Source organism: Bubalus kerabau, chromosome 13 (genome assembly GCF_029407905.1).
Source record: "Bubalus kerabau isolate K-KA32 ecotype Philippines breed swamp buffalo chromosome 13, PCC_UOA_SB_1v2, whole genome shotgun sequence".
Classification (NCBI taxonomy): Eukaryota; Metazoa; Chordata; class Mammalia; order Artiodactyla; family Bovidae; genus Bubalus; species Bubalus kerabau.
This window is the reverse complement of record NC_073636.1, coordinates 31,126,354-32,279,786: the sequence shown is the minus strand read 5'-3', so window position 1 is coordinate 32,279,786 and position 1,153,433 is coordinate 31,126,354. Positions and strand designations below refer to the sequence as shown.

The 1,153,433-nt window shown below is 40.4% G+C and overlaps 8 protein-coding genes, 6 long non-coding RNA genes and 1 other non-coding gene across 39 annotated transcripts; 11 read left to right on the top strand and 4 right to left on the bottom strand.

The window, feature by feature from the left end:
• Positions 1-18,846: 18,846 nt before the first annotated feature.
• On the top strand, positions 18,847-183,607 carry ST8SIA6 (ST8 alpha-N-acetyl-neuraminide alpha-2,8-sialyltransferase 6). The gene is made up of 8 exons (XM_055543926.1): positions 18,847-19,008; positions 19,472-19,570; positions 116,211-116,300; positions 133,962-134,048; positions 161,482-161,626; positions 176,278-176,390; positions 180,713-180,805; positions 182,737-183,607. The coding sequence occupies exons 1-8, from the start codon at positions 18,908-18,910 to the stop codon at positions 183,203-183,205; spliced, it is 1,197 nt and encodes a 398-aa protein (XP_055399901.1). The 5' UTR covers positions 18,847-18,907; the 3' UTR covers positions 183,206-183,607.
• TRNAF-GAA (transfer RNA phenylalanine (anticodon GAA)) lies at positions 95,244-95,316 on the top strand. Its single transcript has one exon. It is a non-coding gene; the product is annotated as a tRNA-Phe (tRNA).
• On the top strand, positions 155,766-160,758 carry LOC129625491 (uncharacterized). Its single transcript, XR_008701470.1, has 3 exons — positions 155,766-157,063; positions 157,713-157,834; positions 160,566-160,758. It is a non-coding gene; the product is annotated as an uncharacterized LOC129625491 (long non-coding RNA).
• Positions 166,204-166,624, top strand: LOC129625488 (TP53-regulated inhibitor of apoptosis 1-like). The gene has a single exon (XM_055543924.1). The coding sequence runs from the start codon at positions 166,231-166,233 to the stop codon at positions 166,459-166,461; it is 231 nt and encodes a 76-aa protein (XP_055399899.1). The 5' UTR covers positions 166,204-166,230; the 3' UTR covers positions 166,462-166,624.
• Positions 183,608-258,059: 74,452 nt separating the features above from the next.
• Positions 258,060-266,034, bottom strand: VIM (vimentin). Its single transcript, XM_055543914.1, has 9 exons — positions 265,315-266,034; positions 264,625-264,685; positions 261,936-262,031; positions 261,688-261,849; positions 261,067-261,192; positions 260,307-260,527; positions 259,856-259,899; positions 259,243-259,328; positions 258,060-258,422 (listed from the first exon to the last, which is right to left on the bottom strand). The coding sequence occupies exons 1-9, from the start codon at positions 265,875-265,877 to the stop codon at positions 258,381-258,383; spliced, it is 1,401 nt and encodes a 466-aa protein (XP_055399889.1). The 5' UTR covers positions 265,878-266,034; the 3' UTR covers positions 258,060-258,380.
• A 774-nt stretch (positions 266,035-266,808) lies between these two features.
• Positions 266,809-357,548, top strand: TRDMT1 (tRNA aspartic acid methyltransferase 1). 7 transcript variants are annotated; one of them, XM_055543923.1, is made up of 12 exons: positions 305,840-305,935; positions 317,575-317,662; positions 325,542-325,651; positions 341,788-341,864; positions 344,010-344,081; positions 344,703-344,768; positions 345,487-345,556; positions 346,060-346,143; positions 348,013-348,356; positions 350,420-350,477; positions 351,513-351,642; positions 356,298-357,548. In XM_055543923.1, exons 4-12 carry the CDS (start codon positions 341,827-341,829, stop codon positions 356,396-356,398), a joined length of 963 nt encoding a protein of 320 aa, XP_055399898.1. In that variant the 5' UTR covers positions 305,840-305,935; positions 317,575-317,662; positions 325,542-325,651; positions 341,788-341,826; the 3' UTR covers positions 356,399-357,548. The 7 variants fall into 7 exon arrangements, with proteins under 7 accessions (XP_055399894.1, XP_055399891.1, XP_055399897.1 ...); XM_055543919.1 differs by lacking the exons at positions 305,840-305,935; positions 317,575-317,662; positions 341,788-341,864 and adding exons at positions 266,809-267,014; positions 267,153-267,248; XM_055543916.1 differs by lacking the exons at positions 305,840-305,935; positions 317,575-317,662 and adding an exon at positions 305,153-305,291.
• Positions 357,549-382,683: 25,135 nt separating this feature from the next.
• Positions 382,684-642,805, top strand: CUBN (cubilin). The gene is made up of 67 exons (XM_055543913.1): positions 382,684-382,986; positions 383,386-383,515; positions 384,434-384,529; positions 385,075-385,113; positions 388,167-388,268; positions 388,898-389,001; positions 398,422-398,548; positions 399,489-399,651; positions 401,449-401,580; positions 402,439-402,534; positions 404,396-404,514; positions 404,942-405,128; positions 406,740-406,852; positions 411,346-411,580; positions 415,409-415,590; positions 418,299-418,461; positions 419,517-419,704; positions 431,828-431,972; positions 432,193-432,371; positions 435,161-435,326; positions 435,697-435,913; positions 439,720-439,850; positions 452,760-452,952; positions 454,270-454,430; positions 454,861-455,042; positions 455,961-456,117; positions 457,470-457,657; positions 477,072-477,222; positions 501,451-501,632; positions 506,200-506,374; positions 508,037-508,206; positions 525,038-525,197; positions 527,107-527,220; positions 528,927-529,037; positions 530,680-530,808; positions 531,790-531,922; positions 544,333-544,538; positions 545,431-545,615; positions 547,312-547,504; positions 548,601-548,798; positions 554,727-554,873; positions 556,276-556,466; positions 556,619-556,802; positions 558,726-558,900; positions 560,523-560,701; positions 561,848-562,057; positions 562,943-563,083; positions 564,401-564,582; positions 570,866-571,037; positions 572,133-572,339; positions 572,991-573,140; positions 574,224-574,345; positions 574,887-575,112; positions 576,804-576,991; positions 580,364-580,520; positions 582,074-582,223; positions 588,407-588,607; positions 591,136-591,265; positions 595,941-596,158; positions 618,101-618,309; positions 628,343-628,505; positions 628,893-629,098; positions 631,897-632,044; positions 632,951-633,132; positions 636,206-636,371; positions 638,547-638,782; positions 642,303-642,805. The coding sequence occupies exons 1-67, from the start codon at positions 382,874-382,876 to the stop codon at positions 642,408-642,410; spliced, it is 10,863 nt and encodes a 3,620-aa protein (XP_055399888.1). The 5' UTR covers positions 382,684-382,873; the 3' UTR covers positions 642,411-642,805.
• Positions 642,806-644,528: 1,723 nt separating this feature from the next.
• Positions 644,529-647,841, bottom strand: LOC129625481 (uncharacterized). Of its 2 annotated transcripts, none has more exons than XR_008701465.1 (3): positions 647,571-647,841; positions 645,775-645,852; positions 644,529-645,040 (listed from the first exon to the last, which is right to left on the bottom strand). It is a non-coding gene; the product is annotated as an uncharacterized LOC129625481 (long non-coding RNA). The 2 variants fall into 2 exon arrangements; XR_008701466.1 differs by having other exon boundaries at positions 647,628-647,841.
• A 162-nt stretch (positions 647,842-648,003) lies between these two features.
• RSU1 (Ras suppressor protein 1) lies at positions 648,004-853,118 on the top strand. 11 transcript variants are annotated; one of them, XR_008701464.1, is made up of 10 exons: positions 648,004-648,154; positions 648,446-648,557; positions 674,668-674,718; positions 696,750-696,870; positions 704,334-704,452; positions 706,398-706,480; positions 706,757-706,871; positions 754,256-754,388; positions 851,526-852,115; positions 852,282-853,118. XR_008701464.1 is itself a non-coding variant. In XM_055543908.1 (9 exons), coding segments are annotated over exons 1-9 (828 nt in total). In that variant the 5' UTR covers positions 648,004-648,061; the 3' UTR covers positions 851,527-853,118. The 11 variants fall into 11 exon arrangements, 10 of the variants coding, with proteins under 10 accessions (XP_055399883.1, XP_055399885.1, XP_055399886.1 ...); XM_055543908.1 differs by having other exon boundaries at positions 851,526-853,118; XM_055543910.1 differs by lacking the exons at positions 851,526-852,115; positions 852,282-853,118 and adding an exon at positions 786,229-787,241.
• Positions 689,559-691,799, top strand: LOC129625483 (uncharacterized). Its single transcript, XR_008701467.1, has 2 exons — positions 689,559-690,071; positions 691,560-691,799. It is a non-coding gene; the product is annotated as an uncharacterized LOC129625483 (long non-coding RNA).
• On the top strand, positions 737,569-740,395 carry LOC129625484 (uncharacterized). The gene is made up of 2 exons (XR_008701468.1): positions 737,569-737,641; positions 738,685-740,395. It is a non-coding gene; the product is annotated as an uncharacterized LOC129625484 (long non-coding RNA).
• Positions 853,119-911,660: 58,542 nt separating the features above from the next.
• On the top strand, positions 911,661-918,592 carry C1QL3 (complement C1q like 3). Its single transcript, XM_055543901.1, has 2 exons — positions 911,661-912,248; positions 918,040-918,592. The coding sequence occupies exons 1-2, from the start codon at positions 911,661-911,663 to the stop codon at positions 918,217-918,219; spliced, it is 768 nt and encodes a 255-aa protein (XP_055399876.1). The 3' UTR covers positions 918,220-918,592.
• A 1,526-nt stretch (positions 918,593-920,118) lies between these two features.
• PTER (phosphotriesterase related) lies at positions 920,119-994,577 on the bottom strand. Of its 5 annotated transcripts, XM_055543898.1 has the most exons (7): positions 994,465-994,577; positions 987,607-987,833; positions 973,441-973,478; positions 956,179-956,647; positions 953,223-953,488; positions 929,302-929,442; positions 920,119-921,660 (listed from the first exon to the last, which is right to left on the bottom strand). In XM_055543898.1, the coding sequence occupies exons 4-7, from the start codon at positions 956,608-956,610 to the stop codon at positions 921,450-921,452; spliced, it is 1,050 nt and encodes a 349-aa protein (XP_055399873.1). In that variant the 5' UTR covers positions 956,611-956,647; positions 973,441-973,478; positions 987,607-987,833; positions 994,465-994,577; the 3' UTR covers positions 920,119-921,449. The 5 variants fall into 5 exon arrangements, with proteins under 5 accessions (XP_055399873.1, XP_055399871.1, XP_055399872.1 ...); XM_055543896.1 differs by lacking the exon at positions 973,441-973,478; XM_055543897.1 differs by lacking the exon at positions 973,441-973,478 and having other exon boundaries at positions 994,456-994,568.
• Positions 994,578-1,026,400: 31,823 nt separating this feature from the next.
• LOC129625477 (uncharacterized) lies at positions 1,026,401-1,028,766 on the bottom strand. The gene is made up of 3 exons (XR_008701463.1): positions 1,028,461-1,028,766; positions 1,027,730-1,027,895; positions 1,026,401-1,026,620 (listed from the first exon to the last, which is right to left on the bottom strand). It is a non-coding gene; the product is annotated as an uncharacterized LOC129625477 (long non-coding RNA).
• A 1,069-nt stretch (positions 1,028,767-1,029,835) lies between these two features.
• On the top strand, positions 1,029,836-1,135,561 carry LOC129625474 (uncharacterized). 4 transcript variants are annotated; one of them, XR_008701458.1, is made up of 4 exons: positions 1,029,836-1,030,026; positions 1,125,588-1,125,879; positions 1,133,451-1,133,553; positions 1,135,204-1,135,561. It is a non-coding gene; the product is annotated as an uncharacterized LOC129625474 (long non-coding RNA). The 4 variants fall into 4 exon arrangements; XR_008701459.1 differs by having other exon boundaries at positions 1,029,837-1,030,026; positions 1,125,588-1,125,859; XR_008701457.1 differs by lacking the exon at positions 1,133,451-1,133,553 and having other exon boundaries at positions 1,029,841-1,030,026.
• The last annotated feature ends 17,872 nt before the right edge of the window (positions 1,135,562-1,153,433 follow it).

The following is a 1,153,433-nucleotide window of genomic DNA, read 5'->3' as shown; positions in this document are numbered from 1 at the left end:
TTCCTTTGCCAACAAAGGTCTGTTTAGTCAAAGCTATGGCTTTTTCCAGTAGTCATGTGTGGATGTGAGAGTTGGACTATAAAGAAAACTGAGAGCCGAAGAGTTGATGCTTTTGAACTGTGGTGTTGGAGAAGACTCTTGAGAGTCCCTTGGACTGCAAGGAGGTCAAACCATTCAATCTTACAGGAAATCAACCCTGGATGTTGATTGGAAGCACTGATGCTGAAGCTGAAACTCCAATAATTTGGCCACCTGATATGAGGAGCTGACTCATTAGAAAAGACCCTGATGCTAGGAAAAAGTTAATCAGGAGGAGAAGGGGATGACAGAGGATGAGATGGTTGGATGACATCACCAACTTGATGTACATGAGTTTCAGCAATCTATGGGAGTTGGTGCTAGACAGGGAAGCCTGGCGTGCTGCAGTCCATGGGGTTGCAAAGAGTAGGACATGACTGAGTGACTGAACTGAACTGAAGTTCAAATTCATGTTGTTCAAGGTATACTACAAAATAGCTAGATATTGGGCAATGTTTCTGGGAAAAGTATACCACCAGGGGGCAAAAGGAGGACCAAGACCCTGCCCCACCCCCACACCTCCACTTCCAGAGCCACACAGTGTGTGTTGGATCATCAGAGCATCTTATCTGTCTTATGAGAAAGGTGAGCTTATGGCTTAACCTGGGTCCCACCCGAGGATTTCTCCAACTGCAGCTAATGTCAAAAGGGTTCCTTCATGAGCTGTAAAAAGGCAGACAAGAAACCGCCTCTGCGTTCCCTGCTAGTTCAGCCGAGTCCTCTGGCAATAAAAGAGTAGGAAGTTTGTATGCAAATAGGGAGGATTTTAGGCATAGACAATAAAGCATGTCCAGAAACAAGAGAACAGGCTGTGTTAGTCCAACAGCAGGAGGCTAAGTGTGACTGGAGTATACGATGGTAAGAGGAAGCTGGTTTGTTGAGTGAGCTGGATCCCAAAGCAGTGAGGGTGGTTGTTTACAGGAGGCCACCGGAAGTGTGAGGAGGACTTGTAGGAGCTGGAGTGGGTGGGCATTTCATGATGTGCCAGGCAGTGCTCTGGGTTGCCAGAATGAGTAATTGACAGGGCAGGGGTGGAATTGAGTGAAAGGATTTTTATCAGCTAGTTCTGGAAGTATTAGGGCTAGAGAACAGAGTTTGGAAACTGGATGTGAACCAAGGGAGACCAAGCAAATGGGACAGTCTGCCAGGGCTTTGCCATCAACACTGCTCCCCACAGATGCCACTGCCACCATGCTGAGTAATTTCCCAAGCTTCTGGGCAGCTTGGTATGACTTTTTCAATATTCAGACTCCTGGAAGTGAATTGTGATGGGCCAACCCTGAATCACAGGCCCATACAAGGGTCCTATGATAATCTAGTTAAAGAGAGGTGGTGGTGACAGGCTCACGAAGTGGCAGGTGACAGGCTAAATGGAGAGGGAAGAGTAGATTCAAGAGATGTTCATACAGTAGAATTGAATGGTCTACTGATCAGGGAAATGTAAGGTGGAGGTATGGAAGAGAAGTGTGAAGAATACACTTATTTTCTGGCTTGAGCGACTTGCTGACTGATGATCCCCTCTTCCTGGAGAACCTCGGAAGAGGAATAGATTCTATGTTAGCTTCATTTACCATACTTCCAGATGAAGAAAGTCAAAGTGGTTAAGTATTCTGCTGAGAATCATCTCCAGTGAGTGGCAGAACCAGGATACATATCAGATTGTATGAATACAATTTATTTTATTTTTTGAATAAAAGCTTCATGCTCCTATTTACAATAGCCAGCACATGAAAGCAATGTAAATATTGAATGATGGATGAATGGTTAAAGATGTGGTTCATATACACAATGGAATGTTCCTCAGCCATAAAAAAGAAGGAAATAATGCCATTTGCAGCAACATGGATGGACCTAGAGATTGTCATACTGAGTGAAGTAAGTCAGACAGAGAAAGACAAATATGATAGTGCTTATATGTAGAATCTTAAAAAAGGGTACAGATAAACTTATCTACAAAACAGAACTAGTGGTTATGGATATAGAAAATAAACTTATGGTTACCTGGGGAAGAGAAGAGGGGGAGGGATAAATTGGGAGATTGAGACTGACGTATAGATACCACTCTGTATCAACTAAATAACTAAATAGGACCTAGTGTATAGCACAGGGAACTCTACTCAATACTCTGTAATGACCTATATGGGAAAAGAATCTAAAAAAGAGTGGATATATGTATATGTATAACTGATATGGGACTTCCCTGGTAACTCAGATGGTAAAGCATCTGCCTATAATGCAGGAGACCCAGGTTCAGTCCCTGGGTCAGGAAGATCCTCTGGAGAAGGAAACAGCAACCCACTCCAGTACTCTTGCCTGGAAAATCCTGGGGACGGAGGATCGTGGTAGGCTACAGTTCAGTTCAGTTCAGTTGCTCAGTTGTGTCCAACTCTTTGCTACCCCATGAACCGAAGCACGCCAGGCCTCCCTGTCCATCACCAACTCCCAGAGTTTACCCAAACTCATGTCCATTGAGTCAGTGATGCCTCCAATCATCTCATCCTCTGTTGTCCCCTTCTCCTCCTGCCTTCAATCTTTCCCAAGATCAGGGTCTTTTCCAATGAGTCAGCTCTTCACATCAGTTCTCCAAAGTATTGGAGTTGCAGCTTCAACATCAGTCCTTCCAATGAACACCCAGGACTGATCTCCTTTAGGATGGACTGGTTGGATCTCCTTGCAGTCCAAGGGACTCTCAAGAATCTTCTCCAACACCACAGTTCAAAAGCATCAATTCTTCAGCACTCAGCTTTCTTTGTGGTGCAACTCTTACATCCATATGTGACTACTGGAAAAACCATAGCCTTGACTAGATGGACCTTTGTTGGCAAAGTAATGTCTCTGCTTTTCAATATGCTGTCTAGGTTGGTCATAACTTTCCTTCCAAGGAGTAAGCGTCTTTTCATTTCATGGCTGCAGTCACCATCTGCAGTGATTTTGGAGCCCCCCAAAACAAAGTCAGCCTCTGTTTCCACTGTTTCCCCATCTATTTGCCATGAAGTGATGGGACTGGATGCCATGATCTTAGCTTTCTGAATGTTGATCTTTAAGCCAATTTTTTACTCTCCTCTTTCACTTTCATCAAGAGGCTCTTTAGTTTTTCTTCACTTTCTGCCATAAGGGTGGTGTCATCTGTGTATTTGAGGTTATTGATATTTTTCCTGGAATTCTAAATTCCAGCTTGTGCTTCATCCAGCCTGGCATTTCCCATGATGTACTCTTCATAAAGTTAAATAAACAGAGTGACAAAATACAGCCTTGACGTACTCCTTTCCCAATTTGACATACTCTTTTCCCAGTCTGTTGTTCCATGTCTGGTTCTAACTGTTGCTTCTTGACCTGCATACAGATTTCTCAGGAGGCAGGTAAGGTGGTCTGGTATCCCCATCTCTTGAAGAATGTTTCACAGTTTGTTGTGATCTACACAGTCAAAGGCTTTGGCGGTAACTACAGAAAAATGTTTAAATGTTTAAATTCTCTAGAATTACAAGCATTTATTTAACAAATATTTATTTTGTACCTTTTGTGTAGAGGCATACAGACCAGGAATAGGGCAAAATAAGTGACATCTATGCCTTTATGAAGCTTCTCTTATAATCAAAAGAGATTGACAATATACAGATAAGTACATAATGTATTTAATGGTGAGCAATGCTGTGGAAAACAGAAAGCAAACCAAGGAGATAAAAATGTTGATCAACTGGAATACAGGGTTAGTTTTTATTTTATTCAGATAATATTGACCAGGTTAAAGGAAGAGGGATTCTGCCGTGGGCATATTGGAAACAAGAGTTTTTCTGGCAGAGGGAACAGAATTGCCAGTGCAAAGGCACTGTGGCCAAGTTATTTTATCTCATGCTTCACAAAGTCATTGTGAGTACAGACAGTTCCAGACTTATAATGGTTTGTTTAAGATTTTTGACTTTACAATGGTACAAAACCTTTGAATTCTGAATTTTTATTGTTTTTCCTGGGCTAGCCATACATGGTGGATATTCTCTTGTGATGCTGGGCAGTGCTTCTTGTCAGCCACGCCATCACAACAGGAAACAGCTAACACACTGAGAACTACTGGACTCGAACAACCATTTTGTTTTTCACTTTCAGTGTTCACTCAGTTACATGAGATATTCTGTGCTTTATTATAAAACGGGCTTTGAGTTAGATCATGTTGCCCAGCTATAGGCTAATCCAAGTGTTCTGAACATGGGTAAATTAGGTGAGGCTAAGCTATGGTGTTTGATAAGTTAGGGATATCAGGTTTTTCTATTTATTTTTTTGGCTGCACCATGAAGCATGTGGGATCTTAGTTCTCTGACCAGGGATGGAACCTGTTTCCCCTGCAGTGAAAGGATGGAGTCTTAAGCATTGGACCACCAAGGAATTCCCTATCAGATGCAGTCTTGACTTAAGATGTTTTCAATTTACAGTGGGTTTATCCGGGATGTAACAGTGCACGATAAGAGTGCTACAAATGAGTCAGGAAAGAAATTAGTTGAAATTCACACCTGATTCATGCCTAAATACTTAGAAAATACTTCTAAATATTTTCCCTCTATTTTGAATTATAAGATCATGTTCTAGAGACATGTCTGAGAGAAAGATGCCGTTAAAGATTCTAATTTGCCTGTGAAAACAAAAGTTGAATCACTTGTGCCAGAACAGCCAGAAATTTTCTACTAAGTCTAAAATTAAAATCTACTTGAATATAGGTGGGGATCAAATTGATCATGTAAATGAGCAGTGAGGAATAGCATTGTAGTTAATTGTTACTGACTATAAAATCAGACTTACTTTACAAATTTCTCTTCTCTAATTTTAGAGATAGCTGCAAAATCAATCTTAATTTTGAGTGTTAAATATCAAAATAGAACAATTGATAATTTGCATTAGATATGAGTTTTTAAACTATGAATGAAAGTGTTGAGTATTTTTATATGACTCCATTTGGGTTCAAAGTTTTTGTTTTTAATATTTATTTATTTGGCTGTTTCAGGTCTTAGTTTCAGCACATGGGATCTTTGTTGCATCCTTCAGAATCTTTATTTGAGGTGCACGGACTCTTTAGTTGTGGTGCACAGGCTTCAGTAGTTAAGGCATGTGGGATCTTAGTCCAGAGACCAAGGATCAAACCCACATCCCCTGCATTGCAAGGCAGATTCTTAACTGGACCACCAGGCATATCCCAGATTCAATGTTTTTAACCTTTTTTTTTTTTTTTTTTTCACATGTTGAGCAGTCAAGTGGGATGTCAAGAACCTCTACAGGCTCACAAATGCATTTTACTCAACAAATATTTATTGAGACCTTGCCTCATTCCTGATTAGCAAAAACTGTTTTTATTAAGCAATTAATGAAGGATGAGTTTGCCTTTGATTCAAGATTTTTTTTCCTATTGTTTTCTTAAAAGCTGCTGTCAAATCCTGTTTTACTGAGGATTTTTAAAAATCTTGGAAATACTGCTAAATTTTATTAAATGCCTCATTTTCCTTGGCTAAGATGATTGTGGCTTTCCTGCAGCAATCACATAATATGATAAATAAAATTATATTTTTCTCTTGGTGAACCATGTTTCCATCATGAGAATAAATGCTAGTAGTTCTTTTTAAAAAAAAACAAAAAAAAACAACTTCATGTATATATTTATTTTTAAGAGACTTTAAAAAAAAGCTTTTAGGGACTTCCCTGGTGGTCCAGTGGTTAAGACTTTGCCTTCCTGCAGAGGGTGCAGGTTCCATCCCTGGTTTGGGAACTAAGTCCTACATGCCGATTGGGGGTGGGGGGAAGGGTCTTTTAGGTTGAGAGCAAAATTAAGAAGAAGGTATGGAAATTTCCCATATTCCCCCACCTCCACCTCCCTATTGTTAAATCCTGCACCAGGATGGTACATTAGTTACAATCGATGAACCTACACTGACACTGAAACCACTCATAGTCCATAGTTCACATCAGGGTTCACACTTGGTGTTGTACAATCTGTGCATTTGGACAAATGTATAATGACACATATCCATCATTATAGTATCACACAGTATTTTCACTGCCCTAAAAATGCTCTGTGCTCTGCCTGCTCATCCCTCCCTCCTCACTAACTCCTGGCAACCAGTGATCTTTTTAATGTCTTTATAGTTTTGCCTTTTCCAGAATGTCACAGTCTTGGAATCATATAGCGCTAACAGTTCTTTTAAGGTAGTTCTTCAGATTTATGGTATGTTGCCTTGTTCATTCATTTTAATTGCTGAATGAGTAAGTGACAAAATATTTATCATTCTCCTCCTGAAGGGTAATTAGGCAGTTTCTCCATTCTTACTTGATAGAAAATTCTAGGTTGGATATAGTTTTGCCTCAGGATTTTGAAGCTGTTGGTCTGGTTGCCTTCTGGCTTCAATGTCAGCTGTTGAAAATGTAATAAATACTTATATAGTGTTTATGAGGTACCTGGCATTGTCTCTACCTCTTGATATAACATAGTTCATTTAATATTTATAAAAGCATTCTACTTTGTTCTAATTATAGTAGATACTATTAGTTTTAGCCCCATTTTAAATATGGGAGAATTGAGGTACAACAGATCAAGTATCAGGACTTCCCTGGTGGTCCAGTGGTTAAGACTTTGCCTTCCATTGCAGACGGTGCAGGTTCAATCCCTGGTCGAGAAGCTAAGATCCCACATGCCTCACAGCTGAAAAACCAAGACATAAAACAGAAGCAATATTCTAACAAATTCAATAAAGGCTAAGTATCTTGCCCCAAATCCTATAGCAGATGAACAGAAAGGCCCTTGACAGATGGGCACACAAGCTGATGGATAAATGCCTCCCCTGCCTGGCCTTCAGATCGACTATTCTCAGGTGTACCTCAGACGGTTTCTGAGGGGATGCCTGCCAGGATTAAGCTCCCCAGATTCCCATAGAATGGCCTGACCAAATCATGATTTCTCTTTCCACATCCCTTTGTCCTGCTTCTGGGGTCACTTCTTAAATAAACTTCATACTTGGGAGCCTTTGAGTCAGGCTTTCCTTGGGGGTGGGTGAGGTTGAGGGCATGTCAAGAGTTGGTATCAGAAGTGCCCCAAGGAAGTGTGATCCACTTAACAGTCAGACAGTAGCAAGGACCCATTGCTGGTGGTAGGTGGAGTGGAGAGCACCCTTGACATCACAGTTACCCAGATTCTCACTGCTTGGAGCAAAGTGCACTGAAAATGAAGCTTTCACTTAAGAGATGGATAAAGCCTTTGTATAGTATGTGCCGATGGTAATGACATGGATCACAGATTGACTAGTTTGGGTTAATTTAGAAGCTAATTATCAACTCGGTGCAGACTGTGAAAACTAGAAGACCTCCATGGCAGGATTTAAAGAAGGTGTTATGACTTTGGCTCACAAACATTTTGGCCGGTGATTGAATCATAACATGAGCTACAAAGAGGATTAATGTATAGCCTGACAGGCTTCCTGTGCAGATACCACAATCGCAATAGGAAAGGAGTAGGATGTTGACATCTGTCATGGGACATTTGGATGATAAACCTGAGAATCCTTTTTTAAATTATGAATTATTTAGTTCTTTTATATTCATTTTTATTTGACTGTGTCAGGTCTTAGTTGTGGCACATGGGATCTTCATTGCGTCACGTTGGGATCATTCCTTGCGGTGCTCAGTTCAGTTCAGTTGCTCAGTCATGTCCAACTCTTTGTGACCCCATGAACCACAGCACACCAGGCCTCCCTGTCTATCACCAACTCCCGGAGTTTACCCAAACTCATGTGCTTTGAGTCTGTGATACCTTCCAACCATCTCATCCTCTGTTGTCCCCTTCTCCTGCCTTCAATTTTTCCCAACATCAGGGAATTTTCAAATGAGTCAGCTCTTCACATCAGGTGGCCAAAGTATTGGAGTTTCAGCTTCAACATCAGTCCTTTCATTGAACATTCAGGATGGACTGGTTGGATCTCCTTGCAGTCCAAGGGACTCTCAAGAGTCATCTCCAACACCACAGTTCAAAAGCATCAATTCTTCAATGCTCAGCTTTCTTTATAGTCCAACTCTCACATCCATACGTGACTACTGGAAAAACCATAGCCTTGACTAGATGGACATTTGTTGGAAAAGTAATGTCTCTACTTTTTAATATGCTGTCTAGATTGGTCATAGCTTTTCTTCCAAGGAGCAAGCATCTTTTAATTTCATGGCTGCAGTCACCATGTACAGTGATTTTGGAGCCCAAAAAAATAAAGTCCGCCACTGTTTCCCCATCTGTTTCCCATGAAGTGATGGGGCCGGATGCTATGATCTTAGGTTTCTGAATATTGAGCTTTAAGCCAACTTTTTCACTCTCCTCTTTCACTTTCTTCAGGAGGTTCTTTAGTTCTTATTCACTTTCTTCCATAAGAGTGGTGTCATTTGCATACCTGAGGTTATTGATATTTCTCCCAGCAATCTTGATTCCGGCTTGTGCTTCATCCAGCCCAGCATTTCTCATGATGTATTTTGCATATAAGTTAAATAAACAGGGTGACAATATACAGCCTTGACGTACTCCTTTCTTGATTTGGAACCAGTCTGTTGTTCCGTGTCCAGTTCTAACTGTTGCTTCCTGACCTGCATACAGATTTCTCAAAGGCAGGTCAGGTGGTCTGGTATTCGCACATCTTTAAGAATTTCCCACAGTTTATTATGATCCATGCAGTCAAAGGCTTTGGCATAGTCAATAAAGCAGAAAGAGATGCTTTTCTGGAACTCTCTTGCTTTTTCCATGATCCAGTGGATGTTGGCAATTTGATCTCTGGTTCCTCTGCCTTTTCTAAAACCAGCTTGAACATCTGGAAGTTCATGGTTCACATATTGCTGAAGCCTGGCTTGGAGAATTTTGAGCATTACTTTACTAGCATATGAGATGAGAGTAATTGTGTGGTAGTTTGAGCATTCTTTGGCATTGCCTTTCTTTGGGATTGGAATGAAAACTGACCTTTTCCAGTCCTGTGGCCACTGCTGAGTTTTCCAAATTTGCTGGCATATTGAGTGCAGCACTTTTGCAGCGTCATCTTTAAGGATTTGAAATAGCTCAACTGGAATTCCATCACCTCCACTAGCTTTGTTCATAGTGATGCTTCCTAAGGCCCACTTGACTTCACATTCCAGGATGTCTGGCTCTAGGTGAGTGATCACACCATCATGGTTATCTGGGTCATAAAGATTTTTTTTTGTACAGTTCTTCTGTGTATTCTTGCCACCTATTCTTAATATCTTCTGCTTCTGTTATGTCCATACCATTTCTGTCCTTTATTGTACTCATCTTTGGCTGAAATGTTCCCTTGGTATCTCTAATTATCTTGGAGAGATCTCTAGTCTTTCACATTCTATTGTTTTCCTCTCTTTCTTTGCACTGATCACTGAGGAAGGCTTTCTTTTCTCTCCTTGCTATTCTTAGGAACTCTGCATTCAAATGGGTATATCTTTCCTTCTCTCCTTTGCTTTTTGCTTCTCTTCTTTTCACAGCTTTCCTAAGGCCTCCTCAGACAGCCATTTTGCTTTTTTGCATTTCTTTTCCATGGGGATGGTCTTGATCCCTGTCTCCTGTACAATGTCATGAACCTCCATCCATAGTTCATCAGGCACTCTATCTATCAGATCTAGGCCCTTAAATCTATTTCTCACTTCCACTGTATAATCATAAGGGATTTGATGTAGGTCATACCTGAATGGTCTACTGGTTTTCCCTATCTTCTTCAATTCAAGTCTGAATTTTGCAATAAGAGGCTCATGATCTGAGCTACAGTCAGCTCCAGGTCTTGTTTTTGCTGACTATATAGAGCTTCTCCATCTTTGGCTGCAAAGAATATAATCAATCTGATTTTGGTGTTGACCATCTGGTGATGTCCATGTGTAGAGTCATCTCTTGTGTTGTTGGAACATAACATAAAATAAATAGTACATATTTGATGTAACAATATATAAAAGTAATTACTATTTCTACTAATCTTCTGAATAAGACAAGGAGTTGGCATGCTTTAACTCTTATAGCTCCTGTTTTTTTCTTGTTATCACTGTCTGTTACTTTGGTCCAGTCTTGTTTTATTTTGCCCCTTTCAGTTGTATTTTCTGCAGTTGTCATCAGCCTAATCTCTGTGACACTAATTCAGATTTTTGCACCTAAATTCTCTTCCTCAGTCTTCCAAAGGTACTTCTAAGTTCTGCAATGGTTTTTTGGTTTTGTTTTGTTACTGTCATTAGCTTGCTTTTCCTCCTAATCCCTTGCTATCTTGTCTTTCAATTCTTAATTCTTCTTTGGGTCCTTCTTTCATGGTGCTTACATTATATTTCATTTTTCTGGGGAGTACAAAGTGATCCTTGCTTAAATATTCTGCTGTTTTCTATAGTAAGTCTTTCCAATATGTATTCTTCATTTGCTTTTCTATTGGTTACATTGCTTTTCATTCATCATATATTTTGCAGAACTTTTGCATGATTTTTTTTCTGCTTACTCATCTTTGAAATAAATTATGCCTGTTTCTTTCTGCTACTTGCCAGGAATATTGTGAAAATCTTTGGTAGTTCTTCCTTTTTATTTGCCTACTTGTCAAAATTTAGTTTTGCATTAAAGGCTTGCTATGGGATATTTTGGCTGCACTTTGCTGGAGCAGCCATGAAGAGATACCCCACGCCCAAGGTAAGAGAAACCCAAGTAAGATGGTAGGTGTTGCAAGAGGGCATCAGAGGGCAGACACACTGCAACCATACTCACAGAAAACTAGTAAATCTAATCACACTAGGACCACAGCCTTGTCTAACTCAATGAAACTAAGCCATGCCCGTGGGGCAACCCATGATGGGTGGGTCATGGTGGAGAGATCTGACAGAATGTGGTCCACTGGAGAAGGGAATGGCAAACCACTTCAGTATTCTTGCCTTGAGAACCCCATGAACAGTATGAAAAGGCAAAATGATAGGATACTGAAAGAGAAACTCCCCAGGTCAGTAGGTGCCCAATATGCTACTAGAGATCAGTGGAGAAATAACTCCAGAAAGAATGAAGGGATGGAGCCAAAGCAAAAAGAATACCCAGCTGTGGATGTGACTGGTGATAGAAGCAAGGTCTGATGCTGTAAAGAGCAATATTGCATAGGAACCTGGAATGTCAGGTCCATGAATCAAGACAAATTGGAAGTGGTCAAACAAGAGATGGCAAGAGTGAATGTCGACATTTTAGGAATCAGCGAACTCAAATGGACTGGAATGGGTGAATTTAACTCAGATGACCATTATATCTACTACCGTGGGCAGGATTCCCTCAGAAGAAATGGAGTAGCCATCATGGTCAACAAAAGAGTCCGAAATGCAGTACTTGGATGCAATCTCAAAAATGACAGAATGACCTCTGTTCGTCTCCAAGGCAAACCATTCAATATCACAGTAATCCAAGTCTATGCCCCAACCAGTAACGCTGAAGAAGCTGAAGTTGAACAGTTCTATGAAGACCTACAAGAACTTTTAGAACTAACACCCAAAAAAGATGTCCTTTTCATTATAGGGGGTTGGAATGCAAAAGTAGGAAGTCAAGAAACACCTGGAGTAACAGGCAAATTTGGCCTTGGAATATGGAATGAAGCAGGGCAAAGACTAATAGAGTTTTGCCAAGAAAATGCACTGGTCATAACAAACACCCTCTTCCAACAACACAAGAGAAGACTCTACACATGGACATCACCAGATGGTCAACACCAAAATCAAATTGATTATATTCTTTGCAGCCAAAGATGGAGAAGCTCTATACAGTTGGCAAAGACAAGACCGGGAGCTGACTGTGGCTCAGACCGTGAACTCCTTATTGCCAGACTTAAATTGAAGAAAGTAGGGAAAAGCACTAGACCATTCAGGTATGACCTACATCAAATCCCTTATGATTATACAGTGGAAGTGAGAAATAGATTTAAAGGCCTAGATCTGATAGATAGAGTGCCTGATGAACTATGGAATGAGGTTCATGACATTGTACAGGAGACAGGGATCAAGACCATCCCCATGGAAAAGAAATGCAAAAAAGCAAAATGGCTGTCTGGGGAGGCCTTACAAATAGCTGTGAAAAGAAGAGAAACAAAAAGCAAAGGAGAAAAGGAAAGATATAAACATCTGAATGCAGAGTTTCAAAGAATAGCAAGAAGAGATAAGAAAGCCTTCTTCAGTGATCAATGCAAAGAAACAGAGGAAAACAACAGAATGGGAAAGACTAGGGATCTCTTCAAGAAAATCAGAGATACCAAGGGAACATTTCATGCAAAGATGGGCTCGATAAAGGACAGAAATGGTATGGACCTAACAGAAGCAGAAGATATTAAGAAGAGGTGGCAAGAATACACAGAACTGTACAAAAAAGATCTTCACGACCCAGATAATCACGATGGTGTGATCACTGACCTAGAGCCAGACATCCTGGAATGTGAAGTCAAGTGGGCCTTAGAAAGCATCACTATGAACAAAGCTAGTGGAGGTGATGGAATTCCAGTTGAGCTATTCCAAATCCTGAAAGATGATGCTATAAAAGTGCTGCACTCAATATGCCAGCAAATTTGGAAAACTCAGCAGTGGCCACAGGACTGGAAAAGGTCAGTTTTCATTCCAATCCCAAAGAAAGGCAATGCCAAAGAATGCTCAAACGACTGCACAATTGCACTCATCTCACACACTAGTAAAGTAATGCTCAAAATTCTCCAAGCCAGGCTTCAGCAATACATGAACCATGAACTTCCAGATGTTCAAGCTGGTTTTAGAAAAGGCAGAGGAACCAGAGATCAAATTGCCAACATCTGCTGGATCATAGAAAAAGCAAGAGAGTTCCAGAAAATCATCTATTTCTGCTTTATTGACTATGCCAAAGCCTTTGACTGTGTGGATCACAATAAACTGTGGAAAATTCTGAAAGAGATGGGAATACCAGACCACCTGACCTGCCTCTTGAGAAACCTATATGCATGTCAGGAAGCAACAGTTAGAACTGGACATGGAACAACAGACTGGTTCCAAATAGGAAAAGGAGTAAGTCAAGGCTGTATACTGTCACCCTGCTTATTTAACTTCTATGCAGAGTACATCATGAGAAACGCTGGGCTGGAAGAAGCACAAGCTGGAATCAAGATTGCCGGGAGAAAAATCAATAACCTGAGATATGCAGATGACACCACCTTTATGGCAGAACGTGAAGAGGAACTAAAAATCCTCTTGATGAAAGTGAAAGAGGAGAGTGAAAAAGTTGGTTTAAAGCTCAACATTCAGAAAATGAAGATCATGGCATCCGGTCCCATCACTTCATGGCAAATAGATGGGGAAACAATGGAAACAGTGGCTGACTTTATTTTTCTGGGCTCCAAAATCACTGCAGATGGTGACTGCAGCCATGAAATTAAAAGGCGCTTACTCCTTGGAAGGAAAGTTATGACCAACATAGACAGCATATTGAAAAGCAGAGACATTACTTTGCCAACAAAAGTCTGGCTAGTCAAGGCTATGGTTTTTCCTGTGGTCATGTATGGATGTGAGAGTTGGACTGTGAAGAAGGCTGAGCGCCGAAGAACTGATGCTTTTGAACTGTGGTGTTGGAGAAGACTCTTGAGAATCCCTTGGACTGCAAGGAGATCCAACCAGTGCATTCTGAAGGAGATCAGCCCTGGGATTTCTTTGGAAGGAATGATGCTAAAGCTGAAACTCCAGTACTTTGGCTACCTCATGCAAAGAGTTGACTCATTGGAAAAGACTCTGATGCTGGGAGGGATTGGGGGCAAGAGGAGAAGGGGACGACAGAGGATGAGATGGCTCATGGCATCACAGACTCGATGGACGTGAGTCTGAGTGAACTCCAGGAGTTGATGATGGACAGGGAGGCCTGGCGTGCTGTGATTCATGGGGTCGCAAAGAGTCGGACACGACTGAGCGACTGATCTGATCTGATCTGATTGGATATTTTTGTTTCATTATTTATCTGCATGTGGTTTAGATTGTATGGAATGTAGAGGTAGGGAAGAGAAACTGAGGAGAGAAATACGACTGGTTTGGCACATATAACATCCACCCTCCAATTCTGTTGAAACTCCTTGAGTTCTACCCAGCTTACAAACTCTGAAATTAGGCAGGATAATCAGTGTTTCAAGAACCATTTATATATTGAATATTCATTTTTCTTTGGTAAAGTGATTTTAATCATTAGTGAGAAAATTCTTTTTTATCATCTCTTTAAGATTAGCTCTACCTAGGGACTTCCTGGTGGTCCAGTGGTTAAGACTTCACCTTCCAATGCAGGGGGTGTGGGTCTCATACCTGGTTAAGGAGCTAAGATACCACTTGCCTCATGGCCAAAAAGCCATAAACATAGAACAGAAGCAATATTGCAACAAATTCAATAAAGACTTTAAAAAAAGATTATCACTGACTCTAGGTCATCATTCCTAGATGTAATGACTAGAAAGCTGTGTTCAATGAAAGCAGAAATACTGGTCACCATCTCTCTTTTAACTCAGTAGCCCTGGTCAACCCCTCTGTTGGCTGCTTATTTTTGTTGGGTCCTACTCCCAGCCTTTCTTTGTCTAAATTGAGTAGTAGTAGAACCTTCAAAACCTTCTCCATTTCTTTTCTACAAATGTAAGTCATAAATAGGGGAGCTGAGTCTTGAACTTAGTATTCTTATCCAATTAGTTCATCTTTAGCAGGCATTCTTGGGGGCTCATGGAATGGGATTGTGGCCATTTTATAGTTTCAGGGTAAATGCAGAGTTTCATCTCTCTTTTTTTGGTCCTTTATGACCTTTTACTGGAGAAGGGAATGGCAATCCATTTCAGTATTCTTGCTGGAGAATTCCATGGACAGAGGAGCCTGGCCACTTACAGTCCATAGGGTCGCAGAGTCGGACACAACTGAGTGACTAACATGCAGACACACACATGACCTTTTAAGTGGATTTCAGGGAGATAATTTTTAGGAGTTTAGATATTTTTCATATTAAATTCTATTTTTTACTGTGAATAATAACTTTTGGGCAGTAGTTTTAGTTGTACTACAAATTGCTTTTTATATATATATATATATATATATATATATATATATAACCTAAATGTCATTTGTATATCATCCTAAGTATTCTTATCTTTAAAGTTAAAATGACTTTATATATGGAATTGCTTTGATATTTAAAATATTCAATTAGTAATAGGAAAAATCTACAATAAAATATATTTGAAAATATAGCTCCCTTCACAAGGTTGTTGACTTCTTGAAGTTATTTCTACTTTTATTTATATCCTCTGATTTGTCAAAAATATATAGCCTTGCTGTCCTTATGAATTCCCTCCCCCAAGGAGTAGTTTAATATTTATGAATCTGCCATTGTCCTGCAGTCCTCACAAATCTCTAAAATTACTAAAACCAATCAAGCAGCCTGAAGACATCAGAAACCATCTTTTCTAGACAGGGAGATAGAAATGTCACCCAAATGAAGGAAAAATTCTTTGCCACATCAATTTTCCGTGTTTCTCAAGGCACTCTCCTTCCCTTCTGTTGAAAGTTTCCATTTGTGTATTTCAGTAGATGTAATAGACACTTGATAGTTGGGATTTTTCATGAATCCTCAAATCCATGCAGAGAAAAATACTTAAAACCCTACACCCCAAAATGAGAAACAACTTCCAGAAAGATTTTCAATGACTGGGACATTTTTTATAAATCAAAACTCCCCCATCATTTTTATAAGTTATTTGATGAACGTAAAGGCACTTGTAATGATGAATTAAAAAATAACAAAGGCAAAGCTGGGTAAACTGGGAGAGGAAGATAGGTTCATGCACCAGCCTGGGCTTCTGCAACTCACCTTGAGTTTCTAAGGGTTCGGATCTTTGGGGCTGCAGGTCAAACCTGTGACTGTTGTCACCAAATGTACATACTCCCAGTATTGGTTCTGTGGCTGATAATATTTAAGGAATCATGTTTTTGTCAGGTTCTTTGATCTCTCAAGGATAAGCAAGATAATTCATATTTTACCAACCAAAGTCTTCAATTACAAACCTGGTGGTAAAGATCCCTACTGTCAAATTTTAACACTTGGTTCAGAATTCCCATTGCAAATTTACACTTGGTTTTCCAATTAAAATGGGCTTTTGTGAGTCCCCTGCTGATAACCATTGGCTTGATAAAAAGTAACTTCATTTGCAGCAAGGGTGTTTAGGGAGCCCAGTGCAAGGCTGACTCTTCTGCTGTTGCCTTGAGCCCAGCTGTGCTGAAATATTAAACTTTAGTAAATTAGGTGAAATTGCAGCTTCCTGGCTGATACAATAATGCCCTTTACTTTTTTTCTGCAAGCCATCTTCAGTGTGAGCTGTCTGCACAATTCTGCTCTAAGAGAAAGAAAATTCAGACTATCTTCCAAATCCAGACAACTTTTCCATTTTCAAGTTAATTGTGCCCTATTGTACTTATCTAGTAATGCATGAACTTTAAAACACATATAATTGGATTATTATTCTAGCACTATCTGAAGATGGCATTATTTTATTGTATCATCCTCAGATAAGCAGCCAGATCCCTGAAGATCCCTAAGATATCAGTCTTAAGTCACAGTAGCAACTTTTTCTTTATTGATCAAACATATTATAACAGCAATAGCGTTCTATGGAAGGAAATCCTGTTTCTATTAATAGTCACATTCATCTTCTTTAAGAAAAGCATGAATTCTGAGGTGTTTTATATGTTGACCACACATTTATTGATCAACTATTATGTGGAAAGTTCTGGTGTGTTTTCACCCAAGCATTTTTAATTGGAGTAAATGCAGAATTAGTAGAAAGGAAGTAGGCAGCCTTGCATTTCTCTTCTTGATACATGTTGTGATTTCTCCTGTGATGAAATCACTGGCGACAGCTTTATTGAGCTGTCTGAGCTACTGGCTTCTTAGAGGCTCTCACACTGGTTTTTCAGGTTAAGACCTTATGCCTCTAGGAGAGTCCAGTTGAAATATATTTTTGTTTTTGGGGAAAGTTAATGCACTAAAACCTATGAAAGCACCTTTATCAAGGTCTTCACAGGATTGTAGAGGTCAAGAGTTGCTGTTGGGAAAAATCTCAAATATATATAGAAGCAGACTGAATAGTCCATTGAGCCCCTGTATAACCACTACGGGGTTTAGGGTTTATAGATGTTCTTCGAGTTCAAAGTCAGGGCAGCCTGAACAGGAGGGGAGTTTGGAGGAGAACCGGATACATGTATATGTATGGCTGTCCACCTGAAACTATCACAACATTGTTAATTGGCTATACTCCAATACAAAATAAAAAGTTGAAAAAAGAGAGTTCGGCATCAGGAGCAAAACCCAGAGAGGTTGCAAAGTATGGCTTGGGGCCACGTGCAGACAGGATAGTTTAGGGTCTAAAAAGTAATTAATGGTCTACCCTTAATAAATAACCGGGAAACCATACTATCTCACATTGTCAGGAGTTCATTCTTTTCTGCTGCTGCTGCTGCTAAGTCGCTTCAGTCGTGTCCGACTCTGCGCGACTCCATAGAGGGCAGCCCACCAGGCTCGTCTGTCCCTGGGGTTCTCCAGGCAAGAACATTGGAGTGGGTTGCCATTTCCTTCTCCAATGCATGAAAGTGAAAAGTGAAAGTGAAGTCGCTTAGTCGTGCCTGACTCTTAGTGACCCCATGGACTGCAGCCCACCAGGCTCCTCCGTCCATGGGATTTTCCAGGCAAGAGTACTGGAATGGGGTGCCATTGCCTTCTCCATCACTCTTTTCTAGTACACGATATACTAACTAATCAATGACATGCTAACCAGTATGATCCAGCCCAATATTAATTAGAGCGGGAATCTGCCAACTTTTTCTGAAAAAGGCCAGATAGCCAATAGTTTAGGCTCTGTGGGCCGTGTGATCTTTGGGTCCACGACTCAGTTTTGCCTTTGAAGCGCAAAAGCGGTCCTATCCATGCAGTCACACACACATAATACAGAGGAATGGACAGAAAGGTGTTCCAATGAAACTATTCACAAAAACGGGCCGGGGAAGAATTTGGCCTGCGGTCAGTAGTTTGCCGGATCCCTAAAGATTGCCTGGTCCCTAAAGATTGTCTGGTCCCTGGAAATCCATTCGCCGTGCATCTGAATCTGCCTTCAAACACCTGGAGGCTCCTCTCAAGTGCCCAGCAGCCTCTCCGCGTGGGACGATCCCGTAGAGCGACTACAGTTTGCAAAGTTTTTGAAGTGGGCCCTTTCCTGTCTCCTCTTCTGCCTCTCGGAACCGCAGCCCTCCTCCGCAGGGGCGCAGAGCCAAGTGCGGTCAGCCCGAGTGGGCTGCGTGGGCATCGGGGAAGAGCGCACGACCGCTCGGGGGCAGGTGAGGGCGCACAAAAGTTGGAGCCCAATCAGCGAGGCGTCCAGCTCCCGAGCCCCAACCTTCAGGTGACCCCGCGCGGCGGCGGCAGAAGCAGCGGCGGCGGCGGAGGCGACCAGCGCCCGCAGCAGCTCGGAGCGCCTTCGGGAGAAGAGGCGAGCCGAGCGCCGCTTCACCGCCAGCCAAGCGCAGGACGCCGACAGCGATCCGGGCTGGGAGGGAGCCGGAGGCGAGTTGGGACGTGGCTGCCACCTCCGCCCGCAGACGCCGGGCGGGCCGGTGGCGCCTGAGAGTGCGGGCCCGCGGCGCGCGCCCCCGCCTCCCCTCCGCGCCGCCCTGAACGCTGGAGGTGTGCGTGGCTGCGGCGGCAGCGGCTGCGGCGGCAGCAGCGGGAGCCGTGAGTCGGGGCCGCCCGGGCTGTGCTTCGCCGGGGCAGCAGCGGCGGTGGCTGCGACCGCGCCGGTGGTTCAGGATGCGGCCGGGGGGCGCACTGTTCGCCCTGCTCGCCAGCCTGCTGCTGCTGCTGCTGCTTCGCCTGCTCTGGTGCTGGACCGACGCGCCCGCCCGTTCCAGGTACCCACTCGCCCGCCGCGCTCGGGCCGCCCCGCGTGCCGCGCACCTGGGGACCCTAGCCGCTCCGCCGCTCCTCTCGGGTGCGCAGACTGGCAGGCTGCGAGGACTAGTCGACTGGCAGCGGCGGCCTGGGGGTGGGGTTGGACGAGGGAGTCCGGGAGGCAGCGCCGGATGAGTGGGAGGTGTCGCAGGGGCGACCCTAGCACCGACTGGACACCGACTAGGGCGGAGGGGAACCGGCCAGGGTGGCGAGGGAGCTGCGGAGCCGGACTTGCCGTCGGGTCACCCGAGCTCTCCCTTCTTTCTCTTCCTTCCCGCCCTGAGCCGCTTCAAACTCCGGGGTTGGGAAGCTGCGCCGCGCGAGCCAGGGCTCGCTAGGATGCCCTGGCCGCCTGGCTGCGAGCGCGATGCCGAGCCCGGCTGCCAACTGCTCCTCAACTTAGTTTTCTTCACGGTTGTGCAGGTTCTTGGTGGAAGAAAGCAGGGAGGCCACCCACAGCAGCCCCGCTGCTCCGAGGAAGCTCCGGAGCTCGGCGACCCTGCCCCCGCGCACGGGGAACAGGTACCCGCGGCTCGGGGATGGGGCGCGGCTGCACCCGGACTCGCTTGGGAGTTGTCTGCTTGGGACCACACGATTGTGTGGATTTGTGTGTGTGTGTGTGTGTGAGAGAGAGAGAGAGACAGAGGAAGGATGCGTGTGCATACACGCGCGTGTAACTATCACACTCGCTCCACCTCCTCTGTAAAGCCTGTCCCTCCGTGTGGATGTTCATCGAACCAAGGGAGATAGGAAAACAGCTGCACTTTTAAAAATGGGTGCCGAGTTCACCTCGCGATAATGGTGTGTCGAAAACCCGGAGAAGCAGCTCAACCTGTGTGTTGAAGGATTTGGTTGGTTTGCTTTCTCTCTTCCTGCTTTCAAGTGCACGGGTGTGAGATTCACGTTTGGAGCACAAAATTCTGTGCTCAGTGTTGGGAATGTTTTTGTCCTTAGTGAATGGAGACTTTTTTTTTTTTTTAACCCCTTTGCACTCTCAGAAGTATATATCCATGTGCAATGATTATTTGAATTTTATCGTGGTTTTTTTTTTTTTTTTGCCTATTATAAAAGTAATCCATTCTTAGTGCAGATAGTTCGATGATATGAGAAATGTATTTAAATATATTCACTCAGAGTTCCACCATACAGAGATCACATTAAGGTTTTGGTCTATATTCTTCTAGTAGTTTTTCTCATGTACACACGTTTTTGAAATATACTTAAGATTGTATATTGTATTTTGTTCTGCCTTTTTTCCCTAAAAAATCATATACATATGCATGTCATTTATTTTTTTGCAAAGCATTGCTTTTAATTGTTGCATAATTTATCATATGAATGTGCCATAATCTGTTTTTTAGTCATTTAGATTGGTTTCTGTTTTGTTGGCTATTAATAATTCTATGAAGTACATCCCTGTATGTAAATCTATATATTCATTTTCAGTTCTTCAGGATGAACTGATACAAGCTGAATGATTGGGTCATTTAGTATGTGCATTTTAGGTTCTAAATATTAATACATTTGGCCAGTTGCTTCCTGGATGAGTTGAATCAGTTTACATTTTCACCAGCAGACTCCTGCTTTGAGCCTCAGCCTTGCTAGTAATTTGGGGGCAATTTTGTATACTGTCTCTTTTTGTCTGTGTATCTCTTTTGAATGCCTTTTCCTCTATGTATGTTTCTGTATGTCCTTGCCTCCCAGACCATCTTAATCTTCTGATTAGGTGACTTAAGGTTTCCCTGTGGGCTTTGCAGGCAGCGCTAGTGGTAAAGAACCTGCCTGCCAATGCAGGAGACATAAGAGTTGCAGGTTTGGTCCCTGGGTTGGGAAGGTCTCCTGGAGGCAGGCATGGCAACCCACCCCAGTATTCTTGCCTGGAGAATCCCATGGACAGAGGAACCAGAGGGCTACGGTTCATAGGGTTGCAAAGCGTTGGATTCGACCTAAGTGACTTAGCACAGACACCAGCACTTGCAAGGTTCCCATGTAGTTCTGCATGAGCATCAGAAGGGTCTGGGGAGCCAGGAAGAAATCTTTGAATTGCAGAACAGCACTGTTTCCTGCAATCCTCCTATTGGAATTTCACAGCATATCAGAGGCACCAAAAAATCCTGGAGTAACAAAGCTTTAGAGAAAAATATTGGCCTTTAGTTTTATTTGTTGAAGGGTTGCATATTATAGGTAGCAGTTTTCCAGTGAATTGGGGAGCATTTTCCAAGTCCTATTAGAGTTATACATTCTGGCGTTGTCCCTTGAGATAAGTTAGAAAGAATGTACTAATTAAGTCATCTGGTCATAGCCCTTTTTTGAGGTAATTCTTTGATGAATTTTTCAGCTTCTGTTGAAGTACTTCTTTTCTGTCTGGCATACTTCTTGAGCTAATATAGGTAATTCATATTTTTTTCGGAATGTGGTCCATTCTATTAAAATTTTAAAATTGGTACCATTCTGTTGTATTTTTAAAAACCTGTCTTTTGATCTGTTTTATATCATCTTTATCACTTATGATTCATTATTTATGTGGCAGGGATACAAATTTTAATCCATACTACTTGGTTATGTAGAGAAATTGTAATTTCTTGATTTTTTTCTGTAGCTGATCAGATCTTCTCCCATGAACCCCAACTGTAGGTAATATGTATAAGTAATAATATACTACTACTAAAAGCAATCAGGATAGCCAGCACTTATTGAACCCTTATTATAGACACTGATCTAAGTATTGCTTGGCCAATAAATTTGTTTGTGTTGGAAAACATGAACAAACTTTTTGGCCAATCTAGTACTTTATATTTATAGCTCACTTAATCTTTAAAATAATGCTGAGAAAAACTCTTATAATCCCTATTTTATAGATAAGTGCCAACTTAAAAAAATGCACAATGTGAGCGTTGCAACTTAAGCTTTATTTGGGGCAATACGAGGACTGCAGCCCAAGAGACAGCACCTCAGATTGCTCTGAGAAACTGCTTCAAAGAGATGGGGGGCGGGGGAGGACAGTATATATGTGATCTTGGTAAAGGGGGCGTACATGCAATCAAGCACGTTTATTTTTTAGGAAGTTTCTGCTGGTCCCGTGAAGCTTCTGCTGGTCATGAGGAACAGTTGTCACCACCAAGGATTAGTGTTTTTATAGATATGAAAAGCACTCTGTGCCTCCAGGAAACTGGCAGGACAGGTCTTCAAACAGATATTCTCAAGAGCTGATTTTATGAACCCAAGATGTAAGAATTGGGCTCATAAAATCAGCTCTTGAGAATATCTATCTGTTTGAAGACCTGTCCTGCCAGTTTCCTGGAAGCACAGAGTGCCTCATTCCTGCTCTCCATCCTGAACTCCTTCAGGGTGTGTTGGAGGTCACCTGTTCCTGCAGCACATGATTTAATCCTTGTAGAGGTAGGTGGCAAGCACCCATGGCAAATGCCAATTTGTGGTCAACATGAGGAAACTGAGGTGCAGGGAGACAGAATAAACGGCCCACATTCAGAGTTGACAAACTGGACCCAGGAGTCATATCCAGGCCATGTGGATCCAGACCCCTACACTTAATCACCCTGCTGAGTAGTCTTTCACAGGTGTTGGGCAAGATAGAGTGTGTGTGTGTGTGTGTATCTGTGTGTGTGTGTGTGTCCAGGTTAAAGCTTAGTCAGGTGTGCCAACTTAAGCAACTCTTTCTGGTATGATTATTCTCTTTGGGAGCAAACTCAGATTATTTTCACTAACCTTTCTTCTCATTTTAAACTGTTTATTTGATTATTTTCTTTATTTGGCTACACTGGCTCTGATTGCAGAATGTGGGATCTTTAGTTGCAGCATGAGGGATCTAGTTCTGTGACTAGGGATGGAATCCAGGCATGTTGCATTGGAAGCTCGGAGTCTTAGCTACTGGACCACTAGGGAAGTCCATTCACCACCTCTTGTTACTTTAAGATGATACCCTGATCTAAGGGGGAGAGGGCTTCCCTGATAGCTTAGTTGGTAAAGAATCTGCCTGTAATGCAGGAGACCCTGGTTCAATTCCTGGGTCAGGAAGATCCTCTAAAAAAGGGATAGGCTGCCCATTCTAGTGTTCTTGGGCTTCCTTGGTGGCTCAGCTGGTAAAGAATCTACCTGTAATATGGGAGACCTGGGTTTGCTCCCTGGGTTGGGAAGATCCCCTGGAGAAGGAAAAGCTACCCACTCCGGTATTATGGCCTGGAGAATTCCATGGACTGTATAGTGCGTGGGGTCACAAAAAGTCAGACATGACTGAGTGACTTTCAAAAAAGAGTGGGAGGGAGATGGGCTGAGGTGGTGTAGAGGTAGAGTTAAGAGGTGGGTTTCATGATCAGGGTATCCTTTGACTCCTTTGTTCTCCAAGGGGATGTTGTCCATTTCCCATCTGTTGGCTGAGTACTCTGATGATAACCTGTGATGAAAGCTGCAGTTCGTGGCTCATTCTTTTCAGGCATTCCACCTGTTGGTACTCTCCACTGTCTTGGCTTCACCTGAGCTCCTATGAATGCTGCATTTCAGGGATCCAGTGAAGATTCTCTTTTAGTTCCATCCTCAGTTGTACTGTGCAATGTTTGCTATGATGCTGCCTCACCCAGCTCTGGCTGGCTAGCTCCAGCCAGTCTCCCCACTATTTGGGGGCCCATCTGGAGAAGGAAATGGCAACCCACTCCAGTATTCTTGCCTGGAGAATCCCATGGACAGAGGAGCCTGGCAGGCTACAGTCTATGGGGTTGCAAGAGTCGGACACAACTTAGCAACTAAACTTTCACCACCTAAACATACAAGGACCAAAGTTGGCTCAGGAAAAACTAAGTATCAGGATCTACCTCTTCTTGCCCCACAAAGTGGATGTGACCCTATTTTAATTTCAGGATGGAAGAGTGCCAAAGAAGTGATCTATTCTAGAGCCCTAATCAGGGGAGGAGACAAAGCTCTATCTACCCTTCTTGTTACTCTCCCCTTTCTCTCTCCAAGCCAAGCCTCTCTTTTTCCTTTCTTTCTCCTCTTTACATCTTTGCTGTAGGCTGGAAAGTGCTGTCTTCCCCAACATTGTATTGTCTTTCTCTTTTCCTGATACATACCTCCAGGGTCTGTCTCAAACCTAAGCTCAAGGGTGAATTGTGGGGACTGGGAGTAAAAAAAAAAAATTGGGAAAGCTCCAGGAGCTGAGTCTTCCAGGTAAGGTAGTTAATATCTAAAAAGACATAATGGGAGGAATATAGGAAATCTTTTCTTGGGACTATGCTGCTACTGCTAAGTCGCTTCAGTCGTGTCCGACTCTGTGCGACCCCACAGACGGCAGCCCACCAGGCTTTCCCGTCCCTGGGATTCTCCAGGCAAGAACACTGGAGTGGGTTGCCATTTCCTTCTCCAAAGCATGAAAGTGAAAAGTGAAAGTGAAGTTGCTCAGTCGTGTCTGACTCTTCACAACCCCATGGACTGCAGCCTACCAGGCTCCTCTGTCCATGGGATTTTCTAGGCAAAAGTACTGGAGTGGGGTGCCATTGCCTTCCCCGAATATGTGTCTACATACTCCCTATCCATAAATCTAACAACTTGGTGATTGCTTATAATGGACCTCACTTGTGCAGCATTGGATAAACGTAGATCTTTATTTTATGGCATAATTCTCACCAATTCACATGATTTTTTTTCTGAGTTATAATGTCTAGTGATTCATTTATTGATTTCTGTATATAACTAGGGATGAAATACAAATCCTATTTTGTGCAAAGCTGAATATTACCTTATTTGTTCTCTTTTTATCCTTTCAGGAAAAAATCTATATCTCTTTGTAGTCCCCCAAAGAGCGTTTCAAAATAGCTAGGGAAAAGTCATGTCAAAGTCAGAAAGACAAAGGAGAAAAATATACTAATAATTTTCAAAATATGACCCTATCACAATGGATTCTTTCTCTTTCTAATAAACTTTGTCAGTATGTGTCATTGGTTTGTTTGTTTGTTTAGACAACCAGCTCTTGGATTTATTTCTCAATTCTGATCTATTTCCATGTTCTGTTTCCTTTGTGGAGTTTTGTTTTCTTTGTTATTTTTATCTTTTAAAATATCATTCCTCCCCCCCCCCAATTTACTATTTTGAAATGAATGCTTAATTTATAGATCTTTCCTTTTTTCTTTGTAACAAACATATTTGCTACTATGAATTTTCCTTTGAATGCAGCTTTGCATCTGTTCTTTAAGTCTGGATCCTTACTGTTTAGGTTTTTAAAACTATATTCTAAATTGTTTCTAGTTACATTAGAACATTTAAATTTTACCTCCATAGTTATTTAGGATTTAGGAGAGTACTCTCCCCTGCCCCTCCACCCTACCTCACCTCCCAGAGGAGCAATTTTAACTTCCTTCAAGAACTTTTCCTTTGAATTCACAATTTGGCTGTTTGGTGCAAAAACCCTGTTAACCTGTCTTTTGGGAGAGTACTTTTACATTTCCAAGTGATTGGAATTTTTTTCTTAAATATTAATTTAATATGTGTTCTTAAATAATATTAGTTTCATTTTTGATTATGAAAGAAGCCAAATAAAACCCTGCCATATATTATAAGTGAGCTCCCAAATATTCAATCATTAGGAATGAGAGATTGGATTATTGTGACATTGATGACATGGCCAAAACAAGTGTATATAACTGTCTGGCTTGAAATTCCAGGGTTCCTTCATGGGAGCTATCTAGGTCCCAGTTGTGGTTTGGCATCTTTTAGTGGCAGTGTCCATATTTTTGGCTTTAATATCCATGCTGATGATTCAGGATCCTGTGACTGGCTAAGACTTTCTGGATAGAAGCCACTATTACAGGATTAGTCTATGAATCCTCCAGTAATGTGGGGACCCCGCTTCCACTTCTCTACTTTCCTAGAGAGGTTTTTCTTTGTACTCCCTGTGACTCTTTCTCCCTGTAGTAGAACTTGACTTGTCCCTGTTTGAGAACTGGGGTTCAGTAAAAGACAGACATCAAAAACCACTTGTGTTATATCCCAATTCTTATTATTGTAGGAGCATTACTGCAGAGATTATTATTTGGTTGTATGGTTTTAGATATGTACACCAAAAAGGGAAGATTTATTGTATGGTTTTAGATATGTACACCAAAAAGGAAAACTGCTTGTCATTTCAGTGTGATAAAGATGCTAGATTCATATTTTCAATAACTTTGTATGCACATAACTAGTAATTTTGCTCTGCATATTTTGGTATGGGTTAGTAACTTTTTAAACAACATCTGAACTTTTCTTCATGTCATTAGTATTCTTTGGCAATGTAATTTTTAGAGCATGGTATTCGAACATATGCATGTACTGTAGTTTATTTATTCTTCCCTTTTGTATATTTCAGTTGTTTATTATTTTTGATTTTGATGTGTATTTTAATATGAAATTAGAGTACACATCAGTTTATAGCCTCTAAATTTACAGCCTTACATGCTATATTGATTATTGAGATGAATCCCTAAAAGTGAAGTTCAGTTCAGTTCAGTTGCTGAGTCATGTCTGACTCTTTGCGACCCCATGAATTGTAGCACCCAGGCCTCCCTGTCCATCACCAACTCCCAGAGTTTACCCAAACTCATGTCCATCGAGTCGGTGATGCCATCCAGCCATCTCATCCTCTGTCGTCTCCTTCTCCTCCTGCCCCCAGTCCCTCCCAGCATCAGGGTCTTTTCCAGTGAGTCAACTCTTTGCATGAAGTGGCCAAAGTATTGGAGTTTCAGCCTCAGCATCAGTCCTTCCAATGAACACCCAGGACTGGTCTCCTTTAGGATGGACTGGTTGGATCTCCTTGCAGTCCAAGGGGCTCGCAAGAGTCTTCTCCAGCACCACAGCTCAAAAGTGAAGAGACTTGACCAAAGAACATGTGAAAATGTTGTGTTGCTATCTGTCCAATAACAGTAGTTGTTCCAGTTTATTCTCATGTAATCAGTATATGAGAATGAACATTCTCTCAAAATCTTGCCAGTTCTGTATATTAGCATTTCTTTTCACTTTTTCTAATTTCATACTCAAGAGATAGTATTTCACTGATGTCTTAATATATACTTATTTGTTTACCATTATGTTTAATTTTTAAGGTACTTGTTGACCATTTACTTCCTCTTATTTTGTATTATTAAATTTTTTAATTGACGTATAACTGAGTTACAGTGTTGTGCCAATCTCTGCTGTATAGCAAAGTGGCTCAGTTTTACACATATATACTTTCTTTTTAAAATATTCTTTTCCATTATGTTTTATCCCAGAAAACTGGATATAGTTCCCTGTGCTCTACATTAGGACCTTGTTGTTTATCCATTCTAAATGTAGTAGTTTGCATTACCAACCCCAAATTTCCAGTCCATCCTCTCCCTCCTCCCCTCCCACTTGACAGCCACAAATCTGATCTCTAGGTCTGTGAGTCTGTTTCTGTTTATAGATAGATTCATTTGTGGCATATTTTAGATTTCACATATAAGTGATATCATATGGTATTGGTCTTTCTCTTTCTGACTTACTTCACTTAGTATGATAATGTCTAGTTGTATCCATGTTGCTGCAAATGACATTATTTTGTTCTTTTTTATGGCCAAGTAGTATTTCATTGTATATATGTACCACATCTTCTTTATCCATTTATGTGTTGATAAACAATTAGGTTGTTTCCCTGTTTTGGCTTACATAGGGATGCATGTATCTTTTTGATTTAAAGTTTTGTCTGGGTACATGCCCAGGAGTGGGATTGCTGGATCATAAGCTAACTCTGTTTTTAGTTTTATGAAGAATCTTTATACTATTAAATATTTTTCATAGTGGCTGCACCAACTTACATTCCCACCAACAGTGTAGGAGGGTTTTCTTTTCTCCATAACCTCTCCATCTTCCCTTTTTAAATTGGTTTTTTATATATAACCTTGTTTATTTTACTGTCAAGATATTATAGATATTATCAAGTTACTTGCTGATTTACAAGAGGTTTATAAATGTCAAATGTATCAAACTTGCATTTATCATGCATTTAAATTGACTTTATTTCCTTAACATTTAATTATGTCTGTGACTATTTAATCTGTAGAAGTTTTCAACCTTTGTGTAGTCATATCACTTATGTCTACTTTTTATTGTGAATTCTTTCAAATTGATAAATTTATTGATAATTTATTAATATGTTTAGTTACCCTAAGATAAGTAGACATCTCTCATTTTAAAATATTTAAATCTTTTCCTCCTTCTAGAAACTTTTTTTTTGAAAGATCTTTTTCTTTTGTTGTGGGCCATTTTTAAAGTCTTTATTGAATTTATTACTGATTGCTTCTGTTTTATGTTTTGTTTTGTTTTTTTACTATGAGGCATGTGAGATCTTAGCTACCTGACCAGGGATTGGACCTGCACCTTCTGCACTGGAAGGTGAAGTCTTAACCTCTGGACCACCAGGGAAGTCCCTAGAACTTCTTTTAGCATGTGGTAAAGGGGGTGGGCTTTTTAGTAAGTTACTATTATTCTATTATAAACGTTCTCCTTTGAAAATTACTGTTTTTTAAATTTGAATTAAATGACTGCTTACAAATCTAAAAATTCTGTTTAGATTCTTTTTTCAGTGTTTGACATTCGTCACTGTACATGAATCCCTAATCATTTGATTAGTTCTTTGTTTCCTTTCCTTTCTTGCCCAGTTGACATGTCTTTTTTTTTTCTTCTAATGTTTTTAACTTTGGAATGTGGATAATAGTGTTTCTGAAATTTCAGATATTTAAGAATATACCTCTTATTTTTCATCCATGAGTACTAAATTATTGCATCACAACTCCACTTTTTAAAAATTTTCATCTTAAAACTTTTGTAAGATGTTCTTCTATTTTCTGGCTGTTAGGGCTCTGAGAGAGAAAGCAAGGTAATCTTTCTTTTATTTCTTCAAAAGTAACCTGTTTGATTATATGTTTTACTGAATCCTGACAGGATTTTTTTCTCAAACTGAAAAAATTTAAAAATTCACAGTGCTATGCCTCTGCAGTGATCTCTTTTGATTAATTCTGTCTATAATTATTTTTAATTCACTGTCCAAGTTATTTTTAAATTAAAAAGTTTGTATTATATCTTTGATTATTTGATGTGTTCTGCATATTCTGCTTGGGCTTTCCAGGTGTTGCTAGTGGTAAAGAACCCGCCTGCCAGTGCAGGAGACACAAGAGACGTGGGTTCAATCTCTGGGTCAGGAATATCCCATGGAGAGGAAAATGGCAACCCGCTCCAGTATTCTTGCCTGGAAAATTCCATGGGCGGTGGAGCATGGTGGGCTGCAGTCCATGAGGCCGCAAAGAGTCGGACATGACTGAGCAACAGCAACAACAAACGTATTCTGCTTATATTTTGTGAAGAGAGTCTGCACTTTCTGTCTTCCATCACCATACCTCTTACCCACAACCCATGTTCCACGTAAACAACTTCATTTCTCTCTCTGAATTTGCTTTTCTCTTTGTCCTTTCCCTCTGCTCTCTGGGATGGCTTCTCAAATTTGTCCTCTACATTCCTTAATTATTTTTCTCTTCATGTCAGTTCTGTCTTGCTCTTTCTAAAACAGTGTATTGGTTACACTTTTAGTCTTTATAGTTTTTTTTCCTTCTTTAAGCCTGCTCCTTATTACTTCAGTTTATATTTTAGAAAGCATCTACGTCACCTTTTAAACCTCACTTTCCATTTCTTTGTTTTTTTTCTTTTAATTTATCAAGAGCATGGAGCAAATACTTTATAAAGATTTCTTGTGTTTATTATAGTGAATATTTTTCCAAAGTATGATTTTTCTCTCCATCTTAAGAGTAATGTTCTTTGCAGCCCCTGAATTATAACTTGGGAGGCTTTTTTACATGTTAATTTATTTATTGCATGCAGTAGAGCTGATGAGTTAGATATTATCCTAATTCCTATTTTTCTGTTTTTTTTTTTTTTTTAACTGAACTATACTCGATTTATAATATTATGTTAGTTTCAGGTGTATAGCAAGGTGATTCAGAATCTTCAGGTTGTTTTCTAAGTTGTTACAAGATATTGAATATAGTGTACCATGTTATACAGTAAATCCTTGTTGTTTATCTATTTTATATAAAGGATGTGTATCTCTTAATGCTATAGTCCTAGTTTATCCCTTCTGGGGAGCTTGATTTTAATTTCTGTATCTCCAAATGAGGAGTCCTTTCTCTGGCCTTGTGCTCAGCTGAAAGGATTCCTTAGAACTCCTTTTGGGTCCCACCAACGGCTGAAAGATCCTCCTTAGAGCATCCACTAGATGAGCGGCTGAGCCATTTAGCCCTTGAACAAATGTCTGATTTTTTAAAAAAAAAAAAGCTTGAAAAAACAAATCTGGCAAAATACAGGTAACATAAATTTCACTAATTTGGTTTTTTTAAATACTGGACCTTAAAGGCTGTCTCTTGCTCCCCTGTCTTGACCTCAAAACACTGTCAGAAAATGTGTGATTCTAATCAACCTGGACTCGTGTGGTGTGTGGAATGGTGTGTGATGTGTGACATAGGTCCCTTGAAATCCAGAGAAGGCCAGGCTCCTAGGAGTCTCCTCATATCTGAACCCCCCTTTACACGCCAGGGTATGTCAGATGGCTGATTCCTTTTTTATCCCCTTCCATTCCTTCAGTGCTGCTTTATAATGTGATGTGATATGATACGATACAATATGGTATGGAAAGGATATGATATAGTAATGATAAGGTATAGTATGATATGGTATGGTATAGAATGATGTGATAAGTATGATACGTTATGATATAGTAATGAGATGATGTATATGCGTGTGCTCAGTCCCTCAGTCCTGTCTGACTGTTTGTGACCCTTTAGACTATAGCCTTCCAGGCTCCTCTGTCCATAGGATTTCACAGGCAAGAATACTGGAGTGGGTTGCCATTTCCTCCAACAGGGGATCTCGACCCAGAGATTGAACCATGTCTCCTAGGGCTCTTGCATCGGCAGGCAAGTTCTTTACCCCTGAGCTCCCTGGGAAGCCCAGTAATGATATGAAATGTTATGGTAATGATAAGGTATAGCATGATACGGTATGGTATGGAATGGTATGCTATGGTATGGTATGATATAGATAGTATATGATGGCGGCATAATCTCGGAGACTGTAGAAACTGCATTAGCACTGGTACACCAGTATCCAAACCAGCTTCTGCTGCCTCAGGAAGCAGCCTCAGGTGGGTGCTCCTTCCTGTGTGCTGGGGAATTTCTCCCCAGGACTTGGAAGCGACGAACCTGAAAGAATAACACTTGGACAGTCTCTTGCAAGGACTGACAAGTTTATTTCTGCAGTCAAGCCTTTTTATAGAAGCAGGAACAAAGAGCTTAGAGTATACGGCCAGCAGAGCGCATACGGGGTTAACACATAATCAGTAAAAATATTTCAAGGACAGAGTGCTCTAAGTGACCCATGTGCTTATCCCATAACCCGTTTTCTCAAGCAACATCCTTAATATTTATTATTAAATCTTGGTGCCGAGCATAACCAAAGGCAGGAGATGTTTTTGTGCCCGCAGCACACAAAGCCGGGGTACTTCTGGCCCTTTGCCATTTTCCCAAGGACTTCCTCCTATACGGCTATTTTGTACTGCGCTTCCCAACATATCCTCCTTTTGTTTTTAATTTAAGCACGGCAGATGCTAGTTGGACTCCATTGTGGGAGGCATGGAGTCCTGAGTAGAGACATCTGTATCCTATAAGCAATGACAGGAAAAGCAGGGTGATTAATACATATATAAAAATATTGCTTCCTGAAAACCAAGTTCTAGGGTCTAGAGACGATAGGGTTTTGGTTAAAGTATCATAAAATTGAGTTCTGTACAATTCCTTAGGTACCTTAACTTGAAAATTAGCAACTTGTTGTTTCAACAAATTGATGTCTAAACTTGAGTTATCTGTGAGATCCTGCAAATGCTCTTTAACTTTATCCCAAGGATATTCAGTGCTATTATAGGGCATGTTAGTCAGACAAAAAGAAGTAAAATTCCAGTGACAACGTATACGTGTTTGGAAAGTCAGTTGCTGCACTTGATCTCCTAAGTGGATAACCACAGTTTGTAACTCATTAATTCATGTTTGTAATTGCTGATCTATTTGAGCTTGTCGAGTCCAAAGATCATGAGAGTCTTTGTGCCAAGCAGTGATAAAATCATGATTTTGTATAGAATTATGTAAAGCCATATCAGACAAAGTTCCTACAGTCACAGTGGAGATAAGGCTTAAGATGCCTGCAATAAACCACCCAATGATGCGCTTAGATCACCTAAGTCCAGTTTTCAACAATACAGAAAGAAATACAGAATCAGTCCAAGGTTCAGTTAAGTTTACGGGAAGCCATAACTCAGATCTTTGTTTAACTAGCACAATTGTGATATGAAATGGTGTGATTAAGGCAGGTATACAATGCACATGTAGTACAATTGACAATCTTGGCCAATAAGTCAATATCAAAATGCCCTACAATAAACAAGTACAGAAGGTGAACACACGATTGAATATAGCCAGTACTATTGTATAGGAAGGTATAATTAGAAGGACAAAACACACCCACAGTCCCATAACACTAGCGAAGTGCTCTAAGGCTGCTGGAATTTTCCAAATGTGCCATTGCTCTGGCCCCACAATGAGGACGACAATCCTGGGTCATGGGGGTGATAAGCCCCCGTTATACCAATTCAGCAATATGTCCTTATCAGTCCAGAAACTTGTCTTAGATTTATGAAAGCCTCCAATGCTTGATCTATTAAACCAGGAGCAGTTATGATGTTCCTCCTGCTCTTCACAACAGTTTACAAACAACCCATGAGGTCCCCAGTCAACAAATTTAAATGTATGATTAGTATGATTTTGCTGAATTATAGAAACTTTCCCAAATTGGCCTCGACAATCAGACCAATGTAACGGTTGCATCTCCTGTTTTCTTCTCCAAGATACAGTATGACATGAAGGTTCCTCTGGTTGAAAAAGTGAGTTTGAATAGTTGGCTATCTGGCCTGGATAATGTCGCTCGGAGCCATTAAGTAAGAAAGATGCCATAGCAAACATTCCCAGAAGCAAAGCAGTCCCATTGTTGGCAGAGTATGCCCACCACTGTGGGAAAATAGTCATGCAAAGGGGATGAGATCCGAAACAGATAGGCAAGGTTTTGAATCCCATGGAAATGTTGATTGGCTTTCCCTCATCTTCTTCATGAATTGGTCGCTTTATGGACCAGGGACTTGGAAAATGCATGCTATCATTAGTAAAGATCATAGGGGCTTTATCCACCCAATCCACTATGGAGAGAAGTGGTGGGTTGGATATGTATGCCCAATAAACATATTCTGCACCTACCCCAGAGGAACAGGAAAGAATAGCTAACATTGCCAGAAACAGCTTATCTGGAGTCATAGGAGTTCCAGTGCTCTTCAGTGTCTGCTCAGCCTGACGAGTCATGTTTTTCACTTGAGCCCATGTCGGGTAAGGATTCAGACGATGGTGTTTCCTCATTGGCTCCTCCAGGTTCATTGATGAGACCCTTCGCGTCAACTTCGTCACTTTCTGAGGGAGTCTGGTCTTGGGGTCCCTCTCGGTAATGGACATGGCTAAGGGGAACCCAGATTTCCTCTCCATCTGCAATGACAAGACCATAACCCTTGCCTAGGAGTCGTAAGATTCCTGTCAGCCACTGATTAAATTGCTTATACCATATTGGTGTATTGATTTCTAATTTGCTGTTTTTGTCTTCTGCAAAATGTCTATCTGCAGGAGTGTCAGAATTATTTTTTTGTTAAGTTTAAAAAATTTAGGGAATAAAGAGTTAAAGATAATAATAATTGAGGGTTCATAGGATAAGACGTGTATCTCCTCTTCCATATTCCCCCTTTCTGTTTTAATAAATGAGTTTTTAGGGTGCGGTGGGCTCTTTCAATAATGGCTTGACCCTGAGGATTATAGGGTATTCCTGTTATGTATGTTATGTTCTGTTCTGATAAAAATGAACGAAAGGAATGCAAGGTGAATGCAGGTCCATTGTCTGTTTTCAAGACAGAAGGAATCCCCATAACGGGGAAGGTGAGTAAGAGTGCGGAAATGGCGTGTTTGCTGGATTCTAAAGAGACAGGTACTGCCCAGATAAAGCCTGAAAATGTATCAACTGAGACAAAAAGCAAAGAAAACTTTCCTAAGGAGTAGTGAGTGAAATCAGATTGCCAAAGGGAATTAGGCTGTTGCCCCCGGGGATTAACTCCTGAAATCGTAGTTCGTAAGTGCAGAGGGGCGCAGACATCACAGATTTTAATAATACGCCGCACTTTAGTGAGAGGAATATGGTATTTAGAGTGCAATCTGTTAGCATTGGTGTGAAGATTAGCATGTTCGTCACTGGCAGACGTAAAAATGGGAGCTATGAGCCTGTCAACAGCATCATTTCCTGCAACCAGAGGGCCAGGTAAACCTGAATGAGCACGTATATGTGCAATAAAGAAAGGTTCCGTACGTGAGTGAATTAAAGCTTGAGTCTGTGAAAAGAGAGTATATAATTCTTCATCTAGGTTGTATAAAAAGGCGATAACAAAATCAGGAAAAAGGGAAGCAAGGTATTTGGAATCAGTATATACGTTGAAGGATAATGGTTGAAGCGACAAAAGAGCATATAAAGCATACAATTCAACTCTTTGTACTGAAGAATAGGTAATGGGTAATTTCTCTTTGATATCAGGGCCGACAATCCCTGCTATGCCTTTCTTGTTGCCATCCATGAAATAGGTGGGTGCATTGGAAATAGGCTGGGATGCAGTGATATTAGTTACAATAAATTTAGTACATTGTAGAAAGCGCCATAATTTTCCTTTTGGCAAATGAAATGAGATAACATTTTGAAAATCACTTAATGCTATGTGCATGGTCAAGTTATACTGTAAGGCAATTTCCAATTCCTTTTTTGTCAAGGGAACGTGTATTGCATATGGATCAAATTCAGTCAAAGATTTTACACGGCTTCTTCCTGACACAATTAAGTGCCCTATTTTCTCAATATATGATACCATTTTTTTAGACTGTTTAGTGTGTAAATATACCCATTCTATTGGGCTATGCTGAGCTATAATTGCAGTGGGCGAATGTTCAGTGGGGAATATATATAAAGACTGGTTGATCATAATCTAGCCAAGTTGAAAAAGATTGTTGAATGCATTTCTCCACTAAGGCCAGTTCTTCTTTGGCCTCTTTTGTTAGCTGCCTAGGGCTGTTAGGCTCAGGGGATCCCTCTAAAATTTTAAATAGATTTTGTAAGGCATAGGTGGGGATCCTGACAGATGGCTGCAGCCAATTAATATCTCCTAGCAATTTTTGAAAATCATTCACCGTGTGTAGAGACTGCACAGAAATTTGAGTTTTTTGAGGTTTGGTTTTAGATTCTTCCATCAGATCAGATCAGATCAGATCAGTCACTCAGTCGTGTCCGACTCTTTGCGACCCCATGAATCGCAGCATGCCAGGCCTCCCTGTCCATCACCAACTCCCGGAGTTCACTCAGACTCACATCCATCGAGTCAGTGATGCCATCCAGCCATCTCATCCTCTGTCCTCCCCTTCTCCTCTTGCCCCCAATCCCTCCCAACATCAGAGTCTTTTCCAATGAGTCAACTCTTCACATGAGGTGGCCAAAGTACTAGAGTTTCAGCTTTAGCATCATTCCTTCCAAAGAAATCCCAGGGCTGATCTCCTTCAGAATGCACTGGTTGGATCTCCTTGCAGTCCAAGGGACTCTCAAGAGTCTTCTCCAACACCACCGTTCAAAAGCATCAATTCTTCAGCGCTCAGCCTTCTTCACAGTCCAACTCTCACATCCATACATGACCAATGGAAAAACCATAGCCTTGACTAGACAGACCTTTGTTGGCAAAGTAATGTCTCTGTTTTTGAATATGCTATCTAGGTTGGTCATAACTTTCCTTCCAAGGAGTAAGCGTCTTTTAAATTCATGGCTGCAGTCACCATCTGCAGTGATTTTGGAGCCCAAAAAATAAAGTCTGACACTGTTTCCATTGTTTCCCCATCTATTTGCCGTGAAGTAGTGGGACCGGATGCCATGATCTTCGTTTTCTGAATGTTGAGCTTTAAGCCAACTTTTTCACTCTCCACTTTCACTTTCATCAAGAGGCTTTTGAGTTCCTCTTCACTTTCTGCCATAAGGGTGGTGTCATCTGCATATCTGGAGTTACTGATATTTCTCCCGGCAATCTTGATTCCAGCTTGTGTTTCTTCCAGTCCAGCGTTTCTCATGATGTACTCTGCATATAAGTTAAATAAACAGGGTGACAATATACAGCCTTGACGAACTCCTTTTCCTATTTGGAACCAGTCTGTTGTTCCATGTCCAGTTCTAACTGTTGCTTCCTGACCTGCATACAGATTTCTCAAGAGGCAGGTCAGGTGGTCTGGTATTCCCATCTCTTTCAGAAGTTTCCACAGTTTATTGTGATCCACACAGTCAAAGGCTTTGGCATAGTCAATAAAGCAGAAATAGATGTTTTTCTGGAACTCTCTTGCTTTTTCCATGATCCAGCGGATGTTGGCAATTTGATCTCTGGTTCCTCTGCCTTTTCTAAAACCAGCTTGAACATGAGGAAGTTCACGGTTCACATATTGCTGAAGCCTGTATGGAGAATTTTGAGCATTACTTTACTAGCGTGTGAGGTGAGTGAAATTGTGTGGTAGTTTGAGCATTCTTTGGCATTGCCGTTCTTTGGGATTGGAATGAAAACTGACCTTTTCCAGTCCTGTGGCCACTGCTGAGTTTTCCAAATTTGCTGGCATATTGAGTGCAGCACTTTCACAGCATCATCTTTCAGGATTTGGAGTAGCTCAACTGGAATTCCATCACCTCCACTAGCTTTGTTCATAGTGATGCTTTCTAAGGCCCACTTGACTTCACATTCCAGGATGTCTGGCTCTAGGTCAGTGATCACACCATCGTGATTATCTGGGTTGTGAAGATCTTTTTTGTATAGTTCTTCTGTGTATTCTTGCCATCTCTTCTTAATATCTTCTGCTTCTGTTAGGTCCATACCATTTCTGTCCTTTATCGAGCCCATCTTTGCATGAAATGTTCCCTTGGTATCTCTGATTTTCTTGAAGAGATCCCTAGTCTTTCCCATTCTGTTGTTTTCCTCTATTTCTTTGCATTGATCACTGAAGAAGGCTTTCTTATCTCTTCTTGCTATTCTTTGGAACTCTGCATTCAGATGTTCATATCTTTCCTTTTCTCCTTTGCTTTTTGCTTCTCTTCTTTTCACAGCTATTTGTAAGGCCTCCCCAGACAGCCATTTTGCTTTTTTGCATTTCTTTTCTATGGGGATGGTCTTGATCCCTGTCTCCTGTACAATGTCACCAACCTCATTCCATAGTTCATCAGGCACTCTATCTATCAGATCTAGGCCCTTAAATCTATTTCTCACTTCCACTGTATAATCATAAGGGATTTGATGTAGGTCATACCTGAATGGTCTAGTGGTTTTCCCTACTTTCTTCAATTTAAGTCTGAATTTGGCAATAAGGAGTTCAAGGTCTGAGCCACAGTCAGCTCCCGGTCTTGTCTTTGCCGACTGTATAGAGCTTCTCCATCTTTGGCTGCAAAGAATATAATCAATCTGTTTTCGGTGTTGACCATCTGGTGACGTCCATGTATAGCGTCTTCTCTTGTGTTGTTGGAAGAGGGTGTTTGTTATGACCAGTGCATTTTCTTGGCAAAATTCTATCAGTCTTTGCCCTGCTTCATTCCATATTCCAAGGCCAAATTTGCCTGTTACTCCAGATATTTCTTGACTTCCTACTTTTGCATTCCAGTCCCCTATAATGAAAAGGACATCTTTTTTGGGTGTTAGTTCTAAAAGGTCTTGTAGGTCTTCATAGAACCATTCAACTTCAGCTTCTTTAGCGTTACTGGTTGGGGCATAGACTTGGATTACTGTGATATTGAATGATTTGCCTTGGGGACAAACAGAGATCATTCTGTCGCTTTTGAGATTGCATCCAAGTACTGCATTTCGGACTCTATTGTTGACCATGATGGCTACTCCATTTCTTCTGAGGGATTCCTGCCCGCAGTAGTAGACATAATGGTCATCTGAGTTAAATTCACCCATTCCAGTCCATTTCAGTTCACTGATTCCTAGAATGTCGACATTCACTCTTGCCATCTCTTGTTTGACCACTTCCAATTTGTCTTGATTCATGGACCTGACATTCCAGGTTCCTATGCAATATTGCTCTTTACAGCATCAGACCTTGCTTCTATCACCAGTCACATCCACAGCTGGGTATTCTTTTTGCTTTGGCTCCATCCCTTCATTCTTTCTGGAGTTATTTCTCCACTGATCTCCAGTAGCATATTGGGCACCTACTGACCTGGGGAGTTTCTCTTTCAGTATCCTATCATTTTGCCTTTTCATACTGTTCATGGGGTTCTCAAGGCAAGAATACTGAAGTGGTTTGCCATTCCCTTCTCCAGTGGACCACATTCTGTCCGATCTCTCCACCATGACCCGCCCATCATGGGTTGCCCCACGGGCATGGCTTAGTTTCATTGAGTTAGACAAGGCTGTGGTCCTAGTGTGATTAGATTGACTAGTTTTCTGTGAGTATGGTTGCAGTGTGTCTGCCCTCTGATGCCCTCTTGCAACACCTACCATCTTACTTGGGTTTCTCTTATCTTGGGCGTGGGGTATCTCTTCACAGCTGCTCCAGCAAAACGCAGCCAATGCTCCTTACCTTGGTCAAGGGGTATCTCCTCACTACCGCCCTTGCTGACCTTCACCATGGGATAGCTCCTCTAGGCCCTCCTGTGCCCGCACAGCCACGGCGTGGGGTTGGTCCTCCCGGCCACTGCCCCTGGCCTTGGGTGTGGGGGCGTGGGGTACCTCCTCCCACCCACCGCCCCTGGTCTTTGGCTTAGGGGAGTGGGGTAGCTCCTCCCGCTTGCCGCCCCTGGCCTAGGGCTTCAGGGCATGGGGTATCTCCTCCCGGCCGCCGCCCCTGACCTTGGACGCTGGGTATCTCCTCTCGGCCACTCCCCCCCCCCCGACCTCGGATGGGGGGTAGCTCCTCTCTGCCGTTCCTGCGCCGTCGCATTCTGGCACTCTCGGCCACTGTCCCTGACCTCAGACGTGGGGTAACTCCTCTTGGCCGCCGTCCTTTGGGCATGGGGTCCTCCTGGCTTCTGCTCCTGACCTCGGACGTCCTAAATAATTAAAGGGTGCTTTCCACTGGATTTTATCTGGTGCAGCAAGCAGGCTATGATTTTGAAGAGTAGTAGTAACTTCATTAGATCAGATCAGATCAGATCAGTTGCTCAGTCGTGTCCGACTCTTTGCGACCCCATGAACCGCAGCACGCCAGGCCTCCCTGCCCATCACCAACTCCCAGAGTTCACTCAGGCTCATGTCCATCGAGTCAGTGATGCCATCCAGCCATCTCTTCCTCTGTCGTCCCCTTCTCCTCTTGCCCCCAATCCCTCCCAGCATCAGAGTCTTTTCCAATGAGTCAACTCTTCACATGAGGTGGCCAAAGTACTGGAGTTTCAGAGTTCAGATTCCATAGAAAGAAGTATATCATCCATGTAATGAAGTATAAATGCAGTAGGATACTTATATCTAATGGGTTGTAATAAAACAGATATGAGATATTGGCAAACGGTAGGAGAGTTCATCATTCCCTGAGGTAGCACCTTCCATTGAAATCTTTTAACAGGAGCCATGTGATTTATAGAAGGAACTGAAAAGGCAAAACGTTTTCTATCTTTAGGGTGCAGCGGTATAGTAAAAAAGCAGTCTTGTAAGTCAATAATAACTACAGACCATCCTTTTGGTACCACAGAAGGGGAGGGCAATCCGGATTGTAAGGGCCCCATAGGTAACATGGTATTATTAACATTTCTTAAATCTATCAACATTCGCCATTTTCCTGATTTCTTTTTTATTACAAAAACAGGGTAATTCCACGGGGAAAATGAAGGTTCTATATGAGCTTTTTGTAATTGTTCATTTAATAATTGTGTAAGAGCTACCAATTTTTGTTTAGTTAAGGGCCATTGAGGTGTCCATACTAGGGTTTCAGATTCCCAGTCGAGAGGCAGCGGTGTTAACTCAATGGCTCCCATTAAAAAGGTTCATTTAAAGAAATTGTGGCTTTCATTTGTTGAAGAAAATCCCATCCCCATAAATTGATAGGGATATTAGTAATATATGGTTTAAGATAAGCTACAATTTGATCAGGGCCATACACTTGTAAATAGGATGCACTGACAAAAGTTTGTGTGGCATCAGCTTCACCCACTCCTAATAGTCTAGAAGGAGCCACAACCTTACCCCAGTCAAGGGGCCATTCTGCAGCTCTAATGATTGAAATGTCAGCTCCGGTATCTAACATGCCTGTGAAATTTTTTCCCCATATGTGTGAAGTAAGCATGGGTTTCTGATGTTCCTTTAATAAGGTAGATAGTGCAGCAGTAAGGTTGGTACTTCCAAAGCCTCCCTGCCGAACTTTATCAGATGCCTTCATTGGTTTGACATATGGTAAAAGTAATAATTGTGCAAAACGTTTCCCTTTTTGTAAGTATACATTTCCCATTTTCACAACATTTACCATAACATGTGTTTCCTCTTCATAATCTTCGTCCAAAACACCAGTCAATACCACTAAACCTCTCATTGTGCAGCTACTACGTCCCAAAATCAGTCCCACTGTCCCGGGTGGAATCGGGCTGTAATATCCAGTGGGAATTTTGTGGGGGTTGTATAATTCTATTAGTTCCATATCATAAGGACTAGGTATATCAATGCAAGCACTCTTAGATGTAGTTGCTTGTAGCGTCATAACATTAGGTCCTCCTTTTGTAGTGGGGCTAGAGGACGGCCCCTTTATCACTTTCCCTGTTGTTTTTGTTGTGCACCGGGGTTCAAGGTCTTTCCATCCTTATCAAATTTAGAATGACATTCATTCAGCCAATGGAACCCCTTTTTACATCTTGGACATACTCTTGGGGGTCTCTTCTTGTTAGAAGTAGTATTATTTTTTCCAGCCTGTGTTGGTATGCAGCATTGTTTTTTCATATGGCCAGGTTTCCCACAGTTAAAACATTTGGCATTAGCAGCTTTCTGTACATTAAAGGTTTCCAATGCTGCCAATTTTGCTCTATGGGACATAGATCCGATATCCCTACATGCTTTCAAATATTCCATAAGAGAGCCAGTCTCTTGAATTGGTCTGAGCATGGATCGACATTCCTCATTAGCATTTTCAAAAGCAAGTTGTTTTAAAATAATATTTTGTAAAGTTACATCCTTAATAGATTTTTCAACTGCATCCTTTAGTTTTCCTGTAAATTGAGAATACTCTTCCTCATGTCCTTGAATAATCTTAACAAATGAACCATCAGAGTTAGCGCTATCAACCTTTGCCCATGCCCTGCAGGCAGTTTCTTTAATGAAATGCAACATCTCAGGGGTAATATTAGCTAATTGCACCATTACATCGGTCATAGTCCCTGTTCCAGTCAGTATATCATAAGTTAAATTGGCAGGGTTACCACGAGATTGCTGGTCAATCATCAGCTGTCGGGCCTCATCACTAACCCACATTTGTCACTGCAGTAATTGTTGAGGATTTAAAACCATCTTTGCTACTTGAAAAAAATCATATGGCATCCAATGGTCAGCCCATCCTCTGAGAAATTCTGTACAGTAAGGAGAAATAGGTCCATACAGAGTACATGCTTTCTTAAAGTTAGACAACATGTCAAAATCTACACCGGCCCCAGAATTTCGACCCTGGGCGGGTTGATCAAATTGCATTGGGAAAGCGAAAGCACAAGCAGGCATCTCCCGAGGAGGAGTGAAGCGGTTAGTACGAGCAAGGTTAGCAACTGCAGTTACAGATGGAGCAGAAGGAAAAGCCTCAGACTTGGGCTGTCCGCTGAACAAAATGACTTCCGCCTTAAGTGGTTTCGGTTTTGACACATCCTTAATAGATACATCCTCAAGTTGTTTTTCCAGGGTTTGTGTTTGATTGAGCATGACATTCTTGCATTTCAAAGCACCTTGCATGTCTTGTTCATCAAGCTCGTATTCATGCAAAGACCAAACAGTCTCTACCTCCAAATCAACATTATGTCCTTCAATTTGTTCTATGACAGCCCGTATGAGTGACCAGGTAACCCACTATTGAGGAGGAATGCGAACTCCCTGCCAATATGCTCGCAAAACATTATTCTTAACCCTTTTCCATACATCAAGATCAAGCGTCCCCTCCTCCGGGAACCATGGATTATGTTCCAATAGTATATGATAGCAGTCATTCAACTGATCTCTTGAAACATTAACACCGTTTTGTTTCAAAAAATGATGCATTATAGAAATGAAAGGAATTTTACTGCTATGTTGTCCCATCCTGCTTACCTCTTTATGCAGGGGCTCGTCGCTTTGTTCAGCCTTCCCTTCAAGTCCCTGTTCGGGCGCCACCTGCTGGGGATTTTTCTCCCCGGGACTTGGAAGCGATGAATCTGAATGAATGACACTCGGACAGTCTCTTGCAAGGACTGACAAGTTTATTTCTGCAGTCAAGCCTTTTTATAGAAGCAGGAACAAAGAGCTTAGAGTATACGGCCAGCAGAGCGCATACGGGGTTAACACATAATCAGTAAAAATATTTCAAGGACAGCGTGCTCTAAGTGACCCATGTGCTTATCCCATAATCCATTTTCTCAAGCAACATCCTTAATATTTATTATTAAATCTTGGTGCCGAGCATAACCAAAGGCAGGAGATGTTTTTGTGCCCGCAGCACACAAAGCCGGGGTACTTCTGGCCCTTTGCCATTTTCCCAAGGACTTCCTCCTATATGGCTATTTTGTACTGCACTTCCCAACACTGTGTGGGAGCAGCCACCTGACTTTCTGGTTGGGGCAGATTCTCCATGCCACAGGTAAATAAAGAGAGATAGTGGGAGGAAGATCAAAGCCACTTTTTAATTTTTTTTCCCTGGACCTGCTCTGTTTCAGGGTTGAAGATTTACATCAACTGCTGATAATTTCTCTACGTGATGCCATATTGCTAATAACATTTCCTCCCGAAACCTGATACATTTCTGAAGCAGCTATCTGTTGCCATCCAAATGTGTGATTGTCATTGTGTGTAGGCTTGTGTACTTCAACGAGAATGTAAATAGTCTGGAAAAGGGAGAGTTGGGTACTGTTTACTGTCTACTGTCTTACACTGAAAGTTGTAATAATGTTTTATTGAATATTTTTCTGATGTCTGTGTTCACACTGGGATCATAACTGTGAGCTCTGGAGAACTCAAGGTGAGTGTGAATTAGAGCTTTAGCTAAACATGACTGTTTTAGCTAAATATGACTCTGGAACAGCTGATTTTTTACTCTCCTACCCCTTTCCTCTGCACCCCACTCTCCAAGTAAATGAAGGCTATTAAATTTTACTTTCAAAAATAATAGAATTCACTTTGGTTTCTTTCCTTTTATAAGTAGTGATACTCTGTGTCCTGATTTTGAAAATTCAGTATTTTTTTTCTATTTTTTTATTGGAGTATAATTGCTTTGCAATGTTGTGTTTTTGCTGTTTAACAATGTGAATCAGCTATATGTATATATACACACATGGCCTTCCTCTTAAACCTCCCTCCCACTCCTCTAGGTCATCACAGAGGCCTGAGCTAAGCTCCCTGTGCTATATAGCAGGTTCGCGCTAGCTATCTATTTTACACATGGGCTTCCCTGGTGGCTCAGTCAGTAAAGAATCTGCCTGCAATGCAGGAGACCTGGGTTCGATCCCTGGATTGGGAAGATCCCCCTGGAGAAGGAAATGGCAACACACTCCAGTATTCTTTCCTGGGAAATCCCATGGATAGAGAAGCCTGGCGGGCTACAATCCATGGGGTCACAAAGAGTTGGGCCCAACTGAGCGACTAAACCACCACAGCATATATATGTCGGTGTCATTCTCTCAGTTTGTCTCATGCTCTCAGTATGTTTTAAAGTTGCCTTGAGTCTCGTTGCTGGATTCATTTTAAATGAGACTTTAAATCTTGCATTTTACCTCTTTCCCTAGTTCCCGATCCTATGTGCTAATTGCAGCTCTTCTTTTAAAGGTATACAGTGGGTTCTCCTCCATCTCTGCACTTCTGGTGTTCCCTGTTTGAACATGGATTTATGGTGCTTCCCAGATTGACATTTTTTCAGTCCCTTCATTCTCTGGTGCCTCTGTCACATCTTTGGCCTCTCTTGTATGATGTAAGCTGCAGGGCACAGTTGTCTAGGGAAGGTGACCCAGGGCTTCAGAACATGGGCTGTGGACCCTGCCAGGCTCCTGTGGACACATCAACATGTGGACAGCAAAGCCAGGATGAGCCTGCAAGACATGAAGGAATGTTCTGCTCTTTCCTTTGCTTTGGAGGGTATGTGGACAGGGGATCCAGAGTTCAGGAAGAAATGGTGTCTGATTGGCTCAGCTCTCACTTTGGAGGTGGCTGGAGGTGGAATTTAATTTTCTGCTTCCTATCACTCCACTGCCTCCTCGACAGGGCCTCTCTTCACACAGAGCCAGGGTATTTCTTTTTATGACATCAGAAGCGACATGAGACACTTGGCAGACAATACTGTTGGCACCCGTGTGTCAAAGTAGATGCTTCCATTGCAATGTAAATCAAGGTTGCCTTAATGCTGTCTGGCCTTGTATATTAATTCACTGTGCTCTTATTAGACATTTTCCTTGAACCAACAGGCATTAGGATAAAATAACAGAAAAAAAGCCTGAATGTCTGAGGAAGGAATAAAGATTTTTTTCCCAAGGCTTATAGAGAAGCACAAACATTTTGAAAGATTAGTTCCTAACAGAGGAAATATTGAGAGATGAGACTGAGACACAGCAGAAGGGATGTGAAGAGAAGAAAAGAAAATAAAAATAAATCCTCGTCTGCCAGTAGAAGCTTTTTTTTTTAGAGCCACTAGCAGAAGCTGCTCTGTGGTTTCAGGGTGCAAAGGTTCTGAACCTCTCATTTGAGGGCTGAAAAAGAGGCTCTTAAAAGAGCTATTGATGCTTTGAGTAAACTTGAAGGAAGTGTTCTTGTGTCCTGATGTCTTATTTCATGGCTTCTTTTGCTATTAAGAAGATGATTATGGCTTTAGTATATTTATCTGTACTCACTTCAGAAGTTAGCTTATCCAGGGCTGTTAAATCTATCTTATCTATACTTTCAGATTTAAAAACCTTTCTTTTGTTCTACAAAGTACTAAGACTACATGCTGTAAATAATCAGTCAGTAACTTCTTGGGAACAGTCATATCCACAGGCATAATTATTTCTAAGATAATTTTATAGGGGCATAACCTGTGCTTTTGAAATTATTGAAAAATATTTTCCACTGTCTGGTTAGGTATTGTTGCTAGTTATAAAAACACTAGAATTCTCTAACATATAATTTTTAAACTGCAGTATTCCACAGTGGCCACAGGACTGGAAAAGGTCAGTTTTCATTCCGATCCCAAAGAAAGGCAATGCCAAAGAATGCTCAAACTACCGCACAATTGCACTCATTTCACATGCTAGTAAAGTAACGCTTAAAATTCTCCAAGCCAGGCTTCAGCAGTATGTGAACCATGAACTTCTTGATGTTCAAGCTGGTTTTAGAAAAGGCAGAGGAACGAGAGATCAAATTGCCAACATCTGCTGGATCATGGAAAAAGCAAGAGAGTTCCAGAAAAACATCTATTTCTGCTTTATTGACTATGCCAAAGCCTTTGACTGTGTGGATCACAATAAACTGTGGAAAATTCTGAAAGAGATGGGAATACCAGACCACCTGACCTGCCTCTTGAGAAATCTGTATGCAGGTCAGGAAGCAACAGTTAGAACTGGACATGGAACAACAGACTGGTTCCAAATAGGAAAAGGAGTTCGTCAAGGCTGTATATTGTCACCCTGTTTATTTAACTTACATGCAGAGTACATCATGAGAAACGCTGGACTGGAAGAAACACAAGGTGGAATCAAGATTACCGGGAGAAATATCAATAACCTCAGATATGCAGATGACACCACACACCCTTATGGCAGAAAGTGAAGAGGAACTCAAAAGCCTCTTGATGAAAGTGAAAGTGGAGAGTGAAAAAGTTGGCTTAAAGCTCAACATTCAGAAAACGAAGATCATGGCATCCGGTACCATCACTTCGTGGCAAATAGATGGGGAAACAGTGGAAACAGTGGCTGACTTTATTTTTCTGGGCTCCAAAATCACTGCAGATGGTGAGTGCAGCCATGAAATTAAAAGACGTTTACTCCTTGGAAGGAAAGTTATGTCCAACCTAGACAGCATATTAAAAAGCAGAGACATTACTTTGCCAACAAAGGTCTGTCTAGTCAAGGCTATGGTTTTTCCTGTTGTCATGTATGGATGTGAGAGTTGGACTGTGAAGAAAGCTGAGCATCAAAGAATTGATGCTTTTGAACTGTGGTGTTGGAGAAGACTCTTGAGAGTCCCTTGGACTGCAAGGAGATCCAACCAGTCCATTCTGAAGGAGATCAGCCCTGGGATTTCTTTGGAAGGAATGATGCTAAAGCTGAAACTCCAGTACTTTGGCCACCTCATGCGAAGAGTTGACTCATTGGAAAAGACTCTGATGCTGGGAGGGCTTGGGGGCAGGAGGAGAAGGGGACGACAGAGGATGAGATGGCTGGATGGCATCACTGACTCGATGGATGTGAGTCTGAGTGAACTCCGGGAGTTGGTGATGGACAGGGAGGCCTGGCATGCTGCAATTCATGGGGTCGCAAAGAGTTGGACACGACTGATCAACTGAACTGAACTGATTCCAAAAAACTAAAGTTGTAGGTTGTAAAGACCATTAATTTTGAAAATGATTCAAATCTCTCACTGGTTCTGGAATCTTAGTTGGATGCAAGTGGCATCCTTACATGCTGTCTGGAGGATTTATTCAACATTCCATATTTTCTTTTTGAGATTATACCTCATTATTTCTTTACTGTATGGGATATAATATAATGTGTCAATCAGAAACTTTGTATCTATTAATGCCATATGTATGTGTGTGTGTGTGTGTGTGTGTGTGTGTGTGCTTCCCTGGTGACTCAGATGTAAAGAATGTGCGTGTACTGCAGGAGATCTGGATCGATCCCTGGGTTGGGAAGATCCCCTGGAGGAGGACATGGCAACCCAATCCAGTATTCTTGCCTGGAGAATTCCATGGACAGAGGAGCCTGGTGGGCTACCATCTATGGGTTCACAAAGAGTCAGACACAACTGAGTTTTTATGCATATATATATATATATAATTTTTTTTTTTTGGCTGCACCATGTGGCATGAGAGATCTTAGTTACGTGACCAGGGATTGAACCCATGACCCCTGCATTGGAAGTTCAGAGTCTTAACCACTGGACCACCAGGGAAGTACCTATAGTATATATTTTATAACATATTTGCCACTTTGATATTTCAGGAAAACACCTGTATTTTACATGTTTATATTTGTGAATGTAGCTTTACTGTTTGTACATGAAGTTTGTGAGCAAATTTTTGTGGTTTTCATTTGGGGATTTGTCCAACGTTCCCTGTTTATTTTGTAGATACCAAAGTACTCGTGTTTTCCTTGCCTGGGGAATATTATTCAGTAAGGTCTGTGCCTTGTCTGATTCTGTCACTGCAGTTTTCTGGCCCCCAGTGTGTTAGGTTTTGAGTCCTTTTGTCCTGTGTCAATAGTAGTATTAGGTTTTTGAAGGTATACTTCCCCCTGTTGCATTGCAAAAGAGACACATAGGGAGTTTCACATGGTAAAACAGTAATGATAACAAAACCTGATTTGTAACTGTGTGCTTGCGTGTGAGTATATCAAATAAAATCTTGTAATTTGAGGAGGATGGATTAAAACTGGAAGGATGAAAACTCGTATCTGTAATCATTTCTTAAACGGAGAACATACATTAAGAAATAATTTGAATAAGTAGACAGGAAGTCTTATGATATTTGTACTTAGGAGAATCTTTTCTAGTAAAGAATTTAGAGACTAGTGATCATTTATCTCTGTAGTTCATCACAGAACCCCTGCTTCTGTAGGTTCTTTTGAGAACTCTTTGTAAATTTACAGAGCATTGGAAACTTTTTATGGAAATTTAACTTTAGATAAATAATGATTTTAAAAGTATATGGCCAAAGCAAAGATTTAGTGTTACTCATATTTATGGTGGGCTTCTGCTGGAAGATCCTTTTAATCAAGATGCATATTCCAAGCTAAGAGGTCTCCACATAAAAATCAATTATATAGTGTATTAACTACTCATGTATATAAACTGTAGGCTGCTTTCTTAGTAAAAGCTCTAACAATCTGAAAATATATAGATTTTACAAAATTTTGAACAGTATAGGATTTCCTTTATTTTCCTCAAAAGTGAGATAAGACATGTATCATATTTAAAAGATTGTTTTATATCATCTTCACTATAAAACCAGTAAAAATCAGTGCAGGGGTGGTGTTTGGGGATAGTGGGATAGTCAAATGTGGGACTGTTAGTGTTTTTATGAATGTAATTTACAACTATGAATTTTACACAGTGTACCAAATTCTTTAAAATGAAACTTATTTAAATTAATTAACAAGTTTAGAGGCAGGACTTCTAGATGGTAGAGTGAAGATAGTCACTACATGCCATTGGATTTCTATATGCAAAAAAATGAGTTTAGACTCTTATTCACAGCGCAGCATACACACAAAATTAACTCAACATGGATTATAGATGTAAGTGTTAAAACCATAAGGTTTCCAGAAGAAAACACAGAAAATTTTGTGGCCTTGGATCAGATAGAATTCTCAGATACAACATCAGAAGTGTAATCAATAGAGGAAAAAATGGATAAATTATATTCTATCAAAATTAGAAGCTTTGTGCTTCTACTGCTAAGAATATGAAAAAGATAATCCACAGATTGGGAGTAAATATTTATAAATTGTATACCCAATAAGAGATCTGTATGTGGAATATTTCAAGAACTCTTGGGACTTCCTGGGTGGTCCAGTGGTTAAAAAAAACACCTTGCAATGCTGGGGACAAGGGTTCAATTCCTGGTTGGGGAACTAAGATCCCACATGCCTTGGGGCAATGAAGAGCGTGTGCACAACTGCTGCGCCCATGCACTCTGGAGCCCTCGGCACAACTAGGTAGTCCGTGCACCGCAACAAAAGATCCTGCATGCCGCAACCAAGACCCAACACAGCCAAATAAATGAATTTTTTAGAATAAAATAAATGTCTTCTTAAGAAGAGAATTTAAAAATGGACAGAAGATTTGAATAGACATTTCACCAAAGAAGATATACTGATGATATAAATGGCCGATAAAGCATATGAAAAAAAATGTTTAACTTCATTAGTCATTAGGGAAAATCAGATCACAATGTCAATGAGATCAACACTTCACACCTTTTGTGAGGGTTCATCTAGTAATTCCACCATGAGGCAGGGCAGCTCCCTCCTGAAGCTTATGACAGTTGTCCTTAGTGTGATCCAAGAAAGGTTTATTACACAAACTGGGATGTCTTGAGGTTGGGGAAGGGGAGAATGGCTCTCCAGGAAAAGTTCAGGAACAGAGAGAGAGAGAAAGTGAACAATGAGTACATAGGAGTTTTGTAAGCTCCTTATGAGTCCACGGATAACCCTATGGCCTGAGGCAATTTACATTTGAGGGATTATTACAAGAGTGACTAAAAATCAGTATCTTTTGGCTCCAGGAATTGTAATTTTTTTTTCTTATTATGAAAGCCATGAGCTTTGCCATCCTGAGTCCTGTTCAAATTGCCATAGTCAAAATAATGCCATTTGCAACAATATGGATGGACCTAGAGGTTGTCATACTGAGTGAAGTAAGTTAGACACAGAAAGACAATCATCGTACAGTATAACTTATATGTGAATCTAAAAAAGAAAAGAGGGCACAAATAAACCTAGTTACAGAACAGAAGTAGAGTCACAGATGAAGAAAAAATGTTATGATTACCAGGGGATAAAGAGAGAGAAATAAATTGAGAGATTGAGACTGACATATACACACTACTGTATATAAAACAGATAACTACTGTAGAGCACAGGGAACTCTACTCAATACTCTGTAATGACCTATATCGGAAAAGACTCTAAAAAAGTGAGTGGATATGTATATGTATAACTGATTCACTTTGCTGTACACCTGAAACTAACAAAACATTATAAATCAACTCTACTTCAATAAATTAAAAAAAAAATAGCCATAATCTATGAAGCCAAAGCTGACATTCTACTGAAGAATATTGGTGCTGGGAGCTAATTTAAGATCTTCCTTTCCTCCTGGAAAGATGCACACAGTTGTAAAAATGTTGAGTCTGTGTTTTATAATTGAAGATGCCTAACTGTGTGTGTGTTATACCAAAGATTGTGATGAGACCTGCAAAAAGGCAGAAGGACATCTGTTTCCTACAAAGAGAGACCTCTAGATAGCTAGCCTTTACAATGGTCATAATGGGGCAGGGGAGGATAGTAGGCTTTAGCAGACAGCTTTCTTAAGGCATCTAGATTAGCCTATTTTGAGAGGAAGGCCCTCACTTTCAGTAGGTCCCTTTGTTTCATCTGCCTTCATCTCCAGCTGGGCTCCAGCTTTGAGAAGGGATTGCAGATGGGGAGGTGTCACTAAGTGGGAAAGGGAATTCTCTTTGAGTTTAATAGATCTGTAGGTGAGTAGTGTTCCCTTTTTTGGATAGAATGAGAAGAGGGACCCTAGTTATATTTTAGTAGGATGTCTTAAGACCTAAAAGTCAGAAGTTCAGGGTAAATATAGCAGAAGGCAAAAGAGAGATTTATTTGGGAGACCACTATCCATTTTGTAATATCATGAGGGTGTCTTTGGTAGGTCATGATGTCACTTTATTAGAACTTTTTATTAGGACTGCTGCCAGTGAACAATAGGAAGAATGAAATTCCCAATGATGCGTCTTTTAAGACTCATGTCTACACTGGTTGAGTAGTGTGTACCCCAATCAGAGTGGATAATATTTGTGGATCCAAAGGGGATGAACAAAGTTTTGCTGAGACCTACAATAGTGGTTTACCCATTATTCAATATCAATAGATACACCCATTTGAATGCAGAGTTCCAAACAACAGCAAGGAGAGATAAGAAAATCTTCCTTAGTGATCAGTGCAAAGAAATAGAGGAAAACAACAGAATGGGAAAGACTAGAGATCTCTTCAAGAAAATTAGAGATACCAAGGGAATATTTCATGCAAAGATTGGCTCAATAAAGGACAGAAATGGTATGGACCTAACAGAAGCAGAAGATATTAAGAAGAGGTGGCAAGAATACACAAAAGAACTGTACAAAAAAGATCTTCATGACCCAGATAACCACAATGGTGTGATCACACCTAGAGCCAGACATCCTGGAATGTGAAGTCAAGTAGGCCTTAGGAAGCATCACTATGAACAAAGCTAGTAGAGGTAATGGAACTCCAGTTGAACTATTTCAAATCCTAAAAGATGCTGTGAAAGTACTGCACTCAATATGCCAGCAAATTTGGAAAACTCAGCAGTGGCCACAGGACTGGAAAAGGTCCGTTTTCATTCCAATTCCAAAGAAAGGCAATGCCAAAGAATGCTCAAACTACCACACAATTGCACTTATCTCACACGCTAGTAAAGTAATGCTCAAAATTCTCCAAGCCAGGCTTCAGCGATACATGAACTGTGAACTCCCAGATGTTCAAGCTGGTTTTAGAAAAGGCAGAGGAACCAGAGATCAAATTGCCAACATCCTCTGGATCATCAAAAAGGCAAGAGAGTTCCAGAAAAGCGTCTATCTCTGCTTTATTGACTATGCCAAAGCCTTTGACTGTGTGGATCACAATAAGCTGTGGAAAATTCTTAAAGATGTGGGAATACCAGACCACCTGACCTGCCTTTGAGAAATCTGTATGCAGGTCAGGGAGCAACAGTTAGAACTGGACATGAAACAACAGTCTGGTTCCAAATCGGGAAAGGAGTACATCAAGGCTGTATATTGTCACCCTGCTTCTTTAACTTAAATGCAGAGTATATCATGAGAAACATGGGGCTGGATGAAGCACAAGCTGGAATCAAGATTGCTGAGAGAAATATCAATAACCTCAGATATGCAGATGACACCACCCTTATGGCAGAAAGCAAAGAAGAACTAAAGAGCCTCTTGAAGAAAGTGAAAGAGGAGAGTGAAAAAGTTGGCTTAAAGCTCAATATTCAGAAAACCAAGATCATGGCATCCAGTCCCATCACTTCATGGGAAATAGATGGGGAAACAGTGGAAACAGTGGCTGACTTTAATTTTGGGGGCTCCAAAATCACTGCAGATGGTGATTGCAGCCATGAAATTAGAAGACGCTTACTCCTTGGAAGGAAAGTTATGACCAACCTAGACAGCATATTCAAAAGCAGAGACATTACTTTGCCAACAAAGGTCCGTCTAGTCAAGGCTATGGTTTTTCCAGTAGTCATGTATGGATGTGAGACTTGGACCATAAAGAAGGCTGAGCACCAAAAAATTGATGCTTTTGAACTGTGGTGTCAGAGAAGACTCTTGAGAGTCCCTTGGACTGCAAGGAGATCCAACTAGTCCATCCTAAAGGAGATCAGTCCTGAGTGTTCATTGGAAGGACTGAAGTTGAAGCTGAAACTCCAGTACTGTGGCCACCTGATGCAAAGAGCTGACTCATTTGAAAAGACCCCGATGCTGGGAAAGATTGAAGGCAAGAAGACAAGGGGACGACAGAGGATGAGATGGTTGGATGGCATCACTGACTCAATGGACATGAGTTTGAGTAAACTCTGGAAGTTGGTAATGGACAGGGAAGCCTGGCGTGCTGCCGTCCATGGGGTCACAAAGAGTCAGACACAACTGAGCGACTGAACTGAACCGAACTGACAATAGTAGTGTCAGCAGTAGAATACCGGTAAGGGTAAACCCGGAGTAGGCCCCCATAAGTATTCATCGTTGTGCGGCCACAGTGATCTGTGCCTACAAACTGGGGCGACTGCTCAATACAATCAGTTTGCTAATGAGTACAGAGGCCTTTGCTCCTTGGTGTGATCTCCATTGGCCATGGTGCCAGGACAGAAGAGGCACAGAAATCACATTGGGAGGCCAGGGTTTTGGTTACAGCCAGTGGCATTGGGATACCAGGGTGCCTGGCACCGTGTTTAAGAGTCCAAGAACCACAATGACCAGGCCTGTAGAGCCAAAGGAATGGAGATGCTATATGAGTTAATAAATGTAGCAAGTGGGTCAGCTATGGCATTAAAGTGAGCCTCTTCAATGGGACCTTTAGAGTGAGATGTGTCATGGGAGACTAATTATAAAATGTGAGGTCTGAGAAAGAATATATTCCCAATATTGAAGGTCCCATAGGTCACAATCCTGAATATGAATCCATTTTGTACCTACTGATTAGACCAGTGACCCATTAACTGCCACCAAGGAGTCTGTAAAAAATATGGACGATCAACATACATTTGTTGAGGGACTCCTGTCCCCATGTGACTGGACCCTTGTGGTCCATCCTTTATTTACCATATCTTGGCAATGGAATGGAAAGAAGCAACTCTCCAGTGGGTTCCATCATATGGGATGGTGGTGCTATTTTTGTCCATGAAATAAATGGATTCCCTTTCTCCTGGACTCAAGGGGCCTTGTAAATGGCTTACAGGGCCAGGTGAAGGGACATCTTTCTCAGACAAGCGCATTCTACAAAACATGAGAATTAGTGTGTAAGGTTTCCACAGTAAAGAAATCACCAGATGCCGCTGGTGGCATTGTTAGAGGGGTAATTTTTAGAGTAACCTACAAGGGCTACCTGGGATGTTGTTGGGGTGACCTCCATTCAGATTGAGCTGATTTTCTTGTGATTGCCTACATAGATCTTAATGAAATATATAGATGGGATATATGTTGCTTCTAGAAGCCAAATAGGTGAGTAGATTTGGGGCTTGTTTGAGAGGCTGGGTATTAGGGTTATTGAAGTTGGTTTGAAGTAGCCTTCTGGGGACGAAATGATGCCCCCAAATTAAACTGAAGTGGTGTGTGGAGTCTTGAATCTTTTAGGGTGTGGTTAGTCAGAATCTGAACCACTCACATAAATACAATGGAATACTACTCAGTTATTAAAAAAGAATGAAATAATGCCACTTGCAGCAACATGGATGCAAGTAGAGATTATCATACTTAGTGAAGTAAGTCAGAGAGTATTATATCACTCATATGTGAGATCTAAAATACGGCACAAAGAAATCTATCTATGAAACACAAAGAGACTCATAGACTTAGAGAACAGACTTATGATAGCCAAGGGGTGGGAAGAGGGAAAGGGATGGACTGGGAGTTTGGGGTTGGTAGATACAAACTATTACATTTAGGACCTTACATTAAGGTCCTACTGTATAGCATAGGGAACTATATTCAGTATCCTGTTATAAACTGTAATGGAAAAGAATATTTTAAAAAGGAATGTATTTTAAAAAAATAATCTGGACCACAGTGTGAATGTCTTGTGCAATAGCTTCATGAATTTTTGACCTTGGTAGCATATTGTCAGTCTAAAATGGTGGCTGGTGTTTGCTGCTGCTGCTAAGTCACTTCAGTCGTGTCCGACTCTGTGCGACCCCATAGACGGCAGCCCACCAAGCTCCCCCGTCCCTGGGATTCTCCAGGCAAGAACACTGGAGTGGGTTGCCATTTCCTTCTCCAATGCCTGAAAGTGAAAAGTGAAAGTGAAGTCGCTCAGTCGTGTCCAACCCTTAGCGACCCCATGGACTGCAGCCCACCAGGCTCCTCTGTCCATGGGATTTTCTAGGCAAAAGTACTGGAGTGGGGTGGGCTGGTGTTTGAGAACAGAGCAAACCCATAAAGGTCCTGTCTGTGTACATGGTGGGGATATTGATGTAGCCCACAGGTAATTTAGTGTAGCCCACAGGTAATCTCATAGATTGATGAAAATTGTGGCTATGAGGCTGGAGAAGTGGGGATAGAATAAAATATATTAGCAAGATCAGTAACTCCAGGGATCTGCCTCATGGAATGTATTCTCCCCCAACCCCCTCTGCCAATGATATTTATAAGCTTTCTTGTCTAAGGAGTCTTACTCTTAATTGTCAGGATTTGAGTTTTCACCCTTGGGCTTCTCTTTAGTGGTGGAATTAATTTGTGAATTTTCCTTTTTAGAGTTTAATAAGGCTGTGACATGTTGAAATGCTCAGGCATTAAGGAGGATTCATAGTCTCTGTCAATGACCTTTAAGAGTGCATTAGGTTTTTGGCTTTTGTGTTTTTGAATCTTTAGGAGGTGGGAAGATAAAGCCATTTAACATTTGAGTTTTAGCTCCTGGGTGCCAAGGTTGAGCCCCTCTGTGCCCCTGAAGATCAGAATCTTTATGGAAAAATCAAGGGTAGGAACAGCTGCAGATGTGCTTGGTGCTTTAAGTGTTCTAATTAACCATTTTTCTAATTCATCATTTCCCCTGGGGGGATGAGCCTCACCACCCAGTGATAGCTCTGCTTCCCAGCTCACCTGGGGACCCCCGACTGGCTCACTGGGGCTGCAGTGATGGAGCACCATCACAATTGCGCTGGAGGAGACAGACACAAGCTGGAAGTTCGACTTGAGGGCTGCTGGTGAGGAGCCTGGCGGGCTACAGTCTATAGGGTCACAGAGAGTGAGATACGACTAACAAAGACTTAGCATGCATGGCACCAGACCAGTCATCAGTGGAAATCCAAGTGCTATGACTTTGCCAAAGAGCTTGACACTTTCTTAGAAAGTTAAACATAAACTTGTCATAAAACCCAGAAAGTCGACTCCTAGTTATGTATTCAAGATCAGCAAAAACATATGTCCATACAAGTGACTTGGATGTGGATGTTTGTGGCAATGTTTTCCATAATAGCCAAACAATGGAAATAATCCACATGTCCAGCAACGGTGAAAAGATAAAACACAGTGTATCTGTACAGGAAATACCATTTAGCAATAAAAGGGAATGAAATATTAATAAATTACTCCAACACAGATGAACCTCAAGTCATGCTAAGTGGAAGAAGCCAGACACAAAATATCATATGAGACAGAGACACAAGCAGATTAGTGACTGGGATGGGAAGTGGGGTAGAAATTAGGTACAAGGGAGTAATGGAATCATTCTAAAACTGGGTTGTCGTGATGGTTGTGTAAATCTTTAAAGGTACTAAATATCATTAAATTGTGCTCTTAAGCTTTTTGTGTTCAGCAGAACATACATGTTTTCATCCATGGTATTTTGCTCCGTGTGTACGCTTTAATGTAGTGTATGTGCTTACCTGGGTGGAAGGTGGCACATATAAATACTGCTGTGTTGTGAAGTTGACCAAATTTGCAAAGTCTTTTTAGGTCATTTACGTAGTTACCCACAACACCGAGAAATAGATATTCAAAGTTTTCCCTTAGCGGTGAGGGAGTGGGAGGTACAAACTATTGGGTATCGGATAGGCTACAAGGATGTATTATACAACACGGGGAATAAAGCCAGTATTTCGTAATAACTGTAAATGGAGTTTAACCTTTAAAATGGTATAAAAAGTAAAATAAAATTTAAACATTAAAAAAATAAACAAAAGCAAAAACCAGAAAAGCCCCATAATGTTTCTCATTAGCATTCCGATTTCCTAAATTTTCCCTCCTTCCCCTGTTTTCTAAATAGTTTGAGTCAGGTTTGAAATGCCATTTGTTTATTTATTTATTTTTTAGATTTTTTTTTTGATGTAGACTATTTTTAAAGACATTATTAGCTTTGCTACAATATTGTTTGTTTTATGTTTTGTTTTTCTGGCCATGAGGCATGTGGGATGTTAGCTCCCCAACCATGGCCCTAACCCCCTGCATTGAAAGGTGAAGTCTTAACTGCTGAACTGCCAGGGAAGTCCCTAAAATGCTCTTTATTTAAGATAGAGAATAATCACCTGGGTGTGAGTGATCACCTGTGATGCATGGGATGTTATATCAAGCTCCACAAAATCAAGAAGGATTTTTGTTTATTAATATTACAGAACAGCAATTATTGGGCTGCTCCCAGGTACTGGGCTTTGCAGCTTTATCTGTGTGACCTCGTTGAATTCCCACAGGGATGCTCTTCTATAGGACTATTGCTATTCCCCTGGTACAGAAGGAGACACAGATCATTAGTCACTTGTCCCAGGCCACATAGCCAAGAGGGGCAGCTGACGAACTTCAGAGGCTGTGCTCTAGATGGAGAAATAGGGGCAGGTCACACTGTGTCCCATGTTGAATGTAGAGTGATCTTTCCAGACATTTGGGGGACCATGGGAGGAAACAGCAGGGAATGGTCATGAATGACTGAGACCCGTGGGAATGGAGAGCCTTGGTGACATGTGGGGATGAGAGCCTAGGAGGCTGGGGACCAGCCCAGAGGGGACCATTGAATCCTGCCGTTGAATAAAGGAAGAGTAATGAACAAGGATGCAGAACGGACCAAGCTCCTGGCTTCATCAGCTAGCCAGGGGCCGATGTCCCTGCACTCCAGGATGATAATCCAGGGCCCCCAGTCTGGAAAAGAACCCCACCCCTGGGCTTCCTCAGTACAGAGTCTTCACCATTTCTTTGGATGGGAGATTAGAGGCTCCCCAGTCTGTGTGGGTGAGCATAGAGTCTGTGCTGACCTTGGGGGCTGAGGCTGTCTGCTGGTGGCCACCTCCAGAAACTAGCCTTCTCAGCTTACAAGGAAAACCACAAACCAGTCCTGAGAAAGTGCACTGAGAGCCCACGACGTACTTCACCCAAGTTGGAGCTAACCAAAGCAGACAGCTTGCTTCTCCTGAGGTTTATTTAATGTGTATGTGTGTGTGCGTGCACACGCAGTCTTAAGCACAGATTCTCCTTTTATTCCCACCCAGTAGGTCCTGTTGGTGAGATTGCCCTGTACATTGAGGAAGAGCCAGGGAACACACACACACACCACCCTCATCATGAATTTCATTAAGAGCAAGTCTCCTAATGATTCTGTCTCCTGACTCAGTCACAACAAGGGGTGTTTCTTTTGTTTTGAAAATATTCCTCCCAGAAGTACTGCTTCTGGCACCCAGTCAAAGGTTCTTAATGGCTTCCTTCATCCATCCAGCGGATATTCACACTGCAGGAGACTTCTGCTCTTATCACAGAGGTGGATGGATATGCAGGTGGTGTCTAATTTGATTTGGGTGAAAACAGCCTGCTTTCCTTAGGGAGCAGTTGCTAAGTTCAGCTCAGCGTTTGTGGCAAAGCACATCAATTCTCTAATTCTAGACATTTTCCAAGGCTCCACTCTGGTCAGTCAGGGGTCTTGGATCTGTGGCAATCCTGAACAAGCATCAGTCACTGCTCTCAAACCAATTCAGAGGGAGCAGCAGGCACCCGTGATGCCCATCCTGTGGAAGTGCTGTCATGGAAACATGTCCAGGGCAGCCCAGGGGCAGCTGGACAGGTGAGGGTGCCAGCATTGAATCCTGAAGCCTAAACAGATATTCTGCCAGCAAGCAAAAAGGGAAGACATTCATGATATGTGGGAAAGCTCGGGGATATACAAATAAGATGTCTTTGTGAAGCTGAAACTCTTTCAAGGAGGCTGAACCCTGGGGTGTGAGTGGAGAAGTGATAGGCAGATGCTGGGAAAAAGAGGGGTGCTCCTAGCCAAATAATTCAGGGATTATCTCACAAGTCAGGGGAACCCACCAAAGGGTTTTAGGAGGGGTGATGTAATTTGGAGAGCAGACTCTGGGGCTAGTGTCAGGCAGCGTTGAGGCTCAGCCAGGTTGACCACACTAGTTATTCAGCTAGTGGGCGTGAAGCTGAATCTGGCTTCTGTACACTGGTATACTGAATTAAACCTTGGAGTTTGGGGTGAAGTAGAAAAGAATAGCTTTATTGCTTTGTCAAGCAAAGGGGGCCATAGCAGGCTGATGCCCTCAAAACTGTGTGTCCCAACTTGGAGCAGGTAGTGAGGAGTTTTAGAGTAATGGTTCAAAGAGGGTATGATCAGCTTATGGCCATTCTTCTGATTGGTTGGTGGTGAAGTAAGTGGGAGTCTGTGTCATCAACCTTCTGGTTCCAAGCAATCCAGTGTCTGTGTGCTTGTGGGCAGCATACCTTCATTAACTGTTAACTTCTCCCACATGGTTGGGGTTTCAGTATCTGCAAAACAGCTCAAAGATACCTTGTGTGTATCCCTTGAGGGGGAACCAGGACCCTGCCCCAAGGCTGCACTATTGTTTCTTTTGATTGCTCCTCCTTTGTCTCTGCATCCTCTCCCTTCCCTAATTAACAGCTATTTATTTGAACCTGCTCCTTGGAACTCAGGGAAGGTCATGGAGGTTGAACGAAGCCTATTTACTATAATCAAGAAATGGGGACACAGAAAAGGCTTTTGTTCCCAGGAGTCCCACAGGGTTCTGCTCATTATCAAAAGAACAGCAGCGCCAGTCCCTACCCCATCTCTTAGTTTCCCAGGAATACCAGACGGGGCTACTTTGTTGAGTAGATGCCTGCACTTTGGGGACCATGCCTGGCACCAGGGGTCCAGCATCTCTCTGCTTGGGGTCTATTGTGAACATCTCCCCCTGTGTACATGATGGATTGAAAGAGGGAAGGATCTGAGAAACCAGGCAGGAGGCCATTCAGGGTCAGACCTTCACATGGACTTACACACAGACTTACACTCTCATCCCATTAATTTAAGGAGAACCATGAGGGATTTGGATCCTCTCGTCTTGGCGACTGAATAGACTTGGGGTGGGGGACGGTGAAAGGAAACTGGGCAAGGTCACAGGTATGTGCGGTTCGTGCCTCTCAGGGTAGTGGGAGAGTTAAATGAGATAACATGATACACTCGGATAATGTGCTTATTCTACCACATTTTATCAGAGCTCAGCAGAGAGGAATTAATCAATGAATCTCAGTTTGTGTCACAGTAGAACCTCTAGAGCCAATTCTTCCTCATCATGTCTGTCTGTGGTGTTCCAGATTATTAATGTCATGTGCACTAATAAGAATTGAATTTTATATTATAATTAGAAACACCTAACTCCTGTGTGTAATAAATTATATGGTTTGAGAGCCTCCATGGCTTATTTTTATTGTTTTCTAAGTATGTTGTTAAATAGTTAGAAAACCAAGGGGTACTATTAAATAATATTTTCTAGGAAAAGCGTATATGTGGTTTAGACTAGTGTTAGTGCCTGGCGTCTATTAAAGTGCTGTTTATGTAAGTGTCATATGTCAACACTAAAAGACATATGAAAATTAGCAATTCTCTGCCCATTTTCCCCACCACCCCTGCAGCAATAACTTCCAGTCCCAACAGCTATTTGTCTTATATTTACCTGCGTATTTCTGCATAATGTGCTCTGACGTTTGCTTCTTGATTTTAAAATTTAATTAATTTATGAAGTTTATTTAATTTCATTTAATAATTGAATTTTTAATTTTTGATGTCGATTTATGGCAGAAATAGATTTAGTCCTCTTATTCTCCATCTGCCTTACCAAAAGACAGACAGATGGACAGACACACCTCTTCACACCTCATTCCTCCAGCTTCCCTAGTAGAGCTGAATCAGTTTTTAAGTTAATTCTATACTCAGTTTACATTATCATGAGTTTGTAAATATAAAGCTTGGCTGTATGCTGGACTATGATTACATTTCCTTTTTGTATGTTTTAATATTTATTCTTAAAGAGCAATTTTAGATTCACATCAAAATTGAGAAGAAGGTACAGATTTTCCACATACTCCTTACCTGCCCTGTCCCCTCCAACACACACACACAGACACACACACACACACAGCACACGTGGGCACACAAATCCTCCCTCATTGTCAGTGTTCCCCACCAGATAGTACATTTGTTACAACCGATGAACCTACATTGACACATAATTACTCTAAGTCCATAGTTTACGTTAGAGTTCATGCTTGATGATGTACATTCTGTGGGTTTGGTCAAATGTATAATGACATGTATCCATCATTATAGTATCTTACAGAGTATTTTCACTGCCCTAAAAATCCTGCTGCTTGTTCATTCCTTCCTCCCTCCCCCCAATCCCTGGCAACCAATGATCCTTTTACTATCTCATTAGTTTTGCCTTTTCCAGAATGTCATATATTTGGAATCATACAGCATGGAGCCTTTTCACATTGGCTTCTTTTACTTAGCAATATGTATTTAAAATTCCTCTGTGTCTTTTCATGGCTTGGTAGCTCGTTTCTTTTTAGCACTGAATAATATTCCACTGTTGAATGTACCACAGTTTATTAATTCATTCACCTACTGAAAGAGATCTTTGTTGCTTCCAAGTTTCAGCAGTTGTGGAAAAAACCACTTTGAATATCCATGTGTCTTTGTGTGGTCGTCTTGTTTTTTCTTTTTCTGCTTAATTTTTGTTTGCTTAGTTTTGTGAATAGCTTTCATAAATTTTACTCCATAGTCTCCAAAGGATCTATAAAGTCTCACTCAATATACTCAGTATAGTACAACAATCAGATGAACTATCACATTAATTTTTTTTTCCTAGAAAATAACCCTCTTGGAACTGCCTATTGTCCTGATCCAATCAGAACTCATTCCTCTCAGCCTGCTGCCTTGTTGACATATTAGAATTTCATTTCAGGGTCATCTGTGAATTCTTCTAATTTCTCTCTTAAACTGGGGTCCCTATTTCCTGAATCTCAATTTTTTTTTAAGATACACCCTCATTTTGGTAGACACATCCTACAATAGCTTCCCTAGAAAGGGCTCATGAAAGATAAACTCTTTGAGACTTCACAGGTCTGAAAATACTTTGATTCTACCTTCCTAGTACATCATGCGAAATGCTGGACTGGATGAAGCACAAGCTGGAATTAAGATTTCAGGGAGAAATATCAATAACCTCAGACACACAGATGATACCACCCTTATGGCAGAAAGTGAAGAGGAACTGAAGAGCCTCTTGATGAAAGTGAAAGAGAAGTGTGAAAAACCTGGTTTGTTGTTTTGAACTCAACATTAAAAAAATGAAGATCTTAGCATCCTGTCCTGTCACTTTGTGGCAAGTAGATGGGGAAACAATGGAAACAGCGACAGACTTTATTTTCTTGGGCTCCAAAATCACTGCAGGTGGTGACTACAGCCATGAAACTGAAAGACACTTGCTCCTTGGAAGAAAAGCTATGGCAAACTTAGACAACATATTAAAAAGCAGAGGCGTTACTTTGCCAACAAAGGTCCATCTAGTCAAAGCTATGGTTTTTCCAATAGTCATGTATGGATGTGAGAGCTGAACCATAAAGAAAGCTGAGCACCGAAGAATTGATGCTTTTGAATTGTGGTGTTGGAGAAGACTCTTGAGAGTCCCTTGGACAGCAAGGAGATCAAGCCAGTCAATCCTAAAGGAAGTCAGTCCTGAATATTCCTGAAGGAATCCTGAAGGACTGATGCTGAAGCTCCAGTACTTTGGCCACCTGATGTGAAGAACTGACTCCTTAGAAAAGACCCTGATGCTGGGAAAAACTGAAGGCAGGAGGAGAAGGGGACGACAGAGGATGAGATGGGTTGGATGGCATCACTGACTCGATGGACATGAGTTTGATCAAGCACTGGGATGGTGATGGACAGGGAAGCCTGGCATGCTGCAGTCCGTTGTGTCGCAAAGAACTGGACACGACTGAGCAACTGAACAGAACTGAACCTGAGACTAGGCTCTTAGGTGATGTAGTAAAGAATCTGCTTGCCAATGCAGGAGATGTAGGAGGCATGTGTTCGATCCCTGGGTTGGGAAGATCTCCTGGAGGAGGAAATGGCGACCCACCCCAGTGTTCTTGCCTGGAAAACTCCATGGACAGAGGAGCCTGATGGGCTACAGTCCATGGAATCACAAGAGTTGGACATGACTGAGCACACAACCTAGGACTAGAATTCTAGGTTGGAAACCTCTTTCACTCAGACTCTCAAAGGCATTGCTCAATTGTCTTCTAGCTTCCAGTGTTGTCATTGGAAAATCTGGTGTCATTTTGATGTCTGATTCATACATACATTTATTTATGCATTCATTTATTATTTTCCACTCAACAAGTATCTCTGGAACAATTTCTTCACCTCCTATGTGTCAGCCTCTCTTCTAGGTTATGGCCAACCAGAACAAAGCAGATGAAAGTTTCTGACTTTATTTCAGAGCTTACATTCTGATCTTTTATTTTTCTCTCTCTCTCTCTCTCTGTCTCCTGAGGATACTCCAGTCCCTCACTGGGGGATATAAGCTTGGCTGTGATTCTGAGAGTCCAGTAGAAGGAGTGTTTAGGGGTCTCCTGTTTGGTATATATATGTAGTGTGTTGTGCTAACTTGCTTCAGTTGTGTCCAACTCTTTGTGACCCCATGGACTGTAGCCCACCAGGCTTCTCTGTCCATGGGATTCTCCAGGAAAGAATACTGGAGTGGATTGCTATGCCCTCCTCCAGGGGATCTTCCTGACCCAGGGATCAAACCTGCGTCTCTATGTCTCCTGCACTGGGAGGTGGGTTCTTTACCACTAGTGCCACCTGGGAAGCCCAATATATACATGGACCTTCACTTAATCATCCCTGTTTCCACTGTAGTACCTGACCACACTCTCCTGTGTCCTGAAGTCTTCAAGTTCCTCTGGTTTTGTTTCTCCAGAGACTATCAGTTGTGTATCCTGCTGGTGTGCATAAGGGCTGGCTAGAAAGGAGCTAGGGGTCCTCCTGTGTTAACGGACCCTCCAATCTACAGTGCTTCTCTCTGTTTCTGGGGTTCCTCATGCTTATAATTCCTGTACCTCTCTGAGGTTCTGTGGTTCAAACCCACGTGTTTCTTATTGGCATTCCCCTCTGTAGGCATATAGGTTGGAGTTTTCTTTGCTTCATGAAGTCACTTATGTTTTACCCATCAACTTTTAATCTTAGAAAAAATTGTTTAAATCTCTCATTTTCTTTTCTTTTTAATCTCTTTCTTTTATGGCTTTATATCTTTATTCCTTTTCAAAAAATTACTGGGACTTTAGAAGGAAGCAGAGATAAATACATGCATTTATTCCACTATGTTTAATCAGAAATTGTACCATATCTTTCCCAAATTTTAAATGAAATGAATATGTAATTTTTATGTTAATGTATGTATACTGTTTTAATTTCAAAGGGGATTGTTGGGCCATTTCAAGTTTTTAAAAAGTGTAGTATTTCACACATTAAATAGCAAAATTACCTGGTGTGTATATAGTTGAAATGATCTCAAAATAGCAGCCCTCATTTCATTATTATGGCTTTCCTGATGGGGCTAAGGTAAGGTATGTATTTGCAACTTAAGGCTTACTTTACCCACTCTGAAGAGATGGTCCAAAGTACAGAGAAATAGTTTTCTGTTAGAATTTGTACTCAAGGTTGATCTCTTTTCTTTCATTGGAGCTATGTTTTTATATTAATTTTAAAATAGTTGTTATATATTAATTTAACATCTAAGACTAAAATGACTTTTCCACTCTGTTGGTTGGCATTCAATATTAGTCTCTTTTGTTGTCAAAGAAAATGTCAAAAGTAGTACTAGCTGCTCCAGTCAAAATTTTTCTTGTTTTATATGTCATGTCAAAGAAAGGATGGTGCCCACATGGGACAAATAGGGCCTTCATAATTTAAAATAAAACCAAACATAGAAACAGAGCTAACCATTCTCTTGTCCTGGGATTTCCTCCTTGTGACATCAGTTAGGACTTGCCCTGGTATCTGAGTAGGGAGCAGCATCCTTCAAAGTGCTGGAGAATCTTTAGTTAGTTAATTCAGTTGCTCAGATGTATCTGACTCTTTGTGACCCCATGGACTGCAGCATGCCAGGCTTCCCTGTCCATCACCAGTTCCCGGAGCCACTCAAACTCATGTCTGTCATGTCAGTGATGCCATCCAACCATCTCATCCTCTGTCGTCCCCTTCTCCTCCCACCTTCAATCTTTCCCAGCATCAGGATATTTTCCAGATAATCAGTTCTTCACTTCAGGTGGCCAAAGTATTGGAGCTTCAGCATCAGTCCTTCCAGTGAATATTCAGGGCTCATTTCCTTTAGGATTGACTGGCTTGATCTCCTTGCAGTCCAAGGGACTCTCAAGAGTCTTCTCCAACACCACAGTTCAAAAGCATCAATTCTTCGGCGCTCAGCTTTCTTTATAGTCCAACTCTCACATCCATACATACTACTGGAAAAACCATAGCTTTGACTAGATGGACCTTTGTTGGCAAAGGAATGTCTCTGCTTTTTAATATGCTGTCTAGTTTGTTCATAGCTTTTCTTCCAAGGAGCAAGTGTCTTTTAGTTTCATGACTCCAGTCACCATCTGCAGTGATTTTGAGCTCCCCAGAATAAAGTCTGTCACTGTTTCCCCATCTACTTGCCATGAAGTGATGGGACCAGATGCCATGATCTTTGTTTTCTGAATATTGAGTTTTAAGCCAACTTCTTCACTCTCCTCTTTCACTTTCATCAAGAGGCTCTTTAGGTCTTCTTTGCTTTCTGCTATAAGGGTGGTGTCATCTGCGTATCTGAGGTAATTGATATTTCTCCTCGCAGTCTTGATTCCAGCTTGTGCTTCATCCAGCCCGGCATTTTGGATGATGTACTCTGCATATAAGTTAAATAAGCAGAGTCTTGGGGAATCTTGGAGAATCTTGGGGAAGCTAATTAAGCATGCAGATCCCTGGGCCCTGCCCAGAGGCTGGACTTAGGTGGTGCAGTCATCTGCAAGCAGCAAGTATGCTGGATAATTCTGATCAGGTTAATGACCCTTTGAGAATCCCAACTCTGTAGGATCCATGAGGCCTGAAACAGCATGGCTTAAATAATTTTTTTATTTAGTCTTTAGCTTTCATGTGCCCAAATTTGTTCAGCTAAGAGTTTGGGCATCTTAAAGCTATATGATCCACTTAAGCAAAATAGTTTCTTTAGCTGGCATGTTTTCCTCTTCAGTATGCTATTGTAAACCACTTTAAAGCAATATTAAACTTGTATCTTTTTTTTAAAAAAATTGTGTCTTTGGTTTTTATAAATGTATTATAAATTCATTATGAAAAGCTTAGAAAATAATGAAAATTGTAAAAAAGAAGATATCTTCGAGAATGACAACTATCTCACCATTGAAAGTTACTTACTTTTATCATATGGGTGTGTTTTCTTCCAAGAAAAAAATAGCCATTTTGTATCTTTCTTTTTTTTATTTAATGTTACTAGGAGCCTAAAAATTCTTTATAAATAAATATTTTACGTGACTGTTCTTTCCTCGTCTGAGACTGCCATAGTTGAATCATTCACTTCAATTTCTATTTTTACTATCATCCATTTCCATAACACTTATTGACATTGATATGTTATATATTTGATAATTGACTGTTTCACCCTGAAAAATGTAAGCTCACATAGGGCAGAATTCAAAGTTTAATTTCCACCCCAACTGCCCCTGTACTCAGTGCCCAGAACAGTGTCTGGAACATGATAGATACATTCCATAAGTGTTTGCTGAATGAATGCACAGTGGGATGGACATATTTGTGCCCATACTTTTTTTACTTTACAGATTCTTTTCTCTAGAGTTATTAACAATTTTAAAACTTCGATACCTATTGATATTTTATCAGGTCTGAAAGGAATGAGTGATAAGTTGCCTCAGGAGCCTCAATTCCAGCTCTGTGCGACCCCATAGACTGTAGCCCACCAGGCTCCTCTGTCCATGGGATTCTCCAGGCAAAAATACTGGAGTGGGTTGCCATATCCTACTCCAGTGATCTTGCTGATCTAGGGACCAAACCTGCATCTCTTATGTCTCCTGCACTGGCAGGCGAGTTCTTTACCATTAGAGCCACTAAACTTGCCAACTTAGACTCCTGCTTCTATGGGAATTCTCATTGCATCACACCTTTCTTACCCTAAGTATTATTATGTTTTTATTTTTGTTAGTTTGATGGGTGAAAATGGTATCTGTTTAATTTCAGTTTCTTTGATTATTGATAGTTGAATATTAAACTATTAATATATCTTAAAAGTTCAAGGTAACAAACAATTTGATGATGCTTTATGTTTTTATTTTTTGGTTATTGGTGTTCAATAATTATTAAAAGCATGTTTTTCTCTGTATGTCTGTATGTTTAACAAGATGATGTGGAAATGTGGAATTTCTGCACCATAGAGAAAAGGTAGATATTATTATTATTTTTCTAAATGTAGAATGTTCATTAATTTCTTTTCATTAAAAAATTTTTATTAAAGTATAGTTGATATATAATATTGTGTAAGTTACAAGTGTACAATTCACAGTTTTTAAAAGTTATACTCCATTTATAGTTACTATAAAATATTTCTTCTCCTCCCTCTCTTATACAGTGTATCCTTGTTGCTTATTTTATACATAGTACTTTGTACATCTTATTTCCCTGCCTCTGTTTTGCCCCCTCCCTTCCCTCTCCCCACTGGTAACCACTAGTTTGTTCTCTATATTTGTGTTTCTGCTTCTTTTTTTGTATTCACTAGTTTGTTGTATTTTTCAGATTCTGCATGATCATACAGTATTTGTCTTTCTCTGACTGACGATTTCACATAGCATAATGCCCTTCAAGTCCATCTATGTTGCTTCAAATGGCAAAATTTCATTAGTTTCTTGAGTCATATGAAGAAGCCAGAAAAGTTGGGATGTGACCTGTCCATGGTCTCAGATATCTGTTGTCTTGGACCAGTAAGCTGGCTATAAATATGATACCCGTCAGGTGTCTATTCTTTAACCAGCGGAAAAGTACAACTCCATCATTGCTTATGAGCTCATACTGTGAAATTGTATTTCTTGGCTGTATTTTTTCCTGCTAGCATGTTTTTAGCATATTGGTCATAAAGAAACAATAATAATAAGCTGGAACTACATACGGTGTTTTGAAACCAAGACTTTCATTCATTGCATCACAGCGAATTGGTGGGGTGGGAAAGGCCCATATCCACCCACCTGTCTGGATGGTTGTAATGGCCTCTGTGTCACCCAGTGTGTATCTAGAACAGAGTCTCAAAACAATGAGCTGTGAGGGGTCTTTTTCTCTATAAAACCCATTTGGCTACTCTCTTATAGTAACTCCCCATTTCACTCAGAAAAAGAGCCAAAGTCCTCCCAGTGGTTTGAGTCATCATAAAATCCTAGCCCCACTGCCTCCCTGACTGCATCCCTTTCAGTTCTCCTGTCGATTCACTGCTCAGTCACGTGGAACACCAAGCTGTTTCTAGAGCACACTATGCTCTGTTGCCTTCTCCCAGACCGTATCCTCCGGCTGGACCACTGCTTCCTGACCCTCACCCCCAAAGATGCACTCCTCCTGTTCCTTCCACTCATTGAGACCTTCCTCCAGGTTATCAGCTCACTGAGACAGCCCCATCTGGCCTGTCGGCTATGCAGCCCCCACTTCTGGAACCCCTCCTGTTATTCTTTCCCATCTGGGTTGGTCTCTTTGTCACTTTTCACCCAATGGCCTGAGATAAATTTTATTTCAGGTTTTGTCTATCTTCTGTCACTCAGAAGTCAGCTCCCTGTGGCCAGGACTATGTGCCTCTTTCCTTAGCTGGGCCTGGAATAATTCCTGGTAGAAACTGAATCAACGTTCGCCGCATTCATTCCTGTTTTACATGAAGAACACGAGGCCCATGGAAATGACTTTGCCACCATCACATAGGGAGCAGGTTTAAGACTGGAGATCTGAGCTGGAACCCCTGTTTCCAGCTATGTATTTAAGGCAGAAAGGAGCACATCACTGGCTTTCTGAATTACTCCTTTTTTTAAAGTTAAAAATGTGTTTTACTTAGTCTTTATTGGCATATAATTGCTTTACAATGTTATGAGAGCTTCTGCTGTACAACATAATGAATCAGTTATATGTATACATATATCCCCTCCATCGTGCACCTCCCTCCCTGCTCCCCTTCCCACCCCTCTAGGCCATCACAGACTGCTGAGCTGAGCTCCCCATGCTATACCACAGGTTGCCACTAGCTGTCCATTTTACTTGTTGTTTAGTCACTAAGTCGTGTCTGACTGTTTTGTGACCCCATGGACTGTAGCCTTTCAGGCTCCTCTGTCCATGGGATTTCCCAGGCAGGAATATTGGAGTGGGTTACCATTTCCTTCTCCAGGGGATCTTCCTGATCAGGGATCGAACCTGCGTCTTCTACATTAGCAGGCAAGTTCCTTACTGCCAGGCCATCCTCTTCCTTTGTTTTTACAGTGGGCTCTGTTGTTCTTCTAGTTTCTCCTTGCTTCACTGTAGACTGGGTAGCCTCTTCTTGTCAAAAATCCAAACAAATCTCAATTATAAACCCCTGCTCTGTCTTTAAGCTGTGGTTGTTTACTAAGATGACTGCTCTCAAAGCAGTGTATCACTATTCTGATCACACCTTGAAGGAATGTGCTTCAAATACCTTCACAGAAGCACTGGGAAGAAATCCCTTTTATGAAAAAGTTATGGATGTGCTTTTAAATAGATGCCCTAACTTTCTTTTCTTTATCCTCCATCTCAAGATGAAATCTACCTGACCTTCAGAACAAGGAGCACAAAGAGTTCTCCTCATTTACGTGTCCTTTGGTGAAAGTCACATGTCTTCACTGGGGTGCACTCAAGAGGCCACTTGGCCTGTGATGCCAGTACCCTCAGGTGGCCTCAGAGAAAGCTGATAGGGTGAGGGGATCAGGTGGCACCGTGGGTTCCCCACTCTGTTTCAGTCAGAGATGTGGCTCTTTCACCAGTTTGATGTATTAAGCATTTGTATTCAATTTTATTAGTAAAAGAAAGGTTTCATAACAAAAGTTTGAGAGCCAAGTGGTTAGCCATTTCACAGCTGAGGCCCAGAGAGTCTCCATACACACAAGCTTCTTTAGCTCCCAGTCCAGGCTTTTCTCGGAGAAGGCAATGGCACTCCACTCCAGTACTCTTGCCTGGAAAATCCCATGGATGGAGGAGCCTGGTGGGCTGCAGTCCATGGGGTCTCTAATAAGAGTCGGACACGACTGAGCGACTTCACTTTCACTTTTCACTTTCATGCGTTGGAGAGGGAAATGGCAACCCACTCCAGTGTTCTTGCCTGGAGAATCCCAGGGACGGGGGAGCCTGGTGGGCTGCCGTCTATGGGGTCGCGGAGTCGGACACGACTGAAGCCACTTAGCAGCAGCAGCAGCAGCCAGGCTTTTCTTCACCAGCTCCTGGTTTTATGGCCTGTAACAGTTTTAAAACTGAGAACCACATGCATAATTATCACCTGACATGCTCATTGGAAATGAAAAGCCTGGACCCCTACTTCGAGTCTAGGGCATTAGAATCCTGTGTCCCAGGAATATGCGTTTCTAAACAAGCCAGTTGTCCATGTTTGTCCTGGGGCTTTCTCTCAACATTCACCCCCCTCAGCACAACGCCAGGCTGCTTCCTCATTATCCGGCATGGCACCTACTCCACATCGGCCACTGTTAGACCTTCATTTCCCTCCTCCACAACCCTCTCCTTCAGGTATTTCATATTAGTAGGGGAGGGCATGAGCCCACATTTGTAGAGTGACCCATGCAGCTGTACACGGTAAGTCCTCTATGTATGAATGAGTTCCATACTGAGAGCATGTTCGTAAGTCCAGTTTGTTCATTAGTCCGACAAAGTTAACCTCAGTACCCCACTAACACAATTGGCTATCTAGTACTGTATTGTAATAGATTTATAAAACTTTTCATACAAACAATACATAAAAAACAATCACAAAAAATAAAACATTTTTAATCTTATAGTACAGTACCTTGAAAAGTACAGTGGTACAGTATAACAGCTGGCATAAGTGCCTGGCATGGAGTGAACAGACAAGTAGAGTTATCGACTGGTGAAGGGAGAGGAAGTCAGAGATGGTAGAGCTGAAGGATTGTCAGCAAAAGGAGATGGAGGGCAAGCTGCAATTTCATTCATACCCGACACTGATGGAACACACGTTTGCATCTTTAAAAGTTCACACCTTGAAGGCTCACGTGTTGGGGATTTACTGTACTTGCTCACCCAGGCAAGTGTCTGGGTCCTTCTGTGGTCTTTTACCCAGAAGTCAAGAGTATCCAGAACCTGCCCAATTGGACTCCACGGTTGTCTGATAAGAAGGCTTCTCCTAGAAGCTATGGGCGCACTAGAGGCTGCAGGGTAGCAAAGTGCACTTTCATTGCACACCTGGAGCCACCCAGTGATGCTTCATGAGAGAGTGGCTACAGGTCGAGGTCTCTCCAGCCTCAAGGGCCCCACAGAATAATGAGCTCCAACCAAGCGCCATCCTTGGATGCTTCCAGGGGTAACTTGTCTAGAATTGTCTTTAGTAATGAGTAATGCATAGCAACAGGGGTTGGTTTTTGCTCCTCCCTTAACAAGATGTCCTGGAGGAGCAGTCCAGACTGGTGTCACAGCTCCCCATGGTGAAAGAGTCCTAGGATCATTCCTCCTTCCTTTCCACCGTCCTCAGCATGTGGTTCTCATCCTCATGTCTGCAAGTCACGGCTATCCCTGGATGGTCTTCACTGCAGTTGTGATGAAGAGAGAAGGGGTGAGGGAAAAGAAGCCTTTGCTTTCCTAACAAGGCTGTGTCTTTATACTTGGAAACTCCTTGTCTGTAATTGTCACATATTCAGCCTGGCAGCAAGGAATTCTAGAAAGAGAAACATTCTGACTTTCTCACCTGAATACTTTTTTTGTTCAGTCGCTATGTCATGTCCAACTCTCTGTGACTCCATGGACTGCAGCATACTAGGCTTCCCTGTCCACCATCTCCTGGAGCTTGCTCAAACTCATGTCCATAAAATTTGTGATTCCATCCAACCATCTCATCCTCTGTTGTCCACTTCTCCTGCCTTCAATCTTTCCCAGCATCAGGGTCTTTTCCAATGAGTTGGTTCTTTGCATCAAGTGGCCAAAGTATTGGAGCTTCAGCTTCATCATCAGTCCTTCCAATGAATATTCAGGATTGATTTTCTTTAGGATAGACTGGTTTGATCTCCTTGCAGTCCCAGGGACTCTCAAGAATCTTCTCCAACACCACAGTTCTTTCAAGGAGCAAGCGTCTTTTAATTTCATGGTTGCAGTCACCATCTGCAGTGATTTTGGAGCCCCCAAAAATAAAGTCTGTCACTGTTGCCATTGTTTCCCCATCTATTTGCTATGAAGTGATGGGACCAGATGCCATGATCTTTGTTTTTTGAATCTTGATTTTAAGCCAGCTTTTTCACTCTTTTCTTTCACTTTTATCAAAAGGCTCTTTAGTTCCTCTTCACTTTCTGCCATAAGGGTGGTGTCATCTGCATATCTAAGGTTATTGATATTTCTCCTGGCAATCTTGATTCCAGCTTATGCTTATTCCAGCCCAGCATTTTGCATGATGTATTCTGCATAGAAGTCAATTAAGCAGGGTGACAATATACAGTCCTTTCCCAATTTGGAACCAATCCATTGTTCCACAACTGGTTATAACTATTGCTTCTTGACCTGCATATAGGTTTCCTAGGAGGCAGGTAAGGTGGTCTGTTATTCCCATCTCTTTATTTATTTTCCACAGTTTGTTATCATCCATACAGTCAAAGAGTTTGAAGTAGTCAATGAAGCAGAAGTAGATATTTTTCTGGAATTCTCTTGCTTTTTATATGACCCAGTGGATGTTGGCAGTTTGATCTCTGGTTCTTCTGGCTTTTCTAAATCCAGCTTGAACATTTGGAGATTCTCAGTTCATATACTTCTGAAGCCTAGCTTGGAGAATTTTGATGATTACTTTGCTAGCATGTGAAATGAGTGCAATTGTGTGGTAGTTAGAACATTCTTTGGTGGTGTTCTTCTTTGGGATTGGAATGAAAAGTGACCTTTTCCAGTCCTGTGGCCAGTGCTGAGTTTTCCAAATTTGCTGGCATATTGAATGCAGCACTTTAACAGCATTATCTTTTAGGATTTGAAATAGCTCAGCTGGAATTCCTGAATACTAGAGGAAGCAAAGTAGGGACTTTTTGAATGGCTTGGGGGCTGTCAGTCCCCTCCCTGCCACAAGGGCACCCCTTGGTTGTATGGAGCAAGCATTTTGTGTAACGCTATTTATACAAAGTGGGCTTCCCAAGTGGCAAAGTGGTTCAGAACCTGCCTGCCAATGCAGGAGACACAAGAGATGCAGGTTGGATCCCAGGGTTGGGAAGATCCCCTGGAGAAGGAAATAGCTTCCCACACCAGTATTCGTGCCTAAAAAATTCCATGGACAGGGGAGCCTGGCTCGCTACAGTCAGTGAGGTTGCAAAGAGTCAGACATGACTGAGCACATTTAATACAAGGTTATCTATACAAAGAGTCTGGATACTTAGAAGAAGAGGGGACTATAGAAACTTTGCTATAGAGCAAAGGATAAGATGTTAAATGAAGCCTCAATAAGATGTGAGGTCCAGATAAAAGTGGAACAGGTACAGAGGAGAATGTGGAGGTGTGGGTAGTGGAATTAGTGGTGGTGGTATAACTAAAGGAAAAAATTGACTGAATAAACATGTAAAGGAACATAAATTGCGGTGACAGATGTCCTCCAAAATATGTACTATGGATGCCCAGGGACATATCTGCAAATATGAGCTAGAGGTCAGCAGTAGCGCACCTCTGGGCTTATGGTTGGAGATGCTGGTGAAACGACTACTCTCCCCACAGGACACCAGGTGGTGGAGATGGCGGTACATCAGGTAACAGAAGCCACGACGCCTGTTTTTGCCCAGCTTCAGTTTACTTCCAAGTTATCACAGACTGACTTCTGCCCCTGCAGCTCTCTAAGCCAAGATGATCAGCAACCTAGCCAACGAACACTTATCCATTCCTGTCTTACTTGCTCTGTTGGGTGGCCCACTACTTTATTCTTTGGATGGTTTTTGTGTTTGACTGTCATGATGCCAACGTAGTGACTGTCCTGCATCTCTCATTCAATGTTGCCTTCCCAACCCCTTCTCAAGCCTTTGGATGCCTTCAAGCTCTGCCCTCTGTGCCTTGCTCCTGCTCTTCCTTCCGCTCCCTTATCTGCCTGGCTGATTTCTCAGCTTTTCCTGAGAAAAAGGAGGTCTAGCTCAGCTGTCCATTCCCTTGGGTAGCCCTTCTGATTGCATTTCCTCCCTCCATATTGCTTTGGCATAGCTCATTATCACGGGAGACAGTTAGCTCTCTTTGTCCATCTGCTGGGTAGATTAAGAGCTGTGTGAAAGCAGGGGCTGACCGTTGTGTTTGTATCTTGAGCATTTACTTAGTGTCATGTCAGTAAATGTTTGTAGAATGAATGAATGAGAGTATTAGGAAATATAAACCTAGCAAAAACAGTCATCAGGACATCTAATGAGGGAGACAGGGTTTGGCAGGGGAGAGTCAGGAGTGATGGCAGGTCACACTCAGATACAAGGAGACACATCTAGCTATGTACTATTAAATATATTTATAGGTATTGTTACCTTTAGGACTTTCCCAGTGGCTTAGCAATAAAGAACCTGCCTGCAGTGCAGGAGATGCAGGAGAAGATCCCCTGGAGGAGGGCATGGCAATCTACTCCAATATTCTTGCCTGGAGAACCCCATGGACAGAGGAGCCTGGCAGGCTACAGTCCATAGGATTGCAAAGAATAGGACTCAACTGAAGCCACTGAGCTTATGAAATGCATAAACCTATGAAATGCATGTTAGAACATTTGTGTTGTATTATTTAAAGAAATGGATATTGATTCACTCAGCTAGTAAGTGAAGGAAAGCTTGTAGGGAGAATACTAAAAGTTAATAGAGCTTAAAATGAAGTCACAACAATGCCATGGAACATTTTGATGATAAACAGAATGATCTTGCTTCTTTTCTTTGTACATAGAGAAGGGCACAGTGAAAAGATATCCCACTGATTCCATTCCTCATTGGGTCTGCCTTTTGTTTAGACTGACCTCCTGGATGGTGTCTGGCTTTGCCTCCATGTGGGCAGGCAGCAAGAAGATGCACCCTCAATTTAGAAGCAAGATTATGAAATAGATCATTCAGAGACTTCTTCCTCACCACAAGCACCCTGTGCACCATGGGCCACCCACCACCTCTAGGTGTTACTGTTCCCCACTGATTTTTCAGGGTCTACACTGAAATACCTCACCAAATCCTGAATTCTCACTGCTTTACCTTGTATTTTGTGCCCCATGTTCCCCACCATCAAATTTCTTCCTCCATATCATGGTTCTATGTTGAGCCATCCATCATATGGTAAGCAGAATCATATGTTAATTTCCATCAAGATGTCCCTGCAGGATTCTAACTCGGTGCTGGGGTACTTGCAAACTGTAAAACAGTCATCAAGTCTCTTCAAGACCCAGAGTCTCATTGGGAAGGAAAGAATCCAAAATTGTAGAATTTCAAATGAGTTGGCTGGATCTTTTTGGATGCACAGGCCCTTGCAAGAGTCTCTTAAACCTATCAGTGTATTCTGAATACACTCTTGAAGAAGGCACATTGCCTTTCCCACAACAGGCACTTAGTAAACATCTGAAAAATGAAAATTATAGGTATGATCAGACTGGCCCTCATGATCAATGATATTAGAAACTAGAGCTTCTGATGTCAAATTCTTTGAGGGGCTGGATTCTGAGTTTCAGTAGAGATTTTGGGGAAGGAAAGACTTCCTTCTCACATCTCCTGGATATCTTTGTGATGGGTTTTTATCACCTGATAGTAGAGTTTCAGGGTTTTCTTCTTTCTTTCCTAAACAGTAATTGATCTGGGGATAGCTTCTTTGTAAAAATTTTATTGAAGTACAGTTGGTTTACAAAGTTGTTAATTTGTGCTGTACAGCAGTGACTCAATTATACATATATAAATTCTTATTCTTTTCCACTGTGGTCTTATCACAAGATGTTAAATATACTTCCCTGTGCTATTCAGTAAAGAGAAACCCAAGTAAGACCGTAGGTATTGCAAGAGGGCATCAGAGGGCAAACACACTGAAACCATACTCACAGAAAACTAGTCAATTTAATCACACTAGGACCACAGCCTTGTCTAACTCAATGAAACTAAGCCATGCCCATGGGGCAACCCAAGACGGGCGGGTCATGGTGGAGAGATTTGACAGAATGTGGTCCACTGGAGAAGGGAATAGCAAACCACTTCGGTATTCTTGCCTTGAGAACCCGATGAACAGTATGAAAAGGCAAAATGATAGGATACTGAAAGAGAAACTCCCCAGGTCAGTAGGTGCCCAATATGCTACTGGAGATCAGTGGAGAAATAACTCCAGAAAGAATGAAGGGATGGAGCCAAAGCAAAAAGAATACCCAGCTGTGGATGTGACTGGTGATAGAAGCAAGGTCTGATGCTGTAAAGAGCAACATTGCATAGGAACCTGGAATGTCAGGTCCATGAATCAAGGCAAATTGGAAGTGATCAAACAAGAGAGGGCAAGAGTGAATGTCGACATTCTAGGAATCAGCGAACTGAAATGGACTGGAATGGGTGAATTTAACTCAGATGACCATTATATCTACTACTGCGGGCAGGAATCCCTCAGAAGAAATGGAGTGGCCAGCATGGTCAACAAAAGAGTCCGAAATGCAGTACTTGGATGCAATCTCAAAAACGACAGAATGATCTCTGTTCGTTTCCAAGGCAAACCATTCAATATCACAGTAATCCAAGTCTATGCCCCAACCAGTAACGCTGAAGAAGCTGAAGTTGAACAGTTCTATGAAGACCTACAAGACCTTTTAGAACTAACACCCCCAAAAGATGTCCTTTTCATTATAGGGGACTGGAATGCAAAAGTAGGAAGTCAAGAAACACCTGGAGTAACAGGCAAATGTGGCCTTGGAATATGGAATGAAGCAGGGCAAAGACTGATAGAGTTTTGCCAAGAAAATGCACTGGTCATAACAAACACTCTCTTCCAACAACACAAGAGAAGACTCTATACATGGACATCACCAGATGGTCAACACTGAAATCAGATTGATTATATTCTTTGCAGCCAAAGATGGAGAAGCTCTATACAATCGGCAAAGACAAGACCGGGAGCTGACTATGGCTCAGACCGTGAACTCCTTATTGCCAAATTCAGACTTAAATTGAAGAAAGTAGGGAAAAGCACTAGACCATTCAGGTATGACCTACATCAAATCCCTTATGATTATACAGTGGAAGTGAGAAATAGATTTAAGGGCCTAGATCTGATAGATAGAGTGCCTGATGAACTATGGAATGAGGTTCGTGACATTGTACAGGAGACAGGGATCAAGACCATCCCCATGGAAAAGAAATGCAAAAAAGCAAAATGGCTGTCTGGGGAGGCCTTACAAATAGCTGTGAAAAGAAGAGAAGCGAAAGGCAAAGGAGAAAAGGAAAGATATAAACATCTGAATGCAGAATTTCAAAGAATAGCAAGAAGAGATAAGAAAGCCTTCTTCAGCGATCAATGCAAAGAAACAGAGGAAAACAACAGAATGGGAAAGACTAGGGATCTCTTCAAGAAAATCAGAGATACCAAAGGAACATTTCTTGCAAAGATGAGCTTGATAAAGGACAGAAATGGTATGGACCTAACAGAAGCAGAAGATATCAAGAAGAGATGGCAAGAATACACTGAAGAACTGTACAAAAAAGATCTTCACGACCCAGATAATCATGATGGTGTGATCACTGACCTGCCAGACATCCTGAAATGTGAAGTCAAGTGGGCCTTAGAAAGCATCACTACGAACAAAGCTCTATGATCTGCCTCTTGAGAAATTTGTATGCAGGTCAGGAAGCAACAGTTAGAACTGGACATGGAACAACAGACTGGTTCCAAAAAGGAAAAGGAGTTCGTCAAGGCTGTATATTGTCACCCTGTTTATTTAACTTATATGCAGAGTACATCATGAGAAACACTGGACTGGAAGAAACACAAGCTGGAATCAAGATTGCCGGGAGAAATATCAATAACCTCAGATACGCAGATGACACCACCCTTATGGCAGAAAGTGAAGAGGAACTCAAAAGCCTCTTGATGAAAGTGAAAGTGGAGAGTGAAAAAGTTGGCTTAAAACTCAACATTCAGAAAACGAAGATCATGGCATCCGGTCCCACCACTTCATGGGAAATAGATGGGGAAACAGTGGAAACAGTGTCAGACTTTATTTTTCTGGGCTCCAAAATCACTGCAGATGGTGACTGCAGCCATGAAATTAAAAGACGCTTACTCCTTGGAAGGAAAGTTATGACCAACCTAGATAGCATATTCAAAAGCAGAGACATTACTTTGCCACAAAGGTTTGTCTAGTCAAGGCTATGGTTTTTTCTGTGGTCATTTATGGATGTGAGAGTTGGACTGTGAAGAAGGCTGAGCGCTGAAGAATTGATGCTTTTGAACGGTGGTGTTGGAGAAGACTCTTGAGAGTCCCTTGGACTGCAAGGAGATCCAACCAGTCCATTCTGAAGGAGATCAGCCCTGGGATTTCTTTGGAAGGATGATGCTAAAGCTGAAACTGCAGTACTTTGGCCACCTCATGCGAAGAGTTGACTCATTGGAAAAGACTGTGATGCTGGGAGGGATTGGGGGCAGGAGGAGAAGGGGACGACAGAGGATGAGATGGCTGGATGGCCTCACTGACTCGATGGACGTGAGTCTGGGCAAACTCCGGGAGTTGGTGATGGACAGGGAGGCCTGGCGTGCTGCGATTCATGGGGTTGCAAAGAGTCGGACACAACTGAGCGACTCATCTGATCTGATATATAAATAGTTTGCATCTGCTAATCCCAAACTCCCAGTCCATCCCTCCCCAAGTCTATTCTCTGTGTCTGTGAATATGTTTCTGTTTCAAAGATTGATTCATTTGTCTTGTATTTTAGATTCCACATTTGAGTGATATCATATGGTATTTGTCTTTCTCTTTCTCTTTTAGTGTGGTAATCTCTAGTTGCATCCATATTGCTGCAAATAGCATTATTTCATTTTTTATGGCTGAGTAGTATTCCACTGTGTATGTGTACCGCATCTTCCTTATCCGCTCATCTGCTTATGGACATTTAGGTTACTTCCAATAACCTAATAACATATAGGTTATTATAAATAGTGCTGCTATGAACATAGTAGTGCATGTATCTTTCTGAATTAAAGTTTTGTCTGGGTATATGCCCAGGAGTGGGATTGCTGGATCATATGGCAACTCTATTTTTAGTTTTTTGAGGAACCTCCATACCGTTTTCCCTAGTGGCTGTACCAGTTTACATGATTTGGGAATAGCTTCTTGAGCACTTGAATTCAGAGGTAAAAGGATGAAACACTAATCAAGATTGTCCTCTTTCATGAGCAAGTGGGTTTCCATGAGACCAAGACACTAGATGATATCCTTATGTGCTTTTTCTGGACTGTCTCCTTGACCTTGAACAATACAAAGGAAATGTCATCACCTCCTATGATAACAATACAGCTAGGACAAAGCTGCTGATTTTTTTGTATTATTTAATCTCATGCTTTGGTGGCCCACGCCATTTTTGAAGAGATCCACTCTGACATTGGGCTTCCTAGGCAGCACTAGTGGTAAAGAATCTGCCTACCAATGCAGGAGATGGATTCCTGGCTTGGGAAGATCCCCTGGAGGAGGAAATGGAAACCCACTCCAGTATTCTTGTCTGGAGAATCCCATGGACAGAGGAGCCTGGCAACCTATGGGGTCGCAAATAGTCAGACATGACTGAGGCGACTTTGTACACATGCATACATGCTCTGACATTGTTTTGACTGTGTCACATGCTTAACACTCACCACAGGTCTCCATAGCTCCGCACTTGAAAACTTTTGGTGACAGACCCTTGGTGTAGAGCCCAGTGTGGGGAAGCCTGAATAGAACTTTATCTGTACTAAAAGATGGAGTCTTTGTGTTCGAATTTATAAATTTTGTGGGAAAACTCAGGAACTAATAAGATTTTGACATAAAGGACCATCTTCATGCTGGAGCCTGTATCCCCTCAGGCCTTATAGCTCTATTGCCTGAAGGCTACCTTCAACCAGCAGGCCTCTGTCCCTGTGCCTGGGGGGTTGTCTATGGCTGGCTGATCTGCTTTGCCTATTTATAACATGCATAAAGTCTGGGAGAGTGAATGCCCTTGGGGCAGCTCTCAACTGATGACTGACAAGAGTTGTCTTGAAAAAACCCACTTCTTGTACAACATGGGGCGAGTATCTCTGAGGCTGGCTCTACACTGGCTCCTAGAACTCGCCAAGCGTTTTCCCTCCAGTTAGCCAGAGGCACAGTAGTAACTTGCTTGATAATGTACATTTTATTAGGTGTATTTCCTTCCATCTTGGTTTTAATTTTCTGCTATTCACTTGGCTGGTGAGAGAGGGATTCCTGCCCTAGGTTTGTGGAGATGACCAGACACCCGTACCATGTAGATGAGATCACCAGATGAATTAGTCACCTGTACTCCCAGCTGGGGGAGGACACTGCATGCCACACAGAGCGGCACAGAGCCTGCGTTTTGGAACATGGTGACCAAGCAGGGGCTGTGGGAGGCAGGTTCTATAGTATCAAGGGAGCGGGATGCCTGCTGGCTCTCGTGGGAGGATATGATTTGTTTGAATAATTCTGTGGGTTAGCAGTAACCGAAGCCCACTGATAAGGGATAAATGGGAACTGCATCTGATCCTGTGAAGAGGAGAGCTCTTGGTTAAGGGACCTTATCTGTGGCACAGAGTTAGGAGAAGAACCTGTAGTCAGGCCATTCAAGGCCCCTGGTTTTCCCCACATGTCAAGGCACATGTAATATTGTACATGTAACACTGGGCTCAGTTTGGGCTCAGATAAACCACAGTATCTCACTCCCCTCCCATCTTCCCTGGGATCATCTGCCCAACACACTCTCTTACATTTGCATCTTTCTCTCAGGGTCTGCTCCAGGGAGAACTGGAGCTGAGACAACCATGTAGACATCAAGCATGTCCTGCAATTGGAGCCTTTAATACTGACCAGTAATTTTCATAATTTCTACAAGTCATTTTGTTTTAGAAAACATTCCTAGGTTATTGCCCCAGTTTTGAGTCTCAAAGAACTGGTGGCAAGTAAGCTAGTTCTTTAGATCACTTGATGTTTATGGTAACACCATGGATGTTGCAGTTCTTTCTTTCTAAAAGAAAAAGAAAAAATCAGTTTGATAGATGCATGCTGTGGGTAAAAAAGGAAGATATTGAATTAATTATGAATTAATGGAATCAGAGTTACTCTTAATGTTAGACTTGTTGAAATGTTTGTATAATGAAAATCCACTTTCATTTTTAAACTGAAGTATAGTTGATTTATAATGTTGTGTTACATATTGATATATGGCAAAGTGACTCAGTTATAATTATATATGCGTATATATACTTCTTTTCCTATTCTTTACCATTATGGTTTATCATAGGATATTGAATATAGTTCCCTGTGCTATACAGTAGGACCCTGTTGTTTATCCATCTTATATGTAATAGTTTACATCTGCTAACCCCAAACTCCCAATCCTTCCCTCCCCCATCCCCTCCATGTTGGCAACTTCCAGTCTATTCTCTGAGTCCCTGATTCTGTTTCTATTTTATAGATAGGTTCATTGTGTCTTATTTTAGATTCCACATATTAAATAAGTGATGTCATATGGTATTTGTCTTTCTGAGTTACGTCACATAGTATGATCATTTTTTTTTTCCTTTTTCTGTAATTGATAATAAGGGCAAAAATCTTGACACACATATTTCAGGGGTACAGGCAAGGCTGAAATAGAAAGTCTGTTACAATGACAATCAGGAAAAAACAGAACTTGGAAATAATGCTATAAAGGTTGTTAAGGGTGAGATATCAGCATAAAATGTGAGGTGGAGGTGATGAAGGGACTATTGCTTTAATGCAAGGAGTTTGAAGGTAAGAACATGACCATTGTTGGACCAAAGAATCCAATGAAAATTTGTTATATCTCTATTCTTTATTGTGGATAATTTTTAAAAAACTGACACATAATAGGCACTAAGTTAATATCTATGATTTCACTATTACTCAACTATAAAGGCCTAATATTAATAGAATGTAGATGGTGTCACTCTGAAGATAATTTCAGACAAAGACTGAAGACTCCCCTTATGATTATTGCTTATGCATCTTAAGACCCATCGTGGGTGCCTGAATTGCCTTGAATGAGTGGTCTGTTTTTGGTGTACAAAGGGGTGGGGGCAATGGACCTCATTCCTGTTACACGTCACCTTGTTCTCAGGATACTGTCTGCTATTGTATCCTCATCACAGTGGTAGCAGGGATAGTAGTGGTAGTAGTGAGAGCATGCAGAGAACAAAGCAAGCAACCACTGAAAAGAGACAAGAAAATAAATGTCGAGAAGATGATTCAGTCATTTAAAAAATATCTTCGGTGAGATACAAACTACCAGTTATCAAATAAATAAATCACAAAGTTGTATAGCACAGAGAATATAGTTAATATTTTATTTTTTTAGGTTTGATTAATTTATTTTTGGCTGTGCTTGGTCTTTGTTGCTGCACGGGGTTTTCTCTGGTTGCCTCGAGTCAGGACTACTCCCTAGTTTCCGTGCTCGGGCTTCTTGTTGTGGTGGCTTCTCTTGTTGGGAAGCATTGGCTGTAGGCCTTTGGGCTTCAGCAATTGCAGCACATGGGCTCTAGAGCACTGGCTCAATAGTTGTGGCTCATGGGCTTAGTTGCTCTGTGGCATGTGGGATCTTCCTGGACCAGGGATCGAACCTGTGTCTCCTGCATTGACAGGTGGGTTCTCTACCACTGAGTCACTAGGGAAGCCCCAATATTTTATTTAAATGGTCAGCATGTTGTAGCAGAAGTAGAAATATAGTGAGCACAGTGAGCAGAAGTAGAAATACAGTGTTGTACAAGTCAAACATATAATGTTATGAGCCAGTTACCTCAATCATAAAAGAGGAAATTAAAGTAAAATGCAGTCAGATGGGTTGATCCTAAACTAATAAGACCCTTGTGAGAGGAGGGATTAGGACACAGACATGTGGATGCACAGAAAAGGGACATGTGAAGACAGAGAAGATGGCCATGTACAAGCCAAGCCTCAGAATGAAACTAGCACTGTTCTCCTCTTGGTCTTGGACTTCTAGCCTCCACAACTGTGAAGAAATAATTTACGTTAAGCACCCCAAAAGCTTTATTTACAGTATAGTCTATTAGATGTGCAATATCATTGTCTGAAAAAGCCATAGGTACTTCCCCTGGTGGTCCAGTGGTTAAGACTCTTTACTTCCACTGCAGGTGGCACAGGTTTGATCCCTAGTCGAGGAACTAAGATCCTGCATGCTGCATGGCACAGCAAAAAATAATATATATATATATCAGATCAGATCAGATCAGTCGCTCAGTCGTGTCCGACTCTTTGCGACCCCATGAATCACAGCACGCCAGGCCTCCCTGTCCATCACCAACTCCCAGAGTTCACTCAGACTCACGTCCATCGAGTCAGTGATACCATCCAGCCATCTCATCCTCTGTCATCCCATTCTCCTCCTGCCCCCAATCCCTCCCAGCATCAGAGTCTTTTCCAATGAGTCAACTCTTTGCATGAGGTGGCCAAAGTACTGGAGTTTCAGCTTTAGCATCATTCCCTCCAAAGAAATCCCAGGGCTGATCTCCTTCAGAATGGACTGGTTGGATCTCCTTGCAGTCCAAGGGACTCTCAAGGGTCTTTTCCAACACCACCATTCAAAAGCATCAATTCTTCGGTGCTTATGCCTTAATTTAAAAATACTTTATTGGTTAAAAATAAAATGTACCTTTGGGACTTCTCTGGTGGATAGGAATCTGCCTGCCAATACGGAGGACATGAGTTCGATCCCCAGTCCAGGAAGATCCTACATACCACGGAGCAACTAAGCTTGTGTGCCACAATTACTGAGCCTGAGCTCTAGAGCCTGTAAGCCACAACTACTGAAGCCCATGTGCCACAGCTGCTGAAACCCACATGTCTAGAGCCTTTACTACATAACAAGAGAAGCCACTGCAATGAGAAGCCCATACACCGCAACAAAGACTCAGCACAGCCAAATGAATAAATAACCTCCTTTTAAAAAAACAACAAAAAATTACATTTGGAGCACCGGTACTGTATCACACACCCCACTAGGCATGCAGGGAACCAAACAGTCGTGGGGTCTCTGGCCTCATGGAGCTGAAAGTCCGCTTTGGGAGGGAAACATTAATCACAGAACCCCAGCAATATTACCTTACATGAAGGAAAAGAAAACAGGGAGCTATGAAAACATAACAAGGGGACCCACTCCAGAGGATTCCACAAGGTTTCCCTGGGGAGATGATTAGAATTTGGAGAACAGGAAGGAGAAATAAATTTCACAGGCTTCCACTTAGCTGTTTTACATGGTTGGACTCTGTGATAGCTGCTGCTTCCGGTGTGATTTCAATATATCTAATTACCTGCTAATCTGCCTGCATAATACATCAGGCACTTATTTTTTGTTACCATACACTTCTTGAGTGTCTTGTTTTTTGGCTCTGATGCTGCCAAATGAGTGGCAACAATATTCTATTAACAATTGCTCCCATGCGCATTTATTTTCTGTTGTGTTGAAAGAAATTTTCATCACTTTCCATTTGGCTCTATTCAACGTGAAATTACAATTGTCCATCATCCTGTCTGGTCTATATTAAACGATTTCTATATTTTCTTTTATTCCCTTCTCTGTCTCTTAGCATACTTAATCTTGTTCCATATTTGTTTATTTCAGGGGTGGGAGGACTTTTTAGCCACATTTAGTGAGTTTAAGTGTTATTGAATCCCCAAAGCCTAGGCGTTTCTGATCATTTTCAAGTCCCCTTGACTGTAAAGACATAGATACAGCAGGGCCATTAAAGTAATAGAAGATAAATTGTTGTCCCTGAGAGTCAGTAAAATAGTTTTTTTACAGTCCATTTCACTAAGTGTTTAGAATGTGTATTACCTGATTAATCAATGTGTCACAACCTGTAATGATGTCAATGTATTTTCTCTGTTCAGCCCGCGGATGGCGGGCAGGGAGAAGCTGGATTATTTAAGGCTCTCTTTGCCATGGAGGGGTAAGTTATCCTCTGTTAACGATGAGAGTAGCTGTTGGCTACCCTTTGGTAAAGAGACCATCGGTATTGTGGGAAGACAGAAGGCTATGTATACATTTGTCTTTGTGATTCATGGTAATCACCTCTGACTGGCTAAATTCTGTCCCATAAAACAACTCTTAATTACTACTTGTGGGAAGTTGCTTTAGGGAAAATAATAACTCAGCACACACATACCGTATTTTGGAGATTAAAAATGAAATTTCCTAAAAGATGATCCTTTCAAAAATAAGTTTTCTCCCAAAGTTTTTCAATTTATCTAAAACATCAAGTCTTTCCTCTTGTAGCATGATTTGAGGCTGTTTCTGTTGCCTTAAAGACTGTTGTTCTCTTGGTTAATATCATTCTTAGATATTCCTCCTTTCTGTAAATAGAATCAAGATTGAAATTATCGATATGCATGAAATTATAAGTTCTATAATATTAAAATAGTAAAATTTCTAGTATTCTGAAAAGGAATGTATAAAGCAAACATTTTCGGAGTCTTTATATTTCTCTACTTGTTTCCTTTATACTTTAGGGGCTGGATACCATGAAAAATGTCCCCAAAAGGAAATAAAATTCAATTTAAAACTTGTTCTAACTTTGTACACATCCTTTAAATTCTTGGATCTTGCTTATTCAGGTTTAGTTAATTGGGCAGTTTATATACATGATTTTTTTGCATACCAATTAGAAGCACAGATGAAATAAATTACATACTATATAATTTCCTATTAGGGGCCATTGGAAGTTAGGTTCTCTGAGAAATGGACTCTGGGATGGAGCTTTGTGTATGGGAAGTGTATTAGGATGTGCTCCCAGGAACAATGCCAGTGAGCAGGTGAGGCAGGGGGGAGTGGCAGAGTTAGAACTCATCCTTTAATGCTCCTATAATGAAGGTCTTGGCCTCATGGAGCTGGGAAGCTGCAGTGTTTTCTCTAAGCTGGGCTGAATTAAGATCACGGGTCAGGCACTGGTCAGGCATTGGATGCAGCCACCCTCCAGGGCCTGTGACCTTGGAGGTGTCAGGGCCTCCATTCCAGGATGGTTCCTGAGGAAAGACCCATATGGGCATCAGCAGAGTCCCAGCCACCGGAGGGATGCAAGTCCCGGTTCTGAAGGAGAGATGTGGACACCACAGCTCCTCTAGATGTGTGAGAACTGATTTCACAGCACTTGAATATTTAAGCATTTAAATTGACTCTAAGAAGTATTCATCAATATCAGTTCCTGGGGTGACCTTCAACAGAAGGTTTTGGGGGATGGTCACAAGTGATTCCAGTACTCAAATGACTTCATCCAAGTCTTCACAGGCTACCTCTTTTCCAAAGCATTACAGAGTCCTCAGTCTTTGAGATGATAATTCTTAAAGAATTATCTAGCCTTTCTTTGAAGATTTTTTTTTTATGTACAGTATTTTTAAAGTCTTTACTGAATTTGTTACAATATTCCTTCCATTTTATGTTTTGGTTTTTTTGGCCACAAGGCATATGAGATCTTCACTCCCTGATCAGATCAGATCAGTCGCTCAGTCGTGTCCGACTCTTTACGACCCCATGAATCGCAGCACGCCAGGCCTCCCTGTCCATCACCAACTCCCAGAGTTCACTCAGACTCATGTCCATCGAGTCAGTGATGCCATCCAGCCATCTCATCCTCTGTCATCCCCTTCTCCTCCTGCCCCCAATCCCTCCCAGCATCAGAGTCTTTTCCAATGAGTCAACTCTTCGCATGAGGTGGCCAAAGTACTGTAGTTTCAGCTTTAGCATCATTCCTTCCAAAGAAATCCCAGGGCTGATCTCCTTCAGAATGGACTGGTTGGATCTCCTTGCAGTCCAAGGGACTCTCAAGAGTCTTCTCCCTGAACCAGGGATCAAACCCACACCCCTAGCTTTAGAAGGCAAAGCCTCAACCACTGAACCACCAGGGAAGTCCCAAGAATTATCTATCTCATAGTTATCATTTTATAACCTCATTCTTATCTGTTTGAAAAATGTAGGTGTTTGTTTAAGGCTTCCCAGGTGGGAAAACTTTTAAAAAATAAAATGCCAATGATATAGATAAAAATAAGGAAAGTTGAGAAGCATCTTATAAAGTAGTATGACTGCTAATCTCAGGTTCAGAAAAGGTGTGTGGAAAATTAAATTAAAAGTAAAGAGCATGCAAAAGAGTGGCCTGGGGTGTAAGAAGGTTGTGGAAGAGGCCCAAACAAAATGAACATCTGATATTTTTAAGTAGAAAACAAGAAAGGTATATACTTGTTGCTTTGGGGTAGTTTGGATGTTGTTCCTTGAAGTTGGGGAAATCAGAACTCCTCTGTTCCTATTTTGTTTCCGACTTCTCTTTTGAAAACAGTGGTTTCTAAAAAAGAAACATCTGGCACAGTAAAGAGACCTGAAACCCAAGACAGGTGAAGAGTGAGTCCGAGATCACCTTGTCACTTCAAGTAAATTCTGTTGTCCAGATGGAGACAGATTGTCTGCCAGGAGCTAAGTGTTCCTTACCCAAGGAATTGGTTACCCACTGCTGGTCATCTTCAAGGTCTCTCAGAGAAGAGGTGCTAGAAAACTAAAAATGGACCACAGGTTATCTGGATATTTGGAGGAAGGATAAAGATCTATTTTGGAAACTATAAATTGGTGAACTTGACTTACATTGCACAGAGCAACTAGAAGGGAAATGGTAGGGAATTTCCTAGAAGTCCATTGGTTAGGACTTGCACTCTCAGTCTCTAGAGGGTTGGGGAACTGTGTGCATGCTCAGTCATGTGTCTGACTCTTTATGACCCTATGTCATGTAGCCCACCAGACTCCTCTGTCTGTGGAATTTTTCAGGCAAGAATACAGGAGTGGGTTACCATTTCCTCCCTGAGGGGGTCTTTCTGACCCAGGAGTCGAACCCATGTCTCTTGTGTCTCCTGCATTGGTAGGCGGATTTTTTTACCACTGAGCCTTCTGGGAAAGCCCTGGGGAACTAAGTGCCCACAAACCATGCAGTGCACCAAGAAAAAAGAGGTGGAGGGAATGATAACAGAAGCCCCCATTTTTTTTTTCTAAATGAAAAGCAACAGGTCCATTTAACTTCCTTTCTTGTTTTGGATGAAAGCAGTTATGTAGGCATATGTAATCCCAGGTCCTGTAGGCAGATCCTGGTTCTGAATCGTACTTTGTCACTATTAACTGAATGACTGTGGTTATGTCACAGAATCTCTCAGAACCTCAGTTTCTTCATGTGTATATAACTCTTGGAGTCACAGGCTCATAGAGGTCGACCTTAGCCTGGCCTTAAAGGATGCAGAACTCAACATGCAAAAACTAAATAAAAATTATATTCTTATTTTCCTTTCTCTTAGAATATATAAAAGGGATCCAGTTCAGAACCCTCAGCCATGCCTTTATTTTCCATGTATTCTGCTCAGTTTTTTCTCTCCTCCCTGCTCCAGAGATTCAGACTTGACAAATGCCGAGAGAGTTCTGTCACACTTAGACCACATGAGGCTCCCCCCCCAACCCCCGCCTTGCTCCCTCTCCCAATCTACTCACTCAGACCTCTATTCTTTATTATTTCTGGCTGACAACCAGTTTCTCCAAGTCCTTCCCTTGCAAAGCCTTTCAGATCTATCTTCCTCTATTAATTCTCTGTCAGCTCTCTGACTCTGATGTACAAAGAGCCCAGGACCTGTCTGACTGAAATGTCCTCCTTAGGAGATAGATGGGGAGGGGACAATGGAGGATTGGAGAAGGCCACTGGGCTTCTTTTGGCAGCCTAGTGGAGGGAGAGAGTCAGTGATGAATTTCATTTTTTTCCAGTGAATTTTTATTATATGCCAGGCAAGTGCTTCATGCTGGAGATACGGTAGGGAGGTGACAGACCACAGCTCTGCCCTCTAGGGCAGATATGTAGTGATAAATAGTTTGCTAAAACAGAAAATCAATGCTAGAAATGAGAGTAGGAAAAGTCACTCTGAAGGGATGACATTTGAGTCAAGACCTGAAGGACAAGAAGTTCCAGGCAGAGGGGGACAGTGAGTAACCAGACCCTGAGCTTGATGTGTTCAAGAAGCAGAAAGGATGGAGTGTGGGGTTGAGGGGAGAGGTTTATGAGAGAGATCTGGGAAGTCAGATAACATTGTAGGACTCTGGCTTCAATGACAGTTTTGAGTTTTATTCTAATAACAAGTGAAATCACTGAAGGGTTTTGAACAAGGGAATGACAAAATATGATTTACGTCTTTGAACAGTTCCCCTGGCAGCTGCATGGGGTGGATAGCAGTGGGGGTAAGGATGGAGCAGAAGGACCATTCAGGAATCCCTGGCTCCAGTCCAGACAAGAGAAGGTGTGCTTGGCACCTGCGTGATAGGAGTCAAGATAAAGAGAAGTCAATGGATTTGAGGCAGAGCTGCCAAAAGGCTGGATGCAGGAGATAAGCACAGGGGAGAATCAAGGATGATCCATTGGGGACTTGAACAGTTCACTGCTATCCACCAGGATGGAGAAGCCTAGAAGAGAGAAAAAGGAGTCAAAGGTTATGTTTTGGATATGCTGCATTTGACAAGACTGTCAGACGTTCAAAAGGAACTGTCAGCTAGGCATTTAGAGTGTATAAATGAGTCTGGAGCTCAAAGGAAAGGTCAGAGTTGCACATATAAATTTGGGTGTCATCACCAGAGAGACAGGACGCAAAACCAAGAAACAGGATGAGCTCACTTAGCACTGGAAATAGCTGGAGAAGAGAATATGAATTTTCGGGAGCAAGTTCTAGGGCATGTCCATATTTGGAGGTTTAAAAGGGGAGTAGAAGAAGCAAGCAGAAGGAAATCAGGAGGTTGTGATGTCATGGATTCATAAGAGAAGACTTTTCAGGGCAGAGAGTGGTCAGTTGGGTCAGATGTTGCTGAAAAATTGAGTAAGATGAGAGAGACATATCCTTTGAATTTGGGGCATGGAAGATGTTTGAAAGCTTAAGGCAAACAGTTTCAGCCAGATTTGAGTGGCCTGACGAGGGAGTAGATTGTTGAGGAAGAGGAAGCAGTGATGAGAGTTGTTTTAAAGGGAAATAGAAAAATGAGTTAGGGGATAGAGAAGGATTGTGGAGTCAAGGGAGGAGAATGTGTGAATTCTTGGAAGAATGATCCAGAGGAGACTCTGGTTATGCAAAAGAAAGAGATGAGTGGGTCGGTGATTTTCATAAGAAAATGGTAAGGGCTGGGGACCCAGAGTGGGTTGGGGGCTACTGGCTTTTGATGGGACCAGGGACTTTGTTTCTGTTGTGGCGCACGGTAAGATGAAGAAGATGGGCAGCATTAAGGACTAATCTGTGTCTTCACCAAAATGCATATGCTGAAGCCCTTACCTCTCAATTTGACTTTGTTTATAGACATGGTCAGGCCTCCCTGGTAGCTCAGTGGTAAAGAATTCGATGTATTGATTCCTGGGTTGGGAAGATTCCCTTGGAGAAGGAAATAGCAACCCACTCCAGTATTTTGTCTGGGAAATTCCTTGGACAGTGGAGCCTGGTGGGCTACAGTCCATGGGGTCGCAGAAGAGTTGGACACAACTTAGCAATTAAAGAGCAACAATAACAGCAAGAGACAGGGTCTCTAGGTGGATAGTGAAGGTTAAATGAGGTCATAGTGTGGGACCCTCAGCCAATAGGAATGATGCCCTTATAAATAGAGGCAGAGACATAAAGAGCTTTCTCTGAACGTGTACACACAGGCAAAAGGCCACATGAGGACACAGTGAGAAGGTGACCATCTGCAAGCCAGGAAGAGGGATCTTACCAGAACCCAATCCCAGTGGACCTTTGATTTTTACTTTGAGCCTCCAGGACTGTAAGAAAAGAAATGTCTGTTGCTGAAGCCACCCAGCCTGTGGTCTTGTGCTGTGGGCAGCCCATGCAGACGAATGGAAGCCCAGAAGTGAAAGGTTTGAGACAGAGTGAAAGATGTGTGAAGGTGTTGCCTTCTGTGCACTTCTGTCTTCCCAATATGGCCATGAGATGGGAGCTTAAACCTAGGGAGTGTGGGAAGTTGAGACAGGGAGAAGAAATGAAGTAATGATTTTGAGAGAGGAGAGCAAAATTTATTATGGAAACAGTCGGGTTGCCAGGTATCGTTAAATGTTCATTTGAAGTTTGCAGAGCTGCATTTATTTTATTTACATTTTATATTTTTTATTGAAATGAAATTCACATGCCATAAAATAATCACTTAAACCCACTTAAAAATGAGCAGTTGAGGGCCTTTTGTGCATGCATGCTCATTCACTAAGTCATGTCTGACTCTGCGACCACATGGACTATAGCCTGCCAGGCTCCTCCAAAGGAAGTCCAAGGGATTTCCCAGGCAAGAATACTGGAGGGGATTTCCTTCCATTTCCTTCTCCAGGGGATCTTCCTGGCCCAGGGATCGAACCCACGTCTCCTGTGTCTCCTTCATTGAAGGCAGATTCTTTACTGCGGAGCCATTGGTATATTCAAAATGTTGGGCAACCAACATCACTGTATAATTTTAAACATTTCTATTGCCTCAATAGAAAAATCTGTAGCCATTAATCAGTCACTACTTACTGACCAACTGTTCCTCCAGTCCTTGCCAACAACTGATTTGCATTTTGGTTCAATGTATTAGGGTCTTAAAGAGTTGGACAGGACTGAGTGACTTCACTTTCACTTTTCATTAGATTACTCATTCTGGAGATTCCACATCATTGAAATCATACACCATGTAGCCTTTTGTGTCTGTTTTATCTTTTTTAATTTAGCATAGTGTTTTCTTTATTTTAAAAAAAATTTCATTTTATATTGGAGTATAGTCAATTAACAATGTTGTATTAGGTTCAGGTGTATCCATATACAGTTATACATGTAACTATTCTTTTTTTTTTTTTTAATGTTTTGCTTCAGATTTTATTCCTGATTAGTAGCAGACATGTCTCAGAACTGGAGGTATTCTGTTCCAACTTTGGGTCTTGTCCCAGTAACAGCAAGTTCAGATTCTAACAGTTATTTTGAAAGTCGTCCATGTTCCCAACAAAGAACACCGCCCCCCTTTTCACTGCTATTTCAGTTCTTTGAGTTATATCAGAGAGAAAACCTCAAAAGTGCACTTTTTAACATCTGCAGTTTGCCTTTTTATCAAGGAGAGTGCTTTCCAGGATCAATAATCTGCAGACAGCATTAGTAGTAGCAATGCATACCATTATGTGAGCTTTGAATTCAAATCTATGAGTCCAGACACTTTGAATTCACATATGTTTTGTAGAAATTCCTGGATTTCTGGTAGTTTTTATTAAGGAATCTAGATTTTGCAGTTGTAATTCTCCAAAGATAGCTTTTAAGAGGGTTAATATTATATTACATAATAGTGATATTTTTCCCCCTTGCAGTTCCATTCTCTGTGGAGAAAATCTTAGTTTTCTCACATGAAAATTAGAGTTTGGACTAGTTGATTTCCAAAGTGTCTTTCAGCCCTGCAGGGTTGTGCCACAAAGGCAGAATGAAATATATAAAAATAAAAACAATTACCTTAGTAGGCATATAGGTGATTTCTCTTCTTTAAAAGTATATACCTTTATTGCTATGTTTTTATCTAAAAAACATTATTTAGGTTTAATCTTTTAAAGAACAGTTTTTAATTAAAAACATAGCAATAAAGAAAATATTTTAATTATTATTTATTTAATATTTAATTATTATTAATTAAAAAGCAAGTGTTAAAATATCAGCATCATATAAAGTCATCGTTAGCATAAAAATGAAATTTTGTGCCAAGCTACTAGTTTTCAAAGATAGCCAAAGTTGTTATGTTATTTTTACTTTCTCTTGCTAAAAGCATGTAAAATTTAAAAAAGTGAACTTTCTAATGAAGGATTGTCCAAGAAAGAACCAAGTGCTGCTGCTGCTGCTGCTAAGTCGCTTCAGTCGTGTCCGACTCTGTGCGACCCCATAGACGGCAGCCCACCAGGCTCCCCTGTCCCTGGGATTCTCCAGGCAAGAACTATTCTTTTTAAAATTCTTCATTCCATTTCCCCCGGAGGAGGAAATGGCAACCCACTCCAGTACTCTTGCCTGGAAAATCCTATGGACAGAGAAGCCTGGTGCAGGCTACAGTCCATGGATTACAAAGAGTCGGACACGACTGAGTGACTTCACTTCACTTCACTTATCCCATTTAGGTTATTACAGAGTATTGAGCAGAGTTTAAAGTAAAATCATTTCAGCAGAGTTTTATGATTTTTCTCCAGCAATATTTGGCTGGTCCAGGGTTAGCTCAGATGGCGGGCATTGGGCGCATCCAGGACTCCAAATTTTCCAAGCAATGGTGACAGAGAGAGAGACAAGAGAATTAAGAGTGTGTTTGAGGGTGTAAGTTGGGGAAGAAGAGAAATAAAGATAGAAGCTGTGTGTTGGAAGGAGATCTCCATGAGAAGGAAGAGTTTTTGCAGAGAGGATACTAGAGTAAGGGAGGTGGGCAAATAGAATGTATGAAATTAACAGCAATAAATTATATTTATTATGTGAAACTGATGATAAAAATCCTTCACAGCATTGTTCCAAGGATAAAATGCAAATACTTGGTAAACTATAACTTTTCAGACTGATAAAGTAATATAGTAGAAAATATCTTGATTTCCTTAAGGCATTCCACTATAGCTGTCACTCATAAGCTGGATTGATGAATGACTAATTGCATTGTTACAGAGACAGTTTTGACTTTGCTTGGTTTTAGCTCTGGGCCAAATCCCTTGGCAAAGTAATTACTACTTCCATCTCAGTGAACCCTTAAGTAAGAAGTTTCAGCTGGGACACCGGATGATAACTAAGGCTTTTGGTGTTTTCCAAAAGCCAGAAATGACTAGATGAAAAAGATGTCAAAGAACCATAATTTTAATTTCAGGAATCTTAGGCACAAAGCTGCAGCAACTCTGAAGAAATATATGCAGACAGTACTTTTTATATTTAGAATTGCTTAGGCAGAATGAGAATGTGATAAGACTTGTAAATTCCAAATTACATTCAATTGTATGTAATAAAGAGATTTAGGAAGTCGAGAAAATATGTATTATTGCTGGGGAAGAAACAAGAGTTGAGAAAAACTGGTAATAAGTGGTTGAATTATATGGAAGCATTCATTGCCTAAGGAAAAACCCATAGCTATAAGAAGAATAATCATTCTGAATATTATATTTCTTGAATTAACAGATGCATTCAAGTTTTGATAGAATTGAAAAAAGGAAGTTAGATTAACAAAATTCTAGCCTCTGTGTGCATTTATTTCAGCCTTTCCTTGACTATTCTAAAGCCAGACCTCGTTTATTGCACTTCATATATATTGCATTTATTACAAATTGGATGTGGCAGCCTTGCATTGAGCAAATCTGTTGGCACCATTTTTCCAATAACATTTGCTCACTTCATGTCTTCATGTCTCTGTGTCTTATTTTGGTAATTCTTGTAATATTTCAAACTTTTTTCACTCTTATTATATCTGTTATGGGCATGTGTGATCAGTGATCTTTGATATTACCACTGTGATTCACTGAAGGCTCAGGTGATGGTTAGCATTTTTTTCAAGAAAGTATTTTTAAATTAAGGTATACATATTTTTTAGACATAATCTATCGCACACTTAATAGACTACAGTATAGTATCAACATAACTTTTGTATGTTGGGATGCCAGAAAATTTGTGTGATAGCTTTATTGTGATATTCTCTTTATTTGGTCTAAAATCAAACCCACAATATCTCCAGGTGTGCCTGTGATCATACACATTTAACTCCTCTAAAATTCTTATGCATGAAGTTCCCAGAAGGTCTGTATATCAGGAAAATGCAGTTCAGACCAAAGGAAGACAATTCAGTACAACTGTTTTTTGTCATTTTTCTAAAATTAAAAAAAAATTTTTTTTTTTGGCTACACCACACATAATGAAGCAGCTGAAATAGCTAAGTTGGGAGAGTGTTAGAGTGAAGATCTAAAGGTCCCTAGTTCGATCCTGGGTTTTGGCAGTTCAGTTTTGGGGCTTCCATTATGGCTCAGCTGGTAAAGAATCTGCCTGCAATGCAAGAGACCTGGGTTCGATCCCTGGGTTGGGAAGATCCCCTGGAGAAGGGAAAGGCTACCCACTCCAGTATTCTGGCCTGGAGAATTCCATGGACTATATAGTCCATGGGGTCGCAAAGAGTTGGACACAACTGAGCAACTTTCACTTTCATGCAGCATGTAGAATCTTAGTTCCCCCACCAGAGATGGAACCTGTGCCCCTTGCATTGGAAACGCAGTCTCAAACACTGGCCCACCGGGAAAGTTTGATGCAGTTGTTTTGATGTCATAGTGGTTAGATTCCTTAGGCTGAAATTAAGAAGTCACAGCAAATTGGCCTTCCCTCAGGGTCATCCCTGGGCATGGCTTTCTTAGGTCACATCTTAGCCCCCCTTCACCTGAGGCCTGACACTTAAGCAGGAACTGGGCTCACAGAATGTAGCTTGAGGAGCCCATTTCTTTCCAAAACCTGAGGCCTGATTTAGAGGCCTAGTCCCTACTTGAGCACTTCTGCTTGTTACTCATCCCTCTGAGTCCTCGTTTCGATTGCCTGGAGCTGGCTCAGTCCATAGGGTGGGGGTGAGGCTCTCAGTGGCCAGAGATGGGGGCTGGCAGAGGGCAAGTGTTGTCCGGAGTAATAGAAGCCAAATGTTGGTGACTTGGTGGTCACCATGATTTTGAACCACGGTGGTCATGGTGATTTTGAACCATGGTCAAGATGAAAGCCAGGAAAGGCAAATCAATCCAGTGGTATTTGGGCAGGAAGTTGAGAATTGAGTAGCTGTAAGCACCCACTGCTGTGTAAGAGGGGCCAGGGCACCTCCAGAGGCTCAGGGATTCAGTTCTCGGACTAGACCAGAAGGGGGCTGTCTTTGCCAACCGAGTTGGGTGTGAGGACAGAAAAACTTCCTTTAAAACTTTCTTTGTTAATTAGGTCCCATTTGCTTATTTTTGCTTTTATTTCCAATATTCTGGGAGGTGGGTCATAGAGGATCCTGCTGTGATGTATGTCAGAGAGTGTTTTGCCTATGTTCTCCTCTAGGAGTTTTATAGTTTCTGGTCTTATGTTTAGATCTTTAATCCATTTTGAGTTTATTTTTGTGTATGGTGTTAGAAGCTTCTGCACATCAAAGGAAACCATTAGCAAGGTGAAAAGACAGCCTTCAGAATGGGAGAGGATAATAGCAAATGAAGCAACTGACAAACAACTAATCTCGAGAATATACAAGCAACTCCTACAGCTCAACTCCAGAAAAATAAATGACCCAATCAAAAAATGGGCCAAAGAACTAAATAGACATTTCTCCAAAGAAGACATACAGATGGCTAACAAACACATGAAAAGATGCTCAACATCACTCATTATCAGAGAAATGCAAATCAAAACCACTATGAGGTACCATTTCACACCAGTCAGAATGGCTGCAATCCAAAAGTCTACAAGTAATAAATGCTGGAGAGGGTGTGGAGAAAAGGGAACCCTCTTCCACTGTTGGTGGGAATGCAAACTAGTACAGCCACTATGGAGAAGAGTGTGGAGATTCCTTAAAAAACTGGAAATAGAACTGCCTTATGATCCAGCAATCCCACTGCTGGGCATACACACTGAGGAAACCAGAAGGGAAAGAGACATGTGTACCCCAATGTTCATCACAGCACTGTTTATAATAGCCAGGACATGGAAGCAACCTAGATGCCCATCGGCAGATGAATGGATAAGAAAGCTGTGGTACATATACACAATGGAGTATTACTCAGCCATTAAAAAGAATACATTTGAATCAGTTCTAATGAGGTGGATGAAACTGGAGCCTATGATACAGAGTGAAGTAAGCCAGAAAGAAAAACATCAGTACAGTATACTAACGCATATATATGGAATTTAGAAAGATGGTAACAATAACCCTGTGTACGAGACAGCAAAAGAGACACTGATGTATAGAACAGTCTTATGGAGTCTGTGGGAGAGGGAGAGGGTGGGAAGATTTGGGAGAATGGCATTGAAACATGTAAAATATCATGTATGAAACGAGTTGCCAGTCCAGGTTCGATGCACGATACTGGATGCTTGGGGCTGGTGCACTGGGACGACCCAGAGGGATGGAATGGGGAGGGAGGAGGGAGGAGGGTTCAGGATGGGGAACACATGTATACCTGTGGTGGATTCATTTTGATATTTGGCAAAACTAATACAATTATGTAAAGTTTAAAAATTAAAAAAAAAAAAAAAAAAAAGCTTTCTTTGTTAATTGGGCTTCCCAGGTAGTGCTAGTAGTAAAGAACCCACCTTCTAATGCAACATATGTAAAAGACATGCGTTCAGTCCTTGGGTCAGGAAGATCCCACCATGCTTTTGTGCATAGGGTTACAAAAAGTCTGACGTGACAGCATGCACTCACAGTTGATTTACAATGTTGTGTTAATTTCTGCTATACAACAAAGTGATTTAGTTAAATACATATATCCATTCTTTTTCATATTTTTTCCTTTATGGTTTATCACAGGATATTGAATATGATACCCTGTAGACCTTGTTGTTTATCCATTCTATATATACAAGCTTATATCTGCTAAGTCCAACCTCTTACTTCATTCCTCTCCCATTAAAAGCATTTTTTAAAAATCCAAGTGTGTTCATTGTGAAGTATGATCCATCAAAAACTCATTAGAACTTATGGGCATGTATGATCCTGCTCACAAACTCTATAGTTTTCCAAATGAATAGGAAATGGGACTAAGAATCAGCCAAAGAAGGAATATCCTCTAGGGGAAGGTACTGTAAAGAGGAGCCTTAAATGTTGCAGGAAAGAGGTCCTGTCCCAAATGGAGACAGAGCACATGGGCCCTGCCAAAATGCATAACCAGACCCAGTAGCTCTGACTGAACAAGAGTCAGATTATTCTAAATTTCCAGTGAAATAACAGCAGGGCATTTTATCAGCTGGGAAATTGTGAATATTCAGATATTAGATTAATATACTTTAATGTAATCAAATAGTTCAATTTTGTTGAGTAGGTTTATTGCTCCTGAGTTTCGTGAAATGAGACTTGATTGACTGCACTGCTCAGAACCCAGCACCTCATTCGAGTAATTGTATTTCCTCTTTTTAAGAATTATTATGTTGTGCTGTTTCCTTGTTGAATTTCATCTGTAATTATATTGCTCTATTTTGAGATGGATCGGTCTCCTAGGACACTCTTGTAACCTTTCCTAATTATGGTTTACCTGAGCACAGTAAATTTGGTTAGCCAATTCTCTTACACTTTCATTCATTATTAATGAGAGCATTTGGACATCGTTTTAAATGCAGTAAAATCTCAATTAAGTAGAATGAAGAGAGACTGTTCTTCTGGTTAATTAAATCTTATAATTAGCTGGGGTTTAATCAGAAGATCCTTTTGATTCTAATGCTTCCTGTTGACTTTTTTCCCTAGAATTTTATTTTACTTTTCAGTCTGATCAGCTCTGAAATCTCTTTTTTCCATGGATAAGTTATAATCCTGAAGTTCATTGATCATTTATTCATTAATCTATTTGCTCAAATTCATTAGAGGGCCACTAGTAGATGAGGAAGACACAATCGTGTTGGAGACAGACATATAAATGTGTCATAGAGAATCAAGGGATAATTCTGGAAGTTGTTTTTATTATTATTTTTTTTTTGGAAGTTGTTTTTAGAACACACTCTAGTTTATAGTTTGTTTTTTTTTTAAATGAAAACAAAGGGAGCTTTATTGAAGATCAAATAAAAAGTATAAATAGTGAGTCAGACAGCACATGAAGTGAAGATTCCAACATTCCTTTTTTTTTGCTTATGTTGCTTTAAATAGCATTTGAGATTAAAGGCTGAATAGAATTCAACACAGTAACCCTTGTAAGACTTGATATTCTATATTTGAAGAGGCAAACTGTTAATCTCTTCACCCAGAGCTTCACTTCTCAATGAGATGTTGGTCCTCATTGCACATTTCATGTCTGTTTATATCAAATTCTAACCAGAAAAATGGGTACATTTATTTTTAAAATTTTTTAAATTAAATTTTACTGTAGTATAGTTGTTATGTAATGTTGTATTAGTTTCTACAATAGAGCAAAGTGAATCAGCTATATGTATACATATATCCACTCTTTTTTAGATTTCCTTCCCATTTAGGTCACCACTGAGCATTGAATAGAGTCCTTTGTGCTACACAGTAGGTTTTCATTAGTGATCTATTTTATATCTAGTAGTGTGTATATGTATATATATATATACACTATGTATAATCCCAATCTCCCAATTCATCCCACCCTCCCTTGGTTCCCATATGTTTGTTCTATACATCTGTGTCTCTCTTTCTACTTTGCAAGTAAGTTCATCTGTATCATTTTTCTAGATTCCACGTGTAAGCAAGATTATTCAATATTTGTTTTTCTCTTTCTGACCTACTTCACTGTATATGACAGTCTCTGATGCTGCTGCTAAGTTGCTTCAGTCATGTCCAACTCTGTGCGACCCCATAGATGGCAGCCCACCAGGCTCTTCCGTCCATGGGATTTTCCAGGCAAGAGTACTGGAGTGGGGTGTCATTGCCTTCTCCGATGACAGTCTCTAGATCTATCCATATCTCTGCAAATGGCACAGTTTCATTCTTTTTTATGGCGGAGTAGTATTCCACTATATATATGTACTATATCTTCTTTATCCATTCCTCTGTCGATGGACATTTAGGTTGCTTCAAAGTCTTGGGTATTGTAGAAGTGCCGCAGTGAACTTGGGGGTGGGTGCATATTTTGAATTTTCTCTGAATATGTGCCCAGGCTTGGACTTGTTGGATCATATGGTAGTTCTATTTTTAGTTTATTGAGGAACCTCTGTACTGTTCTCCATAGTGGCTATACCAATTTCCCTTCCTCCCACAGTGTAGGAGGGTTCCCTTAGTTTATAGTTTCTTCATCATTGCTTTACACAGCATGGGTCATAGAAAAAATCTTTATTGACAGCAAGATTCTTGTGAGGTTTCTGTTGACTGAATGCGTTTCAGAATTTCAAAAATCATCATTATTCTGTGGTAGGGCCTTCTGCCTCATTTCACATTTACAAAATTGCCACAATGAGATAAGACATTCCACTTGCTATTTTTATTTTATTATGACATATATTCTCATCATTTTATTTCATATTTCAGGTGCCCCAAAATGTTTGGACATGATTTCTGAAAGATTTTTTGCATTGATTTTCATTTTGATGACACTAACCTGAATTCTACAAGTAAACCCAAACAGCCTTTATAAGATCTACCAGTTTTGAATAGATCAGTAAATTAGGATTTTGCTCACTGTTCAGATGTGTTCAGTGACTAGCCTTTCGAGTATTTATGTTTAGATAGCATATAATTCCCTGGAGCCTTCACACTAATTGGGAAGCTTCTCCGTATTGGCACCCAGTCTCGCCATCACTTTTCATTGCTTCAAATTTTGCTTGCTCTGATGATCAGAAACCATTGTACCACTTTATTAAACTTAGTTCATTTTGTTATTTTAAAGAAAATTCCATTACATTATCTACATGAGGTCCCCAGTTTTTGAACTTAATGTTACCAAACTGAACTTGGGTTTGCTCACCTGCCATGCAGCAAAACCCATCTACTGACACCAGATCATCCTGAAGGAACATACAACGTTTATTCCAGGACCAAGTAAGGAATATGGGCAGCTAATGGTCAAAAGACCCAAACTCTCTGATGGCTTTCAGGGAAGGGTTTTTTACAAGGCAATATTTGGGGGGTGGGCTGCAGGATGCATGACTTCTGATTGGTTGATAGTGAAGTAACAGGTGATGTTTCTGGAATCTTAGTCATCAAGTTTCTGGCTCTAGCCAGTCTGGAGTCTACGTGCTTGTGTCAGCACATAGTCAGCATCCTCCACCTGGGTTGGGGAGGGGGTTTGTTTCCTGAAGAACCACACAAAGTTGTGTCAGACTGTTATGCATATCCTTTTGGAGGAATCAGGACTCTGTTTTATCAGTGAACTCATGTCATGACTTTTCTTGTTAAACTGCTTTTCCTTTGTCTCTGTTTTCCTTCACTTCCCTAATTAGTAACTGCTTTAACCTGATCTTTGGAACTCAGGAAGGCTTAGGAGACAAAAGCCTTTTTCTACAAACCAGAAATGGGGAGGTGGGGCAAGGAAGGGCTTTTGTACACAGAAGGGCTCCACAGAATCCTGCTTGGTTTCACTAATGCTTTCCTGAAAATGAGCATGAAATATGAATATCTAAAAATAAACTATAGACTTAAAGGTTATAAGATTTTCGCTCCTTGATGACTAAACTTATTTCATAATGGTGATTATGTTTCTAATATTTCAGAATTTTTAAATTCTCAAGTGCTATCCACTACTATACAGACAGTACCAGAGACTCAATATGGAGTGTGAATGAGTTATTTTCTCAATAAAGGTCTTATCTCAAAACTCACTTCTCCAGCTTTTTTTTGAAGAGATACTTAGTTGACAGAGCAGAAGGTTTAAGAGACAGGGGTTCAATCCCTGGGTTGGGAAGATACCCTGGAGTAGGAAATGGCAACCCACTCCAGTATTCTTGCCCAGAGAATCACATGGACAGAGGAGCCTGGTGGGCTACAGTCCATAGGTCACAAAGAGTCAGACATGACTGAAGTTACTTAGCCTAACATTAGTTGACAAAGGAATATTTTGGGACAGAGAATTTCCTGATTGGGGGTGCATAGCAGATATGGACATTTAAACATTGATTTTAGCAAACATTTTAGAGACATTTTCAACACATGTCTGTTGGCCTTTTTTTAGAAGGGAGTGCATCCTCCAAACATCATCCAATTTTCTTGAATAATGCCCATTGGAGGGCTGTGTCTTATGGGCTGGTTAAGCCTGAGTAGAAGTGTTAGGGATTATTGGAGGCCACCTGTGTGCTGTCTAGCAGGGCTCCCAGGAGGATGAACCCTGGGTCTGTCTCAGGAATGTGATTATGTTAAATGTTCTCAGTATCATACATCTCCTTTTACAGTATTCCCTTGGTCAAGTTCTTCAGATGAAAAAGGAAAAAGAAAAATAAACCTCTTATTTAGAGACACGGTAACCTAGTCATTTTACTCTTGTAGTTTTTCCAGTTGTTTCATTGTTTTTCCCTATTTGTGCTTCTGGCGATAAGTCAGGCCCAACATTTCTTTCTTTTCAAAAATATTTATTTATTATTTTTTAATTTTTGGCTGCACTGGATCTTTGTTGCTGTGCATAGGCTTTCTGTAGTTGCAGAGAATGGGGGCTCCTCTTATTGCAATGTACGAGCACTAGAGCACAGGTTCAGTAATTATGGTGCACAGGCTTAGTTGCCCCATAACATGTGGAACCTTTCTGGACCAGGGATCTATGTCCCCTGCATTGATAAGTGGATTCTTAACCATTGGACCATCAAGGAAGTCCAGGTCCACATTTCTTGTAAGTCTTACTCTAGACTATTATGAAAAAATTATCAGGGCAGATGAACTTGATCCAGGAGGCTTATAAAACTTTGTCACTCAAAGTGTGATCCTCAGTCTAGCAAGTTGGCATCACCTGGGAGCTGGTTAGAACTGCAGACTATTAGGACCCTTTCCAGAACGGCTGAACCAGATTCTGCATTGTAGGAAATTTCCCTGGTGATTCATGGCTATGTTGCAATTTGAGAGGCACTACTTCAGGAGGCATTCATGACCCTGACAGCCACCTAGAGAACTCCTGCCGAGTACTGCCTAAGTGGGTTCTCTGTCCCAGTCACCATGCTGAGCATTTTTATACATTATTATTATAAACTTTGCATCAACTCTATTAAAGAGATAGCATTACCCCCATTTTGCACACAAAGCTGAAAGCACAGAGGGGTTAAATAGTTTCTAAGGAGCTAAGTGTCTACTGTGTAGCAGAGCAGGCATCTGAACTGTGCTGTTTGCCACCAAAGTTTGTCCTCTTTATCAGGGTAATGTTTATTCAGTTTGCAGATGCAGAGTGTTAAAACAGTAAAATCATGTCTTTCATACAGATATGAAAATGAACACTTTTTAAAGATTTTATTTAACTCATCAGTGAGGAAGCTGGTAATGTGTTACAGCCAGTTCAAAGGAGCAGACACGATTATAGATCAGGAATATGGAGATGAACATGCCAAGGGAGGCAAAACAGATTTTCCTACTGTAGGGGAGTGTTGTCTCTCCACTAGACAGAATTCATTTGCATGCCCGTAGACAAGAATTGTTTTATGTTGCTAGCTCTTAACTTCAGTACATAGAATTGCAAAATAACTCTATTAAAGAAAAAATTATTCATGACCCTTGTTAAGATGGTAAGGAAAACGTTTTCCAGTACTACTGCAATGGGTGTAGGGACTCCTGCAATGGAGATTTACCATGGAGGAGAGAGACTGGACTGAACTCTGAATCCAGCAAGGAAGTATGGGGATTTATAGCCTAGGAGCAGGTGGGGATCAGAGGAGGAAGCATCAAGGGTAAGGGATGATTCTTGCCAAACCAGCCTGATAGGAATCTTGCTGGAGGCAGTCCATGGTGATTGAACTGGGAAGTGGTGGAGGATGAGGAATTTGATCAGATATCAAGGGTAATCACACATGGAGGATGGGGGAATTCTGGATAAGCTGAATCAGCAGTGTTCTTATTAAAACTGGTCTCTTAAGGACATGCCCATGAATGGGTCCTAGTTGAAAAGGGGGAGCTTGACTAGAGTTTGGTCAAGGAGAGACTGTTTGTCTGTTCCTGTAGATTCAGAATCCAGTGGCAGGTGCTGTAGACCAGAGGTCCCCAACTTTTTTGGCAGCAGGGACGGGTTTCATGGAAGACAGTTTTTCCATGGACTGAGGGTGGGGAGGGGATGGTCTTCGGATGATTCATTTATTGTGCATTTTGTTTCTATTATTATATCATCTCCAACTCAGATCATGAGGCATTAGATCCCGAAGACCGGGGACTCCTGCTGTAGGCAATGAACAGCTCACCACTGAAAAACGAATCTTTCACTCTAAGCGGAGGTAGAATAGAATAATGGCTAGAAACACAGACATGCACTGTGTGGGTTCAAAACTCTGCTCCAAATCTAACCAACAGAGTAACTTTATGTAGTATGTTCTTTGCTCTTCCAGTGTCTTATATCTCTGTATAAAATGGCACAGTCCTGACCATGTATATTCATTGTGAGGAGTATGTGGTCCCTGTAAGCACGTAGTTTGCAGCAATGCACAGCGCCTCATGACTGGCCAGTGGATGCTGCTGTCATCACATTCATGCTTCACCAGAAAAGCAGATCAGAATTTTTACATCAAGGAATAATGTGGATATTAGTATCAAAAATATAGTCAGTTTTTAAATTATTTCCATTTGCTGAGATCAAGCATTCCACTTTGTTTTCGTTCAGTTGGTAAGTTACGACCTACTCTTTGTGATCCCATGGACTGCAGCACACACTGCAGGCTTCCCTGTCCATCACTATCTCCCAGAGTTTGCTCAAACTCATGTCCATTGAGTTGGTGATGCCATCCAACCATCTCATCCTCTGCCACCCCCTTCTCCTCCGTCCCTCAATCTTTCCCAGCATCAGGGTCTTTTCCAGTGAGTCAGCTCTTCGCATCAGGTGACCAAAATACTGGAGCTTCAGCTTTAGCATCAGTCCTTTCAATGATTATTCAGGGTTGATTCCCTTTAGGATTGACTGGTTTGATGTTGCAGTCCACGGGAGTGGACTCGCAAGAGTCTTCTCCAGCACCACAGTTCAAAAGCATCAATTTTTCAGCACTTAGCCATCTTTATGGTCCAACTTTCATATTCATACACAACTACGGGAAAAACCATAGCTTTGACTATATGGACCTTTGTCGGCAAAATGATGTCTCTGCTTTTTTAATACACTGTCTAGGTTTGTTATAGCTTTTCTTCCAAGGAGCAAATGTCTTTTTGTCTGCCACGATTCTGGAGCCCAAGAAGATAACATTTGTCACTGTTTCCATTTTTTTCCCCATCTATTTGCCGTGAAGTGATGGGACTGGATGCCATGATCTTAGTTTTTTTAATGTTGAGTCTTAAACCAGCTTTTTCACTCTCCTCTTGCACCTTCATCAAAAAGCTCTTTAGTTCCTCTTCACTTTTTGCTATTAGGGTAGTATCATCTGCATATCTGACATTATTGATATTTCTCCCAGGAATCTTGATTCCAGTTTGTGATTCATCCTTCTGGCATTTCACATGATGTACTCTGCATATAAGTTAAATAAACAGGGTGACAATATACTCCTTAATGTACTCCTTTCCCAATTTTGAACTAGTCCATTGTTCCATATCTGGTACTAAGTGTTGCTTCTTGACCCACATACAGGTTCCTCAGGAAGCAGGTAAGGTGGTCGGATATTCCCATCTCTTTAAGAATTTTCCACAGTTTGTTGTGATCCACACAGTTAAAGGCTTTAGTATAGTCAGTGAAGCAAAAGTAGACATTTTTGTGGAATTCCCTTGCTTTTTCTATGATCCAATGGTTGTTGGCAACTTTATCTCTGGTTCATGTGCCTTTTTGAAATCCAGCTTGCACATCTGGAAGTTCTTGGTTCACATACTGTTGAAGCCTAGCTTGAAGGATTTTGAACATGACCCTGCTATCATGTGAAATGAGCGCAGTTGTACAGTCATTTGAACATTCTTTGGCATTGCCCTTCTTTGGGATTGAAATGCGAATTGAACTTTTCCAGTCTTGTGGCCACTTCTGAGTTTTCCATATTTGCTAGCTTATTGAAAGAAGTTATCCACAGATCAGAGATATACATTGGTCTAGAAGATAAAATTTCATATCAGTTATTATAATTAGAGATAAAGCAAGTACCAATCACATAATATTTCAAAGGAAGAGAATTAATGTTAATAAAAAATCCAGTCTTTAATAACAAACAACATAGGACAAGACATTGAAATGCCTTTCATTAAAAATAGTTTATCCAAAGTTTTCAAATCCAAAGCAGATTAAAGAAAGGTCAGAATAATCTTGGTTAGATCAGGTAAGAAAATATTGTCGGAGGTGGGTTTTGGAAGACTTAGAAGAAGCACTTCCCTGAGAGCCTTTCCACCCTGACTCTACATTCTTGAGTTGATTTCAAGCCCCCAAGGATCTCACAATTAGGGACCAGTGGAAGGAGACACGTAATGATCCAGTGGTAGTCATTTTTTTCTTCCATTTATTCCCAATCTACTCCTATTTTATTTCACCTCTACTTTGACCCTCTTCTTACTCATCTAAATTTGAAATTTTAATCAGTCTCCATATCAGATTCGTCCTCTTGGTTACCCTCGCTTCAACCTGCATATAGGTAAGGTGGTGCTCCCTGTGTGTCTTGGAGGACTTAACACCTAAACTGGATCAACCTGTTCCCCTCAGGCAAGCTGTGGAGGGAGTAGGGGGAGATTGCAGTTCAGAAGGAGTGAAAGTCTTCTAGGTTCATTGCTCTCAATCCTCCCTTTAATGTTATCGTGGTGGGCACTGGTGCTGTTAGAGGTTTGGGGACACTGTGTGCTTCAGTGAATATGCTGGTATTGTTCACATCACACATCTCTTGAGTTATCTGATGCTAATCCTCCTGGAAACAGTTTTACAACTCTGTAAGATGCAGTTAATTCAGAGCAACACACAACACAAAAAATTCTTATCTATAAATATGCAAATTGTGCCCAGTCTGGTAGAGGTCCAATGGACTTAACTTTGTTTGCACATTCATTTCAATATTCCTGATCTGTAAGTCTGTCTGTGGCTTCTCCTTTGAACCTGTTCATTCATGAGAAATAAAATAACATCTGTAATGTGTGTTCATTTTATATATGTAGATTTATGATTGTCCATCTCTGAAAACTATCTTTCAACAATGGTGGAGGGCCAGACTACATTAGTGTAACAGATTTAGTAACAGAGCTAATAAATAAATCTTTATCAAAGGTTACCAAAAACAGGTAAAAATTAAGGTGAAAAACCAAGTTAGCAGAGATTATTTGCAGAAATTTCTGCAAGTGAAGGTGGCTGCAGTGTTCCTGTATAAGGGAGTAGTCATTTTTTAAGCAGTTCTTATATTTTGAATTAAATGACGTCCACCAAAATACAGATTCAAGGTTTCTTGAAACTAACATGATGGTGGAAAATAGCCAGCATCCATTCTGAAGACCCAGCATGATAAGCATGTGCTTGCTTATCTGTCTTCATCACCAGACTCTTTGCTCCAGGGAATCAGGCAGATGGTCTTGTCCACTGTCCTTTCTCCTGTAGCCACTGTTCCCTATGGCAGAGACACCGGGTGAGTGAGTGAACAGAGGCTGGCCAGGTACTGCCGCTATTTCTATAGGCACCAAAACTTGATTTTTTCAGTTTTGGGGTTTGATTGCTATTTCAAAGACAGACTTGTGTTCACCAAACTAGTAAGAGGGTGATATATAAACCAGAATATTAATTTGTCAATTAAAGAGAGTAATTAAACTCTCCCATTAGACTGGAATGTTTGCCTTTGTCTCTCAGGGAAATTACATGGCAGGGGTGCACATGATAATCAGGTGTTTGCTTGATGAACTTGAAGTGAGCACAGTTGGCCACTGTCCCCTCTGTCCTAGAGCTGGCAGGCCAGCTGTCACCCCAGTCTACAGAGGGATTTCAGCTGGTGGTCAGGATGCACTCATGGCTCATCAGCTCCTCTTCGTAGGAACAGGGAGAGAGCATGCAAGATCTGTAGGTAGGAGAATTCCTGTCCTTTGGGCTTTCCATTTTAAGGCTATATTTCTAATCTGTTAAGATATTCTTTCTACAGAGAGACTAAAATTGATTTGGTTTTAAGCTTTTCATTAGATTCACAGTTCAGTTTAGCCCCATTTCTGGGCACTGTAAATAGAATTTGGATTCTTTTTTTTTTTCCTTTTAAATATGTATTTATTTGGTTGTGAGAGTCAGACACGACTGAACGACTTCACTTTCACTTTTCACTTTCATGCATTGGAGAAGGAAATGGCAACCCACTCCAGTGTTCTTGCCTGGAGAATCCCAGGGATGGGGGAGCCTGGTGGGCTGCCGTCTATGGGGTCGCACAGAGTCGGACACGACTGAAGCGACTTAGCAGCAGCAGCAGCAGCAGCAGCAGCAGCAGCCAGGTCTTAGTTTCAGCATGAGGGATCTTTTAGTTTCAGCTTGTGAACTCTTGAGTTGGGGCATGTGGGATCTAGTTCCCTGAACAGGGATCAAACTGGGTGCCCCCTGCATTGGAAGTGTAGAGTCTTAACCATGGACCACCAGAGAAGTCCCCAGGATTTGAAGGTTCTTGAAACTCATTAGTGACTTATAAAGAAATCATTCTTTGGGATGTTTCATTTGTCCAGGGGACCGATTGCATATTGCATTAATTAAAAGTCATTAGCTCTGTGTTTTACAGGTCCTTGTAGATACCCACTAAATAATGGTGACATTACTTTATAGTGATTGAATCACTCGTTCAGTTAAGAGATAGTCTTTGCCTTATCAGAGCCTTAATTATTATTCATTTGCAGGAGCCATTGTAGTCTCTAAGCTTCTTGCTGCTGTTTTGTGAAATCTTGCCAGTTGGTTTTCAAGTCTGACTTATGAAGATAGAATTTCTAAAAAGCAGATCAGCCACACCGATAACAATGATAGCAGAAATGCTTATTTTTGTGTATCTCTCCCTCAATCTTATTAAAGATTTTTTTTCTCCATGACATACTGAAATGATGAAAATGTGCCTGAAGGCTAGGTTGCCAGTACCAAACAAATAAATACTCTAATTAAATAATAAAAGCAGTCAGAATCCATAATGTAAGACTTGCAAGGAATGGAGAAAGAGAAATTTGTACCAGTTAATGCTTAGCAAGCTGTCAGGAAGAGATGAGACCGGAATCACAGTCAGGGACCAAGTCCTGGATGGCTCTGTGTGTCCAGCTATGGGGCATGTCCAGAGGCTGATGGGTTCCTGGCAGAGGTTCAGGCAGGGAAATGACATGTTCAGATATGAGTGCGAGACCACTCACCTTGGGGGCCATAAGGACAGAGCAGAAGGGAAAGAGGTTGGTTGAGATATTTGGAGAAAACAGTCAGGCTGAGAAGACAGATCTGGAGAGAGCCCTGGAGGGTTCTGTAACTAGGTGCCAATCAGTTGTTTTAAAATAACAATCAGGAAAGGAAGAACCATGGGAGACACCAACACCTATGGGCGGGTCCAAGAAAGAGCCTGCCAGAGAACCCTGATCAGCAGTCAGAGGTCGAAGAACAAGCAGAAAGGACTGTGATGGGAACCAGGTGCCCAGTGAGTGGTCAGCCATTCAGATGCTACTGGGAGGTTAAGTAAGCGACCTCAGATCTCCCCTGGATTTGGTAATGCTTTCCAAGAATGGTGGAATGGATTTGTAGGAAAAGCAGAGAAACAATCAGTGGGTTGAAATCTGAAGGAGAAGCAAGGCAACAGGTAGAGGAGAAGAGCAGAATGAACTGTTTTGTTTTTGACTTTGAGAAGGGAGAGAATTGAATCTGGGGAGGAGGCGACAGTAGAAGGGAAAGGGCAAAGGTTCAGAAAAGAAGAAAATGAAGGGAGGGGCTTGGATCATTGAGGAGACAGGAAGGGATGGAATAGCAGGCAGATTCTGCTTTTGTAAGAGGCGAGATACTTCTTCCTCTGAGATGGAAAGTAATGTCTTATAGCTAACCATCAAGTCTCACCTGGCAGCATCTTTTTTCCTGAAATAGAAAACATGATTATAGAAGTTAGAAAAGCACAGAATGGTGAAGGTAGCACAACAGTGAATGTGTAGGTTAGCCGTTGAGGGAAATGGGAAGGGAGGTGGCCCTTCGGAATAGAATTGTCAAGGCATCAAAGGCCTAGTGTATTGGACACCATAGATTTATCAGGGCACCAACCCACCTACCCATGGGATTTTGTTCCCAGCAGTCTTAGCTGGGCAGGTATAGGAATGCATTAGGCCAGAGGCTGCATTGCTGCATTATGGCATATTTGCAAGGTGGATGCCACAGAATGTTGAAGGGGCAGGAACTTGGGCATGCTGGCTTGTTGCCAGATGTTACTCATGCTACAAATGAGCGGACAAGCAATCTTGTTTAGTGATGTGCAGGCAGAAATTGTGGTCGTATAATGGGGCATTTGATGAGGCTTTGGCAGGGCAGCTAGAGCCATCTCAGCCCTCTAGTCTGGGAGACTTCAACACTCACTTGGTTCATCAGGTTCTAGCAGATCTCCAGGAGGATGACCACTGTCCCTGGGAGACGTTCTCCACTGTGTATCTGGCAGATTGTATAGAGGCTAATTCTTTTCTCTTTTGTAGAGAACTGATGTGGGGAGAGGGGTAGGGGAAGGGGGAATGGGATGAATTGGGAGACTGGGATTGATGTGTGTGCACTGCCATATGAAAATAGTGGGAAGCTGCTGCACAGCACAGGGAGCTCAGCCATGTGCTCTGTGATGACGTAGATCTATGGAAGTGTGGGGCGACAGAGAGGTGCAAGAGAAGGAGATATATGTATCCATACACAGCTCTATGTACTAACACAACATTGCAAAGCAACTATATGTTAATAAAACATAAAATAACAAATAATAAAAAAGAAGTTCTTAAAAGGAGCTTTCACCAGCAAGTTGAAATTAAAAAAAAAACAAAACTATCAGAGTTGGCAGAAACAAAATTCTTATTTTGAACCCCTAAGAGTCTGGCCCCAGAAGTTTTGGCTCTTACAGTTTATCTAGCGGCCTTGCTGGCCCCTGTGCTTTTTCTTTCCTAGACCCAAATGCTCAGACCATCAATTTGAGTTAGTTTGGGGTCAGGGTCCCTTTCTGGTCATATCTCAGACTTATACCTAACTGTGGGCTCTTCTGGCAGCAGGCTCTGATGTGCTTTCTCTGTTGCTTCCTCTATCATTTCAAGGTCTCCCCGACATTCAGTCCTTTTGGATGGGTCTTTCCAACTTGATCCCCAGTCATCCTTCCTCAGGTTACAAGTCAGCTCACACGTGTCTTGGAGCCATTTCATCTTCTGCCACATTGCTTGTGATCCCAGGTCTTTAATTCCTGCTTTTATCTCGATGAATTTCTCTCTGTCCCCTTTGCCTTGTCTGAGAGATGTCCCCAGATCAGAAGTTAAGGAGGACTTTTTTCTAATAACTTCATCTTGGTGGATGCCAACTTCTCAAATAGGATCTGTCCACGGGTCATGACCTTGCTCAACTCAGACTGGGAAGGTTTCTTCTTTTCCTCTCTCAAGAGCAAGTAAGTCCCTCACAGTTCTTCTCATGGGCTCAGATCCAAGGAACATCTGGTGATAGTTTAGTCACTAAGTCATGTCTGACTCTTTGTAACCCCAAGGACTATAGCCAGCAAGGCACCTCTGCCCATGGGATTCTCCAAGCAAGAATACTGGTGTGGGTTGCCACTTTCTTCTCCAGGCAATCTTCCTGACCCAGGGATTGAACCCAGGTCTCCTGCATTGCAGGCAGTCTCTTTACTGACTGAGCCACCAGGGAACCTTGAACATCTAATTCTCACTTATTCCCACAACAAAGGACTGGTGGTCTAGCCCTCTCTTTGGAAGGTCTATTGCCTTCCACTTCTCTATGGATCCTGGCATCTCTTATGGAGTCAGGTCTTCAAGCATCTTAAAACATGGTGGTTATATTGTTATATTTCTGTCACTATGAATAACAATCATTGTTGAAAACAGCATGAGCTAGGAGTCTTGACTAAGAGGCATTGAAGGGGGTTATATTGATCAGATGCCTAAAGTAGACAAACGTTTGAAATATAAGGGTTCTGCAGATCAGTATTTTAACATATTCCTAGGAAGGTTTTAATGACATTAGATGAAAAGGAAGAAAACTAGGAATGAAAGAAAGAAAAACTAGAAATTCAGAGGAAGAAAACTTTGAATGAAAAGGGGGCAGGACAGAAAGAGAGTGCAGAGAACTCAAGGGGCTTCTTTCTGTTCCTTTGGCTGTGAAGTGACTTCTGTGGGTAGGAGAGGTTACCAACACCTATAGCAACAACAGTTTGAGGAAACAACACAGCAAGGCATTTAGGAGAACAGGAATGCAATATTTATTTAGTAACTTTCATATTTTAGCTGTTTTTAAGCACATCCCATGTAATCCCTTGTCTTGATCCACCTGAATGGACTAGGCAGCTTATAAATACCAGAAATTTATTTTTCATGCTTCTGGAGGCCCAAAATCATAGCACCTGCAGATCTGGTGTCTAGAGAGCCCACTTCCTCATAGACAGCCATCCTCTCACTGTCACCTCACAAGGCAGAAGGGGACCAGGAAGCCCTCTTGGGCCAATTTTATCAGGGCACTAATCCCATTCATGAGGACCCCCATGACCTCATGACCTCCCAAAGCTCCACCTCCTAATGTCATCACCTTGGGGGCTGGGATTTCAACATATGAATTTTTAGGGAGACACAAACATTCAATCTGTAGCATCCCTACAAACTACTGAGTAAAGATTTGAACAAGGAAACTCTTGGATTTCAAAGGCCAAGGTGGAACCCAGATTCAAGGCTGGCCCTGCTGGCTGACACCTAAGGTCCCCCACTCTAACTTTACTCTTGCATCTCCACTTCAACCCAGATACCCTCATTTGCTTTCCATGGGCCTTCTGTGATTTCAATTGGGCAAAGCTGTTTGGATTTTTTATCAACAAAGATACTCACTGATTTAAGGGAAGTTCTATGACACTCAACCGTAATGATGCCTGCTTCTCTGTTTCATGATTCAGTCTTGCAAAGCCATCGTAATTCAAAGCACTGCTGGCTCAGTAATTCACTTCATTAATGGTGCTGCCTGAATGAAATACACAGCAAGTTAGAAATAAACAAATCTTTGGAAAGTATGATAATACATTTAGAAAGTACAGAAGGTGAGGCATGTAGACAGAAAGAGGAAGGAAGTGGGAAGAAAACCTTATCAAGATAAAGAGGAGTTTTGTGAGCCCGTAAGATGCTTGTATACTGTCTTTTTAGACAAAATTTCTGAAGATTAATTATGACTCTCTCTTGTTTATATCTTTAGCTTGATACTGCATACTCCCTCACCTCCCATATCGAATTTATTATGAAGTCCTGTCAGTTTTATGTCCAGAATAGATCTCAAACCTGTCAGCTTCTCTTCTCGCCCATGGATGGTGGCTGTGGGCGTCTGGTCCACTCCTGAACCCTGATGATCTCTTCTTCCAGGCATGGAGGATGGTTGCCCTTTTCTGAAAACTGCTGTTAAATCAGGTCAGGCAGACAGCTAGTTCTGGCCAGGCTGAAGCATTCAGATAAAGAGTAAGACCTTCCAGCACTTTCTCCTTCTGCCACAACAGTTATGGAGGCAGGTTGTTGAAAGTGCCCTGAGAGTGGAGTATGTGGTAGTTCTAGATCACGTGGAGCATTGCTGCCCTAGAAAGCCACCCAGTGTCTAGTGGCCATTTCATGAGCAAGAAACGTCAGCAAGAGAAAAACAAATATCATATATTAATGCATATATATGGAATCTAGAAAAATAGTACTGATGAACCAATTTGCAGGGCAGGAATAGAGATGGAGATGAAGAGAATGGACTTGTGTACATAGCAGGGGAAGGAGAGGGTGGGACAAATTGAGAGAGTGGCATTAACATATATACACTATCACATGTAAAATAGATAGCTAGTGGGAAGCTGCTGTGTAGCACAAGGAGCTCAGCTTGGTGCTCTTTGATGACCTAGAGGGGTGGGATTGGGCCTGTGGGAGGCTCAAGAGGGAGGGGATATATGTATACATAGAGCTGATTCACGTTGTTGTATAGCAGAAACTAAGACAACATCGTAAAGCAATTATCCCCACTTAAAAAAATATATGGTAAAGGTTAAATAAATACTAGTATGTGCAAACAAAGCAAACAAAAGAAAGAAACAGATGTTTGTGATGGAAAGCACCTGCCAGTGGGCAACCTCTGTGGTCACATCATAATCTGTTCCATCCTGTCTAGCAAGGCCAGGGGCTATCATCTCTCTCCTAGAGCCCCACAGAAGCCTCCTCACTTTCATCTTTTCTGTGGTCCTGCCTCCTCTTGTTTCATCTCTAAGTCAACTTCTTAAAACCTCTTGCATGAGGCTACACATATCCATCTTTCCCCTGCCCCCTAACCTTGTCTTGCTGTCCATGTTATTAGGGTTCCTTCTAATCCTAGGGATCACCAGGCCTGTGTGTCATGGGCCCTGATTCCTCTCCAGACACCCTTAAACCTTTCAGTCTTGAGCTTCACTTGCCTCCTTTCAGTTCCTCAAGCATTCTGCAGCCTTTGCACGTGCTTTCCCTTCTATCTGGAATGTTCCCAGCAAAGTAGCACCCTTGGATTACCCTGGGGATCTCCACCCAAATGACACTTTCTCAGAGGCCCCCACACGATGCAGACAGCTCTGGTTACACTTCTCCATGGCATCCACTGCTGTTTTCAAGGTTCTGTCCACAGACCAGAATTTTCTATTCATTCGTGTGGTTTTGTTTGATACACATTGTTCTCCTTAACCAGACAGGAAGCTCTGCTAGGGAAACGGACTGTGTTCTGTGTTTTCCAGCTCCATATCCTAAGCCTCCTGTGGCTGTTTCCTAACTCATTAGATTCTCAGCAAATATCTTCAGGATGATTAAATAGATGCATTAACAAGAAATCAGAGTTGTGCGCATATTTTTGACATATAGGGAGAGTGATGGTTGATATTTTTTGAACTCTTACTATGGTAGGTATAGTAAGAAGTGCTTTTCTTTCCTTTTTAAAAAAAATTATTTATTTATTTGGCTTCACTGGGTCTTATTAATAGGGCTTTTCCGGTGGCTCAGATGGTAAAGAATCTGCCTGCAGTGCAGGAGACCCAGGTTCGATCCCTAGATTTGAGGATCCCCTGGAGAAGGGAATAGCAACCCACTCCAGTATTCTTGCCTGGAGAATCCCATGGACAGAGGACTCTGGTGGGCTACAGTCCATGCAGTTGCAAAGAATGAGATATGACTGAACATCTTATTAAGAGTTGAGACATATGGGATCCAGTTCCTTGACCAGGATTGGAAACCACCCCCCCACCCCGCCCCCCTGCATTGGAAGCCTGCGTCTTAGCCACTGAACCACCAGGGAAGTTCCCCCAGTTGCTTGTCATTGTTTCCTCTATCGTGTATATATCATGACAATAACACTATAAGGTAAGAACTAGAGATTCAGAAACTGAGGCCTAAGTCGGCTAACTAGTAGCACACGTGTGTCTGCAGGGCTTATTAGGCAGCCCGGCTCTATAACCTGTTTCCTTAACTTGCTTTTTTGATTTGGTTTGTCTCCAGCTCCAGTTTTTCCAAGCTCATACAATAATAAAAACAGGCCCTTATATCACAGCTACTGTAATAATTAAAGGCCAGATTTATCTTGCCTTCTTTTGAGAGAGAATTATTGATCTTGTGTCTGCATGCTTCCTACCAGAGACAACATCTTTTTAAAAATAAAGTCTGTTTACACACACAATGATTAAAACTATTCAATAACTTGTTCAGTTATATACTAACCTCAAAATATGAAAACTTGAAAATACAGTCTTCCGTGGAGAGTTCCTATTTGACTTTATCATGTCAGTGTATTAAAAAATTTAGACCCATCGTCAGAAGTGAAAATATCAATTTCCTTTTCCATGGAGAAATCCAATAATGGGATGAAAATTAGACTTCATTTGGGTACACTTTACCAATAAATCTGATTTTTGTTAACTGTATCTCATAAACTCTTCTTTTAAATCAATCTTTTTTTTTTTTTAATCTCTTTCATGAAACAGCACATATCTGAATGAGAAGTCCCTCCACCTGATGGAGCGATGCCAAAATCTGCAAGCGGGCTTGGAGACGTTATCTAACAGAACAGGAAAGTAAGTTCTACCCTTCGCATTTAATTTGATTTTAAAATAAGTGTTTTGTGTAAAAAAACTGTTTCATAGCATCTTTTTAAAAAATTAGCCTCTTGAAAATTTTTTAATTAATTTTTGGCTGTGCTGGGTCTTCGTTGCTGCGAGGGCTTTTCTCTAGTTGTGGTATTCAGGCTTCTCATTGAGGTGGCTTCTCTGATTGTGGAGCACAAGCTTCGGGGCATGTGGGCTTCAGTAGCTGTGGTTCCCAGGCTCTAGAGCACAGGCTCAGTAGTTGTGGCATACGGGCTTGAAGTTGCTCCATTGCATGTGGGATCTTCCTGGATCAGGGATCTAGCCCATGTCTCATGCATTGGTAGGGAGATTCTTAACCACTGAGCCACCAGGGAAGGCCCAAGCTTTTCATAGTCCCCTGATATCATGCTTGAATTTTTCTGCATCCAGCCCAGGCCTTTGGGAAAAGTGCCTTCTTGAAGCTTTTCTCATATGACTCAGTTTGAGCCGGCCACTGTTTTTGCCAGGACCCTTGCTTATGATAGATTGGTCAGAACTAATACTTGTAAATGCTTCTTTTCTTAATTTTTTAATACTTATTTTTATTCATTCATTTATTTATTTGGCTATGCTGGGTGTTAGTTGTGGCATGCAGGATCTAGTTCCCTGACCAGAAATCAAACCCAGGTGTGCCCTGTATTGGAAGCGAGGCTTCCCTGCTAGCCACTGGATCAGCAGGGAAAGTGAAGTTGCTCAGTCGTGTCTGACTCTCTGCGACCTCATGGACTGTAGCCTACCAGGCTCCTCTGTCCATGGGGTTTTCTAGGCAAGAGTTCTGGAGTGGTTTGTCATTTCCTTCTCCAGTGGATCTTCCCATCCCAGGGATCGATCCCAGGTCTCCCGCATTGTAGGCAGATGCTTTACCATCTGAGCCACAAGAGAAGAGCAGGGAAGTCCCATGCAAATGCCTTTTTTCTTGCACAATAAGTACAATGAATTTTGAGGTGGATGTAAAGTAGCTCATGCATTGTAGAAGGTGCCGGACATCCGTTTTGATCACGTTGAAGCCATTGTTTTCCTTGTTTGTCGGGCTCTTCCTCGAACTTTTCTTGAGGGACTCAAATTCCAAACCTCTTGCACCATCCTCCATGCATCAGATCTGTGGCGCCACACCTTATGAATAGTAGAACTTGGAAAACTTGGTCCTTACTCCCCCATTCCCTGTGACAAACTGTCTGTATTCATTGCCTGACGTGGGAATCAGTGTGTAAAAGTTACAATGGACTGTCTATGAACTATTCAATATTTTTGCTCCCCAAAGTGACAAAAGTGCTCAGTGTAACAATGAACCATTGCTGTACTTTGGAGCAAAGCACTTGCGTCAGCATGGCAGAATGTTCTTTAATCACGGAAGGTGATTTGTTTTCAACGCAGAGAATTAAAAAAAAAAAAATTTTGGCCACACCCCACAGCATATGAGACTTTAATTCCCTGACCAGGGCTGGAACCCATGCTTCCTGCATTAGAAGGCAGAGTCTTAAACACTGGACCACCAGGGAAGACCCCACTGCCAAGAATTTTGCAACTCTTTTATGAGTGTCAACAAATATGGTTAACTGCAGTGTGCTGATGAGATTGCCTGGGCATAGTTTGCTCTCTCACTTTTTTCCTATTGTTTTGGATTTGATGTTAAGACTTTTTCTCAGTTGTTGTTTAGGGAGATACCTTTCCATGATCTGCACAATTTTCAGCCAGCTCATATAATTAGCCTGCACTAGCATTCTGTTTGGCCAAAGTCTAGAGAAAGTAGGCAGGACCTGACCATTGTTATGAAAGTGTTATTTTGCTCATAGGAGACTAATTTGTTCAATAGTATTGTCTATTGTCAGGAATTGTGCATTCTGCGGCCAGCGCTGATACAGAGGTACAGGGGACAATTGGGAAAGCTATTCAGTGTGTGGTAATAAAAAGCAATTACATTTTCTTAGAAATAATGATATAGCTCTGTTTTTGTCATGGTCTGTTAAAGACTTAGAATTTCCTCTTTCTTCAGCCAGTTTTCCCCTTTCAGATACTAAAATAGAATTTAGGAAGATGGTGTTGGAGTGGGAGGGAGCAGTGCTCTTTCTCCCACTGGTCTTTTAAAATTAATTAATTAATTTTAATTGGAAGATAATTACTTTACAATATTGTGGTGGTTTTGCCATACATCAACATGAATTGGTTGACTACATTTTTGAGTGAAAGTAAGCTAATGGTTGGCATTGGGAAAACCATCGGGATTCTTTATTTTCTGTGTAAGGCTATGAGCTCCGGGACTGTGAGTTCATGGTTCTGTCTGTGGTGCCTGTCACAGGACTCAGCACATAGTAGTTACTCAGCAAATGTTTGTGGAATTAAATTAATAAATGAATAAATATACTTCTTAGGTCTTCAAAGGATTTTTCTTCACCATCTCTACTCTGTCCATAAACTTCAATTCCTTTTTGAAAACTATTTTTAACTTCTCTGGCTCTTTCTCTTTGAATCTGAAGTTTTCTGTTTTTTCCTGCCGCATCCTTCCTCCTTGAATGTTTCTCTCGGTTTCTCCATCTCAATCCTTTTTACCAGGTGTCTCCTGGATAAAATATTATACCATACTAAAATGCTGCCTAGCCATCTTATCACTGCATCTTATCACTTGCATTTTTCAGTATGGCAAAGATTATTTGTGATCTTTTCTGCTTACTTTTTAAAAAATGATAATTGTGTGGATATTCAAGTTGTCTATCTTAGTCCACATCATTTCAGACCAATGAGCTGATTTTTTAAGAGCAAATACTTCCGAGGGGCTGACCCAGGAAATGATCTCATTCCTCCCCCTGTTGGGTTTTGCTGCCTCTGTCACTGTACCATTTTCTTCCTGTGTTCCTCTTCTATTTTCCCAGATGATCATGGAACCCAAAAAAGGTTACATCTATATTTGTTCAGTTTCTCCCATCTGGTCGGGGTAGATGAACTGCTCTAATAGAATCTACCCAAACAGAGTATCATATCACAATCTTGTGTTCTTGTCTCATACAATGTTCAGTATAGACCTTCTTTCTTGACCGAGGAACTCTTCTCTGACTACTGACTCAGGGATTCTGGATCCTTCCATCCTATGATGCAGACATCTTCAACAGGTGATGTGAGGGTTGCTGCAGAAGCAGAGGGTGCTATAGAGAAGGTACACACAGCTTGGAGGGGACATGCATAACTTCCCATCATATCCCACTGGCTGGAACCAACCTACCTAAATGTTTGGGGTCATGTGGTTGTGATTGGCCAATAGAATGTGAGTGCAGTTGTCTCATGATGGGCATGACGGTTGTAGTGCCCAGCTGGGATGCCGTAAAGCAACAGCTACATGATTTGGAAAGAGAGCACCAGTTAGTGACGTCAACCAGGTATTTCTGCACCATATGCATTAAATATTAAATAGCTCAGCTGTTCTTATTATTGTATTGACAATAGATCCCTCAGGTCTTCCTTAAAGATGAAAGGAAACATTTTGCTTAAACAATATCTTACATCCTCTGAACGCTTGAATAGTGCTCTTGGTGAAAGGAGAGATTTAGAGATCTTCTTACAGAATGTAAGCCACTGCCCTACATCTTCCTGTGCAGTCATGAGGGCATGAAAAAGCCTCTTGCCTTCAAATAGCTTTTCTTGGTAAAATTCAAATTCTCAGAATCAAGGTTGGAACAAAGGCTTGCATCAGCTAGGTGTGGCTTGAACCGTACACTGCTAGCTGAGTGTGTATGTCTGATGAGCTGTTTCATGCTGTACCATTTAAAATTACCCAGAACAGTAGAATTTTCTGAAAGGATCATCTTAATGGGGCATCATAAAGATGTTTGTTCAAAGGCTCTGTTTGCAAGGTGAAAGGCAAAGTGAATTGAAGTCTGGCCCTAAGTGTTCTTCCTGTTTATTATCTTGGGGAGCACAGCATGACCTGAATTGCAGCTTGAAAAGAAGAAGTATAAATTATGGTAGATCAGGCTTCAAAAAACATGACGCTGAACATATCACTTGACAGCCTGCTAACAATGCAAGTATTGATAAGTTTTAAGTTGTCTGTCAGGAAAAATGGTGTGTGGTCATAGACAAGATTTTCTTGGCATGGAGTGATATATGGCTTGTCCACTCAGCTTTAAATCTATGGTGCTTTCATTGCCTCTTCAAGAGATATCTACATTTTTGTGTCTTTTCACCCTTTAATTTGCCTTTTCTGGTCAGTTTTTGAGGGCTCAGGAATCTATCCCTCCTTCCTTTCCTTGTCATAAAGGAGACATTAACACAAAACAGCCATTCATACCAACATGGTGTGTTCTTAATATCATGGGGCATACCTGTTGGTAAACCAAAGCAGTGGCTCTGTTTGCTGATACAAAATTTTAAGTTGAATGGGTGAACTTATAACAAGGCTGTAATAGAAGTCTCTGAAAACTTCTTTTTTGTGTGTGCAAAATCTGTCAAGGTGGTTTAGCCATCATTCTGTACCTCAAAGAGAACATAAGAAATAACCAATCATGCAGTTTAAGAACTTGAGGGAATGAATAGTCTCTTAAATTCTTTTGATCCATATACCTTTTTATATATAACTTTTATTTTTCTAAGCAATCAAATTCCCTCAGTTTAAAGATAAAAATAGGATTATGACTTTCAGAGTCAGGCAATCAGTTAATGGGAAGAAGGAAAATAAAATATTTTGTGTGTGGTTGTTGATGCTGGAAGTTAACCAGCATAATTCTAATCTGAATTCCTTAGTTAATACTTGGCAGGAGTTGCTTAGTATCATTTGTTACCATGCTGATAATTGGAATAGTGTATTAAGTGTTTGTCAGTGGAAATAAAACTGAATTTTCCCTCAGAGAAAAATTGAAACACTGACTTCTGCATTATACTACAATCTTGATTATGTATTCACATCAGAAGGATTCCTAGTACTTGCTCAAATAGCAAGTCATTTGAAGGAAACCTTTAATAGGAAAACAGTGACAATAAAAATAATCACACTTATTTAAGGTCATTAAGAAATAATTGGAAATAATTATTTTCAATTTCAGAAGTAGATGGAGAAAGAAAGCAAATCTATTGCATTTGTTCACCATTTTCAGATAAAACAAGTATTATTAAAGGTATTGTTTATCTACTATTTCTGGTAACCAGACTTCCAAGATGGTGCCCACTAGTCTTTCCTTCCTGGCGTTTACATGTTTTTCCCCTGCCTCACTGAAGGGGACTGCCCTGTGTAACCAATACAATATCACAGGAATAACGAGGTGTGATTTCAAGGTCAGGTCATAGAGTGTTTGATAATTCTGCCTTACCTTCTCTTAGGTTGCTTGCTCTGGGGGAAGCCAGCTACCGTGTCATGGGGACATTGAGAGGTCCACATACCTGAGGTCTTCCGCCAACAGCCAGGACCATTTTGTCAGCCATGTCAATGAGCCTCCCTGGAAGTAGATACTTCAACCTCAACCTACATCTTGACTTTACAGTCTAATGAGCTACTAGCCCAGAATTATCCAACTAAGCTACTCATGAATTCCTGACCTATACAAAAATAGTTTATTGTAAAACTAAGCCACTAAGTTTTGGAGTAATTTATAATATAACCATGGATAACTAACTGGCCACTCAATTCATAATCCATTATGCTATTATATTTTTATCATTATGACAATTTTTATAGTGACATTTGTGTGTGGTTGTTGATGTTGGAAAATAACCAGCATAATTCTAATTGGAATCCCTTAGTTGATACTTGGCAAGAATTGCTTAGTATCATCTGTTACCATACTGAAGACTGAAATAGTGTATTATTTTAAGTGTTTGTCAGTGGAAACAGGGGCTTTCCCCAAGGCTCAGCTGGTAAGACCCCAAATGGCATTGCAGGAGATGCAAGAGACACAGGTTCAATCCCTGGGTCGGGAAGGTCCCCTGGAGTAGGAAATAGCAACCCACTCAGTATCCTTGCCTGGAAAATTCCATGGACAGAGGAGCCTGGCAGACTATAGTCCGTGGGATCACAAAGAGTCAGACACAATTGAGCTACTGAACATGTGTGCAGTGGAAACAAAACTGAATTTTCAGTTGTGGTAATAACAGTGGTAATTTTTGTGGACCTACTGTATGCAAGGAAATGTAAGTATATGTATAGTCTTTGCAGTATTTCTTCAGAGTAAGTTTTGTTATTTTAATTCCACAAGTGTAAGTGATGAACTCAGAGGGTTTTAAAATGGCTTGCAAACATGAGATGGTTAGAAGTGGCAGATCCAGCGCTTGGATAAAATTCTGACTGTTCTGTTCTCGCTACTGTATGGCTCCATTCTAAATGAAAACAGAATTACAAGCCACAAATACACGAAGAGAAAGGCATTTGACTTTATACTGCAAAGCTACTTAAAAGCAATCTTTATCCAAAATACTAAGTATATACTTACTTTGCTCACGTTTTGTTACTTAGTCTACTTAAGCATCTGTAATGTAAATATATGCAGGTAAGGTTTATCTTGCACAATTACCCTAACTGTAACTTGGGGATCAGTGTGACTTCTCTTGGTAAGGTCATGGCAGATGGCTAATTATTGTCATATTTCAAAACTAATATCTGAAACATTTGGGTGTTTTATGTTCTAATTATATATTAAATTTCAGTTTCAGAAACACACAGCAGCTTCTCTGTGCCCAGCACTACAACAGGCACAGAGACAATTGTTCTCAACCTGGAAGGTGTATATCAGACTCCCTGGGAGGTTTTTCAAAATATGCATGGTTGCAAACAGTTTAACTCTTGCCTAAGGGACACAGCGATAAAGAAATTATTTCTGCTCTTTAGCAGCTCACAGTACATTAAGAAAGTCAAGGACTTCCCTGGTGGTCCAGTGGTTAAGACACTATGCTTCCATTGTAGGGGGAGCAGGTTCAATCCCTGGTCAGGGAACTAAGATCCCACATGCTACTCTGTGTGGCAAAAAAAAAATAGAAAACAAAAAACAAAAACACAAGAAACAAAAAAACAAAACAAAAAAAGAAAGTCATATATTTACAATACTTTGTCTTCTCCTTCTCATTCTCTGTAGATTTCTTGTCATTTCCCCTCACTTTTGACCCTGGAGTGTCCCAGAACTCAGTCTTCCAGCCTCATTTATCTTCCTTCTCAGACCTGTAGGACTTCATTTAACCTCATGAATTTTAACTGCCATCTACCTACTGATGACTCCCAAATTTATATTTGGACCTCTTTCCAGATTCATATTACCTCTACCCAGTCAACTCTTCCCTGCGATACTCATAAAGAATCTCAAACCTTTTACATCTCACATGATCTCCTGGATTGCCCCCTGAATTTTATACTTCAACACTGTTCCCCGTTCAGTTAATGGCAAGTCTGTTCTTCCAGTGCTCAGACCTAAATGCTTGGGGTTATTCTTGACTCCTTTATTTTTATCTATCTATCTATCATTAAATCTTACAGGCGACCTTGAAATCATACCCGGAAGTAGATAATTTCTTACTCACTTTATCACTTCCACCCTGGTCCAAGCCATCTTTATTTCAATATTGGCAAACATCTCTAATTCTTCTAGCTTTTATTCCTGCTCTCTTGGAGAATATTCTCAATGAAGTAGACAGTTGGAACCTTTTAAAATGTAAATTAGATCAGGTCTCTTTTCTGTTCTAATGTCTTCCCGTTTCACTCAACATAAAAGACAAAATTCTTACAGCAGCCTGCAAAGTCCTGGGAGCACTTCTCAAATATACATGTAATATATTTGCCAATAAAAAGCACAAAGAGGGTGGTAGAAGCAAAGTTGTATCAGGCTAAGGAAATGACTACAAATGTAAAGTAACAAACATAATAATGTATAGTTGGTTTATAACATTAATAATGTAACATTGTATAACAAAAATTCAACACAAAGAAGAAAAAGGGAAGAGAGCTATGTGAATATTATTTCTATGTATCAGTACAGTTAAACTAGTACAAATTGAAAGCTGATTCTGATAAGGTATATATCGTAACGCCTAGAGCAACCACTAAAAATATAGTTTAAATTATTAAAGATGTCATGCCAATGTATGACAAAAACCACCACAATATTGTAAAGTAATTAGCCTCCAATTAAAATAAATAAATTAATTTAAATTTTAAAAAAATTAAAAAATAAAAGTAAATTGGCAGAGGTAAATCTTACTGTATCAGTAGTAACATTAAATATGACCGGATTAAATCATGTAATCAAAAGGCAGAGATTGTCAGACTGGATTAAAAAGCATGATCAAATTATATGCTACCTATAGAAGACACATTTTGGATTCAAATATACAAATAGATTGAAAGTAAAAAGATAGAGAAATATATCATGTGTGAACAGTAACCACAAGAAAGCGGGAATGAGTCTTCCCTGGAGGTCCAGTAGTTAAGACTTTGCCTTCTAATGCAGGGGATAGAGGTTCAATCCCTTGTTGAGGTGCTAAGATCCCACATGGTTCAGTGCCAAAAAATCAAAACATAAAACAAAAACAATTCAATAAAGACTTTAAAAATGGTTCACATAAAAAAAATTAAAAAAAAATAAAACTGGAGTGGATATATTGATATTAGAAGAAATAAACCTTTAAAACAAAAGGTGTTAGTAGAAATAAAGAAGATTTTATCATCATAAAAGCGTCAATCCAGGAGAAAGTTATAATAATTATAAACACATGCATGTAATAACAGAGCACCAAAGTACACAAAGCAAAAACTGACAAATAAAGGAAGAAATAACAACAATAATTGGAGACCTAAATAATCTGTTTCAGTAGTGGATACAATACCAGACAGAAGGTCAATAAGAAAATGGTAGAACTGCATAGCAGTATAAACCAGCCAGACTTAACAGACATCTATATAGTACCCACCAACAGACTATACATTCTTTTCAAATGCACACAAAACATTGTCCAGGATAAATCATATGCTAGATTATAGAACAAACCTCCATAAATTTAAAGAATAAAAATAATACAATGGCCACATTTTAATGAAATTTTAAATGAATATTTAGGGGGAAAAATTGAGAAACTCACAAATATATAGAAATTAAACAACATATTCCTAACTGCAGTGGGTCCAAGAAGCAATAGAAAGGGAAATTGAAAATAATTAGAGATGAATGAAAATAAACACACAGTATGTCAGAATTTATGGGATGCAGGAGGTAATAGCTGAAGCATATAAGACTTCTTTCTGAGGTGACAAAAATGTTCCAGAATTGACTAGAGTGATGGTTGCACATATCTGTGAATATTCTAAAACCCACTGGCTTCTATGCTTTAAATAGGTGCATTGAATGGTATGTGAATTATACTTCAATGAAGCTGTTAAAAACTTTAACGTGTCTACAAATCATTTGAGGATTTTATTTATTACAGAGTCTGATTCCATAAGTCTGAGGCAGGGCCTGAGATTCTGATTTTCTTACTGTTTTATGCCAGTAGTGCTAGTCTGAGGTCCACGCTTTGAATACCAAATCCTCTACTGTCAGATTTCCTGTGACCTTCCACCTTCATGAGTGGATTCCTGAGTGACTCGTGTGTGATTTCCAGCAAATCTGACCATCTTGATGTTTCTTGAACATACCCTGCCTGCTTCTACCTCTGACTTTTGCATTTGTCCTTCCCTTTGTCTAGAATGTTCTTCCCATTCCCATAGCCCCATATGTGCATTGTTTACTTAATCATCACTCTTTGCCAAATCTCTGTCCAACTCCTATGTCCCAGGGAGGTCTTCCCTGACCACCCCCACTTATATTGCAGTCCTATTTCACATACTTTCTCTCTTTTTCTGTTTTATCTTTCCTCACAGTACTAAGTACATGAGATACTTCAACATGCTATTAATTTATGTATTACTTGATATATAGTTTGGTAAGGCTGCCATAACAAATTACCATGGACTAGATGGCTTAAGGGCTTTCCCTTAACGTGGCACTAGTGGTAAAGAACTTGCCTGCCAATGCAGAAGACGTAAGAGACACAGGTTTGATCCTTGGGTCAGAAAGATCCCCTGGAGGAGACCCACTCCAGTATTCTTGCCTGGAGAACCCCATGGACAGAGGGGCCTGACAGGCTACAGGTCCATAGGGTCACAAAGATTTGGTCATGACTGAAGCAACTTAGCATGTATGCATGCAGATGGCTTAAAGAGCTTCCCTGGTAGTTCAGTGGTAAAGAACCTGCCAGTGCAGGAGACGCAGGTTTGATCCCCAGGTCAGGAAGATCCCCTGGAAAGGGAAATTGCAACCTACCCTGATATTCTTGCCTGGAAAATCCCATGGACAGAGGAGCCTGGTCAGCTACAGTATTAGTAATTAAGCAACAAGAGCAAAATGGCTTAAACAACAGAAATTTATTTTCTCATAATTCTAGAGTCTTAAAGTCCAAGATTGCAGTGTTGGCAGGTTTGGTTTCTCTGAAGTCTCTCTGCTTGCCTTCTTGCTTTATGTATGAAGCACAGATATATGGTCTTTTCTCTTTGGTTGGTCACCAAAGAGAAAAGACGATATGTGTGTGCCACCATCCTGGTATCTCTCTGTATCTACAAATTTCATTTCTTTATAAGAACATAAGCAGATTGGACTAGGGCCACCCTAAGGGCCTCATTTCAATTTAGGGCTTCCCTGATGGTTCAGATGGTAAAGAATCTGCCTGCAAAGAGTCAGACATGACTGAGAGGGACCCAGGGATCTGGGTCTCAGGAGACCAATGGATTGCTAATGATCTCATTTCAATTTAACCCCCTATTTAAAGGCCTTGTCTTCCCTGGTGGCTCAGATGGTAAAGCGTCTGTCTACAATGTGGGAGACCCGGGTTCAATCCCTGGTTTGGGAAGATCGCCTGGAGAAGGAAATGGCAATCCACTCCAGGACTATTGCCTGGAAAATCCCATGGACAGAGGAGCCTGGTAGGCTACAGCCCATGGGGTCGCAAAGAGTCGGACACGACTGAGGGACTTCACTTTCACTTTAAAGGCCTTATTTCCAAATACAGTCATGTTAGGAGGTCCTGGGGGTTAGGGTTTCATCATATGAATTTGGGGAAATACAAGTCAGCCTATACATTAGAGAACGTGGATTTTTTTAAAAAATTCATTTTGCTTACTATTTTAATTATCAGCCTCTAGAACAGTACCTTACACATAAGAGATACTCAGTAAGTATTTATTGAGTAAATACATGAAGACAAAAGGTAAGTGCTGTACAGATATTCAGAGGATTTAGGGTGGTGGAAAGGACACAGGAGGAAGAGATAACTCGGCTTATATGAGTCATAAGAATTTAAAAGGCAAAAGGTTAATAGCCACTCCGGTATGGTTTAAAGATCTTGCCAGGTACACTATCCATGCCAGCTCATTGACTCTTTTCGCTCACTCTGACTAGATGCTCCTTTTCAAGAGATGGAGAAACACTAAATTAATTGATTCTTTCTGATTCCTTGCAATATATAGGATCCTAGTTCTAAACGTTGATAGTATAAGATTACGAAATTATGATTTTCAAACTCTGAGTATCCTCTTATATGTCTGAAAATTTCTTTCTATGAACTTGCAAGGGGGGGGTCATCTTTTTTTCTTCTTCAGAAATCATATAGCAATAGTGCTGTGAGAGAAAATGTGGAAACATTAAATAGCCGCTTCATTATTCATTCATTCATTCTGTCCTGATGATGTATTTGCATGTTGCAGATGTTTGTGAAGAAGATCCTTACAGTTATATTTTTTTGACAGTGAGGTACTTCTTGATTTTGGCATTATAATCAAATCAGTCCAGTGAAGTAAACTGTTGCATGCGTGCGTGTGTGCGAACGTACGTGCTTAGTGACTCAGTCATGTCCGACTCTGTGACCCCGTGAGCTGTAGCTCGCCAGACCCCTCTGTCTGTGAAATTTTCCAGGCAAGAATACTGGAGTGGGTTGCCAGTTCCTACTCCAGGGGATCTTCCAGATCGAGGGATCAAACCCGTGTCTCCTGTGTCTCCTGTATTGGCAGGCAGATTATTTACCACTGCACTACCTGAGAAGCCCAAATTGTTATCCCCAAATAATTCTGATAAATATCACCATGAATAGCTTTCCGTTTGTGCTGTAAATTTCTCTTAACCTTCCAGGTCTACTTTCTGTCTTTTTCATTCTTGCTCTGTGCTTCAGGAGGCTGACTTCCTTGTGGTACCTTAGTTGGATTCTCATAATTTTTAGCTTCTGATTAGGGCCACTTTCTAGAAGTCATTGGTAGGAGAGTGAAAAATGAGGAGAGATAAAGTCAGGGGCATTTATTTCCCAGGATTCCCCTCTATGGCCCTAGTTTAGGTAAGACTTCATTCTTTGCTGAAGGCCATCTCTCCTGTCCTGCGGCCTCTTCTATACCTGTAGTTATAGCTCTTTCCGAGTGGTGTGTGAACGTAGAGCGGTCACAGCTTTCCTCCTCTATCTCTCTTGTCACCTAAGTATGCTTCACCAATCCAAGTAGCCTTTTCTCTACCATGTCCCCTGCCCTTGTAAACAGACACCCCTTTCCCTTTTGGTTGGCTAAAATTAATCACTGCAGTATTTCCTAACATGTGTCTTAAACATGTAATTACTATCAAAACCCCAAAAGTTAATGGTTCGGGACAGAGAAAGTATTCTTTAAAATAAGTTTCTGACTTTTTCAACTGTGGCAATTTGGAGATTTCACTGACGTTGTGAAGAACTTCAGCATCTTCAGGAATTCATTCCTAAAACTGGTTTTCTAAAATTTAACTTGTGTGAGGGACACTAAACAGTATGCAGAGAATAAAGGTTTGAGATCTCTTTCTCCTGTGCCAGTGATAATGACCACAGCATTATACTTAAAAGTTACTATCTTGCTGAGTTAAAAATGATGCAAATTGAATTCTCCCACCTTCAGTGAATGAACGGTTGGTAGGTCAGTACTGTGTATAGCTCAGTTCAGTCTGCTACATGCTTCTCTTTTATTCATCAGCCATTCCTTAAAAAGTATTTCCCTGTGGAAATGATTGACTGTGTTGACTGAAAATCTTATACCACGATATTGACTTGCAGAATTTATTTTTATGTAAGCCTGAGCTCTTCAGGGGTTTTGTGAAACTAACTACAAAAGATGTTTGATCTACATAGAATACCATGTAGAAGCCTACTGACTTAATATTATTGGAGTGTCTTCATCCATTTCAATAGACAGAAAAATTGACTTTCACCATGAAGAGATGTTATTGGAAACTAAAGTGGTATCTCAACTGCTTAAGTAGGATTGATAGATGAATATCCTAAGATAAGGTCTGGGCACCTAATAAGTATCCAATAGATATTTAATGGTTAAGTTAACTAACCACTGTTGTCGTTCAGTTGCCCAGTTGTGTCCAACTCTTTGCGACCTCATGGACTGCAGCATGGCAAGCCTCCCTGTCCCTCAACATCTCCCCAAGTCTGCCCAAGTTCATGTCCATCAGTGATCCCATCCAGCCATCTCATCCTCTGACACCCTCTTCTCCTTCTGCCCTTAATCTTTCCTAGTATCAGGGACTTTTCCAATGAGTCAGCTCTTCACATCAGATGACCAAAATACTAATTAACTAACCAAAATATAATTAACCATAAATTATACCTTTTGAAAAGCTCTATTTATATCTTTTTAAAAAAAGATTCAGTGTATTTATTTGGCTGTGCTGCCCTGGTTGTGGCACACAGAATCTTTGATCTTCATTGCAGCAGTGTGGCAGCGACCCCATGGACTGTTGCCCTCCAGGCTCCTCTATCCAGGGAGTGTTCCAGGCAAGAATACTGGAGTGGGTTGCCATTCCCTTCTCCAGGGCATCTTCCTGACCCAGGGATCAAACCACATCTCCTGCGTTGCAGGTGGATTCTTTACCACTGAGCCACTGGGGAAGCCCATACCCCATTTATAGTTAATATAAAACAGTGGCTTTTCTCCCTGTGCTGTACAACAGATCCTTGTAGCTTATTTATTTTATACACAGTAGTTTGTACCTCTTAATTCCCTACTCCTGTCTTGTCCTTCCCTACTGGTAACCACTAGTTTGTTCTCTGTATCTGTGAATCTGTTTCTTTTTCATTATATTCACTAGTTTTTTTCTTTTTTTCTATTTCACCTGTAAGTATATCATACAATATTTGTCTTAGAAAATATTGAAAAATTTAATATTACATTTACTTAGTATCATTGTGTATGTTATTTATAATCTACATCTCATTTTGAATGTTATTAATAATGACTTAAATAGACGTTATTTATTCTTTTGAAAATAACTTGCTGCATTATTTAGTATGATTTATTGTATGTCTTGGTACCAGAAAATACTTCTGATGGGATTAATTTTCAGTTTCATTATGAAAATAGATGAGATGCAGCATGATATATTAGAAAGAGAGCCAGACTGTGAATCAAAAGATGTGACTCTAATTCTTAGCTCATCTGCTTATAATACAACATTGAGTAAGCTGTTCATCTCAGAACTTTTAGTTTTGTCATCCATAATGGGGGTGACATCATAGGTAGCTGCCTCTCACAGTTGTGGGGTAAAGGCTGTATACCTTGCAACTGAAAACCAACTATAAATGTAAATTTGCAGAAAGTGTGATTTAGAGCTCAACACGAAAGTTTTTTTTTTTTAAGATTTATTTATTTTATTTTTTGACTGTACTGCATCTCTGTTTCTGCATAGACTTTCTCTATTTGCAGTGAGCAGGGGCTACTCTTTGTTGCAGTTCTTCAGCTTCTCATTACAAAGGCCTCTCCTGTTGTGGAGCACGACTCTAGGGTGTGCGGGCTTCAGTAGTTGCAGCTCTCAGCTCTCAGCTCTCAGAAGTTGAGCACAGACTCAAGAGATGCAGTACGAGAGCTCAGTAGTTGCTGTTCCTGGGCTCTAGAGTGCTGGCTCAATAGTTGTAATGCATGGGCTTAATTGCTCTGAGGCATGTGGGATCTTCCTGGACCAGGGATCAAACCAGTGTCCCTTGCACTGTAAGGTGGATTCCTAACCACACTGGACCACCAGGGAAGCCCAACAGAAAACTATTACAGAGGCACATTTATTTCACAAATTAGCCCACACTTGTGACACTTATGTGCTCTTTCCTTCTCTAGCCATGCTCCCTGCTTATGAATCATGATAGTACAGCGGTGATCTTAATTTTCCAAAAAAGCTGATTGGTGATTTATTTTTTTAGTAGAAAAGGGCAAGCACGTAGGGGGGAAACTCCCTTCAACTCCCTTCAATTTCTTATTCTCTGGTCTTCCCCTTTATAATGTCAGAGGATGATGCTTTCTTTCTAGACTGGACATAAAAAGAGATTCTTTGAACATAGCAACCCCAGGTAGCTTGAGTGTTGTCTTCTGATTGTAAAATGGCCAGGAGTATTTCTCCTTTAATAGAAGATAGGTCTGCTGTAATGTATTCAACTTGGTTTTAAATATTAGGGACTATAGAGACTTCCTTAGTGGTTCAGTGGTTAAGACCTCACCTTCCAGTGCAGGGGGTGCCGGTTTGATCTCTGGTTGGGGAGCTAAGAGTCCACATGCCTCTTGGCCAAAAAAAAAAAACAAAAAACAAAAAAAAAACATAAAACAGAAGAAATATTGTAACAAATTCAATAAAGATTTTTTTAAATGGTCCACATCAAAAAAATCTTAAAAATACAAAATAAAATAAAAAAAGAAACAGAAGAAAAAAAAAAAGAAAGAAAAACTCTTAAAAATAAATAAATATCAAGGACTTTAAAGTCAAAAGCCCTTCTAGGCAGCTAACTTACTGGCAAAATTAGATACATTATGATTAACATCTTTCAATATTGAGTTAAAATGGAGCCAGCCACAATTTATTGGAGGGTATATCTAATGAAAACAAAACATTTTAAAGACTATGTATTTTACAGTACACCTTTATTCTGATTGGAAATGAATGAGAATTTTAATGTTCTAGACTAAGCTTAGATGTGAAATTGCCCTGCCCTGGTAGCTCAGTGTCTGCCTGCAATGCAGAGTTGGGTTTGATCCCTGGGTTGGGAAGATACCCTGAAGTAACCCACTCCAGTATTCTTGCCTGGGAAATCCCATTGACAGAGGAGCCTGGAGGGCTATAGCCCATGGGGTTACAAGAGTCAGACGTGACTTAGTGACTAAACAACTACAACTTTTAGATAACTGTCACCATATAGAGGCAGGCTACTCCTCACTCCAGCAGGGACATGCCACATCTACACAAAGCTATGAGGCTAAAGTATAGGTTTTTCAAGTTCCTTGGTGACAAGTCTTGGGGCCCAGGGAGGGTAAGATAAAATGAAGCCTGTATGCAAGTAAAACTTTTTTTAAGAGATTGTTTAAACAATGTGAAGCATTTTTAAAGTGTTTATTGAATTTGGTACACTATTGCTGCTATTTTATATTGTGGTTTTTTTTGACTGCAAGGTATATGGGATCTTAGTTCCCTGACCAGGAATTAAACTCTCATTCCCTGCATTGGAAGGCGAGGTCTTAACTACTGGATCACTGAGGGAGTCCCTAAAACTATTTTTAATCTCTTCTATAGTAGCTCTTTGCTTTGCTTTTCCTTTAGTATTTAGCAAAGTCTTTTAAGATTTTCAACCTTTCTTCAGTGGGAACCAAGAGAAAATATCTTTGATTAATCTTGGTGACAACATGGACAAGAGAAATACCCGAAAGGCAGGTAAATTTCAAGGGCAAAGGAGTTACTTGGTTGACTACCTTCCGACCTCTAATAAATATGCCTTTTAGAGGTAAAGTTTGGAGGGAATGCATTGTACTGTGTGGTGGTGGGGAAGTTTTTTTCCTGACAAGATTCTTTACTGCCTTCCCCACCTACTTACCACATCTACTCCATCTCTTTATTGCAAAACCTTGATCATAGCTGGCAATTAAGGACTGTGATATTAATTGAAAGGAAATTTAAGGGTGTTTTTTTTCACTCAAAAGGATATATGCATTTTAACTGATAACCCTTAAAGACTAGAGGCTATTTTATGATTAAAGGAGTTATTAATTAATGATGAAATTTCAGATGGAGGGAGGTCTACCAGGGACTGGGAACTGGCCATACTGTATAATTGTGCCTGTAGATTTTTTATGCCCAATATACATCTTTTAACCTGTCCTAATCTGTTTTTTAAATGTTCTGTTCAAAATCAAAGGTTAAAATGATTATTTTGGGGAAATGTTTTCCATATATCCCAAGAGAAATCTATCAACTTAGAATCTGAACAAGATGATAAACTTTATATTTATGGTAAATGTCTATGAAAATATATGTATTTGTTAATGAAAAGCTAAGATGAAATAGCCATAAAATATGTATGTGAATTGATGTGTTGTCATGGTTGGTTTGTAATACTAAACTTGACTTATGATGCATGCAAATTACCCATTCCTTGATCAACATAGTAATTATTTGTGAATTGCATGCTCCTAGATGTCTTGACATGAGTATGAGGTTTCTATAGCACCTTATTTAAGAAAAGATTTAGAGGGCTAGAATGAGTAGATTATAAATGTCATTTGATGACTTATATATTCATTTATCAATGTGAGATATTTATTTTGTAATTTCATTGACATTTGACTTTTAGGTATTCAGAGGATGAGTATCTTCAGATTATCACAAATATCCAGAGCTGTCCATGGAAACGACAAGTAGAAGAATATGAGAATTTTAGGTAAAAAGTTTTTCCATAAGTAATATGAATTTAAAAATGTTTTGTACATTTTCTCTGTGGAGAGAATAAGTGATGTGTTGGGGTTTTTTGTTGCTTGTTTTTTAATTTTACTTTTGGCTGTTTTGGGTCTTCATTGCTATGCATGGACTTTGTCTACAGTGAGTGGGAGCTACTCTCTAGTTGTGATGCTTGGGCTTCTCATGGCAGTGGCTTCTCTTTCTGTGGAGCGTGGGCTGTAGAGCATGGGCTCAGTAGCTGTGGCTCCCAGGCTCTAGGGCACAGGCTTAGTAGCTGTGGGGCACAGGCTTATTTGTGCTGCCGCTTGTGGGATCTTCCGGGACCAGCGGTTGAACCTGTGTCCCCTGCTTTGGCAGGTGGATTTCTAACAACTGAACCACCAGGAAAGTCCCATAATGTGTTGTTAAAAAGAAAAGTAGAAGAAGCCAACTGACAATCAGGAACATTTCCTTCTAAGAGTCTCTCATGAGACACAGGCCCTCTAACCCCATCTTATACATAGAAAATTGTATTTGTAATTATGTTGCTGATGTAATTACAAAAATCTCAAGTTCAAAGAGAAAGTTTTTGCTGTACTTTTTATTATTTTAGAGGATTTTGCTGCTTCTTTGTACTGTTTGTATTTGACATTTATTTATTTATCTTGTAAGGAATTTTGGAAAATAGAGAGAAAAATCATCTGTGGTCCCATCACTATAGAACAAAAGCCATGTTCCTTTCGGCATATTCATTTCCAGTTTTTCTCATTAGTTTTTTAATCTCAGCAACATTCAGAAATATGAGATGCTCCAGGTAATAACCAGGGAAGTACTGTCAACCTGACAGGACCAGGCTATCAGTGGGTGATTACAGAGCTGTCTGTGCTGGCATCACTTGAAGCCTACTCAGACAGAATAAATTATATCAGAACAATATCCTATGGTGGGGGTTGCCTGGGTACTTCTCTGGCACCCCTTCCTCCTCTTAAAGCAGCTCATAGGGTGAAGCCAAGCCAGGTATTGCTGTGTCTGCCTGGGCTACATCGCTCTGCTTTTCTTTGCTTTGCATCAGCACAGGTTTTGTCTTGTGCCAAGTTATGACAATTCAGAAATATGTTCTTATCTTTACTAGTTCCTGTTTTATTGGGTTGGCCAAAAATTTCATTTGGGTTTTCCTGTGACATCTTATGGAAAAACCAGAACAAACTTTTTTTTGCCAGCCCAATACTTTAAGTATCAAGCTCTTAATAAAGAGACTTGGTTTCCCCCTGAGATTCTCTAAAAAGTATGTGCTGCTCACTTCTCTTTGGGGTGGGGAGGCAGCTCTCCTGCTTGTAGGGTCCTTCAGTCAGTATATACTGGAGTCACTAGATCAGCTACCTTTGATTCTGGTGCTAATTGAAGATGGCTTGTGGGTAACTCCCATTGGGTGAATGAGAAACTTCTTGATTGACTCAAAGCCAAAAAGGAACATCTTTCTTTCACTGAGTAGACACAGGGTTGTCATAACTTCCTGGAGGATTCCATTGTCTTTCCTAACTAGCATTTCAGAGTGTGGGATTCCTGTTTAACTATTTAATCTCCAGGACATTTGATGCTACATTGTCCACTATAGTCAGAAAGTGCCCCCTCAAAAGTCAAATTGAAAACAGAACATCCAGTGAAATGGTAGAGCTTTTGGAAGGTAGGAGGTGATTGGGTTATGAGGGTGGAGCCCTCATAAATAGGCTTTATGACCTTATAAAAGAGTCCATGAACTGCTGTTTAGTCCTTTCCATCATGTGCAGACACAGCAAGAAGACGGCTGCCTAAGAACCTTGAAGTGGATTCTCACCAGACTCTGAATTGGTCAGCGCCATGATTTTGGACTCCCAACCTCCAGAGCTGTGAGAATAAATTGCTGTTGTTTATAAGCCACCTGGTCTATAGCATTCTGTTATAGCAGCTTAAATGAACTTGGACACAGTCCTACTGAAGTCTAGATTTGAAAGATTCTTGTGGCAGGAAGATCAGATAGAAACTGCACAGGCAATTGTAACCTGGTTGATCAGGGTCAGTGAGTAGCAGAAGAGTCTGGTTTTGAGAGATGTTTCTACAAGTGCAGAGTAGGCAAAAAAAGAGAGAGAGAGATTGAACGATTGAGGATCAATCCCAGATAATTAGCTGGAAGTACTAGATGAGTAGTGGCTTTGACAGTTAATATAGGGGTAAAGGAACTTCCACTTCTGGCTGTAAAGTTGATTTAGAGCAAACCTCCTGAGAATAATACAAGCAAAACAAAGCATACTAAACACCCCACTGAGGCAACGGAGAACTCCCAAGGCAGGGGGAATTTCCAGGACAAAGATCCAGAAGAGAGAAGCTGAAGGAGAAGAGACCTGCCTTTGAAGCTACTTTTTCTCACAAGGAACTTGCTGGTTGCAAAAGCAAAAGTATGGGGGAGAGGCAGAAACATTGAGCAGTGCTTCCAGCAAACCCTAGAGAAGACCAGTTTTCTCCACAACTGAAGCTCGGTTGAAGTTATTTCCATCCTCACTTGGACTTAGATCTGCCATTAGCCTAGATGGATGATAAAAACAAAATAATCCTGGGGCATAATTTAATCCAGTGGTCTTCAACCTTTTTGGCACCAGGGACTGATTTTTGTGGAAGACAATTTTCCACAGACTAGGATGCGGGGCTGGTTTCAGGATGATTCAAGTGCATTGCATTTATTGTGCACTTTATTTCTATTATTATTACATTGTAATATATAATGAAATAACTATACAATTGTCACTTACCACTCACTTATCAGTGAGGTGTTGATGTGAGTCTGCAAGAAGCTGATTTATTATGATCTCTGTGCAAACGTCTCTGCTAATGATAATCTGCATTTGCAGCCGCTCCCCGGCACTAGCATTGAAAGGTTGTTGTTGAATCACGCGAATACACCAGGATTCTTGGCTCCCGGAGGAGAAGAATTCAATCCGGGGCCAGAGACAAGGCTTGATAGCTCAGAGCTTTTGTGTAATAAAGTTTTATTAAAGTATAAAGGAGATAGAGAAAGCTTCTGACATAGGCATCAGAAGGGGGCAGAAAGAGTACCCCCTTGCTAGTCTTCAGCTGGATGTTATATAGTCACTAGCAGTCTGTTAATGAAAGAAAGGAATGTCTTAAAATTTAGAATGGCACCAAATGGTTTATCTTGGGCCATAAAATAATTAACTTGAATCTTAAAGAAGGACAGACCACCATACAAATAGTTTTATTTACATAGATTAGGGGAACAATATCTGAGTATAACATACTGGTTTGTCAAGTAGGTTTTGGGCCAAGAGGCGGACCGACTTGGAGACAGAGTTTGGGGTAAAGGCGTAGTACATTAGCATAGCTTAAGACAAACATTTTCATAAGAAAAAGGCATTGGTTATCTCTAGGCTCAAGAATAGCTAACTTCAGGTGAAACCAGGTGTCATTATGGCAACACAGTATTTTAAGAGAAACCTCTCTTTAAATTTGTATAGAGAAGGAAAAAAATATTGTTAGTTTGTTTCCTCCTGCCGCTTAAGAGAGATAAAAATGTCTGACACTTGCAGGCTATTTCCTCCATTTGGAGACCCCTGGCCTTCCTGCCTGTTACCCTCTCAGCATCACTGAGTCAACTCCACCTCACATCACCAGGCATTAGATTCTAATATGGAGTGGACAACCTAGATCTCTCCCATGGGGAGTTCTTGGTAGGGTTCGTCCCCCTAAGAGAATCTAATGCCACTGCTGATCTGACATGAGGCAGAGCTCAGGCAGTAATGTGAGGGATGGGGAGCATTGTAAATACAGATGAGGCTTCATTCGCTCACCCACTGTTCACCTCCTCCTGTGTGGCCCAGTTCCTAACAGGCCATAGACTAGTCCTTGGGACTCCTGATTTAATTCATTGAGGGCCTCAGTTGGAACAAAATGATTGAGGAAGGACCAGTATGCTCTCTCTTAAGAAGACTCATCTTCTCCTTTGCCATTAGCCTTGAGACTCCTACTGGGACATACACCATTGGCTCCCTCAGTTCCTAGGCTTTGGGTGTGAACTGGAACTACACCACTGGTTTCCTGAACCTCCAGCTTGCAGACAGCCTATCATGGGACTTCTTAGTCTCCATAATCATGCGAGCCAATCCCTCATAATAAACGTTCTTTCTACATATCTGTAGAAGAAAAATAGTCCACCCTGGAAGAAGATAACCTCATTATGAGCCTTCAGTGATCCCTGCCAGTTGTTACTCACAATGTTTAGCTCAATTAAAAAAAGATTTCTTGGGACTGCCTGTTGGTGCAGTGGTTAAGACTCTGCATTTCTATTTCAGGGGGCATAGATTTGATCCCTGGCCAGAGAACTAAGACCCTGAATGCCTCATGGGCCAGCTCAAAAGAAGCTTTCTTTTAATTTAAAAAATAATTATTTTTAAAGGTTTTTCCTTTTTCTGTGTGTGTGTGTGTGTGTGTGCGCGCGCGCGCGTGCACACTAAAAATCAAGAATCTCTTCGAATCCAAAGCTGTATTAAAGAAACTGGTACAAATGATGATGGATAGACACTGTATAGCTGCATAGTATGCAGATAGACCGGCCATTTTCCCCTTAGAACTGTCTCAGTGTAAAAAGTGCATCCATAACCATGATGGTTACCCAGTGGTCTATCTGTCTTTCAGGGCCAATTTAAGTAAACATCTGGGACTATAATACTAACTGTTTGTTGTCACTCAAGAGAACAGTCATGGTGACATTTATTTATTTATTTGAATATTTATTATATCAAAATGTTCTTTTTATGGGCATATTTGTAAACTAAATTACATAAACCCTCAACAGAAATCTGTGCCATTAAATTACAATAAACCATTCATTTTCCTCAGTTTTTACTGATATAGCTTGCCAAATCTGGAGAGTTTCTGGCTTATTTATAAAGCTGGCATTATAGAAATGTCCCCTATTATTATAGTTGTCAAGTGGCTAAATACTTTTCTATTTTATTTATTTATAGCAATTTATACCAAATTGAAGAAAAGTGAAAGGTGGTAATATTCTTTTAGCAGGAATAACAAAAGTTACACTAAATTGTGAAAAATATGAGCAAGTGAATATATTCTAAATCTAGCTGTAGCCTGATTGTTGAAACTCCCAAAAGTTGACACCTAGGAGCTATTGAAGATTATGGGATTTTTGTGGTCACAGGATCTCAAAATCAGAGAGCCTTTATAAGTGTTTCTAAAATGAATGTGCTACTTTGCTACTTGCTAGTAGAGGGCATGTATTTTATTTATCAATAAATATTTGTTTTCGGTTTACTATGTCAAAGAACAGGCTTAAGCCTGATACAGTGTCAGGCACAAAGTAGAACCTTAATAAATGTGTATTAAATAAATGGATGCATGAAAACAAACAAGAAGATATAAGGTTTTCTTACTGACTTCAAGGAAATTGTAAACCATTTGGAGAGACAAGAAATAAAAGTGAATGTGTGTGCTCAGGTGCTCAGCCATCTTTGACTCTTTTTGACCCCATGGGTTATAGCCTATCAGGCTCCCCCTGTCCATGGGATTTCCCAGGCAAGAATACTGGGGTAGATTGCAATTTCCTACTACAGGGAGTCTTCCTGCTCTAGGGATTGAACCCGAGTCTCCTGCATTGCAGGCGGATTCTTTACCAGCGTACCATCTGAGAAACCCCAACAGTGTGACTATTTATGATTTAATGTAAAAATGTGTGGTGTATAGCTAGTGCTAGTGTTAGTCATTCAGTCGTATCTGACTCTTTGTGACCGCATGGACTGTAGCCCATCAGGTTTCTCTGTCTATGGAATTTTCCAGGCAAGAATACTGGAGTTGGTAGGTATTCCCTTCTTCAGGGGTTTTTCCCAACCCAAGAATAGAACCCAGGTCTCTTTCATTGCAGGCAGATTCTTTACCATCTGAGGTACATGGGAAGCCTGAGTGATGTATACAGATACTACAGTAGTAAAGGAAAAAAAAAAAAGAAAATCTCAGCCCCCTTTTTTCTTCCTTGGCATACAATTTCATTTGCAAACTGTACAAAATTAAGAATGTCAAGGTCTTCCCTGGTGGCTCAGATGGTAAAGAGTGTGCCTGCAATGCCGGAGACCTAGGTTCGATCCCTGGGTTGGAAAGATCCCCTGGAGAAGGAAATGGCAACCCACTCCAGTATTCTTGCCTCGAGAATCCCATGGACAGAAGAGCCTGGCGGGTCCATGGGCTCACAAAGAGTCAGACATAACTGAACAATTAACACTTTCACTTTCAAGAATGTCAAGCTGTCTGCCTTCTGCTTTTAAAATTTATTAATTTTCATATTACAATTATTTCCCCCAAGCATAAGTTGGTACACATATGATTTGCATAAAATTTAACCTGGATTTCAGTTTAATAAATTATAGATGGTTTCCAATTTACAATGGTTCAACATAACAATTTTTTGATTTTATGATAGTGCACATTCAATATGCATCCATTAAAGACAACTTCACATTTTGAATTTTGGTCTTTTCCGAGGTGTCTGAGGACAGAGGGAACAAAACCTTCCCACTGCACTGAGAAGGTATCTTGAAATTAAAGATTGAGGCAGGTAGCTCCATATAATCAGTGGATCCATTTATTATGTGGTAACTTACTTACAGAGTAGAATCACGTGGATGGTGACCCAGAGCTGTACTTCACATCTTGAGGTGCCTTTGTGACAATTGTATAGTTAACTTAGAGTATGGGGGAATGCGCTTGCAGGCAGTGGGTGCATTCCTAAGTCAAGATTTATGATGGAGAGCTAGTCTCATGCTGCTGCTAAGTTGCTTCAGTCGTGTCCGACTCTGTGCAACCCCAGAGACGGCAGCCCACCAGGCTCCCCCATCCCTGGGATTCTCCAGGCAAGAACACTGGAGTGGGTTGCCATTTCCTTCTCCAATGCATGAAAGTGAAAAGCGAAGGTGAAGTCGCTTAGTCGTGTCCAACTCTTAGCGACCCCATGGACCACAGCCTACCAGGCTCCTCCGTCCATGGGATTTTCCAGGCAAGAATACTGGGAGCCAGGAATATATCAGCAAAGGTCTTTTTCAAGAGATGCAGATTCGATCGCTGGGTTGGAAGATCACCCAGAGTAGGAAATTGCAATCCATTCTGGTATTCTTCCCTGGTAGCTCAGCTGGTAAATAATCTGCCTGCAATGCAGGAGATCCCAGTTCAATTCCTGGGTCCAGAAGATCTGCTGGAGACCCTAGGGATAGGCTGCCCACTCCAGTATTCTTGGGCTTCCCTGGTGGCTCAGCTGGTACAGAATCCCCCTGAAATGTGGGAGACCTGGGTTTGATCCCTGGGTTGGAAAATCCCTTGGAGAAGGGAATGGCTACCCACTCCAGTATTCTGGCCTGGAAATTCCATGGACTGTATAGTTCATGGGGTTGCAAATAGTCGGACACGACTGAGTGACTTTAACTTTCACTAGTATTCTTGCCTGGAAAATTCCATGGATGGAGGAACCTGGCAGGCAACAATCCATGAGGCCACAAAGGGTTGGACATGACTGAGTGACTGAGCACAGCATCCCTTTAATGATTAACTTGTAGCAAAAGCAATAGAATACAAATATTAAAGTAAAAGAAACAGATCCAGTATGGAGTCAGATGTGTTCCTCCCTATGACAGTAACATTGAAATAGTTACATGTTTTGAAATACTCCCCACTCCTTGTTCTCTACTTCCTCTACTTCACCCCTGAAAACTATTTTGTGAAGCTCTGGGAAGCAGGTTTTATCCTAGCAAAAGATTTTTGAGCTTCAGTAATCAGTCTTAGATTCCCTAGGTAACTTGCATGATAATTACTGCATTAGCTTTCAGGAATCGTTTTCTAACTTAAAAGAACTGTGTTCATTTGTGTAATCAATTACAAAAAGCTAATAGCTACACAAGCAACAGTGCTTAATTTTCATTTTACTTTTGCTCCCCCCCCACCCCGGAAATCATCATATGATTATTTTGGTGTTGGTTTCTTTTGGATCTTCTAATACCATTTAATTTCTTTAGACATTGCTGTTTCATAGACATGAGCTTAAATCCAAAAAATGACTGAATATTATCAATCACATATTTACTGAAAACTTAGTGGCAGAAAATGGTGCTATTAGAAAAATGCATGTGTTTAAGATTCATGCAAATGAGATGCCTTTCAAATTACTTGTAAAACAGGTATTTTGTGCTTGATTACTTTGTTATAGATAACTATTACATGGTAGCAATTTTATTAAATTATCCCCTCAGGTTTGGTTAGATTAAAATTTTGTGAAAATAACTTTGTCTTTCTCTGTGTTGACTATATAAGAAAAGATTTCATTGCTGTCTCAGATTCATTGATATCTCTAAAATAACAGCCAGGGTGTGGCTTTCATTTTTATTTGGACTCCATTGAAAAAGTATAGGGTTAAACCAAAGAAATGTATAAACTACATATCATATATGCTAATTTTTATGTATTTTTGGCCACACTGTGTGGGTTGTGGGATCTTAGTTCCCCAACCAGGAATTAACCCAGGCCAGTGGCAGTGAAAGTGCTGAGTCCCGACCACTAGACCATCGGGGAATCCCTTCATATATGTTAATTTTTTTACTACATGATGCTTACATATTTGAAATGGTGCCATTTCATGATTTATCTCTGTGAAAGGGCATAAATACTGCAAATAAACAGATGGATAAGTTAATATTTTTCAAATCATAAAACTGAGCAACCAAACTTACTTGAGCCAACAAAGTTTTCAACTATTTTCTGAAATATGACTCCAAAAGCAATAATCGTGGTTTGATTTTGGTCAGTATTTGGTGAATTTATGCTTCCCTCCCCTTTCCCCAGTTAACAGTTAACATTATTATGTCCCAGGCATTTTGTTTTGTAGCATTGATAGCTTTGAGAGAAGCAAAAGTCATCTCTATCAGAGGCTTCTTTTGATTATACAAAACCATGTTCACTTTTTCTGAACCTCTGTTCTCTTCCTCCTCATAACCTTTAAATACTTGCTGCTTATGATTCATATAGGGTGACTCTGATGACAACTCAGAGCAATACATATTTTTAAAAAATTTAAGGTGTTTGCACTTTATGATAGATGTTTTGGGTCAGTTGTCAGATTGAAAAAGCTTCTTTCCCTCATTTCCTCTGCCTTGAGACCATTTTTCAGTGTTAATATCCTGTCATATCATTTTCTATTTGTCATGCCATGCAGTCTGCCTGTGCATTTTGGGAAGCAACAAAACCACACCATGTCATTACACCTGCCGTATTTAATAATAGAAACTGGCTCTTGCACATTTAGGGACTAGTTCCTCCCAGTCTTCAGAATATAGACTTTGCCATAGAAATGCATCAAACCACATGGGATTCATTCATCTTCTAGATTTTATTTCAAAAATGTATTTCCCAAGTTGTACTTTGTATTGACCATATTGCTTTATGCTCCTAGATCAGAGAGCAACATGGTCAATACCATATTGCATAAAGCAATATGGTCAATACTGTTGGGCAAGTGTGTAATTTCCTAGGTTCTGTCTCGTCGCAACAAAAATTTGAAGCAATGGACGGACCAGTGTTACAACTCCGCGCAGTTTCCTTGGACAGGCCAGTGTGACAGCTCCGTGTTACATCTCAGTTTTATTTAGGAAGCAAAGAAAAGACATACTTGAGGCATGAGGACGGGCCGACCTGTGCGAAGACGCGAAGAGAAGAGAAGCACCCGGCCCAGTTTTGGCTCTTTTTATATATTTTTTTCCTCCTCACCTGAGCCTGCCCTACGTAAATTGGGCTAGCTAGGAGGGCTGTTTGGTACTCACTCTGTTCTCCGACCTTCCTTTGTTCTATTTTCACAGGCTTTTCCCTTCTTTGTCTTTTAGCCACCACCATTTTGGACTCCTTTTCCCTATTTTAACTACCTAACAATACCAAGTACAACTTGGGAAATACATTTTTGAAATAAAATCTAGAAGATGAATGGATCCCAAATGGTTTGATGCATTTCTGTAGCAAAGTCTATATTCTGAAGACTCTGCTCCTTGGAACATTTCATTGGTACATTACGTACATTGTTTGTTTGACTGCTTTGGGTCTTAGTTGCAGCATGTGGGATCTTTTTGCTGTAGTGAGTAAGCTTCTCTGTAGTTGAGGTGTGCAGACCTAGTTGCCCTGTGGCATGTGGGATTTTAGTTCCTCGACCAGGGATTGAACCTGTGTCCCCTGCACTGGAATGCAGATTCTTAACTACAGACCACCAGGGAAGTCTCCATTACATTGTTTAAACACTGATGCAGTGTCTCTGTATATATGTAGATCTTTCTCCAGTGTTTCAGCATTATCTTCTTCACTTCTGAGTTAACATTTCAATGGAGTTCCTGTCCTGTGCTTTGACAGTCAGTCTTTCACATTTTATTTACCCTGGTTTTCTTATATTCTACTCAAGTAGATGAGCTGGTCTTTCATAAAAGTCAAAATATCAGTGTACACATACAAGGGAAAAAGTCATCTGACATGCAGGCAAAATTCGGTCTTTATTCATTCTCTTCCTCAGCCTGAAACCTGTGTTATTCCCATTGTGAACAGAGAATCACGTACCCTCTTAGGTTTTCCTCTGCCTGCAAGTTATAAAGCAGAACTTTGAGTGGGTTGAGGTAAAGCTAAAATTGTGAAGTATGTAAAACGTTCATTTATTGTATATTTCATATATGTATATTTCCAAATGTATTCAACATCTAAGTCTGGGGCAGGTGCCTGGACTTCTCTCCACCCCACTTTTGGATCTTCTGTAAATTATCCCAGTTCCTTCCTCATTTCTCTCTTGCTTCTGTAACATGGGATGTCAAGTTTCCATGTTCCCAAATGTTTTCTCCCATATTCTTCCTCAAAACTCCACTTTTTCTGTGCTAGATCATCCCCGCTAGGAGATGTACTAATTCATGTTATGATGTGAATGGTGAATGGGGTGGCTTTTCTGAACACCATATACCTCCCATTCTGTATCTAACTGGATTCATTAAGGAGAGTCACCAATATCTGATTTACTAATTCTAAATGTCTAGGCCATTGCACCTTCCTATCAGAAAGAGTCAGAAGTTTGAAGGTAAAACTGAGTGATTAGTATCAAGAATTAACCTGAGTCAGGGATGGCCATCAAATTTCCCATCCTAACTTTCAGTGTGATCCCTACCTGATAATCCCACAAACTAACATCAGATCCCCTCCTAGTTGCTGGAGTTTCTCTCTGTATTCTGGGAGGCTAGTTCAAGTTCACAGGTGGTTCTGTCATAATTTAGAAAGAGGCATATTGCTAAAAAGAGATAGTGTTTTATTTGAAATCCTTAATTCTTCTGATCTCTTGGACTAACATGGAATGTTTTCATGCCTTTTGAAGCCCTGCAAATCACTGGAATTCTTAGATCATTGTATTCTTAATTCCAATCTATTTTTTAAGTGAGAAACATGCATTCATTATGAGCCAGTTGATTCTAAAATCATGGTATTTTGACATGCTATCTTTGTTTTAAAACTTGATTTAATTCATTTGTTTGGCTTCGTTAGGTCTCTGTTGTAGCACATGGAATCTTTGTTGCATAATGTGGGATCTTTCGTTGTGACACATGGGTTCAGTTGCCCCACATGGTGTGGGATCCTCGTTCCCTGACCAGGCATCTAACCTGCTTCCCCTGCTTTGCAAGGCAGATTCTTAACCACTGGACCACCAGGGAAATCTGTGACATGGCATCTTGATTTGAGGGCTTTTTTAAAAATAGTTTTATTTATTTATTTTGGCTGTGCTGAGTCTTCATTGCTGTGTGTGAGCTTTCTCTAGCTGCAGCAAGTGAGGGCTGCTCTCTAGTGTCAGTGCATAGGCTTCTCATTACGGTGGCTTCTCTCGTTGTGGAACACGGGCTCTCTACAGTGCTCGGGCTTCAGATAGTTCACTAGCTCTCCTTTGGATCACTGCAATGACCTTTACTCTGATCATCATTCACCATACTAGTACTCTTCTCATCCATTCTCTGTACAATGCCGGGGTGACTTTTTAAAAAAATTTTTATTAGTGTGGAGTAGATTTACAATGTTGTGTTAGTTTCAGGTGTACAGCAAGGTGATTCAATTATACATGTACATATAATCATTCTTTTTCAGATTCTTTACCTATATAAGTTATTACAGATTATTGAATAGAGTTTCCTCTGCTAGAAGTCCTTATTAGTTATCTATTTTGTAGATAGTAGTGTGTATATGTCAGAGAAGGCAATGGCAACCCACTCCAGTACTCTTGCCTGGGAAACCCCATGGACGGAGGAGCCTGGTAGGCTACAGTCCATGGGGTCTCGAAGAGTTGGACACGACTGAGTGACTTCACTTTCACTTTTCACTTTCATGCATTGGAGAAGGAAATGGCAACCCACTCCAGTGTTCTTGCCTGGAGAATCCCAGGGATGGCAGAGCCTGGTGGGCTGCTGTCTGTGGGGTCACACAGAGTCGGACATGACTGAAGCGACTTAGCAGCAGCAGCAGCAGCAGTGTGTATATGTTAATCCCAAACTCCTAATTTATCCCTCTGCCCCCTACATTTCCCCTTTGGTAACCATAGGTTTGTTTCAAAATCTGTGAGTCTGTTTCTATATCATAAATAGGTTCATTTGTGTCATTTTAAAAAATTAGATTCCACATATAAGTAATATTATATGATATTTGTCTTTGTCTAACTTGACTTCACTTAGTATGGTAATTTCTAGGTCCATCCGTGTTGCTGCAAATGAAACTATTTCATTGTTTTTTTATGGCCAAGTAATATTCCATTGTATACAGGTATGGATATTGGGTGATGATCTGTGGTCACAATTCACTTCCACCACATCTATCCCTGCCCCAACCTGTTTGGAATCCGTTGAGGTTTTTTTTTTTTTCAAATTCAAAGCTGAGACTAAATTCAACCTTAAGGCCCTATGTTGCCTGGCTACTACCTGCTTCTTTGGCCTCACCTCACTCCACGCTCCCCTTGGCTCCTTTTGCTTCATTGTGTTGGTTTTCAGCTTCCTTAAATGTCTGATTCCCGCTTCAGCCACAGCCCCCAAAGCTCTGTCCCTTTGGCCTCCCGCACACCCCTGTTCACATGCAGTAATCTTTCAGATCCCAAATCCGTCATCTCTGCCCAGGAAGGCCTTCCCCACACCCTCACATGGAGTCATTGCTGCTGTTCTGTGACACGATTCTCCTTCAGAATGCTATACAAGTATGGATTTCCATTTTGTGTGTGAAAATGTTTTCAGAAGGACAGTAGTCTTAAAATAAGACAGGATCTTATTTCCCTGTCCAGGGATTGAACCTAGCTGCCAGTCTACCAGGGGCTAGAGACTAGAAGCAAAGTTCCCTGATTCTTACCCCATTTGAAAGCAAAAATGTTTCAAGGAGGCAAAAACTGCAAAACAGTTTATTATTAGAGACACAGCACAACATATGGGAGAACACACAGAGAAACAAGTTTATTTATGTATATCAAAAGCAGGGCAGAAATACATACCTGGAGAGGAGTGCAAAAGTCCTGAATGAGGAGCACAGAAGCTATATAGAAATACACACCCAGAGAGAAAGGGTATGGGTATCCTCCCTAATGAGGAGGAGCACATAAAGAGATAATTTAAATCACTTACATAGGGCAGGCCTTCTGGGTCTTTGTTTACATTTGGCCAATTATCATGTTTTTTTCTTCTGAATTGTCCTCCTTGGACCCTCCCCAACATGCATGTGCATCTTTTTGCTAATATGGATCCCACTAGTATTATTATTATCATTTGTTTAGTATCATTTTCCTAGCTTGCAATTAATATTTTATTGAAAATAATTTATGGCCTTAGCATCTGTGATAAATACAGCAAGCTATGAGTAGCAGCAAAGCTGTTTCAGGTCCAGTCCTCTGCCTGGAGAGATGTGTAAACATTTGGAAGTCCCACTTTTGCTTCTGAGATGCATTTTCTTGGGATTATACCATCCATTTGATAAGAACAAGCACTTTCTATTCTGTGTGTTTTACTATAACTTTCTTTGATCTTTAAATGTTGGGAAATGGATTATAGGGCAGAAAATACTAGGCTTCAGGTTTCTAGGTTGGAATCTTCCTCTGCATTAATTGCAGTAGAAAAGGACTTACCTTTATAGGAACCCTCTCTGGCATGTCCCTCCTTTTCAAGAAGGCTGGTCAAATCATGTTTGTGACACACTCTGAGGTCCAACAAGGAATGACTCTGAGTTACCTAAAATTAACCAGCCTATGGAGGCAGAGCACAGAGTTCTGCATTCCATTCTTTACCCAAATTATTTACAACCCCTCTGCCCACCACCCACCCGTGGGGATGAAATAAAGGGCTGGCAAGTTCAGGGTAGGATGGGATAAGAACCCTTGAGCAAAGCCTGAGGGCAGATAAAAAGTCAGGGTGTGGAGATAACCAGAGGCCAAAAGGCAGTATTTGGGTGCAGTCTCAAAAAAACAGAATGATCTGTGTTTGTTTCCAAGGAAAGCCATTCAATATCACAGTAATCCAAGTCTATGCCACAACCGCTAATGCTGAAGAAGCTGAAGTTGAACGGTTCTGTGAAGACCTACAAGACCTTCTAGTACTAACACCCAAAAAAGATGTCCTTTTCATCATAGGGGACTGGAATGCAAAAGTAGGAAGTCAGAGACACCTGGAGTAACAGGAAAATTTGGCCTTGGAGTACAAAATGAAGCAGGGCAAAGGCTAACAGAGTTTTGCCAAAAGAACGCGCTGGTCATAGCAAACACCCTCGTCCAACAACACAAGAGACAACTCTACACATGGACATCACCAGCTGGTCAATACTGAAATCAGATTGATTATATTCTTTGCAGCCAAAGATGGAAAAGCTCCATACAGTCAGAAAAACAAGACTGGGAGCTGACTGGCTCAGATCAAGAACTCCTTAATGCTAAATTCAGACTTAAATTGAAGAAAGTAGGGAAAACTACTAGACCATCCACATATGACCTAAATCAAATCCCTTATGATTATACACTGGAAGTGACTAGTAGATTCAAGGGATTCGATCTGATACAAAGAGTTCCTGAAGAACTATGGATGGAAGTTTGTGACACTGTACAGGAAAAAGAAATGCAAAAAGGCAAAATGGTTGTCTGAGGAGGCCTTACAAATAGTTAAGAAAAGAAGAGAAGCTAAAGGAAAGGAGAAAAGGAAAGATATATCTATCTGAATACAGAGTTCCAAAGAATACCAAGGAGAGACAAGAAAGCCTTCCTCGGTGATCAATGCAAAGAAATAGAGGAAAACAATAGAATGGGAAAGACTAGAGAGCTCTTCAAGAAAATTAGAGATACCAAGGGAATATTTCATGCAAAGATGGGCACAATAAAGGGCAGAAACGGTATGGACCTAACAGAAACAGAATATATAAAGAAAAGGTGGCAAGAATACACAGAAGAACTATACAAAAAAGATCTTAATGACCCAGATAACTCCAATGGTGTGATCACTCACCTAGAACCAGATATCTTGGAATGCGAAGTCAAGTGGGCCTTAGGAAGCATCACTATGAACAAAGCTAATGGAGGTGATGAAATTCCAGTTGAGCTATTTCAGATCCTAAAAGATGATGCTGTGAAAGTGCTGCACTCAATATGCCAGCAAATTTGGAAAACTCAGCAGTGGCCACAGGACTGGAAAAGGTCAGTTTTCATTCCAATCCCAAAGAAAGGCAATGCCAAAGAATATTCAAACGACTGCACAATTGCACTCATCTCACATGCTAGTAAAGTAATGTTCAGAATTCTCCAAGCAGGGCTTCAACAGTACGTGAACTGAGAACTTCCAGACGTTCAAGCTGTATTTAGAAAAGGCAGAGGAACCAGAGATCAAATTGCCAACATCTGCTGGATCATCAAAAAAGCAAGAGAGTTCCAGAAAAACATCTATTTCTGCTTTATTGACTATGCCAAAGCCTTTGACTGTGTGGATCAAAACAAACTGGAAAATTCTGAAAGAGTTGGGAATACCAGACCACCTGACATGCCTCCTGAGAAATCTGTATGCAGGTCAAGAAGCAACAGTTAGAACTGGACATGGAGTAACAGACTGGTTCCAAATTGGGAAAGGAGTACGTCAAGGCTGTATATTGTCACCCTGCTTATTTAACTTATATGCAGAGTACATCATGAGAAACGCTGGCCTGGAAGAAGCACAAGCTGGAATCAAGATTGCCGGGAGAAATATCAATAACCTCAGATATGCAGATGACACCACCCTTATGGCAGAAAGTGAAGAGGAACTAAAAAGCCTCTTGATGAGAGAGAAAGAGGAGAGTGAAAAAGTTGGCTTAAAGCTCAACATTCAGAAAACGAAGATCATGGCATCCGGTCCCATCACTTCATGGCAAATAGATGGGGAAACAGTGGAAACAGTGTCAGACTTTATTTTTCTGGGCTCCAAAATCACTGCAGATGGTGACTGCAGCCATGAAATTAAAAGACGCTTACTCCTTGGAAGGAAAGTTATGACCAACTTAGATACTGTATTGAAAAGCAGATATTACTTTGCCAACAAAGGTCTGTCTAGTCAAGGCTATGGTTTTTCCAGTGGTCATGTATGGATGTGAGAATTGGACTGTGAAGAAAGCTGAGCACCGAAGAATTGATGTTTTTGAACTGTGGTGTTGGAGAAGATTCTTGAGAGTCCCTTGGATTGCAAGGAGATCCAACCAGTCTATCCTAAAGGAGATCAGTCCTGGGTGTTCATTGGAAGGACTGATGCTGAAGCTGAAACTCTGATACTTTGGCTACCGCATGCGAAGAGTTGACTCATTGGAAAAGACTCTGATGCTGGGAGGGATTGGGGGCAGGAGGAGAAGGGGACGACAGAGGATGAGATGGCTGGATGGCATCACCGACTCAATGGACATGAGTTCGAGTGAACTCTGGGAGTTGGTGATGGACAGGGAGGCCTTGTGTGCTGGAATTCATGGGGTTGCAAAGAGTCAAACACGACTGAGCAACTGAACTAACTGACTGAGTATTGGGTCGAGTTTCCTGTGCCATACCATAGGTCCTAGTCTCTTTTATATTATTAAAAAGCGTATTAAAAAGCAGAGACGTTAAAAAAAAAAAAGAAGCAGAGACGTTACTTTGTGACAAAGGTCTGTCTAGTGAAAACTGTGGTTTTTCCAGCAGTCATGTATGGATGTGAGAATGGACTATTAAGAAAGTTGAGCACCAGAGAATTGATGCTTTTGAACTGTGGTGTTGAAGAAGACTCTTGAGAGTCCCTTGGACTGCAAGGAGATCCAACCAGTCAATCCTAAAGGAAATCAGTCCTGAATATTCATTTAAAGGACTGATGCTGAAACTCCAATATTTTGGCCACCTGATGCAAAGAACTGACTCATTGGAAAAGACCCTGATGCTGGGAAAGATTGAAGGCAGGAGAATAAGGGGATGGGATAGAGGACCAGATGGTTGGATGGCATCACTGACTTGATGGACAAGAATTTAAACAAGCTCCAGGAGTCGGTGATGAACAGGGAAGCAGTTCATCACCAGAAACAGAAGCATCACGTGGTGCAGTCCATGGGGTTGCAAAGAGTTGAATATGACTGGCTGAACTGAACTGAAAGGCAGGAACACAAGTGCCCAGTTCCCAGAGGCCAGACAGAAACAGAAGGTGAGTCTGGGGCTGAAGCCAAAAAAGCAGAAGATGATGAAGTCCTCAGTGAGCTGCTAGGCCTGACCTGGGAGAGTGCCTGAGAGGGCAGCCATAGCAGTGGCTGCTGGGAGCATATGTGGCCTGTTTGTCCACATGAATCAGGTTCATGAAATGAGCATGAGCAGAACTGGCTTCCTACTGTCTCTCCATTTGTGCAGAAGGAGCCTTTTGCTGGACACTTGCAATGCTTATCACTGAAGCACTCAATTAGGACTTGGTTTGGTAAGTTTAAAGACCATGACATAATGAGATCTTTCATAAAAGAAAATGGTGTCAGTGCAAAATATACAGGGACCATTTTCCTGAAGAAATGCTTTACAGAACAGTACCCTGGTACAATTACACGTCAGATTGATCTAGCCTTATAATGATAAAATTCCATCTCCATAGGGTTCAGAGTGTTACTTAAGAATCTTAAATATGCTGTCAGACAGTGTCTGGAAAAGGAAAAAAAATCTTACTCCTTTTTTTTACTTCCTTTCCAAAATATCTAACTAAATAAAAGTAGAAATGAATGGATTTTTCACATTTCCTTCACACATTGAATAATAATGACTGTGACCTGGATTTTTTTTTTTTTTTTGTCTGCAAAGTAAAATATATTCCAAAAATTTAACATTCATCTTTACAGCTGATTCTGTATTTTTAGAACTTGTGTTTTCCACACTTATGTAATTGGCTATTAACTTTAATGGAACAATTTTTAAAAGTCAGGAGCCAGTCCTATGCTGGGGTGCTTGGAGAGATTCGGGAGGTTAGTTTGCTCATTGCTTTGTGCTCATTCAGAACGGCCTCAGGAGCCAGCCAGAAGGTCCAGTCCCTCTCCTGTTTTCAAAGACTTTGCAACCCCACTTTTTCACAATCTGACTTCTCATTCCACTCCTGCCTTGTGACCTCATTTTATCTTTATGAGACTTGGGATGAGTGAAAACAATAACAGGTTACCATTTTATGAGGGCTTCTGGGTAGTGCTAAAGAATCCACCTGCTAATGCAGGAGACATTAGAGACGCACGTTTGATACCTGGGTCGGGAAGATCCCCTGGAAGAGGGCATGGCAAACCACTATAGTATTCTTGCCTTGAGAATCCCATGAATAGAGGAGTTTGGTGGGCTACAGTCCATAAGGTCTCAATGAGTCAGACATGCCTGAAGTGACTTAGCATGCATGCACACATTTTGAAAAGGCAATGCCCCCAACCCTGCTTTGGTTTAAGGGTTCCCTGTGTCGAAGAAGGCACCACCTCCTCCTAGTAACCCTGATCAGAAACCTGTGCCTTACCCTGGACATCTTCCCTTCAGTACCCATTTGCAGTCCATCACCAGACTTTATTTCACCTCCCAACTATGTCTCAAAGCCACTTCCTTCTTTCCACTCCCCACCACTGCTTGGGTCTGGGTTACCGTGATGGTTAATTTTCTTTGTTTCCTTGCTCCTGGGCTCTAGTACCCAGTCAGTATTAATCAAACGTGAATCCAGACATTGCCGTGAGTGTGTATTTTACATCCACCAGCAGTTGACTTGAAGTAAAGAGAATAACCCTTGATAATGTGAGTAGGCCTCCTTCATTCAACTGATTTTCTTAAAAGCAAAAAATGAGGTTTCCCAGAAAAGATGTTCTGTTTCAGGATTGCAGCATCAACTACTGCCAGCCTGCCCTGCAGAGTTTAGACTTGCCAGCCCCCATGACTGCATGGGTCAATTCCCTAAAATAAATCTATATAGATAGATATCAGTGTTAATTGACTCTTATTTCTGCTTCTCTGGAGAGCCCTAACTGATAAGAGCTGCTCAGGATCTCAACTGTTACCCCTACTGCTGCTGCTAAGTCGCTTCAGTTGTGTCTGACTCTGCATGACCCATAGACGGCAGCCCACCAGGCTCCCCTGTCCCTGGGATTCTCCAGGCAAGAACACCGGAGTGGGTTGCCATTTCCTTCTCCAATGCATGAAAGTGAAAAGTGAAAGTGAAGTCACTCAGTCATGTCCAACTCTTAGCGACCCCATGGACTGGAGCCTACCAGGCTCCTCCATGCATGGGATTTTCCAGGCAAGAGTACTGGAGTGGGGTGCCATTGCCTTCTCCAACTGTTACCTCTAGTTATCGCCTAACTGGTGTTCTGGTTGTCTGTTGCTGCATTATAAATTGATGACTTGTGACTTCCTTTGCAGTCCAGTAGTGAAGACTCTGTGCTGCCACTGCAGGGAGCACAGGTTTGATCCCTAGTCAAGGAACTAAGATCCCACATGCTGTGCAGCTTGGCCAAGAAAAAAAACAAAAACGAAAGGCAGTTGACTTAAGGCAATGATTTCATACTCTCTCACAGCTCCATTGGCTGACTGGGCTGAGCTGGGGGACTCTTCATCGAGGGCTGTCATATGTTTTGTAGTTGGTGGTTGGCCTGTGCTGGGCTGGACCCCCACAGTGGCCTGCTCCCACAGCTGGCGGTTGATGTTGACTTTCGTAGGAGCTCAGCGAGGGCTGCCGTTTATAGCGCCTGCAAGAGACACTTTGCTTGTGACCTGTGCTTCTTACAGCTTCCTGTCCAGAGACTGAATGTTCCAGGAGACTCAGGCAGAAGCCCCAAGATTTTTATGACCCAGAACACCACTTATGCTGTGTTCTCTTGGTCACAAGAGTCACAGAGGCCAGCCCAGATTCGAGGTAAGGGCCTTGAGATTTTTATTTCTTAATATGAGGAATACCAAGCATGCATAGGAAGAGAAGGAACTGGTAGTGATCATCTTCAGTACTGGGTCACTGCCATATCCTCCTAACTGACCACACCAGTTTATTCAATCCCCCCTCCCCTGACTTGTCCTCCCCACTAGAGCTAGGGGATTACCCTGGCAGATCTCATTGTGTCCTTGCCATAACTAGACCTTCAATGACTTGTTCTTTCCCATAGAAAGAAGTGGAATTGTTCCCCTTGTCTTACTTCTGAGACTTGTCCTGATGCAGTTCTTCAGGGTTCCCTACCACACATTCTACCTTCCAGTGCCAGCCAGTTTCTTCCAGCAATTTGCATGTTTCATGTTCTTTCTCCTCCCAGCTTCCACATGCCCTGTTTTCTGTTTCTCAGTGTCTTTCTCTGCCTTACTCGTCTCCCTTTATAGTAAGGCCCCTACATACGAATCTTCAAGTTTTAAACTTTCAGAGATACGAACTTGCATTTTCATGTCCAATCGTGTAAGTTAGTTCGCGTGTCAAGCATGCTTTTCAAGATGCTGTACTGTAAGATTTAAAACTTTTTAAAAGTTTTTATTTACTTTTTGTGTTTATTTCTTACATATTATTTGTGTGAAAAGTATTATAAACCTTTGACAGTACAGTAAAATACAGCCAATCATGCTAGTTGGGTACCTAGGCTAACTTTGTTGAACTTATGAACAAATTGGACTTAAAAACGTGCTCTCAGATTGCAATGGTAAATAAGTCCCTTGATTTGTGCAGGTACTTATGTTTTAAAACTCCTTTTCCTAGGACCCTCGTTAGACTCTTAAGGAACGGATCCCAGAAAAAGGCAGCTCTTTAGTCTCTGACTCACCCTGCCTGCAACACATCTCATTAGAGAGTTTCAGAGAGTTTGATAAACAGAAGACAGGCCTGTGAGCCCTGGGCTGGGACACTTGGGTAGTTAGTATTCAGTGTCCTATAGTGTCTTGTACACTGTGAGCCTTAAGCCATCATTAACATTTCATGGAAATCTGGGAAGCATCCCATTTAAAACTAAAGAATTTTGACCAGGGACTCAAAATGAACTGGAAAAAAAAGTAAAGATGAAAACCAAGGAAACACTCAGCACCTATAGTGGTAAAAGAAAAAGGAATTTCTTCAATTTGAACAAAAATCTCTGCCTCCAAAGTATTTCATTAGACCAACTGTGATGCAACTTGTACATCTTCAGATTCCACCTTTATAGGTCAAGGCTAAAAGTATTAAGCCTTGACCAACCTACTTCTTGAGAGTGAACTATGGTGAACTATGTCAGATTTGTTATCTCTGAAGAAGATTTAGCTTCAAGACCAGGGACCAGGCTTGATCACTCAAGAGCTTTTGTATAGCAAAGTTTTATTAAAGTATAAAAAGGGACAGAGAGAGCTTCTGACATAGACATCAGAAGGGGGACAGAGAGTGCCCCCCTTGCTAGTCTTAGCAACGGAGCTATACACTTTTCAATTGGTTATTAACAATAAATCAAAAGAATGTCTTAAGGCTGTAAAGGTCTTAACAGACCCACTCCCACAATAAATATTTGAAGATAACAGGATTAGAACTAATAATAGAAAGATCTTACTAGACCATAATATACATTTTAAGGTGACAGGATTAGTCAGAAGGTTATCAAGAAGGAGAAACATGTCCTCAAGCAGGGTACATTGTCGTTATATAATCATTGGTACAGAGTTTAAAGAAAAGCATATCCTTGAGCAAGATAAGTTGTTTTGTTGTGCAGTCATCAGCTCTGGGCTTAAAGAAAAAAAAAAAATTTTGCCCTTTTCCCTTCCTTGAGAACTCCAGATTCCAATCTCCTCCTCAAGAGCCCGGGACCCCTTTCTTCTCCTCAGGTACCCTGGACTTCTTATCATCTTGCCTAGGAACTGACTCTCTCAAGAGTGAAGCACTCTGAAAGGAAGTAAGCTGTTTCTAGATTTGGAAATCTGTGCAGTATAGAGGGTCTCCAGTCTTTTCCTAACCCACTCCAATGTTCTTGCCTGGAGAATCCCAGGGACGAGGGAGCCTGGTGGGCCGCCGTCTGTGGGGTCGCACAGAGTCAGACACGACTGAAGTGACTTAGCAGCAGCAGTCTTTTCCTGGAGGTGGAAGGGCGTAGATTTCTTTTCGGAACTGGATTGTGTGGATAAAGTTGCTGAAAGCATGACAGAGCAGGATTAGATCATCATCAAGCCAGGGGTTCCCTTTCCATTAAATTCTGGCACACAGTGTCTGGACCACTTGATAACCTTGATTCTGTCCATCGGCGACCATGGACACCCTCTGTGTAAAACAAGAACCTTGAATGTCTGTTATATAGAGTGTTTGAAGCATTCACATGTAAGATTTTGTGCAGCCTTTGAGTTGTGTCTGGATAGGTTGTCAGCGAGGTGCTACCAGCATTATTTTGGGAGCCACTATGTCGTTTGGTGCCATTTTGGAAAGCATCCTAACGGAAAAAGCTCAAAGTCAAGCATTACCCACCCAATGTACTCTAATGTAAATTGCAGAGAAGTGAATGTCAGAAAATGTAAGTTAACTTAAGGTAACAACCTCAGTCCTATCACAGTAAACTCTCAACTCCTGTTTTCTCACCTCTAAAATAGGAATAATTTTATGTTCTACTTCATACTAAACGTGCAATGCTCTGGAAAGTACAGTGCTTTACAGGGATGGGTTTGTGAATGCCGATCTGGCTGAATATTTACTCTGCATTGGAAAGGGTGAGCTTTTTGACTTTGTCTGTGGGTTCAAATGCTAATTCATTCCTGAAACACTCTCACAGACACCCCCCAAAATAGTTTTGCCAGTTCTCTGAGCAACTTGGCTCAGTTAAGTTGACGATGAAATTCACCATCACATCCAGGTAATACCATCAGTGTCCTTTATTTCTTATTTGTCCTGATGCACTCACAATAATGAGCATGGCAGTTTCCCCCTTTATGCATAAAAAGAACAAGCTTGGTGGGCTACAGTCCACAGGTCACAAAGAGTCGGACACGACTGAGCGACTTCACTTTTGTTCTTTTTATGCATAGAGGGGGAAATTGCCACGCTCATTATTGTGAGTGCATCAGGTTGACTTTGGAGTCACCAAGGGTTAGAATTGACTTTGTTTTTAGGAATGATGGAAAATGGAATAACAGAAATAAAGTTTTATTTTGTTTTGTTTGTTTTAGCATCTCAGCTCTATACTAGCACTGGCTGTTACAGGATCTTTACCTTGTAGATGAACTGGGAAATGACAAAGCGTAAATTTATAATTCTGCCACTGACTATAAGGGCTTAAAGTGTCACATTGGTAAGTGACCCAACATAGGCTACAAAAATGATGTTTTGGATAATTATTCTGATGTTTTTCCTGGGAAGTTATTATGAGTGTTTAGGTGTTTAACATTGATTTTCCCCCCTCTTTTTTATTTTTATTTTTTCATTGGCATATAATTGCTTTACAGTGTTGTGTTATTGCACTTTCTGCTACACAACAAAGTTAACATTGATTTTTGATAGTGATTTCTGTAAAAGTGCAAGGAAGGAATGGCTAAATCGATTCTGGTACATTCAGACAATGGAACATGACTCCAGCAATAAAAAGGGACAAGTTACCAACATACACAGCAACATACATGAATGGCAGAAACACTTATACCAAGTGAAAGAAGCTTTACACAAAAGTATATATATGATATGATATTTTAAATTAATTAAATACAAAAAACTTTATTAGAGTACAATTGATTTAAAATATTGTGTTAATATGATTATGCTTATATAAATTCTGGAACAGGCAAAACTAATGTTTGGTAAAAAAAAAAAAAGATCACGAATGGGGTTGCCTTGAGGTGGGGTTGGGCTGGAGGTGGACTAGAAGAGTTTGAGGAATTGTTTGGTAGAGTTGGTAATATTCTATATCTTGATAGAGGATTGGATTACAGGGGTCTCTGTACTTCTCAAAACTCATTGAATACATTTGGGATTTTATTGTATGTAAATTCTACCCCCAAATACATAATAATGTTATACATGCTGAAGTATTTAGGGCTGAAGTCTACTGACACCTTTAATTTACTTTGAATTGTAATATCTGTAACAGCAAAAGCGAATTGATGGGTAAATACATATTAAGGCAAATACAGTAAAAAAAAAAATTACTTGTGGAGTCTATCTGGTCATTATTCAAATGCACATTGTCCAGTTCTTTCAAATTTCCCGTGGATTTGAAAATTTTATAATTGAGAATATAATTTCAGAAAATTAGAAAAAAAAATTTGGCTGCACTGTATGGCTTGTAGTATCTCAGTTCCCTGACCAAGGATTGAATCCAGGCCACAGCATTGAAGGCACTGAATCCTAACCAGTAGCCCACCAGGGAACTCCCAGAAAAAAACTATTTAAAATCCCACAAAGGGTACTCTGCTTAGTGCTTTTGTGTGTGTATGATGCAATATTCTTTCAAGCACCAGATATCCTTAGAGAAATTAAATTACTTGTAGACAGTACTTGAGAATCTATTCTACTGCCTTTCTCAACATGTTTTGTAAGAGATATTTAAAATTATAAATACATAAGGATTTCTGAGTTTGAAGTATGTCACATGAATTGTTATGAAATTAAATTTATCATTAAAAATACTATCATGTTTTTGATGACACATCATTTCATTTTCAATGTTTTCTTTTGTTGTTCTCCGTGATCTCGCTTTTAGAAATGGTAGGTTCTGAAATACAGAGAGGGATACTATTTTAATAAGATAAGCTGACTTATAAGAATTCATTTGAAAATCTTGATTTTTACAGTTCAAATAATATCATAGCACTGACTTTTCATACCCTGAAAATTATTGGAATCCAAGATGACTGGAATGTAATTCAAAATGAACAGGACTTCCCTGGTGGTCCAGTGGTTAAGAATTCACTTTGCAATTCAGAGGACACAGGTTCGATCCCATCCCTGGTCAAGGAACTAAGATCCCAGCCGCCACAACTAAAGATACCATGTGCTGCAACTAAGACCTGACACAGTCAAAAAAATGAATAAATATTTTTTTTAAATGACCATGATAGACCAGAGTGTTGTATTTTTTTCAAAAGAAGCAAGTTCAGTATGAACATATATAAAAGTATACCCTTCAGGACCAAAAACCAATTAAAAAATGTGCAGTGTAGAAGAACCAGTTGGGAATCTAGGGTATCAATATCCACTGAGTATTCACTGTTCCTTGTGCTATGTAGGACCCAACTATAATATATATTTTTAAGTGAACAGAGAAATATGTAAAGGTTTAAAGATGAACAAGATGACTTTAGTGAAAACCGGTCTTAGGAAAAAATCTGAGAGAAGAGGAAATTCTCTAAATGCATCAAGATGGAAAAAGTTCAAGCTTTGCTTGATGATTACCATTTTCATTTACATGAAGTGTTTTTATGGAAAGATTCTGTGAGAAACTAACCAGAGAAGTGGATTTAAGAGAAGAGAGTTCAGTTTTGCAAATGACAGAGTCTCTTGACTTCAAGGTTATGAAATTATGATCAAGAGATTATATGGAATCTACATCTCTGGAGAATTACACTTGCAAAATGTAAATTCTGAGTGGTTCTAGATTCACCTGCCAGAAGTTGGGGGTAAACTCAGATGATCCCTGGAAGGACCTTTCTGGGTCTGCATTCTGGCAGTAAGGTGTCACTCCACTGGAACACTTAACAGACATTGCTTGGCTCTGAATTACTCTAAACTTTCTCTAAAGAATGGCAGCTTTAAATTCGCCTCACGTAAAAATTCACTCTATTAATGTGCATCAGTGCGGTTATGGTTAGCTGTACTGTACTGTATACTTGCAATTTGCTAAGAAGGTAAATCTCAAGTATTCTTACCATAAAAAAAAAGAAAGATAACTATGTGGAGTGATGGAATATGTTGATTAGTTTGATTATGGTAATGACTGTACAATATGTGTGAGTATCAAAACATGAACATAAACAATTTGCATTTGTGAATTTTTTTTTTTTTTTTTGGCCACACTGCATGGCTTACAGGATCTTAGTTCCCTGACCAAGAGATTGAACCCAGGGCCTCTGCCATAATGTCCTAACCACTGGACCACCAGGGAATTCCCTGTATTTGTGAATTATACTTCAATGAAGCTTGAAAAAAATCACTGTTGAATGGTGCTTCTTTTTGTTGAAATTGTCTTGTAATAAATGATTACGTATTGCTTTGGTGATGGTGTGTGATACTGGTCTTAATTTGATTTCTATACTTTTTAATAAAATAATTAGAAAGTATTCTATCATTTTCTTTTTGTGGTTACAACATTATCATGAGAAAGAAGTCTTTATATTTATTTTATATATTTATTTACTTAATTATTTTTGGCAGCACTGGGTCTTTGGTGCTGTGCAAGGACTTTCTCCAGTTGAGGCAAGTGGGAGTCACTCCCTAGTTGCATTGCACAGACTTCTCATTGTGGTGGTTTCTTTTGTTGCAGAGCACGGGGTCTAGGGCACGTGGGCTCAGTAGTTGTGGCTCCCAGATTCCAGAGCACAGCTCAATAGTTGTGGCACACTGACTTAGTTGTTCTACGGCATGTGGGGTCTTCCTGGAGCAGGGCTCGAATCCATGTTCGCTGCATTGGCAGGTGGATTCTTTACCACTGGGCCACCAGAGAAGTCCCAAGTCTTTATATATATACCATTATATACTCAGTATTTCCTATGGGTGACTCAGTCCTTACCTGAGTGTGAGTACATTAGTGGTGTTTGCTATTTTATCCTTGCCCCATCCAGGGCCAGTTAGAATGGAATGGGATAAAGATAAAGATACCTTGTGAATGAGGTATCTTCTCTCTGAAAGTCAATATGGCAAAATTCTCTTCTGCATTTTCCCTCCTCATCTCTATTTCGGATTTCTTAATCTTAATCCTTGACTCATTTGTCTCCTTATCCTTCACAGAGCAAAACTCGCTTCCTGTTGTGATGCTGTTCAAAACTTCATTGTTTCTCAAAACAACACTCCCATTGGGACCAACATGACGTATGAGGTGGAAAGTAAAAGCAAAATCCAAATTAAAGAAAACATTTTTGATATGTTGCCAGTGGTGAGTGAAAATTTCTTGTGGTTTCTTTGTGTCACCATTTAGGGTGAACATTGTCTCAGATGAAGTAATAACATAAAAACGGAGGAGTTGATGCATTAAAATGCCACATTCTGATGTGTAAGATACGTACGGCAGTCCATTTTCAGCAGGCAGTTTTGAATCCTTGTGGCTCTGCAGGGAATGGTATTTGTATCTTAAATAATAAACTCTTCTAGACCTTGAGTCTTCATGACTCATCCTAGTATGAGACGAAGTATTGGGCTTTCTGCATAGTAATTACCAGGACTTGGGGAGATAACCATTTTTTACCTGGTTCTTCCACTTGTCAGTTTTGGTGACTAACTCAATTTTTTCACAGAGAACTGCAGGTTTATGTGACTAATCTTTGGGAAGTAAATACATTAGAATTCCTGGTTAGTAAACATTGCTTCCACTAGACAGGGATTTTTTTTTTTTAATTTTAAAATTTAAGATGAATTTAGTTTGTGGGAAGCAATCTGAGAAAGATTTAAAATATATGTAATTAAGAAACTCAAATTGACAAAGATGGCCATAAAAACAAATGGTGAAAGTGATATACTTAGATATGAAGGAAGGACAGATAAGAATGAAAAATATAACAATGAAATCAATAGTAGAAAAGATAGTTTTTATCCTTTTTTTCTCAGTCAGGGATTTTTAATCTAGTGTGTTCACTGATATATCCCAAGTTCCTAGAACATTTCCCAGTGCATAGATGCATTCATTGTATTTTCATTTATTAAACTAAGTAATGATACATTATCATTACAATATAAATCCAAACTTAGGGGAAATTTTTCTCATGAAGAATATCCCACTGCTAATAAACTGTACTTTCAGACATCTTTTTATGATTTCATGAAAAGCAGTTAGGCCACGTTAGTGGTCAAAATGGGATCACTTTATATATGCAGTTTACCAACTGTAGAATATTCAGTTCTTACAATTAATTCCATTATGTTGGTCATTTGACTTCTTTTGACTGTTTTATTGTTATGTAAGTTGTTCCAGTTTTTTTCAAAAAAGATTACAATTAAAGGGAAGTATAATTTTCTGGGAATGAACAAAATCAATATAAAATGTTAGAGAAAAAATATTGCACATTTTCTGGAAGGGAATGGGGACCAATTCATACAGCATTCTGAAAATCCCCTCATGATTCATTGAAATTACTAATAGCTAAAATGATAGCAACTAAAGATGGCTCAGTGGTCAAGAATCTGTCTGCAGTACAGAAGACCCAGGTTTGATCCCTGGGTCAGGAAGATCCCCTGGAGAAGGGAATGGCAAACCACTCCAGTATTCTTGTCTGGAGAATTCCATGGACAGAGGAGCCTAGAGGGCTACAGTCTTTGGGGTCACAAAGAGTCAGACACGACTGAGTGACTGACACTTTCACTTTCAAAGAATATTTATATCCCTTATCAGAGAAGGCCTTGGGGAGGTCCACAGAGAGCAACTCTTTCACCCATGCCATTTTTTCTAGTGTTTTCCTTGCTTTAGGCTGGCCAGAACAGAGGAACAGCAGGTATTTTTTGCTTCTAATTGGCACCTTGAAAAGAATAATTTAACATTTATAATATAATAATTTAACATAATAATTTAACAGCTTGATAATTCTGGATGAGATTAACAACAGCATCCATTTTCCAAATTGATGCTGACTTTTAAAACTGGGGGGAGGAAATTCTGAAGTTAATACAGTAACAACTGCAAAGTGAACTCACTTTTCTGTGTTTCTTCAACATCCCGTCCATGGACACAGCATCCAAAGTTGCTTCCCGCACTCCCACCCTGCTGTGTTCTGCCAGGCACACAGTGAGCAAATCGCAGCATTAGATGCTTTTGGGGAAATGTTGTAAAGTCACTTTCTCCAAAAACTCTGCCAAGTAACTTGAAAAGAAACAACAAAGTTGGTTTTCTTTCTTTCTTTTTTTTTTTGTTTCTCCATTTCATTTTATTTTACTTACTTTTGGTCACACTGTGAAGTCATGCAGGATCTCAGTTCCCTGACCAGGGATCAAACCCATGCCCCGCTGCAGTGGAAGTAAACACTGGACCACCAGGGAAGTCCCCAAAGTTGGTTGACAATCGGAATGAGCAACAAGCAGACTGTTGAGTTGCCCAAAGTTGCATTTTATTAGGAGGTTTAAAGGACATTGAAATTTTCATTTATTTAATCTCTTACTGAACATGAGATCTCAAAACATATGGGTTTTTTCTTCCTAGTTGACCAAGAAACCAGAGAAAAATATTCATTATATTAAGTGCTTAATTGGAGATAGGTTCCTCTCAGTAATCTCTTCTATTGTACCATAAAGAGCCTATTTACATTCCACCCTATCTGTAAAGTTCAGAATTTACTGTGTATTGTTTAGTAAACACTGTCTGAAAACAGCTGTTAATAGAAGTTCACTGACTTGCAATAATCAGAGGTATATGAGAACCATTCATTAAAGAGCCAGGCATTCTGCTGGGCATCAAAGCCATCAGGGAAATAAGGCACATCATTTAAAAAAAATTTATTTTAATTAATTGTTTGACCATGCCAAGCAGCATGTGGCATCTTAGTTCCCCAACCAGAGACTGAACCCACCCTGCAATGAAAGTGTGGGTTCTTAACCACTGAACCATCAGGGAAGCCCCAAGGCACATGCTTAAGTTAATCTTTATCCCTTGAATGAGAGCATCTGTAAGATGACAGTGGACTATGAAACAGACTGCCTGGGTTTGAATCCCAGCTCTGCTGCTCTCTAGCCATTACTTAAACTCGTGCCTCCATCTTCTTGTCTGTAAAATGCTCACAAGGCTGTTGTATGGATTCTATGTATCAAGTTACAACTCAGAAAAGTGCTTTTCCCATAAGAAGCACCATATGATTTTTCATTTTTAGGGACAATCCAGATGTGCTGAAACATAGTTCTCATCCCTTGTTTGGCATCTCCCAATTCAGCATCAGGAGCACAAGGCAGTCAGGTGACTCAGGGTCTGTAGGGCAGCTCAGAAGCACACTGGTCCTGGGGTGTGCTTGTACACCGGACAGGAGGGTTCCCTGACAGCAGCAGTGTAGATACCCCCACTGTGGTGATTATAATTTACCACTGGCTTAACAACCAGCTGACAAAATTCCTGAGTATTTACCAGTTGGTTCCCATAAGCTGGGACAACTGGGTTCCAACATGACATTGGGGGTTATACCCAGGTGGCCACTGGGCCAGCAGTCATTCATTGAGAAGTGATGTTCTGGGGCGGGGGAGGAGCTAAGATGGCGGAGGAGTAGGACGGGGAGAACACTTTCTCCCCCACAAAATTCATCAAAAGAACGTTTAAACGCCGAGTAAATTCCACAAAACAACTTCTGAATGCCGGCAGAGGACATCAGGCACCCAGAAAAGCAACCCAAATCTTTGAAAGGAGGTAGGAAAAAATATAAAAGACAAAAAAAGAGACAAAAGAGGGAGGGATGGAGTTCCATCCAGGGAAGGGAGTCTTAAAAAGAGAGAAGTTTCCAAATACCAGGAAACCTTTTCACTGCTGAATCTGTGCCAAGCCTTGGAAGCACAGAGGGCAACATAACAGGGAGGAAAAATAAATAAACAATTAAAACCTGCAGACTGCGAGCCCTACGGTAACTCCCCCAGCAGAGAAGCAGCGCAGACGCCTGCACACGCCACTAGCAAGCGGGGGCTGGGCAGGGAGGCACTGGCGCGGGCTGCATCGCTTAGAGTAAGGATCTGGCCTGAATACCCCGAGCGCTATCTGAGCGAAATAATTTGGGCTAGCAAACCAGACTGTGGGATATCTACCACACGAAAAGTCAGCCCTAACCTAAGACACCGCCAGGCCCGTGCATGGAACAAAGGACTGAACAGAGATAGCTGGCTGCAGACCATCCCCCTCCGGTGACAGGCAGCCAGAGCCGGAAGGGGGCAATCGCAGCCCCAGAGAGACATTATCTATAAAACTGTAAGCAGGCTTCTTTGCTAACTAAAACTTCTTGGGGGTCTGGACGATCAACATCTGCCTGAGAAGGTGCGCCAGTTGTACACCTAGATAACTGAGCGGCAGGGAGGCGATAAGTCGCAGCAATCGCTCGCGCCAAACACCTCATCAGCTGAGCTGCTCAGACCTGGGAAGGGCACAAAACACAGGCCCAACCGAGTCTGCGCCTCTGAGGACTACCCGAGTGCCTGAACCTGAGCGGCTTGGACCCGGGAGGTGCAAGCAGCCCAGGGCTGGCCACGGATGGTTCCTGGCAGAGCAACCTAGAGCCTGAGCAGTGTGGTTAGGGAGGCTACACGCCCCGTGAGTGGAGGCAGATCCAGTGTGGCTGAGGCACTGCGAGCACACGCCAGTGTTATTTGTTTGCAGCGTCCTTCCCTCCCCACAGTGCGACTGAACAAGTGAGCCTAAAAAAAAAAAAGTGTCCACCACCCGTCCCCTTTGTGTCAGGGCAGAAACACACACTGAAGAGACCAGCAAACAGAAGAAGCTATAACAGAGGGAACCACCTTGGAAGCTACAGGCAATAGATTAAAACCCTGTGGTTGGAGAGCGCCGCCACCGCCGCGGATGCCGACGCCATGAACAGCATAGGGGAGGCTTGCACCGACATGAAGCGTGAGTACGACCAGTGCTTCAATCGCTGGTTTGCTGAGAAGTTCCTCAAGGGGGACGGCTCCGGGGACCCATGCACCGACCTCTTCAAGCGCTACCAGCAGTGTGTTCAGAAAGCGATAAAGGAGAAGGAGATTCCTATTGAAGGACTGGAGTTCATGGGCCATGGCAAAGAAAAGCCTGAAAGTTCTTCTTGACCTTGACAGTCATCTTGAAAGTGGACTCCTCAAATCGGGAAATTGCGACTCTGGATCGTGTCAATTAAAACTGAAGATAGCATGATTTGATGAATTTAGGAGGGAAGAATTTCCTTTCCTCCTTGATATCTTTCTCTCATTTGTAAAAAATGATGAACCATCACTCTTTGCTTTGAGATTTCTGGCTTTGGCATCACAGCAGGGACTCAGTATTCTTAATAATGGGATTATTTGGGATTATCATTGCAGTACTTGGTCTGGGATCAGTTTTAAATATAACTTGTATAAAAACTCTAGTAAGCTTGTCAGGATAACTAAGGTTGCCTGACCTTGAGCCATTCTTTGAAGGACATTACGTACACTCTCCTGGGGTTATTTGTTCATGGAAGCAACTGGTTAAGATCTCTTCTCTCAGGGAGCTAATCCTCTAGAAAGGGTTCCCAGCACAACAGTTTCAGTCAATGCTTGGAAGCACGGTTTTATTTTCATATAGTAATTTAACTGTTAAAGATTGTTGGTGGACTGGGTTAGCCAAGAGGAAGACCGCTTTCAACAGTTTCCTACCTTAACAAGAGGTGTCAGATTTCATACTAAGATGTGAAAGCTTCATGAATGCTGCAGTGAACACCATTTCAGAGCACTTGGTGTAGTTCAGGAATTAAAATCCTTGGAGTGGCTATGGAGGAAGATCCTAAATTACCAAGATTTGCTGCTGCCAGCTTTCAACTTAAGTCAATGAATTAAGTCAACCTGTATATCATCAAAATGCCAAAATGCTGCTGCATATGATTAAATGGGGGGGGGGGTGCAGGCGGGGTGAAGAGGTCACTTTACTTGCCTTGTTTACTCACCCTGCCCTGTAATGCCTGAAATCATGAAGATGGAATAAATTTGTAACATTTAGTTTATATTCATTATTTGTTCCTGGAACTCAGTGCATTTTATGGAATGACTTCCATCCTATGAGCCCCACACATCTCATGTATACTGGGGGGGGAGGGGTGGGGAGTTTTATATGCTTTATAATTTAAAAATGAAGATTTATCTAAGCTAGGTAGTATGGTATAGCAAATGGAAATCTCACTGATTTCAATGTTTATATAATGGCACCCAACCCAGAAAATTTTTTATGTGCCCACAGAGTATGAAACTTGATTTACAGAAAGCCTAGACTCTATATCTCTTTTCCACTTTACCAATTATTAACTTCATATTTAACGTGACCAGTCCTTAATGCCATTGCAGTACATTCTGCATTTATATTTTGGCAAGCTAAGGTCCATTATACATAAAAGATTTGGAACCCAGCTGAGGGAGGCCAGGCAGCAAACGAGTTAAGTATAACTGCCCTGAAATAAGCCTGGCCGCAAGTCGGTCAAAACCTTGTAGCCTCTTGAATCTTACCACAAAACTGTCTGGATGAGCCTGGTGAATAAAACAAATTTTATTGTAAAAATAAATAAATAAATAAATAAATAAAACCCTGTGGTTAGTACCGACTACATAGGAAGGGGCCTATAGATCTTGAGAAATATAAGTCAGACCAAGGAACTAGCCAAAAATGAACTGACCCCACAATACTCACAGCAAAACCAGAGAAAATCCTAGATATATTTTTACTATGTTTATGATCAGTCTTTCTTTTTTTTTTTAATTAAAAAAAATTTTTAAGTCCTCTATTATTCCTTTAATTTTCACTTTTATAACCTACTACTACTTTAAAAAAAAAAAAGACCCTATTTTTTTTAAAGCAAACTTCATATATATATTTTTTATAATTTTTGTGACCTTGTTTTTTTTTTCTTTTCTTTAACATTGTATTTTTGAAATTCCAATCTCTACTCTAGATTTTTAATTTTAGCTTTTTGGTATTTGTTATCAATTTTGTACCTATATTTTTTTTTATAATTTTTGTGACTTTTTTTTCTCTCTCTTTCTTTCTCTTCTTCTTTTATATAACATTGTATATCTGAAATTCCAAACTCTACTCTAGATTTTTAATTTATGCTTTTTGGTATTTGTTATCAATTTTGTACCTATATTTTCTTTATAATTTTTGTGACTTTGTTTGTTTTTGTTGTTTTTTTTTTTCTCTCTCTTTCTTTTTCTTCTTCTTTTTTTTAACATTATATTTTTGAAATTCCAAACTCTACTCTAGATTTTTAACTTTTGCTTTTTGGTATTTGTTACCAATTTTGTACCTATATTTTCTTTATAATTTTTGCAACTTTGTTTGTTTTTGTTTGTTTGTTTTTTCTCTCTTTCTTTTCCTTCTTCTTCTCTTTAACATCATATTTGTGAAATTCCAAACTCTATTCTAGATTTTTAATTTTTGCTTTTATGTATTTGTTACCAATTTTGTACCTTTAAGAACCCAATCTTCAGTACCCATTTTTCACTAGGGAGCGAGATTACTGGCTTGACTGCTCTCTTTCCCTTTGGACTCTCCTTTTTCTCCACTGGGTCGCCTGTGTCTCCTCCCTAACCCCTCTCTACTGTACCCAACTCTGTGAATTTCTGTGTGTTCCAGATGGTGGAGAACACTTAAGGAACTGATTACTGGCTGGATCTGTCTCCCTCCTTTTCATTTCCCCCTTTTATCCTCCTGGCCACCTCTGTCTCCTTCCTCCTTCTTCTCTTCTCTGTATAACTCCGTGAACATCTCTGAGTGATCCAGTTGTGGAGTGCACATAAGGAAGTGATTACTGGCTAGCCTGCTCTCCCCTCTATTGATTCCACCTCATCTCATTCAGGTCACCTCTAACTCCCTCCTCCCTCTTCTCTTCTCCATGTAACGCTGTGAACCTCTCTGGGTGACCCTCACAGTGGAGAAACTTTTCATCTTTAACGTAGATGTTTTATCAATGGTGCTGTATAGAAGGAGAAGTTTTGAAACTACTGTAATAATAAGACCAATAACTGGAAGCAGGAGGCTTAAGTCCAAACCCTGACTCCAGGGAACTCCTGACTCCAAGGATCATTAATTGACAGGAGCTCATCAAACACCTCCATACCTACACTGAAACCAAGCACCACACAAGAGCCCACAAGTTCCAGGGCAAGACATACCAAGCAAATTCTCCAGCAACACAGGAACACAGCCCTGAGCTCCAAGATACAGTCTGCCCAAAGTCACCCCAAAACCATAGACATCTCATAACTCATTACTGGACACTTCATTGCACTCCAGAGAGAAGAAATCCAGCTCCACCCACCAGAACACCAACACAAGCTTCCCTAACCAAGAAACCTTGACAAACCACCTGTACAAACCCACACACAGCGAGGAAACGCCATAATAAAGAGAACTCCACAAACTGCCAGAATACAGAAAGGACACCCCAAACTCAGCAATTTAAACAAGATGAAGAGACAGAGGAATACCCAGCAGATAAAGGAACAGGATAAATGCCCACCAAACCAAACAAAAGAGGAAGAGATAGGGAATTTACCTGATAAAGAATTCCAAATAATGATAGTGAAATTGATCCAAAATCTTGAAATCAAAATGGAATCACAGATAAATAGCCTGGAAACAAGGATTGAGAAGATGCAAGAAAGGTTTAACAAGGACCTAGAAGAAATAAAAAAGAGTCAATATATAATGAATAATGCAATAAATGAAATCAAAAACACTCTGGAGGCAACAAATAGTAGAATAACAGAGGCAGAAGATAGGATTAGTGAATTAGAAGATAGAATGGTAGATATAAATGAATCAGAGAGGAAAAAAGAAAAACGAATTAAAAGAAATGAGGACAATCTCAGAGACCTCCAGGACAATATTAAATGCTACAACATTTGAATCATAGGGGTCCCAGAAGAAGAAGACAAAAAGAAAGACCATGAGAAAATACTTGAGGAGATAATAGTTGAAAACTTCCCTAAAATGGGGAAGGAAATAATCACTCAAGTCCAAGAAACCCAGAGAGTCCCAAACAGGATAAACCCAAGGCGAAACACCCCAAGACACATATTAATCAAATTAACAAAGATCAAACACAAAGAATAAATATTAAAAGCAACAAGGGAAAAACAACAAATAACACACAAGGGAATTTCCATAAGGATAACAGCTGATCTTTCAATAGAAACTCTTCAAGCCAGGAGGGAATGGCAAGACATACTTAAAGTGATGAAAGAAAATAACCTACAGCCCAGATCATTGTACCCAGCAAGGATCTCATTCAAATATGAAGGAGAAATCAAAAGCTTTACAGACAAGCAAAAGCTGAGAGAATTCAGCACCACCAAACCAGCTCTCCAACAAATACTAAAGGATCTTCTCTAAACAGGAAACACAAAAACGGTGTATAAATTCAAACCCAAAACAATAAAGTAAATGGCAATGGGATCATACTTATCAATAATTACCTTAAACGTAAATGGGTTGAATTCCCCAACCAAAAGACAAAGACTGGCTGAATGGATACTAAAACAAGACCCCTACATATGATGTCTACAAGAGACCCACCTCAAAACAGGGGACACATACAGACTGAAGGTGAAGGGCTGGAAAAAGATTTTCCATGCAAATAGGGACCAAAAAAAAGCAGGAGTAGCAATACTCATATCAGATAAAATAGACTTTAAAACAAAGGCTGTGAAAAGAGACAAAGACAGTCACTACATAATGATCAGAGAATCAATCCAAGAAGAAGATATAACAATTATAAATATATATGCACCCATATATATATGGGAGCACTGCAATATGTAAGACAAATGCTAACAAGTATGAAAGGAGAAATTAACAATAACACAATAATAGTGGGAGACTTTAATACCCCACTCACACCTATGGATAGATCAACTAAACAGAAAATTAACAAGGAAACACAAACTTTAAACGATACAATAGACCAGTTAGACCTAATTGATATCTATAGGACATTTCATCCCAAAACAATGAATTTCACCTTTTTCTCAAGTGCACAGGGAACCTTCTCCAGGATAGATCACATCCTGGGCCATTAATCTAGCCTTGGTAAATTCAGAAAAATAGAAATCATTCCAAGCATCTTTTCTGACCACAATGCAGTAAGATCTCAATTACAGGAGAAAAACTATTAAAAATTCCAACATATGGAGGCTGAACAACACGCTGCTGAATAACCAACAAATCACAGAAGAAATCAAAAAAGAAATCAAAATCTGCATAGAAATGAATGAAAATGAAAACACAACAACCCAAAACCTGTGGGACACTGTAAAAGCAGTCCTAAGGGGAAAGTTCATAGCAATACAGGCATACCTCAAGAAACAAGAAAAAAGTCAAATAAATAACCTAACTCTACACCTAAAGCAACTAGAAAAGGAAGAGATGAATAACCCCAGGGCTAGTAGAAGGAAAGAAATCTTAAAAATTAGGGCAGAAATAAATGCAGAAGAAACAAAAGAGACCATAGCAAAAATCAACAAAACCAAAAGCTGGTTCTTTGAAAGGATAAATAAAATTGACAAACCATTAGCCAGACTCATCAAGAAACAAAGGGAGAAAAATCAAATCAATAAAATTAGAAATGAAAATGGAGAGATCACAACAGACAACACAGAAATACAAAGGATCATAAGAGACTACTATCAACAATGATATGCCAATAAAATGGACAATGTGGAAGAAATGGACAAATTCTTAGAAAAGTACAACTTTCCAAAACTGGACCAGGAAGAAATAGAAAATCTTAACAGACCCATCACAAACACGGAAATTGAAACTGTAATCAAAAATCTTCCAGCAAACAAAAGCCCAGGTCCAGACGGCTTCACAGCTGAATTCTACCAAAAATTTAGAGAAGAGCTAACACCTATCCTACTCAAACTCTTCCAGAAAATTGCAGAGGAAGGTAAACTTCCAAACTCATTCTATGAGGCCACCATCACCCTAATACCAAAACCTGACAAAGATCCCACAAAAAAAGAAAACTACAGGCCAATATCACTGATGAACATAGATGCAAAAATCCTTAACAAAATTTTAGCAATCAGAATCCAACAACACATTAAAAAGATCATACACCATGACCAAGTGGGCTTTATCCCAGGGATGCAAGGATTCTTCAATATCCACAAATCAATCGATGTAATACACCACATTAACAAATTGAAAAATAAAAACCATATGATTATCTCAATAGATGCAGAGAAAGCCTTTGACAAAATTCAACATCCATTTATGATAAAAACTCTCCAGAAAGCAGGAATAGAAGGAACATACCTCAACATAATAAAAGCTATATATGACAAACCCACAGCAAACATTATCCTCAATGGTGAAAAATTGAAAGCATTTCCTCTAAAGTCAGGAACAAGACAAGGGCGCCCACTTTCACCATTACTATTCAACATAGTTTTGGAAGTTTTGGCCACAGCAATCAGAGCAGAAAAAGAAATAAAAGGAATCCAAATTGGAAAAGAAGTAAAACTCTCACTGTTTGCAGATGACATGATCCTCTACATAGAAAACCCTAAAGACTCCACCAGAAAATTACTAGAACTAATCAATGACTATAGTAAAGTTGCAGGACATAAAATCAACACACAGAAATCCCTTGCATTCCTATACACTAATAATGAGAAAACAGAAAGAGAAATTAAGGAAACAATTCCATTCACCATTGCAATGGAAAGAATAAAATACTTAGGAATATATCTACCTAAAGAAACTAAAGACCTATATATAGAAAACTATAAAACACTGGTGAAAGAAATCAAAGAGGACACTAACAGATGGAGAAATATACCATGTTCATGGTTGGAAGAATCAATATAGTGAAAATGAATATACCACCCAAAGCAATTTATAGATTCAATGCAATCCCTATCAAGCTACCAACAGTATTCTTCACAGAGCTAGAACAAATAATTTCACAATTTGTATGGAAATACAAAAAACCTCGAATAGCCAAAGCTATCTTGAGAAAGAAGAATGGAACTGGAGGAATCAACCTACCTGACTTCAGGCTCTACTACAAAGCCACAGTCATCAAGACAGTATGGTACTGGCACAAAGACAGAAATATAGATCAATGGAACAAAATAGAAAGCCCAGAGATAAATGCATGCATGTATGGACACCTTATCTTTGACAAAGGAGGCAAGAATATACAATGGATTAAAGACAATCTCTTTAACAAGTGGTGCTGGGAAATCTGGTCAACCACTTGTAAAAGAATGAAACTAGAGCACTTTCTAACACCATACACAAAAATAAACTCAAAATGGATTAAAGATCTCAACGTAAGGCCAGAAACTATAAAACTCCTAGAGGATAACATAGGCAAAACACTCTCTGACATAGATCATAGCAGGATCCTCTATGACCCACCTCCCAGAATATTGGAAATAAAAGCAAAAATAAACAAATGGGACCTAATTAAACTTAAAAGCTTCTGCACAACAAAGGAAACTATAAGCAAGGTGAAAAGACAGCCTTCAGAATGGGAGAAAATAATAGCAAATGAAGCAACTGACAAACAACTAATCTCAAAAATATACAAGCAACTCCTACAGCTCAACTCCAGAAAAATAAATGACCCAATCAAAAAATGGGCCAAAGAACTAAATAGACATTTCTCCAAAGAAGACATATAGATGGCTAACAAACACATGAAAAGATGCTCAACATCACTCATTATCAGAGAAATGCAAATCAAAACCACTATGAGGTACCATTTCACACCAGTCAGAATGGCTGCGATCCAAAAGTCTACAAGCAATAAGTGCTGGAGAGGGTGTGGAGAAAAGGGAACCCTCTTCCACTGTTGGTGGGGATGCAAACTAGTACAGCCACTCTGGAGAACAGTGTGGAGATTCCTTAAGAAACTGGAAATAGAACTGCCCTATGATCCAGCAATTCCACTGCTGGGCATACACACTGAGGAAACCAGAATTGAAAGAGACACGTGTACCCCAATGTTCATCGCAGCACTGTTTATAATAGCCAGGACATGGAAGCAACCTAGATGTACATCAGCAGATGAAAGGATAAGAAAGCTGTGGTACATATACACAATGGAGTATTACTCAGCCATTAAAAAGAATACATTTGGATCAGTTCTAATGAGGTGGATGAAACTGGAGCCTATGATACAGAGTGAAGTAAGCCATAAAGAAAAACACCAATACAGTATACTAACGCATATATATGGAATTTAGAAAAACGGTAACAATAACCCTGTATACGAGACAGTAAAAGAGACACTGATGTATAGAACAGTCTTTTGGACTCTGTGGGAGAAGGAGAGGGTGGGATGATTTGGGAGAATGGCATTGAAATACGTATAATATCATATATGGAATGAGTTGCCAGTCCAGGTTCGATGCACGATACTGGATGCTTGGGGCTGGTGCACTGGGACGACCCAGAGGGAAGGTATGGGGAGGGAGGAGGGAGGAGGGTTCAGGATGGGGAACACATGTATACCTGTGGCAGATTCATTTCAATATTTGGCAAAACCAATACAATAGTGTAAAGTTTAAAAATAAAATAAAAAGAGAGAATGACACGCACAAAAAAAAAAAAAAAAAGAAGTGAATTTTGAGACAAAAAAAAAAAGAGAAGTGATGTTCCTCTGGGCAAGTGCAGTGAAAGATGAAGGGAGGGGGGATGAAAAGTAATAAACATACTCCCTGCCCCTTAAGTACCTACGTTCACATTCTAGAGACAAAACATGTGAATCGGGACCTTGTATTGTGGAAGTCTGTGCTGACATCCTTGCTTCTGATTAAGGTCACCATGACTTCCAGAAAAATGACCAGCAAAGGCCAACAACACTGTCCAATTGACCAGTTATTTTCAGACTGTGAAGAATTTGGTCATAGTGAAGGGTCTTTGGGGATTGGCTAGTTGGATCCTTGAAGGAAACAAAAATGATTCTGGTCTTGGAAATGAATTGGAAGTAAATCAGCACAGAGTGACTAGGCTTCCTCAAAGCACCGTGGCTGTTCATTTATGGGGACAGCAGGCGTAAATTTCCTGTCATCACTGAGCCTGAAGATCTCACTATTTAAGAAGCACAGCGAACTTATGCTAAATTAACTGTTAATTTTATGGCCAAGAATAGAGAATTTAATGCAACTTTATAATTGCTTTATTTTTGGCTGAAAATGGTCCTGTTTGTCGGAAAGACCCGTGTGAAATTTTGTCATCCTCAATTTATTTACTTAGTTATGGGATGTAAAAAACATTAAAGTACATTTTAAAAGCAAATGTATTATATTTAGTATTTTTACATTAAATTTTATATGATATGCTATGTATTCCTCTCAAGAAAGATGAAACTTAGGTTTACGGGATTTCTTTTTCTTTCTTTTTTTTAAATTTTATTTATTTATTATTTTTGGCTGTGCTGTGTATCTTCATCATTTCACCCTGGCTTTCTCTAGTTACGGCAAGTGGGGGCTACTCTCTAGTTGTGATGCACGGGCTTCCCGTTGTGGGGGCTTGTCTTGTGCAGCACAGGCTCTGGGCACACAGGCTTCAGTAGTTAGAGCTCACAGGCTCCAGAGGGTGCAGGCTTCAGTAGTTGTGGTGCACAGGCTTAGTTGCTCCATGACAAGTGGAATCTTCCCAGATCAGGGATCGAAGCTGTATCCCCTGCATTGGCAGGCAGTTTCTTAACCACTAGACCACCAGGGAAGTCCTACAGGATATCTTATGATTAGTCAGAAGTTGATTAACATGCTAGGGTATTGCTTCTTGTTCTTTTTCTTTCCTTAGTATATGTAAAACCTCAGCTACTTGAATTAAGCTGATGATGTTTATGGTTCTAAAACTAAAGATATTTATGGCAATTTTTCCCTTTCTGTTGATAGTTTCAGCCTTTTGTGGGATATTCTTTTAATCAGTGTGCAGTGGTTGGAAATGGGGGAATTCTAAATCAGTCTCTCTGTGGAGCTGAAATCGATAAAGCTGACTTCGTTTTTAGGTAAGTACTATCAAATTTTTTTTTTTTTAAATCCAAGATCAGTTGAATATTTTAAAGGAATAGTCTAAAGATACTCTGTTTAAATTTTGATCTTTGAAATTTATTGCTTAAGCCTACAGTTTATCTGGTTTGTTTTCTGAAGTGTTAAATGGATCATGAGTTCCTTTGAATGTTGATACCAGAAGGATAAAACTGCTATGCTTACTAAACTTTCCAGAAACCCTGTATGAAATTATGGTGAAAGAGGATCTTCACTGAAGGACTTGTCAGAGACTTCAGAGTATCAAGGATAACTTTTTTTTTCTTAAACAGCATTTCAAGAAAACTTTGTTTTCAGGTAATACTTATGAAAATGCTGGCTTCGATTTTGTATAGCCTAAATAAACATCATTGTTTATTTCGATTTCTAAATAAACATCATTGTTTATTTCTAAATAAACATCTAAATAAACATTGTTTATTTAGATTTCTAAATAAACATCATTGTTTATTTAGATTTCTGGCCTGAAATTTAAGGGGGGAAAATGTGGCTTGTAAAATTCTGATCTTTTAAAATGTTTATATCTCAGTACAAGCTAGCTTGCCAAAAACAGAAGCAAAAGTGGTTTCTATGAGTTTCTGAACTAATAAGACAAACCAGAGAGCATCTCCACTTTCAGAACATGATGGAAAGATGATTCATCCTTGTGAGGATGGATTTCAGTTGAAATGTACCTTTTCATAAAGTTGAAATCTGTTTCTTCCTATTTCATGAGCGCTGATTGCATGCATCTGAGGAAGATCCTTTGATCTTTATTGATTTAATGCTGCCCTTTTTATTAGCACATGAAAAGGAAACACAGTTTTGGATCAGGAGCTCCCCCTCAATTTAATCTCATTTAGAATTTTATGCTGAAAGTAATGACAGAACAACAGACCTGGCAGTCCAACAATTATTGTGTTCCTCATGATGAATGTGGAAATGGTGAATACCTGCATGATTTAGCCATTTTGTTAAAGTACTCAGTATGGAAAAGCCAGGGGGAAAATAAATAATTCTTCTCATAATAGACTTGTTATAGACTGAAAATTCCCAAAACATCTGGGGTGAATATTATGCCTAAATATCCATTTTACTTTATAACACGTATAAGAAATACAAGTTTAGGTTTAACAAGCAGAAAAAACAACAACAACTCAACAGCTACTTAATTTATAACTCTGAAATAAATGTATATATTCTAGATTCTGCATTTGCTGATGCCAGGTATTTTTCTGAATAGAAATACTTTTTTTTTTTTTTTTTTTTTTTTCAGAATATAAATACTAACTTCAATACTTTTGAAGTTAGCCTTCCAAACATAAAGGTCAGATGGGGGCTATACATAGTTGATGTCATTAAAATTTATTTAATGTTTAAGCCTGTATCGATTTTGGCCATACATGTTTTATAGTTTATAAAACCATCTGGAAACTGCTTGTGATTTTTCATTTCAGAAGATTGGGAGCTGTCAATTAAAAGTGTAAGGAACAAGAATAGGTGTAGAGTGGCTTCACTGTACTTTATATATGCAATACACAATATTTCCCCTACGGGTCTCCAGTGATATCATATTGGAAATCATTGTTGAGTCTTCAAAAGGATATGAAGTAGTTATGTTCTGGAAAGTAGATTTGTTACAGGAAGTCCACTAATGAAGATATTTCTGTGGCCTGTTATCTATGATTAATATTTGTTTTTTTCAAAGTGCCATCTTTGTTTTAGGATGTATCTTTTTTATCAGTAAGGGAAGTACATATTTCATTTATTCATATATTTCACAGAGGATGAAATAGATTATTTTAACCTCAGGAGCATTACAGAACACAGTCAAGTTTAAACAGCTTTCCTCAGAGATGCTCCCTTTGTATGTATAGCTTTAAAGAAATGGTCTACTTGAAATTCTGTAAATGATACTTAGGGAGTCGTAACCAACTTTCCCTTTTTTGTGACAAGAATATGCTTACTCAAAATTACAATTCTTAATTTGTTTTCCAATTTAAAAACCAATTAGTACTCAAAAGAGGATGAGAACATCAATATGAAAGCATCATTATAAGAACATTAGAGCTTTATTTATTAACAGCTTAATTTGGTGGAAAAACTATCCATATGGGAATCAGGAAATTTTTAATTTTTTATATACTCTTTGCTTCTGGCAGACATTATAACCATAATGACAATGCCTCAATTTTTAAAAATTTGTAAATTGACAATAATACCTAACAGAAGCCAAATATATTAAGAAAAGGTGGCAAGAATACACAGAAGAACTATACTAAAGAGATCTTAATGATCCAGATAACCCCAATGGTGTGATCACTCACCTAGAACCAGATATCCTGGAGTCCAAAGTCAGGTGGGCCTTAGGAGACACCACTGTGAACAAAGCTAGTGGAGGTGATGGAATTCCTATATCAAATCCTAAAGGATGATGCTGTGAAAGTGCTGTACTCAATGTGGCAGCAAATTTGGAAAACTCAGCAGTGGCCACAGGACTGGGAAAGGTCAGTTTTCATTCCAATCCCAAAGAAAGGCAATGCCGAAGAATATTCAAACAACTGCATAGTTGCACTCATCTCACATGCTAGCAAAGTAATGCTCAAAATTCTCCAAGCAGGGCTTCAACAGTACATGAACTGAGAACTTCCAGATGTTCAAGCTGGGTTTAGAAAAGGCAGAGGAACCAGAGATCAAATTGCCAACCTCCATTGGGTTTTTGAAAAAGCAAGAGAGTTCCACAAAAACATCTACTTATGCTTTATTGACTATGAAAAAGCCTTTAACTGTGTGAATCACAACTGAAAAATTCTTAAAGATATGGGAATACCAGACCACCTTACCTGCCTCCTGAGAAATCTGTATACAGGTCAAGAAGCAACAATTAGACATGGAACAACAAACTGGTTCCAGATTGGGAAAGGAGTACGTAACAGCTGTATATTGTCAACCTGTTTATTACAGAGTACATCGTGCACAATGCCAGGCTGAATGAAGCAAAAGCTGGAATCAAGATTGCAGAGGGAAATGTCAATAACTTCAGATATGCAGATGCCACCACCCTGATGGCAGAAAGTGAAGAGGAATTGAGGAGTCTCTTGATGAAAGTGAAAGAGGAGAGTGAAAAAGCTGGCTTAAAACTCAACATTCAAAAAAACTAAGATCATGGCATCCAGTCCCATCACTTCATGGCAGATAGATGGGTATCAATGGAAACAGTGAGAGATTTTATTTTCTTGGGCTCCAAAATCACTGCAGATGGTGACTGCAGCCAGGAAATTAAAAGATGCTTGCTCCTTGGAAGAAAAGCTATGACCAACCTAGATAGCATATTAAAAAGCAGAGACATTACTTTGCCAACAGAGGTCCATCTAGTCAAAGTTACAGTTTTTCTAGTAGTCATGTATGGATGTGAGATCTGGACCATAAAGAAAGCTGAGTGCCGAAGAATTGATGCTTTTGAACTGTGGTATTGGAGAAGACTTTTGAGAGTCCCTTGGACCGCAAGGAGATCAAACCAGTCAATCCTAAAGGAAATCAGTCCTGAATATTCATTGGAAGGACTGATGCTGAAGCTGAAGCCCCAATACTTTGGCCACCTGATGCGAAGAACTGACTCATTGGAAAAGACTCTGATGCTGGGGAAGATTGAAGGCAGGAGAAGGGGACAGCAGAAGATGAGATGGTTGGATGGCATCACTGACTCGATGGACAAGAGTTTGAGCAAGCTCCAGGAGTTGGTGATGCACAGGGAAGCCTGGCATGCTGTGGTCCATGGGGTCACAGAGTCAGACACGAATGAGTAACTGAACTGAACTGACCATCATAGGAATCTAATTAATATAAATAATTTAAATAAAAGGATTGTGAACTCTTCAAATGCTAGGCAAGGTGTAATTGTCACTTCTAGTTTTGTCACTGAAAGCATTTATCAGATTCTTACGTTTTATCCAATGTTGAAATGCCAACTAAGAGTTTGTTGCTGTTGTTGTCTAGTCGCTAAGTCATGTCTGACTCTTTTGCAACCCCATAGACTATAGCCTGCCAGGCTATAGGATTTTCCAGCAAGAATATTGGAGTAGGTTGCCATTTTCTTCTCCAAGGGGTCTTCCCAACCCAGGAATCGAACCCGTGTCTAAATTCTGTACTTATTAAGTATTTTTGATGGAAATCAGATGAATTCTGAGACTCTATTTACAGCAGTAATTTTTTCCAATAAAATGAGAATGGTCACATGCATATGTGTGGATGTACTTTTTTTTGAAAGTTCTATTTTGAGAATATTTTTTCTTCCAAATTTCAGGTGTAATCTCCCCCCAACCACAGGAAATGTTACCAATGATGTTGGGACTAAAACCAACCTGGTGACTCTAAATCCCAGTATTATAAAGCTAAGGTAAGTCCCTCCAAGTTACATAACTGTTCAAGACCACTTTTTTATTATTAAACCTATTTCTTAGTCTAAGCCCCAATCTTGCTGCTGAGACTGACTGGAATGGCTTTGTAAGGAAAATACATAAGAATATATTAGTCATTTAGGTTGGGCTCATGAGAGGTATGTCCAGTTGTACTTCTAATGTCATAAGTCAAGGGTTGCTAATCAAATTAGAACTTACTTATCTCTTCATGTTTTTCACCAGTACTGAAGTTTTTAAAAAATTATTTCCTTTCAGAATTTTAATGGTACTATTTTGTCTTGATAAAACTTTCTTGAAAAAACTTAGTCTACTTAGAAGCTTCAGAGAGTAAGCCTTAGGAGAACCTGACAAAATTGTCAGGGCACTTTGGGCAGTTTATTACTAAAAAATAATTCCCATGTTTTATTTTCCACAATGTCACTACTATGAAATATTGGCTGTTTAGTAAAAATCCCATTAAAAGTGAAAGTGTTAGTTTCTCAGTCGTGTCTGACTCTTTGCGATGCCATGGACCTCTGTCCATGGGATTCTCCAGGCAAAAATACTGGAGTGGGTAGCCATTCCCTTCTTCAGGGGATGTTTCTGATCCAGGGGTCAAACCCGGGTCTCCTGCATTGCAGGCAGATTCTTTACTGTCTGAGCCACCAGGGAGGCCCCAAAATCCCATACTTAGTTTTATTCAGTTGTTTTCATCCAAAGTGATTAATAATTGTTGTTAGTAGAATATATCCCTCAAATAGTTCTAGTATGACTTAAGAGAATATAACATATTGTACCTGTCTCCCCAGAGTTTATTTTCTGAACACATGCACTTAGGTATACCAGTGTATTTACTGAGGCATTATTTAAATTAAACACATAGAGCTATCACAGTCCACGGAGGAAATTTAAAATGCATATGTGTGTGTGTGTGTGTGTGTGCATATAGATATTTTAAGTTTTCTAAAGCAGAGATCCCCAGCCTCTGGGATCTAATGCCTAATGATCTGAGGTGGAACTGATATAATAATAATAGAAATAAAGTACACAATAAAGATACTGCACTTGAATCATCCCCAAACCACCCCCACCCCCCAGTTCATGGAAAAATTATCTTCTGTGAAACCAGTCCCTGGTGCCAAAAAGGTTGGGGACTGCTGTTTTAAAGGAAATTGTTATTTTATAATAATATGTATACTTGCATATAGCTCAATGAATTTTTTTAAATGTATAGATATTTTAAGAGTGTGCTGTGTTTGAGAAAATGTATCAGTATGATTCATTTGGAAGGTGTTTCAGCATTAAAAAGCAACCTCAGGAAAAAATTACTGAGTTTGAAGATAAAATAATTTTTAAAAATGTATTTCCAGCAAGGATATTGCTCTGTAAGAAGGTAGAAATGAAAGAATAGATGTGCCTATTCTATTGAAAGAGATGAAAGAAAAGAAAGAAATGAAGACCTAACCCTTGATATTTATCATACAAGATGCTTGCTGCTGCTGCTGCTGCTAAGTCGCTTCAGTCATGTCCGACTCTGTGCGACCCCATAGACGGTAGCCTACCAGGCTCCCCTGTCCCTGGGACTCTCCAGGCAAGAACACTGGAGTGGGTTGCCATTTCCTTCTCCAATGCATGAAAGTGAAAAGTGAAGGTGAAGTCGCTCAGTCGTGTCCGACTCTTAGCGACCCCATGGACTGCAGCCCACCAGGCTCCTCTGTCCATGGGATTTTCCAGGCAAGAGTACTGGAGTGGGGTGCCATTGCCTTCTCCAATACAAGATGCTTACTTAACCTGAATTTCTCTGAATCTTCAGTTTGTCTCTTTTATATACAGTGACATAACCGGTTCTGTTTTTTGGTCAGTGGTATGTTACCCAAACTGTTCCTTTGATGATTATTGTTAAAATCACAATGTTTTAAAAATTTGGCAGATATGGGAACTTAAAGGAAAAGAAAGCAATATTTCTGGAGGACGTTGCAGCCTATGGAGATGCTTTCATCCTTCTGCCTGCGTTTTCCTTCAGGGCCAATACCGCGGCCTCTTTTAAAGTGTACTACACACTGAAGGAATCTAAAGCAAGACAAAAGGTTTTATTTTTCCATCCCAAGTACCTGAAAAACCTTGCACTCTTCTGGAGGACTAAAGGTGTGACCGAGTATCGCCTGTCCTCTGGCTTGATGATCACAAGTGTGGCAGTCGAGCTGTGTGAGAACGTGAAGCTGTATGGATTCTGGCCCTTCTCTAGAACTGGAGAGAACATGCCTGTCAGCCATCACTACTACGACAATAAGTTACCTAAACGCGGTTTCCATGAGATGCCCAAAGAGTATAGCCAAATTCTCCAGCTTCATGTGAAAGGCATCCTCAAGTTACAGTTTAGCAAATGTGAAACAGCCTGAACTAAATGCCTTTAAATGGGCATCATGTTCACATAATGCAGTTGGTGAGTAACAATATTCCCAAACGCCGAGAGAGATGGTTGTAGTGTTTCATAGGAAGAGTCCCAAAAGTTGGTTGGCTCCATACTCCACACTATGTGTGCAACCTTAGCAACTCATTTAATTGTTCTAATCATCAGTTTCTCTTCCTGTAAAATGGGCATCATGATATCTAACTCATGTTAGGAAAATGTGATAATCTGTGAAATCTTTTGGCAAGTTATTTGGTGTGAGGTAGGGACTCTAAGAATATTTCTTTGTTGATATTTACCATTTTCACCCTCACCAGACATAATAAAAAGTAGGCTGTCTTGAAGACTCTTTTTGGAGAGAACAGCTGAGTTGCCAAATATCCACTGGAATTCTTTCTCTGGCAGGAACCTCTATTATCCATAAAATCATTCCCGCCTTTCTTCCTAATTTAAAAAGTACATATAAGAAAATTGTTTACTTAAACAAAAAGCCTTTCATTATTCAGGAACGAATGCCTTATGCTTCTAATTACCTTCACTTGTGTCTTGAGCCACACTGATGTAGTGGTTGGATTTAGGCCAATTCTTTTCCTCTTTTACATTTAAAAATCACTCTTTTACATACCTATATTTACTACTTCAAGGGCAGTTACAATTTTTCATACCTGTTGTCTTGTCTGTGGGGAACAGCTGCTTCATGCCGACCTTTTCCCAAGTTTTGTGAGAGAGATATAAAAATGACTTAAGGCCTGCAGGAAGGAAGAGATGTGTGTTTCATAAACACATTGATGTGCATTTTGTAAACACATTGTGCTCAATGTTCACAAAAGCTTTGAGGAGACAGTACTGTGAGGAATGAAACAAGAATGATTCAATCAATTTCAATGAAATCTATTTCAGAGAAGAGGTGGTTTCTGAATTAAACCTAGTAAAGGAGGAAGGCTTCACCAAATGAAGAAGAATCTAGGTAGAGGAAACTTGATAGGAGAGAAAGCAGTCCCCTTGATTCCAGTTGAAGTTATTTGAGGGTAAATCATGGTCTTTGCCCTACAAACTTCCACGTGATGATGGGATATATAGCCCAGGGGGGTGGTGGGTTGGACCTACATCTGTGAAATGGAAATAATACCAAGCTGAATGATTTCATAGGAAAGTCGTAAAAACTAATGCCCAGGGAAACTTAATTCTCAGCAAGGAAAGCTGTACATTTACATGAGAACTAAGACTAATCATTTAAACACCAATATAAAATAAAGCTTAAGGAGACATTGAATACCTTAGGTTATGATGTTATACATGTTGATGTAGTTCATCCCTGCAGCTATTGAATAAGTAAGTTATTTGACTTAAATAAGTAATAATGTGCACACTTTCCTACTCATTTTTGTACCAGTGTGAGAAGAGCAGAAATAGGAGCAGAGCAGAGTGGACAGCGTGACAAATTCATTATGAATATAATTCTGAATTCTTAACTTAGCCAGATTATTGTTTTATTCAACATTCACTTGTAAGAACACTCTGCTGCCAACTGCTTATTTTGCAAAACTAATCTTTAATTTTTGGTTTGATTGTAGTTGACTTTTGTGATACTTTTCTTAATTCACGTTCTCATTTGTTCTTTATAGCAAGTGAAACCTATTACCTCCATAAATTGGTTTAAAAGTTCATATATAAATATTTTCTAAAAGAATCATGCTTTTAGTTGCATAGAGTCTAATTCATGTATCTTTTTGTAGCAATGAATAAATGACTGTTTTCTACTGCCTCTAATGAGTTTAATTAGTTTTTAAAAATCTGCTAGCAGGATTGATAATGTCTCTATCATGTTATTAGCAGTGATTATGAAAAATAGATCAGAACACTCGAGTATTTTATAGTTTAGTAAAATGTTTCCCTCAAAATGTTTTCTGCTGAGTAGAAACTTCAACTTTGCATTTTGATGACACTGAAAATACATGATGAGTAAAAATAATAGAATATACTGAAATAAATCATTAAATATATGACATAGATAATTTGTAAGTTATTTTAATAAAAATCACTTATGATTAGGACATTTAGAGCTTACTTAAGTTTTTCCTATGTAACTTCCTATTTTAACTTTGGATGTTTTGTCTAGAATATCAAAATAGAATTTTCAGTGTCACTGATAAGAATTTTGGAAATACTCAAAATAGTGTGAAAGTAAGGAGCATTGTCCCAAAGATACCCATGTTTGAGTAAAATGTCAGTAGAAAAACTTTTAAGTTGTAGAAGACATGGTATGTCTTTTGCCATGAACACAACCAAAGTTCGTTTCTTGTTTCACATTTGTATTAACGTTTGTGTTGCCAGCCTCAAAGCATGTTGGCGTTTTACAGCTATCCTACCTAGATTTACATTAGCCAAAATTGAGGTCTCAAACAACATGTGTGTTGTTTGTATTGATTCCTGAGTTGGTCTGAGTTGTTGTGAAATCACAAGAGCTTGTAGTTACCTGCCCTTGTCTGAAACTCTCTTTACTTCTCTAGTGTCCTCAGAGCTGTAGAGAAATAAATGGGGTGGGAGGATGGAGTTCACGTGACATTATCAAAATTCATGTTCTGTTATACTTTTGTTGTTATTGTTCAGGCGCTAAGTCGTTTCTGACTATTCTCCTGCATTGGTAGGCAGGTTCTTTACCACTGAGCCACTAGCGAAACCCCTTATTATACTTTAGAAAGTTTAAAAAATCTGTTTCGGAACAGTAGGACGTTACTGGAGCATCACAGTGGAACACATAGGAGATCATCGTCTTCCAGGAAATGTTATCATGTAATCTATCAGCTGTGTGAATTGGAAATCATAAGTAACAATTTTTGTTCTGTAATGGTGAGCTATTGTATGTGTTTCACCAAGATCCAAACTAAAAGAGTACCTCCAAACTCCATTCTGTAGATTTAGTGATTCACCAAGTCTGACGTGACACTCTCAAGAAATCTCTGGATGTAATGAGCACTTGTTAGATGAGTGAGTTTGACCTTCTGCTCTTAAATTTCAGGTACATCCATAGGCATGGAAAACAAAGTCAGTACTGGTGCTAGCCATTACCAAACCTTAGTTAGGACTCCAACTCATAATACTACCTGCTACCAGTTTCTAAGGGAAATACTGGCTTGGTTGATTTCATTTTCTACTTGTTGTTTAGCATCATGTGGCAATGTAAATGAATAATAAGAGCCCAAAATAATTTCTATCAAAATGCAAGGGTAAAGGCAGAAATATTTATTTAAGCATATAGGAATGCTGTATGGTCCCTTGGAAGGATTCCATGAATAACTGCATGGAATAGTAATAGTCCTTGAAGTCTCTGCTGTTTTTTCCTACTAACAAAAGGCAAGATAGATCATGACTTTCATGAAAGAAGATTTCCTTCTGCATATAAATTCCAACCCAGTAAATATGTGGGCACTCAGCCAGGTAATCAGCCAAGGACATTTTCTTTTTTTTTTTTTTTTTGAGGACTTACTATGTGTAGAATACTGGAGTAAGCCATAAATCAAACCTGTTTGGGGCAAGATTTTTCCTTGCTTACAAAAAAATTTACCAGTTAAATACTATATTGTGTCAAGTACCTTAAATCATCCCATACATTTCAGAAAGCTTTGGGAAATTTGGAAAGTTTTGTGTAACAGGTATAAATACCTACTACAAAGGATAATTATAATGCAATGTATAGCACAGTTATGACAGTAAAAACATCACATGCAACACGACATGGAGACGCACTGTTCTGCTATGAAGCCCTGAAGGAATTGCAGGAATTCACAATATCGGAAGCACTGGACTTAATTAGACTATTTCTTTCTTTATTCTTGATTTTTAAAAATCCACTTGGAGCCACTGCATGAGTTCAGGGTTTACTCTCTGCATGTGGCTTCAGAAGGTTGACTCCAGAGTGAGCAGTCACCATTATCCTCCTGAAGATGGATGGCCAGGAATATTTTTCTTGCCCATCTCATCTGGGTCATCACTCTTCCAAGAGCATTCTTCTTTTTATATATATAAAAAAGTGAGTGATATATGATAGAAAAACATCACTTTATATAATGGAGAAAAGATCAACTCTTCAGCCGATGGTATTGGTGATATGGAAAAAAGACAAATTTCTATAATACATTGCACTGTAGAAAAAGCTGGACTTTAGGTAGATTAAAGGGGGTTTAAAGGAAAAATTGCAAAGCTAATAGAGCAAAATGTAGGTAAGGGGCTGTTCTCTTTAAACATAACCCCAAAAGAATTTTTAATTAAGTTAAGAAATGATGACTATGGCTGTGTTAAAATGAAGAATTTCTAGTCAGTGAACAACACCTTAAACAAAGCTAATAGGCAGTGACAGACCAGCATAGCTTTTAGCAATGTGTAAAATTAATGATATTAATATAGAAACATTCTAGGAACTACAAATCAACAAATAAAAGATGAGAAGCTCAATATAAAAATGAATAAAGAATAAGAATGTGCTCTACAAAGAGAAAAGCTGAGCAGCTAATAATGGAAAGTGATGCTCAAACTTACTAATATCTGAGAAATAAAAATAAAAATGAGGTCTACTTATTATATTGCTAAGAATTTGTAAGATCATTAATTCAACCAGTTTGGAAAGCAGTCTCAAAGTACTGATGTAGTAAAATTATTTATTTGTCCTGTGGCCCAGCAGTCCCACCTTTCACATCTGTGACTCAGAGAACTTCCTTTGTAGGTCCACAAGGAGACAAGTGTTAAGGTATTTATTTCAGGCACTTCCCTGGCGATCCAGTGGCTGAGACTCTGCCCTGCCAATGCAGGGGACCTGGGTTCAATCCCTGGTCAGGGAACGAGATCCCATGTGCCACAACTAAGACCCAGTGCAGCCAAATAAATACTTTAAAAAACAGTATCAGAAACATAACAGATATTTTTTTAAAGATACTTATTTCAATATTGTTTGCAGTAGCAGGAAGTTGATCTCCCAGGTATCCTTCTCTAAGGGAGTACATGAGTTAATTTTGATAAATACATAGTATAGAATACAATGCTGTCAATTAAAAGCAACTTACTGATGTGTATAGAACTAGGATAAATCCTTACAATACAGCATAAAGGGGAAAATAAAAGTTATAGCACAATGCCATTAAAATATGTATTAGAGCACATGCACATATATATATTACATATACACATACATATATATGTACATGGAGAAGGCAATGGCACCCCACTCCAGTACTCTTGCCTGGAAAATTCCATGGACGGAGGAGCCTGGTAGGCTGCAGTCCATGGGGTCGCCAAGAGTCGGACACGACTGAGTGACTTCACTTTCACTTTTCGCTTTCATGCATTGGAGAAGGCAATGGCACCCCACTCCAGTACTCTTGCCTGGAAAATTCCATGGACGGAGGAGCCTGGTGGGCTGCCGTGTATGGGGTCACACAGAGTCGGACACGACTAAAGTGACTTAGCAGAAGGAGCATATATGTACATGCATATTCAAAGACATATATTAAATGCTAGAAGAGTGCCTAATTAGGAGGGGGGAAATGGGACTGGATTTAGGGATAAAATGGGAAATAAAGGGATAAAATGAATAAAAAATACAAGGAAAGGACCTTGCAGGGACAGCAGCTACCAAGTAGGCCATAAATGAAGAGCCTGATTAACAGCTCACAATCCAAGGCAAAATTAAAGTAACACAGAATGAATAACATATTAATTTAAAAAGAGTAAAAGTTCTAAAATAGCATATTTTCTCTTTTGTTCCAAGAGGGAGAGGACAGACATCCTGTGGTAGAAAAATAGTAATGCTAAGGAGGTATGTTTTACAGAAGGGGAAAGTGAAAGTGAAAGTGAAAGTTGCTTAGTCCTGTCTGATTTTTTGCAACCCCATGGACTGTAGCCTACCACTAGGCTCCTCTGTCCATGGAATTCTCCACTCAAGAATACTGGAGTGGGTTGCCATTTCTTTCTCCAGGGGTTTTTCCCAACCCAGGGTTTGAACCTGGGTCTCCTGCATTGCAGGCAGATTCTTTACCATCTGAGCCACCACAGAAGGGGAGACATGGTACAGATGAATAGGAAAAAATATATATATATACACATATGGAAGTGAACATTTATATGGTGCCAAGTACTATGCTGCCCAGGTTTGATCCCTGGGTTGGGAAGATCCCCTGGAGAAGGGAATGGCTACCCACTCCAGTATTCCGGCCTGAAGAATTCCATGGACAGTGGAGCCTGGTGGACTACAGCCCAAGGAGTCACAGAGTCGACTAACAAGTACTGTGCTGGTTACTTATATGTGGTATCACATTTAATAAGACAAGCCTTTGATACATATATTCTTATTCTCACATAACATACAAATATAGAAGATGAGACTCAAACAGGTAAGTAGCTTATGTAAGGTTACATTGTAAGAGTAGGGCTAACATTCAAACTTCCATGTTTGACTTTAAAGACATATGTTCATCAGGAAGCCATCTTCATAGTCAAGATATTATACATATCTATTATCCCAAAATGTTTTCTTATGCTTCTTTTACTTAGCATAATAATATTAAGATTCACTCGTGTTGTTTGTGTGTAAATAGTTTATTCCCCTATTTATTGAATAGAAATCTATAATATGGATGTACAACAATTTGTTTATGCATTCACACCCATTGATACATGTTTTAGTTGTCTCCAGTTTTTGGCTGTTACAAATACTGCTTTCCTGGACATTCATGCACAAGTCTTTGTGTGGACACATAGTTTCATTTCTTTGGGCCAGTATCTAGGGTTGGAAGAGCTGAGTCTGTGGTCAGTGCATGTCTAATACTTTTTAAAAATACCAAACTGTCCTCCAAAGTTGTAACATTTCATGTTTCTATCAGCAGTCTATACCAGTTGTGGTTACCTTATATCTTTGATAAAATTGTATATGTTCAGTCTTTAAATTTTAAACATTCTGTTGGGCATATAATTGTTTCTCATTATTTTAATTTGAATTTTCTTTATAATTATCTTTTCAGGTGTTTATTTGCTTTCTATGTATCTTCTTTGGTCAAGTGACTATTCGAATATTTTGACCATTTTTTGATTGAATTGTGTTATTATGAAGTTCTAAGAAAATTCTTGATACAAAGCTTTTGTCAGATATGTTTTGTAACTAGTTTCTTTCAGTTTGTGGTTTACCTTTTCTTAATAGTGCCTTTTAAATAGCAAAAGTTTATAATATCACTAAAGTTTAATTTAGTGATAATTTAATTTTACAGTTTGTGCTTCTTGTTTCAAATTTAAGAGTTCTTTGACAAACCCGTGGTCACTAAGATTTTTTCCTGTTGTCTTCTAGAAGGTTTATACTTTGACCCTTGTATTTAAATCTTGAGTCACTTTGAGTTAATTATTTGTGTTCATAATGTGTAAGGGTCACTGGATTTCAACTATAAAAACTTAATTACCTTAATTTTTATAGTAGCTTAAGGTAATTAATATGAGACCTATTTTTGTTTTTAATGTGGGAGTTCAGTGTTATAGATTTTCCTCCAAAAACTTGAGCTGCTTTCCACAAATTTTGATATGACATGTTTTGTTCTTCATGGAATTCTGAAATAATTTCTGACTGACTTTTCACTTCTTCTTTGTACTGAAGGTTACTTAGAAATATGTTATTCAGTTTCCAATATTTCTGAACTGTTCCAGATATACTACTGTAGATTATTTTAGATTAATTTCAGTATGGTCAATGAATATACATTGTAAATCCATTTAACTTTATTATGACTTTTATGGACCAGAAAATGGTCTTTCTTGGTAACTTTTTCTCTGTGCACTTGAAAAGAATGTATATTGTGATGTTGCTGGGTGGAGTATTTTACTAATGTCAATTAGATCAGCTCAGTTGATATTATTGTTTACATCTTTCATATCTTTCTTTATTTTTTGTGTACTAGTTTTGCCAGTTAGTGAGAGAAGAGTGTTAAATCCTTGACTGTAACTGTGGACTTAACTGTTTCTTCTTGCAGTTTTATCCATTCTTTCTTTGTGTATTTTGTACCTCTATTATAGGTGCTTAAATGTTTAGGGTTGTTATGTTCTCTTGATAAATAACCTTATTATCATTCTTAAATTATCCTCTTTATCCCAAGTAATATTATATTCTCTGAGATCCACTATGATATTATTATAGCCACTCCAGCTATTTTTAGTTATATAATTAGCATATCTCTTAGCATATCATTTTACCTTGAACTTATTTGTTTCTTTATACTTCAAGTTGTTTTCTTATAGACAGCAAATTTTGGTTCTTATGTTTTTTATTTAAACTGAACATCTGCCTTTAATTCATGTGTCTATATCATTTAGATTTAACCTCACACATTTTACTTCTACATATGTTATAAACTGCACTGTGCTATATTGTATTTTTTGTTTGTTTTAAACTGTCAGTTACCTTTAAAAGTTTTTTTAAGAAAATATTTAGTATTTACCCACATACTTATCATTTTCAGTACTCTATATTTTGTGTAAATCTGCATTTTCAATGAATATTATTTCTCTGAAGGATTTCCTTTAATATTTCTTATAGGACTGGACTGCTGGTGATAAATTCCTTCAGTTTTTATACAGTTTTTGAAGACATGTATATTTCCCCATTGTTTAAAATCTTTTTTTTTTTTTAACTGAATTGACAGTATATGTTCTTTTAGTATTTTAAAGATAGTACTCCTCTCCCTTGTGGCTTGCATTGTTCCCAATGAGAAGTTTGTTATCATTCTTACCTTTGTTCCCATGTACATGATGTTTCATTTTTCCATCTGGTTTATTTTAATTTTTTCTTTCTATCACTAGTTTTATGCAGTTTTATTAGTGTGTGATTTGGTATAATTTTCTTTTTTGTCCTTGAGTTTCCTTGAGTATCTTGCATCTGTGGACTTAACAGCTTTCATGAAATTTGGAAAGTTTGGGCAGGTACTCAATTATTTTCGAATATTTTTTGTCTTACCACTTTATTTTTGGGGAGGAGGGTCTGTTTTTCTTTGGATAGTTTCTATTCCATCTTCAAATTCACTCCTTTTATTTTACTGTTTCTAACCTGGTATTAATCTTATTTAGTATATTTTTCATTTTAAACATGAAAATATTTAGTATTTCATGTCATGTCTATATTTAGTGTGCTTGTGTGTTTATTTTTATAACTTCTGAAACATGTGGGATATACTTATAACCCTTTCACTGTCTTTTTCTACTAATCTTTTGTTATTCTTTTTTTTTTTTTACTAATCTTTGTAATTCTTGAATCTGTTTCTACTGAGTTGTATTTTCCTGCTTCTTCAAATATTTGATGTTTTTTATTGAATGCAGGACACTGTATATTTTGCTTTGGTGTGTGTTAAATATTTTGGTATCTTATAATTGTCTTAAGATCTTTTTCTGGGAAGAGATTAAATTACCTATTAAAAGTGTGTTCCTTCTAGAGACTTACTTTTAGTCTTCATTAGTTGGAATCATAGCCACACTTATCATAGACTCTACTCAGCGTCTCATGAATTACAAGATTTTCCTTTCTATTTGGTGGGAATGTGAATTATTTCTGGTCTTTTAAGTTTCAGGACTTTTTCCTTCTCTTTTCTGGGGATTCTCTCCCCAGATTCAGGTAATTTCCTCCCTTAAATGTGCTTGTCACTCCTCAGCTGTAGACCAGAGAACACTGTAGAGATTTCTCTCTGTGAAGCCTTCTCCACTCTGTATCTACCTTGGCATCCCCAGGCCCCTGAAGCTATAACATCTATCTACTCAAGAGAATCCACTGGACTCTGCTTGAGTTTTCCCCTCCCTCTGCTGTGGCCTAGAAAGCATTTGGCAGTAAGTTAGGGGAATTGTAGGACTTGCCTGATTTGCATCCCCTTCTCTCTAGGATCACCATCTGGAGTTGCTTAACGTCCAGTGTCTGAAAACCATTGTTTCATTCATTTTGTCTATATTTTAGTTGTTTCAGACAGGAAGTTAAATCCAGTACCTGTTACTCTGTCTTATCCAGAAGGAGAAATTCCTGTATGATTTTATTTTTACATATAATTGACCAGGGGATTTTTGCAGAAACTAATGCCTTGGACAGTAATTTGTTATATATATACATATATATATGTGTATATATATACATATATATATATGTGTATATATATATATGTGTATATATATATATATGTGTGTGTGTGTGTGTGTGTGTGAATATTGAAACACTCCAGTCAATAATGTTTGGATAACAAAAGACAAATTGATACATAAATATGAATCTGGTCAATAATATGTTTATAGTGTTTGCCACCTGTCCTTTCTTGGAGTTGCTGGGAATATTTTTGAGGCTTTCCCTTTGCCCATCTGAAATTTGAGCCCATTTTTAAATTTTTTTAAACTTTTTATTTTGTATTTGAATATAGCCAATTAACAATGTTGTGATAGTGACATCAAAGGGACTCACCCATACACATATATGTATCCATTCTCCCCCAAACTCCCCTCCCATCCAGGATGCCACATAACACTGAGCAGAGTTCCCTGTGCGATATAGCAGGTCCTTATTGGTTATCCATCTTAAATATAATAATGTGTACATGTCAATCCCAAACTCCCTAACTATCCTTTCCTTTACCCCCATCCTTCCCCCGACACCTATAAGTTCATTCTCTAAGTCTGTGAGTCTGTTGCTGCTGCTGCTGCTAAGTCGCTCAGTCGTGTCCGACTCTGTGCGACCCCATAGACGGCAGCCCACCAGGCTCCGCCCTCCCTGGGATTCTCCAGGCAAGAACACTGGAGTGGGTTGCCATTTCTTTTTCCAATGCAGGAAAGTGAAGAGTGAAAGGGAAGTCGCTCAGTCGAGTCCAACTCTTAGCGACCCCATGGACTGCAGCCCACCTGACTTCTCCATCCATGGGATTCTCCAGGCAAGAGTACTGGAGTGGGGTGCTATTGCCTTCTCCTTTTGCAAATAAGTTCCTTTGTATTTTTAGATTCCACATATAAGGGATGTCATATGGTGTTTCTGCTTCTCTGTCTGACTTACTTCACTCAGAATGACAGTCTCTAGATGCATCCATGTTGCTGCAAAGGCATTACTTCATTCTTTTTGATGCGAGCCTATTCTTTTAAACCCGAGGTTCTATAATAGACTACCAAGCCAATGAGATCCCATGGAACTAATTTTATTATGAGAATATAATTAAAATATTTAATTCAGTGGTTATTACACACTTGGCACCTATATAAGAATTTGGCTTATGTGATCTTATTTAAACCCAATCTGTGAGGTACATTATATTATCTCCACTTTATATATGAGAAAACAGGCTAACAGAGGCTAAGAAACATGCCCAAAGTTACATAGTATATAGATGTCAGAGTCAGTTTTCAAGTTTAGGCTGTATAACCTAAGCTTGTATATTTAATTAATATTTTAATGCTCTCTTTAGTTTATTATGGTTGATATTGTTTTGTTTGGAAAAATGAAAGTATCTAAAATTTTTAAATTTTAGAATTTTACCTTCACTCCTTTGGGTCTTTCTTAATTGTGTTATTCTTCTTGATAAATTCTAAATTTTTACTTTTCTAAATTAAGGAATTATGGCTCAGGCTTACACTGTAAATTTTAACATATTCTACTATATTCATTTTAAAGTTTACTGGGACATATTCAATATATTAAATTCCCCTGAGTTCTTTTTGAAATGAGCATTTAATGTAATAAATTAATTTCTATTATCAGTCTGATTCTATTTTATTTGCTTTGAGGTATGTGTATGTAACTGTGCAGTGAAATCCAATAGTACCAATGCATTATTATTCTATTCCTTGTCTTTTGGGACCTCAAGGAGATTTAGAATTCTTAGCTCAGCTATAAAAATGTGTTCATTGGAGACTAGTATCACCAGTTTTATATGATATGGAAATGCGAGCAATCAGAAATTAAAGCTGTTAAAGATTTGCCAAAGTTAATTATTAGCAAAGTTAACAGCAGGTACTCAGTGTTCCAGGCAAACAGCACCTCAAGCCTGATATTATTTACTGAAAGCTTGTGTTGCATCACACACCATACATAAAACTTGTGTTGAGAATTCTTGCAAGGTTGCAATGGAGCTGTCAGTCTGATTTCCACAGGTTAGAAAATGACTCAGGAAGATCAGAGAGCTTTCAGCTGTAAATATCAAAAACCTCACCGAACTGGCTTAAATTCAGTCAAATTCTTGGCCACAGATATAGAAGTCTAAAGATAGGGCAACCTAAGAACTTTGGTTCTGGCTTCATTTCCCTGAGAGAGCTTTAGTCTAGCTCACTTCTGTGTGTTGACTTCATCTTAAGACTGGCTGTTGAACAAAGCAGCACAGCAGGCTGCATTATATGTGCATCTGTACATCTGTACATACCCAGAGAAGAGGAGTCACTTCTTTTTATTTTATATTGGCATATAGCTGATTAACAATGTTGTAATAGTTTCAGGTGTTGCAGCAAAGGGACTCAGCCATACATATACATGTATCCATTCTCCCCCAAAGTCCCCTCCCATCCAGGCTGCCGCATAACGTAGAGCAGAGTTCCATATACTATACAGTAGGTCTTTATTGGTTATCGATTTTAAATAAAGCAGTGTATACATGTCAATCCCAAACTCTTTAACTATCCCTTCCCCCAACTTTCCCCTTGGTCACCATAAATTCGTTCTCTAAGTCTGTGAGCTTGTTTCTCTTTTGTAAATATGTTCAATTTTTATCATTTCTTTTTAGATTTCTCATATAAGGGATTTCATATGGTATTTGTCCTTCTCTGTTGAGAGTCACTTCTTGACACTGTCCCAAAAGATAGAGGAAGAGCTTTACCCAAAGCCCCAGCAAAACTTTCCTTGTTTCTCATTTGTTCAGATTGGTCGCATGTACATTCCTGAGCCAATCATTGGCAGAGGGAATAAAGGGAATTTGAAGTTAAGCTTTTTAAGAAGTCCTATGCCTGGGAAGCATGGTTTTTAAGGGAGACAGGCGGTGTGTCTGAGAAAATTCAGAGTTTTGTTGGGAAGAAGGAAGAAAAGATTTTGGATGGACATCTAACCATATTTACTGCAAGCAATCTTCCATCTACTAAGTGGCTGAACTAGAGTTCTGGCCCAGATAGTTTGACTCCAAATTTCACATTCTTTCTCTCAAGCTCTGGAGATTTTTAGTATACCATCCTGCTGATCAAAGAGGAAAGAGACTTGTGTGACATTTAAAATTTTTTCATATGATCAGTTATTAGCGATTAGATGCTTTCACTTCAGGAGCAAGTCTTACTTGAATGATGCCTTTTCCATTTTCCTTTTGAACACAGATCCCTCTTCTCTGTTACTGAAAATGTAATATGTAGGCTCCTGTACTCTTTATTTGTTTTACTTGTAAGACAGTGACTTGATTAATTTTCATCCAGTATGTGAAGTGAAATGTTTGCTCATGTGTGTGAAGTCTTATAAATAGCTATTAAGACTTTTTACCTTAGATTTTCTGTGCTTCCTGATTTTGGGGTAATTAGAATGATACTTTAACAACTTTGTCTGAAGAACCTGAACCTGATGGCTCCCCAGAACAATATTTGTCCATTAATTATTTACCCAAGTTGCTCTTCTAAGAATCATGAAATTTCCTATGTATCAGCAGCACCATAGTGGTTCTGGTAATAGAGTCTACTAATAAACATTTCTGAAGAGAAAGCTTCCTTCCACTTGGTACCTAAGGCAATGAACTGAAGCAATAGTTCATTGAACGTTTATTCATTAATAATAATATGTGCTAGTTTACCCAAGTAGTTCTAGTTTATCCCCCTTTATTCTCAGAGATGTCCAGTTTGAATGTAACATAGTACCAAGTTTTTAGAAATTAGAATTTCATAAACAGGATTGGGTGGGGCTGTAAACCATATAACTTAGTCAAAAGTTTAAAGTTCGAGTTTCAAAACTTAGAGATGTAATATTTCCACCTCCCTGGAATATTGTTCCAGTGACAAAAAGGATGCAAATATTCTGGAATAGACATTATAGGGGGTGATGTAATATTATGAATATACTTAGTGCCACTTAAATGTACAGTTGAAAATAATAAATTAAACTTTAAGTGGACATTATATCATGCACAATTTAGTGTATGTAACAAAAAAATACACATTAAAAATGGACTTGGAGGGGAGAAAAGGAAGACTCCAGTGATGCTACTGGAACTGGGTCTGCTTGTCTGGGATTCAAGAGAGCAGTGCTACCTGGTCCCATTGGAGGGTAAAGTTCATGGGAACTTCACATGCTAAAAATTCCACAGTTTCAAGATAAATTTTAATGTCTGACAAATTTCCAATCCATTCAGTCTCATTTAATAAGTATCTTTGGGCATATGTAGTTGTTTTATAATTAAACAGAGCACTTCAATAATAGTCTACTCTATAATGGTTGTAGTTAACAAAAGTTGAATGCCATTAAGCACTTACAATTATTTATTAAGGATAGCATCAGTATATTTTATTATCATAGTGGATGTCATGTAGGTGGGCCCTCAGCTAGTTCTAATTGACCAAACCAAAAATTTGTGATCAAGCATGAGCAGTAAATAACTTTTAAGATTTGTGTCATTACTAACTTTTTTGAGTTATTGTTTATTTCATTGAGTTTTTTGAGGATGTTACCAGCATTATTCTCATTTTACAGATGAGAACATTGAGGTTTCCAAACAGCAAGTAACTTGAACTGGATTATACAGCTGATAAGCAAAAGACAAGAGAAATGACTTTTAAAAAAATTTTTCTTTTGAATTATTTCAGCTTACAGAAAATGAACAGAAATAGTAATCCTTCATGTGCAATCCAACCATTGATTTAAGGGTAAAGTGAAGATCTCATGATCCTTTACTCTAAGGTAGCATGTATTTTATAAAAACAAAAGGATAATTTAATTAGTAATGAACTTCAGGAAACAAATTTCCTTCTTAACCAATATGTTAGATTGTCTCCCCAGTTTATGAAGAACAAGACTATTATTTACATACATAATCATTGAGTCCGTGTGTGGATCTTGATTCTGAGAATAATGTTCTCTAGTTCTTGCTGTCCTTTGGCATATTTATAGTCAAACAGCAAGTGCTATTGTGACTTTTCAGTAAATGCAGTCTAAAGACCATTCTAATAATAAATAATTATTATTATTAGAATTCACTTTGAGTTGGCTTTTTAACAGCTTATATGGCCTCTGGAGAAGAAGGCAATGGCACCCCACTCCAGTACTCTTGCCTGGAAAATCCCATGGACAGAGGAGCCTGGTAGGCTGCAGTCCATGGGGTCGCTAAGAGTCGGACACGACTGAGCGACTTCACTTTCACTTTTCACTTTCATACATTGGAGAAGGAAATGGCAACCCACTCCAGTGTTCTCGCCTGGAGAATCCCAGGGACAGGGAGCCTGGTGGGCTGCCGTCTATGGGGTCACACAGAGTCGGACACGACTGAAGCGACTTAGCAGCAGCATGGCCTCTGGATGCAAATGAGGATAAGAGATGGGAGTCCACAGGTTTCTTCTTCCACAGTTTTATTCAGTAAAGTTACTGCTGTGAATCCAAGCAGAATCCTTGAGTCTTCAAATGTCTCTGACCCCTGTAAGCCTTCAGAAAATGTGAAGGTGGTTCATTTTGTCTCTGGCTTTCTAAGGGTTATGACAAAGACTGGAAGATTTTATGGTTCCCCAATCTTCACTCCCCTTCCAGAATGGTGAGCCCGCTTTAAATATTTCCTTGAGCAGGGAACTCTGAAATCTCCTAAGGCATGTATTCTAGGATGTTTTCCTTCCTCTCTGTAACATATGTCAGAACCAGTGCATTGTGACCTAGATGACTTCATAAAATATCCTGAGTCAAGCCACATGTTTACTACTATTTTGTGATCTCTCAACATTGCCACTATTGCAAGACAAGGCCCCAGAACAATCCAACTCTGCACATAATTCATCATAAGTGACAAATTGAACTTTTAATTCAGGTTCCTCAGTAGATACAGGGTACATGTGTCTGTATGGTATCAAACACTTAGAGGTATGATTTGTCAATCTCTGAGATACACAGAGTTGTAAAGCACTTTTTATTTAATAGTGAGCAGTGTAAACTGGCATTTTTTCTTTAAATATTTTAATAAAGTATAGTTGATTTACAATACTATGTTGATTTCTGCTATACAGAAAAGTGGTTCAATTATACATATCTATACATTCTTTTTTATATTCTTTTCCATTATGGTTTATCACAGGATATTGAATATAGTTCCCTGTGCCATACAGCAGGACCTTGTTGGTTATCCAACCAACAAGGCTCTATATAATAGCCTACATCTGCTAACCCCAGCCTCCCAATCCTTCCTCTGCAACCCCTTCTTGGCAACCACAAGTCTGTTCTCTATGTCTGTGAGTCTGTTTCTGTTTCATAGATAAATTTATTTGTGTCATATTTTAGATTCCACATACAAGAGATATCGTATGGTATTTGTCATTGTCTTTCTGACTTATTTCACTTAGTATGATATCTCTAGGTCTGTCCATGTTGCTGCATCAATGGAATTTCTGATACTAAACATCAGTCTAACCTCAGACACTTCATATAAGGTAGATTCCTGAGAAGAAAGTGATATTTTATTTTTCATATATATAAGATCTCAAAGCTTAAAGCTGTCCTTATCTTTGAGTTTCCAGTGTTTCCATTCCATATCAGACCCACTGAATTTACGAGCATGACTCCATCCCCCTAACTAGCAATTGCCAGGTCTCAGAAAAGATCTCAAGGATGTGTACTTTTAGGGGTTTTCTGCCCTTCCTCTGAAGTTCTTTACTTTATCCCCCCCAAAATCAGCAAATGAGGGAAGAGTATTTTATCCAAGACAAGAATAAACAAACAAACCAAAAAAGGAGATTTTAGAAGCAAGGTAATCTTGAAATGATTTTAGATACAGCTAATTATTAATATTTCCTCAAGATGCCTTAAAAACTCTTGGAAGTAATTGCCTCTAAACTGTAAATAAATATTTTTTCTTCGACATTAAATAATCTAAGAGCTAAAATTGGTCCAAACTCGAGGAAAGAAGACTTCAAACTACAGTAAGAGAACATATTGTTTTTTACTGTTAAATTTGTCTTAGGATGAGGTTTGTGATACTGCTTTTTTTTTTGCCAAGTAACCATACACAGTTCAACTCCTGGGACTTCACGATAAGGACATTCTTTTACAAAGCTGTCTTTGATGGTCAAATACCATTTTCCTCCATTTCCTTTCTGAAATGTATTGAGGTTTTAGTTCTCAAATGTAGTTGCTATAAGAGCTAATTTTTAAATGTAGCATTGTTTTATGTGAGATCTAAGGCCCCTTCATTAATTTGCCAAAAGCTAGTAAAACATCTATCATGGGCTGCTTATAGGGATGCAAATATGGGACAGCTTGTTCTTTAAAAATTTAGATTCTTGGGACTTCCCTGGTGGTCTGGTGGTTAAGATGCTGTGCTTCCACTGCAGAGGGCATGGGTTCTATCTTTGGTGGTGGAACTAAGATCCTCAGAGAACTAAGATCCCCTATGCCACATGACGTGGCCAAAAAATGGAAAAAAATTCAAATTCTAGGAGGAGGACTAACTTGTTAAAGAATTACAGTATAATGCAGTGAAATGCCCAGAGAGCTCTAGAAACACAGAAGAGGCACTCTAACTATGCCTGGCTGCTGATTGGTAGATGAAGGTTTAAAATCCACGTAAAGGCACACGTCCAGGAATAACCAGAGGTTATGGACTCTTGCCAACCTTAAATTTATACTTATATGCTTTAATACTTATTAGTAGCACAAGTGTTCATTCTTTTCAAAATGAATTGATTTTAATCCCACCCGTGAAAGAGAGGCTCTGATATGGGTTTCACTTTCTTAAATTATTTTTTCTCCTCTCCCTTTATGACCCCGGTTTCGTCATCTCTGAATGTGAGAATAATAAATAATCAGGACCACCACACATGGCTTTGGAGGCTGTACATGGCTGCTCCTAGAGACATTCTTTACATGGACCAATTGTGGGTGGCGCCCCCTGGAGTTTCCAGCTGGTATTAATAGTACTACCTACAGGGCCGTGGGGAAGGTTTTTCCTTTTTTAAAATATTGAATTTTAATTGGTTTACAATATTAGTTTCAGGTGTATAGCATAGTGATTCAGTATTTTTACAAATTTTACTCCCAAATTATCATAAGATAGAGGCTATATTTCCCTGTGCTGCAGGATACCTCCTTGTTTCATATCTATTTTATACATAGTAGTTTATATTGCTTAATCTATCTTGCCCATTTCCTCTTCCCTCTCCGCAGTGATAACCACAAGTTTGTTTTCTGTATCTTTGGGTCTGTTTCTGTTTTACTATATACATTCGTTTTATTTTTTAGATTTCACATATAAGTGATACTGTATGAAACTTGTGTTTCTCTGTCTGACTTATTTCACTAGGCATAATATTCTCTAGGTCCATCCATGTTGCTGAAAATGGCAAAATTTCATTCTTTTTTATGGCTGAGTGGTACTCCATTGTATATATAGCACATGTTCCTTAATCATTCATCTACTGATGGACATTTGAGTTGCTTCTGTATCTTGAATATTATAAACAGTGTTGCTGTGAGCATTGAAGGACATGTATCTTTTTGAAGATTAGTGGTTTTATTTTTTCTTGATATCTATCCAAGAGTGGAATTGCTGGATCATATGGTAGTTCTGTTCTCAGGTTTTTTAGGAGCCTTCTCCACACTGCTTTCCATGGTGGCTGCACCAATTCACATTCCCACCGGCAGTGTACCAAGCTTCCCTTTTCTCCATGTCCTTGCCAACATTTGTTATTTGTGGTCTTTTTGATGATAGCCCTTCTGAGAGGTATGAGGTGATATCTCATTGTGGTTTTGATTTGCTTTTCTCTAGCAACATGGAGCATCTTCTTATGCGCCTGTTGACCATCTGTATGGTTTCTTTGGAAAAATATCTGTTCAGGTCTTCTGCTCATTTTTTGTTTGATTTATTTGTTTCTTTTATACTGAGTTGTATGAATTATTTAATATTTTTAATATTGGCACTTTGTCATTTGCAAATATTTTCTCCCATTCCAGAGGTTGTCTTTTTGTTTTGTTGATGGTTTCCTTTGCCATGCAAAAGCTTTTGCATTTAATTAGATCCCATTTGTTTTTTTGCTTCTACTTAATTTGCCTTAGGGGACGGATTAAAAAATATCACTGCAGTTCATGTCAAAGATTAAATGATCTATGTAAAGTGATAAGCACAGTGGTAAGAACATAAGGATTCACTACATGTAGCCATTGCTGCTATTATTTATTATATTATTATTATTTCACATGCATTCTTTTTATATCCTTTAAAAATGTGAAATGGAGATGGGTCAGTGAAGAAATCCAAAAGCTGTTGATCATCAAATATAACTCTAATGAAATAAAGCCAAAAATATGTATTTTAAGAAACAACTCCGCACTTATGTTTCCATCACAGTTGTGACATGATTAACGTGACATTAATCATGACAACATTGTAAACTGTCTTATACTTTATTGTGGTGTATAAATGATTGTCTTATATTTTTTTATTTCCAAGTGGAGAAATTTTAGTAGGTGCCTGGAGCTTCTCCTACATTATTTTTGTTACAGTATAATCTACTCCATAAGTTTTAGAAATCTATACTTGAATTAAGTTATTTTTCAAAATAAATTAATAATAACTAGCTTCAAAGACATATTAGAATGGCTGAGTTTTTTACATATTAATATTTGAAAGAGGCAAAATGCATTGGTGCTGCTTGCTTTTAAAATATAAATCTGATATTGTTAAAATATTTCAGTAATTATGTTTTGTGCTTAAATTCTTGAAGAGCTATGAAAATGCATTTGGTTCATTATTGATCATTTCCTTACAACTCTGTGCCTATTTACTGATATTTTAGTATCTGTGTATAATAATAATAAAGATGTGCTGAACATATTTTTGTGCTTTCATTGATGTCAATTCTAAAACAGAATATTTGTCTAATGAATTCTTCCAGGTATTTAATTTCATGAACTATTGTTAGGCAGAATATATTTACTCTCTTGCCATTTACATTTTAGGAAATTTCTGACATAAAGTACATCCAAGAAAAGCACATAAATACTTTTATCTGAAAATTATAAGAAAAAGTTAAATGAATTGGGAATGTTAGATACTTATTTAGGGTAATGATAGCAAGCATCATAAACAAACCTCAAGATGTGTAACGTTTCAAACAATACTGAAGTTTATTTCTAGTTTTTGTTAAGTCAATAGGAAGTGTTCCTTCCTACACTGCTTATGGAATGTAAATTGGTACAGCCAGTGTGGAATACAGTATGGAAGTTCCTCAAAAAGCTGAAAATAGAGTTGCCATATGATCCTGCAATCCCATTCCTGGGCATATATCTGAAGAAAACTATAATGCAAGAAGACACATGCATCCCAATGTTCATTGCAGCAGTGTTTACAATAGCCAAGACATGGAAGCAGCCTAAATGTCCATTGGCAGATGAATAATAAGAAGATGTGGTACACATATAAAATGGAGTTATTACTCAGCTATTAAAAAAGGATGGAACAATGAATGAGAAGGATGAAACAAAAGAATGAAACAATGCCATTTGCAGCAACATGGATGGACCTGGAGATTATCATTACTATGTGAAGAAGTCAGAAAGAGAAAAACAATTACCGTATGATATCACTCATATGTAGAATCTCAAATATGACACAAAAGAACTTATCTGCAAAACAGAAACAGACTCACAGACATGGAGAACAGACTTGTGTTTGCCAAGGGGGAGGGGTGTGAGAGAGGGATGGACTGTGAGCTTGGGATTAGCAGATGCAAACTATTATATACAGCATGGATAAACAACAAAGTTCTATTGTATAGCACAGGGAACCATATTCAATGTCCTGTGATAAAGCATAATGGAAAAGAAAATGAAAAGGAATGTATATACGTTTATAACCATATCACTATGTTGTACAGTGAGAATTAATACACATTGTAAATCAACTATGCTTTAATAAAATAAATTCTAAAACAAAAAATAATATGTGTTCCTGATTGGTAGGAAACTCACCTCCAAATAGTAATTCTAAGACTCTGACTCACTGCATTTTGCATTCTGCTGTCTTCAAGGCATGTTCTCTAAATTCATCCATCCACATTTATTTAGAGAAAAAGACAAACATAGAGAAGTGCAGATTTGAGTACTTTTTATGGGCCAGATCTAAATATGGTGCCCAGCACTTTTGCTCACATATCATGGGCATAGTTACCTGGCCGTACCTAGGCAGAAGAATAAGAAGTATCATCTTTCTAAGAAGGAAAGAGATTTGGGTGAGCAGCTGAAAGTCCCTACAAATCAGACATCTTTTGGCATACTTTTCCTCCACACAAAGAATACACTGTCTCCTCAAAGAAGCACAACCCAAAATATCATATACACATGATTTATGTAATATATGAAATATATAATATAAATAAAAATTATAATATATATTATATAAATATATTAAATGTAATGGTTTTATACATATAAGTATATATTTATATGTAAATATATATATAGTTCATATTGTGGAATTCCTCTTTGGGGGATATATTGCTTTTGCAGTCTACTTCTTACACATCTAAATTGAGGAGATGAAGGACTATATTAAGGAATAAACAATCAAGGGCATTCTTTTACTCTGGGCTCCTAATAGTTCTTTGGCACTGTGACTCCTTCAAAAACTTAAGAAGCCTCTAATTTTTTTTTCTTTTACTTCCAGTTAGTTATTTGTATTAGGAACCAAACCCAAGTTCTTTCCTGAATGTCATCATCAAGACTAATTTTTCTGCTTCCTCTCTTGCCTCTTTCTCTCAACTTTTTTGGGGTTACCTGGAGGCCACAAGGCACAGATATAGCAGGCTGGAAGGCTGGGAAGAACATCCTATGGAAGAACCCAAACAAACTTCTTGGCCAACCCATTATTTAGTTGTGGTTGAAACTTTTCACGTTCATAAATATAATACTCAGTTTATTTAGTGATTGTATAAATAGCATAAGCATGTGATGAAATCTAATGTAATCTCCATTAGATGATATTTAACTGCCCTTATTATAATAGTAATCTGAATTTGATAGGTGATGAAAATGTATTATCCTCATCTGGGCATACACACACATGATCCCTATGGCCCATTAACAGTGCCACTGAGAAAGAATTTTCTAGATTACTTGGAAAGTGTGTTAGCATAAATTAGAACAATTATGTTTTCTACCAATTTCCTACTATTTGCCTCTATTAACGTACTTTAAAACCTCTCTCTGATATTTGTCTTTATTGCAAGCATATTTCCATTTTACTCATAGGAAAAGTGACATAATAACAATGGATCATTTATTGAATGTAATTGCTCTGGCATTTTACTTAAATCACTTAATGTTCACAATTACCCTCCTATATAGCTACTGTCATGCCCATAGTGGGCATGGTTATTTTGATTTTATTGGCAGGAATTTCACTTTAAATCTAAAAAAAAAAAAAAAAAAAGGAATTGACTGCAATTTATAATCTCACTCAAGAGCAATTTAGACCCATGTGTGAGTTAAACCAAGAAATAGAAAGCCATTGAATGTGGAGACAGCCACTTCTTTTTTAATTTAATTTTTATTTTATTTTATATTGGAGTAGAGTTGATTTAGTCTTATAATTTACAATGTTATATCTAGTTTCAGATGTACAGCAAAGTGATTCAGTTGTACATACATATATCCTTTCTTTTTTCAGATTCTTTTCCCATGTATTAATAGTTAAATACAGAGTATTGAGTCGAGTTTCCTGTGCTGTACCGTAGGTCCTAGTCTCTTTTATATATAGTAGTGTGTATATGTGTATGTCATGTACACACTACTATATATATAGTAATCCCAAACTCTTAATTTATCCCCTCCCAACTTTCCCCTTTGATAAAGAGAGGCTGCTCTTAACCCCTATCCTGAGACAGCCACTTCTTCAGTCTTTGCTCCCTGGTTCTCAATGACATTGACTTTTATTTTTCTAGGGGTCCTGGTTTCCTTTCTCTCTGTTGTCTTTCTCTGCTTCTCCTTGCACGTGCTACCCCTCCCTTCTCTAGTTCCAGCCACAAGCAGAGACTTGTAGACTGCTACTCTATCTGAAGGATAACTTCCAGAGAGGAAATCTGATGGTCCAGGTTTGGTCAAGTGTCCACTCCAGGCATTAGGCCAAAACCTGGCCACTGACGCCCCAGTTCAAGAAGGGGCATGGAAGGGGCTTCTGTGCTCCGGAAGACACAGGCAGATATGCACTACAGCCGCCATTCTAAAAATAAGGAAACTGAGACACCCAGAAGGTAAACAATTTAGCCAAAGTTGCTAACAAGAGGGGAGGCAAGTAGGATTTCAGCTGACCTCCTTGTGAATCAGACACTCATATTGTTACATTTTGCTACTCCGCTTACCCTGCAGAGTATGAATCAGTACTTCCTTGAATCACCATCTTCTACTTTCACTATCTTTATTCAGGTGATAAACCCTTAATGAATAAATAGTCCATTATGGTCATAATAATTATTACTAGAGATCTTAATAATTTTTCAGTGACCTGGTCTTCTCCTTTAGGATTTCTCCGACACAATCACACGCTGAAGATATAAAGTAAAAACTTTAAATTCTTTCTATTACCCTATAACCCCATGAAATTCAGTTTATTTCCCAGAAATTCAGTGCCAAAAAATGTTTAATTCATCAATAGGCAGAAATGTGACACCCTTTGAGTAAATGATATGGTTCCACATGAATCCCATTTATCCAGTGATTGTGTAAATAGCATAAACATGTAATGAAATCTAGAGGCTGGTTGTTGGTTATTGTTGGAACCTTGTAATTCTTATTTATCACCAACATGGAGGAATGCACTTTGAACCATCTGGTTTCCTAGTTAGGACACTTCTGTCCTGCAAGGGAAAATCAAGGTGAACATAGAGGGAAATGTTAACTGTCATCAGGAAACAGAGCTTGTATGATTCTGGGAAAATAAAAGTAAGAAGGGAAAAATCAGGTAAAGGATTGTGTTAAAAATGGTTCCACTTTTAATCGAACAAGGAGAGAAGTGTTCTGTGGTCCTTGAACCTGTCTAAATGGAAACAGGCTGTCCCATAAAATCAGCACAGATTCATATATATGATGGCTTTTTTATATGGATTTACTAGCCTGTAGGGCCCTTTTGGGACCGCACCGCCATCTCCAAAGCTCATTTCAATCAGACCCACGAACGAGAGGTGAAATGATAATGTTTCAGGCCATGCAGGTCTTCAGCTCAATCTTGCCATCAAGAGATTTTCCTCAATATGTTATTTGACTTCATCCACTCAGCACAGAACAAATATTTGAGGGATGAAGGAAGAGAACACAGTCGTATTTTCTTAAGGGTGATTATCTTTTAGCTGAGAATAGCTATCAGGGGACCGATGTTTCATGATCACCACGATCTCCTAATAATTTGCACTGTGGCTAAATCAGATTTGCTCTGAAATGAAGGATTAGCAGAGTTTCAGGTGCTGAGATAGCAATTTGATGTAAGCTGCTATTTTCTGCAGTTTAAAAGAGGTGAGAGTGGCCAGTCGAATGCAGAATGCTGACAGCTGCTTGGAAATGAATCTCTTCTATTGGATGATTCTTTCTTGTATGCAGAATGCTACTCACAAGCTACAGACTCGGAAGGTCTAACGGTTTGCACAGCTCCTTAGATTGCCATATTGGGACTCATGTAGAATTTAAACCACACTCTTCAGATCTTTAACCTGGTGATTTGGGCTAGTAGAAATTTGCAGTTTCTGATTTTCAGAGATTTCCGAAGATGTTTGCGTTTTCTCTGGATGCAGTACTCCTTGGTTCATAGGAAAATTAATTTCTCGCCTATATGAGATGGAGACAATTTTACAGACTCAAATAAACATGCAGTAGAAGAGATTTCTTCCATATACTTGCTTTTGCTTATAGAGCCTCCAGGATTCATAAACCTCAGCTCACTTACTTTTTATTGTAGACAACTAAGAAAATTTTAGCCTCTATCTCTTTAATGAAATGGGTCTTCTGTGTTATAAATGATTTAGTGAGAACTAAAAAATATTTATTGATTCTTGACTTCGTGATGTGATGCAAGTGATGGGGAGAAATGAAAGAATAAATGCTTCTTTTAAAATTAAATAACCCTCAATAAAAAGGGTTTTGAGTTTTCCTTCCCACTTTTCACATGCTAGACATTATAATTTTATGATACTCCTGTCATTCTGAAATATAGTGTTCAAAAGAAATCTTTCTTTCAATCCACAGATGTTATGTTTAAATGTATGTAAACCACCTTTTGTGTTTTTTTTAAAGACTTTTTTTCATGTGGACTATTTTTTAAGACTTTATTGAATTTGTTACGATACTGCTTCTGTTTCATGTCTTGGTTTTTTGGCCCCAAGGTATGTGGATCTTAGCTCCCCCAGGGGAGATCAAGCTTGCAGCCTCAGCATTGGAAGGCAAAGTATCAATCAGTAGACCACCAGGGAAGTCCCTCACCTTCTGTGTTTTTAACTGATTGTGAATGTTACTAGCAAACTGATAGCAGTACATGCTGCAAAGAGTCCTTTGACTGGGATGACTAATACTGACACCAGGTTGTAAAAAACAGTGATCACTTCTTACCCTTTATTTCTTTCTAGGAATCTTTCTGGGTGGTAATTCTTAGTAATTAAAAGAACAACTTTTATATTTTGACTTAAAAGGAAAAACGAACTCTACACCCCAACAATAGGGACCCAATATTTTTTGAAAGGATTGTTGAGAGGGCAGATCATTTGGACTGGCCCAGAGTGTATACCAGTAGTCTCTTCCCACAGACTGTATCACATGCCCACAATGGAACTACAGACTCACCTCATTTAATTGCACTTCATTATGCCTCACAGATTTGCATTTTCTACAAGTTGAAGGTTTGTGACAACCCTGCCTCAAACAAGTCTATCAGTGCCATTTTCCCAACAGCATTTGTTCTCTTTGAGTCTCTGAGTTGTTGTCACAATATTTAAAATTTTTTTTATTATTATTCTATTTGTGATGGTGATCTGTGATCATTGAATTTTGATGTTACTGTTGCAAAAAGATTAAGACTGACTGAAGGTTCAGAGGGTGGTTAGCATTTTTCTTTTTTTTAGCAACATAGTATTTTTAAGTTAGGGCTTCGGGAATAGTGGGCAAAGAATCTGCCTGCAATGCAGGAGACACAGGAGACATGGGTTCTATCCCTGGGTCAGGAAGATACCCTGGAGGGAGGGCATGGCAACTCACTCCAGTATTCTTGTCTGGAGAGTCTCATGGACAGGGGAGCTTGGCAACTACAGTCCATAGGATCACAAAGAGGCAGACACAACTAAGCAACTGAGCACATTTGTTTGTTTTTTTGTTTTAAACTTTTTATTTTATATTGGAGTATAGTTGATTAGCAATGTTGTGCTATATTCGGTTGTACAAATACATGAATATATTCTTTTTCAAATTTCTTTCTCATTTAGGTTGTTACATGATATTGAACAGAGTTCCCTCTGCTATACTGTATGTAGGTCTTTGTTGGTTATCCATTTTAAATATAGCAGTGTGTACATGTCAATCCCATACTCCCTAACTGTCCTTTCCCCACATCCTTCCCACCCAGTAACCATAAGTTCTATGAATGATAACTTAGAAAAAATAGTCTCAGTAGGTATGGAACATGAGCACAAACAATGAGATAGTTTCTTAAACGCAGACTAAAATTTGTATTTCAAAATGAGCATTCTCAAACTTAGTTATATTTAACTTTGATCTTCGTGGAATATTTTTTTATTTTTTTAAATTATTTATTTTAATTGGAGAATAATTACAATATTTTGATGTTTTTTGCCATACATCAACATGATTTGGCCACAGGTATACATGTGTCCCCCCCATCCTAAACCATCCCTCCCCACGCCATCCCTCTGGGTTGTCCCAGAGCACCGGTTTTGGGTGCCCTGCTTCACGCACTGAACTTGCACTAACTGGGCATTTGTTTTACATATGGTAATGTGCGTGTTTCAGTGGTGTGCTCTCAAATTATCCCACCCTTGTCTTCTCCGGGTGAGTCCAAAAGTCTGTTCTTCACATCTGTGTCTCCTTTGCTGCCCTGTATGCAGGATCATTGGTACCGTCTTTCTAAATTATATATATATATATGCTTTAATATACAGTATTTGTCTTTCTCTTTCTGACTTAACTTCACTCAGTATAATAGGCTCCAGGTTCATCCACCTCATTGGAACTGATGCAAATGTGTTCCTTTTTATAGCTGAGTGATATTCCATTGTGTATATCTACCACAACTTCCTTATCCTTTCATCTTCGAATGGACATCTACGTTGCTTCTGTATCCTAGCTATTGTAAATAGTGCTGCAATGAACATTGGGGTACATGTGTCTCTTTCAGTTCTGGTTTCCTCAGGGTGTATGCCCAGCAGTGGGATTGCTGGGTCATATGGCAGTTCTTTTCCCAGTTTCTCCATAGTGGCTACTAGTTTGCATTCCCACCAACAGTGTAAGAGCATTCCCTTTTCTCCACACCCTCTCCAGCATTTATTGTTTGTAGACTTTTTGATGATGGCCATTTTGACCAATGTGAGTTGATACCTCATTGTGGTTTTGATTTGCATTTCTCTAATAATCAGTGAAATTGAGTGTCTTTTCATGTGTTTATTCTTTAGTGAAACATCTGATTAGGTTTTCTGCCCACTTTTTGATTGGGTTGTTCATTTTTCTGGTATTGTGCTGCATGAGCTGCTTGTATATTTTGGAGATTAATTATTTGTCAGTTGTTTCGTTTGCTATTATTTTCTCTCATTCTGAAGGCTGTCTTTTCACCTTGCTACAGTTTCCTTCATTGTGAGCACATTTTTAAATTAAGGTGTGCACCTTGTTTTTTTTTTTTTTTAGGTATAATACTATTGCAAATTTAATAGACTACAGTAGTGTGTGTGTAAACATAACTTTTATATGCTGGGAAACTAAAAAATTCCTGTCACTTACTTTCTTTGTGATATTTGCTTTGTTGAATAGTTTGAAACTGAACCTGCAAAATCTCCTGTAGGAGGAAAGTGAATTTAATTTATTCAAACTAGAAATATTTATCAAGTACTTTCTGTAGTCTGTATCAACTCTACATCTAACTTGAACTCTTAAAAGGTGCATATAAAATGTTGATAGATGTATAAAATTAATGTTTTATGTGTATAGTGTCAGATGGAACACTGGACTGAATGGACTGGGAAACGTGGTAGAAATTAAGTGCACGCTACTATGCTACAGACTGTGGAACTAGCTTAACCTCATACCAATGTCAAAGAAGAGAAAGAATTTAGGAAGCAGGTGAAAACTTCAACTCCCAAGTAAATAGGAGCATGTAGTTGGGTCGGTAAGCTGTGTCCTTAAAAGGCACTAAAGGCAGCCAACTGAGTAACTGCAGTCACTGAGGAAGCCTTGACTTCACACCAGGAGGCATTATGTATCAAAGAAGTGATTATTAGCACAGAAATAAATTACAGTTCATTTTGAGTCATTTTCGAGTTCAATTGGGAGTCTCTAAACACCTGCAAGTATGTCACAGCTTTGTACATTGATGCTATGAAAGTGCTGCACTCAATATGCCCACAATTTGGAAAACTCAGCAGTGGCCACAGGACTGGAAAAGGTCAGTTTTCATTCCAATCCCAAAGAAAGGCAATGCCAAAGAATGCTCAAACTACCGCACAATTGCACTCATCTCACACGCTAGTAAAGTAATGCTCAAAATTCTTCAAGCCAGGCTTCAGCAATATGTGAACCGTGAACTTCCTGATGTTCAAGCTGGTTTTAGAAAAGGAAGAGGGACCAGAGATCAAATTGCCAACATCCGCTGGATCACGGAAAAAGCAAGAGAGTTCCAGAAAAACATCTATTTCTGCTTTATTGACTATGCCAAAGCCTTTGACTGTGTGGATCACAATAAACTGTGGAAAATTCTGAAAGAGATGGGAATACCAGACCACCTGATCTGCCTCTTGAGAAATTTGTATGCAGGTCAGGAAGCAACAGTTAGAACTGGACATGGAACAACAGACTGGTTCCAAATAGGAAAAGGAGTTCGTCAAGGCTGTATATTGTCACCCTGCTTATTTAACTTATATGCAGAGTACATCATGAGAAATGCTGGACTGGAAGAAACACAAGCTGGAATCAAGATTGCCGGGAGAAATATCAATAACCTCAGATATGCAGATGACCACCCTTATGGCAGAAAGTGAAGAGGAACTAAAAAGTCTCTTGATGAAAGTGAAAGTGGAGAGTGAAAAAGTTGGCTTAAAGCTCAACATTCAGAAAATGAAGATCATGGCATCCTGTCCCATCACTTCATGGCAAATAGATGGGGAAACAGTGGAAACAGTGTCAGACTTTATTTTTCTGGGCTCCAAAATCACTGCAGATGGTGACTGCAGCCATGAAAGTAAAAGACGCTTACTCCTTGGAAGGAAAATTATGTCCAACCTAGATAGCATATTCAAAAGCAGAGACATTACTTTGCCAACAAAGATTCGTCTAGTCAAGGCTATGGTTTTTCCTGTGGTCATGTATGGATGTGAGAGTTGGACTGTGAAGAAGGCTGAGCACCAAAGAATTGATGCTTTTGAACTGCAGTGTTGGAGAAGACTCTTGAGAGTCCCTTGGACTGCAAGGAGATCCAACCAGTCCATTCTGAAGGAGATCAGCCCTGGGATTTCTTTGGAAGGAATGATGCTAAAGCTGAAACTCCAGTACTTTGGCCACCTCATGCGAAGAGTTGACTCATTGGCAAAGACTCTGATGCTGGGAGGGTTTGGGGGCAGGAGGAGAAGGGGACGACAGAGGATGAGATGGCTGGATGGCATCACTGACTCGATGGACATGAGTCTGAGTGAACTCCGGGAGTTGGTGATGGACAGGGAGGCCTGGCATGCTGTGATTCATGGGGTCGCAAAGAATTGGACACAACTGAGCGACTGATCTGATCTGATCTGATCTGAAGAATAAATCAGATACAGAGGTTATGCTCAAGTCCCTAACTAGCTAGCTGAGGAAATAAGATACATAATAACTAATTCACATAATGATGGGAAGTGAGATATGGCCTATGAAATATAAAGTGTGACACCCATGGAACGCTGCCCAAGTCTTCCCTCAGACCTTCCTTCTGGAAGTAGTGTGTGCAGAGGACCCACTACTGTTCTTCTATTCAGTCTTCCTTCCACCTTCTTCTCTCCCCTCTCATCACAGGTACCAGACTCAAATCGTGGTCCAAAGTCTGCTGCCTTCTTGTGGCCTCATTTCTTCACCTTTCACAGAGGATTCTCCTAATAAAGTTCTTGCATTTCTAATTCTATCTTTTATTGTGTGTGTGTTGGCTCTTCATTGCTGCATGTGGGCTTTCTTTAGTTGCGGTGAGCAGAGGCGGTGCACAGACTTGTCAACACTGATTATACTGATTATAGCAAGATTCCTCAGTGAGATTCCATGAGTTATCTTTCCCACCAGGATGCTAGCAGACAGTTTACTTCATTTTAGGGAGAATTAACTTCACTTCATGGGAAATAGATGGGGAAACAGTGGAAACAGTGTCAGACTTTATTTTGGGGGGCTCCAAAATCACTGCAGATGGTGACTGCAGCCATGAAATTAAAAGATGCTTACTCCTTGGAAGGAAAGTTATGACCAACCTAGATAGCATATTCAAAAGCAGAGACATTACTTTGCCAACAAAGGTCCATCTAGTCAAGGCTATGGTTTTTCCTGTGGTCATGTATGGATGTGAGAGTTGGACTGTAAAGAAGGCTGAGCACCGAAGAATTGATGCTTTTGAAGTGTGGTGTTGGAGAAGACTCTTGAGAGTCCCTTGGACTGCAAGGAGATCCAACCAGTCCATTCTGAAGGAGATCAGCCCTGGGATTTCTTTGGAGGGAATGATGCTAAAGCTGAAACTCCAGTACTTGGGCCACCTCATGCGAAGAGTTGACTCATTGGAAAAGACACTGATGTTGGGAGGGATTTGGGGCAGGAGGAGAAGGGGACGACAGAAGATGAGATGGCTGGATGGCATCACTGACTCGATGGACGTGAGTCTGAGTGAACTCCGGGAGTTGGTGATGGACAGGGAGGCCTGGTGTGCTGCGATTCATGGGGTTGCAAAGAGTCAGACATGACTGAGTGACTGAACTGAACTGAACTTCATTTCTCCTCTTCCTCCTATTCCAAAGATAAGGAAGCTACAAAGTTTGGAAGTTCCAAAAATTGCTAGGGGCAGCCAAGGGACAAAGTAAAGGGAAAACATTCAACCAATGATCTCAGCCTGTGAAACACACAGGTGTAAGCCTTTGAGAAGGAAAGCATTAGTGGCTGGAACATCACTCTTCACTAATTTTCCTAAAACATTAATCACTTGCACAACAACCTTCAGTGGCTTTCCCTTCCCAAAAGAAGGTCCAGGGAACACTAGAGTTTCAAAGTGCTCCTCACCTCCAAAAAGACATGTGTGGGGAGTTGTATGGTTAAATGAGATCAAGAAACATTTTGTACCACATCCTACTCTAGCTCAGAAAGTTCCAAAATAAAGGAAGTCATTCAGCTTCATTGATTCAAGTGTTTCCTAAACTTACTTGATCACAGAGTACATAATTCAGCTACCTCAAATAAATATTTCATAGAATTCTTCGTTTTTTGAGAAATTTCAGCTTAGAAAAGAAAGCAAAATTTACTGCATGCCCCCAAATGGATAAATAAATAGATATTTTTTGACATTTAATTTTTAACATTTTAAAATATTCTTTTCCATTATAGCTTATCATAAGATATTGAGTATAGTTCCCTGTGCTATACAGTAGGATCTTATTGTTATCCATCCTATATATAAAAGCTTACTGGATAGATAATTTTTATTTCAAAAAAGGTTTCTGTTATTCTACTCATAAATAATATATATTAATTAATGCCCAAAATGGAAGGAAGAGAATTGAAATCTTCTCCTGACATCCCATCAACCTCCACCATTTAATACTGGACACTTTTCTTTCATACAACTCTTTATAAATCCACACATATAGAAAATAATACAGAAATATCATACATACTATTTAATCTTGGACACCCCATCTGTCTCTCTCCCTCCCCTGCATCTCTCTCTGTCTCCCTCCCTGCTTTCCCCATTCCTCCCTCCCTCTGTCTCTCTCCTTTTCTCTCAAATACTGGCATTGCCCCATTTCTCCCCACCACCAGCTGAGTAGTGTTACAGATTTCTGTATAATCTTCTGCACTTTTCTCCATGCTTTTGTATAAACACAGACACAAAGTGGTTGTACAGGGTATGAAAGTATCAACATTTCTTTGACCACTTTGTATTCTTGGCACCCTTGTTGAAGATTCAGATCAGATCAGATCAGATCGGTCGCTCAGTCGTGTCCGACTCTTTGCGACCTCATGAACCGCAGCACACCAGGCCTCCCTTTCCATCACCAACTCCCGGAGTTCACCCAGACTCATGTCCATCGAGTCAGTGATGCCATGCAGCCATCTCATCCTCTGTCGTCCCCTTCTCCTCCTGCCCCCAATCCCTCCCAGCATCAGAGTCTTTTCCCATGAGTCAGCTCTTCGCATGAGGTGGCCAAAGTACTGGAGTTTCAGCTTTAGCATCATTCCCTCCAAAGAAATCCCAGGGCCGATCTCCTTCAGAATGGACTGGTTGGATCTCCTTGCAGTCCAAGGGACTCTCAAGAGTCTTCTCCAACACCACAGTTCAAAGGCATCAATTCTTCAGTGCTCACCCTTCTTCACAGTCCAACTCTCACATCCATACATGACCACAGGAAAAACCATAGCCTTGACTAGACGAATCTTTGTTGGCAAAGTAATGTCTCTGCTTTTGAATATGCTGTCTAGGTTGGACATAACTTTCCCTCCAAGGAGTAAGCGTCTTTTAATTTCATGGCTGCAGTCACCATCTGCAGTGATTTTGGAGCCCAGAAAAATAAAGTCTGACACTGTTTCCACTGTTTCCCCATCTATTTGCCATGAAGTGATGGGACCAGATGCCATGATCTTCGTCTTCTGAATGTTGAGCTTTAAGCCAACATTTTTACTCTCCACTTTCACTTTCATCAAGAGACTTTTTAGTTCCTCTTCACTTTCTGCCATAAGGGTGGTGTCATCTGCATATTTGAGGTTATTGATATTTCTCCCGGCAATCTTGATTCCAGCTTGTGTTTCTTCCAGTCCAGCGTTTCTCATGATGTACTCTGCATATAAGTTAAATAAGCAGGGTGACAATATACAGCCTTGACAAACTCCTTTTCCTATTTGGAACCAGTCTGTTGTTCCATGTCCAGTTCTAACTGTTGCTTCCTGACCTGCATACAGATTTCTCAAGAGGCAGATCAGGTGGTCTGGTATTCCCATCTCTTGAAGAATTTTCCACAGTTTATTGTGATCCACGTAGTCAAAGGCTTTGGCATAGTCAATAAAGCAGAAATAGATGTTTTTCTGGAACTCTCTTGCTTTTTCCATGATTCAGCAGATGTTGGCAATTTGATGTCTGGTTCCTCTGCCTTTTCTAAAACCAGCTTGAACATCTGGAAGTTCACGGTTCACATATTGCTGAAGCCTGGCTTGGAGAATTTTGAGCATTACTTTACTAGCGTGTGAGATGAGTGCAGTTGTGCGGTAGTTTGAGCATTCTTTGGCATTGCCTTTCTTTGGGATTGGAATGAAAACTGACCTTTTCCAGTCCTGTGGCCACTGCTGAGTTTTCCAAATTTGCTGGCATATTGAGTGTAGCACTTTCACAGCATCATCTTTCAAGATTTGGAATAGCTCAACTGGAATTCCATCACCTCCACTAGCTTTGTTCGTAGTGATGCTTTCTAAGGCCCACTTGACTTCACATTCCAGGATGTCTGGCTCCAGGTGAGTGATCACACCTTCATGATTATCTGGGTCATGAAGATCTTTTTTGTACTGTTCTTCTGTGTATTCTTGCCACCTCTTCTTAATATCTTCTGCTTCTGTTAGGTCCATACCATTTCTGTCCTTTATCGAGTTCATCTTTGCATGAAATGTTCCTTTGGTATCTCTGATTTTCTTGAAGAGATCCCTAGTCTTTCCCATTCTGCTGTTTTCCTCTATTTCTTTGCATTGATCGCTGAAGAAGGCTTTCTTATCTCTTCTTGCTATTCTTTGGAACTCTGCATTCAGATGTTTATATCTTTCCTTTTCTCCTTTGCTTTTTGCTTCTCTTCTTTTCACAGCTATTTGTAAGGCCTCCCCAGACAGCCATTTTGCTTTTTTGCATTACTTTTCCATGGGGATGGTCTTGATCCCTGTCTCCTGTACAATGTCACGAACCTCATTCCATAGTTCATCTGGCACTCTATCTATCAGATCTAGGCCCTGATTAGTTGACTGTATATGTGGGGTTTTCCCCCTGGGCTTTATATTCTGTTCCATTGGTCTATATGTCTGTTTTTATGCCAGTGCCATTCTATTTTAATTACTAAAGCTTTGTAATATATTTTGAAATCAAGAACTGTTATGCTTCCAATTTTGTTCTTCTTTCTCAAGATTTAGAGCCTTTTGTGGTTCCATATGAATTTTAGGATTATTTTTTTCTAGGAGAAAAAAGCCCTTGAAATTTTCATAGAGATGGCATTGAATGTGCATTAGCTTTTGTATAGCATAGAACATTTTAACAATATGAAGACTTCCAGTATATGAAGGTAGGATGTCTCTCCATTTATTTCTCTAATTTTTCTCATTGGTGATTCATAGTTTCTAATGTACAAGTCTTTCACCTCCTTGGTTAAATTTATTCTTAAGTATCTTATTCTTTTTTATTGTAAATGGTATTTTTTTGCTGTTTCTTCATGATTCAGCCTTGATAGGTTGTATGTTTCTTGAAATTTATTTCTTCTATGTTATTTTTTTGGCCCTATTTTATTTTTAAAATTAACTCATTTATTATAATTGGAAGCTAATTACTTTACAATATTGTGGTGGTTTCTGCCATACATTGACATGAATCAGCCATGGGTGTACATGTCTCCCCCATCCTGAACCCCCCTCTCACCTCCTTCCCCATCCCATCCCTCTGGGTTGTCCCAGTACACCAGCTTTGAGTGCCCTGTTTCATGCATTGAACTTGGACTGGTCATCTGTTTCACATATAGTAATAAATATGTTTCAATGCTATTCTCTCAAAGATCCCACCCTTGCCTTCTCCCACAGAGTCCAAAAGTCTGTGTCTCTTTTGCTGTCTCTCATATAGGGTCGTTGTCCCCATCTTTCTAAATTTCATGAATATGTGTTAATATACTGTATTGGTGTTTTTCTTTCTGACTTACTTCACTCTGTATAATAAGCTCTAGCTTCATCCACCTCATTAGAGCTGATTCAAATTGTTCTTTTTAATAGCTGAGTAATATTCCATTGTGTATATATACCACAACTTTCTTATCCATTCGTCTGCCGATGGACATCTAGGTTGCTTCCGTGTCATAGCTCTTGTAAACAGTGCTGCGATGAACATTGGGGTACATGTGTCTCTTTCCATTCTGGTTTCCTTGGTGTGTATGCCCAGCAGTGGGATTGCTGGGTTGTATGGCAGTTCTCTTTCCAGTTTTTTAAGGAATCTCCACACTGTTCTCCATAGTAGCTGTACTAGTTTGCATTCCCACCAACAGTGTAAGAGGGTTCCCTTTTCTCCACACCCTCTCCAGCATTTATTGTTTGTAGACTTTTGGATCGCAGCCATTCTGACTGGCATGAGAGGGTATCTCATTGTGGTTTTGGTTTGCATTTCTCTCATAATGAGTGATGCTGAGCATCTTTTCATGTGTCTGTTAGCCATCTGTATGTCTTCTTTGGAGAAATGTCGTCTATATTATTTAATTTGTTGGTGTGTAATTGTTCTCAATAGTCTCTTAGAATCCTTTTTCTTTTTTGTGTGTGGCATCAGTTATAATGTCTGTTCTCTTTCTTTCTTGATTAAGCTCATGAGACTTTTTTATCACTCTCTTGGAAGAACTGTCTCTGAGATACATTTAACTTATTATTATGTATTTTTTTCTATTTCATTTGCCATCTTAATTCCTTTTTACGCTCTTTGTCTTTGATCTATTTCCAATTTCTTAAAACTCATGTTATATTTATTTTATTTTTTAATTGTGGAAGTATATGTGTGGAAAAGTGGTAACTTAGCAGGTCTGGCTGCTCAAGTTGTGTACATTCCCAAGAAAGATTTGTCTTCAGGAATGGCCCTTGGCAAAGATGAACTCTAAACCCTTAGAATATTCTGCCTAATCAGAGTGTTTTTACATGTTCAGGGCCTTGGACCATGGAGTACCAGTTTAACCAGATAGTTTATCCTAACAATGTGATTTTTTTATGAATGCCTATTTTTGCTCTGGGAGGCTGGAGTCTGAGTAGCTGAGGTCAGTCATGCAAGCACTATGTGCTTGTGTTTCTGACTTTCAATAAAACCCTGGACGCCAAAGTTCAAGTGAGTTTTCCCTGGTGGACAGCAGTTTGCACGTGTTGTTACACATTGGTGCTGGGAGATGAAATGCCTGTGTTACACTAAAGGAAGGGGACACATGAAAGTTTGCACTTGGTTTCTCCTGGACATCATCCTGTATGCCTTTTCTCTTTGCTGGTGTTAATCCAAATCTTCTCCCTGCAATACCTGTATGATAGTTTGTCTGAGTTCTGTGAGTCCTTCTAGCGAATCATCCAGCCTGAGAGTGTCCTTGGGGCCCCCCAACACAGCATTCAAGGTTATAATTCCTCTGAATACAGTTTTCACTGTGTTCCAGAGGCTTTAGCATGCAGTGACCATCCTTTCATTGCTTCCTCTATCATTCAGGATTTCATTTTGACTGTTCTCTTCTAGCCAAGATATATTTAGAAGTAAATTTCTTATTTTCTGAGTCATAGGGGCATATTCTAACTTTTTCTCATTTTATTGGATGATTATTAGACAGTGTGTTCTTTAAAATTTCAACATTTGTGAATGTTAAGTTTTTTCCTCTTTGTATGCAGTACATTCATAATCAAACATTATTTCTTTAGTATTATATGAAGATAGGATGGGACTTCCCTGATAGCTCAGTTGGTAAAGAATCTGCAGGAGACCCCAGTTCAATTCCTGGGTCAGGAAGATCCTCTGGAGAAGGAATATGCTACCCACTCCAGTATTCTTGGGCTTCCCTTGTGGCTCAGCTGGTAAAGAATCCACCCACAATGTGGGAGACCCCAGTTTGATTCCTGGGTTGGGAAGATCCTCTGGAGAAGGGCAGTATTCTGCCCTAGAGAATTCCATGGATTGTATAGTCTATAGGGTCACAAGGAGTCAGACATGACTGAATGGCTTTCACATATGAATATAGGATACTATTACTTTGTATTAATATTTTGGACACTCTCTTTTGCCACTGTTTCCCCCCATGTACAAGAAACATGATAAATTTAGAATATATTTTACTTAACTCTCTCCTATTGTCAACTCCCGGGTTTTGCTGAATATGTAGCTTTTTAGTGTAAGACAGTCATTAGCATTTTTGTCCCAGTGTGTGGAAGAAAGAAACTCTGTGCTGAATATGGATCAGATCTACCAGAGGCAGCTTGAATTATTTCTATAGCTGTGGAAAAAAGAACCGGTGAGGGGGTGGGGAAAGCTTTCTGAAAACAGGAGGACATGCAGTGTGGTGGATTCATTATCACAAGGCCAGATAGTTCACATCCTGAGTGGTAGGTTTATTTTTCCCAAGTCTTGATGAGCTAATTTACAGCTGAAGTGAACAAAATCAATTTCCTATAACAATGTTTTCAAGCTTTGTGGTTAAACCATTATATTTACAAACCTACTTGTCAAATACTTATATTTCTCGAGAAGTTTTGTTTTTTCTCTTAATGATCTGTAAATATCAGGACAGCATCTCTTCCAGAGTTAGTTTAATCTCAGAGACCTTGGATCTTTCTAGGTAGTTTCCAGCACTGTTTGTTTAAAGTCTCTTGTAAGTACCAGGATATAAATATTTTTCATCATTCTCCTTATGTTGCTAAGAAAAGCAGTATCAACATAGCCCTTGAAGAGTTACATCATCAAAGACGACTTTCCTCTCAAGGCTTCTTATCAATTAAAAGTATAAATTAGTTTTCTATAATTAAGGTCAGTCAAATGAAGTCTCTAATTTCTAATCTTAATATTTTACCAGTCTTCATTTAGATTTAATGATTTATAAATGTGAAGGTTTTCTACTGATTACTGTTTTCTCTTTTCATCTTTCTGATCTCTATTCTGAATGTTTTATTATTTGAAAGGTTGTTTTTTTTTTCTTGAATATTATCCTTGGATGAGTTTCATGGAATATGTTTTAAGCCTTGAATATTCATAAATATATTTTCCTCTATGGGTGAATGGTATCTTAGTTGGAGGTGTTCCTTGGATTGCAGATGTGTTCTTTTAACCAAAAGTCTACAGCCATCTCCCATGTTCATTCTGCAGATAAACTTTATGCTAGTCTGGTTTGTGTGTGCGTGTGTTTGAGTGTGTGTGTGTGAGAGAGAGAGAAAGAGAGAGAGAGAGAGAGAGAGAATTATGATTTTTCCTGTCTAAAATCTTGTAAAAATTTTAGTTTTAGACTTCAGGAATTTTGACAAGAAATGCAAATAGGGATGTCTCTAGAATTCTTACTTATTGAACTGTAGACTCAGTTAATTGGGTAGGTAAAATAATGGCCTCTGAAAGATGTCTTAATCACCAAAATCTGTGACAGTCTTATCACATCAGAATTAAAGATGTAGGTGGAATTAAGGTTGCTAATCAATTGGCCTTGCAGTGGAGAGATTATTCCGGATTATCTGGGTGGTCCCAATGTGACTACAACAACTCCCCTAAGTGAATGAGGGCAGCAAGAGGGTCAGAGTCAAAGACTGAAAATTTGACTATGCTGCTTTGAAGATGGAGAAAAGGGCCCAGAGCTAAGGAATGTAGGTACCTCTAGATGCTGGAAAAGGCAAGGAAACAGATCCAGCCTCCTTAAGTTTAGCCCAGTGAGCTAAAATTTGATTTCCAGAACCCTAAATAAATAAATAATTATTGCTTTCTACTAAACTTGTGATCATCTGTTTCTGCAACAACAGGAAGTTAATACAGTTGAGCTTGCATCCAGAGGAAAACAATCCTGCCTAAGCTTTTTCCTGTTGTCCTGGTCAGAGGTTTTGTTTCTGTCTTCCAGGTCTGCTTATGGCTGGCAGGTGCCAGACTGTGGAGAAATAGTTGGAAACTATAATTAGGAGGAGGACTTCCCTGATAGCTCAGTTGGTAAAGAATCCTCCTGCAATGCAGGAGACCCCGGTTCAATTCCTGGATTGGGAGATCCCCTGGAGAAGGGAAAGGCTACCCTCTCCAGTATTCTGGCCTGGAAAATTCCATGGATGGAAACAGATGATCACAAGTTTAGTAGAAAGCAATAATAATATATTTGTTTAGGGTTCTGGACTATATAGTCCATAGTCCATGGGGTCGCAAAGAGTCAGACACTACTGAGTGACTTTCATTTTCATTTATAATTAGGAAGGGAGGGCAGCAAGAAATCACTCAAGTGTCACCTTGCTATTCTCATCATTGGAGTTTCCTGGTGGTACAGTGGATAAGAATTCGCCTGCCAGTGGCGGGGACATGGATTCGATACCTAGTCCAGGAAGATCCTACATGCTGCAGAGCAACTAAGCCTGTGTGCCACAACTACTGAGCCATGTGCCTAGAGCCTGTTGTTCCACAAGACAAAAGTCACTGCAGCAAGAAGTCTGCACACTGAAACTAGACAGTAGCCCCCATTTGCTGCAACCAGAGATAAGCTTGAGTGGCAGCCAAGACACAGCACAGTCAAAAAATAAATGAAAAAACAAAGTTAAAAAATTCTCATTATTTACCTTTTCAACCTTGTGTCCTGCCATCTCTAGTGCAATACCTTCACCTTAGGCTTCATTTCTTTAGTCAAGCTAGGCTACTTACTGTTCTTTTGCATCCTTCATTTGAATTTTAATATTATAATAGGTTATAAATGTAGAGGTTGCAGGCAAAAGAGAATGAGAGAGAAAAGAACTAGACCAGAGATACAAACAAAGCCATAGTCAGGTATAGCCGTTGTCATCTGGGAGGTAAAACTAGTACAGTTATGGGTCAGAGTGTTTGACACCCCCAGAACTCTATAGACAAAGAGGTCCTCTACCTGCAGTAAACAAATAAATTAGTGGGAATAATTAACATGACCGATGGTAAAACCAAGATAAGGCTCAAGCAAAGAACTGACTGGATAGGGATAAAGCCAAGCCTGAGACTTCCAGTCAGGAATTAAAAGGCAACAAATCAAATTAAGTAGTCCAGCATACCGTTTAGATTTTGAATTTGCTTGTTAATTAGAAGCCTTGCTCTATTTGGCAGTAATTACCATGGCTGGAAAATTTGCAAGATGCAGTAGCACTCATTTAATGGACGAAATGCACTTCTCTAGCAAAAGTGTGTGTCACCAAGGGCAGAAATATGATAGAAGGCAGAGGAATATGTCCCAGGATGTCAGACTAAAGGAAAACAGCCATTTAAGAAATGCATGTAGGGCTTTCCTGGTAGCTCAGTGGTAAAGAATCTGCCTGACTGTGCAGGAAACACGGATTCAATTCCTGGTCTGGGAGGATCCCACATGCTGTGAAGCCACTGACCCCGTGTGCCACAAATACTAAGCCTGTGCTCTAGAGCCCAGGAGCTGCAACTACTGAAGCCCATGAGTCTAGAGCTTGTGCTCCGCAGAAAGAGAAGCCAGCTCAATGAGAAGCCCATGCACCGCAACTAGAGAGTTGAGTTCAGTCAGTTCAGTTGCTCAGTTGTATCCGACTCTTTGTGACCCCAGGGACTGCAGCACACCAAGCTTCCCTATCCATCACCAACTCCTGGAGCTTACTCAAACTCATGTCCATTGTGTTGGTGTTGCCAATCAACCATCTCATCCTCTGCCATCCCCTTCTCCTCACACCTTCAATCTTTCCCAGCATCAGGGTCTTTTCCCGTGTGTCAGTTCTTCACATCATGTGGTCAAAGTATTGGAGTTTCAGCTTCAGCATCAGTCCTTCCAATGAATATTCAGGATTGATTTCCTTTAGGATTGACTAGTTGGATCTCCTTGCAGTCCAAGGGACTCTCAGGAGTCTTCTCCAACATCACAGTTCAAAAGCATCAATTCTTCTGCTCTCAACTTACTTTATAGTCCAACTCTCACAACCACAAATGAGTACTGGAAGAACCATAGCTTTGACTAGACAGAACTTTGTTGGCAAAGTAATGTCTCTGGTTTTGAATATGCTATCTAGGTTGGTCATAACTTTTCTTCCAAGGAGCAAGCATCTTTTAATTTCATGGCTACAGTCATCATCTGCAGTGATTTTGGAGCCAAAGAAAATAAAGTCTCGCTGTTTCCATTTTTTCCCCATCTATTTGCCTTGAAGTGATGGGACCAGATGCCATGATCTTAGTTTTCTGAATGTTGAGTTTTAAGCCAGCTTTTTCATTCTCCTCTTTGACTTTCATCAAGAGGCTTTTTAGTTCCTCTTCACTTTCTGCCATAAGGGTGGTGTCATCTGCATATCTGAGGTTGTTGATATTTCTCCCAGCAACCTTGATTCCAGCTTGTGCTTCATCCAGCCTGGCATTTGGCATGATGTACTCTGCATATAAGTTAAATAAGCACGGTGACAATATACAGCCTTGACGTACTCCTTTCCCAATTTGGAATCAGTCTGTTGTTTCAAGTCCAGTTCTAACTATTGCTTCTTAACCTGCATACAGATTTCTCAGGAGGTAGGTAAGGTGGTCTGGTATTCCCATCTCTTGAAGAATCCACACAGTCAAAGGCTTTGGCATAGTCAATAAAGCAGAAGTAGATGTTTTTCTGGAACTCTCTTGCTTTTTCTATGATCCAATGGATGTTGGCAATTCGACCCCTGGTTCCTCTGCCTTTTCTAAATCCAGCTTGAACATATGGAAATTCTCAATTCACGTACTGTTGAAGCCTGGCTTGGAAAATTTTGAACATTACTTTGCTAGCGTGTGAAATGAGTACAATTTGAACATTGCACTAGTTTGAATGCAGTAGTTTGAGCATTCTTTGGCATTGCCTTTCTTTGGGACTGGAGTAAAAACTGAGCTTTTCCAGTCCTGTGGCACTGGTGAGTTTTCCAAATTTGCTGTCATATTGAGTGCAGCACTTTCACAGCATCATCTTTCAGGATTTGAAATAGCTCAACTGGAATTCCATCACCTCCACTAGCTTTGTTCATAGTGATGCTTCCTAAGGCCCACTTGACTTCACATTCCAGGATGTCTGGCTCTAGGTGAGTGATCACGCCATCATGATTATCTGGGTCGTGAAGATCTTTTTTGTACAGTTCTTCTGTGTATTCTTGCCACCTCTTCTTAATATCTTCTGCTTCTGTTAGGTCCATACCATTTCTATCCTTTATTGTGCCCAGCTTTGGATAAAACTTTCCCTTGGTATCTCTAATTTTCTTGAAGAGATCTCTAGTCTACCCCTTTCTATTGTTTTCCTCTATTTGTTTGCACTGATCACTGAGGAAGGCTTTCTTATCTCTCCTTGCTATTCTTTGGAACTCTGCATTCAAATGGGTATATCTTTCCTTTTGTCCTTTGCCTCCATCCATAGTTCTTCAGTCACTCTATCTATCAGACCGAATCCCTTGAATCTTATTTGTCATTTCCACTGTATAACTGTAAGGGATTTGATTTAGGTCATACATGAATGGTCTAGTGGTTTTCCCTACTTTCTTCAATTCAAGTCTGAATTTAGCAATTAGGAGTTCATGATCTGGGCCACAGTCATCTCCCACTCTTGCTTTTGCTGACTGTATAGAGCTTTTCCATCTTTGGCTGCAAAGAATATAATCAATCTGATTTCGGTGTTGGCCATCTGGTGATATCCATGTGTGGAGTCTTCTCTTGTGTTATTGGAAGAGGGTGTTTGCTATGACCAGTGCATTCTCTTGGCAAAACCCTGTTAGCTTTTGATCTGCTTCGTTTTGTACTCCAAGGCCAAATTTTCCTGTTATTCCAGGTATCTCTTGACTTCCTACTTTTGCATTCCAGTCCCCTATGATGAAAAGGACATCTTTTTTGGGTGTTAGTTCTAAAAGGTCTTGTAGGTCTTCACAGAACTGTTCAACTTCAGCTTCTTCAGCATTAGTGGTTGTGGGATAGACTTGGATTACCGTGGTATTGAATGGTTTGCCTTGGAAACGAACAGAGATCATTCTATTGTTTTTGAGAGTTCATCCAAGTACTGCATTTCAGACTCTTTTGTTGACTATTATGGCTACTCCGTTTCTTCTAAGGGATTCTTGCCTGCAGTAGTAGATATAATGGTCATCTGAGTGAAATGCACCTATTCCAGTCCTATTTTAGTTTAGAACCTATTTTAGTTCACTGATTCCTAGAATGTTGACGTTCACTCTTGCCATCTCCTGTTTGACCACTTTCAATTTGCCTTGATTTATGGACCTAACATTCCAGGTTCTTATGCAATATTGCTCTTCACAGCATTGGACTTTACTTCCATCACCAGTCATATCCACAAATGGGTGTTGTTTTTCTTTGGCTCTGTCTCTTTGTTCTTTCTGGAGTTGTTTCTCCACTGATCTCCAGTAGCATATTGGGCACCTACCAACCTGAGGAGTTCATCTTTCAGTGTCTTATCTTTTTGCCTTTTCATACTGTTCATGGTGTTCTCAAGGTAAGAATACTGAAGTGGTTTGCCATTGCCTTCTCCAGTGGACCACGTTTTGTCATAACTCTCCACCATGACCCATCCATCTTGGGTGGTCCTACATGGCATGGCTCATAGTTTCACTGAGTTAGATAAGGGTGTGGTCCATGTGATCAGATTGGTTAGTTTTCTATGATTGTGGTTCTCATTCTGTCTGCCCTCTGATGTATAAGGATAAGAGGCTTATGGAAGTTCCCTGATGGTGAGAGAGTCAGTTCCTATGTAGGTTGATAAGAAGTCTGCGGGTCCTCAAGGAGAGAGGGGTCTGGAATTCTCAAGGAGGAGGAAAGGACAAACTTTTTTTCCCTCTACATTCCTTAGGATTATATAACAATAATGTATCCTGCTTGAAGACAGTCTCTGGAAAAAAAACCTTCTGGTAATCCTGCTATCTTAAAATGTAAATTATGGGAGTGGGTCTAGTAAGGTCTTTGCATCCTCCAGACATTCTTTTGATTCATTGTAATAACTAATTAAAAGGTATATAACTCCATTGCTAACACTAGTGAGGGGGTACTCTTTCTGCCCCCTTCTGATGTCTATGTCAGAAGCTTTCTCTTGCCCTTTTATACTTAAATAAAACTTTATTACACAAAACCTCTGAGCGATCAAGCCTCATCTCTGGCCCCGGATTGAATTCTTCTCCTCTGGAGGCCAAGAATACCGGGTCTTTCGTGGTTGAGCAGCAACCTTTCAATGGGAGAGACTGACTGAGGGGGAAACTGGGTCTTGTTCTGATGGGTGGGGCCATGCTCAGTAAATCTTAAATCCAGTTTTCTGCTGATGGGCGGGGCTGTATTCCCTCCCTATTGTTTGACCTGAGGCCAAACTATGGTGGAGGTAATGAAGATGATGGTGACCTCCTTCAAAAGGTACCATGCAGGTACTGCTGCACTCAGTGCCCCCAACCCTGCAGCAGGCCACTGCCGACCCACACCTCTGCCGGAGACTCCTGGACACTCACAGGCAACTGTGGGTCAGTCTCTTGTGGGGTCACTGCTCCTTTCTCCTGGTTCCTGATACACACAAGGTTTCGTTTGTGCCCTCCAAGAGTCTGTTTCCTCAGTCTTGTTTAAGTTCTGGCAGCTCTATGGTGGGGTTAATGGTGACCCCTCCAAGAAGGCTTATGCCATACCCAGGTCTACTGCATGCAGAGCCCCTGCCCCTGCAGCAGTCCACTGCTGACCCATACCTCTGCAGGAGACACTCAAACCCAGTTCTGGCTCAGTCTCTGTGGGGTCTCTGGGTCCTGGTGCACACAAGGTTTGTTTGAGTCCTCTAAGAGTCTCTGGCGGGTATGGGGTTTGATTATAAATGCTATTTTTCCCCTCCTACCATCTTGCTGGGGCTTCTCTTTTGCCCTTGGACATGGGGCATCTTTTTTTGATGGAATCCAACATTCTCCTGTTGATAGTTGTTCAGCAGTGAGTTGTAATTTTGGAGTTCTCACAGGAGAAGATGAGCACACATCCTTCTACTCTGCCATGTCTCTAGAGAGTAGCTCACTGCAACTAGAGAAGGCCTGCATGCAGCAATGAACACCCAGCACAGCTAAGCTGTCTTCCTACAGCTTTAAGTCTTTGAGTCAAATATTTTTATTTTTGAGCATCTTTCTACAGTCACAGAGAACTGTTTACTGGATATTAATGTGCATATCAAATTTCAGATGCTAATAAAACAAGATTGGAATAGACTGTATATGTGATATCTCAATGAAGCTTTCATTTGCTTGCTTTATGTTTCATCTCATTTTTATTCATTTTTCTTTATCAATTCAAATACATTTTATATTGTCTTTATTTTCATAGGAGAGCCCATGAGGTTTGGGTAATTATTCTTCTTTAGGGAAAAGCAAACAATAACTACAACATATTCCTTAATTTACCCAAAAATCTGGTGTAAAGAGAAAGTAAGTAACATGTCTGAGGGCATTAATATAACTCTTGAAGATAAAAGTCCTGAAAAATAATTTTCACAAACTTCCAAGTAACCATCACTATGCTTCATTTTTCTCTTTTCACAAACTTCCAAGTAACCATCACTATGCTTCATTTTTCTCTCTTTAACAGGAAACAAATATATAAAAATGGAATCTATCATAAGGTTAGTGTTTTAGGAGTATTGTGATCCTGTCTGTTTTATAAGACAGAAATAGGACAACCTTTCACATTTTTAAAGTTCTTTTGAGAGGATTTGAAATAAAGTACAAGAATGTTAATGGACTGTATAACTTTGACATGCTGAAAGTAATAGACATTCTGGGGTTCTGTGAGAGGAATGGTGTGTTCCAGGGCCAAGTGTGTGGAAGTGAAAAAATTATTTCACAGCCATATCTAGTGTTAGTTTACCTCCAAATTTGAGATACCCATCATCCTGAGACTTTCATATCTACAGCTCCAGACAGCTGTAAGGAGCAAGAATCAACAAAAAGACAGAGATAAATATAGAATGATTGTCTTATGTTTAGACCAATCATTGGGTAAGACCTCAGATTTGAAAGTAAAAAATCTAAGACTAATAGGATTTATTTTTTTAAATTTTCCATCATGTTTTATTATAGAATATTGAATATAGTTCCCTGTGCTATACAATAGGACCTTGTTGTTTATCCATCCTGTATATAATAGTTTGCTTCTGCTAAAACTAATAGGATTTAAATGTTAAGTTGGAGAACTCAGGATGAATTTTAAAGAACAAAATTAAAATTCTCATTTCTTATGATAAGGTATAAAATGCTTATGAGTGAAGTGTTAGTCTCTCAGTTGTGTCCAACTCTTTGTGACCCCATGGACTGTAGCCTACCAGGCTCCTCTGTCCACTGGATTCTCCAGGCCAGAATACTGGAGTGGGGAGCCATTCCCTTCTCCAGGGGATCTTCCCAACCCAGAGATTGAACCGGGGTCTCCTGCACTTCTTTACCTTCTGAGCTACCAGGGAAGAGCCAAATGCTTATATGTCTAAATAAAAGAAGATTACATTGTTATTTTACTTAGAGTTTTTCTGATTCAGCTTCTTTGGGGATCATCAAAATAAAGTAGGGATTTGAGTCCTGTCAAGAAACTGGACTTCCTCCATTTGCAAAATAAAGAGTCCAAAAAGCTGTGAAGATCGTCTCTTCCAAACTTAGAAATTCATTTCACTTGTAAATCAAATGGCCCTCAAGTTTGAGGGAGCAATTAGAGGGTTTGGAGGCAGGAAATAGTGTTTTGACTGAGCCAGTTTTCCTCCTTATAATGCTATCATTTGGATTTAATCTTCTGGCAGTGTGGTTTATTATGCAGTAGACTTTAAGATGTTCTCAAAATATTGAATATTTTTATGGAGTTCTTGATATGCTAACTGCAGGTTGTATCATGGTAAAATGGTTTTTATTTCTTAGGTTAAAATGGAGCTCTTCTTGAAGAAAGAAAAACTCAGCCCATTGATTCTTTTTCACTCATACCTTAAGTCCTGCACCATCATAGTAAAACATGCCTGCTTCTTTTTTTTTTTTTTTTTTTTTGTATCAGGAGTGTTTTGCTATAAAATACCTTTAATTATCCAGATAATAGAGCAGCATGGGATCTGCTTGGAAATGAGGCTGTCCAGCTTTCTCATGTGCATTTGACAGGAAAGAACTGCCGACCCTAGCCATCACCTCAGCTAAATGGATTTTATCTCATTTCTGGGATGTTTTATGTACCACAATCACATGGAACTTGAAAGGGACAGAAAAGTTTGCTTGCGCTGGCAAATCTCTCTGTCCAGGATTATTTAAATCCCTCTTCCTCAGTCATTTCCTTCTGTGAGTTTTCACTCTTCAGGGGGTCATAAATCAGTCTTTTCTTTCTGATTTACTGATCATCAATAATAAGACATTAATGGGGTGTGGAATGTTGTTCTTTTGGTAATTTTATGTATTAATATATATCACCTCCAGAATTCCCTGTAGTCAGTGGTTGAGAATCCACCTGCCAATGCAGCGAACATGGGTTTGATCCCTGGTCTGGGAAGATTTCACACGCCTTGGGGCAACTAAGCCCACGCACCACTACCGAGCTGCCACCACCACTGGCAACTACTGAGTCCATGGGCCTAGAGCCTGTGCTCCACGAGAGAAGCCACCGCAATCAGAAGCCCATGCACCACAATGAAGAGGAGGCCTGCTTGCCACAACTGGAGAAAGCCCGTGCACAGCAATGAAGACCCAGCACAGCCAGAAATTAATTAATTGGTTAATTTGAAATTAAAGCTATTTATGTCAATGTACGGCAAAAAATCACTACAATACTATAAAGTAATTAGCCTCCAATTAAAATAAATTAATAAAAAAAAAAGAAAAGTAAAGCTATAAAAATACATTATAACCTTAGTCAGCCCACTGGGGTGCTTTTTCCTATCTTGCAGAAGGGAAAACTGCCCTTGGTGAGGTTCAGTGTCCTCCACAACAACCCCACAAATGATGGATGGCGGAACCAGGACCAGTGTTGAGTGTTTACAATGTCTACTAGAAATTGCCTGCAACATCATTGGTGTTAATCACTGTTGACTTGGGTCTAAAGCTTTAGCTTTCTAGTAGCCTTTTCTCCAAAGGAGCACTGCTATCTCATACAAGAGGGTTCTGTTTCATCTCTCCTCATAATCCAACAACCAGAAGTCTTCATCCTAGAGGTCCTCCAAAAGATCCTAAATTCTTTAAACCACAGAAAAGCTGTCCGGAGGAGAGCCAACAAGCCACCTGAGAGATGAGTTTGATGTAGAAGTATAGGACATGATTTGCTTTATGAAACGACCACATTAGCAAACCAGGCACAAAGCCAATGTTGTGGTCTGTGCACGGGTTGGAAAAGAATTTCCAGGCATGAGGCAGAATGAGAGGAGAACAGAGTTTATTAGAGCTGGAGACATTGTTAGAACAGCAGACCAACCTGGGGGAGAGCTGACCCTTTCGTGGGTTAGTAGCCAATTTTTATAGCCTCAAGACAAAGAAAATTCCTGCTGGAAGGGTGGCATTAGGTGATTGGTTAGGGTGCTGTAGGGTAATAGGGTGGGTATTTTTACCTAATATGGGGTCAGGGAGCTGGCCAGTATAGATCAGAGGGCTCATGGCAGTGGTTGCTCTGGGACTCAGTTCCAGAGATGACCTTGGTGCGGGACTCCACATCTGTGGCCTTGGTACAAGCTCTTGTACCTGTGACCTTTGTATAGGATTCCATAGCTAATGAAGCCATTAGAACCTGGTTTACCACTGGAGACTGAGGCTCTTCACAAGTTGTCTGATTTCCATTCTCCTGCTTTAAGAATCTGCATTTCTCCTGGTGGAATAGTGAACCATTTCCTCTTTAGGAAGGCAGCCTGCTTGTATCATCATGCCATGCCCTTTTGTGCTAGATGGTCCCATTAAAGGGACTCTCTGTCTCCTGCCACTAGATTGTCTCTTGTCTTAAGAGGTATCACCTTAATTGTTGTGATACATGCACACTTTGTCAGTAATGGTGAACTGTACAGTTTTCAAAAAGATGTATCACCATTGTAAATTTCCTGCCCTACTCTGCTGTTCCTCACATATAGCTGTGTAATAATTGTTGACTGATTGGTGATTCATCTAAGATTCTCCAGCTCCTAGTGGCAGGCACAGACATAGGAAAAGTTTTAAAGATTGAGAGAGAGGTAATTGTTCTGAAATCAACTCTGCAGTCTACAAAAGTGAGGTCAAGGGAAGCCAGTTCAAACAGCTTTATTTTTCTACAAGGATTGTTTACTTACCTAGAAGTGTCCTTATAACAAAGAATCTATCCATGGGAAATGATTCTCCTTGATATTTTTAACTTGTGAAAGCTTATCTCAGAGTTAATATCTTGACATCAATTTCTAGGAAACAGCAGCTCTGAACCTGGCTATGCTTCAGACTTTGCAGAACATAAGTAAAAATGAAAGAACCATTCAAGGAAAGGGTTCCTTGAATAGTTCGTGTCATAAACCATCCTGTGAGACACAAACTGAACTTCTCTGAGGCCTGAAAGCTCTAAAGCTGACCCCTAGGCAGTTAGATATTTATACCCACTAGAGTCCTCTATTAAGGCAGAAAGAATGGAAAAGAAATCAGATGAAGAAGAAAATCTGGCTAGTTTGCTAGAGATAGAAAACTAACCTTTTTTTTTTTAAATCTTATTATCCATTTTGAAAACCTTGAGCAGAATTTCTTTTCAAAATGATCATTCCTTCTGATAAATTCCATTTCTAGGAACCACAGTATATGATATACCAAATTCATGAAATTCAGAGTCCATGAAATTTAGAGATGAACTTTAACTCTCAGATTACAGTCATAGCATTGCCGTTCCTTGTTAAGGAAAAGAGGAGCAGTAAGGAAACCGTATCTATTAAGATCTCACTGGGGAAAAAAAAGACCTTACTGAGACTGGCTGTGTGCTAAATATTTTCATACGCCTTTGTCTTCAAAGTGAAGAACAAGGCTTGAAGGGAGAGAACAAGCGGGTGCGGGGAAAACAGCACAGCATGCCTGCTTGAGTTTACAGCTTTATTGCAAGGTACAGGGTATAATCTTAAACCATAGAACAATCTTTCATAGTCTTCCCTTCTCTAAAATACAATTTCTATTTAGACAACCAATGGTCCTTAAAATGTCTCATCAAGGAAACTGCAAAACATGTTTCAAATGTAGAGTTGTTTTCCCTTTCTTTTTTCCAGGTAATAAACACTTGACATTTAGGGAATGCAGTTCTAAATTTACAAAGCACATAGCCCTCTTCAGCTATGCTCACTATCTTGTAAGGTGCCAGTCAAGTCCATCGATTTATCTTATCAAACAGATTTTTGTTTATTAGTGCGGCAGTATATTTTTAGAAGGATGTGAATGCTTGATTCACAGAAGGTGAAGTGGCATTCAAACTAAAATTTTTAAAGAAAAGATAACTACTTTTTAATTCTTTAGCATTTTCTGCATAGTTCCTCTTGTATATTGCACAATTAGGAACGTTGGTGTGAATTGTGTTTGCTCAGCTCATCACAAGAGTTTTGGCAGTGGCTTTAGCAAAGAAAAAAAATGTAAAAAGGATATTAATTTCTCCTGCAGTTAGTGGTAAGCAGCAGAATTTAAGTCTGGTTGTCTTCAACCTGAAGGGAACTTACTGGGATGAGAGCAGAGCTGGAGGACCAAGCTTGGAAAACAGCCAAGAAGCACAGAAGTGTGAGAAAGCTAGGCAGTAGGAACCACACAACAGGTCACAATGGGGTCTTGGACATGACTGAGCAACTGAACTGAACTGACTGATCGGTGATGAGGCCATGGCTATGAACTCTGGCCATCTCTCTGTTTTCCTAATCATCACTGAGATCCTGACAGTCAAGGAAAGTCTTGGTTCCCTGACTGCTTTGCTATAGAAAGAGGAAAGGCCTGGTCATGTAGGCTTCAGGAGAAAGATTTCCATACTATGGGAGATTTCCTAAAAGGGAGGATAGGAACTTACTTGGTGGTCCAGTGGTTAAGACTGCATCCTTTCACTGCAGCATGTCTATCCTTGATCAGGGAACTAAGATCCCACATGCCACATGGCACAGCCAAAAAATAAAAATAAAATTTAAGAAAAAGTATGCTAGTAGAAGGGTAATGTGGCTGTTGGACGACCCTTTGGATGGCATGTGTCCCCAGAATTTAAGGACAAGCTGATCTACAATGGCGACTATAATATGTGCTCACATTTCATCTTATCTTCATTCCTCTGGCAGTGGCTGCCGCCCTATGACCAATTAGAAATAAAAGAAAAGCATAGATATTATCCAGTTCAGAGTCTTCCTTTTACAGTTCAAGTGAAGTTCTGACAGAGGGTGACTTGTCCACCATCACTTTCCAGGAAGTAGCAGTGCCAGGAGTTGAACCCATGTCATTCAAGGCCACCAACAATGCCTTTATCAATTGGTCATGGTGACCAAGCCACAACCATCCAATGTTAGGTTGCTATATTAGTGGTGAAAACATGAAACCTTTTCATGAGCTCACTTAAATAGTACCTTTTGCCTCACAAATCTCTATTATTAATAGAATTTCAGAGTCAGGACACCTGAGTTTATTTATTTTGCCAACTCCACGGTCTTAAACAAGTTACTTAATCTTTCTGACCCTCTGTTCCTCTGTCCATGAAAAGTGCAAATATAGCCATCCTTATGACATTTCTGTACAAAATAATTGTGATAATACGTAGGAAAACTTGCTGTATGCTTTTAAAAATGGCATGTGACTAAAATGCAGTTTAATTGGTTAGGTTAATTAACTGGTTATAATAATAATTTTTGAAAGCCTGGCTCACACAGTTACCCTGTGACCAACAGATAGGGCCACAATTCCGTCTCCATTTATAATTTACTAGCCCAAGGATATCATTTGATTTGCCTAAAATGCTGTGTATGGAGGTAGAGAAGTCAGAAAAATGAGTTCTAAAACCCAAGTCTTCTGATTCAGAATACAGTGTTTTTACCATTGACAGTAGCAACGAATAATTTTAAGGGCTTTTTGTGTCAGCTCTACTAACATCTCTAATCCTCAGACCACCCAAGTAAGCTGTAATTTCCTTGTTGTTCAGTTGGACCCTGATACCCAGGGATGTTATATAATGGTGCTGGAAGTTATCCCAGCTGGAGGTAGAACCGAGATTTTAAACCGAAATCTTGCTTTCTCCAAAACCTCATTCTGTGATACCCCATTGCCTGTTCCTTCTCCAAAGTGGCAGCACTGTAATTATAAAACAAAGAGAAATGACGGCTGTGCTATTTTGTCATTAAAACAATAATAACATATCATTTTTCAAGCAGCATATACGCTAAGGCTTTATCTGTATTACAACATTTAACTTTTGTAGTATACTCTGAGAAAACTAGGGCTTAGACAGGTTTAGGAACTTCATCAAGACCTTGCAGATGGTGAAGTCAGGTGAACTCCCCTGTGACTCCAAGGCCCATGATCTGAATCACTCACTGTGGCCAGGTTCTGCAGAAACCCAGAATTACAACAGAAAAATTAACTGCTGGGCTTTAATTTGTCACACCTCTCTTATGGGGGTAATTTGATCAGAATCAAATGCCTCGTCTCTCTTATGAGAAGTGAAATCCATAAACTAGAAAGGCGTGAGAATGAAGGTTTCAGTTTTTCTACATCAGCCGAATTCATCTTCATTCAGAACATTTTTGTGCACTCTTCGTCCACGTATTGGAAAGAATGAAATTTTCAGAGATATTTACCCTTATCTAAAAATTTTCTCACACCCTAAAGGAAGATAAACTCAAAATAGTTTCAAGGTCTAAATGTAAGACCTAAAACAATAAAACTCCTCAAAGAGAACATAGGCAGGACAGTCTTTGACATAAATTGTAGCAATATTTTCTTGGACTGGTCTCCTAAGGCAAAAGAAAAAAAAAAGCGAAAATAAACACATTGGACTCAATTAAACTAAAGAGATTTGGCACGGCAAAGGAAACCATCAACAAAACAAAAGGACAACCTACATAATGGGAGAAAATATTTGTAAATGATGCAACTGACCGGGGTTAACATCCAAAATATATAAACAGCTCGTACAACTCAATAAAAAAAACAACCCAATCAAAAAATGGGCAGAAGACTTGAATAGACATTTTTCTGAAGGAGACATACAGATGGGAAACAGGCCCATGAAAAGATGCTCACCATCGCTAATGACTAGAGAAATGCAGATCAAAACAGCAGTGGGCCAGCACTCACACTGGTCAGAACAGCTGTCATCAAGAAGAACACAAATCAATACTGGAGAGGATATGGAGAAGGGACCCTCATACACTGTGGGCGGGAATGTAAACTGGTGCAGTCCCTATGGAAAGTAGTATGAAGGTTGCTCGAAAACCTGAAAACAGAGCTACCATAAGATCCAGCCAGTCCACTCCTGAGTATATATCCAGAAAAAAATGAAAACATTAATTTAAAGAGATACATGCACCCCAGTGTTCACAGCAGCATTATTTACAATATCCAAGACACAGAAACAACCCAAGTTCCCATCAACAGATGATTAGATTAAGAAGATGTGATGTATTTATGCAATGGACTATTACTCTGCCATAAAAAAGAGTGCAGTGCAGATGAACTTAGAGAATACTATACATAGTGCAATGTCAGAGAAAGACAATTATCCATCATGTGATGTCACTTATATGTGGAACCTAAAAAACAATACAACTGAATGTATGCTTAAAACAAATAGACCCACAGACATAGAAAACAAACTTATGATTACCAAAGAAAAGAGGAAGAGGGGAGGGACAAATCAAGGATATGGGATTAATGGATACAAATTACTGTATATGAAATAGATAAGCAATAAGGATATACTGTATAGCACAGGGAATTATACCCATTATCTTGTAATAGCCTGTAATGGAATATAATCTGCAGAAATACTGAATCACTTTGCTGTATACCTGAAATTATTATAAATCAACTATACTTCAATTTTTCTCTTAGTTGTTTTTTTTTTTTTTTTTTTGATGTGGACCATTTTTAAAGTCTTTATTGAATTTGTTACAATATCATTTCTGAGGTTTTTTATGTTTTTGTTTTTTGACGGCAAGGCATGTGGGATCCTAGCTTCCTGAGGAGAGATAGAACTCTCACCCCCTGCACTGGAAGGTGATGTCTCAACCACTGGACAGCTAAGGAAGTCCCTATACTTCAATTAAAAAAAAGAGATTGCTTGGAGAGGAAGGCAATCAATAGAGGCCATCTCAAAACTCCTGACCATCAGAGGGCGGTAGACCCCACAGATCCTCGCTACTCTATAGCGCTGGACCAGCAGCAGCATCACCTGGGAGCTGGCTAGAAATTCAGTATCCCAGGCCGCGTTTCTAATCGATCGAATCAGAAGCTTCATTTCAACAAGATTTCCTGATAACTTGTATGCCAGTTAAAGTTTGAGAAGCACTCTCCCAAATTGTAGCTTGGTCAATCAAGAACCAAATAGCCCTAGAAAGTTTCCTGTTCTTAACATATGATAGCAAGTCCATTATTGAGTATTTACTGTGAGCAAGGCATTTTGTGTCCACTGCCTCTCATTGTCATCCCAGGCAGGTGTTCTTAATCCTCTTTTTATCTGGGAAGATTGAGATTCAGAGAGATTAAGTAACTTCATAGAAACTACAAAGCCAAATAGAGGTACCTTGGATTTGAACACAGGTATATCTTCTGGCTGAGCAATATTATTTTCCATTGTTCTTGCTACTTTTTGAAGTACTGTTTGAAAAGGCATGTTTTCGGGTCATAAAAAGATAGAAAGGAATTCGGTTGATTTTACACTTGCCTTGACTCTGCTGTTCTCTTCCTTAATGTTTCAAGTATAAGGGTTCTATCTATCTGGTAGATAAGAGGACTATAAGAAATAATAGGAAAATTCAGAAATGTTTTTAATGGTCATAATAAATTCATCTTTTACTTAAATAGTTCTGTGTCTAGTGGATATGTATCCATCTCTCCATTTCCATATAGCTCAATGTGGCCCTTGGACAAGCCCTATGATTTCTAGACCTACCAGTAGATGTCAGTATTTCTTTGGACACCACAATGGCCATTTGGGTTTTTGCCTTACCACTCTGTCATCAATGAATGAGTTTTGTTATTGTTGTTTGTTTGCTTGTTTTTACATTTTCACTCACAGCAGTCTTCTTAGCCTGATATCTTCAAAGGTGTTAATGACCCAGAAGCAGTTTTCTCTGTCTCTGTCTCTCTGTCTCTTTCTTTTACACACACACATGTCTTTTTATGGAAAAAATTCAAAAAAAGGATTTTATCCCAAGGAGCTCTTCCTGTGCCAAGGTTGGGAAAAAACATTTGAGGATACTAAAGCCAGATTTAATCGAGCTTCTGGCTTGTCAATCAAACCTACCCCACTCTCCAAGAATTAATCAGCTACTGTCATGTTCAATGCCAAGCCAAAAAGAACTGCCCCTTGAAAAAAGTGACTCAGAAATCAGCAGGACAGACAGCTCACTCTAAGTACTTTCATCAGAGTTGCCTCGGGTAAGAACGTTGCTTCCTACCAAGGTTTTATTTATTTCTCAAATTGTATTTTATATGCAGATGTTTTCTGGGACCTGTTTCAGAACTTTATTAAATGTGTAAGAAGGCTGAATAATTTATCAGGTGAACAGAAGGCTGGAATTTAAGTAGATGTGCATTTGATTTTAGACGCTGGTGTTTGCGTTGTGTGGCTTCTCCTTCTCCTGCCAGCAGCAGGTGTGCTACTAACAATTGAACACTTCCCAGCTGAGGGCTTTTTCGTGTCTGCTTTCCAAAATGATTCGGCTCCTTTTTTTACTTTTGCTTTAGATTAGCCACAGAAAATCATTTGACAGGTATCTGAAGAGACTAACTTCGCTAACAAGGGAGGTTATTAGTAGCTTCTTGGTAAGAAAAAAAAGAAATCCTGAGAGGGATTAAATAAGAGTAACACTTTCTGAGTCATTAGGTGCTAGACAGGTTAAAATACCAGGAAAATACACTATAGCATTCCATTTGGCACCAGGTAAGGACTTAATGGTTCTCTGGATTTCCCATATTCTGTGTGGAACATTTAAGCCCTTCAGAAGCCTAATTAGCAAGCATTTTAGTTCACATTGCAAAAGAGGACATGATCAGCTGTTAGCTGGCAAATTTTGAAGCGCTTTAGGGTTACTTCATGATGTCTGATCTATATAGCAATTATATAGATGGATGGTGAAAGTTACTCTCTTCAAGAAGTTTGGAAATGGAGCTAGTTTAGTATTTTTCAGAACTCATGTATTTATAAGCTAAGTTTTGGGGTTTTGTTGTTGTTCTTAGTATTCAATAGTGGTTGAGAGCACACACTTTGTTTTTTGTTGTTTTAGCATTTTATTTTTTATTGGAATATAGTCAATTAACAATGTTGTGATAATTTCAGGTGGCAGCAAGGGGACTCAGCCATAGATACACATGTATCCATTCTCCCCCAAAATCCCCTCCCATCCAGGCTGCCATCTGAGAGCATAAGCTTTGGATATGGATTAAAGTCCCAGCTTTATAACTTACTGGCTGGATGGCTTTGTATTACTTAACTTTTCTATAAACCTCAGTTTACTCATCTGCAAAATGGGGATGATACGCCTAGTTAATAGGGTTATTGTGAGATCTCCAAAATCCAACTAGAAAAACATCTTTGCTCTAACTTCACCCCCTACCCTAGGGATTAGTTTTAGAGATTTCTGGGATAGTTGACCTGCCTAAGATTTGATATACTCATTTAATCATCATATATTAAACATATACTGTGGGTCAGGCAAGTGTGTGCTGGGTATTAAACATATGGTAGTGAACAAGGAAAAGGGGATCCCGTCTGCCATGGAATTTACATTCAAATAGGGGATGGAGAAAACAGATCAACAAGCACACAAATATATGATAACATTATTCCCTGGTGGCTCAGATGGTAAAGAATCTGCCTGCAATGCAAGGGACCTGGGCTCAATCCCTGGGTGGGGAAGAGCCCCTGGAGGAGGGCATGACAACCCACTCCAGTAGTCTTGCCTGGAGAATCCCCATGAACTGAGGAGCCTGGTGGGCTATGGTCCATAGGGTCACAAAGAGTTGGACATGACTGAGTGACTAACCACAGCACAGGGGACACAGAAAATGGATCAACAAATGCACAAATATATAATAACATTATAGACAGTAAAAAGTGTAGTGGAGAAAATAAGGAAAAGGAACAGAAAGTGAAGAAGAAAGTCTATTCAAGGAAGTGATCTTAAAGGAAAATGATCATTTAAAAACTTTAGCAGGGCCTTCATGAAGCTAAAGAGAGGCCATTAAAGTTTTTAATGGCCTTAAGAACCCTAGAGAAAGATGCTTCGGCAGTAATTCCTGTGGCCTTCCCTGACGGTCTAGTGGTTAGGACTCAGTGCTTCTACTGCCAAGGGCTTGAGTTTGATCCCTGGTCAGGGAACTTAAGATCCCACAGGCCATGCAAGGTGGCTCCCCTCCACCTCCCCAAAACAACAACAACAAAAAGGTTGATAAGTAAGTAATGGATTTCTTTACTCACAGTCTGAAAAAGAAGAGAATGAAAGAGGGGCAGACACTGCTCTGTCTAATAATGGGATAGTTTCTTCTCTTTGGAGAGTTAGAGCATCTTTGCAGGTTAGGTTGCATCCAAGGAAATATTCTTTAACAAGAATTATTGTGTGGTCCTAGGTGAGGTGACCATGATGGTTCAAAACTCCCTTCAAGAAAACCTACTGTGGAACATAGTTGATTGTCTCCATCTGTCACTTTTTGAGGTCTACTTTGGAGTCTCCATTCATTTTCAGTCAGTGCTACCTTTAGGCCATCCCCAGACAATGACTGAGCATAACATGTGTGCTAGAATAGGACCATTTGTTGGATGCAATATTTCTCTAAAAGATAACTTTTGCTCAAGACTCCTCATTGGTCTGGCCAAAACTTTTCTTAGAGCAGCACTGTAATCAAAGGCTCTTCTTAGTCAATTCTTCCTTCCCTTTCTCCTTTCACAGATGTCAGACCTGCTTTGTAGTTTGAAGGTTCTCCCACCCTACTTCTCTAGCTCCCTGTGTCCTTCATAGGTATTTCATCCAATAAATCTTTTGCATATCCATTCCTTTTTTGCCTTCTACTCCTTGGAAGACCTGAACAAAGTTGGGACCAGGAGTGGCCAGAGAAAACAGGTGGTAAGATGAAATTTGCAGGCCAGGGCTCCATGAGGCAGACACAAGAGCTAGGTTTGTTAACAGACCTAAGGACGTGGACATGAAGGGTCCTGTAACCATTAGTAGCTATGAAGCCACAGTTACCATCATGGCTGGCAAGGTTGGAAGGGAAACTAAAGAGATTTGACTCACAGGAAATGGTGGAGATGGTTAATAGACCCTGGCTTCCTTATGGGCAAAACAGACAGTTACCCAACAAAGATGCTTCTTAATTTCTCCAACTCAAAGAAGGCAACAATGGAGGAAGAAAAGGCAGGTGGTGATCACCCATTAAAATGTCTTTAAGGTTTTTTTTGATGTGGACAGTTTTTAAAGTCTTTATTGAATTTGTTGCAATATTGCTTCTGTTTCATATTTTGGTTTTTTGGCCTCAAAGCATGTGGGAACTTAGTTCCCTGACCAGGGATCAAGCCCACACCCCTGCATTGGAAGACAAGGTCTTAACCCTGAACCATCAGAGAAATCCCCCATTAAAATGTTTTGATATCTTGCTCAATTCTGATTTGAGCCAGTGTTCAGATCTAGAACACATTGACTCTAAAGGTGGCTGGGGCCCTAGAGAAAGAACCCTGAGATGCTTCAGCAATAATTCCTGAAATTATCCCCAAGTCTTTCCTCTAAAAGGACCTCTAGTCATTTACTTAAGTGACTATACTCTGATAAAGAGGAATAACCTGATTTTTTGAGGGCTTTTGGACACAGGGCGTGAATTGACAATTGTACCAAGGTCTGAAGCAGTTTCATGGCCTCCTTGCTGGAATGAAGGATTATGGGGTCCAGGAGACAAATAGAGTCCTGGATAAAGTCCAGCTCACAGTGGGCCCACTAGGTCTACAGACTCACCCGCTGGTCATTTTCCTGGCCCCTGAGTATGTCATCAAAATGGACATCCATGGCAGTTGAACTGTGGCCTGAGAAGTGACAGCTATCATGGTTAGGAAAGGCCAAGTGAAAATAACCTCCTTTCCATTTTCCCAGCCAAGATTTTTTTTTTTTTTTTACGTGAATACTCATACCAGCTTTATTTTTAATAGTAATTGGAAACAACTTAAATGTCCATCTGCAGATGAATGATTAACAGTGGTTAACTCTGGTATATTCATACAATGGAATATTATTCAGTAATAAAAAGAAATGAACTTTTGATATATGCAACGACATGGATTAATCTCAAAATAATTATGCATGGTGAAAGAAGCTGAACAGTAGAGTACATACTTGTATGATTCCTTTCATAGAAAACGTAAACTAATCTACAAGTGACAGAAAGCATTATCTGCCTAGGAATGGAGGTGGGAACAGCTGAAAGAAAAGGGAGGTTAAGGGGATCTGAGATACTTTTGGGTGTAAGTATATATTCAGTTTTTTTCTTTCTTTTTTTTTTGGCTGCACTGTGTGGCTTTGGGATCTCAGTTTCCTAACCAGTGATTGAACACAGGCCACGACAGTGTAAGTGCTGAGTTCTAACCACTGGACCACCAGGGAATCCCTATATATTTATATCTTGATTGTCCAGCCAAGATATTAAGTCACAAACAATTTCATATCTCAGAGGGATGGCAAAGATTCATGCCACCACTTGAAACCAAAAGAATGCTAGGGTGGTGGTGTCTATCACGTCCCAATTTAATTCTCCAGTATGAGCCTTGCAGAAACTCACAGGATCCAGGAAAATGACTGAAGACTATAGCGTGCTCAGCCAAGTAGCAGCCCCAGTTTCATGTATTGTGCTGGATAAAGCACTTTAGGATTGACTATTTTGATCTCACAAACTAGTGTGAGATCAAACTAGTGTGTGTTTGCAGTCACACAACATTGTAAATCAACCGTACTTCAATTTAAGAAGTTGTTTATTTTGAAAAATGCATATTTCTCTCTCCTCCGGGCAGCTGGTTGGATGCTATACTTTATCTTCTTAAGCTTTGGCCTGAAGACAATAGTCCATCCTTGGCAGGAACGTACTTATAACATTTTTTAGAACTTACACACACACACACACACACACACACACACGCAGTATTTGAAATTCAACTTCGTGTCATTTTGGTGGGCTCCAATTTTATGAACTCAAAATTTACTTACAGAGGTTATTTAAAAGAAAGTCCATTCACCAAATAATGTTAACACAGAGTTGTTTTGGAATAGATCACCTCAGATTTTTTTCTGATCAACCATTTTAGACGGTTGTTCCCACTGCAAAATCTTACTTGTTGCTGATTTTATCGGATACCATAAAATCTCATCAACACGGTACTGTCAAGAGGACTTCATGGTCAGCCAAGATATGTACTGAAAGCCAGGCATAGGTCTGAGTACATCAAATTGTTGACCAGAACAAACTGGCACTGCTTGGATAACATTCTGCTTCAGCTATGCTCTGTCAGTTTGAAGCAAAAGAACTCAGTCACTTGTGGGCTTGAAAGGGCTTGAAAGGTGACTGCTCAGAACAGCAGGAGGGATTTGCTGAAGGACATGGCAGTTGGAACAAAAAATTGCCTGTTTTTGCCAAACCCCAGAGGGAGAAACATTTTGAAATATATTCTGCCTGGAGCTGATTGCATAGTTTCATAGACAGTTCACCCAATCTACCACCTGGGGGCAATCAACCTCTCTCTCCATATTTCAGTTCAGTTCAGTTCAGTCGCTCATTCGTGTCCACTCTTTGCGACCCCATGAATCGCAGCACACCAGGCCTCCCTGTCCATCACCAACTCCCGGAGTTCACTCAGACTCACGTCCATCGAGTCAGTGATGCCATCCAGCCATCACATCCTCTGTCGTCCCCTTCTCCTCCTGCCCCCAATCCCTCCCAGCATCAGAGTCTTTGCCAATGAGTCAACTCTTCGCATGAGGTGGCCAAAGTACTGGAGTTTCAGCTTTAGCATCATTCCTTCCAAAGAAATTCCAGGGCTGATCTCCTTCAGAATGGACTGGTTGGATCTCCTTGCAGTCCAATTGCTCTCCATATTTAGTTCTCCCATAAACCACTTTATGACCAAAGAACCACAGAGGGAAAGGGTGATTGTCTGGAGATGGTGAGGAGAACATTCAATGATCTTACTCTACCCATAACCCTAAACTGTGTAGATGTGCTAAAATGTGTGTCCTTAGTTGCTCAGATGTGTCTGACTCTTTATGACTTCATGGACCGTAGGCTGCCAGGCACCTCTGTTCGTGGAATTTCTCAGGCAATAACAGTGGAGCACGTTGCCATTTCCTACTCCAGGGGATCTTCTCAACCCAGGAATTGAAGCCGCGTCCTCTGTGTCTCCTGCACTGACAGGTGGGTTCTTTACCACTGTGCCCTGGGAAGCCTGTGGTCCATATTATCCATCAGTCAATTCAGTCACTCAGTTGTGTCCGACTCTTTGCAATCCCATGGACTGCAGCACGCCAGGCTTCCCTGTTCATCACCAACTCCCAGAACTTGCTCAAACTCATGTCCATCTCATCCTCTGTTGTCCCATTCTCCTCCTGCCTTCAATCGTTCCCAGCATCAGGGTCTTTTCCAGTGAGTCAGTTCTTCGCATCAGGTGACCCAAAGTATTGGAGTTTCAGCTCCAACATCAGTCCTTCCAATGAATATTCAGGACTGATTTCCTTTAAGATCTACTGGTTGTATCTCCTTGCAGTCCAAGGGACTCTCAAGAGTCTTCTCCAACACCACAGTTCAAAACTATCAGTTCTTCGGCACTCAGCTTACTTTATAGTTCAACTCTAACATCCATACTTGACTACTGGAAAAACTATAGCCTTGACTAGACAGACCTGTGTTGGCAAAGTAATGTCCCTGCTTTTTAATATGCTATCTAGGTTGGTCATAGCTTTTCTTCCAAGGAGCGGACGTCTTTTAATTTCATGGCTGCAATCACCATCTGCAGTGATTTTGGAGCCCCCAAAAATAAAGTCTTTCACTGCTTCCATTGTTTCCCCATTTATTTGCCATGAAGTGATGGGACCAGATGCCATAATCTTAGTTTTCTGGATGTTGAGGTTTAAGCCAACTTTTTCACTCTCCTCTTTCACTTTCATCAAGAGGCTCTTTAGTTTTTCTTCACTTTCTGCCATAAGGGTAGTGTCATTTGCATATCTGAGGTTGTTGATATTTCTCCTGGCAATCTTGATTCCAGCTTGTGCTTCATCCAGCCTGGCATTTGGCATGATGCTGTCTGGGGAGGCCTTACAAATAGCTGTGAAAAGAAGAGAAGCGAAAAGCAAAGGAGCAAAGGAAAGACATAAGCATCTGAATGCAGAGTTCCAAAGAATAGCAAGAAGAGATAAGAAAGCCTTCTTCAGCGATCAATGCAAAGAAATAGAGGAAAGCAACAGAATGGGAAAGACTAGAGATCTCTTCAGAAAATTAAAGATACCAAGGGAACATTTCATGCAAAGATGGGCACAATAAAGGACAGAAATGGTATGGACCTAAAAAAAGCAGACGATATTAAGAAGAGATGGCAAGAATACACAGAAGAACTGTACAAAAAAGATCTTCACGACCCAGATAATCACGATGGTGTGATCACTGACCTAGAGCCAGACATCCTGGAATGTGAAGTCAAGTGGGCCTTAGAAAGCATCACTATGAACAAAGCTAGTGGAGGTGATGGAATTCCAGTTGAGCTCTTTCAAATCCTGAAAGATGATGCTGTGAAAGTGTTGCACTCAATATGCCAGCAAATTTGGAAAACTCAGCAGTGGCCACAGGACTGGAAGAGGTCAGTTTTCATTCCAATCCCAAAGAAAGGCAATGCCAAAGAATGCTCAAGCTACTGCACAATTGCACTCATCTCACACGCTAGTAAAGTAATGCTCAAAATTCTCCAAGCCAGGCTTCAGCAATATGTGAACTGTGAACTTCCTGATGTTCAAGCTGGTTTTAGAAAAGGAAGAGGAACCAGAGATCAAATTGCCAATATCCACTGGATCATGGAAAAAGCAAAGAGTTCCAGAAAAACATCAATTTCTGTTTCATTGACTATGCCAAAGCCTTTGACTGTGTGGATCACAATAAACTGTGGAAAATTCTTCAAGAGATGGGAATACCAGACCACCTGATCTGCCTCTTGAGAAATCTGTATGCAGGTCAGGAAGCAACAGTTAGAACTGGACATGGAACAACAGACTGGTTCCAAATAGGAAAAGGAGTTCGTCAAGGCTGTATATTGTCACCCTGCTTATTTAACTTCTATGAGAAGTTAACTTCTATGAGAAGTACATCATGAGAAACGCTGGACTGGAAGAAACACAAGCTGGAATCAAGATTGCCGGGAGAAATATCAATAACCTCAAATATGCAGATGACACCACCCTTATGGCAGAAAGTGAAGAGGAACTCAAAATCCTCTTGATGAAAGTGAAAGTGGAGAGTGAAAAAGTTGGCTTAAAGCTCAACATTCAGAAAACGAAGATCATGGCATCCAGTCCCATCACTTCATGGGAAATAGATGGGGAAACAGTGGAAACAGTGTCAGACTTTATTTTTTGGGGCTCCAAAATCACTGCATATGGTGACTGCAGCCATGAAATTAAAAGACGCTTACTCTTTGGAAGGAAAGTTATGACCAACCTAGATAGCATATTCAAAAGCAGAGACATTACTTTGCCAACAAAGGTTCGTCTAGTCAAGGCTATGGTTTTTCCTGTGGTCATGTACGGATGTGAGAGTTGGACTGTGAAGAAGGGTGAGCACCGAAGAACTGATGCCTTTGAACTGTGGTGTTGGAGAAGACTCTTGAGAGTCCCTTGGACTGCAAGGAGACCCAACTAGTCCATTCTGAAGGAGATCAGCCCTGGGATTTCTTTGGAAGGAATGATGCTAAAGCTGAAACTCCAGTACTTTGGCCACCTCATGCGAAGAGTTGACTCATTGGGAAAGACTCTGATGCTGGGAGGGATTGGGGGCAGGAGGAGAAGGGGACGACAGAGGATGTGATGGCTGGATGGCATCACTGACTCGATGGACGTGAGTCTGAGTGAACTCCAGGAGTTGGTGATGGACAGGGAGGCCTGGCGTGCTGTGATTCATGCGGTTGCAAAGAGTCGGACACGACTGAGCGACTGAACTGAACTGAACTGAACTCTGCATATACGTTAAATAAGCAGGGTGACAACATATAGCCTTGACGTACTCCTTTCCTGATTTGGAACCAGTCTGTTTTTCCATGTCTGGTTCTAACTGTTGCTTCTTACCTGCATACTGATTTCTCAGGAGGCAGGTAAGGTGGTCTGGTATTCCCATCTCTTGAAGAATTTTCCACAGTTTATTGTGATCCACACAGTCAAAGTCGTATCTGATTCTTTGTGACCCCATGGACTGTGAAACAATAATTTAAAATTATCCATATTTAATTGGAATATGGATAATTAAATATTATCAGGATATTTAATATTGTCCATATATAATGCAGGATAATTAAATATTATCCATATTTAATTGGAGTTGAAAGATGGAATTTGTTGTGCTGGAGAAAAACAGGCAATAAATGGGAAGAGAAAGCCTTTGAGATTCTCAAGCATAGTACAGGCTTTCTAGAGTTTACTTTAGACTATATAATATAAAATTCATTTCATTCAAAAGATGCATGCACCCCAGTGTTCACAGCAGCACTATTTACAATAGCCATGTCATAGAAGCAACCTAAATGTCCATTGACAGAGGAATGAATAAAATAGATGCCATACATATACAAAGTGGAATATTACTCAGCCATAAAAAGAATGAAGCAATGCCATTTGCAGCCAACATGGATGGACCTAGAGATTATCATACTAAGTGAAGTATGTCAGACAGAGAAAGATATCATATGGTTTCACATGTATGTCGAATCTAAAAAAAATAATACAAATGAACTTGCTTACAAAACAGACTCACAGATTTCAAAAGCAAGCTTATCGTTATGAAAGGGTGGATAAATAAGGAGATTGGGAGTAATATATACACATTACTATATATAACATAAATAATCGACAGGGACCTACTTCAGGGAACTCTACTCTATACTCTGTAATAACCTAAATGGGAAAAGAATCTGGAAAAGAATGGATACATGTATATGTATAACAGGCTTCCCTGGTGGCTCAGCTGGTAAAGAATCTGCCTGCAATGTGGGAGACCTGGGTTCAACCACTGGGTTATATGTATAACTGAATCACTTTCCTGTATACCTGAAATACACAGCATTGTAAATCAAGTGTATCCCAATGTAAAAATTAAATTAAAAAAATTTTGTTTATAGATAGTGAACTATTAGGTATGGAATTTGTGAAGTGTCAAATCTTTGATAAATCGTAAAAGGACATTAAAACCATCCAGTTATCCTCTCTTTTCCTCAAGTAAGTATACATTGCTTCAAGTTCAAGAAGACAGTGACTGAAAGACAAGATTGGGTCTCATTACAGAAAGGCTTGGGGAAAAGCTTTGTATATACAATGGTGCATCTCCCCTTTAAGGGTCCTTTTCAAGATGATTTTCCAACTAATGTATGTTAGAACAATGCTCACTCTGTCATAAAGCAAATTTCCATGCACTTGTTATGAACTGAATGTTTATGTCTCCTCAAAATCTGAAACCCCTAAACCCCAGTGTGAAGTATTTGGAGGGGCCTTTGGAATTAATTAGGGTTAGATGAGGTCATAAGAATGGAATCCTAACAATGGGACTAGTGCCCTTGTATGAAGAGAACAGAGAAATAGCTCCCAATTTCCTTCTCTCCTCCCTTCCTCCCTCCCTCCCTTCCTCTCTTTCCCTCTCTCTGTGCCATATGAGGATTCAGGAAGAAGATGGTCATCTGCAAACCAGGAATTGTGCTCTCACCAGAACCAATTCTTGATCTTGAACTTCTCAGCCTCCAAAACTGTGACATAAATGTTTGTTAAGACCCTCAGTTTATGATATTTTGTTATAGCAGCCCAAACTAAGATCCATGTTTTTTTTTAATTGGCGTCTAATTACTTTACAATATTACATTGGTTTCTGCTGTCCAACAATGTGAATCAGCGGATGGTGCTAGTGGTAAAGAACTGCCTGCCAATGCAGGAGGCATAAGAGACATGGGTTCAATCCCTGAGTCAGGAAGATCTCCTGGAGAAGAGCAGGGCGACCCGTTTCAGTATTATTGTCTGGAGAATCCCATGGACAGAGGAGCCTGGTGGGCTACAGTCCATAGGATTGCAAAGAATCGGACATGACTGAGCATGCGCACGCACACACACAGTGTACATATGTCAATCCTAGTAGAGACAGACATCAAGAGAATATAATAGAGCATCCCAAATAAACCCATGGATCTCATGGAGGGAAGGAGAGGATGAGATCCATGGGTTTATCTGGGATACTCCATTATAGCCTCTTGATGTCCGTCTTCACACCGGTACTACACCATTATATTTTACTATACTCCATCTGGTAAGACATATCTTTCTAATGCAGTATTTATCTTATCTCAGAGAGAATCTTATTTCTTCTCAGCCCATTGCTTTTCTTTGCACATAATTTGTCTGTAAATAGTTTGGAGTTTTCTAAATAAGCAATAATATTGTTTGCAATTAATGACAGTTTCATCTCTTTTTCTATTACTATGTCTCTCTTTTTTCCCTATAGTACAGTATTGGATAGAAGCAGGGATAGAGGTATCTCTGTTTTTCTTGATCTTAAAAAGAAGAATAATTATATTATTTCACCATCATTTTTTATGCTTACTCTTGGTTTCTAATAGCTATCTCATATTGAGATAAGAAACAGCCTGTACAATCTTATTTTTGTAAAAGTTTTTATAATAATTAGAGGTTGACCTTTATGGATTTTTTTTAGTCTATTAAGTGGATCTTATGATTTACTCCTTTAATATGTTAAAATGTTAAATTCTGTTAATCAATTTTTAATATTAAAATAATCTCTGAGCTGTAGTCAACATTTATTATTTTTATAGATTTAGAATACATAAATATGTTTTTAGAATATATTGCCCGATTTGTATAAAATAGCATCACTGACTCAATGGAGAATAATTTGAGCAAACTTCAGGAGACAGTGGAGGACAGAGGAGCCTCGTGTGCTGCAGTCCCATGGGGTGGCAAAGATCAGACAGGACTTAGCGACTGAATAACAACAAGAAAAACACATCACTTCCATTTCCTGGTTCAAGGAACATAATTGACTGATAGCCCCACTATCATCCTTCTGGATTCACCACCACATTTGAGTCAAGGACACACTTCCCCTGGGCTGCTCCCAAACCGATGACTGAACATGATAAAGATCCTAGCACTGATCCATTCTTGTGAGACAGGGACTCCTCTAAGCAGTCCCGACTGACTTGTGGACCTTCCCTAGGCTCTCCTAAAACTTTCTTAAATCTGCACTGCATCCGAGACTGCTCCTACTATTCCATCCTTCTCTTTCCTTTCACTATTGTCATGCCTATATTGCAACCTAAAAGCTCACATATCTCTTCCTATGTCTTCCTATTTATCCATCAGAATAAAGCTCTTGTACACCTAATTCCATCTTTGGCTGTTCAGAGAACGTCAGCCAACACAAATTGGGTTTGCTGATGTTTTGTGAGGATATTTACATCTCTATCCATGAATAATGTTGACCAGTAGTCTCTACTGGGTCTTTGTCTAGTTTGGGGATTAAGACTGTGCTGTATTCATATAAATAGTTAGAAAAGTTTCTCTTATTTTTATGATTTGAAAGTGTTTGTGATGATTTGGAATGTATCCGTTACACGTTTGGTGGGATTCAACTGCTGGGAATCTGTTCTTAATGTTTTCTTTTAAGAAAGATTATTCAGATTTTCTTTATCATCTTAAGTCAGTTTTGATTGGGACTTTTGATTTCAAACTCTATGGCAATCTGTATTTTCCAAAGATGGCTACAACATTCTCTCATTCCACATGCTGTTCTCTAATATGACCTTGCCAGTCCCACCTTGAGAGGAGGAGTCTATTTTTCCACCCTTGAATTTGGGTGGTCTCTGTGACTGATTTGACTGATGGAGTGCAGTGGAAATTATGCTGTGTTATTTACAGACGTATTTCTTATCAAACCTGGACATTTGTGCGTCCTGGCTCTTAGCAGTGAGTCACGCGGTAAAAAGTATTTCTATCCTCAGACCATGCTGTTAGAAGCCTAAACCATGGATTATGAGACAATATATGGAAAATGAAAGAGGCCATGGAACACTGAAGGAAGAGACTTAAGAATGAAGAAGTCATATTCTATGTCAAGTCCAATTAGGGCTTCAGATGACCCCAGCCTTCGATACCACCTGGCAGTAGTTGCAGGCTCCCCAGCTGAGCCTGGTCAACCCACAGCAAAATGAATTATTGTTCTGAGCTGCTGAGTTTTATAATTGTATCATTCATAGTGGCAACTGATAGCTGAGTACCCATCTTCTCCATGAAAATGACTGTAATAGCTGGAGTAAACATATACACACACTCATCCATGCAAGCAACTGTGTAAATGTTTTGAGGTCAACCAATACAGTCAAGAATGGAGTTTAATGGCTATATCCCTTGGGAGAAACAAAGATTCCAAGGTGAAACCCACATTCACTTGGTTTTTCCCATGAAGGCAATGTCAAAATGAGGGAGATACTGCAAACATAAAATGGTATTCTTTCTGGGCTAAGTTGACAGAGAAACATTCAAATTGTTAGCCACCTCCAAAGCTGTATATGTTCAGGGTGAGATTTCAAGAAACCCAGCAGAAAATAGCAGCAGGGAAACTAAAAGCTGGGCAGAAATTTCAACACCTGCATAGTTCTGGAGAAACGGAGGCCAGAGTTTCTGCCAAAGTGGAAGGGCTTTGGGAAACACATGCAGGCTGTAGCTGAGATCCAGAAATGCCCCAACCTGAGGCTAAGGATCACACCTGAGAGATGAGGACCAGCACTAAGATGATGGGGTTAAAATAGTCGAGGACTAACAAAAGTTAAAACCAGGTCTTACCAGGATCAAAATGACACGCAAGTACTCTATTTGCCTATGAAAAGAAGACTTCTCTTCATTTTTAGAGAAGGAAAATATTGTCCAGAACCTAAACAAACATCATTTAAAATCTTCAGTATCCAGTAAAAAATAATGGGGCATGTTAAAATAATCAAAAACCCAAAGAGAAAACAGACCCTATAAACAAAATAATATGTGATTCACATATTGACATTAGCAGACAAAGACCTTTAAACCAACATTACGAAATAGTGTAATTACAATTAGGGCTTCCCTGGTGGTCCAGTTGTCAAGAATCTGCTTTGCAGCATAGGGAATGCATGTTTGATGCCTGCCTGGGTGACTAATATCCCACATGCTGCAGAGCAACTACTGAGCTCACCTGCCATAACTAGAGAGTCCGTGTGCTGCAATGGAAGATCCCACATGATGCAGTGAAGCTCTTGCATGCCACAGCTAAGATCTGATACAGCCAAATAAATAATATAATTTGCAATTAATGCGATAAAGGAAAATAGAGGGAAGTTTCATATTCTGGAGAGACAGGGGCCCATGTCAAGTTAAGATCAACATAAAAGACTAGAAGCCACAGTCTGAATGCCAAGGACAGAACAAGACCCTTCTGGTTAGGTCAGCCTAAGGAGAGCTGAATGGATGTTAAGTGACCTGTGTAGCCGCTTTACAACATCTGTGAAGGAAAATGCATCCAACACCTCATAACAACATCCCCTGTTTGCTTTAGTCAGTTCAGACTGCTATAACATAATACCATGGACTGGGGACTTAAACAACAGAAATTTACTTCTTACAGTTCTGAAGGCTGGAAGTCCAAGCTCAAGGCACCGGCAGATCTAGTGTCTGATGAGAACCTGCTTTCTCTAGATCCACAGTCCTCAACTTTTTGGCACCAGGGACCAGTTTCAAGGAAGACAATTTTTTCATGGATCTGGGGCCGAGGGGAGGGGCAGGGATGGTTTTGGGATGATACTCATAATAAGGAGCATGCAACCTAGATCCCTCTTATGAGAATCTAATGCCACCACTGGTCTGAGAGGAGGCCGTAATGGGGAGTGACTGTAAACACAGGTGAAGCTTTGCTTGCTCACTTGTTGCTCACTTCCTGCCATACAGCCTGGTTCCTAACAGGCCTGGCACTTGTCCACAGACCAGAGCTTGGGGACCCCTGCTCTATAGGGCTTCTTTTTGTATCCTCACAGGGTGGAACACAGAATAAAGGGAAAGCAAGCTCTCTGTGTCTTTTTATAAGGGTACTAATCCAATTCAAGAGGTACTAAACCAATCCAATCCATCTCATGAATTACTTCCCACAATTAATTAATCACCTTCCAAAGGCCCCACCTCCTAAAGCCATCACGCTGGGGGTTAGGATTTCGGCATATGAATTTGAGGAAGGGACATGACCATTCAGTACATGGCTCTGTTCTTCTCCAGTTAATGGGTAGACTATGAACTCAATAAAGGAGCTGACTTTGTGATTGTCCAGCCAACACCCAGTGAGCGCCTGACACATACAGGGAACTTGAACTTCCTATGAGTCTGTAGCTTTAGACTAGTCTTCTTGGACTGAAGAGAATCTTCATCTGAGAGCAGCCTATTAGATTCTGTTGACTCCCCCAGAGCCTTCCATGGTTGTCTGCTCACCTTCTACTGTGCCCTAAAAGAAATACTCGCCTTATAGGATAACTGTGTGGAGCAAGTCTCCAGAGCATTTATCTCGAATTGTTCTCTACCATTAGAGGGTGTTTAAAAAAAAAAACAGAGACATTGACCAGTCACATGTGGCCACAAATCTTTAAGCAGTATATTCACCATCAGTGACTTTGCAAACTTAGGGCCTTTTGCAGACCTCTATCACAGACCTATTTCAAATACAGTCAAGGAGAATGGTCTCCCAGTGTTTAACAGTGACCCTGTTAAGGGCTGAATTTGTGTCCTTTGTCCCCAGGTACCCCGCCCCCCAACCCCTTCTGCTATTCTTAGGTTGGTGTCTTAATCCCCCATTAACTCAGAATGTGCCTGTATTTGGAAATAGTGTCTTTAAAGAGGTGATTCAGATAAAATGAGGTCCTACAGGTGGTTCCTAATCCATTATGATTGGTTTCCTTATAAGAAGAGATAATCTAAGGGGAGAGTTCTCAGAAGAAACCAACACTGCTGGTAGCTTGACTTTGGATGTCCAGCCTGCAGAACTGTGTGAAAATTCATTTCTGTAGTTGAAGCCGCCCGTTCTGTGGTACTTTGTTATGCCCCGCCCCAGTGGACATATGGAGACCCTTTTTTCAGCTGAAGCCTGGCAGGTTGGAGTGAGAGCCTTCTTTGGGGCAAAGTGTCTGCTTCAACCTTGTTTTCTTCAGAAAGAAACCAGGGGAAGCTACTGTCCCCCTGCCTCTCCCCCTCACCTCACACCCACTTCCCCCCTCAGTCCCACAGCCTTTGGAATGAGATTGTCTCCTAGCTCCTTTGTCAGAGGCCGGTCATGGGGAGGTGGGGCTCACATCAGACTTGCTGTAACTGAGTCAGACCATTTGTCTCAGTCACCAGCCACCTCTTTTATCTGTCATGATGGTGAGAAACCTCAGAAAGACTTAATTTTCACATTATTTCCACAGACTGCACCATCCCCTTGGTCAGTTTCTCGAGACTTCACACTTTATGCATCATTCTCTTCTCCCTATCCCCTACTATTTTTTTTTTAACCTCCTTTAATCTAATGTTGTGCATTAAAGAACCAAGCATTCATCTTTGTTTCATTGTACGTGGTGAGAACATCCTTTCTATTAGTTTTTCAAAGTGGAAGGTAAGGACAACGCTAACAGTAGGACTAATGATAAAAATTAAAAAGACTTACATAGATTTGAATTCCTATAAGGTGGGCCCTGGGGTTTTTTGGTTTTTCTTTTCTACGAAAGGCTGGTTTCTGACAGTTGGAGATAAGGGAGATGAGCTCATCTTTTTCGTTTCAGGGAGGTGATTTTTAGAAAGAGCTGTACGGGAATTTTGAGGATGGAGAGCCCACTAGTCTCAAGATACTTGGCAGAACTTGTCATCTTGGTTCCTTTTCCCCAGGGGTGGGGGGGGGGCCGGGACACAAGGGAAACTAAGCTTTATTTATTTATTAATATGAAAGTTATATGCTTGAAGGAAACTAGTGTGGGCCTGGTGTCTTCCCTGCATGATCCTCATAAGCCAAAGGTAGGGTACAAATGATGAGACAGGAAAAATATGGCTAGGAGGCTGAGAGGGATGTGATAAAAATAGCTAAAGAACAACAGCAACAAAAAATCAAATAAAGTTTCTTCAGGGTCCAAGCACCTGGATATTTCCTCTGGTGATACACTCATCAGTTGTTCAAATATGGGGGTGGGGTGAGAGGTATGGGGTGCAGGACCACTTCAGGAATCACAGCAGTAATACCTTTTCCTGTGATATTATGCTAAGGGTAGGATGACCAATAGGTGGAATCTGTTGTTCAAATTAGTACACTTGTGAGCCTGAAAAGGGGGCATTATTAATCAGTAAGCATAAACCAAGACCATCCCACGCAGACCAGGATGTAAAGCAACTTGACTAGGGGTCACTTCCCAGGCCAATTCTTTGTTTACTCACTCAGTACCCACCATAAAAAATGATGAAAATCACAGCTAATGTTACTTAGCACAGGGCCTGGCATTTGAGTAAACAAAGTGTAAACCGTCTTACTTTCTCCTCCATCAACTCTATAGAGAGATAGATGTAAGCACTTAAAAATTACAAGGAGGTACTTCCCTGATAGACCAGTAGTTAGGACTCTGCACTTCTCCTGCAGGGGGCGTGAGTTCCATTCCTGGTTGAGGAATTAAGATCCCTCATGCTGAGTGGCCAAAAATAAATAAATAATTATAAGGAATGCTTATCACAGCATTCCTGGAGAAGAGGTAATCACAGTAATACAGGAAATTGGGACTTAAAAAAGTCTAGGAACTTCTTATTGAGAGGAAATTTTCCTCCAGAACACACAATGGGCCATTAGAACTCATATTGCCTCCAGGCCAAACCCTCCCTCTTTTATTTATCTAAACTTTATCCCTCTTCCTAAACTCTGCTCACATTGTGTGACCTATAGGAAGCTTTTCACGACCATAGCACTTCATGCTCATTGTCCCAGATTTTGAAAGCTGATTAGAGATTAGCATCATTCTACCACTTGTTAATTTTATCACCCAAGGAACAGGTAAGAATTTTCCTTTATTGTGTGTCTAACATCAGTTCCTCAAGCACAAGTCTTTAAACCTATCTGTAAGTAGATATATGTTATATTAATACATTTGGGCTTCCCAGGTAACTCAGTGGGAAAGAATCTTCTAGCCAATGCAAGGAGACATAGTTCCATCCCTGGGTCAGGAAGATCCTCTGGAGTAGGAAATGGCCATCCACTCCAGTATTCTTCCCTGGGAAATCCCATGGACAAAGGAGCCTGGAGGGCTATAGCCCATGGGGGTCACAAAGAGTCGGACATGACTGAGCTCACGCATGCATGCAGATATATACATTTAGGCATCACATATAGATATACACACAGAAAACCTGGGTAGTTTCTGGTGTTGAAACTAAATGAATTTGTTCCATTTCTATGTTGCTAATGGAAGATGCAGCCTTCACATCCTGGCTGTTGTCTACACTTTAACCCCCATAGTAGTTTGTGCCACTCATGCTGCACATACTAGAACGCAGTTTTCATTTTAGTCAGATTTTCGTTTTAGGATGTCTGTTTGTTAGAACTGGACTCACACATGGATATGGACCTGGCTGAACTCATTTTATGAAAAGACCTAGTGTCATTGCGAGTTATTTTATAACATCTATTTGTAAGTTTAAAAAGCAACTGAATTGAAAAGAAGCAAGGTCTACCCAAAATGACCAAATTTAAAACTCAGTTTCAAGAATAAAGTTGAATTTTTCAAGTTAACCTAACCTTGATTTTGTGGCAGTTTGACCAATAAATACTTGGTCCAATACTTGATCAAAAAATACTTAACCAAAACATAAATATTCTCATGACATTTAGTGAATTATTTAGATATTTCAAATAAGTAAGACACCACCAGAGTTTTCCAAAGATTTATTGAAGCAGAAACAAGTTGGTCAGATACTTGATGGAAAAAAGCAGTTTTAATGGTATTCAAAAATACTTTTTAAAAAGTATTCTAGCACAAGGCGTCTTCGGTAAACTAGATTATGTTGTAAACTTTTTTCTAAATCTTTTACGGGTGTTGGTTCAAGAACTAGGGCTTATTCCTATTCCAAATCTATCTTGCGCTCCTGAAAAAACTGCAGAAAGGCACTTGAAAGCTGTTTCTTTAAGATATGGATTTTTTTTTTCCTTCTTGCTGGTAGTATTTTGCTGCACGAAGTATGTGCAGTTTTTATTCCAGATCATCGTGATGCTGGGAAGTTTCGTTGATAACCTGTTAAGAAAAGTAGAACTCAAATCAAATACAATACTACATACTAATGAAGAAATGATCCCATTAAGCCTGTCAAAGAAAAATCTTAGGATATGGATATCATTTATTGTGAAAATTGGAAGATTACATTGGTTCTGTATGAAAAGGCTCACAGAGTGGGGAGAGAGACATATGTAAGATGCTCTTCACCTATAGGCAAAATATGTATCCAATAGGATGCTATACCTTAAAAATACTGTGTGTGTGAAGAATGCCGTAATAATTGTCAGTGGCAAAACTTACAATTAAAGAATACTAAACTGTATAATAAGTACATTTGATGTTCAAGGGAAGATTACTTGAAGATTACAATACATTTGACCTTGTCTTTCCTGGCACAGAGAGGTAATGAGAAACTACTTAGCCATACGCCATGCCTTTGTATCACACCGTGACAGGGCCTAGGAGTGTCCAGGGAAGGCCCTATGTGCAGGATCAAAACATTCCTAATACTGACATAGTCTATATGAATTCATGACATAGTCTCATGAATCTAGTTTAGGAAGTAACGTAAGGAAACAGTACTCCTGTTTCAAATTAAGCACCAAAGTAAATCACTAATTTTGGACAAAGGCAGACTATTATCTCACCTTCACAGCTAGGAGCCAAATAATTAGTTGGATGTGGGTACTGGCTGGAAGAAGTACTATTCTCCTTTTAGGAGACATGATTGAAACTGAAACCTCCCAAATTAGCTAGCTGTATCTGACACAGATTTATGGATTTAAAGACTTATCAATGCTGGCCTAAGATTATTTCTTTTTGATTTAAAGATACCAACCTGTCCATCTCTGGTTTCCACCGTCTTAATCAGAAGTGTCCTTTTTGAGTGAGTGTCAACCAGAGGGAGTGAATCCAGATTGGTTTCTGAATAAAGAAAATAGGTCCAAAATGAGTAAAAATAAAATTTTTAAAAAGAAACAATTTTGTCCAAAAATTATGTTTTTTGTTCATGATTGTTTAAGGCACTATTCCCAAAATAATTCTAAAAGATTATCACCTGTTTTCAAGCCCAGGGGCTAATGTTACTGAGATATCAGGATGGGATGGACTGTTTTAGCATTTACTCTATCAGGAGGAAGAAAAATGGAGTTTCAATTTAACTGGAAGTACAGAATATAAAACAGTATTTGTTTGAAAATTATGGCTCTCCTAGAGAATTTTCTCTTTATGGTATTTTTCAATTTTAAAAATGAGTGTTTTATAAGCAGAATGGCTACAAGCTGCTAAAATGTTTCATAGGGAATTCCCAATGGTTAGGACTCCATGCTTCCACTGCAGGAGGCCCAAGTTCAATCCCTGGTCGGGGAACTAAGATCCTACATTCCACAGAGATCAGTTAACTAAATAAATAAATGAATAAAAATTTTCATAATGGATAATCAAATGCTTACCTCTCAGGTTCAGGGAAGAAAAGTTTGGAAGAGGCAGAGAAATCCTATAAAAAGAAAAACAGTCACATTTTTCATAAACAATGAGAAACAAATTTATACAGTTATTTTCATCAATTAAGAAAATTTATGCTTATAATTCATTGGTGACGGATTTGCTTTAGAATTAACCCATGATTGGTCCCATTAGTACATTTAAATATTTTACTCCAAGCGTTTCCTACAAGGGACTGGAAGTACTATAGCATGACTACTGGTTTTCATAGAATCAACTGCAGGTTCAGACCCCAGTTCGGGTGATTAACTAGAACAAGGAACTCAGTCTCTCTGAACTGAAGATTTCTCATCTGTAAAAAGTGGTCAGGAGCTACCCTGAAGTTCTGAAAATGAAATGAATGGTGCGTGTACCAGCCCAGGGCAGCTGGAATTCACTCCCAGGAGCCCTGTTCCCTACCTGCTCTCCTCTCCTTCCAGCAGCTTCCTGTAGGTGGCGATCTCGATGTCGAGCGCCATCTTGACATTCAGCAGGTCTTGGTATTCGCGCAGGTGACGAGCCATCTCTTCCTTCATGTTCTGAATCTCATCCTGCAGGCGGCCAATAGTGTCTTGGTAGTTAGCAGCTTCCACAGAGAAGTTCTCTTCCATTTCACGCATCTGGCGTTCCAGAGACTCGTTCTTCAGGAAAGATGAGAAAGGTGGCTGGTGTTATTTCCCAGAAACAAACAAAAACAGCTATTCCCCCAACCTCAGCGGTAAAGAATCCGCTTGCCAATGCAGGAGACTCAGGTTCGATCCCTGGGTTGGGAAGATCCTTTGGCAAAGGAAATGGCAACCCAATCCAGTGTTCTTGCTTGGGAAAGGCCAAACGGAGTCACCAAGACTTGAAAACAACTGAGTGACTAAACAACAACAACCCCAACCATTTCCAAACTATCTGCAATCATTTCCCCTCGTAGCAAATGGGAAAAACTCCAACTTTTGGTGGAAAATAATGTACCAGGTTCCTTCCTAGTGGAAACAATAATATAGGTAAATTAAAACCTTGGGATCTCCAAGTTCTTTTTGAATGAATCTAAACTAATTATTTTCTTGGGATTAAAATGCCAATTTTTCTCCCTTTGAACAAAGTTTTCTTCCAAGAGCACCCTCAGATTGGCCACCTGAATGGCTACAAGCTGGTGATCTGGCTTCTGTTCAGGAAGCACGATACTCACAGTCCCTTTGAGCGCATCCACCTCGCAGGTGAGAGTCTGCACCTGCCGGCGGTACTCGTTCGACTCCTGCTTGGCCTGGCGTAGGGCGTCATTGTTGCGGTTAGCAGCTTCAGAGAGGTCAGCAAACTGTCAGGGAGGAAGCAGAAACCCGGGTCAGCCACGGGCCTCATCCACAAATCCTCCAAGATTCTACATGGCCTGGATAAATGAGAAAGCTTAAAGATGGTGAACAAACAAATAAGTAAATAAGGTATGATGCCAATCAAATTTTACACTCAAAGTTCCAAACTCAACATCTTCCAGGATATGTTTAAATTTGTTTTGATAACCAGAGAAAATGAAGTGGAAGGCGGATGTTGAGATTTTCAAACAGAAATTCACTCTGCTGCCCTCATTTGCAGAGGGTGGAGGTCAAGAGCATGGTTTGGGGGTTACCTGGAAGTAGGGTGACAGATGGCAGTGGGAAACGATGGGGGAAGGTGGGAAGTACAGCAAGATATAAAACTTGAACAAGAAGAAAAGCCAGCTAAACTAGGGAGCTAAAAGGTACTTAGGAACCACAGACAGGTACAGCAAACAGAATGGTTTCCATTTGTTCTGGCCACACTATCTTGTTTGTACCTTGGACTTGTACCATTCCTCAGCCTCCTGAAGGTTCTTGGCAGCCACGCTCTCATACTGCTGACGGACATCACGCAGGGCAGCCGTGAGGTCAGGCTTGGAAACATCCATATCGATTTGGACATGCTGTTCTTGAATCTGGGCCTGAAGCTCCTGGATTTCCTGAGGAAAGAAAGACAGAAGGTCAGCAGTGCCAAGTATGGGAGCAGCTTCACCCACAATTGTTCACAGACAGTGACTCTTCTTACCTCATCATGCAGTTTCTTCAAAAAGGCAATCTCTTCTTGCAAGGATTCCACTTTACGCTCCAGGTCAAGACGTGCCAAAGAGGCATTGTCAACATCCTGTTTTGAAAAGAAAAAAAAAAAAAAAAAAAGGACATGAAGGAAGATGCTATGAAGTCTGTGGCTTATCCTATTTATTCATTTTAAATGAACCAGACAAACTTAGCCTCTTTACTATGAGAAGGGCATTGACAAATTTTATAACCTTTAAATAAGTTTGTAAATCACCCAGGGCTCCAATATACTGTTTTCTTCTCTTCATTAACCAACTTGAATTGTGATCCATTGAGTTGTACTCAAGGTGACCAATAAATATTTAAAAATAAATAACTGTATGCCAGCATGGCAGGCTGCAATCAATCATTATTGAGTTCATAGTTATCAGTGACGTTTTCATTACTTTTTTAAATCTAGAAAATCAGTGTCACAGGATTTTAAAATTTTTTGAGGCAGGGGTAACATGGAATATTGATAGAATAACAGGAGCTGATCAGATTTCACACCTCCATGTGTACATGAGAACACAGAACAGAAATTTGTGCTCCTGAAGTTTCAGCACATAATACCTAAGCTCTCTTTTTGTCTCCTCAAATATTCTGAAATTTTTTCTCAGGATCCCGAGCAAGTCACCTGACATTCAAGTTACAAGCCTAGATCTTTACTACAATTCAAGATGTACACTGGCAAATATGTAGTTCAGCCAAATAAAGAAAAAGAAGTGTAACCCTGAACTGTATTTGCTTTGCTTTCTCTGGTAGATTTTTCTCCTGAAAGTCACCTATCTCATCCCACAAGGGTGTGCCACATCTTTTTCGCTTAGTACTATGTCAATTCAGTTCTTTAGCCTGTTTCAGAATGACTAATCAACTTGCACATATTATATGTAAAATTTTTATTGCTCTGGTCTCCTCCTATGTTTTCACCATGTGTAAACTGGTGGAAAGATTTTATTTCCCCTCAGGGAATGTCTTGAGGATTTTTATACCTCTTATCTTGTAAGCCAGCTTCCCTAGTGTCTCAGCTGGTAAAGAGTCTGCCTGCAATGCGGGAGACCTGAGTTCGAGCCCTGGGTTGGGAAGATCCCCTGGAGATGGGAAAGCTACCCACTCCAATATTCTGGCCTGGAGAATTCCATGGACTGTATAATCCATGGGGTCACAAAGAGTCAGACACGACTGAGCGATTTTCACTTCACATATCTTGTAAGCAGTTATATTTGGAGTTCAGGTTAGTCTTAAAATGTAGACCTGTTTCTATCACCTTCATGGAAAAGTAAATGAGAAAGGGGTGATAATAAAATGATCAGTCTTGGGAAAAAAATCATTTTTGCTTGTTGTTGATCACTGCAAAAGATAATTTACTATTCTCAATTTTCAAAAGTTCTATGTGTTATTATACTTCTTTGAAGAGAATATGAGTGGTTTTATCTAATCCCTAAATAGGAGGAACAATTTATACTAATATTTTATATGAAGCTACTACCGGGGAAGAAACCATTACAGACATGATGATCAGAAACGCTCAATGCCTGAAATAAACCACACATTTCTGTGTTTAACTTGATAAATGCATTTCTGCTTCAAAATGTATTCTAGACTATTTGCCTGAGGGAGCTTTTAGAGCCAGTCCCAGTGAGTGTTCAGGAGAAAAAAACTGCTGGTAACTAGTCTTCTAAAGTTGGGATCCAACTTTAAGTTAAAAATCCTTAAAGGCCATCTATCTTTGGAGCAAGAAAACCATTTTTCTTAAAATCCTATCCTTCATTTTTAGGTTTATTCTTTATGGAGAAAATGCTAAAGAATACAAGGATTCAAAAAAGGAAGGCCTTTCCAAATGTGAGGTAGGACTGCAGCTTTAAGAACTTTTCACATCACATACTTTGAGTCTGGGCCAGATATTAGATAACGGGATGTTAGCAAATACTTGTGTCCAATTAGAACAGTGCTTGCATCATTACATATTCAATAAGAATGTAGCCTGTTGCAAAGCGTCTCCAGGAACACAAAGACTCCTATTCTTTCTGACCAGAGGCACCACACTTGCCAGGATGTCTGTATCTACATTCCATAGTGAAGCCCATAGAAACCATTAATACCTTTCAGCCAAGGGGACAGATGGCTCCTTCTCATCCTTATTAGATCACAAATTAGTTGTGCATAGCGATACTTCTGTCTAACCTTGGGGCCACAATAGAACTTGCCGGCAAGAAAAGAAAATTTCTGGCTGAAGTTCAGTTACACTAAGTTTCCGATCCTCCCATCCATTTCACATATACAACTACAGGGCAGAATTGTGCTTTTTGTGGCCTTGTAAAAGGTAGTCAACTTTGGCAAAACCGCAACCTAAATCAAACTGTAACGCTTCAAAATCAAAATATCAACGTGTTGCAAACACGAAACGGGAAAAAAAATCATTTCTTGGGAAAAGAATCTTGAAACAAATTTTAAAATGTTAAAGACTGTGTCCTACGGAACGGTTTAATCATTCAAGGGCTTTTATCCAGAACTGCGGTCTCTCTGCCACTAGGGGGCTTGGCGCGCGGACGTGAAGTTTTGTATGATTCAGACTTGGGTTAAGGAACTTTCAGAATTGCCCGTGGGTTGGCTGGGCGGGTGGCGTCCGGTGGCTTCGAGTAGGAACAGAATCTACCAACCTGTCTGAAAGACTGCAGAGTGCTCTCGGCTTCCTCTCTCTGAAGCATCTCCTCCTGCAACCTGAAACAGTTTCAGATTAACCACAGGGGAACCGGGAAACCGCCAGGGGCGGGGCGACCACACCCAAACACCCAGTCGTAGCGCAGAAACCCAAGAGTTGCTGCGCCACCTCCGCGCTCAACCAGCGACCGCGGCTTAGATCTGGTGTCCTAGGCAAGTTTTAGCGGGACCTTGGCCTCTGCGTGGAAAAGTAATCACTGCCGTCACCCCGACCTGCGAGACGCCCGCCACCACCCCACCGCGGAGGAGACTCTACAATCCCTTTGTCTCGCTCCCTCCGCGGCCCGTTGGCTGGCAGCCCGCCAGAGGGGCCCAGGAAACTTTTCTCAAAGTTTGGGGAAATCGCGTTCATCCTTTTCTAGGGCCGTAGCAGCAGCAGCAGCAGAGTACACAGTGGTAGTTTTAAAAAGTCTGCAACTTGAAACGTGCGTTCTTGGGCAATAAGTGGGGGTAGAGGGAAAATGCTAACTTGAAAGATCCTGGTTCAGGGCGGGGCCCGTACCGCTTAAGCCACAACCCTGCTCCCTCGCTGTCACCCCGGCAGCCGCCGCCCGGGCCACATCCCCAAGGGCGTGGCAGCTCCGTATCCACTTCATCCCTCCCTCAGCCCCTCGTGGGCGCCTCCTTACTTCTCCCGGAGCCTCATGATGTCTTCGGCCAGGTTGTCGCGCTCCACCTCGACGCGGGCTTTGTCGTTGGTGAGCTGGTCCACCTGCCGGCGCAGCTCTCGCATCTCCTCCTCGTAGAGGTCCCCCAGGCGCGACTTGCCCTGGCCCTTGAGCTGCTCGAGTTCAGCCAGCAGGATCTTGTTCTGCTGCTCCAGGAAGCGCACCTTGTCGATGTAGTTGGCGAAGCGGTCATTGAGCTCCTGCAGCTCCACCTTCTCGTTGGTGCGGGTGTTCTTGAACTCGGTGTTGATGGCGTCGGCCAACGAGAAGTCCACCGAGTCCTGCAGCAGCCGCACGCCGGGCACGCCGCTCCGCAGGCGCACGGCCGAGGAGCGCGTGGCATACACGCCACCCGGGGACGAGGTGTAAAGGGTGCGGCTGGTGGTGGGGCGCAGCGCGCTGCCCAGGCTGTAGGTGCGGGTGGACGTGGTCACGTAGCTCCGGGTGGAGCTCGGCCGGCTCGCGGTGCCAGGGCCGCCGAACATCCTGCGGTAGGAGGACGAGGACACGGACCTGGTGGACATGGCTGCAGAGGGTGGCGGTGGACTGGGCGACTGCGGTAGCACGGACTGGCTCCGGGAGGAGAGGCGAGCGCGAGGGCGCGGTGGGTGTGGGCAGAGGGAGCGCTGCTGCGTCTCTGGCGCGGGGACACCGGAGCGAGAGTGGCAGAGGACCGGACCCCGCGCGGGGCGCAGTTTTTATAACCGCGTTAGGTAAGAGGGTTCCCTCCCACTGCCATCCCGGCGACGGAGTGCGCCAGCCAATGGGGAAGGCTAGGCGGGGGGTTGGGGCGGCGGCGCCCCGGAGCCGTCCTCCTCCCCCATCTTCCCCAACGGGGACTGAGCACAGTCCCGTTACTTCTTAGCTGGGCTGGGACTTTCAGGGGCTTTCTGATGGTGGCCCGAGCTCTGCTCGCCTCTGGGTGCTGATAAAGGAGGGGTCGCGCAGTGGTGGAGGGGGAACCCGCCAGGACTGGACCAGAGGGGTCCCGGGCTCCGTGCCAAAGAGATGTAGGAGGAGGCGCGCGTGTGGGAGGGGCGCGCCGCAACTGGGTTGCGCTTTACTGGGAGAGAGAGAGTGCCGAGCCCCGCGGGCCAAAGAGCAGGAGGAGGGGGAGTGCAGGATCCCGCAGAACTGGAGGCGTGGAGAAAGAAACAAAGAGGGCCTGAGATTGGAGCGCGAGGTGGGGGCGCGCACAGCTCTGGACGCAGGGCTCGGGCCCCGCGCAGGAGTGTGTGCACAGCCTGCTTCGAAAGGGGATCCGATGAGGACCCCGTCTCTCTTAGTCCTCTTGTCTTGGGAATTACTGTTCAGGGACCTAACGGGCTGGGTCCCCTTTGGACGGTGCGCGCTTCGAGGCGGCGGCTGAGGAAAGCCCGGGGGAGAAGGGTGGGGTCGCTGAGTCACTGCACCCGGCTGTCCCGCCGAGGGCTCGTAGCGGTACAGGGAAACCGTTAGACAAGATTGACTCCAGCCTCCCTGGGCCCGCGCGCACTGTTTGTTCGAAGTTTTACACAACTTCGAGCTGGGCCTCAGCTTTCTCGTGAGCAGTTCGCCTGCGTGAAGACTAGCGCGCCCCTGAGCTCTTAAGAACTCGCCAAAGCCAGATTTTGCTCCGATGTGCAGGCGTCTCTGTAGTAAGAAACTTCTGCACACATTCTGTAAGCGCCGAACGCGGGTCTTGGGCATCACAAACGCACTCCGGGGAAGTTCTTCTTGCCAAGTTCCCCCTCACTCTTCTCTGTGGTCTCCTCTCGGCTCTCCCCTCCCCCCATAAAACCACACCCGGCTTTTAACAGGATCTGCAAGTTTGGGGTGAAGGAGGAAGCTCTGCGTCCGCAGCTGCACAATCAAATTGATCTCTGGTTTTTCTGCTGTTGCGGAAGTCATTCAAGGTATAAACATGCATTAATTATAAGAATGAATTAGGTGATACTTTAAATGTTTAATTTGATGAATGAAAGGCAGTTAGTTGATTAGATGATTCGTTAGAAAGGCAATTAGTTAGCCTCAGATGATAGAATGTTTGCAGGAACTGGATTTATGTGTTCAATTTTTGTTTAGTGATGATGCACCCTGCAGGATTCTGGTGTCTTGTCAGGGAAAAGTCACTGGTCCGTTGGTCGATTTTCCAGAATTCCTGCAGTTGGACTTAAAGTGAGAGAAACAAAATTGAGTACGGGTCAAAATGATTTGGTGTAGGGTGCCAAGGGAGTGTTCAGACTCCTAACACCAAAACCTTTCTAGATAAATCCCTCAACTAGGTTTTTGTTGCAATGTTCGTAGCACGACAGCTAGGTTTTTGTTGCAATGTTCGTAGCACGAAGAACAGAATGGTTATCCCCAAAGAGAGACAAAGAAAATCCAAGACAGTCTTTTAGTGATACCTACAGCAATTTAAAATTCAAAGGTTTTTTGTTTGTTTATATTTACAAGACTGAAGGAGTATTGAAAGGATTAACCCCCAAACCACTGTTAAAATAAAAGCATCTTGATTCTGTAGTGAAAGGGGGGGGAGGGGGAGGGTAGGAAGAGGTAAATCCTTTTCTCTGATTTTTGTTTGTTTGTTTTGAAAGGGGAGTACTGAAGGTTACCTGGCATTTAAGAAAAATAGTTTAGAACCAAATGAAGGGTTTATTTTTGTACAAGCCTCTTTTAGGCAATATTTTGTTTACCACATTTCAGTTCTGGCAAATCGAGCTGACAAGGTTGAGCAGCAGAAGCCCTGGTGGTACCGCTTCCCTGTTGAGGACATCCTTAACTCTCTCCTTCTCTGGAAGGCTGCGGGTCCCTCCTGAGCATTCCTGGGGCATGGCGCCCTGGCAGACCCGCTCAGGCTCTGTGTTACCCTCTTGCTCTCTGAGAGCCCTTTATTCAAGCCACTGCTCAACAAATGTCGCCATTGTGAGTTTGCATGGAACCTTAGGATGAGAAAAAAGCCATCTCCCTCTGGGGGAAGGGAGGGTGAATCTTACTCCCTCCTAAAATGCTGATCCCAGGGCAATGCGCTGGTGCTGTCAGAGGACGCTTGCTGTCTGACTCACTACGGAAAATGAGAGCAAGGCCCTGGTGCGGTGTGGCAGGGTGCCCTGTTGGTGACCACAGCAAATTCCTCAGGCCTATGGTGGCTTCCTCTGGGGTGGCTGCGGGCCCTCCTCATCATCTCAGGGGCATCCCTTCTCCTTTCTAACCTGTCCCCTATCTGTATTCTCAGGATTGTGGTATGTTCACTTGCTGTCTTGAGCAACAAACATTTATTGCTTCCAGCTCTGGAAGCAGAAAGTCCAAGATCAAGGTGCCAGCCAATTTGGTGTGTGATGAGAGTCTGCTTGCTGGTTTGCAGATGACCTCCTTGTTTTGTCCTCCCTTGGCAGAAAGAGTGCAGGTTGTGGTCTCTTCCTTTCTTATAAAGGTCTCTTCCTTTCTTATAAAGGACACTAATCCCACCTTAGGGGCCCCACCCTTGTGACCTCATCTAAACCTAATTACCTTCCTAAGGCCCCACCTCCAAATATCCACACACTGGAGATTAGGACTACAATATATAAATTGTAGGGGCCACAAACACTCGATCCATAGTACTTGCCATACAGCACGTGTACACACACACACACACACATATATACAGGATCCAATATGTCCTTCTCATTAGAAATTGCTATAGCTTGGGATGGATTGTAGAGTGTAGAAAAGTGAAGGTTACTGAAATGCTTCTACTCAATTCATACAGAATGCATGAGACTTTGGAAATATTTTATTTCATTCTGAGGTAAATTATATACCACCCAGGATATATAGGGAGGATGGTCATCCATGAACGCAATCTGTCTTTCTGAACTAATATCCTTGAACATGGTAACTAATCCTGCTCTATCTGCACCCCTGTGTTCTTAGTACCTTTTGGAAGTAAACAGTGCACAGACATCACTTTCTTAGTTTTCATATTTATTTTTTGATTGCTGTGAAAATCTATCTCCAGAGTATTTTTGAATGCTGGACTCTGAAGCATCTTCAAACACTGCATGCTGCAAGTTGTCTATAAATAAGGACACAGTGGACTAGTTTGTAGGCCAGGCATAAACATGACCAAATCTAAAGTACTCAACAGTGATTTTGGAATTTGCAAGCTGTGGTGATGTCAGTTGAATTGGGCAATTTGAACTGACAGACCAGCCAGCCATGTGGAGAGGAGCTTAGTGGCCTGTGGAGGCTTTAGGAGAGCTGGGTGGCAGGAGGTCGTGCCAAAAGAGACCAGCTTCTAGCTGGATCGCCTGGACGGAATGTCAGCAATGAGAAGATGTCTAATGTGACAGGGTGAAACCACGGCAAAATCTAAAGGGTGTGGTATTAAAGATAATAATAATACTCAATAATGTTAGTACTTTAGTTTTTGTGTCTGTGGGATGACAGGAAACTTGTATTCGTTTAATTTAACTGAATGCTCTTCTAGCATACTGCAGGATATAGTAGATGGTCCATTTTAAAGACTAGGCAACTAAGAAGCAAGCCAAAAATCTGTCCATGGTGATATAACTAGCAGTGGAGACAGGAAAGGGGCAAGCATTTTCTTTTAATTTTTATTGGAGTATAGTCACTTTAAATGTTGTGATAGTTTCTACTGTACAGCAAAGTGAATCAGCTATTGTTGTTGTTCAGTCACTAAGTTGTGTCTGAATCTTTGCCACTCCATGGACTGTAGCACACCCAGGCTCCTCTGTCCTCCACTATCTCCTGGAGTTTGCTCAAATTCATGTCCATTGAGTCAGCGATGCTATCTAACCATCTCATGCTCTGGCGACCCCTTCTCCTTTTGCCTCCAATCTCTCTAAACATCAGGGTCTTTTCCAATGAGTCAGCTCCTTGCATCAGGTGACCAAAGTACTGGAGCTTCACCTTCAGCAACAGTCCATCCAATGAATATTCAGGGTTGATTTCCTTTAGGATTGACTGGTTTTATCTCCTTGCCATCCAAGGTACCTTCAAAAGTTTTCTCCAGCACCACACTTCTAAAGCATCAATTCTTTGGTGCTCAGGCTTCTTTTATGGTCCAACTCTCACATCTGTACATGACTACTGGAAAAACCGTAGCTTTGATCATATGAACTTTGTATCAACTATACATATACATATACCCCCTCTTTTTTGGAATTCCTTCCCATTTAGGTCATCACCAAATACTGAATAGAGTTCCTGTGCTATACAGTAGGTTCCCATTAGTTATCTGTTTTATGTATAGGGTTGATAGTATATATGTGTCATTCCCAATTACCCTTTCTTCCCACCTTCTTTACCCCCTTGGTAGCCATACATTTGTTCTCTACATCTGTGTGTCTATTTCTGCTTTGTAAATAAGATTGCCTGTACCAGAGAAGGCAATGGCACCCTACTCCAGTACTCTTGCCTGGAAAATCCCATGGACTGAGGAGCCTGGTGGACTGCAGTCCATGGGGTTGCTAAGAGTTGGACAGGACTGAGCAACTTCCCTTTCACTTTTCACTTTCATGCATTGGAGAAGGAAATGGCAACCCACTCCAGTGTTCTTGCCTGGGAAATCCCAGGGACAGGGGAGCCTGGTGGGCTGCCGTCTATGGGGTCGCACAGAGTCAGACGTGACTTAGCAGCAGCAGCATACTCATTTTAGGGGGCAAGCATTTGAACTGAGCTCTTTCTGACTCCAAGTGCACTTTTCTCATTGGCTTGATGACATTTTGCTTGCTATTAACTAATTTAATTCACAAACATTATTTAGGGGTGCACTTTTCTCATTGGCTTGATGACATTTTGCTTGCTATTAACTAATTTAATTCACAAACATTATTTAGGGGCGTACTGTGTTTCAGGAGCTGTAGGTATAGGATAACTACCTGGTTATGTTGTGAAGGAGCAGCTTCCTAAAGGAATTTGACAGATCCTTAGAATATCATGTTTTACATTATTCAAATGATGAAACAGTGATTCATAATACATAAGAAGGGAGTTTGGTTTTCACTTGGCTCTAAATCTTTACTTTGAGAGTGAAATATTTTCACCTAGATTTCTTTCTGTCTCTTCAAAGACATCATTTTCAAAGTTAGACTTAACTCATCCCACAGTCTAAACCCCGTGAACCACTACAGCTTCCCCTTCGAACTTCCCTCTCTATTTAAGGCAACACAGCGAGCTAACAAGACTGGAAACTTTCATCCATCGCACTTCCTTACCCTTGGATGGCTCAGATCCCATGGGTGTCCTGTCCACTGCTTTCTGCACCCTCTCCTCTCTTACATTGCTGTGACTCATGTCTAAGCCATCATATATCTCATCCCTGCAATACGGCAATTGGCTTCCCTTCTTCCAGGCTCTGCTTAATCCCACCAATGTGTCTGACTTTGAACCAAAACCTCTTTTTTTTAATAACTGCATGCTTAAGACTCCCTAAAGCTGCAAAGTGAATGATTCATTCCCTGTTAGAAGATAAAGTCCATGACAGTAGAGACTTTTCTCTCTTTTGTTCACTATCTTATCTCCAGTGCCTACAGAGAAGCCTGGCACATTTATTGAATGTATGAATTAATGCATGAGTAGTTCATAGAGGAAAGGAGGAAGCGGGAGAGAAGAGGAAGGAAGAAAGGGTGGGAGGGAGGGAGAAAGAAAAGAGGGAAACAGAAGGCTAATACTAGTGCTGGTCTTTTTACACATGACCTCCTCTCATCTTTCCAGGGTATTATGATCCACAGCTTTCATTAACACACTCAGAACACATGTGTTGAATGTTTACCATGTTCCAGGCATCCTACTAGACAGTGGAGAATGTGGACAAGGCGGGTATAATCCATGTGCTCTTGGACGTAGAGCTGGATCCATGTGTGCATGTGTGTCATAGAGAGAGACAATACTTAAGGAACAAATCAAACAATTACAGTTTGTAATAAATATAATGAAAGCAACATTTTTTTTTTCTTCAGAGGAGGTTGAGGCTCATCGTTTGACAGTGGCCTTTGAAAGCCAGGCTAAGTATGCCCATTCATCCTTACCTGCCACTGCTCCCCACCAGACAGTAATTTCAATGAGACCCTAAGCTCCTCTCTGTTCCATGAATACAGCTCATTTCCCCCTACCCTCACATCTTTCCTTATATTCCATTCATCAGACACAGGTGCTTGTTTTTTGCACTGCCTGCGGTGTTTCTTAATATATTCAGTAAGTTAAGGAACTTTTCATGCCTCTGGGGAGCTCATAGCCTTGAGAAAAAGTCAGGAACCACATGAAAGAGCTATATTATTAATACATAGCAGAGTGTGGTCAGTGAGTGCTCTGATGGAGGTATGACTAAAATGCTGAAGGGCTTATATGGAGACATGGTCACATCTATTTGGGTAAGATCAGAAACTGTATTCAGAAAAAGTGACATTTGAGGAGTGAGTGTGATTTCTACAGCTTATCACAGACAGAGGATGCACTGCTGATGAAAACTCATAAGCAAAAACTGTACAAGTGGCCAGGTTCTGGGGACATGCAGGTAATAGTAAGAATCCCTCTGTGGCTGATTATGGAGCAGTTGTAAGGGAGAAAGGGAATGGAAAGCTGATATGGAACCATGCATTGGAGGACTAAATACCAAGGAAAGGAGTTTACAATTAATGTGGTGGGTAGTGGGATTTCACTGCAACTTTTGATGAGGAGAAAGACATGCTTGTGGCTGTGTTTTAATAGGATTGTTCTGGCTTATTGTGGAAGATGAAATGGGAAGAGCAGTCTGAAAGCTGTTTGCAGTAGATTGTGTGAATGGTAAAAGCCTGATCTTGGGGGGGTACAGTAATGAAGAAGGAGGGTGACTGTTAGACACTGAAGTTAGGAAGAGGGCAAGCAAGTCGAGGGCTCTGAGCTTTCTGGACTGATTAACTAAGAGCTGCTGCTGCTGCTGCTAAGTCGCTTCAGTCGTTTCTGACTCTGTGTGACCGCATAGATGTCAGCCAACCAGGCTCCCCTGTCCCTGGGATTCTCCAGGCAAGAACACCGGAGTGGGTTGCCATTTCCTTCTCCAATGCATGAAAGTGAAAAGTGAAAGTGAAGTTGCTCAGTCATGTCCGACTCTTTGCGACCCCATGGACTGCAGCCTACCAGGCTCCTCTGTCCATGGGATTTTCTAGGCAAGAGTACTGGAGTGGGGTGCCATTGCCTTCTCTGATTAACTAAGAGAATAGATGCTTTATAGATGGAAGATATTTTAGGTGGAAAATTACTCCGAGATAAACGATAATTCACTCAGATCCATTTACCTGGAAGTACTTCCTTTCTGTAGTCTACATAGAGCAAAACCTCATGAAAAAAGTAGGGTATGGGGACTTTCCTGGTGCCCCAGTGATTAAGACTCCACCTTCTAATGTAGTGAGTGTGGATTCGATCCCTGGTTGGGGAAACAGATCCCATGTGCTGCAGGATGTGGCCAAAATTTTTTTTGAAGTTCCAAAAAAAAAAAAAAGAAAAAAGGTGGGGTATGAATTGGGTCATGCAGTTTACTCCTTACAATAGTTCTAGTCTGTTCACATAAATCAGTACTGATTCCCTTAGATTGTTCATTATATAATTTGAGTGTGTTGGTTTGCTTTCCACCCGTTGATACAAAATTGGGAACTTCTTCAGTTTCCTCTAACATAGTTTTGAAAAGTTCAAAGACTTGGAATGCCTTCCTGTCCATCACTTTTATGCCTCCAAAAAAGTTCCACAGAAAAAGAAGCTAGAAGACAAACTTCTAGAATTTTCTTTGAAGCTTTTTTTGGGGGGAGGCAGATGATCATTTCCCTTAAAACTATATAACTACAAAAATATTATGGAATTTGAGCTTCGTACAGATTAAACATGCTTTTCTCATATCACAAATGATGAAAAATTGTTCTGAAACAGTATTGTAATGTATTCATCTGTTATCTCTAGACCTTTAAGAGATTATACATATTTGTGTTTACATATACTTTGTACATATATATGTAATTTTGATTTTCTCAAAGTCTAGGGCACCATCGCTAACTAAAGAAAGAGAAGGTGGTGAGGATGTGGGAGGGACAGAGGGTGTTGACTGCCGTGTAGAGGAAAACACCTAGTGCAGAGAAATCATTCAAATCCATGTTGGACAAAGACATGAAGCTAGGCTGTCGGTATTGGTTCATGTGGTCCAAAAAGCAAGACAAAACAGCCCACGTATAAAAACCCAGACCTTATTGGAAAGAGAGCTAAATGATAGCATCAGAGTTTAGTTATGGGCTGAGTGAGACCTTAAGAGAACAAGCAGATTCTGCCCTGTGTCCTATGATGTTGCCCGTTTTCATCAGAGAGAAGGAAGTCCTGCCAGTGTTAGAAAATCAGCCAAGTCGCTTTGGCATCATGGGAATTCACTCAGCTTATTTGGCGGAGGTCATCAAGTTCCCAAGGGATAGACTTTTTTCAGAAGATATTTTGGTAATGGGTCTAATTAAACTTTGTTTAATACCATACTTTTCTTTGAAAGAATTGAAGAATTAAAATAATTTTGAGTTCACCTTTATGATAACCTATGAAGTTGGGAAAGAGATCCTGACTATCTTATAGCCATAGACTCTTTGCGTATTTGGGAAGGATTAAAGAACCCCTTCCCACCTATCTCAAAACTAATGAATTGACTAATCTTTCCAAAAATCTGGAGAAGCTTTAGCACTTCCATGTCACATTCATTTAGCCAGCAAAGTGATTTTTTTCAGAATCTTGAATATTTAACTTTGACTATATTTGACAAACTCAGAGTTTAAAATATACCCCATCAAACTTTGGTCTGTGTGTGTGTTGAAAAAGATCAGTATGATTTGTCAGAGTTAGATATGAAAATCAGGGGGCTTCCCTGGTGGCTCAGTAGTAAAGAACCTGCTTTCCAATGCAGGAAACACAGGTTTGATCCCTGTTCTGGGAGGATCCCATATGCCATGGAGCAACTGAACCTGTATACTGCAACTACTGAGCCTATGCTCTAGAGCCTTGTTCCCTAACTACTGAGCCCACAGGCCTCAACTACTAAAGCCCACACATCCTAGAGCCCATGCTACAAAACAAGAGAAGCCACTGCAACGAAATGCTCATGCACCTTGACAAAGAGCAGCCCCTGCTCATCATAGCTGGAGAAAGCCTGCCACAGCAACAAAGACCCAACATAGCCAAAAATAAATGAATAAATAAATATTAAAAATTTGCTGCATGTCTCAAGAAACTCAAACAGGGACTCTGTATCACCCTAGAGGGGTGGAATGGGGAGGGAGATGGGAGGGAGGTTCAAAAGGGAGGGGTTATATGTATCAGATCAGTCGCTCAGTCATGTCCGACTCTTTGCGACCCCATGAATCGCAGCACGCCAGGCCTCCCTGTCCATCACCGACTCCCGGAGTTCACTCAGACTCACGTCCATTGAGTCAGTGATGCCATCCAACCATCTCATCCTCTGTTGTCCCCTTCTCCTCCTGCCCCCAATCCCTCCCAGCATCAGAGTCTTTCCCAATGAGTCAACTCTTCGCATGAGGTGGCCAAAGTACTGGAGTTTCAGCTTTAGCATCATTCCTTCCAAAAAAATCCCAGGGCTGATCTCCTTCGGAATGGACTGGTTGGATCTCCTTGCAGTCCAAGGGACTCTCAAGAGTCTTCTCCAACACCACAGTTCAAAAGCATCAATTCTTTGGCACTCAGACTTCTTCACAGTCCAACTCTCACATCCATACATGACCACAGGAAAAACCATAGCCTTGACTAGACGAACCTTTGTTGGCAAAGTAATGTCTCTGCTTTTGAATATGCTATCTAGGTTGGTCATAACTTTCCTTCCAAAGAGTAAGCGTCTTTTAATTTCATGGCTGCAGTCACCATCTGTAGTGATTTTGGAGCCCAGAAAAATAAAGTCTGACACTGTTTCCCCATCTATTTCCCATGAAGTGATGGGACCGGATGCCATGATCTTCATTTTCTGAATGTTGAGCTTTAAGCCAACTTTTTCACTCTCCTCTTTCACTTTCATCAAGAGGCTTTTGAGTTCCTCTTCACTTTCTGCCATAAGGGTGGTGTCATCTGCATATCTGAGGTTATTGAGATTTCTCCCGGCAATCTTGATTCCAGCTTGTGCTTCTTCCAGTCCAGCGTTTCTCATGATGTACTCTGCATATAAGTTAAATAAGCAGGGTGACAATATACAGCCTTGACAAACTCCTTTTCCTATCTGGAACCAGTCTGTTGTTCCATGTCCAGTTCTAACTGTTGCTTCCTGACCTGCATACAAATTTCTCAAGAGGCAGATCAGGTGGTCTGGTATTCCCATCTCTTGAAGAATTTTCCACAGTTTATTGTGATCCACACAGTCAAAGGCTTTGGCATAGTCAATGAAGCAGAAATTGATGTTTTTCTGGAACTCTCTTGCTTTTTCTGTGATCCAGCGGATGTTGGCAATTTGATCTCTGGTTCCTCTGCCTTTTCTAAAACCAGCTTGAACATCAGGAAGTTCACGGTTCACATATTGCTGAAGCCTGGCTTGGAGAATTTTGAGCATTACTTTACTAGCATGTGAGATGAGTGCAATTGTGCAGTAGTTTGAGCATTCTTTGGCATTGCCTTTCTTTGGGATTGGAATGAAAACTGACCTTTTCCAGTCCTGTGGCCACTGCTGAGTTTTCCAAATTTGCTGGCATATTGAGTGTAGCACTTTCACAGCATCGTCTTTCAGGATTTGAAATAGCTCAACTGGAATTCCATCACCTCCACTAGCTTTGTTTGTAGTGATGCTTTCTAAGGCCCACTTGACTTCACATTCCAGGATGTCTGGCTCTAGGTGAGTGATCACACCATCGTGATTATCTGGGTCGTGAAGATCTTTTTTGTACAGTTCTTCTGTGTATTCTTGCCATCTCTTCTTAATATCTTCTGCTTCTGTTCCATACCATTTCTGTCCTTTATTGTGCCCATCTTTGCATGAAATGTTCCCTTGGTATCTCTGATTTTCTTGAAGAGATCCCTAGTCTTTCCCATTCTGTTGTTTTCCTCTGTTTCTTTGCATTGATCACTGAAGAAGGCTTTCTTATCTCTTCTTGCTATTCTTTGGAACTCTGCATTCAGATGTTTATATCTTTCCTTTTCTCCTTTGCTTTTTGCTTCTCTTCTTTTCACAGCTATTTGTAAGGCCTCCCCAGACAGCCATTTTGCTTTTTTGCATTTCTTTTCTATGGGGATGGTCTTGATCCCTGTCTCCTGTACAATGTCACGAACCTCATTCCATAGTTCATCAGGCACTCTATCCATCAGATCTAGGCCCTTAAATCTATTTCTCACTTCCACTGTATAATCATAAGGGATTTGATTTAGGTCATACCTGAATGGTCTAGTGGTTTTCCCTACTTTCTTCAATTTAAGTCTGAATTTGGCAATAAGGTTATATGTATACCTATGGCTAATTCATGTTGAGGTTTGACAGAAAACAAAATTCTGTAAAGCAATTATCCTTCAAATAAAAAATAAATGAAAATCAAAAACATGATGCTGAGGGGGAAAAAACTCAATATAAAAGAATCATATTTATATTCTCCTAATTACAAAAAAAGACAAAATATTAGAAAAAAAAATAAACAAATCAGAGTAACCCTAAATGGAGCCATGTGACAAATGAAAGGACATATAAGATGGCATAATGATAAAACTAAGCAGGGCAAAAGGATTAAGAAAATTCATTAGAATGATATAAAATAAGTAAAGAAAAAACATTCTGAGTTAACTGTAGCAGAATAAAGGGATTGGCAGCCCTCTCTGTAATTCTGCTGCAATGGTTTCCAAAAGATTGAGTAAGACTTTGTATCTCTAATTGGCCAAGTACTAGAAATATACTCTCTAATGGGACCCATATGGCTGTGTGGAGTAACTACAAAAATATGATGAGATTTGAGCTTAATGTAGATGAAATATACCTTTTGGATCATAAATCATGAAAAACTTCTGGGACAATATTGTAATTTATTCATCTGTCATCTCTAGAACTTTAGGAGGTTAAAAACGTGCACACAGAATACAATGCAGTCATATTTGCATGTTTAATCAGGATTTTTCTTTTGCTGACTTTGGGTTGGTTTTCACAGTCCTTGATTAGTGAACTCCAAACAATGTTAATGATAACCAGGCATGATTTTGATGTTGTTCCTAGAATCAGAGTTGGGCCCAGATGGGAACGCTAGTGGTATTCATAATGATAGCTTACGTATATTGAGTGCTTACTATTTGCCATGTGTTAACTTTTTTAATCCTCACAACAACCCTGTTAGATGTATGAAGAACCCGAGGCAAAGAACAACTTGAGTGACTTGCTCAAGCTCACACAGCCAGGAAGTGGCAGACTTGGGATTTGAACTTAGGACTTCTGGCTACAGCGCCCCCTCCGTCCTTCACTGTACTGCAGTACTTTACAAGCCATGGTGCTTTTTGTGCCGGTGACATCGCCACGTCTCTGGAATTCTTGTCATGGTGTCTCATCTATCTCTATGGATTTCCCCTCACCCCCTTCCCATGCAGCCACAAGACCCCTTCTGATTCAGAGAATAGGGTGCCCTTAATGAATCATCAGGACATCGATGGCCATTTTCGGGGTTTTCTGTGGAGATCTCATTTCTTAATTCTGACTCAGTTCACCAGAATGAAGCAATGATTATGACATATCATCCCCACATGCAGTGAGATGAATGAAAATCTTTACCCACATTTGCTAGTGGAAAAGAGAGATGCTGACCACATTTTTGGAACACATTACCTCTATAAGTAAAAACAGCTTTTCCCCATACTTACTCTATTAGTTTACATTTTAGGGAGATTTATTAATGTTTGGAATATTGTATAGTCCAAGAATAATGAGAGATGTGTGAAATGAGAGATTTAGTGAACTACCCAATGACCAAAATTATTTTTTTTAACAATTTTTTGGAGTGTAATTGCTTGACAACATTGTGTAAAGTTTCTGCTATACAACAAAATGGATCAGCTATATGTATACATATATCCCCTCCCTCTTGAGCCTCCCCACACCTTCTCTGTCCCCTCCAGATCATCACAGAGCGCTGAACTGAGCCCCCTGTCTTATGCAGCAGCTCCCCATTAGTGCATATATGTCCGTGCCACTTCCTCCATTCATCCCACCCTCTCCTTCCCCGGTATGTCCACAAGCCCATTCTCTGTGTCTGCCTGTGACCAAGATTCTTAAGGCCAAATTCAGGCTATGTTACTGATAACACATAGGACCTTACCACCCAGTTTTTAACATTTCTTGCACAATATTAATCTCACTGCTATTGCAGCTCAGATTTTTCCAAGAAATGCACACTTGCACCACTCTCTGTTAAAACAGCATCGTTAAAGTGTTTGCTGTGGGGACAAGGGTGAGAACCACAAGCATCACAGCCCCATTGTAGATAGAAGGGGAAAGGATGTGTGAAAACATACGAGCCTGATGAGCTCTTAACTCAGCAGTGGCACCATTACCTAATAGATTGAAATATTCCGAACAGAACCAGTGACCCCATTCAGTCAGTGTATTTAGGGTCCTCCTGGGGGTCAGGCTCTCTTCTGGGCTCTAAGGACTCAGAAATGAATAAAGCATCTTCCTTGTATTCAGAGGGCATCTAATTCACTCTTCTATTCTCTGTTAAATCCTTCTGTCTAAGTCTTGAATAATCGTTCTGTCACTTTGAGGTCTAGCTCAGTAGTTTCAGTAGTTCAGTTGATGTCCCCCTCAAGTCAGAAGGAAATAACAGCCACTTTTTCTGTGAAATCCATGGAAATGTCGAGTTTGCTGTTTTGTTCTCCCTGATAAAATAGAGCATAATGACTAGTTGCTGGGTTGCTACAGAAAACACAGGCCCCAAATGGCAACCGGGAAGAAAGAGTACTTAGCAATTAAGAAAAGGAAATGACTAGTGGGTTCGAAACCCAACCCATTGCCCATGTATTTCTTAGCAGTCAGGCATCTGAGTTACTTAGGCAACTGTTATCACTAAGGAAGTAGTTTTGGTGACTCATGCTCATACAGAATAACTTCTTTGCAAGTCTGTGTATTCAGTGACCTTAACATTATCCTCATGTTTTCCCTTCTCTTAGCACTGGGACATAAAAACCACATTTGGATGACTTTGGTTTATCACTTAGAAGTTTTATCCTTCATTGGCTGGCTCATATTTTGAAATGTGATGGACACGAAGTGATTTGCAGGCAATAGTTCCTGCAGTATGTTCCTATATTAAAGGTAGAACTAACAGCTTTTCTAAGCAGAAATATTATATCTTGTTGTTTTTTACTGAAGTATAGTTGATTTACAATATTGTGCCAGTCTCTGCTGTATAGCAAAGTGACTCAGTTATACACATATATACATTTTTTATATTCTTTTCTATTATGGTTTATGACAGAATATTGAAAATACTCCCTGTGCTATACAGTAGGACCTTGTTGTTTATCCATCTTGTATATACTAGTTTGCATCTACTAATCCCAAACTCCCACTCCATCCCTTTCCTTCCTCTCTCCCCCTTGGCAACCATAAGTCTGTTCTCTATGTCATGAGTCCGTTTCTGTTTTGTAGACAGGTTCACTTGTGCCATATTTTAGATTCCATATATAAGTGACATCACATGTGTTTCTCTTTCTGACTGCCTCACTTAGCATGAGAATCTCTAGTTGGATCCATGTTGCTGCAGATGATCTTATTTCATTCTTTTTATGACTGAGTAGTATTTCATTGCTTATAAGTACCACATCTTTATCCCTTCATCTGTCACTGGATGTATAGATTGTTCTCATATCTTGGCTATTGTGAATAATGCTGCTGTGAACATAGGGGTACATGTATCTTTTTGAATTATAGTTTCATCTGGGTATATGCCCAGCAGTGGGATTGCTGGATGATATGGTAACTGGTTTTCTAAGGACTCTCCATACTGTTTTCCATAGTGCCTGCACCAACTTACATTCTCACCAGGAGTGTAGGAGGGTTCCCTTTTTCCACACCTTCTCCAGCGTTTGTTATTTGTAGATTTATAAGGAACTAAAAGGCCTCTTGATGAAAGTGAAAGTGGAGAGTGAAAAAGTTGGCTTAAAGCTCAACATTCAGAAAACGAAGATCATGGCATTCGGTCCCATCACTTCATGGGAAATAGATGGGGAAACAGTGGAAACAGTGGCAGACTTTATTTTGGGGGGCTCCAAAATCACTGCAGATGGTGATTGCAGCCATGAAATTAAAAGACACTTACTCCTTGGGAGGAAATTTATGACCAACCTAGATAGCATATTCAAAAGCAGAGACATTACTCTGCCAACAAAGGTCCGTCTAGTCAAGGCTATGGTTTTACCAGTGGTCATGTACGGATGTGAGAGTTGGACTGTGAAGAAGGCTGAGCACCAAAGAATTGATGCTTTTGAACTGTGGTGTTGGAGAAGACTCTTGAGAGTCCCTTGGACTGCAAGGAGATCCAACCAGTCCATTCTGAAGGAGATCAGCCCTGGGATTTCTTTGGAGGGAATGATGCTAAAGCTGAAACTCCAGTACTTTGGCCACCTCATGCGAAGAGTTGACTCATTGGGAAAGACTCTGATGCTGGGAGGGATTGGGGGCAGGAGGAGAAGGGGACAACAGAGGATGAGATGGCTGGATGGCATCACCGACTCAATGGACATGAGTTTAAGTGAACTCCAGGAGTTGGTGATGGACAGGGAGGCCTGGCGTGCTGTGATTCATGGGGTCGCAAGGGGTTGGACACGACTGAGCGACTGAACTGAATAACATTTCTTGTCAGTTATTTTTTATTTATAAGAAGGTACTATTTAAAATACTAGTCACACTTTTGATAAATAACCTAGAATACCAAAGTATTTTATACCATAACACAAAATGCCTTTGTCTTTCCCAAGAGAGATACAAAATGGAATTCCAGTTTACACTGAAAGCTTTCTAGAGATGATAATCACAAAAATAAAGGACCCCTAAGAAAACTCCTTTTGCCAGCTTCTCTCTTCAGATTTTTGATCTATCTGTTTGATGTTCCAACCATATTTGTTTATGGACAATTGATATTTTTTCTGTTAAAAGTAGTAGAGATGGTGTAGGGAAAAAAATGAGTTAATGAAAAGAGTTATGGATTGATGTGTTTGGAGAATTGTGTGGAAGAACTTACCATTGACAGAGAAAAACAAAACAGAACTGGGAGCCAGGTGTCTGCGGTGATTTTGGGTCAGGGCATGACAGCCTGGCTGGGTCTCCAGGTTTTTCTGGTAGCCTCAGTAGTGCCAGCTTTCAGTGTGGTCAGCCTCAGGCTCACCTGGGTTGTTATTATGTCTTTTTTCCTAACTCCAGAAACCATGCCATAAGTTCAAATTTAGACAGGATAACATTAGCTGTTTTCATTTTGCTTTCAATCTAGTCGTTTTCTGTTTTTAATTTTGTGGCTGGAAAAGCTTGAAAAAGGCTATGAGTCATGACAAATGTTTCTTTTTCCTCCAGATAGAAGCCTTAGCAGCTGAGTGCTTTTCTTTGGGAACCCTTTAAGGGACTATTTGGGAGAAATACTTGTCCGGTGGTTCTCTTAAAGTGTGGTACCCAGACCAGCAGCAGCATCACCTGGAAATCTATTAGAAATGCCACCTGTCAGTCCCCACTCCAGATCTGACTAAATCAGAAACCGCGGTGGGTGTGCCCAGCAATCTTTGTTTTAACAGGACTTCTAGGTGTTTCTGAGGAATGCTGAAGCCTGAGAAGCTCTGTGCTAGTGAATTGTTAGTATTTGGGGCCATAGAGAGAGTGAAAAATATAGTGGTTGGAAGGTGGGAATATTTATGAGTCTTTGCTTATGAGGAGATGAAGAATAGATAGGAAAGAATGCTTTAACTTTTGGAATTAAAGAGGCCTGGAACTTAATTAGCTGGATTAATTGCTTGCATGAACCTTTGCCTTCTCAGAGAATAGAGATCCTGATGACTTGGTTACTGGGAAATATATCGGCATGGTTCTAAAGTTCTAGAATAATCTCTCTAGTGAGAAAAGGCATGCCTTCCCATTTTAGGACATAAATTCAACTCAGTTTTGTAAAACCCTATAAGATTCTTGTATTCCATTGACTTGGCCAGCTCAGTTACTACTTGAGGCCCTAGTTTCTACATCTGAAAACTATATGCGTTGTTACTTGCCATGAATTATCTCATTGAAATGAAGTGAGGGATTCAGTATCTGAAAGAGGATTTTGTAAGGCATTTTGGTGATGGAAAAATGCAAAGCCTAAAGATTAAGAGTGATTAATATGGATATTGATGCAAATATGGGTTGATATATCAACTACCCTTTGATATGTGCTCCCTTTAGTCTTGACTCTCATGTATTCATTTTTGGTGTTAAATAAATCAGTTTTTGTTTTTATTTTTTAAAATATTTATTGATTTGTATTTATTTATGTGGCTGTGCTGGGTTTTAGTTGTGATACGTGGGGGTCTTTGATCTTCATTGCAACATGTGAAATCTTTTTAGTTACATCATGCAGGGTCTTAGTTCCCTGACCTGGGATAGAACCTGGGCCCCCTGCATTGGGAATGTGGAGTCTTAGCCACTGCACCACTAGAGAGGTCCCTAAATCATAGTTTTTAAAAGCTTTAATCTTCATTTCCTCATCGAAAACATAGTATTCATGATACATACTCATAGGATTGTTGTGAGAAGAAAATCAGATGAAAATATGAAAAGGCAGCTTTTAAAGCTCAAACATTACAAATTTCTATGTTGTTGTTTTCATTGTTGTTATTTCATGTCCGGATTGAGAAAGCTTCGTGACTGTTGACAGAATGATATCATCCAGGAGTTTGCAGTAAGTGTGTACATCAGCAGATTTTATGGTTACAAACAATAGCTATGTTTACTTTTCTACTCATTCTCCTTCAGTGGAATGTTTCCATTTTCTCATGCTGTGGGGGAGATCCGCATATGTTTTATTAAAGAAAGCAAGCCTGGTGTGTTTTATCCTTTGAACTGACAAGCCACATATCATTCATTCTTTTCAGGTCAAGCCATCTGGGTGAATTGCCAGTCCTTTACTTATTCGCAACAATGGATAAACCTCAGTTTCCTCATACGTAAAATGGGATGCCAATAGTAGAGATTTCTGTGACGCTGAAATGAGAAATGTATTTATAAAACACATTGCAGAGTGCCTGGCACAGAATAAACACTCAATAATGTGAGCTGTTGTTATGACTGTCATGATTAAACAGTAACATGAAGAAGAGGAAGAAAGGTCGTGTCTGAAAGTCAAGGGCAGGAGAGGATAAAAAGACAAGGGAGGAAGCTTTAAAAATGGTCTGAGCATTTTGCAAATGACAAGTCAAGCAATTGCCATGATTTTCCTGGTCACTTTGATGAAAATCAAACACTTCCTTGGTTGTTTCAAATGAGAAAATTAACCATAGTTGTTTATAATGTCCATGTTCATGTAACAATCAAAATCACAGCCTTACTTGAAAGTTACGTGTCTTCCCGGCAAGGAGCTGTAGGAAATGGGAGTCCTGGTTTCTCTCTGTGTGTGACGTGCTATCACTCTTTCCTCAGCTTGGTAAATAGAGAAGTAAAGTTTGGGGGAGAAAAGAAAGTTCTTACTTGACAAGGACTATTGATAAGCCAGTGCTTACACCTCTCCATTTGGCATGTGTTAATTTTTTAAATTATTACTATTTTTTGATGTGGACCATTTTTAAAGTTTTTATTGAATTTGTTGCAGTATTGCTTATGTTTTGGGGTTTTTTGGCCTTGAGGCATGTAGTATCTTAGTTCCTTGACCAGGGATTGAAACTGCACCGGCTGCATTGGAAGGAGAACTTCTAACCACTGAAGTGGTTGGCATGTGTTTAAAAGTTCCTGGCATGTGCTTAAAACTGGCCTTTTTTCTAGTGGGTGCTTCTTTGTCTTCCAAAGTAATGTTGACCTGAAGAAGTGAATTTGTATTTGGTCATCTGCAGCCTCTAGGAGTTGTTTTTTGTTTTTTAAACTTTTTATTTTGTATTGGAGTATAGCAGATCAAGACCATCCCCATGGAAAAGAAATGCAAAAAGCAAAATGGCTGTCTGGGGAGGCCTTACAAATAGCTGTGAAAAGAAGAGAAGCGCAAAGCAAAGGAGAAAAGGAAAGATATAAGCATCCGAATGCAGAGTTCCAAAGAATAGCAAGAAGAGATAAGAAAGCCTTCCTCAGCGATCAATGCAAAGAAATAGAGGAAAACAACAGAATGGGAAAGACTAGAGATATCTTCAAGAAAATTAGAGATACCAACATTTCATGCAAATATGGGCTCGATAAAGGACAGAAATGCTATGGACCTAACAGAAGCAGAAGATATTAAGAAGAGATGGCAAGAATACACAGAAGAACTGTACAAAAAAGATCTTCACGACCCAGATAATCACGATGGTGTGATCACTCACCTAGAGCCAGACATCCTGGAATGTGAAGTCAAGTGGGCCTTAGAAAGCATCACTACAAACAAAGCTAGTGGAGGTGATGGAATTCCAGTTGAACTATTTCAAATCCTGGTAGATGATGCTGTGAAAGTGCTACACTCAATATGCCAGCAAATTTGGAAAACTCAGCAGTGGCCACAGGACTGGAAAAGGTCAGTTTTCATTCCAATCCCAAAGAAAGGCAATGCCAAAGAATGCTCAAACTACCGCACAACTGTACTCATCTCACATGCTAGTAAAGTAATGCTCAAAATTCTCCAAGCCAGGCTTCAGCAATATGTGAACCGTGAACTTCCAGATGTTCAAGCTGGTTTTAGAAAAGGCAGAGGAACCAGAGATCAAATGGCCAACATCTGTTGGATTATCTAAAAAGCAAGAGAGTTCCAGAAAAACATCTACTTCTGCTTTTTTGACTATGCCAAAGCCTTTGACTGTGTGGATCACAATAAACTGTGGAAAATTCTTCAAGAGATGGGCATACCAGACCACCTGACCTGCCTCTTGAGAAACCTATATGCAGGTCAGGAAGCAACAGTTAGAACTGCACATGGAACAACAGACTGGTTCCAAATAGGAAAAGGAGTACGTCAAGGCTGTATATTGTCACCCTGCTTATTTAACTTATATGCAGAGTACATCATGAGAAACGCTGGACTGGAAGAAGCACAAGCTGGAATTAAGATTGCCAGGAGAAATCTCAATAACCTCAGATATGCTGATGACACCACCCTTATGGCAGAAAGTGAAGAGGAACTCAAAAGCCTCTTGATGAAAGTGAAAGAGGAGAGTGAAAAAGTTGGCTTAAAGCTCAACATTCAGAAAATGAAGATCATGGCATCCGGTCCCATCACTTCATGGGAAATAGATGGGGAAACAGTGGAAACAGTGTCAGACGTTATTTTTTGGGGCTCTAGAATCACTACAGATGGTGATTGCAGCCATGAAATTAAAAGACGCTTACTCCTTGGAAGGAAAGTTATGACCAACCTAGATAGCATATTCAAAAGCAGAGACATTACTTTGCCAACAAAGATTCATCTAGTCAAGGCTATGGTTTTTCCAGTAGTCATGTATGGATGTGAGAGTTGGATTGTGAAGAAAGCTGAGCGCTGAAGAATTGATGCTTTTGAAGTGTTGGAGAAGACTCTTGAGAGTCCCTTGGACTGCAAGGAGATCCAACCAGTCCATTCTAAAGGAGATCAGTCCTGGATGTTCTTTGGAAGGAATGATGCTAAAGCTGAAACTCCAGTACTTTGGCCACCTCATGCGAAGAGTTGACTCATTGGAAAAGACTCTGATGCTGGGAGGGATTGGGGGCAGGAGGAGAAGGGGACGACAGAGGACGAGATGGCTGGATGGCATCACTGACTCGATGGACGTGAGTCTGAGTGAACTCCGGGAGTTGGTGATGGACAGGGAGGCCTGGTGTACTGCAATTCATGGGGTCTCAAAGAGTCAGACACGACTGAGCAACTGAACTGAACTGATAGCAGATTAACAGTGTCGCGACAGTTTCAGGTGGACAGCAAAGGGACTCAGCCATACTTATACATATATCCATTTTCTCCCAAACTCCCCTCCCATCCAGGCTGCCACATAATACCGAGCAGAGTTCCTTGACCTATACAGTAGATCCTTGTTAGTTATCCATTTTTAAATACAGCAGTGTGTACACACTGATCCCATAACTCCCTACCTATCCCTTCCCTCTTCCTTCCCCCGCTGACAACCACAAGTTCTTTCTCTAAGTCTGTGAGTCTGCTTTCTCTAGGAAGTACACCCCTTGCTGCTCTTTGCTCTGGTACCTTCTTTCCAGCGAATCGTCCTTGAACAGAATCTAAGACAGCTAGCTCTATGTTGCATCAAATCTAGTCCAAGGGAAATACTTTACCTTCAAAAACTCAAAGAGGGTTTGAACTTTTGCAATCCCTGGGTGGCCCTTTGAAGCTCTTTGCCTTATGCTTGCAAGTAAGCAAACAGCCCTGTAGACCTTCTGGTCAGATCCATGCAGCATGCTGGCTTTCTCCAAAAACCTTCATCTTCAAAAATCTCCTTGTACACTTCCATGTGTAAAATCGATAGCCAATGGAAATTTGCTGTATGACTCAGGGAAATCAAACTCGGGCTCTGTAACAACTCAGAGGGGTGGCAAACAGTGGGAGGTGGGAGGGAGGTGCAAGAGGGAGGGGCCATATGTACATCTATGGCTAATTCATGTTGATGTATGGCAGAAATGAAACCAGTATTGTAAAGCAATTATCCTTCAGTTAAAAAAAGTAACTTGAACTCTTTTTGCCTTTGACATGGGTACATGGTTTTAAGAGTTACATAACCTTCCTGGCATGCTTCCTTTGATAATGTTGCTTTGTATCGTGTTTCACTTTGGAATGTGGTGTCTAGTTTTTGGTATTTTAGTCAAAACTTGGCGCTTTAACTCCTGTTCAAGGTAAAAGGGAATAGGATTGCTTAGGGAATGCTTTGACATTACAGACCGTCACCCCCAAGTTGCTGGGCCTGCAGAGGAGAAGGTGGGTTATAGATGTGAGTGTTGTACTTGGGAGCTTCATGAATACCCACCCTAGTCACAAAATAAAGCTGTAAATGTGCCTCAGTGGTTTTCCTCATAGAGAGTTGTTTGTTTTTTTTCTTTTCTTTAAATAGCTGGCATGTCACTCAGGACTGATATATGTTATTGCTTTGGAAGATAAGCATTTATCTAAAATGTGTTTAAAAAAAAATAGTGTTTCCAAGGAATTCCCTGGTGGCACAATGGATAAGAATCTGCCTGCCAATGCAGGGAACATAGGTTTAACCCCAGGTAGTCCAGAAAGATTCTACATGCTGCAGAGCAGGTAAGCGTATGCACTACAACTACCAAGCCTGCACTCTAGAGCCCACGAGCTGCGACAGCTGAAGCCCCACAGCTAGAGCCTGTGCACCACAACAGAGAGCAGCCCCCAGCTTGCCACGACTAGAGAAGGCCCTCACACAGCAACAGATTCAGTGCAACCAAAAATAAATTAATTAAAAATATAGTGTTCCCATGAAATTAAAAAATGATTAACTTTTATCAATTGGAGGATGATCCTAGACTCCCATGTGTACTTAAATAAACTTGTCTCAAAACAAATTGTTATTGTTGTTCAGTCGCTAAGTCATGTATAACTCTAACTCTTTGCGACCCCATGGGCTGCAGCATGCCAGGCCTCCCTGTCCTTCACCATCTACTGGAGCTTGCTCAAATTCAAGTCCACTGAGTTGGTGATGCCATTCAACCATCTCATCCTCTGTCCCCTCCTTTTCTCCGTTTCCTCAATCTTTCTCAGCATCAGGGTCTTTTCCAGTGAGTCAGTTCTTTGCATCAGGTGGCCAAAGTTTTGGAGTTTCAGCTTCAGCACCAGTCCTTCCAATGTATATTCAGGATTGATTTCTTTTAGGATTGATTGGTTTGATCTCCTTGCAGTCCAAGGGACTCTAGAGTCTTCTCCAACACCACAGTTCAAAAGCATCAATTCTTTGGCACTCAGTCTTCTTTATGGTCCAACTCTCACATCCATACATGACTACTGGAAAAACCATAGGTCTGACTGTACAGACCTTTGTTGGCAAATTAAACAAAATATATTCTGTATGGTGTTTAAATTGTTTTTTTTTTTTCCCTTAGCATTTCAGGCATAACTTTTTAAAATGTGAAAATGCGCATAAACATATGTGTACAGGTATGTGCAGCTCTGAGATCATGCCACAAATGCCCGTGACTGCCTCGTGGTAGTTTTGGAGATGGGTATCTAAGTAGAATATGAATATGGACTTGTCATTGGAATGTCATGGAAGCCTCCTGAGTTTGTTTGTATAGATCCTAGATAATTGTTGTGAAAGTTTTACAGTCCTATTAAGACTTGCTGAGAATTTGAACACTTGATATATTGGGTACTTTTCTCTAATAATTCCTGACTCCAATTTGGTTATTTTTTAAAATATGCCTGATTGGCAGGACAGATTCAAGGTAATCAAATCCTGAGATAATGAAATACCTATCTAGGCATCCATCCATCCAAGGGAACTCCTGAAATATTAGAATTTAGTACAAAGTTTCCCTTCATTAAAAATAAATAACAATAATAAAAACCTTGGTATTAATTTGAGTTGAAAAATAAAGCCGAGTCTGTATTTTGATTTCTAATTAGGAAAAATAAGTGGAAGATTTTGTCTTGAAATACTTTCTATTTTTTACTCTTTATTTAGTCATTGAAGTATAATTGCACTACAATGTTGTGTTAGTTTCAGCTGTACAATGAAGTGAATCAGCTGGATGTATACATATATCCCCTCCCTCTTGAGCCTCCCTCCCTGCAACATCCCGCCCCTCTAGGTCATCACAGAGCAATGAGCTGAGCTCGCTGTGCAGCACAGCAGCTTCCCACCAGCTAGCTACTTTACATATGGTAAGCATATACACATCACTCCCAATTACATCTTTATTATAAGTATATGGGGACAATATTAGTGAGGTCAGAGCCTTACACTTTAGTGATGTTTTCTTTCCTCTCCTTTCATTTTGTCTTTCCTCCCCTCCAAGGTCCTCCTTTCTTTATTTTCTGGTAGTGGGTGATGTGCTCAAAAAGAGATGAAAGTACCTGGAAAGAGTCTCTGGACCGTGAACTCTGAGCCAACTTGAGGATGTGGGGAAAGAACCAAAAAGGAAAAAAAGAGAAAGAGAGATGGATTCTTCTCAATTTTGTGCAATGCTGTCATTTAAACAGAATTTAGGATTTAAACACAGCATGTGCATCAAGGTTGGTGAGAAGATGGTGTACCAGTAGGCTTGAAAAGGGAAATACATAATAAGTGTTACATTAGATAAAGCAAGGTTTAAACAGGTTTTATTAAATTGGAAGCATCAAAATGGATTTATGACTTTAAAAAGCCCCCCCTCCAAAAGCTGAAAGAGTGGAAAGGGCCCCTGGTATCAACACTGACTAAAGCTAGAAGGGATATGGGAAAATCACAAACTTCCTGTGGCCTGGATTTCCATCTCTTCTGCTCTTCTTATGGAAAGGATCTCAGAATAACTGGTACCAGATGTTGGGAAAATATTGAAAGGAGCTTAGAATGGGAAGGCATGGCTAAGAAATGTTTGCAAAAGAAGAGGAATTGTGAAGCTTTCTATCAGATGTGAGAATGTATTATAAAGCTTGAGTAGTTCAAGTGTGGTTCGCCTGCTGACTTTTCCAAGAAGGAATGCCCTGTCCTCCCTCATGCCCATTCTTCCCCCTCCCTCTCCTCCTCCTTTCCTAGCCACGCCTCCCATCACAGTAAATTAGAATATGGTATGTAGAACCGGAAGTCTTACAAACCAATGTGAAAGGGGCAACTAGGTTTTTAGATGAAAGTTAGGTTTAAAAATCTCACTTTACATACTGTATCAAAATAAATTTAAAAACTGAAACATAAGGAACAGAAGAACATGAAGGTGAATTTAGCTTATTTTTTCTAAGTAAAGGACTCTGGCGTGCTGCAATTCATGGGATCTCAAAGAGTCTGACACGACTGAGCGACTGGACTGAAATGAACTGAACTGAACTGAACTGAAGCCTAAAAAGACATAGATAGGGTAAGTCACAAAGGAAAAATATGTGTATTAGGCTATAGAAGATTAAGTACTTTTGTTTCATATAATATTATAAACCATATTTAATGGAAAAAGTGGAACTGGAAAGTGTTTTTATGATACATGTGGTTGATCGTTTTAAAATTAACAACAAAAATAACATTGTGATAATTCAGTAAGAAATGCCTATTAACCCAGTAGAGAAAGGACAAATATCACAAATCATTGACAAAAGAAAAAATTACAGATGACAAAGAAACATATAATTAATCCTAAACATATAAAAATTCAGGTTTTTGTGTCAATCGCAAAAAGGGGAAATAAAAATGATATAGTCATTTTTGACGTAAAAGAATGACAAAGGTTACAACTAGCAACACTTCATAAGGATATAGCAGGGGACTATTCCAGCCATGGCTGATGGGAATTTGGGCTCTGCAGTCTTTCTGGAGATGACTTTTAATCAGCTGCCTCAAAGACTTAGGTCATAAGCTTTTATGACCCAGATAACCACGATGGTGTGATCACTCACCTAGAGCCAGACATCCTGGAATGCAAAGTCAAGTGGGTCTTAGGAAGCATCACTACGAACAAAGCTAGTGGAGGTGATGGAATTCCAGCTGAGCTATTTCGAATCCTAAAAGATGATGCTGTTAAAGTGTTGCACTCGATATGCCAGCAAATTTGGAAAACTCAGCAGTGGCCGCAGGACTGGAAAAGGTCAGTTTTCATCCCAAACCCAAAGAAAGGCAATGCCAAAGAATGCTCAAACTGCTGCACAATTGCACTCATCTCACATGCTAGCAAAGTAATGCTCAAAATTCTCCAAGCCAGGCTTCAACAGTAGGTGAACCAAGAACTTTCAGATGTTCAAGCTGGATTTAGAAAAGGCAGAGGAACCAGAGATCAAATGGCCAACATCTGTTGGATTATCTAAAAAGCAAGAGAGTTCCAGAAAAACATCTACTTCTGCTTTTTTGACTATGCCAAAGCCTTTGACTGTGTGGATCACAACAAAATGTGGAAAATTCTTCAAGAGATAGGAATCCCAGATCACCATACCTGCCTCATTTGTATGCAGGTCAAGAAGCAACATTTCAAATCAGACATGGAACAACGGACTAGTTCCAAATGCTTATTTAGCTTATATGCAGAGTACATCATGTGAAATGCCTGGCTGGATGAAGCACAAGCTGGAATCAAGATTGCTGGGAGAAATATCACTAACCTCAGGTATGCAGATGACACCACCCTTAAGGAAGAAAGTGAAGAGGAACTAAAGAGCTTCTTGATGAAAGTGAGAGTGAAAAAGCTGGCTTAAAACTCAGCATTCAAAAAACTAAGATCATGGCATCTGGTCCCATCACTTCATGGCAAATAGATGGGGAAACGATGGAAACAGTGACAAATTTTTTTTCTTGGACTCCAAAATCACTGAAGATGGTGACTGCAGCCATGAAATTAAAAGATGCTTGCTCCTTGGAAGAAAGCTATGATCAACCTGGAAAGCATATTAAAAAGCAGAGACATCACTTTGCCAACAAAGTTCTGTCTAGTCAAAGCTATGGTTTTTCAAGTAGTTATGTATGGGTGTGAGAATTGGACCATAAAGAAGACTGAGCACCGAAAAATGGATGCTTTTGAACTGTGGTGCTGGAAAAGACTCTTGAAAGTCCCTTGGACTGCAAGGAGATCAAACTAAAGGAAATCAGTTTGAATATTCATTGGAAGGATTGATGCTGAAACTGAAACTCCAATACTTTGGCCACCTAATGCCAAGAACTGACTCACTGGAAAAGACCCTGATGCTGGGAAAGATTGAAGGCAGGAGGAGAAGGGGGCGACAGAGGATGAGATGGTTGGATGGCATCACTGACTCAATGGACATAAGTTTAAGCAAGCTCCTAGTGTTGGTGAGGGACAGGGAAGCCTGGTGTCCATGGAGTTGCAAAGAGTCATACACAACTGAGTGAACTGAACTGAACTGATCCCACTTTTGGATTTGATCTGGTAAACATATAAGAATGTGTGAATATTAATATGTAAGAATTGGCATTTTAATATTCAGATATTACACTCACTCTTGATGTAGAAAACTAAAACCTCTTAAATGTTCAATACTGGAGAATAGAAAAAGTGATTGTTTATGTACTACAGAAATAAGGCAGGATAGATAAGAAATAAGGCACAAAAGTAAAGTGTTAAAAGTGGTTGTGTTTTAGGTATAAGGATAGAATCAAGATTTTGTAGAAGGGTATATATCTTTTTCCTTTTTTTCCTTTTGTAATTTGTTTTACTCCTCCAAAGTAGCATGTATTATTTCTAAAATTCAGAAAAAATAAAGATCACACTTAAATATACATACCTCTTTGATATATGCATAATGAAGTACAGAAATGGTAATGGTAAAATGTTAGGTGAAAAAAATTAGGGTATAAAGTATGTATACAATAAGTTTATGATTTTATAAAATATAATTAGTACAAAGACTAGCAGAAGAAACATCAAAATATTAGCCATAGTTCTCATCTGTGGGTTTCAAATTTTCTTTTTTTATATATGTCCTGATTTTCCCAATTGTGGGTAATGGGTATAAATATTTTATCCCTAGTAGAAAAGAGAAAGAATGATCAGAAGAGAGATTCTTGTAGTTGGCTTGGGCTTTCCTTACTCTGGGTATTTTTAATATATGTTTACCAGGTCTCTTTCACTTTTAAAAAATATTTATTTGGCTCTGCCAAGTCTTAGTTGTGGCATGTGGGATCTTTAGTTGCAGCATATGGGATCTAGTTCCCTGACCGGGGATCAAACCCAGGCCCCCTGCATTGGGAGAGCAGAGTCAGCCACTGGACCACCAGGAAGGTCCCAGGTCTCTTTCACTTTTGGTGATAATCAAAATTTGTTTTCCAAATAGTGATGTCTTATGTCTACAGGGAACAAAAAATGTGATGAAACTGCAATCTGAACCTTTTGGAATTTAAAACTATAAATTCGGTGAGGATATATATAGAGTGCTCTTTGTTGCATTCTTTTCCAATCCTGTACTGGGATTTAGACCTAAAATGAAAGAAGTGAAAAAAGATATGACATGCAGATTCCAGACATTCCTTCCTAACCAGAAAGATTTTTAACTGCTTATGAGAATTTTTTCCTCAAATATGCCAACTCTTTTATTTCATGTATTATTTGATGCCTTCCAGACTTTTTGTTGTTGTTGTTAAATACTGATACAATCTTCTAAATTCTCTTCCTTTAAAAATGTGCTTCTGTGATTTGCAAATAAATCTGTTAACTTGGAGAATATTGGTTTATGTGTCACTGAGCAAATCATGTGATGTTTTCTCTTTATTAATCTTTGTAATAAACCAGATTATTGAAAAGATAATCTGATAGGTCTAAAATAGATTAATAAGCATTTTAAACATTCATAAAGTTCTTTGAAACCTATAGGCCTATATTATCATATATAATTGATGTTATTCTATTTTTAAAACTTACTTTCACCATCTACTGGAATATAGTCTATTTTAGTTATTCCTCATCTCTGAGTGACTAAACATAGAACAAATACTTTTAGGACTCGTACTGTATTTTAACTTAGCAGTAATTACCTTAGATGGAAATGAAACACTAATAGCCTTGATCTGCAGGACTCAGTTCAAGTCTAGAATATAAAGGTTAATGGCCTCTGGTGCATTCCAAGGGTGAACAGAAAGTTTGGAGGATAAGTTGGACTCGTATAATGTTTACAGTAGTGACTTTGAAAGCTTAGAAGGTCAATTTTAACAATTTTAAATAAATATGAAGTTATTTTTCTTATATAGTGAATAAATATAGTAAGTGCAGTCTCATGAGGCTGTTATTATATTTCATTTGTTTTTATCAATATTGGATCATCTGAGAACTATTCTAAGTTTCTGTTATGTATCTAAACCACTACCTAACTAACAAGGGTAAAATGAAAAATCCTTGTGTATGAGTTTTTCTCTGTCTTCAGTCCTAGTAACAGTAGCAATTTTTAAAAAAGACTATGAAGAAGAATAAAGGCTTATGCAGTGTATATGTGTGTGTGTGTTTTCCCTTTTCTTCTTCCTGATGCTTCTGGTTTGTGTGACTTGGTTACCTGAAATAGTCTGAGTATTTAGATACAGTACTAGAGAAGAGAAGCACAGTAATAACAGCTCTGAAAGGCATTACATTTGAAAGATATGTATGTAGGTATTTATTTATTTGCCTGAGCCAGATCTTAGTTATAACACGAAGGATCTTCCATCTTCAGGATCTTTAGTTATAGCATCTGGGATCTTTTTTTTTTTCTTTTCTCCTTTTTCTTTAGTTGCAGCGTGTGGGATCTAGTGCCCTGACCAGGGATGGAATCTGGGCCCCCTGCATTGGGAGCGCAGAGTCATAGAAACTGGACCACCAGGGAAGTCCGTGAAGGCATTACATTTTTATTTTTTTTTATTCCCAACATGAGTCTTATTTTCCCACCTGATAAGAATGCTATAATAGAAAACAGTAAAGAAAGACATCTTGTTAGATAATATGCAAATTAGTCTCCTGGTAATATATATAAATATATATATAAAACTTTCTTGAAAACTAAGAAAATAATTATATGTAATTGTTAGAATTACATACAGTGGGTTATATCTTCCATTATGATATAATTTGTTATTCAGCTGTTAACAAGTTTCAAACTGAACAAAGTGCCAGGCAGATTCTTTACCCCGGAGCCACTAGGGAAGCCCTATGGTTTCTATGCTTCTCAGCAAAAAATCTATTATGAAATTTCCTTTTGATTCCAATTAAAAAAAGAAAAACCACACACACTTGTTTTTTTTCTTTTCTTTCTTCTCAGGTAAGTGTAAGACAGTATTCACAATCCAACGTCAGTAGACTATTCTTCACAGCAGAAAAGTACTGTTCCTTCCAGACACCAGGAAGTTCGTATTTTTTCCATCTGTACTTTTTCTCTTAGAAATTTATCGTGTCATTGATAGAACACATCTGCTGTTTCCTGTTTTGTTTTGTTTTTCCGCTGTGACAGGCTATGAATAAGGTGTCTGGACCCCAGAGAAAGAAGATGAAGGTTTGGCCACAAGGTTTGCTTTTCTTTGTGTTTCTTTTACTCCATATTTCAGGGGAACTTATTTTAAATCAGTGTTCAGCATGCAATAATTAAGCAATTGCTGCATGCTTCTTCAACACTGTCCAGTTATTGATGGTCTGCCCCTGAAAGTCATAGCTTCAAGAGACTGTCACTCTTGAGAAATTCTGATCAATAGAACTTTCTGTGATGAAGGAAATGGTCTCTTTTTTTGTTTGTTTGTTTTTTGCTGTGTTACTTGTAATTTGCCTTGGGTGACTGATGAACTAAATATTTAATGTTTAATTAAGTTAATATAAACACAAGTCACCAGATGTGGGTAGAGGCTGCCCTACTGGCCAGTGTAACTCTAAAGAAACAATGAAATTGTATAAAATAGTCCTATGCTTAGAGAGAAGAAGATGTTAAATTGTTTTTTATTGTTGGCATTTTTTATGGTCAGAAATAGCAGATTTTAAATTTGTTTAATGAAAAATTCTTCAGTGCCTGGCACAAAGAAGAGTCAGTAAATGAGTGGATAGTATTAAGTTTCACCTCATCTCCATCCCAGGTTTTACCTGCTCTTGCATCCTGGGTGAGGTCATGTTAATATTTTTTTCCCCTAAATCTGCCAGCTCTGTAGACACACCTTCACAGCTGCCGTGATCTTTCTGGGAGTTAAGAGGTAAGAGCAGGGCTTCTCTTAGTACATGTGCTGCTGGCTGTCTTCTGACTACCCGTGATGAGACTGTGCTCAGCACCTCCTCAGTCATGCTTATGGCTTCCTGAATCTAGCTTTATCTCATGCTGCTCCAAGCCCTGGCAACCCCAGGACGCCTCTCACCTGTCCCACCGGAGCCCTTAGATACATCTGAGTCCGTCTGGACCGCTTTATATGATGATCTGACTTTGTCTGGGCCCCATGCTCAGTTATGTCTCCTAAATCAGGCATCGCCACACTGGAGTGTGATTGACTCCAGGGGTCAGAGTCATGCCACAGGATCCACGTAAAGAATGTCATTATAGAGACACTGTTCATCACACATACATCTATGCACTGGGCAGTGGGGCTTCCCTGGTGGCTCAGTTGGTAAAGAATCTGCCTGCAATGCAGGAGATCTGGGTGATCCCTGGATCGGGAAGGTCCCCTGGAGAAGGAAATGGCAACCCACGCCAGTATTCTTGCCTGGGAAATCCCATGGACAGAGCAGTCTGCAGGGCTACAGTCCATGGGGTCACAAGAATCTGACATTACTTAGTGACTAAACCACCACCAGGCACTGGGCGAAGCACTTTTAATTCTTGTAGAATCTCCACAGCAATTGCATGTTCTATTTTCACACATCTTAGATGCACTGTGGCTCAGAGAGGTTAAGAGACTTAGAGGCAGAGCTATGATTTCTTTTTTAAAAAATTCTTTTATTTATTATTATTTTGGTTGTGCCATGTAGGATCTTAGTTCCCTGACCAGGGATGGAACCCACACCCCCACACTGGGAGCTCAGAATCTTCACCACTGGACAGCCAGGGAAATCCAGAGCATTTCTTTTCTGCACTCTTTGGCTTCCAAGTCTGTATTCTTAACCACAATGCAGTTCATTGCAAAAGAGGGAGAGTTCTTCAAAATCAGTGCAGAGGGCCAATCGAAAAGAAGCTAGATTTTGGATGACTATAAAGAAGGCTTTTCTAATAATTCAAGCGCTTCACCGCCAAACACCTTACTCTGTGAAGTGCCCTGCACGCCTCGTTAGCAGCTCACAAGCTTCTTGCTGGCAGATCAAGGACTGGTAAAAGGCATTCTGAAATGAGTGTCTGGAATAACCACTTGCGGTGGATAAATTCTCTGGGTCTTTTCATTTCAAATTTCTTCTAAATATGGTCTCCTCTCTTGAGGGCATTTATTGGCAATTTATTCCGATGACTATTTTTAAAATTTTCCGTGCAGTTCATAAAGACCATTCTTTTTCTGTGTAAAACCAGAATGTAACTTATTCGTCACTCAAAAGTGGCATAAGCAGGCTTTTCTCTCCCTGTAGGCAATCCAATATAGAAACCCAGATCACATTTCACTGAGGAATAAAGAATGGCCTGGATTGTGGAAACTCAAGGATGGTTGCAGAAAACATTTCAAGCATTTGTCAGGCTTTATTTAATTTTGTTAGAAATTAATGATCGGTGACAGGTAGGAGATGAAGAATAAAATGTCATTAGATTTCAACTTATACAACAAGCCTTTAAATAATTGAGAGTATGCCATTATTATTTTACTTTACCCCATGGCAATCCACTCTAGTACTCTTGCCTTGAGAATCCCACGGGCAGAGGAGCCTGGCAGGCTGCAGTCCTTAGGGTCGAACTGAGTTGGATATGACTAAAGCGACTAAGCAGCATACCCCTTGATATTCTATTCTGCCCCGTAATTATCTTTGATATACTTCGTATGTGCAAGATGTTAACCATAATTTCAGTTTTTAAAATTTTTTTTAATTTTTAATTGGAGTATAATCGCTTCACAATGTTGTTAGTTTCTGCTGTACAACAATGGGAATCAGCTGTCTGTATACACGTATCCCTTCCCTCTTGAGTCTCCCTCCCACCCCACCATCCCACCCACCTAGGTTGTCACAGAGGACCAAGCTGATAAAGAAGGATAAAGCAGCTTCTCAGTAGATATCTATTTTTAAGTATTTTGGTTTCTTAACAAAGTGTATTTTCTGTTTTGAAGGAAAATGCACTGACTATCCTAAAAGTTCAACTTTTGATGTTTATTTGTATTTTCAAACAGTGTGTTGAGCTTCTCTGATTAAAACATCAGCTCCATTGGACACATCACTGAGGATAACTTTATCGGCAACTATAAGGTTACATAGCCAATCTTCTCCTCTAAGAACAGTTGAGAAAGAGTAGTCAATATACATTTTTTTGCTTTTGCCACACTGCACAGCATGTGGGATCTTAGTTCCTAGCCAGGGACTGAACCTGTTCACCCTGCATTGGAAGGTGGAGTCTTAACCACTGGACCATTGGGGAAGTCCCAATATACATCTTCTTTTTTCTTCTTTATCTGTCCATCCCACAATCCTCATCAGCTACTCTGGATTGTGGCACCCCCAGCTCATGCAGCTTGTGCCAGGGTTTGGAAGACAACACATACATAATTCAATCCGAGGGGGTAACATCTTACAGGTGCTTCCATGGAAACAGTTGTAAATTGTGACTGTGGAAGAAGTTTCTGTTCTTGAAATGATTGTCACTGTGATAAGTTTTAGAGAGGAAGTATCAAGTAAAGAAAAGATGTGGCAGATAGGAGCTAGATGTGGCAAACTGGGCTAGAGTGAACTGAATGGGTTGATAGGAACAGGTAGGATTTGTATTGCAGAAGACTGGGAGGCAGGTGGATTGCAGAATTGAAGCAAGTTGGGGGTTTCCAGCCTGGGAGTCTAGAAGGAAGTGTCTGCTTTAAGTGTGGGTCTTGGAGAAGGCTAGGATTTCTAGGCAGGGTGAAGAACAGAAGCAGGAAAGCTCAGAAATGAAGCATGTTTGGGCGATTCTGAGTACTCTAGGTTGTAGTGACAGCAAAGAACGGGAGAAAGAAAACTTAGGAAAGAAAAGTGAGTCTGGAATTACATGGTGAACACCCTGAAGGATCAGAGTGAACATTTTGTAATCAGGCTGCGTGGGGATGGGGTTCTACCATCTTTTCTCTCACAGAGTTGGTATTTTTCATGAACTCTTCCCTGTACTTGTTCTTCCTTCTTACAATGTAACATCCTTGGTCATATTTATTTTGATTTATAGCACTAATGCTTAACAGGTTCTAGATTTCATATATTAATTGTTAACTATATATAAATCACTGTAACTGCATAGCTCTATTTATATAGAAAGATACAAATATATACATAATATATATATTTATGGCACTGTATTATGTAATAAATATTAGAAAAGTTTGTTTCATGCATTATGAATGTTAGCATGTATAACATCACATGATGTTAGCATGTATATGATTTCTATAGGCTTAGTTGGTTTAAAGGTATATTTGCTTATAGCAGATTTTTAAAATGTCTTCTTTCAAGATCATTTCAGTTTGAGCAGATAATTAACAAGTGGCCCAATCAGGACTCACTGCTTCAAATACTAATTCAGCTACAGCATTTTAGAACTAGAGGGCCCTCAACAATCATTTCCTCTTCTTTCTTCTGTTTTATTTTACAGATAAGGAAACTGGGCTCAAAGCCAAGGCACACAACCAATTATTGGCAATGCCAGGGCTAAGACTGTGTTCTCTGATATCTTTCTACCACACTACCCCTATCAGTGGCAAATAAGAAAACACTCAAAGGCCAATACACATGTACAGTTAAAATATTTCATAGGACACATCAAAATGGATGTCAGGCATATAACTGAGACACAGTAGCCATAGTTTGTTAATAGTATTGCATTAGTACATGTAAAAGTTTCTATCCAATCAGTTATTATTACAAGTTCTTGTGGTGGTTCAGTCATGAGTCGTGTCCGACCCTTTGTGACCCCATGGACCCTCCAGGCTCCTCTGTCCATGAGGTTCTCCAAGCAAGAATACTGGAGTGGGTTGCCATTTCCTTCTCCAGGGATCTTCCCAGATCAGCGATCTAGCCTGTGTCTCCTGCATTGGCAGGCAGATTCTCTACCACTGAGCCACCAGTTTTTATTTCTGTGTTTGAGTTATTAAGTCATGTCCGACTCTTTGCAACCCCATGGACTGCAGCACGCCAGGCTCTTCTGTCCTCCACTATCTCTCTGAGTTTGCTCAAACTCATGTCCATTGAGTCAGTGATGCTATCTAACCATCTCATTCTCTGCCGCCCCCTTCTTCTTTTGCCTTCAATCTTTCCCAACATCAAGGTCTTTTCCAATGAGTTGGCTCTTCGCATCACGTGGCCAAAGTATTGGAGCTTCAGCTTCAGCATCAGCCCTGCCAATGAATATTCAGGGTTGATTTCCTTTAGGACTGACTTGTTTGATATCCTTGCAGTCCAAGGGATTCTCAAGAGTCTTCTCCAGCACCACAATTCAAAAGCATCAATTCTTTGGCGTTCAGCCTTCTTTATGGTCCAACTCTCACATCCATACATGACTACTGGAAAAACCATAGCTTTGACCAGACGGACCTTTGTTGGCAAAGTGATGTCTCTGCTTTTTAATATTCTGTCTAGGTTTGTCATAGCTTTCCTTCCAAGGAGCAAGCGTCTTTTAATTTCATGGCTGCAATCACCATCTGCAGTGATTTTGGAGCCCAAGAAAATAAAATCAGTCACTGCTTCTACTTTTTCTCCTTTTATTTTCCATGAAGTGATGGGACCAGATGCCATGATCTTAGTTTTTTTAATGTTGAGTTTCAAGCCAGCTTTTTCACTCTCCTCTTTCACCCTCATCAAGAGGCTCTTTAGTTCCTCTTCACTTTCGGCCATTAGGATGGTGTCATCTGCATATCTGAGGTTGTTGATATTTCTCCCAGCAATCTTGATTCCAGCTTGTGATTCATCCAGCCCAGCATTTCGCATGATGTACTCTGCATATAAGTTAAATAAGTAGGGTGACAATATACAGCCTTGTCGTACTCCTTTCCCAATTTGGAACCAGTCTGTTGTTCCATGTCTGGTTCTAACTGTTGCTTCTTGACCTGCATACAGGTTTCTCAGGAGACAGGTAAGGTGATCTGGTATGCCCATCTCTTGAAGAATTTTCCACAGTTTGTTGTGATCCACAGAGTCAAAGGTTTTAGCATAGTCAATGAAGCAAAAGTAGATGTTTTTCTGGAACTCCCTTGCTTTCTCCATGATCCAACGAATGTTGGCAATTTGATCTCTGGTTCCTCTGCCTTTTCTAAACCCAGCTTGTACATCTGGAAGTTCTCGATTCATGTACTGTTGAAGCCTAGCTTGAAGGATTTTGAGCATAACCTTGCTAGCATGTGAAATGAGCGCAACAGTACGGTAGTTTGAGCACTCTTTGGCATTGCCCTTCTTTGGGATTGGAATGAAAACTGACCTTTTCCAGTCCTGTGGCCACTGCTGAGTTTTCCAAATTTGCTGACATATTGCATGCAGCACTTTCACAGCATCGTCTTTAAGGATTTGAAATAGTTCAACTGGAATTCCATCATCTCCACTAGCTTTGTTTGTAGTAATGTTTCCTAGGGCCCACTTGACTTCACAGTCCAGAATGTCAGGTTCTAGGTGAGTGACCACACCATCTTGGTTATCTGGATCATTAAGACCTTTTTTGTATAGTTCTTCAGTGTATTCTTGCCACCTCTTCTTAATCTGTTCTGCTTCTCTTAAGTCCTTACCGTTTCTGTCATTTATTGTGTCCATCCTTGCATGAAATGCTTCCTTGATAGCTCCAATTTTCTTGAAAAGATCTCTAGTCTTTCCCTTTCTATTGTTTTCCTCTATTTCTTTGCACTGTTCATTTAAGTAGGCCTTCTTATCTCTCCTCGCTATTCTCTGGAACTCTGCATTCAGTTGTTTATAGCTTCTTTCTTCTCCTTTGCCCTTAGCTTCTCTTCTTTTCTCAGCTATTTGTAAGGCCTCGTTAGACAACCACTTTGCCTTCTTGCATTTCTTTTCCTTTGGGATGTTTTTTGTCACTGCCTCCTGTACAATCTTACGAACCTCTGTCCACAGTTCTTCAGGCACTCTGTCTATCAGATCTAATCCCTTGAAACTTTTAGTCACCTCCACTGTATAATCATAAGGGATTTGATTTAGGTCATACCTGGATGGTCTAGTGGTTTTCCCTACTTTCTTCAATTTAAGCCTGAATTTGGCAATAAGGAGCTGATGATCTGAGCCACAGTCAGCTCCCGGTCTTGTTTTTGCTGACTGTATAGAGCTTCTCCATCTTTGGCTGCAAAGAATATAATCAATCTGATTTCGGTGTTGGCCACCTGGTGATGTCCATGTGTAGAGTCTTCTCTTGTGTTGTTGGAAGAGGGTGTTTGCTATGACCAGTGCGTTCTCTTGGCAAAACTCTATTAGCCTTTGCCCTGCTTCATTCCGTATTCCAAGGCCAAATTTGCCTGTTACTCCAGGTGTTTCTTGACTTCCTACTTTTGCATTCCAGTCCCCTATAATGAAAAGGATATCTTTTTTGGGTGTTAGTTTTAGAAGGTCTTGTAGGTCTTCATAGAACCGTTCAACTTCAACTTCTTGAGTGTTACTGGTCGGGGCATAGACTTGGATTACTGTGATATTGAATGGTTTGCCTTGGAAACGAACAGAGATCATTCTATCGTTTTTGAGATTGCACCCAAGTACTGCATTTCGGACTCTTTTGTTGACTATGATGGCTACTCCATTTCTTCTAAGGGTTTCCTGCCCACAGTAGTAGATATAATGGTCACGTGAGTCAAATTCATCCTTTCCAGTCCATCTTAGTTCGCTGATTCCTAGAATGTCGACGTTCACTCTTGCCATCTCCTGTTTGACCACTTCCAATTTGTCTTCCATGGACCTAACATTCCAGGTTCCTATGCAATACTGTTCTTTGCAGCATTGGACTTTACTTTCAGCACCAGACATATCCATAACTGAGTGTTGTTCCCACTTTGGTCTAGCAGCTTCATTCTTTCTTGACCTGTTCATAATCGTCCTCACTCTTGCCCAGTAGCATATTGAACACCTTCAGACCTGGGGGAAGACACAAGGGAAGCCATTAGTACAACTCAATTTCTCCCAACAATAGTGAACGTGTGTGGGACTTCTCTGGCAGTCCAGTGGTTAAGAATCTGAGTTTCTAATGCAGGGGGCACAGGTCTGATCCCTGGTTCAGGAACTAAGATCCCACATGCCTTATGGCATGGCCAAAAATAAATAAATAAATAAATAAATAACATTCGGTGGTAATGGGAACAATAGAAAAACACTTCACAATGAGACCATTTCTGCTCCTCCCAATATCTGTGTTTTCTTAGTTTGTAATTGAGCTTCTAACAATTTGGTGATTAAATCATCTTGGAGAAGGAAGGCCACAGCACTTGAAGGGCCATAATTGTAAGGGAAGAGGACCCTATAAGGCCTTCCTGGATTAGACCTCTTCCCCCATAGCCTCTGCTTTAGCTCCTCTCTGAAGAACCCAGATAATTAGTATCTGGTGTATATTGTCTGAATTTTTCAGATCCTGAAACTACCACAAAGTGGAAGAAAGTAACTACTTGATGATGATGAGCACTAGCTCCAGACCTTCTAGCACCTAAAGACTGACCACCATCAAACAATCTGAAAATGGTGCCCGGCCCTTACCTTGCCTTTAAAACTGCTTCGCTGAAACCCTTAGGAGAGTTCTGGGTTTTTGAGCATGTGCCAGCTGTTTGCTTTGCTTCACCCTGCAATAACCCTTTTCCGCTCCAAACTCTGACACTGTGCATCAGGCATGTGAAATTGCATTCAATGATTTAAAAATAGTTCTAAGTTACATTAACAGCAGTTCCTATCTTGGGGGTATTTTCCAAGTTAAAATAGCTTGCCCCAGAGCTCCCCTGTATTAGCTCACAGGGGACCTCCGGGGCACCTGTGCTGGTTTCTGCCCCTGTAACTCTTGGATCTTCTCTGGGTATGAGGCTGATTTAGTTCCATCACTCAAGCTAAGGCCCAACACCAGGCATGAGGTACTTGTTCAAGCCTAATGGAAGAAAGGTTTGGACGCTTCTGGCTTTCAAAGAGGGAAAAGCAGCAAGCCTGAAAAGTGAGTGTTTGTGGATTCTAACCTCTGTTAATTGACTTTGAGGCACAGGCCCTCTAGTGTACCCAGGATTTTCTTTTTTCCTCTCAAGGTACTTTAGAAGGAGGATGGAGAGTAAATCAAGCCATGGAGTGGCTTTCATTCTCTTGGGATGCCTTGGTGCTTTCTGTCCCTTGTCCACCTGCCTACCCTTGCCAGTCCCTGAGCCCCAAGGCTGCCCTGTGAAGGCCTGAGCCAGAGCCTAGGAAGTGAAGTGAAGTGAAGTCGCTCAGTAGTGTCCGACTCTTTGCAACCCCATGGGCTGTAGCCTACCACGCTCCTCTGTCCATGGGATTTTCCAGGCAAGATTACTGGAGTGGGTTGCCATTTCCTTCTCCAGAGGATCTTCCCAACCCAGGGATTGAACCTGGATCTCCCGCATTGTAGGCAGACGCTTTACCATCTGAGCCACCAGGGAAGTCCTAGGAGGAGGGAACTGAAAAGCCGCGGAACTAGAGATGAGGGAGCGGCGGGGCCGGGGGGGAAGGAGGAGTCACGGGACCGGCAGGCCTAGCTCCAAGGAGGAGGCGGTGGCGGCGCGGGAATGGAGCCCTTGCGGGCCCTGGAGCTCTACAGCGGAATTGGGGGCATGCACCAGGCTCTCAGAGGTGAGAGGGTACAGGGCGCCACTTCATCTGCGAGCCGGAGCTGGTCAGAGTTCGGGCTCCAGGGAGGGGCGGAGCGGCGAGGCACTAAGGGCGGAGACTGGAGGGGAAACGGTCTGTGGGGGAGGGGCGGGAGAGTTGCTCGGTTGTCTTGGAAACCGCCCGCGCGGCGCCCCAGCTGTCCCTTGGGGAGGAGACTCCCTTCCTCCGCCCGGTCCGAAGGGCGGGAGGGGTACCTGCTGGGAGTCGTGATCCGCATGGCTTGGCTGTAAAGTCGAACCAAAATGGTGCCTACGGAGCGGGAGGGGCGAACCCCCTGCCCTCTGCCAAACCCCAATTCTGAGTGAGGCTGTCCCCCAGAGGCCTGGAAACTCGGTCCTTTACCCTCGAGGAGCTCACACCGTGGGAGGGGAGGACGCTGGGCAGGGTCCTCGTGGTGAGGGCTTGGATCATCCAAGTGATAACTACAACGCGAGGTAGAAGTTAGTGAACACTAAGTAGAACCGCGGGGGAAGTCTGGAGAAAACAATCCTAGTCAGTTCTGATGGTTGAAAAGAAACATTTTGTTACTTCTGGTCTAGATACATTTAGGCGCCAGAAGAGCTGAGTTCAAACTTCGTTGAAATGTGACCTTAACATTTTTGAACCTGTGTCTTGGTTTTACAATGTGACAAGTATTTCTTTCAGAGATGAAACGTTATGAACCTTAAAGAAAAATTGTTTAAAATGGTTAATAATGCCTGGTACATTGTAACCATTCAAAATATTATAAATACTGTCCTCATGTACCTCTTGCATTTTGAGGTTTTAGATTTGTTTGGTGCTAAGTTGGAACTGCAAGGTTCATGTCCGCAGTTTGCACTCAGAAATGTTTATTGAGCGAGCCCCTCTTCAGTTCCGGGTTCTATGCTAGGCACTGGAGTTGTAGAGTGACAAATAGACATGGAACGTGTATGTTTATTCTTAAATTACTATGACAACCACAAAACTGAAACCTCCCTGCTTCCCTTTTTTAGTACCAAGGGTAACACGAGACTAATACTGTAAGATACGGACAGTACGTCTTAAGTTGAGCACGTAAATTTTCTAAGCATATATATTGAGTTTGAATCTAGAAGAGATTAGTGATTATTAAATTTTTATTACAAATTATTTGATGGCTCTCTGTGTTCAGTTCTCTATGTAAAGTAACAAAATTTACCAGCGGGAAAACAAAACTAGCGTTACTTGTGCTCTTAGTTAATTTTCTAAGATTGTCAGCATTTTAACCCCCTATCTTAAAGCCCCTTAAAGGTTACTTAGTGCTGTAATTCAGCCACTCCTTAAATGTTGGATGTTAATCCACCCCCCGCCCCCATTTTTTGCAAGTTTAAATGTGCTGCAATTAATTATTGAGCATTAATCTTGGTTTTCTCTTTAGCATGTTTTCTAGAAGTCAAATTAATTAATGAAAGACTATGTGCTAGTTACTAAGTCAAAAATACTGAGAATTTTTGGACTTTTGGTGATATAGCAGGTTGCTTTTCAGAGGATTTGAGTGCCTCCTTCAACTACATTTTCCTCAGAATTTGTATTCTCCGTTTTTAACCTTTGTGAATTTGTTAGGGGAAGTTGTGTAATTTTAGTTTGCGTTTTTTGGGGGTTAATAAATGATTAGATATTTTCCCCCCTACTAGCCATTGCAACCTGAATTTGTCTATACATATTTCTATTACTACTGCTACCATCCCAAATCTAAGTTATGTCATCTCTCACTTAAAATATTAAAATAGTTTCCCAACTGCTCCCCTGCTTTCTTCCACTCTGCTTCCCTGCGCCATCCTTTCTCCATTTAGCAACAAAGTGATCTCTTACCTGGTAAGCTGGATCGTGTTACTCCCTGGGGTCAGTGGTCTCCCTCTGAGGTTAGAATCACAGTCCCCTCTTCGTAGAAGGCCTGTGAGATCTAGCCTCCGTCCACCTCTTCAGCCTTATCTGCCAGTCTCGCCTGCTTCTCTTTTCCAGGCTTCCAGTTCTTCTTTCTCTTTGTTCCTCAGACCTTCAGAATTCCCCTTATGCTCTGGCCTTAGCTTTTGCAGTCATCTCCACCCAAGTGCCCTAACCTCAGGCTTTCATGCTGCAGCTGCATTTTGTCTTCCACAGCTGAGTAACATGTGGCTGCTTCAGAACAGCCTTCCTCTGCTGACCCTGTGATCCACAGTACCCCTCCTGTGGCCTCTCTACTTGGACTCTCTATCATCTTTTGACCTGAGGTTGGCATATTAGGGATATTGCTTCTTGTCTTTCAACATTCATTTATTTGATGTACTAAAGTTAAAATTTTTTTTGTAATAAAATGTTGCTGTTTTCCATGGGGTTTTTATTAATATATAATAATGCAAACTAGTAACAATGGTGGTTAACTGCAACAATTACTAAGGAGTTTTTATATGTCATTCCCTTCTCCAGTGGACCATATTCTGTCAGACCTCTCCACCATGATCCGCCTGTCTTGGGTGGCCCCACACGGCATGGCTTAGTTTCATTGAGACAAGGCTGTGGTCCGTGTGATTAGATTCACTAGATTGACTACTTCAGTATTCTTGCCTTGAGAACCCCATGAACAGTATGAAAAGGCAAAATGGTAGGATACTGAAAGAGGAACTCCCCAGGTCGGTAGGTGCCCAATACGCTACTGGAGATCAGTGGAGAAATAACTCCAGAAAGAATGAAGGGATGGAGCCAAAGCAAAAACAATACCCAGTTGTGGATGTGACTGGTGACTGAAGCAAGGTCCAATGCTGTCAAGAGCAATATTGCGTTGGAACCTGGAATGTTAGGTCCATGATTCAAGGCAAATAGGAAATGGTCAAACAGGAGATGGCAAGAGTAAACGTTGACATTCTAGGAATCAGTGAATGAAAATGCACTGGAATGGGTGAATTTAACTTAGATGACCATTATATCTACTACTGTGGGCAGGAATCCCTTAGAAGAAATGGAGTAGCCATCATGGTCAACAAAAGAGTCTGAAATGCAGTACTTGGGTGCAATCTCAAAAATGACAGAATGATCTCTGTTCGTTTCCAAGGCAAACCATTCAATATCACAGTAATCCAAGTCTATGCCTCAACCAGTAACGCTGAAGAAGCTGAAGTTGAACAGTTCTATGAAGACCTACAAGACCTTTTAGAACTGACACCCAAAAAAGATGTCCTTTTCATTATAGGGGACTAGAATGCAAAAATAGGAAGTCAAGAAACACCTGGAGTAACAGGCAAATTTGGCCTTGGAATACGGAATGAAGCAGGGCAAAGGCTAATAGAGTTTTGCCAAGAGAACGCACTGGTCATAGCAAACACCCTCTTCCAACAACACAAGAGAAGACTCTACACATGGACATCACCAGGTGGCCAACACCGAAATCAGATTGATTATATTCTTTGCAGCCAAAGATGGAGAAGCTCTATACAGTCAGCAAAAACAAGACCGGGAGCTGACTGTGGCTCAGATCATCAGCTCCTTATTGCCAAATTCAGGCTTAAATTGAAGAAAGTAGGGAAAACCACTAGACCATCCAGGTATGACCTAAATCAAATCCCTTATGATTATACAGTGGAGGTAACTAAAAGTTTCAAGGGATTAGATCTGATAGAGTGCCTGAAGAACTGTGGACAGAGGTTCGTGACATTGTACAGGAGACAGGGATCAAGACCATCCCCATGGAAAAGTACTGCAAAAAAGCAAAATGGCTGTCTGGGGAGGCCTTACAAATAGCTGTGAAAAGAAGAGAAACGAAATGCAAAGGAGATAAGGAAAGATACAAGTATCTGAATGCAGAGTTCCAAAGAATATTAAGGAGAGATAAGAAAGCCTTCCTCAGTGGTCAATGCAAAGAAATAGAGGAAAACAACAGAATGGGAAAGACTAGAGATCACTTCAAGAAAATTAGAGATACCAAGGGAACATTTCATGCAAAGATGGGCTCGATAAAGGACAGAAATGGTATGGACTTAACAGAAGCAGAAGATATTAAGAAGAGATGGCAAAAATACACAGAAGAACTGTACAAAAAAGATCTTCACGACCCAGATAATCACGATGGTGTGATCACTGACCTAGAGCCAGACATCCTGGAATGTGAAGTCAAGTGGGCCTTATGAAGCATCACTATGAACAAAGCTAGTGGAGGTGATGGAATTCCAGTTGAGCTATTTCAAATCCTGAAAGATGATGCTGTGAAAATGCTACACGCAATATGCCAGCAAATTTGGAAAACTCAGCAGTGGCCACAGGACTGGAAAAGGTCAGTTTTCATTCCAATCCCAAAGAAAGGCAATGCCAAAGACTGCACTCAGGCACAATGCACCGCATAATTGCACTCATCTCACATGCTAGTAAAGCAATGCTCAAAATTCTCCAAGCCAGGCTTTAGTAATACGTGAACCATGAACTTCCAGATGTTCAAGCTGGTTTTAGAAAAGGCAAAGGAACCAGAGATCAAATTGCCAACATCTGCTGGATCATGGAAAAAGCAAGGGAGTTCCAGAAAAACATCTATTTCTGCTTTATTGACTATGCCAAAGCCTTTGACTGTGTGGATCACAATAAACTGTGGAAAATTCTTCAAGAGATGGGCATACCAGACCACCTGACCTGCCTCTTGAGAAACCTATATGCAGGTCAGGAAGCAACAGTTAGAACTGGACATGAAACAACAGACTGGTTCCAGATAGGAAAAGGAGTACATCAAGGCTGTATATTGTCACCCTGCTTATTTAACTTATATGCAGAGTACATCATGAGAAACGCTGGACTGGAAGAAGCACAAGCTGGAATCACGATTGCCGGGAGAAATATCAATAACCTCAGATATGCAGATGACACCACCCTTATGGCAAAAAGTGAAGAGGAACTCAAAAGCCTCTTGATGAAAGTGAAAGAGGAGAGTGAAAAAGTTGGCTTAAAGCTCCACATTCAGAACACGAAGATCATGGCATCTGGTCCCATCACTTCATGGGAAATAGATGGGGAAACAGTGGAAACAGTGTCAGACTTTATTTTGGGGGGCTCCAAAATCACTGCAGATGGTGATTGCAGCCATGAAATTAAAAGATGCTTACTCCTTGGAAGGAAAGTTATGACCAACCTAGATAGCATATTCAAAAGCAGAGACATTACTTTGCCAACAAAGGTCCATCTAGTCAAGGCTATGGTTTTTCCAGTAGTCATGTATGGATGTGAGAGTTGGACTGTGAAGAAAGCTGAGTGCCGAAGAATTGATGCTTTTGAACTGTGGTGTTGGAGAAGACTCCTGAGAGTCCCTTGGACTGCAAGGATATCCAACCAGTCCATTCTGAAGGAAATCAGTTTGAATATTCATTGGAAGGACTGATGCTGAAGCTGAAACTCCAACACTTTGGCCACGTAATGGGAAAAGCTGACTCATTGTCAAAGACCCTGATGCTGGGAAAGATCGAGGGCAGGAGGAGAAGGGGACGACAGAGGATGAGATGGTTGCGTGGCGTCACCGATTCGATGGACATGAGTGAGCGCGCTCCGGGAGATGGTGGAGGACAGGGAGGCCTGGCGTGCTGCAGCCCATGGCGTTGCAGAGTTTCAGACACGACTGAGTGACTCAACTACAGCAGCAAGAGTACCAGAGACTCATAAGCAATAGAAATTAATCTCTCACAGTTCTGAAGGCTGGAATTTCAAATCCTCGTGGTAGCATGGTTAAATTCTGGTGAGGGCCGTCTTCCAGGTTGCCTGCTCATCATGTCGTCACTTGGTAGAAGAGAGGGGAAGCAAGCTATCTCCTTACTTTCAGGGCATTATCCTACTCATGAGAGCTCTACCCTCATTCACCTACTTCTCATTCTAATGACCTCCCCAAAGCCCCACCTCCTAGCACCATCACACTGGGAGGTAAAGTTTCAACATATGGATTTGGGGGGGAACATTAACATTCAGTCCATAACACCAGTTTCCTGTCTGTTTCTCTGACAAACAAGCATGTTCCCATCTTTGGACCTTTGCATTGTCTCTCTTTTCTGGTCTAGAAGTATCTTTTCTCAGATATGTCCCAGACCTGCTTCTTCATTTTCTTCAGGTTGCTGCTACTGAGACGTCCTCTAACCAACCTACATACAAATATAACCAGATTCTTCTTCCACACTGTCTGGCTTACTCTCCTTTATTTTTACCATAGTACTTTTCATGATTAGGCATAGTATATACTTATATACTTAATTATTTGTTGGTTGGCCCCCCCACAACTAGAATATAATTCCATAATAGGATAGATTTTGTCTAGAACATCACTTACACATATTTGTGGAATGAATAGGTGAACAAGGTCACGTTTGCCATGAACTATGTAGCTTAAAGTAGATATCATTATACTGTGACAAATTTAAGCTTAGATATTAAGTCTGAATCATGAAGGTCTCTCTCTCTCTTTTGTTTTTTTGGATGAGCTAAATCGGCACTTCCCAAAGTTGATCCATGGATAACGTTTTAAAGGATGTGAAAAGGTGTTATGCAGGGTATAGAACAAATGTGTGTGTGTGTGTGTGTGTGTGTGTGTGTGTGTGTATGTGTATGTGCTGGAGAGTGACCAATTGAATAGAAGCATAAAAAGTTTTTATGTGTGTGATTATATGTGAAATTTTAATAGATAATAGAGTTTTTTTTTTCTGTATCACATGAGAAGACATTTGAACTTTTCTCAGAATAATCACACCTATTGAGAATAAGTTGGTTTTAACTCAGTGTAGAATTTTAATCATATGTTGTTATAATAATGAGATATGGTAAAATTAATTGGAAGTTTAACTTTATTCCTGTCAAGAAATGTTATTTCTTTGTATGGAAAGTTGAAAAGAAGAGGTTGATATATGAGAGTATATCTGTGAGTGACTCCAGAATGATTATTATCATAAAGGTGTATGAAATTAATATTACATGTAGAATTTAGTATTTGTTGGTGTCTGGAGCCTTCTTAGGATTTCTTTTGGCTTTTTGATTTGCCATTGGGAAATTACTAGGAGTATTTCTGAAGTGTGATCTTCAGAAATAGTGCCAAACTGCTCTCATCCTATATATATAGATAGATATATATATCTATCTTCCTAGATGGCAGGAGATGCAGGTTTGATCCCTGAGTCAGAGAGATCCTTCTTGGAGGAGGAAATGGCAACCCAGTCTAGTATTCTTACCTGGGAAATCCCATGGACAAAGGAGCCTGGAGGGCTATAGTCCATAGGGTTGCAAAGAGTTGGACATGACCCAGTGACTGAGCATGCATGCACATCTTTGGAAAATAAGTAGATTGTATGTTGAGATTTTAAAAATACTATAAATACCATTAGTTTACTTGGATCAATAGTTGCTCTTACTTTTCACTAGTTCTTTTCATTCTGGGACTTTTAATTACCACAAGCCTAGCATAACTCTTGGACTAAAGTAAAACCACTCCATTAAAGAGTTAATTATAATAGTTTTTCAGCATCTATTAGTGACTTTTGTTCAAACTCAATAGTGAATTTAATAATCCCTTTGTTCTCAGTGAATGAGACTTCATTTAAGCAACAAACATCATAGCCTTTTAGCGCATGCATGACCCTCATAGACTATGGCATGTTCCTTAATTATAGGTCAATATCAGTCCACAAAGAACCCATAATTCAAAGGATTTATACACAGTTCTAGTAGGAGCACTTGAACTTTAATATTAATAGATCAAATAAGAGATACTAAATAAGTAATTTTGCCTTATTTACATTTTGTCCTAAAATCCCTGAAATTTAGATGATAATAAGGTTCCACAGTACTTTTAATTTCTCTGCTTCTTTAGAAGACATTTTGTTTTTGTGGCCTCATTTTATTTTTGTTATTATTTTCTGAGTTGTTTTAAAAAAAATTGTTGATTTTGCCTTAATGCTGATCATTTATCTCTACTTGACTCTCCATCCAATGAGATTTCCTTAAGTTAATTTTGATTTGTCAGAATATCAGTGACCAGGCTTGAAGAAAAAATATGTGAATCTATAATGTTACAGTTTTTTGTGTGTGTGTGTGGGTTGGCATTTCAGTATTTGGCTAGGGAGGCATGCTTGAAATCCAGAGATCTGTTTCTCATAAAAGGTTGTCTTTTGCATTTCTCCCATGATTGTATCATCAAAGGGCTTGTGATTTCATCAAAACCAAAACCCAAACATATATACGTATGCCCTTAAACACATATTTGTCATAAATCTTCAATGTAATATATTCATTTTCCCTCCAAAAACTATACTTTGGAAAGAGGATATGGCCTTGTATTATAGTTCTCATGAAGAATGTTGATATTCTTCAACTACCTTATTTTAGTTTGAACAACAAAGTAATAAAACACTGCTTGGAAAAGTTACATTAGCTTGAAAAAACTTAATACCCATTTAGGAAGCTTGTTGGGGTCACTTGAAATTGATGAAAAATGTTACAGCCGAATTTAAAGGTTTAGAGATAATTTTTGGGAAGATGACCTTACAATTATAAGTATTAGATATCATTGTAAACAAACCTTCTAGAAATTGCATTACAAAGCAATACACTATGGGGTTATTTTGTGGAGATCACAAATAGCTAATGGGTAGTTGTGGTTGGCATAATATTTCCAGTGACATCATTGTGCATGGACTCAAAAAAAGTACTAGATCTTAAGTAACTTTGAAATTGATGTGCTGCTGAAAATTGTTAGATAACTTAAAAAGTGGCTCCATGGATGGTAAAGACCGTGATTTCAAGATGCATATAGAATAATCTTGTTTCATGAAATTTGAGTGGACAAAGCAATGTTTCTAAATGAACATAATAAGAAAGTGTTATTTAAAATGTTTATGTAACTAAATTAATAAATTATATAACATGAAGTCATTTCCTTTCATCCTCTGTATTATGGAAATGGCTTTACCTCTCATTTTGGCTAGTCTTATGTGGAAAATGGGCAACTGGCTTTTATGCTAGTTGTCATATTTGGGCACATATGTACAATATTGCATGTGTGTGTAATGTAGATGAGTGTGGACATAGAAAAAAGTCAGGAAGCATGCACATTGTCTCGCTTTCAGTGTTAGCTTCTGGGGTGGAGTGGGGCTGAGGGTCTTGCTCTCCAGCACACATCAAGCGCATCGCCACTTCAGTGCTGTTGAACTTGCTATTCCCTCTGCCTGGCACCCTGCTCCCCACATAGACACGTGCTTAGTCCCTGTGTTTACTCTAGTGTCATCTTCTCGTTCTTCCCTGGTCAGTATCAAAAACTGCACCTTCTGCTCTGCCTCCCTGTCCCCCTTTCTGTTTGATTTTTACCCTGCTGCTGCTGCTGCTGCTAAGTCGCGTCAGTCATGTCCGACTCTGTGCGACCCCATAGACGGCAGCCCACCAGGCTCCCCTGTCCCTGGGATTCTCCAGGCAAGAACACTGGAGTGGGTTGCCATTTCCTTCTCCAATGCATGAAAGTGAAAAGTGAAAGTGAAGTTGCTCAGTCGTGTCTGACTCTTAGCGACCCCATGGACTGCAGCCTACCAGGCTCCTCCGTTCATGGGATTTTCCAGGCAAGAGTACTAGAGTGGGGTGCCATTGACTTCTCTGGATTTTTACTATAAGCATTTACTATTCCTATCATACTGTTTTTCTTGGTTATGTTTCTAATTGCCTCTCCTAAAATGGAATCTCCATCAGGTGGGGATGTTTCTGTGTCAGAATCTTGTTTGTTTTGTGTGTGTAGAGATTTAGCTTGTTGACTGTTGTATCGTTGGCATCAAGATTAGTGCTTGCACAAAGCAGATACTCAACATATATTTGAATGAGTAAGTTATAGAGCATGAGCATTTTACTGACTGTTGATATCGTCAGGTTCGTTTTTAAAGGACATATCAGCTTAAATTTCATAGTGTTTGTGTGACTATAGATATACCAATATAATACCTAAGACTATATAATTTACTAGGTGAGATTATTTTAATTTTTTGATAACAAATGAAGTTGGATATTTTAAAAATATTTTTACATTTAGTGCTCTTTTTATTTTTAACTGTGTAATACATTTGTTGAAAGTAGGGAAATACTGAAACCATGCTTATTATTCATTCAGGACATAATTGCTGACTGATTTCTATGTAATGGGTCTATCAGTTCAGTCACTCAGTCATGCCCGACTCTTTGCGACCCCATGAACTGCAGCACGCCAGGCCTCCCTGTCCATCACCAACTGCCGGAGTCCACCCAAACCCATGTCCATTGAGTCGGTGATGCCATCCAACCATCTCATCCTCTGTCGTCCCCTTCTCCTCCTGCGCCCAATCTTTCCCAGCATCAGGGTCTTTTCAAATGAGTCAGCTCTTCACATCAGGTGGCTAAAATATTGGAGTTTCAGCTTCAACATCAGTTCTTCCAGTGAACACCCAGGACTGATCTGCTTTAGGATGGACTGGTTGGATCTCCTTGCAGTCCAAGGGACTCTATAGACATGCTCTGTTCTCTCCTCCAGAGATTATAGTCTGCTAAGGAAATACCCATGCTGGACAAATGCAGAAGAAAATTTAAAAATTATATATTATGCTCATGTAGGGCTAATCCTTGTTGAGGATTTAGATTTTATCTTTTCAATCTGTGTCCTACATGGGTCCATGAACACTAAAATAAATTATAGCTTTTTTCACATGGAATATCTTGAATTTTTCTTTGCCGTTAAATGTCTTTGTTAACTTTTGATATTTAATGGTTGTGTGACATTCCATTTTATGGAATGTCCATTCCATTCCACAATTAGGTTGCTTGTAATTTTCACTGTTATAAATAACATGCCATTGATACATCATATGCGTCTTTTCTCTACATCTCTGTTATTGCCTTATGTACTAGTTTCCTGTTGCTGCTGTAACAGTTGACCATAAACTTAATGGCTTAAAGCAACACAGATATATTCTCTTACAGCTCTGGAGGTCAGATGTCTTAACATCAAGGTGTTGCCAGGGCTGGTTCCTTCTGGAGGCCCTAGGAGAGAATCTCCTTCCTGGCCTTTTCCAGTGTTTGTAGGTCACCTGCATTTGGCTCGTGACCCCTTCCTCCATCTTCAGGGCCAGAAGTGTAGCATCTTCACATCCTTCTCCCTGACCTCTGCTTCCCTCATCACATCTTCTTCTCTGACTCTAACCGTCTTTCATCCTTCTTGTGATTATACTGGGTCTATCATTATAACCCAGGATAATTTCCTCTTGATCCTTAGTCATATCTGCAAAGTCCCCATTGCTATGTAAGGTAACATTTCACAAGCTTCAGAGATTAGGATGTAGACATCTTTGAGGAGTCTTTATTCTATCTGCCATACCTTAGGGTATGTGCCCAAGTATAAAATTGGTAAGTTCAAAGCAGTTTTTAGACTTTAGATACATACAGCCAAACTCCTAAAACATTGAATCCTCAATTGATGTTCACATCTGCAGTGAGAATTCCTATTTGATATTCTTATTTTTAAAAGTCTTTGTACTTTTGATAATAATAGCAAACATTTATTGAGTGACCACTGTATGGTGAGCACAAATGTAAGGATCTTATAGGTATTAAGTAATTTAATCCTCAGGCAACTGTGATGTAGGTACCTTATTATCTCTGTTTTATAGGTGAAGACACTGAGGTCAAGAATTTGTTTAAGTCACACAGTTGGAAAGAGTGAAGCTAAAATTCAAACACAGGCAACGAGCTAACTAGGTATCATATTCTAAATCTTTTCTTGGACTATGTGAACAGATGCACACACATGTATGCACATACACACATTTTGAATAAAAGATCTCTTAGGGTGTGCCTGTGACAGCCTTGATTATAAAAAATAATGATAGCTAGTATTTATTGAGTACTATGTGGCGTAGTGAAAAAGGTTTGCATACAGTCAGGAGGAGTATGGAGGAGGAAAATGAGCAATGAAGTTAATTGAATGCCTTTTCCTCTGAGGTCTTAGGACTAGCCTGTGCTTTCTGGTCTAGTGCAGAGTTATAAAACTTCAGTTCAGTTCAGTTGCTCAGTCGTGTCTGACTCTTTGCAACTCCATGAACTGCAGCACGCCAGGCTTCCCTGTCCATTACCAACTCCCACAGCCTACTCAAACTCATGTCCATCGTGTCAGTGATGTCATCCAGCCAGCTCATCCTCTGTCGTCCCCTTCTCCTCCCTCCTTCAGTCTTTCCCAGCATCAGGGTCTTTTCCAGTGAGTCTGTTCTTTGCATCAGGTGGCCAAAATATTGAAGCTTCAGCCTCAGCATCAGTCCTTCCAGTGAATATTCAGGACTGATTTCCCCCAAGATTGACTGGATGGATCTTCTTGCAGTCCAAGGAAATATCAAGAGTCTTCTCCAACACCACAATTCAAAAGCATCAATTCTTTGGCGCTCAGCTTTCTTGAGAGTCCAACTCTCAGGTCCATACTGGATGTTTATCCTACTGGAAAAACCATAACTTGGATTAGATGGATATGTGTTGGCAAAGTAATGTCTCTGCTTTTTAATATGCTGTCTAGGCTGGTCATAGGTTTTCTTCCAAGGAGCAAGCGTCTTAATTTCACGGCTGCAGTCACCATCCACAGTGATTTTGGAGCCCCAAAGAATAAAGTCTATTACTGTTTCCATTGTTTCCCATCAATTTGCCATGAACTGATGGGACCAGATGCCATGATCTTAGTTTTCTGAATGTTGAATTTTAAGTCAAATTTTTCACTCTCCTCCTTCACTTTCATTAAGAGGCTCTTTAGTTCTTCTTCGCTTTCTGCCATAAAGCAAAGAAGGACTCAGACTGGCAGGAGAGGAGTTTTAATCTTGGGGATCTTTATGATTGATAACATAATTACACTTTTACAACAAGCCTTTGTTTTTTCACTCACAACTAACTAGATACAGAGTACTGATGCTTATGTCATCTGTAAGTTCTTCATTAACTTGGTCAGAATGAATATGTCAGAAATTGTCATCTTTAAATTATGAGAAAGCATCACCAAAAACATGAACAATTCATAGATGTTAATTCACTCACAGCAAATTTATGTAAAATAGTCTTTGTTGTTTAAATCTGTAATAGGCTGCATTACATGTGTTTATTTAAATAAAATGTGTTTTTAAACATGGTTTGCCTTTAAAGAGTTTAAGGTGAAGGTCTTAGATGTCATGGTGAAAGTGGAGAAGACAGATTTCTATCCCTTGAATTCTGTTAAGTATTTAAATAGGTGGGCTTCCCAGGTGGCTCAGTGGTAAAGAATCTGCTTGCCAATGCAGGAGACTCAGGTTCCATCTCTGGGTCAGGAAGATTCCCTGGAAAAGAGAATGGCAACCCATTGTAGTATTCTTTCCTGGGAAATCTCTTGGACCAAGGAGCCTGGCGTGCTACAGTCCATGGGCTCACAAAGAGGCAGACACAACTTAGCAACTAAACAACAACAACAATATTTAAATAGTTAGCTTTCAACTCATTATATTGGGTGCCATATGTTGATCTTTTAAAAACTATCTCAGTCACTTTAATTCGTGTTGTATTCTTTTGACTATTGTGTTGGTGGGATAAAATGATGCACTGAGTTACAACTGTTTGCTGGTGTGTGTGTGTGGGAGGGCCTCTGTGTGTTTTGAGAATGTAGCTAGTGTATAAGAATATATTCTTGTCTGTTCTTGAAATTTACTTTTCTTTTGATTTTTCAGGGTTATAACCAAGAGAAGTATTGAATTCTTTTTTTCAAGACAAAAAATTTTTGTTTGCTTTTTACTGGTGATAAGTAAGTAAGTGTTAGTCACTCAGTCGTGCCTGAGTCTTTGTGACCCCATGGACTGCAGCCCACCAGGCTCCTCTGTCCATGAGGTTTTCCAGGCAAGGATACTGGAATGGGTTGCCATTTCCTTCTCCAGAGGATCTTCCCAACCCAGGGATTGAACCTGGGTCTCCTGTACTGCAGGCAGATTTTTTACTGACTGAGCTACAAGGGAAGCCCATTATAAAATATAAAATATTTTACTGATTATAAAATACATTACTATTGTAAAAAAAAAAAATCCCACAAATAATCCAAGACAGTTTAAAGAAAGAGGTAAGAATCACCCCAGAATTACACATCTGCCATCAAGATATAGCCCCATTGACAGCTGGCTTTTTTTTTTTTTTTCCTTAATGTATACACATACACTTTATATTTACCTCAGTGTGATGATCTCTATGCCATATATGTTGTTGGCCATGACATTGTTTCATTCCTCTTTATGGCTAAGTAATATTCCATTGTATGTATGTGCCTCATTTTCATCCATTCACCTGCCAGTGGCCTTTAGATTGTTTCCTTGTCTTGGCTGTTGTGCGTAGTGCTGCTGTGAACATAGGGGTGCATGTATCTTTTTAAATTATAGTTTTGTGTGGATATATGCCCAGGAGTGGGATTGCTGTATCTTACGGTAACTCTTATTTTTAGCTTTGAGGAACCTCCGTACTGTCTTTCAATAGTTAAGGTACCAGCTTACATTCCCACCAACAGTGTAGGATGGTTCCTTTTTCACTACACCTTCTCCAGCATTTGTTATTTGTAGACCTCTTCATGATGGCCATTCTGACCAGTGTGAGGTTTGTACCTCCTTATAGTTTTGATTTGCATTTCTCTAATAATTAGTGGCGTTGAGCATCTTTTCATGTGCTTGTTGAACGTCTTTATGTCTTCTTCATGGCAAATAGATGGGGGAGGAGTGGAAACAGTGGCAGATTTTATTTTCTTGGGCTCCAAAATCACTGTGGATGGTGACTGCATCCGTGAAATTAAAAGGGGCTTGCTCCTTAGAAGAAAAGCTATGAAAACCTAGACAGCATATTAAAAAACAGACCATCTTACAGACAAAGGTCAGTATAGTCAATGGTTTTTTCAGTAGTTATGTATGGTTGTGAGAGTTGGACCATAAAGAAGGCTGAGCACCAAAAAATTGATGCTTTCAAATTGTGGTGCTGGAGAGGACTCTTGCAAGTCCCTTGGACAGCAAGGAGATCAAACCAGTCAATCCTAAAGGAAATCAACCCTGAATATTCATTGGAAGGACTGATCCTGAAACTGCAGCTCCAGTACTTTGGCCACCTGATTAGAAGTGACTCATTGGAAAAGACCCTGATGCTGGGAAAGATTGAGGGCAGGACGAAAAGGGAGTGACAGAGGATGAGATGGTTGGATGGCATCTCTGACTCAATGGACATGAGTTTGAGAAAACTCCAGGAGATAATGAAGGACAGGGAAGTCTGGTGTGCTGCAGTCCATGGGGTTTCAAAGAGTCGGACGTGATTTAGTGACTGAACAACATCAACAGTGTTTTCTTTGGAGAAATGTCTATTTAGTTCTGCCCATTTTTTAGTTGGGTTTTTTGATTTTTGTTGTTGTTGAGTTGTATGGGCTGATTGTATATTTTGGAAATTAAGCCCTTGTTGCTTGCAGATATTTTCTCCCACTCCATAGGTTGTCTTAGATTCATTTTGCTTATGGTTTTGTTTGCTGTGCAAAAGCTTGTAAGTTTGATTAGGTCCCATTTATTTATTTATGCTTTTATTTCTGTTGCCTTGGGAGACTGACCTAAAAAAAAATTGGTATGATTTATGTCAGATAATGTTTTGCCTATGTTTTCTTTTAGGAGTTTTATAGTGTCATGCTTTATGTTTAAGTCTTTAAGCCATTTTGGATTTATTTTTGTGTATGGTGTGAGGATGTTCTAACTTTATTGATTTACATGTGGCCATCAAACTTTTCCCAGCACCATTTGCTGACTTTTCCCTGTTCTATATTCTATATTGTATATTCTTGACTCCTTTGTCAAAGGTTAATTGACATAGGTGTGTGGGTTTATCTGGGCTTTTACTCTTGTTCCATTATCCATGTATCTGTTTTTATGCCAGTAGCATTTTGATTACTGTAGCTTTGTAGTATCATCCAAAGTCTAGGAGAGTTTTGCCACCTGCCTTGTTCTTTTTCCTCAGGATTGCTTTGGCAGTTCTGGGTCTTCTATGGTTCCATATACATTTTAGGATTATTTGTTCTAGTTATGTGAAAAATGTCATGAGTAATAGATTGCTTTGGACAGGATAGCTGTTTTCACGATGCTAATTCTTCCAATCTAAGAGCATGGATTATCTTTCCATTTCTTTGAATCCTGTTCTTTTTTGTTCATTATAGTTTTCAGCATATAAGTTTTTGATCAGGCTTATTCCTAAGTTTATTTAATTTTTTGGTATGATTTTTAAAGGATTTTTTTTGCATTCCTTTTTTGATATTTCATTGTTAGTGTAAAGAAATGCACTTATTGTCATATTTGAAGTGCAAGAATCTTTAAAAAGAAGTAGGAAATATACTTTGGCGATCATTTTAAATTCACAATCCTTGCATGTCTGTTTTTGCTAAATACTTTTTAGTTTCAATTAAGCTTGACTTTGAATGAAAAGAAATAGACATTTGATGTATTCAATTGATCTTCTATTTCACAACTAGATGTCAGTGTTAGCGTACCTGATTACATGTTTCAGGTTGATTATAATGAGGTAATTCAAGAATTACTCACCTATATGAGAAACAGTTCAGAAAAAAGTGATAAGGAAAAGAAGAAAAAAAGCAACTTTCCTTATTTCAAAGGAGGCCAGTTAATTTTATATTTACATTCTAAAATGTTTTTTCCCCACATTAGCTATGTATGAACAATTTAAACTTTTTGATTTATTTGGGTAGGAAAGGCAGGTAGAGTGTGTGCTTATACCTTTTACTCCCAACAACCAGAGGTTCTTCCTTGCAGCTTTTCCAGAAAGTGTGATCAGAAAAAGGAGGAAAATAATCACTATTCAAACATGGTGTGTATGTGTGTTTTTTGCCCACTTATTAAGAAACATATTTAAGAGCAGGAATTATGCATGTAATTCCAGTGACATTTCTAACATTTCACTTCAAAGTCTCTCTTGATATAACTAAATCTGCCTTTTTTTTACTTTAAGACTCATGTAAATGGGAATATGATACCCTTTATCCTTTCCTTGTAGATCTGATCTGACAATTTTTAAAAATAATTTATGCTATGTTCATCTAATTATACAGTATCTCACCTTTTTTAAAATCTATGATTCCTGTTAATATTAACAAATATGCAATCCATAATAAACCAGAAATATCATGAATAAAATCCAGGTAAAGCAATAGATCAAAATACTGAAAATACGTCCTTCCCTTCTACTTTCCCAACAGATCCTGTGTATCTCTTTTTCCCCAACCCTCTCCCCTCTGAGAATGACTACTCTTGGACCACTTAAAGTGATAGGGCTCCCTTGGGCAAAATCTACTGAATTATATTTGTTTGAATTTTTAAAACACTTTCAAAATCTGTGTTTGTAGCTTAACAAAAATTTTTGGAGGCTATAGATTTAAAGTATACGGTAAGAAATATCAAGACAACTTGTCTTTGGAGCTCAGTTTAAGGTTTTGGTAGAATTGAAAGGCATGGTTTTTAAGAGTATTATTTAAGTAGTTTAACTTTTTCCTTAACACACTCATACCTCAAAACAATTCTGTTTTGAAAAGGCAGGGTGAATTAGTGTCAGGAAGATCTTAGTATGTTTATTTTTCATCATGGAAATAACTTTCTAGGTCATGTGGTAGATCGTAATTTTATTACAGTATAAAATATGTGCACACAGTGCATTTGTTTATTGACTTTAAAAATCTATTGTTTTCTGAGAAAGAATTTTTGGTTCATCAGTTTTTGTATCACCACATAAAACACGCCTTGGGCAGTTTTTTTTTTTTTTTTTTTGTCAGTTTTTATGTCTTCTGGGCACATAATACAAGAACATAAAATTAATTATTGATTGTGGTACAGATTTGGCACATCACTGTGGGTTTTCAATCAGCCTGTAAAAAGAGAAAAATCATATCAACTAACTCCAGGCATTCCCAGCTTGCTGTATATATAATAGCAATGCAAGCAGGCGGCATCATGCTGATTACAACACTTCCTATTTAGCAACACAGTGGAATAGTTCAGTGAAATTTACTTAATTCCCAGCTCTCTTACAATGATTAGTAGTTGCTTAGTTCTTAACCTTGATTATAAGGTTTGTGATTTTGCAAATTGATTCTTACATACTAATTTTTGTTATTTGTTTAAAAGCCTTCTTCATTTATGTTTCAAGATCTCTCTGATACTTTTGACAAAGATATAATTTAGAACTTAAATTTATTTTATACGAAGGCAGATTAATTATTGGATTTAAACTCAATCAGAGGCAGCTGCCTATGATATTACTAACTGGACCGTGAAGCTTCCAGTGACCTATATACAAGGCAGCAGGGTACCTAGAGAGAGTTGGTCCTAGCCCAGGTTCTTGAGCCTGGTAGTAGACGTGTAGTAAATATTTACTTGGATGCATTTATCCCCTTGTTTCTCTCTGGCATCATCTTTCCTAGGCCTCAGTGTAGTGTTGTGATTGTTTCTGAGTGTGTGTTTGCTTCCTCTTTGCCCTATCTTCTGTGATCTGGTTTTTATTTCCAGGTCCTTGTTACATGCGGCCTAGTTCCTCCCATCCTAATGTTTTTCTCTTTAATTTTTTGATATTTGGGCTGCCAAATTTAACTATTAAAAGAAATGGTTATTAAAGAAATAGCTATTTGGAGCTACTATTTAACTTTGTAATACTTTCTCTGATGATTTTCCTAAGACCTCTCCAATACTTTTATTTCAAGAACTCTTCACATTTTCTACTGATTTGGGACAGGGTTTACACATAATTGGGTTTGTATGTGTTTTGAGAAAGAAGTGCAAAGAGGGTGGTAATTGCAAAATACAACAGCAGTTACAAATTTTGACTGCTATTTTAAGACTATACCAAAATTCTCTGAATTTAAAAGCATTATGAAAAACGCCTTTCTTCAGCTGCAAGACAGAGCAATTTCTCTTGCTCTTCTTATGTTCTCTCCTGATCTGTCAAAATTTTTAAATTTTGGTCTGTGAAATTTTTATATGTGGACACAAATTAATTTTTCATTCCATTTAAAAACTTAACCTAAGCATTCAAGGAGTGAATTCTGTGATATGTGAGTTACATGTTAATAAAGCTATTAAAAAAAAATTTACCTGAAACTTACCAAAACTTACCTAAAAGTATTTCCAGTGGTAGTGGGAAGCAGAACTGTATTAATGTTAGACGATGAGGAACAAATTGTAGTTAATTTCTAAATTTCCAAGCCATTCGGCTTTTAAGAATATCTTTCACTTTTGTGTTTTTGGTTTAATTTAGGAAAACTTTCCATTTGACTCATAAATGTATACCTTAATGGAGGAAGGAAAGCAAACATGAGAGATAATGACTGAAACATTTGTCTTAATTTTGACACCAGAATATTGTTGAGAGAGATGAATGAGAGGTACATAAATATTCCACTTCCTACCTGGTTCTTCCTGGCTTTGTTGTCGACTGACAACCTGAGATCTGACTAGATAATTGAGGAAGTGAGGAAATGTACTACAAAATTCTGTTATTTTAGCCCTTTTCTATCATGAACAAATGGATCTTCAGGACTTGACATTCTAAGGTATTCCGTTTATCATTGCAGAAAGCTGTATACCTGCACAAGTGGTGGCTGCTGTTGAGGTCAACACCGTTGCTAATGAAGTGTACAAGTACAATTTTCCTCACACACAGCTCCTGGCCAAGACGATTGAAGTGAGTAACACTTATTGCTCTTCTAATAAGTATATAGCACGTAAAAATGTGACTGAGGAATACTGCAAGATACGGACTTTTGGTGTCTTCATTTGAAGATAAGTCATATATAAATGAAAAGGTTTAGGAGAAGGGAATTAAATTTATATTTTTTAATTCTGTCAGAAGGTAGTATGTTATTTTTTTTCTTTTTTCCTTTTTAAAAATTTCTAGCTTTAGAGAGATACGATCAGTAATTTGGTCTTGAAAGAATTGAAAAGTAAGCATATACTCTACTTCTAAATGTTTAGTTTTATAATGATATTAAACTTGGCTTAATTCTTAATTTTTAACCAGTACTCAGGTACAGTACGGAGAAGGCAATGGCACCCCACTCCAGTACCCTTGCCTGGAAAATCCATGGACGGAGGGTCTTGGTAGGCTGCCGTCCATGGGGTCGCTAAGAGTCAGACACGACTGAGCGACTTCACTTTCACTTTTTACTTTCATGCATTGGAGAAGGAAATGTCAACCCACTCCAGTGTTCTTGCCTGGAGAATCCCAGGGACGGGGGAGCCTGGTGGGCTGCCGTCTCTGGGGTCGCACAGAGTTGGACACAACTGAAGCGACTTAGCAGCAGCAGCAGGTACAATATATACATAGCAGGAGGGGAAAAAGAGAAAATGAAAAAAAATCATTGGTTATATATTGGGTTGGCCAAAAAAGTTCATTCAGGTTTTTCTGTAAAGGTGTAGGCAAAAACTGGGGTGAATTTTTTGGCCAACCCAATACTTACTGAATGCTACTTTAAAAAAAAATTTTTTTTATTTTTATTTTTAATTGAAGAATAATCACTTTACAATATTGTGTTGGTTTCTGCAATACATCAACATAAATCAGCCATAAGTATACATATGTCCCCTCCCTCTTAAATCTCCCTTCCACCTCTCACTCCATCCCACTCCTCTAGGTTGTCACAGAGCCCCAGTTTGAGTTTGAGTCATACTGTAATTCCACTGGCTATCTATTTGACATATGGCAGTGTATATGTTTCCATGATACTCTCTTCTTGTTGACGCCTGTCAAAGTTAAAGATAGTTTTTTGCTTGTGATGAACTCAGCAGAAGTATTTAATGCATTATTACTTTCAAAATACAGTGTAATACGAAATTGTGTTTTTTTTCCCAGTCTTATGTTGTGCAAAATTTTACACATATTTCTCATGAAACTGTAATTTATATGCAAGAAACTGTACTCTTTGTGTATAGTTTGAGTTTTGACCAATGTCCATGGGGTTGCAAGACTTGGACAAGACAGTACACACACACTCATACAACATCCACTACCCTAAAATGTTCCTAAGTGTCAGTCTCTTACCCAGCCCTAGCAACCACTGATCTGCTTTCAGTCATTACAAATTAAATATTCTATTTCTAGTATACCATAAATAAAATCATGAGTGTAATTTTTTTGAGTGTGACTTCTTTTGTTTAGGGTAATGTTTTTTGTGTTGTATCAATCAGTAGTTGCCTCTTAATTACTATTTTGTGATATTCTGTATGTACAGGTATTTGTGGAAATTTCATATTGCAAAATGTATATCCGTTCACATGTTTGACATTTAGATTGTTTCTAGTTTTTGACTATTATAAAAAGGTTGCTATGAAGATCCATGTATAAGTTTTTGTGTGGACTTTTTTTTTTCTTGTGGGTAAATACCAAGGAGTAGAATTGCTCGAGTGTATGATAGACTTCTTTAATTTTATGAGAAAATGCCAACTGTTTTACATAGTGTTCATACCATTTTATAGTCACACAGTCAGTGTTTAAGTGTTTCAGTTATTTTACATCTTTACCAAAAGTTGCTATTGTCAATCTTTTAAATTTTAGCCTCTCTTGTGAGCATACAGTGATATTGTGATTTTAATTTGCATTTCCCTGGTGACTAATAATGTTGAGTACTTTTTTTATTGGCCATTTCTATGTCTTCTTTGATGAAATTTCTTTTTTACTTTTTTTTTTTTTATTGTTTGGTATGTTTGTGCTTTTTCATACTGTTCATGGGGTTCTCAAGGCAAGAATACTGAAGTGGTTTGCCATTCCCTTCTCCAGTAGAACTAAACTGTGGAAAATTCTTCAAGAGATGGGAATACCAGACCACCTGACCTGCCTCTTGAGAAATCTGTATGCAGGTCAGGAAGTAACAGTTAGAAGTGGACATGGAACAACAGACTGGTTCAAATAAAAAAAGGAGTTCGTCAAGGCTGTATATTGTCATCCTGCTTATTTAACTTATATGCAGAGTACATCTTGAGAAACGCTGGGCTGGAAGAAGCACAAGCTGGAATCAAGATTGCCGGGAGAAATATCAATAACCTCAGATACGCAGATGACGCAACCCTTATGGCAGAAAGCGAAGAAGAACTAAAGAGCCTCTTGATGAAAGTGAAAGAGGAGAGTGAAAAAGTTGGCTTAAAGCTCAACATTCAGAAAACGAAGATCATGGCATCCAGTCCCATCACTTCATGGGAAATAGATGGGGAAACAGTGGAAACAGTGTCAGACTTTATTTTTCTGGGCTCCAAAATCACTGCATATGGTGACTGCAGCCATGAAATTAAAAGACGCTTGCTCTTTGGAAGAAAAGCTATGACCAACCTAAACAGCATATTCAAAAGCAGAGACATTACTTTGCCAACAAAGGTCCTTCTAGTCAAGGCTATGGTTTTTCCAGTAGTCATGTATGGATGTGAGAGTTGGACTATAAAGAAAGCTGAGTGCCAAAGAATTGACGCTTTTGAGTTGTGGTGTTGGAGAAGACTCTTGAGAGTTTCTTGGACTCCAAGGAGATCCAACCAGTCCATCCTAAAGGAGATCAGCCCTGAGTGTTCATTGGAAGGTCTGATGGTTAAAGCTGAAACTCCAATACTTTGGCCACCTGATGCAAAGAACTGACTCATTAGGAAAGACCCTGATGCTGGGAAAGATTGAAGGCGAGAGGAGAAGGGGATGACAAAGGATGAGATGGTTGGATGGCATCACCGGCTCGATGGACATGAGTTTGGATAAACTCCGGGAGTTGGTGAAGGACAGGGAGGCCTGACGCGCTACAGTCCATGGGGTTGCAAAGGGTTGGACACGACTGAGCAACTGAACTGAACTGATGTTTGTGCTATTATCATTTAGTTTTAAAAAATGTTGACATTTTCTGGTTTCACATTGTTTGTCAGAAATATTTTCTTTAATTCTGTAATTTGTCTTTCCTTAACTGTGTTCACAAAGTGCAGGAGTTACTTATCTTTTTTTTCTCTTTTATGGGACACTTTTTCTGTCTTGCAAAGTCTTTGTTTACTCCATTTTTTCCTGTTAGTTTTATAGCTTTGGCTTTTACATTTAGGTTTATGACCCATTTAAATGGTTACGTTTTGTGTGTGGTCTCAGGTAGGAGTAAATTTTTTTTTTAAGTGCATATAAAATTATCCTAACACCGTTTTCTGAAAAGACTATCCTTTCCACGAATTCTTTGACATCTTTGTTAAAAAATAGATCATATGTGTGTGAGTAAATTTCTGAATTCTCTCTTCAGTAGTATCTATGTTTTTATCCTTATATCAATAACACACTATTGTTTATTGTAGCTTTATAATATATATTAAATTCAGGCAGTGTAAGTTCTCAAAATTCTGAATTTATTTTTTAAGATTATTTTGGCTACTCTCTAATTTACATTTCTGTATAAATTTCAGAATCAGCTTGCCAATTTCTACCTAAAAAAGGTATTTTGATTGAAATTTCAGTGATTGGTTTTGGAAGAACTGATCTCTTCATAAAATAATCTTCCAGTTTATGAATATGGTATCTCTCTTCACTTATTTAGGTCTTTATTAATTTGTATCAGCTATATTTTGTAGTATTTAGTTACTATTTTGTAATATTTATTTATTAACCTGGTATCCTATAACTTTGCTATATTGACTTATTGGTGCTGATAACCTTAATATTGATTTTTTAGGATTTTTAGCATATACAGTTATATTGTCTGAGGAAAAAAAGTTATACTTTTCCCTTCCAACCAGTATGACTTTTTCCTTGTCTTATTGCATTGTCTAGGACCTTCTTTACAATGTTGAATAAAAAGTGTGACATTGGACATCCCTGCCTTCTGCCAGATATTAGGGGAGAATTATTTAGTCATTTATCATTTAACATCTTAGATGTTAGTTGTATATTTTTCATGTATTACATGTTTAGAGGAACATGGATATTTAGAAGCAGGTGAAGAAAGGAGAAGAAGACTGGCAAAGAGGTTGGAGGAGAAATAGGTCTTGGAGTGTTAAGAGTCAAGGTAGGAGAGAATTTCAAAAACAAGAGAAGAATTGGTCAGAGGGATGGCAGTAGCTTTAGAAACTGGATTTTTAAAAAAAAAAATATTTAAATGCTTCTATGAGAGGAACCGGGAAATAGATGGGGAAACAGTGGAAACAGTGTCAGACTTTATTTTTCTGGGCTCCAAAATCACTGCAGATGGTGACTGCAGCCATGAAATTAAAAGACGCTTACTTCTTGGAAGAAAAGTTATGACCAACCTAGATAGCATATTCAAAAGCAGAGACATTACTTTGCCAACAAAGGTTCGTTTAGTCAAGGCTATGGTTTTTCCTGTGGTCATGTATGGATGTGAGAGTTGGACTGTGAAGAAGGCTGAGCACCGAAGAATTGATGCTTTTGAACTGTGGTGTTGGAGAAGACTTGAGAGTCCCTTGGACTGCAAGGAGATCCAACCAGTCCATTCTGAAGGAGATCAGCCCTAGGATTTCTTTGGAATGAATGATGCTAAAGCTGAAACTCCAGTACTTTGGCCACCTCTTGCGAAGAGTTGACTCATTGGAAAAGACTCTGATGCTGGGAGGGGTTGGGAGCAAGAGGAGAAGGGGACGACAGAGGATGAGATGGCTGGATGGCATCACTGACTCGATGGACGTGAGTCAGAGTGAACTCCGGGAGTCGGTGATGGACAGGGAGGCCTGGCGTGCTGCGATTCATGGGGTCGCAAAGAGTCGGACACGACTGAGCGACTGATCTGATCTGATCTGATGAGAGGAACCGGGAGACACAGGTTTGATCTCTGAGTCAGGAACATCCCCTGGAGGAGGAAATGGCAACCCACTCCAGTATTCTTGCCTGGGAAATCCCATGGACAGAGGAGCCTAGCGGGCTACAGCCCATGGGGTCGCAGAGTCGGATATGACTGAAGTGACTGAGTATGAGCATGCCTTTTATTAAGTTGAGGAAATTTCCTTTTATTTCATTTTCTAAGAATTTGTATTATGAATGAATAGGTTTTGAATTTTGTCAAAAACTTTTTTTTCATCATTTAACACGATTATATAATTTGCCCTTTTATTCTGTTAATATGGCGATCATATCAACTCCTTTTTTGAATGTTAAGTCAATATTACATTCCTAGGGTAAGTCTGACTTTTTTATGATATAGAATCAGTTTTATGTTAAGCTGCATCCTAGTTGCTAATATTTTATTAAGTATTTTTACATTTATCTTTGTAGGTGACTTTTTTACTTTCCTCATAAAATATTTGTGTGGTTTTGATATTAGGGCAATATCAATACTAGCTTTATATTGGGCTGAAAGTTTGTTTGGGTTTTCTGTAAGATGGTATGGAAAAACTGAAATGAACTTTTTGGCCAACCCAGTTGGCTTCACAGACTCATTTTCTCTAAGAGTCTGTGAAGAACAAGTATTAGATCTTCTATAAGTAATAGCATTTCATCAGTGGAGCCATCTGGACCTGTAGTTTTCTTTGTGGGAAGGTTTTTAATTATGAGTAAAGTGTCTGCCTACAATGTGGGAGACCTGGGTTTGATCCCTGGGTCAGGAAGATCCTCTAGAGAAGGAAATGGCAACCCACTCCAGTACTCTTGCCATTTAAATTATGAGTTTATTTATCTGTTATAAGACTATTGAGGCTTTCTATTTATTTTTCATTCCGTTTTGGAAATTTGTGTCTTTGGAGAAATTTATCTTTTACTCTAATTTGTCAAGCATATTGGCATAACGTTGTTCGTATTTCCTTATATCCATTGTTTATCATTCCTAATGTTAGTAATTTTTATCTTTTCTGTTTTTTCCTCTACTACTAAAGCTAGAGCCTTACCAAATTTATTGCTTTTTTCAAGTAAACAGGTTTAGATGGAATTGATTTTATCTATTATTCATTTGTACTATTTCACTAATTTCTACTCATCTTTATTGTTCTTTTCTACTTTGTGTTTAATTTACTCTCTGTTACACTGCTTGCATTGGGACTTTAGATGATTGACTTGAGTTTGTGTTTCTTTTTTAATGCAAACATAGAATGTCATACATTTTCTTAAATTTCAGCTACAAATCACAAATTTTCATATGTCTTATGTTCATTTTCATTCAGCTCAAAGTATTTTCTAATTTCCCCTCTGATTTTGTCTTTGGCTTATGTGTTAATTTGTAAGAATGGTTCTAAAATTTCCAAATATTTAGGAATTTTTCTGTTACTGATTTCTCATTTCTGTTTTATTGATGTCATACTGTGTATGATTTTAGTTATTTTAAATTGGTTGAGACTTGTGTTATGGCCCAGAATTCACTCTGTCTAGTGAATGCTTTGTGTCCTGTTGGAAAGAATGTGTATTCTGTTTTTGTTGAGTGGACATTTATAAATGTCATTTGGGTCAAGTTAGTTGATAGTATTGTCAATTTTTCTGTATTCTTCCTGACTTTTTCCTATCAATTGCTGAGAGAATGTTATAATATCCAAGCACAACTGTGAATGTCTATTAACTCCTTTTAGTTTTTGCTTCATTTTATCCAGAGCTCTTTTATTAAGTGTATATGCTTTATGATTGTTTTCTTGATTAATTGACCTGTTTATCATTATGAAATATTCCTCTTTATCCCTCAGAATTATTTCTTGTTCTGAAGTCTACTTTCTTGATATTAATATAGCTTCTTAAATTAATATAACTTCTGCTTTCTTATGGTTAGTGTTTGTATGCATATATTTTATCCATCCTTTTAATTTTGCCTCTTTTTTTGGCTGTGCCATGTGGCTTGCTAGATCTTAGTTTCTAGACCAGGAATTGAATCTGTGCCCTTGACAGTGAAAGCGCAGAGTCGTAACCACTGGACCACCAGAGAATTCCCTGTCCTTGCATTTCAATTAGATTTATTATAAGATCCCTTCATATTCACTGAGACTGTTCATTTTTAGTCTATTCTACTCTGTTTGCTTTGTTTTAGAAGCACACTATATTGCTGTATCTTTAAGAGGTTTTTTTTTGATATGTAACTGTTCATTTTAGATATTTTTCATTTCTAGAAGTTTCAATTAATTCTTTTTTATGTTCTTGTCTCCTTATAATACTTTCATTTTCTTTTAAGTATTTGAACAAATTAATGATATGTATAATGACTGTTTTAAAAACTTTGTTAATTCTAGCATGTCATTGTTGGGTTTGTTTCTATTGATGGATTCTTCGTCCATTCACCCCCATTTGTTATGGGTCACATTATCTTGTTTAATTAGCATTGTAGTAATTTTTTATTGGTAGCCTAACATTGTACATTTTACATTTTTGAGTGCTGGAGTTTACTGTAATCTTTTAAAGACTGTTGAATTTTGTTCTCAGAAGAAGTTAATTTCAGATCATCTTGATTCTTTTTGAGGCTTATTTTAAGCATTTCAGAGTGTATGTGGAGTAGCCTTTACTATAAGGGTAGTCTAATCTTTGGAGAAGGCAATGCCACCCCACTCCAGTACTTTTGCCTGGAAAATCCCATTGATGGAGGAGCCTGGAAGGCTGCAGTCCATGGGGTCGCTGAGGGTCGGACATGACTGAGCGACTCACTTTCATGCATTGGAGAAGGAAATGGCAACCCACTCCAGTGTTCTTGCCTGGAGAATCCCAGGGTTGGGGGAGCCTGGTGGGCTGCCGTCTATGGGGTCGCACAGAGTCGGACACGACTGAAGGGACTTAGCAGCAGCAGCAGTCTAATCTTACTATTAATATGCGACCTTTCTTTGATTGCTAGCTATTGAGTGTCCAATGTTCTCAACTAGGTTGTGGTGGTAACTCAAATGATCTCTTGCCCTGAGATCTGGGAACTTTTTTGGCTTACAGCTTCCCAATAATGGTTCTTTTCCTGGCAGTTGGTCTATCAAGCATTTTGCCTGATAGATGCACAGGTATGCTCAGCAGGACACTCAAAGGGAATGTTATGCAGATTTCTGTATTTCATTACTTATGCAGCTTCTTTTAGTGTGGTAGTCTTGCTCTGCAAATTCTAGTCACCTTGACCTTGAATGCCAGTGTCTCTCTTCAGCTCATCTTCTTTCCCAGGTACAGTGTGAGTGTCTTTTCCCTTCACTGCTATGTGGAAATTATCTCCAGGTAGAAAGTCTAATTATCTTCAACTTTTTTTTTTTTGTCTTTTTCCAAGGAATGGTAGTCCTATCTGCCTGTGGTCCAATATCTGAAAATAGTTATTACATTTCTCCCAGTTTTCTAGTTTATTTACAGAAGGAAAGTAAGTCTCTTAGAATTTACTCCCTCCAGGCAGAAGGAAAAGTCTCACAAATTTTAATTAAGATACAATTCATTATACCATGAAGTCCACCACTTTAAAGTGTATATTTTTAGCATTTTTCTTTTTTCATTTACTGACAAAGTTGTGTAAAGATTGCCACTTTCTAATTCTAGTCCATTCTCATCCCCGTAAAAAGTAATCTGGTGCCCATTAGCAGTGACTCCCATCTCTCCCTCCCTCCAGGCCCTGGAAGCCACCAATCTACTTTCTGCCTCTATGGATTTGACTTTTCTAGGCATTTCATGTAAATGGGATCATATAATATGTGGCCCTTTTTTGTCTGGGTTCTTGCGCTTAGCGTGTTGCCATACAGAAGTGTGGTAGCACGTGTCAGTGCTTCATTTCTCTTAATGGCTGAATAATATTCCATTATATGGATGTACCACATTTTGTGTATCCAACAGGTTTGTCTTAAGCTTTCTTTTAGCTGGATATGAAATAGGGCCATTTCCTGGCTCTGTGATTGGGTATTTACAAGGTAAAAGTCATCTAATTATGTGTTGAAGAACATCTGTCACTGATACTGAGAACAGAATATTTTTCTGCACGGGCCTCATCGAGAGAAGTACTAGGGGTATAATATCATCTTTCCAGTAACTGGTAGAGTTCACTTCATGAACATCATGGCAAACTGCACTAAGTCTGCCAGTCTCATCATGGACGTAGGGCAGAAGTTAATACAGGGTCAGGAGAAACATAGCTGCTGAAAAGTAATTGGATTGACTCATATGTAGGCAATCTGCATTTAGGTTCCAAAATTTCTGTGACATAGATTATGATAGCAAAATTTATTTTATTTAAAAAATTGCATCTAAGTTTAAATTTAATGTAAATGTTTAAAAGTTGATGCGGCCAAATGTCCAATTCAGCAAGGGTTTTCTCCCACTGAACAAAATATGAAACAACAACACAATCTCAGTAAAGCACCCATTACGTTTGATGACTTAACCTTTTTTCTTTTTTACCTTCTAAGGGAAACTGTGAGACACTTTACATATTTGGGGTTCCCAACTACATACCAGAAGAAATTTGGGGGCATTTAGAATAATATATACGTAACCATTTTTCTAGCGATAGCTCTATTTCAATACTAGTTTTAATAGATGATAATAAGTCATATTATCTGCATATGAAATAAGAATACTAGGGAGAGGAAAGAATGGAGATAGGTACCTCCCACTCATTTGAGAAGAGAGAATCAGTTCATTAAAACCATGTCTATGAGAAAAAAGTCGATGTGCCTTCCTACAGCTGTTAGTCTCTTCTTGGATGTTCTCTTCAGCCCTGTTCTGTAATGGAAAGTGTGTGTCATGTCTAGATCACATGTATCAGAAGTACATTGAGGGTCATGCTTAAAAAGTAGTTGGAAGTTTAATGGAGAACTTAGGAGTAATGACAGACTTAAGAGATTTTAAGTTTCATAAGCGGGAGGAGAAGGGGACGACAGAGGATGACATGGCTGGTTGGCATCACTGACTCAATGGACATGAGTTTGAGTGAACTTCAGGAGTTGGTGATGGACAGGGAGGCCTGGTGGGCTGCAGTCCATGGGGTCACAAAGAGTCAGCCATGACTGAGTGACTGAACTGAACTGAACTGAAAACAACATATTCTGATCAACTGAAATTTGAGAACATTGACTTCATGCAAGTTATTGAGCCCTTAGAGGAACACAGATATGCCTGAGAACTAGTCTTTACCTGCAGAAACTTACTGCTTAGTGCAGAAGTTGGACTTGTGAACAGTTTTCTTCGGGACTTCTGATTGAATGTGACAAAGACAAGATATTTCTATTCTAAAATTATATTTCTTTTCCTAATAGAAATAAGAGAAAAGAGGGGATGGGAAACCATTATGAATGAAAATAGGATTTAAACAGAAACCAAAACAAAAAAGAAAACTGAGAAAAATAATGTCAGATGTAGTGGCACTAAGATACAGTGAATGAAGATGGCAAAGTTACATTCAATTTAGATCTCTCTGTGCATCATGCAGCTTTGAGAAGGACAAGGGAGGAGACAAAGCAGACCTAGCAATTGTTTGTTCAAAGTGAAGAGAAGAGACATTAAAACATTCTGAATCACTGGGCTGAAAACATTACTGCAAGCTCTGCAGACTTCTTGCTCATTCTAAATGTGAGAACATGGGTTAAGGACAGAGGCATGGTCTTAAGTTAGAGAGCTTTGTGGGGTCTTCCCAGAAACTGCAGTGACAAAGTACCTACTCTTTCTTTCATCTTTTTAGCAAATTTCTAGATTCAAGTGATCTCCATTAAAAAAATACATATCAAATCAGATCAGATCAGTCGCTCAGTCGTGTCTGACTCTTTGCGACCCCATGAATCGCAGCACGCCAGGCCTCCATGTCCATCACCAACTCCTGGAGTTCACTGAGACTCACGTCCATCGAGTATTACTAATTAGAAAGGAGCCTTTGAGGCTATGCTGATAGAGTACTTTTTGAAGGAAGGAAGTAACATAAACAAGCAGAATATTTACAGAAAAATTGTATGAAGAAGCAGAAGAAAATTACAAACACACATCTCCATTAGTTTGAAACCTTAAATAAAACTTGATATCTTCAGGAACTCAAATAAATGTATTGTTGTTCAGTCACAGTCATGCCCGATTCTTTGCAACCCCATGGACTGTAGTGTGCCAGGCTTCCCTGTCCTTCACCATCTCCTAGAGTTTGCTCAAACTCTTGTCCATTGAATGGGTGGTGCCATTCAATCACTTCTTCCTCTGTTGTCCCCTTCTCCTCCTGCCTTCAATCTTTCCCAGCATAAGGGTCTTTTCTAATGAGTCGGCTCTGTGCATCAGGTGGCCAAAGTATTGGAGCTTCATTCAAAAGCAATAATAAGACAATAGACTTGAAAACTGTCAGTGGTCTGGGAAGAATAAAAAAAGATGAGAAAAATAAAACCATTATAGAAATAAAAGCTATGTCGGAGTGGCAAATGAAAGACAGCAAAACAAACGGGGCAAAAACATTGACAGAAGTAAATGAAAAACATTCCTGAAATAAAACCTCCAACAATTCATGAACTGTATTACCCGTGAACCCTTACTGAAAAAAATGATTCAGTCACTTAATCTAACTAAGAAAGAGATGAATCAGAGTGGAAAACCCAGAAATAAAGCTGCCATGTTAGGAAAGAAATTATGGTCAGGAAGCAAGGTGAGAGTGTCATAAATCTTTGCAGTGTAAAAATACTATAATTGGAGTAGGAAGGGAAAGTGAGACTCAAAAAATATGTCTGTTCTTTGAAAGATAAATGAAGCTGTAGGTTTTTAGGACATTATTTCATATTGTTGTCAGGAGCTCAGCTGAGCTGTCAGGGATCGGAGTAGCTGATTAAAGCAACAAGGCAAAAGTGAAAGAGTGAAGCCTTAATTACTTGCTGTAGAGAAAATGTCTATGCCCTGCCCTCTGTTGTGTTTCCCTAGGGTACAGCACCCTGCTGGGAAGTTGAGTGGATCAGCAGACATGGGAGTCAGCTAACAGTTGAGGGAGCCCCTGGTATTGGAGGAGAGAGTGAGATTTGCTGGGTATTCATAGCAAGAGAAGTATCTTCAAGGGCTCCTCCTCCTCCCAGAAGGAGGCCTTGGCAGAAATAGATGGTGGCTGAAGAGGACTCTGTGCCCACAGATAGCGAGACCTTGGAATGCAAATAAGTGAAGAGCATGACCTTCCAGGGGGCCGGAGACCTTGCACTTGCTCTCAGAGACTGCCAGGCACTGGCCTTGCACAAAGTCTGGAGTGGGGAGGATGACTTTGCCCAGCACCTGCTGGGTGAAGCCTTTGTCATGGTGGTGTGGTCAGGCCTGAAAAGTGCATGTATGTTTTTAACCAAGAACAGGACAGTTACAAAGATAATTGGTAATAAAACTAAAATCTGGTATTTATCTAGATAAGATCAGATCAGTCGCTCAGTTGTGTCCGACTCTTTGTGACCCCATGAATCGCAGTATGCCAGACCTCCCTGTCCATCACCAACTCCCGGAGTTCACCCAGACTCACGTCCATTGAGTAGTGATGCCATCCAGCCATCTCATCCTCTGTCGTCCCCTTCTCCTCCTGCCCCCAATCCCTCCCAGCATCAGAGTCTTTGCCAATGAGTCAACTCTTTGCATGAGGTGGCCAAAGTACTGGAGTTTCAGCTTTAGCATCATTCCTTCCAAAGAAATCCCAGGGCTGATCTCCTTCAGAATGGACTGGTTGGATCTCCTTGCAGTCCAAGGGACTCTCAAGAGTCTTCTCCAACACCACAGTTCAAAAGCATCAATTCTCTGGCGCTCAGCCTTCTTCACAGTCCAACTTTCACATCCATACATGACCACAGGAAAAACCATAGCCTTGACTAGACGAACCTTTGTTGGCAAAGTAATGTCTCTGCTTTTGAATATGCTATCTAGGTTGGTCATAACTTTCCTTCCAAGGAGTAAGCGTCTTTTAATTTCATGGCTGCAGTCACCATATGCAGTGATTTTGGAGCCCAGAAAAATAAAGTCTGACACTGTTTCCACTGTTTCCCCGTCTGTTTCCCATGAAGTGGTGGGACCTGATGCCATGATCTTCGTTTTCTGAATGTTGAGCTTTAAGCCAACTTTTTCACTCTCCACTTTCACTTTCATCAAGAGGCTTTTGAGTTCTTCTTCACTTTCTGCCATAAGGGAGGTGTCATCTGCATATCTGAGGTTATTGATATTTCTCCAGCTAATCTTGATTCCAGCTTGTGTTTCTTCCAGTCCAGCATTTCTCATGATGTACTCTGCATATAAGTTAAATAAGCAGGGAGACAATATACAGCCTTGACGTACTCCTTTTCCTATTTGGAACCAGTCTGTTGTTCCATGTCCAGTTCTAACTGTTGCTTCCTGACCTGCATACAAATTTCTCAAGAGGCAGATCAAGTGGTCTGGTAGTCCCATCTCTTTCACAATTTTCCACAGTTTATTGTGATCCACACAGTCAAAGGCTTTAGCATAGTCAATAAAGCAGAAACAGATGCTTTTCTGGAACTCTCTTGCTTTTTCTATGATCCAGCGGATGTTGGCAATTTGATCTCTGGTTCCTCTGCCTTTTCTAAAACCAGCTTGAACATCAGGAAGTTCACGGTTCCCATATTGCCGAAGCCTGGCTTGGAGAATTTTGAGCATTACTTTACTAGCGTGTGAGATGAGTACAATTGTGCGGTAGTTTGAGCATTCTTTGGCATTGCCTTTCTTTGGGATTGGAATGAAAACTGACCTTTTCCAGTCCTGTGGCCACTGCTGAGTTTTCCAAATTTGCTAGATAGGAGATGGAAAATTACTAGTTACTGCAATATAAGTATGTGAGCTGAAAACTTGCTGGGTTTGTGCATCATTGTATTCCCAGACCTATCACAGTGCTTAGCATATTATAGATACTCTGAAATATTGGTGAGTTAGATTATGAACATCATCTAATGAACTACATATTGTGCCTAGAAAATGGAAAAATGCCAGGCATAACAGGTATTTCAGAACTGATATTAGGTAAGATCTATCTAAAGGCAAAATGTATTTATGAGTCATAGAAAATTGCTTTATAATGGGGATTAATACAATGAGCAAGAAAGTTCTGTTCTTGAATAAAACATGTAATTTTGAACAAATTATTCATGAACAAAACATCAGAGTTCATAGGGCAGAAAAGAGCATGAAATATCCACTCAGTAAGTTTTTATTGAAGATTTACCATGTGCCACAATATTTTAGTCTCTTTAGATTAACAATAAATTCACTAAAACAGTCAAAAGTTGTTGTTTACTAATCTACCGATTTCTTCCTAAAGTTTAAATGAAAATTAAGTGTAAGAATGACCAGGAAGCTTTTTGAGAAGAGAAGTAATAACACAAGTAGTGTGACAAAGTTGCTCATCAACACTCGATAAATGAAGTTACTGCATGAAGTTGATCTAATGTTTTCTGAAAGCAAAGATTTTTTTTTTAACTTGAATGCTCTGGTTATGAAAAAAGAATATATTTCCATTAGTGTTATTATAAAATATCAAATTATTAGAGTTAATCCATGCATCTCTGTAACTATTTTCTTGAATCCTGTCACATACACTGACCTAGATTGCTAAATTAAAGATAGTTGTGAATGGTTTATTGAGTGATTATGTTTTGCATAACTTCTCTGTCATTTGGGTTGTGCTATTAAAAAAAATCACCCTTTCCAAAAATCCTTTAAAATTGTAATTTTATATGTCTAATTGCAGGTATTGAGGTATTAACTGTTTACTTCTTTTAGATTCTAGACTTAGGATGCTCCTAATGTTAAAAGTTGTTGTTTGTTTTTTATTTTAATTTTAGGAATTTAGCTTTAATCAGTCTACAATCAGTTGTGAAGTCAATAAGTTGCTTTTATTAACAGCCCTGTGCTAACTAGCTATGAAACTTAAGTACCTGTGATAATGGTACTGCTCTGCCCCAGGTTTTGTGACACAGTTTGAGTGTATGATTTTCAGATTGTTTTCTTTAGAACTCTGGGTTCTAGAGTTGCTTTGGGAACTTTTCAATATTTAATTTTCATTTCATTTTACATATACATCTTAAACTACTTTTAAAAGCCTGTGATTTAAAAACAATAGACATGTACATTCAAACTTGAATACAATAGAGACAACTGATGTGTTCAACAAGTTAACTCTTTTCTGAACTCAGAATAAAGCTTTCCCTGCTTTTTTCATGAACTGGAACTTCTTAGAAATGTAACTAGGAATGTTGGGATTCTGGGCTTGTTGCTTTAAATTTCTGGCTAACAGTATATGCTAACAGAGCCTAATGAGAATTGGCCAAACCCATGATTTGTATTTCTCTGTATTTGTCTTCTGATACTGTATATAAAGGAGCAAAACAGTACATCTTAAAACTACTTAGCCCAGTAGGCATTGTTTGGTTCATCTTGTTTATAATCTTTTGAGGCTCTTTGACTACACACGACTGTAAAACAGTATGCAGACATTGGAAAGTGGGGCCCTTGTCTGTCTGGTGATTACTGACAGAGACAGACAGGAGAGAAGTGGTGACTGGTCAGTACATCGCCTTTTCTAAATAAATAATATTAATAGAAAGGTGTTAATAATTCTCTAGATCTTCTGCTGAAATTCATTATGAAATAAAGTTCTCCATGTTTGATTCCTGAAATCACAGCAGTCTTAATTAGACTTGAGGTATCATAGAGGCATGAAATGCTTAGGATCTAACTTTCCAGCTCTGCTTGGGCTGGTCCTGGGGTTTGGGGGAAGTCACTTAATCTTTTATAGCTTCAGCTTATTGCTCCACTTCCTTCACAAAATCACTTTGGAAAGTTAGTTTAACTGAAGTTTATTTTAAAAGTATTAAATGGTTTATAAACTTTTAAGTGTTATAAATATGCAGTCACAATTTCTGATATATTTAGTTGTAGTTAGCATGTTTCCTTTTTCCCCCTTCTACGCATGTTTTTATATTCTTTCCCCCCCACCCCAAATATTCATTCCTTAGGGCATTACACTAGAAGAGTTTGACAGATTATCTTTCAATATGATTTTAATGAGCCCACCCTGTCAGCCCTTCACAAGGTATGTATAATACATATTTCTCTGTTACGAAGAATACTTTTGAAAGATTCATTAAATCAAATATACTGTAATTTCAGGCACGGACACTATTAAGTCCATTCGCTGCATTTCCCTAGTCTTGAAATCTTTCATGCATAATTCTCTTTCTCTATGCACATTTATAAGTCAGCATTAATGATGAGGAAAAGAGCAGATAACTGCCGGATGAGCACAGTGATTTGGTCATAGTCATTGTAGGTATGGCGAGACTATGAGGTACCTCTTTAATACCTACTGAAGATAAAATATTTCTTTCTGACCCAAATTACTCCGAATTACTTAAATTAATCGGCATTCAGGAATATCTTCCTAACACTGATTAATCAAAGTCAATTTTCATAATAAATATTCAAGTCCTAAATTACTTAATTGTAAAATTTTAAAGCTAGTCAAGAATGCATCTGTGAATTTTGCATTTCTCAAAATTGATACGTACATTTAATAATACATACAATTAATGAAATAGCTTTTTTAAAGCTATGTTCCAGTTCAGTTTCTTCTTATAAGGTATTTATTTGACTATATTTCAGGGAATTATATTTTAGATAAAATCTTGATTAATCTATCTTCATTTAGATATTTTTAACAATAGTATTTTTAATTAAGTAATAATGATAATGACAACCAACCAAATGTCTTACTAGATTTTGCCATTTAATTCAACAAGCTTATGGGATGTGCATTAGTATACTGTCTTTTTACAGGTGAACAGCTGAATTGTATTGCCTCTGCTCACAGGATTAGTGAGATGATGCTAATATTAGTGAATGCTGTTGCCCATGGCCTGGAAAATCTCAGTGCTAACCCTAGAAGCTGTATTCCATGTAAACATCAGCCCTTTGGACTGCTATTCTGTGCAGTTCAAAGCTCTGTGCAGTCCTGTGTTTTCACTTAAAGTTCAGTGGAAATTAATATTTCAAATGTTAGCCTTATCAAGTGTGCCATGTTTATGGGGGAAAGGGTTATAATATGTCATCTCCATCCTGAGCTAGGATGAGATGCGTAGCTCCATCTGAGCTATGCATTAGTGTGGCCATTTTGACTGCCATGAGTGGGAGGCTCAGAGCAGAGTGCAGCCCCAGCACTGTGATGCCTCAGATGTCCCTGCAATGGGACATCTTCCCTATGATACCATTCTCGCTCTATATCAGCCCAGATCCAGCTGCTAATGGCCGCAGAGTCTGATTCTGCAACACAATCATCATTTGGAACTCGGAGGGGAAAGGGGCTCAATGAGAAGAAATCAGGGTTTCTGAGGAGTCTGTTCAAGTCCACTCTTCTCTCCCATTTGAGCCTCAGATCCACTGATGATTTTGGTCCTGCTGTCAGGCATGAGGAGCTGATAAGTAATTTAAGACTTTGAAGCTAATATATGACAAGGTCTTAAATCCTAATCCCCTGTTATTATAATTCATGCCCAATCTAGTCTTCCTTTCTGCTTGGTTCTTGATCATATTGAATGTTACTTACAAGATCTAATTTATTAAAAAAAAAAAAAAAAAAGATCTAATTGCTGATCCAAATACCACCTTTTCACATGACCTGTTTTGACCTAATTAGTCTAACCAAGTTGCAACACCTTTGTGTAGAATCAAGCCTTCACCTTTATTGTCTCCCGAGTACATTGAACAAGACTGTCCTGATCTTACCTACTATCTTGGTCTACTTGGATGTGATTAGTTATCAGTGCCATCAACTGTTATGTTGCCACCCTGCCCAACCAGCTCATCCCTCTGAACTTCTTTTGTCCCCCTTGGGGCAGAGCGAAAGGTGTCACCAGCCAATTGTGTGTGTGTGTGTGTGTGTTTCCTAAACAAGTTGATTTTAAGAGGATAATTGTTTTTAATTCTTCATTAACTTCTTATTCTTCTTTGCCTCATGTAAGTCATTTGGGCATATTATTTTTTTATAAGTACTACATTTACTAGACAGACAAAGCTTTTTTTGTTTTAATTAAATGAATAAATATGTTTTGTTCTTTATAGCAACAGAGATGATCATATTTTTTGTGAGGACCAACTAATTGTAGTTCTCTGTTTTGCCTTTTTAAAAGTGACTTGATATCTTTATGTACGATTCTTGAACTTATTTTCTTATCCCTTTCAGAATTGGCCTGCAAGGTGATGTGACTGATCCAAGGACAAATAGCTTCTTATATATTCTAGACATTCTCCCAAGGTAAAAACTTAGAATACTGTACAAGCTTAATAGGTGTAAAACTTTGCATCTGGAAGAATGTGATGTTTATCATTTTATAGAGACGAGCAGCTTCTACAGATACTATACATGCCATTTATTTTCTGCCATGACTTATAGAGCGACTGCTAATGTTTGTTGATTCTACAGTGCTGCTTAAGTGAGTGCCAGGGTGTTACAGCCTAATAGCTGAATTGTATTGCCTCTGCTCACAGGATTAGTGCAGATGATGCTAATGTTAGTGAATGCTGTTGCCCATGGCCTGGAAAATCGCACTGCTAACCCTAGAAGCTGTATTCCATGTAAACGTCAGCCCTTTGAACTGCCATTCTGTGCAGTTCAAAGCTCTGTGCAGTCCTGTGTTTTCACTTAAAGTTCAGTGCAAATTAATATTTCAAATGTTAACCTTATCAAGTGTGCCATGTTTATGGAGGAAAGGGTTAAAATATGTCACCTCCATCCTTTGTAAAATTCTTTTCTAAAATCGGTTTGAACAGTTACCTCCTATTTCTCACAAGTAAGGATTTTCTTTGCTTCTTACTTCTTAGTATTGAGATGTTTGGAATTCTATTTGATTTTTTTGTTTGTTTGTTTTTGTTTTAGATTACAAAAATTACCGAAGTATATTCTTTTAGAAAACGTTAAAGGTTTTGAAATATCTTCTACAAGGTAAGAAATGTATTTCTCTTATGTTCATCTTAGAGTAGGTATATTATATAATAAGAGCTGTTGTGAAATAAAGATCTGAAAAATAAAGGTGTACATTCTGACATTTAAGGTATGTTATGTAGTTTATCATTAATGTAGTTTTCAAATAGTAATGTGAAGTATCTCAAGGTTAGGGTCTGCTGATTCTCTCGCATTTTGATATGTTTGAATTTTTCCAGAATGAGTAATGCGAATTGTATTTCTCAATTTTAGCTGCTTAAGTGGTGTCCATTTCATTAGAATTAGAAATGTTTTCAGTAAGAATTGGTCCTCTCATAGGCATTTTCTGTCCTGTTGGATTGAAGAAGCAAGCCCTGTGTCAGGGCCCTTTCAGGTGGCTGCCCCACGGGAGAAAATGCAGCCGACTGAGTCCTCGATTCACCTGCTGTCTGTGACAGTGTTGCCCTGTCTGATGGGTGACAGACAAAGCTCCATTCCAATAACGAATTTACCATCAGTGGATTAGCAATTTTTTATTTATAATACAGATTATCTCTTTTTTTGAGAAATGTAATTTCTCAAATATTAGACTTAAGACCCAGGATTTTTCTCTTTCTAAAAAAGTTGAATGGAGGTATAGTTTTCACATAAAATGAAGTTTTATGTGTAATATTTTATATAAGAACTGCATTTTGAACTATAGAGTGAAAGCCTTTTTTCTTACCCTTTGTCTTTTCAGAGATCTGTTAATACAAACAATAGAAAATTGTGGTTTTCAGTACCAAGAATTTCTACTGTCTCCAACCTCTGTAAGTACCACAGTTATAAACTTAAATAAATTTTCCCAAAGGGAACTTGATTCAATAAAAAAAATGGATCCATTTTGAATAATATTATAGGCAAATCTTAAAATTAGTTCAGACTTGGTTCCTTCTATATCTGAATTTTATAGCTATATGTGAATTTTATTTTTTTATGATTACTGTACTATCAATAATGAATGTAAGAAAATCTACGTATCTTCTTACCTGGGAAATATAAAGTGAAAGTGACTCGTAGACATATGATTCATCTGATTCCATCTTTATTTCGTTCAAATAAAGGTACAAAGTGACAGTTTAAAAGGTTCAAGAATTTGCTGCAGGGAAGTCTTCCACAAATTCATAATGGAATTTTGTCTGGCAGAAACTAATGTAGACCTGATGTAAACTAATGTACAGTGTATGAGGGTTTTTTTTTCCACTAGATGCTAACAGTTAGTATAGATCACTTTAATTTCCCATAGCAACTACCTGTTCTGCTTCACTTTCAGCTTGGCATTCCAAATTCAAGATTACGGTACTTCCTTATTGCAAAGCTTCAGCCAGAGCCATTCCCTTTTCAGGCCCCTGGTCAGGTATTATTATTATTGTTGTTCTCATCATCATCATTCATCTGTTGTAAGTAGGTCTCAGGCTGCTTGTTTATTTTCCGGCAGTACCAGTGGGGGTTCGTGTGTCCTCTCACACCTGTAGTAAAGAGCATGCGTTCAGTCTCTCTTCTAAGCCTTTTGCCCCTCTTTATGTTGTTTAGTTGCTAAGTCATATCTGACTCTTTGCAACTCCATGGACTGTGTAGCCTGCCAGAATCCTCTGTCTGTGGGATTTCTCGGGCAGGAACACTGGAGCGGGTTGCCATTTCCTTTTTCAAGGGATTTTCCCAACCCAGGAATTGAACCTGCGTCTCTTGTGTCTCCTGCATTTGCAGGTGGATTCTTTATCACAGAGCCACCAGGGAAGCCCTCCCATTCCTAATATGACCACTTTAATTGCTTGAAACAAAACCAGAAGCATTTCTTTCATCATTACAAAAAATAAGTTGAAAGTAAAAAATTACCATTACTGCTGTTATCAATGGTCAGAAGAGAAATTATTGGGGGGTTCATTTCCCCCCCAATAATTTCTCTTCTGACCACTGATTCTTTTGCATCCATTTTTTTTCTCCCTCAGTAGAAGCCATTGACCACTTTTGATAAAAATGCACATGTCAGTTGCATTTTCTTTGTAATCTATGTTGTTTAGCTTTAACTGATTAAAATATGGTAATGATTAGTACAAGCTAGGATGAAATGCACGATTGCTATTGGATAGACTCTCTCATTATGCTAGCAATTTTGTATGCTTCTGCTGAAAATTGATGTGGATAACAGAGTTTCAGTGGTTCAGTGAAGCTCTCTGTAATCATCACAGGTAAGAACTTAAAAGTCATGTCCTACTAACAGGGGTTCAGTAGTATCATTTGAATCCCCCTGTAACACAATACCAGTTTTATGCTTCCCTGATGGCTCAGTGGGTAAAGAATCTGTCTGCAATGCAGGAGACACAGAAGACATGGGTTTGATCCCTGGGTCAGGAAAATCCCCTGGAATAGGAAATGGCAACCCACTTTAGTATTCTTGCCTGAAAAATTCCATGGACAGAGAAGCCCAGTGGACTACAGTCCAAAGGGTCACAAAGAGTTGGACAGTACTGAGTGACTACACACATGGGTATTGTATTATGGGGCTTCCCAGGTGGCACTAGTGATAAAGAACCCGCCTGCCAATGCAGGTGATGGAAGACACGCCTGTATTATATTATACAATTGCAATGTGTCTCCCTTTCAATGTGGATAATTCCAAAAACAATGTATAAAGTATATTAACCAAGATTTCATCATTAAAAATTCCTGAAACTATTTTATCCTTCTCAAAATAGGACTTTATACAAGGTTACCTGTTTTGTAGGAACAAGTTTTTCCTATGGGGCTCAGGAATAGAAATAACCTTTCAGGGCAAAGACTGCTTATCATTTTTAATAACTAATTTTCCTTTAGATCATGTGTATGTTTTCGTGTTTTGTTTTGTTTTTTAACGAAGGCGAATGGTAAGCTTTGATTCAAAACACATTTCTGGAAATGTTCCTGTTGCTTTCTCAACTTCTTTTCCAAATATGATATTGTCTGTATATTCAGCCTACTTCCTATTATTTTGTTGAATGGTCTTATTACTAGAGAAAGCAGTAATTTCATGAAATAAATTATCTACAGACTGATGGCCTATCATTATATGATGAAAAACTTGTAGTAGCTTATATAAATTACTAGTAAACCTCAATGTCTATCTTTTTAATGACAGCTCAGTAAAAGCCAAAGAATTTTTTTTGCATAATGTTGACTGGATATTATTAACTCATTTTTTATTTTTAAGAAAGCTTTTGACAATTTATATATTTTTATTTAATGCCAGGTACTGATGGAGTTCCCCAAAACTGAATCTGAACATCCCCCTAAATATGCAATAAATGCAGAAAAGAAAACTGAAGAAAAGAAAACTGAACCAAATATTTGCTTTGATAGCAGCACACAATGTTCTGGAAAAGACACCATTCTTTTTAAGCTTGAAACTGCAGGAGAAATTGCCAGGAAACATCAACAGGACAGCGATCTCTCTGTGCGAATGCTAAAAGATTTTCTTGAAGATGACATTGACAAGCATTCATTCTTTTTACCACCAAAGTCATTACTGCGATATGCTCTTTTGTTAGACATTGTTAAACCCACTTCCAGAAGATCCATGTGCTTTACAAAAGGGTAAGTTTTAGAGTCTCTACTCAAGACATACCCAAAGTAACCAAGTTTTCATAGCTATTGTCTCTTTTATTTCTTCTGGAAACAAGGAGCATTTTATAGAATGTTTCTACTAGAATGTGTTTGTTTGTTTGTTTTTCTCCCTTAATTGCCTGCCTTCCTGTTCCAATAGAATGCACAAGTAAAAATTGCTTCTGGCAGAACATCATGTGCACAGCCCACGAAAGTGCTCATGAAAGGCCAGGCCATTGTTTGGCGACCTTCGAAGGAGCTTAATTACCCACGGTGGAAACATACCCATGGTGAAAACATGGTCTCTGTAGATGGCAAATCGCAAATTTTTTACCACCTTTCTTTTTGTGGTACCTCAAAAATTTCTGTCCACTTTCATAATCAGTGTACAAGAAGAAATTAAATTTTAATATCAAGAAATAAGATTGAATAATCTGGAGCACATTAGAGCACTTTAAATTTTCTTTAGTTTTTGGGTAAGTAGTTATGTTCTCATGGTTCAAATTTCAAAAGGAACTGAGATTGTAAGACTCCTTTCCTCTCTGCCTCTTGTTCATCCAGTTTCCATCCCTACATGCAACCGATGATTTCAGTTTACTGTCTGATCTTCCAGAGGTGTTGTGTACAGGGTATCTAAATATACATGTATATTTTTACCCCCTTCTTTAAGTAAATTGTAGCATATTATAATCATTATTATGCACCCATTTTTTTGACCATACAATGTAATTTGGGTATTATTGCCTAAGAATTTTGCTATACTCATGGTATAGGTATATCATAATTTATTTTACTGGACATTTAGGGGATATAGCCTTTGGCTTATTTCCCAAGTGTTAATAAATGTGTTTTTCAAGTTTCTTTTTAAACCTAGAAAGAAGGGTTTCCCCTTCTTTCTTGGAGAAGAATTTATAAAAGATCCCTGCCTCTTCTTTGTTAATACCACTCAAACTCATTTGATAGGTAGTTTTATGATTTAAACATTAAAACCTTCTCTCTTTACTTGCTAGCTAGTTGTCTTGACACTCTGCCCCTGAGATAATCATATGAGGCTTATCCTGATTTTCTCATACTCTGCCCTTGTACTTCTAGGGGAATAGGTTTATTGCTTTTTCCATCACCTTAAAAGACTTCAGTCAGCTGTTGTTTGTTTCCAAGTCTGATAGATTCTCTTTGGGACTCTCATAAAACAGGACTTATCACTTTTGTAATTAAAAAAAAAAAAACCTTGAAATTCTTTTATAATTATAAAAATGGTATAAAAGAGGCTTTAATGTGAAAGTCTATTTTAGTGTAGATAATATAAGCAGACACACACATGATATATAAGGAAACAGCTTTTCTCTGATGTGACTTTCTTTAATTTATATTTTAAATTCATCTATTAGGAAAAAATGATAAAATATCATGCAGCCAGTTTGGCAGTGATTGTACTATAAGAAATACTACTAATATCTTATATTTCTGTAGTGTTTTGTATTTTTAATATAGTTTTTTAAAACAGTAGTCTGACTGTTGCAGGATAAATAGTTAAAACATACGGTGTTACAGTAGGAGGTAGATACATGTTTGATGAGCCTGAGTCTGTCCTGGGCTGGAGAGAATAGGGTTTTGGGTTCATGAGAAGAAATGATGCTTCAGGCATCTGAAGAAAAATAGCTGCTATTCATTTTCACCTTCATAACATTTGGTCTAATGTGTCAGGGATGCTAGTACTGAATAGTATTTGGATATAAAAGTTGTAACTAATGCATACTTCCTGTGCATTTAAATGTGATGAACATTTAAAAACTGACATTTTATAAAAATGACAATAATGCATAATGCAAATATTATTTACACAACAAAAAACTTTGTCAAGTTTAGTGTCTGAGAAGTTTAAATATGATCTTAAGTCTTTCACCTAATTTTTTTAATTATAAAGCATATTTATGTGATATTATTCAGAATATTTCAGAAAGATGTAGCTATGTAAAATTGATTCATTCAAGAAATATTTAAGAAATCTATCATTAACAAGCAGATGTTACAAAATATTTGTGTTAATTCTTCAGTTATGGACGCTACATAGAAGGGACAGGATCTGTGTTACAGACGACAGAGGATGTGCAGGTACTGTGCGTGGTTTCAGTACTTAAATATTTTGAAAATATTTTAAAATAAAATTTTATTTACTACTTAAAATTTGAGAATGTTAAAAGAATTTTACATATTCAATTGGAATGAATATGTGTATAATAATTATTTACTATAGAATAAGTCTTTTTCTTGTTGCTAGGTATGGGTATATGTACAAGAAGTGTTTTATATTTTTACTTTTTTTCCTTACCTTTTGCCCCTCTTTTTATATTCCATAGAGGGTAATTTGAAATGCAGAGTACAGTACTTAATGTTCTCTAAGATTACACACAAATATTAAAGCCTTCTTTTGGAGCACATATTATAAAAATGCCTTTTAGGGAAAAATAAATCTATTTTAGCAAGGCTGTTTATTAATACTTCAATTGCAAATTCTTTGAGGTGTTATGGTTGAATACAAGCTTGATGTATTGTAAGTTTTATATACATCTGAATAGTTCTGCAGTGAAATCACATTTTATTTTATGCTGATTTAAACTCTTTAACTGTTAATAAAATTTACCCATGGTAAAAACCGTATCAGAGGCAAACAAATGTCAGAATTTGAGAAATCATATTTATTAAATATATTTTATCACTTTAAGAAAATGTCTTAATTTGATAAAATTAGTCATAAACCATAAACATTCAAACGACTGCATTGTAAAACTGACTTACTGGTTGACCAAGTTCCTTTCACTATTTTTCTCTTATATTATATTGTTATTTATTTATTATTTATATTCTTATGAGTGAATTTTTGAAAGACCAAAAATGACAGACACACTGAAAGTATCCTGATCTGTTCAACATCAAGCTTTTGTTTGTTTTCAGAGTTTATCTTACCCTTGAAGAGCCAATTATACAGTTCATTGCACAGACTTCTTACCCTGGGCTTCTGTGTGTTATGGTGGACTGTATGTTCATCATTTTTAAACTGCCTCACAGCAGATGATATTATCTTAACAAATTAATTGCATTCTATTAATTATTTATTACTTATTCGTTATCATGGATGTTTTCCTACAGATTGAGAATATCTACAAATCCCTTACCAGTTTGTCACAAGAAGAAAAGATAATGAGATTGTCAATGCTTCAACTTCGATTTTTCACTCCTAAAGAAATAGCAAATCTCCTTGGATTTCCTCCAGAGTTTGGTATGTGGGATACACGCGGACCCCAGCTTTCATTTATTAATGGTCTCCGAACTTGTTAGGGACTCCTGTGTGAGTTATGAATAAACCCTTGCCCAGACAGAGGTGGAGAACACTTCCTTTCCTGTTTGTGCCATTTTGACATCTTCTGCTTTTGTTCACAACCTACCATTCCCTTCAGACTCAATTCTCCTCTTTTTACTCCAGTAATGTTTCCAGGTGCTTTGCAGGAACAGAAAGGCCAAATCAGCAATTCCTCAACTTTCCCCACAGATGGTTGTTAATAGCATCTTTCTCAAATTTATTTTTTGCTTCTAGGAGTCCTGTTCATATAACCCGACACTAACTATTGTGAAAGAATGCCTAGAATTGTCTTTTAAAAAGAAAAAAAAATTAAAAGACAATTAAGGAATTTATTTTTGCGTGTGTGCAGTGGGAGGTATATTATTTGTATTTTTCTCCTAGGAGGTACGTTCTTATCAATTAGACACCTTTTTCCTTCCCTACAAGGTTTAAGTGGAAAAAAGAGAAAATGGAGAGGTGCTCTAGGAAGGAGCTTTCCTAATGGAAATTAAGGGTGACTTGAGAGCACAAATCCCATAATTGACACCAAATTAGAGAATCTGAAGATGGAATCTCAAGAACAAAAATGAACATAGGGTTCCAGAGTGAGAAAGATGAAGCCCTGATGCCTTTTGTCATTGAGGAAGGCCAGGGATTGTTGTATTAGGAGACTGGATGCAGTGCCTTTGCCTCTTAGAGCAACTGCCTCTCCCTGACCCTGCTTCCTTGGCACAGGGGCTCTCACTCTGTGGATGCCATTGGTTTCCTAGGCAGAGGGAGGTGAGGGGTGTCCCTCACACCTAGCTCATGGGAAGGGAGAGACAAATCTCCCTCACATGTCCTCCTTGTGAGGAAATGTGTTTTTGATAACTTACTGGGAGCTTGACTACAGAAAAGCCAAACTTTGCTAAATCTAATCTTGTTGTAATATTATTACAGTACTATTCTTAAAGAACATCATGGGTTAAATAGATCATGTTTTAAAATCTAAATAATGGATTTACACTTGAGGTTTGGAATGCATCTTTTTTTGCATTGAGAACAAACTCCAATAGAATTTGACTACCCTCTTGGTAATTGATTCCCCAAGCAGAGTCACAGCAGCTGGGTTTATTTTGTCCTCTCTGCCTTTTTCTTGGTGATCTCATTCAGTTTGAACTATCCCAGGGAATGTTACTTAAGAAAACATAGACTTCCCTTGTCTTAGTTTATGTCACAAAGTGAATGAGAACATCATCAAACAAAGAAATGAGAATTGCACTCAGAAATTTATTTCCCAGTCTACTGGCCTGGTTACTTTTTTATCTTTCATTTTTAGGATGAGTCATCAAAGGTACTTTCCATAGTACTATAGAGAGAAAAGAGATTTACTGTCTAATAGCAACTAAGTTCTAAGTTTTAGTTCAGTGTTTATTTTTTCAAGTAGTAGTAGTCACTTTGGTAATAATGAAATTTAGCACAGACCCCAGAGTCAGACAGACCATGAATTTTAGCTCTACCTAAGTCACTTTCTGCCTTAGTTTATGTGTCTGTAAAATGGGGGTGATTGCAGTACCGACTTCATAGGGTTGTTGTAACAGGTAAGTGAATTAACATATGTAACATGTTTGCGAACTATCTGATACCTAATCCAAAATTTGTGCTTTTATATTTTAAATGATAGATGTTATAGCCTTTATTTCAGAAACACTTTTTCTCAGTATTTAAAGATATAAATAGGGTAAAATAGGATTTTTCAAAGTTCTCTGAAAATATATAATATGTGAGAGAAAACCTTATTTGTTTATGGCTGCCCTGGGTCTTCGGTGCTACACAGACTTTCTTTAGTTGTAGTGAGCAGGGGCTATGCTCTAGTTGCGGTGTTGCAGTGGGCAGGCTTCTCATTGTGGTGACTTCTTCTCTTGTTGGGAGCTTGGGCTCTAGGATGCTCAGGCTTCAGTAGTTGCGGCACATGTGCTCAGTTGCATGTGGAATCTTCCCAGACCAGGAGCCGAACCCATGTCCCCTGCATTGGCAAATCACTTAACCTTCTTTTAAAATGTGTGATAGATGTGTGCAGTCAGTCAAGCCCCTATAGTCACCACCGAGCAGGCCTGTCCTTCACATGGGCCTCTGACATCATTAATCCTGGGTCCAGAATGGGCATTCTTGGAGCTGCTTGTCCACGGTAGTGATGGCTTTGCGTTGATCCTCCTGCACGTGTTGTCCTATTTCTCTTTGTGGCCAGTGGCCTGCATTTATGAGATAGCAGGCTTTGGAGGAGACAGACACTAACCTTCACTTACTGAATAATTGCTGCTATCTTGACCTTCTTAATTCTAGGTTTCTTTGTTTTGGAGAGGATTATTATTTTTAATGTACCTAAGTTTTTTAAAAGTCACCTTTTAACTTTAAAAAATTATGTAATTTTTTTTCCATAAACAAATGTAGATTTTAGTTCCTATAAAATACATACATGTATATTGCATGTGTATATATGTATGTATTATATATATAGGATTTTTTAAAATATTTATTTATTTTAATTGGAGGATAATTCCTTTACAATACTGTGATGGCTTTTGCCATACATCAGTATGAATCAGCCATAGATATACATGTTTTCCCTCCGTTTACAAATCTTGCTTGTTTTCAGATGTGTTTTCCCCATTGATACAATCTTGATATCACAAAGGACCCTCCCTGGGATAGTCTTAAAGTTTGTTTGTAGGTATATTTCTACCTCTGGCAACTTTGAAGTAAATAACTTCTGAGATGACTAATGTTCTTGACTGAGACATTATCTTTATGATAGAAATTATATGACTGGGCACCATTGCAACTATAGTTTTATTATGGTAATCACTCTTACTTTATTGCAGGTAATGTAATGTCTAGTGTTCATGAAGCAACTTTATCAAGTTTTGAAATTTTTAAAAAATAAATGTATTTATTTTTGGCTGAGCTGGGTCTTTGTTGCTGTACTGGCTTGTCTTTAGTTGCGACAAGCAGGGGCTACTCTAGTTGCAGCGTGCAGGCTTCTCATCGCGGTGGCTTCTCTTGTTGGGGAGCACCAGCTCTAGGGTGTGAGGGCTTCAGTAGCTGCAGCTCCTGGGCTCTAGAGCACAGGCTCAATAGTTGCGCACACAGCATGTGGAATCTTCCCGGATCAGGGGTTAAACGCTTGTCTCCTGCATTGGCAGGTGGATTCTTTACCACTGAGCCACCGGGAAAGCCCAGTTTTTGCTTTTGTAATGCTCTTTAATTACTTCCTTTATTAACTGATTGCTTTTTTAAATTGCTATGTCAAAGGGTTCTGAATGTGAAGTTCTGGGATTGTAACTAAGATTCTAGTGTCCACTCTCATGCTTGGACAGTCTCTGATGGTGGTATGTGCAAGGTTTTGTTCCAGCAAATGTAGTATCTGCAGAAGATTTCACTTTGAAAAAGAATGTAACAAAAAGAACTTCAGTATGAGAATTTCAGTTTGTAGAAGCAGAATATAAAGGACTTGTATCCAGAATATATTGCTAGAAAGAGGTCTCATGACTCAACAATAAAAAGAAAAATAATCCAGTTTAAAAATGGGCAAAAGATTTCAATAGACAGTTCTCCAACGAAAATAGATACATGGTCAATAAGCCCATGAAAAGATGTTCAACATCATTAGATACTAGGGAAAGGTAAATCAAAACCACAGTATGATACCACTTCACAAAAAGACAAATAGTAACAGTGTTGACAAGTTGTGGAGAAATCAGATCCCTGTACAGTGCTGGTGGGAATATAAAGTGGTACAACTGCCTTAGAAAGCATTCTGGCAGTTTCTTGGATGTTAGACATAGAGTTACAGTTTGACCCTGCAGTTTCCCTTGTGGCTTAGCTGGTAAAGAATCCGCCTGCAATGCGGGAGACCTGGGTTAGGAAGATCCCCTGGAGAAGGGAAGGGCTACCCACTCCAGTATTCTGGCCTGCAGAATTCCATGGACTGTATAATCCATGGGGTCACAAAGAGTCGGTCAGACACGACTGAGCGACTTTCACTTTCACTTTGCCGCAGTCTCACCCCTAGGTATATATCTAAGAAAATTGAAAAAAAACTTACACGTGCATACATATGTCCATGTCCATAACAGCAATGTTTATAATAATAAAAAAGTAGGGAAAAACCCAAATACCTGTCAATGATGGATGGATAAAATAAATATGGTATATCCATATGATAGAATATTATTCAGACATGGAGAGGAATGAACTGTTGGTACATGTTATAACATGAATAAACCTTGGATCAGCTGATTTTTACTGATAATGCTTGAAGTTTGAGTTGCACTATATTTTATAGTTGTATACAATACACATAATAGTGTTAATACATAATGTTGTTAATAAGTACTAAGAAATATTAAACATAGAATACTTTGCTTTTTTTTTACTTTATATTTTTTTTACCACACCAGATGGCATGCTGGATCTTATTAATAGTTTCCCCAACCAGGGACCACTATGCCTTTGGTTCCTATAGTTTGATATATCCACTAAAGAATATATCCTTTTATCTCTGAAAGTTAATATTTCAAATGATTGTATTGTAAATCATTATCTCTCTTTTCTAGGATTTCCTGAGATGACAACTGTCAAACAGCGTTATCGTCTACTTGGAAATAGTCTCAACGTGCATGTTGTAGCTAAACTAATCAAAATCCTATGTGACTAATTTTTTAAATAACTCTGAAAGAGGGTCACAGTTTTCTGTCATATCCATATAATAACTTTGAAATTCTTTTTTGAATTAATTTTGACAAAATTTGACTAAATTATCTTTCTCTTTAATAAGAAGTTTGGGTTGGTCAGGAAATGCCATTTTGTTTCCTTAAATTTATATTACTGTGTTTTGTAAGGTGAAACTTTATGCTTCAGGAGAGTATATTTTCATATGAAAGTAGTAAATATATATGTTAAATATTCCTTTTATAACATTATGGTATAGACAAGTTTAGAAACATTAGAATTTTAATGTCTACATGAATATTTTATAAAGTATTATAAAATAGTATATAAACTTGAGATACTATACATTTGTGTATGTTAATTAAAGGTGCTTTCAGTTCAGTCACTCAGTCATGTCTGACTCTTTGCAACCCCAGGGACTGCAGTACTCCAGGCTTCCCTGTCCATCACCAACTCCTGAAGCTTTCTCAGACTCATGTCCATTGAGTTGGTGATGCCACCCAATCATCTCATCCTTTGTCGTCTCCTTCTCCTCCCACCTTCAATCTTTTCCAGCATCAGGGTCTTTTCTAGTGAGTTCTTTACATCAGGTGGCCAAAGTATTGGAGTTTCAGTTTCAGCATCAGTCCTTCCAATGCATATTTAGGACTGATTTCCTTCAGGATTGACTGGTTGGATCTCCTTGCAGTCCAAGGGACTCTCAAGAGTCTTCTCCAACACCACAGTTCAAAAGCATCAATTCTTCGGCGCTCAGCTTTACTTTCTCTTTTCACTTTCATGCATTGGAGAAGGAAATGGCAACCCACTCCAGTGTTCTTGCCTGGAGAATCCCAGGGACAGGGAAGCCTGGTGGGCTGCCGTCTAGGGGTCACACAGAGTCGGACATGACTGAAGTGACTTAGCATAGCATAGCAGCTTTCTTCACGGTCCAACTCTCACATCCATATGTGACTACTGGAAAAACCATAGCTTTGACTAGACGGACCTTTGTTGGCAAAGTAATATCTCTGTGTTTTAATATGCTGTCTAGGTTGATCATAGCTTTTCTCCCAAGGAGCAAGTGTCTTTTAATTCCCTGGCTGCAGTCACCATCTGCAGTGATTTTGGAACCCAAGATAATAAAGTTTGTCACTGTTTCCTTTGTTTCCCTATCAATTTGCCATGAAGTAATGAGACCGGATGCCATGATCTTAGTTTTCTGAATGTTGAGTTTTAAGCCAAATTTTTCACTCTCCTCTTTCACTTTCATCAAGAGGCTGTTTAATTCTTCTTTGCTTGTTTTAAGAATCTATCATTTTACTTTAAGATGATTCATCCTATTTCTAAAATGATGATTCTAGCCTGTTTAAAATATTGAATAATTTTACTTAATTTCAGTTTTTTAAACATTATTTTATATAAACAAATGTGTACAATATTTTAGAATAAATTATCATCACTCACCTTTTGTAACAGTCTGAAGAAAGTGTCAGAAATAATAATCCTAGATTATTGATTACCTTTCCATCAGTATGCCATACTGATGAAAAATTTAGGTACACATTATCTAATTATCTTTAATTCTGCTTCCTTCTGAAAGACAAAATCCACCGTCCCTTCTTCATTTGTACATACTTACCTTTAGTTTGCTATTTTCAGAGCTTGCTTTTGCCTTTTATGTACATTTTACCACAATTAAAAAAGGCATAACTTTTAACTTTCTCTGTCTTTCCCTTTCCATTCTTGGATTTAGGGCTCTAATCTGACTAAATCTTGCATCATAAATTCTGTGATTTTGATTTTAGTAATAAAAGCAAGTGACAGGTAGAAGAGAAATGAAAAGAAATAAGACGAGATATTTATTCTCAAAAAACAATCATCCGGATGTGGAAAAATTGAAACCCTCTCTATTACTGATGGGAATGTAAGGTAGTGCAGCCTCTATAGAGGGTGACAATTCCTTTAAAAAATTAAACATAAAATTACCCATATAATAAAGCTATTCCACTTCTACGTATATACCCAAAAGAATTGAAAGCTGGCACTCAAATATTTGTATGCCAGTGTTCATTGCGGCCTTATTCATGATATTCAGCTATAAACAGGAAGGAAATTCCGATACATTACATCATGGATGAACCTTGAAGACATTTTATTCAGTGAAATAAACCAGACACAAAAGGACAAAGTCTGTATAATTTCACTTGTATGAGGTATGTACAAGAATCAAGTTCACAAAAAAAAAAAAAAAAAATCAAGTTCACAGAGATGTCGTTATCAGGGCTCAGGGGACCAGAGGAATGGGCGTTAGTGTTTAATGGATGTGGAGGCTCTGGGGAGGGGAGATGGAGAATGGCACAACAGTATGAGTGAACAACAGTATGAACATACTTAATGCCACTGACTTGAATACTTGAGAATTGTTTAATGGCAAATTTTATGTGCGTTTTCCCAGTCCAGTGTTCTAGCCTGGAGAATTCCACGCACTGTATAGTCCACGGGGTTGCAAAGAGCCAGACACGACTGAGCGACTTTCATGTGCATTTTACCACAGTTAAAAACCATAACCATTTTTCCAGAGGAACTCATAGATAAGTATGGGTCTAAGGAAACTGTAGGCCAGTGCATGTTTATGTCAGCTGTCACTGTCTGCATTTTGTGTATGTGTTTAAAGATAAAGCTCAGTACAGGTCTCATAAACAACAGTATGCATATCTGAAACCACTTTGGCACACTTTCACTAGGCTTTGCTCACTGATACAAAGATCCTTACTGATAAGAAGGTTCAGAGTTTTACTGTGATTATGCTGTAATTATAGTGTCCTTTGCCCCATTGTGCAATGGTGCACAATCTGTGTTAAGTTACAGTGTACCAGGTATAAACACATAAAGGCTCTGTGCAGACTTGTGCTTACAAACTAGGAGATAAAACATAGCTTTGTGAAAAAATCTTGGCATACATCCATGGGCAGATGATGATTTTTGCCTTTAAGTTAGAACTGAAAGTACAGTTCAGTTCAGTTCAGTCGCTCAGTCGTGTCCGACTCTTTGTGACCCCATGAATCGCAACACACCAGGCCTCCCTGTCCATCACCGACTCCTGGAGTTCACTCAAACTCATGTCCATCGAGTCGGTGATGCCATCCAGCCATCTCATCCTCTGTCGTCCCCTTCTCCTCCTGCCCCTAATCCCTCCCAGCATCAGAGTCTTTGCCAATGAGTCAACTCTTTGCATGAGGTGGCCAAACTACTGGAGTTTCAGCTTTAGCATCATTCCTTCCAAAGAACACCCAGGACTGATATCCTTTAGAATGGACTGGTTGGATCTCCTTGCAGTCCAAGGGACTCTCAAGAGTCTTCTCCAACACCACAGTTCAAAAGCATCAATTCTTCACTGCTCAGCCTTCTTTATGGTTCAACTCACATCATACATGACTACTGGAAAAACCATAGCCTTGACTAGACGGACCTTTGTTGGCAAAGTAATGTCTCTGCTTTTGAATATGCTATCTAGGTTGGTCATAACTTTCCTTCCAAGGAGTAAGCGTCTTTTAATCTCATGGCTGCAGTCACCATCTGCAGTGATTTGGGAGCCCCAAAAAATAAAGTCTGACACTGTTTCCACTGTTTCCCCATCTATTTCCCATGAAGTGACGGGACTGGATTCCATGATCTTTGTTTTCTGAATGTTGAGCTTTAAGCCAACTTTTTCACTCTCTTTCACTTTCATCAAGAGGCTTTTTAAGTCCTCTTCACTTTCTGCCATAAGGGTGGTGTCATCTGCATATCTGAGGTTATTGATATTTCTCCCGTTAATCTTGATTCCAGCTTGTGCTTCTTCCAGCCCAGCGTTTCTCATGATGTACTCTGCATAGAAGTTAAATAAGTAGGGTGACTATACAGCCTTGACATACTCCTTTTCCTATTTGGAACCAGTCTGTTGTTCCATGTCCAGTTCTAACTGTTGCTTGCTGACCTGCATATAGGTTTCTCAAGAGGCTAGTCAGGTGGTCTGGTATTCCCATCTCTTTCAGAATTTTTCCACAGTTGATTGTGATCCACACAGTCAAAGGCTTTGGCATAGTCAATAAAGCACAAATAGATGTTTTTCTGGAACTCTCTTGCTTTTTCCATGATCCAGCGGATGTTAGCATGCACAAAACTCATAAAAATTGAAAGTGCTACTCTCTCAGTCAAGTTCAACTCTTTACAATCCCGTAGCCTCTGTCCATGGAATTTTGCAGTCAAGAATACTGGAGTGGATAGCCATTCCCTTCTCCAGGGATATTCCCAATCCCAGGGATCAAACCCGGGTCTTCTGCATTGCAGAAAGATTCTTTACAGTCTGAGCCACTGGTGAGTATCATTATTTACTAGTATCTATTTACTAGACTATCATTTAGTTAGCATATACACACATGCATAATTCAGAATTTGTCATTTTATTGAATGCCCACTATATGTTATTGATAATAAATATGCATAAAATCTGCCTTGGAAATTCTGATATTCAGACTTACTGTAAACTTATTCAATATTTTGGAAAATATAGGCTCTCCTTTTAAAAAGAACTGGATGTAATTAAATCTCTGCCATTTCTAACAGGAAATGGATTTTTTGTTTTCCCTTTTACATCATGCATGCTCTTTTAAATGACTATTTATTACCTGCCTCAAATTTTTAGTAAGTTCTCCACACTCAAATATAATGCATGGGATAAATAAATCAATATAAACAGAATGAATCATATTGGAAAGTGACTTTGAAGAGGAGTTAGGTAGTCATAGGAGAAAGAGCTTGAGAATCCTTACTGGCAGATAGTAGAGCCAGATGATGGCTGGTACTGAGGGATCAGCTGCCTCTCTTCAGGTTCAGAAGCCCCTGGACGTTGTGCTCTGGCTATTAAATCAGACCTGCACAGTAGACACTGCCTTGTGCCTTGAAAGTGAGCGGATACCTCTGACTACCAGCCGGTTTACTTTCCCCTCACAAGACAGAACCTTTTAAAGAGACAAAACCAGTAGTTGAAATTGTGAAAGTTGAGAGACTACTTCTCACTTCTTTTTTTTTTTTTTTTTTTTTTGATATACTGGGTAGGATTCCTTACCCTAAAATCACAGTCTGTCTTTTGTTCCAACCTCAAACTAGTTGGGGTCAGCAGTTATTAAACTGGAGGTTTGAGGGTAGAGGAATGACGCTAAAGACAAATGAAACTGGTTTGATTCTAGCTCTAACAATCCAGAATAAAGTAGCAGCTGCCATTTGAGCCAGCCTCAACCATGTCCTGAAGGATGCCTTCTGCAGGCCAGCTACCTCATCTGCCTACAAACTAAAGTGGGTCTTGTTGCTTTTTTGTTTGTTTGTTTTGATAACTTTATCATTTAAAATCAAAAGTTAGAATTAACAGCTTCCCAGATAAGCCAGTATAACACAATAAGAATCTATCTTTAAGCTCATATTGACAGCAAAAGAATATTTTCCTGAGTTATATTATTGAAAAGAAGGGTAACTTTTCATAGTTTTGTTTTCAGCTTAAATCTATGATTATCTGAGGCCACCAATTGCAAACTATCTTACTAATAGCTTTGACCCTTCAGCTTTCAACAGTTAGTTCTCTTACAGCCTGTGATCAAACTAGTTTATCAAGACAGCCTTTGAACCTCCTTGTACTGGAGTCTCTGCTCAGCTTCTGATGTCAAAATGTGCTGCATACACCTGTCAGTCACCTTCTTAGCATGCATCTTTTTGACCCACCTCTATTCTGACTGTCTCTCCTTTCATTATACTCACCAGGATGCCTACTTACGCCTATAATGTTTCACTTGGCAAAGTTTCTTTGCCTGTTTTATTAAAGAACAGTAAGAAACCTACCTTCTTCAACTTTAAATTATACTGGTCACTCTTTCTGCACCATTTTTCCTCCTGTTATTATTTCACCTTGCTACTAAAAGTTTAAACTTCTTGCTTGTTTTTTTTTAATCCATTTTTCTAACCTACCTCCTTGACTTCTAAGGATATTTTACACTAAGATACTCATATTCTTCAAAATCTTAAACAGCTTTGATTCAAACTATTTTTTCCTGATTTTTGAGTTTATTCCTTTTTAAATATACTTGTTCAATAAATATGAACACATGCAAAGAACTTTTTTGGCTTATTTCTCATGTTCTCAAATTTGTTACATATTTACTGTAGGTTCTGAGTCTTACTTTCAGTTATATCCAACACTTACAACTCTCCCTCAGCTATACTGTATTTGATTCTGATTGCTTCCAAAATCTTATTTTTTACAAATCTGAATTTAGATAGAAATGTTGACACCCAAAGAAAGATAGGAAGTTACTTTTCTCATAGAATTCTTCTTTGTAGCCCTAGAATGTTCTCATTTATTTGCTTGTACATACTATGGTTTCATTGTTTACTTCAATTATTTGCTCTATATTTTATTTTGTTTGTATATTTGTTCATATCAGGGCAGACTTAAATTGTAACAGTCTAAATATGGAGCATGTTTATTTAGCCCAGTTGGCTCTATAATCGGATGAGATCACCTGAAGAGTCTAAAGAGAGGAGAGAGGTTTGGAGCTGAACTCGTATCTGTTTCCAAAGATACAGTCTTCAGATCTCTCTACCCAGCACTGTCCAAGTCATTTGTCGCAAGAGATCTCACCCTTTCACCTTTTTGTCCATAACACCCAGAAAATATAATTTTTACTGAAATAATTGCTATTTTATTTACTTAGTTAGGAAATGAACACAAGTACAGTTAAATTTTACACACGTGAAAGAATTGAAAATACCTAATGGAAAGTGATACTTCTTGTGAAACAGATGTAAGGTGAGTTTGCTGCTTAGGAGGTCATCCTATGGATGAATAGACAATAAGCTGGATAGTTGCTATGATTTGAATTGGTTCAAAATGAAAAAATATTCCATGATTTAGAGAATGTAAGCTTCCAGGAGGATGAGGATTTAATTTTCCCTTACTGCTACCTTCCCAGTGACTGTGACAGTACCTGGCACAACTCAATAAATTTGTAAGTGAGTGAATATAGTCATCATACTGGGTTGATATAGAAAATGCCTAAGGCTATCATACTGTGGAATTTAAAGTGTCTTTAGGCAATGGCACCCCACTCCAGTACTCTTGCCTGGAAAATCCCATGGACGGAGGAGCCTGGTGAGCTACAGTCCATGGGTCGCTAAGAGTCGGACACAACTGAGCGACTTCACTTTCACTTTTCACTTTCCTGCATTGGAGAAGGAAATGGCAACCCACTCCAGTGTTCTTGCCTGGAGAATCCCAGGGATGGTGGAGCCTGATGGGCTGCCATCTATGGGGTCGCACAGAGTCAGACACGACTGAAGCAACTTAGCAGCAGCAGCAGCAGCAAAAAGGCAATAGCACCCCACTCCAGTACTCTTGCCTGGAAAATCCCATGGGCAGAGGAGCCTGGTAGGCTGCGGTCCATGAGGCTTCTAAGAGTCGGACACGACTGAGCGACTTCACTTTCACTTTAAGTCACTTTAATTTGTGTTACTGCTACTTCCTCTATTAACAGAGGAATAGCCGAGAAAGGAATACTCCTTTGGAATACATGATTTAAAAAATAATTCTAGGATAGAACTTGTGCTTTTGGCTTTTGGGAAGTTATGCAGATATAAATTTAAAAAAATATTGTATTCTGAGTTGTCTGGAAAGAAGGGAGACTCATCCCTGCTTGCTCCTCCATGCTAAGTACAATGATCAATTCTCTATTTATATGATTATGAAATAATGCAAGAGCTATCAGAAAGAAAACTCTGAAAGGTATAACGAAGAAAATAAACCAGCTAAGTACTCTCCAAACTGGAGGGGGAACATAGCTACAGGATGTCTTACCACCTCCCAACAGAAGAAGGTAACCCAGTCTTGGTGTTTCCTGACCAACAAGCTAGCAGCATACAGAAGCCCAGGATGGAACAGGAGTCCTGCCAACACCACCAGGTGAGTCTGATAGAAACCTCAAGGGCAGTGTATAGGGATCCCACTGGCAAGTGTCCAAGGGAAGCACTATTTTCCTGCCAGGCCTGAGATTCCTTTCACTTGCTGAGAGAAGTGGGAAGCCAGAGGGCACTGGCAAGGGGCCTCCAACCATAGAAATGTCTAACCCTGAAGTTTTCATCACCATGGGCAGGAGACTCTCCCCGCCTAACCTAGACGTACCAGGTGACTCATCTTGGGGAAAAACTCTTCCCCCTAAAGTAGCACCATCCAAAAGCCACTGTGAGCACCAGATAAATAAACACTGCAAAGCCTCTGAAACTTAAAGTGCCACTGGAAGCATAGACCAAAAGGTAGGCCAGGACCTGTATGCTAAACATACTGACTGTCTGCTAAAATAAAAAGATTAAAATAGGACCCATAGTCTTCTAACAGATGAAACACTCAGGATACAATCTAAAATCCCCTCTCATACCAAGAACCAAGGAAATCACAAGTAAGACAACTGATGACACCTTCAAAATGATTCAGATGTTGGAATTAGCTGACAAAAGTTTTAAAATAACCATTTAAAAATGCCTTAACAAGTAATTACAAATTCTTTTGAAACAAAAAATTGGCTCAGCAAGGAAATAGCAAAAAGTTTTTTTAAGTTAGCAAAAGAACCAGTAAGGTATGTGCATTGTCTCAATTAAAAAAAAAAATAAAGGCAATTATATAACTGAAAAATACAATAAGCAAGCTCATTGGATCAGTTCAATAATAGGGTAGAAATGACATGATAGAATCAGTGAACTTGAAAATAGATCAATAGAATTACTAAATCTGAAGAACAAAGAGAAGAAAGATGAGGGGGGTGGGGCAGTGGGGGAGCGGAATGAGACTCAGTGGCCTGTGGAATAGTAATAGACAACATTCATATATTTAGAGTACAAGAAGTAGAAGAGAAAAAAAAGAATGAGCTGAATGAATATGATAAGAAATAGTGGATGAAAACATCTCAAGTTTAGCAAAAGATAAGTATGTGGGTTCAAGAAGCTGCTGCTGCTACTGCTAAGTTGCTTCAGTCGTGTCTGACTCTGTGCGACCCCATGAGTGGACTCCAAATAGGATAGGCTGAAAGAAATCCATGCAAATACAGTTTATAATTGAACATGTAAAAACTAAAAGAAAAAGCAGAAAGGGCACATTACTATAACAGAACACAATATGAATGACAGCAGATTTCTCTTCTGAAACTATGGGGGCTAGCAGGAGGTGGCATAACATTTTTCAAGTGCTGAAAGAAAAAACTTAATTGAAAGTTTTGGTGTTCAGACTATCCTGCAGGAATAAGGGGAAACAGTGATATTCTCAAATGAAGCAGAACTAAAAATGTTTATTGCTAGAAAACCTACTCATTAAGAATAGCTATTGGATGTTCTTCAAACAAATGAAATTATAAAAGACATTTTGGAGCATCAGGGAGGAACAAAGAATAATGGAAAAAGCAGAAATATGAATACTTACAGTAAACTATGTTTATCCACATTAGTTTTATAAATCACATTTGATGATTGAAACAAAAATTATAATACTATCTAATGCTCAACAATGATTTTTAAAAGTGGAGAAAGTCAAGAAGTGAGATTTCATTTCACTTAAAGTGGTTAAGTTCTGACACCAATGGACTGTGGTAAGTCATGTATGTATATTATTATACCCAGAGCAACCACTGCAAAAACTTTGCAAAGAAATGCACACAAATAAATTAAGATGGAATCCTAAGAAATCCACAGGAAGTCAAGAAAAGAGAAATGAGAAGTGGAGGAAACAAATAGAAAACAAGTGATTAAATGGCACACAAGCTCTATCAGATCAATAAGTGCCTTAAATATAGTTGGTCAAAATATAGTAATTAAATTTCAGATATTGATAGAGTGGATTAAAAAGCATCATTTAATTATATACATTGATAAGAAACCCACTGCAAATTAAACAATTTAAGTAGGTTGAAGTAAAAGGGTGGTGAAAACAGGACCCACAATAAGAATGTGCCTTAATAATACAATTCAAAAGAACAGCAGGTAATAGGAATGAAAATATTAAACAGTAAAACTGTAAGCATATTAAATGTGCTGCAGTAGACAATGCTGAAATATATGATTGTGAAACCAATTATGCAATGAGTAGCCCCTTTGTCAAAGTTTGCCTATTCCTCAAAATGTTGTTTAATCCTATGACCCAAGTGTGCTCCAAGGCATATTCCAAAGAGAATTGAAAACATATCTACACACAAACTTTTACAAGAATATCCATAGCAATATAATTCATGATAACCAAAAAGTGGAAACAGCAATTGTATTCAATTGATGGATGAATTTTTTAAATGTATCTATCCATACAGTAGATTCAGCCATAAAAAAGGATCAAGCACTGATACATGCTACAACATAAATGAATCTTGAAAATATTATGCTAAGTGAAAGAAGCCAGACTTTGTATATTGTATTCAATGTAGTATAATTATATTACTTTTAAAATTAAAAATATTCTATGAACAAAACTAATGGAGGTTATGGAATTCCAGTTGAGCTATTTCAAATCCTAAAAGATAATGCTGTTAAAGTGCTGTACTCGATATGCCAGCAAATTTGGAAAACTCAGCAGTGGCCACAGGACTGGAAAAGGTCAGTTTTCATTCCAATCCCAAAGAAAGGCAATGCCAAAGAATGCTCAAACTACCGCACAATTGCACTCATCTCACACGCTAGCAAAGTAATGCTCAAAATTCTCCAAGCCAGGCTTCAACAGCACATGAACCATGAACTTTCAGATGTTCAAGCTGGATTTAGAAAAGGCAGAGGAACCAGAGATCAAATTGCCAACATCCATTGGATCATAGAAAAAGCAAGAGAGTTCCAGAAGAACATCTGCTGTATTGACTACACCAAAGCCTTTGAGTGGATCACAACAAACTGTGGAAAGTTCTTAAAAGAGATCGGAATACCAGACCACCTGACCTGCCTCCTGAGAAATCTGTATGCAGGTCAAGAGGCAACAGAACCGGACATGGAACAAAAAACTGGTTCCAGATTAGGAAAGGAGTATGTCAAGACTGTATATTGTCACCCTGCTTATTAACTTCTATGCAGAGTACATCATGTGAATTGCCAAGCTGGATGAAGTACAAGCTGGAATGAAGATAGCTCGGAGAAATATCAATAACCTCAGATATGCAGATGACACCACCCTTATGGCAGAAAGCAAAGAAGAACTAAAGAGCCTCTTGATAAAAGTGAAAGAAGAGAGTGAAAAAGTTGGCTTAAAACTCAGCATTCAGAAAACCAAGATCATGGCATCTGGTTCCATCACTTCATGGCAAATAGATGAGGAAACAATGGAAACAGTGAGAGACTTTATTTTGGGGGGCTCCAAAATCACTGTGAATGGTGACTGCAGCCATGAAATTAAAAGTTGCTTGCTCCTTGGAAGAAAAGCTAGATCAACCTAGACAGCATATTAAAATGCAGAGACATTACTTTGCCAAAAAAAAGTCCATCTAGTCAAAGCTATAGTTTTTTCAGTAGTCATGCATGCATGTGAGAGTTGAACCATAAAGAAGGCTGAGCGATGAAGAATTGATGCTTTTGAATTTTGGTGTTAGAGAAGACTCTTGAGAGTCCCTTGGACTGCGAGGAGATCCAACCAGTCCATCCTAAAGGAAATCAACCCTGAATATTCATTGGAAGGACTGATGCTGAAGCTGAAACTCCAATACTTTGGCTACCTGGTGTGAAGAACTGACTCATTGGAAAAGACCCTGATGCTGGGAAAGATTGAAGGCAGGAGGAGAAGTGGATGACAGAGGATCAGATGGTTGGATAGCATCACCAACTTAATGGACATGAGTTTGAGCAAGCTCTGGGAGTTGGTGATGGACAGGGAAGCCTGGTGTGCCGCAGTCCATGGGGATGCAAAGAATCGGACATGACTGAGTGACTGAACTGAAACTGAACTGATCCTTACAAAACCAATTCTCTGCCCCCCATCTCTACCATAGGTAATCGAGCTTTAAAGTCACTAAAGTCACTATTTCATTTTTATCCTGATGGCAGACAATACCATCACCTCCCCAGACTTTTTTCCTCCAGGGCAAAGCTGTATCTTCCCCAGTTCTGCCTCTTCAGCTCCTCAGTTGCTGACAAATAATTGGTACTTAATAAATAATTGTCCAATTAATCTGACTTATATATGAATATCGGAGAAGGCAATGGCACCCCACTCCAGTACTCTTGCCTGGAAAATCCCATGGACGGAGGAGCCTGGAAGGCTACAGTCCATGGGGTCGCTGAGGGTCGGACACGACTGAGCGACTTCACTTTCACTTTTCACTTTCATGCATTGGAGAAGGAAATGGCAACCCACTCCAGTGTTCTTGCCTGGAGAATCCCAGGGACGGGGGAGCCTGGTGGGCTGCCATCTATGGGGTCGCACAGAGTCGGACACGACTGAAGTGACTTAGCAGCATATATGAATATACTGAGTATTATAGAAAAATCATATCTTTCATGATGAGGAATTGCTGGAATAATTATGTCAACCTAAATAAGAATAGCACATTAGATATCATAAGAAATGTATTTAATACCCAAATTGTGTATAACTCTAGCCAATTGTTTTATTATTATTATTGTTATTTAATTTTTGATTATACCAACAGGCATGTGGGGTCTTAGGTCCCTGACCAGGGATCAAACCTGTGCCCCCTGCATCTTAACCACTGGACCACCAGTGAAGTCCTTTAATTTTATTTTTATAAGTGAATGTTTATGCCACCTCTGAAAACAGTCTAGGAATTGTTCAAAAACCTGATTTAGCAGTATTTCTGTATAAATATAGCCCCAAATACTGTTTTAAAAAAAGAAAATACAAAGGGACAAAGGCTTTGGTGTTTATAGATCTTAGAATAAAGACACTGAGTGAGATGTGAGGCCATCTCATCCTTCTTCCTGCCCTTGATGACAACATCCTATATCTTCCCACAGATCTGCATGGCACTTCAATTAACACACCCCCTGGGAATGATGGCCCTTTGTAAGGCATCAGCCTTGTTAAAACACTCCTCCCTTCATCAATCACATCCGTGAAGCAAAGCCTCCCCTCACCAGATAAAGATGCCTGTGTGCACTGCTTGTTTGTATCTCTCCAATTAAAAGTACAAGAGGCAGAATTCTGTAGCTGCCAAGTATCCTTAAATTCTTCTTCCTACCCTCTTCCCCACAGTGGCAATGTGCTCTGTTGCTCTCCCCCTCTCATCAAACACAAAATACTGTTATAAAAGTGCATGCATGCTAAGTCGCTTCAGTCGTGTCCGACTCTTTTTGAGGCTATGGGCTGTAGCCCACCAGGCTCCTCTGTACATGGCATTTTCCAGGCAAGAATACTGGAGTGGGTTGCTGTGCCCTCCTCCAGGGGATCTTCTCAGTCCTGGGACTGAATCCAGATCTCTTGTTTATACCTGCATTGGCAGGCGGGTTCTTTACAACTAGCGCTACGTGGGAAGGCCCTATAAAAATACACTCCCCCCTTTTCAAAAGATTAGAGTAGCAACTACTTACTACCTATATTACTACAGTCACTCACATGACGTGTTAATACAATCTGGTATTTTCTTTGATTACAGTATGAAAGGTGTCTAAATCTTTCACTTCAGTGGCTTTTTCAGAGAGTTTTGGGAGTCACCATGTAGAAAACTTATTTTGTTCTTTATAGGTTTTCTTGGAAGGGGATGTCAGGAAGGTTTCCCCATGGTCCTCATCAAAGATAATCTCCACTGCACAACTTGACACCTTCACAGAATCAAGCTCAGATGAATCCAGCAAAAGTGCTGAAGTCCTGTGTCCAGAGCAGTGGGAGGTAGAGACAACTGTGTTTTGTTTCCCCACTGGCTTTTGGAGCCATTAATTCCAGCACTGTATGTTTTCTCTGCTGTGTGTCCTATCCTTAACAGTCCATGTCTCACAATGGCACAAGACTCCCCAGGACATATTTTATGTTTTCAGAACATGTGACATTAGTTTATGTTAATATACAGCCCTATGTGTATGTGTCTGTATATGTGCATTAGCACCCTCTGTTCCTTATGTGAAGCTCTATTATAGGTCTCCCTCTGGATACAAATTTCCTGGTTACATCTTCTCTTTATATTTAAGGATGATTGTAGTTACAAAAAGTATAAAACAAAAAAAGCAAAAGGTTCCTCCAAATTCTCAATAATCAGTAATAAAATGTACCTCTTCAGGAAAATCTCTGCCAAACCTGAATTATTCAAATGGTAATGATTAAGTCATCATTCTTTTAAAAAAAAATTTTTTTTTTTTTCATTCTACTCAAGGATAATTGCAATCATTGTAGTAATGAGCCTGGAGAACAAATGTCTGGGTTGTGTTCCCTAAGACCACATGGCATTCAGAAAGGTCAGCTCATTGTAGCAGTGAATTTGGTAATTTCCTGGGAGGTAATGCATTTTGCATGAAATGAGCAAATGAATAGTTTTAAACTTTCATCAATTTCCATAATTATTTTATGTAATCTTTAATGGAAAATTAATAGACAATTGGAACAATAGTAAATTGTTCAGATCGTTTGCAGAATATCACAAAAACGGGCCTATGTAAATGTACCTTTCAAGCAATGTGAGTTCCCTGAAAAAGAGTGAATTAAGTGTCATTAAGTTTGAAGCAGATCATTATATTCACAAATGTTTCCATTAATGACTGAAAACAGATTAATTCTGTTTTAAACTGATATTAAAATGGAAAGGAACCAAAGAAAAGCACCAAAGCCAGGTTGAAGCTATGAAATGCGATGGGCGCTGGAGTACAGGGTGTGAGACTCTTGCCTGTCTTCCTCCCAAGCACCTTTTTCTTTTAATTTCTCTCTATTCTTGTGACTCCTACATTCATCCAGGCCTCCAGGTAAGTTTAGCTGGCCTGCCAGAAATATCACGTAAGGATTGTTTCACTCAAGATACAAGAGCAGCTCCCTATTAAATAAAAAAGATTAAATCACAATTCTTCAAACTGCCACTTAAGGCCCTTAATCAATGCCCCCACATTTACCCAACCACGTGTCAACCTACATGACCCTCCTTGGTTTATAGAACCACTGTATCTACAGTCTGCCCAGACTGGGTTTAGGACCTCTTTTTCAGTTTGGTTCATGCTGTTTTCCCAAAAGCATACTAGTATGTTGTTCCATGTTGTCTCGCCCTTCTTTATAACACTGCTTTATTACAGTGGTCTCTTTATAACATATGTCTTTATTGCAAGCCAGAGAAAGTCGTGACTTCTGCTTTGAATTTCCCTCATTATTGAGGCTGTCATGTTTGCAATAAATGCTTATTAAAACTATAAAACAATGAAATTTAGATGAAACTAATAGGAATGAAAAATAAATCTTGATATATAAAATAACTTACAAGAATTACATTAATATAGAATTGAGCTGCTTTTCAAGCATTTAGAAAAAAAAGATGGAAAACAAGGGACTAAATAAAATCTGCACACTAAGCAGTAAAATTTCCAGCGAACTTTCCTTACCCAGGTAGAAAACTGGAGCATTTTTTTTTTTATGAAAGAATTATATGTCCCCAGGGAAAAAATATCTTCAAAAATTGACATTTGATATTCCACAATGATATTATCAGTTTGCCATTCAACCACCCCATGATAAAAAGTCTACTAGTTATGAACACTGACCATTACACAAAGCTTATCATCCACTCTTTAATGTCCTATTTTTAAATTTAAATGAGTGCAAAAAATCAATAAGTATTTGAGGAAAGCCTCTGAGATGAAATAGATCTAAACAAGCAAACAGAAAAAGAACTTGGAGAAATCAAGACTATGCAGTAAGCAGAATAAAACTTCAAATAGCAGCTGTTTTTAGAGTAACAGGAGATGTTACAACACAAAAGAATAAGAAAGTTTTTGAAATTAAAAATATAATGCCAAAAAAATTTTAAAACTCAATATGCATTTTAAAAGATAAATAGCAAAGAATTTCTCAGAAATTAGAACAAAAGAAGATAAAGAAACAGAAAACAGAAAAGGAAGTTATGGAAAGTTAGAAGATCAATCTAAGAAAAAGATAGAGAGGCACCTGTGGAGACCATGTGCCTCTCTTCTATTAAGGTGCCTTCACTCCCTGGGTCAGAAAGGGAGGGTGTTTGTAAAATGCAGATTTAGATTCAGTACATCTGAGGAACTGGAGATTTTTGCATTTCTGACACGCTCCTGAATTTGGCAATAAGGCGTTCATGATCTGAGCCACAGTCAGCTCCTGGTCTTATTTTTGCTGACTGTATAGAGCTTCTCCATCTTTGGCTGCAAAGAATAGAATCAATCTGATTTTCGTATTGACCATCTGGTGATGTCCATGTGTATAGTCTTCTCTTGTGTTTTTGGAAGAGGGTGTTTATTATGACCACTGCATTCTCTTGGCAAAACTCTGTTAGCTTTTGCCCTGCTTCATTTTGTACTCCCAAAGGCCAAATTCTCCTGTTATCAGGTATCTCTTGACTACCTACTTTTGCATTCCATATGATGAAAAGGACATCTTTTGGGGGTTTTAGTTCTAGAAGGTCTTGTAGGTCTTCATAGAACCATTTAATTTCAGCTTCTTCAGCATTAGTGGTTGGGGCATAGACTTGAATTACTGTGATATTGAATCGTTTGCCTTGCAAATGAACAGAGATCATTCTGTCATTTTTGAGATTTCATCCAAGTCCTGCATTTCAGACTCTTTCATTGACTATGAGGACTACTCCATTTTTTCTAAGGGATTCTTGCCCACAGTAGTAGATATAATGGTCATCTGAGTTAAATTCACCCATTCCAATCCATTTTAGTTCACTGATTCCTAAAATGTTGATGTTCACTCTTGCCATCTCCTGTTTGACCACTTCCAATTTACCTTGATTCACAGACCTAACATTCCAGGTTCCTATGCAATATTGCTCTTTACAGCATTGGACTTTACTTCCATCACCAGTCACATCCACAACTGGGTGTTGTTTTTGCTTTGGCTCTGTCTCATTCTTTCTGGAGTTATTTCTCCACTGTTCTCCAGTAGCATATTGGGGACCTACCAACCTGGGGAGTTCATCTTTCAGTTTCCTATCTTTTTGCCTTTCCATACTGTTCTCAAGGCAAGAATACTGAAGTGGTTTGCCATTGGCTTCTCCAGTGGACCACATTTTGTCATAACTCTCCACCATGACCCATCTGTCTTGGGTGGCCCCACACGGCATGGCTTATAGTTTCATTGAGGTAGACAAGACTGTGGTCCATGTGATCAGCTTGATTAGTTTTCTGTGATTGTGGTTTTCATTCTGTCTGCCCTCTGATGTATAAGGATAGGAGATTTATGGAAGCTTCCTGATAGGAAAGACTGACTGAGGGGAAACTGGGTCTTGCTCTGGTGAGCAAGGCCATGCTCAGTAAATCTTTAATCCAATTTTCTGTTGATGGGCTGGGCTGTGTTCCCTCCCTGATGTTTGACCTGAGGTCAAACTATGGTGGAGGTAAGGATGATAATGGTGACCTCCTTCAAAAAGTCCCATGCATGCACTGCTGCACACGCTCAGTGCCCCTGACTCTGAAGAAGGCCACCACCAACCCATGCCTCTGTTGGAGACTCCTGGACAGTCATGGGCAAGTCTGGGTCAGTCTCTTTTGGGGTCATTGCGCCTTTCTCCTGAGTCTTGGTACACATAAGGTTTTGTTTATGCTCTCTTAAGAGTCTGTTTCCCCAGTCCTGTGTAAGTTCTGGCAGCCCTATGGTGGGGTTAATGGCAACCTCCTCCAAGAGGGCTTATGTTATACCCAGGTCTGCTGCTCCCAGAGCCCCTGGCCCTGTGGCAGGCCACTGCTGACCCGTACCTCTGCAAGAGACACTCAAACACTCAAAAGCAGGTCTGACTTAGTCTCTGTGGGGTCTCCTGGTGCACACAAGGTTTTCTTTAAGCCCTCCAAGCATCTCTAGCAGGTATGGGTTTGATTCTAAACATGATTCTGCCCTGGCTACCATCTTGTTGGGACTTAGCCTTTGCCCTTGGACATGGGGCATCTGTTTTTGTTGGAATCCAACATTTTCCTGCCGACAGTTGTTCAGCAGTGAATTGTAATTTTGGAGTACTCACAGGAGAAGAAGAGCACATGTCCTTCTACTCCACTATCTTGTTTAGGGGAGTTCAGTTCAGTTGCTCAGTCATGTCTGACTCTTTGTGACCCCATGAATCGCAGCACGCCAGGCCTCCCTGTCCACCACCAACTCCTGGAGTTCACTCAGACTCATGTCCATCGAGTCAGTGATGCCATCCAGCCATCTCTTCCTCTGTCATCCTCTTCTCCTGCCCCCAATCCCTCCCAGCATCAGAGTCTTTTCCAATGAGTCAACTCTTTGCATGAGGTGGCCAAAGTACTGGAGTTTCAGCTTCAGCATCAATCCTTCCAAAGAACACCCAGGGCTGATCTCCTTTAGAATGGACTGGTTGGATCTCCTTGCAGTGCAAGGGACTCTCAAGAGTCTTCTCCAGCACCACAGTTCAAAAGTATCAATTCTTTGGCGCTCAGCTTTCTTCACAGTCCAACTCTCACATCCATACATGACCACAGGAAAAACTATAGCCTTGACTAGACGGACCTTTGTTGGCAAAGTAATGTCTCAAGGTGGTCTTAAATTGAAGAAAGTAGGGAAAATCACTAGGCCATTCAGGTATGACCTAAATCAAATCCCTTATTCCACTTATACGGTGGAAGTGACAAACAGATTCAAGGGATTAGATCTGGTACACACAGTGCCTGAAGAACTATGGATGGAGGTTTGTGACATTGTACAGGAAACAGGGATCAAGACCATACCCAAGAAAAATAAATGCAAAAACCTTGTCTGAGAGGCGTTACAAATAGCTGAGAAAAGAGAAGCAAAAGGCAAAGGAGAAAAGGAAATATATATCCATTTGAATGCAGACTTCCAAAGAATAGCAAGGGGAGGTAAGAAAGCCTTCCTCAGTGATCAATGCAAAAAAATAGAGGAAAACAATAGAATCAGAAAGGCAAGAGATCTCTTCAAGAAAATTAGAGACACCAAGGGAACATTTCATGCAAAGATGGGCACAATAAAGACAGAAATGATATGGGCCTAACAGAAGCAGAAGATATTAAGCTGCTGCTGCTGCTAAGTCACTTCAGTCATGTCCGACTCTGTGCGACCCCATAGACGGCAGCCCACCAGGCTCCCCCATCCCTGGGATTCTCCAGGCAAGAACACTGGAGTGGGTTGCCATTTCCTTCTCCAATGCATGAAAGTGAAAAGTGAAAGTGAAGTCACTCAGTCATGTCTGACTCGTAGCCACTGCATGTACTGCAGCCCACCAGGCTTCTCCATCCATGGGATTTTCCAGGCAGGAGTACTGGAGTGAGGTGCCATTGCCTTCTCTGGAAGATATTAAGAAGAGGCGGCAAAAATTCACAGAACAACTATATTAAAAAGATCTTCACGACCCAGATAACCACAATGGGGTCATAACTCACCTAGAGCCAGACATCCTGGAATGCGAAGTCAAGTGGGCCTTAGGAAGCATCACTACAAACAAAGGTAGCAGAGGAATTCCAGTTGAGTATTTCAGTTCCTAAAAGGTGATGCTGTAAAAGTGCTGCACTCAATATGCCAGCAAATTTGGAAAAGTCAGCAGTGGCCACAGGACTGGAAAAGGTCAGTTTTCATTCCAATCCCCAAAAAAGGCAATGCCAAAGAAAGCTCAAACTACTGCACAATTGCACTCATCTCACACGCTAGTAAAGTAATGCTCAAAATTCTCCAAGCCAGGCTTCAACAGACGTGCACTGTGAACTTCCAGATGTTCAAGCTGGTTTTAGAAAAGGCAGAGGAACCAGAGATGAAATTGCCAACGTCCATTGGATCATTGAAAAAGCAAGAAAGTTCCAGAAAAACATCTAGTTCTGCTTTATAGACTATGCCAAAGCCTTTGACTGTGTGGTTCACAACAAACTGTTGAAAATTCTTCAAGAGATGGAAATACCAGACCACCTGAGCCGCCTCTTGAGAAATCTGTATCCAGGTCAAGAAGCAATAGTTAGAACCAGACATTGAACAACAGACTGGTTCCAAATCTGGAAAGGAATATGTCAAGGCTGTATATTGTCACCCTGGTTATTTAACTTTATATGCAGAGTACATCATGTGACATGCTGGGCTGGCTGAAGCATAAGTTGGAATCAAGTTTGCCGGAAGAAATATCAATAAGCTCAGATATGCAGATGACACTGCCCTTATGGCAGAAAGTGAAGAAGAACTAAAGAGCCTGTTGATGAAAGTGAAAGAGGAGAGTGAAAAAGTTGGCTTAAAACTCAACATTCAGAAAACCAAAATCATGGCCTCGTTTCCCATCACTTCATGGCATATAGAGGGGGAAACAATGGAAACAGTGAGAGACTTTAATTTTTTGGGCTCCAAAATCACTGTAGATGGTGACTGCAGCCATGAAATTAAAAGACACTTGCTCCTTGGAAGAAAAGCTATGACCAAATTAGACAGCATATTAAAAAACAGACATTATTTTTCCAACAAAGGTTCATCTAGTCAAAGCTCTGGTTTTTCCAGGAGTTATTTGTGGATGTGAGAGTTGAACTCTAAAGTAAACTGAGCACTGAAGAATTGATGCTTTGAACTGTGGTGTTGGAGAAGACTCTTGCGAGTCCCTTGGACTGCAAGGAGATCCAACCAGTCAATCCTAAAGGCAATCAGTCCTGAATATGCATTGGAAGAACTGATGCTGAAGCTGAAACTTTGGCCACCTGATGCAAAGAACTGACTCACTAGAAAAAACCCTGATGCTGGAAAAGATTGAAGGTGGGAGGTGAAGGGGATGACAGAGGATGAGATGGTTGGATGGCATCACCAACTCAATGGACATGAGTTTCAGGAAGCTCTGGGAGTTGGTGATGGACAGGGAAGCCTGGTGTGCTGTAGTCATGGGGTCGCAAAAAGTCGGACATGACTGAGTGACTGAACTGACAAGCTCGTGGATAAAGTCTTGCTGGGTCCATTGACCACACTTTTGAGTAGCAAGATTGTAGTCTCAGCCATCTCTGAATCTTCCCTACAGCCACCACTGATGACTAAACCATTTGTAGAGTATGGCCATCTGACAGCAGGGCAGGGCAAGGGGAAGGGGTCATCTGTTCCTCAGGTATCTGTGCATCTAAATCTGAACTCTTATCTTTTCTCCAAAACCTCCTTCCCCTGATTATTATTAATCCATTCATGACACCTCTGTCCTGCCAATTTCTCAAGTAAGAAACCTGAGCATCACTTTCCTTTTCTTGCTTAACTGCCCCAATATGTATTTTTTTGTAGATCCTGTTTCCTAAATACCTCTCTCACTGTCTCCTGCTCTCTCTGCCAGTACTTCCACCAAGGCCTCCCCAGGTCACACCTTAGTTGTACCACAACTTCCTCAATGAGTCTGGGAATTAGACTTGGCTCTGCAGGGCTGTTTATAAAATGCAAACATGACCCCCTATCTAAAATGCCCTCATAATTCTCCATTATTAAGGAATAAAGTAGAATCTAAACTCATTAAAATGACATTTCATGATCCTTCTTGATCTGACTTCCTTTCCGTTTAAAAATGCATTTGTGTTGTAACCATACTTAGCTGTTTTGTAACTGGAAAACTTTAGATGTGCCCCCTTTTCTGTGTAAAACTCCCAGTCCCACTGCTTTGCCTGGAAAACTCATATATATTCTGTAAGATTCAACTGGCTGTTGGGAAGCCTGCATTGCCCTTCCCTGGCAGAGTTAATTTGGTTAATTCTGTTCTGTGTTGTTTTTGTTGTTATGTTTTTGTTTTGATCCTTATCAGCTTTGGGCTTCCCTGGTGGCTCAGGTGGTAAAGAAGCCGTCTGCAATGCGAGAGACCTGGGTTCGATCCCTGGGTTGGAAAGATCCCCTTGGGAAGGGAATAACTACCCACTCCAGTATTCTGGCCTGGAGAATTCCATGGACTGTGTAGTCCATAGGGTCCCAAAGAGTCAGACACTATTGAATGACTTTCACTTTTACTTATCAGCTTTATGATTACAGTGATGCCTCTCAGCCAGCACTTACCCTCGAGTGAAATTCAAGTATCCTGGGATTTACTTTCATGTACAGTTTTGATGACTATAGAATTTTCCTCTGTGAATGGAGTCATTCATGAATTTCATTAGTGTGTTGTGTTGGGGATTACTAAAAACGTTGGGGACTTGGGTATTCAGATAGAAAAAGGAAGTGAAGTGGATGGTGCACAAGAAGCAAAGGTTGTACTAAGATGTTTTGGAAAGGGTAAAGGAAGAAAGAAGAAGATAATTCTGGTTCTTTTTTGTAAGGAGGGAAAGAGAGGAAGAGAAGGAGCTGAAAATTCTGTGAGAATTGCTGAGGAGCTGGGAGGAGAGAGAGGTTGGAAGGTGACATCCTGGGACAGGATTGGGAGCACAAATCAGCAGGTCACGAATCATTGATTAGTAACACTGCACTTGGAGGTGGAGGAATGGGAACAACCCTAAGTCCATGTACCACGTGTGACGTCTGCAACTAAGCAAAACACATTGACATTCACCTTGCCGTAGATGCCAAAGGCTGGAAACCAAGAACGCAACAGACCTCGTGACAAACTTAAGATGTGTAAAAGTCATGGATATTATTAGTGTCCTGAATTAATACTTTTATTTTAATGAATGCAATAAAGTGTCTTATGGCTTTCTTAGGTGTCCTCTCACACTCTCCTCCCCGGCATAGAACAGCTCCCAGAGCAAACCCTCTCCTTTCTCTGTTTTCTCAGCTCCGGCTCAGGGAAGAGTTTATTCCCTTTGGATTGCCTGCTCTTGGAGACTCTTGGCTTTAAGTCTAATGTTGCCTCCGCTCGCCCATGTGGAGTGCTTCCTTGCTTCCTGGCACCACTTCGCCTGGTTCTCAGACATCAGTTTACTTTGGCCTCGGATCCCCAGCTGCAGTTTAGCTATCCCCCTCTTCACTCAAAGACCTCAATGCATGTCCCTGTTCTGAAATCCTCTTCTGTAAAAGGGAGATAAGGCACCCCTGATTTTCCTTGTGCAAAATCTTTTTAAGTTGCTTGTGGATTCTTGCATCATTTCCTGCTTTGAGAAACCCAAGTTCAAGTGGTGGAAGAGGAAGGAGAATTGTTATATTTATCTACATGATAATCACAGTTTGTAGTTAGTGGACATTTATATGCCAGAGACCAGGTATGCTAAATATTTTGTACACTTTCAGTGCTGTTATTATTATCTTTTTGCTGATGAAGAAACAGTGTCATATGGTCAGACAGTGATGGAGCTGCGTTTAAACCCAGATGAATGAATTTCCAAGCCGACGTTCTTACCCTGAACCCAGTGAGCTTCCCTAGAGCTGACTTTGGAGAGAAAAATCTGCAACATATCCCATCTTGCATTCCTGTCATTTCATAGACTGGCTAATACAAAAAGGGCATGTGAAGGATCTTTGTGGAATGAATTCTGATTTAGGGAGGAAATGGGAGCTTTGCCAGTCATGAAAGACAGGATTTCAGGTTTATACAGCATTTACTCTGGGAAAGGGAGACAGGAGATTATTCACCTTCTAAGTCTAAAGGTCATGGATTCTACAGCTATTTTATTTTTATTGAAGAAATTCCAAATAAGGCCAAAAGAATGAATGATAATGCTGTGGAAACAGCGATTGATTTTTATATTGTTTCCACTGAGTCATCATGTGCAGACCGTCTGACTTATCTATTGATCTCAGCTAGAGTTGAGCAGGTGAACCGGATATAAAATTCCCTAACACATCATCCAAAGTCAGTCAGACCTTGAAAGAATATTTCTTTTCTTTCTAGCATGAGAGACAATTAAGAATTGGGTGACTAGACTCAGAGTAGAGAAATTATCTTGACTTTGTTTTAGTATGCACATTAGTAAAACAGGAAAATCCTGTTTAAAAAAATGAAGTTCTTTTTGAAATATGCTGGAGACATCTTTTATTGCTCTAAGAGATAGGCTGAATGCAGTGACCGTTAAGAAAATAGAATCATGAAAATAGTTACATTATGTTCAAAGTTCAGAGTTAGAATGGTCCTTTATGTTGAAATATTCTAACACATCCTATTTTATCCTGTTATTAAAGTTGACAACTATTTCATAGTCAAGATTTCCCCCCACCCCTACACCAAATTGTTAAGCTTTTAAGCAAACTTCGAACTAATTTAACTTAAAAAAAAATGTATCCAACTTGCAATACCATTGTTGTATGACACCCATTTCTTAAATAACAAAAGAACAAAGAACTAACTCATCATTTGACCTCCAGTATCACCTAAAGAAAGTAGCAACTTGCAGCTATTTTTGCTTTTTTTGTTCTTTTGATTGAATAGAACAGGTATAAGACATGTTTCATCTCTCCATAATATCAAGCTGCAGAGCTTATTTAAAGGAGTAATTTTTAAGCTCAGTGGCATTCCATACATTCCATACATTCACACTGTTGTGCAACCATCACCACTATCTGTCTCCAGAACTTTTTTTCATCTTTCCAAAGTGAAACTCTGTATCTGTTAAACAATATCTCACCATTCTCCCTACCCTCAGCCCTAGAAACCACCACTCTACTTTCTGTTTCTATGAATCTTACCACTTTCGGTTCTTCATATGAGTGGAATACTTTGGCTACCTCATGCGAAGAGTTGACTCATTGGAAAAGACCCTGATGCTGGGAGGGATTGGGGGCAGGAGGAGAAGGGGACGACAGAGGATGAGATGGCTGGATGGCATCACCGACTCGATGGACGTGAGTTTGGGTGAATTCCGGGAGTTGGTGATAGATAGGGAGGCCTGGTGTGCTGCCCTTCATGGGGTTGCAAAGAGTCAGACATGACTGAGCGACTGAACTGAACTGAACTGGCTTATTTCACTTAGCATAATGTCTTCAAGATTCATCCACATTGTAGCATGTCAGAGTTTCCTTCCTTTTAAGGACGAATAATATTCCATTATATATATGTAACACATTCTGTTTTCCATTCAGATCTGTCAGTGAACATTTGGATGGACATTTGGCTTGCTTCCATGTTTTGGCTGTTGTAAATAATGAGCTATTAACACAGTTGTACCAATACCTCTTTGAGTCCCTGTTTTCAATTATTATAGCCAGAAGTAGAATTGCTAGATCATCATTCTAGGGCTTCCCAGGTGGTGTTAGTGATAAACCTGCCTACCAATGTTGAGACTCAGGTTCAATCCCTGGGTTGGGAAGATCCCTTGGAGGAGGGCATGGCAACCCACTCCAGTATTCTTGCCTGGAGAGGAGCCTGGCAGGCTACAGTTCATAGTGTTGTGAAGAAGTGACTTAGTACACATGCATGGTCATTCTATGTTTAATTTTTTGAGGAACTGTCATAGTGTTTTATAGTGACTATATCATTTTACATTCTCACCAGCAGTATACCAGGGTCCTAATTTTTTCACATTCTTGCCCAATATTTGTTATTTTTTGCTTTTGTGTGACAGTAGCCATCCTGTGAGTGTGAAATGTTATCTCACTATGGTTTTGATTTGTATTCCCCTAGTGATAAATGACACTGAGCCATCTTTTCATGTGCTGTCTGGCCATTTGTGTATCTTTTCAGAAGCAATGTTGATCTTCTTTGCCCACTGTTTAATAGGGTTACTTACTTTGTGCTGTTAAGTTGTGGGATTCTCTGTATTCTGCATATTAACCTCTTAATCGTATATATGATTTGCAAAGTTTTCACATTTTTAAGTTGCCTTTTCATGATCGATAGTGTCTTTTAATATATAAAAGTTTTTCACTTTGAAATAGTCCCACATACCAATTTTTTTTCTCTTTTGTTGTTTCTACTTTTGGTGTCATATCCAAGAAATCATTGTGGAATCCAAAATCATGAAGATTTTCCCCTATGTTTTTTCCTAAGAATGTCATGGTTTTAGCTCTTATATTTAGGTAGGTATTTGATTCATTTTGTATTATTTTTTTCTATATAATGTCAAGTCTGGGTCCAACTTCATTCTTTTACATGTGGATATCCAATAGTTCCCAAAAGCATTTGTTGAAAGCCAGTCACTTCTTAAGCAAGGAGAGTTTTAGTGGATGTTTCCAAAGCCATTTGCTACTGTTTCAAAGGTCAGATAGGTAATGATTAAGTTGTGCATCACTTAGAGGTAGATTTTGACCTCTCACAAGTTGAAGAGTATTGAAGATCTAAGATCATTTACATCCCTCAGGAAGAAAAAAATAACGTAGGCTTCCAGGGCAAAGAAGAAAGGACTAGAAAGTGTGGGACAATCCACAGGTCAGAGTACAGTTCTCCGGACTCCCACGCTTGGCTGGGAGAGCAGCCTCCCTGCTTCCTGACAACCCAGGAGGCTGGTGAGGAACATGTCCTCACTTTTTCTTGGGAGTTTGGTTATTTTATTGACGTTTGCTGCATCATACAGTGAAGATGGAGGACTTGCGCTGCAGAGACAAAAAAGAAATATTGACCTCCAACAGTAAGTACACACGTGGATCATTTCTGCTGATGGACTTGGGTGGTTCCTCATCAGTTTTCACAAATAACCAGATAAGCAAAGGTATAATTTTTCTAAAGAAAAAAGATGATTTTAAAAACAAATCAGGAAAAACAGATGAGTTGATGTATGGAAGTACCTTTTTATACACAAACTCTTCATTTATCCCTTGGCAAATTAGGCAAGGATGCAGTTACTAGGAGGCATATCCAGGAAATTTGCCAAGAAAGAAATGACAAGTGAGCAGGGAGAATTCAGCTGAGATGACCACAAAGCAAAAGTATATGCAGTCCATAGCTACTGAGTGAGAAACTTTGTTCTCTAGACTTAAAAAACTGCATGTGATAATTACTGATGCATTCTCTGGCTTGGATTATGTAGGCCTCGAATGACAGCAGAGAGGGGAAACTTGGTGTTTCTTACTGGATCAGCTCAAAACATTGAATTTAGAACTGGATCCCTGGGGAGAATTAAATTAAATGATGAGGATGTCGGCGAGTGTTTCCATCAGGTAATACACTGGAAACATACTGAAGTAGTTTTGTTTATTCATACTGAAAAGGCCTATGTTGATCTGCACTTTCTTGAGCACAGGGAACATGATTGAGGTGAAACAATTCCATGTAGGAAACAGTGCCCTGGGGTTAATGATGGGTACGGGACATAGCGCTAGCAGGAGGTGGCTCACTGTGTGGACTTATGTACTCCAGCCCAGAGAAGGTGCAGAGGGTGATACTGGGGCTGCTTCACAAGGGGACCAAGGATGGAGGGCGACCACAGAAAGATGTAGATGCGATCAGTTTATATTTGCCACGGAACAGAATTGGCCAGTTATCCTCTCCTGCTTACTGACTGTTTTCAGTGCTCATTGTTTGTTACGTCATACAGGTCTATCAGTCATCACGTTAGGAGCTAGCATTTAGAGCTCATTATGAACTCTGCGCTGTGCTCAGCACTTTATGTGTATTATCTCATCTAACCCTCATGGCTGCCTATGAGGTGGGCTTTATCGCTACCCCATCTGTAAGGGAGATAGAGGAACCGTCCCTACAGCACCTCAGCAATGTATCCAAGGACATACATTAAATGGCTGAGCCAAGATTTAAAACCCAAACAGTCTCCTTCTAAGTCAGGCCTCTAAACTGTTTTTATGGGGAAAAAAATGCAAACAGAAAATTCCTTGATACCTTATTACTGAAAGGGTAAATGGAATTATGCCATGGCTATTTTAGTCTGATGTTTATTATAAATGGTATTGTTCTGTTTTTGTTTTTGTTTTTTTTAATAATAATGGCAAGGTCTTAGGGCTTGAAATAGAATACTACCCAAATTTCAACATTTTATTCTTATATACGTAATTTTTTCACTAGCATTCTCTTCCTCCTTCTCTTCTCCCTTCGTTTTCTTCTCCTTTTTTAAAAAAAATCAGATCCAGAAAAACAAAGATGATATTACAAACTTAAAAAGAAGTACAGTCGGTCTGCCTCAAAATATTTCTAATCAAATCCATCAGCTTGATTCCAAGGTAAGTCTGACATCCACATCCTTGGGACAAATGGGTTCTCCTTAATTCAACTTTGTAAGTAATCATTTTGCAGAAGATATACCAATTTTGTATCCTCCTTAAAAATGTAGTGTTTTAATTATGGACTTTTTGGTTAAATGACACAGCCCTAATGGAGAAGGTAGAGGTGTGATGGGCAGAGGTTGGAAATCCTGTGACAAGAGCTTGCAGCATAAGTTGGCTCTGCTCACGTTCTGAAAGCCACCTCCTTATTGATGAGGTGGATGGGTCACCATCGCTCAGGAAAATTCCCAGGGTCACCATGCACAGACAGTCAATGAATCAACTTATCATTGTGTTGTACTTCTGTTTTAAAAATATCCATGCAATGGAAGAGAGAAGGAAGGAAGGGAAGCCTGGAGGGGAGAGAAAAGAGGAGGGGAAAGGCAATTAGACAAGGAGCAAACAGATGAAGTGAAGGCACTAGGGAAACAGGTAACAGAGTAACATGGCACACAACGTGCCTTTGCAGCGGCTAATGGATGTTTTCTCTTCCCAACTGCTAGATTGCGGATCTTGAGAGAAAACTCCAAAGCTTACAGCAGGTGAGTCCTACAACTACTAGACAGCCAGCGTCTTTCACTGAAAATACACTAGAATCACTGATGGAGCTGGTATTCTTTTTTTTTTTTTTTTTAATTTAATTTATTTATTTTGGCTGTGCTGGGTCTTTGTTGCTGCATGGGCTTTTCTCTAGTTGCGGGGAGCTGGAGGCTACTCTCTAGTTGTGGTGTGCAGACTTCTCGCTTTGATGGCTTCTCTTGTTGCAGAGCTAGGGCTCTAGGGTGTGAGGGCTTCAGAAGTCATGGCACATGGGCTTAGCTGCATGTGCCATGGCATGTGGCATGTGGGAATCTTCCTAGACCAGGGATCGAATCTGTGTGTCCTGCATTGGCGGGCAGATCCTTTACCACTGAGCCACCAGGGAAGTCCAAATAGAGCTGGTATCCTTAAGGTGAATGGATGATCAATATCAAGGGCTTTGCTCTTCACATAATTTAATTCTTATCACAATCAAAAACAGTTTTTTATGGGCATGTAGTCCATGGAGTCACTAAGAGTTGGACACAACTGAGCGACTTCACTTTAACTTTTCACTTTCATGCAATGGAGAGGGAAATGGCAACCCAGTCCGGTGTTCTTGCCTTGAGAATCCCAGGGAGGGGGGAGCCTGGTGGGTTACCGTCTATGGGGTCGCACAGAGTCGGACACGGCTGAACTGACTTAGCAGCAGCAGCAGCAGTTGATTTGCAATGTTATGTTAGTTTCTGCCATACAGCAAAGTGAATCAGTTGTATATGTGTATATATACTCTTTTTTAGATTCTTTTCCCATTTAGGCCATTACAGAGTATTGAGTAGAATTCTCTGTGCTATATAGTAGGTCTTTATTAGCTATCTATTTTATATATATTAATAACAGTGTGTATATGTCAATCCCAATACCCATCTTTCCCTCCTGGTAACCATAAGATTGTTTTCTTCATCTGTGAGTCTATTTCTGATTTGTAAGTAAGGTCATTTAATTCTCATCACACATCATGCTTCCCAGGACACATGAGGAAAGTGAGTCTCAGAGAGATGAAGCTCACTGAGCACGTGAAGTCCTCTGACTCTCAGTTCGGCTGTCCATGTGCTCTTCCTCTTTGCTATCACTTTTTTAACCATGTAATGTCAGGCTTAAGTGTGCTGGAGCTGGTCAGCTAGTGACCACCCAACTTGCTTATTCTGGTATCCAGGACTCAGTTTTCAAAGGGCTCACGTTTTCTCTAACATTGAACTTAGAGTCTAGGCTGTATCTCAGAATATTCCAGATCTTCTTAAAAGTATATCTGCTGGTGATTAAATTTGAACAATTTCTTAGAATAAACCATCCATAACTTTGCTGCATGCTTGTAATTTTAGACTTCTCATCCCTTTTGTAGGGAGCTGATATTTTTAAGACTTTCAAGGGAGCCATAACCTTCCACACAGAGAAATGCATAGAAAGTCCCCATGTTTTAAATTTTGAATAAAAGTAAGAGGATTCCAGGTTCAGAGTCCCTGCTCTCATATTCTTGGTCTGTTCTTGATTATTCTTCAAATGTCCTCTACTCTGTTGTTTTAATTTTGGTGGACAAGTTTGCACATTCCTTTTCCTGGCTTTGATAAGAAATTGCCCTTTCTGCCTTTATCTTCTTAGAGAGTAGTTGAATAAATGAAAATGAGCAAGACAAACAGTAGTTCTCAGTCTCCTAGAGTGTTTTTTTATTCCTGCCAAAGGTCAAGAACTGGAGGCCATAGTCCAGTTAGCTGGGACTGGCCTCCCTCTGCCCATCCCCCCAGGAAGAGTGTTCAGTGACTCTGGAGTAGAAACGCCTCCATGCCTTTGGATGCCTAAAGTCCCATAGTTTCTACTGTCTTTCTACTGACTGCTCGCTGACTATTTACTGCTGGGTCCCCATGGGCTTCTGAGCTTTTAATCCCCAGCCAATGTTGTCTTACATGCCAGAAAAACCTCCAGTGAGTTTGTGGTTAATTTTCTTAACAGTGTCCTATGATGAACAGGACTAATTGTGGTACTGGCACAGAGAGAGACAGAAAAATGGAAGAAAACAGAGTCCAGAAGGAGACCCCCAAATGTATGGGCACCTGACTTATCACAAAGGTGGAGAGAGAATGGGCTTTGCTCCACATGGTGCTGAGTCAGCTTGCCATTCTTTGCTCTGTTTCATCTGCAAACAGAGGGAACAGACTTGATTCTCTCTCCAAGAAAATCAAATACTTCACCAAATATTTTTCAAAAATGTAAAGAATAATTTGCTCCATTTTAATTTTTAAAACCGAGAATTAGACTAACATTAGGTGAAATTAATGGGATAGCTGTCCTTGCATAATCACTTGTCCTCTCTAAAGATGTTTTCTCTGCCCCAAAGGCATTTCAAAGCTTACAAGGTGGGAACTAGTAGCTAACCCAGGGTAGGATTCCCCAGGTTCCATAGACAAAGGCAGGTCTCTGTGTATGACTCTGGTCTGAAAGCAGTCATGTGAGCATGAGGCTGGAGGGTGTATTTAAGCCTCAGGCCACATTTCCTACAAAGGGTCTTGGAGTGAAAAGAGTTCAGTTATCTTAACCCAGGGGAGAAGTGTGGGGGCAGCAAAGATGATCATATTTCAAATGCTTATCTGGAGGTATCAAAGAGAAGAACAACAGCAAAGGAACCGGAATTTCCGTTTTATTTTCTTAGTACAATAGGAATTTCCGTGTGGCTCCCACACCCACATCTTGACTCTTGCCACCATCATACGTTTGTCAGGTGAACAGTGTTTTTTCAGAGAGCAGAGTGAGAACTCTTGCCCCTCACTTTTGCCTCACCCATCCGTGGTTAAATGCATGTTAGTAGTGAAGGAATATGGATAGGGCTTGATAATAGTCAACACTTTTTGGTTTCTCAGAAGAGAGTTGACAGGAAGAAGCATTTACATAATGGATTTAAAGTCTGGAGGAAGACCCCTCCCTCCCCCCCACCGGCCAGGAGTAAAATGTGGTTTGGTGTACACACCTGCTCTAAAACATGGAAAGTATGACTGTCTCGCTGACCATCCTGTCTTTGTTTCAGACACTGGACAGGAAAGTTTGCAGCAGCAATCCCTGCCAGCATGGCGGAACCTGCCTCAACCTCCCCGATTCCTTTTTTTGTATGTGTCCATCACAGTGGAAGGTGAGTCACCTAGTCCTTGGTTAAAAATAATGATGAGTCAGCATCAGTGGTTTGCTTGGAATCCTCCAGACCTATTTAATTCTCCATCCAAAGTTTCTAGGATTCTGTGGTCTCCTGAGTCAGAATGAATGACACCAGGTATGCCAAGATGCGAATAGCGGCCAGCATGATTCTGTCACCATTGAATCCTGAGCTATCTTAAGTGGGGATTTGCTGGACTAGATGCTACATGCTGTTCTGGCCAGCATGAATTGAAATTGCTCAGCATAACTAAATGAATCTTAATGTAGCCTGTGCATTTTCCTGCCTTTTTCTATTAATAATGAAAACATTCCTGACATGCGCATCCAGAAGAAATTGAGTGACTATTTCTAGGCAGAGCTCCACAGTAAGATGAAGAGTAGTCCACATAAGGATTCTTCTCCTGTGACTGGTATGATCTATGAAGAGCTCTTTGGCTCTGTTAGGCCACACCTGAGTTGTAGAGGAAGGGTGGCTGGAGATGAGTTTTAATTTTATCATATTTAGCCTTACTGTCTGTTTGTAAATCCTTGAACATGCTGTGTGACTGTTGGCCCAGATGCCTTTGCAACCTGTGGCACCTGACTTCGTGCTTTATCTAAACGCAGGGTCCTCTGTGCTCTGTTGATGTTAATGAATGTGAGATTTACTCAGGGACACCCCTGGGCTGCCAGAATGGAGCCACATGTATAAACACAGCAGGGAGTTACAGGTAACTTTTTTCTTTCCTTTCCTTTTTTTTTTTTAACCAATAAACATTTATTTTTCATACTCACAGGTCTGCATATCAGCTATGGGGGCTCCACCTCAGTTTGGTTTGGCCTGTGGGTCTCTTTCTTACACCAGGGCTAGAGGTACCCCAGGCTGCTGGAGGAATGTCCTTCTTAAGTCCAAGGTCAAAAGCCCCCAGAGAGTTGAACAGAAATGTGTAAAATCTCCTAGAGCTATGCCTCCAAACTCGATGTCCCTTTTGCCTGCTTGTTGTTGTTTAAATTAGGGTGTGTTTTTGAAGGACTAAGACACCCCCTGGTTAAGAGTATCCAAGGTTAAGTGCCTGTATTACCAGCAAAACTAGCTGTTTTCTAGGGAAGTCACACGGTATTTATCTAACATACACAGAGCTGTTTCCTTAGGTGGAGAAAACCTCGTGTGACCTCAACTCTCACCCCATGAAGAAACCTGTTCTCTGAGGATCAGGAAGGAGGCCCCCATGGCTAGTGTAGAGTGAGGATGGCCCGGGGCAAGATAAGGCAGAGGGGTTAGTAGGAGTCAAAGCTTCGAAGGGATGGCCATGGGCGAGCCTCATGTAGAAGAGGGACAGCCTGCCCCCTCTCCCCTCCCCCACCACCCCCACATTCAGTAGCTGAGAGAGCTGATAGATACAGTCAGGACTTCTCCATTCAAGTACTGTGCACAATGTCCACCATAACCAGAGCGGGGTGAACCGAGGTTTTCTTCACGTGGATAATCCTCATTGTCTTTGTTCAATTAGTCATCAGGCCCCTCACCACAATCTCCCTGCTCCCATCCGCCATCTTTTCTTCTGATTGACCGTCACAGGGCTCATCCGCCGCATTCTCCTGCTCAAATCACGCATCGCCCTCCGCAGGAAAACTGCCCTTCTCTTACAAAGCTGACCTGGGCATCACAGTGCCTCCATGTTCCCATCAAACTCTAGGAATATTGGTCTGTAAAGTGACACTGACTGATGTATTGTCTTGTTAAGCAATCAAGTCCAAAACCGTATGGCAGATCAATAACAAACTTCAGTTTCTGTAGTTCCTTAAAATCACTTAAAAAAAAAAACTCTAGACATTGTCTTTCCGCATATTTTGGTGGGTCTCCTATATTCTGTGATTATTAAGAGATAAAGAAATGGGTTCTGTTGTGACAGAATCTCTGTGTTTTCTCTCACTGGAATCAAGAGCAGCTATTCACTCTCTTCCAGTATCCTTGCTGTCCTATTCTTCAGTTCCCTTGTAACAACCCATTCTGTCCTTCCCAGCAAAAAAGAGTGCAGGAATTTTGTTTTTGACCTTGTCATTTATTAGCACACTACATTCTTAAAAAGCAACCACAATCTTTCTCTTTTATTGTTGTTCCTTTAATTCTTTTACTATGATCTTAAAAGTTTTTCCTCATTGCAAGTTACAAATTTAACTTATCCCGGCTTTTGGTGGATACGTCTTTCAGTTTCAATATCCTGCACATTGTACATCTCTGATGTCAATGAAGTATTACGTTATTAAAGAGCTTTTTGCTCTCCAAATTGTATTTCTCCTTTAAAAGAATCCCCTGATCCCTGTTTTGATAAATACTCAAGCTTGGATCCAGAATGCAAGTCTAATCTTTCAGTACCTGATTTCTATTTATGAGCATTTATTAATGAAAAGTGCTGCTTGGAGATAACACTGGCAAATGATTCCTAGCATGGATCGTTCCCACGTTCCTGACATCAAGGAATGTCCTGGAGATTAGTTCTCACTCTCTCTCCCTTTATCATCCCTGTCTTCTGGAGTCTTGCAAGCTAGCAAAATAACAAACGTGCATCAGGGAGGAAAGATCCATAGATCAAGACAAAATTGTTTTTCCTTCCAGGACAAATTTGCCTTTTTACCACTGAAAAATGGCAATGAAAAGAAAGGTTAAAATTTTTGTTGTTGTTTTTTGTTTTCTTGACATGGTATGTGGCATCTTAGTACCCCAACCAGGGATCAAACCCATCCTCCCTGCAGTGGAAGCTTGGAGTTTTAACTGCTGGACTGCCAGGGAAGTCATGAAAAGAAAATTTTTAACACAATTATTTCCTGCATGTCAGAGGTTAATTTTTCCAGATAGAAATGAGAAGGAAGGAGGGAGGAAGGGAGGGAGAGAGAGAGAGAAGTGCACATGAGCAAGCGAGTGAGCAAGAGAGAAAGAACAATTTTACTTGTTGAGAGTTGCCTAAATGGCAGATTAAACTTGGTAGAGGAGTACTGAATTATTCTCTCTTGCACCATCCTATCAGAGAAAACCAAGGACTGATTGTGCTGACTATGGAAATGATTTGGGTTTCTAGTTTCTGCCCGCCACAGGTTCCCTGGAGGGCATTAGGGAGCACAGTGTTTAATCTGGTTTCTTCTTGCGGTGGGGATAGTGTGTGAAGCCTCAAGAATTCCAGCTGATTATCTCTGACCTGAATACTCTCATTCAGGCATATGGTGAAGACTTTTTGAAGGAATAAAAGAAAATAGAAATGTATATATAAGCGTGAGACTGAAAGGTTGTTTTGTGGAATCTATGTGGAATGAAACAGAGCCCTTTGATACTTTCTCGAGTTCTGTTCATTATGGGAGGTTAAGTCTTTGTTAATCAGTAGCTTCCTTGAGATTAGAAACTCCTTCAGGAAACTTCTGGGAACAGTTGCTGAAGACAGACTTGAGCCCTTGTTGAATAATCTGCAGTGGGCAGTTTGCTCTGGATTTTGCAGCCTCCTTCAGTCCCTAACTCTTGGAATCCATTACTTGTGGGAGACAAAGGAATCTTTATTTAAAGGGATTAGTAACTTTTTTTGGTAAAGACCTTCAAAAGATAGTGAAGTGAAGTGAAATCACTCAGTCATGTCCGACTCTTTGCGACCCCATGGACTGTAGCCCACCAGGCTCCTCCGTCCATGGGATTCTCCAGAAAAGAATACTGGAGTGGGTTGCCATTTCCTTCTCCAGGGGATCTTCCCAACCCAGGGATCGAACCCAGGTCTCCTGCATTGCAGGCAGACACTTTAACCTCTGAGCCACCAGGGAAGTTCGAAAGATAAAGCACTATGCAAATACTAGTTCACTGAAAGCCATTCCACAGAAAAATTTCTGATAAAAATTCTCTTATTTTTTTAAACTTTTGATTTTATTTTGGAGTATAGCTAATTAACAATGTTGTGATAGTTTCAGGTGGACAGCAAAGGGACTCAGACATTTACATGTACTCAGCCATGTACATGTATCCATTCTCCCCCTAAACTAAAAATTGATTTTTGGAATCATGAGAATACAGCAAGGACAACCACTGTCTGTTTCCTCCAATTCCTGGGGCTCCCAATCTTTTTCCAAGTGCTCAGGCAGCTAACCAATAATATTTTGCCACTGCTCAATATGTTTTTAACCTCTTTATTCTGAAGAATTGATTCTTACTGTTTCCTGCTGACTGTGGGTTTAAAACAGCCCATGGGATCCACATTTGCCTGCATGGATGGTGCATGTTATATACTTCCAGCTCAGATCTAGAAGGCTTTATAGAAAAAAAGAAGTTAAATTTGTTGTTTGTTTTTTCTCCAGGAACACAATGGTGATTATCATATTTTATTTTACTTATTTTCATTTTTATCACTAGTGGGTTTTAAAATAGACAGAGCTTAAACGATGAGAATCATCTGATTTTAGCTCAGATGGGATGGAGTTAGATATTAAGCATATGACCTCTTTTAGTTAGTCAGTTATATTAATATTGAACCATGGACTGTAACACAAGTTAAACTATGACCATGCAAGTATGTGTGACCTCGTCTCAATGGCCAAATGTACTTGCAGTGTTTTTCAAGACAGAACCACCCCCCCCACCTTTTTTTCTACTGGAACCAAATCAGCAATAGAAAGTCATTACAAAAGTTACTTCTTCTGTTCAGTTCAGTTCAGTCGCTCAGTCGTGTCCGACTCTTTGTGACCCCATGAATCGCAGCACTCCAGGCCTCCCTGTCCATCACCAACTCCCAGAGTTCACTCAAACTCACATCCATCGAGTCGGTGATGCCATCCAGCCATCTCATCCTCTGTCGTCCCCTTCTCCTCCTGCCCCCAATCCCTCCCAGCATCAGAGTCTTTTCCAATGAGTCAACTCTTTGCATGAGGTGGCCAAAGTATTGGAGTTTCAGCTTTAGCATCATTCCTTCCAAAGAAAACCCAGGGCTGATCTCCTTCAGAATGGACTGGTTGGATCTCCTTGCAGTCCAAGGGACTCTCAAGAGTCTTCTCCAACACCACAGTTCAAAAGCATCAATTCTTCGGCGCTCAGCCTTCTTCACAGTCCAACTCCCACATCCATACATGACCACAGGAAAAACCATAGCCTTGACTAGATGAACCTTTGTTGGCAAAGTAGTGTCTCTGCTTTTGAATATGCTATCTAGGTTGGTCATAACTTTCCTTCCAAGGAATAAGCATCTTTTAATTTCATGGCTGTAGTCACCACATGCAGTGATTTTGGAGCCCAAAAAAATAAAGTCTAACACTGCTTCCACTGTTTCCCCATCTATTTCCCATGAAGTGATGGGACTGGATGCCATGATCTTCGTTTTCTGAATGTTGAGCTTTAAGCCAACTTTTTCACTCTCCACTTTCACTTTCATCAAGAGACTTTTGAGTTCCTCTTCACTTTCTGCCATAAGGGTGGTGTCATCTGCATATCTGAGGTTATTGATATTTCTCCCGCTAATCTTGATTCCAGCTTGTGTTTCTTCCAGTCCAGAGTTTCTCATGATGTACTCTGCATATAAGTTAAATAAGCAGGGTGACAATATACTGCCTTGACGTACTCCTTTTCCTATTTGGAACCAGTCTGTTGTTCCATGTCCAGTTCTAACTGTTGCTTCCTGACCTGCATACAAATTTCTCAAGAAGCAGATCAGGTGGTCTGGTATTCCCATCTCTTGAAGAATTTTCCACAGTTTATTGTGATCCACACAGTCAAAGGCTTTGGCATAGTCAATAAAGCAGAAATAGGTGTTTTTCTGGAACTCTCTTGCTTTTTCTGTGATCCAGCGGATGTTGGCAATTTGATCTCTGGTTCCTCTGCCTTTTCTAAAACCAGCTTGAACATCAGGGAGTTCATGGTTCACATATTGCTGAAGCCTGGCTTGGAGAATTTTGAGCATTACTTTACTAGCATGTGAGATGAGTGCAATTGTGCGGTAGTTTCAGCATTCTTTGGCATTGCCTTTCTTTGGGATTGGAATGAAAACTGACCTTTTCCAGTCCTGTGGCCACTGCTGAGTTTTCCAAATTTGCTGGCATATTGAGTGTAGCACTTTCATAGCATCATCTTTCAGGATTTGAAATAGCTCAACTGGAATTCCATCACCTCCACTAGCTTTGTTCATAGCGATGCTTTCTAAGACCCACTTGACTTCACAAGAGGACATAAAATTCACTACTCTGTTTCTTTAAGGGCGTATCTAGACACCTTGAGAATTTATTAATACATTTTGCATGTGAACACTGTTGTGTTAAAGGATATATAAAAAGGGAAAGTATTCAACTAACTCTCCCTTTCAGAAGGTGGGAATGTGATGTGGAAAAACAGTAGTACAGAAGTAACACTGTCTTAGGTGTAAATTTATCTTCTGCCAATTGCTAATCCCGTGCCTTGGGCAATTTGAACCATGCCAATAAAATGGGATTAAAAATGCTTGTCTTTAAGTATCATAGTGAGGAAATTGCTAGTGTACCTGGCTTTCTTCTTCCTTTCAGCTTTCCACTTCTCACCTTGCTGTTGTTGAGTCACTAAATTGTGTCCGACTCAATAAGTTGTGTCTGACTCTTTGCAACCCCATGGACTACAGCACACCAGGCTTTCCTGTCCTTAACTGTCTCCTGAAGTTCGCTCAGATTCATGTCCATTGAGTCGGGGATGCTATCTAACCATCTCATCGTCTGTTACTTCATCACCCTTTCTCCTCTTGCCTCAATCTTTCCCAGCATCAGGGTCTTTTCCAATGAGTTGGCTCTTCACCAAAGTATTGGAGCGTCTCACCTTATCTAAACTTAAATGAGAGAAGTATACTTGTAGCTGTTTAGGGAAACCTGTAGGATTGAAATTTACTCCTCTCCGAATGACAATAGCAAGGGAGAAGGAAAAGAGAGATAAAGAGGGAGGATTTAACTGCAGGTCCTTGAACCCAAATCTCTGCTCAAATCTCTAGTCCTTTTCCAATAATAAAGCATTTAGTGATAAGATAAACACAATTTCCTAAGCACTTCCTGCAGGAAAATGCCTTTAGACCCCAAGGTGAAAATAGAGCTCATAGCTTGACACTATTAATTTACAAGAAATGGAGACAGAGGGAGTTATTATTACATTGTCTCAGGTGAAGAGTTAACAAGTAGCATCAAGATTTAAACCAAGGCTATCCTGTCCTGTGGGGTCTTGAATACTCAGACTTCTCATGCATCAGAGACTCAGAAAGCTAGCAGGAGTTGGTTTAAAGATTAAAAAAAATTATTTTTGGTGAGTGCAGATGCTGGTAAAATAAACTTTTAGCAAGGAAGCCACCAGGATCAAATCCTCACATATGGGAAGAAATGGTCTAAGTCCTATCACCTCCAAGAGTCTAATTAAATTCTCAGAATGTTCTGCATAAGGATGGGAGAGTGAATGAGAAAAGGGAAGAGAATATGAGAGGGGAAGTATGGAAAATGAGAAGAAGATAAATAGCTATGGGTAAGGAATGAGTAATTGAATTCCTTTTTAAGTTTAATCATGTATTGCTATTAATCTCTGACCTTGTCTTAATGAGAAAGGCAACCTTGGAATGTTCAGAAATGTAATTTATTAATGGAACAGCTTTTACTCAATTATGTATTGATGTTGTGAGTTGCAGGGCTTCCCAGGTGGTGCTAATGATAAAGAACCTGCCTGCCAATGCAGGAGACATAAGAGACACGGGCTTGATCCCTGGGTTGGGAAGATCTTCTGGAGAAGAGCATGGCAACTCACTCCAGTACTTTTGCCTCAAGAATCCCATGCACAGAGGAGCCTTGGCAGGCTACAGTCCATAGGGTCACAAAGAGTGGGACATAGCTGAAGCAACTTAGCATGCACACATGTTGTGAATTGCATGGGATATACTTAGGACAAAAAAGTATTTATCTGAAATCCAAATTTTAAGCTAGGCATCCTATATCTTTATTTGCTGGGTCTGGCAACCCTACTTGGTTAGCCTGAATGGTATTCACCACACTCTTAACTCTCCATTTCCAGCCACATTCACTGATCTCTTTTTTCCTTAAAACCTACTCAAAGATGCCACCCAACAGTTGTTTGTGGGGCCTCCATGGCTACACCAAGTTCTGTGCCCAGAGTGAGGCCCCTGGTGCTTCTCCAATAGCCAAACTCTCCTTTCCCTTGCTGCTAGTCACATGTTTGTTTTTACCCATGGATATCAGCTGAGCTTTTTGTGCCTCAACGTGTATTTTTTAAAAAATAATTAATTAATGGCTGTGCTGGGCCTTCCTTGCTGTGCTTTCTCTAGTTGCACCGAATGGGGACTACTCTGTAGCTGCAGTGCGAGGTCTTCTCATTACGGTGGCTTCTCTTGTTGCAGAGCACAGTCTCTAGGCACTCGGGCTTCAGTAGTTGTGGTGCACAGGCTTAGTTGCTCCGAGGCATGTGGGGTCTTCCCAGACCATGGATCCAACCCCGTGTCCCCTGCATTGGCAGGCAGATTCTTAACAGCTGGGGAGAAATCCTCAACACATATCACTAAAAGAGGTTCTTTACCTGGTAGAGTGACCCCTTTTCCAGAACACTCAGAAACTAGTTCACAGTCCATAGCCACACAGGTCCTCGTTCCTTGACTCTGACCCTTGGCCCCAGTGGCTAACGCAGTTCAAGTTAGGCAAACGGTGCCAACCAGACCTGACTCTCACCCCATCAGCTGTGCTCAGATGTGTAAATGAGCTCTGTGACTTCTCTGCCTCTTCCCTTTTCCCCAGCTGCTGTCTCACACCATCCATATTCCTTCTGAAACTGCAGGGTAGATATAAAACTAACTTAGCAACTTTAAGATTGCAATGGTTTAAAACAACTTTTGTTCAGTCACTAAGTCATGTATGACTCTTTGTGACGCCATGAACTGCAACATGCCAGGGTTCCCTGTCTTTCACTATCTCTTGGAGTTTGCTCAAACTCATGTCCATTGAGTCAGTGACGCCATCCAACCATCTCATTCTCTGTCACCCCTCTTCTCCTCCTGCTGTCAATCTTTCCTAGCATCAAGGTCTTTTCCAAAAGAGTCAGCTCTTTGCATCAGGTGGTCAAAGTAGTGGAGCTTCATCTTCAGCATCAGTCCTTCCAGTGGATATTCAGGGTTGATCTCCTTTAGGATTGACTGTCCCTTACTGTCCAAGGGACTCATGAGAGTCTTCTCCAGCACCACAGTTCAAAAGCATCAATTCTTCAGTGCTCAGCTTTCTTTTTGGTCCAACTCTTACATCTGTACATGATTACTGAAAAAACCATAGCTTTGATTATATGGACATTTGTTGGCAAAGTGATATCTCTGCTTTTTAACATACTGTCTAGATTTGTCATAGCTTTTCCTCCAAGGAGCAAGCCTTGCTTGTTTGATTATTACTGAATTGAAATCTTAGGACAAAACAGCTAGGCTAGCTTGAAAGTGAAAGTGAAGTCACTCAGTCGTGTCAGACTCTTTGCAACCCCATGGACAGTAACCTACCAGGCTCCGCAGTCCATGGGATTTTCGAGGCAAGAATACTGGAGTGGGCTGCCATTTCCTTCTCCAGGGGATCTATCTTAGGTGTTATGTAATAAATACATCTTGTGAGTGGCTATGTAAGAACTGTTACTATGTTAACTTATCTCTTATGGAGAGAAGAAATGTGGCCTTTGCAATATGATTATCATCATCAAAGAGTCTGAGATGTGGATATACCACTGCACATGGGGTTATACAAATCTAGAGGATATTCGAGAATTTACCCATTTGGTCAAGGCCACCTGTGCTCACTGGAGGAGCCAGCTGGGTGGCCGATGAATGGACACGATGATCCCTACCATCCTGAATGAACTCTATCCCCCTTAGTTCATAGCTGTCTGACCTTTGATAGTGCTGTTTGACCTGATAGCAAAAGAATTTATAGAGGTAGTTGTGCCCTCTCATCTCGTATCTGAGATGACAGCACATTTACTCAATCTGCCACTTCAAGAGGAGCAGAGTGACTTTCTTCTAAGACTCCAGCCAGTAAATCTGGTTTTCTGGTTTATGATTCTACGTGCATATCACTGACCTGCAATCAGAATTATTGTTAATGTTTTAACTGATGCTAAGAAACAGGTCCTGAGTTGTGCTTTGTGTGACCAACAGTTGTCTCTGCTCACCTGAGACCCACGGCCCCCAGTGTGCATCCAAATATGATGACTGTGCGGGGGGTTCCAAGGCGCGCTGCGTGCACGGCATCTGCGAGGATCTGGTCCGAGTGAAGGCTGGAGAGGTGGGTCCCTTGCAGAGCGGGCCCCCTCAGGGATGGCGGGGGAGGCTGTATTAGTTCCTCATTCTCTGTAGCTGTGTGTGTACACACAGGACCCTGTGGGGCTGCAGAGGGGAGTCACGTCCTGCCCTTCAGCTGGGCTCAGATGAGGAAGGTGATGAGGGTTGTCCATAAGAAAGCAGAAAATGGATCCAGAGGCTGATTTCATTAAATTACTCATGTTTTTATTATTTGCCCATGACTCTCGCTGTGAGACATGATCTTCTCTTGGCCTTGTGAGTTTTAACAATGACTAGATGTGGAAACACAAAAGTCCTGCCCTTGTTTGTGACATTCAGTTTTAAGGAGCCTGCATTTGTCCTGGCCCCAGAGCCCCTTTGAGTCCACTTCTCTAAGTATCCCTTGTGCTGACCTTAATTCCTGGCCTAGAGGTCATCCAGCCCTGGCCCAGTTGGCCCTCCTTGAGACCTTCAGGTATTTATTTTTACTTGTGGTTGTTGTTGTTGTTTTTTCCCTGCCTATGTAATGGAAAATGGTTCCCTTCCAGCCACAGTGGAAGGGTAGCGTGTGTGACCTTCAAAAAGGAAAAAACAGAATTGATTTTCCAAGGTCTGTGACTACATGGATGTTTTTCCCTCTAAAAGCAGCTGAGCTGATTGACTTTAATTATATTGACTTACAGCTCTTGATTGTTGTTGCTTTTTTCCAGGCATCTTTGGGGGCAAATTATAGGTTTCCCTAACTCTGAAATAAAGCCATTTCTCTTTTTGCATGGTCTGGTCTAAATGCTTAATCATGTGGGAAGAAAAGAGAAGCCACTCGGTTGGTCTCATGGAAATGCACATTAGAAGAGGAATCAGTTGCAGGCTCAGTGAGATTTTTCAAAGGCTTTTCTTGCTCATCCTCCTGACTGCCTGCTTTCACACCTTTGTCGCTCCTCCAGCCCGAGTACAGCTGCATCTGTGATGCTGGGTGGAAGGCCCCGTCGAACAGCACGGCCTGTACGCTGGATGTAGATGAGTGCAACCTCTGGCCTGCACCTTGCTCAGAACTTGTGCGGTGTTTCAACACCCCAGGATCCTTCTATTGTGGGGCCTGCCCCACAGGTATGTGGGTGTGTCCCCTCCTGGGCTCAGGTGCCAGGCTCCCCATGCCAGTCAAGCAAGATGGCAGGACCAATTTCCTTTCACTGCCGAGGAATAAGAAAGCTGTTTTCAGGATGCCTTCCAATCCAGTTTCATGTCCCATTTCACTAGATCCCACTTCAGACCATCTAACTACTGTAGCAGTTTAATGAAAGAAATGGGTGGTTTGTCCCAAAGAGTGGTAAAGTTAAATGGCACAGCCAGGATTAGCTGTAGAGTTTGGGAGGTCAGTCATTTTATTGCTGTGGTCATGATCTTGATTAAATTTGAGATCAAAAGACACGTGCTCTGGTCCCACCTTTCATACAAGCCAGCTGTTTGTAAACTTGGGCAAATTGTTTGATCTCTGAGTGTGTTCACTAGTGAGGGTAAGGGAGCTGGAGAAGGCGAGGTTCGGAAAAAGAATGAGACTGGCACTTTACAGGAACAGATCACCTTTAATGAGGCGAGAAGGGGCAGCAGTCAGATTAGTGAGCTGCTGCACTAACCCAAGAAAACAGTAAGTATATATAGGCATATATGTGGAAATCTACTGTCTTAAGGGGGCCTATTCTTCTCCAAGGTTGTTCAGAGTATTTCTCTTAAATGGCTGGGGCAAGGAATTCTGGAGATTGGCCAGAGGTTGGGAGCTGGGTGTAATCAACCTTAATGTCCATTTTTTTTTCTTTGGGTGAGAGAGTTCTTTGTTTTGCATAGAATGGTGGGGAGGACCCAGAGGGGAGTTTTAACTCCAGGCTATTTTGAGCCCAGTAACTTTCCTTCAACTAGAGTCTAGTCAGAGAAGGCAATCGCACCCCACTCCAGTACTCTTGCCTGGAAAATCCCATGGACAGAGGACCCTGGTAGGCTGCAGTCCATGAGGTCGCTAAGAGTCAGACACGACTGAGCGACTTCACTTTCACTTTTCACTTTCATGCATTGGAGAAGGAAATGGCAACCCACTCCAGTATTCTTGCCTGGAGAATCCCAGGGACAGGGGAGCCTGGTGGGCTGCCGTCTATGGGGTCACATAGAGTCGGACACGACTGAAGCGACTTAGCAGCAGCAGCAGCAGAGTCTAGTAGTCCTCACCTGGGTGTGTCATCGGAAAACCCTGTGTCTCTCTCCTCTTCTACCTTTTCCTTCATTTATACAGACACACAGACCAATACGCAGGTTTTAAGAAAAATTGTTTCCCCAAACTGTGATCATAGTTCTGCATACATTTCTAAAATTCGATATTTCCATTAAAATATATATGGGAAAATCCTTCAGTGTGTGCACATATTACTAAAAATAGCTTTTAGCATCCATTGGTATAGATGAGTCATAGTATATTCAGTATATGTCACTGTGGACCATTAAGAGGTTTTTTTTTTCCCCATTAAACAATGCTGTGGTAGACTTACCTGCATCTTTATAAATGATAAACTGACAGTTTATCTGCTGTCAGATAAAACCTGATGATAATTTTATCATTGTAGAATGAGTTTTCAGAAGTGGAATTGTTAGTCAAAAGTTATGTATTTTAAAATCTTTAATGAACACGGCTAGATCTGTTTCCAAATTAGGTTTAATTAATCTAACTTCTGACTCTTAATAGCATATAAGACTACCCGATGTGCCCAACTCTTTGCCAGAATTTGATTATAAGTATTTAAATCAGCTTTTGCCAGTCTGAAAGGTAGAACATATACCATTTTAACCTATGTTTCTTTACATAGTTAAGCAGGTTTTTACGTGTTTTTAACTAACTTTTCAAACCTTCTGTTTTTCTAGGCTGGCAAGGAAATGGATACATTTGCGAAGATATCAATGAATGCGAGATAAACAATGGCGGCTGTTCTGTGGCTCCTCTTGTGGAGTGTATAAATACACGTGGATCTTACTACTGTCATTCATGTCCACCAGGTGCTACACCAAATTTCCTGATACCGTTACACATACAACGTGCATTTAAAACAGGATCTTGTGTTCCATTGTAAATATGACTTATATCTAAGGAAGCAAGCTGAATAGTGCAAAAAGTTTGACTTCTGGATCCAGGATACATTAGTATGTGTTATAAAAAAGAAAGAAAAGTTACTTTGTATATCAATGGAAAACAATAAGCCTTTACCAACTGTGGGATGGCCTCTTGAAATAATGAAGAACTTGACAGGTTTTGTCTGTGGATCACAGATGTATTGTTCCCACAGTTTATTAATATAATGGATTCATGAGATGTTTTCCATATAAAGTTTACTAAATACCAGACCTAATGAAAGGCATATCATACACATGCATTTCCTTTCTCTTCCAGAAAGAAGTCATGACTCCTATTTTCTAATCTAAATTGAGTTACTATCTAAGAAGTTCAGGGAGTTCTAAGGGGCAAACTGAAACCCTGTATATTTTATTAACATGAAACAGCAGTACTTTGGACTTTTAGAATAATTCAGCTCAAAGCTTTGAAGTCACTGTGGTTGAAAAATGTCACTTCCTTAGAGTCAGCACTTTCTAAGTCTCTCCATTGTTTTCATATCTTTTAATTTTTATTTTTGTCATTAGAAATAACCCTGAACATTGTTTCCAAAATTAAGTGCCTAATTCTTGTCCATTTTCTTAACTGTGTAATTTTATTTATGACATATTTTATTTACATTTTCTATTTTGATTATGGAAGATCTCTGGTTGGTCTGGGTCTTGATATTTGATTCTCAGATCAGGATTCTTCTTCTTGCATGTTGCTGACATTGTTTTTCACTTGCCTGCTCTTGCTGTGCTCAGGGTATCTGGGCGATGGGAGAGTCTGCACGCTCATAGACCGCTGCTCGGTCAATAACGGAGGCTGCCACCCACAGGCGTCATGCTCCTCGGCTCTAGGTAATGACTCATCTCTCCCTCTGGTTTGGGGTATTTTAGGATGACCTTCTAAAGCAAATCAACCTTTTAAAATCAAACTCCTCCATTTCCAAAATTCTTACTTTGGTCTTCAAACCAAATATCAATCCATGTTATAAAACTATACAATTGGATTTTTTATGATCTGCTCTAGTTTTTGCAAGTTTTTCCCAAGATAATTAAGCCAGCAGATAGATGCATGACTGTATTCCAGCAGCAAGGTGAAGAGGATAAAGGAAGAACATGTCAGTTGTCTCTAAGGACTACCCTTTCTGGGCCTTTGGCCTGACTGAGTGAGGTGGCTAAGTGTGGCTGCAAGGAAGGTTGGGAAATATAGTCTTTATTCCAGGTGCCCACACCCTCAGTTAAAATAGAGTTCCTAAAAAGTAAATAAATTAATAAAGAGTTCCCTACTAAGAAAGGAAAAAAATGGATCCAGGGCAAAAACCTTCAGGGTCTGCAGTGTTGCATAAAAGCTTCACCTACTAAAACTTTAAAAATACATGCATATTACTAAACATTTTTTTCAAGAATAAATAATTTATTTGCTTATCAATGGTCTGTACAAATATACATTTACCCCACCCTTGACAATAATAGGTACTACAGTGAGTTTTCATTTTCATCAATTTTATAGGCAAAAATTGCCTTCTCATTATTTTAATTTTGACTAAGTCAAAAAACTTTGATTAGTACTAATTAAATAATGAAAAATTTCATATATTTCCTAGCCATTTAATTTTATTAAGGTCCTTTGTTCATCTGCTATCTTACTGATCTGTGAAATTTCCTTTTGTACTATGAGGATATTATTTCATTATTTTATATTTTATATATATTTTTCTTGGCATGCGGTTTTTATTTTAATTTTATGATAGTGTTTTCTATTTAGAAGTCTAAAATTTTTAGGTGGTCAAAAAGGTAAATCTTTTATTTTAGCATTTCTCCTCTTAGAATTTGGCCTTCCCTACCAAAGTCTTTGAAAGTCAAGTATTGACACATGGTCCTTCTTACTTTCATTTATTTTTAATATTAAAATATTTGATCTTTTCAGGATTTATTTTTATCTATAGCATCAAATAAAAATCTAGTTTGATGTTTTTGTCCAAATAGGTGTCTCCAACTCCATTTATTGAATTATATATCATATCTCATGCTATTTCAAAATACTGCCTTTATTTTACTAACTTGTCATATATATGCACATGTCACATATATCTCACATATATATGAGAGAATATGAATGCGTATGTATGCACATATTAAATATATATGTATGACTATTTAAGTGTTTGTTAAATGATTAACAGCCTACTGAAGTGGTTAGGAGTTGAATTCTAGAAGATTGCACTTTATTTTTCCCTTGGCTCTACCATGTTCTAGCTATGGGTCTGTGATCAAGGCACTTAATCTCTCTGTGCTTTGTCTTCATCCATAAACGGAGGTTTTATAATAGTATGTATTTCTAGGGCTCAGTATGTGTACAGATACCATCATTGCAGGAATGCTCTTTCCTGCTGCCAACCCCTCCCTGATAGGAAACTCCCTTTCCCCTTGCTGGGCCTCACATTTTTTTTTTACAACTCAGAACTATGACATATGGACTGACAGCACCAGTGTCAATCTGTAAATGAAGTATTGATAATGTGTGCTGTCTTTCTTAGTCTTAAGATTAAAAACTAGGGGAAAAAAAGATTCTAAATCTTTTCATCTCACACTTTGTCTGCCCCAGGGTATGCGCAGACGTTGAGGATTCCTTATCTAGACCACAGAGCCTGAGTTTCGTTCCCGGGCCTGAGTGAAGGAGACCTGCACTTACATTTCCATTTCTATTTCCAAACAGGTTCCTTACCTCTTTGCACTTGTCTTCCGGGATATACTGGAAATGGTTATGGGCCAAATGGATGTGTGCAACTCAATAATATTTGCCTGAGTCAGCCCTGTGTAAATGGACAATGCATTGTGAGTCCTTTGTTCTTCCTAAGGGAACTGAGTGCTGGAGAATAAATTTAGTTCCCTTCTGTGCAATATGTTTTCTATGATTTATGAGTTTTAAGGTAATGATTCAAGCTTAAGATAAAGAGTTGTCAATAGCTTTCAGATAAAAGGTAGGTAATGACTTAAGTTCCCAGGAAAAACCAATGAGTTCATTTTTTTCTCTCAGTGATTTACAAAGCAGTAAAACAAAAACTACAATTTGACCCAAATACATCTAATTTCTTATTCTTTGGAATTAATATTTAAATGAATTAGTAGTTAGGCTCCTGGAAGATGCTTGTGGTTCAAAACCTTCTTGAAATACATAGCATGCTGTTCTTTATTACTTAGGTTGGGTCATGATTACTGTCTGTCTCTCCATTCTGTGACATGGTGTTTCTTTTTTCCTTAGGAAACAGTCTCTGGTTATGTTTGTAAGTGTGAATCGGGCTGGACTGGTGTCAACTGCACAGAAAACATCAATGAGTGTCTGAGCAACCCCTGTCTGAATGGGGGAACGTGTGTGGACGGCGTTAATGCTTTCAGTTGTGAATGCACACATTTCTGGACTGGATTTCTCTGTCACATTCCCCAGGAAGGTACACTCAGCATCTCTTATGCCACAGATGCTCACAGTTTAGCAGTGTCATCCTTGAGTGAGCCCTGCTGTAGCTTTTCCGCTGAACAACCTGCTTTCATGTTCTGCTGCTCAAAGGCTTAGAACTAAGTCTTCCCTTGCAGAAATGGTTTGAAATTCACAAGGTAAGATAAGGTAAATTCAACTTAAGCCATACAAATCTTTTCATAAAAGAAAACATTAATATTTTCCATTTTCATAATGTCCCTTTTGAAAGCAAAATATACTAAGTTATTATAGTTTTCTAAAGGAGAGTCTCTATAGCAGCCATTTCATTTCCCTGGAATATTACAGATACTCATGTCACTCTCCTGTTCTAGAGTATACAGTGTCTCCCTTTTGCCTGTTAAATAAAGATCAGGACTAGGTTTTTTTGTTGTTTTTTGTTTGTTTTGTTTGCTTTTCAAATTTAAAATAAAAAAATGTCTTTAGCATACTGAGGAATACAAAAGGAGTATATGTGAAAAATATGTATGTATATATTCTTATAAATATATAAAAGAGCTTTTGCCCTCAAGGAGTTTAGTTGTGGAATAAAGACATTTAAAATTAAAATGACATAAAAGAGTAAATTATAGCACAAAGAAGACAACCTTTGGATTCTGCATTTCTGAGTTTTTCAGATTCTCCATTTAGTAGCCACAGTCTCAAGGGAGTAGCTTAATTTCCGAACTTCAGTTTTCTTATTTATAAAATGGAGAAAACCATGTATATCTCCAAATACCAAATGAAGGTACTGAAGGTTACTAGATAACATGCAAATCATCTAGTGAAATGAGAGTTAATATTACACTGTGAATGAACCTGGAAGACTTTTTCAGTCATCCTCCACAATCAAGCCTCACCCTAACCATCTAACCTTTTCTTCACTAGTTCCCTAAAAATATGCCCTTTCAAGCCAGATAGCTTTCCTTATCTCCTGATGCCATGTGCCACCACATTTCTGCTGTGTTCCTTTATTTGGAAAATTTCTCTTCCCAAACCTCTCCAAAATCCTGCATTGCTTCCGATTAGAATGTATCTGTCCCCAAGGAAGGCTTTGTATTCAGCCTTCTCCATAAAACTCTTCTGACCGCTCCGCCTGTCCCTCATTCCTCCTAATTTTGAAAGCCTCAGCACATCTACTGAGGCTTTATTGTGTGTTTAGGACTCTAGTAGACCCTGTGGAAAAATAAGGAAACAGACAATAAAATAATCTCCACCTACTTTCAGCTTTTCTTCCAGTTGAGGAGACAAGGTTGATATGGCAGAGGGGAGACAGGAATTAAAGATACGAATTAAATTGTGTGCGGTCAGGTGTCACAGACACAGAGGGAATGAGGGCCAGAGGAAACACTGAGAGGCAGGGAAACTCAGGTGGAGATGAGGACACGTAAGCTGGACTCTGAGCACAAGGTGGGACTTGAGTAGATGCTGAAGGAAGAAGGAGACTAATGAGAAGAAAGAATGGCAGGTTTTGTTTCAACATGAATTACTCAGACTCTCTAAAGGCTTCAGAGGCAGAGTGGGAGTTGCTTGGCCTCTTCCTTCCCAGAGTCTGTGTAAAGCACAGTTAACTTCTTTTCCTCTGCAGTGTGTGGAGAGTCCCTCTCGGGGATGAATGGAAGCTTCAGCTTCGTGAGCCCTGATGTTGCTTATGCTCATGACATTAACTGCTTCTGGGTTATCCACACTGAAGAGGGAAAGGTAAATACAGCGTCTCCCAGCCACACTGTGTTTCATTTATATGTATGCATATGTACTACATGTATATATTACATTATTTTACATATAATGATAATTCAACCATCACATATTGAGGACCTTGGGCAAGCTCTGGGAGATGGTGAGGGACAGGGAAGCCTGGCATGCTTCAGTCCTTGGGGTCACAAAGAGTTGGACACGACTTGGCAATTGAACAACAACAAAATGTTGAGGACTTTCTAAGTATCAGGCTTTGGGCTAAGTATTTTGTATACCTTTCTCAAAAACTTACACTAACTTTTTTAATTGAAGTATTGGTATCCTCATTTGTGTAGATGAAATAATGGAAACTATGAGAAGCTAAGTAATTGGGAAAGCTTCCATTCATCCCCGAGAGGGACTCTCCACACACTGCAGAGGAAACAAAGTTGAACTGTGCACTTTGCAGTGTTTTTAAAAACACTCTTTATCTGGTAATTGGACTAGTTGGATTTTAAAGCCAAGTTTGTCTTTCAAAGCCTGTGCTTTGTCCAGTACAGACATGTCTTTACGTGGGTTGGCTGACGGCAAGTCAGCCATTTGTAAAGTCATATTGTTACCAAACTGGTAGTGATCATTCAATGTTAGGTTGATCATTATGCCAAAATGGGGACTGCTGTTAAGAAGGTTTCCTTATCCAAGTCTTCTCTGACAGCACACTCTCCAAGTGTGCTATGTTCATTGCTTTACATATGTTTAATTATTGCGTTTTAACTCCCATCACCTCATTTACCCTTGAGCAGCTGAGACATCTGTCCAGGGGTGTGAGGTCTTTAAGTGGCCTGGGACCTGAACCCAGGCCGTTTGACTCCAGTGACTGGACTGCTGTGCAAATGGTCTTCAGATTAAGATCCTAGCCCAAGGTTTTTAGTGCTTTTATCTCCAGCATTACTCAGACTTTTCCAAATATTTATTTCTCAACCAACTCATGGACTCATTAAATTAAAGTTGCATATCTGACTAGCTAAGGCTTTCCCTTGAAATACTATTAACTTTTCCCAGCAAACTAATGTTGCAGAGGTCATTGTCAAGGTTAGAAATATTTTTTCCCTTGAGCAAGGATTCTTTGGGGTCTGGTGATCCCACAATAGAGTAAACTCCAAAGTTGGTCTCCCATTGGGTATGTTATGTGAATTTCCTTCCTTCTATTTAGTTTTCATGAATTCTGTTTCCTGACATTGAAAACATGTTTCTTTCAAGAAAAAAATCATTTTGTGAAAAACTTTTAATGCTTTTCTTGTGAGCTTGTAAAAAAATTTTATGCTGTTTTTCTTGAGTATTGTGAACTTTCTTATCCCCATCACAGTTTACATAATACAGTTTATATAATATTGAAATAAGGATACTTCAATTTATAAACGTTTATTTGATTTTCATTGAAATTGCTTCAAGGACAAAAATGATGTAATGTTGGGTAAGAGATGTTAAAAGTACCCTAGCATAGCATTTCAAAAACATCCTGATTCCCTTTTTCACAAGCTGAATGCTGTGGTGGTTTTAGATCATAAATTAGATTCTTTCAACAACCACCTTCTGATAGTTTGGCTGTTTCAGATGAGGTTGTTGGCACAAAATCTTTTATGTTTCTTTAGTCATATTACTGTATTCAAGTCTGTGCAGTCTAACATTTTAACTTGGAGACATATTTATATGTTTATTCTCACCTGCTTGCATACTCAGAACTCTTCATAGTACCTTTCCCTGATGTCTGCTCTTGGTATTTCTCATCCCTTAATGACATCCAAACACCAAAAATGAATACCCATTATACAGGCCTACACCCTAAGCCATCCATCCAGGCTGGGTATCAGTTGAGAGGTTCAGAGACCCCTAATAGCTGAGAAAATAAGAGAAGCAAAAGGCAAAGGAGAAAAGGAAAGATATACCCATCTGAATGCAGAGTTCCAAAGAATAGCAAGAAGGGATAAGAAAGCCTTCCTAAGTGCTCAATGCAAAGAAATAGAGGAAAACAATAGAATGGGAAAGACTAGAGGTCTCTTCAAGAAAATTAGAGATACCAAGGGAACATTTCATGCAAAGATGGGAACAATAAAGGACAGAAGAAGGATGGACCTAACAGAAGCAGAAGATATTAAGAAGAGGTGGCAAGAATACACAGAAGAACTATACAAAAGTGATATTAATGATGCAGATAAACACAATGGTTATCACAATGGTAAACCACAATGGTGTGATTGCTCATCTAGAGCTAGACATCTTAGAGTGTGAAGTCAAATAGGCCTTAGGAAGCATCACTATGAGCAAAGCTAGTGGAGGTGATGGAATTCCAGTGAGCTATTTCAAACCCTAAAATGATGCTGTTAAAATGCTGCACTCAATATGCCAGCAAATTTGGAAAACTCAGTAGTGGCCACAGGACAGGAAAAGGTCCATTTTCATTCCAATCCCAAAGAAAGGCAATGCCAAAGAATGTTCAAACTACCACACAATTGCACTCATTTCACATGCTAGCATAGTAATGCTCAAAATTCTCCAAGCTAAACTTCAATAGTACGTGAACTGTGAACTTCCAGATGTTCAAGCTGGATTTAGAAAAGGTAGAGGAACCAGCGATCAAATTGCCAATGTCCAATTATAGAAAAAAAACAAGAGAATTCCAGAAAATCATCTATTGCTTCTCTGACACACTAAAGCCTTTGATTCACAATAAACTGATATGAGACCACCTTATCTGCCTCCTGAGAGGTCTGTGTGCAGGTCAAGAAGCAACAGTTAGAACCACACATGGAACAATGAACTGCTTCCAGATTGGGAAAGAAGTATGTCACTGTATATTGTCACCCTGCTTATTTAACTTATATGCAGAGTACATCATGTGAAATGCCAGGCTGGATGAAGCACAAACTGGAATTAAGATTGCGAGGAGAAATATCAATAACCTCAGATATGCAGGTGACACCACCCTTATGGCAGAAAGCGAAGAAGAACTAAAGAGCCTCTTGATGAAAGTGAAAGAGGAGAGTGAAAAAGCTGGTTTAAAAGGCAACATTCCAAAAACTAAGATCATGGCATCCAGTCCCATTATTTCATGGCAAATAGATGGGGAAACAATGGAAACAGTGACAGACTTTCTTTTCTTGGGCTCTAAAATCACTGCAGATGGTGACCGCAGCCATGAAATTAAAAGACGCTTGCTCCTTGGGAGAAAAGCTATGACCAACCTAGACAGCATATTAAAAAGCAGAGATGTTACTTTGCCAACAAATATCCATCTAGTCAAAGCTATGGTTTTTCCAGTAGTCATGTATGGATGTGAGAGTTGGACCATAAAGAAGGCTGACTGCCAGAGAATTGATGCTTTCAAACTGTGATGTTGGAAAAGACTTTTGAAAGTTCCTTGGACTGCGTGTAGATCAAACCAGTCAACCCTGAAGGAAATCAACCCTGAATATTTACTGGAAGGACTGATGCTGAAGCTGAAACTCTAATACTTTGGCCACCTGATGCAAAGAGCTGACTCATTAGAAAAGACCCTGATGCTGGGAAAGATTGAAGGCAGGAGGAGAAGGGGACGACAGGATGAGATGGTTGGATGGCATCACTGACTGAATGCACATGAGTTTGCGCTAACTCTGGGAGTTGGTGATGGACAGGGAAGCCTGGTGTGCTGCAGTCCGTGGGGTCTCAAAGAGTCGGACATGACTGAGCAACTGAGCAACAACAAAGGAATCAGCATCCCTGGGGGTCACTGATGAATTATGAGTAGGCTTCAGGCTATTTATTCATCAGTTAAATTTAATTCAAGGTAGATATTCATATTATATATGTTACTGATTTGGAAGCACTGTTAGCTATACATTTGGAGTGACTTTGTTTAATGAACTTTATGATTGATGAAATCTAGGTAAATCTGTTTCATTAACCCATTGAACAATAACTTAGTGGGTATAACGTTTCATTTACACAAGGTGAATAAGTTCTAGAGATCTGCCATACAACATTGTTCCTATAGGTACCAATACAGCATTGTACTCATATGTAAGAAGGTAGATCACATGCTGTGTTCTTACAAGGAAGAGAGAGAGAGAAAAAATGAGAGAGAGAGAGAGAGAGAAGGAAATTGGAAGCTGTTGCTTATGTCTATTATATTGACTCCATTGATGATGTCACAGGTGTTTACATATTTGCAAACTTCTCAAACTGTACACATTAAATATGTACAGTTCTTTGTACCTCAGTAAAGTCATTACAAATCTATCTTGTTAATATTGAGATTTTTGATATTAGCTGAAGTTAAGGTCTAAGCAATTTTTAACACAAGTTTCACTTAATATATAGAATTGTCATATATATTTGTGGATAATTAAGTAATAGGAAATTATAGATCTGTCTCTTGAAAGGGACTCAATAAAAATGCTTCCAATTAGTAGGAGAAATTCTTTAGAATTAACATAGAAGTGGAAAATAATCTCTTATGACCTTTTTTCTTTTTTCAGATATTGCGGATCACTTTCACTTTTTTTCAATTAGAACCCACAAACAACTGTCCACACGAGTTTCTTCAGATTCACGATGGAGATTCCTCTGCAGCACATCAGCTCGGAAGATTCTGTGGCTCCAACCCCCCTCACGAGCTCCTCAGTAGTGACAACGCCCTCTATTTTCATCTCTATTCTGAACATTTAAGAAGTGAAAGAGGCTTTACAATAAGATGGGAAACACAGCTACCAGGTAAGTGAAAACATGGAGAGAAATAAAGCAAGCTCTTGAGGCTACATCAATTGTTGATCAATATTAGACTTTTGGATACGTTAGCTGTTTTGAGATCTCAGTTCTATAATTATTTTAAAATAAAAAAAAAAAACCTAAAATGCAGTGGCCTTCCATTTTGTGTTCAGAAATAATAAAATATAGATGAACTGAAAGAGTTTAAACAGCATGAGTCTTAAAGGGTCCCTTATGAAATTACTAAACAGCATTTTTATAATCCCTACTAGTAAATACTGCAGGGGTGTTACTGAGGACTCTGCCTCTTCCTTCACTTAGTACTTTTCTTTTTTTTAATCTTCATGTCGTATGATGATTTGTTCCTTTATGGTTAGCTTGTTTTTGGTGCTCTATTTTTTAAACTTTTTTTACTATGAATTTTTTTTAACATATAAAAAAGTAAGAACAGCACACTGAACCTCCAGTTCATTTATCAATAAATTTGTGAATCTATTTCTGAAATTTCTCATCTTTTCTATTGGTTTATTTATCCTTGTGCCCCATTGGCTTAGTAGTGAAGCTTGAAATCTGGTTGTGTAAAACCTCTAATCTTGTTCTTCAAAATATGCTAGATCCTTACACATGCAGCTTGTTAACTTCCCTCAACAATCTGCTGCTTCAGTTCAAGTCTTGCTGAATCTATGATGAATTTGGGAAGAAATGACTTCTTGAAAATATTGACCCTGACAATCCATGAACATGGACTATTTCTTTATTTACTTAGTTCTCTTCTAATTTAGCAATGGTTAGTAGATTCCCATGCTTAAGTATGCCACAGCTTTTATTAATTTTTTCCCCTAGCTATTTAACATTTGTTAAATGATACTGTTTTTCTAAAATTTTTTTTCATTTGTTGTTAATATATAGAGGTATCCTGTGCATACTTATTTTAAAAATTTGGTTTTGAACCCAGCTGTATTGCTAATTCACTCATCAGTTCTAACCATTTTTCAGGAGAGTCTTTTGGATTTCTATACATACACAGTGATATTATCTGTGAATTTGTTATGCAACCTGTTTTTCTAATTTCTTGCCAATCTTTGTAACCATTATTTCTCTTCCTTGACTTATTTCTTTGCTTGGCCAGAATTTCTAATATAACACTGAATGAAAGTGATGGAGTGAGTATCATTGTCTTGTTCCCAGCCTCATGGGGAAATGTTCAATATTCTGCCTTTAAATGTCGTGTTTTAGCTGTTAAGTTTTTGTAAAAAACTTTTATCGCATTAAGGAAGTTCACTCTGAATTATTACGGCTGGATAACATATGACACACAAATTTAGCATTGTGGAGCATTAATCATCTTATTATATTTCTGACTTTGTGGACCAGGAATTTGGAAAGGGCTCAGCATGGCAATAATCACTTGACCTCTTAAGCAGTTACAATCAGATATTGGCTGGGACTGTAGTCATCTAAAGGCTCAATGAGGCTGGAAATCCGATATGACTCAGTCATTTGGCTAACAATTGGTGCTGGCCTCTGGATGAGAATTCAACCAGGCTGTTGACTTGAATGCCTACCTGCAGCCCCTCTCCTGTGGTGGTCTTAGTAGTGGAAGCCCCTGTAGTGGAACTTCTTTCCAGCATTGGCTTCTCTCAGAATATGCATTGCAACAGGACCAGGCAGGTATCACATAACTGTTATTGACCTTTCCTTAGAGGTCATATTGTGTTATTTCTGCTATATTTTTAACTGGCTGAAGCAGTCACAGGAATACCCTGGAGGTCCTGTGGCTAAGAAAGACTGCGCTTTCACTGCTGAGGTTGTGGGTTCAGTCCTTAGTCAGGGAACTAAGATCTCACAAGCTGTGTGGTGTGGCCAAAAAATAAAAAAGAAAAGAAAAAAAAATTATTTGAAGCAGTCATAAACCCACCCATATTCAAGAGGAAGAGCCACAGACCCTACTTCTCCATGGGAGAAGTGCCAAAGAATTTATGAACATTTTCAACTATCACCTTTTATTTCTAGCTTATTATGAATGGATGCTAAAACATTAAATACTTTTTCTAAATCTTTTGAGATATGATTTTCTCCTCTGCTTCTGTAATTTTTCCACTCCCTTCTCTCCTTCTGGGTTTCAAATTACACACAGAGGTTTGGGCTTTGTCTCCTATTTCCTGTTGGTCTGCAGTCTTCCCCTTTGTGTTTACAGCTTAGGCTTTGGCTAAGGACCCAAGGACACATTTTTTTGGATGCTATTTTCATGCAGCTGCCTTTTCTGTAATACTCTGTTCGCAAGTCCCAGCCCAACAATCTGAGTTTCTTGGCCCAACAATCTGAGTTTCATTTCTTTCACCAGCAAGAATATTGCTGTTGCTGCTGTTTGGGCCCCACTGCCCTGCACTGCAGGTTGAGAAACGCACACAGGGAGTGTTTGATCAAATTCAGTTTTGTTTTTGCAAAAGTAATTATGTCAGGAGGTACTTTTCACTTTTCAATGAACTCTTTGTTTATATCTCTATTCTTTTGAGAAGCTCTTCACATTTTAGGGATATTAACTCATTGTATTATATACTATGTTTTCCCTAGCTTTCTATTAATATTTTGCTTTGCTTATGGCACTTTATTTTTTTTACTTATATGATAATTTTTTAAATACTAAAAAAGCTTTTAAAAAAGCTTTTCTTCCTCTGAGCAACTGAGATGTTTTCTCATTAGAAACAGTGAGAATCATGTAACTAAATTTGTTTCACTTTTGGCCTTGGTAGCAAAATTTTTTTTAATAACCTGCATAGTTACATGAATTCCACAACTTGTATATGTGAAATGTCACTTTATTTTACTTTTTTTTAAATTTATAGTTACTCTAGTCTAGACTTATATCTAGATTTCTGTGTTTGTTTTTTTTTTCTATTTTTATAGTAACATGCAATAGCAACCACAGATGATATGCAATTTTAGGGGGTTAGTGGGATGTAGTGGAGGTGAGATGGTGGAGTGAGTGTCAGAAAGCTGGATGCCATTCTTCCCCAACTCCATTCCTGGGAGGGTGGTTCAACCACCCATAGATATGTGAATTTCTTCATTTATAAAATGAATGGTCTGTATCTTGGGGTTAAGACTGCTAATCTTCTCAAATGAAAATTATGTAGCGCTGAACTTTTCTAATGTATAAAATGACCTAGTTTGTTGAAAGATTTAGGGGCTGACAGAAGTTCCAGAAATTTTTAAGAGTTAATGCACAAAAGGGAAGGGTAGGGATAAATTAGGAGATTGGGATTAACAGATATATCCTACTATATATAAAATAGATAAACAATAAGGACCTACTGTTAAAGCCAGGGAACTATATTCAATATCTTGTAACAACTTATAATGGAAAAAAAATCTGAAAAAGAGTGTGTGTATATATATATATATATATATATATTTTTTTTTTTTTTTCTGAATCACTTTGCTGTATACCTGAAATTAACATTGTAAATCAACTGTACTTTAATAGAGTTAAGATACAGGAATTATTCTCTTTCAAAGTGAAAAAATAAATCTGTCATCTCATTATTCATCACTCAGACAGTTCAGCACTGCATTTTAAATCATATCACCACGAGATGGCTAATAAGCATGGAGCTTGATACACGGGTGATTCATTTATTTATCTATCGGTACTCCTGGTTTTATAACTTTGTAAAACTGGAAAACAGAAAGTCATGCTTAATTTATGAGGGTGTCCAAAACTGCACCTAGTTATTTATACAAAGCCTTTCTTCTTGCAGTAAAGGCTATGATAATTCTACATGAATTATAAGTTGCGTACAAATGTAAAGTTATTTTTTCCTCTTATTTCAGAGTGCGGAGGTATGCTGACTGGAACTTATGGTTCTATTAAGTCTCCGGGGTATCCTGGAAAGTATCCTCCAGGAAGAGATTGTGTCTGGAGGGTGATAACTAGTCCTGACCTCCTGATCACATTTACTTTTGGGACCTTGAGCCTGGAGCACCATGATGACTGTAGCAAAGATTATCTTGAGGTAGACCATTGTGTTTATTTATTTATATAAAAAATACTTTTATTTATTTATTATTTTTGCTGCGCTGGGTCTTCATTATCGTGTGCGGGCTTTCTCTAGTTGCGGAGAGCTGGGGCTACTCCTCGTTGTGGTGCATGGGCTCCTCATTGCGGTGGCTTCTCTTGTTGTGAAGCAGGGGCTCTAGAGCATGGACTCAGTAGTTGTGGCACAGAGGCTTGTGGCACAGTTGCTCCCTGGCATGTGGGGTCTTCCTGGACCAGGGATTGAACCTGTTCCCCACGTTGGAAAGCAGATTCTTATCCACTGCACCACCAGAGAAGTCCAACAATTGGATTTAGATAGAATTTATCATAATATGATTAGAACTCAGGGAACTATTATTAGCAATGCCCTTGGATGACCAAAGTTTGTTAGCAATAGTTAGGTGTATTTATTCTTCAATAGGTAGCTGATGGACATCTAGATCTTGCTACCTCCCTGTTTTGTCAGCAGTGAAAGAGTGGAGTCCTAACCACTGGACCGCCAGGGAATTCTCAGTAACTCTCCATCTTAGCTGTGCCACCTTGTTGTTGCCTATGGGTTCCATTTAAATATGGGAAACAGACTGCCCTGCCTTCCCCTGTCATTTCCCAGAAGCCCAGTTTCTTCCCATGGGAATAGCAGATTTTATGAAATCAACACCCAGGAATGGCTGTCTTCTCCATAGCAGATTCAAATCTTCAGTTGTCTGCTATAAACTGCCAAGGTGTTTCACAAGTTGACTCTAGGCTTCCATGAAGAAAAGTAACCTAATAGCAATTGTGTTTGGATTGCTGAAGGGTGTGCCTCACTGGCTATGTTGATATTGTCACTGGGAAGAAAGAAGTCACCCTCTGTCCCTCCAGTTTATCATTAGTAAAAGATTAAAATATGAAAGAGGAAACATGTGGCATTTGTTATATTCAAATGCTATAAGCATGTAGGTCTATCAAAAACATGGCTGTCCATTTGTAAACTGAAAAGATCATTGAGAAGATTGAATTCATATGTTGTTCCCATCTTGTTTACCACCATAAGTCTCTGAGTCCCTTGCAGCAGTGACAAAAGATAGTATGGTTTCCCAAGTCCATTAGAGAAGAATGGAGCATAATGGAATTGCTGATAAAAATGGAAGTGTATGGCTGTCAGACAGGAATCTCCATGAGCTGAAGTCATTAGTAATTTAGCACCTGTAATGGATTTGAAACCTTTGGGAATGACTGGAAAATCTCGGCAAGATAATCCTGTAGATGTTGACATTAAAGTAAAAATTTTTGAAGTTAATTTCAATATATTCTATTAATATCAAATTAGAGACAGTTTTTTCATTCCTACATGTTAATTCCTGGATATGCATGTAATGGAAAAGACCAATCATTCCAATAATATTGAAATGACTCTCATTTCTCAAGAATATTTCAAGGAGCTAGTTAAATGCTGCCCTATAACTTTGCTACCAGTAGAACAAATAATTTGAGTGGACAAAATTGGTCATATTAAAATATGATTTGGTTCATTGGTGCCCTGGTGTTCTATGCAGTACAGAATTTGCAATTACAGCAGGATCATAGGATGGCTGCCATGATTATTTAAGAGATTAAAACCCAGCCAGTAAAAAGATTTGCTAAGGTCAGTCATCATTAGTGCAGTACTTAATTACTATTAAAAGTTTCACTTTTTAAATTCACAAAACTGTTTTTATGTTGCATCTAAGAAGAATTGATGCTTTTGAACTGTGGTGTTGGAGAAGACTCTTGAGAGTCCCTTGGACTGCAAGGAGATCCAACCAGTCCATTCTGAAGGAGATCAGCCCTGGGATTTCTTTGGAAGGAATAATGCTAAAGCTGAAACTCCAGTACTTTGGCCACCTCATGCAAAGAGTTGACTCATTGGAAAAGACTCTGATGCTGGGAGGGATTGGGGGCAGGAGGAGAAGGGGACGACAGAGGGTGAGATGGCTGGATGGCATCACTGAGTCGATGGATGTGAGTCTGAGTGAACTCCGGGAGTTGGTGATGGACAGGGAGGCCTGGCGTGCTGCGATTCATGGGGTCGCAAATAGTCAGACACGACTGAGTGACTAAACTGAACTGAACTGAATCTCACATTACTTCCTTTCCCATCTCTGATCCTCCTGAGTATTTAGACCAAGCTGTGCGTCAGTGGATATTGCTGGCATTCCTTCCTCTTCTGTTTTCTTTGCCTATATTCATTTCTTCTTCTCAATCATTAGGAATTTATCATTTCAAAATGAACATCTGGAGAGTTCCCTGGCATCTCAGTGGTTAGGACCTGGTGCTTTTGTTGCAGAGGGTTCATCCCTGGTCTAGGAACTAAGATCCCACAAGCTGCATGGCATAACCATAAATGAATGAATGAACAATTAAAAGAAACCAAACACCTGGGGTTGGGGGAAACCTAGGAAAGAAAATATTGAAAATTTTTCATGAAACAAATTCAGAATATACATTTAGCCTCAGAGTTAAAATTCACAGTGAATGTAAGGCATCTGAATGATGGGAGGAGATTACCCTTCCCTGAATCTCAACTGTGTGCTGGATTCACAGGTGATAGGAGAACCTCCCAGAGCCATCACTTAAAAGACAAGTTTTCTAAAGTTAATGTACAAAATGGCTAGGCTTGTTAAAATCTGACCACATTGAACGTAATGACTCCTCGTCTTCTTTTAGATTCGAGATGGTCCTTTGCATCAGGACCCTGTTCTTGGGAAATTCTGCACCACTCTCTCTGCACCCCCACTCCAGACTACTGGTCCCTTTGCCAGGATTCATTTCCATTCCGACAACCAGATTAATGACCAAGGGTTTCTTATCACCTACTTAACATCACCTTGTAAGTACCTTGATGACTGGGAGCTTAATATCAACTTGAAGGACAGTGCTCTGCTCATAGCTGTTCTGTATTTTACTGTGAGGCTGAGGATGACTTACTCATACTGATTATGTGTATTTATAAATATTTCTCTCATTGCTACAAATTTCTTTGTGTTTCCAGTGTTCTATTATTAATGCTATAATACTCCTTAGCCCCTAAATTCTGGGATCCACATTATGGTAAATATGTGTGAGACCCCTAAAATTAAATAATTCATACATTAGTTCCTTAGCTGTTATTGGGTGTGTTGTTGGGAGAAACAAAAGGGAAATGCAGTCTCTCTTGAGATATGTCAGATTTATAGCTATTTTATCTTTAACTTGCATTGATACCTTAAAGCAAACCAACAACAAAAAAAAACGGTGAAATGCTCCATGATTTTATTTTTTATTTTAGGTCTGTAGAGGATTTTGTTCTTCACATACATCATTGTGCCCTGATGAGAATTCACAAGAGAAACACCTTTTAAGTCTCAATATCAGGAAAAATAACAAGAAACATCTTTTCACTAGTCTTCTTTCCTCATTTATTTTGGCTTCAGGCTGAATCTGCTGCTGACTTTCTGTAATTTCTGTAGCCCATACCTGTTTTCTGTGCATACCAACTTCCCCCCCACCCCCGACCATATCTTGCTATTCTGTATTCATTATTCCTTTAATCTCTTTCATTTTTCTAGTTATATATTTTATTTTGTTACATGTGTTTTATAAACTGCCTCAAATCTCTTTGGCATGCAGGAAAGCATAAATGCATTTGAAAAGCAATTTATCTAAGAGGATGTCAGATTGAAAGTTAGATCACACATTTCTATAGCCATTTCTTTAGGCTGTCCCACAAATACATGTCAAGCTGAAAAATCTTGTAATGAAAAGTGTAAGTCTGTTCAGGGTGAATAGAGTGGGTGTATGATGGTATGTATGTGTGTATAATTTTAAAAAATTGTGTCTTGTGCCTGGGAGCTGGAGGAATGTCTGTCTGCGTGACCTTTCCCTTCTCTTCTGTGCTGTCTTTAGCGGACCTACAATGTGGAGGGAACTACACAGACCCAGAGGGTCTTCTCTTTGCTGACTTGTCTGGACCTTTCATGCACGACAGACAATGCATCTACACCATAAAGCAGCCCCCGGGAGAGCAAATACAGGTCAACTTCACCGTCGTGGAGCTGGAAGGCCAAAGTGGCTGTTCTCATAGTTACATTGAGGTAAGCTTTGCTACTGAGTGACCCTTAGATAATGTTTGTCAACATTTTTTTATATTCTGTAGAGCCGAGGTCTTCAAATGGTTGTTGGGTCTACAGCGCCCAGATCACCTGGATGATCTGGATGTTAGGTAGTATAAACCTGTGTCCTGTCCCAGACTTCCTGAATCAGAACCTCTAGGGAATCAGCTCAGCAATCTGTGCTTTAACAGATTCCCCTGCCCCCCAACCCAGCCAGCTGATTTTGTTGCAGGCTAAGGTCTAACAACACCTGTTCTAGAGAATATGAAAGCATTTTGCCAAAAATAGATCTACAGATGGTGAAACAGGAGATGGGTAATAGAATAGCAAAGGAAAAAAATGAAAACTGAGACTAGAAATTCATAATAGTGCTAAATTACAAGCTAATAAGTGTTAGTCACTCAGTCATGTCTGACACTTCGTGACCCCATGGACTGTAGCCCAGCAGGCTCCTCTGTCCATGGAATTCTCCAGATAAGAATACTGGAGTGGATAGCCATTCCCTTCTCTAAGGGATTTTCCTGACCCAGGGATCAAACCTGGGTTTCCTGCATTGCAGGCAGATTCTTTACTGTCTGAGCCACCAGGGAAGCCCACAAGCTTCTAAACTGAGCCCTAATAACCAGGGTGAATGAAAATGAGTAAAACTAATAGCATTTACTAATAGGATACAGAATTCAGAGATTGTACAGGACAGTTTTACATGGGAGGGAACTCACCCCAGAACAGTAAAAGGATTTGCCTGGGTGAGCTAGATAGTCAGTGGCAGAGAGTTAACTTAAAGCATTGAATAATCTTTGTTTTAGAGATTTTTTTTTCTTCATCAGTTCTGCTTGCCCTCCTACTGAAAATTTTAACTCTGATTTAAATGTGTGTAATGGATGTAATAAGAAGACTATCTGAGACAAAAAGGCAGCTTTTGTTTGCCTCATCTGGTATTTCGCTTGCTTAACTACTGGTCAAGCCACAAATTAAAGTGTTGAGTAAGAGAAACAAAATACTTTTTGTTGGGTACAATCATTTTCAATAAACTTAGGGAGGCACTGACAATTATGTTTGCCCATGTAAGTTAGACCAATTCATTTTTCCAGGAAAAACCCAAGTAACCTCTTACCTTCTTCCCTCCTCCACATGTAGAGAGAGGAAGCAGAGAATTCTAGCATAAGATCTGGACTTAACTCAATAATGAACAAGTACATTGACAATGAAACCACAGTAATATATTTTAAATCTAGAAGTTTTAAACTCAGATGGTAAATGTGTATATTCATTCAGTTTATGTTTTCTAAAGTCCCTCATAAAGTACATCAGAGTTTTTCATTATGAAGCAATTTTAGGCATTGTTATCTAAATAAAAACTAAATTTCCAACATCTTTTTTTTTTTAATTGAAGAATAGTAAAAATAGTTCACACTTAGAGAGTACTTATTGTGCTAGATGCCCTTACTCCCTGGAGGAAACTTTCTGCAACTGTGATTATCTTCCCATTTGTGGACCACCTACCTGGGTCTTGACTATATTGCATCTCTGCCATTCCTGCCTGTCTCATTATGGTTCCTTATTTACATATTTAGTTGGGAATCTCTTCTGCTAGTCTTCAGGTTGTTCTCATTGATAGCTGCTCTGTAAACAGTTGTAAATTTGGTGTCCCCATCAGAGGAACTGAGCTCTGGGTCTTTCTATTCCGCCATCTCCACCCAACACTCTAAGTTCTTATTTTCGTTCAGTCCTGTGATGACTGTATACTGAAACTGGTAGTTGCTCAGTTGTGTCCAACTCTGCAACCCCATGGATTATAGCATGCCAATCTCCTGTATCCATGGAATTCAAGAATACTGGAGTGGGTAGCCATTCCCTTTTCCAGGTGGACTGAATCCAAGTCTCCTGCATTGCAGGCAGATTCTTTACCATCTGAGCCACTAGTGAAGCCTTGGACAATTCTTTACCTACATACTTGAGTTCCTACTTCTGTAAGATGCCCTACCTTTCCTCCTACACTTTATAAGGATAAATCAAGGAAATAAAAAAAGAAGCTTGAAGAATTAAAAACATTACAAATGCAAGTCTTTCTCAGGTCAAATTTCTGACTCCTGCCTTGAACGCATTAGTTCAGAGACATCGGATGAGAACCTTTCATAGTTGGCCACTGAAGTATCAACATTCTAATGTGCACTAATAACCACAGAGTCTTGATCAAATGTCCCTCAAGGGTTATTGATGGAAAAAATAAAAGAACTTTGTTATCAGGACAGGTCATATACAGTGATTTGAATAATTGAATAGACTTTTCTATATAACCTTGACTGTCCTACAGAAATACAGCCAATTGATTTATAGAAATTTAGCACCAGCAGGGTCTCAGAAGTCATTTAATAAAAATCCTTAATTTTATAAATGAGAAAATTGAGATCACAAAGGTCAAATTCTGGTTATTGTTGGAACAGGATTTAGCTGTACCTACATGTAGTAGTCTAGATAGATGTATACTGACTTAGATCAAAGTTCTGACCTTTAATCATATCTACCTACTGGGAAAATTTGTGAACTAAGCCCTTTTAGGAAAAGTATATCCAACACTTTTCATATGCTTTAGACAGTGGGTAAAGTGATACTGGAACCAAATTCAAATGACATTATTATGACTCAATATATCATTCTCCTAAATGTTGGTTTTAGTTTTAAAAAGTGTTTAAAATGACATGTTTAATCAAAGGAATAAACAAAAAAGTGTAGTATTTAAGATACATTGCTGGTTTGGAAGAAGGATGATTTTGCCATTTATTAACTCTATTTGTGTGAGAGAGAAGGCCCCCCCCCCCAACATTTTAGAAAGGATGAAGAACAGAAAGGTAATTCTAGATAGGTGTGGGAGAATGATTATAGGAACTCTTCTTTTGAGTGGGAATAGATGCTGGGAAAGATTGAAGGCAGGAGAAGAAGGGGACAACAGAGGATGAGATGGTTGGATGGCATCACCGACTCAATGGACATAAGTTTGAGTAAACTCTGGGAGCTGGTGATGGACAGAGAGGCCTGGCGGGCTGCAGTTCATGGGATCGCAAAGAGTCAGACACGACTGAGTGAACTAAACTAAATTGAGATGTATTTCTAAGAATCCCAAATCTTCTCATTTATAACTCCAGATGTCTTGTTGCCATGTGAATATGTCCTTTAAATGTAGATTAAAATGTCAATCTCTAGTATGTCTCTTTCACATGTAGTGTGGTTTGGAAAGACTTTGTGTTCAGTAAGAAAGCTCCATAAACATTTATTTGAGAATAAAATTTAACTGCAAAGGATCATAAATGTGGTACTGCCACCTTCAGTGTAGCATATCTTTCTTCTTTTTTAAACAAGAAACGCACATTTATATTTTAATTCTTGGACTTATATCACTTCTCAGCTAAAGTTTCCACTTCTAAAAATGTATATTGCCCACGGGTGATATGGCTTGTAACAAAAGAATAAGTACAGCAAGAATAGATCAACTGTTAGTCTGCCTGTTTTGTTAAGAGAGCTTTTAAATTGTAGAGACTAGTTCAACAAACGTGACAGAACTATCTTTCCAGAATAAAAAGCAGCACCTAATTAATATTCCATAAGTGATGTAAGTCATCAGAACTCTGAGTGAAGGACACATAAGGTAGTAATGAAAGTTTAATTTTAATCCCAGAGAATCAAGTACGAGGCTGAATAATAATCTCAGAAGCTTGTGTGATGCTGCCAGCAGGGCTTGAAATGGGGCATGGAAGGAAATGAATACAGCTGCTCCCCTCACTAGATTTCCTTGACCCATCCCACATCGTCTGTTCCCTCCCCACCAAGACAGGACAGGGAGCAGGAGAAGAGGGGCCTTCTGGGGAAACAGGAGGCTTCTGGGGAAGTTGTTCCTTCTTAGAAGAAGAAAGAAAAACAAAAACAAACTATGATTAATAAGACAGGGAGAAGTAAGTAACACTAAATGTGGCTTCTGAAATCTAAGGCATGTGTACCCATTCTACAAGTATCACTAATTGACAGATTAATCATATTTTAGACCTCTTGCCGATCCCAGAAAATTCACAATGCAGAAATTGTACATCTCTTTATAATGAGATGCAAGTAGAAATAACTGTTAAAAAATTTAAATGTCTGACTTCTTGAAAACCTATAAACACTCTCCTGAGTAATTACTGGGTTAAGGAAGGAAATCGAAAGTGAAATGAAAGACAACGTAGAAAGTAAAAAGAAAGTGCTACAAATCAAAACCAGATAAAATCTCTAAGATTTTAAAGAAAGAATAAAATTAATGGGGAAAGGGGAAGCACAGTCAGCTGGAACACTGAAGACCGGTCTTCCCTCTGAACCTCTCATCACCTCCTACCTCCCTCCTTCCTCTCCCCTACTCCCACTGCTTCTGGCTGGGCCCTGCACAGATCTCCCCACTCCCCACAGGTCTTGGGATGACTTCAGATTCACAAAGGACCTCTTTTTACTCTTTGTCAGGCAGCAGAGCTGTTCAGCTCCAGCCTCAGAATTGGGTGAGGGAGGTCCGTGACTTCCTGTCTGCCTCAGTTCACTGGACACCCTCAAGGGGATGTGTTGGTCAGAGCCTCATGACTGTGATGATTCACAGAAAAGTCCTTAAGGACATAAACCCAAATGACAGAGAAAGAGTAAGACTTCTGACAAATGAAGCTGGAATGCGGCTGCAGCAAGCAGATACACCAGAGTAGCATGTTTTCTAGTGAAGCACAGGTTGAAATCAATTTTAGTTCAAAGAAGTGTCTTTCCAGAGATGGCAGAAAGAAAGAGGACATCGGGCAATGTCCAATAACTTGCATTCTTATCATATTGGATTTGGAGTTTTGGCAGAGACTAGAAACATTTGGCTAGTTTCTTAGCACTTTTGTTGTCAGCACAGTTTTTCCAAAATTGCTTTGTCATCCTGATGCTTTTTAATGAAGTGATAAAATATGTTATTGTTCAGGTGAAAACAGTTCTATCCATTGGCACGGTGGGAGCCAGGGAATAGACTGAGATGGTAGAACCACCTAGGTTTGGAGTTTCAAGGGATTGTATGGCATAAATCCTTCCTGTGTGTAGAGGAGTTGTGTGCTCATGTGGAGATCACAAACCCCATGGAACTAGTGAGATGGAGAGCAGTGAGTGAGAAGAGGAGCTATGGAAATCAAGATCATCAGGAAAACTCCAGGGACTTTCCTGGTGACTCAGTGGTAAAGAATTCTCCTGCCAATGAAGGAGATGTGGGTTAGATCCCTGATTCAGAAATATCCCACATGCCACAGAGCAATAAGCCAATGAGCCACAACTATTGAGCCTGTGCTCTAGAGCCTGGGAACCGCAACTAGTGAGCCCACATGTCCTAGAGCCTGTGCGCCACAACAAGAAAAGCCACTTCCATGAGATGCCTGTCCACTGCAACTAGAGAGTAGCCCCTGCTGGCAACAACTAGAGAAAGCCCAGATGCATCAACAAAGGCCCAGCACACTCACTAATAAGAAAGGAAGGAAGAGAAAGAAAAAGAAAGAAAGCTCCAAACTATTGGAGCTCATCAAGAGGATGGCCAACGCTCTCTGATATAAATGGAACAATATTGCATGGAAACATGAGAAAGGACTTTGACTCTCTGTTTCACTAAAGGCAAGATATTTAACATCAGTTAAACTCAGCTTCTTCATCCATAATAGGAACAGTAAGACTACTCTTTATAGAATAATTAGAAGAGGTCATTCACCCACTTATCTATTCATTCTCTGCATGGTTAATCAAACAAAGTTCATGCCAGGTTCTGTGTTGGGGATGGGTGTATAAAGCACAGAGATATTAAACATGCAAGCATACAATTACATACTTTCAAGGTGGGAAAAGTATCATGAAGGAAAGAAATATATGAGTGAAAATAACAGGACTGATGCCTTTAGTTGAACGTTAGAGGTAGCTTCCCTAAGGATGTCACATTTTGAGTCTCAAGATGAGAAGGGATTAGAAATGCAAAGATCCAGGAGAAGGAGGAATTGAGAAAAAAAAATTTGACAAATATGAACAACTGAAAATAGACTCTGTGGCTAGAATCAACAGAGGCGATGTAGAGAGAAACAGGAGTTACACAGGAACTAAATCTTGTAGGGCTTTGTACGTGGGTGTAAATGTACTGAGCTTTGCTCAGTGAAAAGGGAAACTCTTCGAATGTTCTTAGCCTGACTGAGCGACTTCACTTTCACTTTTCACTTTCACACATTGGAGAAGGAAATGGCAACCCACTCCGGTGTTCTTGCCTGGAGAATCCCAGGGACGGCGGAGCCTGGTGGGCTGCCATCTATGGGGTCGCACAGAGTCGGACATGACTGATGCGACTTAGCAGCAGCAGCAGCAGCACAGTGTCTGGCACACCAGGAAATGAAAGTTTACATGACGGTGATTCCAATGATGACAATGGGAGGAGGAGAGAGGGTGGCAGCAGCTGACATACTGGAGTTTGCAATCATGTAGGTCCGTCTAGTCAAGGCTATGGTTTTTCCAGTGGTCATGTATGGATGTGAGAGTTGGACTGTGAAGAAAGCTGAGCACCAAAGAATTGATGCTTTTGAACTGTGGTGTTGGAGAAGACTCTTGAGAGTCCCTTGGACTGCAAGGAGATCCAACCAGTCCATCCTAAAGGAGATCAGCCCTGGGTGTTCTTTGGAAGGAATGATGCTAAAGCTGAAACTCCAGTACTTTGGCCACCTCATGTGAAGAGTTGACTCATTGGAAAAGACTCTGATGCTGGGAGGGATTCGGGGCAGGAGGAAAAGGGGACAACAGAGGATGAGATGGCTGGATGGCATCACCGACTTGATGGACGTGAGTTTGAGTGAACTCCAGGAGTTGGTGATGGACAGGGAGGCCTGGCGTGCTGTGATTCATGGGGTCACAAAGAGTCAGACATGACTGAGTGACTGAACTGAACTGAACTGAACTGAGGAACACACTTCTAGGTAAAACTGGACATGTATTCCATGTTTTAGAAAAGCAGATTAAAGAAACAAAGGACAAATTTACTTTATTGGTAGAGATATTAAAAGCAATACTATTTCAAGAGGCATAAAAAGCTTTAAAAATTTAACTATGAAATCACAAAACATAATAATTGTGAAAGATAATAACCTAAGAAAATTATTTTTAGTCCTTGTGGCTTCTGTCATCTCTTACTCCTCACCCTTTAATCTATCATTTGGAAGGGGGTCCCGTTCCCCTCCAGATGAACGAAGGCTGGTCTCCAGGATCAAGTTTTTACTTAGCTAAGGGGCATTTCAGCTTGAGGCTCACATCACTAGAAGCCACATGTTAAATGCTACTGTATAGTAAGGTTAGTAAGGCTCTGATTTTAGCTGTCTCAGTTGGACCAAGCCTAAGTGCCAGCATATTTGGTTTGCTTTGAATTAGGATGTGATACTTAACCATATTTTAAAAATCATTTTATCTGGACACATAGCAGATACAAACAAATGAACACATATATTAAGACCTTGCACTGGGACCTGATCCATTATAGATGTTAAAGCTTACTTGTCACTGGGCTCCAGACACACCCACAGTTTCATATAAACTGTATTTTTAAGCCTAATTAGTTTTAGCTCTTTCTACAGGACATGGTTCTTTTTTTTTTTTTAATTGACTTTTATTGGAGTATGGTTGCTTTACCATGTTGTTTTAGTTTCTGCTGTACAGCAAAGCAAATCAGCTCTCTATATACATGCATCCCCTTGTTTTTGGATTTCCTTCCTATTTAGATCACCAAGACACAGTTTCTTTTTAAGAACTAATTTTTTAAATTAAAAAACACACTTTTGTATGAGTAGTTTGTCATCAGGAACTAGATCCATCTGCTGAAGGTAAAAATCAGAAGCCATTTGGGCTGTCCTGTAGGGTTAAATCATAGGTCACAGGTTATAAATTCGATCTCTGAGCCTGAAAAAATCAGTGTTTGCTGAATAAATAGCACAATCAATGAAAAATCTGGGCCTCATCCACAGAACGGTAAAATTTGAAATGGTCCTTGTCATTTCTTTGCAAATGTGACCTACAGTAGAGAATGGATTTGGTGTGGTGATGCCTCTGCAAGTGACCATGGCATGACTTCAGCTGACTTTTATTTTTGGAGGATAATTGCTTTACAATGTTGTGGTGGTCTCTGCTATACACCAACGTGAGTCAGTCATAATTATGTGTATATATATATATATATATTCCTTCTCTCTTGAGTCTCCCTCCTATGCCCCATTCCACCCAGCCGACTTCTTAAAAAAAAACAACAACTATATTTTTGGTTCAAACCAGGCTCAAATATGAGTCATCTTTCTCTAGTTTAGATTTCAATAATGAAAAGTCAACAACAATAAAATCAGAAACAATAACGGAAAATTTCTGTGGCTTACAATGACTTATGCTTATTCTCCACACATGTTAACATGTCAGTGTGGGGTCAGGGGCATCTCTGCTGGTCTGGTCCCCTGTTCCATCTGTCCCTGGGACCCCAGCTCTTAGTCTTGTAAGAGCAGAAAAGAAAAGGTGGTTGAATCACGTAGTGACTCCCAAAGCTTGTTCTTGGAAACAGGCACATCACTTCTGCTCACGTTCATTTGGGCAAAGCAAGCCCTGTGGCCAAGCCCAGAGTCAAGGACAAGGACAAGTCAAGGCCGTTTAATAATGGCCATAGGGAAGCAGCACAAGTCAAAAGGCAATGAGCTTGTGAGATATTCTGTCTCTTTCTGGAGGGATGTGAGTAATTAGAAAAATAACACATTCTGTCCCCTTGTACAAGCACAAAAGAAAGAGGTTTTTGTGATGTGCAAATTCACAAGTCCTCTGATATTGAATGCAGGATGTGCATTTAGTATCACTCTAGAACATTCAGGGGCTGTGGTTATAGTATCGCCATGCCTAGGATCCAGGGAGAATACAGACTTTCAGAATTAATAAGGCTTCATTTCCACAGAGAGTGAGAGAAACATAGCCAAAATCAATTGTACCTTCTAGGTTTAAAGCCCTTGAGCCCTATAAGTTCCTCTTAAAACATTTGGGCTGCAACTGCCTTTCTCCTTGCTGAAGTCCTTGAATTTCATTAGTGAGGCCCAGGGGAATGGCCCACTTTAGCCAGCTCTGCTGCTATTTGGCTGTTTTTCTTCCGCCTTGTCATCTTCTAATGGGCAAAAGAGAAGAGAGAGACATTCGCTGCAGTCTTAGCAGAAGTGAATGGCACCCTGGAGGATTCCAGAACAGGAAGATCTCTTACTCTGTGTTTCATGCTTTCTGGTTTCTAAGCACGGTAGTATGTCTCTAACAAAAATTGAACCATCATACCACGCCTTAAAATTAATGAATCAGCAAGCATCCATCAGAGTTATTAGCAGTTTCGTGTTAGAAGACAAAGGTGATACAGAAATTTTCTCTTCCCCAAGAGATCTGCTGTTTGGTTGGAGACCTATGTAACATAAATTAATGGCAGTATGTGAAATTTAACATTACAGCTCACAGAAAGGAACTGGTTTGGGATGAGTCAGTGGAAAGGCATGCGTTTTCCAACATCTGTGTAAGACTTTATCATATGGCTGTACCATGATTTATTTAATCACCCTCCTATTATTAGACATTTGGAATATTTTCGATTCTTATGTTTATAGAGCATATTGATGTGGAACCTCGTGTGTCTTTGAATCTTGAATGATTTCCTTATGACAGAGTGTTAGAAGTGAAGTTACCAGGTCCAAGACTATGAACATTTCCAAGACTCTTGATACATTTGTCTAGTTACTTTCCAGAAATTTATACTCCCACCAGCTAAGGATGGGAGTAACATGTTACCATATCTCCACCAGCTTTGGCTATCGTACTTGTAAGCTGTTCCCTTTACTGTCCATTCCCCTTAACTTGGATGTTCTTTCAATTTTCAGTTTAAAAGTTATTTCTGCTGAGAAATATTCCCTAATTTTCTGTGGGAGTTCGGAGTATTTGGTTAAGTCAGTGGTTCTCTACACTTCAAGACCTTTCAGTGTGACTGTTATACTATTCTGAAATCAAATTCATAGATGAGATCAGTTCACATTGTATTCATGTATTGTATGTATGTATTCACATACATATACATTATGTAAATAAATCTGCAAGTGTAAGATTTAGGAGAACTAAAGCAAAGTAAAAGAAATTATGTCAGTGTTTTAAAAGCCTGGGCAAGCTGCACTTGAAGACAGAATGAAGTCATAAATTGTTTGCTCCCTGAACCATATGAATGCTACACTGAAAATGCAAGCTGACATGGCCATGTGGGTTGGAGATGAATTTTCTGAAATGGTGACCAATTCTTGACAGATTTCCAGGAATAAAAAATAACTTCTTTTGATTTACACTCTACTTGTAATCCTGGAAAATCTGGTACATATTAGAACTGAGCAGAAGTATTTTGCATCTGGTATATAAAATCGAGGTAGATTTTACATTTATAACTGTCCCTGCAATGAAGGACACACAGGACACAGGAGAACCCTTGTTGTGTGTGAGTGTCTCTCACATTTCAGGGTGTTTCATATCTCCAGTCCCCAGCCACTAAATGTCAATAGCACCCCAACCACCTTCATGCTAGTAATTAAAACAAAGCCAAAAATTGCCTTCACAGATTTCCAGAATGTTCAGTTGAGGTACCTATGGAGAACCATTGGGTTAAGCAATATCAGCACGCTCTACATTCTCAAACATGACAGTCATGCGTTTGGGGGGAAAAATGCACTTGCTTGTTGTGCGCTTCTGTGAGTGGCGGCTCTTTCACAGTGACGTCACAGGCACAGGTGCTGGTGTTTGTTGATACCTTGATAATGTTAGCTGTGTGGGTGGAGCTATGTTTGGACAGGTAGCTCTCCCAAAAGAACTCTGTAGAACAAAAGTAGTTATGTGTATTCATAGAAAAATTCCCGATTTGAGTGAGAAACTTCTGAAAGGTCAAGAATAGCAACAGTTACTCTTTAGTCCACTTTTTCTAGTACTAGGCATTTTGCTAAGGAAATCACGTGTTGGTTTCATCTATTTGATCCAGCTCCTTGAGTTTGGCTTAGATTTAGTAGCTTGTTCGAAGTTATTAAGTGTGGAGGTTTGCCAGCGACAGAGGTGGGAATTGAATACAGTTTAGGACTCCACAGACCAGATTCATGGCCACCACACTATAAGATACTGACTGTTGATTTAAAATAGGTGGTCTTTATTATATGAAGGACACTTCTTTTTGCTCCTGACTTTCTAAGAGTTTTGCTTCTAATAAATAGAAATGCTGACACTTTTTGCCATCTATAGAGATAAAATAATTTAGCTTATTGGATCTATTGGCAAGTTTAATTTATAATTTCTAATAGTCCTTGCATCACCCTTATCCTCATGTTTGTTTTGATACATAAGACTACAAAGAAAGTGAATTCACTTTTCTTTTCTTTTTTTTTTTTAAATTTTATTTTATTTTTAAACTTTACATAATTGTATTAGTTTTGCCAAATATCAAAATGAATCTGCCACAGGTATACATGTGTGCCCCACCCTGAACCCTCCTCCCTTCTCCCTCCCCATTTTTGTATCTATATTAATAGATGAGATCTACTCGTAGTTTTCCTTTGTATTATCTGTGTTGGGCTTTGGTGAGATGATTCTGAGAATAATTATTTGGGAATTGTTCCATGTTTGAGGGTTCTTTAGAACAAACTATGTATAGGAATTGTCTTTTCCTTTAAAGTCTAATTTAATTTACCAGGTAGAACATTTTCTAGAAGGTTTTATTGGGGGAAACTAATTATTTGTAATATTTTCAGTTTTATCCATGACTTATTATCTACTCAGATTTTGTTTTTCTCCTTCTTGAGAAAATTTAGTAATCTAGATTTTTTGGGGGGATAAACATTTCAAACATTCAACTATATTAACATAGTGTTGTACCTAAAATTATTATACAAGTTTTTCAGAATCTGTGTATTTTTATCACCTTTGTCATTTTAAATTTTTTGTATTTGTACTCATTTTCTTTTTTATTCTTTTTCTTTGTTGATTAGTTTCTTGATTAGGATTACAGATCAATTTTATTTTTCTCTTTAGGTTCGAGATGATCAAACCTTACTTGGAAAAGTCTGTGGCAATGAAACCCTCTCTCACATTAAATCCATTACTAACAGTATCTGGATCAGGCTTAAAATGGATGCTTCTGTTGTCAGAGCTAGTTTCAGTGCTGTTTATCAAGTGGGTAAGAAAATTTAATTTTTAAATGTCTCATTTGCATGATTGTAACATTTTCATTTCTTGAAATATTTTAGTCATTCTGTGTCCTCGAATGGTAAGGGGAAAATTCTAATAGTAAGGTCACATTGCATTATATCTTTATGCAGGGTGAAACTCTGCAATAAAATTGAGGGCAACAGTCATTTATCTCTGGACAAATTCTACTGTTGTTTTCATACTCACAGCTTGTGGAGGAGAATTGACTGGAGAAGGGATCATTCGCTCGCCCTTTTACCCTAATGTGTATCCAGGAGAAAGGGTCTGCGTGTGGACCATCCGCCAACCCCAAAGTCAAGTGGTTCTTCTCAACTTCACTGCCTTTGACATGGGAGGTTCTGCCCACTGTGATACAGATTATATCGAGGTGAGAGTAAAACACTTGAATATTTGCATTCGATTAGATGTTATTAAAAATATTATGTCATGTTATTCTCACTCAGTTACATGAAACAAAACTAGTTTATAGATGCAAAATCCTCAACAAAATTCTAGCTAACTGGATCCAGCAGCATATAAAGAGGATTATATAGCCCAGAAATGCAAGGCTGCTATACATCCAAAAATAGTCAGTATAAAATAAAGGGGGAAAATAACCACATAATTACCTCAATAGATGCAAATAAAAAGCATTTGACAAAGTTCAGTATCTATTCATGAAACAACACTCAACAAACCAAGAACAGAACGTAACTTCCTTAATCTGATAAAGGGCATCTATAAAAAATATATAGATGCAAAATTCTTTTTTTTTAATTAATTTATTATTATTATTATTTTACTTTGCAATATTGTATTGGTTTTGCCATACATCAACATGCATCCGCCACGGGTGTACACGTGTTCCCCATCCTGAACCCCTCTCCCACCTCCCTCCCCATACCATCCCTCTGGGTAATCCCAGTGCACCAGCTCCAAGCTTCCTGTATCCTGCATCGAACCTAAACTGGCGATTCGTTTCTTATATGATATTATACATGTTTTAATGCCATTCTCCCAAATCATCCCCCCACCAAAGAGTCCAAAAGACTGTTCTATACATCTGTGTCTCTTTTGCTGTCTCGCATACAGGGTTGTCATTACCATTTTTCTAAATTCCATATATATGCGTTAGTATACTGTATTGGTGTTTTTCTCTCTGGCTTACTTCACTCTGTATAAATGATGCAAAATCCTTAACAAAATTCTAGCTAAATGAATCCAGCAGTGTATAAACCTAACATCATTTTTAATAATAAACATTAAATACTTTGCCTCTGTGTCATCAGTAAAAAGGCAAAGATGTTTGTTCTTACCATGTGTTTTCAACATTATACGGGAAATTCTAGTTAGGACAATAAGCAAGGAAAGGAGATAAAATGCATCTAGAATGGAAAGGAAGAAACATGATTATTTCAATTCACAGATAGTGTTGTCTATAGAAAATCTTAAGGAATGCACACACATACACATAAAATATCAAAACTAATAAATTCAGCAGGTTGTGGGATACAAGATCAAAATATGATAGTCATATCTTTTTTATACACTAGCAATGAACAATTTGAAAATTAAATCAAGGAAACAATTTCATTTCCAATAGCATAAAAAAGAATAAACATTGAGGAATATAGCTTTAAAGAGACATCTAAAATCTATACTCTTGAAAACTACAAAGGAAGGAAATGAAAGACCTCAATAAATAGAAATACATCTCAAATTAATGGATTACAAGAACTAATGTTGTTAAAATGACAATACTACTTAAATTTATCTAAAGATTCAATTCAATCTCTACTGAAGTCCCAGTGGGAATTTTCACAGAAACTCATAAGTTGATAGTAAAATTCTTATGGAAATGCAAGGGAACCAGAATAGCCAGAAACATTCTTGAAAAAGAGCAACATTGGAGGAGTCATAATTATGACTTTAAAACTTAGAACAGAGCTATAATAATCAAGTAAGGATATTACATGTATTCTTCAAGTAAGAATAAAAATATGGAGCAATGGAACAGAACAGAAAATCCAGAAATAAATTGCTATATCTTTATGATCAATTGATTTTTGAAAAGAGCGCCAAGACTTTCAATGGGAAGAAATGGTTTTTTCGAGTAGTGTTGAATATGCACAAATGAAATTAGGAAACTGGAGCCTTTCCTTATACCATACAAAAAAATTAACTCAAAATGGATCACCGACCTAAATTTGGGAGCTAAAATCATGAAACTCTTGAAGAAAACAAGGAGTCAGTGTTTATGATTTGGGGTTAGGCAAAGCCTTCTTAGATCTGACACAAAAAATACAACAAAAGAAAAACTGAAAAATTTGAACTTCATTGAAATTAAAAATAAATAGTTTTTAAATGGGCAAAGAATATGAATTTATATATTTATTGAAAGAAGATATACAAAAGATACTCAACATCACTAATCATCAGGGAAATGCAAATCTAACCACAATGAGGTGCTGCTTCACAACTACTAGGATGACTATCATCAAGAAGTCAGATAATAACAAGTGTTGAAACTGGAACCCTTTTACACTTTCCCACCACTGGTGGACGTTTAAATGGTACGGCTGTCGTGGAAAACAATTGACAGTTCCTCAAAAAGTTAGACATAGAGTTATCATTTGATCCAGCAATTCCACTTCTAGGTATACATTGAAGGAAAATGAAATATACATTCACACAAAAGTTGTACCTAAATGACTACAGTCATTATTCATCATAGCCAGAAAGTAGAAACAACCTAAAGGTCCATCAATTGATATGTGGATTAATAAAATGTGATATATCCATGCAATGGAATATTATATGGTATTAAAAAGAAATGCAGTAATGATACACACTACAACATGGATGAACTTTGAAAACACTATGCGAAGTGAAAGGGGCTAGTTACGAAAGACTGCATATTGTATGATTCCATTTATTTGCAATGTCCAGAAGAGGGAATCTATAGAAATAGAAAACAGAATAATGGCTTTGTGGGGCTGGGGCTTGAGGGCGATGGGGAGTGGATGCTGATGGGGATGGAGTTTCTTTTAGGGCAACTAAAATATTCTCAAATTGATTTTTACTATATTAATAGATTTTATTAAAAAATTATTCTTGAAGAAGTTTTTCAAAATAAATATCTAGGAGAATAAATTTGAACATATCTTTTTTACTTAGATTGGTAGCAGTTCCATTTTGGGTTCTCTTAAAAATGAAAAGCATTGTGGCACAGACATCCCTTCGTTTATAACATCCGTGTACAATTCTCTTCATGTCATATTTGTGAAAAGTTCTTCTACTGAAAACCATGGTTTTGTGGCTGAATTTAGCAGTGCAGCTTTGGGTAAGTGATTCTTCTACTTTGCCTTTAGGGCTTGTATGAGAATAAGTGAACAATAGAAATATATTATTATAGAAAATTAATCTATACTGTAGGCGTGTAGTCACCTATGCTGTAAAAATTTTAAAGTACACTTAAAGGCAAAGGAAATATATATTTCCTAATCAGCACATCTCAGTGGTTTATTGATACCTATTAATAAGAGAAAAATTTAAGTTATCCTAGGTGGCACAAAAGGAAACTTTTCCTTTTTGACCTTTTAAGAGGTTATGATCAGATTATTTTTATTTGGAATTCCAGGTAGCTTGTTGGTTCTAATTTTAATCAGAATTAAAAATAACTTGGATAATTATTATTATTTTTATTTCAACAGCATGTGGAAAAGTTCTTACAGAGTCAACCGGAAGCATTCAAAGTCCTGGCCATCCAAATATCTACCCCCATGGAATCAGTTGTACCTGGCATATCATAGTCCAACCTGGTCACCTGATTCATCTGAGATTCAGAGAATTTCATCTGGAGTTTCATTACAATTGCACAAAGGACTATCTAGAAGTTTATGACACTGGTTCTCAGACATCTCTTGGGAGGTGAGAATATTTTATTTTTTGCTTTTTAACGTGAAAGTTTCCTGCTTTCTTGTGTTCCTGTTTCTGTAAAAGATGTTAAAATCCACCATGTTGTGTTATAAAAAATAAGTGAGATCAACACACTTCTCAGTGACCTTTTCTATATCATTATTCACTACTGTGTAGCCTTCAGTTCAGTTCAGTTCACTTGTTCAGTTGTGTCCGACTCTTTGCGACCCCATGAATCCCAGCATGCCAGGCCTCCCTGTCCGTCACCAACTCCCGGAGTTCACCCAAACTCACGTCCATCGAGTCAGTGATGCCATCCAGCCATCTCATCCTCTGTCGTCCCCTTCTCCTCCTGCCCCCAATCCCTCCCAGCATCAGACTCTTGTCCAGTGAGTCAACTCTTCGCATGAGGTGGCCAAAGTACTGGAGTTTCAGCTTTAGCATCAGTCCTTCCAAAGAAATCCCAGGGCTGATCTCCTTCAGAATGGACTGGTTGGATCTCCTTGCAGTCCAAGGGACTCTCAAGAGTCTTCTCCAACACCACAGTTCAAAAGCATCAATTCTTTGGCACTCAGCCTTCTTCACAGTCCAACTCTCACATCCATACATGACCACTGGAAAAACCATAGCCTTGACTAGATGGACCTTTGTTGGCAAAGTAATGTCTCTGCTTTTGAATATGCTATCTAGGTTGGTCATAACTTTCCTTCCAAGCAGTAAGCGTCTTTTAATTTCATGGCTGCAGTCAACATCTGCAGTGATTTTGGAGCCCAAAAAAACAAAGTCTGACACTGTTTCCACTGTTTCTCCATCTATTTCCCATAAAGTGATGGGACCGGATGCCATGATCTTCGTTTTCTGAATGTTGAGCTTTAAGCCAACTTTTTCACTCTCCACTTTCACTTTCATCAAGAGGCCTTTTAGTTCCTCTTCACTTTCTGCCATAAGAGTGGTGTCATCTGCATATCTGAGGTTATTGATATTTCCTCCGGCAATCTTGATTCCAGCTTGTGCTTCTTCCAGTCCAGCATTTCTCATGATGTACTCTGCATATAAGTTAAATAAGCAAGATGACAATATACAGCCTTGATGTACTCCTTTTCCTATTTGGAACCACTCTGTTGTGCCATGTCCAGTTCTAAATGTTGCTTCCTGACCTGCATACAGATTTCTCAAGAGGCAAGTCAGGTGATCTGGTATTCCCATCTCTTTCAGAATTTTCCACAGTTTATTGTGATCCACACAGTCAAAGACTTTGGCATAGTCAAGAAAGTAGAAATAGATGTTTTTCTGGAACTCTCTTTCTTTTTCCATGTAGCCTTGGGCATTAGTAATTACCTTTTGACATGAGGATATACCCATGAAGGCATCACCAAAATCAAAACAGTGCTCATATCCATCACCCTCACACCTTCTTCCTGCCTTCAAACCTTCTATAAGTCTTCATTTCTGCCCCTCTTCCCCAACCCCAGGAAATCATTGCAATTCTATCACTGTAAGTTAGTTTGTGTATCTGAAATTGTATAAAAGCAGAATCATTCTGTATGTACTTGTTTTTCATCTGACTTTTCTCAGTCAGCATATTTTGTTGAGTTCCTTTAGTCTGAGGATTAATAGTTTAATGAAATCTGAAAATTTTGGGGCTGTTAGTTCTTGAAATGCTTTTTTAGTCTCTTTTGCCCTTGGAACTCTAATTGCACCTAGCTTAGGCCATTTGATATTGTCCCACAACTCACTGATACTCTGTTTATTTGAGTTTGTCTTTGTGCATTTCATTTTGGAAAGTATCGCTCTCTATTCAAGTGCACCAATCTTTTCTTCTATAGTGTCTATTCTGCTATCAATCCTACCAAGTACATTTTTCCATCACAGACATTGTAATTTTCACTTCTGGAAATTCATGTGAGGCCATCTTTTATTCCACATCCCTACTTTGCATATTAATTTTTTCCTTCTAGCATCTTAAATTGGTGGGATACAGTTATAAATATTTTGATGTCTTTGCTGATCCAGTCCTTCTTGCTTTATTATGATTGATGAAGTTTTCTTCTCATTATGGGTTATACTTTCCTCCTTCTTTTCATAGTTGGTAATACTTGATATTACCAATTCTTTGGAAAGGATTTTGATGCTGGGAAAGATTGAGGGCAGGAGAAGGGGGCAACAGCAGATGAGATGGTTGAATGGCATCACTGATTCAATGAACATGACTATGAGCAGCCTGGTGTGCTGCAGTCCATGGGGTCACAGTCAGAAACGACTTAGCGACTGAACAACAATATTTGATAGGATGACAGGCATTTTCAGTTTTGTGTTTGTGTACCAGACACTATTGTATTACTCTAAGTATTCTTGGGTTTTGTTTTTGGATGCAGTTAAGTTACTCGGAAACAGTTTAACCATTGTTATTCACTTGTCTCCTGTCTCTGAAGAGTTATTGTCTTTCACTGCTTGATATCTAGTGTCTGGAGAACCACTGTTTTTATCTATTTTGTCCAGGTTTTCACTTGTTTCAGAAAAAAGATTATGTAAATCTAGCCCCTGTTATTACATCTTTGTTGGACATAGATATCTCTTGATTCCCTTTCCCCTCTTTTTTTGTATTTCATTTTCTTTTTCCTCATCCATTTTTTAAACATTTAAACATTTTTTTCCTTATCCATTGTTTCCTTAAACTTATTTTTGCCCCTAACTTTGTTCTCCCTCTTCATTTTTTTGCTCTTCCTTGTCTTAATCTTTAAACTTTTAAAATTCCTTCTTTTTTATGGTTGGTACTTGACTCCTAATCATTGAAAATTACCTATTTTTTGCTGAATGATATAAACTATTATTGTTGTTGTTCAAAAGAGAGACATATAGAATATTAATTCATCTACCTTTGCTTTGGTTAAGATATTAAATCATTTTTACACTGAAATGGTATTATACACCATTTTTTCCCCTTTTTCTGTCTCAGAAATTAACTCATCCATTTCCCATGTTTAATACTTTGTCTTATTTTGGTTTCTATTTTTTCCTCCTGTCATTCCTTTGCTTTTACGAAGTGTTCTTTGAATTGAGATTTTGATTTTCTAGTCATTTCTCTCACAAGTGTTTCTAGATAAGAGCTCACAACATGATGTCTTATAGAATAGGTTTCCTGAGTAAAAATTGCTTTCTTCAGCAAAAATTTGCTATGGATTAGCAATCAAACTCTCACCTCTGCATGGACCAGTGTTGTAAAGATAGTAGAGTTCACCTGTATAAAGCTAACTATTCTAGACACTGTTCTAAGTTCTTTATATACAGTGTATTAACTCATACAATTCTCAGGACAACTCTTTGAAGTAGGTCATATCACCATCCCCATTTTATAGATGGGAAAACTGAGACATCTGTCCGAAATCATAAAGCCTCTAAGGGATAGAGCTGACTCTAGAGTCTGTGCTATGAGTTTACAATGCATGATTTTCTTTTGTTGTATAATTATGTTTATTATATTTTTATTAATAAGTTCATTAATATGCTATATGGTGACCTACTGTAGCTCAGAATTTCTAATTTCATTAAAATTATGTTATATGACATGTCACACACTTAGGCACATACATAAAACCATCTAAAGGAAGTAACTGTGAGTTTGGATGATCTTTAGCAACTTTGTATATGCTTTGTGCTTGAAATAAATTTGTTTTTTAAGGTTAATATGGGATATTATTATTGTGTTTTTTTAACATGTCCTAGTTGGACACGACTGAGCGACTAAACTGAATTTGGGGTATGTCATTTTGAGCATCCTGAAAGTTTTTAAATCTGTGTTCTTTCTTGGTTCCAAATAGATATTGTGGAAAATCTATTCCGCCCTCTCTTACCAGTAATGACAACTCATTAAGGCTTACATTTGTGGCTGACTCTGACCTTGCTTATGAAGGCTTTCTAATAAACTATGAAGCAACTGATGCATCAGCAGGTGAGAAAATAGCATTGTATGCTTGGTTTCACTTACTTTCTTACTAAATAGTACCATGAGAATAGTTTATGCCAAAATTTGTGCTATATAAAGAAAGATGCTTTTATAATAAAATGTAGTGACTTAAGTGCCTTTCGTGTTAAATATAGAGTAATGATAAGAGTATTTTATCAATGTTAAATCTTCTAATTTTGGTAATTGTACTCTGGTTGTGTAAGAAAATGTTTATGTTTTTAGGAATAAAGAAGCAATGGGAGCAAAATATACCTATGTAGTAAATCTAAATGAAAGGAATTTGAGAACTATTCCTAACAACTTTCTGTTGAATTTCAATTTCTATCAAAATTAAATGTTACCAAAGAGACTGAAAATTTAAGAAATTAGAAAAAAGACAAAAACAGAGTAAGAAACCACTACACTACATGGAATTCTATGGCAGAAAATGAAAGTTTTCTTTTTAGAATATACATTTCTAAATTTGACCTAATGAAATCGAAACTTTTCAGCATTTATTCCTTTTATTATATTTTTCTATTACTTAATTCTCATCATTACTTTGCTCTTTGTCAATGCAATGTAGGAAACAAGCACCATTTGCCAGCAGGGTCTTTGAGGTCATAGGTAAACCAGAGATGTTCCTAGCTGGCCCCAGAAACTATGGGTTTTAGGGCTTCCCTGGTGGCTCAGGAGTAAAGAATCTGCCTGCCAATGCAGGAGATGTGGGTTCGATCCCTGGGTCAGGAAGATCCCCTGGAGGAGCAAATGGCAGCCCACTTGTGTGCTTGCCTCGATAATCCCATGGACGGAGGAGCCTGGCAGGCTATAGTCCATGGTATCATAAAGAGTTGGACAAGCCTTAGCGACCAAACAGCAGCAATAAACGTGTTTTCTTAGGTTCATGTTGCCACTGGGATATATACATTTTTAGGGAGTCTGGGTTTTCCTTTTGCATAGTATTTAGAAAGATAGCTCATGGAACAAAATACTGTGCAGTTATGACACATGGGGGTATGTGACTAAGTTTCCCAAGCATTTCACACCTTTGAATTGTCCCAGAAGCATATAATTCTTTGTTGCCTAAGAAAGTTCTGAGAGCGTTTCATTGTGCCATATGTGCTCCCGCTGACACTCCTGCATCCAGAAACCCCAGGCTCTCATATTTTAAAGCCCCCACTCCCTTTAATAAAAAAAAGGTAAATTAATCTCCTTGGAGTCCCTCTCAATTTCTCACTTGTTTCTTCTCAGAGCATCTGACCATGATTCTTTGTTTCAGGCTGCCTTCTAGTAGTTCAAGTTCTGTTTTAGAAGCGTGGCTTTAGATTTCTCCAGGATCCCAACTGTGAGAAAGCTATACACCTCTCTCTCCTGTGGGTCCCACTCTCAAGGCAGTTTGTTATTTAGCTCCAGCACCCGAGAAATTGAATCCCTGGCAATTCCAGTAGGTTACATTATATGATTGACATATTTACTGGACTTCGTTCAGATTTTTAACATCCACTGACCAAAACTGGCTTTTCAAGAAATCCTAGTATGCACACAATTTTCCATACTCCTGTGGTTTTATCTGCCTCATATATTTGGCCCAAACCACAGCTGAATATTAGATTCAGATTTGGAGCAAGTCACTTGAACTCTCTGGGCCATAGTCTTCTCATCTGTAAAATTAAGGGATTGGATTTGATGATCTTTGGGATGTCTTCTGCCTTTAATCAACTGTGAACACAAGTTTAATTTGCTGCATGAATAAACTAGCTGTAACTTAGATAACAAACGATGCAGGTGGGCCCTCCTAAAATTTTATGGAAATCTTTGTAACAGCTCGCAGTGTCGCTACAGTGACTAACACAGCTCTGCTAAAAATCACACTGATTTGTAAAGCAGTATCTAGTGCAATGGGGGTAATCTGGCATGGAGGATGATACATTTTAATTGAGAAAGATAAGAGACAGATAAAATAAGAAGGTTGTGAAAAAGGAAAGAAGCCTGCTGGACAGAACAGGAAACTGATAAACAAAGGGAAACACAGGTGAGGAAAGAGAAGGGTTTTCTGGGGCCGATAACTCTGCAGACTCTGGTCGGCCTCCCTGTGGGGTAATCACTACCTTGGCTGTTGCATCCAGACAGGGCTGAAATCACAGACAAGGAAGTGCTGGCTTTCTGTTCCTTGGCTGAGCCTGACTGAGCCTGGCTGGTCGCTGTGTGCCTGCCTTTTGCTGGATGATTTCATCAGTCTGACTCCCACAGGCAAATATTCTAAAGATCAACCTGATGATTGTATCCAGGAAGCCATATGGCCCCTCATCTTACCATTTGGAGCCCATCTCAGTTTCCCATAGACGAGGGTGTGTGTGGCTGGCCCTCATGAATTGTTGAGGGGCCCCCACAGGACTGCTCAGGGAAGGGCTGGACTCAGGAGACTGACCTGGGGGTCCAGGCAGCTGGAGTCTGAGTGAGCCGCCCACCTGGAAATAGCAAGGTGGGGGGCTGCTTTCTTTTCAGCTATCATATTATTTTTGATGTTGTCTGCAGGGTGCAACAGTACCAGGGAGAAGTGTCAATGGAAGCTCAGTTGGTGGTCTTCATCTTATTTATTGCTTTAGCAAAAGTTATTTTTAGAGCAATCACAATCTTGATGGTGTTGCATTGTTGGTTTTTAGTCCCTCGGCTCTACAGGTATGAGTTTCTCTGTTCAAGCCTTTGCTGTCTTCATCTGATAAAAGTTAAATTTCCTGACTTGAATCCAGTTACTTTCCCATCTGTAGTTTGTACCATGGGGCTATGATGTCAGCCCCTAAGTATGTGTTTGGGCGGAAAGAGATTGACTTCTGGTCATTACTTTGACTCCTCTCATCACTGTTTCTGCCTCCATCCAGATGTGCCTGGGGTAAGAGAGACAAAGAACTAACAAGAAAATTTTTGCAGATAGAAACCCTTAAGGATATCTTAGCAACTGATTTATGAAACTGGATTTTAAATATTTGCTAATTTAAAGTACAAAATATTTTAATTCTGAGAGAATATAATTGATTAGTTAGCTTTAGTTTTTTAACTGTAATTTTATTTTCTGTTAACATCTACTGCATATACATTACTATGATCCTACCGAGAGGACTTTAAGAGGATTTAAGAAAGAAGAGAGAAATGTACCTGACACACTTTCCACTTTAACATTAGATGAAAGCTGTATAATGTCCAGTCTAGTGTTTTTCAGACATTGAAACAGTCATGATTCCTTAGTGGATCATGATATTATCTTATTAGATTGCTACCTACATTTGTTAAAAGTGTGGAATAAATGGGAGATTGAGATTGACATATATACATACTATATATAAAATAGACAATAGCACAGGGAATTCTACTCAATACTCTGTAATGATCCATATGGGAAAAGAATCTAAGAAAAGGTAGATATTTGTATATGCACAGTTGATTCACTTTGTGGGCAGGTGTTTAGTGCTGTTTTTCATCCATCACCCTGGAATTGAGCACAGAAGAGACATCTAAGAGTGAGAAGTCAAGAAATGATTAACAGAAGGGCAAACAAGGGTTTCTTTAGAAGACATGAATAGAGAGTGTTCTGTTTCTGTTTTAAAACTTCAGTCCAGTAGAGCAGTGTTCTCAAACTTGAGCATTCATTGGAAACTTGAGGTAGGGTTTTCTTATTAAAAGTTCAGGTACCAGAGTGTGTGTTAGTTGCTCAGTCATGTATGACTCTTTGCAATCCCATGGACTGTAGACCACCAGGCTCCTCTGTCCATGGAATTCTCCTGGAAGGATTGCTGGAGTGGGTAGCCATGCCCTTCTCCAGGGAATCTTCGCAACCCAAGGATCGAACCCAGGTCTCCTGCATTGCAGGCGGATTCTTTACTCTCTGAGCCACCAGGGAATCTGAGTCACATAGGTCTAGGGTAGGTTTTTAGCAATCTATTCAGATGGTTCTAATGAAACATGGCAGTTCATCAGAGATTCTGAAAGTCATGTCTTAGGACATAAATTACTAGAGTTACAACTGAGATCTCATAGTGGATTGGGCTGTAACTCCTCATGATGGAAAGTATTTTCTATGGTTTGGTGAAAGGACAGCTGAAGGTATAGTCAGAGCCTTGGTTCTGGTCCCAACCTTGCTGCTAACTTGGAAAGCTTTGGGCAAGTCACAAGCCTCTCTGATTCTTTCTGTTTTCTGCTTTGAGATATTCAGATATTTTCCCTCTGTAAAAGGTTTTTAGTAAGTTTATTGATCTTTTAAAGATTTACTTTCTCATTGGTCAGTATTTTCTAATATTTTTTGCTGTATGTATGGGTTTCCTACCACTCCCCAGCTCAGTAGATTTATCTTTTTTTTTTTTTTTGAGATTTATTTTATTTTTTGGCTGTGATGGGTCTTTGTTGCTGCATGTGGGCTTTCTTTAGTTGCAGTGAGCAGGGACTACTCTTTGTTGAGGTGTGTGGGCTTCTCACTGCAGTGGCTTCTCATGTTGCAGAGCATGGGCTCCAGGTGCACAGGCTTCAGGAGTTGTGGCACGGGGGCTCAGTACTTGCAACTCTCAGGCTCTGGAGCCAGGCTCTGTAGGTATGGTACTCAGGCTTAGTTGCCCCATGCATGTGGGATCTTCCTGGACCAGGTATAGAACCTGTGTCCCTTGCATTTCAAGGTGGATTCTTAACCACTGGACCAGCAGGGAAGCCTGATTTATCTTATTTATTATATTTCTTAGTTCTTAGAATGAACATGCTAAATAAGACATATAACTGTGATATTCTTAGTTTCCTACTCACCTTCATTTCTATTATTTTTATAAGTCTTTATTGAATTTGTTACAGTACTGCTTCTGTTTTCTTATGTTTTGGGTTTTTGGCCTTCAAGCATGTGGTGTCTTAGCTTCCAACCCAGGAATAGAACCCCCACCTTCTGCTTTGGAAGGTGAAGGCCTAACCACTGGACCACCAAGGAAGTCCTCTCTTCATTTCTAAATTGACATTCCATGCTTAAAGAACCCAGGGATTTTAAAGAACACAGGATTTGGAAAGGAAGGACTTGGATGTGAATTTTATCTTTGCTTTGTCTGAACTAAGTGATTTTCAGAGCTTAACCTCCCAGAGCCTCAGCTCCTTTATCTGTATCTTCATCTCTAAGAAGTGAAGGTTAGAATGTCTGGCTGTTTTATATAGTTGGGAAAGATAAAATGAGACATATTCTGTGAAAAGTTCATAATTTCTCTAAAGGGCCATGACTGTGCCAGATTTAAAATAGAATTACTGATATTCAAATACAAGTTTACAATAGCGGCTTTAGTGATTCAGCTTGTATCCATATTCATTAGAATTGGTCATCGACATGGGGAAAAAAGTCATTACTGTGACCACCTAGCAGAAAATTGTAGGTGAATGTTAGATTTGGGTTAGGGAGAATTTTTCTTTCCTAGTGGAGAAATGGAACCTGTAATTTTCTCTTCTCTCAGGTCTTCATTTTGAGGATTGTTAAACCAAATATGCCAGTAGAAGCAGATGACAGTCCCAGGGTTAATTAGAAAATCTGAGATCATAGGGATTCATGCAGACCCAGAAGTTTTGTAAATGATTTCAGAAAGCTCTTCCTATAAGGTTGCTCATGAATGTGACTGGCTAATCACATAAGTTTGATCTATGGTTCTGGAGAATACTCTTGGGAGTCTCTTGGACTGCAAGGAGATCCAAGCAGTCAATCCTAAAGGAAATCAATCCTGAATATTCATTAGAAGAACTGATGCTGAAGCTGAAGCTCCAATTATTTGACCATCTGTTGCAAAGGGCTCACTCATTAGAAAAAGACCCTGATGCTGGGAAAGATTGAAGGCAGGAGGAGAAGGGGATGGCAGAGTATGAGATGACTGAATGGCATCACTGACTCTACTCAGTGGACATGAGTTTGAGCAAACTCCAGGAGATGGTGAAGGACAGGGAAGCCTGGTGTGCTACAGTCCATGGGGTTGCAAAGAGTCAGACACAACTGAGCAACTAAACAACAAAATCCCATTAGTTATCTCACAAGACAAAGCAGGGAGGTGGTAGAACAGCTACTCATAATCTAGAGTCTCCCTAGGAGAGACACTTTTCTAGCCACAGGATCAGTTTATCCTTGTCCTGTCACCCAAATCATATGTGATGATAGCATCATTGCTTTTGGAGTTGGAGGATTATCCATGTTTTTGAATTTCCCCTTTGATAATGAACTGAATGCTATGTTACTAAAACTTATTTAAAAGTGCTTAGTAGAGGCAGACCTACATTGTCATTTTTAGAAAAATATGACTTTGTGATTTTATGGTTGTCCATGGAAGACATTTATATACTTTCTCTTTTCTTCCTTTACTTTTTTTTTTGAAGTTGATCAGAAAGAAAGCTGTGAGAGGCCTACTAATAGCTATCTTTGATCTTCAGAGATGTGCTTTTCACTGCTACTTCAGTTGAATATATTAGATGGAAGAAATTTACTTTTCTTCTTCATCAGTTTGTCAGTATTGTTAGACCATAATAAAAGGCAAACTGCCATTGGGCATAAGTTTCCCTTTGGGTACATGAGAAATAAATAAAAGGCATTTTTCATATTTGGATCTTGTGTTGATGTAAGAAGCATCATGGCAATACGTGAATATCCTTTTATGGGAATATATTTAACTTTAATTATTTGTGCTTTATTGCAAAGCATAGTAGGAAGCCAAAGCCTAGCATATTCTCATTACACTGCCTATAAACATAAGCCTACTCATACGTCTCAATATCAATATTATTTTACAAAGAGCAGTTTACACTGTCATATGAACATTGTACATGTTTCGGTGTTAGGTAAAAGCCCTTAGTAACCTTTTAAGAAACAAATAAATTTAGAGAACCACTGTTTTTCTCTCTGTTAAATTACAGATATGAATCTCATAAAGACTAAAAATGTTAACATTAAATATTATATCATTTAATATTTATAAAATGTGTACCTTCAAAATATTTTTGTTTCTCTGTTTTAACTTTGTTTATTAAATGTTAGATATCCAAATTATTTATTGGATATCCTTCAGAGAGCTCAACTTGTCTTTTAACAGAACTTTCACCCTTTTAATAACCCATAGACTTTTATTTTGTAATTCCATGTAGTAAAATTCATTCATAGTTTTAGCAAATGTGTATACCCATGTCATCACCACTCCATGCAAAATATAGAACACTTTTATCATCTCAGAAGGTGTCCCAGTGTCCTTTTATAGGGGCTTCCCCACCCTCCATCTCGACAACTGCAGACCTTGTGCTTATCACTGTGTATTCATTTTGCCTATTCAAAAGGCAAATATGAATGGGAACACACAGAGCATTCTTTTATGTCTGGCTTCTTACATAAAAGACATAATGCTTCTCAAGCTTGTTCATATCACCCTGTTTATAAGTAGTTCTTTTCATTGCTGAATAGTCTTCTATTGTAAGGGATGTATCATAATTTGATATCCATTCACTTGTTTTTGGATAGTTGGATTGTTAACGGTTTTTAGCTATTATGAAAAAAGCTGCTGTGAAATTGATGTATAAGTTTTTTGTGGACTTAGATTATCAGTTCTCTTGAGTAAATTCTAAGGGTAGAATTTCTAGGTCTTCTAGTAATGCTGTGTTTAATTTCACGAGAAATTGCCAGCTATTTTTCCAAAGTGATTATATCATTTTATGTTCCCATCTGCAATGAAAGAGAATTCTACTTTCTCCACATTTTTGTCAATCCTTAGTATCGTCAATCTTTTCATTTTAGCCACCAATGGTTGTGCCCCATTATTGTTTTAATTTACATGTCCCTGATGACTAGTACGACTGAGTACTTTTTTACATGCTTATTGGCAATTCATATATTTCTTTTGTGAAGTGTCCACTGAAATCATCTTGTTCATTTCTGTTTATTATTGTCATATGTTATATACTCTACACACAATTATGTCTTTGTTCAGATAAATGTATGGCACATATTGTCTCCCACTGTGTGCAGCTGGCCCTTTCTTTTTCTTAATGGTATTGTTTGAAGAGCAATAATATGTCCTTTTTTCCCCTTCATGGCTAGTGTTTCTTTTTTTTTTTTTTTATGTTGCTTAAGAAATCTATGTCTGCTAAAGTTGTGAGGATTTTCTGTGCATTCTTCTGCAAGTTTTTTGGTGGGAGGCTTTTACATTTATGTTTATGATCCATTTTGAGTTAATTTTCCTATGTAATGTGAGTTATGTATTCAAGGTTGTTTGTTTGCTTAGCAAATGATATTTAATCATTCAAGCACTATTTGTTGAAAAGATTGTCCTTTTTGCACTGAATTGCCTTTGCATTGTTGTTGAAAACTAATTGTCCTTGTATCTTTGGGTCAGTTTCTGAAATGGCTGTTCTATTCCATTGATCTATGTATCTTTCTCTTGTGACAATAGACTCTATTACTTCATATTATGTAATTTTATAGTTTATCTTAAGATCGGGAAGTATAAATCATCCAGATTTTTCAAAATTGTTTTGATTATCCTAGGCTTTTAATACTTCCATATACAATTTTAGAATCATCTTTTCAATTTGAATTCAAGCAAAAAAACAAGCAAACAAAAAATACAAACTTGTTGGGAATTTGATTAAGATTGGATTGAATATATAGATGAATCTTAGGACAAAGGGCGTCTTAAAATGAGTCTTCCAATCCATTATCATATTTACTTCTCTATTTATTCAAATCTTTTGAAATATCTTTCAGCTATGTTTTAAAGTTTTCACTGTAGAATTTTTGTTTCTTCCCATTAAATTTTCTGTCAAGTGCTTTATGCTTTATATACAGTTGTAAATGGTATTTAAAATTTTATTTTCCAGTTATTTGAAAATTAAATTGATTTTTGAATAATTATCTTGTATCCTATAACCTTACTAAACTCAGTTATTAGTTCCAGTATCTTTTAGTAGATTTCTTAGTGTATTTTACATAGGCAATTGATCATATCTGTAAGGACAGTTTTATTTTTTCCTTTTCATTATCTGTTTGTCTGACTCTCTCTATTTGCCTTTTGCCATAACTGGGACCATCTATAACATTGAATAGAAGGAGTGAGATTGGACATACTGGCCTTGCTGTTTATCTTGACAGGAAAGCACTTAGTCCTTTACTACCCAAGTATGATGTTAAGTTTGGGTTTTTCATAGATGCCCTTCTTCTGTTGCTACTTTCCTGTCTTCTCTTTGGTTTACAGAATATTTTTAGTATTCTATTTTATGTACTTATTTGGCTTTTTAATGATATCTCTTTTTGTGTTTTGTCAAGGCCTAGCAATATGCATTCTGAATTAAATTCTTAAAGCTATCTGAATGTGGTGTGGTCAGTGAGTCTGTGGTCAGTCTATAAGTTCATCAGCTCAAGGAGACTGTTTCACAGCCTTTATTTAATGTTCATTTGATCCATGAATTTTTATCTTGTAATACTCCTTACTGGATCTGAAGTACTTAATATACCACCTCTTCAGACACAGCCCTGCTCCTGCTTTCCCCTGCTTTATCTCTGCCTTTTCCCTCCTCCTTCCCTTCTTCCTTCCTCCTTCCCTTCTTCCCTCCCTCCCTTTCTTCTGACCTTCCTTCCTTTTCTTCCTTCCATTATTCTTTGGCGCATGAAGAAACATCTTGGCAGACTATAGAAAAGTATACAACATTCATCCCTGGAGTTAAATATCACTGTCAACTCCTTCAGTAAGTTAGGTCTTGATTACTTGCTGTTTAAAATCAAATAACCAACTATGTGGTAAATGCTTGTTATTCTGAGGGCTGTACATGATAGGAGAACCCATAATGTCTTCTGTGCATCTCTGTGCCAATGGTTCCTTTTTTCTTTTCTGAGTATGGTTATACAGCAGCAACTTGGGAAAATAGCACACCTAACTTCTATGCAGAGAACATCCTGAGAAACGCTGGGCTGGAAGAAACATAAGCTGGAATCAAGATTGCCGGGAGAAATATCAATAACCTCAGATGACACCACCCTTATGGCAGAAAGTGAAGAGGAACTAAAAAGCCTCTTGATGAAAGTGAAAGAGGGGAGTGAAAAAGTTGGCTTAAAGCTCAACATTCAGAAAACGAAGATCATGGCATCCGGTCCTATCACTTCATGGGAAATAGATGGGGAAACAGTGGAAACAGTGTCAGACTTTATTTTTTTGGGCTCCAAAATCACTGCAGATGGTGATTGCAGCCATGAAATTAAAAGACGTTTACTCCTTGGAAGAAAAGTTATGACCAACCTAGACAGCATATTAAAAAGCAGAGACATTACATTGCCTACAAAGGTCCATCTAGTCAAGGCTATGGTTTTTCCAGTGGTCATGTATGGATGTGAGAGTTGGACTGTGAAGAAAGCTGCGCGCCGAAGAATTGATGCTTTTGAACTGTGGTGTTGGAGAAGACTCCTGAGAGTCCCTTGGACTGCAGGGAGATCCAACCAGTCCATTCTAAAGGATATCAGCCCTGGGATTTCTTTGGAAGGACTGATGCTAAAGCTGAAACTCCAGTACTTTGGCCACCTCATGTGAAGCATTGACTCATTGGAAAAGACTCTGATGCTGGGAGGGATTGGGGGCAGGAGGAAAAGGGGACGACAGAGGATGAGATGGCTGGATGGCATCACTGACTCGATGGATGTGAGTTTGAGTGAGCTCTGAGAGATGGTGATGGACAGGGAGGACTGGCGTGCCGCAATTCATGGGTTCACAAAGAGTCGGACACACCTGAGCTACTGAACTGAACTGAACTATCCTCATTTTCTTTTTTTATTTATCATAAAATGTAATAGTTTATTATTCTCCAAAACCTGACCATCAGGGACTTGAGTCTACAATGGGATCCTAGATTTATGTTATTACCAGATACAGTTGAAGATACACTGAAACCAGATTTTCTTTCAGAAATACCTCAGACTTGGAGTGCATAGGAGATTAAGTGGGTTGATCCATGACTAGAGAGCATGAAGAGATGAATAGATCAAATTGAAACTGGTAAAGTAGAAAAGTTAGTAGTTATTTAGGAAATAAAATTATCTTATCTAAAAGGTTTATATGAATGATCTCATTTATTCCTCATATTTATGCTCTGCCTTTCTTACCCTTCTCTATTCCATTTTAGAGTGTAGTGATGATCTCTATCATTTACTGAGCACATACTATGTTCAGTTCAGTTCAGTTCAGTCACTCAGTCATGTCTGACTCTTTGCAACCCCATGGACCGCAGCATGCCAGGCCTCCCTGTCCATCCCAACTCCCAGAGTCCACCCAAACCCAAGTCCATTGAATCGGTGATGCCATCCAACCATCTCATCCTCTGTCGTCCCCTTCTCCGCCCACCTTCAATCTTTCCCAGCATCAGGGTCTTTTCAAATGAGCCAGTTCTTTGCATCAGGTGGCCAAAGTATTGGAGGTTCAGCTTCAACATCAGTACTTCCAATGAATATTCAGAACTGATTTACTTTAGGATGGACTGGTTGGATCTCCTTGCAGTCCAAGGGACTCTCAAGAGTCTTCTCCAACACCACAGTTGAAGAGCATCAATTCTTCAGTGCTCAGCTTTCTTTAGAGTCCAACTCTCACATCCATAGATGACTACTGGAAAAACCATAGCTTTGACTAGATGGACCTTTGTTGGCAAAGTAATGTCTCTGCTTTTTAATATGCTGTCTAGATTGGTCATAACTTTTCTTCCAAGGAGCAAGCATCTTTTAATTTCATGGCTGCAATCAGCATCTGCAATGATTTTGGAGCCCCCCAAAAATAAAGTCTGCCACTGTTTCCACTGTTTCTCCATCTATTTGCCATGAAGTGATGGGGCCAGATGCCATGATCTTCGTTTTCTGAATGTTGAGCTTTAAGCCAACTTTTTCACTCTCCTCTTTCACTTTCATCAAGAGGCTCTTTAGTTCTTCTTCACTTTCTGCTATAAGTGTGGTGTCATCTGCATATCTGAGGTTATTGATATTTCTCCTGGAAATCTTGATTCAAGCTGTGCTTCATCCAGTCCAGCATTTCTCATGATATACTCTGCATATAAGTTAAATAAGCAGGGTGACAATATACAGCCTTGACATACTCCTTTTCCTATTTGGAACCAGTCTGTTGTTCCTTGTCCAGTTCTAGCTGTTGCTTCTTGACCTGCATACAGATTTCTGAGTAGGCAGGTCAGGTGGTCTGGTATTCCTATCTCTTTAAGAATTTTCCACAGTTTGTTGTGATCCACACAGTCAAAAGCTTTGCCATAGTCAATAAAGCCTGAACAATGCCATGTTTAAGTCCTTTAATTGTATAATCTCTGACCCTTGGGTGTATACTCAAAAATAGTTACATCTGCATTTTCGAGATGAGGCTCAGGACAGTGAAGCAACTTGCCTAAGGTTGTACAGCTTGCTGGTATCTGAACTGGGCATTGATTCAAGGTCATTCCCATCCCCGGGTCTCATCTCCTATTCATCCCCATGTGGCTGAGTACTGGTTTTGTCATTTCTCATAAATGCATGCTTTGACAAAAACCATTTTGAAAGAAAGTTTGAAAGAACTGAATTATCACTAAGCCTTCCCCTGTGATTTCTGTAGGTAAGCCTAGTTTTTAATGTTTATGATAATTTGCATGGATTAGAAAAAAGTAAAGTACTTCCAGGAACCAAAAAGTTGTGATTACATGTAACTACTTCCACCATATAGCTTAGGTTTACTATTAGTAATTGTTTTTGCCTTTGAGATTTCAAAAACTTTGTTTTGAAAGGAAGACATTCTTTGAACATCCCAGAATGGCATATTGAAAATCAAATATATTAGCATAAATTAATGACATGTATATAACTAAATGTCTTATAAATGTATTGTCTTGTAAATTACTTTTCCTCTTGGGATCTGTTTCTTTTTACAGCATGCTTTAATGACTATACAGAAGAATCTGGGACTTTCACTTCTCCAAACTTCCCCCGTTTTTACCCCAACAACTTGGAATGCATTTATAGGATCACAGTGGAAAGCAGCCAACAGATTGCATTACACTTCACAAACTTCTCCTTGGAGGATGCCATTGGTAGTACATGTGTAGCAGATTATGTGGAAATCAGGTAAGCACCTTTATTTCATCATAATCTTTTTTTTTTTCTTATTTATTTTCACTTTTAATTTTTCTTGGAAAGGATAAGAAAAAAATATAGAAAATTTTCTGTGAAGCTCCTTTTTGTGCTCTTTCTTACAAGATATAAAGTTTGTCATTTGGAACCTGACTTAGCAGTAGGAAAACAGAAAGGCTTGTGAATTTCAGTGCAAGGCTTTTTCGTTAATTCTTCATTGCTTTGAAAGGATGGGTTTTTTAAAGTTATATTTGCAGTAAAGGTGAGTTAAGGTATATATTAATATCTCCCCAGATTGTTATTGTTGTTTTAGTTGCTATGTCATGTTTGACTCTTTTGCGACTCCATGGACTATAGCCCACCAGGCTTCTGTGTCCATGGGATTTCCAGATCGTTGCAGTGAGTTAAATTAGACTAATAATTTGTTGCCCTTCTGTGTTAAAGTTTTTATTTGGCATTTCAAAAGGCTAGAATCTTACACTATTTTATAATAAATTTAGTTCTCTGATGTAAAGTAAGCTACTTAAACAATAAATCACAATTCCCTGATGCTGGGAAAGATTGATGGCAGGAGGAAAAGGGGGTGACAGAGGATGAGATGGTTGAATGGCATCCCCAACTCGATGCACATGAGTTTGAGCAGACATAGTGAAGGACGGGGAAGCCCGGCATGCTGCAGTTCATGGGGCTGCCAAGAGTCGAACATGACTTAACAATTGAGCACCACCGCCATATAATGCTAAAATAAGTTGATTTTCTTAATTATCAGCAGTCATTGGTTGAATGAATTTTTTTTTAGGCTTGGAAAATACAGATTATAAACTATAGATAGTAAACTAGATTTAAGACCCCAAAAGTTCTTAGGGAAGGAAGTATTTTTAAAACTATGCATAACTATGTCAAATATATTACATTTTGAAAACTTTCAAATTAGAAAAACATTCAAGTTTCTCTGTAAAATTAAGCCACATTTGTTTATATTGTTAATAATTTTTATTTCTTTATCTTTTGTTCTGTGACACATTTGGCAGATGCTTTATTTGAAAGAGAGAAGATTAAGTACTTTTTATCTATTTGTAATTGGGTGTATAAAATGTCAGGTCAACAATAAATGGTGGTGATTTTATTCATTGTTATTCACATGCTATTTAATAAAGTGAAAAACTGAAAGCTTTCAATTGTTTTTAGAATATTTTTGAGAGAGGTTGACTGACAAATGGATCTGTTTTTGATCTCAAAGTTAATTAATGTTAAATGTTTATATTATAACCTAATAACCTAATAAATGATCACACCTATATTTTGTCACAGGAATGGAGGCTATGAAAATTCACCACTCCTGGGGCAATACTGTGGTTCAAATTTACCTCCAAGAATCATCTCCCACAGTAACAAGTTATGGTTAAAATTTAAGAGTGACTTCTTCGGCTCTGGGCCTGGATTCTCAGCTTACTGGGATGGGTCCTTAACAGGTAAATGGCCAAGATTTGCCCTTTGTTGGAGAATCCAATCTGATTGGATTTTTCATTCTTGGATTGCTGTGCTCTTACCTGTTTTTGTTTCTAGCTGTATTTTGTCAGTACTATTTGTAATAAACTTCAACATTGTGAATATTTCTGAATTAACTCTAGCTGTTTTGTTTTTGTTTTTATTTTTGAAGGACATAGTAAGGGAAAATGTCATATTCCTTGGTATAGTTCATCAAGCTGGTCATCTTGGTTGGGAAAAGGAAAGTACACTGATGTGTATTGAGATTTTAGGCCAACTAGTCTTTGGTGGTGCAGGGTTGTTTTGCAACTTGGTTTTTAAGGGGAGCGACAGTAGCACAGTTTGAAATAGACAAGAGAATTCCGTTTTACAGAAAGAAAAGACTGTGTGTTATCCCCAGTCTTTCTCCCGCAGGTTGTGGGGGCAATCTCACCACGTCCACTGGCACATTCACGTCCCCCAACTACCCAATGCCCTACTATCACAGCTCTGAGTGCTCCTGGTGGCTGAAGGCCAGCCATGGCAGTCCGTTCCTGCTGGAGTTTGAAGACTTCCATTTGGAGTATCATCCAAATTGTAGTCAAGACTATCTGGCTGTATGTATGAAGTTTCACTTGTAGCTTTCACTGCTTCCATCTTGCCCAGTGCACGTTGATGCCTCATTTTTTATTTCTGAGATTCAGGAAAAGGGATCATTTAAACAATATCCACATTAAAAATTTAAACAAAATGAAAAATTAAAAGAAACTTTGATGAAAATACCTTTCTAAGTACAGGATATATTAATGAATGGCTTGGTACACTAAGTCTTTAACATATATTGAATATAGACTGTTAAGATATGGTTAAAAATCTCCTGAAAGGGGTTATGAGATTTATCATAGTTATTATCTACATGATTTCTATATATGTATTGAAAACTAACAATCTAGAGGACTGTGTCAGAGGTTGAATTAAAGATAACTGAAGTCAATAAAACAGAGCTTTTTACAGTACCAGTAAGTCACCATCTCCATTAAATAACTATCTAAATAAAAAATGGGTTAAAGTGTCATAAATGATAAACTATGAAATAAAAAAGCAAGGAAGACTACTGATAATAGCTATGGTCTCAAAAACATGTAACAATCCTTTATTTTCAATCTTTACATTTCAGGCTAGGTTCTTTCCCTTACTCTTATATACAGCCACAGCTTGAGTACATAGCTCAGGTTTATAGACATTTAAATACAATTTTATAAGATATTTGATTCAGGGCTCTTCTATTGTTATATCATTTTGTATTTCTTCCCCACTTATCAAGAATTGCAGAGTCATTTAGATAATGTTTACAGCCATAATCATCTGACATTTACAATATTTTCTTGGAACTTCCTTGGTGGTCTAGTGATTAAGACTCTGCATGTCCATTGCAGGGGGCACAAGTTTGATCCCTGGTCAGGGAACTAAGATCTTGCATGCCTTGTGGCATGACAAACAAACAAACAAACAAACAATAAAACGTTTTCTTAAAGGTCTATGATGGGTCAAGTACCAGCTCTCATCTGTTAACTCGGCTTTGTGGGAATGAGAAACCATCTGTCATCCGTTCCAGTGGAGACAGCATGTCTTTAAAACTGAGGACAGATGAAGGCCAGCAAGGAGGCGGCTTCCTGGTTAAATACCAGCAGAGTAAGTGTGTGTACTGGTTGCTCAGTGACTGCAGTGGGTATTCAGTCTCTTGAATGAAACAAATTGAAAGAAGTGTAACCCATTAGTTTGAGCAACTGAAATAAATCTTAGCTCCTTATGAAAAAGTTTAACTCTGTTTGATGGAGAAATGCTTACACATTGAGTATAATGTCATGTAACTAACACATGTGGTAAGCTCAGAAACCTGGAAAACGAATTTGCTTAGATAGTCACAATTTAAAGATTGGTGTAACTGGTTAGCAGCTAATGGGTTTTCATTTGAATTAAACATGACAGTCTTCTAATTGGGACTGTCAATAATGGGACACTATTCTATTATACAAAGTTATCCAACACTATTGCTTTTGTCTTCTATCTCAAAAGGTAGTTAAATTTTTTTAAGGGAAACTGTAGACCTCAATGACTTACAAATGGTGTCCCAGTCACCTGTCAAGAAGCAATGTAGGAGAAATGCAACTACAAACCACATTTTTCAGTGAAAATTTTTCAATATATTTATTTTCCCATTCTCTTTTATTACACATCATACAATATGCAAAAGACTGGAGAAAAGGCATGCCTAGGCCTCATTCAAGTCATTAAGTTTGGTGGAATTTGGCAGTGGCTCCCAAGACTAGCCATACGTAGAAGTGCCTAGTACGGTCGTGTTGAAAACTCAGCTAAAGAAAACGCCACCATCAGATTGAAGACTTTTTTCTCAAAATTTAATGTTTTCATTTCTTCTTCAAATCTTTTACATTGCTTCTATTCAATTGAATCTTCCTGATGACTAACTAGAGGAATAACAGAGTCTTTATTATGAATTTCATGCTGACTTTTGAATGTTGAACAAAGCCATGTTGTTAATCATTTTTAGCACTCACATAGGACTTTGTGTTTCTAAACTGTTGAATTTAAAGGTCAAGATTTCTGTCTCTTCCAAATGCTAAAGTTAGAAAAACAGAAGCATAGAATGTTTAATACACTTTTCTAAACAAACAAATTAGACTGATGTGTGAGTCAGGCTACACTATTCTGCTCTGCACCAATTCACAGCAACATGATGCCAGTTTTAACACAGGCAATTTTCATGACACTTTAAAGTTTATGAATTCATTTAAATATTATTTCACATTTGTTCTAAATGGAGACCATTTCCATATAAAAATGCTGCACCAACTACCTGTGTATGTATGCATCTATTTATGTGTACGCGTGTGTGTGTGTTTGTGTATACACACATACATATGTTTCTTTTTAACATACATGTTTTCTTATAGAAAAATCATACACATCTTGGGGCAATTATGATACGTATGATAGTGGTTAACAGTCATTGTTATTTTTCCCAGCATGTGATAACGTGGTGATTGTGAATCAAACCTATGGCATCTTAGAGAGTATACATTATCCAAATCCCTATTCGGTCAACCAGCGTTGCAACTGGACCATCCAAGCAACAACTGGAAACACTGTGAATTATACATTTTTAGCATTTGAATTGGAATATTACACAAACTGCTCCACTGACTATTTAGAGGTACGTATTTTGAAGCTAAATAATCACTGCATTTTCTGTTCAAGTTAGCAAGCCAAGGTAACTTATCATGCTTTGCAGAACCAAACCATTCACCCTGTCCTATATGTCTATAATACACTGACTATACATGGTATTTGGACAGATGTGTTTCAAGTCTCTTTCATTGCATCATCTCAATAATAAGGGTATTTAATCCATTAAATTATATGCACAAATAACTACCTGTGTTTTAAGGTTTCAATGTAACTTCTGGACTGAGTAACCTCATCTTACCTAAAACATGCAGAAGCGGAAGAAAAACTTCTGGTTTTTGTTGGTTATTTTTTGTTTGTTCTTATTTATAAAGAGAGATCAGAAAGTATTTAAATATCATGACTTTAATACCTAATTAAGCTGATACAGGGAATCATGATTTTGATTCTCATGTTTTATTTTTACACCTGAGTTCATTTCAATTAATTTTTCTGTTTGTAAATTGGAAGTTTCTATTTGTTATAATAATGACCACAAGTAGCATTTATTGAACTTTCTGTATACAATGCTATGCAATGAAAGTTGCTGGAAAATTAGGTACCTCCAAATAGAAGGTAATATGCTACTTTTATGATAAGATATTTTATTTACCAAAGCTTTTTTGTTGATTTGAATATGCAACTTTGTGGAGGTATAGATTGAAAAGTTAGGTGGTTACTTATCTTTCTTTATTAATGTAATTATATAATCATATATAAAATTATATATTTTATAAGCCATTGTATTAATTTAGAATGTTAGTTTCCACTTTCATAAAACGATTTTACTCAGACTGTTTACATATATTTTGACATCTAGTTCTCATCATTAATAAAATCACTTTTGAGTCACTTAACACATCTTTATCTCCATCTCCATGCTAGCATATAATACTTCTAATCCACATATAATGTTTTCACTAAAGATCTTTTCTAAGAGGCCAGTCCCCACTCTGATAACATTAGGACATTTCCTGTATCCCTTCTATCCACCACTTAATAATTGAGTATAGTTCTCTTTAAGATGGACAGTGATTTTTGGAAGTCTTGCTTGCAAAGACTTTCACCATCCAGTGTGTGTAACTTTCAGGACATAGTCCCGGGCTTGGGGGGCGGTGGTGGTGGGAATCACAGAAAAAGCCTTTATCTTTGTAAAAGTGTTTTAACCCTCTTTTAAAGCAATTCTTAAAAAAAAAAAAAGCTAGCATTGATGGAGGTCATTTGAGATTATCATATCTTTTCCAAATAGCACTTTTGTTTTTCAAAGCAAAGAAGAGAAAGCTTTGAGAGACTTAGTGAGGTGCTGAATATTAATATATGGATTCCTTGCCTTTGAAGGATATTTTGGGGGGTTAAAAAAATCTTGCTTTATATTTAGAAAAACTCAGTATTAGAGAAATAGTAACCATAGTGTTTACCCACCAGAAAGTTATATTTACTAGTAGTCAAAGAAAACATGAGACAATATGAAACAAACATTAAAAAAGCACAAACTTGACAGAGATTTTAAAAATCCCCTTTCCTTAATCTGTGGGCTTCCCTGGTAGCTCAGCTGGTAAAGAATCTACCTGCAATGCAGGAGACCCTAGTTTGATTCCTGGGTCAGCAAGATTTGCTGGAGGAGGGATAGGCTATCCACTCCAGTATTCTTAGGCTTCCCTGGTGGCTCAGATGGTAAAGAATCCACCTGCAATATGGGAGACCTGGGTTCAATCCCTGGTTGGGAAGAACTTCTGGAGAAGGGAACAGCTACACTCTCCAGTATTCTTGCTTAGAGAATTCCATGGACAGAGGAGCCTGTCAGGCTACAGTCCATTGGGTTGCAAAGAGTCAGACATGACTAAGTGACTTTCACTTCACTTTACTTTCTTGATCTAGTGCTTAGGTGGTCTTCACAAGCTTGACAATGGCATATTTGTCTCATTCCATTTACCTGGAGTGATCATCTTCTTTTCTTCACATGATGAGATTTTGTTCATTCTTTAGGAAAAAATACAAAGGTTTCTTTCAAAGCCACTTGTTCATACCACAGACATAAGCAGTTTGTCATATCATATTTTTACCGTGTGTGATTGTGCCCACATGCCCTACTGGACTGTAAGCTTTATGAAGGTGAGAACTGTCTCCGGCTAACTTTGTAACCCAGGCCCTGATTATTAGAATTGAGGTCTTATGGGAGTTCAGTAAGTTCAGGTTAAATTGAACGTCACAGCCATATTTTAGCATCAGCTGAAAGATAAGCTATAAGAAAGAACTGAATTCCAAACTGGCATTTTTGTGTAATCTCTACACATTCACTACAATTCTACCACTTTGAGCACATACCAAAATAGAATTCATGGGTGTGCAGAGTACTGCATGTTTACCAATCTGCTGGGCGCCTTATTTGATAAAAAGCACAATGCAGAGAGCGGGGCCAACAGGAAGCTTTTGAACTGGGTTTTAAGGACGGCTTTGGCAGAAAGAGTGGGAGCAAATGAGGTGAAACCTTTCCAGGGACCAGACTCCACCTCTTTGGACTTACTTGAGGGTGAAATGGTAACAAAAAGGCCCATCGGATAATTTTTGGAGGTGTTAGAAAACTTGTTCCAACAACAGCAGAGCTGCTCCACAGATGATGTTACAGACGGGCCATGTATCTTGTGCAACATTGATGGTGAAAGCCACAAAAATACAGAATGAGAACCAGAAGTTCAGCTAAGCCTTCCAAAGAATGACACTGTTGCCAGAGGGAGGAGATGTTTTCCATTTCTGTAAGCCAAGGGGCAAGACCAAAGCAATCGCTACAATGGCTGGTTTTTGATGGAAATTCTAAAAGCACAAATGACCATTAATGGAGAGAATAGCCACAAACACGAAACCTAGCTTCCATTATTTTATAACTTCTAGTTCAAGGGTTTTTTTCAAGTGATTTAGTCAAGTTCAAAGTGAGTAGCTGTGACTGCAGCCAGAATTGAGTTATTTTCAATTAACAGAACTGAAACTATGCAAGGACTTGATTAGGTGCTGGTGGGACACTGTGCCCAGCCTTGCTGAGACGTGTGGGTTGGTAAAGATCCCCCTGGGAAACGAATCCATCCTCTATTCCTTTGTCCTCTGGGTGAAATGAAAGGATTCAGATTTGGAAATAAAATACTTAGTGGGAGGAAGGGTCATTTGCTTAAATGAGTAAGGCTGTGTTGCCCCTGCAGTTTTAGGAAGTCAACCTTAGGATTCTTTTTGTATTTTATTACTTGATTTCACTTTTCCATTTTTATTTTGAGACTGGGGCTGTATCTGGAAGAAGAAGTTTTTAAATCAGTATTGAAAATACAAACAAAAGTAATGGATTTGGGAAAAATCAGCACAGAAATGTACAGGAAATCCAGAGCCTGTGTTGGTTCTGGGAGCCTGTGGGTGGGGAGCCAAGGATGGAGGAAAACCAAGAGGTTTTTGTGTCATAGAAGCTGAAGGAAGAGACTAGGACAGAAGGTGACAGTCATAAGCAAGGAGGGATGCTCCCAAGGGTCCAGAAAGGTCAGCTCCCATGGGATCCCCTCTGCTTCATGCTTGCTGGTATGTCAGTGTCTCTTCAAATGTGGTCCAGGATTGGATTCAGTTCTACTAACTTGGCGTTGGACCATATTATCTGGTTTGTGTGTTCTAATAGGTTTGTTGTTAGCCACGTCATGGTGTTAGATGATATTAAACACTTGTGGTCTCCAGGTCATTTTTATATGAAAGGCAGTGACTTCATAGCTAAACATAGGATATTATTTCTAGTAAGTTATACTGGACTATTTTGCCTCAATTCCATCTCATGATGATTCCTCTAAATCCTCTGGTCTTTAGAGTATTATTTATTTGCATGTAGACTCATTAGCCTATGACTTCTTAAAAAATAAATATCAGAAAATATAAATATCAGATAAATATCAGATAAATATAAACATTTGGTAAATATCAGAAAGATGCTACCTGTTTCAAGTATTCTAAAATGATAGGTTTCTTGGGTTAAAATGTTTCTGTTATTGAACACTTTTGGGAAAGCACCATTCAAACAAAGTTGGTAATAATAATAGCTTGTATTTGTCAAATGCATTACCTATTAGATAATTCTTGAAGCAACTGTGTAATGTAGGAAATATCATTATCTCATTTGACAGGTGAGGAAACTGAGACAAAGGCAGGTTGTCCACAGTCACACAGATTATATTACCAGAGCCAGGCTTTCCACCAGGCACTGTGGCCTCATGCCAATGCCCCAAGCCATGACACCACACACACTCCGTGTGTGTTCTCTTTCAGAATTATCACTCTCAGAGGTGACACGAGGGAGTTTCCATGGAACTCCCAAGTTGAGCACTTCAGTGACCCTGTCACCAAGAGAAATGTAAGCTATTTAGCATGACCTTTGCATAGGGAAACAGTGATCATTTATTATATCTTTGCTTCATACTGACAACTTATGTTCAGGGTCCAATGTAGAATTTTTCCCCAAAATTACCATCCATCTTACTCATCTGTGAGATTCCAGAATAAATCTTTCCCACATTTTGGAAGTTAAGACATTTCCCCTTCAGACCTCTGGCATCCTCCTATGTTCCCTCTTCTGCCTTATACTCTTGGTTGTAGATACACACTCAAACTGACCCATGGGGGAAAGACTAGTGTTTGTGCAATGGCTGTTTCCTAGGAAAGTTTAAAAAGCTGCCTCATGACACACGGGACCAACTGAAAAGCTGGGAGAGGGCAGGGACTAAGAAGGCTCAGGAGTGACTCCCTTCTTCTTCGTTCTTCTGACTTTCTTGTTTCTTGCTGTGAACATAGACTCTGGCCTCATTTTTCATCTCAAAAGCTTCCTCTAAGTTTCTGCAATTTCACAGATTTAACTTAAATAAGGGCACCCCAGCCACAACACTGCAAGACCGTGGTCCTCAGGTGCTTACAAACAACTAGACTTTCCCTTGGTGACAGGTTACATCTGTCACCAGGTGCTCATCTCTCTGAGTCAGACAACAAGGCAAGGATCTAGCTGTCGATGGATAAGTGCCCCTCTGTTCAGTATGACCAGCTCTGACCAGGGGCAGCAAGGTCTAGCCCTCTGGCCCGAGTTGCTCATAGTTCACATTTGTGGAAAGAGACAAAACCTTTCAGCAGGGACATACATGGATTCTGCCGGTGTGCTAAAGCCTTTTGTTCTCTTTTTTGGCTATGACCTGCAGCTTGTGTGATCTTAGTTCCTCAACTAGGTGTTGAACCTAGGCTGTCAAGAGTGAAAGTGTGGAGTCCTAGCCACTGGACCACCAGGGAGTTCCCCTGAAGTGTGGTTTGAATTGCCTATGAAGTGAGCAAGATTACACAATTTGTTCTGTAGTGACCATACGTCTCAGGACTGTGCGGTGTAATGCACTTAAGCATGGGAAAATTCTTTTAAAGACACTGACAGACTTATCCTCTAAATTGGATTTCCTGTTTCTTCTCCCAGTTTCAAAATCATGAGGTGTCTTTCTACTTCACCTTCATCATGTTACACTGTCTTCTCGAAGCATTGGTCCAACTCACATTTTCATCTTTCTTTTGCCCCAATCATAGCTTAAAAAAATAGACATTTCTTTCTAACTGCGCCATATCCCAAAGTTAAGCTAATTTGTTTGTGTGCTTATGGGATGGTCAAAAAGCTACCATGTACATCCATGGGTTTTTTTTCTTAGACTGAGTTCTTCAGAGGGTTTCCCTTTTCTTACCTACCCCAGCCCCCAAATTATTCCTGACTTTGTGGACAGGGTTTAATTTTTTTTTTTTTTTAGAGTATGTCTTTTTTCTTGAATTTCCTTTTCTTTTTCTATTGAATTTCTTTGTTCTTTCATTAATTTTTTAATTAAAAAAATTTTTTTGGTCCATGTGCTCATATCTCCTTTCAGAATCTCTCTCCCTAAAGCCTCATGCCCATGACTGACATGTCATCACAGATTCGGAGGAAATGGATCACTCTCTCATAATGGCTTGTTCATTTCTGCAGTCACAACCACGTCTCTGCTGGTCAGGATTAGTTCAGGAGAGCACATCTCTTCACTCAGCACTCTCTGGCAGAGTACAGAATATAAAGAATTCAGCAAACAGCATGCTTTTTTTAAGAACAAGACACCTGAGAGATGTCCACAAAGACATCTGACCTCTGCCATCCCTGGTTTCTTTTTGCTCCACTGGTGTTGATATCTTTCCTTTAAAAAAAAAAAAAAAAAAAAAACAAAAAACTTCTGCTGAGGAAGAATGTGATGTGGAGGATAAAGCCCCCATAACTGGCTACTAAATCTGGCTTCATTCCAGAATCATTTAGGTAACTTGTTTAAAAATATATTCATAGACCCTAGACCCCACCCCAGCTCCATTCAGTCAAAATCCCCAGGGATCCCAATAGAGCAAACCCTGCATTAGCCTCAGTTTAGCAGCTGGGGCCACTGTCTGCAGCCCACTTCCATCACGACAGCACGTTTCATCCTCACTTCCAAACTCTCTCCTGGGAAGTCGTAAGGATTATAATAGGGGTCTTCTTAGCATATACCTTCAAGGGCTTTTCCATGTTTCTTTTTCAATAGGGCTTACTTTTCCATTGCTACAGCCAAAGCTGTACAAAATCAAGCATACATTGTATGCTTTGATTCACTAAGGCTCACTGATACTGTTATATTTATCTCAGTACAGTAACATGTCAGATTCACTTTGCAGTGTGTGAATTCTGATTCTAAACTTCCCTACCTTCTTTATTGGACACCTTTGCCACTATCATCTTCCATTATTTCAACATTCTTTCTAATGCCTTCCCTTTCCACTTATGTCCATTTCAAGTCCTCTCAATTATGTCAGTGACTTCTGTCAAATGTATTTCGCTGTAGCCTTTGTAAGATTCACTTCATCCCTTGCCAAATCCTCTTTCTGATGTCATCTTCCCCAGATATTTATATCATTGCTTTTTGCACTTCCATGTCCTCCTTTCAGTGACAGAACAGTGCGCTGCTAATGAAAAGCATCCTTGAGAACGACACTGATGTCCGTCAGTCTTCCAGTCTTACACGCATGTTGTCCAAGTTGGCAGCCTGAGCAGTATTTTCCGTAACTACAACTCTGCAGCATCAGGCCCACAGGCCTGATTAAGGAATACTGTGGGCTTTCCAGGTGGCTCAGAGGTAAAGAATCTGCCTGTCAATGCAGGAGACACAGGAGACATGGGTTCAATCCCTGGTCAGAAAGATCCTCTGGAAATGGCCATTTGCTCCAGTATTGTTGCCTGGGAAATTCCATGAACAGAGGAGCCTGGTGGGCTATAGTCCATGGGGTCACAAAAAGTTGGAGATGACTGAGCAACTGAGCACAGGAAAGAATACTAGCTGTTTTATGGAGAACTCAGAAATGCTCAGATGCTTAGTACAATACAAGTTTACTTCTCAGTCATGTTGGAGACCAATTCAGGTGTTCCTCCGCCTTCCGTATAGTGGTTCAGGAATGCAGACAAAGGGGAACTGCATTTGGGGAAATCACTTAGCTCTCTCTGCCACACACGTTGACAGATGTCTTACAAATAGAGACCAGTGTTCTCATAAATTTGAGAAATGCTGAATCAAACACAATGCAACAGGATCTGTTTTGTTCTGTTTTTGCTGTAGTACTTCCTCAGGTTTTTACCGTCCTAAATAGGCATTGCTCATTTATTTATCCTCTCATTCAGTCACTCAAATATATTTTAGACACATAGGCTGTGGAAATACAACTGTTTTAGCATCAGTTTTCCTTGTTTTCATGGAGGAGACAGATGTTAATCAATTTATTATTGTTACTGTTGCTGTTTAGCTGCTAAGTCGTGTCCACCTCTTTGAGACCCCATGGATTATTGCCCGCCTTTCTGTCATGGGATTCTCCAGGCAAAATATACTGAAGTGGGTTGCCCTGTTCTCCTTCAGAGGATCTTCCCAATCCAGGGATTGAACTCATGTCCCTTGCATTGGCAGGCAGATTCTTTACTGCTAAACCATCAGGGAAGCCCTTAGTCAGTTTGCAACAGTATACCAATTTAGTCACAAGTTGCATTAAATGCTATCAGGAATATTATCCAGGGTTCCTGAGGAAGAGTAACTGAACAAGATGTTGCAGAGCTGGAGGCTTCAGTAAAGGAAGTTGTGGTTGAGGAACTGTCAAAGGCAAACGGGACTTCCCTGGTGGCTCAGATGGTAAGTGTCTATTTCGCTTCAGTTGTGTCCAACTCTTTGTGACCCCATGGCCTGTAGCCTGCCAGACTCCTCTGTCCATGGGATTTCCCAGGCAAGAATGCCGGACTGGGTTGTCATTTCCATCTGCAAGGGATTTTCCTGACTTAAGGATCAAATGCACGTCTCTTGTATCTCCTGCATTGACAGGTGGGTTCTTTACCGCTAGCACCACCTAGGAAGTCCAGTTAGGTATAAAGAAATTCCTAAATAGAGAGCATTTAATTCTTTAGGGGCTGAAATATAATTAATGGTTCATCTCTCAAGACATTTAATTTTCTTCTTGTTTTCTGTCTATAGCCTGCTTCCATAATGCATTTTTACAATTCTCACAAAGGATAAATGGGAAAGCCAACATTTTGGTCCACTTATTTCACTCCAAGCTCTATTAAGAAATATAATAAAGAAATGTCAATTCCATTGACTAACAGGAGTTTTGGGTGTTAGCACTGTAACTTAAAAAATTATTTTTGTTAGTCTCTGTTATCACAGAGAATAAGGACTTTGCTGTTTTTTTGTTTTTGTTTTTTTTTTAATTTAACAATTCTTATTTTTAAAACTAATTGCCAGTGAAGTAAACAAGAGCAATTCTTGAGTTGTTGATGCCTTTCAAAATGTTGAATTACTTCTCTATGCCTCAGTTTCCAGAGCTCTAAAATGGAGATAACAATACTATCTGCATAATAGGGCTTCTGGAATTTTAAAGTAGGTAATACATGGGGCTTCCCTGGTGGTCCAGTGGATGAGAATCTGCCTGCTGATGCAGGGGACACAGGTTCGATCCCTTGTCCTGGAAAATCCTACATGCCTCAGAGCAACTAAAGCCAATCTGCCACCACTACTGAGCATGTGTACCTACAACCCATGCTGCACAACAAGAGCCAACACAATGAGACCCCTGAGCACATAACTGGAGAGCAGCCCCTCCTACCACAACTAGGGAAGCCTGCGGGCAGCAACAAAGATCTAGCACAGAATGAATAAAATTTAAAAATCATATGGCCTTAGACAATGATCACTTCTCAATTCTCTCATTTAATAAGCTTAGAAACTTAACTAGAAGAGTTAAAAAATTTTTTTTTAAATGAAGTTTGGCTCAGTGGTAAAGAAGCTGCCTGCAATGCAGGCTCAGTGTAAAGAAGCTGGTAAAGAAGCTGCCTGCAATGCAGGAGATATCAGAGATATGGGTTTGATTCCTGGTTTGGGAAGATTCCCTGGAGGAGGGCATGGTAACCCACTCCAGTATTCTTGTCTGGAGAATCCCATGGACAAGAGGAGTCTGAAGGGCTACAGTCCATAGTTGCAAAGAGTCAGACATGACTGAAGTGACTGAGCACAAAAAAAATTACATAATACATGGAAAGGGCTTAGAATGATACTCAGCACAGAGTAAGTGCTAATAAATATTATTTATTATTTTTTAACATAAACACAATTTTATGATAATTTGTTGTTCTAAAACATTTTGCAGTAAATGAAAAGCTACAGTTTCCAAAACAGCCTTCCCAATGTGACTAGCTTAGATTGGCCCTGTGTTGAAAGCAGGGCTTCCCTTCTCTGGCCTCTCAGATTTCCTCCCAAAGCCACAGGGATTGGGTGTTATCTGAATCTAAGAGTGAAGTAGTTAAAATCCCCTTTGCTGGCCAAAGAAAAGCAGAGAAGTGGAGGAGATAGGACGTGGTAGCAGCAGTGGGTCTGCACTGACTCTATTATCGTGGCACCTCCTTAAACACTTCCTGGACAGATGAGTCATGCTTCCTGGAACTGTCTGTTAGAGGAAGTCTGCTTCTAGGATGGCTGGCATGTTGCTTAGAATTCAGAGATAAGCTATTTCAATTCTAAGGGCAACCGCTATTCAAAACCACACATAAAAAGTGAAAACAGTGTGCCAAATGATTCGGTTGAGGCCTCTCTACCGGATATGAATCTAGTATTGGACAGAGCAGGATCTGGACTCAAAGGAGTTTAGAATGAAGCGTATCCATTGGTTAATTAAGCCAAATACTTTGTAGTGTCATTAATTATAATAAGAAGCATTTTAGAAGACTTTGAAGACTCCACAGTTGCCCAAGTAAAATGTGATTTTTTAAATTACAAAATTTAAAAGGAGAGATGTTTATCTCAGTATGACCAAAATCCCTTTCCTTAAAAAATGCTGATCATTTCTCACCATCCCTAACAAGGAAGAGTTTTCATGTAATTGCATTAATTTGCTGCTGTTAATGAGGCAAACACACTAGACTTCAAAAGAGAGCCTTTGCTCTCAGATTCAAAAGAAATTGTGTTTTCCCTCTCAATATCCTCTCAAACACGAAGGACAGGATCAGGATAAATAATAATCAGCCTTACCAATAATTTCCACACTACCTGGAAGCCAGTGAAAATGCCATTAGATGCTCAGAACTTGAAAGTGCTCTTTGCACACTTCCTTTCCGGGTGGTCCTCAGCTTACTTTGCTCCTCAGACCACAGGCATCAAGTGCATGCATGTAAGGCCCCGTCTACCATCCAACAGGCACATGGCACGAAGGCGAAGGTGTCGATCAGAAGGCTGAATCCAAAAGTTAGGAGCTGCTGTGAATTTTGATTAATTACACTGATCAACTACTTTTTACAATGGGAACAATTTCCACCTGCAACATTTCAGAATTTTGTCAAAAATGACATATTTTTAAAAAATTATTTATTTATGGCTGTGCTGGGTCTCTGTTGCTGAAAGCAGGCTCTCTATTTGTGGCCAGCAGGAGCTGCTTGCCATTGTAGCCCGTGGGCTTCGCACTGCGGTGGCTTCAGCTGCAGAGCACCAGCTCTAGGTGCACAGGCTCGGTAGTTGCAGCGTATGGGCTTCGTTGCTCCAGTGCCTGTGGGATCGTCCCAGGCCAGGGATCAAGTGTCCCCTGCATTGGCAGGCGGATTCTTAACTACTGTGCTGCTGTGCGGTGCTTAGTTGCTCAGTCGTGTCTGACTCTTTGTGACCCCATGGACTGTAGCCCACCAGGCTCCTCTGTCCATGGGATTCTCCAGGCCAGAAACTGGAATGGGTTGCCTTTCCCTTCTCCAGGGCATCTTCCCAACTCAGGGATCAAACCCAGTTCTCCCGCATTGCAGGTGAATTCTTTGCCATCTGAGTCACCAGGGAAACCCAAGAAGACTGGAGTGGGTAATTTATCCCCTCTCCAGGGGATCTTCTCGACCCAGGAATAGAACCGGAGTCTCCTGCATTACAGGCAGATTCTTTACCAGCTAAGCTACCTGGGAAGCCCCTTAACTATTGTACCACCAAGCAAGTCCAAAAGTGACATCTTTACCCTTCAGTTCTTACATGGACTTATTTATTGAACAAGGTTTCTTACTTATTGAACAAGCTTTCTTTTCTTGCCCTCCCTCAATTGGAAAAGAGTGTGTGGCTGTGCTCTGGGTCCTTCCAGCTCCAGCTTCTATGGTTTCATGTTGCGTTATGGTTATCTCCCTGTTTCTGAGTCCATCTGTAGCAGATGGTGAGGCTCGTAGGAGGCAGAATAATTTTTTTAAATGCTGAATGCTTCACAATAGTATAGTTGGCAGAGGAAAGGCTGTGGTTCATAGAACTAAATGTTCATTGTACACACTAGGGAGAACATGCTTGACTTTCAAAGCATTTCACTTCCCACTATGGAGGGAATTAGGTGCTTATTGGTCCATCAGTGACTATCAAAATTTATGTTCGTAAGAGCTCTTTAGTCCCTGGACAACTGAAAGGATGCTTTTTTTAAATACAGAATTAGTCTAATTAATAATAAAAGCCTAGTTATGATTTTAAAAAGGAAGCATTAGGGACAAAATATGGTTTTAAATTAATGCTGATTACCTTATATAATAGCATTTTAATGGGCTAATTTTCAGGGATAATCTTGAAATACATGAAAAAGATTATGGAGACAGACAGTGCAATATTTTTAGTAGACCAGCTGGGTATCTGAGAACCTAAAAGGGTATGAAATTCTGAGCCTGGAAAAATATTACCAATACATATCTACCTTGCCATGTCAATAGGGTCCCAGAGATAATACTTTAAAAAATAAACTTCTCTGATCACATAGGAATACAGTCATTGCAGACAATATGGAAAATATAGAAAAACCTAGATAAAATAAAAATAACACAAATTATATCACTACTGATAATATTTGGTGACATTTACTTACTAAAGTCCCTCCCTATTTTATTTTAATATTCAAGGAGGATCATTTTGTATGTACTATTCTCTTTTTTTGCATTTTTTAAACTTTTTATTTTCTATTGGAATCCAGCTGATTAAAAACATTGTGATAGTTTCAGGTGGACAGCAAAGGGACTAGAGTGCCCTGTGCAATGCAGTAGGTTATCCATTTTAAATACAGCAGTGTGTACATGTTGATCCCAAACTCCTTAATTATCCCTTCCCCCATTCTTCCCCCCTCCATCATAAGTTCTGTAGTATTATTCTTTAATGACTTTTTAAACATGTAACAGTAGCTTACATGTTACATGTAACACACCACATCACACTTATTACACCACATCATTTGCAACATCAAATGTTTCATCATCATAATTCAACAACCCATTCTCCTTGAGAAACACTTAGAATCTTTGCAAATGTCCACTATTATAAACAGTGCTGAGGTAAAATGTCTTTGTAGTTAAACTTTTGCATACTCCATGATTAGACAATGATTAAAAAAACAAGCAAATAAACCAACCCAAATCAGCCTTGGTGGCGTCTAAAATAAGTAATATGTAGCAAGCAGAAATAAATATCCATGCACTATTAAGAGAGGACAGCAACTAGCCACCACATGGAACGTGACTGTATGGTCTGTATTGGAGTCCAACATTTAATTCAGAGCTACACAAAATAATTCCAAATGTGGGCTTTCAATGGATTTCTTGGTCTCATGCAAAGCTCAGGGTTGTGAGTCATTGTTTAATTTTAGACGGGTACCTCATGCTTCCTGCTCCACCCTGCAGCACATGGCAATGGCTTTTCCTGCGCCTGGTGGGAAGGGGGGAGTAGGGGGTGGGCAAGATGTGCCTCTGTACCTACTGCACTGTGCCCACCCTTGTGTCCCATGCTGGAACCTTCACGCCCTCATCCCCCCACCCCCTGGGGTGTCACAGAGCCAGCGGTGCTCTGCTTATGCATGTTTATTTAAACATTTGTCTAATTTATCTTCCACAATCGGGTTGCATTTTTACCACACCTCCCCACTGCAGTCCCTCCCTGCCCAGGCTCTTGTCATCCACACTGGGGGCCTTTTACCCTTCTAGATGAATCTTGCTCGGCAGTTTCTTCTGTTCTTACAAGAACATCTCAAAGCCTTTCAGATTTAAAGTAAACTCTGAAAGTTCCAAGCCAGGAGATTTGCGTGTAAACTTGGGCAACAGTGTTCTCAGTAACTGTTCTAACAAAGCAGCTCCCATAGTTCCTGGTACAATTGATGTTGGGGTGGGGAAAATCTGAAGAGGTGCTCCAAGAATTCGGCAGTTCCTGGTCCTCTCAGGAGCTCCAGTGGCCAAGCAGCCGGAGCTGCAGGCTGGCCAGGCGGAAAGTGGGGTGGAGGCTGCAACAGGAAAAAACACATGTATTTTGCTATCCAGTGGTTGTTCCCTGATCTGTCACCAGGGCAGCCTTGACAGATTGCCCAATGTCCTCTTCACCACCAGACCTGTGATGATCCACCACCTTCCTCCACCCACATACTCCACGCTTTCAGACTCCCCCACTGTATGATCTGTGCTGAGCTCTGCACCCCACATGACAGGGATGGCCTCAGTCTCCACACAAAACCAGGTTGTCATAGCAACACCCTGCCGGCCATGGGCCTGCATCTCCTCCCAAGTGATTCATTGATTTCTTGCTTCCCTATCTGGTCTGCCAGGGATGATTTCTGAGAAATATTTTACATGAGTCAGTTCAAGTTCTTTTTACCCATCATATTATTTTCTGTCAAAGTTACTTCCAGTAGAGTTTCTTTAGAAGCAATGTTGGTTCCCTTTGCCACTGACCAAGAATTAGAATAACATTTGAGTGCATATGCCAGGACTCACACCCAACCTATTATATGTTTTTTTTGGTATGCTAACCACAACAGCCCTATGAGACAAGTACCATTAAGAGGCCAAGTTTGCAAAGAACTCTTAGCTTATGGAGGTTAAGTAATTTCCACAAGTTTATGTTCTAAGTGAATTTTAAGAGCTAGACTGGATTTTGAATCTAGAGGCCAACACTGGCCATATTCAGTTCAGTCTCTCAGTCATGTCCGACTTTGCAACTGTATGGACTGCAACCCGCCAGGCTTCCCTGTGTATCCTGACCGCCTCTTCTTAATACCTTCTGCTTCCGCTGGGTCCATACCATTCTGTCCTTTGCTGTGCACGCTAATGTGTTCCTACAGTCAGTCACTGTCCTGCTCTCAGCTGAAACATAATCTTCTCCTAGTGACCTTGACTCTCAAAAGCCACGCTATGGACTCATTGAGTGTAATTCTCAGAAATGTAACTATCTTCTTTACATTGACCAGAAGTTTTCTTCTCTAAAAATATTAGGAACTCTCAACTATACCTAGAATTCTCCCTCACAGCAGATAAATTATTTTACCTACATGCTAAACTCTAAAGGATAAAGTTCTTTTGGAGTTTTTAAAGATTTGTAATAGGAAATGGACCAAATTTTTTTTTTCCAGAAATGTTTGCATATTTTAATGATATCTTCCCCAAAAAGCTCTTGATTTGATTTCTTTGTATGAGTTATATTTAATTATTCTTAAAATTAATCCTCCACTATAAACATTATTTTCTTCCAGAAAAATTTCAAGTAAATAAGAAAAACAGTACTTAGAAAAGTATGAACTAGCTGCCAGTCTATAATAGAGAGGGCTTCCTTGGTGGCTCAGCCGTAAAGAATCTGCCTGCAATGCAGGAGACCTGAGTTTGATCCCTGGGTTGGAAAGATCCCCTGAACCAGGGAATGGCTACCCACTCCAGTATTCTTGCCTGGAGAATCCCATGGACAGAGGAGCCTGACAGGCTACCGTCCATGGGGTCATAAAGAGTCGAACATGACTGAGAAACTAACACTTCACTTCACTTCTATGATAGAAAGGGTTGAGTTTTAGATGTAATTCACTGTCATTCTAAAATGAGTTTAGAATAGAAGTCTGTCTGTACATCCCAAGCTGAGATAGGAGTTAGTTATAATTTCATTCATTAGGATCACAAATTTTCAAAATCATCAAAGAATTTAGCAACCAAGCAGTGCTTGAAAACTACATTTCTGTCCTGAGCATCTTGCAGTTCATAAGGTTGATTCACACCGAGGGAGCAGTGATTCCTCCAGACTTGAGTTCCAGTGATTCATAAAGTACCTACAGAAACCTTAATCTTACAAATCTCACTCTGTCAGTGGTGAGTCTTTGGTTTTCTGTCTTCCATTTGTATGCATGGGTCCATACTATTTTGGAGTCCACAGATCATTTTATGTTGCAATCATAGTCTGAAATCTCTAATGGTCTCCTCAGCCATGCAAGCACCAAATTATCAAACCCACGCAAAGGAAGTAGATAGAAATTGGTAAATGTGGCTTAGGCAAGAGATTTCCTTCCTCTTTGAGTGTCTTAAGAGTGGTTGAGATATTTCAGGGTGGTGTGGAGGGTGGAAGATCTAAAACACAAAAATCCTAAATGAATCTTCTCCTTAAGAGAACAGCTGATAAGATTCTACACAAGAGGTTTTGTACATACAGTGATCCACATATGAAGATACATTAAATGGCAACTTGAAAACATGAGCAGCATTTTAAGTATTTAAAAAAAAACCCAAAGCTTTAAACAGTAGTACAAATTTGATCTTCATATTCAAAGTAAGAATGTCAATCTTTCACTTCTTAATTTCTACGATTTTTCTTTCTGTGGACTCAAGTCCAACCTCAAATGCTGTTCAGAAGGAGTAAATCTTGAAGCTTTCTAAAAGCAGGGGATCTGGTGCCCTTCTCGGGACCAAGCCGCGTGCTGGCCAATAGTCCCAATGAGTCACAGCTGGAATGTCCTGTGGTTAAGATTCTGCTCTGAAAACAAAATCAGGAGCAGCAGGCACCAACTGGTTTCCATGGTAACCGGTATTTGTGTACTTTGAGAAATGACTGTTCCTTTTTGTGTGGTAAATATACGCGGGAATGAATTGTTGAGATGACGTTAGCCATCTGTGTGAGGGTAAATAAAAAGTCCCTGATTTAATTAAGTGTAAACCTTAGAAGGACGTAAAATTAGGGGTATGGGATTTTTTTTTTCTAGAGAGATTTTGTTCTACACTAATTAATTTATTTGACATTATATTTAAGCATTTCCATCAATGTCTATTTGATGCTTATTTTGATGTATCAGTCTCTCCCCTCCAAAGGCAAAAAGAAACTAATTGTTATTCATCACTGCTCCTCTCAAACCCCCTCCCTTTGCCCCCACCCCCCATTCCATTCACAATGTGTTATTTAAGAACCACTGGGATTCAGGGGCTCTCCTTCCATGGAGTAATCCCATCCGGAAGGAAGAAAAAAAAATCCCCTTCAAGTCATGTGAAAATGTCACGTTTCTTAACCTTGCCGAGCTGGGAGGCAAAAACTCTACACTGATTCTGACCTTGAAGAATCTCAAATACGGTTCCTAACAATGTCACTACCTAGTGTTTCAGAAGATCCATGAAGTTCAGGGCGACTGTGGTCCTAGAGAAATCTTACCTCGTTTTGTTGGATAAAGATGAAGTAATTAAAGTTTTGGTCAATGCACTAAACCCCAAAGTTCAAAATGAGCCTTTTGGAGTGGAGAACAGTGGAGTGTTTTCTGGCTTATTATGCCTCGGCTTGGAAACAGTATGTTTATTTTTGTATTAATTAGTTTTGAATTGGAATTCGTACACTAGGTTTAATAAAAGAACTCTGTGGCTGAAATAAGCATCCTACGGTGAAGCAGTAGTTTAGGAGTAAACAGATTGCAACCCAGACGCCTCCCCTGCCTCCACCTCCTGCAGTGGATGGTAGGGTCCAGATGGGAGGTGAAGGGCTGTTTTTGTTTTCTCTTCCTTTTATTCCTTCTCTCACTTCTACCCCCTTTTTGTGACTTCTGTCAATCATCTACAACCTTAGAAGCTTGATCATAAATACACATATTCAAAGCAGCAGTATTTAAAAAATTAAAAGGAAGATGAAGGGATAAGACTGTAAAATAAACACCATCTTTATCGTTTGTATAAAATGCTTAGGTTTAGTACCTGAGGGTGAGTGAATGAGTGTGTGCAGTTGTGGGGGAAGTGGTTGCAGTTCTTCACTGAAGCTATATCGGGAATCTACCCTGGACAAAGCCCTATGATGGGCTTTGAGGGGATTTGAAAGGTGGTCTGGGATCTGAGGAAACTTGAATTCAGTGGGGGAGAAAGGCACACATCTCTGTCACCAGAATGTGACCATTTCCACAAAGAAGCACAGATGAAAAACTTAGGGATTTCAAAGGAAAGCTCATTTATGACTGTCTACAGGGATTAGGGAAGGCTCCATGGAGGGGATTTGTAGAATTTGATTATGAAGTTTTCTACGCTTGAGTCAGTATGTTTCAAATGGTATTTTCTATGATAACATTTCAGCTAATAAAAATAATTTTGTCAGTTTGGAATTTGTTGAATCCAGATGATACATTTACATACAAATACATACATATACACTCACATATACATGCACATGTGTGTACTCTCCAAGGGAAGAATAAAGGAAGCCTGTGATCAGACATTTTCCATTTTATTATAACAGGCAGCACATCCCAAGGGTAAGTGGAACAAAGTGTTTAATGTGGGCACTAGGGAATGAAAAGGAAATACAGTGTTCTGAGTCCTAAGGAAGCAAATCTTCCTGGATTATCATTATTTTTTCTGATTGAAGAAAGAGAGATGGCAGAAAGTTGTTTTTTGTTTTTTTTTTTTTAGTTTGGAGATGTATCCAATGAAATTAAGCAGATAAAGTGTACACAACAGGGTACATAAATATCTCAGTGGGAAAATGGGCAAAGACCTCAGCAGAAAAGTTCCAAAAGAAGAAAAAGAAAGGCACAAGAATCATGAAAAAAGTTCCAATCCCAAAGTAACAAATTCAGACGACTACAAACAGAAAACAAATTTACACCATTAGCCCCAGTTTTAATAATAATTTTAGTCAAAATTGCCAAAGTTGCATTGCAAGAAATATTTCCATAAACTTCTGGTGGGGGAATAAATTTGTGTAAAATTTCTGGTAAGAAATTTAATAATACATATCTAGAGCCATGGAAGATTCTATTCTTTTGATTCACTCCCTTTAGAGGAATGTTTCCTAAAAGACACTTAAACTATCAAACAAAGATTTATATTTATTTGCCCTCAAATTGGAAATATCTTAAGTGAACAGTTGGAGAAGAAAATGGCAACCCACTCCAGTATCCTTCCTGGGGAAATCCCATGGGCAGAGGAGCCTGGTAGGATGAAGTCCATGGGGTTGCAAAGAGTTGGACATGACTGAGCAAGTAGCACTAACTAACTAAGTGAACATAGCAGAATTGTAAATACAGCATATTAGCAGTATGTTATGCCACTCTTAAAAATGCTTACATAGCCTACTTAGTGACAACCTTAGTGAAAAACGGGCAACACAAATGTGTAGCCCAAATTGCTACACACATATTCACACATTTCCTTGCACATAGATGTACATGTGTATATACAAACAAATGAAAAAAATGTTGGTAAGAGAAGCTTCTGGTATTAACAAAATATTAACAATGGTTCGCTTTCAGTGGCATTAATTTTTGTATTTTCCTTTCAGAGCTTTCTAAACTGCCTGATTGTTTATAGTTAGTATTTATTTTTAAAAGTTACAGTTGTAATACTGTTATTCATCTAGCATCTCTTACATGTGATTCATATGTGAACGCATCTCATCCAGGCCAGCATTTCCGTCTTCTGTGCCTGGATTATACCTTGGAGGGAACTCTCTCTGTATATAATTATCTATTTTTAATTCCTGGACTCAGCCCCCCTCAGTAGATTTACCCTTAACTTTTGAACCAAGAAACAGCTTTAGCTGCATGTGTGGACCTTGCTCTTCATGCTGGTGTTTTCTCTCTGATTTCAGCTCTATGATGGCCCACAGCGGATGGGGCGCTTCTGTGGAACAGACATTCCACCTTCGGGGAGCACCACAGGCTCCAAGTTTCATGTGCTGTTTTATACGGATGGAATCAGTCACCATGAGAAAGGATTTCAGATGCAGTGGTTCATCCAAGGTAAGCTCCCCCCGACCCCCTGCTGATCTCAGTCTTATTTTTGGTAGTTGCTCTTTGACCAAGAATCATTCCCTTTTCAATTCCACGTTTGAAAACAATTCCATCCACCGAAAGAGGAACACTAATGGTGCCAGGCTTTAGAAAGTTTACTCAGACATTGATGGCTCTCAGAGAATGGAATCCTCTTGCAGTTAAGACAGGAAGTGAAGTCCAAGTGGACAGGATTTGGGTATCTGCTTTAGGAGGTGCAGCAGTAAGTCACTTACGAGAAGGAAGGAGCATCAGGAAGTTCCAAGGGCTGAAGACTTGAAGCTGGTTGTGGCAAGCAGACCACAAGGTGCGATGGAGTCTCTCAGGAGAGTGCAACAGAATGAGATTTAAGACTCACCTTGACATTGATCAGAGAAGGAATGACAGGGAAAGAAAGGAAGGAGTGAGTCAGAGAGAGTAGGCGGGTGAGGGGGAGGATTGGGCTGTGAGGGGACCAAGCAGAAAGCCTGAGCCACTGATGCACTAAGCCAAGGGCAGGCCATGCACTCAAGGGGGGCACCTGAGAGCCTCCTGCAAACTGGCGGCTCTGCAAGCTGGCAGCTCTGCAAGCTGGCAGGCATCATCACTCCTGTGAAGAAGCAAATTTGTTTGAGACACAAGTTCTGAAACTCGTAGACTAACCTCATGTGACCCAGTGAAAAGGGAGAGGGCCCCAGGGCAGTGCTTCTCAGAATGTGGTCCCTCAAGGCAGTGTCTTGTAAAATCTGTGAGAAATGCAGACTCTTGGGCCCCATCCCGGAGATGCCAAATAACAGACTATGAGGGAAACCCAATAGTCTGTGTCTTAACTAGTGTCCCTGGTGAGTACATTGGAGAATCTCTGTCCTAGAGAGACCCAGACCTGAAAATGTAGTCCTTGTGAATATTTCATGAGCAGTTCTCAGCCAAGGGCATAGGGCTTCCTTGTATGATTCAATCAATCTGAGAGAGAAGTGGAGTGGCCGGGTTACACCGGGGATCACACACAGACATCCTAAGCTGTGGTCCCACTATCATAAACAGGGCGAGCCCAGAGTGAGAGCACCCAGAGGTGTATTGAGGGTTTTTAACATCATGGAGCATTAATTACGTGCTCCACAACACTCAGTTCAGTTCAGTTCAGTCGCTCATTCATGTCTGACTCTGCAACCCCGTGGACTGCAGCATGCCAAGCTTCTCTGTCCATCACCAACTCCCAGAGCTTGCTCAAACTCATGTCCATTAAGTCGGTGATACCACCCAACCATCTCATCCTCTGTCATCCCCTTCTCCTTCTGCCTTCAATCTTTCCAAGCAGCAGGGTCTTTTATAGTGTGTCGGTTCTTAGTATCATGTGGTCAAAGTATTGGAGTTTAAGTTTCAGCATCAGTCCTTCCAATGAATATTCAGGACTGATTTCCTTTAGGATTGACTGGTTGGATCTCCTTGCAGTCCAAGGGACTCTCGAGTCTTCTCCAAAACCACAGTTCAAAAGCATCAATTCTTCGGCGCTCAGCTTTCTTTAGAGTGCAACTCTCACATCCATACATGACTACTGCAAAAACCAGAGCTTTGACTAGATGAACCTTTGTTGGCAAAGTAATGTCTCTGCTTTTTAATATGATGTCTAGGTTGGTCATAGCTTTTCTTCCAAGGAGCAAGCATCATTTAATTTCATGGCTGCAGTCACCATCTACAGTGATTTTGGAGCCTAAGAAAGTCTGTCACTGTTTCCATTGTTCCCCCATCTATTTGCCATGAGGTGATGGGACCGGATGCCATGATCTTAGCTTTTTGAATGTTGAGTTTTAAGCCAATATTTTCACTCTCCTCTTCATTTTCATCAAGAGGCTCTTTAGTTCTTCGCCTTCTGCCATAAGGATGGTGTCATCTATGTATTTGAGGTTACTGATATTTCTCCTGGCTATCCTGATTCCAGCTCGTGCTTTATCCAGCCCAGCATTTTGCATGATGTACTCTGAATATAAGTTCAAGAAAGAAAGAAAGAAACTGAAGTCACTCAGTCATGTCCAACCCTTTGGGACCCCATGGACTGTCGCCTACCAGGTTCCTCTGTCCATGGGATTTTCCAGGCAAGAGTACTGGAGTGGGTTGCCATTTCCTTCTCCAGGGGATCTTCCTGACCCAGGGATTGAACCTAGGTCTCCTGCATTGCAGGCAGATGCTTTATAGTCTGAGCCACCAGTAGGGAGTAAGTTAAATAAGCAAGGTGACAATATAAGCTTTGACATACTCCTTTCCCAATTTGGAACCAGTCTGTTCTTCCACGTCTGGTTCTAACTGTTGCTTCTTGACCGGCGTACAGATTTCTCAGGAGGCAGTTAAGGTGGTCTGGTATCCCATCTCTTTAAGAATTTTCCACAGTTTGTTGTGATCCACACAGGCAAAGGCTTTGGCATAGTCCATAAAGCAAAAGTAAATGTTTTTCTGGAACTCTCTTGCTTTTTCGATCACCCAACAGATGTTGGCAATTTGATCTGTGGTTCCTATGCCTTTTCTAAATCCAACTTGAGCATCTGGAAGTTCATAGTTCACATACTGTTGAAGCCTTGCTTGGAGAATTTTGAGTATTACTTTGCTAGTGTGTGAGATGAGTGCAATTGTGTGGTAGTTTGAGCATTCTTTGACATTGCCTTTCTTTGGGATTGGAATGAAAACTGACCTTTTCCTGTCCTGTGGCCACTGCTGAGTTTTCCAAATTTGCTGGCATATCAAGTGCAGCACTTTAATGGCATCATCTTTTAGGATTTGAAATAGATCAACTGGAATTCCATCACCTCCACTAGCTTTGTTTGTAGTGGTGCTTTGGAAGGCCCACTTGACTTTGCATTCCAGGATGTCCGGTTCTAGGTGAGTGGTCACACCATTGTGGTTATCTGGGTCATGAAGATCTTTTTTATATAGTTTTTATAGTTCTTCTATGTATTCTTGCCACCTCTTCTTAATATCTACTGCTTCTATTAGGTCCAAACCATTTCACACACAACTGAAGATCCCTATTAAATACTCAAGAGTGTAAGGTATTCTGTTATTGTGAACTGGAGATTGAGACAAATATGGGAGTTTTGGGGCTCCCTAGTGGCTCAGGTGATAAAGAATCTGCCTGCAATGCAGGAGTCCCAGGTTTGACCCCTGGGTCAGGAAGATGCCCTGCAGAAGGGAATGCCAACGCACTCCACTATTCTTGCCTGGAGAATTCCATAGAGAGAGGAGCCTGGTGGGTTACAGTCCATGGGATTGCAAAGAGTCAGACATGACTGAGTAACTAAAACACAAATACACATGGGTCAGTATTTAAACATATCTGATGGTAAGCCACAGTATAATTGAAATATAGATTATGAATTCCCAAGCACATGAACTGTGATAATTAAGCTCGTGAAAGTTCTGCATTGTCCTCTTCATCAAGATTTAACTTTGGAATGTCAATTTTTTTGATCTATTAAATGAAGGGCCTGAATTGATTCATCTTTGTAATACAGCCCATCTTTAGTATTCTGTGATTCAGAAATAGAGTGACTCAAATGCCTTACTCAAAGGGAGCTAGAGACAGTATGGAAAGACCCAGAAGAAATAGGAAAATCTTGGAACATGACCCAGATTTTCAAGGGCAAGGGGCATTTTCCAGAACAGTGTTTCTCAAACTTCCTTGTGGATATGCATCATTGGAGATCTTGCTAAGAAGCAGATTCTGATGCATGCATTGAGGTAAGGCCCATGAATCTGCAGTTCTGAGAAGTTCCTAGGTGATGCTGATGGGATATCTCTGTAGACCACACTTGGACAGTTTTCTCTTCTTTAATCTCTGAAGCAGTCTCTGAGGCAATGAGGTTCTTCCTCACTGGGGCCCCAACTCTTATCCTTCCAACACTGAGACAGAAAGTGGAAAGTAAGAAATGCCAATCACAAGGCTTAGGGACTAGGGACATGGTCCTCAGCCTGAGATACACGGCATTGGAATTACCTGGAAGTTTTCCTGAGTACCAGTGCATGGGTTCCAACATGCAGAGATGGGATTCCATTGATCTGCAGTGGGACCTTGACTATCCTTAATTATAAAAAGCTCCCTAAGGAATTCTGCCATGCAGCTAGGATGGACAATTTTAGGTGCAATAATTTATTTTGCTGGCAGTATCCTTCTCTTCAGTAAACTGATTCCTCTTCCCTCCTGGCTGTTATAGCCATACCAGCCCAGGGCCACACTGAGTGTGACTTCATGGTCATTATTGGCTACACTGCATAACTACATCACTAAGACCACACCAAGGAAGATGATTTAATGGATAACTTTGGGTACACTGGATGACTGTGTCATGGGTTCCTCCAGTCAACATACTAGGCGTGGCTGAATCCTCTCCTGAAAGCTTTGGGTTTTGGTTGGGAAAAGCTTTTTCTTCCAGGTCCATTTGGAACCTGTCTTCATTTGGGAGAGTCAAAGACACCCTCTGTCTGTTCTCTTTTCCTGTTTATTATTTCAAAACTTACTCCCAATGGCTGAAAACTTGCTAGGCTTGGAACCAGAGTTCAGCAATATTTCGTAAAGCAATATTTTGCCAGATGGGGCCAGAACTGAACAATTTTTTTTTTTTTTAACTCTGTGTTGCCCACTAGATATAAATTATGCTTGGGAAGAACTTTCTAGAAGGGGAACTATTAGTGATCTAGATCTGTGCAAAATTAACTGTTGTATTCAGTAGCTATGCAGCCCTGAGTTTATACTCTGCATCTGAACTAGGTCCTTAATTCAAGACAGCCCAAGAAGAGGGGACAACAGGAACCGCAAGGGTCAGGAAGCAGGTCTCTGATGGAGGAGGTTCCCTCACTTCTCACCCACTGTTGGTAAATTGAAGACATAGGTCTGATTTTTAGTCATCCGTGTGTTCCTTCCACAGATATTAAGGAGCTGTTTGGAGCCAGGTGCTGTGCTAGGGCTGGGGACCCTGATTGACTCCTGCCCACAGGCCTGGGTCCTGCTCTCAGAAGTAGCCATCTAGCAAATAAACACACAAATCTATATAACATCAGCTGTGTGATGATGCCCTGGGAGCACACAAAAGGGGATTTGACGTGCACAGGAGGCTAGTGTATGAGGGCGGGAAGTTTGAACTGAAACCTAAGACTAAGCAGGAGTTAAGCAGGCAAAGAGGAGAAGGGGAAGGGTTCCTAGTAGAGGAAGCACCCTGAGGTGGGAGGGAGCAGGGTGAGGGTGAGGGGCCCACAGGCCAGGGCAGCTGCAGTCCAGTTTCACAGAGAACTGTGCTGGGGGAGCTGGAGAGTGAAGCAGTTGCTTTGGGTCCCCCACTGATAGGGGCTTGGGCCAGATAGGGGTCATACCCTCTTTTTCCTGCAAACCCTTTTGATGTCAGATAAATTTCTTTGCATGCATCTTTTTGGGGGAGATTATCTGGACATTGAAGCATTTATGACCTTGAAGTATCACATGTACATACAAAGAAGAAAAATGAGTCACATCTAACCATGTTCACTTGAAATAATATGTTAGTTTTCAGTTGTTTTTCTTGTAACTTAAAAAAATTTATACAGTTTTTGAAGGTTACTTTCCATTTACAGTTATTATAAGATATTGGCTATATTTCCCATGTTGTAGAATATATCTTTGAGTCCATCTTATACCCAGTAGTTTGGTACCTTCCCCTCCCCTACCCCATATTGCCCTATTCCTTCCCTCCCTCCCCACCAGTAACCACTAGAGTTTGGTTCTAGTTCTAGCAACACTAGATAGAGTTTGGTTCCTCTAACTGTGAGTCTGCTTCTCTTTTGTTGTTGTTATATTCACTAGTGTGTTGTATTTTTTTATATTCCGCATGTAAGCAATATCACACAGTATTTGTCTTTGACTTCAAAGAGATGAGTTTTGAGTAGGATCTGGAAGCACTGAAACAACGCGGCATGTTGTGGGATTTTAATACAAAGTAAAATGCAGAATAGAGAAAGAAATATAAAACAAGTACAAGAGCCAAACAATACAATTAAAAGTGAGTCTCAATTTTTTAAAGTACAGTAGAAATATTCTTGAATGTGTATGTGTATGCATGCATGTGTGTCCACGTGTGTCATTGTCTGAGCACAGCCCCCTCGAATCTCCATCTCAGAATCAGGATGCAGTGGCCAGAGCCCAGGACACCCAGGCTGACGCTGGCTGGGAAGCTGTTCTTGCTCACCTGATCAAAGCAACTGCCTCTTCCCACTAGAATCAAATCTCCTTTCAGGCCTCTCTCCCCTCCCACTCTCTCCTAAATGATGCAGTGAGAACTCCAAAACCCTCTTCATCACGATTTCAGAATCGACAGTGGCATCATTTCCTGACCATGGCTGCTGGAGGAGAACCCCATGCACGTCATTCATGTGGCCCACTAATCCATAAACCCACTCTCAAAATGTGCCTCTCTGTGGCCCACACAAATCTTCTGTTTGCTCTGAGAAAATGGGCCCACAATCTGGGCTTTCTTTGTGGGCGCATCTTTAAAGCTGCACTGTAGATGTGAGCCTTGCCTTTCTGCAAACCGTCAAAGAGAATCCCACTCTGCAAAGAAAGAAATGGCCACAGTTGCCTGGCTAAACGGTCCACAGTATTCAGCACTGACAGCATTGTCTGGGGGCTGCATTCGGCCCAGAGGCCTGCGTCTGGGTTGCTGAAGGAAATATAGAACTTTCTGAGTGCTGTGTGAATAGGGCCCCCCAGGCCAGCTGCGCACACCCCCTCACCCACTCTGGTCACCCCTCCCAGGGGCCCTCTTTCACTTGGCAATGGAATCCGGCAAACAAACAAGGTCAAGGAGCTTTGTGAGTGAAAGAGTGACATTTGCCAAGGGAGAATCGCCCCACCCCCCCCAACTGGGAGCAGCAGAGGAAGGGAGAAGGGCACGGATGGGAGGTGATGTCACCCTGGGCTCTCACAAAGGAGAGCCTGGCCTTTTCTTTGCAGAGACGGATGACATCAGCCTCTTGAATGGGGGCTGTTTCCATTTTATCATCTTTTTAGCTAGTAACGAGATTTCTCGAGCCTTGAGGGTTTTTCAGAAATTGGCTGAGGGTTTATGAAAGCCGTATCCTGATCCTGCAAGACTGGCTTTATTTGAACGTGAGCCAGCGCCTTCTTGACCACCTGTGGACATGCAGAACTGTGTCAAAGTGCTTCTAAAAAAATGCATTTTGAGAGTCCTGGCCAAGAACCTCCATGAGGTCAGCCATGTTTCTTGTAAACCTTCCCTCTGTTCTTTCCCTCAGGAGGTCATTTCAATAGTCTTTGTTATTGTTGGTCTTTCAGGGGAATTCTTTTAAAAAGTCGTTTTTATTCCTTTTGTGACTTAGACTTTGTGGGCTGGAGTTTCTAAGAGGCTCACCTTTTGAAGACAAAGGTTTTATCTTTTGTAATTCTGTTAGCCATTGGCCTTACAGGCGATTGCCGGCAATTGGCCTGAGAGTGTGGGACCCAATAAACTGGGCTCTGTGAGCAGATCTGTGGGTTTCCCTCCGAAGACTAGGCAGTTTGTGGTTTTACATCATGTGGTAGTGATTACTCTGGGCCTCTGAACATGACATGTTTCATTCAGTCATTCATTCAGTCAACCAACCGGCGTATATTTATTCATGACCAGGATCTGGGCTTGGTGTTTGTAGAATGTACAGAGTACATTTGTTTGCTCAGGCCGCCATAATAGAATACCACACTTCAGGTGGCTTAAACAACAGAAATGTGTTGCTCACGGTTCTGGAGGCTGAAGTCCACGATCCAGGTGCTGGCAGGTTTGGTTTCTCCTGAGGCTTCAATGTTTGGACTTGCAGATGACAGCCTTCAGAGTGATTGGCCAGAGACAGCCTGGAAACTAACCCATTGCCATAAAACCCAAGACTAAGCCACACAGCAGAGCAGTTCTCTGAGGTTCCCTTACCCTCCTTCTTTCTGCCCGGGCACCCCATCAATAAAGTCTCCTGCTTCATCAGCACATGTGTCTCTTTGGACACTTCATTTCCAGGTGTTAGACAAGAGCTCACTGTAAAGTCCTGGAAGGGGTCCTCCTTCCTGCTACATGTCCTTGCATGGCCTTGTCTACATGAACCTAGTGATGTCTCTGTGTGTCCGAGTTTTCTATTTGTGTAAGGAGGCCAGTCAGGTTGGATTAGGGCCCCCTCTGGGAGCCTTGCTCTGCCTTTATCACCTCTTTAGTAGCCCTGTGTCCAAATGCAGTCACATTCTGAGGTGCTGCGGAATAGTGCTTCAGCGTGTTGATTCTGGGAGGGGCAGTGGGAGAGACACAGTTCAGCCCATAACAGAGAAGAAGGAGACAGCAGCCTTGACCTCAGGGAGGTAGTCATGTGGTAGGGGAGACAGACAGACACATGAGTGCAGAATCCATGACTGTGATGCCCTGAGGGCTGGGAGGAGACCTAGGCCGGTTCCAGGTCTCCTTTGAGAGGCCCTCCAGGCTGCTTTGATATGTGCGCTGAGTTTTAAAGAGGAAACAAGAATCAGTCAAATATCTGGGAGAGAAAGACATTTCTAAGCAAAAGCAGGGAGTCTTGAGTTGATGGTGCCAAAGGTTTTCAACAGGCAAATATTTCATGTAGAGCAGGAGTCCCCAACCTCTGGGATCCAATGCCTGATGATCAGAGGTGGAGCTAATGTAATAATAATAGAAATAAAGTGTACAATAAATATAATGCACTTGAATCATGCCATGACCATCCTCTTCACCCTGGTCCGTGGAAAATTTGTCTTCCATAAAACTAGTCCCTGGTGCCAAAAAGGTTGGGGACTGTGGATCTAAAGCACAGGTTCAAAACACCAACCCCAAATAGCTTATTGGGATTCAAAATTGCTTCTTGAAAATATCTTATGGTTTACGTATAAAGCACAGATACACAGAGCACAGAGCAGAAATATAGTATATCTGTGATATTAAATTTTTTGAGCAGTTGGGCAAAAAATATCCAACAGCCTCCTTAGAAGGGCAATAATGAACAAATGATTGAGAAAATCCTGAGCTGAAGGGAGGGCAGAAGCCGAGGCAGAGCGGGTTGTCAGAGCCTAGTGGATAAGGGCCATCGCAAGAGCTTAGGTTTTATTTCATGTGGTCTGTCCTGACTCTTGCTTCTGTGAAATGCAGACATCCACAGCAATCTGGAGCTGCAGTGCTCACAGGGAAAGTGCTTTTTAAACTGTGGTCAGCAGAGATTCCTGGGCAGGCTTGTAAGGCTGGGCTGTGAATCATACTGTCTGGTCCTCATCTCAGGCCGAGACCTTTCTCTCTGCTGCTGATGAATTGCTCTCCCGTGTCATTTCCTGCTGGGTTGTAATAGAATGTCCCAGAGAAAAGCGGTAAAACACTTCTCCCACTCTGCCTCGAAAGTAACTTGATCTGCGCTCAAGAATGTATCCTTTGTTCAGTAAATCTGTAAGCAAGCTCTTGATAAAGACAGATGGATAAAAGCATAGACTCCCGCGATTATGTAGTGTGATGAAGAAATCTTGTTCAGTTTGGGTCAAAATTTAAGTAAAAGAGAAACCTTTTAAAAACGTTAGTTCTGTTTAATTTAAAAGTTATTTCCCCAACTGTTAACTAGGCTTTCTTCTTAGCATTAACATTTACACATGCTATATCCTGCTGTACTTATTCTGGCCACTTCAGCATATTTGATATTTTGGATTTTTGTCTTTGTTACTCTTGGAAAACGTTTAAGCCAGGAGACTGAAAGCTGTGTGCAGTCTTAGTGGAGAACCAAAGCACAGATTGTTGTATTATGATACTGTGTCTGATTTTTATTTAGGGCAGATTCTCACTGAACATCTTTTTTGGAAAGAGGTTCTTAATGGATAATTGTCATGTAAAAAGGAATCTGTTTGGAAGTTTGTAAAGTTGGGATGATAACATATGAAGAAAATCACCCAACTCTTCTTGCCTTGGTTTCTCAATTTTTCCAGCAAGGTCCTAGTGATCAGAGGCTACACTGAACCTATGTAGACATTTCACTATGAGTGGAAAAGTTAAACCCTGACATTATTTGCTTCCCTGACGACAACAGAAAATACACATACACATAGTTGACCTTCATGCCATGTTGGCTCTGTGTCTCGTAACCAGTGGCGACCTTGTAGAAATCTGGCATCCCAGTTCCCACGTCGCTACTGTGTGAAAGGCTGAGCTCTATTTCCATCGCTCTTTTCCAAACAGTTAAAAAAAAAAAGTAAAAGTAACCCTCAAACAACCATGACCTTCCCAAATCATACATTGCACAACTTGTAATAGTCCTTGAGATTTGGGCCAAAAAGCAGGGCTTTCTCAAATCTTCTTGTTTGTGTTCTGGTTCCTTGGCAACAACACCCCTGATGGACACGGCACACACTTTCCAGGGGATTCCACACTTTTCTGTACAATATGAAAAAAGAAACCACACATTTTTTTTTTATAGTTTCGAGTTTTGTAGCAGCCCCAAATGACTAAGTCAACACAAAATGAACATGATGTTCTGTATAGAACATACTTTTTGTCCCCAGAGATTTCTCTTTTTGAGCATTTACTTAAATATTGCCATAATTAGCTCTGACCTTGGGTGTCCAAGGGCTTGTATTTTTGTATATGCCCCTGAACATTCAGAGAAACTAAAGCCAGCCTTCAGTGGACTTGACTCACAAAATCAAGAATGAATCTCCAGTGTGAGATAGTAACTACATTCTAGAAGGTTTAATCTAATTCTGAATTCTCTGTTTAAGTAATGAAATTGACATACCTTGTCTCTGACTTCTGTCTCCTTCCTGTTATACTTACATACTACTCACAGGCCAAATAATATAGATTTTACTGTCTACATGTAATTAAAAAAATTTTTTTACATGTTTTTCTTTCTTTGGCCTTGCTGTGAGGTATATGGAATCTTAGTTACCTGACCAGGGATTGAACCTGAACCCCCTGCATTTGAAACACAGTCTTAACCACTGGACCACCAGGGAAGTCCCCCTAAACGTAATTTTAAATTTATTTTAAGACATTAATGATGATAAAAATAAAACCATGTTGCCTTATTAACAGCAAACGAAAATATGCTTTACATGATTGATGCACTGATTTAATTGATACCTCATTTATTATTACTAGACCAAGTAATTATCTAAAATTTTGATACTATAATTTTTGAAAAGTTGGTGCTATCATTTTACCATGTGCTGGATCTTTTGGCTAACACTTTAAAAATACAATCTCTTTTCTTCTCTTACTAATTCTCTGAAATCAGCATCTCATCCCCATATTATAGATAAGAAAATTGAGAAAGGAGTCTTAGAAAAGTTAAGTAACTTCCCCAAGCTCACAGTGATGGCATGAGGACACAACTAAGTGTGTGGTGTTGCACACCCAAGCCTGTGTTTTAAACAGCTGCACTCTGCCTACAAGCAAATAGTTTTCCCCCAGTTTTTCATTGCAAAAAAGATGGAGTAATATTGCAATGCAGAGAAGGTCAGAGCTTATAGTAGGTAATTTCGCAGCTAAGTTCCCACTGAGGATAATGGGTGTTTTCAAATGAATGTCTGCCATCTTTCCCAAGTAAATAATGTTCCAGTTCCAAGGTCTCCCCTCTAAATTGCACAGTTTCTTCTTTCTTCAAGGTCTCCATAGCAATGATGGGGTGAAGCTCATTACTTAGTGAACAACTAGTTCAAAATAGCTGAGACTGCTTGTCTGTCCTTCAACACAGTATCCACTTCTTCATAAAGTTTCTTCCTCTGGAGTGGCTGCATATGGTTGCAGTAATCATACAGTTTGAGCTGGGGTAGACCACAGAGATCATCTAATCTGTTACCATGGTTTAGTTATGCAAACTAATTTACAAGAGAAGTGATACAACGTGACAGTAGCTACCCCATAAGAGATTAGTTGGATGAAGTGAATGATGGGAATGGACTGGAGCTGATCTTCAATCATTTAAAAATGTCTAAGAGAGAATGATTGATTTCTTCTGAATTGTAAGAAGAGAATGTCTACTGGGAACCATTTTTTATCTTGGTTGGAATGAGTACATGAGATGAAAGACGATGTAGTTGAAAAGATGACAAGATCAACTATACTTCTCTGGGTCAAAAAGATTTTTATCCTTTCATATAAAGGAAATTAAAATTCATATTATGTGTTGTTGTTCAGTCTCTCAGTTGTATCCAACTCTTTGCAACCCCACAGACTGCAGCATGCCAGGCTTCCCTGTCCTTCAATATCTCCTGGAGTTTGCTCAAACTCGTATGTCCATTGAGTTGATGATACCATCCAACTGTCTCATCCTTTGTCATCCCCTTCTCCTCCTGCTCTCAATCTTTTCCAGCATTTGGTGTCTTTTCCAGAGTCAGCTCTTCACATCAGGTAGCCAAAGTATTGGAGCTTCAGCATCAGTCCTTCCAGTGAATATTCAGGGTTGATTTCCTTTAGGATTGACTGGTTTGATCTTCTTGATGTCCAAGGGACTCTCAAGAGTCTTCTCCAGCACCACAGTTTAAAGGCATCAATTATGTGAAAAGTCCTAAAATATGGGTACATTGAGTTCATGTTTCTCTACGGTATAGTAAGCTGAAACACTTCAGATTCAGGACATCTCAGAGAGTCCAATGGCTATGATGATTTTAATTTTGAATATTAATATGACATGTGGGAATTTAAAAGTCATTTAAAAACTATGGACAGAATTGATTTTTGAGCTTCTTATATAATCCTTGTATCTATTTTCCAGGTCATTAACTTCATGTTATGATCATATTCTTTCATTCTTTTTTTTTTTTTTTTCCTGTCCCTACCATTGAAAACTGATTACTTCACATCCATTGCTGTATGGAACACATTTAGACAAAATGATTATCACAAAGTCTGGGGCAGTGATGAAATCACTGTGGAAGATGAAACTCTAAACAGTTACCCTAAAATCTAGAGTTGGAGTCTCCTAATGTGATACCTAGCCTAAGTTTGTCTCTAGTTTTCTCAACTTTGTGCTGAGTCTGAATGTTTCTGTCCCCTCAAAATTCACATGTTGAAACCTAACTCTTACGGTGTTAGTATTAGGAGTGGGGCATTTGGGAGGTGATTAGGTCATGAACATAAAGCCCTCATAGCTGGGATTAGTGAATTTATGAGACGCCCCAGAGAGGCCTCACCCCATCTACCATGTTATGTGTACACCCAGAAGAAGGCCCTCAGCTCACTTCCTAGGGCGACTGTAACAAAATACCACAACTGGGTAGCTTAAAACAACAGAAATGTATTCTTTCACAGTTCTGGAGTCTTGAAGTCTAAAATCAAGGTCAGCCTGGCCATCCCTCTGAAGGCTCTAGAGAAGAAGCCTTCCTTGCCGCTTCAAGCTTCTGTTCATTGCTGGGAACCCTTGGCTTTCATTGGCTTGATGACATGTAACTTGAGTCTCTGTTTCCATCTTCCCATGGCCCTCCTCCTCTATGTCTCTGTGTCCAAATCTCTCACCTCTTAGAAGGGCACCAATTATACTGAATTTTAGCCCCCGTCTAATCCAGCATGACCTCATCTTAACTTTATAACATCTGCAAAGACCTTTTTCCCAAAGAAGGTCAGATTCACAGGTCCCTGGGGAACAACACCATTCAACCCAACACGGGAGCTTCTGCATCTTGGACAACTCTCCCCTCTCTTGGAGTCTCTGGCTTTTGTCTTCCTTCTAATTTCTTTTTCCTCTGGAGAATTTTCCATTCCTTGGTCTTTGCATTACCTGGTTTCCTTCTCTGATTTCATATCATGATTGCTCCTCTCTGTCGTCATAGAATCAGTGCTAACCCACAAAATCCTCCCCCGCCCCCCGCAAATTGTACTAACAAGTGAGTCAGATGCATTTGGGGGCCCCACTCATGGCTTTGTCTTCAAAGAGGGCTGTTGACTGGATTTTAGTCTTCTCTTTTAGGATGAACACCTATCATTTGCCTTTGTCCTACATCCCAGGACTGTGGCATATACTTTTACACTACTGAGGGATTAACTGATAAAACCAGTCACCTCTCAAGGTTTGCAGCAGAGAAAGTTTTTATTTTTAAATTATAGAAGAACTATTAAAATAGAAATCATTCATTTTAATGAAGTATATGAACATCACCGTTTGTTTAAAATTGATTTTTACTGTACTCTGGCTTTTCAGCTTCTTTTTAACACTGATCACTGATTTCTCAGACATTTCCCTCCAAGGTTAGAGGGTGAGGATGTGAAGATGTCCCATTTGGGTCCATTCTCTGTTGCTTTTCATCCAACATCAGGGAGCTTGGGCCATGCCACACCCAAGCTGGCAGGTCTCCTGGTGCTCTTGGTTTATGGAACATAGTTTCAGGAAAATGCCAAGTTTAAAGAGGTTTGAGCAATTGTAATTGCAGGAAACACAGAATATGCTTTTAAAACTTTGTGCCTCTAATTCCATGTAACCCTTTCTTTGCTGATTTGCTTTTATTAAAACTCTTGTGTTAAAAGCAAAAAATAAAAAAACAACCAAACCACCCCAAACCTTGAGGGTGGAACATATATAGACTATGCTTCTCATTGCCGTTGTTCTGGAATTTTATAACTCATTGCTTATTTTAGATCAAACTTACAAACAAACAAACCCCAAAACAGTGTTAGCAAAGTTCGTCTATGGAAAAGATTTAAGTTATCTTCACAAGTGAGCAAATTTAACAACAACTTTTAACTCTTTCTTGTTATGAGTTCCGTAGATCAGCATGCTTCCTGCTGATAAGGTAAGCGCTTCCTTTCAGCTGATGACTGGGAGTTTGGAGGAAAACAGAATCAAACAGATGATCAGTCACCAGAACTAAAAGCTTTTAAAGATTAATTATAACTGAAAAACATATGATTCTCTTCAGGGTGTTATCTTATTTAACTTCAGCTGATATCTATTGATATTAGTATATTAGGTTTGTTAGATTGGCCTCAAATTAAATGAAAAAGATTCTTACTTTATTATTTTTTTTCTGGTTGCTATGATGATATTTTGCCTTAGTAATGAGGGTGGTGTTGAACACTGTCAATCCAGGGCCTTAGGGATGAAACGCCCAACTAGTCATAGTGGAGAGAAGGCAGAACCTGGGAGTAGGGGGTGGGGGACAGGTTGGGGGTGGCTGGGGAAGGTTGGCCCCAAAGCTGCCATTACTGTGTGAGTTACATGTTCATCAGCCTTCTTGAGCCTCACTTGGGCGATATGATCATTCTTGCTGACCTCGTAGAGTTGTTATGAATCTCAAATAAGATGATGTGCTCGTGAGAAGCACACAGAGAAACTGTTCACTACCATACAGATGTGAACTATCTTTATTGTAGCTTCATGAATAATTGGTTTCTTATATCTTATTGGGTATTCACGATGACTCTAGCTGGTATGGTAGTTCCTCTTCAACTCTAAGTCTTTCTCTAGTCTTATCCCATGTCTGGCTAAACACTGGTTCAGTTGTAATACACAGTATATGTGGAGTGATTATCATATGCAAGACACTTAGCTAAAAACCATACTTTGGTTTTTTCATTAAATCTGTCACAGCCCTGTGAGGTTAAATACTAACACTGTTACACATGAAAACACCGAGGGCTAGAAAGGTTAAATTAGTCATCCGAAGAGTAGCACAGTCAAAGCTGGAAGCTCTTTTGTCTTATGCCACAGCCTGTGCTTTACTTGGTATGCTCTTATATTTCCAAAAGTTTTGCAAATTGGTGTGCAAATTATGCAGCTATGAAATCATGTCATCTCCTCCATGAAAATTTTCTCTTACCAGTCGGGTACAAAGAGCCACCATCTCTCTCTTTCTTCTGAATATGTATCCTTCAAATCTCTTGATTCAGCGTTCCATTGTCTACTCCTTGGTTTGTATTTTCATCATTTAATTATTTTCTTTATATAGACCCCTGAAATGCTTTCTGAAATCACTGTCTTCTGTTTTAGAGGCCTGAAGCCCACTTATAGCAAACTTCATTATTTCCCTACATTTTATTATTCATCCAATGGGACAGACATGACAATGAGGAGGCTCTTAGAGTCTAAACATCACCTCCTATGCTATTTCCTGATAGTTGTTGGCTGATACAGCTTCTTTCATCCCCAGCCTTGTCTATCCTCCATCCCTGCTTTCTACGCTTCCTGTGACCCCCTGGTCACTGACCCACCGTCACAGACATGACTGACAAAGACATGATTGTTTAAAATTACTGCATCGCTTGCTGAACTGTATTTTTTTCCAGCACTTTCATTTGTTTTAGCGTTTGCAGGTGTGTCTATCCCACTATTTCCACTCTAACTGAAATGTAAACACCTGAGATTTTTCCAGAAGCCGTGTCGTTTCCATCTCAAAAGGAGGTGATTGGATTTAGAAATACGCTTTCTTCTGTGACTCATTCAAGAGAAACTGTATTTTCACAAGAGATTATTAAGTCTAGAATCTCACACCAAGAGAGTACAGTGAACAAAACAATGTTTCTTCTTCCTGGGCCAAATAAATTTAACAGGAAAGTAAAATTAGGATACTCATTTTGTGGCAAGATTTTAATATTAGACATCAGCAACCCTGAAAATAACTCCATAGGAAAAGCAAATAAGTAGATTTTTGAATTCCACTTTATTAAAAATAAAAATAAAACTTGTCTCTACCACACAAAGTGAAGAAATAGTAAATGAGATAAACAGCTTTGCTATTCAGTATAAATAAGATGAGGCAGAAGTAAATCATTTTGCTTTTGATTCATTTCAGCATTTGGAGCATGTTCTCTCTCCTTTAGAATTACACACAATAGGAGTTTTTGGATTGTCTTGCTATTTCCTTTTATTGGTAATGGGACTGTATGTGTTGATATAGGTTCCAAATTACAGTTCCTGTCTGTCCCTTTTTCACAGTTAATTAAATTAAATGGAAATTGATGTATCAATACAGTTCAAAAGACTCACATTATATATTCTTAAAAAAAACTCTACTATTTACTGTGAATTATAGTTGTTGTTTGTTTTCATTTACAATTTTAAAAGCTCAACTGTTGGTGTGAATTTATTATTTTTCACTTTTTAACCTATAATTATCCAATTCAAAATTCATGTTCTAATGTTTCACTGTGAGCTTAAAGGTAGCTTTAATTTATGAAGCAAATCATCAAATAAATTCATTACATGTTTAATTTGGGGGTTAACAGACATTTTCTTAATTTTGTCATGAATTTGTTTTTCCTTGTCACTTAAAGAGCACATAGAAAAAATAGACATTACTCATTTTTTCAGATTTTTAAAAGATATATTTTGACATAATATTTTTTTGCCTGACACCAAGTACAGATTTATTAAAAAATCCCCAAATGTAGGAAAAAGATGTGATACCCAAGAGAGTGAGGCATAACTGGCTAAATGCTGATAAAAGTCTCTCATTTGTGGATTGAAATATCAAAAGGGAGTTATGCCAACATTGTACTGCTGAAACCAGCAAATTCTAAGATATCTTTTGGCAACTCAACATGATGATTTATTTATTCTTATTTATAATGTACCATCAATTAGCTTGTGAAAGATAAAATATAATTCACTTTTTTTTCAAATCAAGACCTACTGAAATTATGCTTTGCAAACTGGAGGAAAAGCAAAAAGAACTTAATGATTTGCAGGAGGACTCCAGAAAGAATGAAGGGATGGAGCCAAAGCAAAAAGAATACCCAGCTGTGGATGTGACTGGTGATAGAAGCAAGGTCCGATGCTGTAAAGAGCAATATTGCATAGGAACCTGGAATGTCAGGTCCATGAATCAAGGCAAATTGGAAGTGGTCAAACAGGAGATGGCAAGAGTGAATGTCGACATTCTAGGAATCAGCGAACTGAAATGGACTGGAATGGGTGAATTTAACTCAGATGACCATTATATCTACTACTGCGGGCAGGAATCCCTCAGAAGAAATGGAGTAGCCATCATGGTCAACAAAAGAGTCCGAAATGCAGTACTTGGATGCAATCTCAAAAATGACAGAATGATCTCTGTTTGTTTCCAAGGCAAACCATTCAATATCACAATAATCCAAGTCTATGCCCCAACCAGTAATGCTGAAGAAGCTGAAGTTGAACTTTTCTATGAAGACCTACAAGACCTTTTAGAACTAACACCCAAAAAAGATGTCCTTTTCATTATAGGGGACTGGAATGCAAAAGTAGGAAGTCAAGAAACACCTGGAATAACAGGCAAATTTGGCCTTGGAATACGGAATGAAGCAGGGCAAAGACTAATAGAGTTTTGCCAAGAAAATGCACTGGTCATAACAAACACCCTCTTCCAACAACACAAGAGAAGACTCTACACATGGACATCACCAGATGGTCAACACCGAAATCAGATTGATTATATTCTTTGCAGCCAAAGATGGAGAAGCTCTATACAGTCAGCAAAAACAAGACCAGGAGCTGACTGTGGCTCAGACCATGAACTCCTTATTGCCAAATTCAGACTTAAATAGAAGAAAGTAGGGAAAACCACTAGACCATTCAGGTATGACCTACATCAAATCCCTTATGATTATACAGTGGAAGTGAGAAATAGATTTAAGGGCCTAGATCTGATAGATAGAGTGCCTGATGAACTATGGAATGAGGTTCGTGACATTGTACAGGAGACAGAGATCAAGACCATCCCCATGGAAAAGAAATGCAAAAAAGCAGGATGGCTGTCTGGGGAAGCCTTACAAATAGCTGTGAAAAGAAGAGAAGCGAAAAGCAAAGGAGAAAAGGAAAGATATAAACATCTGAATGCAGAGTTCCAAAGAATAGCAAGAAGAGATAAGAAAGCCTTCTTCAGCGATCAATGCAAAGAAATAGAGGAAAACAACAGAATGGGAAAGACTAGAGATCTCTTCAAGAAAATCAGAGATACCAAAGGAACATTTCATGCAAAGATGGGCTGGATAAAGGACAGAAATGGTATGGACCTAACAGAAGCAGAAGATATTAAGAAGAGATGGCAAGAATACACAGAAGAACTGTACAAAAAAGATCTTCATGACCCAGATAATCACGATGGTGTGATCACTCACCTAGAGCCAGACATCCTGGAATGTGAAGTCAAGTGGGCCTTAGAAAGCATCACTACGAACAAAGCTAGTGGAGGTGATAGAATTCCAGTTGAGCTATTCCAAATCCTGAAAGATGATGCTGTGAAAGTGCTGCACTCAATATGCCAGCAAATTTGGAAAACTCAGCAGTGGCCACAGAACTGGAAAAGGTCAGTTTTCATTCCAATCCCAAAGAAAGGCAATGCCAAAGAATGCTCAAACTACCGCACAACTGCACTCATCTCACACGCTAGTAAAGTAATGCTCAAAATTCTCCAAGCCAGGCTTCAGCAATATGTGAACCGTGAACTTCCTGATGTTCAAGCTGGTTTTAGAAAAGGCAGAGGAACCAGAGATCAAATTGCCAACATCCACTGGATCATGGAAAAAGCAAGAGAGTTCCAGAAAAACATCTTTTTCTACTTTCTTGACTATGCCAAAGCCTTTGACTGTGTGGATCACAACAAACTGTGGAAAATTCTGAAAGAGATGGGAATACCAGACCACCTGACCTGCCTCTTGAGAAATTTGTATGCAGGTCAGGAAGCAACAGTTAGAACTGGACATGGAACAACAGACTGGTTCCGAATAGGAAAAGGAGTACATCAAGGCAGTATATTGTCACCCTGCTTATTTAACTTATATGCAGAGTACATCATGAGAAACGCTGGACTGGAAGAGACACAAGCTGGAATCAAGATTGCTGGGAGAAATATCAATAACCTCAGATATGCAGATGACACCATCCTTATGGCAGAAAGTGAAGAGGAACTCAAAAGCCTCTTGATGAAAGTGAAAGTGGAGAGTGAAAAAGTTGGCTTAAAGCTCAACATTCAGAAAGCGAAGATCATGGCATCCAGTCCCATCACTTCATGGGAAATAGATGGGGAAACAGTGGAAACAGTGTCAGACTTTATTTTTCTGGGCTCCAAAATCACTGCAGATGGTGACTGCAGCCATGAAATTAAAAGACGCTTACTCCTTGGAAGGAAAGTTATGACCAACCTAGATAGCATATTCAAAAGCAGAGACATTACTTTGCCAACAAAGGTCCGTCTAGTCAAGGCTAATGGTTTTTCCGGTGGTCATGTATGGATGTGAGAGTTGGACTGTGAAGAAGGCTGAGCGCCGAAGAATTGATGCTTTTGAACTGTGGTATTGGAGAAGACTCTTGAGAGTCCCTTGGACTGCAAGGAGATCCAACCAGTCCATTCTGAAGGAGATCAGCCCTGGGATTTCTTTGGAAGGAATGATGCTAAAGCTGAAACTCCAGTACTTTGGCCACCTCATGAGAAGAGTTGACTCATTGGAAAAGACTCTGATGCCGGGAGGGATTGTGGGCAAGAGGAGAAGGGGACGACAGAGGATGAGATGGCTGGATGGCATCACTGACTCGATGGACTTGAGTCTGAGTGAACTCCAGGAGTTGGTGATGGACAGGGAGGCCTGGCGTGCTGCGATTCATGGGGTCGCAAAGAGTTGGACATGACTGAGTGACTGATCTGATCTGATCTGATGTGGTAATGACACTTTTTTAATGTCTACAGATGGATTTTTTTTTTTGAGAGGCATTAAATACACCTGACTTCTTTAACACTTATACTATCGCATATACTCAACAAATACTGATTGAATGAAGGGATAAATGAAGGAGAATTGGAAAGTTGTTTGTCTCTTTCAAAATTTAGAACTAGAAAGAGGGAGTAAATTTCTACCATACTTATCAGAATTAGCTTTTTATTTCAATACTTTATAGTTTTTACCGTAAAATACCACTGAATTAATTTGCCCTACTTTGCGTTTGGTATGAACTTTTAAATCAAAGTTGTTACTTTTTGACAGATTAAACTTCAGAGGTAGTGAGATTATGTAGGAGAAAAAGAAAGCTGCAAAGAGTTTTCAAGCTCCAACAGTTTCCTTTTCTTCTCCTTACAACCACACAGTATTTTTCCCCAGTATGGTATCATTTTGAATAATATTGGAATGTCTCTTTAGGAGACACACACATAAGTGCTATTCATGAGAAAAGAGCATGGCATACCTAAAAATAAAGCCGTGCTTTGTTTTTTGTAAACCTTGTTTATGTTTATTTTAAATCTTAGGGAAAAGTACACTGTGGGTCTCCAGAGCTGTAAGTGGGTAAATAAAGCAAGTACTGTAATTTTTCAAAGCATTGCTGACTGCCAAGACTCTGATATTATCATTCCAGCTTACAGCAACTCATTTAAGAGTATTAATATCCTGTTATTTGCAAAGGAATTCACAAGGAAACCTAAAACAATTGGAAAGACAATGGAAAATTATTATATAGACTTTTAGATGAATCAATGATGATTATACAGACTTATAGATGAAAAATAATGAATTAGGTTTCTGATAAACTGAATTAAATAAAAATGCAGATGAGGTAGTCAGGCTTCTATTTTCTTGTTCTTTTTTATGTTTTGTGACCACAAAGTTATTTTCCTCTGAAGATTTTTTTTCATTGGATTACTTGTTTGGCACAACTGATACCAAGAACCATAGAAGCTGAAAATGGGGTGACAGCCTGGCCTTGCTTACCTATATTGTATTTTAGTAAGAGATGATTTCTATGGGCCTCTGTGTTGCTCACCTCCAGGGAGCATCATTGGATGGAATGCTCCAAGACTGCTGCCCCCTGGGGTTGTGCAGTGGTGCTGAGCACAAGTACAATCTGTGCTGATTTTGGCTTCAGGAATATTTTCCATGGATGGTTGTAGTAGGAAAAACATTTTCTGATCTTCATGGCATTTATGTTTTTTTAACATTCACCACAGCCTACAAACAATGTCAGCCCACCTAATTTTAAATATTTTTTCTGCAGAACTTGAACCAGAAATAAAAGTAGAAACTTGATAGGATAGATACCATCCTGTGCAACAAATTTAAAATCTGAAAGCACAGAGGTTTTTTAAATGGTAGCAGGAAACTGGCCATTCAAGAAGATGGTAGCATGTTGAGCTGGAATCTAATTTCTTTACACAATTAGGATTCTTCTTCGAATTCTCAGCTCTTCTCAGTTAAGTGGAGATTCAGTATGGAGACTATTTCTTTTGAACTTTCAAAATACTTTTTTCCAACTCCCAGTACAGACAAATTTGCATAAGATGGGTAGTAGACAAGCCCTCAGGTTTAGTGCCTTATATTTTAAGCCAATTAAAGTGAAAAATGCACATGCATTCACAATGGACTGAGGAGTCATTGTCATTTTTAAACATGAAAAGCCTGAATTTCAGAAAGGGAAGGTGCTGGGAAGAATTTGCCAGCTGATTAATATTAAAAATAGAAAACAAAGGTATGTTAATAGAGCAAATAATGTTTTTTTAATCACCAAAAATTACTACTGGGAAACAAGACAATTTATTTTTTTTCTAATTTTATCTTTATTTTGTTCTAATTTTGTCTTTAAAATTTGAGTCTTCCTTAAGTTTTACTTCTGTGATTTTTCCTCTCCCTGTCCATTCTGAAATCTGAATTCTTACCAATGATGTCAGTCTGTAGAGTGTAGTATTATAATTAAGTACACTGGCATTGTGAATTGTGTGGATTGGTTGATAATGGGAGATTCTGTACATGGGTGACTCCCTCTCTCACAACCAGGGTTCCTTGGACAAACCACTTGACTTGAGCTTGTACTGATTTGAACATTTGAGAAATGAAGATAATCATAATATTTGCTTCGTGTGGTTCTTATGAGCATTAAAATAGGAAATATCTGTAAAGTGCATAAACACTCATAAGCAGTGGCAGCATTTATTGTGTACCACATGTTGTAGCATTTTGATTTTCTGTTGTAATGATTCCTGTTGATTACTCTCTAAGGCATGATATATAAGCATTCATAAAACATATGCTAGCATCTTTCTCCATACTTGAGTTTTATATATCAGGTTTTTGTTTTTCTGGTTAGTTTTTGACTATACATTTCCCAGGGTCAAGACCTATATCATTTTTGGCATTGTTTTTAGTAGACTATTTTTTAGAACAGTTTTAGGTTCATAGCCAAACTGAATGGGAGGTAGAGTTCCCGTGTACCCCTGCCTCTACCCATGAGCAGAATCTCCAGTTAACATTCCCCACTAGAATGGGACATTTGTTATTACTTATAAACCTTTATCGACAAAGTCCATAGTTTACAATAGGTTCACTCCTGCTGTTGTACATTCTATGGGTTTGACAAGTTTCTGACATTTGTCCACCATTCTGGTATCATGCAGAGGAGTGTCACCTCCCCAAAACTCTTCTGCACGCTATCTCTCTCTCCTTCCCCTCTAGTCCCTGCAAACCACGTCATTTATTGTCTCCATAGTTTTGCCTTTTCCAGAACGCCATCATACCATCAAAATGATGCAGTACATAGCTTTTCCAGTCTGGCTTCTTTCACTTCTTAATACACATAGACATTTTCCCCATGCTTTGTGATGGCTTGATAGTCCATTTGTGGTTAGTGTTGCAAAATACCCCGTGTCCAGGAGGACTACAGGTTATTTACCTAATGCAGCTGCTGAAGGACACCTTGACTGCTTCCAAGTTATAGCAATTAAGAATAAGGATGCTATGAACATCTATGTGAAGGCTTTTTGTAGACTTATATATATATGTATTTTATTTACGAGAGTCTCTCATACAAAGGTAAGGATTTTTAACACAGCATTCCACATCTTAGGTCTGAAAGAACTTAGACATAATGTGTTAGATACAAGCCAACTGAAGACCAAGTGACCTAGTATTGACTGTTTACACAGTCCATTGTACCTCCTACTGGGAGGATTTTTTCTCTTACTGGGAAATTGTCACCTAAATATAATGAAGAAAATCTATTAGAATGACATTTTGAAAATATTACCAAAGATTTGACATGGTGAGCATAAGGACTGAGAATTATTGCACCAAGTGATATAATCAATTTTTTAAAATTAATAATAATAAAAAATAGAAGCTGTAGCCATGATATTTTTCTCATTGTTTTATAACTGCTCATTATAATTTTATTATGACTTTTTTCCCCATAAATTAGGCATTGTGCATTTTCAGTTATGTTTTATATAGTTGGATTTTTGAATTTTTTCCAGTGGCTGATGCCCTCTGAACTGACTGAGTCTTGTGGTTTTCACAGGTTGTGGTGGAGAGCTGTCTGGGGACACGGGCTCCTTCAGTAGCCCTGGGTACCCTAACAGGTACCCCGCCAACAAGGAGTGTATCTGGTACATTCATACAGCCCCTGGGAGTAGCATTCAGCTCACCATCCACGACTTTGATGTGGAGTATCATGCAAGATGCAACTTCGATGTTCTGGAGGTAGGAATTCAGATTGTTTTTTAGCACATTACAGGATTTGGGGTAGAACCAGAATCACTCTGCAAAAATCCCCAAATGCTTTCCAGTGGCCAACAGTGTTCTCTTCTGGATGTTGGGGGGCAGGTAATGTTACTGGGAGGTGGTGCCAGGAAGCGGAATGGAGGGAACCAGGGAACCGGGTGAGGGGGACTGAGAAGGGTGAGCCAAGGGAAGGGAGCTGCTCTTGTTGGCAACGTGGGCTTAATCCTGCTATGACCTTCCGAGGTCCCATGAGGTCTGTTCCTCAGAATCACCCTTTTCAGGACACAGGCTGAAGCATTGGTCCCCCAGCTCCCATTTGCACTGATGGAGGGTGGCACTTGGGATTGTCAGCACCGCATACTTCCAGTATGTGGCAGAGCGTGGAGAAGAGGCGAGTGCTTGGTGGGTGGAGGGAAGCAGGACAGTGAGCCGAGGAAGTGCCTGCAACTGCTCCAACGCTGCTACCAACACTGTATCGCAGATAATGAAGATGGCCTTTGAGGATCAGTCATAACCAGCTGTTCACTGCAGGAATCTAGTTGTCAGATAATGTCCAAGTACACAGGAAATTCCTGTCACCTCAACCGTAGGGACTGCATCACGACAAGGTTTAGTATCTGGTAGAACTCAAAACTCCATGAAGGCTGTGTGTCTGTTTTTGTTTTGTTTCTCTGCTATACCCTGGGGCCATAGAGCACTTGGCAGATAGTAAACACCTGATGTCTATTTGTGGGATAAGTGAAAATCTCCAAGCTTCTGACTGCCATGCAGTGATAATGTACATTTATTGTGATTGCAAACAGAATCCAACCTCCATTTTCCCACTTGAATGTTAACTAATCCTGGGAGGTAAGAGGGGAATTCTGTCCCCCTTTTACTGCTGTCAAAACAGAGGGTCAAAAAGGTTGAAGGATTTTTCCACAACCTTAAGGACAGTGAGTGGAAGAGCTAAGAACTGAACCTACCCACCACTGCACGGTCCGCATCAGCCAGTGTCAAAAGACAGAGGTGGGCAAGATACTGAAATGAGTGTGTGTTTATAGGACTTCACAGGAAACTTTAACACTTGAAAACCTTAATTACAAACCGAGTTCTCTCCTTGAAAAGGCACGGGGTTCTCAAATCATGCCTTCCCTGGGTGGGCTCAGAGTCAGCAGGAATGGCACTTAGCAGCTCAAATCTGTGCAAAGGAGGCCGATGCTGCAGAAAGTGACAGAACAAGGGCATCCTTGGGTTCAGCCCAGACCCTCGTCTTCAAGTAAGTCCTGCTGCTCAGTCACAACTCTATCTCAGAAGAGGACCGGGTTGTGTGGCGGAGAGAGCAAGGTGGCTCCCGAAATTGATGAAACTCAGCACTCAGAGTGTGAAGTAGAAATAAGGCTCCATGTGGAAGGTTGAGATGCTCCCTCCCGCTGACAAGAATCCACAGTTGCAGGAACCCCCTTAACTGATACAAAGGGCTGGCTGCTGGGTTTTCCGCAGTAATGTGAAATGTTCCTCGCCCTTCATTTTCATATTCCAAACCCGTGTGATTGCTGCCCACTTGGCAGAAAGTAAATGGGTTCATTGTGCTTTGGTTTTGTCATACCCAGTACATGAGAAGGCAAAGGGCAGGCCTGATCCCTGCGAGCAGCCTCAGGGGACAGAGGGACAAACAAGGCCCCTGGGCAGCAGTGTTCAAGCAAGATCCCCACGGAAAACTGGAAGAAGAGGCTGCAGTTTGTTGGGGACTTAGTTTTATCCGGACAAGGTGGTTTCACATGTTCCATCAAACCAGGATTTGAGGATATACTTTGAAGCCCTTAAATATTTGGGAAAATTTTTTTAAGACTAAAGTGAGTAACTCTTGCTGTAACACTAAAGTGAGTAACCGACTTGCTCTCCTAAACCTTGTTTGACATCTCTGCAGATGCTCAAGAAAGTGCTGTCATCAATCTGGGTTAATTTCTGGGGAAAAAAAAAAGAATTTTTTCCATCCCTCAGCACATGGATGCTGATAACATGTTAGCAACAGGTTTCATTTTACCCTTGGCGGGTGTGTGGCATGAAAACACCGCCGGCTTTCTCCACCCATCTGCCCTCCCTCACATCCTCCTCTTTTGTTCTGAGCATAGCCCAGCGGGTCTTGCTGTCACCAGGTATGGGCTTACTTGGGTTTCCCCTGATTTAACCAAGAGCCGATGGATTTTTCTCTCAAAAACCAGTGTCCAAAGAGCGGCCGGTTGCATTAAGCAGCAGCCCTTTGGTTACTCATAACTCTGGAATGCTGACTTGATTGTAACAATAAATGGAGCTAACAGAGCAGAAAGAAATGTTCAAAACAGATTAAAACCGTAGGCTTTGAATTGCTCTCTATCCTGAGCATTGGCTAAAAACACATGTTTTAATCTCTGATCATCAGGCCAATTCTTTTCCCCACAACGTTGAGTCACACGCTGCAATCCAGCGGACCACACCCTGACATTCTTTCCATCTTTTTCCTCTTTTGAAGAGTCATGTGCTAACCATTGGTTTTATTCATGGAAGTGAAAAGTACCGTTCTTTTGTTTCGGTTAGAGAAACACTGGCCAATTCCACTTCAGTCTCTGAGAAATGAGCCTAAAGGGGCACAGTGCAGAAAAAGAAAGCCACCCCTCAGTGCAAAAAAAAAAAAAAACCCAGATAATCGCTGGTTTTTCCTCCACTGTCTTTGTGAGCCTGACCCAGTAAGAGGGGAAGCACAGAACGTCAGAGCGGCAGTGCTCACCCTTCTGGAGGCTTCTAGGTCCAGCCGACTCATTCCTGTTATGTTTGTGATCTCAAGGGGACCCTGAGCAGGGAAAGCAGAATATTTTGCTGACGTGCAAGTTTTCTTTGTTAGAACTAAACCCTTACACTCAGTGTGCTGTCCAAATATGTGCTGCTTGTGGGGCCAACAACTGGAAGCTCAGGCTGTGGGTTTCAGGCTCTGAGCTCTGCGCCCTGGGCCAGGGAGCAGGGGACTCTCAAGTATGCTAAACCAGCAACAGTGTGGTTTCTGCCCTTTGCTTGTGTGTACGTGTAAAGGGCTACACAGGCCTCTTCCTCCAGACCCCCTCCGATGGGACTGAGGGGGCCGGGCAAACAGCGCTCCTCCAGAGGAAAACCAGCACCAAGCAGCCTGCTCGCTTCATTCCTCTGCAATTACAGCCCTTGTGCGCGGCCCTCCTGGAACAGCGGCCTCATTCATTTTGGCCTTTCCCGCATGGCTGGGGGAAATTAATCAGACAAAGAAATCATTATGGATTCAAATCACATGCTCCTTACCGAAAGTAGGCTGCTTGTTCTCTCCTTCTCCGGAGAGCACTCGAGTGATGCCCGCGTCAGTCAGCAGCCGCCCTGGGGTGGGCAGGGGCATGGGCCTGAGGATGGGGAGAAACTCAGGGTGGGAGAGCCACGCAGATGCAGGGAGCGAGGGGGCGGGGAGGGCATGGAGCCACGCTTTTCCAATTCTAACCTGAGTCTAGATTTAAATGGATGTTTTCGTGAAGGAGAGGGAAGGGCCCAGATACCAGCATGCCTGAAAACTGTCAGCAAAAAATTGGTCATTCTTCTACACATTCAAGTTTGGCAAGACTGAAAGTAGGGTCTCTGCATCTTTGTGTGATTCTTGTCTTCTTCATCTGCATACCCCAGCCCCCCACACACTGGTTATCCAAGGGGCCCTTGAGAAGCCTGTGTGAGAGGCAGCCTGGGCCCTCCTCTCCCCCTCTACTGGGCGGGGCTACACGTCCTGCAAGATACTGGACATGCAGCCCAGAGGACACATCGGGGGAGAAATGTGTCACTGGGGTATCGGGTCCAGTGAGACAAATAGTTGCAAGTTGGAGGAGCTGAGGAGGTCTGAGGACAAGTGAGAATGACATAGTGGGGCAAAGACCTGGTGACTGCTGAGCAGAAAGTGAATACTCTTCATTTTGCTCCTGGGAGTGCCCAGGCTCTGGGAGGAAATACAGAGAGGTCTGTAGGACTCCCTCCTGAAGACACCACAGAACACCCTGATAGAGGTTACATTTTCAGTCTCTCTGAAGGAGCAAAAGTTTCATATTAAATCCTAATCTGAAATATTCAGATTGCAAATAAAAAATCCTAAAAATGTAGCAGGGTGATCAATAGTCTTCAATGAACAAACAAAATGGCTTTGTGCTCAGACTATTCCCATGTGCCCAGAAGAATTAGCAAATCAGACGTGATGCTGGACTATCTGCAGTGCCTCTGCCAAAGAAAGCAGGAAATCCTATGCAGACTGGAAAAAAGGAAGAGGCGCGATAAGCAGGTTCTGGAGTTATCTCCTCAGTTCAGCTCTACAGTTCTGTCTGATGGAACAAGCCAGCATTTTGTGGGTGGTTGAACCTGGGTGTTCCAAGGGCAGAAGGAATGCCTTTGAAAATCTAACTTAAGTTTATAGCTCCCGCCCACCCAGGGTGGCTGAGATTTCACTCTCTACTAATATTATAGAATCCAAAGGCTAGTGGTTATAATTGCTTACATATCTCTCTCAAGTTCTTTCTTCTCCATCCCATCATAGATCTATGGAGGTCCTGATTTCCACTCACCCAGGATAGCCCAGCTGTGTGTGCAAAGATCATCTGAGAATCCCATGCAGGTCTCCAGCACTGGAAATGAGCTGGCCATCCGGTTTAAGACTGACAGTTCCATAAATGGGAGAGGCTTTAATGTCTCATGGAGAGCAGTCCCTGGAGGTGGGTGAACCAAGGAGGTATCACTAAATTCTTCAGTTGAACCTTTATTTAAAATTTCATGACATATTTAGAGAGTGCTATGAAGGCTACAGCCTCTATTACTACTCTGACTTCCCTAATAGGGAGCATTGCTTTGGAATATACACTTCCCTAAAAAACACGATGGAGTTTAACTTTCAAAGAGTCACCTCGTGTGTGAAAACCAGCCAATGCAAGTATGCACATCCATGGTAAAAGCAGAAGCAGGATGGTTGGTTAGACTCACTTGATCCCCGTGGGATTTCTGCTTGTTTACCAGCCACAATTTGGGCATTAGTAAAGTGGTAAATTACTTTATGCCATGTGTGTGGATGCTTGTTAAATACCCAAACTATAAATGTGAAATTTGGCAATTCCTAGGAATTATTACCTTTTGTTATATAGTGACTTTCTGCCCAAGATCTTAGGCTGTCTAAATAAATTGTTGCAGATTTTTAAAGATAAAGTATTAATGCACAACTCTGAGCAGATGTTAATTGGTACAACTACTAATTAAAGCAATGTTTACTGAACGCTTGCTCTGTGTCAGGCACTTTTCTAACTATTCCACAAAGACTGTCTTGTTTAATCTTCACAACCACCCACTAAAGGAAGTTCATTTCTTATCCTTATCTTACTAATGAGGAAATTGAAGCTTAGAGAAGTTAGTGGCCTGTCCAAAATCACACAGCTAAAAAATGTAAAAGCAGAGATATGACTCCAGGCTGCCTTATGGTCCCGCTTCTGCAGGTCAAAGGTAATACAGTAAGTTTATTAGGTCTTTCCTAAAGTTAATGATTCATGAATTTAATAAAAAATTATATTTACATAGTGTTTAGATTACCCCAAAATGATTCTCAGTTATCAGAAAACAGCACTGAATTTTCCCTTTCTAGTTTATATTGTCATAAATCTGAGAAATGGTGGGTCACAGAGTTAGACATTGATAGGTATATGATTACATCATAGGAATTAAAAAAGTTAATGGCTGTGCAAAGTCCAGAATATCAAATTTTTAAAATTAGATGTTAAATTATTTGTAAAATTGTATACTGTTGAATTGGGCTTACCTGGTAGCTCAGATGGTAAAGAATCTGCCTGCAATGCAGGAGACCCAGTTCAATCTCTGGGTCAGGGAGATACCCTGAGAAGAGAATGGCTACCCACTCTAGTGTTCTTGTCTGGAGAATTCCATGGACAGAGGAGCCTCGAGGGCTACAGTTCATGGGGTTGCAAAGAGTCGGACGTGACTGAACGACTAACACTCATACTTCACACTACTGAATTATCAAAATTCTTAGAACCAGATGTGTTATTCTTAAAGTATGTTATACTTTCAGAAAATAATGAAGGGGCATTTCATGGCTTTATGAAGACTTGATTTTATTTGCATTATTTTTCAATATTTTGAAAATAATGTGTGGCATCAGTATTTAAAGTATTTGAAGTCTTAGGCATCCTTCTTTGTTTTGTTGGAATGCATAAATTAATAGTGAGTATTTAGCTCTTCAGAATGTTTACCAAAGACCACATTAAAATGGTGGTCAAACAAAGTAGCATGTTCTTCTCTGCTCCCAGATAATGGTAAAAAGTTTTGTGCATCAGAGATTCCTCTTATTATTACATTGGGTCTTTCATCCATAGGTTGTGGTGGCATTTTCCAGGCTCCCAGTGGAGAGATCCATTCTCCAAATTACCCCAGTCCTTATAGGAGCAACACTGAATGTACTTGGGTCATTCAAGTGGAAAAACATCACCGTGTTCTCTTGAACTTCACTGACTTTGACCTTGAACCTCAGGACTCTTGTGTTTTGGTAAGTGACACAAATCTCAAGCATTGTCTCTGGTCAAACCTCTGTCAAAACATTGCCATGTCAAAACAGAGCACGTTTAGTGGATGTGTTGGCTATGGATGTTTTCAATGTCAAATCATAGGAAACTCAACTATTAGCAACTTAAAATACAAGCACATTTATTTCTTACCTAAACACAAACTGCAAAGAGTCAGACATGACTGAGCGACTGAACTGAATTGAACTGAAACACAAACCAGGAGGTTTGTTTAACAACCCAGTCTCTGCTCTACCATTCTTAGTGAACTGACTTTTCATTTTGTGTTTGTTACCTCTTGGTCCAAAAATGGCTGCAGCAATTCCAAATACCCTAAGTTCAAATCTGAAGAAGAGGAGAAGGAATAGTGTTAGTTGTTTCCATCTTGTATTTTTTTTTTTTTTCAATCAAGCAAGCAAAATTTTTACAGAAGCCCCCTTACAGATAATTGGCCAGAATTGGCTGCAAGAAAGATTAGGAAAGTGTAGTGGATTATCATAGTGAATTTATCAGAGCCACTTTCAGTCAATTGTTATTAACTCTCTGAGGGTTCTCTCAAGGTTTCACTTTTCTTGAGCTCAGGATATCTTGATCTGCTGCTTGAACAAATCAGTTCAGGAACAGACTAGATGGTGAGATAGAGCAGAGGAGAAGAGCTATGGCTGTTAGTTGGTTCAAAAACTTTCCATCACTGTCAACAACTTTAATACATTTTCACCTGAAACTAACTCCTAATGTGAGAGGGAATTAGGTTATATTTTGAAACTTTATTTTCTTTACAAAAGATTTTCCATCTTTTATTTGTATTTAGAAAAATCTCATTCAAATATAAACCAGATCCTCCTGGCTAATGGATCTTTCTGTTTTAGTTTCCTGGCAGTTTCTTATACAAATTCCAACTTGCTAGCTTTCAAATTTAACTCAGGAAAATTCAAAAGTTGTTTCATAACTTTCAAAGTAGTCCAGTCTAATGGAATGGTTTCGAGAATTATTTTACAAGATTAAATCATTAATCTACTTCAAAGTTCAGTTGATTTATGGCTATGTATTAACCTTTTAACATGCGTCTTCAGAGTCTAAATTGGCAAAGCCTTATACGAACTTAAGGTGTAGGGCATCCACTTTCCATAATGGTAACTCTCCTGAAAAGGACAATTTAAAAAATTTGAATGCTGTTTTACAGTGTTTTCCTAATGCAACAAGGAACTCACAAGGTAGTGTGAAGTTTCTGAGTTAGTATCTGATAGAGATATGAGCCTGGTATTTGAGACTGCTTTTGCCTTTGGGCACTTGCCGATCCAGAAGGAGTTAGCAGCATTTCTGAGAAATTTTCAGGGCAAAGGGGAACAAGACTTGTGTCCAGGATCTGAATGGGGTAAGAGTACTGATAAAACATCCTGAATCGTAGGTAGAATGGAAGTAAAACAGCCTTCACAAAGACCACATCCCAGCTTCCAGTCACCTGAGTGGCCCTCAAATCTGAAGCCATAGAATGGGAGCAACCTTGCATCACTAATGCATCCAGGCCTTGGACATCTGACCAAAGCATTTTAAACTCTGCTTCAAAGGGAGATAAAAATCATTCCAGACTTCATTTCTACCAATAATTTTCATATGCAACAGCAAGCAAATTATCAAAGATATTCATATACGTGAGGGATGATGTACCATAAATGAGATACAACATGAATAACAGACAATGGAAATAAACACACTGATATGCCAGGTGCTAAAATTATCAGGCACACAGCTTACTAAGCAACTATGCTTACTAAGATTATGGAGATAAAAGTCAAACTTAAACCTTCTGACAAAGACTGCAAATCGTAAACAGTAACATTGCAAATTGAAAAATACTGAAAATTTTAAAAGTGGATAAATGCAAAAGCTGAAATTAAGATCTCAGTGGAAGGATTTGGGGTTTTTTTTTGTTTGTTTGTTTGTTTTATGTTAGACAAATTAGAGATGAAGAGAGAACAAGTGATAGCAGAAGAATCTACCCAGAAAAAATATATATATAAGCAAAGGATGAAAAATACAGAACAGAGGTTAAGATATATATAGGATACATATAAAAGATGTAACATACATTGATAAATGGAGTAGTAGCAATATTTGAAGAACTAATGACTAAGGCTTTTCTAAAACTAATGAAAGACATCCGTTTATAAAACCAAGAATGCCAAGGAACCCAAACAGCCAAGGAAGATAAATAGAAAGACATACTTATCTAAAAAAACTTAAAGATTTTAATCTAAAAGATCAAGAAAAAAAGGTTACAATCAGCCAGGGGAATTGGTGAGTGGGGGAACAAAGTATCTTTTAGGAAGTGGCAGACTGAATGCTGACTTTTCAGCAGTGATGATTGAAAGGGAAAAGAGGTGGTATTTTAAATTTGGAGCAATAAAATAACTACCAACCAGGAACTCTGTACTCTCTTAAAATAACCATTAAATATGAAGGTGGTGAAACAATGCGTTGAAACAGTAGAGGTGCCTTCAAGAGAAGTTTGAATGGACCAAAGACATCTTGTCTACCTTACAGTTGTACCTCTGGTGGGTACTTCTCCATCTCTTTCTCCCTCTCGCAGTCTATATGGTTCTAGGTACGGTTTCTTCTCTCTGGTAAAGTCCATAATACATACAATTCAATAAACAAATGTATGTGAAGAAAATAAAGCGTAGGTCAAAGGCACACCCAGCATGGCGGCACCATTTCCCCTCCCGTGGCCGTGAGTAGGATTTTCCACCTATTTATTACATAATATATAAATACACAGACTGGGTTTTCTAGTAACTGTGGCTGTATCTCAGCATGCAGCTGGGCTTGACTTCATAAACTGTAGTGAGAGGAAACAGAAATGAGGATGTAAAACCTCAAATATGATCTGGTCTTTAGGCATGCAGATAAGAAAATGAATCCTCATACTGGTCCTAGGAGGAGTCCAGTCTGGCAGATATGCTAAAATAGAAAATGTAATAGTCCACACAGGTTGTCAGGATCAGGGCATTCTGTGTGAAGTAGTTGGGGTCTTCCAGCCAGTAGGGGGATGGAGTATCAGAAGCAGATGCTGATAAGCCCTTGAGCCATACTTGGATGTAAAAAGTGAACTGCACCGGCAGTGTGGGGCACCATAGTGCCATAGTTAAGAACTTAGCTCTCCCTGGTGCTGAGCCTGGATTTTGCCACTTTTAGCTGTGACGTCCAGGAGAAAGCTAGTCTTTCAGCTTCAATTTCCTTAACTCGACAATGGGGGCAGTGTGAGTAACCATGTCAGATTTGTTGTTGGGATATTTAAGATCATATAGGTGATCTGCTTGTCACACAGCAAGCCCTCCCCCCAGGGCTTCCCTGGTGGCTCATTGGTGAAGAATCCACCTGCCAATGCAAGAGACATGGGTTTGATCCCTGGTCTGGGAAGATCCTGCATACCGCAGAGCAGTTAAGCCTGTGCATAACAACTATTGAGCCTGTGCTCTAGAGCCCAGGAGCTGGCACTAACACAGAAGTAGATGGAATCCTATAGAGGAGTATTTTGTAAAGAAAAGGGATCAAGTAAACCCTTGGCCCTAAACTACCATTTAGGAGGAAGATGGGCTTCCCTGTGGCTCAGAGGTAAAGAACCTGCCTGCAATGCAGGAGACACAGGAGACATGAGTTTGATCCCTGGGTTGAGATGATCCCCTGGAGAAGGAAATGGCAACCCACTTCAGTATTTCTTGCCTGGAAAATTCATGGACAGAGGAGCCTGAAGGGCTACAGTCCATAGTGTCACAAAAGTGTCAGACATGACTTAGCAAATAAACGACAACAGGGAGAAACAGAAGACAAGGACACTGAGCATTACCCAAAAAGACGGGAGGAGAAGCAGAAGAGTGGTAGCGTAGGAACCAAAAGTGAAGTCAGTTTTCAAGAGTGGGTGGGCAAAGGGACCAAGTCCAGCAGAGATCAAGCAGGCTGAAAGGAAGCCCCTGGATTCAGTCTTTGATGACCTTGTAAGGAGCAGGACTGGTGTAGGTGGTGTTGGAAAACTCCAGATTACAGTGGGTTTAGAGATACAGGAGCTTCTTAGCTTTTTCTCAGAACAGTGGACATGAATGGTAGAGAAGGATAAAGGGTAACAGCCTATGGGAGGCAGGACCCATGGAAAGTTGTTATTATTATTTTTAGTTGTGAAGGAGCTTAAGCATACCTGGACTGCAGGGTGCTGGTCACAAAAGACAAGCTGAGTATAAGAAGTAAATGGAGGAATTGATGAAGTCAGTTACCAGGGCAGAGACCTTAGGAAGGACCTGACTGGTTCCGTAAATTTCATATTTTCAGAATGAGAAATTTGAACCCGTGGCCAACTGTAAGATTTCTTTTCAGATTGGCAAATTTATTTATATTTAAAATTGTATAAATCATACACAAGCTAAGTCATTTTTGTTTGTACAATTTGTAATTCACTTCCACAAAAAGAGGGCTTCCCTGGTGGCTCATATGGTAAAGAATCTGCCTTCAATGCAGGAGACCGGGGTTCGATCGCTGGGTTGAAAAGATTCTCTGGAGAAGGGCATGGCAACCCACCCTAGTATTCTTGCCTGGAAAATTCCATGGACAGAGGAGCCTGGCTGGCTAGTTCATGGAGTCACAAAGAGTTGGACACGACTGAGTGACTAACACTTTACCAAAAGATAAAGAAATGTGAAAAAGGACTATTCAGATAAGTTGGGGTAGAGCTCTGCTGTGTAGAGTTGTCAAGTGGACCCAATTATGGGAGTAAGAGGTTTGGAACCAGGCAGGCAATGTACTGGAAAGGCTGGGAGCTTGGCTTCAAGTATTACTGAGCTGTCCAGGGGTTCATGAAGGCAGGCATTGAGGCACCAGCCATTGCTCTTTATAGCTAGATGGACACTGGATGTGAAATGTCCCTAAAAGTCCAGTATCTTACATAATATCTCTGTAGTCTAAGTTCATACAAAGCTAGTCATTCATTGTGGATACAGTCAAGTTAATATCTTAGTTCTGCTACTTAGAGTCATTAGCAAAGAGAAAAATATTCAACTGCCAATGATGTTGCCAGATAATGTTTGTGTTCATGGATTTTTAATAGAGCTCAAGTGTATTATTCAATACCAAAGTAAATTATGCTTGAATGGGGCCAGCCACCAGGCTTTTAAACCTCCTTTAACAATTTGGATTGTCAGAAGTGGAAATATCCTTTTTAACAGTCTTTATTGTGTTTATTGAATACATAGAATGTTAAGATTAAAAGAGTAGAGGTTAGAGATAATTTACTGTCATCTGCTTATTTGAAAAATAAGAAAATTTTGGTGCAAACAGGTCAGGATTAAGACCAGGTAGAAATTAATATCCGGAGAAGGCAATGGCATCCCACTCCAGTACTCTTGCCTGGAAAATCCCATGGACGGAGGAGACTGGTGGGCTGCAGTCCATGGGGTTGCTAAGAGTTGGACATGACTGAGCGACTTCACTTTGACTTTTCACTTTCATGCATTGGAGAAGGAAATGGCAACCCATTCCAGCGTTCTTGCCTGGAGAATCCCAGGGATGGGGGAGCCTGGTGGGCTGCCATCTATTGGGTCGCACAGAGTCGGACACGACTGAAGCGACTTAGTAGCAGCAGCAGCAGCAGAAATTAATATCAGAACCAACACTACAATGCAAGAAACCTAAGTAAGTATTTTGGTAAAATATAACAATTGCAGTCTATCTGCAGAAGACTGAGTCACAGGATAAAGCACAACTGAAAAAATAGGAGGAGATAAAACAAGGGTTACTTTGGAACCATTCAGAACTTTTTCAGATGAACCCATACTTCATTTATTAATTTTGGGAAAAATGTTAGGATCTCAAACATGAATTCCAAAGTGGGTTTCCTTTGAAGTCAGGTGGTCTGCATTCCATCCATCCATTTGGTCTTTGGTGTCCACTGTATATGAGGCACTACCAGAAAGTCATGTCCAGGTTCAGCACCAGCACTAACTCTCCATGGGCTGGGGATGCTAGTTTGCTCATTTATAAAATCAACTGCCTGGGGAACCAGCAGAAAGAGGAGACCTTGGGGAGAGGATCCAGTTCTGAGTTGTGTTTGAAGAGGAGAATAAGGGAGGAGTTGGAGAAACAGGCTCGAAGGGGCAGGTGATGTCAGTAGTGGATCCATCCGGAAGTCACAGTCTGACTCCACAGCACTGGGCTTCCGTTCATCCTCTGGGGCACAAGACCATCGGCAGTGGTGGAGGGTCCTCTCCACACTTGTTCAGAAGAGAGCTCTTCTTGAGGGAGGTCTCGTCTCCCGAGGTCCCCAGTGGACACAGTGTAAACCCAAAGCCCTCACTCTGGCTGCAGGGAACTAGAGGCACAATTTTCAGCACATAGAAGAAAGTGATGAAATGGAACAACAGAACAGCAATACACAGCCTCCATCCCATTTCACGGAACCCGCAGCGGCAGTCTTTGCCAGAGGATGGATCTGTGTGATGCATGAATGACTACCAGATGCATGGCTGAACACAGGAATACGGAACAGTTGTCATCTCTGCTCTTACAACGATCAGTGCCTCAATGGAAAATTGAAGACGGCACATTTGGGAGCGTGTTGAGTGCAATTCACCTCCTGGCACAGTTATTGATATTCGGTTTCAATCTTTTGAGCCACATGAGAAGAACTTAGATAGCATTGCAGAAGCATGTCTTCTAGAATTTCATGCTGCTCTAATGAAAACAAGAGAGAAACTGGTTTTTTTGACTGCTATTGAAATGGTGATGGCGTCGTGGGGAAACTCATCTGAAAGCTCAGTTTACATTCAGGTTTCAGCTAATTTGGTGATACGAGTACACTTTGAGTGCCCGGCGTCGTTAACCTCCGGCTTCCCTCGATGACACACTGTGAGCCTTTCTTGCTCAGGCGACAGCAGGACCCACCAGCTGAGCAGAACTCTGTACGGTCAGCATGAACACGGCCCCATTAGGTTTTCTTTCACGAAGGCCGAGGATTAAAGTGACCTCCGACCAACAGCTTAATTGCTTAATTAGAGGCTCTCTCCGGAGCCTTAAACTCACGTAGCTCTGAGAGCTCTTATTGATCTCGGAGAAATGCAGCAGTAGCGCGGCGTGAGATGAGAGGAGAAGGAGGGCAGCTGGAGCAGCAGGACGACTGGCCCCAGAGACTCTGGCCTCTGATTCCAGCATCCTCTTTGCTCAGCACAATGGAATGTCCGCCTTGTGAGAACCAGTGGGGAGCAGACGAAAGCCTTGTGAGAACCAGTGGGGAGCAGACGAAAGCGAGCAGCCCACAGCCCTGATCCGGCCTCTCATCTGGAGAAAATATCCGCTAGGGATACAGGACCTAGGACCAAAAAAAATGCAGCACATGTTGAGTCACGGTTTGCTTTCTGAAGCTTCTCTAGGAGAAAGAAAGCAAAATGTTGGATTTGAACTAGAGAATACCAGAGCGCCCCAACCCCCAACCCCACCCTAAAACCACAGTGTTCTGTTTTTGTTCACATTACTTAACATTGAGGCTCAGGGCAGGCGAATGTGAAACACAGTATCTTTGTTTTTATTTTTTAAGACCCTACCTATAATGTGTTTCCTTTGAAAACATTTATTGTTTCTAAAACTGAGCAAAAAGACACAGGGATAAGAGAAGTCAGTGCTTCAAAGAAGCAATTCTTAAACAGTCCTTCTTTAAACATTTATTTTAAAAAGAAATCCAGGACAGAAATCAATCTCTTTCCTGTCCTCTCCCTTTTGTATTTTCCCTTTCTCCTTCACTTCTCACCATAGAAAGCTGACTTTCCATTTGAGGATGATTTCTGATAATCTCTGTTCAACATTTTATTTTATAGTTTGCTTTTGGTAACCCATTTAGCCATCTTGCCTCCCGGCGCCAAATGAGTTACCAAAACTGTGCCGGCACTTTACATCCCCAAAGGGAAAAAAATCAATAATAACTGAATTGGAGCCAGTGTCCTTGGGTCTGTGGACCCAAGCTTTGTTTTGAGCTTTGTTTTGTTTGCATTTTCGCTCAGAATCTGTTTAAATTCTTGTTTATTTGTAAGAATAAAATGAGCTTATTGGGTTTCTTTTCCTACCAACATTTCCAGTCATCTCTGAGTCCCTGCTTGCGACAACTGCAAATTAGCAGAGTTTATTGTCTCCTGTAAACTGTGAAGCTGGAGTGCCAGCATGTAGAACAAAGACTCAGGAATGAGAGAGACCTGACACCAGATGTGCGCTGTGCATTTGCGATTTCATTTCAGAGGAGCATAGCTGGAAAATATCACTGACAGAGGAAACGGATGCTTCCTCCCCGTCCCCACCCACGAGAAAAGCTGCTATAATGAGTAATATTTCTATTTCCTTCCTTACCTACATTTATGGCTTTAACAGCTTGGATAATTTCCTGGCAGATTCCCCTCCCTATCACTTAATATTTCCTCGATCTTGGCACAGTTCCCATTCCCTAATGGGGATTCCATTTGCAGCCATATTAGCTTCTTCTGTATGTATGGCACATGTGGATACATTTCACGGACTCTCATCCTCCACACTGACCTTGCACCCTGACGAGAATGATGTCTTCTGTACCCTTAGATCTTAGCCTCTGCCACACATTTTGACCCCGATAAGCTTCAAAGTAATCCAAGCAGTAGACACATGTTGCGAGAATGAATTAAAGTAAAGGCTAAAGACCAGGTTAAAAGCATGGGCGAAGTGAGGAAAGAAGACTTGCTGGTCCAGGGAGGCTGTGTTATACTAGAAAAAGGGCAGGAGTGGATGGAAATCTGGATCTAAGACTGGAGCCAGGAGTTAGGAATCTGGGATTTTGATGTTAGGTTTAGTGATGAAATCGCATCACGACTCAACAGACATGAATTTGAGCAAACTCCAGGAGATAGTGAAGGACAGAAAAACCTGGTGTGCTGCAGTCTATGGGGTCACCAAGAGTCGGACACACAATTTTGCAACTGAACAGCAACAACCTGGCCCCTGTACCCTTTGTTCCAGCCTGCTCAGATAACCATGCCGGGAATCCCGCGCATGTGCAGTGGGTGGGATGGATGACAGCTGCCAACCACTCCAGAACCTGCCAACCCACCCAGGCCTTGAATGAGACTTTCTGAAATGCCTTGAAGGATGCAAGCTTGTGGGTCCAGAGAAGAGAGACTTGAGTTCAACTCCGTTTCCCAGGATTTTTTTAAGGAGACTGTGGACATGTTACTTTAGCTTCTTAGAATCATGATCTCTCAATATTCTGTTGTCAATGAGTAAAACTTGATTTTTATCTTTTTGGTTGTTTAATGATAGTTGATCAGACGTCAGGCAGAGGGGATTTGTATAGTGGCTCCACACTACCCAGCGTGTGACTGTGAATAAGTTACTTATATCTTCTGAGCCTCAATTCTACCAGCTGCAAATGGAATTGTAAGAAAGAATTTGAAAAAATATACCTAAAGCATTAATCACAGTGTCTGGTACAGATAAGTGTTAGCTATTGCTGCTGATTTTTCTATTACTACTATTTCTAGTTTTGTTACTACTCATGCTATGTTAAAGGTCTTAACTTATCTTTTTTAAAAAACAATATTTATAGATTTCCTGGCTGCGCTGGGTCTTCCTTGCTGCATGCCGGCTTTCCCTAGTTGCAGCACGCGCGGACTCCTCTTTACTGCTGTGTGTGGATTTCTCATTGTGGTGGCTTCTCTTGTTGTGGAGCACAAGCTCTAGGCACGTGTGCTCAGCAGCTGTGGTGCACGGGCTTAGCTGCTCTGCTGTGTGTGGGATCCTCTGAACCATGGATGGATCTAACCTGTGTCCCCTGCATTGGCAGGTGGATTCCCAACCACTGGACCACCAGGAAAGTCCCTTTATCTCACATTTTTGAAAATTATGAACCTTAGATACACAGACCTGGATCCATAATCCCCAGTTCATTGGTAACTATCTTGATTAGTTTATGAGCAGACTCATTTTATCTTAAAGTATTTTTTTAAAAAATCTTAAAATATATATTATAAAATTTTTGCACACTCTTCAGTGTATCATCTCAGTGAATGTTTCATTTCATAAGTGGGTTATTCTCATACCGTCTAAAAGATTCACAAATGAGTTGCAAAGGAGAAAATGGTAGTGCAGTAAATGAAAATAAAAGCATATTCATATACATTCACAATTTGCATGGAAAGCTTAACTCTGAAGTTAAGATGGCATTGGCATACTTTGGGGAATGTAAAACATGCTGTGTGTTTTGCTTTTGAATTAAAATAGTTTCCTCTTGCTCCAGTTTATGCTAATTTTAACCCACATATATAGTGGGCTTATTTTCTCCCTGAGGAAGATGAAACTTAATAAAAGAAGAAGATAGATGCAGTAGAAGTACATTCCCATCTCTACTCACAAACATTCTGAGAGTACTTATTCAAGTTTCTAGAAATGAAAATGCAGACATTTCTGAGGAAGCTAATGTTCATTTTTCCCTTCACCATGTGCGCTCTGTGACGCTATGATCGCTGTGTTTCCGTGAGGACCACAACTCACCCCGTCACCAGGGCTCTGATCCTGGTGGAGCGGGGCTGTGGGCTGCAGTTCTACACGTTGTATTTGAATCAGGCACTCTCCTTGGTTCTCAGTAGGGCAGCACCTGCGATGCTCGTCTTTATTCAGTACACTTTACTTTTTTAAAAAAGATTTTTGATGTGGACCACTTTTAAGGTCTTTTTTGAATTTGTTACAGTATTGCTTCTGTTTTATGTTTTTGATTTCTTGGCCACAAGGCATCTGGGATCTTAGCTCCCTGACGTGGGATCAAACCCACACCCTGTGCATTGGAAGGTGCATTCTTAACCCCAGGATCACCAGAGAAGTCCCTACTCAGTATGATCTTAAAATGGACTGGGATACTCTTCCTTCCTTTTGCATCAGGTGTTACATTTTAGAAAGCACATTGCATGGTGGTGATTGTTTGGAGACCGAATTAAAGGGGGACACAAATTCAGGCAGGGGGAGTTTCAGGCTGCTGTAGTGACCCAGGCAAGAGGGGATGAAGTCCCACAACAAGACACTTGGTGGGGGGCAGGGGAAGGGGTCCAGGAGACACAGCAGAGGGAGAGCTAACAGAACATAAGGCTCCGTTCCGTGGAGGGGATAAGGCAGGAAGTGAAAGAGGCAGGAGGACTTAGGGGGCGGGGCAAGGACTTCAGTTTGAGACAGAGATTTCCATGGTTGATGGGACATACCAGCCGTGTTGTCTGGAATGTAGTCGGATATCTGAGCCTAGAGCTTGGATTGAGGTCTGGGCTATAGTTGCAGATACTGGCCAGCTAACAGATGTCTTGGAGATCTTAAAACAAAAACTGTATCCTGGATAGAGTCCTGTCAGGCAGCAAAAGGCTAGATTAAATGGCATTAATGTCCATCTGGCTTTGATATTGCAGCTCAGTTATATGAAGAGCATATTTTCATGTCTCTGTGTGGGATCACTTATATGTCTGCCTGGCTAAACACATAAACATTTTAAATATATGCATTATTTAAAATTTTACATGTTCCTCATATCAAATTTCTAAAATACAAAAAAGAAAAAATAAGAAATGGACACCATCTATAATACTGCAAAGCAGAGACAATTAACATTTTGGCTCATTTCCTACAGAAACACATACATGCAAACACGCGCACCCTTATACCCACATACACAAAGGGAGTTAAGAGAATACTGCATATCGTTTTGTATCCTGTCTTTTTCACTTAGTTTATTTAATACATTTCTTCTTAAAAACAGTTTCTTTGGCCCTTTAGTCAGTTACATGAACACCCTAGAATTGAGTTAACCACTAGCTTATTACTGACCACTTGCTGCTGCTGCTAAGTTGCTTCAGTCATGTCTGACTCTGTGAGACCCCATAGATGGCAGCCCACCAGGCTCCCCCGTCCCTGGGATTCTCCAGGCAAGAACACTGGAGTGGGTTGCCATTTCCTTCTCCAATGCATGAAAGTGAAAAGTGAAAGTGAAATCGCTCAGTCGTGTCCAACTCCTAGCGACCCCATGGACTGCAGCCCACCAGGCCCCTCCGTCCATGGGATTTTCCAGGCAAGAGTACTGGAGTGGGTTGCCATTACCTTCTCCAACTGACCACTTAGACAACTTCTATTTTTTGCCTATTATAATAATACTTGGAAGAGCATCTTTGTAAGTATATCTTAGTCTACATTTCCTGTAATTTCCTTTATATAGATTCTCTCTTCCTTCATGAAAACTCTATTACAAAATATGTTGAGTATACAGAGAAGACTACACAATGCACATAAAGTACAGCATGAACAAAAACATTCTCCTTGCTAAATCTCAGTATTTTACCGTGCTTGCCTCAAGTTCTTTCTTTTCTTCCCCAAAAGAAATGAATTGCTGAGGACACAGTGAGGCCCCATGGGCAAACCACACTGATTCCAGTCCCTGCCCCTGGCCCAGAGGAAACCATTTATGAGAAATTGGTTTATGATTCCCATGGCTGTTTTGGTACTTTTTCATGGTATGTGGTTTCCACATACAGTATGTAGTATTGATCTGCATGTTTTAAAACTTGATGTAAATAATACAACATGACACCTATTCTTCCATTCACTCCTTTCATTTAACGACCTGGTTTGACCATTTTTCTACACTGTGCTGTATTCAGATCTAGCTCATTGTGTTTGCCACTATACAAGATTCTCCTCTATACCATGAGTCATGAACCCATTCTACTGTTAATGCACTTCTAAGTCTTCTAATATTGTGCTGGGGCAACCCTTATAGCAGGGAACATTATTGTCCATATTTTTTAATCCAGTCATACAAGAGTTTACCTCAGGTAGCTATCTGGAAGTGAAAGAGTTGGTTTTTACATTTCCTCTGTTGCCAAATTCCACTAAAAAATGTATACATGAGAATTTATGTCTTTTAAATCACTTAATTCTGGTGAACAATATGTACTACAATTTTATGTCAGTCCCATTGTACAGATTAGGTGGCTGAAGGATAAAGATTTGTCCACAGTAACATCACGTGGCATCTCTCCCATGGCAATCATTCTCTGAGCACCTGCCAGGGTGTTTTGCTAAATAAACTTACCTTCTGTTTTTTTCTCTTTAAAAGGGATTCTGCCACCTGCTTTTAAATAATGCATACTCTTAAATAATATATATTTCCATCATCAGTAAGTACATGGAAAGGTGAAAGTTTCCCTTTGCTTGGCTCCTTTATTTTCTCAAATTGTCTCTGTTCTCTGACCTTTGGCATCCATACATATCATCAGAAAGGAGTGCTAATCTCTAAGCTGAAGGTTTTCCTTCCCATCACTTTGTGCTGGAGTTGACACTTTGAACTTTGAAAGGGGGTTGATATTTATTCAAATCTCCTTAATATTTAAAACATCCAGTATTGAAGTTCATAAAAGTTTGACTCAGTTCTGACTTCTGGCCACAGCTCAGGGTACTGATACTGGATACTCTGGGACCTGGGGGTGGGTCCAGTGTCCTTTGCCCACCTTCTGCCTTCCTACTTCTCTCGCAGTGCTGGTGAAGGGCTGGCACAGCTGGCAAGAGGGCACCTGGGCAGGTGTGTGTGGCTTGGTCCCTGCCTGACTGGAACCTCCTCCACTGCCCACAGGGCCCAGAAAGCAGTTCCTCTTGTCCTCTTTCCCCCTGTGACTGGCCTCTTCCCTGCCATCATGCCTGCTGTGCATTTATACAGCCCAGTCCACAAGAGAGGAGCAACTTGTTTTCTTAACTCTGGGTTTTCCACACCCTCAGTCCTGTACTCTTACATATATATTCACTTACTCATTTGTTCATCAGGCGTTTGCTGTTTGTTATTTGCCTGGTTCTGTTCTTAAAAAAAAAAAAAAAATCTCTTATTTTTGTATGGTAATGGTGAGCTCAGGTATTCTGAATGTGTTTGCTGGTATCTGGAAATTTGACAAACTCTGGATACTTTGTCAAGATACTGATTAACTTTCAAAAGAACTTAGCTTACTACTTAACCAGGTCTGCCTCTGTTTTTAGAGCTCCTGTAGTTGGAACTCAAGGGATGGTGGCTACTTTTTCTTTTGTGGATTCATAATTTTATTCAAAATTTTATTTTACTAGAGTTACCTAGAAATGAGTTGGTTATACTGTATAGTTTTTTGTTTGTTTTGTTTTGTGTATTTCTCTGACTTTTTCCACCTAAGCGACAGGTCAGAAAATTAATTCCCAGGCCTAGGAAACCCTTGGCAATAGACTTAAATAAGACTATAATAAGACTTAAATAAGTTATACGAATATGTTATACATGTAGCCAATAACATAATTTGCTAACTTTGTTTTGGAAACTAAATGGAAGTAAAGGAAATGTATATTGATAATTTTTATGACTTCAGACTTTTTAAAAATAGCAACAAGTTTTCTCATATTTTCTTCCCTCCAGTTTCTTTCTTATAATTTTATAAATTAAAACTTGATTTGATATTACAAGTGTTAAGAATTACTGTTAAATAAAAGAATTGCTATTCCAAACTTAAAGAAAAAGACTCATCTCTCTCCTTAATAACCTGAGGTCATATACTTTCATAAAATGGTAATTAGGAACTTATAACTTAATAACTATTACACACCATTTAAAGAGAAGTAACATGAAATGATATAGCATTTGGAGAGGGAAGAATTAAGTTTTGGGCTCTGCTACTCACTAGCTCTTTGATCTTGGGTTACTAGCTTCCATTGTCACTATTGCCCATTGGATGAGACAGTAGTTTATTAGCTAGCACACTTTGAAGTCTCACTTTCATTACTAAAAAAAAAAATCACATAGTGTTTAAGACTAGTTTAGAGGTATTGCAATGGTGCTTGTAAAATTATAGCATGCTAATCAAATGTAGGGTGTCACTGGTATATAATTTTGATGTAGGGACATTTGGAAACACTCTATCTTGATCCATTCCTTGTGAAGCAATGCCCCAGCCATGTGAATTTCAGCCCAAATCCTGTGATTTCTGAATCTCTGGGTAGGAAGGTTGGAAACATGGAGACCTCCTAGAAAATGTGCTCTTTCAAAGAATCCCCAGGGAAATGGCTCATTCATGTGATTTTCTGAATTTTCTAATTCTATTTTTTTAATTTTTTTTAATAAAAAAAATTTTTTTTTTGCCACATATCAACATGAATCTGCCACAGGTATACACGTGTGAATTTTCTAATTCTATTCTTCATTTTCTACTGTCCTTATTTTGTCTTAAGAGGATTGCAATCAAAAAGACAGCTTAGAAAGGGATGGAACAGTATCTGCTACTCACCAGGTCTCTGAATTTGGAGAGAAATAGAGGAAACTAGAAGAGTCTTGCCTTTGTGAGTTCATGGACTTGTAGAAATCCTCTAAAAGTGTGTGTACTGTTGATGATGGTATTTGTTCTTCTTAGGAACTGTGTGATTTGTGACATTAGTGAGGTCTCTGTGCAATGTGATCTTCTTGAAAATGGAGAGTTTTGGGAGGAGAAATGTGATAGTATATGTGAAAGGCTGTGTCCAGTTCCTGGCACATAGTAAACATTTAATGAATGGTTGCTGTTATTAATATTATTGTCCCCCCCCCCCCCAAAAAAAAAGAAACTTATTTCCCCTGGCTTAAAGATTCATGGGCTTCTCTGGTGGTTCAGTCGGTAAAGAATCTGCCTGCAGTGCAGGAGACCTGGGTCTGATTCCTGGGTTGGAAAGATCCCCTGGAGAAGGGAACAGCTACCCACTTCAGTATTCTGGCCTGGAGAATTCCATGGACAGAGGAGCCTGGTAAGCTATAGTCCATGACACACAGAGTGCCAAGGCAATGAAAAAATTCAGTTTCACATACCGATTCAGCAATCTGGAGCAGGGGTAGCGGGTTGGGGTGGGGAGTCTGCAATGTAAACTCCATTGCACGGGCTCATATGGAAGGTCAGCCAAGTCCCAGCACAGAACTGAACAGACACAGAACCCTATATATTTTAAAATAATAAGGTAATTTTCTATTAATAAGTCAGGCTCATAGAATTCTACCATTTCTCTTCTTGACCATAACCCTATGATGAGCAAAAAGTTCCAGCAAATGCTGAGTTTCTGAAAATAAGTGATTCCTCATCATTATTTCTCATGTATTTGCTCCAGTATTCATTCTTGCATTAGCACATGTTGTGAGAATGGTACATGATGTGACTGTCCTGGAGTCACAAGAGGATGAGAGCCGGGAAAGGCATGGCATTTATAGACATCCAGGGATCTCATGGTGAGTTTCGCTGACATGAAAACTCCCATTGAAATCTTGGAAGAGTTCCTAGAAACGACCAAAGACTCAGACATTCTGATGGACCCGAGTGGACATAGAATAAAGCACTGGGTTCTAGCAAATGTGTTTTCCTTCTTTTTAAGAAAAAGCAATTATTATTATTTGGCTGTGCTGGATCTTCATTGTCGCGCATGGGCTTTCTCTAGTTGCTGCAAACAGAGGCTCTTCCTTGCAGTGTGATGGATTCTCATTGTGGTGGCTTCTCTTGTTGCAGAGCACTGGCTCTAGGGCAAATGGGCTCAGGAGTTGTAGCACTTGGGCTTAGTTACTCTGTGGAGTGTAGAATCTTCCTGAACAGTGATCGAACCCATGTTACCTGCGTTGGCAGGCAGATTCCTAACCAGGACCACCAGAGAAATCCAAATGTGCTTTCCACTAGGTCGCTGATGCTCAGATAGATACTCCACAGAACAGGGCCTTGTAGATGCCAATCTGAAGTCCTGAGCCACCATGTACCCAGTTGCCTTTCTTTGTAGGCATTTGACGGTGTAAGCTCTGCAACCGCCCGCCTTGCCGGTGTGTGTGGAAGACAGCAACTGAGGAACCCCATCATATCTTCCGGAAACAGCCTCTTCTTGCGATTTCAGTCTGGCCCTTCCAGACAGAGCCGGGGGTTTCGTGCTTACTTCAGACAAGGCAAGTTCCGTGTGGTCTCCCCAAGGCACAGACCATCTGTCCTTACCTCTCCCTCTTGGTGCTGCAATAAAATGAGACTAGTCCTTGGAAATTGTTCCCAGCTTTCTATTTAATGTGCGACACTTTAAGAAGAACAAAGGAATCATGGTTTGCAATGATTCTGTCGGGACTTTTAACTCTGTCTTAGTCCTCCGGATCTCTGTATTCCTCAAACAGGTTGTCAGAATCATACTGAAAAGTGTCTTTAATATTAGAGACACTTGTAAAGAAGTGTTTATCTGAATTTATTCATTCATAGATAAATGACCTAGCATTTATCTAAGATTTTATGCTAAGAGATACACTGCTATAAATTGCAAAACTTGTAACACAGAGTCAGATTCTAAGCCTTGAGATAGTGGTAGCCCTTCACCCGAAGAATCAATGTTGTTTTCTGTTGCCTTTTTCTTTTCTTTCTTTTTAGATTTTATGTGGACCTTTAAAAAAAAATCTTTTGAATTTGTTATACTATTGTTTCTGTTTTTATTTATTTATTATTTATTTTTGGCTAAGAGGCATGTGGGATCTTAGCTCTCCAACCAGGGGTCAAACCCACACCCACTGCCTTGGAAGGCAAACTCTTAACCGCTGTCTCACCCGGAAGTGTGTTCACCCCCCCATACCCCACTACATTGTCTTTTTCTTAAATCACCACTTTCTACTAGAGACCTTTCCATCCATTGCCTTTTGTTTGGTATTTTTAGAGGTTAACCCTTCACCCACCATCAGAGATGGAACCTAGAGCTGGAAGGGCTCTTGTCTGCTGAATATGCCTGTGATTTTTTTTTTTTTTTTTTCCAGAGGATTCCTGTCCTTTCAAATAAGTGTGGTCTCTTTAGTCATTTCATCTGTTTCAGTGGACTCGCTTGCTCATTTTCTGTAGTAAAGAGCCCTGGCCAGTAACAGTTTTTGGATGGCGGTCCCCTGAGGTTGCAATGTAGACAGTGGAGCAAGACTGATCACAGAATTATTTCAAAGAACAGTTTCTTAACACTTTTTCTTCTAACTGATCACTTATATTTCACTTCAGAGCAAAAAAAGTCCCCAGCAGGTCTTCTCTGGGCTAGTACAGCAGCCTCCTTGGTCTCATGTGTTCCTCCAAAGTCAGTGTGCAGTAGCGAGTTCTGACCCTGACCTCCAGTGTACCATCGTCTGTCCTGGCTCTGCACTAAACAGGGAGTGGAGCCCCAGCTTCTCTGGATGTTCCCCATGGGGATGGAACCTGCCTGTCTTTTCTCAGCATTGCCCTGACTCTCCTCACGTGCCCCACACTTCAACCAAGTCTGTGTGGTATCCCCCATACCCTCCTCTCTATCTTGTTCAGACTGCCCTTTCCCCAGACCACTCTTCCTCACCCCGACTCCTCCTTCCGCACCATCCCCTTTGTGAAACACCTTGTACACTCCCCAGCTCTCAGCAGGCACCCCCCCACCCCCATCTTCTGTTCCCACAGGGATCTGCACATCCCTGATAACACACAACTGCTTATATGAAGTCTCCATCAATTGAGTATTTACGTTCCTAAAAATGAAGTCAGTTGTTAAGAGATTATCCCTGTGCCTATAATTTACAAGTGGGTAAAGTAAGTAAATCAATGCCAGAGTTCTATCAAAAGATTCAGGCAACTCATAAGCATTTAATCTGTTCTTTGCCACTCCCCACTTCCTGTAATTGAAGAATACGGTTGTAAATGTAGAGTACATCGCCACTTTCTCATGATTCATTTGCAGCTTTCTTGGCAGAGAATTTCCTTGACAAGTCCTTTAGAAATAAGGAAACATCATTTATGTTTTCATTCTTCAAATAATTGTTCTGGAGAATCAGTAGAAATCAAAAGTGTGTGACAAAAGTGTGTGTCTGTGTCCCTCAGCCTGTGGCAGCCACACCCTCACTGACTCCATTGACACTATATCCTCTCCACTGTTCCCGAACAACTATCCAAGCAATCAGAACTGCAGCTGGATAATTCAAGCTCAACCTCCCTGTAAGTAACAAAAATAAAAAAGAATCCAGGATGCATGTGTCTGTGGGAAAGTCCAGCAATGACTCATGTTCTTATCTCTTCGCTGGTAACAATTGATGGCCTTCCTCTCCTCCTTTTGGAAGCCCTAATTCCTCATGTGCGGGAGAACAAGGGTTTCCTAATCTGGTAGGAAGTAATTTTTGCTCTTTATTCTTAATTAATTTTCTTTTTATAAGTTTCAAGGCCTAGCAAAGGAAATAACAAAGCGAAAACCTATAACCTAGTAGAAATGACAGGCATTTGAAATTGGGGATTAACAAAAATACTGGATGAATAAATAGTTTTTGACTATTTGTCTTGACTGTGGTAGGTGCTCAAGAAGATGCTAAATGAATAAATGAACAGTAAGAACCATAGCCTAGAAACTTAATAACTTATACTTTGGGCATGCAATGCCATGAGCATATTGGTCTTCAGTTAAGGTGGAAGTTAATGATAAAGCCTGGTCTCTCTTGGTTATAAAATGTATTTTTTAAAAGTCCCAGCATCGACCTTGAAGAAGCATTTAATAAGTACTTACACTGTATTCTTTTTAGAATCCTAGAATCTTTCTGATCTGGTAACAATCTAGTGGTAATGATTACTGTCCACATTTTACAGAGAAAATGAGGAGACCACTAAGAACTCGAGCAAAACGACTGTGAGGAGGGTGGCCCTGGGGCCATTATGAATCTTGTTTCAAAGGAACCCTGCCCTTCTTGAGGTTTTCAGGGGAAATTGATGACTTCAGACATAATGTGGGAAAAGCATTAAGTTCTTGACTCCACTCTCTAATTAATGACCTGTGTGATAATAGGAAAGTCACTTAGGCTCAGAAAGCCCCATTAGCTAATCTAACAAATGAAGGGTTTGGCTTAAATATTCTCTAACATTTTTCCTAGGGATGTTAAACATTAACAAAAGGGTATCTTTATTGCTCTGCATATGATTTGGGGGTCAGTGATGTAACCTTTAGCCAAAGAAAGTAGCCAGCCAGCCAGGAACCAATCCTTGGATAAAGAAGCTCCCGGCCTAGAGTCCTGCAGCCTTGCACCTAAGGATAGTTTCTAAACAGTTGTAAAGCTCTTAGATGAAAGAGCTCACTGGTGTAAAGACAGCAAAAGGAAAAGATCCTATTCTAAAGATTCAAGACCCTGGAAGAAAACAAAAGGAAAATGGACCCAGACTCAGACTATTTTGCAAGTAATTGAAAGCTTTCTTTAAAAATGACTGAACCTCCATGTCCCTGCTTCTGGACTTAAAAGTAACACAGAAAATGCTAGGATATTTGTGCCAGGGAGGAAAATGTGTCTTATTTACAAGCACAGGTAAAGAATCAGAATTTAAGGAAGCTATTAAGAAAAGTACTTCGGAGAGAAACACAGCAACAGCTCATACTTTCTCCATCATCCATGAAGTAAACCCACTCCAGGGTTCTCTTACCAGCACCAGCATTTCAGAGTCTACGGACATTTTTAAAAGCTTTTCAGTTACTCTTCAGACAAAAAACTTTTAGCACAGTGGTGGTTACTTCTCCTCTTTACCCCTGTCGTCTTGTGCACATCTGTCAGATTCATCAATTCTTTGCCAGAGAACCAGCAGGTGAAAGGATCAGGGGTAAAATCTTGTTCCCTGTATGTTTTGGTTGCCAGAACTTTATTAAACAGCCTTCCTTTCTTCCCCTACAGTCAATCATATCACCCTATCCTTCAGCCACTTTGGCCTTGAAAGCAGCACATCATGTACCCGAGATTTTGTAGAGGTGTTGGACGGCAGCCGTGACGACGCACCCCTCCGAGGTATGCCGTGCTTGCTCACTCACTTCCGTGGCCTGGGCTTTTTACAGTTTCTGTGCTTACATGCGTATATGCTGTCATCAGAGGTTAGAATGTTTCCAATAACTGTGAAGACTGTCATAAGCCAAGGAAAGATACCGAGAGGCTGAGGAAGCAGGATTCAACGTAGAGCTTGAGAAGCTCAGCTCATTCATCTTCAAGGACATGAATGGTTTATGTATTTTTTATTAATTGAAAAGTTGCAACTGCTTTAAACAGTAGTAAAATGCAATCCACTCTAACATTAGATAGTATTCTGTGGGAAATTTCTTGTTACTGTTTGACTACAGTTCTCATGTTCAAATTGAGCATGTTTCTTCTGGTTTTGTCCTCAGTGGAAGGAAAGTAATGGATGGATGGATGGATGGATAGATAGCTGTAATGGATAGGTAAATACATACATATATATATATATATATATGTACATTGGATGGATGGATGGATGGTTGGATGAACAGAATAGATAGACAGACAGGCAGGCAGGCAGATATTATGGAGTTCTGTTTGTAAGACATCCCAGTAAAATTAAAGAATGTTGCTTATAATTTCTGTAATGTTCTCAAACAAAATAATCTCAGGTTATTTTGGAAAGATCCCCTGGAGAAGGCAATGGCTACCCACTCTAGTATTCTGGCCTGGAGAATTCCATGGACAAAGGAGCATATATGTATCTACATACATATAATTCCATGGACAGAGAAGCCTGGTGGTCTACAGTCTGTGGGTTCGCAAAGAATCGGACATGACACTCACTCATTTAAGTGTTCTCTATGAGTTACTCCTGTTTGAGCTTTGTCACTCAAGCTCCTTATCCTTCAGTAGAAGACAGGTTCCATCCGAGAAGGGACTTTGTTTTGCTCATGGCTATATTCTCAGTACACAGAACAGTGCCTGAGATGATAGTAGGCAATTGACAAATGCTCTCTGTGGACTTCTGATTGTATTCTTTGTGACTTTTGTCTGTAAGCATTTGACCATTGTCAAGGATATATTATTTAACAGATACTTATATAACCTTGCACTGAGCACTATTCTGAATTTTATAATAGTAAACTTTATAAATAGTACTATTTTTATAAAGTTCTATTTATTAAAAAACTTTAGAACTTTATAAATAGTAACTCAATTCTTATACCCTTATGACACAGAATTTCATTATTATCCATGTACCTGTTTCTCAAGTGGAGAAACTGAGGCACAGAGAGCTTGAGTAACTTGACTCGTGTCACGTAGCTGGTAAGTGGCTGAGCTTGGAGGTGAATGCAGGTGTTCTGGCCCCAACATCCGCAGTTTCTCAGCTATTGTGTGTTGCTGTTAAGTATTAGCCCCCTTCTTTGTGCAGGTGCCTGCTGCCCTGGAGAGTTTAGCATTAGTTACATTTGGAAGTTATCTGTGTTTCTCTTACCTTCCCCTCACAGTCTTTATCATGTTTATAAATGTGTCCACAGTTTATTTTGAATCATCAGGCATCATCCCAAACACTGACCCTGATCTAAATGGTTCTCTAGTAGTGGTTTCTTCTGTTTGCTTTGGTCTCTTGTGATTTTAGTGAATACATGTTGGCATATCATCATTCATTCTCCTTGTCAATGTCATCATTATTTAGGCCGATACTGTGGCTCCTCCTTGCCCCATCCTATCACTTCCTTCAGCAATGCTCTGATGCTGAAGTTCGTCTCGGATTCTACAGTGAATTTTGGTGGTTTCCATGCCACATATGCTGCATCCACGTCAGGTAAGAAATGTTAGCAAGTGGTGCTATTAGGTTAAGAGGAATGTGTAGAAAATCCTTGATTTATTATTTGGGAATCCTTTACATTTTGTGTTCTGAGCTAGTTTCATAGATCACCTCTGTGACTCATTTTACTGTCTTTCAAATTTGGTTAACATGCTTATAAATTCTAACAGCTGTGAACTCTGTGCCACATCTTCCTTATCCATTAACAGACATTTATTCCCATACCTTGACTATTGTGACTAATGCTGCTCATGGTGAGCACTGGAAGTGGGGAGAATTGGTTGGAATGATCTTGGGTGACTTGCTTGTCAGCGTGTCCTTGTTCTCCTTCTTGATACGTTTGTTGAGGGAGCCCCTGATGGACAGTGTCCAGTGGTGTCTCTAACCGGTGGACAGCTGCCGTTCTTCAGTCTCCCTGGCCTGACAGCTGCATTCAGGCAGGGCTGGGTGTCTTCAGGGATGCAGGATGGACCATGGCACATGGGGAGAAGGGGAAAGAGGAGCGCCCAGTAAGAGGCTGTAAGCTAGGATAGTTTTGCTTGTCAGCTTCCTCATTATTAGCTGTTAAAAGCCTTAGAATGCTGGGAGATCTGTGCAAGTTTCAGTGCTCTCCTGAGAAGGAAATGTTGAAATATTGCTTTCTTTTCTAGGCCGGGGGTGAAAATCATCCTGGTCAGAAATACTAAGGATTAAAATGAGTCTTTTATTACATAGAGCTATAGTTCACAGGAAGAAAAGGCTTTTCGAAAAGAAACTACAGGGATTCCTTCTAATCCACCATACCCAGTGGCTTTTAGTTTTCAAGTTACAGAATCTTTTCCTTATTATTATATATGCCGTGGATTTTTTTTTATTATGAAATGAAAATAGTACATCCTTTGATGCTCCTAACAGCTCTTCTAGTGTTCTTTCTATATCTTATGGTGTCTTGTATTTGACATTTACTCTGCCACTCACTTTGTTTCTCTTTTCTTCTAGCTTGTGGTGGAATATTCCACATGGCTGAGGGCATCTTCAACAGCCCTGGCTACCCAGAAGTTTATCCTGCTAATGTGGAATGTGTCTGGAACGTCGTCAGCTCCCCTGGCAACCAGCTCCAGCTGTCTTTTATGTAAATCCTTTTTTTTTTATAGTGTATTGTTTTGGTGAGAATGAATCTGCAGGAAGGAAGCACTGTTACTAATAGGATGGACAACTAATAGCATATGTGTCCAAACAACTGTTAAGAGAATATGGTGGGAACTTCAAGGAAGTCTGTTTGCATATTTCCTCTGTTTTAGTCATAGTTTAGGTTATAAATAGCATTAAACTTCTCTTATGAATGGTTTTAGAATCCTGCCTAACATTACCGAGAGTACATGCCTGAGCTCTTGGCATGTTTTAATTTTTGGAATTCTCATCTTCAGATAACATTAATTTTATCTTTTTTTAAAAAAAAACTTAGAAACGTTTAGACTCTTCCAGAGAATCACTATCATTCTTTCTTCCAGCAGAAATCCCCATCTCAATTAAGCCTTCTTTACTCATACACCTTATCTCCACCCCCAATCCACTTTTTCTTCTTACTCTTAGCAAGAAAAAAGGATTTTGGAAGTATTTGGAACTATTGGCCTGACAAAAATAGGTATTTTTGTCAGACATTTTTTTCCAACAAAGATGGGTTTATTTGCAATCATCAGAGAACTGCAGTTTGAGGCCTGCAACCATAGTGGGCCACATGCAAGTCCCTGTATAGAAAGAGAAGAAGAACACTTCTACAGAGAAGAAAAGGAAGTTGAGAGGGCTATAGTAAACATTCTTCTCATTGGTTGAGCCCTTCAGGAAGAAAGAGAGGTCTTTCTTCTTCCTGCTGGACACTTCTGTTTTTGCAGGGCATGAGACTGCCCCCTTTTGGTATGTGACTCTATTTAATTAAGATTCTATTTATTAACTTTTTACATTTCCCCCTTTTGATCATAATATTTTTCTGAAAGCATTGCTGATCTAGAATCAGGGTTTCTAGTTTCAGCAGTTTTCTGTATGTCCATGTCAAGAAGGACCTTTCCTGGTATAGTATCTCATGTCAGAGGGAAAGCGCACACACTAGAAATCTATCAAGGTCACATTTGTATAACTAGGAGGAGTGGGAGGGAGAATGCTCAGGTACTTTTAATCTGAAGTGCATTTGAGATCAAGATCATAGACACTGGAGATTGTCTGAAGCCATAGGTCATCAGCAGAGGTTTGGCAACAAACGTCTAACAGGCCTAGTCTGGATATCTTGGGAAACTGTCTAATCAGATGTCACCTGCTTCAATTCCAGAACATCTTTGCTTCAGGTCACCAGGTGATATGCAGGTCCAATCAGGGTTCAGTGATTTCTTTAGGTGAACCATACGAATCCAAGAGTCTATTCCTGAGAGCTTGGTTTCACAGGGTTGGTTAGAGGTACCCAATAGGGGCCTTTCCAGTGAGGATGAAGTGAGTTCTTCTGGAGGAGTCTTTTCCAATTGACAGGTTTCAAGATGTAATGCTTAATGTCTTCATTTCTCAAAGGTATACTATGAAAAGATTATGCTATTAAAACATGGTTACTTTTAATACCAGCAAATAATCCCTTGTAGTATTGGAATATCTCACTTTCTATCAGTTGTGGGTCAAAATAAGTGAGAGCCAAGTGCATTGGAAATTCTAGGGCTATCTCAAAAGATAAGAGTATAAGTTTCGAAAGGGGAGGATCCAAGATTTAGAAGGACTGATAGCAATGTTTTTGACCAAGGTGTTTGGAGGGCTTCTATAAATTTGGCCAAGTCTTAATGATGCTGTTGGGTGTTCAATCAAATCAGAGGATTGAAGGTGGTAAGCACAGTGGAAGTGCTGTAAAACTAGTCAAACAGCAGACTTGTCAGAGTACCTGGCCAATAGAATGGACTGCCTCAATCGCTGTGAAGTCTGAACGGAGTTCCCCAGGTAGGGATCCTCTTTTCCAAAAGGACTTTTGCCACAGAAGAGAGAGCAGCCTGTCTGCAAAGGAAGGCCTCAGTCCACTGTGGAAACATATAGACCATGACTAAAACATATTTATATCCATTAGAGGAAGAAATTGTATAAAATCCATTTGCCAGAGCTTGAATGGTCCATTAGGCAATTTAAAATGTCTGGGAGCAGCACAGACAGGCTTCCCTCAGTTCTACTTTGGACACGTGGGACAAGTGAGGTAGGCACTTTTCTCAGCCTTGTTAATGTTTCCTCTCTAATATTGATTCATGAAGGCAATCATCTTGTCAGTAGAACAATGGTTTAATGCATGCACAGTGGTGGGGAGTGGGAGTTTTAGAGTGTCTGGTAGCAATAAGTTCTTATTTGATGTGAACCAGAGCTTTCTCTTTTTATCAAACCAACAATAATTGAATTTCCAATCTTGTTTTCCCTTTTCTGAGAACAATTTCTGGGCTTTTCTAGCCAGTTTTTCTAAATTTCCCTTTGGACCATGACAGAAGTTTGGTTGCTATTGGTTCCTTTAAGGGCAGCATTCCTTATAAAACTATTGTCAAGGTAATTTTCCTTAGCTTACAAAGAGTCAGGTTCACAATGTCCCAGAACCTTAATAATAGCTAAAGTGGCAAGGGAAAGTATCACATCCAGTAATTCCTAAACTTGAGGAGAGGCGTTTAAAACTTTTTTGCCCTTGGAAGTAAGGAGGGCATATTGCTTAGTAAGGAAGACACATTGCTCCCATGGTATTCCAAAATTATTAGCTACTCCAAAAACTACTATCAATATGAGCTACTATCAATATAAATACTAGCAGTTTTATCCTTGGTTAAAGTATAAGCCCATGTTGCTGCTGCTGCTACTGCTAAGTCGCTTCAGTCGTGTCCAACTCTGTGCGATCCCATAGATGGCAGCCCACCAGGCCCCACCATCCCTGGGATTCTCCAGGCAAGAACACTGGAGTGGGTTGCCATTTCCTTCTCCAATGCATGAAAGTGAAAAGTGAAAGTGAAGTCGCTCAGTCGTGTCCGACTCTTCGTGACCCCATGGACTGCAGCCTACCAGGCTCCTCCGTGCATGGGATTTTCCTGTGTGTCAGTGTTCCATTCTCTTGCTTTTCATATAAAAAGGGAAAAGAGAATCCAATTATTGGGATGCCCAAGGACAGGTGAGTTCTTCAAATTGCCTTTAAGGCCTTGAAGGTTATGTTATCTCGTTTCCTCTTAAAATTGGGTTGAGGGTGTTAATGTTGAGTAAAACATACAGAGATTTAGCCATAAGAGAGAAATTTGGAATCTAGTGTCAGCAATAATCAACTAGCTAGAGAAAACTTCATAGTTGTGCTTAGTTTCAGGTTTGGGGAATGTAGGACACCACAAAGTCTGTCTGGACCCAGGTACAGCCCTTGTCCTGATAGCAGATATCCTAAATATCAAAGCTGGATTTGGGCAGACTGCAGTTTTCCTTTGGTGATCTTAGGTCCCTTTAAGGCTGAAAGCTTTAGCAAGTGGATGCAGTTTTCCTGTGAGGCTTGAGATACAGCATGAAGAAGCAAATCATCCACGTGTTGCAGCTAAGTAGTTGAACCTCTAGAGAACTTTGTATGACCCAGACCAGCCTTCACGATTCCCGAGAAACAAGGACACTGAGTAAAACTCTGAGATGTTACTGTCCAGGTGAATTGTTCTTCTTACCAAGTAAAGGCAAAAAGGTATTGACTAGCTTCATTAACCGGAATGCTAGAGAATGCACTGCATGAATCAATTGCAGTAAAGAATTTGCTTCCAGGTGGACTGATGTCAGTATCCTGTGAGAGCTGGGGACCACACAGTGGAAAAGGATAACAGTGTTGGTGATTGTTTGGAGGTCCTAGATAAATCTGACCTTTAGCTTTTGTCACTGGTGAACTGGGAATGCTTCAAAGGATAGTACAAGGGATAATGAGACCTTGAGCTTTGTAGTATCCTAGGAGGGTTTTTGTGTCTTGAAGAATCTTTATATTTAAAGACTTTTTATTAATTCAGGGAAGAGGTTTTGAGGGATCTACTTGAATCTTCATAGGAGGTGTGTTGTGAATTGTGCCAACACCAGTTAGAGATTTTGCCCATAAGGAAGGTGGTAGCTGATTCAATAGAGACAAATAGTAAGTATTTCCAGAATCAGCTCTAGAACCATCAGAGATGGAAGATAGAAGATGTCAAAGGGTCATCTAATTTCCCTTGTTGGTTACTTTGATGACTCCTGTCAGAATCTTGAATGATTTCCCCCTTCTTGGACAAAAATATTCCAGCATGGCACTTCTCTAAGATGTCTTTACCTGACAAATGGGTAGTGCTAGAAGAACTAAGGGAAAAGCACATGTATCTCTCAAAGGACTTAAACAAAAGGGAATTGGTTCAGAGACAGGAACCTCCTGAGACTTGTTAGATCCCCACTAGTGAACTGTTTCTGTTCTCTGAGGCAGGGGCTTTTTTTTTTTAATAGTAATGGAATTGAGCACCGAGAGTGTGGCTCTGGGGTCAGTTAGGATTGGAAGAAATCCATTCCTAAAGAAATGTTTCTCCACACAAGTTAAGAGGGAAGATTAGGAAGAATTCCTGTAGTTCCTCAGAGCCCCATCAGTGAGAACTGGGAGGATGTTGAAAGGCCGGTTAGAAGGCCAGTTAGAAGTGCTTCAGGCTGAAGATGTCTGAAGCACTTAGATTTGGAACAATCTCTTTTCCAGTGTCCTGGCTCTGCAGTAATAGTGGATACTAGTAGGATATGGTTTCACTTAGGAGCCTTCTTTTGCTGGGGTTGAAGATTAAGAATTTTGGCAGTCTTTCTCTGAGGTGACTCATTTGGAGTTGGAGAGAGCTGGTTTGCCACATTAGCTAAATCTGGGATAGACAGTTTCCCATTCCATCCTGATCCTTGTTACTAGAAGGGAAAAGTCCCAGTTCAGCCCATTAATAAACATAGTGTTAAAAGCTACCTGGGTGAAATCAACATCTAAAAGAATATCAGAATTTTCCTTAAAAATGATGTGAAGTTGATTGTAATAATCATGAACAGTTTCATTAGATTTTTGTATGTGAGCCTGAATTTTGTTCCAATCAGCAGGATTTGGAGAAACCCCAGGAACAATGTGATGAAGCCTCCTGGGGATTGCCTGAGCCTGATCATATAATGATAGCAGGCTGGCCTCCCAGCTGTAATTCTAGAAACCTTGCAGGATTTCCCCCAGTTAGTAGTTTTCATCCAATGCTGATCCTAGCCTTCACTGACCAACATAAGAACTAGCTGATGTAAGGTTGATAAGTTTAAATAATTATATTAAAATTTTCCAGCAGTCTGTGAGTATCCTCAGTTACTTTGGGAAAACTTTTGACTATAGCTCTCAATTCAGCTTTGGTTCAGGGAATACAAAAAATAAACAGTTCAGCCTCTGGATTCTTAGAAGGCTTAATTTTAAACAGACATTCCTACACGTTCAGAGGACAAGTGAATGAGAATAGTTTCAACAGGGAAGCTTGGTAAGAGAATTGGTATGAGGGTAATTGGCAGTACAGAGAAGGAGGAGACAGTATAGCTAGGAAGGAGGAAGATGGCCTTGGAGATGGGATCTAACCCATGAAGAGCCAAAAGAGAGAGACCAGATGGTGTTAGGGGCAGAGCCTGAGACAGAGAAGCTGAAGAAGAGGAGCCTGAGGCACTGGGAGCCATTTTATCTCTCATTACTCATGTTTTCCTTAAAATCTTATTTTGTAAAGAAGCCATTCTAGACTCCTGATAATGTTGGGAAGCTTCCAAATACCAATCAAAGTAAGCATTCCACTCATTTCTGGAGATTTTGAGCTATTGTAGTCCTCTTTGTTTCTAAAAAAATTCAACTTTGGGAATTTGAAAAGGTCATCATAATGATCATTGAGATCCTAAATTGTCTTTGGTCAGGTTGGCCCATTTAGTTAGAAATGTGCATAAGGAAAGACTTCAGTTCTTAAACATCAAATTTGCCAGAGTCTCTGTTTGGAAGGTACTCTCACAATTCTTAGTTACCTGGGCTCTGATGTCTCAGAGGTTTTTCTCTAGAGTAAAAGAACAATTTTCAAACATTTTGCAGCATAAGCAGCTCAGTTCAAATAGCTCACAAGCCTAAAATACCAGCCAATTCTAAGGAAATAGCTTGGTCCTAGAGGAGCTTGGCCAAAGGCTTTTTTAGCCACTTTCCAGAGACTAGCCCTTTGCAAAGGAATAGGCTGAAGGCTGGACAAAAATAGGCACAGTTTCAGTGAAACGTCCCCTGCTCCCAAAGGAATGGTTCAAAGGCTAGTCTGTTTCAATTGAAACAGTCTGATCTCAAATCAGACAGAAGTGCCAAGTGAGTACTTGTGTACAGAGCAAAGCATTGACTAGAAAGATGAAGCTTTAAAATAGATTCTGAATAAAACCTAGAGAGCTTCAAATGCAAAGAGAATGTGAGCTCAGATCCAGGAGAAGGATCTTCAGACTCCAGATTTGGTGGGAAAACCAGTGAATGACAATGGGCTGAATTGTGGGTGCCACACCTGTTTGCTTACCAAACCACCAAAATGTGGGTCTGAAATAAACAGAATGCTACATATTCCTCCAGCAAAGACGGGCTTATCCAGGATCAGCAGAGAACTGCAATTCAGGATGCACAACTGTAGTGATCTACTGCAAGTCCCTGCACAGCAGGAGGATGATACTTTTTTTTTAGAGAGAAAAGGAAGCCAGGAGGGCAGTAAACAGAATCCATGGCTTTTATTGGCTGAGTCCATGCTAGGAGAGAGAGGAGTCTTCTTTCTTCTTCCTGTTGGGCTCAGCTACCATCATGGGGTGTGAGAGTTCCTTCTGGTTTCTCCATTCTTTATAATTAAAGTTTCTTTTTATTAATTTTGACAGAAATTAATGAAAAATCACTCATGTTCCTCATTGAACTGTAAGCCCTTTTAAATATGAAGTATGGACGTACAGTCAACAGTAGGATCCTGCCACATTCTGGGCAGTCTTAGGTTAAATTAAATAGCAGTAATGTATTTTCTAGAAGTAGATAGTGCAAAGCACATTGTAAGTGAGATGGGGATTTTTAATCCATCAGTAGAGAAATACTTGTGATGCTGGTAGTGCCAGACTGGTAACGGGTACTTGATAAATATTGGATAATAAGACATTGGTTTTTAAAACTAAAAGGTTTTTGTTTTACTGTATCACAGATTATTGGGCTTTGGTTGATGTTACTAATTCTGTTTTGAAAAGAATATAATACCTGACTTACTGTGGAGAGAAGAGGATGGTTTTGAGGACACTGCTCTGTTTATTCCAAAAACCTTGTTCCTCTTCTAGGCATGCCATTCTGTGCATCAAGAATGGATTTTTTTTTAAATGAAAGATAAGTCCTATTTCTGGACCATGTTCAAATATCTCAAGTTACTTTCTTTTAGCCTACCAGTCAATGCCTCTTTAGGATCCAACTGGCATTGTGTCAAAACAAAGACACCCTCTGAGCACCTGAAAGGCAATGCAAGTTTAAGTTGTCTCATTGGAAAGAGGTTTTGTTTGCTTTTATCTTTACAAAAAGCACAAAGTTTTGTATGGGAAGAAATATAAGTACATATATATATACATATGTATTACACATACAGCCATATATATATACATATGTATTTTTTATTCAACATTTATTAAGCCCCTACTTTATACAGGTAAGCTTTTGTTACACATATGTTAGATGATTCATATATAAAGCACAATTTACTCTCATAATAGATGCTTTATAGCCAATGATGAATAAAATGTGAACATCGTTCTTATGGTAAGTCCAAAGTCCTTCACATAGATTACTAGGCTTCATAATTGCTAAATTAAAGGGCTTTCTTGTTGTTGTTGTTGTTTTCCTCTTTGTCCTTACCACATTCACATTCTTAAACAGTCTGATGTTCAGCAGTTATCAGGTAGTGGGCCAGGTACTGGGAATGTTCAAGACAGACAAGATCCCATTTTTTGTTAAGTTACTAAGAAGTTAATGTCAAGAAGCTATTTGTTTAAAACCTAGAGAGATTCATTTCATCTTTGGGGATAATCTTATCCATATAGGGCCATAGTTATGATTAGATATGTTAAATTTTAAATGTACAGCACAGGGCTGATGCATGCCTGATGTTCAATGAATGTTAATTCTCTCACCCTGCCATTTCTAAAGTCTCTTGTTTGGCAGTGCAAAATTAAAATTAAATGGACAACACTGAGCTCTCCTCCTAGAGGACAGAAGATAAACACAAAAAGCAAGTTTCATCCATTGTATTCTTTAATAGACACTAAATCCTGATTATTGTATAAACAAATCTAATGCTTCATCTTTTTCTCTTCTCATCTATGAGAAGTGAATTTTGATTATTTTGTCTTCCTTGCTTGAGTTTTATTTTTAAAGTATAATTTGTGGAATACAAGATGTTCCTCTTTATGCAGATGATAATGAAAAGGGCTTTATGGCAAGGCCTCCAAGTTATTTCTGCCCTGGTCTAAACTATATCCAGATGGGCACTTGGAGGCATTCCTCTGGGATGGGAGAGAAGCATATGGAATATGTCAAGTTCTAAAACATGGGGTTTGAATTGTGGATACTGTGGTGAAATTGAGTAGGGAAAAGAACTGGAGGAATTATGGCTGAATCTGTAACACAAAAAGAGGGGGAAAAATAAAACCCCCAAAGAATTTCTTTTATAAAACAGATATTTAAAGGAATTAGCATAAAGTGTATTTTATGCTGGCAGAGTCCTTTTACAATGTGATTGATCTTGGTTCAAAAATCGAAATGAGATAATGAGAAACAGAGATCGTACTATTTTTGTTCCACATCATATTTTTACTAGCAGATCTGAGCCAAAGTTTTGGAAAGAAGATAGGTTTGCTTATAAATTGAACTGGCCTAAAACAGAAACTTCCAAGAACAATAAAACATTTTTAAAAGTTAAATTTGATTCTCACAGATATCCTACCATTGTTTCTAATGAAAAGCCTTTTGTGACATTTAGCATTGGATTACACCAGTCTGGTACAAAAACAGAAAAACCGAGCACTTAGTGATCTTCTGGACCCTTGAGTCAAACTTTAATGTGCATGTTGATCATCTGGGATCTTATTAAAATTCATATTCTGATTCAGTTGGTTGGTGGGACCTGATGCTTCATTTCAAACAAGCTCTGAGGTGATGCTAATGCTGCTGGACCACATGCAACATTTTGACTAGAAAAGATTTAGGGGCAATTTTGTGTTAATTGGGTTTCTCTGGTGGCTCAGACCATAAAGAATCTTCCGTCAATGCAGGAGACCCAGGTTCAATCCCTGGGTTGGGAAGATTCTCTTGGAGAAGAGAATGGCTACCCACGCCAGTATTCTTGCCTGGAGAATTACATGAACAGAGGAGCCTAATGGGCTACAGTCCACGAGGTTTTCAAAAGCATAACTGAGTGACTAAACACTTTCTGTTTTTGGTAAATCACCTGTAGATAAAAATAATCACCTTTTGTTTTTTATGAGAATCAGAATGTAATTTTAGCATATTTTACATTGTTGATAATATTATGGGTAATAAAACTGAGCCTGAATTTAAGAGCCAAACTTGACAACCATCCTAAGGATAGATTCAGAACAATTATTTTCCAAAACTGATTGTTCAGTTCAGTTCAGTTCAATCTCTCAGTCGTGTCGGGTTTGACTCTGCGACCCCATGGAGTGCAGCACGCCAGGCTTCCCTGTCCATCACAAACTCTCAGTTGGTGATTGAGATAGATTGTAGATATAAACTGTCTCATGAAGCATTAAACTGTCAAGGAAGACAGTGGAGGTAAGACAAATGTGTGGTTCATTTAGCCTGATGTGGATCTTTCCTCTTTTTTTCTGCTACTCAGTTACGTCACTTGTTTAGTTGCTAAGTTGTGTCCGACTCTTTTGCAACCCCGTGGACTGTAGCCCGCCAGCTTTCTCTGTCCATGGGATCTCCCAAACAAGAATAGTGGAGTAGGTTGCCGTTTCCTTTTCCAGGAGATCCTCCCAACATGAGTCTCCTGCATTGACTGGCAAATTCTTTACCACTGAGCCAGCAGGGAAGTCTGCAAAAACAGCCTGAAATATAGACCCAGGTGATCTACACGGTAATAACCCACCTTGATGGGATTATTGAGAGGTACAGACTCACTGTCCTGCTGGAGACCTACCAATGCTGGTATCTGGCTTGGCAAGCTGTTAGTGGAGCGGAGCTGACCAGTTTGCTCCTGTCCTCTGGTTGACAATGAAGCCTCAGAGGTGTGCCTGATACATCTGATCCCCTAGTGGGGCGTGAGGTCCCAGTAACTCCAGGCCAGTCAGCTGTTCCTGAAGCATCCTAAGCTGTTAGTTGAGAGAGAGCCCCCGAAGGGCACTGGCTTACCAGCGTCATGGGAAATCCTGCTCATGTTGAGCAGTACCTGAAAGATACACAGCAGGGAAGTAAGTTTTCTCTTCTGGAGACCTTTCCCCCCTTCCCAACAGTTTCTTTTCTTTCTTTTTTATTTTTTTTTATTTATTTTCTTTCTTTTTTAAAAAATTAATTTATTTTTATTTGACTGCACTGGGTCTCAGTGTGGCACGCATCTTTTTAGTTTTGGCATGCGAACCCTTAGTTGAGGCCTGTGGGATCTAATTCCCTGACCAGGGGTCAAACCTGAGTCTCCCACATCAGGAGTGCAGAGTCTTAGCCACTGGACCACCAGGGAAGTTCAACAATTTCTTTAATCTTGCTAAGCCATTCTTTCTTCTTCTCTTTATCTTGTCCTTCTCAGCAAAAATTAATTACTTCTGAAAAAAGAAGAGTGTGTGCTCACTTCATTTACTTTTTAAAAAATCGTTAAATTACCTTTTTATTTAAAAAATAATTTTACATGAATAAAATATTACGGGGCAGCAAAAGTTCCCCATCCATATTCCTATACCTTCTCATCACAGAGATAACCGGTGTTTTCAATTTTATGTTTATCACCCCTATGCAAGTTTATATACTGTTATTATATGTATATTTTATGTATATATATCAGTTCAGTTCAGTTCAGTCACTCAGTTGTGTCCAACTCTTTGTGACCCCATGGGCTGAAGCACACCAGGCCTCCCTGTCCATCACCAACTCCCAGAGTTTACTCAAACTCATGTCCATTGAGTCAGTGATGCCATATGCCTGTCTCCATGCACACTACATAATATTGCTTTCTGTTTTAGTCTTTACATAAGTGCAGTAATGCTTACTGATTTTGCTGAAATTGTACTAAATTTATAGATTGATTTTGGAAGAATCTTTATATAGAGACTTTTCATATTAAATTTGGAATATCTCTCCATTTATTCAGTCTCCTTTTAGATCCTTCACTAAAAGTTTATATTTTTTCTATGAGAGTCTTATATTTTGTTACATTTATTCCTAGGCATCTTATTTTTTATTGCTATTAAAAATGGCATCTGTTTAAAAATTATGGATGTACCTGACCACCTTACCTAAAATAACCTTCCTTAATGACTACACTTTTTCCTCGTAGAATTGATTACTGCCTCACCGTATTTCTATTTCTTTGTTTATTATCTACTTCTAGAATATAAGTTTCTCAAAGGAAGGAACATTATTTTCTTCATTATCTTTTCCCAGTGTCCCAATATAAGAGAGACAAGTAATGTTGACTTAGGTACAGTTCCTAAATTTTTGTTTGCTGGTTTAAGGAAACTGTATTAATTTTTGCCTATTATCTTATCCAGCAGCCATTCTATTTTCTAGAATGTCAAAAATTCTGCATCTTGTGTGCTTCTCTATCTTCAGTGCCTAGAAAAGGCACTTGGTGGATATTTATGAATAAGCGAGTGCTCTTAAATATTGATTGGCAGCACTTGCCTTCCAGTTCTTACAGCCATTTTCCCTTTCCCCGACTTACTGCCCTGAAGAACCCTTCAGTATATCATGCAACAAAGTGATGAGAGCAGGCTTTCCTGTGTTATTTCTTATTTAAAAGAAATGTTAAGAAATTTCTACCTCTAAGTATATTTGCTGTAGATATTTGGTGGGTAGCTCTCATCCAGTGAGAAAATTTCCCTCTATTTCTAATTTTCTAGAGTTTTTATGATGAATGGATCTTCGGTTTTATCAAACACTTTTCTGCATTTGTGCAGAAAACATTGATTCTTCCTTTGTGTATTTTTGGATCTAATTTTCTCTTTTAATCTGTGTGTGTGTGTGTATGACAAATTGTTCTAAGATCTTTTCATCTTAAACCATTGTGAGTTTAACCTGATTAAAATATACATATTTTACAGATTGATGGATTCATTTAGCTAATATTCTATGTAAGATTTTTTATCTGCATTGTTAAGTGAGCAAAATAAATATTTTGAGTTAGCTAAAAGACACTTGATTGAAGTTAAAGAAAAAAATTTGACAAGTGAACAGGTCAGCTCAGCAAGTAACTGAGGAGAATCCCCAAATTTAGTTGATCAATTTAACCCCTAATTTTTTTTTTTTTTTTGTCCAATCAGAGCCTTCCAGTTGGAGGAGTCTCAGGACTGCAGCAGAGATTTTGTGGAGGTCCGGGAAGGGAACGCCACTGGGCGCCTGGTGGGACGATACTGTGGAAACGCCCTCCCCCTCAATTATTCATCCGCTGTCGGGCACATCCTGTGGATCAGATTTGTCTCTGACGGCTCGGGCACTGGCATGGGCTTCCAGGCTGCATTTGCCAGCAGTGAGTTGGTTGTTTTAGTGATGGCTTCCAGAAGGTGTCCTACAAACTAGGAAGGATAGCAGTGGTTTCAGTAATGCATTAAGAACAATTTATTTATTGTCTCTGTGGAATTACTTTATAATGTATTAGAAAAACTAAATTATATATGAAAGGCTCATAAAGAGCCAGGGAGAACATTCTCAGTAGCTCTAAGATTCTTTTTAAGCTCTAGTGTCTGCCTAATTTTAAGTTAAACTTTTTTATGAGAGTGTGTTAAAAGAGTTTTTTTTAGTTATATTTTGGTTTCAGTTTGGTATTCTTATGTCAAATGTGTTTCATTTGATGTCATAAACTCTATAGTCTGCTAATTAAAAACATTTAGTATTACTTTAGGATACTCCTAAGTGCTCAGATGTTATAACAACAGGATATTTTTCTAATAAGATAAAGTATGAAATATTTTTATTTTCTAACTCAGCTTTTTCATAATGTGTTATTATGTTATTCTACATGTGATTCAAAATGTCAGTTTCTCTTTTATAATTTTAAAACATATGTTTCATTCTTTTGTAAGACAAAATAAAGTAAACCAAAATTATAGAACAGGGCTGGTAATGCCCCTTCCCTTGTCTCCAGGTCCCCTGGGGTCTGGGAACCCATTTTACATGGGAAGCTATTGCTTGTTTTCACACTGAGGAGCCTTCCAGGGAGATGGAATTCCATTCACAATATCAACTCTTCTCCAAGGAATTAATAGATAGCAGAGAAACCACAAGGGAAGCAGTATTTCTTTCAGTTTTGAGAAAAGAAATTGCAGTCAATTAAAAGTCTATCCTTTTCAACACCCCTTGCCTTTTGTTTCTAAAAAGCTGTTCTACGTAGGTCTGATTTACTACCCTGTTTTCCTTCCTAGTATTTGGCAATGATAACATTGTGGGAACTCATGGGAAAATTGCCTCTCCCTTGTGGCCTGGAAATTACCCCCACAACTCCAATTACCAGTGGATAGTGAATGTGGAAGAATCTCAGGTTATTCATGCCAGAATCTTGGAGATGGACATGGAGGGCACACTTAACTGCTATTATGACAAATTGAAGGTAAGTTTTTAAGAGCAATTGATGTTTATACATTTTGGTGAATTGCTATTGGCAATGATAGATCCAAGTTATTGTCTATTCAAGCATTTGCAAATCATAGCGGATGGTCTACCCTACACCATGAATAACCCCGTTAGGTTACCCAAACAATGGTAATTCTGGTATTATATTTGTTAGTTTAGATTCTGTAGCTAACATTTTTCAGCATTATTGTAATTTTTCTGTTGGGCTTATCTAAGCATGTATATTTATCTTAATTAAGTATTTATCCTATTTTATATCCCATTACCCTGTTCATTCTTATGTTAGAATGCTAAAAATTTGAACAATCATTTAAAAATAAGTATAAGTACTTATATTTAAGTATAAAAGTTGTGGTGATCATTGCCATTCATACATTGGCTACTGTACCAATTCCCGAAGCACTATCAGATTACTTTTCATCCAGCTTTATTGAGATATATTTGACAAATAAATACTGTGTATATTTAAGATGTACAATTGGGTCTTTTCATATATGTACACACTATAAAATAGTAATCACAATCAAGCTAGTTGACCCATACATCACATCAGTTACCATGTTCTTTATTTTTGATGTGATGAGAACACATAAGATCTGCCCTGTTAGCAAATGTAAAGTGTTACAATGAACTGTTATTAGCTATAGTCACATTGCTCTACTTTACATCTTTAGAATTATTAATCTTTTACTACTGAAACTTTGTACCCTTTGACCAGCTCCCTATTTCCCACTCGCCCATCTCCTGGCAACCACACTCTATTTCCTGCTTCTATGGATTTGACTTTTTTACTATCAGATTCTTGAAGGTCAAGATGCCATCTTATTCATTTTAGGTCCACAATGCTTCACATAGGATCCAGTACTTGATAGATGCTCAGTTTGTTGAACAGAATTATCAGATAATTTGAAATTTGAACTTACATAACAGCTTCAATTGAGAAATTTGTAATAACACTTAAAACAAATTTATTCAAATTATTTACAAGATGGAGGGAAGGATGTAAAGTGTAATTGGATAACATCCATTCATGGGTGCAGAAAACTAAACGTGCTCAAGACTATGTATTTGGAAATTGTCACAAAATATCTCTAATTAGGTAATCTAACATTTTGAACCAAATGAAAGAGATTTCTTGAGCTTTGAGTATGCTGAACCCATGCAGGCTATGATTCTTCTGTTGGTGCCAATTCTGCTTCTTTACTTCTTTGGAAAGAAACTCTGTTTCTTTACTTACTTGTGGACAGGTGAGCTCCTTCAGGACACCTGTCCACTTTCTCTCATGAAACTTTTCCTTTTTCTTGTTTCTTTTCCCCTTTCTTCCGAATTCCTCCCTTTGAGGCCCCAAAGCACATTCAGTAAGCACTGTTGAGCAACTATCTTGGTCGCTACTTTTCTACCCACACATTTTACTGTACATCGTATAGTGAGCTTCATCACAGGGAGCATGTTTGTTAATATAATTCTGCAGGAATGAGAAATGATTTTAAAACACATTTAATTGTTTGCAATCATATTTTGTATTTCATTATACTTTCTTTTCTAAACTTATATGTAATGTTTGCTTATTTATGATAAAATTATAATAGGTTATCCTTTTGACTTTCTGTTTATGAAGAAAATGGAGGCGACTCCCTAAGTTCAGTGCTTTGTTCTCTGTCTTTTCCATGCAGATTTACGATGGGGCTGGCATTCACTCCCGCCTGGTTGGAACCTACTGTGGTACCCAAACCGACTCTTTCAGCTCCACTGGAAGTTCTCTGACATTTCAGTTTTCTTCTGATTCTTCGATCTCAGGGAGAGGATTCCTTTTGGAGTGGTTTGCAATGAATGCCTCTGTTGGACCTTTACCTACCATTGCGACAGGTCTGTGTAGTAATAAATGGCATTCGTTATAGGGGCTGATATGTGTAGACTAATATCTCCAAGATTCCTACTAATAAAGGCCAAATACACAAATGAATAAGAATAATAATTGCAGTCCCAAAACCTTCCTCCGTATGTTCAGATGTTCTTTTAATCTCATAAATACATAAAGATTACATGTTTATTCCAAAAAGTGCTGGTTTCCCACTATATTTTCATAATAATTAAGGGCTTAGAAAAACATTTATTTTAATTAATTAATTTATTTGGCTGCCCCAGGTCTTACTTGCAGCACATAGGATTGTCCATCTTTGTTGGTTGTGGCTCGTGGGATCTTTAGTGGTGGCATGTGGGATCTTTTTTTTTTTATTTTAAGTTGGGTATGTGAATCTAGTTCCCTGACCAGGTATTGAACCCAGGTCCCCTGCACTGGTAGTAGAGTCTTAGCTGCTGGACCACCAGGGAAGTCCTGATAATTGAAAGTTCAATATCCATAAGACATTACAGTTACAGTTTCTAGAAACCACTTTAGAGATCTCTGAAAGTTTGGTTTGCAAATACCATGCACACACACACACAACAGATAAAGATCAACTGATAGAAATATTTTCCTCTGTATTAAATATCCTTTATTTTTCCTCTGTTATTATAAGTGTGCCTTCAGAAATGCTTTGCTTGGTACTTAGCAGGTGATAAACTGCCATGTTTCAAGGTAAAGGTGGCCTAAATTGTAAGCTTTTATTTTATTTTCCTACTTTAAAGATATGTTAGATCCCCTCAGTAAGCTGTGTTTTGGGAGACTGTTAAGCAACTGAACAACTACAACAGTATGGGCTTACTTCATGCGTGACAAATGATAGACGCTCGGTAACTGGGTGAAGTGGCAAAATGATGGTGAAAACAGTAGAATACAATGTGTTTTTCTTAAAAAATTATGGAAACACAGCTGTCTGAATTAGTGTAAAAATATTTATAAATTTCTTTGAGAAAATTGTTTGAATTTGGTAGTTTCAGTATAGGATTGTGGTTTTAAAGTTAAAATGCTACCTTCTTTTCTACCAGCGCTGTTTCAGAGCTGTTGCTTTTCATTCTGCAGGTGCTTGTGGTGGGTTCCTGCAGACAGGAGACACTCCGGTCTTCCTCTACTCCCCAGGCTGGCCTGAAAGCTACAGCAATGCCGCCAACTGTATGTGGCTCATCCAGGCTCCAGATTCTACTGTGGAACTCAACATCCTTTCCCTGGACATTGAATCTCATAGCACATGCAGCTATGATAAACTTGTGATAAGAGATGGTGAGAAACATTTAAAAAGCAAAATAAAGCAAAAAACTACCTAGTTTCAACTCTGACACATATTTAGTTACATTCAGTTATAATCATACTTGTTTACTGCCTTCATCCAGTTTGTATGGAATCATGAGATACTAGAATTGGCTACATTTATGCAGAACACAGGCTTCCCTGGTGGCTCAGTGGTAAAGAATCAGCCCGCCAGTGTAGGAGATGCACGTTCGATCTCTGGTCCAGGAAGATGCCCTGGAGAAGTAAGTGGCAACCCACTCCAGTATTCTTGCCTGAAGAATCCCATGGACAGAGGAGCCTGGTGGGCTACAGTCCATAGGGTCGCAAAGAGTCAGGCACAACTTAGCAACTGGACAACAACAATAACAACTGCAGAACGTAAGGAAAATATTAAATTGCCATAGGAAGATAATTCACACACTACACGCTATGTCAGGGAGAGCATTAGGAAACATTATATCTTGTTTAAGAAGGAAATTATAATCTGAGTTTCCAGGTTGTGTGGCTTTCTCATTTAAACGCTATGGAAATCAATCTTGATGTGTTATATCTATGGCTTTAAGATCCAAGTATGAAAAGTACTTATAATTTCAATGTATTCCGTTTTCCATGTCTACTGAATCTCTGGCTAGAATGGGTTGAAAAGTGAAATTCACTCAGTTGTGTCTGACTCTTTGTGACCCCATGGTCCATACAGTCCATGGAATTCTCCAGGACAGGATACTGGAGTGAGTAGCCTTTCCTTTCTAGAGAGGATCTTCCCAACCCAGGGACTGAACCTAGGTTTCCCGCATTGTAGGCAGATTCTTTACCAGCTGAGCTACCAGGGAAGCCCCCAGAATGGGTAGTATTAAGGGCTAATAGTTTTTGTCTTTTCCTTGTAGTAATGCTAGACAGGGAATATGCTAGACAGAGAGGTGTGACTAATGCTTTAGTGAAAGATGTAGAGTTGTAACTTCGCGATCTGCATGGAACAGAGGAGAACAGGGAGGCCGTGTCCTCTTGTCAGTGTTTCTTACTGTTTGGTCCCCAGACCAGCAGCATCAACATCACTTTGGGAACTTGTTAGTGATGCACACTCAGTGCCCCACCCCAGATCAACTAAACTAGAAACTCTCAGATGGGTTCTAAATCTGTCTGCAGTTAAGATCAAGATCAGGGTGAGGAGAGTAAGACAGGATTGGGCAAGTACAGAGTCAGATCCTGTCTTCATTTAAAACTGGAATATTTTATTCACCTTACATTTCATTTCCATTTTTGAAAGATTGCACTAAAATATTTTTATCTTGATTTCTGAGGTCTTTGACGTCTTCTTGAATTTTGCCCCCATTGTATCTACTACTGTGGGCAAGAATCCCTTAGAAGAAATGGAGTAGCCATCATAGTCAACAAAAGAGTGCAAAATGCAGTACTTGAATGCAAGTTCAAAAACGACAGAATGATCTCTGTTCATTTCCAAGGCGAACCATTCCCTATCACAGTAATTCAAGTCTTATGCCCCTACCAGTAACGCTGAAGCTAAAGTTAAGGAGTTCTATGAAGACCTACAAGACCTTTTAGAACTAACACCCAAAAAAGATGTCCTTTTCATGATAGGGGACTGGAATGCAAAAATAGAAAGTCAAGAAACACCTGGAATAATAGGCAAATTTGGCGTTGGAGTACAGAATGAAGCAGGGCAAAGGCTAATAGAGTTCTGCCAAGAGAATGCACTGGTCATAGCAAACACCCTCTTCTAACAACACAACAGAAGACTCTACACATGGACATCACCAGATGGTCAACACTGAAATCAGATTGATTATATTCTTTGCAGCCAAAGATGAAGAAGCTCTATACAGTCAGCAAAAACAAGACCAGGAGCTGACTGTGGCTCAGATCATGAACTCCTTATTGCCAAATTCAGACTGAAATTGAATCAAGTAGGGAAAACCACTAGATCATTCAGGTATGACTTAAATCAAATCCCTTACGATTATACACTGGAAGTGAGAAATAGATTCAAGGGATTAGATCTGATGGACAGAGTACCTGAACAACTATGCATAGAGGTTCATGACATTGTACAGGAGACAGGGATCAAGATCATCCCCAAGAAAAAGAAATGAAAAAAAGCAAAATGGCTGTCTGAGGAGGCCTTACAAATAGCTGTGAAAAGAAGAGAAGTGAAAGGCACAGGAGAAAAAGAAAGGTATACCCATTTGAATGCAGAGTTCCAAAGAATAGCAAGGAGAGATAAGAAAGTCTTCCTCAGTGATCAATGCAAAGAAATAGAGGAAAACAGTAGAATGGGAAAGACTAGAGATCTCTTCAAGAAAATTAGAGATACCAAGGGAATATTTCATGCAAAGATGGGCACAGTAAAGGACAGAAATGGTATGGACCTAACAGGAGCTGAAGATATTAAGAAGAGGTGGCAAGAATACACAGAGGAACTATACAAAAAAGATCTTCATGACCCAGATAATCACAATGTTATGATCACTAACCTAGAGCCAGACATCTTGGAATGCAAAGTCAAGTGGGCCTTAGGAAGCATCACTACAAACAAAGCTAGGGGAGGTGATGGAATTCTAGTTGAGCTATTTCAAATCCTAAAAATTGATGCTATGAAAGTGCTGCACTCAATGTACCAGCAAATTCGGAAAACTCAGCAGTGGCCACAGGATTGGAAAAGATGAGTTTTCATTCCAATCCCAAAGAAAGGCAACGCCAAAGAATGCTCAAACTACCACACAATTGCACTCATCTCACATGCTAATAAAGTCATGCTCAAAATTCTCCAAGCCAGGCTTCAACGGTACGTGAACTGTGAACTTCCAGAAGTTCAAGCTGGATTTAGAAAAGGCAGAGGAACCAGAGATCAAATTGCCAACATCCGTTGGATCATCGAAAAAGCAAGAGAGTTCCAGAAAAACATCTAATTCTGCTTTATTGGCTATGCCAAAGCCTTTGACTGTGTGGATCACAACAAACTGTGGAAAATTCTGAAAGAGATGGGAATACCAGACCACCTGACCTGCTTCCTGAGAAATTTGTATGCAGGTCAGGAAGCAACACTTAGAACTGGACATGGAACAACAGACTGGTTCCAAATCTGGAAAGGAGTAGATCAAGGCTGTAATTGTCACCCTGCTTATTTAACTTCTATGCAGAGTACATCATGAGAAACGCTGGGCTGGAGGAAGCACAAGCTGGAATCAAGATTGCTGGGAGAAATATCAATAACCTCAGATATGCAGATGACACCACCCTTATGGCAGAAAGTGAAGAACTAAAGAGCTTCTTGATGAAAGTGAAAGAGGAGAGTGAAAAAGTTGGCCTAAAACTCAACATTCAGAAAACTAAGATCATGGCGTCTGGTACAATCACTTCATGGGAAATAGATGGGGAAACAGTGGAAACAGTGACAAAGTTTATTTTTTTGTGCTCCAAAATCACTGCAGATGGTGACTGCAGCCATGAAATTAAAAGACTGTTACTCCTTGGAAGGAAAGTTATGACCAACCTAGACAGCATATTAAAAAGCAGAGACGTTACTTTGCTGCCAAATGTCCATCTAGTCAAAGCTATAGTTCTTCCAGTAGTCATGTATGGATGTGAGAGTTGGACTATAAAGAAAGCTGAGTGCCAAAGAATTGACGCTTTTGAATTGTGGTGTTGCATAAGACTCTTGAGAGTCCATTGGACTGCAAGGATATCAAATCAGTCCATCCTAAAGGAAATGAGTCCTGAATATTCATTGGAAGGACTGATGCTGAAGCTGAAACTCCAATACTTTGGCCACCTGATGCAAAGAACTGACTCTTTGAAAAGACCCTGATGCTAGGAAAGATTGAGGGCAGGAAGAGAAGGGGATGACAGAGGATGAGATGGTTGGATGGTGTCACTGACTCAATGGACATGGGTTTGTGTAGACTCTGGCAGTTGGTGATGGATAGGGAGGCCTGGTATGCTGCGGTTCATGGGGTCACAAAGAGTCAGACATGACTGAGTGACTGAATTGAACTGAACTAGGAGTGCAGGCTCAGCATTATGGATTTTATTTCCCAAAAGATGCAAGAAGCATAGAGTTTTCTATGAATTTCCTAGTTATTAAATTTTGGCAATTAATGAAAAATGCTTCATAGCATTTTTTTGGACCAAACAAACATATTTGCTATTGGTCCACAGGTGTCTAATGTGCATTTTTGTGTCTCCTGTATCCACTCAACCACAGACCACCCCCTGCTATTTATAGTGAGGAAAAATCAAATGGCAGAGCATATTTGCTTTCCCGCTGTAGGGCAGGAGGTGAAGACTCAGGTCAATCATATAAACATGTTTAGATGGTAAGCCATAACTTTCTACCTTTTTCCTATCAAAAGTCTCCTCTAAGCACATTGCCCAGAGGAAGTATCATCTTTCCCTCTTTTTTTAAATTCTTTCCTTAGAAAAAAAATGAAAGTCAATAGACCGAACTCAGTCTCACTGAAAGATAAAATATACACTTGTGAAATAAAACTTCAAAATTTTCTGATGCAGATAATTAGAAATTAAGTCAACAGATTTGGACAGAAATATATAGCAAACTAGCATAATGAAGATAAAAATGCAAGAGGAATTACAGATAAACTTCTGAATGATAAAATAATGCATAGTTACCAGAAGTCAGAACTCCTCTAAAGAAGGCCACGTATTTATAGCTGTGCCACTACATTCGGGAACTTGTTTTCTAAACTAGCTAGTAATGTGTGAGTTTTAGGTTGTAGTCAATGTCAAAAAAAGAATCATTTTGCTAGTTGAGTGAAAGCGTCAATTTCCTCATGTCTTACATTCTATTTTTATGTATTTTTTAAGTTTGAAATCATTAATTCTATGCCTTAGGGTAAAAAAGCACTGTATTTTCCCAGTCAAGGCATCCAAGTCTGTTATAATCCCCTTTGCTCCATTCAGGCTGTAACTGAAACAGCTGTTTTGATCAACATTTAAAATTGAGAGAAGCCAAAGGGAAAAGGGCCATGGGGTGACCCAGTCCTCACTGGTGTTTCTGGAGTGCACACTTGCTGACACTAGCTTTTTTTTATCTTCTGCACATGGACAGAAGTGTGTTCTTTTAATGGCAGAACAAACAATGAGCAACCAAGAAATGAAAAGGAAAAAGAAAGACCCTCTGAAGGTGAAGGCACACTTCTGGGCAAATGACCTTATAACACTAGCATTGGACCTGGAGATGAAGAATCAAACGTTTTGTTTTTTGGATACTTGAGCTTCAGCAGTCAGAATTGCTTAGTTTAGTGTCTGATGCACACATCAGCACTGGTCCTCAGTTACTTCCCAAGCCCACATCCTCTTGTTTTGAGTTTTAGTTCCAGGAAGAACTGTCAACCAGTGTTTGGAAAGGCAGTGGAACTGGCAAAGAAGTCATTATAGAAGTGTAAAGAAAAAGGCAGGCAGCCCCACTACAGACCACGATGATGTAACCCCTGGAGTGTACCTGTATCTGATAATCTCGTTGTGTCCTAGGAATGGGGGTGTTTTGAGAATAATGTATGAGGTGCTTCTGCTGCTGGGTTGCACTGTTGGTGGAGCCGATTCTTTAAAAATTTTTTTCATTGGAGTACAGTTGATTTTCAATGTTGTATTAGTTTCAGGTGCACAGTACAGTGAATCAGTTATCCGTATACATATATTCACTCTTTTTAAGATTCTTTCCCCATATAGGTAATTACAGAGTATTGAGTAGAATTCCCTTTACTATGTATTAATAGTAGATGTTTATTGGTTATCTATTTTATATATAGTAGTGTATGTATGTTAATCCCAATCTCCCAATTTATTCCTCTCCACTCCCCTATGGTAACCACAAATTTGTTTTCCACATCTGTTTTTCTCTTTCTGTTTTGTAAATAAGCTGACATTTCCTTTCCTTGGTCATAGGAGACAACAGCATGGCCCAGGAGCTAGCCGTTCTCTGTGGCAGGGAGGTCCCCGGACCCATCCGGTCAACTGGAGAGTACATGGTGATCCACTTCACCTCGGACTTCAGTGTAACTGCGGCAGGCTTTAACGCGTCCTTTCACAAGAGTAATATATTCTCTTAATTTGTTCTAATTCATTTCATCTCACCTCGCCTATCTCTTGCTATCTCTCTAACATAGTCTGCTCGTTTTTCAATGCCAAGACACAGATTGTAAGTCAGAGTGCACAAGTCTCTGCCTAGCCTCTGGGGAGGAGGGGTTATCCTGATGTCACGTACAAGGTCCTGATCAAAAAAACAAACAACAACAAAACAACCAGTCACATTGTACAGAAGGATCCTCCGCCTTCAGTTTTCTGGGTAGGACAACTTCTCTCCATAGTAAGTCTAAGAGGAAGATGTCTCAAGCAATATTTCAGCCCAGGTGATGGCTGGAACCAGAAGACAGTGCATATCCATAACACAGCAGAGGAGCAATAAGTCAGAGTTATCCTCAGGCTAAGAAATAACCAGTCAAAGTAATATAGGAGAAATAGTTGTAAATCCCTTGGTAAAAATGATTCATTTAAAGGTTGGCAGGAAGAGTTTGCTGCTCTTGAAATATGAATTTGGTGAGTCCAAGAAGATGCGCAGGATATGGGAGGCTGTCATGTGGAGTGTGATCAAGAATTTGAACGTTTGACAAAATGTGAAGTCCAACCATCATTTTCAACCCAAACTGGATTAAAGTTAAAGAAGTAGCCTACAGAATGTGCAGGATCTGAAGATCCCCATATTTGTAACTGATAAACATAATTTTAAAGTAGATTATCAATCTAGACATTAAACATGAACATTTCCCCCACTATTATGTATGGTTATTAGAGAGTAGGGAGCAATTGAAAATAAATGATCGCCCTTACAGTCAAGGGGGGCTGGCTGTGGAATGGTTTAAGACAATGGGCTTTGGAATTAGATGGACCTAAGGTAAATTTCCACTGCTGCATTTTAACTAGTGGTGTGAGCCCTCTGCACTCACTCACTGATGCTCCAGTCGGTCCCTGATAGCTGGCAAATGCCTGACTTCACTTAGCATGTTGAGCTCCCATTTCTGTCAGATCTCTGCTCAGATATAACCACAGTTACGTGGCCTTCTCTAACTGCTCCAGACAATACAATTCCATTTTCCCACTCCCAATTCATCTTTGTAAACTTATCACCACCTCACGTATTACATTTGTATTTGCTGTATGTCTGACTTGTCTATAAAGGAGGCTTCATGAAAGTTAAGGGAATTGTCTCTACTGCTGACTTCTACATCCATATCTTACTAACAAAAGCACAGTGAAGACCCAGGAGCATGTGCTCCATCCGTACTTGTACTCATTGTTTCCAGCATTTTGGTCCCAAGTGAGTTTCAAACCACATTTCTATTGCCTACACTTTGAGAATTCTCAAGACAAACAGAAAAAGCATCAAAATCCAGTTGCGAATGTTATCTAAATGCAATTTTTGTTTCTTCTTGGCAAGGTTGTGGTGGATACTTGCATGCAGACCGGGGAATTATCACATCACCCAGGTACCCCGAGACCTACACACCCAATCTCAACTGCTCTTGGCATGTCCAGGTCCAGAGTGGCCTGACCATCGCTGTCCACTTTGAACAGCCCTTCCAGATTCTAAACAGAGACTCCTCTTGCAACCAGGGGGATTACTTGGTGGTAGGTCTTTTTTGCTGCTTTTTCTAATTACTTTTTCTACACACTTCATAACAAAATGATATTTTTCCTTTTGGACTGTAAGTTGATAAAACCTGTATACCTTGTCTTCATCAGTATGAAGGTAATTGTGCAATTTTGCTTTGTCTTTCTAGCTCAAAAATGGACCTGATCTTTCTTCTCCACCCTTGGGTCCCCATGGAGGAAATGGTCGTTTTTGTGGCAGTCACCCTTCATCCACTCTGTTCACTTCAGATAATCAAATGTTTGTTCAATTTATTTCTGATAATAGTAATGAAGGGCAAGGATTTAAGATCACATACGAGGCAAAGAGTTTGGGTAAGTGTTTTCACTGAGAATTTTGTCTGTACTTTTCCTGCAATTGCTTGGTCTTCCTTATTTAGATTTGAGGAAAAAATATTTAGTTTTGTTTTTTTTTTTCCTGAACTAAGAATAATGATGTTATTAAGAATAGCTACCTATTATCAGGCACTTACTTTGTGCTGGATACATTGCTACCTCATCATGACTACATCTTTTCATTGTTCCCATTCTCTAGATAAGTAAGGTGAGGCTTAGATTGTGCAAGAAAATGAATGAACTTTTACATGAGTATAAATTGAGCTGATCTTAGTGATCCCTGAAATTCCCTATACTTTTCCATTATAAAATGTCTAATCATAAGTTATATTTGGTTACAGAAACCTTGTAAGTATGATAATTACATTGTTTTATAATCATTTGTATGCTTCTTTTTAGATGAATGTATAGTCCTTTGATTCTATTATTACCCATCTAATTATATAGTACAGTAATGGTCTGACTTAATTACACTTGATTGTAATTGTATTTAATTCTGCTGTATTTAATGATTTGATTTTTGTGACATTTACTTTAGATAACATTTAATTGAATAAATAAGTAAACAAGCTTCAAAAAAAAGAGGGAGCAGTGTCAGTAGAGAGTGAGTCTTTGGTCCCTTAAAATGAGATAATTCTAATTTCAGTTTAATCCTATGACCTCAGTCTCAGATTCCTGGATATATTTCAAAATATATATTCATCTAAATGAAGCCATATGTTTTATGGCACATTCTTGAAAGTATGAGAATTTAAAACATCAGCATCATTTCCTCCTCTAAGGAAATGGGGAGAGGAGAGGAAATAAATATCCACCAGCTGACATAGAAAATTATCTCATCCCTCCAGCAGGTTCCATGACCACCAGGAACACCCTTTCCTCTCTTCCCAGCACACGTAACTCTGGTGCTTGGGGGGAGCTTTTAACAACACAGCTTCGCGACACCAGCAGCACCGCCTCTAGGCAGGAGTTTCTTGTCCCTCGCTGTCTCCACGCTCAGCCGACCGCTGAGTTATGAATGGTCAGGATTTCACAAGGTCCTGAGACTTTACAGAGTCCTAGTGCCTTGTGTTTAGTAAGTAGACCCAGAACTCTGCTTTTCCATCTTTACCCAGGTAGACTCAGTCTTGAATTATATTTTCAAAGTCAATATTTAGTGGGAATTCATATACACTAAGGGTCTATTTGCAAACACTATAATTCTATCATTGCTTTGTGGGTCCTCTATTCACGAAAGAATGGTTATCACCACTTCCCCATCTTTCTGCCTTAATATTAGACTTAAAAGTCTTTTAAGATTTCAAAACTGGTTGCAGTTTGATCACTCTTGTTGATCTCAACTTTCTGATTCAAGCATCTCCCCCAACTATAGTCAGCTCTACTTCCCTATCTGTCTTTCCACCACACCTACTTCTTTGCCACTCTTGTTTCTCAGCTTTTAACTCATGTTATTCAGTGAACAACTTTTGGCATCAAATTAGCCTCATTCTACACCATCAGCCTCCAAGAACATCCTTCTATATGGTTGATGAGATTTCTGTGTCCCTGTGCTTGATGCTTTCTTTGTCACTAGATTAATTGATATTTTAATTTATTAATTGAACATTTACAAAGGGTTTCACACTGTCCAAACCACCAAACCACTGCATAAATGATTGGCTTTAAGAAGGAGTGAAATTTCTGCTGAGAATATATGGTTTAGCAAATTAAAAAAGAACACACGTGGTAGCTCCCTTCATAGCAAATTCAAAATGTATTTGCTTAAAAAGAAAAGGAGGATGATTTCAGATGAAAGGAAATTGAGATCAGAAATACAGATAGAGACTTCTTTAAATGAAGGTGGCCATTGCCTGCGTCCTCTTTCTCCAGACTGTAGACTGATTTCCCTGTATTTCCTGACAGCCTGTGGGGGCAATATTTACATCCATAATGCTGATTCTACTGGATACGTAACCTCCCCGAACCACCCTGACCATTATCCCCAGCACGCTGACTGCATTTGGCTTATAGCTGCTCCTCCCGGGAAACTCATACGACTGCAGTTTGAAGGCCAGTTCAGTATCGAAGTAACACCCAAGTAGGTCACCTCTGTTTAACTTTCCTGCTATCAGGAGTTGGTATTTATTTTTAGCTGTCACATTTGAGAACAGTTTCCTACTGCTTTTTTGTCTTTTCTAAAAGTTTTTATGGAAATGTAGTTCATTTACACTATTGTGTTAGTTTCAGATGTATAGCAAAGTGATTCAGTTATATATATATATATATATATATATATATATATTTTTTTTTACATTCTCTTTCATGATAGGTTATTACGTGATATTGAAAATAGTTCCCTGTGCTATACAGTAGGTTCTGGTTCATCTGCTTTTCTCAGCAGCATTTACTGCTAAGGAAATCTAGGGGTGGGGAAGGGAAATGTTAACACCTCAAGCTGAAAACCTTGCCTGCCAGTCACCCTCCCATCAGCTGAGCAGATGATGTAAACAGATACCATCCCGCCTGACTCCATGCACATCCTCCATGAGACTCGGAGGATGGCTGTCTGAGATTTATGTCATCTCTTCTTCCTCCCACAGGAAGAATAGAGTGTCTCTGGTAGACAAGTATTTATTTGCCCAGCCTCACACTCGGTGTCATAAATGATAAAATGCCTCTTTAACAAATGGAAATTTGTGACACCAGGGGTCACCAGGGTTACAAACAGGACTGGAAATAAGGACAGTCCAATTTCCCAATCTCTGTTTAATAAGAATCATTAAAGATTACAAACCAAAGAGTTTATGTCTTACTATGTTAAACACAAAGAGATTGAAAAAAGATCTGTATTTTTCTCTTAGTTTAACAAAAGCATGTATACACTTGTATGCATGCGTGTGTGGTGCAAAGCTTAGGTACGAGAGCTTTTGTTTACCAGTTCTGGACTCCTGATATAATGCCACTGTCCCCTCACTGAGCATTAATTGTCTGGTTGACTTTCTCAAGAAAGATTGGTTAAATACCTGTCCTCTTTTATGGACACAGAATTCTGGCTGAGATTCTCCATACGCTCCATTTACAGAGCTGTCAACAGAGTTCATCTTTGTCTCATGAAATGTGTCATAACATCATGTGAAACAAAATACTTGGGTTCTGAAATGCCTCGGGGTTGATTTTGGAGCTTCCCTGCTGGCTCAGTGGTAAAGAATCTGCCTGCCAATGCAAGAGACGCAGGTTCGATCCCTGGGTTGGCAAGATCCCCTGGAGAAGGAAATGGCAACCCACTCTAGTATTTTTGCCTGGGAAACCCTGTGGACAGAGAAGCCTGGCAGGGTACAGTCCATGGAGTCGCAGAGTTGAACATGACTGAGTGACTAAACAAATAAATGTACAACAAGGGGTTGATTTGAGAATGACTTATACATTTCTAAGACTAACAGAAAGTGGAAGGTGAGTAAATATTCTTCAGTGTGGTAAATATAAAACCTGTCTTTTTGAGCTCCAAACTGGAGTGTGTTATGTCTCAGAAAAATATTAGACAGCATTCTGAAGTGACACACCACTTATATAGACTCTGTTGTAGTGTCTATGCTGTGATGTATATCTGGTGCTACAGAAATAATGATCTTATTATGCTCTTGGAGAAAGTGAAGTCTTTATTATCAAAATATGTCAAGCCATTGACTTTACAAATTAAACAGAATCTTCTTTCCGCTTTAGCTGTACGTCCAATTACCTTGAGTTGCGAGATGGAGCTGATTCAAATGCACCGATACTTTCCAAGTTTTGTGGGACATCTCTGCCCATCAGTCAGTTGTCCTCAGGAGAAGTGATGTATTTGAGATTCCGTTCTGACAACAGCCCTACTCACGTGGGATTCAAAGCCAAGTATTCTATAGGTAATGACATTTTTCTATTCAATAAGAAAGTAGTGACAGAATGATTGCATTAAAACTTTTTTTAAAAATCATGCCATTTTTAAAGAAGTCATTCTAATTTTAACAGTTATTTTAATGATATAAGTAAGGAATGTGAATGTTTAAAACCACAAAGTCATTTATTAATTTTAATTTTTACTTTAATTTCCATCTTAAAACACTTTTTTGTATACTTGAATATTTTTATTTTTCTCTTAATTTTTATATATTCAGTTAAATTCTAGTTTCTTCCTCTTGTCATAAAATATGTGTAATGTTACTTTAGGTAGTAAAACTGTTTAGCATTCAGATGGCTAGTTTTTAGAACCATGACTTTGACCTCAACATTAATGGGTAATCCGAGATGTTTTTCCCCTAAATCTCTAGCAGCAAGTCATTCACTCGGTGTTTTGATTTCTTTCCTTTAAAAAATAAATAATAAACATGCATCCTGAAGATTCACTACAAGATGGTCACAGTTACATAGAATTTAGTATCTAAGGGGTCTGAACACAAACCAAACATATTTGATACACTCAAAACTCGAAAAGCCTAGTTGTAACAATATTTAACCTATACCATACGTCTTTTATAGCCTGAGGAAAATTGTATATAATTCAGTCTGTCACATCCAGCTGATAAGAAATAATAGGATAGTCATTTTCAAGGCCCTGAGGTACCCATCACTGCGGTAGCACATTTATCTGATAAACTAGAAATCACAGGCATAACTAATCAACCACAGCATCATTTCTAGTTGAGCTTGAACTCAGTCTACAGAATCACCAACCCAGGCTGCTAGACAGCTCTTATCAATCTATCAGTTAGTTTTGGAAAGAAACCTGCTTGCAGTTAGTAGCTCTTACAGTGTCCTGAGAGAATTCATGAGACATCACAGGATATGCCGTTCAGCAGTCTTTCCATCTTCCCTTTCCCATTATTAGATTGGACTTGTGGTGTCATTTCTCTGTACATCGATAGCAGATTTCGTATAATAAGGGAAGCACAAACTAAACATTTCCACCATTTTTAAAACTTCAGTTTATATTCGCTTGGCACCGAAAAGCTTTTTAATGTGCTGGTTAAATTTCAAAGAAACCGTAAGAGCATATTGCTCTTTTTCTGCAGCCCCGTGTGGGGGAGCAGTGACAGGGCAAAGCGGTGTCATCGAGAGCAACGGATACCCAACACAGCCATACACAGACGACTTATTCTGTGAGTGGCGTCTCCGGGGACCCTTGGGACACTATCTCACCATCCGCTTTGAAGACTTTAACCTTCAGAATTCGTCTGGCTGTGAACGAGACTTTGTGGAAATCTGGGAAAACCATACATCTGGTCAGTGAATATGTCTGCTGTCTTTTGGGAGGTGTCTGTTTTCACCTGTTACTCATTCAGCCTCTGAAATACCCTCATTTCCAAGAAAGGCAAGAGTTCGTTTCTTACGAAGAAGTGCAGATCAGTTACCTGTGGACTGTTGAGCATTTCTCTTCCTTATTTCTTACCCAAGAAACAGTGGTGTCCAAAGCCCAGGGGTCATTGTAGAGCTTATCCTGGGACCACACTAAGAGAGCACTGTGTGGGAAGGCACCCCCTTCCAGGGGACCTTCCAGGGCCACAGCTAGATATTTGAGGGGCATCCTGTAAGGGAAGGAGAGGAAAGGAGAATATACTGGGACTTCCCTGGTGGTCCAGTGTTTAAGAATTTGCCTTGCAATGCAGAGGACATGAGTTTGATCCCTGGTCAGGAATTTAAGATCCCACATGCCACGGAGCAACTAAACCTGTATGGCACAACTACTAAGCCTGCACATTATGGAGTGGAACTAGAGAAGCCTGTGCCATAATGAGGACCCAGCATAGCCAAAACCATTATTTTTTTAATTTTAAAAAAGGGTGATACACTGTGGAAATAATATGAGACAGATGCTTCCCACTCTGTCTCCTTGGACCATTTCACAACCAACTGAGCCAACCTTCCTCATTGTGCTGATGCTCTTGGTTCTACCTGGTTGCTGTTTTTGTCACTCATCTTCATATATTTGAATGTATCAATTTATATTCTTGTTCGACCTTCTTCTCTTGCCAGAGGTCACCATTTTTTCCTGGGCAGAGTCTTATCTATTATTATTTTCTTCGGGAATGCCAAGTATCTCAAGTAGAGGTTAAGTGAAATCAACCCCCTGGACTTATACATGCTTCATACTTATTTCACTCTCACAGGTACCTTATTGGGCAGATACTGTGGAAGCAGCATTCCCAACAGCATAGACACTTCCAGCAATGTTGCTTTGGTCAGGTTTGTCACGGACGGCTCTCTCTCTGCCTCAGGATTCAGACTACGGTTTGATTCCAGCTTGGAATGTAAGTTTGTTGATTCATTAAAAAAATACACACACACACACACACACACATACACATATATATCATGTTGCTGCTGCTGCTGCTAAGTCGCTTCAGTCGTGTCCGACTCTGTGCGACCCCATAGACGGCAGCCCATCAGGCTCCCTCGTCCCTGGGATTCTCCAGGCAAGAACACTGGAGTGGGTTGCCATTTCCTTCTCCTATGCATGAAAGTGAAAAGTGAAAGTGAAATCGTGTCTGACTCTTAGCGACCGCATGGATTGCAGCCCACCAGGCTCCTCCGTCCATGGGATTTTCCAGGCAAGAGTACTGGAGTGGGGTGCCATTGCCTTCTCCATATATGTTACATATATATAAATAATGGGTTGGCCAAAAAGTTCATTTGTGTTTTTCTGTAAGCCATTATGGGAAAAATGAATGAATTTTTTTTTTCCCAATCCAATAATATGTATTACTATAATACATATTAATATGTTTCTGAGCTGCTATACTGAATAAACACTCTACTTAGGCACTGGTGTTAAATAAGCTGGACAAGACACCATGGCCCGTGGCTCCTTGAACTTCAGTAGCCTAGCGGGAGGTAGACAGTAATCAGATAGTCACACCAATAAATGAAAAGTCACAAATGCAATCAGTGCTACAAAGGATCTAATGCTGAGAGGGTGTGAGGAGGCAAGGGCCTTCACCACATCTCATCTTAAGAAGGCAAGTCCTTTATTGCTCCAGTCATTTCAATTTGTGTTCCAAACTCCCCGACAAGCTCAGGTGAAATAAAAACCTTGTCATGAAAAAGATGGATGATCATTTTGCCTTCTGCTTTCAGACTCTGATGGTTACTATGCTTACTGGTCTCTCATAGTTCTTTAGTCGTGATGACAAACGGCTGCCAGTGAACTATCAATATAATCTATGAAAGAAAGTTGAAAGTGTTAGTCGCTCAGTCATGTCCAACTCTCTGTGACCCCATGGACTGTAGCCCACCAGGCTCCTCTGTCCATGGAATTCTCCAGGCAAGAATACTGGAGTAGGTTGCCATTCCCTTCTCCAGGGGATCTTCCCGACCCAGGGATCGAACACAGGTCTCCCACATTGCAGGCGGGTTCTTTACCAGCTGAGCCACCAGGGAAGCCCTATGATCCATGGAAGCAGAGATTAAGTATTAAATATCAGAAACAGCCCTCGCATACTTACAGTAATAAATAAGAGCAATAATTTTGTCCAGTGGGGCAATTTAAAAAAATGCTTTATTTTTGAGAACATTCTTTATGGGATCAGATTGGAAGTTTTCTTGTTTTTGTTTTGTTTTCCCTTCAGCGTGTGGTGGGGATCTCCAGGGCCCCTCTGGAACATTCACTTCTCCCAACTACTGGAGCCCTAACCCTCATGGCTGGATGTGTGAGTGGAGAATCACCGTGCAGGAAGGGAGGAGGGTCACCCTCACCTTTGACAGCCTGAGGCTGGAAGCCCATCCATTGTGCAGCAGTGAGCATGTGACAGTAAGTGTCCCCTGCAGCCAGGGATGTTATAGTCCATTGTTTAAGGAGCTTATTGACCCCGTAAATCACAGTCAGAAAACTAGGTCAGGAATATTCCCCTGCGTGCAACTGTATCTCACACAAATTCTAAGTGTTTTAGATAAAACAAAGTCACAATAAATGTTGGCCAAAATATTTGTAAAAGCTGTTTTAGGAGACAGTTATCTCAGCCTATGTCAGGGTCATGGGCAGGATAAATTTTAAAGCAAATGATCATTACATATGGAAAACCTGCGTAAACAGAAAAGTTAAGCCTTTGGGTAGCAAATAACTAACTGGGACTAGAGTGACAGAACAAGCCACTGCCAAAAGTTTTAAGCAGATGGGTGGTCCTGCCTAATTATTATTTGCTGGCAGATGTCCTGAGGTTGCCAAGCCCAGCTTTGAGATTAAGAAAGCAAATGAAGTCCCTGAGTGTGAACTGTGAAATGACACATATATGTATGTATACTATATTAACTATAGATGAATATTAGTGTATTTCTCCACCCAACTTTCCCTTTCTCCAGTCTTTGTTATCTCACTAAATAACTGTTCCAGACTTGTGGTTGCTCAAGTCCAAAGCCTTGATGTCTATTCTGAAGTCCTTTCTCTCTCACCTTATACTGCATCCATAAGCAAGTCTTGTTCGCTGTATCTTTATAAGAAATCCAGAAACTAACTACTTCTCCTTACATCCACAACCACCACCGTCACTACTCATTCAGATTTATTTCAATAACTTCCACTTGGTCTCTCTACTTTCACCCTTGTCTCTCTGCATCTCAACACAGCAGCCTGTGTGATGAGTTTAAACCTAAATCAGGCCATGTTGCTTTCCTTGAAAATCGTCTAATGACCTTTTATCTCACTTGGAGGGAAATCCATAGTCTTCACAATGGCCCAACTGGCTGTACGTTATCTGCTGCCCCTTCCTTATTTTATCCATGTTCTTATTTCAAATTCCCCTCCTCTCCAGCCACCCTGGCCTCCCTTCTGTTCCTTGATTTGGGCTACCATGTCCGTGTAACCGCTTCCCATGTACTGTTGCCTCTGCCTGGAATGCTCCTTCTCGCTTGTTCACGCCCTTAGTCCATTCAGGGGTCTGCTCAGATGACTAGATCTGAGAAGCCTTCCCTAAGTACCTTCATTAAATAGACCCCACCCCACTCTGGCCTGGCCCTTTTCTTGCATTACTGGTTTCACAGCACTTCACAACAGCTCACAGTCCACGTATTTATTTGTTTGTATATTGTCTGCTGCCCAGACTAGAATGTAAGTGCCGCTCACAGGGACGTGCGCTTAGCTTCGTTCCCTGATGAATCCCCAGTGCCTCACTCATAACAAACACAGCAATTGCTGAATCAATCAATAGTTAAAGGACTGTCACGTTCCTTTTTAAAAATGAGCCACCTTTGTTTTCATTTCATTGTCTCCTGCTGGATAGTATGGAACATCGCTGTATGTTACTCTGTTTGTATCGCCCTAAAATAATCATATTCAAACTTCAGATTTTGCTTCTTAGATCTAATATCTGAAGGACCAAAATGTTGTCTTCTGTCAAATATTGAGAATTATGGAGCCCAGCGTGTTTTCTCTTATTTGAAAGCCAGGAAATTTTGGACCAAGCTTGCTTATTTTTGAAGGAACATTTTTCCTCTTTTTGAAGGAATAATACAGAAACAAGAATGAAGTAGAAAAAAATTTAACCACTCCCACTATACCATATTTTGAAGCATTTTCTTATGTACTTAGGTGACAGAAATTCATTTCTATACTAATTTTCATCAATTTTTTCTCAATATAAATACGATGAATGCTACTGAATCATTTTTGTAGAGCTGAGAAAATAAAAAAGCATAAAAATACTTGGAATCCCACACAACCATTACTAAAATTTTGAGGTTTATTCTAAAAGTCTTTTTTCCTTTGAGATCATATTGAAACATAATCATTAGAAATCTTACCAGCAGAGTATTCACATGCCCTACAGGAAAGATAATAAGAAAAGTCATAGTTTCAAAGCTCAAATAATAAAAGAAAATGTACAGCATCAACCACAAATTCTGAATCATGTCCTGCTTGTCATTTCCCCATCTCTGAATAATAAATGCCAAAGGCACCCTTTTCTACTCTTTCAGCTACATCTTTTGATATTTATGTTATTATTTCAAAATAATATTCCTATGCTGCTGCTACTTCTTTTTTTTTTTTTTTTTTTTTTGTCTTAGACATTATCCACATCCAACTGTGGAAGATGAGGATTTAACTGTCTTCAAAAACCACCCCAGGATCACCACAAATGTACATGGGGGTACTCGCAATTCAGTTACTGCCCCAACTACCTTCCCAAATACTCCTGTCACCGATTTTGTTTAAATTGTTACTCAGGGTTTACATTAATATGACTATGAAAACATCACTCCCACTTAAATGAAGTATTGTGCTTTGGTAGCATTTGCTTTTGATTTTCCAAGTAATAATTGTGTCCTGTTTTACACTTTCATGCTTTTGTGTGTGTGTTGTTTTCTATGTGTGTGTTGTTTTCTATGTTCAGTTCGGTTCAGTTGCTCAGTTGTGTCCGACTCTTTGTGACCCCATGGACTGCAGCACGCCAGGCCTCCCTGTCCATCACCAACTCCCGGAGCCTACTCAAACTCATGTCTATCAAGTCAGTGATGCCATCCAACCACCTCATCCTCTGTCGTCCCCTTCTCCCGCCTTCAATCTTTCCCAGCATTAGGGTTTTTTCCAATGAGTCGGTTCTTCGCATCAAGTGGCCAAAGTATTGGAGTTTCAGCTTCAGCATCAGTCCTTCCAATGAATATTCAGGACTCATTTCCTTTAGGATGGACTGATTTTATATCCTTGCAGTCCAATGGACTCTCAAGAGTCTTCTCCAACACCACAGTTCAAAAATATCAGTTCTTCGGCACTTAGCTTAGTTTATAGTCCAACCCTCACATGCATTCATGACTACTGGAAAAGCCAGAGCTTTGACTAGACAGACCTTTGTTGGCAAAGTAATGTCTCTGCTTTTTAATATGCTGTCTAGGTTGGTCATAGCTTTTCTTACAGGGAGCAAGTGTCTTTTAATTCATGGCTGCAGTCACCATCTGCAGTGATTTTGGAGCCAAAGAAAATAAAGTCTGCCACTGTTTCCACTGTTTCCCCATCTATTTCTCATGAAGTGATGGGACCAGATGCCGTGATCTTCATTTTCTGAATGTTGAGCTTTAAGCCAACTTTTTCACTCTCCTCTTTCACTTTCATCAAGAGGCTCTTTAGTTCTTCTTCACTTTCTGCCATAAGGGTGGTGTCATCTGCATATCTGAGGTTATTGATATTTCTCCTGGCAATCTTGGTTCCAGCTTGTGCTTCATCAGCCCGGCATTTCGCATGATGTACTCTGGATATGTTAAATAAGCAGGGTGGCACTATACAGCCTTGACATACTCCTTTCCAGATTTGGAACCAGTCTGTTGTTCCATGTCTAGTTCTAACTGTTGCTTTTGACCTGCATACAGATTTGTCAGGAGGCAGGTCATGATCTGGTATTCCCATCTCTTTAAGAATTTTCCACAGTTTGTTGTGATCCACAGAGTCAAAGGCTTTTTAGTCACTAATTCTTCCACACGTTCCACACTGCAGGTGTATATCCCCACCTTATATGATAAAACACTTCTATCGGTTCCATTCATTTTCCTTAGAAATATCTTCCTTGAGCCTTTGCCATCAGCTGCAAGTCTGATTCCTACTGCCATGCCCACATTTCCTTTCATCTTCATATTTGCAAGTTTCTTCATCCATCTCCTGGACAAGATACCTGGCTTTATGATAATGAGCATTTCCCGTTCCTGGTTAATGTCCTCTTTGAGGTAAGGCACATGCTCTTGTGGCTGTCTAAGGACATAGGCATGGGTGACAAAGTTTTTGAGTACATGTATATCTGTAATTGTCTTTATTCTGTCCTTGTTCTTTTGACTGTATTATGTATGTCAAATATATTAATCATAATTTTGAACTTTTTATTGCTTTTTTGGGAGTCAGTCTCCTTCAAGTCCCTCTTTCCTATTATATTGGTCTCTGACTTTACATTGGATGTTTGCCTAAATGTCTACTGACCCTTGACTCTTCATTCCTATTTAAGTATTAAGTGCTAAAAGGCAATGGGAAGCTCTCTGTGTGTGATTGGAGCCATCAGCCTCTGGGCTTCGTGGCCGGGGGGTGCGGGGGGGTTCTGGGGGGGTGGGAAGGGGGTGACCAAGGGGGTTTCTGACCGTTAAATCGGGGGAAACCATAAATGTCATATTACAGGTCTTCTCCACCCCCTCACCCCTGAGGTTAAGCATCAAAGAATCACTTTCAGAATAAATTTCTGAATCTTTAATACAATGTCCACATTCCTTTCTTTGAAATACATTTTTTATGAGTTCCATGCTTGTGTTGTTTCCTCTTCATTCTGCTCCAAACAACAGGATGTGGCTTGTCTTCTATTTATCCTTTATTTGCTTGAGAACTTGACTGAAAGAAAGAAAGGAAGCAAGGAAGGAAGGAAGGAAGGAGGTAGGGACTCTTCCTGAGATCTACAGGTTGCTCAAGGGTGGCTTTGAGCAAGCCACTTCCAGACCGATACCTCATGCAGTGACCTAAGCATACCATTCCTCCAGACCAGCTGCGTGTCTCACGCTGTGCCTGGATGGAGAAGTGGGAAAGCCACACCATCCCATTTGCAGAATAATGAGCTGAATACCCCATTGTATTCCTGTTTTTAGCGCATTTTATGTCCTGAATTTCACATACCTACTTCATACCCCACTGTTTTCCAAGAGTTTTAGTTTCTCAGTTCAAAGAGGAGTAGAGGAGGAATGTGGAAACAGCCGTCTTGTTCCTCCTAAAAGCAGGGGTTTGCATGATAAATGATGCCTCACAATTCTTAGTCACTGTGATTTTACACTCAGGGCAGATGCTGGGGAAGAGACAAAGGCCATTAATCATAGTTTTGCACATATTATCCTTGTAGTTGCAAATAATACCTTTTGATTCTGGCAATGTGTTGCCCATTCCTGTTTTTAGAATTATTGAAATACCTCTCTCCTGTTTCCTATGCATTGTTTCGTGGTTCTGAATCAGAGGCATAATTTGAATCCCAGTTTTATTATTACTGGGTCTTTAAACTGCGGCAAGTGGCATTATCTTTCTGAATTCTGGTGTCTTAACCTGGAAAACAGGGGTAATATAGTATGTCCGAGAGGTTAGTTTGCTAATTCGATAAGGCAATCCAAGGGGTTATTAGTAGAGTCTGGCATGTTGTTTGTGCTCAATAAATGATAAGAAATGTTGGGTCCATTCCTACAAGCTGGAAGATACTTTAAACCAGAAGCCCCCAAAGAGCTACATTTGATGATCAATTACAGTAGACAGAAAAGCATACAGCTTTTGTATGGAATACTGTATCCACTTCCATAGCTCTTAATGTCATATTCAGCCTCATTATTCCTAATTATAAGCCACTCCAATCCTTTTTAAAAGCAGAACTGTCACTCACTCTTTCATTTACTGTTTAGTTATTTCTAGATCTTTCTTGAGCTATCCTAGATATCCACTTGGTTTTGGACAGAAGTGGAAGAATATTTTGCCAATTATCATAACCATGTGCATAACTGGAATTGTTTAATATTTTGGAGTCCACAATATTCAAATCCATTTTTAAAAGTTCAAACTTGCAAGAAAGTTGACGCTTTGAATGCATAAGTAATTAGGAAAGAACTATTATATTGAGATTGGCTTTTTAAAATCACTTTTCAAGGCATTTAAAAATATTTGAGTTCTTCTATACTTCAGTTCATCAGAGACTAACCTTTAAACCCTCTTTGCCGATGTCAAAGGTCCTGATGCATTGCTAAGAAAAACTGCTCCCCAGTGAACTCTGTGAACTAAGACGTGAGCATGTTAGCATAGCTGCTTTACATTTTGAGCACAGATTCCAGTTGCAAAGAGCACAGCAGTTTTTTGTTTGTCACTATGCGGCAGGAGGGCATGACTGCAACGCTTCCATTTTTGTGCGATGACCCTGAGGGCACAAAATGCGCTGCGGGTGATGCGGTGGCTTGTGACCCTGGGTCAAGGGCCCATATTGTGAAATAATTCATTTTAGCTCAGAGTTGCCTTAGAAGGAAGCATGTCTAGGCTGGGAACATAAACTCCTAGGAAATACTCAGTAAGATGGGCTATGTCTAAAGGTTAAACTATTTTTTCTCAACAGGTATTTAATGGCATTAGAAGTAACTCACCCCAGCTGGAGAAACTGTGCAGGAACGTGAATGGCAGCAATGAGATCAAATCTTCAGGAAATACAATGAAGGTCGTTTATTTCACGGACGGGTCCAGGCCATACGGCGGCTTCATTGCCTCCTACACGTCCAGTGAAGATGCAGGTAATAGCAGCTGCTACGAATACACCTGTGTTACAGTCTACATGGCAAGTGCCCTGCAGCTGCTGCCAACAGCAGCGGAGTCGTCCGTGTCCCCCTCAGAGATCAGGGTTACACCTAGAATCTTCCATGAAAGACAGACATAACCAGATAGAAAACCCAACCAATAAGCCCAAAAACAAAAGACAAAAGCTTCTCGTTTTGGAAAGAAAACTGCTATTGCGAATTAGAAAAGTTAAAAAAAAAATGCTGCTAGAAGAGCTTCCAGCTGAGTCCCATGCAGCGTCACCATGATAGACGACTGCCAGGCCCACAGCCCTTGTCAGATCTCTGTCCTGGAAAAGGACAGAGATCTCTTGGAAGGTAGCTTACTCCCAGAGGGTAACTAATGCAACTGAAGACAGATTGTATTGCTTCTGAGTCATCCATCTATCCAGATATAGACTTCCAGCGTACATGAATGTGGGGTTCACATATGATACGGGATATTTAAAATTAAGCAAGATAATGCCTTTCTACTGTAAATATCCTCCTGCTTTCTGGATTGGTGTTATTATCTAGGAACTTTAAACTTTAGGAAGACTGGAATTGAATTAAAAAAAAAACAAACCTTTATTTCATTGATACAAAGAATATTCATTCCCTTTTAAAAGGAGCTAATTGATCGCAATGCCAGTGTTAAATACTATCTGTTTTATTCAATTCAACTCTCAGGTCAAGTGGAGGATTCCTAATCAGAAGCCATCAGGGCCACCATTATATTTGGATATTACTTTAGATGAAATATTAGTGAACAGTGGGCTCATATTAGAAGATACTGACTTAGCCAAACCTCACTCACCTAATCTACACCTTCAGGGAAATAAAGGAATTGCTTATTTCTGTGCATCTTTCTTTCTAAACCCACAGAAACAACTTCTGTAGTTGGTGTGATAAGCCAGCCCTTTGCCCACAACCCTGACTTCATCTGGAAAAACAAATCAAAGCAATAAAAAAAAGACTGCTGTGGTTATTATAGTTATTTTTTCCTGTCACATGTGTATCTTCTCCTATGGCATGAGTCTGACGACTAGTCTTTGTTGCCTTCTGTTTCCTCAGTGTGCGGTGGGTCCCTTACAAGCTTCCCTAAAGGAAACTTTACTTCTCCTGGCTATGACGGAGTCAGTAATTATTCAAGAAACCTAAACTGCGAGTGGATGCTCAGCAACCCCAATCAGGGCAACTCCTCCATTTACATTCATTTTGAGGATTTTTATCTAGAAACTCACCAAGACTGTCAATCAGATGTCCTTGAGTTCCGAGTAGGTGAGTCCAATCAAGGAACACATTCTCCCATTCATATCTACAACTTTCTCCTTTTGCCTGAAGTCCAGTGACCTCCCAATGAAGGGAGTCAAAAAGAAAGTTACATAAATGACACTCCGTGCGTTGTTCTGCTCAGGTAATGCTGATGGGCTTCTGATATGGAGACTTTGTGGATCTTCAAAACCTAGAATGCCATTGGTAATGTATGTATGTAAGGTCCAGAAGAACACTGTTCAGACAAAACCATCATTCTGCATGTGTCCAGCTGAGGACAATATTTCCCATAAATGGAATGAGATGGATCAGTGTTGACAGCTAGACCCTAGGTTTTTAAGGTTTTTACCAATTGTGTCTCTGTTTAAATATATGCTAAAAAATAATTATGAAAACATGAATTGGAACAAAATGTTGCCTAGGATAAAGAGGTCCATACTGAAAAAAAGCATTCTTTTTCACCGTGTTTGAGGCACTCTTTCCTTTGTAGTCGAGAAAGAAAGAGGATTTGTGAAATGTCTGCTACTAAACCAGAATTTAAATGTACATCAGTGAATAGCTTGAAATGTTTTATTATTATTATTTATTCTGATTGAATTTGTTGAATATATTTTTCAAAAGTTATATAAATGACACTCGGTGTGTTGTTTTGCTCAGATAATGCCGATGGGCTTCTGATATGGAGACTTTGTGGATCTTCAAAACCTAGAATACCATTGGTTATCCCTTATCCAGAGGTATGGATACACTTTGTCACCAATGAGCGTGTAGAACATGTTGGATTCCATGCACAGTATTCCTTTACAGGTAAGACTGATGATAAGCTCTCCAACTCTAGTGATAAAACAATACATAGATTTTTAAATGATATTTTCCAGAAAGATCTCACATGTATTTTGTTAGATTTATTTCTAGGTTTATTTGTTGGTTTTGTTGGTAATGTCAATCAGACATTTTAATTTATACTTTGTACCCAGTTCTTTTTTTTTTTTTCAGACAACTCAAAATGATATTTTAATTGGTATAACAATTAAACAGAAAACTAGCAAGGGTATATAAAGCCTGAACAACCAACTTAACCTGACATCTACAGAACACTTCCAGCAACAACTGTGGAATACATATTCTTTTCAAGGGCATGTGTAACATTCTCCAGTGCAGACAATATAGCCAGTTCTTATAAGCAAACAGTTGACTGGGGAAAGGAGTGAGATTTCTTATCCATTCAGTCAACCAGGTTGCCAATTGGTTCTTCATCAGATTGAAAGAAAAGTGTCAGACATCTGGAAGCATTATTATTTCTGTGGAACATCATACCATACTATGCTTTCAAAATGTATTTTTGTAAATTAGAAAATTTTTTTCTAATGTTTTCAACTTTCTGTGCTAATGTACACTCTGATAGCTGACTACAGTATGTGTGTTTATTGTCAAATGACAAATTGTTTACTTATGGTACTGGTCATATTCTTCAAGCTTACATGTGTTTTCATGGGCCAAGTGTTTTCGAGAAAGCCAATGTTCTTTACATTGTCCCTAGTGCATTTGTTGTCAGGTACATTTATTGCATTTATTCTATGCTCATCCAAGTTTTTGCCATTTTTGGTTCATACGTCTTCCTTCTCCTTTGTGTCAAACTTGAGCCCACCTTCATTATGTGATTCCATTTAATTAACACTATGTAAGATTCTGTTTGTTTCTAATCTTCCATCTTTTTACTTTTTACTTTCAGTTTTACTTTGCTTTCATCTAATTTCATCTATTTATCCATTTATTTCCCTTTTTTAAAAATCATAAAGTACGATGGCTATAAGTAGTATTTACTTTGGCTTTACAGAATTTTGTGGGTTTTTTCCTATCTTATTGAGAAGTTTACAAATCTAATTTCAGACTGTGGTGGAATACAGATAGGTGACAGTGGAGTGATCTCGAGCCCCAACTATCCAGCTGCGTACGACAGCTTGACCCACTGTTCTTGGCTGTTGGAAGCCCCACAAGGCCACACCATCAATGTGAGTACTGACGAGTGGGTGAAATATCAATACTTCTGAAACTGTACAATGAAAGTACTGTGTCCTGGGTGGAGACAGAGTTTTTTTTTTTTTATGAGCAAGTGATTAGAATAGGCTTTAATCCTGCCATAAAATCATTTTCTCCCTAAAATTCTCTGATTGGAGTACATTCATTGACATCTACACGGTTACAATTAATGAAGGATGAAATATATCCCATTCTTTTTCAAGCACAGGAGAAGCTGTCTGTAGAAGACCATTCTTCATCTGGAATAGAGATGCTTTCATGTTCTTAATATAAGTTGCCATCCCAGCCCAGGGGACTGAATATGATCTGGGAGAAATATTCACTCTTAAAATTTCCAAGAGAAACTTCAATAAGAAAAAGTAGAGAAGGGCAAGGAGAATGAAAGAAGATATGTAAATACAAAATTATATAAATTAAAATGAAAGGATGCAGAAGGACTTCAGTCTAACTCTACATAGACAGGCTCATTTACAACTCAGAGTGTTTTCTCATTTCTTCTCTTTTCTCCTGCAGCTGACATTCAGTGATTTTGACATTGAAGCCCATGAAAACTGTGCCTGGGACTCGGTCACTGTGAGGAACGGTGGTTCTCCTGGATCACCCATCATAGGACACTACTGTGGAATTTTAAATCCAGGGACAATCCAGTCAGGTTCCAACCAGCTGGTGGTGATTTTTAATACAGACCATTCGATACAACATGGTGGATTTTATGCTACATGGAGCTCAGAAACTTTAGGTAAAAGAAATACTGTATGTACTTACTGTCTTTTATTATCAATGTAGTTTTAAAATTTACTAACTAATCCAACAAGTCTATATTTTGTACCTACTCTGTCAGACTCAATTCTAAATTTTTACGCTACACATGTCATCTCATGTAACAACCTTCTAAGGAAGACACTCTATCGATCCACATTTTCTCCACTTGCATGGGTGGAAGCAGGATAAATGGGTTGATAATCTGCCCAAGTTGTATAGCTGATAACCAGAAGACTTGAGATTTGAGTAAAGACAGCAGAGCCCAGAAACTTTGATTTAAATACTTCTACCATGTTGCCTCCACAGGCAAAAGGCCATGGCATAGCTTGGGAATCACAAGTAAGAGAAAATATGTGCTGGAATCACAAGTAGTTTAAAGTATTTTGAGCTTGGAGGCAGGATGCAGAGTGGTGAGTTGAGGGCAGGAAAAGCAGTCATCCACGTCCTAAAGATCTCCTGGAAAAGGAAATGGCAACCCACTCCACTGTTCTTGCTTGGAGAATCCCGTGGACAGAGGAGCCTTGCGGGCTACAGTCTATGGGGTTGCGAGTCGGACGCAACTTAGAGACTAAACCACTACCACCACATCCTGAAGAGCCTTGGCTTCTGAATTACCCCTCAAGCAATGGGGAGCTAGTTGAAGAGTTTTGAGCAGCAAAGTGACAAGATAACATTTGTGATTTAGAATGAATGCTCTGTACAGGGCAAAACATAACAGATCTGATTTCAAAGGATTAATTGTTGTACCTACAAACTATGAACTTCATGGAAATCCCCAGAAAATGTAAGACTTGCATTGGATACTTTTGTTAGGATCCCATCATAGCCTTGCAATATCAAAGAGGACAGTTATTTCTAGAAGAGTCAGGGGGTGATTAGGAAGCTCTTTGTGGAAAAGAGCTGTGATTCAAACTGTCCCTCAGTAACCCACTGGTTGCTGTTGGACTTGGAAGGGTGTTTGAGATGAACCCCTAGTTTCCCAAGGGTTTAAAAGCAAAAGATACAAAGAAAACTCTAACTTCATTTTGTTTTAAGTTCATATATTTTTCTTTTGTTGTCTCTTAAGAACATATTTTAAATATTACAAAATAATTCTAGATTTTTCTTTCTTTTAATCCCTGTAATGTAGTTTTCATCCATTGGCATTTCAGTGTGAATGAACCAGGTTGCTTAATGAAAAGTTTTCCCCTCCTCGAAATCATTTTGTCCAGTTTAAGTTAGATTAAAATTACATGTTATGTATGTACGTTAGAGTAAAATTGCAAATAAGTATAGACTTGTACTCTTATGTGTTTGTGGCAGTAAAAAACAAAGCTTGAGATTGTTGGGCCACAAGTATTAATCCACCAGAGCCTCAAGGGGAGTAAAAATTATTGCTCTTGTTTGATGACAGAGTGGAAGTCTACTCTCTTTTTGGCATGGACTAATGGGATCAGGTGAGTCCAGTACAGGGGTAACCAAACAGTAACAACTGAAGGTTCCGTGACTCCACTGACCTTACATTTGCTGAGAGTCCTTGCTGTGGACCTGCCCCAAGGGTCAGAGACTCATGTAAGGAGAGATGCACTGAAATCTCATTTAGAAATGTGTCTTCTCCAGAAGCCTTGGGTTTACCAAAATTGTTACATTCTTCACAAGGTGATAACTATTTCCATGACAATTTTTCAGGCTGTGGTGGAGTACTTCATTTGAACAATGGTACAATCAGATCCCCTCACTGGCCTCAGAATTTTCCCGAGAACAGCAGATGTTCCTGGACAGTCATTACACACCAAAGTAAACACTTGGAGATCAGCTTTGACAACAACTTCCTCATCCCCAGTGGGGATGGACAGTGTCAGAACAGCTTTGTGAAGGTCAGTGTGCTTGTGTATTTAATTGGAGCCGAGCTGGTTTCAGGAACGTAAACGTTTAGATTAGAAATGACTCATTGCTCTCAGAGTAGGAGAAGGACAATTTCACTGCTTGGATTTCTTGAATGAAAAAGTGAGAAACCTCAACCACTGGGAGTTTAAAAAAATGCTTTTTTGGATCTTATATGTTCTGTCTCTGAGGGCCTGTACACCTTTTAGTGGAAAGAACATTGGCCTGGACTCCACCTCCCTTGCATTTACCGCCTGCATGTTCCTCTCTGAGCCAAGTAAACATCTGGGTTTTAAATCACTCAACTGTAAAATGAAGAGAATAGCTCCTACTTTAGTAGGAATGTTTTTAGCATTAGAGGTGATATGATACAATAACATAAATAGTACTCAATACTTGGAATATAAAAACTACTCAACGAGTAGAAGTAGCAGCTCTGGGGAGCCTTGGAGTTGGAGCTGCTCAGTATCTTGAAGGTGATAGTACAGTAAGTCCCCTATGTATGAATGAGTTCCATCTTAAGAGTGTGTTTAAAAGTCCAGTTTGTTCATTCATTACAGTTCAGTTCAGACACTCAGCCATGTCCGACTTCTCACAGCCCCATGAACTGTAGCACGCCAGGCTTCCCTGTCCATCACCAGCTCCTGGAGCTTACTCAAGCTCATGTCCATCAAGTCGGTGATGCCATCCAGCCATCTCATCCTCTGTTGTCCCTTCTCCTCCTGCCTTCCATCTTTCCCAGCATCAGGGTCTTTTCCAGTGAGTCAGTTCTTCTCACCAGGTGGCCAAAGTATTGGAGCTTCAGCTTCAGCATCAGTCCTTCCAATGAATATTCAAGACTGATTTCTTTTAGGATGGACTGGTTTGATATCCTTGCAGTCCAAGGGACTCTCAAGAGTCTTCTCCAGCACCACTGTTCAAAAGCATCAATTCTTTGATGCTCATTGGACCATAAAGGAAATTGAGCACCGAATAATTTCTTAATTAGTCCAACAGTTAGCCTAGGTACCCAGCTAATACAATCGGCTATATAGTACTGTCATGTATTAGGTTTATAATACTTTTCACACAAATAATACATAAAAAACAAACAAAAAATAAACATCTTTAAAGCAGAGACATTACTTTGCCAACAAAGGTCCATCTAGTCAAGGCTATGGTTTTTCCAGTAGTCATGTATGGATGTGAGAGTTGGACTATAAAGAAAGCTGAGCACTGAAGAACTGATGCTTTTGAACTGTGGTGTTGGAGAAGACTCTTGAGAGTCCCTTGGACTACAAGGAGATCCAAACAGTCCATCCTAAAGGAGATCAGTCCTGAGTGTTCATTGGAAGGATTGATGTTGAAGTGGAAGCTCCAATACTTGGCCACCTGGTACGAAGAGCTGACTCATTTGAAAAGACCCTGATGCTGGGAAAGATTGAAGGTGGGAGGAGAAGGGGACAACAGAGGATGAGATGGTTGGATGGCATCACCGACTCAGTGGGCATGAGTTTGGGTAAACTCCGGGAGCTGGTGATGGACATGGAGGCTTGGTGTGTTGCAGTCCATGGGGTTGCAGAGAGTCGGACATGACTGAGTGACTGAACTGAACTGAATCTTGCAGTACAGTACCTTGAAAAGTACAATAGTCAACTACATCACCACTGCTTTTATGCTTGCTTCTGGACATTCTGGACTTGAAATAAAGATGCTGCGCTGCTGTACTCTGTATGGTACTCTACAGTAAAATACACGGAGGCACAACCGCTTGTAGAGGATACAGGCAAATGACAATGTATGCTGGACATGTGAACTGACCTATGTGATTGGACATGTGAACACACATTCGCTCTTTAAAAGTTCACAACTTGAAGGTTCGTGTGTAGGGGACTTACTCTCTAAACTGGTGTATAACCAAATGTGCACACATACATGTGTGAATACAAGTGACACTGGGAAATTGAGAAAGACAGCTGGACTGTATCAAGTCCACCCCCTGGTTATGATATTAATTATAGTTTTATGAGATGTCAGTATTATAGGAAACTGGGAAATGTGTGCCAGGGATTCCTCTATGTCTTACAACTGCATGTGAATCTGCAGGTCCTCAATAAACATAATTTTTTTTAAAAAATCACTTGAGTGATAAAATATCACATGCAGCCAGGCTGAACCTTAAGAAAAGTCAGAAAATTTTTGCCAGTTTTTTAACATTTTGTAGATCTAATATTTAAGAGTTCTAGGTCATAGAGGCAATGAAATGAGATCTTGACTGACACGGCAGCAATGAATATTTAATAACTCCTTACCATTATTATCATGATAACACTTATGTTCTGGGCCAAAAGGTAGAGATGTCAGATCCATAATTAATGACTTCAGGAAAGCATACACCTTTGAGGATTCTTGAAGTTCCTTATTGAAGAAGTTGAGATGCTTTCATAAAAGTTTTAGCTCTGATCATTTTTCCTTTTCAGTGATGTTTGTAAAAGAGTATATGCATATCTCTCAGTAAATCATGTTTATAATTTCACAGAGTTAAAAATACACACAGTACAGAAGGTGGGTAGAAAACTTCTGTATAGTATTTCCCTGGATAGTTAAGGGCAGGGAGTGGGAGGACATAAAGGGGATGTTAGGAAAAATGTGGGTGTACATTTCTTTCCTAATGCTTATTTTGATCTTAGATATTTGGCAGAATATCCTCACTCTTGTTCTCAGTAGTTCTAGCCCCATGCACCTCCCATATCTCATACATGGCAAATATAATCTGACTTCAGTCAGCTGACTAACAGCAGGATATGCAGTGTTTGAAACCCACTTGAAATGATATGACCTTGAAGAGCTGATAGTAAATCTGTGCTCTGCATTTGGTCTCCCTCACACTTCTTCCTCTGGGCCAATTTGCTAATAGAAATGTCTATAACGACTTGGTGTGTTATGGCTTTGTTCAAGGAACATTCCTGCAAGTGATAAGTTTAGAATGAGTAATTCAATGTGAAGGAAATGTTGAGTAGTCAAGTAAGACCAGTCCAAGCCCAATGCCCTTCTTGCCTTCTTGGGCTAGGTAATCCTTAGTTGGGGGTTGGGCAAGTTCAGCTAAATCAGGTCAACTAGGAGAAGGCAAGAGGAAATGGCCTAGCTACACAAAAATGAGCACAGTCTTCTTGGAAGAGTCAAGAATGGGCTGCTATTAAAAAAAAAAACAAAAAAAAAAACTTTAGTGGTTCACAAAAGAAAATACTGCAGATATGCATTCGTTTTATTTACCATTATGTTGCGGTCTCTATACATCTGAGTGCCTGTCGTGTTCCAGCCTGGGCACATTTAACCATTGACTAGGGAAAGCCTGGGGCATTAAGTTCTGTTTCTGGCTCTGTTAGGTGTGGGGGGACACTCAGGAGTCCAGCCAGACCCTGTTAGCCACGAGCTGTGGGAACGTGGCCCCGAGGCCCATCACCACGCCCAGAAACGTCTTCACCGCCGTGTTCCAGTCTCAGGAGGCCCCGGCTCAGGGCTTCTCTGCTTCCTTCGTGAGCCGTAAGTAGTACAGAACGAGGGGGTCCTTGAAAGGGCGTGGCTGCCATGGGCAGACCTGGGGAGGTGAGGGTCTGCTCCATGGTTGCTTAGGACCCTGGGGAAGGGCTTGAATCAATCACCTGATCCAGAGAGTGCACCCTTCCTTCCAATTCAGTGAGAATGGAACCGAATTCGGCCATAGCTCACTAGAGAAATGATGTAGAAGGCTTGAGTGCCACTCGTGAATGTCCGAAATGAACCCTGAAATCCGCAGTGGGGCAGGAATTGAGCAAAGTCTAGGAGGCCGTCATTAGTAGCCAATCAGCACTCCTGGCTTGCAGCACTTACCTGTCTGCATGGGACTCACCTGGGGCTGTAAAAACATGGGCTTCACCCCAAGTTTGTCTGAATTCATAATTTCCCTGGCCAGGGACTTACGTGTTTTAGTTTCTCACCCAGATGATTCTCATGCTCAGTCAACCTTGACAGTCACCTTCTTAAGGATTTTCTCTTCCTTCTCTGATGGCTACTCCTACCAGGTAGAATAGTGAGGTGTGGAGTTTTCAAGACTGAGACACAGTGGTGCATATGATTATTGACTGAGTTAAATCAGGTAGCCACTATTTACAAACCACTGTTTAGGAAAAAGTTTGATGAAAGGAATTGGAGGAAATAACACAGTGAACAGTGGTTCATTGTATTTGTGTATATGTGTGTGAGTGTGTTACTAACAGCTTAAAAAAATACTGATGTTTTCTATCTATGTTAGATAGGGAGTGTGTGGATTAACTAGTTAGTGGTTATAGAAAAATAAATGTCATTTTATTGGTTAAAAAAAAAGGTAGTTCTCTTTATTTCTAACACCAGAGAATCACGTGAGAAATTGTTAAAGAGATGGGATTAGTAAATTCAACCATTTTATAAAGCAGGTATTATTTTTACAGCCATATTACAATGGTAATGAGAAGAACATGTTTTTCTATAATATAATACTGTACTTAAAAACTTCAGTGTATTTATCAGGCACTGATCACTTCTCATCAGTTTTATTCCTTTAGCTACATGAATCCTCTTCAATCTTTGCTAAGTTATCCTTTACTATCTTAAAATTGAGAGATTTGCAGTGGATATGTGGAAAAAAACTCTACTTAGCCCAAAATTCTGCATCATTTTCTAAAAAATATATTGTTCTAATTTTGCATGCATACTTATTTTTAAATCAGCACTCCATTCTTTTAGTTACCATTGCTTCCATTTGGAGTGTCTCAGAGAATATATCTTTAGAGCAGCAGTCCCCAACTTGTTTGGCATCAGGGACCAGTTTCATGGAAGACAATTTTTCCATGGATTGGCATGGGGGATGGTTTCGGGATGATTAAAGTGCATTAAATTAATTGTGCACTTTATTTCTATTATTATTACATCAGCTCTACCTCAGATCATTAGGCAGTAGATCACAGAGGTTGGGGACCCTGGCTGTAGAGAGCTTAGGAAAGTTGAGGCTTTCCTCACTGATGAAGAGTTACTGTCTGGGAGAACAAATGTTCTGAGAATACCTTTTTCTTCCCATGTAGGATGTGGGAGAAATTTCACTAGCCCTTCAGGTTATATCGTTTCTCCAAACTACCCAAAGCAATATGACAACAACATGAACTGCACCTACATCATAGAGGCCAGTCCCCTGTCCGTGATCCTCTTGACTTTGGTGTCTTTCCATCTGGAAGGTAAGTTTATTTTTATGTAAATTACAGTTGGTTCTAAATAAGTGCACGAGCAATAAGTAGAGGCCAAGATTGTCTAAAGATCACCATTTGAAGAAAACATGAAAAATATGAGAGTGGAGTTGGTGTAAACTTGAATAAAATTCCATCCAGTATTTGAATAACATGCATAGCGTCCTATATATTCCATCCAGAGGTTAAAAAAAAAAAAATGCAAGAGCTTTAAGAACACAAGCATCATCAAGTAAATGGCCTAAAGAAAGTAAGTCTGAAATCTATTACATGTTAATCATGGTTTCTAATTTATTCATTTGCATTTATTCCACACAGGTACATGTACCTACACACAGTCACACACATGTGTGCACACACACGCACACACACACACACAATGAACTAACTAGCAAGAGAAACTTCACCACTGAGTCAAAGTATCAATAGGTACTCCATAAATGTTGAGTGAATGAATTATTGACATTAATAAACATCTGTGATCTAGTTTCATGAAATACAACTGTGAGATACCCTTTCCTCTCCTTTTTATCCTCATCAGTTCCACAGGGATTGGGAAATTGCTAACCATAGCGCCCCTTTGGGCTTACTCCTGACTGTTGGCAAAGGGGCCAATGGAGCTGTGGTTTGAGTTGGGTTCTGACTACATGATACAACTTGATATTTAATTGGGTGGTATCACACCACAGAGAAAAGATGGGCACCTTCAACCACTCAGTCATTTTAATATTTTTTTACAAATTAACTTTTCATTTCTAAATCACAATTAATTTGTACATTTGCCAAGCTTCATCTGTCCAACCAAAATTTACTTCTGTTTGGGTCGGTCTCCCATGGCATGTAAAGTTAAATCTGGCAAAATGTTCTACAATATTCAGCCTCCAGAAAATTTATGTCTCATAAAAATAAAAATGACATGTCAGTACTCATATGTTGATAAATTACACAAAGCCTCTCTCACTGGATCTTTTTTCTATGACCTTGTCTTCCTATATCTCTACATATTGTAGTTTCTGACAAGTGTTTGCTGGAAAATGCCAAGTATGCATTGATGTCTGTCACTGTAAAAATGGACTAAGAAGTAAGATAGAATCTTCCCAGCATTTCCTAGCACAAAATTCCAGTAATATAAAAAGATGTTCATGATTTATAAAGTATTCATATTAGGGGAAGGTAAAGCAGTTTATATAAAAGATCCAATTTTTTAATTTAAAATGAAGTGTAGGAATAAAATCTGTAAGGCTATTAAGCAGTTCTTTAAAAGTTGTTACTATGGTGTCATAGATTGATAGGTGATATTTATTTCCTTCTTTATACCTTTCTGTTTTCTTTTATGAGTTAAAAACTATCAAAAACTTTTTAAAAAATTGAAGTATAACATGTAACATTATATTGGTTTCAGGGGTACAGTGTAATGGTTTAATATTTATATATATTTCAGAATGATCACCATGATCAGTTCAGTTCAGTTCAGTCGCTCAATCGTGTCTGACTGTTTGCGATCCCATGAATCGCAGCACGCCAGGCCTCCCTGTCCATCACCAACTCCCGGAGTTCACTCAGACTCACGTCCATCGAGTCGGTGATGCCAACCAGCCATCTCATCCTCTGTCGTCCCCTTCTCCTCCTGCCTCCAATCCCTACCAGCCTCAGAGTCTTTTCCAATGAGTCAACTCTTCGCATGAGGTGGCCAAAGTACTGGAGTTTCAGCTTTAGCATCATTCCTTCCAAAGAACACCCATGATGAGTCTAATTAAATTCATTACCATACATTATACCTTTTCTATTATTTTTATAATTGAGACAAAGTTATTTTAATAAGATGGGGAGAAACATGTGGCTTGGATTGTGCACCTATATATGCATTTGTTCTCATTAAATTCCATAAACACAAGAATGTCATAGGCGATATAATTTAGACTAAAAAAAGATGATGCTGTCAAATATACTGTATAAAATAGCCACACACAGCACTGCCAAAACCAATGGTATGTGTATGATTAGAAGGCAACCTTTATTTAGGGTGAACAGTAACTCCCTGAGTTTAGTTGACCAGGTAGGGTAAAGGGCTGAGCTTACTGTGGACTACCTGACCTGGGATGGGGGGTATTTTAATATTTTAGGACGGGTTTCAATGCCAGAATGGCCACTTGCTTATGACATGACTTGTACAAACTACTTAATCTTTCTGATAATCACTGTAATTTTTGCAAAAATATAAAATAGTACTTGTGAAAGTCAGATTGTGCCTGTAGAAACATATCTTGTGAATGATAATTCATCAGAGTGGCCATGTAAAAAATATTTATTATTTAAATTTATTTATTTGGCTGCACTGGGTCTTAGCTGCAGCATGCGGAATCTAGTTCCCCAACGAGGGATAGAATCTGAGCCCCCTATGTTAGGAGCTCAGGGTCTTAACCACTGGACCACCAGGGAAGTCCCAGAGTGGCCATTGTTTTGTTCTTTTTGGTGCCACCAGTCAGGATCTCCAGATACACCCTTAATGTGAGTCACCTGCGAACAGATATTTGGTTTTTCCAGATTCAGTGATTTCTTCTTTACTGATGGATTTGTTCAGAATCACCCAGTTGAAAAGATTACTCTTTGTATAAGATCATATCCTTATGATGATGTCTTGTGACATTTCTAGTGTTACATGTACTCAGCATTTCCAAACTGCTTAGTGAGTCATTTTCTGGCTTAGATTAAATGAATCATGATGATTCCCCCAAAGGGCAACATTAATCAGATTTATTTTGTAATTAGATTCTTATCATTAATCATATCCATACCATAGTTCATTGAATACCATCAGCAAGTTAGAGATCCATTAGCTACAGTAAAAATAACCTTCCACCCACTTCTAAATGAGCCTCAAGAATTCATGTGCAGTGTATTGTGGTAAAACGGAGAGAGAATTGCTCTCAAGAAAAATCAGAGCCTGTCTATAGGGGCATCCGTCTTCCTAGCTGCTAGAGGCCATAGAACTGTTTCTGAAAGATTCTGTCCAAAGTATTTCTGAGTCCATGCAGCCAGCAAAGCCTGTGTTGACTGGGTGGAGATGAACATTCTATTTCTGCTTTTTTTTGGTGGTCGATTGACACAAAAGTTGAATTTGTCAAGGAAAAAATGAGCTATTCCAGGCTATGAAATACTACAGGGAAACACCCTTGTCCATACGCTGTCTACTAAACACTGACATCTGGTTAGGAAAGATTTTACCTTTCAGGCTAGTTGAAGGCTTTTTGAAGCTTTTTCTACAGAGAGGTTACAAATGTTCACTGACCTACTTTCTACTAAACTGAGTTGCTCTGAAAGCATGTTATGGTATTTTATGTTGGCCTAGGTTTCTCTTTCTCCTTATTATTACATTTCCAATACTAGTCATTCTATGAACCACATACTTTTCTATACGATCACTACTGAACTATAAAAATTTTAGAAAAGTCAAAAGTCATAGAATAAATTTTTATTTTATTTTATTTTAAAACTTTACATAATTGTATTAGTTTTGCCAAATATCAAAATGAATCCTCCACAGGTATACATGTGTTCCCCATCCTGAGCTCTTACAAGACTTTTAAAGTTACCTCAAGACTAAAATGGGTATTCTTAACAGTGCCTTCCAAAACTGTGAAATAAAAATAGAGATTTGACAAATTCAAAATGTTACTTTGGTCAAAAAGAAAACAGCAAAAACAGACAAAATATGAGAAAGTATGAGAGAGAAACCTCTAATATTTACACTTATTTTGGAATCAGGTGTCATCAAGTACTCATTTTACTTTCCCAAATATTGAACAGTCTAAAAGTATATTTTTCTGTTCTCATTATTCCCATGGCCAAGCAGATGCCTCCAAAGTGCCAGGAGGATTATAGGCCTTTTTTCTTTTTTTAACTTTATAGAAGAAAAAAAAACACTTCACAGATGAGGTAACCTAAGGCAAACCTTTGCCTTCTGTGTCTTGGTTTCTCTATCATTAAAATTACTAGGCAAATTCTAAACTCAGTTTTTCTCAGATCCAGAGTATCTCTTGATAAGAACTGAATACAGAGTAGTCCCTTGACACACAAAATGGGGAGAACAGCGCAAAGGTTTTCTGCTTTGTGTCTTCCAGAGATGGTCTCAAAGGTCCCACAAGTAACAGAGCTAGACTTCCAGAGCAGCCAGTTGGTAAATCCTATGTAATATTTGCCTTAATTTTCCTTCATTAACTTATAAGTTCTGGTTTACAAGCTATGCATAATAGAAAGCCAAAAGGAAAAACAAGAGAAAATTTGGTTTCGGATTGTTTTTTCCTTTTGCCCATTTTTCCTACCAAGAAGCAGGATGATTGACTTTCATTCACCTTAGTTCACATTTCCATTTAAACTAATTTTTTTTAAGTGGCATTATGCAGCTACTTACCACTTCTTTGCTTCCACAATTGTTTCTCAAGAAATCAAAAAGTAGGCCCATTTCACAATTCACTACTTTAGAAAGCATTGAGCAATGGTTCTTCTGAAATGGTTCCTGTTGATGTTTTATGCAAATTGTTCAAGCTCCAGCAGAGACGGTATAGTTGTATGAGGTCCCTTGCTTGCCTGCATGACAAGACCTTGACCTTCACACTCTGCCAAGCTGATCTCTGTACCAGGACCTGCTTCTCCTTCCCAGGGGATCGTCCTCCACTGAGGAGTCCAGCCTGAAGCTACTCAGAGCTGCCCCCAATTCACATCCCTCTCCCGAGAGCCCTCTGCTATTTAACTGGGAAGACTTTAGCATATCTATAATATTATACTATTTCAACAAAAAGGATTTCCCACTATTTCTAGTCCTCTCTTAAATCTCTGCCTCTCCATGACTCTGAAAGAAAATCGAAGTCTGCATCTAAATTCCACAAGTTTCTATTATTTGCTCAATTACTCATCCTTGGCTTACTTTCAATTCTCTCCAAGTTCATGGAATCATGATGAAATCCAGAATTGAACATGGCTCTCTGTAATGAAGCCCAGAATAATGTGATAAAAGTTGTATTTCAAGACATTAGATAGCGCTTTACCCATTTCAAATAATACATGTGCTTTACAGTTTTTCAGGAGGATGGAAAATAGACATAAAAACAAATCATGGAGGATTATTTTATACTTAAAGATTTCAATAGCAAATATTCATCAAATCACAGACTGAAGATCAAATTCAAGTGGCTGTAGTGCCTTGTCCCATGACATGAGCTCTTGTCCATGTAAACAGTGTCATTCCATTTCAGGGAACTACTTTTCCTGACAAGTTTTCACATGTCTGATTGAATGCTACCACCTGGCCATTATCTCAACTTTGAAATACATCTTGCTCCTTGAAGAACTTTGACTAAGTTCTTTTCTCTCCCTAGAAGACAATCATCTAGTTGCATTTAACTATACTCCACTTGAGAATTTTGTGTATATTTTGATTGTATATTCAGTTGGTTCCCCTATGATTATGGAAAAGTGTTTAATATCATTATCTTCTTATGGTTTTGTCACCAAGTGTCTTCCCATTGAAGAATCAGTGATATTTTGATCTCATGCAGTGAGGTGATATGCAGAGCTCTACTGACATAGATTTGTGCCCAGTTACAAGCATTTCTATGCCACTCTTCATGGTGGAAGTCCCTTATCTGTGTATAAACTTCACTGTTACAGCCAAGTTTCTCACTAGCAGCAGTTTAGCATTTGGGGTGGAGTCATTCTTGTGGTGGGAGGGCAGGGGGCCTGGGTGGCTGCCCTGAGCCTTATAGCATATTTAGCAGTATCCATCTACCCCCTCCATGCCAGTGGCACACCCCAACATGACAGCAAAAAAAAAAAATGCCTTCAGATATTGCCAGATGTCAATCAGAAGGCAAAATTGTCTCCTATTTATAATCATGGAATTAAAGGAGTCATTTTATAAGAAAGAAAATTCTGGATTGTTTCAAAATAGGATTTACCTCTTTTGAAGGTCTACCTGTTTCCTCATACCTGTGCTTACTTTGTAACTAGGGTGAAAGTAACCTTCAGGAAACTGAGTTAAATAGTGACTTATCAAAATGACTGTTGATTTTAATTTCTGTGTAAATTGCATGAATCTTCCTCACATTTTTGTGTGATCGTTTACATTGCTTCCGATTATTATTTATGTTGCTTCTGGTTGTTCCCTGCCCTGAACAGCTCACTCCGCAGTAACGGGAAGCTGTGTCAACGACGGCGTGCACATCATCAGGGGTTACAACTTGTCTTCCACGCCTTTAGCGACCCTGTGTGGGGAGGACAGCCTGTCCCCTCTCACCACCTCTGGTCCAGTGCTGCTTAACTTCTACTCAAACGCACACACCACGGACTTGGGATTCAAGTTTTCCTATAGAATAACTTGTGAGTGACTGTAATGATGTAGTTTGGAATTTTCTTTTCTTTCTTGAGCAATTTCCACAGATTTAATTGTGATTCATACATGACCAACTTGAAGATTCAGAGACTTTAAGGGAAAACGTTATTAATTAGATACATGGTCTAAAAATACTTAGGTATTTTCCTTTTTAAAATGGGGAGGCCCTTTTTCATAAACTTTGACAGAACTACTCTTTGAAAACCAAATGGAAGATAGAGATTTAGTTTTGATCATTTTTTTTTAAATGAATAGCCACTTTTAGTTGTTTGTATGTAGCATAAAGTAACTTGTTTGACTTTAACTCTGGTGAAAGGCAATGCTTTATAAATTAAGAAAATATGTAAGGGATGTTTTTATAGTCTCCTGGAAGGAAAGAGTTTTGTTTGTTTGTTTGTTTTTTAGCAATATGTAAAAAGCACAAGTAAACAAAAAGGTTGATGTATTCAACTATGTGATAATTTGCAACTTCTCTATATCAAAGGCAAGATGAGAAGTCATAGATTGGACAAAGATCTTTGTAGCTACCAAGATCTTTTCAGTTTTTGGTAGACAGCTTGATCAATGTTTGTTTGAAAATCATAAGACTCCACTTCCCTGTTTTGAATGGTCTTTTCCTCTCCTGCAGTAAACTTCGTTGGTTTGCTAACAGCAAATTTTTTTCCCCCATGTCATCCCAACTCCAATAATAACATGGGCCAGAAAAAGATCTTGCAGAATGTTTGTTTGATCTTTACTTGACGAAACCCGTTGCTAAAGGTAGAAAGTCAAATCATTTTCTTTTAAAAAAATTATTGTTCCCATCCACAGAGGAGACTGAAAATGTTTATTTACTCATGAAGAAGGCCTTCACAATGTGTCCACATTAGCTGCCACCCAAGTCCTGACTCCATTTGTAATGTATGATTTTGTGTGGCTCTGGGGTTCTGTTGGCACAGAGCCATGAACATTCCTTCCCCCAGCTGTCTGCTGAGTAAGGATAAGGGGTGGTTTGTTTTATTCTTTTGCTTCAGCTAGTGTTATGGAGAGTTTCCTCCCTGCTTTATATTCTTCTAGTCTTCAATCTCTCATTTTCCTAAAACACTGTGTAAAGGGTTCATGTTATCTATTCTGAGAGTCTCCTTTAAAGAGGGTTATTGATATTGAAATTTCAGATCCTGACAATGTACAAATTTAGGAGTTATTTAGGCATAGTTTTCAGAGACCACATAATTGTGTACAAGATTAAATAGAATAATGGCTACACAAATCTAACATTTAACTCACTGCAGATGTACCAGGAAGTCTCAGCACATGAATTCTTTTTTTTTTAATTTTATTTTATTTTTAAACTTTACATAATTGTATTAGTTTTGCCAAATATCAAAATGAATCCGCCACAGGTATACATGTGTTCCCCATCCTGAACCCTCCTCCCTCCTCCCTCCCCATTCCCAGAGGGATGGAATGGGGAGCACATGAATTCTTATGGGCATAGAGGATAGCTTTCTCTGCAAGGTGGACTCAGCTAAGACAAAATAAACAAATAGACAAGTAAATAAATAACCTTTATAACCTTAAATGGGAGCCACTATTTGGTTATCATTTCTAACAGAAGTAAATGGAACACATCTGTTGACAATATATCATCAGAGTATAGTAACCTTACTATAATTTTAGAATCACAATATATAATACATATAAACCTTTCTTGCTGCAGTGAGCATAGGACACTTTCCATCACTGGGTAATACAAGTTCATCCTTCTTACTTACAAGGTCAAACAAATAAAAATTCTATGTTTTTTTACAATGGAATTTCATTCCATTTTTACAGCTTTTATTGCCTAGTAGGAATAACTAAGGGTTGTGGGCTATTAATTGCTGGCCTCAGGGCGAGGGATAGGCCTGGTTTCTTCAGTAAAACTTGTGTGAATATGGTCCTTACCAGTCTCAGGACTAGCTAGAAATACACAGGACCCAAGAGTTATGCATGTGAGCCCAAAAGGGAAACTTAGCTCCATTATTCCAAAAGTGATTTCTGGAACATCACCTTGTAATACTCTATCACAGACATAGGAGACTCCAATCTATATTATTTAAGATGTTGAGATCACAGTCCTTCCTGGGTTCATAAGCCCACGATGCGCCTTGCATTCAGGACACCTTCTCTAAACTTCCAGCCATCACTGTCATCTCTTGGCATCTGTCACTTCAGTGTAAAAGAAGGACGGTTCTATTCCAACACACGGAACATTCTCTCTCATTACCTTCACACTGGCCATTATTTTGGACTCAGGTTTATTCCATTCCAAGAGGCGCCTTGAAACATTCTTCCCTGCTTCTTACTGTTTCTTCCCTCCATGGCAGTGGAAAAGCATGAATTATTTGTAAACCCAATAAAGGGAGGTTTATATTGCTCTAAGACAAATGATTATATTCTCTCTTGGGGGTAACATAGTAAAGAATGTCTGACAATGACTTTCCTCTGCTTCGAGTCATAATCATTCTCTGCATATCCCCCACTTCTATCCCAGCCTGTGGTGGTGTGTTCAATCTCTCCACTGGAGTCATCAGGAGTCCTTTGTATACCTACTCCAACTACCCTGACAACGTGCACTGTCTTTACACCATCACTGTCAGGAGCAACAGAGTCATCCAGCTCAAGTACGTAAGACACATTACTTTCTTGAGAAAACTGTTTCAGCTCTGTTTACAGAGAAGATATTCCTTCAATGATGCAGAGTACTGATGCTCATCAGAGGTACGTATGAGAATCCGGAGGAAGAGAACTCGAATCTGTGGTGTGGTCCTGGTAGCCTAGGACATGGCCTCCCTACCCTCCACACAATCCAGTGGTCATGCAGGGAAAAACAGGCACTCCACCTGCTCAAACAATTGTTGGAGTTTTCCAACAGTTTTAAAGGAGTTTATATAATGGGGTGCAATGTTATAAGCCTATCTCAAAGGGTGTGGGGAGGGCAAGAGAAAGCAATTTTCATTTTGGAGACATATAATACATGAAGAACTTCAATGACCACTTGCACCATTCTCTTATTTAGTTCTTCATACCATCATATGAGATATATATTATTAATCTCACTGTACTGAAGAGAAAACTGAAGCTCAGGAGTATCACATAACTTTTCCAAAGTGATACACTATTAAATGAAAAGTCAAAAAAATCCTTATCAGATTTCCTCCCCAAAACATGTCCTTTATCCTTCCATATGCTCTCTCGAAAGATAAATTTTCTAACTACTTAAGAAATTCATTTTATTCCTGTTTCAGAATATTTCTAAGCTGATGCTCAACAAGGTATCTTATATCATCAGTAAATTCTCCCCTGATCCTGCCTACTTCCAACAAGACTGATTAAAGGAAAGTAACCTGCAGTTCTCCAAGTGATAAAGTTCACAATTATTGTCATCCAAGATAATATATTTCTAACTCCTGTGTTTCAGTGATATATAGCATGTGGTGGAAAACTCTGAAAGTTGCTGTAGTTTATGGCAATATAGAATTTTTTTATAGACACTTAATGGGCTAGGACTCTTCCTACCTCTGTTCCTCCTATATGACTGTGATCACATTCTCTCCCCCAAGTCATAAACTCTCTGCAGTTTACCTCCAGAGACTCACATATCAAATGGGTCCTTGGACTGTAAGACGGGTGTCATCAGGGGAGGGGCTACAGGCCGGATCCTGAAGAACACTGCAGCTCCCACCTGAGACTGTTTAAGGACGCCATGGCCCAAAGCCAAAAACCCTCTAAGTCCTCAGAACAAAAGCATAAACAACAACTGCCAGATGGCCAGGAGCAAGAGGTCTGTGAAGGGATCACCTGCTAAGAATGGAAGCTTAAGGGATAGTTCTTGTCATTTGACATCATTTCCCAATATTTGATTCTCACACGTGTAGGATTATAGCATATGCTATAATATATATATAGGCCCTGGGGCTCACCATAGTCAAAGGTCAGAACAGTATGTCTGGAAAACTATTTATTGTATTCTTTCTAAGAAACTATATTCTATGAAACAGATACTATTTTAGGTACTGCAGAAGTTGTAGACTGCAGTAAAACAAATTTTTCAAGGCTCTCAAAATAGGCCAGCTTCATGAGGTTTTCTGGGTTAACGGATTTTTCCAGATACTTTCTGTGCTGTCATGGGAAAATGATACAAACCCGAAAAAGCTTTGAATCCCTCCTGGAAATTCAGGTTTTTATCTTTCTTCATGGATTCATGTTGTGGAAAATAAATGTATTGTCTATAGAAAGTAAGAATGAAAAAAGTATTTTTGGAAGTTATCTAGTAATTGTTTTACCCTCTTCTATTACAGGAACATTAAATGTTGCACATGGTTAAAGAAAATTAAGAAACTTTTCATCTTGATCTTTATCATCAGTTTGAAAACATTCATCCAACCAAAACATATTGTATCATTTTAACATACTGTATCATTTTTTCTTAATCCTCTCTAATCATGAGATATTTAAACAAGTATTCCATATTATATGCTATTTATTACAGAGGCTTTGCCTACAAAGGTCCGTCTAGTCAAGGCTATAGTTTTTCCTGTAGTCATGTATGGATGTGAGAGTTGGACTATAAAGAAAACTGAATGCTGAAGAATTGATGCTTTTGAGCTTTGGTGTTGGGGAAGACTCTTGACAGTCCCTTGGACTGCAAGGAGATCAAACCAGTCCATCCTAGATGAAGTCAGTCCTGAATATTCATTGGAAGGACTGATGCTGAAGCTGAAACTCCAATACTTTGGCCACCTGTTGCAAAGGACTGACTCCTTTGAAAAGACCCTGATGCTGGGAAAGATTGAAGGCAGGAGGAGAAGGGGATGACAGAGTAGGAGATGGTTGGATGGCATCACCAACTCAATGGACATGAATTTGAGTAAACTCCTGGAGTTGGTGATGGACAGGGAGGCCTGGCGTGCTGCAGTCCATGGAATCGCAAAGAGTTGGACACAACTGAGCAACTGAACTGAACTGAATAGAGGCTAGCAAAAACACACAAAAAAACAAACAACCCACCAGATAACAAAAACACCTGAGACAGAAGAAGAACCTATCAAAATAATGACATGATATCAAATAACTTAAATAGATTTTTTTTAAAAAGCTATAATAAACCCACCATAATTCTGAAGAAAATCTAGGAGAATATATACATAAATAGTTGGTTCACTTTGCTGTACATCAGAAACTAACACAACATTGTAAATCAATGATACTTCAATAAAAAAGAAAAGAAATCCTATGTTAGGCAATAAAAAGAAAAGTCAGGGATGTATCCATCAGGATAGGTTATAAGTGGTAACAAACAACTCCAAAGCACAGTAGCTTAACTCAGCAAGTTTCTCTCTCACTTGTATGAGTGTGTCCAGAGTTGTCTAACAAGGAGTCACCTCCTAACATGGTCATTCAGTCACCCAGGTTGATGGAGACTCATTTTACTTTTGCTTCCATGATCATCACTGCAGTGGAAGGCAGTGTGCAAATTGAGTAGTAGTTCTTAAAACTTCTTCCAAAAGGAATATGCATGACAACTGTTTACATTTCTGGGGCCAAAATATCTCTTAGGGCCATGTCAGACCTCTAGTGTCTGTCACAAAAAGACAATCCTAATAAATGTCAGGAAGGTCCAGAGCTGGGATGAGTGGTAACATGCCCATGATGACTACAGTGATCTGAAATGTGAATTACTGCTTACCTCAGTAAAGTGAGATGCAAGAGAGTTTAATTCATTCTTTTGTACCATTGGTTTCTTATATTTTTTTTTTCTGAGGAATAACTTATTTCATATTCCTGGTTTTCAAAATCACAGAAATAATAATATTTTGTTGGGTCTGTTCTTTTCCTTTTCTTTCTTTTTTTTTTTTTTAGCATCTTCTTTATGCCAGGTCGTCCTGGGTGGCTCAGACGGTAAAGTGTCTGTCTACAATGCGGGAGACTTGGGTTTGATCCCTGGGTCAGGAAGATCCACTGGAGAAGGAAATGGCAATCCACTCCAGTACTATTGCCTGGAAAATCCCATGGACAGAGGGGCCTGGTAGGCTACAGTCCATGGGGTCGCAAAGAGTTGGACATGACTTACTTATCCCAGGTACCCTAGTTTGGTTTTAGTTATATATAGCTTCATTTAACCTTAGAATAAAGTCTGTTTTAAAAGAAACAGAGTGTAAGAATGCAAATGAAGCTCTGCTTCTCAAACCAGCATTTTCCCACTCTGTTATATTAGCATCCTTTTCATAAATAAAGAATAGGATAATAGTACCACTTGATGTCACAAAAGTAACAAGGGAGCAGAATAAATACCGTATTTTTAATGAGACTGGGAAACTAAAGTGTTGCTCAAATGATAAATGAGTATCAGTTCAGCTTGTCAAAGCTTAATGTCAAAGAGACTTACTATGTCCTTGACTATAAAATCCTGGAAATCCAGAGCTGTGTCTTACTCATCTGTATATTCCAAAAGCTTATCATCAGTTCAGTTCAGTCCAGTCACTCAATTGTGTCCAACTCTTTGCAATCCCATGGACTGTAGCATGCCAGGCCTCCCTGTCCATTACCAACTCCAGGAGTTTACTCAGACTCATGTCCACTGAGTCAGTGATACCATACAACCAGCTCATCCTCTGTCGTCCCCTTCTCCTCCCGCCTTCAATCTTTCCCACATCAGGGTCTTTTCAAATGAGTCAGTTCTTTGCATCAGGTGAACAAAATATTGGAGTTTCAGCTTCAGCCTCAGTCCTTTCAATGAATATTCAGGATTGATTTCCTTGAGGATGGACTGGTTGGATTTCCTTGCAGCCCAAGGAACTGTCAAGAGTCTTCTCCAACACCACAGTTCAAAAGCGTCAATTCTTCGGCACTCAACTTTATAGTCCAACTCTCACATCCATACTTGACTACTGGAAAAACCATAGCTTTGACTAGATGGACATTTATTGGCAAAGTAATATCTCTGCTTTTTAATATGCTGTCTAGGTTGGTCATAACTTTACTTCCAAGGAGCAAGAGTCTTTTAATTTCATAGCTGCAGTCACCATCTGCAGTGATTTTGGAGCCCCAAGAGATAAAGTCTTTCACTGTTCCCACTGTTTCTCCATCTATTTGCCATATTCTAGTCTCTCAAAAAATTTCCTCTAAACTTTTGAACTGATCAGTAAAATAGTATATTATTTCTAATGTTTCCTAGTAAATGAATCGTGGATGCTCATTAACCTTTGTCCTATCTTTTTTTAAAAAATAAGAGCTAAAGCTATAATTTAATGGAAGTACAAATGGAGAACATCACTATTAACAAGGTTCATTTCACAGGTTCAATGATTTTGATGTGGTTCCCTCGGCTTCCTGCTCTGAAGACTACTTGGCAGTTTACGACGGTTCTAACATCAGCGATCCCCTTCTCGGCCAATTCTGTGGCTCCAACCTTCCACCAAGTATTAGGAGCAGCAATAATAGTATGTTCCTGGTGTTCAAGACAGATTCAATTCAAACAGCAAGAGGTTGGAGGATAACTTTCCGGCAGACATTGGGTAAGAATTTTGGACCTGTAAATCTGTTTTTTATAACTGTTACTGTTCTGCTTTAATTTTTTTTCACCTGTCTAAAGTTGCTCTTCATTTAAGTTTAGAGGAATATGTCACATAAAATTTTGGTTTTAAAAATTACATATAAGATATCTTGAGTGAAAAAAAATGACTCAACAAATGTGTCTCTCTACTATTTAAAGATGAAGTCTGTTTACAGCACCATCTCAAATGAGACTTGAGTCTCATTATCACCCATGAAAATGGTGGGAGTTGAGCCTGTAGGTAGCAAGGGCCAGATCAAAAAAAAAAAAAAAAAAAAAAGGCCTTGTGGCCTGCGTTGACTTTATCCTTAAAATGGTGAAGAACCTGGGAGAATTTTAAGTAATGCATGTCCAGACTCTGCTTCTAGAAGCATCATAGTGGTAGCAGGGTAGAGAAAGGCTTGGTGCTGTGTGCTTAACCGTTCAGTTGTGTCCAACTCTTTACAGCCCCATGAACTGTAGCCCACAAGGCTTCTCTGTCCATGGGATTCTCCAGGCAAGAATACTGGAGTGGGTAGCCTATCCCTCCTCAGGGGTTCTTCCCAACTCAGGGATTAAACCCAGGTCTCCCATATTGCAGGTGGATTCTTTACCATGTGAGCCACCAGGGAAGCCCAAGAATACTGGAGAGGGTAGCTTATCCCTTCTCTAAGGAAACTTCCTGACCCAGGAATCGAACCAGGGTCTCCTGCATTGCAGGCAGATTCTTTACCAACTGAGCTATCCAGGAAACTGAGAAAGACTCTGAGGACTCATTAACCTGTAAAGGAAGAAGCTCATTACAGAATTTTAGATGAGGAAGGTTGAAAGCTCAAACTAACACAGGGCAAATAGAAACAGAAGGAAAGGTGAAAAATCTCAGAGATACTCAGTAGGTATAATACTCTGGAAGTACAGTGTTGGGAACTTGATGCTTATTCATAAGGACATGAGTTGAGAATGACTTTTTGTGGGTAGCTCGCTGGTTAGTAGGGGCTTCCCTAGTGGCTCAAAGGGCAAAGAATCTGCCTACAATGTCGAAGACCGAGGTTTGATCCCTGGGTTGAGAAGATCCCCTGGAGAAGGGAATGACAATCCACTCCAGTATTGTTGCCTGGAGAATTCCATGGACAGAGGAGCCTGGCAGGCTATAGTCCGTGGGGTTGCAAAGAGTGAGACATGATTAAGTGACGAACACTTTCACTTTCTTTCGCTAGTTAGTGGTGCCTTAGGAGGCTGAGGTTTAGGGAAGAAATATTATATTTGGTTTGGATCATTTTGGGTTGGAAGGCCTATGAGATATCTAAATGGAGAAATACAGGAGGAAATTGAAGCTTGAGAAGCAATTTGGGCACAAGGTAGTAATCAGGGAGCCCTTTAAAGGTAAAAGAGAAATCCAGATGAGAGGCTCAATCAAAAATAGCACCCCTGTAATAGCACTGCTTCTGAGAAATAATTATCTGTAAATATGAGCTTAGAACTTTTTTTAAAAAGCTTTTTATTTTGTATTGAAAAGGTTAGTTGCTCAGTCATATCCAACTCTTTGTGACTCCATTCGTTTCCTCTGTCCATGGGATTTTCCAGGCAAGAATACTGGAGTGGTTTGCCATTCCCTTCTCCAGGGGATCTTCCTTACCCAGGGTTTTAACCAAGGTCTCCTGCATTGCAGGCAGATTCTTTACTATCTGAGCCGCCGGGGAAACCCTATTTTGTACTGGGGCATAGCCAATTAACAATGTGGTGATAATTTCAGGTGAACAGTGAAGGGACTCAGCCATACATATACATGTATCCATTCTCTCCCAAACTTCCCTCCCATCCAGGCTGCCACATAACATTGAGCAGAGTTCCCTGAAATATACAGTAGGTCCTTGTTGGTTATCCATTTTAGCTTAGAACTTTAAGTTCATTAAAATATAAAGTAGCTAACCAGTTCTCTGTTTATCTGTACTTGTAGCATCAGTGGCACAGTCTAAGGTCATTTATATCTGATTCTGGGAAGTGTTCTGATTCTTCACTTTGAATATAGAAGTGATCAATGTTCTAAAAACAAAAAGCTCACAAAACAAATCACTTACTGTGACTACTCAGAGAGACCTGGGGCGTTTTCTATAATAATTCTACCTCAGTGTTCAAACTCTTTCTTTCTGTTTACCCCATGTTGTGCCAAACCTTCTTCATGCCTCTGATAGCAATCGGAGCTTACCTTCACCTTCTTTACATTTGGTATGTGATTTTTGTCATGCATTTCTCGAGGGAAGCAATTAGACATTTGTGTTTTGAAGTCTTCCCAATAAAACGCAGACATTGTGACAAATGGAATCAGAAAATCAGAAACCCTACTTAGCTGTATCAACAATAACTTGAAAGCAAGTCTTATGGGTAGACAGGGAGCATTCATTGCCTTAATAGAATTGCCTAAGTGAAATGGCATACAAAACACGGAAGGCTATTTTGAAAAAAAAAACTTTCCTTTCCTTTGAAGCTTTTTTGCACAAAAGAACTCATCTATCCATGCCTTTAGCACAGACTTTAGAATCAAATGACATGTAATTGCATAGCTCATTCTGCTGCTGCTACTGCTAAGTCGCTTCAGTTGTGTCCGACTCTGTGCGACTCCTTAGACAGCAGCCCACTAGGCTCCTCTGTCCCTGGGGTTCTCCAGGCAAGAATACTGGAGTGGGTTGCCATTTCCTTCTCCAATGCATGAAAGTGAAAAGTGAAAGTGAAGTCTCTCAGTCGTGCCCGACTCTTAGTGACCCCATGGATTGGAGCCTACCAGGCTCCTCTGTCCATGGGATTTTCCAGGCAAGAGTACTGGAGCGGCATGCCATTGCCTTCTCCGTAGCTCATTCTACCCGCTTTCAAATTGTTTTTCTTTTTCCTAATATATTCTCACATGATCATTGAAGTCATCTTAAAGCACTCTATATGGTCGTCATCTGCAAGAAGCTTAGTCAGTGTTCCCTAACCTCATGAATTATGATGTTTTTCTCAGCTACAAAAAGACATTTTGGGACTTTATGTGACTTTACTGAACTGAAGTAGTGCAGAAGGAAAAATCGTGCACTGTCAAAGCCCCTGCTGCTAAGTTGCTTCAGTCGTGTCCAACTCTGTGCGACCCCATAGATGGCAGCCCACCAGGCTTCCCCGTCCCTGGGATTCTCCAGGCAAGAACACTGGAGTGGGTTGCCATTTCCTTCTCCAATGCATGAAAGTGAAAAGTGACAGTGAAGTCGTTCAGTCATGTCTGACCCTCAGCGACCCCATGGACTGCAGCCTTCCAGGCTCCTCCGTCCATGGGATTTTCCAGGCAAGAGTACCGGAGTGGGGTGCCATTGCCTTTTCCGTCAAAGCCCCTGCTTACCTGTAAACATTGGACACTTTCAGTCAATAACTGTTTTCCTCTGGTCACAGAGAGAATGTTTACACGCAGAGAGCAGAAATGTGGTTTCATTCCTTACCAGCCATGTGCTACCTCTGCATGCCCATCACCTCTTCCTTTTTAAAAAATATTTATTTGGCTGCACTGGGGCTTAGTTGTGGCACATGGGATCTTTAGTTGTAGCATGCAGGATCTAGTTCCCTGACCAAGGATCGAACATGCACCCTCTGCATTGGTAGAGCAGAATCTTAGCCACTGGACCACCAGGGAAGTTCCCCTCTCACCTCTTCTTCATGTATAAATGCCATCAGCCACTTGGGAATATTTAAATAATAATTTTAAGTATGTTTAGTGGTTTTTTATTTTTTTACTGAACACCTGAGTATTAAAATTTTGTATTGTTTTGATCTTAAAAACCTTTCAAGACCATACATATAAATTCACTGTTTGCTCTGCATAGCTTTTCAGTTTGATTTGGTTTTTGTTGTTTCTGGTGAGGAAAAGGGAGAGGAACCATTAAGGGTATGATGAATTCTAGGGTTTATAGGATATTTTCACTACAGGTCTAGATAAAAATCTTAAGCTTGGCTAATAAAATGCACTTTTCACCTCAGTGTCATCCATTTCAAACTGCCCTGAGCATTCTGTAAAGAGAGAAAAAAAATGACTTTATGGATGGGACAGCGTATTTTTGTTTCAAAAACTGTTGGTTTAGCCTGGAAAGCAGTGTTTTCCCTGAATAAATAATTGATGTGAAATGGACGCCATTTTAGTCAGCAGCAGCTCACTTTCGTTCATCTTGACCTAAACCCTAGAGATTTAGAAATTTGCTATTTCACTTCCACACTTGACAATCAGTTCAGTTTAGTTCAGTTCAGTCGCTCAGTCATGTCCGACTCTTTGCGACCCCATGAATTGCAGCTCGCCAGGCCTCCCTGTCCATCACCAACTCCCGGAGTTCACTCAGACTCACGTCCATCAAGTCAGTGATGCCATCCAGCCATCTCATCCTCTGTCGTCCCCTTCTCCTCCTGCCCCCAATCCCTCCCAGCATCAGAGTCTTTTCCAATGAGTCAACTCTTCGCATGAGGTGGCCAAAGTAACACTTGACAATACTTTATATAAATCTGCTATAATTTTCCAGAAGTCAGTTAAGTGCCGACTCATACAATTTTGTAATCATTAGGCAACTTCTCCTTGTACATGTGTTATATTTATATTGCTAATAGGTCAGAACAAATTTGAGGGAAATATCCCCCTGGTTTGTTGCTAATGAATTATGTGGTAAAATCGGGTCTCCTTTTTAATGGAGTTCCGCTATGAAGGGCCACTTGCATGGAGTGGAAGGTAAGGAGGAAGCAAAGTCAGCCCTTCCTGGGGGCGGACACCTTCCTGTGAAGGACACCTGCCTTCTCACTTTCCCCATCAGTCCTACTCTACATGAATAAGTGATTCTGGGTAACCGATAACCAGGAACCTAGTCATCCTGAGCTCCTGGGATCTGTGGATATCTGAAATTATCTGCAGATCTGAGCCCTTCTCTGGAAAGAAGACAAATCTTTCATCCAGTTGTCAGGGGTATCTGTAATCCCATGAAGTTTAAACAGGCATCAGTCCTATGGATTGTGCTGAAGTGGGCAAGCCCCACAGGGCACAACTGACACTCGTGAGTATCCATTATTCTGTCCACTTCTGCTTGTTTTGTTCTGCGCCCCCTTCATCGCCAGGTTTGCTTCCACCCTGGCTGTGCTTACCTAAGTCACTCACCCAACATTTCAGATCCGCAGACATGCTTTTAAGTCATCAAAGCCCCCTTTTCTTCTTATTTTACTGATCTCACACCAGAGTACTGTCCAGTCAGTCTGTTTTTGACATGCTCATCACATTAGGCACGAGAATCAGTGATTCAAAGTATGTATACTGACTGTGTTGGACCATAGTCAGTACATGCTAAAGTGCTGCAGAATACATTACTTAAGAAAACAAGTTTAGTGACTATGTTCAGCTTTTATCCACTAAAAAAAGATCAACTTGAATTATTACTATATTCTGTCTTTCAAGAATTTGATGGGGATACAGTAGGTAATTTCTGTAAAGTACCTGAGATGTCAAAGAGGACTGATATATATCAGAAAGTAATATTAAAGTGCTGAATTTATATAAGGTTCTATGACCTACCCCACTCTCTGTCTAAGGCAGAGGAGGGGAGATAGGGTCATTATTATCAACAGCAGCACTCCTGGGTGCAATTATTTCATGTTCTTTTATATTCACCATGTACTTAAATCTAACCAGCAAACCCTAAAGTATGTTTTATAACTTAACGCCAAAATCAGAAGCTAAATTCCAATAAAATTCCAAAGCCTGGCAGACACCTGGGCTTCCTGGGTGGCTAGTGGTAAAGAACCTGCCTGCCAATCTAGGAGAAGAAAGAGACACAGGTTCAATCCCTGGCTTGGGAAGATCCCCTGGAGAAGGGTTTGGCAACCCACTCCAGTATGCTTGCCTGGAGAATTCCATGGACAGAGGAGCCTGGCGGGCTACATACAGTCTGTAGGATAGCAAAGAGTCAGACACAACTGAAGTGACTTAGCACACCCAGCAGACACCTAGCACATAGGTATTACTCCATCAATATTGGCTATATGAATGAATTAAAGAATAGATGGATAAATGTAAAGTTACATTACATTATGTATTCTATGTATGTGTTATACATTATATTATATCTAGATTCATCTCATTCTCAACATGGAGTCGTGGTACAGACAGTTCTGCTATTACTCGGGGTAGTGAACTGGATGACTTTCATCCTTAATTAGGTCAGACTCAGCACTCGGGTCATGTGTGTCTGGTCTCTTGATTTTTACCTGCTGTCTTAATATTTGGAGAAGGAAATGGCAACCCACTCCAGTATGCTTGCCTGGAAAATCCCATGGACAGAGAAGCTTGGTAGACTACAGTCCATGGGATCACAAAGAGTCAGACACGACTGAGCAACTTCACACTCACTCCTTAATATTTGGAAACTGTCTCTCAGATGTGCTGCAAGAAAACAGGTGGCAGTGGTGGGAAGAAGTTGAGGCAGTTGAACAAGAGTAACTTGTAAGAGGACAGGAGAGATGGAAAGGTATACAGAGAAAACTGATGACAGCCTGGGGCCCCAAAGATGGAAAATAAAACTACAACAAATGGAGGCAAATGTAACAACATCTCAAATTCAGATTTTTGCTTCTAGTTATTTGTAAATTTCATAGTTTTGGTGTTAAGTTTGGACTTTGAGAGGCGTTCTAAAGTTCTATGGCTAAACATTAAAAAAAATAATAAATAAAAACATTTAGCAACACTAGCACTGTTTCTGTGTCTCTTTGGTCCTCCCTAGCAGCCTGATGGGAGAAGGCAATGACACCCCACTCCAGTACTGTTGCCTGGAAAATCCCATGGATGGAGGAGCCTGGTAGGCTGCAGTCCATGGGGTCGCTAAGAGTCAGACACGACTGAGTGACTTCACTTTCACTTTCCACTTTCATGCATTGGAGGAGGAAATGGCAACCCACTCCAGTGTTCTTGCCCAGAGAATCCCATGGACCGAGAAGCCTGGTAGGCTGCAGTCCATGGCATCACACAGAGTCGGACACGACTGAAGCGACTTAGCAGCAGCAGCAGCAGCCTGATATTAGCTGCCAGATGACATTACTTTTAAAAGTACAATTACAATAAGGTAGTTGAATTACAAAGTGAATAATTTTGTAAGCCACTACTTAGGTAACCCTCGGTTTAGCAGTAATGGGGATATTACGCGAAAGCAGTGTTGTTTGTCTGTTCTTAAAGTCATTTGCTCCCCCTGATGAAGTCTGACAATGAGATGAGCTGAAACTGTAAACCCATTTGCAGAAAGCTCAACTAAGCTTATTTCTGCTCTTTTTAAGTATTGCAGCTTTCACTGGTGATTAGGTTCCTCTTGGGAGATGATGTCAAAGGCAAGGTTTCTCTTTTGTGGGTTTTATTGACAAGGGTTTTTTGCTGAGTCCTGGATGTGGAAATATGCTAAAGAAACCACCAAATGCTTAGTTCACCAAAACCATACCAAAGCCAGATCATCCAAAAAAAGGGAAAGGTTTTTATTAAAATGTATTCCAGTATCAGTCTGTGTTCTCACTCTCCACCCCCCTCTTGAATGATCATATTGCTGCCCCTTGAAGGATAGGGTTGTCATTGGGAAAATAAAACCAGATGGCATTGTGAAAACCAATCTCAGTGATAAAACTGAGTTAATAGTAAATTATAACACTTTGAAAAGCACTGAAAAAAACAAGAAGCTAGCAAACAGTTATTCTGCATATCCAAAACCACTCCAGCCCTTCTAAAAATGCACACCTCATCAGACAACTGGGTGTTTGGGGTTAAATTATTTATAAGCATAGGTTTCCTGTAATAATCATTATCCTTATTCACTGGTCCTGGCTTTGATATAGTATTTCCAGGAACATACAAGCAGGCTGTCTTGTTTATGCCTGGTCAGCATAAACACTGAAGAAGATTCTTTGGTTGTAAATCAGTTGTTTAGAGATAAAACATTATCAGGGACTATATTCTTCTCTTTGTTCTGTTACCTTTGTGTGGGAGCTTTAATTTCAGCTCACTCCCAGGTGAAGATGTCCTGGTTGTCCACCTGTCACTAAGCTTCTACAAGAGGTGCTTTGCATGGGTTTTCTCATCTGATCCTCACAACCACCCATGAGACAGAATGGATTATCCCATTTTCGAAGGGAGGAAAAGAGAAGTTAGGAGATTAAGTACTTTGCTTGCAGTCAAAGAATTCGTAAGAAGTAAAGCCAACCTTGGAATCAGGTAGGACTGTCTCCTAAATTCATCCTTTTTCTCATCTGCCCACATGGTTTCCACATAGATCAGTAAACATACTCAGGATGACGAGAGATTCTGGGGGTGAGTTTTCTCAAAAGCAAGTCATTTCTTTCCTCACTCTTTGGAGAGATAGAACTATTGATATTTTTCTTCATTCTCATCTTCTCATTTGACTCTGCCTGCTTTCCAATTTGTACTTAGTCCTAAATAGAGCATTTAATTTACTAATGACAGTGTGTTAGTCGCTCAGTTGTGTCTGACTCTTTGCAATTAATTGTCATGGACTGTAGTCCACTAGGCTCCTCTGCCCATGAGATTCTCCGGGCAAGAATATGGAAGAGAGTTGTCATTCCCTTCTCCAGGGGATCTTCCCAACGCAGGGATTGAACCCAGATCTTCCACACTGCAGGCAGATTCTTTACCATCTGAACTGCCAGTTTAATTTACTATTACTATATAAATATTGTAGTAAGAGTCACTGCTTCCTCCTTACCATAAGGAAAGGAAAATATATTTTTTACTAAAATATACTGTTTATAAATAATGTATTATAGCAAAATTTTATATTTATGTGATATATTTATATGAATATATTTTACATCATAAATACATTATACATAATATATATTTGTAGTATTTATATTTTAAGTAATACATATATTTCTATGTCTACATATACACACATACAATAAAAAGCCACTATCTTTCTAATGTTGATAAACATCACATCTATCATATCAGCTTTGCACGGCATAATGGTAAAGAATTAGCACAAGTATGTGGAATATAATTGCATTGGAATATAAGGGTAATAAATTTCTATATAACAAAAATCTCTACCTCCAAATTATAGCCTCCAGTTTAGTAAAAATTTCTCAAAATTTTCATGGCTCATAATTGGTAAAGAATTCACCTGCAATGCAGGAGACCCTGGTTCAATTCCTGGGTTGAAAAGATCCCCTGGAGAAGGGATAGGCTACCCACTCCAGTATTCTTGGGCTTCCCTTGTGGTTCAGATGGTAAAGAATCCGCCTGCAATGTGGGGGACCTGGGTTTTATCCCTGGGCTGGGAAGATCCCCTGGAGAAGGGAAAGGCTACCCAGTCCAGTATTCTGGCCTGGAGAATTCCATGGATTGTATAGACCATGGGATCACCAAGAGCTAGACACAACTGAGCGAATTTCACTTTCACAAAATTCCAGCAAAATTAAGGAATTTGGGCATTTATTTTTATGCTATATCCCCAATTGGCATTCTTACTATATGCTCTAGTTTACCAACTGGGAAACAGAGTCACATAGAAATTGACTTGGCAGGGTCTCTTAGCACATCTTGAGCAGAATTGGGCAAATAATCCCTGTGTCCATTAAATAGCTCTGCCATCAGAGTCATACAATTTAAATATCAATAGTATAATGTGCAATCTAATGTATCATTGAGAACAACAAAACAATTCCATGCCCTTGTTTACATTATTAGACGCTATTGTATATTTGGTCTGGATTGATGAATTTCACATCGTTTCTATTGTAACTTATATTATGACTATTGAATGGCACACTGCTCTTAATCCTGCTCTCTCTAAATAGAACATTTTCTCATTTCTTTCTAGCTTCTGACTTTGTCAATGATGAGAAAAGTCATACTTCTAAGTAGTGTTGCTGCGCGTTAAAGTGTCTGGAGTTTTAAAAATTTTTATGTTTTCTCTGCCTTCTGAAATTCAGCATTAGGAGAATGGATTTTCTTAAGTAACAGACCTAACATCACTTATAACTTCAAGTTTTTAGCTAAACAAGCATTTCCTACAAAAAACTACCCCTTTGGCAGTGTTTCAAATCTTTTGATATTTTTTGATGTTGTTCTGCTAATTGTTTCTTCACAATGAGATATGCCACAAAAGTCAACTAAGTTAGCTTTGAAACAGGCTAATACGTAAAACCAGAAAGTTATGTATAGACATACACACACATGAACACATGAATAATGTGTTTACAACATAGTTACAACTTTATAATTCAAGAAATATATTTAGTCCCAAGATTTCCCCTTATAAACTTAGATTAGACAGCAAAGATCCATCCAGTAAGAACTATCTATATATTTTCTATGCATTCCTTTATTGCTTATTCAATAGCATTCACCATTTACTATGCAGGCAGTGAGCTTTTCTTTGGGGACACAAAGATGAATTCAACAAGGTCCATGTTTTTGAGAATCTTATTCAAGAGTCAGGAAATAATTGTAAATTATGCACGGCAAATGCTTTTGCCAGAAGTATGTGCAGAGGACAGCAGAGGCAGGAAGAAAGGGATCTGAAGTACATTGAGTAAAATTTTTAAAAAACACAGGAAAAAAAGTTCCAGAAAGCACTGCAGAGAATGATGACTCCTGACTTGTAGTTAGTGCTTCATAAACATAGTGCAAGCCCTAGAGCTAGACTTTCTAGGTTCAGACTCAGTCTTTACACGTCCCAGCAAGTTTGACCCTGAACAGTCACTTATCCTCTTGACTTTCTCATCTGTACAGTGGGCCACCAATAGTAACTACCTCATAGAGCTGTGACTCATTTAGAATGGAATAAATTTTAGATACAAATAATAGTAACTCAGAAGACTGAGAAGGCATTTGTTGGGAAAATAGGCATTTTATGGAGAAGAAAAAGCTTGTACAAAGTTGCAGAGGCTTCCCATTTCAGAGGTTGCAGACTGGCCTGCTCGTTGTTAGTAAAGCTTTGGGGTGTCGGGTGGAGGACAGTAGGGGCTGAGACAGGAGAGACAGGCAGGGGTGGACATGCTGGGCTGCATACCACAAGCAAAGAGAACCATCAATTGTCTGGAGGCTGGAGAGTCCTATGATCTAATATGATTTGGGTTAGAAAGCACATTCTAGCACCTGTGAGGAGGATGTTCTGAAGTCAGGTCAGTTCAGTTCAGTCCAGTTCAGTCTCTCAGTTGTGTCCGACTCTTTGTGACCCCATGGACTACAGCATGCCAGGCCTCCCTGTCCATCGCCAACTCCCGGAGTTTACTCAAACTCATGTCCATTGAGTCGGTGATGCCATCCAACCATCTCATCCTCTGTCATCCCTTTCTCCTCCTGCCTTCAATCTTTCCCAGCATCAGTTTTGAAGTAGGAGCAGCATTTTAGGCCGAGAAAATTTGGGAAAGCATTGCAGTCATTTAGGTAGGGGATGATGAGAACAGTGATAATGCAAAAATAAAGACATTGAAAGGAGAAGCATTTAAGATGAAGAATCAAGAGGACGCAGTAGTCTTTGAACACGAATGAGGAAAAAGGAAAGCATGATGCTACTAAGGTTTCTGGGCAATATCTTGTGATACCACTATTCAAATATAAACTTACAGGAGGGGACCAGGTTTCACAGCAGGAAATAAGAACTTTTGGTTTTGGTATGGAGAATTTGGTGACTCTAAGTCATCCAGTGGGTAGGCATATAGGACAATTAGAAGCTCAGAATTTTGGTCTTATTTTCCTTTGAGGCAATGTAATGTGTGGCACATCTACATTTAAAATTATTATGTCTTCCTGGTGAATTGACTCTTGTCATTCTGCAAGGCCCTTTTTTCTTTTTGACCTTAATGTCTACTATTGCTGACTTAGTATGGCTTTCTTTCCCTAGCTTTCTTTCAATTCATGACATATCTTTCAATCTCTCCATTTTGAACATTGCTATACTCCAAAGAATGTATTTGCGTTTTGGTTTCTTTGTCTTTCCGTTGGAGAATGTATCATATTTACATCTGATAAAATTACTAACATTATTGGGTTTAAATAGACCACTGTATTGTTTTCTGTTTGTCCCATATGTTCTCATCTTTCTTTAGCTATCTTTTTTGGCCTTTTCTGAATTAATCAATTATCACTCTCTTTTAAATACTATTACCTATGTATGCAGTTTCTCTTAGTTATTACCTTAGAGATTATAACATTCCCCCTTTACTCATCAGAATCTAGTTTAAAACTAGTCCTTTTACCATGACATGACAAATGCAACATTTTAAATCCATTAACGCGCTTCCTGTCTTCTGTGCTATTAATAGCCATTATTTAATTATTTAAATTCTACATATGTTTTAAGCATATAAAACATTTTTATTGTTTTACATAATTAATATCTACCATTGCTGCTGTTCTTTTCTTCCTGAATTTCTATGCTTCCATCTGGCTTAAATTTATTTCTTTATGAAGAACTCCCTTTAGTGCTTTGCTAAATTTATATCAAATATTCTGATAAAAATGTCTTTTGGCTTTTGTTTTTCTGAAAACAGCTTGATTCTGTCTTAAATTTCGTGGGGTTTTTTTTCTCTGAATATAGAGGTCTAGTTTGCCACCTATTTTCACTCAGCACTTTAAGATGCTATTTCATTGTCATCGGTGTTCTATCATTTTGGTTAGAAAGTCGTCAGAGAACACTTTCTGTGGGCCACACTCTGGTTTCCCTCACTGTGCTCATTGCATCGTGGAGTGTGGTACTCTACAATGAGCTATCGCTGAGCGTGTGTGCATGTAGGTGTGTATTTTAACCATTCTGACAGATGTGCATTAACATCTCATTATGATACTAATTTACATTTCCCTAATGGTGAAGAGTTTTCATGTGCTTTATTTGTCACATGTCTGTCTTCTTTGGTGGAGTATATGTTCATAATTTTTTCCCATTTTCTAACTGGGTTATTTGTTTTTCCACTGTCGGCTTTTGAGACTTCTCCATGTATTCTCAGTAGTTGTCTTTTCCAGGTATGTGATTTGCAAACATTTTCTCCAGTCCATAGATTGCCTTTTTGTCTTCTTAACAGAGCTTTTCTTAGAACAAAAGTTTTTAATTTTGACAAAATCCAGCATATTGGTTTCTCCTTTTAAGTACAGTGTTTTGATAACAAGGCTAAGAACTCTTAACTTATCCTGAGGTCTCAAATATTTTCTACTTTGATTTCCTCTAAAAGTTTTATGGTTTTACATTTTTCACTTATGTTTAGGATCTGTTTTGAACTAATTTTTATTTAAGATCTGAGGTTTAGGTTGGAATTAGTTTTTGCTTCTGAATGTCCAAATTCTCTGTCAGCATTTGTTGATAAGACTGTCTTTCCTCCATTAAATTGCTTTTGCATCTTTGTAAAGAATCACTTGGGCTTCCCAAGTGACTCAGTGGTTAAGAATCCCATCTGTCAAGCAGGTAGGAGACATAGGTTCAATGCCTGGGTCAGGAAGATTCCTAAGAGAAAAATGGCAGCTCACTCCAGTATTTTTGCCTAGGAAGCCCCATGGACAGAGGAGCCTCATGGGCTATAGTCCTTGGGGTTGCAAAAGAGTCGGACACGAATTAGCAACTGAACAACAAAGAATCACTTGGACATATTTGTGTAAACTTATTTCTGGTGTTCTCTTCTTTTCCATTAATCCATTTAACTTTCTGTTAATATCATACTATCTGGATGACTGTAGCTGTATAGTAACAGGTGGATCGATCCTTTCTAATTTATTCTTCTTTGTCAAGATTGTTTTAGCAATTCAAGAGCCTGTGCCTTTCAATGTAAATTTTAAAATAAGTGATCCTTTTACCGTTTTGTCATTAGTTTTGCCTTTTCCAGAATGTCATCCAGATGGAATCATACAGTATATAGCCTTTTCAAATTGGCTTCTTTCACTTACTAACATACATTAAGTTGTATATTACTATGTCTTTTCATGGCTTGATAGTTCATTTTTTAGCCCTGAATAATGTTCTGTTATCTTGGTGTACTACTGTTATACTATTATCTTGATGATAATAATGTTCTATTATCTTGAGCTTTAAAATAAGCTTTCTTAATGTCAACAGAAAAATCTTGCTGGGGTTTGGATAGGAATTACAATCAAAACTATGAATCATTTTGGGGAATAGTTGACCTCTTTGCTAGACTGAGTCTTCCAATCCATAAATACATATGTCCCACCATTTATGTAGATCTTTAATTTTTTTAAACAATTTGTAATTTTCAGCACGTAAATTCTATATATATTTCATCAAGTGTATACCGAAGTATTTTATCTTCTTTAAAACAATTGTGTTTTTAATTTCACTTTCCATATGTTCATTGTTAGTTTATAGAAATGTGATTGACTTTTGTGTATATTGTACTTGTATCATGAATTCTTGCTGAACTCACTTGTTAATTCTAGGAATTTTTATGCAGAGTCCTTGGGATTTTCTGCATTTGCAAATAGGGGCACTTCTATTTCTTCCTCTGCAGTCTGCATTTTTTTTTCTTGTCTATTATGATAGCAAGAGTTTCCAATACTTTGTTGAATATGAGTAGTGAGAAAAAGATGTCCTTGTCTTGTTCCTGATCTTAGGAAGAAAGCATATAGTTTTCACCCTTAAGTACCGTGTTAACTATAGGTTTTTTTGCATTGGATTGGCCAAAAATTTTGCTCGTATTTTTCCGTAATAGCCTATGGAAAAACCCAAATGAATTGTTGGACCAACCCAATAGATGCTCTTTATCAAGTTGAGAAAATTCCTTTCTATTCCTAGTTTTCTGAGTTTATGTCATGATGTATGTTGGATCTTGTCAATCCTCTTCCTGCATCAATTGACATGATTATATCACTATTACTTAATAAGGCATTTTAAAAATTTCAAAGTTGGTGAGACTGATTTTCATGAAGTGCCCTTCATTTTCAGGAAGAGACTATTAATGCATACATAAAGTGTTTTCAGTAATACCAAAATAATGCAAAATAAATTAAAAGTTAATGATATCCTTTTCCTTACCTTAAATTCTCTATGCATTGTATGGCTCTTTTTCTTGTGACTATAGCTCATGATTAACCGCTGAAATTATGTTTCTGTTAGTATTTTGGCTTAATGTGTCCCAAATATGACAGGACTAAGTACACATTCTATGTTAAACTAGACTGAGTCTCAAAATGAGATGTCTAAGGTAAGTCAATCTGAGTGAAATTACTAAAAACAAACAAAAAGCCTAACTCAGGATACAGAAACCATTTAGAATTTAGATTTTTTTTTCCTTGCAAACATAAATACGACACTTAAAAGGTGGTGTCTGTTTAAGGTGGTGGTTGTTCAGTTGCTCGGTCCTGTCTGACCCTTTGTGACCCCCAGACTGCAGCTTCCCTGTCCTTCACTGTCCCCTAGAATTTGCTCAAACTCATGTCCTTGGTCACTCAATATGCCAGCAAACTTGGAAAACTCAGCAGTGGCCACAGGCTGGAAAAGGTCAGTTTTTATTCCAATCCAAAGAAAGGCAATGCCAAAGAAAGCTCAAACTACTACACAATTGCACTCATTTCACAAGCTAGCAAAGTAATGCTCAAAATTCTCCAAGCCAGGCTTCAACAGTATGTGAACCGTGAACTTCCAGATGTTCAAGCTGGATTTAGAAAAGGCAGAAGAACCAGAAATCAAATCGCCAACATCCACTGGATCATCAAAAAAGCAAGAGAGTTCCAGAAAAATATCTACTTCTGCTTTATTGACTATTCCAAAGCCTTTGACTGTGTGGATCACAACAAACTGTGGAAAATTCTTCAAGAGATGGGAATACCAGACCACCTGACCTGCCTCTTGAGAAATCTGTATGCAGGTCAGGAAGCAACAGTTAGAACTGGACATGGAACAACAGACTGGTTCCAAATTGGGAAAGGAGTATGTCAAGGCTGTATACTGCCACCCTGCTTATTTAACTTATATGCAGAGTACATCATGAGAAACCCTGGACTGGAAGAAGCACAAGCTGGAATCAAGATTGCCAGGAGAAATATCAATAACCTCAGATATGCAGATGACACCACCCTTATGGCAGAAAGTGAAGAAGAACTAAAGAGCCTCTTGATGAAAGTGAAAGAGGGGAGTGAAAATGTTGGCTTAAAACTCAACATTCAGAAAACGAAGATCATGGCATCTGGTCCCATTACTTCATGGCAAATAGATGGGGAAACAATGGAAACAGTGAGAGACTTCATTTTTGGGGCTCCAAAATCACTGCAGATGGTGACTGCAGCCATGAAATTAAAAGACGCTTACTCCTTGGAAGGAAAGTTATGACCAATCTAGACAGCATATTCAAAAGCAGAGACATTACTTTGCCAACAAAGTTTCATCTAGTCAAAGCTATGGTTTTTCCAGTACTCATGCATGGATGTGAGAGTTGGACTAAAGAAAGCTGAGCACTGAAGAATTGATGCTTTTGAACTATGGTGTTGGAGAAGACTCTTGAGAGTCCCTTGGACTGCAAGGAGATCAAACCAGTCCATCCTAAAGGAAATGAATCCTGAATATTTATTGGAAGGGCTGATGCTGAAGCTGAAACTCCAGTACTTTGGCCACCTGATGCAAAGAACTGACTCATTTGAAAAGACCTTGATGCTGGGAAAGATCGAAGGTAGGAGGAGAAGGGGACGTCAGAGGATGAGATGGTTGGATAGCATCACCGACTCAATGGACATGAGTTTGAGTAAACTCTGGGAGTTGGTGATGGACAGGGAGGCCTGGTGTGCTGCAGTCCATGGGGTCACAAAGAGCTGGACACCACTAAGTGACTGAATTGTCCTTGTAGTCGGTCATGTTTAGGGTTAGGGAGTAGAATGAAGTGAAGTGAAGTGGTGAAGTGAAATTTGCTCAGTTGTGTCTGACTCTTCGCAACCCCATGGACTATACAGTCCTTGGAATGCACCATACAAGAATACTGGAGTTGGTAACCTTTCCCTTCTCCATGGGATCTTCCTGACCCAGGAATTGAACCCAGGTCTCCTGCATTGCAGACGAATTCTTTACCAACTGAGCTATCAGGGAAGCCAAGGGAGTAGAATAACAACTCCAGTTTACTTTTAGTGAAAAAGGCAAGACATGTTCATCTGAAGCTTAGTTGAACTTTTTAAATGAATTCACTGCTGTAGGGCAGTTATACACTGCAGCTTTGAAAATCATAGTAAGATGTACTCAAAGACAGGATTACGGAACTCCCATTTCCCTAAGGCACCAGCTTTAAATGCGTTTGTGTTCTGTTTCCTGTGCTTATGTTCTGCTCCCTTCAACTACACGCTGGGGAACAGGAAAATGCCTGAAGTCAGGCCGATCCTTATCTGAAAGTCCAGCTGGCCCGTGACTATCTGTCCAAGTAGCGGTTGTCCAGAGATGGATGGAGATCCTATCCAGAAGACCTCTATAAAATGTCAGCCTCCTCCAATGTCAGCTGCAGAAATGTCAGTTCTCAAGATAATTGTTTAGAAATGTATCTGCCTCCACTGAAGCCTTCCAGATGTTTTCTCTTAGATAAGATAGCTATTTCTTATCATCAGATTTATTCTGGCTTGAACTTCACTCTGAAGTTTCATAATTGGAGGGAGACAATTGAGGATTCAGTTACTGATTTTTAATTAAGTAGATCTGGACCCAGATCTCAATGCTTTCTGTGAGTTTGTATTTCCAATATTTCTTTAGCCAAACATTGTGCTTAGTTGTTCAGTCGTGTCCGACTCTTTGCAACCCCATGGACTGTAGCCCACCAGGCTCCTCTGTCCATGTGATTCTCTAGGCAAGAATACTGGAGTGGGTAGCCTATCCCTCCTCCAGGGGATCTTCCCAACCCAGGAATCAAATCAGGGTCTCCTGCATTGCAAGCGGATTCTTTACCAGCTGAGCTACTAGGGAAGCCCAACCAACATTTGCTTTCTCTAAAGACACAGCTCTTTTGTAGGAAGTGTTTCTTCTTTGGTTAGGAGATTAGAATGACATTTGTTCTCTGGCACAGAGTGGGTCTTCCAGAGTGCTTCTGACACAACTTGACTGACTAGGAAGTTGCTGATGGGTGGGAGCTGGCTGGACAGTAGAAACATGAGTAGTGACAAGAAAGATGGTGAGTTTGTGATGCTAAAGAACATGTCAAGGTTAAAGTCATAAACTAGCTCAAAAAAGGAATTCTAAAATACTGATATAGTAAACAAATATATGACACTATTTCATTGTTACAGAATTCTGCCTTTTTCTCCCCCTGTATCCTACTATTGTTGAAATTCAGAAATAGTAACATGGCAGTAGTACTTTTTGGTAAAGAATCCTTCCTTTGATAATATTTGTCTTTATATTTCCTCAAAGACATAGGCTTCCATTTCCATCTTGCCTTAGGAGGGGCAGAAGCACAGAGCAGTTATGCTAGGTTTAAATATCAAAGTGGGGAATCAGAGCAAGCATAACCATTCCATTTCCTATGCCAGAAACACTGAAAGATATTTACTCATATCATATTGTGTTTACGTCAATTATTTGACTATTTATTCATATAATATGTTTACTCATATATAGAATTTGAATTATATAACTCACTCATATAATGTTATATTTACTTCAGTTATTTGACTATTTGGGCCAGGATTATCTGACAATAATTTTAGTTCTCCATTTTCTTTATTCTGTGTGTTCATTTTATGAGTCAATGTACTCTATTATAGTTTGATAACTGGAAAAAGCTATTTTTGTATTGGTCAGTTATTGCCACAATAATGCCGTATAACAGATTATCCAAAATGCAGTGGCTTATACCTGGAATATTCATTTTATTACTCATGGATCATCAGGCTGGTTTGCTTGCATGTTTCAGGAAGCAAGTTGAGCATGTTTGGCTCTATAGTATGGGCTAGGGCTGGGTCTGCTTTCCATGCAAGTCCCCAGGGCATGAGCTCTTGGTGGATCACACAAGCACAAAAGTCCAAGCCAAAGAGCATCAGCACATTTAAATGTGCTCTTCCTATTTCATGGCCGCTAATATTCCATTGTCTCAAGCAAGTCACATAGTCAAATCTAGCATCAAGTGGACAGAAAAATATACTCTGTCCATTCTAGAGCACTGCAGAGAGACAGACTGAAGAGTTAAGCCTGTGCCAGTGCACATCAGTGAGCTGCGGATTCTGCTCTGGGATTCCCTGAAGGCAGGATGTCTCTTTCTTAAGACATTAGTAGCAGTCGTAGCAATAGGAGTAGTCTTGTATCTAATAAGTGTGTATCTTATCTTGTATATATCAGCAATAAGGTATATAATGGCGCTTGCAGTGCTCAGTATAATTGTCATTCTATCCTTATTAACTTAACTAGTAACAATTAATAAGCAAGTGGTGATTAAAACATAGAGCTTAAGTTTTTTTAAAAATAGCATTTAGTTGTTGGAGCTGATGTATTAATAGACTAAAGCCCAGCAGTCCAGTTTGCCTGAGTACAGACCTCCAATTCTCACTTCCCCTACTTCCTCCAGCCCAGACCACAGCCATATGCTCAGGTCTGGTTTCATCTCCTCCAGATGCATTTCTAGATTGGACTTGATGAGAAAGTGCATTCATCCTGACCCTACCACTCCTCTGATCAAAAACCTTTCAAGTGAATCCCTACTAGCTATAGAATAAAGTCTATAGATCAGATTCTATAAATGTAAATCCTTGTCCACTTAACCTTTGGTTACAAACTCTTTCAGCCTGGACTTGCCAATACCAACCTCATTTCTCTATGGTCTTGTCCAGTTTATCCTTTAAGATACAGATCAAATGTCACCTCCTCCTTGAACATTCTAGATCCTCTTGGCCTGAAATAATAGTCTCCCTTTCTTGCAAAATTTACCTCTGCCACTTTTATGGCACCTGTCATTTCTAAATGGTATCATCATTATTGATTTTATGACATCACTGCTATTGGAATACCATTCATCTTTTCCCATCTCAACACTAAATATAAATACAGGTAACTAATAAGAATCTACTGTATAGCACAGGGAACTCTACTCAATACTCTGTAATGGCCTATATGGGAATAGAATCTAAAAAGAGTGGATGTATGTATACGTATGACTGATTCACTTTGCTGTACACCTGAAACTAACACAACATTGTAAACGAACAACACACCAACAAAAATTAAGAAATAATAAATATATTTCCTTGACTAACAAACAAAACGTTATTTAATAGGTAAATGAATTTCTCAATTCATTAATACCCTTAGTAATTGTTCTTCCGTGTCAGGCTTTTCAATAAGCCTAAGTGGTTGCCTTTGTAACAGTCAGTCCACATTGGAGCAAAAACTGTGCAATCTCCATTTCTTTCTTCACTTTGCAGACCTGTTGCCTAGGAATCCATGGTGGCTCAGCTGGTAAAGAATCTGCCTGCAATGTAGGAGACCTGGGTTCAGTCTCTGGGTTGGGAAGATAACATGGAGAAGGGGACGGCTACCCACGCCAGTATTCTGGCCTGGAGAATTCCATGGACTGTATAGTTCATGGGGTCAAAGAGTCGGACACGACTGAGCGACTTTCACTTCACTTTCATAGGAATAGAGTGATTAGCATTGCTTAGGGTTTCAGAATAATTTTGCTCCAGATGCTGCTTATGGATATATCAGGGACTGGACGTTTGGAAGCATTTCAACTCCAGGAAACACCTGACAGTGCAAATAATCTGTAGTTGTACTTCACTTAGAAGCTACGACAGGGTAGCTTGACTTACTAAATAAGGCGCCTATGCTGGAAAACGCTCTGAGCATTTGGTATCTTTTGCATCCCGTGTCGGCAGCCATTGTTTGCCTTGCCTACCAAGAGCCAAGTCCTGAACCGTAGCGCCCCCTAATGTTGAAAGCAACCCTTTCACATTTAACATTAACATTAATATTAGTATTAAATGAAATGAGACAGGTAAATAAATGGAAGACCACTGTCAGTGAATTTAACTATGCAACTTGTAATGCTGAGTATTTGTGTAGATTGCAAGCTTTATGAATACTACTTTGAATGCCTATTTCATCTCCATTCCTCCTAGAGCTGTTTTGACCTTAATTCAGTCTCATGTATTCATTTCAAAATTACCAATAAAGTTTTTCTTCCTTTCCAAAGCATCAACTTAGGCTGTGGAGTGGAAAAAACTAAATCCTGTGCTCTGAGGAGTCTGTGCCATATTTTTTTTGTAACTAAGCAGTGAGAGTATTCTTATCTCTCTTTTGTATTTTTATTCTGAATTTCAGAGTTTTCATTTCAAAGTATATATTTTTCTCAAAGTTCCTCTTCTTCAGCTTTCCCATATTTTTGGAAAAAGAAGGATTCAAATATAGAGTACAGTTTAATATTAAGTGGAATGGAGTGTTAAATGCCTCTCAGCCTCTTCCTACCAGGCTATTTAAATAAAAGATATCTTGAGAGCCAATTTTCTTGGCATGTGGGGGAAATTCTTCTTAAATTCAGTTTTCAATCTGATAGTGTTCATGAAAGCAGAACATAAAGGTAAAATGTGTTCACAGTTTCCATCAGTTTTGTTATGCAAAATACTTTATTTTGTATAAAATTGGATTTTGCAAGGGTAAAAAAAATTCCGGTAAATCATATCAAGCGTTCTAAAAATGCATGTAGGACCATATCTGTTTACCCACTTTTCTAGGCAACTAGATGTGAGTTGGTAGAGGCTGACAGATCAGTGATTGAAGAGGAAATAAATAACAAAGACGCTAAGGCAGGGGGCACCCGCGCTTGCATAAGCTCGATGAAGCCTGCAAACAACCTGATAATGTTCATCAAAGTGTGACAGAAGAAAGAAACTATATGATTTTAAAAATCCTCCACATAAAATTTAAAATTTACTTTCTTTGCTCTGCATATTGATGTGTCTTTTTTTGTTTTAACACAGGGCCTCAGCAAGGATGTGGTGGTTATCTGACAGGTTCAGATCATTCCTTTGCCTCCCCTGATTCTGATTCTAATGGGAGGTATGACAAGAGTTTAAATTGTGTGTGGTTCATCACTGCCCCCGTGAACAAAGTCATCAAACTCACCTTCCATACATTTGCTCTGGAGGCAGCAACTACTTTGCGAAGATGCATTTATGATTATGTCAAGGTAAAGCTATTATGTTCTTTAACAAGAGTCTTCTAATCCAGACTTTTTCATGATGTATTCCAGTTTATACCACACATAAAGTCCTGAAAGTTGTGAGTACTATTAATTGTTTAAATGACCTGTTCTTTGATGATGTAAAGCAGCAGTCTCCAACCTTTTTGGCACAAGGGATGGGTTTCATGGAAGACAGTTTTTCCATGGATGAGGGCAGTGGAAGATGGTTTCAGGATGATTCAAGTGCATTATATTTATTATACTAAAGCGTCTGCCTGCAGTGTGGGAGACCTGGGTTCAATCCCTGGGTTGGAAAGATCCCCTGGAGAAGGAAATGGCAACCCACTCCAGTACTCTTGCCTGGAAAATTCCATGGACAGAGGCGCCTAGTAAGCTACAGTCCATGGGGTCACAAAGAGTTGGACACGACTGAGTGACTTCACTTTCTTTCTTATTTCTGTTTTGTGGCAATCTCAGGATATTCTGCCTTGACTTTTGGGGTTAGGGTTCATGCTCCTATGTGAATCTAATCCTGCAGCCAATCTGATCAGAGGCGGAGCTCAGGTGGTGATGCAAGCCATGGGGAGCAGGTGTAAATAGAGATGAAGCTTCATTCACTTGCTCACTGCTCACCTCCTGCTATGTGGCCTGGTTCCTAACAGGCCATGGACCAGTACTGGTCCATGGCCTAAGGGTTGGAGGTCCTCTGATGTAATGAATGATACTGCAACTGCCCTATCTTCACATCAAAATAATCTCTGACAGGAATGAGTCAAAAATTTTGTGTAGCTTCTAACATTAGCTTTAAGATTCACTGTTCCTCCAAGCCTTGTCAAGAGATAATTTACGGCATGATGGGTCCTCTGGAAAGACATTATCAAAGGACCTTAGGCAAAATCTAAAATAAATGACAGTGTCTATATGCAAATCATCACTCCTTCCTTCATCTATTTTTAAAGTTTGGATATTTACTTATTTAATATATTACTTTTAGATGTGAAAAATATCTTACTTCTGAAGTCCCATTAGAAATAAATCAAGAAACTTTTTAATATTTAAATGACTCTTTAATATTAAATCATTGTATTTATCAGGATATATGCATTTAGATTAAAAGTGCTAAGCAGCATCAATCAATATACTCCACTACACTGTTGGGGGTAAACAACAGGCACTCTTTTTGTTCAGGAGGAGCTTAAAGTTGGTTGCACAGTTAAAGGATAATACATGCGAATCAACACCAGGTAGTTCAGGAGAGTTGATATTCTGTACACTGGGCATAGGCTTGAAGCCATGAGCAAGTTTAAAAGGGAGGATGGTTCATGATGATTTGGTGGGAACAAGAAAGATACATAGAATGAAGAGAACCTTTATTCAAGTTGGGACAGAGGGCATTCTAGGTGAGGCAGAAAAGGCATTGAAGTTGAATGAGTGAAGAGGTTGACTTTATCAGGGCAGATTATTGTTAAAGCACAGCAAAAAATAAGACTGGATAGGTGGAGAAATACCCAGATTATAAAGGATCTAGAACATCAAGCTAGTGCATTTAGATTTTATGTAGTTGGAAATAAGAAGTGATTGCACGTTTTCCAATGAATCATAAGATGAGAACAGTATTTAAGAAAGATGACTCAGCATTCTGAGTGGATGGTCCGGGGAGAGGCTGGAGTTAGGAGCCCAGGAAGAAATTACCTTTAAGTGAGGAGGGTGCAGAGATGGTGCTGATGACAAGCTGGATGTGAGAGAAACTTAAGTTCAAAAATCATCTTAAATTTTGCAGAAATTGGTTTTAAAAGAAAGGGGAGAAAAGTCATAGACAAAATACACATTTGAGCACTTAATTATAAGAAAGAAAGAAAAGTCGCTTAGTCATGTCTGACTCTTGGCAACCCCATGGACTGTAGCCTACCAGGCTCCTCCATCAATGGGATTTTCCAGGCAAGAGTATTGGAGTGGGTTGCCATTTCCTTCTCCAGGGGATCTTCCTGACCCAGGGATCGAACCCTGGTCTCCCACATGGTAGGCAGACGCTTTACTGTCTGAGCTACCAGGGCACTTAATTATAGATGGTCTTATATTTTCACTGTGAAAAGGACCATGCCCAGAAGACCAAAAGAATGTCAGTACTCTTAGGAGGAGGCCGTGGTTTTGCAGGAATAAGTTTAATTTGGATGATGGCAGGGCCAACAAGTGAAATTGACCAGGGGCAGAGAATGCCAGAGCTCCAGCAAGGGGGCAGTGGCATAAATAGAGAGAAGGCAGCAAAGAGAGTTTCTTAAATCAGGAGAGATGCTTCTTTGAGAGAGATAGCATGGCACTGGACAGCCAGGCTCCCGCTCAACTCCAGGAAAGGTCCAGGGTGAGACAGCTGGAAAGGACAGAAGAATCAGGAAGAGAAACAGACAAGTCACAGAAAAATGTACCAACCAGGAATAATGCAGTTATCACTGAAGTCAAGGGAGAAAAGTCTTTTACCAAGGATGGATGGTCAGTACTATTAAATTGTAAATTAGAGGCCAGGAAAGGTTAAGATAAAGAAAAACTCATTAGACTGGATGACAACCATTTAAATAAAGTTTTGGGACAGAAGCCAGATCAGAAGGAATTCATGAAAGACTACAGATAACAAGAAATGTCAGATCAGGGTGAATTCTTCTTGTCTGGAATGAGACCAGAGTGGCCAGAGCAGCAATGAGCTGCTCAAGGCTGTTCAAGGCTGTTTGAGTGCTAATTTTACCAGAGGATAAATACATTTTCAGGGCAGGTAATATGGACTCAAACCCAACTTTGCCACCTGACAAATTTCCTAATGTCCCTGATTCTCATCACTCCATCTATTGAAAAACGAACAAACAAAATCACACAATTGTACCTGTCTTGCAAGACTGTTTTGAGGATAAAGATGAGGTATGTTAGAGTATTTAGCACTGTGCCTGTCATATAATTTGTAAATAAATTTATTTCTTTTTTCCTCATTTTGGGTGACTCTACATGGCCACGAAGTCTGTAGAATCTCCTTTTCTTAAAATATTATGAATAATTGATTTACATATACATTATTATGAATGTAAATACAAGGGGGATGTTTAGAATGTGGTTGTGCCAGGAGGAGGCTGACTGGATTTATTCTCAAGATATGTTTCTATGTGTGATTTGATAATACAATTAAAAGAACTATTGGAAGCTCCCTGACAGTCCAGTGGTTAGGACTCTGCTCTCACTGCTGAGGGCCCAGGTTCAGTCCCTGGTTGGAGAACTAACTAAAATCCCACAGGCTGTATGGGGTGGCAAAAAAATTGTTTTTAAATGAAAAGAACCATTAATTTTATAGATGTTTTCAAGCTATTTAGGACAGACATAACAATATTGAAAACAAGGAGCTATTCTCTGGCTTCAATATAAAATGCCCTTTCTTTTTTAAAAGAAATTCTGTTCAGATCTACTTTTGTTTTTCTTTTTGGGAAAGCAGTTTCCCTCAATTGGCACCATTTCCAGCTTATATGAATCTGGCAGATCACAGGACAGTTCTTGGAATGTGAGGCCTGGAGGTACCTTTATTAAAGAGATTCACTGTGATAAATAGGACACTGGGCTCATTTTAGACTGTTTCTTAGAGATTCTAATCAAATCACTTTTTAGAAAAGTTAATTTAATTCTGTAGGTAGATATTTAAGTGAAAACATGCCACATCCTTTATTCATTTGTAATTATATCATTATTGTTTTGAAAGGGTTGACTTGGAAAGTTATTAACATAACTGCAATAGGGGACTTCCCAGCAGTCCAGTGGTTAGGAATTTGGGCTTTCACCACCGAGGGCCTGGGTCATGGAACTAAGATCTTGCAAGCCACCCAACATGGCTAAGAAAAACAACTACAACAGTAGTAACAACAAAAAGATAACCGCAATAAGTAGAGAATTATGTGTTTCACTGAGTGGTTGCTGTTGAAATTGACATCACATCCATTCCCTGAAGAGTCACATGGCATGATTATGTGTTGGGTGTTGTGCCTGGCACTTGAGGTGTGAGAATCAAAGATAAGCTTCAATCATGGAGCTGTAAGTGGATGAGATGGATAACATGGCAAAGTCAATAAATGCGATAAACACAGAAAAATAGAGCAAAACACCAAAGTATGAGTGCTGTCACTCCAGGGTTCAGAAAGACATTCTAGACGGGATGGCTGAGCTGAATTTCAGAAAAAGAGCACAAAAGCAAGCTTCCAGTGGGTGATTGGTTACCACAGAGAAGTGGGTGAAGAGGGGAAGCAAGCTGCATGGTGTATACCCCGCTTCTGAACACCAGCCTATTCATCAGTTAAGTCATTCCTTTGTGGAGACCAGTGAGTGAAACAGCAAAGAGGACTCAGTTTTGTGACCATAACTGACATTCCTTTGCTAGGAAACATGGAACAGGAAAAGGAGGGCTTCTTTCTAACACTGCCCAGCTTCTTCTCAATGCAGTCAGCGCCCCTTGGAATAACCAGTATCGTCTAATGATCCTTTGACCATCTGAAGTGAAAGCTCATCTGTGCCATAGCCTAGCCACATATATAATTTCAGTTTACAATTATGCTAAAAGCTTCGAAAAGGAGAAATAAAAGGAAAACCCATAAAATAATGTGTATATCAACATGTAAATGCTCTGATGTGACTATGCTAAGTCACTTGATTAAGTACTAAAATCCTTCCTATGTATGGAATCATGACAAATGCATACATAGAAATGTGGACTGGTATGAGTACATAGGCTCTATTTGCAACTTAAAAGATAATGGCAGTACCCATCCACAATATGAATTTCCAAAATTCAAATCAAATAGTTCCAGATAAAACTATAGTCTTCCCTCAACTTATATAATAATTGCCTTCTTGGAAATTTGGTTCTTACTAAAGCAGTGCAAAATATTTTTGTGTTTATGTACAGAATGAGCTTAGGTTCTGGGACCAAATGATTTTAAACAGTTTTCTTACACACGTGTCTGGCAGGACTTTCATAGGTATGTGGGATATATAAATCTTCACACTGCACACCTGTCCTGTGAATTTTGTTGGAATTCTGCAGTGTGGCTTCTGAACACTAAGTGCCAGTTTTAGCCTCAGACTACTATGATGAGCCAAGAACACCCCACTTTTGCAAAACACTTCCTAGATGATACAGTTCTCATGGAAAACCTTTGTCTTAACCCAACCATCAGTCTGTGATCAGCCATGGGAGGAGGGCTGTCCAGTTTTGGGGAGAAGGTCAGTAATTGGGGAGAAGGTCAGTAATTGGGCATCAGGTCTTCATCCTTATAAGATAGCACCTACTATCCATTTATTCATTCAATGAATGTTAATTTGAGTACTTACTATATTCCCAACACCGCCATAAGCACTGGAAAAGAGCCTGAAATTACATAATAATCATATTAATAATATTATTGATTTTATATAATAATACTACTTTTGTTGTTATATTAAAAACTCCTGCATTTAGAGCTGATTCTCTTCATTGCTCCTTTGCAAGCTGTTCTAGAGCTTGGACCAAGCTCTAGAACCAAGGCACACAGCACCAAGCCTGGCACATAGCACCGAGAATAAAAACGCTTGTGGATATGAACATGATTTTATACAGGCAGCGATGGTTATAATAAAAACCTAGAACCACTAGGACCAAGATAACATTTTCCCCAAAAGATTCTATAAAGTATCCAAGTTCAACCCCAAACCTAAAAATTTACTCTACTCTCATTCTCATTCCAAATTATACCCAGGCATGTTGTCCAGCAGACTCTGTCAGACGTTTCAACAGTAAGATCAAAGAATTCATGAAGATACTCTGAGATGCTACATAGTCTTCAAATAAGACTATTAAAATTCTCCTGTTATCACATTCCCAGGAAAATGTTCAAAGATAAAGTCCTAAGGAAACTGATGTCTAAAATTACGAAAGAGAAAATGAAAGTGTTAATTGTTCAGTTGTGTGTCCAACTTTTTGGGACCCCATGGACTGTAGCCCACCAGGCTCCTCTATCCATGGAATTCTCCAGGCAAGAATACCAGAGTGGGTTGCCATTCCCTTCTCCAGGGGATCTTCTTGACCCAAGGATCACCAGGGAAAATTACAGAGTTAAATTTAAAAAGAATTAAAGCCCAATATCAAAACCTCTTGCCCTCATGCATTAAAAATTCATAGAAGTTAAAACCCCCAAATTTCCTTCCCTGCTTTCTTTAGTTGCTCCAATCAGGGAGGATCTGGCAGTAGCTATCATCAGAAGTTATCTTCCACCAGATTATTTCCGCAGTTCCTTCAGGGTCTTAAATAGATTCTAACCTGCACCACTGTTAAAGAGGTTTAAAAGCTGAGAAAACAAATTCCTCTCAGCACTTTTCTCCATCCACAAGACTTAGAACTTAATTCAAGCTCCAGGTCTAGGCGGTTATGGCAGTGACATGTGCTCCCAGAATGCACCACGCAGCTGCTGGTGATGCTGTGGGGCCTCAGGGCAGTCCTCAGGACGCCATTGCTGACCTCGTCCAAGTAAGAGCCCCCGCCTGCAGCGCTCGCTGCACGGTGCACTTCCTGCAAGCCTCTACAGAGCTGCCCTGCCAAGTTAATGGTGGAGACGTGGCGTCGTCAGGGAAAAAACCCTGGCCTGGCCTACACAGGAGTCCAGAGCCTCTATCATCTGTCCTATTTCAGCTCCATTAGGAGAAATCTTACTGTGGCAGTGAGTGAAGTAATGCGAACACCAGCTCGAGGCTGGGCATGGTTATACAGTAAGTCCTCTACATGCTGCTGCCGTTGCTAAGTCACCTCAGTCGTGTCCAACTCTGTGCGACCCCAGAGACGGCAGCCCACAAGGCTCCCTCGTCCCTGGGATCTCCAGGCAAGAACACTGGAGTAGGTTGCCATTTCCTTCTCCAATGCATGAAAGTGAAAAGTGAAAGTGAAGTTGTTCAGTCTTGTCGGACTCTTAGCGACCCCTTGACTGCAGCCCACTGGGCTCCTCCATCCATGGGATTTTCCAGGCAAGAGTACTAGAGTGAGGTGCCATTGCCTTCTCCAAAGTCCTCTACATACGAACCTTCAAATTGTGAGCTTTCAAAGATGAGACTGTGTGTGCCAGCCCCTGTATGCCAGCTGTCATACTATATAAACCTCATACAGTACCAAACTATATAGCTGATTGTGTTAATTGGGTACCTAGGCGAACTTTGTTGGACTTAACGAACAAATTGGACTTAACAGACGCACTCTTGGAATGGAACTTGTTTGTATGTTGGGGACTTACTGTAATTTCTTTCCATCACTTTGCCCACTTATCCATTTAAAACCCAAATCAGATCTTACAACTCCTGTAGGAGATACAAGGCCCTTCGCATGAAGCATATGAAGCATCGGCCTTGTCCCAATGAACTCCCTGGCCCCACACCTGTTCTCTCACCTCAGGCCGGTGGGCCACAGGGCAGGGAGGTGTTGAAACATGTCAGGCCTTCTGTCCTTCTGTGGCCTTCCACACCTGGATGCATCTGCCCGGGGTACCCTTCCTGTTGTCTCGGTCTGGAAGGCCTCTACTCACAATTCAGGCATCTGTGTGGGGTCTGTCCTGACTCAATCATATGAGTTCCCCTCATACACTGAACTCTTCTCCTATAGCACTCTTATTTCTCTATTTTATGTATAATTCACACACACATATATTTAATTTATGAACCTCTTCTCATTAATCTCTGAGTCAAATTAGTGTCTTAAAGGTATGGGAAGTGCTTATGCATCCTTGTATAGACAGGACCTAGCTTGGAGGCCTGACACACAACACCAAGAATAAAAACGCTTGTTGATATGACCATGATTTTATACAGGCAGCGATGGTTATAATAAAAACCTAACTTGTTTACCAGAAAAAGTACACTGCCTAAAACTTGGCAAATCTGCTCTTCTGTAAAATGAGGGGATTAGATAACTCAGCCCCTCAGTCTCTTTTGGCTTTAAAATCTTACTAAAATTTTATTAAAATCATGTTCAAGGAGAGACACAGTGCCATCTAGTGGGAAATTTATTTTTGTGTTTATTTTGACAAGACTGTTTTTAACCATTTCTGTTTGATGTATTCCCAGCATTTTAAAATAATGTCAGGGATCATGGCGATGCTGAGGCTTAATAACACACCATGGTTCTCTTCTCAGTTCCGTGTTTGGATCCACACAGATATTTGTTTTAGCAGTGCAATAGGGATTGCTCAGATGGAGAACACTTTGTCTTCTAGTGACGTGTTTGAGAAAATACAAGCACTCACTATTTCAACATTTGCTGAAGGGCATTTGCTGAAGGCTCCTTTGCCTGGGGGTTGTTCTGGGTGCTGGTGACATACAGGGAATAGTCAGAGGTCCCCTCGCCCACCCACAGGTTTATATGCTTTATGGGGGAGAGACCAGAAGAAGTAAACAAGCAATAAACAAGGTAGGTCTTGGTTATAGTTAGAGAAGAGAACAGGAAACAGGAGGATGCTGGGGGAGTGCCCACTAGGTGGAGTTGGGCTCTGAAGGGGTGGCATCTGAGCGGAGACCCTATGATGAGGAGTGGGCCATCCAAGGGCTGAGGAGAGAGCTCCTGGGAGGAGGAGCAGCTCAGAGAGACTTGCCAGGGGATGGAGGAGTTATAGGGAGACCTGGGTTCGATTCCTGGGTTGGGAAGATCCCTGGAGAAGGGCATGGCAACCCACTCCAATATTCCTGCCTGGAGAATCCCCATGGACAGAGGAGCCTGGGGGGCTACAGTCCCCCATAGGGTCACAAGGAGTCGGACACGACTGAATGACTAAGCACAGCACACCTCAGAGGAGTGGGCAAGTGTGAAGAGCAGCCCAGGCCAGACAAGAGCAGGCTTGCAGACCATGCTAAAGAGGGTGAATTTAACTGAAGATGCAATGAGATCCCCAGCGACATTGTAGGCCAAGCAGGATCTTTGCCTGTTCTAAACTTACAGATGTTCAGGCAGCTTGGGGGAGAATGCTCTGTGGAGTCAGGGCTATGAGAAATGTTACAACAGTATAGGTGAGGGACCACTGTGGGGACACCGGAGATGGAACCCTTGAGACAGAGGATGAAGGTGGAGCAGAATCGATGGCGGTTCAGAAGGAGGCAGGGCAGTCGAGGATGGCTGAGGTGCTAGGCTTGAGCCATTAACTGACGCAAAGATGACTTGGGGGGGCTTCCCTGTGGTCCAGTGGTTAAGACTTCACCCTCCAGTGCAGGCGGTGCAGGTTAGATCCCTGGTGGGGAAACTAAGATCTCACATGGGGAGGGGAGTGGTCAGGGAAGTCTACTGAGTCAGTGATGTTTGAGTCAAGACCTAAAAGAACAGAGGGGAATGAAACCACGTGAATAAACAGGAGAACATTCCAGGCAAAAGAAACAGCAGATACAATAGCGAGGATGCCGGAGCACCTGTTTCACTCCAGGAGCAAAGCAAACAAAGTGGAGGCCATTAAGAGTTCAGCTGGGAAAGTCCAGGAGTAGAAGTAGGAGCAGGTTCTGTCAGGCCTCGGAGGCCTTAGTCACGGCTTTGAGTGGGTGGGGAGAGCTTAGGAGAGTTCTTAGCGGAGCAGCAGCCTGGTCTGACTAACACTTAAACTGTATCCTCTGGCTGGTGTGTTGAAAACGGACTGTAGAGGATCAAGAGTAGGACCGGGGGCATTCATGGGAAGATGCGATGAGAATCAGGCAAGAGGTCACGATGGCTTGGACCTGCGCCGTTAGTGGGGACAGAGGTGAAGGTGGTGATGGGTTTGTGGCTCTAATGACATTATTTTTTAAATCAAATATGACTTTCCCAATGAGAAAAAAATTTTAGGCCATTATACTAGATTTTTACTGAAAATCATCATAGCGTAATTGATTCGATAACAATTCAGTTCCTAAATTAAAACCAGCATTAAGAACATTAGTGTAAGATTCTTAACTATGACCTCTTGTAACTTCATGTGCATTTTAGTGTAAAATATGCAACTTCTTTGTGACTAATGGATAACTAATGAGCTGTTTTTCTTTTCAGTTATATGATGGGGACAGTGAAAATGCCAACTTGGCTGGAACATTCTGTGGTTCCACCGTACCTGCCCCCTTTATCTCTTCTGGAAACTTCCTTACAGTTCAATTTGTCAGTGACTTGAGTTTAGAAAGAGAAGGATTTAATGCTACATATACCATCATGGACAGTGAGTAAACTGAGACATTTTTACATGTTATGAAACACATGTGTATTTATGCACTCAAAATAATGACATGATTATATCTATACTCAATGTTAATTACTAACCTCAATGTTAATTACTAACCTCAATGTTAATTACTAAACGCAATGTTAATTACTATCTAAGCTCAATGTCAGTTACTAAACACCCTATTAATTACTTTGTGTTTAATCCATGGTACAAATTTGGTACAATTCTTAGTCAAGAATGTATAATGTAAATCCTTCCTAGAATGATATAAATACAGCTCCTTTGGGTTGGAAGAACAAGGAAAATAGAATTTTAAATATTATATGTGGGATGAGTTACAAGTAAAATGTCTTCTAAGTTGTTTCTTATTTCCCATCTCAGTGCCTTGTGGTGGAACATTTAATGCAACTCGGACCCCACAAAGTATTTCATCACCCAATTCATCAGACCCAGATGTCCCCCTTGCCACCTGTACTTGGGTCATTGAAGCTCCCCTACATCAGCAGGTCGAGATAACTGTGTGGGCATTTCAGCTGCACTCTCAAGACTGCAACCAGAACTACTTAGAGTTTCAGGACCCACCGGAGGTAACAATTGTATGAATGACAGAAACATCTATAACCTTTTCATCAGAGTTTGCAGAACACTTGAAGTAATGAGGGCATGACTGGATAAGTTCTCAAAGTTACTTCCAGCCTAATGTGCTTTTTAGCCTTTTATGACACCCTCTATTTATAGGCATTAAGAAACCTGCACTTGGTCTGTAGGTCGTGTGCCTATTTAACATCTGGGTGTCTTGGCAAAAGTGCCTGGCCCTGAGAGGGCCATGGAGAGGGAAGGAGAGGGTGGGATGAACTGGGAGGGTGGCACTGGCATATCTACACCACCATGTGTGAAGTAGATGGCCAGTGGGAAGCTGCTGCACAGCACAGGGAGCCCAGCTCCGTGCTCCGTGATGACGTAGAGGGGCGGGATAGGGGAATGGGAGGGAGGCTCAAGAAGGCAGGGAGATATGTATGCTTATGGCTGATTCACATTGTTGACCTGGAGAAGGAAATGGCAACCCACTGCAGTATTCTTGCCTGGAGAATTCCATGGACAGAGGAGCCTGCGGGCTACAGTCCATGGGATCGCAAAGGGTAGGACACGACTGAGCTAGTACCATGCACGCACACATTGTTGTACAGCAGAAACCAACACATCATTGCAAAGCAATTATCGTCCAATTAAAAATAAACTAAAACAAAATAAAACAGAAAAGTGCCTGCTCTTGTGCCCCATCCTCAGAGACGGATTCCCCTATTAACCTGAATTTTTAAAAACTTTTCATTTTGTATTGGAGTATGGCTGATTAACAAGGATGTGATAGTTTCAGGCCATTAACCGGAGTTTTTGATGTGTGTCTCTGGCATTCTGCCTGCAGTGCTCCAGGCAGAAGCCTGTCTGTAGTCAGTGGGATCTGTGTGTAGAACAAATTGGAGGGTTTGGTTAAGAAGCCATTTGGTACCAGTCTAAGGGGACTATATTCATGGTTTAAAAAACAGAGAAAAGTTGTTTTGTTTTTTTAAAAAATGGATCAGTCTGAATTGCTCATGGGGTAAGATGTTGAAGAGATTGTTGACCATAAAACTGTGATGGTCACAGAATACCTGAGGATTTGTGCATCAACATCATGTGATTGACTAGTTGTCTGTGAGTATGGTTTCAGTGTGTCTGCCCTCTGATGCCCTCTTGCAACACCTACCGTCTTACTTGGGTTTCTCTTACCTTGGACAAGGGGTATCTCTTCAGGGCTGCTCCAGCAAAGTGCAGCCACTGCTCCTTACCTTGGACGAGGGGTATCTCCTCACCACCATCCCTTCTGACCTTGAACGTGGAATAGCTCCTCTAGGCCCTCCTGCGCCCGCGCAGCCACCACTCCTTGGAGGTGGGGTTGCTCCTCTCGGCCGCCTCCCCTGGCCTTGGACGTGGGGTAGCTCCTCCCGGCTGCCGCCCCTGATCTTGGACGCGGGGTAGCTCCTTTTGGCCGTTCCTGCGCCATTGCAGCCTGGCACTCTCGGCCGCTGCCCCTGACCTAGTGAAGAGGAACTAAAAAGCCTCTTGATGAAGGTGAAAGAGGAGAGTGAAAAAATTGGCTTAAAACTCAACATTCAGAAAACGAAGATCATGGCATCTGGTCCCATCACTTCATGGCAAACAGATGGGGAAACAGTGGAAACAGTGTCAGACTTTATTTTTGGGGGCTCCAAAATCATTGCAGATGGTGACTGCAGCCATGAAATTAAAAGACACTTACTCCTTGGAAGAAGTGTTATGACCAACCTAGATAGCATATTGAAAATCAGAGACATTACTTTGCCAACAAAGGTCCATCTAGTCAAGGCTATGGTTTTTCCAGTGGTCATGTATGGATGTGAGAGTTGGACTGTGAAGAAAGCTGAGCGCCTAAGAATTGATGCTTTTGAACTGTGGTGTTGGAGGAGACTCTTGAGAGTCCCTTAGACTGCAAGGAGATCCAACCAGTCCATTCTGAAGGAGATCAGCCCTGGGATTTCTTTGGAAGGAATGATGCTAAAGCTGAAACTCCAGTACTTTGGCCACCTCATGCGAAGAGTTGACTCATTGGAAAGACTCTGATGCTGGGAGGGATTGGGGGCAGGAGGAGAAGGGGACAACTGAGGATGAGATGGCTGGATGGCATCACTGACTCGATGGACGTGAGTCTGAGTGAACTCTGGGAGTTGGTGATGGACAGGGAGGCCTGGCGTGCTGCGATTCATGGGGTCACAAAGAGTCAGACACGACTGAGCGACTGAACTGAACTGATCATGTGATTAGGTGGTTAACATAAAAAGAATGATGGGATTAGAGTGTAGGAATCCTGAACTGAGGATGCTGCCTGGTGGAGGCACCTGGGAATACATGGAATGTTTCGCTGCAGTTTGAGGAGCAACTCATACACTGCAAGTTTGCTAAAGGGTGGTGAGAGAGGGCCAGGAACAGTGTTGGTTAGTCGTAGGGGCTTCCGAACAACGGAGATGCCCCAGGTGAACTGTAGTGAGCTCCAGCAGCCTGGCTGAGCTCTGAAAACAGCATAGCCCTTAGAGAGGACTTGGAGTGAGGGGGACGGTCCTGTTTTCAGTAGGCAGTGGGCTGCCCTGTGGTTTCAGCAGAAACCTCTCCACCTCTCACCCAGCCCTCAGATGTGAGACATCTGTCAATTCCATGGCCAAGGTGACATCTTACTGCAGAGTGCTTTAAACTCTATAATTGGTCTCCATGGTTAAATATTTAACTTGTATTTTTATGTGCAGTTTAATTTCTGCTGTGGCCTATTCTCTTTTGAAACTAAACCTACTGACCCTTGGCTTCCATTCCATTTCAGAGTAGTGGAAACCCAGGAATTCGCTTCTGTGGTGGAAATGTGTCAGCTGTGCCCACGTTTTACTCCTCCACGAGCACCGCAGTCATCGTTCTCAAATCCGAAGTTTTCAGTATAAACTCTAGAGTGGGTTTTACCTATCAGATTGCAGGTGAGCTTGGGGATTTAATCTTTTATTCAGAAAAACTGCCATTATTACAATTACTGCTAGAGTTGACTCCTGTGAATAAATTAAGGTTTGTTGACATAAACCATACCCACATGAAGTAAGACTTTACCAGAAGCCTAGCCCCATTTAGTAGATGACTAAAGCTGGCTTCTGAAGAGTTAAAGCAAATGAAATACTAATTAAAATGTTGAGAATGCAGGATATTAAGTTCATATTGTTAATTAAAAATATATACCAGTTACTATGTTAATTATGCTCTTAACCACATAGAGAAATCACTATGTATTAGAAAATTACTTTGGAAAAACCAAGGAGCCTTGAAAGAGTTACTTGTTCACTGTCACCGAGAAATTGATTTCCAGAGAACACTGTATGTAATGTTCGTTTCAAGCTTGATTAAAACCAAAGCTGCCTTTGATTAAAACAAACAAAAACAGTCAGGGTGTTTTTACCAAAAATGGTCAAAAGCTATATCAGTTGTATCAGAATGAACAATTCATCAAAGTATTTGAGGAAACATCCTCAGACAAAACTCTGTCTTGGAGGTAGAGTCTGTATGTCCAGAGTCTAAATGTCAGCCCGCTCCACCTCCGGATCATCAGAAAAGTGCAGAGAGTGCTAGAATGTTCATCTTCACAGGAGAGTCTTCACATTTCACATCTCACACTAGGATGTTTTGGGTTAAGAAACTGCACTGCGTTTGCCTGGCACGCTGTCCACCTCAGGTCTTGGGATCTCAGTCATCTCAGAGGTAAATGGAGGATCTAGATGAGCTTTTTTCTGAAGTTTGCTCCGATTTAATAATCTTCTTGAATTATTCCTGTCAAGTTGAAGGAGCACTAACTATTGGGAGGCATACATTAATTAAGACACTGTCTTTCCTCTAAGATTGCAATCGAGAATATAAGAAGGCATTTGGCAACCTGCGGAGTCCTGGCTGGCCAAGTGACTACGCCATCGACATGGACTGCACAACCGTGCTCAGAGCCCCCGACAACCACACCATCTCCCTCTTTTTTCACTCATTTGGCATCGAGGACTCAAGTGGCTGCACACATGACTTCTTGGAGGTAACGCGCGTCTGAATATCATGTAAATGAACGGTGTAAAAGATGCTGGGTCCTTAAAGATTTGTCACCTTTTCCTCTGCTACTGCTGATCATATTCCTTCCTTATTTCATTAAATTGTTCATCATCCCTTCATCCCCTAAATACCAACCATCTCCAAGACCCAGACACGGGAAATCCAGGAGGGAACAAGACATAGTCAGGGTTCCCCGGGGGCTCACAATCCATGGGCAAGACAAGACAGGAAGTAGTCTGCTCTTGTTGACCAACAGCCAGCAAGGTTAGGGGCGCTTAACCCACCTGGGGACAGAGAAGGCATCTTGAAGGCAATGATATGTGGCTTGAGACTGGAAGGACCAGAGGAAGGTCAAGTGCAAAGTGCTAATTTTGGAGATGAAAGATGTGTCTGACTTTAACAAGAAATGATACTAAATAGTTTACCTGATTTCGCTGAGCCACAGTATGTTCGGGGCATCTTCAGTATTCTCTATGGAGAGTGTCTCCTTGACCACCTGTTTGGCAGACACAAGAGGAGCGCTTTGTTTATTCCTCCTCCTCTGAATCACCTTTGCTCTTTGCCTGTCCTCCCCCACCCACCCTACCCTCCTTCCCCCCAAACACACTGAGAGAGAACCATCCCTTGTCTGGAGCTTAGCACCTATAACTACCGCAGCGTTCTCTCCCGTGTCCTTTGCAGACTCTTTTGGAAATGTATTCATTCTTAGGAAGTAAACTGAGTTGCTGAGTAAGTCTCAGACGTACAAAGATGCTGAATCCCTCTGTGAATTGAATTCATACCCAAATCTTAACCCGAGAGTCCCTAAGTTGGCTATGTTTCATGTACATGCAAATCTCTGGCAAGGTTTCCAAAAAGTTGGTTTGTTCCCCTATACCTGTTATGGAGTTTTATTATCCTGGAAAGCGCACCCCACCATAGAATTCATCTAAGTCCTTGGTTAATGACTATGCTCAACCTAGAGTGTAAAAGTTCTCAGAGGAAGCATATGCCTTTTCATGGGGAACCTTAGCCATGGTAGAAACTGGGAGGACATGGATGTAGCAGGGAGGAGATGAGAGAAGGACAGTCTTGTTGGTATCAATCTGGTTATTAAACTCAGCCCTACACACGTACCCACCATGGAGGCTGAACAGTTCCATGGAGCATAAAGCAGAAGTGAGGGGTGGAGAGAGACACAGAAAAAGGATGAACCATCCAGACAGTTCAGAGTCACAGTGCAGCTACTCCTGGTTCACATCAAACCTGAGTTGCCCATTAGTGACTAGCGTGAACTCTGCTATTTGCCTCTGGATGCTGGGAAGCAAGGGCGACTCTCCAACCGCCGTGCCTTAACCCATAGAAACGGGTCTGAAACTTCCCGTCCAATAAGCAAAGACAGGAAACGGCAGCTCAGGCCTGCAAAGCCCAGCTGTTTCTGGTTTTCAGTGGGAGGATTCTGGCACGGTTTACTGCAGCCTCAGCATTCCATTCATGTTAACGATGATGAGAATGGAAATTTATCAATGAGGATTCTGAATGTATTATACTCCTTGAAGGCCAAGCTCTCGACCCCATTTGAAATCTGCCTTTGCCTTCAGCAACCCTTTCAGGCTCATCTGTACTCCCAGAGATGCTCTCTGCTCTCCTGTCCCATTCCTCCTGTGCAGAGAGAAATGAAAAGGACAGTTCATTGGCATATTCCGTGAGAATGAATATCCCGCTCCTTCTCTTAGAGCATCAGCTTTCTAAAGAGGATCCAGAGGAAAAAGACCCATGTCCAGACTGGAGTAGGGCAGCTGGACTTCTGTCTGCTGACTGTGAACCGGCTGCTCCACCTACAGCAAGGCTACTTTGTATAAACACTTGGCAGAATAATCCAGAAAGGCATCTTTCTCTCCTGCTGGCTACTCTATAGACCTAAAAGGAATCTCTCCAGGGCCTCCTCTCGTGGTCTAGTGGTTAGGACAGTGCTTTCACTGCTGGGGCCCAGGTTCTATCCCTGGTTGGGGAAGTAAGATCCCCCACAAGTCTTGTGGTAAAACAAACAAACAAACAAACAAAAAGCCGGGGTGGGGGATATCTCCTGAGCAACACAACCTGGCCAGACTACCCACCACACCTCTGAAGACATTCTGTGACTTAAGACTACCAACAATTAACCACATGTTAAACTATGGGAATATAAAGGGAACAGAGGCGCTTTCAGGATTTTAAATGCAGGTATCAATTCAATAAAGTCAGCATCCATCCAGGAGGGGCTGGATCCAGCCCAAAGTCCTGGATCACGTGTCTTCATAGCCCTCAAGAGTCCTCCTCCAATTGGGGCTGATTGTGAATGTGTAGCGGGACCCAGGCTGGAGGGCAGAATTTGATTGAATTCGCCGTGTGGTTACCACACTCACATGACAGCTCGTTTCCTGTTTTCACGTGTGTCTACACCATGCAATGATTTTCTTTTTTAGAAATCTATTCAGCTTCACAGTGTATTTTTAAAATATATCTAAACAGTCAGAAATTTTATAGATTGTTTTAATTATCTCCTTTTCCCATATAGAAATTCATTTTGTTTTGACTTTATCACACTTTGTATGTTGTTTTTTCATGGCCCCGTCATAGTCGAGCCATTTTTAAGGAGAGATAAAAGCATAACTGCAGTATGATGAATAGACTACCACAGAGTTAACTGGAAACAATGCAGATATTTTTCTCCCCGCATCTTTTTAAAGTTCACTTTAACTACATTCTTTGAAGCATCTCCCCAAGAACAAAGATATAACTAGTTTGTTATACAGCAATCAACTGGTTGGTTATATCAGCAGAAATATGCCTCCGTGTTTTAACTGCTGGAGATGAATACATATTTCTGAATCCAAGTGTAAATAGTTTTTGATCTACAAATTGCATGTTTCTCTCCTTTGCAAATGAAGGTGCCATCTGAGTGTAAATATATATAAAAAGACAAAGTTTTTCTCAAAAAAGTTATTCAGATAGTCTCATGTCTTAATGTAGAGCAATGATAGATCAGAAAAGAAGGTACTATATATCTAAGTGTCATCATTGATGCTGCATTTTTAAAGGTCAGAAATGGAAGTGAGAGCAGTTCGCCATTACTGGGCACATATTGTGGGACTCTGCTGCCAAATCCCATTTTCTCCCAGAGTCATGAACTATACCTTCGATTTAAGAGTGATGGTGCAACTTCCGGTCGTGGATATGAAATTATCTGGACCTCTTCACCCTCCGGTAAGACACTGGCACTTTGTCAGGGCAAGTGATGCAGCCGAGAAAAACATACAGTGTCTCATAGAAAAGACAGTTAAAGGGACCTCATCTTTCTCCCCAATCTGTGTACTTGATCATTTTCTGTTAAAAATAGAGATTTTTTTAAAATGATGAAATTATAGATTTTAAAAATTCTACTTGTATTTACTATTTCTCTAAAGAATATATATTTACATATGAGGCACAGATAAGGTATAAAGATTTTGTAATTCGTTTATACATTTTGATTTTGTCATATTTAAATTTTTTTTAATGTATTTATGTATTTATTTCATTTATTTTTGACTGTGCTGGGTATTTGTTCCTAAGAGGGCTTTTCTCTAGTTTTGGAGAGCAGAGGCTACTTTTCATTGTGGTTTGTGGGCTTCTCGTTGCGGTGCTTTCTCTTGTTGTGAAGCGTGGGCTCTAGGGAGCAGGCTTTGGTAGTTGGGCTCAGTAGTTGAAGCTCCTGGGCTCTAGAGCACAAGCTCAGTCGTTGTGGTGCATGGGCTTAGTTGCTTCAAGGCATGTGGGATTTCCCAGGCCAGGGAGTGAACCAGTGTCTCCTACACTGGCAGGCAGATTCTTTACCACTGAGGCACCAGGGAAGCCGATTTTGTCATATTTTTAACTTTCAGTTTGATCATCAAGGTGTACTGCTCTGAAAATTAAATAAAAGTTTGCCCAAAAGTTACAAACACATACTTGAGTACATCTAAGCAGCTGTGTTCCTTGGAGGCCCTCTCATTTCTGGACAGTCCTGGAGATTAATGGCTCTTACAGGGCAGTAAGCACCTTCCTGCAGTTTGGGTTGGCTGTTTACTGATGAGTGAAGGAAATTTAAGTCATGTCAATACATTTAACTCAAGAAAGAAGGAATACTTTTGTGAAATGGCCCCGAAAATATCTAAAAACTTTCAAAATAAGAATGTGGAAACAATTCGTTTAAATATCCCGAGTGACTATAAAAAGATTCTATCAAGACAATTGTGGATAATGATTTCTTGGTACCTGCACAAAAGTAAAAGATGATCTCTATGCCCTAATTTTACAGATAAAGAAATAAAACACCCAATTGATGAGTTGCCTTAAATGCACAGCCAGACTGTGGCAGAGGCAGGCCCAAACCCCCACTGGTCAGAAACCCGGCTCTGTGCTCTTTAATTATGTTCTACAGTTTCTTCCTGCGTACAGCGTATCTGGATGCCCATACCATCTGGTTTAAATCATGATAGATTTCCTGTGCAAACTGACAAACCGAAAAAATTAACTCCAATACTTAAAAAGCTTTGCCTTTCTTTTTGGGAGGGATGAGGAACTACCCTGGTGGTCCAGTGGTTAAGACTTTGTGCTTCCACTGCAGGAGGTGTGGGTTCAGTCCCTGGTCAGGGAACTAAGACCCCCACATGCCACACGACTTGGCCAAAAAAGAAAAAAGAAAATAAACTTTGACTTTTTAAGCATATCAGTCTTGGAGCTGTCAGTTCTATGCCTGGTAAAGTCACTTTTTTTTTTTAGTAAAGTAATTACTGCCTCAATGGACATGAGTTTGAGCAAACTCTGGGGGATGGTGAAGGACAGGGAAGCCCGGGGTGTTGCAGTCCATAGGGTCACAGAGAGTCAGACACGACTGAGCTACTGAACAAACAACAAAAACAACAAATTACTGCCAAAATCTAAAATAAAACACCTGTTTCTGTGATCCTGCCCCAGAATTTCCCTTTTAATTTTACTTCACCCACATCATCACCAAGTCACTGCCCTTGAGTCAAAGTACTCAAGATCAATCCAAGTACCTATACCACCAAAGTAGCCAAGATTGACTTCACTCTCTCCTGCAGTTACTTTATCAAGATATTGGTTTTCCTATTGCGTTCTTAACTCACTATTTTCAAAAAACAGACCTGGAGGAAGTCGGTCCTAAGTGGTGAGCTGCAGGGAAAGGAATATATGGTGGAGGTGGGGATGGAGGGGGCAGGTGGTGATGGAGGAGAAGGATGTAGCCCATGAAGGCACAGGAAAAGGGTTTCTGCCTCCACTTTTCCCGCAAGGAGTCTCAGCGCCTTAGGAAAATGTTGCATTGTCTTAAGTGCACTAAAGCACAGTGGGTGGTTTCTGCGTGACTGAATCCAACTCCATGCCACTGTTTCCTGGCAGGCTGTGGTGGGACTCTTTATGGAGACAGCGGCTCGGTCACCAGCCCTGGCTATCCAGGCACTTACCCAAACAATACTCACTGTGAATGGGCCATCCTTGCTCCTGCTGGAAGACCGGTCACCGTCAGCTTTTACTTTATCAGCATCGACGATCCCGGAGAATGTGTCCAAAACTACCTCCTGCTCTATGATGGACCTGATGCTAATTCTCCATCCTCTGGGCCCTATTGTGGCGCAGTGAGTAGAACAAGCTTTTAAAAAATCCAATTATCATTTCAGAATAATTAAAGTAGCTTTAAAGGGCATGTTTAAAGGCAGACATGCAATCACAGAGCACAACATACTTTTATTAATGCAAATTCAGTTTTCTGACTTTCCTGTTTATTTGGGGAGCACGAGTGCCACCTAGTGGACTTTTCATTAAATTAATAATGGTGGTAGTGGTGGTTTAGTCTCTATGTCATGCCCGACTTTAGCCCACCGGGCTCCTCTGTCCATGGGATTTGCCAGGCAAGAATACTGGAATGGGATGCCATTTTCTCCTCTAGGGGATCTTCCCGACCCAGGGATCAAACCCAGGTCTTCTGCATTACAGGCAGATTCTTTACTGACCCAGCCACCGGTATTATTAACCGTTAGAAAACTTCACTGTGCATCAAAATTACGTATGCAGTTATTTAGCATCACAGACTTCCAGTCCCCACTCAGCCCATAGAATCAAAGTTTCTGGGGGAGCACTTGTGGCCTACTGCTTTGTGGAAGTTCCATGTGTGGTTTAAAGGCACTGTCCAGGGTTGCCCATCCATGTTATTTCTGCGTGACTAGAATTACAGTCTTATCTCTGTACCTGCAGGGGATCGGTCCCATGGCCCCCCACGGATACCACATTCTCAGGTGCTCAGATCCCTTATAAAAACCGGCCTAGTGAGTACAGTCCGTCCCCCGTATCTGCGGATTCTGTATCCACAGGTTCTGTATCTGCTGGATTCTGTGGTTGGTTGAATCTGCTATGTGGAACCTATCCTTACAGAGGGCTGACTGTATAGAAATGTTGGATGCCTGGCTCCATTCCATTCACCGCTTGCTGAAAATTGTGGGAACTCTTTGAAGAGATTCACAGGGATATTAACAGTTGTCCTGGGGACTGAGAGTTTGTTTTGGTAAATCTCAGATCTCCCCTGAGCCCTCCAGGAGATTCTGATGTTGACTCAACACTGCTGCATCCCCCCTCGCTGCCTTTTGTTTTATGTCCAAGTGGATGGATGTTTCCAGAGCTTCAATGCGAGGGATGCATGACTACTGATGAGAAGTTAGCTGTTTCTTACTGTTTCGCTCTTTGCTCATTTATGCTTTCTGATCAAACTAACAGAGAATTACCTCTGCTGGAAATCTAGAGTTTTTAGAATATAACTACAGTTTATAAAATTGATTAATAGTATTATCAAAAATATTTTTTAAAAAACCACTTTTCTAAAACACTGAGAATTCTCCCATATATTCTTCTAAACACTTTTGAGGAATATATTTCCATACACATATTTTATCCTGTTTTGTGGTTTGGTTTTTTCCTTCCACTGACTGATACATCATTAACATCTTAACCATATCATTAGGCAAAGTGGTCTATCATATTTAATCACTGGGTGGTTTTCTCTTGCATGGGTACAGCCTAATTTCTGGAACGAGGCTCCTCTGGTTTACAGACAACACATCAATAAACTCTCTGGTAGCTCTGTCCCTCTACACAGAGCTAATTATTGAGGGAGAAATTTGGGTCACCTGACTAGTGGATACTGCCTTGCAGTTATTCACAGGGGCCCACAGAAAAGAGATCCCAGTAAATGAGTCACATGTCAGATTTGGAAGCTAACTGGGCCTTAGACATTTAGTTGAGATTTGTAGGAATTCCCCAGTGGTCTAGTGGTTAGGACTCGGTGCTTTCGGTGCCATGGCCCAGGTTCGGTCCCTGCTGGGAAACTAAGATCCCACAAACTGCACTGTGCAGCCAAAAAAGAAAGAAAGAAAGAAAGAAAGAAATTTGTGAACATTTCAAAAAGAGATTATTTTCAAAATATAATTACTTTATGTCTGTATGACTTTTTTTTTTTTTTTTTTGGTTTTCAGTGACTTTCAAATATACAATCCCATTTGATCCCTGGACTTTGCAGATAAAAGAAAACTGAGGCACTGAGAGAGATTACTGCCATTTAAACCAATGTCACATTAAATTCAAGTCTGTAATTAGTTATATCTCCTTTTCTTAACTATGATGTTTGTAGTATTTTCCCAGTTTTAAATTTTCTTTAGTAAATTTAGACCTAGTTTCCAGAGTAATTGTTTTATTATTTAAAGATACCATTGATTTATTTAGTGTGTGAAGCCCAGCAGGGTCAGTGTATTTACAGAAAAACAGTGGGAGTCCCTCCTTGGATAGCTAATCATACAATCATTGGGAAATGTTTTCTTTTATGATAATGGTCATTGCTCACCGGCATCTGAGTTACAGAATCTGAACATCTAGAAGCATGAAAGAATGACAGGGAAGTAGGGAGGAGTTTACATTTTTTTAAAGAGAAGGAGTTTAAAATTTTTGTAATCTGCTCATACTAGTTTGTCAGCACAGGATAACAAGTAGAAATTTGGGAGCAGGTTGAAATGGAAAGAAAAAGTGTGTGCACACAGCAATTGATCCATATTGTGTATCCCTTGGTATCTCTTTTTAGGAAAAAGAATTCCTGTGCTGTGCTCACCTGAATAATTTCCTGCCTTGGAAATAAGTCTGGCTGTTTTTTGTTTTTGATGACTCTGGGTAGGACTGAGGCAGGGGACCTGAGCAGAACCAGAGGAGCAGGGCCCCAGACTGCAGCCTTGACCCTGTGTGATATGCTTTGCTTCTGTGCCTGTTACTGACTTATTTCCTACCTCACCTCTCCCACTGGGATGTCAGCTTCATGAGAGCAGGGCTTTTTGCATGTTTGGCTCATTTTTTATATCCCTAGTGCTAATAATTGGAGAAGGAAAGAGATCAATCTATCCACTCTTTCCACACACACACACACACACACACACAGGTACACGTACAGAACTGTTCCCCTTTTTGTGTGTTTGGTTCATTTTTTATACCCCTAGTGCTAATAATTGGAGAAGGAAAGAGACCCATCTACCCACTCTTTCTTCTCACACAGATACACACAAACACAACTGTTCCCCACAAAGGATATGAAAATCATCCCCCCAAGGAAAGTACAGGTGTTGGTGAAGGGAGTAATATACTTTATTCAGATGTTCATTTTAGTTGCAGACATAAGTTGTGTTTCCCATCAGAAAAATGAAAATTTCAATAAGAACTTGAATTGGAAATTGAAAGTTTAGCGACAGTTTTATTGAAATGCAATTCACATACCATAGAAATCATCTACTTAAAGGGTAAAATTCAATAACTTTTAGTCAGTTCCCGGATCCAGGAAGCTGTTGTCACTGTGCTTGATTTTAGAACATTCTTGTACTCCAGAAGGAAACCCTGTATCCATTAGCAGTCACTCCCCATTGCTCCTTACCGCCCTCCCCCAGCAATATTCTTGTGTAAAGTCTCTACATTAATACTTAGCAAGATCACTTCTAGACACATATGAAGGTTTACTGAAAATTCTAGAAGGCTTCTTTATGTTGTACTTCTTTACTACATCTGACATTTCTGGGAAAATGTTCAAATTTGTGAAATATATAATTTGTTACTTCTTTTCTTTTTCAATTTTAGGACACTGATATAGCTCCCTTTGTGGCCTCATCACATACTGTCTTCATAAAATTTCATGCGGAGTATGCAGCCCGACCATCAGCGCTCCGGTTAACCTGGGCCAGCTAGCCCAGTGAGGCCGGGTCTGCCCAGCACCTTGGATATTCTGCAGGGTCTGGACCCTCTGGCCTCACGCTGGACAGGATACCTGACCCTCTGCCTGTGCCACTGAGAATAATCTGAACTTTTATGTGTTTCATCAAAGTACACGTGGAATCAACATTTGTACTTCTTTTTTGAATGTAGAACATAGCTTCTTTAATCTAGTATTTTGAGCTGAAAATTTCTAGAATCCCTTAAAGGGTTGGAAATGATTATGGCCTGTGTGCTGTACATTTTCAGAAGTTAATTAAATAGAAGTATGGTTTTTTCTGTGAATGCCAAATTTGGGATGATAAACATTACTGAAATCTCAACAGTAGTGCTGCATGTTCTTTTTAACTCACTGAAATTTGTCTTTCACTGTAGGCCTGTGTAAAACTTCAAGTTGAATAGTTCCATACTGACAAAGTCTATGCCTCATTCAGGATAGGAACTCCAGAGCCCAGTTGCCTGTGTCTGAATTTTAGCCTTTCCAGCCACTTCCTTAACTTTCCGGCCCAGTTTCCCTATGCGCCACTTGTCTATTTGGAGTTTATCTACACGAGATGTGAAGTTATACCTAGTTAGGCATGCTTCGATCGAGTATTCTGCTACTTTAAATCCGGAGACATTAGGTTAAATATACAAAGTTAAGTCTTATGAAGGACAGGAGACCAAAGGAATGAAAGACATTATCAAATGTGTTACTTCATCTTCCTCTACTACTCAGATGCCAGGGGAATGATACCTGCACAGACTACAGAGCCACCTAAATGAGATAGTCTCAGCTTAGCTCTATCATGGTTGGATACATCAACTTTGTGGATGACTCTACTGGAGAGAATGGTGAACATGATGAAGAGACCATCAAACCCAAGTTCTTGACAAAGCTGGAACAATGGACTGAAACTCTCGAGATGAAATTTGATGGGAATAGATACAAGATTTAGCTTTTTTATCTAAAAAAGAATCACAGAGATACAGAATATGGAGAAAGTTGAACAATAACCTATGAAATAGTAGTTTTATCCGAAATCAAGATTAGCATATGCAGCTTTCAAACAGTAAGAGATGATCAGATCTGTGATTGCATCATTAGAGGCACGGCGTCTACAAGTCATTTTTAAAGAGTTATTATTTCTAGGAGGCATGTGAGAATATTCAGAACGTGCATCTATCAAGCAAAGACAGCATAATCAATCTTTGTATGTAATTTTTTAATTAAAAACAGGAAATAAGAATATTTTCTCCCATTCTGTAGGCCACAAATGGAATCTAAAAACAACAACAACAACGACCACATAATGTAAAATGAATGCGCTTGAAGAGTGGATGAGGGGAGTCTTACTTGGAAGTAAACGGAGCTCAGGAGTCAGGGGAGCCAGGCTTCACCTACCATGTGATCTTTTCTCCTCTTCTTGTCTGTCTCCCTAAAGAGCTGGACCTTAGTGAGAAGAACTGAGCATCTGCCTTTTGGTCTTCAAGGTTAAGTTAGCCGTCACTGGACAGTCAACCTCATCTGACCTTCAGGGAACTGCCTGGGATAAGTCATCCAGAGGCCACCACAGGCCAGGGATCTCCTGGCACTTCAAGCACCTGTGAAGAAAAACCCAGGGATGGATGGGCCAATGTTAGTTTGGGGCTGGGTGATGCCTGGGTTACTCCTTCTACTTGTCATCATCTCCTAAATTTCAACTCTATTTTATTAGTCAATGGAATTTGTTAAAAATCCAGCACATGCTCTTCAAGGGAATAGTAACATAATTACTTTTATTAAGAAAAAGGAGAACTCACATCAATAGCATTTGCTTTATGCCAGGCATCCTTCTCTCATCACTCATGGAAATCTAAGAACAATCACCTCCATTTTACAGTTGAGGAAAATGAGGTACGAAAAAGTTTGTAAAATCTCAGTGATGGAATGGTGATTTTAACCTCAGCAACCACCCAAGAAAGTGCCTCCCATCCAGCCAGAAGGATTATACGTGTGAACGTATTAAGTATGAAAACCCGACTATCTTCATAGATCTAGTGACATTATTAAAAAATATGGCCTGAAAATTTTTTGATGCAATTGCTGTTATTTTAGTAAAAATGTAGAGATTATACTGAGTCAAAGATAGTGTTAAAGGAAGAAAATGTTTTGCTTATTGAGACTTCAAATCACTCCATGGCTACAATTTAATGGGAAAGTTATTGGAAGAAACATGGTATGATAATTTTTGGATATTAATGAGAAATTGGCTTTTCAAATTTTAATTTCATACCTTCATATGTTTCTTTGTAAGTTGTTTATTATAAGCACAGTTTAGAGACTACAAAAGGCATTTAAAAAATAATTTTATTTATTTTTGGCTGTTCTGGGTCTTCGTTGCTGTGAGGACTTTTCTCTAATTGAGGTGGGCGGTGGCTACTCTTGAGTTGCACCGTGCGGGCTTCTCATGGTGGTGGCTTCTCGTGTTGCGGAGTGCAGGCTCTGTTACAGCACAGACTCAATAGCTGTGGAGCGTGGCCTTGCTTGCTCTGAGGCATGTATAATCTTCCCAGACCAGGGACTGAACCCGTGAACTCCTTCATTGGCAGGCAGATTCTTTACCACTGAGCCACCAAGGAAGTCCCTACAAAAGGCATTTTCAAAATGAATGATTTATATAATAATTTACTTGAATTTTAACCATTGTTTTGTAGCCTGGGGTGCTGATACCGAGCAGGAACCTATGGGGCTTCTGGGCCTTTCTGTGTGTCGGGTGTTTCTTGATTACAAAAATGGGCTTTAATCAGCCTCCATGACCTTCCTTGTGCTCCAAGGAGCAGGTTCAAATAGTTGCTAATTAGGGAAGAGAGGGTTGTGGAGACTGTCTGTCTGTCAAGAGACAGTCAAGGAACTGTCAAGAAACAATAGTGTAGCCCTGGTCTACCAGGTGGGAGAAATTAGCGGTAAGCTGCCCACAAGCACGTGAACCCCAGACTGCTTGGAACTGGAAGGTTGATGACGCTGACTCCCCTCCACCTCACCACCAGCCAATCAGGAGAATGTCCAGGAGCAGATCACACCCTCTTTGAACCATTCCTATTTCTCACTACACCCTCTAGGTTGGAACAGTTGATTTTTTCTTAATCACTTAATTTATTTGAATTGGAGGATAATTACTTTACAATATTGTGGTGGTTTTTGCCATACGTTGACATGAATCAGCCATGGGTGCACATGTGGGACACAGTTTTGAGGGCATTAGTCTGCTCTTCTCCCTTCTGCCTGGCAAACCAGTAAAGCTTTTCTACTTCACCCAAAACTCTGTCTTTAAGAATTAACTTGGTGTTGGGGTACAGAGGCCAGATTCAGCTTCAGTACCTCGGGGAACCAGGCATCCCCCTTGATTGTCCTTGACTGGCCCACTCCGGGGGCTCACAGGCAGGGGTAGAACATTGCCTGCAAAGGAGAATGAAGCACAGACTTTGCGTAAGTGTGGTGCACTTGACAGTGACCCTGCAGGGGCGGTTTCAGCTCGGATAAATACTTTTCCTTGCAGGAAGAGCTACCTAATTTGCAGGGCCCCTGGTTCAAAAAGTGTTAAACATCTCAAGCCAGTGACATCAGAACAAGAAACTAACTGTGGGGCCTATTTAAGCCCGGAGTTTTCTGACGCTGTGTACAGTTTGTATATCCAGGAAGCCGGTCCTGTTTCCATGTTATAAAAATCTGGAACTTAGGGACACATTTTATTAAGAATTGTACTGGTGAAAAGTGAAAAGAATGGAAGAAGGTTATAAAGGAGTGAAAACGAATTTCTGGAAAATTGGAAGTGAATGCAAACGTGGGGAAGCAGCCTTGTGAGGACCATCTTCTAACTTATGAAGAAATTTAAAATAGCCCAGGAAAATTAATGATGACTTAAGAGGGAAACAAATACACATCAACAATAGAGGAGGAAGTAGAGCACACCAGCTAGCTAGGAAAATCAGCTCAGGTTTCATGCTTCAGTACAAAAGGAAAATCAGGAGTCAGCAGACAGAGGAAAAGTTACAGCAGCCAGAATGGGAATGAACTAGATAAACTAACAAAAAATGGGACATGAGGAAACAATTTAGTAAACAGAAGAAAGGTTTAAAAATTGCTATCCTCAGAGATATTTGAGAAGAGTGTGCATTCATGAAACAAAAGCAGGGCACTATTAAACAAGGAGGGCTTAAGAAGCATATTTCATTAATAGTCAAAACAACTTTAAAAATTTTAATAGCTTAAAAAAATTTAATATCTTTGCAAGATAAAACAGAGAAAAATCTTCCAGAACGTTAAATTAAAAAGTGTGTTGTTGGGGGTGGGGTGGGGGGGGTGAGTGTTAAATATATGAGGGGGGAAAAAAACCCCAGCTACTGAAAAGTGGCCCAGGAAGCTACCATATGAAAAGATTTCCAAGAGTGATAAATCATAGAAAACAGTAGGAAATTTCAAAAGAATTAACTGAAAACAATTTCTAGAGAGGAAGAGAGAAATGACTCATCCTCTGAAAACGACCCAATGAGCACTGAACAGATTAAACCAAAAAAGAGCTTCCATCAGAGAGATTATGGTGATGAATAATAAAAAGATCACAAATGCTTCTCAAGGGAAAAAAATAGTTTCCTGCAAAGATTTAAGGAGACGTTTCTGGGCATTAACATTGCAAGTAGAAGTCACTGGAACTATGCCATTGAGATTTAAGAGAAACTGATTTTGAACCTAGAATTCCATGTGGGGCATGGGCAGAAAAAGGACATTTAAAAACATGCAACTTTGTGCCTCTTATACATCCTTTTAGAGGTTACTTGAGAGTAGTTACTCAGCAAGGTGACTACCAGAAATGTCTGTTTAAACCCAGGAACCAAGTTTTAAAAAGTTACAATCTCTCAGCTGGAAGGACAAAGAATCAATCCACGTTACAGCAGTATATTAGTAGGTTCCTAAAGTCTTCAGGAAGAATCCATTGGATTTCAAACAGTGGAGAGTAATGAAAAGCTTAAGGTTATAAGAAGAAAAAAAAAATAAATTCTAGTTAAAAAAAAAAAAACAACACAAAATTGTTCGAGGAAATCATCATTCAACAGAAAGCAAACTAAGCTATGACACAGCATAAGAACACAGGGGTCACGTATTTATCATATGTCTACCCTGTCCTGTGACTCAAGGCTCCATGATAGGGACCTGGACGCCAGGAACACACAGACCATCAGACAACTCTTGCTTTCTGGAGCTCAAAATGTACCGGGAGGTACAACTGTGGGGAAAGGATTCAGGGTAGCATCTTCCAGTAAGTTAAACAAGTAGCACACTGAGAGAATATTGACTTGTCACTTGTCCCTGACCCAGCCTGAACCCGGGCCCAAACTTCCCTGATTCCGCCCATAGCACTCTGGCTTCCACCTACAAATTGAGCCTGCGCAGGTGGCGGCTTCTTTCCGATCGGAAGCCTAAACTGGGGGGCGGGGCACTAACCACGGGTGGGGCGGAGTCTCCAGGCCTAACAGCATACATGATTGGCTGGCCGCAGGGTACGCATTCTTTTATGGGCGGAGCCTCGCCCTGAGCCACTTCTAGTAAGCAGTTCTCCTAATTAGGGAAGGGCCTGGCGCGGGCGGGGCCTGGAGTTGTTAGCGGTCCGATGTGCGCCTGCGCGGAGTGCCGGGACAGGGCGTGTTCCTCGTCTGGGTGCTCGTTTTGCACCGACCGAGCGCATCTCTCGCAGGCCACCGGAGTGAGCCCTACAGAAGTCTGTAGTTTCTGTCTCTTAAGTGCAGCCCTCCGCAGTGAGTGTGTGTGTGGTTGCAGTTGTGTTTGCTTCTCTCTCCGCGGCGGGAATGGTGCTGGACCCTTCCCACTTCTCTGTCCCTCGCTCCCCACCCCCCATCCTTGTTCCCAGACCCTTCCCGCCGCTGCCCACTTCCCAACACCTGGGGAAAACTGGAGTGTCAGCCGGGGGCTCCCTCATTTCTCTCCCTGCACCCTTCTGGCCGTCGCCCACGTGCTTTGTTGTTGTTTGGTACAGGTCATGTCCAAGTCTCTGAAAAAGTTGGTGGAAGAGAGCCGGGAGAAGAACCAGCCGGAAGTGGACATGAGTGACCGGGGCATCTCTAACATGCTGGATGTCAACGGCCTGTGTAAGTTCTCCGGAGGGCCTTCCTCTCGGAGAGGGTGGGTTTATCAGTTTAACAAGTAACTGCTGGTGGCAGTTTGAGACATTCTGATAGTTTCCACCCCACCTGGTGCTTGTAAAGGGCACTTGTCTAGGGCTTAGCTCAGAAAGCTTGCAATCAGATTTGTTTTCTCAGCTGGAAAACGGGCACGAGAGCCAGGTTAAGAATCACACGGACTTGTAGCTGCTGGATCTCATCATTTGTCCATGCTGATTGATGTTTTTTGGGTGGATTTTCCACAGTTTACTAAATAGCCACTTGGTGTTTTTTTTTTTTTTTTTTAATAATTTTTATTGGCGCATAGCTGATTTATAATGTGCTGGTTTCTGCTGTACAGCAAAGTGATTCAGTTATACAGATACATACATACACCCTTTTTAAGATTCTGTTCCCATATAAGTCATTATAGAGTACTAAATAGAATTCTTTGTGCTATACAGTAGGTCCTTATTAGTTGTCTTATACTTAGTAGTGAGTATATGTCAAACCCAATTTCCCAGTTTTCCTCCTCTTCCCCCTTGGGGAAGTTTTGTACATCTGTGACTCTGTTTTGTAAATAGGTTCATTTGTATCATTTTTTTTTTTTTTTTAGATTCCGCATAAAATTGATATCAGATGATATTTGTCTTTCTCTGTTTGACTTCACTCAGTGTCTATCCATGTCACCACGAATTACATTATTTCATTCTCTTTCATGGCAGAGTAGTATTCCATTGTATATCTGTATCACATCTTTATCCATTCATCTGTCAATGGACATTTAGGTTGCTTCCATGTGCTGGCTATTATACGCAGTGCTGAACATTGTATCCTTTTGAAACATGTTTTTCTCCAGTTAGAAGCCCAGGAGTGGGATTGCTGGATCATATGGTAGCTCAATTTTTAGCTTTTTAAGGACCCTCCATACTGTTCTCTGTAGTGCCTCTGTCAATTTACATTCCCACTAGCCGTGTAGGAGGGTTCCCTTTTCTCTACACCCCTTCCAGCATTTATTGTTTGTTTGTAGACATTTTGATGATGGCCATTCTGATCAGTGTGAGGTGATACCTCATTGTGGTTTTGGTTTGCATTTCTCTAATAATTAGTGATATTGGGCATCTTTTCATGTGTCACTTGGTTTTTTAATGGGAAATTATATCTGAATCATTTTCCATTCTTTTTCCACATGAAAGTTACATGATAAGTAAGTTAAACATTTTTGACTCATTATCTTTTTCCGTTTTTTTTTCCTTCTGACTTAGTTCGGGCTTTTGTTTCTTCTTCCTGCTGTTGTGCTGTCTTCCTAATGCTCCTCTCACCTCCACTTTCACTGCCCTTAAGTTTTTATTTTGTATGGAGCATAGCCGATTAATAATGTTGTGATAGTTTCAGGTGGACAGCAAAGGAACTCAATGATACATTTACATGTACCATTCTCCCCCAGACTCCTCTCCCATCCAGGCTGCCACGTAACATTGAGCAGTTCCCTGTGCTATACAGTAGGTCCTTTGTGGTTACCCATTTTAAATATAGCAGAGTATACAGGCCAATCTCAGGCTCCCCAATTATCTCTTTCCCCATCCTTCCCCCTAACTGCCCCTGTACTTTAAACGCTGTATTGCTTTCAGTGTTCTTTTCCTGTAACAGGCATTTTATTGCACCTCTCTCCTTTAAACCAGGGATTGCAATCTCACATGGCTTCAGGTTTGTGCCTTGGACAGAGATCAGGGTTGGTGTCATTGATATATCTCTACAGAAGACCAGGGAATGGAAAACTGTAGGTGATTGGCATTCGATAGTCCTTCGGAAGATACCTGCCATGAAGGCTAGCATCTCAGCCTCCTGTAATGTGTTGACTTCTCAGTGGTGGTGGCTTCTTGGTGGCAGCAACAGAGCAGGGGTCTCAGGTGCTGAGCTGATGGTTGGGAACATCGATGTTTCCCCTCACTGCCCCTGCCCTGCAGGGTCACAGTGGTCATTGAGCACACGGCTGCGTCAGAAAAAGATGCTGAGGCGCAAGCAGGAGGCCTGGCTCAGCTGTGCCCTTGGCCTCACGGCTCTCTGCTCCTCAGGATGTCTCTCTCATGGGCTTGAAAAAAGGTTGCTCTCACTAGAGGAACTTTGTACTCCTCAGCTTTGAAGAGGGTTCTCTATGTTATATTTGTGAGTCAGGAGAGTGGTGGAGCTATTCCAGTTCAGTTGTTTTATCTCTTTGAAGCCTTGACTTGTACTGAAGAAGAAAAGATAGCCACTTGCTTCCTGAAAAAGCTGCTTCCGGTGTAATATTAAGTGCTGAAAAGCAAGGTCATTGTTAACATTTTCCCGGAGAAGTCACTTCAGGAAGAGCAAGAGTGCTTCTTGGGGAGTTTAGTGGCAGTGAATTTGGACACTTCGCCTTCATCCTCTGGAGTGGGCTAGACCTAAGAAGTGACTGCTTTCTGCAAAAACCTCTCTGACTTCTGGAGTCTGGAGGGTCCCAGGATGCCTTCAGGACCCCACCCTCCACTGGGGCTCAGTGGTCAATAGTGTACAGAATGCTTACTCCATGTACTTTAATGTCTTAGATATTAAAATATTTGGCATGATCACGTTAGCTGTACTATAAGGATTCCCATAGTCTTTTGCTTATAAAATTTTGACTGTAATCATGAGGTTTTACTTATTATTTTTTTAAATTTATTTTGTCTGTTCAGCTTGTGGGATCTTACTTCCCTGACCAGGGATTGAACCCAGGCACAGCTGTGAAAGTGCCAAGTCCTAACCACTGAACTGCCGGGAAGGTCCCCAAGGTTTTATGTGCTAGTATCAAGATTGAACCCAGGGAACAGGTTATTTCCATGGACAGAGAATGGTTATTGTATCTCAAGCTTTCCCTTCATTATCTTTTTTTAGTTATTGTTTTTATTTATTTATTTTTGCCATACTGTGTGGCATACAGGATCTTAGTTTCCTGATGAATCGAATCCATGCCCCCTGCAGTGGAAGTGCAGAGTCTTAGCCACTGGACCACCAGGGAAGTCCCTCTCTTTGTTATCTTTACTTTTAGTTTCTCTAAGGGCAGGAATTAAGCTTTGAATCTAAGAGTGGCTGTTGTGTACTTATTCTAAGCATAGGAAATAGGCTTTGTTTCTGCTTGGAAAGTTGTGTCTTATAAACGCAGCGCTTTCCTTGCTTCAAGGCAGTAAGTTGCCTTTCAAAGATGCAACTTTGGAGTTGAGGTACCAAAAGCTTTCTGATAAGAAAACTTCTTAGGCTGGAGACAGACATCAGCCAGGTTTTAGAGTTTTCTGTCAGTCCAGCCGGGTTCAGGGGATGGTCAGATCTGACCCTGAGAGGCAGACATGGTCCAGTGCTTACAAGTGGGGCCTTGGAGCCAAATAGACTGGGTTCAGATTGTCCGTCTTATTACTGTTAGTTTAGAGAAACGACTTAACCTTTCTGAGCCTCGAGTGCCGCCTCATTAGATGGAAACATAACTACAGGTGGCACTAGTGGTAAAGAACCTGCCTGCCAGAGCAGGGGATGTAAGAGATGAGGGCTCGATCCCTAGGTCAGAAGACCCCCTGGAGGAGGGCATGGCAACCCTCTCCAGTATTCTTGCCTGGGGAATCCCCATGGACAGAGGCGCCTGGGGGGCTACAGTTCATAGGGTCGCAAAGAGTCAGACGCGACGGAAGGGACTTAGCACAGTATAGCACAAGTCCCCACGTGGCACTGGTTTACACCTGAGTGCATGGCTTCATGTCAAGTGCTTAGCACCGAGCCCAGTTCTGAGTACACAGTGGCTGTTAACTGTTCGTACGAATGTCCAGAGAGTGTGTGTAAGCCTCAGATATAACCAGTCCCAGCACAGTCGATGGTCTGAACCAAGAATAGCCGGGTTAGGTAGACAAGGTAAGACATCTGTGTGGGTTATGTCTTGATGTTTTCTGTGCAGCTTAATGGAATCCAGTGTGTTTTAGCCCTTTGGGTGGGATTTTCAGGGATTTGCATATACTGTTTCTCTGAAATGATCCTTCATTTTCTTTTTTTTTTTTTAAACCTTTTATGGCCATACCATGTGGCATGTGGGATCTTAGTTGCCTGACCAGGGATTGAACCTTCAACCCCTGCAGTGGAAGTACAGAGTCTTAACTACCAGGGGAGTCCCTCATTTTATTTCTTTTCCTTTTTTTTTTTCCTACATGGCATGTAATCACACACGTTCTCCTTAAAGCTTCCAGGAGGAATGGTATAATTTTGTACTTTTTATTAAAGAGATTTCATGAGGAAACTCTCTCCCATGCAGCAACTCTTCACCCAGATGATAAAGTTACTCTTGAAGGGCTCTGTAATCAGCTTCCTTCTCAGGAGCCAGACTTTTTCATTTCTTTTAAGACTTTGGAGACTTTTTAATCTATTCACATTTATTGCGCTCTAGGTGTCAAACTTTTATCAGGTTTGTTTCCCCCCCTGCCCCCCCCCACCCCAGCTAGGACTTAAATATCTCTCAGATAAATTTTAAAAGAAAAAATTCAACCGCCTGTGAGGGAATTGTTTTTCTAAAGGAGTCTACAAAAGAATCAACAGATATAATCCTGGCTTGGTTATCTGAAGGAGTTGTTAACCCAGGAATGTGGTGCCTGTTGGGGATTTTCATCATGATAGGACTATTTAAATTTTATTTATTTTTTACTTTTACATTTTGTCTGATACATTGGCATACAGGTCTTAGTTCCCTGACTTGAGATTGAACCTCTGCCCCTGGCTGTGGAAGCACGGAGTCCTAACCACTGCACTACCGGGGAATTCTATTATTAGTATTTGGGGAATTCTATTATTAGTATTTAAAAATGTATTTTATCTATGATGGTGTAAAAACTGCAAAACAATATCTCTTTAGTGTCTGAGATTCTCAGTGGTGGCCTCGCCCAGCTAGTCTCACGGTCACAAATCCTGGGAAAGGCGAGGTAGAGATAACTTGTCGCAGAGCGTGACAAGTCAGCAGCGAAATGAGTGACCACACACGGCAAGTGCAGGGCCACAGGCACTGGAGTCGCCGAGGGGGCAGCAGGGCGTTTCACAGGACTTGGATGTGATGGGCTTGGGTCTGTTGAGCCTAAGAGGTGGATATCAAAACCATTGGCAGTTTTTCAGTTAATAATTAAAATATTATTTGCCATCCAGTATTGAGTGTATTTTCTTTCCATGATGGACACGATGTAAATTGAGTGTCTCTGGGACTTTTCTTCCTTACTGATACTCTCAGTTATCCAGTGATGAATTAATACGTGCTCTTCTAAGAAAACTATAGGCTATTTAATAGATCTGAAGTAGATTGTCACCATAAGAAACCATAACGTCCACTGCTTTGCCTTTCTAGCTAGCTCCTAATTGTGAAAACCAGTGCTAGAATTGATAAGAATAGTACTTGAAAACCAGACCCCGTCGCTCCCTTCCCTAAATGTACACGAGCCTGGTTTAAAGAAAACCTAGTCTAAATATAACAAAATCCACTATCATAGAGCAGAAGCTAGCGATGATATTTTCACATTGGGTAAAGGTTGTTGCTTCTTTGAATAGCAAGTCTGCACAGGTTGGTTTATTTGTTTCGCCGAAGAGCATAAAAATGTTGTAAGAGCAGTCCATGTAGAGCACGTGCCTGGCCAGTAGGGGGCAGTGCCGAGCCTCGGCATTTTGCTCCAGGTCCCTCAGAAGACTAAACACAGCCTCTCCTGCCCCAGTGTCCACTGCCACCTGGGCACTCTCTTCCTCCCTCCTCATCACGTCTCTTTCCTCAGGTCAGGAGATACCTTCGTTTATGTCACTTGATCTGTGAAGCTCACGGTTTGAAAAACCTCCAGTTTGTTATGAACTCTCTGGCCCAGAGCATCGTTGATGCTGGCTTGTGAACTGCCTGTGGACCTGGAGTCTCCTCTGACAGCACAGAGTCTTCTGGACAGAGAGCTGCTGATCAGTCAGCATGTTTCCCAGTGAAAGATGGGGGCGAAATGGAATTTGCCGGGTCCCCTTTGGGCAGATGTCATCGGTGTCTGATGCTAAACAGTGTAGAACAGTGTTTTGGATTTGAGGCATCAATAAAGCCCAAAAGATAAATGATGGCATAACATCGTCTGCCTTATTAGTCTGCTAGGGCTACCATAGGGATACTTTGGCCACCTGATGCGAAGAGCAGGCTCACTGGAAAAGACCCTGATGCTGGGAACGATTGAAGGCAGGAGGAGGAGGGGATGACAGAGGATGAGATGGTTGGATGGCATCACTGAGTCTATGGACATGAGTTTGAGCAAACTCTGGAAACTAGTGAAGGACTTGGAAGCCCGGTGTGCTGTAGTCCATGGGATCACAGAGAGTTGAACACGACTGAACAGCAACAACAGGGCTACCGTATAGCACACCGCAGACCAAGGAGCTTCAGCAACAGACGGTGATTGTTCATAGTTTTGGAGGCCGGAAGTCTCAGATGGTAGTGTCGGCAGGGTCGGTTTCTTCTGAGGCTTTTCTCCTTTGCAGACAGCCACCTTCAGCCTGTGTGTCACGCAGCCTCTGCTGACATGGGTTCCTGGACCTTTCTGTGTCCACTTCCTGTGCCCGAGACAATGCCATTCAACTTGGATCATGGCCTGCCTTAGTGGCTTCATTACTTCATCATGCTTTGAAAGTTCTGACTCCAAATACAGTCTCACTCTGAGATGCCTGGGGTCAGGGCTTCACCAGAAGACTTTGAAGGGCCTCCATCAGCCCATCACGTCTGCATCGGAGGTTCTGAGTGGTGCACACATGAGTGCTTCTTACATCAGCCTCTGGTGCAGATGTAATCGTCAGTGTTTCACATGTGAGCAGACAGAAGGTTGAGAAAATCCCAGCCTCACACGTGTGTCTAACAGCTGTGTTCTCTAATCTTGTGCTGTGTGGCTCAGGCCTTAAGTAATGATGGCTTCCATGGTTAAGCTGGACTGGCGGGGCTCACCTCACGCCAGTCAGTTTCAGAATTTTTTAAAAACACTGTCCTAGGGACCATATTCGAAGGCAATGGCACCCCACTCCAGTACTCTTGCCTGGAAAATCCCATGGATGGAGGAGCCTGGTGGGCTGCAGTCCATGGGGTCGCTAAGAGTCGGACATGACTGAGTGATTTCACTTTCACTTTTCACTTTCATCCGTTGGAGAAGGAAATGGCAACCCACTCCAGTGTTCTTGCCTGGAGAATCCCAGGGACGGGAGAGCCTGGTGGGCTGCCGTCTATGGGGTCGCACAGAGTCAGACACAACTGAAGTGACTTAGCAGCAGCAGCAGCAGGAACCGTATTGGTATAAGAACAGACATGTAGACCAGTGGAATAGAGAGTCCAGAAATAGGTGGCGGCATTAAGAAACAAAAAGCAGCTCTTTGTTCGGGGAACACGCGGAGAGTAGAAATGGTTCTCCGGCGGTTCCCCAGTAGTCTGCTGCGGAACCTTCGCCAAACCAGGGGGAGGCTGCCGCCTGCGCCCTCTTTGCACAGCTACCGCGTGCAGGCTCCTGATTCTCGAAGGAGGGTCCGAGGCACCACGACGGAGTTAAAACGTCCACCGGTGTGTTATTTTTAAAAGAAGGCCTGAGAGCTTTGGAAGCCCAGCCAGGGCAGTACCCCTTCACAGAGATTCCAGGCTAACCTGGTGACTGAAGGCCTAAGGTTTAGAATTCTCTTGGAGAAGCACTTTAGGGGTGGCTGGGATGTCCAGGTGGTGGTTCCTGCCACTTCAGCAACAGGCTGTGACAAGAAGTGGAGAGCAGCATGCCTTCTGCCTGGTACTGTGTTTTAGGATTTTGCTGATGCAGAGGATGTCCTACCTGGTGTTGGTCAGATCCTTGGAACTTCACATGTTTCCTGCATGAACCTGTGTGAGCAGCTGTCAAACTCCGGTGCAGAGGGGATGGGCTGATTAGAAGTTTGGGGACCAAAATCAATTAGGTGATCTTTATTAGAAAGATTGCAATAAAATGTTTTAAAGCAAATAAAAATAGGTGGGTCTGAGTAAAAACAAGAGGGTACAGAAAGGTTTAGGGATGTGAAAGTGAATGAGCATCAGTTGACATCTAGCTGTATGTACCTCTTTCCAGCTACATTACAAAAAACTAAAATTAGGTTTGTCATATATTGACACCAGTGTTGAGGATTTCTAGATGGAGTACCATAATATTTTTAATATTTGAGGTTTTAATTATACTATTAACACAATCATCCAGTTTTCTTTTTGATGAATTGGTGAAAACATAGGTTGTCTGGATATATTCTTAGAAGAAGAATAATCCTGCTGATTGTCAGGAGCTGGGAATGAGGAAGTGAAGAAGTATTTAATGGGCATTGTTTCACTTTTACAAGGTGAAAGAGTTGATGGGGATGGATGGTGGTGATAATTGGTCAATGTTATGAACATAGTTATTACCACTGAACTGTATGCCTAGAAGTGGGAAAGATTTGGGGAGGGATAAATTGGAAGATCGGAATTGATACATACACACCACTAAGTATAAAATAGATAACTAATAAAGACCTGTATAGCACAGGAAATTCAGTGCTCTGTAGTAGTCTATAAGAGAAGAGGATCCCAAAGTGTATGTATAACTGATTCAGTTTACTGTATACTTGAAACTAACACATTGTAAATCAACTATACCCCAATAAAATTGTTTTAATGGTTAAAAAAAAAAAAAAAAAAGCATCAAGAGAGGGGATATATGTGTACTTAGAGCTGATTCACTTTGTTGTATAGTAGAAACACAACACTGTAAGGCAGTTATCCTCCAATTAAAAAAACAAACACTGTGCTAGGCCAAGAAAATGCATCATTCTTGCAACCCTCCAGCTTGGAAACTGAGGTTTATCACATTGCTGCAGGACTTGAACTGTCGAAGAAAACAGTAGAAGCAACCTCATCTCTGTCTGGTCAGGGTTAATTCTGAACCTCCTAGTTTCTTAAGGCTTTTGTGAAAGCTATTATTCTTAATGGGATTTCACAGTCACATATGAGTTGTTTTTTTTTTTTTTACTATGTGCTAATTCATTTTTTCTGTCTTCCTATATCACAGTAGAATAAACCTGAGTTGCATGAAACGGTAACTGTAGTTGCAGTTGACCTGTTATTCATCAAGAGCCTTTTCACTTAATATGTTTCTGTGTGTATGCGTTAATGGTGCCTCCAGACTCAGAACAGTTCTTAAGCGTAAAGTGGGCTAATGAGAGGCACACCTCAGACCAGGTAGTGAACTGGAGGGGGTCTTGGATGCTTGGTTTTTCAGAGCATAGTGCAGAAATAGGCAGAAATTGGTGACACAGTTTGCAACCTCAGTATCTAAATGGTTGTGCAAATGTTTGCATAGACAAGACAGTTGATTTTTTAGAGCTAGGAATGTTTCCATCTTCAGGCTTTGTAAAAGATGTCTATGCAGCCTATTATGTATTCTTCAAGTTGTACATTCTTCACTAGAAGGATGAAAATAATAGGTGACTGAAGCTATATACATGAGTGTATTAATCCATACACGCACACACTGCTTACCACATGCCGGGCATTGTGTGCAGCTCTGCATATAGATTATTTCTTTTTTTTTTTTTAATATTATTTGGCTATGCCGAGTGTTTGTTGGACACACAGGATCTTTGATCTTAGTTGCAGCATGTGGGACCTCATTCCCTGACTGGGATCATACCCAGGCCGCCTGCACTGGGAGAGAAGAGTCTTAGGCACTGGATCACCAGGAAGTCCCTGGATTATTTCTCTTAAACCCCACAGCTCCATTAGGATTGTTGTCATCATCGTCATTGTTCTCACTATCCTGTTTGCAGCTGAGGGCCCAGAGATTTCCAGAGCTTCAGTACACTCATAAGTGTTTAAGCATTAGTACGCTAATGAGTAGTAGACTTGAAGCCAGGCAGTCAGACTTCCGAAGCTGTGCTGTAGCTCATGCTTTCTTGCCTCTCTGAGGTCACTAACATTTTCGAGAGTCAGGTGCACATACAAAGATGAAACCACTAATTCAGCAGGCGTCCACTGAGTGCCTGCTGGCTCCGGAAGCCGCCTCCCCGACCTGTATGGGCTACTGATTCTGTATCCATCGAGGAATGTATTCAGGGATCTGACCTGCCCACGCTCCAGCTGACTGGGCTCAGGAAACAGCAATCTTCTTCTTCCCCAGACACTTACACATTGTTTTTTAAAAAGCTCCATTTTAAAATGCTTTTATCAGAGTGTTCCTGTAGGTAATTGCACACCTGACCGTACATCATGACAGATCTTCAAACCAAGAAACTGAAGGCGATCGGTACCACCTGACTCTTGAGAGTCAACACAGGGTCCTGACTCTTGACAGCGTAGATTTGCTTTGCCAGTTGATAGGCATCATTCAAAGGAAGGAGGGCTTACAGTACGATCTCCACTGTTTGGTTCTCATGCTCGGCATCTTATTCATGAGGTTCATTTGTGTCATGATGCTGGTTAACAGATCCAGGGTGTGACGCCTAAGTTCCCACATCTGTTCTGCTGATGATGGATGTCTGGGTGGCTCCCAGGCTAGGGCTGGCATCAGTGCTGCTGCTGTGGCCACGTCAGCACACATGTTACTTTCTGTTGGTTACAGGTTAGGGGTGGACTTACTGGGTCATGGGGTGTGCCCTTGGACACTCTTTAAAATGTAAGCAAAGTCCCAAATATGGGGGAAATATTTGAAACATAAATGACTGGCAAAGGCTTAATAACATTCCTTTTTTATTGGAGTGTAATTGCTTTATAATGTGTTGGTTTCTTAGAAATGAATCAGCCATATTTGTACATACATACATACATATATATATATATATATATATATATATATATATATATATATGTCCCGTCCTACCCCTCTAGGTTACCCACAGAGCACCAAGCTGAAACCCCTGTGGTGTACAGGAGCTTCCCACCAGCTATCTGTTCTACACATGATAGTGTATTGTATATCAATGCCACTCTCTTAATTCATCCCACCATCTCCTTCCTCGCCCCTGTGTCCGCTATGTAAAAATTAAAATACCTAAAGACTTTACTGGTGGGCCCAATTCAAATACGACACTGCAAGGCTTTTAGTGAACTTCTTCAATGCTGTGTCTCTACTTTTCTTCCACTCGGAGAATCCTGCTTCTCAAGGATGCTAATGATGTTCGACTATCTCACAGTTATGTTTTTGGTACCTTACACACAATTGGTCAATTATACACAATTAACAATGCTGATATTTCCACCAAGATATTGCTGGAAACAGTTGTTTCATGCATGTTCTCTCCCCATTCTCCTCCTTTTTAAAAAAAAAAAAAAAATCATACTTCATTTTTTACAACAGTTTTCCCTGTTGTTAAACCTCCACAGTTTCCCCTGTTGTTAAAATCTGGCATTGGAGTGGTACTTTTGTTACAGTTGATGAAGCAGCATTGATTTATTAACTAAAATTCAGTTTACATTGTTGTCTGCTCTCTGTGTTGTAATACGTGATAGCTTTAAAAAATTTATTAGAGTATAGTTGCTTTACAGTGTGGTGTTTCTGCTGTACAGCAAAGTGAATCATCTCTATGACCCAGCAATGCTATTCCTGGGTATATACCTGGAGAAAACATAATCCAAAAGATACGTGCCCCCAGTGTTCATTGCAGCAGTGCTTACAATACCCGGGACATGGAAGCAACCTAAGTGCCCATCAGCAGAGGCATAGATAAAGAAGATGTGGTACATATATGCAGTGGAATATTATTCAGCCATAAAAAGAATGAAATTGTGCCATTTGTAGAGATGTGGATGGACCTAGAGATGGAGTGAAATAAGCCAGAAAGAAACAAATGTCGTTTATTACTGCATATGTGTGGAATCGAGAAAAATTGAACAAATGAATCTATTTGCAAAGCAGAAACATAGACACTTCGTGGCTTTTAACAGATTCAGTGTCTTAGGGAGTAGTTTCACTGCCCTGCATACCCTTTGTGGTTTCTTTTCCCCCCTCTCTTTCTACTTACCTGACACCGAACCCCAGGCAATCACTGAAATTTTATGTCTCTGTAGTTTTGCATTTTCTAGAATGTGACATAGTTGAAGCCATATAGTATGTAACCTTTAAAGAAAGACTTCTTTGACTTAGTCATATTCGTTTCAGGTTCTTCTGTGTCTTTTCTTGGCTTGCTAGCTTGTATGTTTTTATTGTTGACTAAAATTCCATTGTCTGGATGCACCACGCTTTGTTTATCCTTTCACCTATTGAAGGACATCTTGGTTGCTTTCCAGTTTTGTCTGAGTAAAGCTGCTATAAACATGCATGTGCAGATTTTTGTGTGAACGGGTTCTTTGACTCCTTTGGGTAAATGCGAAGGAGCACAACTGCTGGATTGTATGATAAAAATATGCTTGGTGTCCTAAGAAACCAGCACATGGACTTCCAAGTAGCTGAGCCATTTCATACGTCCCCCAGCCATGAATAAGAGTTCCGGTTGCTCCACATCCTTCTCAATATTTGGTGTTCTCAGTGTTCTTGATTTTGGCCATCCTAATAGACTTGTAGCAGTATCTTGAAAGGTTGCTGCTGAACCATGAAAGATGCCAGGATTCTTGGCCTCTGGAAGAGAAGAATTCAATCCGGGGCCAGAGACAAGGCTTGATCACTCAGAGCTTTTGTGTAATAAAGTTTTATTAAAGTGTAAAAGAGATAGAGAAAATTTCTGACACAGACATCAGAAGGGGGATGGAGAGTGCCCCCCCTCTAGTGTTAGCAAGGGAGTTATATACTTTTTAATTAGTTATTACAATGAATGAAAAGAATGTCTCAAGTTTGTGAAAATTTTACCAGACCCACTCCCACAATTTACATTTTAGGATAACAAGATGAGAATTTAACAATAGAAAGATCCTACCAGACCCACTCCCATAATATACAGTCTAAGATATCAGGATTAGTCAGAAGGTTTTTAGGAAGGAGACACTGTCCTTCAGCAGGATGCATTGTTGTTGTATAATCCCTAGTACAGAGTTTAAACTGAATTGTGTAATTGACTAAGACTAAAAAATGTAGAGGAAAAAAAATTTGTCCTTTTCTCCTTGAGAATTCCAGACCCCTGTCTCCACTTGGAGAGCCCCAAACCCCTTTCTCCTCCTTGGGTACCCTGGACTTCTTATCAATCCCTAGGAATTGACTCTCTGAATCTCATTGTTTTAGTGTGCAGTTCTCTCATGGCAGCTGATGTGGAAAATCTTTTTGTATATTTGTTTGCCATCTGCTTATCTTCTTTGTGGTGTCTATTAAGGTCTTTGGCCTATTTTTTTTTTTTAAGTGAAGTCTATTTTGTGTGGGTTTTCTCTTCTGTTATGCTTTACATTATTATTTTTTATTGAAATGTAGTTGATGTACAGTAGTTGTTTCAGGAGTAGTGCTCCGTGACTTGATACTTGCATATAGTATGAATCGTGGCCCATTTTGTAATTGGGTTGTTTGCTTTCTTATTGTTGCATTTAAAATTTCTTGATGTATTTTACAAAGATGTCCTATATCAGATTCGTGTTTTGCAAAAACTTTTGTCTCAATCTGTGGCTCTCCTTTCCATTTTATTAACATTGTCTTTTACAGAGGAGAAGTGTTTTTAATGAATTCCCAGCCAGTTAACACACCTTTTTTCTTGCCCCCCCCCCCTTTTTTTTTCCTGATAATGCTTTTAGTGTTGTATCTAAGATATCATTACCAGGTCAAGGACTGCCTAGATTTTCCCTCTAGGACTTTATGCTTTTACATTTTACATTTATGAGAGTGAACTACTTTGAGTTAATATTTCTCGAAGTTACAAGTTTTGTGTCTAGGTTCTTTCTTCTTTTTTTCTCCTTTTTTTCTCCAGGTTCCAGAACCATTGGTTGAAAACGTTCTTTTCCCATTGAATTGCCTTTGCTCCCTCAGTTGATTGTATCTGTGTGAGTCTACTTCTTGGTTCTCTAATGTTTCATTGGTTTATGTTTTCTCACCCATTGTTGGCTGTGGCTATATACAGTAAGTTTTGTGTTGGGACGTGACAATTTTCTTTTTCAGTATTTTATTGGCTACTTGGAGCCTTTTGCCTTTCCATATCACTTTTAGGATTAGTTTGCTGGCATTCATAAAATAAATGTGCTGTGATTTTCCTTGGGATTGGTTGCACTGACTCTTTAGATCAAGTTAGAAAGAATTGATTGGCTAGGGTGGTTCCAGTCACAGGTCTGGCTGCCCTGGCTACCAGCCTCCAGAAGTCATCTCATTAACATAACAAAGCTTCCTTGCTCTGTCACTTAGGAAATTCCACAGGCCAAGTACCTGGTACCTGTACTGGTTCATGGCCTGAGGATTGGGGACCCCCGGCTTAAAGAATTTCAAAAGTGTTTTCTCCTTCACAGCACAGCTTAGGATGAGTATGCATTTCTGCTCCTGGTAGCCTTCAAGGATCTCCACTTCGTTCTATTCCTTTCTCCGTGCCACACAGGGCGTTGTCCGCATCTGCTGGCTCAGAGCTGGGCAGCCAGCACTCAGAGGTCCTAGCAAACCCACTGCCCTGAGGGTCTTGGTCCGGAAGGGACATGTGTCCCTTTCACTCAGGCTCCCTTGGTAAGAACCCACCACCCAGGAACTTGTGTCTTTCATGCTCATCTTTCATGCTCATCAGATACAGCCCTCAGGTCAGTATCTCTAATCATTTTGAATGTCTGAAACATGTACTGTGGTAGATTGCTCAGGAGCACTCAAGAGGATAATATCACCAGTGAAAGTGTTAGTAATCCAGTCGTGTCCGACTCTTTGCAATCCCATGGACTGTAGCCCACCGGGTTCTTCTGTCCATGGGATTCTCCAGGCAAGAATACTGGAGTGGGTAGCCGTTTCCTTCTCCAGGGGATCTTCCCAACCCAGGGATTGAACCAGGGTCTTCAGCATTGCAGGCGAGGTCTTTACCATTTGAGCCACCAGGGAAGCCTAATCACCAGAGTTGTGCTTATTGACAGTAAAGTTTGGGCCCTTTTACTTGAAAGTCAGCCTTAACTGAAGACTCATAATTTATTAGTGTGTTATCCTGTTTTTTTGGTGTAAAGCCTCGCTGTCGATAAGTCTGATGATCTGATTTTATTTTCTTATGTCTTTTTTCCCTAGATGCTGGAAAGATTTTTTTTTTTTTTTTTTTACTTCACGTCCAGGTGTTATCTTTTGTACATCTTAAAATGATATACAGTCTTCTGTTTGTGGCTATTTGCTGGATTTGTTTGGCTTGTAGAAAAGTACAGTCAGAATTAATCAGATTCTCGTTTGGAGACAGCTTGTAAGGAGACTATTTCCTAGAGCTGAAACTGTGAGCAGGCTGTCTGACTTCTCTGGATCTCATTTCCGTCACCCAAAAAATTGGGAGGGAGGCAGAGAGTAATAGTGCTATATCTGTTAGGGTTACTGTGAGGAATGAAAAGTGAAAGTGAAGTCAGTTGCGTCTGACTCTTTGTGACCCCATGGACTGCAGCCTACCAGGCTCCTCCGTCCATGGGATTTTCCAGGCAAGAATACTGGAGTGGGTTGCCATTTCCTTCTCCAGGGGATCTTCCCGACACAGGGATCTCCCACATTGCAGACAGACGCTTTACCCTCTAAGCCACCAGGGAAGCCCTATTGCTACTGTGATGAATAAATGAGGTAATAAAATTCTTAAAACCATGGCAGCACATGTTAAGTGTTTGATAAACATTCTTGTCATGACTACTTTATTTTAACATTTTTGATTCTTATAAGTGGTAATTCAGTGCCCAGCATAACATATTGATATAGGACGTATGGTGGCTCAGTCAGAGAAAGGATCTGCTTGTAATGCAGGAGAACCAGATTTGATTCCTGGGTTGGGAAGATCCCCTGGAGAAGGAAATGGCAACCCACTCCAGTATTCTTGCCTGGGAAATCCCATGGACTGAGAAGCTTGAGAAAAACCTTCCAACATTTCCTTTTTAATGGGAGTTTGTAATCAGCTTACCTCCTTAAGGTGCTGCTAATCTGCCTATATCACAGGTTTTTGTTTTTTTTTGAGATGAACAAAGGAAATTTATTTTATTTATTTTTAAAATTTTAAAATATTTGTTGGAGTACAGTTGCTTTACCGTGATGTGTTAGTTTCTGCTGTATAGCAAAGTGAATCAGCTGTGTGTATACATACATCCCCTCCCTTTAGGACTTCCTTCTCATTCCAGTCACCACAGAACACTGAGTAGGGCTCCCTGTGCTACACAGTAGGTTCTCATTAGTTGTCTAGTGTTTACATAGTGTCAGTAGTGTGTATGTGTCGGTCCCACTCTCCCAGTTCCTCCCATCCCGCTTCCCCCTTGCTGTCCATACATTTGTTTTTCTCTTTCTGACTCACTTCACTCTGTATGACAATCTCTAGGTCCATTCACCTCGCTACAGATGAGCCAGTTTCGTTCCTTTCTATGGCTAATACGCCGCGGAACAACCTAAATGTCCATCAGTGGAAGAATGGATAAAGATGTGGCGTGTATATACGGTGTGTCATAGGTTTTTGTTACCTCCCCTTATTATAGACCTCCCTGGTGGCTCAGACGGTGAAGCGTCTGCCTACAATGCAGGAGACCCGCGTTCGATCCCTGGGTCGGGAAGATCCTCTGGAGAAGGAAATGGCAATCCACTCCAGTACTCTTGCCTGGAAAATCCCATGGACGGGGGAGCCTGGTGGGCTACAGTCTATGGGGTTGCAAAGAGTCGGACATGACTGAGCGACTTCACTTTCACTTTTCCTATTATAAACTCCTTGAGGATAGTAACTATGTCTTCACACATTTTTTATCTCTGTCAACACCAACCTAATACAGTGCCTTGCAAACAGTAATTCACAGAGCATTTATTCATATCACCCTACACATCCCCTGAGACCAATAAATATCTGTGTACTTGTATTTTCCTCTTTAATTCTCCTGGGCATTTTTGAATTTAAAGTTGTTCTTTGTTCCTGAAGGAGAGACTGTAAGGTGATGTGTTTGGATGGGAAGGCTGTTGGCTCTGCCTTGTCAGTAACACAGTGCTCTGGGTCCAGCAGCTTTTAACTTAATGTCCCTGTGGACACTGAAGCCTCAGTCAGTGACCATCTTATGGGGATTCTCAGTACATGTGAATTCTCTCCTCTTATTTATGTATGGAATGAGATGTCACTTTTTAAAAACCATGAGATAAATTGCTTTCTGTTGAGTGAAAAAGCAAGTCATTGTGGTTGAGGGACCCTTTATCTGTAAATAGGACTCAGTCATGGAACCAGTTTTGAAAACTTGCTACAAAAACACTTCTACCTCGCCACAGTATTTAGTTGTGAAGTCAAGGAAAGCTTTTATACCATGGATTTTTTTTTTTTTTTTCTGAAGTTTTAAATTATGAACAAAATTCAAAGGAATACTTCTTAGGATTCTGGGTGTGTGGATGAATATGATATTTATACTATATCTTGGTATCAAATATTTTATTGTCTGTCTTCACTTAAATATATCATCAGAAGCTGCATATTTAAGAGGATCTGAATCTGCATCCTTCTGCCAGGGGTGAAATAACATTAGCATGTGACACGGGCAGGCATTTTAATCACACATTGTGGAGACTTGGGACCCAAAGTGGTCAGAACAGCCTTTTGGACCATCCTGTATTTTCAGTTCAAATGAATTCTTCTTTTCCGTCAACCACTTTGGGAGGAATTGAATGAATAGAGCGTCCTGTTTGCAGTGTAATCTACAGAGTTGCACTGAATTTGAAGGGTGTTCCCCTGGAATTGTAAAACAAGTCAAAAGTGACCCTCTCTGAGCATCTCAGGAAGGGTACAGCTGTTCTCCCAATACAGTATTCGATCCCTCAAGAGTCATTGAAAAGGGGTAGACTATTTGTCTTCTGATGGTAGCTGTATTTTTCTGATTGCTCCATGGGGAATGCAGCCGGTGAAATGAGCTGATGGTTACAGTCCAGTTTTTGGTGACCAGTGTTCCAGAATTGTTCATTGGGAACCAGCCAGTGAAAGCCACTCAGTTGTGTCCGACTCTTTGAGACCCCATGAACTATACAGTCCGTGGAATTCTCCAGGCCAGAATACTGGAGTGGGTAGCCGTTCCCCTTCACCAGGGGATCTTCCCAACCCAGGGATTGAACCCAGATCTCCCATGTTGGGGGCGAATTCTTTACCAACTGAGCCACCAGGGAAGCCCTCTAAGAATACTGGAGTGGGTAGCCTATCCCTTCTCTAGTGGATCTTCCCAACCCAGGAATGGAACTGGGGTCTTCTGCACTGCAGGTGGATTCATTACCAGCTCAGCTACCGAGAGGCCCAGTTCTGGCCTTCGACAGGGTGGCAGAAACTTTCAAGTCCCATGTCACTGCGTGCGTTTCCAAGTATCATTCCCGTTAGGCTGTGTTTTTTCCTCTGGATATAAATGTCATTCTGTGAAGCTGGAACTTTTTAAACCTTTCTGAAGTGCCACCAGAGGAATAATTTGCTTCTGATTTGCCAGACTGAAAGCTGGAGAGGCAGTTTCCGGTGTGGCTCATCTCTGTGATTTGTTGGATTGTTTTGAAAGTGGGTCTGCCATGTCGTCATCTGGTGCTGTAGATTTCATCCTGCTTATATTTCTCCTGTGCTGTCTAATGGATGATGAAGGGAAAAAAGCTGAACCTATTTGAAATAATATCTGCTTCCATGCATTATCCAGACATGACGGTTCTTTTTCTAGGAGTGTTGGCTGGTCCTTTGATGGTTCTGAATGTAGTCTATTATAATGCTGGCTGGCCCACCCAGGTCTGGACCTTCCCGGTTTTTCATTTCTGTGTTCAGATAAGGCTAGAACTGCTTCCGTAAGCGCTAACTTCTGTCTGTCTTCCAAGTCCAGTTCTATATTCTCTGTTGCCTAAATTGAGGGACTGTGTGGCTTATCATTCAAACCAGGACAGTTTTGAGAGAGACACTGGGCATAATCCAGGACTGTCCCAATCTAATGAGGATGTATGCTTGACATTGCTGCTGCCTTTTATGTTTTATTTCTTTTGCTTATTTCTTTTTAATTTATTTAAAAAATTTTTTTATTGTGGTATAGTTGCTTTATAGTATTGTATTAGTTTCTACTGTACAGCAAAGTGAATCAGCTATATGTATACATATATCCCCTCTTTTTTTAATTTTCTTTCCATTTAGATCAACACAGAGCACTGAGTACAGTTCCCTGTGCTATATACCATGTATAAAATAGTATACTGTGTATAAAATGGTATACTATGTATAAAATAGTTGTCTGTTTTGTACATAGTAGCGAATGCATGTCAGGCCTAATCTCCCATTCATTCCACCCTGCCTCTCCCCCTTGATGTCCATACGTGCGTTCTCTACATCTGACATTACTTCTCAGAGATCTCCAGGGAAGACCCCATTGCCATGCTGAACGTGCCTGGTAAATGTCCAGTCCGTGAGTGCCTGAATGGGTCTCTGATGGAAGTTACTGAAACAGCCAGTTTTTCTTTAATCATTTAGCACTTTCTGGCTGATTCCATCCTTGGCCGGAGAATAAACCATCATCAGTCGCACACACAGCACCAGCTATCTCACCCTTCTCCACCCCCTTCACCTTCAGACAGCCCTCTACCCACGATTTTCTTCCCCACACGTTCATTTTGGCCTGAGACAGTGTTCACCCACATACCATTTCTTTTTTTGTTTTTTTGTTCTTTTTTTTTTTTTTAATTTGCTCTTGTTTGTTTCTATTTTATATTGGAGTATATTGGAGTTGATTTACAAAGGTGTTAGTTTCAGGTGTACAGCAAAGTGATTCAGTTATACATATATATAGCTCTCCGCTCTTATTTGGATCCTTTTCCCATAGAGGTCATTACAGAGTATTGAATAGAGTTCCCTGTGCTATAGAGTAGATCCTTGTTAGTTGTCATTTTATAGTAGTAGTATGTATATAATCAGTCCCAGTCCCCCAATTTATTCCTTTCCTACCCACATACCATTTCTAAAGGCTAGAGACAGAATGAGAGCCAGGGCACGGCAGCGTTAACTGTATGCCAGCACATTTTCTCAGTTATTTAGTTGACTTTTGGAAGTCTGTTCTACTTTGAAAATGCCTGGGCAAAACAGGGTTCAATATTGCTTTGCTGTGCTATGCTAAGTCACTTCAGTCGTGTCCGACTCTGTGTGACCCCATAGACAGCAGCCTACCAGGCTCCCCTGTCCCTGGGATTCTCCAGGCAAGAACACTGGAGTGGGTTGCCATTTCCTTCTCCAATGCATGAAAGTGAAAAGTGAAAGTGAAGTCACTCAGTTGTGTCCGACTCTTAGCGACCCCATGGACTGCAGCCTACCAGGCTCCTCCGCCCATGGGATTTTCCAGGCAAGAGTACTGGAGTGGGGTGCCATTGCCTTCTCTGCAATATTGCTTTAGGACCTTTAATAACAATTTGTCGTCACTGTTCTGCTGCCACTGCTTCCGGACAGTGTATGGCTAGCAGGGCCCAAAGCTAGGCTATTCCTGCACTGGGAGATTTCCTAGTGTGTGAGTAAGTAGCAGGGCAGGTCAGTGGGGAGACCTGATTCCATTTTACCCACATGATTGACGAGGGTGGCTTTTGTACTTTTAAATAACGCATTCTGTTTTGGTAGACCTTTTCTCCCTTCTTTTTAACCAGTACACTGTCAGTATAAGACCCACAATAGACTCTGCATGGCCAAGTGGAGGGGAGTGGCAGCTGCTTGAATATATGTCTGGCTCTTTGGTCTTTGCCTGTCACAGGCTTTGTGATTGATTCTGAGATTTCAATTCTGTCCAACTTAACTGCCTTCACAGCGGACCCAGCCCAGAGTCTTTTGTTGCCCTAAATATTTCCTCAAAGGTCTTTTATTAACTTTGCCTTTTCTGCTCTTATTTTTCTCCTTCTTATTTAATATGTAGCCCTGTAGCAATAATGAGAAAGAAAAATACATCTATTAATAGTAATGTGATCAGGTGAAACAACACATACATTTCTCTATTAAAAAAAAAAGAACTTTCAAACTTCATTTTCTCTCCTGCTAAATGCTTGTATAATAGAAAAGACAATGAAAGGGTTGAAAAAACCAACTTGCTCTTATTAAATCTTTCATTATGAATGTTAGCTGGGAGAAGAGCAAAGTTTTTTTCTTCTTAATTAAGGTAGTTGTGATATTTTAGGAAAAATTAAGGCAGGATATTGGATTATCAGGGTCTTTTTTTGGTAAGCAGAATTATTTCTGTGACACTCAAATGAAGTATTTGCTTAGTGTGAGTGTCTGCCAGTGTTGGTTTGCACCATCTTTGTTGGTTTTAAAACCCCTAATTTTATCTCACATGTGGTCACTTGTAATCCACCTCTTTTGCATTTAGGCATCACTGTATTATAAGTGGAAGTGGAATTTCTTGGAAGGGTTTTTTTCCCCTTTCCATCTTCCTAAGGGGAATATAGACATGATGGCTAAGCTCAGGCAGCTGCTTTGGACTATGAGGTGGGATTCACGCATTGGGAATGGCTGGGCAGCAAGAAACCAGAAACTCTGTACTACCATGTATAAGTGAGAGAAACTCTTGTGTAACTCTTGTTATTTCCAATTTGTTCTCATATGACTCTGGCTGCTGTCTCAACTTACATATCTTTTAGTCTCTTTCTTCTGGTTTTATGTGAAGGCTGCTCTTGGAGATTTTTTGTTTTCATATCAGACTATATGCCTCAGAGAGAAAGGAATGCTATATCTAGTGGACAGGAACACTCTTAACTCGTATAAATATAGATGTGTGCAAGATGGTATGCAGTGTCTAAAATCTAGCTTCACATGTTAGAAGTGATCATGGTAATGCTTTTAAAATTGTAAAATTGCTCCTTTGCTTTGCCTTTTTCTTCTTCATTCCCTAAAGATTCAATCCTAAAGTCAGTAAGTGCAACAGAAAAAGAGACACATTCAAGCTTTGGGGGTAGGAGGGTGGCGGTGGGCATGGTGGTCCAGAGCCGAGTATGGAACCACGAGTGCGGTGAGGAGAACATCTGTGCAAGGTAGGGAGCCTGGCTTGGGAGGTCTGAGCCCTAGTGGGATCAGGTTGAGGTAGGTAGGCGAGCAGGTGAGGAGGTTGAGTTGGACAGGTGTCCAGCTAGGAAGAAAGGGCATGGGGTGATGGATTACTACATTAATACATAGGTTGCATAGTTGAAAGAACCCAGAAGGTTCCACAGAGCCCACTCACCCAGGGAGTTTATAAAGGCACAGAACATAGCTTAGCAGGGATAAGAAAGCACAGGTGACCATCAGGGGCCCCAGGGGCTTACTGACGCAGTCCACCACCCTTCCCTGCCTCAGGGTCGTTTCTTAGTTGCTTAGGACGTACTTTGTCTCCAGATGTGAACTTTCTAGACATATGTGAGTAGTCTGGGTGTTGAGAATGCTTGGACTGAAATCTCTAGCACGGTCTTTTGTGTGAAACTGGTCAGCCATCTGCAGCCAAGTGTAAGCCAATGACCTGCATATCCCTGGATGCGTGAACAAGCTGGTCCTAGAGCCTCCAAGGTCTCTGCAACTTTGAACAGAACATGACACATCTCGAGCTTGCCTACTCATCTTGACCTTGACTCAGTGTCCCTGCAGGTCAGCATAGAGCTGTTTACACCCAGATGTGAGATAACTGTGCTTTGTGCAGTTACATGTAGGGGTACTGACTGCATACATAAGAAGCTTAAAGATAATGGAAGCCAGAGTTCTTACTGTTAGAGAGGGAACTACAAACAGGAAAGGGAGAACACTAGAATGAACCATGCAGGGTTGTATTGAAATTGATCTATTGGTGTGAACTTGGGATTTTCAATAATATAGTGAAATCTGCACAGATGTGTGTGTATTCTCTAATTCCATCACCTGAGAATACTGAGACCTCAAATAACAATGAGCACATCTAGTGCCCAAATTTTGGCTTCTAAGTACCATTTTCTGCACGCAAAAAAGAAGCAAAGCTCACTGGAGAAATGCTGATGGATTCCAGGCCTGTGGCAGTGAAAGTGCAAGATGAGTTTGACTGTCTTATGCCAAAGAGTAGAAGTACTCAGCAAGTGAGGGGGACATGTCAGAAGGACCAGGCAGCCAGCTTGGAGGGGGGATTTGCACCAGCCACATCAGCGGCCATCATAATCTGAACAAATGATGGTAACCTGTTGACTGAGATAGGAAACCACAAAGCCATACAGATGGAAGTAAAATGAATCCGTGATTTCTCCACAGCAGCCTCATGGATGTTAGACTGGATGATTCTTCCTTGGATGGGCTGCCTGGTGCGTTTGTAGGATGTTGAGCAGCAGCCCTGGGCCCTAGACGCCACTGCTGAGATCAGTGTTCAGCACCAGTGGTACCTCAGATGGTAAAGAATTCGCCTGCAATGCAGGAGACCTGGGTTTGATCCCTGAGTTGGGAAGATTCCCCTGGAGAAGGAAATGACAACCCATTCCAGTATTCTTGCCCAGAGAATTCCATGGACAGAAGAGCCTGGCGGGTGCAGTCCATGGGGTCACCAAGAGCCGGACACAACTGAGCAACTAACCCTAATGCAACAGAAATACAAGGTGAGCCACGTAGGAAGGTTTAGAGTTTCTAGCGGTCATAGTTGGTAGAATCAAAAGAGCCTCCAGACATGGCCTGATGTTCCACGAGGATCAAAATTGCCCCAGTTGGGGACCACGGAGCACATGTGGGACAGGATTGTTATGTAGTTTAGGTATCCTTGCTCCTACTCCCCTTAGAAAATGCTAATTACAAGGGCAAAGGGTAACTTTACAGTGGAGAAGCCTGGCAGACTCAAGTGATCGAGGGAAGGTCACGGTGATGGAACGGATTGAAATCTGTGCCAGCTGATAGGATGCAGTGAGAAGACGACGGCATTTCCCCAGGATTCCTGCTGATGGTACAAACGTGAGCTAATCAGGAATACACAAAGGTCGCGATGCTCTGTGGTGACTCAAATGAAAGTAAATCTGAAGAGAGGAGATACATGTGTATGTACAGCTGATTCACTTTGTTGTACAGCAGAAGCTAACATGACACTGTAAAGCAGCTAGACTCCAATGAAAATTAAAGGACAAAACCACACGCAAGACATAATACAAAATACCTTGGCCTGTGTGCTTCACAATCTCTGTGGTCTTGAAAGTCAAGGAAACCGTGATCCAGACTAAGAGGTGACTTGACGAGGCCTGGCAGCTACATGCATTGTGGATTCTAAACTGGATCCATCTCTGTTAAAGAACTGTTTGGGACATGTGGTGAAACTGGGGTGGCTGAGGGCTGAGGATCAGATGATAATGATGTACTATGCAGGGGAGTGTCTTTGTAGGAATACCCTATATTTTATGGGACATAAAGTTTATGAGTCAGGACAGAGAAATGGGTCTTTGTATTGTAGTTTGAACTTTTCTGTAACTTTGTGATAGTTTGAACAAAAGAAAAACGCTTAAAAGTTGCAGTCGGGGTGATGCATATTTTTTTCAAGGATTGGATCAGATCAGATCAGTCACTCACTCGTGTCCAACTCTTTACGACCCCATGAATCACAGCATGCCAGGCCTCCCTGTCCATCACCAACTCCTGGAGTTCACTGAGACTCATGTCCATCGAGTCAGTGATGCCATCCAGCCATCTCATCCTCTGTCGTCCCCTTCTCCTCCTGCCCCCAATCCCTCCCAGCATCAGAGTCTTTTCCAATGAGTCAACTCTTCGCATGAGGTGGCCAAAGTACTGGAGTTTCAGCTTTAGCATCATTCCTTCCAAAGAAATCCCAGGGCTGATCTCCTTCAGAATGGACTGGTTGGATCTCCTTGCAGTCCAAGGGACTCTCAAGAGTCTTCTCCAACACCACAGTTCAAAGGCATCAATTCTTCGGCGCTCAGCCTTCTTCACAGTCCAACTCTCACATCCATACATGTACTGGGTTCCAATCCTGAGACTCTTCTTGAGAAAAAATACTTGTCTTAGCGTTTCTTGAAGGGAAAAAAACTGTCGCATTAAAATAAGGTTCATATAAAAAGAATATTGGAAAAATTTCTAATATGTTTCTTCACAAATATATATTTCACATTTAAAACTTTAATATAAAGTACACTATAATTAGTATAAATAGTATATAATTTAGATTTATACATATAAATATACAATTTAATATGTATAAATAATAAAAGGTAAATGTATATAATTTATATATAAATGTAAATTTAACAAATAATAAATATATGGGGGTGTATATATTATGTCAGTAAGTATACACACACACACACACACACACACATATATATATATATACACACACAGAGAGAGAGAGCTTGCTGACGACAAAGTGAAGTTTTAGAACCCAAAGTTGAGGTCGCTTTTTAACCCCCACTGGCTTTTTTCTTTTTTTGGTGAATTTGTATACATATTTTCTTTTTTGGTACTTGGAAAACCCTTTTTCTTTTCTTTTTTAAAGGCAAATCTAGTCTTTTTCAGCAGTTTAAGCTTCCGTGATCATATTTGAAACTGGTGAGCCATCTGTTGGTTCTTTGAAATGTCAACCAAACTTGAGAGGAACATGTGGAGGGCTTTTACTCTGGTCATCGAGAGCATGTAGGAACATTTCGGGGTTGACAGTGACTCGGGAAGCAGTGGTCCGTCTGTGTTGATGGGGTGGTTTTCTAAGCATGGGCTGGGGAAGGTTGTTCCTCCCAGATCTCCTGATGGTTCCCTTAGTGAGATGGATTGTTGAGGCTGGACCAGCGCTCCAGGTCACTGAGCAGAGCTCACTGGCCCTTGTCCTGTTTGTTCCTGTGACGTTAATGCCATTAGTGCTAAAATCCCATTAGCGCTAACTCGCTGTTCTAATTGCACCATTTATCGCGTGGCTTTTCCTCATGCGGTTTGACATTGAACAGACAGCCTTCTGTGAATCCCTGCGTCTGTTTTTGTGAGTGGTAACACTCCAACCTGTGAAAAGAACTTAGCAGGTTACCTTGCAGGAGCATGAGTGTAATTTGGGTACATTAACGTGTTTTTTTCTTTTCTTTTCCAGTCACCCTGTCCCACATCACACAGCTGGTCCTCAGCCACAACAAGCTAACAAGTGAGTCAACCATTGCTGTCCTGTGTTTCACAATTTCTGACTTGTAGGTAACGTGGCGGAACTGCTAATTCTTCTGTTTTCCTCGACAGTAATGACAAATGATTCTTTGGGCAAAGCGAAAGTGTACTGAGATGGCACTAAGATATCTGAGCGTACCGTCTTCCTGTATTTTGTAGTTTTCTCTGTTTTGAGGATTTTTTCCTCAATTTTTCATGTATATAAATTGAAGGAAGACAGGACATTGTTCCTCCGATAATGGTCCCCTTTGGGCATGCAAACGGCTGCAGTGACCTGAAATGCTGAGACTTCGGTTATTATTTTATGGGAAAAGAGAAGCTTATCAAAAAACTGTTGGAGGACTTCCTTGGTGGTTCAGTGATTAACACTTTATCTTCCAATGCAGGGGGTGTGGGATCGACCCCTGGTCGGGAGCCGGATCCCACTTGTCTCATGGCCAAAAAACCAAACCATAAAATAAATAATATTGTAAAAAATTCAGTAAAGACTTTTTAAAAAGTGATCCACAACAAAAAGAAAATCTTGTGTTAAAGTTGAATTTTTTCAGACCAAAACATTGTTAGGTTTCATTTCTACTTTCTCCTCAAAAGGGGAAAATGTCATTATTGATAGACTTTCTTTCCCTGCTTGATGGCGGCAGGTGGGGAGCATAAAATTGTAGAAGTGATAGAAATTTACATCTGCGTTTTCAAGTTCTTGAGTCTGATTTCCAGGGAAAATTGTCCCAGGCATTGGGAGTGGTACAGCTAATGTGTAGAAGGTTTCACACCTCTTGGTAAAGCGTAATCTTGTGTGACGAACGTGGGCCGTTTTATTCTTAGAGCTGTAGCTTAAAAGGTGTTAATGACGGGGCCCGCTGTCCTGTCTTGTGTTTAATTGTGCGTCTTTGTGCTGCCGTATTTCCTGCAGACTTGAATGCTTTTCTGATCATGTGGCAAGAATTTGTGCGAGTTCGGCGAAACAGAGCAGAATGTGATGTCGAGGGACTTGTGAATTTATGTGTGTGTTGCATTATATACAGCTTGAAGCAATGTCACAGAGCTGTTGATTATGGAGAATTAAGAGTGGCAGTGAGGGCCCCTCGTGAGCAGGAGACAGGCGGATCAGTTCGTTTTTAGCAAAAAGCGAGGGCAGAGTGGCACCGCCGTCGCGTTTGAGTATTGGGAGCCCCAGCAGCTGACAGTGAGGGTGACAAGTCATGTGTGATCGTTGCTGTAACAAGTAACACGCTGCCACCTTCGTTGTTTTTGTAGCGAATGGTCCTGCTCTCTCTCCGCTGAGACCCTAATCCCAGTTCTGAGGGGATTTGAAGTTTGTTTTGAAGGGTGGACTGCATGATCCCTAAATTCCCCCACATTTGGTGAGCAGAAATTTCTGATGCTCTCTCTGTCATGTAGTTCATGAAAATATTTCCTAATTGCCAAGTTTACCACTGGTGTTCAATCTTGCATCATCATCAGAGGGAAAAACAGTTTCCATTGAAAAAGGAAGCCAAACCTGTTTTGTTCCCATTATACCATTAATTGATTGGTTCCTTAAAAAGTCTTACGGACAGTCATAGTTTTTCTTTTTGTATGTCCATAAAGAAATCTCCAGGATCAGGGTGTTAGTTTCTCTTTCTAGACGTGCAGGATGAGGTTAATTTAGGGAGGCATAAACAGAGTTAAGTTGTGTCTGCTATTAAAGAGGTTTGCTGTGGATCCAAACTTTTTCTCCTCTTTCTCCCCCCCTCCCCCCTTTTCCCCCTTTTTTCCCATTTGAGACACTCTTGACCTAATCCAGTAAGCTCTAATTAATCGTCTTGGTAAATTCTGTTTCAAGCCATTGTGAGTGGTGTCAGTGACGCCCGATCTGTTTCACTAAGGTCAAATTAGCATCTTTTACTATTTTTCTGGCATTTAAATGAATGGCTTCGCTATGGTTTTTCCAGTGTTTATAGTAAATATGTCCATCTGATGGAAAGATAAATATGCATTATGTGGAGGTGGGTGAGTCCGGCCTCTTGTCACTTTTCATTGTAATCAGTGTCTTTCACTTTCCGTGCTTTTTAATGGGGACTAGCTGACAGCACCACATTCAAACTGATGGGACTCAAAAGATAAACCCCTCAGCACTCCTTTTATCTTGCATGCTCGTGTGCCAGTTACACGTCTGATGTGTCCTCTTGTATACCTGGGGGACGAATCACCAGCTTACTCACGCTGGGACTTGGTCTGGGGACAGCTCTCAACTCCGAGCACTGGAGTCAGTATCTTGGAGCTGTTGGAAGAGCGTGGCACTGAGCTGGCCCCCTCTTCCTGCTGGTGGTTTTGACAGATCAGCAGGTCCCCTCAACATAGTACGAGTGAGGCCATGAGAAAGGGGAAAGCAAGCTGATGACCCTCAAATTCCCAAGATTTTGTGAGCAGGAATTCTTAAAGTTTTTGACATGAGAATTTGTCAGGGTCTTTCAAAATTGTCCGTGTAATCACTGTCAGAGATTCCTAGTTGTTACAATGACATGATTGACGTGTAAATCTGGGGGAGTGGGGTGGAGCTGATGGGTTTTGGTGCAGTCACTGGGGGTGACTCTGCCCGTAACAACTCCTTCAATCCATACAATGTCTGCAGTGGATTAAAGGAGGTGGGAGGTGCAGTAGCGAGGGAACATTTTTTTTTTTGCTGTGATTGAACAGGTGACTCTCTGGGCCCCGGATGGAGGTGCTAGCTTGCCCAGGGGGAATGTTTGCAGAGTAAAGATGAGGCTCTGCCGCCAGGCTCTCCTGCTCCTCCCTTCCTCCCCTGCCTGCCCCACCCCCCGCGCATCTTCCTCTTGGCCCCCCTGCAAACTGGAGATATCTCTCCCCCAAATCCTGTTGTTCAGAGACTCTTTTATTTATTTATTTTTTTGATGTGGACCATTTTTAAAAGTCTTTATTGAATTTGTTACAATGTTGCTTGTTTTATGTTTGGTTTTCTGGTCACAAGACATGTGGGATCTTAGTTACCTAACTAGGAATCGAACCTGTACTCCTGCATTGGAAGGTGGAGTCTTAACCACTGGACCGCCAGGGAAGTCTCATATTCAGAGATTCTTGGCACCAGCATGGCTCTTCCTTGTCCTCCTGTCACTTCCTGTTCCGTCCTCTCCAGAGATGTCTTAAGCTTTGTTGAAGGCTGAGACCATCTTGTATTCCTCTTTACTGCCTGTTGCTGAGCTCAGAATGGTTTCCCAGGAAGCCCTTGTGTAAAGGCAGTAATGGCAGGACCAGGGTGGGAAGCAGGGGGTCTGGGTGAAGTGGTCAGTGGAGGAACCTGACAGTTTCTTCAGGATCAGTCAGTGTGCGGGTCTGAGTGAATGTAACCACTGCACACTTCTGTTCCTTAACTGCTTGTAGTTTCCTTTCAAATGTGCTGAGCAGTGAGAAACAGAGCCTTATATCCTAGGAGTTGCCGTCTTTTCCCTTTACGTGGCCCTTTCACAGGGAAGGAATGATGTACTAACATGGTACAGGCAGACCTCACTTTATTGAACTTGGTGGAAATTGAATTGAATTGGCGGAAATTGAAGGTCTGTGGCAATGCTGAGTTGAGCAAAGCTACTGGACCATTTTTTCCAACCACATTTGCTCACCTCATGTTTCTGTGTCACTTTGGTAATTCTCACAATATTTCAAACCCTCCACCAGCAAAAAGGTGACAACTGGTTGAAGGCTCAGATGATGGTTAGCATTTTTTTTTTAAGCTTTGTGCTTTTTAATTAAGATGTGTACATTTTTTGGACATAGTGCTTTGCACACTTAATAGACAGCTGTAGAGCGTAAACACAACTCCTACAGGCATTGAGTAGCCAAAAAGTTTGTGTGACTCCGTTTATTGCAGTAGTTGCTTTGTTGTGGTGGGTGGTCTGAAACCAAACTTGCATTGTCTCTGCGGTGTGTCTGGCTTCTCAGGGACACCCCAGGATGCACAATTGGAAAGCTGGGGTCGTGACCAGCCTTGGGGCAGACCTGGTGGGCTCAGCTGAGTTGGCTTCTCCAAAAGGAAATGAAGACCTTCTACTATTCTAGGTCTCCTGGATTGGCCCTCTTGTTACTCTTTCACTTAGCTTTATGTATGCATGTGTGCGTGCTAAGTCACTTCAGTTGTGTCTACATCTTTGCAACCTTTCAGACTGTAGCCCACCAGGCTCCTCTGTCCATGGGATTCTCCAGGCAAGAATACTGGAGTGGGTTGCCATGCCCTCCTCCAGGGGATCTTCCCAACCCAGGGGTCAAACCCAAGTCTCTTATGTCTCCTGCATTGACAGGTTGGTTCTTTACCACTGGTGGCACCTGGGAAGCTCTGTTTCATGTATTTAAGATCCCAAATGATTTACTAGTATTTTTAAACAGTTAATTGTAGGATATGTTTCTTGAAATTAGGAATGCTGTCGTATGCTTAGGTATTGTACATCAGATCAGATCAGTTGCTCAGTCGTGTCTGACCCTTTGCGACCCCATGAATCGCAGCACGCCAGGCCTCCCTGTCCATCACCAACTCCCGGACTTCACTCAGACTCACGTCCATTGAGTCAGTGATGCCATCCAGCCATCTTACCCTCTGTCGTCCCCTTCTCCTCCTGCCCCCAATCCCTCCCAGCATCAGAGTCTTTTCCAATGAGTCAACTCTTCGCATGAGGTGGCCAAAGTACTGGAGTTTCAGCTTTAGCATCATTCCCTCCAAAGAAATCCCAGGGCTGATCTCCTTTAGAATGGACTGGTTGGATCTCCTTGCAGTCCAAGGGACTCTCAAGAGTCTTCTCCAACACCACAGTTCAAAGGCATCAATTCTTCGGCGCTCAGCCTTCTTCACAGTCCAACTCTCACATCTGTACACAACCACAGGAAAAACCATAGCCTTGACTAGACGAACCTTTGTTGACAAAGAAATGTCTCTGCTTTTGAATATGCTATCTAGGTTTATAACTTTCCTTCCAAGGAGTAAGCGTCTTTTAATTTCATGGCTGCAGTCACCATCTGTAGTGATTTTGGAGCCCAGAAAAATAAAGTCTGACACTGTTTCCGCTGTTTCCCCATCTATTTCCCATGAAGTGGTGGGACTGGATGCCATGATCTTCGTTTTCTGAATGTTGAGCTTTAAGCCAACTTTTTCACTCTCCACTTTCACTTTCATCAAGAGGCTTTTGAGTTCCTCTTCACTTTCTGCCATAAGGGTGGTGTCATCTGCATATCAGCTTATTGATATTTCTCCCGGCAATCTTGATTCCAGCTTGTGCTTCTTCCAGTCCAGGGTTTCTCATGATGTACTCTGCATATAAGTTAAATAAACAGGGTGACAATATACAGCCTTGACGAACTCCTTTTCCTATTTGGAACCAGTCTGTTGTTCCATGTCCCGTTCTAACTGTTGTTTCCTGACCTGCATGCAAATTTCTCAAGAGGCCGATCAGATGGTCTGGTATTCCCATGTACATACCACCCCACAGAAGTGCCAAAAGCAGGCCGAACATAAAGTAGACCCTTAAGTTAATGCCAGTTGATAAATGGGTTGGTAGGTCGTGAGTGGTGGTGAGTCCCAGCTGTCTGCGATGATAGACTCAGCGCTTGCTTGCTGTCAGGGTCTCTAAGAAGGGGATACAACATGTATTTCAAAGATGGTCTTTCTGTGTCTCTGCCTGCCTGCCTTTGTGGTGACCCTCCCTTATAAGCCAGTGTTAGCTGGGTCTTTTGCAGTCTGCATCTTATCTAATCCATGGTTCTTATGGTCTTTTGGAGTATTAGCTTTGTAAATGTTTTTCTACTTTTCAGTCTTAAAGAGGAATTTCTGAGAGAATCGTTTTAAAACGTGTCCACTAGAGGTCACTGTTGGGATACTTTTTTCCCCCTCTCCTCCTCATCTCATGCTAAAAGATTAAAAACCAAATTGGTGTTGTCAGAGGAACGAAATTTTTTTGCAAGCTTCTCTCAGGGTATGTTGTTGCTGCCATTTACATAGGCCAGTTTTGCCACAATTAATGTTGATCCTTCCATAAGGAGGTATGTTATTTTTCTTTTGACTCCCAAACTTAAAGTATGTGTTCAGTTTCACGTGTCATGTTTAGTGTTTATTATGGTTTCTTTCTCATGTTAGAAACTTTCCTTCCAATCTCTTTAAAGTGAGAGAATTCTCTTGCCTTTTATGTATTTTTTTGTATGGAGTATACATAAAATTTTTTTCTCCCTTGGAAGAAAGTTTAAAATATATATGTATGGAACCAGATTTTAATTAAAAAAAAAATGTGTAATAGGAAAATATGCATTTTGTGCCCATTTATATTGGTTCTTTTACTGAATGCCATCATGTAAGGAGGAATACTATGCATTATGAAATGACTCACATTTTGCATAAATGATAAAGCAATCTAAGTATTAATTTTTTTAACATGATGCTTTTCTTAATTTTAAAAAGAAATAGCAAAACCCAGTACTTCAAATATGACTTCAGGTATTTTCCATTTTGTGACCTGTGCGTGATAAGGACTAAAGCCTGATCATTTTCTGCAAGAAATGCAAAGAATGTCTTTTTGCTGTGTGCAAACATTGATCAGCAGGTTCTATATAAACCTTTCATAAGTGTGAGTCTCAGTATGTGATTACTTAGTTTTACACTTGAAACTTGTAACTGTCATGTAAAACGTTTTCTTGAGATATTAGCAGCTTTGCTGGCCGTTTCAAGCCTTAACTGGGACCATTTCTTGTCATCTAATGTGTCAGAAATGGCTAGACAAGCAGTAAACATAAGTGTTATAGCAAAACTTGTTTCTTTTTCTTAACAGACTATTTCTTACTAGTTTTAACTTATATATGAATTCAAAATTATAGTGAACAAGTAAATGCCAGTATATTTTCTTTAGTGATTTCAATAATTTCTTTGGTCAACACATTAAAACGAATGTAATGTTTTAAGATTTTATGTAGATGTATGTATTGATAGGCTCTCTACTGAAAGTGTTATTATAAAGGAATTAAGGAGGATGTTTTGCATGAAAATATTGCAATCTCATAATATGCAGGCCCAATTATAATGAAGAAAATTAAGCAGTTTTTTTAAAAAGCATAATAAATGGAAACCCTTTTCTAGAGACAAAATTGATTGTTGAGATGAATGAGAAAAATTAACTGTCCCAACTTATAAGAATGACCTTCACCAGTCTTCCAACACCTTTCTGTTGCCAAGTCTCTAGTTATTTCCTCTTTCATAGATTACTTGTCATGCCTTATGCAAAAGTTCTAGTGCATGGCTTGTACGAAATTAAACTATGAGGGGAGAATATGCAAAATAAATTGTCTCTGTGTCATGAATTTATCTTGTGACAATATCAAAACAACTTGCTGTTTGCATTTTAACAGAGTATGAATGTATTTGTAAACCAGAGGCTTTGATCAATAGCTTATTTTTCTAATTAGTGCACATTCATCAATTTTGTTCCTGTGCCATTATTTGAAAGATTGGATTTGAAAAAATGTATACATAATAGTGAGTCAGACAGCTATTAATTGAACAGTGTCTTTCCAATGCTACCACTGGTTAGGTACCATTTACAAAATTGCCTATAGTTGGGAGTTTGTTTTTTGGCGGTTTTAATTAAGGAAGCATGTGGGATTGTCGCATGGAAGCATCTGTTGATCTGATAGTCCAGAGCCAGCACATCCCAAGGCCAACGTGTGAAGTTGGAGAAGTGGTTTCGATACACTTGTGTCCTCTGCTCAGACACTTGTCATCCTCGATCCCTTTCACATCAGCCCTTCCATCCTGAATGCACCTACTCTAGAAATCTCTCTTCTTGGAGTCTTGCCCTGTGCCCAGAGGAAGCGAAATAAGGGTAGGTGTTAATTCTTCCACAGTATGTTTTTAAAAGGAGTGACTTCACGTATGGGAATTTCAGAAAGATGGCAGGCTGTGGCGATCCTCATGTGCGGGCAGGTTGAACCTGTCACTTTCCACACCGCCCACTGTGGGGAGTTCATCTTGGATAGGGTTTCTTTAACTGTTTTTTTAAACTTTTATTTTTTTAAATTTTATTGGCATATAGTTGATTAGCGGTGTTCTGTTAGTTTCAGGTGTACAGTGAAGTGAACCGGTTATACATATGTATGTATCCATTCTTTTTCTACAGTCTTTTCCCAGGTACGTCATCACAGAGTATTAAGCAGAGTTCCCTGTGCTGTATAGTAGGTCTTTATTAGTTATCTACTTTATCTGTTTTACATATAGTAGTGTGTATGTGTCAGTTCAAATCTCCCAATTTATCCCCACCCCCATTCTCCCTGGTAACCATAGTTTGTATTCTACATCTGTGACTCTGTTTTTGTTTTGTAAATAATTCATTTATATGATTTTTTTTTTTTTTAGATTCCACATGCAAGTGATATACCTTTGTCCTTCTCTGTCTGACTTACTTCACTAAGTGTGACAGTCTCTAGGTTCATTTGTGCTGTGCTTAATTGCTCAGTTGTATCCGACTCTTTGTAACCCCATGGACGGTAGCCTGCCTGACTCCTCTTTCCATGGGATTCTCCAGAGAAGAATACTGGAGTGGGTTGCCATGCCCTTCTCCAGGGGATCTTCCCAACCCAGTGATTGAACCCAGGCCACCCACATTGCAGGTTAATTCTTTACCGTGTGAGCCACTAGGGAAGCCCAAGAATACTGGAGTGGGTAGCCTATCCCTTCTCCTGGGGATCTTCCCAACCCAGGAATTGAGCAGGGGTTTCCCGCATTGCAGGTAGATTCTTTACCAACTGAGCTAACCAGGAAGCCACTAGGTTCATCTGTGTTGCTGCAGATGGCATTATTTCATTATTTTTTTTAATGGCCTAGTAATGTTGCATTGTATATATGTACCACATCTTCTTTATCCATTTCTCTGCTGATGGATGTTTATGTTGCTTCTATGTCCTGGCTATCACTTACCATTTACAACAGAACCCTCAAATGGAATTGATCTACTAGCAAAAATTTCTATGTAAATCATCTGTTGACTCTCGCATAGATAGTGTGTGTATACATGTGTGTCATGCAGGGGAGGAGGAGAGATTCTAAAAGATGAAATGCTTGGGAACAGACACTCTTTTAGAGCAGTTCTTAACATTTCATAACTCACTGACCTTTTTTAAGAACAGAGTGAAAGCTGTGTCCATGATTCCTAGAAAAATACACATAATCCTTAAAATTTCAACAGGTTTGTAGATCCTGTTAAAACCATTCATAAATTTTTTAGGGGCACATGCAGCTCAGATTTAGAAACCTTGGAGTTGGAGAAAGATAACAGTATATTTGCAGTGTGGATACACTGATGATGTTTCCTGGAAATATGTACAAAACTTTGATAAGGTGTTTTTTTTTTTTTTTTTTTGGTTTAAGTTAGCGTGAAGCTCATTCTTTTTATGATAGCTATTGTTTTTAGATATTTTTTTGGTGTGGACCATTTTTAAAGTCTTTATTGAACTTGTTACAATATTGCTTCTGTTTTATGTTTTGGTTTTTGGCCCCAAGACATGTAGGGTCTTAGCTCCCTGACCAGGGATCGAACCTGTATACCCTGCATTGGAAGGCGAAGTCTTAACCACTGGACCACCAGGAAAGTCCCCATCTTGTCTAACCTCTTGCTGTTCCTTAAGCAGTTTTTTCCTGCCTGTGTAGCGTCTACTCCAGGCACCTGATGCTTAGTGGAAATGCCTGCCCTTCTCTCTCTATCTTGCTCATCCTTCCAAAAGGGGAGATGAATTCTTACCTTTCTCCTCGAAGCCCTCCTTTGCAGCCAACTATGTAGAAAATAAAGGGTGAGGTAATTCACAGCTTTTTAGCTTTGAAGGACCGGACCTCCCAGAAACCATGACCTGAGTGCAAAAGGCAAGGGTGGCTTTGGATACCCTGCTCTGTGTCTGGGGCAAGAAGCAGGCTTCATGTGGCTGAGGACGTGGAGCCGGAGCTGGGGGCTTCGCATGGCTTTGAGCCTGTGTTCCCCTTTCCCCTGCTGCCTCCTCTGTCGATGTCCGTGTACAGGTAACGCCCTGCTCCAGGGAGTCCCGGAGCTCGGTGGACCAGACATTGGCCCTGCATCTTCACTTGCTCAAATGGATGAGCAGGGAGCATCCCTAAGGTTGAAGGCATAGTTGTTATCATTAGAAGAGGAGTTAACAAGGTCCAGGGTGAATTTTTCTAGCACTGGGCATTTTCCTCCACCCTCTTCCCCCTGCTTCATGTACTCCATCATCAGCACCAAGACATGAGATAGGGAAGGAAGAGAAGCAACTTCGCGTGGATGATGTCTTGCTGAAGTCATTCTTTTTCTTTTTAATTGGAGTACGGTTGATTTACAATGTTGTGTTAATTTCTGCTGTATAACAGTTATACATACGTATGTAAAAATCTTTTTCATTTTCTTTTCTTCCCATTATGGTTTATCACAGGATATTAAACAAAGTTCAATATGGGCTATACAGTAGGACCTTGTTGTTTATCCATTTGCTGGAGTAATTCTTTTTTTTCCCAGAAGTACCTTTATTATTTATTTATTTTTTTGGAGGATGGTTGTCTTACGATGTTGTGTTGGTTTCTGCTGGGCAGCAATGAGAATCAGCCTTAATGTATACATATATCCCCTCCTTCTTGGTTGAGCATCCTGCCACCACGCCCCCGCCGCCGGCCTCCCACCCCTTTAAGTCATCACAGAGCACCAGGCTGAGCTCCCTGTGCTTATACAGCAGCTCCCCATTGGCTATCTGTTTTACACATGGTAATGTATATATATCACTATAAAAGAAGACACAAGCTGTCGGCGAAGCGTGATGTGTGTGTGTCTGTGAATTGTATTTGTCCATTGTCTCCCTCTTAATAATCTTGGATTGAGTGTGTGTGTACCCCATTATAATGGTACTTTTTAAAAATTTCAGAGCCTAAAGAGCTCATTTTCACTGAGCTGAGCATGCTTTCTGCGTTGATTGATTGAAATGTATTCAGTGTTCTTTTCTCTCTTGCTCTTTGCCGTGTTTCCAGACTTCTTGAGCATCTTTCCTGGAGGAAGGGCTCCCCATCCTTTTCTTGTCCTTCACTAGGTGTCACTTCCTCCCAGGTGATGGAAGGTCCCTGCCTTTCCCCTTAGTGTCTCTGCTCTGACGCGGCTCTCAAACAAAAGCTGTTTGTGGATGCCCTGCTGGTGGACGCTGTATTCTCTGCTCACTGGAGTGTGATTTCCAGGGTGTGTTACTAAAACAATTCTGGGTCTGGAAGGACTAAGACCACGTGGACCTTGTTTGGTTCCTTCTGGGAAGTTGATTGGAGATTCAGACATAACTAAGTTTGGCGTCCTCAGAGGAGCAGAAATCCATGCTTGTCAGCTTTTTAGAAGATTTGTTTGACTGTGCGTACACACTTTTCGTACCCCAGGGGCAGATATTTTTGCATGTTAGACTTTACACTATAAAAGCTGCCTTACAGCTTGCTTGTAACTTCGCCTAATTTTTGGGTAATTGATTATTTTCATTGTTGCTGAAAGAGTTGAACCATTTTTTTTTTCTTTGCAGTAAATCACGTGAGGAATGTCTTTGGTTAGTAAAACGACTTAAGCTGCAGATTTTTTTAAAAAATTGTTTTCTTGTGATGAGAACTTCTTTTATTGTTTTATGGCTGTGCTGGGTCTTTGTTGCTGCCAGGGTTTTTCTCTAGTTGAAGTGAGGGGGCTGCTCCCTAGTTGTGATGTGTGGGCTCCTCATTGCGGTTGCTTCTCTTGTTGTGGAGCACAGGCCCTAGGCTCTCTGGTTTCAATAGTTGCTGCTTCTGGGCTCAAAAGTTGTAGCGCACGTCTCAGTTGCTCCACGGCACGTGGTATCCTCACGGCCCAGGAATGGAACCCGTGTCTCCTGCATTGGCAGGCAGATTCTTTACCACTGTAAGCTGCAGAATCTTAAGGAAGCCCGCGATAGGATGCACTAAGTCTCTCCTTCTAGGTGTGGGTGGTCAGTGAGTATCGCTGATTAACTGCAGGCAGCGTCGCTCTTGTCACTTACAAGGCTAACGATATTTGGGGGACTTTGGGCTTTGTCATGTGGCTACTTAGCTCTTTTGCTCTTTCATTTTTACCTTGAGGAACTTGTAGATCCTGTTAAATGAGAATTTGCTCTGCTGTTCCATAAACTTTTATGTTTTTAAATAACCTGTAACTACTGTAATTCACTGTTTTAATTGCTGCTTTGGAGGAAATCTCATAAAATCTGGAAAACTGGTTATCATCAGTATACTTTTGAACTTCAAGTTCTTATGCTAGGATAATTAGTTCATTATCCACCTCCTGTTTTTGACCAGAAAACAAAAGTCATTAATCACTATAGGTACAAATGACCTTTTTATTTCCCCCCTCAATATAAAATTCTGAAGAGCATAATTATTTGCCAGAGTGAGGAGATTCTTCTTTACATGTGATCATTAGAATGGCTTTCAGAACAAAGGTTCCTAATTTGCTGATAGAATTGACATCTATATAATTAGTTTAGACATCACCTCTGTGCTATGACTAGACTAATGCCTTCTAGCTATTGTAGCTAAGGATTAAAAGGACTTTCCTTTCACTCTGACCAAGAATGCACTGATTCATATGTCTTCTGTTACTTTGGCATCTTCCCACCAGGATGAAGAGGGATGGTGGTTGTTCAATATTATACTCTTCAAATATTGGGACAAAGCAGTGTTTGCTTTCATGATTTCTTCTCAAATGGTCTTTCTCCCCCCAGTGACTGAATAACAAATAATCTCACACATTTTCATGTATTTGGATATTTTTGGTCATTTTTTCTGATAACTTCATTGCAGGAGTGTAACTTAAGAATCAGCAGAGACCTCCTTGATGGTCCAGTGGTTCAGACTCTGCCTTCCACTGTAGGGTCACAGGTCCAATCCCTGGTCAGGGAACTAAGACCCCACCTGCCAAAAACTTTTTAAACATAAATAAAACTTGTAAAAAATCATATTTAAAAAAAAATCAGCATACCTGGCTTCATTTGAATATCCTCTACCATCCCTTAAGCTTCTCTAGTAAAGAAATTTTATTTATTTTTTAAATATAAATTTATTTATTTTAATTGGAGGTTAATTACTTTACAATATTGTATTGGTTTTGCCATACATCAACATGAATCTGCCACGGGTGTACACATGTTCCCCAACCCGAACCCCCTTCCCTCCTCCCTCTCCGTACCATCCCTCTGGGTCGTCCAGTGCACCATTCCCAAGCATCCTGTATCCTGAATCGAACTTGGACTGGCGATTCGTTTCATATATGATGTTATACATGTTTCAATGCCATTCTCCCAAATCATCCCCCCCACCACAGAGTCCAAAAGACTGTTCTATACAACTCTGTCTTTTTTGCTGTCTCGCATACAGGGTTATCGTTACCATCTTTCTAAATTCCATAGATATGCGTTAGTATACTGTATTGGTGTTTTTCTTTCTGGCTTACTTCACTCTGTATAATAGGCTCCAGTTTCATCCACCTCATTAGAACTGATTCAAATGTATTCTTTTTAATGGCTGAGTAATACTCCGTTGTGTATATGTACCACAGCTTTCTTATCCATTCATCTGCTGATGGACATCTAGGTTGCGTCCATGTCCTGGCTATTATAAACAGTGCAGCGATGAACATTGGGGTACACGTGTCTCTTTCCCTTCTGGTTTCCTCAGTGTGTATGCCCAGCAGTGGGATTGCTGGGTCATAAGGCAGTTGTATTTCCAGTTTTTTAAGGCATCTCCACACGGTTCTCCATAGTGGCTGTACTAGTTTGCATTCCCACCAACAGTGTAAGAGGGTTCCCTTTTCTCCACACCCTCTCCAGCATTTATTACTTGTAGACTTTTGGATTGCAGCCATTCTGACTGGTGTGAAATGGTACCTCATAGTGGTTTTGATTTGCATTTCTCTGATAATGAGTGATGTTGAGCATCTTTTCATGTGTTTGTTAGCCATCTGTATGTCTTCTTTGGAGAAATGTCTATTTAGTTCTTTGGCCCATTTTTTGATTGGGTCGTTTATTTTTCTGGAATTGAGCTGTAGGAGTTGCTTGTATATTTTTGAGATTAGTTGTTTGTCAGTTGCTTCATTTGCTATTATTTTCTCCCATTCTGAAGGCTGTCTTTTCACCTTGCTTATAGTTTCCTTTGATGTGCAGAAGCTTTTAAGTTTAATTAGGTCCCATTTGTTTATTTTTGCTTTTATTTCCAATATTCTGGGAGGTGGGTCATAGAGGATCCTGCTGTGATGTATGTCGGAGAGTGTTTTGCCTATGTTCTCCTCTAGGAGTTTTACAGTTTCTGGTCTTACGTTTAGATCTTCAATCCATTTTGAATTTTATACAACAGCAGAAGTGTCTAAAAAATTACCCCGGGCATTTCTATTTGTTATGACAACAGACACAAATCTCCCATTTTTAGTATAAATGTGTCAGGTTTGGGAAGCAGTGCTGTTTGATTTATTTTGCTTTACCTTATTTCCTGTGGGATCTTTGGGCTTTGTCTGGCCAGGGGTGTCCCTGGAAATGGGCCTAAGACAGTAGTGTTTCACCCTTCGCATCGCAGGGTGTGTGCCCGCCTCTGGGTCGTGTCCTGGTCTCGGCCTCACTGTTGGCTCCCATTGAGTCCTCGCTCTGAGGCTCCCTCTTCTTGCACTTGGGGTAGCCGACAGCCCATCAGTGGTTCCCCATAAAGGTGGCAACGGCTCAGCCCCTAACTTGGGGCTTCAAGGAGGCATGTGGGGCAGGGACCCCTGGTTTTCAAGCCTTGGCCCTTGTGCTTCGCCTTTGCAGGAATCACCAAAGCCGAAAGCAGTATGGATGATGCTGCAGAAAGAGCCAGAAGGGGGAGTTTGGTGGGTAGACTTCCCGCCCATGCTGACAAGAGAAACTCCGTGTGATTCAGCCGTTTCCGGCTCCCGGCGGCCGCTGATGCCTGGTCTCGTCTGCCCCTTTTGTAGCTGAAGGGGACCCTGTTTTCAGCGCCAACCAGATGGTTCTAAAGACCAATGTGTGACCCCACCTCCCCGGCCCTTCCGTGGGCTGTGCACAGGCGAGCGCCCGTCCTTATGTTTTGCGCAGTCCCTGCTGCACCCAGAGCCTGTTGCCCTTCGCAGTTTTGTTTCTTTGCCTCAGGGGCTACAAGATGCTCTTGCTTGAAAACCCCCAGATCAGCTGTGCCCCGGCTGGGCTGCTCTGCCATCGCTGCTGCCTGGTATCCTACAGTGACCCTCAGGCCAGAAGGACAGTGAGTGACACCTCGTCACGTGACCACTCTGAGGGACCATGAAGTTGCTGCCACGTAACAAGGTTCTGTGGACAAGGGGATTTGGTGCTCTTTTCCCCGGTTGTCATCGTCCTCCCCTGTGCTGATTTCCCGGGAGTGATCTAAGTGGGGAAACAGATGCTGATTGGAAACTGATTGCAGCCCCCAGTTTCTGTGCTTTCTCCATCAAAAATGCCTTCGTTTTGTGCTTCCCTGGTGGCTCAGGTGGTAAAGAATTCGCCTGCCCTGCAGGAGACCCAGGTTCTATCCCTGGGTTGGGAAAATCCCCTGGAGAAGGAAGTGGCTACCCACTCCAGTATTCTTGCCTGGTGAATCCCATGGACAGAGGAGCCTGCTGGGCTACAGTTTGTGGGATTGCAAAGAGTCGGACACGACTGAGCAACTAACACTTTCACTTTTCCCATTTCATCTGCCCCCAATGTCAGTAGCCCACTGGGCTGGCAGAGGAGTCCTAATTTGGATCAGATTGATTGTTATGATCTTGTTCTACATGATTGGGTGCAGCCAAGGACATATGTATTGGACTTGTGATTTTCACATCACCACTGACTTAAAAGTTTTCTGGGGGACTTCCCTGGTGGTCCAGTGGTTAAGACTTTACCTTCCAGTGCTGGGTGTGCAGATTCAATCCCTGGTCAGGGAACTAAGATCCCACATGCCTCATGGCCAAAAAAGAAAAAAAGAAGACATAAAACAGAAGCAATGTTGTAACAAATTCAATAAAGACTTTAAAATGGTCCACATTAAGAAAAAAAAACCTTAAAAAAAGAATGTTTTCTGAACCAAAATAGGGGCCCCCAGACCAGCAGCATCACTGACTTTTGGGAACTTGCTGGAAAGGCAGATTCCTGGGCCCCACCCCAAAGTACTGAATCAGAAACTCTAGGGTATGCCCCCAAATCTGTATTTTAACAAGCCCTCCTGGAATTCTGATGTACTTGAGGCTTTGAGGCTCACTGATTTGTTTGTTTGTTTTCAAATTTTTATTGGATTGTAGTTGATTTACAATGTGTTAGTTTCGGGTGTACAGCAAAGTGATTCAGTTACACGTATACATATATGCGTTGTTTCAGATTCCTTTCTCATAGAGGTCATTACTCAAGGTAATCTTGAGTAAGGTTCCCTGTGCTGTACAGTGGGTCCTTGTCGGTTGCCTGTCTTATATGTAGTTGTGTGTATGTGTGTGTTCTCATCCCAAGTTCCTGATTTATCTCCCCTTTCCTCTTTGGTGATCATAAGCTTGTTTTCGATATCTGTGTTTCTGTTTTGTAAATAAATTCATTTCTTTCTTTCTTTTTTAAATTAGGTAGCAGAGGCCAAATGCTTTAGCATAGACCTCGGTGCAGAGAGTGGAATATTCTATATTCTTGCTGTCCAGCATGGCAGCTGCAAGTGACTGTCAAGGTGTCTAAATGTGGCTACTGTGACCAGGGAACTGAATTACTAATTGTATTTCATGTCAGCTAATCGCAACTTAAATTTATTACTTACTATTTTTCTTTCTTTTTTAGTGTGCACGCGTGCTAAGTTGCTTCAGTCTTTCCGACTCTTTGCAGCCCCGTGGACCGTAGCCCACCAGGCTCCTCTGTGATACCCTCATCCCGTTCCCTCACTTCCCACCCCACCACCTCCAGACCTCTGGTGACAACATAGCTGATCTCTTTTTCAATACATTTTTTTGATGTTTTGTTCTGTTTGGGTTTTTTTTTTTTAATATTAATAGATTTCACTATAAATGAGATCATACAGTATTTGTCTCTGTGTGACTTTCTTCACTTAGCATGACTCCCTCGAGGTCCATCTGTGTTGTTGCAAATGACAGGATTTCCTTCTTTTTTTATGGCCAAATTGTATTTGTGTGTGTGTGTGTGTGTGTGTGTGAGAGAGAGAGAGAGAGTGTATGTATCACATTTTCTTTATTCATCTGTCAGCAGACACCTAGGCTGTTTCCATATCTTGGCTGTTGTGAACAATGCTGCTGTGACCTTGAGGGTAATGACTGTGTTTCCTTCAATTAAATGCCTAGAAGTGGAACTGCTGGGTCATACGGTAGTTCTATTTGTAATTTCTTGAGGAACCGCCACACTTTTCCGTAGAGGCTGCACCATCTTACGTTCCCACTCTAGACTTAAGGAGCCACGGGTAGCTAGTGACTGCATGCTCGCCCTCCCAGCCCCACAGCATCTCCTGCCATTTATTATTGTGTGAATAAACTCCTGAAAGCCTTCAAGAAAATAAGTTATTGATTGTGCAATGGTTAATTTTATCCTGGAAGAAAATTGCTCTTCGAGTGAAGCTCCAGTTGCTACAAGAGTAGTTGATTTAGGGTCTGATGTTGGAGAGAGGGCAAGCTGTTGGTGAGTGTAACGCTGGTTTTGTGAACATGTTTCATCATCTGTGCTGGTGGCTATGCCTGTAGTACGTGTAACTTACCTGGACAGATACATGTCCTGTTAGGAGTCAGGCTGTCATTCAGAACTGAAGCTGGCCAGTGGGTTCTTAGAGTTGGAGCTGTCTGTCCAGTGCTTCCTGCCCTAGGGAGCTTTGTAAAGAGATGTTCATGGAAATCAGGCGAGACCCTTTTTGTCTTGCTCCCCTCTTGAGTGTCCCCAGGCACTTTTGGTTTCTAGTCTTAGAACCATCCAGAGGCTGGTGGCTTAAAAACCTCTGGAACAATTTTTAGTTCATTAGATTGAAGAGGATTTGAAGAAGAGGGTCTTCCTGAGCTTCTTAGCTTGAATAATTAGAAATGCCAGAAGATGCTCCGAGATCAGCCTCTGGGCAGAGTTCCTGGGATGACATGACCCCATCTTTGTCTCCTTTTCCAAAACACAGCAGAAGCTCTGGGCCGAGAGTACCCCCAGCATTCTCTGTTCCTGCAACCAGAACTAATCGTGGCATGCAGGAGCCTGGGCACCCCTGTGAGTTTCTCTAGCAACTGAAGCCTCAGAATTGAGGCAGCCAACAATATTAGTTAGACAGCAAACGATACTAAATTCTCTGTCACAGGCAAAGTTCTACATGACTGAGTTTCCTAATTGAGGGCCCCATTTCTTGCATTATTTAAATCCATATCATTGATTTTTGCAATCACCTCTTCTCAGAATCACAGAATACTAAAGCTGGGTGGAAGGGAATGGAAAAATGGTCATAATCCAGCCTTCTTAATTTAAACTGAAGGAAATGGAGGCTCAAGAGATGTTATGAGTTAAGGACACACAGCAAGTTCAGAGCTGGTCAGGAAAGTGCAGAGCTAGCCCAAGACGAGTGAACCAGGCGTCCTGGGTTCTTGCATCACAGCCTCTCAGTTTCTTCTGTGGACTCGGCTCCTTGTCTGCCAACTCGGTGTGTACCACTGGTGGGTGGAGAGGGGTCAGAAACTGGACAGATGGATGAAGAAGGGACATTTCAGATGCATAATAAGAAATGTATTGATGCTCACTGCTTAGTTATATTTTAAAATGCTGCTGCTTGCTGGTGTGTCATGTAGCTGTTTTGAAAATTCCAAAAGAATATTCTGACCTGTGACACGTTGCTCCTCCCTTTTCATAATAGATTTTCGTAAATTGTTCGTGGATCTATGTATATGATTTAGCCACTGCACAACTGTTACTCATGTTGTTAACTGGTTATTAGTTTTTTTTATGGACAGTTTTGTTGGGATAAGTTTGCTTTCCAGCCACCAGACCTGTCTCTGGTGATTGACTCTGATAACCCACCTTTTTGTAACTTTTTAATTTTTTAAATTAAAAAAAATTTTTTCTCTCCCTTTTTCTTAAAGTATTTATTGATCTGCCTAGGATCTTCGTTGCATCATGTGAGATCTTTTTTGGTTGCAGCTCATGGACTCTCTAGTTGCAGCACGTGGATGGCATGTGAGATCTTAGTTCCCTGTCCAGGGATCAAACCTGCATCCCCTGCATTGCAAGGCAGATTCTTAACCATTGGACCACCAGAGAGATCCCGTGACTTACTTTCTTTAAATAGTCTGCCTCTCTTACTTTATCCCAAAAGTATTGAAATGTTCAGTGCTATAAGTTTTTGCTTCTGTGCACAAAATAAGCATTCTCTAAATGCTAGTTGAAAGCATGAACGTCATCCCATCCAGACAGATCTGAAGGTTAATTTCCTTTGCTTTTAACTACGGTGGGGGTGGTGAGGGGGAGGATTCTGTAGTTTAGGAAGAATATTAGCTGTAAATTTTTTTTCCCCCTTCTCGTTTGAATGGAGTCTTTAGTAAACGATTCACATGCGCACCAAAAATCTGGGAGAGGCTGGGTAAATTGAATGTGGGGTTATTGTTTGTGTCCACAGAACAAAGCCTTAAATCACATTTAGCATAACGTGTGGTTTTAAATTGGACTGATTTAGCAAGGAGAGTGAAATAATCTCTCATCCTGTCAAAAAAGGCGATACCTTCAGACTAGCATTTAATTGCATTGGCAAAGTAACTTCGGGAAAGCGGCAGTAATTCTGGCTGCATTATTCTTGGTTTGTGGTTAAATTGAGATCATCATTTTCTCCTGGTTGCCCTAACTTTCTTTATTGCTCTTCAAGCTAATCAGATGAATGTGGGGAGAGAAGCTTAGTGGTAGCTGGAGGGTGAACAGGGAAAGAGTGAGGTCTGAGCAGGGCTGTAGTCCTCTGTCGATTCGCTCTTGACACACTCCAGGGTCCAGGTAGAGAGAACCCATGAACACCTCTAAATCCAGCAGGCACAGTCTGATGAATTTCCTTGTGGTCGTTTATGCAAAGTGAATGCGATCCATTCCTGAAAAACTGTGTTATGGAGGGCACACCTAAACATGTGCTTTTGTAGCCAGATCCTACAGGTAGGGCTTGTCTGCATTCCTCTTGGTACTGGGGAGTGAGGTGCTGGAGGAATTTCTAGTTGCCTCAGTGATCCCATTAAAGCCTACCTTTTTATCTCCATCCCCACAACCAGCCTCTTCAGTCAACTCATCCACGCCTTGCTCATTTTCCATCTGGACCACTACCTCTTCCCAGCTGTCTTTTTTCAGACTAATTCCTCTTCTCCACAATCCTTTCCTCTATCTAGCAAACATGTGTCTCTGAACTTGTACTAAGCCTCTAAAAGTAATCAAGTCATTGATACCTTAGACATTTTATAAAGCTGAAAATGATGACTCAGCTGTAATGAGTGCTGTGCCTGCCACCTTCCTTCTGTTCCCCTGGGAGTTATCCACTGGAGTTCTTGGTATGGCTGTCTTCTTATATATCTCAGGTGTCTGGGGACTTCCCTGGCGGTCTAGTGGCTAAGACTCCACAGTCCCAATGCAGGTTTCCCAGGTTTGATCCCTGGTGGAGGGACTAGATCCCACAAGCTACAACTAAAGATCCTGCATGTTGCAACTAAGACCTAATGCAGACAAATAAATGAGGAAATCAAACAAAAAACCTGAGGTGTCTGTCTGGAATGTTACACACACCTGGGCCTTGGCTTTCAGCAACGTTGTCCCCAGGTTTCTCCAGTTTTCTGGGGCACCCCTGGAGAAGGATGTTGAGATGGGAAGAAAAAGTACTAACGTAAGACCTAACAGTTTCTTCTGTGGTACCCAAGACCCTTGTCCATAGTTTCAGTTACCTGAATATTTTGGTATTAAGAGCTTACATGAACCATGAATGAGCTGGTGGCCAGTAACATGTTTGTGGAGAGACTGAATCAGCAGATGGGATACATGAAGTGCAATATATTGAAGTGAGACTTAGTATTTTCGAGGTAAAGATGCCTTTGGCTTTTAAATTTGTATTTGCAAGTATATACTGTAGGGAAGGGGAATGCTTTCAGCTCCCCAGTCGCTTTCTTTAACCTTTGATATGCACACTCACGTCCCCTTCTTGCTACGGAACTGGTTTTTCATATGCCCGAATAATAACAATGTGGTGATCAGTTGCTAATCTGATACAGGGGGGCGGGCGGGTGTGTGTGTGTGTGGATTGAGATGCAAAGGCAAAAATCAGAAACCTGGTAGGTTGACTGTTTTATCACTTAAGATTGAATTTAAACGTCATCGTGATTTAGTCAAGTGTTAAGAGAACAGCTCTTCAGATAGCAGATTATTTAAACAACTTGATGATACACAACTCGGGAAGGGATTTTGGAGTTTGCTGCCTTTCTTTTGGACATGTGAGGGAAGTAGAAGGAAGAAAACAACTGGACTCAGTAGACGTTACATGATTTTAAAAAATACAATTTTATATCTAGGAGAGTAAATCCTAAGAGTTCTCATCACAAGGAAAAACATTTCTTTTGTATTTTTATGAGATGATAGATGTTCACTAACTTTATTGTGATAATCACTATGTAAGTCAAACACTTAGGGTTTACACCTGAAACTTACATAGAGCTGTATGTTGATTATATCTCAATAAAACTGGTGGGAAAAAATTAAAAAAAAAGAAAGAAGTATAGAACGTTCTGTAATGTTTGCTTAGAGACTGTTCATGGCACAGATTTTCTCTTCTGCCCTTTGAGGAAACATTTCCATGTGAAGCCGGTGGTGAGCTACTACCTAAGAAACTCCCTACAGAAATTACGTAAGAGAGATATATATGTGAATAAGGTGATTGCGCTGGAGTTTCATCTTTCTCTCATTTGAAAGGAAAGCAGAATGTATCGCTGGCATTCGCTGCCAGGGGCGAGGTTCCTGCATTCACACTCAGCGTTTCTGTTTCCACAGCTGTGCCACCAAACATAGCAGAACTGAAGAATCTGGAAGTGCTTAACTTTTTTAATAACCAGATTGAGGAGCTGCCCACGCAGATCAGCAGTCTGCAGAAACTCAAACACCTGAACCTGGGGTGAGTCTCCTGGAGGGAGAGGGGAACAAGAGGAGGAGGAGCTGGAAGCCGGGATGCCGGCGGGAGCAAGGGAGGGGTTTGCCATTTACAGGAGCAGCAGATCTCTAATTTTTTCCCTATGTTTTAGGTTTTTAAAAAAGTTTTATTGTTTTAATACATCCTTTCAATGGCCTACATTAGCGCAGATCTATCTGTGTGCTAATTGAGAAGCTAATTGTTGGTGTAATAAGGGAGTTTATTTTTACTGTATTTTGTTTCCAATAAAATTTTATTTCCGTTATGTTGCCCAAGAAGGAACCTATTTGCATAGCTAGCTTGAACTGTACAGGCCAGTTGTAATATGGTTGATTTTTTTCTCTCCATATTGAGTAGAAATAGTGTCTAAAGCACCTTCCTTCTATGGAGGGAAGGATATGTTTTCTAACACTACTTCATTGATTCTTAATAATTTTTCCTTTTTATATTTGAGAAGTTATCAATCCTGTATCTGTCTTTATACAAAGGTGAAGAGAGGAGTTTTGATTCAGCTGAGGTTACAGAACCAGGTGCAGTGAATTAATAGTAATACCTTGTGTTCTTATGTTGCTTTACAGTTTTCAGAGTCCTCATACCAGTGTTTGACCCTCTTAACAATTGGGACTGGGGAAGGGCAGGCATTACGGATTTCATTGTGTGGAAGGAAGCCAAGCCTTTTTCAAGAGGTTAAGTGGCTTGCTCCTGATTGGTCCTCAGGTTAGTGGCTGACCAGACAGAGAACCCCACTGTCCATCAGACACTATATGCGCCCCCCAAAACTTGGACTTCCGAATTCCAGCTTCATTGTTGAGCTATTAAAGGATACTGCCTGCTCCAAGTCTCATCCTCCATGTAAAGTAATATATCATTAAATTTTAGTCATAAACACGGTGATTGAGTTAGTGATTTACATGGAGTGGCTATAGGAGCTGGCCAGATATTTGTCAATTTACTAGGAAGCCATTGTGAAAAACAAAAATCATTCATGGGTTGATTTTTAGTTCATGTTTTTCCACTGGGAGTCTAGTTAGATGCTCTTTATTTGCTATTCACTCCGGTTGAGAGACAGTCTTTGTAAGAACTGTGAGCATTCTTTTCTCATAATGTATGAGAGGAAGTAGGGTTTAGAAGAGGGGGAAAGTCACCTGATATCAGACAGCTCTGACATATACGGAGACTGTACCCATCTGGCAAACCAGAAAAGAAAGGCTCCTCTGTTTATATCTCTGTTTTGAAAGATTAAGTCCTAATATTTCATTTGCATTTAAGAAGGAAGCTAAAACAAGACATATGTAATGGGTTGGCCCAAATGAACTTTTTCGCCAACCCAATACTAGACATGTATTCTTACTAGTAAATTCTTCATCGTTTACTGAGTGAGTTGATACATATAAGGTACAAGAGAACCACCTAGGTCCGAGACGATGGACAAGTTGACTTTCGTTAGACCTCAAGCCTCAGTAAGCGCTCATTTTAACACATTGTATAAATGACACACCCATAGGTGCCATGGTAGTTCCTAGGTGGACCATAAAAGGTCAAAAAGTGGGTGGGCCCAATTTCTGGAAATCCATGCCCCTTACCCAAAATAGTTGGGATAATCCTCCCATTCATTGGTGTATGAAATTACCCACCCCAATAAAAACTGATAACCCCATACCCTGGTGTCTCTTGACTTCTGAGATGGATGGCCACACTCTTGTCTATGGAGTGTATGTCTGTCTGAATAAACATTCTTTCACCTAAAAAATGGTGCTAGGAATAGTACCTGGCACAGTCATCATTGTCGTTTTATTTATAGATTCATTTATCTTGGGACTATGTAAGTGCCTTTTCTACATGAGAGCCTTGCTCGTTTGAAGATCAGTGATGAATGTCGCAGCCTTAAGGATGGGGGCAGAGCAGCTGTCAGTGGGCAGGGAAATGTGCAGCTGGATTGCTGACCAGTGGGAGGTGGTCAGGTGACAGTGGGGAAAGGGGCCAGGAGCATGTTAGCATATAGGTGAGATTCGTGGAAGGATTCCTACAAGGGGTAGCATTAGAGCTGAGACTCCGATACTGAGAAGACTGACAGGTAGGTGGACGACATCTTTGATTGTGAGAAGGACTTATTTAAAAGCTCAGTATGTACATGCCGTGGAATATTACTCAGCCATAAAAAGGAACAAATGTGAATCAGTTGTGCTGAGGTGGATGAACCTAGAGCCTGTTTGTTATAAGTCAGAAAGAGAAAAATATGTATTAACATATATATGGAATCTAGAAAAATGGTACGGATGAACCTATTTGCAGAGCAAGAATAGAGATACCAACATAGAAAATGGACTTTTGGACCCAACAGGGGAAGGAGAGGGCGGGACGAATCGAGAAAGTACCTTTGACATATAAACACTACCACATGTGAAACAGGTAGCTAGTGGGAAGCTGCTATATAACACAGGGAGCTCAGCCCCATGCCCTGTGATGATCCAGAGGGGTGGAATGGGGCTTGGGGTGGACGGAGGCTCAAGAGGGAGGGGATATGTAAATAGTTATGACTAGTTTGTGTTGATGTATGGCAGAAACCAGCACAACATTGTAAGGCAATTATCCTCCAATTAAAATCAACTGAGAAAAGATAAAAAGCTCAGAGCACCACCTGTTCCAGGCGTTGCAAGTTTCGTGGTGTCCTGAGTGTAAAGTGTAAGGCGGGAGGAGGTGAGGCAGGAGATGAGGCCAGGCAGAGAAGCACGGAGTCTGCTGTGCATTCGATGAGTGTTTCTGGAGCTCTCTGTTCAGGTGCTGGCCGTCCGGCCCTCAGGGAGCCTATATCACAGTTGGGGAAACAGCCTGTAAATAAGTAAATGTCCATTGCGGCAGGGAGTTGAGTGCTAATGGAGGTCCTTGTGTCAGATAAAGGAGCTCTGGTCTTAACCTGCTGACCATTGGGGAGTTGTCACCGGGAAGTGGCGGGTAAGATGATGCTCATATGAAAGATCACATGGAGGAGAAGTTGGATGAAACCCACCAGGTTAGCGTTCCTGGTGAACCAGGGTAGGAACAGTGAAGGTGGGGAGGGATTTTATATGAAAAGCAGATACAAGTGGTAAAATTCATGAGGCGGTACGGATGGGACAGTGGAGCTGAAATAGATGTATAGAGACAGCTTTGGGGAGGAGGGAAGGGGCCTAGGTTTTGTCCGGTTGAGTTCAAGGTGCTTCAGGACAGAGTTGTAAACTTTCCTTTTTAATCGAACACTTTTGAATTGCCTCTTTGTCAACTTTGGAGCTGTTTGCATTTTTGGCTCTTGCTGATTTATTGATTGTATAACACTCTCTGGATTTAATTACCTAGCTGTATGGATGGGGTTGTCAGAGTTTGAACCCAATTCCTAGTTCTCTGGGAGAGGGATTAAGATAGGTTTCTGTAAATGGTACTTTTTTCCTCAAATGGCATGAAGAATTTTATCTGTGCAGCCCTGGTTAAGGCAAGGCATGGAGGAGGACTCAGAATAAACAGACAATTAAAAAAAAAAAAAATACAGCAGAGCAGGTAGGCTACATGTAATCCAAGCTTCATGTTCAGCCGGATGTTGATTTTGAAGTTTTATATCCAATTTTCTATTTATTCTGATGATCCCCAAACCAGAGAGGATTTTAGGCCATCTGAATAAACAGAAGGATGATGCTCTTCATTCTTCCATTGTGTCATTCATTGTGCAGAGTTATTTTTATTTTATTAAAAATGTGTAAAGTCACATAGGTTACAAGGTGGTAATTATTTTGGGTATAACCTCATGGCCAAGAGCATCATGCCGACTATTCTGGGATAACTTGTTTTTTGCTACGTTGCTTGGCATGTGGGATCTTAGTTTCCTGACCAGAAATCGAGCCCCAGCCCCCTTCTTTGGAAGCATGGAGTCTTAACCACTGGACCCCCAGGGAAGTCCCTGGAATAACTTTTGACCTTTTGACCTAGTTAGATGAAGGAGCTTATCTTACGAAGATTTAGAAGTTTTCACTGAGCACAGTGTTGAGTGCTCATGGTTTTGCTATTTGTTTTGTTTTGCTAAGTGTGTGAGCAGTTCACTGTGGAGGTGAGGAAAAAATCTGCCTTTCAGGCAAGAAGGTTTTATTGAATCAGCAATCACCCCAGGAGGACCTCTGGAGATCAGTGTTCCAAAAGAGAAGTGTTCAAATGGGCCTTCCTATAGCTTTTGAAAAGGAAAAAGGGGAAAAGTGCCAGACATCCTTTGACTCGGTTTTATCAAGTTCTCCATCATATGCGGGCATCTTCCCATTTCCATATGCATTTGAAAACATTCACCTGCAAACAGAACTTAAACCATTGGGCATGGTTGAGTCATCAGGAGCTTTATCTTCTAACACCTGAATTGATTGGAGAGTAAGCAGATGGGGAAGCCATCATTGATGGTTCAGACTCCACAACGGTCTCCTTAGGCAAGCTCGTCTCTTTGAGGCTGACTCAGATTCTCTCTCCAGCTTTGTAAAAAGCAGTTGTAGTTACAGCCATCATTTCTTGAGAACCTACCTGGGAGCCCGAAGTTGCTTCAGGGGCTTCCCATGTCTTCTCTCTCCACTTTCTAGTGGTCCTGGGAAGGTATCGCTAGCCTCATCTTCAGTTCAGTTCAGTCGCTCAGTCGTGTCTGACTGTTTGTGACCCCATGGACTGCAGCACTCCAGGCCTCCCTGTCCATCACCAGCTCCTGGAGTTTACTCACACTCATGTCCATTGAGTCAGTGATGCCATCCAACCATCTTATCCTCTGTCATCCCCTTCTCCTCCTGCCTTCAGTCTTTCCCAGCATCAGGGTCTTTTCCAATGAGTCAGCTCTTCACATCTGATGGCCACAGTGTTGGAGCTTCAGGTTCAGCATCAGTTACAGCATTCATCTTACAGTTGAGGAAATCGGGTCACAGGGAAGCTGAGTTACCCAAGGCCACCCGGTCAGGGAGCGCTGGAGCTAGACCTCCACCCTAGCTCTGTTCTATCCTTTCTGGGTATCCTTGGGTGCTGGAGCTCTCGGAGGATGCCCTGGAAAGAGGCAGCTCCCATGTGTAGATGGAGATGGATGTAGATGACCCCTGCAGGGGAAGGCAGCACATGCCACCCGTCAGTGCCAGGGAGCCAGGGAGTTGCCCTTTGTGTGCCGGTGTCCAGAGGTACAGGTCCTGTGGTAGCTGAGTCGACCCTGCTTTCAGACCTTCCCGAAACATTGTTAGGGCTTTCTTTCCGCCCTCTGGATTAGCAGGCCCAGTGCTGTCCCCGCTGCCGACTGCAGGGGCCTCTGCTGTGTCCCTGACACCTTGGAAGAGAGAGGGGTGGAATTGGTTTCTTGCTCAGGGAATAAAAAGAACCTTCAGTTTAGTGGATTCTTGACATGCACAGGTGGACAGGCTCGGGCTTGCTGTAGGCTGGAGAGTAGACAAGATCTGTCTTTTTGGTGAGATGCTTCTTCCCACTAAGAAAGTCTGAAAGTGGATTTCTTGCATCTTATGTTTCAAAAGTGTACTTCTGGGTTTGGAAAGAAAAACTTTTATTGGTCATTTTCAAAAATGGGTAACTCAGAGCAAGATTTAAGGAAGGAAGCACTTGCTGTATACTTCTGTGCCTTTCTCACTGTCTCTGATTTCTCCTTCAGTTTACTCAGCATCCTCACGTGGGGGTCCAGGAATCAGGGGTGCCTTGGCCTCCAGGAGTGCTGGGGGCTCTTACATACCTGTCATTCTCATCAGGAGAGTCAGAGGTCCTTGGTGCTGAACCTGTGTTAACCTGACACTCCATTGCCATGCTCCAGAGATCATTATAAAGTACAGTTCTGCCTGCATTTCAGTTTTGGAGACCCCGTGAAACACTTGACACAGATGTGCTTCACAAATTGTGAATTCACAGAAAATATCAGTTATTAGGGCTTCCCAGGTGGCACAGTAGGGAAAAAAACAAAAACAAAAACCCACCTGCCAGTGCAGGAGATGTAAGAGATGCAGATTCAATCCCTGGGTTGGGAAGATCCCCGGAAAAGGAAATGGCAACCCACTCCAGTAATCCTCTCTGTAAAATCCCATAGACAGAGGAGCCTGCTGGGCTCCAGTCCATGGGATTGCAAAGAGTTGGGCACAACTGAGCACAGCACAGCAGTAGCAGCAGCAGTTCAGCAAATTGTACTGGAGGTTAACTTGCTAACTGTAAAGTTAACCTAAGACTTCATACCCATCAAGAGGTGGGCATTGCTTTTTTTCTAGTTTCTCTCTGCTCTCAGCTGTTTCCTGTGAGGCCTGGTTGGTGGGTTTGAATAGGATTGTGTGTCATGTGAGAAGGATTGGGGTCTAGAATTACGTTTGCTCTCACAGCACCGCGCCCCCCCCCCTTTCAGTATTTGTCAGTCTATATTATTAAAAATTTTTTTGAAATCATATTATAAGTGTATTTAAAGAGAATAACATTGAAAACATAAAGAGTCTTACAAGTGGAACATAATAGAAAAATGTTTTTCTTAGCTTTCCTTAGCTTTCATTGGAGGTGTGTGTGTGCATGTGTTTAAGGGCTTGCTTCCCTGGTGGCTCAGATGATCCACCTGTGATGCGAGAGACCCAGGTTCCATCTCCGGGTTGGCAAGATCCTCTGGAGAAGGGAATAGCAACCCACTCCAGTATTCTTGCTTGGAGAATCCCAGAGACAGAGGAACCTCAGCCATGGAGTCATAAAGAGTCGGACATGACTGAACAACTAACACTTTCGCTTTTTACGTATATATTAAAAAATTTTCAATTGTGATATAAAGTACGCATAACGTAAGTATACTGTATTTATGTTTCTGTGATTCAGAAGCATTACGTGTATTCCCATTGTTTTGCAGCCTATCTCTAGAAGTTTCTCATCTTGCCATACTAAAACTCTATACCCATTAAAAACTCCCCATTCCCCTCCTCCCTCCCCATCCCGGTCCCTGGCAAACTTGATTCTAATTGGAGATGGTACTGAACTACTATCAGTAGTTGTGAAACAAAACAAAAAAAAAGTGATTTTTTTTTTTTTTTGTCTCCCATTGGGAGGAATAAGCAAAATCAAATAAAGCAGAAGTCTGAAAACTATGAGACTTCACATATATCTTCTGAGGTCTTATCATTGCTACACTTACAAAAAGTTTTTCTCTAGAAGGAAAGATATTTTGTGATGTGTTTATTTTCTGTGTAAAACAGTGTTGGAGCACCACCATTGGAGAAAGTGACAGCTAAGGCATTTTCAAATGTTTCATGGACTTGGAAATCACCTGGCTAGAATTACCAGGCTGGTAAAAGTAACATAAAGTGAAAGGGATTACGGTTGGGTTTTCAGCTTTGAGCCCCTCACAGGTGACTCTGAGACTCGGCACACAGAGGGGATCTGAGTAGTCCATATACATACATGTTTTGTGTGTGACATTTTATATTTTTTACCCCCAACAACAGCATGAATAGACTAAACACTCTGCCTCGAGGATTTGGATCGCTTCCGGCTCTGGAGGTCCTTGATTTGACTTATAACAACTTGAATGAAAATTCTCTTCCTGGAAACTTCTTCTATCTGAGTAAGAAACTTTTACTCCTATAAATCTCCTTAAAATGGTCCTCTGCATTCTAAAAGGGAAATTTATTTGCCAGGTCCCAAACTCCAAGAGAAATTATTGGACATATATATATATTTTTTTACTTCACATTCCTTTGAATGTTCCCTCATAGCTCAGCAGTATGTATATTTGATAAATTGTGATCTAACACCATTGCACTCAAGTGGACTTGGTAATGTCATATTAACTTTATGATAGAAATTTTTGCCTAAATGAGATCATCTCACGTTTAGCTAGAGAGCTTGACTGTCTTTTTAAAGAACATGAAAAAAAAATTATATATATATGTATATGTATATGTACAGTATGTGACTTTCTCATGTGCTTTGTAGGCTTTTTGCCCAAAGATATCCCAATGAGTTACTTATAAAAATATACATTAATAAACTGCTAGCAGAATTTTAAACATTTCTAGCCAGGATTCTTGTTATAAGACTTAAAAAAAGTATTCTTGTTGTTATAATCTGTTTCGTCTATAGCATGTCATCAGACACTAAGAAATCACCAGACATAGATGAACACACTTTATCCTCTTATATGTAAACACATTTCTTGCTGCAGATGCTTGTGAAAAATAGCAAAAAGTGATTTTCTGAGAACTCATAAAATATTTAGGAGAGAGTTGTTGTCTTTAGGTGAATGTTCTGTTTTTCCAAATAGTGACATAGCTGGCATCCAGAGATTCTGATTTTTCTGAGTTAGTCTCTATAAAGTTTCTTTTATTTTTTTTTAACCTTCCACATATACTTTATCAGGGCTTCCCTGGTAGCTCAGCTGGTAAAGAATCTGCCTGCAATGCAGGAGACCCCAGTCCGATTCCTGGGTCTGGAAGATCCCCCAGAGAAGGGTTAGGCTACCCACTCCAGTATTCTTGGGCTTCCCTGGTGGCTCAGACGGTAAAGGAAGATCCCCTGGAGGAGGACATGGCAACCCACTCCAGTTTTCTTGCCTGGAGAATCCCCATGGACAAAGGAGCCTGGTAGGCTATAGTCCGTGGGGTCGCAAAGAGTCAGACACAACTGAGAGACTAAGCACAGCATGTATTCTTTATCCCAGACTTTGTCAGGCCCATGAAACCAACTTTAACATGTTTTCTTGGACCATGGGAGAAATTGCTTTTCTTACGTCTATTAACATACAATTCTGTTGAATTTTAAGACATTAGAATGTAGTTGAATACATGTAAACAAATAAAACTACATCTAATTATACTCCCTCCTTTTGGTTAAGGATAAAATGATGCCTTAGGGTTTTACCCTTCAGTGGTTTAGGGACTGATATCCTTGTATAATATTGTGAACAGATTTCTGCCTAAGTTAGGATTTTCTCTGTTTTTAAATTCCACTGCACTATTTTAACTCCTTCATCTTCATTTATTTTTGTGGTTAAGGCTATGGGAACAAGTAATAATAGTCTGATGATGGAAACAATGAACTATGATTCTGACCTCCATCACGAGAAAGCCTTTTGGTTCTTTATTTTTTGACCTAGTTCTCTTTGCACAACCGAGCCCTTTTGCCCTGAGCGTTGATATAAATGACACAGTGGCTTTCTTGGTTTCACTCTGGATGCAAATTGAGCCATACAGGTGAATCAGAAGTAATTGAAGAAAAATAGCTATCCTTTCTGAAAGTGAATTGAAACTCTGTGCCGGAAGCTACCAGTGCCCACGAGTTGTTAATTATATCAGTCCTCTTGGATATAGATATTTTCCTGAACACACCAGCTACACAATAAGCCAGTAAATCTAAGTTTGACCTGCTGGTTATTATCACGAGCCCTAGGTATGTCACAGGCTTTTCACCACGCCAGGGTTATTAATCAAAGCTGACTCCCACGTATTGATCAGACCTCAAATGGTTGGGTTCCATGCCACCCTGTTTATATATTGCTGTTTAATTTGCAGCCACCCTGCGTGCACTCTATCTAAGTGACAACGATTTTGAAATCCTGCCGCCAGATATCGGGAAACTCACAAAGTTGCAGATAGTAAGTAATTTATCTAAATTCTTAGAAAATCAATTCACTCCTACAGCCCTTGTAGGAGTGGAATCAAGGCAATTTGAGCCAGAGTATGGTTTGTTTTGCAGGAATAAAAGCCACTGCTCCCCGAGACCATTCGTTGCCTGTCTGCAGACTCTTGTAAATAAATTGGAAGGATTGAGCCTTCGAGGAAGAGAGGGCAAGGGCGAGGACGAAGGCCTCTGCCGAGCGCCTCTTTATGTGAAAATTGTTTTGACACCCCCTTGTTTCTCTTCTATTTAGCTCAGCCTTAGGGATAACGACCTGATCTCGCTGCCTAAGGAAATCGGGGAGCTTACTCAGCTTAAGGAGCTCCACATTCAAGGGAACCGCCTGACCGTTCTGCCCCCAGAACTAGGTAAGGTGGCTGATGAATGAGCTGAGTTCTGGCTTTAATTATTAATAATGATCCCAGTGCAGAAACTCTGAAAACCCCTCTCTCCTCTTCTTGGCGAGAACCCTCCACCCGGGCACCCAGTTCTCATCCTTTCTAGTAGCATTTGTCATTGACCGGAGTTGAGCTGCTCTGGGTTTGACCTGCCCTGAGGCTCCATTGAGCACCTGCAACTCTGAGCATCTCGACACTGCTGATGGCAGGTGACCAGGCCTGGCTGCCTGCCTGGAGCCGTGGGAAGAGCCTGGCATGAGGAGTAATGGTCTTACCCGGGGCTCCTCCTTTACCATTGGTGATGATGGCTTTTTTGAAAGGAACCTATCACTCATTTTTTTGATCATTTAGTTTTCTATCTTAATCCCTTGAAAACTTTTTATCAAATAGTTACAGTATTTATGACAGTTGCTTAAAACCACTACATTTCCAAACATGAATTTGGTTCTCTCCTGCTGCCATCTTCAGTGGGAACGGTTACATGTGTTCTCATTGGGAATTCCTCGGTCCTCTTGCCGCGGCCCCTGCGTCTTAATAGGCTGCTGGTCATTCAGATGGCCCTAGGTGACCTTACGACCTTCCTTGGAAATAACGTCCGCACAGGTTCCTCTGTTATTGAGGTTATGTTGCTCTTCTAGAAAAGTTTCATGAGTTCTCCTGTCTTGCTTGTGGAGACTCTGGATGTCCTCTCATTTCTTCAATACGTTGAACTGTATTGTTTCTCAAACTATGACTGTTTGCTTTTTTGCTCCAAAATAGCACGATTTTATTTACTTGTTTATTTATTGCATTTTATTGAAATATAATTGGTTCACAATGTTGTGTTAATTTCTCCTGTACAGAAAGTGATTCAGTTATGCATATATATATTCTTTTTCATATTCATTTCCGTTATGGTTTATCACAGGGTATTGAGTATAGTCCCCTCTGCTATACAGTAGGACCTTGTTTATCCATCCTATATATAATAGTTTGCATCTGCTAACCCCAAACTCCCACTCCATACCTCTCCTGCCTGCCTCTCTTGGCAACCACAATTATGTTCTCTATGTCTGCAGAATAACACAACTTTAAAAAACACACTTGACCCAGCAATTCTTTGAGGAAGTGTCTCAAATGAGTGGTAGTTATGAGGCCAGTTGTTATTAATGAGAATGTGAGCACCATGAGAAACAGGGTATATATGTGTTCCCTGCTCTGTCCCCAGTGCCTCCCACATGCTGGTAACAAGGTAACTTCTCGAGAGATAAGTACTGAATGAGGTAATGATACGAAGACCTCAGATAGCAAGGTATTGGTTGGGAAGGCTGCAAGCGGGCTGAGTCCGGCTTTTGTCCAGAGCTGTGCTGTCCAGGAGAAGCTGTGAGCCACACTTCAGATGTTCGTGTGACTCCTTTATTGGAAGATGCAGATACAGAACGTTACCATGGGCAGAAAGCTCCACCGGGCAGCGTTAGTCTAAAGGAAAAGCCTTCCCTTGGTTCCACTGAACAAATACACAGTTTCACCCCCAGCTTCCCCATCTTCTGCAGCTCCTTTGTTGCTGTACAGGGTGTTGAGGAATTTGTACTGATTTCATTTATTTTATTTTTGGCTGTGCTGGGTCTTCATTGCTGCATGGTTGCTGCTGGCTCTAGTTGTGGTGAGCGGGGGCTACTCCAGTTGCAGGACTTGGGCTTCTCATAGAGGTCGCTTGTCTTGTTGCGGAGCACGGGCTCTGGGGCTTGAGCTCAGTAGCTGTGGCACAGGCTTAGTTGCTCCTCAGCACGTGCGATCTTCCCAGACCAGGGATCGAACCTGTGTCCCCTGCATGGCAGGCGGATTCTTAACCACTGGACCACCAGGGAAGTCCAATTTGTACTGATTTTAAGGGCTGTGGAGTAACTTGGCACTGCCTCTTTGCTGGATTTTGAGTTGCCAGGGCCTGCTTAAGGAGCAGGCTCCAAAATCAAGAGATGTTAACAGGATTTTTAAAGCAAAAAATCTTCTTGCCAAAAGGAAGATTCTGGACAGGTATTTGCCAACCATAGATATTGGCGTTAGGGATTCACGGGGAGCTTTTGCAGCATACAAATACCTGCTCCCTCCCCAAAGTACTGATCCAAATCTCCACCTGTGAGACTAACTCTTGTATAATTTGGTAAAATTCACTTAGTGCTTCTAAAGTCTGTCCTTGATTAGTGTGACAAGGAGAAATGAAAAAAAAAAAAGGTTATATTTCATTTTTTAAGCACTGAGGCAATATAGGGTATTGGATTAATCAGTGATTTCTATCAGCTAAAAATTTGGTAGAAAAATACCTAGTTAAACCCACACATACCTGCCTACCTGTATATTTTAAAATGTCACATGATCTTCCTATTTAAATACTGCACATAGTCACATTTGCCTAACATTTCTGTTATTCTCCCCAATACCAAATAATACATATTTTTTATTCAGGGCTAGGGTTGAGGAGAAAGTCTTTAAATGAGTTTATATTTTCTAGCCATACCTGGAAAAACTTGGTCTCAGCATCTGCCTAGTGGCAGTTTTCCCAAACTGCAGGCAGACACTTAGCTGGAAATAAATGGTAAACCCCTGTCTAAACTCAAGAGGAAGACAGGTGATTAGTTTTGAACAGTGATTTTTTTTTTTTTTTTTGGCTATGCCGTGCAGCCTGTAAAATCTTGGTTCTCTGACCAGGGATCAAACCTGTGCTCCCTGCGTTGGGAGACTGGAGTCCTAACTGCTACACCACCTGAGAAATCCCAGTGATTTTTTTAAAGTCAAGAATACAATAATAGCTAGTATTATAATAAGTTATTATAATATGTATTAAGGTCTTGTGTGCCAAGGCACTACATTAGATGCTTTTCCTGCATTGTCTAAGAATAGTATGCGGACTGTTTAGAGATAAGGAAACGGAGTCTTAGAGAGGGTTGGTGCCTTATCTGTAGGGACACAGAGTCATGGAGGCAAGGTTTAAGCCCTGGCAGCTCGTTGTGCAGGGCCACGTTCCTAACCGCTGGGGCGCCCTCCTGCCCATCTGTGTGCCACTGAGAGTATTCCTAGAAAGCTGATTCCAAGTGTGAACAAAACACAGCACCTGCTTCCTTCTCTAAATGGCAGCAGAAGGAGGGGAGGTTCGCTGTGGCGAGTGCCCTGGCCGGCTGTGCGGGTCTGAGCAGCAGGACTGGAGTCACACCTGGCAAAATGAAAGAGTTGCAGTTCTGCTGTTCATGCCAAGCCATTTGCATAGTTCTGGTTCTCTCCCCACCAATCCCTCCGCCCCGCATGGGGGAGCCACCCAGCCACAGTGGAGATGTCTTCCGTTTGTGTACCTGGTACCCAAGGCTGTTGTCTGCAGCTGCCCTGGCTGGTGGCTGAGCAGCACTGGGGACTGTGGACTCGAAGCTGCTCTCGGTCCATCCTTCAGCATCCCCTAGCTGCAGGACTGCTTCAGCGTGTATAGGGCAGATGATGATCTCTCTTCCCCTATGTATTTACTTTTTATACATCTGAATAAACAAGGTAAAGGCTTTTAAGACTTCTGTGGAATTTCTTTTAAAAATAAATTTGGAGTTTTAACTTGAAGCCTCATCAGTAAGAGCCTTTGAAGGAAGCAAGGAAATGCGGATGAATTCTGACTTGTTGGGCCTAAGAACATGCAGGGGCACTGCCACATAAAGTCAAGGACTGGACTGAAGTTTTAATATGTAAATGTATTACTTTCCTTTTGCTGTGCACACCTGAATAACTTACTTTAACTGTTACGTCTGGTTCCCAAATAGTAAAGCACTTGCTTTTATGTTAATCAGTTTATTTGTATAAAATTGGATGTAAGGCAGGCCTGTCTTTTAAAAATTTTTTTAATAGAGTATAATTGCTTTACAATGTTGTTAATTTCTACTATAAAACAGTCACATATATATATAATCACATATAAAGTCATGCATATATATATATATAAAATCACATATAAAGTCACATATATATATGTGTGTGTGTGTGTGTGTGTGTGTGTGTGTATATATATCTCCCCTCTTTTTTGGATTTCCTTCCCTTTTAGGTCACCACAGAGCATTGAGTAGAGTTCCCTGTGCTGAATAGTAGGTTTTCATTATTTATCTGTCTCATACATAGTGTGGGCTTTCAATAGTGTGGGCTTTCCTGATGCCTCGATGGTAAAGAATCCACTTGCCAATACAAGAGACAAGGAAGATCCCCTGGAGAAGGAAATGGCAACCCCCTCCAGTATTTTTGCCTGGAGAATCCTCACGGATGGAGGAGTCTGTCGGGCTACAGTCCACGGGGTCGCAAAAGAGTTGGACACGACGTAGTGAATAAAAAACAACAGCCATCAATGGTGTAGATATATTAATTCCAGTCTCCCAATTCACCTCTGCTCCTACTCTTCCATTTCCTCATTCATTCAAACATCAAGTTCCTACTTTAGACCAGGTTTTATTTTTAAGGAACTGACTTTTCTAGTAATGTAGAATTCACATATTCAACAACTGTTTACTGAGTCTTTGCTCCGTGTTTTATTTCTGGAAGATACAACAAAAAGAGACAAAAATACCCTTATGACATTTTAGTTGCAGGGAGAGGATAGATGAATGGATGGATGGATAGAAAGCATAACAGATCATGCTAAATGCCCTGGGGAAAAAATGAAAATGGAAGAGAGTGTTTAAATGAAGGGGTGGTGTTTCTGTTCTACGATGTTAACAGAGAAACTAAGATCATGGCATCTGGTCCCATCACTTCATGGGAAATAGATGGAGAAACCGTGGAAACAGTGTCAGATTTTATTTTTCTGGGCTCCAAAATCACTGCAGATAGTGATTGGAGCCATGAAATTAAAACACGCTTGCTCCTTGGAAGAAAAGTTATGACCAACCTAGACAGTATATTAAAAAGCAGAGACATTACTTTGCCAACAAAGGTCCATCTAGTCAAGGCTCTGGTTTTTCCTGTGGTCATGTATAGATGTGAGAGTTGGACTCTAAAGAAAGCTGAGCACCGAAGAATTGATGCTTTTGAACTGTGGTGTTGGAGAAGACTCTTGAAAGTCCCTTGGACTGCAAGGAGATCAAACCAGTCCATCCTAAAGGAAATCAGTCCTGAATATTCATTGGAAGGATTGATGCTGAAGCTGAAACTCCAATACTTTGTCCACCTGATGCGAAGAGCTGACTCATTGGAAAAGACCCTGATGCTGGGAAAGATTGAAGGCAGGAGGAGAAGGGGATGACAGAGGATGAGATGGTTGGATAGCATCACGGACTCAGTGGATGTGAGTTTGAGTAAACTTGGGGAGTTGGTGTTGGACAGGGAAGCCTGGCGTTCTGCAGTCCATGGGGTTGCAAAGAGTCGGATACGACTGAGCGACTGAACTGAACAAAGAAAGCCTCATCAGAAGCTGGTGTCATTTAGCCAGAGACCTAAGTGAGGGTGGGAACTTTCCTGGCAGAGGGAAAGGCAGGTGCTGAAGGCCTGAGATGGGCATGTGTATGCTGGAACAGCCGAAAGACTAGTGTGGCTGGAGCCCAATGAGGGGAGGTGAGGGCTGGAAGAGATGGGCTTAGGTAGGAAGTAGGGACTGGATCACCTGGGGATTTATGCCCTGAGGACATTGCAAGGACTCTGGCTTTTACTGTAAATGAGATGCTGAATAATGCCCTCCCTCCCCCATGTTGCCCCCTCCTAATTACTGAAATCTAGGAATAGACTACTTTGCATTATGAAGGGACTTTGCTGATGCAGTGTCACAGCTTGAGATGGGGGATTATCCTGGATTAGCACACTGAGCCCAGTGTAATTGTGAGGTTCCTACAAAGAAGGAGGCAGGGGAGACAGGGACAGCAGTAGAAGATGGGATGACAGAATCAAGAGGCTGGAGTCAGGCATGGAAGGGACCACAGGCCGAGGAATGTGGACGCTTCCAGAGGATGCGGAAGCAAGGACGAGGATTTCCCCTGAAGCCTCCAGAAGGAATGCAGGCTTTCTGTGCTTTTCCAGGTGGTCATAATGGTTAGAGTCTGGGTGTGTTTCAGAGGTAAAATTAATAGGAATTAGTGATGATTAGATGAGGGGGGAGAGAGCGAAGAGTGACTGAGGTGTCAGGGAATGAAAAGGATGGGGAAGATGGTGGGAAGGGCAGGTGCAGGAGGAGGAGAGGAGCTGGTTACAAGCTGATTTTGGAGTGTATTAAGTTTGAAATGCTTTTTGGGTGTCAAGTCGAGAAGGCATCTGATATTAGAACCTGGAGTTTAGAAGATAGATCTGGGCTGCACATACAATTGTATCATCAACATAAACGTAAGGCCACAGATTGGATGAGGTCTCTTGGATGTGATCAGAGAGGTAGAAGATAGAGCCATGAAACTCCGTAGTTCCTAAACCCTGAAACCAGAAGTATCAGGGACCTTTAAGGGTTGGGTTGGCTGTCAGACAGCTCTCTGTGCCCAAGTCAGGGACTGTGGCCTCCTCTCTGTGGCCTCATGATCAGCCCTCACTGTTACTGCAGTGAGAATGCTTTGTCTTTGTAGGGAAACTGTTTTTCCTGACATGTGAAGCTAACTCTGCCAGCGAAGGGATGAAATAGACATGGTTGACATCTTCTCTTGAGCCTGCCTGAATCCAAGAGTATCGTTTGAAACAGTATATCAAGCTACCCAGCTGGAGAAGACTGTTGAGAGTCCATTGGACTGCAAAGAGATCAAACCAATCAGTCCTAAAGGAAATCAACCCTGAATATTCATTGGAAGGATGGATGCTGAAGCTCTAATACTTAGGCCACCTGTTGCAAAGAGCTGACTCATTGGAAAAGACCCTGATGCTAGGAGAGATTGAAGGCAAAAGGAGAAGGGGCCAGCAGAGGATGAGATGGTTAGATAGCATCACTGATTCAATAGACATGAATTTGAGCAAACTCCAAGAGATATGGAGGATAGAGGAGGCTGGTGTGCTGCAGTCCATGGGGTGGCAAAGAGTCAGACACAACTCAGCGACTGAACAATTCAGCTACCAGCCTATCTCTTCTTCAAAAAAGCAGCAACGTGACTAAGATTTCATCCCCTTTTAATTAGCAGAAGAATTAATTAATGCAGTGGAGATAAGACCTGTGTTAAGTGGGGGATGAGGGGGAGACAGACATCCAGACCAATCCTCAGAACAGATGAAGCCCCTGAGTCAACAGCCTAACAGTGGTTTCAGAGCTGGTGGCCCTGTGAGCAGTAGATTCTGTTCTGATTTTGCATTTTCTGCCTCACACATGAGATTTATGAGCCATAAGAGCTAAAGATGTGAACTGTGTGGTTTTACACGGCCTCCTTCCTAAGTTTCCAGGTATTTGCACTTGGTGGAATCGTTTCTGTTATCTTGGCTTCTGGACGGTCACCCCTCTGCATTTGTCACCCCATTAATTGCTTCTGGAGAAGGAAGTCGCATTGGTCAGCCAGGCATGCAACGAAGCAGTGTTTTTAGATGTCAGGTATCTACACCCATTTACACAGCCTGTGGGAAGGATGCTTGCATTGCTACGTATACTAGGCCTCACTGGCTTCGTATACTGCTCTACACGCCACCAATCACAGTTTTTATTGCAGAAATATGAGATGCTTTTGTATTCTTCCTAGCAGATTTGTGAAGAGTGGAAACAAATATTAACCCCCTTCAGAGAGTAAGTGGTGTCATGAATTGTGAGCTTTCCTCCAATTGTATTCTCCAGGATGAACAGAATTAAGAAGAGAGTGGAAGACTTCCCTGGTGGTCCAGTGACTAAAACTGCGATTCCAGTGCAGGAGGCCTGGGTTCAGTCCCTGGTCAGGGAACTAGATCTCACACGCTGCAACAAGGAGTTCTCATGCTACATCTAAAGATGAAAGGTCTTGTGTGTTGTAACCAAGACCCAGCACAGCCAAAAAAAATTTTTTTTTAAATAAAGTGGAGTATATACATCTCAAATCCTTCCAGTTACACCTCTTAATCCTTTTCTTAATAGTGTTGAGATGCTAAAGAAAAATCTTTCTCTCCTAACACAGAAGAGAAGGAGATATGGTATTCTCTTATTGGTCAGTTAAGTCCCTGATTAAAAATGTCTTACAACTTCATGTTATTGTTGCCAGTAATCTTATCCTAAAGGGTAAAATATGTTTTAATGTATGTAGTAGGTTATAGAGGCTTACTCTTTGTCACTACACTTCTGTTCCTATCTTAGTCTCCCAATTCCTTGTTCTGTGATAATAGGCAGGTTATTTTCTATGCTTCCTGCAGAATGAGGGTAGTAGTACTGTTGTGAAGATTAAAATAATAATATTCACACAGTGCATTTTTATACTATTAAATGTTCACTGTTTAGAGACTGAGTGCCTCGTGAGCAGGAGTCTAACACATTGTGATTGGCTGGATGAAAGAAAGGCTGAGACTTAGCCTCGGGTGAGGAAGGTGAGGAAGTGCAAGGGGGTGTCCAAAGGGACTTTCAGGGGAAGAGAAGTGGGGAGGATAAAGTGAGGGCCCCATGTGGCAAACAGGCACAGTGGACAGAAGGTCTGGAGGAAGGGTTTCATTGCCATCTCTTCAATCCCATCATTGTTTTCCTGATACATGTTTGATTTCACAAGTGATTTTCAGCTCAGCCCTTTTTGTGAATTGTGTAATTGAGACTAGGAGCAAGTCACCTGGTTCTTCTTTGTGGTTAGTTCATTGCTTGGTTGCTTCATTCACTCATTCATTCATTCACTTCCTGACTTTGTGACGTCCTATATAAGACTATGAACTTGTCCAGAAGTATTGAATTCTTAATATCACTGGATCTAACTCATTTCTTCATCCCATGGTAAGATCTTAAACTACCTCCCTGCAAGAGATACCTTGTATTTTCACTTAATTTCTTACTGTCTTGGGTTGCCTTTTGTGACACTCTGCATTTCATTGATGATTTTTTTCTTCTCCCTTTTTTTCTTCTTTTCTTGTCTTCACTTCTTAATATTACTGATGTGTGCATATGCTGTAATCCTTTTGTCACTTGTCTACATGTTAGTAATTTATGTTTGAAGTACGGTTTCTAAGTCTTTATTATTTTGTTATAAATTAAAAGCATTAAAGATCCTAGAGTGTAAAGTTGGACTGTTTTCAAGCTAGGCAAGCTATTAATAGTTTAGCTATCATGTGAAATCTGTTAGCTCTTTTCTTGAGAAAAGATGTAATGCCAATTATTAGCCATCTCCAGAATAAGCAGAGAGATACCAAAAACACAAGAGAAGACTCTATACATGCACATCACCAGATGGTCAACACCAAAATCAGATTGATTATATTCTTTGCAGCCAAAGATGGAGAAGCTCTATACAGTGAGCAAAAACAAGACCAGGAGCTGACTGTGGCTCAGACCATGAACTCCTTATTGCCAAATTCAGACTTAAATTGAAGAAAGTAGGGAAAACCACTAGGCCATTTAGGTATGACCTAAATCAAATCCCTTATGATTATACAGTAGAGGTGAGAAATAGATTTAAGGGCCTAGATGTGATAGATAGAGTGCCTGATGAACTATAGAATGAGGTTCGTGACATTGTACAGGAGACAGGAATCAAGACCATCCCCATGGAAGAAATGCAAAAAAGCAAAATGGCTGTCTGGGGAGGCCTTACAAATAGCTGTGAAAAGAAGAGAAGCGAAAAGCAAAGGAGAAAAGGAAAGATATAAACATCTGAATGCAGAGTTCCAAAGAATAGCAAGAAGAGATAAAAAAAGCCTTCTTCAGCGATCAATGCAAAGAAATAGAGGAAACCAACAGAATGGGAAAGACTAGACATCTCCTCAAGAAAATCAGAGCTACCAAGGGAACATTTCTTGCAAAGATGAGCTCGATAAAGGACAGAAATAGTATGGACCTAACAGAAGCAGAAGATATTAAGAAGAGATGGCAAGAATACACAGAAGAAGTGTACAAAAAAGATCTTCACGACCCAGGTAATCATGATGGTGTGATCACTGACCTAGAGCCAGACATTCTGGAATGTGAAGTCAAGTGGGCCTTAGAAAGCATCACTACAAACAAAGCTAGTGGAGGTGATAGAATTCCAGTTGAGCTATTCCAAATCCTGAAAGATGATGCTGTGAAAGTGCTGCACTCAATATGCCAGCAAATATGGAAAACTCAGCAGTGGCCACAGGACTGGAAAAGGTCAGTTTTCATTCCAATCCCAAAGAAAGGCAATGCCAAAGAATGCTCAAACTACCGCACACTTGCACTCATCTCTCACGCTAGTAAAGTAATGCTCAAAATTCTCCAAGCCAGGTTTCAGCAATATGTGAACCGTGAACTTCCTGATGTTCAAGCTGGTTTGAAAAGGCAGAGGAACCATAGATCAAATTACCAACATCCGCTGGATCATGGAAAAAGGAAGAGAGTTTCAAAAAACATCTATTTCTGCTTTATTGACTATGCCAAAGCCTTTGACTGTGTGGATCACAATAAACTGTGGAAAATTCTGAAAGAGATGGGAATACCAGACCACCTAACCTGCCTCTTGAGAAATTTGTATGCAGGTCAGGAAGCAACAGTTAGAACTGGACATGGAACAACAGACTGGTTCCAAATAGGAAAAGGAGTATGTCAAGGCTGTATATTGTCACCCTGTTTATTTAACTTATATGCAGAGTACATCATGAGAAACGCTGGACTGGAAGAAACACAAGCTGGAATCAAGATTGCTGGGAGAAATATCAATCACCTCAGATATGCAGATGACACCACCCTTATGGCAGAAAGTGAAGAGGAACTCAAAAGCCTCTTGATGAAAGTGAAAGAGGGGAGTGAAAAAGTTGGCTTAAAGCTCAACATTCAGAAAACGAAGATCATGGCATCCGGTCCCATCACTTCATGGGAAATAGATGGGGAAACAGTGTCAGACTTTATTTTTCTGGGCTCCAAAATCACTGCAGATGGTGACTGCAGCCATGAAATTAAAAGACGCTTCCTCCTTGGAGGGAAAGTTATGACCAACCTAGATAGCATATTCAAAAGCAGAGACATTACTTTGCTAACAAGGGTTCATCTAGTCAAGGCTCTGGTTTTTCCTGTGGTCATGTATGGATGTGAGAGTTGGACTGTGAAGAAGGCTGAGCGCCGAAGAATTGATGCTTTTGAAGTGTGGTGTTGGAGAAGACTCTTGAGAGTCCCTTGGACTGCAAGGAGATCCAACCAGTCCATTCTGAAGGAGATCAGCCCTAGGATTTCTTTGGAAGGAATGATGCTAAAGCTGAAACTCCAGTACTTTGGCCACCTCATGTGCAGAGTTGACTCATTGGAAAAGACTCTGATGCTGGGAGGGATTGGGGGCAGGAGGAGAAGGGACGACAGAGGATGAGATGGCTGGATGGCATCACTGTCTCGATGGATGTGAGTCTGAGTGAACTCCAGGAGTTGGTGATGGACAGGGAGGCCTGGCCTGCTGCGATTCATGGGGTTGCAAAGAGTTGGACACGACTGAGCGACTGATCTGATCTGATCTGAAAGACATAATACATTAAACATTTTTTCTTCTAGTCTAGATTCTTTGTTCTGGAGAATTATGTGCCCTGACCCAAAGCAACTTTAGATTATTATCAGAGCTGCTTTTCTCTGCCTAAATCCTGTTAATTGTGAAAGGTGGGAATGGCTTATGGTCTGTCTGATTAGGCTGAGAAGCAGTCCTTTGAATTGACCCTCTTTTCTACTTCTATTCTTGGTTTGTTTAACGTGTCCATTTTAAGACTTATGAACAAAATCAAGACATGGGACAGCATAGTTGAGAGTGTGGTAGGGGCATCCATTGGCCTGGATCACCCACTGTCTGGTCTCCCAAGACAGATGACCTTGAACAAATCACTTACCTGCATATTACTCAGTGGCCATAACTCATAGCACCTGGCTTTTTTCCAACTGGGATACACTTTCTAGTTCACCAGGACCCTCACCTGAGCCTCTGAAGATCCCTCACTAAACAGAAATGAGGAAATTACATAACAGGGTTATACAACGATTTGTATATTTTTGTTTTCCTTTTCAAATTCACAAGTTACAAAAATATAACACAATATCACTTAGGATTTATAAAATTCAGTTCAGAATGCTGCAGGTGGTGTGATCTGGAGAGTGTGCAGAAGTTTTAAATTACATGATAAACAGTCTCATTTCAGACTCAACTTGGTGGAAAAATGTCGGAAATTTGAGACTTTTTTTGGAAGCGCTAGTCCCCTCATTTGCGTTGTTGTTTCTTCTGCTTTTCTTCCTTCATTGATTTCACTGGCCCCTGTAGATACTGGAGTATGCAAAGCCTGGATTTACTTCTGGACTCAGACTCTTTTTTTTTTTTTTTTTTTTAATATTCCTGTCTTCTATTGTGCCCCTTAACTTTTTTTTTTTTAAACACCAAAAGTTGTTTTTATTTGGGTGTGCTGGGTCTTAGTTGCGGCACACAGGTCTGTGAGATTTAGATCCCTGACCAGGGATGGAACCAGGGTCCCCTGCACTGGGAGCGTGAAGTCTTAGCCACTGGACCACCAGGGAAGTCCCTGGACCCAGTCTTTTCCTGTGACAAATGCTGATCACACACAGGAGTCAGTGAATGCATGCGGGGGGCATTTGCCTGGCTAGCTCCATAAGCATCTGCCTTTGGTGTGACTCACCTCATCATCCTGGTCAGTAAAGCTCTAGACTCTTGTCTCTGTGTCCTTTAGAAGAGGTGACTGATTGTGGCTCTGAGACACTCCCTTGGGAACCTTCGGGGAAGTGGCCCTAAAGCCCTGGGTGATGTTAAGGAGCCTGGCACAGGGCTTGTGTTCAGCAGGGATCAAGGTGTTGCTGGAGGTCTGCCGAGAGGAGCCAGGGAAGGTGAGGAAGCTCAGAGGTGCAGAAGCATCTCTTGGTATGTTTAGCATTCCTAGGGTTACATAGTTAATTATTTTGTTTTTAATATTGTAGCATTTCTGTGTTGATCCACAGAAGCAGAAAAGGATGTAAAAAGAAGGCTAAAATTTACTGAGCATGTAAACTTTTCCATTAGGTAAACTTTTCCAGTAGGCATTTTGTATATAGTTTGTCATGTGAATCTCGCAAAAGCTGTGAGAAGTGGAGGCTTTCTCCCCATTTTGCAGATGGAGACATGAAGCTGTAGTAACTTGCTGTGGGTCACGTGGCCAGATAGACTGGGAGCCAGACGTAGAACTGCCATGATCTGGAGTAACTATTCCACGTCCACCAAGGGTAGGACCATTGGCTGCTTTTGTTTTGTGCCCATTCTAGGACAAAGAGAAATACAGCCTATATCAAGCAATAGCATTTTGGGACTTCCCTGGCAGTCCAGTGGTTAAGACTTCACCTTCCAATGCAGAGGGCAGAGATCCCTGGTCAGGTAACTAAGATCCCACTTGCCTTATGGCCAAAAAACCAAAACATTTAACAGAAGCAATATTCTAAGAAATCCATTTAAAGACTTTAAAATTGTCCACATCAAAAAAATCTTAGGGAGGCAAGAATATACAATGGATTAAAGACAATCTCTTTAACAAGTGGTGCTGGGAAATCTGGTCAACCACTTGTAAAAGAATGAAACTAGAACACTTTCTAACACCATACACAAAAATAAACTCAAAATGGTTTAAAGATCTAAACATAAGACCAGAAACTATAAAACTCCTAGAGGAGAACATAGGCAAAACACTCTCTGACATACATCACAGCAGGATCCTCTATGACCCACCTCCCAGAATATTGGAAATAAAAGCAAAAATAAACAAATGGGACCTAATTAACCTTAAAAGCTTCTGCACATCAAAGGAAACTATTAGTAAGGTGAAAAGAAAGCCTTCAGAATGGGAGAAGATAATAGCAAATGAAGCAACTGACAAACAACTAATCTCAAAAATATACAAGCAACTCCTACAGCTCAACTCCAGAAAAATAAACGACCCAATCAAAAAATGGGCCAAAGAACTAAATAGACATTTGTCCAAAGAAGACATACAGATGGCTAACAAACACATGAAAAGATGCTCAACATCACTCATTATCAGAGAAATACAAATCAAAACCACTATGAGGTACCATTTCACACCAGTCAGAATGGCTGCAATCCAAAAGTCTACAAGCAATAAATGCTGGAGAAGGTGTGGAGAAAAGGGAACCCTCTTACACTGTTGGTGGGAATGCAAACTAGTACAGCCACTATGGAGAACAGTGTGGAGATTCCTTAAAAAACTGGAAATAGAACTGCCTTATGATCCAGCAATCCCACTGCTGGGCATACACACTGAGGAAACCAGAAGGGAAGAGACACGTGTACCCCAATGTTCATCGCAGCACTGTTTATAATAGCCAGGACATGGATGCAACCTAGATGTCCATCAGCAGATGAATGGATAAGAAAGCTGTGGTACATATACACAATGGAGTATTACTCAGCCATTAAAAAGAATACATTTGAATCAGTTCTAATGAGGTGGATGAAACTGGAGCCTATTATACAGAGTGAAGTAAGCCAGAAAGAAAAACACCAATACAGTATACTAACGCATATCTATGGAATTTAGAAAGATGGTAACAATAACCCTGTGTATGAGACAGCAAAAGAGACAGAGTTGTATAGATCAGTCTTATGGCCTCTGTGGGAGAGGGAGAGGGTGGGAAGATTTGGGAGAATAGCATTGAAACATGTAAAATATCATGTATGAAACGAGTTGCCAGTCCAGGTTCAATGCACGATACTGGATGTTTGGGGCTGGTGCACTGGGACAACCCAGAGGGATGGTATGGGGAGGGAGCAGGGAGGAGGGTTCAGGATGGGGAACGCATGTATACCTGTGGCGGATTCATTTTGATATTTGGCAAAACAATTATGTAAAGTTTAAAAATAAAATTAAAAAAAATAATAAATTAAAAAAAATACTAAAACATAAAAAAAAAAGAAATAGCATTTTTATGGGAAAAAGTCACTATGGATTAGATGATAATAATAATGCATACCTCAGAAGACAAGCTGTTAGCCTGTGAAGTGGTTGCCACAGGTGATGATCTGTTTGCTTAATAAAGCAGTGAGTGGCAAGTACTTTCCTACGGAACTAGTAACTGTGTCACTTGTACAAAACTGACTTTGTCAGTCAACCACGAACATTTTTGAAGTTACTTTTATGCCAGATAGGTTTACAGAAATACTTTTTTTTTTTTTAAACAATACCGTATTTACAAAATGGTTTCATGGACTTTTATCTCACTTATGTATTGTAGACAGAAGAGCTTTTCAGTCACTTTAAAGTTGGGAAAACTAAGATGTATAGGGAGGTTGTGACTTGCCCAAAGCTTGTATTGTGGACATAGCATGTTATTGACAACATCAGATTTTCAGTTCTGATCTCTTAACCTTCAACAATAAATACTGTTCCCAACAGTGTATCCATAAGTGTATCAATACTGAGTCTGTAGAAAGGTATCATTTATCATTATATGACGGCAGTGGTTCCAAACCTGTGGTTCCAAATAAATTTCCAAGAATTTTATTCTTTGGAAAATAAAGAAAATGCGACTTTGAAGTTTTGCCTTGAATTACGTTACATGCGCTTACATTTTATTTCTGTGTTAATATTCCTTTTGTCATACTTCACAAAAAGTAAGATAGCCTATTCTTTGATTCCCATGGTCTTGGTTGATCATAAAAAATGACTCCCACGAGGTCTTCCTACATGATATTTTTTAACAAGTCCTGTTTTATATGTTCTGTTCCAATGCATCTTTAGCCCTGGAAAATGCTTTAAGTGTGGATTTTAAAAATGCTAAGTGAATTATATTTCTGCCTGGTGAGTTACTGCTTTAAAGGGGGTGGGAAGTTGCAACACATAAAACGTTTCCATTCCATATTATAAATTTCAGGAAGCCCAGTGTCAGGTTGGGTATGATTGAGCATGGGCATCAATCTGTGTTAACACCAGCTAATGAAGCAAGCCAGTGTTTCCAGTGGACCAGCCTTTGATTTAATAGGACACTAAATGTATTCCTGCCCTGGGAGAAATGCTGCCAGTGCTGAGCTTCCAGGTTTAATTTTTTTTTTTTTAATTCCAGAAGCTTATCTGTAAATACAGTTCCTATCACCTGAATACATATATAATATCTTACATTTATGTAGCATCTCCCTAAAAGCATCTCCTATATTATTAGCCCACATAAAAAAAATAAGTCATGTTTTGCTGAACTAGTCCTGAGTGGTATTATGTGTGGGAATGTGAGTTTCTCAGCGCAGTGCTGGGGAGTTAGGGATGAAGTGAGGTGGAGGAGGATGTCCTGCATGTTGTCAGCACCCGCACTGTACTGATAACCCTAAAACTACCTTATCACGACACATCATGAGTTAGCCTTTCTTTTCTATAGAAATTTTTATTGGAGTATGATTGATTTACAATGTTGTGTTAGTTTCTGCTCTACAACAAAGTGAATCAGCTATACCTATACTTATATCCGTTTTTTTAAAGAGTCTTTTCCCATATAAGTCATTACTGAGTATTGAGTAAAGTTCCCTGTGCTATACAGTAGGTCCTTATTAATTTTATACATAGTATTAATCCCAATCTCCCAATTTACCCCTCATCCCGCTTCCTTCACCCCTGTAACCATAAGTTTGTTTTCTACATCTGTGGCTCTATTTCTGCTTTGTAAGTAAGTTCATTTTTACCTTTTTTTAGGTTCCACATATAGGTGATACCATATGATATTTGTCTTTGTCTGACTTTACCTCACATAGTATAACAATTTCTAGGTCCATCCAGTTTGCTGCAAATGGCATTATATTTTTTTTATGGCTAATAGTTCAATGTATATATGTACCACATCTTCTTTATTCATTCCTCTGTCAATGGATATTACACTGCTTCCATGTCCTGGCTATTGTAAATAGTGCTGCAATGAATATTGGGTTGCATGTATATTTCAAATTATGGCTTTCTCTGGATATATGCCCAGGAGTGGGATTGCAGGATCATACGGTAATTCTCTTTTTAGTTTTTTTAGGAACTTTCATTCTCCAGAGAACTTCTGTTGTCTGTGGTGGCTGCACCAATTTACATTCCCACCAACAGTGTAAAGTTCCCTTTGCTCCACACCTTCTCTAGCACTTACTGTTTGTAGATTTTTTGATGGTGGCCATTCTGACCCGTGTGAGGGTTAGCCTTTCTTATCTGTATTTAGACCTCTTTAGAATTGTTCATGTTTTCAACTCATGCTTTCATAGGTGGATGGCCTGCTAAGGAAAGCACCTGACAGTGCTGTTGATGCTTCTGTAAAGTTTTGGGCAATAGCCTGCATGCTCATATTGGTGAACAAGCCCATGCTCATCCTTAGTGTATTTACAGACCACCGTACTCTCCCTGTGGTCGTTCATGCTTGCTGTTTTAAGAAGAATGGCTCTTCTACCTAGACAGCCTCTACCTAGCTTCTGTTATCAGATTCTGATCTCTGGTCCCATAGGCAGTAATCTGTTGGGTTTGGAGAACAGCAATAAATGAAATAGGCCTAATCCTTGCCCTCTTCAAGGGAATCTTTGGAAAAACAAGTACACAAAGACTTGAAAGTGACAAAATGGAAATTACAGCTGATACCCACACTTCCTTTATTTATTCCTAAGCATTTTGTCCTTTTTGATACTATTATGAATGAAATTGTTTAGTGAACTTACTTTTGATTTGTTTATTGCTAGTATATAAAACTATAGTAGATTTTTGTTTTGATCTTGTATTCTGTAGTGTTGCTGAACTCATTTATTCTCATTGTTCTTTTTAGGCAATTCCTTAGAATTTTTTCCATACATGATCATGTCATTTGCAACGGGAGACAGTTTTACTTCCTGCTTTCCAATTTGAGTGCATTTGATTTTCTTGTGTAATTACTTTGGCTACAGTCTCTGGTACAAAAGTGGGAAGAGCAAACATCCTGGTCTTATTCCTGATCCTAGGGAGAAAGTATTCAGTCTTTCCCTAATAAATATTAGGTTTTCTGAGTTTTTTGTGTATGACCTTTGCCATTTTTTTTTTTTCCATTTTTTACTTGGGAAAGACTGTGTACCCTCCAGTGTCTATAAATGTGTCAGAGAATACCATGCGTATAATCTTCCACATTACTACAGATATTCATTTAGCTCATTTTCTCCTTCATTTCTGGTATGTACCAAGTTTTTAACCCCTTGTGGCTCAGTTGGTAAAGAATCCGTCTGCAATGTGGTAGAACTGGGTTTGATACTTGGGTTAGGAAGATCCCCTAGAGAAGGAAAAGGCTAGCCACTCCAGTATTCTGGCCTGGAGAATAATTCCATATATATTATATAACTTCCATATAATTCCATGAACTATATGGAAGTCCATGGGGTCACAAAGAGTCGGACACAACTGAGCTTCTTTCACTTCACTAACCCCTAGAATAATCTCTTGGTCTTCATTGCCTTTTGAGTTATCTTCTTAATCCACTGTTGTAGCTGAGACCAACTATATAAGTTTGCTTTGCCTGCCATTACAAAGTGGATGGCTTAAACAACAGAAATTTATTTTCTCACAGTTGTGAAGACTGGAAGTCCCAGATCCTTGTATCAGTAGAAGTGATTTCTTCTGAGGACCATAGGGAAAGGTCTATTCCTGATCTTTCTCCTTGGATTGTTGATTGCTGCCTTCTTCCCATATCTTTTTTTTTTTTTTTTTAATGTATTTATTTGGCTGCACTGAGTCTTGGTTGCAGCATATGAACTCTTGGTTGTGGCATGTGGGATCTAGTTCCCTGACTGGGGATTTAACCTGGGCCCCCTGCACTGGGGGCATGAAGACTCAGCCACTGGACCACCAGGGAGGTCCCTCTCCCCTTGTCTTTATGGCTGTCGCTTTGTGTAAGCATACACATTGGGTATCTCTCTGTGTGTCCACAATTTCCGTTCCTACTGCAGAAGTACACAGGTCATATTGGATTAGAGCCCATGTGTGCTTCATCGCCCAATTGTGTCCAACACTTTGTGACCCCATGGGCTCCTCTATCCATGGGCTCCTCTATCCGTGGGATTCTCCAGGCAAGAATACTGGAGTGCGTTATCATTTCCTTCTCCAGGAGGTCTTCCTGACCTAGGGATCGAACACCAGTCTCTTGTGTGTCTCCTGCATTGCAGGCAGATTCTTTACCTCTGAGTCACTTGGGAAACCATTAGAGCCCATTCCTTATTTTAATTAAATAGCCTCTGTAAAGACCCAGTCTCCTAATAGTCACATTCTGAGGTACTGGGAGTTAGGACTGCAACATGAAGTCGGGGGATTGGACACAATTCAGCCCTTTCACCACCAGTTTCTCTCATCTCTTTGTTTATAGGCCTTGGTGTAAAACATGGTGTCTCTTGATATTGTCTCATTGTTTACATGCTTATTTCTGCCTTCACTTCTTTTACCTTGCAACATAAAGTCCTGTTCCTGTAAGCCTTTGTATTTAATCTTTGCAAGAATCCCTGACTCCTTTTATGAAACCAGTGAAACCTGTATAGTTACTCTATCCAAAATGTATCTTTTCACATATGAACTTTGACCTGTAATTCAGAGAATTTTAAGATGCTCCCAGATACGTGCATGGACCCTTCAGTGTTGGATTCTCACCCAAATACTCCTTCTAACCCTGTAATGTAGGTTCTGTTAGCTGACGGGCACAGATGTCATTTATGTATATCTCCCAGATTTCCTTCTGAATCACATGCAAGTAAAGAACAGTGACTAAACCCAAGATGCATGAGTGGCTTGTGCATGAAGTGATAGCTACAGACAGAAAAGAAATCCATCACTCATTTGATTGGTTCTCCTTCAAATCTAGTTCATAGGATATAGTGGGAGATGGTTCTACATAAACTTTAAAGAGGTCTTGGCTTTTTACCCGTTGCATTTAAAGGGTTATATGCTACAGTGTGAGACAAATCATGATTCACTACAACAGCAGCATTGCAGTCAGTCACCTAAATTACTGGTGAAACACTAAATCTGTCACTTTGTGTGTCTGACCATTTAACAATTGGAATAGTGTTGGAAGAGAGGGCTGCCTGGAAACGAAAGAAGCAAATATAGTGGCAGGTGCAATTAGCAAGATCAATGGTTGGTGTTCAGGGTTCATTGTTTGGTCATTTCGGTTGACCCAAGTGAAAGCAATTGCTATCCAAAAGACTTCGCTAGCTATAATTTGCTGTACGAGAATGCAGAAAAGTTAGTTGTCCAACTTTTTATAGTATCTTTGGAGTGTGTTATTTCTTAGCTTACTGTGTTCCTAGGCAGTGAGCAAAAGATGAAGCCTGTTCCTTTTTTTTTTTTTTTTTTAAATTGGCGTGTAATTGCTTTACAGTGTTAGTTCCTGCTGTACAGCAAAGTGGATCAACCATATGTATACATATATACAGGCTTGTTCTTTTCATTCATTCTTTTGATCTTCCAGAACTTTTGCTCGCTTAGTATAATTTTTAAGTTTTAGCTCTTCACTGACCTCTTTAATAAAAATCTGTGTTTGAATCCTTCATAACAGGACTTTGAGCCTCAGTTTATCACACCTTTCTTTTTCTGTGGACTATCATATTTTGCACAGTCAGATGGTAACCCTTGAACAGCAGCCAGTACCACTTTGAATAATGTTGAATTTTCTGTGTTAATCGGATTTTTGTAACTTTTCCTTTGATCATCTTAAATTGATCAGTTTTTATAAAAGGGGTTGAAAATGTGTCAGTGAGATAATGATATGAATAGCTACCTTTTATGAGTGCTTATCTCTCCTAAATAAGATATTTAATCCTAAATAAGGTATTTAAAGCCACTTTAAAATCCATTGAGTAAGAACCTGTAAATAAACTGTGGTAGATTATGAGAAATGCTTACAGCACAGAAGGCAGTTGAATTTACAGTGTAAGTCTAATTACAGAGGATTTTTACATAGCTACACAGAAATGAGTCAATCAAAAGTTATTGATGAATGCCTTTGGAATTCTAGGTAATTTTTATTTTTCTGTCTTTATTTTGTCTTTAATTTTTCAAAATTTCTACAGTGCATTTGTGTTAGCTTTATAAATTGTAACATGTTCGTTTTTACTGAATAACATAATGATAAACTACCCTAAAACCTGGTGGAGTAAAACAGAGCCATTTTATTTGCTCAAAAAAAAGTCTTTTTTGGCCATGCCCTGAGTCATGCAGGATCTAGTTCCCCAACCAGGAATAGAACTTGCACTCCTGTGGTGGAAGTATGGAGCCTTAACCACTGGACCTCCAGGGAAGTCCTGATTTGTTCACTTTTCTGTTGGTCAGAACTGTGTTAACTGACACTTTTAACTCTGCTGTCTCAGGTCTCTGGGATCACCTGGGGCTTGGTTGATGGCTGGTGATCTGGGCTGGTCTCTCTCACCTGCCTGGGGCTAGCAGGCTGGCAGTCAAAGCTCTGCAGTGCCTGGATGCACAAGCACTTTGCAAGTTTCTTCTTGGTTCACACTTGCTAATGACCCATTGGCCAAAGCAAGCCCCATGGCTAAGCCCAGAGACAGCCTGCAAAGGATCAAAGGGCATGGTTACAGGGAGGGGGATTATTAGAGCCATTTTTGCAGACACTCTTAGACATGAACAGTGAAATAAATGCCATTTAAAAAGTTAGAAGAAAGTCCATGCCTAACCTCTGACTTTATAGCCTGGGAGAAGTCATAGTCTGTTTGTTTTAATCACTTTAATGGTCTCCTTATCTTTTCATTCTTTTGTGACAGTGATGTCCAGAGCAGATAACAGTTAATTTTCCTCTGGTTTTCTGGCTTTCACCACCCCACCGCATCCCACCTCCACCCCCACCGCCAGTCTGAGTTACCAGGAGCTTGGCCTTATCCATTCATTTTCGTCCTCTTTGAAACCACGCACAGAAGACAGCAGGAGAAGGGGAGTGTCATGGAGATTAATATTGGATTGGCCAAAAAGTTCATTTATAAGATGTTATGAAAAAGCCCAAGGAACTTTTTGGCCAACCCAATACAAGTTTCACAGAAGAATACCCATTTTACAGGTCTGATACGGAAGTATAAATATTTGTTTTTGTACCATCACTAATAATGTTTTATAGTTTCTATAAAAATATACTTAATTTGCAGACTTTCTGTGCCAGGGTCAAAACATGTTATGTTGTACTTTGTAACAGGAGGTAACAACTTAGACATTTTAAGGGCTTCCCTTGTGGCTCAGATGGTAAAGAATCTGCCTGCAGTTCTGCAGGCAGATCTGGGTTGGGTGGAGAAGATCCCCTGAAGAAAAGAATACTCCAGTATTCCTGCCTGGAGAATTCCATTAACAGAGGAGTCTGGCAGGCTACAGTCCATGGGGTCGCAAACAGCTAGATACAACTGAGCAACTAAAACTTTCACTTCACTTTAGACATTTTATGAACAGTACGTTGAGGCCTTGAAAAGTTTACTAAGTGGAAGAAGGTGATACTGTCTCCAGCTCAAAGGGCCAGTGTATTTCATTCAGCACCAGCATTTCTTTGCATAGTGTGTTCATTTCCTGTTAGTGCTGTAGCAGATTGCCGCAACCTCGCTGCCTTCACACAACAGTTTATTCTCATGCTATCTGGAAGTCAGATGTCTGAAGTCATTTCCACTGAGTTAAAATAAAGGGGAAGGCAGAGTTGGTTCCTGAAGGAGGTTTTGTGGGAGAATCCAGTTTCCTTGCCTTTTTTCAGTTTCTAGTGCTTGTCTGTGGTCCTCCATCTCCCAAAATGCTTCCATCCATCTCTGCTTCCCTCATCTCTGCCTTCTGTCCCGCTGCTGCTCCTCCTTCCTTCACAGAAGGACCTATGTGATGACATCAGGCCCACCCAGACACTCCCCCCGCCTCAGGATCCCGAACTTAATCACATCTGTAAAGTCCTCTTTAACAGATACAAGCTGACATTCACAAGTTCCGGGGATTGAGACATGGAATATATTTGGGAGCCATTACTCATCCTATCACGCATAGGACCGGACACATGAGCTTCATAATGCAGTAACATTCGTGAAAATCATTTCTTTCACCTCTCATCCCCCAGAGTCGTGCCAGCTGGTTGGTCTGCGTGGTCCCTCTTGACTTCAGGATCCTAATTCTATCGGGCTTTGGGTCTGCATTTGATGAAGGGTGTAGGTGTGTGTATGATTTCATTTTCATTATTCATTTCGGGGAGATGTGAAGTTCGTATTGCTCTCCTCCCTCATTCTATATATTGATATTATGATTAATAGTTTTTGACACAAAACTATTTTGAAATAGAGTCTTGGGTGACGTACTTTGACAGCAGTCATGGCATGCTTTTAGCTGCTGTAACCGGAGAAAGTTACGGGCACAACTACTTCAGTTTAATATTTCATACCTGAGTAATCAACCCAAGATGGCGTGTCCAGAAATACCACTAAAATGTCAGCCACAAAATCTCTTTAAAATAATCCCATTCAGAGGACTCGAATCTTCCTTTACTTGCAGTTATGAAATACCAACTTTTGTAAAGACACGGAGTCCTGAGTTCGTTCTTTTTCCGAGATGCCAGATGGATGTTGAATTAAGTCCAGTTTTCAGCTCCTCTTCAGATAATTTTTTAAGTCTGTGGTGGTGTTCTGGATCCTTATCAGTATATCAAGTGTGTTTTTCCTCCTCCAGTTCCCCACGGCGCCCCACAGCCTGGCATCAGTGTGGTTGCCTTGGTACCTGTTTCTGAAGGATGTCTGCAGTGAAATTTGGTTGTTTAAATAGCACAACTTGTCATCCAAAAGTAGAAGTCATTAGCACGACGCCGTTTGGCTAGTGGTGTCTTGAATACTGTTTTAACTTCTTTCTTATTTTTATCACTTTACTGTTAATGTTTACTCGTTTCATCACTGGAAATTTTAGGGCCTCGCGCACAGTATGGATCTGGAATGAAAAAGGCAGAAAGTTCTTCTTGAGAGTCTCCTGAAACTGGTGCTTAAGACAGTGGCCTGAGTTAGGCACTCTGTATTTTGCTGTTTTTTTTTTTTTTTTAAAACTAATTTTATTGGCATATAGTTGCTTTACATTTGTGTTAGTTTCTGCTGTACAGCAAAGTGATTCAGCTATGCGTATGCATATATCCCCTCTTTTTTGGATTTCCTTCCCATTTTGGTCACCACAGAGCCCTGAGTAGAGCTGCCTGAGCTATGTAGTAAGTTCTCATTAACTTTGTGTATTTTGAAAGAGGAGAACTTTGAAAACTCAGCTCCACAATGACCCTGCCTGATCAGTAATACTTAATCTGTTTGTAGCTGTGATCCACCATTGAACAGCCTTCTGCTGTATCTTAGGAAAATGAGCTCCCAGATTCTTACTGGATTCTGTTTGAATTTTAATTGGTCTTCGTTGTGATCGTGAATTTGCCAGAAACATTTATTTATCTCAGAAGAGGGAGAGTTTGTTTTTGTTTAATATGGAAATTGAATTGGGTGCTCTGGGAAGGTTTGTATCATTTATCTCCGTTCCGGTTATCCACTCCATGTAATTGTTACAAAAGATGCATCCAGGTGGAACATCTTGACTCTGCCCACCCAGGTGAGTCGACTCTGAAGGTGGTGGCCTCTGTCCCTGCAGGTGAGAGGGTGGCAACCTGCTCCTTCACTGGTGGGCATCTTGGCAGAAATCACCAACTGGCAGCTTGTGCTGGAAGGGATGTGCATTAATTAGTTGCTTGAAACTCTACCCTCATTAACTCCAGGCACGTTGTTAGAGAAAATGATCTGTAGTTCAGAGTGTTGGTTTTGATAATAGGAAAACAAGTTAAATCATCAGAGTATGTCATCCTGTTTATAAAACAGTCACATCATGTGTAGTTTCTTTCCTCTCAGGGGATCCTGTTTTTGTTTGTTTTGTCCATAAGACAGCTAATCTTCCCTGAACCTTGTGGCTCACTTCACCCAGTGAGTACAGATCATAGAGAACAAGGTCTATGCTTTAGGTACATTAAATTTTGCACTTTTTTTTTCTTGATGTGATAGGGAGTGTGGTGGACAAAAGGAAGGGGCTCAATTTTTTGGCCCCAACTAATTCACTTTGAAAAAAAAAATACTGCATTGCTTTTATACAGTAATTTATGTTCTTTATGTTCATTATCTTAAGGAACTAAAACATTCAGAAACCTCAAAACATTCACTCAAAATTTCACTAACTTGAAATAACAGTTACTAAGTTTTAATGACTATCATTCGAGATATGATTCTGATATAAACAAAAGGGTGGGTCAGGAGATGGAAAGGCAACCATATTGATAAGTAAAGAACATAGTATTTTTTTAATATTAAATTGTATTTGAACCTGAGAAAGGGAAATCAAAGAAATTACAGAAGTTTAAGGTAATAATTCCTAAAAATCTCCCTATGTAAAAATTAAAATTATGGGTAACATTGAGGCATTTTATAGATAGATATACATATGTTTTATATATGAATATATATAACTATATTTTTATTTTTTTGTTGACTGTACCATGGGACTTGTGGGATCTTGGTTCACCAGTTATGGATTGAACACAGGCCACATCAATGAAATCCCAGAATCCTAACCACTTGGCCACCAGGAAACTCCTGGTGTATTTAAAACTGTATTTTTTCAAAATAGGTTGATAAAATAGGCTTTTTGGTTTTTGCTTATTTTTCCCTGGATTTCACTGTCAAGTAGTTCTTCTTCTAAGAGGCTTTTTTCAGATTCTGAGTTCTTTCCTACTTGAGAATATCTGCCTTTTCTTGTTTAATAGATAGTTTGGGTATAAAAATCGTGAATAACCTTTTCTTTTCTAGAACTTTGTAGAACTTGTCTGTTGGCATTGAACTTTGCTAGAGAGACATCAGAGGCCAGCCTGGTCTTTCCACTTATTTGGTGACTTCTTTTTCTACTAGGATGCCTATTGGATTGCTTATTTATTTTCTCTCTCCCTCCCCAGTGTATTTATCAGAGCATAACACACAAAGATAAAAGTTCATACAACATAGGCCTCTGGGTCAGTGAATTATCATCCTGCAGAAACTCCCAGGTCAGGGAATAGAAGACCACCAGAGTCTCCGAGTCCCCCCGCCCCTACCCTCCCCGCAGCACCAGACCTCCTTCCAGTCAACCCTTAAGCTTTCCTTTCTGCCTGGAAGGTAAGCGGTGTATTCACTGCTAGTGTTATCATTTAGTTTTGCTGGGTTTGAATTTTGTATAAATGGAGTTATTCAGTATGTATTCTCATTTCTTTCCCTTGACATTACGTCTTGAGATTGATCCATATTGTTGCATATAGCTATATTTCATTCATTTTTATTCCTCCTATTTTGTGAATTATCTAGCTTCAGCCCATTTCTCATTTGAGTTACGTATTTGCTAAGACAAAACCCCTCTCCCTTTTCACACCCTCCCCCTCGGGGCCATTGGTGGAATTAGAGACCCGCTGGGTGCTGATGCGGCCCCAGTGCGTCCTCTCCCTCTCCTCACGTCCCTGCTCACGTAGTAAAGGTGCTCACCCTTCAGCTCCTTGTTGTTTGCGGTGACATCGAGTTGCTCTTGGCATATTCACTGGTTTCCTTTGCTCCCAGCAAACACTCATGCTTAGATATGAGCACTTCAACATAGGCTCACTTGGGACTTTTAGGATGGTTAGAAACACCTGTATCGCATTGGAATTCTGAGAAGCTATGTGTCAACTACCCGTGTTCCTCCTCTTTTGCTACTAAATTTCCCTGAAACCAGCTACTGTTCATCAGAGTTCATGATATGAGATTGTGATGTTTCACTTGTTTCATGTAAGAAATTGTTCTTTCCCTTCTCCCAGTGGATTTTTTAAAATTAATTTTTATTGGAGTATAGTTGCTTTGCAATATTGGGTTAGTTTCTGCAGTACAGCAAAGTGAATCAGCTATATGTATACATGTATCCCCTGTCTTTTGGATTTTCTTCCCATTTAGGTCATCACAGAGCATTGAGCAGCGTTCCCTGAGCTATACAGTAGGTTCTCATTAGTCATCTATTTTAAATATCCCAGTGGATTTTAAGGAAGGGGAACACACAGAAATGCTTCGACTCTATCCTGCTTAGCTGAGTGTCTCAACAGTGACCTTAGGAGTAAGGACTTTTTTAAATCTAAGGCCGACGGGAGACATTTGCTGCACCGGGAGTACAGTGGGCCGACTTTCAGCTTCCTTTTGGTGCCATTCTGCCCCATCCGCCCCTGCCTCCAGCACCAGGTCTGCACCTACTGTGTCCGTCCTGTTGCAGGTTGGTCTCTCCTGTGTCCTGCTTTTGCCCTGATAACCGCCACCCTCACTTCTTTGAAGCTGGTAATTTCACAAGAGTGCTTTAACCAGGGGGGTCCATGGTGGTATGAGGCTAGCTTAATGTTCTCTTGTAGGTTTTTAATACCAGGGAATGGAGAATTATCGGATGCTGCCTTCAGGCAGTAACTTAATATTATCGTTGGTCATCAAAAAGCATCTGAAACCCGCCATCAGAAACCCCGCTTCTCTGCATCCCTGAGCTTGAGGAAGGTGCCCTTTGTTCTGTGATGTCTGATTTGGTGCCAACATGACACCTGAAGACTGAGCCCTAAGGAAGAAAAGATCCTTCCTTAAAGAGTATACACAGGGACTTCCCTGCTCAGACTTCAAGTTTTCAGTGCAGGGGGCCCAGGTCCCATCCCTGGTCAGGACACTAGATTATGCGTGCTGCATCCAGGAGTTCACAGGCCACAGCTAAGACCCAGTGCAGCCAAATAAATAAATTTTTAAAAAACTGTAAAAAATAATAAAAAAATAAAATCTTATCTTCCTAAATTATCCTCTAATATTCCTAGTGTTCTCATAAAAAGTTTACACAGTTTGAAGATTTAAAGTAACACCAGCATTCTTGACAAACTATTTTATCTAAAGGATGAAAGAATACTGGGTTTTATATAATTAAAGAGAAACTTTTCTCTTCGATTATCTCCTTCTCTTTCTGATCTATCAATATGGTACCTGTAGTTGAAATGCAAAGAATGATAGAGTCCGATTGCCATGCACTTTACTCCCCTAACTCAAATTATGTCAACTACTATAGTAAGTTATATATATAAGTATACAGTACTTTGAGTTATGTATAAGTCATGTACTCTTGCTTGAGACCTTAATTTCCTCTAACTTCTGTTGTCTATAATTTTGTCTATTTGATTCTTCTGTAAACGTTTGAAAGTGAAAGTGTTAGTCACTCTGCTGCTGCTGAGTCACTTCAGTTGTGTCCGGCTCTGTGCGACCCCATAGGCGGCAGCCCAGCAGGCTGCCCCGTCTCTGGGATTCTCCAGGCAAGAACACTGGAGTGGGTTGCCATTTCCTTCTCCAATGCATGAAAGTGAAAAGTGAGTTAGTCACTCAGTCGTGTCCAACTCTGTGACTCTTGGTGGCTTCCTCTGTCTGTGGAATTCTCCAGGCAGAAATACTGGAGTGTGTAGCCATTCTCCAGGGGAATCTTCCCAACCCAGGGATTGAACCCAGGTCTCCTGCAGACAGATTCTTTACCATCTGAACCACCAGGGGATTTATGATTCATCAGAAACAGATATGTATGGCAAACTTTGTGCTGCTCCAATTACTCAGCTGTTAAGAAAGTGAAGCTAGTGGCTGCTTTGGGCTGAATTGGGTCCTAACTAAAAACTCATCTTTTAAAGCCCTAAACCCGGTACCTTAGAGCATGACTTTGGTTAGAGATAGGGCCTTAGAGATAATATAATTTAGAGATATCCCTGATACCTCAGTTGGTAAAGAATCTGCCTGCAATGCAGGAGACCCCGGTTTGATTCCTGGGTCAGGAAGATCCGCTGTAGAAGGGATAGGCTACCCACTCCAGTGTTTTTGGGCTTCCTTTGTGGCTCAACCGGTAAAGAATCCATCTGCAGTGTGGGACACGTGGGTTTGATCCCTGGGTTGGGAAGATTCCCTGGAGAGGGAAAGGCTACCCACTCCAGTATTCTGACCTGGAGAATTCCATGAACTGTGTAGTCCATGAGATCGCAAAGAGTTGGACACGACTGAATGACTTTCACTTCACTTAGCTTTAGGGCCTTTAAAGAGGTGATTAAGTTAAAACAAGGCCCTTAGGGAGGGCCCTAATCTAATTTGACTGATGTCCTTATCAGAAGAGCAAGTTAGACACAGAGGGTTGTGCTCCCAGGAGGAAAGGCCATGTGAGGACATAGCAAGAAGCCACAGTCTTCTAGCCGAGGAGAGGAGCCTCAGGATAAACCACATCTGCTGACGGAGAATACTGATTTCTGTTAAGCTGCCCAGTCTGTGATGTAGGATTATGGCAGCCCTAGCAGACTAATGCAGTAGCAAGTGAAATGACTCCTAGAAGCCAGTTTGCTCTCTGCAGGTTGTGTGCATATAGGAAATTTTGTATGATAAACTGTATGTTTTATAGAATTATCATGGGTACGTGCTCTTTAGGCATAATCAGCCAGTGGCCCTGGTGCCAGTGCACACCAGAGTACATTTATCATCATTACTGTCCTTTTTCTTTAAAAGGGAAGAATGAAGAATGAGGAGGAATTGAGAGGAAAGAAATGAGCAAACAAACAGGTCCTTTCTTACTGTTGCCCATGGCACGTAGGAAGGAGCAGAGCTTGGTTTGAATTTCAGCACTACCATTTTCTGGCTCTGTGGTCTTCAGGAAAGAGTGGCATATTCTCTGAACCTCAGTTTCCTTAACTGTCAGGCACCTTCTCCGTTTACATGTTCCTTTATGAGCACACGCATAAGAGCATTTAGTCTGTGGTCCATACATGCAAAAACAGCATTTCCCCCATTTCCGAGTTAGTAGTTTATTACTTAAGCTGAACATTTTTCTTTTTTTAAAAAATTTTATTTATTTATTTGGCTACATCAGGTGTTGTGTCACGTGGGATCGTTTGTTATAGCATACAGACTCTCTAGTTGTGGCATGCAGGCTTAACTGCTCAGTGGCTTGAGGGATCTTAGTTCCCCGGCCAGAGGTGGAACCCATGTCCCCTGCATTGCAAGATGGATTCTTAACCATTGGAGCACCAGGGAAGTTCCCAATCCTTTCCCTTTTATTTTTCTGAGAGGGTGAAATTGAATTGTGCTTTCTGAAGATAACCACTAACAGGCTTCCAGGTTGACCTGCCTTTGGGTGCCGGCTCCAGTGCTTTCAGTCTGCTCTCTGCCCCTCCCAAGCATCAGTTCCATGTCCAGCTCAGTCACATCTCTAATGCATGTCATTACTGCCCTACTGGAGAGCGGGGCTGGGTGGGTTATCAGTATCGGTGGTCGGGGCTGGGTGAGATGTAGATCAACAAATGTGCAGTTGCTTTTAAAGCCCTTTCCCTTTTGGTCATATGATAGACACCCTTAGAGGGATATGGAGCCTTATCCGATTTGAGAAGGACACCCCTACCCTGAATAAGACACCTGAGAAAGCAAAATGAGTAAGACAAAATTCCCATCCTGTTTAATGAGGGATACTGAAATGGAAACAGTTTGGCCAAAGAGATAATTATAAACTGTAATAAGCATTGCAGAACAAGCAAACAGGTTCTGTGACACTGAAAAATCATAGGGATCAACTTTTCAGTGGAGAAATCCAGGCAGGCTTCTCTGAAGAGGTGATACTGAACACATTGCATTTTACCAGGAAGCACAGGGGAGAAGGTGTTTACGTAGGTGCAGAAGCAAGAACGGAGTATGTTTGGATCGTTGCAAGTAAGTCACACATTGTTTGATGGAAAGTACCTCTAGATGTCCTGTAAGTGATTTTGTGTGATACTGTTTTTAAAGTTCAGTTGTTTAAAAATTTAAGGCCATAGTTCTGAGCACTGTGCAAGCCTAGTGTATTTATGCAGCTGCTGCTGCTAAGTCGCTTCAGTCGTGTCTGACTCTGTGCAACCCCATAGACGGCAGCCCACCAGGCTCACCAGTCCCTGGGATTCTCCAGGCAAGAACACTGGGGTGGGTTGCCATTTCCTTCTCCAGTGTCTGAAGGTAAAAAGTGAAAGTGAAGTCACTCAGTCGTGTCCGACTCTTAGCAACCCCATGGACTGCAGCCTACCAGGCTCCTCTGTCCATGGGATTTTCCAGGCAAGAGTACTGGAGTAGGGTGCCCTCATCGCCTTCTCCGGTATTTATGCTAGACATCACCATTTACTGTTTCTCATTTACATTGTCAGCTAGGGGGACCTGGCTGTTGATTAAGCAGTAAGTCACCATTTGTTCTTATATGCTGATGTCAAATTATGGCCAAACAAAACCTTTTTCCTTTTTGAACAACTCTTTAAGTCTCCAGATCATGAAGATTAAGTGAAATGATAAGTGTGGGGACGTCCCTGGTTGTCCAGTGGTTAAGGCTTTGCCTTCCAGCCCAGGAGGTGTGGGTTCAAATCCTAGTTGGGGAGCTGAGATCCCACATGCCTCATGGTCAAGAAGCCAAAACATACAACAGAAGCAATAATTTAACAAATTCAATAAAGACTCTAAAAATAGTCCACATCAATAACAACAAAAAAAACTGGAGTGGGTTGCCATTTCCTTCTCCAGGGGATCTTTCCGACCCAGGGATCGAACCTGGGTCTCCCGCATTGTAGGCAGACGCTTTTACCCTCTGAGCTACCAGGGAAGCACTTTAAAAAAATTAGTAATGTATAAAAAGGCACATATAAATTTGTTTACTCCATAAGGATGTCATTAATCTTTAAAACAACTTTTGCATTTGAAAATATATTAATTCTATTTCTCCTTCTTCTCACAAGTTTTTACGATGATAATGATGAAGAACATCAGGATACTCTATAATTTGACAGCAAGCTGGGATCTTGGGATTAACAACACTTTGTAAACCAGTAGCAATGAGAGAAGTTGTTTAGAAGTGCCGATGCCTGGATTGGCTCATTTGGGCTCTATTTTCTTGTAAACAAGTTGAGTCACAGTAACAGCTTCACATGTTAAAAAACGATTTTGTATTTGTGGATTGTTTTTTCCCTTGAGTTAGAGTATTATAGTACGTTCGTTCCTTTTTTATTGTTTAACTGTGACAGTATTTCATATTTTTAACCCAAGACAGTTGGCTTTCCAAAAATACTGGAAACCAATTCATGATGTCATCATGCTCACCCAAATCCCAAATTGTGGCAAAACTCCGTTTTCTCTCTGTTATTTATAGTTAATGCTTTTTCACACGTGAAATGTACCAAGTCTGGTAAATTGTCTAAGATCCTTAGGAGGCTGGTACTTTTATCTTTTGAGTTATACAGTTATTTTGCTTTGATTTTTCTTAAACTTTAATGTTAAAGTTTTTAATTACATTAGTTTATGTCTGTGGCCTGGGCTTGACTCTGGATTAGCACCAGACTAGAAGGTACTCTTGTTGATAGTAGTTTGGGATACTTACTTGCCTTTTATCACTTATATTGAAAGAAAGTAAATAGTTATAAAAGTTAGAAACAGCAAAACTAATATAACATTATAAAGCAACTGTACCCCAATTAAAAAAAAAAAGAACACTAAAAACAAAGTAGAATCATCAGCTTTTTTCTACTTTATATTCTACTATGTCTTTTCCACTATAATATGTAGTTTTTGCTTTTATCGTGTTCCTGAAGTCCTCAAGTAGGTGAATGTGTGTATATGTGCATGCATGTGTATGTATGTATTTGCACACACAGAAATACTGCTTTTGCATAGTTGTGGGTTTTTTTTTTTTTTTTTTTTCCCCATTGCATCTTTCTTCTGAGTTACAGTTGCTAAACTTATGGGAAAATAAGTTTCATCAAAACAGATTAAAATGGATTGTTAATGTATAACCTGAAACACATTTGCCTTTTCTTTAACATGAATAATTTTGAATTCACTGGAAATTGAGTTACAGTTGTTGCAGTTTTATTCATGTAGATTTAGCATTTGTGTCACTCACGGTTCTTAATTATCTTAGTACCTATTTTATGTGGCATAATATCTGCACTCTTACCATCTACAGCCTCTGCAGAGAGTGTAACACATGGCACCAAAGTAATAAAAATATAAGCTCCAGAGTGAGAAGCAAAGCTGAAACAAGCCATTTTTACATATAACTTAAGTTTAGGTTCTGTGTAGTAGGCTGATCCCTTACTTAACCTTTAATAAAATTGGATTCAAGGGTATTTATATATAAATAAAAAATAAAGTTAATTTCATTTCATACTTCCATAGGAGCAAATGCCTAGGCATGTATTTCAGTGACATTTAAACTTCGGCATCAGTCCTATTGGCTGAAAAATTGCTCTGCTTTTTAAACAACTGTTTTTAAGTTTAAATATTAAAACTCTTAAGTTGTTGCCATTTGGGAAGGTGATTAAGATGGTAATTACTAAGATTAGGTGATTGTATTTGTACTGATTGAATCAGGGTGTATTTGACCTTTTATCTCCTGTGAACTAAAGTCATTTCCACTTCTTACATAATTTGGAAATAAAAATTTGGTACACATCTGGATGTGTTTAAGACTCCATCTCCATCAACCCCTCATACCCTGCAAACTTCCATTAATGTGTCTCCAGTTTTATGTGGAGAACATACAACTCGATTGTGGTCGGATTCTTTTTTAACATTTGTTACTTAATTATTTAATATTTATTACTGTGCAGCATGTGGGATCTAGTTCCCTGACTAGGGATCAAACCGGGCCCCTTGCATTGGGAGCACAGAGTCTTAGCCACTGGATCACCAGAGTGTGGTCAGATTCTTTATGTCAGTTAGTGAGCATATCTGTACACATGGAATCTCCCAAGTGCAGTTACAGATGTTGGGTGAAAAGGGAGGAGCCTCAGATCTGGGGGCCACCCGGATCCAGTGTTGTCATTCGGTGCAGATATCATGGTGTTCAGGAAGTGGTGAGAGATGGGAGAGACAGGGGTATAATCTCCTTGCCTCCCACCCCCTTCCTTCCCTAGAGGGCAGCCTTTTGAAACTGTTGGAGACACGTGAGACCCTCAGAAGTACTTTGACTCAGCCCTGACGATTATAAAATGAGTCATGGCTATTTCTTTGAAGTAGTATAGATATTTCCTTTTAAATGATCAAGATCCAAAGAGACCAAAAATCCAACTGCCACTTTTGAGAAGCCTGGAGCAAAAGCAGGGTACTAGCATGCCCCCTGCACTCAAAACCACCTGAGGTGGGCAAAACACCTAAGTTAGCCTCTAGCCCTGGACACATCCTTGCCCTCAGCTCATATAAGGAACAAGCTTGCCCCACCCCTTGGGGAGCCAACAAGCAAGGGAATCTGTTGATTGTTCTCACTGTCCCCAGTTGCAGCAGGGGCCCCAAGAAAGCCTTGCCAGAAAAAAAAAAATGGGCGATTGAAATATACCAATATCCACTCCCTGGCCCTGGTACACACCACCTGTGATCTGCCCCAGTCACCTTGTCTGGGATTCCTCACCCAGATTCAAACCTGTTCATCCTTTTTCTTTGATAGGAGTTTACCAGGATAATTTCAGTTCTCTGAAGCATGTAGTGATTTTCCTCAACAATTCTAACTTAATGAAATGTTATTATTTTTAAAACAGTGATTTGTTCAGTGTGTAACTACACAAGATTTTATTCTTTTTAAAAAAGACAAATACCATATGATATTACTTACATGTGGAATCTTAAAAATGGTACAGATGAACCTATTTACAAAATAGAGTCACTGATGTAGAAAACGAACTTATGGTTACCAAGGGAGAAGAGGGGAGGAATAAATTGGGAGAGTGGGGTTGACATATACACAGTCCTAAATATAAAATAGATAACTAATAAGGACCTACTTTATAGCACAGAGAAGTCTACTCCATGCTCTGTAATGACTTGTACAGGAAAAGAATCTAAAACAGAGTAGGTACACGTATACGTATAACTCGTTCACTTTGCTGCACACCTGAAACTAACACGACATTGTAAAGCAGTTATACTCCTTCAAAAATTTATTTAAAAAAAATACATGATCAATTTAAGCAAAACAAACAAACAAACAAACCCCAAAACCCTTGGCCTTGTTTCTGACTCTTGAATAGGGAAGTGCATGCTCTATATTAACAGGGTCTGTTGAAAATATTCACTGTCATATTAATGAAAGCGTATCAGCCAAACACATTTCCTCTGCCCGGGTATCTTAATTTAGACACAAAATTCCTAGAGGTAACAGTGATGATTCTAGATTGTGGTTCTGATGATAGGATTCTGGACCCTGTGAGAGAGGTAAAGGATGTTTTTCTGTTTCTGTCTCTCAGTATTCTTTAAACCATGTCATAATGTTGACTTTTCCAGCAACACCTCAGTACATTTTTGCAGGAAGAGGAAAATGTTTTAAGTGTCCTGTATTGGGAACACCAATGGCTTTTAAAGAGGCAGACAACCTGGCCTTTGAATCCCACCTTGAATGTGGGGCTCAGCCTCCCTGAATGTTAGTTGTCTCTTCTTTAAATGAGATAATAGTGATACTTTTCCGGGCACGGTTGTTGTTACCCCTTGAAATAATGTGGAGCTCCTGAAGCAGCACCTGGTGCATAATATATGCTCCGCAGTTAATTGCTATTATAATTATGATGCAGATGATACTAATGTTAGCACTCACTACTTTATGGAAGCTTTTGTGTTATTTTTTTAACATCTTAATAGAACTGGTAGTAGTATCTGAAAATTCAGATTTTTTTTTAGTACTCTAAATAGATTTAATATTTGGGGGCTGCTTTATTTAAGCTTTTAAAAACATTTGGTTGCTTACTTTTTTTTATTATTATAAATAAACGGAAACTTTTTCTAAGTATGGTCCCTAGAGCAGACATCATCATCCCCTAAAGTGAAAAAGTTAGTCGCTCATTCCTGTCCAATTCTTTGGGACCCTATGGACTGTAGCCTGCCAGGCTCCTCTGTCCATGGCATTCTCCAGGCAAGAATACTGAAGTTGGGTTGCCATTCCCTCCTCCAGGAGATCTTCCCGATCCAGGGATTGAACCTGAGTCCTCTGCATTGCAGGCAGATTCTTTACAGTTTGAGCTACCGAGGAAGCCTAAGGACTTGTTAGAAATGTAAACTCTGGGTTTTATCCAGGTGCTCCTAAGTCAAAAACCCTGGAGGTTTTCCAGAGGCCTCCAGGAAATTTTGATGCCCATTCAAGTCTGAAAATCACTGCTTTAGAATAACTGGGAAGCACAGTAAAGGGTGATTCTCCCCTTCAGAAATAACCACTATTAAGAAGAAAGAAGTCTTTTCTCTTGTTGTGTATGCACATGTGTGAATGTTCTTCTAGTCTTTTTCCTACACACATGTATATAAACTTTTTTTAAACATAGGATCATCTGATGTGGGTTTTATAGCCTACATTTCAACCTTCAGTGTTGTGTCATGACCATTATCCCATGTAATTAAATTTTATTTGAAATCGTTTTTAACCGTATGACAACATACTCTGCCATCCTAAGAGTGTCTCGTAATATATTAACCAACCCTTCAGTTATTCGAGTTGTTTGCAGATGTTCTGGAGGAGCACAAGCAGCATAAATGAAATTTTGTATTCATAAATCACTGTGAATATCGATGTATCCTTAGCATAATTTTTTCTTTTTTTCTAACTTTGAGATATAATAGACATACAGCACTGTGTAAAGTATACAACATACTGATTTGACTTACATATTTTATAAATAATTACCACGATATGTTTAGTTAACATCCATCCTTTGATATAAATGCAAATGCTTTTTTGAATGTTGAGAATTCCTTTAAAAAAATTTAGTTGAGTTTTACACTGGGAAGGAATCTTAGAACTTATCAGTCCCGATATCATTCTTCACTGATGAGGAAACCAGATATATGAGTAGTTAATGAGAAACGTAAGAGTTGAACCCAAATGTGCTGACTTCTTTTAATATTTTTTATTAATTTTGATTGGAATATAGTTGCTTTACAACACTGTCGGTTTCTGCTGTACAGCAAAGCGAATCAGCTGTATGATGCATACATTACCTCTCTTTTGGATTTCCTTCCCATTTGTCACCATAGTACTGAGTTCCCTGTGCTGTACGGGAGGTTGTCATTAGTTTTATCTGTTTCATACATAGCAGTGTATATGGGTCAATCCCAATCTCCCAATTTATCCTACTTTCCCTTCCATCCTTGGTGTCCATAAATTTGTTCTCCATACCTCTGTGTCTGTTTCTGTTTGGTAGATAAGTTCATCTGTACCATTTTTCTAGATTCCACATATGTGCTGACTTCTTTTGCAATCAGTTCTTTCCTCCACTCACATCATGTTGCTCTTCATCAAATAAGATAGTTGGTTTCAGTTTCAGAATTCTTACACATCTGTACTTGGAATAGATTACTGAAGGGTGTGATACCTTTATTGATCTTATAAGAAGTTGTGATTGCTGGAACTTATTCCTTGAACATCCATTTATCTAGTCTGTGTTGTTGATATTCAGGGATGTCTCCTTGGGATCTCTGGGGTAACTGGGGCTTTCTCAGTGGTGTTTACATTTCCAACTTCCCAGGCAGTCTGAACATTGTCCTTGAACTGGGGGACTTCAGTGGAAGGACAGTGAGGCCTGGGAGGACGCTGAATGACCTAATGCGCTCTGGGACCCGACCCACATGGGGTGCTGCAGACTGCCACCCTTCAGTCTTCTAGGGAATGAAATCAGCATTCCTAAATTTCTTATTGGCCCTGCTTTTTGTTTTTATTTTCGCTTATTTTTATTTTATTTATAGCTGTGCTGGGTCGTCTTTGCTGCATGGGCTTTTCTCTAGTTGCAGCAAGCAGGGGCTGTTCTCTAGTTTTGGTGCATGGGCTTCTCATTGTGGTGGCTTCTCTTGTTACAGAGCACAGGCTCTAGGGTACAGACACTTCAGTAGTTGCGGCTCCCAAGCTCAATATTTGTGACGTGCGGGGTTAGTTGGCTTCACGGCACGTGGGATCTTCCTGGATCAAGGATTGAACCCATGTCTCCTGCACTGGCAGGCAGTTCTTTAGCACTGAGCCACCAGGGAAGCCCCATGGCCCTACTGTTGATCACAGACCTTTGAGAAGTTTATGAACTTGGGGGCCTTTTCCTTGAAAGGGTACTACCAGGCAAATGTATGTTTATTTTGCATTCTATTTCAGGAGGTACAATGCAGGAGACCCCAGTTCAATTCCTGGGTCTGGAAGATCTGCTGGCGAAGGGATAGGCTACCCACTCCAGTATTCTTGGGCTTCCTTGTGGCTCAGCTGGTAAAGAATCTGCCTGCAATGTGGGAGACCTGGGTTCAATCCCTGGGTTGGAAAGATCCCCTGGAGATGGGAAAGGTTACCTACTCCAGTATTCCAGCCTAGAGAGTTCCATGGACTATATAGTCCATGGGGTTGCAAAGAGTCAGACACGACTGAGCGACTTTAACTTTCAGGAGATGAATTCCCTGAGTGAATCTCTGTTTTAGGCAAATTGTTTTCCAGTATACATCTTTCTCTCCTTTGCAGATTTCGCTTAACATAATAATGAAGACCATTTCATATTGATGTAGTGCTTTCCAGGGTAGAGAATGACTTTGTACACCTTTGGGCTCCTGTCCACAATCCTGTCAATTGGTACCATTATCCCCACTTGGCAGATGAGGAAACTGAAGCTCAGAAAACACAGGGATTTACCCAAGGTCATTTGGTCAGAAAGCCAGTGAATGGTATGTGGTATCCAGAGCCAGACCCACTGGGCTTTAGAGTATACTTCCTGGGGACTTCCCTGGTGGTCCAGTGGCTAAGATCCAGTGCTCCAAATGCCGGGGCCCAAGTTCAATCCCTGCTCAGGGAACTCTAGATCCCACATGATGCAACGTAAGACCTAGCACAGCTAAATATATAAATAAATATTTTTTTTAAAAAAGAATATGCTTCTTGATGTTATATAAACAATAAAAGGGACATCTGTTAAGCAAAAGTAAGGTTTTTCCTCCCACCTTTAGAAGAATAATGGGGAAATCCTACACAAAGGCCAGGTTTACCACATGAGTTATTCATTGGACCTCCATGGACAGGGACTTGCTGAATAAAGCAGCGATGGTGGTGAGCCCTCAGGATGACCATGGCCCTGTTGATGGGGAATTGTATTTACCAGCGACTGAGAGACCCTTTTCTAGTCCATCTTAACCTGGAACACAGATGTCACATGGCCAAGAAGGGCACTGGGGAAAACTGTAAAGTGATATTTTTCTTCATTCTTTAAAAGGGCTTCTGGACTCCTCCACACAATACACACATAAATCAGAGGCCGCTGTAGTTGAAGCCATTTGGCAGGGTGTTGAGCTTTTTACAAAATCTCTTTCATTTAAATTGTATGCTTCCCTTGACTAGATCGGAAGAGGCACAGTTTTAGTATGTTTCACAAAGCAGCAGTGCCTCATATGTATTAAGAGAGCTAAATGCCTGTTTTAAAAATGTGTTCCCAGAAGGCTAAGCAGACAATTGCCAGAATGACAGTGTGGCCTCGAATTCCCCACAGAATAAATTTGAGAGCTGTCATGAGACATTCCAGCCTACTTGGACTGCATCAATGATGCCCAGAAAAAGCAGCAGCCTCAGACCCTGCTTCTCAATCCAGTTAGGGCTTAGCAGACCCTCAGGCTGTTCCTGCAGTGGGATGATGCCATTTTAAATAAAAGGCACTGCGTTTGTACTAATTAGCATCCGTCTTATATTTTGAATTACTTTTGATGATATCCTTTTCATTCACCTTATTCTTATTTAATTGTAAAAATAATTCATACTTGTAATCACATGGAGTTCTTGAGAAAGAAAATAAATAATTTACCTTTTATTCTGTGAGTTCAAATCCCTTCCCCACCTTCATTTCCCCCTTTGAGAAAACCCATATTAACAATTTGATATGTGTCCTTCTCTTCTCTTTTTCACTTAAACATTTCCTTATATACCTAATATGAGATTTCTTTCTTCTATACTTTTTTTTTCAAAAATGAAATCATAACAAACTTAGTATACCCTGAATTTTTTAAAATTAGGGTGTAGATCTCTGCCTAAATCAAAACATACAAGTCTTTGTCATTTGTTTTAATAACCAGATAACACTTCATTGAGTAGCCATGTTATTCTGCTTCTCACCTATTGAACATTCTGGTTGTTTCCAGTGTTTTATTATAGCAAACATTTATTATTCCAATGTGAGCATGATTTTATAAGCCTTATGCTCGTTTTCCATTCAGTAAAGTTTGTTGCTGAAGAAGTGAAAAAGATAGAAGCTTTCCATCTCCAGCTGTCATCATGCACTTCTGTAATTAGAAGCCTCTTACATAGTAATAAGCTTAGGGATTTACATGTAGAATATCTGTTTATATTTGGAGCAGCCCTGAATGTCGCTTTTATTTTGTGCTGGAGTTGCTTGTGGTTAGCTCCTCTGTGTGGATTCACTGCAGAGCAGAGGTGATCTCTCAGCTGTCATAATGTCCCATCTAGACCCCTTCAGCAGCAAATCAGTTTCCTGAGTTTGGGCAAATCCAGTATACTGATGATAGAGTACCCCATCAGCCACGGTTTGCTAGTTTTACCTTGTTAGACGATGGCCTTAGAGTTTCATGAGCAAGGGAGCCTGGCTGTTAGGATGCACTCATTTAAAAAGTGTTCCGCAGATTTTGGAATTAGGGAGGGAGGGAATGATGCTTCAATGACATGAAAAATTTGCCCAGGTTGCCTTGATTGCTTAATATGCAATAAACGATGTTCCTGGCCACGCGTTTCAGGATTTGGAGTATTCAGGAAGAATTCTTATCAGTAGGATTATGAAGACAACCCATTTCTATACATGCAAACAAGTCTGCTTATCAATGGGGCCACAAGGCCTGTTCCATCCAATCACATGTATCACTAGCGAGGGGAATGCTTGTTTTCCGTGCTTTCTTTAGCCTTTACAAAATACAGTTGCATGGCAGAGCTGCTGTACTCGAGGCTCTGGAATGAAGTACATGTGGTGCCTTTGCAGGTAATAAAATGGAAGATCCAATTTGCAATTTCAGAAGCAGCCTGTGAGTGACAGATGATCTTAAGGGCAGTGCCGGTCAGAGGGTCACCGCTCATCACGGTGTGGGCTGGCTCCCCATGTGGCCCGGGCCTCCCCACCGGAGAGCGAGCAGAGGGAATGTGTGTCTGGGAGGCAGCCAGCGTGTCCGCGGGTGCACCCCTTTCTAGCTTATTAGATCCTCTTTGTCACAGTGCTTAATCCTGCCGCCTGATCCTTGTTAGAACAGCACCCGAGCGCTGCTCAGGCTTCTAATAAAGGAGATGGGCAAGGACTCCTAACTGGAGCCAGCCAAGCGTGCGGCAAGTTAGGGCTCCCGCAGCCTGACTGACGGGACGCTGAGATGCTCCCTGCATGTTATTACTGCAGAGGGAACCCGCCTCAGACAGCTGATGGATGAGCTCGGCTGAGGTCAGAGGAACTGGTTGCCGGGCCCCCAGGAGCCAGGTGTCAGCTTTTCACATGGGATGATGGCCGAGCTTTCTTCTAATTATCTTAACCCTCTTCTGAAATTGCTGCGTTCGTTCAGAGGGAGGTGAGAAAGGGAGAGACACCAAGCCAGCTGGGAGGATCGCAGCTGCACCGAAGCAGGTACTGCATCCTTCACCAGTGACATTAACTCAGAAAATAAAACAGGCATGTCCCCTTCCACTGAGTCGGCTTACAGCTCGTAGAGTCGGTGCTGGCGCAGGCTCTGGCTCGTGCAGTTTCCATCTCTGTCATCTGTAATAGTTGTCTGCTTTAAGGTGCGCTGTGGACCTGAAGCATGGGTTTCGTGGTTTTTTGTTAAGAAAAAAGCATAGCATCCACCACAAAGCTACTATGTGGTCTTATCGCACCTCCCCCCAACACACACACCCCATGTCAGTGAACATGAATCATGCTTTTCTGCTAGGCTTCCCAGTTCCAGTATTCCATGAAGCACCTGTGAATCTGAAGTTGGGTATTAAATCTGACTGAGGATTGTTTGACACTAAGGTAAATAAATGGGTGTGGGGGAGGGTAACTCCATCCCTCTAGCATCCCCCTCCTCCAGCTAGAGTGCACAGATGAGTTTGAAGTGATAGAAATAAAAATGCTCACAAGCAGCCTCTGGTCCGTTCTGTGTACTCCAACTTTCATCAGCATAAGATTCCTCTTCCCCGAATCAACCACGTCCAGCTTGCATCCCGCAGGTCCTGCGTGCTCTAGTTAGCAGGCGTCATGAGCATCATCCTCTGCCTCTTGTGTCTCCATTGATAGTGCTTAAATAGAGACATAGCTAGGGACTGACAGCTCTCTGGAGGGTTCGAGGTCTCAGACAGGAGGGCCCAGGGTACAGAGCTGACCTCCTTTCGCGACGTTATTCCCCCAGGTCTGTTTTCCATATATGGCAACCAGGGAGCATCGAACTTAAGTACATTATTTTTAGAGGATTACCATTAAAAAGACTACAGGCTTAGTCAGAGGCTGTTACTAAGTGAACATGAGATGAAGTGCATTGGAAAGCAGGTTTGTAGGTTGCTGGTAGGAGAGTACAGGCTGTTCTTTCCTGTACCTGTATGTAGATTTCAAGGATGATCCATTAAAACTGGTTCATAACATACCTGTACTTTTGGATTAGTGGGCATGTCTACCGATCAGGGTTCGTGTCCTTCCCCAATCAGTAGAAACTGACTAGAGGCCAAATTCAGGCAAGGCTTTACTGGGGCTCCTGTTGCAGCAGGGAGGAGTGAGAACAGGTGATAGGTTCCCTTGCTCACTCCCCAAGGATGAGGGAGCTGGTTCCTTATATGGGGTGAAGACAGGAGTGTGTCCAAGGATCGGGCTGGAGGGGTGGCTTAAGTGGTTTGCCCACCACTTAGGTGGTATTGAGGGCAGGGTAGGGTGCACAGTACCCTGCTTTTGCAGTTGCCAACACCTAGTTTTTGCTCCAGGCTCTTTAGAAGTGGCAATAGGGCTTTTTTGGTCTTTTTGTATCTTTTGTCCCTTTGCCCCAGCTGTGCTTGCGCACACTTACTTTTAGTCCCATATGGTTTCTTTGTATTTCATTCCTCGAGGAGAGGTATGTCTAAGTGGAAGCCTTGCAGCAAATGGCCCCAGAAGCCAGTCTATCTCAGGCAAACCCTGCACCTGGGTGGGAGGGAGCTGGTGATGCAGGCTGGGAAAGAAGAGAGTAGTCTTCCTCTCCTGCTGTCCTGGGCAAATTTGGAAAAACTGAGGCTTGTCTGTGGGATCCTTCCGAAACTCTTTCCCCGGTCCACATTGCTCTCACACTGACCTAGAGCCTTGAAAATACAGCAAGCCAAGAAATCCTCTGTGCTCCAGACACAGCTACTTCTCCTCTTTTGACCCTCCTCCTTCCCCAGAGTTTTTTTTTTTTTTTTTTTTTTTTAAGTCATTTTCCTGTGATACCCATCTGAACCAGAGGTTAAATAGGAAAGCAGTCCAGTTAAGTTAGTTCATGGTAATGTGTGTGAATGACAGAGTCCAGGAAGCTTGTTCATCAGATAACACTCTACCCATGGGAAAGTTAGACTGGATTTTTTGTTAGACTAACCAATTTGGGGGGATGAGGAAGAAAGATATTTAGAGCAGAAACACCTCTATCAGGGAAATCTCCTTTGCTTAGGAATTAGTTCACATCTTTATGTAATTTATGCTTTTCATGGCTTTTTTTTTTGGTTACCCATTTTAGAAGACATATTTTTTCCAAAGGTCTCATTGATTATTTCTTTTCACAGTTGATTCCATGATAATGTAAGTGGGCAGGGCTCAGAGGCGGGAGGAGGATATTGGGTAAGTGTAGGCTGTCAATTTGGTGAATGTTTCAAGAAAGAGGCTTTTACCTCTAGTAACCCCCCAACTTTTTAGAGAATTTCTGCCCTGTGGTTACTATCATCTGGTCACTCGGCCCTTCCCTCAGTGACCGTGCTGCCTAAGGACACTGCACAACATAACATACTGTGCATTTAAAGCACGACATGTTGGGAACTTGCCTGGTGGGCCAGTGATCAGGACTCTGAGCTTGCAGTGCAGGGGGGCACGTGTTCAGTCCCTGGTCAGGGAACTAAGGTCCCACATGCCGAGTGGCACAGCTGAAAAATATTTTAAAAACTTAAACATGACACTTCAGAAGTACAGACTTGTTTGTAAATTTAAGACTTTCCCCAGAAACTTCTGTTCTATTCATTTTTAGGAAGTGTGGAATTTGGAGAAAAAGAAGTAATGAGACAATGATATGGACAGGAGGACATAGGGTATAGCAAATGAGGAAATGAGCATTATAGCAAAATTTAAACAAGCAATCAATTCGATTCTTGGGAAGCTGAAAAACTTGTCTCTTGTCCAAGTAAAGATAAAAGCAAAATACATGAGCAGCAGTCCACCGCCAGCCGTGTCACACCTTTGTAGGACACTTGGCTAAACCCAATATGTGCAACATTTGCATTTCCACTTATCCCAAGCAGTTTTCTGACTCATGGTGTAGACAATAAAGCCCCTTAATTTCCCAAGTGATTTAATATCTGACTAATGATGTTTAACCATTAAGATGAGGAAATTGACAATATTGATAATCGTGGAGAGAAATGTATCTGCTTATTTTTGTACTTAACCAGCAGATTTTAAATAGCTTTGGAAATATCATGATGGATTACTCTCCTACTATTTCATCATATCGGTTTTCTTTAAAAGCATTTTATGAAATAGGGATCACTTTTCCATTGGTCTGTTTTTCCTCTGTTATTCCGAATAGCTTCACATTCATTCAGGCACCCCTCTGAGATAACTGTAGTTTGCATTTCAGACCATCACAATAAAGCAAATATCACAATAAAGCAGATTACTCAAGTTTGTTGGTTTCCCACTGCATATAAAAATTTTATTTATACTATACTGTTGTTTGTTAATTGTGCAGTAGCGCCACGTCTAAAAATGTACATGTGCTGTGTGCTGTGCTTAGTCGCTTAGTTGTGTCTGATTCTTTGTGACCCCCGTGGACTGTAACCTGCCAGGCTCCTCTGTCCATGGGATTCTCCAGGCAGGAATACTGGAGTGGGTTGCCATGCCCTCCTCCAGGGGCTCTTCCCAACCCAGGGGTCAAACCCAGGTCTTCCGCATTGTAGGCAGATTCTTTACTGTGTGAGCCACCAGGGAAGGCCAAGAATACTGGAGCGGGTAGCCTATCTCTTCTCCAGGGGATCTGCCTGACCCAGGAATCGAACTGGGGTCTGTCTATATTGCAGGTGGATCCTTTACCAGCTGATCTACCCGGGAAGCCCCAAAATGTACATACCTAGTTAAAAATTTCTTACTGACAGGCTTCCCTGGTGGTTCATTGGTCAAGAATCCACCTGCCATTGCCGGGTCCATCCCTGGTCTGGGAAGATCCCACATGCCACAGCTCAGCCCGTTCGCCACAACTGCTGAGCCCGAGCTCCAGCGCCTGCGACCCACAGGTACTGAAACCCATGCGCTCTGGAGCCTGTGCTCGGCAACGAGAGGAGCCTCTGCAATCAGAAGCCTGCACACCGCATCTAGAGAGTAGACCCCACTCACTGCTGCTAGAGAAAGCCCATGCGCAGCAACCAAGACCCAGTGCGGCCAAAAATAAACAAATATTAAAAATTTTCTTACTGATAAAAGCTGCTGACCATCATCTGAGCCTTCAGTGACGTGTAGTAGTCACATCAAAAATCACTGATCACAGATCATCGTAACATAAATAATAATGATAAAAAGGCTTAAAATATGGGAAGAATTACCGAAATGTGACCCAGAGACACAAAAGTAAGCAAGTGATGTTGGAAGAATGGCACCGACAGACTTGCTGGATGTGAGGTGGCCGCAACCTTCACGTTATAAAAAATGTAGTTAGTATGTGCAGAGCACAATAAAGTGAAGCGTTGATACAACACGGTCTATCAGTATAACAGAAAGAAGGCAGATTCAGGTACCATCGTTTCTTTTGTTTTAAGAAGAAATACTGCATCACTGTCCTAGTAAGCGTTATCTTCTCATTTCTGAAGTTCAGATTAGCTAGGAAATGCTGTGCTTTGTGCAGTGCTTGCATCCTTAGAATATGTTTTCCATATCCTGAGGTTATTTGTTAGGACAAAATTGGCAGTTGGAGCCTCAGAACAGGACAGAAATGGTCCTTGGGTTGTGTCCTGTAAAGAATAATTGCTAGGTGTCTGTGTTCAAAAACCTTAGCACTGTAGACCAGGGGTCTGAAAATGGACTTCTTCAGTAGGCCTTTGAGGGCAAGGATTTCTGTGAGCCAGCTGACTGCCATTTAAACCACATGCAGCTCTACTGTGTAACATCTCTGTCTCTCTCTCTCTCGTAGGCAAGCATGTTCTTTGAAGCTCTTTCTTACACTTCCTTTTTCCATTTTCAAATATACCAAACAGAAAAGCATACATAATCAACTGATCCAGCGACACATGGTACCCAGATGCTGGCTACCCTCATTAGCACATGTTTGGTTGATCTAGAGAGACACGTAACCTGTTAGCGTCAACAAACACTGTAGAAATAGATAAGAGATTTGGAGTCAGAGGCTTAGATTCAAATCCCTACTCTGACATTTTCTGTTCTTAGAGATATTACTTAATTTCCCCAAGTTTCTGTGTTTTTTCTTACCTGTAAAGTGATGTCAATTACTGACTTTAGGAATTGCTGGAGAATCAAAGGAGGAAATGCTTTTTACAGGTAATTTGTGAATAGGTAGGATATATATGTGTGCATCTCTACTCTTAACCATGTTATTGAGATGCTTTTAGTGCTGATTCTGAGGTGTGCTTATGGTACCCGAGTGAGGCAGTAGTAGTTTTACATGGGCAGTGTTCTCATCTTTCTTCACTTGTGTCCTGCTTTGATGAAAAGTGGTGTTGATTGGATCAGGTTTCAGTCTTACTGGGCAGATGGTGATGCACACTGTCAAGGTGAAATTGGGGGATGTCCTGATATTAAGGGTTCTCTCAATCCTGGAAGGCCGTTTTTGTTCCTTTAGCAAATACTGGAAAAAATGAAGCAAATGCTACATTGTGTGAATTCCTTCCAAGTTTACTTCCTTCTTACCTCTTCTACTCCCTCTGCCCTCTCTCCTCATCGCCTTCCCTTCCTTCCTAATTTCTTGCATCAGTATTCAATCACTGACATGGCTTGTAGACTAGCAATGACTTGGGCTAAATATTTTTTTAAAACAAATGACTCAGAAGATGCTTAAGGTTGTGCTGTGGTTACTGGGCATGAATTACTTCTTGAATTTGATTTCTGTTGGTTAGATGACCTTCATTATTTTTTCTCTCCGTCTTTTTAGGAAACTTGGATTTAACTGGTCAGAAGCAGATCTTCAAAGCAGAGAACAATCCCTGGGTTACCCCTATCGCTGACCAGTTCCAGCTTGGCGTGTCCCATGTTTTTGAATACATCCGCTCCGAGACGTACAAATAGTAAGTAGACTATGATTTTCTGAAATCGACTGGTTTTATGGTATTTATAATTATGCCAGCTTAACAACCACACATAGTAATTGTCTTTATTTATAGATTATTTTTCATTCATATTGTCAAAGGAAACTTATACTAGTTTTGTTTAGAAATCTTTTAAGGTATTAAACTGGCTGAATATTCATGGCACTAAGGAAATTCACCAGACACATTAAGATCAGAACATATTCTTTTCTCCTTTGAATGCAGAGAATAACAAATGTTGTGAACGAAATTGTTAAGTGGTTTATTTATAAAATCAGTAGAGCATACTAAGAAAGCATCATTCTCTTCTTTAATCTAAGAGAAAAGATAAGCCAGAAAACGAGGAGGGATCAGTTGGCTTAAGTCACAGCATCAAAATCTTTCAAGTCCTTCCCTCCGGTCCAGGGCACTCCTGGGGGGTCCAGCATTAAAACCTAAGTATTCCTGCCTCTCTTTTCCTCAGTATGTTCAGGTGAGAAGGAATTCTGCCACCTCCACCTGCTCTGTTGTTACTGTGTCTTCTGTTACTATTTTCTGCTCCTCCCACTCACCACCCCCAAATTGAAGTGATCATTTCTCTCAGTGCTTCAGTGACCCTCTAATGCTGAAATCTAGCCACCTCTAGTTTTAAGCAACTGCAAAAGACTTGAAACAATTCATAGTCAAGTTGAATCTGTTTCTGTGTCCAGTACCAACTTGTGAGAATTTAACATCCCAACTCTTAGAGAAGACCTCGGGGATCATTAAAGGCTGCAGTCAGTTTGGAGTCTCCCTTTTTTTCTATGGGTATCAGAGCTATCCCCTGCCCCCCAGCTCAACATGGCTTTCTCCGAATCTGTGTTGGAACAGTGGGTCAGATTTAACTGGCAGGGCAGAGTCCTGGCCCATGAATGGCCAGTGGTGGTCCTGGTAGTACGAGTCCTCCTGCTGCCATGTTTCTGCTTACACATCTGGGACTCCTTTTGGTATATTTCCAGCAGACAGAATCACAGAGAAGGTAAACTGTGAAAGAACAATGATATTCAAGCAGAATAAACTGAAAATGCCAAAATGATGCATATCCATGTATACGAATGCAACTTGAAGCCTGGTTTAGGTTTCTTTTAAGATGATACCTTAACATTTTTTTTGGACATCTTAGTATTTATCTTATGTCATAAGACTTACTAAAGAGTGAAATGAAAGATGTGTAGGGGGTGTGTTATTGTTTCATGAACCACATAGATATGAGCAATTATTATACATAGTTTTTTTTTTTTTAAATGAACATAGCTCAGGGTTGGAAATTTGTCTAGTTCATCATGAAAATGTGTGAAATTATAATTGCAAATTAGCTGTTTATTCGTTTCCTTTCTCTTAAATTCTTAATTGTTGCTAACGTCAGTTTTAGATTAACCTCTAATGTTTCATTAGTGAATGGAAGGTTATGCAGTGCTTTGGTTTGTAGGGTGGTGTACTGTTAGAAAAACATTGTACATAATAACTACAGAAAACTAAGCTACTATTAATCCAGAATTGGGGGAAATACTCTGTTGTTTATTCTGGTTAATGATTTTTTAAATCTACTCTAATTTAGAATTTATACTAATACACTAATTTAGAATTTACAGAGAATTAGAATACAGTGCCTAAGAAAGTGCTTCTAATTTTCATTTCATTTTTAAGAGATTACATTGTGAATGTATGGATTCTGAGTACATTAGAGTCAGTAGGCAATGAATCACAATTAGGTGCTATTACAGGCAGTTTCTGTTTATTTGAACATCGTTAGGATTCTGGATAAAGGAGAGGTGTTGACTGAGTTTATTGAAACTTTATTTGAAAGGGAATCTGTGATCCACTTAGTCCATGACATGTTTGGAGTATATATTCTTGTCTGTTACAATAGCATTTGATATTGGAGGATCGGAGTCATCTAAGCAATTTGCCCGCTGGCTTATATTTTACATGATTTCCTCTTGGAGAATTTTGTTATCTTTTGTCCAGTTAAATCACCATGAAACAGCTTAGAGAAGCACGGGAGAGCCATTGTCCCCTTTGTAGGGGTGCCAGCCAGTACTCTGGTCACTGATTTGAAAGGAGTATGTGCACCTCTGCTGGGAGAATGCCCTTGACATTAAACTCCTGGGAGCAGGGACCTCCCTAAAGTGAATTCTCTTAGAGTTCCCTTCTCTCCTCCTCGGGAAAGAGAAGAATGTTAACCACTTGCTGTATCCCAGCTTTCTGCCCTCTTGTTCTCCTAGTGGAGCAGTGACCTTCGTTCCTTGATCAACATACCAGCCAGAAACAGGGACTGTGAACCAAGTAAGACACTGCCTCAAGCACTCAGTCTGTTTTTTAAAAAAATATACTTGTGCAAAAATGCCATCACTATGTTTTACTGATTTTTATAATTTAAGGTCCTCTTTTAGAAGAATAAGTATTATGTTTGTATATCCTCATGTAACTAGAAATCAAACTTGATTCTTTTTTTTAAGCAGTCACTTCATAATTAGAGGACTTGTAGGATTTCTCAACTCTCTGAAAAAATTAATTAGCAGATATTTGGCTACTTTTGTAAAGCTGTACATGTGATGACTTGCACGGAGGCAGTTTATATGTTACACTGATTTTTTTTAAACAAGGCACATGTCTCATTTGGTACCTTAATCTTAGATCCTTTATTCTAAAACCTGTAGTTTCTAATCTTCACTTCCTCATCTCTTTTTATATAAGTCACATACACCCCTTCCAATTAAAAATCCTTTTTTTAATATATTGATCTTTAGCCTGTCATAAAAGCGTATTTTAATTTTTTATTCTGGCACTTAAAATACCAATGAATCTCCTTTTTTTTTCCTCCCCTTTCTAACCAATCGACCCATTACCTAAATGAGAGCATTCAGAACTCACCAGCTCATCTCATTTCCCTTCGTGTCCCTGGTTGAGGTTCAAGGTGACCTTCCTGTTCCCAGCGCATCCTAAGAGGCCTTCCGAGAGTCTGAAGCAGCGACAGTCCAGGGAAGATGAATTATCTCATTTCCAGACTCTTACAGACTCCAAGAGGTGCCATGGATGTTTGAAACAAAACAGGGAAGTCAGTGTTTAGGAGGAATTAAAATACTTGGCAGGGATTTAAGTGGATGAGGATGGAACAGGAGGCGATTGGGCAGGTGTGGGCTGGGAGAGTGCTGACAGGCGACTCTTCAGGAGGTTGTTTTGGGGGTACATTTGGGGCATTCATCGCATCCTGATGATTCCTCAGATGGAGCTCCCTCTTTGTTCATTTATCCTACTTTCAGCAAAGGGAACATATTGGCTGGTGTCATTGTGTTGCCCGCTCGTTGTCACTTATTCCCTCTGTCAAAGGAATTGGCTCCTTCTGGATGTCGACGCTCAAACCCTACAAGTGTGTTAGCGTTTTCGGGCTATTGTCGAGTAACTTCTGTTTCTGTGCAGAGTTATGATCAGATCGTCACCGCTTGTTAAGCTTCCAGGAGGCAGATTTTTTTTTTTTTTTTTTTTTTGGTCGCCGAGAGGAGAAGTCAGATTGGAGTCAGGATCCTTGACAAGATTCTTTGTGAAAGGGAGTAACTCACACTTTTCACATTTCCATCAAGGAAGGTGGATGGAAACTGCAAGCCATTTTAAAAGCTGACATGTTAACTCTTAACAAAAGAAGAGATTTGACAAATGTTAAGCGGAAACGGTGTCGGTTGAAAGCGACATTTGGAAAACAGGCATTCTCATGAAGGCTGCAATTTGTAATGCCTGGCAGTCCTAAAGCCTCATTTCCAGGTTGGCATAACTCAAAAGCTCCTTCCCCGTCATTCTCCCCATCTTGTGACTTTCTTTGCTGTCCATCGAAAGGTGCCACACTCACTCGCTTTTCTGTTTTCAGTCCCATACAAAGACTTTCATACTATTATTCAGGTTACTTAACGGAAACATTTTAACCAAGCAGTGCTTGGGGAGTGGTGGGCATTGATGAGAAAATGCAGGCAAATTGCTCTTCCCTTGGAAATCTGGCAAAATAAATCATCGTGTTTAGTTCGTAAGGAGGAATAAGGACTTTGATTCTGCTTCATATTGTTTCTCAAGCTGTTTTACTTGTACAATTAAAGTAATGTCTTCCTTTGTTCTGCACCTTGGGCAAACCTATTAGAGGCTGGAGTGACCATGTTGTTATTGTTTAGTCGCTCAGTCGTGTCCGACTCTTTTCAAACCCATGGACTGTAGCCTGCCAGGCTCCTCTGTCCATTGGATTCCCCAGGCAAGAATACTGGAGTGTGTGGCCATTTCCTTCTCCAGGGGATCTTCCTGACCCAGGGATCAAACCCTCAGACTGGTGTGTTGTACATTGGCAGGCAGATTCTTTACTGTCTGAGATAGCCATACCTGGGCTTTCTTAACTACTATATCCTGTAATGGCTGCTGACTTAGAAGGGCCTTACATAATAGATACAGCTGGTCTACCAAAGGGTTAAAAAATTTTGAACCTAATAGGTGATCCCATTGATTTAAGACAGCCCTTTGCAGAAGGAAATCCTCTCTAATAAAACTCTCCAAACATTATTTTTCGGGTGAAGTGTAAAAATGGATGCACTGAACAAGCAGATGGTTTTATAAATATCACAGAAGGCTGGAGGAGAGGGTTAATCTGCCAGGACCTTGCTAGCAGTTAGTGGACTTCTTTTCTGTAGTGACAATAGATACGCAAGAAGACAGAGACTTTTCTCTTTTATTACTGTATCTGAAAATAGCTCTCCCTAAGCCAGAGAAGCACAGTGTTTCTTTACATTAGACATGAAAAAGAAGAACCAATTTTTCCTAACTAAAGCCTTCAGACGTAAAGATTGTTTTTAAAAGCTGACTGTGTATCATGCTCCTGGTAATTTATATTTCCTTTATAGATGCTACATGTGTGATTGTGGTTCTTTCTTTAAGTTAGTAAATGGATTCTCACATTTTCTCCATAATACAAAAAATGATTCAAACTTTTGACATTTCTGGACCTATTTGCATGCAAATGTGTTCATTTAACAAACCTTGCTAAGAAATACCAAAGAGAAAAAGGAAACCCATAAAATATGTTGTGTTTTGGATGGTACCATGTTGCATCCCTTATTTCATGTTAACTTTCTTTTTTTTTTTTAATTTTTAAATTTTTTTTTTACTTTACAATATTGTATTGGTTCTGCTACACATCAACATGAATCCGCCACAGGCTCATGTTAACTTTCAGTGATGAGAATTACATATAATTCCTTTTTCTCCGGCTCGTATGTTACCAGTATTAGGAGTTGACAAATGTTAATTCTACTGAGTTAGGTCAGGACAGGACATAACATCACTCTTGGTCTTTGACTTGGTCCATCATCTCTTTTCTTTGTGTAGGCATGAGCTATTAATTGCCCTGGTAAATTTATCTCTCCCCTCTAAAGGAAGAAAACAGATTATGTGAGGTAGAGTGCAGGACAGTTCTTTTTCTCTTCCATTTTTGATAGATTGCTTACTGTAATTTACATTTAAAAGGAGTTTAACTTTTCTTCTTTTTAAGTTGTTCAGCACTGTTATTCAGATATACTTCAGGGGTCCTTAATATTTTTCCTTTTTCTTCATGCATGTCCATTTCTTCAATGTATAAAGTATGCACATGCCTTTTGAAGCTTTCCTATAATTTTATAGCTCATGCGAAACAGTTCAGTTTTTTAAGTGGACATTGCTGCCCATTTGACATGTCCAGTGGACCTGGAGCCTGGGAGGGAACCTCCATCCCCTTAAGCTGTAAAGGTCAAAGGTGAACTCTGCCAGGGTTTGGAAACGAGCTTCAGGAGGCTAAGTTGGAATTTCTGAAAGTGTCCAGGAAACCCCATTTTATAGGTGTGCTGAAATGTCTTTCACTCTGACGTGCCTCAGATGCAAATACAGACTTCAGAAAAGGCTCCCTCAAGTCTGCACGTTCACTCTCTGGTCCTGGGAGGCAGTCACTCCTCAGCCACTTTGTGCTGGGTAAGCACTGTGGGATCACATTTGACCAGTGAGCTGAGGCTCTGTTGGTCTTTTTGCACTTTATTTCACGACTAGGGCAGTTACCATGAAGAGAGTCGCGAATAAATTTAGAGGGGCAAATGAGAAAAAACATAACTGCTCCATCAAGGCAAGAAGAGTGATGTTTACTCTGATCCTTATGCCACAAGAGACTTTTATGCGTGATTTTAAAGAGCAAAACCATCATGTCTGTCTCTTCCCTTCACTGTGCATCTCCTCCTTCCTTGTATATTGACTCTCAAGCCTGCCTTCAACCTGTCTTGTGCAGCTGTAATGTACAATATGATGTATTACAGTATCAATTTAAGGTAAATAGAATCCAGATAATTTGTCCCTCTTGACAGAAGGAAAATAAACATAGTCTAGGCTCTGTCTACACTCCAAAAAGGAAATCTGTCAGGTTACTTCCTCTTCCAAAAGAACTATTTTGAGTTCCATTTTTCGATGATACTCACTTGAAATGATCATATCGAACTATGAAATATTGACCTACTCAAAGACGTGGTCCACCCTACATATTGATAACCTTTATTAACTCCCAGCAGTCTTCAAGTTCAATGCTGGATGCTTTCTGTCCAGCTAAGATGAGTTATTGCCTGCCTTTGCTGTTTTTATTGGAGAGATAAATTAATAAGTGGCACTTTATAATCAAACAAAACTGTCTAATTTCTATTCTCTACATGGTAATATCTTATTTTATTACATGCTGACTTTTTATTGAGCTCTGGTCCCTTATTCTGTTCAGGCATTGTTGGGGTTTTGTTTTTTGTAATTTTTGACAATATAGTGTTCTCCTATAATGTTAGATACTGTGATTTAGAGTGAGTAATCTTATGAAAGGCATTTTTGTCAACTTAATCAGATAGAAAGTATAAATATGAGTTTTATGTCCACTGACGTTTACTGATATCCAATTTATTCATCATCTATTAAGGAAAGAACCCTCTAGATTTTGTTCTCTTGTGTTTGACTATTATCATTTCATATGTATTTTTTAAGACTCATGATGTAAAAAGTTTGTGGTCAAGACAATGTTGTGTTCTACTGTCGTAGTTTTCAAACAGTCTCATTTGGAACCCATACAGTTTTATCGCCTTCCAAATGTGTATCTTTTTTTTTTTCCTCCATCCCGTGACACTGTGTGTGTTTAGAAAATACATAAATTGTTATTGAGGTTTTGGTTATTTTACTTAGAAGGGTTACTGCGTAAGCACCCTGCCTTCTTTTTTTTTTTTTTTTCCTGCTGCTACCTAATTTTGGCTGTTTTAGCCACTGAACAGAAATTTATTATCGTAACAGCTCTAGAAGTCCCAAGATCAAGGTGTGAACAAGATTGTTTTTTTCTAAGGTTTAATCTGATTACCCCATAAAGACCCTGCAATCTTCAAATATGGTCACATTCAGAGTAACGGCACAGTCCAGCCCCTAACACTGTTGTGACTCCACTCTATTCAGTTCTCTGTAGTTTGTTCCACCACCCTGTCTTTCTCCTCTTGTAGCCCCCAGTAGCCTCCCTGTAGGCACATTCTCTTTATCAGTAAATGTGTTTAAATGCCTCTGGGAGGTCTGATCTACCCCTCCCCGATGGCCCACCACAATGCCTTTCTTAGGCATTTGGCTTTCAGACTTAAAAGCTTCTCTGAAAACACAAGGATTCACCATTGTTTCCTTTTAGGGACACCAAGGTTAGGTTCTGTTTTGGCAGAGGGGTCAGTGTTTTTATTTGTAATCATTCTTTAAGAACGGACTGTGTTGAAACAGAAGCTGGTTAGAATCTGAAGACCCTTTGGGAGTGAAGGGCAGCTTACAGAATGTCCTACTTTGTTGGATTCAGCTAGACAGTTGAAGAAGGGCGAGTTCCACAGAGCACCCACCATCAGACCTTGCCTTGTTATCTTTCGCAGGAATCTGTGGCTGGAAGATGCAGCACGGGGTGGGGGTGCCTCTGTGCTCCTGGTGGCTTCTTGCTCTGGGGCCCTGACTGGTAGATGTGGAATCATCTCTCTCTCTGCTTTGTGGTCCTGCCTGGTGGCTACTGGTGTTTTGCCCTGTACGATGTGAAGACATCAGGGATTTCTTCTTCCATCTTGGGGTTTTAGTAACCACATTTGGAGCCCTTTTATCCCATCTTGCAACCTTGTCTCAGGAGATTTCTGGGGTCTTAACTGGACATGGTTGAGACTAAGGCCAGGGCACTGAATTCCCTTCTCATGTAACTAAAGCTGGTTAGCTTCTGCAGTGCAGGGCAGATATCAGACATGGAGAGCATGTTTTCAGATAATGCACCCTGGCGTAAAGAGCCAGTGATGGACTTTGCTGGGACCTGCGAGTAGACAGAGGGAAAAAAAAGTCTGTTCTTGGAGCATTGATCTTAAAGGTGGCTCCCAATCCCACTTTGGTCAGGGGCAGATAACTTCATCACACCCATTTTCAGCTTTGCCATTTTAAAGGAAAGAGATTCAAACTGGGTCATCACTAAGACTCACCTCAGCAATGAGTTCTAATTCTCAATTCTCTGTTTTTCTGAGAAACATGTTTGATTGTCTGTAACAATTCATTATTTTTTTATTTTAGTTTTGCTCTTGATTTTGCCCCCTATGTGGATTTTACTTTATTGATTTTTTTTTTTCTTTTAAGGCCATGGAAGATGATGATGACCCTGAATGTAAATTGTTACAGGAAAACAGATACAAGCTAAAATGACCAGATCAACCTTTTTTATTCTATATTTTATGGAATCCCTAATATATGTTTGGCAGTAACTTATTCATACACATGGATTCCTGACACTTTCGATTCTTCAGACTTATTAATCAGTCTAGTCAGCACCAGAGCAATTTTATGAGACTTACCAGTCATCAAAAATTTATTATCAGATAAATCAAAGAAACAACGAGCATCTTAATAGGGTAGAAAAAGTGGCATGTAAAGGATCGTTTAAAACTGTGCTTTTTTGTCGGTTATGTGTTATATTTACAGCCAGCATCAGCGCGCTTACTCATAATTTCATGCACCAACCCAGCAGGGTGCAAGTCATCTTCTTAGGTAAAACCTTTTCTCTTTCTTTTTCTCCAGTAGAATATTGTGTGTGGTCTGACTGTAAGACTAAGACGCACAGTATAGAGAGAGAAGGTAGGAAACCTCAGGTTCCAGGGTTAAGCTTATAGCGTTTCTTTGAAAACAGTATCTACATTTTCTTTGGAATTTCATTGCAGTTGTCATCCAGCCTGAGACATCAAGTCTCAGTCCTTTCCTTTGGGACAAAATGGCTAGACTTGAGCTCCGTGAAACGGCGTGTGGAAATAGCAGTCGACAGATTGCCTTTGCTGTGGATGGGGCTCCCTGTGCACCTCCCGGCAAGTGTGAGATGCGAGCTCTGTCTCCTGTGTTCCTGGCACTGTCTTTGAAGATAGAATGATTCCGATGATATAATCAAAGACTTGGGTCTTTGTTCTGTGAGATGAGCTGCTTGGAGGGGAGTTTTTCTATCACTCGAGCTCTGTCGAGAGTATCCCAGAATCTCACTATCCTGTGGGACAGAAGGACCTTGGTAGTGACCCACATAGGAGCTGGGCTGGCACAGCAGAGCCCTGACGGAGATCCACTGGGGATGAACCCAGAACCACAAGGCTGGGTTACTTTCCATTAAAAATACCATCTACCTTTCTACCTCAATTCGCCATCAGTGCTGTTTTCTCTGCCTGGAATGTTCCTTCCTCATATTTACCTGCTGAATGTCCAGTTATTCGTCAAGAATCATGTTAAATATTGCTTCTTCAGAAACCTTTCTTTCCAAGGGTTTCCCTACTGCCCATTTAATCTAGGTTCCTTTTATCATCTTTCTTCTGAATCTTTTTGCTTAATAGCAATTTTAATATTTAATTGCTAGTTTTAATAATAGTAGTAGTAATTATGACGGAGAAGGCAATGGCACCCCACTCCAGTGTTCTTGCCTGGAAAATCCCATGGGCGAAGGAGCCTGGTGGGCTGCACTCCATGGGGTTGCAAAGAGTTGGACACGACTGAGCGACTTGACTTTCACTTTTCACTTTCATGCCCTGGAGAAGGAAATGGCAACCCACTCCAGTGTTCTTGCCTGGAGAATCCCAGGGACGGGGGAGCCCGGTTGGCTGCCGTCTATGGGGTTGCACAGAGTTGGACACGACTGAAGCGACTTAGCAGCAGCAGCAGCAGCAGTAATTATGAAGAGCGACTATTTACCGTGTGACAGACATTGTGCTAAGCTCATTATCCCAGGTGGCGCTAGTGGTAAAGAACCTGCCTGCCAGTGCAGGTAACAGAAGAGATGTGGGTTTGATCCCTGGGTTGGGAAGACCCCCTGGAGAAAGAAATGGCACCCCACTCCAGTTTTATCGCCTGGAGAATCTCATGGATAGAGGAGCCTAGTGGGCAATAGTCCACAGGATCGCAAAGAGTTGGACATGACTGAGGTGACTTAGCATGCTTCCAGCAGTTTATAACTCAATATTTATTTCTGTGAATACTACCAATATTTCAGAAGAGGAGGTAAAAGTGCATGTTTTCTCTCCTTTAAGAAACTAATTTTGGGGAATTCCCTGGTGGTCCAGTGGTTAAGACTTCACCTTTCAATGAAGGAGACGCAGGTTTGATCCCTGGTCAGGGAGCTAAGATCTCAGATACCTCGTGGCCAAATACCAAAACATAAATCAGAAACAATATGGTAACAAATTCAGTAAAGACTTTTTTAAAAAAAAATGGTATTCATCAGATTAAAAAAAAAAAGTCTTAAATAAAAAGCAACTAGTGGTTTTGGAAGCAGTATTGCAGATTCCCTCATGTCTGAGGTATGCACATGGCACCCGCAGTGTCTTACATGAATGACCCACCATCTCATGCAGAAGAGCCTCTGACAGGTCACCCCAGTGTCTGAAAGGAAAAAGCCAATCTGACATTGAGAAGAAACCAAGTTGTCATTCTCGGTTTTTGCCAGCACAGAATAAACAAGCCTCAAGACATTAAAATGCATCCTCAACATATTAAGTGAAGATGCCGTCTTCACAGTGGTTTTGCATTGTTTGTGTCGATCTTGTTTGACCATGCTTCTCTCATGTTGGAAATGAAACCGTTCCTTAACTTCAGAAATGAAGGAGTTATGTCTGAGAGGGAGACCTTCCTCTCTGTGAATCTGTGGGTCTGTGTCTTCTCTTTGTCCATCAAGGGAGTGTTTTACCGGGCCTGTGGAGTGTGTGGTTGTGATTGTGAATGTTGGGGATGTTGCTGAGGAAGACAGAGCAAACCCGGACAGGTGGTTATCCCAAGTGGGGGAAGCTTGATGCCTGAGACAGGGAGGGAGGTCACATTCTTTTCATACTTCACCCTTTGGTACCTATTGAATGTTCCATTTTCTACATTTATTTATTGTTGAATAGGTTATTTAAAAAAAAAAAAGTAACTTGCAGGAGAAAAAAAGCCGGGGGAGGGGGACGGTCCTTCCCTGGGGTTCAGTGATTAAGACTGCACTTCCAATGCAGGGGCCTCGAGTTCGATCCCTGGTTGGGGAACTAAGATCCTGCATGCTGCTCGGACAGAAAAAGAAAAAAAATTAACCTACACAGCCCATGAAGTTAAGAAGGAAAAAACCACAAAGAATGTAACTGTGTAATTGGTTGTGTTTATTGTATGCCCCCTTTCCATTTATCTGTCTAGATTGAGTGGAATCATCCATTCTGATTGGTCTTTCTAAATCGAGGTACAGTTGAAACCTTCAGGGTCACATCACCTCACAAATATGTATACTGAGTCTTGGAAAGAGACTCTTAAGTGAGAGCTTGCGAGAAGGTCTCTCACTTCACACATCCACCCTCCCTGTTCTTGGCTTAAGCATTGTGAAATCTTGCTTTGTTTGTAACACCTCTCAGATTGCATCAGGTTTTCCTGTATCCTTGAAGGAATCTGTAACAATCCAGTTTTCCTGCAGGTCCCAGTGTGACATGGGGAAAGGGGGTCATCACAAAGACATAGCAAAAGAGACAAAGGAAAATTAAAAAAAAAAAAAAACAAAACAAGACTTACTTCTTCATTGAGTTTCTTTATGTAGGGATATTTTCCCACCTTAGATTTTAAGGGATTAAAAGGTAAGCTTTTAGAAAAGATATTTTTAAGGTCACAAGAGGATTTGAAATATGGAAGAATGGATCTTGAAAAAACTGATTATTTTAGAGGAAGAAACTGAGCCTCAGATTCCCATATATGAGGCATGGATATTTTTTTGTTTTAATTCTTCTCTGATGTTTAGTTTTTTTGGCTGTAAGCAAAGATGACGTGTGTGTTTCAGACTGTTTATGTGAGATTAGGAGCATCTTTAATCTGTTTTTGTGCATTCTCAATAGAAACTGCGTGAGTGGTGATCTTTTAATAGAATGTGTCTTGCAACGAGGAAATTTCTTTTGGTGCTAAATTCTAGATAATTCCTAAGGGATGTAAATTTTGTCAATAAAAGTTTTTATTTTGAAATACTTAAAATCTTGAAACTGTAATATTGTGAGTTTTCTGAGACCACCTTCTGCTTCATTTTCACAAGTGTATTTAATAAGACAGGACGACAAGAAAGATACTGGTCATCAAGCTGATTTAATGAAAATATCCTTCACTAATTTTGTACTGAAGCATGGTTAGAAAAAGAAATAATGGTGTGTGGAGAAAATGTTCCTTCTAGACCACCATGTGAGGGTCTTTCCTGGTGGTCCAGTGGTTAAGAATCCACCTTTGACTGCAGGGGACATGAGTTTGACCCTGGTCGGAGAATTAAGGCTGCGAGACCACTATATGAGGGCCTCCCTGGTGCTCAGATGGTAAAGAACCTGCCTGCAATGCATGAGACAAGGGTTCAATCCCTGGGTCATGAAGATCCCCTGGAAAAAGGATTGGCAACCTACTCTAATATTCTTGCTTGGAGAATCTCATGGACAGAGGAGCTTGGCAGCCTACAGTCCATGGGGTCACAAAGAGACGTGTCTGAGTGACTAACACACATACATGAGTGCATTCTGCAATACATGAGTGTTGGTTTTTACTGTGGCTGAAATACTAAAAATCTTAAGCAACTTTTACTAAGAAAAATTCAGATGCATGATAGTCAGATACTTTCAGTATCCTTTTTTTTTTTTTTTGTATTTGCATGCTAACATCCAGCTGGATCAGTGAGTAGTGACAGAAGTTGCCTCAGGTACACCAAGAGAGAATTCACTTCCATTGACTTCCTGCAGTGTTCCAGGCCCTGGTAGGTTCGTCGCAGGCTTCATCTATGAGGATCTCTTGATTCCATGAGATAGATGTGGGTGTTTGCCCGGCTTTCAGATGAGTGAAGGCCTCCGGTTAGGTAAAAGGGCCAGTAGTTTACCCAAGTCATAGAGCCAGAAATCAAAATATATTGACATTTACACACTGTTTTATTTAGAGTAGAAAGCCAACAAGGACCTACTTTATGGCATAGAGAACTCTGTTCAATATTCCACAATGACATACGGAAGAAGCATTTGAAAAAGAAAAGGTGCATGCATCACTTAGCTGTGCGCCTGAAACAGACTTAACATTGTTAATCAGCAGGACTCCAATATAAAATAAAAATTAAAAAGAACAATGTCTCATATACACCTTGTTGCTTTTTGGGTAACATCAGGGAAGAAAGGGAGGAAATGCTAAGTTTATGTTGAACTTCTCAAAGAGAAGTCAGTATATGAGGCTTAGCAGTTCATTCATGATCATTCAACTTTTCTAGTTCTTGAATCAAATCCTGGTAGGTTCCTTGCAGGCAGAGTGAGTCAGACCAGAAGATGAAGACCCGCCAATGTGAGATCACGAGCCATGTAATAAACCTGTGGATAATTCTGTATGTTCAGTTCAGTCCACTCAGTTGTGTCTGACTCTTTGTGACCCCTTGGACAATAGCACACCAGGCTTCTCTGTCCATCACCAACTCTTGGAGCTTGCTCAAACTCATGTCCATCGAGTCAGTGATGCCATCCAAATATCTTATCCTGTGTTGTCCCCTTCTCCTCTTGCCTTCAATCTTTCCTTTCCAAAAGGCATCGGGGTCTTTTCCAGTGAGTCAGTTCTTCGTATCAGATGGCCAAAGTATTGGCATTTTACCTTCAGCATCTGGTCTTCCAATGAATATTCAGGACTGATTTCCTTAGGACTGACTGGTTTGATCTCCTTGCAGTTCAAGGGACTCTCAAGAGTCTTCTCCAACACCACAGTTCAAAAACATCAATTCTTTGGTGTTCAGCTTTATTTATGGTCCAACTCTCACATCCATACATGACTACTGGAAAAAACCATAGCTTTGACTAGTTGGACCTTTGTTGGCAAAGTAATGTCTGCTTTTAATATGCTGTCTAGGTTGGTCATAGCTTCTCTTCCAAGGAGCAGGCATCTTCTAACTGCAGCTGCACTCACCATCTGCAGTAATTTGGGAGCCCAAGAAAATAAAGTCTATCACTGTTTCCATTGTTTCCCCATCTATTTGCCTTGAAGTGATGGAACCAGATGCCATGATCTTAGTTTTCTGAATGTTGAGTTTTAAGCCAGCTTTTTCACACTCCTCTTTCACTTTCATTAAGAGGCTCTTTAGTTCTTCTTCACTCTCTGCCATAAGGGTGGTGTCATCTGCATCTCTGAGGTTATTGATATTTCTCCTGACTATCTTGATTCCAGCTTGTGCTTTATCCAGCCCGGCATTTTGCATGATGTACTCTGCATATAAGTTATATAAGCAGGGTGACAATATACAGCCTTGACATGCTCTTTTCCCAATTTGGATTCTGTATGTACAGCTATGGGAGAGAAAGGTCACAGCCTCAAAAGCACATTAACTGAAGTCTAACTGTAAAACAGCATAAATGTGCGGCCTTCAGTGGATGAATACACACTGACCAGACCATCCAGGTTGCTGGCAGGAATGTAGATTTGTATTTGTCATTCTGGAACCATCCACATAAGGGGAATCAGAGGTGATACAGAAAACAGTCTTTCAGGAACGGAATAGCTGGGGAAAGAGACACTGCTTCAGGACCCCTGTAGGGAATACAGGACGGGGACCTGGTTTTACAGGTGGCTGATTTGATTCAGTTCAGTTGCTCAGTTGTGTCCGACTCTTTGTGACCCTGTGGACTGCAGCAAATCAGGCCTCCCTGTCCATCACCAAGGCCCAGAGCTTGCTCAAACTCAATGTCCATCGAGTCACTGATGCCATCCAACCATCTCATCCTCTGTCATCCCTTTCTCCTCCCACCTTCAGTCTTTCCCAGCATCAGGGTCTTTTCCAGTAAGTCATTTCTTCGTGTCAGGTGGCCAAAGTATTGGAGCTTCAGCATCAGTCCTTCCAATGAATATTCAGAACTGATTGCCTTTAGGATTACCGGTCAATCCCTAATCTGAGTCTGCTGCTTGGCAGCTATATTCTTTACCACTGAGCCCCTGGGAAGCCCCAAAAGAAATGATGCAAACGAACTTATTTACAAAACAGATACAGACTGTCAGACTTAAAGAATGAACTTATGTTTGCCAGGGTGGAAGAATGAGGGAAGGAGTAGTTAGGAACTATAGAATCGGCGTGTACACACTGCTGTATTTAACATGGATAACCAACAGGCTGCATCCTACTGTATAGTATAGGAAACTCTGCTCAATGTTTTGTGGCAGCGTGGATGGGACAAGAGTTTGGGGGAGAATGGCTACATGCGTATGTATGACTGAGTCCCTTTGCTGTCCTCCTGAAACTGTTACAGCGTGTTCATCATCTTATACTCCAAGATAAAATAAAAAGTTAAAAAAGTACTTCATTGCTAAAAAAGGCTAACCATCCTCTGAGCCTTCAGCAGGTTTTAACAGTAACACCAAAGAGTGCTGATTACAGATCACCATAACAAGTATGATAATAATGAAAAAGCTTGAAATACTGTGAGAATTAGCAAAATGTGACCCAGAGACAGGAAGTGAGCAAATGCTGTTGGGAAGATGGCGCCCATCGACTTGCTCCACGTGGGGCTGCCACAGACCTTCAGTTTGTGACGAATGTCATTTGTGAACGCGAGATAAAACAAGGTCTGCCTCTGCGGCCTTTTGAGGTTTCATCTGTTCCCTGTTTATTTTCTTAGACACTAATATTTGTCTTTTAACACAAACAGCTTTACCCTTGTATTCAGTTTCTCAGTGGCCTTCGGCTACCCCTCCTTCTCATTCAAAATCAGCACCTTGTCACCAAAGCACTTTCCATGTCATTCTGCCTAAAACAGACCCCATTACACACCCTGCCCCTAACTTTATTTTTTCTGTCTCCTCCTAGACGGGAGGTTCCTGTAAGAGCAGGGCCTTAGTTGAGAGCACTGCTGTGTCCCCAGGAGCCTCTGATGGCGCCTGGCACCTGGTCGGCCCTCAGAAGACTTGATGAATGGGAGTTGTTCTTTCAGCTGTACACTGTAGCCTGCCATGTAGACATTTCTGCTGGAGGAAATTGTCTTTAAACTGCACGTTGCACAGCCGTTACACGTTTTTCACATTTCCCTTTTCCTCTTACGTCTGAATTGCTTCCACTTCATGATATTATTAGAGCCGCTTCCATCACCCAAGAGTTTCTGTGATGTTGCCAAGGCTGCAGCCTTCCCCAGCCAGCTACTTCTCACCCCATCTACCAGATCTTTGCAGCTGGGCTTTGGTTTTGTGTTTTTTGATATATATATATATATAATTATTTATTTTGGCCTTGCTGAGTCTTCATTGCTGCACAGACTTTTCTCTAGTTGCAGTGAGTGGGTGCTGCTCTGTGGTTGTGGTGCGTGGGCTTCTTCTTGCAGTGGCTTATCTTGTTGTGGAGCACAGCTCTAGGGCACACGGGCTCTAGGGCACACGGGCTTCAGTAGTTGTGGCACGTGGGCTCAGTAGCCATGGTCCGTGGGCATAGTTACTCCTTGGCATGTGGAATCTTCCCAGACCAGAGATCAAACGAAGGTTTCCTGCATTGTCAGGCAGATTCTTTACCATTGAATCACCAGGGAAGCCCTTAGCTGGACTTTGAAAGAAACTCCACACATGGAAGTTTAGGAGGTGATAGTGGGGAAAAATCCCAGAGCTGCAAGTGGGTAGTTGCCCTGGACTCTGCCCATGAGCTTGGTTTTGTTTTTGCATCAGCCACCCCACCATCCTTTTCCATACACCTGTGCGTGGAGGACTTAGCTTTTGGCTGCTTTACCTTAGAACGCAGGTGTTGCTTTATCCTCCATTAGGATACTGTGAAAGAGTCTATTGAAGGTGACTTGGCAGGCTTTGAACCATAGTCGTTACTAAGGAATAAACATCAAAGAAAAGAGGACGAGAGAGGGAGACAGCCTCTCCTCCCAGCCTTCAAAGTATATTTTGTTGACAAGTCAGAAAAACAACTCTGAACCTAAAAACCTAGATGTGAAAGGCCAGAAGGAATCCCTTTGACATCACTCAAGGAACCAGAGGACCCCGTTCAGCTGCATCGAGAAGGCGCCCTCGCCTGCAGCAGGTGGTGTGTCATTACTTATCCCCCTGCCTGTGGCATTTGAGGAGCAGTCAGACTTAGAAGATGCCCAACAGAGGGAGGAGGAGTGATGTGGAGACGTGGGTGTGCTTGGGGAAATACTGGGCTCCTCTACCATAGAGAATCCACCTGCCAATGCAGGAGATGCGGATTTGATTCCTGGGTCAGAGGATCCTTGGAGAAAGAAACAGCAACCCACTCCAGTATTCTTGCCTGGAGAATCCCATGGACAGAGGAGCCTGGTGGGCCACAGTCCATGAGGTCACAAGCGTCAGACACAACTGAGCAACTAAGCAACTACACACAGAAGGATCCTGTCAGGACACCAATTCCAAATTCAAAACTAAATTTTCTCACAGGTTGTATTAATGTTCTCTATTTCTAACAAAATCCTGGTGAGATGTTCATTGTTAATTAAGTGTTAATGACAAAAGATGACATTTGAGGTATTTTTCCTAAGATGCAGAAGTCCTGTGAATGAGTTTTGATTATGTGCACTGAGAGAGAGGGGTTTCTCCCATGGCTCAGTGGTAAAGAATCCACATACAGTCAGTGCAGGAGGAAATGGCAGCCCACTCCAGTGTTCTTGCCTGGAGAATCCTATGGACAGAGGAGCTTGGCGGGCTATATAGTCCATGGGGTCTCAAAAGAGTCAGACATGACTGAGCGACTGAAGACACGTACACACGCAGAGAGAGAGAGCATCGCTGCTCTGTTTACATTATGCCAAAGTCTCTGCTTTCGAAAATAAACGTAGCTGCCTCCTTTACAAAAGAGAACCACAGGTTGCACACGGATTGTCACCACAATCAAGATAGTGAAGCCCAAGTTTTCTTGGGTTCCAGGTCCCTCCCTCCTACCCCTCCTCATCTTTCCCCCAATCCTCAGGCAACCACTGACCTACTTTCTGACTATATCTTGGTTTGCATTTTGTAGAGGGTTTTTTATTTATTGGGTTGGCCAAAAAGTTCATTCAGGTTTTTCTGTAAGATGGTGTGGAAAAACTAGAATGAACTTTTTGGCCAACTCAGTATATGTGTGTGTGTATATATGTACATAACATACATACACAAGGGCTTTCCTTGTGACTCAGCTGGTAAAGAATCGGCCTGCAATGCAGGAGACCTGGGTTCAATCCCTGGGTTGGGAAGGTCCCCTGGAGAAGGGAAAGGCTACCCACTCCAGTGTTCTGGCCTTGGGGAATCCCATGGACTTTATAGTCCATGGGGTCACGAAGAGTTGGACACTACTGAGCAACTTTCACATGTGTACTCTTTTTTTTTTAAGTTCCTTACATTCAACATAATTAATCTTGAGAATCATTGTATGTTTCAGTCATTCGTTTCTTTTATTTCTGAATAGTAATCCATTCAGTGGATATGACTTATCAAGTTGACTGTTGATGGATATTTGGGTTGTTTCCAGTTTGGGGTAAATAAAGCTTCCATCAGCTTTTGTGTACAAGTTTTTTATTTTTTAACTTTACAATATTGTATTGGTTTTGCCATATATCAACATGAATCTGCCACAGGTATACACGTGTTCCCCATCCTGAACCCTCCTCCCTCTGGGACATCCCAGTGCACCAGCCCCAAGCATCCAGTATTGTGCATCGAACCTGGACTGGCGACTAGTTTCATATATGATATTATACATGTTTCAATGCCATTCTCCCAAATCATCCCACCCTATCCCTCTCCCACAGAGTCCAAAGACTGTTCTATACATCAGTGTCTCTTTTGTTGTCTCATATACAGGGTTATTATCATCTTTCTAAATTCCACATATATGCGTTAGCATACTGTATTGGTGTTTTCTTTCTGGCTTAATCGGCTCCAGTTTCATCCACCTCATTAGAACTGATTCAAATGTATTCTTTTTAATGGCTGAGTAATACTCCATTGTGTATATGTACCACAGCTTTCTTATCCATTCATCTGCTGATGGACATCTAGGTTGCTTCCATGTCCTGGCTATTATAAACAGTGCTGTGATGAACATGGGGGTACAAGTGTCTCTTTCTTAAAAAACTGGAAATAGAACTGCCTTATGACCCAGCAGTCCCACTGCTGGGCATACACACTGAGAAAACCAGAATTGAAAGAGTCATGTGTACAAGTTTTTGACAGAACAAGTTCTGTCCCTGTAATCCCTCAGAGTAGAATGGGTGGTCCTTATGGCAGTATCAGTTCAGTTCAGTTGCTCAGTCATGTCCGACTCTTTGCAACCCCATGGACTGCAGAATGCCAGGCTTCCCTGTCCCATCACCAGCTCCCGGAGCTTGCTCAAACTCATGTCCATCGAGTCAGTGATGCCATCCAACCATCTCATCCTCTGTTGTCCCCTTCTCCTCCTGCCTTCAATCCTTCCCAGCATCAGGGTCTTTTCCAATGAATCAGTTCTTCACATCAAGTGACCAAAGTATTGGAGCTTCAGCATCTGTTCTTCCAGTGAATATTCAGGACTGATTTTCTTAGGATTGACTGGTTTGATCTCCTTGAAGTTTAAGAGACTCTCAAGAGTCTTCTCCATCACCACAGTTCAAAAGCATCAATTCTTCAGCACTCAGCTTTCTTTATGGTACAACTCTCATATCCATGCATGACAACTGGAAAAACCATAGCTTTGACTATGGACCTTTTTCGGTAAAGTAACGCCTCTGTGTTTTAATATGCTGTCAGGCTTTCCTTGTGGCTCAGCTGGTAAAGAATCCACCTGCAATGTGGGAGACCTGGGTTCGATCCCTGGGTTGGGCAGATCCCTTGGAGAAGGGAAAGTGTACCCACTCCAGTGTTCAGGCCTGGAGAATGCTGTGGACTGTATAGTCCATGGAGTCAGAAAGAGTTGGACTCGACTAAGTGACTTTCACTTTTCATTGGGTTTAGTATGGCAGGTACAGATTTAGTTTTTTCAGTACCTGCCAAACCATTTTCAAAGTGATGGTGTCTTTTTATATACTGACCAGCAATGTCTTAGTGTTCCAGCTCTTCCACATCCTTCTCCATACTTGATAAGATCTTTTTTTCAATTTTTTTTTTTCCAGTGGGTTCTCATTATGGTTTTGAATTGCATTTATCTGATGAATAATGGTGTTGAGCTTTTGTGATTCATTTACTTCATGAAATTTTTATTCAAATCTAGTTTTTTATTTTTTATTTTTTTTCAAATCTAGTTTTTTAAATGGAATAGTTTTTCTTATTGTTTTGAGATTCTTTGTTCTAGATATAAATCCTCTATCAGGTATATGCTTAGCAAAGCTTTTCTCCATTTCTGTGTTTGCCTTTTTATTCTCCTAGCAGTGTCTTTTGAAAAATAAAACTTTTACATTGTGTTGATTTCAGTTTATTAGCTTGTTCTTTTCTGGATTGTACTTTTGGTGTCATGTCTGAGTGTTCTTTGCCTAATGCAAGTTAGCGTAATTTTCTCCTTTGTTTTAGTTCACAGGCTTTATAATTTTAGGTTTTGCATTTAGATCTACAATGCGTTTTGAATTAATCTTTGTATATGGTGTGAGGTATGGATCAAAGTTCATATATTTGCATGTGGATATCAATTGATTTTGTACAGTGTTGATTGTGTTAATTCTTTTATATCTTCACTGATTTTTCTAATTGTTATAGCAGTTATTGAGACAGGAGTATTGAAATCTTAGACTGTAATTACAGATTTATTTCTTTTCAGTTCTGTCAGTTTTCACTTCATATATTTGGAGCCTCTGTAATTAGATTTATAAATGTTTTGAATTATGTCCTCTTAATGAATTCTTTTTTCATTATGCAGTGAACTTCTCTAGTCTTAGTTATATTATTTGGCCAGAAATCTACTTAGTCAGCTATCAGTGAAGCCACCTTATCTTTATTTTGATTCATGTTAGAATGGTAAATAATTCTCCATTCTTTTCCTCTTAACCTATTTATCGCTATATTTGAAGTGAATTTTTTACAGACAGCATATAGTTCTTTTTCATCTTAGCTGACCGTCTTTGCCTTTTAATTCAGATAATTTGATCAGTTAGACCTAATATGATTTGTTCCACAGGTGAGTTTGAATCTATCCCCTTTTTTCCTCTTTGTTTCATCTTCCTCCCACCCTTCTTTTGTGTCTTTTGGACTGTTGTATTTTTTAAGACAATGTTTTATCTCCTTTGTTGGCTTTTTAACTATAATCTTTCATTCTGTAATCTTAGTATATGCTTTAGGGGTTACAGTTTACATCTGTGATATTTCACAATGACATTATACCACTTCACATACATTTTAGGAACCGTAAAATAGTGAACTTTCATTTCTCATCTCCCAGGCTTTATGCTTTTGTTGTCATATGTTTTACTTCTGCTAAAGTTATAAAATCCACATTTTATTTTTATTATCTTTAACAGTAAACTCTCTTTTATAGAGATATGAATAAAAATAAAGCATTTTATATGGTTAGCTGTATATTTTGTATTTTTAGCTCTTTTCATTCCTTTGTGTAAATCCATATTTCTGTTTAGTATAATTTTTTTCTACCTTAAAGACTTCCTTTAACTTTTCTTATCTCTTAGGTCTGCCATGTATTAATTCTTTCAGATTTTATATATCTGCAATACTCTTTAATTCACCTTCCATTTTTGAAAGATACTTTCACTGGGTATAGAATCTTAGTTATGTCTTTCAGGACATTAAAAGTTTTTCCCTATTATCTTCTCCCTTGCATTGTTTCTGACAAGATATCTGCTGTATCTTTATCTTTGTTCCTTTGTTTGTAACCTTTTCCCAAGCTTGGCTGTTTTTAAGATTTTCTCTTTATCGCTGATTTTGAGCAGTTTGATTTTAATGCTTCTTTTAGCTTCATTCCCTTGTGTTTTTTATAATTATATAAATTATATTATGTTGATATTGGGGGACTAGGATTTTTACCCAAAGAGAAAAGAGATAGAAAATTAAAGAAGTTAATTAAATCTTAGAGTCCTAAATTTGATTTGGAAATATAATGAGATCCCATGATTAAATTTTTTTTTTTAACTTTAAAAAGAGTTTTTTTTTTTCTTTTTTTGTCCATTAAATAAGCCTAGAAAAAAATGACTAACATAGTAGCAACGAACACCCTCAAGTTCCTGGATCTTTTTCCTAAATACCATTTGTCACTAACAGAATTCTGTGATCCTTAGAACAATGGCTAATTCCAGGCCTCTGTTAAGAGTCTGAAATATCTTTTCTACCCAGAAAGCAAGGAAGCTGTCAAAGACTGTGTCAGAAGAACCCAGGATGCAACATAGGGACTCCCATTGGCCAAAAATAGGATGGTTTGAATATCAACAAGAATAATAACTACAGCATCTCCAACATGCTTTTTAAAAATCTCATTCAAACAAGCCAGGTATTAAAGATATTTTGAGCTTATTAGGAAATTTATATACTGGGTATTCGATTATATTAAAGAATCATTAATTTTTATGTGATAATTGTGGTTATATACTTTAATGTTTATAGATGAACCAATGTAACTTCTGAGATTTTGCTTTAAAAGAATCTAAATAGTGGAGCCGGGGGAGAGAGACAGAAGTGAAAATTAATGAAACAAGACATGATTCTAGTAGATTATTTTTGAAGCTGATGGTGGGTCCCTAATGACTTTGATTATTCTCTTGACTTTGGTGTATGGGTAGTATTTTCCCAAAGAAAGTTAAAACAGTTTTAAATATGATAGAATTATTAATGCCAATATCATAAAATTGTGAGGATGGTATAGTTTTTATCACACTACTTGGTCTTAAAAAAGAAAGAAACATAGTTCAGATTCCATTCATTCCACCTCAGGTTTTCCCCCTACTATAGTTTCTTTCTATAGTGAAAGAAACTGTAAAAAGATTCTTTCACTTCAGTCTTAATTGGAGCCAGTGGCTCCTATAGAGCTATCCATGGTGCTGACCAATGGAATGCCGAAAGAAAGGGAGGACACAAGGCAAGAGGGCATGAAAGATGAATTTGGTCTTACAAGAATACTGAATTTGAGACTTCTAGATACCCCTAAGTGGAGAGATATATAATAGGGAAGAGGTTTTATGTGCTAGCATTCAAAAGGCCAATTTAATCTAGAGGGAAGAATTCTTTTTGAGTAAGTCTTTTCTGGGCCTCTGCCCTGACCAGTCACCAACCTGTCAACCCCTCTTAAGACTTGGCAGCAACAGATTATTCTAATTGGTGGACTTTTTGCTATGAAGAGGTAGGATCCGCTTATCAATTTATGTCCATATGTAGCCATTGCTGGCTGATGTAAGGAATTTGTCAGAGGTGGACTGCCTATATTCTGTATCTTGTTGTGGAATAAAGATGAGTCCTTGGCATGTACAGTTGTGTAGCACACATGGGGATCATTGAATGAACTCTGTTTCCTCCCCTTTTAGGTGCCAGGCCAAATCTGCTAGTCCCTATGCTCTCCTCTGTAATATAAAATACATCAAAATTTTCATCCTTACTTAAGCAATGAGAAGCAAACGTTCACTTGTTTGGCTTTAGAAAACAGTTTATTGACTTGACTCATATTACATAAGCCTGAATAGGAACTGCTTTATCTGGGCCCTAGTTTTATAATTTAGTATTTTGACTTAGAAGCCATTTGTGATCAAGCTCCACTTTCTGAGGACCTCTCTCAATCAGTCTGTGTGCTAAAACAGACAGTACTATTAAATACCAACACTTCTGCCTTGTTCAGACTCCTGGTGGACAAGCAAGAATGAGGAGGAGGAGATGAGGTGATGGCTGCTTTTATGAATACAGTGTCACCATTAGAGGGAGGCTTGTTTCTGATCTGAGAAATAGACATCAGCTTTCCATAGGATGAGTAAAACAGTGCCAACCACTGAAAGATTCAGCACCTTTTGGAAATTCCACATTGTAAGTTGATGAAAAACAGATAAAAAGCAAAGTAGTAATTTGAAGAGGAAGGAAAGTTAATTTCAAGAAGACACTACAAGAGAACTTGCATGGTCTTTTTAGGGTGAAGGCTATGGTTTTTCCTGTGGTCATGTATGGATGTGAGAGTTAGACTGTGAAGAAGGCTGAGCACCGAAGAGTTGATGCTTTTGAACTGTGGTGTTGGAGAAGACTCTTGAGAGTCCCTTGGACTGCAAGGAGATCCAACCAGTCCATTCTGAAACAGATCAGCCCTGGGATTTATTTGGAGGGAATGTTGCTAAAGCTGAAACTCCAGTACTTTGGCCACCTCATGCGAAGAGTTGACTTATTGGAGAAGACTCTGATGCTAGGAGGGATTGGGGGCAGGAGGAGAAGGGGACGACAGAGGATGAGATGGCTGGATGGCATCACTGACTCAATGGACGTGAGTCTGAGTGAACTCTGGGAGTTGGTGATGGACAGGGAGGCCTGGCGTGTTGCGATTCATGGGGTCGCAAAGAGTCGGACACGACTCAGCGACTGAACTGAGCTGAAAGGTGGGTTTGAATCACAGCTCTGACATCTGAGTAGGTGTATTATCCTGAGTATATTATTTAAATGCTCTGAACTTGTTTGACTTGGGTAATGAATTAAGGGCTACAGGGTTATGGGTTTGACTCTTGAGTCACCTGGTCTAATATTTAGTTATTGAAAATAACCTCTAATTGCACTGACATTGCATATTCTGAAGTTTGTACTTAAGCAGCTGAAATTTGCAAATACTTCTAACAGACTAGATTGACATAATGACACTTGAACTCCTGTAGAAAGCAGTACAAACTAGTGTGGATGGAAGAGCCCACTACCGTGCATTGAATTAACATCACTTATGGCTGTAAATGGAGAAGGCAATGACACCCCACTCCAGTACTCTTGCCTGGAAAATCCCAAGGACAGAGGAGCCTGGTAGGCTGCAGACCATGGGGTCGTGAAGAGTCGGACACGACTGAGCGACTTCACTTTCACTTTTCCCTTTCATGCATTGGAGAAGGAAATGGCAACCCACTCCAGTGTTCTTGCCTGGAGAATCCCAGGGACGGGGGAGCCTGGTGGGCCGCCGTCTATGGGGTAGCACAGAGTCGGACACAACTGAAGCGACTTAGCAGCAGCAGCAGCATGGCTGTAAATACGTCTGATGTTATATCAGTTGTTTGGTAAATTTCAACACATTTCCCACCATATTTGTACATGGCACACCTTTCAATAGGACATAGCTACCTGGAATCATGTCCGTGGATGATGTTCCTGAAGCAGAAAATTGACGTGACAGTTGGAAAAATGGGAACCACCTTCAAAGAAATAAAAAATGAGGTCACTGTAAGTGTGATTCCTTTTATTTAGAGGTATAGGAAAGTTAATAATAAGAGAGATGAGAGGAAGGGGATCAGAAAGGAGATAAAATGGAGATGTTCTTAAACTTTACATTTGAGGACCAGTTGGCATTTAGAACCAGGGAAAGGAGTCAAATGGGTTCAATTAAAGGGTCTTTCCTGGTGGTCCAGTGGCTGAGACTCTGAGCTCCCAATGCAGGGTGCATGGATTCTATCTCTGGTCAGGGAGCTAGATGCCACAGGCTGCAACTAAGGTTTTGCATGCCGCAAAAAAAAAAAAAAAAAAAAAAAAGGAAAAGAAAAAAATGTTCAATGAAAGTCTGTTTCAGAGGATTTATTGTGAAACCAGTGGGATAATCTAATGCCCCTCCTTATTTTTCAGATGGAGAAATTGAATCCCAGAGTGATTAAAAGATCTAAGATAACCTAACTAGTTAATATGGTCTATTGCTCATCCAATCTTTTCATGTGTTTTTGCCTCTGTCTAAATATCGCTCCTACCACACACCTGTCCTCATCTATTGCCTGATTAATCCCTGCTGTTCTGATTTGACCATCAAGGTCAAATCATTGTAATAGCAGAAGACAACCACAACTGTTTGTTGAACACTTCATTTTTGTAACAACTGTATGATATAGGTGCTGTTTATCTAGATTTTTATGGAAGAAGAAACTGCTCCAAAGAGAATTACTTTTTTTATATTTATTTGTTTATTTGACTGCGCTTTGTCTTAGTTATGGCACACGGGATCTTCCATCTTCATTGCAGCATGTGGGATCTAGTTTTCCAACCAGGGATCGAACCTAGGTCCCCTGCATTGGGAGCACCAAGTCCTAGCCACTAGACCACCAGGGAAATCTCTCCAAGGGGATTAAATAACTTGCCCAGGGTTATGATTGATAATGGGATAGAACCAGAATTCAATAGGCAGTCTCACTGCAAAGTTTGAGCTCCATCCAGTTCACCACATTATTCTACCAGCTACTTGGTATCAGGATACCTCATACCTCTCTCAGCACTTACTGCTCCTATAAAGTTACATTTATTTGTTTGATGATGTAATGCATTTTTCCTATGAGATTGTAACCTATGGGAAGGCTCAGATCAGCACCTTTTGATTTACCCATTTGCTTAGATCCTAAGCACCTCACAACTAGCTGGCCTTACATACGTTTTTTAGTATGTGAAATGGAGTTAATAATAATTCATTTTATAGTATTAGTCGAATTGTACCATGCTGTAGGACAGTTGGGTATGGTGCTATATTATAACTGCATTGTTAAGAGAACTAAGTGAGAAAATACACATTAAATGCTGACTAGTTCACATCACTTGGTAAGTACTCTGTAACTGTTGGGCTGTAATTTAAACAGGCTTAGAGGTACCTTGGAGAAGGCAATGGCAACCCACTCCAGTACTCTCGCCTGGCAAATCCCATGGACAGAGGAGCCTGGTGGGCTGCAGTCCATGGAGTCGCTAGGAGTTGGACACGACTGAGTGACTTCACTTTCACTTTTCACTTTCATGCATTGGAGAAGGAAATGGCAACCCACTCCAGTGTTCTTGCCTGGAGAATCCCAGGGACAGGGGAGCCTGGTGGGCTGCCGTCTCTGGGGTCGCACAGAGTCGGACACGACTGAAGCGACTTACCAGCAGCAGCAGCAGAGGTACCTTAAAACCACCAGACAGGATCTGAAATTGAGTGTTTAGTGCTCTTCTCTTCACTTTTATTCTTATCTTCTTTTTGTATTTATAATGAATGTAGTTATAAAATTCAGTCTTGGAAAATATATTGCATTCCAGACCTGATTTCTTACCTAGCTAGGCCGCGAGGGTGTTAAGTTTCATTCTTGGTCAGTGTTGGTTTCATCCTGGAGACCGAGACAGATCTGGAGACTTTAGAATCCAGTCCTAGTTAACACGTAACTTCTGAACCAGCCTCTTGAGCAAGGACCACTAGTTAAGGCTACAGCAGGTAGTTGTCATGTCCCTGTTCAGTTACAGAAGCTGAGTAGTCGCTTCATTAGCTTTCCTTGGGTTCTCTAGATCCATTTATTTCTACATGTATTCCATGTCTTCCTGTCTCTATTTGCCTGGCTGCATATAGGATTTATTGGGCTTTCCTGGTGACTCAGAGGTAAGGAATCTCCTTACTAATGCAGGAGACACAGGTTTGATCCCTACGTCAGGAAGATCTGGAGAAGGAAATTGCAAACCACTCCGGTATTCTTGCCTAGGGAATCCTAAGAATAGAGGAGCCTGGCGGGCTATAGTCCATAGGGTCACAAAGAGTCAGACATGACTGAACAACCAAGCACATACTCACTGATAGGATTTATTATTTCCAATCATGTCCTTGAAGTCAGTTCCGCAGTGTTATCTCTGGAGTATAGAGATGTATGTGGCAAGTGATTGGCACTGTATTCTATTAATACTATGCAGAACCTAGCCATAGAATAAAAATTGAGCTATAAAATTAATCTATTAAAGCCACAGATAAAACAGTGAAGAGATCAAAATTAATCCTAAAAAAGCACAAAACGAAAGGCAGGTACCATAGAATAAAAAATCATAGTATTCATGAAAGTGAACATTAATTATTTAATTCCAAGGACAGACACATTATATTCCAAAAATATATTTCAGGTTCACAATTGACTAGCTTTTTTATGTGGCCGAATACCAGCTTTGCATATTTATTAAAATTATTCATAACTGCGGAGCTGCCTAGATGAACTGTTGAGTTCTTGTTTCTTGATCCAATATATTATCTTGTCCATTTTATCATGGCACGGTAATAGGAATTTGTCTAAATTTTAGAGTGATCCATGGAATATTTTCAGTATCAGCATCTCCTAAATACATATTTCATCATTTCCATTTTGCCTGATATAATCTTTCAGATAGGTTAGAAGAAATCATCTATCTCTATAGAAAATTTGCAGGATTTTTTTTTGGGGGGGGAATAAATTTTAGACAAAAGTCTTTATTCAGTAGGAAAAGTTACTATAATATCATTAATATTTAGGTATCAAAATACTCCAGCTACCTAAAAATTTGGACACAGTGTGAATTCTTTGGAATAATAGAACAGTCCAAGTTCACTGTTGTCATTTGGAGTTTATGGAGAACCGTGTTTGTTTAGGCGTTGCTGAGTTTGTTTAGGTATGTAGCACCTTGCTGTGGCCATGATAACAGTGTGGTCAGTATGCTGAGTTCTAGAGTTCAGTTCATACCCTCAGTCTACTACTTATTATCTTGTTTAAGTTTTTCAGCATCAGTGATCTCATTGTAAAATTGAACAATGATAATGGCTATAGGGTTATTAGAGAAGAGTTTATGAAATAATCCACCTAGGGTGCTTACCACTAGATCAGGCACATAATAAGCACTTAATAAATGTCAGGTGCTGTAAGTCTTAATAGTACATCATAGAATGCCACAGAAAATGTGGGCTAGAGTTTTAGCGAAAATGTATGACAAAGAGATTTTAATCTCCAGTAGTATTCTCTGGGCTTCCCTTGTGGCTCAGCTGGTAAAGAATCCATCTGCAATGCTGGAGACCTGGGTTCGATCCCTGGGTTTGGAAGATCCCCTGAAGAAGGGAAAGGCTACCCACTCCAGTATTCTGGCCTGGAGAATTCCATGGACTGTATAGTCCATGAGGTCGCAAAGAGTCAGACATGACTGAGTGACTTTCATAACATGTGTCTAAGCTGATAAAAACTTAGATAATAAGAAAGAAGCATACATGTAACGTTTTTTTTTTTTTAGATTTCTTGATGTGAGCCATTTATAAAGTCTTTATTGAATTTGCTACTGTATTGCTTTAGTTTTATGTTTTGGATTTTTGGCCATGAGGCATGTGGGATCTTAACTCCCCAGTTGGGGTCGAACACACACCCCGTACCCTGGAAGGCCAAATCCCAACCACTGGACTGCCAGGGAAGTCCCTAGATGTTACTTTTTAAACTTGGCTGTTACTGGTCACATCAGGGGACCTCTCCAACCCAGGGATCAAACCCAGGTCTCCTGAATTGCAGGCAGATTCTTTACTGTCTAAGCCATCAGGAAGCCCTAATGATCATATACTATAGTTCCAAGAAACCCCAGATAATCTAGTTTAATGTGCTCTCTTTAAGGGTGGGTGGAAAATGCCCCCCCAAATGGTGAAGGATGCCCCAGAGAGACATCTGGTTTAATCAAAAGGAAATAGCCACTGAATCTCTCCTAGATGTGGTCATTTATAGGACCTAAGAAGTGTGTGATACCTAGTATATAACACTTCCTGCTCCTCTTGGTTTGGTATCCTCCTGATTATTAATCCTCTAAGAGTATCTTTTCTCTTTTAAAAAATGAATTATTTATTTATTTTTGGCTGTGCTGGGTCTTCGTTGCTGCTCAGGCTTTTCTCTAGCTGCAGTGAGGGGAAGCTACTCTATAGTTGCGGAGCACATACTTTTCATTGCAGTGGCTTCTTTTATTGCAGAGCAAGGGCTCTTGGGCATGCAGGTGTCAGCAGTTGTGGCTTGTGGGCCCTAGAGCACAGGCTCAGTAGTTGTGGCGCATGGGCTTAGTTGTTCCACAGCATATGGGATCTTCCTGGATCAGGGATCGAACCTGTTTCTCCTGCATTGGCAGGTGGATTCTTCGCCACAGAGCCACCAGGGTAGTGCCTGTAAGTATTTTTTCATATCCCCAAGAGTCATGCAGAAAATGACCGACTGTACTAGAGCATCTCCAGTTTCAGTGAATGTGAGCCTCTGTGGGGTGGTCACTGTGACCATGCTGGGGATATAGAAACGAGATTGCCCACTGAGTTGTCTAGAATTGCCCCTGAGATCTCATAAGCTTCTAATATTAAAAGAAGCCTTTCTTTCTTACAAAAGAGAGTCGCGAGTGAAAGGGGATGCATTAGATGCTTCTGAGCTGTAGATTTTAGTGAGTTCCATAAAATTCTCAATAAAGGAAAGGTCAGTGTTTGCACCATAAACAGTGTTCTCCTAGGCGTATTTAAACCCAGGCCCTCTTGTGATTCCCAGAGTATATTATAATTGGGCTGCTCTCCTTGGATAGTGCCCCGTTACCCATCACCTACCCAAAAAGAACCACCCCCCACCCCACCGCCACCACAACCACCTGAGCATTCTGTTCTATAGAGGTACTAACTACCTGAGTTGTGGGGCCATTCTTTCACCAAAGAAGAGAATGGAAAGAAGTGATTTCACACCCTCTCCAGCATTTATCGTTTGTAGATTTTTTGATGATGGCCATTCTGACTGTTGTCAGGTGATATCTCAGTGTAGTTTTGATTTGCATTTCTCTAACAATTAGTGATGTTGAGCATCCCTTCCTGTGCCACTTGGGCCTCTGTCTTCTTTGGAGAAATGTCTATTTATGTCTTCTGCCTATTTTTTTTTTTTTTTGGATTGTTTGTTTTTTATATTGAGATGCATGAGCTGTTTAAAAAAGAGGAAAAAAAGGAAGTGATTTCACCTCTGTTACATAGCGTAGGCTTAGGAGTTTTCCCTTCGGGTTTGGCTACAGTTTTGTATTTGAGGTTAAAGTGAAGAGACTGTCATAACACTAGTCCAGGGCATGTGCCAAGGGGAGTCCTTCTTTGTTTCTGTGGAGATAGCGTGTGAGACTAAGAAAGACCAATGGGTGACCTTGACCCACTCATGATGCAGGGACTCGTCCTGCTTTGTGAGTGGCAGTTTTGGGGACCTTTCTGGTTGTCACCTCCCACCCAGCTAGCCGCCTGCACCTGGGGAAGCCGGTGGTCCCGGCCTTGTTCCGCAGAGCAGCACTGAGCCTTGATTGAAGAGTATTTTTATCCCATTATCAAAAGCATCCAGAGGAAATGTTCAAAGAGTATGGGTGCAGCTCTTGCCATTAAAGAACCAGAATACCCAAATAAGCCAATCATGGCCTTAAATAGTAATCCGTCTTTATTTTCCATCCCTTTAATTTCCAGGATAAGGACTCCTCTGTCTCAGAGTATGAAAAAGGGCAGAACCAGCTAGCGAGTCTTACAGAAATGATTCTTCTTCTGGTGTCCGTGAACATGGAGCATGCCTTATGTAGAGCAGGATGACTTTGTTGAAGCGTGTTGATTTTTGTTTGTTTTTATGGAAGTATAGTTGATTTATAATGTTGTGCCAGTCTCTCTGTTGTATAGCGAAGTGACTCAGTTGTATACATATAACACATTCTTTTTTAACATTTTCCATTGTGATTTATCCCAGGAGATTTGATATGGTTCCCTGTGCTATACAGTAGGACCTTGTTATTTGTCCATCCTATATGTAATAGTTTGCCTCTACCAACCTCAGACCCCCGGTCCATCCCTCTCCTTTCCCTTACCCTCTTGGCAACTACAAAGTCTGATCTCTGTGTCCGTGAGTCTTAGAACAAGGTGGCTTTGAGTGGACCATCCTGGATAAGTTTTTCAGCCTGAGATTGAATATGTCTGCCAGACTGGCCAGGCACATACAAAATCTGCCTGAAGATTTAAAGGTATATAGGCCATGTGGACCCACTCCAATGTTCTTGCCTGGAGAATTCCAGGGACGGGGAAGCCTGGTGGGCTGCCGTCTCTGGGGTCGCACAGAGTTGGACACGACTGAAGGGACTTAGCAGCAGCAGCAGCAGGCCATGTGACATGACAGCAGCAGACTGAGGAGCATGAATGGACTTTTCTCTCCATCGTGATTTCTGGCTCCTTTGTACTTGAACACGTATGCTTTCATTCTTTGAAACTTAGAGGCTTTTGTTAAGGATTGCTAAGGGACGACCCCAAAATTATTACCACCACCACAGCTGAAGTCATAGTCACAGATTATAGTCAAATTTAATCTTTAACTTCACAGAATAGTCATCTTTTGCCTGATTTCTTTGATAATTTTGTCTTTTATTTTTCAATGGCAGGAAAAAATTGTTTTCATTTTTTTTAAATTAAAATAAATCTGTATTAATGTATGAACTATCAGAGAATGTTTAACTGATTGGAGTCTGGGAGCTCCCCTGGTTTAAAGACACACAGAATTTCAACAGTGTTTTCATTTCTGAATTTGTCTTTCCTGTATTCTGAGATTATTTTTGAAATGTGTTTCAAGTCATCAAAAATATACTTCTAAAGCTTTGATCAAAACTTGCCAAAATTAGGACGCATAAGAGTCTATTAAAGAGTTAACACAGGCTAGAATGAATACACAAAGGATGGAGTGATTTTCTTAGGAAACTGAGCAGAGAGAAATCTTCTTGGGATCAGTAAGAAGTTACATTGTATATTTAACAAAAATAAAAGGAGAAAGACTTCCCTGGTGATCCAGTGGTTAAGATTCCATACTTCCACTGTAGGAAGTGGGTTCGATCCTTAGTCAGGGAGCTTGGGTCCCACATGCTGTGTGGCATGGCCAATAAAATAAAATAAAACTTTAAAAAAGAGATGCAAATGTGATCATATTGAAAATAAAAAAATAAAAGGAAACTTCTCTTAGAAGCATATAGTAGTAATTTTTAAAAACATTTATTTGTTTATCTGCGCTGGGTCTTCGTTGCAGCGTGTGGGGTCTTTAGTTGTGCATGGAAACTCTTAGTTGCCTCCTGTGGGATCTAGTTCCCTGACCAGGGATTGAAACTGGACCCCTTCTCATTGGGAGCACCAAGTCTTAGCCACTGGACCACCAAGGGAAGTACCTGTAGTAGTATTTGTATGATGCCTCGTAAATAAATATTGGTTCACAAGGATTTCTAGTCTTTTCTTTTATCAGATATGCATTCAAAGAACTCTCCCATGTTTCACAAAGAGAAATGTTTGCTACCTGTAGACCCCATGGGAGAGTGATATGCAGTGGTCAGCAAAATGCTTTTTCTTACACTTGTGAAAATGAGAATGTCAGTCTGAGAAATATGTTGAATGATACCAGCTGTAGCAGTATTGCAGACTGCTTTTGGTCTAAATTTTATAATATACAGCAAAGCTGTTATTTCAAAAATCTCTCCTGCTTACTTGTAGGGTCAACTAATTTTAACCATCTCTAAAAGACACATACAAAAAAGGAAAAGAGACCCATTTGGCAGGGGGTGTAATACAAGGGGAAAAATGTAGAAATGGTAATTTATGGGAGGAACCAGGTTTCCTTAAAGCCTTCTCACCAGGAAAGACTGGATGCAACATAAATCAGAGAAATGTATTTCTTAGATGTACTATTGAACTTGTAAGAGAATCAGGGAGATTCTCCAAGGGACAAAAAGTCTGAATTTTCCAATTACAAAAAGTAATTTGAAACCAGAGGGGTGTGGAAAGGAGACCAAGACTGCCCCTGTGGCAGTGCCTGGGTAAGGAATTCAACAACTTAGAGACCATGGATGGAAAGGAAGTGATTGGACCTGGGGTCTGAGTAAAGCTGGAGGGCCAAATGTGAAACACTCTCTTAAAGCTAGGCTACGCCTTTACTGAAAGTCAGAGCCGAAAAACAAATTAGCTCACTGGGAAAGGGAACAGGTAAGGAAATCTCTCCATTTCTACTGTTACTCTAAGTGGGGGAAAACCAGTGATCATTGAAATCATCATCTCCCCTAAGAATTTGCTACTATAAGCTTATTTGGGGGGAGTTTCTAGTTTTAGTTTTTTAAGCTTATTATTAGATGAATTTAAGTTACAGATTTATAGTTTTTACAGGGTCATGGAAACCTTAACCTAGAAAAGCAATGTATTTCCAAATTGGAGGATCCCTACAGCCCTTGTTAGATATAAGCATGAACTGTCTCTAGCAGAAAGAGGTAGCAATCTATCGCCCTCAGAATTTCTACAGATGCAGCTTATATGAAGATACCATAAAACATACCCAACACTCAACAAAGCAATCCAAACATTACCCAACAGGAAATAACAAAACACCAGAGTTATCTGAGATAGTAAACAAACAGGTTTAGATTTCCCTGTGTCTCATGACACCAGGGAGCTCAAAACTGCATATAAAACAAATGCGTGTGAAGTATATATAAAAAAAAAAACATTGAGCAAGAAGTAAGATGCCATCAAAAATGATCAGCAAGATTTGGAAAGGAACCAAGTAGAATTACAGGAGAGAAAAATATATAATCATTGCAGTTAAAAACCCGGTAGATAGGTGAAAGGATTATACACATCTGATGAGATAATTGACAGGAAGATCATGAAGAAATTACTTGACGTGAAACATAGAGGAAGTGGAAAAGTAGTGATGAGAGTCAAGAAGTAGGAGTGATTCCGAGAATGTAAAGCTCTCATATATGTCAACCTAGATCCAGAATATTAAAATAGTGAAACTGGGAGACGTCAAGAACCTGCTCCCCAAGTCCCATGGGGGTGATGCCTCACTGGACCCTGAGTGAATCACACGCAAAGACACTTGAGCTTAGGCACGCTCCTCTTTTAAAATGGACTAGAAGCCCACCAGCAGTTTGCCCAGGAGAGAGACAACATCTGTAGTCTCCCAGGCCAATAAACAAAGCTACCTTCTGCTCTAGGGGACAACTTTATGTTCTAAGGTTGTTCACTATGCTGATACCTGGAAAAGTTATCCCAGAATCAAAGCTGCCAGTGCCTCTGCTCACAAAACATGTGGAAGCAGTCAGCATCCTATGGGGAGTTATTTCCCAACAGTAGAGGGGCACTTTGTTTAAGGTGTAAAGACAGAATTTTCCCAGAATCTTGCAAAATTGGAATCATGTACTAGAGAGAAAGCACTGATTTCCAAGCAACATAAATAAATACATATTTAGATACCGTGGGGGATCTATAGGATCTCATTTCATTCAAAGACCCAGGCGGACTAGTTGGGTTTAACTTTTCTTCCATTGTATCAAACACAAAGGGGAAAAAAAATTAACAAAAACGTTACTGTGTGTTTTTCTTCAGTCAGTTCAGTTCAGTTGTGTCCAACTCTTTGTGACCCCATGGATTGCAGCACGCCAGGCTTCCCTGTTCTAATTAAGCACCAAATTATCTTAGAAAATCAGGTCACACCTTGTCATAGAGCAGTGCGTGGCGAAGAAATGCAGAACCTGATGACCGTGATACAAGAATGTCTGTAGGGGTAACTTCAGGAGCAGTTGAAGAAAATTGTGGGAATGGGAAAATACAGAGCATTTTCTGAACTCTCCCTTGATGCAAGCAAATATAGACGTCTAAGAAGAATAAAAATCTAACCTAGGATTGTTCTTTCTGTTGAGTATGATAAAGATTTATGGTGATATTTTAAGATGGCGTGCAAGCCCCACAAAGCTAAAAATCTAACCTAGAATAATTATGTGGATGATTTGGACTAGTTTTTTCAGTATCTGTTGAGGTGTACGTCCATACTGTTATTCTTCAGCAGCCTGTTTATTAAAAATTTTTAATGTTTGAATTAAACCGGTTAAGTCAGTTAGTTCCTTGATTTGCAAGATAAGCTGAAGGAAGTGTTAGGAGTTAACTTTTGTAGAAGTTGCCCAGCTCAGATTTGAATCTGTGTCCAGCTTTGTGGCAGGAGACCAGGTCTGAATCAATATTTCTGCCTGGAAGTCACATAACCTCGACGAGAGATTAATGTGGTTACTGCAGGGCTCCGTGTTCCTCGTCAGCTAAGTATGTGCACGTGTCACTCATATTTTGTTTTCAGCTTGTTACACTGACAGAAAAATCTCTGCAGAATAAAGAACCAGTTTTCCGAGCCTACGAAGCTCTCTTGTATTTGCATATTTTCAGGATTTAAAGCAAAGGATGTTTTTCCTTGAAATGTTATTTATTTGTTGGGTTTTTTTTTCTGTTTCTATGATATGGGGAAACATTATTGACAGCTCCTAAGATGTCTGTCTCTCATTATGTTTCTGCTGATTGCTCATTTTGTTGATTCAGTAGCACAAGAAATAAGGAAAATTTTCCTTATATTCACCAATGTATTTGCAAAAGTTTTTATTTAAAACCCAGAGTGAAATTTCTACCTTTGGTTAAAGTTACTTTTCTTTTTTTTTGTATTTTACATAAACTATTGATGAGGTCCACTGTAAGGCAGTTTTGTAGGTGAAATAAGTCATTCCAGTTTTAAACTCTGTTAATTCAAGTATGGTTGAGTATATCTTTTGTATACTTGGTTGCTCATGGATTCGTGATAGAAAGGAATTGTGAAGTTATCATGAAATCACTTGTTTAAATCTATTGATTTCATAAAGACCCCACCTTACAACCCCCTGATAAAACCTTAAAGAAGATGGCATTCTTGAGCTAGTGTTCATTTTATGTTGTACATGAACTAATAATCCTCTTAACAAATAAACAAGGAAACAAAAACTTAACTACATTTATAATAGTAATGATTGGAAATAAGTATATGATACATGATTAGTAAATAATCATGGAGCCATACAGTCGAATGTTAGGCAACCATTGAAAGTTGTGTTGTAGAAGATTAATGACTTTGGAGAATTTTTGTAATATGTTACACATTTAAAAAGCAAACTATATACCTGTGGTCCACAAAGCTTTAAAAGATACACCTCAAGTATGAATATAATTTTCTCACATGGTTGGATTTTCTGTGGTTTTTGAGCCCATACCCTACACTTTACTGTACTTTTTTGGTGGTTGTATATTCTCTCTGGTTTTGCATTTATTGCCCTATTTCTGCTTTGTATTTCTCATTGTGGAAGAAGATACAAATTTCGATTGAGAGAAAATTTGAAGGATTGTCACAATTGAATTGAAACAGGTGGTTCACAGCTGTATTATATCCCTAAATGTCCACTGACTTAGCATTTGATTGCATTTTGCATATCATTAAATAATGCAAAATGCATTTTTCTGTTTAGGAAGGGAAAAGGTATATTTGGGTTGTTGCAGTGATTTGTGATTTTTGACATACACACTAACTCATTTCCTTGATTTGTGCGTGGAGGAGGGTGTGTGTTTTAACTTAGGAGTAAGTCCAGTGAGCCCAAGATGGTGAACCATTTGTGCTTCGAGGTCATGCTGAGCCTCTTAGGCTAGACAGCTGGAGTGACTGGAGTGTTTCTGTGGGGGGTGGGAAGCACTTTTGATGTAGAATCTTACTAATACGTTTAGGAATCCAGGGCTGTAAGTGAGAATAGAGAATACAGCTTCCAGGACCAGCCAAAGCTTCCATTAACTCTAGAGTCACATTTGGGCCTCTGTGAACGTCTTTGAAACCCCTTTGAGATTACCATTCTCCCTCACTTATTATAAGATTTTTGCAAAGCACATTGCAGTAATTAATGCACAGATAATTCAACCTTGTGGCATTATCTTTCAAGTGGGAAGATCTCTCCTGGAGAAGGCACCCCACTCCAGTACTCTTGCCTGGAGAATCCCATGGACAGAGGAGCCTGGTAGGCTACAGTCCATGGGGTCGCAAAGAGTCGGATACGACTGAGCGACTTCACTTCACTTATGATATCAAGTACAGCTAACTTCAACCAAATCATAATGAAAATTGTACTAAAATATTAAAATTATACTTAATGTTTCTTTCTAGTCAGAGAGCCCTGTCAATTGTAAGAATGTAGGATACCCAAGAGTACCTTGTTGTGGATTTTTAAACCTATGAATGGATGAATATTTAAGAAAGAAAAATTCTTGGTTGTTTTAGTTCATGAGTTTAGTTGGTTTCCAGCACATTTATACTCATCCATGCTGTGTGGAGGCGATGCAGACAGCCTCATCACTAACTATATGAAGCTAACAGTGGCTTTTCTTTTTATGTTTTATACACCACACACACACTATGCACACAGAGTATTGTTTTGTGAGATGAATTGTGTGTAGGAGTCTGAGAGATCTATTTGTATCCTGGCTCTTTTCTAATTGTGTATCCTTGGGCACATCACTGAACTAATTTGTATATTTCATCAACTTGAAAATGAGGGTATTGCACTACCATGTGTAGAACAGAGAGCTAGTGGGAAGCTGCTGCATAGCACAGGGAGCTCAGCTCGGTGCTCTGTGATGGCCTAGAGCAGTGGCATCAGGGGAGGAGGCTCCAGAGGGAGGGGATATATATAGCTGATTCACTTTGCTGCACAGCAGAAACTAACACAACATAGTAAAGCAGTTATTCTCCAGTAAAAATAAGTGAATTTTGATGTGTTAAAAATGTTTTAAATAAATAAAATAAATAATAATGTTATTTAATGTTTAATGTTATTTAATGTTTTAAATAAATAAAATGGGGTATTATAAGCCTACTATAACATAACTTGTTTCTTAAATGTACATAATATATTATTATGCAAATATAAGGCTTTATTCCTTCCTTTTTTCACTTCTTCCAGGAACACTACTTGAGACTTTGAAAAGATTTTTTTTTTTCTGTTGGTGACTTAAGTTCAGTGTTTTGTTTCTCTGCTCCGCTCTTATTTTTTCCCTTGATTTCCTTAGCTCTCCCTTTTATTTTTTTCTATTAAGAAAATTTTCTAAAAAATTATTAACGAAAGACTTAATTTTTTATCTAATGCATTAAAATAAGCATTATGCTTAGCACACATTTGTGGCTTTTTTTTTTTAGTTGTGGTATAATTTACGAACATATACTGCACAGACCCTGAGTGTGTGTTCATAGTCCGCTGAGTTTTGTTTTTTTTTTTTTAATTAGAAAATTTGTATTCTCTAATTGCTTTGTGTTTGGGTATTCTGTGTTTTATTTATTTGGCTGCAGTGGGTCTTACTTGCGGCATGTGGGATCTTTGTTAGGTCTCTCAGATCTTTTGTTTTGGCACGTGGACTCTCTAGCTGGAGCACATGGATTCAGTAGTGTGATGTGTGGGCTCTCTAGTTGTGGCATGTGGGCTTAGTTGCTCCATGGCATGTGGGATCTTAGTTCCCCAACCAGGTATTGAACCCACATCTTCTGCATTGCAAAGCAAATTCTTAACCACTGGACCACCAGGGAAGTTCCTTGAGTTTTGACAAATGAATCTATCCCTGTAATCAGCTTCCCAGTCAAGATATATAGAAAATTCCCATCCCCCTGAAAAGTGTGGCAAAAACTCATCTACTTTTGGTTGTGGTGCACTTCTCCAGATTTCTTACTAGGCTTTCTTGCCTGAAGGTGTATGAATCACCTCTTCATGTTGTCAGAGGTCCTTCCATGGCTTCAGAGCAGAATTTCTGAATTGGCCCTTTTTGCTGATGACATGCTCTTTGAGCAGGAGAAAGTTCGCTTGCTTTTTTGGTACGAATTTTCCTTTGTTTTTTTTTAATGTCTCTCTTCCCATTTCTAATGGATCCTGGCGATATGTTTTATGGTTTAGTACCACTGTGAGTCAGCCTCACAAAAAAGGTCATTTAAAGGTTATGAAGGGTTCCACATCAGAAGCGTTTTAGTGTTGCCTCTGAAATTTATCTTACTGTTATCTGACCCCAGACATCACTCAGAATTTATGTAGTGTTTGTGTACATAAATGCTTTCTCCTCCTCAAAAAATTGAGTCAGAGGTAGTAAAAGTCTGGGTTATTGTCGGTGGGAGGAAATCCATCTCATTGCCATGCCAGCCATTCTTGTGCAGAGGAAATACCTTGTTTATTTTCTTCTTTTTTCTTTTTTTCTTGCAAATAAATGGTTCTTGGTTAGTTTGAAACTCTCCATCTTCTATTTTAAGTCGACTCTCTGTCATTTTTTTTTAAGCCTTCCTTAGATATAAGAGATACTCATAAGGGAAGTTTTTAAAGTACTGTTGAAAGTTGCCAGCCATCATTCTGATTTTACTCTGTGAGTTGATACCTGAACTAATATCTTTTGAATAGTATTTCAAAGGAGCATTGCTTATCGGAACTGTTTTCAAAAAAAGTATCTGAAGAATGTTTGTTCCACCTTCCTTATGTATTTACACCTCTTTGATTTTACTTTATGAGCAGCAAAAGCAAACTGTCACTATTTGCTGTAAATTGAAGCTTTTAATAACTATGTCTGTTCTCCAACATTTGTCAGCTTTGAATATTCTGTCAGTAGAAAATAAAAATAGCAGGGAAACTCAGCAGCAGTGACACTGAGAATTTATGTGCTTGTGCTAAAGGAAGGTAAAAAAAAAATAATATTGAAGGGTGAGCATTTGGCATTTTCCCTTCAAATAATGTAAATTTGAGCTGGCTTTTCCTCGAATAAATTTTGGATGAAAAGTTGGCCAAATAAATGAACATTTCATCATTAAACACAGAGCATCTTTTAATCTAGAAAGAAAAGAAGAGATTATTTCAGATCATGGATTCAATCATATAGGCCTTGTTTGACATAAACTTGAAAAATAAGTTTTATAAATACATAAAAAGAAACATGATAGCTCAGTAGTAAAAACTTTGATGCATATAGCATTTAAATTTTTAAACTATTTGTAGTAAAAATTCATGTGGAGAAGATCATCTTGGATATGTGACAATAAAAAATTAATTTATCTAATAAACACGGTTAGAGTAAATCAAATCCAAATAAATTCCAGAGTCCACATTTTTGTTAGTAAATTGTATGTGTCGGTTGTAAATATTAAACACATGAATGAAATATATGTTATGAAAAATTCACTGTGCTCTCTTTTCAGATAAAACCACAAAAAGTTTTTCAGGACTCCTTATTGATAATTTAAACTCAGTTCTTAAACCATTGTGCCTCTTTCTTTTATGTATCTTTCTACGTATGAGTCTCTTCTCAAAAGATACCTTTATCATTGTCTTTATCAGTAACAGTAATAAATACTTCAGAAGGACCAGCTGTGTGCCACGTTTGGTAAACATTGACAATAGGTCAGTAGTATTTTGTGTAGGAAGAAAAGTGTTACAGTCCTGCTTAGTGGTGCTCCTGTGTCATCTTCGTTTAAACCTCTACTGTAACAGAAAGACGATTAATGAAACTACGAGCTTATTTATTTCCCTGTCAGTCTTGTGATGTGTCTGCAAATATAGGGAATTTTAAAAATAACCACAATGAGCGAAAGAGACCATCTCTGCTTTTGCAGACTGGACATGCCTGGATGTTTTAATTTAGTTTTGTATTAGCGTTACTCCATTATTATGGATTGAGCCTGAGGGAAGGAGAAAATTAATTATTGTTAAAATTAATGAGATAATTGCATATGTATAATTTTGAAAAACAGTCTACAAGTATGTTATTCTGTAATGAGAGGTGCCTGGTCATAATTCATCCTTTGGAGAGAGTGGAATTTGAAGTTTTCAATGGCAAAGATCTGTGTGGTTTGTTTTTTTCAACGGAAGTCCAGAAATAGTGTTATATACTATAAAAGTGATGATGGTGGGGAGTTGAGAATTTACTTTATACTGTATTAGAATGGGTTTGTTTGTTTCCAGTAAATGTGCTTATGTGTCTTAAAATTTCATTTCAGTCAAGATTAAGGAGTGATAGCCAGTAAACTTGAGATGTTAGTCAAATGTTAATGATTTTTTAGGATAGTAGTTGCATTCTTTTTCTGCAGAGGATTTTCCTACTGAATTCAGCAGAGAATTCAGTTTGTTCAACTGCCCCAGCTTGCCTATAAAGAACTTCATAAGGAAGACAGAAGGTGATCATTCTGTTTGGCATTTTCCCCATCTTGATCTGCACAATAGTGGTTACCAAGCCTTTGATTCCATTTTCTTTCTTTTTGTGCCTCTCCCACATAAGAAAGTTAAAATTTTTTAATTTATTTTTTCTTCTTTTATTGGCTCTGATTTTAAGTCCCTCTTAAGATTTGCAGAGCTATGTTGAGATTCAGGTTCAATATTTCTTTTTAAATACTGATAAGATTCTCTCCTTTGAATGTTTTCATCCTTTTTAATTTTGTTAATTGATTTGGATAAATCAGTTATCCTGGTTGTTTGGATATTGAAAAAACAAGATGGATATCTCCTAGAAGGAGAGTAATTTAATTCCCAGTTTTTATACATGCTGAAAACTGTGTCTTTGTGATTCACAGGGGCCGGTTATAATCTGCATTTTGTTAGGGTATTTGTCTTACTTATGAATAAATTTGATGAAAACCTTTTTAAGTTAAAGCTACATGGATGGCTCAAAAATATAAATAAAGATGAGATTGTTTAAATCTTTGATGAAGCAAGTTCATCAGGTTCTCACGGTATTTTTTGGAGAAATGTTTAAATGGATTTCCGTTAACTATTTGAAAAGTCTCAGAACAGAATCTCATTTTATAGGATTCTTAGTGGAAAGTGGAAAATGAATATACAACAGGAAAGTCTTTCTTTGTAAATAAATCTAAATATCATCTGCCATAACTAATGCTTTCATACTTTGTGACTTGGGCAGATTTAAATAGTTTTTAAATAGTTAAGTGAAGTTAGCAATTAAAAAACAGTATCTTGCTTTTCAGCAGTAGAGTGTGAATTATGGAAACTTGTTCTGAATCTTCTGTATATATTCCAAATATATTTAATTCTTTGTAAGTCATTACTTTGAGATATGAGAGCCAATCATTGAATTTCCTATTTCATTTCACGAAAGAAAAAAAAAATGAATTTTTGTTTGTTTTAGCAATCTGGATAACTTTCCCCCTTGGTATTGTTTCTTTCTTGTTTCTTCACACAAATTATAAATTTGACTAATTGGTCATCTTTGACTCCTGTAAGTGTCTCTAATTTGGAGGCTTGTTACAAGGTTTGACATATCCTTACCGGCAACAGGAGGAAGAAGAGTAACAAGCAGTCTATCCAGAAAGTCATCAAATCAGTGAGCTTCTGAGGTGTCAGAGTAGGCTGACCTTGACTGACTTGATAGTCTTTGAACTGCCTTCAGTTCAGTCGCTCAGTCATGTCCAACTCTTTGCAACCCCATGGCCTGCAGCACACCAGGCCTCCCTGTCCATTGCCAACTCCCAGAGTTTACTCAAATTCATGTCCATTGAGTTGGTGATGCCATCCAACCATCTCATCGTCTGTTGTCCCCTTCTCCTGCCCTCAATCTTTCCCAGCATCAGGGTCTTTTCCAATGAGTCAGTTCTTCGCCTCAGGTAGCCAAAGTATTGGAGTTTCAGCTTCAGCATCAGTCCTTCCAATGAATATTCAGGATTCATTTCCTTTAGGATTGACTGGTTGGATCTCCTTGCAGTCCAAGGGACTTTCAAGAGTCTTCTCCAACACCAGTTCAAAAGCATCAGTTCTTCGGTGCTCAGCTTTCTTTAGTTTCCCCAAAATGATCAGTCTTTGAGAGACTAAAGAAAAAAGTGATTCATAGAGACTTCATTCTGATATCACTACATAGTTTAGTGACTAGTCCAGCCCTAAAGACTAGTCCAATGACCCTATGTATTATTGGGTTTTTTTAATTGGTTTTAATTGAGATAAAATTCACCTGCCATGCAATTCACCCATTCAGACTGTATAATTCAGTGACTTGTAATATATTCATAGAGATTGCATCCTTCATCACAAGAATAATATTTTTATTACCTCAAGACTCACACCTCTTGTGTAGAGAACAAATGTATGGGTACCAAGGGAGAGGAAGGAGAGGGAAGAATTGGAAGATTGGGATTGACATATATACACTATTGATACTATGTATAAAATAAACAATTAGAACCTTCACTTCACTTTTCTATATATAACACAGGGAACTCTACTCAATGCTCTATGGTGACCTAAATGGGAAGGAAGTCTAAGGAAAAGGGAATGTAAGTATATGTATAGCTGATTTACTTTGTATCTGTACAGCAGATACGTGTTCCTGTACAGCAGAAACTCAACACAATATTGTAAAGCAACTATACTCCAGTAAAAATTAACTTAAGAAAGAAAAAGAAAACAAAAATCACACATCTTAGCATCACACTCACTCCTTTCTTCAGCTTTGGCAGCCACTGATCTATCTCTAGACATTTCCCTACTCTGGACATTTGATAAAAATGGAATCATTTATCCTTTGTGATTAGCTTCTTTCACTTCAACATAATGTTTTCATGATTCATGCTCCCTGTTGTGTTATTAGTGGATCATTCCCTTTTTATGGCTACATAATATCCCCTTGTGTGGTTCAGCCCCGTTTTGTTGAACCATCCATCAGTGGGTAGGTGTTTATGTTGTTTTCACTTTTTTGGCTGTGAATTTTACTGCCGTGAACACTTGTGTACATGTTTCTGTGCAGACGTATTTTCAGTTCTCTTGGGCGTATACCTAGGAATGGAATTGCTTTTAACCACAAGACTGTCCTCCAAGCTGCTGCACCCTATTTTATTCCCACCAGTGATGTCTGAGGATGTCAGTGTTGCCATATCCTGGTCAACACATGTTGTTATCTATCTGATGATACCCATCCTAGCTGTCCTGGTGTGTGTGAAGTATCAGCTCATTGTGGCTTTAATTTGCATTTCCCTAATGGCTGTGACACTGAGTGTCCTTTTATGTGCTTATTCTCTGGCTTCAATATTGGTTACATCATCTTACAAACTGATGATTGCCACCCATGTACTAACATGTGTCGTGTCTGTACTGAGCCCTGAAGCTGGAAATAGCTTAGAGACCTGCCTCCTTGCCATACAGGGTAGAAGGAAGGAAAAAACATCAGTCTTTGGGGAAATATGTTGGAAGAAAGTGTGGACAGAGAGCAGGGATACTTGGGAGGAAGGGTTCAATTCTGCTGTTGATCCCAGAAAAAAAAGTCATGGAGACGGTATTGATTTCTGGTGAACAATTGGGTTTTAGGCATTGAACCAAAAGTGGGGAGTAAGGATGGAGAGACTTGGTTCCTGAATATGCTAAGAGCAGCCATTGTCCAGTGTGGGTCTTTGTTCTTGACTTTTTAGGTGTTTTAGGCCAAGGTTTAACACAACACTCCTTGTGGCATCTTGTTCCTTATGACCACCCTCCTTATTGGGGAAAGGACTTTCTCATATCAAATAAGACAGGGCCAGATGCTACAAAGCAGCTGAACAAGAGCTGTGCCCATTTGGTCCAAGAAGTGCTTTTGTTGTTATTGTTGTTATTGTGGAGTGCACATGAGAATCCCTTTTAGTGCCAAGTTGATATCTGGGGGAAAAAAAATTCCTTTTGGAAAAAGAATGTGATTTGTCACCTTCACTTTACAACATATGAAATGACTTCTCTTGGTCCTTAGCAGAGATGAAGGACAGTACCTTTCAGAAATACAGTACCTTTTGTCGATGATTCAGTGTTTGAACTTTCAGGTGGTTTCGTTTGTTTATTTGCTTTCAGTGTTCTTTCTTTTTCTGATAGCTTTTATGATGATTTTGGTGAAAAGATCACTTCTGTGAAGCATGCAAGTAAAACCACTTTCCGTACTATACCTACCTCACTTCTAAGGCTGCCTCTTAAAGACGTTCTCAGATTGTCCTTAAACGCTGTACAATACAAGCGACTTACTGCATCCTCGATTGGCTCAAATCCTTCATGTTTACAGGCACACCTTGGAGTAGTGCAGGTTCAGTTCCAGACAACCGCAGCAAAGCAAATATCACGATAAAGCAAGTCCCACGAGTTTTTTGGTTTCCCAGTGCAAATAAAAGTTAACGTTTACACTATACGTAGTCTAGTAAATGTGCAGTAGCATTTTGTCTAAAAGAAACTATATAACTTCATTTAAAAATTCTTTATTGCTAAGAAATGTTGAGCATCATCTGACAATGCAGGGTTACCACAAACTTTCTATTTGTAAAAAATGCAATATCTGCCACATGCAGTACAGGAGAGTACACTGAAATGAGGTCTGCCTATAGTGAATTTGCAACTTGGACAGGTTATTCTCAAAAACCATATAAACTGATTTTGTTCATTAGTTATGACACCTGATGGCTTAAGGAAAAAGAGATTTGTACCTTGAAACTTCTGGAGCCTTTCCAACATCACTGATTTGGGTTTTTTCCCCCTCAAAAAAGAGGGTCCTAAGAAAACAGAGCTATTAAAATTGTTTTGATTTTCTTTTCATCTAGTTAAGATTAGATCAGGAACAAAGGGTTTTCTGAAAGGCTTTCATTAAAAAAAAAAAAAGGCTGTTGCAAGGATGCCATGAAATAATTAAAGCTCAGTTATTTGCACCCATGTTTTCTTAAATGAATTTAACCTATCACAATATGTATTCTTGGCTTTAAAAGTCACTTTTATTAATAACATTGGGAAAACTTTCATTCCTAGTACTTGGGATATTACTCTGCAGTTCACCATAAATATTCCTTTTCTTTTTTTGACAGACGCACTTAGCATGCAAAAATGGCAACTTTACACTCTGCATGGCAGCTCATTCTGCTTGGAGACATAGAGTCTGGTTTTGATTCTAGCATCACCATTTTTTAGGTGTATGACCTTGAGTTGTTCTTTAACTTCTCTTTTATCTTTTTGGTAGCATGTAAAATCCGTACATCTCCATGCATTCCAGGGCTGCTGTGAGGATAGAGAAGAGAGCATGTGAAACGCACAGGGCAGAGCCCCGACATGTGGGACACACCAGACCTGGTGCCTACAGTTACTGTCTTTGTGGTTAAATCTTCTTAGTGGGAAGGAAGTGTGTTTAAATTCAGATCCCTCAGCCTATCAGGGAACATTTTGATTGTGGTGATAACTCACTCTGAAAGCATGAACTTCCTATATGATTTGTCAGTCATCTGCATTTGAGTGTGTAGTGGGTAAGTTATTGATAATAATCCCCACAGCTTGTGTTTATGGAAGGCTGGGCTGTGCCAGGCTCAGATGGGGGCAGAAGGAGAGAACTGGATTTGTATTTTCTAGCTTAGCTGGTGGACAGCCATGGAAGGCAGGTGCTATTATTATCCCTGTGACTAGGTTTAGAAACTGAGGCACAGAGAAGTTAGGGAAGTTTTCCAGAGTCACACAGTTAATACATCTGGCCCAAGGATCAGTAACTGTGGGTCAAAAAAAAATAACTATAGGTCAATTTATATTAATATATTGATCACGTTTATATTGGCTTCCCTAGTGGCTTGTTCATGGGGTCACAAAGAGTCGGACACAACTGAGCAACTGAACTGAACTAGTGGCTTAATGGTAAATAATCCACCTGCTGACACAGGAGACACAAGTTCGATTCCTGGGTCGGGACGATCCCCTGGAGTAGGAAATGGCAACCCACTCCAGTATTCTTGCCTGGGAAATCCTGTGGACAGAGGAACCTGGTGGGCTACAGTCCATGGGGTTGCAAAGAGTCGGACATGACTTAGTGACTAAGCATGCACACACACTTTTATATTATTTGGGTGGGAATGAATTTAGATAAAGAAGTTTGTTATAATTCTTGGAAGGAGGTGGAATAAGGTAACAAGAATTCACCATATACTTGTGACTAAGCCTAATATTTTTATATAGATATAAAATTTATATATTTTAAGTTGTTCATTTATTATCATGCATGTAGCATTGGTCCCTAAAATGCTGAACTAGCTTATTGAATGAATTCCTTCATAAATAAGCTTTATTCACATACTGAAAATAATCTTCATACCTTCAAGTGTCCACTAGAAAACCGCTCTGAAGTAAAAGGTAGCCATCATTTTGAAGGCACTCATGATATTTCTCTTCTCAGTAACAGATCACACCTGTTATTGTTTTCTGTAAATCATCATTATGCCTTTGGCATTGTCCAGACAAATCTGGTCACATGGTCAGGCATTACTGGACTCACTTCTCATGCCGTATCTTGATCCTTAACTGTCCTCCGTGGTTGTACCTCTTAATAGCCATCCTGTTTTTAAATCCCTTCATAATGAAAATACTAACCACTGGTTTTTGTCTCCTGAGTTAATTAAGCAGTGAACACATGCACTGATCAAAAGTTCTTTTTATGATTTTACCTCTTAGAATTAGTGTTTTGATTTTAAACCATTGATACATTTTTATTTGGGCTTATTGTTTGCAGAGCGAGCATGAAATTTTCCAGTGTGTAAATTATCTCCTGGTAAACCTGACTTTTAACAAGCACAGAAAAGCATAAATATTTGAAATCTAGAGACTAGCGAAGAATCATATATAAATTCGAAATATAGAATCCACAAGGATTTTGTTCTAAACGGCGATTAGTCTTTTGGAAATAGGTTTAAGATGACGGCTTTTACATAATAAATTATTTCAGGATCCTTTTAGAGAATATTTGTATGAAGAGAAAAGAATGTTATAGATTTCAAGAATAATGGTCTGATTTTACATAACACTGATATTCCTCCAAAGCCAAGAATGATGTCTCTTTGTTTACTCACCATATGAAAACGTGCCATCCTGGATATAATTAATGGCCAGAAAATTTAAGACAAAGGAAAGTGGCTCACTGTCAGCATGCAGCAGACACTCTGTGAAAAATCCTTGTTGGAAAAAAGTTAGAAACCCAGATTTTACAGCTGGTGGTAGGTTTCTGTTGCTCACCGGAGCCCAGAGTCAAAGGCTGGCTTTGGTGCAGGTTCACCTGTAAGATGCCCTCTGTGCCTCTCCCCGGAGCAGTGCTTTGTGGTTTTGTTTGTTTTGTTTTTAATTAATTTATTTATTTATTTTGGCTGCATCAGGCCTTAGTTGTGGCATACAGGATCTAGTTTCCTCACCAGGGATCAGACTGGGACCCCCTGCACTGGGAACGTGGAGTCTTAGCCACTGGGCCACCAGGGACGTCCCAGTGCTTTGCTATTTTACAGCTTTTCTGGGTTATTCAGGCTTGGGTTTTGCAGACCACGTATGATCTTGTCCCTTGCTTCTTCCCCTCATCTCCTACCTCCCTGCCTTTGCCGATCCCATCTAATTGGGTCCCAGTAATGATATTAGAGAAAGTGAATATGTTAGTGTTCTTCTCTATCATCAGGTCATGTGTTAGGTGACAGAGGAAGTCAAAATTAGACTCCAGTCAGTCTGACATCCATCCCTCTTCCATGTCCATGAGAACTCCAGAGCAGGATGTTATTGCTCCATATTGATAAACACAGAATGCCAAGTTTGCAAAAGTGAGCTGTGTCTTAGACTGTTAGAGATGAAAGGAATTACCTAGGACTCTTGTGAGACTTACAGGAAGCCATCTCTGCTGGGCTGGAGACCATCTGGCCCTTTGCCGTCGGAGCAGGTTTGTGGTCTCTGCTGTAAAAGCCAGGTCTACTCACAGGCAGACCCAAGTTCTCACTCTGTGATTATTCTAATAAAGGTGTGGTTACTGGGACTTCCCTGGTGGCCCAGTGGTTAAGACTTCACATTCTAATGCAGACGGTATGGGTTGGAGCCCTGGTCGGAGAACTAAGGTCTCATACTCCTCAGGGTCAAAAAGCCAAAACATGAAGCAGAAGCAATATTGTAACAAAATCAATAAAGACTTTAAAAATGATCCACATCAAAAAAAAAATGTTTTTTTAAAAGATGTGATTACAACAAGCACTACCTTGTTTAGGAGTATCTGTTTGTGCGTGACCTTTTAAAATTCCTTTTTAGATTCTACTCTCTGTTTTGAGAGGGTATTAAAACCTGATAACATAAACCATCAGCTATAGCAGGTCGTCCTGTGAAGTGCTTCCTCACGTGGCCCTGCAGAGCCTAGACTTCGTGGTGCTGATGCTGGGCAAGGATATCACACGTCTTCTCGCCTAGTGTTAACCCAGTGAGAGGACCCGTTGTTGAGGTCCATTCCCACGCCTGTATTGCTGGAGCCCCTGTTTTACGTTCATGACAGGCCATCAGCCAAGGGATTCAGAGGTGCCTAAAGTTAGCTGTGTCCCCTGCCCACGTGACCTGCACAGTGCAGTAAGGGAACCACACCTGGATCACATGGGCTCATCAACAGATGTGTATCATACACCACAGTGAGTGTGGGAAAGGAAGAACACACCATGCTGGGTGGGCTTGTACAGGACTCCCTGATGGCTGAACCACAGTGCTAACCATGTGAAGGGATGAATGAGAAGGGTAAAGGGTGTCCAGGGGGCGCCTGGAAGGATGTTTCTGGCAGAGAAGGCCACACATGCAAAGGCCTTTTGGCCACAGAGAGCACGGCCCATTAAAGAAGTTGACTGTGCTTGGAGCAGGGAGAGGAGTCCCAGGTGAAGTCAGAATGCTAAACGGGGGGACCACCTCATGCCACCTGCTAGCCCACTTTGAGGATTTTTATGCCAGAGCAAAGGGAAATGCCAAGTGTGAAAGGCCAATGGTGTGATTAGAATCATGTTGGAAAAAGATCACTTTAGATTCCATGTATAGAACAGAGGAGAGGAGCCAGTGGAAGTGGAGAGACCCATAGCTGGGCTGTCTCGGGGGCCCGGGTGCATAGCTTGAACCAGGGAAGTGATGGAGAGGTTGAGAAAGTAACTCAGGGCTGAGAACTTGGCAGTGCTTCTGTGAAAGTTTGACAGGAGGGCAAGTGAAGTGTCAAGGGTTATTTAGGGGATACGCTCCCACAGCAGGCAAAATAAATACAGGATCTAAAATTGAAGGCCTTCTGTGGCCGTTCAGTGGTTAAGACTTTGTCTTCCAATGCAGGGGATGTGGGTTTGATCCCGCATGCCTCATGGCCAGAAAACCACAACATAAAACAGAAGGAATATTGTAACCAATTCAATAAAGGCTTTAAAATTGATCCATATTAAAAAAAAAAAAAAAAACCCTTAAAAAAACAAAAATTGAAAGTAGCTGTATATGTATAACTGAATCACTTTGCTATACACCTGAAACACATTATTATAAACTATGTACTCCAATATAAAATAAAAAGTTAAGTCAAAAGTAGATAAGTGAAGTCGCTCAGTCGTGTCTGACTCTTTGCGACCCCATGAACTATAGCCTGCCAGGCTCCTCTGTCCATGGGATTTTCTAGGCAATAGTACTGGAGTGGGTTGCCATTTATAACCAGAATCCAACAGGCCCTGTGTTCTGCCCTCCCCCTTCCTCCTCTCTCCCCCACACCTCTCTTTTTCACTCCTCTCCTCCTTCCCTGCCTCTTCGCACCCCTCTCTCTTTCTCTCTCCTTCTCTCTTAATTTTCTAACTTGCTGGTGGAACTCAGGCAGAAAGCTTGGGTGCTTGTAAAGATACTTCAGTCCATAACTTTGTAGGTACCAGATGCTAGATCAGTTCCTATTAATATGAAACAAGGGGTTGATACGAAACCTTCCTAAAATATATTGTCTCTTTTATATGAAAAGAATACAACTCGAGAGCACTTATTTTGAACTTGCTGGTGAGATGAAACATGAGCCGGCTAGGTGGCTTCCAGGCACTAAGCCGCACGTCTGCATGAATTGCAGTGTTGCTGTAAATATTTCTGGGCACAGACAGGCAGATGCAATCGGAAAAACCTGAACAAATTCTTAGGATGCCAATATTGTCACCAGGTCCCCCTGCAGAATGAAGTTGTTTGACAAAGTGTTTCCCTGGTGATTTGGCTGCAGATGAAAATGTCTCCAGCAATAAAATTCCCGTGCTTGAGTCTTCACCCCACTCTCATCCTTCAGCAAATGACATATCAAGGCTCTTTTTTGCTGTATTTGTTAATATGTTGGCAGAAATACGGGAAACGTTGTTATTCCCTTCAATTTCTGCACATGGATTTTTTTTCTGCCTTTAGACATTAACTTTACTAAAATATTTGCCAGCTGAAAATATGTGTCTCATCCACAGGATTGCATTAGGACGGTGATAAAGTGTTTTTTTAATTACAAAGGTTTTTGTCTTAGTTACCAGGATCAGAAGACTTAGCATCGCCAGAGCCACTGTTTGGCCATCAATCGCAAACAGTTTTGGGGAAATTTAAGAATTGGTGAGGCAATTAGTGATGAAGCATATTTTAATTATAGTAACTGGGTAAGCTGCATACAGCTTTATGAATTAATGCATTATTGTTAAATAGGTCACAGCCACGTGTGATTTTTAATCACATTTCTTACTGTAGCCCCAGTTTTATTAGCAGTGGTGTTTTATAACTTAATAATTTATTCATAATGAGTTTAGAACGTCCATTCGCCCAACACCAAAGAAATAAATTTACCCGTACATTAGCGCTCATCAAGAGGAACAGAACCCTTCAGGGTCACATCCAACTATCTGTCCAAGATCCTTTTGCATCAAAGGATGCTTTTAATAATGAGATCATTTTACACCACATCGTGTTGTGTCAGTGGAGGCCACATCTGGGTTTCGCCAAATCATTTATGAATCATAATAACTTCACACGTGTTTAAAATAAGCATGAATCAACCAGCAAGGTGTCTGCATCTATTCTTCCAGTTGTGAAATCTGAATTCATGCTCTGCTGTAGCATTTTCTGCTCAGCCCCCCTCCCCAGGCACCCCAACCTATCCCGCCAGACCTCAGGGCATGTCACAAGCTGTTATCTGGACTTGATTGAGCTGTATGTATTTTAATGGCATGTGCATCACGCTGCAGCTCAGGTTTTGCCAAGCTCCTGGGCATTCTCACCTCTGGGCGTCCATGGCTATTTCAGAGACAGCATCCGAAACTAACCTTGCCCAGGGTTCCCGTGAGAACACCCGGGGCCCCTGTCCTTTCACAGAAGCCAGGAAGCTCAGGCTCACTGACTGGACAGCAGGCACGGGGCTAGTTTAGACTTGTCATTTTCATGAAGATTTCATGTCAAAGCATAAACCCACCCGGGGCTTCAGTTCTGGAAAGTCTTTTGAGGCCAGGAAGTGATGCTGAAGAAGCTTCAGACTAGAGGGATCTGTCTAAGATGCAAAGATATTAATAGCCTATAAGCCAAAAAAGAATGTTTTATGTTCAGACAAACTTGAGAACCTTGGGAAAACTGTTCTCTGATATGCACATATTCATCTCTGGTGTCCTGCCAGGCCAGACATAGTGCAGCATTTCTCAAACTTTGTTGACCAGAGGACCCTCTTTGGAAGCATGTTTTCCCTCCATGTTCTTTCTCTATAAAATAGACAAATAAAAATACATAAAACCTATTCAAAGTGTACAGTTACACTGTTCTGGCCATGACACAAATTTTCTCAAGGTAGAAGAAGAAATAATGCACGTTCCAATGGGTTTCAAGCCATAAAGGGCCAGAAACATGTAACAGATAATGATTCTTTTTCTCCTTTGATCTTACTGTAAATAGAGGGTCAGAGAAATTACATGATTGAATCTTTCATTGTTTGGGTTCTAGTGATCTCTCTGAATCTTTTTTTGTTCCTACTCCACTTTCCTTTGTGCTGGGAAAATCTCTTCTTTGTTTGAGGGCCCATATTACAAGTTACAGAAAATGAATCATTAGGGACTTCCCTGGTGGTCCAGTGGTTAAGAATCCTTAACCACCTTGCAGTGCAGGGCACTCAGGTTCTATTCCTGGGCAAGGAACTAAGATGCCACACGCCTGGGGCAGCTAGGCCTAAGTGCCACGGCTACTGAGCCCGCATGCCACAGCTAGAGAATCTGGGCCTTGCAACGAAGACTGCGTGAGCCGCAAAGGAGACCCAGCACAGCCAAATAAATAAGTAAATATTGAAAAAGAGAGAAAGGGAATCGTTAATCTATGGCTGATCTGAGTGTTCATTCAAGTGGTTTTACCACTTGTGTTTGTACTGTTTTACAAATGTTCACTGTCGCTTATTAATTACACCTAGAATCACTTTTCTTTATATTAATACAGATTGATAATTATCTGTATGATCCCTCTGTTTTCCACTTTCAGCTTTTCCAGCTTGGTCTAAGCTTTAAAAAAAAAAAAAAAAACCTGAGGGGAGGGACAAACTTATGGTTATCAAAGAGGAAAAGTGGGGAGGGAGGGATGAATCAGAGCTTGGGATGAACATATACACTCTACTATATATAAGATAGATAACCAGCAAGCACTACTTACTATGCAGCACAGAGAACGCTACTCAACATTCTGGGATAACCTAGATGAGAAAAGAATCTGAAGAATGAATATATGTATTTGTATAACTGCATCACTTTGCTTAACATGGTGGAGATCTTAAATACCATACTTATCACTTATATGTGGAATCTAAAGTACAATACAGATGAACCTGTCTGTGAAACAGAAACAGACTCCCAGACGGAGAGAAAAGATTGGTGGTTGCCAAGGGGGATGGGGAAGGATTGACTGGGGGTTTGGGGTTGGCAGATGTAAACTATTATATATAGGATGGGTAAACAAGGTCCCACTGTATAGCATGGGGAGCTGTATCCAATCTCCTGGGATAAATCGTAATGGAAAAGAATGGTAAAAAGAATGTATGTGTGTGTATAACCGAGTCACTTTGCTGTACAGCAGAAATTAGCACAACATTGTAAATCAGCTATAATTCATTATGAAAAGAGCTGGTGTTTTAAGATGTGCAGCATGTTTTATGATGATGGGAATGACTAGCAGGGTGAGGGGAAGAGATGAGGTAGAAGAGGGGTCAGCTGCCAGTAATGTCCTTGTTCATTACAACAGGGGACAGGGATCCGGGGTGGGGTGGGGTCAGCCTTGGGTAGGGATCTGGGGCAGTTCCTCCACAGTGGCCAGAGGAAAGGCGGAGCGTGTGGTACAAGCAGTGGGTAGGTTGGTAAACCCGTGTTGGGACTGGATGGAGCTTCTCTTTAGAGTGTTTGCATTTTCTCAGCTAAATAGGGCGCAAGGTTATCAGCCAGGAGGGAGGATGAAGGAGGAAATATTACAGAATTAGAGGTTTGAGAGAGGAAAAAAGGTCTAAAGTAGTTGTCTAGGAGAAAGAAAAAAAGAAATGAACTAGGATAGTCAGGAGTACAGACGGCTCCTAGTGCTAATCCAAGAGAATTCAGCTTTTTCCTGTGTGGTGTTTTTTTTAATGTTTATTTCTTTTACATTTTAAAAACATTTTTGGTCACCCCCTTGACATACAGGATCTTAGTTCCCCAACCAGGGATTGAACCTGTTCCCCTTGTAGCAGAAGTGTGGCATCCTAACCACTGGATCACCAGGGAAGTCCCAGAACTTTCTCTTTTTCCTTCTTATACCAGGAGAATTTGCTCAGGGTATCTGCAGAAATAACCACTGTTCCACTGTGGAAATATACTACCATTTATTTATTCATTAATATGCTATTGGACATTAATGTCATCTCCACTTTGGGGCTATTGTGAATATAACTGTTGTGAACATTCTTTTTCAAGTCGCTTTAAAGACGTATGTTTTCATTTCCCATGGGTAAATTCCTAGAAGCAGAATCACTGGGTCGTAGAATAGATATATATTTAATTCTGAAAGAAACTGCCAGTTTTCTAAGTGGTTCTGCTAAAGTAACCAGGCAAATGCTTCACCTTTTGGTGGAAAAAAAGCTGTAATTAATGGAAAGTGCAAGGTGATAGGAATTACAGAGTCTCAGCTTAGTTATTAGTTAATTTCAGGAACATTCCTGAACTTCTGTGGACCCAATTTCCCCAGAAGCTACATGGGGGAAATAAACTAGGTAATCTACAAGGCCCCTTCCAGATCCCACATTCTGTGAATGTTGGTGAAATTCAACTCCATGGTAATAGACAGAAAGCCACATCACTGCAAATTTTTATTCTGTGGGAGCGGAGCAGTATTTAATGTACCGGACATGGGAAGAAAACCTGGAACATAAGGTGCGCAGAGGCAAACAGATGAGTCTTTTGTGAGGCACATAGATGGGTGTGAAAATCACCTGCTCTTTAAGGGAAAACATTGTAAGGTGATGTAGGCTTCCACTCAGAATTTAATGTAGAAAGTTGTATACCTATGAATAGTTCCCATTGCTGTTTTTTTTTTTTTAAGTAATTTATTTTATTTACCAGCTGCACTGTGTGGCTTGTGGGATCTTAGTTCCCCAACCAACGATTGAACCCGTGTCCCCTGCACTGGAAGTACAGAGACCCAACCACTGGACCAACAGGGACGTCGCCTGTTCTGTTTGAATCAGAACAAATTCTGGGAGATGCAGTTGGGTGGTTTAAAAACAAGCAAACAAACCAAAAAAACTGCTTACAAATCCACTGTGTGGATGGCTGTGGCTTGCTTTGAAGCTAGAACAGCAAAACACTGGCTTCTGTTACTTGGCAAAACTACTGAGTGAGTGTTCTATTCACCTGAGCTCCCTCCAGCCGAGACCAGAGAAAATTTGTTTCCTTCAGACCATAGGAGCCCCACTGCCATCTTGCGGTAGATGTCATCTGTCAGTGAACTGAAATGTGTGTTGATGCTAATCTCCGTCTGTGACTTCCTGGCCGCCTGTCCCCATACTTCAACAATGCATGAGGAAGGGTAGACTTTGGCAATGACTGAGGAGTCACGGTCCACCAGGTTGAAGCCGTCTGATAAATAGAGGATGCTAGAAAAGACAGATTGAACATCAGTGTGAGATCACGTATTTGTATAATTTGTCTTCTGGGTTAATGAGATTTAGGAGCGGGGAGGAGAAAACCAGTTGGAGATAGCTCGGAACCAGGTGGGGATCCTTGACTCATCTGTGATCAGTGGGGAAGGTAGAGAGATGTCCAGTTGGTGCCCATCATCACCCTGGACCCTGCTTAGGGTCCCAGGGTTGTGAGATTCTGACCCACCCAGGGCAGGACAAATGCCTTTGCTTCTCACAGCTTTCTCAGAAGGGACTGGGAGGAGCTGATCAGTGAAAGGCTCACAGGCTCATGGCACATTGGAGCTGAATGTTAGAGGTCAGTTAGTCCAGATGCTTATCCCATGCGGAGTTCCTTTTGCAGCAGTCCTGGTCAGACCCTGGTCTGAGGGTCACTTGCCCTCTGCCTCGGTCACCTACAGTGACCTGGGACTCACCTCCTCGGCACATTCACTGTAAAACACACGTGTTTTTCAGACCATTCCCTCAGGTAAAATTTCACCAAGCCAGCCAGTGACCTCCACCACTCAAGGAGAAAATCTAAAAACAGAAGTAAACTCCCAGCCGGCATGGGGTGGTGCCTCTCTCTGGTTGCTTTATTTCTCTCCCCAGGAGTGGATGGGTCACAGGCACCATATGTATTTTATTTCTGTCCTTTCTTGGTGATGCATAGAAACACAAATAAGCAATTTTTTCCTTAGCTGGAGACTGTTGTGTCCTAAGTGGCCTTGATGGATCTTGATACTGATCGATAAAGATGATTTCTTTGTCACATTGGGTTTATAGTCTTCATAGCTGTTCAGAAGAAGTCCATTATTTGTCATGCTAAAGCGGTGATTCTCTAGCAGGACAGTCTTGATCAGCAGGGGGACACTTGGCAGTGTCCAGAGACCTTGTGGTTGCCACATACGGGGTCAGGGTGCTGCTGATATGTTTTGCCAAAAGTTTTACTTTCATTTTAGGTTCTAAAGATTTGTTAACAAAAAGACAGTTTCAATTTTTTTTTTTTTAATTTTATTTTATTTTTAAACTTTACATAACCGTATTAGTCCAGTTTCAATTTTTAATAGAAGATTATTTAACTTAATTTCAACATATAATCATTGAAAGAAAAGAAATAGAAACAAATGAGAAAAGTCATATATAGTGTATATATCACCATATATATCTTACATATATATCTATATATATATACATATATAGTGTATATATCATAGTGTGTGTGTGTGTATATATATATGTATATGTAGTGTATATATAGTGTATCTATAACCAACTTGGGTGAAACCTACATCCAGACTTGAACAGCACAGTCTGGAGTCCCAGTTGGGAAAAGAGTTGGGAAAGGGTCCTGAACAGTGCGTCCACCCCATGGTGGACTTCAGATGCAGCTTTGCGGGCTCCCACTTTGAATTCTAGGCCACAAGCTTATATCATCATCAGTTTACACGCACAACTGCAGCTCTGATTTTCTTTCAACTTTTACAATGCTGCTTGTTTCACCTTTTAAAGAGTCATAAGATTCCTTAGACATCACCCCACTCCGCCCCACCTGGGCACTGGCCAGGTCCCCAGGGCTTAAAAAATTCCAAGATCTACTCCCTTTCTTATCTAAAGTGCTGCTTGACTTGCTGGTAACCGTTGGTATGCTCACAGGCAGGCATGTCATCCAGGCAGGGTCAGAAGTTGCCCACAGACCTGCTCTCCTACTTCTGAAACCTGAACAAGACCGTCTCCATTTTAACTTCTTAACATATTATCTGATGGGCAGAGGCCAGGGATGCTGCTAAACATCCCACAGTCCTCAGGACAGCCCCCCACTACAAAGCATTATCTGATCCAGCTGTCTTTGCCCTGGGATTAAAAAAAAAACAACAAAACCTGGTCTAAAGGAAACAGTAGTTTCAACCAACCATTGGTACCACCATCCAGCAGTGGCCAGCACAGTGGACATGTTTTGCTCTAGCACACAGCTTTATTTGTATCTAGGAAGATTCAAGATTTTCAGTTTCATAAGTATAAGAGCTTCCGCATTTATTTCTGTCTTCAGGGTTCTTTCAGGCAAGTTAGAGTAGAACCAACCAAGCAATGTGCCTTAGAAAATTCATTGAGAATCAGTCATCGGGCATGTGGTTGTCACGTGATGCTGGTGGTGGTGCAGTTTGCTTGCTTTAATCTATAACTTCCTGCACACAGTGGGAGATATCTTAGAATCCTAAGTAGGGACTTATTTTTCTAAAAGCCTCCCGGGCTTTTAAAGATACATCCAACTTATTTGTCATACCCTAGGGAGGTATTGGCACCTCACTCCAGTACTCTTGCCTGGAAAACCCCATGGACGGAGGAGCCGGGTAGGCTGCAGTCCATGGGGTCGCGAAGAGTTGGACACAACTGAGCGACTTCCTTTCACTTTTCACTTTCATGCATTGGAGAAGGAAATGGCAACCCACTCCAGTGTTCTTGCCTGGAGGATCCCAGGGACGGGCGAGCATGGTAGGCTTCCGTCTGTGGGGTTGCACAGAGTCAGACACGACTGAAGCGACTTAGCAGCAGCAGCAGGGAGGTATAGGTTACCTCCAATTAAGAGAGAAGAGTGAGCAGTCAGGATCAAGAGTTTTAAAAGGCTCTTTGTTTTGTTTTGGTTTTTCATTAGTTTATTCATACGGTTTTGGTATGCAATTTGTTTTCCGTCGTTGACGTAGAATTCTAAGTCTGGTGTGTTGTTTATTGTCTGATAGGGGTTTGTTTCATTGGTTTGGTTTGTGCAGTAGGGGGAAACATTTTTGAGAGGAAATCAAGTGAGTTTTCTTTTTCACATTGAAGAAGCCAAAAGCCATATCAATGCAGGTTTTGATATGTAATGGTCGTGTAACAGACATAAGCATTGCATCATTTCCCTCCATCCTTTGTGGGGTGGACCCCATGCTGAGGGAAGATGCTTGTCAGTCAAGGCAGCAGCTAATTAGATGAGCTCCAGTGCTCCTGGATCCCTTCCAGATGCACACGCCCTGTCACATCTGCCAGGGGCGTCAGTGCAGGCTCCCCCTACTCCCCCCTAAGTCCTTTGACTCAAGGCGGTCCACACTTGGAAAGGGAGGGAGTAAATATTTCTAGGTTGCCCACTCAGAGCTGAGATTGTCTATGCCAGATCTGGGGTATCAGAATGGAAACAGAGAGTGCTCATTCCTTAGGGGCATGAAAGTGGGGACCAAAAGGGCGTCCCAGGCCCATGATGACTGTAACTCAGTGGCATAATACAGTGTCTTATACCAGTTGTGTAAACAAAGGTCTGTGGGATTCAGGAAAACCCCACCAGGTGATTTTCTCCTCTTTTCTAGCTTATGTAAGCATGATCATTGCATGACTTTTTACTGTTATTACTATTTTTTGGCCATGGGACATGTGGAATATTTGATCCCTGACCAGGGACTGAGCCCTGAATCCCCTGCACTGGATGCTTGGAGTCTTAACCACTGGCCCTTGGGGAAGTCCCATCATTGCATGACTTTTTAAATGAAAATGGCTAGAGACATCCCTGGCAGTCCAGTGGTTAAGATTCCATGTTTCCCATGCAGGAGGCATGGGTTCAGTCCCCAGTCAGGGAGCTAAGATTCCACATGCCACATGGCCAAAAGCACCCAAACATAAAACAAAAATAATATTGTAGCAAAACTCAATAAAGACTTTAAAAAGAATGAAAATGGCCAAACTAAAATTAGTGAGCTGTTGCTTAGGTCATGGTGGACCAAGTGGAATTGGATGTATTTTAGAAATCTTCCTTTGGTGGTGCTATTTATTCATGCTTTTATTAAAAAACAAAAAATCACTTTCCTACTTTCCTTTCATTGTGAGGCTCCTGGGAACACAGGGCTGAGGTCCTGATGGTGGAGAGCACTGGGCAAGTGGGCTCTTTGAAGGGTGATAGTGCTCCCTGGGTGCCCGAGGGACCCAGCACCGCTGCACCCTGGACTTGTTCGTGGCTTAAATCACCTCAGTGCTCTGAATTCTCCCACCTGGAGACGAGCTCTGAACCATCTCCCCCGAGGATGGCACCGCGGCTTCATGCAAAAGGCTCGTCTTCTGATCTTCTCCCGTGAAACATGACAGTTTTCTCTATGACAGCCGAATTAATTATCAGAAGCCATTTGCTGGCAGACGGTTGGATGCTAATTATGATAGGTACCTTCACAGGCCTTGGACCCAAATTTGTTGATGTTTGTTGGTGGTGGTAAAAATGAAAAACCATAAAATACGATTTTTTTTTTTTTTTTTTTGAAACAAAATGATGCAGATGAGGCCAGAGAACTTTGATGGAGTTCTCTGTGATCTGAGCTAAAACTACTCAGTCTGGTTATGCAGAAAGAGATTGAAGAAATGGTTAATGAATTGTTACTTTCTGGTCGAGAGGGGTTTGAGTTGGGATATTTCAATTTCAAAAACTGGCATTGATTAGATCTGAGGGACATTGGGTGAGGTGTTCCCAGAAGGTCGAGATCTGAGTATCCAATTTGACCTCACGCTGTGTCCCAGGTTTGTGAACTCTTTCTAGCAGGTTCCACCTGGGAGGAATCATTTTCAATTAAATAGATCTGACCATTGGAGAAAAGATCATGAAAGGCCCCTGCAGTGTGGGGTCATGTTGTGAACAAAGTTGCCCAGCTCACAAAGGAACGGCTTGGGTGTCAGCCTGTCTCATACTCGCTCTGGGTAGCATTTTGCTGTCCTATCGATGGTTACCTTAATGAGGTGTCAAGATGAAGGCAGGTGGGTGCTACCTGGAGCTGTGTGATGCAAGGAAGTGGCTGCTGTCTCTGACTCTCACTAGGACAAGCAGGAAGGAGGCCAGCAGACCCTTGATCCTTGGAAGGGGTGATAATCTACTGGAAGATGTCCAAACGGTAGGAAGGGGATCCAGTATTAATGGGAAAGCAGAAAAGCAGAAGTGAGAATAGAGAACAAATTTCATATAGGTATATGAATGATCTGGTTTTTGTTAGCAAGGCTTATGATATGATAACCAGCAGTGTTCCAGCATACATTCTAGAATAATCTTTCTTAAGATACTAATTTATTTTTACTTATTTGCCTGTGCCAAGTCTTAGCTGTGGCACACAGGATCTTTTAGTTGTAGAATGCGAACTCTGAGTTGCAACATGTGGGATCTGGGGCTTCCCTCGTAGCTCAGTTGGTAAAACATCCGCCTGCAGTATAGGAGACCTGGCTTCGATCCCTGGGTCAGGAAGATCCCTTGGAGAAGGAAATTGCAACCCACTCTAGTATTCTTGCCTGGAGAATCCCATGGACAGAGGAGCCTGGCAGGCTACAGTCCATGCGGTTGCAAGAGTCGGACTTGACTTACCGACGGAACCACCACATGTGGGATCTGGCTCCCTGACCAAGGATCAGACCCCAGGCTCCCTGCATTGGGAGTGTGGATTCTTACCACTGGGCCACCAGGGACATCTCTAGAATACTTTTTAATAAGTAAACAGTGCGTGTGTGCACGCTAAGTCACTTCAGTCATGTCCGACTCTGTGCAACCCTATGGGCTCTAGCACACCAAGCTCCTCTGTCCATGGGATTCTCCAGGCAAGAATATGTGTTACCATGCCCTTCTCCAGGGGATCTTCCTGACCTGGCGATTGAGCCTGCGTCTCTTAAATCTCTGGCATTGGCAGACAGGTACTTGACCAGTAGCACCACCGGGGTGGACACCCATAAATACTTTTGGGAAATTGCAGAGATAGTTTCAATACATTTTTTTTCCCCTCCAGGAAAGTTAAATGGTTCATAATTTCTTGTTAAATCAGATGGCTGATATAAAATAACAATTTTTAAACACTTCACATCTCAACCCTGAACCATCAGATAAGATTCTCTGGCAGAAATAGAAACTTCTTTTTCGGTTTCACCTGAGCTTGCAGCTGTGCAGCGAGCCCCTCCTCATGAACTACTCTTCCCAGGGCTTCATTTTTCAGGGGGAAATTGACACAGATGCAGAGACAGAGGCATGAAACTGCCTTGTTCCATGGAAGGACAGGGTGTGGTTCAGAAGCCATGTCTGTGATAAAGACAATTTTAAAGTCCCTGCCGTTTTTCTCCAGTTGCACCTTGGGTTGGATTTCCTGATGCATATTCCTGCTTCCAAGGTACAAATACAAACTAAGACGAATAGGACGTTTAAAGGAATTGTACTTAATAAATCTCATTTGTCTGTGCCTTTTCCTATGTCTTCTTCATAATTTTAGTTCTCACCATGCAGCAGTTCAGAGATCTTCTTTCTCCCTCTCATGAGCCAGGGAGGAAAGCCCCCAGTGTTTAAAGAGACTCAGAGCCTCCGGTCTGTCCTAGTTCTGCTCTCCAGAAGCTGTGCAGAGCAGAGCTCAGCCTGGCAGACGGAGAGACTGGCTCAGTTTGGCTCAGTTGTGAGAAGTAAGGAAGGCAGGTACCAAGCCCATAGCACGAACACCAGGATTTGTTCAGGAGTTTGTGTGTTTCTTTCTTCGCACACTCTTTCCCTCACTAACTGGTTCACAGAAACTTGCTGAGTATTAGAGGGTATAGAGCTGCAATCCCATCATCACTGTGAAGAAAGCACGGGCCCCACCCTTAGGGGTTCCCTTGCCAGCAGTGTATTCCAGCAACTGGGTGGCATTATGCCCTCTCACACCAGCAGTTTCCACGGAGGTAAAGCATATAGGAGCCAAGTTCATACAGCCCACAGGCTGTTATTTTTTACCAGCTGGCAGGACATGTCCTTTTTTTTTTAAGTGGACACCAGAATGAGGACTTTGCAGCCCCTAGTTTGTCGAATATTAAAAAAAAGAAAAACCCACGTCCTAACATCAGCAGTTTCATCAGGGAGGCATATCTGGATTCTGTCAGTTTGGTTTGACACCTTCTGGGTGACTCTGCAGGGAGTGATGCAGTCAATCTGGAGAGAGCCTGGATCGGAGCTTCAAGTCAGTTTTGAGTGCATTTCTGCCACTGATCATCTCTGGGTGCTGTGGCCAACTCATCTGCCCCAACCAAGTCCCAGTTTCTCATCTGTGAAACCAGTTGCTTTTACTGTAGTGGATCATGAAGTATTTGCCTATGACTACATCAGAATTGAATTTTCTCTGTGATACAGTTTTTTAATGACCTGTTAGGAATTTTAAGTTCCCTTTCTACTGCAAGGTTCTTAAAGCCAATGATTTTCTGTATAAAAACTAGATTTGGGGCACAAAGATAAATTTTTGTTAAATGTTTTAAATGACTATTTCTAATTTTAATAGGACCCCCCTCCATAAGGATGACTGTAGGCTATTAAAAATTTCTTGAATCATGATTATATGTTTTCCTGAGTGCAAGTGTATTGTGTAGATATGATTTTTTAAGATTAAAAAAAGAAAGAAACAGGATGCTTAAACAAAGTGAGTTTAGGTCACTTTGAAAATCTATGCTTTTCTACTTGAATGGGTAACAACCCAGCCATTTTAAAGTTTAAACCAATGATTTTGTTACCAAGTCAGTTCAGTTCAGTCATGTCTGAATGTTTGCAATCCCATGGACTACAGCATGCCAGGCTTCCCTGTCCATTACCAACTCTCAGAGCTTGCTCAAATTCATTTCCATCAAGTCGGCGATACCATCCAACCATCTCATCCTCTGTCGTCCCCTTCTCCTCCCGCCTTCAATCTTTCCCAGCATCAGGGTCTTTTCCAATGAGTCAGTTCTTTGCATCAGGTGGCCAGAGTATTGGAGCTTCAGTTTCAGCGTCAGTGCTTCCAGTGAACATTCAGGACTGGTTTCCTTCAGGATTGACTGGTTTGATCTCCTTGCAGTCCAAGGGACTCTCAAGAGTCTTCTCCAACATCACAATTCAAAAGCATCAATTTTTCAGTGCTCAGCTTTTGTTATGGTCAAACCCTCACATCCATACATGACTACTGGAAAAATCATAGCTTTGACTATGACCTTTGTCAGCAAAGCGATATCTCTGCTTTTTAATATGCTGTCTAAGTTGGTCATAGCTTTTCTTCAAAGGAGTAAGTGTCTTTTAATTTCATGGCTGCAGTCACCATCTGCAGTGATTTTTGAAGCCCAAGAAAATAAAGCCTGTCACTGTTTCCATTGTTTCCTCATCTATTTGCCATGAAGTGATGGGACCAGATGCCATGATGTTATTTTGTTGAATGATGAGTTTTAAGCCAGCTTTTTCACTCCCCTCTTTCACTTTCATCAAGAGGCTCTTTAGTTCCTCTTCACTTTCTGTCATAAGGATGGCGTCATCCACATATCTGAGGTTATTGATATTTCTCCCACCAATCTTGATTCCAGCTTGTGCTTCATCTAGCCCAGCATTTAGCATGAGGTACTCTGCATAAAGTTAAATAAGCAGGGTGACAGTAGACAGCCTTGATGTACTACCTTCCCAATTTGGAACCAGTCCATTGTTCCATGTCCTGTTCTAACTATTGCTTCTTGACCTGTATACAGATTTCTCAGGAGGCAGGTCAGGTGGTCTGGTATTCCCATCTCTTTAAGAATTTTCCACAGTTTGTTGTGATCCACACAGTCAAAGGCTTTAGTATAGTCAGTGAAAGCAGAAGTAGATGTTTGTTGACAAGATAGGGAAGAAAAACCCAACCAAACTTTTTTATCTGTTTTGTACAAGAGGAGTTTCAAAAATATCATCATCTGAGCTGCCTAAGGTGCAGCTGCAGTGTTTCAGTAATTACAGCTGCCATTTATTGAGTAATGATGTGTCCAGATTAATGGACATTTGACCTTCACCATATACTTAGGAGGGAGGTTCTGTTGTTACCCTTGTACACACTCTACCCCTTTTTGTGCAGATCAGGGCGTCAGAACTCAGAGATTAAGTAACTCTTCAAGTTCACACCTCCTGAACATTAAAATGGAATTTGATTGAATTGGAACTTTTATATGGTTCAAAGAACCACTCGACTAATGTTCTTATTACATTTATAGCCACAAGGCATGTCCCACAGGGAAGGTTCAATAATCAGTGAGTGCATAGTGGGCAGTATAAGTTTGAAACTATTCATGGGATCACTTTGAAGACATGTACTATTGGAGCCTTCTTTTTATTTCCCATTATTGAGCATTTTCTTTAACTATATTCAGGAGCTGCAGTGTTCCCAGATCATCTTACTCATAAAGCTTCACTAATTAAAATGACATGATCCTGGGACTTCCCTGGCTGTCCAGTGGTTAAGACTCCATGCTTTCCTCCCTGCAGAGGGTGCAGGTTCAATCCCTGGTCTGGGAACTAAGATCCCACATGCTGTACCGTGTGGCCAGAAAAATAATTAATTAAAATGACCCTCTGGCTGTGTGATACTCAGGTATCACCTCCTGGCATCGTCTGGTAGCTGGTCAGAAATGCAGAATCTTGGGCTCTACTCCAAGCCCACTGAATCGGGTTCTGCATGTGAACAGGTTACTGGGCGACTCCTGTGTGCACTGACATTTGGGAGCTTTGCATGGTTAGTGGGCCCCCCAGGTTGCTGGGGTTGCTAGGCGAAGAAAACACTAACATGTCGAGTCATGATAGCCACCTTCATGGTGCTGTGGGCAAGAGTGAAGCGTTTGAGAAACACGTACATATAAGATACTGAAGAATGTGACACTCGGAAGAAACTAAAATGACCTGAACACAAAAAGAAGCTGAAAAGTTAAAAAGCTTTTTCCATGGATCTTGCTTTTTACACAGCTGAGGAAGACCTAGGCCTTTTCCTTCGGTGAAAAAAATCATTCCAGGTTGTTTTGATGTGCAAACAAGCAAGTCCAATTAGTAAAGAGTAAGAATTAATAAAAAGAGAGAAAGTAAAAGCTTAGTTACACACCGAACTTCTCAAGGTTCTTCTTTTGAGCTAACTGCAGGGTTCTTGGACTCTTTTACCTGAAAATTCACATTTCTTATCAAACAGCTCCACAGTGAAAAATCATGTGTGTTGTATAAAATAATTACTCAGAATTGTTGTTAAGAACAAAACACAGTATGCCAGAATGAATGCCTTTTCTGTCTCCTGCGGCTGTTCCTTAAATGCACAAAATATTGTAGAACATAGAGTAAAAAATGTAACTTTTCTTTGCCCTCAGTTTGTTCTAACAAGTAAAAATCAAATCTTAGCTTGCAAAGAGGAAGTGAAATTGTGTGTTCAGTGGAGTCTTTAAGATTTCCTATTGAAAAAAAATTAGCATATGTACAGAACATAAATGGACCACAATGAGATTCAGATCTGTGAAATGTTAGGATGTGAGTGTGTTAACATGTGTGGGCACATCTTTGGGCTCTGACATGGACGACAATTCACTCTTGGATCCTGTGTTGCTATTTCACAGAAGGTTAAAGCAAGTGGAAGTGTGGCAAGGATTTCCAAAACTATCCATACTAACTTCGAAGACCCTGTTCTCCCAACTGCTAATTAATGTGGAGTCAGCTTCATATATTGAGATGTTTAATCAATTGGCAGATTGCTGTCAATAAATATGTGTCTTAAGTGCTTTGTAATAGACAGGCTAATGAAGTGTACTCTGTGCGTGTCAAGAGCTATTGGGAAAAATCTCTCTCCCTTCTGGGCATCTTGCCACACTTGATTAGTCTCCCTCTGATGCAGAGAAGAATGCCCTTCACTGTTGCCTGTCTCACCTCTGGACGAAGTACCTGGAGAACCAGACAAGAAATTACAATTACCCTGTATAGCAGCAGTTACTTAAGCCATGAGCGGTGGTACTGTTAATGCGACTGATGGTAACTAATGTTTCCTGAGCAGTTACTATAGGCCGAGTTCTGAGCCCAGTACTCTGTTTCCAGTTACCTCCTTTAATGGTCCCTGGGATCCTCTGAGAATGGACACTTTCTCCACCCGCTCAGAACCTTGCTGTAACCAGTGTCTTTGTCAGTGCTGCTGAAATCCCGAACCGGATTTAGTCAGTAACATAACCTGTTCCATGTGTAGTGCAAGTAAGTCATCGTAATTCCCCAACTGTAACAGGATAGAGAAATACAAGGAATACAGCTTATTATTGCTTACTATTGAGTACTTCCATGTATAACCACCTGCTCCTGAGTACTGGGGGTGAGGAAGCAGTAGTCAGATGTCTGCATCTCTACCTGGAAATTCTCTCTGAATCTCCAGACCTATAGAGATGTGACATGCTAGCTTATTCACATACTGTAAATCACCTCCATGTGGGAAATGGGATTAGGGTTATCCAAGATGGTGCATAGTTCTTGGTAAGGCTCCAAAACACATACAAAAGATATATTCCCACCTTGATTTGTACAAAAATTGCATTGCTGGACTGTCCGGTGTACATTGATGCTGGGCAGAAAATGTATACTTTGTGTTCATACGTAAAGGATTTCCCATCTCCATGAAGGTCCAGTGGACACCAGGAGGTCATGAAGCCTGGGAGACCATGATGTTGCAGGTCTAGCCTGCTTCTCCAAAGACACCTGTCTTCCAAAACTTTCATCCAGTAAATACCAGTAAGTGAAGTCCCTCAGTCGTGTCCGACTCTTTGCGACCCCATGGACTGTAGCCTACCAGGCTCCTCCCTCCCTCCATGGGATTTTCCAGGCAAGAGTACTGGAGTGGGTTGCCATTTCCTTCTCCAGGGGATCTTCCCGACCCAGGGATCAAACCCGGGTCTTCTGCATTCCAGGTAGACGCTTTAACCTCTGAGCCACCAGGGAACCCTGAGCCACCAAATACCAGTTGAGTCCTCAATCATTAAGACAACCACAAACACCCTAACGGGTTTTCGGGAAGTCCACAGAGGGTCGTTGTCACCCCACAAGGCAGGGGGACTGTGTTTCATCCCTGTCTTTCACATGTGCCAACTGGAAGCATCAGTAGTTTTCCCAAAGTCACGTATGTGGCCAGATAGTGGAGTTGAGATTCAGACTGTGCTATCCAACTCCAAAATCCTACATTTAACCCTCTGGCTCCATCTTCCCCAGCACATGGATACGGGCCAGCATTGCCGCATGAGAGCACGTGTGAGGTTTATGGGCCCTTTCTTAGGAGTATGATGTCAAAAGGAAAAGGGCTTATTGAGGCGAGTTGGAAACCCATCGCTTGCTGTCTTCCGTGTCCAGGTGCTTTGCTGACATTATCTGAGGTCCACAACAGCCCTGCTATGTAGTTGTTTTTATCCCTTTGTCCCAAGTCAAGAAGCCCTCCACAGGTGGTGACTGAGAGGGACAGCTCACCTCCTACGTCAAGTCCGGTCCACTTTATCTCAGAACACGAGAAGGCTTTCTCCATCTTCTACATAAAGCTGGTCCAAAAGAAGTGCAGTTGACTAATTCTGCCTGAATTTCCCCCACGCCACCACATTTGTCTTTGTTTATTATATTAATAAATACTATGCAGCCAGTGTTCCCATCTGGCAGGGCAGAGAAAAGAACAGAAAAATGAAGTTGTGGTTACAGCCCTTCCATACTAATGAAGGTGGTACCTACTTGGCACAGTAGAAAGGTGGGTCTTTATTTTAGAGTTCTTAATTAAGAACTGCCAAGTGACTAATATTAATTAGGAAGCCAGCTGTATCCTTCAGTTTCCTGGTATATTTCTTCGTACGAACCTGTGAAGGGAGTTAAGTCTGAGCCGATTTAATCAATCGGCCCATGAGCAATTAGGTACTAAGTATACTTTGTGTGTTCGGGACCCAGGTGTGTGGACAGAGATTTATAAGATGTTCTTTTTTGCCTTCAGGACCTCCACCTAATTGAGGTGTTCACACCGACCCAGAGAACCAGGATTTCAGGACAGTGAAATAAAGGCAGTCTCTGGGGAGTTACTGGTGGTTTAAGAGCAGGATGGCAGCCTAGGGGGAAGGGAGCTCTTTGTAACTAAGAGTAAGTTCCCTGCATAGGAACGAGTTCCATTCTGAAAGCACATTCGTTAAATCTAATTTGTTTGTAAGTCCAACAAAGTTAGCCTAGGTACCCAGCTAATAAAATTGGCTATATTGTATTGAACTATAAAGATTTATAATACTTTTCACACAAAGGATACATTAAAACACAGAAAATAAAACATTTTTAATCTTACAGTATAGTACCTTGAACAGCACAACGGCTGGTACACGGGGGCTGACATCAAGTGAACTGGCAAGAAGAGTTACTGACTGGAGAGGGGAGAAGAGGTGGGAGATGGTAGAGCTGAAGGGTTGGCAGCAACAGGAGACGGAGGGCAAGCTGCACTTTCACTCACACCTGACGTCGATGGAATGCATGTTCGCATCTTGGAAAGTTTGCAAGCTGAAAATTCATATGTAGGGGACTTATCAGGTTCCCCCCATCTACTGGGTCTTGGGAGCCAGCCAGGGTGAATGACGGAGGAATATTGTGTCCCCAGCTATGGTGGGGTGGACAGGAGATTGAGGACCACTCCACAGACTGGGAAGTTGGGGAGTTGAGAGGAAGAAATGACCATCATGGGCAGAAAGAGGTAGGAAGACTACAGCTGGGCTCTGAAGAGAAGGGACCCACTTTCCAATGGGAAATGGGCAGTGGGCAGCCCACAGAGACAGAGGAAAAGGAAGTAACGGGCATCTTGCTGGCATGACACTTCAGCTCTCCAGTGCTCTGTCTCCCACCAGCTGCTGCACAATTATTTATTAATTTATTATCTGAGCTGTGTGGCATGTGGGATCTTAGTTCCCCAACCAGGGATCGAACCTGGGCCCCAGCACTGAAAGCACTGAGTCCTAACCACTGGACCATCAAAAAGGTTCCAGCTGCACAGTGATAACAGTGTCCATAGTGTCCCTCTGTTGGCGCTGCTGACATCTCCTCAATCACACAAAGGTGGCTTCCTTCCAGGACCTGGTTCCCTGAGCTGGAGGTGGGGGTGCTGCTTGAAGGAGCTGAATGTGCTGTATGTTCCAGCATGAGTTAGGCTTAGAACAAGGGGCTTAGGATGAAGCACCTCAAGACCTCCACCCAGGTTTTCACACTAAGTCTCACCATTGAGGTGTTACTAACCGTTGAATTCTAGTTCCTTGAATCACTAGCAGTTACAGATGGATTAAATGAAGATAACGTTGTAATGTACTTTTGACTTTGCCTGATTAGTCTGTTAATTTTTCCAGTTTTTTTTTTTAAACCCAAGCTTGAATTGTAGTCCAGTTTGCAATCTTTTAATTTCACACTCAGAAACTCAGATTGCTGAGTTGTATCTGCAGGTAGACAGTTGTGTTAAATCACCTAAAAGAGGGCTGTGGTTCTTCTCATGCAGGACCCTGGAGTCCAGAAGTCTGAAGCCCACTGTGCTTCTTCATGGACTGTATTTTTTTTATTGTTAATAATTGAAACATAGTTGATTTACAGTGTGTTAATTTCAAGTGTACAGCAAAGTCATTCAGTTATATATATACATATATATATATATATATGTATATATATGTATTTCAGATTCTTTTCCTGTATAGGGTATTACAGAAATACTGAGTAGAGTTCCCTGTGCTATACAGTAGGTCTGTGTTGGTATCTATTTTGTATTAGGTACTGTGTATAAGTTAATCCCAGACTCCTTATTTATTCCTCTCCTCCTTTCCCCTTTGGTAGACATAAATTTGTTTTCTGTGTTGTGGATCTGTTCCTGCTTTATAAAGAAGTTCATTTGTACCATTTTTTTTTTAGATCCCATATACAAGCGATATCATATGATATTTGTCTTGTCTGACTTACCTCACTCAGTATTATAATTTCTAGGTCCATCTGTGATGCTGCAAGTCGCATTATTTCATTTTTATGACTGAGTAGTATCCCATTGTATATATGTAGCACATCTTCTTTTTCTATTCATCTGTCGATGGACAGTTAGATTGCTTCCATGCCTTGACTGTCAGACTTTCTTGAATAGTTAGTATTTCCTTCAAATGATCCCAGGAGAGCTCTGGATCAAGAATACTTAAGTTTGAGTGGAGTCAAGGTCATTCATAAAAGCTTATTCTCTTAGATATAGACTCATCCTAGGGAGCTGTTTGATGTGCTTTTCTTGGTCAAACTCAGCCACTGAACTCTGTCTTTACACATCTGTTCCAATAGAATGCTAATTTTTCTTCATGTTGCATCTGTGTGTATATGCGTAAACTCTCTCTAGCCTAGTTTATAAGAAGCCTTTTTCAGTAAACCTAGACAACTAAGAGAGTTGGACTATGAAGAAGGCTGAGCGCCGAAGAATTGATGCTTTTGAACTGTGGTGTTGGAAAAGACTCTTGAGAGTGCCTTGGACTACAAGGAGATCCAACCAGTCCATTCTGAAGGAGATCAGCCCTGGGATTTCTTTGGAGGGAAAGATGCTGAAGCTGAAACTCCAGTACTTTGGCCACCTCATGAGAAGAGTTGACTCATTGGAAAAGACTCTGATGCTGGGAGGGATTGGGGGCAAGAGGAGAAGGGAACAACAGAGGATGAGATGGCTGGATGGCATCACTGACTTGACGGACGTGAGTCTCAGTGAACTCTGGGAGTTGGTGATGGACAGGGAGGCCTGGCGTGCTGTGATTCGTGGGGTCATGAAGAGTCGGACATGACTGAGTGACTGAACTGAACTGAGACAACTAAGAAACATTTTCACTATTTTCTAGAGCCCTGCCTATTACTGATAAAGTCCTGATCAGTTTCCATCTTTGGAATGCTGTGGTTCTGAAATCCCTGAGTATTACTACAAGTAGAGTTCATTCCGAGAAAAAGAAGCCTTGGAATGGGTGGATCTGGGTTTTTTCTTTACATTTTGTTAACTTGGAGAATTTTACTAACCTCATATCATCCTCAGTCTCAAATTGAATCTGTTCAGTGGCTTCATATGAGTGGTATCTCTACAAAAGTCAAAATAAACACAGAGCGCTCTTCTGGAAGAGTGATTTTGCCATATCCAGATAGGAGTTATTATAAGGTTTAATATTTTTCTTTAAATCAGTTCACACTCTTACATCTCTTTTTAAAGATCCTGCATAGCTTATTCTAAACAATAGATTGGCATCATAACCAATGAAAGAAAATGCATAATAATTAAAATCTAAAGTCTGCACCTGTAGTCATTTCACAACTTTGGAAGATGTCACGTGGGGGAGATGTGATATTGGTTGAGGGGGGTGTGGGGGCAGGGGATACTGAGGTGGAATTGAGGAAAACAGACCCATATCTCCCTGGCTTTAACTTGTGAGTTGTTTACACCATGATTTTTCGACTTCAATACGATTGATACCTTTGGGTCCAGATGACACTGTGGTTGGAGACCATCCTGTATAGCATGTTTAGCAGCATCCTGGTCTCTAACCACTAGAGGCCAGTAGCACACCCCAGGTGTGACAAGACGTTGTGTCTAGATATTGCCAAGGGCCCCGTGGGGAGGGCAGGATGGTGCCTGGTCAAGGACCACTGTGTTATATGTGGGTCATTGTTTTGCCTTCACTGCCATTGTCGTTACTGTCTTAAATGGTTAGTTAGTAACTGTGTGTATTTAAAATATGCTACAGTTTCGTTTTTTGTTATCTTGAGGGGGAGTTTGTCCATTTTGTTTTATTTTTTTTTGACTGTGCGGAGTCTTCACTGTGGCGTGTGAGGGCTCCTCTAGCTATGGAGCACAGCCGCTAGAACACAGGCTCAGTAGTTGCAGTGCGTAGGCTTAGTTGACCCGTGGCATGGGGAATCTTTGTGCCCTGGTCAGGGACCACATTTGTGTCCCCTGCACTGGAAGGCAGAGTCCTAACCTCCGAGCCACCAGGGAAGTCCTAGTGCTGCAGTTTCTGAGACCTTGTTTTAGCATTTTTGTGCCTATGCCTGAAACCCCTCGACTTTCAAAATGGGAGTGGCTGTGGCCATTCCTGATCCCTGGTTAGGGTACACTGAGTCCCTTCTCTGAGACTTGTTGATCAGTTCTCAAAGGACTCTCCTTGATAAATGAAAGACTGGATCTTCCCTACCCTTCTCGTGGGTTTCCAGCTTATGTGCAGATATGCTTTGTTTTAAGACAATCCAGTGGGAAATGATTTTCTGTGTTATCCATTGTTCACATCAGTGGAGGCTTTCATTTTTGTAAGATCTACTTCCGTTCAGTGTACGATCTCTTAACTTTCATGAAGGTCTAATGATGCTGGTTAATATCACTTATCACTTTTTTGGTTTTTTTCCAATGAGAAAAACTGAAGATTAGAGAGGTTAAGTGACTTCCCCAAAGCTACACTGCTGTCTTCAAGCAAAGAAATGTTCACATTAATTGCGATTCATAGATAACCTGTCGATATATGGCAATTATGTGGATTCATAGATAACATGTCAATATATGGCAATTATATGGATTCAAAGATAACCTGTTAATATATGGCAATTATGTTGCAAATACTGATGCCTTAACTTTTAAATAAAATTCTAAACCTAATTATAAAATTATAAACTATGATTATTGATATTTTAAAAATACTTCAGATGAAGACTTGAGAGAAATTTGCCCAAATACTAATGGAAACTGTGTTTAAGTAGGAGACCCTTAGCAGTTTTGTTTTCAACCCTCTTTTGAATTTCTCAATGGGTTGCAATATATTTCTATTTGTTTAAAAAGTGAAATGTAGAAGTCTAAAAATGAAGGAAGACATAGTTTGGATTTCTGCCAGAGTTTCTCCTTTTTCTCTACAGTTTTAAGAAATTGTCAGTTGACTTTAAAAAAGTGCAATGTGAGAGTTGTGAGTTAAGTTTTATATGAGGCAAATGAGGACTATAGCCTGGGAGACAGAATTTTAGATAACTGTGAGAAATTGCTCCAAAGAGACAAAGGAGAAGGTCGGTATATATGTGACTTTGGTGGAGGCGGAGTACATGCAATCAAGTACATACTTTTTTTTTTTTACAGAAGGTTTCTGTTAGTCCTGGGGAACAATCATCACTATGAAAGATTTTAGTGCTTTTCTAGATATAAGAGGATACAGAATTGGATTCATAAAACCAGCTCCTGACCATATTTACTAATAACTATCTGAAGATCTGTTCTGACAGTTTTTCCCTGAGCACCGAGTGGGTCATTTTTGCTCTGCACCCTGAACTTCTTCGAGGGTGTTGAAAATCAGCAGCTGCAGCAGCACATGAATTAATCTTGTAAAGGTAGATGGCAAATGTCAATTTGTAGTTGACAGTTCATATTCTGCACATGTCCAAATGTAGGTGTCCATATGTCTGGGAACAGCAGTCTTTCAGAGTGGATTTGCTGTGTCTTTGGGCAGAAGGCCAGGGCTTCCCCGATAACTCAGTTGGTAAAGAATCTGCCTGCAATGCAGGAGACCCTGGTTCGGTTCCTGGGTCGGAAAGATCCCCTGGAGAAGGGATAGACTACCCACTCCAGTTTTCTTGGGCTTCCCTTGTGGCTTAGCTGGTAAAGAATCCACCTGCAATGCATGAGACCTGGGTTTGATCCCTGGGTTGGGAAGACCCCTGGAAAAGGGAAAGGCTACCCACTCCAGTATTCTGGCCTGGAGAATTCCATGGACTGTATACTCCATGGGGTTGCAAAGAGTTGGACATGACTGAGCAACTCTCACTGGGCAGAAGCCCGGCCTGGCACCTCGTGTTAGAGGAAGTAAATACACAGGCTACTTCCTTGGGGCACCTGGCCAAAATAATGGGTAGTAAAGCAGGCAGTGGGGCTGCTTCCTCTGTTTTCAAGCACATTCAAGTGCATTACATATATTATTCACTTTCTTTCTATTGTTATTGATCAGCTTCCCTCTCTCAGATCATCAGGCGTTGGATCCCAGAGGTTGGGGACCTGTGGTCTAAGGAATAGTAATAGTGCCCAGTGTCAGATGGAGATGCACTCAGTAAGATGGTAAAGCCTGTGAGTGTTCTTGACCAGGGGCCAACCCACGCAGTCTCCAGGTGTTTGTGCTGTTGACCTTTGAGGTATGGTGGTGATGTGGTCTCTCCAAGGACTCACAACCTACTTATAAGCAATTCCAAGAGCACAGGTGCCCATGGAAGCACATACGCCCAAGCTTCATATACAACACGCAAGATGAATTTTTCACATTGGGTTTTTAAAACTTGGACAAATCCCAGCTTCCCCTCACTGGTGTGTCTTTTGGAGTTAGTGTCCTTTAAAGCAACAGGGGGTGGGGAGGGAGGTAGGGCAATGATTGTCATGTAAGCAGAGTGGTGTTTGCAGGTGAGAGCTCAATGAGAGATGATGATGATTTTGGAAACAGTATTCTGGTGGTTGAATCGAACGGTCATTCCTGTAGGACAAGTATCCAGAGACACATTTTTAATCCTCTCTCAGATTGGGGCCTGGAGAACGATGCTGTGGGTTGTGTGGAAGATAGAAAAAATGGTAAACTAAAGAGATACATAACCAAGAGGAAGGGGAGGTGCCCCTGGGTACCAGCAGAGAACCTATAACCAGCGTCTAATGTGTTTCCTTAAGAAGCAGTTTGCACATTGGTCCATTGCCTCTTAGCAGAATCTAATCTGAGGAATGAAACGCTGACTGGCACACACAGTTGAGTCAATTCCCTCAGTGCTCCTGAAATATAACAGAGCAAGGAACAGTATAATGAAAAATAACAGAGAGAGTAGCTCAGGGCTTAACTTATGATCAGTGTTCATTACAACAAATGACACTTTCACTGCAGAGTTACCATTAAGATTATTGAGTCTTATGTAATGTGGTTCCCCTCTGAATAGATTCCAGAACAGCTTAGCCTGTGAATGGGAGGGCTGATGCAAGAGGAGGACTGAAAGTGTATTCAATACCCCTGTTCATTTTTCCCATTGGTGCTGGGGAGCCGCCCATTCAGAACCCTGGACAGAGCAAAAGAGATGGCACCTTTCTCTAGGAAGAGCCTCCATGATCATCTTTGTCATTGAATAACATGGTTATGTATTAATGTTCAATGAGGACCAGGCTCAGAAAGTGACTAACTTTTTTGGTAGTTTTATATCCAAGGCCCCTAGCTTATGTTCTCTGCCATTTTTTTTTTTCCTCAAGCATACAAATTGTAACATTTAAAAAAATATCTCTTTGGAAAGAGATTGCATCGTGTGCAAAACTTGGGCATGCAGCCATGAGGCATTTTCTAACTTTGTGGCTCCAGCCGAGTTTGGAGTGGACGAGCCCAGTTCAGAGCACATTGTATGTAAAAGTCTTATTGATTAAGTACCTGTTGGGTATCTGCTAAGCACTTTGGGGTATTTCATCCTCCTAACGACCTTATGAGCTATGTACTCTTATTATCATCCATCCCATTTTCTAGATAAGAAAGCATACTCAGAGAAGTTAAGTTCTCCAAGGTTACCCAGCTGCCAGTTATTTTTTTAACCTTCTTTTTTTTACTATTTTAAATTTTTTAGTTTGTATTGGGGTATAGCTGATTAACAATGTTCTGATAGTTTCAGGTGAACAGCTGTGGGACTCAGCCATCCATATACATGTATCGATTCTCCCCCAAACTCCCCTCTCATCCAAGCTGCCGGATAACATTGATCACCATTTTAAATATAGCAGCATGTACATGTCCATCCCAAACTCCCTGTCCCTTCCCCCCAGCAACCATAAGTTCTTTCTCTAAGTCTGTGAGTCTCTCTCTGTTTTGTAAGTAAGTTCATGTGTATCATTTCTTTTTAGATTCCACATATAAGGGATGTCAAACGATACTTCTCCTTCTCTGACTTACTCCACTCAGTACGCTTCTTTTTCAGGGGCAAATACTAAATTCAGGCTCTGGCCCTTCACCCTGCTCTGTGTCCTGGGCCCCACCCCGACCTGTGGGCCAGGGGATCGGGGGTGGGCTGCTCGGTCTACAGAAGCTCGCCACGGGGGGTCATGAGGGGAAAGCAGCGAGGGTGAGGGGTGAAGGGACAGACATGTACACACAGCTATGTTTAAAATGAATAACCAATTTTTAACTGGTTAAGGGACCTACTGTGTAGCATAGGGAATGCTGCTCAAAGTTAGTGGCAGCCTGAATGGGAGAGGAGTTTGGGGAAGGATGGATACTTGTATGTGTATGGCTGAGTCCCTTCACTGTTCACCGGAAACTGTCACAACATTGTTAATTGGCTATACCCTAATACAAAAAAAAATGTTAAAAGAGCACAGCTGAACTTCCCTGGTGGACCAGTGGTTAGGACTTAGTGCTTCCATTACAAGGGAACAGGTTTGATCCCTGGTTGGGGAACTAAGATCCTGCATGCATGCCATGTGGGGTGGCAAATAAATGAGTGAAAGGAACACAGCTCAGTGAGGAAGTCAGGCTTCCCTGGGATGCAGCAAAACTCCTGAACGCACATGGTCTAGAGCTGTTGCTGCTGCTTGAGCCCCTTTTAGTGAATGTCTACTTGGTGCCCTGTCCCCAGCTGCTTGCTGAGTTTCTTTGGCCCTTAGAGTTGTTTTTATGTTTTCTTGCATTGGGGAAGAAGGGGACTGACTATACTTTTCTCTCACCAAGTTCATGGGCTTTAGGAGTTCTATTTGTCGGCCTGATGACCTTTCCAGGCTCATACTCATAACTACTACAAACAAACATATTGGAACACCCTCTAGGTAAATGGAATAACTCTTAAAAATATGTATATATACACTTTTATGTATATTTTTAAAACATATATACATATTTCCATCCTTACTTTTCTTAAAACATTAGAAGTAACCATGTGTCAAGAAAGAGTCCATCAGCTTTCACAATGTCTTTCATCTAAGTACAAAGCTGGCTCGATTGCACCATTTTCAAATGGTCTCTATCTGTGTTCTGCAGCATGGTAGCTGCTAATAACATGTGACTCTTGAGCCCTTGAACTACAGCTTGTCTGGTTGGGATATACTATCAGGGCTTTCAAATACTCACCAGATTTCAAAGACACTTAGAACCAAAAAAGAAATCATTACATTTATATGATATACTTACTAAATCATTTATCCTTAGATTAGGAATAAAATAGATCATTTACCATGTTGATACAGGTTACCCATTGAAATGATCATATTTTGGATCTATTGGGTTAAGTTAAATATATTCCTAAACTTGATTTCATCTATTTCTTTTTCCTTTCTTAATGTGGCTCCTAGAAAATTTAAAGTTAACCTTTGTGAATCTCCTGTTTTGGACCGAGCTATGCTCTACATACGTGAAAGTAGAGAATATGTCTCCACAAATTGGAAGGACTAATATGTGTTTAAAAATAAGACTTTAAAAATAGCTTTCTGAAATATTTATGAGAGGAAAAATGAACTCACTGTAGGTATTCAGTAGGCTGACTAAGAGGGGCTTGTTTTTACCATTCCAGGCAATACATGTTGGGCAGAAATCTTCTTAACAGCTATTCATGGGGGAGTATTTTTCCATGCGAAGATAGGTCAGTTCGAGTCATTTGTAACAGAATGTTGTTTTCTAATATTTGAAATAACTGTTGAGTACGTGTTCCCTTTGTGATCCCAGGTGTCATCACTGGCCACATCATGACCATACTGCACCCCACAATAAAGCAAATATCTAAATAAAGTGAGTCCCTTGATGTTTGGTTTCCCAGTGCATATAAAAGTCATGTTGACATTGTAAAGTGTGTGATAGCATTATGGTTTAAAAAAAAAAAAAGTATACACACACACACACACACATAAACACCCCTTTATTTAAATCTGGGGGGACTTCCCTGGCAGTCCAGGCTTCCCTGGTGGCTCAGACAGTAAAGAATCCGCCTGTAATGCAGGAGACCTGGGTTCGATCCCTGAGTCAGGAAGATCCCCTTGGATAAGGGAATGGTAACCCACTCCAGTATTCTCGGCTGGAGAATCCCATGGACAGAGGAGCCTGGTGGGTCTACAGTCCATAACTAATACTTGCACTTTTCCCAGGCAGTCCAGTGGTTAGGTTTCTGCACTTCCAACGCAGGTTCAATCCCTGGTTGGGGAACTAAGATCTCACATGCCACACAGCATGGCCAAAAAAACTAAAAATTAAAAAATAACGCTATTAGGAAAATGGCACTAATAGATTTGCTCTACGTGGGGTTGCTACAAATCTTCGATTTATAGAAAAGGCAATTTCTCTGAAGCCCAGTACAGCAGGGTCTGCCTGTATCAGAAACTGTGACAAAAGAGCAGCACCAGGCTGGTTTTGCAGAAACCCCGGGCCTCTGGCACCTCCACCTCACGCTTCTACTTCCACCTCACTTCCACCGCCTGTGCTTAGCACTAACACCTTCCAGGAGTGTTTGGTGGGTGCGATTCCTAGATGAAACACTTGCGATTCTTGGATGAAAAGGTCTGTTGTGACAAGCTCTTCTCTCTCCACCCACAGCCACAGTTTTGCTCTGAGACTTCAGGGCCCAACAGGGCCGTCAGGCAACTAAAGCTGGAGCCCCATGGGGAGAGTACTCGCCTCCCCCCACATTCCCAGGACCCCCACCCAGGTTCATGGCTGATGCATGGAATTCTCCAGTAGACCATTTTAACATCCAGCGGAAGCCACGGACATCTTAATTTTTAACCTTTTTGCACTTGATGACCATAAATTTCTCTGAAACTCTTAAAAATCTGATTAAAAAAAAAAAAACTAGGAAGAACTAGATGACATGTATTAAATCTGCTGAGTATATCAAAGCTACAATTACTTTTTTTAATCCTCCCTCAAGGAAGATGGGGATCCAAAGGCTCTTCTATTATTGAGGTCTCATAGATGTTTTTCTCCATTATTCTCTTCCCCAGTTGTTGGGCTAATTCCCAAGCACCATTTGGGGGGTTTTGTTGATTTTCTATATCTTAGAAAAAATTTTATTGGAATGTAGTTGATGTATAGTGATGTATTGGTTTCAGGTGTACAGCAAAATGAATGAGTTATACATATACACATATCCAGTCTAGTTTTTGATTTGTTTTCATTGGAGTGTGGTTGCTTTACAATGCTGTGTTAGTTTCTACTGTACAGCAAAGTGAATCAGCTCTACGTTTACACATATCCCCTCTTTTTTGGATTTCCTTCCCATTTAGGTCCCCGCAGAGAATTGAGTAGCCTTCCCTGTGCTATACAGTAGGTTCTTACTAGTTATGTATTTTATACATAGTATATCTACAGTGTATATATGTCAATTCCAGTCTACCAATTTATCCTACCCACCATTTCCCCTTGGTATCCATAGGTTTGTTCCCTATATCTGTCTCTACTTCTGCTTTGCAAGTAAGATCACCTGTACCATTTTTCTAGATTCCACATATATGTGTGAATACATGTAATTTGTTTTGTTTCTTTGCTGCAAAAGCCTGGCTTCTCCTCTACTGCCAACCTCTGGCCACTAGTATAAAATATTGCAATCAGGAATGGAAGGAAAGCACAGTCAACTTGACATTCCACGTTGCAGGGATGGCAGGGTTTGGCACTTCAGAGAGAGCCCAGCTTAGATGAGGGAAGAAGCGACAAGAGACAATGACTAGAACTGACTTGTAGCTGCTGCTTCCTGAAGTCCACCTGGCAAAAGCCTCATGGCTGCATCCATCTGTAGGTAGATGCTTGCTTTCTGGTTTTGACTTCTAAGGTTATTATTTTTTTTTTTTCACTCTCTTTGCTGTGTAAGTGGAACATAAGCTCACAGACTATCTAGTGGACATGAAGGAGAGGCAGATAATATAGTGCTGCTTAGAATCTCAGGCGTCAAGCTGTAATCCAACCTGAACATAAGAGGAACCTTGGAGATAGGTTTCACTGAATGTGGTTTTTCCTAAGGGTAAATGAGTTTTAATGTAAGCAGAGTCCTATACATGTTTCATACATACAACGTGCAGGTTCCATTCAGATGCCCAGCTGTGACCAGGCATTGCCTGTAGGGTGTGATCTAAGTAGGTTCTGGGTGCATTCTGAGTGAATGCCCAGTGGGTGTACAAGGCGAGGGGCAGGAGGGTGGCAGTGCATATACCAGATGGCTCCCACCCTGTTTAAGTCCAAATGCGCCATTTCCTATCTAGGAAAGCACAGATCACCTTAGTCAGTGGATTAATTCCCAAGCCTTCTGCCTCCTGAGTCGGTATTACCTGCCATGCACTCTGAGCCTGTGTAGACGAGCACTTAGAGGCGGCTCGCTCTCCGTTGACCTGGCCTTGAGCCACCTCCCAGTGTCACATCATCCGATCACCTGGGCTGAGAGGGGAGGAGGGCCCTGGGAGCAGGGAGTCCGCATTAACAGCCACCGAGAGGAAGAGGAGGATGAGTAACAATACCTGTAGATTCGCTTTACCGTTGGTCTGTGTCTGAAAAACAAAGACAAAGCTGAAGCTTCGCCGTTTGGACACGGGTGTTCCAGTTGCAGCGTCATTTATATCTAGACCCACAGGACAGCTGTGCAGCCCTCCATGATGTCTTTTGTTCAGGCTTAAATGAGTTAATACAGAAAATGCCGCAGAAGCTTCCTGTGGAAATGCTGGTGTACAGCGTGCACTGCCTGTGTTTGGCTGGTACAGTCACTAGCTTAATAACTTAAAAGGTCGTGAACACCAAGCCTTTCCTGAAGGAACCACGTGTGGCTCGAAAAACTCCCATCTTTCCAGGATAATAAAAATTCATTCTGATGTTTAATTTGTCCGAAGGAAAGGAAGAAATCCCAGCGTTTTTATAATGTTCATTTTGACTTAATCCTCTGTGTTAAGCTATTCCTGTACTTGGCTAGTTCTTGCTAATATCAAATGATGGTTAATATTCAGTAAGACCTACTGTGCTGTAAAGGAATTGAATGAAAACCCCTGGTCACACAGTATTTTGAGAGGGACCCTCCAGGGCTTCCCTTGTGGTCCAGTGGTTAAGACTTCGCCTTCCAATGCAGGGGCTGCAGGTTCAATCCCTGGTTGGGTAGCTAAGATCCCATATGCCTCATGGCCTAGAAAACAGGACATAAACAACAGAAGCAGTGTCACAACAATTCAATAAAGGCTTTAAAAAATGGTCCACAGCAAAAAAAAGTTTTAAACATTTTTTTAAAACGAGAATCTCCACAAGAGAAGAATGGACGGCTCCCAAGCAGCGTCACAAAATGGCACCATGATGCATTTACTGCACCTCCACTCTCAGCTCTCCAAGCCTCAGAAACCCTACAGAGACTGGGGAAAACAGCAGAAGAAGCTTATGTAGGGGCCCGGAATTTTGTTAACAGGGGAAAACTGCCCCTAAAGACTAAAAGACTTGCCTTGGCGTACACAGCACTTGTTTTCGCAGTGAACACCTCTGCATGGGAAGCATGTCTATCATCACTTGATGAGTGTGGAATTAAGAGATGAATCAGGAAATGTTCCTCAGCTAAGATTCTCTTTCAGGGCAGTACTGATGATCCTACCTGCATGGCAGCAAAGGAAACACAGACATAAATGACACATTTTTGGACACAGCAAGGGAAGGAGAGGGTGGGATGATTTGAGAGAATAGCACTGGAACATACACATTGCCATATGTAAAACAGAGAGCCAGTGGGAGTCTGCCGTGTGATGCAGGGAGCTCAACGCTGGTGCTCTGTGCCAACCTTAGAGGAGGGAGGGGGAGGGAGGGGGGCTTTCAGAGGGAGGGGACATACATACATCTGTGGCAGTTCATATTGCTGTATGGCAGAAACCATCACACCATTATAAAGTAATTATCCTACAGTTAAGAATATTTTTTATAAATATATTCTTTCAGTCCACCCGTAGATGTTTATTTGGTGGCTAGTGTGTGGCCAGCACTGGAGAAACAAAAGGATTAAGACAGCTCCTGCCTCAGAGGCTCTAGTGACCCGGCTGGTAGGAGACTCGGGAGCTGGATGTTGCCGTGCACCCTAGTAAGTGCACTGATGGGTGCTTCCGTCAGTCGGCAAACAATCGTGTGCCCGTGGTGCACCGGGCAGAGGGGATACTAGTGAAGACAAGATGCCTGTCCTTGGAGTTCATCTTCCATTAAAGAAGGTGGCAAACAATTAATAATAATCAAAATCATTATATTGTGACTGTGATATGAAGGAAACAAATGTGGTTAAAGAGAGAGAATGTGGGCAAAAAGAGTCTCTTAGGAACTCACATTTGAAGTAGATCAGAGTGATGTGTCATTCAGGGCTCAGTGTTCTTGGAATGCAACAAACACAAAGTGTTAGAAGAAAGTTATATTACTAATAATCCAGCGATACAGTAAATAGGTTTTTTAAGGCATGGCATGAGCATGGACTCAATGTCTCTGGACTCCATTTCCCTCCATCTTGCAGTTCTGCTTTGCCTGCTGGTTTCTTTCCCAGGCAAGCTCTCTTCTCAGATGCCACCATGGCCAGCAGCAGATCTAGGCTCCTAATTCAACTCAAAAGAAAGGGCTCTTCTTCCCAATAGCTTGAGGTAAGATCTTGGGTCTTTCTGTGGTTGGCACAGGTTGGTCACAGGCTCATGTGCGAACCGGTGTCTGCACCCAGAGTAAAGGGAGAGGGTTGAGACTGAATTGTTTTGAAACCAAAGTTATTGAAGTTCTCTGTGTCCTTTCCCTAACCTGTACAACAGGGATGGTACGAGTGCCGTTCTTCCGGAGACCTGGAGAGAAGCATTCTGAACAAAGGGAATAGATGTACGGACCTCGGAAATGGGCAGAGGCCTAATTTGTTTGCCCGTGTGCTAGAGATTGGGAACATGGAGGGTCAAGGCAGAAGGCAGGGAGGTGGCCCAGCTGTACCGTGAAGCCTTGGAAGTGCCACAGTGGCGCCATGTTTATTTCCTCTTCCTGCACTTACAGACATTATCAAGGTGCCCACAGAACTCCCAGCTGGGTCCCATAGATGCCCACTGCCTGCGTCTACCCCACTGTTGGAGGTGCTGAAGCACACCACCGGTCTTCTGATGCACAGGGTCTCTCTCCAGCTTTGTTCATTCCTTTGGCTGGCTTCTAATCAAATCTCGCTGGCCTGAGTTGTGCTGATGTTTCTTGGGAAGACTTTCTGAGTTCTGCTTTGGTTCATTTGTGTTGACATAATCATTTAACACACAGAGGGCAACCATTCTGCCTTTAAGTTTTGGGGTCATACCTCATTCTTGCACCAACTCTCATCTCTCTCCAGCCAACTCTGTATTGACTGGACATGAAATTTAAAATGGGTTGTATAATGTGGACAGAAGTAATAATTTGTGATTATATAGAATTATCATCTAGCTGTTCATGTTAAGGGATCTATTAGATAATTACTGTTTAGCTTTTGAGAGCCAGATTCTAGTTAGTGAATTTTTTTTTTTAATTTGTGTTGGACTGTAGTTGATTTATAGTGCTGTTTCAGGTGTATAGCAAGGTAAATCAGTTACACACATGCATATCAAGATTGTGAATTTTAATAGTAATGTTTTCTTAGGAATAATTTTTGGTGGTATTACATGCATGTAATAGAAATAATTTCTTGGGACTTCCTGGCAGTCCATTCATTAATGGACTTCTACTGTAGGGCTCAGAGGTTCGATCACTGGTCAGGGAACCAAGGTCCTACATGCTATGCCACGTGGCACAGTCAAAAAATAGAAAACAACAACAAAATAAAGAAATGCTTGTCACTTCCTTCCTTGTATCTATAAATAGGTTTGTGTATTAACAACACATAGACACCTATGCAGCCTCAACGTAATGATATCAAAATAATTCTTTTCATAAAAAATATTGTCCAGTACTCCAGGTCTGGAGTCTGTTAAGGAAGTAGCTTGCTTAGAAAACTTACAAGAATGCTCTTCCTCCTGTTTTCCTTTGTTTTTTAGTTTATTCTGGAAATTGCAACATTTAGCACTTTGCAGTTTAATTTAAAAGGATTACCTATTCTCTTAAATGCTTAAGCAGGGAAGCAAGTTGCAGTTATTGATTTTTCTCTGCATGTATTCTGTGAAAGCTGTATTTGCTCCTTCCCCAGGGAGCCTTACCCCCCGAACTGCATGCTTGCTGGTGACAGCTCAGACCTCTGATACATAACCAAAGACCTTGCCTAATATCCTTGCAACTGCTTGGGGAATTTTTATTAAGTAAAAGCATCATTAGAGTAGACAGGATGATGAAGTTTAATGAGCATCTTTTGTGCATGAGATTGTTAGTTTTGTTCTGCCAGAATCCTCATTTCTCTCCTCCAATGGGGCAGATAGTTAGTCTAGAATGTATGGGGTATTTTTAAAATCTGCCTCACGTTTTGTATTTTTTTGTGTAGTTTAATATCTGTCCTAAGCCAGCTACAGATTCTTCTTGGCTATTTATACAGATGCTGTTTGCACACATGTATGTGGATAATTTCTCTTTACACTATATGTTGGGGGCAGAGAGCAGTGAGGGTTATAATGGAGAATGTGAAAGACACCTCCTGGTGCTAGTGAATTTCATGGAACCATCTCTTGGAGGTTTGATCTCAAAAAATCATTGCCTTTTGAATTAATGAGACTTCTCATGGGAATATGGTAACTGTTCCCTTTTTTTCTTTAAGACTCAGCAATTTAAGTGCTAAGGTTCTGTCACCAACCCCTCAGAAGCTGCTAGATAGGATAAATAAAGATATGGCAAATGCTTATTAATAATCTGGGCTTCACACTTTGTCCACAGATTTATTTGCAGAGATTTTAAATTTAGCATCCTACCATAAGATTACAGATTAGACACAGAATGATTTCTCTCCATTATTGTCACTGGCCATATACTGAGATTTTTCAAATTGGTTCTTTTCTTGGTCTGTATAAGGACTTTCCATGGAAACACCCAAAACAACAGGAGGGAGGCATATGACAGGAGCAAATGACTTCAGCACAGCATATTGTACCTCTCATATACCTGGCATTCTGAAACATAATATTTACATAGCACACAATGTGCTTCCAGCAGTGCCTTGCGCATGTAGAATACAAAAGAAGTGAAGTCTGCTGTCCCCACCCTTGAGGAAATGGTAGGCTGATGAAGAGGACAAAACTGAGAAATCCAGAAAGATGCTGGTGGTGACGGTTGGTGGTTTAGTTGCTAAGTCTTGTCCAGCTCCGGCAACCCCACTGACTGCAGTCCGCCAGGCTCCTTTGTCCATGAGATTTCCCAGGCAAGAATACTGGAGTGGGTTGCCGTTCCCTTCTTCAGGGACTCTTTCTGACCCAGGGAGCAAGCCCATGTCTCTTGTATTGCAGACAGAGCCTTTACACTGAGCCACCAGGAAAGCCCATATACTTAATGCCTAGAGAATTTGAACTTTGGGGTCATTACCTGGGGGTGATCTGAACCTTCTTCTAATCCTGAGTTTCCTCGTTTGGAAAATGAACATAATGAAAGCCCTTCTTTCTTGGCTAGTTGTGGTAGTGAATGCTGACTGCATGGTGACCATATCTACCATGTGTCCTGATCAAGGCACTCTACTAGTCCTTGGAAATAACAGTCAAGAGCAGAAATTACTTTGTCTATTCTGAAGGACTTAACGATGAAATCTCAATAAACACCACAGAAAATTGTGAAGGCAGAAATTGAACAGGGGGCAGAGCAGAGAAAGCTGTGAAAAGCCTGAATATGTGGATGAGATCTGAGTTGTAGAAAGGAGGAGGGTGGGCATTCCAGGCAATAGTTACACAAATCAGCCAAAAACTGAGACCAGAAGGAATCCTGGCTGACAAAGGCCTTAGATGGGTTTAGCACTCAAAAGGTTTTTCAAATCACCTGCAAGGTGTAGGCAGTATGCAGATGTTCCCAGTTTTCAATAAACAGAGATTCCAGAATGATATCAGACTCTAAGGTTACTGAGTTGATAGGTGGCAAAGCTAACATTCAGCCTACCTTTCCTGCACTCTACACTGCCTTCCTCCAGACCAGGTTTCTGCATTTGGTCTGCTAGTGAACAGAGAGAGATGAAATCTGGCTGGGTAGGCATTACGTGGCATGTTCAGTGGATACTCAGTCACATACCAGGCTGGGTACTTGACCCCGTGGGTAGTGGATGCTGCTTGCCATGCATAAACAAAGGAGAGAGAATTCTGTCAGTTGTGTGTAGGACACATTGAAGGAAGGAAGGAATTGTTATCAAGGAGATCAGGAAGGGGGAATTCTCTGGTGATTGGGACTTGGTGTTTTCACTGCAGGGACCTGGGTTCAATCTCAGGTTGAGGATCTGAGATCCCATAAGTTGCACAGCATGGCCCAAAAAATGGAGACCGAGAAGGAACCTGTTAACACTAATCTAATGGCCATATTTTAGGGTAGAAGGAAAAGAGAATGAATAAAATCATAGGATGATATAAGAATAAATACCATGAAGCATCTTATTAATCCATTGAGTTGTGAACCTTTTGAGAAGCTGATGAAAGCTGTGTTCACTTTTCAGCTGAAAAAAGGTACATATAGCTTTGCTTGGAGCTTCAGATCCTCCCTTGCCACAGACAGAATTTCTATGGTAGAGGAGGATGAAATCAAATTAATAGGGTGACTGAAAAAAGAGGCAGGTGCCAGAATGACCTCATCATTTTGATCCTGGAGGTCTGGAGACATTAGAGGGACGTTGAGGAATTGGGGTAGGGAACTGTTGTGTGCATTTGGTTGGGTTTAATGGTTCAGTGTACAGGTGGGAGTTTTGGTGTAGCAAGGGTTGAAGATGGCAGTGATTTGGAGGGCTCATACTCAGAGATACTCATTGAAGCTACAAAATCAGATGATTGGTTTAGGGAAGAGAATACAATGAGCTAAAAGCAAAAACACAAGGACTATAGAATTGTCCAGGGGAAAAATAAGAGCAAGGATAGTGCATTGGAGCCGGGGGAGGAGACTTTTCAAGAAGGAAAAATGCGGTCCCCAGTGGTGTTCATTGTTGCAGTCATGAAGGGGTGTGAGGGTCTGAATGAGACCCTTGGATTGAACAGAAACAGTAAAACTCAAATGATTTCTTTTTCCCGCAAAATGAATATGCCCATGTTAAATAAATATACCCACGAATAATAGAAGAGCATGCATATCATCAGATCAGATCAGATCAGTCGCTCAGTCGTGTCCGACTCTTTGCGACCCCATGAATCGCAGCACACCAGGCCTCCCTGTCCATCACCAACTCCCGGAGTTCACTCAGACTCATGTCCATCGAGTCAGTGATGCCATCCAGTCATCTCATCCTCTGTCGTCCCCTTTTCCTCTTGCCCCCAATCCCTCCCAGCATCAGAGTCTTTTCCAATGAGTCAACTCTTCTCATGAGGTGGCCAAAGTACTGGAGTTTCAGCTGCTATAGCATCATGCCTTCCAAAGAAATCCCGGGGCTGATCTCCTTTAGAATGGACTGGTTGGATCTCCTTGCAGTCCAAGGGACTCTCAAGAGTCTTCTCCAACACCACAGTTCAAAAGCATCAATTCTTCGGTGCTCAGCTACTACTCAGTATAATGTTTGCTGAGAAATAAATGTATTCTCATTCTCGTGGGCTGAAATTGTTTGCTGTGCCATCTTAGATGTCACCAGGCAGGGGTGTTGAGTTGTGCGGAGTGTCGGGAGCCAGTGTGCAGACAACTTTAACACGATGCCTCTCAAGTGACCAGGCTGGTGACCTCTACTGTTCATGGTATCATTTCATGATGAACCCTCCAGAGCTGATCTTCGGCTGGGATTCTACAGACAGCTGCTGTGGTCAGGGTCCTCTCCCACAGGGACCAGACAAGAGCCCTCATGAGCTAAGTGATGCTGCCTCGTTCATCACCCGCAGCACAGGTCATCCATAGGCATCTCGCCTTTGAGGATTCTCTTCACTGTCAGAAGTCTGTTCATCAGACTCCTGAGCATAATTCATCCTTTCCTATCACTTTAACTGGTTCTCTGTTGATTTTCTTCCTTCCATGAACAGCTCCCAGTCATCCTCTGTAGACCCCAGCTTTCAGAGGAGAGAAGATTTTCCAAGACTCTGTGCCACAGGTTCACTCCGTATTCTGAACTGATCACTTCACCCACTGGTGACGGATGCTGCAGCCCCATCCGTGACAGGGAGCCAGTCTTCCTTGTCAGAGCTCTCACACTAGCATGACCAGATTTCAGTGCCCCCAGAAGCCTTCCCAAGGTAGAGTCTGCCCGCCCCGAGCTCATGATGGCAAAGCTGAACTCCTGGCTGTGCTCAGAGGCAGTGTCTGGGAAGCAGGAGGAATTGGCCAGCTTAGCCTGGGTCTTAGGCCTTCATGAGAGGTTAAAGGTGATGGCTGTTGCTCTGGAACAGCTGTTCTGTGCCTGCATACGAGACCCTGTCCGTGTCTGATTTAATCTCCCCCCACAAGCCCTTCAAGGTAGCAGTTTTCATCATTTTGCAGATGAAGACGTCAGACTATGGCAAGTTAGTCACCTGCTCAATGTCACACGTCCTTTGGAGCAAACAGGGTTCAGGAATGCAGATGCTTGAAACCCCAGGACTGTCCTCCAGAATCCCCCATGCAGTGAGCCAGGGCTCTTGTAGGGCCAGATGATGGGTACCACCTGAGCAGATCGCTGAAGGGATGTGCTCATCAAGAAGCATCTTGTGCCAGGATCCAAGGGTTAGTTGAAATCTTCGAAGATCAAGGAGGTGGAAGTTACATAATAAGAGGAGAGTATGGGAAGGTCAGGAGGACAGAAATCCATCCTGAAGGCTGCAGGTTGCATAGATCAGTCCTGTTTTTCACTTCCTGTATTTAATGATGCTGGTGAGGGAGAATGCTCCTCATTCCCAGAGGAGCGAACAGTTCATCCTTTAGCATGCCTTTCATATCCAAGCCAACCAACCCCAAGCCCCAATCCTAACCACCTCTTTTCTCTAACTCTGATGCACCAAGCCAATATTCCCCCTGATCCAGGCACTGGGCAACTGGAGATCACTTCTTTAGCTCTAGGCTCTGAGATTTTAATCAAATTATTCACCTACCCTGTTTCACCCATTCCTTTCTGTGAAACCACCCGTAAAGACTCTGGGCTTTGCTCTCCCCTGGGCTCCTCTGCCTCCCAGTCAACCTGGCGCTTCCCCATGTGGCCCTGCGCATAACTGCACGTGATAGGACTCCTTTCAGAGGCATGGAGCTATCCATCTTGTCACTGTCACATCTGTAAATTAAATTCTGGATGCATTTCAAACATGGACCATGACTATCAGCTTCAGCGCATAGAGGGAGCCAGGCCCATCCTGTCTCACTGTAGCAGAGAGGGGATAGTTGGCCTGCCCACCTCCTCCTCTTCTAGTAGACAGCACCCATTTTTCCTTGGAGACTCTCCTTCTGTGGCCTTTCTGCAACTTAGTTCTTAACTTTTCTTTCTTGTCAGGGAGTTGCTACCCCAGAAGAAAATTTCTCCTGCTAAAACTACGTAAAATCCCTCACAGACAGCCCCAGAGAGATTGAGTTACTGTATTGGTTCCCTGTTGCTGCGGATAACAAATTAAGATGATCTTAGTGGCCAAAAAGGGCTTCCCTGGTGATTCAGTGGTAGAGAATCCACCTGCCAACACAGGAAGCTCGGGTTCTATCCCTGGGTCGGGAAGATCCCCTAGAGGAGGAAATGAAAACCTACTCCAGTGTTCTTGCTGGGGAAATTTCATGGGCAGAGGAGCCTGGCAGGCTGTAGTACATGGGGTTGCAGAAGAGTCAGACATGACTTAGCCACTAAACATCAACACCAACCTAGCAGCCAAAAACAGAACAAATATATTCTCTCACAGTTCTGGGAGTCAGAAGTCTGAAATTTAGGTTTTCAGCAGGGTTTCGTCTTTTGGAGGCTCTAGGCAAGAATGTGTTTCCTCCCTTTCTGGGGTCTAGAGCCTGCCTGTAGTTCTCAACTGGCAGTCCCTTCCTCCTTCATCAAAGCCAGCATCTGAGCATCCCTGACTGCCCCTCCAGCACCCCCATCTCCCCTCTTAAGAGGATGCCTGGGATTATGTTGGCCCCACCCAGATAACCCAGGATCATCTCTCCATCTATGAACCTGTTTGCAAAGCAAAAATAGAGACAAAGATGTAGAGAACAAACATGGATACCAAAGGGGGAAGAAAAGATGGGATGAATTGGGAGATTGGGACTGACACATACACACTATTGATACTACATATAAAATGGATAGCTAATGAGAACCTACTGTAGAACTCAGGAACCCTACTCAGTGCTCTGTGGTGACCTCAATGGGAAGGAAATCCCAAAAAAAAGGAGGGAATATATGAATACCTGTAACTGACTGGCTTTGCTATACAGCAGAAACTAACGCAACAGTCAGCTCCAAGAAAAATTTTTTTCAAGTCCTTAGTCAGCTCTGCACTGTCCCTTTAGCAGTATAAGGTTACAGACCCCAAGGTCTCTGGGATCAGGATGTGGACATTTTGAGGGGCCATTATTCTGCCCCCTACACTTACTGAACAGAGGCCCCAGGGCTAATATGAATAGCTGAGGGAATCCAAGACTTGGGACCCCGAGATGCTCATCCTTCCTGCCCGGCCAGAGCCACATCTGCAGGTGGGAATGATTGCTCTGATGGATCCAGTCTACAGATGAGAGTGAAACGCGCTGTCATCTGGCACACAGCTGGAGCGGGGAGAGGATCCGCAGGGCAGAGTCATCCGCTGGTGACTCATGGAGGAAGTGGGACAGTGCCTTTAGCCTGAGTCGCTTTCTTCAAAGAGGACCCAAACCTTTCTTCCATATATGCTTGGAGATTTGGTGTCTGTAGAAAATACCATGTTATTTTTTGGAGGAAAAAGCCCTAGAGAAGTAATCATATAATTATCTTTATTTAATCACTCTAACCCCATGTCATGCCCTGGTGCCCGGTTTACCTCAGCATTACGGCCACCCTGTGAGAAAACAACATCATTTTTTCTTTAACAGATGAAGAAACGAAGGCACGGTGGGGATGAGGCTTGCTAATCACGTGCCTAGAACTGACAGCTCATAAGTGGCAAACTGAGACTTTTCAGTCTCCCTTTCGACACTTTGTAGTGAGTGGCTTGCTGTGTAGCCCCAGGAAGGCCTGGCACACAGTGGGGTCTGAGTCTAAAAAGGCAGGCGATGAAAGGTTGGAACATTCTAGTTCCTTCCTGAATAGAGGCGCCTTGTTGAGCCCCAGGCAGCTTTGGCACACCTGCTGAAATGACTTTGCTTCGTGACCGTTGTCAGGGCCTGGCAACACCGCCACTCCTTCCAAGAAGGCTTCCATGCCTGGGTGTTCAGGGTGTGGTGCGTAGCAGGCCCTCATTGAGTCTTTCATCTCTTCTCTCTCCTCTGAACTCTTTTTTTCTCTTGATACCACTTTCCCAGCCCCTGAGTCTTTACCAGGTTTCCAAGTTCACAAACGAGGGAGCTGTGTATCTACAGATTTTTGTGATCCTTACAGTTGGATGTTATCTGTGAGCAAGAATGAATATAGTGATAAGAGTTTGGAAAGTAAGGGAGAGACCCTGAAGCTGTGAGAAAGTGATTACAGTGGAAGATGCTGAGACCATAGATGCCTTTGTGGGTGCTCAAAACAGTCAGACCTTGGCTTCGTGCCAGGTGGGAGGAGCTTGGGAGACCAGAGCCCCACCCCCACCCCCAGGTCCCCTTGTGCACATCCGGCTGTAGCACTAAGCTGCTAATCTTTAGGAAAGCAGCATCCTGGAGGAGGAGGAGGAGAGGGGCAGACGCTATGGGAGGATCAGCTTGTCTGATATAGGTGAAGAATGTAACACACAGCTCTCCTTTGGCTCAGTTTGCTCTCCCTATTCTGGTGCATCCAGGAGAGAAGCTGGCAGGGTGGGGGAAGGGGTGCACAAGTTGGAACCCCCTAGAAAATGCAAAACCATCTTTCCACCTCAAGGTCCTTAACCCCATTTCCTCTGCAGAGTCCCTTTGGTCATGTAAGGTGACAACAGCAAGTTCTGGGGAATTAGGACAGGGACATCACTGGGAGTCAGAGAAGGCAATGGCACCCACTCCAGTACTCTTGCCTGGAAAATCCCATGGACGGAGGAGCCTGGTAGGCTACGGTCCATGGGGCCGCTAAGAGTCGGACACGACTGATCGACTTCACTTTCATGCATTGGAGAAGGAAATGGCAACCCACTCCAGTGTTCTTGCCTTGAGAATCCCAGGGACGGGGGAGCCTGGTGGGCTGCCGTCTATGGGATTGCACAAAGTCGGACACGACTGAAGTGACTTAGCAGCAGCCGTAGCAGCATCACTGGGAGTGGGACTGGTAACAGTGGTAAAGCCGGATTGGCTGAACCTTCCTTTCTGCCTAAACCAATGTTTCTTTGCCTGGATCCAGGACTACCAAATGTCTACAACATAGACTTTGAGGGGAACCAACTTCTCCTTTTAAAGTGTAGGAGTAATGCATGTATGTGGAATCTAAAAAAATAGTACAGATGAACCTATTTGCAAAGCAGAAATAGAGACACAGTGAGCAAGCAAATGGACAGCACATGGGGAAGGGAGGGTGGGCTGAGTTGGGAGATTAGGATTGACATACACTACCATGTGTAAAATAGATAGCTAGTGGGAACCTGCTATATAATGCAGGGAACTCTACTCAGTGCTCTGTGGTGACCTAGATCGGAAAGAAATCCAAGAGAGGGGACATATGTATATGGAGCTGATTCACTTTGCTGCACAGCAGAAACTAATGCAGTATGTAAAGCAATGACACTCCAGTTTTCTTAAAAAGTGTAGGGAGGGGGCCATGTGTAGGTTTAAAGATCCATTTTCCTGGATGGCAGGTTCTCTTGGGGATGTTTCTGCTGTGGACGCTGGGCAGGACTGGGCCTGCCTCTCTATTCAGTTAGATTCCATTCAGAAGTCTTCTATCAGCAGTCTCCAACCTTTTTGGCACCAGGGATTGGTTTCACGGAAGACAGTTTTTGCACGGATGGTGGGGTGAGGGGAATGGTGGTTGGCAGATGAGTCAAACATGTTACGTTTATGGTACATATTATTATTACTCTATCCGCTCCATCTCAGATCATCAGATATGAGGTCTGAGAGGTTGGGGACCCCTGCTCTAAGGGAACTTCTACAGGCGTTAAATGCTAACTTACAGGCTCTGATGTGATGTGTTGAGGACATGTAGTTCCTCCTTGATGCTCCCCTTTATCTGGAGAATGTTCCCAGCACCTGGCTGGACTCCACATTCTTCAGCTTGTAAGTCTGCTGCCACACTCTACATTCTAGACTTCTTGCGAACAGAGACCCAAGTTCATGACCACTGTTGGTAGATCCTGCTTCCGAGGAGATGCTCGGAAGCCTCTGGAGAAGCAGACTGCGGTATGACCTGTCAAAACTCAGAGTCCAGCTTTGCCTAAGCGCCCCGTCAACTGGACAACCCCAGGCACCAGGTCTGTCCCTCAGCTCATCAACCGCAGCATCAGTGTCACTGGGAGCATGAGTGTAGCCAAGTTCAGGAGAGGGTGTCAGTTAGCCACGTGGATCCTGGAAGATGGGGCGCCTTGTACAGGAAGGTCAGTGTTTGTGTCCACCCCGTTCAGTGTGGGGTCAGGTATTGCCTCTCTTAGGGAAGCACTGACACACCCACTGGCCTCTATCGGGGACACAGTTATAGCAACAAGGGGAGTTAAGGTTGAGCTGTTTTCACTTTCGGGTGGCTTTTAATTTAGTTTAACCAGAATGACTCATAAATTACCGATTAATTACTGTCTGCTATCAGGTTCAGTCCCCTCAGCCACAGAGCCAGCTCTGCTCCGCGATGGATGCCGTGGCTGTGATTATAGGGTACTTCGTCAACATTTAATCAGCGGTGCTTATTAATGTGGCATTGATGGGTGGTCGCCACCCCAGTGCCATCCATCACGGGTGAGCAGCCAGCGCAGGCTCGGACACCATCGCTCTCTGTCGCATCACCCAGCCCCAGGGCTCTTGGGCCGGCGTGCTGCTCACTTTGCACTAAGGGGACACTCTGTCTTTTCAATTCAGCCAAGTTTTGGTCACTGTTGATTCCAATACTCACGAACTGTGGAGCTTCAGTCTGGAGCGGCCAAGCTGAGCCTCACGTTTTTCCTAGTCCTGGTCTCTCTTCCTTAGCCCACAGAGTGTATGATTCCAGGAGACTGGTCCAGAATTGGACTTCATGGCATGGTGGAGTGAGTAAGAGAGAGAGAGAGAGAGAGAGAGTGTGTGTATGCACATGTGTAAATCCAGCATATGACCCAGAGGAAACAAAAATGCCCTTGTGGTATTCATAGCCTCCCTCAATATGCCTGGAGATGAATCTGTTGATGAAAATCTGCCAGGAGAAGCGTCTCTTGTGTTCACAAGGTGGATCTCACAGTTTCCCTTCTCTCTCTTTTCAGCCTCTACGGCAGACACATGCAGGCAAACCCAGAACCACCGAAGAAAAATAATGACAAATCGAAAAAGATCAGCCGGAAACCCCTGGCAGCCAAAAATAAATAAGGGGTCGGCCTGAGCTGGACTTCCGGTCACTTCTCTCATCATTACTTCTGTTCTCTCTTTTCTGTCTCACAAATGAATACTCTGTGTATGTGTTTGTTTTGTTTTTCTCTTTCTAATGCTTACCACCTTACCTTAAGTTCTTTCGGTAGGTGGTGGATTTTTTATAAGTTCTTCGAACCATTTCCATTTGTTTTCTTAAAATTACCCAAGGCAGGAAACAAAGCCTTAATTCAGCTGCAAGTTCCATAGAAGGCACAGCTTTCAACTTCTTGAATAGATGTTCACAGAGTTGCTTATTATGAAAAGAATAATTAAAATCTTGTAATCATTTAAATGCCACACTTAACACTGTTCACCCTTCTGTTAATTCACACAACTCATTATTTTTGCTTTGTTCAAAGTTTTCCTTCACCACTGAGATATTATGTCAGTTTACAAATGATTTTAATAAAATCAAACTTGTGTCACATGTTGTTTCTTCAATTTAAAAAAAAAATTGAATCTTGGCATATACCTTTTCTTGTTGACTTTTACCCCACCATGATCTATCTCGTCCAATTTATTGGTCGTCGATGATAAATTCTGAAACTTTCTGTGAAAGAAATGCAGAATTAAATGAGTTGGTTTCTTCTCACATTGATATGTCAGTTTTTTTTTTTCTTCTCTCTTTGAAGACTGTTTCTAAATTAGGAAGAAGCAGAAAAACAAATCTCTAGAAGATTTTGCCAAAGGATTTTGGAAAGCAGCATTTCTTAGCTGAAGGAATGGTGACTTCTGCCAGTGGCTGGTCGATGAGAGCTGTGAAACGGAGAGAGAAAAATACTCGTCTGTTTCTTGTCACTGCAGAAAATCTGCTCATATGAGAGCATTCTTCTAAGTGACTTTGATGATGCCAAAGGAGTCGTGTAAATGTGCACACTCAGTACCACTCCCAGAGTAGAAACTGCAGCGGCAAAATCATTCAACAAATCATTGTTTAACATCGGTGATAGGCAGCTTTGTTTTTACCTACAGTTGATATGTATGTCAGTGGAAACAAATCCAAGGAGAACGTTTGTGCTAAAAAGACTGCCAACCCTGAAATGTCTCAAAAGATGTGTGAAGATGTAACATACTCAGGTGGATTGTCTGTCTGTACCCCGGCATCCTCTTCTCTCCATCTTACAGTTGAAATCCTGAGACCAGGACCCCTGGAACCCACAAAAACCCAACCAAAAATCCTGAGATGGACTTTGCATTTGAGTCAGAGAGGTCACTACTGAAGGTCTGTATACTTCTTGCTTCAGGATAACTTCCTGAGAAAACATTGACCATGGGAAGAGGAATCCCCAGCTGCCATCACCTGTTTGGAAATTTGGTTGATATAATTTTTCTAGGTACCATCTTTGCCTCAGTCTGAATTTTCTAATTGATTTTTTTTTTTTTTTTAGCTCTTGAAATTACAGGAAGAACAATACCTCTACTATGGTTGATTGGAAAGACTTTATCTAAAATTAAACTAGCAACAAAGCCTTAGTAAAAACTATCACAGTATAGTCTTGAATAATTTTTTTTTTAAAGATAAACACTCTAGATAGAAATATGAGCAATACACATAAATTCACAAAGAGAAAATAATCTTCAAGAAACATGGGGGAAAAACATCTAGACTCAAGAGTAATCCAAAAAATACAAATCAAAGCAAAAATAAGACATGCATAGCAATGAGAAATGTGCATATATTTTTAAAGGTAATATTAAGTGCTGGAGGAGCAGTAAGAGATAAACATTCTTTATACACTGCTCTTGGGAATATAAATTTCTCTCCAGAAAGTGGTAGAAATCTGAAAATAAGTAGCAGAACTTGCAAATTGTGTCCTCTGACCCAGTACTTTCATTTCTAGGAATTTATCCTGAGGAAATGGTCAGAGTTGCACACACAGCTCTGTTTGAAAAATGCTTCTATAGGTTTATAGACACAGTGGAAATGTGGTGAAAGCTAAATGCCCACATATGGAAGGAGAGTTAATTGTGTATCCACATGATGAACTTTTAGATATTAAACATCATTGAACAACATCTAGGGGCAAAGGGAGATAATCATATTATCCAGTTAATTAAGAAACAAAAACAAAAAAAGACTTAAAAAACTGGAAGTGTGGTTCCAATTGTGGAAAAAAAGGAAATGTGTTTATAATATGTATGTACAGAAAAATCAAGTGGAAATGGACTGGAATTTTATGGCTGATAAATTATTTCCTTGGTAGATTAAAATGTTTTAAATCGTCTTTTTTATATCCTGTACTTTAAATTCTCTGTAATAATCCTGTGTGTCTTCATAATCAGAAAATATTAAATGAGTATCTTTTCAAAATAGAATCGGTATATTATACAACCCGGAAAATGTGATCATATATTTAAGTACAAAGCGTACTATAAAATCTCAAGTTGGCTTTCTGTTTCTTCTTTTTATTATCATCAAAGTGCATTTTCACATCTTCTCCTGCAGTTTTTTTGGTTACTCAATAAGTGGATTAACGAAATACGGTTCAAAAGGTTGCACTTCATTCTCCCAGTTTTATTGTGATACATTTGCCAAACACTGTGTAAGGTTTACATTATAAATGAATTGACTTATGTATATGGTGAAATGATGAGTACAGTCATTTTAGTTAACATTTATCATCTCGTATTAATACGACCCCCCAAAGAAAAATAGTTTATTTCTTTGTTTTGAGAACTCTGCTCTCTTGACAAGTTTTAAATATGCAATCCAGCAGTGTTACGTGATATCCATAGTACTTATTTATACCTGGCACTTTATACCTTTTGACCATTGTCATCTAATTCTTCCACCCTCTCTCCCCACCTCTGGTAACTGCAAACCTGATCTCTTTTCCTATCATTTTATTTTGATTTGGTTTTAATTTTTAGAATCTACAAGTGAGATCATACAGTATTTGTCTGACTTAACTCACTTTGCATAATATCCTCCAGGTCCATCCATGTTGCCACAAATGGCAGGATTTCCTTCTTTTTATGGCCAACCATATTCCATTTATATCACACAATTTCTATATCCAGTCATCCATCGATGGACACTGACGTCGTTTCCATGTCTTAGGTATTATGAGTAATGCTGCTATGGACGTGGGGGTGCAAATATCTCTTTGACATAGTATTTTCATCTTTTGGATATATTCCCAGAAGTGGAATTGCTGGATCATATGGTAGTTCTATCTTTAATTTTTGTGAAACTTCTTTAGTGTTACCCATAGTAGCTGCACCAATTAGAGTCCCACAAACAGTACACCAGGGTTCCCTTTTCTCCATATCCTCTCCAGCACTTTTTCCCTTATCTTTCTGATGATAGGCTTTCTAACCAATGTGAGCTGATCTCGATTTTGATTTGCATTTCCCTGAGCAAAATATTGAGTACATTTTCATGTACCTGTGGTCATTCATCTATCTTCTTTGAAAAAATGTCCATTCAGATGTTTTGTCAGTTGTTTAATTGAATTATTTGATTTATTGCTATTGAGTTGTGTGATTCTATCTTTTGGATATTAACCCCGTATCATGCAAATAGTTTGCATTTTTTCCCCATTCCATCCATAGGTTGCCTTTCTGCTTTGTGGGTGGTTTCCTTCGCTGTGCAGAAGCTTTTCAGTTTCAGGTAGTGACACTTGTTTTTTTGTTGCTTGTGCTTTAGTTGTTATCATCTTGAAAATTATTGTGAAGATCTATATCATAGAGCTATTTTTCAGTGGTTTTTTTTCTAGAAGTTTTACAGTTTCTGGTCTTATATTTAAGTTGATACATTTTGAGTTAAATTTTGTGGGTGTTATAAGTTAAGAATCTAGCTTCATTTACATGTGAATATCAGTTTTCCCAGCACCATTCATTGAAGAGACTGTCTTTTCTTCACTGAGTATTCTTGGCCCTCTTGTCAAACTTTAATTGACTGTGTATGCGTGGGTTTATTTCTGAGCTCCTGATTCAGTCCCATTGTTCAGGGTGTCTGTTCTTATGCTAGTACCGTACTCTTAATTATTATGTTGTTCTTTAAGTCACTGAGTCATGTTCAACTCTTTGCGACCCTATGGACTGTAGGCCGCCAGACTTCTCTGTCCATAGGATTTCCCAGGCAAGAATATTACAGTGGGTTGCCATTTCCTTCTCCATGGGGTCTTCCTGACCCAGTGATCAAACCCACGTCTCCTGCACTGGCAGGCAGATTCTATACCACTGAGCCAGCAGGGAAGCCCTTTAATTACTCTAGCTTTATAATAAAAGTTGAAATCAGAAAACGTGATGCCTCCTGCTTTGTACTTCTTTCTCAGGATTGCTTTGGCAGTTTGGAGTCTTTTGTGCTTCTATGTCAGCTTTATGATTATTTTTCTACATCTGTTTAAAAAAATGCCTTTGGAATATTGATATAGATTGCTTTCAGTCTATGTATGGCTTTCATTAATATGGACTTTAATATTAAAATCCCACGGACAGAAGAGCCTGGTGGGCTGCAGTCCATGAAGTCACAAAGAGTCAGGCATGACTGAGCAGCTAATACTAACTAATATTAATCCTTCTAGTCCATTAACGTGGGCTATCTTTCCATTTATTTTTGTCTTCCTCAGTTTTTTTTAAATCAATATCTTTTTAAGTTGTAGAGATCTTTCACTTACTGAAATTTATGTATTTTTTTGATGGGATCATTTTCTTTGTTATTCAGATAATTCATTATTATATAGAAATGCTTCTGATTTTTGCATGTCAGTTTTGTATCCTGCAGCTTTACAGAACTCCTTGATTAGATCTCACATGCCCAGGGGTTGAGCCCCACAGATTCTTGGGTTATCTGTGAGGTTAGAGCACAGTGGGAATCCCCAGGAAACCACCTACAGTGTAGGGAAAGTGGACATCCCCCCAGCTCTCCTTTCCCCACTGGAGAACCATAGACTCAGGGCAGAAAGCGGTGCTTTGCTGACCTGGGGGAGGGACACGTGGTCAGCGTGTAGCTGCCCCTCTTGTCCTTCTAATGTGGTCTGTCAGGGCCTCTGTGATGATGAGGGTGCTTCAGCCTTACCCCTGTTTCCTAGATTTTTCTCAGCGGCATCTCATCCATGAAGAGCTTTCAGTTGTTCTCGTGAGGGGAATGAAGCTGGGAAAGACCTGTGTCACCATCTTGTGACTTGACTGTCTCCAAAACACAGCTTTATGGCAAAAATGCTGGGGTTGCCTTGCAGCCTCTCAAGAGAGCCTCTACTCCAGGGCTCTAAGCCTGTGTGGGAACCCATGATCTTTTTATTCCTTGTTTGAGACATCTTTCCTTGGACTTCACTTTTTGTAGGAGACTGGTCTTGCCCATGTGCTCACTACTGCAATCTAGTCTTGTGTAGGTAAATGCATTCCGTCGTTGCAATACCTTGTGAGGTTGGCAGGGCAGGATTGCGTACATTGTCTAATGGTTCTCAGATCTCTAAGGAGCGTGCTTCTCTTCTTTACTAGAAGTTCAGTGTTCTGTTAATGAATGTATTGATTTTCTTTCCAGTTAAGGTAGAAGCAAGCAGGCAAGGGGAAGCCGGTGGTAAAAGTTAGGGTTGGGGAGAGAGGTTCAGGTTAAAGAGTTGTTCGTTTGGGTTTTGTTGGTTGGTTTTTGTTTAAAATGCAAGTGACTTGTATACTTTTTTGTGTGACTGCATCTCGCAGCTTGCAGGATCTTAGTTCCCCAATCAGGGATTGAATTCAGGCCTCTTGAAGTGTAAATGTAGAGTCCTAACCACTGGACCACTAGGGAGGTCCCTGGACATTTTTTGTTTTGTTTCGTGGGTTTGGAGGGGTTTTTTTGTTTTGTTTTTTGCTTCAAGACTGCAGACACTTTACCATTTTTATGTGCATTTGGAATCTCGGAAAAGGTACTATATTATGCAGGGCAGAATCCCTTTTTCACTAACCACTGTTACCTGTACACCGCACCACACTCGTAGCCTGTGGAACACATGGGGATACATTCTCCATAGTACCAAGAAGCTAGCCTAGAGTCACAGCAGATTCATTCTATAGAATAGAAACTGCTCAGAAGCCACTTAGTATAGGTGAATCCTCACTATGTTAAGTTGGAATAGAGAACGAAAATCACGTGAATCTGGGAGGAACTGAAAATCATAGTGTCAAAAATCAGTTGCCAGAAGTATACATCCAAAGTTGACCCTACATTCTTGCTTTTATCTACCCTCACACACTGTGTATTAACTATGTATTCCTTGCAAAGTTAAGTTTCTAACAAAGCTTCCTGGTCATGATATCCCACCTGGACCCTTGAGAAGATCTGCTAGGCTTTACCTTCAGAATATAATCAGAATTTCAGACTTCATAGCATCTTCCAGCCACCGTTTCTTCTCACCTGGGTACTGCAGCTTCTTCCAGTTGGCCTGCCTGTGGTCCCTCTAGCTTTCTTATAGTCTGTGTCCAACAGTAATCTTTGTAACACAGACATCAGGACCTACTTCTGGCATCTTCACCGACCTTTGCTTTTGCTCAGGATAAAAGCCCCAGTTACCATGGTCTGCATGGTCACCTGTACTCTGCCTTCCTTTTTTTTTTTTTCTTTAATCAATTTTTGAAATATTTATTTGGCTGCACTGGGTCTTAGTTATGGCATGCAGGATCTTTAGCAGTGTTATGCAAACTCTTAATTGCAGCATGTGGTATCTAGTTCCCTGACCAGGAATCGGACCCGGGGCCCCTGCATGGGGAGCATGGAGTCCCAGCCACTGGGCCACCGGGTAAGTCCCCTGCCTTCCTCCTTCTCCTCCAGGTTTTCCCACTTGATCCACTCCAACCCTCAGATTCTCCCCACTTCAGAGCTTTTGTGCCTTCTGTCCCCTTTCTAGAATGTTCTCCCAAATAGAACTCCCTCACCAACTTCAAATCTTTGTTAAGGAAAAAAAAAAAAAATCACTCACAATCAGGCCTGCCTTGATTAATCTGTTTTCAATTGTAGTTTGTTTATTGCCTCTGTCCTACCCCCAGGATGTCGGGTCCATGAGGATAAGAGTCAGCAAAGTATGGGCCACAGGCCAAGCGCAGCCTGTGCCTGTTTTTGCAAATAAAGTCTCACTGGAACACGGCCACTCCCGCTCAATTACAGAGCGTGTCTGGCTGCTTTTGTGCTGTCACAGCCAAGCTGGCTAGTTGTGACGGAGACTGGCGCGTATTTTGGCCCACAAAGCTGAAGGCAGCTACTGTCTGGCCCTTAAGAGAAATAGCTGGCTAGGCTTATTTTCCATCAACTCTTATATCTCCTGGACTTTGAATGGGGCATGGATTTCTCCTGTAGCAGCTTGAACTTGAAGGGCCCTGCACCTCAATTTCCCTGTTACAAGTTCCATAGGAAGGCGCTCCCCCACCAAGATAAAGATCCAAAAGTGCTCTGGTTAGTGTGAGTCAATTTTGATATTTGGCAAAACTAATACAATTATGTAAAATTTTTAAATAAAATTTCAAAAAAATTTCAAAAGGATCTTGACCAAACTATAATTCTCTGAGAACCGATGTGTAAAGATGGCAGGACTGGGACTTCACTGGTGGTCCAATGGCCAAGACTCTGTGCTTCCAGTGCAGGAGTCTGGCTTCAGTCCCTGGTCGGGGAACTGGATCCCAAATGTCACAGCTAAGAGTTCACGTGTTGCAACCAAAGATTCCACATGCTGCAACTGAGACCTGACAAGGCCAAATAGATAAATATTTAAAAAATGAAGATGCCAGGACCAACAACTAAAGATTTAAGGCTATTGGTTTCTGTTCTACCTGGACACTCTGTGACCTCAAATCAGGCATTAATCATTGCTGTATATATGTCTCCATCTGGAATATGATTGTAATCTCATCCTGCATTTACTGTGTGTATGGTATTAATTGTGTAATCACATATCTATATGCATATATGTACATATACACATATATGAATATATATATATGTCATTGATCCTTCCATCAATAACCTGAGAATATCCCTATGCATTTTAGAAATAACCCAGGGTTCTCTAATATTAACACTGCATATAAATATGTTGTGATATTACCTCTTACCTCATGCTGCTTTACACATCATAGAATTTAGTCACTTAACATTGCCTAACTTTGTCCTGAATACACTGTGTATTACTAACAGCAATACTTTTATCAAGGAAAATATATAAAATTAAAAAATATAAATATATAAAATATAAATATATATATAAAATAAAAAAATACTTCCATATCTCAGACCCTTTAGTTATGTTTTCTTTTGCTCTTATTCTATGCTTATCTTCATTTTGTAGGAAACTTGACCTCAGATTAAGGAGCTTTCTTAAGGACCCGGAGCTATTGAGTGGCAGAGAAGAGATGGTAAAGAAGGCTCTTTTGGTTCTAGAGCTCAAGCCATTTCCTCAGTACCACATGGCCACTGTGCTGTCAAGCATCACTCACTCAATCTCTCCAAAAGGGCCTTCCCTTCCCTCCATCTCTGAAATTGGAGCTTCTGTTTATGATCTCTTGAAATGGTCAGTTTATTAATGCATTGAGGCTGGTGCATGATGGCAGCCTGGTTAGTGAGGCATCATCCCACTTCTGTCTGTGCTGAGCCCTTGGTGTCGACTATCTGTCTCTGTTCCCCAAGTTGGATATGGTGACGGCATCTCTCTGATGGCCAGTGAGGCACTGACTGAAGCAAGCGGGCCCAACTCCTGAGAACAGCTCTGCCCTTTTCCTGATGGTCCCATCAAAGGAATATTTTTCTCCAAAGGGTATTCTTTCCCATGACCTGCCCAGCAAAGAGCAATCCACTGTGAAATAGGCAGCAGGTGGTTTGGGGTTTCATTTTCAAATACTTGTGGCCAGGCAGGAGCAGACCACCTGATTTTGGTTTGATTAGATCACAGACCAAAGAGAAAGCCCATCTCATTCACCCTGGCACCCTGGTCTCCTTCTCCTGGGCAGAGTACCTAGAATATATTGACATTCAAATCTTGTTGGATGAATAAATACTTTCCACTGTGTATTTCTAATGTCTTGTTGCTATTGTACCTAAGTATTTATACTGACTTTATTAATGAAGAGGCCAGGTCTCCAAATGGCGTATTTAGAGACTTTCTGAAAAATCAGGCAGTACCTCTAAAAGTTTGCAGGTTTGGGAATTGGGTGTGAACTAAGTAAACAGAATTGGGTGAGAAGGTAGTGTTATCAGAAACATTAGTGTTTCCTCTAATTAGGAAAAATGTGCCATCTCCAGCTTCTTCTGGGATGTGTCAACCCCTCACATAAGAAGTAAAAAAGCCATTTTCGCACAGGTGACAGTACACTCACAGCTCTCTGAGGTCAAGAATTCTGTTCCAGTGGGGCTTCCCTGGTGGTCCAGAGGCTAAGACTCTGCGCCCACAATGCAGAGGGCCCAGATTAGGGAACTAGATCTCACATGTCCCAAGTAAGAGTTTGCATGCTGCAACTAAAGATTCCACATGGTGCAACTGAAAGACCCCACGTACTGCAACTAAGGACCCTTCATGCTGCTGCTAAGATCAGGCACAGCCAAAAAAAAAAAAAAAAAAAAAAACCTCTCACACCCTGGAAAGCATTCTAGTTTGCATATTCACAGGATCAGGTTGGTCTCTGGAGGCACGGTTCTCCTGATACTTTTGCTACCCAGCCCGCTCTGAAATTGGCATTTTCTGTGTACAGATGTTGTCAGCAAAACCAGCTCGTTCCTGCCCCAGGAGGAAGCAGCTTGCCCTGACTGCTGGCTTGACAGCTGAGAGTAGGGAGAGAAGTGGATCCATTCATAACTCCCCCGATGTGCCGCCCAAAATATCCCTGCCGCTCCAGGCGGATGGTCTGGCTGCTCTCGTGGGCTGCTGCATTTCTCACCGTGCAACCAGGATTTTAACAAAGCATTGCTTCTTAACACAGCTGCAAGACTGATGTCTCCATGAGGGAAGACCCTGTTTGAACACGAGCTCCAAGCTCTGAGATTGTCTCACCATTGAGCAGCTCCAGTGTGAGCTGGAGCTTTGTTTTTGCTGGTTTATCAGGATCTGTATGCTGGAAAGGATTTGAATGGAATGCAATAAAAATCACTCCAGATCTAAAAACAAATGATATGAGAGAGTGATGGTCTAAATTGCAGGTGTGTGGAGTACACATGTGAAGAGGCCCAAGTTCCACAAAGCAGGAAAAAGCTGCAGTCAGAGGGAACTGTCCTTGTTGATGGAGGGGCAGATGGACACAGGCTTTGGCTGTTCTTGGACACAGGTCATCCGTCCTCCTTGGGTACCAGGCTGGGTTGAATAGTGTCCTCTGCAAGGTTCATGGCCACCTTGAGACTTTGGAATGTGACCTTATTTGGAAATAGAGGCTTTGCAGATGTAATTATTTAAAGAAAAATTAAGTCATATTGGATTCATTGTTGTTTAGTCGTTAAGTCATGTCTGACTCTGTGACCCCATGGACTGTAGCTCACCACACTCCTCTGTCCTTCAGTGTCTCCCAGGGTTTGCTCAAACTCATGTCTATTGAATCTATGATGCCATCCAACTATCTCATCCTCTGTCATCTCCTTCTCATCCTGCCCTCAGTCTTTCCCAGCATCAGAGTCTTTTCCAATGATTCGGGTCTTCGCATCAGATGGCCAGAGTATTGGAGCTTCAGTGTTAGCATGGATTGATTTCCTTTAGGATTGATTGGTTTGATCTCAATTTGGTGTGCCCTAACTCCAAGGACATGTTAGAACTGGACATGAAACAACAGACTGGTTCCAAATAGGAAAAGGAGTACGTCAAGGCTGTATATTGTCACCCTGCTTATTTAACTTATATGCAGAGTACATCATGAGAAACACTGGGCTGGAGGAAGCACAAGCTGGAATCAAGATTGCCAGGAGAAATATCAATAACCTCAGATATGCAGATGACACCACCCTCATGGCAGAAAGTGAAGAACTAAAGAGCCTCTTGATGAAAGTGAAAAAGGAGAGTGAAAAAGTTGGCTTAAAGCTCAACATTCAGAAAACTAAGATCATGGCATCCAGTCCCATCACTTCATGGCAGATAGATGGGGAAACTGGAAACAGTGGCTGACTTTATTTTTCTGGGCTCCAAAATCACTGCAGATGGTGATTGCAGCAATGAAATTAAAAGACGCTTACTCCTTGGAAAGAAAGATATGACCAACCTAGACAGGATATTAAAAAGCGGAGACATTACTTTGCCAACAAATGCCCATCTAGTCAAGGCTATTGTTTTTCCAGTAGTCATGTATGGATGTGAGAGTTGGACTATAAAGAGCTGAGTGCTGAAGAATTGATGCTTTTGAATTGTGGTGTTGGAGAAGACTCTTGAGAGTCCCTTGGACTGCAAGGAGATCCAACCAGTCCATCCTAAGGGAGATAAGTCCTGGGTGTTCATTGGAAGGACTGATGCTGAAGCTGAAACTCCAATACTTTGGCCACCTTATGCGAAGAGCTGACTCATTGGAAAAGACCCTGATGCTGGGAAAGATTGAGGGCAGGAGGAGAAAGGGACGACAGAGGATGAGATGGTTGGATGGCATCATTGTCTCGATGGACATGGGTTTGGGTAGACTCCTGGAGTTGGTAATGGACAGGGAGGCCTGGCATGCTGTGGTTCATGGGGTCACAAAGAGTCGGACACAACTGAGCAACTGAATTGAAATCCAAGGACTGGTGACTTTATAAGAAAGCCATGTGATATGAGAGGAACACACACGGGGGAGGCCACATGACAATGGAAGCAGAGATGGGAGTAAGGCAGCTCCAAGCTAAGGGGTGCCAAGCATTGCTGGGCAACATCAAAAGCTGGAAAAGGAAAGGAAGGAGCCTTCCCTGGAGCCCTCAGAGAGAACAGAGCCCAGCTGACCCCTTGATTTTAAACTTCTCACGTCCAGAACTGTGAGAAATATATTTCTCTTGGTTTTCAGTTGGTGGGACTGTTTAGCAACCCTGGGAAATGAATACAGCCTCTGGAATCAGCTCAGAACAAACCCCGGCAGCTTCCTGGAACAGGCCAGCGAGGCCCACAGAACATAATACATGGCCATCAGTGCCTGCCCCGCTGATCAGAACAGAGGAGCCATGGCAGAGCAGCGCCGTCTGCGGTTTCTGTTCCATTGTTGGCGGGCCCAGAAATATGTGTGGCCAGCATCGTAGGAGCCAGTGGATCAACCTGGGCTGTGAGTCCCAGGAACGGCTAAGGGAGATGCCTCTCCTCCTTCCTGGTTGTGCATCAGATTCTGCAGTTAAGAGCCTGAATGATTCCTGTTTCATCAGGTGTCTTCTATCATTGCAGGAAAAAAATGGAATGGTCTCTCAAGGGAAAAAAACCTTCTTGGTGCCCTCATTCAAGAAATCTGGTCTCTTTATAGATGTTGTGTAGCATTCTGTATTCATGTTTATTTTCTGATCCAGAGCCATATACAAAGACAGAAGCAATGTGAACATTTTTTTTTTCTGAGATGGCTAAATTATATTATTTTTGCCTTTGTTGCTGAGGTCAGGCTTACTTTATATAATTCTTTTATAGTTTTTGTTTTTCTTTTGAACTTTTTATTTTGTATTGGGGTCCAGCCAGTTAACAATGTTGTGATGGTTTCAGGTGAACAGCGAAGGGACTCAGCCATCCATACACATGTATGCATTCTCCCCCAACTCCCCTCCCATCCAGGCTGCCACGTAACATTGAGCAGAGCGCAAGCTTGACGTGTTTTTTGAACTTGTAAAAGGCCAGAATGGCTGGGGAAAATGAAGAGGACGGCAAAGTGAGCAGGGACCCAGATCACTCAGAATTTCCATTCACTTAGCAAGTGTTCAAGTGCCCACCTCAGGCCTGGTGCTGTCCCAGCAGTAGCAACACAGTGATAAACACACACAGGGCTTTCTCAGCCATCTATGGAGTTTCCGTTTCCTCGTGAGCCCAGAGGGAATCCACTGAAGTATTTGAAGAAGAGAATTCATGTCATCTAAGGTGAAGACCACTTTGGAAAACTGGAGAACACAGGCATCAGACTCCCTGGGTGCAGTAACACCCAGGTGATAACCTTTGTCGGGCTGCCTGGCTGTTTGGATACCAAGGTTAGCCATATAATATTTAGTTCACTGACCTCTGATAGCAAAATGGTAGCCATTCACTTCCATGGCAATGGCATGTCCATTCTGTAAAAGTCTTTGAAGGACACCCAAAACCAAGAAGGTGGTATTTAATCTGGTTATTTTGACCACTAACTTTCTTAAGAAGGTATAAGCTTCATTTGCACATGAAGAGCAATGGGCACAAATTAAGTTCCCCACTGCACCATCATTTAGCCGATTGTCATAAACTTAGGCTGCCATGTAAGGGCATCAGAATAAGTGAGTGAAGTCGCTCAGTCGTGTCCGACTCTTTGCGACAAGATTACTGGAGTGGATTACCATTTCCTTCTCCAGGGGATCTTCCCAACCCAGGGATCGAACCCGGGTCTCCCACATTGGAGGCAGATGCTTTAACCTCTGAGCCACTAACATGGCACCAAATCGTCATGCTGAATCAATTAATATTTCTGTCATAATTTTATTTACCATTTTACTCTTTAAGACCACTAACACAGCTCTCCCAACAGTTCTTTAGTTTTTTTTCAGTATGACTTGTGATTGAAAGAGAACAGAGGTCACCTACTTTCTGTTTTGGGTCTCACTGTGTGGCATGTGTGATCTTAGTTCCCTGACCAGGGATCAAACTCGTGTCCCCTGCAGTGGAAGTGCAGTCTTGACCCCTGGACTGCCAGGGAAGTCCCCCACCAACTTGATAAAGTAGTGATCATATGTGTGCATTATAAAAGTGTTCTAACCACATTTACATTTTTCACATTTTCCCAAGGAATGCTTCCTTGCATATAGTTAGCAACTTACGCCGTTATATATGGAGACGAGAGTAGAGAGATGTAAGTTCCCTACTCAGCCAATTTTGTGTAATCAAAGCTTCGGGAAATAAAATATTGCCGTTTTATCCACATTCCCCCTCCCCTTAAAGATTGAGGTATGAAAACAAGATGCCAGGGAACCTTGGAGCTTTTATTCAGGCAAGGTTTTTGGAGACCATCTCTTCCAACCCCTGTATTTAGCAAATAAGAAACAAAACACACACACACACACATACACACACACACACATATAGCTGATTCACTTTGTTGTACAGCAGATACTAACACAGCATTGTAAATCGATTACACTCTAATAAAAAAAATTTTTTTAAAGCCATTTTGGAACAGGAAAGCAGAGCAGTGAACTGGGATATGCACACCTATTGTTTAGCCTTACCATGTTATGCTGGGGTTATTTAAATGTAGGTGAAACACACACCAAGATCCAGGCACATTTCTGAGGCCAATTAAAATGAGAGATGGTTCCTTTCCTTTACATTTTACTTCGTTGTTCCTTTGGGAGGGGAATCTAGTCCTGACACTAAGAGATTGGCCCAGAGAAACCCACTGACAGCCCATGTCTCTGTTAAATTGGGTTAGAAGGATTTTTTTTACTCAAATGTAGTTCTTCAAAATGCAGATGAAACCCCCAATTCCATTTCACCAGCCTTTGATCGTACTTGATCTTTCTCTAGGTTTTTCCAATGATGCTCGTCTTTGGAAGTATTTTTGCTCTGTTTTTCCCAAATAACTAGCGGAAGGTATTTGTTTTTGCTGCTTGGGGTTGTGTTTCCCCTGGTCACAGACAAAGCTCTGGGATTATCCACATAAATATCCTCTTACCTCCCATTTCAGATGTGGGTGGGAGCTTTTGCCATGTGGCCTTTGAGCCAGCTAAAACTTGATTTGGGTGTTTGGCTCCAAATTTGGTGGTGGGGCTGAGGGTCTTGCATTATGGTTTTTGTAATATATTTGTATATATAGGTATATATGCATATATATGTGTGTGTATATATATATTATATATATATATATACATATATATATGGTGGAGAGATTTAGTCACTAACTCATGTACGACTCTTGTGATCCCATGGACTGTAGCCTGCTAGGCTTCTCTGTCATGGGATTCTCCAGGCAAGAATACTGGAGTGGGTTGCCATTTCCTTCTCCAGGGAATCTTCCTGACCTAGGAATCAAACCTGGGTCTCCTGCATTGCAAACAGATTGTTTACCAACTAAGCTATGAGGGAAGTATATATATGTGTGTGTGTGTGTGTGTGTGTGTGCATATATATCCTTTTTTAGATTCTTTTCCCATGTAGGTCATTACAGAGTATTCAGTAGATTTCCCTGTGTTACAGTAGGTCCTTGTTAGTTATCTATTTTATATATAGTAGTATGTATGTGTCAATCTCAACCTCCCTATTTATCCTTCCCCCCCATCCCCCCTAGTAACAGTAAGTTTGTTTTCTACATTTGTAACTCTGACTTGTAAGTTCATTCGTACCATTTTTTAAGATTCCATGTATAAGTGATAGCATCTGATATTTGTCTTTCTCTGTCTGACTTACTTCACTCAGTATGACAGTCTCTATATGGCTTAAGTATTAAGCCTGATTGAAATGCGAAGAAGCATAACTTCGCCTCCCCTGCTCTCTCTTCCAGGCCTCAGAATCCTCCATCTCCTTTAAGAGTTACAATTCCTAAGCAGCTCCCCTAAGTAAGAGGGAGGCTGAGTAAACGAAACATAAGGAGTGATCAGAATAAATAAGCATCTAGAAAATATTTAAATGAGGGCCCTTGAGTAGGCTAGTTCTTGGACGTCAAAAGCCTTAGAACGACTAGAATAAGGTTGAAAAGGTGGGGAAGTTTAGCAGAAAGGTGGTCAGGAAAAGGCCTGCATATCAATGAATAATTGAGGTAATTAACTACTGGGATGATGGGATTCATACTTTCATTCAATACTATTTGCAGTAGCAGTAGATAATCATTAGGTCTTCAGTACACCTTCACTTTAGATATGCAAATTAGGTAAAATTAATTTTGTTTTGCAGCCATATCAACCAAAATCCTCCTCTTAAGGGACACACAGCACTTTATATCATGATATTAATTCTTCTCCAGGAATATGTAGCAAAGCAGTGCATGTCTATTCTCTTTTTGACAGCAAAGTTTAAAATGGTGGAAGGTTTTAGGATGGTGTTGTCTACCATAATTTTATGCTTAGATCTGTATATGGTGCAAGCCGTTGTTAAGCGTCAGTAGAAGCTATGGCTACATTCCACTACTTAAAAAGGTTCCCAGGGGTCGGATCTGAAGCCTACAGAGTCACAAAACGGTTCTGTGCTTGATGGAGGGGGGTTGTATTACGAAGAGTCTGTTATAGATGTGAGTCTATTGCTGTATTTCAAAGGCTGTTTCTTGAAACATTTTAATGTCCTCCCTCAGTTGGAATCATCTGTGTCCAAAATAACAAATGGTCCCATACTTTTCCCCTTCTCTGTACTTCAGGTAGCTTGCTTTTTTGAAGTTGATGAAAATTGGTGTGGAAATCATGAGGGAGGTCCAGAGAGGGCTAAAATCAACCATTCAAAGCTGCCGGCAGCCCCTGGACCCCCCCTCTAAATGGCTATTTCCATGTCACAGAAAAAATTTTTTTAATTTTAAAACATTCTGAGATATTTTCATGGTGTTGTGGCTAACCATTTTTAGTCAGTTAAAAAAAATGCCTTTATCACCTCCCACCAGGAAACTCATGGAACACACTGTTGGAGATGCTGAAACTTTTTTCATTTCTCCTTAGAAAATATTAATGGTAAAGCATTAAAAGAGAAAAGAAGAGTCTTTAATTTGGTTTTTTCGGAAGCTTAGCTTGAAATTAAAAATTGTGCATACAACCTGCGAGTCATCACAGTGAACAAATCTGATTGTTTTAATTGAATGGAAGGGCGGTGCTGGGTTCTCCGTCTCACCAGCTGGGCACAGGTAGTATGCCAGGGAGCACCAGTGGCAGCAGCTCTGGGATGGCACATCCGGGTTTACAAAGTTCAAAAGCTCCAGTTCCCCAGCACTTGTAGATCCTGTGGAAAGAAAATCTGCGGGAAGAGGGTGGGGGGAGACAGGAGCTGGTAAAGTGAGGGAGCAGAGAGCAGACTGCTTCTCAGCTTGAATAACCAAGAAGCCAGCAGTCCTGCTGGGGAACAGGAAGGAGAGTCCCTATCAGGCCCCCTCTGCACTTCCCTCTCTTTCCAGAAATGAAACCTAGTCCTCTCTTCCATCCGACTTCCCTCCAGGCCCAGGACAGAGTGACTGTGGCCCCAGGAAAAAGATGGACCGACGGTCCAGATGGTCTTGGTGTTTGTCTTGAGCAGCCCAGAGCTCTCACTCAACTTTTAATAACTTACAAACTCTTCCTGCACCCAGGAGAACAGTGCAACTTGGTAGAAAGTATTATGCTTTGTTTTACTCTGTTGTTGTTCAGCGACTCAGTCATGTCTGACTCTTTGCAACCCCGTGGACTGCAGCATGCCAGGCTTCCCTGTCCTTCTGTATCTCCCAGAGTTTGCTCAAACTGATGTCCATTGAGTTGATGATGCCATCCAACCATCTCGTGCTCTGTTGCCCCCTACTCCTGTTTCACTCTGTGGCCACATAAAAGCCAGGGCCCAGTTCCAGGCACAGTCTCTACCAGAAGAAAAGGAGAGCAGCAAATAAGAATGTACTCCAGACTCTTCACTATTGTTTTTCTCCTCCATATAGGGAAGAAATGCAAACAAATACAAGAGGGTATTTTTGGTCTTTTCTTAAAGAGGACAAGGAAGTAGATGCAATGAAATTGGAGGGGAAAGAATAAAGGAAATAAGGCCAGGAGAAGAAAACATCATCCTTTACCAAAAGAGCTTGATATATAAAGAATTCCCCATAATGGCTTTCACATCCAAATGCATCACAAATCCACCCATAGTCAGATAAAGGGGAATTGTCACCTATAAGGGAGATTATAGTGTGCTGAACACTTGACCAAAGCCTTTTCCACCTATTTTCTATCTCTGGAAAGGTCCTTTTAGAAGTCTTGATCAAATAAAGATACTTGCATTGAAGCACATTGCTAAGCAATGTTAAAACAGGTTGAATATTTTCCCACCCCAACATTCATAGGTTGGAATCCTAATCTTCAACACCTCAGAATATGGATTTCTTTGGAAATAGGGTCATTACAGATATAATTAGTTGAAAAGAGGTCATACTGCAATAGAATGAACCCCTAACCCACTATGACTGATGACTTTGAGAAAAAATGGCTATCTGTATGCCAGGAAGAGAAGTTAGAGCAGATCCTTCCTTCACAGCCCTCAGAAGGGACCGGTCCTGCTGACACCTTGATTCTGGACTGCTGGCCATCACGACTGTGATACGGTACATTTTTGTTGTTTGAGTCACCCAGCATGTGATACTTTGTTATGGCAGTTCTAGCGTAATATCACAAAAGAATAAAAGCTAACATCCCTTGAGCCGTTTCTATGTGCTAGGACCTATGCTTTGTATATGCGTTATTTCTCGTACGCCTCACAGTCTCACCTGTGGTGGCTTCAGGATGTGATGTCTGGAATCACAGCAGCCGTCTTGACTCGTGAAGCCACCACACTGAGGATGTCAGTAGAAGACAGAAAATACCTGGTCCTTCGTGATAACACAGGGGCACTGAGTTAGTCAGCTTTCGAACGCTCTGTCTTGAGATGCTTTTTGATGTGAAATAATAATTTCATATCAAAATTAGTTTTCATCATTTAAGCCACATTCTGTTATATCTTTTGTTACCTATAGTCCAGAGCATCCTAACAGGTACAGTTCCCTCCAGTAAAGTTTGCTCATCAGCCTCATCCAAAGGTAAGGGTTATATTGCTTTCAGTTTTAAATTTCTCGATCTACCCCAGGAACAGCATATGGAGGTAAAATCCAATATTTGTTGAATAAGTAGATAGATGAATGTATCCTCAAACCGATAATGTCAGTGGCATTTAACAGCTGGAGAGATACAAACTCCATGAATTGAACCACGTTGCTGAAAACTGTTCAGTGATTCCATGAGGGGGAGGGAGATTCCCCTGAGCCCCTCATTTTCACATTGCTTCATCTTCAGTGCCATTTTCTGTGACTATTGAAATTGTCTCCCCAATATGACTCTCTTCCCCCGAACTTTCAACTTATACGTGACGAGCGTATTGTTAGAATGTTTTATTATTTAGAATGTTTTATTTATTCTCTTCATTCTCTTCTTATTGTTTAGAATGTTTTATTCTATCTGTAAGTGCTTTACCTATTTGTATCAGTAAGAGTCTAGAAGTCAGGGACCACATCTGTGCTGTTATCTTTCTGCAGTACCTGATATAGCGTGAATTTAATTTGGCAATAAATAAATTCCTCTGGATGTTGATGATATCTGAAAACATAAAATGAACTCCTCAGAGAAATAATCTTCTCAGCCTGTATCTTGTACACTCTTCAGCAGGGAATGGCTAAATAAGAAACTAATAGGATTGGAGACACTTTGTACCTTGTAGTCTGGGTCACATAGACGTTTTGCTTTTGTTTTTAGGTTTGTGAGTTCAGGTTCTTTGCACAGCCAACCACAAGCTCAGCCTCACCATTTTGAGGTCATATCTCCACTCCTGGGACTAGTAAATATGGAATGATTATCTTAAACCACTCTGGTCTTTAGCCCTAATTGCCTGGTGGTCATTACTCTTTGGGTATCTCACTGTGACCTCAAATTCAACATGTTGATGAAGAAACTCATAATCATCTATGAAAGAAAATTGGCTTCCTTTTTACAAATATTTTTATTCATTCCTTTATTTATTTACTTATATTTGGCTGCACTGGGCCTTCCCTGTTGCACACTTCTTTCTTGACTTGTGGTGTGTGGGCTTCTCATTGTGGTGGCTTCTCTTTGGGGAGCATGCGGGCTTCAGTTGTGGCTCACAGGCTCTAGAGTACAAGCTCAATAGTGGTACACGGGCTCAGCCGCCCCATGGCATGTGGAATGTTCCCAGGCCAGGGATCAAACCCGTGTCCCCTGCATTGGCAGGCAGATTCTTAACCACTGGACCACCAGTGAAGTCCCTTGGATTCCTTCCTTGACATTCCCATTCCTGTTACTTTTATCCCATCATTGTGGTCACTCAGGATCAGACATGACATTTTTGATAGTTACAACTGGGCCAGAGAATGTTACCTGCATGTAGAGAGGCCAGGGATGCTGGTAGACTAATTCTGCCATGTGCAGGACAGCCTTTCACAACAAAATGTGCCTCGATTAAGCCAATCTAGCCTAGCAGAATAGGTACTGGGTTGGCCAAAAAGTTCATTCAGAGTCTTCCATAACCTGATATGGCAAACCCAATACAAAAAACAATGGGGACAAGAAACAGCACTGCCCAATAACTTCAAAATGCTCCCTAAAGCTTGATGGCATTTCCGTTGTCAAATGAGGCAAGTGGGCCAGGATGCCCTGAACCCTTTCCAACCCTTTTCCCTCTTCTGACTCTCCTGTAATGTTCATGCATCGGTACTAGACTCTCAAACTCTTCAGATGTTGGGTGTTGTCTCCCATTCCATGTATGTGTATCCCTCCGCTCAGTGAGATCCTGGCCTTCCCAGGCCTGAAGGACAAGGCCAGGTCTCGTTTCTGTATTCCTCCACAGCACCTTACTTCTTGAGCAAAACAAAAGCCTAAGAAGTCTGTGTTGCTTGATTGGATGAGCACATTCCCGAACAAATATGCCCAAGCCATCTGAGACATAAGAATATGCCTCTGTGTATTCACAAAACCAAACACTCCAATGTGTATGGTCAAGCCAAATGTTTTAGGTTGGGAATGTGTTGTTTTGCTTAATGAGGTAAAAGAACATCCTATTCCTTCAGTCTGTCCCATTTGGGATGGCTGAGAGAGCCAAATTCCAGAGAGAAGGATGTTTCTCCAGGGATTCACATAATTTAGGATGATTATAAAAGTAATGCATATTCATTAAGGAAAGTTATAAAATATAAAGATCTATGCAACACAGAATTCAGAGGAAATCTTAGTCCCACCATCCAGAGATAATCATTGTTACATTTTGATCTATTCACATGTATATTTCATATTTCAATGTATGTATGTATATATATGAATATATTGTGAAAAGTAAAGAGCAATGTAAATTCAAATACTTTGCTTTTATTTAAACACACAGACACATTCTCATTGCAAACGTCTATGAAGACCTAAGATGACTAAAGTTTCCCCTCCTCATTTCATCAATACTTCACTACAATACTTTACCACTTTAATAGCTACCATTATTTTTTGGGGGGCTCCAAAATCACTGCAGATGGTGACTGCAGCCATGAAACTAAAGACGCTTACTCCTTGGAAGGAAAGTTATGACCAACCTAGATAGCATATTCAAAAGCGGAGACGTTACTTTGCCAACAAAGGTTCGTCTAGTCAAGGCTATGGTTTTTCCTGTGGTCATGTATGGATGTGAGAGTAGGACTGGGAAGAAGGCTGAGCACCAAAGAATTGATGCTTTTGAACTGTGGTGTTGGAGAGGACTCTTGAGAGTCCCTTGAACTGCAAGGAGATCCAACCAATCCATTCTGAAGGAGATCAGCCCTGGGTGTTCTTTGGAAGGAATGATGCTAAAGCTGAAACTCCAGTACTTTGGCCACCTCATGCGAAGAGTTGACTCATTGGAAAAGACCCTGATGCTAGGAGGGATTGGGGGCAGGAGGAGAAGGGGACAACAGAGGATGAGATGGCTGGATGACATTACGGACTCGATGGACGTGAGTCTGAGTGAACTCCGGGAGTTGGTGATGGACAAGGAGGCCTGGCGTGCTGCGATTCATGGGGTTGCAAAGAGTCGGACACGACTGAACAACTGAACTGAACTGAGCTGAACTGAACAATTAGAATGTAGGTACTTTCCTGGCCATCCAGTGGTTAAGACTTCGCATTCCAAGGCAGGGGTTGCGGGTTCAATCCCTGGTTGGAGAGCTAAGACCCCACATGCCTGTGGCCAAAAAAGCCAAAACAATAACACAGAAGCAATATTGTAACAAATTCAATAAAGACTTTAAAAATGGTCCACATCAAACACAGAAAAAGAGAAAACAACTAACACATATCCTTTCAGATTTTTTTCTTCATACATCTTTTTATTCTTACAAAAATAATACACATTGTTGTGCAACCTGTGTTTCCACCAAATACATTTTAGATAACTTCCCACATCATGTAAATCTACCTCTTTCTTTGAAATCTGCATGAGTGAGTGAAGTTGCTCAGTCATGTCCGACTCTGTGACCCCATGGACTATAGCCTACCAGGCTCCTCTGTCCATGGGATTTTCCAGGCAATAGTACTGGAGTGGATTGCCATTTCCTTCTCCAGGGGATCTTCCCAACCAAGGGATCGAACCTGGGTCTCCCGCATTGTAGACAGACGCTTTACCATCTGAGCCACCAGGGAAATCTGCATAATAATGTTATTTTTTTAATGTAGCAAAACTTTTAAAATCATCCTCCAGTGATGCTCCTTGGGTTGTTTCAGTTTTTGCCAGTGTAGGAATGTTTGCAAAGAATGTTTTTGGACATATGTGTTTGGATACTTGTGCAAATTTCCTGCAGGACAGATCCTGGAAGTAGAAATGCTTAGTCCAAACAATGCATAATCTAAACTTTGTTTATGCCAATTTTTCCTCCAAAGCATTTGCTAATTACCTTTTTAAATGAATTTATTTGGATCAACCATGTTGAAAATTGGTAGACTGTTAGGAGAAGGGGAATGTATACCAATATTCTTATTTTAATAGATTTGCAGTGTATTGCAAGGTCAAAATTATATTTCAGGTTGACTTTTAGATTTAGTATGAGTCTATTGCTTATTCTCTACAGAATCTCTCTCCCATTGAATATGGTGAGATTATCCTTAATGTCTCAGTAAGTAAGCACTGAGTTTCCCAGTAAGAAAAGCTGAATGCCTTGGTGACTTTGGAGTCAGACAGATTGCACTTGACTCCTACCTCTTCTGATTGTGAACTGTGTGTCCTTGGGCAACTTACATAACTGTTCTGTCTCAGTTTTCTTTTCTGCAAAATGGAAAAGTAGCAATAAAGACTACTTTGTAGAGAGATTCAGAGGATTAAATCAAAACTCTTTCTACGGTGCCTGGTACTAGGTGTATGTACCTGTATTAACTTTGTGGTTGGAAGTGTTTAGCTATCACGCAGATTCTTTAATAGACCAAATCTTTTGTCACTGAAGTGTTCTGAAGTATCTGCCTTCAGTATTTACCTTATACTTGCTGGTTCTTTTTTAAGGAAGGGATGGATGTGGATCAAGCAAGAATGAAGCTTATAACTGAATATGTTCCAAGAAGAAATGCCAGACCCCAAATTGTAGTTTCCACATCAGGTGGAATCTCTGCTGTAGTAAATCCATTTCCCTAATAGCTACAAAGAAAAAGAAAAGAAGGTCTCAGGACTGCAACCTGTTGTGTCTTGGGTCCAAAGGGGATCTGTCCACTCCATGTTGGTTGACAGGGTTATTTATAATCAACAACTTTAGGATGAACCAGACTAGGAACAGTCACAAGGATTAAGGCAGCCGGGGAATGCCGTCATTCTTGGCTAACTGAAGTCTGTTATTTCACCGTAACCAGCGCTCTCTGCAGTCATGAAACAATTCTTGTTCCCTGTGGATACACCAGAGCTCAAACTTTTCATGAAAAGGTAATGGAAAGAAATTCCACAAAAGAATGAGTGACAGTAATTGGAAATAATTTGAGTAGAAGGGAGATGAAAAAGTAGCTTTTTAGTATTAATTCTCTTTTTATAATATAAATGATCATTTGTAACACATTTATTTTGACAGTAGTCTAAGCCTTTAAAGCTATTCCCATGAACCAGTTATAAACTGTGATAATCAATTTCTTGGAGATTATACTGATTAAGGAAATTATTCATCTACTGTATTTTTCATCTTGGATATTTTTCAAATGTCACTTAAGTCTCTGAAGCTTAAAAAACCTTGCTATTAACCAGTAAGCACAGTAAATGTAAAACTGATGACACAAATATTATGAATAGTACCTCTTAGGACAAAATTTGATTTGTTTGAAGGCAGATGACATTATAAAGGATAGTCAAGATGTCAGGAGAGGGAGTTGGTATGCTATTTGATTTACTTAGCATCTTTGTCACTTTATAGATTGAGATATGATTGATGGTTACATTAATATAGAAAGTATGTTAATATTAGAACAGGCTTTAGGATCCCCCTACTATAAAATCCTCCCCCTCCTCAAATTGATATCATTTGGAATAACGTGCCCCAAGGATACAACGCTTCTTAGACAGCAAGTGCTCTGATATAGAGATTCTTCCTTTATTTTTCAGAAAGGTAAATCAATGTTTAGAAGTATACTTTATATATAGTAAGATGCACACATTTTAAGAACACATTTCAATAAGTTTTGACAAATGTATACAGTCTCCTCAAGGTTTGAGACGTTTTCATCACCCTAAAACTTCTCTTCTGTCTCTTCTAGGTAACTACCCCTCCTCCCGTGCCCTAGGCAACTGCTAAACTATTTTCTGTCACTATAGATTGGTTTTGTCTTTTCTAGAATTTTATATAAATCAAATCTTACAGAGTGTGGTATTCTGAGTCTGACTTCTTTCAGCATACTGCTTTTGAAATTCACCCACATTGTTGCGTATACCAGTAATTCATTCTTTTTTTTTTTTTTTTTGCCTTTTTATTATTCTAGTCTATGAAGATAGCGTATGTGTGTATTCATTCTCCATACACTTGATGATGGACAGTTTGTTTCCACTTTTTGGCAATGATAAATGAAGTTGCTTTATACGTTCATGAATAAGTCTTTGTGTGAACATATGTTTTTATTTCTCTTGGGTAAATATGCAGTAGTTAGGTGTATATTTAACTTTATAAGAAACTATCAAACTGTTTTCAAGAGGGGTTGGACAATTTTATCCTCCCACCACCAGTTGTTCTGTATATTTGCCAACACTTGGTATTGTCAAGTCTGTTTAATTTTGGTCATTCTAATGGGTGTGTAGTGAAATCTCATTGTGGATGATGACTAATGATGTTGAGCATCATTTCATATGCTTACTGGCCATGCATATATCTCTGCTTGTGAAGTGTCTATTGATATCTTTAGCTCATTTTTTAAAATGGGGTTGTTCATCTTGTAAAAGTTTTTTTTTATATTTTATATTTTTATTCCTTATATTTTTAGATATAGATATTTTCTCCAGTCTGTGGCTTGCCTTTTCATTTTCTTAACGCTGTCATTTGAAGACCAGAAGTTGTGAATTTTGATGAGAAGGGATTCTTTTTAATACCTGCTTGTTCTCCTTCACCACTTTGAATAGAGTTTTGAACACACAAGTTGACCCTTAGGGAACCTTTGTTTAGTGACAAACTGGTACTAAGCAAAAACGTGAGCTCTGAATTGAGAATTCTGTTTTCAATATTGACACTGTGGCTTCCATCAAGTAAGTTATGCAGATTTTTTAAAGCAATCTGTGAGCCAGAAAAAAAAATATATCAAAAAAAATATTGCTGCTCCCGTTTTATAGAGAAATAATCTGAGGTGTGAAAAGCTGAAAAACTGAAGTACAAGACCTGAGGTGGTGAAAAGTGTCTGAGGCAGAGCAGGGAATGGGGTGAAGCTAATTGGTCACAGTGCTGGGTCTGATCCAAGCCCTTCAGGGGTCTAGGCCTGGTGCCCCAGCCCATTGAGCTAAGTAATTACGGCAGGCAAGGGCCTGAAGGGATCCACCCTTCTCGGCTGGTATTGATTCTTTTTTTTTTTTTTTTTTTTTTTTTTTTTTACTTTTATTTTATTTTTAAACTTTACATAACTGTATTAGATTTGCCAAATATCAAAATGAATCTTAAATCTTATTTTGTTTCTTTTCTTCCTCCACCCTCCTGCCCGTCCCTCTTTCCTTTTCTTTTTTTCTTTTCCTCTTTCTTTTTCCTGCCTTCAGCTCCATATGTGCTTCATTCAGCTCTGCTTTGTTTTGCAATTCTGTCTTCTTTCCACTCCTCTCTCCCTCTCTCCTTCTCTCCCCACCTCTCTCTTTGCCTGTCTTAAAGGACGAACTCAACTTTTATAACTAATCAAAGCCCGATTTTCATGTTGTGCAGGAAAACGTACAATTGATTATGTCTGTAAAATCTCCTGATTGGGATAGAGCTAAAAGCAAAACCCAGAATGCATTTTGGGGCCCCAGATGCCAGCTGGGGTGAAACTGCTGACTATATAGATGAGTTGAGTAAGAGAGAAGAAATTCACCTTGTTTCAGGTGAAAACTCTGATGTGTTCTTCTTGGCGGTGGAGGGGGGCGGGTTTGTTTTTGTTTTTGTTTTAATCTTCTGTTATTTTTATTGGAGTAATAATTTTAATTGGGATATAGTTGATTTAGAATGTTGTGTTACTTTCTGCTGTACAGTAAAGGGAATCAGTTATACATATGCATATATCTACCCTTTTTTAGATTCTGTTCCCATAGAGGTCATTACAGAGTATTGAGTTCCTTGGCTATACAGTAGGTTCCAATTAGTTATCTGTTTTGTATGGAGTAGTCTTTTTGTTTTTGTTGTGCTTTAAATTAAGTTTACTCACAGTGATTATATTCCTATCACTAAGCGTCAGTAACTAACAGCAGTCACCTGGGTAAATTTTTAAAGAAGTCATCTTTTTTTTTTCTTTTTACTCTGTCCTTTATTTTTATTTTTCAAGGAGTGATCTTTTTATTATAGAAATTCTATTGTATTTCTCTGCTTCAAAGTTGGATAAAGGGCTCAGTCCCTGAAGCAGCCTGCAAGGTCTGTGTAACTAGGATCTCTGGTCCTCAGCTCATCTCTAGCTACTCCCTCATGTGCCCCCCTTTCTGTTTCTTCCTTTCTTTTCGGGCTAAGACCCTCTTACTGCAGGCTATTCCCTGGAGTAATCCACCCTGGGTCAGACTTTCTTTCTCCCTTCCAATTGACCCTCCTCCTACTCTTCTCCTCACCTTCCTTCATCTTCATAACAACTATGTTTCTCTATAAAAAAGTGTATAAAATGGAAATAAACTCAAGCAATACAGAGAAGTTCAAAATCTAATTTTTAAAAAATTAACCCACCACTAAGAAATAACTTCCTCACTTTCAACATTATTTAAAACCTTGTTTATATGTATATGCACATATAGACAAATATGTATTTTATATGTCTGTATATATTCATATATATATATATCAGTTCAGTTCAGTCACTCGGTCATGTCCAACTCTTTGCAACTCCATGAATCGCAGCACGCCAGGCCTCCCTGTCCATCAACAACTCCCGGAGTTCACTCAGACTCATGTCTATCGAATCGGTGATGCCATCCAGCCATCTCATCCTCTGCCGTCCCCTTCTCCTGCCCCCAATCCCTCCCAGCATCAGGGTCTTTTCCAGTGAGTCAACTCTTTGCATGAGGTGGCCAAAGTATTGGAGTTTCAGCTTTAGCATCAGTCCTTCCAATGAACACCCAGGACTGATCTCCTTTAGGGTGGACTGGTTGGATCTCCTTGCAGTCCAAGGGACTCTCAAGAGTCTTCTCCAACATCACAGTTCAAAAGCATCAATTCTTCAGTGCTCAGCTTTCTTCACATTCCAACTCTCACATCCATACATGACCACAGGAAAAACCATAGCCTTGACTAGACGGACCTTTGTTGGGAAGGTAGTATCTCTGCTTTTCAATATGCTATCTAGGTTGGTCATAACTTTCCTTCCAAGGAGTAAGCGTCGTTTAATTTCATGGCTACAGTCACCATCTGCAGTGATTTTGGAGCCCCCCAAAATAAAGTCTGCCACTGTTTCCACTGTTTCCCCATCTATTTCCCATGAAGTGATGGGACCAGATGCCATGATCTTCGTTTTCTGAATGTTGAGCTTTAAGCCAACTTTTTCACTCTCCACTTTCACTTTCATCAAGAGCCTTTTTAGTTCCTCTTCACTTTCTGCCATAAGGGTGGTGTCATCTGCATATCTGAGGTTATTGATATTTCTCCCGGCAATCTTGATTCCAGCTTTTGCTTCATCTAGCCCAGCGTTTCTCATGATGTACTCTGCATATAAGTTAAATAAGCAGGGTGACAATATACAGGGTTGACGTACCCCTTTTCCTAATTGGAGCCAGTCTGTTGTACCATGTCCGGTTCTAACTGTTGCTTCCTGACCTGCATACAGGTTTCTCAAGAGGCAGGTCAGGTGGTCTGGTATTCCCATTTCTTTCAGAATTTTCCACAGTTTATTGTGATCCACACAGTCAAAGGCTTTGGCATAGTCAATAAAGCATAAATAGATGTTTTTCTGTAACTCTCTTGCTTTTTCGATGATCCAGAAGATGTTGGCAATTTGATCTCTGGTTCCTCTGCCTTTTCTAAAACCAGCTTGAACATCTGGAAGTTCATGGTTCATGTATTGCTGACGCCTGGCTTGGAGAATTTTGAGCATTACTTTACTAGCATGTGAGATGAGTGCAATTGTGCAGTAATTTGAGCCTTTTTTGGCATTGCCTTTCTTTGGGATTGGAATGGAAACTGACCTTTTCCAGTCCTGTGGCCACTGCTGAGTTTTCCAAATTTGCTGGCATATTGAGTGCAGCACTTTCACAGCATCATCTTTCAGGATTTGAAATAGCTCAACTGGAATTCCATCACCTCCACTAGTTTTGTTCATAGTGATGCTTTCTAAGACCCACTTGACTTCACATTCCAGGATGTCTGGCTCTAGGTGAGTGATCACACCATGGTCATTATCTGGGTCATGAAGATCTTTTTTGTACAGTGCTTCTGTGTATTCTTGCCACCTCTTCTTAATATCTTCTGCTTCTGTTAGGTCCATGCCATTTCTGTCTTTTATCGAGCCCATCTTTGCATGAAATGTTCCCTTGGTATCTCTAATTTTCTTGAAGACATCTCTAGTCTTTCCCATTCTGTTGTTTTCCTCTATTTCTTTGCATTGATCGCTGAGGAAAGCTTTCTTTTCTCTCCTTGCTATTCTTTGGAACTCTGCATTCAGATGCTTATATCTTTCCTTTTCTCCTTTGCTTTTCACTTCTCTTCTTTTCACAGCTATTTGTAAGGCCTCTTCAGACAGCCATTTTGCTTTTTTGCATTTCTTTTCCATGGGGATGGTCTTGATCCCTGTCTCCTGTACAATGTCACGACCCTCTGTCCATAGTCCATCAAGCACTCTATCAGATCTAGTCCCTTAAATCTATTTCTCACTTCCACATACATGTATATAATAGGCATGCTATAATATATAATTATTTGTTATAATATATGTATCATATATAATGTAATACATATGTATAATATGTATTATATAATATATTATTAATTATAAATATAATTAATATACACATATGTACAAATACATATAGCTTTAATAATTGTAATATATCACAGTATTATAATATATAGTATAATTGTATATTATATAATATATAAGTATGATATTGATATAATGATTATATATCTAATCATATATGATATAAATATATATAATATATGTTATATATAATATTTGTACATATATAATTTATGTATAATATGCATTGTGTATTTTATAATATATAATACATAAATATATATATTATATACTGTATTGTAATGTATACAGTCATAAATTTGGAATAAACAGTAACAAGAAACTCTGTGAAACAAGGGATTTTTATGAGGTAACTCCCAAAAGGTGAACAGATTTATTTTCTATTTATTTCACAATCAGGTAGAGAGAACTTACTCATTCTTTCAGTATCTCCTGAGCATCTACCAGGCATCATGAATCATACAAGTCCTGGGGGCACAGCATTTAGCATAACATATAAGATTTGCCCTCAAGCTTCCAGCTTAGTGAATTTTTTTTTAATGTTTATTTATTTGGCTATGCCGGATCTTAGCTGTAGCATGTGAGCTCTTAGTTATGGTCTGTGAGGTCTAATTACCTGAACAGGGATTGAACCCAGGCTCTCTTCATTGGGGGCACAGAGTCTTAGGCATTGGGCCACCAAGGAAGTTCCCAGTTTAGTGATTAACATTTGAGGATTACATGCCAAGGTTTGCACCACAGAAACTGACAAATACAGCCAGTCTGAGCTTGATTTATTGTTCTCTTAGTTTTCTACACTTAAGATTAAATGAAGGAGAAAATGTTAACCATGCAGATGGACTTTAAAAGTTGGTTATATTTGTAGCTACTATACCAAGAATACCACAATAAGTGGAGACAGTATTCTCAAATTCAAAAATTATTACCTGACTCCGCAAGGAAGTCATTCATGTCACTGACAAATGAGTGAAATCCCAACAGATGTCTTCTTTGTTGTTTTACCTTTTTCTTACTCATTAACGTAAACGAAAATATCAACCCACATTCACCTCAGAACTCTGCTCATTTTTCATTGGTGGCCTTAGCTTGTCTACAGACACAGAATTCGTCAAAAGTCAACAGAAGCATTCTGTACATTCGACTCACTTTGGAACCCATTGTTGCTGTTGTTTCCATACACAGCATCGTTGTGAATTTCACAAACCAGAAAGGTAAATGCTCTGCCTTGCCTGTTGGCATGTAACCACACACCTTCTCTGTGGGCATCTCCATAATGGCGGAAGGTGGGGGATGACACACCAGGGTGAGTCTTCATAGCGGCACTGCGTAGCCAGCCGGGGTAAAATAAAGTTTGCACATCAGGGGGTGCGTGTCCTGATCCTCTGTTATGAATTAGATGACATTAGATCGCATTGAATTGTTCTCCTCTTCTCTGCCTAATGCTAACGTTGGCCACTCGTGGATGATACATCTGGTTGAGTCCAGCGATTGAGTCAGCATTTATATGATAGCTTTATCTCTACGAAAGGTCGAGAACTCATATGGAGCCCTAATCCACCGTCCAGGCACTGACTGCCTCTTTAATACACACATGGGTGTTAAATAAAGAGATGGTACAGCAGCTTCACTTTTGTTGGGTTATTGAGCCTACACCTGAGTGCCTCTTCCTCTTTAGAAAAAAAAAAATTATTGGCGTATAGTTGATGTATGATGTTGTGTTCGTTTCTGCTGTACAGCAAAGTGAGTCAGTTATACATATACACGTATCCACTCTTTTTTAGATTCTTTTCCCATATTGGTCATTACAGAGGATCGAATGGCACTCCATGTGCTATACAGCAGGCCCTTACTATTTATCCATTTTATATATAGTATTAATAGTATGTATATATCAATTCCAGTCTCCCAATTTATCCCTAACCTCCTTTTCCCCTTGATAACCATAAGTTTGTTTTCTACATGAGTGTCTCTTCCTTTTAATATTTTTATGTGTGGGGGAATTTAAGCCATAAATAGTGTGCCATAAAAGGAGTAAGAGGGTTGAAATTTTTTGATGGTCTAGGAAGTTACCTCTTTGGCACAGTATCTTCACTTTATAGCAGAATTTGCCAAAATGAGCATGACCGAAAATGAGTGGGTTGCTGAAATGTCTTGTCTTATTATGGATAAAATATATTGTTGAACGACTAGGACGCTGTGGGGACAACACCTTGCTTCCAGCAGTTGCTAAGTCTGGGCTTTGTGGATTTAGGCCAGTGAAGTAACCTTATATTGAAGCTATGAGAAGATGATAGGGGAAGGGGAGGAGGTAGAATTTTTCTTCAGAGTCCTCCTAACCAACTCAGCTTCTAGTACAGAAGACATGGCTGTGTGTACTTAGCCATGTCCAACTCTTTGTGACCCCATGGACTGTAGCCCACCAGGTTCCTCTGTCCATGGGATTTCCCAGGTTAGAATACTGGAGTGGGTTGCCATTTCCTCCTCCAGGGGATCTTCCATATGTAGGGATCAAACCTGCATCTCCTGCATTGGTGGGCGGATTCTTTTACCACTGAGCCACCCGGGAAGCCCTAGAGTAAGGACACCCAAAGATGTGTGACATAACAGATTAGATAGCGAGGCTAGACTGGGGAATCCCGATTATGATAAATATCTGTCTGTGAAAGCTCTCAATATGTCATTTTACTAAGTGCCAGCAAATGTATTTCTTTTTGAAAGTTTATTAAGCAGTGTGAAAGCATTCTGGAAACAGTAGTCATCCATTGGACCTGCACTGGCTCATTGTTTTACTGAAAAAATCTTGTATGTGAACGTGTGTTTCCTTACTCTGCCATCTTCTCCTCCACACGTTGCCAAATGCAGGTTCTGACACCGCCACCGTTGGAGCAGAGGGGAGAGAAGCCTACAGATTGAAAGTGGAAGGTGGGCATGGATATCCTTCCATGTCTGGGGCTCTCAGTGTTGGCTTCAGGCTTTCTGGGTCTGGCAAGGGTCGAACACTTTCTTCTTCTTGTGGCTGCTTCTACGGAGACATCTTCGGAGCTACCCTATCTACAGTTTCCTTAATGAGGGAAGATGAACCCCTCTTCCCACTGGTCCCTAATGGCACCTTCCTCCACCTCTGTGAGTCTGCATTCACCTCCAGCCTCTCTGTGCTGAAGTCCCTTCACTGGCCATGTAGCCATCTTAGACTAGACTAAGACCATCTCTTGTTTGCTTTCTCCCACATGATCCTTCTCCAATTCCAGGAGACCCTCGTGGGATCCTTTGCTCTTGCAGATACTCCTAGGCAGGGTGATCCCCAGCTCAGCCATCCTTTCTTCAGCTAACCATCCTGCTTTCCACTCTTCAGGGGTAGGAACCAGATACACGTCCACTGAGCCCCACCACGTCATTCTAATCATGGGGTTTCAGGTGAAGCACCTCTGGGCTTAAGTGCAGGGCACAGTCTTGCCACCCTACTCTTAGGTGAGTGTGGTGAAGTGGAGCTTAAAACACACTAATTACTCTCTTTTGTACCCTTTTATTCCTTAGATGTGGGTAGGAACTTAAGGTAAACGTAACTCTTTTTCTTTTCCTCTTTTGAGAAAACTTGCATCTTGACCAAGCACCTGACTTAGGAATATTATCTAATTAACTCAGTGATTCATTTGAAACTTTTTTTCCCCCAGATGGGGAATCTTAAAATCAAGGGATTTCCCTGATTGCATAGAGAGGACATACCCATGCTTCAAGGGAAACTGATCTATCTTCCAGCCCCCCTTTTCTCTCCCAGAGAGGGACTCAACTATCATGAGAAACTATCCAAGATACACTCCTGGGAAGATCATTTGATTTTTAGAGCTGAGAATCCAACTTCATCCTCAACAGCTTTCAGACCTATGCAGTAATTCTAATAAACTTAATAACTTGGACAAGTGTCTGTGAACATTATAAATCATGTTTCATCAGCAAGCTGTCATAAGCAACTTTAGTTGACTTACAGCCCAAGAAAAGGAATGGAATCCACTTCGTTTCCCTGCAGCTTTCTTGTTATGCCGTTGGTGTTTCAACGATTTCTCATGTCTCAACATTGAAACATCCATCTTGACTAATGGCAAAATTACACCCACGGGGTTTTACAAAAGACAAAAATTTGTCCTCATCTTCTGAGTATTCTCCTAGAATGTCTAAGCCCAGCATCTCTAGAACACCATGTTTCTTTGACGATGTTTATCTCCATGTAGACAGTAGACGCTCTATGATTTTTCTTTTTCCTGTTTTGCTGAGAAAATTGCATATGAAGATGTTCCATGCTACAAATTAAGATGGAAAATATCAAAGTTGTATCAGGGGGAGAGAAACAAGTTCTTCACAAGGAAAGCAAAAACCCACCAAGAAATAAATAAACCACACTTAGAAAGCAGTTATTTCACAATAAACTCTTCATTAACATAGATACAAATCCTTCTTTCCAGGCTTCTTTTCTGCCACCGTCTTATACGTCTTGACACAATTTCACATCTTTCCCAAGTATTCATTTTCTATCAGATCTTCCTCATTCTCAAACATGTTTTTGTCTGCTTCACATGCCATTTTTCTTTGTTGCCCGATAGCCAAGACTTACTTGAGATGTCTACCTCTTGTAGACAGAGTTGATGCCTGATTTTTCATAATCCCCTCATACAGAGCACAGACATTGGCAAACTGTAGTCCTGTGGGTCAAATCCAGCCTGTCACCTGTTCTTTATAAGTAAAGTTTTTTTAGAATACAGCCTTTGTTTGCATATTGTCAGTGGCCGCTTTCTTGTTGCGATGGTAGAATTGAGTCGTTGCAACAGAACTGTATGGCCCGCAAAGCCGAAATACTCATCGTCTGGCACTTGGCAGGAAAAGTATGCTGACCCCTGCTCTAAAACATCTGCATGTATATAGCAGGGCTCTTACCATCTTGACCTGAAATTGTTTGCTTTTTTAACCAATTTGCTCACCTACATCATCTTTGTCTTAGTCCTTTGGGCTCTGAAGGTGGACTGCCTAGTATCAGGTTTTAGCTCTGCCACTTAAGAAATGTGTGACCTTGAGAAAATTACTTCATCTGTCTAGATTTCCTGGTTTCTCATGGGAAGAATACTGTTTATATTATTGTTATTGTTAATCTAATCTCACAGGCTTGCCATGAGGATTAAATGAGATATTGTAAAAGGGCTCAATCACCTATAAGTCATCTTTGTCTCTCACGTGCCATTCAAATGCCCCACATTGTTAGATGCATGAAATGTGGTCCTTTTTCCATAAAGATTTCTTGCACTCATTGAGTGAATGAAGATTAAAAAAACATAAATATTCCTAGAGGCTTAAACTAAGAGGAAAAACCCACAGTTGTAGACAAATTCCACACACAAAGCCAAAGTTTGACTTAGAGTTCTTAAAGGAGGGACAATGAAGTAAAGACATAAAAGCCTTCATGGAAGAAAGAGAAAAGGAAAAAATGCAAAGCTTTTGTTAAGTAATAGAAGCTCTTCTTGAGTTACATGGTTCGTTAATAGAAGAAAAATATAGAAACGTTGTAGGAGAGCTTGCCCTCCTCTATTCTGTTCTGTTTGAAAGGAAGGAAGCTCTGATACACACATAACCTTCACCCACAGTATGTGGTGAGGGAGGTGCTTTTCTAAATCCTTATGTGCCGTCACTATGAAATTAACCAAATATGTACCTGTAAGAAATACCTACTGTCTAGCTCCCAATGGGACTAGCTACTTCTCTAGCTTGTGCATATCCAGGACTTCAGCTGTGGCTATTTCCGGAGTCAGTGGTTCCTATGCTCTTTTTAATCCTGCAGGTTCTAAACAAAAGCCAAAGCCAGAGCACTGTAGCCCTGTCACTGCTAAGGGGAGCTGTATTAATTTGCCACAATTAAAAGATCTTTGAAGGTCTTTGCCAGTTTTTATCAAGGCATAAAAACCAATTATTACAATTAATGCAATTTACCATGTGTTACTCTTCCAGAAAAGCTATTTCAGGGTAGGTCTGCCATCTGTCTCTTCCAGAGTTATAAATGTTGGAATTTAACTCTGTCCAGAATCTCAGGTTTTGCATGTAAAACTTCATGGAGCATCCTCAGAGAAATCAGCTCGATGATTTGCCTGTTGAGCTGTCCGAGGTCTCAGGTTCATGGATCCTCCTTACCTCCATTGTAAGAGAGACTTTCCTGGCAGGGCTGGGACATGAAAGAATCAATCCAACCTCTAAATGGATATTGAGATGTTTATTTCTGCAGAGAGAGCATACAGCCAGCAGAGGGCGCTTCTCTTTTTTTTTGCCAGTCACTAACCCTATCCCTTAAGACAATACTGAAGCTTAAAGATGCAGTCCATCAACAAGGCTTCTGAAAACCAGGAAATAGGAAGGAAGCCTGGTAGTTGGCATATGCTGTCACCCAAGCTAAGGGAAATAGAAAAATGCTTGCCAGCAGAAAAGGAGACAAAAATGTGACTCCTAGTTTATATCATGTGTTTTAAAAAAATTTTAAGGTGGACATCTAAGATCAAAGTTTAGCTATCAAAGAACAAAATTAAAATGTAAAACAACTACTTGTTATCCTTTGGGGAGGGAAAAAAAAACACTTTAGCTCTACCTTGATCTTCCTTTTGGAATGATTTGGGGTTCTTAGGAAATGCAAAGTGATATGACCCATTTTAAAATGCATCGTGCCAGCCAAGTGGCTGGAAAACTCGTACAGTGCTTCTCACCAGCCTTCCTCCTTCCTCAGAAAGAAATCTGGCTGCAGAGCTGCTAAGTATATAGTGAAAAGAAAAACGGGGCAGTCTTTTCCCAGTGAAAACAGGATTCCCAAAGACAGTGAGAAATAAACTGACTTTCCTCCCTGTTCACGCATTTTGGGGGAAGCTGCCATTTCTCAGGTTTGGCACCTCTTTCTTTTCCAATAAGCAAGAAGATTTTATGTAAGATGTTTGTACATCTAAGAAGCACTATCGTGTATGGGTTTTTTAAATGGCTAAATGTTCTTGTCATTTTTTATCCCCATGCTTTGGCTTGTACATCTTCTTCTTTTTTTTTTTTTTTTTTTTCCCACTGAGGTCCACATAGCCCTTGGATTTTTAAGAAGTTGCTAGAAAATAAATTAAGTTTTTTGAGATGACCATTAGAAACTTCAGAATTTGTTTTTGAGGAGACAGACTCTACTCTTTGTCTACCTTCAGATGAAGCCAGGAAGCTGTGAAGAGGACGTTTGTCTGAGGTGTAGTAATAAATGTGTCCTTCTTCAGTCAAAAGGGCTGGGAGGGCAGAGAGTTACACATACTGTTGCTGGAAACTTTTCATTTTCCTCAGATCACATGAGCCAACTTCATGGTCTCACCCACGTAGCAAGGGAAATAGGAAATTTTCATCTAGACCGAAATTCTTTCTGTTTTTTTTTTTTATTGGAGTATTATTGCTTTACAGTGTTGTGTTAGTTTCTGCTGTATAACAAAGTGAATCATTTATATGTATCCATATATCCCCTCCCTCTTGTGCCTCCTTCCCACCCTGAGACATCAGTTTTCAATGTCAGCATCTTAAAATCTCATTTACTTGACAATTTTTAACCATCTATTTGCTGTCATATTTTATATTTGTTATCAGGCTTTCTGTTTACAAGTTAAGATAAATATTGAGAAATTGCTATCAAGATAATCGCACTCAAGGTACATCTGAAGTTTTTTTTAACAAGCTTGGGTTTTACATATACTAGCTTATGGGCAGAGAAAATATAATTTGCAAATAAATGAAATACAATTAGTAGATATGAAAATAACCAATAAAGAGATTATCATTGTTATATTAAGCTTTTAGGGCCAAGCTCTACTATACCATTTCAGACTGTGAGCCTTAAAGCAGAACTTAGATGGCAGCTGAGATTCAAGTGAATGTCATGGTCACAGGCCCTCCAGTTACTCCTTCTGGAAGCCTGGGCTCTGACTGGACCAGTGATGTGGCCCACAGGCAGCCCCAGAGTCTCTGTCGCTGTAGAGTCAGAGACCTGTAGGGCCCTATGAAATGGTCCTGGGCAGCCTGTCCAGTGACCTGTGATTTCTTCATACTTGGACTCTGCCCAAAGTTACTATAGTAATGAACTAAACAAAGAAGACTGGGTCTGTCCAGAATCTGAGAATACACACAAGAATGATCAATTAGGACCTAGAGGAGAACTGAGCCCACATGCACAGAATCAAGAAAACAAGAAGCGAGACTTAAGAGAGAACGTGGACACTAGAAAATTGAAGCCAGTCATAAACAACATCTTATTTTCTGATGGGTTTTGCTCTAGTGCATGGATGTTTTTATACACACCCTTTTGCTTCAGTCGCTGGAGTGAACCTCTGTTCCTTCTTTCAGAATAATCCCAGTACCAGAGGTACTACTATAGATAGTACTACCATGTGTGTGCTTAGTCGCTTAGTTGTGTCCGACTCCTTGTGACCCCATGGACTGTAGCTCATCAGGCTCCTCTCTCCATGGGGATTCTCCAGACAAGAATACTGGAGTGTGTTGCCATGCCCTCCTCCAGGGGAATCTTTCCAACCCAGGGATCTAACCCAGGTCTCCTGCATTGTAGGCAGATTCTTTTTCATCTGAGCCACCAGGGAAGCCCAAGAATACTGGGATGGATAGCATGTCTCTTCTCCAGGGGATCTTTCAAACCCAGGGATCAAACTGAGATCTCCTGCATTTCAGGAGGATTCTTTACCAGCTGAGCTACCAGGGAAGCCCTACTACTACCATCTGTTCAGTTGCTCAGTCATGTCCAATTCTTTGCAACCCCATGGACTGCAGCACACCAGGCCTTCCTGTCCATCACCAACTCCTGGAGCTTACTCAAACTCACGTACATCAAGTCGGTGATGCCATTCAACCATCTCATCTTCTGCCATCCACTTTTCCTCCTGCCTTCAATCTTTCCCAGCATCAGAGTCTTTTCCAATGAGTCAATGAGTCTACTACCATAGACTATTACAAATAGTAATAGTTTAGTTTAATTCCTAGAACAGATATTGCTGTTATTCTCAAATATCTTATAAAGGTACTCTTAAACTTCATGGGAAATAGATGGGGAAACAGTGGAAACAGTGTCAGACTTTATTTTTGGGGGCTCCAAAATCACTGCAGATGGTGGCTGCAGCCATGAAATTAAAAGACGCTTACTCCTTGGAAGGAAAGTTATGACCAACCTAGATAGCATATTGAAAAGCAGAGACATTACTTTGCCAACAAAGGTCTGTCTAGTCAAGGCTATGGTTTTTCCTGTGGTCAGGTATGGATGTGAGAGTTGGACTGTGAAGAAAGCTGAGTGCCGAAGAATTGATGCTTTTGAACTGTGGTGTTGGAGAAGACTCTTGAGAGTCCCTTGGACTGCACGGAGATCCAATCAGTCCATTCTGAAGGAGATCAGCCCTGGGATTTCTTTGGAAGGATTGATGCTGAAGCTGAAACTCCAATACTGTGGCCACCTCATGGGAAGAGTTGACTCATTGGAAAAGACTCTGATGCTGGGAGGGATTGGGGGCAGGAGGAGAAGGGGACGACAGAGGATGAAATGGCTGGATGGTATCACTGACTCAATGGACGTGAGTCTGAGTGAACTCCGGGAGTTGGTGATGGACAGGGAGGCCTGGCATGCTGCGATTCATGGGGTCGCAGAGAGTCAGACACGACTGAGCGACTGAATTGAACTGAACTGAAACCTATGTAGAACAAAGATGACCACTTTTCACTTTCACATGATACTATGTAGTCTTGATTTCCTTCTTTAATATTTATTTTTTATTTATTTATTTGGCTGTACCAGGTCTTTAACTGCTTCCTGAGAACTCTTAGTTGCAGCATGTGGGATCTAGTTCTCTGACCAGGGATCAAAGTGGGGCCCCCTGCATTGGGAGCACAGAGTCTTAACCAGTAGACCACCAGGGAAGGAAGTCCCATGTAGACTCAGTGACTGGATAACCTCACTGCATACCAGCCCTCTGTAGACAATTAAACAGTTCTCCAGAGAATGTAGGTTCCTGGTACATACCACCTAGTGAACCAGCTGCTCCTAGAGACTTCCCTGGTTAGAATGATGAGGGGAAAAAAGTGAATATCTGTTTTCTTATGGCTGTTCCTTTTGTTTAGGTGTTTTCAAAATAACATCAGAGAAAATACAAATAGGAAAATTATAAAATTTCGATGAAAAGGAAACATCAGGGAGCAAGTGGCATTTTTCCAAACTGTGGAAGATATGGGCGTGTAGATAGGACTGCTTCTGGATGGTGTTGACCCCCATTCCCTGTGAATTGTTCATAGAAAATAAAGGAAGGCTATGAGGTAATGCTTCCCTTTACCTGAGGAAAAGTGATACTGAGATTTGTAAAGGGACTGGGAATAGACGGACAGGATGGACAAGAAGTTGGTGTCATGGAGCAGCATAAAGCCATGTGTATAGTTCACTTATTCAACAAATATTTAATGAATTCCAAACATTATTTCAGGGGTTGGGGACACAGCAGTGACCAGAACCAAGACCCCTCCCTCATGGAGCGTATATTCTAGCTCAGGGCATCCCAGGGCATCCTCTACAAACTGCTAGTCTGTGGAGTGTCAATAGTCTCTCATGGAAAGGGGGTCCTCTGATTTTAAATGCTGGAAAATACTTGGTTGAATGAAATCAAGTTGATTTTCTTATGGCAGATCCTCAAAGCCGTATTGGTTTTTAGGGAAAGTTGCACAGACTGGGAAGCCTAAATGACAGAAATTTATGGTCTCTCAGGTCAGGAGGCTGGAAGTCCAAGATCAAGGTTTGGGTAGGATTGTTTCTTCTTCAGTCTTTCTCCTTGGCTTGTAGATGGCCGTCTTCTCCCCCATCTTCATGTGGTTTTCCCTTTTTATCAGTGCCATCATCTCGTCTTCTTATAAGGATACTAATTGTCGCTGGTTAGTCACTAAGTCATGTCCAGCTTAGAGTTTCATGACTGTAGCCCTACAGGCTTCTCTGTCCATGGGCTTCTCCTGGCAAGAATGGGAGTAGGTTGCCATTTCCTTCACCAGGGATCTTCCCAACACAGGGACCGAATGTGCATCTCCTGCACTGGCAAGCAGGTTCTTTGCCACTGAGCCACTGGAGGGCCCAAAGACACTAGTTACATTGCACTGAAACCCACTCCAGTGACCTCATTTTACCTTTATTATCTCTGAAGAGCCAATTTCCAAGTATAGTCACATTCCGATGGACTGGGGGTTAGGGCTTCAACTTATGAATTTTGGGGAGAAACAGTACAACCAGTATCAACAATTTTGTGAACCAGAGTCTTTCAAAATCGTCAAGTCAGACCATGTCAATCCCATCCCCCTGCCTAGGCTAAGACCCCTTTAATGAAACAGTGAATCCTAATATAAACCTTAGACTTCTGTTAATAATAGTGTATTAGTATTGGTTCACCAATTATAACAAATGCACCACACAAATGCAAAGATATTAATAAGAGGGAAAACCATGCAAGGAGGGCAGATGTGGAATATAGGAACCCTGTACTTTCTGCTCTGTTTTTCTGCCCAACTAAAACTTCTCTTTAAAATGCCGATTTTTTTCCTTATGAAATTCTTATTTTATTTTATTTTTAAACTTTACAATATTGTATTGGTTTTGCCAAATATCGAAATGAATCTGCCACAGGTATACACGTGTTCCCCATCCAGAACCCTCCTCCCTCCTCCCTCCCCATACCATCCCTCTGGGTCGTCCCAGTGCACCAGCCCCAAGCATCCAGTATTGTGCATCGAACCTGGACTGGCGACTCGTTCCATATATGATATTATACGTATTTCAATGCCATTCTCCCAAATCATCCCACCCTCTCCCTCAGAGTCCATAAGACTGTTCTATACATCAGTGTCTCTTTTGCTGTCTCGTATACAGGGTTATTGTTACCATCTTTCTAAATTCCATATATATGCGTTAGTATACTGTATTGGTGTTTTTCTTTCTGGCTTACTTCACTCTGTATAATAGGCTCCAGTTTCATCCACCTCATTAGAACTGATTCAAATGTATTCTTTTTAATGCTGAGTAATACTCCATTGTGTATATGTACCACAGCTTTCTTATCCATTCATCTGCTGATGGACATCTAGGTTGCTTCCATGTCCTGGCTATTATAAACAGTGCTGCGATGAACATTGGGGTACATGAAATCCTATATAGACCCCAGACAAAAAAAGACTTTTTAAATTACCAGAGATCTTGAGGTGCTGTCCTCTTTCCCCACCTCTTCTTCCCCTCATTTTACTCTGTTGCAGCCACACTGACCTTTCTTGTGGTTCTCAAGTCAGTCAGTCTTGTTCACAAGAGGGTGTTTTGCTAGTGGGCTCCTTAACCTGGGTTATTTTTTTCCTTCCCATATATTCCAGGGCTCAGTTTACCTATTAATTCCTCAGAGGCGTCCTAGGACTACTACTAAGGTAGCCCACAGGGCACTGTCCCGTCACCTGCTTTTATTTTCTTTACAAAATTTATCCTTGCTTGGTTCATTATGTTCTTGTGTCTGTGAACTATCTCTTCCTTTTCTGCCCCCGGGTTCTGGTTCTCACTGAGCCCTCACGTGATACGGTGACCACGTATCACCGTCTCCTGGGATAAGTGAGACCTCCTGGTCCACGCCTCCCTCTGACCTGCTCTATTATAGCAGCCTCCTAACTGGTTATCAGGAAGATGCAAATGAAGATGGGTGGGAGTCCTTGGAGGTGATTCCAACAATTTTGTCCTTTCAGTCCAATCTGGATGTAATTTCATACAAGGATTCCCCCCACTACCTTCCTCACTTGAACAGTATAGCTGTAAACATGAAGAGAAAAATGAACACCCTTCTTCCCATAAAAGATCTTTGTTTAGCATTTCAAATTTAACATCTTGGAACTCTTCAGGTAACCACCTGAGTTGATCTCAGCTGGCAGAGTTGAGAAAGGTGATCCTGAGACTAGCCAGAATTTATGAGGCAATTTAGCAAAAGATAGATTTAAAAACATTGAGTGTTCCTGGTAGACTTCGGAGCACAGGTGTACTTTCTTCTATTTGGAAAGAATTGCAAAGAAATACTGTCCAACACTGTACAATAACTGATGCATGGCAGTGGCTTCTCAATTACCTGGGAGTAAACGGGCTTTAATGGATGATTTGAGAGGTTCAGGAGAGGCTCAGGGATTTTTATTCCTCATTCTCTGAAGGGAATTACACCTATACCCCAAAAAACTATCATGGGGTGAATGTGTTAATGGTTTTGGTTGGTTTTGTTTTATCTTTGTGTGTTTTGCTTTGTTCTGCATACAACAGAAACAAACCAGTTTAAGTAAAGATGGGACAAGAGAGGGAGAAGTTGGTAACAAAGACACAAGGGTGTCTCCTGGAAATGATGGGCAGAAGTGGAAGTTGGCTCCAGGTGGCTCCCAGTCTCCCTGCCTCTCTGCCTGGCTGCCTGTGCCTTCAGTTTCTCTGTGGACTACCTTTCCTTCTGTGTCACAAGGTGGGCCTCAGTTGCCCTCTTTCTGGCACCTAAATGGGCAAAAATAAGTCTGGCAGCTGTGAGAGGCCAGCATGAGTCTCTCTGTCTCAATCCAAGAAGTTACCCTGGTGGGACAGCATCCATCTCTGGTCCAGTGTCTGTGGCCACGACAGAGACTCATGGTACACACTCACCTCTGTCCATCTCTATGCCGTGTACACTGATTGTGGAGGAGAGATGAGAGGTGAGAAGTGAGAAAACCTTCTCAGAAGGAGAGTCGGGACTGGACTAATAACTCCCCCAGGGTTCCACACCGTGTGTGCATTAGTCATTCGGTCATTAGTGGTTTACTGAGCTGCTCCTGTAATAAGAGGGCACATGCAGGTGCTGAGAACAATCCCTGCCTTCTAGAAGCTGGTAATTTAGCCAGAAATAAAAATATACACGTAGAAGTTGTCCAGAACCATGTAAAGGGGACATAGGGATAAAAATTCATGAAGTACCTGCATTTATAAGATGCTACAGAATGTTAGGGAGCAAGGGTACTGAAACCTAGCACCCTGTCCTCCTTGCCCAGCTTTAAGACCAATGGAGAAATAGTATAAAGCAAACAGAGACCAAAGTACTACCTTTATTACCAATAAAAGCTATGTTTTGAGGAGGGGTAGTTGGTATCTGCTGGCCAGTGGACTTCCCCAGAATTAGGCAGAGATGGCTGGAGCTGGGCATATGGAAAGGGCTCCAAACTTCATTTCTTTGAACACCTACAATCCACCAGGCACTAAGGTCTAGAAAATGAAGATACAGCAGTGAACAAAACTAAGTTTCTGCACTTTTGAACTTGACTTTCTAGTAGAGGGTATGCTAAGTCACTTCAGTTGTGTCCGACTCTTTGCAAACCAGTGAACCATAGCCGAACAGGCTCCTCTGTCCATGGGATTCTCCAGGCAAGAATACTGGAGTGGGTTGCCTTGCCCTCCTTAAAGGGATCTTCCTGACCCAGGGATCAAACCTGCATCTCCTAACGTTTCCTGCATTGGCAGGTGGGTTCTTTATCTTTATCACTAGCACCACCTGGAAAGCCCCTATTAGGGAAACAGATTAAGAACGATAGATAGTACTGTGCCACCATTTTAAAGTATTGCAGACTGGATGACTGCAACAAGAGAAACAAATTTTCTCGCAGTTGTGGAGGCTGGAAGTCTGAGATGAAGGTGTCTGCAGGGGTGGTTTCTTCTGAGAGCCACGAAGGGAGGATTTGTTCCCGGCTTCTCCCCTTGGCTTATAAATGGCCATCTTCTACTTGTATCTTCATTGGCTCTTCCCTCTGTGTCTGTGTCCTGATTTCCTCTTACAAGGACATCAGTCACGTTGGATCAGGGCCCACCCTAGTGACCTCATTTTGCCTTTATCACTCCTCTAATGTCCATATCCCCAAACACAGCTACATCCGGAGGTACTGGAGGTTAAGACTTCAATGCAGGAATTTTTGAGGGAAACATAATTCAGCCAATAATAGAATCATAAAGAAAAACAAAGCAAGGTGATAGGATGTCAGTGGGTGGGGCATCATTGTAGACAAAATGGTCAGGGGAAACATGAGGAAGTGTAATTTGAATACAAGTTTTCTTTTTTTTTTTTTTAATTTTTATTGGAGTATACTTGATTTCCAACGTTGTGTTTCAGGTATACAACAAAGTGAATCAGTTATATGTACACATGCATGTGTGTGTGCATGCTGAGTCACTTTAGTCATGTCCAACTCTTTGTGACCCCATGGACTGTAGCCCACCAGTCTCCTCGGTCCATGGAATTCTCCAGGCAAGAATACTGGAGTGGGTTGTCATGCCTTTCTCCAGTTATATATACATATATCCTCTGTTTTTCGGATTCTTATCCCGTATAGCTCATTACAGAGGATTGAATAGAGTTGCCTGTGCTACAGTAGGTTCATCAGTTCAGTTCAGTTGCTCAGTCGTGTCCGACTCTTTGCGACCCCATGAATCACAGCACACCAGGCCTCCCTGTCCATCACCATTCCCAGAGTTCACTGAGACTCACATCCATCGAGTCAGTGATGCCATCCAGCCATTTCATCCTCTGTCGTCCCCTTCTCCTCCTGCCCCCAATCCCTCCCAGCATCAGAATCTTCTCCAATGAGTCAACTCTTCGCATGAGGTGGCCAAAGTACTGGAGTTTCAGCTTTAGCATCATTCCTTCCAAAGAAATCCCAGGGCTGATCTCCTTCAGAATGGACTGGTTGGATCTCCTTGCAGTCCAAGAGACTCTCAAGAGTCTTCTCCAACACCACAGTTCAAAAGCATCAATTCTTCAGCGCTCAGCCTTCTTCACAGTAGGTTCATATTAGTTATCTATTTTATATATAGTAATGTGTATATGTTAATCCCAATCTCCTAATTTATCCCTTCCCCCATTCCCCACTGGTAACCATAAGTTTATTTTCTACATCTGTGACTCTGTTTCTGTTTTGTAAAAAAAGTTCACTTGTACTATTTTTTAGATTTTGCATATAAACAATATCTTAGGATATTTGTCTTTCTCTGACAAATTTTCCTTTAAAGAATGATCAGTCTCCTAAGAGCTCAGACCTTTTGAGATATTCCAGATGGAGTGATACAAGCAAGGACTTGGGCTTGGAAATGTGTATGGAATGTGTGAGAAGAAAGTTGAGGAACTTAATCTAGACGGATTCAGAAGAGAGGCTTTTGGGGTATTTTTGATAGTAATAGAAATTAAAGTCCTAAGCATGCACTTAGCATGACATTAGTAATTTAGGATTAATCTGAGAGAGCTGCCTTTGAAGGTTACAAGAAATGGAAAGAGCAATGAACCATGTCTCTTGGGAAGAAAAATCTAAGCTTGGTATGTACAGTAAATAAGAACCGAGCAAACTGGAGGCCAGGGGTGGTACAGGAAGCTATTATGAGGGTCCTGGGGTTGGTCATAAAGATCTGCTTTTGATAGCTGTTGGAGGAAGAAAAATTCAAAATTAAGAGATGATTTCAAAAGAAGACTCGACTGAGTCACAATTGACATTCAAACCTCATAGTTATATGAAAGAAGTCACACTCATTAAACTCCCAGGAAATGGTAACCTAGCGTCAAGCGATGGCCATGTCTGTAATTCATCTGTTGCCACAATTAAAATGCAGAAAATGCAGCCACACTTGGATTGGAAATGCTGAATAGGTTTCCAGTCTCAAGGGATACCAGTTTCCCAGCCATGCTAATGATTGGAATTTTCAATGTTGCTTTGTCTCTCGGGCATATCCACACTAGACATTAGTTATGGACTGAATTGTGTCCCCTCTGCAGAATCCACATGTCCAAGTCCTAACCTCCAATATCTCAGAATATGACTGTATTTGGAGATAAAGCCTTTAAAGGGGTCACAAAGATAAAATAAGGCTGCGGTTGGGCCCTGGTCCCATGGGATTGGTGTCCTGTAGAGGAGATCAGGGCACAGACACACACAAAGGGAAGACCACAAGGAGACACAGGGAGAAGACAGCCGTCTACAAGTCAAGGAGAGAGGCCTCAGAAGAAACCAACCCTGCTGACACCTCAGTCTTTGACTTCCAGCCTCCAGAACTGGGAGACAATAAATGTCTATTGTTTAAGCCACCCAAAAAGGATGGTCAGCTTCTTTGGAAGATATAAAATACCCCACAGGATTAGAAGAACAGATGAAAGAGCCAAGGACAAACTTGTCGTTTGTTCTTGTTCAAACAACTTGTCTTGTTCAAACAACTTGTCGTTGTTCTCAATATTTATGTATTTATTTATTTGGCTGCCACTGGTCTTTGTTATGGCATGTGGGCTCTTAGTTGTGGCATGTGGGATCTAGTTCCCTGACCAGAGATCGAACTTAAGCCCCATGCATCAGGAGCGGGGAGTCTTGGCCACTGGATCACCAGGGGAGTCCCTAACGAGTTTTGCAATTGGCATTTGTGAGCCTTTCTTCCATGAAACTGTCAATGTCCATGTCCTTCTATTCCACATCTCAAAAATCAGGAAAGAGAAGAATCTGAATGGCCCATTCTGAGATGAAGGTCTACTCAGCCAAACATGGGTGGTCAAGAGATGGCGCCTTAAGGACAAAATGGTCATGTGATGTTCATCCACGTTTCTTCCTCTTTATCTCAGGAGCCAGGAGTCAGTGTAAGTGAAGCCACCACCTCAATTAGGGTTCAGTGCTCTGGATAAAGGTATCTCTTTAGTGGTTGATCTAGAACCATCCATTGCATAGTTAGCATTGTATATGTTTTGCTCTTTTTGTAAGTCACAAGCAGCAAATAGAATGGTTCTCTTTATGGACTTTGGACACAGCTGGGGCAAGAGAGGATGGGATGAATTGAGACAGTAGCATTGAAATATATATATAGTACTGTATGTAAAATAGTAGTAGAAACCTGCTGTATAGCACAGGGAGCTCTGCTCGGTACTCTCTGGTGACATAGAGGGGTAGGATACGGGGTGGGTGGGATGGAGGTTGAAGGGAGAGGGAATATATGTATACACATAGCTGATTCACATTGTCATGTGTTGTTGTTGGCAGAAACCAACACAACATTGTAAAGCAATTATCCTCTGATTTTTTTTTTTAAAAGATGGTTCTCTTTACCCATTTTGACAAACCATTATTGAAGATTCACTTGGTGCCCAGGTGCTGGTATGGATGCTCTGGGAGATATAAAAGGGAATAGGATATATTGTGATAAAAATACATCTAGCTCCTTCATACAACTCATTCTGTACAGAACTGAATCATCTAAGAACTGAAAAGAGGCTGGTTTCTCTGGCTTCTTTGGACCCTTACTTTAACAACCTGAAGAAGTACTTTTATGCTTTTGTGGCTTCATCAGTATGAAACATTACACAAAACAAACAGCCTTCAAACCAGAGGCCCTCCTTTCCAAAGCAGCCACCTCGTTTACTTTCACTAGCTCTTATTGCCAAGATCAGCTGTAGTGACATCTTGCCAGAGCCCAACATTTCATGTGAGTGAGAAAAATCCTGTAATTTTCCATTTTCATGAATAGTTCACTCAAAAAGAGTTTTCTGACTCGAATCCTGTACGTTTTATTTAAGTCGGCGTATATATAGCCCCCAATCATCCTGCAACTCTGAGCTTTATCATGGCAGCTAAATTCCACACAAAGACTTCAAACCCCTTCAAAATATGCTCTGTACCATCAAGAGGCCACTTCATTTCAGAGAACTCAGTAGAGATTGAACTCTCTCCGACTTTAAATTGAAAAACGTTCCATGAATGAATCATTAGAAATGATTGCATTTGGAGTTGAAAAATTAAATCACTAATGAGTCCAAAATTAATAATCAGCAAACAAAGGGAGGAGAATGTGGAGTGGGTGACAGCAGAAATGAATCTCCGGGCCAACAAAACAGGGGAGATTTTAATTTGGAGTTGCCCACTCCCAGCTATCAAGTCCCTGATGAATATGAGGGATCACAGTTTATCATGAGACCAGAGGGCTAAGCACTTCAACAGATTTGGGCTTGATCAAGGGAAATGGCAGCACTTGTGTGGCAAATCTTCACTTTCCCTCTGATTCTTTCCTATTCCTTATTTCCAATTTCACTGATAAATACTGTAATTGCATTTCCAAGGGGCCCCTTTCTTTAGAAATGCTCACACTGCTTCAAAGCTCTCCATGACCATGACAAGAGGTAAACGCAGAACTTAATGTGCAGCCACATTTGAAACTTGAGTTATTCTAAGAAAGCTCGGTTTGTAAAGCTCTCCAAGAAGGAAAACCAGCAAGTCATTTTTCTCCCTCATTCAGATTCTCCTTACTAGTTTAAAACACCTGTATTTATTCTTGCATTTTTATCTCCCTGGCTCCATTCCCTTTTGTGTTGTGAAAGAGTATTTATTTCCCCCCCTTTGTGTTATACGCTGTTTATCGGTTTGTAAGAGCAGTTTGCCTTTTATCTTTTGCTGATGCAGAGAGTGTTACCTTCTGAGTGGTTTCTGAACCCCGGGTATTAAAGCACTCAGCACAGAGATGGCTTTACCATCCACTGAACCCATTTCAATTTCATTTGCATTAGCCAATACATATTTCTATATTTGTGTGTGGATCTAAGAGGAGCTGAAAAATCATTAAAATTCACACAATGCTGCATGCTCAAAAATCTTCAGAAAATTTATTGGCTGTCTCAGGAGTACTGGGATGCTTTTAGTTTGCATACACTTGTCCATATTTTAGGGATTGTGAGTAAATATCCAGTGAGTTACTATAGGCTAAAGTAAAGAGTTGTTGGGGTTGAAATCAATATACTTACTTAAAAATGACCAGTTGAATGTGAAGGGAGAAAAGTGATTTTTTTTTTTAATTTGCAGTAAGTAGATCAGGGCTTGTAATTCACAGGGGCGCATACAGTTATTAATTTTTTATATGAGTAGTTCCCAGTGTTTATGAATATCCTTGTCAAATAGTATATGCCTTGTTTCCTGTTTACAAACTTGGAGATTTAGGTGGGATTCAGTTAACTTCCTATCAGCTCAAAGTTGTTTTTATAATACAAGTAACATTTTTATCTCAGTCGTAATTCACAGGTCAAAATATGTTAGTCATGACTTGGGAACAAATCTGTCAAATGGTTTAACTTTTTTTTTTCCTGTAGCTAATCACATTTGACTGATCTTTTCAAATAACACACAAAAAGGAAACAGAAACGCAGAATTTATTTGCATTTGTTTTCACTGAGTTTTGTCACTCCAGGGATATCATTTACTGCACTTTTGATTTTTATTTGAAAATAAGTCATCACCTCTTTTGCTTTGAACTCCACTCTTATTTTTACCCCCATCATTCTGTTCTTGCTAATTATGTATTTTCTGAGGGCTGTATTTGCCTGTTATTCAATATGTCAGCTTTCTTTGAATGAATTTCAAGACATTCTAGGGTTAGTAAGCTGAATTAGACTTGGGCTACTTCAGTTCCTCTGTGAGGAATATATTTGTATTTCCTGCAAACCATCTTTGACTGTTATCCATAATATTGATTCATAACCCCTCAGTTGATAAACACTTCTTACAATTCTGTGTGAGGAAAAATTCTCTTTCTTCTGAAAGACGGATATGTTTCTTTCAATGAGTCATGAGCTAAAGTTCACTCATGATGTTTCCCTTTTTGCCTCGGCTCCTGGGGAGCTCAGGAGTATTTGATTTTCCATAGAGCAGCTACCATGTTTGCTATAATACTTCTGATGCAATTTTTTTCTCCCTTGTCCAGCCTTTCTTTCAATCACATAGCTCGAGTTCTCATATTTTTATTTTAAAGAAACTATTTTTTAAGATAATTTGATTATTTATTTTGGGCTCTGCTGGATCTTTGTTGCTGCGTGTGGGCTTTCTCTAGTTGCGGTGAGTGGAGGCTACTCTCTAGTTGTGCTGCACCGTCTTCTCATTGCAGTGGCTTCTCTTGTTGTAGAGCATGGGCTTTAGGGCATGAGGGCTTAGGATTTGTGGTTCTTGGGCTCTAGAGCACAGGCTCAGTAATTGTGGCACATGGGCTTAGTTGCTCCACGACAAGTGGGATCTTCCCGGACCAGGAATTTAACCCATGTCCCCGGTATTGGCAGGCAGATTCTTAACCACTGGACCACCAGGGAAGTCCTTGGGCAGTTTAAAGAGTTTTCAGTCCTTGGAAATGGGCTTCCCAGGTGGCTCAGTGGTAAAGAATCCACCTGCCAATGCAGGAGACACAGAAGATTTGGGTTTGATCCCTGGGTTGGAAAGATCCCCTGGAGTAGGAAATGGCAACCCACTCCAGTATTCTTGCCTGGAGAATTCCATGGACAGAGAAGTCTAGCGGGCTGCAGTCCATGGGGTCACAAAGAGTCGGACATGACTGAGTGAATGCGCAGTCCTTGGAAATGTCTCATTTCCAGTCCAGCTTTGTTCAGTACATCTGGATTTCTTCAGTCTTTTTTTAAGATTCTTTTGAAAATGCTGCTGTTGATTCCCAGTTCAGCGATTCACATCCACAAACACATATTTAGTCCCTAGTAAATGTGTCTCTAGTGCATGTGGGTGGGGGAAGTAGGTGGGGGGCTAAAGATGAAAGACGGGATTTTTCTCTGTTACAGGAGAAAGGACATGAGCCTTTAGGAAAGCAGAATGAGGTTAGTGCTATAAAGTGAAAGTGTTATTCGCTCAGCCGTGTCCGACTCTTTGCGACCCCATGGACTGTAATCTGCCAAGCTCCTCTGTCCATGGAATTCTCCAGGCAAGAATACTAGATGTGGGTACTCATTCTCTTCTCCAGGGGATCTTCCCGATTCAGGGATCAAACCCGAGGCTCCTGCATTGCTGGCAAATTCTTTACCATCTAAGCCACCAGGGTTGCCAGTGCTGTGAGACAAAGGGAGCTCACCAGAGCTTGGGAGGCCCAGAGAAGAAAGAGGCAGTAAGGTAGGAGGTAGGGGAGGGGAGCTGTTGAGAAACAGGATGACAGAGGTGGCTTCCACAGGCGAAGGAAGGTGCCTGCAAATGCTGTGTGAGAGAGACAGTTTGCAGATGGGAGAGACTGGAGGCAGAGGAAAAGACAGCCAAGTCCAGCTCTCTTCTTGCCTGTTTTCAATTAAATTAAATTGAATTAAATTGAACACATTAATGAGAAGATAATAGAAGCGACTTATCCAGAGAATTCATTCTAACTAGTGCCGTCAAACACCAGATAAAACATTAGATTAGGGCCTTCTGAGCTTGTTCTGAATTTCTGAGGAAAAAGTTAATTATGTAGTTTAGGCCTAATGCATGCTTTTTCCTCTGAAAACCACACTTCTCTTAAAATTTCTTCTGATTAGCTCCTATGTTTTTTTCTTCTCTTTTCTGTCCAAGGCCTTTATAGAAAAGGGACCATGTGGAGGCCTCCCTCAAGCCTGAGGGAAATGGGCAAAGAGCACCAAGCAGTGGTCTGTGTAATGCAAGGACAAATGCTCACATGTCCTGGGGTGTCAAGGTCATGGTCTGGGGCTTTTGAGAAAGAGAAAGCACCATGGGTGGTCCATAGCTGGCTTTCATTATCTGACCATTAAGACTTTCTGCCCACTCACAAAAACAATCCTTATAAGTTTATGTAAAAGAAATTATATATAAATAATCATATATATATATATAAAATCTATGTGTGTATATATATGTAAAAGAACAATAAATTGTGGAAAATTCTGAAAGAGATGGGAATACCAGACCACCTGACTTGCTCTTGAAAAATCTGTATGCAGGTCAGGAAGCAACAGTTAGAACTGGACATGGAACAACAGACTGGTTCCAAATCGGGAAAGGAGTACATCAAGCCTGTATATTGTCACCGTGCTTATTAAACTTGTATGCAGAGTACATCATGAGAAACTCTGGGCTGGAGGAAGCACAAGCTGGAATCAAGATTGTCAGGAGAAATATCAATAACCTCAGATATGCAGATGACACCACCCTTATGGCAGAAAGCAAAGAAGAACTAAAGAGCTTCTTGATGAAAGTGAAAGTGGAGAGTGAAAAAGTTGGCTTAAAACTCAACATTCAGAAAACTAAGATCATGGCATCTGGTCCCATCACTTCATGGCAAATAGATGGGGAAACAGTGGAAACAGTGTCAGACTTTATTTTTTTGGGCTCCAAAATCACTGCAGATGGTGACTGCACCCATGAAATTAAAAGATGCTTACTCCTTAGAAGAAAAGTTTTGACCAACCTAGATAGCATATTAAAAAGCAGAGACATTATTTTGCCAACAAAGGTCCATCTAGTCAAGGTTATGGTTTTTCCAGTGGTCATGTATGGATATGAGAGTTGGACTATAAAGAAAACTGAGTACCAAAGAATTGATGCTTTTGTTTTGGGGGGGTTTTTTTGATGCTTTTGAACTGTAGTGTTGGAGAAGACTCTTGAGAGTCTCTTGGACTGCAAGGAGATCCAACCAGTCCATCCTAAAGGAAGTCAGTCCTGAATATTCATTGGAAGGACTGATGGTGAAGCTGAAACTGCAATACTTTGGCTACTTGATGTGAAGAACTCACTCATTTGAAAAGACCCTGATGGTGGGAAAGATTAAAGGCAGGAGGAGAAGGGGATGACAGAGGATGAAATGGTTGGATGGCATCACCGACTCAATGGACATGAATTTGAGTAAACTCCAGGAGTTAGTGATAGATAGTGAGACCTGGTGTGCTGCAGTCCATGGGGTCGAGAAGAATTGGATATGACTGAACGACTGAACTGAACTGATGTAAAAGCGATCATATATATGATATACACATATCAATATAGCGATCATATATAATATACATATATGTGTTATGATGACATACTATATGTGCCATATTTAATATATATAATTGGGATTATATGTATATATACAAGTACAAATACATGATGACAGGTACTGGATAATAGACATGTTCAGTTAATTCTTCTAAGTTAGCCAATAATTTAAAATTTTTCTGTCATGAAAATTTACTGCAAATTCACAACAGCAGCCATTGGTAATAAAATGAACAGTCTTGTCTCTGTTCCCGCCTCTGTGAAGTTGCCGGCTTGCTGGAATGGTCCCAGCCAGGAAGCAGCAATAAAAGGCTAAAACACCCAGAATGATTAACATCACACTCAGAATCTTCCTGCCTGCTGGTGTGTGTCAGAAGGGCCCCGAGTGAAACCCGAGAACCTTTGTGGATACTGACAAGTGGAAGGATGATGACTTCTGTCTTGAACTATCTAGGAAAAAGAAAATCACAAAACCCTGGTCTATATAGGATCAACTTTGACTGACCTTTTCCACTTTCCAGAGCCAAAGATAAAGTAATTCACTGAATTATGAATCGTGACAAGTTCTTTCAATGGGAAGTACTGGCATACACTGCCACTTGTATTGAATATACTACTACCCCTGATAGGTTTATTTTGGGTTTTCTTCCTTTGAGCTTATTACAAATCTAAACTACCTTCACAATTTATTTTGGGGATTATGGTTTCAAATTAAATCTATTTTTACACTGTTTAAGACTATTCCCAGGAGATTGCCTGCATCAGGGAAAAGCTGATATGTCTGTTGATGTACAAATACCCAAGGGACACAGTGGTTCTTCCTAGCACATACATATTGTTCCCTTTTGAAGGTCAGTTACTCTGGGAGGAGTGGGAGTGGGGAGTGGGACCACGTTCACCTCACTTGATGCTCATGCCTCCTGCAGCCTAATTACTCTGAGCTAGTTTCTAGAATATTGGCTGCTCTTGCCTGGGTCTGGTTCCCTTGGGAGCTCTCTGTAACCTCTCTTCTCAGAATGCCTAATGCTTTAGATTTTTTATAACAAAACATCAAGACCACCCCAGTTCTTATTGCTGCCTGTCAGTTCATCTGTCTGTTGCACAGCTTCTCAACTGTCCCCCTAGGATACATCTTCTGCTAGAAGGTTCCCGCTTTTAGTTTCTTTCTTTATTTCAAATATTTTAGCATATAGTTGATTTAGAGTGTTTTGTTAGTTTCAGGTGTATAGAAGAGTGATTCAGTTATACATATATATCTATTCATTCTTTCCTAGATTCTTTCCTCATGTAAGTTATCCCAGAATATTGAGTATTCTCTGTGCTACACAGTAGGTCCTGGTTAGTTATCTATCTTATATATATAGTGGTGTGTGTATGTTCATCCCAAGGTCCTGATTTATGCCCCCTGCCATGTTTCCCTTTTGGTAACCATAAGTTTGTTTTCAATATCTGTAAGTCTGTTTCTGTTTTGTAAATAAGTGCCTGTAGTTTCTTGAATTCATCCATCTACCTTGTATGACTGAGTTATCGTGGGCACAGCTTAGGAGGACTTGCCAATTTCTTAGATCTCCGTCTTATGTAATATTTCCCTTCATTTCTACATTAAGTAGAGTCATAGGGACCAAAAATTTGACCCATGACAAGCAAGTAGAAAATATCATATCCATACTAGAGATTTCATCCTTCTCTGGATGGACAGAGCAAGAATTCAAGACCAACTTGAAACCATGTATTGTAACAGAGTCTTACATAATGTGTTAGTTACGATCTCCATCTGGCTATTCGATCATTTTCTGACAGTAGATCTGCCAAGCTAGCTGTTCAGCTCACTCTCTTCTATGGAGGGTGAGTGTTGGAAATCCTCTCCTGCATGTGGTTCTGATTTAGGTCTGCAGCAGAGGGATGGCTCTTTTGGCTGTCTGTTCAAAGCCGCCCTCTCTAGTTTGTCTGCATTGTTGAGAGTCACCATCCAGAGGATCAGGTCCTAAATAACTACCTCAGTGATTTTTAAATACACTTGCTACTTCAGATTTGGAGAACTTTCCAGGGGACAAAAAGCCTATTCTGATGCTTCCTTGCTGTGTTGTGCTGGGCTAAGTCCCTTCAGTCACGCCTGACTCTTTTGCAACTTTGTAGACCATAACCCGCCATGCTCCTCTGTCCATGGAATTCTCCAGGCAAGAATACTGAAATGGATTGCCATGCCCTCCTCCAGGGAATCTTCCTGACCCAGAGATCGAACCTGCATCCCTTAGGTCTCCTGCACTGGCAGGTAGGTTCTTTACCACTAAAGCCACCTTGGCAAGTCCTAGGTTTTAAATGTAAAAACTTGGCCTGGCAAACTGCAGTGAATTCAAACTGCTATGAGGTTTTTTCTTCCTTTGAAGAGTAAAGTGATGCCTGTTTTGAGTTTTGTCTTGCTTTGTTTTATATTATAGAAGGCTGCTCTCATGGACAACTTCTGTATTCCTTCTCATTTTATCTAAGTCTGTATTACTCATTGCTCATTGGATACAGTTTTTCTGAAGTCTGGTTCTTTAGCTTTAACTCCCTTGAGAGCCTTGTATTCTACGTCCAATTCATAGACATACACACAGTCCTCAGTAGACCTACAATATATTGGGTTGGCCAAAATGTTCATCTGGGTTTTTCCCTAAGATGAAACAGAAAAACCCAGATGGACTTTCTGGCCAATCCAGTACTAAGATAAAAATTGACATTTACTGGCTTCTCACTGGGTATTGAGTATCACTGTAATTAGATACATTAACTCTATCTTCACCACAATCTTGATTTAGGTATTTCATAGAAAAGGAAATTAAGCCTCAGGAAGATTACAAGTAACTTCCCTAGCTACTAAATGAGGAAGCTAAGATTCAAATTGGGCTTCCCAGGTGGCTCAGTGGTAAAGAATCTGCCTGCCAGTGCAGAAGACATGGGTTTGATCCCTGGGTCGGGAAGATCCCCTGGAGTAAGAAATGGCAGCCTGCTCCAGTATTCTTACCTGGAAAATTCCATGGACAAAAGAGCCTGATGGGCTACAGTCCACAGGGTTGCAAAGAGTGGGACATGACTGAAGTGACTGAGCACAGCATAAGAGTCAAGTTAAGACCCTTCTGTTTCCAGAGCTTCCCTGTATAACTTGAAGCAGACTCTATCTGGCTGGAAACCTCCAATTCTTCAATCAGAGGAGTGTATGTCCTGAAATACAATATGAAGACCCAGAAATTAAAGATCAATAGCTGATCCAGCCCCAATTATTATTATTATTTTTTTACATTTTTAATATCTATTTCTTTAGCTAGCCCTTGGGTTTGTGAATTCATTATTTTTTTTCCACTGTTACAGAAATGCTATTTCTGCTGAAGTGCTGCTGGATTTGAAAATTATTCTCATGACTAAATATTTATCTGCCTCAGATGAGCCTGGTGCAGGGCTATGCTGGCAATGAGTGCTCAATAAAGATTAATGGATGGCCACACACATCCATGTGGGAGTCGTGGGTTGAGGATCTGCTCAGTTCTTCGAAAAAGACAGAAATGATGTGGGAAAGGTGAAAATCACAGACTATCACCAGTCCGGATCATAGGCATTTGACTTTATTATTTAATGGCTCCAAAGGCCCAGGTGCAGAAGGAATGGGAAGATGGAGCCTAGTGTGTTCTTGAGAAATGACTGGGAAGTCCTGTGAAAATGAGATTCTAGGGCCTGCTTCCAAAACTAGTATCGATTATGAGATACAACTTGATTCTCTGATGAGGACTGAAAAAAAGCAAATATTTTTTTTCAATTGACACATTTTCTATTATTATAAACATATAAAGATGATGAGTAATATGCCATATCAGATGGTTTATTCAAACTGTCAGAATAAGGGCTGACGCGTGAATAACTTTCCAGAGAACCTTCTGAAAAATTCAAGCAGTGGTAAGTGGCAGAAATCAGCCATGAGTTCATCTACCACACAGGTGTCCCTGAAAATCTTGAGGCATCACTGACTCGATGGACGTGAGTCTGGGTGAACTCCGGGAGTTGGTGATGGACAGGGAGGCCTGGCATGCTGCGATTCATGGGGTTGCCAAGAGTCGGACACAACTGAGCGACTGAACTGAACTGAATTGAAGTATTGATATATGATTTATAAAGGAAAGGAAAGAGAAGGAGCATTTAAACTTCCTTCATTAAAAAGCAAATGTCCATGTACTGCCCAGGTGTATGCACTCAAGGGAAAGACTAGGGTCAGCCGTGAGAACTCAGAGAAGGTGTACTTCTTATGAAGGATGACATGACAATTGAGCACCAGTCCACATCTCAGCAGAACTTTGAGATATTAAAGCCCTCATTTGCAAAAATCAAGCTCTGCCTTGGCATTAGAGAAAGTAGGAGGAAAGCCTGAATTACTAGGAACAGTACTGCAGGTCTTGGGCTGGGCTAGAATGTATCCATACTACCATGCAGAGGAAAGTGTACCAGCAAACACAGGGTGGATGTCTGTGGGTCCGTCTCACCATCTGCCAAGTGAGCAAGTAGAAAACAGCTTTCCAGGGTCCCTTTCAACTCTTCTGTTTCATCCTTGATAAATTCCTCTATGGGATGAATATTCATCCATGTGTTGGGTTGGCCAAAAAGTTCATTCCGGTCCATAAGGCGTTACAGAAAAACCCACACAAACTTTTTGACCAAACCCCAAATCTTCAGGTTTTTGATGAGAATTTATTTATACAATTCTCCCTTTAAAAAAAAAAAACTTTGCTTTTATTCCCCTACTCTTCTTCACAATGAAGAACTCGGATGACATCTGATAATTTGGTGTATCAGGGAAGAACATATTTCATTAATACATTACCTGCTACTGCTGACACATTTTGTCCCTCGCTTCCCCCCCGACCCCCACAAAGAAAGGTAACTTTGAGAAGCAACCCAGAAGAGATGTTAGGAAAATAGATACTGTTGCCTGGAGAGAACTTTGTGTTTGTTACTTAAACATATGAAAAAATAAGGCAGCTCATGTGAACAAAAACAGTGTGAAATGTATATGTAACTATGTCCAATGTAAAGACAGATGTTTATAAAACCAACCCCTTCAAATAAAAATGAAAGGTTTGAGAAGTGAGAAGGACTGTGTCCCACTAGCAGGAGGAGGGGCCATGTCAGCAGCCAGAAGGCGTGATCCTGGGGAGTAGGGAGACCTGGGCTAGGATGCCCCCCACTGCCCAACATAATGCCTTAATGTTGATTCTCCCAGGACGAGCTGCTGACATTTCTCTTAGAAGAATCAATGAATCTTTGTTTCCTTCTGCCTCCTCATTTGACCTTATTTTGTTCTGAAATAGAGGAGGAGGAGAGAAAGAACTGAACTGGTGGGGTGGGATGGGGATAGGCAAAAAGCAGAGAGGAGAGGATGTCCATCCATGCTGTGGAATCCACAGACCAGATCACAGGCCCCTGATGGGCACCCGGGATGCTGTTGTTTGCTGGTTGTGCAATCTTACTTGTTTCTGCTTCTCATTTCAATTCTCGCCCCGATGTAATAAGTCACCGTCTTCCCAGCCATCATCCCCGTATTGACAAGCAAATGTCACCCGGGTTTGATTGACATCCGCTGTTCCTGAATGCAGAAGTATGATTTACGAATCAATTCTACTTGTTTATGTAAAGTCGTTCTTGTGTGTCTTATGTATTTGTCGGTGGGATAACTTGCCTAATATCTACTGCAGAGGGGCTTTCCATTAATATTATAAATTCAGGTTTGTTCCTTCTCCTGCTCGCCATCACAAATGGGAGCTCTACTTTCTCATATTTTGCCCATTTTCCCCCTCCCCCAAGACACATGCAGGAAAAGTGCTTGACTTGCAGGGCTCTTTCTGTGTCTTAGGAAAAGATCTTGTCCAGTACTTTTGTGAACGCTGCCTGCTCTCTCTCAAGACTTCTGAAGGCATACTGACGAGTGATTATTTCTCATGCATTTACTCTTTAAGTAAATGCAACTTAGGTCCATGGCTGAATCTCCTGAAAGGTTGCTAGAATTGTAAGCCTATAATCAGAGTACCTATCTGTGCTCTCACCATTTGCAGCATTTGTCAAAAGAGTCCCCCCCCCCCCACCTTTTATGTGGTGGGCATGTTCATTTAAAATCCTTGAGAAAGGTCCTTTGGCTTTTCAACACACCTTACTGTTTTTTGGGTAACATCTTATTTCACTTTGGAAGGCTGGTGAGGAAAATCATAAGGTTAAAAAAAAAAATCACATCTACCATCTGGAAAATTCTAAAGGGCCCTCCTTATGTTAAAAGTGGCATTTTGAGAAAGAAAGAAAAAAAAAAAACACCTGAAGCGCCGATTGTGGGTGAGCCATTAGAGAAATACTGTCAACCCAGCCACCCTCCATTCAACCTTCAACTGCACCCTCCAACTGGGGCTGCAGGCAGTGGGGAAATAGAGGACTTAGGTGTGACCCTTGAGTTCTGAAGGCTCCTCCTGTACATCTGTCTCACCTCCCCCCCCACCCCCCAACCCCATATGTCCAGGGAGAGCGCTGCCATCGCCTGAGTTCAGCAAGGGAGTATTCAGGATCTCACTGTTCATCCATGTGCAGAGAAGGGAAAAAAAGAGAGAGAGAGAGAGAGGCCGAGGGGGGGAAAAATCCCACATTGTCAGAGTAATGCCAAACTCTCTTTGAGTGGGATGAGCAGAGCAGATGCCGCAATGAGATGCCAAAGCGGCTCCCCTTCCTCTGCGCCTTGGGTGCCTATAAATTGCTCCGGCGCGCGTTTGTCAGCCTCCTCTTCTCCTGGCAGGTGGTACCCAGGCAGAATTCTGCGTTCAGTCTCTCTCTCGCTCCGCTCCCGGCCGTGAGGCGCTCGTCACTGCTCGCCAGCTCCTCCGATCCAGCCCGGAGCCTCTCCGAGCCGCCACTGGTGCTCAGCACCGCCGCTCCACTCACCCGGGGGGCGCCGGGCCCTAGCCGGTGCGCGGGGTTTTGGGGATGCGCATCTATTAGAGTTCTGGTGGTTGCCGAGGAGGGGGAAAAAAAAAGAAAGAGAAAAGGCAGGAGAAGGGCGATCCCAGCGAGCGAAAGAAGAGAAGGAGGCAGAAAAAGGCAACTTCAGACGGAAAGTTGGTGCGAACTGGCGCAGTCGGCAAAAAAGGAAAAGTCGATCGCAGGCGGAGGCATAAAAGTGTGAGCGGCCCGGGAGAGCGCGAGAGGCGGCGGCTGCTCTGCACTCAGGGCGGCCGCGCCGGCGCCCCGGCAGCCACAGGTGCGAGGGGCTCGCGGGAGGAGAGAGGGCGCCCTGCGCACCCCTCCCCCTGCCCCCACCCCCACCCGCACCCCCAGCTCGGGACTTCAGCTTAAGTCACTTGGCGTCCGAGCTCCCTCCCCAGCCGCAGCCTCAGCTGGGGGGAGAGCCAGAGCCCGCGAGGAGCGGCCGGCGCGCGCCTGCCCAGGGGACTTGGGGTTCGCAGGGGGTTGTTTTCGGCTCTGAGGAGGTCCCCGCCCAACCTTCAAAATTTTGTCCAAAAGCAGACAAGAGGATCGCCCCGCGCTGAGCCGGCTGGTGGGCAGCAGGAGGCGCCTGATTGCAGCCGGGGCGCTGGGGGTGGTGATGGTGCTGCTGCTGGTGATCCTCATCCCGGTGCTGGTGAGCTCGGCCGGCACGTCGGCGCACTACGAGATGCTGGGCACCTGCCGCATGGTCTGCGACCCCTATGGGGGCACCAAGGCGCCCAGCACGGCCGCCACGCCCGACCGCGGCCTCATGCAGTCCCTGCCCACCTTCATCCAGGGCCCCAAAGGCGAGGCCGGCAGGCCGGGGAAGGCGGGCCCGCGGGGGCCGCCGGGTGAGCCCGGGCCGCCGGGCCCCGTGGGCCCCCCGGGCGAGAAGGGCGAGCCCGGCCGCCAAGGCCTGCCGGGCCCGCCGGGGGCGCCGGGCCTGAACGCGGCCGGGGCCATCAGCGCCGCCACTTACAGCACGGTGCCCAAGATTGCCTTCTACGCCGGCCTCAAGCGGCAGCACGAAGGCTACGAGGTGCTCAAGTTCGACGACGTGGTCACCAATCTGGGGAACCACTACGATCCTACCACGGGCAAGTTCACCTGCTCCATCCCGGGTATCTACTTCTTCACCTACCACGTTCTGATGCGAGGAGGGGATGGCACCAGCATGTGGGCTGATCTCTGCAAAAACAACCAGGTGAGAGCAGGCGGAGGGCGGGGAGGGCGCGCGGGAAGGTGCAGGCGAGAGGGAGGAGACCCCGGAAATGGGGGGTGGGAGCCCGCGGAGGATGGGCGCGGCAGCTCCCGCTCCAGGGAGCTGCGAGCGAGGGAGAATGCTGTCCCCACCCTGGGGAGGCGGGGGGTCGTACGCCAAAGAGCGCCCGGAGGCCTGGCGAGGGTGGCTTCCGAAGCCCGGGCACCTGCGCTCCGTGCGCGCGACCCTAAGAAGCGGGAAGCAGGATTCCGTCCCGGGACAATTCGTGCACCTCGGGCAGTCCTGGAGGAGAAAGCGACCCCTCGGCTATGGGATGCTCACCAGCGTGGGGTCACTGTCAGGTTTTGCCAGGAATTGGGAGGGCTGGGGGAGCCAGAAGTGGGCGTGCCAGCGTGACAAACCCGAGGGAGAAAGACCTGGGCCCAAAGGAAAAAATAGAAGGGGTGCGGAGGAGTGAGTCGGAGCGGAGGTCGCACCCGGGGCCAAGGCAGGACCACATCGCCAGGTCCGGATAAACTCACAAGTAGTCAAATTCGAGATGCAAAACTCTGGTTTAGATTTCAGCTGAAGAAGGGGGAGAGGCAATAAGTGCTGCTAACAAAAGGAAAAGTTGAGAATTCTGGGTTTGTGCCATAAAACACGCTCCCAGACACAGAGCCCAAACTCCACTGGCTGGAGCCGGAGGACGCACAGGCGGGTGGGTGGTCAGGAAGCTGGTGGGCCAACCCAACCCCGGGGCGATGAGCCTCCCTGCCAGCGAGCCCCAGGGCGCCTTCGTGAGGGTCTCTCCAACCCAACCTTTCCCTCACAAGCATCGGTGGCCTTGGCCTGGACTGTGAAATAGCCTCAGGTTAGCCCTCGGCCAGACGACTTGCTCCCCTGAGCCAAGTCGTTGCGCGCTGCTCCAAGGGCCACCGGTCTGCGGTGTTAGGCTGGGGCCACTTTCCCGTTGCCTTGAGAAATTCGCGGTCATTGCAAAACCATAGTGTGTCTGATCTCTTAGTCAGGGGAGGAAAATCATATTTGTATCTACTTCAAAGTGTAATCAGACCCTCTGCACACGGTAAATCAGCCGCTGAGGGAGGCCTTGCAGCCTGCAGTCTGGGCTGAGTTCTTGGGTTTAACTTTGCTTCTCAGGTGGCACAGAGTCCCCCCTCCACCCTGCTCCCCATGACCCAGCGAGGGCCAACTATGATGTAACAAGGATTCTCAGGCTTCAGGTCGCTTGTCCCTTGAATTGAGACCTTTCTAGCTATAACCCTGGTTTCTATTAAGCCACATTAAAGCAGAATTTATTCCAAACACACAATTCACAGTGTCAGAATTCTTCCAAAGTGAAACACAAACGCTCTAAATAAATAAGAGAAAGGGCGAAATATCCTGTCCGTTCTCTTTCCTATTACCCCTCACTTCTAAAGGAATTCAGAAGTAAATGGCTTAAGGGACCCTAAGGTCGGATAGAACAAAAAAGAGGAAAAATGGCCACCAGGAGGCACTGACAGGGTTGTTTATTATAGTTATTATGCATGAAAATAATATTAAGATAAATAAAAATTATTCACAGAGCAGTGGCTTCATTATAGGTAAATGGCTAAAAAGGGCATGACTCATTGTACCAAAATAGAGCTATTATGTCACCCTAACAAAATGATTTGTGAACAGCCCCTCAGGAGGCAGTGATGAGGCACCCATTTATTTACAATTTGGCTGCCTTCTGACTCAAAGATTAAGTCTAGCAAATACTGTCAGGCTGAAGAGATTGTTTTTAGAGGTATTAATTCAAATAAAAAAAATGATTCAAGTTGTTTCAGCCAGAGTATAAAAACACACATCTTTAAGTCTCTGGGAATTGCAATTGCATGAAAAGCTGGGGAGCAGTACATTTAAATTAGTTTAAATGCTGACGCTGAGGCCAGATTTAGATTCCAGGAAAACCATGCCATATATGTGTTCCGTGTGCAGTTTGGTTTTTTTGATTATTTCATTGTTTGAAGTGTAGAAGGCTTCTTTGTATCATCCTAGGATATGCATTCTGTGAGGATCAGGGAAAAAAAAAAAAGGCAAAACAGCTGACCTGATAATGTATAATGCTTTTCATTGGCATTGTTAAGCTGCTGCTTCTATAAAAGGTGAGCAACAAGTTATTCAGAAAAACAAATACCGTAGCAAGCAATATATTTTCGAGTTCAGCAAGGACTGTTTTGCAAAATGGTTATTACAATATTAGTGTTAAGAAATTCTATCTCCAGAATAGAGCTATTTTGTAAAGTCTGGTCTGCAGGCATTACAAATGACAAATCTTACAAAATCTTTTTTTAATTAATATTAAAGAAAGAGTTGATCCTTGATTTTCAATTTTACTCTTGTCTGATCACTTCTTAGACAGCAGTTCCCTCTTCTGAGCTGACCTAATTTGTTTTCATAAAACAGAAACTCAAGAGATCCATGTCAGTGTAATGTTCTATGGATTAAGTAGATTTGAGAAGCACAAAAAATTAAACTAAAAAAGCAGTTCACTCTAGGATAGAGGAATGCCTCTGGACCGTAACCATATGAGAACCATTTTATTTATGCTTTGTGTTTGAATGCAGAATCACAGATGGAAACATCAAAGGCCAGTAAATTAACCTGATACACCACTTAACCTTTTGTTTATGATTCCACAGAAGTACAATGAAAATGAAATTATGAGAGCATCAGTAGCAATTAATTAAATTAGCAAATGTTACCATAAATATTGTCTCTAATGATAAACCCTCACTAATAAGATAATGCTAAGGCAACATAACCTATTATATCCTCACAAACAGAGAACTAAAAGGACTATCATTCTCATATTCCCCATGAAACCATCAACCTAAATTTAATCTTACCATGTGTTAAAAGCCCATGACAGTGCATATTAAAGGCAAAAGTTGGACTCAAATAGCTTTAACAGAGACGGGAATTTTTTTTTTTTAAGTTTGTATACTTTTAGCAGGAAACATGAATAAAAAATATAGCTATTTGAATCCAGTCACTATAATACCACTATAATAAGCTACTCTAATTTTCTGGAAAAAAAAATAATAAGCTACTGTAATAAAAAATAAAACTGGCTTAAGATTAGAGCTATAAAATAATTAAAGATCCATTTTTACTCTAAGAATTTATTAGTCATGGCACCAGTACATATGAGATATATTGGAAATAATGGACAGTTTGTGGGCTGGTATTAATTTATTAGCAAGATTCATGAAATGTCAAATTAATTATCTTTTTAGGGGCTGTGAAACATGCACTAAAGATCAGCAGAATCCAAATAGTTAACTTATAAGATGAAAAGATATTAGAGTACATTTAGGTAGAAATGGGTATATGGGGCAAAGAAAAGAATGCATCAACCTCTCAGAGAAAATGCTGAAATCAGTATACATTTTGGAACCTGAAAATAGTCTCCAGGGTGGATACATTGCTTTCCTCAATAGTTTGATGGCTTAAAGGAAGAATTGTTGGAAGTTACTGGGCTGGATACTAGAGCTTGAAATTTCAAGTTCCATTATACCTTTATAGTATGATCAGGTGAGCAGGCATACAAAAATCAGGCAAAGTACACTAGAATATGGCACGTATTTAATTGGGAGAGTATTATGGTACAGTACAGGTTAAAATCTCAGAGAATCACTTTCATTAAAAAGCAATCACACTGGCTTTATCCAACAAAGGAAGTGAAAACTATAAGGGTAACCTTCCAGTCTGTGGGATCACCCTAATGCATTTGCAGATTTTCATGGTAACACCTACTGAATAAAAATGGTAACATTTACATGGGTTTGTGGTTAGACCCCATAATGCAATAGAATAAAAATTGCATTATATATGTGTTTAAGACTGTTATCTCTAAATCAACTGATTTTGATAATCCCAGTTCTCAAATGCCTTCCTGAAGAAAACAGTGTTAAAGCATAATACCTATAGAATTTCATACTAAATACCTAAAGCGCTAAATAAAAATGTGTGGCTGATTATTAGGTGAGAAACCTATTATAGATTGATAATTCATATATTACTAATATGGCTAGCTATTATTTTGTATTTTAATTTTTCTCACTCATTAAAAATCTACACATTAAAAAAAAATCAAGTCCTAAGAATGCTGTCCTCCTTGTAGATTATTTTCTCCTGGGAATGTAATGACTAGATGAAATTAGTGAATCAAAGCATCCAACTCCTATAATCTAATGGATTAATTCCTAAGAAATATTATGACATTAAGTTGTATTTTTATTAATGTTCAAAACAGATCACTTCACTAAAGTGGTGTATACATTTGAATCAGTGCTTCTCAGCATAAAAATATATTGCTTTCACTATATTAGTGTCAATTAGCACAGTGTTAAATGATTCTAAATCTTTAAGCCCTTTTCTCCTTTTGCCATATGATATCCAGAAAGAAATGCTTAAAATACTACTCGAATTACAAGTTCAGCAGTGTCAAAGAGCCTTCTCCTTTTTTAACATTTCAGCATTACTGTGAGAACATACCACATGAAAATTTAATTTGAAAACCTATCATTTAAATTTTGAAAGAAAGGAATGGAAATGCTTGACTTATGTCTCATTTCTCTCATTTTGCCAAGTGATAAAATCCCACATATTGCACCCCAAGTCATGCATTATTACATTGTACAGGTTTACAAAGCCACTAAATCACTCGCTGTGTTATTTGGGGAAATATCATTACAGTGGAATAGAAACAAGCCACAAAGTAGATGTTTTACTGAAATAAATCAAGTACAAGTCTGCCTATTGAAAAATTTTTTTCCAAGGTAGACTCAGAATACAACTAAATGAATATGAAGCCTAATTGGAGTTGAGAATGTGACAGAATGTCCATATTACTTGATATGATGGGGAATTGGACTGTTTGCAAGTGTCTGTCAGCTCTCTAATGAGATCACAGGCTCAATATGAGTGGATTATAAGGAAAGCTCCATCCTCAGAGCAAACCACACATTTAGAATCACCTAAATATAAAAGGGTATTCCATGAGATCATTCATAAATTCTAGAAATTTTAGAGACATCAAATCATGGGAGTGTTGTTACTTCTATAAGTTTTAGATGTACTGAAATTAAATAGTTTAAGTGTACACAAGTAAGTGATAAAAAGGCACAAATAGAAGTAAGAGCTATGAAAACTTTTAAACCAATAATGTTTGATTCAGGTACAGGTTTGAATTAGATTTTGAAAGCCCCAAATCAAAAAGATTTCTTCTTTTTTTCTTTCTGTATAGTAGAGTTAGAGGAGTCAGATTTCTCTGAGTCTGTACATACCATGGATCTCAATTTTCTAATCATCATAGGGACCAACTGAAGTTTGGTTTGAACTTCTGTACTCATAGACAACTGGTTAGAATACTGCTGCTTGGTTTAAATTAAAATGCAGAAAACAATGGCCATTTCAGGAAGTGATTGGGCATAGAGATACAAGGAATTAGAAAAGTCCTGATTTAGGAAGAGAAGAGATTGGCATGCATTGTTTACCACATATAGTTAAAAAAAAAAAAAAAGACTGCTACAATGACCATCAGAAAAGTGCTATTTTCTGTTTTCCAATAGCATAGTTGAAACCGTTGCAAAGATATCCTCATAAAGCCCCAAGGCCAAGGTGGACTTGGCTGTGCTAAATTCAGGGCCCTGACGGCCAGTCTATTTATGGTGCTGTGTGAATGGCAAAAAAAAAGAAAAGAAAATCTCTTTTGCAGATTCTAATTCTTGTCTGTTTCACACAGGTGCGCGCCAGCGCAATTGCCCAAGATGCGGATCAGAATTACGACTATGCGAGTAACAGTGTGGTTCTTCATCTGGAGCCAGGAGATGAAGTCTACATCAAGTTAGATGGCGGGAAAGCCCACGGAGGCAACAACAACAAATACAGCACATTTTCTGGATTTATTATCTATGCTGACTGATTGTGCAAAAACTGAGCTTCTTGCTCTGAGTTCAGACCTTGGATTCATGTGGCTAACGTCAGTGAACCGAGGACCCCGGGGGATGCCGGATGCGGGGCACCTCAGCTGTGTATATGATGTGGGGGATTCAAATGCTACCTGACTCACATCTGTGTACTCAGAACATGATGTAAAAAAATATATTAAAATCAAGATAAGCAGATGTGTGATCCACTACCGCCAAAGCAAATACTCCTTATTGTTAGTGTCCATGTGAATGAAGTCCTATATATAGATCACAAATTTTTATAGAAAAATCTAAGACACTGAATTATTTCTTCGATATATATGATACTTTGGTGTACTGTGATCTCGCTGCTTTTATCCATATGTCAGCTTTGGTTCCTGTGAGTTTATCTGCTAATTATGAAACTCGGGGTCCATTTACAGTGTGGGGAAGAATGACTTTTACCCTGCAGGAGAGGGTCTCATTGACACAATGCTGCTTTGTCCCCAAAGAAATCGTTTGCCTTGTATTCTTGTTAACTTTAGCTTAGACCTGGGAATGATTCAACTTCAAGCCTTAACCTGGAATTTTCTGGATTTGAGGGAATTCCCAAGCCTAGGGTCATTTTCCACATTTCCTTTGACTTAGGAATCTTCTTTTCTTTTGGGGTGATAGTCCTTAAAAATAGAGATTGAACTTGTATCATAGGATTACCCTCTAAGTGTGTAAACGTGTAATTATGTATGGTATTTAGAAAAATCCCCTGTGTCCGGTTTGTCTATAGAATGTGTTTAGGTTTACTTGGACAAGTCAGAGCAATTTATTCTTTGGTGTTAAATCAGACAGAGGCTTTTGCCTTCTTTGAAACAAAAGATTATTCATAACCCAATGCACATAAGTTTAATTTGCACTGCTGCATGCGTCACCGAGGGGACACTAAATAAGGCCTTCAGATGGTTACAACAGGTCATGGCTTGAGGTTATTTCAAAACAAACCATTTCACATATAACCTATATGACAACAAAGTGTATATATTTTATACAAATACCTGCTACATATATATATGTGTATGTATATATATATGTTAGATGAAATATAATATATATATATGGCTTCAGACCATAGGTACAGTGGCTGTATAGACCCAAAAATTTAATTTAAAAATATGTACATGTAGGCACAAACACAAACGTGCATAAATTACTTGACTTATTTTGGATTGAAATATATTTTGGAAGACAAAAATATATGGAGTAGCAAAATCATTCAGATGACTTCTAAGAGTGATCCAGAAAATTAAATTTTATCAGGTTAAAATGCCCCAGAAATCACATGTCTGTAAATTAAGCCTATGGCTTCTTTATTACCATATGCCAATGAATACGTTGACTGCATTCTGTGACTGTTACCGTGAGGACTGCAGAGATGAAGTAGCTGTCCTTTGCAATGTTTATGAATCATATGCATTTGAATGATCAATTTTTTTCTTTTTTCTCAGGTGGCCTGAAGCTGACAGTAAGGTAGATTTTGAGAGTAGTGCAAATCCTTCCTCTCTGTGTAAAATACACTGCCAAAAGCCATCTCTCTATTCTAAGAAAAAGATTTGAAATGCATGTTGATATACCCTAACTATCAGACTACTTCCACTATTACAATGAAAAATCTGTTCCACTCTCAGTTGCCTTTGAAGACTCTTTGACAACTAGATTTCAAAAACAGAGACTGCAAAATCTGTCTCTCTTACTGGTGAAGGGCATTTGCATTTTTTCATTTAAAGGAATTAGTTTGTTCTCCTGGCTCCTTCCTCTTGGGTGCTTTCTGTTCTAATACACAGAAAGCTTGATCATCCTTGATCCACAGAAATATCTTTTATTTCATGAACCTCAACTTTCTGAATGAGTTACGCCTGGTGTTCCCATCTGAAGGTGCTGTTTGCTTGGTTTAAATGCCTTGGTCTGAGTAACTCTCATGATTTACATGATTAGCAACACTTAGCCCCTTTATCAACACTAATGACTAACTCTATTTGGCCTTTCTAATATGTAAGATAAATTATAAAGGAGTTGCAGTGGATTTTATTTCCATTTAACAATATGTATTTATCGAAGAGGAATTAGCAGTAAGGGTTTGGAGACTTTTCTTTTTTAGGTAGCAAATAGTATAATGAAGGATTCAACCAAAAGATTAGTTTATAAACAGCGGTATACATCAAATAAAAGAGTTTCAAAAAATGTTTTATTTACACTAAACATCAGGTCTGGGTACCTTTTAAAAATTTGGCTCTAGAATCAGACTGTCATTTCTAATAGATCTGACCTTTTCTTGAGATAAATAAGCATTATTTTCTGTTCAGGCCCAAGGAAAGACAAATGAAAGGTAAAGAAAATAAAGGGAATATATATATAAGGCAAACATTTCTCTTTTTTTGCATTCTATATTATTAATTAATTAAATTGTGGCCTTTGTTATAAATGTAATGATTCATTAAACTATATTATGTAATATATTTTGACTTTTATGATTGAATTTTTATAATAGAATACTATGCTGTGTGTTCATATCCCCTTATATAAATTTTTCAAATCACAAGAAAATATAGGAAAACTGGATACCAGAAAGGCACAGGCAACAAAACTGATTTATTTTAAGTATATGAAGATAGGTGAACAGATATAATTAACCTTCCACAATATTTTTACTGTTGTGAATTGGTTATTGTATTACAGTATCCTTAAAATAAATGTCTCAAAATTTAGCTTCCTTTGCTGCAGAAGCTATTTTAAAGTGGGATATTATTCATTAAGCATTAATTAAAGAACAGCAGGATAATTAGTAGAATCATCAATATTACAAGAAACATTAGATTGCTCCAGACGGGGGTAATTTAACTAAAAACAGTTTAAATTTTCTCAAGGAGTGCTGCTGATGGATTAAGAAAACAAAACAAAAGGAAGCAAAACTCTACTCAGGGGATCTAAACTGTAAATCATCATTTGGAAATGGCTACTTTTGTATTTATTTTGTGAAGGAAAAACAATAGGGCTTAATTAGGCTCGGCAACTCCCAAAGGTACAGATGGAATAGCCAGTTTCTGAGAAGGCAAAAGTCTCCTGCTTCTCATAAAAAGGAAATATTCTGTCATTAGTCCTCTGTGGATCTGATTAATATCTCACAGTGGGTTTGAAATCACTCTCTGTTCCCTGGCAAGCTTTACACTCAAGGTGTGAATTCGTAGCAACCATCCTATTTGAAAGTTAGCCATTGCTTGGGGTTCTTGATCAGTATCTTATCAATTGCGCCCTCAGTTATGCCCCTCAGCAGCATTTTGGGAACGATGTTGGTGAGGATATGGGAATAGCCGTGACCTCCATACTTCGTCAGCCGATTCTTCGTGTGTATGTCATGTGCCATCAGGATTCGATCCTCGTAGCCCTCATCCACCAGAAGTCGCACCCTGTGCAAAAATGGCAATTCATTATATGGCACTGGTTTCACGTTTACGACATTCAGAATGCTTTAAACTTTTTCCTACTCATAAACCTATTGTGTGGTCGTAAAGATACCATCTTCCATTGCGAAGACACCCTTAATAAATATTGCGCGGTGATGCTAAAGATATCCTGTCGTACTAGGAAGAGGATTTTTATTCCATGCACACAGAAATTCCTAGCCTGTGATATTTACGATGATGCCTGGCAAGCCTGCATTAAAGATAGCTTCTAATCAGATGTGCCAGTTTGAATAAATGGCCACTTTAGCATTTCATGAAATAACTGTATCCTGAATTTGTATCCAGTTCTCCATTCTAAAATACCTCACTTAGTGAACCCATTCTTCAGATCTCAGTCTCTCTGTCTCTCCTATTTTTGTTTTCTAGCAAGTAAAATCAATGACTATTTGGGATCAAAATAGCAAAACGATAGGAATCTTCGTACAACTAAAATGTTCTGAAACGAAAATTGTTTGGTTTTAAAATGAAGGGCATGTGATGCAGTAGACGTCTTTAAAAATATTTATTTATTTTATTTAATTGTAGCATGTAGGATCTTTAGTTGTGACATGGGGGATCTAGTTTCCTGACCAGGGATCAAACCTGGGCCTCCTGCGTTGGGAGCACAGAGCCTTAGCCACTGGACCAGGGAAATCCTTTGGTTGTCATTTTTCTAAATTAATTTTATTGAAGTAGAGTTGATTTACAATTTGGTTACAGTTTGTGTTCATTTCTGCTGTATAGCAAAATGACTCCATTATAAATATATGTTCTTTTTCACATTCTTTTCTATGATGGTTTATCACAGGATATTGAGTATTGTTCCCTGTGTTACACAGCAGACCTTGTTTATCCATCCTGTTTCTAGAAGTTTGCATATCTGCTAATCCCAAACTGCCGGTCCTCCCCGGCCCCCACTCCCCTCCTTTGGCAACCTTAAGTCTGTTCTCTATGTCTGGAGTCTGTTTCTGTTTTGTAACTATAGTTCATTCGTGTCATATTTTAGATCAATCATCATTTTTAAAAGGTCAGTTTCAGTCCCTCTGCGTTAGTCCTTTTGAAGCTGATGGGTCTTTTGACTTAGTAGTAGTGTGGGAGCGTTGGATTAAATTGACCAGTAAAAATTTACTCTGTCTTCCTTCTATGTCGATGAGATTGCTATAAATAATGAACTGTTCCTTTAAATTTATAGTCAGTGAACTATGCAGAACAGCTTTCTGCCTATTGTCTAAACATCTAATCCTGTTAGCTTTGTTAAGTGCTGTAATCCGTAGTGTGAGTCAGTCCCCTTGTGACAGCCACCATCTGTGGATGTCTGGACGCTGGGCAGTGTCTGCGGTGACTTCCATGGATCTCTGAGGGCAGGACATGCAGCTTGGAGACCCTGGCTGTTCTCTGACCTTTTCTATATTATCTTGTTGGTCCCTAAATTCCCCAGTGGATCTAGATAGATGGGCAGCAGTTTCCTCCAAGGGCTAATTATTTGAAAGGTATCCTTTTTGCTTCAATAGTGCTTCTTGGCATTCTAGTGCATGAGTCATATGTAATAAATGCTACCGTAAGCAAAGAGCTTCCCTGGTGGCTCAGTGGTAAAGAATCTGCCTGCTAGTACAGGAGATGGGGGTTTGATCCCTGGTCTCAGAAGATCCCCTGGAGAAGGAGATAGCAACCCACTTTAGTATTATTGCTTGGAAAATCCCATGGCTCCATGCCAGGAGCCTGGCAGGCTAGAGTCCATTGGGTCTCAAGAGTCAGACATGACTTAACAACTAAACAACAACAATAGTAAGCAAAATGTGGGTCGCCACAACACACTTGAACACAAAGCTTTGCCTTCTGAGAATGTGCATTTTATTTTATTCTTATGAATTTTTATTGGAGTATAGTAGCTTTACAGTGCTGTGTTAGTTTCTGCTGTTCAGCAGTGAATCAGCCACATGTATACATATATCCCCTCTTTTCTGGATTTCCTTCCCATTGAGGTCACCACAGAGCTTTCAGTGTGGTTCCCTGAGCTATACTGTAGGTTCTCATTAGTTACCTATTCTATAGGAGAACATACATTTTAAAACAAATTACACTTAAAGGGATGCTATAAAAGAGCCAACCTGGCTGTTTCGTCCAGAAATCTTCAGTCCTACCACATGCACCCCAAGTGTGTCCTAAAAACACTTGGAGGGTTATCTGTGCCGCCATCATTATTTGCTTCTTTATTTTTTATTGAAGGATAGTTGATGTACGATGCTATGTAAGTTACAGGCATACACTACAGTGATTCACAAGTTTTAAAGTTTATACTATGTGTACAGTTACTATACAATATTGACTATATTCCCTACATTGTACAATATATCCTTGTAGCTTATTTTATAGTTAATATTTGTACCTCTTAATCCCCCACCTCTGTATTCCATGGACCCTCACCTCTCCCAATATAGGGGAGGTCTTTAAAATTTGTATAATGTCCAAAAGTTCTGATCTAAAGTTGCTTTTGGGACAGCCTCTCTTTAAGGGAATTATCTAAGACAGCTATATCATGATTTATGAAAAAGAGAAATATTTCACAGATGCATGCATAATGCTGAAACTTACGGTGACAAACCCTGATCCACAATTAAAAAGGAATTTCCCATTACAGGAAATTTTAAGGTATACTTTCCCCCATGTATTTTCTGAGCGTTTCTCAACATTTTTGTCTCTTTTCCTTGTCTGTGAAAAAATGATATCTTATTACTACAGAGGCATACTATATAGATAAACAGATACCTGTAAGAGACCTGAGTCATATCCTGGAACACAAAGTTACTAAATTTCGCAGTAGCAAGGAAAGATACTCATTTGAAAATGGGAACCGTTAGAACTCAGTAAGTCAAGAAACCGAAGACTAGTTATCTCATGAGAAAGAGAATGTTCTGGTTCTAGAAACATAATTTTATCTTGACTATCAAGAAAGCTGCCTGGTTGCTCCTAAAATAAGGGATCATCTCACATGCTGTGCCATTGTGTAGAACAGTAGTTAGAGGCTGCCAGAAGGAAGGAACCACTACAGATGAGAAGACAAAAAATCATAGTAATTATAGAAATACAAATGAGTTAATGTTTTGCAAACAAATATTAGAGAGAGACTACAAAGTGTGAAAAGGCAGCGATATAATAAGATTTGAGAAATGGAGCAGAAGATTGAAAACAGGTGTTAGACACAGAATTTCTGGTGCTGAAAACCAGAGGTAGGCAGGAGCATGCTTCTCTGTTCACTGCAAAGCTTTATGATTCCTGAAGCTCGAAGGACTGCTGATGAGTGATGAAAACCAAGCACCTGAGACCTGGGGACAAGGGAATAAACCAGGGCGTACACAACCCCAAAGGTCATTTAACAATCACCATGAGCTGTACTGGAGTCCAGTGACTCAATGCATGACTTTTTAAAAAATTAATTTCTGGTGGTGTAGAATTGCTTTACAACATATTAATTTCTACTGTACAGCAAAGCAAATCAGCCATACCTGTACATTTATCCCCTCTTTTTTGGACTTCCTTCCCATTTAGGTCACCACAGAGCACTGGGTAGAGTTCCATGTGCTACACAGTAAGATCTCATTATTTATCTATTTTATGCATAGTAGTGTATGTACGTCAATCCCAATCTCCCACTTCATGCCATCCTCCCTTCCCCCCTTGGAATTCATACATTTGTTCTCTACATCTGTGTCTCTATTTCTGCTTTACAAATAAGATTATCTATACCATTTTTCTGGATTTCACATGTATGCGTTAATACATGATGTTTGTTTTTCTGACTTACTTCATTCTGTTTGACTTATAATTTACAAAAGATTAAAGATATGTACATATACAGACACATAGATATACACAAACACAGATGTGTATATATACATAAAATTTTTATGTAGTTCCATACATCTAGAATGTTTCCATTTGGCACAATGAAAGCTCATATCTCCATCGATCTCCCTCTTTTACTGAAAGTCTAGGAGCCTTATGCAAAGCATAGGGGTAGAACAGATACACCTCGCTGCCACAAGGGGGCTTAGAGAAAGGAAGCCAACCCTGGGAGCAAGCTTCCTATTTCCAAGATGAATTGTAAAATATGTGTTTAGGGCATTCATGAGGAAGTCATGATTTTGAGATCATGAAAGATGAGAAAGATCTACCGCACAGGCTTATCTTAAATTCCAGAGAATATTCACGTCTGAGTATGGTTCAAGCTAGTACGGTTTGCCAATACTGAATAGTACTTCTGGGCAAGTAAATTTAAATTATAAAACAAACAAACAATAAATCTGTTAATCAAAGAATTGGTTTGAGTAGTTGAAAAAAAAAGACCTAGTGATACTAGTCAGGGCATTCAAGGCAGTTTAAAGATGTAGAGTGAGTGTCTCATGTTTTTGTAACTACTGTGACATTGCTCAACTATCTTTCTCTAATGATATTAAACTGGAAGGTATTTTAATTAATGAGCTCATCAAGGAGGTATGTCAGTTCACGGGACAGCAGAAGACACACAAGTAAAGATCGACTGCCCAAGGGAAAGACCCTAAAGCTGCTGGACCTTCCCCATACCCCAGTGTATATGTACATGTGGTCATAGTAGTTCATGTGCTGCTCAAGCCTCACATTTTCTGACATCACTTCTTTACTCCAATTTGGCTTACTAAATTCCAACGAGTTTTCTACACTCAAAACGCTCTTCTGCTTTTGTCACCATGGAGAACTACTTCTCTGCTCAACCTTCTGTTTTCCACCCTGAGCACGAGTTGCATCTTTCTACTTTTTTGCTCACCCTCTTCCATGTTCTGTATTCACTCACTTCATTAAAGCATCCAGGGATTTACCCCTGCTATGTTACTGCTAGATATCTCTCCATCTCTCTCTCTATACTTTCTTCCCTCCAGCTTGGACCTCATGACCCTCATCTCAACCCTGCCCTTGTCCCCTTTGGATATCAAGCACATGCTTCAGACAGAATCCCAGCCTTCTCTCTGTTTACATCTATTACTTCTACTCACAAAACATTTTTTTAGGAAAATAACCACCAAATTATGCAGCTTGGTGCTAATAGACAGTCATGCAGTAATGATCTCTGGCCTCCACTGGGTCTTCCATACAACATGTCCTGAGCCAGTATCTCTCTGTCACTCCCCATCCACTCCCAGCCTTCATCCTCCTATACAGGGTCTTGCCCTGAATCTATTCCTTCCTTCACAGGAGATGACCATGTCTCTTTCACAGGCGCTTTCGAGATCAAATGGGACCATCTGTCCTCAGTGTTCTGTCCCTTTCACCAAGACATTGATCTGCACTCACTCCATTACCTGCCTCACCTCCTCTCATTTCTATGGAAATAGCATACCTCCTTTTCTAAAAATATTGGTTTATTTTTAATTGAAGGATAATTGCTTTACAATGTTGTGTTGGTTTCTGCCATACATCAACATGAATCAGCCTGTGGCTGATTTAACCAACCTTCTATTTGCTGCCCAAATTCCATCTGTTTGTCTCCTCAGGAGTCTTGCTCTATATCTCTTATCTGTCCAGATTTTTTTAAGTCAACACTGACTGATCACTTCCATAGTATACCCCAGGTGAAGGTGAAGTCGCTCAGTTGTCTCCGACTCTTTGCAACCCTACCAACTGTAGCCTACCAGGCTCTTCCATCCATGGGATTTTCCAGGCAAGAGTACTGGAGTGGGTTGCCATTTCCTTCTCCAGAGGATCTTCCCGACCCAAGGATCAAACCCAGGTCTCCCGCATTGTAGGCAGATGCTTTACCGTCTGAGCCAGACACTCAGCTAAAAACTGCATGCTTTATTTCATATAAATTCTATAACAACCCTATAGAATAAGCACCAAGTCTCTGGATTCATTCTCTCGGTCTCCTAACAAACCCTTTCTTTGCCCTATCTGGTCTTTTTTTTTTTTTTCATATTTATTTACTTATCTATTTGACTGTGCCAGGTCTTAGTTGTCTCATGCAAATTCTTAGTTGCAACATGTGGATCTAGTTCTCCGACCAGGAATTGAACTGGGCCCCCTGCATTGACAGCATGCAGTCTTAGACGCTGGACCACTAGGGAATCCCCTGTCTGGTCTTCTAGCTCAAGCTGTACAACCCTGCTTCACCTTACTACCAAGTTTCTTCAAGAGTAGCCTCCATATTCTCTGTCCTCTTGCTCACCTTCTAGTCTTTCCTCAAGCCTTTTCTGCCAAGGCTGCACTTACTGACTGTGAAATGAAAATTTCCTGATGGTGAAATCCAATGGATACCTTTCCCTCTTTATCTCTCTTGGTATCTGCCACTTAGTACAAGGGTTCAAGTCCTTCTGCTTTAAGTATCCTTCTCCACCAACTTCCATAACAATGCTGACTTCCCTGATATTTCCCGGATATTCTTAATGCTTTGAATATTTCTCAACCTGTCCTTGAGGGACTGTTTCTGAGTTCATCCCTTAAATGTGGGTGGTCACCAGGGTTCTATCCTCATTTGCTTCTTGGAGTGATCGCATTCATTCCTACGCTACTGACTGTCACATGCAAACCAACAGTGTCTAGCTGCATGTCCAAGTCTCTGTCCTGAGCTTCACACCCTTTTCCCATGGCCTCATGGAGTAGCAACACTATATTCCCAAACTAAAGTCATCCTGCCGATCCCAAATCTATTTCACCTCCCAGGTTCCCTAACTTGGTGCATTCATTCTTCATATCACCAGGTAACCAAGGCAAACCAGGTTACCATCTAGTCTTGACTCTCAAAAATTTCCACTTGCATGCAGAGAATGACTTGTATAATTATTTGTTTTCCCTCACAAATATTGAACAATTTTGAGAGGTTGGACTTTATATAATGTTTGACCTTATAGCCTTTCAGTTGCAATTACCTCTTTAGTGAATTTTTTTTTTTTTTTGGATTTGTAGAAGGTTTTATTTAGTCTGAAAGCAGGTTTTTTCCATAACCAATTAGGTCCCCACATTTAATGAAAAGCATGTTTCATCTCTAATAAATACCTGAACAGACTTGGCTCATTGTCACAAACAAATTCCATCAACTCTTAATCGAGTATCCTGGTTCTGTAGGAATTTTATTATTTATTTATTTATTTATTTTTTAAATTTAAATTTATTTATTTTAATTGGAGGCTAATTACTTTACAATATTGTATTGGTTTTGCCATATGGTGAATATTTTTAATAAACATTTCAAAAATTCATTGCAGGAGGTTAGGACTTTGGTGTGATCAACCTGAGAAAGAAACAGCTTACTTCATTAAGAATAAAAACAGGGAAATGTCTTTTGTTCTTTAACTGTCAGAGCAGAGATTGAGTATTATCTGTGTTTCTTATCAGCTGCCCATCTGCACTGAACTTCTAAGGCTCTGCTAAGCTTTTACCTACTTAGCTTGACTCATTTTCTCCTTGAAATAATATATAGAGATTTGCCTTCCTGAAACAGCATTGATATATTTTCCCTTGCAAGTCTCTGGTTCCGCCTGCTTATTGTTTCCTGAATCTTTACTAATTCCTACCCAGATATGAAAGTCCGGAAGAAATGGTAAAAGGAAATGCTGTGAGAGATTTCATCATATTTACCTTTTAATTCTTTTATTATCATTGGGCATGTCAATATCTGGGTTGAACTGATAATGAAAAAGTTCAGTACCAAAGAGATCATATTCCAAGTAACAGCCAAGCTGAGCAAACTCCAGTAGTTCCTTCTTATCCAGGATAGTCCTAGAGACAAGAAGACAGACGTATTGTTACTATCAAGACCATGTTTTCCACACATACAGATTAAAAGTGTTACGCACACTATGTACTGGAATATAGTTGAAATCAAGTAAAAGAATTTTGGAGTTGGCTTTTAGGATGTAACTATAAAATATTAAGTTCAATTGTTACTAGAAATTAGGAAAAGTGAAGTAAAAATGCTAGTTACTCAGTTGTGTTCAACCCTTTGCCACCCGATGGAATGTGACCACCAGGCTCCTCTGTCGATGAAATTCTCCAGGCAAGAATGCTGGAGTGAGTTGCCATTCCCTTCTCCAGGGGATCTTCCTGACCCAGGGATTGAATATAGGTCTCCTGCATTGCAGGCAGTTTTCTTTTTTTTCCCCCCACTGTCTGAGCCACCAGGAAAGCTCAGAAATTAGGGAACATTCTCATCCAAAAGGGAGTTTTCTCATCTCAAGGACTTCAAAACTATAGACATTTTAATTATGCTGCCATCTCAAAAACAATGTTGTAATTCTTTTCCAGAATTGTCTTCAGGGTAGGCTCTATATTCTTTTGAAAATCCTTAGTGGGACCGATATGAACTATACTACTACTACTACTAAGTCGCTTCAGTCGTGTCCGACTCTGTGTGACCCCATGGACTGCAGCCTACCAGGCTTCTCCGTCCATGGGATTCTCCAGGCAAGAACACTGGAGTGGGTTGCCATTTCCTTCTCCAATGCATGAAAGTGGAAAGTGAAAGTGAAGTCGCTCAGTCGTGTCCGACTCTTAGCGACCCCATGGACTGCAGCCTACCAGGCTCCTCCGTCCACGGGATTTTCCAGGCAGGAGTACTGGAGTGGGGTGCCATTGCCTTCTCCCGATATGAACTATGGAAACTATCAAGAAGGAAATTTGGCCAGGACTGGAGAATTAGGTGAGTAATACTGATCTGGATAAAACATGAAGCCAAGGTAAGGCAACAGGGTGATTTTCTTGTGACAATCATAAAGTGGTTCTAAAATTAATCCCAAAGCCTATGTGAATATCAGTGCAATTTTTTAAAAGGGGAAATGCTCCTATAGATATTTATGTTCTGGTGTGTTTATTTTTTAAATAGAATTTATTATTTTATGCTAATTTTATGGGTATCTTCTCACTTCAGTAGAGATCATAGCAAAAATATCACTCTTTGTAAGACTATGTAAATGAATGGAAAAGGAGAAAAATATAGGATAAGTGCAGGCTTCAGACAGAAAAGTCAAGTCTGGAACAAGAGTAGATTATCTCAAGAAATTTAAACTCTAACAGATAAAAAGGATACATAAAGTTAACCCCTGGAATGCAACAGTAGGAAGTCAAGGGATACCTGGAGTAACAGGCAAATTTGGCCTTGCAGTACAAAATTAAGCAGGGCAAAGGCTAATAGAGTTTTGCCAAGAGAATGCACTGGTCATAGCAAACACCCTCTTCCAACAACACAAGAGAAGACTCTACACATGGACATCACCAGATGGTCAATACTGAAATCAGATTGATTATATTCTTTATGGCCAAGGAAAGAGGAGCTCTATACAGTCAGCAAAAACAAGACCAGGAGCTGATTGTGGCCCAAATCATGAACTCCTTATTGACAAATTCAGACTTAAATTGAAGAAAGAAAAGGAAAACCACTAGACCATTCAGGTATGACCTTAGAAAGTCCCTTATGATTATACAGTGGAAGTGACAAACAGATTGAAGAGATTAGATCTGATAGACAGAGCGCCCGAAGAACTGTGGACAGAAAACTTCATGACATTGCATAGGAGGCAGTGACCAAGACGATGCCCAAGAAAAAGAAATGCAAAAAGGTGAAGTGGTTGTCTGAGGAGGCCTTACAAATAGCTGAGAAAAGAAGAGAAGCTAAAGGCAAAGGAGAAAAGGAAAGAGATATCCATCTGAACGCAGAATTCCAAAGAATAGCAAGGAGAGAAAAGAGTGCCTTCCTTAGTGATCAGTGCAAAGAAATAGAGGAAAACAATAGGATGGGAAAAACTAGAGAGCTCTTCAAGAAAATTAGAGATGCCGAGGGAACATTTCATGCAAAGATGGGCACAACAAAGGACAGAAATGGTATGGACCTAACAGAAGCAGAGATATTAAGAAGAGGTGACAAGAATACACAGAAGAACTATACAAAAAAGATCTTTATGACCCAGATAACCATGAAGGTGTGATCACTCACCTAGAGCCAGACATCCTGGAATGCAAAGTCAGGTGGGCCTTAGGAAGCATCACTAAGAACAAAGCTAGTGGAGGTGACAGAATTCCAGTTGAGCTTTCTCAAATCCTGAAAGATGATGCTGTGCAAGTGCTGCACTCAGTATGCCAGCACATTGGAAAACTCAGCAGTGGCCACAGGACTGGAAAAGGTCAGTTTTCATTCCAGTCCCAAAGAAAGGCAATGCCAAAGTGTTCAAACTACTGCACAATTGCAGTCATCTCACCCGCTAGCAAAGTAATGCTCAAAATTCTCCAAGCTAGGCTTCAACAGTACGTGAACCATGAACTTTCATATGTTCAAGATGGATTTAGAAAAGGCAGAGGAACCAGAGATCAAATTGCCAACATCCTTTGGATCATCAAAAAAGCAAGAGAGTCCCAGAAAAACATCTACTTCTGCTTTATTGACTATGTCAAAACCTTTGACTCTGTGGATCACAACAGACTGTGGAAAATTCTTCAAGAGATGGGGATACCAGACCACCTGACCTGCCTCCTGAGAAATCTGTATGCAGGTCAAGAAGCAACAGTTAGAACTGGACATGGAACAACAGACAGGTTTCAAATTGGGAAAGGAGTACGTCAAGGCTGCATATTATCACCCTGCTTATTTAACTTCTATGCAGAGTACATCATGCAAAAAGCCAGGCTGGATGAAGCACAAGCTGGAATCAAGATTGCCAGGAGAAATATCAACCTCAGATATGCAGATGTCACCACACTTATGGCAGAAAGCAAAGAAGAACTAAAGAGCCTCTTGATGAAAGTACAAGAGGAGAGTGAAAAAGTTGGCTTAAAATTCAACATTCAGAAAACTAAGATCATGGCATCTGGTTCCAGCACTTCATGGCAAATTGATGGGGAAACGATGGAAACTGTGACAGACTTTATCTTTTTGGGCTCCAAAATCACTGCAGATGGTGACTGCACCCATGAAATTAAAAGATGCTTGCTCCTTGGAAGAAAAGCTATGACCAACCTCAACAGCATATTAAAAAGCAGAGACATTACTTTTCTGACAAAGGTCCGTCTAATGAAAGCTATGGTTTTTCCTGTGGTCATGTATGGATGTGAGAGTTGGACTGTAAAGAAAGCTGAGCACTGAAGAATTGATGCTTTTAAATTGTGGTGTTGGAGAAGACTCTTGAGAATCCCTTGGACAGCAAGGAGATCCAAACAGTCCATCCTAAAGGAAATCAGTCCTGAATATTCATTGGAAGGACTGATGCTGAAGCTGAAACTGCAGTACTTTGGCCACCTGATGCAAAGAACTGACTCATTGGAAAAGACCCTGATGCTGGGAAAGATTGAAGGTGGGAGGAGAAGAGGACGACAAAGGTTGAAATGGTTGGATGGCATCACTGACTCAATGGACATGGGTTTGAGTAAGCTCCGGGAATTGGTGATGGACAGGGAAGCCTGGGGTGCTGCAGTCCATAGGATCGCAGAGTTGGACACAAGTGAGTGACTGAACTGAGCTGAAAGTTAATCCCTAAAGTATCACTGTAGAGATTCAAAAACAGAAAGAAGAAAGAAAGAGAAAAAGAAAGAGAGAAAAGAAGGAAGGAAAGAAGGGAGGGAGGGAAGAAGGATGAAGAAAGGAAGGATCCTACCAGGAGAGCATATGGAAAAAAATAAGAAGGGAAAATAAGCCTCGTTAAACATTGCGTGAAGGGAGTTAAGAGAAAAGAAGAGATTGTTCAGGATCCAAAGCTGGCCTGGAGACGTGGAACATCAGATAATCATTGTCTTATTAGACTTTTTTAGATATTAAAATAGATATTCTATTACTTTGGCAACATCAGGATGCCAGGATTAAAGCACTATTATATGTCTATAAATCTGCTTCTAAGAGGACATAAGTATTTTCAGAGACTCTCTTCCAAACCCTAGGAGGACCAATTAAGCCTCTGTCCATGAGTGAGAGGATTCTGCTGTCCCGGGCTACTTCCTGGTAGCTGGCTCTTGACTCTGATTCTGAGCAATCATACTGTAGCTGGTTCCTTTTTATTCTCTTCACCAATTTAGCATAACTTCTAGTTCGTGATGTTGTTTTAGGCAGGGAGGCTAAAAAAACTCTTTCCTTTATACTATAAAATGCACATTAGCTCGGTGCCACCTTCTATTAATACTACTCCTTTTCTTTCTTCTTACCATGGAGACCATTTTTGCTTCCAAAATTACTCAGCTAAAAGAATATGTGTTTTTCTATAGTAAACATATTCTGTTTTCCCCAAAGAATCATGCTTAAAAATGAAATATACACAATTAACATAAGGGGGAAGAGATAAGTTTAGTATTTTTTTTCCTTTTGAGGCAGTTCATTTGGTTTGTTAACTACCAATTGTTAATTACCAATATGGGCAAAATACCAGGATGGGTCAGGGTGGGGAGTCAAGAAAAGCAATGGAGTTGCCCCTAACAGGTTGGATCAGACTCTTATTTCCGGTTGCAATGTCTTCACTTCTTTAGGCCTAAATTCCTTGAGACTCAGTTTTATAAGTATTTAAGTGATATAGTGAGTCTATATCCATGGTAAATGAAAAACTGTAAGAAAATCTTTCAGTCTTAGTTCCAACTGAAAAATAGATTTGCTTATCATCATCATAGCCAACAAGTGTAAGAACTTACTATGCTTCTGGCATTGTGCTATGTGCTTTTTATTTATTATCTCACTTAATATTCTCTATAATCCCATCTGGTCTCAGGTCTTTAGATGAGGAAACTGGGGCATAGAGATTAGATATGCAAGGTGATGTGCTGGAATGTAAATTCATTTCGAGGCTAGAATCTACTTCCTTAATCATCCTACTGTGTGACATCTCCTAGGGCTAAATAGTTTATCCTCAAAGGACATTTTCCCAGAATTGCATTGACTTTGTATGTGCATCATGTTTTTTAATTTTTATTTTAAAATGTAATTCCCTCCCCACTGTACCTTCAAACTGCACTTGAAAAATGAGAAATTTACTCCCCAAATAAGAAAGGATTATTTTGTGGAGGTCTTCAATCACTGCATATAACAGACAGGATTTGACCATTATGTCATTCTGGATATTTCCAGTGATATGGTCAGAGAAGGTGAAAAAGATCTATTAATCATGACTGTTGCTTAGAACCTGAGGTTTCTCTAAGCCTCTCACAAATATTAAGGGTCACATATTAAGGGTCTTCTATGCTGAGGTCCTTTCTTCCAAAGTTCAGACTTTTATGTCTAATTGCCTGCTTGCCATCTCTACTTGGATGTCTAATAGACAACAAAAGTTTAATATGCCTTGAACTAAGCCCCTCATGTCCCACCCCAAACCAGTTGCTGCAGCACCCTCCCCTGTCTAAGTTGATAGCAACTGCATCCATCCACTGCTCAGACCAACAACCTTGGGGTTTTCTCCTCTTTCTTCCTGTAAAACCCTCTACATCTAGCCCATCAAATAGACTTATGGCTTGACTTTCAAAATATGACTAGAATCCAGATAAGTCACAACCTTCCCTGCTGCCCTCCTGGTCCAAAAGTCCATCATCTTTTGCAGGATCCTTGCAATAGATGCTCACTCTCCTTGTTTCTCTTCCTTTGCTCTGTTACTGTCTATTCAATTACAACCACCAAAGTCTGTCTTCACAACTAAGTCAAATCAGGTCTCTCTCCTGCTCACAACCCACCAACAGCTCCTCATTTTCCTCAAGAAAGAGCCAAGGCCTTACAGTGGCCCATGAAACCCTGCGTGATTCTCCTGTGTGTGGTCTTCCAAAAGCTTTATCTCAGGGAGGGATGGGGAATGCAGGCATCCAGACCTCCAGACATCAGTTACATATAAATCCTGCCTGGATTGTAAATGTCATCTGAAAAATGGCATGGTAAGTTTCTATAGGAAGATGAACATGTTCAGTAAGATTCATCTACACATGTAAGTGTCAAATGTAATCCCTGGGAATTAGAAAGGAGTACGACTTGAGGGAAATGGTCCTTCTGTAAAACACTGTTAAAAATTTCACAGTAATGTATAGGGGAGAAGACTTCAGAAAAGAAGCAATTAGGCTCATGTTTTAGACATTGGGTAAATGAAGTTAAAAAAGGAGACAGACAAATTTGCTGTCATTAAAAAGCCAGGAGATATATATATACACACACACACATATGTCTCTAGTTTAGTCTAGTCGCTAAGTTGCGTCCGACTCTTTTGCAAACCCTGGACTGTAGCCCACCAGATTCTTCTGTCCATGGGATTTCCCAGGCAAGAATACTGGAGTGGGTTGCCATTTCCTCCTCCAGGGGATCTTCCCGACCTAGGGATCTAACCTGAGTCTTTTTTGCCACTGAGCCACCAGAGAAGCCTTGGACACACATATACATGCATATATTGAGTTGGCCAAAAAGTTAGTTCCATAAAATGTTATGGAAAAAAGTCAAACAAAGTTTTTGGCCAACCTAATATTATTATTAGTGACATTTGGTGATGTGAAACAGCCTAGATAACTGAACATTAGTGTGAAGGCAACTAAGAAATGAGTTGACTTAAATTCTCCCTATTAAAGAAGGGAACACAGTATAAAATCTATGGGAAAAAATAGTGTCAGTGGTCATACATACTTTTCAGAAGAGAGCCCTGCAAAAAAAAAAAAGAGTTTGGGATTAGATATTAATGATGTGGTAGGATGGAGAAGCAGGTGAAGCAAGAAAATAAAACACTTAATAATCCTCAGGCATTTCAGATGGCCCCGTATCATTTAATTCTTACAAAAACTACATGAGAAAAGTATGAGCATCCCATTTTATTTTTATTCTTTTTTGGCTTGCACAATAGACATATATTGTTTTTTATAGTTTGGAGGCCAGAAATCCAAGATCAGGGTATCAGCATGGTCAGGTCTGGTGAGAGCTATCTTTCTGGCTTGCAGGCAGCCACATTCTCACAAGTTTTCTGGTGTCTCTTCTTAGAAGGGCATTAATCCCATCATGAGGGCCCCACCCTCAGTGATTGTCCTCATTTTATAGATGAAGAAACTAAGTCTCAGAAAAGTTTGGGAGTCCTTAACTTCTGAAATGAACAGCTGGTGAATAAGAGCAGTTTGTATTCATCTTCAGATGTCCCGGTCTTACACCCCACTGCTCCTTTTGTGATGAGAGCATCCACCCACTTTCACCACCACATTCCCTACGACAGCACTTCCCTATGGAGAAATACACCCCATCACAACAGCATCTCACCCAGCATACAGAATGTCTAACAAGGTGACTTAACTACACTCAACTGACAATCAGCTGGATGACTTCCAGGGACTGTCAAGATGCTACTGAAGTTGCATTTATGCATGTGACTTTTTTTTTCCGCTTGGAGAAAGGATTGACCCCAGATGTCAAAATGGTACCAGGGAAAAATATACTCTGCTTGACGTCTTTCAGATGAGGCTTAAACAGAGGTCCTGCCCCTCCCAGTCATCAGTGATCTCAGAGCACTTCTTACAAGAGCGAAGGTGTCAACCTCAAGCCAGTTTTCCTCATTCCATATTCTATGTGCGTTAGTCACTCAGTCATGTCCGACTCTTTGCGACCCCGTGGACTGTAGCCCGCCAGGCTCCTTTGTCCATGGGATTCTCCAGGCAAGAATACTAGAGTGGGTTGCTGTATAGTCTATTTGCATGAATAATTACATTCTTTCTTATTGCAGTCTTCCCCAACCTTTGAGGTAAATATCTTTCACCTCTTGCCCTAAATAGTGTGGTGATTGTGAGATGCAGAAGAGCTGCTGTGTTTCACACTGGAGAAAGTCCTTTCTTCAAGGTCAATCATGTTGATCACAAATGTTATCTGTAAAATATCCTGGAATTTCCCAAGAGGAAGATGAGATATTCATATCAAGTATTTATTCTTGTTATTTATATTATATCATTTCTTCTGTTTGCTCCTCAACCAGTAAACAGATTCTCTCTTTATAAGGAACAGGCATAAATTGATGACAAATATATCACTATTAGCTAAGAAAACAGTTCTCTGACACCATCTGGCTGTCTTTATTTTCAGAATATGGTTATCACGTACGTACGTTTTTAAGGCCAGTACTGAAATGCGAGACGATTGATTCTGTTTTTCAAACCTCTTTATATTCTAGATCTTTATCCAAGAGCTGAGGGGTTTAGTTTAATGTCAAAATGCACTCTGAGTGGGAGCAAGGAAATCTGTGTGAAGTGATAATTTAGACAAGGGCCTGTGAGCTCTCTGGGAAGAAAGAACTAAGAAGCAGAGGAAAGGATATGATACGTGGGTGTGATCCAGATGATAACATTACCTAACATTTGTCTTGGGCTTTTCCGGTTTCAAAGAACTTGCAAATATATGATTTCATCTCATACATTCAAGCACACCTTCATGAATTAATTCAGCAAACATTTACTGTCTTGTACTGCTACCTACCCTGTTCTAGCTTTTGTGTTGGGAATACTCCTATGAATAAGAAATTTAAGCAGCAGTCTCAAAGAACTGAAAGTCATGGAAGGAAACACATATTTAAATTAATAATTACAGTTATTGTCATTGAAAGCTTTTTATAGTACAATACATACAAAATATCGTGAAAGGATAATCAAAGAGGCAACTCATTTGAGTTGAGTCCTGAAGAAAACTATTCAGATGTAGGTTGGTGGGGTTCAAGTGTCAGATGAAGGATGGATAATCCAGAAGAACACCTATTGAGAGGTAAAAGAGCTTATTGTTTCTGGAAGATAAGGCTGAATTTATCAGCACTAACGTGCATGAGGGGAGATGCACCCATCTATCCATCCATTCATCCATCTAATAAGAAATTGTTGATCATTTATTTACTATGATGTACAAGCTGGGAAAACAAAGACAAATAATATGGAATCCCGTCCTTCAAGAAGATCACTGTCCAGTAGTAAAAATAGACATGGAAACAGATCATTGCTTTTCAGACCTTGCCGAGTCTAAGAAAGTACTCCTAGGATCTGGGATGACACAGAGGAGATACCAAACACTGCTTGGCTCATTCAAGAAAGGCTTGATAGAGAAAAACATCTCTGATGAGATGTATATTGAAGAAAGGCTCTGCCTAGTAGATCAGAGAATACTGTATTCACATCAGAGGGATGAGGTCATGTGAGAAGCATGTAGAACACTCAGCATAGGTTACTCAAAATCGTGGTCAGTGTGGCTTTAGCCCAGCTTCTGCCTGTGCATCTAGAAGGGACGGGAGATGAGCTGGAAAGATTGGTAGGGACCAAATGACCAGGATGTTTGGATTTTGTGCTGCAGGTGACATGGAACCTCTGAAGAGTTGTAAATCAGGATGGAGATATGTAAAGCAGATTTGTGTTTGGAAAGATCCAAATAGTAGCAACATGGAGGCTAGATTAAGGAGCAAAACTAAGAGAGTGATTTCCTGTTTGGAGATAATTACAGTGGTTTAGGGGACAAATGAGGATCTGAATTAAGTTAACAACAGAAGAATGGATAGGGGGGGCTGTATTTGGAGATCTTAGTGGGGTAGACAGTTATTATTTTGTGGGGGTGCAAAGGGCAGGGGAATTTAGGTTAGCATCTGGGCGAATCATGCTGTCATAGACCAGAACAGGGCAAGAAGGAAGAGTCAAGTGATGGGACTTGGTCCCCATCGTGACAGAAGTGGAGAAGGAGAAACCAGGGCCTGCTGTGGGCAGTTCATTAGATGTTGGCATCATTAAATGCTACCAAGAGCATGGAAAGTGCAGGTTCTGAAACTCATAATGAACTGGTGAAATACAGATGCTGGGTATTAACATGAATGCAGAAATGAAGAAACCAAAGCTTTGGTCTCTTAACTGATCAGGAATCCAGGAATTCTAGCTCCTAGGCTAGTGCACTTCCCATTATATTGTGCAGTGACTTTTTTGGAATTCATCAGACATCCAACCTGTGACTTCCTGGGCCTGGAGGGTAAGCATCATGTGTTGGTCTATTTTGAGACTTGAATTCAGAGCCTGACACATCCAGAAACACAGAATATATTCAGTGCTGAAACTTATGAACTTGACCAAGTAATTAAAATTTTCTTTAATTTAAAAATATAGTAATAAGGGGATGCTTATAGACAACTGATTTATTTAAAACAATGTTGAATTTCAATGACTGGTTATTATAAAAATTGTTTACCATGAAAGAAACGCCCCCCAAAATTCTGTCTCCCTTGTCACTGAATTTCTTAATTTAAAACCAGAAAAGATAATAGAATAAGATGAAATAAATAAACTTGAAAGATAAAAAAAAAATAATAATAAAACCAATGAATATTTGTGTAGATCATATCATGTGGGATTCTTTACAATTTAATGAGAGTTCTTCAACAGCTACTTAAAAGAATTATTAAACTCACCTAGAACTATTGATTTAATAACTAAAATAATTTTTAAAATATTTGTAATATAATGTCTAAAAGAAATTAATATATAAATTACTATAATCTGATAAATTCAATGTTACTATAATTCTAAAACATTAGTCACATATATTCCTATATTACTAGTGGAAGTTACAGCTGAATTACAAAATCTGAAAAGTTCTTAATTGATGAATTTCAATTAATTTATTTTTAATGTCAAAAACAGAAACTGAATAGAATGGTGTAAGTTTTAAATCTAAGACTATTCCCTGAACAATGCCTAAACATTGTCTATAGCCAGAAAGTATAATTTATTACGTCAAGTAAATATTTACCGGGAACTTTGGTTTCACACAAACTCAAAACCATCAATTCACATGGTACATTCACATTAATATACTAGTTTATTCACATACATGTAGGTATTTTAAAGATTCTTTTGTCTTTCTTTAGAGGATTCTTTTTGTGATAAAGGATTACTTTTATGCTTCTCAACTGTAGAGAGTAACTGGAAATAAAAAGCACTAGAGAAATAATTTAGATTTCAATGTGTTTATTTTGCATATTCCGCATTATCTATATATTTGAACAAACATGATTCAGTTGTCTGCTTGGGCACATTATCCTACAGAGATGTTTAATGACGTCATAGGAGAGAATGACGTCACATTTTCAATATTATGACATAAGTCTAAGCTTAAGGAAAAGGAACAGATGGCTGCAAGAGAGAAAAACCCTTGTTTAAATTACACTAAAACCAGAAGTTGGCTCTGAATTGCAAAATGTAATTAAAACTTCATTTTAAAATGCATTTCACAGTTTATCCACCCTAGGAAGAGCTTTTCACCATATGAACTTTGCAGCTGCCACAGAGCACAAAAGAGGTTGCTTTTTTCATGTAAAGCGATACATAGTTCACGGAATGATGGTATTGAGGAGAGTGAAGATAAATCTCATAGACATGGCAATCCTATTTGTTAAAATGTCACATTTCTTGGGAATGGTGTCAGAGGCATGAAAAATGGCTTTAGAAGAAAAAATTACTTGTGGGAGGTTTTGGTGGCTATAATGTGTTGGAGAGAAGACAGGACCAGTGTCTTCATTTGCTGTTGACATTGGGCTGATTCGCCCAAGTGTCTGCGTTAAAGAGTGCAATTTGGGATAATTAACACATACCAATTACCAGCATAAGTTAATTAATTGCATTTTATTCAGCACTTTTAGGTATACTAAGTAGTTTTGCTCCATTTCAGTTTGTCCAATATTTGTCTGGATTTTCTATTTCTTGTTAAATAGGTCTTTTTACTTTACTTTTATTTTACTTCTCCTAAAGAGTAAAAGGAAAACTATGACAAGCAATACTTGGGGAAATTTGTCTAACGCTTTAAGGGTTAAAAAATAATTTTTCTTAACCCCTTTTGACAGATGAGTAAAAGACTTGGAGGCTTCAGTGACTTGCTCAAGGTCACTCAGAAAGTAGGTGCTGTTGTGAGAGGTAGGATCAGACGCTGTGTTCCCAGCACCCTCTCATTCTCCATTGTCCCAGATGCATAGAATATGCGCTGCATTCGTCAAGGGATAGCTGTGGCCGGTGTCACTACACAACATCACACTGAAATGTGCTCATGTTTTGTGTGTGTTTCTGTCTCACTGAGTACTCTCTACAAATCAATGTAGATTTCTTAAAAAATTTTATTGGGGTAGAGTTGATTTGACAATATTGTGTTAGTTTCTACTGTACAGCAAAGTGAATCAGTTATACATATAAAATATCCACTGTTTTTTGATTCTTTTCCCATATAGGTCATTATATGGTATTGAGTAGCGTTCCCTGTACTATACACTAGGTTCTTTTTAGTTATCTATTTTATATATAGTTATATAGTAGTGTGTATATGTCAATCCCAATCTCCCAATTTATCCCTTGCCTCCTTTCACCCCTCATAACCATAAATTTGCTTTATATGTCTGTGACTCCACTTCCATTTTTGTAATAAGTTCATTTTTACCATTTCTTTAAGATTCCACATATAAGTGATATCATATGATATTTATCTTTCTCTGAGACAGAGATGGTCTCTAGGTCCATCCATGTGGCTGCAAATGGCATTATTTTGTTTGTTTTTATGGCTTAGTAATATTCCATTGTAAATATATACCACATCTTCTTTATCCATTCCTCTGTCAATGGTATCTAGGTTGCTTTCATATCCTGGCTATTGTAAATAGTGCTGTAATGAACACTGGGATACATGTATCTTTTTGAATTATGATTTTTTTTCATATATATGCCCAGAATTGGAATTTCTGGATCATATGGTAGCTTTATTTTTAGCTTTTAAGGAACCTCCATATTTTTCTCCATAATGGTTGTATCCATTTATATTCCCATCAACAGTGTAGGAGGTTTCCCTTTTCTCCACACCCTTTCCAGCATTTGTTGTTTGAAGAGATTTTTTTTCCTTTTCTTTTTTAATTGGAGGATAATTGCTTTACAATGTTGTGTTGGTTTCTGCTGTACAACAATGCAAATCAGCCATATATATATATATATACACATGCACTCCCTCTTGAGCCTTGCCTCCACCACCACCCCACCCGTCTAGGTTATTACAGAGCACCACGCTGAGCTCCCTGTGTTATATAGCAGGTTCCTACTAGCTAGCTATTTTACACATGATAGTGTATATACGGGGCTTCCCAGGTAGCTCAGCTGGTAAAGAATCTGCCTGCAATGCGGGAGACCTGGGTTCAATTCCTGGGTTGGGAAGATCCCCTGGAGAGGGGCATGGCAACCCACTCCAGTATTCTTGCCTGGAGAATTCCTATGGACAGAGGAGCCTGGTGGGCTGCAGTCCATGGGTTGAAAAGAGTCCAACATGACTGAGCGAATAAGCACAGCACAGTGTATATATGTAATGCTACTTTCTCAATTGTTCCTACCCTCTACTTTCTTAGTTGTCCTACCCCACTTGATGATAGCCTTTCTGATTGGTGTGAGGTGATACCTCATTGCAGTTTTGATTTGAGTTTCTCTAATAAGTAGTGATGCTGAACATCTTTTCATGTGCCTCTTAGCCATCCATGAGTCTTTTTGGAGAAGTATCTATTTAGATCTTCTGTCCATTTTTGATTGTTTCTTTTTTTTAATTGATCTGCATTAGCTGTTTGTATATTTTGGAAATTAATCCCTTGTTGTTTGATTCATTTGCAAATATTTTCTCCCATTCTGAGGGTTGCAATGTAGATTCTTATGTAAAATTTAACTGCAGAAAAAACTAAGTTTATACAGTAGCTATGATGACATGTTTAAAAGCATCTACTTTTTCTTATATTTTCCTATCATCTGCAATAGTGGTAACAGAAGAAATGTCAGTGGACATTAGGAAATGGGAAAGAAGCAGTGTCATTAGTAATTATTTGCTTTTAAAAATTCTCATGTGCTTATCAGGCCTTTACTTTGTTCCTGATTAATTTCTTTTTTTGCTTGTTTGTTTTTGGTTTTTAAAAAATATTTATTTATTTGACTGCATCGGGTCTTAGTTTGGGCACATGGGATCTTTGTTGCATCTTTGGGATCTTTCATTGTGGTGCACGGATTCTCTAGTTGTGGTGCATGGGCTTAGTTGCCCTGCAGCATGTGGGATCTCAGTTCCCTGAAGAGATATTGAACCTATGTCCCCTGCATTGCAAGGTGGATTCTTAACCACTGGATAACAGGAAAGTGCCTGCATTTCTCACTCAGTAGTTAGATCTGAGCCAATTTGACTAAATAAGTTGTCTTTACTATATATAATGTGTATAAAGTATACACTCTACAATGCATACTCATTTCTGTCCTCACATACATTTCATACATTAGGCACGCATAAGCATAGTCCTAACAATAAACTATTAAGAAATATAGCACTGTATGCAGAGAATTCTAAATGTTATAAACCATTTTCACGTGCAAAACATTCCGTTTTTTTTTTAAGTATTTCCATTCTATTTACATATATTAAAATATTTTGGTCAAGTTTAAGTTTGCTAAATTTCTGCCTGGAATTGTTTTTGAATGGTTTCACATTAATTCACTAGTATTCATAGGAATTAAAAGGATGCAGTTCCAAGGATCCCAAATGATTATTTTGGGATGGCTTTACAAAAACACCCTTAAGGTTGCTGCTGCTGCTGCTAAGTCGCTTCAGTCGTGGCCAACTCTGTGCGACCCCATAGACGGCAGCCCATCAGGCTCCCCCGTCCCTGGGATCCTCCAGGCAAGAACACTGGAGTGGGTTGCCATTTCCTTCTCCAACGCATGAAAGTGAAAAGTGAAAGTGAAGTCGCTCAGTCGTGTCCGACCCTTAAGGTTAAGCCTCCATAATTGTAATAGAATACTCATGTTGAAGCCAGAAAGTGGGTCTTGCTCCTTGCTACATCTTAGTGTCTGATATATGATATTTAGACACTTAACAAATATTTGGTGAGTGAAAGAATAAATGAAATTATTCTTCACTCCATTACTTCATCTAATTAAGAGCATAAAAAAATGTATCAAAATTGCATCCTTTAAAGAGGTGGGCAAATTTGGCATGAATAATCAGGGCTAAAGAGAATAACATGTGTTGATAGTCCATCCCCTGTGCTCTGCCTTCTCTTTCAGAAACCCTCAGGTAAAATTCCTCTGCCTTCCATGGGGAGAAATTTTCAGAGAGATGTGCCGTGTTCCTGCACTTAATTATCACTGTGCCCCTAATCAAACTCTAGGCCCTGGGTTCCCATCAAAGCCCTCTATTTTGTTAAATACATAATTAAGTAGAAAAAGACTGAGGCACAGCACCTGTCTGTTGCCCTCCCAAGGGCTTGGAGTTTGATCAGTAAATAGCTAATGCCCAAATACCTTCCAACCATGTCTCTCTACCCCACCTTCCTTGGTAATGAAAGAATTTTGTTGTCATAAAAATACCTACAGCTACTCTATAGTCCATGGCAGATAAAACTTCCTTGGAGGCAGGTGGCAACAAGATTCTCCCTGGGTTGTCTTCTTCCATCACATATATCCTGTATCAGACCAGGCCCAAAGGCAGGGCTATGATGACATGCCACCTGAAAATGTGGCTGGAGTTTTAACAGATAGTCAAGTTTTAGTAAGTGATTAAAAGGCACAAAGCCTTTGTGGATTAAAAACCCAGACAGCATCACAGAAGTGCTGGTATTATTTTCTGACAAATGTTGACTTTGGGTGGCTGTAACTGTCAAGGGCACCCCCCTGTGATGTTCCCTAGGGTTACACCCGCTGCATTCCTGGGCACTTCCACCGGCCTGCGTTTCCTAAAGAGAACAGATGGTTAGGGGAGGGGACTAGACACAGAAGCAGATTTATCTTGTCAGGCTGTTGTCTCCAGGCAAATGACCTGAAGCAGGTCACAAATGGTCATGTGACAACAATGTGGTTTAGAGTGTCCTAAGGTGATGGCTGTTCATTAACCCTTCCCTCTCAGGGTCCCAACTGCTTCTTTGGGCTAGGCCTATCACAGTTTTGTTGTTTTATGTGTACGTGCACGTATTTTAAGATAAAATGCCTTATGTCTGAATGTGAGTGAAGAGTTACATATCTTCGAAAATATTTATTGCTTTAATAAATTAAAGGTGTCCAGGATTATGGACACCCTGAAGTATTTTATTTTTTATCATATATCATTTATTTACTTATATTTCCCTATCATTAAGTACTCTGACTCTGAAGTAATTGCATTTTGTATTCTCAAATGATAGAAATCCTACCTTTAAAGAGAAGAATGAACAGTTTTACAGGGATTGAAAGCCTGTTAAAAGCTAGAAAGCCCAGAGTCCTAAAAAAGGGTCACAGGACAGAGCCAGCATCTTAACTTGCTACCAGCAACCACAACAGCCTGTCGGTTCAGAACCTTCTCCTTTATGCCCCCAAATTTCTGTTGTTGTTTTCCTGGAAGGCTTATTTTCAGGATTCTCTTCTTTTTGTGTGTGTTGTCTGTGCATTTTGTTACACGAAATACATGTTCTTTTGTGATGTGTCCCCATTATAGAAGCTGAAGTCCTTGCCCTTTCAATACAGATCAGACTGTGTGTGCAGCAGTGGACCTCAGAGAGTCTGTGAAAAGATGACCTAGTCAAACGTTAGCCTGGCAACTGTCTTGCTGTGAACACTCACATCAAAAAGCTCACGTTGCCCGCCTCTGCCCCCCTGAATTTTTTCTTCTGTTACTTTATTTGGTTTGTTTTTCCCAGTGCACTCCTTTTTGTGAGGCCATTTCCCCTAATTTGCCTGTGCTCTGAAATATTCATACTTATAGGTACAGTACTGTTTTTTTAGACACTGGAACCCTGAATCATCCCTGTATGGGTACAGAATGGGTGACTGTTCTAGGATTGGTCTCAGGATTTTCTAGGATGCTCTGAGTTTGGCTGATGTCAGGTCAAGCTCTACCTTCCATCTCAGGCCATTTTTAAAAGAGGCAATGAAATGGCAGTCAATGAAACTGAGATAGTGTAGCTTTATCGTTCAAAAGAAAATACATATACAAGTGTGTGTACACATATATGTGTACCTATACATGTTAATTTTATGAGCAAAAAATAAACAGATATATATATACAGACATATATATGTATGCATATATATATGTATATATTTTTTATTAAAATATTTTTAAAGACTCTATTTTATTTTATTATTTTTTAAACTTTTTGGCTGCATGGCATGTAGGGTCTTAGTTCCCTAATCAGGGTATAGTTTGATTTTCTGAACAGAGAAGTCCTACTGTTTTAGAAGTTAAGGTTTATCTCACAATTTCCAGTGAAAGGTTACGTTCTATTAAGGCCAAGCATCATTTTCTAGGGTTTCCCTGCTGGCTCAGTGGTAAAGAATCCGTATGCCAATGCAGGAGACATGAGTTGAATTTCTGGCTTGGAGAAGGAAATGGCAACCCACTCTTCTTACCTGAGCAGTCCCATGGACAGAAGAACCTGGTGGGCTATAGTCTCCATGGCATTGCAAAGAGTCGGGCATGACTGAGCAACTGAGCAGGCATCATTTTCTAACTTGCTTACATGTCTAGCTATAAACAGATAGATTCTTTAAGAATCTTAAAGATTCTTTAAGAAAGCTGGAGCCAGTTTAAGCAGTAGGGCAGGCTGAACATCCACAGGAAAACTTCCAAGCAGAGTACATATAAAATAATGAATAAAATGAAAGGGGACAAAAGATCATATTTTAAAATGCCTGTCTAAGCTGGTAGGAAAGCAAAGGACTTGCTCGGGGTGGCGGGGGGGAGGGGCATGCAGAAACAAAAGAGAGAGCAGAGAAATGAGGTGTAGGGGTGACCCAGAGCTGCCGTTTTCCCACGTGGTTTTTTTATTGCAGTGTAATTGATGTATAATGGCAAGCCACTCCAGTACTCTTGCCTAGAAAATCCCATGGATGGAGGAGCCTGGTAGGCTGCAGTCCATGGGGTCGCTAAGAGTCGGACACGACTGAGTGACTTCCCTTTCACTTTTCACTTTCATGCATTGGAGAAGGAAATGGCAACCCACTCCAGTGTTCTTGCCTGGAGAATCCCAGGGATGGGGGAGCCTGGTGGGCTTCCATCTCTGGGGTTGCACAGAGTCGGACACGACTGAAGTGACTTAGCAGCAGCAGCAGCATTCCATTATATATAATGGAGTACTGTATATCACTTCTTTATCCAGTCATCTGTTGACAGTCACTGAGGTTACTTCCATATCTTGGCAATTGCAGATGATGCTACTGTGAGCATTGCGGGTGCACATATCTTTTCGAATCATTGTTTTTGGCTTTGGGGGCTTTATATCCAGGAGTGAAGGTTCTGGGTCACATACTCCTTCTATCTTTAGTTTTCTGAGAAACCTCCATACTGTTTTTCATGTGACTGTACCAACTTACACTCCCACCAACACTATATAAAGGTTTCCTTATCTCCACATCCTTGCCAACATTTGTTATTTGTGTTCTTTTTGATGATGGCCATTCTGACAGGTGTGAGATGATATCTCACTGTGGTTTAATTTGCCTGATGATTAATGATATTGAGCATCTTTTCATGTGTCTGTTCATCATCTCTACATCTTCTTTGGAGAAATATATATTCAGATCTTCTGCCCATTTTTTAATCAGATTGCTGTTTTCTGTTACCTGGAGGGTTTTAAAGGGTGAAGTGAGAAAGTGCTGGGGCTGAACAGAGATAAATCAGAGATATAGCTTCCACCAGCACATAAAGGGAGTACTCCTTTCACTCCCCCCAAAAACACCCATGTGGGTGGACTCAGTAAAAACCTGGCCCACAGAAGGAGTTTTTAGAGATTTTATTTCTTCCTCAGTCTTGTCTTCTGGTGGAATGGAGGTAGTCAGGAAAAGAGTCTTCCATGAGAATCAATAACCACAAACCTGTACTTACTGAATTTAGGGGCCAAAAGTCATAGCATCTGTGTGGTTCTAAAACCCTCAAACATCTAAGCTGTCACAAAAAGACAAATACAGTTCAATTCTACATATATGAGATACCTGCAGTAGTCACATTCATAGAGACAGACAGTAGAATGGTGGTTGCCATGGACTGCGGGTGGGGAGCATCGAGGGGAGAGGGGATATTGTTGTTTCATGGGCATAGAGTTTCGGTTGTGCAAGATGAAGAGAGTTCTAGATATTAGTTGCCAAACAATATGAATGTACCAAAAACAACCAAACTTGACACTTCAAAATGATTGAGGTGGTAAATTTTATGTTATATGTATTTTCAGTTCAGTTCAGTCACTCAGTCCTGTCTGACTGTTTGCAACCCCATGGACTGCAGCATGCCAGGCCTCCCTGTCCATTGCCAACTTCCAGAGTTTACTCAAACTCATGTTCACTGAGTTGGTGATGCCATCCAACCATCTCATCCTCTGTCGTCCCCTTCTCCTCCTGCCTTCAATCTTTCCCAGCATCAGGGTCTTTTCTAATGAGCCAGTTTTTCACATCAGGTGGCCAAAGTACTGGAGTTTCAGCTTCAGCATCAGTCCTTCCAATGAATATTCAGGACTGGTCTCCTTTAGGATGGACTGGTTGGATCTCCTTGCAGTCCAAGGGACTCTCAAGAGCCTTCTCCAACACCACACTTCAAAAGCATCAATTCTTCAGCAGTATGTATTTTACCACAGTAAAAACTGGTTTATAATTTTTTAAAATTTAGTTTAAAGTAGTCTCAAGTTAGTAATGCCCCCTAACTACCTATAAGAAACAAACAAGACAAAATAAAAAAAATAGGAAAATACCCTCCAACATAGAACTCATAATAATTTCCAAACAATCTAAGATCACAGTAATATTTTACAAGGAAATAATGAATGAGGGCCAGAAGAACCAACTATAAAGTCAGAGTAAAAAGACAGTGGAAATTAGGTTTATTAACTACAAAGTTAAGATTGTATTTTTGATAATTTTTAAAAGATGAAGCTGAAAATATGATGAAGGAAAAATAAATGATCAAAATTAACCAAGGAGAACTGAAAAGTAACCAAATGAAACTTATTGAAGAAAAAATCTATAGTTCTTAATATTATAAACCAAACTGATGGACTAAGCCACAGATTGATTCCACTGGAGAGAGAAGTAGTAAATAGGAAGATGAGACTGAAGAAATTACAGCTCAAAGACACAAATGGATAATGAAGTACAGGTATTAAGATCTTACATGTATCAACTTATATATAATAAGGAAATAGGAAGCAATATTTGAAGAGACAATGGCTGAAGTTTTTCAGAAACAATGGAAAATACCTTCCTACCCAGGAATTCCAAGCAACAAAATAAAAAAGAAATTCACACCGAGATAGCTCATAGGGTAAAATACAGAACAGGTGACAAAGATGGTAAAAGTAATCTGAAAAAAGGACAGATAACTTAAAAGGAAACACAATTACTTAAAGCTGATATAACAGCAATAATACATGTCAGTTGAAAATGGAATATCTCTAAAGGACCTAGGGAGAATAACTTTTAAATAGAATTATCCATTCTAATCCATTATTATAAATTATCTATTATATTAATTATTCCTTATGAATGAAGGAATAAAGTCATTTTCAGACACATGAAACCTAAGTATTTATTACCAAAACAGACCCTCAGTAAAGGAAGATCAAATGATGTACCTCAGGAAATAAGTAATATTTTAAGGATAAAGATCTGACATGTGAGGAAAAAATGGTAAGCAAAGGAAAAAAGCAAAAACATTAATCTAAATATACACTGTCCATGTTTTTAATAACAAAATAATATCTAATCACTGGGTTTTAAAAAATCAAGTAGACCCCACATCCTGAAAAATTTAGCATATAACTTAGATTATAACTGAGGCTGAAGGATTTTAAAGTCCTTGTATTACTAGGAAGGAAGGAAGGTAAAAATATTTACTGTATTTGAAACTTTTAAAATTATATGCATTAAATATACAGGTTGAGTTTTCTACTGTAACCACTAATAGAATATAAATAGTATACATACCTTCCAAAGAAGGGGAAAAATAGAATATGGAGATGAAAATGAAACAATAAAAATAAATCAAGAAATTTTAACAGTAACTATGACAAAAAAATCAGTAGACATAGTGAATGTAAAAAATTGGGTTTACCATATAAAAAGAATATGGCTGGGTAAAACTCCAAACCCAGCCATATGCTTTTTATATAAGACACACATAAACTATAAAGACAAACATGTAAAGATTGGTATAGGCACATCAACATCAGGTAAAACAGCTTTTAAAACCACCCCCTCCCCAGTATTCACATTACAATGTAGAGCAGCTCAATATATGTTGATATATTTCATTTCACCAGGAAAAATAATAATTTGCATGCATGTGATAACATAGCTTCACAATATATGATGCAAAAATTGAAATACGTACAATCAGAAACTAAAAATCCACCATGATGGATTTTAACATACTTCTGATGGTAACCAATAGATTGAGAAATCAAAAAGTCAGTAGAAATATAGAATATTTGAATACCACCATTAACAACTGTAGTCTAATGGATATATAGAGAGCATTTATATGGTAACAGCAGAACACAATGTTGTCAAAAACCTAATAAATATTTTTAAATTTAAAAAATTTATATTATTTATACACTTTTGCATGTCTGATATATTTCACACTATTTAAAAAGAATTAAAAATCATCTTATTGACTAAAGGTGCTACATATATTCCATATCATACAAAATATGATAAAAAATACATTATTTTACATTCAAATGAAGCTACCCAAGACCTCAGAGCAAATGGTAGAGGCAAAATTTAAAAGAAGTTGTCTCTGGGTCCAAAGATTCTATTCTTCACACTGTGATGTACTACCTCAGTGACCATTATCGAGAAGCATCCTTGTATTTTATCAGTACAACCAGAAGATTCCTGAAGATTGCCAAGTATTGATCTGGATACCAGCTGCCAGAACTAAACCTCCATGTCCCTCAGTTTTCCCATTAACACTCGCTTCTCTGCTCTGCCGCAACTGTAACATGTTTAATATTTTTTACGCACAAGATTTTACAGTGTTTTTATCAAGATGAAGCATTTTGCCAATACATTCCATAGGAACATTAATTTATTAAATAGCAAACTGTCAGGTCTCATGATCAGGATTTATCAGTCTGCTAACATGACTTTATTCCACTTTGCAAGATAGAAGCAACTGTATTATTATTCTCATTGGTACTATGTTAATTCCTTCATCAATTCAGTGTAAGGACCAGTGTCTAGCCTTTGCAACATTGTTGGACTTTTTCACTCTGATGACTGTAGCTACTGTCTGTTTATATAGTCAGTTATTTTACTGACCCTACACATCTAATATAATATGAGGAGGCTGAGTGGTGGACCTCAAAAAGACATGTCCATGTTTCAACTCTCTGAATCTTTGAAAGTGACCCTATTTGGAAAGAGGGTCTTTTCAGATGTAATTAAGTTGACGATTTTGAGATGAGGTCATTCTGGATGATCTGGGTGGGCAACTAAATCTAATGACGGGAGTCCTCATAAGAAACAAAAGAGGAGACACAGACGGGCTTGAGGAGGCCATCTGAAGACAGAGCAGAAATTGAATTTAGGCGGCTACAAGCCAAAGAAAGCCTGGAACCACCAGACGGTGAAAACAGCAAAGAAGGCTCCTCCTTGTAGGTCCTTGGAGGAAGCACAGCCTTGCCAACACCTTAATTTCAGACTGCTGGCCTCCAGAGCTGTCAGAGAATACATTTCTACTGCTTGAAGCCTCCCAGTTTCTTATAATTTGTTACAGAACGATAGGAAACTAAGATATAATACCACCAAACAAATAATATATATATTACTATTACTTTTTTAGCATTGCATTTTCCAAAATTCAGATGATTCAAACCATCAGTCACAACAGCAAACCTCAACATTTATATGCGTATTTTTATTCTCAGAATGAAACCAATTTGCCTTCCCTTTATATTTGCAGATAAATTTAGCACTCTAACTACTGGTAAATACTGAGCAGTTGGAATTGACACCAACTGTGACATCATACCTTGAGGCAAAGCAGTGATACCTTTGAAGGTATTATGAAGGATTATGAATACCATTGGAGAAGGCAATGGCACCCCACTCCAGTACTCTTGCTGGAAAATCCCATGGACGGAGGAGCCTGGTAGGGTGCAGTCCATGGGGTCGTGAAGAGTCAACACGACGGAGCGACTTCACTTTCACTTTTCACTTTCATGCGTTGGAGAAGGAAATGGCACCCCACTCCAGTGTTCTTGCCTGGAGAATCCCAGGGACGGGGAGCCTGGTAGGCTGCCGTCTATGGGGTTGCACAGAGTCGGACACGACTGAAGCGACTTAGCAGCAGCAGCAGCAGCATGAATACCATGAATGGTTATGAAGGATTAACTAAATTAAAAGAAATTACTTATGCAAAATACCTAGGGTACTAACAGAGTAGGGACACAAAAATGGCATCAGTGACTTTTATTAATGTTTATGGTAAAACTTTCTAAATACTATCTAACGTGTAGTTAGTAGTTTTCTCTAGTGTTTCATTGGTCTGATGATTCTATTTATTTGATCATCCATGAATCATGAGATGGTTGACATTAATTGGTAGATGTTCTGCTTACCTATCGAGGTGTGACATAACGGTTTTGGAGATGTCTGCTCCAGCTTCTTGCAACACTCGGATAATCTGAAATGGTGCACTTTGATTCCTTCCAGGATGAATAATAACAGGACAGCCAAGCTGAGTCTGGGCATGAGCTGTTGCCTGCAGAACCTTTCTTTCACTGTCAGTCAGAGGCCAGGAGCAACCAATTTCCCCAATAACACCACACTTGATACTGGTTCCATCGGCTCCACAGAGAATTTCATTAACAAGGACATCAGTAAGCTAAGGAAGAGTGAGAATGAAAATTTATAAACTGGATTTTATCAACAGAGAGTCAATACAGTATATGAATGGATTTATTCATTGAGTCATTCATTCTTTTAAAAATGTATAAATATATTCAACATTTGTTCAGTTAATATTGGCAAATGAGAAAGGCATTTTACTGGCAAAATCTCAAATTCAACAAGTTACTCTAAAAGAATTTTAGAGTAGTCCAGTGGTTAAGACTCTGTGCTCCCAATGCAGGGGGCCCAGGTTCAGTCCCTTGTTGGAGAATTAAGATGACACATGCTGCACAGTGTGGCCAAAAAAAAAAAAAGAAAGAATTTGAAAAGTTATACATGTATATGTATAACTGAATCACTTTGCTGGACATCTGAAACTAACACGACATTGGTAATTGAATATACTCCAAAGAAAATTTAAAAAAAATTTTATTTAAAAAAATACATAAAAAACACAAGTTACTCTAAATTAAAGATTTAATAGTATCTTACTGTGATTATTTTACAAGAAATTAATGGATTTAGGAAGCTACATGGGGAAAAGTGTCTTAAGAAGAGTAATAGCTTGTACATTCATTCATTCATTGAGATAAAAATCCATAATTTAATCTCAGGGGCATGTAGAATGTAAAAAGACTGTCTTTGAGTCTGTGTCAACCGTAGCAAGTAATTCTTTAATTCTCTATTATTTATTCTGTCCTTTGCTTTACTATTTTTTGTTATTTAGTTGCTAAGTTGTATCTGACTCATTGTGACTCCATGGACTGTAGCCTGTCAGGCTTCTCTATCCATGGGATTTCCCAGGTGAAAATACTGGAGTGGATTGCCATTTCCTTCTCCAGGAGATCTTCCTGACCCAGGGATTGAACTCGTGTCTCCTGCATTGGCAAGTGGATTCTTTACCACTGAGCCTCCTGGGAAGTTCCCTTTACACTATGAAAAAGAAAGTGTAGTCACTCAGTCATGTCCAACTCTTTGCAACCCCATGGACTATAGTCCTCCAGGTTCCTCTGTTCATGGAGTTCTCCAGGCAAGAATACTGAAGTGGATTGCCATTCCCTTCTTCAGGAAATCTTCCCGACCCAGTGACCGAACCTGGGTCAGGCAGATTCTTTACCATCTGAGCCACCAGGGAAGCTACACTATGCAGCAAAGCAAATTCACAGCATACAATTCTAAGATGACATTTTGGGGGAGTTCCTATTTATGTTTACTGCTATGTGTGGTTAGAAGAATGTGTAATCCCTGATATCAGGATAGTCTTCAAATAATATCAATGTATATAAAGGGACCAATTAAAAAAATATATATATATATATATTTGAGTACGTCCCTGGGCTTCCTTGGTGGTTCAGTGGTAAAGAATCCATCTGCCAATGCAGGAGACACAGAGACTCAGGTTTGATTCCTGGGAAAATCCCCTGGAATAGAAAATGGCAACCTACTCCCGTATCCTTGCCTGGAGAATCTCATGGACAGAGGAGCCTGGCAGGCTATAGTTCATGGGTTGGCAAAGAGTTGGACATGACTGAGCACACCCACAGACTGGGAGTCCATGTGTCCCAATGCAGGGGGCCTGGATTCAATCCCTGGTCAAGGAACTAGGATCCTGCATGCTGCATGGTGTGGCCAAAAATCAATCAATAAATAAGACACCAATTAAAAAGAGAACGGCCTGATTGGAAAAAATGCAGATAAAAATCTGAAATATAAAATATTTTAAAGACTGTTTCTTTGCAAAGGCTGCAGCTGACATTCTATGCCTATGAAACAGATAATGGAAGATACACATGAATATATACATATACATGTAAATACATATACATTTGTATTATGTGTATATATAGAAGGAGCACACATACACATGCGAAAAAGCTTTGTGGCTTATTCTTTCTCTTTAATCCCTGAAAGATTTACTTTTCCTTTGCCCATTCTTGCTTAAGATCCTATTTAAACAAAAACAGGAAAGTGGATTTTCTTCTACCCGTCTTGTTTTGTAAAAGGAGAAGGAAACATATTTGCAAAAGTGCCAAGTCTCTGCCTGCCAAGTTTCACCCTAGAGTGAATTTTTATTGCTGGTTACATTATAAAATCCAGAAAGAAAACTGAGGTTGCATAACTGAAGCTTACAATGGAAAGTTGAGATTTACGGAAATCTGTGCCACCGCTACTGAGCCAATATCATATACGTGAATCGAAGTATGAACATATCAGGTTTTTCGGTGACCCATGCATTAAGATCTTCTTCCAGGACACTGTTTCTTTGTAAAATGAAATGCTCCTAATTTAGGTCCCAGTGACAGATATCTTTGCTAGCTGGCAAATTTCCATAGCATGCCTCTGAGCCAATGACATTTCCAAATGTAGATGACGTGTAGGGATAATCCAAGGTCTGAAGGGCTGACTGTTCTGAATTTACACACAAATGTCCAAGAAGGGCTTCCCTGGTGGCTCAGTGGTAAAGAATCCACCTGCCAAGCAGGAGACAAGGGTTCAATCCCTGGATTGGGAAGATGCCCTGGAGGAGGAAATGGCAACCCACTCCACTATCCTTGCCTGGGAAATCCCATGGACAGAGGAGCCTGGTGGGCTATAGTCCATGGGGTTGCAAAAGAGTTGGACATGACTTAGAGACTAAAGAACAACAACAACAATTGTCCAAAAAATGAAGGCTTTTATTGATACCTGCTCCACTGACATGGCTCTGGTCTCTGAAGAGTGAGTTGCATCCACATAAAAGCCAGCTCCTGCTATGATGCGGACACCAGTCTCTTCCGCAAGCCACTTCAAGGTCCGCACGTCTCGGCTCAGCCCAGTGGTGGTGTTTTCCACCAAAGCTCCTCCACCTTTGGCTTTAAAATCCAACAGTTCTTCCTTGATGGCTTCCGTCTCCTGATTCAGCTGCAGATTCTCTTTATGGGAATAAGGGTTTTTCTGGATCCAAAATAAATTTTTCATTATAATAGGCTCCTTGGAGATAGCTTCGTGGCTTGGAGGAGGTGGGTAGTAACAGCAGTCGAAGGTCATTGTCAAATGTTCGTGGGTCAGGGTGCGACCCAGTGTGCCAGGCTCCACAAGGCCCAGGACTGTTTGAACTTTCCCACTTAAGGAAGACATTTCTGATGGGACCAGGCGATGCTCTAAAAAGTGTTTCCTGGAAAAAAGAAAACGATAATCAGAAAATTTAACACACACATAAATTCTGTCCATAGGGGATGTGAGGCTGTGAATGTATACCAGGGTAAGAGAATAAATGAAACTAGAGATATGATCCCACTCATCATCCTGCCAAAGTCAGAGTCTGTCGCTTGTAAATTGTTTGAGTTCACTGCAGCTCAAAGTAACATGCATGGTGTTAAATGTCCACCAGCCACTTCCACTGGGACTTCTCCGTCCGATTTAATCCCAAGCTCATCTACTGAAAGTATTTCTTGATATTCAGTTCACATTTTTCTTTTGCTTAATTTTATCTCATTAGTCAGAGCTATGCTTCCTTGGATAATTCAAAAATAATGTCCATTAAAAAAACTTCATAATCAATAACTTGTATCCGAAGTAGCCATATATCAGAACCGTTTCATTTGCCATTTTTCAGCTAAATTAAATATGCTGTGATGACTGATCATTCCATGACTCATTTACTAGCCAGGTCGACTGTGTCAAAACTGGAGATATAAAAAGGTATACAACAAAATTGACTATGACGGTTTCACAGATTATTTGCCCCAAAACAGCTAGGAGGAGCATGTCTAGGCCTAATAATGAAAAAACAAAAACAAACAAACCTCTCCATTCTAGGTGTTTTATTTTGTCTAGAGCACACAGTCAGAAATACACTTCAAAATTTTTAAAAACAAAATTCTTAGGCTTAATGGAAGCGACTGTGCATTCTAACACGGAAATCTATTGTCTCTAAAAAGAACAAATGCCACTGTTTATCCTCTGTTTACTTTAATTTGTAACACAAATAAGTCTGCACCAAGTTTCTATCGGTGACAGCAAAGATCCCAATTCCACAGCTTTTCATTTCATAAGTGAAGGGGTTTCACTTGGAAAAAAGAAAGGATATCCTGAAAGTGATGGAGGTACACAGTCAAGGACAAAACCACGGCCAGAGACAGTGTCCCGCTGGAGCACCAACCAGGCACATCCAAGGGATGGCAGAAAAAATCTCCTGGGAACTGAGTAAAACAGCGTGTCCTTTGAAGCTCTCACATTGTTGCTTTTTTTTTCCTCCTTTCCCATCTTTTTTTATTATAGTAAAATATATATGTTGTTGTTTAGTTGCTAAGTCATGTCTGACTCTTTTGCGATCACATGGACTACAGCCCACCAGGCTCCTCCGTCCCTAGGATTCTCCAGGCAAGAATATTGGAGTGGGTTGCCATTTCCTTCTCCAGGGGATATTCCCAACCCAGGGATTGAATTCCAGTCTCCTACATCGGCAGGCGATTCTTCACCACTGAGCCACCTTTACTGTGCTTAGTCGTTCCGTTATGTCGGACTCTTTGCGACCCCATGGACTGTAGCTCGCCTGGTTCCTCTGTCCACAGGGATTCTCCAGGCAAGAATACTGGAGTGGGTTGCCAAGCCCTCCTTCAGGGGATCTTCCCAACCCAGGGATCAAACCCAGGTCTCCTGCATTGCAGGCAGATTCTTTACCATTTGAGTCACCTGGGAAGCACATAATATATATAGCATACAATTTGCCATTTTATCAGTTTTGTGGGTTTTTAAAAATTTGTCTATGTGGAGTCTTCGTTACAGCATGTAGGCTTTTTCTCTTGTTGCAGTGCACTTAAGCTTCTCTAGTTGTAGCTCTTCAGTTGCAATCTTAGCTCCCCAAACAGGGATTGAACCCACATCTCCAGCATTGGAAGGTGGATTCTTAACCATTGGACCATAATTTTTAAATGTACAGTTCAGTGGCATTAATTACATTCACCATGTTTTACAACCATCATTAGCATCTGTTTCCAAAACTTTTTCATCACTCCAGACAAAACCTCTGTAAACATTAAGCAATAATCCCCCATTTTCTCTTTCTCAAGACTCTGATAACTACTAACTGACTTTGTGTCCCAGTGAGTTTAACTCTTTTAAATATTTCATTAATTATTTGTTCTTTCACTTTGTTCCTTTAAATGAAATTCTGAAACCATTTCCCCCCTTTGCCAGGGAACCACATCCCTTTGAGGATGGTCCTTTGTGACTTTCTGAGCATCAGTTTTCCCATCTGTAAATCAGAGCAACAGTACACATTCATAGGCTGTCATAAGAATGAAATTAAATTATATAGCACAGGTAAAACGACCTGTCCAAGTGTCTGGCACCCAGCACACACCTTTCTTACGCTGACTTTGGAAACTCTTATATATGTTCTGCATTATTCCTTTTTAGAGGAAGTGATTGATTAAAAAAGTCATCATTTAGGGGCACAGTGGGTATAGGACAAATTTGTAATGGGTACAGTGCATATGTAAGACAAGGTGAAAATAAAGAGAGAAAGAGGAATACTGAGTTATGGGGCCACTTTATATCAAGCCACTGCAATCATCTGGAATCCAAGTGTTTGACATATATTGGTGTGCAATGCATAAAGGATTGATTTAGACTGTTTGACAGAGAACTTTAGGACTTGTGGCTAGCATGGCCATTAATTTTTGCTTGAGAGTGCTCTTCTGCAAGTCAGGCTTCCAACAGCTAAATATTTCACATGGTGGTCATAACAGAAGATGTTTGTCTATTTATAGAATCACTCTGTAGCTGCCAGTCACTACAGAGGGCAATATTTTCCATTGATGATGTCTAAGAACCCACTGTTCAATGCTTTATTCCTTGTGACTGTAGCTAATTCCTTCAGTTTATGGAATCAAAGTATCATTTAACAATAGACTCAACGTTCCATATGGGTTCATTGGCTCTTTCCCTCCTTCCTGCTGGTGATCTTACAGATGTGTTCCTGGAGTATCTCCAGGGGCCAGAAACTTTGATAAATTGACAAAACACTATTGCTTTTACTAGAAAAGTGCCAAACCACATATTTAATTGATATAGATTTGAAAGAGCAATGTTGGTAAGTTTCAAGCTCACAAGCTGTGAGTCTTCATGAAAAAATATCACTTAAGAAAAGTCATCTCCTCCAGGAAATTCCTCTAACGTTCTCAGGCAGAACTAGTTGGTGCTTCCTATGATCACATACAATGTAGCCCATACTTAAAGGATAAGAAAAGATTAAAGAAGAAATTAGACCCAACACCACTCTAAGCTAGAATGTGTCTTTCAGCGCAGTGATCTCCATCCTTGTTGGCACCAGGGACTGGTTTTTTGGAAGACAATTTTTCCATGGATGAAGGGGTGGGGTGGTGTGATGGAAGGGATGGTTTGGGGATGATTCAAGCACATTACATTTATTGGGCACTTTATTTCTGTTACTATTACATTGTGATACATAATGAAATAATTATACAACTCACCATAACACAGAATCAGATCATCAGGCCTTAGATTCTCATAAGGAGCCCTCAGCCTAGATGCTTTGCATGCACAGTTCACAGCAGGGTTTGATCTCCTACCAGAGTCTAATGCTGACAGGTTGATCTGACAGGAGGTGGAGCTCAACTGGTAATGTGGGGTTGAGGACCCCTGTTTTAGTGAGATTAAAGTATGAAGGTAGATTTCATAGTTTCTGTGCAGAAACTATGGGGTTTCTATGAGGCAGCCCTTTGGGGTCTATTTTCAGCCTGGAACTTGTTCTCTTCTTAATCGGCAGGCATGGGGCTATTAATGGCCTTCTGCCATAGAGAGAGAGCACAGAACACAGAGGACAATAAGTGCACAATAAAAGCTGCAGTGCACAACTGTGCAAATAGGAGTGATCTCCCCGCCCCCAACCCCCCCACACCCCTCCGGCCCCAACCCCAGCCCCAACACAAAAAGGAGGCTTCTGGCATTTTACAGAAGACTTGCAAACTTCAGCGCTGCATACACCTGCCCAGAAGGTACTGGGGAAAGTGGTGGTGGTGGTTTAGTCGATAAGTCGTGTCCGACTCTTGCGACCCCATGGACTGTAGCCTGCCAGGCTCCTCTGTCCATGGAATTCTCCAGGCAAGAATACTGAAATGGGTTGCCATTTCCTTCTCCTGAAGGGGAAAGGGTTAGCCAAAGCTATAAACACAATTGCCACAAGATTTTTGTACTTCACATATGAAATCTGAACAGTCAGAGAGACTGAGGGAGGAAAGTCTGCAATTACTATTAGAGCCCAGTCAGAGAAAACAGCACTACCAATTCCAATGGATATGGAGTCGAGAGAGAGATAAAAAGAGCATAGAACATTAAAGAAAAAAAAAAAAAAAAAGAACAGACTTGGAGAATGGCACTATACCATTGAGCTGGAAACTAGAGACAATATGTAGACTCAGTCTTTTTTGAAAATATATGCGTCAATGAACTTTTATAAAATATAGAGTAAATCAGCCTAATTATTAGAGTTGGGAGGTAAGTGGGTAGTTTGGGAGCAATTTAGTTTTGTTTCATTGAAATTGTGCCACATGCTTTCCCCCTCGCCATTATGCTTAAGATTTTTCTGTCTACCTAGAGTGAGATTCATTTCAGTTATGTTTCATATTTCAGAGTAGGACTTCTAGAACTCTGAATATTTTACATATGCCTGAATGGAATTTCTTTAATGGCAATGCACTGTCCTATTCCACAGACATAAGCCCTCTTTCTGCCCTTATGTCTTCTGTGCCAGGTACTAGACTAGATTGGAGATACACAATTATAATTCTAGAAGCAATGGTGAAATTGGCAAGTTGATGTTTGGTGAATTGATTTTCAGTTCACTTCTTCAACAACTTTTTAAGTTCTAAGCTGTGCCTTCCTCAGTGATCAATGCAAAGAAATAAAGGAAAACAACAGAATGGGAAAGACTAGAGATCTCTTCAAGAAAATTAGAGATACCAAGGGAACATTTCATGCAAAGATGGGCACAATAAAGACAGAAATGGTATGGACCTAACAGAAGCAGAAGATATTAAGAGGTGGCAAGAATACACAGAACTATGGAAAAAGATCTTCATGACCCAGAAAATCACTATGGTGTGATCACTCACCTAGAGCCAGACATCCTGGAATGCAAAGTCAAGTGGGCCTTAGGAAGCATCACTATGAACAAAGCTAGAAGAAGTGATGGAATGCCAGTTGAGCTAATTCAAATCCCAAAAGATGATACTGTGAAAGTGCTGCACTCAATATGCCAGCAAATTTGGAAAACTCAGCAGTGGCCACAGGACTGGAAAAGGTCAGTTTTCATTCCAATCCCAAAGAAATGTGATGCCAAAGAATGTTCAAACTACCGCACAATTGCACTCATCTCACACGCTAGCAAAGTAATGATCAAAATTCTCCAAGCCAGGCTTCAGCTGTACATGAACCATGAACTTCCAGATGTTCAAGCTGGATTTAGAAAAGGCAGAGGAACCAGAGATCAAATTGCCAACACCCTTTGGATCACTGAAAAAGCAAGAGAGTTCCAGAAACTTCTGCTTTATTGACTATGTCAAAGCCTTTGACTGTGTGGACCACAACAAACTGTGGAAAATTCTTAAAGAGATGAGAATACCAGACTACCTGACCTGCCTCCTGAGAAATCTGTATGCAGGTCAAGAAGCAACAGTTAGAACTGGACATGGAACAATAGACTTGTTTCAAATCAGGAAAGGAGTATGTCAAGGCTGTATATTGTCACCCTGCTTATTTAACTTATATGCAGAGTACATCATGTGAAATTCTGGGCTGGATGAGGCACAAGCTGGAATCAAGATTGCTGGGAGAAATATCAATAACCTCAGATATGCAGATGACACCACCCTTATGGCAGAAAGTGAAGAAGAACTAAAGAACCTCTTGATGAAAGTGAAAGAGGAGAGTGAAAGAGTTGGCTTAAAACTCAACATTCAGAAACCAAAGATCATGGCATCTGGTCCCATCACTTCATGGCAAATAGATGAGGAAACAATTGAAACAGTGGCAGACTTTATTTTGGGGGGCTCCAAAATCACTGCAGATGGTGTCTTCAGCCATGAAATTAAAAGATGTATGCTCCTTGAAAGAAAAGCTATGACCAACTTAGACAGCATATTAAAAAGCAAAGACATTACTTCGCCAACAAAGGTCTGTCTAGTCAAAGCTATGGTTTTTCCAGTAGTCATGTATGGATGTGAGAGTTGGACTATAAAGTAAGCTGAGCACAGAAGAATTGATGCTTTTGAACTGTGGTGTTAGAGAAGATTCTTGAGAGTCCCTTGGACTGCAAGGAGGTCCAATCAGTCCATCCTAAAGAAATCAGTCCTGAATATTCATTGGAAGGACTGATGCTGAAGCTGAAACTCCAATATTTGGCCACCTGATGCGAAGAACTGACTCATTAGAAAAGACTCTGATGCTGGGGAAGATTGAAGGCAGGAGGAAAGGGGACGACAAAGGTTGAAATGGTTGGATGGCATCACTGACTCAATGGACATGAGTTTGAGCAAGCTCCAGGAATTGGTGATGGACAGGGAAGCCTGGCATGCTGCAGTCTATGGGGTCGCAAAGAGTCAGACATGACTGAGCAACTGAACTGAACTGACTGAATAAATCTCTTGGTCCATCTCGCTTAGAGTTGTTTCCTTTCCCTAATCAAACCCTAACACATTAAAAAAAAATGGGAAAGCATTTCAGAGTTTTGTGAAGAAGATATGATCTGAATAACCTGGCAATTGTGTGCAGAATGGCCTGCGGAGACCAGCGGGGTGTGGGTAGAATCTGGACAAAACGATGTGGTGGCTTTGTCTGAGTTGGACGCCAGTGGAGATGGTGAGCCAGCAGAAGCAGAGAGAAGTACAGCAGATGGAAGTTTCTCACTGGCCTTGCTGATGCTATAAAAGAATCCCCCAAATAAATGGGCTCCTTAGAGAAAAGTGGTGTCTGATGGAAATGTGTGGGCACTTCTATTTTTTATGGGTGACATCATACAGAGCAGCAGTGCTCCATAAAACCTGCACTTACAGCTGACATTTGATTTGTGACTAAAATATTTTAAACACCACCTAATACTTTTTCAAGCTTGTTGGAATACTTCCATCATGCGTAGGTTCAAGCCTTTGACATGCCTCCTTTCAGACAGCATCGGTCGGGTGGCTGAACAATACTGACACAAGGAATCTCTCTTCACACACGTCACTGCATGTCCACTTACCCAAATATTTATGGTTAAGTGGCTCTACTGTGTGCAGATTTATAAGTTTTACTATTAAACGCTGTCCAAAGATCAATAGCCATGCCTGAATAAAGAAAAAGAAATCTGACAACCTCAGTACACAGAGCTGTAATGGGACCCAGCAAGCTCTTCAAACTGTGACATACATAAAACAAAGCCATGGGCTTCCTTTGGTGGTCCAGAGGTTGGGACTCTGGGCTTTCACTGCATGGGGCACAGGTTCAATGCCACATGCTATGCAGTGAGGCCAAAAAATAGAAATGAAAAAAAAAAAAAACCAAACAACACTCAGGGATACAAATGAGCAACTTATATCTGAAATTGACTATGGTTTTTCCTGTGGTCATGTATGGATGTGAGAGTTGGACTGTGAAGAAGGCTGAGTGCCGAAGAATTGATGCTTTTGAACTGTGGTGTTGGAGAAGACTCTTGAGAGTCCCTTGGACTGCAAGGAGATCCAACCAGTCCATTCTGAAGGAGATCAGCCCTGGGATTTCTTTGGAAGGAATGATGCTAAAGCTGAAAGTCCAGTACTTTGGCCACCTCATGCGAAGAGTTGACTCATTGGAAAAGACCCTGATGCTGGGAGGAACTGGGGGCAGGAGGAGAAGGGGACGACAGAGGATGAGATGGCTGGATGGCATCACGGACTCGATGGATGTGAGTCTGAGTGAACTCCGGGAGTTGGTGATGGATAGGGAGGCCTGGCATGCTGCGATTCATGGGGTCGCAGAGTTGGACACGACTGAGCAACTGAACTGAACTGATCCCCCAATTTCTTTTTTCTATTTGACTAAGAAAGTGAGACAAACTGGGGACATTTCTAAATCTCAAACAACAAATGTGAAGATGGCAGCAGAGATGTACCCAAGGTGTGACATTCCTAGAAAAATATGGTCACAGACAGGTGTGCTTCGCAAAGGGACCTTCCTCTAGGTCAGCTCCGCCCTTCCCGATCCTGTGCTCCTTAATGCGAACAGTTCCTCTGAACTGATAAATCATTCATGTGATTATTAAACTCAGAAATTACACGGGGCTCTCGAGTAAAGGGATAGATAGAGCCTGTAGCTTCATTGATTCTAATTTAGTCAGACATGTGCTAACTGGTCAACTTCAAGTCACACACACTATAGCTATGATAAATCATACCATTGGCTTCTTGAATCTATTACCTGTTTAGGCAACAAACAGAAAATATATTCCCCTCAACCAGAAAAGACCCTGATGCTGGAAAGGATTGAAGGCAGCAGGAGAAGGGGGAAACAGAGGATGAGACAGTTGGATGCTATCTCCAACTCAAGGCACATGAGTTTGAGCAAACTCCAGGAGATAGTGAAGGACAAGGAAGCCTGGTGTCCTGCAGTCCATGGGGTCGCAAAGAGTCAGACTTAGCAACTGAACAACAATAATAATAAAAGAAAGGGAGAGAGGAGGGGTGTATGGAAGAGGGTGGAAGAGAGGAAAAAATTATTTCGACTGAGGCCAAAATATAATATTGCTTATTGCTTATTGTTGTAATATGAGTAATGGTTGTGCAATGTTGGCAAAATGCTGTCTGCAGAACTGAACAGATCTTTGTGTTTTTCTTCATTTGAAAAACTAAGATCTTAACTCATCTTAGCCCTTCTCATTCTCAGAAGAAGTTTCCACATTCAGTGCTGAGAATGTTTGATGTAAACTTTTTGATTTTGCTAACATACACTCTTAGAAATGAAACACAGGACAAGCTACTGGATGTAATAGTTAGAACTTCTTTTTCTTTGTAACGAACTCTCTGAGGTGAAGTTAGTGCTCAGCTTATTATAGAGGATTTTTTTTTCTTCTGTGGATTCCCAGCACTAGGTTGTCTCTTGGAAACAGCAATATTTTGAGCAAATTGCACAGCTGGTCCTTAACTGTATTTAGTCATTAAGAGTCTTAAAATTTGTGTTACTGTTAATTCCTGGCAAATTAAATTAATATCTTAACCACAAAACATCTCTATTCCTCACACAATTTCATCTGGGAGGCTGTTTTTGAGGTGGCTTTGTTTAATTGGAAGAACAGTTTGGTTAGTGTCAAAGCTCTTGGCTCTGCCACTAAACAGCTGTGTGACTTTGGTTAGATAACTTCACACTCTTGAGTCTGTTTTCCCGTCTGTGAAATGAAGGGGTTGACCAGATGACTTCTAGATGACATCCATGTTTTGGTGATAGCCTTGAACTTGAAATGGATATTACTGACTTTCTAGAGATCATTATCCATGAAGATAGTACTTTTTTAAACATTTTGTAACATTTTAAAAAATGTATGTTTTATATATATATGCATGTGCTAAGCCACTCAGCCATGTCCAGCTCTTTACTACCCAATGGACTGTAGCCCGCCAGGCTCCCCTGTCCATGGGACTCTCCAGACAAGAATACTGGAATGGATAGATATGCATACATGCATACATATAATAAGAAAGTGAAAGAATGAACTTCATTAAATATCAGTGCTATTCATTCACTATGAATAAAGGCTGTACTTTAAGAATGATTTTTAAGATGTACATTTTAGGGAGTTCCCTGGAAGTCCAGAGGTTAGGACTTGTCACTGACATGGGCCTGGGTTCAGTCCCTGGTTGGGGAAGTAAGATCCCACAAACCTTGTTGCCAAAACCAAAAAATGTACATTTTATATACGTGTGAATACTTACATACATGAGAGAGTCAGAGACAGAGAGTTAATTAATTAATTTCCGTTTCAGCTACTGTTCAGCTTAAAAGAGAGGGATGGATGATTTGAAAGGACCCCAAACTTGAAGTTCTGGCTCCAGTGTTTCCTACCTGTGTAATTGTGAAAAATTTTAAAGCTTACAATGAGCTAATATGTTGGTCTCCTCACTTGAAAACTGTGGTGGATTTGCCTGATCTACTGCTTAATATTTGAAATGAAAAGCAAATAAGATGGTACCCAAAAGCATTATGTAAATTATAAAGCACCAGACAAATGTCCTGAATTATTATTATTATTTGCCCAACTGTATCTTTTCCAAATAGTTGCTGAGTATCCTTAGACAAATGAACCTAAACTTGCTCTCTAAAAAAAAAAACCCTAACAATAAGAGATTGGAGTTGATGAATCAAACTGAGACTAATTTGCTTAGAAAGGAATTCCTTCACTTGAGGCCCATGATTGTTAAAAGCAGATTGACTGTTGGAATTGACATCACAACTCACTGGGCTTTTGGAAATGACTGACTGAAGTGATTACAGCTACAGGAGGTCCTCATTATCCACGGATAACTGGTCCTAGAAATGCCTCTTTAAATGAAGGCACTTCACACTGTGTGTTAGCTGGTCTCCATAGCTGGCTTTCAGTGAACTGTGTTTTCTCATATTCATACACTTGTGCAGCCTGTTTCTAGGCTCAACCTGAGCTAGCTTTAACCAACAGAATGCGGTGGTAATGATGCTGTGTCAGTTAGGGACTCACATTTTCGGAAATAGCTTGTTTTTATGATTTGGGAAATCTTGAGCTACAATGTAAAAGTCTGGCTACCCTCTCATGTGGAGAAGGAGAGACCCTAAGACTACATGTATAGTGCAAGAGGCTTATCCCCACCCCATCATCCCACTGAGCTCAGCCTTGTGGCTGTCTCTGGAAGGTACCACATGAATGAGTTGTCTTGAACTTCTAACCCAGCTAAGATCCCACCTGATTGCTGGCCCAGCTACAGCCAACCCAGAACAGTCTGGCTAACCCACACAGTTATGATTATGGGAGATAATCAAAAGGCTGTTATTTAAAACCTGTGTTTTGGGGGGATGGTTTGTTACACAGCAGTAGGTAATCAAAATACACAGAGACCAACATTGAATAATAGGTCATATTTAAAGGACTTGATTAAAATTTCAAATTAGAAACACAAAATACTATAAAAAGAAGTCAATATAGATAGGTCCTAATTCTTAGGATGAAAAAATTAATCGAATGTTGGATTTGGGGAAAGAAGGCATGTAATTTTTTTTTGATGAAATTCAGTTCAGTCGCTCAGTTGTGTCTGACTCTCTGCGACCCCATGAACTGTAGCACGCCAGGCTTCCTGTCCATCAACAACCCCTGGAGAAACTCAAACTCATGTTCCTTGAGTCAATGATGCCATCCAACCATCTCATCCTCTGTCGTCCCCTTCTCCTCCTGCCTTCAATCTTTCCCAGCATCAGGGTCTTTTCAAATCAATCAGTTCTTCGCATCAGGTGGCCAAAGTATTGCAGTTTCAGCTTCAGCATCAGTATTTCCAATGAATATTCAGGACTGATTTCCTTTAGGATGGACTGGTTGGACCTCCTTGCGGTCCAAGGGACTCTCAAGAGTCTTCTCCAACACCACAGTTCAAAAGCATCAATTCTTTGGTGCTCAGCTTTCTTTATAGTCCAAATCTCACATCCATACATGACTAGTGGAAAAACCATAGCTTTCATTAGACGGACTTTTGTTGGCAAAGTAATGTCTCTGCTTTTTAATATGCTGTCTAGGTTGGTCATACCTTTTCTTCCAAGGAGCAAGCGTCTTTTAATTTCTTGGGTACAGTCACCATCTGCAGTGATTTTGGAGCCCCCAAAAATAAAGTCTGTGAAGGTTTCCCTTGTTTCCCCACCCATTTGCCATGAAGTGATGGGACCAGGTGCTGTGATCTTAGTTTTCTGAATGTTGAGCTTTAACTCAACTTTTTCACTCTCCTTTTTCACTTTCATCAAGAGACTCTTTAGTTCTTCTCTGCTTTCTGCCATAAGTGTGGTATCATCTGCATATCTGAGGTTACTGAGGTTTCTCCTGGCAATCTTGATTCCAGCCTGTGTTTCATCCAGCCCAGCATTTCTCATGATGTACTCTGCATGTAAGTTAAATAAGCAGGGTGACGATATACAGGCTTGATGTACTACTTTCCCGATTTGGAACCAGTCTGTTGTTCCATGTCCAGTTCTGACTGTTGCTTCTTGACCTGCATACAGATTTCTCAAGAGGCAGGACAGGTAGTCTGGTATTCTCATCTCTTTAAGAATTTTCCACAGTTTGTTGTGGTCCACACAGTCAAAGGCTTTGACATAGTCAATAAAGCAGAAGTAGATATTTTTCTGGAACTCTCTTGCTTTTTCAGTGATCCAAAGGGTGTTGGCAATTTGATCTCTGGTTCCTCTGCCTTTTCTAAATCCAGCTTGAACATCTGGAAGTTCATGGTTCATGTACAGTTGAAGCCTGGCTTGGAGAATTTTGATCATTACTTTCCTAGCTTGTGAGGTGAGTGCAAATGTGTGGGAGTTTGAACATTCTTTGGCATCACATTTCTTCGGCATTGGAATGAAAGCTGACCTTTTCCAGTCCTGTGGCCACTGCTGAGTTTTCCAAATTTGCTGGCATTATTGAATGCAGCACTTTCACAGCATCATCTTTTAGGATTTGAAATAGCTCAACTGGCATTCCATCACTTCCACTAGTTTTGTTCATAGTGATGCTTCCTAAGGCCCACTTGACTTTGCATTCCAGGATGTCTGGCTCTAGGTGAGTGATCACACCATCATGGTTTTCTGAGTCATGAAGATCTTTTTCATATACTTCTTCTGTTTATTCTTGCCACCTCTTCTTAATATCTTCTACTTCTGTTATACCATTCTGTTATGCCATTCTCCATACCATTTCTGTCCTTTATTTTGCCCATCTTTGCATTAAATGTTCCCTTGGTATATCTGTAATTTTCTTGAAGAGATCTCTAGACTTTCCCATTCTGTTGTTTTCGGAAGGCTTTCTTTTCTCTCCTTGCTATTCTTTGGAATTTTGCATTCAAATGGGTGTATCTTTCCTATTCTCCTTTGCCTTTTGCTTCTCTTCTTTTCACAGCTATTTGTAAGGCCTCCTCAGACAACCATTTTGCCTTTTTGCATTTCTTTTTCTTGGGGATGGTCCTGATCACTGCCTCCTCTGCAATGTCACGAACCTCTGTCCATAGTTCTTTAGGCACTCTGTCCATCAGATCTAATCCCTGGAATCTATTTGTCACTTCCACTGTATAATCATAAGGGGATATGATGATATTCTTTACTTTTGCACCCCAGTGGTGAAAAAGGTTATTTTTGAAAAAATATTTCTGAAGATGTTTTCACTTTCTTTTTTTACCACAGTCCTCCATTAACCAGTTTTATGCTTCATATTCTCTTTTGAAGCAGTGATCCTGACACTGTTAAAGGTCTAATTCTGTCACATCCTCATTTGTGTGGGTTTGTATATATCATAGGATTTGTGTGGGTATATATCGTAGGATTTCTGCAGTATCACTTTCCTCAACTTCATGATACAATGGCATCTCTCTTTTTTTAACTTTCAATTTCAGTTTGCAATCTATTTGCATCTTATCCCTTGATATTTTTGACTATTTGTGCCAATCCACAGAGATGAAGAAAAAGATAATCAGATGCAAGGCAGGAACAGAAATTGGGATGATGGAAATAGGCATGCTTAAATGGGAACTAGGTTTTGAATGGTCAGTTCATTAGTGTATAGATTTGGTTTATCTAAACCTGATAATGTTGGAGGGGGAGGGGTACTCATAGTGAATATATCACAGGATGAAATTCAAAAGTAGAACCCAGCAAATGTCACATTACACTGGATTGACCTATGAAGACATGTGTCTCTATTTGAGTATGTGCTCTGTGTGTGTGTGTGTGTGTGTGTGTGTGTGTGTGTGTGTGTGTGTGTGTAGTAGTAGCAGCAGCTGCAGTAGTAGTAGGGGAAAGGAGGAAATCTCTTTTCCTTAATAGTGTCGGTTCAGTTCAGTTGCTCAGTGGTGTCTGACTCTTTGCAACCCCCATGGACTGCAGCTCGCCAGGCCTTCCTGTCCATCACCAACTCCCGGAGTTTACTCAAATTCATGTCCATTGAATCGGTGATGCCATCCAACCGTCTCATCCTCTGTCATCCCCTTCTCCTCCCACCTTCAGGGTCTTTTCCAGTGAGTCAGCTCTTCGCATCAGGTGGCCAAAGTATTGGAGTTTCAGCTTTAACATCAGTCCTTCCAATGAACACCCAGGACTGATCTCCTTTAGGATGAACTCGTTGGATCTCCTTGCAGTCCAAGGGACTCTCAAGAGTCTTCTCCAACACCACAGGTCAAAAGCATCAGTTCTTCAGCGCTCAGCTTTCTTCACAGTCCAAATCTCACATCCACACATGACTACTGGAAAAACCATAGCCTTGACTAGATGGACCTTTGTTGGCAAAGTAATGTCTCTGCTTTTGAATATGCTGTCTAGGTTGGTCATAACTTTCCTTCCAAGGAGTAAGCGTCTTTTAATTTCATGGCTGCAGTCACCATCTGCAGTGATTTTGGAGCCCCCCAAAATAAAGTCTGTCACTGTTTCCTCTGTTTCCCCATCTATTTACCATGAAGTGAAGGGACCGCATGCCATGATCTTTGTTTTCTGAATGTTGAGCTTTAAGCCAACTTTTTCACTCTCCTTTTTCACTTTCATCAAGAGGCTCTTTAGTTCTGCTTCACTTTCTGCCATAAGGGTGGTGTCATCTGCATATCTGAGATTATTGATATTTCTCCCAGCAATCTTGATTTCAGCCTGTGCTTCATCATAGTGTAAACGTCCCTAAAAATCTGTTTCTGTCTTCCTTTTTTTGGAGTATAATTGCCTGACAGTGTGGTGTTAGTTTCTGTTGTACAACAAACTGAATCAGATGTATGTATACATATATCCCCTCCCTGTTAGCCTCTCTCCCACCCCTCTAGGTCATCACAGAGCATGGAGCTGAGCTCCCTGTGCTACACAAATGAGTCAGAAAAACAAATACCGCATATTAACACACACACACACACACACACATGGAATCTAGACAAATGGTACACATGAACCTATTTGCAGGGCAGGAATAGAGACACAGACATAGAGATCAGACTTGTGGACACAGGGGGAAGGAGAGGGTGGGACGAACTGAGAGTGTACAGTTGACATACATACACACTAGCGTGTGTAAAATGGATGGTTAGTGGGAAGCTGCTGTATAGCACAGGGAATCTCTCTTTTATCTCCTAGGCTTATATAGTATCTAGGATGTAATTGGCACCTGTGAAAGTGGTCTGAACTGAATAGAGAGAAAGTCATTTGTGCATTAAACAATGAGTGAAAGAGGAAAAAGTTTCATGAATAAAGGAAAATTTAGTCTAACTCTATGATTCCAATAAGATTCCCCCCTCCTCCACTTTTTTCATTTTAGTTTGCAAGAGGAAAGGGCACATAATATGTAGAACTATACCCCAAATCCCGATGGATTATCCCACAAATAATTACTTTTCTTTTATATACAAACAAATGTGACAGTCTAGTTTCAATTACGCCTTCTTAGTGAGAAATGAAGAGAGCAGTGGCTACATACATAAAATTCTCAAGCCTGCAAACTAAACCTCAAGCATGATATATTTAAAAAAAATAGTTTCCAGCAAATATAGCATAATAGAAAACTGTCCAAATTTGAAATAGCTGTCCAAATATCAAATAGCTACGATATTTATTTGAAATTACTGCTGCCAGATAATCCCCAAAATGTGGTGGCAGAGAGGGGAGCTTGATTTCAATTTTTTGCAAACAGTGCTTAATAATACAAGTAGTTAGGGACTTTTCTGGTGGTTCAGTGGTTCAGTGGTTAGTTTCACCTTGCAATGCATGGGACGCAGGTTTGATCCCTAGTCAGTGACCTAAGATCTCAAATGCCACGGGTCAACCAAGCCCACATGCCCCAACTAGAGAGTCCTCACACTGCAATGAAAGATCTCACATGATACAACTAAGACCCGATGCAACAAATAGCTAAATAAAAATAGTTTTTAAAAAGTATTTAAAATATATACCACATTTAAGGAACATAACTTCCATCTGCAACACAGGAGACACAGATAACCATTTGAAAATTTTCGTAGAAATCTAGCATCACATTAAAAAAGAAAAAGCTTTCCACTATAAATGACAACTGAGTCCTAAAAGTTAGCAGAAGTGGCCACATTTTGGGGGACCCAGCAGAAAGCATCAGTTGGGAGATGGTTAGAACAAAGATGCTTAAAAAAAGATGGTTAAAACAAACCAAATGGTTTGTGAAAAATGACTAATATAGTCAACATGGTGATACATGGCCCTCCTTTCTGTAACCCTGGCAGAGTGCAAATTTGCCCAAGTTTTCTGAAAAGCAGTTTAGCAATATGCAGCTAGGGTTTTTAAATGTTACACTGTTCCTGGAGATCTGTCTTCAGGAAATATTTAGATACCTGTAAAAAATATTTATGCCCAAAGGTTCCTTTATGGCATTATTTTAAAGAGTGCCCAAAATATCTAATAATATAGGAATGTTTCCCTATAATATAGCAATATTTAATGATAGAATAAAATGCTCTTTTAACATGTGAAAAAAATGCAAAACTGTAAATTTATGGCAAGTGTATATAGCCACATATATGTAGAGTTTAACTAGAAATACTAAAATGTATTGTGTATCTTTGGGCAGTAGATAGTGAAGATAATTTTTTCTTTGTTGCAAGTTAATGCTTTTTTCAAGCTATGAAAATAAAAAGCTTATCTGTCTTGTTAAGTTCATCTTACCCTCCCTTTTTTTTTAGATTTCACGTATAAGCAATATCATATGATATTTGTCCCTCTCCGACTTACTTCACTCAGTATGACAATCTCTAGGTCCATCCATGTCACTGCAAATGGAAAACAGATTTGATCATGTCTCTTCCTCCTTTAAAAACCCCCTAAAAGTTTCCCATTGCCCTTAGGATAAAATCCAAAATACTTGGCATGACCTGTAAAACATGGTATGATCGAGTTCCTGTCTACCTCTCCAATCATTTCACTCTACTCCACCCATTCACCATAACGAGTTTCCTCCGTGGCCTTTCAGTTACTCAAAAAGGCCAAACTCTTCAACTCAAGATCTTCCTACAGACTCTAAGATTTGTGTCGTTTTCTCCCTCCCTGGTTTTGTGACATAATTCTCAACCCAGTGTCATTTTCTTAGATGCCTTCTCTATTTTCAAGTTTGTGCGGTCCTGAGGGCACCTGAGAATGGCCCTGAGTGTATTCCCCTCACCCCTTCCTCGCCACAGTGCACTTCAGGTACCTTCTCCCATCGTCCACCTCTCTCCAGAAACCTCCACAAATTAACCCTTTCACACCCAGTTTCTCCATTCTTTAAAAAAGCCTTTATTAAAGATTCCTTTAATATTTATTGTGTATCCCTTAACTGTAAGACCTGGTGCTTGGCAGGTAGAGCCTATGAGAAATCCTCAACATGCTTGCCCCTATCTCAAAGCCTTTGATTGTGTGTCCACCTCTTTTTTTCTGAGGTAACAAACCCAGCCTGCTCCACCTCCACCTCCTCAATCCATGTCCTCTCCTGACTAACTTGTACAAGACCTTCAGGGGGCAGTTTTCACCTCATTTCTAACTGGAAGCTTTTCCTGATGTTCCTCCTTGTTGCTCAAGCAATCTGGGTAAGATGCCCACTTGAGGTGCTCTCATGTCTGAGGTTACCCTTGAAACTCACTTCTTGTCTCAATGTCTCTCCACCAGACTTTGAGCTTCTTGAGGACACAGTCCATGTCTTATCTCTCAGTTTTCAGCCCCTGGCAGTGTCTGGCACACAGAGGTACTTAATTAATAACTATATGCTTGCTGGTTTTAATCCAGCCTTTTTTCATTAAGGATTTGAAGTAACTTACACAAAAGACATATAACATAAAACAAATACTAAAGCCAAGGCAAGGAAATAATAAGCAGAAGTAGAATTAGGACCAGAAGAGAACAACAGGTTTGTGGTTGTTAGAAAATGGCTAAAAATTTTCTTCCTGGAATATTTATAAATATATATGTGATATAGGTAATTCTGAGATCATAGCATGCCCCTTTTATGACATATCACATTATTTTCCTAAATTAAAACCACTGAAATTTATTTAAAAGTATGGGAAATGTTTTCCCCAAAGTTTGGGAGCTATGAATTTTGATGTCTTGCTTGTTTTTCTAACTTTCCTATATATGTGCCTTCCAAGTTCTCAGAACATAGCAAATATGCCGTTGTAGCTTAATCCTTCTGCACCCCATGCAATACTACATAGGAATACATATACTTTTAAAAAAACCTTTCCCTTATGAAATAAAAGCAAGAGTCTTGAACATACAAAAAAAAAAAAAAATGAAGTGGCTTTTCTTCAAGGATGTTCCTGCCTGAATTTGTAGACACCAAATATAAATCAGGCAACTAAAAATACTTAGTAAAATTGCTACGAGTGATTCATAGTAGTAACCACTCCTTTATAAGGAGTAAAACTGGATAACATCTCTTACAACTAATTTTTTTTTTAATACATAGGCCATCCACACTAATTTCTCTTTAGGACAGCTGAACTTCAAAATAATTTTCCTGGAATCCCAGAAAGTCTTTCTGTTGCACAAATACCTATCTATCTAAAAGGTATGGCCCACAAAATCATCTCAGGCCATGTACTTTGAAGACCACACAGTAGACTGTCTTAGTTTCTGTGTCTTAGACACAGAAGAGTCTTGAGTTTCACTATCCTGCTTAGCTAGTTCAGACTTAAAGACTCAGTACCAGGTATGTGCTTTTAGATCATCAGGCTTAGCCTGTTTGGTGTAAAAAAAGTAGTCTTGCAGAAAAAGGTCAAGGAGAGCCAGAGGACTCTTCACCTGAATCTAGCCCTTGTCTTATTCTAGAAACTTCAAAAACACTATCTGTTGTCTACCTGGATACCTGTATGAGACATGTCACCCATGCTTGAGGAAGAGGTGCTGATGTGCTCAGTCATGGCTGACTCTTTGCAACCCCATGGACTGTAGGCCGCCAGGTTCCTCTGTCCATGGAATTTTCCAGGCAAGAATACTGGGATGTGTTGTACACATAACTACCTTGGCTTTGATAACCACTTTAATTCCATTCCCACACATGGAGAAGTAGGTACCACCTCTGAGCACTATTAGTTATAGGCAAGAAGCAGATGCCCAAAAAGTGTCTATACAGGGACTTCTCTGGCAGCCCAGTGGTTAGGAATCCATGCTTCCAATGCAGAGGGCATGGGTTCAATCCCTGATCAGGAAACTAAGATTCCATAGGCCCCATAGTGTGGCCAAAAATATATATATATATATAAAGTGTCTGTTCAACCAGTGAACAGTTTGAGTTCTACCCACCCTTCAGTTCCACACTGATGGACCATAATTTCAGCCAAAAATAATCTGATGCTCTCATCAGCACTGTGGCCTCTTTATCAGCTTGTGATCAGCTATTGTTATTTGTCTTGAAATAGTAAGAGAAGCAACTTTGATGTGTAGGTTTGAGGGGATAATTTGAGCCTTCAGTTCTCAGAGCATTGAAAGGTGGCATAAAGGAGCCTGCTTTCCAGGCATCCACAAGTTTCACCTGCGTACATTTCAATTTGATGTCTGCTGAAGGTGTTTGCTGAGGATCTACCATGTCCAAAGGAGGAGGATACTATGGCACACAAAGATGAAAAAGGAACACTTGTGCCTTAGGAAGCTGAAGCATTCCAACATAAGTGTGTGATACAGGGCGAGCTTCCAGTGCAAGATTGCTATTTTCTGTGTATTAGTGGCACAGCTATGGTATAAAGCAGAGTGCAGTAAATGTTAGAAAAGAGGTACAGAGCAAGTGCCCTGGAGAGTACTGTCTGGACAACGTTCACCAGTGCTAGAGGGACTGGGAGGGCTTCCTGGAGGAGGTGGCATTTAGGCAAGCCTGCAAAACATTAAGATTTTAGCAAAAAGGCATTCGGGTAGCATGAGCAATGAAAGGCATGTTTAGGGGTTTGTAAGCAATCTTTAGAGGCTCAAACAAGGATTGAACAGCAGGTCTGTAGCAGAAGACACTACAGCATGGGCTAGCCCCAGAGGATGAGACTTGTATTAGGATGGTAATTAAATGGGCAGCGCAAGAATAGGCTGAATGCTGGAGACTGAAGGCTAGGATGAGTTAGGAAACAAAAGTGAATTTTCATCCTTCCTCAGAGACTTTAAGAGCAGGAGTACATTTCAGAGGAAAGGAATTCTGGATGAACATGGGCCTTTTTTCTCCACTAACTTGCAAAAGTGTTACAACGCTAGCCGCGTAAAATACCTTTCCCAATCATAGTTTGAAAACAGACTGGAGAGTCTTAAACACTAACTGAACACAGCATGACTTGAATACTCACTGACCTCTCAAACTTACTGATGGGAAAAATGAAATCAAAATACTTTGAGCAATTAGAACATTCCCAGTAACTGAACTCTGAACTCTCAAATGACGATGACCACTACGAATATCACGTGGTATGACTGTGTTTCCCTAAAACTGTGACTGTCGTCAGTCCCAACTTTCCATATTGCTGGTTTCATTACCTTCAAGAGATTATGAAATATCAAAAGTATGATCTATAATAATAATGTCATGCATTTCTCTGAAAAGCTCAGGACTCTCTCTGCACTTTAATTAAATCTCCAAATGTCCTTGTGACATTAACAAGGGATCACCAGAAGGTGAGCCACCGAGAAGATAAGAAGACTGGACCACTGGACATACTTTTAGCTGAAATCCACTTTTATTATTATTATTCCCATTTCACCAAGGAGGAAATGGGGTTTATTCAGATAAGAATGATGGGCTATCTTCCATTTTCACTGAAGGCAGAATGTACTGCTCTAGTCCCTGGAAGCATCCCCTAGGAGGCCTTTAAAAATAGTATAAGAGAAATCTCTCAGGTTTCTTCTTTGCAATTCAACCAGTACTTTTTTTTTCTTTTTTTCTTTATTTATTTTTAAATTGTAGTATAGTTTATTTACAATGTTGTATTAGTTTCTGCTGTACAGCAGTCAGTTATCAATATACATACAGCTACTCTTAGATTTGATTCTCACATAATCAACCTGCACTTATTAACGAACACTTAAAATGGGCACCAAAAAAATAGACATCATCCTTTTCTTGCAAAAGAACTCAGGACAAGAATCCAAATGTATCATGATATCCAATCTCTTAGCTTTGATTGGCGGGCTTGTCAGAAGCTTGGCTGTCTTCCCCATATCCTCATCCTTCCCTTAGCAACACAGAGATTGGGTACCAGTCTTAAGGAGGTTGGTTATGTTAAAGACACAGTTACAAATAGCAAAAGCTAGGAAAAATGAAGACTAGAAAACTGAGTAAGTCTTGATTCTTGGTTCTACTCTTAGGATAGTGATATGGATTCTAAAGTCAGACTCTAAAAAATAGACATGCAGTTATCATATATTATCTAGTTTATAAACTAAATCCACTTCTTTTGAAGGAAATTAAAGGGCCAAAACCACTTCACCAGACTATATCAACACTGTTTCGATCTTACCACCTCCTAACAAACTACTGGTTTTTCCAGTAGTCATGTGTGGATGTGAGAGTTGGATTATAAAGAAAGCTGAGCACCGAAGAATTGATGCTTTTGAACTGTGGTGTTGGAGAAGACTTTTTGAAAGTCCCTTGGACTGCAAGGAGATCCAACCAGTCCATCCTAAAGGAGATCAGTCCTGGGTGTTCATTGGAAGGACTGATGTTGAAGCTGAAACTCCAATATTTTGGCCACCTGATGCGAAGAACTGATTGATTTGAAAAGACCCTGATGCTGGGAAAGATTGAGGGCAGGAGGAGAAGGGGACGACAGAGGGTGAGATGGTTGGATGGCATCACCAACTCAATGGACATGGGTTTGGGTAAACTCCAGGAGTTGGTGATGGACAGGGATGCCTGGCATGCTGCAGTCCATGGGGTTGCAAAGAGTCGGACATGACTGAGAGACTGAACTGAACTGAACTGAACATCCTACAAACCACAGTCATGGCTCCCAAGGAAACAAAGACAGTTTGCGGGTGGGAGAGGGAATCAGAAAAAAAGATAGATGCTGCCTGTGGTTTTAGGTAATAATTTATCACTGAAGTCTAAAAAACAAATGGGGATACAAATAATGAAATCTTACAGCAATGATCAGTTGTAAGATGCCATAATGATCCAGACTATGCTTACAGTTATTTAGATTATCATAAAAATGGAAAGAAAAACATAAAAAATTTTGTTGAGAATCTGTAGATCCTCAAGTTTGAGAAAAATAGTGTTAGAGATAATCTTCACTGATGGGTCTAGGAAAGAAGGCAAGATAACGAATTTTGCTTGGTCCTAAGAGAGGGTGGCATCTGACACAGAAACCTCTTTTGGGGAAAGACTGGTATTTGATGTACTAAAAATAAAGTAACAAACAGCTTATTTCTACTCCTGAAAACTGATTTACTACAATGGGAGCCAGGGCAAGTCTGTAATAATTACGTGTGTCTTAGAGCAACAATCACTCTTTCTCAATCTTTGAGATGGCAGAAAAAGTGCTCTAATGGAATTCTAAATTCTCTAGATAATGTCTCACAAAATTAGGAAAATTACCTACAACCAAAACAAACTTAACTGATCCCTAGTCATGTATATGCATTTAAATATAAAGGAAATGTATTATTTATTTATTTTCCTCCTAAAAGTAAGATACCCTAAAAGATTTAGAAAGTTTCTCTAGTATTATAATTTAATTTCATACCTCAAATCGTTGCTGTTACTTGCTTTCTAAGAATTCACAGAAAATAATATATTTTAAGTATTATTCAACACACTATTTCCTTTCATTGAGTTCTAACTGTACTTTAACAAGTGTGTGTATGCCAAAGCACTATAATTTTAATCTCTTCTTTGCATTAGATTTACATCTGCAACTTTAATCATTTCCATCAATTTCCTAAATAGAAAAGACTTTTGAACTCAAATTACAAGTCTGCTAAAACATGACAAATTATTAGCTGTATCTAAATAAGGTAGGGCTTTGCATTTAGATGAATGGCTTTGAAGCAGGTAAAATAAACTTTAAGATTAAATATTAAAATGCATAATATTTATAATTAAAATGTGAAAGCTTCAATTAATGTTACATACTATTTGGTCTTGAAATTTTTGAGCTCTAAAGCACTACAGAGATTACTTAATTCAAAGACTTCATTTTTATTTTTATTGTATTTTAAATATTTATTAATTTATTTGGCTGTACTGGGCCTAAATTGTGGCATGTAGGCTCTTTAGTTGTGATATGTAAACTCTTAGTTGAGGCATGTGGGATCTAGTTCCCTGACCAGGGATTGAACCCAGGCCCCTCTGCACTGGGAGCATTGGGTCTTAGCCCCTGGACCACCAGGGAAGTCCCAGCAAAGGCTTCATTTTCAGATGTAAAAACTGAATCTTTTTTTTTCCTGGTAACTTTGACCAGAATCCAGTCTCCTAACTCATTAGTCCGGTGCTGCCTTTATTCAGAACCCCAGGGACGGCAGAGCCTGGTGGGCTGCCGTCTATGGGGTCGCAGAGTCGGACACGACTGAAGCGACTTAGCAGCAGCAGCAGCCTTTATTCAACCATGTAGATATTTACTGTAAACACCACATTAAGTTATCCTGGTGTCCATTAATGTGGAAATACCATTCAGAGGCAACATCACTCACTGGCCTCAGGAAGAAGAAAATCTAATCCCAACTCAGCTGTGGCCTAGATGGCATGAAGCAAGCCATTAAGTGCAAGTTATAAAAATAAGGACTGGAGTAATTTGCATGTATCTACCTAAATTGGTTGTTGCAAGTAGTGGTAATAAAAAATGATGATAAAGCATCCAGCATCTCTAGGTGCAAACAAAATACTTAATAACAAAAATCTCAACTATATTTAAACCAAGGAGTAATAACCTCTTTGAGTCATCACTAGGAAGGGAGTATATATTAGCTGTTGCAAGTCCTTATGCCATCTGAACAAGCTAATGCAGGGCTTTATCTAACAAGTTCAGCAGCTCCTGAATTTTCCTAGTTTTTCATAATCTGTCCTTATGTTGACCTAAGCCATATAGAAATTATCCATTAAGAACAAATTAGAACTCTGTGACTTATCAAATGCACTACTCATTACTAAACAGAGATAAATGTTAATGAAGCATTTGTAGTGTTGCCAAGAATCTGAAAATTTTACTAGAGAACTCTCCTGTAACTGATATATGCAGAGCATAAACCCTGCCAAATACTATTCTCTAATAGCAAAATATAATTTTCTGGGTGACATGTAAAATCGTCCAGTTTGAGCTGACCTTTAAAAACTTATCAACTAGATTCTCTTGGATAAGAAATAAATCTTGCAACTTCGAGGGATGGGAAGAATGAATAAGTAGGTTTTTACAGTATTGTGAAAAAAAAAAAAACAAATATATTTTGAGGGATAAATTGCATATACTATGCATAGGAAATAGTCTGAAAGAAAGAAAATACCCAGAGGTGCTAATAGAGGTTATCTCTACAGGTGGAATTTTTTTAGTTAACTCTCTATTGGAGTATAGTTGATTTACAATGTTGTATTAGTTCCAGGTGTACAGCCAGGTGAATCAGTTATACACATACATATATCCACTTGTTTTTAGATTCTATCCCCATACAGGTCATTACAGAATATTGAATAGAGGTCCCTGAGCTATACAGTAGGTGTTTTTTTTTTTTTTTTTTTTAATTTGTATTGGCATATAGCGGCTTATAAGGGTAGAATTTTTTGTTGTTTTCTTTTTCTCTTTTGTGCTTATCTGTTTTGTTGGATTTTGAACGTGGATTAAGTGTATCATATTTTTAAAAAGATTACTTTTAATGGCAAAAAAATTTGCTTTAGTTTCTTGTGTTGAGGGAGGTAAGATACTCTCATGCCCACTTCAAAATAAAACCAGAAGGCTTCACGTGTTAAATGATGGCAGGTGACAGAAATGGGAGTTGCCTCCAGGGTTCTTGGGTCCTGATGTGGTTCTTGGTTACTTTAGGGTGCCAGCAGAGGGGGAGGAAGTCTCGGGAGGCCACGTCAAGGTGAGCTTTCTCCCTGAGTAAGTACTAAAGGGCAGAACTGTAAATGGTTCCAACCATTCCTAAACCTCTACTTGGCATGCATTCCTTCCCACCATTTTCATTTCTGGCTTGTATGTCTCCGTCTTAAATTTAAACAAGCATTGCTTTCAGTGTTTAATTACAACTTAATGGAAACACTACTTGCATTCAAATTAGCTTTTCGTTTTCACAACACGAATGTGCATCCAAGTTATTGTGTCATTATAATCTCATGTTATAATGGCTTCATAATGCAAGTCCCTGCAGAGTTGAATTACTAGTTTCCTATGGTAATCACCCATCACTAGAATATCATAATCACATAAGCACAGTCCCCACATGCTTCCACTGCAATCATTTTGACATTGTAAGAGCATTTTAATAGTATTAGCATAGATTCTCCAGAGAAATCATCTCATTGTCACTACATTGCCATATAAGATTAATTGTGATGGAGCCCTGTCGTTGTGATATGAAGGCTTAAAAAACGTTTTTTAAAAAAGTGATGCTTAGCAGTAAAGCATTTCACTTCTCAAAAGGTCAGTGCATTTTACAGTAAGGTTGGCCTTGAGACCTTTAATTGAAGAAATTTCCTTTCACAGGAGGTGAGGTTTTTGTTTTCATTGTTTCTTTGTGTTTGTTCAGGATTCATACAACAGTAAGAAAGGAGGTCAGTTCCCTCTGTGGTACAGAAAGGAAAAGCAGACGTTGTCCCTGTCTTTAAGGACTTTGTAATTTAGTCAGGTTTATGACCAATTACATGCAGCATTAATACTCTAATGCTAATTTTTAAAAGAATTTTTTTTAATGTGGCCCATTTTAAAGTCTTTATTGAATTTGTTACAATATTCTTTACCAGCTGAGCCACCAGGGAAACCCAATGTTACAGTATTGCTTCTGTTTTATGTTTTGGGTTTTTTTGGCCATGAGGCGTGTGGGATCTTAACACACACCCCCTACGTTGGAAGGTGAAGTCTTAACCGTCAGGGAAGGCCCCGTATGCTAAATTTTGAAGTAACTGGTGTTACATACCTATGAGAACAATCACACAAGGTGCTCCTGGAAGGAAAAGGTTTGCCAATTAATAAAGGGTCAGACAAAAACTGTATGGCAGGAATGGAGTCCAGGTTATCAGCTTCCTTACTGTCCAGCTGGCATCTCTGTAGCCGTTAACCTCAGGAAGAAGGAAGGCCACCAGAGACACTAGTGGGTTTCACAGCCACAGCCCCACCCAAGGATGAAGCAAAAAGAGGCTGTGGGCGTGAAACCGCTCCTCTGCTGGGGTCTGAGCAGAGCATGGAAGCTGGACCTTGATCTTTCTCACTAATAGAGGGATGAGCAGAGATGGTCTCCCTAAGCACCACATCAAGGCTCAGAAAAGCACCGCCCAGGCCCTGACACTCTCCTTGGTTTGAAACCACAGAGTAAACTGCCCATGTGTGTCAGTGACAAATGACATGTGATGCAGAGCCTGGCAGGGCACTGTGTTCACTGGAGGAGCCTCTGATCTTCTCTGGAGACACTGTGGGGGAATTGCAAACGGATTATCCTCACTCTCAAGGAATCCTTCCCTCTGCTCAATGTTCAGTCAGAGTCAGGTCACAGCCAGCATTGAGCATGGTGACAGGCCTGTGGCAGGCGTTCTAGAGATGCTGATGGATGGAGGAGTTCATTATCGTGGCTGGAGAGAACACGCAGGCTTCAGAGCTGCTGTGAGTCTGAAAACGCAGGGGGTAGATGTGGAATACAGACTCTCCGGTCACATTAATGGCAGAGGAATTACCAACTGGCCGTGTCTCTTACTTTATTAAAGATTTCCCATTTTCTTAGTGATGGCAAATATCAGCATTCAGAGGGCTCATGGTTGCTAATTTTGCCTTTCTAAAGTTATATGTGCCTGGGAAATCTCAGAACTATGCCATGGCTCAGTTTCCCAAAAAAACTAATGACACTTTTAAAATTAGAGTGCAATGAGATACAGATGTGCTTTCTAAGTGCTCAAAGCTGCTTTTACTGACAGGCTGTGGAGCAATATTATTACATAAACGAAATTAGTTATCCTTCCTTTAGAAGTGATTTTTAATTTCATAGGTAAAGTCTATGGCCCTCGATACCTAGTCTTCCTTGAGTTCTTGCATGGGCATCACATGACATTCAACTCACTTCTCAGGCTATTCCTCAGAGTAACTCATGTCATATGCTTTTCCTTATGAATTCATATCGAAAATTACTTTGATTACCTTTGGTTATCAGTTTTCTATTATTTCATTATCAGACATACTGAGATTAAAAAATCAGGAACTCAGGGAGATTTGAATCCAAGAGCACTAACCATAAGAACAGAAATTTTATTTATCACGGGAAATATATTGAAATCTTGATGCTGCTTAAAAAATACCAGTTTCCCTCTCTTGTTCAAATGTATTGAAGGCAACAGACATCATTCATGATAATGTGCAATAGGTTAATGTTTTGATACAAACAAAAGTTAGAAGCTCCGTGATATCACTTACATGTAGAATCTAAAATATGAACATACCTGTGAAGCAGAAACAGACTCACAGACGTAGAGAACAGACTTGTGGTAGCCAAGGGGGAGGGGTGTTGCAGGTGGATGGACTAGGACTTTCGGATTAACAGATGCAAACTATTACATATAGAATGGGCAGATAATAAGATCCTGCTGTATAGCACAGAAAACTATATTCAATGTCCTAGGATAAACCATAATAGGAGAGAATTTGAGAAAGAATTTATATACATGTATGACTGATTCACTTGGCTGTACAGCAGAAAGTAACACAACATTGTAAGTCAACTATACTTTGATTTTTTAAAAAGCTAGAAGCTATACAATATATTAAGTGCCCTCAAAAGTTAATGCTAACGTGCTGTATTCCAAAAGTGGAAGAATACACACAGATGGGACAGCATACTACTTTATGAAAATATCACTATTTCCCAAAGAGAAAGACAAGCTAGAAATTTACCAACTACATCCATATTACCAAAAAAAAAAAAAAAAAAAAAAGTTGACCTGCTCAGAGTGTGTCTTTGGGTAAATCACTTAGTCCATGGGCCTGTTTTCTCATTAATAAGACAAAGGAATAAGCAAGGTGATTTCTAACATTCCTTTTAGATACAACTTCTCTGATTCTATGTGAAGTAACATTCAAAGACCTGTAAACTGGTTTTGTAGCCACCCCTCCAAGAGTTCACTGCGAAGATGTTAAACAAATGGGGATATACATGTAGTAGAAAATCAGGCAAAACATTGCTATGCGAGGAACGTAAAAAAATATTGATCTTTCTAGTTCTTTTTCTGATTTCCCACCAAGGCAAACCATCCTATAACAAACTATACTACAGTATTTACTGTTAACTTCAGATTATTACTAGCAAATGAAAGAAAAATATTTTGCTACCTGGATGATTCCTTTTCTATGGTCACCCTTTATACTGCTTATGACTAAGAGTAAATAGAGGCACTAGTATAAAATAATGGTGGTGATTAGCCCTCAGATAAATGATGCTGACTATCTCAACTGGGACCCCCAGGTAAGAACTGGGCTGCAGAGCAGGAGGTGAGAGGCAGGTGAGCAAGCAAAGCTTCATCTGTATTTATAGCCATTTCCCATCACTCACATTACCTCCTGAGCTCTGCCTCCTGTTAGATCAGGGACAGTGTTAGACTCTCATAGGAGCATGCGCCCTACTGTATGTGAATCATCCTGAAACCATCCCCCACCTCACCCCACCCCACCTCCACCCTGGGTCTATTGTCTTGGATAAATTGTCTTCCATGAAACCAGTCCCTGGTGCCAAAAAGGTTGGGGACTACTGGTCTAAGCAACTGAAAACTTTTGGCTTTTTCCCCAAGTACCAGTTAAAATGATCCATTATCTAAGTATATGTGTACACAGATACATATGCATACATAGGTAATTACATTTTCTATTGTTTTCAGAGTTTCTAATTATCACAGTACAGGTGCAGAAACTATTCTGAAAATGACTGTGTGCCAACTTTTCAACTAAGAATTATTTTACTTTTTAGTGGGCAGTGAGGTAAGTATAAACAGTCAATTTGCTTGTTTTTTGTCACTGTTTTCAGAAAGTGATACATACGTCACTGGTGTTCAAATTGATTTTAGGTGATATATGGACATTTTAAAATGTTTAAAAAAAGTATTTACTTATGTAATATATGTTAGGGGAGAAAGTAATAAACACTGCAGGCCTGTGATTTCAGACATTTTTGCTTAGGATGAGGCCAAAGAAAAACAATGGGTTGGTTTAAAGAAAAATATTGTCATTAGTAGTGAAGCTAGTATATAGGCATAGCAAACATTCTTATTTTTTTAACTTTTTTAAATTAAACCTTTTATTTTATACAGTGTTGTGATAGTTTCAGGTGAACAGTGAAGGGTTTTGGCCATACAGATACATGGATCCATCGCCCCCAAACCCCCTCCCATCCAGGCTGCCACATAACATTAAGCAGAGTTCCCTGTGCTGTACATTAGGTCCTTGTTGGGCAAACACTCTTAAAGATGATATGAGAGTGAATCAAATTTGACGAATACCAGTGAATGATGAATTTACTCATTCACTCTGACGAACATTATACACAGAGAGTTCAAATCAGGTACTCTGTGATAACCTAGACATGTGCGATGGGGTGGAAGAGAGGTTCTAGAGGGAGGGAACATATGTATACCTATGGCTGATTCCTGTTGATGTATGGTAGAGACCAGCACAATACCGTAAAGCAATTATCCTCCAACTGAAAATGAATCAATTTTTAAAATGACATTTAACATCTCTGCAATGTCTTGTAACACATTTAATTTTTCTGGCCTACTAAGGAACTAACTCCTGTTAGTTCCCCACAACACATCAGAAATATAATCTTGACTTCTAATTAGTCAGAGAGAGTTATTATCCAGTTTTAATTCTCAGACCTTTTCATTGATCCTGTAATTGACATTATTTTAAATGCTGTGGATATAAAAATATAAATGTGATATTATACGGTGTAAAAAACTATAGATCGAGATGTTGTGGTCAGACATAGTACAACTACTTAGTAAGTTTTCCAATTTTTACAGAGTAAAACTCTAAAGTTTTAATACATCACTGTTTTTAGAGAGACAAGATATAAATAAACTCTCCTTTAGTGACAGTGTTGTAAAATCATCACATTATGTGGGAATAATTCATGAAAACTTGGGCTTCCCTGGTGGCTCAGACAGTAAAGAATCTGCCTGCAGTGTGGGAGACCTGGGTTCGATCCCTGGGTTGGGAATATCCCTTGGAGAAGGGAATGGATATCCACTCCACTGTTCTTGCCTGGAGAATCCCATGAACAGAGGAGCCTGACAAGCTACAGTCCATGGGGTAGCAAAGAGTCAGACATGACTGAGTGACTAACACTTTCACTTTTCTTAACGAAAACTTATTTTAGCCAAAGTATTACTAAAAACAAAAATAAAAATAAGTAAGTGGAAACAGCTTCATCAGAGAACACAGTATCCTTACATAATGCTTTATGAAAACTCCACATTAAAAAAAAATTGCAATTCTGATTTTAAAAGCAAAATAATTTAGAAACTAATCATTTTGACCTCACTGTGGCAAGATACATACTAGCAAAGACCCATGAAATATCCCTAATGCTAGAAACTGTATATGTTCTTGTATATATTTTAAATCTAACAATTCAATGACATTCAGTAGGCAAGAATATATAGCACTATGTAGAATCTGCATGGAGATTGTTTAAACTTGAATCTCTTCACTTGACATATTTTAATTTTTCCACTGAAATACTCTGATAGACAAAAAGTTAAAAAGGCAATACCTGGGAGGAATGAAGAAGGTCAGAAAGAAACACCGCGACTGGATCTGCTGGAATCTTCTATCTCCCTGGACACGTAGCAGGGCAGATGCGGCTGTAAGGTCAAAGTCTCCGTCTTGTCTGTACTTAAAACAGCAGAATCTTCACTACTTATGCACTCAGCTGCTCCCAGATATTTAGTTCCACAGGAGAAAGAAGAATACTTGGAAACTCTTCTTTCCTGGTTGATACTGGGGCAAGTTCAAAAGAACACAGAAGCCAAACGGAATCAGTTTTAGGCCTTAGATCTGCACTGGAGGCCAGTGGCCCCTTCTGAAATTCCTGTGTTATGTGAATTTGTGCAGTGGCAAATGAAGGCGCAGAAGTTAAAAACTGAACTTGGAGAAACTGCAGCCTGCGAAACTCTATAACTTGTAGAAAAGCACTGACTCATGAAATGATAGACGTGCCATAGACCAGGGAGTGATAAATAAGAACATGTGTCAAATAATCTAGGCTAAAACTAGTGAAGACGTCCTTGTAGCCTTTCCTGGGTAAAGGTTTCAACAATACTTTTCTATGGAACGACGGGTAGTGAAAACCACATTCTACCCATGTGTGTATTCTCTTATGTAAACGTGCATACCTTACCGTTCAAATTTAATCTGTCCCTCTAAATGTGATGGTATCAAATTTTGCATTACAGGAGAGAGATATATATATCTATGTATATATAATTATCTATAAAGAAGAAATGAATTATATATTCATATGATTATATTATGTGATTACATAATTATATAATTCTCTTATTTGAACTTATTAATATGGACATTTTAAAAGTTTACAAATGTAGAAAGAGCAGTGTAATGAACCCCTATGTATCATCAGTAGCAGCTTCAACAGTAATTCTAACTACAGTTTTTGAAGGGAAAAATAATGTTTCACAGCTCATGTAAAACCATTCAACCAATTATCCCAAATATTACTAACATACTCTTATAAACCCACATAACAATCCTCTAAGGATTTCTGGCTATCCGTTTACTGCAAAAGGCATGTTTAAAAAGAGCTTTAAAAAAAAAATCTATAATTCTGTTCTGAAGCTGAACATGGTGAAGTTCTCCAGTATCAACTCTAGTATGCATGGTTGATGCAGACAGGGCACATCAACGTCTTTGAGGTTTTCACGTTCCCAATATTTCTTCAAATATAAGAGCTTATCTAACTTCCTCTTGGTTCATCATCTTTCTTCAGAGACTCTTCTGCTTTCATGGACATTTTCAGCTGATAATAAGGAGGCAGAGATTCAGAACACATCTTACAGCAGGAGCACAAGATGTCACCCTCTAGGGAAAAGATGTGCGATAGGACCAAAGTGTATTTTATATCCTGTTACCCTTTTTGATGCCAGACTAGTCAAGGCATGTTTTTGATTCAGAGAGGATATTTTAGGTTAAAAATATGTGCTAGTTTTCATCACAAATATCTGGATGGTGATAGTTCAGACAGCAAGATATACTTGCTTACATGCATTTTATGGTTAACAGCTTAATACACTATGTAGAATTCATCTAATCATGCTGCTTTGATTTTCATCAGTTCAATCTTTTAAGTCACAAACATAAAGCTCTCCTCAAAGTAATGTTAAGAGGTTCCTAAACTGAGTAGACTCTCCAAAAATTTGTAGTTATCACATGATTGTTCAAATTTGATCATTTTTTTTAAGCCCTCCAAAAATGGTAGTTTCTGGAGACCACTGGGTTTCCCTGGAGGCTCAGACAGTAAAGAATCCACCTGCAATGCAGGAGACCCAAGTCTGATCCCTGGGTCAAGAAGACCCCTTGGAGAAGGGAATGGCTACCCACCCCAGTATTCTTGCCTGGAAAATTCCATGGACAGAGGAGCCTCACAGGCTACAGTCCATGGGGTCACAAAGAGTTGGACACAACTGAGCGACTAATCACACATGCATACACAGAGACCATTATTACTGTAGGCTAGTCTGATGGGCTGAATTGTACCCCCTCTAAACATTCTTAGGTTCAAGTCCTAACCCCCACTATCTCAGGATGTGACAGTATTTGGACACAGGGTCTTTAAAAAAGGTAACTATATTAAAAAGAGCTTGTTACAGTAGGTCCTAATCTAACAGACTATTTCGTGTAGTTGGAAGAAAAGATTAAGACACAGAGTGAAGACCATGTGACGATACAGGGAGGAGAGAGTAATGAAAAAGCCAAAAAGAGAAACTTCAAAAGAAACCAAATCTACCTACAACCTTGATCTCAGACTTCTAGCCTCCAGAAAAATGAAAAAATCAATTTCTTTTGTTTAAGTCACCCAGCCTGTGATATTTTGTTATGCAGCCCTAGCAAACCAATACAGTCAGTAATAGAGGTCGTGAAGTCCAAGCCATGGAAGTGGCCTTTAATTACACCAGGGGGCTCTGGGTCTATCAAGTGAGTAGAAAATTTGTCAAGAGTCTGGCCAGGCATATGCAATATAATCTAATCCTTTTTGACAAATGTTGATGCCAATGAGGTGACAGCTCAGTGTATAGACTGAGAGGAAATAAATCATTATTGCAGTTATTTGTCAGGGCTTAATAGAAAAGCTTGCTGAAAAGTTAAGCAGATACCACACACAACAGATGTGGCAGCTGTATAATGTGAAATACCCCTGAACCAGGGAATCCACTTCATATTTCCTACAAACTTTCACAGACCAACAATATGACATCTAACTTTTCAGAGACATAAGGAATGTAGTAGATGAGACCTAGAAATGTGACAGAATAAACATGATAACTTTGAGATTGTATGAAAGAAAATATTTTAAATATTTCAAAAATCAATAATATACAAGTTTGAAAATAGTAAGCAATATTAAGAAAGACACCTTTTTTGGTACACAAAAATACTAAGGATTTTGTGGTTGCAGTGGACTTTCTATTGCACACAGAACATTAAATTCATAATAATATTTACCAATAGAGTCTTCAAAGTGTTTTTCAAACACTAAATAATTACCCAATTAAGCCATTGCGAGATAAGCTGTCATTACTCTGGATTTAGTGGAAAGGACTAATAATTTTTATTTTAACAGTTTCTGTGAAGAAAGACTCAGTGTTTACTGAACACAACTGTGAGACACAGACCAGCCTTTTAGTGAACAGGGAACAGAAAAAGCAAAAGGTTGATTAGCTAAGTGAATTCAGAGGAAGACAGAGATGATTAAGAACTTAAAACCATGACCAGTGAGAACAGAGAATTTAATATGCAAAACAGAGAACAAAATTGGCAGAAAGCTACTTATGAAAACTGCCAATATTCAGTGTGGCCGAATGACAGTGGAGGATCTTTGGTCATGCCCTGAACAACATAATTCATCACACCAGTGCTCAGGGCAGTCATGTCCAAGCAATTTATCATCATCATATCATTCGTCTGAGTAAGAGAGGGGGAGAACTTTGATTGTTAACCTCTAGGGAGACTGGATTTATAGCCAACATCCCTAAGAAGGCAGCATGGCTCTGCCCTAAGCAAAATGCTCCCTGCTTCACTTCTGTTTAAGTCAGAGGAAAAGAGGGAACACATTGCTTCCTGCATGGGGAGAGCAAAGTCTAGGTCTGATCCTCTTGGATCCGAAATAAGGAAGCAAGGAAATGATAGTTAAAGTATTGCTTGAGGCTGCTTTAAAAAAAATTAGAAAGTAGTCAATGGTAAGTATGGATGATTCATTTCAAGTGTCCCTTGGTGACAAAATAGTTTCTGCAATGCATCTATTGATACAACTATATTTGGAAAGAGTTGTCTCTCAACAATGAATCTGTGAACCTTCCTCTATATCAGAAAACTTGGGAAGAATGCTGAATTTTTAAATAATGTATTTATATAGAAAAATACATTTATATTTTATAAGTATGTAAGATATATTTATATATTATAAATATACATTTTATATTACATATTTTAAGTATATAAAATATATTTATATTTTATGTATTTATAAATATATCTGTATCTATAGATATAAATATATTTATATATAAATTGCATTTTTCAAAATGAAAATGACAGCCTTAATTCCTATCCTTTATGGACATTGAACCTTTATGTACTTTACACTTTAACACCTGCTGCCCTTAGAGAATGTGATTAAACATCTAAATGCCATCTTTGTCATCTTTGATTAAAATCACAAAGTTGACTTGAGTGTTCTGGAAACAAGTCTACCTGCTATCTCATCTGATAGTTAAAGGAACACTGGTCACAGTAGCACACTTCTTACAGAACCTTCCCTCTTTTAGCCTCCCAAGATATCTGATAAGCTGGAAACCAGTAATCCCTGGAGGCATGTGGCTCAGACCTTACCTGAGTGTATTAGTCAGGATAGGCTAGGTTATGCTGATTTAACAAACAAATCCCCAAACCCTGGGGCCTAAACCCACCAGAAGCTGATTTCTGGCTCACACTGTGTCTAACACAGAGTGATGGGGACTCTGCTGGTTGTCTTCGTTCTGTGTTCCAGGCTGACAGAACAGCCACTGTCTAGAAAACCGGTGGTCACTCTGGCAGAGGGAAAGAGAGTGAGGTATGCCTCTCACTGGCTTTTAAAGCTTCCGCCTGGGAGCGACACAGGTCACTCCACTTATATTTAATTAACCAAAGCAACTCCATGCCCATGCCTCATTGGAAGGGGACAGAGAAATGGATAACACTTAGGACTCCCCTGCTGAGGAGGCAGAGACAGTTGTACTCAGAGAGATAATGGTTTCATGAAACAGGTCGTCAGAACCACAGAGCCAGTTTATGCCAGATGACTAAGTGGGAGCAGATATTTTATTTTTCATCTTCCTTTTTTTTTAAGTGAGGGAGGAAAGTCTATGAATGAGAAGGCTTTTTTTAAATGAAACATTTTTAGAAAAACACGAACCACTGAGAAACAGAACGATGCTGTGTTCAGTATATGAAAAACGTATTCAACAACCATCTCAGGCTTTCCTATTAACAGTGATGTTCATAGGCAGTACACAGCTTAAGGACTTCTCAGCAGTGTTACTGTTTGGTTCACTCAGGTATTTAAGATATGTAGAAGAAAGATTCCTCATATAGTAACACTTTAAAGCATATGGTAACAAGAATGGATATTTTCCAAGGTCAGAAAGCTCCTCCCATTCTCTGTAGTTCATTATTTTGTCTTCAGGCTTATTTCTGAGAACAACTTCTACAAGCCTTACATAGGGGTCCACTACCTACTACAATACCAGGGATCTTAGGGCCAAGCGCAAGACTAAGAAGACATTAAATACACAGGGATAGACTTTTCAAGACTGTAAATGATCTGTTGTTCTTTGCTCCTATCTGGGTCAAAATTTAACTATGCGCACTGCAAAGTGTATAAGGAGATCAAACCAGTCAATCCTAAAGGAAATCAACCCTGAATATTCATTGGAAGGACTGATGCTGAAGCGGACGCTCTAGTACTTTGGCCATCTGAGGCAAAGAGCCAACTCACTGGAAAAGACCCTGATGGTGGGAAAGACTGAAGGCAAAAGAAGAGGGTAGCAGATGATGAGATGGTTGGATAGCATCACCAGCTCAATGGACATGAATTTGAGCAAACTCCAGGAGATAATGGAGGACAGGGAAGCCTGGCATGCTGCAATCCACGGGGTCGCAGAGTTGGACACAACTTAGCGACTGAACAACAACAGAATATTTACTTTAAAAAATCTACATTACATATAGTTTAGTCACTTTTATAATAATAAAGCAGCATCTAGCCTCCACAAATGAATACAGCATTTCATAAAGTAGAACTCTTATCCTTTTAAAAATTAAGTTGCTATCAGCAGTCAGTCAGCTGTCTGATCTCTTTTTCTTTGCCTCTTGCACTGAGATTTCTTTTCGAAGGGGCTTGGTTATTTCTGGAATTACATCAGGCCTTCAGGATAAGAGCTGTACACTCCTTCTGCCAATGTAAAATAAAATGTAACTGGCCAAGGAGGAGTTCTACTTCTTAGGGCTTTTTTCTTACTGATATTCATTCTATATGACAGTGAACGTGACAGATCCTTTAGGATAGGAGTCAATGCTTGTCAGTTTTCTCCACTGGAGAAGTGATTTAAGGATGAATAGACTCGTGTGTCTACACATGGAGGAAGTTCTCTATACGTCTCCCCACCCCAGGTGTGCCTGCACCTGAGGAGTGCAAAATATCACATCGCGGCTGTAAATACCATGATCATATCCGCACCTAAGTGTATCTGGAGTATCTTTACAATGGAAGGACCACGACAGTAAAATAAACCAGCAAGCTGAGGCCCAAGGCTTAGAGGTATGATTTCAAAGCTTATAAAGGAGAACAAGCGTGGAATAGATGACCCTGATGCCAGCACAGCTGCCCAACTACGACCCCAGAGCACTTCTGCCCACCAACCCTGAGCTGGAGCCACGAGGGGCCCTCGGCCTCGTTCTGCGCAGGACTCTGAATCTCGGGTTTCAAGCTTGACTCTGCAGGACTTTAAACTTCGGGACTGAAGAAGGAAATGGAAACTCCAGTATTCTTGCCTGGAGAGTCCGATGGACAGAGAAGCCTGGCAGGCTATATACAGTCCATGGGATTAAGAGTCGGACACGACTTAGCGACTAAACCACCACCACCAGACTTCGGGGCAACAAGCCACCGGCAAGCCTAGACCAGTCTCCCAGGCCTCCCGCAGCCTCAAGATCCCTGTCTTTGCAACTTCCCCGAGAGCGATAGGAGAAAGGCAGCAAGAAGTCAAAGCCTTAGGGACTCCTTCCCCAGGCGGGACCTTCGCCGAGGTCCCTGCAGGAGTTCACGCGCCCAGCTGTGCAGCGACCATACCCTTCCTACCGGGCCCACAGCTCCCGCGCCCGCTCAGGTTCCTGGGCGCCTCCCCTCCACTCGCTGCGCGCCGCCTTCTCCCTGGGGACCCTCTGCAGGGCCAACTTTCCGGGTCTTTGACTTGTCCCCAATCCCCGCCCACTTCACCCTCCGGTCTAGTCTTCTCCCCGCCCTCCGGCCCTGACCGCGCCCACCTGCCCTCAGCCACGCCCACTGGGCGCCCGTCGGCCCCGCCCTCTACCTTAGACTACTCGCAATGGGCTCCTGTTGGGCCGCGCTCCAGACTCGGCCACGCCCAGCAGGTTCCTGCCCCGCCTCCCGAAGGTTCCCGCCTTCGGCCCCGCCCCCGCCCCTCCCGCCTCCAGGCTATTTGAGCTCAAGTTCTGGACGCTGGGCCTTCCCCTGAGCAGGCAGACTTACAGCCTGAGAATCAGCTCAACTGCTGAGCTAAGAACCCACTTCCTCTGCGCGAGTCTGTTGTACCCGCCAGATATTCTGGAAGGAGAGGTTTCTCTTTCTAGTTTGGCTGAGTCTGAAGGATTAGGAACTAGAGCCCTCAGGGAGAAAGGAAGCAGTTGCATTTACCCCAGATCCCAGTTCTCCGTGGCAAAGTCTGGAACGTGGAGGCCCTAGAAGCTATTTTGAGTTTCCTGCAAGGACAGCAAGCCAGGGGGAGTGCACTGGCAGTTTAATGGCAAGAACAGAATTTGAATCAGCATCCTGAATACGGACAACGTTGAGTTTCTTTTTTTCTTTTTCCCTCCCAAATGATTTTTTAAATTGTGGTAAAATATACATAACATTTACTACTTTAAAGCATACAATTAGGTGGCATTTAGTAAATTCATGATGTTTGACATTAGTTTACTCCTTCATTGTTTCATGTTCTTGGGCCTGAGGCTCCTCATCTTTAAAATGAGAGTGATGCTGTGAGCACTGGCCCAGGCACTTGATGTGACCAGATAGGCTTCCCTGGTGGCCCAGATGGAAAAGAATCTTCCTGCAGTGCCGGAGACCAGGGTTCGATCCCTGGGTGGGGAAGATTCCCTGGAAAAGGAAAAGAGAACCCACTCCAGTATTCTCGCCTGGAGAACAGTATTGCCTGGCAGGCTACTGTCCATGGAGTGGCAAAGAACGGGACACAACTGAACGACTCACATGAGCTCTGGCCAGGCACTTGATGTGACAAACAGGCTTCCTGAATACTTGTGAGTCAGTCTAGGAAACAGTGCGGAGAGTAGTTACCACTGGATAGAGTTTCAGTATTATTCTGTGGTAACTGCTCTTTGCACTGCTTTAACTTTATCCTGAATTCTGAGAAAAAAAAAAAAAAGGATGAGTACTCAGATGGGAAGAACCTCCAGGTGTCATTTGAAATGAAGGCAAACATTAATAATGATAATAATATTCATAGTAATAGATGTTTCCTGAGGCCACTTCTGCTACTCTAAGGACCGTCTGTTATCTTAACTTTTAGAACAATCTACATGATAGGATCAATTTCTCCTCCGATTATAGATAAGAAAGCAGACAGAAAAGTGCCTTGTGCAAGATCAGGGCTAGAACCCAGTTTGGTGATGTCTTAGCACCTGCCCTTGTAGTAGAGGACCGAGAACTTCAATATGCTGCTGCTGCTGCTAAGTCGCTACAGTCATGTTCGACTCTGTGCAACCCCATAGACGGCAGCCCACCCGGCTCTCCCGTCCCTGGGATTCTCCAGGCAAGAACACTGGAGTGGGTTGCCATTTCCTTCTCCAAAGCATGAAACTGAAAAGTGAAAGTGAAGTCTCTCAGTCATGTCCGACTCCTAGCGATCCCGTGGACTGCAGCCTACCAGGCTCCTCCATCCATGGGACCTTCCCGGCAAGAGTACTGGAGTGGGTTACCATTAGGAAATACATTAATATATTTAAGTGAGAAAGAACTTCTCTGGTGGTTCAGTGGCTAAGACTCCATGCTCCCAATGCAGGGGGCCCAAGTTCAATCCCTGGTCAGGGAACTGGATCTGACACATGCTGCCTGCATGATCAATGAAGGTCCTGCCTTCTTCAACTAAGACCTGGTGCATCCTAAATAAATAACCAAAAAATTTTTTGAAAATATATATAATGAGAAAAAGAGGAGAAAAAAAATAAGGGTTTTGGCAAGGGGTGTTTTTGTTTTATCAAGAGGGTAGAAAGTATAAGAAGTTGGTTGGTGAGGGACAGGCAGAGAGAAAATACTGGGAGAGCAGGCTTTTTAAATCCTAGGAACCAAGAAGGGGGTAAAAATAGCACCCAGGGGTGGCAGAAGAAAGAATGAAAATGTTGAGGTTAAGAACTCCAGGGGTGTGAGTCTTGGAGAGGTGACTGTCACCAGGAATGACTGGGGATCATATAATATGAAGATTATATGATGAATAGATGGATCAGCGGAAGCTTCTGGAGTGATTTCAGTACTGCCAACCACTCTGATTGTACCATAGCCATGACGCCCTATAAATGTGTACCTGACTGTGGTTGTTAAGGAGAGGCCTAAAAGTCCATTATTTATAATGCTATGTATTTCACTAGTCCACACTGCCAGACATGAAATTATACACAAGATTCATGTTTAAAAAAATGACTCCAGTTTTCCTTTATGGAAGTTACTAAATTCTCCACTGCCCACATTACACCCATGGTGGAAGATTTGTGATGGATTTCACATGCAGGCTCTTCCTTCTAGGACTTAACACCTTAAAAAGATAGTGTTAAAGAGAAATTGCTCTAGATTTTATTTCTCTTTGTTTTGAAAGAAATAGCTTCAAAGAAACTTCAAATTAATAGATAGGAGTTTTATTTCAGGAAATTTCTCAAACTATTGTGAACACGTGTGTTTGAACACGGGGAGCGAAATCATGCAAATTCAATGTACAGCAGTGAAAACCCTTGATAGTGTGTAGCATTTGAGTTTATAGACTCTAATTCCATTTCATGTCACATGTGATGTAAGCACTATTGTTAGTGAAACACCAAATGTGGTCCTATTTAAAAATAATGAAAATAAACGTGCTCCAGAACTGGAGCCCAGATCTACCAGCCCTGATGACTGGTAGGCAAGAATGGATGAAAGAGGTTTTTTCTGATGTCCTGCCGTGACAAATCGTAATCTGCCATCAAGCCTTGTACCCAGTGTCATTTTTTCCAGCCTTTCTTCCTGGAAAAGCTTAACTTGGAGATATTTTTTGAAACCTAGAATATCACTGTACTATCATTTCTCTGTGATGAAATAGTTGAGTTAAAAATCATATTTTTAAGGAACCAAAGCTTCCCAAATCAATATCTCTGTTAAGGGTTTAGTTCAAATACACTCTCATTTCCACAGTACTTGCTTTTTATTTTCGTAGTATCTTTGAATTTTGACAGTACCTATACTCAGAAACACTAAATTGGCAAAGAGAATAAAATCCAACCCAAACATCCAGTACCCCTTGCTGTTTGGGTTCAACTTCCAGAAGACACTCAGGTTTTCATCACCCTAGTTAACTATATTAAATATTTATGCAGAAATAGACTATAGGAAAAAAATCTGGAGAAGACAAAATATAAAGTAATCCATATAATTATTATATGAGTGGCAGGGAAAAAGCACAGTTAATGATACCAATTCTTGAAGACTGTTGCTGTCAGGTTTTAATTGGTAATTAGAAGTTAAAACTTACACTGCTACAGAAAATTTTCTCAGTTTAATTTTTGGTCATGGTGATAAACTAGTCCCATCATTTCTCGGAAATCTGTTAGATGCCAGTGTCACAAGAGAGAGAGAACAGAGCTTTCCACACAATTTTTCCATCAAACTCCTATTCTTTTTACCTCTCAGAGAATACAACTAACTATTCAATGTATTTTATTATTTAGAGGCAAAGAAAAAGTGAAAGTAGAACTATTCTAGTTCCTAAAGAACTAGAGTAACATAACCCCACCCTCATCCCCATCCAGGGAATTATTTTTACATTTTTTAAAAATATTCTTTTCCATTATGGTTTACCACACGACATTGAATATAGTTCCCTGTGCTAAACAGTAGGACCTTGGGTCTATCCATCCTATATATGATACTTTACATGTGCTAATCCCAAAGCTCCAGTCCTTCCCTCCCCGTTGGCAACTACAAGTTTGTTCTTGATGTCTGTGAGTCTGTTTCTGTTTTGTAGTTAGGTTCATTTGTGTCATATTTTAGATTACATATAAAAATGGTATGGTATGGTTTTTGTCTTTCTGACTTCATGTAGTATGATAATCTCTAGTTGAATCCATATTGCTGCCAATGACATTGTTTTGTTCTTTTTTATGGCTGAGTAGTATTCCATTGTGTATATGTACCACATCTTCTTTATCTATTCATCTATAGATGAACATTTGGGTTGTTTCCATGTCTTGGCTATTGTGAATAGTGCTACTCTGAACATAGGGGTACATGTGTCTATTTGAATCATAGTATTATCTCAGTGAAGCTTTCCAGGTGGTGCTACTGGTAAAGAACCCACCTGCCAATGCAGGAGACTTAAAAGATGCAGATTTGATCCCTGGGTCAGGAAGATCCCCTAGAGAAATGACAACCCTCTCCAGTATTCTTGCCTGAAGAATCCCTTGGACAGAGGAGCCTGGTGTGCTACAGTCCCTGGGGATCACACAGAGTCAGACACAACTAAAGCGACTTAGCATGGTGTGACATTATCTCAGATATGCCCAAGAGTGGTATTGGGATTGCTGGATCATATGGTAATTCTATTTTTAGTTTTCTGATGAACCTCCACACTGTTTTCCATAGGGGCGACACCAACTTACATCAGAAAACTTTTTAATAGGGACTATACTTTTACAAAGGAGCAATTACAACCATTTGTAGAAGCCAGTCACAGATTTGTCTTCAAAAACTATTGTGATTTACAACTACTTTGGAGATGTAGAGCATTTCCTCAAAAACTAGTGTTAACAAATGATCCAACAACTCCACTACTGGGTGTAAATCCAAGAAGTGAAAGCAAAGAACCAAACAGATATTTGTAGCCCATGTTGATAGCAGTGTTATTCACAATAGCCAAAAGGTGGAAACAACCCACATGTTCATTGATGGATGGATGGATAAACAAAATATAGTCTGTATATACAATGGAATATTATTTAGCATTAAAAAGGAACGAAATTCTGATAATGCTACAGCTTGGATGAACCGTGAAGGCATTATGCTAAGTGAAATAAGCCAGACACACAAAATGACAAATATTGTATAATTTCACTTACATAAGATGCCTGGGAATAGTCTAATTCATAAAGACAGGAAGTAGAATAGAGACTGGGTTTAGGAGGATGGAGAGTTAGTGTTTAATGAGTGCTGGCTTTCAACTTGGAGAAGATGAAAAAATTATAAAGGTGGATAGTGAGCATACTTTATGCCACTGAACTAGACACTTAAAAATAGTTAAAATGATAAATTGTATGTTTTGAATATTTCAACACAATAAAAATTATTTGACTTTGCTGCTGCTGCTGCTGTTGCATCGCTTTAGTCGTTTCCGACTCTGTGCGACCCCATAGACGGCAGCCCACCAGGCTTCCTGTCCCTGGGATTCTCCAGGCAAGAACACTGGAGTGGGTTGCCATTTCCTTCTCCAACGCATGAAAGTGAAAAGTGAAAGTGAAGTCACTCAGTCGTGTCTGACTCTAGCGACCCCATGGACTGCAGCCTACCAGGCTCCTCCATCCATGGGATTCTCTAGGCAAAAGTACTGGAGTGGGGTGCCATTGCCTTCTCCTATTTGACTTTAGGTAACTGTAAATAACTTATGAAGGTTAACTTGAATTTCGAACACCTATTACACTAGATTTGCTAGTATAAGTAAAAGGTCATAATTTTTAATTACATCATCATTAACTTGAAACAACTTTTAAAGTGAATTGTCTGGTTTTTTTTGTTTTTTGTTTGAGTGGTTGGGTTTTGTTTGTTTGTTTCTGTTTTTTTCTGGCCTAGCAATTTCTTTTGGTATTTGCAACAGAGACTCAATGGTATTTGTGGTTTGTTGTTGTTTTTATTTAATTACTAAGTCATGTCCAACACTTTCAAGATTCCATGGACTGTAGTCTGCCAGGCTCCTCTGTCCATGGATTTCCCGGGCAAGAATACTAAGTGGGTTGCCATTTCCTTCTCTATGGAATCTTCCCAACCTGACCTAAGCATCAAACCCGTGTCTCTTGTCTCTTGCATTGGCAAGTGAATTCTTTACCACTTAGCCGCATGGGAAGCCTAGGTGCTCACTAAACCTATGTTCTTCTCTTCCTCCTTCTGGGCACATAAAGACACTGCATTTCCCAAGCTCCTTTGCAGTTAGATATGGTCCTGCCCCTGAGTGCCAGACAATAGGATGTGGAAGAAGTGCCTTTGTGAACTGACCTATCAAAAAGCCTCCCCACCCCCCAAACATCCTCCACTTCTTCTCCACTCTTTGACAGGAGGGAGACAATTCCTCAAACGTGGGTCATGGAGCCACAGGAGAGAAGTAGGCTGTGTCTGAATGGCCATGTGAAGGAAAGCCCTCCTACCAACCTTAACTACCAGAAAATGAGTGGAAAATGTATTTTTAATATCTTAAACCACTGAGATGGGATTATATGTTACCACAGAGAGCCTACCCTGATTAATACAGTATTTGTCCTGGTCGAAGAATGAGGTGGTTCCATTTGCAAATTGAAGATGACCCTCTTTAGCCAGTTGTTAATAACTAATACAAAATGCCTTTTGTGATGGCTTCTGAATTCTTGAGAAAATTACTTAAGTGTTAGAGGCATCTGTTAGTACATGATAACATAATTATTGGTCTCTAATATTAAATACAGTGTTGAAATATACAGAATGAGAAACAGAATGATGTTAAAGAACTGCCCCCCCCCCAAAAAAAAAACAAACAACTCTGCAAGGAAGTTATTTGTTAACTGTAAGTACAAGCATGTGTGTCTGTTAAGAATGCCAAATGGTAGTTTTCTCAGTGTTAAAAAACAAAACAATGTGGATTCGAAGCAAACATTAAAAGGATGACTTGAATGTATAAATCAAATAACTTGACTTTTTTTTCCTTTTAAGTAATATGGATAATTTCTTGTTTTCATTTCAGGAGCTTGAAAATGTGTGTGTGTGTGTGTGTGTGTTTTACCATGGATTTAGTTTAAATTGCTTTTCTGAAACCTTGTTTAAGTACTGGTTTTAAATATTTTGTGCTATGTAAGGAACACAGCCTGTGCAACCTTAACGCTAAAGAACTCTTTCCTATGATTAGTTGGCAAAATTGTGTCTGACTTAGTAAATATTGTTGAGAGAAGTAACGGTATACTGGGGTATGTAAAAATCATATTGTAGCTAAAAATAACTGAAGAGAGGAGTTTGCTTTCATTTCTAGATAAAATCAGAGGGGCGGGAGGATGTCAGGCCTTCTGTTAGAATGAATCCCTAGACAGAGTGTGCTGGAGGCAGCTCTATCCTCCGTGAACACAGAAAACCAGGTAGAACCAACTAGTATCTTCAGAAGCAGCTCTGGAGTCTGATAAACCTGACTTCAGTTCCTGGGACCTCTTCATATCCCTGAGCCACGCTGTCCTCATATGAAATGGAAACATGATCACCTCCCCCTGGCAGCCTGGTGGTTGTCCTTAGATCCTTTCTCCTTTGCTTTCACACTAATATTTTAGCAGAGTTCATGGACACCTTTTTAAGTAACTTATGAAAGTTAAAATCTTTAAAGATGTTAACTGCCTCTTTTGCAGTTAAGCTTGGCCATGTGACTTAGCAGATTTGATTTGTGACCCCTCCCACTGGGAAAAAATGGAAATTGAAGAAGCTGTCTTGAGACTAGAGATAGACTTTCTGTGTTGAGGATGGCAGAGACCTCGTGTCTTCATAGGTTGCTGTGTGAATTAAGTGCTGTGCTATATGAAGTTGTCTTTTCTGGAGGCTTCACAGCAAGACTGGGAAGTTTGCTAGACAGGAGAGGTAATTATGGTTTAAGAATAGAGAAGTAGTGTTGTAGGTCAATGATACTTCAAGAACAAGCAAAGTCATAGAAAGAGAGGTCAGAATTGTAGTTACCAGGGGCAAGAGGTTGGGGAGAGGAGGAATCAGATGAAGGCAGTCAAAGGTACAAACTTTCAGTTATAAAATAAATAAGTACTAGGGGTAGAATATATGACATGATTAACATAATGGACATCGTTGTATGTTATATATGAATGAGTGAATGATAGTCGCTCAGTTGTGTCCAACTCTTTTCGACCCCATAGACTGTGGCCCGCCAGGCTCCTCTGTCCATGGAATTCTCCATGGCTTGCCATTTCCTTCTCCACGTTATATATGAATGTTGTTAAAAGAGTAAATCTTGAGTTCTCTTCACAAGGAAAAATATGTTTTCCTGTTTCTTTAATTTTGTATCTGTATGAGATGATAGATGTTCACTAAACTTCTTGTGATCATCATGATATATGTAAGTCAAATCATTATGCTGTACACCTTAGATGTATTCCGTGCTATATGTCAGTTATACCTCAATAAAAGTGGAAAAAGCGGGGGGAGGGGGAAGCAGTAAATAGAATGAAGTTAATAGTATGTTTTCAGGTAAGAGGGTAGGTGGGGCCTCAGGGTACAGTCCTCTATGAAACAACCATGTGAGGAGCATCAGACAGAGGCTCAGGAACCAGAGTCAGGAGAGGGAATTTGGAACCCAGGCTAAAGGCAGGAAAATCAAGCATCGGATCCTTGGGTGAGAAGCTGAGGAGCAAGAACATAGAAACAGTGGCCCTGGCAATAAAGCTAATAATAGTTACAAAAATAGCCATCTTTTATTGACAGTTGGTGTACCAGTCTCTATTCTGGTAGCCCTTGGTAACCATTTGTAAGATTTTATATTTGCATAATCCCCATTTTACAAATGTGGAAACTGAGGCTCACAAATGTGATGTCTTTTTGCTCAAGGTCTCATAACTATTGAAGGGCTATGCTGAGATTCAAATCTAGGACTCACTGGCTCCAAAATCCAAAGGCTAAGAATTAACTACCTGGTCATCCAAGTTAGATCCTTAGCACAGGGCTTAGCAAAGGGATCAATAAATGTTAGTTGTTGTCATTCAGACAAGGAAATGAGTATAGACTGGCACAGATCAGTAGAAGCAGGATTAGATGTGAGCTGGAGAGACTGTGAGCCTAGGTGCCCTGTTTACAGTGTGTTTGCATGTGTGTGTGTGCGTGTGTGTGTGTGTGTGTGCACGTGTGTGTAGGAGAGAGCACTGAGGAGGTGGGAGAACCTATAGGGTATCCTGTAGGTAAATCACATGGAAGGTAACAAAGTGAGAAGTCAGGGAGCAAAGTACTTCCCAATTCCAAGCACTCTTGTTTTTCTTCAGTCATATGGGAAAAGAAACCTGATTCTTCGAGAACAGAGAAGCTGGAAACGAAAAGCTAATGCTTCCCCTGGTTGTCCCAGAATCAGAGATGTTTAGAGCCAGAGAAAAAAGGGAGGAGATATATATATACAGATGGCTGATCCATGTTGAGGTTTGACAGAAAACAGCAAAATTCTCTAAAGCAATTATCCTTCAATAAAAAATAAATTAAAAAAATTTTTAAAAGCCTAGTATCTACCCCTTTCTTTTGGAAGGAGGCAAGGGACATTCAGTGGGATTTTTTTTTTAATCACCCACTGCTGAGAAAGATGCAAACTCAAAAGAGCCTTTAACTCTAAGAATCTGAAGTCCCAGAGGAAGGTTTTAACTTGAGAGAAGCAGAGCAATTCAGAAAGCACTCTGTAATCACAGCATATGTGTGAGATTAATGTTAGAATATGGGTTAATAGTAACAGATGTCATCAGAAAACTTCTATTTTCGGTGCTGGCATTTTTATTCTTGCTGTGCTGGGCTTAATTGCTCAGTCGTGTCCAACTCTTTGTGACCCTTTGGACTAGAGTCCTCCAGTCTCCTCTCTCCAAGGGATTTTTCAGGCAAGAATACTGGAGTGGGTTGCCATTTCCTTCTCTAGGGCATCCTCCTGGAGAAGGCAATGGCACCCCACTCCAGTATTCTTGCCTGGAAAATCCCATGGACGGAGGAGCCTGGTAGGCTGCAGACCATGGGGTCGCGAAGAGTCGGACACGACTGAGTGATTTCACTTTCACTTTTCCCTTTCATGCATTGGAGAAGGAAATGGCAACCCACTCCAGTGTTCTTGCCTGGAGAATCCCAGGGACGGGGGAGCCTGGTGGGCCGCCGTCTATGGGGTCGCACAGAGTCAGACACAACTGAAGCGACTTAGCAGCAGCAGCAGCAGGGCATCCTCCTAACCCAAGGATTGAACCCGCATCTCCTCTTGTCTCCTGTATTGCAGGTGAGTTCTTTACCTGCTGAGTCATCAGGCAAGCATTTCATTTTTCTGATGTTTAGGTGGTAATAGGGTATGAGGATGGTGTGGTCATTTTAAATTAAAAAACTGTTTTTAAACAAAAGTTACATAGAGTATTCAGGAGATCAACCCTGAATATTCACTGGAAGGACTGATGCTAAAGCTCCAATATTTTGGTCATCTGATGCAAACAGATGACTCATTGGAAAAGTCCCTGATACTGGGAAAGATTGAGGGCAGAAGGAGAAGAGAACATCAGAGGATGAGATGGCTGGACGGCATCACCAATGTGATGAACATGAACTTGGGCAAACTCCGGGAGATGGTAAGGGACACGGAGGCTTGACGTGCTGCAGTCCATGGGATCCCAAAAAGTTGGACACAACTGGGCGACTGAACAACAACATTGTTGCGTGGAAGCTTTAACGTACTAGTCTTATTTGAATATTAGGCACACAGCATTTTTAATTGACACAATATAATAAGGACTTCCCTGGTAGCTCAGCTGGTAAAGTATCTGCCTGCAATGCGGGAGACCTGGGTTTGATCCCTGCCATGGGAAGACCCCTGAAGAAGAAAGGGCAACCTGCTCCAGTATTCTGGCTGGAGAATCCCATGGACTGTAAGGGTTCACAAAGAGACACGACTAAGCAACTTTCACTTCACATATTTAATAAAAATTACGAAAAGTAAAAAGTATAGTAATAAAATATACATCTGTGACCTACCATCCAGCATTACTGATACCATAGATGTCCCTTGCAATCTCTTCTTTGGTATTATTACCCACCACCCCCAACCAGGGACAACCACTTTCCAGAATTTAAGGTTAATTACTCCCTTGCTATTCTCAGAGATGCCCAGCATTTCTGGCACCTCCACCATCACCATTTCCTGGATATAGGATTCCAAAGAGTAGGAAAAGTATTACTGTTAAAAATCAGAGTTGTGAAGTGGCAACAAATGCCACATTTCTTAACAGTTTTGCCCAAATTTAGCTTGTTTCTAAAATTAGTTAATAATGGTACTAGCTTCTCACAGACATAAAAAATCAGGCAGAAATGACTTAAAAAATCCTCTCCAACAGCAGAATTAAACACACAGTCTGCAAGTCAAATTCTGTTACCCATTAATGAGCTTGACTTGGTCTCAGTCTTAGGGGGATTAGAATTCCCCAAGAAATAATGTCCACAATAGTTACATATTGAGAAGACTGTTTTAACATAGCTGTTGTCGTTCAGTCAATAAGTCATGTCTGACTCTTTGCGACCCCATGGACTGTAGCCTGCCAGGCTCCTCTATCCTTGGGATTTCCCAGGCAAGAATACTGGAGTGGGTTGCCATTTCCTTTGCCAGGGGATCTCCCAACCCAGAGATCGAACCTGGGTCTCCTGCATTGCAGGCAGATTCTTTACTGTCTGAGCCACCAGGGAAGCCTGAACTCACGTCCATTGAGTCAGAGATGCCATCCAACTATCTCATCCTCTGTTTCCCTCTTCTCCTTAACACTCAAAATTCTCTAATGTTCAGAGCAAGTGTGTACAGAGGCTTAACAGAGTCACAAAATAGGTATTTGCAAGAAGGACTGTTTTGTATTTGGCAGATTTTGGGTGAGGGTGAAGACATACTGGCTTACTTTTCTGCTTTTTAAATCAGAGGTCCCAAGCTTTTCCTGGCGAATGTGTACATGGTTGTTTTCACAGACTCCCTTTTTGTAGGTGCAGTGTGGGGCAGGGAAGTTGGACAGAGAGGATGAGAAGTTGATAAGAGCAGTTCTGCCGATATTAGGACAGGGACAGCTCTGGAGAGGCTGGAGGGGCAACCAGGAAGGACTTTGGATCCACCACAGGTCACGTTGGACTCCAGTTAATTCTGTGGTCTTTGCATAAAAGTAGCCTAGCGCTACTGAGAATGTGCTGTTCCTCTGCCTGGTCAGCAGGTTGCATAGAACTCCTTTGCTTTGTTCTGCAGTTGTTTCTTGCCTGCAGATTGCTTGAGAACCTAGTCTGGCTCTTCACTGATCACACGTGACCTAGCAGATGCACCGGCCCTGTGGTTCTGCTGAGATTTATGATCCTAAACCAGCCTTATTTGATTATTCTAATCAGTGAGGGATAGAGAGACAGGCAAAGAGGGAAAAAGTGGAAAAGATGGAATTGGAGACTTACTTTAAAGGACAAGCTACTCTCTGTCTCTCTCTTTTATTTTTGGCTGTGCTAGGTCTTTGTTGCTGCATGGGCTTTCTCTAGCTGTGTTAGCAGGGGCTACTCCGCTTTGCAGTGTGCTGGTTTCTCACTGGGGTGGCTTCTTTTGTTGTGGAGCAAGGGCTCTAGGGTGCGTGAGCTTCAGTAGTGTGGCTCCTGGACTCTAGCGCATAGGCTCAGTAGTTGTGGCGCTCGGGCTTAGTTGCCCTGCGGCATGTAGGATCTTCCTGGGTTAGGGATCGAACCTGTATCTCCTGCATTGGCAGGCAGATGCTTAACCACTAGACCATCAGGGAAACCCAGGCGAGCTGCTCTTCATCACATCATTTATTGTAGTAATAGAAAACACAGGGAGCTCAGCTTGGTGCTCTGTGATGCCCTAGAGGGGTGGGGTGGGGGTTGGGGAGGGAGGGAGGCTCATGAGGAAGGTGATATATGTATACTTATGACTGACGCATGTTGTTGTGTGGCAGAAACCAACACAACAATGTAAAGCAATTATCCTCCAATTAAAAATAAATTAAAAAAGAAAACAACATACTGTTTAAAGAACATCAGGCAAATTTAATATTTTAAAGTAAATAAAATAAAATAAATCATATGGGAATGAGATTTCACTTAGACCTCTCAGAGATGAGATTATTACTTTCCTTCTCGCCTGAGTGAAATCATGGAAGTGTTCATTTCCCTAAATTTTTGCTTGCCTTCTTTCCTCTTTCAGATAACAGGACAGCCTGACTTATCAGTATAAAAAATATTTCTGTCAGTTTCCAGAGAACACAGAGTAAGTGTAAAGGGAGAGCAGTTATGTCAGCCTGCTCTTTTAACCTAAGCTTAGACACCCCAGAACTGCACTGAATTAAAAAAAAAAAGTTGCAGGCTGTCACACTAATTAACAGTTGATAAGACACAAATATCTTAGCCCATCATGTGACAGGCAGATTGTACCTTTTGACAGGCAGTAGAAACCTCACATAAAAATATTTCATTGAATGTATTAAGATGGAAAACATGACATTAGGTGGGTGGAAGAAAAATACTTGCTATGGCAAGACACAGTTTTCCTTCAGTAGGAAAAGTCTGCAGTTCAAAGTAACAGTCCCAACAGATATCATGTCTTCATTGAATGTGGGGCTAACATGATATACTCATTTCCCCAAATAAAACCTCCATCACGACTGGCCTTTGAACTATTTTCAGTTGTAAGGAGGGGCAACATAGAAGAGTTTTTAGGCACAAGCAAAGTCTTCATCATTTCAAATATTTGAGAAATTTAATTTTAAAATTAGAATGGTGTTCACGTGTTAATTCAGAGTCTTGAACAGAACTTTACAGTAGAAATTAACATCTCACTGGGAGCCACGATAGATGTTTCTGGTATGAGGTGAATCTTCAACTCTCATGATAGTAGAAAATTCTAAATACAGAATTTAAAATTATGTGGTTTTGAGGAATGATTTTAAAATAGTAAGTTAACCCATTTTCTGTAGAAGTGGGGCGTTCAGATGTAGGTGATGTTAAACTTCAGAGCCTTGGAGAGTCTCAGCATATTGACTGATAGCCATTAACTTTGTATTCCTGAAGGCCTCCACTCCTCTGCTCACTGTAATTATAATTATTGATCGATGACGGCAGGAAGAATTACATTCAGAGGGCTTATAGGCAGGGGGACCTCACATAGCTGGCTGCCTCTGGAAATCAGAAATAGTGACATGTTTGTTTCCTAATAAGGGTAGTTAGGCAAAAGATTTCCCTGAACAAAAATCACTTTTAATGTCACCCACTGTTTCCCCTGTCCACTTGTGTTTTAGTCTGTTTGGTGATTCTTGCTCATGCTCTCTGGACTCATTATGCTTTCGTTGCTCACTCTGGGATTTGGAATAATTCTTACTGTACCTGAGATTACCTGCCCGGCAAGACCCCTCCCCTGCCGCCAGCACCTCTAGGTGCTTCCTGTGCTTTTTCAATCACTTCAAAATGTAAATTCCTTGTTACTGCAAGTTACTGTTCTCTGTATCCAATTATTAATATTGCTTTACATTATCATCACTTCTTATTTTTTTTTTAAATTTTATTGGGATATAGTTGCTTTACAATGTTGTGTTAGTTTCTGCTGTACAACAGTGTGAATCAGCTATATGTATACATACATCCCCTTCCTCTTGAGCCTTCCCCCCCACCGCTCTAGGTCATCACAGAGACCCAAGCTGATCTCCCTGTGCTATACAACAGGTTCCCAGTAGCTGTTTTATACATGGTAGTGTATATATGTCAGTCCCAATATCTGAATTCATCCCACCATCTTCTTCCCTGCCTCTCTGTGTCAAGTCCATTCTCTATGTCTGCATCTCTATTCCTGCCCTGCAAATAGATTCATCTGTCCCATTTTTTTAGATTTTACATATATCTATTAACAAATGTCCTAACTAGATGGACAACTTATGAACTCATAACATTCATGAATATTTGAGCCTGGATTAGCAGATCAGCTAATTAATTTAATGGGAAAAAAATCCAGGCTCAGATATTCATGAATAGTGTGGGTTCATACGTTGTCCATCTAGTTAGGGCATTCGCATGCTATTAGCAGTCAGCTAGGGAAGATGCATTTTCTAATCTAAGGGGGAAAAAAAGCAATCTAATAAAGATATATTGTAAAAAAAAAAAAAAGTGTCCCATGGTCAGTAGAGTTGGAAAATACTAATTATTTATGTCCCATTATTGGAGATTCAGGAGAAGGCAATGGCACCCCACTCCAGTATTCTTGCCTGGAAAATCCCATGGACGGAGGGGCCTGGTAGGCTGCAGTCCATGAGGTCGCTAAGAGTCGGACACGACTGAGCGACTTCCCTTTCACTTTTCACTTTCATGCATTGGAGAAGGAAATGGCAACCCACTCCAGTGTTCTTGCCTGGAGAATCCCAGGGACAGAGGAACCTGGTAGGAGGCCGTCTATGGGGTCGCACAGAGTTGGACACGACTGAAGTGACTTAGCAGCATTGGAGATTCAGAAGTTTGTTGTTTCTCCCAGCATGGGTAAGTTCTATAGTAAAGAGCTATGTATTTAAACCTGAGGTTTTTTTCCTACACTTATGAACATTAATGAACATATAAGTCTATGTGCATTTTTTCCCTCACTATAACACCTCTTAATGCTCCATGGAAAACACACTTAGACTCAGGGATCAAACCTGGGTCTCCTGCATTGCAGGCAGATTCTTTGCCGTCTGAGCCACCAGGGAAGCCCATTTAGAGATACACTTCCTTAAACCAAAGTAGTGATTCATTTGATGGTGTAAATTTCAGATACCACAGCAGCACCTTGTATGAATGTTTTGGAATTAGAATCTTTCGATATTTCTAAACTCACACTGTGAATTTCTGTCTTCTCCACACATAGGTAGTAGTTGGTTTTCTTATCCAGTTGAGTTTAATAACTGGCCAATTCTGGTTTAAGTCTATTCAAATGAATCATTCACATGTCCTTTATATCATCACAGATCTTCAAAACCCTCTGCAGCAGCTCATCCAAGACATGGAATGGATCAAGTGTGTAGCCAGAAAGACAGGCTTCATCTAGTCTCCCCCTGCTGAACACTGACCGTTTCTGTTCATTTGGTTAAAGGAATCTGTGATAGCAAGAATCCTTGCTTTGAGCATAAAACTCCCACCCAATCAAACTCTGTAGAACCAGCCATCATTGCTGTAAATGGAAAACTGAGGTATGTAATATATTTTCCTTGCAATGCATTGGGTCTGTTGGAGAAGCTGTGTAAGTGGTGGGGTGATAGCTTCTCAAGAAATCGAGTTGCATTTCAAAGTTAAACTGTCCAAGTCTGTGTGGGTATGAAATGGCTTACTTTTGGTTGGAGCAGTTTCTTTAATTATCTAGGGTTAGGATGGAGGCTGTGCACAGGAAATCACATCTCTCTTCCATGCTTTTTGGAAGATTAGGGACAGAGCCACTTGTCACCTAGGACCCATTTTTATTCCCCCTCTGTCTGGAATGCACTGGAACTCTTTACCTAAGGGATTGGTGTCACCTGGTGAATCTGAACCTTGCTTGAGGTCGTGTCAGTCATTTTATTCTTCTGTAAGTTAAGTTGGAAAGAAGTTGGACAGAGAAACATTAACAGAAGCACAAATGCTTTAAGTTACTATAGGCTGTATCATTTCTACTGAAAAGTGAGTATACATTGTCTTATAAATGGAATAACCCTATAATAATTTACTGAAGAAAGGCATTCACCATCCAACAGTACTTGTTTTGAACATTGCTTGAGAATTTGGGGGGGAAGATATTGTCCTCCAAAAGCAAACCAGAACCAAAACAAGTGAAAAACAAACAAGAATTAGAGAAAGAGATACACGTTAGAATCTTAGTAGCTGTCCTAAATCAATGGAAAAAGTATATTTATTTGTATTTCCTTAGCCTTTAGCAATGGCACCCCACTCCAGTACTCTCGCCTGGAAAATCCCATGGACGGAGGAGCCTGGTAGGCTGCAGTCCATGGGATCGTGAAGAGTCGGACACGACTGAGCAATTTGACTTTCACTTTTCACTTTCATGCATTGGAGAAGGAAATGGCAACCCACTCCAGTGTTCTTGCCTGGAGAATCCCAGGGACGGGGGAGCCTGGTGGGCTGTCATCTATCGGGTCGCACATAGTCGGACACGACTGAAGCGACTTAGCAGCAGCAGCAGCCTTTAACATGATTTAAAAAAACATATTGTTCAGAAATTTCAAATATTACTAATAAAAGTAGATTGGAGAAATAGCTTAACTTTCAAAACATAGTTTTTATAAATTAAAATTAAATTTTAATATGTATAGAACCCAGTTAAAAGTTTTAATGAACTCCACTGAATCTCACTTTACCCTCCCAAGTGACTCAGTGGCAAAAAATCTGCCAATGCAGGAGATGAGGGTTCAATCCCTGGCTCAGGAAGGTCCTCTGAAGGAGGAAATGGCAACCCACTCCAGTATTCTTGCCTGGAGAATCCCATGGATAGAGGAGCCTTGTGGGCTACAGTCCATGGGGTTGTAAAGAATCGGACACAACTGAGCATGCGTGCAGATGGGAATATATTCTAGGCATATAGTAAGTTTTATGGGTTATAAGAATATGAAAAAAGAAAGAAGTGAAAGTGAAGTCTCAGTCGTGTCCGACTCTTTGCGACCCCATGGACTGTAGCCTACCAGGCTCCTCTGGCCATGGGATTTTCCAAGCAAGAATACTGGAGTGGATTGCCATTTCCTTCTCCAGGAGATCTTCCTGACTCAGGGACTGAACCCAGGTCTCCTGCATTGTAGGCAGACGCTTTACCGTCTGAGCCACTAGGGAAGGGAATGTGAAATTATTTTGAATATGAAATATACAAGGTGGGTCAAGTTCAGTTCAGTCACTCAGTCGTGTCCGACTCTTTGAGACCCCATGAATCGCAGCACGCCAGGCCTCCCTGTCCATCACCAACTCCCAGAGTTCACTCAGACTCACGTCCATCGAGTCAGTGATACCATCCAGCCATCTCATCCTCTGTCTTTTCCAATGAGTCAGCTCTTCGCATGAGGTGGCCAAAGTATTGGAGTTTCAGCTTTAGCATCAGTCCTTCCAAAGAACACCCAGGACTGATCTCCTTTAGAATGGACTGGTTGGATCTCCTTGCAGTCCAAGGGACTCTCAAGAGTCTTCTCCAACACCACAGTTCAAAAGCATCAATTCTCCCGTGCTCAGCTTTCTTCACAGTCCAACTCTCACATCCATACATGACCACTACTATTAGTCTAATTCAAATTGTTTTTAGGGGAAAATTATAAGAGAGAAAGCTATTCTATTTAGAAAAACTTAGCAGAATAAAACCACAGCTCCATGCCAGCATACCACCAACCCATCTTTGTCTTCTACAGTCATGTTCCAGCTTAAGAATTGGAGTTCTGGGACTTCCCTGTGGTGTAATGGTTAGGACTCCTCGTTTTCACTGTCAGGGCATAGCTTCAATCCCTGATCAGGGAACTAAGATCCCACAAGCCACATGCTACAGCCAAAAAGAAAAAAGAGAGGGATCTGAGTTCTAAACACTTGTCCTGAAACACAGGCAGAACTTGGATTAATAAGAACTAAAGGATATTTTGTTTACCTTCTAAGAAAAGAAGCTGCTACATTTTGGAAAGATGGCCAATAATAAGGATTGAAATATAAAGGTTTCCTGCTTAACCTGGAGTTACACACACAGAAGTTATCAGTGGTTTATTGTTAAAAATTACCAACCACGTTGAAACTGACCACAGTGATTTTTAGTGAACATTCACTCAGATCCAGGCAAATAGTGACCTTTCAGAAAAGGAGTGTAGAAATTTTTAATCCTTTTGTTTGACAATAGAAAGTGAAGAGGTGACAGAGTATAGGCAGATCTTGAAAATATTTTGGGTTTGATTCCAAAATGTCATAATAAAGTCAATATTGCAATCAAGTAAGTCACAGGAATTTCCTGGTTTCCTAGTATATAAAGAAGTTATGATGTTTACACTGTACTGTGGTCTATTAAGTATACAATAGCATTATGTCCAAAAAAAAATGTTCTTACCTTAATTAAAATGTAATACTGTTGGAAAAATGACAGTGATAGACTTGCAAGGTTCTCAAAACCCATGAATTTATAAAAAATGTAATATGTATGCAGTGAAATAAAATGAGGTCTGCCTGTTCCCCACTGGCATTAAACAGTTCTAATTTGCAAAGTGTTTCCCAGTATATTTACGAATTAAAAACCCACTGTGTTCAGCTAATCTGAGTGCAAACGCCTTCGGGCTAGGATGAACCTCTAGGTCCAACACAGCTTAGAAGTGTGGTTCTTAAACGTTTATTTGTCTTGGACTCGTTTACATTCTTAAACCTTACTGAGGGCTCCAACGTGCCTTTATTAATGTTGCTATTTGTCTCATTCTTAAGAATTGAAACTGGGGATTTTTTAGGACACAGGAATGCCTGACACATTTCCTGTGAGATGTCAGAGCAGCGACGTCATCACACAGCAGGTGGTCCCTGAAAAGCTCCACTTTGTCTTGTAAGAGAATAAGAGAGGAAAAGGCAGATAGCATTGAAATATTTTTATCAGAAGAGTTTTGACTTCATGAACTTGCAGAGAGAGACCCAGAGAACACCACGTGTCCTAGATCACAGGTTGAGAACCACTGTCTTCATATAAGCTTTTTCTTAAAAGTCTTGTCCCTTTAGCATTTTGCGGGGGAAGGGGGGGGGGCAAAGGAATTGCTGGGAAAGCAGGTGAGTATTAGTTGACTTGCATATTTCAGGGTCCCCTACCAGGAAATTCTGATTGATTTGGGATAAGGTTCAAAATGCTCCTAATTAAATATCATGACTCCTACTCCTCTTATCCTTCACCACCACCCCTACTCCTTGTGATTTTGATGTAGGGGGTCTGAAAAGGCATGTGACAGACCCTGCCTGGATCTCGTAGTTCGGTTGTTAATATTCATCCTTATCTAATTTATCCTGCATAAACATATTGGGTGTTCTGAATCAGAGAGAAATTTCATATTAAATACCTCATAGTAAATAGTAACTTCATCCATCCTTCTTGCTGCAGTCTCATCTGTGAGGGGATGTGATGAGTGATGAGAGATCCCTGGTCCCACTCCACCTCCATCCCCCCTCTACCTACTCCATCCTTTTGTATGTTATTAAATTCCTCCAGAAACCTGAGAGACTAGGTGTCCTGGCTTTTGTGACCTTGAGAATTCTCTATGTTCTGGAGGCCATTCCTCTTTTTTCTTTAATTGAAGTATAGTTGATTTACAGTGATGTGTTAACTACTGCTATACAACAAAGTAACTCAGTATATATACATTCTTTTTTGTGTATTCTTTTTCATTATGGCCTATCACAAAATATTGAACATAGTTCTCTGTTGTACAGTAGGACCTTGTTTATCTGTTCTATATTATAAAAGCTTTCATAGGCTAGGCCCAGCCTCCCACTCCAGCCCTCACCCGGCCCCCTCTCCCTTGGTAACCACAAGTCTGTTCTCTTTGTCTGTGATTCTGTTTCTGTTTCATAGATAGGTTCATTTGTGTCATATTTGAAATTCCACATATAAGGGATATCATTGTCATTCTCTTTCTGACTTATTTCACTTAGTATGATAATCTCCGGTTGCATCCATATTGCTGAAAATGGCATAATTTTATTCTTTTTTATGGCAGTTCTTTTTGTGATATATATGTACCACATCTATATATCCATTCATCTGTTCAGATGGTAAAGAATCTGCCTGCAATGCAGGAGAGCTGGGTTTGATCCCTGGGTTGAGAAGATCTGCTCAAGAAGGGAACAACTACTCACTCCAGTATTCTTGCCTGGAGGATTCCATGGACAGAGGAGCCTGGCAGGCTACAACATGGGTTCACAAAGAGTTGGACAAGACTGAGTGACTTTCACTTTCGTTTTCTGTTGATGGACATTTAGGTTGCTTCCATGTCTTGGCTATTGTGAATAGTGCTGCTCCGAATGTAGAGGTGCCTGCATATTTTTTGAGTTATAGTTTCATTCAGATATATGAAACTGTATATATATATATATATATCTAGGAGTGGTATTGCTGGATCATATGGTAGCTCTATTTTTAGTTTTCTGAGGAACCTTCATACTGTTCTCCATAGTGGCTGCACCAGCTTACATTCCCACCAATAGGATAGGAGGGTTCCCTTTTCTCCACACCCTCTCCAGCATTTGTTATTTGTAGACTTTTTAATGATGACCATTCTAACTGGTATGAGGTGGTATCTCATTATAGTTTTGTTTTCGATTCTTCTAATAATTGGCGATGTTGAGGATCTTTCCAAATGCCTTCTGAGGGCCATTTCTCTTTGAAATGCAAAAATCTAGGGACCTGTCTTCAAGACACCTAGGGCTTAGCCTGGGGACCTACTAGAGTTGTAACTATTTGTTCCACCTGGGATGGTAAGAGAAGTTAGTACTCTTTCAGATGAGGGAAATTAACTAGACAAATGGCCATGTTTCAAAATCCCCTGAAGAGCCTTGAAAGACTGTGGAAACAAAGAAAAATTCCAGGGAAATCTTCTTTCTCCCCTATTTACCAGGAGGAAAAAGAAACTTTCTAGCTAATCTAACTTGCAATACAAGTAATCCTGTTGCTTGGACCTTGTGATCTAGAAATTCAAAAGTACATCTAGCATCTGAAAAATATTGGGATTTTATCAAACCTGTGCAAAACCCTGGTGGATTTCAGTATTGGGTTGGCCAGAAAGTTCGTGTGGGTTTTCTATAAGCTGTGCCGAAAAACCTGAATGAACTTTTGGCTAACCCCATAGGAAAGTTTCCATGTTTATGAAATGGATATCCAACCACAAGGAAGGTGGGTGTAAGACCATAAATAAAGGGTAAAGGGGGACTAAGCAGTGAGCAGGACCACAGAGCCAGTCTGGGAAGGGCATCACAGTCACGGCTGCTTCTTAGGCCATAGTTGCAGGGCAGGATGGCTCTTCTCTAGTGCGCGGGCCTCTCACTGCAGCGGCTTCTCTTGTTGAGAAGCACGGGCTCTAGAGCACAGGCTTAATAGTTGTGGTGTACAGGCTTAGTGACTCTATGGCGTGTGGGATCTTCCTGCACCAGGAATTGAACCCTTGTCCCCTGCATTGGCAGGAGGGTTCTTTACCACTGGGCCACCAGGGAAGCCCCAGGCAAGTGGCCTTTCATATAACTGCTGCCATACTCTCAACAGTGTTGTGAATAGGGCTGCCTTCACATCCAAGCCGGAGCAACAGAGCAACCCCTGCCCTGGGTCCTGCCCTTTAGAGGGCTCCACTTCTTCCCCCCGACCCCAAACCACACACACACACGTTAAAGAATGTCCAGGCATCCCTGATATATGGGATCTGGTGCTCAGGGCTGGCAGGGTAGGAGTCATAAACATCCATTCTTGAATCTGACACTCTTTAGGCCCTGGGAAAGTACCTGTTCACATCTCTTGCTCTCTACTTTGAAACGAAAGGTGCCTGTTCCCAAGGCTGTTAAAGTTTGTGTGTTGAGTCCCTGCCAACATGAGAGACATTACTTCAGAGCCCAGGGACAATTGGGCTCTGAAAAAAAAGCCAAAGAACTTAGGTGTAAGAATAGTGAAATTAACATGTCCAAGAGTTCTCAGATACTATCAGGGAAATATAGCATTACATCAGGAAATAACATTTCTTAGTAATGCTGAATGTCCTTTTCCTTGCTGCGCTTCATGTTCTCATTTGTGGCCCTAAAGATACTCATGAATTCATGTGGAACTTGAGATAGTTGTACATGACAGCTGACAGCTAACATGGAAATTTTTGCCATATTAACTCATGTTTCTCTTTTATTTGTGTGTATGTAGGGCTAATCTGCCATTGGGCTTCCCAGGTGGCTCAGTAGTAAAGAACCTGCCTGCCAGTGTAGGAGATGTGGGTTCGATTCCTGGGTGGGGAAGATCCCCGGAGAAGAAAATGGCAACCCACTCCAGTATTCTTGCCTGGGAAATCCCATGGACAGTGGAGCCTGGCAGGCTACAGTCCATGGGGTTGCAAAGAGTCAGACAAAACAGCAAATTCTCAACAACAACAAAAATCAGCCCTTACCACTTCTGAAAATTAGATGTTGTTGCCACCAACAATCAAAGATGTAAGACATTTTCTCCCAATTCAAAGTTAAGAGTTTAGGTATCGACAGATTAAAGATGCCTGTGTACCAAGGCTTGGCTGCAAGGGAAGTGGTGAAAGTGAATATTTGATATTTGGGCTCCTATAGTATCAAGTGGGCTTTGTGTCCTACCAATTTCCATACGGTAAGGATTAGCAAAGTGTAGAAAAATCATTGTATTTTTTTCTGAAAATCAGAATTTGTGGTCACTTAGATGCAGTCTCGCTTTTAGTATCTTGATGAATTATTCCTGAAGAAAAGAGAAGGTAAAAGAGAATGGCAGAGGGTAAGTCCTTTTTTCTTTTGAGGAGATATGAAATGGAGGTCGAGGTTAGATGCCCAAACTCCCAAGTGTTCTGTAATCTTGCATGAGTCCCTTCATCTACCTAGAGTTCAGGTACCTCATATAAAAAGTGAGATAATTGAGCAAAATAATTTCTAATTCTCTGTGAGCACTAATAAATAATGTATTCTTCCTTTTTCTCCAGGGGAAGTATAAAGTTGAGCTAATGGCCAAATGGAAATAAAGCTAGAAGTTCTCTCAAATATCAGATACTGAAGATGTATTTTTTTAACAGCCAATTTTCCATCTTGTATGTTTTTTTTTAAAAATATTAGTAATGTAACAGTACTATACATCAGTGAAAAGAATAAAATATCACTGCACACATCAATTTGGATGCATCTCAGAAGATATTATTAAGTGAAAAAATCAAGTTACAGAAGAATTCAGACAGTGATTCCATTTATATCAACTCAGAACATTCGAGACTAAATCACCCACTGTGTGAGAATATCAACATGTGTGTCAAAGCATGGTAAGGATAATTCAAAATTCAGGGTGATGGTTCCTTCTAAGAACAGTATGACATCATGGAGTGATACATAGAGGCCCTTAAAAGTGCCCCAAACACTCCATGTTCCTTATTTTGAGTGGTGGGCACATGGTGATCAGTTTTATTGTAACTCACTCTACCTTATGCACATATTGTAATTAAATTTTTGTATCCATTCAGTGTTTAATAAAAACAGCTAAAACTAAGTTGAGAACATGCATATCTGTGTAGAGTAAAATTTTCTCCATTGTATGGTGTTTCCATGTTCTTTCACTATTTCTTAACAGACTTTCATGTTTAAGTAAACAGATATTTCATGAGAAACATGAAACAGAACCTTGTACTTTGGGAGTCCTTCATAAAAAACAAAACAGCATCAACAACACAAGGTAAGAAAGCATCAACAAATATGTAATAGGCACCTTGGCCAAACCAGAACTGTATAAAGGTGGATTGTGGAAGGTATGCATTTCTGCAAACACAGAAATTTGGTGCCAGATTTCTAAAGCATCACTCTCTAGAGATATTATTAGCATCTTACCTTGGAGTAACACACATTCCTTTGATTTACAAATACTGAAAATTAGGGTTATTCTTTCCTATCTCCTTGATAATAAGTACAATTACTCATTTTTAAAATATCATTTTCCAGGCCCTGCCTTTTGAGAATTACTCTTCCAAAGAACACCAGGTTGTATGAGCGTTGAATCTGGATTTCTTGGCCTCACTGTTGAACCCAGGAGTCTATAGCTAGTTGATAGGTGACTTTTCAGGCTTTTGTTGTTGTTGTTTAGTAGCTAAATTGTGTCTGACTCTTTTGCTACCCTATGGACTACAGCCCACCAGGCTCCTCTGTCCATGGGATTTCCCAGGCCAAAGTACTGGAGTGGGTTGTCATTTTCTTCTCCAGGGGATCTTTTCAACCCATGGATCGAACCCACATCTCCTCATTCACAGGTGGATTCTTTACCACTGAGCCACCAGAGAAGCCCTTTCAGGCTTTAGAAAATGTTTAATTAGTCACTATCCCCTTCCTATAGTTGGTGAGGATTCTCAGCTCATAGGATATAAAATGTCTAATGAGGGAGGGAAAATAACCCAATAGCAGCAAAGTCTGAGATTTTAGAATTTGTGATCTTTATCCCAGCATGGGAAATCAACTTGGCTCATCAACAGTGGCCTCTATTTTCCCTGACATACACACACTCTACCTCACTGCTTCCTTTACTCACCAAATTACAGAATGATTCAAATCCTGGGGGTCATATAGGTGTACGTATAAGAGAGAGACAGAGAAACTGAGACAGAGAGAGAGAGAGATTAGCTTCCTTAATCACATTTCATTCCTCTAAGTATTGGAGCTTCAACTTCAGCATCAGTCCTTCCAGTGAATATTCAGGGTTGATTTCCTTTAGGATTGACTGGTTAGATCTCCTTGCAGTCTAACACTGGTCATAATTAAAATATGGTTTGAAAATAAAAATAATTGACTCAGTTGATTTAGAGGCAGACACAATAAATTTGGGGTATTGTCTCATCTGTGATTGTTGCAGGGGTGCATTTAAAAGGCCAGAATCCAAGTAGCTCATATGCATTTAGCCTAGAAAATGCAAAAGAAAGCTACACCCTTTCTTATATCTTGTTGTTATGGAAAGCTTCCCAGTCGGGATATGTACCCTAAACTGTTTTTAACAGCTGAAGAGACAGTGCAGTAAAAGTAAAATTCATCTTTGTTCTAAACATTTAAAACAGAGGTAGCATATGATAGGAAAAGTCATAGGATTTCTCTTCTATTCAGATGGAAAATATGTTGTCCCCATTTGTAATTTTTATAGAGGAAAGATTTCTTTCAGGGCCTTTGAAAAGGTCCATCTAGTCAAAGCTCTGGTTTTTCCAGTAGTCATGTATGGATGTGAGAGTTGGGCTATAAAGAAAGCTGAGCACTGAAGAATTGATGCTTTTGAACTCTGGAGTTGGAGAAGACTCTTGAGAGTCCCTTGGACTGCAAAGAGATCCAAGCAGTTAATCCTAAAGGAAATCAGTCCTGAATATAAATTGGAAGGACTGATGCTGAAGCTGAAGCTCCAATACTTTGGCCACCTGATGCAAAGAACCAAGTCATTAGAAAAGACCCTGAGGCTGTGAAAGGTTGAAGCAGGAGAAGGGGACAACAGAGGATGAAATTGTTGGATGTTATCACTGACTCAATGGACATGAGTCTGAGCAAGCTCCAGGAGATGGTGAAGGACAGGGAAGCCTGATGCTGCAGTCCATGGAGTTGCAAAGAGTTGGACAGGACTGAGTGACCGAACAAGAACAACAGCAATAACATACATGACACCTAAAAATGGATACAGAGATACATACATAGTAACTGAAAAGACATGCCTGAAAAGAGATGCACAGAATACCAACTTGAGGAACCCTGTTATTTCATTGGTTTCTTGCTGGATGTGCATTTGTTTAGACTGAAATAAAAGCATAGAATCATTGAAGTATGTATAGAACCAAAATAATACCTGGTAGGAATCCAACCTCTGTGCAAGTCAAATTAAAGGACCCCATGATCAACATGGTCAAAAGCAACTGATGATTCTAACACAAATAAGATCTGAACAGTTTGGTGGAACTGTTTATGTTTCTATTCAGACTCCTTGAAACAGACCCTATTAAGTCACACTAAATTGTACCAAGTGCCTTAAAGAGGTACCTGTCTGTTTTAATTTTCCTGACACTGCTAGCTAGGGCTTGGTCTAATAGTGGTTGTATACAGAGCTATTAGGACTGTATCTGATATTGTCAGCTACTGCTGTATTTTTTTTGATCCTATACAATAATCTCTCTCATGACTATTGTTACCTAAAAGGAAATATTGGCCTACCAGCTCAGCCTCTAATTGAGCAACAGTGAAATTTTCTACTTATATTGGATTTAAAGGGAAGATTGTGAATGCATTTATCTTCAAACCTTCCTAATTATTACTAGTGTACTATTCGGTACATAAAGAAACTACAAATGAGGTTTACAGTGCAATTCATTTTATGTTATTTTTCTGAAATTTTTCTAACTAGTTGGGGTTTTGAAACTTACTTTCCTTTTAAAATTAAGACTCCCAATGCTGGGGACCTGGGTTCAATCCCTATTGGGGAACTAGACCCCACAAGGCACAACTGAAAGATCCCACATGCCACAACTAAGATCTGGTGCAGCCAAATAAATATTTTTTAAATAAAAAATATAGACTAGAATTACTTTATTTGCAAGTAAGGCATTTTCAGGCACTTTTTTGCCATGTATTAGAAAAGTAGGTTCTATAGAAATGTCATATTTCATGAATAACATGTTTTGATTTTGATGTGATGAATCAATCAGAGAAACACTGAGCAGGTAAAAATTAATCTAAGGGAAATAGGGATTTCTTTTACAGACAGGTAACAACTTCCAAATTATCTGGAAAATCAGTGAGATGAAAATAGTTGGCTAGTGAAACACAAGGAAACAAACCAAAAAAAGAACCGATCACCTTGATTTGTTTGTATCAATTTTAGGCATGTGTAGTATTTTCTGTCCACAACAGCTATTTTCATTTCCATGTTTGTACACCATAATTTTATACTTCCTGGCCCTGACCTTCATAATCATTAAGTTGCTTGCAAATGCCCAGGTGATCTGTACCCATCTGTGTTCCTATTATTCTGACCACTCCTTCATTCCCAAGACACTGATGTTCATTCTTACGCTGTGTATGTGTGCTCAGCTGTGTCCAACTCTTTGTTATCCCATGGATTGTAGCCCCCATGGACTGTAGCCCACCAGGCTCCTCTATTATGGGATTTCTCAGGTAAGAATAGTGGAGTGGGTTGCCATTTCCTTCCCCAGGGCATCTTCCCGGCCCAGGGATCAAATCCGAATCTCTTGCACTGGTAGGCAGATTCTTTACCACTATGCTACCTGGGAAGTTAAAATACTGTGTCAGCTCCAGCTGGCCTCCTATTGTTACCCTCAAATTGTTTCTTTATGTCTAAGCAATGTATTTCCAGTTTTGTAAGCTATCATAAGATAAGTACATCCAGATGCTGATGGGGGCTTCACATAGAATATCATTTAATCAGCAGCATTGCTATCAGGTAGATATAATTTTGTTCTGAGTATGTGTGTGTGTGTGTGTATAAATATATATGGAGAGAGAGAGAGTGCCAAGATTCAGAAGACAAAATGACTTGTCAAAGGTTCCACAGCTTCTAAGTGGCAGAGGCAGACTTTGAACCCACTGCTCATCAGCTTTGCAACAAGTGCCTTTAAAGGCCTTAAAACAATTTAGCCCAGTGCCTAAGAAGGCAGTGAGGTCTGCACAAGGGCCCTCTAAAGAGGAAATAAAGGGTAGAGAGCTAAGGATAGAGTAGGCTAGCACATTTTGAAATGAGGCCTGTGTCTACTTGAAAAATATTCACAGCCTAAAAGTTGAGAGCTTATTCTGCAACAATTTTTAGGACTTCAAGCCGGGGAGACAACATCTCAGGTAACCCTGAGAGAACTGCTCCGAGGAGGTGAGAGGTTGGGGTGGGGAGCCAGGTTATATAGAAGTTTATATAACAACAAAGAGCAGGTAGTCTGAACATCAAAAGATTACTGTTAATGAAAGGAAAACCAGATATCTCAAGTTAGGAATTTATCACTTTTCTATGTAGAAAGATGCAAGAGTCTGAGCTCACTGAAGTCCTTCCTTCGATGTGCACCTCAGCTGTCTGAGGCCAGTGTCCTGTGTTTTCACATCCAGAGTTTCCTCAGGGCTCACTCTAGGGAGTGGCTGCAGTCTGTTGGCTGCTAGATGGCAGGTATTCCTTTCTTCCTGAATTCCCTCAGGCTTACCAGCTCGCCAGCCATTTGTGGTGACTCAATCGCTGATGACTGTAACATCCTTTTTTTTTTTTTTTTTTTAACTGATATGGCAGGGAATATTCCACTTCTCACCTGTGATGATTGGGAAATTGGTAATGATGTCAGATGAGTCTTATGTGGATATCTGAGTGGAGAGAAAACTATGGATCAATTAAAAAACAGACTGGGTTTAGGGCAGTGGTTTTCTACTGGGATGATTTGCTTTGCTGTGTTCCCCCTGCCCTGGGACCACTTGGCAAATGTCTAGAGATGTGGAGTTGGGAGGCTTCCTTCTTGCACTTACTGGTTAGAGGCCAGGCTTGCAGCCGAGCATCCCATGGCGCACAGGGAAGCCCCCCAAAACAAAGAATTATCTGGTCCCAAATCTCAATAGTGAGAACCTTGGGCTGGGGCACTTTGAAGGTAACAGAGTGGGAGATACAGCTTCACTAGCTCATTTCTTACACTGGTTTTTCTTTGTGAAGCCAACAGTTTTCACTGAATTACTTCCAGTGAGTTTGATTTCAATTATTTCAAACTGAATGAAACAATTTTCAGCTTGTTCATTTCTGACAGGTTGATAGCTGATTCACTATTATGCTATAGGTGCAAAGTCTCTAGTCATCTCTCTTCCCTGGATGTCCTTCGACTCTAATGACTTTGAACTAACTACAACTTAAACATAGCCCTTGGCTACGTGATGGTGGAAACACTCTTTCCATTGTTTTTAAACCAGAGGTAAAACAGAGGGTGCTTTCTCTGCAAACCCCCCCGCCCCCCCCCCGCCCCCGCTTTGTGTCAAACCCTATAGAAATATGGGATTTTATTCTAGCTAGTGACAGGAGACAAGTTCTCAGAATCTGATACACACCATTCAGTCTTTGAGTGGAGACACCTCCTCTTCATTCTCTGTATGTTTCTTTTCAAAACACCACAATGAAATCATTCTTCTTCCCTCCAAGATAGAAACTCAGATATAGTGAAGTATTAGCAGCTTACATATTCATCAGGCTCTTTTGGGGGGAAGATAAGATTTCTTCTGTGCCAAATATGAAAAGGCATTTAATGCTATCTCTCTGACTGTTCTCCCATGCTTTTCCCTTTTCGTGTCCCCATTATTCATAGCAATGCCCGCTCTTCTTTCTTTTTAAATAGTGCAGCTTTGAAGCTGGGCAGACCCTGGTGGAAATAATCAGGGAGGATTTCATAGAAATACTGCTTCTATGGCAGCGTCTTAGTTCCCTTCCTAACAGACTGAAGGAGAGCAGTGTTTGTTGAGAATGTTTACCACTCTTCTTTATCAAAATCCCCTCCACTGCAGTTCTTGAGAGATGAATCAGGAATAAAGCTCTTTTTTTTTCCTCTCCATTTCAGCCATGGATAGGCTATTCACTGCTAAAGGATATTGATTATGATCTTGGATGGAGAATAGAGCAGAAGGACGGAGGGGAGCTGCCTTCACAAGACACACGTCTCACGGGACAGCGGGGTAGGGGGCTCAGTGCCCTCATTTGCCAGAAAGAACGTTAGGCACCCTCTGACCCCCACCATCTCCATACAAGGTACTTGATACTCTGCTTTAACAGTGCAGAACAGTTACAAGGTTATCAGGAAAATCAGCTACTCAACAAACATCTGTTAAGTGCTCACTAATAGCCAGAGTAAGGAGAATTTTAAGAGCGACTGAGCAACTGAACTGAACTGAAGGAGGATTGTGCCCAATGGTTCACATGCAAAGGGTGTGGTCTGCTCTGGATATATAGCCATCGTTGTTGTCATCGTAATTAAGTTCAAAAGGCCAGAAGCAGTCAACAACATTTTAAGGATCAAAGGTCAAAGAGGAAGTGCAAGGCATTTAAGTCAAGATCAAACCCCAGGAACTGTAATTGACAAGAAGGAGCCAGAATTCACTGGTGAGATGTGCTCTTCCTTTCAACTACTGAAAAGTCACCTCTCTGTACACTCTTAAAGACTTGCTCTAATCCAAACAAACCCCTCTCACTTTTTTTGTGGGGTGGGGGGCAGGGCAGGCATGCTTTGCAGCATGTGGTATCTTAGTTTTGCTGGCCCAGGTTGTAGAATCTCATGCCCCAGCAGTGGAAGTGTGGAGTATTAACCACTAGAACACCAAGGAAGTCCCAGGCACTCTCTTCCTATATAATGTCTCCCCTTTGCTTCATTTTTCTCTAGCAGTGTTTCACCTTTGTTGTTTTATTTATTGAGCACTAATTGCACACCTGGCTTAAACATTCTGACATTTCCAGAAAGTAGGTACTGTGATTAGCTCTCATCAGCTGGCACTAGTGGTAAAGAACCTATCTGCCAATGCAGGAGACGTAAGGGATATGGGTTAGATCCCTGAGTCAGGGAGATCCTTTGGAAGTAGGCATGGCAACTCACCCCAGTATTCTTGCCTGGAGAATCCCATGGACAGAGGAAACCGGTAGGCTGTAGTCCATAGGGTCACAGAGTCGGACACGACTGAAGCTACTTAGCAGCCACCCATGCACACAGATAAGAGACTGATTTGGACAGTTAACCACCTGCACAGGGTCACACAGGGAATAAGTGGTGGTAGGTGGTACTCCACTTTGAATCCCTGTAGTTTAACTTCAGACTCAGTTGTGTCTACTGGCAGCCTGGCTTATGTGCTGCCCAACCAGAGATGTGAGTCAGTCTTTGATGGACATCTTGCTCCCGAACCATCCTGGTCATTTTTGCTATGGGGACCTAGAATTTAGTATAAGACACATCCCTACCTTCATGGATTGTTGACCTATTACCCTACCTATTAGAGTCAATGGCTAGTTCTTTGGTTTTTTTTATTAAAAAAGAACTGAGCCCTGATTTAGAGTAAGGAGTCATGAAATTGGAATCAGAGTCAAAATTTAGGAAAAACACTAGTTTCTTTCTTTTTAAATATTTACTTTTATTTAGTTTATTTTTTGACTGCACCAGATATTAGTTACAGCACATGGGATCATCAGTCGTGGTTGTGGCACACGGGATCTTCAGCTGTAGCATGCAAAATCTTAGTTGCGGCATGCAGGATCTAGTTCCCCGACCAAGGATGGAGCCCAGGTCCTCTGCATTGGGAGTGGGAGTCTAAGCCACTGGACCATCAGGGAGGTCCCATGAGGTTCTTTTCTAAAACAGAGTCCACCATTAATAAATTAGGGATAATTCCATTTATTTACAAATTCACATTTAATGTTAGGTGTAAAAGAGGAACACAGAAACAGTTAACAGAAGCCCAACTCCTCTGCTATTCCCATCTCTAAGAAAGAGTACAAGACAGCTTTCTTCCCTGCTCCCTAAGATGCCTTTCCAGTGGTTTCAACTTGTTATTTTCCAGGAATTTTATTGGAAACGCCTATTGTTTTTTTATACATGTTAGTTTCCCCATGGTGCTTAAATTAAATGAGCTTTTTTTTCCTTTCTTTGGTCCCTGGATAAGCCCTCATTGTGTTTAAAGAAAATTGAAGGCGCCTGTTGCTAAAAATAAGAGAGATGAATCGATAGTTAAACATATTAAGTAAAAACATTATACTTGGCTGAATGTGAGAATAGCAAAACATAAAAAGCACCATTATAATATATTCCACTTCCCATAATTTGACACTAAGCTGCTTCCTTGCCTTTATCCATAGTCAACATCAGCTTACCAGAAGGTTGGTAGTTAAGAAACAAGCTGTTAAATATTAAAGCTGTATCTATGTAATTGAATGTTTTGGTATGGCTGCGTTCTAAATATATGCTATTAAGATACTGTTCAGCAAAGATATTTAATTACTGACATCTAATCATGTTACTGCTGTTTCTTTAACTGAGAAAAAATATGAAGTGCTGGAAAGAAAACAGTTTCATTTTAAACAACAACATTTTATTAATCTCAACAATAAAACCAAACTCAAATCTCCAAATGAAATCACCCCATTTTTAAAGATAGCACTTCTCAGCTTGGTAATCCTTGGGTAATGCTGAGATAGATGGCTATACTTAACGTGTTAAAACATTCCCACAAATAATGTGCACAATAAAAGTTAATTATGCTCGTTTATTACATCAAAATAAAATCTAAACTATGAAATTCACAAGGAGAATTATTTCATAGTCAACTGTGGAGCACCGTTATAGATGTTTATGACCACAACATTTTTACTATCAGAGACAGTTTGGGAAGATGTTAAGGTGATAATCAGATAATGATAATATCTTTCATTTGTATAGAGTTTGTGCAAATTCACCAACATTACCTCATTTTATCATAACAGCAGTGCTATGAATTAAGTGAGGAAGATATTTTTATAATGATTTTGCATACAGGAAAGCTGAGGCCATGGAAATGTATGTGACTTGTAGTTTGCATGGCAAGTTAACGGCAAAACTGAAATCATGACCTAAGACTCCCAATTTCAGTTCCTGAGAATGAGAAAGTAGGGTAAATATTAGTAGTTTTATAATAGTGCTTGTTGATGTTCAATCTTAATTTTTTTTAATTAAAATTAAAGGGTTATCATTTAAAATGATACGGCAAAAATGGCCAATAAATATATTTTCTCAGACCAAATATATGAAAAATTCTAATTTCATACAAATACCACAAATAGTGGCTTGTTTATTCATTTGTTTAAAACTACAAAGCCATCTTTGTTAAAAGGTAATATTTTAGAAAAATATTTTTTTAGCTTCCTGAGTTTTCTTCTCATCCTCATTCTTTTTCTTTTGAAACAGGTTAATTTTTATCAAAGAGAATTGAGTGGCTATTTCTCCTTATTGCCTGTGAATGCATTCAAAAGAGGCAAGTAGGAAGTAGAAATGATGCATATTAAATATTTAATTTTCTAAGAGTGCCTCTGTTAAGCATGGGTAAGACAATTTAATCCACATTTATATAAGGATGGAAGTTTGATCATTGGATAAAAAATTGGATATAACACTATCTTATCTTGGCTATCATTAAGATATTCAAAATATATCAACTGACCAGCTTTATAATGTCATAACTGGATTAGAATGTCAGCCTACTAATCTAAGCAATAAGATGGAGTCCAGCTAAACAGTGGGATGTTCAACTGCCATGGTAGTTGAATGGGTGAATCTGGCTTTCAAAATTCCAACCTGCCTAGAACAAAATTCTGATTTAACCTTTCTCATTATCTAGCTCAGAAGTCAGCAAACATTTTCAATAAAGGGCCAAATACTAAATCTTTTCAGCTTGCAGGGCATGTAGTGTCTGTAGCAACTGCTCAACTCTGCCCCTGACTCACAAAATCAGCCTCAACCAATATATAAACAAGTGGACACAGCTGTGTCCCAATAAAACTTTATTTACAAATAAAAGGTAGCCATGAGCTGTTGTTTGCGTACCCCTGATTGAGGCCTTTTGGGTTTTGTTCTGTGATTACCTATGAGACACTATGCCAAAATACTGAATTGATTGTGTTTTCCCAACCATTTATTTTGGCATCCTGTCAATGCAAAAATTCGCTTATTATATTTTCTTGTCAAATAATAACCTTACAGTTAAATTGTCCTTACTATTTTTTCCACTGAGTTTCTTCTCTACAAACATTCAATTCGATTTATTGAACAACTGCTAAGTAATAAGCAAAATTCTAGGCATTGGAGAAACAACTTAAAAGACCAAGCACCCTCCAGGAGACTGTTAGGGTGACTTTTATCAACAAAATACGCTGGAATATAACGCAGCTAATGTGGACATTTTGAACCGGAGAGTGAGGCTTTAAAAGGATGTGCTGTATGCAGAATAACTGCACCCCCAAAGATGTCTAAGTCCTGATCCCCAGGACTTAGAGAATGGGGTGGAATGTGTGTGGAGGAGAAGAGGATACATTTGTAATATATCCCCAGAACCTGGGAATATATTGTTGTTGTTGTTCACTCAGTCATGTCTGACTCTTTGCAACCCCATCTACTGCAGCATGCCAGGCTTCCTTGCCCATCACCATCTCCTGGAGCTTGCTCAAACTCGTGTCCATTGAATCAGTGAAGCCACCTAACCATCTCGGCCTCTGTTTGCATGTAAGGGAGTACATTACCTTATATGCAAAAGGGTCTTTGCAGTCATGATTATATTAAGGATCTTTTTCATTATGGTTTATCTCAGGATATTGAATATAGTTCCCTGTGCTACACAGCAGGACATTGTTGTTAATCCAGCCTATACCATACTAGTTCGCATCTGCTAATGCCACACGCCCAGGAACAACATTGTAAATCAACTACAATTAAAAAAAAATTTTTTTTTAATATTAAGGATCCTGAGCTGAGGAGAGTAGACTAGCTTATCTAGGTGGGTTGCATGTAATTAGATCCTAATGAGAATCAGGTGCCTTAAGAGTTCTCCTGAGAGAGATGGGGATGGGAGGAAAGACGAGAGTAGAGTGCTTGGGGGAGGGGCCACGAGCCAGAAAGTGCAAGCAACTCTAGAAGATGGAGAAAGCAAAGAAACGAATTCTCCCCTCTGGTCTGCAGAAGGAAGATAGTCTGGCTGACACCTTGATGTTTAGGACTTCTGACCTGCAGAACGGTAAGATCATCAGTTTGAATTAAGTCCCTCCAATGATGGTAATTGGTTTCAGCAACAATTGGCAACTAACAGGAGGGAAGAGTTCATTCCTCTGTGGTTAGAAAGATGGTAGAATGGAGCTTGAGGAAGTGGTTCCTGAACTGGGTTTTTAAATTTTGTTTACTTTTGGTTGTGCTGGGTCCTTGTCACTGTGCAGGCTTTCTGTAGTTGTAGCGAATAGGGATCACTCTCTAGTTGTAGAGTGGCTTCTCATTGTGGTGGCTTGTCTTGTGGTGGAGCACGGACTCTAGTTGTGGCAGACGGACTTAGTTGCTCCATGGCATGTGGGATCTTCCCCGACCAGGGATTGAACCCATATTTCCTGCATGGGCAGGTGGAGTCTTATCCACTATGCCACCAGGGAAGTCCCTGAACTGGGTTTATGAAGGATAAGTTGGTATTCTGGAGGCAGGAGAGGGTTGGGGAAGGAAAGGCCAGGCCAGGCAGAGAGAGGAGTCAGGAACCGACTCAGAGGCACAGAAGTGCTTGATGCATTTTGGGCAATGTTGAGAATTTGCTGATTCACTTGTTAATCCAACGTGGAGGTTCTGTTGAAGCAGGGTAATGGAGAGAATGGGGTGGAATGTGTGTGGAGGAGAAGAGGATACATTTGTAAGCCACTACCATCACTAGAAGGCTTCCTTGGTGGCTCAGGCAGTAAAAGCATCTGACTGCAATGAGGGAGGGAGAAGGCAATGGCAGCCCACTCCAGTACTCTTGCCTGGAGAATCCCATGGACAGAGGAGCCTGGTAGGCTGCAGTCCATGGGGTCACTAAGAGTCAGACACGACTGAAGTGACTTAGCAGCAGCAGCAGCAATGAGGGAGACCCAGGTTCGATCCCTGGGTCAGGAAGATCCCCTGGAGAAGGAAATGGCAACCCACTTCAGTACTTTTGCCTGGAAAATTCCATGGACAGAGGAGCCTGGTAGGCTACAGTCCATGGGGTCACAAAAAGTTGGACATGACTGAGCGACTTCACTTTCTCTCACCGTCCCTAGAAGAGGGGACTAGCCCAACACCTCTGCTCACTGTTGCCAAAATTTGGTAGCTCATGGCAGCACTGGGTCCCTTGGTTTTCGCACCTTGGTTGTCTCTCAGGTGTGGCTTGCAAAAAAGTGGGGATTCAGAGAAAGGTTGCCAAAAAATGTATCTTTTTTTAACGTGGACCATTAAGGTCCCCTGTGGCTCAGCGGTGAAAGATTCTACCTGCAAGGCAGGAGACTGGGGCTCAATCCCAGGGTTGGGAAGATCCCCTGGGGGAGGAAATGGAAATCCAGTCCAGTATTCTTGCCTGGAGAATCCCATGGACAGAGGAGCCTGGAGGGCTACAGTCCAAAGGGTGCAAAGAGTCAAATGTGACTGAGAAACTGAGCACATTTTTAAAGTCTTTATTGAATTTGTTATAATGTTGCTTCTGTTTCATATTTTGGTGTTTTTGGTCACGAGGCATGTGGGATCTTAGCACCCTGACCAGGGATCAAACCCACACTCCCTGCATTGGAAGGCAGGGAAGTGCCCCCAAAATGTATTCTGATGTTAGTGTTAGTTTATTTAACAAACTCTTTTGGACCAGAAAATGAAGCCTGGGAGCTAACTCTGAAAGAAGAGCCAGATACCAGGTGAGGAGGATGCACACAGGTGAACTGCTACTCTCATTCCAAGCAGAAAATGCAAAAGGGACAGGTGTTTTAGATCAAGCACATGATCAGAAATCGCTCTGTACCTTACCCTGCTCATTGGTGAGAGATATCCCACCAAAAATAAAAAGTTTTAAGTCTGATTGATTATTTGAGAAATGGCTTTGTTCTGATTATCTTATTTAGGAAATACAAGTGTATTTGAACTTTTGCTTTTCAAACCAGGGACCTGGTTCCAGGAGAAAACTTTTCAAGAGTGGGAAGCTCTGGTTTAGGCACACGTACTCAGTCACTTAGTCGTGTTCAACTCTGCAACCATATGGACTGTAGCCCGCCAGGCTCCTCTGTCCATGGGATTTTCCAGGAAAGAATACTGGAGTGGGTTGTCATTTTCTTCTCCAGGGGATCTTCCCAAACCAGGGATTGAACCCATGCCTCCTGCATGGTCAGACAGGTTCTTTACCGTTCATCCACCTGGCAAGTCTCTGGTTTAGACAGTTACCATCAAAATAGAAGGATGATGAAAAAGATAATATATTAGTATTTAGTTCAGAAATAGACTCACTTCTTCTTTATAAAGGTGGAGTTCTGCTTCCCACAAGGGTTATTGTGGGAATGTTGTATCTTGAGTCTAAAGTACTTGAAAGTGAGAATCATATCTATTCTTTACTGTTACCTCTTCCATGATTCTTATTAATATTACAGTATCTTGCACAGTCTAAAGTGTTTAAGAAAGTGAATGAATGCTTGAAGAAATGAATTAATAAAGGTAAACTTGGAATGAAGAATGGAAACCACTATAGCATCTTAGCATTAATACTTAGTGCTATATTTTATCTATTCCAGATTATCTTGTTTAGTTGAATTTCTTTTTTTCCCTTGTTTTAAGACTAGCACCCTCGTTTCTAGGGACCAGTGAAAACAAGATGAACCAGGTTCACACCAGGTTCGTAGGGCTTTAAACAAGAATTCCATCTGACCCTGGCCCACACTATTGAAATTCTGCTCTCTTTCTCTATCCATGTCTGTGCTGTCTGGGAGGATATCATATTGCTGAACTTGTAATAAGATTCAGTCATTCTGATAAATATAAATTATTTATCACTTCCCATTTTATGGCCTTGATGGTATTTAGAATTATATTACTCGGCATCAAAATGCTCCCTTTTCCACCGCTGACAGTATTGAGCCCCTCTGCTAAAGGGACAAGCTGGTACATGCAGCAGAAGAGTGACAGGGCTTTTGAACAGATAGATGACATGATTATATAATTTAATCCTGGCCACTTATTGCATAGAAGCCTTCGGGAAGGAGAGAATCACATTTAGCTACTCCCCCCCCTTCAAGGATAGAAGCAAAGAGACATTCATCTTGCATGATGGAGGTATTGGGTGGATTGGTCGGTCAGGTTGCAGCAGTTCCCTAGGAGTGCAGCAGTAGCATGAGCTATGTGGGTTGTTACTCTCCCTGAACAGCTTGATGAGGAGTCTTCGGATAGTTCAAATCTGAGACCGTCTGGCAAGAGGCACCCTGGCAGACAGCTGAGGGTCTAATTCCAGGGAGAGAAATATGAGTGCACTCGGAGGCTGCAGATCAATGCATCGTGGCTTGCTGAGGTTATTAACTCAAACACCCTCACCATTGACCTCCAGAGCCCAATAACTAACACTGTTCCTGAAGGTGAACAGAACTGAGCAGACACCAGAAATCAAAGCAGAGAGCAAATAGGGGGTTAATCTGATTATGGAAGACTCTGAGAATTCAAGTCATTCACTGCCAGTGATGCCTGTGGGTCGTGAAGAGAGACTCTACCATAGAAAATAGCCAGGTACACTGAAGCAATCCTGGATTTGGAATTAGATAAGATGCAAGGCAAACAGAGTCAGGCAAGAAGATCACTAAGCCGGAGATAGAGAAATGGCAGTTATAAGAATGAAGCATCTGGTGATGCAGGTAGCCAATAGGGTCTTGGGGACATCAAATATGTGCACACTGATGGAACCAAGAATACATTAATTAGAAGGGAGGTTCTGACCAAAAGACAAGAAAAATGAAATAGTCAATATGTCAAGGGGAACTTGTTTGTAGTGATGGATGTAATATCTGGTAGGTGGTGACCTCCTGTAAAGAAATCAATATTGATAGAGTCAGATGGTCGTTTGGGGATGTTTAAAAGGCGAGTGCGGGCAGCCAGTGTGCCCTCTCTAAATGAACAGACTACAGTGCTTCAGAGAAGCCAATAAAATCTTAATATGGGATAGATTTCATTGATAAGCAATCTTGGGATTTATTTAGAATGAAAAGCATTCATTCAAGTAAGTCCCTCTTAGCACAATTATGCTCCCCAGTCCTTTTTACTGTATTTGGTGTTCTCATAGCAGGAGGAAATTGCCGAACACCTCTCATACATATATTCTATTCTTAATCGAGTATACGCTCTATGAGGACAGAAATTGAGGTTGGAATGTTTCTCCTGCTGTATCCCCATTGCCTGGAATAAGGTATGGCACTTAGTATGTGCTCCATACACACTTACTGAATGTCTGTATTCCGTTGTTGTTGTTGTTGTTTTTTAATTTCCCCTGCTCCTAGTTGTTTTCTGCTCATTCTCCAGTCTCAGCTTGTAGCCCAAACACTGAGCTAGCTAAGATAAAGCAAATCATAGAAACTTTGCTATGGAGTTGGAAGCCTCTCAGATTTATCCACTCTCCTTTCCAAACAGTATCAAGAGAAAGAAACCATTTTTTTTCTTTTTAAACCAGTTCTGGCTCAGTCATTGCTTAGTCTGTTTTTTGACTACCTTCATAACAGGAAGCTTACCTCCATTCTGGATTCTCCATTGAGTTTTTGGGAGATACTTAACTGTTTCACTGTATTTTCCTAAACTTAATACGTCTTCTTTTTTAAAAAGAATAATTTTATTTATCTATCTATTTATTTATTTTTGCTGTCCTGGGTCTTCCTTGCTGCATGGGCTTTTCTCTAGTTGCAGCAAGTGGGGGCTACTCTCTAGTTTGGTGCACAGACTTCTCATTGCAGTGACTTCTCTTGTGGAGCCTAGGTTCTAGGCATGAGCCTTCAGTGGGCTCTAGAGCATAGGTTCAATAGCTGTGGCATGTGAGCTTAGTTCTGTAGTACTTGGGATCTTCCCAGACCAGAGATAGAACTCATGTCTCCTGAATTGGCAGATGGATTCTTAACCACTGAGTTAGCACAGAAGTCCTATTAATATGCCTTCTTACATCCATCACAGAGTCATGATTTTGGAAGCACCAACAGCGTAAGTCTGCAGAAGGGAATGGCAACCCACTCCAGTATTCTTGCCTGAAGAATCCCATGGACATGGGAGCCTGGTGGGTTTCAGTCCGCGGGGTTGCAAAGAGTCAGACACAACAGAGTGACTAAAAGAGTAAGTCTACAGACAGTACATTATTTGAAGAAAGACAGGCCATTTTCCCTTCAAATTATCACATGGAGTATACATTAGGTGCTAGACGTCACCATCCTAGCCAACCCCCTTCTGCCTGCATAGTAATTTGAAAATTTCTCCTCCTAAAATATTATGCCCAGAAATGAATCTGTTCCAAAAAACAGTCTGACCAGCACAGAATAGAGTAGAACTATTTTCTTCCAAACACTAAAAATACATGCACATAGAAGAGTAGCAGCAACAGCATTAAATTAACAGCATTTTCCTGTTGACTTGAACAGAACTTGTATTCAAAATACCCTCCTGAGACAGTCCTGGTTTTCTTTTCTTTTCACTCATGCTGGCATCCGTTCCATGATCTGATTTGTTTTTGTTTCACATTCCGTCCTGTTTGGATTGTTCTGTAGCTTGATCATTATCCCCTCCCAGGCATTTATTCCTTCCATATTTTATGTGTTGTCTAACTATTTGTAAGCATGCTTCTTAGGTTTCCATCTGTTATTGATAGCAAGGTTGAAACAGAACAACCCCAGAGAGCAGGCATTTTGTCCATCTACTAGAAACTTTGTTTCAGGCTTTTGTGGCTGTTAATCTACCATCTTCAGGAAGATTCTATTCCTCTGGACAGTAGATCCATATTTCAGCTAACATTAAACCATCTTAGTATATAGATACCTAATCTTACAAAAATCATGATTTATATCTGGATGGCATGCTCTTTAAAAAAAAACTCTTTTGATTTCAGTTTATTTCAGGGAAAACAGCTTTGACATCCTGTTAGATTATGGAGTTAGGAAAGTTTCGCTTTTAACATGATGTCTTTCAGCAATGACAAATTCAGGGCCACGTCCTCTAGGAGCTAAAACCAGAGTTTCTCAGCTTTGGCACTGTTATCATTTCAGACTGATAGTTTCTTTGGGGAAGGGTCCTCTTAGCAACATCCCTGTCCTCTACCTGTTGCTAGATGCCAATGGCAAACTTCCCATGCTCTTTATCTACAATTGCCGTAGACCTGTCAAGAGAGAGGGCTTCCCAGGTGGCTCAGTGGTAAACAGTCTGTCTGCCAATGTAGGAGCCACAGGAGACACAGGTTCAATCTCTGAGTTGGGAAGATCCCCTGGAGGAGGAAATGGCAACCCACTCCAGTATTCTTGCCTGGAAAATGCCATGGACAGAGGAGCCTGGCAAGCTACAGTCCATGGGGTCACAAAGAGTGGGACAGGACTGAGCACACACAAAGGCAATGCATCAAGAGACAAAATGTACAAACCACTCGCCTCTTACTGTGGAAGAGAAGGATTATACTAGCGGTAGAAAATTTCTTGTCTTCTGGGCCAGGCAGAAACATATACAGATTCCTGAAAAATATCCATCAGTTATCTATTTCACGTTTAATCTGTAAGCAAGTGTTGTCAAACTAACTGGAATTCAGAATCACCGGGGTGCGGTAGCTGGTTAAGAAAAGCAGACTCCTGACGAAGAACTGATACCTGCCACACGGTGAATGAACCTTTAAACATTATGTTAAGTAAGAGAAGCTAGACACTAAAGGCCACATATTGTATGTTTCCATTTACACAAAGTATCTAGAATATGCAAGTCCACAAAGACAGAGCAGTTGAGCGATGGTGCGAGATAGGAGAGGAGGTGGAGGGACAAAATGCTTACTGGGTAAAGGGTTTTACTTTAAAGTGATGGAAATGGTCTAGAACAATATAGAAGTGACTGTGAATGGACTAAATGCCACTGAATTGTTCACTTTTAAAATGGTTAATTTGGGGACTTCCCTGGCAGTCCATTGGCTAAGACTCCCCCTTCCAGTGCAAGGGGCACAGGTTTGATCCCTGGTCAAGGAGCTAAGATCCCACATGTTTCACAGTGGGGGCAAAAATTTTAAAAAGAAACGAAAAGGCAGAATCCTGAACTTCTCCTGCAGAGGTCCTGATTTCATGGGCAATGCTGGGGTCGAGGAAGTTGTGTTTTGATTGAGATTCCGTAGAATGTTATGATGCAGATGGAAGACAGACCATGTGTGGACAAACCGTATCATACTGAGTCTCTGGAGAGGCATAGCCTGGGCTTCCCCACCTAGAACACTGTGAATTATTTACTCAAGACTTTTTTATGTTTGCTTCCTCATCATTTAAATTGACCATACTCCAGTATTGTTGCCTGGAGAATCCCATGGACAGAGGAGCCTCGTGGGTCGAAAAGAATCAGGCGCAACTTAAGTGACTTAGCACATACATCCTGGAATGTATTAACTTAAAGCCTGACTTCCTAATATACCCAAATATGGTTACACATTTAATATTAGTATTTAACCCAAGCATGTCACTAGAGCTTGGTTCTAGCATCTCACCAGGTTTGGTGTGACATATTTTAAGATGAGTTAAATTTTTGTTTTAAGTTTTGTTTTATTTTGTATTTGCTTTTATTGTACTAAATCTTCGTACCCAGTAAATGTTTGGGAAATGACTCTTAAATCAATGAACATTCTTTTGAATTTACTGATTCTTTTTAAATTTTATACCCCTTTATATTATACCCCTTTATATTTAAAACTATACCCCTTTATATTGGGGTATAGTTGATGAACAATGTTGTGTTTCAGATGTACAGCAAAGTGATTCAGTTATGCATATACATGTATCTATTCTTTTTCCAATTCTTTTCCCATTTATGTTATTAGGTTAAACTTTGTGTAACCTGTAAGCAATATCATTATGTGATAACCTATGCATTGGCTTAATATCAAATCCAGTCACTTGGCCTGTGAATCTGATGACAATAATACCATTTATTGGATAATTGCAAAGGACCAGTTATCGCATGTTTATTATCCTGTTTAACCATCATGCAAGTGTAGATCCAGGATTTGTGGAGCCTGATGTTTACACAAATTGAGAAGATCTGCTTAAGAAAAGGAATAAAAAGTAGAAATACATTATTAGCTAGAGGGCCTTGAAGACATCCATGCATGTGAACCGTCCTGAAAGTTGAGCTTAATTAGCTCTACCATAAATCCACCCGAGTCTTTGACAACACTTGAAGATAGCTGGGTATCGCTCATGGCATCAGTGAGGAAACTGAGACTTAGCAAGTTGGAACACTTTGCTGGTGATCAACCAGCCAAATACAGTAGAACTGGAATTTGAACCAGCTCTGGCCCATGCCAAAGGTTACACCCCCGGCCCCTAAGGAACTAAGTAACAGTGGACCTCTTCAAATGAGATGCACCCCTGGCTCCAAGCTTGGTTTTGGTGAAATCTTATTTTAGGAGGTCTCTGCACACCCTGAATTGAGGATTATAAAAAGAATGAAGGCATTTGAAGTGAGAAAGGACACTTAGTTGATTAGAAAGAAATTTATGATGAGGTTTACATATGGGTATGTTATGCCTTGGCTCCTCTAATTAATTTCACTAAACTATGCTTCAGAGGTTTTAAAATATACTTTTATAATTTTCTTTTTATGAAATAGCAAGTAGAATGAACATAGAACTTTATTATTTAAGGATATTTAACATAAAGTCTTCCCTAGTAGCTCAGATGGTAGTCTGCCTGCAATGTGGGAGACCTGGGTTTCATCCCTGGGTCAGGAAGGTCCCCTGGAGGAGGGCATGGCAACCCACTTCAGTATTCTTGCCTGGAAAAGCCCACGGATGGAGAAGCCTGGCAGGCTACAGTCCATGGGGTCACAAAAAGTCAGACACGACTGAGCTACTAACACTTTCACTTTCAACATAAAGTCTTGACAAAAAGATGGCTGGTAAATGGGAGAGAATAGTAACTTGTTATTCTGAGAAACTCTTACATGCCAAGAATGTAATCTTCATCACAAACCCAAGGGATATACACAGAAATCTCAATTTTTTCACCAATTGAGGAAACTGAGACTCAGAGATCAATAGGTTAACTCTTTACTACTGTCCCAGCAAAGAAGAGGCTGCTATTTATTTTAAATGGCAGCAATTTAAAGAAACTTTGTACAAAACGCCATGTCAAATCTACATTTATTTTAACATAGATTAATGCAAGATATTGGTTTCTTGAACAAGAAAAAATGAGTTTTCACAGATCTGAAATATGATTTATCCTATATGGTATGGCATCACTGAGATTCTTTAATTGCAGCCTATTTAAGGGATTAGTCAAAAAGAGTATGAAGGACCTATTAACACCCAGTTGAAAAATGTGACAGAAAAGTAGGAGAACAGACAATTCCAACTTCTAATTGTGGAATCCTTTGGTGTTTGGGTTCAGTGCAATTTTCAGGAAGCTCATTAAAGTCCTGCAAAGGCCCATCTTTCTCCCCAGAGCTGATTGCAGGCAGTCCCCCGAGAAGCAGTCTGACTGCTAGCTCACATCTTCCTTGTCATAGGGAGCTAGGTGTCAGCCTCTGACCCCACAAAGAGGGGAACTTTCCATGAGGGCTTCACAAGTATTTCTCTTGCTCGATTATCTTCAGAGAACTGTCCCTAGATTGTTCTCAACACTAAAGAAAATAAAGGTTGTGCATGCATGTTTTGAAGGCCTTGGAATGCACAGAGTAATAAGGAAAAGTACATATGTGCCTTACAATAGGTAATTTTAAAAATGCATACATTAGCTTCTTTTTAAACTTTCCATTTTGTGTTGGGGTATAGTCGATTAACAATATTATGATAGTTTCAAGTGAACAGTGAAGGGACTCAGCCATGCATATACATGTATCCATTCTCCTGCAAACTCCCCTCCTATCCAGGGTGCCACATAACACTGAGCAGAGTTCCCTGTGCTACACAGTAGGTCCATGTTGGTTATCCATTTTAAGTACAGCAATGTGTACCTGTGTACATGTCCATCCCAAACTCCCTAACTATCCCTTCCCCTCATCCTTCCGCCACCACGACTATAATTCTACATACATTAACTTCTCCTTGGAACAGTTTTTTTCCCAGCTTTGTGTAGTGCAAACATGCCAATTTCACATAAGAGTAGGAAACTAGATTTTTGGTCTTGTTTGGCCCACTAGGCATTTGTTACACTAGAGTGGCCAAAAAATTCATTTGAGTTCATCTGTAACATTTTATGGAAAGACCTGAACAAACTTTTTGGCCAAACCCATATAACAGAATTTATGCAGTACTTGTGTATACTTTCTTTTACACTTCTCTCCTCATTTATACTTCAGCAACCATTCTTTTCAGAGGATGTCTCCACCAAAGATGCAAATCTATTTGAAGGCAATATAGCAGAAAAAGTATTGAATTTAGATGTAGTTCCTCTTGTAGTAATTATAGTCTCGGCAAAGGACTTGTAAAATCAAACAGTTTTTAATTATCAGAGGGTTTTGGTGTAGGCTTGTGTTACTTTTTCAAACGTTCTCATGGGATCACATTTCCTGACTGTTTCTCCCCCTCCTGTATGGTTGGTGCAGTGGTTTCCGGATTCAGTCCAGTTCTATTTCTGCAAATATCTATCAGAGCTCTTTCCTGGGGCTGAGCAGGTCTTATGCACAGAGCGCTGACCCAGACCTCCTGAACAGAGGATGCTGGGCTGCATCAGAAGTTGGCGTGTTTCCCCCACTCAGTTTACAACCATATGCCTGCTTCCACATTTTGGCAGGGGTTGTGTGTATGTGTGTGAGTGTGTGTGTGTGTGAGTGTGTGTGTGTGTGTAGTGTAATTGGCAGCAGCAGCCTACTCCAAGGAGGCAGCCTTTCTGAAATAATCAGGTCTGCCTCCTCCATGACACTGTGGATTTTTACCTTGCCCTGCTATAGGGTGAGAGCCTCTGATTATTGCCATGGTGATCAATTTGTCCCCCAGGAATCAGCCAGAGACCATCCAACTGATTCTATGCAGGCCATTAGGTAATGCTGAGACTCTGGGAGAGAATTGCATTTTTGTATGAAAGGAATCCCTGTGGACAACCAGCGCGAGGTTTAATTGGACTGTATCGTTAATACTGACTGAGAGGGGACAAAGGGGCTGCAGAAATAGTCACAGAAGTGACCTGACGGATGGGTTAGTCACACTCTGCTCCATTGTCCTCTTCCTGCCTTTTGAGATATTCAGCAGGAAGGGGGTGAATCGCAGGGTTTTAGGCCAAAAGCGATAGGCTCTTTGCCAGTAATGGATTTGCAGATAACACATAGTTGGGACATTTTTAGAGTGCAGCATGTATTTAGGGCTTCATTGACAGGACACCTGAAAAGTAATTGTTGCTTCTTAGAGACCAATTATGGGACATCAGCCCAGCTGGAGAGCATATTCCCTCCCTCCCTCAGTTCTGCCGGTGGGAACACACCATTCATGAGGCTCATTGTGGGCCTTTGGAAACTGGGCCCTTTCTTTGCAGACCATTACCTAATCAGCCCTGTTCCAGAAAGTTCGTTGTGGATTTGGGCACCACAGCCCTCCTTGAGCTCCTACAGCAATCTTCAGAGAGTGATATCACTGTGGATTCAAGACCTGATTGATTGATTAATTTCTCTGCTGTTAGAGTGCACGCTGTTCTGTGCTGAACGTAAGGGCCCTGAAGGAAAAGTTGTCAGTGACTTTCCCTGAATGGTCTTATTAGAGTTGGGGCAGGGGGGTAAGTAAGTAATATTCAGGTTTTTTGGCTTCACCCAAATGTACTTGATGATCAGCAGTGGTTTCTATTCTTTTCTGCTCAGATTTTCAGAATGCAATGTGGATTGGGCTAGTCTTAACATAGTTCTACCTATGCTGATTTCTATGTTCACATTTTTTTTTTTTCTATCACTGAAAGGAACTATGACTGTCAGCAAGGAAGAAGAGCATCATATTCAAAATATTTTAACCTACCATGCCACAGTATCCTTTCTCCTCATTGTGGATTTTTGCAGTCATCTTATCTCCATCTTAGCTAATAGCTTTCCTTTTTTTATACATTCTTTTTATTGATTTGCAATGTTGTGCCAATTTCCACTATACAGCAAAGTGCGCTGATGACTTTTCTACACTTCAGCCCATGCATCAGATCAGTTGCTAAGTTGTGTCCAACTCTTTGCGACCCCATGAATCACAGCACGCCAGGCCTCCCTGTCCATCACCAACTCCTGGAGTTCACTCAGACTCACGTCCATCGAGTCAGTGATGCCATCCAGCCATCTCATCCTCTGTTGTCCCCTTCTCCTCTTGCCCCCAATCCCTCCCAGCATCAGAGTCTTTTCCAATGAGTCAACTCTGCGCATGAGGTGGCCACAGTACTGGAGTTTCAGCTTTAGCATCATTCCTTCCGAAGAAGTCCCAGGGCTGATCTCCTTCAGAATGGACTGGTTGGATCTCCTTGCAGTCCAAGGGACTCTCAAGAGTCTTCTCCAACACCACAGTTCAAAGCAGCAATTCTTTGGCCCATGCATGGCTTCTGCTTATCTCAGACCCATATCAATACATACATCAGGAGTCGGTCATTCACACAGCTACTTAAACTGGCCAAGGCTCTGCCTAGAGCCTGCCCTCCCAACTAGCCCCCTCTCCTGGACACGGAGCTGTTTCATCCATCACTAGAAATGCTCTTTAATTCCCTCCTGTCTTCAGGCCTCCCAGAGATAAGAACTGAACTCACCATTTCATCTCAAACTCAGTGGCTGCTTGATGCCGTCTTGATTATATATGCTAAAATTCTTGTTGCCAAGATGCAGTGACATTTGGACCATTTCTAATTTTTTCCCTATTCTATATTATACATGACCATTTTTGTCAGCATAACACAACAACCAGCAAACTTTTGTGTACTTAATGTGCTCCAAAGGGACTTGGTAGGTTAAAAACTAAGAATATGAAATTTTCTTGCCAAAAAACCCCAAGTCATGCACAATTTACATTTACTAGATGCTTGTGGAAGATGATGGTGATGGTTTATGACATTTGTGATGAATAAATCACAGCTGCTCACATGTGATTGAGAAATTACCTAATTTTAGTTGATGGCCTAAAAACTCTTTGAGTTGTGGATTCTATTCCCTTTTACCCAGAAAATTATTCTCATTTTGTTTCATGTCTGTAAAGTTTTATTCTTTCTCCTAAAGGTCCAGATTTCTTGAGTTTTCCCTCTCCTTTCATTCTGTTTCATTTTTTTCCTTCCCAAGACTTCATTTCTGTTTCATATTCATTTACCCAGCTTCAGTACTTCTAGCAAAATGCTTTTCTTATTACTCGGCAACATCCTTCCATCACTTCTCTGTGTTCTGGTTGCCATAGCATTCCGTCTAGGTGCAGACACTGTAAGTAGCAGAGGGAAAAACGTTTTTCACTCATTAGTCATTTGCTCAGTCTCTAAGTCAACTGAGCCCATAGCAGAGGTTAATCATGAATCTGGGGTCTGTCCATACGGGATAGTGCTTGTGGACTGTGGACACCAGTGAGTCATTTCTGAATCAAGAACTTCTGTAGATGATTATTTACTTTTCAAATAAAGGTCAACCGTGTGATCTGGGTTAAACCACTGGTTGTGTCAAATTGCAGAAAGTGGTGTACAGGTCAAAAAATGGATCAACAATTAAGTCAAATTAGTTTGCTGTGGTCTTGCAAGTTTCCACTTCCCAGTAAAGTTTTTTCCTTTCAGTGTGATTTTCTATTTATTTGCAAAGGATTCTTTGGACGAGGGTAATTTCAGATAGCCCTGAAGTTTCACTTCTAATAATTCATTAAATCATATTTGTTTGTTTTACACCTTATGAGAATCTCCATTTGATGAAAATTTCATTACTTTAAAGTGAATTCCATTAATCTTCCAAGTCATTCCTTGGCTTTCTTAGGATGTGAACTATTGTTATGAGTGCTTTTCTGTAGAGAAATATGTTTACACCTCTGTTTTAAATTCTTGGCTAATTTCCATTGGTGTATGCTGAAAATGTTAGGATGTAGAAAGAGACCATTATCTTATTTATTTTGAAAGAGCAGTCTATATCAGACAGAAAGCTATATTTGTTTGAACATACAGGCTTAAACATTGTAGTCAAATTAAAAATGACAAAAAATAATCTGAATGGATGAAGAATTGAAATAGAAATGGAACTAATAGAAACTTTGAGTAGAAAACAGAAGGGTCGTATAAGTCCAACAAGCAAAAAAAAAAAAAAAAAAAAAAGTGGGTGGGGTGGCCAAAGATTGAGCTCTGGAATCTAGCAGATATGATCTGGAGTCTTGGTGAAGCCGTTGACTAGCTGTGTGACCCTGGGCAGTTGACTGAACTGGTCCTTGTCTCTGTCTGGTCCTTCTCCCTTGTGAAACGGAGGTGACGGTCACAATGCTCATGGGCTGTGTAGGGTGGTTCTGAGAAATTACACAGTAGGACATTTTAGCAGTATGCTTGGCACGTGCCATTACTAAATACTTCATTTTGGAGAGTGGTTATTATTCACTGTCTGCTTTTGTTGATATTTAAAATCTAGATGAAAGCCTCTTGATTGTTTAGGGTGTTTATTAGCTGTCAAGGATATGACTCAAGATCTTCTCAGAGGTGGGGGAAAAAATGGAATAGGTACAACTCAGTCTCAAGCTGTAGCAGAAACACCATTTTCATCAACACTGAGTGAAATTTAATCTAAGCTAAACCTTGATTATCCTTGAATAAAGAAGTTTCAAAGTAAATCAGAAAAGGAATTTCCCCCTATGTCTGGAAATATAAACAGGATCAATACAAGCAGAACTTGCTAAGAGCCCAAAAATATATTTTTTAGTTTAAATTTTAGCCTAAATAGTGCCTTATACTATGTTAGATGAACTGAGGGTCATTGAAATTCCAAAAGATCTTATATTTGCTCTGTTGTGCTGTTTGGAACATGGGGTCCTAAGCTGGACGTTATTGCCCACCTGATAGTAACCTTCCTGAATTTCAGGGACAGTGACTATGAGAGGTAATAGACCCTGGGTAATGCCCTTAAAGTCAAATATACCAAATGATTTAAAAGATCCACTGGGTTGTTTTTTTTTTAATTTTTCTGGAGTTAATTATCTAGATATACAATTTATAAATTATATGTGTATATAATTAGTTCCAGAAAAAAAGTAAATCTCTGTGTGTGATATATATAAACAGATCTGTTGAGACAAAGAAGGAAACTCTTATCTCAAAATTCAAGCTTCAGGGTTTACTTGAACTGTGTTTTTTCAGTTGGAATTGGGTGGGGGCTGGAAGACATTTCCTGAGTAGCTCCTATAAGCATTATGTCTATAACATACATATTTGTTGTTGTAGAACAAATTATTTGGTATAATTTGCTGTAGTCTCATAGGATGGATCACAGTGGTTTCAAATTTGGCCCCAAATTCTGTGTTTCTAGCTTTATTGAGTTACGATTGACAGATTAAAAAGTATATATATTTAGCTTGTACAATGTGGTTTTTTTATAAGGTGCACAATGTGATGATTTTAAAAAAGTATACATTGTGAAATGCTTGTCACAATCAAGTTTATTACACATCTGTAATCTCACATAGGGCTTCCCAGGTGGTTCAGACAGTAAAGAATCCACCCGCAATGTGGGAAACCTGGGTTTGATCCCTGTGTCAGGAAGATTCCCTGGAGAAGGGAACAGCTACCAACTCCAGGATTCTTGTCTGGAAAATTCCATGGAAAGAGGAGCCTGGTGGGCTACAATCCATGGGGTTTCAAAAGAGTCAGACATGACTTAGCGGCTAAACAATAACAACAACAAATCTCAATAGTGACCTTGTGTGTGTGTTTGTGGGTGTCTGTTAGCGTGTGTTGAGAATACTTTAGAGTAAACCTTAAGTGTTCACAAATTGCCTTTGAGTTTGAATACGTACTTTAGGTAGTCCTGACCTTTCTAGTTTCTCACAGGCTCCACCTTTCCTACTGGATTAGCCTTTACCCAACACCCAGGTTTCTCCGACCTCTGATCTTTCATACAAAAATAAGTTGTGAATTTAGTGAAACAAAACGGTTTCAGCTTTTCTGGTGGGGAAGTGGGATAGAGTCCTCTAGTCTCTAGTCCTCTAGTCAAGGATTAAGCTTGCCCTGAGCTTTAGGGGGCCTCATACAATCACAAAAACCTACCATAAATGAACGCTGGTGCTTGGCATCCCCACAGCTACATTTATGGTCCTAAACATCCAGAGTGGTGATCAACAAACTTGAGGCCCCAGGGAAGGTGTAGCCGGGTTTCCTGCTCTCCCACTTTGAAAGAAAAGAGATCATTGATTTTGAATGTCTTGAAGGTTTGCTGACTTAGGAGTGGGTTGGAGAAAGCTGGGGGCTGGGAATGGACTTTTAATGTCCAAGACATTTAATAAAGTGGGCTTCCCTGGTAGCTCAGATGGTAAAAAACAAACAAACAAACAAAACCTGCCTCCAATGCTGGAGACCCTGGTTGGATTCCTGAGTTGGGAAGATTTGCCTCAAGAAGGGAATGGCAACCCACTCCAGTATTCTTGCCCAGAGAATTCCATAGACAACCATGGGGTCACAAAAGAGTCCGACACTACTGAGCAACTAACACTAAAAGTGAAGACAAGTTACATCTTTCTTCTAAGATGGAAATAGATTTTGTGTAATATGAATTTCCCAGTAGAACCTGCACTCATTTTGATGCCAAAAACTTGACTTCTGTGTATCAGTGCCGAATTAAATCTCAGAGACAAAATTTGGGGTAAAGTAGAAAAGAGCTTTATTGCTTTGCCAGGTAAAGGAGGACACAGGTGGCTCATGCCCTGAGAAACTGTTTGTCCCAACCTGGGGAAATTTGGTGAGGAATTTTATAGCAGTGGTTCAAGGGCAGGCTTGCTGATAAGGCTCAGGATGTGTAAAGGGGCTTTAAGGAGAAGAGAACAACAGGAGTTGAGATGGTTGGATGGCATCACCAACTCGATGAACAGGAGTTAGAGCAAGCTCCGGGAGTTGGTGATGGACAGGGAAGCCTGGTGTGCTGCAGTCCATGGGTCGCAAAGAATTGGACACAACTGAATTGAACTGAACAGGTGATCTCCTGATGAGCTTTGAGGTTATCAAACTGTGACCTTCTCTCTAGGTCTTCTCTTTGGTGGGAGTTTTATTTTTGCAGAAGAATTTAAAGACATTGTGTATATCTTTTGAGGGGGACTTTGCCCCAAGGCTATAGTGTTGTTCTCAACTGCTCTTCCCTTATCTCTGCATCCCCCCCCCTCTCCTGATTGGCAACTGTTTGAAAGACTTCCCTGCCTGGGATCCCCAGGGTGTCCCGCTCAGTTTCAATTTTCCCCTTCCTTTTCCAGTCCCTGGTTTTTGAAGTACACAGTTTTGTAATATTCACAATAGCTATAGGTGTTGGCAGAGGAAAATTTGGTGACATCAAATAGTTCATGTGTGGTGCTTAGTTGCTCAGTTGTATCCGACTCTTTGGGACCCCGTGGACTATGGCCTACCAGGCTCCTCTGTCCATGGAATTCTCCTGGCAAGAACACTAGAGTGGGTTGCCATGCCAGATCCATGGGATCTTCCCAACCCAGGGATCGAACCCACGTCTCCCAAGTTGCAGGTGGATTCTTTACTGTCTGAGTCACCATGGAAGACCACTCTTATTTGTAAATATGTAGGTCTAGGTGTGTGAAGTATGGTATCAATTCTTTATGTTGGAAATTAGATGAACATTGAGCCCTGGATTTACAAATAGTTTTATTTCTGTACTTAATTAAATTTTCAAAAAATAAATGAATGTCTAATTTTAGTTATAGTCAGCAACTTAAATTGATAAAAGTTTTGGTAAATCTTAAATGAAATTTGTATTTTACCTTTGTTTTAATTAATAACTCTATTATGGAAGAAAATATCTTTATAAAGTATATGAAATGATTTTGTATTTTTTGTGTAAACATTCATTTACATTTTGGATGAAATATAGTCACTTGATGTCTACTGTAAATAATTCTTTGGGTGATTACTGATATAATTGGGCAAATATATGTATATATATGTATCTTTATTATAACACCATAATTATTGATTTTGTGGAAAGGAACATATTAAAAATAAACTTCATGGAATTAATTATAATTTACAAATTATATGTCTTGTGACTTACTGATGCATCAACAAAACATCCTGATCTATACAAAAATTTAAATTTAGTCATTTGCTATTTTACTGATTTGCAATGTTATAAAAGCCACAGCTTTCTATACATTTTTCTACTTTGTCATTATAAAGGTAATTTGTTAGAGTGGTCAAACATATGTTTTCATAGTTTTTAGGCTGATTTTTAACGGGTAAATATTTCGACGCATGTAATACATGTTTGTATTTGTCATCTTAGCCCTCTGTCTCACAAATGTCAGAGTCAGGTCTACCCTGAATCAGAGTGAAGCACCCACAGGGAAATGATTACTTTCATTCCCCTCCTGAGTTCTAGAGATGACTTTATGGAAACATCCTTTATGGCCACATGACAGAAATTGCTTTCTCTGCATTGACCTCGTAGAAGCTGATCCACACATCTGTCTATGTCAGTTAATTATGGTCCCTTATTCAGGCTCCCTGATCTCAGAAACTTCCACAGCTTCCCTTTGTAGCTTACAGTCTTTGTCTATGAGAAACAGTTCCTTTATAGTAGAACTATGTCAAATACTGATCAAAAAGAACAGAAAGAAATTAGAGAGTGGGATTAATAATACCGACGCTTCTAAAAAAAAAGTGAAATTGATGTCTTATTGTGGGAAAAATTAGAAACACTTAAACGTCATTTTATCCAAAATCTTGCTTACATTTCATGTCATTGTGGGGATGAACGTATTTATGTACTCTTCCTAAACAAAAGCATTATGCGCCTATTTGCTGTGGTATTTAAATGAAAGGGAAGCATTGTAGCTGTGTTAGTAATGTCTTCTCATATGAGGTATGCATCATACTGTTATTACGTGAACTCAAGACAAAAATACATTCGAAGTGCATTCTTTACAGAATGTATATTGTAATTTCAGTTCTATTTTTTCCTTTTAAGTATTTTAAAAACACAGCTTTTTCTACTACAAAAAAAAAAATCTGTAAAAATGTGTTTGTGTCTGTGCTGATGTTGAAGTTTGCTGTATTTTTCTCATCTTACTCTATTTTTTAAAAAAACTTTTATTTTATTTTTGTAGTATAGCCTATTAACAGTGTTGTGATAGTTTCAGGTGGACAGCAAAGGGACTCAGCCATACATATACATGTATCCATTTTCCCCCGAAACTCCCCTCCCATCCAGACTGCCACATAACACTGAGCAGAATTTAGAGAAGGGATAGTTAGGGAGTTTCAAATCAACATGAACACACTGCTATGTTTAAAATGGATAACCAAAAAGGTCATCTTATTCTATTTTGTCAGTGAAATTAATCTGGAGAGTTCTGGTGCAGTCTCCATGACCTGCCATAAGGGAAAAGTCTTGAACTTTTTATCCTAACACCTGAGAGCAAGTACCTTTCTCCTCTCCTCTTTTGATTCTCATCTACGAAAAGGCTCTGCATAAAGAAAGGAACAATAGAACAACTCTGGGAAGTGAGTTGACCCCTCTTACTTATTCCTAGACCACCTCTTCCTTCTGCAGAAATAAGATAAAGTATGCCTGAGATTAACTGATCCCTTAAACCCAATAGCTGCTCCCTTTATGGGAAGATGCCCCTGCCCATGACTGATGACTCCGTCATCTTATTTGTTAAGCACTTGAGTACCTTGACCTTGCTGATTTCTTATGACCTTCAGGGCTCCCCTTGGGAATCTTCAAGGGTAACAACCAAGGTAGTAAAGCTTCTTAACTCTCAGAGAACAGGAAGTTGAATTCTTGTTCCTGTTCAAATAGTCACTGAAGTACCTTTGTAATGGCTTCCTTAGATTTCCAGAAAGCATATATTACAAATATTCAGTTTTTTTTTTTTTAACATTCTTAGGTGAATGGAACCTACAAATAAGTATTAAAAAGTAATTACAAATAAAATCTCATAAAATTTGTGTCTGTGTCCATATTAAAATTTTACCTGTTGGTGATCAGTGCAGAGAGGTAGTTTTTATGCAGTGAACCAGTCACTTAAAGGTCATCAGGATTACCTGTACAGATTTTTTTTTAATTGGGGTAAAACTGCTTTTCAGTATTGTGTTAGTTTCTACTTTACAGCTAAGTGAATCAGCTATATGTATATACATATCTCCTTCCTCTTCAGCCTCCCCTCTACCCACCCCCATCCCACCCCTCTAGGTCATCACAGAGCACCTAGCTGAGCTCTCTGTGCTATACCACAGGTTCCCACTAGCTATCTATTTTACATATGATATTTTACACATACATGTCAATGCTACTCTCTCACCTGTACAGCTTTGAAAAATTCAAATACGGGGGGCAGTGAGAAGGATTGGAGGAATTAGAAGTTATGCTACATATATTCCACTTGCCTCTTGACATTTATGCTTCACTCTTTTCCAGTCTTTTCAGTGTTGTTATTGTTCAGTCGCTCAGTGGTTTCTGACTCTTTGCGACCCTATAATCTGCAGCATACCAGCTACCAGTCCTTCACTATCTCCCAGAGTTTGCTCACATTCATGCCCATTGAGTCAATGATGCCATCCAACCATCTCATCCTCTTGTTGCCCCCTTCTCCTCAATCTTTCCTTGCATCAGGGTCTTTTCCAATGAGTCGTCTCTTCCAATCACGTTGCCAAAGTATTAGAGCTTCAGCTTCAGTCCTTACAATGAATATGCAGGGTTGATTTCCTTTAGAATTGACTGGTTTGATCTCCTTGCTGTTCAAGGGGCTCTGAAGAGTCTTCTCCAGCACCACAGTTTCAAAGCATCAATTCTTTGGCGCTCAGCCTTCTTTGTGGTCCAACTCTCACATCCATACATGAATACTGGAAAGACCATAGCTTTGATTAGATAGACCTTTGTCAGCAAACTGATGTCTCTGCTTTTTTCAAACACTGTTTAGGTTTGTCATAGCTTTTCTTCCAAGAAGCAAGTGTCTTTTAGTTTCATGGCTGCAGTCACCATCTGCAGTGATTTTGGAGCCAAAGAAAATAAAGTCTGTCACTGTTTCCTTTGTTTCCCCATCTATTTGCCATTAAGTGATGGGACTGAATGCCCTGATCCTAGTTTTTTGAAAGTTGAGTTTTATTTTTATTTATTTTTTTTTAATTTTATTTTATTTTTAAACTTTACATAACTGTATTAGTTTTGCCAAATATCAAAATGAATCCGCCACAGGTATACATGTGTTCCCCATCCTGAACCCTCCTCCCTCCTCCCTCCCCATTCCATCCCTCTGGGTCATCCCAGTGCACCAGCCCCACCAGCCTTTTCATTCTCCTCTTTCACCTTCATCAGGAGGCTCTTTAGTTCCCGTCTATCACTAGGGTGGTGTCATCTGCACAACTGAGGTTGTTGATATTTCTCCTGGCCATCTTGATTCCAGCTTGTGCTTTATCCAGCCCAGCATTTCACATGATGTACTCTGCATTGAAGTTAAATAAGCAGGATGACAATATACAGCTTTGACGTACTCCTTTCCCAATTTTGAACCAGTCCACTGTTTCATGTTTGATTCTAACGATTGGTTCTTGACCTGCATACTGGTTTCTCAGGAGGCAGTTAGGTCGTGTGGTATTCCCATCTCTTTAAGAATTTTCCACAGTTTGTGGTGATCCACGCAGTCAAAAGCTTTAGTGTAGTCAAGGAAGCAGAGGTAGATGTTTTTCTGGAATCCCCTTTTTCTATGATCCAACAGATGTTAGCAAAGTCAGATTACAATGGAGTTTAAACAGAGACCTGAGTGAATCCCACAGAAACCTCCAAAACTGAGATGGTCTTAAGAGTCATCTTACCTTGAGGCAAAGGGTCAAGATTTTATACTCCTCTCAGTCATACGGTATTTGTTACCTTCTGGAAGGATATGTGACCTGGACTAATGGCTATTCCTAGAGAGGGGCTGAGCTAAGAACTCAGTCTCCAAAATTTCAGGCAGTCAGGGAATGAGGGTGTTCATCCTGAAGGGGAGATTTGGGCAACATACCATGGCAACTAGTACACTTCTGCATTTGAGAATATAGGCTGTGGAACCACATGATCTAAAATTGGGTTAATCCATTTTTTCCTGGTAATGTTTTGATTTTGTTTATATAGTGCCCTGCAATGCAGCTTCAGCTGCATGATGATGAAAAGAGATGGATTTTGCAGAAAGAAGTCTGTTTTTAAGTTTCAGTTGGTGCTAGTGGTAAAGAACCTGCCTGCCAGTGCAGGAGACATAAGGTTTGCGGGTTCGATCCCTGGGTCTGGAAGATCTGCTGGAGGAGGGCATGGCAACCCACTCTAGTATTCTTGCCTGGAGAATCCCATGGACGGAGGAGCCTGGCAGGCTGCAGTCCATAGGGTCTCTAAGAGTCAAACACAATTGAAATGACTTAGCATGCACTCTGCCATTTTGCAGCTCTTTGTATACTTTTAAGTAGTATCACAACTAATTTGCATCTCAGTTTCCTATTCTATTCAGAGAAAATTGTAGTTTACCTTCAAGTTTAAAAGTATAAGAAATTAGTTGGTACACTGTTGCTTCATACATTCCTTTTGTGTTTTTGCTGAAAAACCTTCTATAGTCATTTGCAGCTTTATTTTAGCTATTCAGAAACCCAATCCCACGGAGTGACTTAAAATTATTTGATTGCACTATATTACAAATAGGGTAAAATGTCTGATTTGAAGGACTGCTGAATAAATTAATTAGTCTCACATAGACTTAACTTTCCCTAAAATAGATAGAACAATGGCCATTTCAATAGGACCCCATAAAGAGCTTGAACTTAATCCCCATAAAGAGCTCTGCCCTTATGATTAGCATTACATGGAGTTTCAAAGAAAAAGTGCATCTTGACTAAGAGAACAAATAGACTCTGAAAACTGATATTATTACTATTCAGTCAGGTATCTTTGTACTCAGACCCAAATGTTAATATAAACAAGGAGAAAAATGGTTAATACAAGCTAGTGAGTTACTAATTTCCAGAAAAAAGTGCCCTCTAAAATTATCTTGTTGGAAACTTCATTGTCTCTCTTCTTTGAGCTGTCTTTTTCTTTGTTGCATGGATAATACAGTGATGGCGCTTTTCCAATAGGACATATATGGTCTTCTTTCTCTTTCTGTGACACAGATAATCAATTCATGAGCAGTGGTTGTTTGGAACTGAACTTTTATTTCCTCTGGACTAAGTTGGGTATTTTTCCTGTGTCTCATCCTTAAAGAAGACGCTGACTATGGAGACTCTAGCTGGATTCAGAGCAAGACATGCCATGAGGGAAACCTATCTGGAATTAAGTAACAGCTCATAGTCCAATGTGACGGCTGATGTTCTATGAGAGTGTAAGATGTGTTGTCTCCTAAAAACTTCACTATGCTGCATCTTTCTCATCCCCTCTCCCTGCCCGTGAAATGACATTATGTAATTTCCTCTTGTATGCAAGCTAGTTAATAGCTAAATTCAGTCAAAATCAATTTGCGAATAAGTAGACACCTCATAATTAATAACACACTTTCAAAGTACCTGTTTTGGGATTGATCTAACAATCATCTAGTGAGATCTGCCAGTATCATTTTCCATTAACTTCTGTCATGTTTAAATGCTTTTATAAGCTAATGGGGTGGTTTGTAATTGGGCCATACCTAGGCTGTTTCTCCGCTGTATGGCACGTGATGGATAAATAAGATGTCTGCAAAGGTATTTGTATCAAATGTTCACCGAGGGTTTCCTCTCATACTGCCCTCGCATGCGGAAGCCACCCTGGGAAATGAATGTGCCAGGATAAGTTATCTGGGACTCATAAAATCTTTTTCAGAAGATTGAAATAAAGTCAGTGCTTGCAGAAGACAAATCAATTGTGACATTTCTGAATAGAGTGCGATGCATTTAATTAGCACAAGACATACTGGCAAATGCTGAATTACCCAATAAATCACTAGATGCTGAAACCCATACCGAGCGGGGAATCAGCTGTCTGGTGAGATGTACAGCAAGTGATAATACAGAGATCTGGACATTTGTATTGTCACTTTGCCCCATTTTCTGCTATATTTTTTCTATTTTGACATTTGCCCACAGAGCCCCTTTAATTATTCTAAACTATCAGCGAACTCCGTGCCCATCCACTCGGAGAGTATTTTACAAATATTTGCATTTGCAGAGAATATCCACCATGGTTGGTGTGATTCCACAGATGTGGCTTAAAAGGTCCTGTGTGGAGGGGGGTAAGTGCAGATAAAAACCCTCAACACAAGACATTCTGAAAGAGCTACAAACAGGGTCGTTGTATTGCAGTTCATTGAAAATATGGGAGGTGTTACTTCAGTCATTTTTTAAGTCTCACAAAGATATCAGTTTAGGCAGGAAAAATGAGTTACTTTAATGTTTGACACCTTTGGTTAAATTTTTTTTTAACCTGTAACTTAGTCACTACTTCAATTCATCTTTGAAATGCTGCTAAAGAGCACCGGGGCTTAAATCCAGTGTTCTGGCTATTGACAACCTGAGAAAAAAATTTTAAAACGAATTTGAAATGAGTCTTGCTGGCTCTAAAAGACAAGACAGAACATCCCTTTCAGCTGAGGGGTATTTTATCCATAAATTGGTGGTTCTGCTAGTCAGCCTTTTTTTGACTGGCTTTCTGTGATACAGATAGCAAGGTAGCTTCCCAAATAAACACAAGATCATATGAAAGACACCTTTGCTTCTCCTCCAATACAGTGTTAGCGGTGACATTTCCAGCCCTTGATGGGAGATAGGTGCATTGTAAAGAAACAAATAGGTATTTTTTGTTGTTGTTTTCTTTAAATTGTTTTATTTTTGGTTGTTCTGGGTCTCCATTGCTACGTGGGATTTTCTCTAGTGGTGAGTGGGGGGATACTTTCTAGTTGCAGTGCACAGACTTCCCATTGTGGTGGCTTCTCTTACTGCGGAGCATGTGCTCTAGAGCACTTGGGCTTCAGCAGTTGTGGCGCATGGGCTTAGTTACCCTGTGGCATGTGGTGTATTCCTGATCCAGGGATTGAACAGTGTCCCCTTCATTGACAGGCAAATTCTTATAAACATTGGACCACAAGACAAGTCCACGGATAAATTTTTAGTGGTAAAGAATCTCAGGTCTGCAAAGCTGGAGTCCAATTTTCCTGGAGGATGGAAACTCTAGAAATATCAGCATTACTTGTCTGAGGTCATGGAAACCTAGCTTGTATTGCTATGGCTTATGATCACAGTGCAGAGAGGAGAGAAGGCATATCTGTCACCTGGGACGGTCTGACTCTTCCCATTTCCCGACATCCTAAAATGTGGATGGGGACAAGGGGACAAGATACCCTTTCCCCCAAGGAACCTATAGGAGCAGGGAGACAAACATACATTACAAAATAAAACCCACAAGCATCCAGCAACATCCGCTACATGGACGCTATTAGAATCTATCACCCTCCAGTACCCTTCTGCCTTGTTCGCCTCATGACTGTACTTAGGGAAGATGACTTTCCAACCTCAAGGGGCTGAGTCTAGATTGGGCTAAGCTTGTCATGCCAATTTCATTTCCTTTGCCAATGACTAGTTGGGGGGATGTGATGCTGTACAGTCCTGACTGGTGGGATGTTGGGGAAGTCTGGAAGGTTCCAGGACAATTTATTTGCTCTGATGTGGAGACATGGGAAGAGTCATAGCCTGTCCTGTCTCTGAATGTGTTAGAATGAGGACAACTAGAGCTGATGAAATTTTTAGCAACAAGAGCACAACCTGAGGAATAGGCTAACACTCTAAAGATATAAGAGTTAATAGGTAACCAGTCATCCCAGTTGTCTGGACCATGGGTGTTTCTATTACTTTGGACTTTAAATCCTGCAACCAGAAATGTTCCAGCCACATGGGGACAAGGCAGTTACCCTAGAAAAGAAAAGCCTGAGTGTTTAGAAATATCATCAAGCTGCTGAGCTAACCAACTTTGTGAAAGGTCTCTGGACTTTGATCATTTTGCTAAATGTACTTATTGCTCATGCTGTTTTGAATTGTGCTCTGTTTCATGTGGCTGAAAGTTCCTGAATGATCAGTATGGAAGAAATTTTATTCTAAATCAAACCTAACAAAAATGAGTGATGCTGTATCATAGGAAGACATGCTCTTTTTAAATGTGCTCTTCTTAGTCGAAAACCTTTCACTTGTAGTTAGTTGTTAACTAAGTCATGTGACATTAACATCCATTTAATAGGAATTAATCAGTTTATAACTAGCCATGTCATTAAAAGATTTGTTTTGCTTTCTTTATAATAAGAACATGAGAGTTTTATTACAGCCAAACTGTAATTAATTGATAGTCCAGGAAGAATCCTCTCAGTATCTCTGAGGGGACTGATTTGAAAAGTCGAAGAAGAGTCAGCATTTATGAACTTTTTTTGGCTAGGGAAATACATGTAGCCAAGCATATGTCTTGGTAAAACATTACTGCTAATCACAAACAACAGATATCTCCAGTTAATGATTTTAGTGCCTTTCTTTTTTATTATTACTATTAAAGTTTTTATTTTGTGTTAGAGTATAGCCGATTAACAATTTGTGATAGTTTCAGTGGACAGCAAAGGGACTCAACCATACATATACATGTATCCATTCTCCCCAAATTCCCCTCCCATCCAGGCTGCCGTGCAACATTGAGCAGAGTTCCCCTGCTATACAGTAGGATCTTGTTGGTTATTCATTTTAATTAGAGCAATGTGTACATGACTTGGAGAAGGCAATGGCACCCCACTCCAGTACTGTTGCCTGGAAAATCCCATGGACAGAGGAGCCTGGTGGGCTGCAGTCCATGGGGTCGCTAAGAGTTGGACACGACTGAGTGACTTCACTTTTACTTTTCACTTCCATGCATTGGAGAAGGAAATGGCAACCCACTCCAGTGTTCTTGCCTGGAGAATCCCAGAGACAGGGGAGCCTGGTGGGCTGCTGTCTCTGGGGTTGCACAGAGTCAGACACGACTGAAGCGACTTAGCAGTAGCAGTAGCAGTACATGGCTTGATGTGGAGCATTTTTCAGGTCTTTATTGAATGTGTTACAATACTACTTTTTGTAGTTTCATGTTTTGGTGTTTTGGCCACGAGGCATGTGGAATCTTAGCTCCCTGATCAGAAGTCAGACCCGAACTCCCTGCATTGCAAGGCAAAGTCTTAACCCCTGGACCATCAGGGAAGTCGCCCAGCCATGTCATTTTGACTTATCATTTTACATGGCCACTCCTTGCTGTTACAGTAAAGTGAATTCTTAGAAATATAAATAACTAGAAAACAGACCAACCATGGATTATTGTTCAAATGTCTTTTACATCAATAGCACTAAAAATTGAACAAGTGGATAAGAATTCAGCTACTGAAACAAAGTCTTGATTCAGTTCAGTTCAGTCACGCAGTCGTGTGCAGCTTCAAATGATCAAGATAGCAAATAGCAAAAACCCACCAAAAAGGGGGCCTTAATATTATCATTTTAAATTAATTAATTTATTTTTAACTAACTGTAGATTCACTATCATTTTTATCATCTGGAGCTATATTTATCATTCTGTGCTTCAGGAAGAAAGTTACATTAGAAATCTATCTCAAGTTTAAGCAAAACATTAGACAAACAGAGGCCTGTATTCTTCAATTTGCTCCTTACTTGGCTTTACATTGAGTATTTGTGGAGTGATTGTTGAATGTTGACCTCAGACAATCAATTCTGTCATCTATTTAAGCACAGGAAGTATGGTAGGACTTTATATCACTAGAATTGCTTAATTGCCTAAGCATCATGGCAGTAGCAACTGAAGAAAGTGCCAGGGGTAATTGGACATCATAACATTTGGCAATGGCAATGCTGGTCTGGAGGGCTTTCTCTCAGTGAGTGCCTTGGGGATCTGTCCCCAGCCATCTCTCCTGTTATATGTGCTGTGATCCCACTCAAGAAATGAGGAAATGCTCTTGGCAACAGAATCATCTACTCACTGACCACACTCGGCTATTTATCTCCCTTTGTCAGTGCTGGATGGTGGCAGATTTCAGTGTCTGGTCAATGGAGGCTCTGAATCACTGAACTGGCAGGACTTGTGATGGCCCATCAGCAATGATAGCCGTCTGGGGGAAATCCTCAGCAGACTTAAGGAGGCCTCACACTTAGTGGACAGAAATATAATTGCATATTGTAATTTGCACAACTTGAATGGATAGTTCTCCTTTGAAAGACACAAGAGGTTTTTTTTGTTTTTTGTTTTTTTTAAGAAATTCAAAGTAAGCCCTTCTTCTTGCTCCTTTTTTTTCCCCCCTCTCCAGGCCAAGTTTTAAAAATCTAGTGAGAATATCTGATTTCCAAAATAATGTGTTTTCAAAAATTTCTCTTTCACAATTGTGTTTCAATTAGTCTTTCCTTGCCTTCTAGTGTTGCATTTTTCTCTTACAAAAAGTTTTCTCTGATGAAAAGATATGGGTATAAATGTTTGATTTTTATCAGCTTGTCATTACTCACTTAACTTGCCCAAAGAATCTTCACTCTGCCTCTCTAACTACTCAAAAGAAAGTCCCCATCAAGCACCCTGGATATGCCCTATGATAAGGTTCCTATTTCTATAAAACAATTAGAAGTTACAAAGCAAGTATCAAATCAGATATTGCTTCAGGGAGCAATTAGGGAAGAATCATATAAATCATTTATAATTTTCTCCAAACAAAATTAGAGGAATCCTAAATTTCCATCTAAATCATAGGCTAGATATCTTATTCCACCCCCCCCCTCCCCCAACCCTTGAAATGAAGTAGTGGAGCACAGAATCTTCAAACTAAAACTTAGAGATTTTTATGGCCCTATGGACTTGAAATTCAAATATTTGTTTTGCAATTTGCCTGTGTGACGTGCATCAAGTTAAACTTTCAGGGCTTCAGTTTTTCTCATTTGAATATTGGGATCATAATAACCTATTGTATAGAGTTGCTTTATATTACATGATGTAAAGCAATGAGCAGAGTGTAGTACAGTTCTCAATGAATGGTATCATTGAAATTGCTAGTAATTTAGATTTGTGTTACTTCTAGCTATACAGAGTTTTTTCATTTCATGTTGCTCTCTCAAGCATGGCACATTCATCAATCTGCTAATCCCCTTGTCCAGATATTCTGCAACATTTTCTTATTGTCACTATTCTTTCAACCAAAGCACTTTGGTATCACCTTTGACTTTTCATTATTTATTTTTGTTTTGATAGTTAGATATTAGTTTATTCTTTGTAGATACATGTGATAAACATGCAAACAAAAAATCTTTTCTCCATACTATGTCATGATCAATATCAAAGAGAAAAAGAAAAGAACAGAGGCACATTTTCTTGCTTTTCTTCCACTGGGTTGTCTTCGAGGCAAGAATTAAATCTTGCCTAAGTTTCCTGGGACTACCTTCACAACTTACAATCAACTGGGTGGCTTAAAACAACAGCAGTGTATTCTCTTACAGTTATAGAAGCCAGAAGACCAAAATCAAGGTGCTGGTAGGGTTGGTGGCTTCTGGTGGCACTCAGGGAGAATCTGTTCCATGTCTCTCTTCTTGCTTCTGGTGGTTCCTGAATGGGAATGACGTGCATCCCTTGGCTTGTATCTGCATCACTCAAGTCACTGTCATCGTCTTCATGTGACTTTCTAAAGTTGAGTTTTCACTCTTCTAAAGAATCTGCCATGAAAGAAGTCTTTTGTATTTGCCTTCATTTGGAAAAAAATCCTCATTGTTACTACCCTAAATAAGGTTGTAGCGTAGAACTAATATTTTAAAATTATGTAGCCTAATCTATATTGCTTTCTCAAGCCTGGGAACTTGGCCTTAATTGGTTTGGGATATCCATATTGTGGGTGTGGGACTTGAGGGTGGAGAGAAGGATTTTTACTTGCACAGAAATAATGTCAGTTTTTGACATTCAAAATATGTCTTTACAGCCAAGATAATTCCCTTGTAAGCCTATCTGTTTAGTTCAAAAGGAATTTAATACATTCTTTTGGCATATCCCTACATTTCAGCAGATTAATTGCTAAAACAGGGATTTAGGTCATAGAGTACCTTCAAAATATATAGCAAATGCCAATAATTGTGATTAATGCTTAGCTAGTTATCTGGGACTAGAAAGGAGGAGGTGTATATAAAAACCCTCTTATTTCCTGGGTTTGGAAAAGGAAATTGGAAGATAAAAAGGAAAAGAGTTAAATAAAGATACATGGGTCAACATTTATCTTCTGCTGGGATGAAAAAGTTCACGACAGACCATCACTTCTGCTTTAATACTATCAGATCAGATCAGATCAGTCGCTCAGTCGTGTCCGACTCTTTGCGACCCCATGAATCGCAGCACACCAGGTCTCACTGTCCATCACCAACTCCTGGAGTTCACTCAGACTCATGTCCATCGAGTCAGTGATGCCATCCAGCCATCTCATCCTCTGTCGTCCCCTTCTCCTCTTGCTCCCAATCCCTCCCAGCATCAGAGTCTTTTCCAATGAGTCAACTCTGCGCATGAGGTGGCCAAAGTACTGGAGTTTCAGCTTTAGCATCATTCCTTCCAAAGAAATCCCAGGGCTGATCTCCTTTAGAATGGACTGGTTGGATCTCCTTGCAGTCCAAGGGACTCTCAAGAGTCTTCTCCAACACCACAGTTCAAAAGCATCAATTCTTTGGCGCTAAGCTTTCTTCACAGTCCAACTCTCACATCCATACATGACCACAGTAAAAACCATAGCCTTGACTAGACGAACCTTTGTTGGCAAAGTAATGTCTCTGCTTTTGAATATGCTATCTATCTACATATATTTTAAAGCTAGCAAGCACTATCGGTGCACAGAAATATAAAGGAACTGCATCCCAGAGAAGGAAAAGCCTTTACTAAGTGAGCAAAGACTGGTAGCCAGTTCCAACCAGTGGCAGATTATCCTGGTTGAACATGGATAGGACAATGATTAGGTATGCCATAGGCAGAAGGACTTTCTAGGGTAAAGAGATACCAGCAAACCTTAAAACTATCTGGTCATAGATCGGAATGTGGAATAGCCTCACATTTTAGAGGTTTTCCCTAATTCCTGTTTATCTTCCTATAATCTTCCTAGAATTTAGCTGAGTACAAGGAGATGTGGGAAGCTGAAGGTGGAGCTGAAAATCAGAGAGAGGTCAGTATACATAGTGCAGATCTTGCCTTCAAGCCATTTGAAATCAAGAAGTGACCAAAACTAACTGATGGGGCAACCTAGCCTCAACCCAGTGCAATTCCTGATTGGATCAAAGTAATCAGTCACTCACCCTAGTTGCCAGAAGAAGAAAAGGATATGTCCTCTCCCAGGGGAAAATACTCCTTTCTCCAATTTCTAAAGTGGTGTTTTTTTGTTTTGGTTTGGTTTTTGTTTGGTTGGATTTTTTTAAGCCATGCCACAATTTTTTGAGCCATCCCATGCTTATGGGATCTTAGTTCTCCAACCAGTGATTGAACCTGGGCCCCCAGCAGTGAAAGCCCAGAATCCTTAACCACTAGAGTGCCAGGGAACTCCCTCTATAGTTCTTAACCAGAGTAGCTTACATAGAGTAAGTGCAGCACAGACATGGAAGCAATCATGAGCTAATAATGAGTAGTTAAAGGATGATTCTGTGGGCCAGTGCTTAATATGGAAAATGAAGAGTTAAGAGTTGTGGGAAAGTTTCAGTGACTCTGTCAGATTGCTGAGGATTGTAGGTTTTCCATAAAGTTATCCTTGGCTGGGAGCAATGCTATCTTTATGGGCTCGATAAAGGACAGAAATGGTATGGACCTAACAGAAGCAGAAGATAAAGAGGTGGCAGGAATACACAGAAGAACTATACAAAAAAGATCTTCATGACCTAGACAATCACGATGATGTGATCACTGACCTAGAGCCAGACATCCTGGAATGTGAAGTCAAGTGGGCCTTAGAAAGCATCACTATGAACAAAGCTAGTGGAGGTGATGAAATTCCAGTTGAGCTATTTCAAATCCTGAGAGATGATGCTGTGAAAGTGCTGCACTCAATATGCCAGCACATTTGGAAAACTCAGCAGTGGCCACAGGACTGGAAAAGGTCAGTTTTCATTCCAATCCCAAAGAAAGGCAATGCCAAAGAATGCGCAAACTACCGCACAGTTGCACTCATCTCACACGCTAGTAAAGTAATGCTCAAAATTCTCCAAGCCAGGCTTCAGCAATACACAAACCGTGAACTTCCAGATGTTCAAGCTGGTTTTAGAAAAGGCGGAGGAACCAGAGACCAAATTGCCAACATCTTCTGGATCATGGAAAAAGCAAGAGAGTTCCAGAAAAACATCTATTTTTGCTTTATTGACTATGCCAAAGCCTTTGACTGTGTGGATCAATAAATAAACTGTGGAAAATTCTGAAAGAGCTGGGAATACCAGACTACCTGACCTGCCTCTTGAGAAACCTATATGAAGGTCAGGAAGCAACAGTTAGAACTGGACATGGAACAACAGACTGGTTCCAAATAGGAAAAGGAGTACATCAAGGCTGTATATTGTCACCCTTCTTATTTAACTTATATGCAGAGTACATCATGAGAAACGCTGGGCTGGAAGAAGCACAAGCTGGAATCAAGATTGCTGGGAGAAGTATCAGTAACCTCAGATATGCAGATGACACCACCCTTATGGCAGAAAGTGAAGAGGAACTAAAAAGCCTCTTGATGAAAGTGAAAGTGGAGAGCGAAAAAGTTGGCTTAAAGCTCAACATTCAGAAAACAAAGATCATGGCATCTGGTCCCATCACTTCATGGGAAATAGATGGGGAAACAGTGTCAGACTTTATTTTTTTGGGCTCCAAAATCACTGCGGATGGTGACTGCAGCCATGAAATTAAAAGACGCTTACTCCTTGGAAGAAAAGTTATGACCAACCTAGATAGCATATTCAAAAGCAGAGACATTACTTTGCCAACAAAGGTCCATCTAGTCAAGGCTATGGTTTTACCAGTAGTCATGTATGGATGTGAGAGTTGGACTGTGAAGAAAGCTGAGTGCCGAAGAATTGATGCTTTTGAACTGTGGTGTTGGGGAAGACTCTTGAGAGTCCCTTGGACTGCAAGGAGATCCAACCAGTCCATTCTAAAGGAGATCAGCCCTGGGATTTCTTTGGAAGGAATGATGCTAAAGCTGAAACTCCAGTACTTTGGCCACCTCATGCGAAGAGTTGACTCATTGGAAAAGACCCTGATGATGGGAGGGATTGGGGGCAGGAGGAGAAGGGGACGACAGAGGATGAGATGGCTGGATGGCATCACTGACTCGATGGACGTGAGTCTGAGTGAACTCCAGGAGTTGGTGATGGACAGGGAGACCTGGTGTGCTGTGATTCATGGGGTCACAAAGAGTCCGACACGACTGAGAGACTGAACTGAACTGAACTGAACTGACCAGCTACCCATTTGCTTTGTCACTTCTTCCGAAAACCAGGAACAGTAATAATTATCATGTTTATCGTAATAGAAAAAACCAGAAATTTTTGTATAAAATGGCTATTTTTGCAACTTTTCCTTCTGTGATGATATTTTTCTGCTTAGCAAGGCACCCTTCCTTTTGTACTTTGAAGTTCATATTGTAGCAGTGCTTTACCTGTTCACGTGGCAGTGACTATGTAAAAACATGGATGAAAAACAAATTAGAATTTGGGAGTGAGACTCAAGAAAATAGATTCTTAGCCAAGTTCCAAAATGAAGAAGTTAGGCAACCTGTATAACTTCTAGATCTCTGCAGAATTAGGATATTAGAGCAAGTGTTTTCCATTCTAGTACATTTTAAATTATTTTTGTCATATACATGTTCAAATATAAAAACAGACACAAATATAAAGACAATTTATACTATGGAGATAATTTAAGAATCATCAACACAGAAGTAATAATCTAATTATAGCAGAGAAGACAGAGATGGATTTGCTCCGAATTTCCGAGTGGTTTCATTGCTCTCTGCAAAGACAGTGTTCCAATTTTCAGTCCAGAGTTCTAGTCACCATATCCTTGAGCATCCTTTCTCATGTCATTAGCAGTTGATCATTCTTCTAGTTTTCGATCAGGTTTCTATTTATCAGAAAGCCCAGCTCTTCACCTCTTTAAAAAAATATATTTATTTATTTATTTATTTGGCTGCATGTGGCACCAGGTCTTACTTGCAGCAGGTAGAATCTGTTTCCCTGACCCCGTGCATTGGAGGGCGAAGTCTTAGCCACTCTTAATTGCGTTTCCTATTTCTCTGTCTTTGAGGATATATTGCTCATTCCCTATTCTCTGTTTTTTCCTGTTTCCTACCCCACTTGTCTTCCCAAACATTCTCTTCTTCTATTCTTGGGGAGTAGCTCCTTTTGGAGTTCTACAGCTGCAGTCCTTGGAGTGTCATGGAAGGACTGAGAAGTCAGCGTGAATCAGTAGAGTTCATCTCCCTTCAGTGCGTCATCCATCAGCTTGCATTTCTGGACATGTTCTCACTCTCCATCCCCCTCCTCTCCATTTTACTTTTTTTAATTTTTAAAAATTTTTGTCGGAGTCTTGTTGCTTTACGGTGTTGTGTTTCCTTCCCATTTAGGTCAGAGTCTGCCTGAAATGCAGGAGACCCTGGTTTAATCCCTGGGTCAGAGAGAAGGGAAGGGCAACTTCCTCCAGTGTTCTTGCCTGAAGAATTCCACAGACAGAGGAGCATGGCAGGCTACAGTCCATGGGATCACAAAAAGCTGAACAGTACTGAGTGACTAACACATTTACTTTTAAAGGCAGATTGGACAGACCAAAGATAGAAATGATCCAAACTGAAACAGAGGGTAAAAAAAAAAAAAAAAAAGAATGGGGAAAAATAGCATTGGAGACATGAAGGAAAATAAAGCATGGTCTAATACCTGAGGGAGAAGAGAGAAAATGGCTGACATTTTTCTAAAATTGATGATAAATATCAACTCACAGATTCAAGAAGCTCATCATACTCAAATCTGGGTTCAGTTCAGTTCAGTTGCTCAGTCATGTCCGACTCTCTGCAATCCTATGAACCGTAGCACGCCAGGCCTCCCTGTCCATCACTAACTCCCGAAGTCCACCCACACCCAAGTCCATTGTATCAGTGATGCCATCCAACCATCTCATCCTCTGTCATCCCCTTCTCCTCCTGCCCCCAGTCCCTCCCAGCATCAGGGTCTTTTCCAATGAGTCAGCTCCCTGCATCAGGTGGCCAAAGTATTGGAGTTTCAGCTTCAACATCAGTCCTTCCAATGAACACCCAGGACTGATCTCCTTTAGGATGGACTAGTTGGGTCTCATTGCAGTCCAAGGGACTCTCAAGAGTATTCTCCAACACCACAGTTCAAAAACATCAATTCTTTGGTGCTCAGTTTTCTTTATTGTCCAACTCTCACATCCATACATGACCACAGGAAAAACCATAGCCTTGACTAGACGGACCTTTGTTGACAAAGTAATGTCTCTGCTTTTTAATATGCTATCTAGTTTGGTCATAACTTTCCTTCCAAGGAGTAAGCGTCTTTTAATTTCATGGCTGCAATCACCATCCACAGTGATTTTGGAGCCCAGAAAAATAAAGTCAACCACTGTTTTCCCATCTATTTGCCATGAAGTGATGGGACTGGATACCATGATCTCAATTTTCTGAATGTTGAGCTTTAAGCCAACTTTTTCACTCTCCTCTTTCACTTTCACCAAGAGGCTCTTTAGTTCTTCACTTTCTGCCATAAGGGTGGTGTCATTGCATATCTGAGGTTACTGATATTTCTCCCAGCAATCTTGATTCCAGCTTGTGCTTTCTCCAGCCCAGCATTTCTCATGATGTACTCTGCATAGAAGTTAAATAAGCAAGGTGACAATATACAGCCTTGACGTACTCCTTTTCCTATTTGGAACCAGTCTGTTGTTTCATGTCCAGTTCTAACTGTTGCTTCCTGACCTGCATATGGGTTTCTCAAGAGGCAGGTCAGGTGGTCTGGTATTCCCATCTCTTGAAGAATTTTCCACAGTTTATTGTGATGCACACAGTCAAAGGCTTTGGCATAGTCAATAAAGCAGAAATAGATGTTTTTCTGGAACTCTCTTGCTTTTTCCATGATCCAGGAGATGTTGGCAATTTGATCTCTGGTTCCTCTGCCCTTTCTAAAAGTACAAGGAAAATGACACACTGGCACATCATAGTCAAATTGTTGAAAAGCAAATTAAAAAATAGTCTTAAAAGCAGCCAGAGGGAAAAAGACAGTATATTCAGGGGAACAAGAATGAGATTGACTTTGTGTCAAAACAATAGGGTTTAGAGCATTATGTTATGACTTCTTTAGAGTACTTTAGAGTAAAAAATGCCTACTTAGAATTTTATACCCAGCAAAAGTAAACTTCAAAATAAAATTAACATAAAGATATTTTCAGATGAACATAAACTGAGAGAGTTCTTTGTCTGATGATCTAATGCTGTAATAAGTAAGATGGAAAAATTTTCAAGCTAATAGAGAAATATTCCCAAGTTGAGCTGTAGACTGATAGGAATGAATGAAAAATGTCATAAGAAGTGATTTTAAATATTTTTTATTGACTGTTTATGTGCTTTATAACATACATAAAGTAAAATATATGGTAAAAGTAGTGCAAAGTGCAGGAGGGGCTAGTGAAAATCCCATATTTTGGCCACCTGATGTGAAGAGGTGACTCATTTGAAAAGACCCTGATGCTGGGAAAGATTGAGGGCCGGAGAAGAAGGGGATGACAGAGGATGAGATGGTTGGATGGCATCACCAACACAATGGACATGGGTTTGGGTGGACTCCGGCAATTGGTGATGGACAGAGGCCTGGCGTGCTGCAGTTTACGGGGTCACAGAGAGTTGGACACGACTGAGCAACTGAACTGAAACTGAAATCGTATTGGTAGTTGCATAAAGTACAAAAAGAACAAATATTTCTTTGTCCACATCTATTAGTCTGAATAATAAAACAAGATCCAACTATGTATTGTTGTGAAGAGGCACACTTTAAATACGACACTGTTAGCATGAAAGTAAAAGGATTTTAAAAGTTCTACTATGAAAAATAAATAAAAGTTCTATGAAAATACTATATAAAAGCCCATGTAGCTATATTAATATCAGACAGTACACTTCAATACAAGGAATCATAAAAAATAAAGAACATTTCAAAATGAAGAAATGGTAATTTTCTAAAAAACAACCACTTTAAGTGGGTTTGCATTTCATAATGTAGCTCCAAAAATTTGTCTCTTATGTGGGATACCAACATGGTTTGACACAAATTATCACACATTCCTCCTTGATATCTTTTCTTCGTATAGCTTCCAGGACAGATATTCTTCTTGGTTTTCCACTGGTTAATGTTCCTCCTCACTATCTAATACTCTTCAGTACCTTTTGGGGACCATCTCCTCTCATACTAAAGATGGATGTGTCCCAGGGCTCAGTCCATATCCCTCTTTTTTTCTGTATCTATATTTACTTCCCTGATGTTCTCATCCTGTATAACAATTTTTTTTTTAATAACTTAACTACCAACTTTCAAGACTCTTATCTGCAGCCTAAATTTCTGTCCCAGATTCTAGACTTGTCTATCCAAATGCCTATTCAAATCTCTATTGGGCTTCCCTGGTAGCTTAGGCAGTAAAAAAAAATCTGCCTGCAATGCGGGAGACCCGGGTTCAATTCCTGGTTCTGGAAGATCCCCTGGAGAAGGAAATGGAAATCCACTCCAATTTTTTCGCCTGGAGAATCCCATGGACAGAGGAGCCTGGTAGGCTACACAGTCCAGGGGGCTGCAAAGAGAAGGACACAACTGAGTCACTTTCACTTTCATTCAAATCTCTACTCTGTTATCTTACAATTGTCTTAAACTCAACTAGGCCCGAACTAAGCTCTGATTATTCAGTTTGTGCTTCAGTCTTTCTATATTATTGAAGGCAACAATATTCTTTCAGTTGTTAGGTGCAGAATTCTTGAAATTATTAGTGATTCCATTCTTTCTCATACCTTACATACAATCCCTAAAGAATTCTTGTGGCTCTGCCATCAAAATACGTACAGAATCCAACTACTTTTTACTGCCTTTGCTGCTACCACTCTGGTCCAATAAACCAGGTGCTAGAACTGACTTTCTGCAGTAGAGTTCTAACTTAAGTCTACATTTATACCCCACTCTACAGAATGTTTTCAATATAGCAGCAGCAGTTATCCCTCCCCCCACCCCAAGAATGAGAGGCTTTGTGTGTGTGTGTGTGTGTGTGTGTGTGTGTGTGTGTGTGTATTTTTTAAGACATTTTTTGATGTAGACCATTTTTTAATGTCTTAAATTTGTTACAATATTTCTTCTAAACATTCACAGTAGTCTATAACTACCACCAAGAACTCTTTATCATCCCAGAAGAAAGCCCCAAACCCATTAAGCAGTTACTCTGTATTCTGCACTCCCATCACCCACTGGAAACCATCCACGGTCTTTGTAGATTTACCTGTTCTGGATATTTCATACACGTGGAATCCTGTAATATGTGACCTGTGACTATTTTGCTTATAATGTTTACAAGGTTCACCCGTGTTGTAACATCTATCAGTATTTCATTCCTTTTTATGGCAGAATACTATCTCAGTGTTTGTATATACTACATTTTATGTACCTATCTATCTACTGACAGTACCTGGTTTGTTACTAGCTTTTGGCCATTGTCATTAGTTCTTTATGAGATTTGATGTATAAGTGTTTGAGTCCCTAGTTTTAATTATTTTTTAAATCAATTTTTATATAGTTGCTTTACAATGTTGTGTTAGTTTCTACAGTGTAGCAAAATGAATCAGCTATATGAGTGTGTGTGTGTGTGTGTGTACACCCTCTTTTTTGGATTTCCTTCCCATTTAGGTCACCACAGGGTATTGAATAGAATTCCCTGTGCTATACAGTAGGTTCTCATTGCTGCTGCTAAGTTGCTTCAGTCATGTCTGACTCTGTGTGACCCCATAGACGGCAGCCCACCAGGCTCCCCCGTCCCTGGGATTCTCCAGGCAAGAATACTGGAGTGGGTTGCCATTTCCTTCTCCAATGCATGAAAGTGAAAAGTGAAAGTGAAGTTGCTCAGTCGTGTCCTACTCTTTGGGACCCCATGGACTGCAGCCTACCAGGCTCCTCCATCCATGGGATTTTCCAGGCAAGAGTACTGGAGTTGGGTGCCATCGCCTTCTCCGAGGTTCTCATTAGTTATATATTTTATACATCAGTTAGTTCAGTTCAGTCGCTCAGTCATGTCCGACTCTGTGACCCCATGAATTGCAGCACGCCAGGCCTCCCTGTCCATCACCAACTCCTGGAGTTCACACAGACTCATGTCCACTGAGTCGGTGATGCCATCCAGCCATCTCATCCTCTGTCGTTCCCTTCTCCTCCTGCCCCCAATCCCTCCCAGCATCAGAGTCTTTTCCAATGAGTCAACTCTTCACATGAGGTGGCCAAAGTACTGGAGTTTCAGCTTTAGCATCATTCCTTCCAAAGAACACCCAGGACTGATCTCCATTAGAATGGATTTTATACATAGTAGTGTGTATATCCCTGGGTTGGGAAGATCCCCTGGAGAAGGGAAAGGCTACCCACTCCAGTATTCTGGCCTGGAGAATTTCAGGGACTGTATAGTCCATGGGGTCACAAAGAGTCGGACACGACTGAGCAACTTTCACTTTCAGTGTGTATGTCAGTCCCAATCTCCCAATTCATCCCACCCCTGCCCTTCCTGTTTTTTCCCATATGTTTGATCTCTACATCTGTGTCTATATTCCTGCTTTGCACTTAAGTTCATCTATACTATTTTTCTGTATTCCATATATATGAAATTAAAAGATGCTTACTCCTTGAAAGGAAAGTTATGATCAACCTAGACAGCATATTAAAAAGCAGAGACATTACTTTGCCAACAAAGGTCTGTCTAGTCAAGGCTATGGTTTTTCTAGTAGTCATGTATGGATGTGAGAGTTGGACTGTGAAGAAAGCTGAGCACTGAAGAATTGATGCTTTTGAACTGTGGTATTGGAGAAGACTCCTGAGAGTCCCGAAACTCCAATACTTTGGCCACCTTATGTGAAGAGCTGACTCATTTGAAAAGACCCTCATGCTGGGAAAGATTGAGGGCGGGAGGAGAAGGGGAAGACAGAGGATGAGATGGTTGGATGACATCACTGATACAATGGACATGAGTTTGGGTAGGCTCCGGCAGTTGGTGATGGACAGGGAGTCCTGGCGTGCTGCCGTCCATGGGGTCACAAAGAGTCGGACATGACTGAGCGACTGAACTGAACTGATAAGATATTTATTTTTCTCTTTCTGACTTCAATCTGTAGGACAGTCTCTAAGACCATCCACAGTGGGACCCAATTTTGTTCTTTTATATGGCTGAGTAATATTCTATCTTAATATATGTACCACTTCTTTATCCATTCCTCTGTTGATGGACATTTAGGTTGCTTCCATGTCCTGGCTATTGTAAATAGTGCTGCTATGAACATCTGGGTGCATGTGTCTATTTGAACCATGGTTTTCTCAGGGTATATGCCCAGGAGTAGAATTGCTAGGTCATATGGTAGTTCTCTTTTTAATTTTTAGGGAACCTCCATACTGTTCTCCATAGTGGCTACCAATTTACATTCCCACCAACAGTGCAAGAGGGTTCCCTTTTATTAACTTTAAAAATTTTGAAACAAAAACTTCTAGAAAAGTTTAAGAACAGTACAAAGAACATTTATTTTCCTGCATCATTTGAGAATATGTTGCTGTCCTTATTTCCCAACTTTCCGTAGTACCTTAGGAAGTATTTCTTACAAACAAGCACACTCTTCTGTGTAACTGTAACACAACCACTAGAATTAATATATTACAATCATTCAGTCTGCAGATCTCATATACATGTTGCCAGTTATCCTAATAATGTTATTTGTGGCAAAGGAATTCTGTGTAGAATCACATGTTGCATTCAGTTGTTAGGTCGTTTTTAGTTCTTCAATATTAAAAAGTTTATCTGTCTTTGATTTGTGCTGTGTTGACATGTTTCAAGATTGCAGGTAGTGATTTTCTAGAATGTCCCTCTGTTTGGAGTATCTGATGATTCCTCATGATTAGATTCAGAGTATATATCTTGGTCAAGGATGTCATAGGAATGATGCTGTGTTCTCTCAGGTGATACATGATGCCAGCCACTGGAAATATACATGCTTTTCCTATTTGTAATTTTTAAGAAATATTTATTTATTTATTATTCATCTTCACTGGGTCTTAGTTGTAGCATGCAGGATCTTTCAGCTGTGACATGTGGGATATAGTTCCCTAACTAGAGATTGAACCTGGGCCCCCTTCCCTGGGAGTGCAGAGTCATAGCCACTGGACCATCAGGGAAGTCCTCCCATTTGTAATTAATAACAGTTTTACAGGGGCTGGTAATTTAAGCTGTACCAATACCTCATTTAAAATCAAACTTTCCATTTATTTTTATGGACCTATAGTTTCTTATTTTATTCAATTAGTTATAACAGGCTCCTAATATTACTTATTGTAGTGCTCAAATGGCCCATATTTGGTCAATGGGAACTCCTTCAAGCTAGCTTCTGTGTCCTCTTAAAATGTCATTCTTCAAATACTTCTTTGATTTCTAGTACAAGAAGATATTCCAGATTCATCTTATATATTCCCTGTACCAACTTTGGAATCATACTATAGTGAAATGTAGTACTTAGAAGCCATGATCCGGGTGCTAAGAGTGCTCACTGTTATTGGGGTGTCACTGTTCCCCTCTAAGTGGATATAGTTAAGGAGCATGTATGCGTGTTTGTGTGTGTATATACACCCAGAAACCCACACTAAGATTATAGGTATACCTCGGAGATATTGCAGGTTTAGTTCCAGGCTACTACAGTGAAGTGAATATTGCAATAAAGTGAGTCATGTGAACTCTTTTGTTTTCTAGTACATTTAAAAGTTATGTTTACACTATACTATAGTCTGTCAAATGTACAGTAGCATTATGTCTTTTAAAAATGTACATAACAATTAAAAATACAGTATTGCAAAGAAATGCTGTCACCTGAACCTTCAGTGAACTGTAAATGTTTTTGCAATACTAATATCAAACATCACTGATCACACATCATCATAAGTGAAAAATATATAGAGATATATAAAGAGAATGAGAGAGTTTGAAATATTGTGAGAATTACCAAAATGTGACACAGAGACTCAGTGGGCAAGTGTTGTTGGTGAAATGGCACCAATAAGCTTGTTCTATGCCACAAACGTTCAGTGTGTAAAAACAAAAAAAAATTATCTCTGAAGCACAATAAAGCAAAACACACTACAATGAGATGTGCCTGATTTTTATAACCATGTATTATAAAAACCAAGAGTTTTTACCAAGTGGTTTCCAACACCATAGGGTTTATTCTAATTTTCTTCCTCTCCTTTCTGTAACTATGAGAAACTTGGCTCCCATTATCCTAATACATTTCACTATTTGTAACCACTTTTCCATCTGCACCACTGCCTGCTTCCTTGCATGGGCGTCCTCCTTTCCCAGCTTGGGCTGTAATGTAATGGCACTTTCCAGGCTGTATGTGCCTTCTACACCCAGATGTTCTCCTCACCCAGTTTGGGCTCTGGTTCCCCACGCAGACCACCCCTCTGTAGAGATGCCTTCTACAGAAACTTCAGACTTTGATTCTTCATGTTGGGCAATCTGTGTGGTGGCCTCTTCACCTCATCATCCTGCTCTGGCTCCAGTTTCCCACCTCAGAGCAGTCCTCCTCACCCTGGTTGGTCTCTGATACCCTGTGCTCATCAGGCTTCCTATGTGGATGCCCTCCTTGTCTCCTCTGGGCTCTGACTCCTGTCCTGGCCCACCAGGAACTCATCCCTCTGTTCTGCTGGCATGGATACCTACCCTGCTTGGTGCTACCTCATGGCTTTTGGACTAAGTTGTTCAGGAAGAGAAAGAAAGAAGAAAAAACCAGAATGATCCTTTTAAAACCTAAATCAGATAGAAATAGTTGTAGCAATTTGCATAGCCACTGGCAGTTCATGAAGAAACTCATTCCTCCATAGCCTCCTGAAGTGGCTCCCCATTTTAGGCAAGCAAAAGCCAAAGTTTTCATAATAGTATTCTCAGCCCGGTATGACTGTTACTTGTTCCTCAACTCTTTTCTAACTCCTCGCTTCATTCCCATATTCAAACTCTCCTCACACACCTGCCTTACCTGCTGTTTCTCAAATATGGAAGGCGAGCTTCTGACTCATGGTTCTTTGTTATAACTGTTTCCGCTGCTTTGAACATCCTGCCCCCAGATTTTCCTTCAAATATCTGTGCAAATCTCATATTCTTAGTCAGGTCTAACCTGATATATCAGTTTGGTCAGTCTGCCATAGTGAATGATATACGACAGACTGGGTGATTTTTAATAATGAGAAATGTATTTGCTCATAGTTCTGGAAGTCAGAAGTTCAAGATCAAGGTGTTTGCAGGTTTGCTTTCCTCTTGCCTTGTGGATGGCCACCTTCTCCTCATGTCCTCATAGAGCCTTTACTTTGTGTACACGTCAACCCTGGGTTTGTACACCTTTGGTGTCTCTCTCTAGCCTAGTCTTCTCATATAAGGCCACAAGTTAGAACAGCTTCATTTTAAATTTACCTCTTTAAAGGCTGTATCTCCAAATACACATTATCACAGAGTCTCACATTCTGAGATACTGAGGGTTAGGACTTCAACATATGAAGAAAAGTAGGACAAAGGGACCCCATCTCAAAGATGGAGCACCATTGTCCAGAGATACTGAACAGTAGCTATAAGGACTGTTCAAATGATTGGCTAGTACTAAGTTTAAACCACATTAGGCATTTAGGTTTTCTTTTCTCCACTAACCTGTGGGTGCAGGAGAAAGGCCAAATTGAATAAAGACCAAATTTAGAAGTACATTTTCTGTGCAGACATGAGTCATGATGTAAGTTAAAAAATTGTCTCTCCACTACTAAATCTTCCCACTTGCTGCCTCTTTTTCACTACTCCATTCTGCATTTGGAGAATTCTTAAAACATTTTGATTGTTCTCTCATTCCACCCAAGTGTCCGGGGGGCCCCTATTCTTAATGAATGGGGCATCAGATGCAAGCACACAGTATTCTTTGTGGCACTAACCCACTTAACTAAGTGTGATCCCCACAACCTTACAACAGTTTGTACAATCTACATCCTGTCAGACTCCCCCACCCCAGTGTCCCAAAATGTTCCATGTTGGTGTTTCTGCCCAAGTTTATGGTCATAATGTTGTTCTTGCTAAATATACTCCTCTCTTGTTAAAGCACTCTGATTTCATTCATGGCCAAGTTTAAAACCCACAAGCCCTTATCAGTTAGTGTAATTTGTGTTCTGAATCTTAGCCGCTTTATTGTGGGTACAGTTTTTGTCTTGTAGTTTGTGTACCAGCCTTATCTTCTTTTGGGAGGAAATCCTACCTTATACCACTTTCTATTTCCCTGTTACAGTTAGCATGGCAGCAGGGTATAGTATAAACATTTATTATATAACTGATAATGGCATAGAGTATTTGAAAAGTAGAAGAAAAAGGAACCCTACTTCCAATTATTAGTTGCAGTTTTAATTTTCCTATTGTTGCTGACTTTAACTTGTACTGATGCAGCATGTAATTATTCCGGCTCACCTAGAAACAACTCTGTAGACATGTACTCAGATTGGAACAAAAGTATCCTTGACTTACTCTCCATTGTCCTAATAATATTTAGATTGTTTGTGCTTGTGGCCCTTAGCTAAGGGATATTAATATTAAATTATTTATTGTGTAATCACAGTACTCCTACGGGGTGTTAGCAGCCTCATTTAAAGTATGAGGAAAGTGAGGTTTCAATTGGTCATTTGTCTAAAGCAGAGGTCCCCAACCTCCAGGATCTAATGCCTGGTGATCTGAGGTGGAGCTGATGTAATAATAATAGAAATGTGCTTAAATCATCCTGAAACCAACCATCCTTCCCACACACTGTGGTCCAGGGTAAAATTGTCTTCCACGAAACTGGCCCTGGTGCCAAAAATGTTGGGGACCACCAAAAGGTCATACAGGTGAGTGATGAGGAATACAGATTTGAGCATGGATTAGCTAACTTGAAAGCTTAAACCATAGAGCTTCCTCTGTGTAATACAGTGAAATCAAGAACTTAAACATTAGGATCAGATGGAAAGAACATAGTCAGATTTCTGAAAGTTGAAGAGAGTGGGAGGTGGGTTAATTGTACAGAAGTTCAGCTTAATTTGCTATACTATGCAGCCCCTCACCTTCCTTGGCCATGAGGCCATGATGTGCTTTTCAGAGGAACAAAGTAGTTCAGTTGAGAAGCTTTCCCTGGAAGCTCTGTTTTAAGTTAAGTCTTCCTAGACTCGGTGGACGTGAGTTTGAGTGAACTCTGGGAGTTGGTGATGGACAGGGAGGCCTGGCATGCTGCAGTTTATGGGGTCGCAAAGAGTCAGACATGACTGAGCGACTGAACTGAACTGAGACTACCCCTTAGGAAAAGGCAATGGCATCCCACTCCAGTACTCTTGCCTGGAAAATCCCATGGATGGAGGAGCCCGGTAGGCTGCAGTCCATGGGGTCACCAAGAGTCAGACATGACTGAGCGACTTCACTTTCACTTTTCACTTTTATGCATTGGAGAAGGAAATGGCAACCCACTCCAGTGTTCTTGCCTGGAGAATCCCAGGGACGGGGGAACCTGGTGGGCTGCTGTCTATGGGGTCGCACAGAGTTGGACACGACTGAAGTGACTTAGCAGCAGTAGCAGCAGACTACCCCTTGGGCTTCCCTGGCAGCTCAGCAGTAAAGAATCCACCTGCCAATGCAGGAGATGCAGGTTTGATCCCTGGGTTGAGAAGATGCTCTGGAGAAGGAAATGGCAAACCACTCCAGTATTCTCGCCTGGAGAATCCCATAGACAGGGGAGCCTGGTGGGCTACAGTCCCTGGGGTTGCAGAGTCCAACAGGACTTAGAGACTAAACAACAGCAACAATCTTATTTTCATTGACAGGTAGTAAGACATATGCAAAGGAATGCAATGATTTTACCATATGCTGTTTCACAGTGAACAGTTAAAAGGAAGAAATAACAAAAGCAGCTAAGACTCCCTACACCATGAGTCCAAAAATGGTCCTGGATTCCTAATAGTTTCTTACTTCAAACTAACAGATATTGTAATATTTTTTGTTTACTGATAAAGCTTTTTAAAAAATTAAATAAAAGCAACATATACTTATGAAATAACTACACAATTTTGGCTAATGAAGTTACATTCAGAAAGGCATCAAAAAAGAAATCAGTTGTAGCAGTAAATGGGTCTCTAGGACACAAAAGAATGGAAACAATTAAATGTCTGGAATTGATCATGGCTTTTGTTGTGCTAAGATTCATAATAAGCATTCTGCCTGTTCAATACATGGGATTTAAGTCTGCTAAGCACGTGAAGCAAATGTTCCTGCTGACATGGTAGTGACTTGAGTTTCTTTTTAGAAGGATCCTGGGTTTCTGTCCTCACTGAGTGCAACTTTAGGGACCCTGTGGAGCCACCCCTTCCATCACCCCTGCAAGAGGGATTCCAGAGTCATAGATCAGCAGTGTGGTGCTGCCTGCTTATGGCAAAATCTCTCATCTGGGGAGGAGAGAGCGCCTAGTCGTCCCTAAGTCTTTAGGATCCCACAGAAACCTAGAGATTTCACTTCAGATACCAGAGATTAGATACTAATTGTTTGTATCAGTGAGTTGCTAGATTATGCATGTTCAATTAGATATATGTGTATGTTACATATAATATAGTGATTCTTAAAAAACTTTATTTCTTTTTGGCTGTGCTGGGTCTTTGCTCCTGCGTGTGGCCTTTCCCTAGTTGCCGTGAGCAGAGGCTACTCTCTAGTTTGGTGGGCAGGCTTCTCATTTCAGTGCCTTCTCTCGCTGTAGAGCGTGGGCCCTAGAGCAGCTGGGTTTTAGTGGTTGCAGCACAGAGGCTCAGTATTTCTGGCTCCCAGGCTCTAGAGTGTGGGCTCAATAGTTGTGGTGTATGGGCTAACCTACTCCGTGGCACGTGGGATCTTCCCAGACAAGGGATCAAACCTGTGTCCTCGGCATTGGCCAGCAGATTCATAACCACTGAACCACCAGGGAAGCCCATGTTGTGATTTTTTATCAAGTACTACACAACAGTGTAGGGCTTCCCTGGTGGCTCAGTGGTTAAGAATATGCCCACCAAAGCAGGAGATGTGGGTTTGATCCCTGGGCCAGGAAGATCCCCTGGAGAAGGAAATGGCAACCCACTACAGTGTTCTTGCCTGGGAAATCCCATGGACAGAGGAGGCTGGCAAGCAATAGTCCATGGGGTCCCAAAGCGTCAGACATGACTTAGCAACTAAATAATAACAGTATGATAGTGTACTATACTAATACCCAATATTATTTTTTTTTAAGTTTACCAAATGCTAATCAAATTTTTTGATCAATCTTTTTGATTTCCTTTATGAATCTCAATTTAGAAACAGATTACTCTCAATTTATAAACAGGGTCATTAAAAATGAGGCAGTAAGATGATAGACTCAAGAGGCCATTTCACTCACACACACAAAAACCCAAATTTGTAATCTTTAAGAGATAGGAAATAGAAGTTATCTTCTCACTGACTAACCAGGAGGGGAGAGTGAAATACATACCAGCTCATTCATGTGTACATTCATTCACTCCTTCATTTGTGCAGCATGTAAGTACCGAACATCTATTCCATTCAAGATGTTGAAGGTTCAGAGGTGAGGATGACTGTGTGGTTTAGGGCGTAGTGGATCAATCCTTCAGTTCAGTTCAGTCGCTCAGAGAAGGCAGTGGCACCCCACTCCAGTACTCTTGCCTGGAAAATCCCATGGATGGAGGAGCCTGGTAGGCTGCAGTCCATGGGGTCGCTAAGAGTCGGATACGACTGAGAGACATCACTTTCACTTTTCACTTTCATGCATTGGAGAAGGAAATGGCAACCCACTCCAGTGTTCTTGCCTGGAGAGTCCCAGGGACGGGGGAGCCTGGTGGGCTGCCGTCTATGGGGTCGCACAGAGTCGGACACGACTGAAGTGACTTAGCAGTAGCAGCAGTTCAGTCGCTCAGCCGTGTCCGACTCTTTGCGACCCCATGAATCGCAGCACACCAGGCCTCCCTGTGCATCACCAACTCCCGGAGTTCACTCAAACTCATATCCATCGAGTCAGTGATGCCATCCAGCCATCTCATCCTTTGTCGTCCCCTTCTCCTCGTGCCCCCAATCCCTCCCAGCATCAGAGTCTTTTCCAATGAGTCAACTCTTTGCATGAGGTGGCCAAAGTATTGAAGTTTCAGCCTCAGCATTAGTCCTTCCAATGAACACCCAGGACTGCTCTCCTTTAGGATGGACTGGTTGGATCTCCTTGCAATCCAAGGAACAATCCTTACAAAACCCCAAATAACCAACTGAGAGATTTCTAGCTAAGCCAACCCATTGAATAGACTCCTTTATTTCATAAAAAGAAGTTATAATTTTGGAATAAAAAATTCTCTTTAATTTTATGTAGTTGTTTTAGATGTTTGGGCAAAACTCAGGGCCAGTGTTCACTTTGCTATGTTTTGATTTTTGTACCTTGGCAAGGCAGGGATTATTGTGGGTGATTATTATTCTGAATATTTTTTCTGGATTAGACATGCCACCTACATTGTCCTTTCATAATCACCACATTCTCCTATTTTTATTTTGAGATTCGTATTGTATATGCGTTTGTCGCAAAGAGTTGTGTATAACTCTTGGCGACCCCATGGTCTTTAGTCCACCAGGGTCCTTTATCCATGGAATTCTCCAGGTAAGTATACTGGAATGGGTTGTCATTCCCTTCTCCAAGGGATCTTTCCGACCCAGAGATCAAACCCTGGTCCACTACACTGCAGGGAGATTCTTTACCATCTGACCCCCCAGGGAAGCCCATAATAACATTATGTGAAGTATTCATAACTGAAAAATACCCTTTCCTTTCAAATGTAATTTGAATTTGCTAGTACAAATGTTTTGGCATAGGGAAAAGCATTTTTAACAAGCAGGTGGCATTTAAACTAATTTATTGAGATGGCACAAGCCTAGGAAGCATGTTGAAATTTACAAATATGATCTGACCAAAATTTATAGTTTGGTCCTTTGTAAATTAGAGCCAGAAGAAATAATTACAGCCATGACTCCAAGTTATAAAGAGTACTTACTGATCTGGATCATGAGAAGACCAGAATGATCAAAAGCAAACATTCAGTTCCCTCTTCATCTGGTGCTCAGGGAGTTAAGTGCTATTTGTTTCAAATCCTTGGCATTAACTCCATCTTTGTAATGAAGTGGACAATTAACATCTTTATCCATTCACTGTTAGGATGTGATATGTTAATTAGGAAAATCACTCAATTAACAGCACTCGGTGAAACATACACTTGTTTCTCACCTTTCCGCATCTACTTGAACATACAAAGAATTGTCACATTGGAGAAAATGTCTAAAGGTCCTAGAATCCTCGTATTTCAGCTGTACTAGGAACAAGTATCCTGGTATTTATAACAAGGGCTGGTACAGTGTGCATGTGTAGACATGATCCGCTCTTCTTTTGAAAACATTTATTTATTGTTTTTTTATTTGTTAGGATGCCTTGGGTCTTAGTTGCGGCACGTGCAGTCTTCATTGCATCATGCAGAATCTTTTGTTGCGGTGCACAGACTCTAGTGAAACACAGGCTCAGTCGTTGCATCATGTGGGCTTAGTTGCTCCACGGCGTGTGGGATCTTAGTTCCCTGACCAAGGATCAAACCCACATCCCCTGAATAGCAAGGCAGATTCTTAACCACTGGACCACCAGGAAATCCCCATTCACTCTTTTATTTCATTATATCACACAATTATAAATATGAATATGTAGAAATGTTCTGTCCTCTTACACATTTCTGAGACTCAGAAAGGTTAATAACTCCCTGAGGACACATAGCTGTTGTTAGTAATAAAACCTAACTTTTAACTTCGAGTGGGATATATTCAGAATTTGGATTTTTTTTTTTTCCGATATTGTAGATGGCCTCCTGACAATGCATAAATGTCGCAGAGTAATCAGAACTGTGGTTAAATATGTACGAGGTTAGTCATCTTGCTGCTGCTGCTAAGTCGCTTCAGTCGTGTCTGACTCCGTGCGACCCCATAGACGGCAGCCCACCAGGCTTCCCCATCCCTGGGATTCTCCAGGCAAGAACACTGGAGTGGGTTGCCATTTCCTTCTCCAATGCATGGAAGTGAAAAGTGAAAGTGAAATCACTCAGTCGTATCCGACTGTTAGCAACCCCATGGATTGCAGCCTACCAGGCTCCTCCGTCCATCTTTGCATTACTTAAAATAATGAAAAATTGGAAGTAGCATAAATGTCTAACAGTTGAAAATAGTAAAGAATTTATGCTACAAGGAAATATTATTCCACCACTAAAAATCATGTTTTTGAAATACAAAGCTATTTGAAGATCTTATAATGCAAAGCAGAGAAGTAGAATCAAGTTACAATCCAGTAGGGAGAATGAGTCTTTTTTTTTTTTTAAGAAAAAATGTACACACACATAAAATGTATAGGAAAATAAGACTGGAAATAAATGGACTAAAACATTTTCAGATATTCTATTCCTTGATTTGGGACAATGAGTAATTTTCATTCTCCTGCATATTTATCTATTTTTAAATGTTTATACAAGGATCATATGTTAGTTTTATGATTAAATGATGGAAAATTATATTTTCTAAAAGTGAAAGAAAGAGAAATTTGCTCAGTTGTGGCCGACTCTCTGTGACCCCGTGAACTGTAGCCTGCCAGGCTCCTCTGTCCATGGTATTCTCCAGGCCAGAATACTGGAATAGGTAGCCATTCCCTTCTCAGGGGATCTTCCCAACACACGGATCAAACCCAGGTCTCCCACATCGTAGGTGGATTCTTTATCATCTAGTTTTGGGCTGCAAAATCACTGCAGATGGTGACTGCAGCCATGAAACTAAAAGACGCTTACTCCTTGGAAGGAAAGCTATGACCAACCTAGCTGCTGCTGCTGCTAAGTCACTTCAGTCATATCCGACTCTGTGCAACCCCATAGACGGCAGCTGACCAGGCTCCCCTGTCCCTGGGATTCTCCAGGCAAGAACACTGGAGTGGGTTGCCATTTCCTTCTCCAACGCATGGAAGTGAAAAGTGAAAGTGAAGTCAGTCAGTTGTGTCTGACTCTTAGCTACCCCATGGACTGCAGCCTACTAGACTCCTCCATCCATGGGATTTTCCAGGCAAGAGTACTGGAGTGGTGTGCCATTGCCTTCTCCGTGACAAACCTAGACAGCATATTAAAAAGCAGAAACATTGCTTTGCCAACAAAGGTCCATCTAGTCAAAGCTATAGTTTTTCCAGTAGTCATGTATGGATGTAAGAGTTGGACTATAAACAAAGCTGAGTGCTGAAGAATTGATGCTTTTGAGCTGTGGTGTTGGAGAAGACTCTTGAGAGTCCCTTGGACTGCAAGGAGATCCAACTAGTCCATCCTAAAGGAGATCAGTCCCGAGTGTTCATTGAACGGACTGATGCTGAAGCTGAAACTCCAATACTTTGGCCACCTGATGCGAAGAGCTGACTCATTGGAAAAGACCATGATGCTGGGGAAGATTGAAGGCAGGAGAAGGGGACGACAGAGGATGAGATGGTTGGATGACATCACTGACTCAATGGACATGAGTTTGGGCGGACTCCAGGAGTTGGTGATGAACAGGGAGGCCTGGCCTGCTGTGGTCCATGGCGTCCCAAAGAGTCGGACACGACTGAGCGACTGAACTGAACTAGGTTCATCATAACTTTTCTTCCAAGGAGTAAGCATCTTTTAATTTCATGGCTTCAGTCACCATCTGCAGTGATTTTGGAGCCCCAAGAAATAAAGTCTGCAACTGTTTCCCTATCTATTTCCCATGAAGTGATGGGACTGGATGCCATGATCTTTGTTTTCTGAATATTGAGCTGTAAGCCAAATTTTTCATTCTCCTCTTTCACTTTCACCAAGAGGCTCTTTAGTTCTTCTTCACTTTCTGCCATAAGGGTGGTTTCATCTGCATTTCTGAGATTATTGATATTTCTTCCGGCTATCTTGATTCCAGCTTGTGCTTCTTCCAGCCCAGCGTTTCTCATGATGTACTCTGCATATAAGTTAAACAAACAGGGTGACAATATACAGCCTTGACGTACGCCTTTTCCTATTTGGAACCAGTCTGTTGTTCCATGTCCAGTTCTAACTGTTGCTTCCTGACCTGCATACAGGTTTCTCAAGAGGCAGGTCAGGTGATCTGGTATTCCCATCTCTTTCAGAATTTTCCACAGTTATTGTGATCCACACAGTCAAAGGCTTTGGCATAGTCAATAAAGCAGAAATAGATGTTTTTCTGGAACTCTCTTGCTTTTTCCATGATCCAGCAGATGTTGGCAATTTGGTTGCTGGTTCCTCTGCCTTTTCTAAAACCAGCTTGAACATCTGGAAGTTCACAGTTTGTGTATTGCTGAAGCCTGGCTTGGAGAATTTTGAGCATTGCTTTACTAGCGTGTGAGATGAGTGTAATTGTGCAGTAGTTTGAGCATTATTTGTATTTGAGATAAAATACAAAGTTGTAATACATGGGCTCTGCCTTCAAGGAGCTTCCCATGGAGTTCAGAAATGGAAAAGGGCATATATGTTGGGTATCTTAATCGTATGCACTAAATTTATATTCAGCATCTGTTTTGGGTTCTGTGTTAATCATAGTCTCCTTTAATCTGGACCACAGTTCTTGAGGCTGATGTTTTTATCCTCATTTTACTTAAAATATGAGGTGCAGAGAAAGCTGCATGATGTAAGTGGTGGGGCTGCTGTTCAGAACCCAGTCCAATGTCTCTAAAACATCTGCCCCGGTGGCTTCTCAGGATAAGAAACTGGAGCCCAGAGAGATTTACCTACTGGTGAAACTAGAAGAGCAGTTTAAATGGAGATATTGATCAACTTTGATAAGTTTGATTAACTGATTCCCCCACCTCCTACCCTGCCTTCCACAGGATTAAGTGACTTAACAGATTTTTTTTTATTGTTGTTTAGTCACTAAGCTGTGTCCAACTCTTTGTGACCCCATGGACTGTAGTGGGCCGGGCTCCCCTGTCTGTGGAATTTCCCAGTAAGAATACTGGAGTGGGTTGCCATTTCCTTCTCCGGGGATCTTCCCAACCCAGGGTTCAAAACTGGTCTTCTGCATTGGCAGGTGGGTTCTTTACCACTAAGCCACGAGGGAAGCTCCCAACAGGGTATTTTATTGACACCTAAAAGCCAGAGATTGATAGGAAATGAGTGAGTTTTTTGTGCATCCTCTTTATGACATCTGTAGAATGACCATGGAGTCATATTTAATCATTTGCTTGTCCATTTATTCATCCCATATGTAGCTTCCATCTTGTAAAGGGCAGCAACCAGGCTTGGCACTGGGAATACAATGTATATAAGATAGAATTACCACCCTCTTGATGCTCACAGCGGGGGTGATCTTCTGCACAATGAGTTCTATAATGTATGTGAGAAGTGCTGTAACAGAGGAGGGCACATGGGCTGAGTGCCCGCCCAGAATGAAGCCACTGACTCTTGCTGGGGAAACCAACCAGATTATAAACATGGAGTTTATAATCCCCCTACTGTCATGGTCTGTGTGTTTGAGTTGGAAAAGAATTTCTGGACACAAAGTATTTCAGAAGAGTGAGTTTCTTAAGAACAAAGAGAAAAGAGAGTGATGGTGGTCTGCCTTCCTGGCAGATAAGGGCGAGCCGACCCTTTCAAGAGGGTCAGCAGCCAGTTTTTATAGCTTCAAGGCAAAGAAAATTCCTGCGGATGGGTGGTATTAGGTGATTGATTGGTCAGGAAGCTATATGATGAATATTTTACCTAATATGGAGCTGTGGAGCCGGCTTAGGTCAGAAGAGCCCATGGTAACAGTTGCTATGGGGCTTGGTTAATTTCGGAAATGTGTCCCATGACCTCAGTATAGGGTTCTGCACCTACCTTTGGAACTATCAGTTCTGCAACAGAAGCCCAGGACATGTGTGTTAAGCTGTTGATGTTGATTGAGAAATCAGGAGTTAAGATAGGTCATCATTTAAGTTTCATGTGACTAATGTAAGCATTTTCCAGTTGGTTTTCAACTCACAACAATTTCCATTTCTGCCCCACCCCCCCACCTCCCACTACCTTCACGGCCCACATCTTCTGAAGAAAAAGTCTTAAGCAAAGCATCAGATGATCCAAACAAACCATGACTGCTTCTTCCCTCTTCATCTTAGATCAATGGCAGAAACAAGGAATGTGAGAACACTATGGTCATCCACGTTACTCCATTTGAACTGGGTCCACGGATGGGACCTTGTTCAGGTTCTGTAAACCAATGTTACCTGTCTTATGCCTATTCCTAATTAAATAACACACTTTCTCATCTCTGGCTGACCCAGGACTGGCACTCTTCCATGTGTATGTTAAAGAGGTTCTTCTCCTGGCCTTAGCTTGCATCTTTTTTTTAACTCAAATGCCCTCTTCTTTCCCACCTCCCAATATTTTCTGCAACACTTACTTTACTATCAAACTTAAAAAATATTCTATCAAAAAATATTCTAAACTGAAAATAGTATTTGACCCACTGCCAGGAATTTACCTTAATGATGTACTTTCAAAAGTTTGTCCAAATACTTACGTGGTGGTTTGATAGAGGCTTTGTCTGTAAATTAGAAAATCTGGAATCCATTGAAGACTGCTAAAATAAATTAGAAAGCATTAACATGATGAAGTTCCATGCCACCACCAAGGACTGCCACTGTCTATCTTGTGTATTTTGAATTGAATGGTCTCATCACGCTCACATCTAGTTTGCACTATTTAGTTCCTTCCCCCTTTTATCTCTGAACTCTTGACCCTGTCTGTTCTCTAGCTACATTGCTTTCTTTTTCCACTTCTACCACAAGATAGACTTTTTTTCTTCCCACATCATCCTGTGACTGACTTTCTTGCCATTTGCATCTCAGTTTGAGCATCTCCTCCACAGAAAGTCCTCTCTTGGCCACCCAATCCAGGAGACTGCCAACTTTTCTGGGAAAGAGCCAGATAATGAAGAATTTAGGCTTTACAAGCTAAGAGGCCATATCTTGAGCACATTGACTGTTTTCATGGAAAACTAATGATTTTTTACGTTTAAACCTGTGAAACACATTTTCAGCTCTTGGGTCATATAAAAACAAGATGGCAGGGAGGACTTGGCAGAGACTGTAGTTTGCCTGATTGCTGATATCATTTCAAGAAACTTCTCCAGTTATTTTTAATTACAATACTCTGTTACATTTGTATCGTAACAAAAATTACTAGCCAGTACTGTTTGTTTGTTTTTCTGTATCCTTGCAGTAGAGCAGGGTGTTTTCAGGGCCTGTGAGAGTGGTTCAGGACTGATATGCTAACATGGCAGTTGTTGAACAAACATTTGTTGAGTGAATGGTAAAATTTCAAGGCAGACAATATACTCTTTGGGAGCAGGAGTCATGGGAGATTCATGATACCTAGGGGTTATCTTGAGTTTGTGTTCAATGAATGGAAGAGCTCTTCAAATTTAGCTTGTGTTAATATAATTTTGTGTAACCTCACTTCAAATAAGTTGTGCTATTTTCAAAGGAACCAAGAGTAAAACCTTTGTCTTCATGAATTTAACACTTGTAGTTGTCGTTTTGCAGGTGACATGAACGTTCATGACGTGAAATCATTTGTGATTTTGCTGAGAAACTAATGTGAATCCTAGAGGCTGGTGAACAGGTCTCAGTCTTTTGGACACTAATGTGACCAGAAGCCAGTGTGCAGCCTAGGGTGGGTGCATTTGGGGGTGGGCTCATCTTATGATCTTGTGTGTGTGTGTGTGTGTGAACATTTTTTCTTCTGCCAGAAAAGAGATAAATGATGTCTGAAATGAAGACAACTTTTAGAATGATGAGGTAAGTGAAGGAGACTAAAAAAGCATTATTTCTTAGCCAGAAAATAGACCTTTTGGATAAGAGTGGAATGTTAATTTCATTGCTGACTAGGATCTATGATATAAACAAGCCAGCCATATGTTCTTTATGAAAATTAGAAAAAGCAAAATTTTATGAAATGAATTCAGTACGTGTTTCAGCCAGGACAGAAGCTGATCATCAAGTGAGAGCTGGATAATTTGCATATTATTTTGCACTTATATGAAACTACATTGTATCAGGAAAATGATATATTAGCATGATGTTTATGAATCTGAGAAATTTCAAGGGTTCTAGGAACTCTCCCTCATGAGTTGAAGAATCTGCAGTTATTTAATGAGCTCACAGGGAATTAGCATCTTCACGAACAAGAGATGGAGATTAACCTATAAAAAAGAATTAATTAGATAGGGTATTAATGCTGGCAGAATTCAAAAGTAGAGGATGCTCGGTCCTATTGTTGAAATAACCATTTCTCTGCTCTTTCCCCAGAAACCCCTTCACATTTCATTCTTATCACTGTGTTATGTTGATCCTTTCCCCCTCAATTCTCATGCCAGCCATTTTTCCCCTGAAAATGTTCTGCCATTAACAAATGCCTTACTGTTTAATGTTCTCTTTGAAAGTTCAGAAAATGACATAGACAATGTCTAATTATTAGCTTGCACAGTATGCCCAGTGTCAACATTGTTATAGTTTGTATAATTTCATGGACAGAATCTGTTTTACTTAAATATCATTAGACTAATTTACTGTGGATCAATGGGCAAGCTGATAACAATTAGAAGATTGTGTAGAAAGAGCCTATTCCAGGGGCAAAGCTGTTTCATCAGAATGATCAAAAAGTAGCAGCATAATATTTGATAGATTAACTGGTGTGTTTCATTCCTGGCATTCCTTTTCACCTCTCCCCTTGCCCTAATTCAGCCACTACTATGCTGCTGGTTAATAAATTAAAATAGTATCTTGCCACATTTAAATCAGCTGGTCTAAACTCAGAGAATCTAAGAGTACAATTATGTTTGGCATTATGAAAGCTGAAAACCAAGCATAAAACCTTTTGATTTGAAAAAATATAGAATTAGGCAGTTTTTCTTATTCTTGGAAACAGATCAAGATGATCTGGACTGGGGGATGGAAGAAGATAATTGGAGAGGAAAATAAGAGAGCTTCCGCTTCTGCTCTGAGAATGGAGACATTACTCTGTCACTACACTGAGTGAAAATTCCTGGATGGGAATGATTTAGGATGAGAGAAATTCAGATAGTTTGGGGGGATCTGCAAGCAGAGAGGACTTTTGCCCTGTGCTTCCTGGGTAGAACCCAAGGAAATAGCAAGACCTCAGGTTGCCTTCCTCTGGGGATTGTGTTTAATTATCTGCTCACTCATTTGTCCACTCAGTGTGTATTTTCTCCCTACCTGGTAGGCACTGTACTTGGTATTGGAAATACCAATGTGTAGAAACATGACCTCAGGGTAAAAGCATAGGACCTGATGTTTTTCAGCAAACCTCCAGTGTTCAAGACAAAACCTTGGGGTCATCTTCGACCCATCTTTCTCTCACACTGTCTCTCTAATCCAACAGGAGATTCTGTAGGCTCTGCCAGCTGAACCTATTTGCAAAGCAGAACTAGAGATACAGATGTAGAGAAGAAACGTATGGATACCAAGGAGGGAAAGGAAGAGTGGGATGAATTGGGAGATTGGGATTGACATGTATACACGACTATGTATCAAATAACTAATGAGAACCTGGGCTTCCCTGGTGGTTCAGTCGATCAAGAATTCTCCTGCAGTGTGGGAGACCTGGGTTGGATTCCTGGGTTGGAAAGATCCCCTGGAGGAGGGCATGGCAACCCACTCCAGTATTCTTGCCTGGAGAATCCCCATGGACAGAGGAGCCTGGTGGGCTGCAGTCCATGGGGTTGCAAAGAGTCAGACACGACTGAGCGACCAAGTACACAATGAGAACCTACTGTATAGCACAGAGAACTCAATGCTCTGTGGTGACAAAGAGGGGTTATATGTATATGCACAGCTGATTTACTTTGCTTTATAGCAGAAACTGACACAACACTGTAAAGCAACCAAACTCCGATTTAAAAAATACGTATATGTAGAATGCAAACCGGAGAAGGCAATGGCAACCCACTCCAGTACTCTTGCCTGGAAAATTCCATGGACAGAGGAGCCTGGTAGGCTGCAGTCCATGGGGTCGCTAAGAGTCAGACATGACGGAGCGACTTCACTTTCACTTTTCACTTTCATGCATTGGAGAAGGAAATGGCAACCCACTCCAGTATTCCTGCCTGGAGAATTCCAGGGACAGAGGAGCCTAGTGGGCTGCCGTCTATGGGGTCGCACAGAGTTGGACACGACTGAAGCTACTTAGCAGCAGCAGCAGAATCCAAACACTCCTCTCTACCTCCACTGGTACTGAAATAGCTTCCTCATGGGTCATCTTGCTCCAACCTTCTCAACATAACAACCAGAGTGGTCCCTCTATGATCTAGGTCAGATGACCTCACTCGTCTGCACAACACACTCCATGAATCCCCCATTAGAGGGAAAGTCCAGCCTGATCAGCCCCTCCCCATGGCCTTTCTGAAGGCATCGCTGGCTTCTCTCACCCCTGCCCACTCTACTCGGCCACAGCTGGCCTTCCTGCTATTCCTGGAACAGGCTCATTCCAGCCCTCTGTCCCTCAGGTCTGCTGATTCCTCTGCCTGAAATGCCCTTCTCCCTGTTACCACTTGGTGAGCTCCGTCACCTCTCTCAGGTCTGCTCAAACAATGCCTTCTGAGTGAGCTCTCTTCTGACATAGAATCAAACCACTGTCTGTGGCCTGCACTCCTAACTCCTCTTTACCCTGCTGTACTTTATTCCATAACACTTATCAACTTCTAACATACAATGCAATTAGACTTTTTTTTTATTATGTTTATTATTTATTTCCTCATCCCAGAATCCATGCTTCATGAACTTAGGAATTTGTGTCTCTTTGTTTATTGGAGTTTCCCAAGAGGCTAGAACAGGTCCTGGAACATAATGGATATCCAGAAGATATTTGCTGGCAGAGATGATTGAAGAAGTCACCTCACAGTGTCATGTCAGAACCAGTGGAATGATTTCTCAAGCACTGAGAAGTAGCCCATTAAGAGTGGAGGTCTTAGGCCCATGGAGTTCCCTGATCAGGGAGGCATGAAGGAGGGCTCAGAAATGGCTGCAAAGAGTTCATTTTTCCTTTATGCAGAAGTCAACTTTCATGTCATGCCTTGTTTTAAAAATCCACCTATTCAGATTTTCTAATGCTTTTGAATTGTGGTACTGGAGAAGACTCCTGGGAGTCCCTTGGACAGCAAGGAAATCAAACCAGTCAATCCTAAAGGAAATCAACCCTTAATATTCATTGGAAGGACTGATGCTGAAGCTGATGCTCCAATACTTTGGCCAACCTGATGCCAAGAGCCAACTCACAGGAAAAGATGCCCTGATGCTGGGAAAGATGGAAGGCAAAAGGAGAAGGGGGCAGCAAAGAATAAGATGGCTACATAGTAACACCAACTCAGTGGACATGAATTTGAGCAAACTCTGGGAGACAGTGGAGGACAAAGGAGGCTGGCATGCTGCAGTCCATGGGGTCGCAGAGTTGGATATGACTTAGTGAACAATAACAAATTCAGATTTTCAGATTATGGTGTAATTTCTCAGATGTCTGAGGGGATATTATTAGATATTTACCTTAATATCCTGTCATTGCTTGCTCCAATAGTCCCAGTGTACTTACCTTGCAGACAATTGAATAGGTTTGCTTCCATTTTTGCTTTTAAAAACCTTACTAAATACCTCCCTATGTGAGACATTCTCTACAAAGGAAATGCACACAGGCTGAACTGCCAGCAGCCTCATGGATTTCTCCATCTGTGTTCCCTGGGACATTTAAGAATAACATGTCCAAAATGGAACTCGTCTTCAACCTCTCAGTGCACTGCTTTGTTCCTTACCTTGGCTAAAGTCATCTCCATTCATCTAGTGATCCAAGTCAGAAGCTCTGATTCCTTCTAGAACAGTGGTACTCAAAGTGTGGTCTGCATATGAGTTAGACCACAGATAACCATCATAACAAGTTAAGGTTATTGAAAATACAGAAAATGGAAATTGAAACGTATAGAAATTGAAAATAAGCATTAAGGTTTTTATAGTAAGTGGACATTTCTGGAACATCCAAGTACGTGATCACTTTATCTTACAAAAGAAATGGTCCACGATGGATTGGAAATCTATAACTTAGACTTCACCAAAACACATTGAGGGGACTCTGTGCTTCCCACTGAAGGGGGCCTGAGTTCAATCCCTGGTCAGAGAACTAAGATCCCACAAAGACACACGATGAAGCCTGAAAATAAATAAGACACATTGAGAAGTGCTATTCTGGACTGCTGCTTTCCCCTCTCTACTATCCAAGGTGACATTAATTTTAGAATATCTCCTAAATATACATCAAATCTGTTCTCTTCTCTACTTTAAGTCTAGTCTCTTGTTTCTTACCTGGCAGGTAACTGCTTTCTTCCTCCTCAATCCTTTCCACTCCTCCGACCATGACCATATTGCCTCCAGAGAATATTTTAGGATGCAGATACAATCACATGCCTCCCTGTTTGAAACCTAACATTGGTTTTCCACTAACAACAGAATAAAATATACGTTCCTTTGCATGATTTGCAAGGCCCAATCTGGCCCTTTTCTATTCTTTAGTTTACTCTTCACCACTCTCTGCTCTGTAGTCTATATAATAATCATCAAATCTGGATTGCTAAAGACACTTTACTTTTTCAGATCTCTCCAATTTTAAGCACTCTGTTCCATGCAACTAGAATAACTGTGTTGGCTCCTTGGAAAAATTCTTTTCTGTAACATTCCACTCAACAGAATCAAATTGGAATTGGGGTCATGGAAGCAGGACAAAATTCATTGGCTCAGCTGAGTCAGAAGTAAGAGAATGAGCACATCAGGGTTAGGATAAGAAGGTTTAAAGCTTGGGTGAGGGTTTCTTAGCCAAATGGAAGAGCTGGCATTGTTCTGGGAAAGTCCAGATCTAGGAAACAAGAACCAACTCAGTTTGATAAAAACAAGTTGTGGTGTTCTTGAGCAGCAAACTCCAAGATCAAGAGAAATGGGTGCCAAGGTATTCTGCAGAAGTGAAAGCTGTAAATCAAGCAGGATCCAGACCAGGGTCCCATCTGGAATCTCAGACAAGAGCAGGGAGCATGCACTCTCCACTTGCCCCGAGGTCTGCTTAGACCTTGTTGATGTTCTAGCTAGTTTTTGCTTCCACATTCCCATACATAGAGTTTCTTACCCTGGGGTGCTTTATGTCAGGGAATCTGATATATCTGCCTCTAGTCCTCAACTTCTTGCTATGGTTTGCATATGTGTGCATGCTTCTATATTTATTAGCTGTTACCTCACTTTATTACAATTTTTTTTTATTTACACATTTACCAACTCTTCTGCTAGCCTACAACCTTTTAGAGTACAATACCTTACCTTTCTTATCTTCACATCCTTGGTGCTCAGCACAATTCATTGGCACGTAGCTGGCATTTAAACAAATGTTTGTGGAATGAGTTATTAAATGAATATACAAGTGCTCATTTAGGGCATTCAAAAAGTAGACTAGAACAACCTTTTATTTTATAATTTTTATTTTATATTGGAGTATATAGTAGTCCTAAAGGGAATCAGCCCCGAATATTCATTGGAAGGACTGAGGCCAAAGCTCCAATACCGTGACCATTTGATGTGAAGAGTTGACTCACTGGAAAAGACCCTGATGCTGGGAAAGATTGAGGGCAGGAGGAGAAGAGGGTGACAGAGGATGAGATGGCTGGATGGCATCATTGACTCAATGAACATGAGTCTGGGCAAACTCCAGGAGATAGTGAGGGACAAGGAAGCCTGCCATGCTGCCGTCCATGGGGTCACAAAGAGCTGGACATGACTGAGTGACTGAATAGCAACAACAAATAGGTGATTAAAAATGCTATGTTAGTTGCAGATGTACAGCTAGGTGATTCAGTTATACATATACATATATCTCTTCTTTTTCAAATTCTTTTCCCATTTAGGTTGTTAGAGTATTGAGTAGAGCTCGCTGTGCAATCCTGCTCCTTGGTAGTTATCGTTTTTAATGTAGGAGTGAGTATATGTTAATCTCAAACCCCCAAATTTATCCCTCCCTCTCACCTTTTTCCTTTGGTATTGATAATCTATTCTCTAAGGCTGTGAGTCTGTTTCTGTTTTGTAAATAAGTTCATTTGTATAATTTTTTTTTTTTAGATTCCACAAATAAGCAGTATCATATATTTGTATAGAGCAACCTTTTAAATGGTTCTTTAGTATGTTTCATAGTTCACTGTAAAATTTTAGGTGATGTCACCCAAGCAGTGATCATTTGACCTCAAGTTTCCAATTAGCATTGTTCAGGGGAAAAATGCCCTACAACTAAGTATGCAAAACAGTATTGACCTGTTCTGGGAAAGTAAGTCCATGGCTAGATTCATATGAGACATTGAATGGTTTGAGTTATGAATGAATCTTGTCCAAGGTCAGCCAACTTTGCTGAAATATTTTAGTAAATATTTTAGACTTTGAGGGCTGTACAGGTTTCAACTACACCTACTCAACTCTGCATTTGTAGCATGAAAGAACCCATAGACTATTCATAAATGAATGAATATTGTAGTGTCTCAATAAAACTTTATTTACAAAAATAGACTGTGAGCTAAATTTGCCCTGTGCTCTGTAACTTGTTCACCCCTGATGTCATCAGTTCTTCTGGTACATTGTTATCAGAAGGAATCAGAGTACGAAAACAAACAAACAAAAAAAAGACACTGATCCTGAACTAACTATTTGAGGTTCAGTTTAGTTCAGTAGCTCAGTCGTGTCTGACTCTTTGTGACCCCATGGACTGCAACATGCCAGGCTTCCCTGTCCATCACCAACTCCAGAAGCTTGCTCAAACTCATGTCTATCGAGTTGGTGATGTCATCCAACCATCTCATCCTCTGTGTCCCCTTCTCTTCTTGCCTTCCATCTTTCACAGCATCAGGGTCATTTCCAGTGAGTCAGTTCTTCGCATCAGGTGGCCAAAGTATTGGAGTTTAAGCTTTAGCATCAGTCCTTCCAATGAATATTCAGGGCTGATTTTCTTTAGGACTGACTGGTTTGATCTTGAAGTCCAAGGGACTCTCAAGAGTCTTCTCCAACACCACAGTTCAAAAGCATCGATTTTTTGGCGCTCAGCTTTATTTATAGTCTACCTTTCACATTCATACATGACTACTGGAAAAACCATAGCTTTGACTAGACGGACCTTTGTCAGCAAAGTTATGTCTCTGCTTTTTAATCTGTTAGAGCCTCTTGATGAAAGTGAAAGAAGTGAGTGAAAAAGTTGGCTTAAAACTCAGCTCTCAGAAAATTAAGATCATGGCATCTGGTCCCATCACTTCATGGCAGATAAATGGGGAAACAATGGAAACAGTGAGAGACTTTATCTTTTGGGGCTCTAAAATCACTGCAGATGGTGACTGCAGCCATGAAATTAAAAAATGCCTGCTCCTTGAAAGAAAAGTGACCAACCTAGACAGCATATTAAAAAAAAAGAGACATAACTTTGCCAACAAAGGTCTGTTTAGTCAAAGCTATGATTTTTCCATTAGACATCTATGGATGTGAGAGTTGGACTATAAAGAAAGCTGAGCACTGAAGAATCAATGCTTTTGAACCGTGGTCTTGGAGAAGACTCTTGAGAGTCCCTTGGACAGCAAGGAGATACAACCAGTTCATCCTAAAAGAAATCAGTCCTGAATATTCATTGGAAGGACTGATGCTGAAGCTCAAATTCCAATACTTTGGCCACCTGATGTAAAGAACTGACTCATTTGAAAAGATCCTGATGCTGGAAAAGATTGAAGGCAGGAGAAGAGGATGACAGAGGATGAGATGGTTGGATGGCATCACCGACTCGATGGACATGTGTTTGAGTAAGCTCTGGGAGTTGTGATGGACAGGGAAGCCTGGTGTGGTGCAGTCCATGGGGTCACAAAGAGTCAGACATGACTGAGCTACTGAACTGAAGTGAGGTTGGTCATAGCTTTTCTTCCAAAGAGCAACCGTCTTTTACTTTCATGGCTGTAGTCACCATCTACAGTGATTTTGGAGCATCATTTTTTTTAATATTTGAGGTTAGTTGTCTCATTTATTCCTCTTAGCAGTCTGTAAAACATATGGCATTATCCCATTTCCTGGATGAGTTAAGTAAACTTCAAACTCTCTGAGTGACTTGATAAGGACACATAAGCAACAAGTCATAAACCTTTGATTTCAAGGTGACTTCAGAATTCATTCTTCCTTCACTAAAATGCACTGTCTCCACTTTGCTGTCAATTGAACCTTTGTTGTGAGAAATGTAAGTTGTGCAAGTTTAAAGATTTCTTTGGTCTACCTGGAGAGAGCTGGCTGTGCTGTGGTCATAAGCTCAGTCATCTCAGTTATCTTAAGTTGCCAGTGTAGGCTATGAGAGGTTGCTTAGATCTTTGGGCCCTGCAGTCTTTTTTTTTTTGTGTGTGTGTGTGTGGTTCTGAGGGTTTAGTCATTTTCCAGGAAGAGCAGAGAGAGAAGGCTGGGTGCAGATAGGGCAACTGCCACTCATTCTGTGTGTTCATTGCAGGTCAGCAGAGGGCCCTGCTGCACATAGTCCTCATTCTGAGACCCAGATGGGGGGAGAGTCCACCCACTGGAGCATCACTGGGACCTGTGGCGGGGGATGGAAATAAAGCAGATGATGCATATATTTTATAGGTTTCTTCCCAAACTCGACTCTCTACACATTTGTTCTGCTCACCCTTCATTGGCTAAAGTAAGTCAGATGGTTTTTTAAAAAGCAATTATTTCCTTTTGGTTACACTGGGTCTTTGTTGCTGTGCACTGGCTTTCTCTAGCTGGCATGAGCAGAGGCTACTCTTCGTTGAAGTACTTGGACTTCTTATTGCCATGGCTTCTCTTCTGGAGCACAGGTTCTAGGCACTCAGTCTTCAGTAGCTGCAGCACATGGGCTCGGTAGTTGCAGCTTGCAGGCTTGGTAATTATGGCTCATGGGCTTAGTTGCTCTGGGGTATGTGGAATCTTCCTGGATCAGGGATCAAACCCATGTCCCCTGCCAATGCAGGTGGATTCCCATCCTCTGTTCCACCAGGGAAGTCCAAGTCAGATGGTTTTATCTAACTTCAAGGGAGCACATAGCCTGCTATGTACCCAGGAGGAAGAAAACTATAAATATAAATGAATAACACTAACGGCTACCAACATTTTAGCAGCAAAATTAAGACTTCTGCTAAGTAGATTAAATGTCAAAAGTTTTTATATCTGAAATGATGCCAATGTGTGTGGGAGAAAGCAGAGGTCCAGACGCCTTCAGAACATATTAATGTTAATATTACCTTATGTGTTAATTACAAAACATTCTTTTCTGGCTCACTTACTCCATTGTATATTTAGATAGTGAGTACCTTCTTCTTGGCAGTGGGAAATGGAGGCATTCTACAAAGTATTGGATATTATTTAATATCTTGGGGTTCTCAAAGTTTAAAGAAAATTTAGTAATGTTAGAAGTAGTGTTTATATGACAATCCTGTCAGTGTCCTTACATGGAAAGATAGCATGGAAATAATACAGCCAGTTTGGAAACTAATGACAGATATTGAATTTGGGTAAACTTGGCTTTTTGCATGCATTTGATACAAAGTCAAATTCTGTCCTCTATGACCCTTACACAATTTTCACCACAACTGAGTTTTCTGTTACTATGTGTAAATCTTGTTTAGTTATGAAGTTGTATCTGACTCTGCCACCCCATGGACTGTAGCCCTTCAGGCTCCTCTGTCCATAGGATTTCCCAGGCAAGAATACTGGAGTGGGTTGTCATTTCCTCCTCCAGAGAACCTTCTCAACCCAGGAATCAAACCTGTGTCTCTTGCATCTCCTGTGTTGGCAGGTGTGTTCTTTACCACTGAGCCATGGGGAAGCCCATGCGTAAATGTACCTGATGCTCTATCACCTCAACCCTAAGGACATGAGTGATGCTAGAAAACTGGAGGGTAATTTGCACAGGCTCTATACCCATGACCCTTTTTCACTGGCTGCCATCCCCAGAGGGTTTTTCACATATCACACAACCTGGCTTCACTCACCACTATGGCCACTGGATTGCTAAAGGCTTCCAAGACTTCTGGGCTTATGTTAATATTAATGCTGCTTCTCTTTGGTGTCTATTAACACTTAGGAAGGGATGGTTGGGGATGCTGAAGACTGCAGAACTTTCTGCCTCCATCCAGAAGTTGAAAAGGAAAGGACTACATTCTGGGGTTCATGTATTAGCATGATGGTGTTACATACAGTGACTTTCAGTTACATACAGTTACATACAGTGACATTTCACATTCTCGCCTCTTGAGCTTTTCTTTGTACAGGTCATTAATGCTAAAAGGATCCAAGGTATTCAAAGAGGGTAGACGTCTGAGATTATTCAAGTTTAGTATATGCCTCCCTCTGCTGCTGCTGCTGCTAAGTTGCTTCAGTCGTGTCCAATTCTGTGTGATCCCATAGACGGCAGCCCACCAAGCTCCCCTGTCCCTGGGATTCTCCAGGCAAGAACACTGGAGTGGGTTGCCATGTCCTTCTCCAATGCATGAAAGTGAGAAGTGAAAGTGAAGTTGCTCAGTTGTGTCTGACTGCCTCCTCTACTGTGGTACAGTCTACTATATTGGACCCAGGGTTCTGTTCAGTCACTTAGTCGTGTCTGACTCTTTTTGAGCCCATGGACTGCAGCACGCCAGGCTTCCCTGTCCATCACCAACTCCCAGAGCTTGTTCAAACCCATGTCTATTGAGTTGCTGATGCTATCCAACCATCTCATTCTCTGTCATCCCCTTCTCCTCCTGCCTTCAATGTTTCCCAGTATCAGGTCTTTTCCAGTGATTCATTTCTTTGCATCAGGTGGCCAAAGTATTGGAGTTTCAGCTTCAGCATCAGCCCTTCCAATGAATATTCAGGACTGATTTCCTTTAGGATGGACTGGTTGGACCTCCTTGCAGTCCAAGGGACTCTCAAGAGTCTTCTCCAGCACCACAGTTCAGAAGCATCAATTCTTCGGTGCTCAGCCTTCTTTATAGTCCAACTCTCACATCCATACATAACTACTGGAAAAACCAGACCTTTGACTAAACAGACCTTTGTTGGCAAAGTAATGTCTCTGCTTTTTAATAAGCTGTCTAGGTTGGTCATAGCTTTTCTTCCAAGGAGCAAGCATCATTTAATTTCATGGCTGCAGTCACCATCTGCAGTGATTTTGGAACCCAAGAAAATAAAATCTGTCACTGTTTCCATTGTTTCCCCATTTATTTGCCATGAAGTGATGGGACCAGATGCCATGATCTTAGTTTTTTTTAATGTTGAGCCTTCCTAAGTGATCAATCTCATTGTTAGGGAAAATAAATAAATAGTCTTGTTTAGGCCTTAGAGATAAAGCAGAGCAGGCCTCTGACCTTGCTTCTAACCTGCCTGGACACTGCCCTGACTGTGAGTGGCTGCCTGCTGTGAGTGCAGGACTTGTAGGTAAGATGGGGAAGGAATTTTGAGATTGTTGAACTGCTGGGGCCAACCAAGGCCCAGGCTTAATAACATTCCAGGTTTTACAAGACAAAACAAACAGCATTAACATAAAACCAGGCTTGTAATTTGGTCATAGAATGATGATATCAGTTTGCATCCTGAGTTTATAAGCAGGAACCCCAAACTGCAGTCTTTTAAAAATGGGCCAAAGAACTAAACAGACATTTCTCCAAAGAAGACATACAGATGGCTAACAAACACATGAAAAGATGCTCAACATCACTCATTATCAGAGAAATGCAAATCAAAACCACTATGAGGTACCATTTCACACCAGTCAGAATGGCTGCGATCCAAAAGTCTACAAGTAATAAATGCTGGAGAGGGTGTGGAGAAAAGGGAACCCTCTTACACTGTTGGTGGGAATGCAAACTAGTACACCCACTGTGGAGAACAGTGTGGAGATTCCTTAAAAAACTGGAAATAGACCTGCCTTATGATCCAGCAATCCCACTGCTGGGCATACACACTGAGGAAACCAGAAGGGAAAGAGACACGTGTACCCCACTGTTCATCGCAGCACTGTTTATAATAGCCAGGAAGCAACCTAGATGTCCATCAGCAGATGAATGGATAAGAAAGCTATGGTACATATACACAATGGAGTATTATTCAGCCATTAAAAAGAATACATTTGAATCAGTTCTAATGAGGTGGATGAAACTGGAGCCTATTATACAGAGTGAAGTAAGCCAGAAAGAAAAACGCCGATACAGGTTACTAACGCATATATATGGAATTTAGAAAGATGGTAACAATAACCCTGTGTACGAGACAGCAAAAGAGACACTGATGTATAGAACAGTCTTATGGACTCTGTGAGAGAGGGAGAGGGTGGGAAGATTTGGGAGAATGGCATTGAAACATGTAAAATATCATGTATGAAACGAGTTGCCAGTCCAGGTTCGATGCACGATACTGGATGCTTGGGGCTGGTGCACTGGGACGACCCAGAGGGATGGAATGGGGAGGGAGGAGGGAGGGGGGTTCGGGATGGGGAACACATGTATACCTGTGGCAGATTCATTTTGATATTTGGCAAAACTAATACAGTTATGTAAAGTCTAAAAATAAAATAAAATTAAAAAAAATACTAATAAAAATTTTCTAATTATATAAATTCCACCATTCTAATAAATTTTTTTATTTTTAGCACAAAAAAAAAAAAAAAAAGTCTCATCCAGGGTTGCACTGCCTGGGACCTTTTCCCATTTGGACGCCAGATGAGCTGTTACACAGGACTTCCCAGAGCTGTTTGAGTCTGGATGTTGGTCAAAACCCAATTTGGTGATGCGTTTTCTGCTGTTTCTATTTCTCTTTTCTTTTAACATTAGTACTTTGAAAATAAGCTAGATAATTCTTTAATAAATATTGGTATTATTTATTTGTATAGAACAATTGGCTTATTTTGTTAATGAATCCTTTGAGCCTGAGACAAAAGTGAAAACTTTTGGCAAAACACCTATAAATCATAGCACCATAAGAAATGCCATGCTGGGACCAATGGAGCAGCCAGCCAGTATCTTATTCTTGCCTGCCATTCTAACTAATAATTTTCGAGAAGAGCGTACATTAGTTATCCTTATGAAGTCAATCTCAAATGTACCAACTTTTTTTTTTTTTTAATGTAAGGAGGTTTCGTTATTTTCTACTTTTTCTGAAACCATTTTATGGGTATAATTGTGAAAAGAGCTTTATCTAAATTCTCCTGTAGTATTTTTTCATTTTATCATCACCCATTATCTTGTACAAGATAAAGCCTATTTGACTTCTAATTTGACCTCTAATAGTCTTGGAGACTTTCCTGGTGGCTCAAATGGTAAAGAATCTGCCTGCAATGCAGGTTTGATCCCTGGGTAAAGAAGATCCCCTGGAGAAGGGAATGGCAACCCACTCCAGTATTTTTGCCTGGAGAATCCCATGGACAGAAGAGCTTGGTAGGCTGGACAGAAGAGCTTGGTAGGCTACAGTCCATGGGGTCACACAGACTCAGACACAACTGAGTGACTAACACTCTTACTTTCACTTTTCACTCTTGGAGAAGGGAAGAAGGCTCTTTTGAGTTGGAAAGTTGATATATATTTTCTCTAGATTCATGCCTCTCCCTTCTCCTGGTTTATGCCCTGGGAGGCTGACCTTTGTAGATTACACAAACACCACTTACTTAACATCTGACTTCTTTTAGGTTTTAGCCTATGGGAGACACTGGCAGAAAATCAGGTAGGAAAAGAAAGAGGTTAAGGCATTTATTTCCCTGCCTCCTTCTCAGTGTGGACCGAGGTCTGCCTGGGTCCTATCAATATTTCTGCATCAAAGACAGAAGATGAGATGGTTGAAATCATCACTAGCTCAATAGACATGAGTTTGAGCATGCTCTGGGTGATAGAGAAGTACAGGGAAGCCTGGCATGCTGCAGTGCATGGGTTCACAAAGAGTCTGACATGACCGTGACTGAACACATCAAAGACCACAGCTCCCGCTGGACAGTCCTCTCTACAGTGGTGGCTCTCACTGAGTTCCAGTATCTGCTCCCACACCTTCCCTCTTTAGTCTCGAGCTCAATTTCCCTCTGTCACTTGTCCTGTGCTTCATCAGCCCTTCTTTGTTACTCTTAACAATAACCTTTTGCAGGTAGTCACTTTCATTAGCTCCCTTCAACTGCCCTTTTCCAGTAAGCCATCTGTTCCCTGCTAGGTTCCTGACTGATGCAGGATGGTTTGTACCTTTTGTCTGGATGCTCTCTTGCTCCAGGTGGTTTCAGAGAGACTGAGTGACTCTGATGGAGCTAGAATGGTCTTGTATCCTAAGGATTGATTTTGTTGAGTTCTATAAAGGATTTGCTAGTGGGAATAATTGGGATTTTTTTCCCTTCCTCTGTGCCTACAGGAAAAAGCATACGCCTTCCTATATACCAAAGAGGAAATTGAACTGAATACAGTCTTGGACAGTATATTAGTTTTCTGTTGCTGCTGTAGCAAACGACTGCAAACTTAAGTGCCTTAGAACAACAAATTATCATCTTATAGTTCTAAAAGTCAAAAACTGTAAGTTGGTCTCACTGGGCTGAAATGAATATGTCAGGGACTTGCTGGGTGGTCCAGATGCTAAGAGTCCACACTCCCAAAGCAAGGAGCCTGGGTTGCATCCCTGGTCATGGAACTAGATCCTGCAGGTCAAAACTAAGACAAGGTGCAGCCAAATAAATAAATATTTTTTAAAAATAGAAAATAAAACAAACATGTCAGCATAGCTGCATCCTTCAGGGATTCTAGGGGAAGAACTGTTTTTCCTGCCTTTTCCTGCTCCTAGAGTCTGTTGCATTGCTTGGTTCATGGCCCCCTTCCACCTTCAAGGGCAGTTATAGCTCACTGACTCTTTCCACACAGCATCGCTCTGACTCTCTCTTGCCTCCTGCTTGGTGGCTCAGACAGTGAAGAATCTGCCTGCAATGCGGGAGACCTGGGTTAGCTACCCACCCATTACAGTATTCTTGCCTGTAGTATTCCATGGACAGAGGAGCCTGGCAGACTACAGTCCATGGGGTCACAAAGAGTCAGACATGACTGAATGCCTAACATTTTCATTTTCACTTTGAAGGACACTTATGATTACACGGGGCTCACCCAAATCATCCAGAATAGGTTCCCAGTACAAGCCTTCAGTTAGTTAGCAACTTTAATTGCATCTTCAACGTTAATTTGCCCTTGCCATGCAACATATCGTATTTGCAGGTTCCAGGGACTAAAACTTAAAAAAAATTTTTTATTGTTTATATATTTTTGGCTGTGCTAGGTCTTCATTGCTGTGTATGAACTTTCTCTAGTTGTGGTGAGTGACGGGTACTCTCTAGTTACAGTGTGTGGACTTCTCATTGTGGTGGCTTCTCTTGTTGCAGAGCATGGGCTCTCAGTGAGTGGGTTTGGCTGCATGGGGTCTTAGTTGCAGCATATTGGATCTTTAGTTGAGGCATGTGAGATTTAGTTCCCTGACCAGGGATCAAACTCAGGCCCTCTGCATTGGGAGCACAGCATCTTAGCTGCTGGACCACCAGAGAAATCTCCAAGGACTGAGACTTTGGCATCTTTGGGACCATTATTCTTCTAACCGCATAGAAAGGCTATCAGTTCAGTTCAGTTCAGTCACTCAGTCGTGTCTGACTCTTTGTGACCCGCAGCACGCCAGGCCTCCCTGTCCATCACCAACTGTCCTCCCTGTCCATCACCAACTGTCCTCCCTGTCCATCACCAAGAGTTTACTTAAACTCATGTCCATCGAGTCAGTGATGCCATTCAGCCATCTCATCCTTTGTCATCCCCTTCTCCTCCTGCCCCCAATCTGTCCCAGCATCAGGGTCTTTTCCAATGAGTCAACTCTTTGCATGAGGTGGCCAAAGTATTGGAGTTTCAGCTTTAGCATCAGTCCTTCCAATGAACACCCAGGACTGATCTCCTTTAGAATGGACTGGTTGGATTTCCTTGTGGTCCAAGGGACTCTCAAGAGTCTTCTCCAACACCACAGTTCAAAAGCATCAATTCTTCGGCACTCAGCTTTCTTCACAGTCCAACTCTCACACCATACATGACCCCTGGAAAAACCATAGCCTGGACTAGACAGACCTTTGTTGGCAAAGTAATGTCTCTGCTTTTGAATATGCTGTCTAGATTGGTCATAACTTTCCTTCCAAGGAGTAAGCGTCTTTTAATTTCATGGCTGCAGTCACCATCTGTGGTGATTTTGGAGCCCCCCAAAATAAAGTCTGACACTGTTTCCACTGTTTCCCCATCTATTTCCCATGAAGTGATGGGACCAGATGCCATGATCTTCGTTTTCTGAATGTTGAGCTTTAAGCCAACTTTCACCAAGAGGCTTTTTAGTTCCTCTTCACTTTCTGCCATAAGGGTGGTGTCATCTGCATATCTGAGGTTATTGATATTTCTCCTAGTTCTATGCAAATCAGACATTATGTGTCTGTCATTATTGGGTGGCAAGTATTTAGGGACTTTAAATTAGAGACTATGGATTCTGACAGCTTACCTACCACCAACTAGCCATGAGACCTTGAGAAAGGAAGAACTATACTGGGGAAATTGAATTTTCTTCTAACTCCCACAGACAGTGGTTTGTTTTAATAGAGAAGGGAAACACATTGTAAATTCTAGTACTCTGAAAGTAGGCTAGAATTTCTGTTATTTACTTAGTGTTTCAGTGGAAAAGATTCAAAATCTCTGACCCATGTGTACCAACATCTTTGCAACAGTCAAGTCACGAATTATGATGATATATTAATGGGCCCACATGTCATGTTCACCTTGACTCTGGCCTGTGAGTTTTTCCTATGCAGTCTGCCTATGGACCTACATTGACTTTGCTACAAACTTGGTCTGCATTTATTCAGTGGGATCATTAGCTTTTCTTAAAACCAGAATGTGCTTTTGAAATAGGAGTTGGCGTGTGTGTATGCCATAATAAAAGATTTTCCCGAAGCTTTGGAGTCAGTTCTCACCTCTAGCCTCTCCAAGAGGCACCAAAAAGCAATGTGAAAGTGTGAAAATAATAAAACAGAAACAATCCTAGAGCATCCCAAGAAGACGTGGAAAGGATTTTCTAGTTCTCTTAACACATCATATGTGGGTTGGATGATGTGAGGTTAAGGCTGCTGATACACAGAGAGCTGGGGCCCTTGTTCAAAATACATTAAAATTCAGAGCCATAGTTTCTGTGTTAAGATACCTGTTGGGAGTTTGGAGCATATATATATATGTTTTTTTTTTTAATGATATCAGACCACTTTTCCCAATTGTTTATTTTTCCCTTCCAAAAATCATAGTAATAACCTTTTCTAACTACATTAAAAACTGCATCCATGCCAAAACCATTACAACAACATATGCTAATTCAGTCCTGTAGTAACTTCGTGACTTGGTATTGCCTTAGAAATGACATCAACCTAGAAACAGGGATTGAATTTGACTCTCTGAACAAATTCTAACAAGGGATATAAGTAGCACTGCCTGTGTCAGAGCCCAGGACTCCACCTCCTGGCCAAGGATGGATGACATCCTTTAGAAGCACCTTGTTGAACTGGAGTGAAAGAAGAGACCACCGGGAACGTTGAAGATCACATCTGTCCTTGGAATGCGTTTCGCTGTTGGCACACAGATGTGATGGTGACTGAGTGCTTTAGGGTTTGAGGGTAACTCTATGACCCCTGGGGTAGGTGCTCGGACTTCCAGGGTGTTGGAGAGTTTCCTTCCCTGGATCTCGGAAAACACAATCGATTCTCACCTTCAAGTATTCTTTGAATCAGGCTTGTCTAATCTGGACTTAACATGTAACCTCTCAGTACATGTACAGTAAGTTCCCTACATACGAGCCTTTAGGATGCAAACTTTCATGTGACTGGCATGCATCTTCGACAAGTGGTAGCACTCTTATGGACTTAACTCTACAGCACTGTATACAGTACAATAGTACAGTATCTTTATTTCAAATTCAAGATGTCCAGAAGCAAGGCTAAAAGCAGCAGTGATGTCGCAATGAATAATACAGACTACCCAGACATCACTGGATCGGTTTTTCAAGAGGCAGAAAGAATTGAATCCAGCAAGGAACCATATCCTGTGTCATCAGCATCAGGCATGAGTGAAATCGCAGCTTGCCCACTGTCTTCTATTGCTGATGATCCTTCAGCTCTACCATCGCCCACCTCCTCTCCCTCCTCCAGTCAGTAACTCTTCTTGCCTGTTTACTCAATGCCAGCTCCTGGAGGCCACCTGTTGTACTACTGTATTTTTCAAAGTACTATATTGTAAGTTTACAAATATTTTAATTTTTTTGTGTGTTTGTTTTTTATGTGTTTGCGTGAAAAGTATTATAAACCTTTAATACTTTTATAGGACTATATAGCCGATTGTGTTGGTTGGGTACCTAGGGTAACTTTGTTGGGTTTATGAACAAATTGGACTTACAAATGTGGTCTTGGAACAAAACTCGTTTGTACGTAGGGGACTTAATATGGCCCTGTGTGTTATGGGAAGGTAGCAGAGAAGAGTCATGCCCAGGCTCTGTGGTGTCAAGGAGATGCAGAGATAAGATGAGAGCCTGAATAGATGATGAGCACCACAAGACCGTACTCAATAAGTGTTTGTTGAGACCAAAAAAATCAATCTTCTGCTTTTCTATCTCTTATGTTGTTCCATTTATTGACATATCATCCATGCTTTAAAGTTCTTATTCCAAGAATCCATCTTGGATCCTACTGAGATGTGACCTTTTTTCTTTTTGTAGTTTCATGGCCTTATTTACTGCTGCTCTGGAATTCAAATATTTATTTATCTTTATATCTTAATTTTCCTACTCAGTGGTAACTTCTGGAAGGCAGGAGGCAATGTTAGGTGTGCTGTTTCTTCCTGGTGTCTGTGTCATGGTTCACTTAGAGTAGGAGTCTGTGAAAACTGTATCAAATGAAAAAATTAATACAGTTTTTCTTGTTAGATGAATAAGGGAGAAGTGTTGTAAGAAAGATGTAGATTTTTCTCTCTTTAAAGTTAGTGTTGGAGTCTAAGGAGATCACTTCCACTTGGGATGATGAAGTAAAGGTTTATGGGAAAAATAATATTTGATTTCCTTTTGAGATTATTGTAAGAGTGGAGTCTTTGCTAATGTGGTAAATTCATGGCATAGAAACGTACAAGATTTATAAATCTCTGAAAAAGCATCCATGGATAGTATTATGTTTTCTCTTCACCAACATCCCTCCTTATAACCACCCCCCTCAACACACAAGGATCAAGGATTTTCTAGAAGATTTAGCACAATAACTACTACACAGAAGATGGTCAGTAAAATTTAAATAAATGATTGAAATGCTTTGATGAGAAAGATTCATCTCAAATGCATATTGATAGTCAATAATTTCATTTTAGAAAGAACAAAATTAAGATTTATTAAGACCTCTGTTGTAGGAAATTTCACATATATTTTCTTTAAAAAGTTTTTAAAATTGAAATATAGTTGATTTACAGTGTTTTATTAGTTTCTGCTGTGCAGCAAACTGAGTCAGTTTTTGATGTATACGCGTATCTGCTCTTTTGTAGATTCTTTTCCCATATAGGTCATTACAGAGTTTTGAGTAGAGTTCCCAGTGCTATATAGTAGGTCATTATTAGTTACCTATTTTTTAATTAACTTATTTTAAATTGGAAAATAATTGCTTTGCTGTATATTGTGTTGGTTTCTGCCACACATCAACATGTATCAGCCATAGGTTATACATATGTTCCCTCCCTCTTGAAGTTATCTATTTTATATGTAGTAGTATGGGCTTATGGAGACGGCAATGGCACCCCACTCCAGTACTTCTGCCTGGAAAATCCCGTGGACGGAGGAGCCTGGTAGGCTGCAGTCCATGGGGTCGCTCAGAGTCGGACAGAACTGAGTGACTTCACTTTCACTTTTCACTTTCATGCATTGGAGAAGGAAATGGCAACCCACTCCAGTGTTCTTGCCTGGAGAATCCCGGGAACGGCAGAGCCTGGTGGGCTGCCATCTATGGGGTCGCACAGAGTCGGATACAACTAAAGCAACCTAGCAGCAGCAGCAGCAGCAGTATGGGCTTCCCAGGTGGAGCTAGTGGTAAAGAATCCACCTGCCAATGCAGGAGACATGAGAGACTCAGGTTCAACTCCTGAGTCAAAAGATCCCCTGGAGAAGGGATTGGTACCCACTCCAGTATTCTTGCCCATAAAATCCCAGGGACATAGGAGTCTGGCAGGCTACAGACCATGGGATCACAAGGAGTTGGACACAACTGAACATCTGAACACTCAGACATGTTTCTGAGTCTGATGTATATGTCAATCCCAGTCTCCCAGTTTATCACTCCCTCCCATCTCTAGCCCACCATAACCATAAGATTGTTTTCAACATCTGTGACTGTATTTCTGTTTTGTAGATAAGTTCATTTGTACCCATTAGTTTTAGATCCACATAAAAGTGATATCATACAATATTTGTCCTTCTCCTTCTGACTTGACTTCATTCAGTATCACATGTATTTTCTAATTTTAATCTTTGAAACAATGCAGTGAAACTACTATTCCCACCATTTTTATAGATAAAACCTTGGGCTCAGTAAGATCAAATAACTTGCCTGTGTCACATGATAAATAAAGGAGTGACAGTTAAAATCCTAGTCTTACTCCTCATAATCTTTCCATTATGTAGAGGATGTGGGTAAAGCAGATAATGTAGGTATCTCTCCTTATCTAGTTGGCTCCTGCTTTAAAGCAGCATCATTGTTCCTATTTTTAACTTGGCCTGCCACTAAGTAAACCTTTCTTAGGCATAACCTTAAGAGGCTATTATGGGGGTCTTCCCTGGTGGTCCAGTGGTTAAGACTTCACCTCCTAATGAAGGGGTTATGGGTTTGATCCCTGGTTGGGGATGTAAGATCCCAAATGCCTTATGGCCAAATAAACCAAAACATAATACAGAAGTAACATGGCAACAAATTCAATAAAGACTTTAAAAATGGCCCCCATAAAAAAAAAAATCTATTGTGGCTTTTCTTTTGAAGATGCTTGAGTCTCCCATCTTCCTCAAACCCTCTGGGCTTAGAGAAGTGTTCATGAAATCATTCCATCTTTTCCCTTGCATTATTTCAAACCTTGTCTCATTTTTACATTAACACATCCTCTGGTATTATATATATAAATAAACTAAATTCAGGGCTTCTTGTGCATCCTGATTGGCCAGACCAGATGGAGTGATTTCTGAACTAGAACTGAAAATCAAAACACAAGTGCTTTTTAAAGAGGTGGAAGTTGAGAAACAACTTCTCATGGCATACTTCGCTTTAATCCTCAGCAGGGTTGGGTTCGTTTTCAAGCTGTGTTTGATGATGGAATATTGGAATCTCCGCCCTTGAGCTACTATATATGTAACACACATCTTTATTACTCTTGTCAAAGAGGGGAGCCTAGCTAGAGCTGAGCTGTAGAGTTTTCCTGGGCAATGTGACGGTTCTTATTATAGTTATGGACAGTGGGTTTGGCTTTTGATTTTTAAGAACCTATGTGCAGAACCTAAGTGATGAGAAGTCCCTGTGTTTAATAGGTTCTGGGAGGTTCCAAATTTGCAAGTGCTTGCTATGAGCTAGATTTTTTGCACTATCTCACTTGATCCCCAGGCTAATCCTATGGAACTAGCATTACAATGACTGTTTTACAGAGGATAGTGAGAATGTTTGGATTACACAGCTAGCATAGAGAGGAGCTGATTTAAAAGCCAAAGTGGTCACTCCAAACTCTCTAATGCAGGGGTCCCCAACCCCCAGGCCATGGACCAGTAGAGGTCCGTGGCCTGTTAGGTATCAGGACATGCAGCAGGCGGTGAGTGGCAGGCTGGCAAGGGACACTTCATCTGTATTAACAGCCACACCCCATCTCTCGCATTACTGCCTGAACTCAGGAAAACAAGCACAGGGCTCCACTGATTCTGCATTATGGTGAGCTGTATAATTATTTTGTTACATATCACAGTGTAATAATAACAGAAATAAAGTGCACAATAAATGTAACGTGCCTGAGTCATCTTGAAATCATTCTCCAACCCCCCACCCCACCCCTACCTCGCTGGTCCATGGAAAAATTGTCTTTCACAAAACTGGCCCTGGTGCCAAAAAGGTTGTGGACTATGGCTCTAATTCATTTCAACATGAATTCTGAATTTACTAGCAGTTTAGATTCATCAGAAGACAGGTTTCTTCTGCCATGTAGACAAGGAAGGGCATCAAATGCATGTTTAAGTGAAGAAATCAGTGTTCCATGGTACATAAACTGGGAATATCCAATACTTATTTTCACCTTTCCGAAGACCAGGCAAAAGATGTCACCCATTAGGACACTGCAAAAGTCATAGGAAAAATGCTGTGGCATATTAGTTTATATATAGGATCTGGGTCCAGAAAGTTAAGCAAATTATTTACTCTGTCTACCTCTATTTCTTCATCCATCCAATGAAAATGATGTCCTCATTAGTCATGGATTCTAAATTTACAAATTAATTTATTCCCTGCTGCTGCTGCTAAGTCACTTCAGTCTTGTCCAACTCTGTGTGACCCCATAGATGGCAGCCCACCAGGCTTCCCCGTCCCTGGGATTCTCCAGGCAAGAACACTGGAGAGGGTTGCCATTTCCTTCTCCAATAATTTGTTCACTAAAAGGTTTTTTTTTTTTTTTAACCATTTTGAGGTATGATTAATGTACAAAAAGCTGTCCGTATTTAAGTTATACATTTAGATGAGTTTGGGGATGAATATGTGCCTGTGAAATCACCACCATCAAGGTATCTATCCCCTCCCATAGTTTCTTCCTGCCCTCTTTGTAATTGTTGTTGCTGCTTCTTGTAAGAACACTTCACATAAGGTCTACTCCATGAGCACTTTGTGTATACAGTACAGCATCGTTAGCCATAGGCACTGTGCTGTATGGTAGATGCCCAGAACTGATCTTGTATAAGTGAAACTTTCTACCCTTCAACCATTACCTCCCCATTGCCCATTCACCCCAGCCCATGGCGACCACTGATTCTATTCTCTGTTTCTATGAATGTCTGTTTTAGGTTCCATATATAAGTGAGATCATACATTATATCTGTCTAATTTATTTACTTTACATAATGCCCTCCACATTTATCCATGTTGTTGCAGGTGGCAAGATGTCTTTCTTTCTCATGACTGAGTAATACTCCATTGCATATATATACCAATTCTTTATTCATCTATTGATGGATACTTTCTGTATCTTTGACTATTTATAATAATACTGCAAGGAACATGGTGTGTAGATCTCTCTTCAAGACCTTGCTTTCATTCCTTTGGATATATACCCAGAAGTGGGGTTGCTTGATCATACAATATTTCTATTTTTAATTTATTGAGGCAACTCCATACCATTTTTTGTGATGGCTGTATCAGTTTACATTCCTACCAATAGTCCCTTAGAGCTCCCTTTACTCCATATACTTGCCAACACTTGTCATCTCTTGTTTTTCACTTGTGTTTTTAAATAATGGCCATCTTAACAGGTATAAAGTAATATCTTATTGTGGTTTTGCTTTACATTTTCTGGATGATTACTGACATCAAGCACCTTTTTGTATACTTGTTGGCTTTTTTATGTATTCTTTGGAGAAATGTCTGTTCAGGTCTTTTGTCTATTTTAAAATCAGATTATTTATATGTCTTTTGCTGTTGAGTCACATGAGTTCCTTGCATGTTTTGGATATTAACTTCTTATCAGATACACAGTTTGCAAATATCTTCTCCCATTCTGTGAATTGCCTGTTCTTTTTCCTGACTATTTCTTTTGGCATGCAGAAGCTTTTTAGTTTGATGTAATTCTGATTGTTTGGTTTTGCTTTTGTCTCCTGTGCCTTTGGTGACACATCCAAAAAAATCATTGTCAAGACCAACACCAAAGAGCTTTCCCCTTATGTTTTATTCTAAGAATTTCATAGTTTCAGGTTTTAAGTCTTTGATCCATTTTGAGTTGATTTTTGTGTTTAGTGTAAGATAAAGATCCCCTTCATTCTCATCAAGTGCATATCCAGTTTTGTTGAAGACACTAACTATCCTTTCCCCATTGTGCATTCTTGGCACTCGTGTCAAAAATTAGATGACCATATGTACATAGCTTTGTTTTGGGGCTCTCTATTTTTTTCCATAAGTCTACATGTCTGTTTGTGTGCCAGTACCATACTGTTTTGATTTCTATAGCTTTGTAATATAATTTGAAATCAGGAACTATAATGCCTTGAGATTTGTTCCTCTTGGTCAAGATTGTTTGAGGATTGCTTTTTCTATTTCTGTGAAAAATACCTTGGAATTTTGATAGGGATTGCACTAGCTGTACAGATCACTTTGCATAGTATGGACATTTTAATACTACTAACTCTTTTAATCCATGCACACTGAGTATCTTTCTGTATATTTGTATCTATTTTAATTTATTTCCTCAGTGTTTCATAGTTTTTGTGTACATCTCTTCTACCTATTTGGTTAAATTTTTACCTAAACATTTTGTCATTTTTGATTTGTATTACCAAAATAATGCTTGTAAGATGTTTTTGTTTGTTTGTTGCCTGTGATAACTCTTTGTTACTTTGTGTGGGCTTTCTCTAGTTGTGGCAAATAGAGACTACTCTTCTTTGCAGTGTGCAGGCTTCTCATTGCAGTGGCTTCTCTTGTGCAGCACAGGCTCTAGGCACATGGGCTTCAGTAGTTGCAGCTCATGAGCTCTAGAGCATAGGCTCAGTACTTGTGGCATGTGGGTTTAATTGCTCTTGGTATATGGAATCTTTCCAGACCAAAGATCTAACTTGTCCCCTGCATTGGGCAGGCTGATTCTTATCCACTGTGCCACCAGGGAAGTCTGCTTGTGAGATTTTGAGGTTGTAGAACTACAAGTAATGTGAGTTGTCCAATGTGCTTGTCCCCTCTCAGCTGACACTGAGCAAAGCAATACTCTCTACTCTTCCTTCCTGTTTCAGCTCTCATAAAATAAACAAGTGTTTTTATTGGTGGTCTATTTGGAGGCAAGTTTTATCATGCTTTTGTGACTTCAAAGTTAACGAATAAATGATACAAAACACCCAGCAGAAGGAAGAGGAAATTTTCCTATTTGTATGTAAGTCCACTCTGGACAGTGCTAGGTGATGCCCATAATGGGTGATGAAACCATGGAGAACATGGACATGCAGATAAATTTGTGGATTCATGATATGAGTTTTAAAAACCCTAGCACCCAATACTTTGTCAACAAAGGTCTGTCTGGTCAAGGCTATGGTTTTTCCAGTGGTCATGTATGGATGTGAGAGTTGGACTATAAAGAAAGCTGAGCACCAAAGAATTGATGCTTTTGAACTGTGGTGTTGGAGAAGACTCTTGAGAGTCCCTTGGACTGCAAGGAGACCCAACCAGTCCATCCTAAAGGAGATCAGTCCTGGGTGTTCATTGGAAAGACTGATGCTGAAGCTGAAACTCCAATACTTTGGCTACCTCCTGCAAAGAGTTAACTCATTGGAAAAGACCCTGATGTGGGAGGGATTGGGGGCAGGAGGAGAAGGGGACGACAGAGGATGAGATGGCTGGATGGCATCACTGACTCAGTGGACATGGTTTGGGTGGACTCCAGGAGTTGGTGATGGACAGCGAGGCCTGGTGTGCTGTGATTCATGGGGTCGCAAAGAGTCAGACACAACTGAGTGACTGAACTGAACTGAAGCACCCAATATTCCTTTTAATGATCAAAGGATTCCCCCATCATTAAAATTACTCTCTCAGATTATTGTATTTTCTCCTAAAGCATTTAAAAGTCACTGGAGGGCTTCTTCGGAGAAGGCAATGGCACCTTACTCCAGTACTCTTGCCTGGAAAATCCCATGGATGGAGGAGCCTGGTGGGCTGCAGTCCATGGGGTCGCAAAAAGTCGGATACAACTGAACGACTTCCCTTTCACTTTTCACTTTCATGCATTGGAGAAGGACATGGCACCCCACTCCAGTGTTCTTGCCTGGAGAATCCCGGGGACGGCGGAGCCTGGTGGGCTGCTGTCTATGGGGTCGCACAGAGTCGGACACGACTGAAGCGACTTAGCAGCAGCAGCAGCAGGAGGGCTTCTTTGGTGGCTCACTGGTACAGAATACACCTGCCAGTGTGGGTGACATGGTTTGATCCTGGTCCAGGAAGATCCCACATACTGTGGAGCAGCTAAGCCTGTGTGCCACAGCTATCGAGTCAGTGCTCTAGAGCCCACAAGCCACAACTACTGGAGCCCACGCACCCCAGAGTCTGTGCTCTGAGACAAGAGAAGCCACCGCAGTGAGAAGCCCGCACACCACAACTAGAGAGTAGCCCCCACTTGCTGCAACTAGAGAACCGCCTGCATGGCAACTAAGACCCAGCACAGTCAAATATAAATAAATAAAATTTAGAAAAGGGAAATAAACGTCCTTGGAGCTGGTGAATTTATTGGACTAGTACTTCAACACCTGGTAGAGAAGAGCTTGGGAGAAAAGATTTTAGGAAAGGTCGATTTGGGGCAGATATCTGAGTCACTGTCCCAGGGTAGACCTTATTAGTCATGGGGTGGTGATAGTTTAGAGATTGATGATGCAGTTAGAGGGGCACCTAGGTAGCCAGAAGGGGCAAGGGAACTCTGACTGCCTATTGTGGGTTGGAGGGCACAGTTCAGGGGGTGAGGGGAGAACGCATAGGTGGGTAATAAGAGTCTAAAGGAGCTGTTTACCTGCTTGCTTTATGTTACAAGTTTTCCCAGAGTCTTCCTGAAGCTTCCCAGAAATTATTTTATTGACATGCCTCCTATCATGAACATTCAGTGCATTTGGCTCAGAGTAACAGTCATGATTATTTAGAATGAGTGCTAAATGCTATTTGTGTTTCACCAAATTGCTTTATACTCATTAATTAAACAATTACTCAAATTGAAAATGTGTCTCTTAGGAGAACGTTTTTTTTTTTTAAAAAAAGCGTAAAGAACATAATCCTCATTAAGAACTATTAGTCTGAGTGTGACAAGCTTCGTTTTGTCTTATAGAAAACAGAGATGTGATGTGGTATTTAGTCCAAATAAATGGGTTATGACACATTCCACCCTTTAAAACATTCCAAAGCTGGTGGGATAAAAGGAGGAGATTTGCAGATGGTACAGCGAGCAAAGGCATCTAATGAACCCAGCGTTGCTACATAGCAACAGCATTAGCATTTCATTTGTTGGAATGAATTATTTGAGTTTTTCACTCTTTCAAAGGGTTTATGCAGTGATCTTTATGCAACGGTGTAACTAATGATTAAAAAATGAACAAAGGCTTGAAAAATGGGACTTATTAATAAAGGTTACAAGACCTGAAATGATTAAATCTGCGAGAAGGCTGATGGAGTTCTTTGGTTAGGATGTTTCAGTGCCTGAATGAGGACTGTCCATCAGAGAATAACTAACCCTTCTTTCTCTCCATGGACTATATTAATAGATCTCAAAAGATGTCAACCTGAACTACAATAGGAGTTATCAGGGTGAGTTATAAGAAAGAATATCCTACTTACTTTGGCAGGAAAGACTAAAATAATTTAGCAAAGAAGACGTACAGTCTCATTCCCCTAAGAATTTTTCCTGTCCCTCCCCCCAAATTAGAATCAATTCTCTCTGGCCTGAGTGAGACAGGCATCATCTTGTTTGAAGACACGGAACCCCTGATGCTTTGATGTCTCTGTTTTCAGCAGGACTGGCTGTTGCACTCAGTGTACTATGCTCAATGCTATATAAGCCTACCACCATTCTGACCGTATGGCTTTATTCTTGTTATAAGAAAGATCTCAAATTAGAGGTTGAAAATGTAAAACTAACAATTGCCTTAGCCCCGAGGAATTCTTAAAGCATATCCATTTTCCTCACCGTGTATAACTATGAGTTCATTATTAGCAAGAGCAATTTTATTCATATTTCCTCGCTGGCTTCCTCCTCCTCCTCTGCCCCCCTCTTTTTCTCTGTCTCCCTTAATCTAACCCATGCAGAGTGGCTACTTGAGGGAATGGTTTTATGAATAAAGACTATATCCTTTACTCAAGAGCCTTGGTGTGCAATTATAGATTAAAGCTTTCATTTTGAAAGTCAGAGCAATATACAGTTATAAAAATAGCAGTAGCAGCATTATTTTAATTATCGTACGTAGAAGCAGAAGAAAGATTTCAGACAAATATGGCATGGTAGCTTGTAGATTTCAAGGGCTGCACTCTGACTAATTGCACCAGTGTTCATGCTGGGGCCAAACAGCCACCTCTTGGGGAAAGTACAGATGTTATTCCCGTATCAGACATTGGTTGCACTGATTCTGTGTTTCTTGTGGTTCCTCTGTTCTGTTTTCTTTTTGCTTCAGATCCCACAGCTAATTCACTTCCCACTACACATAGTCACTATAGCCTTCTAGTCCTCACTACAAGAATTTACTATGTGCTCCTGAACTGCTGTTTCCAGGTGATGTCAAATATATACATCCCATGCAACATTTGGACATGCCTACACTAAAAAATTGTTGACAAAGTAATGTCTCTGCTTTTTAATATGCTGTCTAGGTTAGTCATAAATTTCCTTCAAAGGAGTAAGGATATTAAATCTTTTAATTTCATGCTGTAATCTCCATCTGCAGTGATTTTGGAGCCCAAAAAAATAAAGTCTGACACTGTTTCCACATCTATTTGCCATGAAGTGATGGGACTGGATGCTATGATCGTAATTTTCTGAATGTTGAGCTTTAAGCCAATTTTTTCACTCTCCTCTTTCACCTTCATCAAGAGGCTCTTTAGTTCTTCTTCACTTTCTGCCATAAGGGTGGTGTCATCTGCATACCTGAGGTCATTGATAATTTTCCCAGCAATCTTGATTCCAGCTTGTGCTTCCTTCAGCCCAGTGTTTCTCATGATGTACTCTGCATATAAGTTAAATAAGCAGGGTGACAATATACAGCCTTGATTTACTCCTTTTCCTATTTGGGACCAATCTGTTCCATGTCCAGTTCTAACTGTTGCTTCCTGACCTGCATACAGATTTCTCAAGAGACAGGTCAGGTGGTCTGGTATTCTCACCTTTTCAGAATTTTCCACAGTTTACTGTGATCCACACAGTGAAAGGCTTTGGCATAGTCAATAAAGCAGAAATAGATGTTTTCTGCAACTTTCTTGCTTTTTCGATGATCCAGCGGATGTTGGCAATTTGATCTCTGGTACCTCTGCCTTTTCTAAAACCAGCTTGAACATCTGGAATTTCACAGTTCACATACTGCTGAAGCCTGGCTTGGAGAATTTTGAGCCTTACTTTACTAGCGTGTGAGACATTACTTTGTCAACAAAGGTCCGTCTAGTCAAGGCTATGGTTTTCCCAGTGGTCATGTATGGATGTGAGAATTGGACTATAAAGAAAGCTGAGCACCGAAGAATTGATGTTTTTGAACTGTGGTGTTGGAGAAGACTCTTGAGAGTCCCTTGGACTGCAAGGAGAGCCAACCAGTCCATCCCAGAGGAGATCAGTCCTGGGTGTTCATTGGAAGGACTGATACTGAAGCTGAAACTCCAGATCTTTGGCCACCTGATGCAAAGAGATGACTCATTTGAAAAGACCCTGATACTGGGAAAGATTGAGGGCAGGAGGAGAAGGGGACAACAGAGGATGAGATGGTTGGATGGCATCACTGACTCAGTGGACTTGGGTTTGGGTGGACTCCAGGAGTTGGTGATGGACAGGGAGGCCTGGCGTGTTTTGTTTCATGGGGTCGCAAAAAGTCAGACACGACTGAGCGACTGAACTGAACTGACACTAAAAAATTACATGTTTCTCTGAAATTAAAATTTAACTGTGTTTCTGTTCTGTGTTTTCATGTGCTAAATCTGGCAGTCCTACAACTAGATGGCATTTTCATTACCTTAATGATGTAAATATGATTATTTCAAATGGGTGGTTGTCAGCTGCAACCCCATGGTAGTGAATACTAAAAATTCCTTAAGTGTAGCAATTTGGTGCAGACTCAAGAGTTTGACGTGGGAGTTGATTTAAGATGAACAGAATACCTTAGAGTGGAGAAGCCAAGTGAGCTAAGTTTTGTTGGTCTGGTCCATGGATTTTTCTTAGCAGAATAGAAATTTTGTGGTTGTTTTTATCCATGAAACTAAAAAGAAATGAAGATGTCAGAAGGCAGATGGCTCACGGTGGACCAGAGTTGAAAGGGTACCATGTTGATCATTGAATGCTTTTGCAAGTAATGCAAGTGAGGTATACAGCCAGTGTTGTAAATGTTCTGTATGTAATTAAGAAGAATGTGGATTCTGTTGTTTTCGTGTAGAGCATCTCTCAATGTCAGTTAGGTCAAGTTAGTTGACATTATCCAACTCTACTGTATTCATGCTCAATTTGTACTTGTTCCAACAGTTTTTGTGAGAGAGAGATTAAAATATCTGATTGCACTGTGGATCTCTCTATATATTCCTGCAGTTTTATTATCAGTTTGTTTTTGCTTCATGGATTTTGAAACTCTGTTATTAGAGGTTTAAATCAAGATTACTCTGTCTTCCTGATCAACAGATCTCATGTTCTTTACTCTTTATGAAATGACTGTCTTTGTCCTGCAAAATAATCTTTGTTCTGGAGTGTACTTCATCTGATAATAATGAAGCCACTCCAGCTTTCTTTTCATTAAATTTCAGGCTATATATTTTCCCATTTGTTTTCTTTTCATCAATTTGTGTCTTTATATTTAAAATATGTTTCTTATAGGCAGACCATTGTTGTATCTTGTTCAATATGACTATGCTGCTGCTGCTACTGCTGCTAAGTTGCTTCAGTCATGTCCGACCCTGTGCGACCCCATAGACGGCAGCCCACCAGGCTCCTCCATCCCTGGGATTCTCCAGGCAAGAGCACTGGAGTGGGTTGCCATTTCCTTCTCCAATGCATGAAAGTGAAAAGTGAAAGTGAAGTCGCTCAGTCATGTCTGACTCTCAGCGACCCCATGGACTGTAGCCCACCAGGCTCCTCCGTCCATGAGATTTTCCAGGCAAGAGTACTGGAGCGGGTTGTCAGTGCCTTCTCCACAATATGACTATCCCTGCCTTTTAATCCAGTGTTTAGACCATTTATACTTAATGTGATTACTGATATGATTATGTTTGAGCTTTTTATCTTGCTACAGGTTTTCTCTATGATCCAAAAGTAGAGCATTCCTGTGAAAACTTTTGTAAACCAAAATGATATGAAGCAAGGAAGCAACTACCTTTCTTTGTAACATTGAAAATCCTTTTTGGATTTCTTTTGGTTAGCAAAAAGAGATACTAATACAGGTCTTCAAAAAAATGAAGTGGCATAAAATAAAATTGCAAAAAGCAGGGGATATTGTATTTGCTGTCTGTGTCATTTTTCTTGGTTCCCATTTTACTCTCATCTGCCTTTTTTGGATGTGTGCATTTTTTATGATTCCATTTTTTCTCCTCTGTTGGCTTATTAACTAGAATTCTTTGTTTTTCTGTTTTGGTGGTTGCTTTAAGTATTATCCAATTTAATATGTCTCCTTGGTATTGCCCAGACCACTAACCATGCTACCAGTTCAGTGCCTTTGTTCTCTCTGGTTCGTCTGCTGGAAATATTCTCCTTATACAGGAAACTCTGAGGCTCACTCCCCCATTTCACTTGCCTCTGCTCAAACACCACTTCATCAGAGAAATCCCTTCCTGACCTCCTAATCTAAGGTAGCTCCCTAATCCTAGTCTGACACTTTACCTTTTAATCTTGCTCAGCTTTTCTTCCTAGCCCATATCATCTCATGGTGCATATTTGTTTGTTTGTTGTCTCTTTCTCCTCACTGTGCTTGTTTCACTAAAGCACTGTTGAATTTCCAGTATGTAGAAAAGTACCCTGGAGAAGGCAATGGCAACCTACTCCAGTATTCTTGCCTGGAGAATCCCATGGACGGAGGAGCCTGGTGGGCTACAAAAAAAGTACCTGATATATTAAGCCATTACTACTTGTTTTGTTTTTTGTGGGTTTTTGTTGTTGTTGTTTGTTTTGCTTTTTGTTTGGGCTCATTGGGCCTTCATTGCAGTGCTTAGACTTTTTCTAGTTGTGGCGTGCAGGGGCTTTTCCAGTTGAGGCGACCGGTTCAGTAGCTGCAGTGTATGGGCTCAGTAGTGTGGCACGTGGGCTCAGTAGTGCAGCGTGTGGGTTTTTCTAGTTGTGGTGCGTGAGTTCTCTGGTTGTGGTGTGCACATCCCACAATCAACCAGAGAACTAGTTGCCCTGTGGCATCTTAGTTCCCTGACCAAGGATTGAACCCTTGCCCTCTATATTGGAAAGAAAGAAAAAAAGTGAAGTCACTCAGTCACGTCCAACTCTGTGCGACCCCATGTACTGTAGCCTACCAGGCTCCTTCATCCATGGAACTTTTCAGGCAAGAGTACTGGAGTGGGTCGCCATTTCCTTCTTCCCTGTATTGGAAGTCAGATTCTTAACCACTGGATCACCAGGAAGTCCCTCCTTACTACTTGTTGAGTGAAAAAATGAATGAAAGATTTGGAACAGTGAGAGAGAGAGAGAATAATATCTACTTTTCAGTTCAGTTCAGTTGCTCAGTCATGTCCAACTCTTTGCGACCCCATGAATCGTAGCACACCAGGCCTCCTTGTCCATCACCAACTCCTGGAGTTCACCCAGACTCACGTCCATCGAGTCGGTGATGCCATCCAGCCATCTCATCCTCTGCCGTCCCCTTCTCCTCCTGCCCCCAGTCCCTCCCAGCATCAGAGTCTTTTCCAACGAGTCAACTCTTCGCATGAGGTGGCCAAAGTACTGGAGTTTCAGCTTTAGCATCATTCCTTCCAAAGAAATCCCAGGGCTGATCTCCTTCAGAATGGACTGGTTGAATCTCCTTGCAGTATCTAGTTTAGTGTCTTGTTTCATGTGCTGCAGCATCTGACCACCAGAATGCATTTGGCTGAACCAACTGGAGGGATGAGTGCTGCTTCATCCAAGTCACCGCTCTGGCCATGGCCCTGTCAAAATTGTACACTTGATAGAAAGGGACAGCCTTTATCATCAGAGGAACACCTAATGGAGAGGTGAACACAAGGAAAAGGCTTGCAGGGCATTTTTGTGTTCATTTCTTTGCAGTGTATGATTCGCAGCACACCCTGACTTCCCTTTTTCATACTTGCACTCTAGCTCACTTTTTGTCACAAGGTTCACAATACCAGAAAGCTCAGAACTTTGGTATTTAGAGGTCAGGATTTTTTTTTTTAATTTATTTTGGGCTGTGCTGGGTCTTGGTTGCTGTGCAGGCTTTCCCAAGTTGCAGTGAGTAGGGCCACTCTCTTGTTGTGGTGCACTGGCTTCTTCCTTCAGTGGCCTCTCATTGAGCACAGGCTCTAGGCATGTGAGCTTTCGTAGTTGTAGCATGTGGGCTCAGCAGGTGCAGCTTCTGGGCTCCACAGCACAGGCTCAATAGCTGTGGCCCATATGCCTGTGACATGTGGGATCTTCCTGGACCAGAGACTGAACCCATGTCTCCTACACTGGCAGGTGGATTCTTTACCAATGAGCCACCAAGGAAGCTAGGAATTTTTTTTTTTTTTTCAAGAAAACAAATGATATGTTTAAGGAGATAAAGAGGGAGAGAGTGAATGAGAAAATGCTGCATTTGAGAATTCTTTGTGAGGAGCCTTAGAAATTTTTTTTAAAGTTAATTTATTTGACTGTTGGGCTTCCCAGGCGGCTCAGTGGTAAAAGATTCGCCTGCCAACATAGGAGACACGAGTTCGATCCCTGGGTCGAGAAGATTCCCTGAAAGGAAATGGCAACCCACTCCAGTATTCTTGCCTGGAAAACTCCATGGACAGAGGAGCTTGGTGAGCTACAGTCCGTGGGGTTGCAAAGAATCAGACACGACTGAGCACAGAACACATATTTGACTGTGCTGGGTCTTGGTTACAGCATGCAGGATGTAATCGCTTCGTTTTAACCTGTGGTATTTAGTCAAACCTGGTCCCCCTGCCTTGGGAGCGTGCAGTCTTAAGCACCAGACCACCAGGGAAGTGCTAAGAATTCTTTGCACTGTTTTTTTTTTTTTTTAAACAACTTTTCTCTAAGTCTGTAATCACTTCCAAATATGACATAAAGAGAATAAATTCAGGCATCTTCACTTCCACCCACCCCTTCCTCTTATTCCTATAGTAACAAGGTCTTCAAGCCCTGTTGTTTCTTTATCATCTGACTCTGTACCCATTGCCTCACTTCATTTCCCTCTGGCCATACCCCACTTCCTGTTCCCACTGCTCTCGTATCCTCTTACCTAGACTCTGGTAGCAATTTCTGGAACTGGCCTCCTGAGGCAAGTCACTCCTGGCTGCCATCCACCCCACATATGGCTTCTTGAATGCTTGGCCTGATAAACAGATCTAATCACATCATTCTTCTTCTGGAAAGCCTGAGATGTCCCCTTGTTGCCCACAGAACAGAGTGCTGGCCCCTGGCTTTTAGAGCTTGACGGCCCTACACAATGAGCCCCACATGTTCTTCTCAGACTTATTTCCCGCCGGGCCCCTCTGTGTCCATCCCATTTCATTCCCTGCCGTTCCAAGAACACACTCACACTTTCTGTTCTCTTTGCTCTCTCTCTTGCTTCGCTTTCCATCAAGGGACTTCTTCAACTGCTCTCTCCTCTGGAAGTCTTCTCCCCAAGGGTTCCCGGTCACTGAGAATTTTCTCTGGAGAAGTGCACATCTATAGCGCTGTGGTTTATACATTTGTTATGGCATTTACATTCTTGGCTTTACCTCTGGGCTGTAAAGACTTTGACAGAAACAAATGTATCTTATTCATCTCTATCTCCCCAAATAGGTTTGCTGAATTGAAATGACTTAATTTTTTGACCAAGGGAATTAGTATGCCATTTTTATTTTTATTTTAAAATTTACTTTATTATAATTTTAAAAATTTTTGGCTGTACCATGCAGCATGCAGAATCCTTATTTCCCAACCAAGGATTGAACCTATGCTCTCTGCATTGAAAGCATGGAGTCTTAACCACTGGACTACCAGAGGAAGTCCCTATTTTTTAATTAAAAAAAAATTAAAATTAAAAAAAAATTGGGAGTAATGAATGCACAGCTTATGGGATCTCAGTTCCCCAGTCTGGAAGGGCAGAGTCCCAGCCACTGGACCACCATGGAATTCCCTGATTTAGTTTCAAGTCTCATGCTGCTGCTGCTGCTGCAGCTAAGTCGCTTCAGTTGTGTCCGACTCTGTGCGACCACATAGACGGCAGTCCACCAGGCTCCGCCGTCCCTGGGATTCTCCAGGCAAGAACACTGGAGTGGGTTGCCAATTCCTTCTCCAATACATGAAAGTGAAAAGTGAAAGTGAAGTCGCTCAGTCGTGTCCGACTCGTAGCGACCCCATGGACTGAAGCCTACCAGGCTCCTCCATCCATGGGATGTTCCAGGCAAGAGTACTGGAGTGGGGTGCCATTGCCTTCTCCTCAAGTCTCATGATCACCACCCAAATGGCTATTTCCACAGAGCTCTTGTCCATAAAACAGTTTCATTTGAATCATACTTATTTTCACTATAACTTTCAAAAGACCCAATCAGCTAAATTCTTCTGCAGAGTAAGTACTCTGATGTGTGAAGGCACATAAACGACCAAATGTCTTGACTGCTCCAAGAAAATCATGTGACTGTATAATTTGGTGAGCAGTTATGTTCTGAACAGTTCAGAAAGATTTTACCATAGTTGAAATCATGCTTTGTCTTGTATTCTTAAATACAGGTGCTTATGCAGGTTTGTGTCTTAAAAAAATGCTTACTATAAAGTATTATGACAAGCACCTTTTCAATAGGAACACATGCACACCTGCATAGGTGGGGACCACCCAGTTTCAATGTCTAAAAAAAAAATCAACAAAACCTTTTATGAAATTCCTGTTTATTCACTATCTTATTTTAGCATAATTTTATTTATTTTTGCCACAGATGACTATCACTGGAATCAGGTATTGAATTATGTCTTTTTTGAAAAAGAAAATGGGTGAAAAAGAAGTGAGTACAGAGATTTCCAAATTTTTTAAATCAATTTTATTGGCTGTCAAGATTTTCTGTTCCCTAAAATATGTCTAAATGGTATTAATTTAAAGAGACTCAAAGCAGTACAACATGGTAAAATTGCTGACATTTGTGCTATGTGGTTAAGAGCTCCAGTATTTCAAGGCTGGTAATATTCTAGAATATTTTTTTACAAGCAAATAATGGGTGGCTTGGTTTTGTGAATTCTCCTATACAAGTAGAAGTTAGGGTTTCCCTCGGTTGTTCCTTTAATCTGTTTTTTTAATCTGGGTCCATAGGTTTTAAGAAATAAAAAATTATGGTGTTTTCAGTTCAGTTCAGTTCAGTCGCTCAGTCGTGTCCGACTCTTTGCGACCCCATGAATACAGCATGCCAGGCCTCCCTGTCCATCACAAACTCCCGGAGTTCACTCAGACTCATGTCCATCGAGTCAGTGATGCCATCCAGCCATCTCATCCTCTGTCATCCCCTTCTCCTCCTGCCCCCAATCCCTCCCAGCATCAGAGTCTTTTCCAATGAGTCAACTCTTCACATGAGGTGGCCAAAGTACTGGAGTTTCAGCTTTAGCATCATTCCCTCCAAAGAAATCCCAGGGCTGATCTCCTTCAGAATGGACTGGTTGGATGTCCTTGCAGTCCAAGGGACTCTCAAGAGTCTTCTCCAACACCACAGTTCAAAAGCATCAATTCTTCGGCGCTCAGCCTTCCTCACAGTCCAACTCTCACATCCATACATGACCACAGGAAAAACCATAGCCTTGACTAGATGGACCTTTGTTGGCAAAGTAATGTCTCTGCTTTTGAATATGCTGTCTAGGTTGGTCATAACTTTCCTTCCAAGGAGTAAGCATCTTTTAATTTCATGGCTGCAGTCACCATCTGCAGTGATTTTGGAGCCCCCAAAAATAAAGTCTGACACTGTTTCCACTGTTTCCCCATCTATTTCCCATGAAGTGATGGGACCAGATGCCATGATCTTTGTTTTCTGAATGTTGAACTTTAAGCCAACTTTTTCACTCTCCATCTTCACTTTCATCAAGAGGCTTTATAGTTCCTCTTCACTTTCTGCCATAAGGGTGGTGTCATCTGCATATCTGAGATTATTGATATTTCTCCCAGCAATCTTGATTCCAGCTTGTGTTTCTTCCAGCCCAGCGTTTCTCATGATGTACTCTGCATAGAAGTTAAATAAGCAGGGTGACAATATACAGCCTTGACGTACTCCTTTTCCTATTTGGAGCCAGTCTGTTGTTCCATGTCCAGTTCTAGATCCATTTTACTATTTACCAAAGATCCATTGTTTTTAGTCTTCCTTCTTGAGTTTACTATTTTTTTCTTGAAATTAGTGGTATTTTTCTAACACATTTATGAGATGGTCATTGAATTCCAGGGAAATCACATTTTTGTATTCATTTTACTCCCAGGGGCCTAAGATTTAATTTTTCCACTTCTTTGGTCTCTATTTTAATTTTCAAACTATGAGGGATCATTTAATCTAATTTTGCTTTTGGATTTGTCACAGATAACTAGATGCATAGGTATTTTTAATTCCTCACAAAGTGTGATTCTCTTCAGTCCTCCAGAATTCTGAGAGATTACAGAAGTCTTTTAACTGATTTCCATATATACTCCTAATCATAATTGTCTGTGAATGCTCAGATCTATTCACCCCGCTTTGTTTCTTCTTACAGAAGGGGTCAGCACGACTCCACAGAGAGGACCAAGAACTTTGCACAGGGTAGCAGAGGCATTTTGTTCAAGCCTCTGAATGCTGAGACAGCCCAGCTTGGACTGACCATAGATTCTTGACTTGTTCAATGGCTGTTGACAGTTTCACTGGATTCCTACAGTCTAGGGAATTTTTCTGCTTTCTGAGTCCTTGAATTACAGAGTTATGTCAAGGACATTTTTGGGGTTTAGAACACACATCTATTACAGACCTTGTGTGCTCAGTTGCTCATTCATATCCGACTCTTTGTGAACAGCCTGGACTGTAGCCCACCAGTCTCCTCTGTCCATGGAAATCTCTAGACAAGAATAGGGGAGTGGGTTGCCATTTCCCCCTCCAGGAGGGGAAAACCCATGTCTCCTGCGTCTCCTGCATCAGCAGGCAAGTTCTTTACCACTGTGCTACCTTCTAATTACTCCCTTATCATCACCTTGTCTTCCTCCTCAGCCCACCCCACCCCCAGTGCCTTCCTGTCTTTCTCAGTTATGCTTTGAACCAGTTTTGGTGGAGGATTTGAATAATTTAGTAGATATATTGCAGTTGATGGGAAAGGACCTCATACCTATTCAAACCCCTTCAGTTCTTATCTGCCTGCCCTTATGGGATCATATCTTGCATGTGTTGATCATCTCACCTTGTAACTCTTGCCATGACAATAATTGATTTCTGCTAATGATCCAGAAGTATGTTTTAATAGCAAAATGTTTGATTTACTGGTACAAAAATTTCTAAAGTATTGCTTTATGTCCCACAAATGACACAGAACCATTCTTGTTACATATTGCACACACACCATCATGTTCTCAGCAGCACGTTTCACTCTGATTCTTTCACAGGCTTTACTCATTACAGAAAAGTCTAATCGTTCCTGTGTATCCTTTGTCCTGTGGGCTCCCTACGACCAGCACAGGCTTGTGCACACACATTCCAGCAATCCCTACACTCTGATATGTGAACTTTTAAGCCAGCTTGGCTGTCCAAAACTAGCTTGCCCCTGGCACAGACAAATCACTTCTCTGAGGCCTGAGCTGCTTACTCCCTAAGCAAAGCTAACCCTTCTCACCAAGGAGCTCCAAGGACTTCCTCCTGATATTCATAATTATGACAGCAATACCACCCTTTTTTCCAGTCTCAAATCTCAGAGTCACCTTTGATTTTTCTTTCTTCGCAGAGTCCATATCCAGCCATTCACTAAACCCGACTTCAAAGATGTGACTGAAACAACGCTGTGATGGAAGTTGGGGACTTAGGTTTGAATCTGGACTCTAATAACTGGGAACCTCTGCTATAGACCGATGAACCTGTGGATTCCTGGCCTATTTCTTCTAGGCTCTGTCCTTCCCCATTGACCACCCATGCCTTCTGTTAGACTAGCACATTGCTGTTCAAGGGCACAGAACAGCATTACTCAAGTGTGGGCGATTTCCAGGACAGCTGCTCTATGTAAGTGCTGCAGAGCACAGGTACAATTTCATTTTACTCAGTTCTAATCCTGAGATGCCCTTTAGTAAAACTCAGAATTCTTATGAAAGAAATTTTCCCTCATTTTCAGGAAAGAGTATTACCACCTGCTGTGCTTTAGCTGAGTGGCCTATGATTTTCCTTAAATTACATACGATGTTTTGGACTTATTAGCCAAAAGTTAAATCAACTGCTGGGTTAGAACTTGCCATGTTGTATTTGCAAATTGACTCTGGTATTTTTGTTTTCTTTACTGAAGTACTGATGGGAATTACTCTCCCTTCTTGGTTATCTTATAAGTATTCTTTCCTATTTGTTCTTATATTTTCTCTCCCCACACAATTGTTGTGGAAATTTCAGCTTTTGTCTTCAGTTTTTGTTGAATGTAAGAGTAAAGTGAGTAATGTGAGAAGACTACATATATATAGAAATATATGTAATATATATATAGTAGTCAATAAGTTCTGATATTAATGAGTTGTGACAGATTCAACAAGAAAACATATGGGTTTTAGTATTTTTCAGTTATTCTTGTTCAATTGAGTTATGCTGGACACTGACATATTTTCATTTCTGATGGAAAAGAATAGTTAGTCTAACTTTCTCTGTTCAAAAATTATGTTTAAATAGAGGGTTTCATTACAGTATTTTTTAATGCCTAGCATAGTACAAAATGTTTCTCACTTTTTGGAGTAATCTTGAAAATTAGTGTTTGAGTGGATTTGTTTAAAATACATAAAGAATGTTAATTAACAAACCATTTGGCAATACGTGGTAAAATTGAAAATGTGTGTTGGCCTCTGGCCCATCAATTCCTCTTCCAGCCACACAGAGGCATTCTCCAAATGAGCACTATGGCAGCAGGTAAACACACATCTTAGTAGCTAAGGAGATAACATTAAAAACTGATAAACACTGAGCATTGCTATTTGTTCCAAGTATTTTACATCCGTAATCTTATATAATCCTACTGCCTTTTACCACTCTACAAAACTCTTGTATTAGGTATAAATTTGAGTTGATTTTCTTTAACATAGGATTCCAAGAATCTGCTCATCATTATACATTTACTTGATCATTTTAAATATTTGTGTTTATGCTGCTTTATAGAAGTGTTAGCTTATTAGATAATATTTCTAATACAAAGTTCACTATAAAGGTGGTGAGGTCATCATGACATTAACATGAATAACCCTAATGTTTCACCTTTAAGGGAGTTTTGTTTTAGGGTCCTAAATAAAAGGTAAACACCTGCAGTACATTGGGATTAATTTCATTGAAATGTATCAGGGCTACCTGAAAAAGGGACAAAAAAATGAGGCTTAAATCGAAATACATACCAAGTGGCAAATAAATACAGAAGTTCTCTTCAAATTTAATAATTAATATTTTGCTCATACAAAATTGCTAGTGGTGTTTTTCTTTGATCTTAAAACATTTTATCAAAGGAAGATAATATGAAAATATCTTTAAGTGTCAATAAAAAAGAATATTGAAAGATGAATAACTCAATCAGATATTAAAGCTTATTCTAAAGTCATAATATCTGTAATGTCTTATGGAAAAACTTAAACAGACTTTCTGGTCAACAAAATAATTGAAGGTGTGATATTGATTCAGTCTTGAAGTTCAGTGTTTTTTGCTGCCTTCTGGCCTATGACTCAAGCTCATTCTCCACATCATCTTCTTTACTTGTTTGATTCTGCTTCCTTTTAATTTCTACCTGTTTCACAAGTATTATCCCCCTTACCCTCTACTATTATATTATAATTGTATTTGTTGCTCGTATTTTACAATCATTGCTTTTTTCTCTTGAACGGACACATTAAATGCTGGTTTAATTATATGCTTCCAAATCATAAATCTTTGAATGTCTTTTTTTCTTTTCATCTCAGTGCAATATTCTGATTTTTTGATATCACAGATTCTTTTCATTAATTCCATTTTTTTCTGTTTCCTCAATTGCAATGGAAGACTGTAAACAGAGTATTACTGCTCACAGATTGTTTCTGATTGTGAGACTCTTCCTAAAAGATCTTATAGCTGGTGACATACTGAGACACATTTTCAGTGACAGAAAAAAAAAAAAAAGCTGGGGAAGCTCCAGAGCTAAGCTACGGGAATTCTGGAAAAGAAAACTTAGTGTTTGTTTTGTGTTTTGCTAGAAATCCCCTTTTTATACCAGTTTTAAGTTTTGCCTGGTTTCCATGCTAGGTATGAAGTGTAACTATGTTCAACCGAATAAGTCCTATTGAGAGTTCTTTTGAAGCACTGAAGAGTTTTATCCCATGGATGATCTTTTATGTCCTATCTGTCAAAAATTACTACTATACAAACGTAAGAGTCAAGGAAAGTCAACTAAAATTTTTTCCACCCATTTCCCTGATTGTTGTCTCTGGCAACTACCAATTTATTCTCTGTATATATGAGCCTGACTTTTTGCTTTTTTGTTTTAGATTGTACACATAGAATAGGTCATTATGGTATTTGTCTTTTTCTCTCTGACTTATTTCACTTAGCATAATACCTTCAAGATCCATCATGTTGTTACAAATGGCAAGACTGCCTTCTTTTTTATGGCTGAATAATATTCCAGTGTGCACATGTACCATGATTTCTTTATCCATTTATCTACTGATAACACTTATGTTGTTGCCATATCTTGGCTATTGTAAATAATGTTGCATTTTCAAGTTAGTATTTTGGGATTTTTTGGATAAATACTCAGAATTTGAATTTCTGGGTCATCTGGTAGTTCTATTTTTAATTTTTTGAGAAACTTCCATACTGTTTTCCATATTGACTGCACCACTCTGTATCCCTACCAACAGTGCACAGTGGTCCGCTGTTTCCACATCCTCACCAAAAGTTTCTCCTTATCTTTCTAATAATAGCCATTCTGTCAGGTGTGAGATGGTACCTCACTGCAGCCAACAATTATTGTTCATAACTGACTCTGTTCTAAGCAATTTATCATTAATCCATATAATAACCTGTGAGATAAGTATTATATTCCCAATCCACAGGTAAGACAGTGGATATTCAAGAAGATAAAAGAATAAGTTCTTCATATACTAACTTATAGGATCTTCCTGACCCAGACTCAGATTATAAAGAATCTGCCTGCAATGCAGGATACATAGGTTCTATCCCTGGGTCAGGAAGATCCTCTAGAGAAGGGAATGGCTACCCACTCCAGTATTCTTGCCTGGAGAATTCCATGGACAGGGGAGCCTGGCTACAGTCCATGGGGTCACAGAGAGTCAGACACAGCTGACTGACTAACTATCATACCACGCTAACTTACCTAGATTTTATCTGTAAAAGCAGGGAAAACTGAATTTTTGATGTTAAGGCTATTGTTCTTGAATTTCCTAGAGAAACCTTACTTTCCAAGGCATGTATCTCTTCCATAGCATTCCCATCAAACGATCATGTCACAAGTCCTTGAAAACTTCCACTAATGGAGCATTTTACCTTCCAAGATATCCCATTAATCTGTGAGCAGCTCAGAGTTCTCATTCTTATGAAATTCCACTCCACAGTCTTTAGAAATTAAGTCCAGATTCTCCCTCAAGTAACTACTCTGCAGTTATTAATTTGAATAATTATGTCATCTCCTTCTCCAAAAACTGGATCACTATTAAAACTTCAGTTTGTGCTTGCATTGAGGCCATGTAGGAAGAAGGGAATTTATAAGGGCAAGTTATGATCTGATAGGTCCTAGTGGCCCTTACAAGCTAATTACAGTGAACACTCACTCTCCTTGGTAGAGCCTCTGAAGACTTGGGATGAGTAGCATTCAGGAATTATAACCAGGTGCTCTCGTTTCATCAAATCGAGTTACCCAAAGCCTGTACACTTATAAATCTTGAGCCGTCTATGTCCTAAGTCAGTAGATTTTGCTCTCTTTTCTACAACTCTCTGGTCTGCTTTTTATTTTTCAGATTTCTTTTTTTTAAATGCTTTTTAAATTTCTTTTTTTATTGAAGTATAATTTCTTTACAATGTTGTGTTGGTTTCTGCTATGCAACAGTGTGAATCAGCTGTAGCCTGCCAGGCTCTCTCTCTGTGGAATTCTCCAGGCAAGAATACTGGAGTGGGTTGCCATTCCCTTCTCTAGAGGATCTTCCCAACCCAGGGATGGAACGTAGGTCTCCTGCATTGCAGGCAGATTCTTGACTGTCTGAGGCACCAGGGAAGCCCAATCACTATATATACACATATGTCCCTTCCCGCGTAAGCCTCCCTCCCACCCGCTATATGTTATACAGCAGCTTCCCACTAGCTATCTATTTTACACATGGTAGTATATATGTCAGTACTACTCTCTTAATTTGTCCCACCTTCTCATTCTCCCTCCATGTCCATAAGTCCATTCTCTATGTCGGCATCTCTATTCCTACCCTGCAAGTAGGTTTTAGTGTTTTTTTTTTTTAATTTTTTTATTGTTATTCTAAAAGCTGTATTCTCTCTCATAGCATTCTACTTGGATACATTTTACTCCTTTCCTTTTCAGTCTACAGAGACTTCATGCAGGGATCCATAACATGTTTCATCTTTAATGAAAACTCCAAGTTGCCCAGGGAAGTTCCCTTTGGCCTAACTATTTTAACATTCAAAGGGCAAATTAAGACAGAAATCTCAGCCCTCTTGACTAGTAAGCCCTCTCAATTTCAGATACATTGGGACAATCCCATTTAATTTGTGATTTTATGGTTTCTATAGAAGCAGAGAGTTTCTTGAGGGTAGGTATCAAGCCTGATAGTTTTCTTTTTCCAAAGATGGAATTAGAGTTCAGTGCTCTACTCAACAAATATTTGTTAAAGAAGAAGTAGGTTCTAGTTGATTCTGGATCTTCATATTTGATTTGTAGTTTGAGGGGGTTTTGTTTTCACTGAGGTGGTAAATAAACAGTCTGTTCTTATAAACATGACTGAAACATTCTCCTGGCAGGGGAGAGATGAGAATGAGGTGTAAAATGGCATGGGTTTGGATTAGAGGAAAAGAGGAGAGATGAAAGTTTAATTGAAGAATTGGAGTCAGAATGAAGGATTTATGTATTCGATGCTAGGATGTAAGTAAGCTGACTGAGAAAATGATGATGAGGAATATGGAGGTGACGGTGGTTCTGTGTGTATGTGTCTGTGTGTACAAGTGAGGGTGTTAAGATAACAGCAAAGGGGTCTTGAAAAGAAATCAACAGAACAGGGACTTCCCTGGATGTCCAGTGGTTAAGACTCCGAGCTTCCAATGCAGGAGCTGTCCTTGGGTTTGACCCCAGGTTGGGAACTAAGATCCCACATGCCAAGTGGCATGGCCAAGTTAAAAAGAAAAAAAAAAAGGAAATCAATATAATAAACCCATATGAGATGAAAAATTCATGAGAAAAGTAGTGTGACACAGAAAGATAGAGAAGTGTGACAGATCCTGAAGTAGCCAATGGCATCAGCAACAGAACAGACTTCCCACACTGAACGCTTATCACAGTAAGGAAGGAATGAGAAAGATTGTTTCAGGTGAATGACAAAGTAAGAAGCAGATGGAGTCCACATTCATTTAAGGGAATGTCAGAAATGCACAGGACAGAAGATGAACATAATAAAAAGGAAATTGGAAATACTGCTAGAAATGAAGCTGATATAGAAATCCAGTAAAGCCTGGCAAAATGGATAGACAGGAGTGCCCTAATTAGAAGAACAGATATGGATTTTCATTATTCATTTGTCTTGGAATGAAAGATCCAGTATAAACCAATGTCTCAGAAATGAGGGTAGATAGCTTGGTGAAACCAGCAATATATATATATATATATTGCAAAATAGATGTATTAAGACCAAAAAGGTAAAACTCATTCCCTCTATTTTCCAGTAACGAGAACAAAAATCATAGTAACCCAGGTCAGTATGCATGTTTCATGAAAATTGAAAATGGCAGCATTGTGAAACAGTGGTCTCGCTCTGCAAACATCAACATCCTCTTCTCGTAGCCCAGTGGCCAAGTCCTCTGAAGCTGACAGCTGTAGATTCTTTGATGAATTTAGTGGCAGCTAGTCCATTTTGGGATCCTTGTGACCAATTTGAAGTATTTTCCCTTTTTTTAAAAAAACATTTAAAATTGCCCACCAAAAAACCCCCACAAAAAAACAACTTACTTTTGGAGTTTAGTTGCCATTATCCATCACAGAACTTTGTAACTACCTCTTACACATCTTTGTTTTTTGCTGTCTTTTCCTCTTTTGGATTATTACTCTTTTTCAGTAGAACTTCCTGAAGTCTCTTTGCCAAAACAGGATATTCTTCCTGTTATAAACTTTTAAAAGATAATCCTACCCGGTGAAACCTTTTTAGACACCACCCAAGTCTAATAATCTCCACCCTTGAGCAGTCTCTTCCTTCCTTTACATGCTTCCCAGGGTTCCTCATATTCAAATCGTGAGAGGATGTAACAGTTCACCAAGAACTGCTTTATGTTCACCGTATCTGCTTTTGATATTTGAGTTCTCAAGAAATTAGGGAAATTAATGTACCACTTATAAAATCATAGAGTATTGGAATAGGGAGGAAATTTTAGAGATCATCTAGTCCAGCTTATTATGAGTCATTTGTTACAGCTCCAAGGGAGACATTCATAACAAAAATATTAACAATTAGGGCCTCTTTAAAACTCTAGGATAAGAAAAATCACAGGATTCCCCCAAGGAAGGAAATGAAGCTAAGTGTGCTAATTTGCACAGATGCTTGAACAGCATCTCCAACACATGCAGGCACAAATGCAGGGCTATGTTGATTCAATAGAGTAGATGAGACTTCAAATAAAACAGAGACATTTATTAAGCATAGCCTCATGATTAAGAGATGCCCAAGGTACCAGAGAAAGGAAATTCTGTTCAAGAAATAGGAACGAGACAGGATCTAACTCATGGTGAAAAACCACGGTTCACATGGATAGTCAGTCATATTTCCACTTCTGAATCTGTAACCTGATATGCTTGGACTGCAAGGAGATCAGACCAGTCAATAACTAAAAGAAATCAACCTTGAATATTTACTGGAAAGACTGATCAGTTCAGTTCAGTTCAGTCACTCAGTCGTGTCTGACTCTTTGCGACCCCATGAATCGCAGCATGCCAGGCCTCCCTGTGCATCACCAACTCCCGGAGTTCACTCAGACTCATGTCCATCAAGTCAGTGATGCCATCCAGCCATCTCATCCTCTGTTATCCCCTTCTCCTCCTGCCCCCAATCCCTCCCAGCATCAGAGTCTTTTCCAATGAGTCAACTCTTCGCATGAGGTGGCCAAAGTACTGGAGTTTCAGCTTTAGCATCATTCCTTCCAAAGAAATCCCAGGGCTGATCTCCTTCAGAATGGACTGGTTGGATCTCCTTGCAGACCAAGGGACTCTCAAGAGTCTTCTTCAACACCACAGTTCAAAAGCATCAATTCTTCGGCGCTGAGCCTTCTTCACAGTCCAGCTCTCACATCCATACATGACCACAGGAAAAACCATAGCTTTGACTAGACGGACCTTTGTTGGCAAAGTAATGTCTCTGCTTTTCAATATGCTATCTAGATCGGTCATAATGAAGTTGAAATTCCAATACTCTGGCCACCTGATGCAAAGAGCTGACTCATTGGAAAAGACCCTGATCCTGGGAAAGAGTGAAGGCCAAAGGGTAAGTAGGTGGTAGAGGATGAGATGGTTAGACAGCATCACTGACGCAATGGACATCAATTTGTGCAAACTCTGTGAGATAGTGGAAGACAAAGGAGTCTGGGCATGCTGAAGTCCAATGGGGTTGCAAAGAGTTGTACACAACTTAGCAACTGAACAACGACAAATATGCTTGGAGTTCCAAATGCCACAGACAAACCATATCATTGAATAGCTTTATGGGGAGACTTTAAGAAAACAACACCGGTGTATATGGAATAACTTGCTAAAATCCTGGTAGAGATCTGGTATGAGAATTTGACTTTCCTAGTTCCTGTTGAAAAGTGAAAAGTGAAAGTGAAGTCTCTCAGCCGTGTCCGACTCTTTGTGACCCCATGAACTGTAGCCTACCAGGCTCCTCTGTCCATGGGATTTTCCAGGCAAGGAAACTGGAATGGGTTGCCAGTTCCTGTTGAGATCATCAAAATTTCTTCAAATCAATAATTACATTTTCTCCACACAAATCTGACAATAGCTTGGAGCCTTATGACCTATTCTAGTTCTGATCAGCGAGGTTGGGTGTGGAGAAGGTCTGTCTAGACCTTTTCCTATAGGACTTCTTGAGGAAAAGTGCTCCCAGGGTCTGAGCATGGAGGTGACAAGTCCCAACTCACAGTCTGCCTTCACTGGGAAGCCTTTTGTTGTTGCTTAGCTGCTCAATCATGTCTGACTCTGTGACCCCATGGACTGTAGCCCATCAGGCTCCATTGTCCATGGGATTCTCCAGGCAAGAATACTGGAGTGGGTTGGCCTTTCCTTCTCCATGGGATCTTCCCGACCCAGGGATCAAACCTGCACCTTCTGCATTGGCAAGCTGGTTTTTCACTACTGAGCCACCAGGAGAGCCTTTGCTGACTTCCAGACTAGAAAGGGTTGAATTACATTTTTCTCCTTGGAGAGTCACAGCTTTTTACTGAGGTCCCCTACGGAAGGGGCTCCCTGAGCAGTGGCACTGCTCTCTGTAGAGCATTTTGGAAATTTGTGAGGGTTTTTGTATATTGAATGAGAGAATTCAGTTCTGGCATTTAGTGGGAGGGTGCTAGTTCTATCAGAGAAGGCAATGGCACCCCACTCCAGTACTCTTGCCTGGAAAATCCCATGGACGGAGGAGCCTGGAAGGCTGCGGTCCATGGGGTCACTGAGAGTCGGACACAACTGAGCGACTTCACTTTGAATTTTCACTTTCATGCATTGGAGAAGGAAATGGCAACCCACTCCAGTGTTCTTGCCTGGAGAATCCCAGGGGCGGAGGAGCCTGGTGGGCTAACGTCTATGGGGTGGCACAGAGTTGGACACGCCTGAAGTGACTTAACAGCAGCAGAGCTACTTCTATAGAATAAAGAATTGTGTGCGCAGTATTTTTACACATTAAAAACAAAATTTTATTGAAGTACAGTTGGTTTACAGTGTTGTGTTAATTTCAGGTTTACAACAGAGTGAATCTGTGATACATATATCTACCATTTTTTTCTATAAGAAAATATTATTTAAAAAATCAGAAACTGATCCAAAAATTATCAAGGGAGATTTACTCTAATCAAGTAAAATTTGAAGATTTTTGGAAGAAAATGCTATTATTTTTTTCCTTACATATTTCAATTGACTTTTACAGGATTTCAGCTACCATATAAATTGAGAGAAGACTGCATATTGTTTTATTTGGAATGTTGCCAAGAATTAACAGTAGTACTACCTATGATGTTTGAACCCCAGTTTCTGTTGCCTGTCTCTTTATGCACTGATCATTTTTACAGTCATGAAGACTCTGCATTGAGGGAAGTGTCTGTATCACCATGTCTCTTCTTTAGTCATACCTGAGCACTTATGTTTGTGTTATTTTAACATGTTACTTTGCTTTTATTACTTCATTTTATAATCAAAACAATGCATTGATTTCTCTGAATTTATTTATGGAAATATATACTCACTGTCAATTTCATTGCAGAATAATAAAGAAGATTTTAAAAATATTTGTTATAGAAAGCATTGGGTCTAATGGGGATGTGGAGGTGCAGAGAGCATGAGCTTTGAGGTCATATCTGGGTTCTAGATTGATCTCTTCAACATACTAGTTTTTTTTTTTTTTTTTTTATTCCCTCAGTTGGGGTATATTTGCTTTACAATGTTGTGTTAGTTTCTTAGGTACAACAAAGTGTATCAGTCTTTTTTGATTTCCTTCACCTCTTTTTTGATTTCCTTCCCTTTAGGAGAAGAGCACTGAATAGAGTTCCCTGTTCTAATCAGTAGGTGCTCATTAGTTATCTATTTTATACATAGTATCAATAGTGTATATATCTTCCAATTTATCCCACCCATTTTACCAATTCTTTAATTGAGGGAAGTTACTTCTAGATATCACCTTTTCCTTGCCTGCAAAATAGAGATCATAGTAGCCCTTTCAGAGCCATTCTAATTTATGCAGTCGGTCAGTTCAGTTGCTCAGTCATGACTCTGTGATCCCTTAGAGTACAGCACACCAGGCTTCCCTGTGCATCACCAACTCCTGCAGCTTGCTCAAATTCATGTCCATTGAGTGGGTGATGCCTTCATGTCGATTTATGCAGGTTCCTGACATACAGCTAATATCCAGCTATTTCCCCTTCCTTCCTTCACTCAACAAATATTTACTGATGACTTAGTTTGGGCAAACATTATTATAGGGTCTGGTAGATAAAGCAATAAACAGAAGAAATAAAATCTCTGACCCAGGAGAGGTTCCATTCATGTGGTGGGACATTTAAATCAATCTGGACTGGATGAGGTCAGAGTTTGTGTCGAACCCGAGTTCACGGCCTCTGAGGAAGAGGAATTTCCTCAGGAGCCAGGCAGTTAGCAGTGACCACTGGAGGCTTGTAGCAAGGAAAAAGAGCTTATTGAAAAGAAACAGAAAGACTTCTGACATGAGCATCAGAAGCAGGTAGGAGAATACCTACTTTGTTAACTTGAAGGAAACATTATGTAGTTTTCAATTGGCTGCCAAGAGTAGATTAAAAGAATACCTCAAGGTTGTAAAAGTTTTACCAGACTCTTTCCCAAGGCATACATCCTGAGATAGCATCAGTACAAGATTAGCCAGAAGGAACGAGTTCCTGTGAAGAAGGAAAGAGTTCCTGTTAAGAAGGAAACCATGCCTTTAAGCATGATATATTGTTGCTATATAATCATTAACACAGAGCCTGCTAAGATAAAGAATGAGTTCTTCCTCTCTAAGGGGCCTTGGACTACTTATCAACCTGCCTAAAGTTAACTATATCAACAGCATGTACTGTCTCTATTTCATATGACTTCTTTTACTCATATCACACTGTATTATTGTTCACTGAATGTATATGACTGTCTCTCTGCCAGATTATATGCTCCTTGAAGCAGAAGTCATATTTATTCTTTTATATTCACTTCTGGCAACTAGTATCATCTTCTGCCCACAGGAGGCCTTCATAAATATTTTTCCAGTGGAGGTCACCAGACACTTTCCCTATTAAAATTTTAACCATCAGAAACTTCCAAGTCCTCAAATGAAGTTTAATAGTGAGAAATAACCCTGACAGATGCAGTGAAGATCTAGAGCCTTCTGTGCATGGCGCCACGTTAATTGATGGCCCATTCTTTCTTCTGTTTAGTTCTACCTTGGATCAGGTAAGACAGTGCCCTGTTCCAGGTCTGCTGTGGTGATGACCTTCCAGTGAGGGGAGGAGTCTGTGGACCCAGGGCTGGGGTCGCCGGGCAGGTGTTCACTCTCAGCCAGCATAGCCCTCCTGTTGGATTGTTCTTGGCCTGATCTATGCCACGGCTGGTTTCAGAAACTGCAGACTTCTTTCCCAGGTCTGTCTTGTGGGTGTGCATACTCCAGGTGCAAGAGATACCCAAGGGGGAATTCTTTGAGAGGAGGTGGATTAAACCAGGGATCATTTGAGCTCAGGCATTTTCATGCTCAGACATGAGGCCCCCATGCTGCCAGATGGAGCTGGCAGTGACAAGTCAAGGATCCAGACCACAGGTGGGGTGTGCTCTGATTGCAGGTCTCAGGAAGCCTGAATCAAAATGTAATCTTGTAAATGGTTAAGGAATAGCAATAGCCTATTTAACAGTTTGTTATCATGATTTGTAACTTTTAAATATTTCCACATATGTTATAAAGCCTCTATATTTAATCTTGCCTTGGTTCCCACAAATGGTAAAGATGAATTTGCTTCCAATTCTTCTCTTCTAATTAGTTAGACCACATCCAAGTGTCTGTGTGGTGATTTTTCAAGGTGCTACTGACAGGATTTCTCTGATCTTTTTTATTCTAGCAGGAAGGAAGGAAAAAATTGTGTGTGTATATGTGTGTATGTATACACACATATATATATCTGTAGGAGGACTGTTTCTTTCTGTGCCATTAATCTAAACTTTTGTTTTCCATTAGGAGGTATACAGGTTTCCAAATTTAAATAAAATTGTCATATCTATTTTTTTGTGTAATAGAGTATAATATATTTCCCCCTGAAAATGAAAATATCCCTATATATGTAGTAGCTCTATTCCTGGGTTCCAGCATGACAATATATTTTGTGGCTTAAGATATCCTTAATAGTACTGGGATTTTCTGTTTGAATTCCTTTGGGAGAATCTCAGAATTTCTTTAAAAGAAAGGTACATGCAATATCTCTTTTATGCAGAATCTAAAGAAAAATAATACAAATGAACTTATTTACAAAACAGGGATTCACAGACTTAGAGAAGGAACTTATGGTTACTAGGACAGGGGGAAGGATCTGGGAAAGGGATAGTTAGGGAGTTTGGGAGGAGCAGTACACACGGCTATATTTAAATTGGATAACCAACAACGACCTACTGTATAGAACGGGGAATTCTGCTCAATGTTATTTGGCAGCCTGGATGGGAGGGGAGTTTGGGGAAAATGGATGCATGTATATGGTTGGCTGAGTCCTTAGCTGTTCATCTGAAACTGTCACATTGTTAGTTGGTTATTTATACTCCAGTGTAAAATAAAAAGTTAAAAAATGAAACATATGTGCATTTTTTATTTTTCCATATATCCTACCTGGAATATTTTCTACATGCAAACTAATTATGAAACAAAGTTCCTGCCTAGCTACTTGCTGTCGCTGATGATTTTTATATAGCTCTTACAAATGTACTGGAATGTAATAGTATAATTTCTCCTGATTTTAATGTATTTTCTAAAGATACTTTTCTGTAATATATATTTTAATAGAATAATTTTCATTCCTTTCTATTTGTATGATAGATTTCCTTTTGATAGATGCCCAAAGTTTAAAAACTTATATTTCAGCTTGTTCATTTTTTATATTATATATGATAGTATGTTATTGCTGATGTTTTTCCTATGTATGCAGTTATCATGAATGCTTTATAATAGTCTATTTTAAGAGGTTATTTAGTTTTGTATATTTTAATAACTTTCTGTTAGTTCTAGCATATTATTTTAATATATTTAAATAATTGTACCCTGTTATCATTTTTAAAGGACTTTGTCTTTGGAATTCATGTTGAAAGCCATTTAATGTTGTGCATATTGATTCTTTCATATGAATTAATATACTCATCTGACTCTTCTCTGCCTAATGCAATCAAATTTATCCTTCAAGACACAGCTCACATATTAGCTCTGTCATCACTCTGACACTTATTCATTCATTTATTCAATAATTCAACAAAATCTATTGTGTGACTGTTAAGTTATATGCACAGCTCTAAGTGCTGGTAACACAGTAGTGAATAAAAATAAACAACCAGTCTCTGTTCCCAGGGAGGAGAGAGATTCACCTAATAGTCATACTTTCCAGTCTATAACTTCATACTGAGAAAGGAACTCTGAAAAAAAGAAAGAGGGCTCTATGAAGAAGATTCTGAGAAAACATGAATTGGAACAACCCTACACTGCCCAGGGTGGTAGTGTGGATGTGAAAGTATGTTAGTTGCTTAGTCATGTCTGACTCTTGTGACTCCATGGACTGTAGCTCTCCAGGCTTTTTTGTCCATAGAATTTTCCAGGCAAGAATACTGGAGTGGTTAGCCATTCCCTTCTCCAGGGGATCTTCCTGACCCAGGGAATGAACCCAGGTCTCCTGCATTTCAGTCGATTTTTACCATCTGAGCCACCAGGGAAGCCCACCCAGGGTAGTAACTGCACATCAAACCTAACAGTTGGACAATGAAGTCCAACTCACCTCTGATAGTTTGCTTGTGAAGATGGATGGCATAACCCCTGCAAGGCAGACTTCTTTGCACTGTGACTATACTTTTCTCCCCATGAAGAATGCAGTCTATTCTGTTCCATATGCCTACATATCCATTTTTTTGTCAGAGCTGTATGGCTTACTATAGTTTATAATATACTTTGAAATCAGGAAGTGTGATACCTTCCCCTTTGTTCTTGGTCAAGATTGCTTTGACTATTTGTGGTCTTCTGAGGTTCCACACAAATTTTAAGATTGTTTGTTTCATTTTTGTGAAAAATGCCACTGGAATTTTGATAGGGATGAAACTGAATCAGCATATTGCTTTGGGCAGTATGGATATTTTAGCAATAGTAATGTTTCTAATCCATGAAAATGGAATATCTTTTCATTTTTTTCTGTCTTTAATTTCTTTCATCAGTGTCATATATTTTTCCATGTACAGATCTTTAATTTCCATGGTTATATTTACTCATAAGTATTTATTCTTTTTGACACTTTGTGAATGGAATGATTAATTTATTTTTAAAGACAGTTTGTTGTTAGTATATATGTGTATGTGTGTGTGTGTGTGTATTGGAGAAGGCAATGGCACCCACTCCAGTACTCTTGCCTGGAAAATCCCATGGATGGAGGAGCCTGGTAGGCTGCAGTCCATGGGGTCGCTAAGAGTCGGACACAACTGAGTGACTTCACTTTCACTTTTCACTTTCATGCATTGGAGAAGGAAATGGCAACCCACTCCAGTGTTCTTGCCTGGAGAATCCCAGGGACTGGGGAGCCTGGTGGGCTGCTGTCTATGGGGCCTCATAGAGTCGGACATGACTGAAGCAACTTAGCAGCAGCAGTAGCAGTGTGTGTGTGTGTGTGTGTGTGTGTGTATAAAATAGACACACAAGTGATTTTTGTATGTTGATACTGTATCCTGCAACTTTACTGAAGTTATTTATCCTAATAGTTTTTGTGTGTGTGTGTGTGAAGTGTTTCAGATTTTCTATATTAGTTTATATCACCTGAAAATAGAGACAATTTTACTTCATTTGGATGCTTTTTATTTTTTTCCTAATTGCTCTGACTAGAACTTCAAGTACTGCGTTGAATAGGAGTGTCAATAGTGGGCATTCTTGTCTTGTTCCCGATCTTAGAGGAAACACTTTCAGCTTTCAACCATCAAATATGATGTTAGCTGTGGGCTTGTCATATATGTTGCCTGTGCTTGAAGTTCAATGAGCTGTTTTCAATATTTACCTACTGGCCTCCTCAGCAAACTTTGCCTTTCTTGATGATTCCATTATTCTTTTATTAAATAACAGATCTATTAATAGTTAAATCATATACCATACAATTTACTCCTTCAAAATGTAAAATTCGGTGGCTTTTGACATAGTCAGAGTTTTTCAAACATCACTAAAATTCATTTTAGAACACACCCTTTAGCAGCCACTTCCCAGTTCTCCCCAAATTGTTAGTTCTAAGTAACCACCATCCTACTCTCAGTCCCTGTGGATTTGCCTATGGGCATTGTATGTAAATAGAATCATATAATATGTGGTCCTTTGTGGCTAGCTTCTTTCAGTTAATTTTTTCAAGATTAATCCATGTTGCAGCATGTATCAGTACTTCATTTATTTTTATTGTTGAATAATATTTCATTGCGTGGACATAACAGACCTTATTTGTCCATTCAGCAGTTGATGGATAGTTGTTTCCATTTTTTTGGCTATTATTAATAATTCTGGATGAACATTGTCCCCCTCTGACCTGGCTGTGATGAACATTTCTATACAAGTTTTTCTGTTCAGTTCAGTTAAGTCACCCAGTGGTGTCCGACTCTTTGTGACCCCATGAAGCGCAGCCCGGCAGGCCTCCCTGTCCATCACCAACTCCCAGAGTCCAGCCAAACCCATGTCCATTATGTCGGTGATGCCATCTAACCATCTCATCCTCTGTCGTCCCCTTCTACTCCTGCCCTCAATCTTTCCCAGCATGAGGGTCTTTTCCAATGAGTCAGTTCTTCACATCAGGTGGCCAAAGTATTGAAGTTTCAGCTTCAACATCAGTCCCTCCAATGAACACCCAGGACTGATCTCCTTTAGGATGGACTGGTTGGATCTCCTTGCAGTCCAAGGGACTCTCAAGAGTATTCTCCAACACCACAATTCAAAAGCATCAATTCTTCCGCGCTCAGCTTTCTTATAGTCCAACTCTCACATCCATACATGACTACTGGAAAAACCAAAGCCTTGACTAGAGGGACCTTTGTTGGCAAAGTAATGTCTCTGCTTTTTAATATGCTGTCTAGGTTGGTCATAACTTTCTTTCCAAGGAGTAAGCGTCTTTTAATTTCATGACTGCAGTCACCGTCTGCAGTGATTTTGGACCCCAGAAAAATAAAGTCAGCCACTGTTTCCACTGTTTCCCCATCTATGTGCCACGAAGTGATGGGACCGGATGCCACGATCTTCGTTTTCTGAATGTTCAGCTTTAAGCCAACTTTTTCACTCTCCTCTATCACTTTCATCAAGAGGCTCTTTAGTTCTTCTTCACTTTCTGCCATAAGGGTGGTGTCATCTGCATATCTTAGGTTATTGATATTTCTCCCGGCAATCTTGATTCCAGCTTCTGCTTCCTCCAGCCCAGCGATTCTCATGATGTAGCCTGCATATAAGCTAAATAAGCAGGGTGACAATATACAGCCTTGACATACTCCTTTTCCTATTTGGAACCAGTCTGTTGTTCCATGTCCAGTTCTAACTGTTGCTTCCTGACCTGTATACAGGTTTCTCAAGAGGCAGGTCAGGTGGTCTGGTATTCTCATCTCTTTCAGAATTTCCCACAGTTTATTGTGATCCATACAGTCAAAGGCTTTGGCATAGTCAATAAAGCAGAAATAGATGTTTTTCTGGAACGCTCTTGCTTTTTTGATGATCCAGCGGATGTTGGCAATTTGATCTCTGGTTCCTCTACCTTTTCTAAAACCAGCTTGAACATCTGGAATTTCACAGTTCACGTATTGCTGAAGCCTGGCTTGGAGAATTTTGAGCATTACTTTACTAGCGTGTGAGATGAGTGCAATTGTGCAGTAGTTTGAGCATTCTTTGGCATTGCCTTTCTTTGGGATTGGGATGAAAACTGACCTTTTCCAGTCCTGTGGCCACTGCTGAGTTTTCCAAATTTGCTGGCATATTTAGTGCAGCACTTTCACAGCATCATATTTTAGGGTTTGAAATAACTCAACTGGAATTCCATCACCTCCATTAGCTTTGTTCATAGTGATGCTTCCCAAGATCCACTTGACTTCACATTCCAGGATGTCTGGCTCTAGGTGAGTGTGAGTGATCACACCATCGTGATCATCTGGGTTGTGAAGATCTTTCTTGTACAGTTCTTCTGTGTATTCTTGCCACCTCTTCTTAATATCTTCTGTTTCTGTTAGGTCCCTACCATTTCTGTCCTTTATCAAGGCCATCTTCACATGAAATGTTCCCTTGGTATCTAATTTTCTTGAAGAGATCTCTAGTCTTTCCTATTCTGTTGTTTTCCTCTATTTCTTTGCATTGATCGCCAAGGAAGGCTTTCTTATCTCTCCTTGCTATTCTTTGGAACTCTGTATTCAAATAGGTATATCTATTTGACACTGTGTTTGAGTGTCTCCTGTGGAGGTGTGGGTCAGCAGCAGCCTGCCGCAGGGGCAAGACTTTGGGTGCAACAGACCTAAGTATGGCATAAGCCCTCTTGGAGGAGGTCGCCATTAACCCCACCATAGAGCTGCCAGATCTTACACAGGACTGGGGAAACAGACTCTTAGAGAGCATAAACAGAACCTTGTGTGCACCAGGACTCAGGAGAAAGGAGCAGTGACCCCACAAGTGACTGACCCAGACTTGCCCATGAGTGGCCAGGAGTCTCCAGCAGAGGTGTGGGTTGACGGTGGCCTGCTGCAGGGTTGGGGGTACTGAGGGTAGCAGTATGTGCGTGGGACTTTTTGAAAGAGGTCAGCATTGTCTTCATTACCTCCATCATAATTTGGCCTCAGGTCAAATAACAGGGAGGGAACACAGCCCTGGCCTTGAACAGAAAATTGGATTAAAAATTTACTGAGCTTGGCCCTGCCCATCAGAATAAGACCCAGTTTCCCCCGCAGTCAGTCTCTCCCATCAGGAAGCTTCCATAAACCTCTCATCCTTCTCCATCAAAGGGCAGATAGACTGAAAACCACAATCACAGAAAACTAACCAATCTGATCTCATGGACCACAGTCTTATCTAACTCAATGAAACTATAAGCTGTGCTGTGTAGACTCACCCAAGACGGAGGCATCATGGAGGAGAATTCTGACAAAACGTGGTCCACTGGAGAAGGGAATGGCAAACCACTTCAGTATTCTTGCCTTGAGAACCCCATGAACAGTATGAAAAGGCAAAAAGATAGGACACTGAAAGATGAACTCCCCAGGTCAGTAGGTGCCCAATATGCTACTGGAGATCAGTGGAGAAATAACTCCAGAAAGAATGAAGGGATGCAGCCAAAGCAAAAACAACAGCCACTTGTGGATGGGACGGGTGATAGAAGCCAAGATTCGATGCTATAAAGAGCAATATTGCATAGGAACCTGGAATGTTAGGTCCATGAATCAAGGCAAATTGGAAGTGGTCAAACAGGAGATGGCAAGAGTGAATGTCGACATTCTAGGAATCAGTGAATTAAAATGGACTGGATGGGTGAATTTATATCTACTACTGTGGGCACCAATCCCTTAGAAGAAACTGAGTAGCCATCATAGTCAACAAAAGAGTCCAAAATGAAGTACTTGGCTGCAATCTCAAAAACTACAGAATGATCTCTGTTTCCAAGGCAAACCATTCAGTATCACAATAATCCAAGTCTATGTCCCGACCAGAAATGCTGAAGAAGCTGAAGTTGAATGGTTCTCGTTCAGTTCAGTTGAGTCATTCAGTCATGTCCGACTCTTTGCGACCCCATGAATCGCAGCACACCTGGCCTCCCTGTCCATCACCAACTCCTGGAGTTCACTCAGACTCACGTCCATCGAGTCAGTGATGCCATCCAGCCATCTCATCCTCTGTCGTCCCCTTTTCCTCCTGCTCCCAATCCCTCCCAGCATCAGAGTCTTTTCCAATGAGTCAACTCTTCGTATGAGGTGGCCAAAGCACTGGAGTTTCAGCTATAGTATCATTCCTTCCAAAGGAATCCCAGGGCTGATCTCCTTCAGAATGGACTGGTTAGATCTCCTTGCAGTCCAAGGGACTCTCAAAAGTCTTCTCCAACACCACAGTTCAAAAGCATCAATTCTTTGGTGCTCAGCTTTCTTCACAGTCCAACTCTCACATCCATACATGACCACTGGAAAAACCATAGCCTTGACTAGACGGACCTTTGTTGGCAAAGTAATGTCTCTGCTTTTCAATATGCCATCTAGGTGGTCATAACTTTTCTTCCAAGGAGTAATCATCTTTTAATTTCAGAATGGTTCTATGAAGACCTATAAGACCTTCTAGAACTAACACTGAAAAAAGATGTCTTTTTCATCATAGAGGACTGGAATGCAAAAGTAGGAAGTCAAGAGATACCTGAAATAACAGGCAAATTTAGCCTTGGAGCATAGAATGAAGCAGGGTAAAGGCCAATAGAGTTTTGCCAAGAGAACACACTGGTCATAGCAAACACCCTCTTCCAATAACACAAGAGAAGACTCTACATATGGACATCACCAGATGATCAATACCGAGATCAAATTGATTATATCCTTTGCAGCCAAAGGAGGAGAAGCTCTATACAGTCAGCAGAAACAAGACTGGGAGCTGATTGTGGCTCAGATCATGAACTCCTTATTGCCAAATTTAGACTTAAGTTGAATAAAGTAGGGAAAACCACTAGACCATTCAGGTATGACCTAAATCAAATCCCTTGCGATTATACAGTGGAAGTGACGAATAGATTCAAGGGATTAGATTTGACAGACAGAGTGCCTGAGGAACTATGGACATGAGGCATGTGACATTGTACAGGAGGCAGGGATCAAGACCATCCCCAAGAAAAAGAAATTCAAAAAAGCAAAATGGCTGTCTGAGGAGGCCTTACAAGTAGCTGTGAAAAGCAGAGAAGTGAAAGGCAAAGAAGAAAAGGAAAGATATACCTATTTGAATGCAGAGTTCCAAAGAATAGCAAGGAGAGATAAGAATGCTTTCCTTGGCGATCAATGCAAAGAAATAGAGGAAAACAACAGAATGGGAAAGACTAGAGATCTCTTCAAGAAAATTAGAGATATCAGGGGAACATTTCATGCAAAGATGGGCACAATAAAGGTCAGAAATGATATGGACCTAACAGAAGCAGAAGACATTAAAAAGAGGTGACAAAAATACACAGAAGAACTATACAAAAAGGATCTTCACAACCTAGATAATCACGATGGTGTGATCACTCACCTAGTATCAGACATCCTGGAATGAGAAGTCAAGTGGGCCTTAGAAAGCATCACTACGAACAAAGCTAGTGGAGGAGATGGAATTCCATTTGAGCTATTTCAAATCCTGGAAGATGATGCTGTGAAAGTGCTGCACTCAATATGCCAGCACATTTGGAAAACTCAGCAGTGGCCACAGGACTGGAAAAGATCAGTTTTCATTTCAATCCCAAAGAAAGGCAATGCCAAAGAATGCTCAAACTACTGCACAGTTGCACTCATCTCACATGCTAGCAAAGTAATGCTCAGAATTCTCCAAGCCAGGTCTCAACAGTACGTGAACCGTGAACTTCCAGATGTTCCAGCTGGATTTAGAAAAAGCAGAGGAACCAGAAATCAAATTGCCAACATCCGTTAGATCATCGGAAAAGCAAGAGAGTTCCAGAAAACCTTCTGCTTTATGGACTATGCCAAAGCCTTTGACTGCGTGGATCACAGCAAACTGGAAAATTCTTAAAGAGATGTGCTTATTGGTCACTTGTAAAACTCCTTTGAAGAAACATATATTCTGATTATCTACTTTTTGGGTTATTTATGTTTTCATTTTTGAGTTATGGGACTTATTTATATATTCTAGTTAGAAGATCCTTACCAAATAAGTTTTAGTTTTTAGTTGTAAGTCATGTCCGACTCTTGCAACCACATGGACTGTAACCCGCTAGGCTCCTTTCTACATGGGATTTCCCAGGCAAGAATACTGGAATGGTTGCCATTTCTTTCTCTAGGGAATCTTCCCAGCCCAGAAATTGAACCCACATCTCCTGCATTGGCAGGCAGATCCTTTACCACTGAGCCACCAGGGAAACCCTATCAAATATGTGACATGCAAACTTTCTCCCATTCTGTAGATTGCCTTTTACTTTCTGGATGGTGTCCTTTGCAGCAGAGAAATTTTTTATTTTGATGATGTCCAGTTTATTTATGGGCTTCCCATTTGGCACTGTTGGTAAAGAAACCACCTGCCAATGCAGGAGACATAAGAAATGAAAGAGACATAAGAAATGCAGGTTTGATCCCTGCATTGGGAAGATCCCCTGGAGGAAGGCATGGCAACCCTCTTCAGTATTCTTGCCTGCCCAATCCCATGGTCAGAGAAGCCTGGAGGGCTACAGTCCATAGGGTCGCACAGAGTCAGATACGACTGAAGTAAGTTAGCATGCAATTTTTTTGTTGTTGCTTATGCTTCTGATGCCATATCTAGAAATTATTGCCTAATTCAAGGTAACAAAGATTTACTCCTGTGTTTTCTTCTGGAGGTTTATGATTTTGGCTTTTACATTTAGATCTATTTTGAATTAATTTTTGTACATGATATGAGATATTATTCTTGAAAAAATTTCATACCCTGACTTCTGTGAAACCACATCCTTCTCATTTTCTCCTGAGTCTGCACATGGCCCCTTTCAGCATTTATTAATTTTTTAAGAAGAGTTTCTTGTATTTTTAAATGTTGAGTTTCCGCCCCCCCTCCCCAAAGTTTTGTCTTAGCTTATCTTCTCTTCTTCTTAAGTACTCTTTCCTGGGGAATATCAACAAGAGGAGACCATGTGCTGATGATTCCCAAATATATATATATATCTGTTATAGACTTCTGTGAAACTTAGACCATCTTATCCAATTTCTAATTCTATGTCTACTATTTGTTCTCTCAGGAACACAGACATTCAAAATCTTCAAACAAAAGCACATTTTGGACATTCCCATTTCCCCAGTCTTGGGCCACTATTTAGCTGTGAAAGCTGAAAACTTAAGTGCCATCTTGACATTTCCTTCTCTTTTGTTCTCAAATCCAGTCATAACCAATCTCTCAGTGTTATCTCCTACATATTTCTAAATTTAATCCATTTTTTTCTGTCTCAACTTAAACCATCCTAATTATGTGACTTTTCATACTCTTCTAGATCTTAGAAGCTTTCTAACAGATTCCAACTCATTTATTCTAGACCACCTTAATATTCCTCTCCACTCTGCAGCCAGCATTTCCAAAATATAATCTTGACCCTGCCAATAAAATAGTTGCCACTATCAGTAAAAACTCCCGAACTCCAATTCCCAATGATTAAAAATAAAATCTTCTCCAGTGCTCTGAGGATTGGCCTTTCAGACTCGATCATCTTATTCTCCATGTATAGACAAACTGGCTTTTCCCTCTTATCTTCAAAAATGCCATAGTCCTTCTCTTAACACCATGAACGTAGATGCAAGCCATTCTATCAGTCTGGAACTCCCATCCCTACTTTGTCCATTTAATGTCTTCCCACTCTATAGATTTCAGATCAAATGGTATGCTCTGATTTTTAATTGGGATATAATTACATACAACATTGTATAAATTTAAGGTGTACAGTGTGTTGATTTTATTTATTGCAATATGATTGCCATCATAGCTTTCACTAGCACCTCTATCATGTGACATAATAACCGTTTCTATTCTGTGGTGAGAACATTTATGATCTAGTCCCCTAGAAATTTTGAATAGACACTTTCCCAAAGAAATACAAATGGTCAATAGTCTATAAAAAGATGCTCAACATTACTAATCACTGCTGCTGCTGCTGCTAAGTCGCTTGAGTCGTGTCCGACTCTGTGAGACCCCATAGACGGAAGCCCACCAGGCTCCCCCATCCCTGGGATTCTCTAGGCAAGAACACTGGAGTGGGCCGCCATTTCCTTCTCTAATGTGTGAAAGGGAAAAGTGAAAGTGAAGTCACTCAGTCGTGTCCGACTCTTAGCAACCCCATGGACTGCAGCCCACCAGGCTCCTCTGTCCATGGGATTTTCCAGGCAAGTGTACTGGAGTGGGGTGCCATTGCCTTCTCCAACTAATCACTAGGGAGGTACAAATCAAAGCCACATTGAAATGTCACTTCACCTCTGTCAGAATGGCTATCATCAGGAAAACAAGCCAGGAACTTCTCTCATGATCCAGTGGTTAAGAATCTGCCTTCCAAGGCAGAAGGCATTGGGGACACAGGTTTAATCCCTGGCCAGGGAACTAAGATCCCACATGCTGCAGGGCAATGAGGTCTGCACCCCACAACTAGAGAAATCCTGTGCACTGCAAGGAAATCCCAGCACAGCCAAAAGAAAAGAAGACAAGCAATAACAAGTGTTGGTGAAGACGTGGAGGAAAGGGAACCCTCATGCACCGTGGGTGGGGATGTAAATTTGTGCAGCCACTATGGAAAACGGAATGAAGTTTTCTAAAAAAAAATAATGAAATATAACTGCAATATGGTCCATCAATCTTACTACAGGGTCTATATACAAAAGAAATGAAAACAGGTATCAAAAATTTATCTTCAGTCCTGTGTTTATTGTAGCATTGTTCACAATAGTCAATGGAAACAAACTAAATGTCTATAAATGATGATGGATAAATGTGTGAGATACACATATATATGTATATATGAATATTATTTTTCAGCCATTAGAAAGGAAATCTTGACATCTGCAGCAAAATAGATGGATTTTGAGGGTATTATGCTTAGTGACATAAGCCAGAGTAATATTTTATGATATCCTTTATATGTGAAATCCAAAAAAGAGACTGGGAAGGTCATTACCTGATTACTAGGAGCTGAAGGGTGGGGGAATTGGAGTACAAATTTGCACCAAGAAGATAAATAAGTTCTGGAGATCTAATGTACAGCAAAGTGATTATGTCCTGTGTTACTCTTTAGTGACACTTTCTCTGATTCCCACCTGCTTCCATTTCAGGTCTTGTCCCCTTGTTTCATGATCCAATGAGCAAGCCTTTTGAATGCTTCTCTCAGTTTGTAGTTTTAGATTTGAAAGTGTGGCTAGAGGATTAGTCCCTGTGTGGAAACAAATACTGGATGGTTTTGATCACTGCCATATTGCCAGATGGGCTTCCCTGGTGGCTCAGATGGGAAAGAAGCTGCCTGCAAAGAAGGAGACATGGGTTTGATCCCTGGGTTGGGAAGATCCCCTGGAGGAGGGCATGGCAACCCACTCCAGTATTCTTGCCTAGAGAATTCCCATGGACAGAGAAACCTAGTGGGTTACAGTCCATGGGATCACAAAGAGTTCGACATGACTAAGCCACTAAGCACACACACATGCCAGAAATTAGCACTGAATACAGCAGGTGCTAACAAATGTTTTGTTTTGTTTTTCCTAAGTGAATTCAAAGAATGGATACAAGTAAGCCTAGTAGGAAAGAAGTGCTAGGACCCCCTAGAGGTTGGGTGTAGGTGACTAGATAAGAAACGCCTTGTGGCAAGGAGCGCCCTCAAGCCTAAGTTACTAACTAGGTCATTTGCTACACAGAGCCTGGATTTCTGTTAAGTTGGAGATGAGTATAAATAAGAAAGAAAAAAGAACACAAATCCATGAAGCACAACGTTGAATATTGAAGGATGGGATGGGATGGGGAGTTGGGATGGGGGTTCAGGATGGGGGACACATGTACACCCATGGCTGATTCATGCCAATGTATGGAAAAAACCTCTACAATATTGTAAAGTAATTAGCCTCCAATTAAATAAATTAATTAAAAATTATTTTAAACAACTATGTGCCATCCCCCTGAAGTTAAAGTTCACTTCTCTGAAATAAGGTGGTGGTGGTGGTTTAGTCACCAAGTTCTGTCTGACTCTTGTGACCTCACGGTCTGTAGCCCACCAGGCTCCTCTGTCTATGGCATTTCCCAGGTAAGGATACTGGAGTGGGTTGCCATTTCCTTCTCCAGGGGACCTTTCTGACTCAGGGATCATACTGATGTCTCCTGCAATGCAGGTGATCTCCAGCATTGCAAGTGGGTTCTTTACTGCTGAACCACAAGGTAAGCCCACCTGAAATAAGGTGGTACATTTCAAATGTTGAACCAGCTAACTCTTAGTGCCTAGCTCTGAAAATTTGCCCAATATCTCACTTTGGAATTATATTTTCACATTTTGCTTGTTAGGAAGTAAGGGAGAAAAACAAACAGAAAACAGAAAAGAGTACTTTTTAATTAAATTTTTTTTCTTTTCTTTTTTTTTTTTTTTTTTTGCTTTTTGGTTGCACTGCATGGCTTGTGGGATCTTTGTTCCCCAACCAAGGATTGAACCCACACCCCCTGGCAAGGAAAGCTCAGAATCTTAGCCATTGGACTACCAGGGAAGTCCTGAGATAAGAATACTTGAAATTATGACAAAGCTTTTAAGTTTTATTAGGTCCCATTTGTTTATTTTTATTTCCATTATTCTAAGAGATGGGTCATAAAGGACTTTGCTGTGATTTATGTCAGAGAGTGTTCTGCCTATGTTTTCCTCTAAGAGGTTTATAGTTTCTGGTGTTAGGTTTAGATTTTTAATCCATCTTGAGTTTATTTTTGTGTATTGTGTTAGAAAGTATTCTAATTCATTCTTTTCATGTAGAAGGAAATGGCAACCCACTCCAGTGTTCTTGCCTGGAGAATCCCAGGGATGGGGGAGCCTGGTGGGCTGCCGTCTTTGGGGTCGCACAGAGTCGGACACGACTGAAGTGACTTAGCAGCAGTAGCAGCAGCAACCAGTTTTCCCAGCACCAATTGTTGAAGAGACTCTCTTTTCTCCATTGTATATTTTTGCCTCCTTTGTCAAAGATGAGGTGTCCATAGGTATGTAGATTTATCTCCAGGCTTTCTATTTTGGTGCTCTGACAGTCTGGAGGGATGGGATGGGGAGGGAAGAGGGCTTCAGGAGAGAGGGCCGATTCATGTTGATAGATGGCAAAGCCATTACAATATTGTAAAGTAATTATCCTCCAATTAAAATAAATAAACTTTTAAAAGAAGAAAACTTGAAATCTCCACCTGATATAGTTCAGGCAAAGGAAAAAAGCGAGAGCCTGGCAAGGTGGTGATAGTGAAAGCCAGGGAGCCAAAAAGAAAGTGTCCCACAAGAAAATATGCTTAGAACAGAGGGTGCAGGTAGAAGACTGGAGAGAGAAATCACACACAGGAAAGGTAAGAATATCTATAAATGTGGAGTGAATTTCACTGAACTGGGAAACACTTAATAGAGCTCTCCCAAAGGAAAGAATGGATTTCTTATTTTATGTCTGCCTCTAAGAATCTTTTCAATGGAAGTCCTAAAGGAATAAAAGAATGGCATATGTGAAAAGCATCTTGAGGTTTTTCTGAAGAATATTGCCAAATAAATCTGAGATGCTGTTCGAGTTCGCGCTGACACAGTTTACAAAACAGAGCAAGCGCCATAGGATACAGCCACGTGAACACAAGCAGCTGATTTGTAACCCGAGGATAACCACAGAATCAGCCGCATCCCCCACGTGTCACCATCAGGTTTGCCAAGGCGGTTACAAATCACTCTGCAAGTGAATTGTAGCTTAAAGGTGAGATTAGCAGGATCATTCATTCATAGGGCAGGTATAAGCCAAGTTCATGGACACGTCCTCTTTGCTCACCCTTATATTTTACAGACGTTGTGTTGGATTTTCATTTTTTAAACCTGCGGGAAGTTCTGTGCCTCTTATGGCAGAGTTTTCTGGGTTTAGGTTAAGCAGCAAATGTTAGATTAGAAGCAACAGCGGCTGTGAAGCCTTTAAACTTTCAGAGTGAAAAATTAAATAATGTGAACCCATGCTTGAGTTACTCTTCTGATGAAGTGGGGTGAGAAGTCTCTGAGAGGCACGGCTTGGGGCTCGGCAGAAGGCAGGGACAACCACAGAGCCCCCAGGTCCTGGGTCCAGGGTCTAAGATGGCAGGAACTCTTGACCAGCAAGTGGCAGGGGGCTCCAGGGCCTCACGGCAACCACTGTGCTGTGCAGTCGAGACTGGAGATCCAGGGTACTCAGGCATCTCACTGCCATTCCCGCAGCTCCCCCTCGGTGATCTCTTTCCATGCCTCCCACGCTCCCCAGCTGTAGCAACACAGCACAGTCCTCTTTCTCTGTGGATGTTCTTTCTCAAAGCCCAGAACCTTCCCCCACCCTCCTCCTTGCCAACCTGCCAACTTCTCACCCCCACCCCCACCCTGACAGTGTATCCCTCATCCCTGTTCAGCTCAGGGATCAACTCTGCAAATTTTGCCTCTTCTCATCCTTTAAATCAAGCCTTTGGACTGGGAGGCCACTGTGTGTATTTATGGAGCTAGAAGAAGGCTGGTGAGTCAGTTGCCAGGAGTTCCAGCTCATCTTCTT

Coding starts and splice junctions, on each gene's coding strand:
- ST8SIA6 (XM_055543926.1), top strand. CDS start 18,908: ATGCGGCCGGGGGGCGCACTGTTCGCCCTGCTCGCCAGCCTGCTGCTG. Junction 134,049..161,481: donor GAAGAATATGAGAATTTTAG/GTAAAAAGTTTT, acceptor TATCCTTCACAG/AGCAAAACTCGCTTCCTGTT. Junction 180,806..182,736: donor CCCAGTATTATAAAGCTAAG/GTAAGTCCCTCC, acceptor AAAATTTGGCAG/ATATGGGAACTTAAAGGAAA.
- LOC129625488 (XM_055543924.1), top strand. CDS start 166,231: ATGAACAGCATAGGGGAGGCTTGCACCGACATGAAGCGTGAGTACGAC.
- VIM (XM_055543914.1), bottom strand. CDS start 265,877: ATGTCCACCAGGTCCGTGTCCTCGTCCTCCTACCGCAGGATGTTCGGC. Junction 262,032..264,624: donor CTCTGCAGTCTTTCAGACAG/GTTGGTAGATTC, acceptor TTTTCAAAACAG/GATGTTGACAATGCCTCTTT. Junction 260,528..261,066: donor TGGATGCGCTCAAAGGGACT/GTGAGTATCGTG, acceptor TCTTTCCTGAAG/AACGAGTCTCTGGAACGCCA.
- TRDMT1 (XM_055543916.1), top strand. CDS start 305,210: ATGAGGTACTTGTTCAAGCCTAATGGAAGAAAGGTTTGGACGCTTCTG. Junction 341,865..344,009: donor CCCTGTCAGCCCTTCACAAG/GTATGTATAATA, acceptor TATCCCTTTCAG/AATTGGCCTGCAAGGTGATG. Junction 344,082..344,702: donor ATTCTAGACATTCTCCCAAG/GTAAAAACTTAG, acceptor TTTTTGTTTTAG/ATTACAAAAATTACCGAAGT.
- CUBN (XM_055543913.1), top strand. CDS start 382,874: ATGTCCTCACTTTTTCTTGGGAGTTTGGTTATTTTATTGACGTTTGCT. Junction 547,505..548,600: donor TTTACCTACCATTGCGACAG/GTCTGTGTAGTA, acceptor TTCATTCTGCAG/GTGCTTGTGGTGGGTTCCTG. Junction 548,799..554,726: donor TAAACTTGTGATAAGAGATG/GTGAGAAACATT, acceptor CCTTGGTCATAG/GAGACAACAGCATGGCCCAG.
- RSU1 (XM_055543902.1), top strand. CDS start 648,062: ATGTGCGCCTGCGCGGAGTGCCGGGACAGGGCGTGTTCCTCGTCTGGG. Junction 704,453..706,397: donor TGGAAACTTCTTCTATCTGA/GTAAGAAACTTT, acceptor TTTAATTTGCAG/CCACCCTGCGTGCACTCTAT. Junction 706,481..706,756: donor AACTCACAAAGTTGCAGATA/GTAAGTAATTTA, acceptor TCTTCTATTTAG/CTCAGCCTTAGGGATAACGA.
- C1QL3 (XM_055543901.1), top strand. CDS start 911,661: ATGGTGCTGCTGCTGGTGATCCTCATCCCGGTGCTGGTGAGCTCGGCC. Junction 912,249..918,039: donor ATCTCTGCAAAAACAACCAG/GTGAGAGCAGGC, acceptor TGTTTCACACAG/GTGCGCGCCAGCGCAATTGC.
- PTER (XM_055543898.1), bottom strand. CDS start 956,610: ATGTCTTCCTTAAGTGGGAAAGTTCAAACAGTCCTGGGCCTTGTGGAG. Junction 953,489..956,178: donor GAGCCATGTCAGTGGAGCAG/GTATCAATAAAA, acceptor ACTCTTCCTTAG/CTTACTGATGTCCTTGTTAA. Junction 921,661..929,301: donor GATAATAAAAGAATTAAAAG/GTAAATATGATG, acceptor ATTTTTGCACAG/GGTGCGACTTCTGGTGGATG.